The sequence below is a fragment of the Pleurodeles waltl genome, chromosome 9, assembly GCF_031143425.1.
Source record: "Pleurodeles waltl isolate 20211129_DDA chromosome 9, aPleWal1.hap1.20221129, whole genome shotgun sequence".
Classification (NCBI taxonomy): Eukaryota; Metazoa; Chordata; class Amphibia; order Caudata; family Salamandridae; genus Pleurodeles; species Pleurodeles waltl.
The window spans coordinates 158,851,288-160,004,720 of record NC_090448.1 but is presented as its reverse complement, the minus strand read 5'-3'; the positions used below and the strand labels follow the sequence as shown (position 1 = coordinate 160,004,720).

The 1,153,433-nt window shown below is 45.6% G+C and overlaps 1 protein-coding gene across 6 annotated transcripts; it reads right to left on the bottom strand.

Moving 5' to 3' along the window:
* Positions 1–342,699: 342,699 nt before the first annotated feature.
* SLMAP (sarcolemma associated protein) lies at positions 342,700–1,136,518 on the bottom strand. Of its 6 annotated transcripts, XM_069206475.1 has the most exons (23): positions 1,135,862–1,136,518; positions 1,043,397–1,043,544; positions 1,035,797–1,035,869; positions 1,004,171–1,004,207; positions 966,558–966,620; positions 945,132–945,227; positions 922,164–922,235; positions 901,280–901,420; positions 868,201–868,338; positions 825,291–825,459; positions 784,831–784,881; positions 738,258–738,320; positions 708,406–708,465; positions 642,467–642,547; positions 618,998–619,057; positions 602,977–603,102; positions 563,514–563,588; positions 537,007–537,327; positions 495,822–495,939; positions 473,071–473,242; positions 450,218–450,352; positions 397,202–397,291; positions 342,700–344,530 (listed from the first exon to the last, which is right to left on the bottom strand). In XM_069206475.1, the coding sequence occupies exons 1-22, from the start codon at positions 1,136,177–1,136,179 to the stop codon at positions 397,208–397,210; spliced, it is 2,601 nt and encodes an 866-aa protein (XP_069062576.1). In that variant the 5' UTR covers positions 1,136,180–1,136,518; the 3' UTR covers positions 342,700–344,530; positions 397,202–397,207. The 6 variants fall into 6 exon arrangements, with proteins under 6 accessions (XP_069062576.1, XP_069062575.1, XP_069062579.1 ...); XM_069206474.1 differs by lacking the exon at positions 397,202–397,291; XM_069206478.1 differs by lacking the exon at positions 618,998–619,057.
* Positions 1,136,519–1,153,433: the final 16,915 nt, after the last annotated feature.

Below are 1,153,433 nucleotides of genomic sequence, written 5' to 3'. Positions count from 1 at the left end.
TAAACAATTGAGTTTATTCCATAAGCCTGATGTCAGAGACCCACAGCAGGAACAGCTACTGTGTCGAAGGATCAGAGCTAACTGACCCCTCACCTAGAAACCAATAATGATTCTACAAGGTTGTGGAATGTATTACGGTTGAAGCTAAGATGCACTTATAAATATACATGAAAGAAATTACATTGCGTAAATCAAACAATATGAAATAAATAGGAACACATGAGAGTCATTTTAAGATAAGCTATCATACGACATCATTTCCCTCCAATAAAAACATTGGGTCAATTCATAATCTTTAAAACATATAGGTAACCTGGAAACTGTCTTCATGGGTGCTGAAGCATCTGAACAGATTTGAAACCACCAGATAGCAACATGTTGTCAGCTTTGTCATGCTGAGATCCACAAGAGCAACTAGTACTCAGGATCATAGATAGATCAGAAGGATAATGAACACCAGCATTATTTTGTGAAAAAGTGTCATTACCCATAGTCTGAGCTTCATAAAATACAGAATTTTCATCAGGAACAGTGTGTATGTTTAAGAACTTCTAAATGAGCATCAGAAATAGGTACCAATCTGCTGTTATTCCACCAACCTTTTCCATGTAATGGTACAGCGTGCCTTCCTACACATTCCATCTTAGGAGCAGTGAAAACAGATTCTCCTTTTCTGACTTTGAAAGTTTTTTTTTATGAGAACCAAGTTATCTATATTAAACTCTCTAACAAAGGTATGTTTGGAAATATATAGTAGTGGTTTTGTTTCCTTTTTCTTACACTCTATGTTTCAATATTAACTCTTTGGATTGATAGTGATTACTAAACTTGGAATGTTGCTGATCATTCAGCCAATTAGGTAAAATCTTAGACATACACTTTCTCTCTCTTAATAATTCAATAGGAGTGAAACCTGTGGGGAAATTTGATGTAGTGTGGTAAGCAGAAGTATTTTCTTTCAAGAACTGTTTAACATCAACACCTGCTGATAAAGCAGATTAAATTCCTTCCTTGAGAAAGTGGTTGGCTCTTTCTGCAAAACCGTTGGCGGAAGGATTGTACAGTGCAACCGCCATATGCTTAGTGTCAAATTTGGAGAGAAAGGTATTCATTTCAGTGGAGACAAAATGTGTGCCATTATCTGTTACAATTTGTTTAGGGATGCCTTTCATTAACAAAACATCCTGAAAAAATAGCAACACATTCTGTGTGGAAGCAGATTCAACAAAAAAATAATAAATCCAGGTAGAGAAATAATTTATTAAAACAATCAGAAATTTGTTACAAATTGGTAATAAGTTGAACAGACCAGTGATGTCCAATGCAACTTTCTACCAGGTTCATCAGGTGTTGGAACTGGATGAAGAGGTTTTTCAGCAATTTTCCAATGTTTATCAGAAATTAAACACTGAGGAAAACAAGTTAATGAAGGATGTGACTTTATCATTCATGGAAGGCCACCAATACTGTTCTCTCAACTTCTTACAAGCAGCTGTGATTCCTAAGTGCCCTTCACGAACTAGTGTGAATAACTTATGTCTCAACAAGCTTGGGGGAAGAAAACAGCCATTCCTAGTGCATATGTCATTTTCAATGGATAATTCAGCAGAAATTTGAGCAAAAGGTCTTGAAGTATCCGACAGGTTCCAAACAAAATTTGTGACCTTCAATAGAATTTTATCATAGGAAGTGACATCAAGCCAGTCGTTCTCCATAATAGTACCCTGATACAGCATTAATAAGTGCCACTACACATTCCGAGTTATCTTTGATCTCATCACCACTAGGTAACGGTAGGCATGAAAGGCAATCTGCACGAAAAAAAAATCCCACCTTGTATATACCTAGTAGAAAAATCATACTCATGTAACTTAGAGAGTAAACGTACAAGGCAAGCAGATGCCTTACTTAAGCCATTACCATTAAGTAAGTAAACTAAAGGCTTATGGTCTGTGTATATCTCAAAAGAGATGCCCCATAAATAGGTTTTACATTTCTGGACAGGCCAAGCACAGGCCAAGGCCTCCCTTTCTATAGTACTATAGTGTTTTTCAGTTTCAAGTAGACTTTTGGAGGCAAAGGCTATGGTGATTTCTTTGCAGTTAACTCTCTGACCGAAAACAGCTCCAAGACCCTGGCATCAACAGACTAGATGCATTTCTGCCTAGCTACATAGGGCTTTAGGGTGGGAGCATTAATAACTAAGTCATAACTGAGTCTTCGGTGCTGCTGACGGCTTCACTAATTTCTGGAGTCCAAACAAATGTGACTCCTTTTTTTTAAACACATTTCTCAATGGTTGCACTATAAAGGAATAGGCTTGTATGAAGCGGGCCCAATATTTGCATAAACCCAAAAAGGATCTTAAGGCATCTCTATCATTAGGTGGACGTGCCTTGTGAATAGCCTCAACATGATAAAATTTAGGTTTGATGCAATGTGCTGTGATTGTATAACCGAGATGATCAATGTGTTGAACAAGAAGTTTATACTTTTCAGGTCTAACAGTAAAACCTTTAAAATTAAAAATGTTGAGAACCCTTTCTAAATTAGTACAATGCTTACATCTTTGAAAAGGATGCCTATAAGCTTCTGAAAGATGATTGCTGCTGAAGCGAGACCAAAAGGTAGCCTTCAATACTTATATACTCAAAAAGGTGTTATCAACATAGTTAGATATTAAGAATCAGTATTTAAGGGAATCTGATGGTAAGCCAAGTGTAAATTGATGGTAGAAAAATACTTGGCTCACCCAATGTTGTGCAGCATTTCTTGAATATGCAGTAATGGATGTCAACCGATAAGTATGTAATTATTGAGAGACTGTAAATCAAAACAAAGGCGAAGTTCCCTTCATTTCTTTTTTGCAAGAACAATGGGAGAAACCCATTCTGAAGTGTCAGTAGGCATTATTATACCTTCATTTGTGAGTTTAGGTAAATGTTTCTTAAGTTTGGCGAGCACACTGATGGGGACAGATCTTACCTTGTGAATAATAGGTGTACCATTGCTATTTAGTCTTATCTTGTCCTCAGACGCCTGAACAAGTCCTATTTCATTTTAAACACTTTCAGAAAGCGCCTTAAGACATGGCTTTTTGAGCAGTAAACGGCAACCCTCCCCCCCTCCTCAGTGCCTTGAGACCCTAACGGGTGAGTAGTGCGCTTAGTAAAATTTTTGATTGATTGGGAAATTTGGAGAACATTTTAGGCAAAATATCCAGGTCAGCATCAACAGAAAGAATAGGTATTTCCCCCAAAACAATGAGATTTTTGTGTCCAGGTTATAAGTAAATTCCCAACCTGGACAAATCCATCCATCCAATGAAATATTTTCCTTTTACAGCTCCACAGGTTTTGGTGCACGTATTCCTTTCTAAAATGTGCAAGTTATAATAAAAGAAACCCAGTAGTTAGATGTCTTTATCACCAAAAGCTTTTGGGTAAAAATCTGGGATTTGCAATTTAAATGTAGATGGCCACAAGGAATACAAAGTTCTATCTGCCACTACAGTTATAGGGGAACCAGAGTCTGCCATAAGTTGAAGAGATTTGTCATCAATTACAGCTTGTCAATTAGGACCCACTATTCTTGTTTCATCTTAATCATTGTCAATGTTAATGACCACATTAGAAAATCTGTTAGAGCAATCTTGGGCATCAGTATGGACATCGTTGTAAGTCTCTTGGATATCTACATGTATTCTTATGTTCGTTCCACCTCCCTGAGATCTACAGACGGCTTGAAAATGTCCAATTTAACCTACATTTACCACCTTTTTCCAACAAAGATTGTTGCCTATATGATTTCTGGACCCACAGCAATAGAAAACAGACTGTTTTCTTTTATCTTTGTAAGGTTTAATGGCCACAAAAGTATTCTCTTCAGAAATGAACGATACAGGGAAATTACCTTCATGGCTGTCCAATGCTTGGGTGGAGACTATGGAACACTCTCTACTTTTTGCAATGTCAATAACTTCCAAAAGAGATGGATTTCTACAAGCGAGTTGTCTTTCTTGCATTTTCTTTGAGAAACAATTAAACACAAATTGGTCTCTTATGTAAATGTCAACAGAACTCACAAACTCACAAGACAAAGCTAGCACTGGCCAGCATCTCCCAATAAAATGAAACGTAGAGCAAATTTCCTAGGAGGAGTACAATCATGACCATCAGTAGCACATAAATACTTTTTCAAAAATTCTTATCCACTGTTTCCATTTAATTTCACTTTTTCTGGTATCTGTAGAAAAGGAGATGGAATAAGAATATTTTGCGCAATGGCCATGTTCAAACAACAGAAGTAAAATATATGTATATATTTAAGAATTAAGCAAAACGTATCAATCTTCAATATTAAGATGAGCTAGATAGTACAAATAAATAGCAGGTCATAAGGTTTTAAGTTTTAAGAAAACACAGCCTCAAGAAGCACAACACTGAAGCACTGAAGTAAAGTAAAATCGTTTGAGGTGAAATTAATATTGAAACAAAACCATTCAAAGATGCCCACTGTGTGTGTGGAGAGAAACTTTGTCTCCCAGGATCCTTTTTGGCAGCATTGAGCACCTGTATTTTCAGACTCTACTATCCATGCGCACATGGCTGGAACGAGATACTGCAGAATGCAGTCTTTTGTTCCCACTGTCCGATGAGCGTGGAGCTGCGTGTGCCGAGCTGGAGCAAGGCATGGATTTAGAATGTGCCTTCAATCTCCCACAGCTGTAGCACCCAGAGCGAGGAGAAGTGACATAAGGCATAGGCACTGACTATGGCCTCGAGCTTCCCAGCTGCAAGATTCACACAGGACGAAGTGAAGAGATGTTGCAAGGTAACCATGCAGAGGGTTAGTGGGAGGCGCGCGATGGCTCAATTATAAATTCAGCAAAGTAAGGATAGTTGAAAGCGGTGATGATGGGGAATCACCAATTAAAGTAAAAATATGGGTAGGCGCGAGGCGTGACACACCTGCAGTTAATGTAACAATAGAAGTTCGTCAGTGAAAGCAGGATTCAGTCAGTAGGTAAATCTGAAGGCAACAGGCAGGCGAAAGTCAAAGAACAGCCCCACCCCACTCATGGTACCAAATATAGTACCGGGAAGGAGAATGAAAGACCAATGCAGACGACCAAAAAAGTAAACAATTTAGTTTATTCCATAAGGCTGGAGTCAGAGACCCACGGCAGGAACAGCTACTGGGTCAAAGGATTAGAGCCCACCTAGCAACCAATAAAGATTTTACAAGGATGTCGAATGTATTAACCTTCCAATTGCAGTTGAAGCTATGGTGTATTTATAAATACACATAAAAGATATGACACCAGGTAAAACAAACAATATAAAATATATGGTAACACATGAGAGTCATATTAAGGCAAAATACCATACCACACTACACCAACGGGTCAGGGTGAGAAGAAGCACCCTGGATTTTATCTGCCCCTTTTTATCAGATCTTTGCCAATGGGTCTATCTGGCTTGGACTGTGTATAGTTCAAATGAGCTAACCTGTGGAATTCCATAGCCTTCTCTCCATTTACATGACTCTTCCTTATAAACTGAATGCTATCTCTGTTCTACAGTAACAAATGTATGCTGACAACAGCTGTCCAGCAGTCATTCAATGAAAGACATATAAACACATGAGGTAGTGAATGTTTTCAAATCACTTGTTTTTTAACTGCTGGCAAAACTGAGGGGTTCCTGTCTGACAAAGTAAAATTGGCTGTATTAGATTCTAGGTGACCATCTTCTTACATTAGGTTCTATTAGACCCTCCATATTAGATCTTCAGAGGAGCTCTTTCTGACAGAGACCATGTGCCTACATTACATTCTATGGGGCTTTCCACGATGGGACCACCTCCTCCGGCAGTGAAGAATCTGGGCATACTATCATTATAGCCCTTTTTTTATTAGTTATTGTCATCACAGAAAGAGAAAGGATAACATATTTGAAGTCATTTATTTACTGTAAGAACCTTTAAAACACAACATACACCCAAAGCAGGGGTTCTTTGCGCTACAAAGACCATTGTACAATGCACTAATCAATAGAGTTGGTAGTACTGCTGAAAAAGTATACTCTCAAACTAGATGATTTATGAACGTGCCAAATTTTGATAGTTCTTCAAAATGTCATGAGTCTTGGCCTAAGGACCTTGAATAATTCTTAAACAGATTGTTCAAAATATAGTTTAGCTGTAATTTTCTTTTAATATGGGTAATGTGTGAGAGTCCATTGCAGACATTTTGCAGCCAATTTTGTGTTTGTTTCATGATACATCCACAAAAGAGTTCCTTTTAGATCAAACCAGGACCTCACATATGAGAAATGGGAGGGTATTACAGAGATTCTGTGCAGTAATAGTAGTGGAAACACACTTCACTATCCTTGAATGTTAGATGTAAACACATTTATTTAGAATTTGGATGAGGGTGCCTGTGCACTGTCAGTGACCTGGCCAAAGAGGGCATGAAAGAGCTGAAACTGGATAATAAGTTCAAAGATGTTCCAAATAGGGGTCCCCAAAATATGTTTGGCCCAGGGCCCACCAAATTCTTAAGATATTCTTGTGATTAACACCTTTTAGACCTCATCTGGCATTTTACTGCCACTTTTCTGCCTATGTATATTGTCCCATAGGGGACATCGAATCTAAGATCCTTTCTGGGGAGAGCACTGAAATCTCCATCCTTTAACTGTGGATGAAAGCCTATTTTATGAAGGAAACGACTGCCTCTTAGGTCTCCTCAACATGTTAGCCACTTTTAAAACCACGGACCATAAAATTGTTCTAAAAAACTTAAGCAACAGAATGTATGTTGAAGGAACAGTGGTTCAATTTCAAACTATCAGGCAGATCACAATACATACAATTTGGAAAATATTTCTTCAAACCTTTCAAACTTCCTTCTATAAAGATGGCAGCGATGAAGCTTAAGATGAACCCACAGAAGATGGAAATGTTCCTGCTCTCCACCAACAAATACCAGTGATTAAACTTCTCCTGCTGTCTACCAACAAATACCATGAATTTCCCATGAATTACCCAATGAATTCCCGGAAAATTGAAAATCTATGCACAGTGTAAAAGTTCAAATGCACTTCTGCTGCCCTACATTTATACATAGCCCATTATGTTACCAAGCTTTGAGTTGTTGCTCAGGCTACAAGTAGGAGTGGGTGGAACTCACAGATTTTCACTGTGTGAAATTCCGCAGAGTCACCTAAAAACTTAGCAAGAATCCACTGAGTTCTGCGAGCAGTGGAATTTGGTATGTTGTTCTGTTCGTGCTGATTTTTAGTGCTGGGAGCTTGTCCCATGCTGTACATTCAGCGTGAACAGCACTACATGCTGCTTCTTTCAGCCTCTTGAGTAGATTTTCTGCTCAAGCTGCAGCTTTCTCAACATGATAGGTAGTGACCTGCTGCGACCATCCACGTTGCTAAATCTCACCGGGAGGCAGTCTATCACTCAAATTTCTTGCTCTTGCTTGCCATCTTAACATTGGTGAGCTGCGTGTGAGAAAAAACTCTACCACAGGGCAGTTGGCAAGGTTTTTCTGGAACCAACTCTGCAAACTCTGCCGGAGGAGCAGAGTTTATCAACCACCCCTAGCTACATGACATCTGTGTAATTGATTGTCTGTCATTCTGGATGACACGTAGTGCTACAGTGCCAGGCTAGGGCTTCCTGTTGTGACTCTTTTTGTCTGTGCTGTTTGCTCATCATACTTGGTTCTTTGTGAATAGAAAGTGGAAGGTCCGCAATCAACTTTCATGATTGAAGGTTTTCTTAAATTGCACAATGTTTAGTTCTGTCTTGAACCAGTGGCTCTCTGTTTGAATTCTAGGGTTTAATTTTGTTCCATAATTGGCCAGCATAGGTTCTCAGTGGTTTTGTCTGGTATACCTTCTGTTGGTGGATTGTGGCAGATTTGGTCTTGAGACGAGGTGCAATGTACTGGAAGTGATTGGGCCCATATGTCCCAGATAGTGTTCAGCAAACACAACAGATTCATGAAAAAATACATCTACAATGTTTATTCCTTGTAAGGTCGGATCTCATGAGTTCATTTTATCATTTCTAGCATCTTTCTGTACGTCACTACAGTCTGCGGACAGTGGGGTGGCATAGGTGCACAGGACACAACTGACAGTTCAATCAATCAGTCTGTAGATTTTACATACTATCCAGCCAGGGCTGAGGGGGTTAAGCGGAAATATCATGTTTATCTAATCTAGCATAAGAACACATTTAGATTTCTTGTTCATTAAACACTTATCATGTACTGGCAGTTCATTGTAATAAAATGCGTACTATTGCAACACCATCAATGAATCCCTCTATCCTTATATGTGCACCAACCTGCCCACACAGTCACTTCTCCATCCACACTTCGACTCACACTTATACATCCGTGCACTCATTTGTTCTTCCATCAGCAGGCATTTATCCACAAAACACACACATCTACCCACATCTAGGCATCCGCCTACCCATCCCATTTGTCTATCATCAGCCTGCACCCTCATTTACTCATCAATCCAAAATCAATACTTTATGCATAAATCCAAACTTGCATCCATGCAACTATACATTAGCATCCATCCACCTTTCCACTCATGCACTGTATTCACAGTCACCATACCAATTACTCATCCCTGTTGACAACTATTCATCTATCAATCCATCAATAAATCCAATCAAAATCCATCTGTGTCTGCCCGCTTCTGTGTTGTCTGGCTGCCTGTGTGTTGGCGTGTGTTGCCTGTGTGAGTATGTTTTCATCTGACTGCGGTTTGAGTGCAAACATGTCTTCTTGAATCCATACAAAAAGCATAGATGCTAATACCATTGAAACTAAGAACACATACACCTAAAACAAGTCAAATCTATCTGCTTTGCCAAAGCCTGAACTGTTTGGCTGCTGACAAGATATCACTTTATCTGGCTGAAAAAGGCCAGAGGTGTGTTACCATGATCACTACATAGAGGAGGTTAAAAAATTCACTTCCTTGCAAATTGGGTTGTGCAACACAAGATTAGTGCACAGTATTAAAACGACATAAAGGTCCCATTATCATAGGTGGTAATGGTACAATTTTGATAGTACAGTAATGTTGAGAAGGGTCATAATACATGGTGATATGCAAATTAGTACCACCAGAGAAGAGGGAACCCCAGTGATGTGTTACACCAGAAGTAAAATTGCCCTCTACAATCACTCATGTGTATGGCCGGTAAGTTACTGCTGGCAGAAACTGACCATGACTGCGGACAGCATCTTACCCTTTATTATGCAATAAATCCTGCATGATTAGATGTTTAAACATTAAGGGGGAGATTTATCAAATTGTCATGCAAAGCACAAGGACAACTTGCTGCGCTGTGTGCTAGGGAGACAATGGGAATGTACCATATTTACTAATAATATATGATGCATACCTGCGCTCCCACTGCACTGCTGTACTGAATGCTACCTAGATCCAAAACAGGTACCCTTGCTCCCTGGTGGAATGGAGCCTCTATTACTGTCAGGATTGTTTCTGCACACGAAAGGACATCTTCCTGCACAAAAACAATCCTTAGAGGCATTTCCATCTTTTTGTGTGTGCTACAGAATGCGGCACACATAGAGGAAATATTGAGGAGAAATAAAGATATTTTCCATTGTTACATCTCTGTTGGGAAGGTGTACAATTTTGATGCATTCCCAGGTTTACAAGTCTTTGTAACTCTGGGAATGCACCAAAATCTATGGGTGAATGCATGGGAATGGCCATACTGCACCCATGGAATGCTTTCCCATACAGAGTAACGTAAGGCAGTGATTTGCGCTACTTTATTTTACTCTAGATTTACTAAGCCACACAGAGCCATTCAAGGTGGCTTTCTGTGGCATAGTAAATCTAACTGAAGGGCTTGCGTTGCCTTGTGTCACCTTGCATAATGCAAGGGAAATGCAAGCACTTTGTCAATCTGGGCCCTAATACATTCGCTGCTTGCCAGCTCTAATCTTTAATATACGTATTTAATACGTGAATCATGAATTAAACTAAGTATGCTATTTTTCACCTGAGGACCAATTAGATGTGTAATTAATCAAATATTTTGTTTCAATTAGATGTGAATAAAATCTTTCTAGGAATGAATACTAACACTGACTGTACTGAACTATAGTAGTAAAATATTTTGATGTAACGTACATCAGCATAACTAATTCAATTAAAATCAGATGGATCACGAAGGGATAGTTAAAAGATTTGTACAGTACATAATTGTTTGACGACTCATTTCAGCAATTAATTCACTGCACCTATATTCATTATTCAGATTTAACATGAATGTGTTTAGTAGTTTAAATATATATTAGTATGTGGTATGGAGAAGGCCAAATGTATTTGTTGAGAGGATTTGCGGAGTTTCTGCTTGATTATTTTTTAAAGTTCAATATCTGTATTATAATCTTCAACTTAATAATGATTGAATAATGCTAAGGGAAGAATGGATTTTATGGTAGCAACTGTCCCAAAACATGTATTTGATAATCTTGCTTGCTATGGAGATCAGCTGAATTTCTTTGAACATTGTGTCTTTGAATATGTTCTACTGGATTCCCTTGTAAACAGCATCTGCCTGACAAAGAATACCTCCTAGATTCTAGGGTATCAGCAACAGTTTAATGGCCTACAATGTACACTTTTTAATACTGTGTTTAACTACGGGCCTAAAAATATTTGTGTCACTTTTTTGATGCAGACCCAGAGCACAATCCATTTTGGTATTCACACAGCAATGCAAAGTTCATTACTTTGCATGAGTGAATCGTTTGATGAATGGTTCATGGACATTCCCAAGCATCCACCCATGGATTTTAATGCTAGAGCATGTTGACAAAGAGTTGTAGACATTGGTTTAATGAAAAAAAATTACACCTGCCTGATGCTGGCCTAACAAGGAGAAATATCTTTATTTCCCCTCTTTATTTACTCCTTGTATTTGTGTTGCATACAAAGAGGAATACACCTTTAGGAAATGTGTTTGTCCAGAAAGGTGTTCCTTCCTGTAACAAAGCTACCTGACCATAACATAGACACCCTTGCCGTGTAGGGCATGGGTGCCTGTACTGGTGCTAGGCAATCCAAAGTATGCCAGTGCAGGTACAGGGCAGAACTGTGATATTCCTTTGAAAATATGGCACATTTCTGCTGTCTCCCTTTCATGGTAAGCAACGCAGAAACTTCACATGCTGTGCTGGGTTGCATGAAATGTTTGTAATTCCTGCCCGGAATTTATTCAAAATACATTTTAGTCTCAAATATTGAGAATGAACATTAAATTGCCTTGCCTAAGAAATAAAAAGTTACAGAGGAATAGAATGTAGGATTTGTTAGGCTTTCAGGATGGTAGGTGATTTTCCTTGTTTTTAACTAATTAAAGCAAACTGTTTCATAGTTAGGACTGACCACTGAAAAAATGCTGACTGCCAGATGGTTTAACTAAGAATATTACCTTATATACTTTCCTTTTCATGTTATGGTTTAAGAGTTTTGTTCATTTTATAGTCCTGACATATTCAGGTGTAAGCATTTGTTGAAATATGTATACATATTTGTTAATTTTAAATTGTTACTTAATATGTAACAAGACCTTTTCAGATCCACAAGGGCTACTAATAAACAATTTGGGATTTTGGTTGACTCCAAATCATAAAATCCTCTGAAACTCATCCTTACTTCCATATGATTAGTAGAAATGATCAGTATGTAAGCTGCTCAACAACTTTAAACACTTACATTCGCAAAATGTGAAGCCTCTTTTAAACCATGAGGACCCGCGAATGATTCAGAGATCACATATAGGTTCAGATTGTGGCTGTTGTTTCCTGAAAGAAGGGAAACAAACACTGTGTAGACTTTAAAAGCATTTTTATTTCAACAAGAGAACATAGGAATTGAATGAAGAAACTTGTTTAACCTTTTAGCTGCTGAGTCCCCCCCCCCCGTGCTGAGCCCTTTTTTGGCTATTTGGGGTAGTTAGTGCTTAGACCCCATAGCTTTTTGTGCACATAAGCTATCCACGCCAAATTTGCATCCTTTTTCTTCAACATTCTGGGGATTGTAAAGGTACCCAGAGTTTTTGTTAAACAGGAGAAACGCGCTGAAGGAGAAAGAATCCGTTTTTTTCTCTGCAAATGGCATCAATTAAGGGTTTACAGTGCTAAAATCACCATCTTCCTCGTTTTCATTAACAGGCAGGCTTGAATCAGAAAACCACATTTTTCAACACAGTTTTGGCATTTTACTGGAACATACCCCATTTTTACTGTTTTTTTGTGCTGTCAGCCTCCTTCCAGTTAGTGAAAGAAATGGGTGTGAAACCAATGGTGGGTCCCAGACAGCTAAACAGTTCTGAAAAGTAGACAACATTCTGAATTCAGCAAGGGGTCATTTGTGTAGATTCTTCAAGATTTTCCTACAGTTGAAATTAAAAAATATTGAAATTGCGTTGAAAAATACAGCCCTTTCTGATTAGGTTTTCTTCTGTAACTTTTTCAACTATGATAGATTTTTTTAAAGGAATACACTGTTATATTTGCTGGACTCAAAGCCAATAAATGAGCTGCACCTTGCAATGAGTTTTCATTGTATACCTCACATACAGCATTCATTTGGTAAAATATAAAGAGTGAAAGAGTGAAAAATAGCTATCAAGGAAACCTATGTATTTCTGAAATGGGCACAAGATAAGAAGTTTAGAAACTTTGGTTATTTGTACATCTATGAATTCGGGGGTCCTCATACTAGCAAGCGAATTACAGGGCATTTACTCAAAATGACTTCTTTCTTACACACTGCCTTACATTTGGAAGGCAAAAATGTGGAGAAAGACAATTGGCAATGACACTTGTTCTTCTATTCTGTGTGCCCCCAAGTCTCCTGATAAAATGGTACCTCACTTGTGTGGGTAGGCCTAGTGCCCACGACAGGAAATGCCCCAAAACACAATATGGACACATCACATTTTTCTAATGAAAACTGACAAGTTTTTTGCAAAATGCCTAACTGTGGATTTTGGCCTCTAACTCAGCCGGCACCTAGGGAAACCTTCCAAACCTATACATTTATGGAAGGTAGACACCTAGCGGAACCCATAATGGGGTGACTTCTGAGGCTCTAACCAGGTTCTGTCAACCAGAATCCTTTGCAAACCTCTATATTTGGCTAAAAAAACACATTTGCTGCACATTTCGGCAATGGAAAGTTCTGGAATCTGAGGAGAGTCACAAGCTTCCTTCCAACCAACAATCACCCAAGTCTCCCAATAAAAACGGTACCTCACTTGTGTGGGTAGGACTAGTGCCCGTGTCAGAAATGGATCACACAACATTCAATGTTAGTCCTTACATAAGGGCAACTGTTGACCCTGGGGTGATCCATTCCTGATGCAGGCACTAGGTACAGGCACTCAAGTGGGGTAGCATTCTCAAGTGGGGTAGCGTTTTTATCAGGACAGGTGGGGAAACACTGGGTGGTAGGAATTTTGTAGATTTCAGCATATTCTTGTAGTTTGTGTGACAGAAATGCAAGAAAAATAGAGTTGTATTCAATATGTCACCTTTGCAGGGTATTCTGGGTAAGAAATCTTTGGAGAATCCACACAAGCCACACCTCCGGTCTCCCCTGGGTGTCTAGTTTCCAGAAATGTCTGGGTTTGGTAGGTTTACCTATGTGGCCACTGAGCCCAGGACTAAAAACGCAGGTTGTTTTGTGACAGATCATTTTGATGTCTCCACAATTCGATTTGGGTGATGGAATTTGGGGCTGAACTAAATTTGGGAGCTCCCAAGAGAGCACTCTCTGTGTGCTTACCACCGCATGCACCTGCTCTCTGGGTTGGGCTTCCCCGATATTGTCCCACTGCATAGACTGTCCTCATCACCTCCCTCAGAATCACTGGAAGAGGAGATGTCGGATGGGACTCTTCCGACTGAAAAATCACTCTCAGAGTCTGCTCCATTGCCCTATCCCTCAGATGCTATCTCAGTATCTTATGTCTCAGCCTCTGATCCTTCGTCACCATAACCTGAGTTAGGGCTTGAGCAGCAGTCATCCAACAAGACGCCATCTCTGCTACTGGCTAAACTGGCTAAACTGTCCCTCTAAAACAGTAGCCTACGTAGACAGTCACAAAATTGCTGGTGGGTATGATGTGTGTAACAGTTAAGGTCAGTCACCTTACCTTTGCTTCTTCCCTCAATCAGCACGTTCTCTCAGGACACTCAAAAAAACTTAAAAGACACACTATTACTTCACCTTGTGACATACCCATCCTCACAGTCTTTAGCGCCTGTGGGGCCCAGTGCGACAACCATTATTAGTGCTCCCACTCCCATGGCCTCCTCCTTGGATTCCATCACTACCACCCAGCAAAAATGCCCTTTATCTCTCCATAGCCCCCCTCGCACATACATTTCATTTGTATTATAGCACAGGTAATGGCTGGCCTTACTAATCCACTCAGCTATTCACATAAAGTACAGATGTGATCTTTGCAGCAGTCATATAAACCTTCTGTGTAACTTTATGGCATCAAAACTGCCACTAGACAAACGTCTGATCCTTCTCTAGCAGAAACATTATCACAAGAGTAAGCTTGACTTTTTTATTCCTGCCTAAAAGCTCTGGTTAAAAACGTGTTGGTTGGAGTACGTACAATGCTTTGAAGACACGCGCTGCAAGACAACTGGTGTCAAACATATATATAAGCTATCACTTTTATATGTGGGTGTGGTTTCCCTATGAGCTAAACGCAGCCCCAGGGAAACCATAAACGCATTGACAAATGTGATCTCCCTGTATGTATTTGTGTGTGTGTGTATATATATATATATATATAAATATATATATATATATATATATATATATATATACACGTATATATATATATATATATATATATATATAGCAAGACAAATTCTTGTAATAACAAGAAAGGTCAGGACACTTCCAGTGAAATTGAAGCTTTTACGCTCCACAGATTATTCCTCCCAGGTTGGCAAAGGCCAACCTGTCACACTCATAATGTGGCAGTCTTCACCGCGGGCCCGTCGGCAGTGTGACCGCAACTGTGGCCCTGGCGGTCTTTGGACCACCAGGGTCATAATGAGGGCCTAAATATGTGCTAACTGTGCAGGCATCTAGCTTCCTCAATTGAAATTTGCCAGGCTGAACGTATCACAGCTCTGTGATATGACTTCCACAGCCCATCAAAACGCTTGAAGGACATCCCCCTTGTGATGAGGGGGAGCTTCAAAGATAGCCTCAAACCTAGGAGCTTCAGTTTTAAGCACTGAAGTTACCAAGGACAAGTGTCTATCATTGACAACTTGTCACAGAGTGTGGTGGGGGTCAGCAGTCTTATTGACACCATACTACATGTAACGAGTAAGGGACTGACATCTGTCTGGCACATCACAATACGTTCTCGCACCGCTTAAGACAAAACTTCCACCGTCTGCTCCATAAGGCAAGGATCAAATTCCATCCACATTGCCTTGCATAAACAGCTATCCACCAGAATAACCTCCTTATCTATCTAACCTGCAACTTATTCCCAGTAGTATAAAAGGCCTCAGAAAACATCTTCTTGAAGATACTAGATTCAGATAATCTCTCACCCAAATCATTCTTTCACTGGGATTGCGACTCCTACCTGAAATGCTTTATTGTTAAGTAATATAACTGAGCCTACCTCAGGAAGCATTTGAAATACATTTATTACATCACCTTCAGAATTCATCATATTGGCCCTCATTATGACTTTGGCCATCCTTTTGCAAGACCGCCAAAGCCACGGGCGCCAGAAGACCGTCTTCCGCCCACTATATTATGAGTACTGCTGGATTTCAGCCACATTTTGGGCAGAAATCCAGCAGTAGTCGTGCTGGCGGGCAGAGGCACAGGGGCGGTTCCACCACCGGCCCCACCAAAAGGACTCTGCAAGCCATACTACAACCAGTAATATGACCTGGTGGTGTCCTGATGGCGGGGTGCTACTGAAGGTAGAAGTGCCCCGTTCCCTGCTGGACAACCTCCTCCCCGGACCAGGTAAGTCAATCGTCCGACAGGGGAGGGGGTGGGAAGGTGGGGGGTGTTGTGAGTGCATGTATGTATGCATGTTAGTGTGTAAGTGTGTATGCATGTAAGTTGGTATGCATGTATAAATGTAAGTGTGTATCCATGTGTGTATGCGTGCATGAATGTAAGTGTGTATGCGTGTGGGTAAGCTGAATGTTGGAGTGGATGCGAGTATGAGTGTTGTGGTGAATGTCAGTATGAGTGTTGAAGTGAATGCATGTATGGATGCATGTGAGTGAATGTGTCTATGTCAGTGTTGGTGAATAAGTGTCTGCAGGGTGCGTGTGGGTGTCTGTCTGTGTATGTAGAGGGTGGGGGCGAGGGGTGTTGGGAGGGAGGTGCTGTTCCTGGAGGGGGGGGTGAGGGGTAGGAGGAGGGGGCAGTGTACCTTGAGGGAGGGTAGAGGGTGGGGTTTTGGGGGGCTATTGTACTTGCTGGGGGGTCGTCTGCCGGTGACAGGGAAGACATTTCTTGTCACCGGTAGCCTTTCCGCCAGGGTTTTTGTGGCGGTGCTACCACTGCGGAAGCCCTGGTGGAAAGGTGGCTCCTAATACTGCAGGCGGTCTTCTGTGGTCCGCCGGGTCGGAGATGCTCATCTCCGGCCCAGCAGGTCTGACCGCCCTGGCGGTCTGAGTGGAGATGTGGCGGGTTGGCATAAGCCAACCCGCCACACTCATAATGTGTCAGTCTTAACTGCCAGCCTGTTGGCGGTGAAACCGCCACTGTGGCTGACCGCCAGGGTCATAATCAGGGCCATTGTCTTCTCAGAAACACTATAAAGAGACTTCTAGCATATTAATTCTATCTGTGTTGTTTTCTCTGACTCCTTACTTCTGCAATGAAAATTCCTGCAATAGTTATGGAATGTTTGCACCTGTATGTGTTCCTCTCACATATCCCACCACGTCTAAGCACTTTTTCAGAGGTAATCTTTAGTTGCATGTTTAGTTTTTCAGGATTTACTAGTCTCATATCCCATTGCACTGTTCTCTGTTTCTATCACTGATGTAATATTTGTGTGTATGTGGTCACTGGTGGACGAAGACAGAAATAAGCATCACTCTTGTTGTATTCTGCCCACAAAGTTAGTGTATCCTGACAGGATCTTAGAATTAAGATGCCTTTATGTAAGAAATTACTCGGCAAAAAATTAAACAGATATTCACAGCCCCTCCTCCAAATCAGCCTCACCAGAGCCAAGATCTAGATCTAACCATGTGCTGCAGCATATTGTTTACTGCTGCTGGACCTGGCCATTTTTTCAGGGTCATCCACATTCTTTTTGCATCCTTCCTTCTATTTTCTCTGACCTGTTTTTGTTGGCTTTAGGATTCTGGGCACTTTACCACTGCAAACTGTGCTAAAGTGCATATGCTCTCTGTGTAAATTGTATTAGTGATGGGTTTATCCATAATTGGCCTACTTGATTTACTAGTAAGTCCCTAGTAAAGTGCACTAGAGGTGCCTATGGCCTGTAAATCAAATGCTACTAGTGGGCCAGGAGCACTGGTTGTGCCACCCACATGAGTAGCCCTATAAACATATCTCAAACCTGTGCAGTGTCTGTGTGTGCAGTCTTGCACTGCCAGTTAGATTTGGCAAGTGTACCCACTTGCCAGGCCTAAACCTTTCCTTTTTATACAAGTAAGGCACCCTTAAGGTAGGCCCTAGGTAGCCCCATGGGCAGTGTGCAGTGTATGTTAAAGGTGGGACATGTACTGATGTGTTTTACATGCCCTAACAGTGAAATACTGCCCCATTTGGTTTTCACTGTTGCACGACCTATCTCTCTCATACATGAGGGCTGCCTTTAAATAAATTTAAAGTACAGATTCCCTTTGGGAGCAGATAGAAATTTGGAGTCTGGTGTCTCCGAACTCACAATTTAAAAATATATCTTTTAGTGAAGTTGTTTTTTTAGATTGCGACCTTGAAAATGCCACTTTTAGAAAAGTGACTCTGCCTGTTTGTGGATTCCCTGTCTGGGTAAGTTTGGCAGTTGGGCTGAATCCCCTCTAGACAGTGAGACAAAGGGTGCTGGGGTGTAGCCTGCATATCCTGATGCGCCATCTGAGCTAGAGTGGAGGTAGAAGTGGTCACTTATACCTGAATAGGGCAGTCCCTGCCCTCTCACAATGCAGTCTCCAACCCCCTTGTGTGTGTCTGGGACATGGCCTGTGCAAGGTAGGATCTGGTGAACAACAGAGACTTTCCTTTGAAGTTTGCCTACTTCAAACGCAGAAACAGGTATAAGTAGTGGACCCAAAAATCCAGACTTTAGATTACTTCTGGGATCAAGAGGAACCTCTGCCAAGGAGAAAAGCTGAAGAGCTGAGAAGAAGTGCTGCCCCTGCCTGTGACTGTGCTTTGTTGGGCTATCCTGTAGGTTCTGCTTCTGCTTGTGAAAGGGGACAAAGACTATATTTTGTTGTGCAGTTCTGCTTGAGAAGAATCTCCAAGGGCTTGAACTGAGATTGCCTCCTGTTTTGAAGTCTCAGGGCCATCAAAGACTTACTCTGCCAGCACCTGGACTCTCTGCTGAGACCCCTGTCCTGCCAAATGGTGCCCCATTCAGTCCATGGGACCTTGAAGGGTGAAGATGGCTGAACAAGGACTGAAAGCTACGCACAGAACACCGTGCAGAGAAATTTGCGACGCACCACCTGCAACGCGGCTGAAAAACGATGCGCCACACACTTTGCGGCAAAAATTGACACTCCACCTGCATCACGGCTGGAGAAACAATGCAACACCAGGTTGCGGCTGCTGATAATGACAAAAAAAACCATGCAGCTCGATTTTCTAACACCATGTGACCGGATTTCTCATGCATCGTCCCTGGGCGTCAAAGTCATCGTGAACCTGCACAGATTCAAGGTGCCCTGTCTGGAAATCAACGCATCGCTCTCTTGTGAGGGAGAAAAACGGCACATCGCCGACCCGACCAGAGAAGAATTTGATGGACAGCCTCACTTGCGAGTAAGGAATTGACGCATCGCTGACTTTTCCGACGCACGCTCGCCCGTGCGGCTTTATTATTGACGCAAATCAGGTACTTTGTGTAAAATCAACATTTCCATTGTTTTCTATGGATTAAGACTCTTATTGTTTTGAAAATTCATATCTTGACTTGTGTATGTTGGATATGTGCAGTTTTTGTCTTGTTTGATTTAGATAAATATTACTTATTTTTCTAAACCTGTGTGGTGTCCATTCTGTAGTGCTTTTTCTGCATGACTGTGTGTGTTGGTCTAAATACTTTACACATTGATTGTGGGTTAAGCCTTCCTGCTCGTGCAAAGCTACCAAGAGGGTGAGTGGAGGCTAACCAGGTGTGTTCCTCCTTTGCCCTGACTAGAGTGAGGGTCCTTGCTTGGACAGGGGGTAACCTGACTGCCAACTAAATACACCGTTTCTAACAAGTGCCATTTAATTCAGAAAATGCTAATAGAGTCAAGCATAGATTTGGTTGACACACAAGTATCTAATTAAGAGAGTTATTTCCGTTTAAGTAATCACTCACCCCTTTGGTTGTTAAGTAGTCTACAGGTCTCACTCAGACTCATTGTTTATTAGAAAAGGTGAGGAGAAAGTTAAAGAGACTGCAAAAAGAGTTACGTTTGAAAATAGACTGTCTCTTGAAGTTGAAATTAAAGGGCTCATTGGGGTTTTAGCTCTGGAAGGAGCAAGCCCTTTTGTGGTCTAATTCACCAGCTGGATAGTACTTTTGTGGTCAGATATGGTGTCCAGCTGAAATTGCAGATTTAATTTTTAAAGTGTCTGGACTATTAGTACACTTCCTGGATTGGGGATAGAGTTGAAGTGATTAGGCAATTTCAGGTGAGGCTAGGCAGCATAGCATCTGAGCTACACAACCGCAAAGCAATCAAAAAATTTATAAAAATGAAAAAGCAAAGCATGATGTATCCTGAAGTACGTCGTCTATTTCAGTGAAAAAAAGAGTTGAAAGGTGTTATGGAAATAGTGACTTAGCAAAACAAGTGGTAAGCCCTTTTTGTATGTTTTATTAGTCTCTTGACCGATCGGTGGATCCTTTCTCCAACCCATTGTGTATCACAAAGACATACTATTTGCTGTTGTGGTGGACCAAATATGGCAGTCTGGCACTTCCGGATGGGCCACCTTAAAAGGGCAAGTGTGTTGGCTGTATTTTTGGTTTCATCACAGCCCAAGGGATAACCAACAAGGGTCCACATAGTGGACTTATCAAGCAGTCCCCTTTGGAAGAGCCGGACTGCTCAAAAGCCTAGTAACCCTGGTGAGAAACAAAATATAGTATTCTGGTGACATAAGTGAAAGAGGAAAAATTAATGGATGCTACCATGACAAAATTCCGGAGATAAGAGATGTGATATTTTGCACCCTTTTATCCAGAATAACATCACAAAATAGATATTTTCCCATCCTACCCTCCTGAATATTCTCCTGTTTGCTATTGAAGGGAACAAACAACTTTATGTGGACTGCATAATTCCTACCTACACCTTTTTCAGTGTGAACTCCTCTGACCCCTAACCCTTTCGTTAATATATTAAAGCTTAGTCTCAGGGGCTGTATCACAGATAATGTGCATCTATGCAGACAATTGTTCGCACCCTTCCATTTGCACAGGTGCAATCACAGTTTTGTATGGTTACGTCTTTCCATGAAGTTGTGCAAACGTCTTAATTTGTTGTTGGTAAAGATGGATAATAGCACATAATCTAAGGGTGGTTCTGATGCCGCTCCGATTTAGTGCAACTCAAAACTCCACTAAATTTACTCAGCAGGACCTGTGTCTCAAACTAAGGCTGCAATCACAAATTTGATAACATTGTAATAACAGTGAAGCAGATTTTGTCCCACAGTAATGACAGCAGCAGCCGCTCCTCTGTTATGGCGGAGGAGCATCGCCCGCCCTCAGCAGCAGCAGCTGCAAACTTTTAACAATAAAAATATAATTAACTGTGTTTATTATATTTTTATTGTTAATGGGGCGGGCCATGGGGCATGACAGGGATGGAGGGGGAGTGCACAGCACTCCCCTCAGTGCGCATGTGCGTTTGGCTGCCCGCCTCGGCCAGTCAAACACACATGGACACTGAGCTCTCTCCAACCCGGCACTGTGTTGCTGGGTTGGAGACAGCAGGCAGAAGCTCCCAGTCTGCATCAGAGCGCCAAGCCAGGGCACTCCACCCAATCCTAATACTGCTTTCATGCTGCCATCAGCATGAGAGTAGCATTAGGATTGGACGCAGGCAGGCTGGGAGCCTCTGCCTGCAAGAGGAGCGAGCGGCGCAGCGGCTCACAGTAAGGTACTTTTTAAAAAAATGTAATGCCCCACCTCCCTACCGCACGGCGAGCCGCAGCTGAATGACAGGGAGTAGTAGATTGTCAAACTACAAAAGTTTATTAACAAATTAGTAAAGTTACAATCACTAATCAAATCAATGAGGCAAAATTTTATTTTCATCTGGATACAGCACACTCAAATATGATCCCCACGGTCAATTAGTAATGCGATTCTTACATCATAAAAGATAGTATAGCAAATTAAGGCAAAGACTCATTCCTGTAAAGAAAACCCCTTAATTCTGAGTTAAAGTTGTGGGTGGAATGGGGAAACACAGAAGCAACAGGTGTTAGCAAATATAGCATTGGAAAAGAAACCAGATAAAGGTTCAGATCAGGCAGTATTTCTACCAGAAAGAAAATAAGCACTGGCCTAAAGAGAAGGGAGAGGATGTCTGCCTGGAAAGGTGGACCGGGCGGGAGATTTCAGTGATTAACAAGCTTCACACAGTTAAAGCATAAAACTGCACACAATTGTTGCACCCTACAGGATATCACTGAACAGCAACCGATCAAAACTCCATTGGAGTCAACCTCCTTCTCACAAGTAATACAATGCCAACTTTCCTACAACTCTGCGATTATCCTGATATCTCATGAAGGAATGTCCACCACCTCTACTCCTGTCCTGCAGGTGCTGGGAATCATCATGTTGGCTGAGAACCTCACTATATGTTGTCTAATACATTTCAAATGCCTGTTCGCTAACTAACAGACTTCTGGAAAGTTACAGATTCTGCAGTGGAAAGAAGAACATCTTGTGCAAAACAGCAGCTCAACATGAAAAACAGGCCTTTCAATGTTAGCACATACATCTCCTATAACATGACATCAACAGTTAGGCTAACTTAAATCAGTACATTATTATTTATTTTGTATGCTTATAATGCCTAAGTATGATTACCTTCTACAAACATTTTTATTTATAATACATGTGCAATTCAACATAGGCATTTGCACTTTTCATTCCATTGCGCTTTTGTTTGAAAAATGAAGACATTTGATCCAGCAGTGGTGCTGGTATCAGTCGTGGCTGTACTGGTCATCAGTAGTGGCTGTGATTTTATTGATAATGGTGGTATTGGTAGTGTTTGCAGAGGTGGCATTGTATTGGTGGCAGTCGTGCTATTGATGATGGTGGTGGCTTGTGGTGAAATCAAGAGGAGGCATCCTGAGCTATCAAGCAGTTCTGAAATTCAGCATCCTTGGAGGGTAGACCCTAAATACAAATTTGTGCACTCAGCTTATTTTTTTTTTTTTCTTATTTTTTTACAAATTAAGCACTGGGTGAGATTGTTAAAAGTCCTTTGAGAGCACATATGTTACCCCTTTCTAAGGCACTGACTTTAAACATGAGCTTTAGTCTACTTTCCTCAAATGGGTTATTTACTGATTGCACTCAAGAATTGTTGTACTGAAGGTTCTGCTTCTTTCTGAGTGAGTGCAAGATATATACCCGAAAAATCCAGTGATCACTTTTCCATTCTGATGGGATCTACTTACTACGACTTCAAAAATTACAATTGTGTTCGTTTTAGCTACCAAATAACATGCAGAGTATTTTGAATCTTAATAATGAAGAAATATGTTTTGATTTTCTGGTTCCTGTGGCATTTGTAATAGGCTGTTATGACATTCCATACGATCTTGATGCAGAATGACAGCACTGTACATCTAATTTTGGATTTTTTTAGATCCCTAGTATTTTTTATGACATTTGTGGTCCCGTTCTGCATCTATTGCAGACAGACAAAACTTGTGTGATCCGTTCAATTCCAATCCAGGAACAATTTGACAATTGATAAATATTACAAATTCTCAGAATGAAGGTGCTTGAACTCTCTAGCTTGCATTATATAAATTCACATGTAAGTTATTAGTTTGGGCATTTGCATAGCACACAATCTGCCACTGGTATGCCATCACTGTGCATCCAGTAGTTAGGTATGATTTTTCAAATGGTTCCAACGTTTCCATCCCGGACCAGAGTCTGATTCACCTTGTGGTGAAATACTTTCAGTAATGTGAATGGGTTCCTCTCTGTGTTAGACCAATGTGTCAGCTCCAACAAAATGTGGGAGGATATTCTTAGTCTTTGATTGATGTGAACCTTGTGTGCATGTGTGTGGTGTGTGTGTGGATATGTAGCAGTATGGGTGTGTGAGTGTGTGTGTGTATGTATGTGTGCGTGAAGGGTGTGTGTGTGTCTGAATGGAAGCAGAGAGGAGGGGGTGTGTCAGTGCGTGTGTGTTTGTATGCAGACAGATGGAGGTATCTGTCTGAGTGCGTATTAGTGTGCGAATGGGGATGTCTGAGTGTGTGTATGTGTGCGGATGGGGTGTCTCAGTGTGTGTAACTGTGTGAATGGGGGGTCTGAGTGCGTGTATGTGTGCGAACGGGGGTGTCCGAGTGCATGAAAGTGTGCAAATGGGGGTGTCTGAGTGCATGTATGTGTGCGAAATGGGAGTGTCTGAGTGCGTGTATATATGCGCATAGGGGTGTCTGAGAGCGTGTACGTGTGCAAATGGGGGTGTCTGAGTGCATGTTTGTGAGCGAGCGAGTGGGGGTTTCTGGATGTACACGTGTGATTGGGGGTATGTGTCTGCATGTATGTGGAGGGGAGAGGGGTGTGTCGGGGTGCGAGTGTGTAGTTGTGTGTATTGGGATGCATGCGAGTGGGGGTGCATGTGTGTAGGTCTTCGAGTGAGTGGGGGTGCCTGTGTGCAAGTGTGCAGATGAGGAGGGGTGTGTGCAAGTTTGTGGATGAGGGGGTGTGCAAGTGTGTGTGGATGAAGGTGGTGTGTGCAAGTGTGCGGATGAGGTAGGGTGTGCAAGTGTGCGGATGAGAGGGTATGTGTGCAAGTGTGCATATGCTGAGGGGGGAGTGTGTAAATGTATGCAAGCATGCAGGGGTAGGTTGTGCATCAATACAGTGGGTTGTGGGGGTGTGAATGATTGTGGGGGTGCGTATGTGTGAGTGCGGGTGGGGGTGTGTATATGTCAGTATGAGAGCGGGTGGGGGTGTTTTTATGGATAGATGTGGTTGGGTGGGGGGTGTTTGCATGTGTGTAGACGGGTGGGGGGATGTCTGCATGTGTGTGGACATGTGGGGATGCGGGTGCCATGACAGGAATGGGGATTCCTGTCACAGGGTACATTACCACCAGGGTTTATGTGGCAGCACCACGAAAAGCCTGGAGGTGTTCTGACTCATAATAACGCCGGCGGTCTTACGGCTGCCGCCGGAGGAACTCACCTCTGGCCCGGTGGTCTGACTGCCCTAGCGGTACTGGCAGCATTGTAGTGGTTTGGATTTGGCCAAACTGCCAAAGTCATAATATGGTGGTCTTTACCGCCGGGCTGGCAGTGGTAGGACCGCCACCACGAGTGTGACGGTCTTAAGACCTCAACACTCATAATGAGGGCCTGAATATGGAAACAGAGAAATGAGATTGACTAAAAACACTCCACTCATGAGTATGTGACTGACACAAAACTCACTAAGTACTCTGTGACAAAAAAAACAACACACTGTGTTGTAGACAAGGGGTGTTCAACAACAGACAGCTAAAGCTGTCTCTAGACAAGATATAAAATGGAGATTTTGTAAGTCCCTCTGACCATTGTCTTCTTATTTCAAGACACATCTTCAACATGTTTTTCTAAAAGGCTAGTGATGTACATTTCCTGATAATCCTCAAAACATGCTGTATTAGTTAGATGTTATACTGCTTTACTGTGTCGAATAAAACATTGTTTGAAAACTGAAACCACAAAGTTATGTAAAATGAATTACTATGTGATGCTATTATACAATTCATCACATCTAGAAAGTAATTCCTATTGTGTCTCCACAGACGCATCTAATTTATTTTATTGTGATATACACATCTATTTCCACTCTTGAGAGTATTTTTGCTTGAAGGAACAGCACAGAATATTATCTTACTGCCGCCCTTAACGGTATGTTTGATAAATTCACGTATTCTATTTCTTCAGTTATATTTTTTAACAGAGACAATTATAGTGTGTCTATGTAATTGAAGTCTCAATTTCCAAATTAGACAATTTCAACTGACTTTATTGTTATCTGCCATTACTTTTTTAATTTATCTTTCTCAAGTTTCTTATTTTTTAGGCTTGTCTCAAATTCGGATGTATCTCTGAATTTGTGGCAAATTGCACTTTGCACTGTTTCCTTTTAATCAGTGATGAGAGAAAAGTAATTTGGTGAGAAAGACCAAAAGTAATTATTTAATATTGATCAAGGGCCCTGGCTTACTCCTGAACTTTCGGAGTAACCGAGGAGTGCTCTAGAAGTGTGTCACAAATACTCATAGCAAAATCTGTGTGAATTGGGCACTGTTAGAAATGGGGTCTTTGGTTGGCAGTCAGGTTACTCTGTCCAAGCAAGGACCCCCAATCTAGTCAGGGTAAGTCACACACAATCCAAATTATTATGTGCCCATCCTGTGGTACCTTGGCACTGAGCAGTCAGGCTTAATTTAGAAGGCAATGTGTAAGTATTTGTGCAATAAATCATGCAATAACACAGTAGAACACCACAAAAATACACCACACAGTGTTTATAATAAAATATAATAATAATTATCTGGTAAGATGCAGGGCAAAACAGTTAAGATGCAATAAGTATATTTTGAAATATCACTGTAAAAATGATAGAAAGTGTCTTTAGTCCCTTTAAAGCAACAAATGTCTCTTGCAAGCACAAAGAACCTGGTTTGCATTCAAAATCTCTGCAAGGAACTGCAGAGGAGGAGATGCGTGGAAAACATGGAGGTGTGCGTTGAGTTCTTGGGCCGCACACAGTGATGCGTCATTTATTTTTCAGGCATGGAAGGCTTTGCGTTGATTTCCGGAGCTCGGACTTGGATCCTCTTCGGGTTGCAGGGTTTTCGGACGCCCTGGGGACGATGCGTTGAAATCAGGTGCTTGCAGGACGAAGTCACAGGGGCTACATCGATCCGGTGGGCTTTGTGTGGAAATTTCTACCGCACAGTAGGCGCTGCATTGATTCCTCTCAGGAAGTGAGGCTGCGTTGTTCCAGCTCGGCTTTGCGTCAATCCAATGGGCTCTGGGTCCAATTTCCAGTTACTATGCTGGCGCTGCGTCGATCTTCTCCTTGCGAAGTCGGGCTGCATCGTTCCAGTTCGGCGTGCAGTGATTTTCTCACTGCGATGCAAGCTGTGCGTCGTTTTCTGCAGGCTCTTCATCGAATTCCGCCACACAGGGAGTTCTTCTTGCAGGAATGAAGTCTTTTTGGTCCTGAGACTTCAGGGAACAGGAGGCAAGCTCTATCCAAGCCCTTGGAGAGCACTTCTCCGCACAACCAGAGAGCAGTAAGGCAGCAGGGCAACAGCAAGGCAGCAATCCTTCTTAGAAAGCGGTCAGGTGAGTCCTTTGGGCAGCCAGGCAGTTCTTCTTGGCAGGTTGCAGGTTCTGGTTCAGGGTTCTTCTCCAGGAAGTGTCTGAGTTGGTAGGGGCAGAGGCCCTGTTTAAATACCCAAATGTGCCTTTGAATTGAGGGAGACTTCAAAGAGTGGCTTAGAAGTGCACAAGGTCCCCTTTCAGTTCCATCCAGTCTGCCAGGGTCCCAGTAGAGGGTGTGGCAGTCCTTTGTGTGAGGGGAGGCTACTGTCCTTTGACATGTAAGTGTCAGGCCCTCACCCTCCCAGCCCAGGAAGATCCATTCAAAATGCAGATGCGTGCAAGTGTGACTGAGCATCCTGTGTTTGGGGTTTGTCTGAGTGAATGCATAAGGGAACTGTCAACTAAACCTAGCCAGATGTGGATTGTAAGGCACAGAAGGATTTAAGTGCAAAGAAATGCTCACTTTCTAAAAGTGGCATTTCTAAAATAGTAATATTAAATCCAACTTCACCAGTCAGCAGGATTTTGTATTACCATTCTGGCCATACTATATATGACCTTGTTTCTCCTTTCAGATCAGAAGCGACCACGCACACAGTATATGAGGGTAGACCTAATGTTAGCCTATGAAAGGAGCAGGCCTCACAGCAGTGCAAAACGAATTTAGGAGTTTTACACTACCAGGACACGTAAACTACACAGGTACATGTCCTGCCTTTTGTCTACACAGCACCCTGCCCTATGGGTTACCTAGGGCCTACCTTAGAAGTGACATATATGTAGGAAAATGGGAGTTTTAAGCTTGGCAAGTACTTTTAAATGCCAAGTCGAATTGGCAGTGAAACTGCACACACAGGCCTTGCAATGGCAGGCATGATACATGGTTAAGGGGCTACTTATGTGGGTGGTACAAGCAGTGCTGCAGGCCCACTAGTAGCATTTAATCTACAGGCCCTGGGCATATATAGTGCACTTTAGTAGGGACTTATAAGTAAATTAAATAAGCCAATTGGGTATGATTCAATGTCATCATGTTTTAAGGGAGAGAGCATATGCACTTTAGCACTGGTTAGCAGTGCTAAAGTGCAGAGTCCTAAAACAGGAAAAACAGTGTTCAAAAAGTGGAGGGAGGCAAGCAAAAAGTTAGGGGTGATCACCCTAAGGCTGTCACATCTAACAGGCACAATATCTCTGACTGCAAATTGTGACTGTGGTAGCACTCTGCACGAGAACACTATGCTGTAAAACACATCATTAGACCATGGTAAGAAAGAACACCTAACCTATGTAAATGCAACAAAGCTCAAATATTTTTCTAATTGACTGTTCACACACTCGAGTGAACTTGACACCACCAACTTTCTTACACACACCTACATCTGCTGGGCAAATGGGATCCCACACAGCTAGGTTGGAGAACAGTAAGTGCGCATGTCAGCTTGACCAGCCTGAGACTGGCGGCCAAACCGGCATGTGTACTTTACAGTGCCCACCACTCCTCCTCCCCCTGCGGTTCATTGAGGATGGCCCAGCCCCACCTGCCATACAGTTACATCATTTGCTCACTCAGCCAAGGTCCAGGGAATGAAAAATAAAATGATAATAAAATTGTTTTACTATAATTTTATTTTTCATTCCCTGGCACTGTGTAGGGGGCGACGCTCCTGCGCTACTACTGAGGAGCCAGCCCTGGTTACAGTGGCCCACCACATTGACACAACTATATCTACCATAAATTTGTTCAGTGTATTTGTGCATTCCGTAGACCATGAGTAGGATGGAATCTCGTCCCAATCATATATAGCTAATGATAGATGGAATGCAACTACAAAAATATCAACATTGCAATTACTTTCAATGTATTTAATATCATTAAAATAAAGTCTAATTCAAATGTGGCTGTGTCGTGGTTTTCTTGTCAGGGTTTCTTTTCTTTTATTAGCATCCGTATAACTCTTTGCCCTTAGTGAGGAGCAACAGCCCACATGATTTTTGCCCTCTGTGACTTACAGACCCGGGGTTTTATCAAGGCTAAATGGACAAGCCCAATAATGTCCTCATTCATTATAGTTTCAGTGGTCTGGCAGTGGCCCCAATATTTGGTCTCTGTTGCTCATGTTAAAATTGTTGTCTTAGCGCCAATACAACATCGCAAGATGGATGAAGGGGAGGATGGACTGACGCCATCTCTGTTATCATTCTCCCATTATGACTTATAGTACGTGCATTGAGAATTGCTTTGCCGTTAATGCATTGAAAATTGGTGCTTTTTATTGACAAAATGAGCTCTGCAGACTACATGGAAGTAAAGTACCTTTGTGAATCTGGTTCATAAAACATATTTGACTTAACTACAAAAGATCTACATGCTTTTCCAGAGTGGCGAAGTAATGACACATATGTGTTATAGTTGGATAACTGACATAACTGCATATTTAAAGTGTGGCAGTAGTGCCTTGTCACCACAATATTGTAAAATGGTATAACCAGCAAATGTCTGGTAAAAACAACACAGAAATAAATATTGAAAAATGTGGTAGGGTTTCATATTTGGTTATTCCTTTATGTTAGCTCCCTTAATGTAAGGCCATGACCTTGCAGTTGTATTATTATTGCATATGTGTATTACAGCTGTTGTTCTTCTCGGACAATGAGGCTTTGTTTAACACTACATACAGACTTTGCCTCCTCTTGTTATTAACATTTTTTAATAATCCTTGTAGTATACTTGGTCTCTACCCCAGCTTTCTCGCATGAATGGCATAAAGCAAGACTGGGCCCAAACAGCTGTCTGTAAATCCAAGCCACAAACAGGCCCTGTGTTCAGTGGTGGCTGCCGCCAATCAAGGGTGGCGGGGCTGGGGAGGACCATCAGTGGGGGGTAAAAATATATTTTTTTAATTTACCTTTCCGATGCTGCAACTGGTGACCACCTCCGCGATGCTCCTCTTTCCAGCACTAGGGCGCAAAGCACAGGCTCCTAATCCAGATGCTACTCTCATGCTAAAGCAAGCATGAGAGCAGTGCTGGGATTGGATATGATGCTCCCTTAGGCACAGGAAGCCTGTGCATTTCTCCAGCCGGCTGTGTAACACAGCTGGTTGGATAAATGTAAGTGCGCATGTCAGTTCGGTTGGCCTAAGACGGCTGACCAAACTGACATGCGCACTTACAAGTGCTCACCACTCCTTTTCCCAGCCATGGCGCCACCTCGCCCGAAATTCCTATTGCTGAGTCATGCAGTGACAAATAATCATTGTTCACTGCGTGATTGAGCAGGGGGGTGACACTCCTTCACTATTACGGAGCCGCTCCTGCCTGAAGTCTCCTCTCCCCTGGAAGAAAGGACGAAAACTCCCAACTGTGACAAAGCAAACATGGGCTCAGAGTCATGAAGATTACTATTATATAACGAGGTCATTACCTCCTTGTCCTTCCTTGTACCAGTCCTTGCACAACGAGGATATAACCAAGCAACATATGGGTAAGATAGGGCAAACACACATAAATCACAATAATCAAAGGGATGTAACACCCAGTGCAATTTTAATCCAATACAAAGAATCAAGGGCTGACTGATGCCAACTCTTTAGCACCAAATTCAACTGAGAGTCCCTCATCTTCTTGCCAAGGTCCTTTTGAAGGATGCACAGGAAGTGGATATGCTTCTGGTGGTTCTAGACTGGATTGGTCCTAGTAGAACAGTCCTTGTTACCTGGTTAGCCTTGCAGGTGGATAATTTTAACCATTGGCTAAGAGTTGAAAATGCTGGCTACCTGCCCTGACAAACTGTTCCATAAGTGACAAAAAGAGAATCAGTCTTACAGATGGCTGATATTGCACATAAATATTTAGTGCTCTATGTACCCCTAATGAATGCATGCTGAATTCCTCAGTCAAATATGAACATGGGATCAATATGTATGAGCACATCTTACAAATGGTAAAAATATGAAAAAAATTGGAAGGAACTGCAGACATGTTCAGAGTTCTACCCTGTCAAGAAATAAAGGGATCACAGCAAAGCAAATATCTACATTCGCCCAATATGTATCCTACACAGAATACTCCTAGGTGCACTAAATTGTGTGTTATGTATCATATTAAAGTGGATTCTAAAGGGTTCATCCTGAATGCAAAATGAATGTGAGGAGAGGAAAAACCTTCTGAGAAGGCCTGAAGCCAATGAGGTCACCATGGACACATCCAAACCACAGAAAGCTGGCTTCCCAAAGTAGAGACTTCCATAGGCAACAAAACCTACACTGAAATATAAGTACTACCTTGAAAAGAACACAAGAAGCAGATTGAAGAACTCTGGAGAAACATAAAAAATATCAGGTTTCCCACTGCACTGGTGGGCGAAATGCATAAGGGTACTTGGCAGCTTAAACTTCTGAATGCACACATGATCCTGAAGACTTAACTTTTCAAGCACCAGACAACTAACTAGGGGCACAGAAAGGCGTACTTTAGAGGGAGAAGTGATTTCAAAGTACGACTGATGGGCAACTGCCATGGATGGAGCTGAGAGAAGTTGTATCTTGGGGAACCTGGGTCTCCAAGGCCACCAGGGACCGATTAAGAGAGCCTCTCTTTGACCATCCTTTATCTTCTGTAGGACCCAGCTCACAAGTTGTTAGAGTTAAAAGGCATATAGCAGCCTCTTCATGCAGGGCAGGTAGTAAGCATCACCCTTTCCAAACCCTTGGGGTGGCAGGCAAAGAGCAAAAGTGTGGAAGAAAAATAACTTGCTCTGAAACAAACAGGTCAAGCCAATGGAAGCTGTACCATCCTATGAAAGACTGCAACATCTGAGGACACAGACAAAGGGATATGGAGGATGAAAAGATATCCCAAATGACCCAAACATTATTGGGGGTCACACTCTGTAGATCCTCTTAGCCTCAAAATGTAACTGCAACCTCTTTGAAGAACAGGAAGACTGGTAGGTGTCTCTAACTCCAGTCCTACAGAATTATTCTCTAGTAGGCAGGAATGTTAGGAATCAGACAAACCTGTCAGATAATTTCTCATCTGTACATGCTTCGTACAGAGCCCTGATCATATTCTGAAATCAGTACATACAATAGTTGGTATTTCATACTATATGATTATTTATCAAATGTTATTTTGACTAACAGCTCAGCAATAATTATACAAATTAAACAAAAGTTAAATAAGCTCGAGCCATAATTCATCACAAATTCCTATTCTATCAGTCTACCTATGATATAAACAGATGTCTAACAGTCAATTGTTTGAGTTCTACATAATACCCCAAGCCATCTAATGTCTCTAAATGTACCTTATTTTATCAGGCTTGAAGTTGTAGCTCTGTAATTCAACATCAGCTCCAGCAATCAATGCTTGTGTTCTACCCATCCCTTTCACCTGTACCTTATATAGCTTTCTTAAGCATGGTGTCCTATGGATCGAGCATGGATCGACTTGTGCAGTTGCTGCATCTGTACATGGGATATTTGAACTATGCTTCATGTTCAAAATATACGCAGAACATCACTACTACTTTCTTTCCTTCCTTCCTTCCTTCCTTCCTTCCTTCCTTCCTTCCTTCTTCTGAGAGGATGCTAAGGTATATTGTAGCCAGATTTTCGTTGCTATGCTTATGAACAGTGTGTGTACCAGAGAATGAAAAGCATCCTTCTCCTATTAACTGTTTGTAAGGAAATTGCTCCCTGTTGCAGTTACTCCCCACTTTTTGCCTGATACTGATGCTGACTTGACTGAGAAGTGTGCTGGGACCCTGCCAACCAGGCCCCAGCACCAGTGTTCTTTCACCTAAAATGTACCATTGTTTCCACAATTGGCACACCCCTGGCACATAGATAAGTCCCTTGTAAACTGTACCAGTTGTACCAATGGCCCTGTGACCAGGGAAGGTCCCTAAGGGCTGCAGCATATGTTGTGCCATTCTAAGGGACCCCTCACCTAACACATGCACACTGCCATTGCAGATTGTGTGTGTTGGTGGGGAGAAAAAGGCAAAGTCAACATGGCATTCCCCTCAGGATGCCATGCACACAAAATACTGCCTGTGGCATAGGTAAGTCACCCCTCTAGCAGGCCTTACAGCCCTAAGGCAGGGTGCATTATACCACAGGTGAGGGCATAGCTGCATGAGCAATACGCCCCTACAGTGTCTAAGGCTATTCTTAGACATTGTAAGTACAGTTGTGGCCATATTAAGTATATGGTCTGGGAGTTTGTCAAAAACGAACTCCACAGCTCCATAATGGCTACACTGAATACTGGGAAGTTTGGTATCAAACTTCTCAGAATAATAAACCCACACTGATGCCAGTGTTGGATTTATTAATAAATGCACACAGAGGGCATCTTAGAGATGCCCCCTGTATTTGACCCAATTGTTCAGTGCAGGACTGACTGGTCTGTGCCAGCCTGCTGCTGAGAGACGAGTTTCTAACCCCATGTGGTGAGGGCCTTTGTGCTCTCTGAGGACAGAAACAAAAGCCTGCTCTGGGTGGAAGTGCTTCACACCTCCCCCTGCAGGAACTGTAACACCTAGCAGTGAGCCTCAAAGGCTCAGGCTTCGTGTTACAATGCCCCAGGGCACTCCAGCTAGTGGAGATGCCCGCCCCCTGGACACAGCCCCCACTTTTGGCGGAAAGTCCAGGGGAGATAATGAGAAAAACAAGTAGGAGTCAACCACCAGTCAGGACAGCCCCTGAGGTGTCCTGAACTGAGGTGACACCTGCCTTTAGAAATCCTCCATCTTGATTTTGGAGGATTCCCCCAATAGGAATAGGGATGTGCCCCCCTCCCTTCAGGAAGGAGGCACAAAGAGGGTGTAGCCACCCTCAAGGACAGTAGCCATTGGCTACTGCCCTCCCAGACCTAAACACACCCCTAAATTCAGTATTTAGGGGCTCCCCAGAACCTAGGAAACTAGATTCCTGCAACCTGAAGACGAAGAAGGACTGCTGATCTGAAGCCCTACAGAGAAGACGGAGACGACAACTGCTTTGGCACCAGCCCTACTGGCCTGTCTCCCCACTTCAAGGAAAACCGCAACAGCGACGCATCCAACAGGTACCAGCGACCTCTGAAGCCTCAGAGGACTGCCCTGCATCTAAAAGGACCAAGAAGCTCCTGAGAACAGCGGCCCTGTTCAACAAATCTGAAACTTTGCAACAAAGAAGCAACTTTTGAAGACCACACGTTTCACGCCGGAAGCGTGAGACTTTCCACTCTGCACCCGACGCCCCCGGCTCGACCTGCGGGAACTAACACTATAGGGAGGACTCCCCGGTGACTGCGAGCCCGTGAGTAGCCAGAGTTGACCCCCCCTGAGCCTCCACAGTGACGCCTGCAGAGGAAATCCAGAGGCTCCCCCTGACCGCCACTGCCTGCTTCAAGGAACCCGACGTCTGGAAACCACACTGCGCCCGCAGCCTCCAGGACCTGAAGGAACCGAACTCCAGTGCAGGAGCAACCCCCAGGTGACCCTCAGCCTAGCCCAGGTGGTGGCTACCCCGAGGTGCCCCCCCTGTGCCTGCCTGCATCGCTGAAGGGAAGCCCGGGTCTCCCCATTGATTCCTATTGAAAACCCGACGCCTGTTTGCACTCTGCACCCGGCCGCCCCTGTGCCGCTGAGGGTGTACTTTCTGTGCCTGCTTGTGCCCCCCCGTGCCCTACAAAACCCCCCTGGTCTGCCCTCCGAAGTCATGGGTACTTACCTGCTGGCAGACTGGAACCGGGGCACCCCTATTGCCATTGAAGCCTATGTCTTTTGGGCACCACTTTGACCTCTGCACTTGACCGGCCCTGAGCTGCTGGTGTGGTAACTTTGGGGTTGCCTTGAACCCCCAACGGTGGGCTACCTTGGACCCAACTTTGAACCCTGTAAGTGTTTTACTTACCTGTGAACTCAACATTTACTTACCTCCCCAGGAACTGTTGATTTGTGCATTGTGTCCACTTTTAAAATAGCTTATTGCCATTTTTGCCAAGACTGTACATGCTATTGTGATAATTCAAAGTTCCTAAGATACCTGAGTGAACTACCTTGCATTTAAAGTATTGTTTGTAAATCTTGAACCTGTGGTTCCTAAAATAAACTAAGAAAATATATTTTTCTATATAAAAACCTACTGGCCTGGAATTGTCTTTGAGTGTGTGTTCCTCATTTATTGCCTGTGTGTGTACAACAAATGCTTAACACTGCCCTCTGATAAGCCTACTGCTCGACCACACTACCACAAAACAGAACATTAGAATTATCTCTTTTTGCCACTATCTTACCTCTAAGGGTAGGCCTTGGACTCTGTGCATGCTATTTCTTACTTTGAAATAGTACATACAGAGCCAACTTCCTACACTGTTCAAACAATTAGCCTGGTTTCCAGGCCCTGTGCTCTCGCACTACACAGTGCATCTATTTTAAATGCACAAACAATATGTTGGCACACAACCTTGCCTGTGTTGTATGTCTCTCCACAAAAATAGGCAACCAATACCAACTGAATAGTCTACAGAGGTGGCTAAGATCAGACTACCACTGGAAAGCTTTTCAAATCAGAGAAATAACTGGAATCAAGATTAATTATAAGCAAACACTTACTGTTTATTCTTCAAGTTAATTGACAGCAAAGCATGGTGTTGGTCAATGGAGGCAGAAAAATCAGAGGTTCGATGGGCCAGATCCCATTCATTGTGGGAGAAGGTTAAGTTAAGGATCAAGAAAAGTTTACTTAGGGCTAGGAGAGGCAAAATTTATCTGTAGGTCAAAGTAAAATCTCATTGTGTAAGGACGGCAATGAAGCAGATGGACAAAGCGCCTGCTTTAGAGATTTGTTGACAACCTGCAAATCATTGTATACTAGCAGATTAACTCCACTTTCCTTCTATTCAAGGACGATTGTAGTCGTGGTGTTCATCGTTGTATGGTATTCAGTTTATGTAAACCAACCCATTAAATTCAAGGCCAACTAATTCTAGCATGGTGTTCAAATACCCCGATTGTGCTTGGCTTCTAAAGAATGTCTTGTGTGCCAATGTTTCAGATGAATCAACAAGAGTGACAGGTGCTAGTAAAGGCTACTACATTGTGCAATGATCTTAGCTGGCTTCTATGACTTTTAAGAGCATGGGAGACTTAGGGCCTCATCATGAGTTTGGCGGTCCAACTGGACAACTCACAGGGAGGAAGACACCACCACCATGGCAGTGATGCCCCCGAGAGTATTACAATTATTGACAGTGTGAGAAAAAATGCAAATAGAGAAAACGCTTCGAGGATTATAGAATAAAAATATATTGTGGTGTTTGAAAGTGAAGAGCCTGTAGGAATTAATTCAGTGGAAGAACTACACGTACATGTCTAAAAAACAAAAACTGATTGCAAGCTCTGTGGGTAGAGTAGGAGAAGGTATAATGTATGTCATGTATCAAGTATCAAACTAGTAATTTTTGTTGGGAATTCTGTCTTTGGGTTGAGAGAATAAGTGCATTTGGTTTGCCTCTGACATTGAAACACTTTTGTTTTTAATGCACCGGAAGTGAAAAATGTTTGAGTTTTTAACTTTGTTTTACTTATTTTGTCTTACAGAACACATGGAGTACATATATGCACAAAGAATGTAACATCTAGAATTTAGCATCTTTGCAGAAAATCAAAAAAGGTCCTGGATAATTGTGTGCACTTCAAGAAACACTACATATCAAAGTTTTGATTGCCATGAAATGATCGTACACACTGTTAGCGATCTGAACACCAAGTTTTACATGCGGGAAATGAATCGCGCACACTGCTGATTCCAACAAGTATATGCAAATGCCATGAAATGATCACGCACTCTGTCAGCGATCTGAACACCAAGGTTTAAATGCGGGAAATGAATCGCACACACTGCCGATTCCAACAAATATATGCAAATGCCATGAAATGATCACGCACTCTGTCAGCGATCTGAACACCAAGGTTTAAATGCGGGAAATGAATCGCACACACTGCCGATTCCAACAAATATATGCAAATGCCATGAAATGATCGCGCACTCTGTCAGCGATCTGAACACCAAGGTTTAAATGCGGGAAATGAATCGCACACACTGCCGATTCCAACAAATATATGCAAATGCCATGAAATGATCGCGCACTCTGTCAGCGATCTGAACATCTGAACAGCAAGGATTAAATACGGGACATGAATCGCGCACACTGCGGATTCCAACAAGTATATGCAAATGCCATGAAATGATAGCGCACTTTGTCAGCGATCTGAACACCAAGGTTTAAATGCGGGAAATGGATCGAGCACACTGCCGATTCCAACAAGTATATGCAAATGCCATGAAATGATTGCGCGCTCTGTCAGCGATCTGAACACCAAGGTTAAAATTTAAATGCGGGAAATGAATCGCGCACACTGCCGATTCAAACAAGAATATGCAAATGCCATGAAATGCCATGAAATGCCATGAAATGATCGCACGTTTTGTTAGCTCTAAACATCAAGGTTTAACTGCGGAAAATGAATCGCGCATACTGCTGATTCAAACAAGAATATGCAACTGTCATGAAATGATCGTGCAAGCCTTTGCTGATCTGAACACCAAGATTTGCATCAGAGCAATGATTCGCGTACTCTGAAAGTTTCACGAGTAGGCCCCAAAACTCAAGAGTCTTTTAGAATGGGGTCGGGGGACCAGCCCGACCTCCGTCTTACCACCCTGCTCAAGGATCACCAAGAGAATGCGGGACAGGCCTGGAACGTCAAGGTAGGCCTCCGGAACAGGAGCTCAGGGAAATGCTGCTGCTCTGCACCGGGACCTCTGAATAGTGAGCATGTGTAGCTGGGCTGGCTCCCTTATATAGAGTCTGGCCCAGCCCACAAACCACACCCAGTCATGCTGCAGGGAAAGCTTCTAGAAGGTCCTGGAAAGGGACCACACCCTGGTACACTCTGTAAGCCTGCAGCAATACCTTGCAAATTAACGATATTTGTAAACATCATTAATAGTGGTTTCAAGGTAAACCTCTGCCATGCAAAAGGTGAACAAACTGCATATAAACACAATGCATGAATTATGCTCTTGCATAAAGACTGCGTTTTTGCATTTTTGTCACCAGTGGAGCGCCCACTGCCCTGATGTTGTCAATATAAGCAATTGTTATGTATTTTCCCTTGATTTACCACGGAATGGGTTGAGGACGACATGCTTAAGAGTTATTTTTTTTAAATCACAGCTAAAATCTCTGCAAATCCGCAAATTTTGCTGTGAGTTTTTTTTTTTTTTAAAAGCAAGCATGGTTTCCCGCACTTTCTTTTTTTTGCTCCTGGGTGGGCGAGTTCTTGTGGGCGTAGCAAAAAAAGCCCCGGGGGCAGCCACCTCCCTGGGGCACTGGTTTTTAAATATACGGGGGCCCCCACAGTATCCCCATGCCCTTGGGACAACCACCTCCCCGGGGCAAATGGTTATAAATTATATGAGAGGTCTGCATGGACACCCTGCAGCCCCAGTGACTGCCACCACCCCAGGGGGCACTGAGAAATATGTAAGTGGGGGGGCCCACTGGGCCCACCTGCGCACAGGGAACTGCCACCTCCCCAAGGCAAAACATCTTAAACTAATGTGGGGAGCCCCCGTGCTCCCCGAAACCCCTGGTGTCACCACCCCAGAGGCAAAACGTGTTAAATTAGTGCGGAGGAGCCCATGCAGCCTCCCTCGCAGCCCCTGGGACTAAGCATCTTAAATTAATGTGTAGGCCTGTCCCACCCTCTCCCCCACAGCCCAGGGACCGCTACTTCCCTGGGGCACTGAGTTTGATATATGGGGGGTCTGCACAGCACCCCACGCCCAGGGAAGAATCATACAAATTATGGGGGGGTGGCACATCACCCCCCCCCTTCACAGCCCCACGGACTGCAACCTCCCTGGGGCTGAAATAAATTAACATAGGGGGTCTGTCATGGACTTCTGATGCCCCAGGGACCACCGCCTCCCCAGGGCTAAATTCAACAATGGAGGCGGAGCACACAGCCTCACTTGTGGAGCTATAGCGGGCCCTGGAAACCACCACCCCCCAGGGCCAGCTCCTGCTACCTCCCGAGGTGCCCACCCTTGAGAGGGAGCTGTTTGCGTTTGCTTGGTGGGAGATGACAGCTCCCACAGAGAAAAAGCAAACATGAGGCCGCTTTTTGCAAACATAACTCTGCTTTCTGAAAGCAGAGCTGTTAAACAGCTTTCGCTTGTAGAACGATGAGTTTTCATCTGTTTGTTTAATGAAAATATTGCTCCCACAAGCAGGGAGCTGCTATTTAAAATGCCAACTCTTGCAGGACACAAGGAGCCGGCTTGGACGGGGGGGGCCTTCAGGGTCCCCCAGTGGTCTTGTCACTCTCTCTCAGGAAACAGATGAAAATTCAGCTTTCTGCAAGCAAGAGCTGCTTGTCATAATGGGGTGGAAGAGAGAGAGAGACAGAGAGAGAGAGAGAGAAAAATTCTTATTGTAATGGACTCCCTAAACAATGACTTCAAAGTATCACATTAGCAAGATGTTTGGTTCAAACGTTATAGATTTGTTTTTTTTGCAAAAAAAAAACAGAGTCATATCTGGCCTACTGGTAAAGCTATTAGACTATCACTCAGTAGGTTGAAGGTTCAAATCCTGGTATCTCATGCAGTGTGTTTGTACATTTACTAGTGTTTTGATTGTTAAACACTCCTAGTGATGGAACATTTATGGTTTTTTGCCATCAAAGTCTGTGGGTTGAATGTCATATTTATATCTGGAAACTGCATAGCAAAGGGTCACCTGTGGCCCGGAAGCCTTCACCCTGAAGGTTGAGGGTTCTAGTCTAGATGTGTTAGTACTCACACTCCTGCTTTAATTACTTTTCAAATTCAAATGTTAAGGGTATGTACCGAAATGTGATCTCACTCTTTTACTTGATGAATACATTTTTCTTTTTAATTTGTCCTAATAATATTTCATTCTGAGTATATCATTCAACAAAGTTTAGAAAAACTCTGAGTGGTTATAGCTGGTTGGCCGCATGGCCTTACGGCCAACCCCCACCACTCACGCCCATTGGGTGGTTATATGGGGTTGGCCTCAGGGCCTGTAGCGGTGGTTGAATTAACATATAGTAATTAAAATTACTTTATGTTAACAAAAACGTAGAAATTCACTGAAGAAAAACAAAGGTTACAGGGAAATTTTTTTTAGGAAAAAGAATTTAAAAACCATAGAAATTCAATTGAAAAACCAAAGGTTGCAAAGACATTATGATTAAGTATTGAATTTACCATAGAAATTCAGCAGTTAGAGTTATTTCAAGTAACTATAACTCTCACCTGCACCATGCACTGCTATTTACCCCAGATGACAACTCATGACAACTTCTATAGCCGCATTAAAAATATTAATAAAACATTAGCAGACATGTGCATGCTGAGGGCACTAGCTATAGTTACCTTAGGGCGCGAGTTGTAGTTACTAGAAATAACTAACTATAACTGCTGAATTTCTATGGTTTTAAGTAAGTAAATGCAGAACGTAACTATATATATATATATATATATATATATATATATATATATATATATATATATATATATATATGTATATATATATATATATAACCCACTGGACTGGTGGTCACCACTGGGTAGTTCTAGGTAGGTGAGTTAGGTGAGCTGTTCAATAGGAAAAACTTTTTTGAGTTGCTGATAATTTGAGCTCCGTTTAAAGAATTTTCACAAAACATTCCAAAAATGCTACTTTTTGACTAATTTGTGCATAGAATGTTTTGGGGTGATCCGTCAAGCGAGGGCTGAGAAATAAGGGGGTTCCAAAAAGTACAATTCCCTTTAATTTTCCATGCAATTCTTTAAGAAGGGATACAGCAAAAACTGCTGAACAGAATTACACCAAATTTGTCAGGAAGCCGAACCTTGGTCCGCAGATTGTGTTCTCTGTAATTTGGTGTAAATCTGTTCAGTAGTCAGCTAGAAATTGAGGGTCAAAAATAATATTTATATATCTGGAAGGTTTGGTCTGCAAGAGTATCAAGAGACTCTTATAGGTGCACCAGTTTGAAAATGGAGCATTCTGATTGGCCGAGGCAGCTCTTTTTTCCATTGGGCTAATTTGCTCCCTGGGAGTCAGACTCCCGCAGGAGTGAGTGTTCTGACTGGCTGCGTGCATAGTCAGAAAACTGTTGCTGGCAACCATTGCAGGATTAGGGGGACATAGTTCCCTGTCCTGAAGTAGTAAATTAAAAAAAATATTAGGGGTAAGGGTAGGGATCCCCACTCGGAGGCAGCCACACTACATTAACTGAAACTCACCACTCTACCATGTACTGTGTGCTCGCAAATTATGTGATTTACAATGTCAGATGTTGTTGGGAATGCTAAGATTTCAGATAGTGTAAGTGATGTATTATGAAAGGGGATAAGCAGTGCATGGAGAAGACACAAGTTATAGTTAATGTAATGTGGGTACTGAGTTCACTTTACTGTGTATACAGGTGTGTGAGTTATAATAATTTGAATATGGTGAGTAAATTATAATTGGAAGGTATAACCATAAATTTAGAATGCCTAATGTTTCTGTAGTTTATTTGGTTTGTATAGATACAATACAAGAAGATTTCATATCTATAACTAAGCTTTAACCTTTCTTTTTTCATTGCATTTCTTTGTTTTTTATATTAATAATATATTTTAATATGATAACAAAAATAAATGGCATATTTCCATTTAAAAATATTAATCTAGAATCTAATAGGAATGTAACATGTTATTTATGCAGTTATATCCATGTATTTGGTAATGTATACTTTGTGGCTTCAGTATTTTTGTAAAGGAAAAATAAAGCTGTATGTGTTCATACAGTCATCACAATATTAATTAGTATTGATCTAATGTATTTTGTTTATAGCCTATTTATTGGTATTTGGATAAAATATTGAGCTGAAAGTATCAGGAGAGAGAACCGTTAAAAATATATTGTGCAAAAATATTGTGATATGGAAATATCACTGTATTCACGTAATAATTAAATAAGCATACATTTTTATTTGAAAATTATTACATTGTTTATGACTTTTGTAATTGGATAATGGTTGTTCATTTTTTTAAATTTGTGTATATATTTTATGTAAAGTAATAATGTTTATATTTAGAGTTCTATATTTGTTCGAAATTAATTGCATGATCAAAGTATGTAATATGTTTGAAGTGAAGAAGTTTACCTGCTGCTGCTTAGACTGGAGTGGGAATAGTAAATCGTACCCCTCTGAAGTCCAATGCTTTCCTTACTGTTGCATAGACTAGAGTGAAAATAGTAAGTCTTACCCTTCCAAAGACCAACACTTTCCCTACTGTTGCACAGTCTGACATGGGAATAGTAAATTGAAATCCTCTGAAGTCCAACACTTTCCCTGCTGTTGCGCAGACTGGAGTGGGAATAGTAAATCTTACCCCTCTGAAGTTCGGCGCTTTCCCTACCATTGCACAGCCTGGAGTGGAAATAGTAAATCTTACCCCTCCAGAGTCCAACACTTTTCCTACTGTTGCACAGACTTGAGTGGGAATAATAAATGTAACCTGTCCGAAGACCACTGCTTTCTCTACTGTTGCTTATACTGGAGTGCGAATAGTAAATGTAGCCCCTCCAAAGTCCAACACCTTCCCCACTATTGCACAAACTGGAGTGGGAATAGTACATTTATCCCCTCGGAAGTCCATCTCTTTCCCTACTGTCACAGAGAATGGAGGGTGAATAGTAAATTTAACCCCTCCAAAGTCCAACTCTTTCCCTACTGTTGCACAGACTGGAATGGGAACAGTAAATTTAACCCCTCTGAAGTCCATCTCTTTCCCTACTGTCACAGTGAATGGAGTGGGAAAAGTAACTTTTATCCTTCCGAAGTGCAACACTTTCCCTACTGATGCACAGACTGGAGTGGGAATAGTAAATTTAACCCCTCCGAAGCCCAAAGCCTTCTCAACTGTTGCCCAGGTTGGAGTGGGAAGTAAATTTTACTCCTCTGATCTCTAATACTTTCGCTACTGTTGCACAGACGGATAATAAATGTAACCTATGCAAGGTCTGATGCCTTCCCTACTTTTGCTTATATTGGAGAGGGAATAGTCAATTTAACCACTGAAAAGTCCAATGCTTTCCCCAAAGTAGCATAGAATGGAGCGGAAATAGTAAATCCTACCACTCTGAAGTCCAACACTTTCGCTACTAATGCACAGACTAGAGTTGGAATATTAAGTTCAACTCCTCTGAAGACTAACGCTTTCCCTGCTGTTGCACAAACTGGAGTGGGAATAGTAAATGTAACTCCTCCAAATGTCAGGTTCCTCAGTGGACAGACTTTTATTCGCAGGGTTAGAGCGATTGGGACATTCCCGAGTCCAGGTTTTGACTGTCTTTGTCTGCCAAAGGCAGGGACGACCCCTTCCCGTAGCTACGATGCCACTGACAATGGAATGTCTAAACAGACAGTGCCCTTCAGAAGGGGGCCCCCAAGAGGAAAAGTCCAGAATGAAGAAAATCTCTGATAGTGATTGGAGACTCCCAGTAGGCTGATGAGGACAGGTGAGATGGAAGAAGACCAGGACTGTAGCAAGGCTCAAAAGGCGTAGATAAGGCTAGTGGAAATGTCAAGAACCCAAAGAATAGGAAGGTTCAGAAGGGAAGCATCAGGAGCAAGAATCAGCAGCAGGAGTGAAGATACACCAGAAGGAGCAAGGAGACACCAGCATGTGCAAAGATACAACAGCAGGAGCAAAGACACACCAGCAGGAGGGAGGAGTGTTGCAAAGCAAGGAGAAAGACAGGTATGCTCCTTAAATACCCCAAAACAGGAAGTGACATACAGGAACAAGCAGGCCACCATGATGGATTAGGAAATGCTTGAAGAAATACATGATAGATCTCCATAATGGATTGGTTAAGTAAAAACCCTTCCACCTGAACTCTGTGAAGAAGAAACTACAGAGAACAAGAATATTGCCCCCAAGGAGAGGAATGCCCCCAACTGACCTGAAAAGTGAAGCAAAGAATGGCCCCCATTGCCCCTTGCAAGACCCCCCAGCATGCAGATAAGTGTCTAGGGCATTCTGCTGTATAACACCAGATGCCAGGGAGGTAGTGGAGTGAGTCGCGGGTTGTGCTGCAACGACCCACGGCTTGATACCGAAGTCCAACTCTTTCCCTACTGCTGCACAGACTGGAGTAGGAATAGTAAATTTAATCCCTCGTAAATCCAACACTTTTCCTACTGTTGAACAGACTGTAGTGGGAATAGTAAATATAACTGTAGGCGGGTGTCTCAACAAGGTACGGTCCTTATTCCAAGGACGCCATAACCCAGTAAAAATACAAGGGCACAGGGGAGAGAGAAGTGAGACAAGAGGGGAGGGGTCTGAGGAGGGGGTTTGAAGGGAGACACCAGGGAGACTGTACTAAAGACCAGCAGGGCATATGGGGGAGCACTAAGGGTGTTTTGGACAACCACACCTGTTCCTACTCTCCCACTCATTCACGGCCAGTTTTTCTCTCTCTCTCTCTTTCTCTCTCTCTCTCTCTCTCTCTCACTCTCTCTCACTCTCTTCCCTGATTGTCTTTAACTGTTAGTTGTTTATCAGAAATATCCCCTCACCCAACTTACCTTTTCTTCCGTTCATTTTGATTTCTCAGTACACCTGGGAGTCCACAAGCTACACAGCGCCAGTCAAGAGGGGAACCTATAAAAGACACGGAGGAAGAGACATTAAAGAGAAAAGTCCGGTGGAGTGAACCAACAGTATTTTTTTTTTCTTTCCTCATTTTTACAAACTCTTTAATAAATAAGCACTCTCACTTAAAACAAGTCTCAAAGTCCTTCGTACCACACACACGCCCCGCCACAATAACCCTTCTGAAGTCCACCATTTTCCCTACACTTGTGCTGTTTGGAGTGGTAATATTATATTTAACCCCTCTGAAGTCCTTTAATTGATCTACTGTTACATAAACTGGAGTGTAAATAGTATATTTATCATTCCCAGACTGCAATACATTTTCTAATATTGGTTAAATCTATATATTTTTTTCTGAACTTTTTATAATTTTTTTGTAAATTGTTAATTGTTGTCCATTTTTTTTTATTTGTTAGGTAATTTATTTAATGTTTTGGAATGTAACTTAATATTTTTTCTATTTCTGTGGTGCACATATATATATATATATATATATATATATATATATATGTGTGTGTGTGTGTGTGTGTGTATGTATATAACATAAATATAATGTAATATATATAATTGTGTTACATTATATATGTGTATATATAAACGTACATATATATGTATGTTTTTAGAAGTATATATTTATATACCGTAGTAAACATTAGTGAGATTTATTTCATTTACATTATATTGATGGTATTTCTTAAAATTTTTAAGATTTACTACTTTAAACTATATGTTTAATAGGAAAATATTTTTGTATGTTTTTGACAATATTAGTCTGAAGTGATATTTTTAAAATATTTTTGTACTTACCATCATAAGGAATGAAAATCAATATTTTTGCAAACAATATTTTTTACATGATACTCTGTTGCACGATATTTTTGATTCTGAAATAAAGTCAGTGATTCCTATTTTTTTCTACCGTCAAGTGTACTCTCTATAGTCTCTATAGTAGGTGACTACATATTTGGAAGTTTTAGTCTGCTTTTGGTCTCTGTTTATAGCCCACAGAAATGAGTTAAGTACGAATATTTGTTTTCAATAGGTAAGTAGTTTGATAAAAACACAAAGTCCCTCATTATGACATTGGCTGTAAGAACCGATTATTGCCATGCTGACTGCTGCCAATATACCGCCACCGCAGCGGATTACTGCTACCCATATTATGACACACATAGAAATCCATCACTAAACAGCGATACACACAAGTCCGCCAGCCCAGAGGTCAGTGATCAACTGGCCGTAGCACAACCTACACCGTTATGCCAACCGAACTACGCCCACAGCATTATGACCCACGAATCACTGCGGCGGATATTCAATGGTGCTAAACCATTGGAGGTACTTACTGCCACACTCAAAATACACACAACCTAACAAAACAACACCACATTGGACAATTTGAATAACACACACCTGAGACACATACACACACCACACCCACACACCCACACCACTATAAAACATACACCCACATTACCCACAACCCTTTACTAATACAAACAAATGCCATAAGAGAGATAGCAAGACAACAGACAAGACCATAACCACACACCACCATCACCTATACACCACCCACGCACCATACATCACACACCCCAACACATCACCGCACACACCCTCACTAACACCTCTCACACTACACCCATGGCACCACAACGACAGCCCACGTTCTCAGAGGAGGAGCTAAGGGTCATGGTGGAGGAAATCATCCGAGTAGAGCCACAGCTATTCGGATCACAGGTGCAGCAGACATCCATTGCAAGGAAGATGGAGCTATGGTGGAGAATCGTGGACAGGGGCTATGCCGTAGGACAGCACCCCAGAATAAGGGATGAAATCAGGAAAAGGTGGAACGACCTATGGGGGAAGGTGCATTCCACAGCAGCAAGACAACAACTAGCAGTACAGAGGACTAGCGGTGGACCCCACCTCCTCCCCCACAACTAACAACATGGGATGAGCAAATCTTGGCAATCATGCATCCTGAGGGCCTGGAAGGAGTAGGAGGAGGACTGGACTCTGGTAAGTCAAATCTCTATTACTATCACCCCCCCTACCTGCAAGCCATCACAAACCCCCACCCTTACCCTCACTCCCATCACTCCACCACCTCACACACACCCCATCACAACCCACCCCCCCCAATACCAAGCCCTGCAGATAACACCAATGCACAGACCCCCATCACAGACCAGCATGGACACCCATCACTAAAGCATGCACACTAGAGAGGATCACCTAGCCCACAAAAGAGCTACTCACACAAGGCAAACCTGCCAGGGCAATAACAACCATAGAGGGCAACACACCCATGCACAAGATGACACACACAGAAACAATAACACTGCATTTACATCTCCACAGGTCCCCCACCCAACGTCACCGGAGAGGAGGTGGCAGCAACATCCAGTCTACCCCAGAAGAGGCCCACAGTGATGACAGCAGCTCTGGTCACCTCTATCTGGATGACCAATCTTGCCCATCAGGGATCTCCAGACAGTCGGTAACCCAGGCACAGTCCCATACCACCACAGAGCCTCCCCCCTCAGGAAACACCACCACAATACCCACCCAGCGGGCCCATTCCTCTGTCCCCAGGACACGTCAATCAGCAGTGTATCCACCACTACCGGGACCCTAGGCCACACCACAAACACAGGACAATCGGCTGGGAGGACTGCTGTGCGACAGGGGAAGGACAGGCCCAGGGAACCAACTCTCCAGGAGGCAATCACCAACTTCCTGGGAGCATACCACCATTCCCAGGAGACGATGGGCCAGATACTGGACAGGTTGCAGGAGACCTAGCGGCTGCAGGAAGGACAGTACTTGGGGATCAGGGAGGACTTGAAGGACATCAACCCCACCCTGGTCACCATTGCAGGGGTGCTTGCAACACCATGAGGGAGGCAGTGGCACACCACCGGACCCCTGACACCAGCCAAACCGTTGAACAGCCTTGGATGCCGCTAGTGGACAGGAGGCCCTGCCACAGGAACAACAGGCCACCAGCACCCCACCCCCTGCAGAAGGAGAACCACCCCCCAAATGGTCCATGCGATCCAGACAGAAGCCAAAGACTATTGCCAAGACCCCCGTTAGGAAATAAGACTCTCCTGATTGTCACCCTTGTGTCCCACTCTGTCACCCTGTCCACCTTGAACTGCCATTGCTCCACTTCCTATGCCCCCTTGGACAAATCACTTGTGAACCACATAGACTGGTCTCTATCCTGGACATTCCTCCACCATCACCCCAGCCCATTGCACATCCCCCTCAACTTATTAGCACGGAAATAAACACCTTTTGAATAAATACAAGTATGGAGTCTGTCAAACGATTGAACTATGTATTTGTTTAACAAGCTTTAAACACTGAAATAAAACTGTACAGTAATGTATACATAGGAATGACCTGTAGTTGGCTGCAGTCAACACACCAGGAGTGACAGTGGGGACAAATATATAAAAATAGAGATGCCAAAGGGTACAGTAAGTGGCCATAGATGTGGTTAAATCAGCCTGCCAGTGACAATGTCAAACACAAAACTGTCAATGTAAAGTGAATTTACAATGTCTTACCTGTGTGTCATTGGAAGTATTGTCGTATTATTGCACTTCTGTTGTCCTCATCCTCACCCTCTGCCTCCTCATCTTCACTGTCCACAGGGTCCACTGCTGCCACACGCCCATCTCCAGCCTCATCCTCCTGCAGAAAAGGCACCCGGTGACGTAAGGCAAGGTTGTGCAACATGCAGCATGCCACGATGATCTGGCAGACCTTCTTGGGTGAGTAGTAAAGGGATCCACCTGACAGATGGAGGCAACAAAACCTGGCCTTCAGGAGGCCGAATGTCCTTTCTATTATTATTCTTGTTCGTCCATATGCCTCATTGTAATGTTCCTCTGCCCTTGTCCTGGGATTCCTCACAGGGTTCAGTAGCCATGAGAGGTTGAGGTAACCAGAGTCACCTGCAAATATCGAGGGACAACTGTTAGCCACACACTAACTCTTGGGGCCCACACCATACCGATACACCTGCACCTACTGGGTGGGAACCAGGGCTCACCTATTAGCCACATCTGGTGCCTCTGGAGTTGAGCCATCACATATGGGATCCTGCTATTCCTCAGGATAAAGGCATCATGCACAGACCCAGGATACTTTGCATTGACATGGGAGATGTATTGGTCCACCAGGCACACTATCTGCACATTCATGGAGTGAAAGCTCTTTCGATTTCAGAACACCTGTTCATTTCTCCAGGGGTGGGGGGGGGGCAAATGAAATATGTGTACCATCAATTGCCCCAATAATGTTGGTGATATGTCCCATTGCATAGAAATCAGCTTTCACTGTGGCCAAATCCTCCACCTGGGGGAAAATGATATAGCTGTGCATGTGTTTAATCAGGGTAGACAACACGCTGGTCAGCCCTACTGAGAACATTGGCTGAGACATTCCTGCTGCCAAGCCCACTATCACTTGGAAGGAGCCAGTTGCCAGGAAATGGAGCACTGATAGGACTTGCACAAGAGGGGGGATCCCGGTGGGCTGACGGATAGCAGATATCAGGTCAGGTTCAATTGGGCACACAGCTCTGTGATTGTGGCCCTGTCCAGTCTATATGTGAGGATAATGTGCCTGTCTTCCATTGTTGCCAAGTCCACCAGGGGCCTGTACAGGGGTCGGATATCTCCATCTCCTATTCATCCGCAGCGGTTGCAACATAGGGGGCAAACGGTGCGCAGCTGGTCAGTATTCCATATTTCCAAACACTACACTGCATTGCATGTTGTGACTGTAACAGTATATTGCTGGATAGCCCCAAATGGTGCCTACGTGCACTGTGATGCAGTTAGGTGGCATGGCCTGCCCCCCGTGAAATGGCGTCCGCATGTCCTGTATGGAGGGACATGTGGTAATTCCACTGACGTTGTGCGCCGTTGCGGAAGGCTACGGAGAACCGCTGTGCATCTCCTCATTGGATACCATTGGGCACTATGGGTTACTGTGGCCAATGGTGATGTACGCCAGCGGTGACGGTACGCACCGCCGTGGACGTGACTGCCATATTCTATCTGTTTACTCACTTGCTACCTGACCTTCAACAGGAGAAGACCTGTGTGTGAGGGCCTCGTGTGGGGGGTGGTTAGTGGAAGGGCCCTGGGCAGTGTGCTGCATGTATGACGGACAATGTCTGAGCATAAGGGGATGTGAGTGCTATGGTGGGCCATGATTGTAACAGGGAGGACGGTCTGACTGATACCTTTTCCTATGTGTATTTCTCTGCAGGTCAGCGCCCATCAAAAAAAGTGCATATGGTGTGCCATTGCCAAGGATGTGCGGACCCTGGGGGTCTACGGCAGGTGGAACACCGACTGTCAGAAACGGTGGGAAGACCTGAGACGCTGGGCACAGAAGATGGCGGAGGCCCAGCTGGGGATGGCCTCCCAACGAGGAAGAAGTGCCTGTCGAACCTTGACCCCCCTGATGGCCCACATACTGGCGGTGGCCTATCCGGAGCTGGATGGACGCTTAGGGGCATCACAGCAGCCACAAAGGGGGTGAGTACAGTGCCCCAATATACTACTTGCACATGGTGGGGTGGCATCTGGGCGGGGGATGTGGGCCTGTGGGTGCCCCTAGGCCAGGCCGGATATTGCAGGGTAGGGGCCATGTTGGGCACGGTCTGATGTAAACCTCCTCCAACCAAGCTAGTAGGCATCCACTACTGGGCAGGTATCTGTGGGTCTCAGGTATGCTGCAATTGGTTAGGTATCCCTGTCCATGGGCTGGTGACTAGCATTCTGACTGGTAGTGCATTGCCTAGTGCGTAGGGCTGTTCCCTGTGTGTGTGTGTGTGTTGTGTACGTCAATGGTGGTGTTGTTGCCGCCATTGACCAAGGGTATCCTTTGTCTCTCCACCCCTTTTTGTTTTCTCACCCTGTCCTTATGTGCATTAGCATCATCTGGCAGAGGAGCAGAGGCACCGGTGACAGTGAGAGCTGCATCCCACAGGGCCCAGGGGGCCGAATCCACCGACGGTGAGGGCACCAGTGGGACGGAGGGCGAGGGGAGTAACACGGTGGAGACTGGAGGGGACAGTTCTGACAGTGATACCTCCTACGATGGAAGCCCCCTTGTGGTGGTGGACACCTCTGTGCCCACCCCAACTACAGGTACAGCCTCCACTCTCCGTACCTGCACCACCCTCCCAGCAACCCCTCAGCGTGTTTCCCGTGCCCGCTCACCCAGGAGGGTGGGCATCTCCTTCGCCCCAGGCACCTCAGGCCCTGCCCCAGTTGGCCCTGCTGCCCTGAGTGAGGAGGCTATTGACCTCCTGCGATCCATCTCTGTTGGGCAGTCAACCATTGTGAATGCCATCCAGGGGCTGGCAGCCCATTTGCATCACACAAATGCATTCTTGGAGGGCATTCACTCTGGCATGGCGGCCCAACAGAGATCAATCCAGGCGCTGGCCTCCTCCCGGATGGCAGCCATTGTCCCTGTTTCTAGCCTCCCCCCTCCAACTTCCTCTGCCCAATCCCATTACCCTTAACCCCAGCCTATCCCAAGCACACAGGCAGACCAGCATGCACCCAGGACAACACACAGGAGTGTTTCAGGCAAACACAAGCACCACACATCTTCCCACAGGCACTCACACAAACACCATCCAGATGCAGACATACCAACATCCACTGCCTCCACTGTATCCCCTTCCTCCTCCACGTCCATCTCCCTCCCAGTAGCGTCTACACTCACATCTGCATGCACTACATCCTCATCCACTACCCCTTCATGCCTATCACTACACGCCCCCCATTGACAGTCACCAACCCCACATCCATGCACATGTCCTCTGTGTCCTCTCTCACTGTGTCTGTGCCCCCTCCTCCCAAGGTACACAAACGCAAGCCCCCAAGGAATCCATACAACAACTAAAATATATATATATATATATATATATATATATATATAGATCTATATATATATATATATATATATATATATATATATAGATCTATATATATAGATATATCTATGTAGATATATCTATGTACATGGATATATCTATAGATAGATCTATAGATATATATATGTATATATATGTATATATATCTATAGATCTATCTATAGATATATCTATGTAGATATATATAGAGATAGATCTATATATATATATATATATATATATATATATATATATCACTTTTGTCAATATGTGTATGGTTTGTCAATGTGTGTTTCCCTGGAGGCTGCGATCGGCCCCCAGGAAAACCAGACCCACATATAAAAGTGATATATATATATATATATATATATATGTATATATATATATATATATCACAAACGAACAGTCCTCTGTTTCTTCCAGTGCTTGCCTATCAAGGTTAGTGCTCAGTAAATGGGCACAGGACCCATTTCATATCTGTTCCATAAGAAATTCAAACTCTGGCACTCCATGCAAATTACTGGCCTTTGTTTATTCCAAAATTTCCAATGAACAAAACATAGGGCGACGCGTTTCACCCATCACGGTCTTCTTCCTTGGCCCTTCTTACAAACATACAACAAAAGATGTGGCCCCTCCTACTTTCTATATATCCACTAGTCCATAGACATAGAAAAAAACTTTTTTTTTTGTAATTATAGCATAATTCATGATTATAATATTATATTTTTAGATATCCATCACACATAACCTAACCCATTTGAGTAATACCAATATGTAATAGACAGTATTACAAATAATTGGATGAGCCACTCTATAAACCAATAGAATCATCAGGTTGAAATTAAATTAGAAAAAAAAAAAAAAAATAACCTAAACTGAGACTGTTACAATTTTCACATGCCTTATGTTTACACTATGTTGATTGGGGGTCTGTGCAGCCATTTAATGAACAACAGCGAAGGGCACTTATGCGATGTCCAGTGGCACCGTCTCAGCGCACAACACAGGGTTGTACTGGGAGCATCGTATTGGCAGGGAGCCGTTGCATAATGCTGAATTGTTCTAGAAGCTGTTTATGATGCAACATAAGTGTATACATGTTCTTTAGGCCATTGTAACACCTTTGTAGGTATGGATCGCTTGGCATATCGGTCTCCACATTTGAGCCACTTTTATTGCATATGAGGTTACTGAGGGATATTTTCAGGGTGTGCTAAGCTGCCCACGTTGCAGGTAGCGTGGTGTGGGTGGGAGGAGGTTGCATGGGTTATGGGATTTCAGCAGCATGTCCAATTACGATATTTCTTCTGAGGTTCTTCCTTGTAGGAATCTGAGGTGTGGGTGCAGCTCTGCCATATTTATCCTTCCTCCTGGATGGAAAGCAGGGGGTCTTGGTTCTCCAATCACAGGCAGGCTCCTTCCCCCTTTGATGACCACTTCCTGGGAAGTGTGGCAAAAATCATTCCCAGGGAGCAACATTCTTCAAATATCCAACATGGGTGAAAGTGATTTGTGGAGGTTAGATCTGGCTGAGCCCTCCCACTGGTGTGGCTAAAAATCCTAAATACACACCTCTCCTGCCCTCTCCTAATCTAATCAAGAGGGCACCTAATTGTCTGGGGTTGCAGGAAGTGAGGGAGGTCCTGAGCTGCTCCAAATGTCCTTCCCTGACTTTCAAGACCAGTTTGGCTGCTCTCCCCCATCCTGTTTCACCATCTGCTGAGGCATATCTCCTCCCCCAGGCACATCCTTTGTGTTCAGCCCAGGACACTTCACACCTCATCAAGGCAGCCTGGCCAATCAGAGAAGGGCACTACATAGCTGAAGTTGGCAACTTTCAGGTAGAGTTTTAAAACTCTTTACCTGAACTGGTTATATCAAATCCAACAATTGTAGGATTTATTATAACAATTAATTTGATACCAAACTCGATGTATCTGGCACTTCTGGGGACTTTGTTAACAAGTCTCTCCATTTTAGCCTATTAAGGCCATTCACTACAGTGAGGGAAACACACATTTGGCTATTTTACCTCACAGGGCTTATAAAAAAATTGTATAAGGTCCCTGCTTATAGTTACATGGCACCCAACCCTAGGGCACACCTAAGGAGTGACTTATATGTAAAATAAGGTAGTTTAAAACTTTAGAAGTACTTTTAATTTCAAAGTCTGATTTGCACATAATTTTAGCTTAAAGCAGCCAGCAAGGCAGACCTGCCTTTATAATGACACTGGGCACCTCAGAAGTGCACCTATGTGTGCACTACCTATGCTGGGGTCCCTAAACCTACATGCCCTACCATATACTAGGGACTTCTAGGTAGGTTCATACTGCCAATTAAAATTAGCCTAATTTGCATATCCACTTTACACAGAGCACAGGCCCTGGGACTGGTAAGCAGTACCCAGGGCATAGCCAACAGCCAGTAACCACCAGTATCTATCCAAAAAGGAGGACTTTCCTACACTGCTCCCCCCTACCAGATGAAAGGTGATGGGCACTAACCTATACCGTGGTAGTCCTTATCAGCTAAGTGGAAAAATCTGGAAAGGCCATGTTTGTTGGTATGGGCACTCCCAGGTCTATGCTCCACTGTGAAATCTATCCCCTGTAGGGAAATGGACCACCGTAACAGTTTTGATTTCTCCCCCCTCATTTGCATTAGCCATCTGAGAGGTCTGTGATCAGTATAAACACAGAGGTTAGAGCCAAACAGGTATGGCCTCAACGTCTTCAGGTACCAGACCACAGCAAAGGCCTCCCCTGTCAATGGCACTTCATCTTTTCTCTCTGGGGAGTAATCACCTGCTGATTAAGGCAACTGGCTGATCCTGGCTCTCTTCATTAACTTGGGCTAACACTGCCCCAATCCCTTTCTCTGAAGCATCTGTTTTCACTATAAACTCTTTGCTATAGTCAGGGGCCAGTAACACTGGTGCTGAACACATAGCCTGTTACAGAGTTTCAAAGGCTTTTGACACTCTGGGTTCCAAATTACTTTCTTGGGCTTTTTCTTTGAGGTGAGTTCTGTCAGAGGAGCCACTATAATCTCTTAATTTTGAACAAACCTCCTGTAATACCCAGTCTGTGACGTTGCGAAGACCGGTGGCTCCCCATTCGCGGGTCGCGGTCAGATCGGCAGTCCGCGTCTCCGACGGCCGTTTCTGCCACGGACCGCTTTTCGGGTCCTGACCTGTTTTTTGGGCTGCAGCACAACCTGAAACTTTTTCCTTTGGGCTCTGTTTCAAGCTGCGCCCACCTTTTGTCTCCCTAGTTTTACTTACCTGTTTTTTTTGCTCTTTTTCTTCTTTCTTATTTTTTTTATTTTTTTTATTTTTGTTTCTTCCTTGGCCATATCTTCTCTGTCCCAGGAGTCTGTTTCCTTCCCTGCATGCTTTGCTCCCTACTTTTTGTACTACGGCTATTTTCCCATTTACTTTCCTGTGGCTTTTCCCAATCCAAGATGGTGTCTTTAATACTTCCTGCATGTCAATTCCTGTTTGTCAGTATATAAGCACAGTTAGTCTTCTGTTACTTGCATTGCAAACACTTCCGTTCCGGTTGTGCTCCTCGCTCCTGTATCCTGTGATTTTGGACTTCACCTGCTTTTCCCTGTCTGCAGATTTTGTTCCAGACCTTTTTGTGCCTCACTTTTCCTTTTCTTAACATCTTTTTCAGGAGTTCCTTGATCTGAGATTTTTCCCAAGTTTGGGTTATTTCTTCTGGGACTCCTTTTGGAGGTTACGGCCTGCTTGGTGTACTATTATCAGCAGCACTGTGGCTACTGGAAAGGGTCACCCCTACCTTGGTCAATCCAGAATAAGCAAGAAACCTGGTGGTGCCCGGAGACTGATAGATTACAGCGGTAAGAAGTGCTCAGGTCGTGACACATTCGGGCCAAGAAAGGCCATGACCTGAGGCTCCTAAGCCCTGACCTAAGGCTCCTAAACCTGTCTGGGTTTTAGAAGCCTCCCAATCCAGAATAGTCTGGATCTTGGGCTGGAGAGGCTGTACATGGCCTCCATCAACAAAGTGGCCCAGGTACATCACTGAACTCTTCCCTATCTGGCACTTGCTTGCCTTGATTATCAGGCCTGCTCAGAGCAGGGCCTGAAGCACTTCCTTCAGGTGGACTAGGTGATCCTCCCAGGTGGAACTGAATACAGCTATATCATCCAGGCAAGCTGCACTGAAAGATTCCATCCCAGACAAGACTCTGTTTACCAACCGTTGGAAGGTGGCAGGGGCATTTTTCAGACCAAAGGGCATCACCTTGAACTGAAAGTGGCCCACTGGAGTGGAAAATGTTGACCTCTCCTTGGCTCCTGGACTTAAGGCAATCTGCCAGTACCATGAGGTCAGGTCAAACATACTGAGGGACTTGGCAGCCCCCAACCTATCAATGAGCTCATCAGCTCTAGGTATGGGGTGAGCATCAGTCCTGGTGACTGCATTTAGACCTCTGTCTTCTACACAGAATCTTAATTCCTTTTTCCCTCCTTGAGGATTGGGTTTGGGCACCAGTACCACTGAACTGGCCCAAGGACTATCAGAGGGCTCAATTACGATGAGGTCCAACATCTGGGCCACCTCAGCTTTGATGTTGGCCTTGACCTGGTCAAACAGCTTGTACAGCTTGTTCTTGATGGGTAAGCCGTCACCAGTGTCAAAATCATGGACACACCAATTTGTGAGTCCAGGGGTCAAAGAGAACAGGCCAACAACCTGCTACAAAACTTGTCTGCAGTCTTTTTGTTGCTGGGCTGTCAACCTCAGGGAGAGTACCACCCCCACCACTGACCCATCCTGTGCATTTGTGGACAGGATGTCTGGCAGAGATTCACTCTTTTCCTTCTTCCTTTCATCAGTGACCATCAGCATGGTCATATCTGCCCTGTGCTGGTGGGGTTTTAGTTTGTTGACATGCAGGATCCTATGAGGATTCCTGGGGATGCCAAGGCTGACCAGGAAGGTGACCTCACCTTTCTTCTCCAAAATTGGATAAGGCCCAGTCCATTTGGCCTGAAGTGCCCTGGGAGCCAAAGGCTTCAATACCCACACCAGTTGACCTGGGTGATACTCAGGCATGGTAGCCTTCTGGTCATGCCAGAGCTGGCCTCCTGGTTCCTGCTTGCCTTCTTCGTGTACTCAGCCATGCATGACTGCAGGCCCAGCACATAATCTAGCACATTCTACTTCTCCCAAGACTCTCTCACCAAGCAAAATGCACCTCTTACAGGGTGCCCAAATAACTCAAAGTGGCCAAATCCAACCCCTTTTTGTGGCACCCCCCCATATGCAAACAGCAGGCATGCCAAGAGAACATCCCATCTCCTCCTGAGTTTGTCAGACAAACCCATGATCATGCGCTTCAGGGTCTTGTTAAATCTTTCCACCAGACGATTGGTCTGGGGATGATAGGGCGAGGTGAACTTATAGGTAACACCACACTCATTCTACATTGCTTACAGATAGGCTGACATACAATTTGGGCCCCTATCTGAGACCACCTCATTTGGGAATCCCTATCTGGTGAACACACCATATAGGGCCCTAGCCACTGTGGGAGCAGTGATTGTTCTGAAGGGTATTCCCTCAGGGTACCTCATGGTCCACAACCACCAAAATGTACCTGTTGCCTGAGGCAGTTGGTGGGTCTAGGGGACCAACAATGTCAATCCTACCCTCTCAATGGGAGTCCCAACCACTGGCAGTGGTATCAAGGGAGCCTTTGGCTTGCCCCCTGCCTTGCCACTGGCCTGGCAGGTGACACAGGAGCTGCAAAACTCCTTGACTTTCAATGACATGTGGGGCCAATAGAAATGTTTGATCACCCATTTCCAGGTCTGGGTCTGCCCCAAATGTCCAGCTAAGGGAATATCATGGCTTAATGTTAGGAGGAACTCTCTGTACTTCTGGAGGACCACCACTCTCCTGGTTGCCCCCGGATTGGGGTCCCTTGCCTGCGTGTAGACAACGCCATCCTCCCACTAAACCTTGTTGGTCCCACTGGTAACTCTTTGTTCTTGGCTGGCGGCAGTCTGACTCAGGCCCTCAAGAATGGGACACTCTCTCTGTCCCAGGCACAATTCCTCTCTGGTGAGCCCACCTGTCCCTTGAAGTTGTGCCAAGTCAGGCAGAGCTTGCAAGTCAGATCCTCCCCCTCAGGTTTGGATTCCTCCTGACTCTCTGTACTTGGTGGGGCTGGCAAGCAAGTCCCAATGCCCTTTCTCTTCTTCTTGGAGGCTTGGCCTATTGTTCCAGGGTCCAAGTGTCCAGCACTTCCCTGTTGTGCTGTCTGTGACCTGAGGCCAGATGTACAAAGCATCTTTCTAGTCGCAAAGGGGCTGATTTGCAGAATCGGGTCGTTTGCGACTTTCAAAATGCTTTTTGGAGTATACAAAGCCCAAACTGCGATTCGGTAACTTGTTACCAAATCGCAGTTTGGGTTTTGCGATTCGGTATTAGGAAGGTGCATGTCAAGGGCGTCTCCTCCTAAAACCAAAGCAAAAGGGTATTTATGATTGTTTTTGTGACCGCGAGTGCGGTCGCAAAACAATCGCAGTTAGCACCAATTTCAAATTGGTGCTAACCCATTCGCAAAAGGGAAGGGGTCCCCATGGGACCCCCTTTCCCTTTGTGAATGCATGTGGAAAAAAAGAATTCAGAGCAGGCAGTGGTCTCAGGGACCACTGCCTGCTCTGAAAAAATTAAAAGAAAACCTTTCATTTTTGTTCCGAAATGCATTCCGTTTTCCTTTAAGACAAACGGGCTGCATTTAAAAAAAAAACTGTTTTATTGAAAAGCAGTTACAGACATGGTGGTCTGCTGACACCAGCAGGCCACCATCCCTGTGAGTGCCGCCATTCCCAATGGGGTTGCAAATTGTGACCTACTACATGCATTTTCATGAGGTAGGTCATTTGCAACCTAATTGTGAATCGCAGACAGTGTCATTTACACTGTTGTACATCTGGTTTTGGGACTCGCAAAGTGCATGTGGCCCTAAGTCACAGCACACACCCATTCTGGGAGTTCCAGCATCTGTGCATTGACTCGTCTTTTCACCTCTGGCCAGATCCTTTCCCAGCAGCCATTCTACTGGGAGGGCAGGAGCTACTGCTACCTTCTTAGGGCCAGTCACACCTCCCCACTCCAGGCTCACCATGGCCATGGGATGGAGTTTCGTTCTGCTATCTGCAAAAGTCATTTGGTGGAAGACATCAAGTAAGACCTGCTCTAGAGAAACCAGCTTTTCTGTGATCACTTTCACACTGACTCTTGTATCTCTTAGAGCTTCCATCTCAGTCCCATTGACTTTAGGCCTCTACCTATACCTCTCCATGCTGGGAGGTACGGTGGCCATAGTTGCAATGTCCATCCCACACACGGAGACTAAGGAGACTTCTGTGTACCCTGATCCCTGCCCTGGGCCACCTTCCACCCCCCCACATCTACACAAGCACCTCCAAGGGACTGCCCACCAGTGGGGAGCTTCTTGGAGAAGACAACATACCCTCTTTTGTGTCCAGGTTGATGACACTCAAAACACTTGCCGGCCTTAGCAAGCTTCTGAAACTTTCCTGCTTTAACAGGATCAAAATTCTTCCTCTGGTACCCCTTCCCCTTAGAAGTGGCATGGCTCGGGGTTCCCCCACCCTGAGAAGGTTTTGGGAACTCTTGTGAGGACTCCTTGGATTTGTTATCATCTTTCCCCTGGTTCTTCCCCTCAACAGAACCATGTCCTTCTTTTCTCTGGTCACCCCTGGGGGTTTCTGGTTAACCCTAGTTCTTAACCAGTCATTTGCTGCCTCCCCCAGCTCTCTGGGGTTGGTCAACTTAGAGTCAACGGGAAACTGGTGGAGCTTCTCTTGGGCACAATTAGTCAGAAGGTGCTCCCTCATAATCAAATTGTAAAGCCCCTTAAAGGTACATACCTTGTTGCCCTGTATCAGCCCTCTAGTGCCTTAACTGAGATGTCTACAAAATCAACCCAGGACTAGGTAGCTATCTTCTGGTTGTCCCTAAGCTTAAGCCTATATTGTTCTGGGGTCAGACCAAACTTTTTTTAGTAAAGCACCTCTTCATACTAGGGTACGAAACTGCCTCCTCCCCACTTAAGATCAGAGCCTATCTCTCCCAGAGTTGGGGACCAACTCCCATTGAAGTGAATCCCAGCATTGAGGCTTAACTCTCCTCATCCTTAGGGCCCTTTCAAAGGTACCCAGACATGTATCTATATCATCCCCCTCTACATAGGCAGGAACCACCCTTTTGGGTAGTCTGGGACAGAACCCTCCAATCATGCACATCTCAGCTTCTCTCCCTTGTCCACTTTTTGTTTCCCAGGGCCAGCTTCCCTGCCTCCAAAGCTATATATGCTAGCTGGGCCTCCAGCTCTCTATTTTTCTAAGGGGCAGTTTATCTCCTTCTGAAGGGACCCTTCTTCCCCCAACTAGCTTTGGGCATGGCCCTAGTAGCTGTGTGCAGTGAGGACCGGTCTTCCTCATCCTCACCAAGGCTCAGATGTCCTCCCTCCCCTGATGTGTTGGAGCTGGCATCCCCCCCTACTTCTTCCTCCTCTGTGCCACCTTCTTGGGCCTCAGCCCAGGCTGTTAGGGATTTACCCAAAATATTTTTCCTGAGGTTAGTGGCTGCAGGCAATCCCCTCTCAGCACACAATCCCCTAGGCTCAACTACTGTCATTGTGGGTAGGCTAGCCAGGTCAAGCTCCATGGTTCCTTAGTTTTGTGTCAATATAAATATTTTGCAAAAATTGGAGTCAAGAACACAGAAAAATCACAAAAGTGCAAAAATTGAAATTAATCCAAATTAAAAATCGAAAACAATTTTTGCACTAGGACTATTTAAAGGATTTTTATTTTGCTTTACTTAAAACTGTAGTGTGATACCAAACACAAGTATTGGATCCAACTGCTGCCACCAGAAATGTTGTTTAAAGTGGATTAATGGTAAGGGCAGGTAAGTACCTACACTTAGCAATAGGCCACTGACTCCCACTAGGTTCAGTTAGGTCTCAACAGAGCCCTGTGTGACCCCCTGACATGTTTTTGCCCAGGAGTCCACTTTGGCTCCACCAGCCTGCCTCCGTGCCCCTGACCACGCTGTATGCCGCTAGAAGAAGATCGAGGCTCTCCACAACCCGCAGGCACCCGCCTGCACCTCATCCCTGGTGCCTAGTTGTAGGCTTATCTAGTTGTGCTCTGCACTCTGTATTTCGTGTATTTTTTCGTTTAATGTAAATTGTTTTTCGTTTCATGCACTGTTTTTAACTGCTTCTGTGCCCTTTTTTAATTCCACCTCATTTTGCCCTCTGTTCTTTGCACTGCCCGTTTCCATCCCGCTCTTGCCGGTCTCGCGATCCCTTCCGCTGCGTCCCCTGCGTCCCCGCCCCAATCGCACCCCCATTGGTCTTCCCTCCCGCCTCCCAGCTGCTCCTCCCTCCCACCTCCCCTTCTAATGGTGCCCGCTGCGCAGAGCCCTGTGTGACCCCCTGACCTGTTTTTGGCCAGGAGTCCACTTTGGCTCCACCAGCCTGCCTCCATGCCCCTGACCCCGCCGTTTGTCGATAGAAGTTCGATGTCCTCCACCACCCCCAGGCACCCACCTGCGCCTCACCCCTGCTGCCTAGTGGTAGGCGTATCTAGTTGTGCTCTGCACTCTGTATTTCATGTATTTTTTAATATAATGTAAATCGTTTTTCGTTTCATGCTGTTTTTAACTGCTCCTGTGCCCTTTTTTAATTCCGCTTTGTTTTGCCCTCTGTTGTTTGCACCACACATTTCCATCCGGCTCTTGCCGGTCTCCCGATCCCTGCCGCTGCGTCCCCGCCCCCCTCAAGCCCACATTGGTCCTTCCCTCCAGCCTCCTAGCTGCTCCTCCCTCCCACCTCCCCTTCTTAATGGCAGCCGCTCTGCGGCCGCGCCAGTGGCCTGCCAGAGGCGCGCCAGAGGCAAGCCCGTCTGCGCCTGTCCACACCTGGACGGTGCCTAGCGCCGGTCCCCCTGGCCCACGCTGCTCCGACCCCCCGAAGCAGCACTATTCCTCCACTGAACTCCACGCCCTCAACCCAGGCCAGCATCCCGCCTGCGCCCAGGCCAACCCCAAGCACACACATGGACCATTCACATGCCACTCATGCCATTTTTCCTGCACTCAGACAAACACCAATAACACCAACACGCACCACAACAACACCAACCCCCGCAACCACCTTAAATGCATCCTCCTTAACACCGCTCCGTCCACAAGCACGCCATCGAGCTCTGGGACCTGATCACAACATACTCCCCTGACATTGCCTTCCTCACGGAAACATGGATGAACCCCTCATCAGAACCCAACATAGCCACAGCCATCCCTGAAGGCTACAAAATCACCTGTAGAGACCGCATAAACATGCCAGGAGGAGGTATCGCCATCATACACAAAAACACCATTAAAATCTCCACCAACACCAATGATATCCTAGACAGCGCAGAACACCTACACTTTTTAATACACATCAATGCCAACACCGCCCTTAGAGGAACCCTCATTTACAGACCACCAGGACCCCGTCTCCCACTTTGCGACGCCATCGCAGACACTATCAGCTCCCACACCCTCACCTCCACAGACTACATACTCCTTGGTGACCTCAACTTTCACCTGGAAAGCACCCACGACTTCAACCCCTCAGCCCTGCTGGACAACCTCACGAACCTGGGCCTCAAGCAACTGGTCACCCAACCCACTCACTCAGCAGGACACACGCTTGACGCAATTTTCACCTCCAGCGGCCATGTCACCTTTATCCTCACCACTGAACTCCACTGGACTGATAACCACTGCGTCCATTTCTCCTTCATAAAACCCCCCACCCACCACCAACAACACACCCCACCCTACCGAAAGTGGAACAAGATCTCCAAAAACCACCTGATCGCTAACCTCACACAAGCTCCACCCCCATCACCAACGACCCCAACACTGCCGCCCACAACCTCACACAATGGTTAACAACTTGTGAAGACTCCCTCGTCCCATTAAAAAAAAACAACAACACCCACACCGTCAAGACCACCCCCTGGTTCGCTACAGAACTCCAAGCCTCCAAACGAGAATGCCGCAAAATTGAGAAAGCATGGCACCAAGAACCCCAATGAGCAATTTCTACGCCCTCAAAACAGCCATGTGCAAACACCACCAACTCATCCGGACCACCAAACGGTCCTCCTACAAAGAACGCATAGGCAACAACCCACACAACAGCAAGGAACTCTTTGCCATCGTCAAAGAGCTCACCAGACCCAAATCCAGCACCATCGACCCTCCTCACACCCAAAGAAACTGAAAAAAACATGAACTCTACCCACTCAGGCTCCCCCACAGACCCCTGCCCCCACCACATTTTCAACAAGGCCAGCCAAATCATAGCTCCTCAGCTCCACATCGTAATCAACAGCTCCTTTCGACACGGCAACCTTCCCAGACATCTGGAGGCACGCTGAAGTCAATGCGCTCATCAAAAAACCCAAAAGCAGACCCAGAAGACCTCACAAACTACTGTCCCATCTCTCTTCTTCCCTTCCCCGCAAAGGTCGCTGAGAAGATAGTGAACGCCCAACTGTCTCAGTTCTTAGAAGAAAACAACACACTCAACGCCTCCCAGTCTGGATTCCGCAAGAACCACAGCACTGAGTCCGCCCTCAGAGCCTGCACAGACAACATCAGGACCAGAGTGGACAAGGGCGAGACCGTCCCCCTCATCCTCCTAGACCTCTCTGCAGCCTTCAACAGTATATGCCACCACACCCTCAGCGCACGCCTTTTTGACGCAGAAATCCGACACAAGGCCCTAGACTGTCTCACCTCCTTCCTCACCAAAAGAACCCAAAGAGTTCGCCTCCCTCCCTTCCGGTCTCCGGCCACCAAGATCATCTGCGGGGTCCCCTAAGGATCCTCTCTCAGCCCCACCCTCTTCAACATATACTTGGCTACCATCGCCAACATCCTCCGCCCCCACGGAATCACCATCATCTCTTACGCAGACGACACCCAGCTCATCATCTCCCTCACCAGGAACCCAGCCACCACCAAGACAAACCTCCACGCCGGTCTCCTCAACATCGCCAAATGGATGACAGCAAGCCACCTCAAACTTAACTCCAACAAAACAGAAATCATCATCTTCAGCATGGGATGACTCCTGGTGGCCCACCACCCTCGGACCACCCCCAACACACACCCACCACCCACGCATGCAACCTTGGCATCATCCTAGACTCATTTCTCTCCATGGCCCAACAAATCAACACCATATCGTCCTCCTGCTTCAACACCTTTTGCATGCAACGGAAGACTTTCAAATGAATTCCTTTAGAAACAAGAAAAATGGTCACCCATGCCCTCATCAGCAGCAGACTGGATTACGGAAACGCCCTCTACGCTGTGACCACCGCCAAGCTTCAGAAAAAACGTCTCATCCTCAACCTCCCCCGCCACGGACACATCTCCGCTCACCTCAGATCCCTACACTGGATGCCCATCAGCAAAAGGATCATCTTCAAAGTCCTCATCCACGCTCACAAATCCCTCGACGACACTGGACCGGCCTACCTCAACAAACGAGTAGACTTCCACATACTAACTCGACATCTCCGTTCCGCTGACCTAGCCCTCGCCAGAGTCCCCCGCATCCAACGCACCACCTCCGGCGACAGATCCTTCTCCCACCTCGCCGCCAAGACCTGGAACTCCCTCCCCACCAACCTACGCAAGACCCAGGCCCTCCTAACTTTCAGAAATCACCTCAAGACATGGCTTTTTGAGCAGTAAACGGCAACCCCCCTATCCCCCACAGCGCCTTGAGACCCCAACGGGTGAGTAGTGCGCTTAAGAATTTTTTTTGATTGATTGAACCCCAGCTCAACCTTTGGTAGCTTGGCAATGAGCAACAAGGCTTAACTTATGAGACAAAGTTGGCCATTACAACCCTGGCGGACGGTTATAAAGTGGCGGTAAGACCGCCAACAGTCCGGCGAATGTTTTTTAGCTATTACGACCAAGGCGGAAACCGCCAACAAAGACAGCCACTTTACCACTCCGACCGCCACGGCGGTACAAACAAACAGCATGGCGGTCACCGCCAACAGACAGGCGGAGGACAATGTACCGCCCACACTATTATGACAGGCCAATCCGCCACCTTTTCCGGGGCGGATTCACCGCGGATAAAAACACGGTGGAAACAGGAATTCCGAAGGAAAAACGCTCACCTCTACACACCCCACGAGGAACGAGGACGCCATGGAGCCAGAACTCCAAATTCTACCTGCAATAGTGTTCCTGCTCCTCTACCAGGAGCACGAACGCCGGCGGCGAAGACCACGGTGAGTACTGCACCTACGACACAGGGGAGGGGGGAGGGAAAAGAGAGTGACACTCACACGCAGCACACAACACCCCCACCCACTACAACACACACACTAATGCATATCAATACATCACAGTTACACCCCCCAAACCCTCCGGAAGAATGCAAAGACAATAGAGAATGAGTGTAACCATTGTAATATATTAAAAGCAAGTAGGCAGAAATATATATATACACCATGTACAAAATATATACCAAGCATAGTAGTCCAGGTAGTGCTCTAATAAAGTCTGTGCAACACAGGGACCACACGTTATGGGCGAGGCCCACACAAGATCCCTGACCATGACGGAGAGAACACTGCAGGGGCATCAGAGAGCAAGTTAACAGGCACCTCAGGGGGAGGGAAAGGGGGGGCACCTCAGCTGGTTGAGTGCAAGCCGCCAAATCCACGATGGGGCCACATGCCAACTGTTCCATCCTGGGGAGTGCAAAGCCACAGTCTCTCAAGTCTCTACAGTGTGTGGGTTGCCCACTCTTCCATCCTGGGGAGTGCAAAGCCACAGTCTCTCAAGTCTCTTCAGTGGGTGGTCTGCCCACTTTTCCATCCTGAGGAGTGCAAAGCCACAGTGGGTGGTTTGCCCACTGTTCCATCCTGGGAAGTGCAAAGCCACAGTCTCTCAAGTGGATGACAGTCTCCACTGGTTCTGGAGGGGGCCTTGTGCCCAGAGTGCTTCATCCTGCTAGGGAGAGAGGTAGTGGATGGATCTCTCCACTGGTTCTGGAGGTGTGATGGTGCCCAGAGTGCTTCATCCTGCTAAGGACAGAGGTAGTGGATGACATTCTCCACTGGTTCTGGAGGGGGCATGGTGCCCAGAGTGCTTCATTCACCCCGTGACGGACTCAGTAGCGTTAGTGCCCTTGCCGCTCATGGGCCAGCGGTGCTTGAGACGGCGGTGCCCTGTTCAGCGGTGCTTGAGACGGCGGTGCCCTGTTCAGCGGTGCTTGAGGCGGCGGTCTCCATTGCAGGGACTCAGCTGCTGGAGGTCCTGGTCCTTCATGGCCCAGCAGGGCTTTTGCTGGCGGTCCTTCATGGCCCAGCGGGGCTTGTGCTGGCGGCCCTGTCCTGGGCAGATGGACTTGTGCTGGCAGTCCTGTCATGGGCAGCTGGGCTTGTGCTGGCAGTCCTGTCCTGGGCAGGTGGGCTTGTGCTGGCGGTCCTGTCCTGGGGCAGCTGGGCTGGTTCTGGCGGTGCCCTCCTGGCCAGCGGGGCTTGTGCTGGCGGTCCTGTCCTGGCCAGGTGGGCTTGTGCTGGCGGTCCTGTCCTGGGCAGGTGGGCTGCTGCTGGCGGACCTGTCCTGGGCAGCTGGGCTTGTGCTGGCGGTGGCCTCCTGGGCAGCGGGGATTGTGCTGGCAGTCCTGTCCTGGGCAGGTGGGCTTGTGCTGGCGGTCCTGTCCTGGGCAGCTGGGCTGGTGCTGGAGGTGGCCTCCTGGGCAGTGGGGATGATGGCGGTGGCCTCCTGGGCAGCGGGGTTGATGGCGGTCTTCTCAGCCGTGCTGCTCTTCCCAGGCTTGGCGGGTTTCTTGTGGCCCTTCCCCACCTTGGAAGGTGTCACAGCTGACTCCACACTCCCACTGGGACCCCTGGGAGCGACTTTGGTGGCTGGAGTCTTCCCCCTCTCCCGCCGGGCACTGGCCAACTTCTGATGCTTCACAGGTGGGGGACTGTCTGTGCTGTGGCTCCGTGCCACACTGGCTGCCCTGGTGGCCGGTGCACTCCTGATTCCGGTGACTACAGGCACCACTGGTCCCGGAGATGTTGTGGCTGAGGTGCTAGTTCGGGACCTAGGAGACGGACGGGGTGGGGGAGGTGTGGGAAAGAGGTCAAGGTTGGACAGGAAACGTTTTTTGGACACACTGGGACGGGTAGCTGGAGGGGTTTTGGGAGTGGAGGAAGAGGTGGTGGTTGTAGGAGGTGTTCGTTTGGTGACTTTGGGTGAAGGTGCATGCGCTGGAGGCTGTCGTGAGGTCGATGGCTGTTGGGTGGGTGTGTGCCTGCGTTTGTGTAACTTGGGAGGGGTTGTCACAGACACACTGGGAGAGGACACAGGGGACGTGTGAATGGTAGTGGGGGTGGTGACTACACGTGAGCGGGGTGTGGTGGTGGGTGTGCTGGAGAGGGACGTAGTGGCTGTAGAGGTAGTGCATACAGGTGTGAGTGTAGATGAGACAGGGAGGGAGGAGGGAGTCGAGGAGGAGGGGGACACAGTGGAGGCAGTGGATGTTGGTGTGTCTGCATGTGTGTGATGCTTGCGTGAGTGCCTGTGGGATGTGTGGTGCTTATGTTTGCCTGAGCTTCCCTTGTGTGTTTACGTGTGTGCATGCTGGTCTGTAGGTGTGCTTGGGATAGGCTGAGGTAGAGGGGATTGGGTCTGGGTGGGGGAAGTTGGAGGGGGGAGGCTAGAGACAGGGACAATGGCTGCCATCAGTGCTGAGGCCAGAGTCTGAAAAGCTTGCTGAAGGGCCGCCTGACCAGAATTAATGCCCTCCAGGAATGCATTTGTTTGCTGCAACTGCCTTCCTACACCCTGGATGGCATTCAAAATTGTAGACTGCCCAACAGTGAGGGACCTCAGGAGGTCAATGGCCTCCTCACTGAGGGCAGCAGGGGTGACTGGGGCAGGGCCTGAGGTGTCTGGGGCGAAGGTGATGCCCAACCTCCCAGGTGAGCGGGCACAGGGCGAAGGCTGAGGGGCTGCTGGGAGGGCGGTGCTGGAAGGGGGTGGCGGCTGTACCTGTAGATGGGGGTGGCACAGATGTTGCCACCACCACAAGGGAGCTCCCATCAGAGGACGAGTCCGTGTCACTGGTCTCAGCTCCTGTCCCTGACGTGGAGCTCCCCTCCGTCCCACTGGTGAAGTCCGAGTCCGTAGTGTGGTCCTCCATGGCCATGTGGGATGCAGCCCCCTGGTGCTCCGGTGGCACTGCTCCTCCACCTGATGATGCTAATGCACACAAGAACAGGGAGACCACAAAAAGGGGGGGATGACAGAAGAAAGACATGTTGAGTGCATGCATTACCTCTACCGTTGACGGACACAACAGACACAGAAGCCCCCTGCACTACACCGCGGTCTTGGGCTCCACTGTTCAATTCCTGTGAAATGGCCTACAAGGCTATGGACGACATCTGCACACAGGGGCATGACTAGGTGTACTTGGCACTCTACAGAGGTGGGGAGGGGTGCCACATGGCCTGCCTTACGGAGGGACCTTGCCTACGGAACTCGCCCTGGCCTAGGGAAACCCACAGCCCACCTCCCCCACCCAAACCCCTCCACTGCGCGCAAAGTCAGCAGAATGAGAGTGTACTCACCTCTTGTTGCTGCTGTGATGCCCTCAAGTGCCCATCCAACTCCGGGTAGGCCACTGCCAGGATCCTGAACATCAGGGGGGGTCATAGTGCGACGGGCACCCCTCCCACGTTGGGAGGCCATCCCCAGCTGAGCCTCCGCCGTCTTCTTGCTCCAGCGGCAAATGTCCTCCCATCTTTTCCGGCAGTGGGTGCTCCGTCTGTGGTAGACCCCCAGGGTCTGGACGTCCTTGGTGATGGCATGCCAAATATGTTTTTTCTGGTGGGCGCTGACCTACATGAATTGTACAAGGGGAAGAGAAAGTTATTACCAACTGCACTGTTAAAGTGATTAGCCCCCATCCCTACCCTTGCCATGTGGCACATGCATTCACTGTTGTTTCATGCACACCGCACTCTCCCCTCTTCCTTCTTACATCCAGCCCTCTCCACACAGGCATAGCCCATACATCATGCTCCCAGTGTACTTACCTGTTTGTCTGGAGGACCGTTGAGTAGCGTCTACTGGGGGAGGACCCCATCCACGAGTTTCTCCAACTCCTCCGATGTGAAGGCAGGGGCCCTTTCCCCAGACACTCGAGCCATTGTCTCTTCCAGACCGAGGTCACAGCAGCACTTGCAGTGAAGGTCCTCTCCTGTTGAAGATCAGGTATTGAGTGATTGAACAGATAAAAAATGGCGGTCACGTCCGCAGCGGTGCGTACCGTCACCGCCGGCGTACATCATCATTGGCTCCTGGGACCCATAGGGTCCAATGTTAACCAATGCAGCATTGCGCCGCGGTCTTCGACCGGCCACCACGACAGTGTACAATGCCAGCGCAGTTACCTCACATCCCATTGTCCCACTTTAGAGGTCAGGTAGCCGCCATTTCAGGGGCCCACATGACTTCATTTTCAACTGTGTCACACATACCTAAGCCTATACTCAACACACATACAGGCCACTTTTTGTGTATGAATGGTGTTCTGTGTAAACTGTGGGTACGTATCTCTGAGTTGTTTGACTCTGTGCTTCCTGTTGTACTTCATAGGCACTGTCCGCTGGGACATGTGAGGAGATGGCGGCATCCTCCGGTGTACCAACCGTTGATGGACCTGTCAACAATGGAGGAAAGACATGTGATTATCACATACAGGCTTGACCGTGCCACAATCCAGGAACTGTGTACCCAGTGGGAGCCAGACCTGATGTTAGCTATCCGCCATCCCACAGGAATCCCCCCTCAAGTGCAGGTGCTGTCAGTACTCCATTTCCTTGCAAGTGGGTCATTTCAAACATCAGTGGCCACAGCATCAGGGATGTCCCAGCCTATGTTTTCCAACGTGTTGTCCAGAGTGTTGTCTGCCCTTCTGAAACACATGCGGAGCTACATCGTTTTCCCTCAGGTGGAGGATTTGCCTACAGTGAAAGGTGATTTCTATGCCCTGGGACATATCCCCAACATCATAGGTGCCATTGATGGGACACATGTGGCTTTGGTCCCCCACCCCCCCCCACAGGAGTGAACAGGTGTACAGAAACCGGAAGAGTTATCATTCGATGAATGTACAGATGGTATGTTTGGCAGACCAGTACATCTCCCATGTGAATGCCATGTTCCCTGGCTCAGTGCATGACGCCTACATCATGCGGAATAGCAGCCTTCCTTATGTGATGGGTCAACTCCAGAGGCACCGTGTGTGGCTATTAGGTGAGCACCTGGAAGCTAGTTAGTGGGATTGGTTGTCTGGGTCTGGGGATATCCCTACAGGTTAGTGCGTGTCTAACAGTTGTCCCTCGCCATTTGCAGGTGACTCTGGTTACCCCAACCTGTCATGGCTACTGACCCCAGTGAGGAATCCCAGGACAAGGGCAGAGGAACACTACAATGAGGCCCATGGGCGAACTAGGAGGGTGATCGAGCGGACCTTCGGCCTCCTGAAGGCCAGGTTCCGGTGCCTCCATATGACAGGTGGATCCCTATTCTACTCACCAATGAAGGTGTGCCAGATCATCGTGGCCTGCTGTATGCTTCACAACTTGGCTTTGCGACGACAGGTGCCTTTTCTGCAGGAGGATGGTCCAGATGGCGGTGTTGTGGCAGCTGTGGAGCCTGTGGACAGTGAAGACGAGGAAGCAGAGGAAGAAGACATGAACAACAGGGACTCAGTGATCCAGCAATATTTCCAGTGAGACCCAGGTAAGAGTACAGACCTGCCTACTACATGTACTTAAACACTACTGCCTCTCTACTGTCTGTTGTTTTCACCCAGTGTATGGTCACTGAGTTGTCACTTTCCCTTACGATTTCACAGATGTGGGTCCCACTGTGTGACATCTGCTTTGATTTTTCATGGACCAGAGCTGTGTGACATAGGTATGTTGACATTACATTTGAATGAACATTTTGCCCCTGTAATTGCTAATACACTATTTCGAAATCACAGACAGACTCCAGATTGTTTTGTGCTTTAAGGGTGTTTATTTAAGTGTTCAATATTGGAGGGGGTAGTAAAATGGTGAGGGGTGATGGTGGAGGAATGTCCATGGCAGAGTCCAGTCTATTAGTCTCACAGGTGCATTGTCCAAAGGGGCATAGGAAGTGGAGCTGGGGCAGTTTAAGTATGGACAGGGTGACAAAGTGGGACAGTAGGATGACAATCAGGGTGGTCTGATTTCTTGGCGGGGGTCTTGGCATCGTGCTCTGTCTTGTTCCTGGATCTCAGGGACCGTTTGCAATGTGGTTCTCCCTCTGCAGGGGGTGGGGTGCTGGTGTGGTGGTCCTGTGTCGGTGCCTCCTGTCCACTAGCGCCGGCGGAGGTGGTGGGCAGTTCATCGTCCATGCTAGTGTCAGGGGCCCTTTGTAGTGCCGCAGTGTCCCTCCTGGTGTTGAGTACTTCCTTCAGCACCCCTACGATGGTGCCCAGGGTGGAGTTGAGGGTTCTGAGTTCCTCCCAGAAGCCCATATACTGTTCCTCCTGCAGGCGCTGGGTCTCCTGAAACTTGGCCAGTACCGTTGCCATCGTCTCCTGGGAGTGGTGGTAGGCTCCCATGATGGAGGAGAGGGCCTCGTGGAGAGTGGGTTCCCTTGGCCTGTCCGCCCCCGTCGCACAGCAGCCCTCCCAGTTCCCCTGTGTTCCTGGGCCTCCGTCCCGTGGACCGTGTGCCCACTACCACTACCCCCAGGTCCCTGTTGTTGTTGGGGTGGTGGGTTAGCCTGGGTTCCCTGTAGTGGTGGATACACAGCTGATTGACGTGTCCTGGGGATGGAGGTATGGGCCCGCTGGGTGGGTGCTGTGCTGGGGTTTCCAGAGGAGAGAAGCTCTTTAGTGGCCTGTGACTGTCTGAGGGGAACCAACTGTCCAGAGGTCCCTGATGGGCCGGGCTGGTCATCTAGATCCAGTTGGACAGAGGTGCTGTCATCACTGTGGGCCTCTTCTGTTGGTGGTGTGGACATGTGTGGACCCTCCTGTTCGGTGACGTTGGGTAGGGGTCCTGCAGGGGTATAAAAGGATGTTTATTACATCTGTGTGTGTCATGGTGTGTAATGGGTGGGTGACCGTGTACCCCAGTGCTTGCATTCCTGTGTGGGACATCGTATGATGATGGTTTATGGGGTGTATGGGTATGTGCAGTGGGCATGCTTTAGTGATGGGTGTCCGTGCTTTGTTGTTGCATGCAGGGCTTGGGGTTAGGATGTGTGGTTTCTGATATTGGGACATTTGTGAGGAGTTGGAGTGATGGGGGTGAGGGCAAGGGTGGGGGTATGTGATAGCATGCAGGATGTAATAGTTAAGATTTCTCTTACCAGAGTCCATTCCTCCACCTACTGCTGCGAGGCCCTCAGGTTGCAGAATCGCCAAGACCTGCTCCTCCCATGTTGTTAGTTGTGGGGGAGGAGGTGGGGGTCCGCTGCCAGTCCGCTGAGCCGCCAAGTGGTGTCTTGGCACCACAGAACGCAACTTCCCCCGTAGGTCGTTCCACCTCTTCCTGATGTCCTCCCGATTTCTTGGGTGCTGTCCCACTCCGTTGACCCTGTCAACTATTCTTCGCCATAGCTCCATCTTCCTTGCAATGGAGGTGTGCTGCACCTGTGATCCGAATAGCTGTGGCTCTACCCTGATGATTTCCTCCACCATGACCCTGAGCTCCTCCTCCGAGAACCTGGGGTGTCTTTGCCGTGCCATGGGGTGGTGTTGGTGATGTGTGGGGTGGAGTGTGGGGTGATAAGTGTGCTGCTATGTAGTGGGGTGTTGTGTGAGGTGCGTGGAAGTTCTGTGGGTGATGGTGTTGTGTGCCTGTGGATGCTGTTGTTCTTGCTGGTGCTGTCTCTCTCTGGCTTTCGTTCATGAATTGTTGTCGTAAGGGTTTGTGGGTGATGTGGGTGTGTGTTTTATATTGTATTAGGTGTGTGGGAGTGGTGTGTGTATGTGTATCAGGTTTGTGTATTTCGAATTGTCCAATGTGGCTGTGTTTTGTAAATGTGTGTGTATTTTGAGCGCGGCGGTGTGTACCGCCAATGGAATAACGCGTTTGAAAGACTGCTGCGTGGATTCGTGTGTCGTGATAATGTGGGCGTATTTCTGTTGGCGTGACGGTGGAGGTTTGGTTTTTGCCAGTTAATCACTGGCCTTTGGTGTGGCGGACTTGTGTGGGTGTCCAGATTTTGGTGGATTCAGAACTGTGGGTCATAATAGCTGTGGCGGAATTCCGCGGCCGCGGCGGTGTGTTGGCGGTCTTCTGCACAGCGGTAAGCGGTATTTACCGCCAATGTTGTAATGAGGGCCAAAAAAGTGTGTTAAGCATTCAAGTATCACAAAACAGTAATTAAATAAAACACAGGAAACTGTTCAAAATTCCAAAATCAATTTATACAAATAGGAAATATTATGGCCCTCAGTACAACACTGGAGGTCGGTGTTAAAGTGGCGGTAATACCACCAACAGGCCGGTGGTAAAAAAAATGGAATCACGACCATGGCTGAAACCGCCAACATTGACAGCCACTTTAACACTCCAACCGCCACGGCGGTAGCAAAAAACACCGCCGCGGGAACCGCCAACAGACAGGCGGAAGACAATGTACCGCCCACCCTATCACAACCCGCCAATCCGCCAGCTTTTCCAGGGCGGTACCAACGCCATCAAAAGCTTGGCGGAAACAGGACTTGGAAGGGAATCCACTCACCTCTCAACAAGAAATGAAGAACCAGGACGCCATGGAGCCGAGCCGCAGGTGTTAACCATGCTGGTGTATCTTCTAATACATGACGGATAGTGATTATTGCACCTAGCACACAGGGGAGGGGGTGGAGGAAAAAAAGAGTGACACACACACACGCAACACCCCCACCCCCACCCTCACCCACAACACCATACACACAAAAACACGCAGCAACATTACATTTACACCCTGTAACCCCCTGGAATAACGTAGGGACAAAAGGAAGTCCAAACAGAGATATATTAGAAATAGGCAGACATAGTTAACGATTAGAAAAACAGTATATACAAATATTTACAATATGTACAGAAGGCCGTACACTGCCCTTTGCAAATGTCCATGGCCCACTGGCCCAAAAAATCATGGGTGAAGCCCACACTTGACTCCTGCCTCAAAACAGAGAGAACACTGCAAGGGCATGAGATTTGCAGGGAACAGGTAGCATGATACCCCATGGAGGCAGAGCCAGACTCTATCCTGCGGTGACTAAGGCTGCAAACTGGTGGTAGTGCAGGTGCTGGTGGGGGTGCTTCAAGTGGAGGTGGGAGGGTCCTGACAGTCTCCTGCAGCCCCGGACGGCTGCCCACTGGGGATGCTGCTGCTGACAGTTGTAGTGGCACCGGCTGGGCATGTGGCAGTGTTGATGGCGGTGCAGGTGGTGGTGCTTGTGGCGGGGTCTGTGGCGGGGATGATGCCGGTGCTGGCCGTGGTGCAGATGCTGGTAGTGGTGGAGGGAGACACCAGGCCGTCTCCTGCAGCCTCGGATGGCTGCCACTGGGGATGATGCTGCTCACAGTTGTTGTGGCAGCGGCGGTGCAGGTGGCGGTGCAGGGGGAGGTGCAGGTGGCGGTGCAGGTGGCGGGAAAGGTGGCAGTGCCTGCGGCAGTGCTTTCCGCGGTACAGGTTGCGGGCTGTCGGTACTGATGGTGGTCACTAGTCCATCACCTGGAGCCTCTGAGGCCTGAAGTGCCTTTCCTTGCGTTTTCTTCCTCTTCCCCACCTTGGCAGATGCTGCTGGGACCATGGCATTGGCAGCTTGAGCTTTGGAGGAGGCCTTGCTGGGTGAGTCGTGCTTCTTCCCCGTGCTGCATGCTGGCCCCTTCTTCACTTTGGCAGGTGGAGAAATAGGTTGGTCCTTTGCAGGGGTCGGTGGCAAACTGGCTGCCCTGAAGGGTGCCCCCTTTGATACTTTGGGACTTGCAGGTACCACAGCGGACGCCGACTTGGTGGCTGAGTGCTGGCCTGGGATCTTGACACCCTGGCCCAAGGGGAAGGACAGGGGGAGGGGAGGCATAGGGAAGAGGTCAATGTTTGCCAGGAAAAGTTTTTCAGACACACTGGGATGGGAAGATGGAGAAGGCTAGGGAGTGGAGGAAGAGGGAATGGTTGTAGGAGGTGTACGTCTGCTGAGTTTGGGTGAAGGTGCATGGGCTGGATGCTGTTGTGAGGTGGATGGCTTTTGGGTGGGTGCTTACGTTTATGTACTTTGGGAGGAGGGGTCACAGACACAGTGGGAGAGGACACAAGGGATGTGTGCATGGTTGTGGGAGTGGTGACTGCCATTGAGGGGCGTATAGTGATGGGCGTGCTGGTGATGGAGGTAGTGGATGAAGATGCAGTGCATGCAGGTGTGAGTGTAGACACTACTGAGAGGGAGGTGGAGGAGGAGGAGGACGGGGACACAATGGAGGCAGTGGATGTTGGTGTGTTTGCATGGGCATGGTGCTTGTGTGAGTGCCTGTGAGATGCAGTGTGGTGCTTATGTCTGCCTGAGACACGTTTGTGTGGTGATTTGGGTGCATGCTTTTCTGAAGGTGTGCTTGGGATAGGCTGAGGTAGAGGGGATTGGGTCTGAGTAGCAGAAGTTGGAACGGAGAGGCTGGACACAGAGACAATGGCTGTCATCAGTGCTGTGGCCAAAGCCTGAAATGCTCTCTGTTGGGCTGCCACACCAGACTGAATGCCCTCCAGGTATGGATTTGTTTGTTGCAAATGCCCTGCTACTGTCAGAGTCACCAGATCCTTGGGGTCTGCGCACGTTCCCAACACGTCCATCACTGAACAGCTCCAAGACTCTGATAGATAAATCACAGAGGCTAAAAGAGTTCAAGAGGGGAAGAGGGGATTAGGAAGGGAAACAGCTGTGCAGGAGACTTGTAGTAAGAAAAAGGTTAGAACACACAATATGAAAATTATATCTCCTGAAATCAATTCTAGACTATGATTCTAAGCATAGTCATTCTGAAAACATGAACAATCTAAGAATTACGTTTAAAATGACTAAGTTTCAAGATGGCCGGATATCTGTAAGGGAATCAAGATGGATTAAATGAAAACTTTTTTATTCAAGTACTTTCCTTTACATGAGAATCAGAAAAACATTCTCACTAAATTTTAAACCAGTCATATAAATCCTTTTTTGAGAATGCATACTAGGACCATACAATATTGCATCTAGAAACTCTGATCTTCTGTGTACTCTTAAAATGTTTCAACACAAATTGCGCATATTGTAGATTTATATATATATATATATATATATATATATATATATTAAACACCATAAAAGGAGTGTGCACCATGAATAACACAATATGGATTCAGGAAAACAAATTACATAACTTGTCAACTCGAATATTACATGATAAATATCTTAGAATAGTGGCATACAATAAACAACATGAATTAAACTCGAGGAGAGAATCGTGCGTCTTGCCGATTCGAGTGTTACCATGTAAAATGCCAAGAAATGGTAGTACGCAATGAATATCAAAGTCAAATCATCATTAAACGAATCGCGCGTCTTGCCGATTCGTAAACCACAATGTAAATGCCAAGAAATAACAGCTCACAATGAATAACAAGAGCAAAGTACAATGAAACGAATTGCGCGTCTTTTGCCGATTTTTAAGCCACCATGCAAATGTCAAGAAATGGTAGCGTGCAATGAATAACAAGATTAAATTATCATGAAACGAATCGCGCGTCTTGCCGATTCGCAAGTCACCCTGCAAATGTCACAAACACTCAAGCGCATATTTCACACGCGCAAAGTACTCTGTCAAATCATAAAAGAATTAGGCCCAAGAACATGAGAGTTCTCGATAACGGTGTCGGGAGGCCAGCCCAACCACTGTCCTACCGCCCAGAACAAGGCTCTCCAAATGAAGAATGAAAGTCAGATGTCTGGAAGATCAAATAGGCCACCGGGACAGGAGCTCAGGAAGTAGCTGCTGCTCTGCACCAGGACCTCTGAATAGTGAGCACTTGGAGCTGGGCTGGCTCCTTTTTATAGAGTCTTGGCCCAGCCCACAACCACACCCAGGCATGTTGCAGGGAAAGTCTTTAGAAGGCCCTGGAAAGGGACCACACCCTAACACACTCTGAAAGCCTGCAGCAATACATTGCAAATGAACAACATTTGTAAGCACATTAAAAATAAGTCTTCAGGATTGAACTCTGCAATGCAAAGGGTTAAACAACAACATATCAGCACAATGCATAAATTACGTTGTTTTGAAAGTGCTGGGTTTTTGCATTCTAGTCGCCAATAGAGCGCGCACTGCCCTGGTGTTGACAGCTACACCCTGGATGGCATTCAGTATGGTTAACTGCCCAACAGAGAGGGATCTCAAGAGGTCAATAGCCTCCTCACTGAGGGCAGCAGGGCTGACTGGGGCAGGGCCTGAGGTGCCTGCGGTGAAGGAGATGCCCACCCTCTTGGGTGAGTGGGCACGGGAAACACGCTGAGGGGGCTGCTGGGAGGGCGGTGCTGGTGGGGGTGTGGCGGCTGTACCTGTTATTGGAGTGGGCAAAGAGGTGCCCGCCACTGCCAGGGAGCTTCCTTCAGAGGAGGAGTCGCTGTCAGTGGTCTCCCCGCCTGTCCCCGTCGTGGAGCTTCCCTCACTCTCTGTCCCACTGGTGCCTTCACCCTAAGTGGATTCGGCCTCCAGGCCCATGTGGGATGCAGCTCCCTCCGTTGCCGGTGCCTCAGCTCCTCCGCCAGATGATGTTAATGTACACAAGGACAGGGCGACAAAACAAAAAGGGATGGGAGAGGCAGAGGATACACTTGGTCAATGCCAGCAACACCACTACTGTTGGCGTACACAACACACAGTGAGCTGCCCTATGCACTAGGCCATGCCCAACCTGTCACTAAGATAGTCACCAGCCAATGGGGTACAATGCCTAACGGCAGCATCTGCCCGCCTGACACCCACAGGACCCTGCCCAGTAGTAGATGGCCACTTACACCATTGGGTTTGGAGTGCTTCAGAGCCTGCACACAAGGGACCTACCCTGTCATGATTGCCCTGGCCTAGGGGCACCCACAGCCCACATCCCCCACCCAGCTACCTCCTAAAGTGCGCAAATGCAGCTTTCTGAATCTGTATTCACCCCCTTGTGGCTGCTGTGATGCCCTCAAGTGCCCATCCAACTCCAAATAGGCCACCACCAGGATGCAGAACATCAGGGGGTCACGGTGCGACGGGAACCCCTTCCACGCTGGGAGGACAGTCCCAGCTGGGCCTCCTCAGTCTTCTTGGTCCAGCGGCGCATGTCCTCCAATCTCTTGCGGCAGTGGGTGCTCCGCCTGTGATAGACCCCAAAGGTCCGCACCTCCTTGGCGATGGCACGCCAAATACCCTTTTTCTGGTAGGCGCTGACCTGGAGGGAAAAGACAGCAGAAAAGGAAATCACTCACACGTCCGGACCGGCATACCCTTTGCCCACCAGTCCCACCCATGCCCCGATGCACATACACTGACCACCTCTCATGCAGCACTCAGGCCAGGACTCATCAGCACCCCCCAACATGTGGCTTACATCCACACCACTCCAAACATGCATTGCCCACCCATCATGCTCACAGTGTACTCACCTGTTTGTCTGGAGGACTGTAGAGTAATGTGTACTGGGGTAGGACCCCATCCACCAGTTTCTCCAACTCCTCCGCAGTAAGGCAGGGGCCCTTTCCCCAGACACATGAGCCATTGTCGCTTCCAGACACAGGTCACAGCAGCACTTGCAGTGTAGGTCCTCTCCTGTTTAAGGTCAGGTAGCAAGTGAGTGAAGAGATAGAAAATGGCGGTGACGTCCGCAGCGGTGCGTACTGTCACCGCCGGCGTACATCACCATTGGCTCCTGGAACCCATAGGGTCCAATGATAACCAATGCGCAATTGCGCAGCGGTCATCGACCACCTACCGCGACGGTGCACAATGCCAGCGCACTTACCTCATTTCCACTTGTCCCTCCTCACAGGTCAAGAAGCCGCCATTTCAGGGGGCACATGGCATGGCACCTAGCTGCGTCACAGCAGACATTGGCACGTCATCTGACTCTCGACTTCACATACTGCTCCTGTGACGTAAATTCAACAACATTAATGCAATCTATGTGGAAATATGACCCTCTGCTCACCGTTCTCCTCCAGAGGCTACAACCGCTGAGGCAGATTATGAGATAGCAGCATCCTCTGGTGTACAGACCCCTGGTGGACCTGTCGACAATGGAGGACAGACCCATTATCATCACATACAGACTTGATTGCGCCACAATCCAAGAACTGTGTGCCCAATTGAAGCCAGACCTGATGTCAGCTATCCGCCATGTATCTGGCACCTCCTCTCCGGTGACGTTGGGTAGGGGTCCGGTTGGGATGCAAATGCATTGTTAATGTATCTGCGTGTGCCATCTTGTGCATGGGTGTGTTTCCCTGTATGATTGTGATTTCCCTGTCGGCTTGGCCTTGTGTGAGTGGTGATTTTATGGGTTGGGTGAGTCTCTCTATTGGGCATGCTGGGGTGATGGCTGTCCATGCAGGTCTGTGAGTGGTGTCCATGCATTGGTGGTGCAGGCAGGGCTTGGTATTGGGATGGGTGGGTTGTGCTAGTGGTGTATGTGTGAGGTGGTGGAGTGATGGGGGTGAGGGTAGGGGTAGGAGTTTGTGATGGCATGCAGGTAGGGTGGGGGATATAATAGTTAAGCTTTGACTTACCAGAGTCCAGTCCTCCTGCTACTCCTGCAAGGCCCTCAGGATGCATGATCACCAAGACTTGCTCCTCCCATGTTGTTAGTTGTGGGGGAGGTGGTCTTGATACCACAGAACGCACCTTCCCCCATAGGTCGTTGCACCTCTTCCTGATGTCATCCTTGGTTCTTGGGTGCTGTCCCACAGCGTTGACCCTGTCCACAATTCTCCGCCATAGCTCCCTCTTCCTTGCAATGGACGTCTGCTGCACCTGTGATCCGAATATCTGTGGCTCTATCCGGATGAATTCCTCCACCATTACCCTTAGCTCCTCCTCAGAAAACCTGGGGTGTCTATGGGGTGCCATGGATGTGGTGTGAGTGATATGTGTGAGGATGTGTGGGGTGATGTGTGGGGTGATGTGTTGTGGTGTATGCTGTCATGTGGGAGAATGATGTATGGGTGATGGTGTTCTGTGCCTCTGATTGGGTGGGTGCTCTGGTCTCTCTCAGTTAGCTATCTTTTTTTTCGTTGTAAGGGGTTGTGGGTATTGTGGGTGTGTGTTTTATATTGGATCGGGTGTGATATTTGTATGTGTGTCAGGTGTGTGTAGCTTGAATTGTACAATGTGGTGGTGTTTTGTAAATGTGTGTGTATTTTGAGCGCGGCAGTGTGTACCGCCAATGGTTTATTGCAGTTGAAAAATCACTGCGTTGATTCATGGGTCGTGATACTGTGGGTGTATTCTTGTTTGCATAACGGTGTGGGTTTTGCTATCGCCAGTTTATCACTGACTGGTTACAGATTACCTCGCACAAATAGCGATGCCCTGGCTCTCTAGCAACCAAAGGGGGCATTTAATGGCTCCACTTGACCCCCTTGAGATCAAACATGTGCTAAAAGACATGCTACCTGGCAAAGCGCCGGGCCCTGATGGGCTGACCATTGCCTTCTATAAAGCATGTCAGGATATAGTTATCCCTCATTTAGTAGCCCTCTTTGAGGAGATTGCGACTGACGGATGTATGCCGAACATCATGTGTTAGGCCTTATTGGTTGTCCGCTTGAAGCCGGGAAAGCAGGCGGATCAATGCTCATCATATAGACTGTTGTCTTTGATGAATGTGGACACTAAATTGTTCGCAAAAAGTCTGGCAAACCAGCTGGCTCCTCTGCTGCATTGCCTGGTTGGAATAGAGCACACGGGCTTTGTGCCTGGGTGGAGTTTGTTCTTCAACCTCCAGATGGTCTTTGGCGCTATACAGCATGTAGACCCAGAGATACAAGCAATCGCAGTTGTTCTTAATATAGAAAAAGCCTCTGACTGCATGGAGTAGGTTTTCCTGAGAGCGGTTCATTGTTGAGTTGGAGTTGGAGACACGTTTCTTCAATTGATTATGGTCCTCTATTCAAGACCTTCAGCGTGCCTCCACCTGAATGGTCGGGTGAATACCCCCATTTCCATAGAAGGGGGACCAGGCAGGTTTGCCCGCTCCTGTATGCCCTGGTTGCCAAGCCCCTGGCCTGCGCATTGCGAGAATACCATTCACAGCATGGCTTACGCTTCCCTCTATATACACTTATAGTGTCAGCCTATGCAGATTACACACTGCTGTATATAAAAAATCCTGAGCACCATTTAGCTCCAGTCCTTCGGGAAGTGGTGCTGTTTGGGAGCCATGCTGGGCTCTGTGTCAAGTGGAGCAAGTCGATAAGGTTTCCCCTCACCCCCATTACGAAACCAATACAAATGGACTATCTCCTACAGTGGACTGATGACTCTGTTTGATACCTGAAGAAAATATACTAAAAGGGGGATCCTTTTAACCCCACTGGATCAGGGACAAAAACCAAGCAAAAATAGAAATATCCAGTAGGGATAAATGCACAATAAAATATCAAAGTGAAAACCTGAATTGTGAAAACAAAAGACAAAAATCACAAAAACTCATATAAAGGTACTATACATAACATCACAATATTAAAAATGAGCCAATAGTTCCTTTAAGCACCGTCATATATTAGCCATAATCTTCTTAGCCATACAATGGTGAGCAGTATTAGAAGGAGGTAAAGAGAGTAGTGCAAAGAGGGTATCGTCCATCAGCCAAATGTCTATCACTGGAGAAAATATCTGATACGGTCCAACATTATTAAATCCAATTTTTCAGAAATTCCAACTGACATTACTCCACAATTGTAGTCGACGCGTTTCGGCCTTTATAAATCCGGCCTCCTCAGGACAACAGGAACAGTCGGGAAGACTAGAAATTGACTAAGAGTCAATTTATAGACTTTCCGACTAATGCGGCTTGACCTTTTGTGTCTATATGAGTTATGAACTTTGGCAACTCTTGGGATGCCTTCACTTTTCGAGCGAGGTTTGCAGCGATAACATCTTTAAAAGGCACTGTTCCTGTATCGGATATTTTCTCCAGTGATAGACATTTGGCTGATGACAATACGCTCTTTGCACTACTCTCATTACCTCCTTCTAATACTGCTCACCATTGTATGTTATGTATAGCACCTTTATATGAGTTTTTGTGATTTTTGTCTTTAGTTTTCTCAATAACCTTTATGTCTATATTGTTTGTTAGTGTTATATAGATGTAAGAGCGTGACTTGGAGACACTAAGCACCAACTAATCCTATTTATTTTGAAGAAAGAAATATTCTTTCAGTGAAGAATTCAGGTTTTCACTTTGATATTTGGTTGTGCCTTTATCCCTACTGGATATTTCTATTTTTGCTCTGTTTGATACCTGGGCATACTAATTCATATGAACCCAGAAATATTATTGCGGGACAACTATGGAAAAGCAATACCGCGTCACACCAAAGTCATGGAACATTGGATTAAATTGCCTCTTTCACTTGCGGGCATGTAGCTATCATGAAGATGGGTATATTGCCCGGTTTTCTATTTTTATTTCAGAACATCCCATGTCACACGGGCATTATTTGACAATCTGCGGACTCTTTTGTGCAGGTTGGCATGGGCGGATGGACAACCCAGAGTGGGATGGAGGACCCTAACTCTCCCATATGACATGGGAGGCTTTGGTGCACCTGTCCCGAAACTATATTATCTGGTGGCAAAGGCCCAGTTCCCACACTGTTAGGTGCAGGATCCGCAAAAGCTACCACATGTCAAGTTGGAGGGTAGGATGGTGGTGCCGTGCAGAGTGCAGTGATTCCTCTTTGAGCACACTATCTGGAAATACGGAGCTCTGGACTCTCTGAATCGACATTGAGCGCATGGAATAGACTTTGAGGGAGGCAGGCGGGATCTTTGCTATACTCTCCAAATGTGCCCCTGGCCTGGTGTGCATGGCTCCCATTGTCTAGAGAGCGGGGAGCCATTCTAGCGCAGAGAGATTTAGAAATCCATGTAGTAGGGAATATGTTTATGGATGAACGTTATGTGTAGGTGAGAAGAAATACAGATACAGGTGCTACATACCACTCCACTGATGGGATTCTACTATCACAGGGTATGGGCTGAGATGCGTGTTCTCTGGGTGAAGAATAGCTAGAGCCACCTGCTATCCCCGCCTTTACTTCACTTCTACAAACAACTACACCTAGTCACTTCATTTCAAAACACTATTGGTATGCACAGGCCGCTGGGTGGGGCAAGGAGTGTCTCGTGCTAGACTGGCATGGCAAGGTGAGCAGAGAGTGCTAATAGATGATAAGAAATGGATGTACTGCTGTTCAGTGACCAGGACAATTTATTTAAATAGCAGGTGCAGATTAATCCATTTCATGTATAGTAATCAGGTGTATTACACCCCAGTCCGCTTGCAAAGATTTGGCATTCAAGAGAACGCGGCATATCCACGGAGGAGGTAGCAGACTTCCTGCATTTGACTTGGGACTGTCCTGGTGTACAAAGCTTTTGGCAAAAAATATTCAGGGAACAAAGCACCATCGTAGGTGAATCATTGGTACCCGACCCACATGTGGCGCTACTGGGGTATGATATAGGTGTACCAGCAGGGTGCGCAGATTGACTGCCATAGGACTTCTGGTGGCAAAGCCAAGGTTAGCGATGCAATGTGGTATGGGCCCCTTGCCAACACTTAAAGATTGGGTAAGAGATATGACATACTGCCATGTGCAATACGATACATTTGGTGAACTCCTTCGCAGCGGCAGTCGCTCCCATGATATTTAAGGACCATTCCAAGCTTATTCTCCTTAGAGGGAGAATGAAGTAGATGTCCTGGAGGCTGAGGGGGTAGCGAAGGATTAAAGTTTAGGGAAATACGAGTAGGATTGCGCCTTACAGGGATTGATGGATATTGGTCAAAATGAGGCCACCTGTTTTTTTGTAACTGATTATCTTGGGACCCTAGCATGGTTTTATTGGTGCTGTGAACACTGTGGATCTGGCAACGCTAAGTGACTGATTAATGTACATTGCTTATTGTGACATGGTGTCTGATTAAGTTTGTATAACTTGTATTTGTTATGTTGAAAACCAAATAAATAAATAACTTTATAAAAAAAAGAAAGTGAAGGACAGGAAAGTGAATGTTAAAGTTTACTGTATAACCCTCAACCTATATGTTTACTGCATCTATATGGTCTATGTAAAGATTAAAAAGCAGAGTGCCATCATAAATAATATTCTAGCACTGAATGTAAGGGGAAAATGCAAGGGAAAAAGAATCCTCTTTTCTATCCTTTGGCATAGGTCAATATGTTTCACGCCTTTACAGAGTCTTTACAGATCAGTGGCATTTCATCAGGACCAACTAATAAAGCCTAGTCCTTACTATGGAGACCTTTAGTGCATCTATAGTTGAAAAAAGAAGTGTGGAAAAAGGTTGGAAAAAAGAGAACATACACATTAGCCTAGATGCCCTAGATTTAAGGTAGAGCCTTCTAAAGTCAGGACAGGGTCCCTTTGGGAAAAACAGACCATTGGACTACTGCAAAATTGTTGCTTTGGAAGTCCATGCAGTGAATCTAGCCTATGGCCTCAACCTCGGCCTTTGCTTCTACTTATAGCAGTGCCTAGGTTGGCCTGTGTTTATCTTAGGGATCCCATTTGGACCTCTTGCTTTCAGAACAGTGTACCTTTATGTGATATGTATGAAGAAAGACTTCAGAGCAAGGTGGAATGCTCCCAGCCCATGCATGTTGATGTGGTAAGCCTTTTCCTTGTCCGACCATACAACCTGAGTTTGAAGAAGACCCATGTGAGCCTACCATCCCTGAAGAGAGGTGTCTGTGATCATAGTCTGATTGGGTGGGTCTCGATGCAATGGTACCTCAAGCATCAGATTGTGTCGCTGAGTTCTCTGTGGAAGAGACTGACATGCAGATTAAGACAATATCAACTTGTCTTCCCAGCGGTTTTAAGAGCTGATTCCACTGGCCTTCCAAGCATTGCTGCAGGGTCCTCATGTGCAGCACCACATTTGGTACTATGAAGATGCAAGAAGTCATTGACCCCAGTAGAGACGCTACCTGTCTTGCAGATGGATGATGAGCCTACAGAAGATTGTGACATTTCACATTGATAGATGATAGTCTCTCCTCCGAAGGATGCACTCTTGTGGATTGTGTATCCAGTGTGGCCCCTAAGTATTACAGTTTTTGTACTGGGTGAACTGTAGATATGTTTTTTTGAAGCTCCAGATGTGTGAAAGTCTCTACACAAACACGAAAATGCTCATTTGTCTGTGATGGAGCGGAACTCATTATCAGCCAGTCAATGAGGTAAGGATACACAAAGATTTTCATTCTCCTTAGGAATGTTGTGACCACGGGCATGCGTTTTGATAATGTTCTTGAGTTGACTTGAGGCCAAATGGGAGTGCCCTGTACTGATAGTGCCAAGATCCCACTTTGAAACAGAGAAATTTGTGATGTTGTATGGAGATTGGGATATGGAAATATGCATCTTGAAGGTCTATTGCACACGTCCAATCCCCTTATTGCAACTGCAGATAGATTTGGTGCAGAGGCAACATTCTGACTTCATCCCGGCATATATATTTGTTTAGTGTTCTGAGATTGAGAATGGGTGTGAATTCTTGCTTCGGTCCTTTCTTTTTCTTACTAGAAACTAACGGAATAGATTCCCAATTCCCTTTCATGGCACGGGACCTCCCCTATGGCCTCTTTTTGCATCTAGGTGTTGACCTCTGACTGGTACCGGGATGTTTTTGCGAGTCAAATATTTGGAGGAGGGGACTTGAAGCAAAGAGAGTAGCCATTTGTACAATATTCAAGACCAACTTGTCTATGGTAATGGACTGCCACTCTTCCCAGTAATTTACATTACTTCCCTCGACCATAGCGGGGAACAAAGTGGGAGACGTAGCACCTCATTGCTTGGCAAAAGGCTTTCCTGCAACTGCAGGTTTCTGTTGTTGCTGAGAACCCCTTCCTCTGGATGGTCTACGAGGATGGAAGTGAGATCTTGCCTGCTGTTAGTGCTGCTGCCAGTGAGGGGTTTGAACTCTCTGTTGGAAATACATCCTGTCACAATGCCTACAGCTTTTAGAGTGTCCAGCTCCGTCTTCATTCTGGACATCTCTTCATTAGCCTGGGAACCAAAAAGGGTATTACCAGAGAACGGAAAATTCATATTGTGGTGTTGCACCTCAGGTTTCAACCCCGAAAGGTGTAGCCAGGATAACCCCCCTTGCACAGATGCCATGTGCATATCCATGCAACACCAGATCTGAGGCATCCGCAGCACCCCTGATAACTTGATTTGATACCATGCCACCCTCATTAAAAAATCGCCTGGAAATCCTGCCTATGATCCTTAGGCAGCTTTTTAGTGAACCTAGCCAATGAATGCTAGAGGGATCTGCCATAAAGTTCCAGCAGAGCTGAGAAGCCAGCTACCTTTGTGAATGATGCAGATGCTCCACACATAGGGGGTCATTACAACATTGGCGGTATAAGGCGCATACCGCCGTGCAGAAGACCGCCAATACACTGCCATGGCCGCGTTAGACCGCCACAGCTATTATGACACACATCACGGAATCTGCTGAAATTCAGACACCCACACAACTCCGCCACACCAAAGGGCAGCAATAAACATGCAGAAACAAATCCTCCACCTCCACGCCAACAGAAACACGCCCATGCTATTACGACCCACGAATCCACGCGGCGGTCTTTCAAACGCGGTATTCCATTGGCGGTACACACCGCCGCGCTTAAAATACACACACTTCCACAAAACACCGCCACATTGGTCAATTCGAATTACACACACCTGATACACATACACACACCACTCCCACACACCCAACACAATATAAAATACACACCCACAAACCCCTATGACCACACTCATCACCACATACACCACCCCACACCTCACCCACACCACCCCATGTCACGCCAAAGACACCCCCGCTTCTCCGAGGAGGAGCTCAGGGTCATGGTGGAGGAAATCGTCTGGGTAGAGCCACAGCTATTTGGCTCACAGGTACAGCACACATCAATAGCCAGGAAGATGGAGTTATGGCGCAGAATAGTGGACGGGGTGAACGCCGTGGGACAGCACCCAAGAAATAGGGAGGACATCAGGAAGAGGTGGAACGACCTACGGGGGAAGGTGCGTTCCACGGTCTCCAGGCACAACATTGCGGTGCAGCGGACTGGCGGCGGACCCCCACCTCCTACCCCACAACTAACAACATGGGAGGATCAAGTCTTGACCATCTTGCATCCTGAGGGCCTCGGAGGAGTCGGTGGAGGATGAGACACTGGTAAGTCAAATCTTAACTATCATATCCCCCACCCTACCACCATGCTATCACACACCCCACCCTCACACCCTCCCCTATCACTCCAAATCCTCACTAATGTACCCATAACACAAACCACCCATACCAACACCAAGCCCTGCATGACACAACTAAGCATGGTCACCCCTCACTAAAGCATGCTCACTGCACATACCCAGAACAACCCCCCAACCATCATCACACAATCCCCCACACAGGAATGCTAGCACTGGAGTTCACGCACACCCATTGCACACCATTACACACACACATGCAATAATCATGTTCTTATGCCCCTGCAGGAACCCGAAGGACCGTCACCACACCAGAGGGTCCAGACAACACCACTCCACCCCCAGAAGAGGCCCACAGTGACGAGAGCAGCTCTGCCCTCCTGGATCTTGATGACCAGCCCGGACCATCGTGGGCCTCAGGACAGTCGGTTCCCCTTGCACAGGCACAGCCCAACACCGACCTTCCACCCTCTGGTAACACCAGCACAGCACCCACCCAGCGGGCCCAAACCTCCCTACCCAGGACAGGTCAATCAGCTGTGTGTCCACCACTACAGGGCACCGAGGGTAACCCACCACCCCAACAACAACAGGGACCTGGGGGCAGTGGTAGTGGGCACACGGTCCAGGGGACGGAGGCACAGGAACACAGGGAAACTGGGAGAGCTGCTGTGCGACAGAGGGAAGACAGGCCAAGGGAACCAACTCTCCACGAGGCCCTCTCTTCCATCATGGGAGCATACCACCCGGACAAGTTGCAGGAGACCCTGCGTCTGCAGGAGGAGCAGTATTTGGGGTTCAGGGAGGAGCTCAGGACCATCGGCTCCGCCCTGGGCACCATCGTAGGGGTGCTGAAAGACATACAGCAGACCTTGAGGGACACAGTGGCATTCCAAGGGACCCCTGACACTAGCCACGACGATGAACTGCCCACCACCTCCGCCAGCGCTAGTGGACAGGACGCCCCGCCACAGGACCACCACACCAGCACCCCACCCCCTGCAGACAGACAACCACCACGCAAGCGGTCCCTGAGATCCAGGAACAGGACAGAGCAAGATGGCAAGACCCCCACCAGGCAATAAGACCACCCTGATTGTCCTCCCACTGTCCCACTTTGTTACCCTGTCCATATTCGAACTGCCCCAGCTCCACTTCCTATGCCCAGATGGGCAGTGCACCTGTGAGACTAATAGACTGGACTCTGCCATGGACATTCCTCCACCATCACCAGTTTACAACCCCCCTTCATTTTTTGAGCACTTAAATAAACACCCTTGAAACACAAAAATATCTGGAGTCAGTCTATGATTTGGTACTTTGTATTATCAATTACAGTGTCATAATGGGTTACCCATTGTAAGGCTAACATACCTATGTCACACATCACAAGCCCTTGAAGGATGCAAGCAGTTGACACGTAGGTTACCACACTTGTGAAACTGAAATGGAAGAGTACAACTCAATTAACAAATAGTGATTGAAATGGAGGAACAGGATAGAGGTAGACGTGTGAAAGTTAATGTAATGTTAAACCAGAAAATGTTCTCACCTGTGTCTCACTGGAAATATTGCTGTATGACTGACTCCCTGTTGTTGTTTTCGTCTTCCTCAGCTTCATCCTCATCACTGTCCACAGGCTCCACAGACTCCACAGCTGCTACAACACCGTCATCTGGATCATCCTCCTGCAGAAAAGGCACCTGGCGTCGCAATGCCAAATTATGGAGCATGGAGCAGGCGACGATGATGTCGCACACCTTCTTCGGTGAGTTGAATAGGGATCCACCTGTCATATGGAGGCACCTGAACTTGGCCTTCAGGAGGCCGAAGGTGCGTTCGATCACCATCCTAGTCCGCCCATGGGCATCACCGTAGCGTTCCTCTGCCCTGGTCCTGGGATTCCTCACTGGGGTCAATAGCCAGGAAAGGTTGGGGTAACCAGAGTCCCCCAATAGCCATACACAGTGCCTTTGGAGTTGACCCATCATATCAGGGATGCTGCTATTCCGCAGGATGTAGGCGTCATGCACAGAGCCAGGGAACATAGCATTTACCTGCGAGATGCACTGGTCTGCCAAACAGACCATCTGGACATTCATGGAATGATAACTCTTCCTGTTCCTGTACACCTGTTCACTCCTGTGGGGGGGGTGAGGCGGCAGAGCTACATGGGTCCCATCAATGGCACCTATGACGTTGGGGATATGTCCAAGGGCATAGAAGTCACCTTTCACTGTAGGTGAATCCTCCGCCTGAGGGAAAATGATGTATCTCGTTACGTGTTTCAGCAGGGCAAACAACACTCTGGAAAACACGTTGGAAAACATAGGCTGGGACATTCCTGATGCCATGGCCACAGTAGTCTGAAATGACCCACTTGCAAGGAAATGGAAAACTGACAGCACCTGGACGTCAGGGGGGATTCCAGTCGGATGGCGGATCGGTGACTTCAGGTCTGGCTCCAACTGGGTACATAGTTCCTGGATTGTGGCACGGTCAAACCGGTAGGTGACGATGACATGTCTTTCTTCCATTGTCAACAGGTCCACCAGCGGTCGTTACACCGGAGGATTTCGCCATCTTCTCATATGTCCCAGCTGACGGTGCCTACGAAGGACAACAGCGAAGAACCAGTCACTATTCCTTCAGGTATGTACCAACAGTTACACACAAGACTACACCAGACACAAAACCCTTCCTGTATGTGTGTTGAGTGTAGGCCTAGCTATGTGTGACGCAGTAGTAAATGAAGCCATGTGGGCCCCTGAAATGGCGGCTGCCTGACCTCTAAAATGGGACAATGGGATTGTGGGGTAACTGCGCTGGCGTTGCACACCGCCGCGGTTCGCGGTCGTAGACCGCGGCGCAATGCTGCATTGGTTAACATTGGACCCTATGGGTCCCAGGAGCCAATGAACAGGTGCGCGGGCGGTGATGATGCGCACCGCCGCGGACGTCACCACCATGGACGTCACCGCCATTTTCTATCTGTTCAATCACTAGATACCTGACCTTCGACAGGAGAGGACCTACACTGCTAGTGCTGCTGTGGCCTCGGTCTGGAAGCGACGATGGCTGCTGCGTCTGGGGAAAGGGCCCCTGCCTTCACTGCACAGGAGTTGGAGAAACTTGTGGATGGGGTCCTCCCCCAGTACACGCTACTCTACGGTCCTCCAGACCAACAGGTTAGTACACAGGGAGCACGTTGTATGGGCTAGGCCTGAGTGGAGAGGGCGGGGTGGAAGAGGGAAGGGGGCAGAGTTCATAGAACATTAATGCATGGGACTGAATGGGCCACATGGACAGAGTAAGGAGGGGGCCACTCACATTGATGGTGCAGTTGGTAATGACTGTTCCTCTTCCCTTGTGCATGTTATGTAGGTCAGCGCCCACCAGAAGAGGGACATTTGGCGTGCCATCGCCAAGGAGGTCCGGACCCTGGGGGCCCACCAGAGACGGGGCACCCACTGCCGTAAGAGATGGGAGGACATTCGCCACTGCAGCAAGAAGATGGCGGAGGCTCAGCTGGGCATGGCCTCCCAACGTGGGAGGGGTGCCCGTCGCACCATGACCCCCTTGATGTTCCGGATCCTGGCGGTGGCCTACCCGGAGTTGGATGGGCGCTTGAGGACATCACAGCAGACACAAGGGGGTGAGTACAATCTCATTCTGCGGACTTTGCGTGCAGTGGAGGTGTCTGGGTGGGGGAGGTGGGCTGTGGGTGTCCCTAGGCCAGGGAGAGTTCGGTAGGCAAGGTCCCTCCGTAATGTAGGCCATGTGGCACTCTACCCCACCTCAGCAGAGTGCCAAGTCGAGGTATAGTTGCCCTTGTGGCATCCATGTGCGCAGATGTCCACCATTGCCATGTAGGCCATAAGCCAGAAATTGTGTGTGCAGAGTGCAGGAGCACAGCGTTATGCAGGGGGCTGCTGCGTCTGTCTTGTCTGCCAACGGTAGCAGAATGCCATGCACTAAAACTCTCTTTCTTCTGTCTCCCCCCCCTTTTCCTGCTCTCCCTGTCCTTTTGTACATCAGCATTATCAGGCGGAGGTACAGTGGCACCGAAGCACGAGGGAGCTGCATCCCACATGGCCATGGAGGGCCACACCACAGACTCAGAATGCACCAGTGGGACGGAGGGCGAGGGGAGCTTCACGTCGGCCACCTGATCTCCAACCAGCAACACGGACGCGTCCGCCGATGAGAGCTCCCCTGTGGTGGCAGCACCATCTTTGCCCCCCACTTCTACAGGTACAGCCACCACCTCCCCTACCAGCACCGGCCTCCCAGCAGCCCCTCAGCGTTCGCCCGTGCCTGCTCACCCAGGAGGGTGGGCATCACCTTCGCCCCAGACACCTCAGGCCCTGCCCCAGTCACCCCTGCTGCCCTCAGTGAGGAGGCCATTGACCTCCTCAGGTCACTCACTGTTGGGCAGTCTTCCATTGTGAATGCCATCCAGGGTGTAGAACGAGAGTTGCAACACGGTAATGCATTCCTAGAGGGCATTCATTCTGGTCAGACGGTCCTTCATCGAACCCTGCAATCTCTGGCCTCAGCACTGATGGCAGCCATTGTCCCTGTGTCCAACCTCCCCCCTCCAACTTCCTCCACCCAGACCCAATCCCCTGTACCCCAGCCCATCCCAAGCACACCTACAGACCAGCATGCACACAAATCAACACCCAAAAGTAGCTCAAGCAAACATAGGCACCACACATCCCACAGGCACTCACACAAGCATCACACCCATACAGACACAGCAACATCCACTGTCTCCACTGTGTCCCCCTTCTCCTCTTCTCCCTCCTCCGTCCCAGTGTCGTCTACACACACACCTGCATGCACCACATCTACAGGCACCATGAGTCGCACAAGGAGACCCAGCACCCCATGCCGCTCACCTGCACTCACCACCTCCACTGCCATTTACACGTCTCCTGTGTCCTCTCCCAGTGTGTCTGTGACGCCCCCTCCCAAAGTACACAAACGCCGGCAATCACTCACCCAACATCCATCCACCTCACAACAGCCTCCAGTACCTGCGCCTGCACCCAAAACAGCTAAAGTGACACCTCCGACAACCACCTCCTCTTCCTCCACTCCCAGACCCCCTCCAGCTACCCATCCCAGTGTTCGTCAGAAACTGTCCCTCTGTCAAATTGACCTTTTTGCCCCCACCCCCCATCCAATTCATCAGTCCCGTCGTAGCGCCTCAGTCAAAAAGCCTCCAACACCAGTGGTGCGTGTTCAAGGCTTGTGGAGTGCACCGGCCACTAGGGCAGGCAGTAGGACCCAGAGCCAAGGCACTGGCAGCCCACCCCCTGTAAAGGCTCTAAAATTGGAGCGTGGACGACGGGACCGTGTTAAGACTCCTGGTGGGAAAACAACTGACATGGGTTCGAAGGGGATTGGTGAGTCAGCTGAAACTCCAACAAAGGTGGGGAAGGTCCAGAGGAAGTCTGCCCAGCCTGTTGTGAGTGTCACGGCGGAGAAGTGCGCCATCATTTCCGGCGGTCCAGACACAACCGCCAGGACCGTCATCACTGGTCCAGAGACCACCGCCAAAGTCACAGCCCAGGAGGGCCCAAGTATCGTCACTGGTCAGGAGACCACCGCCGGAGTCACAGCCCAGGAGGGCCCAAGTATCATCACTGGTCAGGAGACCACCGCCGGAGTCAGTGCCCTGGAGGGCCCCGGCTGCCACAGCCCCGCTGGGCAATGATGGAACGTCATGCCACACACCAATGCCCAGTGTAGAGAACGTCATGCCACACACCAATGCCCAGTGTAGAGATCGTCATGCCACACACCAATGCCCAGTGTAGAGATCGTCATGCTGCACACCAATGCCCAGTGTAGAGATCGTCATGCTACACACCAAGGTCCGTATCAGAACCGCCATGGCAAAGCACCTCTGAACAGTCCAGTACCGCCATGGCAAAGCACCACTGAACAGTCCAGTACCGCCATGGCAAAGCACCGCTGAACAGGGCAAAGACCGCCATGGCAAAGCACCACTGAACAGTCCAGTACCGCCATGGCAAAGCACAGCTGAACAGGGCAAAGACCACCATGGCAAAGCACCGCTGAACAGTCCAGAGAACGCCATGTCAAAGCACCGCTGAACATGGCAAAGACCGCCATGGCAAAGCACCACTGAACAGTCCAGTACCGCCATGGCAAAGCACCGCTGAACAGGGCAAAGACTGCCATGGCAAAGCACCGCTGAACAGTCCAGAGACCGCCATGTCAAAGCACCGCTGAACAGGGCAAAGACCGCCATGGCAAAGCACTGCTGAACAGTCCAGTACCGGCATGTCAAAGCACTGCTGAAAAGGGCAAAGACCGCCATGTCAAAGCACCGCTGAACAGGGCAAAGACCGCCATGGTGAAGACCGCTGAACAGGGCAAAGACCGCCATGTCAAAGCACCGCTGAACAGGGCAAAGACCGCCATGGCAAAGCACTGCTGAACAGTCCAGAGACCGCCATGTCAAAGCACCGCTGAACAGGGCAAAGACCGCCATGTCAAAGCACAGCTGAACAGGGCAAAGACCTCCATGGTGAAGACCGCTGAACAGGGCAAAGACCGCCATGTCAAAGCACCGCTGAACAGGGCAAAGACCGCCATGTCAAAGCACCGCTGAACAGGGCAAAGACCGCCATGGTGTAGACCGCTGAACAGGGCAAAGACTGTGTAGGAATGAAAAGGCCGCCACATCAGGCATCCTTATCCCATGTGCAGCTGGGACAGTGACAGGACATGAACTTTCACGGGGTGACTCATCCAGTCTGGGCACCAGTCCCACCCAGAACCAGTAGAGAACTGCATCTACTTGAGAGACTGTGGCTTTGCACTCCCCAGGATGGCACAGTGTGCAAACCACCAACTGTAGAGATTTGAGAGACTGTGGCTTTGCACTCCCCAGGATGGCACAGTGGGAAAACCACCCACTGTAGAGACTTGAGAGACTGTGGCTTTGCACTCCCCAGGATGGCACAGTGGGCAAACCACCCACTGTAGAGACTTGAGAGACTGTGGCTTTGCACTCCCCAGGATACATCAATGGGCATGGAGCCCCGTCGTGGATCTGGCTTCACATTCATCTGGCTGAGGTTCCCCCCCTTCCCTTCCCCCTGAGGTGCCTGTAGTATTTCTATCTGATGCCCCAGCAATGTTCTCTCCGATTGTACTCAGGTATCGTTTGTGGGCCTCGCCCATGCGTTTTTGGACTGTTGGTGCACGGATATTGTTGTGTACATATCTGCACTACTTCTCGGATTGTATATGTAATTATGAGTGATTTTGAAATATATATCTGTATATTTTTGTATGACATGTATATTGGCACATTACAATGTTTGACCAAATTTTGCATTGTCTTTGCATTCTTCCGGGGGGATTGTGGGTTGTTACTGTGATTTTTGTGACTGCATTGGTGTGTATGTTGTAATATGTGAGGGTGGGGATGTTTGGTGGGTGTCCCCCTAACTTTTGCCACCCTCCTCCCCGTGTCGTAGGTGCAGTACTCACCGGTATCTTCTGCGCCTACGTAGCTGTTGGTCGTAGAGGAGCAGAAAGACAAGGGCAGGGAGTATTTGGAGTTCCGGCTCCATGGTGTCCTCCTTCCTCGTGGGATGTGTTCAGGTGAGCGTTTTCCCATAGCAAAAGTTGTTTCCGCAGTGTTTTTATCCACGGTGAATCCGCCCCGGAAAAGGTGGCGGATTGGCGGGTTGTAGTACTGTGGGCGGTACATTGTCTCCCGCCTGTCTGTTGGCGGTAACCGCCGCGCTGGTTGTCTGTACCGCCATGGCGGGCGGTGTGTTAAAGTGGCTGTCTTAGTTGGCGGTTTCCGCCAGGGTCATAATTCCCTTTTTTTGTCCGCCGGCCTGTTTGCGGTATTTCCGCAGCTTTAACACCGTCCGCCAGGGTTGTAATGACCACCATCGTTTTCCCCTGGGAATTCATCTGCTTGCGCTCTTTGGTGGAACCAAAGAAGAGGAAAAAGCTGCAGAATTAGATTTTCATTCAGTCGCTACTATGACTGAGTCTGAAAGAGTATCATCTCTGAGAAATAGAAGATCCTGATTAGGAGCTTTGTACTTTTTCAGAGTCCGAGGTGGTGCAGCTTTTAGTGATGCTAGTGCTAGAAACAGCTGCGTTGCAGGCTCTATAAGTCCAGGTATTAGAGGTAGTTGTGGTCATGAGGCAGTTCTGTGATGTAGGGTTTCAAAAATCACAGAAGAGGAAATTGTTGTTGCTGGTATATCTATATTTAGTTTTGACGCACCCCTGAATGGTAAGACATCATCCACTGGGAACACTCTTGCTGGAAGTGTATCTGGGTGTATTTGACTAGTCCTTCACTGAAGATCGAGATGTGGTGGACCAATATGATGTTCTCCGCCAGTGCCGAGGCAGTGCAAGATCTGGCCCTTCTAGACCTTAACTTTGTTCAAGAGGTTGTGCGTGATCTAGAATGGTGGTGAAGAGGACTTCTTGATCTCCTAGGAGACATTTGTGGGTTCCCAGGTGTTGTCCTTGGACTCGAAGGAAGCACCAATGGCATGCTAGGAGAGAACCTAGGAGGAGGGGTTCTCTTTGGCAACAGCTTTCGAGGCATAGAGGGAAAGTATGCTTGCAAACATTCAGAGTTTAAAGTCGCAGGTGCTGCTTTCTTTCTCAGACTCTGCAAACACCTTCGAGAAACATTAACAGGTGACTGTGACTTGGATCTATAAGGTGACCTAGGTCTTCTTAAGTCACCTGAAATGACTCTAACGTCTGCGGACAACAATGAGGCTTCTCTGCAACATTTTTATCTGTTGACGTTGATATGTGTTTTTCCTTCAACATCTTGTGGGGTTTTTCTATTGGCTTTGAGTCCGACTTTGTCTTCAATGTCAATGAGTCATTTGTTGGTGGCAAAGGAGTCGACGTTGCATATTTTAACACTGTGTCCCTTCTTGTTGATAAATGTATTTTCCATGTCGGCAAAAGCTGTCTTGGCGTTGAGGAGTGTCTCAGTGTCGATTGATGGGGCCTTCTTTCCAGCGATGTGACTCTTGTCAGCAAGCACAAGGTGTGCTATGATGTCAAACGATGAGTTGAACCCTTCTTCAATGGTTCCTTAACATCATACCTCTCAACATCGAATGGGATCTTGCTTTCTTTATGTTTTTCCCAAGATCTCTCCTTGGGAGCGCTTTTGGATGAGAGGAGGACTCTTTGGAGGAAGACTTGTGTTCCCCAAGGCCTCTTGTGTGCACTCCTTTCTCCTGCATTCCATGTCACGTGATCTTCTCCCTGTCCTTGAGGGTATGCCTGGACAGCTTCTGGCAGTGAGGGAAAGGTGGCAGGATGGTGGGACTCTGGAAGACAGATAATGCAGGCTCAATGAGGTTGAGTCTGAGCCTTCAGAACACTTCACAAAAAGAGAAGACAAATATGACAGAAAAAATAATATATTCTGTCAGAAAAAGGTTGACAGGACAGCAAATATTGGCAACTACCACGTGAAGGTATTTTGAAAAAGATTTAGAAAGATTTTTCTGACAAGTTCTGTTAAAAAAGGAGAGCTCAGTGCTCTAGGTTCCCAACAGAAGGAGCTGGAAAAATGAACTGACCTGTCACCTGTGGGGCATGATGGGATACAGGGGGTACTGTGAGGTTCTTAAAGGCATAGTGCCCGTTTTATGTCTACTCTTTTTAATGATAGCCTATTGGTTAAAAATGTCTCATATTCCGTTTCCTTTTTCTCTGAAATAAAGGTTTGGGGAAGACTTCCTATGGTCTGTTTTTTCTTATTATTAATATGAACTGTAGTAAATGATATATTTTGAAGAGAAAAAGTAACGTAATCTGGCCATTTTCAACCCTTTTCTATAGGCTGCATGCATATATTTGTTAAGTACTACATACAATGGCAATTTATATATTCATATATATAATATTTAAGAAGTGCTCTAGGGTCCCCGCACGTGGGTGGGACTATTCAGTGCTTATGACCACTGATGAGGATGCCATGGAAGAGAAGTAATGTATAATTAATAATTGAATCCTACTCTGGTGCTATTTGGTGTGGTGATCTAGTTTCTGTAATTTCTTTCACCTTTTATTTATTTCCTGGTTATGAATATCTCTAGTACTTGGAATACACTGATGAAATAGTATGTGCAGATGTTTCAGGCATACAGGTCCTGTATTCCGTAGAATCATTTTAGTCAAATTAATTTTTTCTCATTTTTCAATATGAATTGCATTCTCTGTGTTATTGAATCCATCATGATGAATGGTATTCATGTTGAAGAAATGTCAAGAACTGCATTACCACCTTGGATCCACATCCTTTGCCCTCTTTTTTTTTTCTTTTACTCTAATATGGGAGCCCGCTTTTGGCTTTCCGAATTAATGCTGTAACATTCAATGTGGAATTTTTTTAAAACACCGCAGGTAGACATAATTAACAATCCAATTCCAAAGTTGGTCTCTTCATTTCTTTTATTACTCCAACACAGGAAACCCACAACCAAGGAGACCTCCGGTAGGCAAACAGGCCGCTGGCTCAACTGTCATCAGCCTTCTGCTCGCTCACATGGATGTTACATGGAATGCAATGACACATTAATAGAATGGAACATGTTAATAAATCACCATGAATCTCAAAGTAACATACCAAACATGCATATCATAGTAATACAGAGAGTACAAGTTAATTGAATACTACATCACATCCCTTCCTATTAAATCAAATAAGACATAAAATTCAGAAATGTTAAATTTGAACAAATACTGCACTTCAAACAAAATGCAACACATGTGACACAGTGTGATCTTAGTACATTTCAAAATCTCGAAACTAGCATGGTAAATTAACTTGTCTAGAACTCCCGGACCTAGTATTGTGATAAACTGGTCTATTGATTTTCAACATCTACCCCAGGTGTACCATGTATACTAACTATCTCTTGATTGTTGGCACAATTATCAAATACTCTCTCCTTATGCTTAACAGGTTGAAGTACATCTGTCAAAAGCATGGAATCCTCACCAATACTCTTGTGACAAATATCCAAATACATTTTTGCTTGATCATCAGAAATGTGTACAACACTATCTCTGTTCCACCACCCCTTTCCTTGTAATAAAAGAGAAGTTTTGGCGGTTTTAAACACTTTCGCAGGTGAACCAAATCTAGACTCACCTTTCATTAATTAGAACCCAATCATTTACATTTATCTGTACATCAGAAACACTTTTTTCCTGACATAACATTGTTTTTATTTGCTTTGTTTCAATGTTACTTTTTGCCTTAGTTCTTCAATATTCTGAATACTTCTCACAAAATGGTTTTTGTTACCTGATCTTAATTCTAACCAACCAGGTATTTATCTGGTTCTGGCATCTCTGCCATGCAGACTTCTGATAGAGGAATTCCCATGGTAGAGTGCATAGTAGTGAGGTATGCTGCAGTGCCAAGAAATCCTAGCTATTACCTCAAACTAAATAGTGGATTTCGCACCATAGGCCAATGGATCGACACAACATCGATTTGAGGGGATGTCAAGGATGTATGATAAACATCAATAACCAAGAAATTCAATAATTTAATCACTACGCAATAACCACACCAGTTTATTAAGAAGGGTTATAAATTTATTTCCCTATATTAACAACGCTAAAGTCACGAAAAGAATTCTTAAACATAAATGATAAGCATATAGAATCATGAACGACTGATTAGAACGTCTTATATATGTGAGTTTAATCAAAGCAAGGAAGAAAATTATCTCAAGTATTATAATACAACTTAATAACACCAATATTTGCAACAGTGAAATGGAACACATTTGAGAAAAAGATCAAAGAATGTCAATGAGCATGTAAAGACAAATTCCCTCTCTAACCACTAATTAGCATTAACATTTTGGGCTTCATGTAAAAGAATTTAGAAACACAAATTTAGAAAAACATATTAGCTCGGGTTATAGTAAAAAAATATTATCATTATGCAGCAATTAATTTATGAGTTGCAGCTGGTACCTGTAAAACAAAAGACACATATAGCAATAAAATTCCATATATTACCCATAGAACAACATACGGTTTGCTTCAGCAAGGGGACACCATCAGTAGGACGACCCCTCAAGCCTATGGAAAGTCTCATAGGGTCTGGTCTGCATCAGCAGCTAATCCCACATCACTAATCCGACTCTTTCCCAAGAAGAACCTCCACTCAGAACTCCCTCCAAAAAGAATCCCCAAGAATAGGTGACAATGTTATATTATTTTCTACAAAACTCATGATTGGTCAGGACATGGGGTGTTATACGATTCAGCCAATAAAACTAAAGTTAGATAACCAAAAGTACACATTCATAAGACACTGAGGCCCTCATTACAACATTGGCGATAAATGCCACCTACCGCTGTGCTGACGGCTGCCAACATACCGTGACCTTGGCGGTATACCGCTCTGGGTATTATGACCCACATATAGAAATCCGCCACTATACAGACATACACACAAGTCCGCCAGACCAAAGGCCAGTGATAAATTGGCGGTACCAAAACCCACACCGTTACGCCAACAGAAATACGCTCATAGTATCAGGACCAACAAATCACTGCTGGGTCTTTCAACCGCCGTAAACCATTGGCAGTACACACCTCTGTGCTCAAAATACACACACACTAACAAAACTACACTACATTGGACAATTCAAACTATACACACCTGACATACATACACACACCACACCGACACCACTATAACTATACACACCCACATTACCCACAACCCTTTCAACGAAACAAAAGATTGCCAGCTGAGAGAGAGAGACAAGCCAGGAGTACCCACTGAATCTGAGCCACAGAACACCATCACCTATACACCATCCATGCACATCACAGCACACACCCCAACACAGCACCCCACACACCCTCACACATACCACTCACACCACATCCATGGCACCCCAAAGACACCCTAGGTTTTCAGAGGAGGAGCTAAGGGTCATGGTGGAGGAAATCATCCAGGTAGAGCCACAGCTATTCAGATCACAGGTGCAGCAGACGTCCATTGCAAGGAAGATGGAGCCATGGCTGAGAGTTGTGGACAGGGTCAACGCTGTGGGACAGCACCCCAGAACAAGGGTTGACATCAGGAAGAGGTGGAATGACCTACGGGGGAAGGTGCAGTCCATGGTAGCAAGACACCAGGTAGCTGTACAGAGGACTGGCAGTGGACCCCCACTTCCTTCCCCACAACTAACAACATGGGAGGAGCAAGTCTCGGCGATCATGCATCCTGAGGGCCTCGCAGGAGTAGCAGGAGACCTGGACTCTGGTAAGTCAAATCTTTACTACTTCCCCCCCACTTGCATGCCATCACAAACTCCTACCCCTACCTTCACCCCTCACATATACCCCACTATCACAATCCACCCATCACAAAACCAAGCCCTGCATGCCACACCAATGCATGGACAACGATCACTAAAGCATGCACATTAGAAAGAATCACCCAGCCCACAAAATCACAACTCACACAAGGCAAAGCTGACAGGGCTATCACAACCATACAGGGAAACACACCAATGCACAAGATGGCACATACAGATACAATAACACTGCATTTACATCCCCACAGGACCCCCACTCAACGTCACCAGGAAGGAGGTGCCACCAACATCCGGTCCTCCCCAGAAGAGGCCCACAGTGATGACAGCAGCTCTGCACGCCTGGATAACGATGTCCAACCTGGCCCATCAGGGACCTCTGGACAGTTGGTTACTTTACCACAGTCCAAAGCCACCACAGAGCCTCCCCCCTCAGGAAACACCACCACAGCACCCACCCAGTGGGCCCATACCTCTGTCCCCAGGACATGTCAATCAGCAGTGTGTCCACCACTACAGGGACCCCAGACAACCCCACAAACCCAAGACAATCAGGGACCTGGGGTCAGTGGGCACACGGTTCAGGGGACAGAGGCACTGGACAACAGGGAAACTGGGAGGACTGCTGTGTGCCAGAGGGAGGACAGGCCCAGGGAACCCACTCTCCACAAGGCAACTGAAGGGATCCTGGGAGCATACCACCATTCCCAGGAGACCATGAGCAAGATACTGGCCATGTTGCAGGAGATCCAGCAGCTGCAGGAGGGATAGTACCTGGGGATCGGGGAGGACCTCAAACACATCCACACCATCCTGGTCACCATTTCAGGGGTGCTGGCAGACATGGCCAACACCATGAGGGAGGCAGTGGCACACCAACAGGCCCCTGACACTAGCCACACCGAGGAACAGCCCTCAACCTCCGCCGCCGCTATTAGACAGGAGGCCCGCCCAGAGGACCAACAGGCCACCAGCACCCCCACCCCTTGCAGAAGGGGAACCACCACGCAAATGGTCCCTGTGATCCAGGCAGAAGCCAGAGAACATTGCCAAGACCCTACCAAGAAATAAGACTCTCCTGATTGTCACCCTTGTGTCTCACTCTGTCACCCTGTCAACCTTGAACTGCCATTGCTCCACTTCCTATGCCCCCTTGGACAATGCACCTTTGATACAAAGAGACTGGACTCTATCTAGACATTCCTCCACCATCACCTCAGCCCTTTGGACATCCCCGTCAACCTCTTATCACTTAAATAAACACCCTTGGAACTAATACAACTATAGAGTCTGTCACTTGATTGAATTCTGTATTAGTTTTACAAGCTGTAAACATTTCAAATCATATGTACAGTAATATATACATTGGTATGACCTGTGGTGGGCAGAACTAAACACACCAGGAGCCAGAGTGGGCCACAGAGATCTGAAAATAGAGATGCCAAAGGGTATAGTAAGTGTCCTTAGACATAGGGAAATCAGGCTGCCACGTCCAATATCTAACACAAAACTGCAATGGAAAGTGAAGTTACAGTGTCTTACCTGTGTGTCACTGAAAGTACTGTTGTATGAGTAAGCTTCTGTTGTCCACATCTTCTTCCACTGCCTCCTCTTCCTCACTGTCCACAGGCTCCACTGCTGCCACAAGACCATCTCCAGGCTCATCTTCCTGCAGAAAAGGCACCTGGTGTCTCAAGGCCAGGTTGTGCAACATGCAACATGCAATGATGATATAGCACACCTTCTTGGGTGAGTAGTACAGGAATCCACCTGTCAGATGGAGGCACCAGAACCTAGCCTTCAGGAGGCCAAATGTTCTTTCAATGATTCTCCTTGTTCACCCATGTGCCTCGTTGTAAAGTTCCTCTGCCCTTGTCCTGGGATTCCTCACTGGGATCAGTAGCCATGAGAGGTTGGGGTAACCAGAATCAACTACAAATATTCAAGGGATACCTGTTAGACATACACTCACCCTTAGGGACAACCTCACACCCATATACCTACATCAACTGGGTGGGGACCATGGGCTCACCTATAAGCCACACCTGGTGCCTGTGGAGTTGAGACATCACATATGGAATGCTGCTATTCCTCAAGATAAAGGCATCATACACAGAGCCAGGATACTTGGCATTCACATGGGAGATGTACAGGTCCGCCAAATACACCATCTGCACATTCAGAGAGTGATAGCTTTTTCTACTCTTGAACACTTGTTCATTCGTCCAGGGTGGGGGAGGGGGGGACAAATGCTATATGTGTACCATCAATGGCACCAATGATGTTGGGGATATGTCCCAGGGCATAGAAGTCAGCTTTCACTGTGGCCAAATCCTCCACCTGGGGGAATACAATGTAGCTGCGCATGTGTTTCAGCAGGGCAGACAACACTCTGGTCAACACGCTTGAGAGCATAGGCTGTGACATCCCTGATGCCATTGCCACAGTCGCTCGGAAGAAACCACTAGGCAGGAAATGGAGCACTGACAGGACCTGCACTAGATGGGGGATACCTGTGGGCTGGCAGATAGCTGAAATCAGGTCTGGCTCCAATTGGGCACACAGTTCTTGGATTGTGGCACGATCAAGCCTGTAGGTTGGGATAATGTGTCTGTCCTCCAATGTCGCCAGGTCCACCAGGGGTCTGTACACGGGAGGATGTATCCATCTCAAATTCCTCCTCCGTGGTTGAAGTCTAGGGAGAAAAACGGTGAGCAGAGGGACATATTCACACATCTATTGAATTAATGATGCATCTCTTCCTTTACTGAAACAGTATGTGAATTCGAGAGTCAGTTGATGTGCCAATGTCTGCTGTGACGCAGTTAGGTGCCATGCCCTGTGCCCTCCTGAAATGGCGGCTGCCTGACCTCTAGGGAGAGACAAGTGGAAATGAGGTAATTCCACCGGCTTTGTGCAACGTAGCGGTCGGCAGTCGATGACCGCCGTGCATCTTCACATTGGTTAACATTGGGCCCCATGGGTTCCAGGAGCCAATGGCGGTGACGGTACACACCGCCGCGGATGTGACCTCCATTTTCTATCTGTTCACTTACTTGCTACCTGACCGTCAACAGGAGAGGACCTACAATGCAAGTGCTGCTGTGACCTGTGTCTGGAAGCGACAATGGCTCAAGTGTCTGGGGAAAGGGCCGCTTCACTTCGGAGGAGTTGGAGAGACTGGTGGATGGGGTCCTACCCCAGGACACTTTACTCTATGGTCCTCCAGACAAACAGGTGAGTACACTGTGAGCATGATGCATGGGCCATGAATGTATGGAGTGCTGTGTGTGGCAGCCTCATGTGGGAGGGGGCTGAGGGGTCCTGGGCAGAGTGCTGCATGTATGGTGGTCAATGTCTGTGTGTAAGGGGATGGGAGGGGTATGGTGGGCCATGAGTATGACGGTCCGGGCGGTATGACTAATCCTTTTTCTGATGTCTTTGCCCTGCAGGTCAGCGCCCATCAGAAAAAGGGTATTTGGCGTGCCATCGCCAAGGAGGTGCGGAAGCTGGGGGTCTTTGACAGGCGGAGCACCCACTGCCGCAAACAGTGGGAGGACCTGCACCAACGAGGAAGGGGTGCCCGTCGTACCCTGAATCCACTGATGCTCTGCATCATGTCAGTGGCCTATCCGGAGTTGGATGGGCACTTGAAGGCATCACAGCAGCCACAAGGGGGTGAGTACAGATTCAGATTCCTGACTTTGCACGTGTTAAGGTTTTACCTGGGCGGGGGATGTGGGATGTGGATGCCCCTAGGCCAGGAGCAAACATGGCAGGGTAGGTCCTTTGTTGGGCAGGCTCTGAAGCACTCCAACCACAATAGTGTTAGTGGCCATCTACTTCTGGGCAGGGTCCTTGGGTTTCAGGTGTGCAGCTAATGGCATTAGGCATTGTACCCCATGGGCTGGTGACTAGCTGTGTAACTGGTAGTGCATGGCCTAGTGCATAGGGCTGCTCCCTGTGTGTTTTGTACGCCAACAGTAGTGTTGTTGCTGGCATTGACCTCTGTCTCTCCCACCCTTTTGTTTTGTCACCCTTTCCTTGTATACATTAGCATCATCTGGTGGAGGAGCAGAGGCACCGGCGACAGAGGGAGCTGCATCCCACAAGGGCCTAGAGGCCGAATCCACCGACAGTGAGGGCACCAGTTGGACCGAGGGTGAGGGGAGCACCACCATGACGGAGACAGTAGGTGAAACTACAGACAGCGACTCCTCCTCCGATGGAGGCTCACTAGCGGTGGCTGACACCTCTGTGCCCACCCCAACAGGTACAGCTGCCACCCCCGTACCAGCACCACCCTCCCAGCAGCCCCTTAGCATGTTTCCCATGCCCGCTCACCCAGGAGGGTGGGCATCTCCTTCGCCACAGGCACCTCAGGCCCTGCCCCAGTCAGCCCTGCTGCCCTCAGTGAGGAGGCTATTGACCTCCTGAGATCCCTCACTGTTGGGCAGTCAACCATGCTAAATGCCATCCAGGGTGTCGAGAGGCATTTGCAACAAACAAATGCATACCTAGAGGGCATTCACTCTGGCGTGGCGGCCCAACAGAGAGCATTTCAGGCTCTGGCCTCCGCACTGATGGCAGTCATTGTCCCTGTCTCCAGCCTCCCCCCTCCAACTTCCTCTACCCAGTCCCAATCCCATCAACCCAAGCCTATCCCAAGCACACCTTCAGACCAGCAATCACCCAAATCAACACACAGAAGGGGCTCAGGCAAACAAAAGCACCACACTTCATCTCACAGGCACCCACACAAGCACCATCCCCATGCAGACACACCAACATCCACTGCCTCCACTGTGCCCCCTCCTCCTTGTCATCCACCTCCCTCCCAGTAGCGTCTCTACTCACACCTGCATGCACTACATCCTCATCCACTACCCCCATCACCAGCACGGCTATTACTACACACCCCTCACTGGCAGTCACCGCCCCCACATCCATGCACACGTCTCCTGTGTCCTCTCCCACTGTGTCTGTGACCCTTCCTCCCAAAGTACACAAACGCAAGCACACACCTAACCAACAGCCATCCGCCTCACAACAGCATCCAGTTCATGCACCTGCACCCAAACACAGTAGACTAATACCTCCTACAACCACTCCCTCTTCCTCCCAACCCTTCAGTCTCTTCCCACCCCAATGTCCCTAAGAATCTTTTCCTAGCCAACATTGACCTGTTCCCTACCGATCCCCCCCACCCCCCATTCCTTCACCTCGGCCAGCGTGGCCAGAACCCAGCCCAGCACCTCAGCCACCAAGTCCACGTCCGCTGTGGTTTCTGCAGCTGTCAGAGGCTGTAAGGGGGCACCCGTCATGCCAGCCAGTGTGCCACCAACCCCTACCAAGGCCAAGAAGATTGTGCCACCTGGCAAGGTCAAGAAGGGGACAGCATCCAGCAAGGAGAAGGAGCCACAACCACCCAGCAAGGCCACGTCAAAGACTCAAAGACTCCAGCTGGCAGACCCAAGGTGACACCACCATCTGCCAAGGGCAAGAAGGGGCACAGAACACCAGCCAAGGTACTTCAGTCATCCGAGCCTGCAGGTAAAGGCCTGGTGGCTACCAGCACAACCGCCAGCACCGCCACCTGCCCCGCGGCCAGCACCGCCACCTACACCACCGCAAGCACCGCCACCTGCACCGCTGCAAGCACCACTACTGTCAGCAGCAGCAGCCCCAGTGGGCAGCCGTCCGAGGCTGCAGGGGAAGGGCTGGAACCCTACCCTCACCACTGGCAGCACCAGCACCTGCACCGCGGCCAGCACCGCCACCAACACCGCTGCAAGCACCGCCACATGCACCGCTGAAAGTAGCACCACTGCCAGCAGCCCCAGTGGGCAGCATCCAAGGCTGCAGGGGAAGGGCTGGAGCCTCCCTCCACCACTGGCAGCACCCCCACCAGCACCGGCACTACCACCAATGTGCAGCCGTGGCCTCCGGCGGATGGACTGTAGTCCTGCCTCCATGGAGTATCATGCATCCTGGCCACTGCAAATCTCGTGGCTCTGACACCCAGGTGAGGGACTGTGACCTGGCACCCCCCAAGTGCTGCATCACTGGGCACAAAGCCCCCTCCAGAACCAGTGGAAGAAGGCATCCACTCACCCTATCCTTGGCAGGATGAAGCACACTGGGCACCAAGCCCCCTCCAGTACCAGTGGAAGAAGGCATCCACTCACCCTATCCTTAGCAGAATGGAGCACACTGGGCACCTAGCCCCTTCCAGAACCAGTGGAAGAAGGCATACTCTCACCCTATCCTTGGCAGGATGAAGCACACTGGGCGTCAAGCCCCCTCCAGAACCAGGCGAAAAAGGCATCCACTCACCCTATCCTTGCCAGGATGAAGCAAACTGGCCGCCAAGCCCCCTCCAGAACCAGGGGAAGAAGGCATCAACTCGCCCCTTCCTTGCCAAGATGAAGCACACTAGGCACAATTCCCCCTCCAGAACCAGTGGAAGAAGGCATCCACTCACCCCCTCCTTGCCAGGATGAAGCACACTGGGAACAATGCCTACTCCAGAACCAGTGGAAGAAGGCATCCACTCACCCTATCCTTGGCAAGATGAAGCACACTGGGCACAAAAGCCCCCCCAGAACCAGTGTAGGAACCACCCACTAGAGAGACTGTGGCGCTGCACTCCCCAGGAGCAAGCAGTGGGAAAACCACCCACTTGAGAGACTGTGGCCTTGCACTCCCCAGGACAAAGCAGTGGGCAAACCACCCACTTGAGAGATGGTGGCCTTGCACTCCCCGGACCAAGCAGTGGGCAAACCACCCACTTGAAAAACTGTGGCCTTGCACTCCCCAGGACCAAGCAGTCGGTAAACCACCCACTAGAGAGATTGTGGCCTTGCACTCCCTAGGATCAAGCAGTGGGCATGGAGATCCCTCCAGGAGCAGTGGCGTTGTCCCATCTTCTGGCTGAGGTGTCCCCCCATTCCCTGTCCCCCTGAGATGCCTGTGTTTTCGACCTGATGCCCCTGCAGTGTTCTCTCCCTATTGAGGCAGGAGTCAAGTGTGGGCTTGGCCTATGTGTTTTGGCCCCGTGGGCCACGGACATTTTGAGTGGACATTGTCCCGCCTTTTGTAAATATTGTATATTTTGTAAATACTGTTTTTGAGTTCTAAACGTATTGATAACTATTTCTAATATAACACTTATTTGACTCAATTCCTTTTGTCCTTGCGTTATTCCTGAGGGTTACGGGGTGTATATGTAATGTTATTGGGGTGAGGGTGGGGGTGTTGCGTGTGTGTGTCCCTCTCTTTTTCCTCCCTCCACCCCTGTCTACCCGTCTATAAGCTATTAATCACACTCTTTTAAGTAAGCATTGAGCAATGGAAAACAACTGCAAAATTTAGCTTAAGTTAGCCTAAGTAGAAAACAAAATGAATTATGGTGACCGTTTACAAATGTCACCTGTTTTTCACATGTTAGTTCATCAATATTCAGTACATTATTGATTAATAAAATCATTAATAAAATTTCCACTCCTGCAGGTAAGCCCAAATTTTATTTTGCAAATGACAAACAGCATCCATATTTGAAGACAAAGGGGGTGATTCTAAGTCTGGCGGGCGGCAGAGGCCGCCCGCCAGACTTCCCCCCTCCAGAATACCGCACCGCGGTCGGAAGACCGCTGCGGCTATTCTGTGTTTTACACTGGGCTGGCGGGCGACCGCCAAAAGGCCGCCCGCCAGCCCAGTGTAAAACTACCTTCCCACGAGGACGCCGGCTCAGAATTGAGCCGGCGGAGTGGGAAGGTGCGACGGGTGCAGTTGCACCCGTCGCGAATTTCAGTGTCTGCAAAGCAGACACAGAAATTCTTTTTGGGGCCCCCAGGGGCCCCGTGACACCCCATACCGCCATCCTGTTCCTGGCGGGAGAACCGCCAGGAACAGGATGGCGGTATGGGGTGTCAGAATCCTCCATGGCGGCGCAGCTTGCTGCGCCGCCATGGAGGATTCATTTGGGCAGCGGAAAACCGGCGGGAGACTGCCGGTTTTCCACTTCTGACCGCGGCCGAACCGCCGCGGTCAGAATGCCCTGCGGGGCACCGCCAGCCTGTTGGCGGTGCCCCCGTCATTTTAGCCCTGGCGGTCTTGGACCGCCAGGGTTAGAATGACCCCCAAAGCTGTTTGTATGCTATCTTTGATAATACGATTTGCTCTCTCTAATAATCTGTTAGAAGATAGACTATATATTGCTGTTTATAAATGTTTTATATCCAGATCCCTCAAGAAATTATTTATCTCCTTTAAAATAAAATGCATGCCATTGTCTGACACAAAATAGCAAAGACACCCTTCAATCAAAAATACTTTTTTCAAGAAATCAATAGCTGATTTAGGATTAGGGGTATCAACAAAATCATAATAAATCCACTTTGAAAAATAATCTACTAAAACAATCAGATACTTCTGTTCCCTGGGTAAAACATGAAAATGTCCTGAAAAATCCAGATCAACCTTTACCCAAGGACCATCAGGTAATTTTAATGGATAAAGAGGTTTATTGGTGGTTTTACAGTGCTTGTCCCATACTATGTATTGAGGACAGTTATTAATCAAACAAGTAACCATTTTATCAATTCTGGCCAAAAGAAATGTTGTTTAATTATATTGCAGGTTGTGGGAATGCCTAGATGACCTTAATGTGTCATAGCAGTAATACGTTCTTTTAACATAGCAGGTGGAACAATTAGATTGTTGCGTACACAAATCTGATTCTCAAACGAAATCTCTGGTGAAACTTGCTGAAAGCAACATAATTAAGCTGAAATGGATTTGTCTGATGGCAACCCTACCTTTGTGAAATGATAAATTTTCTTTAATATTTCATCCTTCTCATATGCAGCCAACCATTCCTGTTCAGTGATAAACTCCTAAAATGCAGAAATGCCATAAATCACTGCTACTACACACTAATTGTGATCCTGGTAAGTATCATTAGAATCTTCCAATGGTAGACATGACAAGCAATCTGCTCTGAAGTTTTCCCCCCTCTCTACATATTTTAAACACAAATAATAATATTGACGTTTTGAGAGCAGTCTAACTAATTGTGCTGAATTCTCACCCAGAACATTGCCATTGAGAAGGAATACAAGAGGTTTATGGTCAGTGAATAAATCAAACGTAGTGCACCATACATATGATTTGAATTTGTCTACATCCTAGGCACACGTAAGTGCCTCCCGTTCAATGGTGCTATACTTCATCTCTGCTTCAGTCAGAGACCTTGAAGCAAAAACTACTGTATTTTCCTGTTCTTTGTCCCATTCACCAAATACTGCTCCTAAACCTTTTAATCCTACATCCACAATAATAAAGGACTTCAAGTGTAGTTGAAAAGGTTGCAATGTTTGAGCAGTATTCACCAGTTCTTTAATTTTTTGAAATGTTTGATCACTTTGCCTAGACCATTCAAATTTAGCTCCTTTTTTAAGTAATGAATGTAGAGGCTGACCTTGCAAGACATACCCAGGGACTAAACGGGCCTAATATTCACAGAGACCAAGGATAGACCTCAAAGAATCTTTGTCTGTGAGTGGAGGAGCATTTTTGACAGCCTCTATATTGCAAGTTTTAGGTTTAATACCCTTCTCAGAGATTGTGTGACCAAGCTATTCCACTTGTTGTACCTTAAATTTGCATTTGCTCAGTTTTACTATCATGCCATGTTTCTCCAATGTTATAAAGACTTTTCCCTAAAACACTTCTATGTCATCTCGATATGCTTGAACTTGGGATTCACCACCAAATAAAGTATCCATTCATTTTTGAAAGACGCTTACTGCTGAAGCAAGTCCAAACGGTAGTCTAAGATACTTGTAAGCACCATAAGGTGTTACAAAAGTGGTTAAAGACTGAGATTCAGGATTGAGGGGAATTTGATGCTAAGCTGAATGCAAATCGATGGTGGAAAAATACTTTGTGCTACCTATGTTAGCTATCATTTCCTGAATATGAGATAGAGGATGACAGTTGACAACTATTTTCTGGTTCAGTGATCTCAGCTCTACACGTAATCTCAGGTCTCCAGAGCGTTTCTTAGTGATAACAATCAAAGAAACTCATTCCAAAGCAATCACTCCTTCAGCCACTAGAGCATGTAGAAGTTCCTTCAATTCTTTCCTTACACTCAAAGGTACTCATCTTGCCTTGTGTACTACTAGTATGGCATTCTTTTTAAGTTAATGATATGCTTTAATCATTTTACTGTGCCAGTGTTCTCTTTGGCTACTGCAGGAAAACTTTCCAGTAATGTTTGTGTAAGTTGTGTCACATTTTCTCTAGTATTAACGTTTAGTATTGGCATCTCACCAAGAATTATAGGTTCATCATGACCCAGACGAAGATGAATGCCCAATTTGGGCAAGCCCATCCACCCAATAATATCTCGTCCTTTCACTGCTAAATATATTTAGTGGTAATCTCGCTACCTAGGCATTCAAGGAACGAGATAAAGTAACCTAAAAGATCAACGTCTTGCTCACCAAAGGCTTTAGGGTTGTCTGCCGGAATGATAATAGTATTGTTAGACCTTAAACTAAAATATATAGAATCCACCTGAATCATTACAGGCTCCCCTGAATCTGCCATGGCTGTAATTTACTTACCATCAATAGTTGCCTGACAAAAGGGACCTTTAACTTTTTTTTCTGTTTTTGGGATTCACACATATGAGAATTTGAATCGTATATTGTTAAAACTATATTCCCGAATGTGTCAGAACATTCAGAAGTATTTTCTAAGCCACTGCGAATATTTATGTTGCTGATTCTCACTTTAGTAAAGTTACCATTCACACTCATAGTAGGGTTAACATTCACACTCTTACAAACCACCTGAAGGTGGCCAATTTTGCGGCAACTCATGCATTTCTTTCTTAAAGCTAACAAGTAGGACTATTTCCCAGATGAGTCAGTGAACCACATCTGTAACAAACAGTATAATTTTCTTCACTTTGCTGCCTTTGTTAGCAAGACATATGAATGCATCAACAGTAACTACATTGATGGGAGAAAGTCCCTCCTGATTGTTACCATGCATGACACTTTGCTTAGCTAACACCTGGGTTGTGATTACCGATCTCTCAATGCTTTTCGCAACATCTACAGTCTCTGACAAACTAGGGTTCCTGGACGTCAAAAGACGTTCCTGAATTTTCTTAGCATAACAATTAAACACAAATTGGTTTCTAATATAAATGTCAACATTGTTTTCAAATTTGCATTTCGATGCTAAAACTCTTAAAGTAGTTATATATTTTTCCACTGGCTCATCACTCACTTGCTTGCATTTAAAGAAATTGTGCCTCAAAAGTAAGACATTTGCTCTTCTGAATACTACTTACCAACCAGGCTTTTGCCTCTAACTAGACATTACCAGTGGGTACCTTCTTCTATAGGAGCAGAAACTATTGCCAAGTCATCAAACACTTGTTGTCCCACTATTCCTAATTGATTAAACAACAAAGCCATATTCCAAGTGGGTGAATAATCAATAGCATCTATGGCCGCTAAGTAATGCACAAAATGCGCAATCACTCCATCCATTTAATGTCTGGCTTGACAGCTTTTTGGCAGAAATGGCAAAGATTGCACTGCTCCTTGTAATGTTGCCATACTGCAAATATCCAAGTACAGTATTTGTGTGTGTTCACTTTCAGAAAATCATAAACCCAAAGAGCTTGTCAAATGTATTTATAAATGTACACGTATAACAACGCTTTGATAGAGACTTTGGATGGACAAAGAATCCAAAGAAGAAGAGGAACACAAAGTGCAGTATGAAAACATAAATAGGAGTAAATATGACTTTCCACTCTCGAAAACCTTAAGGTGTGAGCATCACCTTTTTTTTTAAGTTAGAAGATCCTCCCAGTAAAATAAATAGATTTTTCTCATTTTGGATATTCACCAAAGTGCAGATTCCCCCACTACAGTGTCTTCAGGGTGGTGTTGACCATTTTGAGCTTAGTAAAGTACACAAAAAGGCAATGATGTGGGAAAGGTATTCTCATACAAGGGGCATGTGCACTATGTCACTGAAAACAAGTTATTCCACTGGTAATTATTTGGGCCGTATCCCAGTCGATCATTATTTGCACACCACACCACTCCATTTGGACCCAGAAATATGCAAATTGACCATCTCCAATGGGAACAGTCGAGCCCAAACTGCCAGGCCAGGTCCACCCTGGATCGGAACACAATCAAGCTAGGACTGGTTTTGCCCTAGTTAGGGCTCATCAGCCAGGTGTAGTTTGTTTTCAGTGACACAGAGTGCACAAGACCCATGTCTGGGCATACCCTTCCCACTTAGGATGCACACTAAAGTATACAAAAAGGCAGGGGATGGATGGAATGCTTGGTTCATTCTCAGCCACCAGCAATTAACCAGGGTGCATTCCAGTCCATCATTATTTTGCTCACCGTGGCACCCCAGTTTGGACCCAGCCATATGCAAATCAGTCTTGACCCTGCTCCAGTGGAAACAGTCCAGCCTGTACCGTCGGTCAAGTCCTCCCTGAACTGGAACACAAGCAATCAAGGACCAGTTTTGCCTTGAATAGGGTGAATACTTGAGTGTGTTGCCCTAAGTGGAATGGCCACATCCAAACATGGGTCCCGTGTGCACACTGTGGGGGTGATTCTCATTGAAGCGGGCGGCGGTAGCCGCCCGCCTCGCGGGAACCGCCATATGGCCGCTCCGCGGTCGAAAGACCGCGGAGGCCATTCAGGCTTTCCCGCTGGGCTGGCGGGCGACCGCCAGGAGGCCGCCCGCCAGCCCAGCGGGAAACCCCAACCCACGAGGAAGCCGGCTCCAAATGGAGCCGGCGGAGTGGGTATGTGCGACGGGTGCAGTTTGCACCCGTCGCGTATTTCAGTGTCTGCATTGCAGACACTGAAATACACAGTGGGGCCCTCTTACGGGGGCCCCTGCAGTGCCCATGCCATTGGCATGGGCACTGCAGGGGCCCCGCGGCACCCCCTACCGCCATCCTGTCGGTAGGGGGTGTCAGAATCCCCATGGCGGCGGAGCGCGCTCCGCCGCCATGGAGGATTCCCCCGAGCAGTGGAAAGTCGGCGGGAGACCGCCGACTTTCCGCTTCTGACCGCGGCTGAACCGCCGCGGTCAGAATGCTCGTGGGAGCACCGCCAGCCTGTTGGCGGTGCTCCCGTGGTCGGTGGCCCTGGCGGCCACCGGCCGCCAGGGTCAGAATGACCCCCTGTGTCACTTAAACCAGGCTATACATAGCTGATAAGGCCTTACTAGTGCAAAACTGCTCCTTGGTGCTTGCGTTCCGTTTCAGGGAGGACTTGGCTGGCAGTTCGGGCAAGACTGTTTCCATAAGACCCATCTTATTTTGAAGCAAACAGTATTGCTAGTCAGACAAAGAAAAGTCAAACCACTCAAACTGACCATAATTCTATCAGAGACATATTCAGCATGCAGGTTGTTCATGTGTCTTCTTCTGTACAATCTGTGGGAAACGGTCTGCAGAGAAGGCGATCTAACAATTAATCAATCCATGCAATTATCAGAAGTTTTGTGTTCTATACTATTGTCCAATTACCAGCCTCTGGAATTAAGGGTTACATGTACACAGCTTAAAAATTGTGAGTCGCAAATAGCAACTCAATGCGAATTGCTATTTCCGACTCGCAAAACGGGATATAAGAACAAATTGCAGTTCCATTTTGCGATTCGGTGCCGAGTTCCATCACAATTTGCGAATTCACAAATTGTGATTTCCTAAATTGCACATGGGTGTACAGAGTCTCAAATTGTGACTGTGTCTCAAATAGCGAACGGGTGCAAAAGAAAAGAGAAAACACACTTCCTGGTGCTACTTGATTACATCAGAACCAGGAAGTACCCCCCCCCATGGAACTGGGAGGACTCTAGCCAGCACAGACAGCAGAGGCACACCCAACTGAGAGGAGCAACTGCAACCATGGCAACTCAAACTAAGGAGGCAACCACTGCAGGGAGGAAGAAAAAGCTCAAATTCTCTGGTAAGGAGTTGGAGGTCCTGACTGAGGAGTGCTGCCTTCACCATGAGGTCCTGTTTGGCAAGGCATCAATGAGTGTCCCTGACACTCAAAAAATGAATATTTGTCTGGACATACAGAGCAGGATCAATGCAATAGGAGTCAGCCATCGTACCATCGAGGAGGTACACAAAAGGTGGTACGAACACATGGCCAGAACCAAAGAAAGGGCGGCAGAGCGGATGAGGGAGGCGCACGGAACAGGTTGAGGACCATCCACAGTACCACCTCCTACAGCTATAGAGAGCAAGGTGGAGACCACTCTGGAGCCAGAGGCTGTCATAGGCATTGGGGACCTAGACAGTTCAGCACCTGGAACCTGCAAAAGTAAGTAGCAAATCTCACTTATTTATACCATTCAAGGCACCATGCACACAACCACAGTCCACAAAAGCATGCATCATCCAAATTTCCATGCCTATATTGCAACCTCACGGACAGTGCATTATGGGCAATGTAGTACAGTAGTCCAACTGTTTAGGAATATTTATTTTGATACGCTACACATCTGAGAGCCATTGACAGTGTATCCCATGTGTCCCACAGGACTCTCTCCGGATGACCCTAGTGTGCAGGGAGATGACGATGCCACCATGACAGCAGACGAGGCAGTCAGCATATCTGCAGTGGAATGCAGTACCACACCAATTGTCCACCATGCAAATGAGACCACTGAAGAGACAGATGTGGACACTGAGGCAGGAAACCTGACACCGGGGCCACAGATGGGTGTGAGCTGGCCACTGCGAACAGCTGGGTCTGGGCAGAGACGGCGTTGTCGAACACAGGATGCAGGTGAAAAGAATGTCACAACTAAACAATTCCTTGGGCGAGAAGCATCCCTACTGAGCAGTCACCGCCTGCAAAATAAACAAATGCGGATGATGAATCGGAACCTGAACAGACTGCAACAGACCCTCACATAGGGATTTGCCAATGTGGAATCACAATTTTCCAACATGAACACAAACATGGTAAACCTCACCACCGCCATCAATGACCTGTGTAGGGAAATGGTTGCGGATCAGGCCCATGCAAGGTGCACAGAGAGCAACACTGCTGCATGTTTGGACTGGCTCAGTCAGTCCATTGGCCGCCTAGCCACCACAACTACCTGTCTGTCAAGGCGCACTGTCACGCTACAGGTGGAACTAGGCCATTTGGCTGGAGATGTGGCAAGGGGACTAGGGCGCATCAGTGCTGCAGTTGACCTCATACATACCTCCCAGGCAGCAAGAGGTATTGGTGACACCCCTCAGGAAAGTGAGGACATCTCAAACTTAAGCAGCGTTTCTGCCTCAGATGCACACATCCTGCGTAGAAGCAGTGCCCACCGGGCATCAGGGGACCAACCAGGCACGGGCCATGGTGGGCGTATCCATAGGAGGGTGTGATGTTGTCTACCTGGGTTTAGCCTGAGGCACATGATAATAATGTGTCAGACTTTGTTACATGTTTCTTCTTTACTGCTAGCTAAACGTCAACATTTCAATAATACACTCCTGACATTAAAGGATTTTTTTTTTGCACAATCTGGTTATGTGTGTCTTACATTTGCGAGTGCTGTAACCGTTGCCATTTACCTGCCAAAGTAGTGAGTTGCAATGTGGTCCCATCTCCGTCTGCCCTCCATTGCGATGCTACCATCCCCAGGCTGTTGGCTCTTGCTCCTCATCCTCCGAATCTGTGTCATCTAGGGTGAGATGTAGCCCACTTCTGGTAGCTATATTGTGTAGGATGGCGCATGTCGCCACAATCTTGCATGCAGTCTCTGGGGCATACTGGAGTGCATCTCCACTTTTGTGCAGGCATCGAAAACGTGACTTTAACATGCCAAAGGTCCTCTCAATAACGGTTCTGGTTCTCTGATGTCCAATGTTGTAGCGCCTCTCATTCTGATTGGCAGATGTTAGGTATGGGGTGTGTATCCATGGCCTCAGAGCATATGCACTGTCACCTGTGGAACAAAACAGCAGATATGAGCATGGCTTCACATTGTTATGCAGTGACATGTATTTATGACATCGGTGTGTACTACACAGTACCTAGTAAATATCCTTCACCAAACTCCCCACGTTCTAGGCGTTGGTGTATCCCACTGTGCCTGACTATGTATGCATCATGTGTGCTCCCTGGAAATTTTGCCACTATATTAGTTATTATATTATGGGCATCACATACCACCTGGATGTCGGGTGAGTGAGTACATTTCCTATTGCAGAACACATATTCCAGATTTGCAGGTGGGCAAATGGGTACATGTGTCCCGTCCACACACCCTATTACATGGAGAAAGTTTGCAATTCTGTATAAGTCCAATTTGTGTATTTCCTCCTCACTCTTGGGTATGTATATGTATCTGGACATGTGTGTGTGTGTGTGGGTTTGGCATCTACGAACTATCGAAAAAATTGTGACTGGGCACTTTGGGACACCTCACCAGCAACTGCAATCACCCCCTGGTAGCTACCCGAGGCCAAGAGGTGCAGTAGCAGAGCACTTGCACATGTGTAGGGATGGAGCAGCTGCACAAGGTCTGACGTTCTAGCTGAGGTTTCAGCAGTTCAATAATCTCTAAGATAACTGCGCTGCTCAGTCTGTATTTGTCATATATTTCCTCCTCAGTTTGTTGAAATATGGTCTGCCTGGTTCTGTATATCCTCTCCTGTCTCCGCTTCCTCCTCCTCTGCTGGGCAGCCTGGACTCACCTCCTCCATGCAATCACGTAGAGGGCAGCCATTTTGAGTAACCCTGATGCCTTCTAGATCTGCTTTTATACTTTGGTTCTGGTTACCACCTGTTTGGAATCAGTGCTAATTTGGATGTGCAAAACGGGCTTTTTTGGTCTATTTGCAATTTGCGACTGCCTTGTACATGCGGTTTGCGACTCGCAAATTGTGATTTCTTGATTGCGAATCGCAATCACGAGTCACAAATTTTTGCGATTCAGTAATTGGTTGCATCGCTATTTGGGACTCCGAAATGGCATTGGAACATACCATTCCGCTTTTTGCATGGTCGCACATAGCGCTGCGACCAATTTGCGAGTCGCAAAACGTCCGTACATGTAGCTCAAAATGAGCTTCCAATCTTGGCTGATTTATCCTCCCAAACGGCTATAATAAATTGGGTACTGTAAATTTATGTTAATTACTGTCTATGGGATAAAACAAACTGATAGCTTTGAATCAAACTGAAGTCATGAACTGATTTCTTTAAGCTGCCACCTGAAGGAAGGAAATGGCACCTTCCGCTTTCTGGTTGCTGAGATGGATCCAAGGGAACTCTCAGACAGAACAGGTTGTGTGAGTTATAGTTTTGCAAGCTGCTTTCCTCCTGCAGGAATAACCAGAGTGCTGAGCCGCCTGGGCCATCCTTGCGGAATTTCCTAAATGAAAACCAGGTTAACCACATCATATCAATCAGTCCCATCAACCAATGACTGTATAAATGCATTGGGGACTCATTAATATGTTCCCAGTCCCAAAAAATACATGGCGGTGAACCTCACAGGCAAACACCTGCCCAGATTAATAACTGGATCTGTGTTTATAAAATAAGTCTGGTTCTAAAGATCAGGACAAATGTATAGTTCACAAAGTTCTCTAAACAACACCAAGCTTGGTTTGCCCAAACAAGACAATGAGGCCTCTTCTTAGGATCACCCTATTTACACGATTAAGCGGGGTTCCCAAAAGTGTCAAAATCTGTGATGGTAATGAAATCATCTAGAAGTTTTCTGTGAGCAAATAATTGAAACAACAAGTAGAAATTGTAGAACACCACGTTGCACAAACTTTAACAACAACAGTGTGAATTTGTTGTGTAAACATATTTGTGGTGAAAGCTTGCATGAACCTGGAACAACAGAAAACATATCTCAGACAGGGTCTGGCATGATTGTTACATGCCCAATATGTATTATATCTCGAGGTAAGTTGAGGGAGAGGAGAGGGTCACAATGTGTTCGTTCCTGCTGCTCAAACAGGTAAATTGGCCTAAACCAGTGCTTGCCCAAGGGGCAGGAGGCTTACAGCAGTCATATTTACATAAATCTTGTAAAAACTAATACGGCACTCAAATTAAGATCTCCATTTAACATATACATACATCTTGTACAACCTGACATGGCACTCAATTTAAGGTCTCCATTTATCAGTGCCACCACCGACCAATTACAGTTACTGTCCATATAGTTCGGATAGGAACTCCTACTCTGTTGAGTTAAGCTCTCAACTAATAACATAGTTTTACTGCAATTAAATTTAACTTTGAATTACATTCAGAATCTACTGAAATGATGGATGGGACTCCACACATAAAGCTGGTTTTAAGGGGACCACTAATTAATAAATTCACATCACGAGGCTTTCCTGCTACCAGGGGTGAACGAATTCTTGTAGTCACAGTGAGTCCAGCTAATGGTTTGGAAACATTTTGCTCATGGATAGAGTTTACATCAGTTGAGGCTGCTACTGGACAATTTGTCACTTATAGAACAATATGGCCCCCTGCACAGCTCATATGATATGAAACACAGGAGATTCCATAAGGTATTAGGAACATGCAATATTGTTCAATGGGAATTTATTGCAAGTGGAGGAGTCAATTAGAATGGGTCCATTAAGCCACCCAGGACCATCATGGCTAGTGTTAACGGGATACATAAAGCATCTATATACACAAAATCTGAATGCAAATCAATTAAGGGTATTGTTGCTAGAATTAGCGACTGTATATCGGCAACAGCGATAGTATATATTACTAATGTTGGCACTCCAGGAGCTGCACATAGACCTCCTACACAGGCAGTAAGTCACACACACTTTAAATGCAACATGGGAAAAGAGCCTTCTAAGAGAGATGCAATCCCATTATCGATTTCTCAAAAAATGAATCAATTAAAATTCATCTATACTAACATCAAGCCACAGGACAAACAGAATATTGACTGTGCCTTCCCTTGTGAATTTTAGCATCAACTGAACAATGTGATACTAAGGTAACTATATTTGGTATTATTATACCATCATGCCTGGAATGTCCACTATATATTGAGATACTACAGTATGATAAAAAAACAAACTCAAAATTAATATGGGGCTATTCTAGAGGTTTATTTGGATATAAAATGGATGGATAACTTTGATGAAGTGCCTTCAATGGTTCTTAGTAACATTCAAGGGGAGTTAGCACTTTTGGCCAAATGTTAGCATCATGCCACCACAACACTACCTGTTTGGGAATCAGAAACACCTAAAATAATTTTAGAAATACATATCTCTGTAGGTCAAATAGGTGAAATAAAAAAGCCTGATCTGTACCAAAATACTGACAGACCATTTTTAACATTTAACAGGCATACAGAGAAATATTCTACAAACATAAGGAGCGGATGAACTATGTATCATAAAAACAAAACAGTGAAGAAGCAGTCTTGGGATAATAAGGATAGTGTGAAGGAGAAAGAAAAAGCGTTGGGTCAAATATGCATGATAAAAAAAGAAGAAAGTGCAGGATTGGCCATTAGAAAAACATGCCTCCGACAATGCGCAGGGCTTTTAGACAGTGCAGAGGAAATAACAATAGTTTAGCAGACTCACAAAAAGCATTAAGCAACAACTGATACTGATTAATATATTCAATACAAACCCACACTGGACAAGTAACCTCCACCAGTGGTGTTTTTCCATGCAGAAATACAAATTGGAGATAAAATATTAAACACCGGCAAACTAGTTTTCACTCGCACTTGTCGGATGCTTATCATAGCATACTAGCAAGGATGACGATGAGTAACCTTCCTTTGTAAGAGGCATACACCTTGGTGAGGCTATAATACTTGAATCAATTTCCATCCTAGCATGAAAAAAACTCGGGGACAACCATGCACACGACTGAGCTTTCAAGCAAGCTCCAGCATTTCATAGAAATAAAACAGGGTGGAATGAAGACTGCCTGCCACATGTGATTCCTCTTCAGAGTGAGCCACAGGTACAGACCCAAAATGTACTGTGGCCAGAGGCATTGAGGTAATTTACCGGTCTCCAGGGGTCGCATCTGCACCCCCTCGCTGCCCCTTGCGACCTCTGCCACTGATTTTGTGACCCCTGGCCTCACAGGTGGCAAAATCAGTGCCAGCAACACACGGACAGCTTGTCCGTAGTCCTCACGGCTGTGTGCTGGGGCCCCTCTCCGTTTTCTCTTATTTTTTTATTACATTTATTCCATTATTCACTATTAATGTAATTTAAAAAATGATATACAGTTAGCTGAAATATGACCTTCCCTGGCAGCTGAGGTAAGTAAAATAAATGCTTTTAAATGTATGTTGTGTGCATGTTTGCAGGTCAGTTGTGTCTACATGAAAAACAGTAAGTGTGAATGTGCGTGTGTGTTAGTGTAAATGTGTGTGTATGTGTGAGCATGTGAGCGTGAGTGAAACTGAAGTTCAAAAGGCATGTGATGCCACTTCCGCTTAGGGTGAGCAGAATTTTAAAGTAAAAAACGGGGACATTTCCTAAAAATAAAAAAAGGACTATAATATTACTTCAACCGAGCACACAGAATGATAGCGCTCATCAGCATCAAATTAAAGCAGAGGCACTAGGGGCATACATAAAATGCAATTTTTAAAGTCAGTATCATGCCTGTTAATTTACTTGTTTTCTTATAACAGCTGTTAACTATCCCTTCTTTGGAAAACTTAAAAAGTCACCCCCCACCATTTTCAGTCGACCTGCTGTAAAAACCGGGACATGAGGTACATTTCTTGTAATCTACCTGTGCAGCTGGTGAAAACCAGGATTGCCCTGACAAATCCGGGACCCCTGGTCACCCTACTTCCGCTACCCCTAGCATTTTGGTGAATGGACGTACATGGCCAGAGGCGAAGCATAATACAAAACTCATTCTGACAATTGCAGTTTCAGGGCTGATAGTCCCTTGTAATTCATACACAAACACTTCTCTCCGGACAATTCCTATTTTAATGTACTGGACTAAAAAAACTTGAATTCATACACATACACAGTATACTCAGTAAAAGTGCACACAGTACTGAAATGAAGATAAATTTAGTAAGGAAAAATAGAAGCCGACATCTGTAATAGTTTCTTCAGTCAAAACATAGCACCCGAATCACAATACTTGGGGGCGTTCACATCAGGTGGTATCCAGTATGCACACATGATGTTATCACAAAGGTTCAAAAACAACCCATATGTATTTGCATGGAGGATGATATAAATTCCCCAGGGTCATCTTGATGTGTATTTATACATAGATTATGATGTATTTCATTGACAATGACTGAAATGAACACTTAGAAGGAATGGACGAAATAAGGGCTATTTTAGTCCGACATTGATATAAATAAAAACTGCTGTAAAAAACTTCAGTAAAACGCAGATTGCCTTCTTTAGTGTAATCCTTTTGAGATAGAAACTATCCAGTGAAGACAAACGACTGGCACCAGATTTCTTACTGAAATCCGCTACTTTACAACCCCAAACACATTCATAAAATACAATCCCTCATTGGATTTTCTATTAGAAAGATTTATCTACTAAAATCAAGAGCCCAGGAGAAACCTTTCTATAATTCAATGTTGCCCACCTTTTCTGAAAAGAATTGAACAGTTATGCATATGGCTATGTTACGTGGGCTAAAAGCAGATATGTTGAAGACCAAATATTTGCAAATACAGAACAATTAAGAAAAACTTAGTTGTGGGGGTTATTCCTAGCACATCGGGCTACACGTATCTTTTATTTAATGGGAGGGCAAACGAACACCCAGAGCACACAAGTCGCATTTATATTCAATAATTGAGGACAAATCACTCCTACTGAGAAACTTCTCGTGGATGTGCAAACAGCTCTCCGTTTGTGCAGAGAAAACAAAGTACAGTAGTTACTGATAAACTTAACTTAGTGGGTACAAAAGCTAGCATACTGAATGCATGGGTAGTACACTTGCGCTGGGTAAACCGTCCATCTAGTAAACATTCAAGTGATAGAAAGTTTGGCTGTGATCTTACACTCAGAAACCAAATAATCTTAAAATATCAACAAGCAATCCCAAAAACTCCTAACCTGTTACACATAAATGAGGACAGGATTGTGTTATCCATGGATAGCTCTGTGAAGCCTGTAGGTGTCACTAAATAAAAATACTTCAGGACTTGTGTTGAAGTGGAGAGAGATTTCCAGGACGGTAAATTCAAGCCACTAAAGACGCATATAAAAGTATTAGTTGATTACACTGATGGGTGATATTCATGCCATCCTCAGGCTTCCACAGAAGACCGGTCCATTATTTTTCTCCTTTATAGTATAGGACTCTGCTTTCTGTCTACAGGGTTAGACTACCGACCTACCCTACTGTCACTTAAACAGCATTAGAGATTCAAAAGTTAAATCAATCACGGCTAAACAGGTTTGGGAAAGGTTGCTGTGATGCATAAGAAGCTTTCTATGGTTCATGTACAGCGTACAATGCCAAGCAAAGTAAAGGCATTCACGCTAAGTGGAATTGTGCAACTGATCTAGATACAAAGACAGCTATATAAACATGTACGGTTGCTACTGTAACAGAATCTCAAACTAAGATTGATGCACATATCATGGTAATTACATAGCCAACATTAAAAGGTGCTAAAAGCGTCAAAGGATTCGCTATTAAATACTAGTACATTTTGACTGAGAATAATGTTCATATGGTGTTTGTACCAGGGTTAGGGGTTAGACACCTCCCAATGAGGCAATGAGGTTATACCTCATTAAAGGAGCACATAAGGCCATTGTATCTTCCCATGCAGCATTAACGATATAGTACCAATGACAACAACAATATTGGTGGCCTTATTATCAAAAGTTTCTAGAAAATATGTACAGCAATGTACTATTGGAAAAAAACAAATGAAATCCTCTACTACTCTAGGCTACTCTCTATGCCGTTGATAATATTTGATAGACCTTGTAGTGTAGGTTGTCTATCTCAACAATAGTGGTCCATTGCCAATTGTCAGATAATACAGGTCGATTTCTTCATTCAGCAACACAAAAGGATGATGGATGGAGTGTTGAACAATGCAAACACTCACCCCCAGTCACAGATCTGGGTTTAATCCATAGTTCTTCTGCTCACCATGCCACCCCAGTTTGGACCCAGCCATATGCAAATCAGTCTTGACCCTGTCCCTCATGGGAACAGTCCAGCCCGAACTGCCAAGCCAGGTCCTCACTGGACCAGAAACAAGCATCCTGGGACCGGTTTCAGGGTTTCACCCTTCATCAGCCAGGCTAGCTTGAATCCAGTGGCATTCTTCATTCCTCTGGCCATGGCCATACAAGCCTGTCAGGGCTTATGCAGTCAAGAAAGACTTGCAGTACCTAGTAGGGATAAGAGAAGTGTATATGTTTCATTCAGACAACAGTATGACATTTGCTGCTGCTATGTCTTCGCTTGGAGTACACCTGCTACCTCTACCCAATGGCATGGTTGACTGTGCCAATGGTATGCTTAAACAAGCCTTGACTATGAAGGTGCTGGACACAGAATCTTATGGTCCCACAACCTATATGAGGCTCATCAAGCACTCACTAACTTGTGGAAGGCTGTACTAGATGGTTGCACATCATTCACACTCCTTTTTTGGCACACACAATGTACCTAACTTGCTGTTCCCTGAAAAGCTAGAGATGCAAAATGATTGAATTTACTCACATGTCAATCTATTGTAGAATTTACATGACTGAAGAGGAAGATTCATAAACAAGAAGAGTTCTCCCAAACTCACCATCACAGATATGGTGGAAGAACTAATACAAGAAAGGATTCCAGAGAAAGTACCTTTTAGACCTTCATTCAGACCACCTGTGCTAATTATTGGGGTAGAAGGCACTCACACCATAATTATGTCACCATAGCTAGGTGCTAAGGAAAACAGGAAGGAGTCAATTGATCACATCAAGAACCAAGATGTGGTTGATTCTGTTCAACTCCCTCTCTGCCCTTTGAATTTACCTCCAGATTAGACCAATATAATATTCTGGAGTTACCTTAGAAGAGATCCGCCAAATTTAGAGAGTCTCCTCTATTGAAGGGACTGCTGCATCTCCATCTTTACATCCAGTACACCTGATCAATCTTGATTAGCAGAAGCAGCAATTTGAACAACTGAACCTGCTTCAACATCAACTACATCCACAGAACCATCACAGGAATATTCACCAGTAAAATATTTAATTGCTTTGAAAAATGTAATAATTAAAGGATGATCCCTAAGAACAAGAGTTGTTTTCTTCTATCTCACGTGGAAACACCACATCTGAAATCAGCAGGCAGCAATCCAGAAAAATGATTTTTTGTTGCTGGTGTAGTAGTGAGTCCATGTTGCCACAATGGTCATATTTTTGGATTTTGCAGACACTTTACACTTCCTTTTATGGGTTACAACGCTGACTTTCATCATGACAATGGTACATTGGCATTATATTCTGGAGTATTACCCAAATTCTCTTAATATACAACAGTTGCACAGACATTCAACCTCACATTGCTTGGCAAGGAGCTAAAAATATTGTAACAACACAGATTATCCATTACCCAAGCACCTTTTTTGGGAAAGGGTTCTGTATCAGATTTTGGGGACAATTTTAGTGGTACAAATAGAGCATGTTCTGGGAATTTTAATGGATAACGTTGTTATGCCAGGGACTTTTGCAAGTCCCCTGAATATAAAAGAAGGCTTTAGAATTTAAATGATTTAAATAACTATCCTTCATTAGACAATGAAGATCCTTACCTTGAGATGGATAATGAAGAGATATATTTTATTTTAACCACTATTGACATCACTACATTCATCAATCAACTGCCAAATGTGAATTGTATAACTTCACTCAATGAGAACACAGTCTGAGGCATAGATATAACACATTTTGAACACTCAGGCCCATATGTATGGGGTTTGTGGCGCAGTGCAGTGCAGCAAGTCTGCAATACAGCACATTCATGTCCTTTCTCACTGCGCTGGCACCCTGGTTTACAAGTTCTTGTAAATCTGGGAATGTGTCAAAATCCATGAATGTTGCGTGGGAATACCCACTCAATACCTATGGAAATGCCTCCCTAGTGCAGAATAATGTAACACAGCAATTTGTGCTGCATTATATTAATGAAGCTATAGGAAGCCATGCAGGGATACATAAGGTGGCTTTGTGTGGCTTCATAAATCTAACTTAAGTTTGTGATTCCCTTGCACCACATTGTGTGATGAAAGAGCAATGCAAACCACGCCATAAATATAGCCCTCAGTTTCCAACACATTTTGCTGGCCTGTCTGATGCCATATTCTGTGTTTCTAACACTACTGGTATTGCAACTTTCTTCATGAAAATAGGCTCTTGACTATGAACTGTCTTCAAAAGCACACCTGGAATTTGGGCTCACTTTTTACACATATTTGGCAGATTTATAAAGGTTTCATTTTTTATAGGTGTGGTTAATCATTATGCTAAGACATCAATTGGTTGTATCTACCTGAGCAGCACAATTTTTATGTAATAACTTTCAACTTGGGAGTGGTGCTGCTACTGAGTTTGGAACAGCAATGGTCATTTTGTTTTCATAAGCTACTTCCACAAATCTGAAGTCATCATTTCCTTGCTGCGCCTTCTTTGATATGATTGTTCTAAATATCCTATTAGAATATTCAGCTGTGCTTCCTGCAAAATGGCTGGAGCTGATCAATCCACTGACTGGTCATTATTCAATTTGGGAGACTTAGCAACTGACCATTAGCACATCTTCTTATGGTGCACCTTTGCTTCTTGTAGCTGACATCTTTATCATTGTTAGACCTGACATCCTTGGCATGGTCTCCCCAGTCATTTTTGCATCTGCTTCCCATGTTTGACTGTGTGCTGGACTTAGTTTTTGATGTTTTTGGTACTCTGGGCACTTTACCACTGCTGACCAGTGCTAAAGTGCCAGTGCTTCCTGTGTAAATTGTATGTGTAATTGGCTTTTTCAGGATTGGCACATCTGATTTACCAGTAAGTCCATAGTAAAGTGCACTAGAGGTGCACAGGGCCTGTAAATCAATTGTTACTAGGGGGCCTGCAGCACTGGTTGTGCCACCCACATGAGTAGCCCTGTAAGCATTTGTGCAGTTTTAGACCACTTTGTAACCACTTGCCAGGCCCAAACTTTCCCTTTTTATACAAGTAGGGCACCCCTAAGGTAGGCCCTAGGTAGCCCCATGGGCAGGGTGCAATATATGTTAACGGTGGGACATGTACTAATGTGTTTTACATGTGCTAACAGTAAAATACTGCCAAATTCGGTTTTCACTGTTGCAAGGCATATCTCTCTCATAGGTTAACATGGGAGCTGCCTTTAAATAACCTTAAAGTGGAGTTTCCCTTTGGGAGCAGACAGAGATTTGGAGTTTGGGGTCTCTGAACTCACAATTTAAAGATACATCTTTTGGTAAAGTTGGTTTTTAAATTGTCTGTTTGAAAATTCCACTTTTAGAAAGTGGGTATTTTCTTGCTTAAACCATTCTGTGACTTTGCCTGCTTGTGTATTACCTGTCTAGGTCAGATTGACAGTTGGGCTGTTTGCGAATCTCTACTAGTTAGTGACACAAAGGGAGCTGGGTTGTACTCTGCATATCCTGATGGGGCATCTAAGCTAAGGTGGAGGGAGGAGTGGTCACTTGCACCTGAAAGGGCTGTGCCTGCTCTCACACAATGCAGTCTCCAACCCGCTGGCATGAGTCTGGATCCAGGCCTGGGCAAGGCAGGATCTTGTGAACAACAGAGACTTTCTTTTGAAGTTTGCCTACTTCAAAGGCCAGAAAGGGGTATAAGAAGTGGACCCAGAACCCCAGATTTTCAGATTACTTCCTAAACTTCTTTGCCTGTGACTGTGCTTGGCTGGGGTGGCCTGCAGTTGCTGCTTCTTCCTGAAAGAGGACAGAGACTGGACTTTGTGGTATATTCCTGTTTGTGAAGAATCTCCAAGGGCTTGGACTGAGCTTGTCTCTTGTTTAGAAGTCTCAGGGCCATCAAAGACTTCCTCTGCCAGCACCTGGACTCTCTGCTGAGACTCCTGCCCTGCCAACTGGTACCCTATTCCAGTACCTGGGCCCTTGAAAGATGAAGCTGGTAGAACAAGGACTGAAATACACTCACAGGAAGCCATGCAGAGAAAAGTTTGATGCACCACCTGCAGTGCGGCTGTAAAAACAATGTACCACCCGCCTCGTGGCTGAAATCGACCACCACCTGCATCGCGGCTGGAGAAATGACGCAACACCCACGACACAAACCCCACACAGTGTGGTTTTCCATCACCGTATGGCCAGATATCTCCTGCATCATCACTGGGCGTCAAAATCAACGTAAACCTGCACGGACCCAAGGTCCCCCGCCCAGAAAACAACGCATGGTCTCACTTGTGAGTGAGAAAATGACGCATCGCTGACTTTTTCGAGGCACACTCCCCCGGGCGACTTTATTTTTTATTCAAACCAGGTACTTTGTGTAACAACAACATTTCCATTGTTTTCGATGGAGTAAGACTCTTTTTATTTTAAAAATTCATATCTTGACTTGGTATGTTGGATTTTTGTCTTTTTGTTCTTGTTTAATTTAGATAAATATTGTTTTCACTGTATTACTGTGTGTGTTGGTATAAATACTTGACACTTTGCCTCTGAGATAAGCCTTACTGCTTGTGCCAAGCTACCAAGGGGGTAAACAGGGGCTATCTTAGGAGTGTAATTCCTTTACCCTGCCTAGAGTGAGGCCCCATGCTTCAACAGAGTGCAAACTGACTGCCAACCAGAGACCCCATTTCTAACACTGGTGGCAGCAGTGGGATTGAACTTGTATTTGTACTTGACATACAGTGATTAATTGTACACTACTGTTTTCAGTGGTGACCATTACGTGACCACATACTACTTGTTTTTGCTTTTTCTCTTTTTTGGGCTTTTTCTTCTTCTATTTTTTGTGATTTTGTTTAACTTCTCTAAGGACCTCTCTGTTCTTTTTGGAACTATGCATTTTTGAGTGAACCTTACCAACATGTCTGAATCTGGGGATGCACCAGCTGTGGCTACAAAGGCTGTTTTTGAGTTGGAGAAACTGGAGGAGTATGCAGTGGGTCAACTAAAGCAGTTTTGTAAGGATCTTGCCTGCTCAATCAGGAGCTCCGCTAGGAAGGAGGAGCTGCAAAAAGCATTGAGGGCCTGGGTGGCAGCCAAGGTCCAAGTGGTGTAGTGGATGTACCTGTTCTGCCTGGGGGGGGGGGTCTCCAGGACAGGTATCATTTAAGGGCCTGACTCCTGAGGAGTTGCAGGACAGACAGGCAGAGAGGGTACACCAATTTGAGCTAGAGAAGCTTAAGATGAAGATGGAGAAGGAAGAGAGAGGCTGGCCTTTTAAAAGAAAAATATGTTCTTGGCTCATGATCTCAGCTTAGCAGACAGTCTAGCAGAGATGGTTGCAGAAGTACCTTAGTGCAGCCACAGAGGAGGGTACACATTCCCAAAGATCTGGTGAAGGATTATAAGAGGGAGGATGACATCTATCTGTGGTTCAAGGGGTATTAGTCTGCTCTGCACATGAACATGGTCCCTGAAGCACATGCGGGTACGGGTCTGTGAAAGCACTTTGAGGTAGAGGGGAGGTACACTCTGACATCATAAGGGGATCCTCAGGGACTAACTTACACTATCATACAGGCCACCCTACTCACAAGAGATTGTGTCACCCCTGACCAGTACAAGGACAAGTTTAGGTCCTACAGAAAGAAGGAATCCCATACCTGGTTAGAATGTGTTGACTCGTTATGCATGTCACTGGATGGCTGTGTGAAGGGCAGTAAGGTAACAACTTATGAGGGGCTTTACAACTTAATTGCTTGGAAGCACTTGTACAGTCTTTGTTTTCCAGAACTGTGTCAGCACCTAATTAACAGCAAGCTCACTGACCCCAGAACGTTTGCTCAGGAAGCGGACTGGTGGGAAAGTACCCGAGTCCAGAAGAGGCATGGGGGAGACCATGCCAAGGTTGGGCAGGGTCCCCATCAGAAGACGTATGGAGTAAGGATAAACAGGGGGAGTTCTCTAAAGGGCCCCAACCTAGCTCCCAGCGCAGGGATTCCCAGCCCCTAGTTAAAAAGAAACCATAGGTCTCTACAGGGAAACTTGCAGAGAGGGTTTCCTGCAAGTGCTTTTAATGTGATTCGTGGGTCACATGAACGGGGATCCCAAGTGTCCCAAGGGGACACAGACACCAACTGGTGCTCAGTGTAGCCAGTGTAGCTCTCAGTGAGGAGTTGGTTCCAGGTGGATTGGAGCCAGCTGAGATTACCCTTATCTCACTAGGAGACAGTGAGATGGTCCAGAGGACCCTTGTGTCTAAGAACACTAAAACGTACAGGCAATGGGTGACCATAAGTGGACAGAGGGTGGAAGCTCTGAGAGACACAGGAGCCAGTGTGACTACTGTGAGAAAGTCACCTGGTGTCTGAGGAGCAGGTAGTTCCCCATGCACTTCACCAAGTAGTTGCTGTAGACAGCTCTGAGCGCCTGAGCAAAGTGGTGCAGGTTCCCTTTGAATAGGGGGGTCTCAGGTTCCTTAAGGGTAGCTGTGAATCCAACCATTCCTGTTGATTGTCTGCTTGGCAATGACCTGCAGGATTCCCCTTGGAAGGAGGTGGAACACAGGTCTCACTTGGAGATGCTGGGTTTGCCTGGGTGGGTGGGTGTGTGTTTCCACCCGGTCAATGGCAGCCCATCAGGGTGATCAGGAGGCCGTGGAGCCTGGAAGAGTGGCCCAGGTGTCTGCCAGAAGGAGGAAGGGCAAGGGTTGCGGGAGACCCGCTCCAGAGGTTCCAACAGTCAGGGAGGAGGCTGAACCAGAGGGGGATGCCCCAGAGCCTACAGTGGAACAGGTGGCTGAACTGGGGGAGGTTCCCGGGCTGACTCAGTGGCAGAGGGGGACCCACCAGGGAAGCATTCTGTGAGGCACAGAAAACATGCCCTACTCTGGAGGGTTTGCGTCAGCAGGCTGCAGACCAGGCATCTGGCATAGAGTCTGGATCACATTTGATCTATTGGAAGGACTGCCCCCTATATAGCAAGCCTAATGTTGTTGAGCTTTGAGCAGCCCATGTGCTGGTGGTACCCCAGTGCTTTAGAGCCTTCCTACTGGGTTTGGATCATGATGTGCCTTTAGCTGGACATTTAGGGCATAACAACACCTTTGAGAGGCTTGTCACCCACATTTAATGGCCCCAAATGCACAGGCATTCAGATGCGCACTGTAGGTCTTGCCAAACTTATCAGGCAAGTGGCAAGAGTGGGGGGAAATGTAAGGTTCCCCTCCAACCTTTTCCTGTTGTCAGCACCCCTTTTGAAAGAGCTGGTATTGACATTGTGGGGCCTCTCGATCCCAAGACAGCCAAGGGCAACAGGTTAAACCTGGTCTTGGTGGACCATGCAGCCAGGTACCCAGAAGCCATTCCTTTCAGATCAATCACTGCCCCCGTGGTGGGACATGCATTGATGGGGATTTTTACCGGCATGGGGTTTCCCAAAAAGTAGTATCTGGTAGGGGTACCAACTTCAAATCTGCATATATGAAGTCTCTATGGAAGGAGTGTGGGGTAAGTTTACCACTCCTTACCATCCCCAAGGAAACAGTCTGGTGGAGAGATTCAACCGCACCTTGAAGGGCATGATTATGGGCCTGTCAGAGCTCTTGAGGCATAAGTGGGGTGTCCTCTTTCCATGCCTACTGTTCGCCTACAGTGAGGTGCCACAAAAGGGTCTTGGATTTAGCCCTTTTAAGTTGTTGTATGACCACCCTGTCAGGGGATCTTTGACCCTGGTTAGGGAAGGCTTGGAGAAAGCCTCCAGCAAGCCCCCCTAGGATGTATTGAGTTAAATGCTGGCTTTTAGGAACCAGACTGTTCGCTTCAGGAAATTCACTCAAGAGAACCTGGAAGCAAGCCAGGAAAATATGAAACTGTGGTATGACCCGCATGCCACTCTGGTTGAGTTTCATCCTGGGCAAAATGTGTGGGTGATGGCCCCAGTGGAGCTTCGCACTCTCCAGGACAAATGGACTGGGCCTTTCGGGGTGGTGGAGCGCAAGAGTGATGTCACCTATCTGGTGAACTTGCAGACTTCTAGGAACCCTTTGAGGTTCCTGCATGTGAACCGCCTCAAGCCTCACTTTGAGAGCGTAGAAGTGACTATGCTGTTGGCAACAGATGAGGGGATGGAGGAAGAGAATGAGCCTCTCCCTGACCTCCTGTCTGCCAAAGAGAAAGATGGTTCAGTGGAGGGTGTGTACCTCTCCCCCTCACTGACTCTAGAACAACAGAGGGACTGTCACCAATTGTTGAGACAGTTTGCCTCTCTCTTTTCCTTGATCCCAGGGGTCACGCACTTGTACACACATGATGTGGACACTGGGGACAGTCCACCTGTGAAGCATAAGGTTTATAGGGTAACTGACAAGATTAGAGCCAGCATTAAGGATGAGGTATCCAAAATGTGAGCTCTTGGGGTTATTGGGTTTTCCAGTAGCCCTTGGGCCAGTCCTGTGGTCTTGGTCCCAAAGGCTGATGCTCCTGGAGCCACTCCAGAACTCAGGTTCTGTGTGGACTACTGGGGACTCAATGCGGTCACGAAGACTGCCGCACACCCCATCCCCTGGGCTGATGAGCTCATTGCTCAGTTAGGGTCTGCCAAATATCTCAGCACATTTCATTTAACGTCTGGATATTGGCAGATTGCTGTGACTGAGGTGGCCAAGGAGAGGTCTGCATTTTCTACCCCAGATGGGCACTACCAGTTTAGAGTGATGTCCTTTGGGATGGAAAATGCCCCTGCCACCTTTCAGAGGCTGGTTAACCAGGTGTTACATGGGTTGGAGGATTTCAGTGAAGCCTACCTGGATGACACTGCTGTGTTCAGATCCAGTTGGAAGGAACACTTGCAGCACCCCTGTAAAGTGTTAGAGACCCGGCAGGCCTCACTATTAGGTCAAGTAAGTGTCAAATAGGGAAGGGTTCTGTGGTGTACTTAGGATACCAGGTGGGGGGTGGCCAGGTGGCACCCCTCAGCCAAAGATTGATAGCATTCTGGCTTGGGAGCCTCCCAAAACCCAGAATGAGTTACAAGCCTTTTTAAGTCTCACAGGATATTAGAGGAGGTTTTTTAAGGCATATGGCACTACTGTTGCTCCTTATACAGAGTTAACTTTCAAGAAACAAACAAAGAAAGTGATATGGACCGAGGCTTGACAGACAGCTTTTGATGCCCTGAGGGCAGCCATGTGCATAGCACCCATGCTGAAGGCACTTGACTTCTCTAAAGAATTTGTCATGCAGACTTATGCTTCAGAGCGTGGTGTGGGAGCAGTGTTGTCACAGGTAAATGAAGAGGGCCTTGACAAGCCTGTAGCCTTTATTATTAGGAGGTTACTTCCCTGCGAACATAGGTGGAGTACAATTGAGTGTGAAGCTTTTTCTGTGGTCTGGGCACTAGAAAACACCTTACTTGTTTGGGACTCGCTTCCGGGTTCAGACAGACTACAGGCCCCTCAGATGGTTAATGCAGATGAGGGGTGAGAACCCAAAACTGTTGAGGTGGTCTATCTCCCTACAGGGAATGGACTTCGCCGTGGAACACCTCCCTGGAACAGAACACGCCAATGCTGATGGTCTGTCCAGATTCTTCAACCTTAGTGATAAGAACTCACATGAGGTTGGGTAGTTCTCCCCACTTTCAGCTGGGTGGGACACGTGTTAGACCTGGCATCCTTGGTGTGCTCTCCCCTGTCTGTTTTGCCTCTGCTTTCTGTGTTTGACTGTGTGGTGGACTTTGTTTTCGCTGTTTTTGGTACTCTGGGCACTTTACCATTGCTGAACAGTGCTAAAGTGCAAGTGCTTCCTGTGTAAATTATATGTATAATTGGCTTTTCCTTGATTGGCATAGTTGATTTACTAGTAAGTCCCTAGTAAATTGCACTAGAGGTGCCCAGGGCCTCTAAATCAAATATTACTAATGGGTCTGCAGCACTGGTTGTGCCACCCACATGGGTAGCCCTATAAACATGGCTCAGAAATGCCACTGCAGTGTCTGTGTATGCAGTTTTAGACCTAGCAAGTGTACCCACTTGCCAGGCCCAAACTTCCCTTTTTATATATGTAAGGCACCCCTAAGGTAGGCCCTAGGTAGCCCCATGGGCAGGGTGCGAGTATATTAACTGTGGGAAATGTACTGATGTGTTTTACATGTCTTAACAGTAAAATACTGCCAAATTTGGTTTTCACTGTTGCAAGTCCTATATCTCTCATAGGTTAACATGAGGGCTGTAAAGTGTGTTTTCCCTTTGGGAGCAGATAGGGATAAGGAGTTTGGGGTCCCTGAACTCCCAAATTAAAAATACATCTTTTGGTAAACTTGTTTTTTAAATTGTCTGTTTGAAAATGCCACTTTCAAAAGTGGGCATTTTCTTGCTTAAACCTTTCTGTGACTCTGCCTGCTTGTGTATTCTCTGTCGGGGTCATCTGACAGTTGGGCTGTTTGTGAATCTTCACTAGACAGAGACACAAAGGGAGCTGGGGTGTAGCCTGCATATCCTGATGGGCCATCTGGGCTAGAGGGGAGGGAGGAGTGGTCACTTACATCTGAATGGGCTGTGGCTGCTTCACACAATGTAGTCTGGAGCCAAGACTGGGCAAGGCAGTATCGTGTGAACAACAGAGACTTTCCTTTGAAGTTTGTCTACTTCAAAGGCAGGAAGTAGTGGACCCAAAAACCCAGATTTTCAGATTACTTCTGGAACCAAGAGGAATCTCTGTCAAAGAGAACAGCTGAAGAGCTGGAGGAGGAGTAATGTCCCTTTGCCTGTGACTGTGCTTTGCTGGGTTGGCCTGCAGTTGCTGCTTCTGCTTGAAAGAGGGCAGATACTGGACTTTGTGGTATATTCCTGCTTGTGAAAAATCTCCAAGGGCTTGGACTGAGCCTGCCTCCTGTTTTGAAGCCTCAGGGTCATCAAAGACTTCCTCTGCCAGCATCTGGACTCTATGTTGAGACTACAGCTCTGTCAAGTGGTGCCCTATCCAGTCCCTGGGCCCTTGAACGGTGAAGCTGGTAGAACAAGGACTGAAATCCACGCACAGGAAGCCATGCTGGGAAAACTTCAATGCACCACCAACAACCCAGCTGTAAAATGACACGCCACCCTCCACGCTGCTAAAATCATACACCACCTGCATCGAGGCTGGGAAATGGACACATCACCTGCATCATGGCTGGAGAAACAACGCAACACGCACTTGCAGCTGCTGAAAAGGACGCAAACCCAACGCAGTGCAGTTTTCCATCACCGTTAGGCCGGATTTCTCACGCATCATCGCTGGGCGTTAAAATCAACGTTAACCTGTGCAGACCTGCGGTGCACGTCTGGAAAACAATGCACAGCCTCACTTGCAAGTGAGAAAATAATGCATCGCTGACTTTTTCAACGCATGCTCGCGCAGGTGGCTTCATTTTTTACGCAAACCAGGTACTTTGTGTAACAACAACATTTCCAAATGTTTTCTATGGAGTAAGACTCTTTTCATTTTAAAAATGTGCATCTTGACTTGTGTATGTTGGGTTTTTGTTGTTTTGGTCTTGTTTGATTTAAATAAGTATTGCCTATTTTTCTAAACTGGTGTGGTGCCCATTATGTAGTGTTTTCACTGTATTACTGTGTGTGTTGGTAGAAATACTTTACACATTGCCTTTGAGAAAAGCCTGTCTGCTTGTGCCAAGCTACCAAGGGGGTAAACAGGGGTTGTCTTAGGAGTATAACTCCCATACCCTGATTAGAATGAGGATCCCTGTTTGGACAGAGTGCAAACTGACTGCCAACCAGTGACCCCATTTCTAACAATCATGCTCAATTGTTTTTTAATATCCAGCTTCTGTTGATTCTTTGACACCAGCATCGAACATGACTTGTTCATCTACACTGAATATGGTCCCTTATTCATCTCTGGCATCTTCATTTGAAGCTTTAGTCATCTTGTGCTGACACTGACTGGCAGATCTACTACATCGCCAGTTTCTTCTATGGTTTCGATCATCTATTACTTCTACTCAAGTTGATAATTTGGTCCATTCCACACTTTCCTGAGGACCAAAAGGGATCTACCAGGTTGTGCCTACATTTTACTTGTAAAAATGTAGCAAAGGTAGAAATTCTATTTATATGATGTCAAGACTTGACAAATTAGCTCAGAGTAGTGAAGGATCTCAACACTTGAGTAAATCACTTCTGTTTAAAAATTATATGTAAATTCACTCTGGTGGTGTCAATGCTGACAAATATATCATCAATAATAAGCCAGCAAAAAATTAATGTGTGTGCCTGCGCATGTCTGCTATGTGCCTCCTATGTGTGTAGGTGAAGCAGTACTGCTAAATAGACCATGAAGTCAAATGAACCTAACTTTCCATGCTCTCATGACAATGCACATTGCCTGCTAAGTTTGTCCCTCTCTGATTAATGGCAATGCTTAGATATTTAGATAGTAGGTAGGCTACACGCAGACACAAGTGATCAAAGGAGTTTAGGAGACATTCAGTCCCCTCAGCCTAAAAACATATACATTGTTGCACTCAGCAAAACTCAATCCTGTAGTCACAAACAGGCTATTTCCATGCTACATTTCTTCAGCAATCTTGATACCATGCAATCTTATTTTCAAGTTAAGGAACACCCATAGAGAATGAGATAACTAGTATTGAATCATTACGTGGAGTAATATATGGCGACTGTTCTTTCAGACACATTCCTCGTATCCTGCCTCTGGCCTACATCTGTGTAACATCAAACAGTACCATCTATCATCTTCTGTCACTCAGTCTGCAACCACTGATTCAACAACAACTTCCTTACTATTTTGTAAGCAAGTGTGTTGAAATGCTGGGTGTTATTGTATTGGTTCAATATTTTCTGGTAAGACAGTTTCCTGACACCCATTGTGACACCATTAATCGAGTTGAGACAAGCAAGGCTGGTCAATCACTACACTGAGGGGCCTGAAGCAGATAGCTGATGGAATGGTTTGGACACTGCTTTAATTTGGAAATGCATTTGGGCACATTGACATCAATCGGAATTGTCCTTTATCCAAAGTTGTATAAGGGACCAGGCAAGTTGACAAAGTAGTAGATGGCTGAAAAAGTACAGCCTTTATTTTTTTTAAATATATACTTACTCTATTGTCTAAGAAAAAACAACTTAAACAGTGCAATTGAGTGCATACTGCAACTAGCTACTCATATTGTTTCACATCATAAGACTTCCACATCACTGAATCATAAAGTAAAATCCATAGATCAATATTGACGTTTGCTCTAGACTTGTTTGGTACTTCTATAAACCATTTTGGTGGGCTTTATGACTATGGATTTATGGATAAAAATGTTCATTATGTAGACTGTTGAAAGCCACTGAGGAAGGTACTGCAGTCATTGAACAACTGAAGGCACTCATTCAGTGACATAAGAAGGATAATTGACATCAACAAGAGTGGAGGCTATTGGCACAAGCTGTGAGGAAGCTTGAGCCAATAGACATCAGTAGACATCACTCAATCATAAAAGAAAATCTATAGGTCAATATTGCAGTTTGCTCTATGTTTGTTTGGTACTTCTGTACACCATTGGGGCGTTTTAGGACTACAAACTATCTGCTAAGTCCAAAAGTGAAATCAGTAATAACTGACTCCTACTAAGTGGAGTATAATAATTTGCTAACCGTTTATATAACTAACAAGGTCAAAGAGGTATAGTTAGTTTCAAATGAAGCAAAGATCCCTGAGTGTTCACCACCTTCAATGTTGAACAGTCTGAATATTGGTATTAATGAACAGAGCAGGACACAAAATTGGCATTCAGATTTACCAACGGGCATAAATACTTTGAATAAAGCAGAAATTGTGGATGATTCTTGAAGAAAGCCCGCCAGTGTGACAATGTGCAACACAGTGAAAATGATCAGCAAGACAGTGAATTGAAGGCAAAGCCAACTCCCACTTCAGCCAATGGGTGGATTAAGATGTTAATTATTTAGGCTGTTGAAAGCCACTGAGGAAGGTTCTGCAGTCATTGAACAACAGAAGGGACGCATCCATTGACATAAGAAGGATAACTGACATCAACAAGAGTGGAGGCTATTGGCTCAAGCCATGAGGAAGTCATTTTGAGAGAGTGTCTTCTGTTATATTTAATTTTTTTCAAGAACAATACTCTCGGGTCATCCACAGCTACTGACTACAGCGAAGGGTATGTAATTTACTGCTTGATTTCTTAACAAGGTCGGAGGCTATAAGTATGCACTAACCTTTTTTTACTACCCCCAACATTCAACCCTTTAACCCCTACGGTGCCCTGGACGAGGTGATCTCGTCCAAGTCACCGGTTCCCAGGTGCCTTGGACGAGATCACCTCGTCCTAAATCCGGGAACTGGGGGGAGCGCTAGCGCTCCCCCCATGTTCTCCCCACCCACCCCCCTAAGGCAGGGATGGAAGGGAAAGCCCTTCCCCTTCCACCCCCGAACCCCCACCCTCCCGTGACGTCAGCGCACATTGCACGCTGACAATCACACAGGGCCTCCTCCCATCGCGCTGGAAGCTCAGCTTCCAGCGCGATCGAAAGAGAAATGCAAAGCATTTCTCTTTCGATCACGTGGGGAGGCCCAGAGAGGCTTCAAAGGGAAGGAAAGGAATTTTCCCCCAAGGGGGCAGTAACCACTAGGGACCGGGGATTGTTTTTTTGCGCCAATGTCACGCAAGGGGAGCGACCCCGTAGGCAAGGGTCGCTCCCGGGGGAGGGTTGGATGGGATGGGGGTGGAAATTTATTTTAGGCCATTTCTGCCCCCCCTGGGGGCAGATCGGCCTATTGTTATTGGGCCGATCTGCCCCCAGGGGGGGCAGAAACCTCTAGGCACCAGGGATTTTTTTTTGCACCAATGTCACGCAAGGGGAGCAACCCCGTAGGCAAGGGTCGCTCCCGGGGGGAGGGTTGGGGGGCAAATTTATTTCAGGCCATTTCTGCCCCCCCTGGGGCCGGCTGAGCTAGAGGCCAAAATCCACAGGTAGGCACTTTGCAAAAAACAGCTCTGTTTTCTGTGAAAAAATGTGATGTGTCCACGTTGTGTTTTGGGACATTTCCTTTCGTGGGCGCTAGGCCTACCCACACAAGTGAGGTACCATTTTTATCGGGAGACTTGGGGGAATGCTGGGTGGAAGGAAATCTGTGGCTCCTCTCAGATTCCAGAACTTTCTGTCACCGAAATGAGAGGAAAAAGTGTTTTTTGGGCCAAATTTTGAGGTTTGCAAAGGATTCTGGGTAACAGGACCTGGTCAGAGCCCCACAAGTCACCCAATCTTGGATTCCCCTAGGTTTCTAGTTTTCAAAAATGTGCTTGTTTGCTAGGTTTCCCAAGGTGCCGGCTGAGCTAGATGCCACAATCCACAGGTAGGCACTGTTTTCTGTGAAAAAATGTGATGTATCCACGTTGTGTTTTGGGCCATATCCTTTCGTGGGCGCTAGGCCTACCCACACAAGTGAGGTACCATTTTTATCAGGAGGCTTGGGGGAACGCTGGGTGGAAGGAAATGTGTGGCTCCTCTCAGATTCCAGAACTTTCCGTCACCGAAATGTGAGGAAAATGTGTCTTTTTAGCCAAATTTTGAGGTTTGCAAAGGATTCTGGGTAACAGAACCTGGTCAGAGCCCCACAAGTCACCCCATCTTGGATTCATTTGGCTAGAGGCCAAAATCTACAGGTAGGCACTTTGCAAAAAACACCTCTGTTTTCTGTCAAAATTTGTGATGTGTCCACGTTGTGTTTTGGGGCATTTCCTGTCACTGGCGCTAGGCCTACCCACACAAGTGAGGTATCATTTTTATCGGGAGACTTGGGGGAATGCTGGGTAGAAGGAAATGTGTGGCTCCTCTCAGATTCCAGAAGTTTCTGTCACCGAAATGTGAGGAAAATGTGTTTTTTCAGCCAAATTTTGAGGTTTGCAAAGGATTCTGGGTAACAGAACCTGGGCAGAGCCCCACAAGTCACCCCATCTTGGATTCCCCTAGGTCTCAAGTTTTAATAAATGCACAGGTTTGGTAGGTTTCCCTAAGTGCCGGCTGAGCTAGAAGCCAAAATCTACAGGCAGGCACTTTGCAAAAAACACCTCTGTTTTCTGTCAAAAATTGTGATGTGTCCACATTGTGTTTTGGGGCATTTCCTGTCACGGGCGCTAGGCCTACCCACACAAGTGAGGTATCATTTTTATCGGGAGACTTGGGGGAATGCTGGGTGGAAGGAAATTTGTGGCTCCTCTCAGATTCCAGAACTGTCTGTCACCGAAATGTGAGGAAAACGTGTTTTTTTAGCAATATTTTGAGGTTTGAAAAGGATTCTGGATAACAGAACCTGGTCAGAGCCCCACAAGTCACCCCATCTTGGATTCCCCTAGGTCTCAAGTTTTAAAAAATGCACAGGTTTGGTAGGTTTCCCTATGTGCCGGCTGGGCTAGAGGCCAAAATCTACAGGTAGGCACTTTGCAAAAAAACACCTCTGTTTTCTGTCAAAAAATGTGATGTGTCCCACGTTGTGTTTTGGGGCATTTCCTGTCGCGGGCGCTAGGCCTACCCACACAAGTGAGGTATAATTTTTATTGGGAGACTTGTGGGAACATAGAATAGCAAAACAAGTGTTATTGCCCCTTGTCTTTCTCTACATTTTTTCCTTCCAAATATAAGAGAGTATGTAAAAAAGACGTCTTTTTGAGAAATGCCCTGTAATTCACATGCTAGTATGGTCACCCCGTAATTCAGAGATGTGCAAATAACCACTGCTCCTTAACACCTTATCTTGTGCCTTTTTTGGAAATACAAAGGTTTTCTTGATATCTATTTTTTACTCTCTATATTTCAGCAAATTAATTGCTGTATACCGGGTATAGAATGAAAACCCACTGCAGGGTGCAGCTCATTTATTGTCTCTGGGTACCTAGGGTTCTTGATGAACCTACAAGCCCTATATATCCCCGCAACCAGAAAAGTCCAGCAGACGTAACGGTATATTGCTTTCAAAAATCTGACATTGCAGGAAAAAGTTACAGAGTAAAACGTAGATAAAAATTGCAGTTTTTTTCACCTCAATTTCAATATTTTTCTTTTTCAGTTGTTATTTTCTGTAGGAAACCCTTGTATGATCTACACAAATAACCCCTTGCTGAATTCAGAATTTTGTCTACTTTTCAGAAATGTTTTGGTTTCTGGGATCCGTCATTGGTTTCACACCCATTTCTGTCACTGACTGGAAGGAGGCTGAAAGCACAAAAAATCGTAAAAATGGGGTATGTCCCAGTAAAATGCCAAATTTGTGTTGAAAAATTGGGTTTTCTGATTCAAGTCTGCCTGTTCCTGAAAGCTGGGAAGATGGTAATTTCAGCACCGCAAACCCTTTGTTGATGCCATTTTCAGGGAAAAAAACCACAAGCCTTCTTCTGCAGCCACTTTTTCCCATTTGTTTTAAAAAACTAAATTTTCACTGAATTTTGGCTATTTCTTGGACTCCCTCAGGCGAACCCACAAAGTCTGGGTACCTCTAGAATCCCTAGGATTTTGGAAAAAAAGGACGCAAATTTGGCTTGGCTAGCTTATGTGGACAAAAAGTTATGAGGGCCTAAGCGCGAACTGCCCCAAATTGCCAAAAAAAGGCCTGGCACAGGAGGGGGGAAAAGGCCTGGCAGCAAAGGGGTTAAAGAACATTACACAAATACATCATAAAACAGTGAATCAATTTTATAATCTTGAAATAGGATCTGTAAGTCCTAGACACAAAACCACATTCCTCTTTTATTGGCTGATCCTAACAGATGAGTACATACTGTCTTTTTCTAAGACTTACAGCTTGATTTACAGTTTTTTCCTTTGATTACCAATAACCTTTCCAATTTATGGATGGGTTGTTCTTTCCCTTTTAACTTAGTTTTCTTTCTGGGAAGTTTTATCACCCCCTTTTTATACAATATAAAAAAAAATAAGGGACAAAAATAATGTCCAGCACTCACCGGCGGCCACGTAATCCTTCCAGGGCTATAGCATATCTCAGAAGGGGGCGTGTTCAACCAAATGTACCGAAACAGCGCTGCGACGCCGTGAGCTGAAGTGGTCCTGTCAGTTCGAGGGCCTACCAGGTTGGGTTTTGGAAAACGCTCGGCCGCACATCTCAGACACGCCTGATCACAGGGACTGTGGAACTTGCATCCAACCACGTGTTATAGGCCGGATTTATTAGTTTTAGCAGGATAAGCAGTGAAGACACTCCCGATCGCATTGGTGATGTGAGGGCGCATCCATACAGTCCTATATAAGAAGTGCTCAAAGTGCAGACTCGGACATGCCAGATCGCATTGCAGAAGCGGAGGCGCATTTGACCATCTACTGAGCACTAATACTGCTCATACAAGCATTTGCAATGCAATGGGTCTCGCGTTTGTCAGCCAGAGATATTAGCATTGTAAATTCCTAACTGAACTTTTCTAGCCACATAAATTGAGAATGAAAAGTAAAACAGGTGACATAAACAGGTGACATAAGCAAGTCGATTCAAAGCGCCATGAGCGCAAAGGAGAGACACAAGAAGGAAAAGAAGTTCGCTGGCAGTCAAACGTATGGGCAAACGTGCAATTATCCATGTAACAGGGTCAATGGCCAAAGCGATAACAAAACTGCCCCAAGAAGGTACAAACGTAAAGCATTTACCAATGATAACAAAGGATTTTTGAAAGGCAAGACCATGAACAAGTGATAGTGATGGGCGTGTGTCGTTAAAAGTCACAGATAGATTATAACACATCAGAGCGCTTGTGCACTTAACCAAAAAAGGGACTGTGTCCAGCGCCATCATAAGTTGGGGCCTAAATTTAATGGTAACGCGTATTCCTTCAAGCGCCCTTTACCATAGCAACCAATGTTTTTCTTTGGAAAAGTTCATTCTAACAGCTTTACACAGAGGCCCCCTACTGTTATAGTGGCTGTTTTCTTTTTAAGGACTATTATATATATATAAAAAAGAGAGAGAAATTAAAGGAAAGAAAAGAAAAGGTTGATGTTTGTGGGTGTATATATATATCACTGAAAAAACAAAGGTTACAGGTACCTTATTGTTAAGAACTGAATTTACTCGCACACAACCATAGAAATTCAGCAATTCTAGTTACCAGCCCTAACTATAACTTACACCCCTGCAATGCACTGCTTATGACAACACATATTAAATCATTCATGACATGGTCAGTGACATCACTAATGACATCACTGAAGACACCTCAAGTGTCATCACTGATGACATCATCCAGACTGTGTAAGTGTGTAAAAAATGTTCACAAGAGTCAAAGGTAGATACAAAGGTATTACATAAGTCAAATTCGTAGTCTTACGGAGCTACTGATCAGTAACAGTATGTGCAATTGTATGCCATCTGAGTGGATATATGTATGTCTGCATTTGTATCTGAGTGGTTGTGTGAGTGTGTGTACAGGTGGGTGACTGATTGTATAAGTAGATGCTTTATTGAATGAGTGGGTTCCTGTGTAGCTATGTTGGTAAATGAGTGGATGTGTGATTAGTTATATGTTTGAGTGAGTGGTTTTCCCAGCATCTGTTTTCTTTGTATCTTTGCTTTTTTCAGCGAATTTCTAAGGTTTTTTTAAATGAGGAAGGAGGCTGTCCAGAGGGCCTGGTATATGGCCAGGCCCTGTGGCCACCCTCCTACATTATTTGTATTTTGTATTAAATAATAAATACATTAAATAATAGATTGTTTTAAACTGTGGCAAAACAAGAAGGAGAAAGTAATAAACAGTAGGGGAAAGCAATGTGGAGATACTCGAGAAATAGCAAAAAAAAGGACGCATAAACCAATACTAAAAGAGGGAAAATCAAAGAGATAATATAGTAAGTAGAGAGAAAGACTAACAAGGAAGGAACTAGCTCAATGTGGAAACACCTCTGAACAATCCAGGAGAAAGTCTACACTTGGACGATGAGAGACAGTGCAGCCAGAGAAGCCCTTGAACTTCCAGTGTTCCTGATGGACAGTCAGCATCCACTATTAGCGTGACATCTTTATGCCAGGAATTGTGAGGCACAGTAACTTACTGTGCAAACTGTCAAGTCCTCCTTTCTTTGAAGGTGTCCTTTGTTGCAGAGTTTTTTGCTGCTATTCAAAATCACCGTTGTTAGTTTTTTGTTCTTTTTTTACTGTTTTGAAACAATGTTTTTTATTTTTACACAGTGAAACACATTGCTTCTTTGTTTGTTGTTGGATTCATTTGTTTTTAGAGTCAGTTTTTTTGTTGTTGCAAAAAACAAAAACATCAAAAAATAAAAAATCTTGTTTAGAACCATTCCATTTACTCAAAGAAGAGCTGTGTCTGTGTTTTTGTGTTACAATATGTGACAGAGTGTACTACAGTGTGCTTGGGTGTGTTACCGTGGGCATATGTGTGTATCCGAGTATGGTAGTGTATGCATGACTGTGTGTCTGGGTGTGTCAGTGTGTGCATCAGTGTATGCTTTGGTGTGTCAGTGTGTGCATCAGTGTATGCTTTGGTGTGTCAGTGTATGCATCAGTGTGTCCCTGGGTATGTCTGTGTATGCATCTTTGTCTGCCTGGGTGGGTCAGTGTATGCATCACTGTGTGCCCGGGTGTGTCAGTGTGTGTATCAGTGTGTTCTCGGATGTGTCTGTGTATGTATCAGTGTGTGTCTGAGTGTGGCAGCGTATGCATCAATGTGTGCCTGGGTGTGTCAGTGTATGCATCAGTGTGTGCCTGGGTGTGTCAGAGTGCGCATCAGTGTGTTCCTGGGTGTGCCAGAGTGTGCTTCAGTGTGTGCCTGGGTGTGTAAGTAGGTGTATCACTATGTGCCTGTGTGTGTCAGTATGTGCATCAGCATGTGCCTGGGTGTGTCAGTGTGTGCATCAGTGTGTGCCTAGGAGTATCAGTGTATGCATCAGTTTGTACTTGGGTGTGTCAGTGTATGCATCAGTGTGTGCCTGGGTGTGGCAGTGTGTTTCTGTGTGTCACTGTTCATGCATCCGTGTTTACCTAGGTGTGTCAATGTATGCATCAGTGTCTGCATGGGTGTGTCTGTGTATGCATCAGTGTCTACCTTGGTGTGTCAGTGTATGCTTCAGTGTGTGCCTTGGTGTGTCAGTGGATGCAACACTGTGCGCCTGGGTGTGTCAGTTTATGCCTCTGCTTGTCAGTGTATACATCAGTGTGTGTCTGGGTGTGTCAGTGCATGCATCAATGTGTGTGCCTAGGTTTGTCAGTGTATGCATCAGTGTGTGTCTGGGTACCAGAGTGTGCCTTGGTATGTATACTCAGGCTCACCATTAGTAGGACCAAACTATATATAAAGGACTATACCTGCTGATTAGATATGTGCATGAATGTATTAGTGGCACTGTCAGTGTTTGGAAAGGTGTTTGACTGACTGTATCCTTTTGTTATTAGGAATATGAGTTACAGATTGAGTACTAGACTGAGTAGATACCTCTGCATAGGGGTCTAAAAGTTGACATTCTACTAAGTGAAACTCAGGACGTTTCATATTCTAATAACAAAGCACTGTACTCCCTACCTACGGCCCACTTAAAGATTGAGCTTTTTTGTGGTAAAAGTGGAGTATAAAGCTTGTTAAGCACCTTTTCTAATGCCAAGTCGAACTAAGAATAAAACTGCATGCTCAGGTTCATCATCAGTAGCCCAAACCACATAGTACACTGAATGTATCAGTTGCCAGCCAGATCTCATACTTCAGCATACAGTATATAGCTACTGCCTGCATGTGTACATAAATATATAAGTAGCCCTTTTTATGTCTAACTGACTGCAATTGTGGCTTTATGCCTTTGTAATTAGATATGTGAGTAACAGTAGGGTGTGAGAGACAGCATGTATATCTCGACATAGGGGTGTACAACTGCATGTTTAAGTCTAAAACTTAAAAGGAGATGTTTTATATTTTAAGCACATAGCACCCTCCTCTACGGCCTACCTACAGCCTAGCTGAGTGCTGCGTTTTCTGTAGTAAAAGGACAGTTTAAGGCTTCTTAAGCGGGTTTTCGAAAGCCACTCTGAAGCTTACAGTAACCCTTCACACTTAGACTTTGCATTAGTGGGCTTCAGTTATGGCTGTGCCTAAGTGGGTATGAGAGAACCTCTGTCCTTTCTAAATACATATGACTCTCACCATGAGTTGGACATTACATATATAAAGGTCCATATCAGTGTGTACAGAGACATCTACATTTGTAAAATGCAGTACAACCTGAATCAGCAATCACTGTACTCTGTATCCTACCAATAACATAGCTCAGGGGTCAGTTTATTATACTGAAAGAAAACAGAAACACTCATCAAGCACCTTTTCTAATGCCATCTAAATCATTTAGTTATTTCTTTGAAGAGTTGGATAACTTCTTTATATTAATCACAAACCTTCAATTTATTTTCTTTTTTGTATTTGATCAACATGCTGCTCACTTTCATTCACCTAATATACACTCATTCATTTACTGATACTTTTTAGAATAAACTGCATTTCACTACCTCTACTTGTTAAGTGTGCTTGTTGGAGCGTATGTTTGTCTTTCAGTATCAGTTAGAATTTCTTCTCACTGAAAAATGCACAAAAATCACAATGCACAAAAATCAAGCACAAGAACTGTAATCCACTGCAACCATTAATGGCAAGCCTTTCAACTTTGTTTGAAGGTTACTGAATCAGAAAAAAAATCACAATCTCCCTTTCATGTTCTACCACTTGTGACTGGCTTCTATAGTTTTTGCCAGATCTGCGGATCCACTGTGGCGCTCAGTGTGGCCCTCGTGTAACTCCACGGCAGATCTGCGCAGCAGTATGAAATTCATTTTTACAATATATTCAAGAGGATACCCTATGTACACTTTTTTCTAACAAAAAATCTATCCATACCAAATAATACTTTTAATGCATTATTCTCATAAGTTTTGCGACCACAAAGTGACAGTCTAGTCTTTTTCTGTTCCCTTCCTCTCATGTTCCTGTAGCTGTGCTACCATAGAAACATAGTCTGCAACATTCTGCTGCAGTAGAAGGTCACAAGTTCATAACAGGTTCTGAGTGCATCATTTTTGCTTTTAAACCACGTTTAGCAACAATAAACATATCACTGTTTTGCAATTTCTCTTGAACCAATCCATCATTAACTTACTTTTCACACAATCTCACTACCTAGCTTCATGAACAAAAATATGTGCAACAACCAATAAAATGTGTTCTTTCAAATTCTAGCTAGTACCCTCCATTTTAACTGCATTTTGTTTCAAATGTGCCTCATTCAGATGCAGCCTTCTCCTGGGTGCTACTCCTGATTCCCTCCAAAATGCTCAGAGTGTGGATTGTGGGACATAGCCTTGTGTTTTGGGCCAGAGAGAGTGCAAGAAAAAGTGGTATTGACAGGGACTGGGTTTATCTGACGCAGATAATACTTGGGTTGGCCAGAGAAAGTTAAAGTGGCATCAATTGCTCCTTTTGGACCCGCATATCTCAAAAACAATTAAAAAAAACATTTTCTGGCATTCTCTACCCATTTCTCCTACTGTGCCTGTTGGAAAAGTGGATTATTGGTAAGGGCAGGTAAGTACCTACACTTAGCAATAGGCCTCTAACTCCCACTACGTCCAGTCAGGTCGCAATAAATTAATCCCTGTTCAACCCTTGGTAGCCTGGCAACGAGCGACAAGGCTTAACTTAGGAGACAAGTGTGTAAAATCACAAAACAGAAAATAAGTTAAACACAAAACATAATAAAAATCCAAAACCAATTTAAAAACATAGATTATATTTTATCTTTAAAATGACATCAAAATGATTAAAATCAGATAAGGGGAACCAGAGATATGAATTTTTAAAGAATTAATGTTTTCTAGCTCATAGAAACAGCTAGCGCTCGAAGGGTTAAAAAAAAGTCACACTGGACAGGGACAAAGTCCAGAGTTCAGGCCATCCATGAGGTAACACTGTTACACTTACTTTCAAAAGTATTTATTGATTCAGGAAAGTGGTCCACAGCACCAGCCAAGGGTTCAGAGGCTCTGGTTCGTTTCTAGGGGTCTGGGACTACAACTCTCACAATGCACTTCTTCAAATTAAGGAGTTGCTCCAAACATCTCCAAACTTCTGGATCTTGTTCCAGAGGTCCTTTTTGGGTCCTTGAAGTATCCACAACTTGATCCAAGTTTCCAGAAGCTCTAAGATGCTGTTTGGGAGTTGGGACTACAATTCCCAGAATACACCTGGTCAGAATCCTCAAATGGCCACTGGACGCTGGTCAGCCGAGCTCTTCTTGCAGGACTTGATGCAGGGGACTCTGGGCAGCTCCCTTGTACCTGTAGGAAACAGGTAGCCCCTTCTTGAAGCAATAGAAGACAGACAAAGTCCTTTAAATCGTGAAGCCCAATACTGCAGCTGGTGCAGTCCTTCAGAGTGCAGTGTCCAAGCGCAGGTCAGGGTCCAACAGGGCAGTCCTTCTTCTTCTTTGTCTTGTTCCTTGTAGGGATTAGAGGTGTGGGTGCAGCTCTGCCATAATTATCCTTGCTCCTGGGGTGGAATGCAAGGAGGCCTGACTGTCCAATCACAGGCAGGCTCCTTCCCTCTTTGATGACTACTTCATGGTAAGTGTGGCAAAAATCAATTCTAGGAAGCAACATTCCTCAAAAATTCAACATGGCTGAAACTGATTTTTGGAAGTTAGATCTGGCTGAGACCAACCACTGTTATGGCTAAACATCCCAAACACACCCCTCTCCTAATCTAATGAAGAGGGCACCTCATTTTCTGGGGTTGCATGAAATAGGGGAGGTCCTGGGCTGCTCCAAATCTCCTTCCCTGCCTTTGAAGACCAGTTTGGCTGCTCTCCCCCCATCCTATTTCACCATCTCCTGAGGCATATCTCCTCCCCCAGGCACCTCCTTTGCGTTCAGCCCTATTCACTTCAAACCTCATCAAGGCAGCCTTCCAGGCTGTCAGAGGCTGGCCTATCAGAGATGGGCACTTCAGAGTTGAAGATGTCAACTTTCAGGTAGAATTTTAAAACTCTTTACCTGAACTAGTTATATTAAATCCAACAATGACAAGTTGTGTGATTTATTATAACAATTAAGTTGATACCAAACTCAAGGTATCTGTCTCTCATGGGGACTTTGTTAATTAAAATTAAGTAATTCATTACAGTGAGGGTAAAAACAAATTTGGCTATTGTACCTCATCAGGGCTTATAAAACAATTTTTATAAGGTCCCTGCTTATAGTCACATGGCACCCAACCCTAGGGGCACATAGGGCACACCTTAGGGGTGACACATATGTAAAAATAAGGTAGTTTAAGACTTTGGAAGTACTTTTAATTCCAAAGTCCAATTTGCATATAACTTTGGTTTAAAAGCAGCCAGCAAGGAAGGGCTGCCTTTAAAATGACACTGGGCACTTCAGCAGTGTACCTATGGGTGCACTTCCTATGCTGGGGTCCCTAAACCTATATGCCCTACCATATACTGGGGACTTATAGGTAAGGTTGATACTTCCAATTATAATTAGCCTAATTTGCATATTCACTTTACACAGAGCACTGGCCCTGGGACTGGTAAGAAGTAACCAGGGCACAGTCAAGAGTCAATAACCACCAGTATCTGTCCAAAAAGGTTGGGAGTGATCAGGGCAAAAAAGAGGACTTTCCTACAGTGCCACATTTATGTCAACCCCTGGGGTCAGGGAACTCCTACCAGGACCCCTTCATATGCATTATTGTCCACACGTTTGCCTGGGACCCTTTCCTGTTAGAACAAAATGGCAGCCACAACTCTGCCTCTCAGGTCACAGCCACCAAAGACTGTTTGAGTATCAATGTGAGAGTGTGCATGAGAGTGTGTGACTGCATATGAGAGTGGCTTTAAGAGTATCTGTCTGGGTGTGAGCGTGGGTGTGAGAGTGTTGGTCTGACTGTAAGAGTGGGTGTGACAGTGTTTTTCTGGCTGTGAGAGTGGGTGTGAGAGGGTCGGTCTGGGTGAGAGACTTGGTCTGAAAGTGTCTGTCTGGAAGTCACAGTGGGTGTGAGAGTGTGTACCTAGGTGTGAGAGGGGTGTGAGAGTGCCTATCTGGGTGTGATAGTAGGTCTTAGAGTGTTTGTTTGGGTGTGAGAGAGTGTGTGAGAGGATCTATGTGGGAGTGACCACGGTGTGAGAAAGTGTAGTTGGGTGTCACAGTGGGTGTGCAACTGTCTGACTGTAAGAGTGGGTGTGAGAGTGTCTTTCTGGGTGTGATAGTGGGTGTGATTGAATCTATGTGGGTGTGACAGTGTCTGTTTGGAGTGACAGTGGATGTGAGAGTATGTACCTAGGTGTGAGAGGGGGTGTGAGTGTCTATTTGGGTGTGAGAGTGGATGTTAGAGTGTGTGTGAGAGGATGTCTGTGGTTGTGAGAGTGCCTGTGAAAATGTCTGTCTGGGTGTGGGAGTAGATGTGAGAAGGTCTATGTGGGTGTGAGACTGGGTACTAGAGTGTCTGTCCAGCTGTGAGAATGGGTGTAAGAGTGTTTGGGCGTGAGAGTGACTGTGAGAGTGGTTGTCTGAATGTTTCAGTGAGTGTGTGATTATATATATATATATATATATATCTTTTATATATTCACTAAGATCTGCAGATCCACCCGCGGATAAAGATGCAGAGCCCCCAGATGGCTCTGCGGATCTTGAAAACCGTAAAAAAACAAACTATTTTAATGTTTTTTTACAACACCATTTACAGTTTTTTCCTACTTCTCACCCCCCCCCCCCACCACGGGGTCATGAAATCTCTACCCTGACCTTTTTATCCACATTGAAGCCAACAATGTAGCCCCGGGGACTGCTTTACCGATCAAATAAATGGCAACTGCAGCTTCTCTGTCAGGTTGTGGCCAGTCAATAAGATCTTGCATTGACTCGTGGATCCGGGGATCAACCTGCGGAGGATCCACGTTCCTAGATATCTATATTTATTTACCTTAAATAACTCCAGAACTACTGAATGGTTTTACACCAAATGACAAATGACAAAGAGCACACCTGCACACCAAGATCTAGCTTCCTGCCAAATGTGCTGTAATTCTGTTCAGTGGTTCTAAAGACCCTATGGAAAAATGAATGGGGAAAACATGTTTTGGGGCCCCCCTTTTTCTTGGCCCCCACTAGACGGATCGCCCCAAAACTTTTCAAAGAGAGCAGCCGAACTGACTGAAGTATTTGTTTCGTCAAGCAGCACCAAAAATATTGGCAAAACAAAAATGGCTCTTCCTATGGAAATTAGGTCCTAACTATAACTACCTACTGGCAAGCGCCAGTAGGTAGTTTGTGTATATATATATATATATATATATGTATATATGTATATATATATATATATATATATATATATATATATATATATATATATATATGTATATTTATATTTATGTTTTTTTTAAGTCTAGGGAGGATGACAGAGAGTACAATTCCTCAGGCTCTTCCACCGGTAGACTTTAATGGGGTCTCAGCAGGAATTGAGATCTTCTGTTAAGGAGGTGGTAGAAATCGATTTGTCTAAACAGAAAAGAGACATTCCTTCAGTAAAGGTTATTTGTCACTCTCCAAGGATAATGTCTCTTCTACTGCTAAAAAGAGGGTTAAATTGTCCTAGAAGACAAAGCATATTGATGAGACTGACAATGATGCAGTACCTGATGGGTGCCTTAGCGCTACAATAGATGGTGGTGTCCACAGTGGCACAAAGGGCAAGGACCATCTTAACAGGACATTTGGAGGTGTTGCCCAGAGTGGCATGAAAGGAAAGAGTGACCTTGAAGGCACAAAAGATGGTCAGGGCTCCTCTAGTAAAGAAGAGGAAGCACATGAGACCGAGGACTTGGATTTTGCTGAGTTTGTTTTTGATGCGCAGGAGGGTTTGGACTTAGTGAGAGCCTAGATGAGGTTTTGGATTGCTCTTCAACCTCAAGAGGAATTTAAGATCCTTTAAGGTTGTGATATGTTTGACGGAGCACGTTGTGAAAGTCATTAAATTTTGGGTTAGGAAGTCCTTAGAGAATAAACACTTGCAACTTGTTAAGGGCAGAGTGTCCAAGGCCATCTATTGGGAACACAGCTTGTACTACCACTAATCTTGACCCAGAGCTAATAACTTTTCTCTTTTAGTCTGGGAAATATCCTAGAAAGGAGATCGAACATGGCAGGATAGACTTCTGGATGTGTTGGGACCTTGTGCTGAGGAAGCTAGATGTAACGGTACAAGAGTTGATGCGGAACACTTGAGAGGTTGGGCCCACGAATACCAATACAGGCCTGGTAGTAGAGAGTGGAAAAGCTGTCCTTATGAGGATGAATCCTAAGTCAACAGGGATAGCACATAGAGAGGACATGGGTGACCGAAATTGGCTACCTTTTGGAGAATTTTGTTAAGTCACTAGAGAAATATGTCTCCACCTTCACAGCTGTTAGCCAGGCCCAAGTGAATATGAGACATGTTTTCGGTTTTAGGGTTTTGGATTGCTCTTCAACCTCAAGAGGAATTTAAGATCCTTTAAGGTTGTGATATGTTTGACGGAGCACGTTGTGAAAGTCATTAAATTTTGGGTTAGGAAGTCCTTAGAGAATAAACACTTGCAACTTGTTAAGGGCAGAGTGTCCAAGGCCATCTATTGGGAACACAGCTTGTACTACCACTAATCTTGACCCAGAGCTAATAACTTTTCTCTTTTAGTCTGGGAAATATCCTAGAAAGGAGATCGAACATGGCAGGATAGACTTCTGGATGTGTTGGGACCTTGTGCTGAGGAAGCTAGATGTAACGGTACAAGAGTTGATGCGGAACACTTGAGAGGTTGGGCCCACGAATACCAATACAGGCCTGGTAGTAGAGAGTGGAAAAGCTGTCCTTATGAGGATGAATCCTAAGTCAACAGGGATAGCACATAGAGAGGACATGGGTGACCGAAATTGGCTACCTTTTGGAGAATTTTGTTAAGTCACTAGAGAAATATGTCTCCACCTTCACAGCTGTTAGCCAGGCCCAAGTGAATATGAGACATGTTTTCGGTTTTAGGGTTTTGGGAAGGGCTGACAGGAGGGGACTGGCTGTCGGCCATGGAGTTCAAAAGATCCACTATTACTCTCAGGAACGTAGAGGATATGGAAGGAATTATCATTCCAGCATGGGTTTCTCCCCATAAAGAGGGAGAACTCCTTAACACTGTGGAGGCAGGTCCAGAACTTAAGGCTCAGGAGGATAAGGTGAGTATGAGCAATCCAGTTGTTTTTTCCCTTTTAAAGGCTGGAGGGAGACTCTGTTTTGTTATTCACAACTGGGCACATATTACAAGAGACACTCGGTATTGGAAACCGTAGAAGGCTTCAAAATAGAATTTTGGAAGACCCCTTTTCAGAACATCCAATTAAGAGAATTAGTTTTGGACTTGGAACAGATGGCCTTAGTAGACGCAGAGGTTTCCAAAGTGCTATGCAAGGGGGCAATTACATGAGTTGCAGAGTCAGAGATGGGAAACGGTTTTGTGAGTACAGTTTTCCTAGTAAAGAAAAAAGACAAGGCTGGCACACTGTAATAAATCTCAGGGATTTAAACAAATGCCTAGTGCACAGGCATTTCAAGATGCAAGGGATCCATCTTTTGAGAGACACCTTACAGGAAAGAGAATGGTTGGTGGAATTGGATTTGAAGGACACATATTTCACAATATCTATAAAAAGAACCTCTCAGAAATGTTTATGATTCAGATGGAGAGGCATCCTGTACCAATTTCTTTGTCTTCCTTTTGGCCTACTCTCAGTTCCGTGGTGTTTCACAAAGGTAATGCAACCAATAGTGGCCTTCCTGAGAGAAAGGGGCATTGTGGATGTCTCAGGACAGTGACGAACTGCTAAGGTACCTTGGTTGGACATGGACCTACTTGAGAACTTGGGATTCATGGTAAATGTGGATGAACTATCTCAGTTGCTCTTCCTTTATAAAAGATTAAAAAAAGGTAAGAAAGGAAGTGACATTTGTCTTAGTTAAGAAGATTATGACCCTGAGAGATGCTCGGGCTTCTATCATCGTCAATTCAAGTCATACCCCCGGTTCCACTTCGCTGCAGAGTTGTTCACAGGCTGATGGCCGTGGCTCTGAGGAAAGGCCTGTGCTCTGCATGTACAATCTTGTATCAGTAAATGCTTGGGAGGGTTTGGAACGATGGTTAGACAATCTGAAGATCTGGGACGAAAAAGCCATTTTGAATGGCCCCCAGGTTTGTCTTACTGTTGCATGTCAGCAACCTTGGTTGGGGAGCGCACATGAACGAGATGGAAGCTCAGGGGAGATGGTCCAGGGAGGAATAGTGCCTGCACATAAATTATTATATAAATTATTTGGGAACATTAGCTGGTTTGAATGCACTGATGAGTTTCAGGAATGTACTAGCAAACAGCGTAGTATGGATTTGTTTGGACAACTTTAAAGCTGTTTCCTGCATAAACCGTTTGCGGGTTCAAAATCAAAAAAGTTGGTGAATCTGGCTAAACAGATCTGGTAATTTTGTTGGTAACACAAATTGCTTTTGAGAGAAGAATATATTTCTGGACTGGAGAAGGTGAGTGCAGAATGGAAATCCAGGTATCCCAGGGATTGCAGTGACTGGAAGTAGTTGAATCAAGTCTTTTTCCCAAAGAATCAGAGGTTATGAGGAGCAATGCAGGTGGATTTCGTTACAAGCGGACTGAATTTTCAGGCACCCAGGTATTTCAAGTGGAGACCAGATCCTCAAGCGGCTGCAGTAGATGCCTTTCTTCAGGACTGGGGAAGAGACAGGCATTATGCTTTTCCTCTGTTCTCAATAATCCAGAGGAAAGTTCAGAGAGAAAGATGCAGAATTGCTCTGGTGACTCAATTTTGGAGTTCTAATGTTTGGTTTCCAGGTGTGATGAAGGTCACAATATAGGTACCCACCTAGTTCTGGTTCAATGGGTCTTCTGGTAGATTCTGAGGGAGAGGTGCACCCTTTAGTATGAACATTCTTGTTTGGAAGATTTTGGGGGTACCAGTAGATAGGCAGGCCTTTCAGGATAATCTAAGAATTTATTAGACAAATCCTGGGCCCCAGGTACCAGGAAAAGGTACAGGGGAGTGTAGAAGTTATGGTGTAGTTGATGCATGGAAAGGACTTTGGATCCCGTGGAATCTCCTGTAGTGGAAACAGCAAATTATCTGACTGACTTGTTCCACTGAGGTCTTTCTTACAGGACAATTAATTGCTATTAGTCAACTGTGTCAGGGGGTCATGCTTTAGTAAATAATTTTGCATTAGGAAGCTATCCTTTGGTATGTGCAGTCATTAAAGGAATTAGGCTTAGGGCACCTCCTAAGAGTTATTATGACCCATTGTGGGTGTAGGATTGCTTTTCACTTTCTTTGTACCATGGCCAAGTAATGGTTATTATTCTTTGAGAGAGATATCTCTGAAGCAGGCAACTTTAGTTTGTTTGATTTGTTTTAGAAAGGTTTCAGACGTTGAGGCTTTGGAGAGTTGTAACAGGTTTTATTCTCCATAAGGGGTACACTTTGATATTTGGAAAATAAATAAGACCATGCCTGAGACTAATTTTTATCCAATGTTTCAAGAGTGTGAAAAGATGTGTGTAGTGATGTGAGAAAGAGCCTCTTTTCACATGGTCAGCCCCCACTTGTTGCCTGGTATTTGATGTGGTCTCAAAGTTGTTAGTGCTCAGGGCCCCTGCTAACCAGGTTCCCTGGGGCAGATCTCTTTCCCAAAACGGTTGTGATGCATTGGCACAATAGAAAACACCTTTTGGTGCCCCTATGTGCCCCTAGTAAATGCTACTAAGGCACCCAGGGAATGATGTACTAAGGGTAGTCCCCTTAGGGCATCAACACAGATTGTGCCACCCTCAGGGATAAATGCATCCAAGTCCACCCTGCACTGCCATTGAAGTCTGAGGTGGACATTATGACATTGGCAGTGACTGTTGAAGTGGCGGTAATACCTCCAACAGACAGGCGGTAACTACCGCCAAATTATGACCACTGCAGTGATCTCTCCCATAGACAGCAAATGTACCACACCAACCGCCAGGGTGTTAATACCACTGACCACGGCGGTAGCCATCAACATCCAGGCCGAAGACAAGGTACCACCCACCATATTATGACACAGCAAACCACCACAATTTCCAGGGTGGAACCAATGCCATCAAAAGCCTGGCGGAAACAGAACACAGAAGACGAAAGACTCACCATCAGAGACACAGAGAAGATCAACGCCACCATGGAACCGGAACTTCAAGTTTTCCCTGTGCTCACCTACGCCATGCTCCGCCTGGAACACCAATGCCGACGAAGACGGCGACGGTGAGTACAGCCGCCTAGCACACAAGGGAGGGAGGAAAAGGAGAGTGGCACACATGCACAACACACACCATTCCCACACACACCACACACACAACCAGCTGCAGAGAAAAAACAATGTCACAGGACCCACATCATAATAATGCAAGGACAACATATAGGTATAACTGACATTGTAATGTGATGCCAACAGCCACCATATTGTCCATGTGATAAAAGAAATTCGAGTAAGTGTTCAGAAAGGGCCAATGGCCAGTCCAAAGTACAAAAGGCCCACATGGCCCAGTCCAAGGCGCAACTTGTTTCCTGACAGTATCCGCATCCACACTGTGCAGGGACATCATGTTGGAAAAGGGCAGGCACCTCAGGGGGTAGGGGGTGGAGGGCACCTCAGCTGAAGTGGGGAACTTGCCCACTGGTTCTGGAGGGAGTCTGTGCCCATTTTCCTTTGCTGGAAGCGCAGGGTCACAGTCTCTGACGTGGGGAACTTGCCCACTGGTTCTGGAGGGGGCTTCATGCCCATTTTCCCTTGCTGGGAAATTCAAGGTCACAGTCTCTGAGGTGAGGAACTTGCCCATTGGTTCTGAAGGGGGCTCCCTGTAAAACAGTCCCTGGAGGGTGGGCTACATGCCCTCTGCCGGAGCTGGGGGATGCTGTGTCCTAGCTGTAAGTGAGGGCTGCTGTGTCCCAGCTGGAGGTGAGGGCTGCTGTGTCCCAGCCAGAGGTGAGGGCTGCTGTGTCCCAGCCAGAGGTGAGGGCTGCTGTGTCCCAGCCAGGGATGAGGGCTCCTTGCCGACTGCTGTTGGAGGTGTAACCCTGCCAGCCTCTGCTGGGGGTGAGGGCTCCATGCCCACTGCTGTTGGAGGGCGCCTCTTGTCTCTCTTAGTTGGTGGAGTGGGAACCTTCCCTTTCCTGAGTGGTGGAGTGTGATCCTGAAGTGTGCTGCTTGTGTTTGTCTGTGCCACTCTTGTGTGATGTTTTGTGTGCATGCTTATCAGTATGTGTGCATGGGATGGGTTGGGGTTGAGGAGATTGGGACTGGGAAGTGGTAGTTGGAGGGGGGACGGTAGGAACAGGGATGATGGCTGCTATCAGAGAGAAGGCCAGAGCCTGAAACGACCTCTGTTGGGCCACCAATCCATAGAGAATGCCCTCCAGGAATGCATTGCATTGCTGCATCTGGGATGCCAGCCCCTGGATTGCATTAACAATGGTTGACTGCCCTACAGAGATGGATCTCAGGAGGTCAATGGCCTCCTCACTGATGGCAGCAGGGCTCACTGGGGCAGGGCCTGAGGTGCCTGGGGTGAAGGAGATGCCCACCCTCTTGGGTGAGCGGGCACGGGCAACTCAGTGAGGGGCTACTGGGAGGGTGGTGTTGGTATGGGGGTGGTGGCTGTACCTGTAGCTGGGGTGGTCCCAGAGGTGTCCGCCACCACCAGGGTGCTTCCACCCGAGGAGGAATCAGAGTCAGTGTTGTCACTTCCTATTTCTGCCATGGAGCTCCCCATCCCATTGGTTCCCTCGGCGTCGGTGGACTATGCCTCCTGGGTCCCGTGGGATGCAGCTCCCTCTATCACCGGTGCCCCTGCTCCTCCACCCCATGATGATAATGCACACATGGACAGGATGACAGAAGAAAAAAGGGGGGAAGAGAGAAAGGGAGCACTGCGCTGGGTCACTTACAGCACCAACACCACAGATGGCATACACGTTACTGTCACACACAGGGATCGGTGTTGAGTACCATGCATCGCACTGGCATTCCATTGGCTAGGTACTACAGCAAGATGAGAGGTAAACACCGCCAACTACATACCTCCTCGGACCCCCTAAGCCCTGTCTGACATTGAATGCAACCTAGCTAGGTTACCAGATTATGCAATACACCCATTACCCTTGAGCTGGATCACGCTGCAGTGTCTGACCTGGCATTACGGGGCACCCACTAACTGACACCCACCACCAGGATCCCATGCCACCTACCAAATATAGTTGTAACACCCACTGTACTCACCCCCTTGTGGCAGCAGTGATGCCCTCAAGCACCCATCCAGCTCTGGGTAGGCCACCTCCAGTATGTGAGCCATCAGGGGGGTCAGGTTCCGGCGGACACCCCATCCTGGTTGGGAGGCCATCCCTAGCTGGGCCTCCACGGTCTGTGGGGCCCAGCGTCTCAGGTCCTCCCACCTTTTCCCACAGTGGGTGCTCAGTTTGCTCCGCACACCACAATCCCTTCTTCTGATGGGTGCTGACCTGCAGAGGTAATACAGACAGGAGGACACTCCAGCCTGTCACTCATGTGGCCCACAAATACCATTTACATCTCCATTGGCACACACATCATCCGGCGCCTACCATGTACCCTACCACCAGACATACTACCCCAACAAATAACACAATGCTTGCAGAGACATCTGCATGAAACCTTGTCACATGCATCGTGCTCATGGTGTACTCACCTGTTGGTCTGGAGGCCCATACAGCAGTCCATACTAGGGTAGGACCCCCATCCACCAAGCGCTCCAACTCCTCCGAAGTGAAGGCAGGGGCCCTTTCCCCGCTCACATGGGTCATAGCAGGATCCAGGCACAGGTCACAGCAGCACACGCAGTGTAGGTGTTATCCTGTGGAAAGTCAGGAATCAAGTGAGTTCATAGATAGAAAATGGCGGTCATGTCCACGGCGGTGTTCACCGTCACCGCCGCCGATTATCCCCATTGGCCACTGTACTCCATAGAGCCCCATATTAGCCAATGAGGAATAACACGGCGGTGCAAGACCGCCTTCTGCCATGATGCCCAACGTCGGCGAGTTACCTCACTTCCACCTGTCCCTACATATGGGACAGGCATTCACCATTTTATGGCGGTGGACAACATTCAGATAATCGAGAACTGCGTCATTGCTATGATTTGCACATACATTGCCATTCCCATAGTGCCAACACATTAATGCTCAATGTACACTGAGGTGGCGTTTCAAATGTTCAAATTGTGACACACTACTCACTCTTGTGTCCCTTAGATACCTACCACTGCGGATGAATAGGAGGAGGAGACAAGACCCCATGTACAGACCCCTTGTGGACTTGGCTTCACTAGAGGAGAGGCACATAATACTCACCTATAGACTGGACAGGGCCAAAATCACAGAGCTGTGTGCTCAATTGGAGCCTAATCTGATATCAGCTATCCGTCATCCCACTGGGATCCCCCCTCTTGTGCAAGTTCTATCTGTGCTCCATTTCCTGGCAACTGGTTCTTTCCAAGTGACAGTGGGCTTGGCAGCAGGAATATCACAGCCAATGTTCTCAATCGTGCCTGCAACGATTTTGTCTGCCTTGGTCAGACACATGTGCAGCGACATTGCTTTGCCCCAGGTGGAAGATTTGGCCACTGTGAAGGCAGGATTATATGCAATGCGACATATACCTAATATTATTGGGGCGACTGACGGAACACAGATTGCATTTGTTGTCCCTCCGCCACAATGAACAGGTGTTCAGGAATCATAAGAGTTTTCACTCACTCAATGTGCAAATGGTGTGCCTGGCTGACCAGTACATCTCCCACGTCACTGCCAAATATCCTGGGTTGGTGCATGACGCCTTCGTCCTGAGGAATAGCAGCATCTCAAATGTTATGGCACAACTACAGAGGCATAGGGTGTGGCTAATAGGGCATCCTGAGTCCCCACCCAATGTCTGTCAGTGTATGCCTTCAGGAGTTAACCCGATACCATTGTGTAAGGCTAATGTTTGTCCTTCAATACTTGCAGGTGACTCTGACTACCCAAACCTATCATGGCTCCTGACCCCTGTGAGGAATGCCAGGACAGGGGCTGAGAATCAATATATAATGATGCACATGGGCGAACCCACCAGAAGAATTATTGAAGGACCTTTGGTCTCCTGAATGCCAGGTTCAGATGCCTCCCTCTGACAGGTAGATCCCTGTGCTACTCCCCCGAGAAGGTCTGCCAGATAGCAGTAGCATGCTGCATGTTGCACAACCTGGCCCTCAGACGACATGTGCATTATCTGCAGGAGGAGGATATTGGAAATGCCCCTGTGGCAGCAGTAGACCCTGAGGACAGTGAGGATGAGGAGGCAGAGGATGAGGATGTGGACAACAGAACATCAGTTATAGGTCAATACTTCCAATGACACACAGGTGAGACACTGTAAATGACCATTCATCTGACTATTGATGTTTTCTGTGAGGCTGTAGCAGGATGGCATTCACTTCCTTTGCATCTCAATTGACTGTCACCTATACCTTTTAATTTTGCAGATGTTGGTGTTATGACAACTGTGTACTGATGTGATGACTACAGATAGCTACAGGTCTTCATTTGTATGCTATCACAGTGTTCAGATCGTTTGCAGTAGATGTGACTGTTTGCATAACTGCACATTCTCATAACATAAAACACTATCACTCATGTTGTGTTCAAGGGTGTTTATTATAGTGCACAAAATAGACGGTAAGATGCAATGGAATAGCGTGATGGTAGAGGTAAGTCCAGGGTATTGATCTAGTCTGTTTGCAGCACGGGTCCAGAGTCCAAGAGGCCATAGGAAGGGGAGCAAAAGCAGTTCAGAGTGGACAAAGTGACAGACTGGGGCACAAGGGGAACAATCAGGAGAGTCTCATTTCCTGGCGGTGGTCTCGGTCTTGGCAAGTGTCTCTGGCTTCCATCTGGGTCAAAAGGAATGTTTGCGGGGTGGTTCACCTTCTGCAGGGGTGGGGTGCTTGTGGCCTGTGGGTCCTGTGGCAGGGCCTTCTGTCCACTAGCTGCAGCAGAAGTGGCTAGTGGTAGGGGCCTGCTTGTGTGCTGTCCATTCCCTCATGATGTTGGCCATATCTGCCAGCATCCCTGCTATGGAGACCATGGTAGTGTTGATGGTCTGCAAATCCTCCCTGATCTCCTATTGGTGTACCTCCTACAGCCACTTGTTCTCCTGCATGTTGGTAAGGATCTGATCCATCTTGTCCTGGGATTGTTGGTAAGCCCCAAGGACATTAGTGAGTGCCTGGAGAGTCGGTTCACTGGGCCTGTCCTCCCCCTGATACACAGCTACACAGCTGTCCTCCCAGTATCCCTGTTCCCCTGTGCCTGTGTCCCCTGAACGGTGTGCCCACTGCCACTGACCCCAGTTCTCTGATTGTCTTGGGGGTGAGGTATGGACTGGGGTCCCTCTACAGGTGGGCACACTGCTGATGGCGTATCCTGGTTACAGAGGTGTGGGGACGTTGGGTGGGTGCTGTGGTGTTGGACACTGATGGGGGAGGCTCTGCGGTGGACTGTGAATGGGCTGGGGTGGCCGACTGACCAGTGGTCCCTGATGGGCCAGGTAGCTCATCTGGATCCTGAAGTCCAGAGTCACTGTCATCACTGGGGGCATCGTCTGTTGGGGGACTGGATAGTCGTGGCACCTCCTCGCTGCTGGGATTGGCTGGGGCACCTGTGGGGATGTAAGTGATGTATTATGCTTCATGTCTGTGACATACTGTACATCCCTAGCTACCCCTCTATCACTGCTGTTGCCCTGCCACCTTTGTTTGTGTATTGTGTGATTGTAAGTTCTCCATGCTGTGCATGTTTTTGTGATGGGTGCACATGCAGGGCTGGGAGGGTTGTACATGCATTGGTATGACATGCAGGGCTTGACATTGGGGTTAGTCATATGTGTAGGCGCATTATGTGGGATGTAGTGGAGTGATGGGAGTCAGTGTGAGGGGGTGAGATGGCATGCAGGTGTGGGGGGTGATAAGTAGTAAATATTTACTCACCAGTGTCCAGTCCTCCGGCTACTCCAGTGAGTCCCTCAGGATGCAGTATTGTCAACACTTACTCCTCCCATGCTGTGAGCTGTGGGGTAGTAAGTGAGGGTCCACCGCCAGTCCTGTGAATGGTGCCTTGCTGCCACGGAACGTACCTTACCCCGTAGGCGGTTCCACCTCTTCCTGATGTAATCGCTTGTTCTTGGATGCTGTCCCATGGCTTTCACCCTGTCCACGATCCTCCACCATAGCGCCATCTATCTGGCAATGGATATTTGCTGTACCTGTGCTCCAAACAGCTGTGGCTCTACTCTGATTAGTTCATCCACCAAGACCCGCAACTCCTCATCAGTGAAACAGGGGTGCCTTAGTGGGGACATGGGTGTTGTGCGGTGTGTGTTGTGCAGAGGGGGTTGAGTAACGTGGTGGGGTGTGGGGTGTGTGACGGATGAATGGGTGTTTGGTGTGTGTGTGTGTGTAGTTGTCTCTGTGATTTTAGTGTCTGTTTCATGGCAATTTTTGGTGTTCGTAAAGGGTTGTGGGTAATGAGAGTGTGTGTTTTATAGTGCTCTGGGTGGGTCTGTGTGGTGTGTGTATGAATGTCAGGTGTGTGATTTATTTTTTGGCCAATGTTGTGTTGTTATGTATTTGGGTGGCCATTCTGAGCCCGCCGGTGTGTACCGCCAATTGTTTACCGCCATTGAATATCTGCCGTGGTGATTCGTGGGTCATAATGTGGTGGGTGTTTGTACCGACTCTTTAACACTGACCTTTGGGCTGGCAGATATGGGTTTGTGGCATTATTCTGTCGGTTTGGTGTGTGTGTCTCATAATATGGCGAACGGATGTTCACCACCGCTACGGTATGTTGGCGGCCATCACCGCGGCAGTAGGCGGCCTTTACCGCCAATGTCATAATGACCACCTGAGTGTCTTGGTGCAATCCTAAAATGCAACACTGACATGGCAGACAGCCTGTGTGCCCTTTCCACTACACACTGCATGCAATATAGGTAAGTCACCCCTCTGGCTGACCTTACAGCCCTAAGGAAGGGTGCACTATACTTCATGTGAGGGCACAGATGCATGAGCAATATGTCCCTACTCTGTCCCTGCCAAACCTGGGATGTTGTAAGAGAACAGGGCAGCCATTTTACATGCATGTGCTGGACACTGGTCAGTATGAGTTTCACAACTACATGATGGCCACTCTGCACCCTGGGTTGTTTAGTACCAAACAACTGGGAATGATAAATCCAAACTGGTACCAGCATTGGATTTATTGCAAAATGTACCCATGGGCTACTTTAGAGGTGCCCCCTGCAAAAGCTAACTACCTTGGCATGGTTGTAGCTGGTCACAACCAGCCTGCCATCCTCAGACAGGACAGTGGAACCCTGGGGTGAGAGCCTGTGCTCTCTGGGTCCACAGAACAAAGCCCTTCCTGGGCAGAGGTGTTACACCTCCTCCCCCAGGAATGTGCACAGCCCGGTAAAAGTCCCGAACAACGCAGACTTTTCCCATGCAAGTGTGACCATACTTGCTGGAACACTGCATGGCTTTTTCTGTGCCTTAACCACGCATGTGCCAAACTGCCCATATGCATGGCTAAGCCACAGAAAAAGTCATGCATTGTTTGGGAGAGGATGCGGAAAACACAGTAAGGTAAGTGGGGCTGGGGCAGGGGTGGGGGAATGGATTAATGGCTTGTGGTGGGTGGGGGGGTCAGGGCTGGCTATTTTTTTTAAAGGGCAGGAGTGGGGGTTTGAGTGTTTTATTTATTTATTTAGGGCTAAGGGTGTGAGCGAGGGGTAGTTTATTTTTAAAGGGGTGGGGGAATGTTTAAGGAAGGGTGGGAGGAGAGAAGAGGAGGAAGGATCGGGAGAGGACGAAGTGAGGTAAGTGGGTAGTTTTTAGCGGTGGGGTGGATTTAGGGTTTATGATGGGTGTGGGTGTCGGGGTATTATAGTTTTTAGGGGCATGAGTGGGGGGGTTGAGGCATTTTTTAGGGCTCAGGGTGGGTAGGGGTAATTTAGTTTTTAAGGGTGGGGTCGGGATAGTTTTTTTGGGGGCTTAGGGTGGATGGGGATCTGGGTAATATACTTATTGGAGGAAGGTTTTAGGGCTCCAGGTGGAGAATGTCGGGGTAGTTTTGTTTTTAGGGGCGGGGTGGGGAATTAGGGTAGGTTTTGTTTTGGGCTCAGGGCGGGTGGAGGGTTGGGGTGGTTTAAGTTTTAGGGTTGGGATCGGGATAGTTTTTTTAGGGCTCAGGGTGGGTGGGGGTGTTGTGATAATTTAGTTTTATGTGGCAGGGATGGGGGTTCGGGTCGGTTTTTTTTAGGGTTCAGGGTGGGTGGGGGGGTCGGTGTACTTTAGTTTTTAGGGGCAGGGCGGGGGTTGGGAAAGTTTGTTTTTTTAGCGTGTAGGGCGAGTGAGGGTCAGGGTAGTTTAGGTATTAGGGGTGGGGGTAGTGTGGGTCTCAGGAGGGGTGGGGGGTTGTATGACAGAACCCCGCATGGGGTTACCACATGTGCCTTTACTAGGCATGCTTTTACAACGAAATTCATTGTAAAGGCATGCATGCAAAAGACACAGTTGTGGTTCCAACCGCGTTCTTAACCTCTTAGCTGCTGGGCCTTCCCCCCCCCCCCCCAGTGCTGAGCCCTTTTTTGGCTATTTGGGGTGGTTCGCGCTTAGGCCTTCATAACTTTTTGTCCACATAAGCTATCCACGCCAAATTTGCATCCTTTTTTTCCAACATCCTAGGGATTCTAATGGTACTCAGAGTTTGTGGTTTCCCCTGGAGGAGACCAAGATATTAGCCAAAATACAGTGAAAATTTCGTTTTTTTTCAAAGAAATGGGAAAAAGGGCTGCTGAAGAAGGATTGTGTTGTTTTCCCTGAAAATGGCATCAACAAAGGGTTCATCCGAAACTTCCGAAACTATGTGTGGGAAACTGTTTAAAGGTTTATGAACAAAAAACGGCCGATCTTAGAACATCTTCTGCTTCCCAACTTTTAATCTCCTTCAGAAAACCTTATAAACCTGTACCTTCCCCTACCCTAGCCCATTGGGTCAAATGGGTAATGTCATTAGCGGGCATTGATACCTCAAAATTTGGAGCCCACTCCGCTAGAGGGGCTATGGCGTCAAAAGCCTTTTGGGCTGGTTCACGTTTGGAAGATATTCTAAGATCGGCAGATTGGTCAAATGATTTTATTTTTCGCACGTTTTATTGTAAACCTGTTGATACAGCAACTTCTGTAGTAATTAACATGCTTTAAACAAGCATAATAGGAGCCTCCGGTCTTGTTATAAAATGTAGATTTTCCAAGTAATTTATGATGGAAAGTCTTAATTTTATTAAAGACACGTTCTTTTCCCACCCTTTTAGTCACTACCAACGCTCCAACGTCTTCTACGAACGAATCCATCAAATGCCATGGCTACCCAAAGTATACCTCCAGTGCAATCACCATTGAAGATGGATCCCTTTGTTCACCATCATCCCAAGTGTTTCTCCTCGCCTAATTTGGACAGAATTCAAGACTTTTTTGCATTGGTTCTGGCAATATGTTTGATTTGTTGTATTTTACCTTTATTCAAATTATTTTCTTGACAGTCTCGCAGCTGAAAAGAGGGCTGCCTGCAGTCAGGATTGGTATATCTTACGTGGTGTAGTGTCATGATTGGTTAAGTTATTATTCATTTCTCCCATTGGTTGCCTGTTACGAAAACCTTTGGGATTGGCGTTTTCTCTTGGCCGCTATTTAAATAAAGCAGGAAAAGAAAGCATAATACTCGCCTCCGTGTCTTTAATAAAATTAAGACTTTCCATCATAAATTACTTGGAAAATCTACATTATACTGGATGTGCTGGTTGAAAAGAATAATGACACTGTATTACGTAGTCTTATTCAAAGAACACGAGTCCTACTCTTATAAGGCTTTAGCATATGCAAGTTATATGCCATACTATATATGAAACTGCTGGATAAACCAAAGGATGGTAAAAGGTTCCCCCGAGTTTTACAATCAAACGTGCAGTCCGACCTTTTCCTCAAACATGCCCGACATCTATATGCTTTATTCATAAGATTACCAGCATTGGTAAACCGTGTCACAGTGCCTCCCCGACAGACCATGCATATAAAGGAGAGTGCTCACGGTGCTCATAAATGCTACGCCAATGAAAGTGGCAACGCCTTGCATGCAGTAAAAGTGGACCACACATTTATAAACTGTACCGTAATCCCTGTGTACCGTGTACGCATTTGGGCCCATATTTATACTTTTCAGCACCGCATTTGCGTCATTTTTTTAACGCAAAAGCAGCGCAAATTTTTTTTACGTTTGCGTCGCTTTTGTGTAAAAAAATGACGCAAATGCAACGCAAAAAAAGTATAAATATGAGCCCATGTTTCATGCGATATTTACACACCGCCTCAAATCGACAACGACAACCTGTGGTATCGGCAGTTGAGATGCGCATGCCATGTTTAAACGGGACAGACGGTGAGAGTGTTATAATTGAAAACAAGGGTACAAGAATACCCGGGGGCAATTAATGTTGTGATACCTCTTGTAATCATGATTAGCAATGAATATTCTAATGCGTTGTCTGTACAATTCTAATGTCGAAGTACATGTCACAATATCCTATATACAGTATACACAACTGTCTGTGTGGTAATAAACCCACTGCAATTGAAACAATCTGTAACCATCTGTCCTTATTTCAATTCCACTGAATATATGTAAAATGGAATGCATTCCACATATCAATAATAACAATATCTAGTAAGGATCAGAAAATGTTTAAATCATAGAAAACAACTAAATTCCTGCCGGTCAATTAATCCTCTCGGGGTCATGGTATCCAGTTTTTTTTATCCAAAATATTTCTCTCTGTAACAACATTTTGGTATCAATCCCTTCCCGGGGGTGTATGGTCTCTCATATCAAAATTCTTAGTTGGCCAATGTGTTCCATCAAGTTGAAATGTGCCACAACCGAAGATTTGTCATTCTTGATGATTCTATTGCTCTTATGCTCAATCAACCTTTTTTTTATTTTGCAATCAGTTTTCCCCACGTATCCTAACCCGGAAGGGCACTTCAACAAATAGATCTCATTTTTGGAATCACACGTAGCATTGGTGTACACCTTTATTTTGGTTCCTCTGTGTGGGTGAGTAACAGTGGTAACTTAAATCATGTTGTTGCAATTGCTGCAGTTGAGGCATGGGTCAGTCCTTTTGTATTATGTCATCGTGTGGGTGCTATCCCGATATTCTACCAATTTTTAGATTCCTGGACCCTGTTGGATAATCCATGGCAAGTTTTGCCGAGGTGCCAAGCCCACTTGCAGGGGACTGTAGGAGGCTGGCTCACTATATAGTGTATAAAAATTATGTGCACTCTGCAGAGAGTCCAAGCAACCCCACATTGGTTTACAGAGGTAAAAACTAGACCACCTAATGCTCAAATGTTTATGGTAGCTGGGTCGAGCACTTAGGCCAATCTTGGGGACTTGGTAAGCATTTGTTGTACACACAGTCTCAATAAATGTGGACACACACTCAAAAGAATAACTCAATACCAATTTACAAAAATACTTCAGATTTGTATTTAATTTTTAAAACCAAGATCATCAAAATCAAGTATGTACTTTTAAAATTATGATTTTTCAAAGTTTAGCATAAATAGTCTTTTTGTGTGTATTTACGCAGCATGGGAATCAATGGGAGAACATTTTAAAATGCATATAAAATCAGGCAATGTGTTTACCAATGTCTCCTTAAATTTTTAGGTCGAGGTCATTGAGATGTCCTGTGGACCAGCCAGGGAAGTTTGGGCTGCTCCAGCTTTTGGTGGGATCAGCTGCTGAAAAGTCATTCAAGCTGGTGCAAGACCACAGCGGGGACCACTGGGAAAAGCACTGCACAGACGAACTTCAAGGTGAGACTGGTGGGTCCCCTGGGAGTGCAGAGGTCACAAGGGGTAGGGGACCCTTACAGCACAGCTGGTTCTCCAGTGAAGGGCCCAGGGAGGCTAGGTGCAGAGCAGACATGTGAGCCAAGAGCTGTGCGCAAAGGTGCCCAGGAGGCAGGTAACTTTGAGGGTGGATTGCAGGTCAGCAGGGCCACTCTGTGAGGTGTTATTACTTGCCCTAAAGTCCCTTGATGGGAGCTTGCTTTTGGTCCTTGGAGAGTCCAGCGTGGACTTTTCTTCTAAGTGTACGACGTTGGAGGTCCAATACCTCTGGCCATTGCACGGTCAGCCACCGGAGGACACAGTGCCATTAAACTTGGCACACTTGCCAGATATGTCCTCCGAGTCAGTTGGGTGAAATTTGGTCCAGCTGGTTTGTCTGGTTCCTTGGTCAGTGGCAGGACAGAGAGCTGGACTTCATTAGTCTTGGCTGCTTTGTTGCAGGGAGTGATGACTTCACTCTGGAGGGAGATCTTTGGCAATTTGCAGAAGGGGGGACATCTTCTGGGACTTTGTAGAGTCTGTCCAATGCCCATGTCACCCCTCAGCAGTGATTGTCGAGTCCTGGGTGAAGCAGGCAGGGTTTGATGTATTTTTCTTTGAGCAGCAGGATGGCATTCCTCAAGCCTTGGGTCTTCTTTGTTGTGTGTCCATGGAATCTGATCTGCAGGTCTAGGGGTACCCACTAAATACTGCATTTTGTGGCATTTAGGTGATTTCCTAGCAGTGACCAATGGGTCATATACCTAAGGGTGCCTACACCCACTATGTGGCCACGTCCTGTGGGCAGAGGACACTTCCCTATCCCTGATTGGCTATTTTCCTACCATACAAGATGGAGCATGCAACAACTTAGGGGTGGTGCAGGCTGGATGTGGGAACTCCTCCTGTCCGTTGTGCATTTTCCTGACGTTGCTCCCGCCAAAAGTCAGGGTTTGCAATGGGAGTGGCCATCTGTTGCTCTCAGCAGGGCTGGGAGGCAAGTTTCAAGGGCGACAAGCCCTTTGAAGCTCGCTGTCAGCACAGTACACATTCCTGGGGGAAGAGGTGCAACACCTCTGCCCACAAAGGGTTTTGTTTTCTGAACCCAGAGAGCAAAGACTCTCACCCCAGGGTTCCAGAATCTTGTCTGGTGGTGGCAGACTGGTTGTGACCACCCAGCAATCATGCCAGGGTTTGTTACCTTTTGCAGGGGTCACCTCTAAGGTGGCCCCTGGGTAACATCTACAATAAATCCAGTACTGGTACCAGTTTGACTTTATTGTTATGAGTTGTTTGATACCAAACAACCCAAGGTTAAGAGTGGCCATCATGTAGCTGTGCAACACGTACTGACCAGTGTTCAGCACATGCATTTAAAATGGCTGCTCTGTCCACTTACAATGTCCCAGGTTTGGCAAGGACATAGTAGGGACATATTGCTCATGCATTCATTCCCACATATGCATTGTAGTGTACCCTGCTTAGGGCTGGAAGGCCTGCCAGAGATGTGGCTTACCCATATTGCATGCAGTGTGTAATGGACAGGTCACACAGGCTATGTGCCATGTCAGTTTTGCATTTTAGGATTGCACCAAGAGATACAGCCTGCAAAGGCATTGTGGGTGCACTTGGATGCATGGTGCCTGAGGGTGGTGTAGGAAAGTGCCACTCGTGACGCGGTTACCCTCCCCCTCACCCCACTATCTGCCTAGTAATGATGATAACTTGATGGAGTGTGTGCTGGGATTCTGCTAACCAGGCCCCAGCATCCTAAACTGTACCATTGTTTCCACAATTGGCACACCCCTGGCACACAGGTAAGTCCTTTGTAAAAGGTACAAGTGATACCAAGGGCCCTGTGGCCAGGGAGTGTCCCTAAGGGCTGTGGCATGTATTGTGCCACCCTGAGGGACCCCTTACCAAATACATGCACACTGCCATTGCAGATTGTGTGTGCTTGTGGGGAGAAAAAGGTAAAGTCGACATGGCATCCCTCTCAGGGTGCCATGCCCGCAAACCATTGCCTGTGGCATAGGTAAGTCACCCCTCTAGCAGGCCTTACATCCCTAAGGCAGGGTGCACTATACCACAGGTGAGGGCATAGCTGCATGAGCAATATGACCCTACAGTGTTGGTATCAAACTTCTCAGCACAATAAACCCACATTGATGCCAGTGTTGGAGTTATTGTAAAATGCACACAGAGGGCATCTTAGAGATGCCCCCTGTATTTTACCCAAACCTTTAGTGCAGGACTGATCAGTCTGTTTAAGCCTGCCACTAACATACAAGTTTCGGACCCCATGGGGTGAGAGCCTCTGTTCTCTCTGAGGTCAGAAACAAAGCCTGCTCTGGGTGGAGGTGCTTCACCCCTCCCCCTGCAGGAACTGTAACACTTGGCGGCAAGCCTCAAAGGCTCAGGCCTCCTGTTACAGTGCCCCAGGGCACTCCAGCAAGTGGAGATGCCTACCCCCTGGACCAAGTCCTACTTTTAGCGGCAAGTCCAGCAAGAAAATTCGGAAAAACCAGGAGGAATGACCACTTTAGCTGGGACTACCACTAAGGTGTCCAGAGCTGAATTGACCCCCTCCTTGCAGAATCTTCCAGGTCAGGTGATTCTGACCTCTAATCCATCCTGGGTTGGTCCCTCCTGGCCAACACGATGACGCCTGCACCCTGAATTCAAATGCTTCCCCTGACCAGGACCGTATCTGACGAAGATTCCCAACACCTAAAGGTACCCCTGCATTTGCAACCCCCCGGGCCTTAGGGAATCTGACCAATGGTCCAGCAACATCCAGCGGGCACCTCTCCTTCCTGTCCAGCCTTTGGTTTCCAAGAACCGAACCCCTGGACCCATCCCGCAGCATCTATGTGACCCCCGTGGTTCCCTTTTTGAAAAGCATTGGGCTCCTAACATTTTGTTTGCACCCTGCAGCCAGCCACCCCTTTGCCGCTGAGGGAGTGTATTTGGTGCTGACCTGTGGTCTCCCCGGTGTGGGCCTAAATCCCCGAGGCCTGTGTCTTGAAACCAATGGTACATATCTGCAATCTCTTTTCTACTAAGTCACCCCAGTCCTCATAGGATTCCATTGCAAACCCAATGCCAATTTTGATCGCTGGACCCAGCCGGCCCGTGTTGCTGGTGGTACACTTTTGGGGTTGACTTGTGGACATACTAACCCCTGAAGACTGGAATCGTAAGTCATGTACTTATCTGTTTTCTGTGCTAACACTTCCCCCCCACCAGAACTCTATGAACTCCCATGGAAAATTGCACTGTTATTTACTTGTAAACTGTTTTATCTGCAAAATCCAAACAAAGTACATTTGATACATATGCTTGATATGCTTGATACTTGCTTACAGCTGTACTTACCTGCAACAAAAATCCTTTGGTTCTAGTAATGAAGTAACAAAATATATATTTTGCTATATAAAACAATTGGCCTGGAGTTACTCATTGAATGTGTGCCTCATTTCTTGACTGTGTGTGTACAATAAATGCTTTGCACTACCCTCTGATAAGCCTAACTGCTCAACCACACTACCACAAAAGAGAACATTAGTATTATCTACTTACGCCTCTGTTAAGCCTCTGAGAAACCCTTCAACTCTGTGCAAACTACACCTCATTTTGGTATAGTATATACAAAGCCAGCTTCCTTCAGATGGCGCAGTCTGTGCTTCTGCCCTCTGGGACCTACCCTTAGTACCCCATGCCCTGGGTAACTTAAGTACCATTTATTAGGGACTTATAGAGGCAGTTAAAGGTGTTGCCACTTGTGCCAGTGCATCACAACAGTTTTGGGATAGAGATCTGGCCCAGGGAACTTGATTAGCAGAGGCCCTGGGCACTAACAACTTTGAAATCACATGAAATACCAGGCAAAATGTGGGAGGCTAACCATGTCAAACGAGGCATTTTCTTATTGGGACAATTCTTGAGAAGCCAGGGGTTCTCAAATGGGATTATCATAAAGATAATACTCCATAGGGTTAGAGTCGGTGCCAAAGATTTCATGGAGACATGGTCTATACGCCGCTTCTTCCAAAATCCTCTGGGCCTCTCGACAGAAGTAAACTTGTGATTCAATGCCAGGCTGCAGCACCGGTGACTTCATATCCAGGAGACGTGGTGGAGATGGAGTTGGCAGCAGTGGTGGAGGTAGCAGCACCATCCATGGTGCCGTTGTGGCGTCATAAAGCAAAGTGCTAGGTCGAAGCAGTATGGTGTCTGCTCCCCAGGAATGACCCTGAAGGGCATAGAGAGTGGGAAGAGTTGCACCTTTGCAAAAATTGAGTTAGTGTAGTTATGAAACACAGCAGGATCCGCACCAACACTGGGAAAACGGGTAGTGACGGCTCCACAGGTGGAGGTCGATCCGGAGCCAGTTCTGCAGGCGAAGCAACGCTGCACAGAGGATCCTCCGTAAGGATAGAAACAAGCTCTGGCTCCAAGGACAACTGTCCTGTCGGAGGGGAGAACATCTAGGCCACTTCTTCCCTGATGACATCAATAGGGCACTGAGCAATGAGACCGTTTACAACGACGTTGATAATCCTTTGCTTGAGCCATAAACAATCTGGCCTCACTCTCCTTCATGGCCTTAGGATACATGCTAATGCATGAAGAACACGACTTAGTGCAGCGTACGGAGCCGAAACTTCATAAAAAATGGTATGGGAATCTATGATGGACATTTGTCCTTCATAGTTCCTGCAAGACTTAAACCCTGACTTTTTCTGGGGTCACCTGTCACTTCCTGCACTGACAGAATCCAGCGCCCTCTCCTGACGACCTCGAAGCTTTGTAGTTTCCGGATCTAGTCTCGTGCCTGCGTTCTTTTACAGCTGAGGAATCTGCAGGCAGAAGCATCCAAAAGAATGAACTGTATAGATACCTTGATCTTTGTAATTGAGCTTTGTGTAGAATACATATTTTTTATTTTTATACAATAAAGCACTAGCGTAATGTGCGTCCTTTCAAATCTGATAGATTTTTAAATATATGTCCACTCTCAACTGGATAATGTTGGGCAGGTCAAGGGTGGGAAACAAATTTGCAAGTTTGTGGCTACTCGCAAATTTTTTGCAGATGTTTCCCCTTCCTACAAACAGTAGGAAGGGAAAATCCATTTTCATGTTGTCAAAGGGGAGGCAACACCTCTATGTGAAGTGGTCCTTCATGGTAGCAAGTAACTATCCTATGCAGAAACAATAAAAGGAAAAATGTTAATCAGTTGAAAGGCGTTATTGGTTATGTACACTCATGCGAAGTGTCGACTTGCTACATTACCATATGCACAAATGGTTATGTATGTGAGTACTCCTGACAAGCTGTCACAGACGCATCATTCCATGAGTACTCCTGGAATTGTTTTGAGAATTCATGGAAAGACTGGAATATAGAGAAATCGTAACAACTCTACATTTCTTTCTTTCCTGCCCTCGTTAATTGAGATCACTGCGACTAACGTGAAATGTCTTACATCAAGTTTCCAGCTGTTTGTTTTGTAAATCAATATGGGGTTTTTAAAATACCGATAATTAGTTTATTCTATTTATTACTGGGTTTCTTATTTTTAGTTGGAAGAAAACTATTTAGAAATCTATGTAGAACCGATACCAAAAAGTGGACCAAGAAAAGTTTAAAAGAAATGGAACAACGGGTTAAGTGCTTAAGATAATAGAGACAAAGAGAAATGATACTGTGAATGTCTAGATTAAATTCCGGAAAGATCATCGAAGACCCTCTGCCAGTGCAGGGTTATATTGTTAATCCAGTAATTTAGCATAGAGACATATTGTTCGAACAGCACACATTTTCTTATTTTGCGTATCCAATGTTTAACATATGACGGCTCTGAATTAAGCCATAGATTCGTAATCAATTTCTACTGCTGCAAAATTGTACTGTTGATAATGTGGCTTCCTCATGGAGAAGGGAATTATGCCAAAAAAGACAGATGCCAGAGCCGAGGTTGGCTTTGGAATGATTCGGACTTCTTTGGGTTTTTTATACCGAAGCCTTAACAAATTTACACAACATTAAATTCACTTTGGCCCATATATATGGGAAAATGATGGAGAGCTGCGCTGTGCCAAAACTGGCAGCGCCGTGCTCCGTCATTTTCACAACGCAGGGATGTGCCATATTGAAGTGAATACAGTGCACCCCTGTGTTGTCCCCTGCGCTGGTTCTAAATTTAGCTGCCAGCGCCATCGCAGGCATCCTTGCACCATTGTGCAAGGATGTCTGCGTTGAGGGGTGTGATTGTTTATGTGTGGGAAGGTGTCCCTTCCTGCACATAAACAATCACTAATGGAGCTTTGGCACTTCTGTGTGTGCTGCAGAATGCAGCACACACAGAAGTGCCAAAGCGTCATTTTCAAATGATTGTTTATGTGCAGGAAGGGACACCTTGCCACACATAAACAACAATTTTTGGTATTTTGCTCTTTCTATGCATGCTGCAGAATGCAGCACGCATAGAAAAAGCAAACAACGAGGAGGAATAAAAGTATTCCTATTCGTTGTGCCTTGCTAACGCCACCCCTAGGGGTGGCGTTAGATTTTGGCGTTGCCTCAGGTTTACGAAATCTTGTAAATCTGAGGCAGCGTCAATATGCAATGGGGCAAAGACAGACAGAACCTGAGATAACGTGAGTATCTTGAATTTTTCTTTCTTCAGGAAGAGATTGAGAAGGCACAGGTGTTTAATAGGACGGGAACCTCCATCCTTTTTGGGAACCAGAAAGTACTGCGAATAGCAAACATGACCTATTTCTGATGATCTATTTTTGATGCCAAAATAGAAAACGGGGCAACCAAGTAGCCCAGGCGCCTGGGTAGGACAATAACAAAACACAGTGGTCTCTATGGGGGAAGTATAAACTGGTTTCTTTCCTTATACCCTTATATGGTGATTCACACACTACCTACATTGGATCTTCTGTACCAGCAGTTTTACCAATGGTAGAAACAAGTTTTATTAACAATTTTCTTACTACTAATACTAATTCTGATGATGTGCCACATTGACTTAGAAGGTGGTTTGTTCCCCTTGGCCTCTTTGTTCAAATGGTTGCAGTGATCTGAATGCACATTGGGTGCTTTGTTAACCTCACATTGTCCTGATGATGACCCTGATAAAAATAACTGTGAGATTTCAATGTTGAGAATTTGCTAGTGCACTGTTTTCAATTTGATTCAAAACAACTTGGGTATCTGTATCAGCCACCAGTTGTATACGTGTATATGTATAGCACTTGCACACTTTATATTAATGTATTTCACCTTCACTGCGCTGCTATAATTCTTTGGAACACCACATTACATTGATATGTATTTACAGGGGAGTTTTAAGCATAACTTGTTTTTTAACAAAAATAGTGAATAAAACTGTGTTGATTAATCTGCTGATGGTTGTCCATAGTTACACTGGAATTGAGGTTCACACTTCCTCCATAGGGATCACTGTGTTTTGAAATTACTTCTGATGCCGGCACCCTTTCAATGGGTCCTTTGGCCAGAAGGGCCTGAACTTACTCATAGGGCAGGGAGAGAGAGCCCTCCTTCAGCCGGCTGTAAGAAGGTGGCATGGATGTGGGGTTTCCAGAAAAGGAATGGGTAGATCCTTGTGTATAATTTGGAGTCCCCTTTGTTCTGATGTTATGAGCCTCCGGTGGTGCAGGCGATGGCAGATCCAGCCCTCCACTGGATTCCTGTGATGGTATTTGGGCAAGCTAAAGGGGTTTGGAGGCTGTTGCTGCTGGGGGGAAGGTGACGGGAGGAGTTGGTTGACTTTGTTGACCTCTGGCTACTAGTCCTACGTTGTCTGTGGCAACTGCGTTCACAACCATGAAAATGCTTGAAAGCCCATTGGCCTTGGTGGCTGGGTGGGAAAGGATGTGATTGGTAGCTTCTACCATAAACACAAAGGGGGTGAAAGGCAGAATGGGGATGGTGGGGACCAGGAAGAGGCCCAAGGACCTTCAAGCGCTCCAGCTCAGAGGCTAACTTTTTGCCAAATAGACTGCAGCCATCGAAGGGCAAGTCCATTAGGTAAGCTTGGACATCCCCCAAAAAGTTAGTGGCTCTCAGCTAGGCGTGGCCCCTTGAGACCACTGATGATGCAACAGCTCTGCCCAGCAAGTCAATCGCATCCAATCTGCAGCAATTTCCAGCCTTTTGGATTCCCTATCCAGTGAAGTGGTAGAGAACGTGACAGGACTGGAACTGGAGGGTTGGCCCACCAAGTTCTCTGGGGTGGGGTGGTGGGTGAGGAAACTGGGGTCCCCATGACTAGGGTGATGGTGGTGAGCAATTGTCCTGTGCATAGGAGCCCCTGTGCACAGCTTGCCAGGTATTTTTAGATCTGGATCCTTGTCTCTATTCAGTACTATTTATTAATAGTGATACTATCCCTACCACGGCGTGGTAGGCCAACTATGATGAAGAATGCCACGACACAAGTGGGTGAGGTGATGTATCCAATTATCTTTGGATACCTCTAAACTATTGGAAGGGGCCTAAGAAAAATTGACCCTCTCCATTCCCCTAGCATTTATAGTGCTATATATATATATATATATATATATATATATATATATATATATATATAGACAGTGTGCAACCTTCAAATAGATACAAACATGTAAACTTTCAGCGCAAAGCAAGCTGTTCAGAAATTTTCTACAATCTGAGATATGAGAGTGAGGCTTTACGTAAAATCTAGGCACCACCTGAAGACATAGTTAGCACTGAGAGGAAAAATGTCTGTTGAAGTTACAGTTACACTAATGCAATATTTTTAAAAAATCACACATCTTCATCCATTATTAATTTCCCTTGAGAAGTCTGTCAAAATGGCACCAATTCGCCTTAGAAATGTAACAGTCAGAGGTTGTTTGAGCTGGGCTGTTCCTACTGGATCAGCACCAATACTGGTTTGCATATGGCTGGCTCATGTCTGAGATGGCTTGGGGGAAAAATTATGGAATTGAATGTGCCCCCAAATAATAACCAGTGACTGAGACTATTTCAAACATTCTACTCATGCATTTTTCCTTTCCCTCATTGCGACACTTCAAGTGTGACTGATATGCCAAGGCATGTGTCTGGTGCTCACTGTGTCACAGGACTCAGACTGCACCCCACTGACAAAACCCCAAAATACTAAAAATGGACTGGCATTGCTTGTGTTCCCGTTCAGAGGGGATTAGACCTTACAATTTAGGGTTGACTGTTCCTATTGAAACAGGACCAAGATCGAAGTGAATATAGCTGGTTCATGTCTGAGGTGACATGGTGGGCAAACAATACGGACTAGAATGTGGCCTGAGTAATTACCAGTTATTTCAAACATCCCACCCATCACTCAGTATGACACCCTACTTGCGATGGGTATACACACACGTGGGTGACCACTCCCCTATCCATCACCACCCCAGGTGTGGTGCCCAGAGCTCCTCCAGGTGGCCACTTGATTCTGCCATCTTGAATCTAAGGTGGGCAGAGGCCCATGGGAGCATCTGAGCGGACGGGTCAGGCAGGTGGACGTCACAGCCCCCTCCTGATAGGTGGTCACGCTGCTAGGTGACCAATCCCCCTTCCTGGGCTATTTAGGGTCTCCCTCTCTGGAGGATCCTCAGATTTGATGTGAAAGATTCCAGCAGGACTCGTCTGCATTGTTTACTTCAACTTTTGGGCACTGGGACTGCAACTGCACCCTCCAGGAACCGACAATCTGCAACTCAAGCGATGGCTCCGCTCTGCAACATTGTTTCTCTGGCTCCTTCCAGCAGTTGCAACATTTCCCTGGCTGTGTATCCTCTCAGGGCAATGAGTCTACAACCTGCACAAGAAGCAAGAAGGAATCTCCTTTGGAGTGAAGGAGTCAATCCCCTGGATCTGCAGGCACCAACTGCAATCACGACCAGCTGCATGGATCTTCTCTTCCCTGGAGCTTCATGGATCCTTCATCACAGGTGGTGGTCTGGAATGGTTCCATTGGTCCTCTCTACCAGCTGTCCAACTTGGGAGACGGTGAGCCCTTGCCTTTCCTTGCAGGACAGTACCTCTGTGCACCACAACTTTTGCAGCTATCAAGATTTGTTTGTTCCTCCTCCAAGGGATCTTCAGGCTCCATGTAGCCACAGCCCCAAGCACTCCATCACAGTCTCCTGCCTGCTGCTCCAGCGATGTGAGACTCCTCTTCAAGTGTGCTGTATGGGCCTCACTGCAACTCCTGTCCCTGCTGCCTGTGGGTCACCTGCGGGGGCTGCCTCCTCTTCTTGTGATTCGCCCTGCTGATGAGGGTCACCTCAGACTCCCCTCTTTGGGTTGAGTCCCCTGGGCCTCGCTGGTCCTCTTCAGCCTTGCAAAATCCTCTTCTCCGACTCCTGCATTTGCCCAGGCCTGTTGGTGGTTTTCCAACACCACTGACTGACTGCATCACAACCACTGGCGTGGGACATCACTTGCATCACTTCTGGAACTCCTCTTCTGCCCCTGTGCTGCACTGTTGACTTTCTCCATCCACTGTCGACCTGGTCCTGCATCCACAAAAGGGTGGGTGGTGGCTCCTGCCACAGCTGGACACTCAAACTCAAACTGGACTTGATCCCCTTCTCTTACAGGTCCTCTTTCTGTCAGGATCTACCTTTGGTTTCTTCCAGTCTTGACTGGGTCTTTCACAGTCCTTTTCCAAAGTTCTTCTGTGGGCTTGGGAATAAATCAGGTACTTTCCTCTTCTCCCCTGGTCGCTGGAGGCACCCTGGTACTTACCTTTTGGGGGTCCCTGTTCCTCCAGCTCCCCTCTACTGATTCCACTTCCTTGGGTGGGGAACTGTCTTACACATTCCACTCACTTAGTATATGGTTTGGTCTCCCCCTAGGACCTTCACTATTTGCTATTGTTTTTACTATTTGCGATTGATTTCTATGCTAATCACTGACTTGTAATGTGTACATAATAGTGTGTTTACTTACCTCCTATTGGAGTGTTGCCTATACAGTATTTTAGTATTTGTGTTACTATAATAACTTACCTTTATTTTTATGACACTGTGTGGTTATTTTATGTGTCTAAGTGCTGTGTGACTGTAGAGGTATTGCATAAGCTTTGCATGGCTCCTAGATAAGTCTTGGCAGCTCATCCCCAGCTACCTCTAGAGAGCCCTGGCTTCCTAGACAGTGTCTACACCTCACTAATAGAGGATACCTGGACCTAGTGTAAGGTGATAACACCATGGGTGCTCACCACACACCAGGCCAGCTTCCTACATTGGTGGTGCAGCAGTGCAATTGCCTTACCACTCTGTCACTGGTTACTTTCTATAGGAAAGATCATTACTAGCTGCTAGGTACACACTACACTCAGTTGTTAAGATTTCTAGTCTCCTAAGTTTGGGTAAGTTAGGGGTGTAGCACGGCCCTTGCTCCAAATGTTTCCGGGAGTCTAGCTGTTAGAGTAGTTAGGAATACCTACACCACTCTAGCAAGAAAATGTCTTCAGTAGAGCACAACTCTCAAGCCCCAAACTCTCACTGTGAGGTTTCGGGAGATGTGTGCCACAAGAAAACTAAAGACAGGGAAAAATACCAATAAAAGTCTGCTTCTTGACTTACTCCTCCAAGCTCACCAGGACAATGCTGGCAGCCTGGAGGAGGAAGAAGTAGAAACTGATCCTCCAGTCCTAGACAGGGTAGACTGCCCTGTTAGAAGCACTGCAGGTAATGAAAAGGGGTGGATCCAGAGAGCCCTCAGGAGGAGGGATAGATGATCTCTGTCTATTCCCCTGTCTCCTCAGTATCTGAGGGGACCCACTGCTCCAGCTCAGGGGAAGATTCCTCAGACAGGGAGCTTAGGAAACTGAGGTTGGAGGGGGCCAGACTGAGGCTGTAGCAGAAAGAGCTGGTCCTAGATAGCGAGGCATGGCAGTGGAGAGGGAAAGGCAGGGTTTTGTGTTAACACCCCATGGTGGCAGCAATTTGAGCTTTAGCGACACCAGAATCAGGAAGGACTTTTATGATTCTAGGAACCTGAGCAAAATAGTCCCACCTTACAAGGTGGGAAATTACCTCTACACATGGTTCAATGCTTTCGAGAGGGCCTGTAAAGTTCAGAAGGTACCCGAAGGGCAGCGGGTAGCAATCTTGTGGCTCTCCTTCTCTGACAAAGTCAGAGACAAACTCCTCACTGTCACAGAGGAAGATATATACAATTATACAGTTCTAAAACATGCATTGTTAGATGGTTTTGGTTTGATCACTGAACAATACAGGATCAAGTTGAGGGAAACCAAAAAGGAGTCTTCCCAAGATTGGGTAGATTTTGTGGACTGTTCTGTGAAAGCTTTGGAGGGCTCGTTGCATGGATTCAAAATAAGAGACTAACGGCTTATATAATTTAATTGTGAGAAAGCACATTCTGAACAACTGTTTATCTGATCAGCTGCATCAGCACCTGATTGACTCTGATCCGACCTCTTCCCAAGAATTGGGAAAGAAGGCAGACAAGTGGGTCCACACCAAGGTGAGTAGGAAAGCTCACACAGGTGGTGACACAGGGGGAGACAAAGATAAAACTAAAGAATCTTCAACACACCTACAAAACTCCTCAGGGGGTGGGAATAAATCCTCTTCTTCAAAGTTTAAAAAGCCTTGGGGCTACATGTGTAAAAACAAAGGCCAAAAGGCAGGAGACAGCACCTGTCCTAAGAAGTGCACCAAGGCCACCACCGCTACTAACACCACTTCTACCTCTAGTGCCCCCTAGCAATAGCAGTAGTGTTGGTAATAGCAATAGTAGTAATCAGTCAAAAAGTATAGCTGGGTTCACCTTGAGGACTGTAGTGGGATCTGGGCTAGTCAGGGAGACCACTGAGTCTGTGTTGGTCTCTGATGGGGGCATTGACTTTGCCACCCCAGCTGCCTGTCCCCTTTATATGGGTAAGTACAGGCAGCATCTCTTAATCAATGGTGTTGAGGCTGAGGCCTACAGGGACACAGGTGCCAGTGTCGCTTTGGTGACTGAACAAATGGTGTCTCCTGAGCAACACCTTGATCACACATACCAAGTGACCGATGCTAATAATAGCACTTTGTGCCACCCCATGGCAGATATTGATTTCAGCCTGGGGGGGGGTTACTGGCGCTAAAAAGGTTGTAGTGTCCTCTGATCTACCTGTCGAATGTCTGCTAGTTAATGACTTGGAGACTTCAGTTTGGGCTGAAGTGAAATTGGAGGCCCATGCAGCAATGATGGGCATTCCTGGGCACATCTTTGCCCTTGCTAGAGTACAGGCTAAGAAACAAAAAGGACAGGGAACCCTGGAGCCTGCAACAATGGCCAAGGATGCTCCTAAACAAAAAAGCAGAAAGGGTAAAAATATACCTCCCTGCTCCAGCCTCCAGTGAGGATTCAACTCCCAAGGGAGAAGAATCTAATCCTTGGTTGGAACATAAACCAGATGATCTCCAAGCTGACACAGATGAGCTCTTGGGTGCGAAGGGGGGGCCACCAGGAAGGAACTCAGTATGGAACAGAAAACCTGTCCCACACTGGAGAGCTTCAGGCTGCAAGCTGCAGCACAAGAGGCAGGGGATATCAGTGGCACTCATAAGGTGTACTGGGATAACAGCCTCCTATACTCGGAAACAAGGGACCCTAAACCTGGTGCCACCAGGAGACTGCTTATCCCTCTGAAGTTTAGGGAGTTCCTGTTAACTCTAGCACATGATATCCCCCTTGCAGGCCACTTGGGGGAAAGCAAGACTTGGGATAGGCTTGTCCCTCACTTTCACTGGCCCCATATGTCAGGACACAACAAGGAGTTTTGACGCTCCTGTGGCAAGACAAGTGGCACCCCAAATACCCCTTTAATTCCACTACCAGTGGTTGGGGTGCCCTTTGAGAGTGTTGGGGTAGATATTGTTGCCCCCCCGGACCTTCCAACAGCCTCTGGTAGTAGGCTCCTCCTGGTGGTGGTGGAGCATGCCACCATATGTCCAGAGGCCATTCCTCTTAGGCCCACTACAGCTCCTGCAGTGGTCAAAGCCATCCTGGGAATTTTCTCCAGGGTGGGTTTTCCTAAAGAGGTGGTATCAGACGGGGGTGCAAACTTCAGGTCTGCTTACCTTAAAGCCATGTGGAAGGAGTGTGGTGTAACGTATAAATTCACCACCCCTTACCATCCACAAACAAATGAACTAGTTGAGCGGTTTGATAAAACTCTCAAAGGCATGATAAGGGGCTCTCTGAGAAAATCAGAAGGAGGTGGGATGCCCTGTTACCTTGGCCACTCTTTCCCTAGAGGGAGGTTCCTCAGAAGGGAATGGGTTATAGCCCATTTGAACTTCTGTTTAAACATCCTGTTATGGGTCCTCTTGCTCTTGTAAGAGAAGGCTGGGAGCAACCTCTCAAGCCTCCAAAACAGGACATTGTGCACTATGTACTAGGCCTCAGATCTAGGTTGGCCGAGTACATGAAGAGGGCTTCTGAAAAGCTTCAGGCCAGCCAAGAGTTGCAAAAACAATGGCATGGCCGGAAGGTTGTGCTCACTGTTTACCAGCCGGGACAGAAAGTGTGAGTCCTGGAGCCTGTGGCTCCCAGAGCACTCCAAGACAAATGGAGTGGACCCCACTCTATTGTGGAGAGAAAGGGTTAGGTCGCCTACTTGGTTGACCTAGGCGCTCCTAGAGACCCCCATAGGGTGCTTCATGTGAACCGCCTGAAACCCTAGTATGACAGGTCTGACATGACCTTGCTCATGGCAACTGATGAGGGACAGGAAGAAGAGAGTGACCCTCTGCCTCAGATCTTCTCCCACAATACATGGGATGGCTCAGTAGGTGGGGTTGTGCTTGCAGACTCCCTCTCTGAGTCACAAAAAGATGACTGCAGAAACCTCCTGGGACAGTTCTCTGAACTATTCTCCCCGACCCCTGGTCAGACCACATGGTGTGAACACACCATTAACACAGGTGACAGCCTGTCTGTTAAAAGTAAAATTTAAAGGCAGCCTGATCACGTCAGGGAGTGCATTAAGTCTGAGGTGCAAAGAATGTTAGACCTGGGAGTTATTGAGCCCTCTGACAACCCCTGGGCCATTCCTGTAGTTATTGCCCCAAAACCAACCTCCCAAAATGGTAAAAAGGTTATGAGGTTCTGTGTGGACTATAAGGGTCTTAATACTGTAACTAAAACAAATGCTCATCCTATCACAAGAGCAGATGAGCTCATAGATACTCTGGCTTCTGCCAAGTATCTAAGCACTTTTGACGTAACTGCTGGTTATAGGCAGATCAAGTTGTCAGAAGATGCTAAACCAAAAACTGCATTCTCCACTCCTAGTGGGCACTATCACTTCACAGTGATGCCCTTTGGATTAAGGAATGCATCTGCCACATTCCAAAGACTGGTGAATTAAGTCCTCCAAGGACTGGAAAGCTTCAGTGCAGCTTATCTAGAAAATATAGCAGTCTTTAGCTCCACCTGGGAGGACCACCTGGTCCACCTTGGTAATGTATTGGAGGCTCTGCAGACGGCAGGCCTCACTATCTAGGCCTCAAAGTGCCAGATAGGGCAGGGGAGAGTGGTATATCTGGGCCACCTGGTAGGTAGAGGCCAGATCCAACCACTACAGGACAAAATCCAGACCATTCAGGATGGGACTGCCCCTACCACACAACCCAAAGCCAAAGCCTTCCTAGGCCTGACGGGGTACTACAGGAGGTTCATTAAGAACTATGGCTCAATTGTAACCCCTCTAAATGACCACACATCTAAGGATACCCAAGAATATTTTGTGGACAGCTAGCTGCCAAAAGGCTTTTGATGACCTTAAATATGCCATGTGCTCTGTTCCTATATTAAGAGGCCCTGACTACCCCAAGCAATTTATTGTGCAGACAGGTGCTTCTGAGGTAGGGACAGGGGCAATACTAACTCAGATGAATAAAGAGGGCCAGGATCAACCTGTAGCTTTTATTAGCAGGAGGTTGACCTCCAGGGAAAAGTGTTGGTCAGCCAAAGAGAGGGAGGCCTTTGATGTGGTCTAGGCACTGAAGAAGCTGAGGTCATACTTATTTGGCACTCCCTTTGTTGTTCAAATAGACCATAAAGCCCACTATGGTTAAAATAGATGAAAAGTGAAAATCCCAAACTTTTGAGGTGGTCCATACCCCTACAGGGATGGACTATACAGTGTAACATAGACCTGGGGGTAACTATTCCAATGCAGAGGGACTCTCCAGATATTTACAGTTAGACAATGAAGACTCAACTGGACAAGGTCAGTCTTACTGTCCTTTGTTTGGGGGGGTGTTATGTAGGAAATAACCCTGTTTTGACATGGTTACTCTCATTTTTTGCCTGCTGCCAGTGTGTTTCTATTGTGTTCTCTAACAAAGACCCTAGTGAATGTGCTCTCTCCTTCTAAATTTGGTTACTTAGGACTTAGCACACCCCACAATCTGCATACTGGTCCCCCATATAAGTCCCTTGTATATGGTACTTAGGTAGGTAGGGCATTGTGCCACCCAGGGGAGCCCATGCAAAATGTGTCTGCAGGCCCGCCATTGCAGCCTGCGTAAAGGTGCATGCACCCTTTCAGTACAGGTCACTGCAATAGGTCACTGTAAGTCACTCCTATGGCAGGCATTCCTAGCCCAGAGGGTAGGGTGCAGGTACCTGTGTGTGAGGAGACCCCTGCAGGTACGAATTCCAGATCCATTACTTTGGACTTCGTAAGTGCAGGAAAGCCATTTTACCCATGTACTGGACACAGGTCACTCACTACCTGTGTCCCGCTACATAATGGTAACTCCGAACCTGGGCATGTTTGGTATCAAACATGTCGGAATCATGCCCCAATACCGTTTCCGGTATTGGTTGTATGATTTCATACACTCTGTGGGCTCCATAGAGGACCCCCAGCATTGCTCCTACCAGTCTTTCAGGGATTTCCAGGCAGCCCACGCTCCACACACGTTTCTGCCCTCCTGCTGCTTGACCAGCTTAAGCAGAGGAAAGTAGAACAAAGGATTTCCTTTGAGAGAGGGAGGCAACTCCCTCGCCCTTTGGAAATAAGTATTACATGGCTTGGGTGGGGTAGCCTCCCCAAGTCACCAGTATGCTTTGAATGGCACATTTAGTGCCCTCCTTGCATAAACCGGCTTGCACTAGTCCAGGGAACCCTGCCCCCTACTCTGGTGTGAAACTGGACAATGGAAAGGGGAGTGACCACTCCCCTGTCCATCATCACCCCAGGGGGTGGTGCCCAGAGCTCCTCTAGGTGGCTACTTGATTCTGCCATCTTGAATTCAAGCTGGAAGCATCTGAGTAGCCAGGTCAGGCAGGTGACATCACAGCTCCCTCCTGAAAGGTGGTTACCCTGCTAGGTGGGACCAATCCCCCTTCCTGTGCTATTTAGGGTCTCCCTCTCGGTGGGTCCTCAGATTTGATGTACAAGACTCCAGCATGACTCCTCTGCATCGTTTACTTCAACTTCTTGCCACCAGGACTGCAATTGGATCCTCCAGGAACCAACAACCTCAACTCCAGCGACGACTCCGCTCTGCAACATTGTTTCTCTGACTCCTTACAGTAGCTGCAACATTTCCCTGGCTGTGCATCCTCTGAGGGCGATGAGTCTTCAGCCTGCCCAAGAAGAAAGAAGGAATCTGCCTTAGAGTGAAGGAGTCACTCCCCTGCATTCGCAGGCACCAACTACAATGACGACCGGCTGCGTGGATCTTCTCTTCTCCAGAGCTGCGTGGATCCTGCATCACAGGTGGTGGTCTGAAGTGGTCCCATTGGTCCTCTATACAAGCTGTCCAACTTGGGAGATGGTGAGCCCTTGCCTCTCCTTCTAGATAGCACACCTGTCCACCCCAACTCTTCCAGCTACCAAGGCTTGTTTGCTCCTACTCCAAAGGATCCTTAGACTCCATGAAGCCCCAGCACTCCACCCTGCAAAGCACAGTCTCCTGCCTGCTGTGCGAGTGACATGGAACTCCTCTTCAAGTGTGCTGCATGGGCCTCACTGCAACTCCTTTGCCTGCTGCCTGTGGGTCGCCTGTGGGGGCTGCCTCCTCTTCTTGTGACTCTCCCAGCTGCTGAGGGCCACCTAAAACTGTCCCCCTTGGGTTGAGTCCACTGGGCCTCGTTGGTCCTCTTCAGCTATGCAAAATCCTCTTCTCTGACTCTTGCATTTTGCCAAGGCTTTCCAACACCACTGACTGACTGCATCACGACTGCCAACGTGGGACATCACTTGCATCACTTCTGCTCCTGTGCTGCACTGCTGACTTTCTCCATACACCGTCGACCTGGTCCTGCATCCACAGAAGGTGGGTATTGGCTCCTGCCACAGCCAGACACTCCAACTCGAACTGGACTTGGTCTCCTTCTTTTGCAGGTTATCTTCTCTCCGGATCCACCTTTGGTTTCTTCCAGTCTTGTCTGGGTCTTGCACAGTCCTTTTCTAAAGTTCTCCTGGGGGTTTGTGGAAAAAACAGGTACTTACCCCTTCTCTCCCGGTCGCTGGGGGGCACCCTGGTACTTAACTTTTGGGGTTCCTGGTTCCTCCAGCTTCTCTCTACTGATTCCACTTCCTTGGGTGGGGAATTGCCTATCATATTCCACTTACTTAGTATATGGTTTGGTCTCCCCTAGGACCTTCACTATTTGCTATTGTTTTTACTATTTGCTATTGCTTTCTATGCTAATCACAGACTTCTAATGTGTACATAATACTGTGTTTACTTACCTCCTATTGGAGTATTGCCTATTCAGTATTTTGGTATTTGTGTTACTATAATAAAGTAACTTTATTTTTGTAACGCTATGAGGTTCTTTTGTGTGTGTAAGTGCTGTGTGACTGTAATGGTATTGCATAAGCTTTGCATGTCTCCTAGATAAGGCTTGGTTGCTCATCCACAGCTACCCATAGAGAGCCTTGACTTCCTAGACACTGTCTACACGTGCATGCTGACCCAGTTTGGGCCTCGTTCAGATCGCGATGGCAAAATGTTGTCTGAATCTATATCTGGATGCGAGTATCCAGCCACTTGGCCTCATTGGCTCGCACACATCCTCTCCATTACTAACCTGCTGTCTTTGTTTTAGTCTAGCCCCTATAGCATCAGCACCACCTGCAAGTTCTTGATCAGATAGGGACCCTTCTCCCAGATTCATCATTTGAGTTGCCAAGTCCCAGGGCCATCAAAGATGTATTGCATAAAAGAGGACCTTAAGCCTGCAGTTTGTTCTTTACTCCACCAAGTCTTCCATTGATGTTGCTCCCAATTTGTGTATCCAAGAGGATCTGAAGTTCAAAAGATGCTTCTTGCATGCAGCTTGGTGGTGGGATCATTATATGTAGTGTATTATCCTGGCAATAAAATGTCATGGTGGGACCCTTTGTGTGGGTCTCTGGGAGAAGGAAATATGCTCTCTCAATTATAAAGCTGGTGAGTAGTCACCAAAACTGAGGAGATCATCTAAGAATCTAGAAAGATTCCTTCATCCCTTCCAGAATGCCCACCAGGTGACTGTATTGCAGTGGGCTCAACTCTTGACATCATTCACATGATCATCAAGGGTCCTGGAGGAGACCAACAGTCTGTGTGCCTCTACCAACTGTGCTTCATACGTCCTGCTTCAGTAAGACCCCATCAGGTCCCATCTCATAAATGTTTTCCTCCGGGAGCAGGTAGGTGTTATATGTGGCCAGCAACAGTGCTATATATAAAGCAGCTGCATTCCCAGATGCGATGTTTGCAGCCATTTCACCTAAAAAAGAGTGCTTATTCAAGCTCAGTTTGTCTTTGTACATTATGAAAGAGGCAGTAAGGGAGGGTAGGAATCGGAAATTGAAAGTGAAATCTTCTGTTAACCCAATTCAATTAAGCCTTATCCATGACACCCTGTTCTCTCACGGTCTGAGAGGAAGTCTTCCCATGCACTGCTCATTTGTAGTGAAAAGAGAGAGGAAGACAGCCTATGTCTGCACAGTCTATGAAAAGAAGGTCTTGCCCCCGGACTCAGCTCACTGGCAGCATCAGGTGTCAGTCACCTTTAGATCATTCCTTAATATGCAAGGCCACACCTAGGGGCTAGTCCATTGCAAGTTGACAATATTCAAAGCGAGTCTAGCAGGCCAGTCGTGGGTTCATTACTCAGGCCTCATGTGGGAAGGCCACGTTCTTGTGCCGGCACTTCCTTCCTGATGTCGTCACCAGCCACCAGGACGGCCTAACAGCATTTCACAGCTGCCTATCAGCGAGCAGTCTATCTACAGTGGGAGGAGGCTGCCACCGCCTCTCCCTTCTCATGTGCTGCATCCCAGAACCCAGTCAGTGATCTCTTTCTGATGAGGCTCCCTTCCCAGAGACTCCTACCACCGCCACCTCCTTCTCCAGCCACCCCTCAGGCAGCCCCAACCAGGGCCACAGAAGCATCTGCGTACTACCCTCATGAGGCAGAACTCAAGGGCCAGTCACTCCACCGTCATGCACTAATGCTCCAAGGGTCCCCGTACGTCATCTTCAGTTGCAGCGCTGACCCAGAGAAGGCAGTGACACAGATCCAGACTGCCATTCTCCAAAGAAATATTGGCCCATATTTATACTTTTTGTGCTGCATTTGCGTCACTTTTTGATGCAAAAGCGGCACAAACTTACAAAATAAAATTCTGGCCCATATTTATACTTTCTAACGCAGTTCTGCATCAAAAAGTTTACTGCCGGCTAGTGCCATACCAAGACGCCGTCCAGGCATCGTATTTATGGTATGATGCTAGCCGGCGGTGAGGTGCGGCTAGCATCATAGAAAAGGATGCTATCCGGGTGCGGGAGGCGTAGGGGGAGCAGGGGGTTTAGTGTCAAAGGATGACACTAGCACAGGCAGAGGCAAAAAAAAATGCCTCTGGCCAGACTAGCATACATTTTTTCAGTTAAAACCCCATGGACATGACTCCTGTCTCAGTTAAGACAGGAGACATGCCCCCCAGCCCAATGGCCATGCCCAGGGGATTTATGCCCCTGGGCATGGCCATTGGGCACAGTGCCATGTGGGGGGGGGGTGGCAAGTTAGGCCCCCCCATTGCACTTTGAAAAAAAATTAAAATACTTACCTGGGCTTACCTGTGATGGGTCCCCCCCCATCCTTAGGTGTCATCCAGGTGTGGGTGCGGGTGGGGGTGTGTCTGGGGGCAGGGAAGGGAACCTGTAGGCTGCTTCCATGGTCTCTGACATGAAAAAAGGCCCACAGGTCCCCTAAAGCCTTCACATACCCAGATGTTAAATAATGGCGCTGAGGAGGCTTAGCACCATTATTTAAGGCCCTCCTCCTCCCGTGCGTGATGTTTGCATGGGAGGATAAATAAGGCGCTTGAGCCTTAGAGCCATTTTTTGCCTGGGAACGCCTAACTTGCATCTCATTGACGCAAGGTAGTTTTCCGCAGGCAAAACATGACATTTAACTTCATTGTTTTGGCGCTAGACATGTCTAGCGCCAAAATATAAATATGGAGTTAAGTTTGCACCGGATTTGCGTACAAAAAAATGATGCAAATCTGGCACAGAGTATAAATATGCTCCTCTATTTTGTACGTTTGCGCCGCTTTTGAGTCAAACAATGACGCAAAGGCGGGGCAAAAAAAGTATAAATATGGGTCATTATGTCTGGAATCAGCCCCATCTCAAGAAGAAATCTCGCTTGGTGCACTCTAATCTGCTCCATTGTGCTAACACACAGCTACCTGAAATCATTTCTGCAAAGGGTTTATTTCTTGAAATGGAAACATGCCAGCTGAGAGCCTGATTTTCTACAAGTCTTCCATTGAAGATGCTGATTGAATAGTTGGATTTCACTTCTTAGCGCTTGGTGATTGTGAGGACTCAAAATCAAATACACTATAACACTATTTGGAGCTAGCCACTCTTCAAAGGAGAACTTGCCTAAATTGTGGAAAAAATAAAGCATCACTTCGAAAGCACTGAACCCTGAAGGAGTCTAACAGACCTGAAACCTTCCCAGAAACCCTCTGCCAAATAGAATACTGAATGATGAACGTGTGGGCATACTCAGACATTTTGTTTTTACTTCAGTAGCATTCCCTCTGATTCAGTTCAACAACAAAGTGTTATTGCTCCCTATAAGGGGATTAACAGTTATTATCTGCTCTTTAGGAGCCTGAGCCAAGCAATAAGGTGTAAATGAATGGAAAAGTGAAGGAATAAATGTGTCCTAGGTAGAGCGGGCATTGTTGTGTGACAATTGCATGACGATGAGGTTGGAGCCTCAAGCTAAAGGCCCATTTTCTAACTCTCTTATGGCTACCAGCTGTAGAAAATCTTGCTTGTAAAGGTCTCAGGGGCTACCCTGGACCTCCACAAAGCTTAGTCCTACTGCAACAGCAGTTACATCGTTAGTATTTCGGGCAGAACTACAGATCTCAGTGTGCAAGCCTCTTGCTGCTCAATGTGCCAGCCACATGAGAAAGAAAGAAGCCTGATTACGCTTGACTGGTATCCATTTGGTGTATAAGGCTCCCATTGCTTCCCACCTGTAGTGTCGCGCCAGTGACGCAACTGGTCACAGCCACTACCATTATGTAGCGTTCGGCTAGAGGGGAGGTCAGCCTGACTCCCTGTGTATGAGCATTGTGGATGGACCCAGTGCTTAATTTGTAAATAAAAAGGTGGCGGTGCCCCCAAACCCTCCTCTTAAACACGCGGCTGCTGCAATTAAAAGTGTGAAAACGGAATACTGAGGCGGCGCCATCTTGAAGCCATCTCGGGCCTCCTCAGTCCATACAAAGTCACTCCCTGCCCCGTCAGCTCACTCCTGCAGCTTCCTGCTTTCTTCCTTTGCAACACTTTTTCGTTTTTCCCTTCCTCTGTCTTTCCCATGTGTGTATTTTGCTCGCAACAAATGCTTGAGGCAGAAGTATAAGCCCCGGCCCTCAAAGATAAGTGCCAGTGCTCAGCACCGGAAACAACAAGCACAATTTAAGCACTGGATGGACCCCGTTGGTCAAGTGGGCGAATTTATAAAGAGAGGTCAGTGGGTGGGGTAAGATGGAACGAAAGACCGTAATGTGCATGGAACTCCCCCGCTGACCAGTTATAGAAAACACTGGTGTTCTGTGGTTATTTATCTACGCTTACCACGCAGTACAGCACTCGACAACACCACACACGCCTGGCAACTTCTGTTACTAAACGACAGGTCGAGCCGGACCGACTGTCTTACTGCAGCCGTCAGTGGACGCAGCTGCCAGCAGACTGGATGGATGGGTCTCAGCATTTGCCAGGAAAGACGCCTAGAAATCACCCTTGCAGCAGCCAAGGCATTTCCTATCACTTGCCCACTTGTTATTTCCAAAGCGCAACCACCAAGGTGCAGGAAGAATGGATGTGCTGCTCCTCCTGCTCTCCAACTAACGGTTTGTTACAGCCTACACCTGGGTGGGCGGGGAATTACCCAATGACTTTGTAATAACTCACATTGCTTCAAGTCTTCCTCAGGGGCGGAGCATTGTCAGTAAAACGCGGGGGTTGGGGAGCCTTCAGATTTTCCGACAATATAACGCTATAATGCAATACACCAGAAGCAGGGTGCATGAGAGGGGCTTAAGGGGCAGTGAAAAGGGAGAGGAATTCAAACTTGGAGGTGTACTACGAGAGAAATCACAATAGTTTGTAAAATAGCCAACATTTTTGAAGCCTTTCAAAACTGAGACAGCAGTGGCTGATGACATTTGAGAGCGGTGGGGAGTAAAAGTTAGGGATGAAATAAGTAGCAAGTGAGCAATACATTTTTTAATTTTATTTTGTAATGTCATTATTTTGAAAAAAAAGTGTACTTGCATCAAACCCATATGCACAGAATCACAATTACAACTGGAGCATGTGACCACTGCCCTGTGCGCTCTGCAGAGAGGCCCAGGAATGGATGGCCAGGGGCCATAAGGTTGTGGTACTAATGACCGCTCAGTGTGAGCCCATTGGGTACATTTGCTTTGGTGCCAGTGAGCCCCATGGTGGTGGTATAAAATTGAGGCAAGCTGAGTCTGTGGGTGTAATACTTGAGAAAAACTCAGTCCACGAAACTGTAGAGTCAGGAGAGCTCAGCCTGGAATCAGTAGTATTTAAATGGGCAGGTACTGTCCGGTACTGAGTACCTGCACTTCTTTAAAATGCAAGTGAAAGTGCCTGCACTTCTCGCCACTTCTACAATATATTTAATGGACGAGCGACGTCACTTTTCAGAATCAAACAGGTACTCAGGCTGGGTAGTGAATACCACTCCTACATTTCAATTTAAAGCACTGGGAATCAATTTAGTGAGAAATCCGATCTATTGAGATATGCTTGGAAGCCCACCAGCGAGTGTGCACAGAGATCTCCGCTCTGTATCATGACGTTGTTAAAAAAGTGTGGTAGATTTGAATGTCCCATGTGGGTTCCTGGATAAAACAGAACCGGGTGATTGCAGTTCTCGAAACAAAGCCCATTCCTAATATTCTTAGTCGATGGCATCTGAGTATGCTGCTGGTTACGTGACATAAAAATTCACACTACAAAGCTGGTGGGGGCCGAACTCTCTGATGTCTTGTGCCATTTGTTTTATTAGGGTAGTGAGAAGGCTTTTGGGGGCCATAAAAGGACCTCCTTTTTCATCCCCACAGAAGGCTGAACTCGTGCCTTTAATGCACCCCGTTGACAAAGTACATATACATAATCGACCAAAATGAAAGCAGATAAAAACGGCTTGAAAAGATTTTGAACATTGTGTCCAGTGGACAGGCAGGGTTTGGAAACCACATCGGGTGCACTACCCCTTTCCTCCAATGTTTTTAGCAGCTATTTTTGGAGGGAGGCTGAAAGCATCAAAGTTCTCTCCGGACATTGCAACGTGCGGAGATCGCATACTTACATTCCTCTGACGTGTGGAAGGGAGCACAGTTGTCAAGAGTAAGCTACAGATCTCAGTAACTACCCCACGCACAACACCACCAAGATCACTCGACAAGCCAGCTTTTTACGCTCCATGCATAAATACACTTACACAACACGTCACATGCAAGCAGCACTGACTGCAATAACTGTTAACTGCATTCATTTATATAATTTCTTCTAATGTCGTTAGTTATCAGACCTAAAGCGTTATTATAACAGTACAAAGATCGCTCCCGTCTCATCTCCTGTATTATTGAATAAACTGTACCAAAGCTGTTCTGCTCAACAGTATTAAAGCCCGCTCTCCCTGGATGCCGCTACAATCAAGTTCATATGCAGCACCCCTACATAGCTCGTCATCTAAACCACTCCCGGTGCTGCTTTCATGCTGTTTGCATATGTGAACAGTATGATAGCAGCAGCCGGATTGGTTAGAGCAGGCAGCCCCAGAGCTCACACAGACCTGGAGGCTGCATCTATGTCCCTACAAGCTCACTGACACAGCGCTGATTACAAGAGCTGAAGTACGCATGTTAGGTTGGCTGTGGTGAAAGAAACCGCCAAACTAACATGCGCACTTTATTTCACAGTGACAAGCAGGTTGGCTGTCAATCACCATGCCTGGAGAGCAGCCCACTTCTCCCCCATCCAGCAACCCGAGTAACGTTGTTAAACAGACGAAGAAAAACTGAATAACTTTTTACTTATGTGACAGCTCACTCGTAAGAGAGGGTCAATGCCCCAAGCGCTCCTTAGTACAACCGCCCCTGATCGAAATGTCAGTTTGTTTCTTTTTTTCCTACTTTTCAGTTTAGGGGTTGCATTCTCCTAAGCCAGGGAAGAGGAGGAGGGAAGAGAAAGCGGCCTCTGATCAGAAAGAAGCAAAGCTTTGTTGCTGCAGCGACCCGGGAGGGGGTGCTGGGGGTGGGAGGGATTGGTGGGCGGGTGGGAGGGATTGGTGGGCGGGTTGGGTCGTTTGCGCTCTTGCAGAGGATCTACCAGATTCAGAAGAGTAAATTGGCCGAGTTAGGTAGTGAAAAACAAGCAGGTCCAATGCAATGGGTCTCGCTTTTGCTGGAGTTAGAGCTAAAACGGTTGTAAATTCCTAACTGGACTTTTCTTGCCACTGAAATTGAAAATGAAAAGTAAAACAGCGGTTTCAAAGCGCCACGGCCACCATGAGCATGAGCGCTAAGGAGGGACATAAAAAGTTTGCTCACAGTCAAACGTAGAAACGCGCAATTAGCCATGTAACAGGGACAGTCTGCCGGGCGGTAACAAAATCGCCCCAAGGAGAGACACATGTAAAGCATTTACCAATGATAACAAAGTATTTTTGAAAGGCAAGCCCAGGAACGAATAAAAGTGATGGGCATGTGGTGGGCGCAGTTAAAAGCCCACAATTCTTACAACAGGTCAAAGCGCTTGACCCAAAAATACCAAAAGGGCAAGACATGCTAAAGGGGCAGCTTGATGGGAGCCCCTGAGGGCTGGCTGATAAGCTTGTTCAGCATACAACGTTCCATAAAAGGCCTTAGGTGTTACTGCCTGCATACATTGTAGACATTCAAACTGGCTGCAAAAGCTGAATGTTCTAATACGAATTCCGATGTCAGTTACATGTAGTCCATCCTTGCCTTCAAAGGTGATCTTGTTCTTTTTATTTTGTTATTAGCAATATATGCACCAGAGCGGTCTTGTCCCAGCCCTCCACGTGAGATTTGATACTATGCAAAACCTAAAGGCATTTGAATCTCAGACTTGGGAAATTCCGAAACCATTACCCAAAGGGCAACAGCGAAGTTATTTCATTTGAATCCAATGCTGCCATCCTGTGGACTTTTTGTATACACGTGTCAATTGCATTGAATTTTAGCTTTCAGCCATGTAGTAGTTTATCCCAAATTACATACCACGAAAGATTTCAGTGGCCTTCATTTCTTTGACATTTTCGTTTTTTATAATCAAATCATTAATAAATTATGGTAAATATCCCACCTTACCCTTACAAAGTCCTCTATTAAATTACAAATAGGCGTTGGGAAACAAGATTCTGTTTTTTAAAACAATATTTGAGCCGTGGGGTTTCTGTTCTTTTAATTTGAGTCGTGACAATCTGTAAATAGATTTTATGATCTTTGGGTATAAAATTGTGTTCTTGGGCTATGAGCCAGGGCGCATTAGCTTTCCATCATGTCCGTATTAAATTTTGGGACTTGACACATTTGTCAATCTTTGATATTCTGCAGTTTCGACTCTATAGAAACGCCGGTAGATAGGCCAAACCATTATATCCTCTGCACCTCGCCAAGAACACATTTTGTCGTAATATGACTCAATGGCAACACCAGAACCTCTGCGTTGGGACCACTAGATGGCTCGTCAGGAATGTCATGGAGTCTGGACATTTGAGCTTCCAAATGACGTGTTGAGAGGAAGCCCGATGAAGGACAGGAAACTGTATCCACTAAAGCTGAAAATAAAGAATCAAAAACAGTAATATAGAAAATGTTTGAGGGTAAACATCTGGCGATATATAGCTAGGGAAGGAATACTATTTACCTGTGTGATTTTATTAAAATCAGGAGCTGTCTTCACTATTTCTCTTTGTAGAAACTGCATTTTATGTCTAAACTGGAGGTTCATATTATGCATGCTTCACTGCTCCAAAAAAGGTATCCGCCCCGGTTTACAATAAGATGTGCTGATACTCTAGAGCAATCAGGAGATTTGAAAAGGTACTCTAGCCTTGCTCCAGCTAAATGGTTCCGAAGGCCATATCTGCTCTAGAGGAATGAGCTCCAAAGGGTTTTAGATCTAGTCCAGTCAGTCATAGCCCTTGTAATCCATCTGGTCAACAAGAAAATGCAGGAGCAGTTATTCAAAAGAGAGTGACAGTTCAGGAGAGGATGTTCCTAAATCAGGTGTCTGATGTATACCCTTTAAGGCAGCACACTACAAATAACCTTGGATGAGAAAAAAAATAAGTATACTCAACAATAGTCGAGGTATACTTTGTGTGTCTGTTAATAGAAAATTACACCCTTGAAAGGGAAAAACGCCTTGTAAAAATGGTTAGTGTCTTAACAAATCAAGCAGAGTAGTCCAGTTAGTTTAACTGACAGCATTTTCATTGATGAAGAGTAATTGCGGGCAATGTAAGAGACACTTGCTGAGCTAGGTCAAGGGCCCGTACTGAGGAATAACAGGATTAAGGGTGGGAATGTCTGATACTGTTCAGCAATCTACAGATCAAGGGATGTTCCCCAAGGATTTGTTCTCAAAATGTTAATTGCCAGCAGAATAGCTGTTCTGCAGCCCTAAATAGTCTAAAAAGACGTCCTGAGATGCTAATGAGGCTTGGAAATTTAGTGGCATTTGGTGATACTGGACAGACATTACTTTCCACACTCCAAACAGCCCAAGTTTGCCAAACTGACTTGTAAGGCTTGGAAATACCCCCGAAAAGGAATCTTTTATGAGGCTAGCATCAGAAGACAAAGTCAGGAAAGAGACCACAATGACCCGATTTTATCCAAGTCGTCAGATTGCGACTCCTGCTGTGGGGCTCTTTAGGAGGTGGGTGTTACATGGAAGCAATATAGGATGTTCTGCAGACAGTTTGAGGAGTGATGGGAACCGGGTTGTAACCTCTTCGGGTGGGAAAATGAGAAGCTCCAAGGTCTTCTATGCCTCTGAGGCAGGCACATTAGAGATCATGACAAAATGAAGAAAAGTGTAAAGCTGACTAGTTGATCAATGTTTCATAAAGATTTCCATGGCGAGAAGACTCGTCATCCCTCTGTAAAAGCGGGTCAATTATGAGTTCAAACGTGCGGCAAAGAGATCTATGCACAATACGCCAAAGTGAGGACTCTATATTTGGCAAACTGCTGTATCAATACTCCAATCTCAGTTTTGTAGTTGTCTAGTGTCAATCTACAATTGTCCTTTTAAAGCCAGTAGAACATCCTGCTCAAGGTGAATGTTTTTTTGTGGTGAGACAGAGCTCTCCAAACGTCGCTGCCATCCTTACAAGAAGTTTGGACTTTGGGATACTTCCCAGATGGTAAATGGATTAGACCTCCGAAATGTTGTTCATCTGCAAATGGATGGAAGTGGGGGTTGAAAGGAATCGATACCTCAAGATCTATGGACATTTTGAGGAGAGAAGGGAACAAGGACAGAGCCTCTTAAAGTGGAGATAAGAGAACCACTAAGGCCTCCAGTGACTCTGTGACAGGCCCCTAGAGCTCATCACAAAAGGATGAAAACCATAAAGTTGATTGGTTGTCCAATGTTTCACAGCGATGTCCTTGGTGCGAGCAAGAGCATCCGGCCTTCAAATGTAAAAGTTCAATTAGGAGTTCAAATATGAGGCAAAGATATATATGCACCACGCTTACCTGTGATGACTCAGTGCTTGGAAGCTGCTGGATTAACTTTACAACCTCTGTTGTAATATAGGTGCCTTGATTGTTAGCCTACAACTGTGTTGTGAATGCTTGAAATAAATTCTGCTAAAACTGAAACTGGTGTGGTAAAATAGAGCACCCAAAACGGCTTTGCCACCTTTACAGGGGCTTTGCAAGCCTGTACGTAGTCTGGGAAACTGGTGGACATCCTCCAGGAAATATCTAAGTAGGAGAGATCTGATAACGACCACCTTGCCTGTGCAGTCTGTGGTATCCAAACTGGTGCAGACACCATACTTGGCAGAAACCTGCCCATCTTGGATCATCTGAGTCAGGACCCAAGACACTCCGCAACTGCAGAAAAGATCATGCTAGCCATGTCTTAGAAAGTTTGCAGAAAATATGCAGATCCGACCAGCGGAATTTGCTATTTCAGTTTGGACAAAATTTAAATGGCATGTTTTCCAAATCCTTTCCTGCACGAGTCATTGTTATACGACCTTGCCCCAGTCTTTTCCAATACACTACAGACACAGTTAGCAATCGTACAAAATGAGTTTAAATCTTTGACAGCTACCCATTGGTCTTGCTGTGGGGAGTTCTTAGAGAATGTCAAACTCCACAGCTTCTAAGCATGTTTCTACTAGAGCACTGTAAGATATGACTGAATCTAATGGTGAAAAAAAAAAAAACGAAGGTGGTGTCTTGTCCTGGTGTAGTGTGGCTTTCAGCGAGGAATCACAAGTCTACTCAGAACCAAAACTTCCTCTTCAAAGTAAAACAACCAACATTTGTATCCAACACTAGTTGGGAGGAGTGTGCAAAGCATGTGATCTACAGCAGGATATGCTGCAAAGAACAAGTTACTTACCTTCTGTAACACCTTATCTGGTAGAGACTCTATCTAGTTGCAGATTCCTTACCTTAGAATATCCCCAGGCATCAGACTGGATCTGCAACATTTTTGAGCAGTACACCTGCACGTCAGTAGGTGGCATTGTTCGCTCTGCGTCTGTGGCGGCATCTGCGCTGGAACTGACATACGCGTTACCTATATAGGCACCAGCTCAGAGCACTGATGTTAGCTGATTTCACAACTTTTCACACTAGGAGCACAAAGCCATGATGAGCACTGACCACTGGTGTGACAAAGTAAGGCCCTGAGAAGGGTGTCCCTTACACCATAATTGGTTTGCAGTGTGAGAAAGGGCTTCTTTTGACACAATTAGCCCCCTACTTTTGTGCCTTGAATATGATGTGGTTTCAAAGTTGTACGTGCCCTTGGGCCATGCTAAACAGGTTCCCAGGACCAGATCTGTTTCCCAAAACAATTGGCAACACCTTTAGTTGCCACTAGAAGTCCCTAGTAAATGATACTTAGGTACCCCGGGCATGAAGTACTAAGGGTAGGCCCCGAGAGCAGCAGCACAGATTGTGCTACCCTCAGGGACCCTACTTCAAAGTGTACTCAGCCCTGCCATTACAGACTGAGAGTCCTGGTACAATCCTAAAAGGCAAATATGACATGGCACACAGCCTGTGTGACCTGTCCACTACACACTGCATGCAGTATAACTAAGCCACCCCTCTGGCAGGCCTTTCAGCCTAAGGCAGGGTGCACTATAATGCATGTGTGGGCATAGGTGCATGAGCAATATGCCTCTACTGTTGTCCTTGCCAAACCTGGGACATAGTAAGAGTACAGAGCAGCCATTTTAAATGCATTCGCTGGACACTTGTCAGTACGAGTTTCACAGTTACATGATGGCCACTGCAAATCCTGGGTTGTTTGGTATGAAACTCAGAATAAAAAATCAAAACTGGAACCAGTATTGGATTTATTGCAAAATGTACTCAGGGGCCAACTTAGAAGTGACCCCTGCAAAGCTAACTAGCCCTGGCATGGTTGCTGGCCAGTCCCAACCAGCCTGCCAGAACCAGACAACATTCTGGAGCCTGGGGTAAGGGCTTTTGCTCTCTGGGACCAAAAAACAAAGCTCTTCAGGGGCAGATGTGTTGCACCTCCTCCCCCAGGAATGTGCGCAGCCTGCCTGCCAGCTTCAAAAGGCTAGCTGCCCTCGAAACTCAACCCTTCAGCATTGCTGCTAGCAGCAGACGGCTGCCTCCATTGCAAACCCCACTTTTGGCAGGAGCAACAGTGGGAAAATGCACAAAGACTAGGAGGATTGACCAACCTCTGTCTGCACCACCCCTCGGGTGTAGCAGGAGAGGTGACCTCTCCATTTCATTTTCCTGCATCTTGCATGGTAGGAAAATAGCCAATCAGGGTTAGGGATGTGACCTCTTCCCTCAGAAAGTCGTCACATAGTGGGTGTAGCCACCCTAAGGTAGATGGCCCATTGGCCACTACCAGATACTCCCCTAAATGCCCTCTAAGTGCAGTATTTAGTGGGCATCCATAGATCTGCAGATCAGATTTGACGGACACAAGAAGGCCAGCAACAAAGAAGACCCAGAGCTTGAGAACAGAAGTATTGCTGCACAAAGAAAAAAAGCATCAAACCCTGCCTGCTGGACATAGGACTCGACAATCACCGCTAAGGGGTCGACTGAACATCAGATGGACTCGAAGAAAGTCCAGAGGACCTCCAACCTTCTAAAAATTGCCAAGGACCTCCCTCCAGAGGGAAGGCATCACTCTCTGCAATCAAGAAGCAAGTACCAGTGAAGTCCAGTTCCCTGACTGACCACTGACCAACGAACTGGACAATGCAGCCAGACCAAATTCCACCTCCTGGACCTTGAAGGACAAACTCTGCAAGTGTGCCATGTATGGGGGCACTGAGACCTCCAGAGGCTGAACTGTGCAATAGCCATGTGTACTGGGCCCCTAACGCTGGACACCCAGAGGAAAAGTCCACTCCGGACTCTCCAAGGACCAGAAGGAAGCACCAGTTGAGGGACTTAGGGCACACAAGACCCACCCCACAGAATAGCCCTGCTGACCTGCAATCTGCCCTCCAAGGGACCTGACCTCTAGTTCCAAAGGCTCCTTTGTGCACAGCTCTTGGCTGACCTATCTGTTCTGCACCCAGTCTCCATGGCCCCTTGCATCAGAGAACCAGCCATGCTCTAGGTGTTCCTAACCCCTTGCAACCTCAACACTCCAAGAGAACCCACTGGACTCACCTTTAAGTTCACCTGTGCAGTGCACTTCCAAGTGGTCCCCCTTGCCTGTCCTGCATCAGCTCCAAAACTTTCAACTGCTGCTCCTGCTTGAACCAGGAACCGCCCTAACGTCTCCGGCTGACCCATGGGACATCTCAATGACCTTGACCTAAAACCAGAAGTTGACATTTGTGAAAGTATTGCCTGATTTTATATGCATTTTAATGTTTTCTCCCATTGACTCCTATGGTGCGTAATTATGGACAAAAAAAACTATTTTTGCTAAAACTGAAAAATCATAACTTAAAAAGTATGTACTTATCTGATATTGATGATCTTAAAAATGTTATAAAAATCTGAAGTCATTTTTATAAATTGGTCTTGAGTAATTCTTTTGAGTGTGTGTCCACATTTATTGATACTGTGAGTACAATAATTGCTTAACACTTCTCCAAGATTGGTCTAACTGCTCGACAAAGCAACCACAAAATTAGAGCATTAGGTGGTCTAATGTTTACCTCTCTGAACCAAAGTGGAGCTGCCCCAGTCTCTCTGCACAGTGAACATTATTTTTGTAAACTATGTAGAGAGCCAACCTCCCAGATTTGGTGTATCGGCTCTGGGATACAAAACTTTGCATTTATTGATACCACTATGTCAATCTGTCAGCATTCAAATAACTCTCTGAATTGCCTTTAGCTTAATTGCATTTTTTTTCAAATGAGCTTCTTTTTTGCAGATTGTTTAACTAACTGCTAGGGCCCTCGTTAGGTCCCTACAAGAAGAGTTAGAGTTGAACATTTCTTCCTATAGTTGGCCTTGGCAAAAAGGGGTTCCAAATTCATAAAAAGGTACCAACTTTAGTAGCATAGAACATTTCAGACTCAGAGAACTAGAGCCAGGAGCTTGACCTGCCCCTTTACATGGTATATAACTGTGCCCAGTAATGGAAACTCTGTAAGCTGTACAAGATTCATACTTGGAAACATGCCACCTTACAAAAGCTTAGGCTTCAAGTGGCACGGTATGAGGAAGCTAACTCCAGAGTAGAAGCAGATAATGAGGTCTCTGGGAATGAGGATAATGCTGTGGACAGTGGGGAAGAAGGTAGCTCCTCTCCCCCTATCATTAGTGTACCCACAGAGGAGGACCTGGCTTCAGCCAGGGGCTAACCAAAAGACTGACCCCGGAGGCTCAGCTTCTAGAGATAGAAACTAAGAGAAAAGAGTTTGGCCTTGGACCCATCTCTGGTGGCAGCACACAAATCCTTAAGGAAAAACTTTTTAACCTAAATCTCTCCAAATGAGTTGTCCCACCTTTTTCAGAAGGAGATCATATTGTCAAATCGTTTTCTGCCTTTGAAAGAGCCTGTATTGGGTGGGAAATTGACAAGAAACACAGGGGCATACTGTTGTGGGAGTTATTCTCCAGAAAGTAGAGGGATAGGCTCCTGGCACATAATGAAGCAGATTCTAAATCCTTTGACCTCATGAAGGTACCCTGATTGAGGGCTTTGGATATACAATTGAAGAGTACCGCATAAAATTCAGGAAGGCTAAAACAAATCCAGAGCCAAACTTAGGTAGAATTTGTGGACTATTCAGTAAAAATGCTGGGTGGTTGGTTAGCTGGTAACAAGGTACAAGAATATGATGGGCTGTATAATCTGTCCATGAAAAAGCATCTGCTAAGTACTTGTTACAGTGAGAAGCTACATCAGTACTTGGTAGACCTAGGTTCACTTTCTCCTCTTGAGTTAGGGAAGAAGGCAGACCACTGGGTCAAGAGAAGGGTAACCAAAACTACCACTGGCGGCGAGACCAAAAGAAAGAGATCACAAAGATTCCCCCCAAGGGAAAATGGGAGCCAGAATAAAAACAAAGAGTTTTCTCAATGCCCCCAAAAACTTGCACAGGAGGGTAAGATTTAACCTGTGCTGACTGGCCTAGCAATATGCACAAATACAGGCAGCATCCTTTGATTAATGGGACAAAAGTAGACGCTCTAAGGGATACAGGAGCTAGTGTCACCATGGTGACCCAGCACGTGGTCCATTCAAATCAGTTCCTGGTGGGAAAGACTTAACCTGTCACCAATGCTGAGAATGAAACAAAGTTTCACCCCATGGCAATGGTAACCTTTGACAGGGAGAGTAGCTGGAAAAAGGAGGTGGTTGTGTCCCCATTCATCCAAGTAGACTGTCTGTTTTGTAATGATCTGGAGCACTCCCCCTCGGCAGAAGTAGAACTGAAGACCCATGCAGCCCCTCCCCCACCACCAAAGCCTTGAGACCCTCACAAGTGAATAGTGTGCTTTACAAATGCTATGATTGATTGATTGACATAGCCATGCTTGGGTCCCAGAATTGGCCCAGGAAAAGACTAGGACACAGAGCAAACTTCAAAAAGAAGTGTTGGATTCTGAAATAGTGGCCCAGACCTCCAAGAGAAAGGGCAAGAAGGCTGGAGAACTAGCTTCTACACAGATCACAGGTCAGAATCCCTCTTCTCAGGAAGAGTACTTATTATTCCAAGGGGGGACTGAGCCTACAGAGCTTGGGCCTTACTACCCAGAGCTCTTAGGCACATTGGGACTCTGCAGGGAGAATCTGAGCTAGGGACAAAGAACCTGCCCCACTCTTGAAGGCCTGAAGCAGTAAGCTGCACAGGAAGAAAAAGATAGTTACAGTGGTACCCACAGGGTCTACTGAGAGGATGGACTCCTGTTTACTGAGGCCAGAGGTAGCCCAAGCCTGGTGCAACCAGGAGGGTGGTAGTGCCCAAGCAATATAGATAGTTTCTTCTCTCTTTCTAGTCCATGATGTTCCCCTAGCTTGGCGTCTGGGGCAAAACGAAACCTGGAGCAAGCTAGTCAATCACTTTTACTGGCCTGGAATGTCCCAGAAGGTGAAGGACTTTCCCACGTCCTGTGACACCTGCCAAGCTAGTAGCAAGGCAGGAGGCAACCTGAAGGCCCCCTTAATCCCACTGCCTGGGGTTGGGGTGCCCTTTGAGAGGGCATGGGTTGATACTGTTGGCTCTCTTGGCCTTTAGACTGCATCAGGGAACAGATATATCCTAGTGGTTGTGGGTGATGCCACTAAATACCCTGAAGTCATTCCCCTTAGGACCATCACTGCTCCTGCATTAGCCAAAGCCATCCTAGGTATTTTTACTAGAGTTGGCTTCCCTAGGAGGTAGTATCAGACAGAGGTTCCAACTTCTTTTCTGTATAACTGAAACACATGTGAAAGGATTGTGGTGTAAATTATAAATTCACTACCCCATACCATTGCAGACCAATGGGTTGGGTGAAAGATTTAACTAAACCCTGAAAGGCATGATTGGAGAACTCCCTGAAAAACCAAGGAGATGTGATGTCTTGCTTCAATGTCTGCTTTTTGCTAACAGGAAAGTGCCACAAAAGGGAGTAGGGTTTTCCCCCTTTGAGCTTTTGTTTGGGCACCATGTTTGGTTACCACACTGAGGTTGTCATTACAACCCTGATGGTCGTTGTTAAAGCGGCGGTAAAACCGCCAATAGGCCGGCGGAAAAAAATTGGAATCACGACCGTGGCGGAAACCGTCAACATAGACAGCTACTTTAACACTCCGACCGCTACGGCGGTACAAACAAACACCGCGGCAGTAACCGCTAACAGACAGGCGGAGGACAATGTACCACCCACAGAATTACAACAGTCCAATCTGCCACCTTTTCAGGGGCGGATTCACTGCGAACAAAAACACGGTGGAAACAGGACTTGGAAGGGAAAACACTCACCTCTACACACCCCACGAGGAATCAGGACGCCATGGAACCCGAGCTCCAGCCTTTATTTTCCTGCTTCTCTACCAGGAACAACAAAGACGGTGGCGAAGACCACAGTGAGTACTGCACCTACGACACAGGGGAGGGGGGAGGGAAAAGAGAGTGACACACACGCAACACCCCCACCGTCACCCACGACAACACACACACTAATACATCATGATACATTACAGTTACACTCCCCAACCCCCCTGGAAGAATGCAAGGACAAAAGGAAATGAGTCAAATGATTGTAATATATTCAAATACATGAATCAAAAATATATACATATATAAAGATATTCACACTATAAACAAATATATACACCAAGAATACAAGTCCAAGGGATTCCACCATCATAGTCTGTGGACCACGGGGCCCAAAATGCATGGGCGAGGCCCACACTCAATACCCGATCCAAATGGAGAGTACACTGCTGGGGCATCAGTTAGAAATAAAACAGGCACCTCAGGGGGAAGGGAAGGGGGGGCACCTCAGCCGGATAAGTGCACGACGCCAGATCCACAAGGGGACTCCATGCCCATTGATGTATCCTGGAGAGTGCAAAGCCACAGTCTCTCAAGTCTCTACAGTGGGTGGTTTGCCCACTGCTTTATCCTGGGGAGTGCAAAGCCACAGTCTCTCAAGTCTCTCCAGTGGGTGGTTTGCCCACTGCTTTATCCTGGGGAGTGCAAAGCCACAGTCTCTCAAGTCTCTCCAGTGGGTGGTTTGCCCACTGCTTTATCCAGGGGAGTGCAAAGCCACAGTCTCTCAAGTCTCTACAGTGGGTGGGTTGCCCACTGCTGCATCCTGGGGAGTGCAAAGCCACAGTCTCTCAAGTGGATAACAGTCTCCACTGGTTCTGGAGGGGGCTTTGTGCCCAGAGTGCTTCATCCTGCCAAGGACTGAGGTAGTGGATGTCATTCTCCACTGGTTCTGGAGGGGGCTTTTTGCCCATAGTGCTTCATCCTGCCAAGGACTGAGGTAGTGGATGTCATTCTCCACTGGTTCTGGAGGGGGCTTTGTGCCCAGAGTGCTTCATCCTGCCAAGGACTGAGGTAGTGGATGGATCGCTCCACTGTTCTGGAGGGGGCTTTGTGCCCAGAGTGCTTCATCCTGCCAAGGAATGAGGTAGTGGATGTCATTCTCCACTGGTTCTGGAGGGGGCTTTGTGCCCAGAGTGCTTCATCCTGCTCGTGGCGGCCTCAGTAGCGCCGGAATCTTTGGCGCTCACTGGCCTGCGGTGCTTGTAGCGGTGGTGTCCTGTTCAGCGGTGCTGGTGGCGGCGGTGTGCTTGGCAGCGGTGCTGGTGGCGGCGGTGTCCTGTTCAGCGGTTCTGGTGGTGGCGGTGTCCTGTTAGCGGTGCTGGTGGCGACGGTGTCCTTGGCAGCGGTGCTGGTGGCGGCGGTGTCCTTGGCAGCGGTGCCTGTTGCGATCTTGTCCGCCATGCAGGTTTTCCCAGACTTGCCGGTTTTACTGTGCCCCTTCCCCACATTGGATGGTGGCGCAGCTGTCTCCACACTCCCAACTGTACCCCTGGGAGCGGCTTTGGTGGCAGATTTTTTTCCTCTCTCCCGCTGGGCACTGGCCAACTTTTTCTGCTTTTGAGGTGGGGGACTGTCCATGCTCAGGCTCCTTGCCACACTGGCTACCCTGCTGCCTGGCGCACTCCAGAAGCCGGTTGCTACTGGCACCACTGTTTCCGCAGATGTTGTGGCTGAGACGCTGGGTTGGGACCTGGAGAGGCAGGCCCTAGGAGACTGAAGGGGTGGGGGAGGTGATGAAAGAGGTCAAGGTTGGACAGGAAAAGTTTTTTGGGCACACTGGGATGGGTAGATGGAGGGGATCTGGGATTGGAGGAAGAGGTAGTGGCTATAGGAGGTGTACGTTTGCTGACTTTGGGTGAATGTGCATGGGCTGGAGGCTGTTGTGAAGTGGATGGCTGTTGGGTGGGTGTGTGGTTGCCTTTGTGTACCTTGGGAGGTGGGCTCACTGACACACTGGGAGAGGACATAGGGGATGTGTGAATGGTAGTGGGGGTGGTGAGTGCACATGAGCGGGGTGTGATGGTGGGTGTGCTGGTGATGGAGGTAGTAGCTGAGGATGTAGTGCATGCAAGTGTGAGTGGGGACAAGACAGGGAGGGAGGAGGGAGACGAGGAGGAGGTGGACACAGTGGAGGCAGTGGATGTTGGTATGTCTGCATGTGTCTGATGCTTATGTGAGTGCTTGTGGGATGTGTGGTGCTTATGTTTGCCCGAGCTTCCCTTGTGTGTTGACGCTGGTCTGATGGTGTGCTTGGCATAGGCTGAGGTACAGGGGTTTGGGTCTGGGTGGAGGAAGTTGGAGGGGGGAGGCTAGAGACAGGGACAATGGCTGCCATCAGTGCTGAAGCCAGAGTCTGAAATGCTCGCTGTTGGGCTGCCTGACCAGAATGAATGCCCTCCAGGTATGCATTGGTTTGTTGCAACTGCCTCTCTACACCCTGGATGGCATTCAAAATGGTAGACTGCCCAACAGTGAGGGACCTGAGGAGGTCAATGGCCTCCTCAGTGAGGGCAGCAGGGGTGACGGGGGCAGGGGCTGAGGTGCCTGGGGCGAAGGAGATGCCCACCCTCCTGGGTGAGCGGCCACGGGGCAAACGCTGAGGGGCTGCTGGGAGGGCGGTGCTGGTAGAGTTGGGTGGTGGGTGTACCTGTAGACACCGGGGGCACAGATGGGACAGCCACCGCAAGGGAGCTCACATCAAAGGAGGAGTCCGTATCGCTGGTCTCAGCTCCTGTCCCCGCCGTGGAGCTCTCCTCGCCCTCCGTCCCACTGGTGAATTCAGACTCCATTGTGTCGCCCTCCAGGGCCATGTGGGATGCAGCTCCCTCCTGCTCTGGTGCCACTGCTCCTCTGCCTGATGATACTAAGGCACACAAGAACAGGGAGACCACAAAAAGGGGGGGGAGACAGAAGAAAGACATGTTGAGTGCATGCAATACCGCTACAGTTGGCGGACACTACAGACACAGAAGCCCCTTGCACTACGCCGTGCACTTGGAGTTCCCTAATCAATCACAGGGACATGGGTTAAAAGGCTTTTCCCGATTGCTGCACACATGGATGTCACAAGAGCCTGACTAGGTGTAGTTGGCTCTGTACACAGGTGGGGTGGGGTGGTGTGCCACAGGGCCTGCCTTCAGAAGGGACCTTGCCTACTAAACTCGCCCTGGCCTAGGGGAACCCACAGCCCACCTCCCCCACCCAGACACCTACAATGCGCGCTGAATCAGCTGAATGAGAGTGTACTCACCCCTTGTGGCTGCTGTGATGCCCTCAAGCTCCCATCCAACTCCGGGTACGCCACAGCCAGGATCCGGAACATCAGGGGGGTCATGGTACGACGGGCACCCCTCCCACTTTGGGAGGCCATCCCCAGCTGGGCCTCTGCTGTCTTCTTGCTCCAGCGGCGAATGTCCTCCCATCTTTTCCGGCAGTGGGTGCTCAGTCTGTGGTAGACCCCCAGGGTCCGGACTTCCTTGGCGATGACACGCCAAATATCCTTCTTCTGGTGGGCGCTGACCTACAGAAATAGTACAGGGGAAAAGGAGAAGATATAACTGTCTGCACCGTCACAGTCATTGGCCCGCATCCCTACCCTTGGCATGACGCACATGTACTCACCCTCGTTTCATGCACGCCTCATTCTCCCCCCCCTATCTTTCATCCACACAACTCCAAACAGCCATTGCCCATACAGCATGCTCACAGTGTACTCACCTGTTTGTCTGGAGGACCGTAGAGTAGCGTGTACTGGGGGAGGACCCCATCCACTAGTTTCTCCAACTCCTCCGTGCTGAAGGCAGGGGCCCTTTCCCCAGACACACAAGCCATTGTCTCTTCCAGACTGAGGTCACAGCAGCACTTACAGTGTCGGTCCTCTCCTGTCGAAGATCAGGTATCAAGTGATTGAACAGAGAGAAAATGGCAGTCACGTCCGCGGCAGTGCGTACCATCACCGCGGGCGTACATCGTCATTGGCTCCTGGGACCCATAGGGTTCAATGTTAACCAATGCAGGATTGCGCCGCGGTCTTCGACCGCCTACTGCGACGGTGTACAACGCCAGCGCAGTTACCTCATATCCCCTTGTCCCACTTTACAGGTCAGGCAGCCGCCATTTCAGGGGCCCACATGGCATTATTTTGGACTGCGTCACACATATCTAGGCCTTGCTTAAACAGTAATACAGCCATATGTCGATTTGCAAACATTTTCCGATTAAGTTGTGTTTACGTACCTCAGAGTTGGTTGACTCTCTGCTCGCTGTTCTCCTCCATAGGCAACGTCTGCTGGGGCAGGTGAGGAGATGGTGGCATCCTCCGGTGTACAGACCGCTGGTGGACCTGTCGACAATGGAGGAGCGACATGTGATCATCACCAACAAACTTGATCGTATCACAATCCTGGAATTGTGTGCCCAGTTGGAGCCAGACCTGATGTCAGCTTTCCGCCATCCCACAGGAATCCCCCCTCTAGTGCAGGTGCTGTCAGTACTCCATTTTCTAGCAATTGGGTCTTTTCAAACAACAGTGGCCATAGCATCAGGGATGTCCCAGCCTATGTTTTCCAACGTGTTGTCCAGATTGTTGTCTGCCCTGCTGAAACACATGCGCAGCTACATCGTTTTCCCTCTGGTGGAGGATTTGCTTACAGTGAAAGGTGACTTCTATGCACTGGGACATATCCCCAACATCATAGGTGCCATTGATGGGACACATGTGGCCTTGGTCCCCCCATGCAGGAGTAAACAGGTGTACAGAAACCGGAAGAGTTACCATTCGATGAATGTGCAGATGGTGTGTTTGGCCGACCAGTACATCTCCCATGTGAATGCCAAATTTCCTGGCTCAGTGCATGACGCTTACATTCTGAGGAATAGCAGCATTCCTTATGTGATGGGGCAACTCCAGAGGCACTGTGTGTGGCTATTAGGTGAGGACATGGACCGTATACAGTGTGAATAGGTGTCTGGGTCTGGGGATGTCCCTATGAGTTACTGTGTGTCTAACAGTTGTCCCTCGCCATTTGCAGGTGACTCTGGTTACCCCAACCTGTAATGGCTACTGACCCCTGTGAGGAATCCCAGGACAAGGGCAGAGGAACGCTACAATGAGGCCCATGGGCGAACTAGGAGGATTATAGAGAGGACCTTCGGCCTCCTGAAGGCCAGGTTCCGGTGCCTCCATATGACAGGTGGTTTCCTATTCTAATCACCAAAGAAGGTATGCCAGATCATCGTGGCCTGCTGTATGCTTCACAACTTGGCTTTGCGACGACAGGTGCCTTTTCTGCAGGAGGACGGTCCAGATGGAGGTGTTGTGGCAGCTGGGGAGCCTGTGGACAGTGAAGACGAGGAAGCAGAAGAAAAGGACATAGACAACAGGAACACGGTGATCCACCAATACTTCCAGTGAGACACAGGTAAGAAGACAACACAGCCTGCTACATCTGATTTAATTCTACTGCCTCTCATCTGGCTGTCATTTTCACCCAGTGTATGGTCACTGAGTTTTCACTTTCCCTTACGATTTCACAGATGTGGGTCCCACTGTGTGACATTTGCTTTGTTTCTGCATGGACTAGAGCTGTGTGACATAGGTATGTTGACAATACAATGGACACTGCTATTTCCCTCAGTTATTGCAAATACACAATTGTGAAAGCACAGACTGACTCCAGATTGTTTTGTGATTTAAGGGTGTTTATTTAAGTGCTAAATAGTGGAGGGGGTTGTAAAATGGTCAGGGGTGATGGTGGAGGAATGTCCATGGCAGAGTCCAGTCTATTTGTCTCACAGGTGCATTGTCCAAAGGGGCATAGGAAGTGGAGCTGGGGCAGTTTAAATATGGAGAGGGTGACAAAGTGGGACAGAAGGATGACAAATCAGGGTGGTCTCATTTCTTGGCGGGGGTCTTGGCACTGTTCTCTGTCTTTGTCCTGGATCTCAGGGACCGCTTGCGGGGTGGTTCTCCATCTGCAGGGGGTGGGGTGCTGGTGTCGTGGTCCTGTGGAGGTGTCACCTGTCCACTAGCGCCGGCGGAGGTGGTGGGCAGTTCATCGTCCAGGCTAGTGTCAGGGGCCCCTTGTTGTGCCACAGTGTCCCTCCTGGTGTTGACAAGTTCCTTCAGCACCCCTACAATGGTGCCCAGGGTGGAATTGATGAATTTTAGTTCCTCCCTGAAGCCCAGATACTGTTCCTCCTGCAGCCGCTGGGTCTCCTGAAACTTGGCCAGTACTGTTGCCATCGTCTCCTGGGAATGGTGGTAGGCTCCCATGATGTTGGAGAGGGCCTCGTGGAAAGTGGGCTCCCTGGACCTGTCCTCCCCCTGTTGCACAGCAGCCCTCCCAGTTCCCCTGTGTTCCTGGGTCTCTGTCCCCTGAACCGTGTGCCCACTGCCACTGCCCTTAGGTCCCTGGTGTTGTTCGGTTGGTGGGTTAGCCTGGGTTCCCTGCAGTGGTGGACACACTGCTGATTGACGTGTCCTGGGGACAAAGGGATGGGCCCGCTGGGTGGGTGCTGTGCTGGTGTTTTCAGAGGGGGGAAGCTCTGTAGTGGCCTGTGCCAGTGTGAGGGGAATCGACTGTACCGAGGTCCCAGATGGGCCGGGCTGGTCATCTAGATCCAGTTGGACAGAGCTGCTGTCATCACTGTGGGCCTCTTCTGTGGGTGGAGTGGACATGTCTGGACCCTCCTGTCCGGTGACGTTGGGTAGGGGTCCTGCAGGGGTGTAAAGGCATAATTATTGCATCTGTGTGTGCCATGGTGTGCAATGGGTGGGTGACCCTGTACCCCAGTGCTTGCATTCTTGTGTAGGACCTTGTGTGATAATGGTTTAGGGGTGTGTGTGCAATGGACATGCTTTGGTGATGGGTGTCCATGCTTTGGTGTTAAATGCAGGGCTTGGGATGTGTGGTTTGTGATATTGGGACATACGTGAGGAGTTTGAGTGATGGGGTGAGGGCGAGGGTGGGGGTATGTGATGGCATGCAGGTAGGGTGGGGGGGATAAGGTAGTAAAGATTTGCCTTACCAGAGTCCATTCCTCCAGCTACTCCTGCAAGGCCCTCAGGATGCAGTATAGCCAAGACCTGCTCCTCCCATGTAGTGAGTTCTGGGGGAGGAGGTGGGGGTCCGCCACCAGTCCTCTGAACCGCAAGGTGGTGTCTTGAAACCACGGAACGCACCTTCCCCCGTAGTTCCTTCCACCTCTTCCTGATGTCATCCTGTGTTCTTGGGTGCTGTCCCACTGCGTTGACCCTGTCCACAATTCTTCGCCATAGCTCCATCTTCCTAGCTATGGTGGTGTGCTGCACCTGTGATCCGAATAGCTGTGGCTCTACCCGGATGATTTCCTCCACCATGACCCTGAGCTCCTCTTCAGAGAACCTGGGGTGTCTTTGCGGTGCCATGGGGTGGTGTGGGTGATGTGTGGGGTGGTGTGTGTTGTGATGTGTGGGGTGATATTTAGAGGTGTGTTGTGTGAGGTGCTTGGATGTTGTGTGAGTTACGGTGTAGGGTGCCTGTGGATGCTAGTGTTCTTTCTGGTTGTGTCTCTCTCTGGCCTTCTGTCGCAATTGTTGACGTAATAGTTTGTGGGTGATGTGGGTGTGTGTTTTATATTGTATTGGATGTGTGGGAGTGGTGTGTGTATGTGTATCAGGTGTGTGTATTTCGAATTGTCCAATGTGGTAGTGTTTTGTAAATGTGTGTGTATTTTGAGAGCAGCGGTGTGTACCGCAAATGGAATACCGCGGTTGAAAGACCACCGCGTGGATTTGTGGGTCATGATAGTGTGGGCGTATTCCTGTTGGTGTGCCGGTGGAGATTTTGTTATCGCCAGTTTATCACTGACCTTTGGTGTGGCCGACTTGTGTTGATGTCTGGATTTTGGCGGATTCCGAGCTGTGGGTCACAATGACCATGGCGGAATTCCCCAGCCGGGCCGGTGTGTTGGTGGTCTTCTGCACGGCGGTAAGCGGCTTTTACCGCCAATGTTGTAATGTCCCCCTGAGTCTTGTAAGGGAAGGCTGGGAGCGACCTCCCAAAGAGCCCAAACAAGACATAGTGGACTATGTACTTGGCCTACATTCCAGAATGGTTAAACACATGAAAAAAGCAAGCTAACACATTCAGACCAGCCAGGAGCTTCAAAAGCACTGGTATGACCAAAAAGCTGCTATTGTGGAATTCCAACCAGGGCAGAAAGTTTAGGTATTGGCGCCTGTGGCTCCTAGGGCTCTCCAAGGCAAGTGGTCTGGGCCCTATCCAATAGTTGAAAAGAAAAGGGAGGTCACTGATCTAGTTGACCTGGGCAGTTGCAAAAACCCCAATAGAATAATTATTGTCAACCGCCTTAAGCCCTGTTATAACAGAGCTGATGTGACCATGGTCATGGTTACAGATGAGGGATAGGAGTAAGAGAGTAAGCCTATCCCTGATCTCCTGTCCAGCAACCCACAAGATGGTTATGTGGATAGAATGGTCTTATCAGGCACCTCGTAGACCAACAGCAGGCTAATTGCAGGCAAGTCCTCAACCACTATGCTGAGTTATTCTCGCTGAACCTTGGTAGGATTAACTGATGTACCCATGACGTAGACACTGGTGACAGCTTGCCTATCAAAAACAAATTCTATAGGCAGTCAGACCATGTCAGAGAGAGCATCCAAGTGGAAATCAAGAAAATGTTGGATTTGGGTATCATTGAACCCTCAAGAGAGCCCCTTGGCTAGCCCAGTAGTTTTAGTCCCCAAGCCACACTCCAAAGGTGAAAAGGAAATTAGGTTTTCTGTAGACTACAAAGGCCTCAACTCAGTCACAAAAAAATGCCCATCCAATTCCAAGAGCTGATGAGCTCATAGACAGACTGGGGGCAGCCAGATATCTGAGTACCTTTGATTTAACATCTGGGTACTGACAGAATGACTTGACCCTTGGAGCAAAAGAGAGGTCTGCATTCTCCACTCCAAGTGGGCATTATAATTTTACAGTTATGCCCTTTGAATTTGCCCCTGCCACCTTCCAAATGTTGGTGAACCAAGCCCTTGCTGGGCTGGAAACCTTTAGTGCAGCTTATTTGAATGACATAGCTGTCTCCTGCTCCACCTGGCAGGATCACCTGATCCACCTGGCAAAGGTTCAGGAGGCCCACAAAAGGCGGGCCTCACTATCTAGGCTAGTAAGTGCCAGATAGGGCAGGGAAAGGTTGTCTACTTGGGAAAGATCCATACCATTCTTGCTTGGAAAGATCCAAAAACCCAGACTCAGGTCAGGGCATTCCTTGGCTTCACTGGGTACTATAGGAGATTTTGTGAAGGATTATGACACAATAGTGGCCCTCTCACAGCATTGACCTCCAAGAAAATGCCCAAAAAGGTTAACAGGACAGTGAGTTGTCAAAGGGCCTTTGACACTCTGAAGAATGCAATGTGCTCTGCTCCAGTCCTTTCAGCTCCAGACTACTCGAGGCAGATTACTGGCCAAACTGATGCCTCAGAACTGGGGGTAGGAGTGGTCCTCGCCCAGAAAACAAATGAGGGACATGATCAGCTGTTGCTTTTATAAGCAGAGGACTACCCCCTAGGGAACAGAAATGGAGTGCCATAGAGAAGGAAGCCTTTGCTATGGTCTTGGCCATATGTGTTTGGCTCTTACTTCATAGTTCAAAAGGACCACAGGCCTCTCAGATGGCTCCAACAAATGAAAGGTGAAAATCCCAAACTGCTTAGGTGGTCCATATCCCTACATGGAATGGACTTTAAAGTGAAAAACAGACCTGGGACTGCCCGTGCCCATGAAGATGGCCTTTCCAGGTTCTTCCACTTAGATGATGAAGAACTCACTAGGAAAAAGGTAGTCTCATCCTCTTTCGCTTTGCAGGGTTTGGGGGGTTGTGTGAGACAGTGCCTCTTTTGGCATGGTTAGCCCCCCACTTGTTTGCCTGGCATATGATGTGGTTTCAAAGTTGTAAGTGCCCTGGGCCCCTGCTAAACAGGTTCCCAGGGCCAGATCTATTTCCCGAAACTGTTGTGATGCATTGGCACAATTGGCAATACCTTTCAGACTTAGAGTCCTGGTGCAATCCTAAAATGCAAACATGACATGGCACACAGCCTGTGTGACTGGTCCACTACACACTATATGCAAGATAGGTAAGCCATTCCTCTGGCAGGTCTTACAGCCTAAGGCAGGTACACTATAATGCATGTGTGGGCATAGGTACATGAGCAATATGCCCCTACTGTGTCCATGCCAAACCTGGGACATGGTAAGTGTACAGACAGCCAATTTAAATGCATGTGCTGGACACTGGGCAGTACGAGTTTCACAGCTACACCTCAGAACAACAAATCTAAACCGGTACCCATATTATATTTATTCCAAAATGTACCCAGGGGCCACTATAGAGGTGACCCCTGCAAAGCTAACTAGCCTTCACATGGTTGCTGGCCAGTACCAAGCTGCCTGCCACCACCAGACAACATTCTGGATCCCTGGGGTGAGGGCCTTTGCTCTTTGGGACCAGAAAACAAAGCTCTTCCTGGGCAGAGGTGTTATACATCCTCCCCCAGGAATATGCACTGCCCTGCCTGCGAGCGTCAAAGGGCTTGCTGCCATTTAAACTTGATGCCCCGCCCTGCTGCTAGCAGCATATGGCTGTCTTCATTGTAAACCCCCCTCTATAGTAAAGGCATTACTCTCTGCAACCAGAAAGCAACAACCAGTGAAGTTCAGATCACTGACCGGCTGCTGACCAGCAAACCGGACAGAGCAGCCAGACCAAATTCCACCCAATTGACCTGGAGGACAAATCCTGCAAGTGTGCCAAGTATGGTGGCACTGATACCTTCAGTGGCTGAACCGTGCAATACCCAGGGGTATTGGATCCCCAATGTCAGACTCCCAGAAGAAAAGTCCACTCTATATTCTCAAAGGACCAGAAGCAGGCACCAGTCGAGGGACTTCCGGACACCCAAGAACCACCTCCCAGAGTGGCCCTGCAAACCTGCAGTACACCCTCCAAGTGACCTGCTCCCTGGTTCCAAAGGCTCTTGACTGGCCTATCTGCTTTGCACCTGCCTCCCTGGCCCTTGCAACAGAGAACCAGCTGTATTCTAGGGATCCCTAACCCCTTGTAACCTCTGCACTCTATGGGGACCCATCAGACTCACCTTTATGTCTGCCTGTGTAGTACACTTCCAAGTGGTCCCCCTCGCCTGTCCTGTTCCAGCTCCAAGACTTTCAGCTGCTGCTCCCGTTTGAACTAGGAACCACCCGAACTTCTCTGGATGGCCTACAGGACATCTCAATGACATCGACCTAAAACCAGAAGGTGACATTTGCTAAAGTATTGCCTGATTTTATATACATTTTAAAATGTTCTCCAATTATTTTCTATAGTGTGTAATTATGCAGAAGATGATTATCTTTGATAAACTTTGAAAAATCATAACTTAAAAAATACCAGATTTTGATGATCTCGGTATTAAACTTTTTATAAAAATCAAATGGTCTCGAGTTATTCTTTTGAGTGTGTGTCCACATATGTTGATACTGTAAGTAAAACAAATCTTTAGCACTTCTCCCTGATTGGCTTAACTGCTCCACCAAGCTACCACAAAAATTAGAGCATTAGGTGGTCTAGTATTTACTTCTGTGATCCATTATGGGGTTGCTCAGACTCTCTGCACAGTGCACATCATTTTTGTACACTATATAGAGAGCCAACCTCCTACAAGCAGAGCGGGGAGAATGGGAGAATCAGTAAGGAACCTGCGGCTAGATAGTCTCTCTACCGGATGAGGCATTATTGAAGATAAGTAATTTGTTAATCTGATAGAGACTTCTAGCTGCAAATTCCTTATGTAAGAATGGATACCCAAGCAATACCTCCCAGGAAGTGGGATTGTGAAGCCAATTAAATCAGAAAGTCCTGCAGGACTGAATGGGCTTAGTGCCTGTCTTGATGGACCTGACTCTGCAGACCGTACTGCTTGGTGAACATGTGCAATGAGTCCCACGCTGCTGCCGGACAGTTGTCCAGGACTGAGACGCAGCACGCCAAAGCAATGTGTTGGCAACAGCCTTGGCTCTTGTGAAGTGAGCTTGCAAAATTTCATAGGGTTGCTTCTTGGCCACTGCATAGCAGATCTTAATGCACAGAACAATCCATTCTGAGATATTCATTTTCTGCACTGCCTTCCTTTTTTAACTCCTACAGAGCCCACGAAGAGTTGATCACTCACCGGAATTCTTTTGTGTGATCAAGGTGGAAAAACAATGTTCTTTTTGAGTCCAGAAGGTGGAGTCTCTATCTTCTTTGGAGGAATAAGGTGGACCAAAGAAAGTAGGCAAGGTGATGTTCTGGTCTACATGGAACTAAGTCACAACCTACAGAAAGAAGGAGGCACATGTTGGAGAACCAGCTTGTCAGGATAAAGGGTGGTATAAAGAGGGTGCAGAGTGCCTGCAATTCACTAACCCTCAGGGTCGCTGTTATGGACACTAAAACAGCAGCTTTTCTTGTCAAGAGCCTAAAAGGGCAATTGTGTAGAGGGTCACATGGTGCACACATGCGAAAGGTGAGGACCAAATTGAGATCCCATTGCGGCATAATGAATGGCACAGGGGAAAACATTTGCTGCAAGCCTTTAAGGAACCTAGCCACAAGAGATGACTTAAAGAGAGAAGGTTGGTCTGGCAACCACAGAAATGCTGATATTGTACAAATGTAATCCTTACCTGTGCCCTGGGCACGGCACTGCTGAGCCAAAGATAATACAAACAATATAACCAAAGACAAAGGTGCATAAAGGGGGTCAATATTGTGGAAAGCACACCATGATACAAACTTGTTCCAACTGCAGGCATAAACCGGACATGATGGAAGGATGTCTGGCTGCCAGAATAACATTACAGACTTCAGAAAGAAGGTCGAAAGCTGTCAACTGCTGCCACTTAATCTCTATGCATGAAGATGGAGGGTGCGCAGGTTCAGTTGCGGAACAATCCGTTGTTGCTACAACAGAAGATTCTCTCGAAGGGGCAGCCTGACTGAAGGACTAATTGTTATGCTCAGGAGCTCAGGAAACTAGACTTTCCATACTCTTTCCAGAGTAAAAAGGATTACTTGGGCCCAGTCATTCCTGATCTTCTTGAGTACTCTGGACAGGAGTGGTATTGGCAGAAAGGTGTACAGAAGGCCAGAGCTACACTTCAGACTAAAACCATCTCTGAGCGAGAGTCACCTTGGAAACCCCAGCGTGCAAAACTGATGATATTGATCATTCTTGGTGGTGGCAAACAGATCTAACCAAGGCTCTCCCCACTGCTATAAAAGAGCTTGCACCGCCTCCGGATGGAGACATAATTCATGATCCAGTAGGCAATTTCGACTGAGTTCATCCGCTTTGGCATTCAGAGAGTCCACAAGGTGTTGAACCACCAGTGAAATGCCCAGACGTTCCAACCATGTCCAGAGACTCAGAGCCTCTTGACAAAGGGTCCATGACCCCAACCCGCCCTGTTTTTTGCAATAACACATGGCTGTGGTGCTGTCCGTGAACACGTGCACCAGTCTTCCCTTGATCAAAGGAAGAAAGGCTTTCAGTGCCAAGCAAATCACCCGGAGCTCCAACAGGGTGCTGTGGTAGTCTGACTCCATCAGAGACCATAGTCCTCTGATCTCCACTTCTTCCAGAGGGCCACTCCAGCCCAGAAGTGACTACAGTCAACTCTGGTTGGGGAAGGGATAGTGGTCTGCCACTAACCCAATCGTCTTTTATTAGTCACCACTACAGATCTTTTGCAGTTCCCTCCACAATCTGGAACCATGTCAGAGAGTATCCCTTGATACTGTGCTCAATGGGACTTCAGGACCCACTGCAGAGCCTGATAATGCACCAATCAGCAGGATCCAGGAGACCATGAGCTGCAAAAGCCTCAGTCAGTCTCACCAAAATCCAGGACTGAGGCTGAAACATCGGAATCATAGCCTGAATATCCTGGACATGCGGCTCAGGAGGATACGCCAGAAACTGCACTGGGTCCAGAATGGCTCAAATGAAAAGAAGCATTTGAGAGGGAGTCAGGTGTGACTTCAGCAAGTTGATAGAGAAGCCCAGCGAGTGCAGGAGGTACATCGTAATCTGAAGGTGGGAGACGACTGCCTGGGGCAAGCCTGCTTTTAACAGTCAATCATCAAGGTAGGAGGAGACTGGAACCACGACCTCTGCAGATTACCTGCAACCATGGCCATCACTGTTGTGAACACCTGAGGGGCACTGGTAAATCCAAAAGGGAGCTCAGCAAACAAAGTGCTTGGGGCCCAAGTGAACCGCAGGTAACATCTGTGGGCAGGCAGGACAGGGATGTGGAAATATGCGTCCTGCAACTATAACACTACCATTCAGTCTGCATGGTCGAGGGCAAACAGAACGTGGGCGTGCTGGAGCATTTTGAACCTCTCCTGTTTCAAAAAGAGGCTGAGAAGGCCAGATCTAGGACAGGATGACGTTCTCCATCCTTATTTGGCACCAGAAAGTAGCAGGAATGATGACCTACTTCTGATGCAGACACCTTGTGTTAGACCTGGCATCCTTAGGGTGGTCTTATCCCAGACATTTTGCCTTTGCCTCTTGTTTTGTTGCTGTATCTTTTTGTTGGCTATAGGACTCTGAGCACTTTACCACTGCTAATCAGTGCTAAAGTGCATGTGCTTTGACCCTAAAACATGGTAATATTGGTGTAACCACAATTGATATATTTAATTTACCTTTAAGTCCCTTGTAAAGCGGTATACCATATACCCATGGCCTGTAAATTAAATGCTACTCGAGCACTGATTGTGCCACCAATTTGAGTAGCTCAGTAAACATGGCTCAGGCCAGCCACTGCAGAACCTTTGTGTGCAGGGTCACTGCTACCCAGACCTGGCATTTAAAACCTCTTGCCAAGCCTTAAACTCTCCTTTTCTTACATGTAAGTCACCTCTAAAGTAGGCCCTCGGTAGCCCATAGGACAGGGTGCCATGTAAGTACAAATCAAGAATATACTTTTAAATTTTCATGTCCTGGTAATGAAAAACTCCCAAAGTCATTTTTCAATACTGTGAGGCCTGCCCCTCTCATAGGCCAGCATTGGGAATTCCATATAATACCCTTAAGCTGTAATACCTAATCTGAGAGGAGTAGCTGCATCATGTTTAGCACCATTGGAATGGTAATAATGAATCCTCTTTACTGCCCTGTGTGCCTATAGTCACTGCCCTGTTTGCCTCCAGCCTATCTCCAATACATGTCTTGCTTGGTCCTAGTTAATAGCTACACTTGTGCATTTTCTTCAGACACCCACACCACAGGATATTCAGCTGCGTCTGCATACTGATGAGTCTTCCTGGGGAGAAGGTTGGGAAAGGTTCACATTTACACCTCAAAGGGTAGTGACCAGAGTCCACACAAAGGGGCTGATGACCTCCCACTATAGTCTGTAGCTGAGGCTGACCTGAAAGGTGGACCTGTGCACTTCACAAGACGTCTTTGTAGTCATCCTCCACATTAAAGGCACTTTCTATTATAAGTACTGGGTCTATGACCCACTCAAATCAGTACCCTTCTGATCTCAAGGAAATGCTGCTGGAATAAAGTGTTTACTTTACAATGACACCTAAAAATTATAGCAACAGCAACTCGTGCACAGGCAGGTGGCCCGTTTGGCTCTGCAGCAATGTCATACCACTCTGGAAGTGACAGAGGTCTGCAAACGGGCATCAATTTCTTAGTTTTTCTCCTCTTGCTTTCAGATGTGGATCACTGTAAGCGAATTGTAGGTGATAGTGTCCCAAACCTAGCAAACCATTTCCTTGAGGCCTATCTCAAGGAAATATATCTCAGGTTCTGATTAAGGAGAGAAGGCTCCTGCAGGCATTGAAGTTGAGTGACACCCTTGCTCCATGTTGGAGTGGTGGATGACAGTGGGGATGGCATCGCTTGTACTGGGAATGACACCAGTCAGGATCCAGCACTGGGGCCAGAGCTGCCAGTGTGGAACCCTCCAACATCCTGGGACCCGAAGGACTCCCCAAAAATTAGGCTCATGGCCTCATAAAAATGCGGACGTTGGTCAGGGGGTCAATCCCGGAAAGTCCGGGAGGCACGGAGCCGCCCCAGACACAGGTTCTAAGGAACAAAACCTAGAATGACGATGTTCTCTTGTTTTGTCAGCCAACAAACAAGGAGAAGTCGAAGACCGATTCGACTTCTTCCTCTTCTTCTTGTGCCTCGACTTACCTGGTTGTCCAAGGACTGGAAATGGGATAAAGATAACTTCAGACTCTGCAACCAGGACCTCGACTTGTGTGGACTTGCATGCCGGGCTGCCATCAGCTTAAGGGACCACTCTCTCAAAGCCTTTGGATGCATGGCCCAGCAATCAGAGCACAACTTTGGGTCCTGGTTGCGTTCCAAACACTACAGACCGTCGAAGTGCAGATCCATCACCGACATCAGCCGGTGACAGGCTCCGCAGGGCTTAAAACCCATCTAACGTGATGACATGCTGGACACACTAGGAGGAAAAGCCCCCCAAACTCTTGACAGACAGTCAAAAAAGTCTGGTCAAAAACAGAGGTAGCTTCTCCAGATCAGCATGGGCTGTTGCGGAAGGAAAAGAACTAACACCAGTGTCCATGGTTGGTGCCTATATAGGTACTGCGGTGTCACTTCTGGCGCAGATAATGCAAACTACGGATGCAGAGCCAATCGACCCCCACCTACCGACGTGAAGGGATACTGCTCCCGAAAAATCTTCCAGATACAGTCTGACGCTTGAGGAGAATTCAAAGGTAAGGAATCTGTCGTTAGAAGTCTCAATTAGATTAGAAGTTTAGTTGCTGTTTGAGAAATGTTTTACCCCTCAACAGGTAACTCAATTTACTGCAAGTATTCACTAGAAAAAGTGCTAGCAAAGCTAATTAACTTGAGTAGTAGGAGGGGATTCCTTTCCTCATCAACTGCAAAGGGATAGTTGAGTTGTCCCGCCCCGGAAGTGACGTCACTTCCATTACTGGGACTTCCGGTGCCTCACAGAGCCCACCGCGGAACAGATGTAGGTGTAGAGGTATCACATGGTGTGTGACCTCATGGTGTCACATGTTAGCCTTGTGCCAGGGTCCTTGTCCCTGGGTACTGGTCTCTGAGCTGTGTAAAATGAAGGCCTTGGTGTTGTGCAACCAGTTTCAGAGCCTAAGAGGACAGGCCTGGATATGTCAGACATTCAGGACCAAGTGGCTGCTTGGTGGCCCCCTCACAGGCCGGTGAAGTGGGCGGGCAGGCCAGACCTCCTCAAGGTTGGCTAATTCATAAAGAGGGGATGGTCAAATGGTGCAAAAGCCGTGACATGTGGTTAGCACCACGTGTAACCCAGCAGCGTATTAGAGCCGCAAAGGTGAGCTTGTGATAGTTATGGGTTGTAGAGGCCTACGCCCTTTTTGAACCGTCAGATACATATCAGGGGCGGTTAGAGCAACATGTCAAACTGTGATCTAGTGTTGGAATTGGGTGTCCAGGCAATATGAAGAGATACAATCCGATAGCCAGAAAAGCCATAGCCTCAGGAGCCCAGAACCCTATAAATAGATACTATCGGACCCTTGCACCGTTGGTGTTAGATGAGAATGCACAGCAGACTCCACCTAAAGATGAGAGTTCTGGCGTTACTGGGATGCACGCGGAACTCTGCCAGCGGCTTGAAAAGCTCAGCCTCAAGGATGTGCTGCAACTGGTATCCCCATCAAGGTTGATAGCAGCAACAGCGAAGCCTCAAAAGACGAACTAAGTGATGAACTCAACTTCAACGACACTGAAGATGCTGAAGAAGGTGTAGCACCGCCAAATTTGCCAATCTATGAAGACATGGGTTTTCAGGAGGGCCCAGATCCAGAGAGAGAATAGCTGAAATACACCCTGTGACTCTGCGTGATCTGAAAATTACGGAACCCGTGGCTGCGCTGCAGTGCAACAGTCCTGTGTGTATCGCCAAATGGTGTATCAACGCGTGGCTACCCGCAGCAGATAAATACTGGAGCACGTCCCAAGACTGACAGGGTTACACAGTGCTTTGGAGCTCATGACTGAAGATTATTTCACAAATAAAGGTCCTATACGGTCCAACTTCGAACTGTATGAACTGCTTAATGCTGTCAATATCCTGAGCGTCCAAAGTTATAGGCGGGGGATCGGGAGGTCACGTCTAGAGCTATTGAGAGTATAGCTATAAAAATATCAAAGCTTGTAACTCTGAGACCTGGTAATAGGAACAACTCGGAGTAATATATGTAACATGTGTCATGCTATCTATACGCCGTCATAAGGCCTCAAGGTGTCCAGCAGTCTTTTATATTTTTTATGTTTAATAAAATGAGCTTACACAAAACAAATGTCTTTCATTTCTTGGTTGCTGTGTGTGACAACATGACGGGGGTGCTTTAAGGAGGCTTTATTATGATGCACATGGGTTTGGAAGCTTCGGCGGCACTGAAGCTCTATTTAGAAGGGCTCAAGTTGAAAACGAGTCTTTAAACCGATCAACGGTGAAGACATGGTTAGCAGGGGAAGAGGCGTATTTGCTCCACAAGCCAGCCAGGAGACGTTTTAAGAGGAGGGCCACAGTTGTTAGCACACTGCTAGATTATCAGTGGAGGCGGACATAACCAGTCTTCAAGATCTAGCAAAACATAACAACGGTGAGATGTATATATTAACAGTCATAGACGTATTGTCCAAGTATGCCTATGCAGAGGCGTTAAACAATAAAAGTGGTAACATCGTCACTGCTGCCTTTGAAGACATCTTTGCGAGAGGTCGAGTACCTCAAAAGCTACAAACAGATGCCAGAAAGGAATTTTTAAACAAAGTCCAGAAATTATTAAAGCAGCACACTTTTCAGCATTTTGTAACCCACAAAGAGGTAAAAGCAGCAGTTGTAGAGCATTTTAACAGAACTTTAAAATTAAAGATGTGGTGATATTTCACAGCCAACAATATCTGCAGATACGTGGATATTCTACAGGCTTTTAGAGATGTTTATAACGCCAGTTACCATTGAACAATCAAAATGGCCCCCGTGGAGGTAACAGCTGATAATTTGTTGTGTGGAGAACCGTGTATGGCAGTCGTCTCGCATCAAGGGGGAAGAAACCGGTTTTAAAAGAAGGGGATCATATCAGGGTTTCAAAGTTGAAGGGTGTCTTCTCCAAAGGCTACCAACAGACATTTAGCGATGAGATATTCATAGTGGAAAGTGTGGAGCTTAAAGAAAGGATATATATTTACAAGTTGAAGAACTACACAGGGGAAGAGGTAGTGGGTGTCTTTTACACCAAAGAGTTACAAAAGGTGCCCTACGATCCGAACGGGGTGTACAGGGTTGAAAAGGTTCTGAAAAGGAAAGGCATCGGAGCTAAGAGACAGGCGCTAGTCAAATGGAGGGGGTGGCCCGAGAAATTTAACAGTTGGGGTTTGGACAGCTTGCTGCATGGGGTGTGAGGTTGTACTGTAAGCGCCCCAATGGAGAACTCACTGTTTTATATTACGCTACCGTCCAACGCCTCGAAGGGCATTTTCCCCAGCAATCACATTTCTAATTATACAGTGAAACTGGTGAAACCAGTGGACTTAAAAGGGCCCTGTGAGGTGGCGTCACCACCTCCACCGAAGACCCCCCCCTCGCCGCTGAACACCTGCATTTTCAGATTCGCACCGACCCAAGGACCACCCTCAGAGGATCCCTCGTCTACCGTCCTCCCGGACCTCGCGCCTCTTTCAGCGACGCCATCGCCGACTTCATCTCCCCGCACGCCCTCGCCTCACCGGACTACATCCTCCTAGGCGACCTCAACTTCCATCTGGAACAAAACAACGACCCCAACACCACCACCCTGCTCGACAACCTTGCCAACCTCGGCCTCAAACAACTGGTGAACACCGCCACCCACATCGCCGGACACACGCTCGACCCTATCTTCTCCGCCAGCAAACACGTCTTCTTCAGCCACACCTCTGCCCTACACTGGACCGACCACAGCTGCGTCCACTTCACATTCCGACGCGAGACCTCCCACCTCCGCACTCAACCCATCCCTCATCGACAGTGGAACAAGATCCCTGAAGAGCAACTCTTCTCCGCTCTCGCCGCCAACCAACCCACCCTCACCACCGACCCCAACGACGCAGCTCTCAACCTCACAAACTGGATCTCCAACTGCGCTGACAACCTTGCTCCCCTCAAACGCACGCATCGACAGACCAACACCAAAAAACCTCTCTGGTTCTCTGACACCCTCAAAGAATCAAAGAAAACTTGTCGTGCCCTTGAGAAGGCCTGGCGCAAGGACCACACCGCTGACAACATGACCGCCCTCAAGAACGCTACACGCGAACACCACCACCTGATCCGCACTGCCAAAAGGAACTTTTTCACCGACAGACTAGACAAAAACAGCCACAACAGCAGAGAACTCTTCAGCATCGTCAAAGAGTTCTCCAACCCCAGCGCCAGCGCCAACGCCGTCACGCCCTCACAGGATTTGTGCGAATCCCTCGCCACTTTCTTCCATCGCAAGATCAGCGACCTCCACGACAGCTTCGGACACCAGACCCAACCATACACCACTGAACCCGCTTCCCCGGACATCACCCTCAACAACTGGACCCACATCAACACGGAAGAAACCAAATCCATTATGAACTCTATCCACTCCGGCGCCCCTTCGGACCCCTGCCCGCACTTCATCTTTAACAAAGCCGACGACATCATCGCCCCGCACCTCCAGACCGTCATCAACTCTTCTTTTTCTTCTGCTACCTTCCCCGAATGCTGGAAGCACGCTGAAGTCAACGCCCTACTAAAGAAACCTACGGCTGACCCAAGCGACCTGAAAAACTTCCGCCCCATCTCTCTTCTACCTTTCCCAGCCAAGGTAATAGAAAAGACCGGCAACAAACAGCTGACCACCTTCCTGGAAGACAACAACCTGCTCGACCCTTCACAAACCGGATTCCGAACCAACCACAGCACGGAAACCGCCCTCATCTCAGTCACAGACGACATCAGAACCCTGATGGACAACGGTGAAACAGTCGCCCTCATTCTCCTCGACCTCTCGGCTGCCTTTGACACCGTCTGTCACCGCACCCTAATCACCCGCCTACGCTCCACCGGGATCCAAGGCCAGGCCCTGGACTGGATCGCCTCCTTCCTCGCTAACCGCTCCCAAAGAGTTTACCTCCCTCCGTTTCGCTCAGAACCCACCAAGATCATCTGCGGCGTACCTCAAGGCTCATCGCTCAGCCCGACACTCTTCAATGTCTACATGAGCCCCCTCGCCGACATCGTACGCAAGCACGACATCATCATCACCTCCTACGCCGACGACACCCAACTTGTACTCTCCCTCACCAAGGACCCCGCCAGCGCCAAGACCAACCTACAAGAGGGTATGAAGGACGTCGCAGATTGGATGAGGCTCAGCCGCCTAAAGCTGAACTCTGAAAAAACGGAAGTCCTCATCCTCGGCAACACCCCGTCCGCCTGGGACGACTCCTGGTGGCCCACGGCCCTCGGCACCGCACCGACCCCCGCAGACCACGCCCGAAACCTCGGCTTCATCTTGGACCCTCTTCTCACCATGACCAAGCAAGTCAACGCCGTGTCCTCCGCCTGATTCCTCACTCTCCGCATGCTCCGCAAGATCTTCCGCTGGATCCCCGCCGACACCAGAAAAACCGTGACCCACGCCCTTGTCACGAGTCGCCTGGACTACGGCAACACCCTCTACGCCGGGACCACCGCCAAACTCCAAAACCGCCTGCAACGCATCCAAAACGCCTCGGCCCGCCTCATCCTCGACGTACCCCGCAACAGCCACATCTCCGCACACCTGAGACACCTGCATTGGCTCCCAGTCAGCAAAAGGATCACCTTCCGTCTTCTCACCCACGCACACAAAGCCCTCCACAACAAGGGACCGGAATACCCCAACAGACGCCTCAGCTTCTACGTCCCCACCCGCCCCCTCCGCTCCGCTGGCCTCGCACTTGCTGCCGTCCCTCGCACCCGCCGCTCCACGGCGGGTGGGAGATCCTTCTCCTTCCTGGCGGCCAAGACCTGGAACTCCCTCCCCACCAGCCTCAGGACCACCCAGGACCACTCCGCTTTCCGGAGACTCCTAAAGACTTGGCTGTTCGAGCAGCGATAACCCCCCCCTTCCCCCCTAGCGCCTTGAGACCCGCACGGGTGAGTAGCGCGCTTTATAAATGTTAATGATTTGATTTGATTTGATTTGAGATACAATACCCTAGAATGTGGAATACATTTACAAAGCACAAGGCTAAATTTACTATAAAGCGTGAGCAGGACCCTCTGAGCATCCATGTGGGATTTCCTCATGGCTATTACCCAACTGTTTCCTTGGTGGTCGACGCCATCAACAAATCTTTAGGAAGCATTGAATCGTATGCGAATATACATCTGGTGTCAGATGACGTTAGAAGAATAGTGGGCCAGATGTAGGAAACACTTTGCGAGTCGCAAACGGCAAAATCTGCCGTTTGCGATTTGCAAATGCGTGTTTCCTATGCAGAAATGCATTTTGCGAGTCGTTACCGACTCGCAAAATGCATTTCCGAATCGCAAATAGGAAGGGGTGTTCCCTTCCTATTTGCGAGTCGCAGTGGTATGCAACTCCATTTGCGACCGCGTGCGCGGTCGCAAATGGAGTCGCAGTTACCATCCACTTCAAGTGGATGGTAACCCACTCGCAAATTGGAAGGGGTCCCCATGGGACCCCTTCCAGTTTGAGACTGGACCCCAAAATATTTTTTCAGGGCAGGGAGTGGTCCAAGGGACCACTCCCTGCCCTGAAAAAACCGAAACAAAAGGTTTCGGATTTTTTTGAAATGCAGCTCGTTTTCCCTTAGGGAAAACGGGCTACATTTCAAAGAAAAAAAAAAAGCTTTATTGAAAAGGCAGGTCGCTAACATGGAGGCCTGCTGACGTCAGCAGGCCTCCATGTTAGCGAGTGCCTATACTCGCAATGGGGCCGCAATTTGCGACCCACCTCATGAATATTCATGAGGTGGGTCATTGCGACCCCATTGCGAGTTGCAGACGGTGTCTGAGACACCGTACTGCATAGCAATTTGCGACTTGCAAATTGCGAGTCGCAGGGACTCGCAATTTGCAAGTCGCAATTTGCTCTCTTCCTACATCTGGCCCAGTGTTTCTTAAAGCCCCAGAGCTCAGTACAGTGTTTAACTGTTCCAGTAAATTACAAAGGGTTTTAGGTACTGTACAACATGTGAAAAGGCAGGTTGATCCAGACCCTACTTACCCTGATATTAACGGTGGATTTTATACACTCTACATGTATAGCGACATCGTAGAACCTCAGAGGATAGAGGACAGTTATTTTCCGTTGTAGAGATGGGTCCCTGTGAAGGGCGAAAATAACACTATGGTTAATATACAACATCACAAACCCGACTTCGTGGCAATTTCCAAAAACCATTTTGACACTATAACCATCATGATCTATGATGATCAATCAGAGCCTGTGGCCTTTAAATACGGTAAAGTTATTGTTAAGCTTCATTTAAGGCTGCGCCGTGACGGTGACTATTAGGCAATTGCAATGATCTTTATGAAAATGTACGGGGATACCTTGATGTACAGTGATTGTTACAGAGTTCAGGCCAGTTATGGGGGACCACCGCCCTACTTTCAAGGGGCCCACGTTATGTACGGTGCTGGATTGGGGGGCTATTTTCGTAGTTTGTTTAGAAGATCCATGCAGTTCTTGAGACTAGGATACAAAATTGCAAAACCTCATGTTAAAACGGCTGCCACGAACATAGCCCATGACGTTATAGGCTCTGTAATGTCGGCTGTCGCCAAGTGCATGAACAAACAACCCCAGGCAGGAGCAGGGTTGTTGTACAAGGCGCGCGCTGGTGTTAAAAGGAAGTGAAGGGCTTCGTTGCGTAGGGGTCCCCCAATGCCCTATAAAAAATGGAGGACTTCTTCAAAAGGCCCACACAAAAGAAGAGTCGCAAGACGGAGGAGATCTTTCAAGAAGAAGAATAGACTGCATTCTAGTGCAAATATTTTTTAAAGCTGCTATCATGGCCTTCGTACACTGTGCCTCGGGTGAATGTGCCAAATCAGAGCTAGATCTGTTTTCTTTTAAACCCACACAGACCAGCTTCGAGAACAGTTTTTTCATGGAAGTATCACCTCTAGCTGCTCTGACACCTCTGGTGCCGATAGACTTTTATGTGTCAGGCTCAACGGATATGTATCTGGATCTCAACAACACTCTGCTACACCTCGTATGTAAAATAACCAAAGCGAACAGTACCAACATCAAGGATGATGCTAAAGTGGCACCGATCGCCTACCCCATCGCAACCATGTTTAATCAAGTGGACATTAACCTGGGCGATTGACTCATCACGCAGAGTGATAACATGTACGCCTACAGGGCCAACGTAGAGAGTATTCTAAATTACAGTCACGAAGCCCTGGACACACAACTTTCAGCAGGACTCTTCTACAAAGATACTGAAGCGCAGTTTGAGAACACGGCGTTGGACGGCTCCAACACTGGTTTAAAAAAAGAAAATAGCTTTGCAGCCAGCAGTAGGCAATTTGATCTCCTGGGGCGCATCCATTCAGACCTTTTCTTCCAAGATAAGCTTCTAATCAACGGTATAGATCTTAAGATCAAACTCAACCACAACAAGGACGCATTCTGTCTCATCAGCGGCGGTGCGGAACGGTATAAACTGGTTTTATTGTCCGCCAGCCTGTTTGTAAAGAGAGTGAAAGTGTCACCGAGTGTCAGACTGGCCCATGCTGAAGCTTTACAACTATCGAACACAAAGTACGCCATTGAAAGAGTGGCTCTGAAGATATTCAGCATCCCCGCCGGCACTAGATTAACGCAGCAGCAGAATCTATTTCTGCATCAGTTACCGAAACTCATCATCATAGGGTTTGTGAACAATACAACTTTTAGTGGACTCTATACCTCGAACCCTTTCAACTTCAAACATTACGATATCAACTACTCTGCCTTGGTCCACGAGGGCGCTGTTATCCCTACAAAACCATTCACTCTGAGTTTTGGAACATCCAATTTTGTCAGGGAATATCTCGGTCTGGTTGCGATAACGGGGAAACATCTGCGGGACTCAGGAGTCGTTGTTTCAAGAGAGGGGTATGGGGCTGGCTACACATTGTTTGTGTTGGACCTGACGCCTGATAAGGAAGATGGTGACCACTAAAACTTGATCAAAAACGGAAATCTAAAAGCTGAAATATGTTTTACACAGGCATTGCTACCAATGTGAATATGGTTGTATTCTCGGTATTCAACAGCGTTATCCAGGTCAATCACGCCCAACAACTTATGTTTGACTATCATTATAAGCTTGTAAAATAGACACTACTGAGATACGTGACTTCTTAAGTAGGCATAGATACGCTAAGAAATACTTTTTAGGTGTATTTCCGAGCGATGAGCTACCTGAAAAGATAGGCCCTGAAAGACCCCGCACCCCAGTGTTTGACACTGACCCGCATTACAAGGATGGTACACACTGGGCTGCAATGTTTCTCAATGTAGACAAGGTTATAGTGTTTGACAGTTTAGCGGAGTTCCCAGAGCATGACATTTATACAAACCCAATATTCAAATATGTAAAAAAAGCATCACCCACTGTTGTGTATAACAAGCTGCGTGTACAGGATTCTCTAGCCATCACATGTGGGGAACATTGTATATATTTCATTAGTAAAATGTCTGAGGGTAAGACGTTTAGAAATGTATTAAATCTGTATTCCACTGATTTAGTAAACAACGAAGGTATTGTTATGAAATATGTGAATGAAAAGACTAGGCCCATGTCGAGCATTGTTAAAACAGAATATGGTGTATGTCAAAAGTGTAAGGCTTTGTAAAGCCTCTATTTGTACTGATGACTGTCTAAAATATGAAATATTGTAACATGAAAACAGATAAATTTTCCAAAAGAATGCAGCAAGCTCATAGAGTGCGCACCTATCCCAATGTATCCCCAGCTATGTAAAAAAAACAAATATTATGTTGTTCCCTGTGTGCACCTTAACCAAACACCCGCTGCTAGGGTGTACACCTTTTTATAGAAAAACACATTCATGAAGATTGATGGCTGTGCACCACTTTTTAAATAAACAGATCTTTTGTAACAAAGTTCAGTCCATTTGAAGTTAAAAGTATAGTAAATCTTCTCCTTATTTTCTTTGTCTCAATGGTGTATAAAATGATAGTGACAACAGCCAATGCGTTTCATCCTCCAACACAGGACTTCTTCAAGGCTGTAACATAACACATATAATACATATTGGAAACGCAAACAACAGTAGACAAATACCCACATATTACATAATCAAAAGGGTATATGTACCTTGTTTATACATATAGACAAACATAAATATAAATAACTAAGTACACATGTGTAAACAAACAAATAAAACATAACAACAAGAAAAAATGGACAAAGGAATTTAACAAATAATCACTAAAATAATATCTAATATTAAATAATCACCTTTAATACCCAATGTGATCAACTGATAAATTACTTCATCTACATAGTAAGTGACCTGTATGAAACCAATTATTGTGTGAGTCCCGTGCATGCCATATTTGTGACATACCTAATCCATTTCTGACTGGTTTGTCATCTCTTAATTGTCCTCATATCCATTGGCTCAGCCATAGCACATCTGGTATGAAAAGCAAATCAGTGCTATTTAGCAATGAAAATGAAAATGAAGATAATGCTTCTACTAAGATGCTAATAGCTGATAAGAAGGCATGTGACTTAGTACAGTTAACTCAGGGTCCTACTCTTAATAGAGGTCATACACTTGATCTGGTATTCTCCAATGTGTTAGATTTAAAAAAATTATGATCTCGTCCGTTAGCATGGTCTGATCAATTTTTCGATATAAGAGTATGAGTATTAGGACCCCTCTACGTAGAAGGAAATGGCACAAACTAAAGGACACAGAGTTTCTTAACTCACTGGAGAAGAAGAGACTAGAAAACCCTAACACAAATAATATAACCGATTTCACTCACTCCTTGAACAAATGGATGGAGGATAGCCTGGAGGAAATAATTTCCCTCTCTATCGCCAAAAAACTGCCACGAAAGAAGTCAGCTCCATGGTTTAACACAGGCCTACTTGAGATGAAAAGAGAATGTAGGAAGCAAGAGAGGAAGTGGAGGCACACCCAAGATGATTCCTTGAAAAAGGAATATAAGAATATGATTCGAGCCTATCACTTTAGAAATTAAAAAGGTACAGGCTACATATTACTCTGGTAAAATTGAAGAAGCAGCTAATTCTCCTAAGGAGATATTTAATGCCTTAAAAGATCTTATTCATCAAACTGAGGAGCCAGAATTTTTGGAGTCCCCGCAGCAACATGTGGAGGATCTTGCTAGTTTTTTTCAAAGCAAAATTCAGGACATTTATGTATCCTTCCCTAATACCCCAACCAGAGATCGCGTGCTGACGAACCAGGAGGTTAGGGAAGAAAGCATTTTAACAGATTTTATTCCTATTAGTCTGGATAAAGTCACTGATTTACTGGCCTCAACTAAATCAGGCTCTCCGTTGGATCCTGCTCCTCCTCAGATTCTCTCTATGGGAATACCAGTGTTAGGTCCGGTAATCACAAATCTTATTAATACTTCGCTAGCTTCTGGTACTGTTCCAGACTCTTGGAAACAGGCCATTGTTAAGCCTCTCCTAAAAAAAACTAATTTGGATCCTAAGTTACTGACCAACTACAGACCGATTTCATTGCTACCTATAATGGCTAAACTTGCAGAGAAGTATGTACATACCCAGCTGTCTACTCTTCTGGAAGAGAAAAAGCTTCTACATCCCACCCAGATGGGTTTTAGGCCACTGCATGGTACTGAAACCGCACTGATTGCGATCACAGAGGAAGCTAAAAAGAGGATGGATAAAGGAATTGATACCGCTATCATCCTCTTAGACCTAAGTGCGGCATTCGATACGGTTGATCTAAACATCCTTATAGATAGATTACAAGGAATTGGAATCTCTGGAGCTGCCTTAGAGTGGATTTGTTCGTTCATCCATGGAAGGTCTTTTCAGGTACTGGATAGATCATGTACTTCTAGGCGTACTTTTAGCAGTTGTGGAGTCCCACAGGGTCTGCTCTGAGCCCGCTACTCTTTAATGTTTACATGCGGCCATTGGCAGAGATCGTTGAGCCATTTGGACTGAACCTGGTGTCCTATGCAGATGATACTCAACTGATTGTTTCCCTCTCAAATACTCATCCGGATATGGGGACGGCACTGGGTCCTTGTCTGAAGGCAGTTGCTGCATGGATGTCAGGAAGTAAACTGAAGCTCAATGATGATAAAACTGAGGTCATGTTCTTTGGGCAAAAAAAAACTTCTTTAATCAATCCTAGCTTATCAACAGGAGTGCTCACCCTCCCGCCACCGAAATGTCTTATTAAAAGTCTTGGGATATGGCTGGACCCCCAACTCTCAATGTCCCAACACGCCAATAGAATAGCTGGAACTTCCTTTGCTCGGCTTAGGACTCTGAGGAAGGTTTTATCAATACTGCCAGGAGACTGGTTATTCAGGCACTGATAGGCTCTCGTCTTGATTATGGCAATTCCCTGTTTGTAGGATCACCAAGCTATGTGATACAAAGATTACAGAGGGTACAATACGCAGCTGCTCGTTTGCTTTTGAATACACCTAAGCAACATTCCATACGGGCCGGAATTTCGTCCTTACATTGGCTCCCAGTGGATAAAAGGATTCAGTTAAAGGCCTTATGCCACATTCATAGAGCTATATTTGATCATGGCCCTGAAATGCTCAAAACTCTGGCATCCGTCTACATCCCAGCCAGACCGCTTAGATCCTCCTCAGCTATGCTGGTCATAGTTCCAACAGTGAAGAAAGCAAGATGGGGAGGAAGGTCCTTGTCATATCAAGGTGATTTACTCTGGAATAACCTTCCTCTTAATATTAGATTAAACTCACAAGAGATTTCTTTCAGGAAGTGCTTGAAAACCTGGTTATTTAAAACCAAATTTTTATACGAATACAAACAGTGACAAATCTGTGCTGCAGTATAAGCGCTACGAGGCCCCTGGGCAGTTTAGGCGCTATATAAGCAATTTTAACATAACATAACACTTTCTGAAATCTTTGCTGGACAAAAAATACCTACACCACCGAAATACATCTGATAGCTCAATGGTAAATGAGCCATCTTCCATACTATATCACAAAACTAGACAATACTCCACAACAAAATTACTAATTTGAACTACTTCTTAAATATGTTCATACAAGTGAATGAATATCTCTATGATCTAAACTATTTTGATTCCAACAGTTCTGACACACCCAGACATGGTCACACTCTCAGTCACAATGTAACTCGGTAGTCATAATTGTGTAACACCCGATATAATCATCTATAACAGAATTATATCAGCCTAAAACCTTGTCACAATTCTGTTTCAATCAATTTAATATACTACATAACAAGACCTTCACATGTTTTCTCAACATGAGTACCTGCTGAAATCTCCCAGAGCTAAATAATTAGTACAGCAACTCCCATCTTCAATATATTTTCATGTTTTTTCCGAACGTTAAATCGTATAACAAGTCAAATCCCACGAGGGCGGCCAGAGTTTAAATATACCGCCCGTATTGGCAATATCAGGTGAAAGTAATCCACGGACTGGCCATTCCGACCCAGAAATGTAGTCATATAGGTCAACGACGTGCCTCATCAGAAAAAAAGGTTGCTTGCAGCGGCCATCTTAGATTGTCCACGAGTCCTGAGTGCTACACAGTGCACCACCAAAGTACAATTATTATTGCCCAGGTCATGCCCGTATTTCAATTTATATAAGACCACATGTTCATGACAACTGATCCATAAGTACGTCCACTGAATCTTAATTACTGAATACCAGAGCCATGAGATTAATGCCCATCTTGAAGTGTGTTAGAACGAAGGAAATTTCCTCAGTGTGGGTCATAAAATATGGCTCATCAGAAAAGAAGTTAATCACGGCGGCCATCTTAAAATGTACAGGACACCTAAATATCGCATATCACATATCACATATCCAAACAAACTAACAGAATGGTTTGTCAACACAGTTAGACAAAAAAATTATTCCACAATACCAAGTATTCCTATCAATATATATACACACATGCGTCTGCTGAATGTGCAAGAAGTTAATACATTACGTGAACCAACAAACATAGCCTTCTAATAAAAATAGTACTATGATATTAATTCAATATATCTCGAAATATTTATTATACATTGTTAGTAAAGTTGAACTTCCAACTATAATGAAACCGTCAGGTGGATAATTAAATGAGCCGAAAAACATAATACTCAAACAATTAAACGCTTCTAATATCCATTGCTTCAAAAATACACATATTATAAGAAATGCTGCAATTCATTATCTGTATTGTGGCCCATTTCAACTGCTCGCAGGTGGCAAATCCATGCTGCCTCTTTCAGGCGTAGAATTAACTCCCTAGTTCCTCCTCTTTGGAGGGGGTACATAATCCACCCCATTAAACCAGATGCGCGCATCCTCAGAGTGCAATAGCATCATGTGAAGTGTTAGTGGATATCTGATATCTTTGTTTTTTATGGCACGTACATGTTCCTGTATTCTCATTTTTAGGGGCCTTACAGTACTCCCCATATAGATCTTATTGCATGTGCAACCCAAAATATAAATCACATATTTTGTCTTACAGTTGATGAAATGTTTGATTGTATATTTCCTTGTGGTGTTATAACAAAAGTCTTTTGATTTGTCTATGCCCAACACACAAATATTACATTCATTGCAAACATAGAACTCTTTCGGTTTAGTGGGAAACCACGTTTGCTTATTAGTCACAGTAATATAACTTGGGCATAGCTGATCCCTTAATGTCACACTTCTGCGATAGGTCACCTTAGGAAATGTTGATATACAACCCTTTAGTCCCGGTGTATCTATAAGTAGATGCCAGTGACGTTTCAAAATTTTGGAAATCTCTTGACTCAGAACCGAATATTGGGTAACAAATGCCACCTGATCAATTTTTTTCTGTTTCTTTTAGTCATCTTTGAGCTTCACATGAGGTGTCTCTTCCCTAGTCATTTTCATAATCTGTTTCTCTGCCTTCATCAAGGTTTTATTGTCATATCCTCTCTTCACATATCTACCGAAAGGGTTCTATGTTCTAGAACAACTGCTTTTACCCTTGTAAAACGAGTTCGGCACGATGTAGCATATACTCAGATTACGATGATGCGAATATTGAGTAAAAGCTCTCTCGATCTCGGGGTGGTTCCCTCCTTCACGCATGAGATCGTCCACAATGATCATGTTTACAAGGTGTTTAGGTAACAAGTCGTCGTCGTTGAGGTTATTGGGGGATGCCTTCTATAATTGTGATGTGTGGGAACTTTAGGGAGAGTTCCGTGTAAAGATCTTGTCAGCAAGAATAAAGCCATTCAATGTTGTTAGGGGTTCCGAGATAAAAACACCAGGAGCATTTTCTAGCAGTTTCTTTATAAAATAACTTTTACCGCTATTTGAGGGGCCGGCTAGAACGCATGTTGCAGCCTGGTGTCCATAGGGGTTGGGGGTCGCCACTCTAATGTTTTTTAATAACTGTACAATAGTGTTTTGTAGTCCTCAGCCAGGACCCGTTTATCAAACACTGCGCGCAGTGTTTTATACAGCGGTTGTGTTGTAATTTCCCACCTCTATTTGGACCTGACTATGCTGTGGTGGTTTACGACTATTGCTCTGCTATTTTCATGATTGCTAAATGCATAGTACTCATGCACCAGCCCCTTCAGACTGTCAACATTTATTTTAACTGTATTGTTAACGTTTAAAGTGATGTCTTTGACCTTCATGCAGACCCTGTTGTTAGAGGTTTTGTAACTGTAGGTCTTGGGCCCTGAGGAAGTGTATTTGAGTATGTACTCATCAGTTTAGAGTTTGCTGGTCAAATCCCCTAGATAATCACCCATCGACGGATCTTCATCACCCTCTTTACTAACAAAAAAAACAGAGTCTGTGTCATGGTACAAACATCGATTCTGAAGCTTATCCAACAGTCTGTGAAGCTCTAGACGAGCGTGAGCGGTTGTGAAGCACGCTATGAAGATGTTTATATTGTTACAAGATGTTGGATATTCTTTGGCATATTTCCAGCATAGAACAGCCGTCTCATTGTCTATAAATTCACAACTGGACACGGCGTAAGACAGGGCAAATCAACACTAAAAAAGCTTGTCTGGGTCTGTAACAATGGATATGTTTGACAGATTGGTACGCTGTGCGAATTTTCCCCACAAGGAATTAAGACAGAGCTTGGCCAGCTGGCGTCTGGCAGGGTTAACCTTGATGAACTCAGGTCTCAACGTAATACTCTCATGAGCATGCTAATCAGCGATATACTTTTGCTTTGAGGGTTCATCGACGCACCAGTCGGGATACCCCAATGCCTCCTGTTTATCTCTGAGAAACAAGTTGATGTACTCAGAAAAGAGTCGAGTTGTGGTGTGTGGAAGGTGCCAAATCTCCAATATTTTACAGAGACGGTACCCTTTCTCGAGGGCCGCTTGTACCTTGATGGTACACCATGTCCCCTCCAGCAGCCTTTGCTCATCACTATGTCTACACGCACTAGTCTGTTTACTTTCAGCGTATGTTCGACATAGGGGGAACATTAGCTTGCCGTCGACTCTGTACAGAAGCACTGGGAAGTAAAGCTTCTGTTGAGGGTGAATTTGACACTTAACGAGCCCACAGTACTCGTTGAGGGGCTTTAATTTCCTATATATGATCCTAGGATGCCCCACTGGATACAACTTCACTTTGTTCACAAATGGATACAGACTGGTGAAGTCATAGTGGTGTATTTTCTTACCCTCACCACGACACGGTACAGTTGTATGGCATTTGTACGACCGCCGAATAAGGCGTTGCAGGGTTCCAAAGGTGCTGGTAACTGTCGACTCTGAATAAAAGTGCTTAGTTCAGCATCTTTTGCTAACTCATCTAACCACTCGTGCTCCCAGAGGGTTCTCAGTGCAAAAACGCTGTTTTCAAAATACTGCTCCTTGGCCAGAGTACGATGGTGCAGATGTTCCAGTGTGGTGCCCTGCAGTCTATTATACTCATGGGGCTTGTAACAACACGGGCAACCATGATAAAAACAACCGTTGAACTCAAAGGCGGTTGGCACCCAGTTAATTAGTGCATACCCGTCTAGGTAGTAGCGGCCCAGACGGTATTCACCGCCCTGCAAAGCGTGTTGAATGAAAATGTTCTCTTTCTTTGAGACATACATGAACCACTGAATAGACGGGGTGGAGTAGCATTTCTGTTTACCGTTATAGAGGTCGGGTGGTATTAGAGCTATGGTTTCAGGTTTTAAAAACATGTGCTGATAAAAAGACATGCACATCGAAGCCAGAGTAATGTTCCTACATGAGTCTAGGTATTCAATGATTTTTTTTCTCTTGAGTGATTTGGTTTTAATAATCCTAACCCGTTTTGTCATCTCCACCACAACGTCTCTGAAAAGGTTGCACGCTTTTCGCAAGAGCATGACATCTGCCTTACAGTAAGCTTTCAACTCTGTTTGAAAATGAAACCAATTTTCACGGTTTTCATCGTACCATTGTAGAAAGCTCTCTTTTTCAGACGGCATCATGTACTCAACGCCGTAACTGTCGGGCGGGGCATAGGACTGCTGTAATTCTGATAAAAAAAAAGTGAGGGAAATAAACTAGGTGTCCATGAATCTAAATTCAAAAGCACAACCTTTGACAGCATCAGTTTGGAACCCTGGGTGATGAGGACCACAGCCAGCTTTTCATGAATCAGGTCCCTGAGAATAAAGAACGAGTCGCACGCTCATGAGTTGTGCACTAGCATTGTATACTCGTAGTATTTCATTGCATGAACGTGTTGAGGAAATCGTTCATGCACGACCTGCGACCTGCCTTCAAACTCCCAGTTTTCATCATTATGTCCATGGCGGTTGCAGCCCAAGAGGCGCTTCAACTACCACCCGACAGACTGGTTGGTTTTGGGGACCTGGGTCTTTTTGAGAACCATTTTGTCGTTACAGTAAAAGTTCTGTACCACAGCGGTTCTTGGAAGTACTTCACGACCAATGAACGTGTCAGAAACAAGACTGTTTATGTGCTACATCATGAAAATCACTTTTACGGTATCTTGAACCTGAAGGGTTTTCTAGGAGCCAAGTATGTGTGCGAACACTGCAACCACATATACAACAACCGGACCAGACACCAGTGTGAAATGCACTGTAAAATGTGTCAGAGGGACGGGTGTGTCGCCAGTGACGCTCAGTAGGTGAACTGTTCGACGTGCCAGATGTTCTGTCGATCGCAAGCCTGCTTGAACGCACACATTAACCTTGCACAGTGCGTCCCTAAATCAGACTGTGGGGCTTGCGGTCGTTACAAGGCAGAAGACCACGATTGTAAAGGTATGCAATGTCCCAGGTGTAAAGCGTATTTTATACCCTGGATGGCGCATGAACGTTACATGCTCATAGGATTCCCCCAGAAAAAAACAGACAACTATATCGTATTCGATATAGAGTGTACGCAAGAGACGGGTGTGCACCAGCCTAACTACATTTACGCCCATCATCTTTTCACAAGACCGCCAAGGGACCGCCCTGCTGAAGACCGCCAGGGCTGGCGGTTTTCCACTCGGCGAATTATGACTGCTGGCAGCCCTCCATCCTTTTCCGGACGGAGAGCCGCCAGCAGCCATACTGGCAGTCGGCAGGGAAGTAGAGGTTGCTCCACCTCCACCGTCCCGTCAACAGAACACCGCCCACCGAATCACGTTACATGATTCGGCGTGGCAGTGTTCTGTTGACGGGTGCTGGCGGCGGAGCAGCCCCTATGGATCCCGTCCCCTCCCGGTGGATCAACGGACCAGGTAAGTTGATCGTCCGTTAGGGGAGGGGGGTGGGGTGTGTTGTGTGTTGTGTGCTTGCATGGGGGTGTGCGTGTGAGTGTGAAGAGGGGGTGTGTGAGTGTGTGTGGGGGTGTAGTGTGTTTGGAAATGTGAGCGTGTCTGCCTGTATGTATGTCTGTATGGATGTTTGCGTGTATGTCTGAATGTGGGTGTCCGTGTATGACTGCGTGTGTCTGTTGGCATGTTTGTTCGTGTCTGTGCGGGTATGTGTGTTGGTGGTGTCTGCATGCGTGTCGGTGTGTGTCTGTGTAGTGATGTCTGGGTAGGGGTGGGGAGGGGGGTCCTGCCACCTTTGGGGGGTGGCAGGTGGGTGTCGGGGAAGGACTCGGAGTGGGGGTGAGGGGTGGGTCGTCTCTGCCCTGGCGGTCGGTTCGGAGAAGTGGCGAATGACCATGCCGGTAACCGCCATGGTCATAATTCCAATTCTTTTACCGCCAGCCTGTTGGCGGTAAGAACAGCACTTCTCCGACAACCCCCAGGGTTGTAATGAGGGCCTATATGTATGAATGACCGCTCCCTTAGCAGCCCCAGCTATAGGACCATGGTTAACATTATGATCCTCTTTCTGACTGGACAGACTGGCGCTGGATGTAAAAACAGGGTTCCAATGTGAACACTCCGGGGTTTGAGAGGCCTGACCGTCGCTAGATGGTGTTCCAAAACTGTGACTTTGTGATCCGCCACATCCTATACTGCTGGTGGGGTATATTGAGGAGGACGGTGAAGACCAGTGTGCGCAGGCACTCAGTGTAGGGCTGGTGGGGTCGTACGCCCCCGGTGGTGTAACTGGTGACATCAGACACGGGGAGGTTAAATGCTTATCGTAATAACTTAAGGCCTCAGATGCACAGGAAGTGTTGTGGATGGGTGATGATGATTGTAACCCTGCTGACTGCACCCTTGAGAGGGACACATTAGAAGTGTCACAGGGTACTGTGGCTTCAGAACCCACTGCAGTACCAGATAACGCCTTAAGAAGTCCTATACAATGTGGTGCTCATTTTCCAAGTCTGTGTCCCAAAGACTATGATGGAACGTTACACTGCTTGTTGGTGGTAGGTCGCCGACGGTCCTTCCCATATTAGACTCTGTCTGTGTTGAACATTTAGAACGTTGGGGGCCTGGTGGTGTAGGCTGTGTATTAACAACTTTTTTTAAAAGACAGGTCTAAAGGCAAGGCCTGTAGCTCAGGGGTCTGCAACTTCTTCTTACGATTCTTTAAGGACAGGCAATTTATTTTAGGTTTGATGCAGTGCTTAGGGGCCCCTCCAGAGGTTTCACAAGGTACAAGCTGCTGTGTGTCTGGGGTCGTAAGCATGACAATGTCAGAGTGTCCAAGCCACTGCCCGGAGGTAGGTGCTGTAGAGGTGTTTGCGGTACTGGACATACCCTTTACGACAGATGATGTGTTGTAGTTAAGAGCTGTACCTGGGTCATGACCGATGTCTGTAGAACCACTGCATGGTAGGTCCTGGGGTCCTGCGCTGTTCACGAATACGGTTGGCGCCATGGGGTTTTGAACGACCCTGTTGTTGACCTTTAAAGACGACTTCGACCATTTAGTCGATGACCGACTCCTCCAGAGCTCTTATGTGATGACTCTAGGATGTAAAGATAGCAAAATACATATTAGGGGTTGTTGTAGCCATTATACCGATGGGGTGAAAGAGGTTTGAGACACACTAAGGATTGTATTCATCTGGCTCTACAGTTTCTAAAAACTCACCTGGCGTTTCCCTGCATGAGGGGCCATTATTAATAGGCTGGCCGTCGTAAGACGCTGGGGTCTTCCTCTTGCGGACAGCGTTTTTAACGTTCCCATCCACCTTCTGGGTCGCTACCCCTGGAGTTGCTTGCCCCGCAGGGAGACCTCGGGGTAAAAAAAATAAATGTTACATTTACAATCTAATACATAGATTATACGAGTTCTCTGATGGCCCCGTTTATGGGGTTTGTTTTTTTAGATTTTCAAGGCGTTTACACAAGGACTCCCTTATTTACCTGCAGAAGCGGTATCTTGAGACATTGTGCTTGGACCGTCTTGAACCTGGAGGGTCTGTTGCAGAGTGTCAACTGCAAGCTGTAGTTCTGCATCATAACCTGTACAAGCACGCAGACACATGGGAAACCATTAATGGTAAAATAAAAAAAACCAATCATGACAGCTCTGTTTAGAATGGCCTGTGTCCCGTAACTCACCTTGATGCACTGTCTCCATTTCTCTGGGGACGCGCAAGCTTTTGGAGGTCCTCCGTACAAAAGAGACAGAATCGACTTTAAGCACAACTCATTTAGGCCCATATTTATACTTTGTTAGTGCTGCATTTGCGCCGCTTTTTGATGCAAAAGTGGCGCAAACTTACAAAATACAATTGTATTTTGTAAGTTTGCGTCGATTTTTCATCAAAAAGCGGCGCAAATGTGTCGCTAAAAAAGTATAAATATGGGCCTTAATGTTATATACATAACCCCCTCATAAAACCAAGCAAGGTGTTAAAAAAAAAAAATTCAATTAACATTTTTTTTTTTTTTTTTAAAGAAAGCCTCTCAAGATACCTCTTGTTGCGCCCCTATATTCTGGAAGTATAATACACAGAGCCATTTGTAGACCTTTTCTCAAATACTGTACACTGTTTAATAAACAAAGTCCACAGGGTGGCACACTTGTACAACATAAGCTCTAGGATTCTCTCTATAAGGCATTATTTATATAATTCTAAAGGCTCCACAACCTTATTTTACTCATATTACAAGGCACCCAAAGGTCTTTATAACGCCATATAATTACACCAGTTATAAAAATATATAACGATGCACTACTTAAAAACATTACAATTCCTGGAATTTATACATATACAATAGACCAGAAGCCAAATCCTAGGATCCAAGCCGTGTTTTCGCCTTAGCTCAACAATGCTCTGAACAATGTTTGGGGGCGGAGCTAAATCTAAACTCCAGCCTCCAGAGTGAAGCAGACAGGCTGAGCCAGCTCCAACAGCCCAGACACAGTCTTTTATTAAAAATGGCCGTCTGTGGTAGCAGCATGTGTGGGGACCAGTGTTTTTCACTGTACTAACCATGGACACCAGATTCCCACTGAACTAAGGTGAGTGGGTGGGGGCTTGCAGGCCTGAGCCTACTGCTCAATACCCCCACAGTCATTGCAGGTTTAGGTTTTTTTGTTTTTTATTATTATTATTTTTATTTCATTCAATATGGAGGTTTTTTTAATTTATTTTTATTTATTGTAAAAAATCTGCCAGGAGGAGCACTGGGGGCCCTTGAGCCTGGTGCTCGAGGCCCCAAGGGTCACACCTGGCTTATTTTATTAAAAAATATATATATATTTATTTATTTAAATCTGCCCTGTGGGTGTCTGGGGATCCCGAGCCATGTGCTCGGGCACCCCAAAGGCCCAAACTTGTTTTTAAAACTGCAAGGGCCCAAGGGCGCGAAGCTCGGACCCTCAGGCCCTCACCTCGCGCCGGTTGTGTGTTTTTTTTTCTATTCCAGCCACCCTCAGGTGGCACGAGGCCGTCTCTCGGAGGCAGTGAGGGGGACCCACAACCTCTGAGAGCCAGTCGGAAGGTTTATTAATACTTCCAACCAGCTCTCAGAGGTCGTGGGTGTCCCTCACGGCATCTGAGAGCCGTGCTGCCATGCAAATACACCCAAGGTCTCCGAGCGCTGGGCACCCAGAGACCTCCGTAATTAACTTAACAAAGCCGTTCTCAGAGGCCTCGCGGCCTTTGAGAACAGATCGGATAAGTTGATAATGGGGTCTCCGAGGCGCTCAGCGCTCAGAGACCCGCGTTATTAACTCAGAGGCACTGTTCTCAGAGACAGCGTAGTCTCTGAGAGCAGCGCAGAAAAGTTAATAACGAGGGCCACCAGAGCGCTGGACGTCTCTGGGGACCACAGTTATTAACTTATCAGATCTGCTCTCAAGAGATCGCGTGGTCTCTGAGAGCAGCGCTGAAAAGTTAATATCGAGGGTCCCCAGAGCGCTGGACGTCTTCGGGGAGCACAGTTATTAACTTTAGAGCTCTGCTCTCAAAGACCGCGCGGTCTCGGAGAGCAGAGCTGAGGAGTTAATAACTGTGGTCCCCCAAAGCTCTCCTCTTAAACACACGGCTGCTACAATTAAATGTGTGAGCACAGAATACTGAGGCCGAGTAACCCTAGCAATGACACCTCGGACCTATTCATACCATTTAAAGCCACCAACTCCACCTAAAATCACACACTTACAGTTTTCAATTTCCCCCATTGTAACGCTTCTTTGTTTTTTTCTATCCTCATATTTCCTATATGTACCTTTTAATCACAGTAAATGTTTGAGGCAGAACAATAAATGCAGATCCAAATAATACATACACATACACAGCACCTGAACCACTATGTACAAATTAAGCATGGGCTCCACCCCTAAAATAAGTGCACACCCTCACAAATACAGACAATTGCACAGCACCAGAACCACCAGGTACAAATTAAGCATGGGCTCCACCCCGCAAAATAAGTGCAGACCCAAAAAAATACAGACAAAAGCACAGCACCTGAACCAACAAGTACAAATTAAGCATGGGTTCCACCCCACAAAATAAGTGCAGACCCTCAAAACTACATGCAAATATACAGCCCCAGAACCTGAAAGTACAGATTAAGCATGACCACCACCCCACAAAATAAGTGCAGACCCTCGAAAATACATGCAAATACATAGCCCCAGAACCTACAAGTGCAAATTAAGCATGGCCAGCACCCTGTAAAATAAGTGCAGGCCATCAAAAATACGTGTAAATGCTCAACATCAGAACCATCATGCACAAATTAAATATTGTCTCCACTCTACAAAATAGGTGCAGACCCTCTAAAATACATACAAAAACACTGTGCCTGAACTTTCAAGTACAAATTAAGCACGTTCTCTACAGCCCAAAATAAAATGCAGACCCTCAAAAATACATGTAAATGCTCAACACCATCCAACATGCACAAATTAAACATTGTATCCCACAGATTGCCGCCGCCGACCTCCAACATACATTAATATCATTTACAAAAATGTGCATTTTACTCTGCTTTGTATAGTTAAATAGGTTGGGGCTAATGTCAATGTTAAACTACCATAGAACACATACAAACATCACACTGTTACAGACCTTAAGTAGAAGAGGTTTAGCAACACCAGTCTGTGCTCTGCCCTTCATGTTTTCAGCCATGATGTCCTGATGGTACCCGATCTCCACAAACTTCAGTATGTAGTTCAGAAAAAAGAGGTCTGTGAATGTGGGGGCTTTCATACCAGACTCACTGTGCTAATTATGCCTAGGCTTTGTGGTGGGAGTGGCCTGGAAATAGACATCTGTTTTAGGTTGGAACTGCCTATCCATTGATTGTTTCAAACTTTAAAATGCATGGTCAGTTTATAATATACCCCCTACTGTGTCACCCTTTGAGGCTTGTCCTGGGAACCCTTGGGGCTACATCTGTTTTAGGTCTGCAATACTGGTCCACTGTTTTGTTTCAAACTTTTAATTGCATGGTCAGTTTATAATTTACCCTCTACTGTGTTTCAGGGAAATCCTGGGGGCATACATCTGTTTTTAGATTTGCAATGCCTGTCACCCTTTGTGGCCTGTCCTGGGGACACTTGGGGCTACATCTGTTTTAGGTTTGCAATACTGGTCCATTGTTTTGTTTCAAACTTTTAATTGCATGGTCAGTTTATAATTTACCCTCTACTGTGTCCCAAGGAAATCCTGGGGACATACATCTGTTTTAGATTTGTAATGCCTGTCACCCTTTGAGGCCTGTTCTGGGAACACTTAGGGCTAGATCTGTTTTAGATATGCCTTTCTGAATTGATAGGCTGGCTCTAACAAAAGCATCATTTGACCATCCCCTCTTTTTGGATTAGCCAACCAGTCTGGCCTGCCCACCCACTTCACTGGCCTGTGAGGGGGGCACCAAGCATCCTCTTGGTCCTGAATGTCTGACATGTCCAGACCTGTCCTCTTAGGCTCTGAAACTGGTTGCACAACACCAAGGCCTTCATTTTACACAGCCCATAGACCAAATCCCAGGGGCTAGGACCCTGGCACAAGGCTAACACGTGACACCATGAGGTCACACACCAAGTGACACATCTACACCTACGTCAGTTCAGGGGCGGGCTCTCTGAGGCACCGGAAGGCCCAGTAACAGAAGTGACATCACTTCCAGGGTGGGACAACTGTCGCAGTTGATGACGAAAGGAATCCCCTCTTATTACTAACTTGTTCTTCTGATGAATTCTTTACCCTTAGAATAGATACCACAACTGTCTGAGGAGTGCGCTCAAATAATCAAGTCTTAAAAGACCAAGAGGTTAAAAGAAAAAGTAAATTACCTCCAATAATGACCTTTAAGGTGGATTATCTATCTGCATATTCCTCACCTGGAGAATAATCAATGGTGTCAGACTGGATCCAGGAACCTCAAAGCTCTAAAGTCACCGATAGGAGACTCTGGCTTCATGGTAGTGACGTGGGATGACATCACCAAAACCATATAGCACCCACCCCAGTGCAATGTCAGTTTCCATCCATTTTTTCCAAGCCTTTGAGGTGAACAGATGGTCTGAATTAGAAGTGCAATCCCAACTTGAACTGGTATCTTATTAATCTTTCCCTATAACACATCCATCAAAAAGGAGAGGCATGTGGAATTAGTGAGGACTCTGTAGGTAGCTAGAGTATCCGTCGTAAAGATCGTTAATATAGTTAAGTAACTTTTTCTTCTGATGTACATTTCAAAATGTGGATTCCTCACCTATAGCATAGATTCCCAAACATCTTCCTGGAGGGAGGTCGATAGTTGAATGAGGAAATCTTGCAAGATGGAATTGGCAACCAGAGACCAGACAGCAATGCTTAAAAGGGATGCCCACGTAACAGCCTTGCAGATCTCTGCAATTGGAACTCCCCTAGCAAGAGCTGATGTTCATGATTTGGCTCTCGTGGAATTGCCTTTCTTGGAACTGCAGTACCAGTGAACATCTTGTCTTCCAATCATGTCTTTGATGCGGACCAACCTAGTATCCAACCTGTGACGCCGCTTCTCCTTCATGAGGTGGGGTGGGGAAAAGAAGCTCTGCAGTGAAATGGACTAAGTGAAAGGGAGTAACTACTTTGTGAAGGAAGACAGTCATGGTTCACAACACCAATTTTTTAGGGAAAAAAGGAAATGAATGGTGGATGGGAGCTCAGGATCCACAACTCACTGACCAGTCTGTCAGACTTGATCACCATCAAAAACACTGTTCTCATGATTGACAACAACAACTGCAACTGGCAAAATTGCAGGGCGCAAAGGGAAATCTCATCCAAAAAGTCAAAACAAGATTAAGGTCTCATTGGGGAGTAAGAAAGGGAACTGGCAGGCACAGATAAGTTAACCTTTTCCGAAACTGCATCACAATAGGGGACTTAAACAAGGAAGGTTGATCTATGAGACCGAGAAATGCAGACAATGCTGCCAAGTATACTTTTACCCTCTGGGATAGGCAGAGTGTGAACTGGAGATCCTGAGACAAACATGTGTAAAGGGTCTACGTTATTATCTGAGTACCACAAAACAAAATTGTTTCACCTCCCATAATAAACTGATTTTGTGAAGAGGGGACAAGCTGACGGTGTTGTTCACCACCTCCAATGGCAGCTAAAAGGAGAAATGTCCCCACTTAATTTCCAAGCATGAAGGTGCAGGCTTTGGAGATTGGGATGCAGCAACCTTTCCCACGACTGGGAAAGAAGGTCTGGCCTGAATGATAGCTTGAGCAGGCGACGTAAGAAGCACCGAAGGACTGCAAACTACAACCACCTTTTTCAGTCTGGGGCAATTAGAATGACTTAGGGCCCCGTCTTGGCAAGTATTCCTCAGGACTCGAGAAATCAAAGGTATGGGTGGAAACGTGTAATGCAGCTGAAAGTTTCAGCTCAACTGAAATGCGTCACTCAAGGCTTCCAGTAACAAGTACTGAAGGGCACAGAACTTCTAGCATTGAGCATTGTAGGGAGCTGGGTTCTGGCTGCAGTAGCCCCCACTGTTTTGCATGGTTTGTAGGTTGAACTTTGACTGAAGTGCACTGGAATCCTGCTAACCAGGTCCCCATTGTTAGTGTCCCTAAAAGAAGGCACCTGGTCACTTGATCCCCAAGTGACCAGGCCCTTCCACCCCCTGTAAGTCCCTAGTAAATGGTACCCATGGTACTTAGGCATGGGTACTGAAGAGAGGGCCCCTTAGAGCTGCAGCAGAGCAGGGAGCTGTTGCAGGCTGCATGTCAAGGTGCTCCCAAAATTGAAAACACAACATGGCACACAGCCTTTGTGCCATGCCCCCTAAACACTGCATGCAATATATATGTCACCCCTCTAACAAGCCTTACAGCCCTAAGGCAAGGTGCCTTATATTAAATGTGAGGGTATATCTGCTCAAGCTGATATGCCGCTGCAATGTCTTTGTCGATTCCCAGACATAGTAAGTGACCAGGGGAGCCATTTTAAATGCATGTGCTGCACATTGGTAACTATGAGTATCCAAGCTACATGATGGCTTCTCTAAATATAGGGATGTTTGGTATCAAACATTTCAGATTAATAAATCCTCACTGATGTCAGTGAGGGAATTATTAATAACTGCACCCAGAGGGCACCTTAGAGGTGCCCCCTGAAAACCTACCAACTACTAGTGGGTTGACTGACTGGTCCTGACCAGTTCAGCCACCACAGACACGTTTCTGGCCCCCAAGGTGAGAGCCAGCGCTCTCTAGGGCAAAAGAAAAAAGCCTGCATTAGGAAGGGATGTTATTACCTCACCCAGGCAGGATGGGCATTCCCAGGATGGGCCTTTGTACTGCGACCCAGGTCTCTCCAGATGGTGGAAATGACCGACCCCATGTCCTGACCCCCCTTTGGTGGCAGCACAGTTGGGAAAATTAGACATATTTGGATGTGTTCCCACGTCATGCCAGTCCCACTCCTAGGACTGACAAGATGAAGTGGACACTACTTTTTAAATGTCTCCATTATGTTTGAAAGGAATTAGGCTACTAGGGTTAGGGTTATGCCGACTTCCCAGTGGAAGTGGTCATAGAAAGGATGTAGTTACTCTAAAGGTGGGCAGCCCATTGGCTACCACCTGGCACTCCCTGTAGCGCTGCTAAATTGAGTATTTAGGTGGCACCCCCTAAACCCTATAACTCAGATTCTAAAGACATAAGAAGCAAAGGACAAAGACGGGTCTCACCTGCAGAAGAGGAAAAGAACTAGCAGGTTACTTGGAACCAAACCCTCCGACCTGCCTGCTGACCTAGACCGGCTCGTCCTGCAGCTGACCCTCCAAGATACCCAGGAGGATTGCCTGACTTCTACAAAGACCCAGATTCCTGTGAGCAGCGGAACTGCTGTGCAACACAGTTTCAAGAAAGGACTCTGCAGCCCCTGGAACAGCAAGGCCCCTCTAGAGTCCAAGTCCGATCAGGTTTCACCCCTCTTGCACTCCCCCAAGTTCCCTGCAGCCTCTGCACACAGGCCCACTCTTCTACAGCCTTGTGGTGAGAGAAAACCCAACACCTTCAGAAACCACTGCACCCGTCTCCCCTGACCCATCTGAGGTGGGTCACTGGTGCCAAGAACGTCAACTGGCTCTTCTGAGCCCGAATCCACCCTGGGTCCCCGATGACACCTGCAGCCTTAGCACACAGGACTCCCATGACCGCAAGTGCTCCCGGAAAGAGAAACCCGATGCCTAAGGACACACCTGCATCGTTTGCCCCTTGGCCCTGGAGAAAAGGACCAAAGGTCCACCTGAGCACTCCACATCTACAATCCACCTGTTTGGTGTTCCCGACTGGCTTCCTAGCCACAGCCTCCAGCCTGTCTTCCCAAGGACCAAACTCCCATAGGAAACCATTGGTCATCCAACGCCTTACTGCACCCCTGGACCCGGCCTCCCCAGTGCTGCCCACAGTGACCTGTTGGTGTGATTCTTAGCAGTGCCCAGTATTTACCTTTGCTCCCTGAGTTCAACCTCATAAGTCACTGTTAACCCTGTGTTTGCTGAACATTGTTTTCCTACATAGGATAACATTGAGAGAACTCTGAAAATTGGACTGTGTTGATTTCTGAAACTGCAAAGTATTTATTATTAAAAGTCTACTTACCTGATTAAGAAGTTCTTGGGTTTAAAACATATATAAAAAGAATTGTTATTTTTCTAAACTGATCTTGGATTTATTCTTTGAGTGTGTGTGTGTGTGTTTGGGAAACTAGCACTTTGTTGCAGTACTTCCCCACTTCTTGTCTGGTTTCTGGATGCAACTTGGACTGGAGTGCACTGGGATCCTGCTAACCGGCTTCCTATTGCCAGTGTTCAAACACTAAAAGTTGCAAAAGTATTGATACAATTGGCAACACCTTTAGCTGCCACCATAAGTCCCTAGTAATAGGTATTTAGGTACCCAGGGTATGGGTTACTAAGGGTACGTCCCTGAAGACAGCAGCACTTATTGGGCCACCCTCTGATAACAAGCATCCAGACGCACCCAGTACTGCCATTGCAGGCTCAGTGTCCAGGTGCAATCCAAAAATGCAAACCCAACATGACACATTGCCTGTGTGCCCTGTCCACTACACACTGCGTACAAAATAGGTAATATACCCCTCTGCCAGGCCTCCCAACCCTAAGGCAGGGTGCACTATACTGTATGTGAGGGCATAGCTGCCTGAGCAATATGCTTCCACTATGTCCTTGCCAAACCTGGGGCATTTTGAGTGAACAGAGCAGCCCTTTTAAATGTATGTGCTGGACACTGGTCAGTTCAAGTTTCAGAGCTACATGATGGCCACTCTGAACCCTGTGTTGTTTGGTAGTTGGATTTATTATAAAATGTACCCAGGATCACCTTAGAGGCGCCCCCTGCAAAAGCTGAGTACCCTGGCATGGTTGCTGGCCAGTCCCAACCAGCCTGCCACCTCCAGACACAAGTCTGAATCCCTGGGCCAGAGCTCCTGCTCTCTGGAATTGAGAACAAAGCCCTTCTTGGGTAGAGGTGCTAACACCCCCTCCCTCAGGAATGTGCACTTCCCTGAGGGTGAGCTTCAAAGGGCTTACTGCCCTTGAAACTCAACCCCCAGGAGGGTGTAGCAACCTTCAGGTAGTTGACCCATTGGCCACTACCAGGTTCCCTCTAAAACGCCAACTAAATACAGTATTTAGTGCATCCCTAGACCAAGAAATCAGATTCCACAGACAAAAGAAGACCGGCATCAAAGAAGCCCAAGACTTGAGAGCGGAAGACCTGCTGCATCAAGAAAAGGCACCAAACCCTGCCTGCTGTACCCAGGACTCGACAATCACCGCTGAGGGGTTGCTTGGAAGTTGGACAGACTCTACAAATCTCCAGAATACCTCCACTCTTCGAAAATCACAAAGGATCTCCCTCCAGAGTAAAGGCATGACTCTGCAACCCCAATTAACCAAAGACCCAGCGAAGGCCACTTCACTGATCGGCTGCTGACCAAGGAATAGGATGCTGCAGCCAGACCAAACTTCACTTGTTGGACCATAAGGTTAAAGCCTACCAGTGTGCCAAGTTTGATAGCACTACAACCTCCCGTGGCCAGACCATGTAACCGCCCCGTGCACTGGTTGCCTCATATAGGACACCCGGAAGGACAGTCCATTCTGGACTGAAAAAGGACCAGGAGGAAGCCCCAGTCAAGGGACTTCAGGAACCATCCGCACCTTCCACCAGAGTGCCCCTGTTGGCCTGCAAGTAACCCTCAAAGTGACCTAACTCCTGCTTCCAAGGGCACCTATGTGCACAGCTCCTGGCTCACCGATTAGCTCTACACCTGGCCACCCTGTGCCCCAGCACCGAAGATACAGCTGTGCCATAAGGGTCTTTAAGTCCACACATGCAGCGCTTTTTCAAGTGGTCTCCCACAGTAGCCTGGCACCAGTTCCATTAACTTTCTGCAGCTGCTCCTGCCGGAACCGGGAGTCACCCGAACTTCTCCAGCTGGTCCAGAGTACCCAATGACGATTTCAACCTACCTGCAAAAAGAGACATTGGTAAATGCATTTCTTGATTTACTGTGAACCTTCAAATGATTCTTCTATTGATTACTATGATGCGTAATTATGCACAGAAAGACTAACTTCATAAAAAAATTTGCAATACATAATTTAAAAAAAAACTTACCCAATTTTGATGATCTTGGTCTTAAAAATGTTATAACAATCGGAAGGATTTTTTGTAAATTGGTCTTGAGTTATTCTTTTGAGTGTGTGCCTGAATTTATTGATACTGTGAGTACAACAAATACATAGCACTACTCTCTGATAAGCCTAACTGCTTGCCCGCACTACCACAAAATAGAGCATTTTTCCTATCTACTTTTGTCTTTACACACCAATTGGGGATCCACTGGACTCTACGTGGTGTGCTTCTTTTTAGTGCACCATTTTGTTGGAGGCTGGCCCTCTATGCAGTGTATTAAACCATTGACACTATGCAGAGGGTTCAGGCAACCACACATTAGTTTCCAGGGGTATAAATTAGACCACCTAATGCTCCAATTTTTAAGGTAGCTGGTTGAGCAGTTAGGCTAACCCAGGAGATGTGCTAAGTATTTGCTGTACTCAAAAATCCAATTATGCACCACACACACTCAACGAATAACTCAAGACCAGAATTTATAAAAATACTTAAGACTTTTATATAAATTTTAAGACAAAGATCTTTAGAATACGTTAAGTACTTTTCAAGTTATGACTTTTTAAAGTTTTGGCAAAGTTAGTCTTTCTGTGCGTAATTACGCACCATTGGAATCAATAGACAGTCACTTTTAAAAATGCATTAAAAATGGCACGGTTCAGTGACCAGTCTCTTCTTTTGCAGGGTGGTTGCAGCAGTCGATGGCGCACTGTGCCAGCTGGAGAGTCTGGGGCAGCGCCCAGTTCCAGCGGGAGCAACGTTGGAGAGGTTTTTGGCACAGGCATAGAGCCACCCGGAGGGGCCACTTGGAAAAGAAGCTGGTTTGCAGATTTAAAGATGGTCCGTTGGGGTCCCCTTGGTCTGTTGAGGTTGCAAGGGGTTGGGAACCCGGGGCACACAGTAGATCCTGCGATGCAAGGCCCAGGGCAGCTAGGTGCAGGGCGTTTTGGAGGACTTTAATGCTGTGCGCAACGGAGTCCACTGGGGTTGTAGGTGAGTCTCTTAGCGGGTGGCTTACAGGACAATGGGGGCACTCTGGCCAGAGGTCCAGGGTGTTCCTGAAGTCCCTCGACTGGGACTTCCTCCTGATCCTTTTTCAGCTCTGGGGGAGCTGATATTCTGCTGGTCCGATGTCAGCTGACCAGCACCCAGGGTATTGCTGTCTCTTGGCCACTAGAGGGCGCAGTGCCACAAAATGTGGTACAGATGCAGGTCACATCCAGGTGGTTTGTGGTGTGTTGTCAGGTCCAGCTGTGACTTCGGGTCACAGAGATATTGGCGATTCAGTGAAGTGACCCTCACTGGTTTGTTGGACCTTTGCAGGTTTCTTGATTTTCTTGAGTGGTACCTCCACTCAGGAGGGAGATTTAGGCTATTTGTGAAGCCTGGATGTCCTCTGGGGCATTTGAGGTCGGTCCAGTGGTCAGCTCCTCCGCAGTGGAGATTGTTGGGACTCTGGTGCAGCAAGCAGGGGTCTTGGAGCCTCTTCTGGTGCTGCAAGTCCTCAGGTCTCATCCTGGCGGGTTCCTTGGTGCTGTCTTCTTTCTTCCTGTTCAATCTAAATTCCTGGCCTAGTGGAGCCCACTAAATACTGAATTTAGTGGGCTTTTTAGGGGGAACTTGGTAGTGTCCAATGGGACTCTTACCCTTGGGTGGCTACACCCACTACAGTGACCACTTCCTGTGGGAAGGGTCACTTCCCTAAACCTGATTGGCTATTTTCCTCCATTCCAAGATGGAGACAAATGAGATAGAGGGTCCACTTCGCATGCAAGCCCTTAGAGGTGGTGCATGCTCAGTGAGGCAACTCCTCCTACCCTTTGTCTGGTTTCTCGCCTTTGCTCCCACCCAAAGTTGCAGTTTGCAAGGGGAGAAGCCTTCTGCTGCTAGCAGCAGGCCTGGGGACTCGAGTTTTAGGGGCAGTAGCCCTTTGAAGCTCACAACCAGGGTGTTGCACATTCCTGGGGAAGGGGGTGTTACCTCCCCCACCCAGGAAGGGCAGTGTCTTACAAACCAGAGAGCCATGGCTCTACCCAAGGTTTGTAAATTGGCCATCTGGAGTGGGAGGCTAGATGGACCCTTCAGCAACTATGCCAGTTAGGGTTAGCTTTTGCAGGGGGCACCTCTAAGGTGGTCCCTGGGTACATTTAGGGTTAAATCCAACACTGGTACCAGTTTGGATTTATTATTCTGAGTTGTCTGATACAAACAACCCAGGGTGCAGATTAGCCATCATGTAACTGGGAAACTTGTGTTTGACTAGTGCCTAGTACATGTATGTAAAATGGCTGCTCTGTTCACTCACTATGTCTTGGGTTTGTCAAGGACACAGTTGGGGTATATTGCTCATGCAGCTATGGCCTCACACATAATATGGTGCACCCTGCCTTAGGGCTGGAAGGCCTGCCAGAGGGGTGACTTACCCATAATATATGCAGTGTAGGGTGGACAGGGCACACAGAGGGTGTGCCATGTCGAGTTTGTCTTTTTAGGTTTGCCCTAGTACACTCACAGCCTGCAATGGCAGTGCTGGGTACATCTGGGTGCAGGACAATCAGTGCTGCTGCCCTCAGGGGTCTACTCTTAGTATCTCTTGCCATGGGTACTGGGGTACCCATTTACTAGGAACTTATGGGGTTAACTAAGAGTGTATCCAATTGTGCCAAGCATCCCAACAGATTTAGGGAAAGAGCTCTGGCCCAGGGAACCTGTTTAGCAGGGGTCCTGGGTACTACCAATTTCTAGAACACATCAACATCAGGCAAAAGGTGGGGGATAACCATGCAAAAAGAAGCCTCCTCTCACACATATAGAGAGCCAGCATTTTCTGAGAAGGCAAACAAGTCCACCTGAAGAGTGTTCTACTGGGTGAAGATGTCCTTGACTATCTTCATTAAAAGACACCACACTCTGGCAGCAGACAGCACTGACTCAGGCTGTCAGCTTTGACATTCGGAGATTGTCTGTTAACCAAATGTCTTGGCGGTGTGTCCAAGACCACATTAAAAATGCTGCAATAAAAAGCAAGGCAAAGGAGTTGAGCTCCTAATACCCTTGCTTGTTCACTTACCACATTCGTCACTGTCATATTGTTCATCAAGATTTGGATGGACCGACCTTTGATGGAGGGAAGAAAGGCCTTGAGTGCTAGACAAATCACTAACAGTACCAGCAGGATGATGTAAAGCACCTGATCCTCCAGAGCCCAAAGGCTTCTGATCACAAAATCTTCCTGATGAGCCCTCCATACTAGAGTTGATGCATCCCTTACTACTGTGGCCACAGTCGGACAGAGTCTGATGGCCATTCCACAGTGCAGGTTCACGTAGTTCCACCACCAAACCACATCCACTGCAGCACACAGGGAGATCACAATTGAGTCCGAGAGGTCTCCACCATGCTAGAACCCCTGACTGCAGAGTTCTCAATCAACAATGTGCATGCATGACAGGAAGAATGCAAGAAGCTGGTAGACACAAGACCTTTAGGACTGCAGCTCAAGCACCATCCAGAACGGATGGAACCATCTCCTTGATGCCAAGAAATCTTTGAGGAGGAGGAAAAGTGCACAGAAGGTTAGATTACAGCAGCGACCTTATGAAAAAGAGATGCTGGGAGGGCTCCAGGAGAGATTTAGGCCTGTTGATTGAAGAGCCCTGGTTGAACAGTAGGTGGTCAGCTGACTGCAGATGATGCATCACCATCTTAGGCGATCCAGCATTAGTCAGCCAGTTGTCAAGGTACAGGCAGATTGGGATGCCCGACCTTCTGAGATGGGCCCCACCCACCACCATCAAATTAGTGAAGACTCAAAGTGCTGATGTCAAACCAATCAGGAGTACTGAAAACTGGTAACGTGTAGAAACCACCACAAAACGCAAGAACTTCCGATGGGACCACAGGAACAGGATATAAATATACACGGCCTGCAGGTTGAGGAACTCTATTCAGTCTCTTGCGTCCAGAGCCAGCAGAATCTGAGCTAGAGCAGCATCTTGAATTTCCCCTCCAGACTGTCGTCCTTCTTGAGACAAGAAAGTAGTAGGAGTAACATTCTTGCCCAAACTCCTCTGACAAGAAGTCCATGGCTCCTTACAGGAGAAGCGCCATCTCCTCTTGTTCAGGGATGGAAGATGGTGCAGTGGAAGGGAAGAGGGGGACATGGAGGGTGGAGCCTGGTGGATGGGTCAGGTATAACCCGTGTCTATGATCTGAAGGACTCATAAGTTCAAAGTATTGTCCTTCCATGCTGATAGAAAGGAGGACGCTGGCCCACCTACAGGCTGCAGGTTTGGAGGAGCAAACTAGGTCTGCTTCTGTGGTGGTGAGGGGGAGGAAAATGAGAAAGAGAATGAGGCCTGCTGGAAAGATCCACAGATTACCTTTACCTCTGGCTCTCCCCCGTACTGTCAGACCAGAAGGATTTGAGGTTGTTGAGCCTGGGGTTGGAAGGGCTTGCATAGATGAAACAAGAATCTCATAGAAAACCCTTGAAACCACCAAAATTGGCAATAGTCTTTCAAGGATTGAACATGCTGGAGTCCCAGTGATTGGGCTGTTTGTAAAATGTTCAAATGCATTGTCAGATTTGACCCTCAATAAGCATGCTCCATTGGTCCATCAGGTTGGTCGGCACATCAGATGAAAAATCTGAAGTCTGAATTCAGGCACAATAATGTTTAGACTGATGGACAGACTGATGTGACATTGGCATGCACCACAGACTGCAGTTTTCAAGTCAGACTTGATAATATGGTATGAGGCATCCTGCTTGTTTCTGACCACCTACTGAAGGTGTGCCCTTGTGTCCTTCAGGACAGGTGAAGTGACTAACTGGGCTATGTACCATATGGCATGTGTATAACTCCCTGTCCAAGCCACTGAAGGACAGACACCTAGAAGCTGGAGTAACCAAGCTCTTCAGTGTCAGATGTTTGGAGAGAAATGGAGGATCTCCACTGCAGGCAGTAGCATTTTCCCATCAATCTGTTCACCCCAGGGGCTGTGGTGGGCTTCTCCCAGGGTGCCATGAACAGTTCTAACAAAGGCTTCATTGAAGGGAAGCATGGGTTCTGAGGCTATTGCTGACAGAAGCAGGACCTCCTTGTGGATGTTAGTTTTGCCATCTACCAATGGCAGCTGTTGATCCAGTACCTTAGCTGCTTGAACACCAGGTGAAATGACATGACCTCTGAGATTGGTGATACAGAGGGGACTTCCATCTCAACTTCTGGTGAGGTATACAGCCCATTAGATCAGGACAAGCTCACCAACTAATGCTGCTGTTCCACCACATCATCCCTATAAGCACAGAGGTAGAGGGGATCTGAATCTGACCCAAAGAATTCATGAATCCTCTGATTGTACTGCCCTTCCTCCTCGATCTGTTTTGAGGTGGGAGCTGTGAAAATGATGGAGGTGGCACAGAGTCCAGTGCTAGAGGTGGAAGCTTCAGTGACTTCTAGTACACAGCCAGCCACAGTACTGATGGGTGAGGAGCAGTATAAACTGTGCACTTTGAGAGAAATGGGAGTGGGTGCCACTCAAGGGTGCTGGAAACAAAAGAATGAATTATGTTTAACATTGCAGTGAAAAAAAAGCTGGTATGAACCCAGTGCATGGAATTCCAGCTACAAGTGAGCCGGTTAGGTATTCTGGAAACACTGGACTTGGCGCTAAAGGTTCTGAAAGCATTGGGCTGGATTTGGATGAGGTAGAGGAGCTGGGCTCTTAAAGGAGTTTGTACGAGGCTAAAGATCCTGTGAGAGATGGAGGAGGCCTAGACAACTTACCTCATTCATGATTTTGTGCTTCTTGTGTTCGTCATTTTTTTCTGAGAAATGTGTAGAAGGAGAAATTTAACACAGCTTCAAGTGATGACAGCTCTGCTTGTAATCATAGACCCAGGTCATGAACAACTTGGCCTCTTGCTCATTGATAGCTTTAGGGTTGTTTGAAATGGAGTCTCTGGGTGGCAGTCAGTTTGCACTCTGTCCAAGCAGGGACCTTCACTCTAGTCAGGGCAATAGAGGTACATACTTGAATAACTCCTGCTCGCCCCCTAGGTAGCTTGGCACAAGCAGTCAGGCTCATCTCAAAAGCAATGAGTATGAGTAAAGTATCTGTACCAGCACACAGTAATACAGTGAAAACACTACAAAATGGACACCACACCAATTTAGAAAAATAGCCAATATTTATGTAAATCAAACAAGACCAAAACATCAAAAATCCCACATACACAAATCAAGATATGAATCATCAAAAGAATATATTTTTACTCCATAGAAAACAATGGAAAAGTTGTTGTTACACAAAGTACCTGGTTTGCGTCAAAAATAAAGCCACACAGGCGAGCGTGCGTCAGAAAAGTTAGAGATGCATGGATTCCTTACTCGCAAGTGAGACTGGGCATTGTTTCTTCTCTGGTCGGGTAGAGGATGCGCCATTTTTCTTTCCTGCAAGAGAGCGATGTGTCGATTTCTGGGTGGAGCACCTCGTATCGGCGCAGGTTCATGATGATTTTGCCACCCAACGATGATGCGTGAGAAATCCGGCCTCACGCGATGGAAAAACGCACTGCGTGGGGTTGGTGTTGTTTTCAGCAAACGGGTGTCGCATTGATTCTCCAGCCGCAAACAGCTGATGCGTCGACTTCAGCTGCGAGGCGGGTGGCGCGTCATTTTTACAGCTGCGAGGTGTGGCACATTGTTTTTACAGCCACGTTGCAGGTGGTGCGTCAAACTTTTCCCCGCACAGCTCCCCATGGTGGATTTCAGTCCTTGTTCTACCAACTTCCCTTTTAAGGGCCCAGGGACTGGATAGGACCCACCACTTGGCAGGGCAGGAGATTCAGCAGAGAGGCAAGCTCAGTCCAAGCCCTTGGAGAAACATCTCAAGCAGGAATATACCACAAAGTCCAGTCCCCTTTCACAGGCAGAAGCTGCAACTGCAGGATAGCCCAGCAAAGCACAGTCACAGGCAGGGGCAGCACTTCTCCTCAGCTCTTCTCCTTGGCAGAGGTTCCTCTAGGTTCCAGAAGTAATCTAAAAATGTGGGGTTTTGGGTCCACTGCTTATACCCCCTTCTGCCTTTGAAATTGACAATCTTCAAAGGAAAGTCTCTGTTGTTCACAAGATCCTGCCTTGCCCAGGCCTGGCCCCAGAAACACACTAGGGGGTCGGACACTACAGTGTGTGAGAACAGGCACAGCCCTTTGAGGTGTTAGTGACCACTCCTCCCCCACTCTATTTCAGATAGCCCATCAGGATATGAAGGCTACATCACAGCTCCCTTTGTGTCATTGTCTAGTGGAGATTCACAAACAGACCAACTGTCAGTCTGACCCTGAAAGGGAATACACAAGCAGGCAGAGTCAAATATTGGTTTAAGCAAGAAAATGCATACTTTCTAAAAGTGCCATTTTCAAACAGTCAAACTAAAAACCAACTTTCCCAAAAGATGTATTTTTAAATTGTGAGTTCACAGACCCCAACTTTCACATCCCCATCTGCTCCCAAAGGGAAATTGCACTTAAAAAGATATTTACAGGCAGCCCACATGTTAACCTATCAGAGAGATAGGCCTTGCAGCAGTGAAAACCAAAGTTGGCAGTATTTCACTGTTAGGACATGTAAAACACATCAGTATATGTCCATATACACTGCACCCTGCCCATGGGGCTACCTAGGGCCTACCTCAGTGGTGCCTTACATGCATAAAAAGGGACGGTATGGGCCTGGCATGTTGGGTACACTTTCAAGGTCGAATTGGCAGTTTAAAAATGCACACACAAACACTGCAGTGGCAGGTCTGAGCCATGTTTACAGGGCTACGCATGTGGGTGGCACAACCAGTGCTGCAGGCCCACTAATAGCATTTGAACATGTGCACTTTAGCACTGGTTAGCAGTGGTTAAGTGCCCAAAGTCCTAAAGCCAAGAAAAACTGGTCAGAAAAAATAGGAGGAAGGAGGGAAAAGGTTTGGGGATGACCCTGCAAAAAGGGCCAGGTCCAACAAGTGCAAACAAAGACAAGAATTACAGGACTGAGAGTCATGGTCCAACCGCAAGCACAACAAGCAGATAGAATGAGGGTCCTTGATGGACATCTGCTCCTCACAATCCCTACAGGACTTGAAACGTGAAAGTTTGGGGCAATAGATCATACTACACTAAAAACATTTTTGTGTGTAAGAAAATTGTACAAACCTCTGGAGAGAGCAAGCTCCAAATCCACGAAAAAAGTCAATTGACGATGTTGCGCTAGGGGCACGGTATACAGCTGTCGTGACATCATCCAATGCCATGTCTGGCATTAATATGAAACCAGCTCCCCCTGCTAACAACTTTAGAGCTTTGGAGTTACCAGGTCCAGTCTGACACCTTAGATTATTCTACAGGTGAGGAATATGCAGGTAGAGGCATCCATGAGAATAGCTATATTTGCAGACCAGGTAGTTGTGACAACAGAGTTTTGTGAACATATATACAAATGGCTAGGTCAAAGCCTGGTTGATGTCCAGACGAGGCAGTCACTTTGTCCACCCATTTATTGCAGCTCTGGCCATGGTGGAATGGGCCCAAAGGCCTTAAGGGGATTCCTTACTGACCAATGCATAACTTATCTTTGTACATAGAACCATCCACCTTGACAGGGTAATCTTGTGCACCAGCCTGCCTTCTTTGACGCCAGCGAGAACAGCAAAGAGGTGGTCATCTCTTGCATGGTCAATTGAAACAACTCAAGGCTCAAGGCTCTTTCAGAGTCAAGTTGAGGAAACATCTCTTTCTTTTTCGAGAGTTGTGGAGGACAGAAGCATGCAGGTAAGTTTGTCATGACAGCTGAACATCACTTTTGGCAGGAAGGCCTGGGAACTGATTTAGAAAGGAAGAGGTGTAGGAGGTTGCACTGACAGCACCTGCAGTTCACTCATGGGGCTTAAAGAACAAGTTATTTACATTCAGTAATGTCTTTTCTGGTATAATCTCAATGTAACTGCAGATTCCTCATCTTTTGAAAACTTCCAGGCACTTCCAGGCATCAGATTGAATCCAGAAAATGGTTGCAAAGTAATGTTCAGCAGTACCAGCAAGTGGCATCATGCAACGTCACAGCTCTGCTGACATCCCCATCTCGTGCATTCGATGTCAGCCTCCATATATATACATCACTCTTCTGGACCTTGACCAAGGTCACCTCGCCATTGACATAGAACGAGAAGGAGTATTGACTTCTTCAGCTCTGCCGCAAGTTTGATTTTCTAATCTCGAATTGCCTTCTTGTTCATCTTGGCACGCGATGAACAGGACTGAAAAAAGACACCATAAAGATATATCGTGAGGGCCCAACATTTGCAGATTGCAGGTCATATGGGTTAAAATCCCTTTGTTTGAGTGACATTCTGTACACAAAACATAATTTCTGCAGGGAAATGTAGAATCAACTTCGAATGACAGTCGAAGCTCCAGATCTGTGTCATTTGGCAGATCAAGAAAGGAATTGATGCCAGCACAAGCAAGTAGACTGTCTCACTCTCCTTCCAGAGGTCATTAAAAGGACAGAACTTCGAAGCCAAGTAAGTCTAGGAAGAGCCACAATAAACATAAGAAATCTAAGCATGGTTCTCTGGCTTCACAACATTCCTACCATTCAGAGTTGTATGAGGCTCGAGAAACCTTTAGACAAAGTTGTTCCCCTGTAGTGAATGTGCGTACTCCAGAGTTCCCTGTTTAACCTCTAAGTCACTTAGATAGATCTATGTAAGACAGCTCAGTTGTTTAATGCAATTGCTTCAGAAATCCTGTAGGAAGCTAGCCTGGTGTGTGGTGGACACTTATGGTGTTGGCACCTTATGCCAGGTACAGGGAAACCCTATTAGTGCATGAAGCCAGTGTCTAGGATCCCTGGGCTCTCTAGAGGTAGCTGTGGATGAGCAGCCAAAACTTATCTAGGAGGAGTGTAAAGCACTTGCAATACCACAGCAGTCACACAGTAACGTATCACACCTAAAAGGAACCACACAGTGTTACAAAAACAAAGGTACTTTATTACAGTACCACTTAACTAGATTACTTATAGGCAGTCCCCCAACTAGAGGTAAGTACACTATGTATGTATATATATATATATATATATATATATATATATATATATATATATAGAGAGAGAGAGAGAGAGAGAGAGAGAGAGAGAGAGAGAGAGAAAGAGAGAGAGAGAGCATTGGTAAGAACAATAGAAAATAGCTAGGGCCTCAGGGGAGGGCAAAACCATATACTAAAATAGTGGAATGCAAAGAGAAGTCCCCCACCCAATGATATGGAGTTGTTAGGGTAAGAGCTGGGAGAACACTGGAACCCAAGAGGTGGTGAGTACCTTAGTGACCCCCCAGTGACCAGGAGAACAGAGGTAAGTACCTGGTCCTCCAAGTACTTACAAGAAGATTTAGGAAATGGACTGTGCAAGAACAAGACTAGACCAGAGGAACCCAAGGGTGGATTCTGAAAGATAAGCAACCTGCAAAAGAAGGTGACAGAGTCCAGTCCACGATGGAGTGTCCAGTTGGGGAAGGAGCTACTACCCACCCTTCTGTGGATGAAGATCCGGGTAGACGAGGAAAAATGAAGATCAGCAGTGGAGTCCAGGAGCTGCAGAGAAGTCTTTGGAGCCATGCAGATGATGTCCCATGTCGGTCATCGTGTTGTGGTTGGTCGGTAGTAAGGAAAACCACTAACAAGCCTTGAGAAATGCAAATTAAAGCAAAAGAAGGGTTGCAAGGCTGAAGAGGACCAGCAAGGTCCTGGGGACTCGACCCTTGGAGGGGAGTCTGGGCTGACCCTCAGCAGTCGGGAGAGCCAGCAGAAGAAGTCACAGCCTCCACAGGCAACCCACTGGCAGCAGGTACATGAAGCTGTAGTGAGGTTTGCTCAGCATACCCGGAGAGGAGTCCCACATCACTGGAGCAGCAGAAGAGAGACTGTCCTTGCAAGAATCAAGTGCTGGTGGCTTGGGCTACCCAGAGCCTGAAGATCCATTGGAGCAGGAGATACAAGCCTTGGTTGCTGCATGGTGCACAGGGGTACTGTCATGCAAGGAGAGGCAAGGGCTCACCGTCTCCCAAAAATGGACAGTGTCCAGTTGCGGTTCCGGTGGCCAGGAACAGAAGAAGATGATGATGCAGAGGAGTTCTGGTGGAGTTCTGCATGCCGAATCTGGAAACCCACTCGCAAGGAAGTCTCTAAGTAGCCCTAAAAGGGCCACTTTGCACAGTAACCACCTATCAGAGGGGGTAACTGACATCACCTGCCTGACCTGGCCAATCAGATGCCTCTGCACATCTAGTTTTCAAGTTGGCAAAATTGAGTGGCCACCTGAAGGAGCTCTGGGCACCACCCCTGGGGCAGTGATAGACAGGGGAGTGGTCACTCCCCTTTCCTTTGTCCCTGGACTGGTGTAAACTGGTTTAAGCAAATGAGGGCACCAGATGTGCCCTTCAAAGCAAACTGGTGGCTTGGGGAGGCTACCCCTCCCAAGCTTTGTAACACCTATTTGCAAGGGAGAGGGTGTTGCCTCCCCTCTCCCACAGGTAATCCATTCACTTAAATGGGAAACGGTCCGGTTGGAAAGTTGCTGCAAGTGGGGTCTATGAGGCCAGTCTGGGGGAACCCACAAGGGGGCTTGACCTTGAGATGCTCGGGCATGTGTGGACACTGTTGTTCCACTTCTTTTTGGGCTATGGGACTCTGGTGCAGTGGTATCTTTTGGTTTCGGGTCCGGTGCTGGAGCTTCTCACGGTTGCTGGGGGGCCTGCAGAAAAAGTATGTACGCATGGAGTGGGGGCCAGTCCAACCAAGCCAACAAGTGGGCTCAGGTCTCACAAGGTTGGGAGACGTGGGAACACCCTTGGTCTGGGCAGATGGATGCAGAGCAGTCCTGAAGCATTGGGTTTCTGTCTCCTGGTGTATCGCAGTTGCAGGGGGGTGTCAAAGCCCAGCTCACCTGTGTCTTTGTTCAGTTCTGATGGAGGTTGAAGACAATCCGACCCCACACTGAAACTGCTTGTTCCAGCACACTAGTTTTTAAAACAGTGCACTAAGAACAGAAGCTCAAGGGAAGGGGGAAGTGGATAAAATAAAATAAAGAGACAACAGCGTTCTTGCGTTTCCACTGTTGAAGTGCTGCACAAATCTGCGGCCCTCTCTGACTTCTGTAGAAACTGGTGCCTAATGAAACATAAACAAAGAACAGATAAGTACATCCTATTCCTAACTGGGTTCCTGACTGTCCCTTTATTTATTAGAAATTTTCTTCTAAAAGTACCTCTTGGATCCTGGTCTCTAGTTTCCAGGTTTGGAATGTGTTACTGCTCTGAGATGTGCTTTCTATTACTCTAAAGCTTCTAAAACATTAAACAAATACCGTTATCAGAATTATCAATATCAAACATTCATCTTAATATAACTAAAGCCTAAATTGCCAATAGCAGACTCACTTTTCCCATATTTCCAGAATCTTTTATAAAACAAATACTGTACTTTTATGTCAAAATACAGCATGTAATTTGTGCAAGTCCTTGATTTACTGTTTGCCTTGCTGTTAATGGTTTTCACGGTTCGATTCTTAAAAGTTCCATAAAAAAATGTTTGCTTCACAAAGTTCCGCAAAGTATTGTTGTAACAAAGAGTTTGAATCACAATGTTCGTGGAAGGTATCTTGTTTCAAATTGTCTATACACGAATCCAGAAATTGTAGTCAAAGTTCTTTCAGGTAATAAAAGTTTTGCACTTACTTGTTGCTGGCAAGAGATACTGATCAGTCTAACCTTGTCTTCTTTCTCTTTTGCAGGTTGCTTGTAGGAGAGAGGCTGAGGCAAGGAGGAACCGGAAACCGGAAGAAGGAAGAGCCAGCAGCTGCGCCCATTGAAGCCACTGAAAGTCTGTAGAGAGCAGGAGTGCCAGCGCCGAGGGATCTGTCCTCAGGTAAGCGGGAGGTAGACGAGCACAAGCAATGGGCGAGGCTCGGGGGCTGCCTTTTATAGACAGGGCTGGGTGTGGTCCTCACATGCTGCACATGTTCTTGAAAGGTGTGCAGAGCTGGGTGTGGTTTGAAGAGCTGGGTGTGGTCCTCACATGCTGCACATGTTCTTGAAAGGTGTGCAAAGTTTCAGTTATTATGCAAATGAGTTAAATTAACACATGGCCTAGAGAGGAGTGTTTTAAAGAAGCCTTGGTAAAAGCAAGGCCCAATGTGTAAACAAAGCAGCACATTAAACAACATACACAGAAGCCTGGGGGGGGGGGGAGGTGAGATAACAAGAAAGGCTTTCAATAGTAAGTTTAAAAGGGAGCTATTACAGAACCCACTAGTTCAGTGAGAGGGGACATGCTCTTTGCTGTGCACAAACCCTAACAGTTGCCCCCCTCAAAGGCCCTCCTACAGGACGGGGTTTTCCTGGATTTTTTAAATAAAACCATCTAATCAGCTGTGGGGCATGTACATATGATGCTGGTTCCCATGAATTCTCATATTCATCATATCCTTTCCATTCTACTAAATAAAACAGACGTCCACTAATTCTTTTTGAGTCTTTTATGCTTTTCACTTCATATTCTAGATTTCCCTTAATTGGTATGGGTGGAGGTGGTGGTTCAGGTCGGGTTTTTGGATTGTACGGCTTAAGCAAGGACACATGGAATGTAGTATGTACTGGATATTCTTTTGGTAAATCTAATTTTACTGTTACCGGGTTTACTATGGCAGTTATACTAAAGGGTCCAATGAAACGTGTTTGCAGCTTTCGGGATCCCTCTATGTTTAGGTTCTCTGTGGAGAGCCATACCTTGTCACCGATTTTATACATTGGGGCCTCAGATCTGTGTTTGTCTGCTTGTCTTTTCATGCTTTCCTTGTACTTTAATAAATGTTTCCTGGCTTTGTCTTGTATGTCACCTAACCTTGTTAGTCTATCCGTTACTGTAGGTAACAGAGAATCTTCTAACAAAATGGGTATAGCTCTTGGATGATACCCCTGCAAGAAATAGAATGGTGAACAAAGTAGAGCTGAATGCTCAGTATTATTATAAACAAACTCCGCTACAGGAAGAGCTTCCAACCATTCACTAGAATAATCAGCCAATAAACAACGTAGCGTTTGAAGTAAGGTTTGGTTCAGTCGTTCAGTCTGTCCATCTGTCTCTGGGTGGAAAGCAGTGGATAATGCCACATCTATTTTCAGTTTTTTACATAATTTTTTCCAAAATTTAGAGTTGAACTGGCTCCCTCGGTCTGACACCACTTTGCTTGGCAAACCATGTAAACGCACAATTTCCCTTATAAAAATATCGGCAAATTCTGCCGCCATGGGTAATTTCCGTAATGGTACAAAATGTGCCATTTTAGATAAAAAAAATCCACTATAACCAACACTGTTGTGAAAGATTTTACAGGTGGTAAACCTACAATAAAGTCTACGCTCACAGTGTGCCAAGGTTGCTTGGGTGTTGGCATTGGTATTAACAAACCGTCAGGGGCCTTATGTGAAGATTTATGTCTTGCACAAATTGGACAGGTAGTGACAAATTGCTTAATGTCCTTTCTTATAGTGTCCCACCAAAAGTGTTTTTGCACATTTTCCAGGGTTTTTACCCAACCAGGATGACCTGCCAACGGTGAGGCGTGATGCCAAATTATCACCTGTGTTTGTAATTCAGAGGTGGGCACTAACAGCATGTTGTCGTGATACAATAAACCTCGTTGTATTGTGTTATGGGAATCCTTTAACCAATCCTGAGGTGCTATTTGCATGTGTGCATTATATAGATCTGTGATGAAATCCTTCTGTTGTACTGGTGCCAAAAACTTTTGGGGAGGAATAATGGGTTCTCCTATTTTATCTTGTTTCATGTCTGAAGTATGTCCGTATCTAGATAACACATCAGATTGAATTTGTTGTGCACCTGGTCTATAGGTTATTACAAAGTCAAATGTACTAAAAAAATTACCCAGCGCATCTGACGTGGTGTTAGTGCTTTAAGTGATCCAAAAAACTGTAGGTTCCTATGGTCAGAAAAGATTGTAACTGGGTACTTGGCTCCCATTAAATGGTGCCTCCATTCTGAAAAGGCTACTTTGATAGCTAGTAGTTCCCTTTCAGCCACAGTGTAATTTTGTTCAGCTGGTAATAACTTTTTGGAATAGAAGGCTATAGGATGTAACTGGCCATCTACTGCATCTCGTTGAGAGAGAACTCCTCCTAAAGCTACTTGTGAAGCATCCGCTTCAACAAAAAAAGGCAAGTCAGGATCAGGATGTTTCAGAATTGGGGCTGAAGTGAACTTTTGTTTTAGGAGTTGAAAGGCGTGTGCCGCCTCATCAGTCCAAAGAAATTGTTGCCCTTTCCGCAACAAGGTAGTTATTGGGGCCGCAATGTCTGCAAAATGTGCAATAAACCTCCTATAAAAATTGGCAAAACCCAGAAATTTCTGAATATCTTTTACAGAGGATGGTTCTGGCCAATCAGCAATAGCACTGATTTTCTTTACATCCATAGTTATTCCTTGAGGTGACAGGCAGTATCCTAAAAAGTCCACCTTGCTGACATTAAAAGTACACTTTTCTAACTTAGCAAAAAGATGATTTTCTTTTAACTTTGATAATACTGCACAAACATGTTGGGTATGTTCTTCTGAGTTCTTAGAGTAAATGAGGATGTCGTCTATGTATACTATGACACAAACGTCCAGGAATTCGTGTAGGACCTCATTTATAAAGAACTGAAAGGCCGCAGGGGCATTACATAACCCAAAGGGCATTACTGTGTACTCAAATAAACCAAACTTTGTCTTGAAAGCTGTCTTCCACTCATCTCCCTCTTTTACTCGGACCAGGTGGTAAGCTCCCCACAGATCTAGTTTAGTGTATACAGTAGAATGTCTTAACTGATCCAACAACACAGGTATTAGAGGAAGAGGATATTTATTCTTTATTGTAGCCTTATTTAGTCCTCTATAATCGATACACGCGTGCAGGGATTTATCCGGCTTCGGGATAAAAAAGAGTGGAGATGACACCGGAGATGTGGAATGACGGATGAACCCAGACTGTAGTAGGTCATCTAGGTAGGTTCTTAAGTATTTGGTTTCTTCGTCAGTCAAAGCATATACTCTGTTATTAGGTAAAGGGGCCCCTGGGATAAGATCTATACGACAGTCATAAGACCTATGTGGGGGCAGCACACTAGCCTTTACTGGATCAAAGACGTCTTTAAAGTCAGAATATTCAGGAGGGAGACTTGGTTCATCTTGTATAACACTAGCACAGTGTAATACTGTGCTCTGTTCTGTACCTGCTTCTTGATAGCAATTGGTTCTACAGAAAGAGGAATCCAAAGTAACATTTCTATTCACCCAATCAATTTTTGGGTTATGAGTTGTTAACCAGGGTACCCTGAGAATCAAACCAAAATTAGGAGTATCTATCAGATCAAAGCTAATCACCTCTGTGTGCCCGTTCTGACAGACCATAACAAGTGGACTTGTTTGTTTTGTGATTAATCCAGAGGTCAATTCTGACCCATCCACTGCACATACTGCTTCTGGACAAGGCTTTAGGCACATAGGAAGTCCTAAGTTTTCAGCTAACTTATTATCCACAAAATTTCCTGTCGCGCCTGAGTCCAGTAGGACAGGGAGAGAATGCCTCACTTGGGTAGTAACAATTAAAACGACCTGAATTATAAAATGTCTAGGTATGTGCGGTACCATGAAGGCTGCAGCATTAGAGGTTTGATTAAGATGTTTTCTCGAACAAGTAACCTCTCCCCTTGTCGAGCTTAATCGTTTCCCGATTCAGTTGAGGAGGTGGAGGAAACAGCACCCTTTCGTGGATTTTTAGGCTTTACTGGACATTCTCTGGCAAAGTGACCTGCCCTTCCACAATATAAACATAATTGAAGTTTTCTCCTTCTTTCTTTTTCCTCTGATGTGAGTGAACCTCTGAGTGTCCCTATTTGCATAGGCTCAGGTTCAGGGAGTTTATTATCTGGGTCTTTCATCTCGTGTCTAATAAAAGTTAACCGTGATTCCAGTTTGTATTTATCTCCCTTTCTTTCTCCTAGTCTATGTTCTAATTTCACAACTAAATCTACAAAGTCCGAATAGTCTTCTGGCAAATCAACGATATGAGCCAGCGCGTCTTTTAACTCGTCTCTCAAACCTTTATAGAAAAGGGAGACACGCTTTTCTTCTGGCCAGTGTGTCTCGGTGAGTAAACGATTAAAACTAGTGAGATAGGTCAATAAATCCTTGTTACCTTGTTTAAGATTTAAAAGCTCATTATCACTTGCCTGCATGAAAGTGTGTTTTGCAAAAAGGCTGGTCATGGTACGTTTAAATTGATTCCAATTATGGAGGATGGGATCATCTCTCTCCACGAAAGGAATTGACCAATTGGCTGCTGTGCCACCCAAATAAGACAAGACGAATGCCACTTTCGTAGCATCAGTAGGGAACTGTTGTGGCTTACAAACGAAGTGTAATTGACATTGATTGATAAAAACATGGAATTTGTTACTATCTCCATGAAAACGTTCAGGTGCTGCTAAGGGCACAGCATTAGGAACATTAACAGTGACCTCAACTGGGGGAGGCAAAGTTGTATGTTTTGATGGCGCCCCTGTCTCTGAGGAGGTTTTAAACAAAGGCGTAAAAGCTGTGTTCCACTGAGATGCCCTAAATCTATACCTGCTTAAATCCTGTTTTAAAGAGGTATTCTCCATCTTTAATCTCTCTATTTCCTCTTGCATATGTTGCAAGATGCCAGACACTGATTCATTATGAGCCAAGTCCTCATTTAGGGCCTGCGCCATATCCGTGACGTCAATGCCCTCTATTTCTTCCCCGATATTCATCGTCCACCAGAACTGATTTTTTTTTTTTTTATTTAAGGCTTGTGCTTCTGTCAAAGCCCAGCTCACCTGAGTCCTTGTTCAGTTCTGATGGAGGTTGAAGACAATCCGACCCCACCCTGAAACTGCTTGTTCCAGCACACTAGTTTTTAAAACAGTGCACTAAGAACAGAAGCTCAAGGGAAGGGGGGAAGTGGATAAAATAAAATAAAGAGACAACAGCGTTCTTGCGTTTCCACTGTTGAAGTGCTGCACAAATCTGCGGCCCTCTCTGACTTCTGTAGAAAATGGTGCCTAATGAAACATAAACAAAGAACAGATAAGTACATCCTATTCCTAACTGGGTTCCTGACTATCCCTTTATTTATTAGAAATTTTCTTCTAAAAGTACCTCTTGGATCCTGGTCTCTAGTTTCCAGGTTTGGAATGTGTTACTGCTCTGGGATGTGCTTTCTATTACTCTAAAGCTTCTAAAACATTAAACAAATACCGTTATCAGAATTATCAATATCAAACATTCATCTTAATATAACTAAAGCCTAAATTGCCAATAGCAGACTCACTTTTCCCATATTTCCAGAATCTTTTATAAAACAAATACTGTACTTTTACGTCAAAATACAGCATGTAATTTGTGCAAGTCCTTCATTTACTGTTTGCCTTGCTGTTAATGGTTTTCACGGTTCGATTCTTAAAAGTTCCATAAAAAAATGTTTGCTTCACAAAGTTCCGCAAAGTATTGTTGTAACAAAGAGTTTGAATCACAATGTTCGTGGAAGGTATCTTGTTTCAAATTGTCTATACACGAATCCAGAAATTGTAGTCAAAGTTCTTTCAGGTAATAAAAGTTTTGCACTTACTTGTTGCTGGCAAGAGATACTGATCAGTCTAACCTTGTCTTCTTTCTCTTTTGCAGGTTGCTTGTAGGAGAGAGGCTGAGGCAAGGAGGAACCGGAAACCGGAAGAAGGAAGAGCCAGCAGCTGCGCCCATTGAAGCCAATGAAAGTCTGTAGAGAGCAGGAGTGCCAGCGCCGAGGGATCTGTCCTCAGGTAAGCGGGAGGTAGACGCGCACAAGCACTGGGCGAGGCTCGGGGGCTGCCTTTTATAGACAGGGCTGGGTGTGGTCCTCACATGCTGCACATGTTCTTGAAAGGTGTGCAGAGCTGGGTGTGGTTTGAAGAGCTGGGTGTGGTCCTCACATGCTGCACATGTTCTTGAAAGGTGTGCAGAGTTTCAGTTATTATGCAAATGAGTTAAATTAACACATGGCCTAGAGAGGAGTGTTTTAAAGAAGCCTTGGTAAAAGCAAGGCCCAATGTGTAAACAAAACAGCACATTAAACAACATACACAGAAGCCTAGGGGAGGGGGAAGGTGAGATAACAAGAAAGGCTTTCAATAGTAAGTTTAAAAGGGAGCTATTACAGAACCCACTAGTGCAGTGAGAGGGGACATGCTCTTTGCTGTGCACAAACCCTAACAGGGGGTCCGCAGAAACAGGCAGCAGATGCCGCCTTGAAGTCCAGTGGGCGAACTCAGGGTGGGCTTTGTCTCTGGAGGGCCTAGGGACCACGTTAACACTGTTGGCCCACTTCAGCTCAGGCTAGCCAGCATGGGTGCAGTGGGGATGTCCAGCATCGGGTTTTGGTGGTCCGATTCCTCGCAGTTCTTTCTTGGGTGCCTGCAGATGCAGGGAGCAGCTCCTCTACTCTAAGGGAGTTCTTCTTGGTGATTTGCGAAGCACTGGCAGCTATCCCAGTTTCTTGGAGGCTGCAGCAACAGGACAGGTCAGTTGCTCCTCAAGGGTCCGGTGCAGCAGGCAAAGACAGGTCGGCAGGGTTGGTGCAAGGTCAGTCGTGCTCCTTGGTTCAAGGGTTCAGCAGTTTTCTTGTCCACTCCTCCTTTTATGTACAGTGAAGATCTGAGGATCTGGTATCACAGGGTCTCCTAAATACTCAATTTTGGAGATGTTAAGGGGAGTGTAGGGTATTAGCCAATGAGCTACTTACTATGGGGATCACTACGCCCCCTAGTTGACCACGTACTGTGGAGAGTTGGCATAACCCTGTCCAGAGGTCCATAATTCCAAGACACACAAGATGACAGAATTTCTTAGATGGTGTCCACTTCAGGATGGCCACCCTAGGGGTGTGCTCAGCCTAGAAATGTGACACCCCTCCCTCATTGCTAATTTTCCCACCTGTCCAGGTGCCAGATGGGCCCAGGGGTAGGGGGTTGTCATCTTTCTATGATGAAAGCCAGATCTGCTTCTTTGAAGCTCCCTCCTTTGGAATGCAATTCACTCTGTTGGGACAGGGGATTGTTCCACACCCCAGCCTTGACAAATTTTGTTTCTGACCTCCAGAGACCAAATGCCCTCAACCTGGGGGGGGAGGGGGGGGGCAGATTATCACCTGTTGGTGATAGACTGGCCAGAACTCATCAGTGGGCTCACAAGTGGTTGGTAGGTTTTTCAGGGGGCACCTCTAAGGTGCACGCTGGGTGCATGTCTTAATAAATCCATCACTGTAATCAGTGAGGGGTTATTAATATGAGATATTTAATACCAAACATCCCTATCTTCAGAGAAGCCATCATGTAGCCGGGGAACCCGTACTGACCAGTGTCTAGCACACGTTTTTCAAATGGCTTCACTGTTCATTTACTATATATAAGAATCGACAAAGAGATAGCAGGGGCATCTGTGCTATTGCACAGATGCCCATACATGTAATATAATGCACCCTGCCTTAGGGCTGTAAGGCCTGCTGTAGGGATGACTTACAAATATTACATGCAATGTTTAGGGGACATGGCACACAGTCTGTGTGCCATGTTATGTTTTCACTTTTTAGTGAGCACCTTGTCATGCAGTCTGCAATGGCAGTTTCATTGAGGTTGGTGCTGGGCCCGTTAGAGTGGCATAACTTGTGCTGAAGCTGCTAGAGACACTCTGCAGCCCATAGGCTCTAGGTACTAGAGGTATCACTTACTAGGGACTTACAAAGGTGTTACAGGACATGGTCACTTGGGGATCAAATGAACAGGTTTCTTTTTTTCGGGAAGGAACACTAGCACTGGGGACCTGGTCAGCAGGAACCCAGTGTACTTCAGTCAAATTTGCGTTAAAAAAAAGGCAGAAATTGGGGGGGCGGGGGGGGGATACTGCAACCAGAACTCAGTTTCCTACACCAATCTTTCTTCGCAGCCACATACCCTACAAAGAGTTGGGCATTCACTTCTTTTGTACTATCAAGGTAGAACGCCAACACTGCTTTTGGGTCCAGGCTGTGGAATTTCTCCTCTTCCTTAGAAGGATGGGGGGATGTGTAAAAAGAAGGCTAGGTGATGGATTAGCCCACATGAATGGGCATAACCACTTTTGGCAGAAAAGAGGCCCTTGTGCAAAACTCCAATATGCCCAGATTGATAGAAAGGTAGGGCGGCTTAGATGATAAGACCTGCAGCTCACTCACTCTACAAGCAGATGTAATCACCAAAAGAAAGGCTGTTTTTAATGTGAGAAGCCCAAGAGGACAATTGTGAAGATGTTTGAAAGGAGTGCACATCAAAAAACTCATAACCAAATTCAGATCCCACTGGGGCATAATGAATGGGGACGGAGAAAAAGATGTGTAAGACCCTGGAGTAACCTATCTACAATAGGAGATTTAAAGAAGATTGATCAGGCCACTTCAAAAAAGCAGAAATAGCAGACAACTATCCCTTAGTGCTCAGAGCAAAGCTTTGCTTGGTATGGGAAAAGATGAACAACAGGACCTCAGAGAGAGGGATAGAAAGGGGGTTAAACAAACTTGTCTGTGGACCATGCCACAAATACTGGCTGCCAAGATTACATTATAAACTTCAGATGGAAGGTCAAAAGCTGTCAACTGCCGCCACTGAATCTACATGCAAGAAGGAGGAGAGTGGACAGGTTGGGGGGGAAGGGAAACCCTCCCCTGCTGCGAAAGAAGTTCCTCCCGAAGGGGCAACCTGCTCGGAGGATCGATGAACATGCTCAGCAGCTCGGGATACCATACTCTCCGTGCCCAGCCCAGAGCCACAAGGATGAATTGGGCCCGGTCATTCCTGATCTTCTTGATAATTCTGGGCAGGAGTCGTATGGGCAGAAAAGCATACAGGAGGCCTGAACTCCCTCAAGACAAAAAGCACCTCCAAGTGATTGCCACCTTGGAAACTTTAACGCACAAAACCGCTGACTAGACAGAGGTGAACAGATCTAAACAAGGCTCTCCCCACTGCAGAAAGCAGCCTTGCCTCACTAGATGGAGATTGAATTCATGATCCACTAAGCAGTTTTGGCAGAGTATGTCTGCTCTGGCATTCAGAGGGCCAACCAGTTTTTGAATCTGCAACTAAATATTGTGTCTGCCAGATAAGGCGTTACCCAAGTAACTTGTCCATCTTATAGAGACATCTAATGGCAGATTCCTTACCTTAGAATAGATAACTAGTAATACCATTCCCAGAGGTGGGTCTGAGAACCAAGATCACACCAGAAGTCCTGCAGGAGTGAAAGGGCAAAATATTCGCCCCTACGAACCTGACTGTCCAGGCAGTAGCATTTGGTAAACGTGTGCAGGGAAGCCTGCTTTGCCACCTGACAGATTTCCAGGACTGGAACTTTGCGTGCTAAATCGATGGTTGCAGCTTTAGCTTCGTAGAATGAGCACACAAGGCCTCTGGGGGTTGCTTCTTAGCCAATGCATAGCAAAATGTAATGCAGAATACAACCTATCTGGAGATGGTCCTATTCTTTACTGCTTGACCTTTCTTCACAGCCACATAACTGACAAGAAGTTGATCATCCACCCGGAACTCTTTGGTACGATTAAGGTAGAACACCAATGTCCTTTTTGGGTCCAGGCGCGTAAAGTCTCTCCTCTTCCTTCAAAGAATCAAGGGGTGCGTAAAAAGTAGGCGAGGTGAAATAGTGGCCTATATGTAAGAGTGTAACCCCTTTTGGGACAAAGGTGGCCCGTGTGCGAAGCACCACTTTCTCCGGATAGATGGAAAAGTAGGGTGGATTAAATGATAATGCCTGCAACTGACTCACCCTGCAGGCAGATTTAAGGGCCACAAGGAGGGCTGTTTCAAAGTGAGAAGCCTTAGAGGAAAATGGTGGAGAGGTTCGAAAGGAGCACACATCAGGAATGTCACAGCCAAATTCAAGTCCGAGGGGGTATAATGAATGGGGAAGGAGGAAACATATGAGTAAGGTGTAGGAAACTGGCTCTGTATTTACTATATCAAAACGAGATATAGTATGCACCGAGTCCTGGGGTTCCCCAGAGGCTTAACAGAGGCTAATATAGATAATACTAATGCTCTCTTTTGTGGTAGTGTGGTTGAGCAGTTAGGCTTATCAGAGGGTAGTGCAAAGCATTTGTTGTACATACACAGTCAAGAAATGAGGCACACACTCAATGACTAACTTCAGGCCAATGTATTGATATAGGTAAAACTATGTTTTGTTACTTTACTGTCCCTGAGGGTGGCTACACCCTTCCTGTGCCCACTCCCTTTGGGGAGGGGGGTCACATTCCTAACCCTATTGTTCCCTGCCTCCAAACCATGATGGAGGATTCTAAAGGGAGGGGGGTCATTTGAGCTCTGGCCACCTTAGGGGTGGTCCTAGATGGAGTAGACACTCCTCCCCGTTTTACAGAATTTTCCCGCCGGACTTGCGGCCAAAAATGGGGCCTTGTCCGGGTGGGGCCATCTCCACTAGCTGGAGTGCTCTGGGGCACTGTAACAGGAGGCCTGAGTCTTTGAGGCTCACTGCCAAGTGTTACAGTTCCTGCAGTGGGGAGGTGTGAAGCACCTGGGGAGAAAGGTGTTTCTGTTTCTGACTCCAGAGAGCACAAAAGCTCTCACCCCATTGGTCAGAAGCTTGTCTTTTAGTGGCAGACTGTCACAGACTGGTCAGCCTTACATTAAAGGGTTGGTTAAACTGCAAGGGGGAATCTATAAGATGCCCTTGGGATGCATTGCGCAATAAATCCAATACTGGCAATCAGTGTGGGTTTATTGTGCTGACAAGTTTGATACCAAACATCCCAACTTTCAGTGAGTCATCATGGAGCTGTGAAGTTCATAATGATTAACTCCCAGCCCATGTACTTATTATGGCCACACTACACTCACAATGTCTAGGAATGAACTTAGACACTGTAGGGGCATATTGCTCATGGGGCCACGTGGTATAGTGTACCCTGCCTTAGGGTTGTAAGGCCAGCTAGGGGGCGACTCACCCATGCCATAGGCAGTGGTTGGTGGGCATGGCACCCTGAGAGGGATGCCATATTGAATTTACCTTTTCCTCCCCACCAACACACACAATCTGAAATTGAAGGGTGCATGTGCTTGGTGAGGGGTCCCTTAGGGCGGCACAATACATGCTGCAGCCCTCAGGGACCCTCCTTGGTCACAGAGCCCTTGGTACCTTTGGTACCTTTAACAAGGGACTTAGCTGTGTGCCAATTGTGGGAACAATGGTACATTTTAGGGAAAGAACAGAGGTGCTGGGATCTCGTTACCAGGATCCCAGCATACTGTCAGTCAAGTCAGCATCAATATCAGGCAAAGGTGTGTATTTGGGGGGGGGGTGTAACCCAGCCAAAAAGGGCGCTTTCCTACACATCCTCCTCCCAAACAAAAGAGGATGAGACTCACCTTTCCAGGAGAGTCTTCATTGTCTGAGTGGAAGGACCTAGAAAGTCCATCCGCATTGGCATGGCCAGTCCCAGGTCGATGATCCACTGAAAAGTCCATTCCCTGTAGGAAGATAGACCACCTCAAAAGTTTAGGATTCTCACCTTTCATTTGCCATCTGAAAGGTCTGTGGTCAGTTTGCACATTGAAGTGAGTACCAAACTAGTAGGGTCTTAACTTTTTAAGGACCAAACCACAGCAAAGGCCTCCCTCTCAATGGCACTCCAACACTGCTCCCTGGAGAGTAACTTCCTGCTAATGAAAGCAAAAGGCTGGTCATGGGCATCATCATTGGACTGAGACAGGACTGCTCCTATCCCATATTCAGAGGCATCTGTCTGCCCAATGAAATGCTTAGAGTGGTCTGGAGCTTTAAGAACTGGTCCTGAGCACATTGCCTCCTTCAGGGTGTCAAAGGCCTTTTTACTGTCAACTGTCCAGTTTACCGTTTGGGCATCTTTATAGAAGCAAATTCTGTGAGGAGGGTTACAATGGACCCATACCCCTTCACAAACCTCTTGTAATAACCAGCCAAGACAAGGAATGCCCTGACTTGAGTCTGGGTGGTAGGAGCTTCCCACTCCAGAATTGTCTGGATCTTCAGCTATAAAGTTTACACTTGGCCTCCACCTACAAGGTGGCCCAAGTATTCAACATCTGGCCTTTTATGCATTGATAGTGAGGCCTGCTAATTGAAGAACCTGCAAGACCCTTTCCAGGTAGATCAGGTAATCCTGCCAGGAGGAGCTGAAGACAGCAATATCATTTAGGTGTGCTGCACATAGGACTCCAAGCCAGCAAGAACTTTCTTTAAACCAAAGGGCATAACTGTGAACTGATAATGCCCCTCAGGCGTAGAGAATGCAGTCTTTTCCTTTGCTCCTGGTGGCAGGCAAATGTGCCAGTACCCTGCAGTTAAGTGAAAGGTACTGAGGAACTTTGCTGCAACTAAGTTATCTATCAGCTCATCTGCTCTTGGAATAAGGTGAGCATCTGTCTTGGTGACAGAGTTGAGCCCTTTGTAGTCCACACAGAACCTTAACTCTTTCTTTCCATCCCTTGAATGAGGTTAGGGGACCAGGACCACTGGGCTAGCCCAGGGACTGTCAGAGGATTCAATAACCGCTAACTCCATCATCTTGTTGATTTCAACTTTGATGCTCTCCTTAACTTGGTCAGACTGTGAATAGATTTTGCTTTTGACAGGCAAGCTGTCTCCCATGTCCACATCGTGGGTACACAGGTGTGTCTGTCCAGGGATTAAGGACAAGAGTTCAGCATATTGCTGCAGCACTTGTCTGCAGTCAGCCTGCTTTTGGGCAGAAAGGGTGTCTGAGTAGATAACTCCATCAACTGATCCATCGTTATGGTTGTGTGAGAGGAGGTCAGGGGGAGGTTCACTCTCTGCTTCCTGCTCCTCATCAATACCCATCAGCATGGTTACATCAGCCCTGTCACAGTAGATTTTGAGGCTGTTCACATGGATCACCCTTTTGGGTGTCCTGCTAGTGCCCAGGCCTACCAAGTAGGTGACCTCAGACTTCTTTTCTAGGATAGGGTAAGGGCTACTCCATTTGTCCTGAATTGCCCAGGGAGCCACTGGCTCCAGAACCCATACATTCTGCCCTGGTTGGAACTCCACCAGTGCAGCCTTTTTGACATGCCACTGCTTCTGGAGCTGTTGGCTGGCCTCCTGGTTTTTGGATGCCTTTTCCTGGTACTCAGCCATCCTAGAGTGGAGGTCAAGCACATAGGCCACCACATCTTGCTTAGGCTCATAGAAAAGTCTCTCCCAACCTTCCTTCACAAGTGCAGCTAACAGGGTGGCCAAACAGAAGTTCAAAGGGGGAAAACTCTACTCCCTTCTGAGGCACCTCTCTGTAGGTGAAAAGCAAGCATGGCAGGAGAGCATCCCATCTCCTTTTGAGTTTTCCAGGGAGCACATAATCATGCCCTTCAGCGTCTTGTAGAACCTTTCAACAAGTCAATTGATTTCTGGATGGTATGGTGTGGTGAATTTGTAAGTCACCCCACAATCATTCCACGTGTTTCAGGTAAGCTGAAATGAAGTTGACACCTCTGCCATAAACCACCTCTTACCAATAATGGCTTTTGGCTACTGTAGGAGCTGTGGTAGACCTAAGGGGATTGCTTCAGGATACCTGGCAACATGATCCACTACTACGTGAGCCTGTGGGTGGTTCAAGTGGATCCACTATGTCCACACCAACCCTTTCAAAGGGAACCCCAAACAATGGTAGTGGAATTAGGGGGGCCTTAGGTGGCCACCTGCCCTAACACCGGCTTGGAAGGAGACACCGGACCTGCAAACCTCCTTCATCTTTTGGGAAATGTTAAGCCAGTAGAAATGGCTGACAAACATATTCCATGTTTTAGTTTGGCCCAGAGTCATGGGCTAAAGTGAGGATGAATTCCCTAAACTGCTGAGATACTACCACTCTCCTGGTTGCGCCAGGTTTGGGGTCTTTGGCCTCAGTGTAAATACACACTGTGGGAGCCACTGACATCACCCTTCTCCTGTGCAGCTGTTTACTACCACAGACCTTCAAGAGTGGAACAGGTGCCCCCCCCCCCACCCAGGACCAAAGGCTCTACCTGACCAAGGTTCAAGCTCCATGGGTTCATTTCCCTCAGAGGATGTCAAGCCCTCTCCCTGGGGCCACTCCAGTTATCCAACCATCTAGTGTTTTCACTGAGTAGTCTACAAAATCAACCCAGGACTGACTTGAGGTTTTATGAGCCGCCCTGAACCTTATTCTATACTCCTCAGTGGTGAATGCAAAACCCTCAATCACAGTAGCCTTCACATGGTCATAGGATTTAGCATCTGCACCAGTGAGTGTGAGGAGCCTGTCCATTACACTTACCAGTGAACAGTTCCCAAAGGAGAGCTCCCCAGTGAGACAGTTTCAATCTTCTGGTTCCACAAACCTTCTCAAAGGCTATGAACAACTTGCTGATGCCATCACCTGTCTCATACTTAGGAACAATCCCTTTGGGGATTATAGGGGTGTCAAAGTGCTCTCTGTCCCTAGTTATTAAGTTGCTGCCACCAATAATGGGTTCTAGGCCCATTTCTACTCTCTCCCTTTCTACAGCTAGGAGCTGTCTCTCCAAGGCTACTCATGGGTCATCCTTACTAAAAGGAGGTCATCTTCACTGAGGCAGTCCGGAGTGTTGCCAGAGGAGCCTGACTCACCTATGTGAGACCCAGGTCATGTGAGCACTATCTTTGGGGACAGGGGCACAGAGACCCTGTCCTCCCGAGTTAGGTTAGGAAAGGGGGGTTCTTCCTCCTGAACTCTAACTTTTTCTTCCTCTGAGGGGAGATATTCATCTTCAGTAAGGTGTTCCCTTGTATATTCTGCCAAAAGCTCTTGGAGCTTAGTCTTGATAGGAGTGGAACCAATCTTAATGTGTTTCAGTCTGCAGAGGGACCTTAACACTCTCATCCCAAGATGGGGGTATGGGGTGAGGTTGATCTCTACAACGGCAAGTAACTGGCACCTTGTTGAATTACTGTCCCCCCACATAAGATTCCCAAAAGGAGTTACCCTCCCACCCACACCCCTGCCAGGAAGGAAATGAAATTCAGAAATGGTTCATTTCCTTTGAAAGAGTCTGCATTGGGAGGGATCTCCAAAAGAAGCACTGGGGCACTCTATTATAGGAATTATTCTCAGGTAAGTGCATGGATAGGCTCCTGACACTGAGTGAAACAGATGCTAAATCCTATGACCTCATGCAGGGTACCCTGATTGAGAGCTTTGGATTTACCACTGAGGAATACGACATAAAATTCAGGGGGTCTTAAAAATCACTGAGTCAGTCCTGGGTAGAATTTGTGGAATTCTCAGTAAAAATACTAGGTGTCTGGTTAGAAGGCAACAAGGTACATGATTATTAGGGGCTGTACAATTTAATGATGAAGGAACACCTTTTGAGTAATTGTGTCCAGGACAAGTTACACCAGTGCCTAGTAGATATGGGGCCAGTCTTCCCCCCAAGAGTTTGGGAGGAAGGCTAATCATTGGGTGAGAACTATGGTGTCCAAAACTAGAACTGGAGGGAGTGACCAAAAGAAAGAGTCAGTGAAGCCCACCAAGAGAAAAAGATGGAGCACCCTAGAAATAAAGGAAAGGAGTCCTTAGGCCCCCAAATATATGCCCAGGAGGGTGGACCCAAAGACACCTCACAAAACAAATGTGGGTACCAGGGTAAAAACTGAAATGCCACTAAGGCATGGTGCCACAACTGTCAAAAGACAGGGCACCACACCAAGGACACTTCTTGTCCCAAAAGTAGACCCACTAGTAAGCCCCTAGAGGTAACCAGTCTAGCCATTGGGGATGATTCCTCAGATGATGAGGTCCTCATAGCCTTTACATGGAAAGTGGTCCCCACAGGCGAGTTGGAGATTCCAGAGGGGAGTAGACACTTCCACTACCTACTGGTGAATGGAATCCCAACCACTGCTGTGCGATACACCTGTGCCAGTCACACAATTGTGCATGATAGGCTGGTGCCCTCAAACCATTATGTCCCAGGAGAGACTGCCAGGGTAAGAGTTATCCCAGGGAAAGTCAGTGATAGGCCAGTAGCTGTAGTGCCTATAGAGATAGATGGGTCCCTTAGCTGGAGAAGGGTGGTAGTCAGTACAGACCTCCCACCCTTGACTGTCTCCTTGGCAATGACCACCCAGAGGTTGGTCAGAGCCCAGACGAGGAACTGGTCCAGTGCCAGACCTCTCCCAAGGATTCTGGAGGTGCGGACCCTGTAGTGAGTGCAAGTAGGTCCCAGAAGAAAAAGGGAAAGCAGAAGAAAAGGAAAGGTGGGCAACCTTTAACTAAGGCACCAGAGAGCAAATGGGTCTCTACTCCATTAGGGAAGAACTCCATTGTTGGAACTGGTGAAGCCCAGGTTGACCCCTAAGAAAGCCTGACTAGTCAGGCACCTGCTCAGCCTGATTTGGTAGCCTCTCAACTGGCAGGAAAGGGAGTGGAAGGAGGGTGTTCTGTGCAAGATGTAGAGATCCCCCTCTCCCTTACAGCAGGCAGGCACATTGAGCCCAAAAAAGCCTGTAAGTTGTCCCTGTCCCCTGTGGATATGGAGCTAAAGGTGTCGTTCTGGGTATTGGCAGCTGTCAGTGGACTCTGCTGGGTGTTAGCCTTCATGGCTGCACTGTCCTTGGCATGGTGGTCTGACCCCATACCAAATAACAAGTTAAGCTTACTCCAGTTATGGGTAGCCTGGTTGCGTGCGTTAGGGGTTGCCCTGGCTAAGATAGGAATAGGAGAGATTGACACCTCTGGCCCCAAGACAGAAGGGAAAAGTGCAGACACTGGTGGTACAGGTATAAGGCATTTCAGATTGGGTCCTATAGCTGTTGAGGTGGGTCAGTTCCCCAAAGGGAATGACCTGGACAGTAGGACATGAGGCAGAGTAGGCCCTGCAACTAACCAGCCTGTTTCCCTTCTCTTCCTCGCCTGACAGACTAGGAAGCCTCTCCCAGATATTGGCTGAACCCCTGCCAGTGAGCTGGGAGGGAGTTGTGTGAGAAACTGGCACCTTGTTGCAGTACCACCCGCAACTTTTTGTCTGGTTTCTGAATGCAACTTGGACCTGAGTGCATTGGGATCCTGCTAACCAGGTTCCCATTGTCAGTGTTCTTTCCCTAAAACATTGTAAAAGTAATTGGATACATCTTTAGCTACCACTATAAGGGGGTCATTACAACATTGGCGGTATAAGGTGCTTACCGCCGTGCAGAAGACCGCCAATACACCGCCGCGGCCGCGGTAGACCGCCACAGCTATTATGACACACATCTTGGAATCCGCCGAAATTCAGACACCCACACAATACCGCCACACCAAAGGTCAGCGATAAACATGCGGAAACAAATCCTCCACCTCCACGCCAACAAAAACACGCCCATGCTATTACGACCCACGAATCCACGCGGCGGTCTTTCAACCACGGTATTCCATTGGCGGTACACACCGCCGCGCTCAAAATACACATACAGCTCCAAAACACCGCCACATTGGACAATTCCAAATACACACACCTGATACACATACAAACACCACTCCCACACACCCAACACAATATAAAACACACACCCACCTCACCCACAAACCCCTACGAACAAACATTCTGAAAGAAGGCCAGAGAGACAGCACTGATTAGACAATCCCACCACACAGAGGCACACAACACCATCACCCACACAACATCCACGCACAAAACACCACATACCACTACACTCACCACACTCATCAACACATACACCACCCCACACATCACACACAACACCCCATGTCACGCCAAAGACACCCCCGCTTCTCCGAGGAGGAGCTCAGGGTCATGGTGGAGGAAATCATCCAGGTAGAGCCACAGCTATTTGGCTCACAGGTACAGCACACATCAATAGCCAGGAAGATGGAGCTATGGCAAAGAATAGTGGACAGGGTCAACGCTGTGGGACAGCACATAAGAAATAGGGAGGACATCAGGAAGAGGTGGAACGACCTACGGGGGAAGGTGCGTTCAACGGTATCCAGGCACCACATTGCGGTACAGCGGACTGGCGGTGGACAACCACCTCCTCCCCCTCAACTAACAACATGGGAGGAGCAAGTCTTGTCCATCTTGCATCCTGAGGGCCTCGGAGGAGTCGTTGGAGGAACGGACACTGGTAAGTCAAATCTTAACTATCATAACCCCCACCATCACACCCTCCCCTATCACCCCAAATCCTCACCTATCTACCCATTACACCAACCACCCATCCTAAGTCCAAGCCCTGCATGACATAACTAAGCATCGACACCCATCACCAAAGCATGCCCACTGCACAGACCCAGAACACCCCCCAACCATCAGCACACAAGCCCCCCCACAGGAATGCCTGCACTGGGGTTCACGCACACCCAACCATTGCACACCATGAAACACACACATGCAATAATCATGTACTTATACCCCCGCAGGAACCCGAAGGAACGTCACCACACCAGAGGGTCCAGACAACACCACTCCACCCCCAGAAGAGGCCCACAGTGACGACAGCAGCTCTGCCCCACTGGATCTTGATGACCAGCCCGGACCATCGTGGGCCTCAGGACAGTCGGTTCCCCTTGCCCAGCTGCAGCCCAACACCGAGCTTCCACCCTCTGGTAACACCAGCACAGCACCCAACCAGCGGGCCCAAACCTCCCTACCCAGGACAGGTCAATCAGCGGTGTGTTCACCACTACAGGGCACCCAGGCTAACCCACCACCCCAACAACAGGGACCTGGGGGCAGTGGTAGCAGGCACACGGTCCAGGGGACGGAGGCCCAGCAACATAGGGGAACTGGGAGGGCTGCTGTGCGACAGAGGGAGGACATGCCAAGGGAACCCACTCTCAACGAGGCCCTCTCCTCCATCATGGGAGCATACCACCACTCCCAGGAGACGATGGCCACGGTCCTGGACAAGTTGCAGGAGACCCTGCGTATGCAGGAGGAACAATATTTGGGGTTCAGGGAGGAGCTCAGTACCATCGGCTCCGCCCTGGGCACCATCGTAGGGGTGCTGACGGACATTCAAAAGACCTTGAGGGACACCGTGGCACTCCAAGGGGCCCCTGACACTAGCATGGACGATCAACTGCCCACCACCTCCGCCGGCGCTAGTGGACAGGACGTCCCGCCACAGGACCACCACACCAGCACCCCACCCCCTGCAGACGGACAACCACCACGCAAGCGGGCCCTGAGATCTAGGAACAGGACAGAGCAAGATGGCAAGACCCCGCCAGGAAATAAGACCACCCTGATAGTCCTCCCACTGTCCCACTTTGTTACCCTGCCCAAATCGGAACTGCCCCAGCTCCACTTCCAATGCCCAGATCTGCAATGTACCTGTGAGACTAATAGACTGGACTCTGCCATGGATATTCCTCCACCATCACCCATCGCCATTTTACAACACCCCTTCATTTGTGTGCACTTAAATAAACACCCTTCAAACACCAAAAGAAATTGAGTCAGTCAATGATTTGTAAATCTGTATAATCAATAACAGTTGCATAATGGGTTACCCATTGGAAGGCTAACATACCTATGTCACACATCACAAGCCCTTCAAGGATGCAAACAGTTGACACATAGGTTACCACATTTGTGGAACTGAAATGGAAGGGGACAACTCAGTTAACAAATAGTGAGTGAATTTGAGGTACAGGATAGAGGTAGATGTGTGAAAGTGAGACGGGGCACCCACTGCCGAAAGAGATGGGAGGACATTTGCCGCTGCAGCAAGAAGACGGCGGAGGCTCAGCTGGGGATGGCCTCCCAACGTGGGAGGGGTGCCCGTCGTAACATGACCCCCCTGATGTTCCGGATCCTGGCGGTGGCCTATCCGGAGTTGGATGGGCGCTTAAGGACATCACAGCAGACACAAGGGGGTGAGTACCAAACTCATTCTGCGGACTTTGCATGCAGTGGAGGTGTCTGGGTGGGGGAGGTGGGCTGTGGGTGTCCGTAGGCCAGGGCGAGTTAGTTAGGCCAGGCCCCTCTGTTATGTAGGCCATGTGGCACTCTACCCCACCTCAGCAAACTAGCAAGTTGAGGTATAGTTGCCCCTGTGGCATCCATGTGCGCAGCTTTCCAGCATTGCCATGTAGCCCATATCCATGAAATTGAATGTGCAGAGGGCAGGAGCGCGGCGTTGTGCATGGGGCAGCTGCGTCTGTCTTCTCCGCCAACGGTAGCGGTATGCCATGTACTAAAACTCTCTTTCTTATGTCTCCCCCCCTTTTCCTGCTCTCCCTGTCCGTTTGTACATCAGCATCAACAGGCAGAGGTACAGTGGCACCAGAGCACGAGGGAGCTGCATCCCACATGGCCATGGAGGGCCACACCACAGACTCTGAATGCACCAGTGGGACGGAGGGCGAGGGGAGCTTCACGTCGGCCACCGGATCACCAACCAGCAACACAGACTCGTCCGCCGATATGAGGTACCCTGTGGTGGCGGCACCATCTGTGCGCCCCACTTCTACAGGTACAGGCGTCACACCCCCACCAGCACCGCCCTCCCAGCAGCCCCTCAGCGTTCGCCCCGTGCCCGCTCACCCAGGAGGGTGGGCATCACCTTCGCCTCTGGCACCTCAGGCCCTGCCCCAGTCACCCCTGCTGCCCTCAGTGAGGAGGCCATTGACCTCCTCAGGTCACTCACTGTTGGGCAGTCTACCATTGTGAATGCCATCCAGGGTGTAGAAAGGGAGTTGCAACACGGTAATGCATTCCTGGAGGGCATTCATTCTGGTCAGGCTGCCCTTCAGCGAACCCTGCAATCTCTGGCCTCAGCACTGATGGCAGCAATTGTCCCTGTGTCCAGCCTCCCCCCTCCAACTTCGTCCACCCAGACCCAATGCCCTGTATCCCAGCCCATCCCAAGCACACCTACAGACCAGCATGCAGACAAGTCAACACACCCAAGTAGCTCAGGCAAACATAGGCACCACACACACCACAAGCACTCACACAAGCATCACACCCATACAGACACAGCAACATCCACTGTCTCCACTGTGTCCCCCTCCTCCTCTTCTCCCTCCTCCCTCCCAGTCTCATCTACACACACACCTGCATGCAACACATCTACAGGCACTAGGACTCGCACCAGGACACCCAGCACCACACGCCGCTCACCTGCACTCACCACCTCCACTCCCATTTACACGTCCCCTGTGTCCTCTCCCAGTGTGTCTGTGACGCCCCCTCCCAAAGTACCCAAATGCCGGCAATCACTCACCCAACATCCATCCACCTCACGACAGCCTCCAGTACCTGCACCTGCACCCAAAACAGCTAAAGTGACACCTTCTACAACCACCTCCTCTTCCTCCACTCCCAGACCCCCTCCAGCTACCCATCCCAGTGTTCGTCAGAAACTGTCCCTCTGTCAAATTGACCTTTTTGCCCCCGCCCCACCCCCTCCAATTCATCAGTCCCGTCGTACCACCTCAGCCAAAAAGCCTCCAGGACCAATGGTGCCTGTTCAAGGTTTTTGGAGTGCACTGTCCAGCAGGGCAGGCAGTAGGACCCGGAGCCAAGGCACAGGCAGCCCACCCCCTGTAAAGGCTCCGAAATTGGAGAGTGGACGACGGGACCGTGTCAAGACTCCTGGTGGGACAACAAGTGAAATGGGATCGAAGGCGATTGGTGAGTCAGCTGTAACTCCTAAAAAGGTGGGGAAGGTCCAGAGGAAGTCTGCCAAGCCTGTTGTGAGTGTCACGGCGGAGAAGTGCGCCATCATTTCCGGCGGTCCAGACACAACCGCCAGCACCGTCGTCACTGGTCCAGAGACCACCGCCAGAGTCACAGCCCAGGAGGGCTCAAGTATCGTCACTGGTCCAGAGACCACCGCCAGAGTCACAGCCCAGGAGGGCTCAACAGAGTCACAGCCCAGGAGGGCTCAAGTATCGTAACTGGTCCAGAGACCACCGCCAGAGTCACAGCCCAGGAGGGCTCAAGTATTGTCACTGGTCCAGAAACCACCGCCAGAGTCACAGCCCAGGAGGGCTCAAGTATCGTCACTGGTCCAGAGACCACCGCCAGAGTCACAGCCCAGGAGGGCTCAAGTATCGTCACTGGTCCAGAGGCCAGAGTCACAGCCCAGGAGGGCTCAAGTATCGTCACTGGTCCAGAGACCACCGCCAGAGTCACAGCCCAGGAGGGCTCAATTATCGTAACTGATCCAGAGACCACCGCCGGAGTCACAGCCCAGGCGGGACCAGGATGCCACAGCCCCGCTGGTCAATGATGGAACATCATGCCACACACCACTGTCCAGTGAGGAAAGCGTCATGCCACACACCAATGTCCAGTGTGGAAATCGTCATGCCACACACCAATGTCCGTATCAGAACCGCCATGTCAAAGCACCGCTGATCAGTCCTGAAACGCCATGTCATGGCACCGCTAAAGAGGGCAAAGACCGCCATGTCAAAGCACCGCTAAACAGTCCTGAAACGCCATGTCATGGCACCGCTGAAGAGGGCAAAGATCGCCATGTCATAGCACCGCTGAAGAGGGCAAAGACCGCTATGTCAAAGCACCGCTGAACAGTCCTGAAACGCCATGTCATAGCACCGCTGAAGAGGGCAAAGACCGCCATGTCATAGCACCGCTGAAGAGGGCAAAGACCGCCATGTCAAAGCACCGCTGAACAGTCCTGAAACGCCATGTCAAAGCACCGCTGAAAAGGGCAAAGACCGCCATGTCATGGCACAGCTGAAGAGGGCAAAGACCGCCATGTGAAAGCACCGCTGATCAGTCCTGAAACGCCATGTCATGGCACCGCTGAAGAGTGCAAAGACCGGCATGTCAAAAGCACCGCTGAAGAGGGCAAAGACCGCCATGTCATAGCACCGCTGAAGAGGGCAAAGACCGCCATGTCAAAAGCACCACTGAAGAGGGCAAAGACCGCCATGTCATAGCACCGCTGAAGAGGGCAAAGACCGCCATGTCATAGCACTGCTGAAGAGGGCAAAGACCGCCATGTCATAGCACCCCTGAATAGGGCAAAGACCGCCATGTCATACACCGCTGAAGAGGGCAAAGACCGCCATGTCATAGCACCGCTGAAGAGGGCAATGCACCAGGTAGGAATGAATGGACCACCACATCAGGCATCCTTATCCCGTGTGCAGCTGGGACAGTGACAGGACACTACCGTTCACGGGGAGACTCATCCAGTATGGGCACCAGTCACCCCCCAGTACCAGTATGGAACTGTATCAACTTGAGAGACTGTGGCTTTGCACTCCCCAGGATGTGACAGTGGGCAATCCACCCACTGTATGGACTAGAGAGACTGTGGCTTTGCACTCCCCAGGATGTGACAGTGGGCACCCCACCCACTGTAGAGACTTGAGAGACTGTGGCTTTGCACTCCCCAGGATACATCAATGGGCATAGAGCCCCGTCGTGGATCTGGCTTTGCGTTTATGTGGCTGAGGTGCCCCCCCTTCCCTTCCCCCTGAGGTGCCTGTTGTGTTTCTATCTGATGCCCCGGCAGTGTTCTCTCCGATTTTGGTCAGGTATCTATTGTGGGCCTCGCCCATGCATTTTTGGACAGTTTGTGCACGGACATTGTTGTGTACATATCTGCACTACTTCTCGGATTGTATATATGTAAATAAGAGTGATTTTAGTATACATATATTTGTTTATTTTTGTATGACATGTATATTGGCACATTACAAAGTTTGACCGAATTTCGCATTGTCTTTGCATTCTTCTGGGGGAATTGTGGGTTGTTACTGTGATGTTTGTGACTGCATTGGTGTGTATGTTGTAATATGCGAGGGTGGGGGTGTTTGGTGGGTGTCCCCCTAACTTTTGCCTCCCCCGTGTCGTAGGTGCTGTACTCACCGGTATCTTCTGCCCGTACGTCGCTGTTGGTCGTGAAGGAGCAGAAAGACAAGGGCAGGTAGTATATGGAGTTCCGGGTCCATGAAGTCATCGTTCCTCGTGGGATGTGTAGAAGGTGAGCGTTTTCCCATTGCAAAAGCTGTTTCCGCCGTGTTTTTATCCATGGTGAATCCGCCCCGGAAAAGGTGGCGGATTGGCCTGTTGTGATACTGTGGGTGGAACGTTGTCTCCCGCCTGTCTGTTGGCGGTGACCGCCGCGCTGCTTGTCTGTACCGCCGTGGCGGGCGAAGTGTTAAAGTGGCTGTCTTTGTTGGCGGTTTCCGCCAGGGTCATAATTCCCTTTTTTTGTCCGTCTGACTGTTTGCGGTATTACCGCATCTTTAACACCGTCCGCCAGGGTTGTAATGACCACCTAAGTCCCTAGTAAAAGGTACTTAGGTAGCCAGGGCATGGGGTACTATGGGTAAGCCCCTGAGGGCAGCAGAAATGATTTGCCACCCTCTAGGGCCATGCATCCGGATGCACCCAATACTCCCAAAGCAGACTGAGTGTTCTGGCGCAAACCTAACACACAAACTCGACTTGGCACACTACCTGTGTGCCCTGTTCACCATACACTGCATTTGCTATGGTTAAGACACCCCTCTAGCAGGTCTTACAGCCCTAAGGCAGGGTGCTCCCTATTATATGTGAGGGCATAGCTGCATGAGCAATATGCCCCCATTGTTTCCCTGCCAAACTTGGGACATAGTGAGTGAACTGAGCAGCCATTATAATGTATGTGCTGGACACTGGTCAACACGAGTTTCCCAGTTACATAATGGCTACTCTGAACGCTGGGTTGTTTGGTATGATAAATCCAAACTGGTAGCAGTACTGGATTTATTATAAAATGTACCCCGGGTGACCTTAGAGGTGCACCTGCAAAAGCGAACTATCCTGGCACGGTTGCTGATTGGTTTCAGCCAGCCTGCCACATCCAGACAGCCAATACGCAAACCTTGGGGGAGAGCCCTGCCTTTCTGGTTTGTGAAACAATGGCCTTCCTGGTGGAAGAGCTAACACCCCCTCCCTCAGGAATGTCCACTGTCCTGGCAGTGAGCTTCAAAGGGCTACTGCCCTTGAAACCCGATCCCCAGGCCTCCTGCTAGCAGCAGATGGCCTCCCCCTTTGCAAACCCCATTTTTGAGGGAACAAAGGCGGGAAACCACACAAAGGGTAAGAGGAGTGGCCTCACCTAGCATGCACCACTCCTAAGGTGTTGCCTGCAAAATAGAACCTCAAATTCATTTTCCTCCATCTTGGAATGGAGGAACATAGCCAATCAGGTTTAGGGAAGTGACCCTTCCCACAGGAAGTGGTCATAAAGTGGGTGGAGGCACCCATAGGTAAGTGTCCCATTGGACACTACCAGGTTCCCCTAAAACAGCCACTAAATTCAGCATTTAATGGCCACCCCTAGACCAACGAATAAGATTTGAAAGGTCAAAGAAGACCAGCCACAAAGAAGATCCAAAGCAAGAGAACTGTGGACTTGCTGCTAAAGAACAGGCGCCAAACCCTGCCTGCTGCACCCATGACCCACAAATCCTCGCTTAGAGGAGCTGGACACTGGACTGACCCCAAGAAACCCAGGGGACCTCCAGGCTTCAAGTCCCTTCTGAGTGGAGGCACCCCTTAACACTTAACAACCAAGCAAGAACCAACAAGCCAGTGAGGGTCACTTCACTGACTGGCCGATATCTCCGCAACCGGAAGTCGCAGCCAGACAGCTCTAATGCGATCTATAAGCGTGTCAAGCTTGATGGCACTGTGCCCTCCAGTGGCTGAGTTACACCAATACCCTGGGCACTGGTCAGGTAACGTCAGACAAACAGAAAACCATCTCCCTCACAGCTGAAAAAGGATCAAGAGGGAGTCCCAGGTTAGGGACTTCAGGACCACCCTGGACCTCCCACCAGAGCGCCCCTGTTATCTTGTAAGCAGCCCTCAAAGAGACTCACCTCAAGCTCCAAAGGGCTTTGTTGTGCACAGCTTCTGGATCTCCAACTTGCCCTGCATCTGCCCGCTCTGCACCCTGCAACAAGGAATCAGCTGTGCTCCATGGGTCCCCAACCCCTTGTGACCCCGACAGCCCAAGGGGCCCCCAAGTGTAGGAAAGTACCATCTTGCCTGGCATGTTACCCCCATTTTTACTGTATATATGTTTGTTTTTGCCTGTGTCACTGGGATCCTACTAGCCAGGACCCCAGTGCTCATAAAGTGTGCCCTGTATGTGTTCCCTGTGTGGTGCCTAACTGTATCACTGAGGCTCTACTAACCAGAACCTCAGTGTTTATGCTCTCTCTGCTTTTAAAATTGTCACTGCAGGCTAGTGACTTATTTTACCAATTCTGATTGGCACACTGGAACACCCTTATAATTCCCTAGTATATGGTACCTAGGTACTCTGGGTATTGGGGTTCCAGGACATCCCTATGGACTGCAGCATTTCTTTTGCCACCCATGGGTAGCTCAGACAATTCTTACACAGGACTGCCACTGCAGCCTGAGTGAAATAACGCCCACGTTATTTCACAGCCATTTTACACTGCACTTAAGTAACTAACAAGTTACCTATATTCTAATCCTCTCTTAGTGAAGGTTAGGTGCAAAGTTACTTAGTGTGAGGGCACCCTGGCACTAGCCAAGGTGCCCCCACATTGTTCAGGGCAATTTTCCCGGACTTTGTGAGTGCGGGGACACCATTATACGCGTGCACTACACATAGATCAATACCTATATGTAGTGTCACCATGGTAATTCCGAACATGGCCATGTAACATGTCTAGGGTCATGGAATTGTCACCCCAATACCATTCTGGTATTGGGGGGCAATCCCATGAATCCCCAGGTCTCATGAATACCCAGCATAGAGCCCGGGTACTACCAAACTAACTTTCTGGGGGGTTTTCTGCAGGTACTGCTGCTGCCAACTCTCAGGCAGCCCAGTCCCAGGAAGGCAGAACAAAGGATTTCCTCTGAGAGAGGGTGTTACGCCCTCTCCCTTTGGAAATAGGTGTGAAGTACCTGGGAGGAGTAGCCTCTCCTGTCCTCTGGAAATGCTTTGAAGGGCACAGATGGTGTCCTCCTTGCATAAGCCAGTCTACACCGGTTCAGGGATCCCCCCCAGCCCTGCTCTGGTGCGAAACTGGACAAAGAAAAGGGGAGTGACCACTCCCCTGACCAGCACCTCCCAGGGGAGGTGCCCAGAGCTCCTCCAGTGTGTCCCAGACCTCTGCCATCTTGGATGCAGAGGTGTGAGGGCACAATGGACAGCTCTGAGTGGCCAGTGGCAGCAGGTGACGTCAGAGACCCCTCCTGATAGGTGCTTACCTTTCTCTGTAGCCAATCCTCCTCTGAGGGCTATTTAGGGTCTCTCCTGTGGGTATCTCACCAGATAACTAATGCAAGAGCTCACCAGAGTTCCTCTGCAATTCCCTCTTTGACTTCTGCCAAGGATCGACCGCTGACTGCTCCAGGATGCCTGCAAAACTGCAACAAAGTAGCAAGAAGACTACCAGCAACATTGTAGCACCTCATCCTGACGGCTTTCTCGACTGTTTCCTGGTGGTGCATGCTCTGAGGGCTGTCTGCCTTCACCCTGCACTGGAAGCCAAGAAGAAATCTCCCGTGGGTCGACGGAATTTTCCCCCTGCTAACGCAGGCATTAAACTTCTGCATCACCGGTCCTCTGGGTCACCTTTCATCTTGACGAGCCTGGTCCCTGGAACACAGGAGCTGGATCCAAGTGTCCCCGACAGTCCAGTGGCCCTTCTGCCCAAATTTGGTGGAGGTAAGTCCTTGCCTCCCCACACCAGACAGTAATCCTTTGTACTGCGTGAATTGCAGCTGCTAGAGCTTCTGTGCACTTTTGCAAGACTTCCTTCATGCACAGCCTAGCCCAGGACCCCAGCACTCCGTCCTGCATTGCCCACCTCGCTGAGTTGGACTCCAACTTTGTGGGACTCCCTTTTGTTGTGCTGAGTCGACCGTCGTGCTCAGATCTTCTAAACGCCTGTTTAGGTACGTCTGCGGGTGCTGCCTGCTTCTGTGTGGGCTCTCTGTGTTGCTGAGCGTCCCCTCTGTCTCCCCCTTCAAGGGGCGACCTCCTGGTCCTTCCTGGGACCTGGCAGCACCCAAAACCTTCAACCGCGACTCTTGCAGCTAGCAAGGCTTGTTTGCGGTCTTTCTGCGTGGAAACAACTTTGCATCCTTCAGCACGCCGTGAGACATCTTCTGACTGAAGGAGAAGTTACTGGCACCTTCCGTTGTTGCAGAATCTTCGGCTTCTTCCACCCAGAGGCAGCCCTTTTGCACCTTCATCTGGGGTTTAGTGGGCTCCTGCCCCCCCTCTCCCCCCCCCCCCAGCCACTTGCGTGACTCTTGGACTTGGTCCCCTTCCTTTGCAGGTCCTCAGGTTCAGGAATCCATCTTCAGTGCTTTGCAGTCAGTTGTTGTCCTTGCAGAATCCCCCATCTCGACTTTACTGTATTTCTGGGGTAGTACGGTAACTTTTCTCCTACTTTTCAGAGTCTTGGGGTGGGGTATCTTGGACACTCTTAGTGTTTTCTTACACTCCTAGCGACCCTCTACACACTACACTAGGCATGGGGTCCATTCGTGGTTCGCATTCCACTTTTGGAGTATATGGTTTGTGTTGCCTCTGGGCCTATTGTCTCCTATTGCATTCTATTGTGTTCTACGCTGTTTGCACTACTTTTCTAACTGTTACTTACCTGATTTTGGTTTGTGTGTGTATATTACTTACCTCCTAAGGGAGTATATCCTCTGAGATACTTTTGGCATATTGTCACTAAAATAAAGTACCTTTATTTTTAGTAACTCCGAGTATTGTGTTTTTTTATGATATAGTGCTAAGTGATATAAGTGGTATAGTAGGAGCTTTGCATGTCTCCTAGTTCAGTCTAAGCTGCTCTGTTATAACTACCTCTATCAGCCTAAGCTGCTAGAACACCTCTAATCTACTAATAAGGGATAAATGGACCTGGCACAGGGTGTAAGTACCACAGGGTACCCACTATAAGCCAGGCCAGCCTCCTACACCAAGGCACCGCCTTTAAGTTTGCAAACCATCTCCTTTTTCAGGTGGCCCCTCCAAGTGGCCCTGTGCCAAGAGACTTTCCAGCTCTGATCCCGCCAGAACCGGGAGCTGCCGGAGGCTCTCCAGCTGGTACAGTGTGCCCACCGACTGCTTCGACCATCCTGCAAAAGAAGAGACTGGTAACCCAACTGTGCGATTTTTAAAGCATTTTTAAAAGTGACTGCCTATTGATTCCTAAGGAGCGTAATTATGGACAGAAAGACTAGCTTTATTAAAACTTTGAAAAATCGTAACTCAAAAAGTACTTAACATGTCTTAACCATTTTTGTCTAAAAAATTATATAAAAGTCTGAAGTATTTCTATAAACTCTGGATTCAAGTTATTCATTGAGAGTGTGTGGTGCATGATTGATTTTTTGAGTACAACAAATGCTTAGCACATCTCCTGGATTAGCCTAACTGCTTGACCAGCTATCTTAAAAATTGGAGCATTAGGTGGTCTAATTTTTACCTCTGGAAACCAATGTGTGGCTGCCTGGACCCCCTGCACAGTCTGCCTAGTCTTGCACACTACATAGAGGGCCAGCCTCCTACAGCAACCATGTCCTCTGAGCTGCTCATTTTCTTACTAAAGTTGGGGATTACTTTCAGGAACTAAAAACTGCTTCTAGTTACTTACCTCTAACTTATAATACCTTTTAAATCTAAAAAGAAATGCTAAAGGGGACTTAACCAAGGACCTAGAAGGACTTTTAAAAATGTTGAAAAAAATGTCAATTCAATTCAATAAAAAAATGTAATTGAATCTAAAGGCAATTTTGGAACTTAAGGCCAGATGTAGTAAGTAAAGGGTTTGCGACTCACAAATTGCAAGTCGGAGTGACTCGCAATTTACAAGTCGCAAACCCATATGCAGAATGGTGTCCCTGACACCATCTGCGAATCGCAAGGGGGTCGCAAAGTCCCACCTCATTAATATTAATGAGGTGGGTCGCAATTTGCGATTCCCTGCACTCACAAGGATGGTGGCCTGCTGGAGACAGCAGACCACCATGTCTGTGACTGCTTTGTTAATAAAGCAGTTTTTCTTTTTTGTATTGCAGCCCATTTTCCTTAAAGGAAAACGAGTTGCAATACACTCAAGAAAATGAAACCATTTGGTTTCATTTTTTCAGAGCAGAGCCTGCTCTGAAAAAATATTTTTAGAGCCATTCACAAAGGGGAAGGGTTCCCATGGGGACCCCTTCCCTTTTGTGAATGAGTTAGCACCCACCTATTTGCGAGTCGCATTCCCATTTTGCGAGTCGGTACCGATGCCCGTTTTGCATGGCGCAAACTGCGAATTTCACAGTTTGCGCCATACAAAACAGTTCCTACATCTGGCCCTAAGTCCTGTGATCAGGTATTGGCTGAGTAGTCCAGCAAATGCAAAGATATTTCGTATGCCGAGCCAGATTCTAGTGTAGGAAGCTGGCTCAGTTTATAAAATATCAAAATGAGATATAGTATGCACAGAGTGCAGGGGTTCCCCAGAGGCTAAAGTAGATAATACTAATGCTCTCTTTTGTGGTAGTATGGTTGAATTGTTAGGCTTATCTGAGGGTAGTGCAAGGCATTTGTTGTACATACAGAGTCAAGAAATGAGGCACACTGAATGACTAACTCCAGGCCAATGTATGTATATAGGAAACATATGCTTTGTTACTTTATTTCTGGAACCAAAAGGATCTTGTTGCATGTAAGTACATTTGCAAGTAAGTATAGAACATTTGTACTTTGTTTGGGTTTGGCACATAAAGCAGTCCACAGGCAAGTAACACTTTTCACTTTCAAACGTTGACAGTGCAATTTTCAGAACAGTCCTGGGCGGGAAAACGTGTTAGTGTAGTTTTGAGTTAAGTACACAACTTACAGTTCTAGTCTCTGGGGCTCAGGATGTTCATTGGTCAAGGTTTACCCCAAACATACATCACCAGCAACATTGGGCCGGTCGTGTGCAGAGGTCAAAATTGGTGCTGGATTTAGAATGGGATTCTATGGAGCCTGGGGGCACTTGGAACCAGATCTTCAGGCAGGTAAGTAACAGCGTCTTCAGAGGGCAGACCTGGGGTGTTTAGGTGAACACTAGGGGGGTCACAGGTTAGCACCAAACATACGCCCTCAGCGGCAAAGGGGCGGCCGGGTGCAGGGTGCAAACACAGTGTTGGGCTCCCAATGTTTTCCAGTAGGAGGACCCTGGGGGTAACAAAGATGCTGCAGGCTGAGTCCAGGGGGTCGGTTCCAGAAAAACAAAGCCTGGACAAGAAGGAGGACCACCTGCTAAACTTGTGTGGACTGTCAGTCGCATTTCCCAAAGGCACGTGGCTGTGGATGCAGGCGTACCTTTGGGCGTCGGATATCTTTGTCTGGTTCTCTTGTGGTCAGGGGGGTCCCTCTGGATTCAGGCTGCAGGTGGGGTCAACCCAGGGTGGACATAAGGTTGGAAATCACCTGGGGTCCTGCTCTGGACCGGTGGGCCACCAGGACACGGGCTGTGGGCGTCTGGTGCAGAGTGGGCAGGATTTCCAGATCCAGAGCAGTTCTGGAGTCCTTATTGGAGTTTCTTCTGTTATTGGTCCTTTGGTCGGCAGGCAGTCCTTTGGGGGGTTTGTAGAGGTCACTAGTCCTGCAGGATGCATTGAGGTTTTGTAGCAGGGCTTCTGAAGCTGCAGACAGACTAGTAGGGCTAGGTCAAGTCAGTTGGTGTCTGGAGTCTTCTCTGCTGGGGTCAGCTTAGCAGTCCTTCTTCTTCCTTCTTTCTTATTTTCTTCTTCTTCTTCTTCTTCTTACTTCTTTTCTTGTTGAGGTTGCCAGAAATCTGGTGAGTCTGGTTGAGGGGTGCTCTTAAATTCTAGATTTATGGGCATTAGAGGGGTCAGAGGGCAGTACCCTTCCTGTGCCTACTCCCTTTGAGGAGGGGGGCACATTCCTAACCCTACTGGTCCCTGTCCTCCAAACCAAGATGGAAGATTCTGCAGGGAGGGGGTCACTTCAGCTCTGGACACCTTAGGGATGGTTCTAGCTGGAGTGGTCACTCCTCCCTGTTTTTTCTAATTTTTCCACCGGAGTTTATGCCCAAAGTGGGGATTCGTCCAGGGGCGCGGGCATCTCAACTAGCTGTAGTGGCCTGGGGCACTGTAACAGGATGCCTCAGCCTTTGAGACTCACTGCCAAGTGTTACAATTCCTGCAGGGGGGAGGTGTGAAGCACCTCCACCGGGAGCAGGCTTTGTTTCTGACTCCAGAGAGCACAAAGGCTCACACCCCTTGGGGTCAGAAACTTATCTTTTAGTGGCAGGCTTGCACAGACTGGTCAGCCTTACACTAAAAGGTTAGTTAAAATGCAGGAGGCACATGCCCTTTGGGTGCATTGTAAAATAAACCCAACAGTGGCATCAGTGTGGGTTTATTGTGCTGAGAAGTTTGATACCAAACGTCCCAGCCTTCGGTGAAGCCATCATGGAGCTGTGGAATTTGTAATGACAAACTCCCAGCCTGTGTACTTAATATGGCCACACTGCACTTACAGTGTCTAAGAATTGACTTAGACACTGTAGGGGCATATTTCTCATGCACTTATGCCCTCACCTGTGGTATAGTGCACTCTGCCTTAGGACTGTAAGGCTTGATAGAGGGGTGACTTACCTATGCCATATGCAGTGGTTGGTGGGCATGGCACCCTGAGAGAGATGCCATTTCGACTTTAACTTTTTCTCTCCACCAGCACACACAATGTCTAATGGCAGTGTGCATGTGCTTGGGAAGGGATCCCTTAGGGTGGCACAATACATGCTGCAGCCCTTAGGAACCCCCCGGTCACAGAGCCCTTGATACCTCTTGTATCTTTTACAAGGGACTTAGCTGTGTGCCAGGGGTGTGCCAATTGTGGGAACAATAGTATAGTTTAGGAAAAGAACACTGGTGGTGGGGCCTGGTCAGCAAGATCTCAGCTCTCTCAGTCACGTCAGCATCAATATCAGGCAAAAGGTGGGGAAGGGTAACCATGCCAAAAGGGGCACTTTCCTACATAAGGGCTTTAAGGAACCTATTTACAATAGGGGATTTAAACAAAGAAGGATGATCAGGCAGCCGTAAGAAAGCAGAGAGTGCAGACAAATAACCCTTGAGAGTGGCCAAAGCAGAGCTCTGCTGGGCCAACAAAAGTATGAACAATAGAACCTCAGAGAGAGAGAGAGAGAGAGACAGAGGGACAGAGAAGGGGTCAACAGACTTGTCTGTGCACCATGCTACAAATTTCTTCCAACAATAGGCGTATACCATTTTGGTGGAAGGACGCCTGGCTGCCAAGGTAACTTTAAAGAAGTTGTGCAGAAGTAGTTGTCAACTACTGCTGCTGAGTCTCCACGCAAGAAGGCGGAAACTGGACAGGTTCAGGTGGAGAACCCTTCCCTGCTTCAGCAATAGAAGATCCTCTCAAAGGAGCAGTCTGATCGTAGTATCGATGGCCATGCTAAATCGCTCCGGATACGAGACTCTTCGCGCCCAGTCCGGAGCCACAAGGATTACGTGGGCCCAGTAATTCTTAATCTTCTTGAGAACTGTGGGCAGAAGTGGTATGGGTGGAAAAGCATAAAGGAGGCCTGAACTCCACTCGAGACGAAAATCGCCTCCAAGCGGTTGCCACCTTTGGAACTTCAACATGCAAAACCACTCACATTGCACTTAGGAGGAAGCTGGCCTGGTGTGTGTGGTGGGTATCCAAGGTACTTACACCTTATAACAGGTCCAGGTATCTCCTCTTAGTGAAGTGTAGGCGGTGTCTAGAAGCCAGGCTCTCTAGAGGTAGCTGTGCCTGAGCATCCAAGGCTTATCTAGGAGACATGCAAAGCTCATGCAGTACAACTGTGGTCACGCATCACTTACACACATGAAAGAAAACACTCAATTGTACAAAAATAAAGCTACTTTATTTTTGGAACACAATACCACAAAATACTAGAAGGGCAACCCTCCCATGGGAAGCAAGTAATACACTAAATATATACCCTATTAATCCAAAACAGACATAGAAAAGGTTAGAAAACAGTGCAAATAGCAATAACCAATAGTGACCCTGGGGGGAGCACAAACCATTGACTAAAAAAAGGAATGCAAACACAGGACCCCCACCTAGGTAAGTGGAGAGGGGAGCTGGGAGTACTAGAAAACCACAGAGGTAAGTAACACAGTGCCCCCCCCCCCCCCAGCAGCCAGGAAAGCAGGAGCAAATCACTGGAATTCCCCCAAACCACCCAAAAGGAGGAAAAAGAAGTCACCCAGACAAAACTGCAAGAAACCAGCGGTGGATTCCTGGAGAGGAAGACCTGTGGAGAGAGTCACAGTGGATTCCAGGAGGAGTAGGAGCTACTACTCACCCTTGGGGGAGTTGGTCGACGGTGATGAAGAGCAGGTCAGCACTGCAGCCCTGGAGTGGGAGAAGAGTTCATGATGGATTCAGAAGATGTCCCACGCTGGAGTGAAGATTGCAGATAGGTGTTGGTGCAGGAATTCCACCAACAAGCCTTGGAAAAGGCAAACTAGCAGTTAGTGGAAAAGTGGTGCTGCCTGGGACCATCAAGGCCCAGGAGGACTCAACCCAGGAGGGAGAGTCACAGGGGACCCTCAGCATTGCAGAGAGTCCACAGGACGGGGACACAGAAGTCGTAGGAGCCCATGCAGCACTACAGGAAGGGATTCTTTGCCACAGGGGAACCCCGCAGAGGGCTGCACATCGCAGGAAGGAGTGCTGGGGACTGGAGCTACACGTTGCCTGAAGATCCCTTGGAGGAGATGCAAACAAGCTTTAGCAGCTGCAAGAGACATGGTGCACGAGGGTACTTTCCTGTGTAGGAAGGCAAGGGCTTACCTCCACCAAAGTTGTATACCTGGCAGAGAGGACCAAGTGGACTAATGTGGACCACCACCCGTGATGCAGGATCCAAGCAGCTCCGGATGACAGGAGATCCACGCAGCCAGTTGTCATTGCAGAAGGTGCCTGAGGTTGCAGGGGAGTGACTCCTTCACTCCAAGGAAGATTCCTTCTTCTTCTTTTGCGGGCTGAAGAGTTGCTGTCTTCTGAGGATGCACGGCTGTGGAAATGTGGCAAGGCAGGAGTCGTGGAAATAAATGTTGCAGAAGAGTTTTCTTCGTTGATTGCAGCGTTGTCGGTTCCTGGAGGAGTCCAGTCGCAGTGCCAGAAGTCAAAGAGGAGGAGTCTTGCAAGCCGAATCTGAGGACCCACCCAAGAGAGAGACCCTAAATAGCCCTGAAAGGGGGATTGGTCACCTAACCAGGTAAGCACCTACCAGGAGGGCGCTCTAGCATGGCCTGCCTGGCCTGGCCACTCAGATGCTCCCAGAGTTCCCTGTCAACCTTGGATTCAAGATGGAAGAACCCAAAGACACTCTGGAGGAGCTCTGAGCACCACCCCTGGGGTGTGGTGATGGACGGAGTAGTGGTCGCTCCCCTTTCCTTAGTCCAGTTTCACACCATAGCAGGGACTTGGGGGGTCCCTGACCCAGTGTGGACTGGTTTATGCACAGAGGGCACCAAATATGCCCTTCAAAGCATACCAGTGGCTTGGGGAGGCTACCCCTCCCAAGCCAGTCACATCTATTTCCAAAGGGAGAGGGTGTTACCTCCCTCTCCCAAACTAAATTCTTTGTTCTGCCTTCCTAGGCTTGATCAGATCAAGCAGAAGGAGGGCAGAAACCTATCTGAGGTGGCAACATTTGTACTGCTTGGAAAACCCTGTAAGACTGGTGGTAGCAATGCTGGGGGTCATCTAAGGAGCCCTCAGAGGGCATGGAATCATACTTCCAATACCTGCAACAGTATTGGGATATGATTCTGACATGTTTGATACCAAACATGCCCAGGTTCGTTGTTACCATTATGTAGCTGGACATAGGTAGTGACCTTTGTCCAGTACACATGTAAAATGGCATCCCCACACTCACAGAGTCCAGGAAAATGGGCCTGGAGATTGTGGGGGTACCTCTGCTATTGCAGGGGTGCCCTCACATACAGGTACCTGCACCCTGCCCTCTGGGCTAAGAGGGCCTACTATAGGGGTGACTTACAATGACCTGGTGCGGTGACCTGTAGTGAAAATGGGTGCATGCACCTGTTTCACACAGACCCACTGGCAGGCCTGCAGAACCCTTTGCATGGGCTCCCTAAGGGTGGCAGAATACTGCTGCAGCCCATAGGGATCCCCTGGTGCCCCAATGCCCTGGATACCATATACTAGGGACGTACATGAGGGGACCAGTATGCCAAAGACAAAGGTACATTTACTAGTTTAGAAGGGAGAGAGCATAACCACTGGGGTCCTGATTAGCAGGATCCCAGTGGACACAGTCAAACACATTGACAACAGGAAGAAAATGGGGGTAACCAGGCGAAGAAAGAGGGCACTTTCTTACATGTTTTCTCAGCAGAGGCGAACAGGTCTAACCAAGACTCTCCCCACTGCTGGGAGTAGCCTTGCATCATCTCCGGATGGAGATTCAATTCATGACCTGCTAGCCATTTTTGGTGGAGTTTGTATGCTCTAGCGTTCAGAGAGCCCATCAGATTTTGAGCCCTCAGGGATATGCCTTGTTGCTCAAGCCCCATCCAGAGGTGCAGAGCCTCTAGGCAAAGGGTCCACTCCACCCTGCTTGTTGCAGTAGCACATGGCGGTGGCATTATCTGAGAATAACTGCACCATCTTTCCCTTGATAGAAGGAAGAAAGACTTTCAATGCCAACTGGATTGCATGGAGCTCCAGCATGTGATGGGGAGTCCTGATTCCTCTTATCTCCACCTTTCCAGATGGCCACTCCATCACAGGAGTGACACATCTCTCAGTACTCTCAGATCTGGTTGGGGAAGGGCTTTGTGTCTGGCCCAATTGTGGTTTGTTAACCACCATTGTACATCTTGAACAGTTCAGTCCGAGATCTGGACCATGTCACAGAGATTCCCCTGATGCTGCACCCACTTGAACTTCAGGTCCCACTGAGGAACATATATATGTCATCTGGCATGTTTCACCAGCAGGATGCAGGAGGCAATGAGGCCCAGCAGCCTCAGAGTTGGTTTCACCGAAATCCAGGATAGAGGCTGAGAGATCGGTATCATAGACTTAATATCCTGGACTTGCCGCTCAGAAGCATAAGCCTGAAACTGCACTGTGTCCAGAACAGCTCAGATGAAAGGGAGTAAAGGGAGTCAGGTGTGATTTTGGCACATTTATAGTGAATTTCAACGAATGTAAGACATCCGCCATAGTATGGAGGTGGGAGATAACAGCCTTGGGCTGCCCGCCTTTAACAGCCAGTTGGCGAGATAGGGGAAGACTGAAACCTTTAATCTCTGCAGATGAGCGCAGCCACCGCCATCACAGTGGTGAACAAACAGGGGGACCCAGGTAAGGCCAAAGCGAAGCTTGGTGAGCTGAAAGTGCTTGTGGTCTACCGTGTATTACAAGTAATGTCTGTGGGCAGGGAAGACGGGGATGTGGAAGTAAGTGTTCTGCAGGTCCACCAATAACATCCAGTCCTTGCGGTCCAGGGCAGACAAGAGAGGTATCGAAGGTCTAGGATAGAGCAACGGCCCTTTTTAGAGACCAGAACGTGGTAGGAATAGCAACCACAGCCTACTTCTGGTACTGGAACCCTCTCTATGGCTCCCTTGGCCAAGTGAGCTGCAAATTCCTCAAGGAGAAGGGCAAATGATCCTCTGTCATCTGATCGCATGATGGTGGTATTGATAGAGGGGTAGTCTCTAAGGGGAGGGAGTAGCCCCTTCAAACTATCTGCAAAACCCACCTGTCTAAAGTGATGGGTTGCCATTGGGGCAGGTGATGGCGAATCCTACCCACTTGGTGGGGTGTGAGGCAGACTAGGAAGATTTAGAGGCTGCTGCAGAAGTGGGGGAGGTGGAATGAGCAGACCTCTGGCAACCTATTCCACGAGGTCAGTGGACCCGCACCCTCGGCCATGCAGAGGCTGGGCAGCATGCGCAGCATGGTGGCTGAATGGGAATTGGCATTGTGGTCAATCTATTTTAGTTCTTATTGGGACTCGGGAGTTTAGCTTAGCCTTTGGCTTTCAGGCCTGTGCCCCTATCACCTAGTGACTTTTAACCTACTTAGGTTAAAAGATAGGGCCGTTGACAACCATATACACACCACACCCACAGCACTATAAAACAGATGCCCACAATACCCACAACCCTTTACAAACAACAATTACTGCTAGGAGACTGAGAAGAAGAGCACAGAGACAACTAGACACATACACCACATATACCCATACACCCCTCACGCACTCCACATCACACACCCCACCACATCACCCAACACACCCTCACCAACACACATCACACAACACCCATGGCACTACAAAGGAACCCCGTTTCACTGAGGAGGAGTTAAGGGTCATGGTGGAGGAAATTGTCAGGGTAGAGCCACAGCTCTTTGGAGCACAGGTACAGCAGATTTCTATAGCAGGGAAGATGGAGCTATGGCGGAGAATCATGGACAGGGTCAATGCCGTGAGACAGCACCCAAGAACAAGGGACGACATCAGGAAGAGGTGGAACGACCTATGGGGGAAGGTACGTTCCACAGCAGCAAGACACTAGCTTGCCATGCAGAGGACTGGCAGTGGACCACCACCTCCTCCCCCACAGCTCACAGCATGGGAGGAGCAGGTACTGGCAATACTGCATCCTGAGGGACTCCCTGGAGTTGCCGGAGGACTGGACACTGGTAAGTCAACATTTACTACTTATCAACCCCCATACATGCATGCCATCACACCCCCTCACCCCCTCACCCTCACTCCCATCACTCCACACCATCCCACACCGCCAGTGATGACAGTAACTCTGGACTTCTGGATCTGGAGGACCAACCTGGCCCATCAGGGACCACTGGACAGCCGGTCACCCAAGCCCACTCACAGACCACCACAGAGCCTCCCCCATCAGTAACCAACCCCACAGCACCCACCCAGCGTACCCACACCTGTCCCGAGGACACGTCAATCACCAGTGTGCCCACCTGTACAGGGACCCCAGGCCACACCTCTCCCCCAAGACAATCATAGACCTGGGGTCAATGGCAGTGGGCTCACCGTTCAGGGGACAGGGGCACAGGCCAACAGGGACACTGGGAGGACCGCTGTGCATCAGGAGGAGGACAGGAGCAGGGAACCGACTCTCCAGGAGGCACTCTCTGAGATCCTGGGAGCCTACCAACATTCCCAGGACACGATGGGCCAGATCCTTGACAACGTGCAGGAGAACATGCGGCTGCAGGAGGGACAGTATCAGGGGATCAGGGAGGAGTTGCAGGCCATTAACACCACCCTGATCTCCATAGCAGGGGTGCTGGCAGACATGACCAACATCATGAGGGAGGCAGTGTCACACCAGCGGGCCCCTACCACTAGCCAGTCAACTGAACAGCCCTCCACTTCCGCCGCCGCTAGTTGCCAGGAGGCCCCGCCACAGGCCACCAGCATCCCTCTATAATACAGAGACCAAGGCACACGTAATATAACAGATAATTCAAAAGCTGTATGCGTAACTAAAGCGTTAAACACTCAATGATCCCATTGAAATAAGACCATCAAATAAGGAGTTCCGAAAAAGTCCTTTTAGGTGAAGAATTAATCTTTAATGTATCGGAAACCAGCCCAGCCAACACGTGTTTCGTCTTGGGAGTGAGTAATCCCCGTGACTTTTTCAAGGCTGCAAAGAATACCTAAGAAACAAATATAGACAAACATATTGACACACATGAATCAGTATATATATGAACCACAACCCACATATAGGCCCTCATTCTGACTTTGGCGGGGGGCGGTCGCCGCCCGCCAAAATCAGGCCGCCGAAAGACCGCGGCGGCCATTCTGGCTTTCCCGCTGGGCCGGCGGGCGCCCGCCAAAGGAGCACCCGCCGGCCCAGCCGGAAAGGCCCTTCAACAATGAAGCCGGCTCCGAATGGAGCCGGCGGAGTTGCAGGGGTGCGACGGGTGCAGTTGCACCCGTCGCGATTTTCATTGTCTGCAATGCAGACAGTGAAAATCTTTATGGGGCCCTGTTAGGGGGCCCCTGCACTGCCCATGCCAGTGCAGGGGCCCCCAGGGGCCCCACGATACCCGTTCCCGCCATCCTGGTCCTGGCGGTAAAAACCGCCAGAAACAGGGTGGCGGGAAGGGGGTCGGAATCTCCATGGCGGCGCTGCTTGCAGCGCCGCCATGGAGATTCAGCCCATGCAGGGGAAATCCGGCGGGAAACCGCCGGATTCCCTTTTCTGACCGCGGCTTTACCGCCGCGGTCAGAATGGGCTGGGAAGCACTGCCAGCCTGTTGGCGGTGCTTCCGTGGTCCCCGGCCCTGGCGGTCTTGGACCGCCAGGGTCGGAATGACCCCCATAATCCAATGTTTAACAGCCATAAACAGAAAAAAAGACCGTAATCATACAATCCCCACATTAAACGTTAAACTGAAATATCAATATCCAAGTGAAAGTGATAATACAATATCAGAGTGAATCCAAGGTTAAACACCTTATTATTCCTTCCTATTTCTTATTCCATTAGAGCATCTAAGGATTAGCAGCTCCATACACCCTGAATTCTTTACTATTATATCCTAACATGGATCGTGCGAAGCTGGCGGTAGATTTATTTGGTGACTTAGGGTCTGGTAAGGCTGCCCAGACTTCCAACCCTTCAGGCAGAAAAGTAGAGAGGGTAGGACTCAGGGACAAGTTTATAAAACTTGAGAGACTAAAGAAAAAGGAGGTTTCGAAATGGTGGGATGGGGCCACATTGAAACACTATGTCAAACTTAATAGGATACCTAGAGGTTTAAGATCTCATATATTCCCCACGTTTGACGATTTAGACCCAGATCTATTGGATAGCTGGGAACAGGAACTGATATCAAGTTCTATGAAACTGATGAATATTTTAATAGAAAATTCTGAAAGGAAGGTTAATAAACTTCAGGCAGATATATCCTGCTTGGAAATTGAAATTAAGGATATGAATATGGAGGAGGCGACTGCAAAAAATTATGCAATTCTCAATGAGATTATCAATCAGCATCAAATGGAAATAACACAAAGAAAGTCACGTAAATTAAAACGAGATGAATTGGACTACATGAGAGGGAGAGTTTTTACATTTTCTCATAAATATGACCATCTGATTAAGGGAACTGAATCTTTACAGTCCCGACAAGCGGGCTCTCAGTCATCTTTGTAATATCTCAGTTAGTGATAGTGAATCTAGTGATGTGTCTAATACTTCAAGACAAGATGTGAGTAATAAACAAGGTACTGTATCTTTTTTAGCCGAGGTTCAGAGAATCAGACAGGGACAATGGGAAATGAACAGACGTACAGAAGACCCCGTAAAACCAGGAGGGGTAAGCGAGGGGGATCACACAGCAACAAAATCAGGGATGCAAACCAGGTCATGGCACAAGCGGAAATGAAGGGGGTAGTGGTGATGCAATTACCATTGTTAACCTTTCTGATCTAGAATTATCTATGCATGACATTACACTATTGAGCAAGGGTTTGGGCTTTTGCCCAGTGGAGTTTGGAGACTTTCAGAAAGCTAAGATTGACTTCTTTAAATACATCAGAAGAATAAAACTTAAGAAATTCTTTAGTGGTAATATTGACACTAAAGATAGGGATATTCTTTCCTCTTGTAGTAAGGATTATAATCCTCTTTCCATTAGAGACATACAAGATGCAGCTATGCTACTCTCCATTACTGATTATGAACAGGATCCCACCTCTGTATCAAAAATCTTGGAGGATTTGGATATTGCTTCAGACACTATGACTAGTGGTCTTAGGTCCAAATCTAGATGGACACCTACTTTAAGTGGGGGAAATTGCATTGACACTTTTTTCAAATTGGTTTGGCAGGACCTTATCAAGGTAGAAAACAGAAGTAAGGCTCACCGTCACACTCACTGTGGTCATTTGAACCAAGGAGAATTGGAATACCTTAAAAATGTACCCTCATGTACTGAGATTACCATTAGAGAAGCTGACAAGGGTGGTAATATTATAATCATGAACACTCAAGACTATGCATTGGAGATCACAAGACAGCTTGAAGACCCAAATTGTTATGAGAAGATTGTATTTAACCCTATTCCTGGTCTTTCTAACAAGATTAATACATTTCTTAAATTGTGCTTTGATCAGCAATTATTGAGGGAGGATGAGTATGCATACTTACGAGTTTTTAGACCAAGATACCCATGCCTATACACGTCACCTAAGATTCATAAGGATTCTCGTTCACCACCCAGGAGACCTATAGTCTCAGGAATGGGCGGTCCAACTGAAAGGTTATCTGAGTATGTCGATATTTTTCTACAGCCGTTTGTTACGAACCTGCCTTCTTTCATCAAGGATACCAAGCATATTCTTAGTATCCTTAGTGATATCAACTGGGAGCAAGGCATAGTGTTGGTGACTCTTGATCATTATATACGAGCATTGAACAAGACCTGGGCATGGATGCCTTACGTCATTTTCTTTACAGTCGATCGGCTAGTCTCTATGAACACACGTAATATGGTATTGGATATGGACAGATTCATTTTGGACAACAACTTTTTTCTCTTCAAAAGAGAATGGTATCGCCAAAAAAGAGATGTTGCTATGGGTTCTCGTTTTTCGCCAGCTTATGCGAACCTCTTAATGGGGTTCCTTGAACATAGACTGATCTGGGGCAATGAGGCGAATACTTGGAATTCTAATATTCTATTTTGGGTTCGATACATCGACAATTGTTTCATGATTTGGACAGGAAATACTACTGAATTGGTTGAATTTATTAACTATTTGAACTCCAATGAGTTTAATATTCGTTTCACCTAGGAATATAGTGAAACCAGCATTACTTTTTTGGATGTAGAGCTTTTCATTCACAGAGATAAAATCGAGAGTCACCTACATAGAAAGAGTACAGCTTGTAACTCAGTCTTGCACGCGAGTAGTTCACATCCGCGGCACCAAATTTATTCTATTCCTTATGGTGAAATGGTTCGTGCCAGGAGAAATTGTAGTTTGGATGTAGATTTCAACAATAATATTCAAGATATGAAGACCAGGTGCAAGTTACGGGGTTACCCTATTGGCATTCTCAACAAAGTTTGTAGCAGGATTGGGCGCTTATCGAGGGATGATACCCTCAAACACAAAGATAAAGTAACAGATACCAATATACGTTGTGTGGTAGATTATACGACTGCGACATCGGCTCTACAAAGGTGTATGAAAAAACACTGGTACATACTTCAGGCAGACATAACCCTGAAGGGTCAAATTTCTGATACACCCATTTTCACTTACCGTAGGGTAAGAACCATTAAAAATATTTTATGCCCTAGTTATCCATTGAAACCTCAGCAGGATAATTGGCTTACAATACACAATAAGGGGTTCTTCAAGTGTGGTCAATGTGGGATGTGCAAATTGAGTAGACCTGGGATCTCGACTTTTAACAGCCTGATGGGTGACAATTTTCGTATTACCACTAATATCACGTGTGACAGTAGTTTTGTCTTATATATGATTGCGTGTAGGTGTGGCTTATATTACGTTGGAAGTACCATTAGAGCTCTTAGGCTAAGGATTAGTGAGCATTATAGAGCCCTCACGATGAACGTTATCCTATAGTCACACCTATATACCAATGCCCTAAACAGGATCACACTAGGACCTTTGAATTTTTGGGATTTGAGGTGGTTCAGTCGAGTCCTCGTGGAGGCAACAGAGAGTTGGCATTGAGAAAGAGAGAATGTTACTGGATCCTGAAACTAAGAGCGGTGGAAATGTGCCTTAATACCAACTACGAGATGGAATACTATTTGGACTAACAGGGATGTTGTTCTTGTATCATGAATTTTTTTTTTACTGTATAACAGTCTCAAGTATATTTTATGTATGCACCCAATGTTTGGGGTTAAATTATGGTAATTATGTACACTTGACGATTCTAATTTAATGTATTTGGAACTCGGGGTGAACTTTCTTTACTTTGCCAACATCTCGATGATACAGTCCTTTATCATGTTCTGCAGGAGGTGGGAGCTGAAGAATAATGTAGTTTTTGCTATCCCTGAAGCTATATGTTTATTGACAATGGGGTAATCAGTCTCTCTTCTGAGATAAATGTAATTATCATGAATATGGTTTTCTATTTGGACATGTTTATTTATTGTAAAAATATTTTCTGTCCTTTAAGGCATGAAATCTGATCTCATGTATGCCTTGCCAACAGAATTCTGTTTTGGCAAGGTTGGACGGCCTTCTCCACATATGTATTTCAAAAATTCGTCATCTGGCAGCTTCTGTAACCAGGAGTGTATTTTATTATTAATGGCTGCCGTCTGGTCTGGTGTACAGGGGGAGGATGGGGGAGGATGAGGGCATGGACATGTCTTGGGGGTTAAAATGGACTCCATTAGTTTACTAGTCTTGTCAATATAAAGATTGTTTGCTTTATAGATAAGGGCATTCTCCACTTGTATATGGGAGTAAAGGGTAATTATGTAAGGTACTAGTCACTTTTTTGGTTTCTGCTTTATCATTATTAGGAGTTACTGGGTTTTAATTATTATTTACACTTTAAATCGTTTTTGCACTAGTTCGTCCAAGATGGCGCACGTTCATTCCTCTCGTCTATCCTTTTCTTTAAGCACGTTGTTAATCACGTTTGAGTTTTCGAACGCGTCAGTGCGCGAAGAGATCTGACTGATTCAGTTCTTTCAAGATGGTGTTCGTTCTTTCCTCTCGTCTTTTCTTTGTCTTTAAGCACGTTGCTAATTACGTTCGTGATTTCGAACGCGTTATTGCACGTATCTCTTCCCGTGAGAAGAGATCTGACTGACTGGACCTCTCTCATAAAGAGACTGCGGACCTTCACGAGGTTCGCCATTATACTTGTTTGGAGCCCAGATATTTCGGTTCCGTTACTTGGGGTTACACTGCCAGATAGTGGAGGTGAGTTTAGCTCTTGGGTTACTTGCGCGTGAATGGCGCAAATTTTTCTTTATCGCGTGTGGATATTTAAATCGAGATATGCACTCCACGCTGATTTTGTTGTTCTTTTAATCATTATAGGTGACAATATTACACCTTTTTGCCGCATATGGACCCATATATATATAATGATCAACGTTTGGTAGGTGTTACTGTTGGGTTTAGGGTGACACCACAAGTTGTATGGCAATTTTAGTTTTGAAAATTTTACACTCGACTTTTTCTAGCTGTCTTTGTTTTTATTACACAAGCAAACAAGAGTGATTGTAATTCACCTATTATGTTTACAGAGCCTCTTTCTTATTTGGTCACAATCTTCGGGAAATTAATTTTTCCTGTGATAGAACTATATAGGTATATTTTGAATTGTTTATGCCTTATCTTGGGTCACTTTGTTTTGTATTGTGGATACTGTATATTTATTGTCCTTGTGTGAGAACACAGTTTGGTTGAAGGGTTCCTTTCTTCTTTTCACACAATATGGAGTCTATTTTTTCACTCTTGTTGCGGTTTATGCCTTTTTTTCCCTCACTGTGTTTCCAGACCAGTTGGCGTTTAACCTTGAGTTCACTCTGATATTGTATTATCACTTTCACTTGGATATTGATATTTCAGTTTAACTTTTAATGTGGGGATTGTATGATTACGGTCTTTTTTTCTGTTTATGGCTGTTAAGACATTGGATTATATGTGGGTTGTGGTTCATATACATATACTGATTTATGTGTGTCAATATGTTTGTCTATATTTGTTTCTTTGGTATTCTTTGCAGCCTTGAAAAAGTCACGGGGATTACTCACTCCCAAGACGAAACACGTGTTGGCTGGTCTGGTTTCCGATACATTAAAGATGAATTCTTCACCTAAAAGGACTTTTTAGGAACTCCTTATTTGATGGTCTTATTTCAATGGGATCATTGAGTGTTTAACGCTTTAGTTACACATACAGCTTTTGAATTATCTGTTATATTACGTGTGCCTTGGTCTCTGTATTATACTGTGTCTATTTTTTGGAGGAAGGGGATGATCCTCCTAGGCTGGGAGCACCATACCTTGATTTGTTTTTTTTCACTACTAGAAGGGAATGTCCGGAGCGCTTTTTCCCTTAATAGTCCTTCCTATTTCTTACACCAGCATCCCTCTCCCTGCAGAAGGTGAACCACCTCGCAAATGTTCCCTGCGTAAAACAGAAGCCAGAAACACTTGCCAAGACCACCGCCCGGAAATTAGACTCTCCTGATCGTACCCCTTATGTCCCACTCTGCCACCTTGTCCACCTTCAACTTTCATTGCTCCCCTTCCTATGGCCCCCCCTTGGACACTGCACCTGTGCTACAAACAGACTGGAACAACACCCTGGACTTTCCTCCACCATCACCCCATTCCATTGCACTTTACCCTCAATATATTAGCACTACAATAAACACCCTTGAATAAAACACGACTACTAGTATTTCATGTATTGCAAATTTGCATTGATTGAAACAGCTACATTCACTGCAAATGAACTGTACATAGTGAGAGCATTGAATGAATGACCTGTTGCTGGCTGTTGTGATCACATCACAACTTTGCTGTCATATAAACAAAACCTGTGAAATTATAATCCATAGGTGACAGTACGTAGAGGAAACAAGTGGGTAATGCCAGCATGCCAATGCCACACAGAATACAACAATAGTCATAGAAATGTGAAGTTGCACTGTCTCACCCGTGTGTCATTGGAAGTACTGACAGATCACTAATGTTCTGTTGTCCACATCCTCATCCTCCTCCTCCTCATCCTCACTGTCCACTGCTGCTGCAAGGGCATCTCCTTGTCTCATCCTCCTGCAGAAAAGGTACATGGCATCTGAGAGCCAGGATGTGCAACATGCAGCATGCCACTACTATCTGGCAGACCTTCTCGGGTGAGTAGCACAGGGATCCACTGGTCAGATGGAGGCACATGAACCTGGCCTTCAGGAGGCTGAAGTTCCTCTCAATTATCCTTCTGGTTCACCCATGTGCCTCATTATAATGTTCTTCAGCCCTTGTCCTGGTATTCCTCACAGGGGTCACCAGGTTAGGGTTTGGGTAGCCAGAGTCACCTATTGAGGGACAACATTTAGCCACACACTATCCTATTTGGCTAACAGCAGAGGCATACACCAACATACACTGGGTGGGGTCCAAGGCTGTCCTATAATCCACACCCTGTGCCTCTGTACTTGGGCCATCACATTTGGGATGCAGCTATTCCTCAGGACAAAGGCATCATGCACCGGATCCTGGATATTTAGCATTGACGTGGAAGATGTACTGGTCCGCCAGGTACACCATCTGCACATTCATGTAGTGAAACTCTTACGATTCCTGTACACCTGTTCATTCTGTGCTACAAATGTGTTTTACCAGGGCAGACAAGACTCTTGCCAGCACGATTGAGAACATTGGCTGTGACATTCCCGCTTCCAAGCCCACTGTCACTTGGAAAGAACCTGTTGCCAGGAAATAGAGCACTGATAGAACCTGCACAAGAGGGGGGATCCCAGTGGGATGCTGGATAGCTGGTATCAGGTCATGCTCCAACTGGGCACACAGCTCTGTGATTGTGGCCCTGTCCAGTCTATAGGTGAGTATAATGTGCCTATCCTCCAGTGTAGCTAAGTCCACCAGGGGTCTGTACATGGGGGTATGTCTCCATCTCCTATTCATTCACAATGGTAGGTATCTGAGGGACACAAAAGTAGGCTGTCACAATTTGAACAATTATACCACAACAGCAGTCCACATCGTGCAATCATGTTTTGGGATAGTGTGATTTATCCTGTGACGCAGCAATTATCGATAGGCCTGTTCACCCCCCCTGAAATAGCGACCGCCTGTCCTGTGTGGAGGGATAGGTGGAAGTGAGGTAATTCCACCGGTGTTGTGCGCTGTGGCGGTCGTGAACCGCCGTGCAATTCCCCATTGGATAGTATTGGGCCCTATGGGGTACAGTGGCCAATGGGGATCGACGTCGGTGGTGACTGTGTACATCGCCGCGGACGTGACCACCATTTTTTATCTGAATCCTCACTTCTTTCCTGACCTTCCACAGGAGAAGACCTATATTGCATGTGCTGCTGTGACCTGTGTCTGGAACCTACCATTGCCCGTGTGACCGGGGAAAGGGCCCCAGCCTTCACTTCTGAGGAGTTGGAGCGACTAGTGGATGGGGTCCTATCCCAGTTCGGACTGCTGTAGGGGCCTCCAGACCAACAGGTGATTACACTGTGGGCACGATGGATGTGGCATGAATGCATGGAGATGTGTGTGAGGGCATTGTGTAAGGGTGGGTGGGGGGATTGTCTATTGGCGGTGTACATGTTGTGAGCTGGCCTATGTGTGGTACAATGGTGATGGGATCGGGTATGTTGATCCATGTGTGTGACAGGCTGGACTGTTTGTACAATGGTGTTCTCCTGTATGTATTACCTCTGCAGGTCAGCGCCCATCAAAAGAAGGGATTATGGCGTTCCATCACCAAGGATGTGCAGACACTGGGGTTCTATGGAAGGGTGAGCACCCACTGTCAGAAACAGTGGGAGGACCTAAGACGCTGGGCACGGAAGACAGTGGAAGCCCAGCTGGGGGTGGCCTCCCAACAAGGAAGGGGTGCCCGTCGGACCCTGACCCCCCGATGGCCCGCATACTGGCAGTGGCCTACACTGAGCTGGATGGGCGCTTGAGGGAATCACAGCAGCCACAAGAGGGTGAGTACAGTGGGTTTCATTACAACTTATGGCTGGTGGGGTGGTATCCGGGTGGTGGTTGTGTGTTAGTGGGTACCCCTAAGGCCAGGCCAGACATAGCAGCGTAGGTCCTCTGAAGGGTGATGGTTGCATGGCAAATACAGATAACCTAGCTTGTTAGTATTCACTTATAGGCAGGGCTGCGTGGGTCCAAGGTGTGCTGCAGTTGGCAGTGTGTGCTCCCCCCCTCATGGCTTGGTGACTAGCCATTTCACTGGTAGTGCAATGCATAGCGTGTAGGCCTGTTCCCTGTGTGTGAGGGTGCTATGTACGCCAACTGTGGTGTTGTTGCAGTCATTGACCCAGTGTATCCTTTGTCTCTCTCCCTCCTTTCTTGTTTTGTCATCCTGTCCTTGTGTGCATTAGCATCATCTGGTGGAGGAGCAGAGGCACCGGCGACAGTGGGAGCTGCATCCCACAGGACACTGGAGGCAGAGTCCTCCGACACCGAGGGAACAAGTGGGACGGAGGGCGAGAGGAGCACCACGGCGGAGACTGGAAGGGACAACACAGACTCTGATACCTCCTCTGATGGGAGCTCCCTTGTGGTGGAAACCTCTGTGACCGCCCCAGCTGCAGGTACAGCCACCACGCCCTGTACCAGCACCACGCTCCCAGTAGCCCCTCAGCGAGTTTCCCATGCCTGCTCACCTAGGAGGGTGGGCATTTCCTTCGCCCCAGGCACCTCAAGCCATGCCCCAGTGAGCCCTGCTGCCCTGAGTGAGGAGGCTTTTGACCTCCTGAGATCCATCTCTGTAGGGCAGTCAACCATTGTGAATGCCATCTAGGGGTTGGCAACCCAGATGCAGCAATGCAATGCATTCCTGGAGGGCATTCATGGTGGTTTGGCAGCCCAACACAGATCGATTCAGGCTCTGGCCTCCTCTCTGATGGCAGCCATTGTCCCTGTTTCCACCGTCCCCCCTCCAACTTCTACTTCCCAGTCCTATTTTTTTAACCCCAACCCATCCCAAGCATACAGACAGACGAGCATGCACACAAGGCAACACACAAGAGTGGCACAGGCAAACACAAGAACCACACTTCATCCCACAGGCACTCACACAAACACCATGGCATTGCAGACACAGCCTCCACTGTCTCCCCCTCCTCCACCTCCACCTCCCTTCCAGTTACGTCCACACTCACACCTGCATGCACTGCAGCTACGTCCACTATCAGCATCACCACGCCAAGCAGAACACACACCACACTGTGAGATACCTCCACAACATTTATGCACACTTCCCTGTGTCCTCTCCCACCATGTCTGCCCCCCCCCCCCTACAGGACACAAATGCAGGTGCTCAGACACCCAACAGCCATCCACCTCACATCAGCATACAGCCCATGCACCTGCACCCAAATCCAGCAGGCATACACCTCCGGCAAGCACTCCCTCATCCTCCACTCCCATTACTCCTCCTTCCTCCCGCCCCAACGTCCCTAAAAAGCTTTTCCTTTCCCAACTTGACCTCTTTCCTACTCCTCCCCCCCTTGTCCTGCACATATGGGCAGGGTACCAAGGACCCAGCCCAGCACCTCAGCCAAACAGTCCATGGGGAGAGTGGTAGCACTATCTACTCATGCTGGTAAGGATACCAGACCTACGACACTGAAGGGGAAGGAGCCAGCACCACCAGGGATGAAAGGGAAGGGTCCTGCACCAGCTGTGAGGAAGGGGCCTGCACCAGCTGTGAGGAAATGGAAGGAGCCCGCACCAGTTGTGAGGAAGGGGAAGGAGCCTGTACCAGCTGTGAGGAAGGGGGAAGGAGCCTGTACCAGCTGTGAGGAAGGGGGAAGGAGCCTGTACCAGCTGTGAGGAAGGGGGAAGGAGCCTGCACCAGCTGTGAAGAAGGGGAAGGAGCCTGCACCAGCTGTGAGGAAGGGGAAGGAGCCTGCACCCCCAGGCAGAGAGGGGAAGATCCCATCCCAGGAAGGGTAAGGGATTCCCAACCCATGGACAGGAGCAGTCGAGGCTCTCTACACCAGTGGAAGCTGTCAGGCTAACACCGTCATCACCTGCAGCTGTCACAGGGCCACCACCGCCAGCTGTAGATGTGCAACCATCAGGGAGTGCAGGGTCTGCCCAGGAGCCTCCTCCTACAACCACTACAATGCAGCCATCAGGGAGAGCAGGGGCTGCCCAGGAGCCTCGTCCAACAACCACCACAGTGCAGCCAGCACCACCGGCGGACGCCATGTAGTCCACCCTCCAGGGGACACTGTGCGGGCTGCCCCCTTCAGAACATGAGGGTAAGACACCCAATGCAGTGACTGTGGCTGTGCACTGCCCAGGACGAAGCAATGAGCATGTTGCCCCCTCCAGAACCAGTGGGCAAGACACCCACTCAAGAGACTGTGGCCTTGCACTCCCCAGGAAAAAGAAATGGGCATGTTGCCCCCTCCAGAATCAGTGGGAAAGATACCCACTCGAGAGACTGTGGCCTTGCACTCCCCAGGACAAAGCAATGTGCGTTTTGCTCCCTCCAGAACCAGTAGGCAAGACACCCACTCCAGTGACTGTAGCCTTGCACTCCCCAGGACAAAGCAATGGGCATGTTGCCCCCTCCAGAACCAGTGGGAAAGACACCCACTCGAGAGACTCTGGCCTTGCACTCCCCAGGACAAAGCAATGGGCACGTTGCCCCCTCCAGAACCCCTGGGAAAGACACCCACTCGAAAGACTGTGGCCTTGCACTTCCTCAGGACAAAGCAATGGGCATGTTGCCCCCTCCAGAACCAGTGTGAAAGACACCCACTCTAATGACTGTGGCCTTGCACTCCCCAGGGCGAAGCAATGGGCATGTTGCCCCCTCCAGAACCAGTGGGAAGGACACCCACTCGAGAGACTGTGGCCTTGCACTCCCCAAGACAAAGCAATGGGCATGTTGCCCCCGCCAGACCCAGTGGGCAAGACACCCACTCCAGTGACTGTGGCCTTGCACTCCCCAGGACAAAGCAATGGGCATGTTGCCCCCTCCAGAATCAGTCGGCAAGACATCCACTTGAGAGACTGTGGTCTTGCACTCCCCAGGACAAAGCAATGGGTATGTTTCCCACTCCAGAACGAGTGGGCAAGACACCCACTCCAGTGACTGTAGCCTTGCACTCCTCAGGACAAAGCAATGGGCATGTTGCCCCCTCCAGAACCAGTGGGCAAGACACCCACTCAAGAGACTCTGGCCTTGCACTCCCCAGGACAAAGCAATGGGCACGTTGCCCCCTCCAGAACCACTGAGCAAGACACCCACTCCAGTGACTGTGGCCTTGCACTCCCCAGGACAAAGCAATGGGCATGTTGCCCCCTCCAGAACCAGTATGAAAGACACCCACTCCAATGACTGTGGCCTTGCACTCCCCTGGACGAAGCAATGGGCATCTTGCTCCCTCCAGAATCAGTGGGCAAGACACCCACTCAAGAGACTGTGGCCTTGCACTCCCCAGGACGAAGCAATGGGCATGTTGCCCCCTCCAGAACCAGTGGGCAAGACACCCACTCCAGTGACTGGGGCCTTGCACTCCCCAGGACAAAGCAATGGGCATGCTGCCCACTCCAGAACCAGTGGGAAAGACACCCACTCGAGAGACTGGGGCCTTGCACTCCCCAGGACAAAGCAATTGGAATGTTGCCCATTCCAGAACCAGTAGGCAAGACACCCACTCCAGTGACTGTGGCCTTGCACTCCCTAAGACAAAGCAATGGGCATGTTGCCCCCTCCAAAACCAGTGGGCTTGTTCCCGCATCCGGCTCAGGTGCCTCCTCTCCCCCGAGGTGCGTGCCAATTTGTAAACTGATGCCCCTGCAGTGTACTATCCGGATGTGGTCAGGATTTGAGTTGGGCCTTAGACTGTGCCTTGTGGCCATGTGGGCCCTTTGAACATTGGACTGGGCAGTGTCCCTTTGTGTACATGTGTACATATCTGTTTAACTAACAAATCAAATGATTAATTTTGATGTTGATCTGATTACAATCAATTAGTCAATTCCTGTTGTCCTTGCATTATTCTGCCGTTTTTCAGAGACAAATTGTTTTTCATGTGCAGGTGGTTGTGTATATGGTGTGTTTGTGTGCCGGATGTGTGTTGTGCATGTGTGTGTCAATCTCGTTTTCCTCCCATCCTCCCTTGTGTGCTAGGCGGCTGTACTCACCGTTGGCGGCGGCGTTGGTGTTCCAGGTGGAGCATAACATAGAAGATCATCGGGAAAACATGCAGTTCGGGTTCCATGTTGGCGTGGTTCTTCCCTGTATCACCAATGGTGAGTCCTTTTACTTCTGTGCTCTGTTTCCACCAGGCTTGTTGGTGTTTGTACCGTCCCGGAAAAGGTGCTGGTTTGCAGTGTCAAAATATGGTGGGCGGTACTTTGTCTTCTGCCTGGCTGTGAATGTGAATTTTTGCTATGCATGATGAGGAACTGGTCCATATGGTAGTCTTTGTTGGGGGGGGAGGCACCCAGATCCTGCTTGGCACCCGCGGTTGGCTCACAGGACACAGCACTGTTCCAGCTACCTTTTCCACGCATAAGTGTAGGATAATGCCTCCGAGTTCGGGTCATGATACTTGTGTGGGCAGCAGGTGGGGCGGTCCGTCAGGCAGCCGTTTAACCAGGATATTGTTGGATGCTTGGGCTTCAGAGCATTTGATTTGATTGATCGATCTATGTTTTACCACCGCATCCGAAGAGATGTGATTTTTATGTACTGCATAAGATGCACTGATAGGGTAGAAAGCACTTCTGGGTTTTGGCAGTAGATCCAGAACTGATCCTATGCCCCTGCTGGGTATGTGCAATCTTATAGGTCGTCAGCAGAACAGGAGTGATAATTGGGCCCTTGCTAGATTCAGCAGAGTCACTGTGGTCCCCCTGTTCAGAGTTAGTGTCTGATGTTGAAAGGGTTTAATGTAATGTATGTGGCCTCAAACAGTACCCTTGCCCTTTTCTCCGCGGCCTGTGCCCTTGTAGATTTAGCACTTGAGCTTGTGCGGCGCTTATGTTTAGAATTAGGGGGCAACCATTGTGCTGCTGTGTCCTCCTCATGAGGTGGGTGGGCAAAACCCCTGGCATGGAGCCACATCCAGGCGTCTTCGGGGGTAGCAAAGATATGGGTTTTCGCACCATCTATCAAGCGGAGCTTTGCTGGAACGAGTAGAGCATACTTGATATTATGATCGCGGAGCTGTTGTTTGACTGCAAAAACTGAGTTCTGTTTCTTTTGAACTTCTGCCGTAAAGTCAGGGTAGGCGGTGACACTTGGGAGAAGGGTCAAGACTGATTTGCATATGGCCAGGTCGGAACCGGGGTGGCATGGTGAGCAAAAGAACGATGGATTAAACCTAGATCTGTGACTGGGGGTGAGTGTTTGAAAAGTTTCAACACTCCGTCCATCATCCTTTTCTGTTGCTATAGGCGGTGACACTCACATCCTCAAATTCCCATGGAGCATAAGCACAGAAGTGTTGAAGCTTTAGATCTCTGTCACGATAACTAAGATAATTAAGAAGGCGGGCTATCAATGGCTGGGGGAAGTCGCCCGGCAGTTGTTGTCTACCCGGAATCCTATGGGCACTTTCTATCAAAAAGAATTTCAGGACTTTATCTTGCAGGACTGTATTCGTGAGCCACTGTTCCAAAAACAATTGTGCACTGGGGCCTTCCGCTCTCTCCGGGAACCCCTTTAAACGAATATTGTTGCACCTTGAGCGCCCCTCCGCATCTTCCGCCCGCCGTTGCAGCAAGGCTTCTTCTGTGGTCAATTGTTTCATCTGACGCTCTTAGTCTTGAACAGATGGGCGCATTGCTGCTATGTCAGATTAATTTTCCCCAACTCTATCAGATAGTTTACAGTGGTCTGCCAGGAGCAGATTGAAATCTTAGGGGGTTATTCTAACTTTGGAGGAGGTGTTAATCCGTCCCAAAAGTGACGGATTTACCACCAGCCGTATTACGAGTCCATTATATCCTATGGAACTCGTAATACGGCTGGTGGTATATCCGTCACTTTACCGTCACTTTTGGGACGGATTAACACTCCTCCAAAGTTAGAATAACCCCCTTAGTGTCCAGTATGGCAGGCAAGACTTTCTCAAATTGGGAGGAATGACTGTGGGCAGTAGCATTCAATTGTTGCAGAGCATACGATGTGCCCTCTAGTTGCGGCTGACTTCGCGACTTAAGGTTTCCCCATCTGGCCTCCTGTGTGTATGGCGCCTGTACGAGCCATGCGGAGTGACAACCACTCCTGTGTTGATAATAGTGGGATAAGGCCCAGAAGCCCACCAAGTAAAGTCGTTTGGGGGCAAATCTGCAATTGCGGTTTCCAGTTCGCACAGAAGTGCTGGTAGTTCGCCTCCCAGGCACGCGTGGCTATGTCAGTTTCTGCACATATGACTGACTATCTAGCGTGTCAGAAGCGCTTTTGTTTCTCCGCATTGCAGGTGGCGTGGTGCAGTAGTATTTTCAGCAGATTGGTGCAGGCACAGGCCCTCTGCGAGCTCCTCACACCAAGTTATCTATATATTGCTACTGGCATATCACTGCTCCCGACATACTAGGTCCAGGCACATGTCTGTTGCTCCCAGGAGAGCCACAATGTCGTTTCGTAGACCACGTCATCAGCATTTTGCTGGAGATGATTAGGGTGGTGCCCTGTGATATGGTCGCCACACCGCTGCCCCAAAGACAAACTGTTGGCCCATTTAATACTGAGTCTATATGGAGGCCTTCTGTGGTGGCAGTGATATTCGCAAATATTCCCCTCCGTGCCTGCCCCGCTCTCAGTTTAAAACACAATACTTCATTCTCTCTCACGGTCTATCTTCCAGGTAGCAGCTCCACTTCCATCACCCAGCTCCAGTCATCCCCGAAATCCCACATGGGGCCCCGGCAGTGCCACAGAGGATTAAATATTGAGGCTTCGTCGGTCCCGTAGACCTCGCAGCGATGCCACAGCCCTCCATGCAGGCCCAGGGCACCGCACTGGACCGCCCTAGTGTCGCAGGGGGACCGGGCCACATGTCACCCCTGTGTAGGCCTCTCTGTGCAGCCACTCCTCACCTCGCCGGTTCCAGATCTCTTGCAGGACTGCACCAGCGCCTCCACGAGTCAGGAAATGCAGCTCTGTCGCATAGGCTCTTCGCCATTTCCGCGACTGTCCTCATGGGCCCGTCAGTAGGCCCAGCTGGCCGATGTTGAGCCACCCGGCATCCCGTGCCCGCCACAATTCCCCCTCATGACAGAGCGATGGAGTCGCTGTGGTCAGGGCAGCAAGAAATGAAGTGGGAGAGCCAGATGAGATAATTGATAAGGATATTCACGGAAGGATTTAAAAACTGCAGAGCGCGAAGCTCCGATATAAGCTGCCACTCCGGTCACCATCTTGGACTCGCCCCCTTCATGATCAGTGATGTACATAGGTATTGTTTATGTGTGATTGGAACATAATGTACACTTGCTGGGGACTGTTTATATAATTGCTGCCACAAGTCTGCCTCCTTATCAGGTGTTTAGGAACATACCTGCAACAGAGGTCCAACATGATCTGTATAAATGCATCTCACAAGGTTATTAGAGGGTTTCTTTCCAGATGCCATCTATACAGCACGTCACCCTGCTGCAGAACTCTACCTTTTTGTCACCACGGAGTCTGACCTAGAGACCCAATTCTAAGGTAACGAGGGTTGGGGGTGCTTCTCATGGACATGGTATTGGCAGATTAGGTTTATTATATCTAGCTCTCATTAGGTTCTCTTTGCTAGGAATTTTATGTCTCATGTTTATTGTAAGATGGGGATTTTTATATTCACAACTCATCTTCACAATTATACTTCTTTTACTGTTTATTATCTTAATCATGGCAGTTCATGTATTTTACTGCAGATTGCAGTCTTTTCAATAAATATATTGAAAGGTTTCCTGCATCTCATTCATTGCCTGTGTGTGACTGAGACTTGTTGCTAAAGAAAGAAAAAAAAGGGTAACTTCAATTTCACCACGACTTCCCTCAGAGGTTTTATCCATATGTAAGGCTGCCAGAAATCACCTTTGTTTTCTGAGTTTTGGTGAGGTACTGCTTGTGAGCTAGGTCGGTTGGGCCGACAGTTGTGACTTGTTGCAGGAGTGGCTTAGTTGCCTACAAACAAAAGTGCCTTTAACCAGCAGTCTCACTTAGGAGTGAGAGTCCAACTACAACAGCATGGTTGGAGACCCCATCTGTAGCCACAAAAGAGGCGAAAGGCAGGCTAGGGGAGACGAGGGGCCACTGCATGGCCCAATGACCTGGTCGTAGTGCAAGAATCACTGACAACAATGCAAGGCTGCTGAAAGAAAACCTCTTCTTCCCAAATTAATCCAACCTTTTGGATTCCCTAGTGGTAGGGAACACCCCTTGGGTGGTAGAGGCTTGCACCACCAAGCTCTTAGGGGTGGCGTGTTCTATCAGAAAACTTGGGTTCCCCGGGTGTGGGTGATGGCGTTGGGCAATCATCCCTTTCACAGGAGCCCCAGTGATGGGTTTGAACCAGGTACCCAGTAGGACATTAGTGAGGGCATCATTGAACAGGAGCAGGCTTTCCGAGGTTAAAGCGCCCAGCTGCAGCACTTCTGTCAAGAGGTTAGTCTTGACGGCCACGGAGGGCAGTTGCAGTACTTCAGCCATCCTCCTCACCACCTTAGCATAAGAAGCTCCTTCCTCCGTAGCAATGGTAGGCGGAGAAAACAGGCCAGTATCTGCAGAAGTGTCCAGTCCACTGGCTTCACCCAAGTCCTTACGCCAGTTCATCTCAGATTCTTAGAGCTGGCATTCTAAAGGGTTCAGCGACCCCTCCCATTCATCCCAGAAGCCTAGCCCAGAGAAATAAAACTCAAGATCCAATCGAGGAGGCAAAGAGCCTGCTGGCGCCAGAGTCTTTTGTGCGACGCTCATCCAGCTCTGTGTCAGAGATGGGGATTACAATGGGGACAGTGCCGCCATTGGCCGTGGACGGTGCTGGGAGCGTCAGCGTCGAGAGTGGTGTCCGAGAAGGTCGAGGTGGCCTGGCACTCAGAGCACAAATTCAGGTTGTGGTTGTGCTGCAGACACCACAAACAGAGGCAGTGCAGATCCATCACAGATATTGCCCTATGACAGGATCCACAGGGGTTGAAAGCTGTCTTCCTTGAAGGCATCCCTCAAAATACCAGGAGAAAATTCTCAAAAAAGGCTTGACAAAAAGTCGAAAAAGAGGGGTAGCTCTCTTCAGATCAGCACTGGCTGGTGCAAAAAGAAAAGAACTGATGTCGGCATGCCTGGGTGGCGGCTATATATAATCCGCAACTTCATATCCAGTGCGGACTATGCCAATGACGGACGTGGAGCAGATCGAATCCACCTTCCGGCATGCAGGGCTACTAAGGAATCTGCAGCTAGACGTCTCTATCAGATCACAGGCTTACAACTCAAAATGCAACAGCAGCAGGAATAAATAATTGTCCAGCCAAATACTCATTTTTTGAAAAAAGAGAATCATTTTACTTCTACTGCTAACCGACACAAAGGAAAAAAATTACATTCATAAACAATTACGTAATTCCCCTTGAGGTTGTAGCTCTAGTGTTATTTTGACGATTCCCTGTCCCACTCACTCATCACGCTAGTGATAGTATTTACTCCCCAATCACTATTGGCAACATCCCTGGTAAGCCCCACTAGGAGCCTGAGTGAAGAGTTTGCTTTGACTCTAATTTAAAGTCAGTTGTGTCCCAGTGTTTCTGCGCTAACTAACAGCAAGTTATGCTGGGCAGACAGGCCAGAAATCAGTCTTACCCACTCCAGCAGGTGTGGAGCATCTGGAGTTCCCGAGTACACCCTGCCTGCGGACGCATGAAGCAGCAGAGTTGATGTTAGTCTGCCACATAGCACTGCACTCAGCGAGAACAGAGTCCCTCACTCGCCAACACACACCTGAAGCTCCTCCTACAGAGTAGGTGTATGGTTCGTTTTTCCAGTGAGCAGGAGTTATGATGATCCTGTTGGAGGTCCCTCACCTGGGTGATGGTGAGCAGGTACTCAACAGGGCATCCTCACTTACTTTGGTGGAAGGTTGCAGATCAGGTTACAGTTCTTGAATGACTCTTGGGGACCCCCTTCTGTCATACAAGGTCACTCCATCTCACAGTACATGGGCACCTACCTGATTGGCAACATTACGTTTTAGGCAGCGGCCCCTTCTGACATACGGAGTTGTGGCCCGCTACTGCACATGGCTATGGCCCTTACTGTACTGCAGCCTTTATCATAGCAGCACCTCCAGGCACCTCCAGGCATAGGGGGAGGCGACTAGGTACTACGCATGGGTTCAGGCCCGATCGGTGAAGCACAGTACGTGACTCACTTCACAGCAGCCCCCCCCCCCATCTATGCGGGGGGTCACTGAGGCTGTCCTGAACATGGGCAATGGCCTGATTGGTGCAGCAGCTGGATCCTCACACCTATCAGAGGAAGGAGGCTCAACAGGTCTACACATTGGACCTCACTCCCTCCAGCGCTCTTCTGTTCCTTACAGGGCACAGTGGTCCTGGCAAGTAGGCAGCTGCTGATGCTCCAGGCTCAAAGGCAGGTGGTCTTAGTTTTAAATGGGTGATGTTACTTCACCAAGCAATGAAACTAGCAGGCCTTGGCCCCCAATCCGGGTCACACGCAAAAGTCTTGCAGAGCTTCAACAGCTCAGACAGCTCATCTGGCTGCTTGGAAGAGGACAAGTGTTGGGGTCTCAAATTCCTCCTCATAATACATTTCCAGACACCAAATATCATTTAAGGTCTGGATCTTTGAATTTTTATGCTAGGGGTATTTTGAAGTGCCCAGTCTACTCCTCGCTCTGCAGTCTGTCACACCAGGAGTGATTCTAAAGCTGATAGTGCCACCAGAAAGACCATGGGAGTGTTTAGAGGTCACACCTGGATGTCAGCCACAGAGATATGTGCATCAAAAGGTTAGCCAAGGGCCCCCAGCCCTACTCTTTACGATTCTCTTAATAACCCCATCTCCTTCCTGAAAAGTACCCAGGCCCCTTCCTTGTGACCTCAACCATCTCCAAAGAAGAAGTCTGTCTGAGGAACCATGACACTGGCGCTTGGAATCAGCTCAGAACTCAACGCCCCCGGCCCACATCTAACTGGCTCACCAAGTGCTTCTGTCCACTGTGGGCTGACCCCTGCCAGACTCCACAGCAATGCCTGCGGCCTAAATCTGAGGACACCCTCTGATCACGACCTGCCTGGTAAGCTGCTTCTGATGTCAAAAGACACCCCTGCACCAGGAGACCCTGGGCCTTGGGGAACTGGACTGTTGGTTTCCATACGATCCCTAGAATCTCAGGTTATCTGGGCAGTGGTGGGTTGACCTCTCCCAGAGCTTGTAGTCAGTTTCTGAAAGTCATCTCCATGGCACCTGCCCACCCCAGTGCTGCCCAGAGTGACCTGTTGGTGTGGCCCTGAACCTTGCCCAGTACTTACCTTAAGTGTACAAGATTGGTCCTGTGAGTCGTCAATAAGTGCTTGTTTACTGAATGTGTTTTCCTTCTTTAGGTCAACATTGAAGAACTTTGAAATTGCACAGTTGATTTTGCCACTAAAAAGTATTTATGCTTGAAAACGTACTTACCTTAAAAATAAATTCTTGGGTTTGAACTATAAATAAAAATAAGTGTTATTTTTCTAAATTGGTCTTAGATTTATTCTTTGAGTGTGTGTCTCATTTATTGCCTCAGTGAGTACAACAAATGCTTAGCACTACCCTCTGATAAGCCTAACTGCTTGCCCACAATACCACAGAATCGAGCATTAGTCCTATCTACTTTTGCCTCTGCAAACCAATTGGGGAATCCACTGCACTTCCTTTTAGGGCATCATGTAGAGAGAAAGCTTCCTACAATGTCTTGTTAGACAAGCTTGATCACAAGGGCCAGGCCAGTGCCTGTGGGATATAGCCCTGTCAAAAGGGGCCCCTTTATCCGGCTTAGCCCAAGCCCCGAACAAAACATGATGAAGGGCTTTGCTGGAAGGAAGCACTGGTTCAAACCCTGTTTGGTTTTTAAAGGAGGATAACCATTAGGGGCTGTGAAGCTAATTTCAATGAAGGAAGAGTCAGATCCAACACTACTACAACCCTTTTCAGCATGTCTGCAAAGGAGGACCCCCACCTTCTGCCCAATGTCAGTGTGCTTAGATGGTTTTCACTGGAATCCTGCTAATCAGGACCCCAGTGATTGTGCTCTCACCTCCAAGCTTGGTTGTTCTGGTACTTCATACAACCCACAATTGACATACTGGTGTACCCCTGTAAGTCCCTAGTAGATGGTTCTTAGGTACTCAGGGCATTGGTACACCAGGGGTCTCCAATGTACTATGCCACCAGGGGAGCCCATGCAAACAGCGTCTACAGGCCTGCCATCTGCATTGGGGGGGGGGGGGGTCTGTGTGTGTGTGTCTGTGTGTGTGTACAACCCTGCAGGAGCAGAGGTGCCCCTACGAACTCCAGTTCCAGTTCCATGGACTTTGCAAGTGCGGGAAAGCCATTTTGTCTATGTACTGGCCACTACCTGTGGTCCAGCTACATAATGGGAACTCCGAACCTGGGCAGGTTTGGTATCAAACATGTCAGAATCAAATCCCAATACTGATTTCAAATTGGTGACAGGATTCCATGCTTCCTAGGGGTTCCTTAGAGGATCCCAGAGTTCTGTTCCTACCAGTCTTACAGGGTCTTCGGGCAGCCCACACTGCTGCAGCCCCCCCAGATACGATTCTGCTCTCCTGCTGCTTAACCAGCTCAACAGGGGACAGCAGAACAAAGGATTTCCTGTAGTAGAGGGGTGCAACCTCCTCTACTTTGGAAACAGGTGTTATAAGGCTGGGGAGGGTTAGCCTCCCAATGCCATCGGTCTGCTTTGAGGGGCACATTTGGTGCCCTCCTGGCATATCCAAGAGAAGTGTCATTAGTGTGACCGGATGCGTGTATAGCAGATGCCAGTGTGTTAGAGGATCAAATCAGAACAAACGGAGCCCTAAAAAACGAGACATCTTGGAAGTCTGTGACTGCGGTCTTTCAGTATATTGAAGCATATGTCACGCATTGAAATCAAGATGCTTGGTGACAGAATTGTAGCCCTGACGAAGGGGGTATAAAGGACCTATTTATTTCAGAATCTACCGAAATGCGCGTTGGCATTTCTCGCTGTGGCTGGCCAAAGGATTTGGAGTATGGGACATTAAGGATGGTTTCTCACTCCCTGGCTGGCCAAAGAATTCTAAATACTGGACATTAAGGAAGATCTATTCATACGTGCCGATGCACATCTAATTCGGCTCTCTTTGTGTTGTGGCCGACCCTAGGACTTTGTATTTGATGATCGAGGCTGGTCGAAAGAATTAGATGCATTGATATTTTTGTATATATTGGATGGATTGTTTAAAGATTAATTGATATCACTTTAGATAAAAGAATAAGGAGTAATATTTGCTATTTTGTATTGTATTTGTGAATTTGTTTTTTGAAAGCTGTCTTTATTTGTTGTCTTAATATGAGTGTGGTCTCAGTGATGTGCCTTGTCAACTATTTAGTGTTTGTCTTCATGTCTTTATGTAAGTTAGAATAGTATTTTGAATTATATAATTTGGTATGTATAATTTCTTTTGATTTATAATAAAATGTGTCTAGTTTAGATTTTTGTGGTATTTGTTGATGGATGACTGTATGTAGAAATATATAGGAGAGAGACAAGTGTGCTTTAAAGGCCCTCCTGGCATATTCCAGTTTGCACCAGTCCAGGAACCACTGGTCCCCGCTCTGGCATGAAACACACAAAGGAAAAGGGAGTGGCCACACCCTGTCCATCTCCACCCCTAGGGTGGTGCCCAGAGCTCCTCTAGGTGGCCCTTTGGTTTTGCCATCTTGGAAACAAGATGAACAGAGGCCTCTGGGAGCATGTGACTGGGTAGGCCAGGTAGTTGACGTCAGTGACTCTCCTGATAGGTGGCCACCCCAGAGAGTGACTAATCCCATTTTTTTGGGGCTACTTAGAGACTCCCATGAGGGTGGGTCCTCCGATTCATCGTGCAAGACTCCACCAGGAACTCTCTGCAAAGACATCTTCTGCTCCTGGCCTCCGTAACTGCTGGGCTACACAGGAAACAAACAAAACTTCTCCTTGCAACATTGTTTCCACTGCTCCTGTCAGCATTCTGCAACATCTCCAAGGCTGTGCATCCTCTGGGGTTCAGCAAGAGTTCAGTTGCACCAAGAAGCAAGAAGGAATCTAATTTGGAGTGAACAAGTCGATGCCCTTCATCCACAGGCACCTAAGGCAACGGAGTCCAGCTGGTGGGATTTTCTGCCCACCAGATCTGCAAAGATTCTACAACACAGGTGGTGGTTCTGAGGGATCCCTGGGTCCTCCGTGCCCTCTGTCAAACTTGGTAGACGGTGAACTCTGGTCTCTGCCACTGGGACAGAATCCCTGTGCACTGTGACTGTTGCACCAACCAAGGCTTACTGACTGCTCAGAGGATTCTTCAGGCTCCAAGTAGCCCCGGTCTCCAGCACTCTACCTCTGCAACGACAATGTCCTCTCTGCTGCTCCAGTGATTCAGGGCCTCTTTTTAACCCCCAGGGTGCCTGGGGTGCGGTGGTCTCATCCTCGGTTCCCGTGTGCCGGGGACGAGATCAGCTTGTCCTGCACCTGGCCCACACCCCCCATCAAGGATGGAAGAGGAATTGCTTCCCCTTCCACCCCCACCACCGTGATATCTGATGACATCAGTGCACATCACGCGCTGACCTCATCAAGGGTCAACTCCCCTTGCGCGATCCAAAAGAGAAATGCTAAGCACTTCTCTTCCGACCGGGAGGTGGGGGAAGGCAGAGGCATGAAAGTAAAGAAAAGGCCTTTTCTTTCCTTTCATGTCTCTAAGTATTGCTGCAGCCCGATCGTAAAGCGATTGGGCTGCAGAAATGCCCACTAGACACCAGGGAGTTTTTAAATTGTTTTTATTTATGCATAAGGAGAGCGACCCCTTAAGGCAAGGGTCGCTCTCTAGGGGGACAATTTACAATTAGGCCGATCTGACGCTGGGGGGTGGGGAGCAGAAGCCGCTAGACTCATGTGATATTTTTTTTTTATTGTTTTTTAATGTGGGGAGCAAGGGGCCCCTGGGTGCAAATTTATTTTAGCCCATTTCTGCTCTCTTGGGGGCAGATCAGCCTATTTTAATTAGGCCGGGGGCAGAAACCACTAGGCAACAGTATTTTTTTTTTTTTTTTTTTTTTTACTGAGCTGGGGAGTGACTCTTAGGCAAGGGCTGTTACCCTGGGGGGGGGGGGGGGGGGGGGGGAAAGGGGGCGCAATTTTATTTTAGGTCATTTCTGCCCCCTTGGGGGCAGTTCAGCCTATTTTTATTAGGCCAACCTGCCCCCAAGGGGTGCAGAAACAACTAGACACCAGGGATTTTTTTCTGCGCCAATTTCACGCAAGGAGAGGGACCCTTTAGGCAAGGGTCGCTCCCCTGGGGGGCAAATTTATTTTAGACCATTTCTGCCCACCTTGGGGCCAGATTGGCCTATTTTAATTAGGCTGAAACCACTAGGCACCAGGTATTTTTATTTTTTACAGTTGGGGAGCTACCCCTTGGGCAAGGGTTGTTCCCCTGGGAGGCAAATTTATTTTAGGCCATTTCTGCCCCCCGAGGGCAGATCAGCCTATTTCTATTAGGCCGATCTGTCCCCAAGGGGGCAGAAACCACTTAGGCACCAGGGATTGGTATGTGTGTGTGTTTTGTTCGGGGGGCAGCCTCTTTGGCAAGGGTCACTCCCCATGGGGGCACATTACTGTTGACATTTCTTCCCCTCTTGGGGACAGACTGGCCTATTTTTGTAAGGCCCAACTGCCCCCAATGGGCAGATAGGGTAATTTCCCCCGATCCACTACCTGGGGGAGTGGGAGGGTCTCAGAATGCTTACTAGATGCCAGGGCATTCAAAATAAATAAATAAATAGTGGGTTGGTGGCTACTAACCAGTATGGGCAACAGTCTCATGTCTTACCCTGCACACTAAAACATCTTATCCTACGGCAAGCATGAGGACATTTGATTATTTGGGCTTTTGGTTTTACATTTGGGCCATGAGAGCTTGTCTAATTTAAAAAAGAGTCCCACTTGGAATGGTGAGGGCTGCACTTTTTGGACTTTGTAACGTTGCCATCTAGAAAAATCTACAAGACCTAGACACATCTGAAAATTAAACATCTGGGGGAGTCCAGGGTGGTGTGCTTCACATGCACCTTGCGTTATTTTCTTACCCACAATGCCCTGCAAACCTCCAACTTTGCTTGAAATCACACATTTTTCACACATTTTTGTGCTGGAACCTTCCGGAATCCACAAAATTCCTACCACCCAGCACTGTCGCATCTATACTGATAAAAATTCCTCCCCACTTCATAGCCTGAAAAATGTTTTTTTTCCCAAACTGCCCTTTTGGACCCGTTTTGGTTTGCCCTCATTTTCGACATTTTTTGGGCTCTTCCCTGTCACTGGCACTTGGCCCACCTACACAAGTGAGGTATCATTTCTACCGGGAGGCTAAGGGGAATGTTGGGTGGTAGGAAATTCGTCCCGGTGTGGTGATCCCACACAGAAATGTGAAACAATTTCATTTTTTAGCTAAATGTGAGGTTTGCCGAGGCTTCTGGGTAAGAAAACACTGGAGGATCCACACAAGTCACACCTCCCTGGAATCCCTCCGGTGTCTAGTTTTCAGAAATGTTTGGGTTTGGTAGGTTTCCCTAGATGGCTGCTGAGCCCAGGACCAAAAACAGGTGCCCCCCCCACCCACACAAAAACAAGTAGTTTTGTATTTGACAATTTTGATGTGTCCGCATAGTCTTTTGGAGCATTCCCTGTCATGGGCACTAGGCCTACTCACACAAGTGAGGTACCATTTGTTTTAAACTGGAGTCCTTGGGGAACGCTGGATAGAAGGAAGGAAGTTTGTGGCTCCCCTCAGATTCCACAACTCTGCAGCACTGAAATGTGAGGGACAAGTGTTTTCTTTAGCCAAATTTTAAGGTTTGCAAAGGATTCTGGGTAATAGAATCTGGTGAGAGCACCACATGTTACCCTATCCTGGGTTCCCCTATCCTGGGTTCCCCTACGAGTCTAGTTTTCAAAAATGTCCAGGTTTGCTAGCTTTTCCTAGGTGCCGGCTGAGCTAGTGGCCAAAATCCACAACTAGGCACTTTCCATAAAACATGTCCGTTGTCAATATAAAAATGTGGTATCCATGTTGTGTTTTGGGGCATTCTCTGTCGCGGGCACTAGGCCTACCCACACAAGTGAGGTACCATTTTTATTGGGAGACTTGGGGGAATTGTGGGTGGAAGGAAATTTGTGGCTCCTCTCAGATTCCAGAACTTTCTATCACCAAAATGTGAGGAAAAAGTGTTTTTTGTTTGGCCACATTTTGAGGTTTGCAAAAGATTCTGGGTAACAGAACCTGGTGAGAACCCCATTAGTCACCCCATCCTGGGTTCACCTAGGTGTCTAGTTTTAAAAAATGCACTTGTTTGGTAGGTTTTCCTAGGTGCCGGCTGAGCTAGAGAACAAAATCTACAGCTAGGCACTTCACAAAAAACATGTCAGATTTCAATGTAAAAATGTGATGTGTCCATGTTGCGTTTCCTGTCACGAGCATTAGGCCTACCCACGCAAGTGAGGTACCATTTTTATCTGGAGACTTGGGGGAACACAGAATAGAAGAACAAGTGTTATTGCCCCTTGACTCTCTCTACATTTGTTCCTTCCAAATGTAAGACAGTGTGTAAAACAGATGTCTATTTGATAAATGCCCTGTAATTCACATGTTAGTATGGGGACCCCGGAATTCGGAGATGTGCAAATAACCACTGCTTCTCAACATCTTATTATGTGCCCATTTTGGAGATACAAAGGTTTCCTTGATACCTATTTTTCACTCTTTACATTTCACCAAATGAATTGCTGTATACCCAGTATAAAATAAAACCCATTTCAAGGTGCAGCTCCTTTATTGGCTCTGGGTAACTATGGTTCTTGATGAACCCACAAGCCCTATGTATCACTGCAACCAGATGAGTCCAGCAGAGGTAACAGTATATTGCTTTCGAGTATCTGACATCGCAGGAAAAAGGTACAGAGTTAAAACATGGAGGAAAATTGCAGTTTTTTTTACCTCAATTCTTTTTTTTTTTTTTTTAAGTTTAGCTGTTATTTTCTGTAGGAAGACCATGTAGGATCTACACAAATGACCCCTTGCCGAATTCGGAATTTTATCTAGTTTTCAAAAATCCAGCATTGGGTTCACATCCATTTCTGTCACTAACTGGAAGGAGGCGAAAAGCACAAAAAAAACAGTAAAAATGGGTTATGCCCTAGTAAAATGCCAAAACTGTGTTGAAAAATTTGGTTTTCTGATTCAGGTCTGCTTGTTACTGAAAACTTGGAAGACGGTGATTTTGGCACCGCAAACCCTTTGTTAATGCCATTTTCAGGGGGAAAAAACACACACCTTCTTCTGCAGCCCTTTAAAAAAAAAAAAAAAAAAAAAAAATTGCTGTATTTTGGCTAATTTCTTGGTCTCCTCCAAACTCTCGGTACCTCTGTAATCCCTAGGATGTTGGGGGAAAAAAGGTTGCAAATTTGGCATCTGTAGTTTATTTGGACAAAAAGTTGAGGGCCTAAGCACAAACTGCCCCAAACAACCCAAAAAAAGCCTGCCACCTGAAAAGTATGGGGGGGGGAGGGATAGGGAGAGAGGCCTGGCAGCGAAGGGGTTGAGTGTGATGACCTGGCCTCTCTGCAACTTACTGTGCCTGATACCAGTGGCTTGCTTGTGGGGGCTCAGACTGCCTTTTCTGGCTCTCCTGCATCTCCTTGCTGGTTCTCCCTCCACAGCTCTGCAAAATGTCCGGCAGCTATTTTGCATTTGCCTGTGCTTGTTGGTGGTCCTCCTGGCCACTGACCCATATGCAATTTGGGGACCGTGTTGGGACAGTTCATAGGTGACTTCAGGGGCTCCTCTGCTGCACCTGGACCCCACAGCTGGACTTCATCTATCACCGTCAACCTGGACCTCAGCTACAGAAGGGTGGGCATTGGCTCCTGCCCCACCTGGACATTCCTGCATGGACTGGACTTTGTCATGAAAAGACTATGGTGGCACAGTTCCAAAAAGGTGGAGGGTATTATCACCTCTCAACATTGGCATACACTCTTGCAGATGCAAAAAGGCCTCATGCATCATCATCGGGCCATGCTCCACGCCAGACTGGTACTGCAATATTTGATGGGATCCTGCATAAAGATTGTTTCTTAGTACCAAGAAATCTTAGGTTACCAAGAGACAGCTGGAGCGATGAAAAAATTGAAGATAAAATTGGCTCGGGTACCTCCTCAGTAAGGAATATTTTAATGAATGAGCCAAGACCCGGTCAAGATTAAAAGCAATAACAAAGTTCAAGGGAGTTCATGATCCCACACTTCGCTCACTCTAGAATCAAGCAGGAAGGCTTTGACTCCTACAAAAAAGCCAACATGTTTCGCGCCTTAACAAATGTCCAAAACGGATCCCCGCGTTTCATCAGGAATACAGAAATCTTTCTCCAGACATCAAAACATACTCTGACATATTTGTTCATTCAAAAATAATGACAAAGCACTCTCGGGCTGTAGAAACTAGCCAAGAACTACTGGTCATCGGCCAAAATCAGAAAAGGGAACTACCTCCACTGGAAGAATCACCATAATCCATTCTGGATATCTGTTAATGGAAGGCAAGTAGGGCAAAACAGGAACTTCCTCCTGTGTTGATGAAATCAACGATGTGTATTTGGTCAGAGCTGCGTTTCTGTGTGATGCCTGGACTTTGTCCCCTTCTTTCTTCCTTGGGTACCATCACTCCGGTCCTGTTTCTGCATTATCCAAAACACAACAGCTCTATGTTCGCCTATGGAAAAACCAGGTAACTTACACCTCCCTGCACCCGGCCCCAGGGGATCTTCTAGTTACTTACCTTTTGGGGGTACATCCTCCCCCAGCCCTTGCCTAAATACTCCATACATTCTGGTGGGGGGCACCTGTCTGCATTCCATTTTTTTTAGTATATGGTTTGTCTCCCCCACCCCCCATAAGGCCCTTGCTAATCTATGCTTTCCCGGAGTACTTAACAGTGTATATTCTGTGTGTTCATACCTCCAGAATGAGGTATACCAAGGGTATTCTAATTTGGTATGCCTTAAATTAAGTACCTTTATTTTTTTTAAACTGTGTGGTGCCTTGCTTGTGTGATAAGCTACTGTGTGACTACTGTGGCATTGCAAGTGCTTCACATACCTTCTGGATAAGACATGGCTGCTGACCACAGCTACCATAGAGAGCCCTGGCTGTCTAGACACTGTAACACTAATTGGGGTTTGCCTGGAACCAGTACTAAGTGTAACACCATAGGTGTCCACCACACACTGGGCCAACTTTCTACAGTTGTAATAGTATTTTTTGAAGTAGCGGGGTGGAAATTACGTTTGAAAGGCACAAAAGCATTCATCTGGGCAACATAAACTTCCCATTCATTGTTGGGTTGATCTGACACTTGTGAAGGAAGTATTCTTCCATGTTCTTAACATCCTTATTTTCAAGGTGTAAAGGCTTAAGGAATGGAATTGCATTACTCACTAGGAGAGTTGAATTGTGACTGCTCCCTCTCCCCCCTCTAGGTTTAAGAATAGGAAGAATACCACTTAGCACTGTATAGTGAATTATGGTTTCAAGGCTAGTACGGTTACTGTGAGGAACTGCAGTACTCCTCCATCGTATGTTTAGTCGAATCTGAGAAACCAATGATTCTTTATGTAACGTAGTATTGCATAAATGTGACTTCACATAGTGAGTAATGTCAATTATGATGGTAAACAGTTTCCTTGTAATCTCTTCTTCTGCACAAGTTATTAATTCCTTTATTTCGTCGTCTTGGCTTGCAGAGAAATCCCCTTAAGGTTTTTCCTGTAAAACTGGTATTTTTTTTGTTGAAAATGCCATCAGCTGTAAATGGATAGAAGAAGAGTTTGGACATTCGTGCAAAGCCCACGACAAAAGGATTAGACTTGCTGACAAGAACGTGGCAGGCTATGCTGTGGACTAGGTGGCCTTAGGATGAAGCTTTAGTAGATAAATGGCATTATTATGTGGTATCAGCTCAGCACAGTTTCAATACATTCATTGGAGTCACTCCAATGGAGGCTGAACTGAAGGGAAACAGTCTTAGCCATCAAGGTCTTCACTGATGCTGGTGTCAGCAACAAGATGATCAATGCCGTGGTCGAAAAGCTGGTCGTCCACAAGGAATATGTGGTACACTGCCTTCTTCTCAACAAAAAAAATCTAGAGCAGTAAAGTAAGTGTTACTTCATATGTGATAATGATTTCTTTGACCACGGAAGCAATTTAGTCTTCGCCATCTTGCTGTAAAGAACAAGTTACTTACCTTCGGTAACAAATTATCTGGTAGAGACTATCTAGCTGCAGATTCCTTACCTTAGAATTCCATGGCGTCAGCTTCGAATCTGGAATTTTTCTGCTGAGCAGTACCGCGTCCGGCGCACGTACGTCAGTTCTTTTCCACAACTTTCCACGCCAGAAGCGCAGTCTCATTGTAGAACCAACAAGTAGTTTTACACTTGATTGTTTGAGGAAAAAGACATGCACTTGAGAAAGGGCAAAATATGAAAATATGATGTATATATCCGCAGAGCTGGGAGGTCTGGGTGGGTGTAAGGTATCTCCAGCTAGATAGTCTCTACCAGATAATTAGTTATCGAAGGTAAGTAACTTGTCCATCTGATAGAGACTTCTAGCTGCAGATTCCTGACCTTACAATAGACAACCAGGCTATAACTCCTGGTGGTGGGCTGCGAGAATATACTTCACACCAGAAACTCCTGTAGGAACGAGCGGGCAAAACGCCCCTCTCTCCTCACCTGGCTATCCAGGCAGTAGTGTCTTGCAAACGTGTGGAAGGAATCCCACGTTGCCGCTTGGCAGGTGTCATGTACCAGCACCCCTTGAGCTAACGCAGTGGTAGCAGCCTTCCCCCTTGTAGAGTGAGCTTCCAAGCCCTCAGGAGGCTGCTTCTTGGCCAAAGCATAGCAAATTTTAATGCAGAAAACGACCCAGTGCGAAATGGTTCGTTTCAGGACTGCCAGACCCTTCTTTGCACCAACGTATCCCACAAAGAGTTGGTAGTCGACCAGTAACTCTTTCGTGCGGTCAAGGTAGAACGATAACGCTCTTTTTGGGTCCAGCCGATGGAGAAGCTCCTCTTCCTCAGAGGGATGCGGTGGAGCAAAGAAGGTGGGCAGGGTGATATTTTGACCCAAATGGAAAGGGGTCACCACCTTAGGGAGGAAACAGACACGAGTTCTGAGGATTATTTATCAGGTTATATCGTGAGATATGGCGGTTTCGAGGATAAAGCCTGCATCTCACGCACTCTCCTGGCAGATGTGATCGCCACCAAGAATACCAAGATAGTGAGCAACCGGAGAGGACAGTTATGTAAAGGTCAAAAGGAGCACACATTAGGAAAGTGAGCACTAGATTAAGGTCCCATTGGGGCATCACAAAAGGCACAGGTGGAAACATATGTACAAGCCTTTTTAAGAATCTCTGTACAATGGGAGACTTAAACAAAGATGGTTGATCAGGCAAGCGTAGAAAAGCTGATAAGGCAGCAAGATAGCCCTTAAGAGTCCCTAAGGAGGAACCCTGTTGGGTGAGTGAGTGAATGAACAGAAGGATATTAGAAAGAGAAGAAGGAAGAGGATCAATAGACCGATCTGTACAATATAAAACAAAACGTTTCCAACGGCAGGCGTAAATCGACTTAGTAGAGGGACGCCTGGCTGCCAGAATGACATCGCAGACTTCAGGAGGGAGGTCATAAATCATCAACTGTCGCCGCTCAACCTCCATGCATGAAACTGCAGAGTGACAGGTTTGGGTGGAGAACATTCCCCTGCTGCTGTGACAGAAGATCTTCCCGAAGAGGCAACCTGATTGAAGGACTGATGCTCATTTTGAGAAGTTTTGGATACCAGATTCTACGTGCCCAATCTGGAGCCACTAGAATTACTTGGGCCCGATCATTCTTGATTTTCTTGAGAACTCTGGGCAGGAGTGGAATGGGCGGAAAGGCGTACAGGAGGCCTGAACTCCACTCGTGACGAAAAGCATCGCCTAGCGATAGCCCCCTTGGAAACTCCAGCGTGAAAAACTGCTGACATTGTGTGTTCTCTGCGGAGGCGAACACATCTAACCAATGCTCTCCCCACTGCTGAAAGAGTCCTTGAGCCACCTCTGGATGGGGATACCACTCGTGATCCGCTAAGCATCGCCGGCTGAGTTTGTCCGCCCTGGCGTTCAGAGAACCTGCCAGGTGTTGAACCACCAGGGTTATGCCCTGCTGTTCCAGCCATGTCCAAAGACGCAGAGCCTCTTGACAAAGGGTCCACGACCCCCACACTGCCCTGCTTGATGCAGTACAACATCGCACTAGTGTTGTCCATTGACATCTGCACTACCTTCCCTTTCACAACAGGAAGAAAAGCTATTAGTGCTAGTTGGATCGCCCGAAGCTCCAAGTTGAAATGGAGCCCGGATTCCGCCAGAGACCAGCCACCCCTGATCTTCACCTCTCCCAGATGGCCACCCCATCCCAGAAGTGATGCATCCGTCATTACTGTGAGATCTGATAGGGGAAGGGAGAGGAGTCTGTCTTTGACCCAATCACAGTTCACTAACCACCACTGCAGATCCTTTGCAGTTCCCTCCGAGATCTGAACCAAGTCGGTAAGATTTTCCTGATGCTGTGCCCATTGGAACTTCAAGTACCACTGCAGAGCCCTCATATGCCATATGGCATGCTTGACCAATAGGATGCAGGAAGCCATGAGTCCCAACAGCCTCACAGTCCGTCTCAGTGAAATCCAGGATAGAGGCCGCAACATCAGTACCATAACCTGAATATCCTGGACTTGCTGCTCGTGAGGATAGGCCCAATACTGCACTGTGTCCAGAACAGCTCTGATGAAAGTGAGCTTCTGAGAGGGAGTCAGCTGTGACTTCTGCACATTTATAGTGAACCCCAGGGAATGCAGGATGTTCGCCGTCGTCTGGAGGTGGGTGTCGAGAGCCTGGGGCGTCGGAGCCTTCAACAGCCAATTGTCTAGGTAAGGGAAGACTGAAACCCCTAACCTGCATAGATGAGCTGCCACCACCACCATCACTATGGTGGACACCCAGGGGGCACTGGTGATACTGAAGGGGAGCACGGTAAACTGAAAGTGCTCTTGGCCCACCTTGAACCTCAAGTAACGCCTGTGGGCGGGCAGGATGGGGATGTGAAAATACGCATCCTGCAAGTCCAACACTACCATCCAGTCTCCTTGGTCTAGGGTAGACAAGACCTGAGCAAGAGTGAGCGTCTTGAAATTCTCCTTCTTGAAAAATAGATTGATGTCCCTTAAATCCAGGATAGGGCGAAGGCCCTTTTTTGGGGGGAATCAGAAATTAGCGGGAATAACAACCACTGCCTACTTCTGACATCGTGACAATTTCTATAGCTCCCTTGGCCAAGAGAACTGTAATTTCCTTGCAGAGCAAAACCAAATGGTCCTCCAACAGCCGTTCTTTTATCGGAGGGATAGAAGGAGGGAAACACTGGAAGGGAAGGGAATAGCCCTTCCATATGATCTGCAAGACCCATTTGTCCGTTGTGATGGAATGCCAATGAGGGAGATGAGATAGAATCCTCCCTCCAACTGGATGGACATGGTCTTGCAGAACCACACTAGGAGGACTTGGGCGCTGTGGAGGGGGGGTGCTATGTGGTGGCCAACCTCTGGCCAGACCCTCTGGGTCTGACGGTACCAAGACCACTTCTTCTCACGGGATGCTGTGAAGCCGGAGGACGGTGGCTAAGTTGTGGCTGGTGTCGTACGTGCCCCTTCCGAAGCCTCGAAAGGGACGGAAGACAGACTGCTGTCGAGCTGGCGCTGAGAGGTCCAAGGATCTGTCCGTAGCTCGAGAATCCTTGAACCTCTCAAGCGTGGAGTCTGCCTTTTCTCCCAAAAAAAAAAGGCGAGAGCCATCAAAGGGCATGTCCATCAAACTCGACTGGACATCCCCTGAAAAGCCAGTAGAACGAAGCCAGACGTGGCGAATCGACGCAATCGCTCTACCCAGCGAGTCAGTGGTGTCCAATCCACACATGATTGTAACCTTGGCTGCATCTCTCCCATCCTTGACAGCCTGGGTGAGAGTGTCCCGTACACCCTCTCTGGGACCTGGGGCAGCACCTGTGCCACCGTATCCCATAAAGTATGGGAAAAACCTCCCAATAGGCAAGAGGTGTTTACTGACCTCAATGCCAAGCTGGAGGAAGAAAACAACTTCTTTCCAAGTTGGTCCAGCCTCCTGGATTCCCTATCCGGAGGGGCAGAAGGGAAGGGACCACAAGAAGTGGAGGCTTGGACCATCAAGCTCTCCGGGGTGGGATGTTGGGTAAGGAAACCAAGGTCATTTGGAGCAGATCTATGACGGTGGCCGACTGTCCTATTCACAGGAGCCCCTGTGCTGGGTTTCGACCATGTTCCCAGAAGGACGTCTGTTAGGGCCTCATTTAAGGGCATCAACAGCTCTAATGTAGTCACCCCTGGTTGAAGCACCTCCGTCAGGAGATTCGCCCTGACTGGCACCGTGGGCAAGTCTAGGTCCAAGACCTCAGCTGCCCTACCCACCACCCTAGCATAAGAAGCCCAGTCCTCCGTAGCCACGTTGGGAGGAGAGAGCATGCCAGTATCTGGAGAAGTGTCCAGTCCCCTGGCTTCCCCTAGATCCTCATACCAGTCCTGTTCTCGCTCCAATTCACACTCTAAAGGGTCCTCAGACCCCTCCCACTCCTCTCCTGTGCCTGGCTGTCTGTTCAAAATAAGGCTCAGGCAATGATCTGGGCCTAATCGGCGCTGTCGGAATTGGCGTAGTACGATGTCATACCGATTCCGGATTATCCAGAATGAGGATGGGGCTACCACCAGTGGGTGCCGGTGGTGGAGGAAGCGTCGATGTCTGCCCTGGTGCCGGAGGAGATCGACTGTGAGAGACCGAAGCCACTGATGTCAAATCCGATGTGGCCCCTGCTGACCCGAAGACCCACTTGAGGCTGCAGCCCTCTCAAAAACAAGGCGCATAGCCTCGTAAAACTCTTATCTGAGCCGGGGTCGCTCCGGTCCCCGGAAAAGGGGGAAGATGCGGAGTTGGCCCTGGCGATGGCTCTGTGGAAACGCGCTTGGAACGTCAACGTTCCTTAGATGCCTTGTCGGCCGACGGGCATGACAAAGTCAAAGTCCGCTTGGACTTCTTCTTCTTCTTGTGCCTCTTACCTGCATATTTCGATGAGCTGGAATGTGAGGAAGAGGACTTGGGGCTCTGGGAGCAGTGCCGCGACCTCCTCCTACTGAGGGACTGTGACCTCCTCGAAGTCGAGGCGACCGAAGACGGCTGTCGGGACGCTAGAAGTTTGAGGGATCTCTCCCTCAAAGCCTTCAGAGCCATGGCCCCACAGTCGGAACACAATGTCAAGTAGTGGTCCTTTTCAAGACACCAGAGACACACTCTGTGCGGATCCGTAACTGACATGGTGCAATGACATGCACCACATGGATGAATCCTGTCTTTCTGGACGACATGTTCAAACAATCAAGTGAAAAACTTCGACAATCAAAGAAAAAAGGTAGCTCTTTCCGGATCTGCGCTTAACCGGAAAAGAACTGATGTACGTGTGCCAGGGTGGTGCTATATGGAAGACAGTGACGTCACAGACTGCTCCAATGACACTGATGACACCACGCAGAGCCGGACTACGCACGCGGATCCGAACGCCGCGACCCAATGGCGCACACAGGGTACTGCTCAGCAGAGAAATTCCAGATTCAAATCGGACGACAGGGAATTCTAATGTAAGGAATCTGCAGCTAGAAGTCTATCAGATTTTTGTTTCTTCAAGTGGGAAGCCAGAGATTTGTGATTTGGGGCTGTCGCAAAGAATTCTTAAGTTGATCCAGGCAATATATGTATTGCAGAAGTCCTAGCCCATATCTCTTCTTAGAGGAGCAGACAAATTGTTAACTCTTTCTGAAACTCTTAAGAGGGGGGTGGAAAAGGATGCTGCAGTTCACTTAATATTCAAAGTGTTACCATGAGCTTCCTTTCATGAGCCTCAAAGATTTTTGGAGAGACATTATTTTGCAGATGTGAACCTAGATGAAGGAAACAAATGCACTACACGTGGCTTATTGTCAGAAATCGTCTTTGCCTAAACAACAAGTTATACAGGGCTTGAAGGGAGACATTTTACATTAAAAGGAAGCATCAAGCATGTTGCAGCGCAACTCTTTACCCAGTGTCTTTGTGAGTTCAGTCTCCCAAAACAGGGAATGGGAAAATCTTCCTCATCCTTCAACCTGGGGGCGGGGAGGGTGTGTGGTGGTATGGGGGTAATTTTAATGGCCAAATTATTAAAGCCTCATGGGGAGCAAGAACAAAAAAAATCGAAATGATTGCAGAAAATATACTTATAACAGGGCTGTGGAGGCACGTAACAGTAGAACATTAGGGATATTAAGAGCCAACTCATTGGCTGGAATTAGGTTCATACAATGAGGTGGACTGGATGCATTAAGTAACACAATACATTTAGGTGAGAAAAAAGGGACCCAACCTGGAAAACCCTCTTATCCTTACCAGCATAACTACATGCCAGCCTGACCATTCAGCATTACCAAAGAAAAAGAAAAGGCGAGGAACGTGATCTTGTGAAGAAAAATCCCAGGCATGACGAACTATGTGAAAATATTCTAGATGTTAATACATTAGGTCACCAATATGTATAAAAATTCTCAAAGAAGTAAGCTGATGTCAGTCAGGATGGCCTCGAGCATAAAACTCCAAAATATAGTTGAAAATCAAATGTGTTGTGAAACCCTCAAATACAATGTGAACGTGAGAGGGATAGGCGCTCTAAAGATGTGAATAGAAGAACTATATAACAAGAAAGAGCTGAAGGCAGTTCACAAGAAAAAAGCAAAACTCTTCTGGAAGTGCAGTCTGCGAGCCCCACAGTTGCATTACTCTAACTGGTAATTTTTTTCCACATAAAGAGATCAAATATTATGAATAGTGAGATCTGTTCATCGGATGGATACATTACTTCAATTACAGGCAGTACAGAAAATTTATTTCGCTCCCATTAACCCCATCATCAGAAAGATTAAAAAAAGAAACATAACAGTCACGGTTTGAATGGCGCACATAGTTCCACTAGCCCACAACCATGTATTTATAACTGCTAAAATGCCATCCAAGGTAACTATTTATCTATTCTCGCAAAACAATTGGTGCAGATTCCCAAAACAATGTAAACCGATTACACACAAGAAGCTGGAACCATTAACTGTCCAGGAAAATGAAACATAATGGGCTTCAAAAGGAATTCAACTCAACGATTCAGAAGAGTAAACTTATTTATTAAATCATGCACATCACGTGTGTTAGTGCAAATAGTTTAATCTGTACTTCAGAAATTCTATTGTACTTTATATCTTTACAAAATAGATTTTAAACAATTATTTACTTTAAAAAAGGTCATTCTGAAGTTTACCGGTTCAGAACAATATTTGCAATAACCTATATACAAGAGGTACCGGGTACCACTGGCATACGAGTGTTTTCATAGTTGGGTGGCTTCTCGCGGCTTTAGATAACAATGAACTAGAGAACACAATATGACATTTCACAGGTCACTTGTGGGCTAATTCTTCCACGATATGACGACCCTGCCATTAGCAAAACCCAAATAGCTTAAAAGGAACCCCTTACAACAACCTCAAAACATATATGGTAAATAATTTAAATCGATATTTAAATATTCAACTGGATCACTCTCGAGTCCAAGTGAATTTGCCAATTGAGCGTTGCAACAGATTGTGCTTCGATTTTTAGAATTTTCATTAACAAAATAATTTTCACAAACTTTTTGTTACGGATATAATACCCCTTCTTAGGTCAACTGCAAAGTTTAACACAGCTATGGATACTTTAGTATTTGTTTGTGTTCGTGTAGTTATAATACATTTGAAGGCTTATATTGCAGTTTTAATAAAACGCATCTGTTTTAGAAGTTAAGATAAACCTTTCACTTCCTTATCAAGTTTTTCGTACGTTATTTGCAATACAATGCACTGTTTTACAGTCTTACTGGTTTGCCCACAGAAGCCACATGAATTGTAATGCACGCCAGCCAAGAAATGTTTAAAGAGCAGCTGATGTAATGAGAAAAAACGTATTTCTCCTATTATACAGTTTTGATCGTTCTGAATGACAAACACACAAAAAAGTCAACTGATCATATAACATACGCAAAATAAGACCTGGGCATCTTATGAATCTGGCGCCTTAAATACATGAAATTCAATAAATTACATTCAAACTGAAATTAATTTGTGTTGTATTACTTTGCACAGTGTCTAACAAATAACCACGTTTTGCTCCCAGGAACACCTTTCAAACTGTACACACATTCAGTACATTTATTGGGCTTATGGCTGAGCTAACCATTTTGTATGGTACACGTTCAGTTTGCTAAAGGCTGGCCTCATTTACTTCCTATCCAAAAATACTCAACAATGAAAACAGAGTCTTCGCCAGATGAAAATATATGTCTCTATGAGAAGGCATGGAAAAGGGAAATATCTCCATAGAATGGTTTTCTTTGTGTCGCACAGCGTAGTGATGTGATTTACAGAAAGTAAGAACGCCAAGTTGACATAAAAAAATAATTGAGTCTGACAGGCTCCTGCCCCTTTTCCAAGCATCACGTTATTTGGTATAGGTATCCAAGTCAGAAATGTACTGATTTCTTCCCTGGCAATCCAATTACACAATAACATAGCCACAACTAAACACCATAAATAATTTGGTACCAAGAAGCCTACTTTAGGCCACCATGACAGTAATTCTGCATCCCACCGTACAAATTTAGCAATTTTATGACTAGTTGAAAGCAGAGGACTACAGCAGAGCGAAGTCACTCTTGTATTCCCTCTTTTGATACAGATCCTTAGCAGACGGAAACAAAGCATTCCCTGCTGCTGTGTTCTCAGAGCGGATTTGTAAGAGGTAAATATGAAGTATGAGTGTGACGCCAGCTTCCAGGTGGAGGACGGTGAATGTAGTCCAGAAAGGTTCTCATGATGATGATCTGGTAAGGCCTGGGTACAGCACGACTGCTGCTACGACAACCAGTGCTGCCATTACAGGCATCCAATGCCATTCTTTCTGCAAAGGGAAGAAACAAAACAATCTGTTATTTTGTAGCACAATGTAGCTCTTCTTGCTGAAAACCATTAGCCCTCTCTGAACCCAAACTCAATAGTTCAGACTTGGTTACTATACTGTTTAGCTATCCATGTTCGGAAAAATATTTTGCAGAAGAATGTCCAGACAAAATCTCCTAAAGAATACAGAAATTAATGGATGGGATGCTTAAATTAATCTCAGTCACTGGTAGTTACTCAGGACCGCATTGCAAACCACTGTTATTTTGCACACCATGCCACCTCAGTCTGAACCCAGCTATATGCAAATCAGTCTTCACTCTGCTCTAATGGGAACAGCCCAAACTGAGAAGCCAGTCTTCTCTGAATCAGAACACAAGTAGCAAAATACCTTTTTCGCCCTTGTTAGCCGCATCAGCTGGGTATACCTTGGTTCCAGTGACGGTGTGCATGTGATCACGTCTAGGCATACCTGTCCCACTTAGAGCAAAATACTAAAGTGTTCTAAAGTAATGGATAGAATGCTTGAATTGATCTCAGGTCACTGCCAATTAGTCGACGATGCATCCTAATCCATCCTTATTTTGCACACAATACCACTTCAGTTAGGGCCCAGCTATATGCAAATCAGTTTTGACACTGCTCCAATGGGAACAGTCCAGCCTGAACTGCCAAGGTGTGTCCTCCCTTCTGCTGCTTTCCATAAAACGGAGGTAAATCAGCAGATGTGCTCTGAAGAAAAACTTAACACAAAAGGCACCCCAACAATATATTTCAGGTTTGGGGAAGAGGGAAATTACATTTCAAATAAAAACAAACATTTCCTGCCTTAACCTGTACTAGTTCTAGTACCCAACTACATTCTTTACTATATTGAATAATTTCTCATAATGTTTACCTTGTTTTGTCGATTCTCAATATAAAAAGCATCATTACGTTTCATTACATGCATAAACCACAATTCATTTATCAAATGTTTTATACAGTTAAAACATTACTCAAGTAGTTATAAACCCCACTTAACTCCAACACCTCACATACATACCATTCACACACTCCTACAACCTTATATTCATACACACATCCCAAGGATTTCCTTAATGAACAAGTTACTTACCTTCAGTAATGCATTAACTGGTAGAGACTAGCCAGCTGCAGATTCCTTACCTTTTATTTTCCTCGGGCATCAGACTGGATCCGGAAACGTTTGTTCAAGCAATAACCCTGTATGGGCCATTGGGTGGCTCCATTCGGCTCCGCGTGTCATCATTGGCACCATACGTTACCTTGTGGTCACCTATATAGGTGCCACCAAGGCATGTTGGCGTCAGTTACTTTAATTAAGACTTACCATGCCAGAAGGGCGGAGCCATGACAAGACCTGGCACTGTGTCCAAACTAGGGCCCTAAAAAAAGGGATCACCTCTAACCCTAGTAAACAAGTGTGCAGAGCGGGGAGGCATGGGTGGCTGTAAGGAATATGCAGCTATAGTCTCTACCACATAATGCATTACCAAAGGTAAGTAACTTGTTCACCTAACTTCTATCTGCAAACTCCTTACCTTTGATTCAATACCCAAGCCATATCCTCCTCGAATAGGCTGCGGACAAATAGTTTCAGACTAGAAAGTCTCTATTGAAGGGGCAAAATGCCCGTCCCTGCAGACCTGAATGTCCAGGCAGTAGTGTTTGGCAAACGTGTGCAGTGACATCCATGTTGCTGCCAGACAGATGTCCAGGACTGGGACTCCATGAGCTAACGTCGTGATCGCAGCTTTTCCCCTGGTGGAAGGGGCTCGTAAGCACTCGGTAGGCTGTTTCTTAGCAGATCTTAATACAGAGAACGACCCAGCACCAAATGGTCAGTTTCTGTACTGCCCGACCCTTCTTTGTTCCCACATACCCAACAAAGAGTTGCTCATCCACCGGGAACACTTGTGTGATCAAGGTAGAATGACAACGCTCTTTGTGGGTCCAGCTGGTGGAGTCGCTCCTCTTCCTTAGAGGAATGTAGGGGATCAATAAAGGTGGGTAGGGTAACACTTTGACCCAGAAGAAATGGGCTCACCACCTTTGGAAGAAAAGTTCATGGGTGCGCAACACTACCTTGTCTGGAAATATCATGAGACATGGTGGCCTGGATGACCAGGCCTGTATCTCACTTACCTTACAGGCAGATGTTAATGCCAATAAAAAGGCTGTCTTGATGGTAAGCAGCTGGAGGGGGAAATTGTGCAGTGGCTTGAAGGGAGCACAATTGAGGTAAGTGAAACTAGGTTAAGATTCCACTGAGGCATATGGGGCGTAGGGGGAAACATAAGTACACAGCCTTTTAGAAACCTATTTACAACAGAGGACTTAAACAGAGAGGGTTGGTCAGGCAACTGTAGAAAGGCAGACAGAGCAGAGAGATAGCCCTTCAGAGTGCCCAGAGTGGAGCCCTGCTGGGCAAGAGAAAGAATAAAAAGAAAAATATTAGATAGAGAAACAGAAAGAGAACCCATAGACATCTCTGTACAATATTTTACAAATCTTTGCCTATGGTAGGCATATACCATTTTTGTGGAGGAATACCTGGCTGCCAAGATAATGTTACAGACTTCAGGAGCATCTAAAGCTGTCAACTGTTGCCGCTCAATCTCCTCGCTTGAAGGAGCAAAGTTGACGGGTTTGGGTGAAGAACCTTGCCCCGCTGCTGTTACAGAAGATCCTCCTTAAGAGGCAGCCTGATCAGAGGATTGATTCTCTTTTTCAGAAGCTCGGGATACCATACTCTCCTTACCCAGTCCGGAGCCACAAGGATTACCTGGGCCCGATCACTCTTGATCTTCGTGAGAACTCTGGGCAAAGGTGATATGGGCAGAGAGGTACACAGGAGGTCTGAGCTCCACTCCATGATGAAAAGCGTTGCTGAGCGACTGCCGCCCTGGAAACTCCAATGTGCAATACTGCTGACATTGCGTGTTGTCTTTGGAGGCAAATAGATGTAACCAAGGCTCTCTGCACTGCTGAAAGAGACCTTGCACCACCTCTGATTGGAGACGCTACTCATGCTCCGCTAGACGTCAACGGCTGAGTTTGTTCACCCTGGCGTTCAGAGTACCTGCCAGGTGTTGAACCACCAAGGTTATGTCCTGCTGTACAAGCCATGTCCAGAGATACAGGGTCTCTTGACAAAGGGTCCAAGACCTCACCCTGCCCTGCTTGTTGCGGTACCACATGGCAGTGGTGTTGTCCGTTAACACCTGCACCAACTTCCCCTTGACAGACGGAAGAAATGCCTTTATTGCTAGTCAAATCGCCCGGTGCTCCAACATGTTGATGTGGAGTCCTGATTCTGTCAGAGACCAGAGCCCTCTGATCTCCACCTCTAATAGATGGCCGCCCCATCCCAGTAGTGACACATCTGTCACTACAGTGAGGTCTGGTTGGTCAGGAGAGAGGAGTCTGCCTCTGACCCAATTGCAGTTCGTAATCCACCACTGCAGGTCTTTCACAGTTCCATCTGAGATCTGGACCATTTTAGAAAGATTTCTCGGACGCTGCACCCACTGGAACTAGGTGTGACTTTGGCATATTCAAAGTGAACTCCAGTGAATGCAGGTCTGTCCTAGTCTGGAGGTGGGAGACAACAGGCTGGGGGTGAGCTCGTCTTCAACAACCTGTCGCGAAGGTAGAAGAAGACTGGCACTCCTGATCTCCGCATATGAGTTGGAACCACCACCATCACCTTAGTGAACATTTGAGGGGTGCCGGTAAGGCCAAAAGGGAGTACAGAAAACTGAAAGTGCTTGTGGTCTACTGTGACCTGCTGTAAAGCTGGGAGGTAGGAAAGGAATGTAAGAATAGGCATCCTGCATGTCCAACACTACCAACCAGTCTCCTGGATCCGAGGCAGACAGGACCTAAGCTAACCTGAACATTTGGGACTTCTTCTTGAGGTAGTAGTTGAGGGGCCATAGGTCTAGGAAAACGTATTTCTCCTATTATATAGTTAGTATTTGAATCTGAATGACAAACACAAAAAAGTCATCTGATCATATAACATATGCAATATAAGCCCTGGACATCCTATGAATCTGGTCCCTTAAATACATGCAATTCAATAAAACCGTCCTTCTTTGGCTCCAGAAAGTAGCAGGAATAGCAACCATGACCCAATTCTGAGACTGGCACCCTCTCTATGGCTCCCTTGGCCAAGAGTCTCATGACTTTCCGGCAGGGAAAGGATAGATGATCCTCCAGGAGCCTGTCGTAAGATGGTGGCATGGGGGAGAGATGGTCATAAAGAGGAGGGAGTAGCTCCTTCAGACAATCTGCAAAACCCACCTGTCCAATGTTATTGCCCAACTGGATGCCCATTAGGGCAGTTTAGGAGGGTTTGGAGGCTGTGGCTGCTGGAAAGGTGGTGGACTGACCTGAAGGCTGGCTGCTCGACCCACAAGGTCTGTGAGTACCATGCCCTTGGCCACGTGGAGACTGAGGAAGAAGGTGCATGGTGCAGAGTCTAGGAGGATATTGGAGCGCTTGGAAGTCCCGTCCGTAGACACTAAAGGAGCGGAAGTTGGATTGTGGGTGAGGCCATAGAAAGGCCCAGGGTCCTGGCCGTAGCCCGTTTAAACCGAATCCCACTTGCCTCCAGGGAAATGAAAGCCATCAAAAGGCATGCCCATCAGAGATGATCTCCCAAAAAGCCAGTCGTTCTCAACCAACTGTGGCACCTCGAGGCCATCGTTGATGAAACTGCTCTGCCCAGTGAGTCATCATGTCAAGTACACAACATATAGCAAACTTCGCTGCATCTCTCCCATCTGCGACAGACCGAGAACATGGCCTGACCTCCTCCAGGACCGTTGGCAGCACCCTCGCAACCATGTCCCACAGTGCGTTAGAGTAGCAGTACAAAAGGCATGCAGTGCTTACAAATCACAATGTCAGGCTGGTGGAAGAAAATTTCTTCCCTAAAGTGTTCAACCTCTTGGATTCCTTGTCTGGGGGTGTGATAGGAAATGTGCCAGGATTTACATGAGAAGTAAATCCTTGGACCACCAGGCTCTCTGCGGTGGAGTGTTGGTGAGGACGTTTTGGTCTCCTGGAGTGGGGTGGTGGCGTTGGACAATCGTCCTATTCACAGGGGTCCCTGTGCTGGGTTTGGACCATGTCCCCAGAAGGACGTCAATGACTGCTTCATTGAATGGGAGTAGCAGTTCTCAAGGGGAGAGACCCAGTTGCAGCAAGTCTTGACTGCCAACAAGGGCAACTGAAGGTCAAGGGCCTTGGAAGCACTCCACACCACAATAATGAATGATGCTCTCTCCTCCGTAGCCATGGCAGGGGTAAAAGGCATACCAGTATCTCAATAAGTATCCAGTCCACTAGTTTCACACAGTTCCTCACACCAGTACATATTAGGGTCTTCATATGGCTGATATTTTTCAGGGCCCAGTGCCCCCTCCAATTCCTCCCTGAGTCCTAGCCCACAGAAAAGGAATAGGGCTCAAGCTCTGACCTGGAATGCATGGCTCCAGATGGCGCTTTAAATGGAGTCAAGCTACGTCCCTTCGGTTCAGTGTCGGAGTCTAGGATCAGAATCAGAGTGGAGCCTCTGGTATTGGGACTGGTGTGGGGTAGGTCGAGGTGTATGAAGGACGCTGCTCCGGATCCAGGAAAAGACCCTTGGGACCTGACTGCAGCCAGGGCTGGAGCTGCTGGTGCAGACCCAGAAGGACCCCTGCGGAGCCCTAGGGGTCCAAAGGCATGCTGGAGACGTCGGACTGCCTAAATATCAGGTGCATGCCCTCATAGAACTCGTTTAGTTCAATGGGGTTTGCTCCAGCTCCCGGAAAGCCAGGGAGGTGTTGAGTCGGCCCAGGTGCAGCATCTACCGCAGAACCAGGCCTTGATGCACAATACTCCCTCACCCCGTTGGCCGAGGTCGAAGACCCCTTTAACGACTTCTCTTGTGGCGGGACTTAATCGAGTGGCCCGACAACTTGGAGTGCAGAGAGTATCTCATCTCCCCGACTGCTCCCAGTACCATCCTCGTGACAGAGACCAGGAGTGTTGTGATGACACATGCCAAGCCACCAGGAGCTTGAGGGATTGCTCCCTTAAGGCCGCCAGATTCATGGCAGTCGGAGCACGACTTGGGGTCGTAGTCGCGCTCGAGGCACCAAAGGCAAACAAGATGTTGCTCTGTACCAGACACTGGTCAATGCCAGGTGCCGCAGGACTTGAAGTCATACTTCGTAGATGACATCCCTGCAACACCAGGAGGAAAACCTAAAAAATAAATGATGAAAAAAATTCTGTCAAAAAGTGACTGATAGTGTAGTTCTTCTCCGGATCAACGTTGGCTGGAGGAGAAAGAAAAAAGTAATGCCACCTGTATAAGTGCCACGGACGTCACTTCCAGCGCAGGCGCTGCCCTCGATGCAGCGCAGAGCTGAATGACGCCACCTACCAGCACACAAGGGCAGTGGCTCAAGAAAAATATTCTGGGTCCAGTCTGAGGCTTGTGGAAATTATAAGGTAAGGATTCTGTGGCTAGAAGTCTATTAAATAAAGCGAACAAGGAGACGATTATTTTGTTGCGCCACAGCTGAGGTTCCCAGCAAGCAGTCACGATCAACACGTGTTTCGCTGGAGATATTCATTTCTGACCACAACTTCAACACCAAAAGCAATTTATCATTTCGTTATAGGCATGGGGTGACTTTTCTCTTAGTAATCACTATTTTCTCACTTAGACTAAACAGTCAGTACTGTAGGAAAGTGCCCTCTTTTTGGCATGGTTACCTCCACTTTTTGCCTGCTGTCATTGTAGGAAGTTGGCTTTGTATATACTATTTCAAAGTAAGAAATAGTGTGCACAGAGTCCAAGGGTTCCCCTTAGAGGTAAGATAGTAGCAAAAGTAGATAATTCTAATGCTCTATTTTGTGGTAGTGTGGTCGAGCAGTAGGCTTATCAGAGGGTAGTGTTAAGCATTTGTTGTACACACACACACACACACACACACACACAGGCAATAAATGAGAGAAACACACTCAAAGACTTACTCCAGGTCAATAGGTGTTTATATTGAAAAATATCTGCACTGGGTGGAGGTGCTTCTCACCTCTCCCTACAGGAACTGTAACACCTGGCGGTGAGCCTCAAAGGCTCATGCCTGTTACAGCGCCCCAGGGCATCCCAGCTAGTGGAGATGCCCACCTCTCCGGACACAGCCCCCACTTTTGACAGCAAATCCAGTGGAGATAATGAGAAAAACAAGGAGGAGTCACCCACCAGTCAGGACAGCCCCTAAGGTGTTCTGAGCTGAGGTGACCCCTGCCTTAAAAAAATCCTCCATCTTGGTTTTGGAGGATTCCCCCTATAGGAACAGGGATGTGCCCCCCTCCCCTTAGGAAGGAGGCACAAAAAGGGTGTAGCCACCCTCCAAGACAGTAGCCATTGGGTACTGCCCACCAGACCTAAACACACCCCTACATTCAGTATATAGGGGGACCCTGAACCCAGGAAATCAGATTCCTTCAACCTACAACAAGAAGGACTGCTGACCTGAAAGCCCCGCAGAGACGATGGAGACGACAACTGACTTGGCTCCAGCCCTACCGGCCTGTCTCCAGACTCAAAGAACCTGCACAGCGACGCATCCAGCGGGACCAGCAACCGCTGAGGACTCAGAGGACTGACCTGCACCTAAAGGACAGCGGCTCTGTCCAGAAACAACTACAAAACGGCAACCAGAAACCAACTTTAAAGAGACTCCAACTTCCCGCCAGAAGCGTGAGTCTTCACACTCTGCACCAGACGCCCCCAGCTCGAGTTTGGTGAAACCAACACTGCAGAGAGGACTCACAGGCGACTCCAATGACGTGGACACCCTGAGTCGACCTCCCTGCACCACCACAGCTACACCTGCAGAGAGGATCCATAGGCTCCCCCTGACCGCGACTGCCTGATAAAAAAGGAACCTGACACCTGGACCAAGCACTGCACCTGCAGCCCCCAGGACTGAGAGGAACCACCTACCAGTGCAGGAGTGACCAGTAGGGGCCCTCATCCTAGCCCCATCTGTGGCTGGCCTGAGAAGCCCCCCTGTGCCCTGCCTGCATCGCCAGAGTGACCCCTGGGCCCCTCCATTGTTTTCAATACAAAACCCGACGTCTAATTTGCACACTGCACCCGGCCGCCCTTGTGCCGCTGAGGGTGTGTTTTGTGTCCGTACTTGTGTCCCACCTAGTGCTTTGCAAAACACTCCTGGTCTGCTCCCCGAGGACGCAGGTACTTACCTGCTAGCAGACTGGAACCAGAGCACGACTGTAGTTTGCGCCCTCCTTTGTCCTCTGCACCTGACCAGTCCTGTGTTGCTGGTGCTGTGGCTTTGGGGTTGCCTTGAACTTCCAACAGTGGGCTCCCCATGCCCAGGAGACTGCCTGTGTAAGTGCTTTTCTTACCTGAGAAACTAATGATTACTTACCTCCCCCAGGAGCTGTTGATTTTTGCACAGTGTCCACTTTTAAAATAGCTTATTGCCATTTTAACCAAAACTGCGTACACTATTGTTTTAAATCAAAGTTCTGTACTTACCTGCGTGAAGTACCTTGTAATTTATGTACTTACCAAAAATGTGAATCTTGTGGTTCTAAAAATAAAGAAAATATATATTTTTATGTAAAAACCTATTGGACTGGAGTTAAGTCTTTGAATGTGTGTTCCTCATTTAGTACCTGTGTGTGTACAACAAATGCTTAACACTACATTATGCTAAGCTTACTGCTCGACCACACTACCACAAAATAGAGCATTAGTATTATCTACTTTTGCCACTATCAACCTCTAAGGGGGACCCTTGGTCTATGTGCACACTATCTCTCACTTTGAGATAGTATATACAGAGCCAACTTCTTACAATTAGCCTGCATGAAAGTTTTAACTACTTTCTGCAGAAAGTAGCCTAGGGCAAAGCACCTCTTTGTTAGGGTAGATGGAAAGGTAGGGCTGCTTAGATGACAATGCCTGCAACTTCCTCATCCTGTGGGCAGACGTAATAGTCACAAGGAAGGCAGTTTTCAAAGGTAGAAGCCTAAGATGACAATTGTAGACAGGCTCGAAAGGGGCGCACATCAGAAATATCAAAACCAAATTCAAATCCCATTGGGGCATAATGAATAGGGAAGGAGGAAATATGTGTAGAACGTTTAAGGAACCTATTTACAATAGGGGACATAAAGAAGGTGTAGGAGGCTGGCCTGGCTTATAGTAGGTACCTGATGGTACTTACACCTTGTGCCAGGTCCAGTTATCACTTATTAGTAGTGTTCTAGCAGCTTAGGCTGATAGAGGTAGCTATAGAGACATGCAAAGCTCCTACTATACCACTTATATAGCACTATATCATAAGAATCACAATATTCAAGAGTTACTAAAAAATAAAGGTACTTTATTTTAGTAACAATGTGTCAGAAATATCTCAGAGAATATACTCCCCTAGGAGGTAAGTAAAATACACAAAATATACACACAAACCAAAATCAGGTAAGTAAACAGTTAGAAAAGTAGTGCAAACACTGTCGAATACAATAGGATGCAACAGGCCTAGGGGCAACACAAACCATATACTCCAAAAGTGGAATGCGAACCATGAATGGACCCCAGGCCTAGAGTAGTGTATCGCTGGAAGTGTAAGAAAACACTAATGGTGTCCAAGATACCCCACCCCAAGACCCTGAAAAGTAGGAGTACATTTACCGTACTTCCCCAGAAACACACTAAAGTTGTGGTAGGAGATTCTGCAAAGGCAACAACTGACTGCAAAGCACTGAAGACGGATTCCTGGACCTGAGGACCTGTAAAGGAAGGGGACCAAGTCCAAAAGTCACGCAAGTGTCCAGGTTGGGCAGGAGCCCACTAAACCACGGATGAAGGTGCAAAAGGGCTGCCTCCGGGTCGAAGAAGCTGAAGATTCTGCAACAACGGAAGATGCCAGGAACTTCTCCTTTGCACAGAAAATGTCCCACGGCGTGCTGGAGGATGCAGAGTTGTTTCCATGCAGAAAGACCGCAAACAAGCCTTGCTAGCAGCAAAGGTCGCGGTTGAAGAAAATGGGTGCTGGCCGGGCCCCAGGAAGGACCAGGAGGTCACCCCTTGGAGGAGGAGACAGAGGGGGCATTCGGCAGTACAGAGAGCCCACCCAGAAGCAGGCAACACCCGCAGAAGCACTTGAACAGGCGTTCAAGAAATCTGAGCACAGCGGTCGTCTCAACACTACAAAGGAGAGTCCCACGAAGCCAGTGGTCAACTCAGCAATTTGAGCAATGCAGGACGGAGTGCCGGGGACCTGGGCTATGCTGGGCACGAAGGATTCCTTGCAAAAGTGCACAGAAGCCCTAGCAGCTTCAGATCACGCAGTACACGGGATTACGGTCTGGCGTGGGGAGGCAAGGACTTACCTCCATCAAATTTGGACAGAAGGACCACTGGACTGTCATGGTCACTTGGATCCAGCTCCTGTGTTCCAGGGACCATGCTCGTCGAGATTAGAGGGGACCCAGAGGACCAGTGATGCAGAAGTTTGGTGCCTGCGTTAGCAGGGGGAAGATTCTGTCGACCCACAGGAGATTTCTTCTTGGCTTCCAGTGCAGGGTGAATGCAGACATCCCTCAGAGCATGTACCACCAGGAAACAGTCGAGAAAGCCGGAAGGATTAGGCGCTACAATGTTGCTGGTAGTCGTCTTGCTACTTTGCGGTTTTGAAGGCGTCCTGGAGCAGTCAGCGGTCGATCCTTGGCAGAAGTCGAAGAGGGAGATGCAGAGGAACTCTGGTGAGCTCTTGCATTCGTTATCTGAAGAGAAACCCTCAGGATAGACCATAAATAGCCCTCAGAGGAGGATTGGCCACCTAACTAGGTAAGCACCTATCAGGAGGGGGTCTCGGACGTCACCTGCTGGCACTGGCCACTCAGAGGTCTCCACTGTGCCCTCACACCTCTGCATTCAAGATGGCAGAGGTCTGGGACACACGAGAGGAGCTCTGGGCACCAGCCCTGGGGTGGTGATGGACAGGGGAGTGGCCACTCCCCTTTCCTTTGTCCAGTTTCACGCCAGAGCAGGGGCTGGGGGATCCCTGAACCGGTGTAGACTGGCTTATGCAAGGAGGGCACCATCTATCCCTTCAAAGCATTTCCAGAGGCTGGGGGAGGCTACTTCTCCCCAGCCCTTAACACCTATTTCCAAAGGGAGAGGGTATAACACCCTCTCTCATAGGAAATCCTTTGTTCTGCTTTCCACGGACTGAGCTGCCCAGACCCCAGGAGGGCAGAAGCCTGTCTGTGGGTTGGTAGCAGCGGTAGCTGCAGTGAAAACTCCAGAGCGCTAGTTTGGCAGTACCTGGGGTCTATGCTGGAGCCCGGGGATGCATGGGATCGGCACCCCAATACCAGATTTGGCATGGGGGGACAATTCCATGATCTTAGACATGTTACATGGCCGTATTCAGAGTTACCATTGTGAAGCTACATATAGGTATTGACCTATATGTAGTGCACACGTGTAATGTTGTCCCCCAAATCACAAAGTCTGAGGAAATTGCCCAGAACAATGTGGGGGCACCTTGGCTAGTGCCAGGGTGCCCTTACACTGGGTAACTTTGCACCTAACCTCCACTAAGTGAGGGTTAGACATATAGGTGACTTATCAGATACTTAAGTGCAGTGTAAAAATGGCTGTGACATAACATGGGAATGGCAGTCCTGTGTAAGAATTGTTTGAGCTCCCTATGGGTGGTAAAAGAAATGCTGCAGCCCAGAGAGATCTCCTGGAACCCCAATACCCTGGGTACCTAGGCACGTACCATATACTAGGGAATTATAAGAGTTTTCCAGTGTGCCAATGAGAATTGGTAAAAATGCTCACTAGCCTGCAGTGACAATTTTAAAGACAGAGAGAGCATAAGAACTGAGGTTCTGGTTAGCAGAGCCTCAGTGACCCAGTTAAGCACCATACAGGGAACACATACAGGCCACAAACTATGAGCACTGGCTAGCAGGGTCCCAGTGAGAGATATAAAACACACTGACAAATAGGGTTTTCACTATGAGCACTGGGGTCCTGGCTAGCAGGATCCCACTGAGACAGTAAAAACACCCTGACATATACTCACAATCAGGCCAAAAGTGGGGGTAAAAAGGCTAGAAAGAGGCTACCTTCCTACAGAAGGTTAATCATGCAACTTCAAAAAAACTTGACATAGCAGATAAGTAAACTTTTAAAGTGACTATAGCATGCCTCTTGGGCCAAAACAAGTATAAACAAGAGAACCTCAGACAGAGGGTCAGAAAGGGGGTCAACAGACTTGTCTGTGCACTGTGTCATAAATTTCTTCCCATGATAGGCATATACCGTTTTAGTGGAGGGACGCTTGGCTGCCAAGAGAACATTATAGGCTTCGGGCGCAAGGTCAAAAGCTGTCGACTGCTGCCGCTCAATCTCCACGCAAGAAGGCGGAGACCGGACATGTTCAGGTGGAGAACCCTACCCAACATCGGCAACAGAAGATTCTCCCTAAGAGGCAGTCTGATCGGCTATGCATCAATGGCTGGGTTTGTCTGCTCTGGAGTTGACAGAGCCCACCAGAAGTTGAACCACCAGGGTGATGTCCTGATGTGTCAGCCATGTCCAGAAGCATAGCGCCTCTGGACAAAGGGTCCAGGACCCTACTCTGCCCCGTTTGTTACACCACATGGCGGTAGTGCTCTCCATAAACCCTTGCGCTACTTTCCCTTTGAAAGAGGGAAGAAATGCTTTCAACGCAAGCTTGATCGCCCGCAGCTCCAGAAGACTGATATGGAGCCCAGACTCCAAGTCCACTGCTACCATCCAATCTTCTGGGTCCAAGACAGAGAGGACCTGAGCCAGGTTGAGCATTTTGAATTCCTCCTTCTTGAGGAGATTGCCCGAAGGTCTAGGATAGGACGTAAGCCCTTGTCTTTTTTGGGCACCAGAAAGTAGCGGGAATAACAACCACGTCCTACTTCTGGCACAGGGACCCTCTCCATGGTTCCCTTGGCCAAGAGAGCCGCAACTTCTTGGCGGAGAAGTGCTAAATGATCCTCCAGTATACAGCTGAAGGATGGAGGAATGGGATTCCGGTCCCCGGCAACACAGCGGCTGAACAGCATGGGTGGCACGGTGGCTGGGAAAGGGACAAAACAGGGAGCCCCTTCTGTGGCACGCAAGGGGTGGAAGACAGACTGTTGGGGACGAGGGGCAGTGGAAAGGCCGAGGGACAGAGCCATAGCCTGGGAGTCCTTGAACCTCTCCAGAGCAGAGTTTGCCTTGTCTCCAAGGAGACAGGAGACATCAAAGGGCATGTCCATAAGAGTCTGTTGGTCATCCCCTGAGAACCCAGATGTACGTAACCAGGCGTGGCGCCTTAAGGCCACCATCGCCACAATTTATCTACCTAGAGAGTCGGTAGTGCCCAGCCCACATCTAATAGTGAACTCTGCTGCATCTCTCCCATCGGTGTCAGCTTGGGAGACAATAGCACTGACCTCCTCTGGTATTTGCAGCAGAACTTGCGCAACCGTAACCCACAGAAAGTAAGTGTAACGGGCCAAAAGGCATGCGGTATTCACTGGGCGCAGCACAAGACTGCAGGAAGAAAATATCTTCTTCCCAAATTGTTTCAGCCTTTTTGATTCCCTATCCGAAGGTGCGAAAGAGAATGCGCCGAGGATGGGGATGCCTGGATGACAAGGCTCTCAGGTGTGGGGTGTTGGGACAGGAATTAAGGATCGTTTGGGGCAGGCCGATGGCGGCGTGCGATAATCCTTTGGGTCCCCTCATTAATGACAAGGCCACAAGGCCAGTTCTAGCTGCCTATACCTTATATTATATCCAAATATACAAAATTTAGCAGCAGTCGATCTGTGCTCACTACACAATAATCTAGTTAGATTATATAGGCACTTAACACCAATTGTAATGCGAACCCAGCCCCAGCAAAAGCTGCTTCAGCTGTCCATCAACAATTGTCTACACCTAGGATTAACTCTGTGACTATTAATGCTATTATGAGTAAAGTACCCACCAAACGGGAGGAAATTCTGTTTTGGATAACTCAAAAGATCTGCTGGAAGCAGTGTTTTCCAATATGGGACCCAAAAAAACCAGAAGTCTCACTATGTGCTTGCCACCACCTGGGACGGTACCCTCTATTGATAATTGTGCTACTTGGTGCACAGCTTTTTCTGCAATATGTACCATAACTCGTGGTATACCAGCTCTTGCTGTTTTACCGGAGGTGCTAAAACTAATACAAAATGAATACGAGGGTGCCCCTGCCTTGGACTTGGGGATGAAATTAAAAGGCAGCTTTGTCACAGTACCCATAATGATTTTAGGAGACGTAAAAGGTAAAGCAGTAGCACTGGTGGTTCGCCAATGTCTCGCACAGCTTCCTTTAATAGATCAGGAGCGCAAGTTACCAAAATTAATTTCAAATTCCTATACGTGTATAGGTCACAGTAATTTGGGGGACAGACCAAATAAGCCATTGCTTAAAGATAATCCTGATAAAGGATTATGTCAAGAAAGTGCAAGCATCTTCTAAAAATAATGCTGGGACAAAGAAAAATCAAATAAAATCACTGGAAGAATCTCTACAGCCAGAGAGCTCTGAAAAACATAATTTATGTAACCGTGATAATTTTAAACAGCCTGACAGTTATCAGTACACTGACACACTCCCTTCTCTGTCCTTTCAGGACTAATCAGACAAGCAGGTCAGTCAGAACGTAGAGAAGAGGAGTGTGTGATACCAAAAAAGGACTCACAAGTCTCTTTCGACAGACAGAAGGGAAACTTCCTCAACAAAAACACCAATTCAAAAAGAAGGTTGGAGGAATTTCGGCAAAATATGCCACACATATATATATATATATTTTTTAAAAAATATATTTTTATTAACAAATTGCTGATTACGTTCCAAATGTACATTGATGGGATCATCAAGTTCTTACCATGCACAGCATTTCAAGGGATACATCTTTTTGCATGCGTTTACACGTAGTTTGTGTCCTTATTTGGCGTACATTTGTATCTTTAACTGATTTCTGTGCTCTATTAACACCGGAGTTCTCACGTTGTTTTCCTTGAGTGCCTAGCTCCTTGTCACTTTATGTTACCCATCCGTTTTATATGTTCTGTCATCAGCTTCAGCCTAACATTGAACTATGTACAAACTTAGCGGCATTCTGTGGGTGTTTTTAGTGTTGGGTAAGGAGTATCTTTCTTGGAGGAGGCTATACCTGGGGGGGGACAGCTCTCTAATCATTTGCCCTATCCCCAGCTTTTTGTAGTTGGGTGTGCCTAGTTCTGCGCTGCCCCTTGTAGTCTATCCTGACCAGTCAGAATGCTCGTCTATTTGATTTATTGATGTAGTTTCCACTCCCCCATAGGTGGTGTTGTAGGTATATCTCTTCCCTCCCTTCTCTGCTCTTTCAGTGTTCTGTTTCTACTGGTGCTGTGTTGGGAGTTGATGGCCTTTTCTCTGCACTTTCCCAGTTCAATATTAGTTCTTCCCATCCTGAGGCTATGGGGGTCTGTCGGATGCCCCTTGCTTCCTCAGTTTTAAAACCTGTAGTTCCGCCCTGGCCCATCTCGTGACGTCGCCCTTCCATTCAGTAAGTGAGGGGTGGCTAGGAGCCTTCCAACCCCTCATGATTAATCTCTTGTAGAGGGCCAGCGCAAGATCCAAGAAACAGCTCCTAATCTTCCCACTTGGGATATCCGATCTTAGGCCCAGCAGGCAGACATCGGGGGTAAACGGAAATTCCGCATCATACAGCCCACATCATGTGGTCGAAGTCTGCTTCGCCCTCACCGCACCTGGGGCACATCTTGGGGGTCCCCCCATATATACGGAACAGTCGGTGAGGGGTAAGATACGTTCTATGCAGGTAGTTATATTGGATATATTGTAGTCGGGTGTTACAGGAGATCTTCCGGGGGTAAGCCAGAGCTCTTTTCCAATCTGTGTCTGATATTGCATGCCCAATTGTTTTCTCCCACTTCTCCCTTAGTGACTGCATGGGATCCAATGCGGATTCTATCTGGGCTCGGTATATTTTCGCGATCAAGTGGGGTTCTTCCCCTGAGGTCAGGAGGAGGTGTAACACTCCATGGACCCCGGGTTCTGCATTAACCGTATCCCAATGAACTTTCAGTGCATGCACTAATCTCCCGTGCATCAGAAATTGACCTTGAGGGACCCCCTTTCCCACCAGTTCAGCGAAGCTCTGCAATTTACCTCCCCTGAAAAGCTCACCCACTGTTGTCACTCCTGCACTCATCCATGGGCCCATCCCTCGGCCCCCAGAACTGGCTCCCTTCGGTTCTGCCACCAGGGCAGATAGTGGCAGCACCGGTGAGTAGGGTGGTCCAACTCCGGTTCTACTCATACATCTTTTCCAGCACATCGTTGCAGCTTTAGTCATTAGGTTGTCTCCGAGGGGGGAGGTCCTCCTCTCTATCATTCGCGTTATTATTCTGTCTATGTCTAACGAACCATGGGAGGTAGATAGGTCTAGGTGTCCTTTGCCCGCCATCCAGCCGGCCACCCACTGCAGTTGGAATGCCAAATAATATGCCTCGAAGTCCGGAGCCCCTAGTCCGCCCGCTTGTGTCGGTCTAAAAATGGTAGTCAGCGCTGTACGCCTACGACCCTCGGCCCAAATCAGTTCCCGCAGCAGAGCGTTTAATTCACGGAACCACGTAGGAGGGATCCATAACGGTAAGTTAGCAAAGAAATAGAGGAGGCAGGGCAGCATCACCATTTTAGACAATGCCACTCTGGCCATCACTGTAAGCTTCAGCGACAGCCAGAACTCAATTGAAGAGCGTAGAGACCGGAGCGCCCCACCTAAGTTGCCCTCTCGGAGGTCAGCTAGCTCATTAAATATTTGGATCCCCAGATATTTGAAGGTCCGGGGGGCCCAGTTCACATCTTTTGGGCACGTTTCGGGGCACCTGCAGTTTGGAAACACGGGGAATACAACTGTTTTGCCTCGGTTAAGGTGAAGTCCCGATAGTTCCCCGAATCCCCCAGTATCTTTAAAACCCATGGGAGACCACTGGTTCCATCTCTTAGGTACACCAATATATCGTCCGCGTATAGTGAATAATATGTTCGCTTGGACCCCAGTTAATTCCCCTACCGATTCCTTCCTGTCGCAGCTGGGCTGCTAGAGGTTCAATTGCCAGGGCAAAAAGCAGCAGGGTTAGGGGGCATCCCTGCCTAGTTCCTCGGTATACCGGGTACATATCGGATATCGTTCTGCCCGTCTTCACCCTAGCTAGCGGAGAGGAATACAGTAAGTCCACCCATTTCACCCATTTTTCACCTAGACCCATCTTAAGCATCACAGCCCTGAGGTAGTCCCACCTAATCGAATCAAAGGCTTTCTCGAAGTCTACTGCTAACAAGACCCCTGCAGGAGGTTTCACTGCTGCTGGCATATGCAGGATAGTAAAGATCCGCCTTAGGTTTAGCAATGTGTTGCGGCCAGGGACGAAACCATTCTGGTCTGTGTGTATCAGTGTAGTCATTAGGGGGAGCAGCCTGTTAGCCATAATCTTGCTGAGGATCTTAAAGTCGCAGTTCAGCATTGATAAAGGGCGGAAGTCGGTCACTGGTGTCTTCCGGTTTTTGGTTTTAGGTAGCGGCACCACCAGGGCCTCACGTAATGTGCTTGGTAATTCTCCTCGGCACAGTGCCTCCGCGTATACCTCGGCCAGCTGGGGCACCAGCAATGTCCTATATTTTTTGTAAAAGTCCATTGGGAGGCCATCAGTACCGGGAGTCTTTCTGGGAGCCAGCTGCGATATAGCCTCACTTATCTCCTTTGCTGATACAGGACTCCCTAGTCTATCCCTCCCCCCTGGGTCCACTGTCGGAAGTGCGACTCGCTGCAGGAAGTCCTGAAAGGCCTCCAGCCCCAGGTCGTTGGGTTTCCCGTACAGGTGCGTGTAATATCCCCTAAAAGCATCATTAATTGGGCCTGGGCTTCGCCTGCATAGTCCCTCTCTGTCTTGTACATTTGTAATGGGTTCTCCCCTTCCGCCCGGGCGTACCAGCCAGGCTAGCAATCTTCCTGACCTACCTTCCTCTGACTGTATTGATGCTAGGTATTTTTGTGTGTTATGGCACCTGAGCTGTGCCTCGATCTGGGAATGCTCTTTACGAGCTCGGTTATATTCCTCGTTCTCTTGGGTTCCAGGGTTCTGTCTCACTTCCCACCCGTGCATTTTCTTCTCTAAGGAGGTCAATTCCCTTTCTAATGTGCGTTTCACACCCACGGTTGACCCAGGCAGAAGCCCCTCGCTACCACCTTAAGCGTTTCCCATTCTGTGGCTCTAGATGTAGTAAATCCACTATTAATCCTAATATGTTCTGTCAAGTGGCAACTAAGGGCCTCTCTGTACGAGTGATCCTCTAGCGCTGCGGGGGATAGTCTCCATGATGGGATTGGGGGTCTGTCCTCTAATATTTTCAGTGTCACCAGCAAGGGGTTATGATCTGAGAGTGTGCGAGCAAGGTACTCTGAGTGGGTCACATAACACGCAAGGCCCGCAGTGCAAGTCATTCTGTCAATTCTGGTATGCAACCGGTGGAGGCCTGAATAATATGAGTAGTCGTCGTCATTTGGGTGATGTTCCCGCCAGATATCCACTAGCCCCCAGGTGTCCAGCCACTCACAAAGCTTTTTGGCTATTCTGGTGGACACTGCTCCCCGCAATGGTGGGGTCGACCTGTCCATGTTAATGTCTAGTATTGCATTAAAGTCCCCACCCACTAGCAATTCACCTGTACATTGGAGGGTGAGGTGGCTCGATAATTTAGTCAGGAAGGGGACCTGGTCCAGATTGGGGGCATAAATACAACTCATGAATATGCCACACATATTGAGGTCATTACTGCAGAACAGGACGTGGGCAGTGACTCTCCTGGACAGTGTGACAGAAGTCACAATAGTTCGCCAGAATCTTCAAGAGTTTCTGGCTATGAGATCAACCAACGACTACACAGAAGTCGAAACCCCAGATAGGAGAGTTGCCTCGTCAGAAAAATTAAACATACAAACTGAGGGTGACATAATGCCCACAACAAAGGTAATTTTCTGGGAAAGATTAACACTTAGCTATGACATTCTCTTAGCTGAAAAAGATTGGTTTGTTAGAATACTCCCACAAGGGGAAGTTCAATTTTTACCATTTTTCTCAGTCCTCATTCAAGAACAAGCAAAACCAGCGTATGCTGCAGGTTGGGCTCTTGCACAAGGCACAGTATTAAACAGTAACCATGTGGACTGGGATAGGGATTCTTCTTATGTTATATTCATAAGGTCCAGCCTGCAAGTGCAACCAAAATGCCCAAAAACCATGAAGGTAAAGCTCTTGTGGAGGAGATTCTCTTTCAGCTCGAGTAACTGAACCACGTGAATCTTCTATGAACAACCCCTTGTTCCCAGTAGCTAAGCCGGATCATTCATACAGAACAGACTTGGATTATGGACATCTAAATAGTCACAAACACATTTGAAATGCAAAACCCTCAAAATACAGCAGAAATGAATAACACTGTATGCAAAACAAATACTTAACAACCTTGGCGATAGCCAATGTCTTTTTTTGCCAATTTATAGCACCTGAAAGCAGGGATCTAACAGCCTGTTCCGTGCTCGGCTCCCAAAGCCAATTTTACCGACTCCTTCAAGGGTATAGGAACAGTCCAGGCCTGTTCTCTGCCTATGTAGCATCAACATTGCATGATATTGATTGAGAAGCAATGTCCTGTGTCGATGACATATATATGACAGATGATGACTTGAGCAAACATTTAACCAGGGTAGACAGCATTGCATTGGGATTTGCTGAACAGGGCTACAAATTCAACTTTAAGAAAACAACAATTGCTTTTCTCACAGTCTGTTTTTTGGGATATAAGCTTTCAAATGAGGGGAAGAGTCTGGCACCACAAGGAAGAGTCTGGCAACACACTTTCCAGAGACGTGAGCAATTACAACCAAAAAAAATAATTAAAAAATTACAATCCCGGTTAGGATTCTTTCATTTTACCAGAACCTACATACAAGATTACGCACAAATCATAAAACCACTTTATGACTTAATTCGTCCAGAGTTTCCAAACCAACATTGGACACCAGAACACACAAAAATACTCACATTTTTAAACTGATATGCTTGAAGCAAAACATCTACACATGTGAAAAAACAAATCTGGGCATCCGAATAATTCCGGGTGCCACTGGCTTTACTTATGTCACATTCAATGAAGGTGACAGTGCCCATTGCATTCAAATCACATTTATATTCCAATGCTGAAATGTGTTTCACATCCACTGAAAAAATACTGACTGTGGTTCAGATGGGTGTCATTAAGGAAAGACCACTGGCTCAGGGAAAATGCACCATTGTTGTAACCCCAGTTCCAGCCTTAGAGGCTGTCACAAAGGCTAGCGTTCCAAATGCAAAAGCCTCACATCCTAGATTGATACAACAGGCCACTTCCTTGACTGCCACTGATGTAGACTATGTATTTGATTCGAAATTGCAAACTCAAGAGCTTATCCGATACGAACTGAAGTACGGAATGCTCATTAACCTTATGCCCCTTGCTCAGTATAAATATATTATGTACAATGATGGTTCAGCTCAGCCTGCTGTAGGTACCAACAACTATACTCTGGGGCTGGCATGTAATGTAGAAATGGAGGTAATGAAGGATGTAGAATTCCACCTTCAACAAACCTGTATGCAGTCCCTGGGGGATTGCACTGCACAACTAGTTGACCTTCAAGTGCTGATTTTGGCACTGGAACATATGGATCCCGAATTCCTGACACTTATAGTGTGTGACTCGTGCTACTGTGTGCAGTCTTCCAATGAAAATCTGCATTACTGGCGTCTTAATGGACTCAGAGACTCTAAAGGAAACACCATCAACCATAAAGTGGTTTGGGGAAAGGTGGCATAACTCAAAGACAAACTACCTCAAGCTCATGTAATACATAAATTGGGCAATCAACGTGTGTAAATGCACACTGTAGGGAATTCACTGGCGGATGAAACACCCAAATCTGCAGTCATTACTGCAACAGTAGCTGCGATTACTTGTTCTCATACGAGGATGAATGAAGAAATATTGGCTGATCGAAAGCCTGGGCTGAAGGTAACCCTTTACTAAAAGCATATCCAGCTAAATATTCCTACCATTTAAGTGTCCAAAACATTCCTTATGTAATATTCCAGGGGAGGGTGATCATGTGATCTCAAACTAAGCCAGTAGGGTAGAACTATTTCAAACAGCGAATGAGGATGTTGCTTCAGCCATGCTGGTGTGGTGGCTTCAATTTTCTTAGAAAAATGCTATTGGTGGCATGGTCTGTACAAACAGACAAAACAGAATGTCCTTACTTGTGACATTTGCCAGCAAATTAAAGGCTCCACCGTTAAGCACCCACAGCAGACACCCCTACTAGTTTCCAACAATCCCATGCAGTGTGTGTATCTGGACCATTGTAGTCCCTTAAATTCTGATGGTGCACTCAAATACACTCTACTTGCTGTAGATTCTTGCTCCTGATTCTTCTGGGTGTGGCCACAGCTGCCGTCTAATGTTCCCACTGTTATTAAAGATTTGCAAGTCTTTGTTGGGGCATATACAGTAGCTGTATTCCACTTGGACTTGGGCCCTTTCTTTGCTTCCGAAGCATACAGGGATACTTTAAGAACCCTGAGTGTAGCTGTGCATTTGTCTTCCCCTATAATCCAGAGGGAAATTTGATAGTGGAGAGAAAGAACTGAGACTTAAAGCAATCCTTAACAGCTAGAGTATTAGATTCAGGTGATAGTTGGATTCATCACCCTTATGGGATTTAGATCTGTTGCATCATTAAATAGTCTGCCTAGAAGATCTTTGGGTGGCCGTACCCCATATGAAGTCCTGTTTGGCATACCCATGTGTGTCCCAGATCTTGATGGTCCGGGCACAGCGCCGACAGAATCTTCTTTAGACATAAATTAACTTCTCACTGTTTTACAGGAACTCCAAGACGTCTAAGATATGCATTTTACTACACATGCCACTGCTTTGGAAATGAGGGATACACCAGCATCTACAGTTGGATTCCAAAAGCTGGGGATCTAGTCAGAGAAAAGATTGCAGTGGGGAAATAAGTCAGCCCATCATACCGTACACTGATTTCAGTCCTTGGAATTCATGGCACCAGAACTGTTATCCTGCCACCGCTTGCTGGCAGTAAAGAAAATCGCTTTGTCTCTATTGTTCAAGTCAAACTGCATTATGTAGCCGATCCTACACAGTAGGCCTAGAGGATTCCTGGGAAGTTTCCTATCCCCTCTCACTACCATACAGGAAATACCTCTTCAAGCATTAAACAACGCTGATATTATTTCCCCTAGGCTGGGGGAAGCAGAGGATGGACTTTTGTTAATTCCAATTTCCGTTACAAGCACCAGAAACACACCAAACGTAAGTCTACAGTCTTAAGCTACATTCCAAAACAATGGAGTTGTTTATGATGAACAACCTTCACAGGCGTCTACCAGCTCCTGCCTTCACACAGAATACTTCTGGGTATTTTGTCGACACAGACAACTTCTCTTCAGACTCTACTAAAGCTTCTCTTCATGGTATATGTAAGCCTTTTCATTGGCTTAAACTCACTTATTCGATCCGTCCCTGGTACTATTTGTGGATTAGTCTCACCTTGCTTGCACTTCTCTTGTGGATTGGGTTTGTGATTGTCTTCTTGTTTGCAAATGGGTATTATTGTCCTCAACGCTCTGTTGTTGAATTGGTAGATGAGGTACTGAAGCCACTAAGTCCCTGTTGAACATTTCTGCAGTTCTATTTCCTGATGGAATTGTTTGGGATAAGGTTCCATATGATCTATCTGGTCTTACAGAAGCTATTCAAATTCTGTATGTTTTAATATTTCTATGGACAATATCGTACCACTCAGGTTGTGTGTGACGATTGGGATGTGAAAACAGTTTCATCAATGCTTTCTGAGCTTGAATATTATACTGTATTTGAAAGTGAAGATGTGTATATGAACGCTACAAATCATGGACAAATATATTATCACCATTATCTACACTGAGCCAGTACTCCACGTAAAATTTGTAACTATACACAATGGGAACATTGTTTAATTGCACCAGTGGGGGATCTATAAAACATATTTAGACAAATGTACATACTTTTCTGGGCATGATGTTACTGATCCAGTATCTTATTTCAAATTACCTTCTACTCAAGCAAGGAAAAACATGCTGACTGCTACTTAATGTATTCAGATTCGTTTCCCAACTAGCCATTAAGGGTTATGAATATTGGACAGACACAACTGACTTAAAATCAGTTTGAAGAACAGAAGACTGGCAAGTACAGGACATAGATGCCTTATTCAAAGCTGGGCTGATTCAATTACAGATTTGTTTTTTTTCTTAACAACACTATTCAGCAGACAACCTTTCTAGGCTCAGCAAAAATGAATGACATGAATTTGCCCAATGTTCCTTAAACTCCATAATTTAACAATTCGCAAAGTTTGGTAAATTACACAGGAAGATCAGTTCAATGGTGCGGTCAGAAATGGTACATTTAATTCAACACTTTCAGGTCCCAACGGGTGGTTGTTGTGGCCAGTGGACACACATGGTAGTCATGCACATTATATTAACTCTACACAGGGTTTAAAGCTTGCTCTTCTCTTGTGGATTGGTTTTGTGGAAGTAGGAACTGCGTAACAGTTCACTCTGGCAGTGAAGGATACCACCAAGTGGCTCACAATCAGGGAAATTACCTCACATTCCAGACACACAAAGCCATTAACTCAATTCGCACCCGCTTGTTGCAGTACCGTATGGGGGTAGTGGTGTATAAGAGAACCTGCACAAGCTTCTCCCAGATGGATGGCAGGAAGGCCCTCAGCATCAGATAACTGGTCTGCCAACAGCAGACCGATATGAGGCTGTTTTTTGGCCACAGACCAGAGTTCTATGATCGCCACCTCTCCCATATGACTGCTCCAAACCAGCAGTGAAGCATCTATCGGCACCATCGACTCTGGGTTGGGGAGGATCCTGGCGTTGGTCCAACTAAGATCAAGCGGCCACCAGTGCAAATCACATACAGTTTTCTCTGATATCTTAATAGCATCTGACGGGTTCCCCTGGTGCTGGACCCACTGGAACTTCAGATTCGAAACTAAATCCAGCATTTGCCACCTGGGATGATAGGCAAGGAGGATGCAGAAGGCTTAAAGGCCAAAAGGTCTCAAAGCTGGTCTCACCGATTATCCAGCAAAGGCAAAAACATCAGGATCATAGCTACGAAGTCCTTGACTTGTTGCAAATAAGGTAAGCCCCTAAACTACACCAATCCCAAGACAGTGCCAATGTATGGAAGTCTCTGTGAAAGAGTCAGGTACAACCTCAACTTGTTGATAATAAAGCCCAACGATGTTAGGATGTTAATTGTCGTCAGGAGGTGGTCCATGATAACTGTGGCACGCCTGTCTTTAAAGCAAGCCATCAAACTTCCCCTATGTCCAAAGTTAGGCGTTTTCATGAACACCAGAGGGCCACTGGTTGGAGGCCTAAATGGAGCACATCAAACTGAATATGCCCCCTGGCCTACCTTGAATTGCAGGTAACACCTGTGGTACTGCAGGACGGTATATCAAAATGCATATCAGGCAGATCGAAGGAGACCATCCACTCGCTTGAGACTAATGCAGACAGAATCTGTATCAGCATGAGATTTTTGAATTTGTTCCTCTGCAGGAAGGAGGACTAATATCTAAGATGGGCTGAAGGTCCTCTCAACCTTGTTTGATAAAAGCACATTAGGGGTAGCTCTCTCTTCTATTTCAGATTCGGAAAAAACCTGTTGATGGCTCCTTTGGAGAGTAAAACCTGCATCATTTACAACAGGATGGACGGATGTTCCCCTGAAAAAAAAAAAAAAAAAAAAAAAGTGTGTGTGTGTTTTGATGAGGATGTTGGGGGGGGGGGGGGGAAGGGGCAGAAAGATTAGGTGGAGCAAACAAATGGTAAGGCATAACCATGCTGAACAATTTTGAAGATCCATCTGTTGGAAGTGAGTTTCCCAAACTGGGAGAAAAGCTCTGTCTTTCATGGGGCATTTGCAAGCCACCAATGGCACGCTAAAGCTGCTTGGTGACTGTTACAGAAGGGAAGGGGATGACTTGTGGGCTTGGAGGCCTGCACACTGCCTGGCTTATCAATGTCCCTGGTCTTGAAAGGATGGGGGTGATTGTAGCTGAAGCTGGGGAGACTCAGAATTTCTGAAACTAGTGTTCAATTGCTTGGCTGGAGTCAAAAGGCCCAGAGAACATGTCACCCTACTCTCATCAAACATTGGCATTTTCACAGAACTGGCCTCAGCCATTCAAAGGCATATCCATGAGAGAGACCTGTCTGCCTCCAGAAAATCCTGTGGAGAGCATTCAAGCATGGCAGTGGAACAGCACTTTAGAGCTAACTGCCTTTCCTCAGTAGTACCATGGTCAGCATGGATCACATATTTGGACACATTCTGACCACCCTGAATGGCTTGATCTAATAATGCCCCTTCAGGTCTTCCGGACCTCCAGACAAATATCACTAGCCATGTCCCAGAAGGCGTGTATATATATCTATCCAACAAACAAATTGCATTGACCGAGATCAATGCTAGGCTAGTTAGAGGGAACATTTGTATTCCTACCACCTCAATCCTCTTAAGACCGTCCACCTCAGGGAATTTTAGGAAATGGGTTGGAGGTTCAACTTGCTGGTTGAAGCCTGAACCACCAGACTTTCAGATTTTGGATGTTTTCTGAGGCAAGTGGGGTCTGTGTAGCTGCAGATACACATGCTATGCATAGACTTAAAAGCAGTCCTTCTCCCAAAACAGTGGTGGCTAGCCTGTAGGAGCTGAAGTTGTTTGAAATAAAGTTTTAAGTACATCTTGACCAACACTGGCCTGTTTTGAAAAAACATCCACACAGTAATGTTTAGTAAATGTAGTGGACCACGTGGCAGTTTTACATATGTCTGCCATTGGTATGTTACCTAAAAAAGCCATGGAAGCACCTTTTGTCCTAGTGGAATGTGCCTTAGGTGTTATTAAAAGTTGTCTTTTTGCTTTAATGTAACATGTTTGGATGCATTTAACAATCCATCTAGCTAATCCTTGTTTAGAGATAGGATTTCCTTTATGTGGTTGCTGAAAAGCAATGAAAAGCTGTTTAGTTTTCCTAAACTCTTTTGTTCTATCAACATAGTACATTAGAGCTCTTTTAAGGTCAAGAGTATGAAGAGCTCTTTCAGCAGTTGAGTCTGGCTGTGGGAAGAAGACTGGCAATTCCACTGTTTGGTTAATGTGAAGAGGAGAAACTACTTTTGAAAAAATGTTGGATTAGTCCTAAGTACTACTTTATGTTTGTGTACTTGGAAAAAAGGTTCCTCCAGAGTGAATGCTTGTATTTCACTAACTCTTCTTAATGAAGAAGTCATTGCTACTAAGAAAGCAACTTTCCAAGTCAGAAATTGAATATCACATGAATGCATGGGCTCAAATGGTGGTCCCATTAATCTTGTGAGTACAATATTTAGATTCCAAGCAGGAACTGGTGGGGTTCTTGGTGGAATAATATGTTTAAGTCCTTCCATAAAGGCTTTAATAACAGGAACTCTAAAGAGAGAGGTATGTAGTATAGTCAGTAAGTATGCTGGTATGGCAGTGAGATGAATTTTAATAGATGAGAAAGCTAAATTAGCTTTTTGTAAATGAAGCAGGTAGCATACAATATCTTGTATTTATGCTTTAAGTGGGTCTATCTGTTTAGGTTGACAGTAGTAAACAAAGCTTTTCCACTTGTTAGCATAGCATTGCCTAGTTGTAGGTTTGAGTCTTTGTTTTAGAACTTCCATATATTCTAATGGAAGTTGTAAGTATCCAAATTCTATTACTTCAGGAGCCAAATTGCTAAATTGAGAACACTGGGATTGGGATGTCTGATTTGACCTTTGTTTTGTGTTAACAAATCGGGTCTGTTTGGAAGTTTGCGATGAGGTACTACTGACGGATCTAGGAGTGTTGTGTACCAATGTTGCCGTGCCCACGTGGGGGCTATGAGTATCATGGTTAGAGAGGTGTGACACAGTTTGTTGACCACAAATAGAATTAGCGGGAGAGGGTGAAAAGTGTAAGCAAATATCCCTTACCAGTTGATCCATAGAGCTTTGCCCTTGGGCAGAGGGTGTGGGTGTCTGGATGCAAAGTTTTGGCATTTTGCGTATTCGCTTGTTGCGAATAGGTCTATTTCTGGTGTTCACCACATTTGAAAGTACTGATGAAGTACCTGAGAGTGAATCTCCCATTCGTGTATCTGTTGCTGTGTCCTGCTCAACAGGTCCGCTAGCTGATGGTGTATCCCTGGGATGTATTCTGCTAGCACGTAAACTTGATTGTGAATTGCCCATTTCCAAATTGTTAGGGCTAGAAGGGACAGTTGAGATGAATGTGTTCCTCCTTGTTTCTTCAGATAATACATTGTTGTCATATTGTCTGTTTTTATCAAGACTTTTGTGCTTGAGAAGGGGTTGAAAAGCTTTCAGGGCAAGCAACACAGCTAAAAATTCTAAATGGTTTATGTGATAAGATAACTGTATTGAATTCCATTCCCTTGTACTGTATGGTTGTTGAGGTGAGCTCCCCAACCTATCATTGATGCATCTGTTTTTATTGTGGTCTGAGGCACAGGGTCTTGAAATGACCGCACCTTTATTAAATTGTTGTGATTCCACCATTGAAGGGATGTGTATTTGGCGGTCTAACAACACTAGATCCTGCAATTGACCTTGTGCTTGAGACCATTGCTGTGAGAAGCACTGTTGTAGTGTTTTCATGTTTACTCTTGCATGTGGTAGTATTGCTATGCAGGATGCCATAATTCCCAATAGTTTCATGATAAGCCTTACAGTGTAATGTTGATTTGGCTGTCTCTGTGATAAGAGATTTTGAAAAGCTTGTATCCTTTGTGTATTTGTATAGGCTAAGGCTTTCTGGGTATTGAGAATAGCACCTAGCTAAGGTTGAGCCTATGCTGGTTGAAGATGAGATTTTTGGTAATTGATTGTGAACCCTAATGTGTGTAGGGTTTCTATTGTGTATTGAATGTCCTGCTGATATTGTGTAATATAGCTTGATTTTATTAGCCAGTCATCTAGATAAGGAAAGACATGTATGTGTTGTCTTCTTAGTTAATCTGCTACTACCGCTAGATATTTTGTGAAAAGCCTTGGAGCTGTTGGTATGCCGAATGGAAGAACTTTGAATTGGTAGTGGATTCCCGCTATTACAAACCTTAGGTATTTTCGATGAGCTGGATGTATGGGGATATGAAAATATGCATCTCTGAGATCCAATGCAGTCATGTAATCTTGTTTTTGCAGTAGTTGAATGACGTCCTGCAGAATTACCATATGAAAGTGTTCTGACAGGATATATAGATTTAGGGGGTCATTCCGACCCTGGCGGTCATGGACCGCCAGGGCCGGAGGAAGCACCGCCAACAGGCTGGCAGTGCTTCAGGGGCAATTCTGACCGCAGCGGTAAAGCCGCGGTCAGAAAAGGGGAACCGGCGGTTTCCCGCCGGTTTTCCCCTGCCCCAGAGAATCCTCCACGGCGGCGCTGCAAGCAGCGCTGCCATGGGGATTCTGACCCCCTTCCCGCCATCCCGTTCCTGGCGGTTTTTACTGCCAGGAACAGGATGGCGGGAACGGGTGTCGTGGGGCCCCTGGGGGCCCCATTCAGATTTTCAGTGTCTGCAAAGCAGACACTGAAAATTGCGACGGGTGCCACTGCACCCGTCGCACACCAGCAACTCCGCCGGTTCCATTCGGAGCCGGCTTCATCGTTGCTGGGGCTTTCCCGCTGGGCGGCCTTTTGGCGGTCGCCCGCCCGCCCAGCGGGAAAGTCAGAATGACCGCCGCGGTCATTTGACCGCGGTGCGGTCTTCTGGCGGTCTCCACCCGGCGGGTGGCGCCCGCCGGGGTCGGAATGACCCCCTTAGTGTTTTGAGATCTACAATGGGTCTGAGAGAGCCATCCTTTTTGGGTATGAGGAAGTATAGTGAATATATCCCTGTTCTGTGTTGAGATTTTGGAACCAATTCTATTGCTTCTTTTAGTAATAGTGATTGTACCTCTTGTTGTAACAGAACATTGTGTTCTGGGGACAACCTGTGATAACCAGGGGGAATGTTTGGAGGAGTAGAAATTATTTCTAGGCAGTAACCATTGCGGATAATTCAGTCTGTCCCCTGCAGGAGATGTGAGGGGTTGTGCTATACAAAGGAAGCCAGTGTTTTGAGGGAGTGGAGACACCCTTTGAGGCTGGAAATTTGCCTCTGGCTCTGAAGTGTTGACCTCTATAAGAGCCTCTAAATGCACCTGTCTGGTATTGCTGTTGACCTTGTTTAGGCTGTGAAGTGGAAGCATCTGCAGATTGGGGTTTGAAACCTCCTCTAAATCGCGGTTTACGAATTGAACCTCTATAAGGTGTAATGTATAGAGCTCCCATAGCTTTTGCAGTGTCAGGGTCTTTTCTGAGCTTTTCAATAGTCGTGTCAACCTCAGGTAAAATAGGTGTTTTTTATCAAAAGGCATATTGACCACTGCTTGTTGGATTTCTGGTTTGAAACCAGAAGTTCTTAACCCCGCATGCCTACATTTGGTAATGTTAATGTTTATGCTTCTAGCTGCTGTATCGGCTGCATCAAGAGCAGATCTCATTTGGTTGTTGCTAATTGCCTGACCTTCTTCAACAATTTGTAGAGCTCTTGTTTGATGTTCTTTTGGCAGGTGCTGTAAGAATTACTGCATTTCGTCCCAGTGTGCCTTGTCATATCTCGCTAGTATGGCTTGTGAATTGGCAAAGAGCCATTGGTTAGTTGCCTGTGTAGCTACCCTCTTACCAGCAGCATCAAACTTTCTGATTTCTTTGTCAGGGGGAGGGGTATCCCCTGAAGATTGGCTATTGCCCGTTTTCCTAGCAGCACTGGCGACAACAGAATCTGGTGGTCCCTTTTGCGTGATATGAGCTGGGTAAGTTGGTGCAGGCTTGTATTTATTATCTTTTCGTGGTGTTAAAATTCTAGCCTTAACAGGTTCTTTAAATAGGTCGTCTGCATGTCCGAGCATGCCAGGTAAAATTGTTCTCCACCCACTCACAATACCAGTGCTTGCCAATGTGTTGAAAAGAAAATCCTCCTCCAAAGGCTCAGCATGCATTTGTACCCCATGGTACACAGCTGCTCTTGAAATTACCTGTGTATATGCTGTGCTATCCTCTGGTAGCGAAGGTTTGGAAGGATAGAGGCCTGGGTCATTTAGTGGTATGGGATCAGAATCATACAAATCCCAGGGGTCAACTGTATCCCCATGTGAATATGTATGGGAGTGTGTTGGTGAAGGCAATGGTGGTGGGGTAGCAGGTGGTGGTGAGAAAACGTTGTGGTGAATGTGGTGGAGAAATTTGTAAAGGTAATGGTTTCTCCTTCCTTTTAAAGATTTTTGCTGGTGGTGGAGCAGTGTCAAGATTTTCTTGAAACGCCAACTTTCTTTTGGTTTGTGGAGGAGGTGAAGCAATGATTCTCCCGGTCTCTTTTTTGATATGTATCCTTGTTTGTTTGGCATCCATGATTTCAAGGATAGGCTGAATATCTGATTCTTCAGAAATATATTCTGATGTTGTAGGTGGTTTAGAGGATTGATCATCAAATGTCTTTGAGCTGTGCTTTAATTGGCTCGAAAGTACTTGTTCCTCTGTATAAAAATAATTTTTCGGCTCCAATGTGGATAACTTCTTCGGTCTCGAAGATAAAGCCTGTAGTTTTGGCTCCGAAGCTGGATGTCGAACTTTCAACTCTGAAGAGTGTGGACATCGGCTCAGCTCGGATGTGAAGCTTTTAATAGATTTACTTGGCTCCGGCATCGAAGCGGTGTGGCCTTTTTCGGCGCCGAACCTGAAGGTTGGTCACCGACTATTTTCTTTCGGGTGGAACCATAGCTCTCTGGCAGTGGTGCACCCAAGGACTTAATAGGTCTCTTGGAAGTGGGGGGAGGGGCCGTTGTACTCGCATGCTGAGCCTCAGTGATTGGTTGGCTGTCTTTGTCCAAGTCTGCTTTAGAGTCCGTGTCCTGGATCGAAACTACCATCTGTGTCTGTTCTTCTTCTACAGTGTCAATGTACTCTGTATTGTTTTGACGGCATTTCGAGTCTCCTCGCTCTCCAGACACACAGTGTCTTTTTCAACCGTAACGACCGACAAGCTTCACAGTATTCTTCTCGATGCTCGGGAGAGAGACAGATTACATACCACGTGTTGATCTGTATACAGGAATTTTGTGTGGCATCGAGGACAGAATCGGAATGGAGTCCGATCCATCAGGCTCCAGCGTGGTAGCTGAGTTGGGCGCGCGTGCCCAAAAGGATGTTTTCTGGTTTCCGATGGTACTATCGGCTCGATTACAGATGGAAACGCGATCGAAACAAAACCGACTGTGAAATAGAGTTATTATAAAGTTTCTGAATCGAAAGTCGCGGCATGAGCGGAAACACGTCCGAACCTGACAGCGGAAAGGAAACAATCTTACAAAAGGAGTCGATGCCCATGCGCACTTTCACTGAAGGGAGGAGTCATTCGATCCTGTAACTCGAAAAAAGACTTCTTAGAAGAAAAACAACTTTTAACACTCCGAGCCCAATACTAGATGGCAGGACTATGCATAGCATGTGTATCTGCAGCTGCACATGCCACCGAACACACACACATATATATATATATATATATACACATACATACATATACACATGCGCATATATATATATATACACACACACACACATATACATACATATATATATATATACATATACATATTTACACACACACTCACACATATACACACACATACACAAACACACACACACATATATATATACACACACACACACACATATATTAATCCGAAAGAAAGTCCCGAAATACTGAGGCTCAGAGAACGTGGTGGTCCGACCATGGATTCGGGAATAAATATAAAATAAATCAAAACATATTCTTGTAGCCACAAGAAAGGTCAGGACACTTCCAGTCAAATGTACAGAAGTTTTACTATCACACAGATTCTTCCTCCCAACGCGTATCAGCCATAGCCTTGTTCAAGGCGTTGGGAGGAAGATTCTCTGTGATAGTAAAACTTTTGTACATTTGACTGGAAGTGTCCTGACCTTTCTTGTGGCTACAAGAATATGTTTTGATTTATTTTATGGTTACACACACACACACACACACACATATATACCAATACACATTTTATTTTATATATATATATATATATACACACACACACACACACACACACACACACACACACACACACACACACACACACACACACACACAGTAAGGAAATGCCTCCTTGGCATGGTTACCCCCTACCTTTTTGCTTTTTTTGATGCTAAGTTATAATTTGAAAGTATGCTGGGACCCTGCTAACCAGGCCCCAGCACCAGTGTTCTTTCCCTAAACTGTACCTTTGTCTCCACAATTGGCACAACCAATGCACTTGGGTAGGTTCCTTGTAACTGGTACCAAGGGCCCTGATGCCAGGGAAGGTCTCTGAAGGCTGCAGCATGCCTTATGCCACCCTGGGGACCCCTCACTCAGCACATGCACATTGCCCCACAGCTTGTGTGTGCTGGTGGGGAGAAAAATGACTAAGTCGACATGGCACTCTACTCAGAGTGCCATGCCAACCTCACACTGCCTGTGGCATAGGTAAGTCACCCCTCTAGCAGGCCTTATAGCCCTACGGAAGGGTGCACTGTACCACAGGTGAGGGCATATGTGCATGAGCACTATGCCCCTACAGTGGCTAAACAAAACCTTAGACATTTTAAGTGCAGGGTAGCCATAAGAGTATATGGTCTGGAAGTTTGTCAAACATAAACTCCACAGTTCCATAATGGCTACACTGAAAACTGGGAAGTTTGGTATCAAACTTCTCAGCACAATAAATGCACACTGATGCCAGTGTGCAATTTATTGTAACATATACCTGGAGGGCATCTTAGAGATGCCCCCTGAATACATACCCGACTTCTAGTTTAGGCTGACTAGTTCCTGCCAGCCTGCCACACACTTGACATGTTGCTGGCCAAATGGGGAGAGTGCCTTTGTCACTCTGTGGCCAGGAGCAAAGCCTGTACTGGGTGGAGGTGCTTCTCACCTCCCCCTGCAGGAACTGTAACACCTGGCGGTGAGCCTCAAAGGCTCACCCCTTTTGTTACAGGGCCCCAGGGCATCCCAGCTAGTGGAGATGCCCGCCCCTCCGGCCAATGCCCCCACTTTTGGCGGCAAGGCTGGAGGAGTTTATGAGAAAAACAAGGAGGAGTCACCCACCAGTCAGGACAGCCCATAAGGTGTCCTGAGCTGAGGTAACCCCTGCCTTGAGAAATCCTCCATCTTGAGTTTGGAGGATTCCCCCAATACGATTAGGGATGTGCCCCCTCCTAACAGGGAGGAGGCACAAAGAGGGTGTAGCCACCCTCAAGGACAGTAGCCATTGGCTACTGCCCTCCCAGACCTAAACACACTTCTAAATTCAGTTTTTAGGGGCTCCCCAGATCCCAGGAAATCAGATTCCTGCAGCCTGAAGAAACAAGGACTGCTGACCTACAAGCCTGCAGAGAAGGAGGAAGACAACAACTGATTTGGCCCCAGCCCTACCGGCCTGTTTCCAACTTCGAAAACCTGCTCCAGCGATGCATTCCGACAGGGACCAGCGACCTCTGAAGCCTCAGAGGACTGCCCTGGACTACAGGACCAAGAAACTTCTGTGAACAACGGCCCTGTTCAAAATGAGCTACTTCTTTGCAACAAAGAAACAACTTCCAAAGACTTCACGTTTCCCGCCGGATTCTACACTCTGCACCCAATGCCCCAGGCTCGACTTGCAGAAAACAAACACCACACGGAGGACTCCCCGGCGACTGCGAGCCCATGAGTAACCAGAGACGACCCCCCTGAGCCCACACAGTGACGCCTGCAGAGAGAATACAGAGGCTCCCCCTGACCGCGACTGCCTGTAACAAAGGACCCGATGCCTGGAACCAACACTGCACCCGCAGCCCCCAGGACCTGAAGGAACCGAACTTCGATGCAGGAGTGACCCCCAGGCGACTCTCTGCCTTGCCCAGGTGGTGGCTGTCCCGAGAAGCCCCCGTGCCTGCCTGCACCGCTAGAGTGACCCCCAGGTCCCTCCATTGAAACCTATACAAAACCCGACCCCTGATTTGCACATTGCACCCGGCCGCCCTTGTGCCGCTGAGGGTGTGTTTTGTGTGCCTACTTGTGTCTCCCCCCCCCCCAGTGCTCTACAAAACCCCCCTGGTCTGCCCCCCGAGGACACAGGTACTTACCTGCTGGCAGACTGGAACCGGAGCACCCCTGTTCTCCATAGGAGGCTATGTGTTTTGGGCACCTCTTTGACCTCTGCACCTGACCGGCCCTGAGCTGCTGGTGTGGTAACTTTGGGGTTGCCCTGAACCCCCAACGGTGGGCTGCCTATGCCTCAGGACTGAGACTTGTAAGTGTTTTACTTACCTCAGAATCGAACCTTTACTTACCTTCCCCAGGAACTGTTGATTTTTGCACTGTGTCCACTTTGAAAATAGCTTATTGCCATTTTTACAAAGACTGTATGTGATATTGCTTTCATTCAAAGCTCCTAAAGCATCTAAGTGACGTACCTTACATTTAAAGTATTAACTGTAAATCTTGAACCTGTGGTTCTTAAAATAAACTAAGAAAATATATTTTTCTATATGAAAACCTATTGGCCGGGAGTAAATCTTTGAGTGTGTGTTCCTCATTTATTGCCTGTGTGTATACAACAAATGTTTAACACTACCCTCTGATAAGCCTACTGCTCAACCACACTACCACAAAATAGAGCATTAGAATTATCTACTTTTGCCACTATCTTATCTTTAAGGGGAACCCTTGGACTCTGTGCACACTATTTCTTACTTTGAAAAAGAATATACAGAACCAACTTCCTACACACACACACATATATATATACATACACACACATATATGTTCATACACACACACACACACGTTTATATATATACACACACACACCTATATATTTATACACACACACACACCTATATATATATACACACACACATATATATATATACACACACACATATATATATATACACACACACACATATATATATATATATATATATATATACACACACACACATATATATACACACACACATATATATATATATATATGTATATATATATGAACAAGTTACTTACCTTCGGTAACGCATTATCTGGTAGAGACTATCTAGCTGCAGATTTCTTACCTTTGAATTCCCTGGCGTCAGCTTCGAATCTGGAATCTTTTTGATGAGCAATACCCTGTGTGTGCCGTTGTGTGGCGTTGCCTGGTTCCGCGTGTGTCAGCCGGCTCTGCGTGGCTTCGTCAGAGAGGTCTAAGACATCACGGTTGTCTATATAGACACCACTTTGGCACGCATATGTCAGTTCTTTTATCCACAAAAAACGTCCATGCCAGAAGCGCAGAGTCATGGATAGAACCAACATCTGTCTGTGCAAAACTAGGGCCCTGAGAAGGGATAAACCCTAAAGCTACTACTCATATCCACAGAGCGGGGAAGCACGGGTTGGTGTAAGGAATCTGCAGAAAGATAGAGTCTCTACCAGATAATGGGTTACCGAAGGTAAGTAACTTGCTCATCTGACAGAGACTTCTAGCTGCAGATTCCTTACCTTTGAATAGATACCCAAGCCACAACCTTCCGGCGGTGGGATGCGGATACCACTCCTTACACTAGAAAGTTCTGCAGGACTGAACGGGCAAAGTACCCGTCCCTTGTACCTGACTGTCCAGGAAGTAATGTTTCGTCAACGTGTGCAAGGATGCCCACGTTGCCACCTGACAGATCTCCAGGACTGGTACGCCTCAAGCTAGCTCAGTGGTATCAGCTTTGCCTCAGGAGGCTGCTCCCTGGCCAATGCGTAGCAGATCTTAATGCAGAGAACGACCCTGCGCAAAATAGTTCACTTCTGCACTGCCCCACCCTTCTTTGCTCCCACGTACCACACAGAGTTGGTCATCTACCCGGAACTCTTTTGTGCGGTCAAGGTAGAACGACAATGCTTTTTTTGAGTCCAGTTGATGGAGTCGCTCCTCTTCCTTAGAGGGATGCGGTGGGGCAGAGAAGATGGGTGGGGTGATATTCTTGACCCAGACCAGATAGAATGGGGTCACCACCTTGGGGTGGAAAGAGGCAGGAGTTCTGAGAACCACCTTATCTGGATGGATAGTGAGATACAGTGGCCTTGATGACAGGGCTTGCATCTCACTCACTCTCCTGGCAGATGTTAATGCCACTAAGGCTGTCTTGCTATGGTGAGCAGCCGGAGGGGATAGTTGTGAAAGGGCTCAAAGGGAGCACACATGAGAAATGTGAGGACAAAATTTAAGTCCCATTGAGGCATAATAAATGACGTAGGGCGGAACATATGTACAAGCTGTTTGAGGAATCTATTTACAATGGGAGATTTAAACAACGAAGGCTGGTCAGGCAGCTGAAGAAATGACAAGGCAGAAAGAAAGCCCCTTAGAACCCTGCTGGGCTAGAGACAGAATGAAAAGAAGAATGTCAGAAAGAGAAGCAGAAAGAAGGTCAACAGACCTTTCTGTACAATAATATAGAAAGGGTTTCCAACAGCAGGCGTGGAGTTGACAGGATCAGGTGGAGAACCTCCCCTGCTGCTGCAACAGAATATCCTCTCGAAGGGGCAGCCTGATCAGAGGATTGATGCTCATTTTGAGTAGATCGGGATACTCAAGCTACTCGAGGTCCCACTGCAGAGCCCTCATATGCCATCTGGCATGTTGGACTAATAGGAAGCAGGAAGCCATGAGTCCCAACAGCCTCAGAGTCTGTTTCACCGAAATCCAGGATAGAGGCCGAAACATCGGTATCATAACCTGAATATCCAGGACTTGCTGCTCTGGAGGATAAGCCCGAAACTGCACTGTGTCCAGAGCAGCTCAGATGAAAGGGAGCTTCTGAGAGGGAGTAAGGTGTGACTTCGGCGTGTTTATAGTGAACCTCAGCGAATACAGGAGGTCCGCCATAGTCTGAAGGTGGGTGACGAGAGCCTGGGGAGTCGGAGTCTTCAACAGCCAGTCATCGAGGAAGGGGAAGACTAGCCTGCGAAGACGAGCTGCCACCACCGCCATCACTTTGGTGAACAACGGAGGGGCACTGGTGAGACAGAAGGGGAGCACGGTAAACTGAAAGTTTACCGTGAACCGCAAGTAACGCCTGTGGGCGGGCAGAATGGGGATGTGAAAATATGCATCCTGCAAGTCAAAGCTACCATCCTGCCTCCTTGATCTAGGGCAGATAAGACCTGAGCAAGAGTGGGCATCTTGAATTTCTCCTTCTTGAGGAAGAGAGTGATGTCCCTTAAAACCAGGATAGGGCAAAGGCCCTTATTCTTTTTGGGAATCAGAAAGTAGCAGGAATAACAACCACTGCCTACTTCTGACATCGGGACCCTTTCTATGCAGAGTAAGATCAAACGATCCTCCATCAGCTGTTCTTTTACTGGAGGGATAGAGGGAGGGAAAGCCTGAAAGGGGAGGGAATAGCCCTTCTGTATGATCTACAAGACCCATTTGTCCGATGTTTTGGACCGCCAGTGAGGGACATGAAATTTAATCCTCCCTTCAACTGGACGGACATGGTCTTGCAGAACCATACTAGGAGGGCTTGGGTGCTGCGGAAGAGGGGGGCTGGGGGCCACAACCTCGTCCTCGCATGGGATGTTGTGAAGCTGGAGGACGGTGGCTAACCTGTGGCTGGCGTGGTATCACGCCCCTTCCGAAGCTTTGAAAGGGACGAAAGACAGACTGCTGACGAGCCTGCGCTGAAAGGCCCAAAGATCTGGCTGTAGCTTGAGAATCCTTGAACCTCTCAAGCGCAGAGTCTGCCTTCTCACCAAAAAGGCGAGAACCATCAAAAGACATATCCATCAAACTCGACTGGATATCCCCCGAAAAGCCAGTAGAACGGAGCCACTGTAGAAGAAATCGCCCTGCCCAGCGAGTCGGTCGTGTTCAAGCCACACCTGATGTTAAACTTGGCTGCACCTCTCCCATCCTTGACAGCCTGGATGAGCGTGTCCCGTACATCCGCTGGGAACTGGGGCAGCACCTGTGCCACCGTATCCCATAAAGTATGGGGAAAATGGCCCAATAGGCAAGAGGTGTTTACTGACCTCAATGCCAGGCTAGAGGAAGAAAACAACAACTTTCCAAGTTGGTCCAGCCTCTTGGATTCCCTATCCGGAGGGAGGGAAGGCAAGGCACCACGGCCAGTGGAGGCTTGGACCACCAAGCTCTCTGTGGTGGGGTGTTGGGTGAGGAAACTACGGTAGTTTGGAGCAGGTCTGTGGCAGCGGTCAATTGCCCTTTTCACAGGAGCCCATCCTGGGTTTGGACCATGTTCCCAGAAGGACATCTGTGAGGGCTTCATTAAAGGGTAACATCGGCTCTGATGTACCAACCCCCGGCTGAAGCATCTCTGTCAGGAGATAAGTACTGACTGGCACCGTATACAAGTCTAGGTCCAAGACCTCAGCTGCCCTATGCACCACCATGGCTTAAGATGCACCCTCCTCCGTAGCCACAGCAGGAGGAGAGAGCATGCCAGCATCTGGAGAATTATCCAGTCCACTGGCTTCCCCTAGATCCTCATACCAGTTCTGTTCATGCTACAATCCAGAGTCCTCAGACCCCTCTCACTACTCTGCTGTGCCTGGTTGTTCTTAATAAGCCTCAGGCACTGATCAGGGCCTAATCAGCGCCGAAGTCGGAATCTCCGTCGTACGACATCGTCCCGGCTCCGGATCATCCAGAATGAGGATGGGACTACCACCACTAGTGGGCGCCGGTGGTGGAGGGAGCGTCGACATCAGGCCCGGCGTCGGAGGACGACTGTGATAAACCGGCACCGGTTCAGATCCGCTATTGGATCCCGGAGTCCCCAACGGCGCCGATGCCGCTGACGTTGAATCTGATGGGGCCCCTACTGACCCTGAAGACCCATCCGAGGGTGCAGCCCGCTCAAAAACAAGGCACATAGCCTCGTAAAATTCTTTGATTTGAGCGGGGTCGCTCAGATCCCCGGGAAATGGGGGGGAAGATGCAGAGAATCTGCCCTGGTGACGGCTCCACGGAGCCGCACTCAGAACGTCGAAGTTCCGTGGATGCGTCGTCGGCTGATGGGCATGGCAAAGTCGAAGTCTGCTTGGACTTCTTCTTTTTATGCCTCTTACCTGAATGCCTCGAAGACCTCGAATGCGAGGAGGATGACTGGAGCGGTGCAGCAACCTCCTCGTAGAGCTGGACCGGGACCTCCTCGGAGTTGCGCTAACCAAAGACGGCTGCCGGGCCACTAGAAGCTTGAGATATATATATATATATATATATATATATATATATATATATATATATATATATATATATATATATCTATCTATCTATCTATCTATCTATCTATCTATCTATCTATCTATCTATCTATCTATCTATCTATCTATCTATCTATCTATCTATCTATCTATCTATCTATCTATCTATCTATCTATCTATCTATCTATATATATCTATATATATATATATATATCTCTCTCGATCTCTCGGCCTTCGGAGCCATGACCCGACAGTCAGAACACAACTTCGAATTGTGGTCCTTTTCAAGGTACCAGAGACAAAGCTGGTGTGGATCTGTAACCGACATGGTGAGATGACATGGTCCACACGGTTTAAATCTAGTCTTTCTCGAAGACATCACTCAGACAATTTGAAAAAATCTTCGACAAAACTGTCGAAAAAAAGGTAGCTCTTTCTGGTCTGCGCTTAACAGACGCAGAAGGAAAAGAACTGCCGTACACGCGCCGGTGTGGTGCCTATATAGAAGGCCGTGACGTCACAGGTGGCTCCAACGACGCCACGCGGAGCCGGACGACGCACAAGGATCTGTACGACGCCACCGGACGGCATGCGCAGGGTACTGCTCAGCAGAATAATTCCAGATTCAAAGATGACGCCAGGGAATTCTAAGGTAAGGAATCTGCAGCTAGAAGTCTCTATCAGATAAGCTGTGTTTACCCCCCTCAAAAGCTCAAGGAGCGCCCATCAAAGAGAATGGAGATGACTGGGAAGACTTAGGTGACTTGTGCCAGGACGAGGAGTCCAATAAGCTGCGGCCTAGCAGACCCTGGAAACCCAAAGGGGGTCCTCAAAGTCCTAGGTCTGATAGCCCTACTAATAATACGGCTTCCAATGTCCAAGACTTAGAAGGCATGTTCGATATAGAGAAAATTCATCACTCTAGGTCTGCAGACTGGATTCCAGCACCTCCAGCAGCCCAGTATGTGGCTAACAAACTCAAAAAACCTTCAGATAAAAGCCCAAGACTAGACAGAAAGGTTGCTTTAACGCTTGAAACTGATAGCTACCTTTGTCACAGAATTTGTGGCCCCAATAGTTCAGGAAATTAGTATTCCTGAACTACTGGGTATGGTTTTAGAGGGGCTGGCAGAGGTGCTTGTCTTTTCACCAGCCACCCAGAGAGCCTACCAGAGATTCCCTTGCGGTCCTCAGCAACAACAGTTCCTATACCAGGACCAGAAATGGTTTGGAGACTTCTTTCTATCTATGGCTCAGGCTCCAGTTGAGGATTGTAGGAAGCTGGCTCTGTATATACTATATCAAGATGAGATACAGTGTGCACAGAGTCCAGGAGTTCCCCCAGGGGCAATAATAGATAATACTAATTGTAGAAAGTTGGCTCTGTATATACTATTTCAAAGTAAGAAATAGTGTGCATAGAGTCCAAGGGTTCCCCTTAGAGGTACGATAGTGGCAAAAGTAGATAATTCTAATGCTCTATTTTGTGGTAGTGTGGTCGAGCAGTAGGCTTATCAGAAGGTAGTGTGAAGCATTGGTTGTACACACACAGGCAATAAATGAGGAACACACACTCAAAGACTTACTCTAGGCCAATACGTTTTTCTTAGTTTATTTTAAGAACCACAGGTTCAAGATTTACAGTTAATACTTTAAAGGTAAGGTACTTCACTTAGATACTTTAGGAACTTTGAATGAAAGCAATATCACATACAGTCTTTGTAAAAATGGCAATAAGCTATTTTCAAAGCGGCCACAGTGCAAAAATCAACAGTTCCTGGGGGAGGTAAGTAAAGGTTAGTTTTGGAGGTAAGAAAAACACTTACAAGTCTCAGGTTTGGGGCATAGGCAGCCCACTGTTGGGGGGGTCAAGGCAACCCCAAAGTTACCACACCAGCAGCTCAGGGCCAGCCAGGTGCAGAGGTCATAGAGGTGCCCAAAACACATAGGCGCCTATGGGGAACAGGGGTGCTACGGTTCCAGTCTGCCAGCAGGTAAGTATCTGCGCCCTCGGGGGCAGACCAGGGGGTTTTGTAGAGTACTGGGGGGGACACGAGAAGGCACACAAAGTACACCCTCAGCGGCACAGGGGTGGCCGGGTGCAGTGAGCAAAGCAGGCGTCGGGTTTCAGGTAAGAAACAATGGAGGGACCCAGGGGTCACTTTAGCGGTGCAGGCAGAGGGAGGGGCTCCTTGGGGCAGCCACCACCTGGGCTAGGCAGAGGGTTGCCTCGGGGTCACTCCTGCGTCGAAGTTCGTTCCTTCAGGCCCTGGGGGCTGCAGGTGTAGTGTTGGTTCCAAGCGTCGGGCCCTTGTTACAAGCAGTCACGGTCAGGGGGAGCCTCTGGATTGTCTCTGCAGGCGTCGCTGTGGGGGGGGTCAATGGGGTCGTCTCTGGTTACTCACGGGCTTGCAGTCGCCAGGGAGTCCTCCCTGTGGTGTTTGTTTTCTGCAGGTGGAGCCGGGGGGCATCGGGTGCAGAGTGTGAAGTCTCACGCTTCCGGCGGGAAACGTGCAGTCTTTGAAAGTTGCTTCTTTGTTGCAAAGAAGTAGCTGGTTTTGAACAGGGCCGATGTTCATGGGAGTTTCTTGGTCCTTTAGTCCAGGGCAGTCCTCTGAGGCTTCAGAAGTTGCTGGTCCCTGTCGAATGCGTCGCTGGAGCAGGTTTTCGAAGTTGGACAGGCCGGTAGGGCTGGGGCCAAATCAGTTGTCTTCCTCCTTCTCTGCAGGCATGTAGGTCAGCAGTCCTTGTTTCTTCAGGTTGCAGGAATCTGATTTCCTGGGATCTGGGGAGCCCTTAAATACTGAATTTAGGGGTGTATTTAGGTCTGGGAGGGCAGCAGCCAATGGCTACTGTCCTTGAGGGTGGCTACACCCTCTTTGTGCCTCCTCCCTGTGGGGACGGGGGCACATCCCTAATCCTATTGGGGGAATCCTCCAAACACCTTAGGGGCTGTCCTGACTCGTGGGTGACTCCTTCTTGTTTTTCTCATTATCTCCTCCAGCCTTGCTGCCAAAAGTGGCGGCAGTGGCCAGAGGGGCGGGCATCTCCACTAGCTGGGATGCCTTGGGGCGCTGTAACAAAAGGGGTGAGCCTTTGAGGCTCACCGCCAGGTGTTACAGTTCCTGCAGGGGGAGGTGAGAAGCACCTCCACCCAGTACAGGCTTTGTTCCTGGTCACAGAGTGACAAAGGCACTCTCCCCATGTGGCCAGCAACATGTCTGGTGTGTGGCAGGCTGGCAGGAATTGGTCAGCCTACACTAGAAGTCGGGTATGTATTCAGGGGGCATCTCTAAGATGCCCTCTGGGTGTATTTTACAATAAATTCCACACTGGCATCAGGGTGCATTTATTGTGCTAAGAGGTTTGATACCAAACTTCCCAGTTTTCAGTGTAGCCATTATGGTACTGTGTAGTTCGTGTTTGACAAACTCCCAGACCATATACTCTTATGGCTACCCTGCACTTACAATGTCTAAGGTTTTGCTTAGACACTGTAGGGGCATAGTGCTCATGCACCTATGCCCTCACATGGGGTATAGTGCACCCTGCCTTAGGGCTGTAAGGCCTGCTACAGGGGTGACTTACCTATGCCACAGGCAGTGTGAGGTTGGCATGGCACTCTGAGGGGAGTGGCATAGCGACAGTCATTTTCTCCCCACCAGCACACACAAGCTGTGAAGCAGTGTGTATGTGCTGAGCGAGGGGTCCCTAGGGTGGCATAAGGCATGCTGCAGCCCTTAGAGACCTTCCCTGGCATCAGGGCCCTGGGTACCAGTTACAAGGGACTACCTGAGTGCCAGGGTTGTGCCAATTGTGGAGACAAAAGTAAAGTTTAGGGAAAGAACACTGTTGCCTCGGCCGGGTTAAGAGGGTCCCAAGCATACTTTCAAATCATAACTTAGCATCAGCAAAGGCAAAATGTTAGGTGGTAACCATGCCAAGGAGGCATTTCCTTACACTAACGCTCTTTGTGGTAGTGTGGTCGAGCAGTTATGCTTATCAGAGGGTAGTGTTAAGCAACTGTTGTACACACACAAGCAATAAGTGAAAACACACACTCAATGACTTAACTCTAGGCCAATAGGTTTTTATATACAAAAATATTATTTTGTTAATTTATTTTTAGAAGCACAAGATTCATTTAGCAGGTAAGTACATTAACTGAAATGAAATGCATAGTAATACTTAGGACATCAAATAGATTCCATATTGTACACAGTTTTCTTTAAAGTGACAAAAAGCTATTTTAAAAGTGGACACTGCAATTTTCTACCGTTCCTGGGGGAGGTAAGTACAGTACAGTACAGTTTCTGACGTAGATACCACACTTACGGTTTCAGTCTCCGGGGAATAGGTAGCCCACCGTTGGGGGGTGAAGGTAACCCTAAACACCCTGCAACACAGGGCCGGTCAGGTGCAGACGTCAACCAGGAGCCAAAATAACGTGGGTGCCTATGGCGACAGAGGGTACTCTGGTTCCGGTCTGCTTGCAGGTAAGAACCTGCGTTGATGGAGACAGACTGGGGGATTGGGATGAGTACTGGAGGGGCCCCAAGTAGGCACAAAAACCGCACCCTCACCAGCACGAGGGTGGTCGGGTGCAGTGTGCCAAAAGGGTGTTGGGTTCTCAATAAAACTCTATTGAGGGACCCGGGGGGTCACTTGGGCGCTGCAGGCAGGGCACAGGGGAGCCTCTCTGGCAAGCCACCGACTGGGCAAGGGTGAGGGCTGCCTGCTGGTCGTGGCTGCACCGGTGGTCGATTTCTCACAGGCCTGGGGGGGCTGCGGGTGCAGTGCTTCTCTGGGTGTCAGATATCTCCGTCCCAGGCAGTCGCAGTCAGTGGGAGGTCCTCGGGATTCCCTCAGCAGGCATCTTTGCGGGGGTGCAGAGAGGTCAGCCCAGGGTGGACATGTCGTCTGAGTTGCCTGGGGGTCCTCTCTGGATAGCTGGTTTCTCTGGACACAGGCCGGGGGCGTCGGGTGCAGAGTAGTTGGACTCATGCTTCTGGAGTGAGGTAAGAGTCCCTTTAAAGTTGGTTTCTTGGTGTTTTCTTTGGGCAGGTCCACTGTTCACAGGAGTTTCTTGGTCCTCTGTGATGCAGGCAGTCCCCTGGAGGCTTTCTAGAGGTCGCTGGTCCTGCAGAACGTGTTCCTTCTTTTTTTGCAGCTTTTCAAAGTAGGAGACGGGCCGGTAGGGCTGGGGCCACCTCATTTGGTGTCTCCTCTTCTCTGCGGGGTTTTCAGCTCAGCAGTCTTTCTTTCTTGAGGTCATCAGGAATCTGATGTTCAGGGTCGACCCTAAATACTAAATTTAGGGGTGTGTTAGGGTCAGGAGGCAGAAGCCAATGGCTACTGTCCCTGAGGGTGGCCACACCCTCCTTGTGCCCACTCCCTATAGGGAGAGGGGGCACATCCCTATCCCCATTGGTCCTACTCCTCCAAAGCAAGATGGAGGATTTCTCAAGGAGGGGGGTCACTTCAGCTCTGGTCACCTTAAGGGTGGACCTGGCTGGAGGGATGATGACTCCTTGTTTTTCTCATTATCCCTCTGGACTTGCGCCAATAGTGGGGGCTAGTCACGGGGCCCTGGGGGCATTGTAACACCAAGCCTGAGCCTTTGAGGCTCACCGCCAGGTGTTACAGTTCCTGCAGGGGGGAGGTGTGAAGCACCTGCACCCAGTGCAGGCTTTGTTTCTGGCCCCGGATAGCACAAAGGCTCTCACCCCAGGGAGTCAGAAACTCATCTCTCAGTGGCAGGCTGGTAGAGACTAGTCAGCCCAACACTGAAGTTTTGGGTAAAATGCAGGGGGCATCTCTAAGATGTCCTCTGTGTGCATTTTTTAATAAATCCAACACTGGCATCAGTGTGGGTTTAATATTCTGAGAAGTTTGATACCAAACTTTCCAGTATTCAGGGTAGCCATTTGACAAACTCCCAGACCATATACTTAACGTGACCACACTGTACTTACAATGTCTAAGAATGGACTTAGACACTGTAGGGGCATATTGCTCATGCTGCAATGCCCTCACCTGTGGTATAGTGCACCCTGCCTTAGGGCTTTAATGCCTGCTAGAGGCGTGACTTACCTATGCCACAGGCAGTGTTTTGTGTGCTTTATCTCCCCACCAACACACACAATACATTTCGCATTTGTATAGCGCACTACTCACCCGTTAGGGTCTCAAGGTGCTGTACGCATACCACTGTGGAACCCCTCCTGGCTTTTCCCTGTGAGGAACCCACTCCTGGACAACCCCCAGGGTGAAGCCAGGCATCCAAGCGCTGTCAGGGCTGTGGTGGAGATTAAGCAAGCTACTGCCCAGAGTTACAGAGTGGGACCCATTAATTAGATTAGGCACAGAGGCGAGAATTATCTGGTCCAAGGGAATTGAGCCCAAGACCCACCAAGGTGGGAATTGAACCCTGGTCCTGGGCCAGATCTCTGCATCAGGGTCTGCCACTCTAACCATTGTGCCACACTTCTCCACAATCTGCCATGGCAGTGTGCATGTGTTAGGTGAGGGGTCTATTAGGGTGGCACAACATATGCTGCAGCCCTTTGGGGCCTTCCCTGGTCACAGGGCCCTTGGTACCACTGGTACCTTTAACAAGGGACTTATCTGTGTGCCAATTGTGGAAACAATGGTACATTTTTTGTGAAAGAACACTGATGCTGGGGCCTGGTTGACAGGGTCCCAGAACACGCTCAATCAAGTCAGCATCAATAGCAGGCAAAAAGTGGGGGCAGGGGGTAACTGCAACAAGGAGCCAAGTACCCGGCAGGGCTTTAAGTAAAGAACACCCTTTTTTCCCCCCAATCAAAGGTGAGAGGTCACCTGGGGATAACGGGGTGGTAGGATGGTTGGGTCTTGCAAATCATACTACATTTCCACATCAGGTTTTACAAGAACACTGTGCAAGTCACACCCCCACGGCCACTGGTCCACTCCTGCACAGCTAAGGTACGAGGCAGGATCCCTCATATACACAGGGAGTATTTTTCCGCCTTTTCTGCACCCTTTGGGTTTTTTCAGTATTCTCAGACAAGGGTATGCTGCCACTGATAAACCTGCTGGAGTTCCACCAATGGCTTGTCTACAGTCATTTGAAGATGGGGTGCCTCCATCTTCTACAGAACATTCTGTTGCCAAAAGATCGGATGGCGAGGCTCGACCTCAAGGACGCTTACTCACCATTCCGGTCTTTTCACCACATTGCAAGTTCCTACAATTCGTATGGGACAGTCAGGTTTACAAGTACAAGTTTCTTCCCTTTGGGCTATCATTAGCACTGTGGTGCTTTACCAAAGTCATGCTTCTAATGGTTAAATGGCTACACTCCTGGGTGTCAGACTGATCATTCATCTGGATGATCTTTTCCAGCATCAGGACCGCAAGTCACTCCTCCAGCAGTTGAGGGTGATACTTTCCCTACTTCATTCTCTCGGTTTTATCATCAACAAACAGAAGTCCAAATTCATACCCTTGCATTCAATTGGTTTTCAGGGTTTCCTCATAGATTCAGTTCAGCAGATCCTACAACTCTCTCACAACAAGCCATCCCTGATCATGAAAGAACTGAAATGCACAGTGAAAGGAATTCATATCATTTTGGTACCTTGCAGGGATAAGACTCTTAGCGTCCTCTATTCAGGTGATCTTCCAGGGTCCCCTGCACCACAGTGCCCTGCAGAGATTGAAGATGGCACTCACCTGAGGCAAGGATGGGGATGCACTGGTGGCTAGGCCGCATGATGACCTAGAATAGCAGACATGGTAAATTAATTGGAGGCCAGTCTTGCAGACTGGGGTGTGATTCGAAGAGGTCATCACAGGAGATCCGTCAACAGACCAGGAGAGAGGGCTGCACATCAACTGCTTAGAGTTGCTTGCAGGCTCCTTCACTGTTCATTCACTAACAATAGACAAGATGTTGTGTTCTATCCTCTTGAAAATGGACAATGTACTAGCAGTCCAGCACATCAATCACAACTGCAGGACAAAGTCGAGAGCACTGGCTGAGATCTCAGAGTTTCTAGCACTACTGTCTAGGCAGGAAGATAGCGGTCAGGGCAAAAATATCTTCCAGGAAAACTGAATCACATTGTGAACTGTAACTCGCACCATCTGGAAAAGTTCAGTGAAAGGAAGTTGGACCCCAACCTTATTAAGAATGATCATGAACAGAAGGGGAACTTGCAAAGTGGATCTTCTTGCGTCACGCTTGGATCATTAGCTCCCACGCTTCTTCAGCTGGCATCCCTGATCCTTTGGCAATGGCAACTGATGCCTTCCAACCGTATTGGAGTCAAATTCAGGGTTATGCCCCCCCCGTCTCTCTTTACAATGATTACCAGGGTGACGGCACAAGTTTGGCATCAAAGGGCATCGCCGATTCTAGTGATGCCAGTTTGGAGATATCAAGTGTGGTTTACAGTTCTTATGTAACTTTCTATGCATTTTCCAATCCAAATTCCCCAGAGTGTGTTGATGCTAACAGATGCTGAGGGCAACTTGCACCTGCTGATCCTGGCCCGATTGCTTTGCCTCATGGCTGGAGAATTACTGGAGAAGTGGGATCTCGTGAGACTTTCGAGACAAGATTTGAACCTCTACCAGAGACTGTGAGAAGATTCAACTTCCAAACAATATGCCTCTGCTTGGCACAGATGGTCCCGTTAGTGCATGGGAAGGAATCAGGATCCCGTGGGGGCGGACTTAGTAGATATCCTTAACTTTGTCAGAGCTGTCTCAGAATGGTCTGGCATACAGAACAATTACTAAGACTTGACCCACGATTTTTGGCAATTCATGAACAACAGTTGGGGGTCCTTCTGAAGGAGAATTCTTTGGTGTGCAAGTTGTTGCGGGGAGCCAGCTATCTAATCCTCCTCAGAGTGATATGCTATTCTACGGAATGTAAACCTGGTTTTGCACCTCTCAGTCTTGGCAAAAAAAGTGTTTACCTATCCCAGAAAAGTTGGCTATGCCTCTTAATATGACTTTGTGCAAGTGTGTTGCAGATGTGAGGGTGTGGAATTTGACTTCTCGTATTTTTCACCAGACGGAATCACATTCACAGTGTCTAGAAGCACCAAGGCTTGTTTGAACAGTCCATTAACTGACTTTTCTGGATCACCCTAACCTCTGTGTAGAGTGCTACATTAAACCGTATGAGGAGCAAATAGAGGAATTCAGACCGACAGGTATCAGTCAGTTGTTACTTTCTTTGAAAAATACTTTCAAACTTTCTGCAGCCATGATCACCAGGTGGGTCCACTGGGTGATGTAGAAGGCAGGCATATCGCGTTTTTTGGAGCTCATTAGGCAAGAGGGGCCATCACATCTAAAGCTTTTGTACTGCGGAATCTGCTGGAAGACATTGTCAAGGCTGCAGGCAGGTTGGTCCAGAGACTTCAAGTTAAAAAAGTTTTACTTTAAACCAATCACTAATATGGCAACAATGGTGGAAAGCTCTGAACAAGCATAATCTGAGGCCTCTTGTCCTGACAAAGAGTAAAACATTTCCTAGCTAACGTGAAGAAAAGTCCCAATTCTATTAAGGACACTCAGGTAAAGATTATCTCTCCCAAACAGGCCTGAGAAGTATCAGGTTATTTGTTCCCCACCAGCTATGACGGTCTTAGACGAAAGTTGGGATGAGTATGTTTTTTCTTCTGGATTCTTCTATTTATTTAGTGCATGCTCTCTGAAATAATGCTTAATTTTATGATGTTACGAGCTGTAATATACTGTTATAGTTATATTAACGCTGAATGAGTAACAATTCTTTAACCAGGTAATGATCAGAAGCAAGATTTCCAATAAAGAAACTATGCATCTGGAGTGTTAAATACGAAGACAGAGGAAGAGCTTTTCCTTGAAGATGGCTTTATTTGGGATGTGAAATGTCTGATTGGTAGATGCCTTGTTTTTTGTTTTCTACTCAAGTTGCTTAGACTCATGGGAGTTTAAGTCCTTTTGCACTGTTGTAGTTAGCCTGGAACCTATTTATTCTTATGATTGAAACAAACAGAAGTCAGTTTTTGTTGATTATTCTAAGTGTTGATACCATGAGGCATTGGCCACACAAGTTTCAAATTCTAGGCTCCTTAATCATTATCAAATGAAGAAACAGGACCTTATGGGGTTAAAAAACATTAACATATAAAGAAATGGGTCAGGAAAGGAAGGACAAACTACATATGAAAGGGAAGAAGACAGTAGAACTTTCGTTTATGGACCCAAAACTGAGGAAGTCCTACAGGTGAGATCTATCATTACATTAATTGCATACACCATCTCCATTGTTATCCGGAGTACTCCGCAATCATAAAACCTTATTAAAAAAAAAAAAAAAAAAAAAAAAAGTTGCAATCTATCACGTTAAAAAAGCATGGAGAAAATAATTCCAACAGTTTAAAATGGATGGCATATTTCAGACTTTAAAATCCTCAACTAAGAGCAGGCCTGTGTGTAAACTTGCATTACATTAGCATGATTGGGGAAACCACAGATCTAATGTAACTTACTAATAGCAAGCAATTCTTGCCCATTGCATCCATACCCCTGGGCTCCCAAGAAGAGGGAAAGGGGCTAACTAAGGCCTGACTTTCATGCTGCCTGCTGGTCTAGTCTGCATGACTGCCATGGGATATCAGGGAGGGGACAGCTGGTGTCCTCACTTTTTTACCTCAGAATTGTACCAGAAGCTAGTACTCAAAATAGCATCAATAGAGCTTACAACTAATGTCTCTAAAAGTAACTTAAATGTAATTTTCTTTGCATTGTCAATAACAAAACAAACAAGAGAGAAACAGAAGTAGAACACCAGTTCCCATGTGTGGTAATATAAACTATGACTTCACCAAAATCAGATTTTACAGTATTGGGGGTACTGTTTCTAGCCTGATGTTTATGTACAGGACTACAGTTCAGATGAACAGCATACTTGTAAAATACTTGAGAAAACTCACAAGAAATCTTTGCAAAAAAAAGCTTACTCCAATAATGTTTTTTCCTGAAAGATATTTAATCCCCACTGATATGCTATCATGAACACTTTTCCATGCCATTGTTGCGACATTCAAGGAACCATACACCATCACTCCCACAAAGCCAGTAAATAGAAATTAAGCCTTTTACTTTTGGATTTCAACACTAAGTACAAGTATCCTGTCTCAAAATCAGGCACGCCCACCAATGTGCACTGATGACTCCACTGTAGAGAGCTGTTATCAGCATCTGGAGATGAGAAACTGTAAATAGTGCTATATAAAAGCACTTATTATTACCAGAAAAAGATTTTAAATCTCCAAGCCACAAGTGCAAACACTTGAGAAAGATTAGACCAGTGGTTCCCAAACTGTGGCCTGGGGACCCCTGGGGGTCCGCGAAGGCTCTTAGGGGGTCTGTGACTGCTTAGAAAACTCAATGCAGTTAACAGATTAGGTCCACAGCTTTCAGTAATGACTCAGTAAGGGGGTCCCCAGATTCCATAGATGATTGAGTGGCGGAGGGGGGGTAGGGGTATGCAAGGGGGTCACCAGGTTCCAGTACAGATAAAGTGGGGGTCCACAGAAGTCAAAAGGTTGGGAGCCACTGGATTAGACATTAGAAAATGAAACACCCCAGAAGGACCATATCCTGCCCATCATTTTCATACTCTGTTCCTGTAAAAGAAGGATAGGCTCCAACCACATGCACACAATAAACACTCTAAAAAAAGAAATTATTTTCCCATTTAAAAGAGTAATTCAAATGTATGGTTACAATGGTATAAACAGATAATTTTCACTTTTGGCACACAACATATTTTCCCCTACTTCAGAATTAAATAGATAATGTTGCAGCTTTAAAACTCTTGAACAGAGAAGTCGGTCCACTCGAATACGTGGCGCATGGCCTTGGAAACTCTTGGATCTAAGCCGGTGTCAATCCAACTCCCGGAAACAAGGGGGGTGTGGAGTCATTGGTCAATGGCTCCGCAGAACCGTGCCAGGGAACGCCAATGTTCCCCACTTGTCCTGCAACCTCTTATGGGTCATGCGTGCCAGTGTTGCCGACAGCCTGGCCACAAGAAGCTTTAGTGACCACTCACTGAAAGCCTTCTGCACCATGGCCCGGTAGTCCAAGCACGACTTGAAGTTGTGGTAACCTTCGAGGTACCAGATGCAAATGAGATGGGGTAGGTAACTGACATGGTACAGTCACATGAGCCACACAGTTTGAACACAGCCTTTCTTAATTACATCTTCAACACACTTGAAGAAAAACTTGGCAAAATGATGGAAAAAGGGCGGTCAAAAAGTGACAGAGGGGCGGCGTCTATATAGGTGAGTCCAACATCACTTCCGGCACCAACTATGCCACGCAGAGCTAACTGAAGCCACCCGGCAGTGCGCACAAGGGGTATTGCTTGAGCAAAGGTTTCCAGATCCAGCCTGATGCCTGGGAAAATGGAAAGTAAGGAATATGCAGCTAGAAGTCTATCAGATCTAGTAGGCAAATCAATAATGCATGCAAATGTAAGCAAACGTGGTGGTGACAATGCAGATAAACACATAAAAAACTACCTAGCTAATACTCCAGTTAATATCTCATTTTTAAATAACTGAATAAACACTGCAGTTTTATTATGTCACTGGCTTCACAGTAAACGTAATTCAGTTTACAAAAAACAAGCAAATGACAATCAAAAGTGACTGAGGAGAGACATGCTAAGAATTATTTTAGTTAGTACCGTAACGAGTAAAACAAATGTTAAATGATTAGTTGATAGTTAATCCTATTAATATCCAAGTTATGGAAACGCCTACAAAGGGATCTCTTTGGATAAATAAGCATGTGCAAGTGTGTTACCATGCACTAATTTACAAAGATGGCACATACAGGTGAGGGGGACGAACAACATAGATTGAGCAGTAGTTCTTGTACCTTTCTCTACCACAATGGGCCGTAACACCAATACAGGAAAGCCAGGATAAGGCCGATGACTACGGCTGGGACGGGTTGTAATATGGAAGGCTAAAGAAGGGAAGGCATATTAGAAATCATTGTTGTGCTACAAAAATCAAGGAAGCAAAACCATTTAGAGGAAGGGAAAAGGCAAAGAAAAGGCATGAGGTAAATAAAATAAAAAAGTTTTAGAAAGTACATCTAATGTGATTCAGCAGAAGCAAACAAGGAAGACACCCAATTTCAATGCAAGACATGCATGTTTCAAAGCAGCCACTACACCGGGATTATATTTAGAGCGTAACATAAATCAATAATGCATAATCTTACTGAACAAGAAGCAATTAAAGCATTGACATTTCATTAATCACTAAGGCAGACAATGGCAAAATACATAGTCCAAAGAATTCTACCTCTGCCACAGCAAGGAATGCCAAGTGGTCCAAAACTGTAGTATGCCTGTACTGTCACAATTATGCTTTGCTGAATAAAATCTATTTATGTATACCTATCCTATGGAGGGATTTAAAATACAAATGCCCTAGGAGACCGTTTGGATATTTTTAACAAAATGCTTTTGCATATCAATAATCGTAGTTTATACATTTTCTTAGCATTTGCTTGAAAACTAGGTTTCACCATAAATGCAGTCTTTCGTGTCTAAACAGTGATAATGTTCAACTGTGCCTAAAAATATTTCTTCAACTGTCAGTTGAACTGTATGCTACAGTCACGTTTATATTTGCAATTATCCTACATTTACAGTTAAAATGCAGTTGTCTTGCAGAAAACTTCAATTTGCATTAACTAATATTGCAAACAAAATTGAAAAGTGATTAAAATATACATCAACCAGTTCCACTCATTTAGAGACACACTGGCAATGCAACAGACATTAGCATTTTTAAAGTCACCACAGATAATTATTACATATCGAAAAACACGAATCTGATTAAATTACATTAAGTGTTTAAGATATAGAGCTTCCAGATGTTAAACTGAACTCATGATTTAAAATAGGCATGGTTCTTTATGATCAAAATTCATCTTTAGCATATTTCATTGGCTCGATTTTCCTGAGAAAGTCTTAATTTGTTTTCAGGTAAATCTAGAGTGTGTTAACAAGTCAACTTCTCTGGAACATTCAAAAAATGTGTTAAGGGAGACAACGAAATCAACATGCTTTTAAAGAAGGATGTATTTATAAATGCTCAAAAGTGTACAAGTATTTTACTTGTAATGATTTAACACTAGAGAATTCTGTAGCAAATACCAACTCCAATTAGCTGTAACTGATTCATAAATCCTTAAAAGACAAAACAGCATGCAAGATTGAGAAGTTACTCAATTCTCTTAAAATGGTTTGACATTTGTAGTTTGTCAATTTCAGGATGTGGTCCGTCTAACTCAAGGCTTGCATTAAAGCAAAACATATATATTTGGATTTAGATCCTTTTAAACCCAAAATCTATAACTTTTCCAATGGGGTTACCCTGCCTGTACTTTTCTTCTCCGATTGATCACCTCATTATGCAGTATTATTTCAAGTGATGCAAAAAGCTTGGTAATGCTCCTTCATACAATTTTAAACAGCTATTGAAAAATAAAAGATAAATATCTGTGGACAAACTGCATTCATTTAGATAGAACAGCTACAAGAAATTATGCTCAAGTGATACAATAAGAATTATATTGAATGTGTTATATATCCTGACAAACAGATGGAAAAATGACAGCAAAAGGGTATATTGATTAGATTTGGCAAAATCAAATATTAAAAATCCATTCTCCTTATGGTACATAAAAAGTAACACTTGTAGGAAGCTGGCTCTTTATATACTGTATCAAAGTAAGGTATGTACAGAGTCCAAGGGTTCCCCAAAGGCCTAACAGAGGCAAAAGTAGATAATATTATTGCTCTCTTGTGGTAGTGTGGTTGAGACGTTAGGCTTATCAGAGGGTAATGCAAAGCATTTGCTGTACACATGCAGTCAAAATTGTTTTTATATAGCAAAAATATATTTTGTTACTTTTTTACTTGAAACAAAACATCTTTGTTGCAGGTAAGTACAGATATAAATAGGTATCAAACATTGTTTGGTTTCTGTAGATACAGCAGTTTACAAGTAAGTAACACTTTTCAATTTCAAAAGTTGACAGTGCAATTTTTCATAGGATTCAATAGAGTCCTAGGGGGTGAAAGTGCTAGCACATTCAACAGGTAAGTACACGACATACGATTCCAGTCTTCAGGGGTTAGGATGTCCACAGGACAAAGTTTAGGCTGACCCCCAAAGGCGCACCATCAGCAACATGGGGCCCTGCTGGGTGCAGAGGTTAAAGCTGGAGTCAAGTTCACAATGGAATCCTATGAGGACTATTTCTAGAACCACAACATTCAGTTTGCAAATAAGTACATTTGTAAGTATCAGGCATATGCATCAACACAACTTTGTTTCAATTTGGAAAGTTAAAACGGTTTTCAAGAAAATGGCATATATCTGTTTTAAAAGTTGATAGTACGATTTTAAAAGACAGTTCTGGGGGAAGAAAAGTTAGTACAGTTTCTGAGGTAAGTACCAGACTTACAGTTTCAATCTCCAGGGGTTAGGATGTCCACAGGTTAGGGTTCAAATTAACCCCATCACCAGCAACACGGGGCCGTCCGGGTGCAGAGGTCAAAGATTATGCAGGATTTAAAATTGAGTCATATGGAGATTGGTGGCATTCGAAATCAGGCCTGGTTGCAGGTAAGTACCCGCATCTTCGGAGGACAGACCTGGGGGGTTTGGTGAACACCGTGGGGCCCGCAGGTCGGCACCAAACACACACCCTCAGCGGCATAGGGGCGGCCAGTGCAGGGTGCAAACACAGCATCAGGCTTCCAACGCCTTTTAATAGAGGGACCCTGGGGGGGGGGGTCACAAAGGTGCTGCAGATTAGGTCCAGGGGGTCGGATATGGAAAACCACAGGTTGGACAAGGAGAAGGGCTGCCTGCTGAATGTTGCTGGACCGGTAGTCAAATTCCCCAAAGCCAGGGGTCTGCGGGTGCAGGGGTACCTTTAGGCATCGGGAATCTTCATCCATTCTCTCGCAGTCAGGGGGATCCTCCAGATTTAGGCTGCAGGCATCATCGTGGAGGACAGGAGGCGTTAATCCAGAGTGGACACAAGGTGAGAATCACCTGGGGACCAGCTGTAGCTGATTGGGCCACCTGGACACAGGGTGTGGGCGTCAAGTGCAGAGTGGGCAGGACTCGCTGCTCTGTGGCGGTTCTGGAGTCCTGTACTGCAGTTTTTCTGGATAGGGCTGCTGTCCATGGGAGATCCTGGTTCTCTGGGGTACAGGGAGTCCCCTTGAGGATTTTAAGAGGTCGCTGGTCCTGCAGGATGCATCACCTTTTTGTAGCATGGCTTCAGAAGCAGGAGACAGGCTGAGGGCCAAGTCAGTTGGTGTCTTCACTCTTCACTGCTGGGGGTGAACTTAGTAATCCTTTCTTTCTGTCATCTTATTGAGGTTGTCAACAACCTGACATGCTAGGGTTAGGGGAGCCCTTAAATTGTGGATTTAGGGGCGTTACAGGCGTCAGAGGGCAGTAGTCAATGGCTACTGTCCCTAAGGGTGATTACACCCTTTGCGGAATCCATTCTATTTGGGGAGGGGGACACAGACCGAACCCTATTGGTCCCTGTCCTCCAAATCAAGATAGAGGATTTTGCAAGGAAGGGCTCACTTCAGCTCTGGACACCTTAAGGGTGATCCTAGCTGAAGGGATCATTCTTCCTTGTTTTTCCTAACTTTCCTGACAGACTTCCGGCCAAAAATGGAGCTTTGTTCGGGGGCAGGCATCTCCACTAGCTGAAGAGCCCTGGGGCACTGTAACAAGAGGCCTGAGCCTTTGAGACTTACCCCCAGGTGTTACAGTTCCTGCAGGGGGGAGTTGTGAAGCACCTCGACCCAGTGCAGGCTTTGTTTCTGCACAAAGGCTCTCACCCCATGTGGCCAGTAACTTGTCTGGAAGTGGCCGGCTGGCACAGACCGGTCACACCTGCACTAGAGGTTTGGCTAAAATACAGAGATGCCCTCTGGGTGCATTTTTCAATAAATCCAACACTGGCATCAGTGTGGGTTTATTGTGCTGAGACGTTTTATACCAATCTTCTCAGACTTCAGTGAAGCCATTACGGATCTGTGGTGTTTGTAATGACAAACTCCCAGCCCATTTACTCAGTATGGCCTCACTGCACATACAATGTCTAAGAATGGGCTAAGACACTGTAGGGGCATACACTGCTCATGCAACTATGCCTTCACCTGTGGTATAGTGCACCTTGCCTTAGGGCTTTAAGACGTACTAAAGAGGTGACATACCTATGTCAAAGGCAGAGGATTGTGGGCATGGCACCCTGGAAGGTGTGCCATGTCGACTTTGTCTTTTTCTCCTCACCAGCACACACAAGCTGCGATGGCAGTGTGCATGTGCTTGGTCAGGGGCCCCCTAGGGTGGCATAATACATGCTGCAGCCCTTGGGGACCTTCCCTGGCCACACCTAGGTACCTTTTACAAGGGCCTTAACTGTGTAGCAATTGTGGAAGCAATGGGACATTTTTAGGGAAGGAACACTGGTGTTGGGGCCTGGTAAGCAGGATCCCAGGACAATCTCAGTCAAGTCAGCATCAGTATCAGGCTTAAACTGGGGGGAGGATCCATGTAAAAAGGGCACTTTTCCATGCACACCCATCCCAAACAAGAGAGGATGTGAATAACCTTTTTCAAGAGAGTCTTCATTGTCTAAGTGGAAGAATCTGGAAAGGCCATCTGCATTAGCAGTCCCAGGTCTGTGTTCCACTGAAAACTCCATTCGCTGTAGGGAGACGGACCACCTCAAAAGTTTGTGGTTATCACCTTTCATTTGCATCAGCCATCTGAGAGGTCTGTGGTCAGTTTGAACAATACAGTGAGTACCAAACAAGTATGGTCTCCCTCTCAATGGCACTCCAACACTGCTCCATAGGGAGTAACCGCCTGCTAATACAAGCAACAGTTTGGTCATGGCCATCATCACTGGTTTGGGACAGAACTGCTCCTCTCCCATGTTCAGAGGCATCTGTCTGCACAATGAACTGCTTAGAATAATCTGGAGCTTTGAGAACTGGTGCTGAGCACATTGTCTCCTTCAAGGTGTCACAGGCCTTTTGAAAGTCAAAAGTGTGTGTGTGTGTGTGAATGTGTGAGAGTGTTTTGAGAGTGAGAGAGTGTGTGTGAGAGAGAGTGAGAGAGATAGTGAGAGTGTGTGTGTGTGTGTGTGTGTGTGTAGGGTGGGCACAATGGATCCATACCCCTTCACAAACCTCCTATAGTAACCAGTCAAGCCAAGAAATGCCCTGACCTGAGTCTGGATTGTTGGAGCTTACCAGTCCAGAATTGTATGGATCTTCGGCTGCACATGACGTCCACCTACCAGGTGACCCAAGTATACAACAGTGCCCTGCACTATGTGGCACTTTGATGCCTTAATAGTGAGGCCTGCTGATTGCGGAGCCTGCAAAACCTTTTCCAGGTGGACCAGGTGATCCTACCAGGAGGAGTTAAAGACATCAATATCATCTAGATATGCTTCATTAAAGGACTCCAAACCAGCAAGGACTTGATTCATCAACATTTGGAAGGTGGCAGGGGCATTCTTTAAACCGATAATGCCCAACAGGCGTAGAAAAGGCAGTCTTTTCTTTTGCTCCAGGTGCCAATCAGATTTGACAGTGCCCTGCAGTTAAGTCAAAGGCACTGAGGAATTTAGCTGCACCCAATTTGTCTATGTGTTCATCTGAGCATCTGTATTTGTGACAGAGTTGAGACCTCTGTAGTCCACACAAAACCTCATCTCTCTCTTCCCATCCGTGGAATGAAGTTTGGGGACCAAAAGCACCGGGCTAGCCCAGCGGCTGCCAGAGGGCTCAATAACTCCTAAATCCAGCATCGTGTGGACTTCCCCTTTGATGCCCTCTTTGACTTGGTCAGACTTTATTTAGATTTTTGTTTTCACAGGTAAACGGTCTCCTGTGTCCAGATCATGGGTAAACAGGTGGGTCTGCCCAGGGGTCAAAGAGAAGAGCCCAACAAACCTTTGCCTGCAGTCAGCTTGCTGTTGGGCAGTGAGGGAGTCTAAATAGACCACTCCATCAACTGACCCATCTTAAGGGTCATTTGGGAGATTGGAGAGAGGTTCACTCTCTGCTTACTGCTCCTTATCTGTAACCATCAGCATGGTCACATCTGCCCTGTCACAATAGTGTTTTAGGTGGTTTATATGGATCATCCTCTTGGGTGTCCGGCTGGTGCCCAGGTCTACCAAGTAGGTGACCTCACTCTTTTTCTCTAGGCTAGGGTAAGGTCCACTCTATCTGTTACGAAGTGCTCTGAAAGCCACAGGCTCCAGAACCCATAACTTCTGCCCTGGTTTGAATACTACCAGTGCAGCCTTTTGGTCATACCACAACTTCTGGAGCTGTTAGCTGGCCTCAAGGTTTTTGGATGCTTTTTCCATGGACTCAGCCAACCTTGAGCGGAGGCCAAGCACAAAGTCCACTACATCTTGTTTAGGCTCATGGACAGGTCTCTCCCAACCTTCTTTTACAAGTGCAAGTGGTCCCCTTACAGGGTGGCCAAACAGAAGTTCAAAGGGGGAAACCCCACTCCCTTCCAAGGCACCTCTCGGTAGGCGAAAAGCAAGCATAGCAGGAGGACATCCCATCTCCTTTTGAGTTTTTCAGGGAGCCCTATGATCCATGCCTTCAATGTCTTGTTGAATCTCTCAACAAGTCCATTAGTTTGTGGATGGTATGGTGTGGTGAACTTATGTCACCCCACACTCATTCCACATGTTTCAGGTAAGCTGAAATGAAGTCTGTACCCCTGTCAGAAACCACCTCCTTAGGAAAGCCTACTCTGGTAAAGACCAATCAAGGTCTTTATCTATTGCACGAGCTGCAGCAGACCTAAGGGGAATGGCTTGAGGATATCTGGTAGCATAATCCACTACCAGTATGTATTGGTTTCCTGAAGCTGTGGGTGGATCAAAGTGGACCCACAATGTCCACACCAAACTTTGAAAGGGTACCCCCACCACAAGAAGTGGAATGAGGGGGGGGGGGGGGGCTTTGGGTGGTCACCTGCCTTACCACTGGCTTAGCATGTGACAGGAGTTACAAAACTCCTTCACCCTCTGAGACATATTTAGCCAGCAGGAGTGGCTAACAAGCCTACTCTATGTTTTTGTTTGGCCTAGATGCCCAGTTAGGGGGATGTCATGATCCAAAGTTAGGATAAACTCCCAAAATTGCTGAGGCACTACAGATCTCCACAGTTGTTCCCTTGAGGGTCCTCTTTGGCCAGGAGTTCTACCTGGGAAGAGAGGTCTTGCTTCTTTTGCTGCTCAGAAGCTGGTCCCCCAGTCTTCTTGTCCTTTCTCTTGGAAGGTTGGACCATTATTCCAGGCTCCAACACTTCTTTTTCACTCTGTGCTTGGCTTTGAGCTCTTGTCTATACACATACCATCTCTGGGATTCCCAGCATGGCAGCATGGATTTTGTATTCTACCTCAGCCCAAGCGGAGGACTCCAGATCATTCCGTAGCAAGCACTCCACTGGGATTGCAGAAGAGACCACTTCCTGTTTCAGGTCAGAAACCCCTTCCCATTCTAAGGTCACTATAGCCATGGGATGGACCTTAGTTACATTGTCAGCATTGGTAACTGGACATGTTTGTCCAGCCAAATACTGTCCCGTGGAAACCATTTTTTCACCATGGTGACAATGGCACCTGTATCCTGCAGGGCTTCTACCTTTGTCCCATTAAACAAGAAGTGCTGTCTGTATTTTTGCATGTTAGGGGGCACACATCAAGTGTGGTAACATTGACCCCACCCTCAGAGACTAAATTAGCTTTGGTGTGAACCCTGATTTGCCTGGGCACGTTGCTGATCCCACCTGAAGACTGGCTATACCAGTACTAACTGAAACAGTGCTATGGGGATTCTTTTTGGGACAGGCCAAGTCTCCAGTTTGGTGTCCTTCCATTTACACTTGTGACACCAAACCTTTTTGGGATCACATTTTTTACCGTTGTAGCCATATGAGGATTGTGAAGAGGCTTGGGGCCCACCCTCCTGTGCAGGTTTGTGGGGCCCTTGAGAAGACTCTTTACCTTTATCCTTAGGTGTCACACCACCCTTCCCTTGGGAGGCTTTGTAACCACTTTATATTGGTCACCCCAGTGGAAGTTTTAGTCACACCTGCCTTGACTCAGTGGTCTTCCTTCTTTCCCAATTCTTGGGGAGAAATTGGACCTAGGTCTACCAGATACTGATGCAACTCATCCATGAAGCAGTTACTTAAAAATGTTCTTTCATAAACAAATTATAAAGCCCATCATAGTAATGCACTCCATTGCCAGTTATCCAACCATCTAGTGTTTTCACTGAGTAGTCTACAAAATCAACCCAGGACTGGCTCAAGGTTTTGTCAGCCCCCCTGAACCTATTTCTATACTCCTTAGTGGTGAATCCAAACCCTCAATCAGGGCAGCCCTTCATGTGGTCATAGGATTCAGCATCTGTACAAGTGAGTGTGAGGTGCCTATCCCTATACTTACCAGTAAACAGTTCTCAAAGGAGAGCTCCCCAATGAGACATGTTTAGTTTTCTGTATGCACAAGCTCTCTCACAAGCAGTGAACCACTTTGTGATGTCATCAACTTCTTCTTATTAAGAGACAATCCCTTTGGGGATTTTAGGACTTCAGAATGCTCCCAGACCCTCTTTACATTGCCGCCACCATTAATGGGTGCTAAGCCCATTTCTGGTCTCTATAGCTAAGAGCTGTTGCTCCAAAGCTAACCTTGTGTCTATCTTTGCTAAAATGAGGTCCTCTTCATTGAGGCTACCACCAGAGGAACTGGAATCTCCTGTGGAAGATCCAGGTCCCGTGAACACAATCCTTGGAGATAGGGGCCTTGGGAGGGGGGAGTTAATCCTCAACAGGGTGGTCCCCTGTGCACTCTGCCAAGAGCTCCTGGAGCTTGACCTTGGTAAGGTTGGATCCTGCTTTAATCTTTTTCAGTCTGCAAAGGGACCTTAACTCTTCCCTCCCTAGATGGAGATAAGGGGTGAGGTTGAGCTCCACAACCGTGTCCTCTGAGCTGCTCACTATGTTGCTAAAGTTGGGGATTACTTTTAGGAACTAAAACCTACTTCTACTACATACCACTAACTAAAGTACCTTTTAAATTTAGAAAAGTAAAGCTAAGGGGGAGTAATCAAGGCCCTAGCAGGACTTTTAAACATTTAGAAACATTTGACAAATTCAAAAATCAGTTACTAAAGGCAATTTTGGAATTTTGTTGTGTGACCAGGTATTGGTTGAGTAGTCCAGCAAATGCAAAGTCATAGATCCTACCGCTGATCCACCAATGTAGGAAGCTGGCTCTGTATATACTATATCAAAATGAGATATAGTGTGCACAGAGTCCAGTGGATCACCAGAACCTGTACAGAGGCTAAGTAGATAATACTAATGTTCTCTTTTGTGGTAGTGTGGTTGAGCAGTTAGGCTCATCAGAGGATAGTGCTATTTTTTGTATGCACACAGTCAAGAAATGAGGCACACACTCAATGACTAACTCCAGACCAATGTTTATGTATCAAAAATATGCTTTGTTACCTTATTTCTAGAACCAAAAGGATCTTTGTTACAGGTAAGTACGGTTTAAAGAATACATCTCTTTCAAGTATCAAATGCACTTTGTTTGAAACTCACAGAGAAAACAGTTTTCAAGTACATAATACTTTTCAATATCAAAAGTCGACATTTAGTGCAATTTTCATTGACAGCAATGCAGTCCCCGGGGGTGGGGGGGAAAGTACAGACACAGTTTACAGGTAAGTACTAGACTTACGGTCAAAGTGTTCGGGGATTAAGGTGTCCACAGGGCAAAGCCTAGAAAGACACCAAGACTGCACCACCAGCAACAAGGGGCTGGCCGGGTGCAGAGGTCAAAGTTGGTGCTGGGCGCCCAATGCAGTCTTAAGGATACAGTTGGCATTCAGAAGTGAATGGTTTGCAAGTAAATACCTGCAGTTTCAGGGCTTGGGCCCTGGGGGGGTTTAGATCAGCACTGGTGGGGCCACAGGTTGACATCAAACCCACACTCTCAGCAGCAGAGGGGCAGCTGGTTGCAGGGTACAAACAAAGCACTGGGCGCCCAATGTTTTTCAATGCAACGCTCTGTGTTCACAAAGAGGCTGCAGGCTTCTGGCTTAAGAAAACCACCGGCTGGACAGGTAGGTTGAGCTCCTCTGGATGTCGATGGACTGTCGGTTGGGTTCCTGAAGGACAGGGGGCTGTGGGTGCAGGGGTACCTTTGGGCTTCAGATAGCTTCACCGGGTCCGGTGGCAGCCAGGGGGATCCTTTGGAATCAGGCTGCAGGCGTTGTGGTGGTGGCGGTGGCCAGGAGGGGTCAACCCGGCTTGGACTCGCCTGGTGACTCTCTCTGGTCAGGTGGGCCAACTGGACTTAGGCCATGGGCATCGGGTGCAGAGTGGGCAGGACTCGCGGATCCGGAGGGCTCTGGAGTCCTAGTTAGAGGTTTCTTTGTGGACAAGGCCACTGTCCTCTGAAGATCTTGGTCTTTAGGGAAGGTAGGCAATCCTCTGGGGGGTTTGGAAAGATCACTGGTCCTGCAGGACAATTTGTCTTCTTGTAGCAGGAGTCTTGAAGTTGCAGACAGGCTGGAAGGGCTTGGGACAAGTCACAGGTCGTCTGGAGTCTTCACTGCTGGTGTAGCTCTTCAGTCCTCCTTCTTTAGGCCTCCAGGAATATGAAGAGCAAGGTTCAGGGGGTGCACCTAAATACTAGATTTAGGGGTGTTACAGAGGTCAGAGGGCAGTAGCCAATCAATCAGGGTTTATAGAGAACGGCTACTCACCCGTAAGGGTCTCAAGGAATGGGGTGGGGGGAGGGGAGGGCCGTGTATGTCCATCACTGAGGTGGTTCTTCAAAGAGCCATGACTTCAGCTCCTTTGTGAAGTTGAGGAGGGGTGTAGTCTGTTTGAGGTGGAGCAGGAGGGCGTTCCAGGCTGTGGCTGCGATGTGGTAGCAGGAGTGTCCCTCTGTTCTTGTTTTCCTGATGTGAGGTACTTCGGCAAGAGAGCTGGGCTGATCTAAGGGTCCTGTGGGGTACGTGGAATTTGAGTCGCCTGTTCACGTAGGCTGGTCCGGTGTCGTGGAGGGCTTTGTGAGCGTGGATGAGTATCTTGAAGGTGAAACTTTTTCTGTTGGAAGCCAGTGAAGTGTGTACAGGTGTTGGGAGATGTGGCAGTGTCGGGGCAGGTCGAGGATCAGTCTGGCGGCGGCTTTCTGGAGGTTCTGTGGTTTGCAGGGGGAGTTTCTTGTTGATCCCGGCGTAGAGCATGTTGCTGTAGTCCAGCCTGCTGGTGATGAGGGTGTGTGTGTGTGAGAGACAGTCTTTCTTTGTTCAAGGGGGATCCATTTGAAGGTTTTGCGTAGGATGCGGAGGGTGTGGAAGCAAGAGGATATGACTGAGCTGATGTGGCGGTCCATGCTGCGTCTGGAGTCCAGGATGATATCAAAGTTTCAGGCTTGGTTCAAGGGGGTGGGCGGGCTTCCAAGGGTGGGTGGCCACCAGGAGTCGTTCCACTCGTTGGGTTGGGGGCCCATGATGAGTACTTCTGTCTTGTTTGCGTTGAGTTGATGGCAGCTGTTTTTCATCCAGTTGGCGACTGCTCCCATGCCCTTGCGGAAGTTGTTTCTGGATGTGTTCGGTTTGTTGGATAGGGAGAGGGTTAGTTGGGTGTCGTCGGCATAGGAGACTATGTTGATTCCGTGGCTCCTGACAATGGTGGCCAGCGGAGCCATGCAGACGTTGAACAGAATAGAGCTGAGGGAGGATCCCTGGGGAACTCCACAGGTGGTAGGTGTGGGATCCGAGAGGAAAGGGGCGAGTCTCAATCGTTGGGTTCTGCCGAAGAGGAAGGATTGGATCCAGTCGAGGGCCTTGTCTCGGACGCCGGCTTTGTGAAGTCTGTGTATCAGGGTGTGGTGGGAGACAGTGTCGAAGGCCGCCGCTAGATCTAGCAGGAAGAGTGCCGCTATCTCTCCATTGTCCAGCAGGGAGCGGATGTCGACGGTTGCAGCCAGAAGGGCTGTTTCAGTGCTATGTTTTTTTCTGAATCCGGATTGGGAGGCGCCGAGGATGTTGTGGTCTTCAATATAGATGGCGAGTTGGCTTTCTCAATGACTTTCACTGGAAAAGGGGGCAGAGAGATGGGCCTGAAGTTTGAGGTCTGAGGGGTCTGCCGAGGGTTTCTTCTGGAGGGGGTTGATCTTGGGGTGTTTCCAGTCATCAGGGAAAGAGGCGTCAGCTAGGGAGTGGTTGATGGTGAGGCGGAGCTTGGGGGTGATGGTGTCAGCAGCTCTGTTGAAGATGTGGTGGGGGCATGGATATGTGGGGGCCCTGGAGTGTATGGACTTCATTGTCTTCAGTGTGTTTTCGGTGGTGAGGGGGTCCAGTTGGTGATCGTTGGTTTCGAGTTCCGGTGGAGGGGGTTCTGTGCGTAGGTTGTCCTTGTTATAGATGCAATAGATGGTCTTGATTTTGTGGTGGAACTAAGTGTTGAGTCTGTCGCAGAGCTCCTGTGAGGGTGGGATGTCTGCTGTTTCACTGTTGGATTGGGCGAACTCCTTGATGATACTGAAGAGTTCCTTGCAGTAGTGTGCGTGTGAGGAGATTCTGTCTTGTATTGGCTTTTTTTTGGTGCTTCTGATGAGTTGGTGGTGGCGGCTTAAAAGCAGTTTTGGGCTTCTGTGGATCTGGTGTTTCTCCAGATTTTCTGGAGGCAACAACAGATGCGTCTGGACCCTCTTAGTTCTGGGGTGAACCAGCTGGCTTTCTTGGCGTGGTTGCTGTGCTGCTATTCTTGAGAGGGATTATGTTGCCGCAGTCGGCGATCCATTTGTGAAAGGTGTGTGCTGCGGTGTCCGGGTCGTCGTCGTATGTGATGGAGGAGGCGGAGTTGGCAAGGGTGGCGGTGAGCTGGTAGTCTGTGATTCTTGCCCAGCTTCTACGAGATGGTTGGTGCTGGGGTCTGAGGACGGTGGGTGTGTTGAAGGTGAAGTGGATGCATCAATGGTCTGTCCATGGAAGTTTAGAGGTGTGCCTGAAAGTGACTGATGTTCCAGTTGTGAAGATGGGGTCGAGGGTGTGTCCTGCTGAGTGCGTTAGTTCCGTCACAATCTGTAGGAGCCCTATGCTGTGGAGGTTGTCTAGGAGGGATGCGGTGTTGGGGTCTTGTGGGTTGTCGAGGTGGAAGCTGGGGTCTCCCAGCAGGGTGTAGTTGGTGGCTGCGATGGCTTGTGTGAGCGGTGAAGGAGTCGGAGAAGGGTGCGTGGGGTCCCGGTGGGCGGTAGATGAGGGTTCCCCTAAGGGTAGATGTCGAGCTGGTCTGTAGTTTGAAATGAAGGTGTTCCATCAGGCTTGTGGGGTCTTTGGAGTGTGTGCTCAAATTTCGGTGAGGAATGCAATATCCGGGAGGGGGGGGGGGGGGCTGCTGCCAAGGATGTCCCAGATTTTGGTGGCGTGTTTAGAAAAGGAAAAATACGGCAGCCTGGCAGAAGAGCAGAGCTCTCCGACTAGACACCAGGGATGAGGCGCAGGCGGGAGCCTGCGGGTGGCAGAGGGCCTCTGACCAGGGTCAGAGATCAACAGACAGGCTGCACTAGATGGAGGAGCTGCACAGAGGCAGAGTAGTTCACTGACCAGGTCAGCCAATGGCTACTGACCCTGAGGGTGGCTACACTATTCCTGTGCCCAACCCCATTGGGGAAGGGGGTACATTCCTAACCCTCTTGCTCATCATCCTCCAATACAAGATGGAGGATTCTGACAGGAGGACTTCAACTCAGCTCTGTCCATCCTAGGGGTGGTCCTAGCTGGGGTGGACACTCCTCCTGGTGTTTACTAACTTTCCCACCGGACCTGCTGCCAAAAGTGGGACTTGGTCCTGGTGATGGATGTAGGAAAGTACCCTCTTTTTGGCATGGTTATGTCCACTTTTATCCTACTGTCAGTGTGCTTTGACTGTTTTCACTGGGATCCTAGTAGCCAGGACTACAGTGGTTGTGCTCTCTCCCTCTAAATGTGGTTACGTACAACTTTGTTCACACCACAATTGGCGTACTGGTGTCCCCATATAAGTCCCTGTTATAAAGTACTTAGGCACCTAGGGCATTGGGGTACCAGTGGTTCCCCATGGGCTGAAGCATGTTTTGTGCCACCTATGGGAACCCATGCAAAATGTGTCTGCAGGCCTGCCATTCCAGCCTGCGTGAAAAGGTACATGCACCCTTTCACTACAGGTCATTGCACCATGTCACTAAGTCACCCCTATGGTAGGCCCTCCTGGCCCAAAGGGCAGGGTGGAGGTTCCTGTCTGTGAGGGCACACCTGCATGAGCAGAGGTGCCCCTACCAACTCCAGCTCCATTACACAGGTGTAGGAAGCTGATTCTGTATATACTGTATCAAAATGAGATATAGTGTGCACAGAGTCCAGGGGTACCCCAAGAAGCTTGACAGAGGCAATAATAGATAATACTAATGCTCTATTTGTAGTAGTGTGGTCGAGCAGTTAGGCTTATCACACCATAGTGTTAACCATTTGTTGTACACATACAAGCAATAAGTGAGAACACAAACTCAGAGACTTAATTCCAGGCCAACAGGTTTTTATATAGAAAAATATTATTATCTTCATTCATTTTAGAACCACAAGATTCAACCTGCAGGTAAGTAGATTAAATGTAAGGTACTTTGCCAAGGTATAGTTAGAACGTTGAATCAAAACAGTAATGTACACAGATTTTCATAAAATGGCAATAAGCTATTTTAAAAGTGGACACTACATACAGTTCATGGGGGAGGTAAGTACAGTTTGGTTAATACGGTAAGTAAAGCACTTACAAGTTCAGTCTCCGGGGTATAGGTAGCCCACCGTTGGGGGTTCAAGTCAACCCCAAACAGCCAGCACCAGCAACACAAGTCAGTCTTCTGCAGGCATTGTTGTAGGGGTGCAAAGAGGTCGGCCCAGTTTGGACACATCATCAGAGCCGCTTGGGGATCCTCTCTGGGTCGCTGGTTTCTCTGGATACTGGCCAGGGGCGTCGGGTGCAGAGAGGTGGGGACTGACTCTTCTAGAGGGAGGTGGGAGACCCTTTAAAGATGGTTTCTTCTTTCTTGGTTGGACAGGTTCGCTGTCCATGGGAATTCTTGATCCTTCTTAGGTGCAGGGCAGTCATCTGAGTCGGCAGAGGTCGCTGGGCAAGCAGGATACGTTGCTGGTGCAGATTCTCTGACGCTGAAGACAGGCCGGGAGGGCTGGGGCTAAAGCAGTTGTCTTCCTTCTTCTCCGAGGGGTTTTTCAGCTAGGCAGTCCTTTGTAGGTCATCAGGAATCTGATTTCCTGGATTCAGGGTCACCCCTTAATACTACATTTAGGGGTGTTAGGGCTGGAGGACAGTAGCTAATGGCTACTGTCCCTCAGGGTGGCTACACCCTCCTTGTGCCTCCTCCTTTTGGGGAGGGGGGCACATCCCTATTCCTATTGGGTGAAATCCTCCAAAACAAGATGGAGGATTTTCCAAGCAGGGGGTCACTTCAGGTCTGGTCACCTTAAGGGTGGACCTGGCTGAGGGGTGACGACTCCTTGTTTTCCACATTTCCTCGGACTTGCCGCCAAAAGTGGGGGCTGTGTCAGGGGGGCAGGCACCTCCACTAGCTGGAGTGCCCTGGGGCGCATTAACACCAGGCTTGAGCCTCACCGCCAGGTGTTATAGTTCCTGCAGGGGGAGGTGTGAAGCACCTCCACCCAGGGCAGGCTTTGTTCCTGGTCACAGAGCGCAAAGGCACTCACCCCATGTGGCCAGAAACGTGAGGCAGACAGGCTGGCAGAGACCAGTTAGCCTAGCACTAGCAGTTCGGCTGGCATCATTGGGCCATCTCTAAGATGTCCTATGTGTAAATTTTTTGATAAATCCCACTCTGGCAATGTCTAAGAATTGACTTAAGACACTGTAGGGACATAGTGCTCTTGCGACTTTGCCCTCACATGTGGTATAGTGCACCCTGCCTTAGGGCTGTAAGGCCTGCTACAGGAGTGACTTACATATGGCACAGGCAGTGGGTTGTGGACATGAGGGGACTGCCATGTCAACTTACTTTTTTTCTCCCTACCAGCACACACAAGCTGTGAGGCAGTGTGCATGTGCTGTGTGAGGGGTCCCCAGGGTGGCATAATACATACTGCAGCCCTTAGAGACCTTTCCTGGCCACAGGGCCCTTGGTACCAGGGGTACCTTTTACAAGGGACTAACTGTGTGCCAGGGCTGTGCTAATTGTGGAGACAAAGGTACAGTTTTAGGGAAAGAACACTGGTGCTGGGGCATGGTTATCAGGGTCCCAGCACACCTTCAATCAAAGCTGGCATCAGCAAAAGGTTAGGGGGGTAACCATGCGAACATTGGCATTTTCCTAAGACTGGACATTACACTGGACTTCATAAATGTGGGGAAGCCATTTTAACCGCGTACTGGACACAAGTGTGTCCAGCTACATAATGGTAACTCTGAACCTGGGCATGTTTGGTATCAAACATGTCAGAATCATACCCCAAAATTGCTGCCGGTATTGGTTGCATGATTCCCTGCACTCTGGGGGCTCCTTCGAGGACCCCCAGCATTGCTCCAACCTGTCTTCTGGGGGTATCTGGGCAGACCTTGCTGCTGCCACCCCTCAGACAGCTGCCACCCTTCAGACAACTGCTCAGGCATAGGAAGGTTAAATAAAGGATTTCCTGTGGGAGAGGGAGGAAGCACCCTCTCCCTTGGAAATAGGATTAACATTGCTTGGCGGGGTAGCTTCCCCAAGCCACCGGTATGCTTTGAAGGGCACACATTTGGTGCCCTCTTTGCATAAACCGGTTTCCACCAGTCCAGGGACCCCTGGTCCCTGCTCTGGAGCAAAACTGGACAAAGGAAAGGGGAGTGACCACTCCCCTGTCCATCTCCACCCTAGGGTTAGTGCCCAGAGCTCTTCCAGGTAGCCACTTGATCCTGCCATCTTGAATCCAAGGAGGGCAGAGGCCCCTGGGAGCATCTGAGTGGCCAGGTCAGGTTGGTGACTTCATGGGATATTTAGGGACTCCCTCATGGGTGTGTCCTCAGATTAGATGTGCAAGATTCCAGCAGGACTCCTCTGCATCATTTCCTTCATCTCTGGCCACTGGAACTGCGAATGGACTCTAAAGGAACAACAATCTGCAACTTCAGCGAAGACTTCGCTTTGCAACATTGTTACTCCGTCTCGTTCCAGCAAATTTCCCCAGCTGTGCAATCAACTGAGGTTGACGAGACTCCAGCCTGGACAAGAAGTAAGGAGTATCCCTTGGAGAGAAGTTGTCATTCCCCTGCATTTGAAGGCACCAACTGCAATGACGACCGGCTGCATGGATCTTCTCTCCTCCGTAGCTGTGTGGATCCTGCATCACAGGTGGTGGTCTTGAGTGGTCCCTTTGGTCCTTTCTACCAGCTGTCCAACTTGGGAGATGGTAAGCCCTTGGCTCTCCTTGCAGGACAGTACCCCTGTGCACTACGACTCTTGTAGCTACCAAGGCTTTTTTGTTCATACTTCAAGGGATCTTCAGGCTCCGTGTAGCCCCAGCCTCCAGCACTCCTGCCTGCAAAGCACAATCTCCTGGCTGCTGCCCCAGTGACGTGGGACTCCTCTTCAGGTGTGCTGACTGGGCTTCACTGCGACTACTGTGCCTGATGCCAGTGGGTTGCCTGTGGGGGCTGCCTCCTCTTCTTGTGACTCTGCCAGCTGCTGAGTATCATCCCAGACTCCCCTCCTTGGGTCAAGTCCCGTGGACCGTTCTGGTCCTCTTCAGCCTTGCAAAACCTTCTTCTCCGACCTCTTGCATTTGCCAAGGATTATCAGTGGTTTTTCAGCACCACTGACCGACTGCATCACGACCGCCGATGTGAGACATCACTGATATCACTTCTGCGACTCCTCTTCAGCTCCTGTGTTGCACTGCTGACCTCCGTCCACCTGGCCCTGCATCCACAGAAGGGAGGGTAGTGGTTCCTGCCACAGCCAGACACTCCAACTCCGACCGGACCTGGTCCTCTTCCTTTGCAGGTCCACTCCTGTCAGGATCCACCTTTGGGATCTTCCAGTCGTGGATGGTGTAGGAAGTTGGCTCTGTATGTAGTAAGAAATAGCATGCACAAGTCCCCTTAGAGGTAAGATAGTGGCAAAAAGAGATAATTCTAATGCTCTATTTTGTGGTAGTGTGGTCGAGCAGTAGGCTTATCAGAGGGTAGTGTTAAGCATTTGTTGTACACACAGGCAATAAATGAGGAACACACACTCAAAGACAATTCCAGGCCAATAGGTTTTTATATAGAAAAATATATTTTCTTAGTTTATTTTAAGAACCACAGGTTCAAGAGTTACGAACAATACTTTAAATGAAAGGTATTTCACTCAGTTATCTTAGGAACTTTGAATTAACACAATAGCATGTACAGTTTTGGCAAAAATGGCAATAAGCTATTCGGGGTGGGGGGACACAAGTCAGCACAAAAAAGTACACCCTCAGCGGCACAGAGGCGGACGAGTGTAGAGTGCAAACAGGCATCGGGTTTGCAATAGGTTTCAATGGGAAACCCAGGGGTCTCTACAGCGAGGGAGGCATGCGGTGGGGGGGGGCGGGGAGGGGCACCTCGGGGTAGCCACCACCTGGGCAAGGGAGACGGCCACCTGGGGGTCGCTCCTGCACTGGAGGTCGGATCCTTCAGGTCCTGGGGGCTGTGGGTGCAGTGTGTTTCCCAGGCGTCTGGTTCTTTGAAGCAGGCAGTCGCGGTCAGGGGGAGCCTTGGGATTCCCTCTGCAGGCGTCACTGGGGGGACTCAGGGGGGTCAACTCTGGCTACTCACAGAGTCGCAGTCGTCGGGCAGTCCTTCCTGTGGTGTTGGCTCTCTGCAGGTCGAGCCGGGGGCGTCGGGTGCAGAGTGGAAAGTCTCACGCTTCCGGCGGGAAACGTGTGGTCTTTAAAAGTTGCTTCTTTATTGCAAAGTTGCAGTCTTTGTGGAACACGGCCGCTGTCCTCTGGAGTTCTTGGTACTTTTAGATGCAGGGTAGTCCTCTGAGGCTTCAGAGGTCGCTGGACCCTGGGGAATGCGTCGCTGTTGCAGTTTTTCTCGAAGTGGGGAGACAGGCCGGTAGGGCTGGGGCCAAAGCAGTTGGTGTCTCCGTCTTCTCTGCAGGACTTCAGGTCAGCAGTCCTTCTTCGTCTTCAGGTTGCAGGAATCTGTCTTGCTTGGTTCTGGGGGCCCCTAAATACTCAATTTAGGGGGGTATTTAGGTCTGGGGGGTTAGTAGCCAATGGCTACTCCCTGTGGGGAGGGGGGCACATCCCTAATCCTATTGGGGGAATGCTCCATCTGCAAGTTGGAGGATTTCTAAAAGTCAGAGTCGCCTCAGCTCAGGACACCTTAGGGGTTGTCCTGACCGGCCAGTGACGACTCCTTGTTTTTCTCATTATCTCCTCCGGCCTTGCCGCCAAAAGTGGGGCCGTGGCCAGAGGGGGCGGGCAACTCCACTAACTGGGATGCCCTGTGGTGCTGTAACAAAGGGGGAGAGCCTTTGAGGCCAGGTGTTACAGTTCCTGCAGGGGGAGGTGAGAAGCAGTACAGGCTTTGTTCCTGGCCACAGAGTGACAAAGGCACTCTCCCCATGTGGCCAGCAACATGTCTGGTGTGTGGCAGGCTGGTAAAACTAGTCAGCCCACACTGGAAGTCTGGTATGTTTTCAGGGGGCATCTCTAAGATGCCCTCTGGGTTTATTTCACAATAAAATGTACACTGACATCAGTGTGCATTTATTGTGCTGAGAAGTTTGATACCAAACTTCCCAGTTTTCAGTGTAGCCATTATGGTGCTGTGGAGTTCGTGTATGACAAACTCCCAGACCATATACTCTTAAGGCTACCCTGCACTTACAATGTCTAAAGTTTTGCTTAGACACTGAAGGGGCATAGTGCTCATGCACCTATGCCCTCACCTGTGGTATAGTGCACCCTGCCTTAGGGCTGTCAGGCCTGCTAGAGGGGTGACTTACCTATGCCACAGACAGTGTGAGGTTGGCATGGCACTCTGAGGGAAGTGCCATGTCGACTGAGTCATTTTCTCCCCACCAGCACACACAAGCTGTGAAGCAGTGTGTATGTGCTGAGTGAGGGGTCCCCAGGGTGGCATAAGACATGCTGCAGCCCTTAGAGACCTTCCCTGGCATCAGGGCCCTTGGTACCAGAGGTAACAGTTACAAGGGACTTACCGGAGTGCCAGGGTTGTGCCAATTGTGGAGACAAAGGTACAGTTTAGGGAAAGAACGCTGGTGCTGGGGCCCGGTTAGCAGGGTCCCAGCACACTTTCAAATCATAACTTAGCATCAGCAAAGGCAAAAAGTCAGGGGGTAACCATGCCAAGGAGGCATTTCCTTACAGTAACCAACATGGTGCATTGACAGGTGCCACTTTGTTTAAACCCAGCCTTTCTGGATGATATCCACGACACACAGGAAGAAAAACTCAACAAAATTTTGAAAAAAGGCCTGTCAAAAACTAACAGATGCCACTTCCGGCACCAACGATGCCACACGGAGCAGAATGGAGGCACTAGAAAGTTTCCAGAACCAGCCTGATGCCTGGGAAAATCAAAGGTAAGGAATCTGCAGCTAGAAGTCTCTATCAGATGCCTCTGTTAGCCTTTTGTTACAAGAGAAGTATTGGAGAAATACCAAAGGCAATGTTTCTGCTGGTTATGTTTCAAAACTCCACAGAAAGTTAAATAAAACTAAAAAATATGAATATGCCAGAAATTGGTTGCTGGTTAACATTAAAATCGCACAAGCCTATCTGAGAATGTTCAGGATTGGGCCTATAAGTTTCAGAATACGTTTTTAGCCTCAACTGGACATAACAGCCAAGACCCGGGGTTATCAAAGGATGAGCCATGTAAATCCACAGGAGCCTGCCATTTCACGATCAACATGTGAGCTGTGTTTCCCACGTAGCTCCATTCCATTTCCCAACCTCCTGAAGTCGATATCAAAAGCAGACCATCATTTAGTATGCAGAAACAGTACAGGACCAAACAATCTTCTAGAATTATTAAGTAGAACCTGCTAAATGGACTGCCTCCTAAGTCATGCATCCACAAGCTGGCAGGAGCACACCTGGAATAGTCGCTAGGACATGTTACTTTCCACAGAGATTGTTCAGAGACTGCCGAAAGCTGAAAAAGTTACTTTATGTGGCACCTTTTTTGCTGGATAATCTACCTAATCACTGACTCATCACTTTAGAAAATCTTTCCATGCACCAGACCCAATTTGAATAGTTTTCTACCAGTGCTCCGCGCCATTGGGTGATATCAAGCTGGCTCAATACCACATCGAAAGTGATGCAGTGGAGAGATGCATATAAGTACCATTCCTGCAAGCTGTCACTTTCTTGTTTTTCCCCTTCTACATACTCCGACACAAATCATGAACAATCGCTGATAACTGTGCATGGAGTACTAACTGCGGCCCTTTTCAGCTGCCACTGAGTCCATACAACAGAACACGAAGTTGAGTGGGCACAGCGTATTCTGCTGTTAGAGTTTCCAACAGAAAGAGCATTATTGAAGCTAAATAACATGTTCTTTCTTTAAAGCAGATTCCTCACCTCAGAAAATATACAAAAGCAGTACCTGCCCATGGTGGAGGGGCTGTTAGGTGTACTCAGACCAACAAGTCTTTCAGGTCTTTCAGAATGCAGCAGGCAAAATATCCTTCGCCTTTTACCTGTCAATCAAGGCAGTAGTGCTCCGTGAATCTAAGCACCAAAGACCGCAAAAAAGCACACAGATATCAAAAACAGGCATCCCTTTGCCCAAAAGCAATGGACACTGTAGGAAGCTGGCTCTCTATATTTTGCACTAAATAAAAAAAGTACACCATGCAGAGAGTCCAGTGGATCCCCAATTGGTTTGCAGAGGCAAAAGTAGATAGGACTAATGCTCTAATTTGTGGTAGTGTGGGACAGCAGTTAGGCTTATCAAAGGGCTGTGCTAAGCATTTGTTATACTCACAAATGCAATAAATGAGTTACAAACTTCCTTTTTTTTTTTTATATACTTTAAAGTCGAGAACTTCATTATAACGCAAGTATGTTTTCAAGCTTAAATACCTTTTTAGTTTCAAAAATCAAGATTGTAATTTCAGGGTTCTTCAATGTTAACCTATGGGAGGAAAACACAGTCAGCAAACAAACACGTATTGATGACTCTCAGAACCAATCTTGTAGACTTAAAATAAGTAGTAGGCAAGGGTCCGGTCCACACCAACAGGTCACTCCGTGCAGCACTGCGGCAGCCAGGTGCATAGGAGCAGTAAGAGTCGGATGCCCAATGTATTTCAATGGAGATTCGTCTCTGTGGAGTTAGGCTGCAGGCTCTGGCTGAAGGGGCCAGGTGGGGGCAACCAACAGATAGGTCACAAACGTGGGGTGCTCAGGGAAATAGGTACACCTGTGGTCGTCTTCTACAACGACGGATGCAGGGGTGTCCTTTGGCATCAGGTTTCCTTGTCCAGGAGCACTTGCGGTTCGGGGGTCCTGTGGTCTGAGGCTGCAGGCATCATCAGAGAGTCCAGGACAGGCGAAACCACAGGGGACTCAAGCTCAGGAGATCAAGGATCCACTTCAATTCAGGCTGAGGACGACAGGTGCAGTGGTTTCTTTGAATGTCGGGTTTCTCTCACTTCAGAGGCTGCGGGAGAGGGTGTCTGTGTGCAGAGGATGCGGCAACTTCATGGAGTCCAGGAGGGGTGAAACCACAATGGACTCTAGGCAGCTGGGGGACGTTGCTGGCACCAGAGGTGTACTCCCACTCGGGTCGGTGACTGCGGGTGCAGTGGTGTGTCTTCAGGGTTCGGGTCGTTGCGGGACCAAAGCCTGCAGAGTCTTTTCCTTGGAGTTGGTTGGAGAGCAGGTCCACTGCTCATGGAAACTTGACTCTTTTTCGAAGGCAGGCAGTCCTCCCAGGTTTCTGGAGGGTCAGCTGCAGGACGCAGCATCTTTTGAGGCAGAGTACGTCGAGAAGTGCAGACAGGCCTGTGGGGTAGGTATCAGGTCAGCTGCTCCTTCTTCTCCGCATCTGCTGGTGTGTCTCTTCTTTGACCTTTTGTTCTTATATAGTCAGGATCTGCGTTCCAGTGTTCAGGGGTGCCATCTAAATACTCAACTAAGGGACGTTACAGGGAGTGTCTGGTGGTAGCCAATGGGTGATTGTACCCTTTCTTTGACCACTTCTGCTGGGAAGTGGCATAACACTAACCCTAGTGGCCTAATTCCTTCAAAAGAAAGATGGAGGAATTCAAAAAGTGGTGTCTGACGGAAAGTGCCCTTTTTGGCATGGTTACCCCCCACGTTTTGCCTGATATTGATGCTGACATGACTGAAAGTGTGCTGGGATCCTGATAACCAGGCCCCAACACCAGTGTTCTTTCCCTAAACTGTACCATTGTTCCCACAATTGGCACACCCCTAGCGCACAGGTAAGTCCGTTGGAAAAGATACCAGTGGTACCAAGGGTTCTGTGACAAGGGAGGATCCCTAATGGCTGCAGCATGTATTGTGCCTCACCAAGCACATGAACCTTGCAATTGCAGATTGTGCTGGTGGAAAGAAAAAGGTACAGTCGACATGGCATCCCTCTCAGGGTGCCATGCCCACCAACCACTACTTGTAGTATAGGCAAGTCACCCCTCTAACAGGCCCTACAGCTCAAAGGCAGGGTGCACTATACCACATGTGAGGATATAGCTGCATGAACTATATGCCCCTAAAAGAGTCAAAGTCCATTCTTCGATATTTTAAGTGCAGTGTGACCATATTAAGTACATGGGCTGGGAGTTTGTCATTATGAACTCCACAGCACCATGATGGTTTCACTGAAGGCTAGGAAGTTGGGTATCAAACTTCCCAGTACAATAAACCCACACTGATGCCAGTGTTGGATTTATTGTACAACGCACCCAGAGGGCATCTTAGAGATGCCCCCTGTAGTTTAACCAACCCTTTAGTGTAAGGCCGACAAGTCTGTGCCAGCCTGCCACTAAAAGCCCATTTTCAGACCCCATGGGGTGAAATGCTATGTACCCTCTAGAGTCAGAAACAAAGCCTCCTATGGGTGGAGGTGCTTCACACCTCCTCCCTTCAAGAACTGCAACTCTTGACAATGAGCCTCAAAGGCTCAGACCTCCTGTTACGGTGCCCCAGGGCACTCCAGCAAGTGGAGATGCCTGTCGCCTCCACATGAAGCCCCACTTTTGGCGGTAAGTCCGGCGGGAAAATTAGGTGAAACAGGGAGGAGTGACCATTACAGCTAGGACCACCTCTAAGGTGTCCAGAGCTGAACTGACCCCCTGACTGCAGTATCCTCCATCTTGGTTTAGAGGACAGGGACCAATAGGGTTAGGAATGTGCCGACCTTCCCAAAGGGAGTGGGTACAGAAAGTGTGTAGCCACCCTCAGGGACAGTAGTCATTGGCTACTGCACTCTGACCCCTGTAACACCTCTAGATCTAGGATTTAAGGGCACCTCTGAAGCTAGCTCACCAGATTCCTGGCGACCTCAAGAAGAAAGAAGCAAGGAGGACTGCTAGGCCGACCCAGCAGAGAAGACTCCAGAAGCCCTGCTACAAAAAGCCGACACATCCTGCAGGACCAGCAACCTCTCCAAACCCCCAGAGGACTAGGAACTCAAGAGGACAGCGGCCCTGCCCACAAGAAACTCCAAGAAGGACTCCAGAACTGCCCCGGAGCTGCAAGACCTACCCACTCTGCACCAGATACCCAAGGCATGAGTCTAGGTGGCCTACCATTTCAGAGCAGGTTCTCAGGCGATTCTGACCCTGTGTCCAACCTGGGGTTGAGCCCCTCCTGGCCAACACAATGCCACCTGCAGCCTAAATTGAGCGACCCCCTCGGACCGTGAAAGAGCCAGACGAAAATACCAGACGCCCAAAGGTACTCCTGCACTCGCAGCCTCCTGGGACTTAGGGAATCCAACAGACAGTCCAACGACGTTCAGCAGGTGGCCCTCCTCCTTGCCCAACTTGTGAGTTTCCAGAATCGAAACCCCTAGACATAGTCTGCAGCATCTTTATGACCCCTGGGGTTCCCCTATTAAAAAGCATTGGGAGTCCTATGCTGTGTTTGCACCCTGCACCCGGCCGCCCCTGTGGTACTGATGATGTGTGTCTGGTGCAGACCTGTGACTAACCCCTGATTGCTCACCTAAACCCCTCAGGTCTGCCCTCCAAAGTTGCGGGTACTTACCTGCCAGCAGATCTGTTTCCAAATGCCTGCAGTCTCCATAGGATCCCATTCTAAAACCAATACCAACTTTGACCTCTGCACCCAACCGGCCCCGTGTTGCTAGTGGTGTATGTTAGGGGTCATCCTGAACCTTAACCAGTGGACATCCTAACACCCAGAGACTGGAACTGTAAGTTGAGTACTTCAAAACTGCACTAACACTCTCTCCCCCACCCACCACCAATCCCAGGACTGTTCTGAAAATTGCAGTGTCAACTTTTGAAAGTGAAAAGTGTCACTTGCCTGTAAACTGTTTTATTTGCCAAACTTAAATAACGTACATTTGCTTGATACATACTTACAAGTGTACTTATCTGCAACGAGAATCTTTTGGTTCTAGAAATAAAGTAACAAATATATTTTCCCTTATATAGACATTGGCCTGGAGTTAGTTTTTGAGTGTGTGCCCCATTTCTTGACTGTTTGTGTACAACAAATGCGTTGCACTACCGTATGATAAGCCTACCAGCTCAACCACACTACCACAGAAAAGAGCATTAGTATTACCTACTTTAGCCTCTGTTGAGCCTCTGGGGAACCCCTGGACTCTGTGCACACTGTCATGTTGATATAGTATATACAGAGCCATCTTCCTTCAGTGTCTACTTCTGATCCACTTACAGGCTTTCATACTTTCAGAAGATCCTAATGCAGAAGACTATCCACCTCAACATGGTCTTCTTCTGCTGTCTTTCCTTTCTTTGCTCAAGAGAAGCTCATAACAGACTAATCAATCCACTAATGGTCCCTGGCACGATCAATGTAAATGCCTAAAGCCCTTTTAGGGTCCAACTGACAAAGCCTTTACTCCCTTTTAGAACAGTAAGGGGGAGGAAAAACGCTGGGAGAGTGATGGTTTGCCCAACGTGGAAGGGAGTCACAACTCTCGGCTGCCAGTGAACTCTACACCAATTAGTCCGGAAAAAAACGTGGCATAGGGTGGTTGCACTGACACTGTCCACAGTTCACTACTGAGATGAGCTTATTTATTCACAATAAGGAAGACCATCTTCAAAGTCAGAGGATGCAGCAAGCAACTATGCATAGGCTCGAAATTAATTCACATGAGGCATGGCAAGACCAAGATAAAGTTTCACTGTTGCGTCATAAACAGCTTGAGAGTGAACAGGAGAACCAAGACTTAAATCACATGACAGGTGTTTTGAACAAGGACAACCAATTAAAGTAGACACTGTAAGGCCTTGCTGTGCTAAAGATAAAACAGTGGCCCAAACCACTACAAAAGGTTTTACATTTGTTCCAGCGCCTGGAATAAGTAGATTTTATGAAATGGTGTCTGGCTGGGAAGATGACATCTACCACTTTGAGGGGAAAATCTAAAGCATTTGATTGTTGCTGCTCACTCTCCACGCAGAGAGGTGAAACTTGCATATATTTGGATGGAAGAACCTTCCCTGCTACTGAGATGGGATGCCTTCCCAAAGTGGTAGAATGACTGGAGGACAGATACTCAGGAGTTCCGGGTACCACACACTCCTGGCCCAATCTGTTGCCACCAGGATGACTTGGGCTAGTTGCTCTTGATCTTCTTGAGAACTTGAGGCAGTAGAGATAGTGGAGTTTAAGTATGGAGGAGATTTTGCTCCATTCCAGCCAAAATTCATCTCCCAATGAGTGTTCTAGCTGATATGTAAACATTTGTCGACACTACACGCTTGACAGTGGCAAAAAGATCTAGCCAGGTTCCACCCCCTAGTATCGCTCCCCCACCGCCTCAGAAAGTATACAACACTCTTGATCTGCCAGATGTTGCCTTCTTATTTTATCCACCCTGGCAGAGGGGTGGTTGGCAACCACAAAGATGCTCTGGCTTTCTAGCCACCTTTAGAGTCACAAAGCTTCCTGGCACAGGACCAAGAACCCCACTCTGTCTTACTTATAGCAGTGGAGCTGTTGGTGAATACCTTCTCTGGTCTCCCCTTGACGAGCAAAAAAAAGGCCTCTAGGTTAGAGGAGTGGTCTGTAGCTCCAGTATCAAGTCTTCTCAGATACTTGGATGGTGTTGGAAAGGTTGCCTTGAAGATTTGCCCATTGGCATTTCTAGTTTGATTGGAAAGCTCAGATGTTCTAACTGCCATAAATGACAAGGAAGAAGCACAAGGCTGAGAGGCCAAGAAGCCTCACTCCCCTGAATGCAGGATCGAGCCTGAAGAATAAGGTACTTACCTTCGGTAACGCCTTTTCTGGTGGATACATTTACTACCTGTGGATTCCTCACCTAAAGAATTTTCCCCCACGCGCCAGCTTCAATGGAAATTTTCTTCTAGCTCTGCACGTCGACAATGGCGTCACAATTGCCCGACTCCACACGACGCCTTATAACGTCATCCAGGCAATAAGAAGCCCTCGTCGACGTGCAGTCAGTTATCACCATTTTTTACGTGCCTTTGAGGCGAACAGGTGAACATTGACTTTGAAGAGAACATAATCGCATCAAGTAAAGTGAAACCGCAACATTTATTACAATAAAAATAAAAAGAAACTGACGGCAACAACACCTTCATATGGAAACAATTTAACCAGTCAAGTTCAACCATGTTTCCTTGAATTATATAAATTAGAGAAAGAAATACATATATACATGCTATCATTATATACACGATCCAATTATATACAAATATACAAGAAAACTGTGCTCACCCACGGATTTCGTGGTAAGACCAGCCAGGCAACGGGGAGGCGGGTGGGACCGTGAGGAATCCACAGGTAGCAAATGTATCCACCAGAAAAGGCGTTACCGAAGGTAAGTAACTTATTCTTCTGATGGATACACCTACCTGTGGATTCCTCACCTAAAGAATAGAGTCCCAAAGCAGTACTACCTCCGGAGGTGGGTGCCTGAATGGTCAAACCAAGAAATCCTGCAGCACTGAGCGTGCAAAATGGCCATCCCTCCTGACCTCATAGTCCAAACAATAATGTTTGACAAAAGTATGGAGGGATGCCCAAGTTGCCGCCTTGCAGATGTCAACCACAGGAACACCCCTAGCCAAGGTTGATGAAGCTGCCTTAGCTCTGGTGGAATGAGCAAGAAGCCCCACAGGTGGTTCTTTCTTTGATAAGGAATAACAAAGTTTGATACAGAGAATGACCCACCTGGACAGCGTTCTCTTGTGGACTGCTCTGCCTTTCCTCTTCCCCACGTATCTAACGAAAAGCTGATCGTCTTGCCTGAACTCCCTCGTTCTGTCGACAAAGAAGCTCAACGCTCTTCGTGGATCCAATCGGTGGAGCCTCTCTTCCTCCTTGGATGGATGAGGCGGAGGGTAAAAGGAAGAGAGAGTAATAGACTGCCCCAAGTGAAAGGGTGTAACAACCTTCGGGAGGAAAGCCGCCTTGGTCCTTAACACCACTTTGTCTCTAAAGAAGGAAAGGTATGGAGACTCTACACTAAGAGCCTGAAGCCCACTCACTCTTCTGGCCGATGTTATGGCTGCCAGAAACACAGTTTTTAAGACCAGCAAACGCAAAGACAAAAGTGCATCAGCTCAAATGGGGATCCCATCAGAAATGTCAACACTAAATTAAGATCCCACTGTGGCATAACAAACGGAGTGGGCGGAAACCTATTAGTGAGAACCTCAAAACAAGTGGTGATTTAAACAAGAAGGGTTGGTCTGGGAGGCACAGAAAAGCCGATAGCGCTGATAAATAGCCCTTAACTGTGGCAACTGCACAACCCTTCTGTGCCAAGGAAAGAGCAAATAATAATATGTCAGACAAGTGAGCCTTTAAGGGATTAATTTGGTTCTCTCCACACCAACCTACAGATCTGGCCCACCTGCTTGCATAGATCGATTTGGTGGAGTGTCGCCTGGTCGATAAAATAACATCCACCACTTCCAGCGGGAGAGAAAAAGCACTCAGATTGCCCCGTTTAATCTCCAGGCATGAAGGTGCAGACTCTGGAGGTGGGGGTGTAGAATCTGCGACTGCGAGAGGAGGTCCACCCTGTAAGGGAGACGGAGCGGAAGGCACAGAGAGTTGGAGAAGGTCCGAATACCACACCCTTCTTGGCCAATCCAGGGCTATCAAGATGACCTGGGCCCGGTCTTGGCGGATCTTCCTCAGAACTCGAGGAATTAGGGGTATGGGAGGAAACGCGTAAAGCAACTGACCCTTCCATGACATCTGAAACGCGTCCCCCAAAGCTCCTTGCACCGGATACTGGAGGCTGCAAAACAACGGGCACTGCGCGTTCTCCTGAGTAGCAAACAGATCTATCTGCGGACACCCCCAGATCTGGAAGATGTAAAGAACCAGATTCGGATGAAGACGCCACTCGTGGTCGACCGAGATGCGTCGATTGAGAACATCCGCACACACATTCAGAACCCCGGCCAAATGATTTGCTACCAAGCAAATCTTGTGGTCCTGAAGCCAGGACCAGAGTCGAAGAGCTTCTCTGCAGAGAAGATACAACCCCACTCCTCCCTGCTTGTTTATATACCACATCGCGGTAGTGTTTTCCGTCAGGACCTGGACTGACTGACCGCAAAGGGAAGGGAGAAAGGCCTTGAGAGCCAGACGTACTGCCCACAATTCCAACAGATTGATGTGAAACCTCTGTTCCACTGGAGACCAAAGGCCTTTGATCTCCAGGTCCCCCAGATGAGCTCCCCACCCTAGAGTGGAAGCATCCGTTACAACTGCGGCCATTGGCGGAGGAAACAAGAACGGCCTTCCTTGCGACAGGTTGCCGACCGCAGCCCACCATTGAAGATCTGCTGCAGTGTCCCTGGAGATCCTGATCGAATACTCGAGATCTCCTTTGTGTTGAAACCACTGCCTGCGGACGCACCACTGAAGAGCCCTCATTTGCCAGCGTGCATGAGTGACCAGCAGTATGCAAGAAGCAAACAGACCGAGCAGACAAAGGACCTTGAGGACTGGAACTACCGCTCCATTTTGAAACATTGGAATCAACGCCTGAATGCCCTGAACCCGCTGGAGCGGAGGAAAGGCCCAATTCAATGTTGGAGTCGTTGAGAGGGCTCCAGGTGAGATTTGGGCACATTGATTGAAAAACCTAGGTCGAACAACAACTGAGTTGTCGACTGCAGGTGACGCCGCACGAGCTCTGGAGACTTGGCTTTGATCAACCAATCGTCCAGATAGGGAAATACCGCTATCCCTCTTCTTCTGAGCTCTGCCGCAACCACCGCCATCACCTTTGTGAAGACTCAAGGTGCTGAAGTAAGACCAAACGGGAGCACCGCAAACTGATAATGCTGCGACCCCACTACAAACCGGAGATACTTCCTGTGCGATTTGAGGATCGGAATATGGAAGTACGTATCCTGCAAATTGACAGACACCATCCAATCTCCTTCGTTTAACGCCAAAAGAACCTGTGATGGGGTCAGCATCTTGAACTTTTCCTGCTTGAGGAACCAATTCAACATCCTCAGGTCCAGGCATGGTCTCAACCGACCATCCTTTTTGGGGATCAGGAAGTATCTTGATTAACAGCCCTGACCCCTCTCCTGCTCCGGGAACAACTCCACTGCGCCCTTTGACAAAAGGGATAACACCTCCTGTTGTAGTAACAGAAGATGGTCGTCCGAACAGAAGGATGGGCGGGGAGGGAAGGGAGGAGGGAATTCTCGAAAAGTGCAACTAGAATATGTCTCTATCAGAGATTTTGTTACCGATGGTAAGTAACTTGTACATCTGATAGAGACTTCCAGTTGCAGATCCCTTACCTTAGAATAGATACCCAAGCAATGCCATCCTCAGTGGTGGGCTGCGAACCAAGATCATACTAGGAAGTCCTGCAGGACAGGACGACCAAAATAGCAGTCCCGATGGACCCAACTGCCCAAACAGTAGTGCTTAGCAAGCGTGTGCAGGGACGCCCACGTAGCTGCCTGGCAGATATCCAGGACAGAAACTCTGTGTGCTAACGCGGTGTAAGCAGCAGTTGCTCTGGTGGATTGAGCACGCAAGCCTTCAGGAGGTTGCTTTTTGGCCAAAGCGTAGCACATTTTGATGCAAAGAAGCCCCCATCGAGAGATGGTACGCTTTTGCACCGCCTTCCCTTTTTTCGCACCCACATACCCAACGAAGAGTTGATCATCCACCCGGCAATCTTTAGTACGATTGAGGTAGAACGCCAACGCTCTTTTTGGGTCCAGACAGTGGAGTCTCTCCTCCTCATGGGAAGGATGTGGTGGTGCGTAGAAAGTAGGCAGAGTGATGGAATGGCCGACATGAAAGGGTGTAACCACCCTAGGAAGGAAGCCCTAGTGTGCAACACAACTTTGTCAGGGTGCACAGACAATTATGGAGGTTTTGAGGAAAGGGCCTGAAGTTCACTCACCCTGCGAGCAGAGGTGATAGCGACCAGAAAGACAGTTTTGAAGGTGAGGAGCCGCCAGGGACAATTATGCATTGGCCAAAAGGGGGTACACATCAAGTAAGTAAGTACAAATTAAGGTCCCACTGAGGCATGATAAATGGAGTGGGAGGAAATAAATGGGTGAGCCCTTTAAGGAATCTACTCACAATAGGAGATTTAAAGAGCGAGGGCTGATCAAGGGTGCCCAAAGCAGAGCCCTGCTGGGCCAAAGAAAGAATGAACAGAAGAACCTCTGATAGAGAGGCGGAAAGGGGATCAACTGATTTGTTGGCACACCATGCCACAAATGTATTCAAACAACAGGGGTATACAGTTTTGGTTGATGGACGCCTGGCTGCCAAGATAACATTGCAGACTTCGGGTGGAAGGGCAAAAGCCGTCAACTGGCGCCACTCAATCTCCACGCATGAAGGTGGAGGTTGGACAGGTTCGGGTGAAGAACCGTCCCCTGTTGCTGCGACAGAAGATCCGCCTGAAGAGGCAGTCTGGGTGGAGGATCAATGGACATGCTCAAAAGCTCTGGATACCATACTCTTCGTGCCCAGTCAGGAGCCACCAAGATGACTTGGGCCCGGTTGTTCCTGATTTTCTTGAGAACTTTGGGGAGAAGAGGTATAGGCGGAAAGGCGCACAGGGGGCCGGAGTTCCACTCAAGACAAAATGCACCTCCGAGCGAGTGCCGCCTTGGAAACTCAACACGCAAAACAGCTGACATTGGCGTTCTCTGTGGAGGTGAACAGCCCTAACCAAGGCTCTCCCCACTGCTGAAAGAGACCTTGCGCCACCTCCGGATGGAGACACCATTCGTGATCGGCTGTGCACCGACGGCTGAGTTCGTCCACTCTGGCGTTGACGGAACACGCCAGATGTTGAACCATCAGGGTAGTGCCCTGATGTTCCAGCCATGTCCAGAGGCGTAGACAAAGGGTCCAGGACCCTACTCTGCCCTGTTTGTTGGAGTACCACATGGCGGTAGTATTGTCCGTGAACACCTGCACCACTTTCCCTTTGAGCGAGGGAAGGAATGCTTTCAACACAAGCCTGATCGCCCGGAGCTTCAGCAGATTGATATGGAGCCCAGACTCCGCCTGAGACCAGAGTCCTCTGATGTCCGCCTCTCCCATGTGGCAGCCCCAACCCAGAAGTGACGCATCTGTCACTATAGATAGATCTTGTAGTAGAAAGGAGAGGGATCTGCCGTGAACTCAATGCAGATTCAAAAGCCACCACTGCAGGTCTTTCGTAGTCCCCTCTGAGATCTGGACCAGGTCGGAGAGATTCCCCCGATGCTGCTCCCACTGGAACTTCAGGTCCCACTGCAGAGCCCACATATGCCATCTGGCATGTGTCACTAGCAGGATGCAGGAGGCCATGAGCCCAGCAGCCTCAGAGTCAGTCTCACCGAAACCCAAGACCTAGGCCTAAAGATTGGAATCACAGCCTGAATGTCTTGGACTCGTTTTTCTGGAGGATAAGTCCGAAACTGCACTGTGTCCAGAACAGCTCCGATGAAAGGGAGCGACTGAGAGCGAGTCAGGTGTGACTTCGGCACGTTTATAGTGAACCCCAGCGTGTGCAGGAGGTTCGCCATAGTATGAAGGTGGGAGACGACTTTCAGGGGCGAATCCGCCTTCAACAGTCAGTCTTCGAGGTAGGGGAAGACTGAGACCCCTAACCTGCGCAGAAGAGCTTCAACTACTGCATCACTTTCGTGAACACCCGAGGGGCACTGGTAAGGCTGAAGGGGAGCACAGTAAATTGAAAGTGCTTGTGACCTACCACGAATCATAGATAACGTCTGTGGGCAGGCAGGATGGGGATGTGGAAATAAGGGTCCTGCAAGTCCAACACTACCATCAAGTCTCCTGGGTCCAAAGCAGACAGAACCTGAGCCAGGGTAAGCTTTTTGAATTTCCCCTTCTTGAGGAAGTAGTTTAGGGCCCGAAGGTCTAGGATAGGACGTAAGCACTGGTCCTTTTTTGGTATCAGAAAGTAGCGGGAATAACAACCAGGACCTACTTCTGGCACAGGGACCTTTTCTATAGCTCCATTGGCCAAGAGAGCTGCGACTTCCTGGCGGAGAAGTGCCAAATGATCCTCTGGAAGGTGATGGAAGGATGGTGGCATGGGTGGTGGAGCAGATTTGAACGATCTACAAACCCCACCTGTTCGTGGGGATATTTTCCCAGTGGGGCAGGTGATGGCGAATCTTGCCACCAACTGGATGGGAGTGAGGGGATGGACTAAGAGGGTTTGGATGCTGCAGCAGTGGCAGAGGTGGACTCGGCAGACCTCTGGTTCCCTGTCCCACGGTCACGTGGGAATCCGTGTACCTGGCCACGCGTAGGCTGAACAGCGTGGGACGCACAGTGGCTGGGTGGAGGACGTGACAGGGAGCCCCTTCCGTGGCAACGATAGGGGTGAAAAGCGGACTGTGGTGGGCGAGGGGAAGAGGAAAGACCGAGCCGTAGCCCGGGAATCCTTGAATCTCTCCAAGACTGAGTCCGCTTTGTCTCCAAAGAGATGGGAGCCATCAAAGGGCATGTCCATGAGTAACTGTTGGACATCCTTCGAAAAACCAGAAGTGTGTAATCAGGCGTGGCATCGTAAGGCCACCGTCGTAGCAACCGATCTGCTCAGAGAGTCGGTCGTGTCCAGCCCACAACGGATTGTGAACTTTGCTGCATCTCTCCCATCAGTCACAGCTTAGGAGACAATAGCACGGCTTCCTCCGGATCTGCGGCAGGACTTGCACAATAGTATCACACAAAAAGAGGGTATAGCACCCAAAAGGCATGCGGTGTTCACAGACCGCAGCGTAAGACTGGAGGAAGAAAACAACTTCTTGTCAAACTGTTCCAGCCTTTTGGATTCCCTATCCAGGGGTGCGGAAGGGAATGCACGCCTGAAGAAGAGGAAGCCTGGATAACAAGACTCTCAGGCGTGGGGTATTGGGACAGGAATTTAGGGTCGTTCGGAGCGGGCCGATGGCGGTGTGTGACAGTCCTACTCACAGGAGCCCCTGTGTTGGGTTTGGACCATGTACCCAGAAGGACATCGGTGAGGGCCTCATTAAACGGCAAAAGGGGTTCTGAAGTAGAAGCCCCTGGCTGAAGCACCTCCTTCAGGAGATTAGACCTGACCTCAACAGTGGGAAGCTCGAGACCAAGGACCTCAGCTGCCCTACTGACCACCATACCATAAGTTGCTCCCTAAGTCGTAACCACGGTAGGAGGAGACAGCATACCAGCGTCGGGAGAAGTATCCAGACCACTGGCTTCACCAAATTCCTGAGCCCAGTCCACAGCAAGGTCATCCCGGTATTCATAAGGGTTCAGGGAGCCCTCCAATTCCTACCCATATTCCTACCCATAAGAAAAAGGGTCTGAATCCGACCTGGGGCGAATAAGCCCCATCGAAGCCGAAGGCGGTGTCGGCTGACGCCATTCCAACTCTGAGTCGTCGGGGATAAGAACTGGGTTGACGTCGAAAGTGGGCACCACCGACATTGGGCGCGCCGATAATTGACTGGGCACCGAGGAAGGTCTCAAGAGTGCGACCGGCGGATCCGGAGGTGACCTCGGGGGCTGGAGCCAAAGCTGCCGGCGCGGAACCTGATGGCCCCTCAGCCGAACCCCTTGGGCCCGAAGGCGCCGTATAGGGGTCGGAACGCCCAAATGTGAGGCGCATGGGCTAAAAAAACTGTGCGTGGATGCTCTTCCCGCGTTGCTTTGGGTGAACGACGGGGCGAAGTCGGAGAGCAATGGGACTTCTTCTTCTTACCTTGACCCGAGAATTTAGAAGAAGACGAGTGGTGATGATTCTGTGACCGATCTTAAGACCTTCCTCTTGAATGACAATGGGACCTACGCGGAGTCGAGTGCCGGGCCGCCATTACCTTTAGGGACCACTCTCTCAAAGCCTTCGGGTGCATGGCCCGGCACTCGGAGCACGATTTCGGGTCGTGGTCGCGCTTGAGACACCACAGACAAACCCGATGAGGATCCATCACCGACATCATCCGATGACAGTCTTCGCATGGCTTGAACCCGGTCTTCGAGGACATCCTCGACGCACCAAAGTTTCACAGAAAAAAGTCAACAAAATGGCCGAATTCGGCCAAAAATTAGCCAGGGTAGCTCTTCTCCGGAAGCGCTTGGTGCGGAAAGAAAAGAACTGATGTCACTGCGCAAGGGCGGCATCTATATACTACTCCCGAAGTCATCACGGAGACCACAATGCCAGCTGAGTCGACTGACGCCACCTGCCAACGTGCAAGGGTATTGCTTGAAGAAACATCTCCGGATCCAGTCTGACGGGTGGGGGAAATTCTAAGGTAAGGAATCTGCAACTAGAAGTCTCTATCAGATTGACTGATTATGTTGGGCCTGCTATTATAAGCCAGTCGAGGTACAGGGACTCATAACTTATGAAGATGGGCAGCAGCCACCACCATTACTTTTTTCCAACACCTGTGAGACTCAGGTGAGGCCAAGAGGGAGCACTGCTAATTGGCATACCTTAGACCACAGGTAACACCTGTGGGACTGCAAAGTGTCCTACATATCCAAAGACACCAACCATTCTCCTGGGTCTGAATTTGTCCTTTATTAGACATTTGATCAGTATTCAGAGGTCCAAGATTGGTCTGAGGACCCCGTTCTTTTTTGGGATGTGGAAATACCAGAAATAACTTTCTCCGATTCTGGTATCCTCAGCTCAGGCTGGACTGTTCTGACTGGAGCAGGGTCGAGACTGGTTTGCATCTAGCTGGGTAGAAACTGAGGTGACATGGTGTGCTAAGTAACAATGGATTGGGATGCGGACCTGAGAAATTACCAGTGGCTGAGATTAATTCAAGCATTCCATCCATCACTTTTTGTATACTTTAATATGTTTCCCTAAATGGGGAGGTATGCCCAGATGTGGGTCCTATGCACACTGTCACTGGAACCATGCTGTACCCAATTGATGAACCTATAGCTAGGGCTATGGGTTGCTAATGTTCCAGCTCAGGCAGGACCTAGTTTGGAAGTTCAGGCTGGACTGTTCCAATTGCAGCAGGTTACAGACTAATTTTCATACAGCTTGGTTCAAACTGAGGTGACATGGTGTGCAAAATAACGATAAAATGGGATGCAGCTCCTTAATTATCAGTGGCTGGCTAAGATTAATTCAAGCATTCCATCCATCACTTTTTGTACACTTTTATGGTATCCTCACAATGGCACCTTTGGAAAGCAACAGGTGTACCTCCTGTAGCAGGATGGACAGATACGCTGCTAAAATTTGCTCTGTTGTGGAAGGAATATAGAGTAGGGAGGAGAGAAAAGGTAGGGGATAGCCTGTTTAAACAATCTGCAAGATTCATTTGTGAGAGGTGATGGGTCGACAACCAGTGAGAAAGTTGTGCCCACCAGCTGGTTGGGAATGTGCTGCTGAGGCCAAACTAAAGTGATTTGTTGAAGTAGGAGTTGGTGAACTGGCGTGCCTGTTAGATCACATGCTGCCTGCCAGATCTGCAGCCGTGAAAGGACTAGACTGATTGATGCCTAACTAGCTGGGCATGTGGTTCAGGTCAGTAAGTCAGTCCTCTGAAATAGCCCTTAAAATTTCCGAAAATGTTGCAGAAATTGTTCGGCAAGGGTAAACAGAAGCAGAAAACGTGCTGTAGCGCTGGTGCCTTTTAAGGTGTTCCAAAACAGCCTGCCTCGTGTCTGAAGAAACAAGATCCATTAAAGGGCATGTCCATTAGCAAAGTCTCTACATTGCCAGAGAATTCAGTGGATCTCAGACAGGCATGACTATGAAAAACAACACTGGTACTGGACAACCCTGCAATTTAGTCCTTGGTATCAAAACAATAGCAGATAATATAATTGGCTAATCCTGCCTGTCATGTATTGTCTGAGCCAGAAATACCCTAAGATACTCTGGCCATGTCCGAAAGGATGCATATTTAGGATACAAGAGGCAGGTTGAATTCACAGATCACATTGCCTAGCTGTCGGAGAAAAACTTGTTAGCCAAAGGCATCAACTCTTTTATATTCGCTAGCTGGAGGATAGTTAAAAAGCATTGGGGGGTCACTTTAATGGTTGAAGCCTACGCTTATAACGACTCCCCTGAGTACGGTGCTTATTAAGAAATCCAGATCATTCAGCACTGGTCTACGATATCTGGCTACCAGCATAAGCACTATCACCTTGAACAGCACATGAACGGCCCCTATAACAAGAAATTTCCTGTGCTCCTTTGCAAGTGGAATATGAAAATAGGCATCTTTCAGATATAGAAATACTACACAATGCTGTACGTTTAGGATCTGTAAAACTGAAACTGAAGTGAAGCCATTTTAGTAGTGTTTTAGGGCACATTATTTTAGTGAATCAGCTTGCTGCCTGTGCCCTTTAGCCTAATTACATTTGATTGTATTCTTTTAGAAATGATCACATGTGTGGTGATGTTTTATTTTCCTCTATCTTCCTTTTCTTTTGCCTAGGAATGCATTTACCTTTCTTAGTACGACCTTCTTTCACTCTGTACTTTGTTCAGGCCAGCGACAAGATAGGGTTGTTGGCACAAAGTGGTACATCGGGTTGCTAACATTTCTGAGAAACATAAGTATTTGTACATGGGGACACTCATCAGAACACTAGCTGTTTTATTATGAAACATCTCCCTGCCCCCTGTATGTTAAAGAGAGGATCCAGCCAGGTGACTGCCACTGCATGCTGTTTGACTTTGCTACAACTGCTACAACGTTCCCTGGCCTATATGGGGAAGGTGTCTTGATAGACAAGAGGCTTCTTCACTACTGCCATACTCAGGTATGGGGAATGATGTCTTCCCAGGGGGTCCCGAAGGGCGGATTAGGACTTATCCTGCTGTGCTCTAACATAGAACATTAGTGGTGTAGGTATGAATCACCCATCTCGCTAAGGGACAGTATGATGGGACTTTGCTTGTGTTTCACTTTTCTGGTCACCATTCTGTTTTTAGTACGTTTTATCATCCAAATTATTAAAGTCCATGTCTTTTTACCTACAACTCAGCTGATTCAATAAAACTTATTGAATCATTTTCTGCTTCTACTTGTCTTTGCATGTGTGAGATGAATGTAACTGGGAGAAAAGGATAAGATCTGATCCATGACCATTTCCCTGGGAGGTCACAATGTCATGCGTTCGTCTGCCCCAATCAACTCTGCTCCTGGGAATAGGTGAGGTGCTGCCAGCTGGCCGAAAACGGATTGGGCCGACAGTTGTCACATGGTGTGGGATTGCACTTAGTTCCCCACAGTTCAGGTGATGCTGCCGCCCAAATCCAACAGCCTCATTGGTACAATGAAAGCCATCGCAACAAAACACTTCGGAAACATGCATTTTGAAGGTCCAAAACTGAATACAAGAGCTGCCCTTTTAGGGGGGGTAATAAAGGAAGAGAAATAACTTTATCCTTTCTGGTGCAGAGGAACACATTTTGTTGGCCTTTTTTTCCCAAAATAGAATAATTCTCTCCATGAAAACGTCTGCATGGGAGCCACTGGTCAGAGGAATGCCACTTGTTCACTGACAAACGCCTCATGTGCGAGAATAAACTACTCAGCGTAGTTTTGCAATTGTGCAACTAGAGGAAGCAGCAGCTGCTTGCTCCACAACTACCTCTAAATGATCAAAAAGGTTAAAAAAAAAATAACTGAATCTGAGACACAGAAGCCAATGTTGGCTGATAAAACAGGTAGCTGGTAACTTTACATTCTGTACACTGCTGATGGGAGCAGGAACGGCTTCAGGGCAGTGCGAGTGGTGTGGCCGCACCGGGTGCTGACCTCAGGGTGGTGCTGTGTTTAGCAATAACTTGCAAAACTTGTGATTTAAAAGCATCTGCTGAAACGTTTATTGTGCGTCCAGCCTTCAGGAAGCAATTAAAATGTCAAGATACCTCTTGTTATTGATGTTCCTGATAGAGAGAGAGAGATTGGAAGTTTGTCTAGCGGCAGCTTTGACTCGCCATAAAGTAGTGTAGAGGGTTAATATAACTGCTGCAAAGAACAGAATGAAATTTCGTGTGGATAGCTAAGTAGATTCGTAAAGCCAGCCTTTACAATCACTTTAAAACAAATGAACATATGTTAAAGAGATGAGTGGCAAATTTGCTGGGTGGTAGTGAGGGATATGAGGAGGTGGTCATGGAATGGGGGTGGTGTAAAAAAAGACTGTCGCACAGGGGGCCACCAGCGCTAAAGCCGGCCCTGGATGGAAGGCCCTCACAATGAGAAGCCCACCCGGGATGGAAATGTAACTTGTTGCACAGTGGTTACTTCTGAAGATTACAAGGGTATCTCCTTCAACTTCTGTGCTTCATTCGTTGGGTTCATGGTATGCAAAAACCACGCACATGCATACACAAATGGAGTCCTCTTTCAACTGTACTATGTACATTAATCCTTAAAACTATGCAATGTTCATTAAAAACAAATAAGGTCTTCAGTGGCATGCTGATAGGTAAAAACCTCATACGAAGATGCTGACAAAGCAGATTGCATAATAAGCTACATGCAAAGTTGAAATGTCTTTACCTTACATATCAAAAACAACTACTGAACATGGTGCACCATCTGCTTACACGTGGCACAAAACAAAATCGAAGTACTTTCTTTTAAATGTCTCCTGTGACAGGAGCATTATAAATTCTTGACTAAGATGGGAACTAGGACCTCTGAAATATATCTGTCTCGGTTTAAAAATGAACAGTGGGTGACAGAATACAACTGAATCCAGATCTAACTGTAGAGTAAGTTAAAGACTTGACAAAAACAATTTCCAAAGTGCTTAACTTGACGGGGACCTATTGAACCTCTTAAAATGACACTAACCCAATAATTATGCTTTTTGAACTATTCCATAAAGACTGCCATTTGTATTTTTTCAAATCTGCTAATGAATGAATTTCAAAATGTATCTGGACCACTAAAAAAACCTAGGACCAGCCATGAACAAGTTATGATTTAACAAATGATTGGATATTGTGAGACTGGTAGACCTTTAAATGTAATACTCATTCTTAATGTTGAAGGAGGCTAAACATGACTGTGCTCTAACAAAGAGACTTATTGGGTTCCAATACTACATTGCCTTTTAAAATTTTTTTTTTTTTTAAATCAAGGCCAACAATGAAAAACATTCCACAAATATGCAGTCAAGCTTAAACCACAAACCTTACCCTTACCTTAGCATTCACACAGCCAAATCACACACCACCAGCTCTGTTACAAGTATGCTGGAATACCGTAAATCCCTCTTAGTCACTCTCCTATAATACTCCTTTCACCACTTAAACAAAGTCACACATTTGATACCTGGGTTCTACTTGTTTTTCTCCATCCCCTCCCCACAAAAGAGAAAAAAGGAAATCTGTTAAGAAGTATGCTGCCATACACTCATGGTGGAGATTCCCACCCAGAGTGCTGAGGCCCTTCACACACATCCATCCAAGCATGATTAGCATAAAAATATTTTTTCCAAAGATGAAGAAACCTACATCATTAGGGAGGCTTCATATAGTTAAACTAAGTGTGCAAGGTCAATGTTACTATTTTTAAACTAGTATGTTCTGATATTAGCAAACAAAGACTGACACATCCCACTACCCTACATATCTACATTCTCCCCTAATGTACTAAAAGAAGTGGGAAGAAGAAAAAAAGGAACATAATTCATATCTAAAAAATCATTCCCACACCAACCATGTAGCCAATACTGAACACAACTCTAGTTGCTGGTAAACAAGCCAAGAATTTGGTATATGTCATAACAGAAAATGTTGCTTCTTCCAAACATTTTTTTAGGAGTAGATACATTACTTTGCATCTTCCCCAGTAACTACCAACATAAACTCTCAAAGAAGGTAGACAAATGTATTGTTGACATAAGCATGTTGAAAAAATATATTCACAAACAAGGAGAACCTCTAAAGATCAAGGTGGGCTTAGCAGATTACTAATTGGGTGAATAAATATCTGAAATGTATGGTTATGTCAGCCAAAGCAGCATCTGCTACAAAAAGGCATGTTTTGCCACTTTAGGATAGAGACAATTTATCAGAGAAAAATAATGAATACATGTTCTAAGTGCAGACTCCCATTCAAAGGTAATCACTGTTTTCTTAAGGTTTTTTTAATGTAAACATCTTTTACTGTATTTAAGCCAGAAGGAAATTGGGTGTATCTTAAAAGTTAACAATAATTCAATAAGGCTGAAATTATTTAACAAATAACTTGTTTCCAATCCCCACTATAGTTAGTGACCCTTCATGTCTCATACTTAACTGTTCTTTCAGGAAACATTTTAAGTTTACTGTTGCCATATAGCTTCTCTAGTGTCTCTACCCTCATTTTCAGGCTCAAGATAAGTTCAGTTATTTGACATGCCTTTTGGCTACATAGCTCTAGTTCAGGAACGTACACTATGACCCTTGCAGTCTTTCTAATGCTTTGGCTCCAACTACAATTTAATGCCTCAAGTAGCTTGAGATTGTTTCTTTATTGTTTCCATGCCTTCCATTAAGCGTGGCACCAGGCTACCTTCTCCAAGTCCTTTCTGAAGGCTCCGTCCTTCAGCATTAGAGAGTATCTAAGCCATCTGGCGACTAGTGCAGTTGCACTGCCAGGTAACAGTTTAAAGTTTCAGTCCCACTTGGTGCCATCATTCGCAGTATAACTCTATCGTGGCCTGGGCTGTTGATACATTTTTTAATGGTGCATTTTAGTTCCCAAAAGCATGGGTGGGTGTGTAGGGAGGTGCGAGGAAATGGGCATTGTTGTAATGATAGAACTGCAGAGGTACTACCATCTTCAGTAGCACTAATTGCTGTGATTGGCGACATACATGATTTTTTCCAATTCAGTGTCATTACAGACACCTTGCCAAACTGCTGTGCTGTTTCTGTAACTAAATCTATCTCTACCTCCACATCCTTTATACAACATTAGTGTATAAAGATATGGGATACGTTATTTCAGCCACCGTCAGTCTTATTCTGTTACCCGTGCTTTACAATAAGTTCACTAGAGTCTATACCGCCATTGGAAACAAAAACAGAAGACATCCTTGTCAGATCAGCTATTACTTGGACAATGTGCAGGCCAACGGTGGGACCATTTACAATAAGGACACATACACTATCATCCTCATTGTACTTGTTGTAGCATAGCTAGTAGGTATTGAAATCCTAGCATACTGAACAATTTTTCCAGATCTGTGGTTATTACTACCAGGATGCCAGTCACGCAGCTGCAATTCCTCAGTATGTGAAACAGTCTTTGGGTATTAAGGGTGGTACTACATCCAGGTATGAACCCATTCTGGTCTCATTGTTACAATGGACTCCTATCTGTATGAAACAATAACCTGTAGTCTATCACAGGGTTCTGTACTATCTTCCGTGCTCTTCAACTTATGTATGGTACCAATGGCTCACTTGCTTCTTTCGTATGGCCTATCACTCTTTATGTATGTGGGAAGCTGACCTGATGTGTAGTGAGCACCTATGTTGTTATCACCTTATACAAGGTCCAGGTATCCCCTATTAGTTAAGTGTAGGCAGTGTCTAGAAAGCCAGGGCTCTCTAGAGGTAGCTGTGGAGGAGCAGCCAAGACGTATCTAGGAGACATGCAAAGCTTATACAATACCACTATAATCACACAACACTGTCACACATGAAAGAACCACACAGTGTTACGAAAACAAAGGTACTTTTTTAGGGTAACACAAGTACCAGAAGACGAATTGGCAGTCCCCCAACTGGAGGTAAGTAAACAAACTATTATAAACACATTAGCAGTCAGTAGATACCATAGAAAGCAATAAACATTGGTAAAAGCAATAGCAAATAGTGAAGGCCCTAGGGGAGGACCAAACCATATACGAAAAAAGTAGAATGTGAAAGGCAGTCTCCACCCAAGAAAGTGAGAGCAGTAGAAGGGAGCTGGAGGAACTAGGGACCCCAAGACGTGAGTACCAGAGTGACCCCAGTGACCAGGAGAGCATATGTAAGTACCTGGTTTTCCTCCAAACTAACAGAAGTACTTTGGAAAAGGATTATGCAAGAGCCAACCAAGAATGGAAGAACCCAAAGGCGTAAGAGGATCTGCAAAAGAAGGGGACCAAGTCCAGATCGGGTTGGAGTGTCTGGTTGTGGCAGGAGCAACTACCCACCCTTCTGTAGATGCAAGACCAGGTCGACGGTGGACGAAGAAGGTCAGCAGTGCCGCACAGGAGATGGCGAGAAGTCCCAGGAGTGATGCAAGTGATGTCCCATGTCTTCGGTCGAGATGTGGTCGGTTAGTGGTGCTCGAAAACCACCAACAAGCTTTGGCAAATGCAAGAGACAGAGAAGGTTTGCAAGGCTGACGAGGACCAGCAAGGTCCAGGGGACTCGACCCAAGGAGGGCAGTCCTGGGTGACCCTCAGCAGCTGGGAGAGTCACTTGCAGAGGAGACAGCCCCCACAGGCAACCCACTGGCAGCAGGCACAGGAGTCGCAGTGAGGCCCACTCAGCACACCTGAAGAGGAGTTCCACGTCACTGGAGCAGCAGGCAGGAGACTGTGCTTTGCATGAAGGAGTGCTGGAAGCCACTCCAGACAACCACCTGTGATGCAGGATCCAGGCAGTTCCGGAGGAGAGCAGATCCACGCAGTCGGTCGTCTTTGAGGTTGGTGCCAGCAGATGCAGGCAAGTGACTCCTTCACTCCAAGGGAGATTCCTTTGTACGTCTTGTGCGGTCTGAACACTCGTCAATCTCAGAGGATGCACAGCTGGGGAAATGTTGCAGTTGCTGTAAGGAGCCAGGGAAACAATGTTGTGGAGCAGAGTCGTCGCTGTAGTTGCAGATTGTCTGTTCCTGGAGGGTCCAGTTGCAGTCCCAGTGGCCAGAAGATTAAGTGAACGATGTAGAGGAGTCCTGCTCAAATCTTGCATGTCGAATCTGAGGACCCACCCAAGAGGGTGACCCTAAATAGCCTAGGACAGTGATCACCTATCAGGAGGGGACTGTGACATCACCTAACAGATCTAGCCACTCAGATGTTCTCCGGTGCCTCTGCCCACCTTGGATTCAAGATGGCAGAATCAAATGGCCACCTGGAGGAGCTCTGAGCTCCACCCCTAGGGTGGTTATGGACAGGGGAGTGACCTTTCCTTTGTCCAGTTTTGCCCCAGAGCAGGGAACGAGGGTCCCTGGACTGGTGCAAACCGGTTTATGCAAGGAAGGCACTAAATGTTCCCTTAAAAGCATATCAGTGGCTTGGGGGGCCTCCCAAGATTTGTAACACTTATTTTTTCAAGGGAGACGGTAGTTCCTTCCCTCTCCCACAGGACATCCTTTGTTCTGCCTTCCTCTGCCTGAGCTGGTCAAGCAACAGGAGGGCAGAAACATCTGATGGGTGGAAGCAGCGCAGGCTGCCCAGAAGCCTGGAGGGGGAATCCTGGGGGTCCTCTCTAAGGAGCTCCCAAAGTACATGGGATCATACAACCAATACTGGCAAAAGTACTGGGGTATGATTCCAACATGTTTGATACCAAACATGCCCAGTTTCGGAGTAACCATTATGTAGCTGGACACAGGTGTCCAGTACACGGGTAAAATGGCTTCCCCACACCTACGAAGTCCAGTGCAAAGGAGCTGGAGTTCGTAGTAGCACTTCTGCCTGTCCAATGGTGTCCTCACACACAGGTACTTGCACCCTGCCCTCTGGGCTAGGAGACCTACCATAGGGGTGACTTACAGTGACCTGTGGTGAAACGGTGCATGCACCTTTTCACGCAGGCTGCAATGGCAGGCCTGCAGACACATTTTGCATGGGCTCCCATGGGTGCCATTATACATGCTGGAGCCCATGGGAAACCCCTGGTGACCCAGTGCCCTAGATACCTAAAAACCATATACTAGGGACTTATATGGGGGCACCAGTATGCCAACTGTGAGGTGTGCAAAGTCCTAGGCAACAAATTTAGAGGGAAAGAACACATTCCCTGGTGTCCTGGTTAGCAGGATCCCAGTGACAACAATCAAAGCATACTGGCAGCAGGCAAAAAGTGGGGGGTAACCATGCCAAAAAGAGGGTGCTTTCCTACAATGTAGTCCAATAATACATGTATCATTTTGACAGTCGGCCCAGTACCAAAACTGAAAATATGTGCACTTGCTTGACAAGAGTTCAGCAATGAATGACTCAAAATCAATTAAAACTTTTATGTTATAAATGTTAGCACTTTCTGATCAGGTACTTTAAGGAACCGTTCATTTTAGTGACCAACTTTACTTCAAAAATCTATACTAGTCAAAATTCTAATAAACATAGGTGTAAAATTTGATGAGACTACTGAAAAGGATCATTACTCTTACTCACCAAATTATAAATACTTCATTTCTGTCAGATTGTATTATTGTAATGCAATATACTCAGATCTTCCCTGGAGATAAATGAGTAAATTACAACTTGATGAAAATGCTACCGCGATGCAAAAAATTAAAAGTCTCTGTTTGGTACATAAATCACAACCAGTGCCCTAGTCCTCTATCAAAGAGACTTTCTTTACACCAATCAAGAGATCTCAAAGCCTTAAAAAGGCTGCTTTACTGATTTTTCTAAATATCACAGTCACAACTGGAGGAAGAGATTTTCAGTAGCCACTGGAAAACTGTGGAATTGCATAGCAACAAATTATATGCAGACAGTCTTTAAATATTTGGCTTTTTCCCACTTCAAGGATGATCTGATGACATGACAGAACTCTTGTACTGCTACAGAGCACCAAGGTATTGTCAGGTTAATGCAGCACTTTAAAAATAATAAATTACTGGTAATTCCATTACTTTAGCCATGCAATCAGCCAATCAATCAATATTCTGAAGTCCATGTTCAACATTGTAGGAAGTTGGCTCTGTATGCACTATTTCCAAGTAAGAAATAGCATGCACAGAGTCCCTTGGTTCACCTTAGAGGTAAGATAGTGGCAAAAAGAGATAATTCTAATGCTCTATTTTGTGGAAGTGTGGTCGAGCAGTAGGCTTATCAGAGGGTAGTGTTAAGCATTTGTTGTACACACACAGGCAATAAATGAGGAACACAAACTCAAAGACAATTCCAGGCCAATAGGTTTTTATATAGAAAAATATATTTTCTTAGTTTATTTTAAGAACCACTGGTTCAAGATTTACAAACAATACTTTAAATGAAAGGTATTTCACTTAGGAACTTTGAATTAGCAAAATAGCATATACAGGTTTCACACAAATGGCAATAAGCTATTTTAAAACTGGACACAGTGCAATTTTCAACAGTTCCTGGGGGAGGTAAGTGTTTGTTAGTTTTGCAGGTAAGTAAACCATCAAAGTTGGGTCCAAGGTAGCCCACCGTTTGAGGTTCAGGGCAACCCCAAAGTGACCACACCAGCAGCTCAGGGCTGGTCAGGTGCAGAGGTCAAAGTGGTGCCCAAAACGCATAGGCTTCAATGGAGAAGGGGGTGCCCCGGTTCCAGTCTGCCAACAGGTAAGTACCCGCGTCTTCGGAGGGCAGACCAGGGGGGTTTTGTAGTGCACCGGGGGGGACACAAGTCAGCACAAAAATTACACCCTCAGCGGCACAGGGGCGGCCGGGTGCAGTGTGCAAACAGGCGTCGGGTTTGCAATGTAATCCAATGGGAGACCTAGGGGTCTCTTGAGCGATGCAGGCAGGCAAGGGGGGGGGGGCTCCTCGGGTTAGCCACCACCTGGGCAAGGGAGAGGGCCACCTGGGGGTCGCTCCTGCACTGGAGGTCGGATCCTTCAGGTCCTGGGGGCTGCGGGTGCAGTGTCCTTACCAGGCGTCGGGTCTTTGAAGCAGGCAGTCGCGGTCAGGGGGAGCCTCTGGATTCCCTCTGCAGGCGTCGCTGTGGGGGCTCAGAGGGGTCAACTCTGGCTACTCACGGGATCGCAGTCGCCGGGGAGTCTTGCCTGTAGTGTTGGTTCTCCACAAGTCGAGCCGGGGGCGTTGGGTGCAGAGTGCAAAGTCTCACGCTTCCGGCGGGAAACGTGTGTTCTTTCAAAGTTGCTTCTTTGTTGCAAAGATGGTTCTTTCTTGGAGCTGAGCCGCTGTCCTCGGGAGTTCTTGGTCCTTTTAGATGCAGGGTAGTCCTCTGAGGCTTCAGAGGTCGCTGGACCCTGTGGAACGCGTCGCTGGAGCAGTTCTTTTGAAGTGGGGAGACAGGCCGGTAGAGCTGGGTCCAAAGCAGTTGGTGTCTCCGTCTTCTCTGCAGGTTTTTCAGCTCAGCAGTCCTTCTTCGTCTTAGGTTGCAGGAATCTATCTTGCTTGGTTCTGGGAGCCCCTAAATACTCGATTTAGGGGTGTGTTTAGGTCTGGGGGGTTAGTAGCCAATGGCTACTAGCCCTGAGGGTGGCTACACCCTCTTTGTGCCTCCTCCCTGAGGGGAGGGGGGCACATCCCTAATCCTATTGGGGGAATCCTCCATCTGTAAGATGGAGGATTTCTAAAAGTCAGAGTCACCTCAGCTCATGACACCTTAGGGGCTGTCCTGACTGGCCAGTGACTCCTCCTTGTTTTTCTCATTCTCTCCTCCGGCCTTGCCGCCAAAAGTGGGGCCATGGCCGGAGGGGGCGGGCAACTCCACTAGCTGGAGTGCCCTGGGGTGCTGTAACAAAGGGGGTGAGCCTTTGAGGCTCACTGCCAGGTGTTGCAGTGCCTGCAGGGGGAAGTGAGAGGCACCTCCACCCAGTACAGGCTTTGTTACTAGCCACTGAGTGACAAAGGCACTCTCCCCATGTGGCCAGCAACATGTCTGGTGTGTGGCAGGCTGCTAAAACTAGTCAGCCCACACTGGTAGTCGGGTATGGTTTCAGGGGGCATCTCTAAGATGCCTTCTGGGGTGTATTTTACAATAAAATGTACACTGGCATCAGTGTACATTTATTGTGCTGAGAAGGTTGATACCAAACTTCACAGTTTTCATTGTAGCCATTCTGGTGCTGTGGAGTTCGTGCATGACAGACTCCCAGACCATATACTCTTATGGCTACCCTGCACTTACAATGTCTAAGGTTTTGCTTAGACACTGTAGGGGCATAGTGCTCATGCACTTATGCCCTCACCTATGGTATAGTGCACCCTGCCTTAGGGCTGTAAGGCCTACTAGAGGGGTGACTTACCTATGCCATAGGCAGTGTGAGGTTGGCATGAGGGGAGTGCCATGTCGACTTAGTCATTTTATCCCCACCAGCACACACAATCTGCCAAGCAGTGTGTGTGCTGAGTGAGTGGTCCCCAGGGTGGCATAAGATAAGCTGCAGCCCTTAGAGACCTTCCCTGGCATCAGGACACTTGGTACCAGGGGTACCAGTTACAAGGGACTTACCTGGATGCCAGGGTGTGCCAATTGTGGAAACAAAAGTACAGGTTAGGGAAAGAATGCTGGGGCCTGGTTAGCAGGCCTCAGCACACTTTCAAATCATAACTTGGCATCAGCAAAGGCAAAAAGTCAGGGGGTAACCATGCCAAGGAGGCATTTCCTTACAAACATGCACAATGGCCTGTACAATTTCTGATGCATAGGATTGATTTAGGCTTAGAGAGCAAAACTATAATAGCCTCAAATGTGATAGCAAACTGCGCTTTGGCCTGTTCATACACTAATGTTAGTTTAGGTGCTAATACATTTGTTCAAACTCAACAAATTCATACATAAATCTGCCAGTCCATGGTGTTTCTCCATTCCCTAGAGTAACTATTAATGCCTTTATATCTTTTTATTTGACAGATCTGTCTAATGTCCCTCCGAAACCTTTACCCAATGGTGTGCCCTATTAAGGCCGTCTGTCATTGTGGAGCTCTGTTTGTACAGCATTGTTGCTTGTGTACTGGCCTTTATTAATTATTCCCATAGTTTGCCTGCCCAGATGATCCCTAAATGCCATCTGCTCAAGTACCACTTGTAGTCCCCTTTCTCAATGTTTCCTGAACTTCAGCATATTTTTATTTGGCAGGAGTTATCTGCTCGGCGACAAAAGGAGTTCTGAGTGTCATGCTCTCAAGAGCCCTGATCTTAGTTTCTAATGTGGAAAGCTTACAATGCAGTTCTGAGTTGTAAGCTACTTTTGTTGTAGAGAAAGAGGTTCTGTGACGCCACCTTGAATGCCTCTGACTCAGCCAGTGAATTAGATGCATGCCAACAAATGCTGGGTTAGGACTACAACCACAAAGCTGGGCTGCCTGCTTCTGAAGTTCAATAACATGCAGTTCAGCAAATACTAAGTATGCGACCCTGCAAGCAATTTCCACAAGTTCTTAATTTACATTCCTTTTCTTTTCAAGTACAAGGACGTCTGAGGGGCATGGTGATAAAAAATATAAAATAAGAAAACAGTATAATTCTATCATTGTGTTCACGTAGAATATTGTTATAAATATAAATAAATGCTACCAAAAAAGAACCACAGAAAATTAAACATCACAATAAATGCTCAAAAATATTTTGTTAATCTAAAAGATCTGTGAAAACAGGTTTTTAAAGATAGGTTTTTCATGGATTAACAAAGTCAAGGAAAGACTGCAAAAGAGTGCAACCTTTCAGTGAACTGATGCTGAAGTGTCAAATGTGCCCATCAAATGGTAAATATGCCTTAGTACTGATCACAACCAAAGTCTGGGATTGTTTCATTACAATACCTCGACGGACTATACTGCATAACATTCGAACAAATTAATTCTAGTCATTAACTTAAATATGATACAGCTTTGTATAATTTACATTTTCACCTAGAAACTTTTACCCGAGAAAATCTCATCACAGCTTTTTAAGAAGCTGTTTAAAAGAAGCACTGTGATAAATTCCCTCTCAATTTACTTGAGATTAAAGAGAGAGGTATTTTGTTGGCCTGCCACAGGAAGACCGCACAATAATTATCTCAGTTTGACACATTTCAGAAAACTATTTGAAAATTCAAACATGCCCACCCCACCAGAAGACAAAGTAAAGTATTGTCACTCATACCCCTACCCTCTAGAAACAATGACCGTCGGTAAGCATGTGGGTTAAGCTTTTTGCTGGCTTAGGGGACTAATAACTATTCTTATAAAATAAAAAAACAAACAAAAAAAGACTTTAGAAGACTTGAGTAAACAATAATGGTAATCAAACACTGCTTAGGCAAATTAGTTCTATAAGGGATATTCAGGTTATACAATGAAGTGTCTTTGAAGAGATGTAGCAGTGTATTGTGCTGCTTTAATTAAGTAGTTTTACATTTCAATGTTTCCATATCTAGTGCTATATCAATCTCTAACAGAAACACTATTTGAGGTATATGTTCCTGTCTGAGGAAGTCAGAGACTAATAAAGTACCACAGGAATCCAGCATCAAAAACAATGCCATCTTCGGGGGTAAACTCTTTCAGTGCAATAGTAGACATAACTGATGGTCTGGAATTATCCAGGTACACCTACTGAATAAGAGCACTATTTTATCAGTGCAAGATCGAAAGATCAGAAATGCAGTACTACAAAACTATGCATTGGAGGGAACCTCATGATTGTTACTGTAGAACAAAGCAATTTTTGAATTCTGTGATAGACTTTTGTGGAGAGCAGTACAGCCACGTAGGAAGAATTAGGCAAGTTTACTTATTGACTCATTATTTGAAAAGATCGCCATTACAGAGCAAGGTTAGTGGTACCCTAAGTAAGACTGGCAGTGCCTGATGGAGATTAGCTCATGTATCCACAGGCTAACTCTACTGCTCTAATTATGATGTAGAGTTGCACCTTGATCTGTTAACTATATTGCTACAGTGTCCGCTGTAGAGAGAGATATACCACTTTCATACTTGGTAGTGAGCGCTTATTCAGTGGTGCGCTCTAGGGATAGCAACATACCCAGGCCACACAGTAGAATGTGGTAAAAAGTTTGACTTTGGACAAAGGACTCACTGCAGAGAGGCAAATGGGAATGCTTGCCTGGGCATGTTTAAAACTATATGTACCATCTTTCTGACTATCTAGTAAGGGGAATCTTTTCCGGTCCAATGTTATGATACTGCACTGCAAAACAAAGTAGAAATACATGCATCTGCCTATAGCGGTCGCTACAGGAGACTATCATCGGGCCCAGTCCACAACATGACCTAGGTCAAATAGGACAAACATAACTGAAATTTAATGGAACAGATGCATGCTTAAAAACATTGATGTGTCACTGTAGACAACTTTACATTTACAAAACCGTGAAATCAAAAAACAACAATACATCTGTATTGAATTCTGAGCCCCCAATACAATATTTAAAAGTATGTAGCACTGAAAAAATAAATAGAAAACAGATTGCTTTATTCATACAATCATTTAGGAGCAAAAATGTAGCATGTACTGATTCAGTGTACTTTTGAGAATTAAAGGAGTTCTTCATTTTAACTAAATGGGGAAAAAGGTGCTAGGAATTTTATGTGAAAAAGCAAGGATTGCTTGAATGTTTGGGGAGCACAATGAGGTTCGAAGGTGGGGGTGGGGAACGGTGGAACCTATTCTAAATAAATGGTGATGGTTTTCTGATGTTGTTAAGAAGAGAAAATGGTTCACTAATATTTTTCCAGGAAGATGTCATATTCAAAAATGCATTAACCTAGATGCACAATTTGCTAAATTGAAACCAGGCACTTTGAGAATAAGTAGGGACTTTATCTTGTACATGAAAAGTAGGATTCCAGGGGTGTCAGGTCTCTATTGTGCTAAAATGTGTAAAACAGTCATCATTTTTATGCTGTTTTGAGTTCAAAATTTAATGAGTAGAATTCTGACATATATGTTATGTTAAGGGTTTTAGTTACACTACACTTAATTTATTATCATACCCAGACCAAATATAACTTACAATTACTGCAGTAAAACATTCTAAATAAAATAGTTTGATAGGTATGAGAATCCCATCGCCCCCAAAAATGTTGGCACATTGTGTTAGTCAGGTAATATCACATCCCAATTCTTCGTACTTCGTGTATAAACTTACATTTCCCCCTTTTTCTTGCAGCAGCTTCAAGTTTTCTTGACATTGTTGGAGCTCCTCTTTCACCAACTGTTTGTCCCGCTCCGTAACTTCAAACTTAACCTTTAGCTCACACAATAATGTCTGCGTGTTTTCAAACTAGGATCAAATTGGAAAGTAACAAAGGTTGCATTAATTCAGTGGTTTTCAATTTCTTTTAATGCTGCACCCCACCAGTGAGGGGAAAAAAAAGAAAAAAAATCACCCTTTGTTCAGAATTTTTCACAATTATTCTATTAAGTTGGCAATGTTTAGATATGTCTAGACTTATTTAAACAGTGCAGTTAAGTTCTGTAACCTTTTAAAAAATTCAATAAATGTTTTTCTGCTTAAAAAAAGCAGTGTTATCTGCATAATGACTTTATGGCCAGAGCTTGGCGGCCCCCCTGGAATCACCTGTGGCCCCCATTTTGAAGACCCCTGCATTAATCTATTGCTAGTAAATGGTCAAATGAATATTTTAATTAGTAAACAAACATGCTTAAAGAACAAGCTACTTACCTTCGGTAATCCCTTTCTGATAGACACTATTTAGGTGCAGATTCCTCACCTTGAATATTGAGCAGGCTTCAGACTGGATATGGAAACTTTTCAGCGGTACCTATGCAAAGCCAGTAGGTGGCACCTTGCAGTTCCAAACTTACAGCATTTCACTTCAGAACTTTAAGCAAGAAGGATGCCCATATCCAAAAAAACAGCTTGTCTGGGAAGAAGATGGTGTCTGGTGGGTTGACAAGAAGAGCTTGAAGCTCACTCACACGCCCCACCGATATTACGGCAAAGAGGAACACTCTCTTGAGGGTGAGGAGCCACAAGGAAAAGCTGTAAAGCAGCTCAAATGGAGTGCACTTCTGAAATAAGAAGTTCAAGGTAAGGTCCCAATAGGGCATGAGAAAGGGAGACTTAGGAAACCAATCTTGTAATCTTTTAAAGAAGCGCGAAACAACTGGAGATTAAAAATGGAGCTGATCTGGTAACCATAAAAAGGCCAAAAGAGCTGAAAGAAACCCTTTAACTGTGTCCAGAGAAAAGCCTTGCTGGGGTAGGGACAAAACAAGCAACAAAATATCAGATACCTTTGCCTGTAGAGTGTCTATCAGGCAAATTCTGCAGCAAACCACAAATCTGTCCCCATCACAGGCGTACACAGTATTTGCTGACACACCTGCCTGTCAAAGCATAAAAGTTGAAATTGTGAGGGCCCAGATGCAGCACTCTGCCATTGTGCCGCGAAAGCAGAACCTATTGGAGGGCCAGTCTGATCAGAAAACAGATGCTCATGCACAGACAGAAATTCGGGAAACCATCATCTCCTTGTCCAGGCTGGGGCCACTAGGATGAATTGCGCCCGACTGGTCCTGATCTTCATTAGAACTCATGGCAAGTGTGGTATTGGTGGAAAGGCATACAGGAGTCCTGAGTTCCAATCAAGGAGGAATGCTTCTTCAAGCGAGAGACCTCTTGAAAACTCAAATACGCAGAATTACTGACACTGCGCATTCTTGGCTGTGGCAAACAGATCGAGCTAAGGTTCACCTATTCGCGGAAGAGACCTTACAGCACCTCTGGGAGTAACTGGCACTCATGATTCTCGAGGTGCCAACGGCTGCGTTTGCCCGTCCTGGCATTCAATGATCCCTCCAGATGGTTCACCACTAGCATGGTTCCTTTGTCTTCCAGCCATTTCCAGAGGCGCAATACCTCTTGGCAAAGGGTCTGCAATTCCACCTTCCACCCTACCCTGTCTGTTGCAATACCACATGGCAGGGGTGTTGTCAATGAGCACCTGTACCAGACTTCCCTTGATGGATGGAAGGAAGGCTTTCAGCACCAAGTGGCTGGATCTCAGTTCCAGAAGGTTTCTATGGAGCTGAGTACCCGCCTGATACAAGAGGTTTCTGATCTCCACCTTTCTCAGATGGCCACCCTAACCCAGGAACAGTGCATCAATCACCACTGTCAGCTGAATGCTAAAGGGATCGGGATCGGAGTATGACCCAGTTGCGGTCCAGTAACTACCACTGTATATCTTTTGCACTCTCTTTAGAAAAATGAACATGGTCAGATGTCTGTTTGATGCTGGGCCCACTGCAATCTTACTGCAGAGATTGCATGGGCCACCTGGCATGCTCGACACGTAGAATGCAGGAGGACACCAGTCCCATCAGCCTCAGAGTTGACCTCACCGAAATAAAGGATCAATGCTGAAAGATGAGGATCTTAGCCGGAATGTCTTGGACTCTTTGTCCTAGGGGAAAGGCACAAAAGTGAACTGTGTCAAGAATGGCTTCGATGGAGGAGAGCGACTGAGGAGTCAGGTATGACTTGCACACGTTGATAGTGAACCTCAAAGAAAACAGGAGGTTCACCATAGTTTAGAGGTGGCTGACGACTGCCTGGGACAAGCTTGCCTTTAACAGCTAGTCATTGAGGTAGGGAAAGACTGGCATCCCTGACATCCAAAGGTGTGCTGTCATCACATTGGTAAACTGCTGAGGAGTGCAAGTGAGACCTAAGGGGAACCCATCCAACTGAAAAGGCTTTTGTTCCACCACAAATCACAGATAGCATGTGTGGGACTGCAGGTTGGATATATAGAAATAGGCATCCTTCCGGGCCAATAACAGCATCCAGTTTCCAAGGTTGAAGATAGACAAGGACTGTGCTAGTGTGAGCATTCTGAATTTTTCTTTCCAGAGGAAGGCTTTGAGAGGGTGCTGGCCTTCTTAAAAACAACAGAAAATTGCATGAATAACCACGTCTACTTCTGACACAGGGACTCTCTCAATAGGCCCTTTGGCCAAAACAGCTTGCACTTCATGCAGCCAAACAGAAAGATAGTCCAACGTCTTGGGGGCAGGCAGAGCGGGGGGATGTGGGGGTGTTGGGGGGGTGGTTGTGGCGGTTGAGTAGCCCTTCTGTTCTGCGCAATTTGTGGGATCCACCTGTCTAAAGTTACTGCCTGCCAATCTGGCAAGAATTGTTGGATCCTGGGTCCAACGGGATGACTGTACTCCACTAACAGCACGCCAAAGACGCCTGTCATGTGAGGCTTGCCGGGGTGGCAATAGGCCAGGTGGACATTTCACAACAGACCGTAGGGCCGGTGGGTACATCTGCAAAACTGCTGGGTGTCATGCTGGGTAGGATTTGCTGATGGTATGCAGTATCTCTGTAGAAGCCATGAAAACAACAGTAGGGGTGATGTGGCTGGTAAGGTGGGGCTGATCAGCCCGGAGAGCATGCAATGATCCTGCGCTCCTTGAACCTCTCAAAAGTGTAGTCTGCCTTGTCCCCAAACAGGTGAGTGCCTTCAAACAGCATGTCCATTGGGGATGAATGGATATCACCGGAAACACCAGTGGACCACACGCAAGTGTGGCAGCAATGTTATCAATCAGATGGAAATTGTTGTTGTCCAAGCCACAGCCAATTGTGAAATTGCCTGCAGTGCAACCAACCTGGGTGAGTACCGGTCAATGACAGTCAAGGACACCTGGGAAGCCTTGAGCATTCGAGTGCCAAAGAGCATGAGAATTACACCCCAGCGGGCAGCTGGCATTCACTGACCTGAGAGCCAAGCTGGTGGAGGAGAAAAACCTCTTCCGGAACGTCTCCACCTGCTTTGACTATCTCCAAGTCAACAGGAATGTGCTGAGATTAGTCGTGCTTGCAGATGCCTGAGACACCAAGCTTTCATAGGGGGAGTGGGGTGTGGGTCAGGGTGGTAGCTGCGTGCAATTTGGCAGTTGACCAGTGGGGCCAGAGCAAGTTTTGCCCAATGTCCCCAACAAAGTAGCTGTAAGGGAATCACTGAATGGTAAGAGGGGCTCAATGGATGTTTACCACAGCTGAAGAACTTGAACATTGATCTTGACTTCCAAGGTGGTGAGCTGTAGGTCTAGGGCTTCAACTGCCCTATTCATAACCATGGCAAAGGAAGTACTTTCTTTAGTGGCAGGGCCAGTGGGTGAGAGGATACTGGCCTCAGAGGAGGTATCAATGCCACTAGCCTCCTGCACGTTGTCATACCAATTTTCCTTGTGGTAGGGTTGGCCAGTCTCATCACCTGCATTGTATTTGTTACCTAAATCTGCAGCAAGTAGAAAATGATGGGTGTACGTTTGTCATTGTGGATCTAAATCAAGTGGATGAAAAGGAGCCACAACGGCGGTCAGACACAACTTCAATTGAGGTCAAACCAAAGCAATGTCAGCGAGGACAATTGGAACCTCGTCTTCTGGTGTTGAGTGATTTGCCATTGCTGTTGATGCACCGGTGTGGACTGTGGTGCCGGAAGCAGAGTCAAAATAGGAGCCATAGGCAGCCCTGTCATTGACTCGGAAGGTCCAGCAGGTGCTCATGGTGAACCCACCGGTGGTACCCCAGGTGGAGAATCTCTTGGCTCCCTGGGGCCTGCAGATGCACCAGAGGGAGTTGGTAAAAATGTGAAGAGTTGGAGAATGGCCTCATGGAATTATTCGATCTGCTTGGGAGATGTAAACTGCCCTGGAAACTAGGGGCTTGCTGGGAAAAGTTGTGGTATCAGCTTTCAAGTTTAGCAGCTTCAAGACCAAGAATAACAACTTAATTACCTTCGGAAACACCTGATATGATAGAGACATTCCAGTTGCAGATCCATTACCTTTGGATTTCCCCATTCATCAGTCTGAACTAGAGATTTGTCTTGATCATTACCCATGTGCGCAGTTAGGTGGCGTTGATGAACAAGATACTTACCTTCGGTAACGCCTTTTCTGGTGGATACACTAGCTACCTGTGGATTCCTCACATAATGAATTTTCCCCATGCACCAGCATCGGACAGAAATGTTCTTCTAGCTCTGCACGTCGACGAGGACGTCACAATTGCCTGACTCCCACGCAACACCGTCTGACGTCATCCAGGCAATAAGAGGTCCTCGCTGGCGTGCCGACGTCAGTTTTCACCATTTTTTATGTGCCTTTGAGGCGAACAGGTGACTACCAACAATACATATTTGACATTAACTCCATAATACTATATACATAACTACAAAATTATTTTATATATATATATATATATATACACACACACACACACACACACACACACATACATATATACATACATATATCACATATATAAACAATGGCAACAGTATATACATATCAATAATATACAGATACACACCCAAGGAAATCTTGATAAGACCATCCAGGCAACGGGGAGGCGGGTGGGACCGTGAAGAATCCACAGGTAGCTAGTGTATCCACCAGAAAAGGCGTTACAAAAGGTAAGTAACTTGTTCTTCTGATGGATACAACTACCTGTGGATTCCTCACATTATGAATAGAGTCCGTAAGCAGTACCGCAATCGGAGGTGGGTACCTGAATGGTCAAACCAAGAAATCCTGCAGCACGGACTGTGCAAAATGGCCATCCCTCCGGACTTCAGAATCCAAACAATAATGTTTAGCAAACGTGTGGAAGGATGCCCAAGTTGCGGCCTTGCAGATGTCAACCACGGGAACACCTCTAGCTAAGGCCGAAGAGGCCACCTTAGCCCTGGTGGAATGGGCTCTTATCCCAACAGGAGGTTCCTTCTTTGCTAAAGAATAACACACTTTGATGCAAAGAATGACCCACCTGGAAAGCGTTCTATTGTGGACAGCCTTGCCTTTCCTCTTCCCCACGTAACCGACGAAGAGCTGATCCTCCTGTCTGAACTCTCTCGTCCTGTCGACGAAGAAGCTCAATGTTCTTCTTGGATCTAGCCAGGGTAGTCTCTCTTCCTCCTTTGATGGATGAGGTGGAGGATAGATGGAGTAAAGTATGATGGACTGTCCTACATGAAAGGGTGTAACAACCTTCGGTAAGAAAGCCGCCTTGGTCCTTAGCATCACCTTGTCCCTATAAAAGGAAGTGTATGGGGGTTCCATGCTAAGAGCCTGGTGCTCACTCACCCTCCTAGCTAACGTAATGTCAACCAGGAAAACAGTTTTAAAAACTAATAACCTTAAGGAACATAAATGCATTGGTTCAAACGGTGAACCCATCAGAAATGCTAACACTAAGTTCAAATCCCACTGCGGCATAACGAATGGAGTGGGCGGAAACTTGTTAGTGAGCCCCTTAATGAACCTCAAAACTATTGGGGACTTAAACAAGGAGGGTTGGTCTGGTAGACACAGAAAGGCTGACAGTGCGGACAAGTAACCCTTAACAGTCGCAACTGCACAACCCCTCTGCGTTAAGGACAGCGCAAATGACAAAATGTCCGATAAGTGGGCACACAAGAGATCAATTTGATTCACTCCACACAGTCACAAATTTAGCCCACCTGCTTGCATAGATAGATTTGGAAGAGTGTCGCCTGGTCGATAATATAACGTCCACCACTTCTGATGGGAGAGAAAAAGTACTCAGATTGCCCCGTTCAATCTCCAGGCATGTATGTGCAGGCTCTGGGGGTGGGGGTGTAGAACCTGTCCCTACGACTGCGAGAGGAGGTCTGCCCTGTGAGGGAGACGGAGCGGGGGGCACAGTGAGAGTTGGAGAAGGTCTGACTACCACACCCTTCTTGGCCAATCCGGAGATATTAAGATGACTTGGGCCCGGTCTTGGCAAATCTTCCTCAGGACCCAAGGAATCAAAGGTATGGGGGGGGGAAATGCGTAAAGCAACTGGCCGTACCAGGACACCTGAAACCCGTCCCTCAACGCTCCTTGCACCGGATACTGGAGGCTGCAGAACGACGGGCAGTGCACGTTCTCCCAAGTGGCAAACAGGTCTATCTGAGGAAACCCCCACATTTGGAAGATGTAAAAGGACCAGGTCAGGGCGAGATGTGCCGACAGACTGTCAGCACGTACGTTCAAAACTCCGGCCGGATGGTTTGCTACCAAGCAAATCTGATGGTCCTGTGCCCAGGACCAGAGTCTCAGAGCTTCTCTGCAGAGAAGGTACGACCCCACCCCTCCTTGGTTGTTTATATATCACATTGCGGTAGTCTTGTCTGTCAGGACCTGGACAGACTAATCGCAAAGGGATGGGAGGAAGGCCTTGAGAGCCAGACCTATTGCCCGCAATTCTAACAGATTGATATGAAACTGTTCCACTGGAGACAACTGACGTTTGACCTCCAGGTCCCCCAGATGAGCTCCCCACCCTAGAGTGGAAGCATCCGTTATCACTGTGGCCACTGGAAGTGGCAGCGAGAACGGCCTTCCTTGAGAAAGGTTGCAGACCGCAGCCCACCATCGAAGATCCCTGCAGTGTCTCTGGAGATCCTTGTCGATTCCTCGAGATCTCCTTTGTGCGGAAACCACTGCCTGCGGAGGCACCACTGAAGAGCCCTCATGTGCCAGCGTGCATGAGTGACCAACAGAATGCAAGAAGCGAACAGACCGAGCAGACGAAGGACCTTGAGGACTGGTACGACCGCTCTATTCTAGAACATTGGAATCGACGCCTGAATGTCCTGAATCCGCTGCGGCGGAGGAAAGGCCCGATTCAATGTTGTGTCTAGTACTGCCCCTATGAACAGGAGGCGTTGAGAGGGCTCCAGGTGAGATTTGGGCACGTTCACCGAAAAGCCCAGATCGAACAACAACTGGGTTGTCGACTGCAGGTGACGCAGCACGAGCTCCGGAGACTTGGCTTTGATCAACCAATCGTCCAGGTAAGGGAATATTGCTATCCCCCTCCTCCTGAGCTCTGCTGCAACCACCGCCATCACCTTCGTGAAGATTCGAGATGCTGAAGTAAGACCAAACGGAAGGATCGCAAACTGATAGTGTTACTATCCCACCACAAACCGGAGATACTTCATGTGCGACTTGAAAATCGGGATATGAAAGTAAGCATCCTGCAAGTCGACAGACACCATCCAATCCCCTTCGTTCAACGCCAAAAGCACCTGTGCTAGGGTCAGCATTTTGAACTTTTCCAGCTTGAGGAACCGATTCAAAATCCTCAGGTCCAGGATTGGCCTCAACCGACCATCCTTTTTGGGGGATCAGGAAATATCTTAAATAACAGCCCTGACCCCTCTCCTGCTCTGGACCCAACTCTCCTGCACCTTTCGACAAAAGGACTATAACCTCCTGTTGTAATAAAAGGAGATGGTCTTCCGAACAGAAGGATGGGCAGGGAGGGATGGGATGGGGAAACTCCCGAAAGGGAAGAGTATAGCCTTTCCCCACAATATCGGTGACCCAGGAGTCCGATGTTATTGACTCTCACATGTGGAGAAACTGCAATAATCTCCCCCCTACAGAAGATGCATGCAAAGGGATTGATTGAGGACTAAGGCTGCTTTCCCTGCTGCACCCCTCAGGAGGAAGAGGAAGAGGTAGAGTGCTGCTGGGTGGCCCCTCTGGTACGAACCCTACCCCTTCCCCTATATGATCTATATGGGTGACTAGAGGCAGCCTGCTGGCCTGTCTGCTGAAATCTCCTTCGAAAGGAAGAGCCACGCCCAAACCCCCTGAACCTCCTGAATGCTTGTGAAGGAGTGGAGATGGAGGCCTGCAAGGCTAATGACTTTGCAGTGGCCTTACTCTCCTTGAACCGCTCCAAGACAGAGTCAGCCTTTGTCCCGAAGAGTTTATCCCCATCAAAGGGTAAGTCAAGTAGGGTTGACTGCACATCGGGAGAGAATCCTGAAGATAGTAGCCAGGCATGCCTTCTTGTTGCTATGGACGTGCCCATTGCTCTGGCCATGGAATCAGACATGTCAAGTCCAGATTGGATGACCTGAGTTGCAGCCGCCTGAGCGTCCGTCAAAAGGTTCAGAACCTCCTGAGACAATCCAGGATGTCTCGTCTTAGCCTCGTCCATCAGGGCATAGATGGAGCTGCCCAAGATACAGGTTGCATTCGTTGATTTCAGGGCCATGCTGCATGAAGAGAATGCCCTGATGGCGACCTTGAGCGGGATCGGTCCTTACTCGACCGATGACGTGATCCATGCCGGCGCCGGGCGTCTCAATGACGTCTGTGCGACTTCGAAGATTTAGAGGAAGACCTACGATGGTGATGTCTCTCCTTCTTTGATTTCGCCAAGAATAACTTGGACTCCCGCTCCTTGAGTGCTTTCGGATTCATACGTCTGAGACATAGTAACACTCGGAGTGAAATAGTAGCTCCTTGGAGCCTCGAAGAAATAACCGTTACTCGAAGGCACGGAAAAAAGGGAACTGACATCAGCACGCCGGCGAGGACCTCTTATTGCCTGGATGACGTCAGACGGTGCTGCGTGGGAGTCGGGCAATTGTGACGTCCTCGTCGACGGGCAGAGCTAGAAAAAAAGTTCCGTTGGATGCTGGCGCATGGGGAAAATTCATTATGTGAGGAATCCAAAGGTAGTTGTATCCATCAGAAATGCTCTATTTCTGTTGTCCACACAGGATATCAGGTCATGGAGTCATATATGTGAGCCACCCTGGCGTGCTGATGTCAGTTTCTCTTCACAACTTTCCACACCAGAAATGCATAGCCATGAAGAATGCTGAATAACTGGTGCATCAAAACTAAGGCCCTGAAAAAGGTTGTCACTGTCCCTAGGAATCAGTTGGCAGAGCTTGGTAAGGAATCTTCAACTACAATATGCCTCTACCAGATAGTGCATTTGTAGGAAAGTAACATCTTTCTAGCATAGTTATCCCCACTTTTTGCCTGGTGTCAGTGTGTTTAGACCGTAGTACACTGGGATCCTGCTAATCGGACCCCCATTGTCTGTGCTCTTGCCTCTATATTTGGTTACATGGTAACTTTTACACCCCACAATTGGCATACTGGTGCACCCATGCAAGTCCCCAGTATATGGTACTTAGGTACCCAGGGCATTGGTACACCAGGGGTCTCCCATGGGCTGCAGCATGTATGTAGCTGCTGAACCCAACTCAAGCATGGGAAGGCAAAACAAAGGGTTTCCTGTAGGAGGGAGGGGTGACCCCCTCTCCTTTAGAACTAGGTGTATCTAGGCTGAGGTGGGGTGGCCTCTCAGCGCCACCAGACTGTTATGAAGAGCACATTTGGTGCCCTCCTTGCATAAACCGGTTTGCAGTAGGACAGGAACCCCCGGTTTCTGCTCTTGCGCAAAATCACACAAAGGACAGGGAAGTGACCACCCCTCTGTCCAGCTCCTCCAGGTGGCCACTTGATTCTGCCATCTTGGAAATATGATGTGCAGAGGCTCCTGGGAGTATCTGACTGGTTAGGCCAGGTAGATGACGTCCCTGCCCCCCTTTGATAAGTGGGTCTCTGGAGATAGTGTCAAACTCCCTTTTGGGTTACTTAAGGGCTCCCTCAAGGGTGGGTCCCCAGATTTGTTGAGCAAGGCCATACAAGGATCTCTCTGAAAGACATCTTCTGCTCCTGGCCTCCGAAACAGCTGCCGGTCTGCCTTAGGAACTGAAACAAGACTGTGTCCAGTTAGGAGGACTACCACTGCAACATTGTTTCTCCAGCTCCTGATTTCTGCAACACCCATAGCTGTGCATCCTCCAGGGTCACCAGAACTCTGTTTGCATTAAGAAACAAGGAATCTCCCTGGGAGTGAAGGAGTCACTCCCATGCATCTGTAGGCACTTTAAGATGACAACGACCGGCTGGTGGATCATGTTGTTCCACGGACATCGAAAGCCTCTGCGAAACAGGTGCTGGTTCTGTGGCCTCTCCGGGTCTGACTTGTCTTCTGACCAACTTGGGAGACAGAGGTCCCTTGCTGCAGCCACTGGAACGGAACCCCTGTGCACTGCGACTGTTGCTCTTACCGAGAGTTGTTGAGTCTTCCTCCAGGAGATCTTCAAGTGCCAAGAAGTTGCAGCCTACAGTACTCTGCAACTCCAAGTTCAGCTTCCACTCTGCAACTCCTGTGACGTGGGTCTCCTGCATTGTTGTGCTGCTGAGGCCTCCCTGTGACGACTTCTGCCTGCCACCAAAGGGTCACTCGTTGGGACTCCAACGATTCCTGCTAGCTCTCCTGTGTACTGAGGGCCGGCCCTGACTCCACTACAAAGGTCGAGTCTCTTGGACCTTGCTGGACCCCAAAACTCTGCAAACTTCTCTGCAACTTCTCTTATGGTTGCCAATGTTTGTTGGTGGTCCCGCTGACCATTGACCCTCCCTGCAATCTGGCGATTGACATGGAACAGTTTGTGGGTAAGTCCAAGAATATTCCTGCATCCCCTGCACTCCACAGCTGGACTACTTCCTTCACTGACCTGCAGGAACTTCACCTCTAGGACGGGGGCATTGCCTACCTGCACCACCTGGACATCTACAAGTGGTCTGGAGCCCGTCACCTTCTTCTTCAGGTTCTTCTCGTCCAGAATCCACTTTTGGGTCCCACTGACCTGGTCCACCGGTCGCAATAGCAGCTGGACAAGCGAGACTCCCACTGACACCAATGAAGGTTTCCAACATCACTTCACCCCTATGCACCTGGCCTCTCTGGTATAGGTACTCCACTTCCCTGGGTATCCATGGGTGGGGGGCACTATACAATCTTCCTTGTGCCAACTGGTTTCCTCTGGGTCCTCTAGGATGGGTGCTGAATCCTGAAAATTCCAACGGCGATGGACTTGTGTTAGCCTATGGGACAACCGGCTCAATAACAACTCTGCCCCCAGGGGCTTGTGGGATTTCGGATACTTACCTCTGGTAATTCCAACTAACTCAGCCCTTGGGATTCTAACACACTTACCTTCGTTGGGTACTGTAAGGAAACGCCTATTTGGCCCTGACATTTTGCCTAGTGTTGATGCCAGTTATGAATGAACGTGTGCTGGGACCCTGCTAACCAGGCCCCAGCACCAGTGTTCTTTCCCTAAATTGTACCTTTGGTCCCACAATTTGCACAGCCCTGGCACACAGATAAGTCCTTGTAAATGGTAGCCCTGGTACCAAGGGCCCTGATGCCAGGGAAGGTCTAAGGGCTGCAGCATGTCTAATGCCACCCTGGGGACCACTCACTCAGCACATGCACACTGCCTCACAGCCTGTGTGTGCTGGTGGGGAGAAAATGACTAAGTCGACATGGCACTCCCCTCAGAGTGCAATGCCCACCTCACACTGCCTGTGGCATACGTAAGTCACCCCTCTAGAAGGCCTTACAGCCCTAAGGCAGGGTGCACTATATCACAGGTGAGGGCATATGTGCATGAGCTTTATGCCACTACAGTGTCTAAGCAAAACCTTAGACATTGTAAGTGCCATAAAGAGTATATGGTCTGGGAGTTTGTCAAACACGAACTACACAGTTCCATACTGGCTACACTGAAATCTGGGAAGTTTGGTATCAGACTTCTCAGCGCAATAAATGCACATTGATGCCCGTGTGGAATTTATTCTAAAATGCACCCAGAGGACATCTTAGAGATCTCCCCTGAATACCAGTGCGACTCCTAGTGCTAGGCTGACCAGTTTCTGCCAGCCTGCCACAACCAGACGAGTTGCTGGCCACATGGGGAGAGTGCCTTTGTCACTCTGTGGCCAGGAGCAAAGCCTGTACTGGCTGGAGGTGCTTCTCACCTCCCCCTGCAGGAACTGTATCACCTGGCAGTGAGCCTCAAAGGCTCATGCCTTTTGCTACAGCACCGCAGGCCATTCCAGCTAGTGGAGATGCCTGCTCCTCCAGCCACTGAGGAGATAATGAGATAAACAAGGAGGAGTCACCCACCAGTCAGGACAACCCCTAAGGTGTCCTGAGTTGAGGTGACCCCTGCCTTTAGAAATGATCCATCTTGAGATTGGAGAATTCCCCCAATAGGATCAGGGATGTGTCCCCTCCCCTCAGGAAGGAGGCACAACGAGGGTGCAGCCACCCTTCAGGACAGCAACCATTAGCTGCTGCCCTCCTGACCTAAACACACCCCTAACGTCAGTAGGTAGGGGCACCCCAGAACCCAGGAAATCAGATTCCTGCAACCTACAACAAGAATAAGGACTGCTGACCTAAAAGCCCTGCAGAGACGACGGAGACGACTACTGCTTTGGCCCCAGCCCTACCGGCCTGTCTCTAGACTCAAAGAACCTGCACAGCGACGCATCCGACAGGGACCAGCCACCTCTGAAGCCTCAGAGGACTGCTCTGAACCGAAGGACAAAGAAACTCCAGAGAACAGCGGCACTGTTCACTAACAGCAACATTTTTGCAACAAAGAAGCAACTTTTAAAGAACTCATTCTTCCCGCCGGAAGAGTGAGACTTCACCCTCTGCACCCGGCGCCCCCAGCTCGAGCTCCAGAGAACCAACACTACAGGGAGGACTCCCAGGCGACTGCGACCTCGTGAGTAACCCGAGACGACCCCCCGGGAGCCCCACAGTGACGCATGCAGAGAGAATCCAGAGGCTCCCCCCGACCATGAATGCCTGTAACAAGGAACCCGATGCCTGGACCAAGCACTGCGACCGCAGCCCCCAGGACCAGAAGGAACCGAACTCCAGTGCAGGAGTGACCATCAGGTGGCCCTCTGCCTAGCCCAGTTGGTGGCTGGCCCGAGAAGCCGCCTGTGCTCTGCCTGCACCGCTAGAGTGACCCCCGGGTCCCTCCATTGATTTCTAATACAAACCCGACGCCTGCTTTGCACACTTCACCCAGCCGTCGCTGAGGGTGTGCTTTGTGTGCCTACTTGTGTCCCCCCTAGTGCTCTACCAAACCTCCCTGGTCTGCCCTCTGAAGACGCAGGTACTTACCTGTTGGCAGACTGGAACCGGAGCACCCCTGTTCTTCATAGGCACCTATGTGTTTTGAGCCCTCCTTTGACCTCTGCACCTGACTGGCCCTGTGTTGCTGGTGCAGTGACCTTGGGGTTGCCTTGAACCCCCAACGGTGGGCTGCCTATGCCCAGGAACTTCAAAGTGCCTTACTTGCCTGAAAAACTAACCATTTCTCACCTCCCCCAGGAACTGTTGATTTGTGCACTGTGTTCACTTTTAAAATAGTTTATTGCCATTTTAACTAAAACTGTGTTATGTTACTGCTGTAATTCAAAGTTCCTAACTTATCTGTGTGGCGTACCTTGCATTTTATGTGTTTACGTCAAATCCTGAACCTGTGGTTCCTAAAATAAACTAAGAAAATATATTTTTCTATATAAAAACCTATTGGCTTGGAGTAAGCCTTTGAGTGTGTGTTCCTCATTTATTGCCTGTGTGTGTACAGCAAATGCTTAACACTACCCTCTGATAAGCCTACTGCTCGACCACACTACCACAAAATAAAGCATTAGAATTATCTAATTTTGCCACTATCTTACCTCTAAGGGGAACCCTTGGACTCTGTGCACACTATCTCTTACTTTGAGATAGTATATACAGAGCCAATTTCCTATAAGCACCTCCATTTTTATACCACTTTCTTAGTATATGCCCCCCCCCTTTAGAGTTCCATGTATTCCCATCCTTTTACTGACTGTTTCAAAGTATTTATTTTGTTTGAAGATATCTCCAAGTGGCGATATACCAACATTAGGATAGTAATAGTATTACAATAAAGAATACTTTATTTGAGTAACACTCGGTGTGGTTCTATTTTGGGTGAACATTACGGACAGACTACTGTGGTATTTTAAGTGCTTTACACTCCTCCTTGATAAGCCTGAATTGCTCTCCACAGCTACCCCGAGAGAGCTAAGGATTGCCTGGACTCAGTAGAGGGTGCCACACCATAGGTGTACACCATAAACTGAGACAGTCTTCTACAGCGTTACCCAATTAAGTGACTTGTTCTTCTGATCTAGAGACTTCTAGTTGTAGTTTGAATAGATACACTAACAATACCATCCACGGAGGCGGGTCTGCAAAACAATATCAAACTAGAAAGTCATGCAGGACTGAACGGGCAAAGTACCTGTCCCTACAGACTAGCCCTCCAGGCAGTAGCATTTGGTCAATGTGTGCAAGGATGCCCATGCTGCCACCTGACAGATATCAAGGACAAGAAATCTGTATGCTAACCCAGTGGTCGCAGCTGCTGCTGTAGTAGAGTGGGCATGCAAACCTTCAGGTGGTTGCTTCTTGGCCAGTATGCAAGAGATTTAGTACAACCCATCAGGAGATGGTCCACTTCTGCACTGCCCGATCTTTCTTCGCACCCACACAACCGACAAAGAGTTGATCATCCACCCGGAACTCTTTTGTACAATCAAGGTAGCATGTCAAAGCTCTCTTTGGGTCCAGCCGATTGAGTCTTTCCTCTTCCTAGGAAACATGTGGGGGAGCGTAAAAAGTAGAAAAAAATGATAGGTTGGAATACATTAAAGGGCGTGACCGCTGTTAGCAAAAAGGAAGCCGTAGTGTGAAGCACCACTTCGTCAGGATATATGGAAAGGTAAGGCAGCTTAGACAACTCCTGCAGCTCACTCACCCTGCAGGTAGATGTAATGGCCACAAGGAAGCCTGAGAGGACAACTATGGAGAGACTCAAAAGGAACACAAATTAGGAGTGTCAGAATCAAATTAAACTCCCGTTGGGGCTACAAAACCTAATTACAATTGGAAACTTAAACAAGGAAGGTTGATCAGGCAACCTCAAAGACAACAGATAAGTAACCTTTGCGAGTGCCCACAGCAGACTCCTTCTGGAACAAAGAAAGTATTAAAAAGAGACCCTCAGAAAGAGGGGCATAAAGGGGGTCAGGCAGGCCTATACCATTTTGGTGGAGGGCCTCCTAGCTTTCGAAATAACATTACAAACTTCGGGCAGAAGGTCATAAGCTGTCAACTGCGGCTGCTCATTCTTCACGCAAGGAGGAGAATACTGGACAAGTTGGGGCGGAGTACCCTCCCATGCTGCTGTGAAAGAACCCCCTCCCGAAGGGGCAGTCTTATCGGAAGATCGGTGGCCTTGCTCAATAAGCTGGGATACCAGACTCTTCATGCCCAGTTCAGAGCCACAAGGATTATTTGAGCCAGGGCGTTCTTGATCTTCTTGAGATCGCTGGCAGAAGGGGTATGGGTGGTAATGTGTACAGGGCGACTGAGTTTCACTCAAGACGAAAAGTATCGCAGAGCGGCTGCCGCTTTCGAAACTCCAATGTGCAAAACTGCTGACATTGCACGTTCTCTGTGGAGGCAAACAGATCTAACCAAGGCTCTCCCCATTGCTGAATGAGACCTTGTGCCACCTCCAGATTGAGAAGCCATTTGTGATTGACTAAGCATTGTTGGCTGAGATTGTCTGCTCTGACGTTTAGAGAGCCCGCCGGATGTTGAACCATGAGGGAAGTGCCCTGATGCTCCATCCACATCCAAAGCCTCTTAAACAAAGGATCGACGGCCCCACTCCATCCTGCTTGTTGCAGTACCACATGACAGTGGTGTAGCAGGGATGTGGAATTCCTATCGCCCGACGCCCGGGACATCTTGTTTGGGGTCAAGGGCAACACGTTTTTATGTTTACTTTGTCCTTGGGACAAGTAGGCCCAACCCTCTGCAGTACAAACCCTTTGGCTGCCTATTTACAGAGAGTGGAACTCTCTGCAGTTGAGGTAATGTGTTTCCAAAAGATAATGCTGTTCAAACTTGTATTTGTGGCTCATTATTTGAAATCCTTCATTATTAGGGTGAGTGCTGTAAATAAATGTTTTAAGGTCACACTTCACTACTGACGTTGGTTCCAGTACAAAAAAAAAAAAACGTGTATACACATGTTTGAAAAGTTTAGGCTATGAGGCTAAGTATAATGCTCTCAGAATGCTCTCGGATTAGATGCAAATGAAGTGTCATTAGTAAAATGTGTTGGTGCATGCTAGTATTTCCCAAAAATATTTCTAATGGAAAATCAGTCTAACCATTTTCAACACGATTATGGGAAGCATGAAAATACACAAACACTGACAGAGCCAACTGATCTGACATATTTTTATAAGTCTTTTAGTTTCATCAATGCGTGCCTTGTTTTGACATGGCTTTTGTAACACTTTATTGTTGTGGGAGCTATCAGGCCCTCAACACTGTAACAAACACTGGCAAAAAAAAAAAAAAAAAAAAAAAAAAAACGTTTTTGAACTCTAAAAGCACACGTTGCCACCAGTGGCATAACAAAGGCCCCACAGCCGCCCTCCTGGGGGCCCCTTCAGCACAGCCTGAGGGGTCTGGAGAGGGGGCTCCTCCATGTTCTTTGCAAAGGGGCACCCTCCAGTTTCGTTACGTCACTGATTGCCACTGTAGTTCCTGACACTGAACAAAACTACTTTGTGTGCCAATATGCTCCTTGTGGAAGAGCAGAATGCGATCGCTCACAGTAAAGCCAGCCGAAAGAGAGACAAATAGAAGTTTAATAAAAACAAAATGTTTTTTTAACACCAGACCTAATTAGGGACCAAGACCCACATGTAGGTAGCTTTTTGCATGTCGCAAACAGCGACTTTCGATGTTTGCGGCGTGCAAAAAGCACATTGCGATGCACAAACCCAGTTTTGCGATTCGGTAACCTGGTTACCGAATCGCAAAACGGGTTTGCGACTCGCAATTAGGAAGGGGTGTTCCCTTCCTAATTGCGACTCGCAGTGCAATGTAGGATTGTTTTGTGACCGCGAACGCGGGCGCAAACCAATCACAGTTTGCACCCATTTCAAATGGGTGCTAACACTTTCGCTAAAGGGAAGGGGTCCCCATGGGACCCCTTCCCCATTGTGAATGTCACTGTAAACATTTTTTCAGAGCAGGCAGTGGTCCTGCGGAACACTGCCTGCTCTGAAAAAATGAAACGAAAACGTTTCATTTTTCGTTTTTGTAATGCATCTCGTTTTCCTTTAAGGAAAACGGACTGCATTACAAAAAAAAAAAAAAAAAAAAAATGCTTTATTAAACAGCAGTCACAGACATGGTGGTCTGCTGTCTCCAGCAGGCCACCATCCCTGTGAGGGCCGCCATTCGCAAGGGGGTCGCAAATTGCGACCCACCTCATGATTATTCATGAGGTGGGCATTTGCGAAGCCCTTGCGAATCACAGATGGTGTCAGGGACACCATCCTACATTCGGATTTGCGACTCGCAAATTGCGAGTCTCTCTGACGCAAATCTGAACCTACTGACATGTGGCCCCAAATTCTTAAAGAAAGTCACAAAAGTGCACCCATGGTATATGTCGTACCCCTATAAAATATTTGTGAACTGTATTTTAGCATGGGTAAATACGATGTGTAGATTGTGAAATCTATTGAGCATTTGCAAGTTCATTTTCCCTCCAGCCACTTTCTTCCCAACCCTGGAAGAAGTTCTAATTCTGCCATTGTCAGGAGTAAATGTCCAACCTTTCTTATTATGGGAAAATATTAGAGAGAAGCTGGTGAAAATCTTTAAAACATGCAGGTTAGTAGGTTTGCAGACTCAAAGGCATTCCAGCCCTGGAACTATTGCTTACTGCTTCTTCCAGCCCCAGTATGCAGATCTGCAGAAAGGTGGAAAAATAAGGAAATTGCTACAGTAGGGATTGAAACTGCAAGTATTCAAGCCCTACTAAGGTAGTAGCCCTGGCATAATCAGAGAGGCTATTATCAGAGCTCTTACATAATGAGATTGCTGCCATAATTTGTCGCCACACTACATGGCACCAAAGGGACAAGTAGATCTTTTTATAGGACAAGTAGATTTGAGAAGCAACCTGTCCCCTGGACAAGTAGATATTTTAATAAATCCCACACCCCTGTGTAGTCAGTGAACACCTGGACTACCTTCTCTTTGAGAGAGGGAAGAAATGACTTCAATGCCAGTCTGATCGCCCGGAGTTCTAAAAGGTTGACGTTTCATCTCCGCCTATCCCAGTTAGCTGCCCCATCGCAAGAGTGATGCATCTGCCACTACTTTAGATCTGGTTAAGGAAGGGAGAGAGATCTACCTCTGGCCCAATCATGGTTTGTTAGCCACCAGTGCAGCTCTTGCACACTTCTCTCAGAGTTCTGGACCATGCCTGACCATGCCTGAGTGAATCCCCTGACACTGCACCCATGGGAATCTCAGGTCACACTGCAGAGCCGCATTTGCCATCTGGCATGAGTCTGTAGGAGGATGCAGGAGGCCATGAGCCCCAGCAGCCGCAGTCATTCCCACCAAAATCCAGAACAGAGGCTGAAAACATCGGAATCATAGCCTGAATATCCTGGACTGGCCGCTTGGGAGAATAAACCCGAAGCTGCACTGTGTCCAGAAGAGCTCCAATGAAACGGAGTATCTGAGAGGGAGTCAGGTGTGACTTTGGTATGTTTATAGTGAACCCCAGCGAATGCAGGTGATCCACCGTAGTCTCAAGGTGGGAGATGACACTCTGGTACGAGCCCGCCTTCTACAGCCAGTTGTCGAGATAAGACTAGACTACAACCCTAATCTCCGCAGATGAGCTGCACCCAACACCATCACCTTGGTGAACACCTGAGGGGTGCTGGTATGACCAAAAGGAAACAGTGAACTGAAAGTGCTTGTGGCTTACCTTGAACCGCAGGTAACGCCTGTAGGCCAGCAAGATGGGGATGTGAAAATATGCATCTACAAGTCCCACGCTACCAGCCAGTTTCCTTTGTCTAGAGCAGTAAGACCTGAGCTAAAGTGAACATCTTGAATTTCTCCTTTTTGAGAAAGAGATTGACAGTTCAGAGGTCTAGAGTAGGGCAAAACCCCTTGTTCTTTTGGGAATAACATCCACTGCCTACTTCTGATATCAAAACCCTCTCTTATAGCTCTCTTGGCCAAAAGAGTCGTAACTTCCTCTAGGAATAAAGACAGATGATCCTCCATCAGCTGTTCTTGAGCTGGCGGTATAGGGGAGGGGTAAATTGGAAAGGGAGGGAGAAACCCCTCCGAATGATCTGCAAGACCCGTTTGTCTGCTGTGGGGGACTTCCAGCGGAGGAGATAATGCTGGATTCTCCCTCTAACTGGGCACCCATGTTCTTGCAGAACCAGCCTAGAAGGGCTCAGAGGCTGCAGCTGCCGGAGGGGGTTGGTGGAGGACGATTTCTGGCTACCAGACCCACAGGGTCAGAATGCACAGCGTCCATGTCTTTGCACAGCTTAGCAAACCTGTGCAGGGCAGTGGCTGGGATAGGACTGGTGCTGTGGCATGGTCCATCCGTAGCCACAAAAGGGGAGAAAGGCAGACTAGGGGTAAGGTGTCACTGAGAGGCCCAGGGGGGTGGCAGGGAATACATAATAGAAAGTTGGGTCTTGGAGTACCAAGCTCTCAGGGGTGCGGTCTTGGGTGAGTAAACTAGGATCATCCATGGCAAGGAAATGGCAGCAGGCAATTGTCCTATTTACAGCAGCCCCTGTGCTGGGTTTGGACCAAATTCCAAGCAGGACATCAGTCAGTGCTTCACTAAAAGGCAATAGGGTTTCCAATGAGGAAGCCCCAGGCTGAAGAACTTTCATCAAGGTTAGTCTTGACTGCCACAGAGGAAAGTTCAATGTCAAAGACCTCCACTGCCCTGTTCACCACCATTGTGGGAGGAGAGAGAAAGCCAGTATCTGGAGAGGTGTCCGGTCCACTGGTGTCTCCTAGTTCCACATACTAGTTCAAGGATGTTGGAGTGTCCAACTGGTATTCTAAAGAGTTTAGTGACCCATCCCACTCTCCCCCCCAGGCCTGTCTGCTCTAGAAAATGCTCAGGCAATGACCTGGGGGCCAATGGTCCCTGTCAGCACGGGAATCGGTGTCAAACAACGCTGCTCTGAGTCGCAGGGGATGAGAATTGGTCTTGGGCTTGTCGGTGTCGGGAAGATCGACGTTCAGACCGGCACCAGAGAATGTTGTGTTGGCATAACTGGCACCAATCGGGATCAAATCTACTGGGGCCCATCAGCACCAAGGCCGAAGTCGCGGTTCCCGATAGGGCCACCTCTGACCCCCGCGGGGCCTGAAGGCACGCCAGTGGGCCTGTCCGCTCAAAGACGAGGCGCATGGCGTGGACAAAGTCATTTGATTGATAACGGGTCACGTTGGCTCCCTGAAACGGATGGAGGCTCGAATATGGACCTTGACAATGCGACAACTGAATCTTGCCTAGAACACCAATGTTCTAAAGTCGTTGCATTGGCTGACGAACAAGGAGAAGTTGAAGCACACTTCGACTTCTTATGATTCCTGTGCCTCTTCCCTGAGTGTCCCGATGACCTAGAGTGGAATGAAGAGGGCTTGAGGCTCAAGGAGCAGTCCTTAGATATTCTCCTCGATCTGGATCATGATCTCCGAGTTGTCACGCTAAGTTGCGTCAACTGCCAGGCTGCAAGCAGCTTTAGGGACTGCTCCCTCAAAGCGTTTGGCACCATGGCCCGGGAGTCAGAGCATGACTTTAAATTGTAGTTGCGCTTGAGACACCACAGGCACATCAGGTGCCAGTCTTAACACTTTGAAAAATAATTGACAAAATGTCGAAAAAAAGCTGTAAAAAAGAGACAAGAGGGGTAGCTGTTCTCCAGATTAGCGCTGACTGGTGCGCAAAGAAAAGAACTGATGTCAGGGCACCTAGGTAGTAACTATATAAGTGACATCACTTTCAATGTCAACTATGTCGCCAACACCGCATAGAACGGAACAAAGCCACCTGACAGCACACAGGGGTACTTGTTCATACAAAAATCTTCTGGATCTCCTCTGACGGCTGGGAAATTCAAAGGTAACGAATCTGCAGCTAAAAGTCTCTATGAAATAAGGACTCTTACAAATAAATGATCATAAGACAGAGCAATCACCATTGCCACGTACCGATAAGAAACAAGTATGCACGTTAAACCCTTAAATACAACGCAATATGCATTGCTAAAAGAAGGTCAGCACGGGAATAATGAGGAAAATAAATCAAGAAAGGCCTTTTTCATGGGGAGCTAGAGGTCTCAAACATACCTCATTTATGCTCCCACTCTAAATGCTCGTGTGTACGCACGGCATCCCAAGGCCAACAGATAATGGAGAAGTGGTACGCTGATGTGTGAGTGGATGCTTTTTCCTGAGAGGAAAGTGCTACCTCCAACTAGGCTGCTGGGCAGTCAGGAGTCAAGCCTGTACTCAAGGCAATGTTCCACTGTATGTGGCTACTTTGTAACAAGAATATGCTAAAGAAACAATGTGTAACAAAGTAACCTGTTGTCCCTGAATGTTAGAGCCACAGTTTGAAAAACATTATATTGGGACAACGGTAGAATGTGCTAAAGTATGATTGCTTTATCCTTGGCGTATTGGCGGTGTGACGAGGGGCATGCTGGCAGCATATAAATAATGAATCTGACTCAAATACTATGTTGTCTTTGTGGCATATCACAGCTTTTGCATATTAGATATACAGGATGTGTTGTCTAGGATGAGACAAGCATACTAGCAATCCTGCAGATGTCCATGTCCCACCCATTAATTGTCAAATTGTTTTACTGCCTCTGGAAACTGATCCCCACAAAAGCATGTTTGCCAAGAAAGCCAATACCACTTCAGTGAAGAAGTACTGTGTTCATTCCCAACTTCTAGAACTCAGGATTTTCATAGTTGCAAAAGCAACACTCACATACAAAAAAGGGGAAAATGTTAATTGCCTTCCTTCAAATTAAAACAAATCTAAAAGAATAAACATAGAGCCAAGGTCATGAAAGAACCAGCCAACGTCTATCACAGTCCAGAATTTATTCATTTAATGAGCTTGCATTCTATTTACTTGGCACTGCAAACCTATCTTGGCAATACAATCAGAGCAATGCAAATTAATCAAATAAATATTTAAGCACACAGGATTGTGTCACTGATGCAAAAGTGGAACCTGTATTCAACAAATTCTTCTCATAACACCAATTTCTTTATTTTAGCCAGAAACAAGTCAGTCACACTATGCACCTATCTTTAATTTTTACCTTCTCGTGTATATCCTTGGCTTGATTCTCTGCCTGTATAAGCTGTGTTTTCAGACTGAATGCCTCCCGTTGACTTTCTTCCTTCAAAGAACCTACTTGATCTTCAAGTTCCTTGCGAGTCATTTCAAGAACACTGAGATCACTGGTAAGCTGTAAACTCTGCTTCTGGGAACTGTAAAACAAAAAAATAAACCTTAGAAAATAAATTCATTATGATAAATATTGCTGGTCTGGACTGGACTCATCTGCAGGCTGCTTAACATAGTTTAATTATCTGACTACATTATTAGGGATAAAGACATATTGGGATAAGTTACATTGCTTCCTTGTTCCACACAGACGTAGCTTGGTTCTGCAGTATTTGTTTAGAGAAGTCCCTATTTCATGACTCTAGAAAACTGTACATTGTCAGTATAACAGGAAAGAAGGTACAAGGTAAACTTGTGCTCCCTTGTTTGTTTTCAAAACTCTACATCTCTGCTGCTAAAAACAAATATTCAAGCAACTGCTTCCTTCCTGAGCAATGTAACTCTTACCACTTGGGATGCTGGGTTGTATTGAAAATAGGCAGGTTTGACCACTGACTTTGTGTTCACCACTGTGCATATTAGTTGTTCAATGTTCACCAGTTGCAGATTACATTTTTTATTCAGTTTAGCTGCCTATTGGCTTTATCGTGGCATTAGACATTGCAGTTGAGACATTGCAGATGCGCTGTGTTTTTTCACATGGTAAACTAAGCTTGTTTCTCACCGAACACGAACAGTTCTTGATAAGAGAGCACATATTTTTTTGTTTTCTCCAGTGCAGGGAAAGCTGTGGCCTTGGAAGGGGAGTATTGAAAGGTTGGCCAATTTTCAGCAAAGCACATTCACAAGGCTGCCTTCTCATCCATGGAGTGAGACTACCTCTTCACCCACAGGCTCTTTCCTGTTATCTATGCCTTCCTGCAAACCCCTCAGATATCAGTCTGAAAACTCAAATGTTGTCCTTTTGTTCTGAAGGTGCATTTTTTAGTCCGGCCACTGGGGACACAGAGGTTGGTAATGAGTAACTGCTCCTGGTCTAGGAGTTGTAGTCACCATAATGCAATTTTATCTTGACAATGCATTGGCATGAATTCATATTATCATATTTGAAAGTTCCTAGATACAGTTTTCACCCATGTTTTGCTTTACCTAAAGACAGAGCTGACAAAAATCTCTGGAATGCACTTCTTAGTCCAAAGAAGACATTCATTATTCCACTATGCGAGGTTCCTAAAAGGAGATTAGCATGTTGAAAGAACACGTTTAAAAATAGTGACAGCAATGAAATGAAAACATACCAAAATGATTCTCCACTGCAATATACACAGCAAATATATGTATCTATATTATAATGCAAAGCAAATAATGAATGAAAAATGCATCACCATAGGGCCTGTCAGGTGCTTCATCTTTCTCATGCCAGCAAGACGAAGGCCCCATTTGACTGCGAAAGAGAAAGATACCCTCACGGGAAATATATCAGGCATTCAACATTTGAATCCTGATTGAGGCCACTCCAACCCTCACTGTCGCACTGGGTCTTTTTAGATCTTAAAAAACTAAAGGAGCTTTCTGGAAAAAACCCTCATTTTGCGAGTCAAACATGCTGGCTAGTTTAGTTATGCTTTGAATATTACACGTTGGTGTTTGGCCACAATCCCAAGATGTCAAGTCAAAACAAGGCCTTCCCTACTGTCTGAGTACATCCTTATCAACCAAAGCCGTTGGTGAGAAAAAGCATGGAAACAAGACAGAATGCACAGTTACAAAGTGGAAAATTACGGGCAGCCTTTAACATGGCAGTGTCTAATGCTATGATAAAGTCAATAGGCAGAATTAGGTTAAGTCTAAACTGAATACAAAATGTAGTCTGTAACTGGTGAGCACTGGACAGCTAATCCAGGTGCAAAGTGGAACCCCCCCCCCCCGACTGTGAAAGCTCCGGACGAAGATACCCGTCGCCAAAAGGTTCACTGCACCCGCAGCCCCCTGGCCTTCGGGGGACCTCCGGTGCAGCAACATTCAGCAGGCGGCCCTCCTACTTGTCCAGCCTGTGGTTTTTCGGAACCGACCCCCTAGACCAAGCCTGCAGCATCCATGTGACCCCTGGTGTCCCCTCATTGGGAAATCACTGGGATCCAGACAGTGTATTTGCACCCTGGCACCCCAGTGCTGCTGAGGGTATGTGTTTGGATATTACCTGTGCCCCCTGACCCTCTCCCCCACCTGATGCTCCTCAAAACCCCCCCAGGTGTACCCTCCGAATATGCAGGTACTTACCTGCCAACAGATCTGAAATAGAGTGCCCCCAGGCTCCATGGGAGTCTATGTTAAATTTGCCTCAACTTTGACCTTCGCACCCAGCCGGCCCTGTGTTGCTGGTGGAGGGTGTTTGTGGTTAACTTGAACCCCAACCTGTGGACTTCCTAACCTCCAGAGACTGGAACTGTAAGTCAAGTACTTACCTGTAAAACATACTAACTTTTCACTCCCCCCCCCCCACGCAGGAACTGTTTTCAGAAAATTTAAGTGCCAACTTTTAAAACAGATAATTGCCAATATTTTAAAGACTGTATAACTTATCGATTTCAAACAAAGTGCTATTGCTATATGTGTGAAATACGAATTTATTGAAGTACTTACCTGCAACTTGAATCTTGTGGTTCTAGAAATAAATTAAGAGAAGATACTTTTGCTATATATAAAAATCATTGGTCTGGGGTTAAGTCATTGAGTGTGTGCTTCTATTCTCTGTGTGTACAACAAATGTTTTGCACTACCTTCTGATAAGCCAAACTTTTTGACCACACTACCAAAAAAGAAAGCATTAGTATTATCTACTTTAGTCTCTGTTAAGCCTCTGCGGTACCCCTGTACTCTGTGCACACTATATCTCAAGGCACCCAATCAAGTCCATTCCCCTTAAGCCGCCCAGCTTCTGTGGGGGACATGGGAATCCACCGTCCTAGTAGATCAGAGAGCACCCCCCCCCCCCCCCCCCCACCTCCAAATCTTCCTAGTCTGACACTTCCCCATCAGGGACCAGTCGCAGGCTTGATCCACCAGCACCTACTTGACTAGCAGTCCATAACGTCAGACAGGTTGGTTTTGCAGATAGTCTGAAGGGACCACTCCTCTCCTTTGAGACTACCCCTCCAACCATGCCACCATCTTACGATCGAATGACGGAGGATCACGTTGCACTTCTCCAAGAGGAAGTTACAGCACTCTTGGCCAAGAGAGCCATAACAAGAGTTCCTGTGCCAGAAGTAGGTCGTGTTTGTTACTCTCGCTACTTTCTTGTACCCAAAATGGACAAGGGCGTGCACCCTATCCTAGACCTTCAGTCCCTCTATATCTTTCTCAAAAAGGTGAAGTTCAAAAAGCTCACTCTGGCTCAAGTTTTATCTGCTCTGGACCCAGGAGAATGGATGGTAGCGATAGACTTGCATGACACTAACTTCCATATCCCTGTCCTGCCTGCCCAGACATTACTTGCGGTTTACCGGGGCCACAAGCACTTTCATTTCCCCGTACTCCCTTTCGGCCTTACCAGCGCCCTGCGGGTGTTGTCGCAGCTCATCGGTGCAGGTCAGGGATTTCAGTCTTCCCCTACCTCGATGACTGGCTGTTGAATGCGGGCTCACCCCATGCTGCCGTCTTCTACCTCCAGTCTATGGAGGACTTCCTGCATTCGCTGGGGTTCACTATTAACACAACCAATTTACACCTGACTCCTGCTCAGATGCTCCCACTCATCAGAGCAGTTCTGGGTGCAGTTTCAGGCTTATCCTCCCAAGAGGCAAGGCCAGGATATTCAGGCTATAATACTGATGTTTCAGCCTCTATCCTGGATTTTGGTGAGAATGACTCAAAGGCTGCTGAGCCTCAAGGCATATGTAGGCTCTGTAGTGGGACCTGAAGTTCCAGTGAGAGAAGCACCAGGGGAATCTCTCAGACACGGTCCAGATCTCAGAGGAAACTGCATGAAATCAGTAGTGTGGCTAACAGTGATTGGGCCAGAGGCAGATCTCTCTGCCTTCCCCAACCAGAACTGACAATAGTGACAGATGTGTCACTCCTGGGATGGGGCAGCCACCTGGGAGTGGCAGAGATCAGAGGAGTCTGGTCTCCAGCAGAAGGAGGACTCCTCATCAACCTTGGAGCTCCAGTTGATCAGAATAGCATTGAAATCATTGAATGCATTTCTTCCCTCTCTCAAAGGGAAGGTAGTGCGCAGGTGTACACGGACAACACCACCGCCATGCGGTACTGCAACAAGCAGGGAGAAGTTGGGTCATGGACCCTTTGTCAAGAGCCTCTACACCCCTGGACGTGGCCGGAACATCAGGGAATTTACCTGATAATTCAACATCTGGCTGGTCTCCTGAACGTCAGAGTGCACAAACTCAGCTGACAATGTTTAGTTGATCATGAATCCACCCAGGAGGCGGCCCAAGGTCTCAGCAGTGGGGAGAGCCTTGGTTAGATTTGTTCGCCTCCACAGAGAATGAAAAATTGCAGCAGGATTGCCTGTTGGAGTTTCCAATACAGCAATGGCTCTGTGACGCTTTTTGTCTTGAGTGGAACTCAGGCCTGGTTTATGGCTTTCTGCTCATACCACTTCTCCCCTGAGTTCTCAAGAAGAGCCAAGCCAGAATAATCCTTGAGGTTCCGCACTAGGCACGGACAGTCTGGTATCCAGAGCTATTGAGCCTGGCCATCGATCCTCTGATCAGACTGCCCCTTCAGGAGGATCTTCTGTCACACCAGCAGGGGAGCTTCTGTACCTGAACTTGTCCAGTCTCAGTCTTCTTGAGTAGGAATGAGTGGAGACCGTAGTCAGCTTTTGACCTTCCGTCCGAAGTCTGTAATGTTACCCTGACAGCCAGGCGTCTATCCACCAAAACTATCTCACTGGTGAGACATACACAGTCCTTGTAGGAAGCTGGCCTGGCGTGTGGTGGGTACCCAAAATATTTACAACTTATACCAGGTCCAGGTCTACCCTCTAAGTGAAGTGTAGGCAGTGTCTAGAAGCCAGGCTCTCTAGAGGTAGCTGTGGATGAGCAGCCAAGGCTCATCTAGGAGACATGCAAATCTCATGCAATACAACTGTATTCGCACAGCACTTAAACACATAAAAGAAAACACTCACTTATACAAGAATAAAGGTAATTTATTTCAGGAACACAATACCACAAAATACTAGAAGGGCAACCCTCCAACAGGAGGTAAGTAATACACTATATGTATACACTAGAAATCAGAAATAGGCACAGAAAAGGCTAGAAAACAGTGCAAATAGCAATAACCAATAGTGACCCTAGGGGGAGCCTAAACCATATACTAAAAAAATGGAATGCGAACACAGGACCCCCACCTAGGTAAGTGGAATAAGCAGGGGAGGTGCGAATACCAGAAAACCACTGAGGTAAGTAACACAGTATCTCCCCCTCCCCCGGTGACCAGGAAAGCAGGAGTAAATCACTAGAAATTCCCCAGACCACCCAAAAAGAGGAAAAGGAAGAAAATAAGACACCCAGACAACACTGCAAGAAACCAGTGGTGGATTCCTGGAGAAGAAGACCTGTGGAGAGAGGGGACCAAGTCCAGAAGTGTCAGTGGAGTCCAGGAGGAGTAGGAGCTACTACCCACCCAGCTGTACTAGCAGGAGTTGGTCGATAGTGAAAGAACAGGTCAGCAATGCAGTTCCTGATGGATGCAGAAGATGTTCCACGCTAGAGAGAAGATTGCAGACGTAGCCCACACAGCACTACAGGAAGGGATCCCACGCCGTAGGAGAACCACGCAGAGGTTTTGCGTCGCAGGAAGGAGTTCTGGGGACTGGAGCTAGATGTCGCCTTCAGATCCCTTGGATGAGATGCAAACAAGCCTTGGAAGCTGCAAGAGAAGCGGTGCACCCGGCGACTGTCCTACGTGCAAAGGCAAGGGCTTACCTCCACCAAAGTTGGACAGCTGGCAGAGAGGAATACTCCGGACCACCACGCGCGATGCAGGATCCACGCAGCTCAGGATGAGGAGATCCACGAAGCCGGTTGTTGTTGCAGCAGGTGCCTGTGGATGCAAGGTAGTGACTCCTTCATTCCGAGGAAGATTCCTCCTTCTTCTTCTTCTGCACGCTCAATAGTTGCTGTCTTCTGGGGATGCATGGCCAGGGAAATGTTGCAAAGCTGACAGAAGCCGTGAAACAAAGATGCAGACGAGTCTTCTTTGTTGATTGCGGCGTTGTCGGTTCCTGGGGGGTCCAGTTGCAGTTCCAGTGGCCAGAAGTCAAAGTGGAGGTTGCAGAAAAATCCTGCTTAAGTCTTGCAAGTCGCATCTGAGAACCCAACCGAAAGGGAGACCCTAAATAGCCCTGAAAGTGGGACTGGTCACCTAGCCAGGTACGCACCTATCAGCAGGTGACTCTGATGTCACCTGCCTGGCCTGGCCACTCAGATGCTCCCAGAGTTCCCTGCTAACCTTGGAAATAAGATGGCAGAACCCAGGGACCCTCTGGTGGAGCTCTGAACACCCCTGGGGTGGTGATGGACAGGGGGGAGTGGTCACTCCCCTTTCCATTGCCCAGTTTCACACCATAGCAGGGACTGGGTGCCCTTGAACCAGTGTGGACGGTTTATGCAACAAGGGCACCAAATGTGCCCTTCAAAGCACACCAGTGGCTTGAAGAGGCTACCCTGTTCAAGCCAGTCACACCTATTTCCAAAAGGAGAGGGTGTTACCTCCCTCTCCCAAAAGAAATCCTTTGCTCTGCCTTCCTGGGCTTCATCAGATCAAGCAGTAGGAGGGCAGAAAACTGTCTGAGGGGTGGCAGCAGCTTCGGCTTCCCAGAAAACCCTATAAGACTGGTGGTAGCAATGCTGGGGGGTCCTGTAAGGAGCCCCCAGCTTCCACGGAATCATACTTCTAATACTTGCAATAATATTGGGGTATGATTCTGACATGATTGATACCAAACATGCCCAGGTTCGGAGTTACCATTTTGTACTTGGACATAGGTAGTGACCTATGTCCAGAACACGTGTAAAATGGCGTCCCGGCACTCAAAGTCCAGGAAAAATGGGACTGGAGTTTGTGGGGACACCTCTGCTAGTGCAGGGGTGCCCTCACACACAAGTAACTGCACTGTGTTCTCTGGGCTGAGAGGGCCTACCACAGGGGTGACTTCCAGTGACCTGTAGCGAAAATGGGTGCATGCACCCGTTTCAAGAGACTGCAATGCCAGGCCTGCAGAACCCTTTGCATGGGCTCACTATGGGTGGCAAAATAACTGCTGCAGCCCATAGAGATCCCCTGGTACCCAAATGCCCTGGGTACCTAGGCACCATTTACTAGGGACTTACATGGGGAGACCAGTATGCCAATTGTGGGGAGAAAAAGGTACAGTTACCAAGTTAGAAGGGAGAGATCACAGGGGGCCTAGTTAGCAGGATCCCAGTGAACACAGTGAAACACACTGACAACTGGCAGAAAATGGGGGTAACCATGCCAAGAAAGAGGGCACTTTCCTATAGTACTCAACACTGATAATCAGGCTACGGTACATCCCATGGCATCCTTAGAATGGGGAGGGATTACTGGCCTGAAACGGGTGGTAGCATCTCCTGCAATCCCTGTGCAATGTCTGGCAGGTAATGATCTAGAGTCCTCAGCATGGGCTGAGGTAGAAAGAATGACAAGTTCCGTAACGCATTATCTGGTAGAGACTATCTTGCTGGAGATTCCTTACCTAACAAAATTCCTGCCGTCAGCTTGGAATCCGTAACTTTTTGCTTAGCAGTACCCTGTGCGCACTGTCAGGTGGCGTCGTTTGGATCTGCATTGCGTCATCTGCGCAGTTGGAGGTGTCTGTGACTTCACAGTCGCTTATAAAGGCACCACCATGGCGTGCGTACGGCAGCTCTTTTTCCCATGAACTTCCATGCCAGAAGCGTAGAGTCATGGATAGAACCAACAGTTAGTCTGTGCAAAAACTAGGGCCCTGAAAGGGATAAACCCTAACTCTATACTCGTAGAGCGGTGATGCATGACTGGGTGTAAGGAACCCGCAGCTAGACAGAATCTATACCACATAATGCGTTACCAGAGCTAAGTAAATTGTTCATCTGATAGAGACTTCTAGCTGCAGATTCCTTACTTTAAAGTGGATACCCAAGCCATAACCTTCTGGTGGTGGGTTGCGGATAGATCTTCTCACACTAGAAAGTCTTGTAGGACCGAACAGGTAAAGTGTTTGTCTATCCGGACCGGATTGTCCAGGGAGTAGTGTCTTGCAAACATGTGCAAGGAGGCCCACATTGCTGCATGACAGATATCCAGGATTGGAACACCTTGTGCTGGCGCAGTCATAGCAATTTCGCCCCTGGTGGAATGAGCCCTCAGGAGGCTGCCTCTTGGTCAGTATGTAGCAGATCATAATGCAGAGAATGACCCAGAGTGAAATGGTTCGCTTCTGAACTGCCCGACTGTAGGAAGCAGGCTCTGTATACTACATCAAAATGAGACATAGTGTGCACAGAGTCCAGGGGTTCCCCAAGAGGCTTGACAGAGGCAATAATAGATAATACTAATGCTCTATCTGTGGCACTGTGGTACTGTGGCTTATCAGAGGGTGGTGTTAAACATTTGTTGTACACACACAAGCAATAAGCGAAAACACACACTCAATGACTTAACTCCAGGCCAATTGCTTTTTATACCCAAAATGAAAATGTCACTTACCCAGTGTACATCTGTTCGTGGCATTAGTCGCTGCAGATTCACATGTTTGGCACAGTCCGCTGCCTGGTGTTGGGCTCGGAGTATTACAAGTTGTTTTTCTTCGAAGAAGTCTTTTTGGTCACGGGACCGAAGGACTCCTCCCTCTTCGGCTCCATTGCGCATGGGCGTCGACTCCATCTTAGATTGTTTTCCCCGCAGAGGGTGAGGATGGAGTTGTTTGGTATAAATAGTGCCCATGCAATGGAGTGAATATGTATGTACGTTAAGAGTTTATAATAATTATTTACAAATGTTCAGATGTTTAAGATTTATGATCTACTTCTAAACGGCTACAGGCTTCCCGGGGAGGTGGGAGGGTACATGTGAATCTGCAGCGACTAATGCCACGAACAGATGTACACTGGGTAAGTGACATTTTCAGTTCGATGGCATATGTTGCTGCAGATACACATGTTTGGCATAGACTATAAAGCAGTTACCTCCCCTAAAAGCGGTGGTTTAGCCTGTAGGAGTTGAAGTAGTTTGGAATAATGTTCTTAGTACAGCTTGGCCCACTGTAGCTTGTTGTGCATTTAGTACGTCTACACAGTAGTGTTTAGTAAACGTATGAGGCGTAGACCAGGTTGCAGCCTTACATATTTCGCTCATAGGAATGTTTCCTAGAAAGGCCATTGTAGCACCTTTCTTTCTGGTTGAGTGTGCCTTTGGTGTAATAGGCAATTCTCTTTTGGCTTTAAGATAGCATGTTTGAATACATCTGACTATCCATCTAGCAATGCCTTGTTTAGAGATTGGATTTCCTATGTGTGGTTTTTGAAAAGCTATGAACAGTTGTTTTGTTTTCCTGATTAGCTTTGTTCTGTCAATGTAATACATTAGTGCTCTTTTGATGTCTAATGTATGTAGTGCCCTTTCAGCCACAGAATTTGGTTGTGGGAAGAACACTGGCAATTCTACTGTTTGATTTAAATGGAATGGTGAGATTACCTTTGGCAGAAATTTTGGATTTGTTCTTAGAACTATTTTATTGTTGTGTATTTGAATAAATGGTTCTTGTATGGTAAATGCCTGTATTTCACTTACTCTTCTGAGGGATGTGATTGCAATGAGAAATGCGACCTTCCAGGTTAGATATTGCATTTCACAGGAATGCATGGGTTCGAAAGGTGGACCCATGAGTCTTGTTAAGACGATGTTAAGATTCCATGAAGGAACTGGTGGTGTTCTTGGTGGTATAATTCTTTTTAGCCCTTCCATGAATGCTTTAATAACTGGTATTCTAAATAGAGACGATGAATGAGTAGTTTGTAGGTAAGCAGATATTGCTGCGAGGTGTATTTTTATAGATGAAAAAGCGAGATTTGCTTTTTGCAAATGTAGTAAGTATCCTACTATGTCTTTAGTAGAGGCATGTAATGGTTGTATTTGATTGGCATGGCAGTAGTAAACAAATCTTTTCCACTTAGATGCATAGCAGTGTCTAGTGGAAGGTTTTCTAGCTTGTTTTATGACCTCCATGCATTCTTGTGTGAGGTCTAAGTGTCCGAATTCTAGGATTTCAGGAGCCAAATTGCCAGATTCAATGATGCTGGGTTTGGATGCCTGATCTGTTGTTTGTGTTGTGTTAACAGATCTGGCCTGTTGGGTAGTTTGACATGCGGTACTAGTGAAAGGTCTAGTAGAGTTGTATACCAAGGTTGTCTTGCCCATGTGGGTGCTATCAGTATGAGTTTGAGTTGGTTTTGACTCAACTTGTTTACTAGATATGGAAGGAGAGGGAGAAGGGGAAAAGCGTACGCAAATATCCCTGACCAACTCATCCATAGAGCATTGCCTTGTGATTCGCGGTGTGGGTACCTGGATGCGAAGTTTTGGCATTTTGAGTTTTCTTTTGTTGCGAACAAATCTATCTGGGGTGTTCCCCAAATTTGAAAGTACTTGTTCAGAACTTGGGGGTGAATTTCCCATTCGTGGACTTGTTGGTGGTCTCGCGAAAGGTTGTCTGCTAGTTGGTTTTGTATTCCTGGAATAAATTGTGCTATTAGGCGAATGTTGTTGTGAATCGCCCACTGCCAAATTTTTTGTGTTAGGAGGCACAATTGTGTTGAGTGTGTTCCTCCTTGTTTGTTTAAATAATACATTGTTGTCATGTTGTCTGTTTTGACGAGAATGTATTTGTGTGTTATTATGGGTTGGAAGGCTTTTAACGCTAGAAATACTGCTAACAGTTCTAGGTAATTGATATGAAATTTTGTTTCGTGTATATCCCATTGTCCTTGAATGCTGTGGTGATTGAGGTGTGCTCCCCACCCTGTCATGGAAGCATCTGTTGTTATAACGTATTGAGGCACTGGGTCCTGAAATGTCCGCCCTTTGTTTAAATTTTTGCTGTTCCACCATAGAAGCGAGAGGTATGTTTGGCGGTCTACCAACACCAGATCTTGAAGTTGACCCTGTGCCTGTGACCATTGTGATGCTAGACACTGTTGTAAGGGTCGCATGTGTAGTCTTGCGTTTGGGACAATGGCTATGCATGATGACATCATGCCTAGAAGTTTTAGCACAAATTTTGCTTGTATCTTTTGGTTTGGAAACATAGCACTTATTACCTTGTGGAATGCCTGCACTCTTTGTGGACTTGGAGTGGCAATTCCTTTTGATGTGTTGATGGTTGCTCCTAGATATTGTTGTGTTTGACACGGTTCTAGGTGTGATTTTGTATAGTTGATGGAAAACCCCAGTTTGTGAAGGGTTTGTATGACAAATGTGGTGTCGTTTGCGCATTCTTTTACTGTGTTGGTCTTGATTAGCCAATCGTCTAGGTAAGGGAACACATGTATCTGTTGTCTCCTGATATGTGCTGCTACTACTGCTAGACATTTTGTGAACACTCTTGGTGCAGTTGTTATTCCGAATGGCAACACCTTGAATTGGTAATGTATTCCTTTGAATACGAACCGTAGGTACTTTCTGTGAGAAGGGTGTATTGGTATATGAAAGTACGCATCCTTTAGGTCTAATGTGGTCATGTAATCTTGCTGTTTGAGCAGTGGAATGATGTCTTGTAGTGTGACCATGTGAAAATGGTCCGATATGATGTAGGTATTTAGTGTCCTGAGATCTAATATTGGTCTTAATGTTTTGTCTTTTTTTGGAATTAGAAAGTACAGGGAGTAAACTCCTGTGTTTTTTTGTTGTACTGGTACTAACTCTATTGCATCCTTTTGCAGTAGTGCTTGAACTTCTAGTCCTAAAAGTTCTAAATGTTGTGGTGACATTTTGCGTGTTTTGGGGGGGGATGTTTGGTGGGAAGTTGTGGAATTCTATGCAATAGCCATGTTGGATTATTGCTAATACCCAATTGTCTGTTGTAATCTGTTGCCAAGATTGGTAGAATTGGCTTAGTCTTCCCCCCACTGGTGTTGAGTGAAGGGGTTGCGTGACTTGAAAGTCACTGTTTAGGTGGAGGTGTTTTTGGAGTCTGTAATCTTCCCCTACTCCTTGGGAATTGACCCCCCCTATTTCCCCTGAAACCTCCCCTTTGGAAGGAACCCTGATATGGTGTGGTTCTTGTTTGTTGGCTGGTGGTGTCTGTGGGTTGGCCACGAAACCCCCCTCTAAATGGAGGTTTTCTGAAAGAGCCTCTGCTCTGCGGGGAGTAGAGTGCGCCCATGGCCTTGGCCGTGTCTGTGTCCTTTTTAAGTTTTTCAATGGCTGTATCCACTTCAGGGCCAAAAAGTTGTTTTTCGTTGAAGGGCATATTAAGGACAGCCTGCTGGATTTCAGGTTTGAAGCCTGAAGTGCGGAGCCAAGCGTGTCTCCTTATGGTGACAGCAGTGTTGACTGTTCTCGCTGCAGTATCGGCTGCGTCCAGTGAAGAGCGGATTTGATTGTTTGAGATCGTTTGTCCCTCTTCAACTATTTGCTGCGCCCTTTTTTGGTATTCTTGGGGAAGATGGTCTACGAGAAGTTGCATCTCATCCCAGTGAGCGCGGTCATATCTGGCCAGCAGCGCTTGAGAATTTGCGATGCGCCACTGGTTGGCTGCCTGTGATGCTACTCTTTTCCCTGCCGCATCAAATTTTCTGCTTTCTTTGTCCGGAGGTGGGGCGTCACCAGATGTATGGGAATTTGCTCTTTTGCGAGCTGCCCCTACTACTACGGAGTCAGGTGGTAACTGCGAAGTAATAAACACTGGATCTGTGGGTGGTGGTTTGTATTTTTTATCCACCCTTGGGGTGATGGCTCTTGATTTTACGGGCTCTTCAAAAATTTGTTTTGCGTGCCGTAACATCCCCGGTAGCATTGGGAGACATTGATATTGGCTATGTGTAGCCGAGAGGGTGTTAAATAAAAAATCATCCTCTATAGGATCTGAATGCAGTTGGACATTGTGGAATTCTGCAGCCCTAGCCACCAGTTGTGAGTATGAGGTACTGTCCTCTGGCGGTGACGGCTTTGTGGGGTATGAATCTGGATCATTGTCCGGCACTGGGGTGTCGTATAGGTCCCAAGCGTCTTGATCCTGATCATCTTGACTTATGGTAGTTTGCGCTGGTGAGTGCATTTGTGGCGGTGTTTGTGCCGGCGATGCCTGTTGTAGTGGAGAGGGCGGAGGCGTGACTTTTTTGACCACTTTGGCTTGTGGTTGTGCGTCATCCTTGAGGAGACTGATCCTTCTTTTCCTCATTATTGGGGGAAGGGTTGATATCTTCCCTGTGTCTTGCTGGATGTACAGTCTCTTTTGTGTGTAGTCTGATTCTACACTTTGGAGCTCTTGTCCAAATCTGTGCATCTGGCCACTTATTCCTTGTTCCTCTGAGTAGGATGAAGGTGTGGTATTTTTCGGCGCCGAGAGAGAATCTTTTTTCGGTTTCGGCACCGACAGAATTTTTGTTCCTTTCGGCATGGATTCTCGGTGCCGATGTTTTTCGGTGCCGGTATCTTGTCTTTGTCTCTCGGAGCCGCTTTCTCGGCTCCGAGGTTGCTCCATGGCGGTCCCTCGACCGGAGTCGGGTGTCTTTGCTATGGGCGTGCCCTTTTTCGGCGCCTTCGACGGGTCACCTGTTTTATGGGTCGAGCCATGGCCTGTTGGCAGTGGCATCCCCTGGGCTTTCGTTTTGTCGATGGTTTTACTTTTCGACGTCTTACTCACAGTTTGTTGCTGTTGTTCGACGCCGGAGTCTCCGGATTCTGATTCCGGAACCGAGAATGTTTCCTCTTCGTCGTCGAAACGTTGTTTTGTCGGCGTGGACGCCATTTGTAGACGCCTGGCTCTTCGGTCCGGGAGTGTTTTTCTGGACCGGAAGGCTCGACAGGACTCACAGGTATCCTCCTTGTGCTCGGGGGACAAGCACAAGTTACAGACCAAGTGCTGATCTGTATAAGGATACTTACTGTGACATTTTGGGCAGAAACGGAACGGGGTCCGTTCCATCGGCTTCGATGTCGCACGCGGTCGGGCCGACCAGGCCCCGATGGGGGAATCGAAGCTACCCCAAAGTCTTCCGATGATCGGTGTCGATGTACCTAACTATCCCGATACCGAACGGAACAATACCGACGCTTTCTTCCGAGATTCTGACTAACTTTCCGAACCGAAAGACGGAGCGAACAGGAATACGTCCGAACCCGACAGCGGAAAAAAACAATCTAAGATGGAGTCGACGCCCATGCGCAATGGAGCCGAAGAGGGAGGAGTCCTTCGGTCCCGTGACCAAAAAGACTTCTTTGAAGAAAAACAACTTGTAATACTCCGAGCCCAACACCAGGCAGCGGACTGTGCCAAACATGTGTATCTGCAGCAACATATGCCATCGAACATATTTTGTTAATTTTTTCTAGAACCACAAAGATTCACTTAGCAGGTAAGTACATTAAATGAAAGGTACTTTACATAGTAATACTTAGAACTTTAAATGGAATCAACAATGTACACAGTTTTCTTTAAAATGTCAAAAAGCTATTTTAAGAGTGGACTCTGCAATTTTCTACAGTTCCTGGGGGAGGTAAGCAAAGTACAGTTTTTGAGGTAAGAAACAAACTTAGGGGTTCAATCTCCAGGGCATAGGTAGCTCACCATTGGGTGTCAAGATAACCCCAAACACTCAGCACCAGCAATAGGTGCAGAAGTCAAACAGGAGCCAAAATAACGGTAGCCCCTATGGAGACAGGGGGTACTCTGGTTCTAATCTGCTTGCAGGAATGTACCTGTGTTGCCGGGCACAGACCAGGGGGGTTTGGAGGAGAACTGGAGGGGTCCAAAGTAGGCACAAAAACCACACCCTCAGCGGCACGGGGCGGTCGGGTGCAGTGTGCAAACAGGGCGTCCAGTTCTCAATAGGACTCTATGGAGGGGCCCGGGGGTCACTTAGGCACTGCAGGAAGGGCACAGGGGGCCTCTCAGGCAAGCCATGAACTGAGCAAGGGTGAGGGCCGCATGCTGGTCGTTGCTGCACCAGTGGTCGGTTTCTCTCGGGCCTGGGGGCTACGGGTGCAGTGCTTCTCCAGGCACAGATATTTTTATCCCGGGCAGTCACGGTCAAGGCGGTCCTGGAGATAACCTCTGCAGGCGTCATCGTGGGGGGTGTAGAGAGGTCAGCCCAGGGTGGAAACATCGTCTGAGTCACCTGGGGATCCTCTCGGGATAGTTGGTTTCTTTGGAGATGGGCCGGGGGCGTCGGGTGCAGAGTAGTTGGGCTCATGCTTCTGGAGTGAGGGGAGAGTCCCTTTAAAGATAGTTTCTTTGTCTTCTTTTTGGACAGGTCTGCTGTCCACAGGAGTTTTAGTCCTCAGTGATGCAGGCATGCTCCTGGAGGCTTTTCAGGGTTCACTGGTCCTGCAGAACGCGTTGCTTCTTTTCTTGCAGCTTTTTGAAGCAGGAGACAGGCCAGTAAGGCTGGGGCCGAGTCAGTTGTTGTCTCCTCTTTTCCACTGGGTTTTCTGCTCTGCAGTCCTTTCTTGAGGTCGTCAGGAATCTGATGATCTGGGTTCAGGGTCACCCCTAAATACTAAATTTAGGGGTGTGTTTAGGGTCAAGGGGAAGTAGCCAATGGCTACTGTCCCTGAGGGTGGCTACACCCTCCCTGTGCCCACTCCCTCTGGGGAGGGGGGCACATCCCTATTGGTCCTAATTCTCCAAAGCAAGATGGAGGATTTCCCAAGGAGGGGATCACTTCAACTCTGGACAACTAAGGGGTGGTCCTGGCTGAGGGGGGTGACTCCTCCTTGTTTTATCATTATTCCTACGGACTTGCTGCCAAAAGTGGGTGCTCGTCCGGGGGGGCAGGCATCTCCACTGGCTGCAGTGCCCTGGGGGCACTGTAACACCAAGCTTGAGCCTTTGAGGCTCACCGGCAGGTGTTACAGTTCCTGCAGGGGGAGGTGTGCAGCACCTCCATCCACGAGAGGCTTTGTTTCTGACCACATAGTACACAAAGGTACTCAAGTCAGGTGGTCAGAAACTTGTCTGGAAGTGGCAGGCTGTCACAGACCGGTCAGCCTTGCACTAGCAGTTGGGCTAAAATACAGGCGGCATCTCTAAGATGCCCCCTATGTGTGCATTTTTCAATAAATCCCACACTGGCATCAGTGTGGGTTTCTTGTGCTGAGAGTTTGATACCAAACGGCTCAGTAATCAGTGCAGCCATTATGGTGCTGTGGAGTTTGTAATGACAAACTCCCAGACCATATACTCAGTATGGCTACCATGCACTTACAATGCCCAAGAATTGGCTTAGACACTGTAGGGGCATAGTGCTCATGCAGCTGTTCCCTCAACTTTTGTATAGTGCACACTGCCAAAGGGCTGTAAGGCCTGTTAGATGGGTGACTTACCTATGCCACAGGCAGTGGTTTGTGGACATGGCACTCCGAGGGGAGTGCTATGTCGACTTTGTCTTTTCTCCCCACTAGTACACACAAGCTGCAAAGCAGTGTACATTTACTGAGTGAGGGGTCCCTGAGGGTGGCATAATACATGCTGCAGCCCTTAGGGACCTTTCCTGGCCACAGGGCCCTTGGTACCAGGGGTACCTTTTACAAGAGACTTAACTGTGTGCTAGGGCTGTGCCAATTGTGGAAACAAAGGTACAGTTTTAGGGAAAGAACACTGGTGCTGAGGCCTGGTTAGCAGGGTCGCAGCATACTTCCAAACAAAGCTGGCATCAACACTAGGCAATAAGTGGGGGGTGACCATGCCAACAGTGGCATTTTCCTACAGAACTCCCCCACCAAACGAAAGAGGATGAGACTAACCTTTCCCAAGAGAGTCTTTATTTTCTAAGTGGAAGAACCTGGGAAGGCCATCTGCATTGGTATAGGCAGTCCCAGGTCTGTGCTCCACTACATAGTCCATTCCCTGTAGGGATAGGGACCACCTCAAAAGTTTGGGGTTCTCTCCTTTCATTTGCATGAGCCAACTGAGAGGTTTGTGGTCAGTTTGAACTATAAAGTGAGTACCAAACAAGTATGCTCTCAACTTTTTCAGTGACCAAACCACAGCAAAGGCCTCCCTCTCAATGGCACTCCAACGTTGCTCCCTGGGGAGTAACCTCCTGCTAATGAAAGCAACAGGCTGGCCAAGCCCTTTATCATCAATTCTGGACTGGGAAGCTCCTAAAACCCAGACTCAAGTCAGGGCATTCTTTGGCTTGACTGGGTATTAAAGGAGGTTTGTGCAGGGATATGGGTCCATTGTGACTCCCCTCACAGAAGTAACCTCTAAGAAAATTCCCAAGAAGGTAAACTGGACCCTAGACTGTCAAAAGGCCTTCAACACCCTAAAAGAAGCTAGTTGCTTAGCACCAATTCTAAAAGCCGCAGATTATTCTAAAAAAATCATTGTGCAGACAGATGCCTCTGAACATGGGATAGGAGCAGTCCTATTCCAAACCAATGATTATGGCCTTGACCAGCCTGTTGCTTTCATTAGCAGGAGGTTACTCCACAGGGAGCTGCATTGGAGTGCCTTTTCCATGTAATCAGCCATCCTTGAGCAGAGGCCAAGCACATAGTCCATCACATCTTGTTTAGACTCATCAAGAGGTCTCTCCCAGCCTTTTTTACAAGTGCCAGTGGTCCCCTACAGGATGGCCGAACAGAAGCTCAAAGGGGGGAAACCCTACTCCCTACTGTGGCACCTCTCTGTAGGCAAGAAGCAAGCATGGCAGGAGGACATCCCATCTCCTTTTGAGTTTTTCAGGGAGCCCCTTGATCGTGCCCTTCAATGTCTTGTTAAACTTTTCAACAAGGCCATTGGTTTGTGGATAAGGTGTGGTGAACTTATAAGTCCCTCCCCCCCACTCATTCCACATGTGTTTGAGGTAAGCTGACATGAATTTGGTACCTCTGTCAGAAACCACCTCCTTAGGGAAACCCACTCTAGTAAAGATACAAATTAGGGACTTGGGGCCATATGTACGAACACTTTTTTCCCCATAGACACAGAATGGGTAAAAACCTTTGCGACATCTGGCCCTGGGATACTGCAGGGGCAGTAACTGACCTAAGGGGAATTGCTTCAGGTTATCTGGTAACATGATCCACTACTCCCAGTACGTATTGGTGCCCCGATGCTGTAGGAGGTTCAAGTGGACCGACAATGTCCACACCAACCCTTTCAAAAGGGACCCCCATCACTGTAAGTGGAATGAGGGGGGCCTTTGGATGGCCACCTGTCTTGCCACTTGCTTGACAGGTCACACAGGAGCTACAAAACTCCCTTACTCTCTGGGACATATTGGGCAAATAGAAATGGTTCACTAATCTGTCCAATGTCTTTCTTTGTCCCAAATGGCCAGCTAAGGGGATGTCATGGGCCAAAGTGAGGATAAACTCTCCAAACTCCTGAGGCACTATCTCTCTCCTAGTGGCACCAAGTTTGGGATATTGTGCCTCAGTGTAAAGGAGTCCATCCTCCCAATACACTCTGTGGGAGCCACTGACATTTTTCTTCTCCTGTTCAGCAGCTTACTCCCTAAGGTCTTCAAGAGTGGGACAAGTCTTTTGTCCCTGGCAGAGATGTTCCCTTGAGGGTCCCCCTGGGACCAAGAGCTCTACCTGGTAAGGTCCCAGCTCCATGGACTCAGCTCCCTACGGGCATTGGACATCTTCCTGGGAAGGGAGGTTCTGTTTCTTGTGCTGCACAGAGGCTGGGACCCATGTCCTCTTACCTTTTCTCTTGGAAGGTTGGGCCATTATTCCAGGCTCCAACACTTCTTTTTCATCCTGTGCTCGGCTCTGTGCTCTTGTTTTTACACACACCAGTTCAAGGATTCCCAGCATGGCTGCATGGGTTCAGAGTTATACCTCAGCCCATGCTGAGGACTCCAAATCATTTCCTAGCAAACATTCTACTGGGATTGCAGAAGAGACCACTACCTGCTTCAGGCCAGTAACCCCTCCCGATTCCAAAGTCATCCTTGCCAAGGGATGGACCTTAGTTTCATTGTCAGCATTAGTGACTGGATATGTTTGTCCAGCCAAAACTGTTGTAGGGAAAACAGCTTTTCTGTCACCATGGTGACACTGGCACCTGTATCCCTCAAGGCTTTTACTTTTGTCCCATTTATCAAGAGCTGCTGCCTGTATTTTTGCATATTAGGCGGCCAGGAACCTAGTGTGGCTATATCCACCCCACCCTCAGAGACTAAAGTGGCTTCAGTGTGAACCCTGAATTGGTGTGGCACATTGATTGATCCCACGTGGAGACTGGCTATTCCAGTGGAAACTCGAGTAGAAGTTGAGGGACTTTTTTGGGGACAGGCCTTATTTCCAGTTTGGTGTCCATGCTGTCTACAGGTGTGACACCAAGCCTTCTTGGGATCAAAGTTTTTACCCATTTGGGACTGTGAAGAGGCCAGGGGCCCACCCTCCTGAGCAGGTTTCTGGGGCTCTTGAGAAGACTCTTTAGTTTTGTCCTTTGATGTCTCACCACCCTTCCCCTGGGAAGGCTTTGTGATCACTTTATTTTGGTCACCCCCAGTGGAAGTCTTGGTCACCCTTGTCTTGCTGCAGAGGTCTGCCTTCTTTCCCAATTCCTGGGGAGAAATTGGACCTAGGTCTACCAGATGTTGATGCAACTTGTCTATGAAGCAGTTACTTGACAGATGTTCTTTTATAAATAAAGTATACAGCCATTCACAGTCATGCACTCCACTGCCAGTTATACAACCATCTAGTGTTTTGACTGAGTAGTCAACAAAATCAACCCAGGACTGGCTCGAGGTTTTGTGAGCCCCCCTGAACCTAATTCAGTACTCCTCAGTTGAGAACACAAAGCCCTCAATCAGGGTAGCCTTCATGAGGTCATAGGATTCTGCATCTTTACCAGAGAGTGGGTGGAGTCTATCCCTACACTTAGCAGTAAACAGTTCCCAAAGGAAAGCTCCCTAGTGAGAACTGTTTAACTTTCTGGTTGCACAAGCCCTCTCAAAAGCTGTAAACCATTTGGTGATATTGTCACCGTCTTCATATTTTGAGACAATCCCTTTGGGGATTTTTAGGATGCCAGTATTCTCTCTGACCCCATTTATGTTGCTGCCACCATGTATGTGTAATAAACCCATTTCTGCTCTCTCCCTTTCTATAGTTAGGAGCAGTTTCTCCAAAGCTAACCTTTTGGCCATCCTTGCTAAAAGGATGTCCTCCTAATTGAGGCTGCCCTCAATGTTCACAGAGGAACTGGACTCCCCTGTGGAAGAACGAGAGTCACTGAGTCTGATTTGTGAGGACCGGGGTCGTGGATCCCTGGTCTGCCTAGTTAGGGTAGGAGGAGGGAGTTCTACCTCCTGATCCCCAACTGAGGGGAGGTCTTCCTCTTCAGTAGGGTGGTCCCAGGCGTACTCTGCCAAGAGCTCCTGGAGCTTGACCTTGGTAGGGTTGGAACCAGTTTTAATCTTTCTTAGCTTACAGAGGGACCTTAGCTCTGTCATCCCTAGGTGAAGGTGAGGGGTCAGGCTGAGTTCCATCACCATATGCTCTGAGCTACTTCATTATGTCTCTAAAAGTTGGGATTACTTTTTATGAGCCCTTAGCGACCTTCCCTGACCAAAGGACCCTTGGTACCAGGGGTACCTTTTACAAGGGACTTAACTGTGTGCCAGGGCTGTGCCAAATGTGGAAACAAAGGTACAGTTTTGGGGAAAGAACACTGGTGCTGGAACCTGGTTAGCAGGGTCCCAGCACACTTCCAATCAAAGCTGGCATCAACACTAGGCAAAAAGTGTGGAGGGTAGGGGGCGACCATGCCAACAGTGTTATTTTCCTCTCCCCTCAGACGCCTGGAAGAAGCACTGCACCTGCAGCCCCGAGGCCTGTGAGAAACTGACCACCAGTGCAGCAATGACCAGCAGGTGGGCCCTCACCCTTGCCCAGTCGGCGGCTTGCCCGAGAGCCCCCCGTGACCTGCCTGCAGCGCCTAAGTGACCCTCGAGTCACTCTATAGAGTTCTATTGAGAACCCGACACCCTGTTTGTACACGGCCGCCCCGTGCCGCTGAGGGTGTGGTTTGAGTGCCTACTAAGGGCATATCCAGTACTCCTCCAAACCCTCCTGGTCTGCCCTCTGACAATGCGGGTACTTACCTGCCAGCAGACTGGAACCGGAGTACCCACTATCTCCATAGGCGTCCACTATATTTTGGCTCCTGTTTGACCTATGCACCTGCCACAGGCCTAGAATGGCCGAACTGGAACTCCAAGAGAAGTGCCACCCCAGACGAGGACCCTCCGTTCAATCCCCAAGGAGCAGGAGTCGCACAAGGAGAGCACTGCTGCCACCGGGGTAGGATCCAGCCGGCCTTCGCCCAGCAGCGCATCCCGCAGATTCGTCATGTTTCCACACCTTTTCCGGCATGCTTCAGCCCAGCGTCCAAAAACAATGTGGCGGGCGGCACCCCAGGCTGATCTACAGGCTGCAAGCCTCAGACGGCCATGGCATCTCCCGGCCTAGGCGAGGAGTCTCTGATCAGTCCTCAATGTGCACAAAGAGGGCCCTTATGCAGCAGGGCCAGGTTCCAGCTGGTCTCCGCCCAGCCGTGTGCCTCTGCAGCTTGCCGTGGTCAGAGACCTCAGTCGCCCAGGCCGTGGTTGTCCTTTTTCCGCCCATCTGATTCAGCAGAGACCTATGACAGCAAGGGTGATCCGCTGGGCTGAGCAGGCAAAGCTACATTGGAAAGGCCTTTGTCACCCTCGGGTGCAGGATTATTCCGGATGTGGCAAGGAGTGTGGAGGAGCTCACTAAGAGCGCGGCCTGTCGGCTATGTTGCTGGCCACGCCCCTATCCACCAAGCATCTTTAAACCGCCATCCCTCAGCATCAGGACCACTCCATAGAAGTAGGGGTTAGGGGTGGTTGTCCTGGAAAGTTGGAACTCGCACCAAAAACACTCTGGTGGACAGGTAACTGTCCACAGATTTCTCTTAGGCCTCCTAGACCTCTGTCTTGTCAGATTTGGTTGCCCAACCTGGTTTAAAGACACCACTCCTACAAACTTTTCAAAAGTTTTCAAAGTTTGGACTTGCCAATGTTTGTTTGCGGTTGATGTCAAAGTTTTCAAATGCTTTAAAAATTCATCTCTCCGGAACCCTCTGGTGGATTTCGATCATCAAGGACTCAAAAAAGTCATAAAATTATACTGTATTTTAAAAATAGTTCTCGTCTCTTTCTTGTTTGATGACTTTCTTATTCTGTGTAGTGTTGTTACATGGTTTACACACTGTTCCTTTGCTAAGCCTTGCTGACCTGTACCATAGCTACCAAAGGGTTGACTTGAAGGTTAAGTAAATAACTCTGAATGGCCCTAAGAAGACAAATGTGAGTGTACTGCATGCTAAAGCCACAAACGTATCATACAGTACCCCAATTTTATTTTTCACTTTTGCAGTAAGTTTCATTTAATAAGAATTAAGAGAACATAAGCACAAGAGGCAGAACACATTTTAGGATACAGCATTAAAATAGCTCTTCTTAAACTCACCTGTGCAGTTCTCCTGCCTGTCGTTTCATTTCTTCTGTTAACAAAATTTTCTCCTTTTTCATGGAAAGGCATTCTGATTGTAGGGCAATGCAATCTCCTCTCAATTTCTCGAGATCTTCTGTTAATAAAGAAAATGTATGTTAACAAAATCGTCAAATCACTGAGTATTTTAAATAAATTCCACTCGCTATACTGGATGGAGTTAAAAATAAACTCGGTGGAACAGTGCTAAATTTGGAAACAAAAACGTGTCAGTGCCCAAAGCTCTCCTTTGAAACACGCGGCTGCTTCATTTAAATGTGCGAGCACTGTATACTTAGGCAGCGTAATTCTAAAGCCATCTAGTGCCTCTTTAATCCATTTACAGCTACTCCCTGCCCCTTCAGCTCACTCTTGCAGCTTTCTGCTTTCTCCTTTTGTGACGCTTTTTTTGTTTTTCTCTTCCTCCGTCTTTCCCATATGTGTCTTTTACTCGCAGTAAATACCTGCTGCAGAGAACTAAGTGCAGGCCCTCAAAAAGTGCTGGTGCCCCCCCACCAGAAAACACTGGCTCAAATTAAGCACTGCTGTGGTAGGAAGCTAAACATCCATTTCAGACAGTGAAATGAATGGACACAACTAACTTAACAAAACTACAAAGCACAGCTTTAAGAACAGAAAAGGATTTGATTTTCTAGAGTCACTTTTTTTTAAGTGATGTAATTTTTTGACAAAATACAATATAATAGTACTTAAATGCAGTGAACATTGAATCATAATTCAACATGAGTATGACTTTTGAAGTTTATCTGTTGAGTCGAGGGAGAGGATGGGGGGGAGGATAAGGCGATGGGACAAGAAAGAATAGAAAGACGAAAAAGAAAAAGGGGGATATAAACAAAAGGAGGGGGTGTTGAGGCACCTGGGGAGGACAGAAGGGCATGTGGTAAATAGAACTATGAACCATATCTGAATGATAACAATAATAATAATAATAATTTTTATAACAACAGCGGTGCCCTAATCTACATCATAGCAGTATTCCAGAAACCACCCTTCCTTGACAGCTACGAAGCACATCCAGGATGTGGAAATCTGGGGGTACCTTGAGCAGGTCATATGGCTTGTCGCACCACAGGGGCCATGTTGGGAGGGGTGGTGGAGGATTCTATGGTGACTAAGCCGTGGATGGGAGGTCTGGTCAGTGGGTGGTTAGCGGTGTCTCTCAGCCGCCTGTCCCGATGTGCGCAGGGATTCGCAGGTCTAGAAGAAGGGGGACGCAGTTTAAGCCAGGGTGGGACTGGAGGCATGTACAGGGTATCTACTGGACTAACAGGAAGGATGGAAAGAGATAGTTGTGTCTATCAACTGAAGACGGAATATATAAGTGCTGTATGCCGTAGGTTCAAGGAGTATCGAGTAAGGTATAACATGGGGGGTACAGCTTTTTAGAGGTAGAGAGGAGCAAGATAGAGTAGTGTGTCTTGGAAGTGGTTGAAGTAGGTTATAGTGAAGGGGAGAAGTGACAGGCCAGAATAATGGAATTATTGAGGCAGAGAAGTAGAGTCCATAGAGTGAAGGAAAGGAAGAAAAAGGGGAAAAGAGAGGAAAGAGAGGAGAGGAGCTGAGGAGGGCTGAACTAAGGACATCCAACGTCCGGCGCACAACGCAACCTAGGGGAGTCAGGCGGGGTGGATGGGGTGGGGGGGGAGAAGGGCGGGGAGCGGGAGATTTTGTATTAGTGTTAGTAATGAACATGAAGGCGAGCAAGTAGTGACCTCCCTATGAAGTATCGGTGACAAAGGGCACCCATGTCTGTCTAAACAGGTCGACTTGATCTTGCATATTATATATGGTATGTTCATAGGTTGCAATCCGGACAATTGCCACCATCCATTCCTCCAGGTTGGGGGAGGCAGAAGATCTCCAGTGACGTAGGACTCAAATCTTGGATGTCGCTAGGTCAGTGTGTAGTAATCAGCGTTGCGGACGTGACAAATCAGGGAGATTCTCCATGTCATGAAGACGTATGAGAAGAGAGGAGAACGGTGTCCAGTGTCAAAGAGGCTTTGAGGGTAGTACCCACCAAATGCCAGAGGGGTCGGACCGAGGGACAGTCGCAGATGATGTGGGACAGATGGCACCGGGTCTCCGGGCATCGGCAGCACTCTGCATTTGGAAGAAGATCCACCTTGTTTAGTTTTGCAGGGGTCCAGTACCAATTATGGATTACTTTGAAAAGGCAGAACTTTAGTTGGGCTTCCCGGATGCCCGTTTCTAGAGCCATCATTAGCTCTGTCCAATCCTCTTTGTCGAATTCTGTTTGGAGGCGCGTAGGAACCTGGCTCTATACATGCTATATCAAAATGACAGTGTGCACAGAGTCCAGTGGTTCCCCAAGAGGCTTGAGAGAGTCACTAACAGATAATACTTATGCTCTATTTGTGGTAGTGGGGTGGAGCAGTTAGGTTTATCAGAGGGTAGCGTTAAGCATTTGTTGTACACACACACAAGCAATAAGTGAAAACACATACTCTGAGCAGACGATATGGAGAGTTTACGTCACTAAACTCGGTTACACGAGCCTGGCACAAAATCCTAAACAGACAGGGATTGATTGGCCTTATTGTACTCCCCATATGTACCGTTGGAGTGGTGCACTTGGTTCGACCTGTGGCGCGATCAGAAATTGATACAGGCCATGAGCACCTTAGGTATTGGTACTATGGGGGAAACTGTTTGTGGAGGACATTCATGAAAAAATGGAACTCAATAGAGAATCAAACAACCAGGCCTACTGCGCTGCTTCGATATCAGTATCACAGGGTTAGACATGCTATGGCTGCACTGTTGGATGATGATATGCGCGAACCCCCGGATGTACAGGCTCTCTCTGTGGTGGTGTTGAACTGTAGTGTAGCCATTTTTAATGTAGCTTTCTGCGCGTTTGCTTAAAGTATTAGGCCTCTGTGCACTTTGCCCTAGATGCATTTTATTTAGCTTCGCACTGTTATTTTACAATAACCAGTTTCACGGTCTTGTTTTATTTTCTTCTATCACACTGTTTAGCTTACTTCAGCACTGAAGTTCTCAAACAATACATTCTTGCTCACTCTGTGCTTCAGTCAAGGATACAGTCTGGTACATTGCCGATAGACGTGGTAGAAGTTTAGTCTTTAGGGTTTGTAGAAAGTAGACATTCTTACGTAGGGACGTTTCTTAGAACACCGGCATGTTAGTTAGAAAAACACTTCCCAGTCCTGGTACACGTAAGAGGAAGATTCCGACCAGGAACCCACAACTAGATGCTGACTGCCCTGTTGCAGATGCTGATCCCAATCACAGGCCTTTGCTCAGGTATGAGGGTCGATGTCCTCCCGGGGGAATCTGAAAGGCAGGCTTAGAGCTTCACATGCTGTGCTCAAAATATAACTTAGAGAAAGAACGTAATCTAGTTGCGCTATGATAGCATTATTCTTATGTTTCACTCTCCTTGTTACTATTTCAATCCTACTGTGTTGTATGGTTCTGGTTATTGCGGGTCACGCCTTGTTATCTAAAATGCAGTAGTTTTATTAAACCAATCTATAAAACTCAAACTGCCTTTGTCATTTATATATGAGACCACACTGTGTATGAGGGAACTGGTTGTGACCTGAGTGACCACGACTTCCCTGTGAAGCACATGTCATGCGCTCAGCTGCTCAATTGCCTCTTCCTTTTGGGAGAGATAAAGCACTGCTAGTTAGCCGGAGCTCAACCCGGATTTGGGGTGACAAGGGCCCTTCGCCGTGGGTCAGACTTAGTCCCCCACACTGTGAACGATCTTGCCACCCAAAAATTCAGTAGTCTCATTAGGATAATGAGAGCCTACGCGACATGGCACCGCCAACAATTGGTCTGGCTCTAATTTTCGGGTCCACCAGTTTCTCTCGGTCTCATATACTATAATGATCCCCCAGATACTTTAACGAAGACGTCTGTGGCACTGAGGACTTCCACCACTGCGGTATAGGTAACCCTAATTATAGCGGATGGTTGTTCAAGCTTGAACCTTAAAAAAAAAAACCCAGTCTTGGTGTGCCTTCTCTGAACTCTTGCTGTTTTTCTAATGGCAAATCCCCAGGTAATACAAATATATCTTAATATGAGACAACCGCTCACAGCACATTTGCTTGCACATAGTCTTACGATCCAAGGTGCTCCAGTCACGTTTGTGGTGGCCGCCCACGCAGCCTATAGAACAGAACTTTTTTACTCCTGGGTCACATTTCCAGCAGTTGATGGGAATACAAATACATTTCACACATATACGGTTGCGAACGCGCCTGGCCAGAACAGGGCGTACGCATACCTGGAGATACCTCTATCTTATCAAGAACATAATAATTGGCTTGATGGCACCCTACCCCATACAATATTACCGGTAAGGTTAGGTCCACTGAGTAATGATGGTCCGACCTGGCCTTTACTGCCACATATACACCACATCCTGCGGTTGCAAATATGCCGGTTGCTGAAGTTCGTCGTTTATACACAGACTTAACAGCTGCATATTGACGCTTAGTACAATTTGTGATGCAGACACTAAATACAAACCCAGCACGTGCTGCTCCGGCACAACCACATGCAGTAACACCAGGTATAAACCCGGTGACTGTGCACTCTATTATGGGTAAAGTTCCAGCAAAACGGGAGGAGACTTCATTTTGGCTGGCACAGAAAATCAATACACTGGAGGCGGTATTTCCCCATATGGGACCTCAGGACAAACATAGAATATTAACTATGTGTTTACCATTTGGCATGGTTCCCACAGTGGAACATTGTAATACATGGGGCACGGTGTTTGCCGCGCTCTATACAACGGCAGACGGTACACCGACATTGGCCAACTTACCGGAAGTGATTAAACAGATTCAGGATGAATATGGGGCTGCCCCGGCATTAGATTTAGGAATGCAACTGATGGGCAACTTTGCCACGGTTTCTTCAATAATCCTAAGTAATCTTAAAGGGGAGGCAGTTGCACTTGCGTCTTCGTGACGTCCTGCAACTAGATCAGGAGCAGGAACTGCCAAAAATAATAGCGGGAACATATTCCAGTATCGGTTGAGATAGCCTAGGGGCTAGACCGCAAAAACCTCAGTTTCAGGGAAAAATTAGTAAAGAAAATGCTAAACAGCAACCTGAGGGTAATAAGAAGCGCTGGGAGAAAAAACACCTAAAAAAGAAAGGGGAGAATCTCCACGTACGGAGACCCCGCAGAATAGGTATAATCTCAGAAATAGGGATAATCTAAAAACGCCTGATAGATATCAATTCACTGATACACGCCAATCTCGTTCCTTTCAGGACTCATCGGAAAAGAGAAATGATAGAGGTGGGCGGTCAGAGCGGAGAACAGAGTACGTGAAACCAAGACAGGAATCACAACGCTCTTCGGAGGGTTCTGTCAAGAAGGAAGAGAAACCGATACAACAAAAACAACAGTTTAAAAAGAAAAAGGTGGCGGCAGTCTCAGTTAGACATGCCACTCAGGAAGAGAATTCTCTTGAAGAACAAGACATGGGCACTAGCACTGCTAGACAGCGCGGCAGAGGTCACAATAGTTCGCCGGAATCTTCTAGAGCACCTGGAGGTGAAAGCAACTGATGACTTCATACAAGTTGAAACAGCGGATAAGCGTGTCTCTGAACCCGATAGGGTGTATACAGTGACTTTAGAATTGGAAGGAGACATTGAACGCACTATACACGCAATCTTTTGGGATCGCGTAGTCAAGATATATGACATTTTGCTGTCTGAACAGGATTGGCCGCCTGATTTTGTCTGCATCTGCCCAGTAGGGGAGGAGGTTATTAAACCTTCGTTCTCGCCCCTTGTTCCAGGGGAACTCGCAGAGTCCTATTGCATCAAATGGGCTCTAGCACAAGCACCTGCCTTATACAGAAATCATGTAGGGTGGGATAGGGATTCTCCATATCATGTAATTACGACTAAAGGTGAACCTCAGCCACAACTGCAGTATCCCATAAAACATGAAGCAAGGGCACCGGTGAGGGAAATACTTACACAACTGGAATACCAGGGGGTGATTGAACCCTGTGTCTCACCGATGAATAATCCCTTATTCCCTGTAGCTAAACCGGACCATTCATATAGAATAGTCTTAGACTACAGACATTTGAACGGACATAGACGTACATACGCTATACAAAATTCACATAGCGCCGTACTGATGAACAACATTGTGCGGAAAAAATATTAAACGACTTTAGACATCTCAAATGAATTCTTCTGCCAGAATATAGCACCCGAAAGCAGGGATTTGACAAACTTCAGCACGTTAGGCTCCCAGAAAAAATTCTGTTGTTTGCCTCAGGGGTATAAGAACAGCCTGGGACTGTAATTTTACACAAGTTAGACCCTGAAGCATTGTCATATGTAGATGATATAAATCTCACGGATAACGAGTTGCTACAACATTTAAGACGAGTAGCCCGCATTGTTGTGGGGTTTGCCGACATTGGCTACAAATGTAACTTTCAAAAATCTAAAATTGCCTTCCTCAGCGTCATATTCTTGGGATGTCGAATGAAGGTAAGAGCCTAGCGCCCCAATTCTTAGAAAAGTGTGCACAATTGCAACCACCTAATACGATTAGGAAACTCCAGTCATTATTGGGCTTTCTAAATTTTGACAGAACGTACATTCCTGAATATGCTACACGCATTAAACCTTAATATGAATTAATCCGTCCTGATTTCTCAAGCAAATTCTGGACAATTGAACATACACATACTCTTCGGGAGTTACAAGCAGATCTTCTAGCGGCAAAACATTTACATACACAGGACAATAAGACGCATTTGGTCATCAGGGTGATAGCTGGGGCCATTGGGTTTACGTATGTCACATTTAATGAAGGTGAGACAGTCCCGATTGGATACAAGTCCCAATTGTATTCGGCTGCTGAACAACGATTTGCACCCACAGAGAAAATTCTCACTGCTGTACAGATGGCTGTTATCAAAGAACGACCTCTTGCCCAGGGTAAACGCATTGTCGTTTCCCCTATTCCGGCCCTGGAGGCTGTTACAAAAGCTAGCGTTCCCAACGCAAAAGCACTGCACCCGCGATGGATACAATGGGCTACGTCTTTAACAGCCACTGATGTAGATTACATTTTTGACCCAAAATTACAAACTCAAGAATTTCTGCAATATGAAGTTGAATATTCTGTTCTCGCTGACACGTTGCCTATTGATCAATATCAAGTAGTTATGTACACCGATGGCTCTGCGCAACCGGCGGTAGGAACAAAACACCAATATTCTGCTGCATGTGCGGTAGTGAGCGGCCATATGAAGGGGGGGAAATTCTGTCCCCAACATACTTATAGACAGACCTTAGGGGATTGTATGGCACAATTGGCTGAGCTGAAAGCTCTATTGATGGCATTAGAACATACAGATCCGACACAGTTCACACTGATCGTTTGTGATTCGTATTATTATGTCCAGTCTTTTAATGAATAATTACATTTCTGGCGCTTGAATGGGTTCAGAGATTCAAAAGGCAACACCATAAAACACAGACTACTGTGGGGGAAGGTAGCAGACCTGAAGGAGACACTACCCAAAGTCCATGTTGTACATACTCTTGGACACCAGCGCGTTGGAATACACGTTGCTGGGAATACTTTGGCTGATGAAGCAGCAAAGTCGGCAGTGGCGGTAGCCACTGTGGCTGCAGTGACTCGCTCGAGTTCCAAACCAGACACAGAGATTCTGGCTGCCATAAAAGCTACGGTTGATGGCACGCCCTATCCTAAAGGATTTCCTAATAAATACCAATACTTTATGGGAAGTATGCTAAACGCTGAGTTTAAAATACCTAGCGTAGGCGTACCCGACATCCCCAATAAAGTTGTAAGACCACAATTGATTAATGCAGCGCATGAGGGAGTGGCATCTGCACATGCTGGCGTGGCCGCCACAATTTCGCTATTACAGGCCCGTTACTGGTGGCCTGGTCTCTATAAAGAGACTAAGCAGTATGTCCTTTGGTGTGACATCTGTCAACAAATTAAAGTTTCAACAGCTAAGCGCCCGCCACAGACACCCCTCTTAATATCAAACAGACCATTACAATATGTGTACTTGGATCATTGCGGTCCACTAACACTGGATAGTGCATACAAATATACACTAGTCGCTGTTGATTCTTGCTCCAGATTTGTGAGGGGGTGGCCACAGCGCTCGGCTGACGCTCAAACTGTTATTAACGATTTGCGTGTCTTTGACGGCACATATGCAGTTGCAGCATTCCATTCGGACCAGGGCCCTGCTTTTGCCTCAAGGGCATTCAGGGACACCATGGCTTCGTTGGGGATCCAGCTCCAGTACTCGTCTCCATTTCATCCCGAGGGAAATTCTGTTGTGGAGCGATTAAACCGCTATTTAAAGCAATCCATAAAAGCAAGAGTCTTAGGTACGGGTTGTAGTTGGCTAACCCACCTGTATGGAGTTCAGAGAGCACTAAATAACCTGCCTAGAAGGTCCCTGGGGGGTCGTACTTCATATGGTTGCCTGTTCAGAACACAAATGTTTGTTCCGGATCTTGATGTTCCTGGTGTGGAGGCGGCAGAAACGCCTTTTGACATAAATGATCGTGTCACTGTTTTGCAGGAATTACAACAGTTCCGTCAAGATAACTCTTCTAAAACTGCTGCCGCCACAGGAATTAAGGATGTGCCAGTAACACCTACTGGTTGGATTCCCAGAGTTGGGGATCCTGTGCGTGAAAAGGTCGCAGTGAAAAAAGAATTTGGCCCTTCTTATCGAGCACCAGTCCCTGTGTTGGGGATACACGGAACGAGAACTGTTATTTTACCACCGTTGCCAGGTGCCAAAGAAAATTGCTTTGTTTCTATTGACAATGTCAAGTTACAACATGTGGCCGATTCTACACAGCCGACCAAGAGGAACGTCCAGTATTTCCCGAATCCCTCTCACTACTGGGGAAGATGGTCCGCTTCAAGTTATCTATACCAACACTGTTGCCTCTCCGAGCTTGGGGAGGGTGGATGATGATCTCGCATTAGTTCCACTGACAACAAATAACTTACAAACATTTGATCGAATCACTAGGACTACTGACGTGACGGATGGTGCTATCTACAGTGTACCACTGAGAGAAACACCAACTCCTCCATTGAATACAGCAACACCTTTTGCACTAACTGCCTCTGGGTACTTTGCCAACAACAATGATGGTCTATCGGACTCGTTCGCCTCTTCGACTACTGACCTGTCAGGTCCACATAAGCTGATGTGTTGGTTTAAAGATATGTATTTTGTTTTTCCTTTGAACTATCTGTGGCTCTTATTGACTATGTCAGCATTTTCTCTCTGGATAGGGTTTGTCATTACCTTATTTCTGTTGATACATGGTCATTTTCTTCCTGAGAGATCACCGGTTGAACAGGTGGAGGAGGTGTTGAAGCCACATTTTTCATCACATTGGGTTTGAAGAGACTTGTCCTTTCTGAAATTTTTTGCAGTGCCAATTCCGGATGGGATTGTGTGGGATAAAGTACTGTTTGATATATACGGCCCGACTGAGATAATTCAAATACCGTATGTCCTAAAGTTGATTCCATGATGACTGAATTACAATATTATACTGTCTATGAAAATTAAGATGTTTACCAGTTTAAAGACAATTATGGTGACATGTTTTGCTATAATTATTATGGGCACCATTTTATACACAAAGCAAGTAGTCCAAAAACGATATTTGACTATACGCAATGGGAACATTGCCCGACTCCCCCACAGGGGAGTTCCAAAACTTATTCTGACAAATTTACGTAGTTTTCTGGGCATCATCAAATGAATGCTAAGTCATATTATTTTAAGTTAACTCCGTCTAAAGATAAGCAAATGTTGTTGACTAATACGAAATTCATATACTCAGATTCTTTTGTTTCCAGACTGTCGATTGAAGGTTATGAATATTGGTCTAATAATGTTGATTTGAAAAGTGTTTGGGGAACAAAACATTGGCAGACAAAGGGTAGAGAAACATTGTTTAGAACATGTCTCATTCCCGTCCAAATGATTTTTTTTAAATGAAACAGTACAACAGACTAGCTGTTTGGGCTTAGCAACGATTAGAGAATTGAACATGCCTAGTATACCTGTCCCTGCAAAAATTAATAACTGGCAGAAATACATAAATGCCACTTTTAGTGAGCTTACAGACTGGGTCCAGAATGGTACATTTAATACTTCATTGACACGTCCTGGCAGGTGGTTATTGTGACCTATAGACACCAACAGGTGTCATCAACGTTTTGTCACCTCCTCTGGGGGGTTTCCGGATGAGTCGGGCAGACCCTCGCTATATAGCACCAGAACATGCTGAAATAATTACTACATATAGTGTGGGGCAATTGTGCCAACAATGGTTAAAATCATCCTTGCTAGATGCAGTCAAGACACATCTCACTCTCCTGTCTAATAACACTGACTTACAAGATTTTTTGTCAGGCCCGAAGACACCACGTAGGAAGCGTTTCTTGTACAAAGTATACAATGAAATATGGAAACTTTCCCAGCAGGAGGCTGCAGCCCGGTTAAGGCAGTTAGATCAGGAAAATTTTAAAAAGCCATTAGCTGTTGTGGATAATGGAATTCACACCTTGTCCGACCAAATATATATGATTAACAACATTGTTTCTTCTGCTATAGACATTATACGATCTGATATGTCTTCTTTATATCATGGACAAAGTCAGACCCGGTCCATTATGCAGTTGGGTTGGGCACTTCAGACATTGAAGGCGGGTCGCGTTCCGTGGCAGCACATCAGTGGCAGGTAGATTTTGTTTCCTTTAATTTAACGCGACAACAACAACTAATGGCTAAGAAGGAGGCGACTTATGTCATGCTCAACATTGAAAAATTAGAAAGATTGCCTTTTACCGTGGCCGAAATACCATCTGCAGAGTGGTTAATACACAGGGTTATTAATCTGCCTATTTCTACGTTACAATTCACTTCTTGTTTGAAACATGTTCCAGTAGGCAGATATGAGAAGTTGGGGGATAGTTCTATCCATGAGGTGTGGGAGCTTCCCTTCTTGTACAAATGTCTCAAAGGCATGAAAGAGGTCTTTCTTAGCGGTAGTGAATGCAAGACTTCAGTCAGCCATTCGATGATTTGTAAGCAGCTGTCCTTGCATGGGGCATGTAATGCCTCGGTTGCGAACTTGGCTTGCTATCTGAAGAGAGCTCCGGTCCCCTTGATTAAACGCACATTCCAGGTGCTTTCAAACGGCAGCTACGTCCTCCTCAATAGTGAACACTGTTGTGGCATGCGGGCCAGAATAGTTTACGTTGTTTCGGTCACTAAGGTCGTTACTTGCTGCAGGAGTGTGTTGTTTCCCCCACTAAATTAAGGGAGGTAGCAAATATCTAGCCTCACGTTGCTACTTCCAAGGTGAATTTCGACAAGTTAAGTAGACTAAAGGCTTTATTGTTTCAGAAGCATGTGGCCCTTACATCTGCACGCGAGACCTAGGCACTTCAGGTGGCAAGGTCATCAGCGGAAATACAGTCCCTGTTAAATACCAACTTTCTGAGCCACTTTGGGGAACTCGTGGGATGTATATTTAATGCGTCCAGCATGGCTGGATTAGCAAATTTTTTCAAAACCGTTGGTGTCGTTCACACCTTCTCTTCCATATTCGGTTTAATACCTTCGGCTATTCATTCAATTTTCGGAAGCATTTTTGGGGGATTTCCGATAACTTTGGCTTTATTAGCTGGCATTTTGCTGTTGCTTTTCCGCAATGGCTGTCTCGCCGCAACAAGGAAGAATGGGGCGCTCCCATCAGCGCATCTGTGTTGTGAATGCATGATGCAGCACTTTGGAGCAACACTCATGGAACATTTGGGGTGTGACTGGTCTCTGTCATTCAGACCGGTTGGATTGTGTGCAGCCCGTGTTTCGGTGCCGATTTGGAACATGCACTGGACGTCTGTCTCTCACAGCCACGCCCCCCAGTGGTTGATACTGAGCTGTTGATGTTCCCGATAAGGGCTCATTACCAGACATGCGCACTGCGGCTGCGTTTGCTTCGTGAGGCTGATTACGAGATACCCTTCCTGGAGGAAGTTGATATTAACTCGTTCACAGGCTCTGTATGGGATGTCGCCTTGGTTGACACTGGGGCTTTGGAACACACCTGCTCCTTGATAGTCTTTGGCGTGGATTTTCCGGTTTTGTCATCTGCCGAAGTGGAGAACCTCCTGCTTTCCATGATCACTGTTTAAATTGGATCTGGTCTCAATTAACACTGTTACATGAATTTGGCTCTTAGCCGCATGCTTATTTTTAAATTGAGGATTAATGTGCTTTGGTGTCCTCTTGACTTGTTGAAATTCCATAGGTTTTAATTATCTTTTAGCTTAGGGCATTTTTAGCTTCAGCTTAAACCACTTTCTACCGACAAGGGGAGGGTGTACTGTAGCCATTTGTAATGTAGCTTTCTGCGTGTTTGCTTAAAGTATTAGGCCTCTGTGCACTTTGCCCTAGATGCATTTTATTTAGCCTTGCACTGTTATTTTACAATAACCAGTTTCATGGTCTTGTTTTATTTTCTTCTATCACACTGTTTAGCTTACTTCAGCACTGAAGTTCTCAAACAATACATTCTTGCTCGCTCTGTGCTTCAGTCAAGGATACAGTCTAGTACATTGCCGATAGACGTGGTAGAATTTTAGTCTTTAGGGTTTGTAGAAAGTACACATTCTTACGTAGGGACGTTTCTTAGAACACTGGCGTGTTAGTTATCAAAATACTTCCCAGTCCTGGTACACGTAAGAGGGAGATTCCGACCAGGAACCGACAACTAGATGCTGACTGCCCTGTTGCAGATGCTGATCCCGATCACAGGCCTTTGCTCAGGTATGAGGGTCGATGTCCTCCCGGGGGAACCTGAAAGGCAGGCTTAGAGCTTCACATGCTGTGCTCAAAATATAACATAGAGAAAGAACGTAATCTAGTTGCACTATGATAGCATTATTCTTAAGTTTCACTCTCCTCGTTACTATTTCAATCCTACTGTGTTGTATGGTTCTGGTTATTGCAGCTCACGCCTTGTTATATAAAATGCAGTTGTTTTATTAAACCAATCTTTCAAACTCAAACTGCCTTTGTCATTTATATATGAGACCACACTGTGTATGAGGGAACTGGTTGTGACCTGAGTGACCACGACTTCCCTGGGAAGCACATGTCATGCGCTCGGCTGCCCAATTGTCTCTTCCTTTTGGGAGAGATAAAGCACTGCTAGTTAGCCGGAGCTCAACACGGATTTGGGGTGACAAGGGTCCTCCGCCTTGGGTCCGACTTAGTCCCCCACACTGTGAACGATCTTGCCGCCCAAAAACCAAGTAGTCTCATTAGGATAATGAGAGCCTACGCGACAGAACCTCAGCGATTGGTCTCCTGTTTATATACGCAAATACAGACGGCTCATGAGCTGCTGGCTCATGAGCTGGCAGCGGTGCGGCTGGAGTGGCAAAGAGAGCTAGAGGTACAGATAACAGATGATCAATGGCACTACTGCTGCTCTGTTACACGCACAATCTCTCTGAACGGCAGACATCGCCTCATTCATTTAAAATTCTTAACTAGAGTATACTACACCCCTCTTATACTCCATTGATATGAATTACGGGCGGAAGTGAGCTGTCCTAGGTGCGATGAGGAACTGGCTGGCTTCTTGCATATGTCCTGGGCCTGCAAAGGGGTGCAGGGCTTCTGGAGAGCAGTGTTTAGCGAGCTGGAAACAATAGTTGGACAGCGACTGGACCCTGAACCAATAATAGCACTTCTGGGAGGGGATAGACAGTTACGGAAGACATTCAGAAAGCTGTTAGCGACCGGGTTGCTGCTGGCGAAGAGATGCATCGCTATGCGATGGGTCCGCGGTCCGGTACCAACAGTGGCAGACAGGCATAGAGACATGGTATACTGTAATACACAAACAAATAATTATATTGAACTGCTCCCCCCCAACTAACAGGCCTGCGAAACATTGGGATAGCTATAAACAATATTTAATTGACAAAGAAACGGGTGAGTCAGAGGCGAGTGACTCTGTGTGATAGGAGGCTAAAGAGCTGGGAGTTGTGTGAGTGTGGCCAGGTACCTTGAGGTCACATGTAGGTGGAGGGCTCTGGGCCAGATCATGACAACCAGTGTCCGTGTTTTATGATTTTGTATTGTCTGTTAATATATACTGTACATGACTGCAATTGAATATCTGTAAGTGGAACTATTCAAAGCATAAATAGAAGTTTTAAAAAAAAACATAAGTGAAAACACACACTCAATGACTTAACTCCAGACCAATAGGTCTTCATACAGAAAAATATTCATTTGTTAATTTATTTCTAGAACCACAAGATTGATTTAGCAGGTAAGTGCATTAAATGAAAGGTATTTACACAGTAATACTTAGAACATTGAATGGAATCAACAATGTACATAGTTTTCTATAAAATGGCAAAAATCTATTTTAAAAGTGGACACTGCAATTTTTAACAGTTCCTGGGGGAGGTAAGGAAAGTACAGTTTTTGAGAAAAGTAAACTTACAGTTTCAATCTCCGGGGCATAGGTAGCCCACTGTTGGGAGTTCAAGTTAACCTCAAACACCCAGCGCCAGCAACACAGGGCCAGTTAGGTGCAGAGGTCAAACAGGAGCCAAAATAACGTGGGCCCCTATGGAGACAGGGGGTACTCCGGTTCCTGTCTGCTTTGCAGGTAAGTACCCACGTTGTCGGAGGGCAGGCCAGGGGGTTTGGAGGAGTATTGGAAGGGCCTCAAGTAGGCACAGAAATCACATCCTTAGCGGCACGGGGATGCCGGGTGCAGTGGCAAACAGGGCATCGGGTTCTCAATAGAACTCTATGGAGGGACCCGGTGGTCACTTAGAAGCTGCAGGCAGGGCACAGGGGAGCTTCTTGGGCAAGCCACCGACTGGGCAGGGAGGCGGGCCACCTGCTGGTCACTTCTATACCGGTGGTCGGTTTCTCTCGAGTCTGGGGGCTGCTGGTGCAGTCCTTCTCCAGGCATCTGATATCTTCGTCCCAGGCAGTCGCGGTAAGTGGGAATCCTCGGGATTCCCTTTGCAGGCGTTGTTGTGGAGAGGTCAGCCCAGGGAGGACATGTCGTCAGAATCGCCAGGAGGTCCTCTCTGGCTGGTTAGTCTCTCTGGACACGGACCGGGGGTGTCGGCTGCAGAGTAGTTTAGACTCACGCTTCTGGAGTGAGGTGGGAGTCCCTTTAAAGATGGTTTCTTTTTCTTCTTGTTGGACAGGTCCGCTGTCCACAGGAGTTTCTTGGTCCTCGGTGATGCACGCAGTCCTCAGGAGGCTTTTTAGGGGGTCGCTGATCCTGCAGAACGCGTAGCTTCTTCTTTTGCAGCTTTTTGAAGCAGGAGACGGGCCGGTCGTCAGAAATCTCAGGGTCTAAATACTGAATTTAGGGGTGTGTTTATGGTCAGGGGCAGTAGCCAATGGCTACTGTCCCGGAGGGTGGCTACACTTTCCTTGTGCCCACTCCCTCTGGGGAGGGGGGCACATCCCTATCCCTATTGGTCCTAATCCTCCAAAGCAAGATGGAAAATTTCTCATGGAGAGGGGGGCACCTAAGCTCTGTGCAACTTAGTGGTGGTCCTGGCTGAGGGGGGGGGGGGGGACGACTCCTTGTTTTTCTCATTATCCCTCTGGACTTGCCGCCAAAAGTGGGGGCTCGTATTGAGGGCAGGCATCTCCACTGGCTGGAGTGTCCAGGGGCATTGTAACACCAGACCTGAGCCTTTGAGGCTCACCACCAGGTGTTTACAGTTCCTGCAGGAGGAAGTCTGAGGCACCTCCACCCAGGACAGGCTTTGTTTCTGACCACAAAGGCACTCACCCCATGTGGTCAGAAACTCATCTGGAATTGGCAGGCTGGCATAGACCGGTCAGCCTTACAATACTAGTTGGGTTAACATACAGGGGGCATCTCTAAGATCCCCTCTGTGTGCATTTTCCAATAAATCCCACACTGGCATCAGTGTGGGTTCATTGTGCTGAGAAGTTTGATACCAAACTTCCCATTATTCGGTGTAGCCATTATGGGCTGTGGAGTTCGTAATGACAAACTCCCAGACCATATACTCAGTATGGCTACCCTGCACTTACAATGTCTAAGAATTGACTTTGACACCGTAGGGGCACAGTGCTAATGCAGCTATGCCCTCACCTGTGGTATATTGCACCCTGCCTTAGGGCTGTAAGGCGTGCTAGACGGGTTGACTTACCTAAGCCACAGGCAGTGGTTTGTGGGCATGGCACATTAGGGGAGTGCCATGTCGACTGTCTTTTCTCCCCACTAGTACACACAAGCCGCAAAGCAGTGTGCATGTACTGAGTGAGGGGTCCCTGAGGGTGGCATAATACATGCTGCCGCCCTTAGGGACCTTCCCTGGCCACAGGGCTCTTGGTACCAGGGGTACCTTTTACAAGGGACTTAACTGTGTGCCAGGGCTGTGCCAATTGTGGAAACAAAGGTACAGATTTAGAGAAAGAACACTGGTGCTGGGGCCTGGTTAGCAGGGCCCCAGCACACTTCCAATCAAAGCTGGCACCAACACTAGGGAAAACGTGGGGATGACCATACCAACAGTGGCATTTTCCTACAAGGCATGCCTGCCATTATAAGTGCAGTGCTTCAAGGAGAGGTTGTGAGTACAGATGTTGTGTAATAATATCATATATACCCGCCATCACGCACTTGGAGTAACCCCAGGATTTAAGATAGGATACAATAGGGCAAACCTGGAGGGTCCACAGCGAAGTCCCCATACTACGTCAGAGGCAGTGCTCAAGTTGTAGATACTGCCACTCTTGGTTGGGGCGGAGGCCGTATTCCTCTCTTAGGCGCTCAAACGGTCAATGATCTGGTCCAAAGTTTCAATGCCTGCTGTGCTCCAGTGCGTCCAGTGGAGGTTAAGTCCTCTAACCTTTAGACCTTCATTTCCCCAGAGAGCCTGAGAATGGAACAGGGGGTGTATGTCCAAGAGACGATGTGCCCTGTGCCAGGCTGCATGCATCGTCCTCAACATCAGGTTGATGGGGCGAGAGTGAGGGGTACAGGTATTATATAGACCGCTAAGTCCACCCCGATGTTAAAGTAGTAGTCACTCCGTTGCGACCCATTGTTGCGGGTCCGGTGTCCCAGGAAGCATATACGCTAACTGGGATAGGTAGGGGACTAGGGCATAGTGTTCTCCCGATGGGAGCCCCATGCCACCATAGGAGTGGCATGCCATGAGTTTCACGGGTGATGGACGGGGGCGGGAGGTACCCCACACAAAGGCCTTAACCGCAGCATCTATTGGTCTCAGAATCAATAGCGGCATTTGAATGGGAAGCATGCCTAACATATAAGTGAAGCGCGGCAATGTGACCATCCGTACTGCCTGTACCCTGCCCCACATGGAGAGCCCCAGGTGGGACCATTTCTCAAAGTCCAGCTTCATGCGTGTAATGAGTGGGTCCAAGTTGTCTGTCACCATATGTCACCATATAACACTCCTGATGCAGTGAGTAAGGGCCATATATCCTGCAATTCCGTGGTCTGTTCCGAGCGTAGGTCGGACGGGGGTGGTATCCATTGCCTGGTCTGAGAAGTCGTCCTGGTAATAACGTAGGTCCTCCGGATCATAGAAATCTCGTGACTTGCCATCTTTAGTGATCCACATCTGCGCTAGGTCAACCAAGCCATATTTCACCTCAAGTTGGCGGAGTTGGGGTCGAAGCGCCAAGAATGCTTCGTGGGGGTTGTTGGTCTCCTTCGAGCAGGCTGCAGTGATCCAGATCTCGTAACCCTCGGTCCTGTATGGGCCGGGGAAGTGGGCCGCTAAGAGGAGTTGCCAGGTGGGGGTCGAAGGTTAAAGCTGTGAGTGTTGGAAGGGTATTTTGCAAAAAGGCTTGAATGTCCGCTCCTTACTCTTGTTCCAGAAAAAACTGACATTGTCCCTGCGACTTCTGTCTTCCAAATATATGAGCTTACTGCGTAGGCATAGGATTTCTTGGTTTCGATAGGGCACAGTATTCAGGTGGTGTGATGCGTTGTTCCAGCCTCAGAACTAGGGTTTCAAAACCTGATATTTCCACTTGTATGGATTTCGTCTCTGACGCTAGTAAGGATATATTGGAGTCCATCCCTTTCTGTCTGTGACCTAGAGCCGAGATTTCTTGGAGTATACGTTCCATAGTGGTTTTCCTCTTTTGAACCATCACTTTGTCCATATACATAGAAAATTTTAAGCATTCCTTTAATCAACTTTTGTGTGTTTTATGTAATGCTCTAAGTGGCAAGGGTATGCCCAGACATGGGTCTTGTGCTCACTGTGCAAACAGAACTGAGCTATATGCGACTAAGTTGCCCTAATCAGGGTGAAACTAGTCTTAGGTTACTCGTCTTCTGGTTCAGGAGGGACACAGCTTGGCAGTTTGGGCTGGACTGTCCTAATAGGAGAAAGATCAACAATGATATGCACATTGCTGGTTCAAATTGAAGTGGCATGGTGAGCAAAAGCATGATTGGTTGGCAGACTATCCTGAGAGATTGCCAGTGGTTAAACAAATAACAAGCATTTCTCCCATCACCTTTCCTGCTTTTCACCTACATCATAAAACGTACATTAACCATACAAAATCATGAAGAACTGAATGGGTAAAACTACTGTGTCACCAAGAAAATATATTACATTACTGAGCACGCAGTTTAATTAGTGAGAAAAGTAATTTCAACTTTATAATAGTAACCATGTGTTTAGTAATAATCTTTTGTTCACATCAGCAAAATGTTTGTTAACAAAAAACAGACCTGCACTTCCTAAGACTTATAAAATGCTTCAAATTTCATTGTATCCTGTTCACGAACATTACAAATAGTGAAATAATATTTAAATAATTCTTAAAAATTAAACCATGGTCACAAAAATATTTCAATATGTTACCTATGTTATGAGGTAATATGTGACCACTATCTGCATCTTACGAAGAGTAAAAGGAAAATAACGTAAACAACTGAAATAATGCCAGTCTTTCATTTGCAAATGTGTGCGAAAATTACCAAACAAATTACAAAATGTATTAAAAAATATGCTGACATAACTATTTCCTAAACACATTTCTCCCCAAAAATGCAAAAAAAAACGAATACCAGTCATGTTTATTTTTAAAGGTAGAAATAAGTGTCAAACAATTAAAAGAAACAAGCATTTGCAATGCCAGTAGGTCAGGCTTAAGAATGCAAGTAGTTTTGTGACACTGGTGTATTTAGGCACCATACATGCCCTCTATCACTCATCCTTGCACTTATGCATTTATTCATCCATCCATTGACTCATTAGTGGTTAGTACTGCCTAGAGAGACGTAGTACCCTTTTAAGAAATGGAAGGGAACTGTAATAGGAGAAGAGTGAAAAATAAAGGACCAGCCAATCAGCCCTGACACTGAAGCACATTAATTCTCAGGCAGATGTACCCATGTGAGCAGACAATGGCGTCCTTTAGAAGGTGAGAAAGCCAATGAGTGATGTGGGCTGAACCATTACCCCACTGCAGTAAGCGATCATGGATGAAAGTAGACTGTAAATGGCTCACAAACAGATCAATTGAAGAACAAGGCTGCCCCAAAGGCCCTCTATGATATATATCTGGTACTTGTGCCCCCACCTATTCCCTAGTATATAGTACTTCGGTACCCAGGGCATTGGGGCACCAGGGGTTCCCAATGGGCTGCAGCATGTATTGTGCCACTCATAGGGGCTCATGCAAAATGTGTCTGCAGGCCTGTCCCTGCAGCCTGCGTGAAAAGGTGCATACACCCTTTCACTACAGGTCACTGCACTAGCCACTGTAAGTTACCTCTATGGTAGGCTCTCCTAGCCCAGAGGGCAGGGTGCAGGTACCTGTGTGGGAGGGCCCCACTGCATGAAGAGAGGTGCCCCTAAGAACTTCAGCTCCATTACACTGGACTTTGTAAGTGTGGGAGGCCATTTTACACGTTTACTGGACCTGTGTCCCGCTAAATAATGGTAACTTCGAACCTGGGCATGTTTGGTATCAAACATGTTGGAATCATACCCCAATACTGTTGCCAGTATTGGTCATGTGATTCCATGCACTCTGGGGGCTCCATAGAGGACCCCCCAGCATTGCCCTACCAGTCTTCTGGGGTTTTCCAAGCAGCCCGTGCTGCTGCCACCTCTCAGACAGCTTTCTGCCATTCTGCTGCTTGACCAGCTCAGGCAGAGGAAGGCAGAACAAAGGATTTCCTGTGGGAGAGGGAGATTACACCTTTTCCCTTGAAAATAGGTGTTACGTGGCTTGGGAGGAGGAGCCTCCCCAAGAAACTGGTTTGATGCCTTCCTTGCATAAACCGGTTTACACAAGTCCAAGGGCCCCCAGTCCCTGCTATGGAACAAAACTGGACAAAGGATCTAGGAGTGACCACTCCCCTGTCCATCACCACCTTAGGGGTGGTGCCCTGAGATCCTCCAGGTGGCTACCTGATTCTGTCATCTAGAATTCATTCAAGGTGGGCAGAGGGCCCTGGGTGCCTCTGCGTGGCCAGGTCAGGTAGGTGACGTCAGAGCCCCCTTTTGATGGGTGGTCACTCTGCTACGGGGACCAATCCCCCTTCCTGGGCTATTTAGGGTCTCTCTCTCGGGTGGGTGCTCCGATTCGACATGCAAGATTCCAGCAGGACTCCTCTGGATCATTTACTTCATCTTCTGGACACTGGGACTGCAACTGGACCCTCCGGGAACCGACAATCTGCAAATTCAGTGACGACTCTGCTCTGGAACACTGTTTCTCCAGATCCTTCCAGCAGCTGCAACATTTCCCCGGCTGTGCATCCTCTGAGGGCGATGAGTCTTCAGCCTGCACAAGAAGTAAGAAGAAATGTACCTTGGAGTGAAGGAGTCACTCCCCTGCATCTGCAGGCACCAACTGCAACGACGACCGGCTACGTAGATCTTCTCTCCTCCGGAGCTGCATAAATCCTGCATCACAGGTGGTGGTCTGGACTGGTCCCCTTGGTCTTCTCTACCAGCTGTCCAACTTGGGAGACGGTGAGCCCTTGCCTTTCATTACAGGACAGTACCCCCCTTTGCACTGCGAGTCTTGCAGCTACCAACGCTTGGTTGTTCCTCCACCAAGGGATCTTTAGGCTTCATGTAGCACAGGCCACAGCACTCACTCCTACAAAGCACAGTCTCCTCCTGCCTGTTGCTCCAGCGACGTGGGACTCCTGTTCAGGTGTGCAGAGTGGGTATTACTGCGACTCCTGTGCCTGCTGCCAGTGGGTTGCCTGTGTGGGCTGTCTCCTCTTCTTGTGACTCTCCCAGTTGCTGAGGGTCACCCCGAACTCCTCTCCTTGGGTCGAGTCACCCTGGACCTTGATGGTCCTCTTCAGCCTTGCAATCCTTCTTCTCCTACTCTTGCATTTGCCAAGGCTTGTTGGTGGTTTCCAGCACCACTGACCGACTGCCGACGTGGGGCATCATTTGCATCACTTCTAGGACTCTTCTTCAGCTCCTGTGCTGCACGGCTGACCCTCTTCATCCACAGTCGACCTGGTCCTGCATCCACAGAAGGGGTGGGTAGTGGTTCCTGCCACTACCGGACACTCCAACTCGAACTGGTCTTGGTCCCTTTCCTTTGCAGATCCTCTTCAGTCAGGATCCACCTTTGGGTTTTTTCAGTCTTGTTTGGGTCTTGCACAATCCTTTCCCAAAGGCCTCCTGTTGGTGTGGGGGAAAACCAAGTACTTACCTCTGATCTCCTAGTCGCCGGTGTCACCCGGTACCCATCCATTGGGGTTCCTCTCCCTTCTACTGATTCCACTTCCTTGGGTAAAGACTGCCTTTCACATTCCACATTTTTAGTATATAGTTTGGCCCTTCCCCGGGGCCCTCACTATTTGCTATTGCTTTTACCAATACCTACTGTTTTCTATGCTATTTACTGATTCCTAATGTGTATATAATAGTTTATTTTTGTAACACTGTGTGGTTCTTTCATGTGTGTAAGTGCTGTGTGGCTCTGGTGGTATTGCATACGTTTTGCATGTCTCTTAGAAAAGTCTTGGCTGCTCATCCACAGCTACCTCTAGAGAGCCAAGGCTTTCTAGACACTGCCTACACTTCACTGAACGGGGATACCTGGACATTGTATAAGGTAATAACACCATAGGTGCTGACCACACACCAGGCCAGCTTCCTCCATTCCTTACCTCAGAATAGATACCACAGCAATATCTACGCAGAGGCTGGACTGAGAACACAGACCACAAAGTCCTGCAGGACCACACAGGCAAAATTACTGTTAGGACTGGCCTTACACTGGGCTGCTGAGTCCCAAGAGGGCTATCAACACTTCCTAGTTGAAGTGTTGACAGCCAATCAGATCTTAGCAAGACATCAGGAGTGGTTTCAAATCCTTTGCGACCCTAGAATTAAATTTTTTCCCCTTCATTTCTCAAAACCCACTGAATGGATTTACACCAAAACAAATAAAGGATTTCCTTCTGGACCAGAACCTACCTTTCTGCCAAATTTGGTATAATTCTATCCAGTTATGTCTGCGCTATCCCTGTTCAAAATTCCTGTGGAAAAATGAATAGTGAAAAAGTGTTTTGGGACACCCCCCCCCCCTTTTCTCAGTCAACCCTCACTCCACCCAACCCCCTCTAGCCCCGGCAGATCACCCCAAAACATTACAGATAGCAGCTGACATGACTGGCAATTTTCTTGTAAAGTTTCATATAGTTTTATCAAGCAGCGCCAAAGATATATGCAAGTAAAAAAAGAAAAAAAAAAAAAAAAATGGTTTCCACTATATATATATATTTATATATATATGGAAAATGTCACTTACCCAGTGTACATCTGTTCGTGGCATGAGACGCTGCAGATTCACATGCTTTGCACATCCCGCCATCTAGTGTTGGGCTCGGAGTGTTACAAGTTGTTTTTCTTCGAAGAAGTCTTTGAGTCACAAGATCGATGGGACTCCTCCCCTTTCGGCTCCATTGCGCATGGGCATCGACTCCATCTTAGATTGTTTTCCCCGCAGAGGGTGAGGTAGGAGTTGTGTATTATAGTAATAGTGCCCATGCAATGGAGTAAATATGTATGTACATAATGTGGTTTTAAGCGATATATTCACAAATGTTTAAGATCAACTTCCAAACGGCTACAGGCTCCCGGGGAGGCGGGCGGGCGCATGTGAATCTGCAGCGTGTCATGCCACGAACAGATGTACACTGGGTAAGTGACATTTTCCGTTCGATGGCATGTGTAGCTGCAGATACACATGCTTTGGATAGACTAGTAAGCAGTTATCTCCCCAAAAGCGGTGGCTCAGCCTGTAGGAGTTGAAGTTGTTTGAAATAAAGTTCGTAGTACTGCTTGTCCTACTGTGGCTTGCTGTGTTAACACATCCACGCAGTAATGTTTGGTAAACGTATGAGGCGTAGACCATGTGGCTGCCTTACATATTTCAGTCATTGGAATGTTTCCTAGAAAGGCCATAGTAGCACCTTTCTTTCTAGTCGAGTGTGCCTTTGGTGTTATAGGCAGTTCTCTTTTTGCTTTGAGATAACAGGTTTGAATGCATTTAACTATCCATCAGGCAATGCCTTGTTTGGATATTGGATTCCCTGTATGAGGTTTTTGAAAAGCAACGAACAGTTTTGTTTTCCGAATTTGTTTTGTTCTATCAATGTAGTACATTAAAGCTCTTTTGATGTCTAATGTATGTAGTGCTCTTTCAGCTACAGAATCGTGTTCTGGAAAGAACACTGGTAGTTCTACTGTTTGATTTAAGTGGAACTGTGATATGACTTTTGGTAAGAACTTAGGATTTGTTCGTAAAACTACTTTAAGCTTGTGTATCTGAATAAAGGGTTCTTGTATGGTAAATGCCTGTATTTCACTTACTCTTCTTAGAGATGTGATGGCAATTAGAAATGCTACTTTCCATGTTAAATATTGTATCTCACATGAGTGCATGGGTTCAAACAGTGGACCCATGAGCCGTTTTAAGACAATGTTGAGGTTCCACGAAGGAACTGGTGATGTTCTTGGTGGGATAATTCTTTTTAAGCCCTCCATAAAAGCCTTTATGACTGGGATCCTAAAGAGTGAAGTTGAGTGCGTAATTTGCAGATAAGCTGAAATTCCGGTGAGATGTATTTTAATGGATGAAAAAGCTAGCTTTGACTTTTGTAAGTGCAGTAAGTAGCTTACTATATCCTTAGCAGATGCGTGTAAGGGTTGAATTTGATTACTATGGCAGTAATAAACAAATCGTTTCCATTTATTTGCATAGCAATGTCTTGTGGTTGGTTTTCTAGCTTGTTTTATGACCTCCATACATTCATGTGTAAGGTCTAGATGTCCGAATTCTAAGACTTCAGGAGCCAAATTGCTAGATTCAGCGATGCTGGATTTGGGTGTCTGATCTGTTGTTTGTGTTGAGTTAACAGATCTGGTCTGTTTGGCAGTTTGACATGAGGCACTACTGAGAGGTCTAGTAGTGTTGTGTACCAAGGTTGTCTTGCCCAAGTTGGTGCTATTAGTATAAGTTTGAGTTTGTTTTGACTCAATTTGTTTACCAGATATGGAAGGAGTGGGAGAGGGGGAAAAGCGTATGCAAATATCCCTGACCAACTCATCCATAACGCATTGCCCTGAGACTGATCCTGTGGGTATCTGGATGCGAAGTTTTGGCATTTCGCGTTTTCTTTCGTTCCAAATAGGTCTATTTGTGGTGTTCCCCATCTTTGGAAGTAATTGTTTAGTATTTGGGGGTGAATCTCCCATTCGTGGATCTGTTGCTGATCCAGAGAGAGATTGTCTGCTAACTGATTCTGAATTCCGGGAATAAACTGCGCTATTAGGCGAATGTGGTTGTGAATCGCACAATGCCATTTTCTCTGTGCCAGGAGACACAACTGTGTTGAGTGTGTTCCTCCCTGTTTGTTCAGATAATACATCGTTGTCTGTTTTGACAAGAATGTGTTTGTGGCTTATTATAGATTGAAATGCTTTCAACGCTAGAAATACTGCCAGTAGTTCTAAGTGATTTATGTGAAACTGTCTCTGCTGAGTGTTCCATTGTCCTTGGATGCTGTGTTGGTTGAGGTGTGCTCCCCACCCTATCATGGAGGCATCTGTCGTTAATACGTATTGAGGCACTGGGTCTTGAAAAGGCCGCCCTCGGTTTAAATTTATAGTGTTCCACCATTGAAGCGAGGTGTATGTTTGGCGGTCTATCAACACTAGATCTTGAAGTTGACCCTGTGCCTGTGATCATTGTGATGCTAGGCATTGTTGTAAGGGTCGCATGTGCAATCTTGCGTTTGGGACAATGGCTATGCAGGAGGACATCATGCCTAGTAGTTTCACCAACATCTTTACTTGTATCTTTTGTTTTGGGTACATGGCTTGTATTACATTGTGAAATGCCTGTACCCTTTGTGGGCTTGGAGTGGCAATCCCTTTTGTTGTGTTGATTGTCGCCCCTACGTATTGCTGTGTTTGACACGGCTGAAGGTGTGACTTGTTGTAGTTGAGTGAGAAACCTAGTTTGTGGAGGGTTTCTATGACATACTTTGTGTGTTGTGAACACCGTTCTTGCGTGTTGGTTTTGATTAACCAATCGTCTAGGTACGGGAACACATGTATTTGCTGCCTTCTGATATGAGCAGCTACTACTGCCAGGCATTTTGTAAAAACTCTTGGCGCAGTTGTTATCCCGAATGGCAACACTTTGAATTGGTAATGTACTCCTTGGAATACAAACCTTAAGTACTTTCTGTGTGAAGGATGTATCGGTATATGGCAGTATGCATCCTTTAGGTCTAGTGTTGTCATGTAGTCTTGTCGTTTGAGCAATGGGATCACGTCCTGCAGTGTCACCATGTGAAAGTGATCTGATTTAATGTAGATATTTAATGTCCTGAGATCTAATATAGGTCTTAGAGTTTTGTCTTTTTTGGGTATGAGAAAGTACAGCGAGTAAACTCCTGTTCCTCTCTGATGACTTGGTACCAGTTCTATTGCATCTTTTTGTCACAACGCTTGGACCTCCAGTTGTAGAAGATCTATGTGTTGTTTTGACATATTCTGTGTTTTCGGTGGGACATTTGGAGGGAATTGTAGAAATTCTATGCAATAACCATGTTGGATAATGGCTAGAACCCACGTGTCTGTTGTTATTTCCTACCATTGTTTGTAGAAGTTGGTTAGTCTCCCCCCCACTGGTGTTATGTGTTGGGGATTTGTGACAACAAAGTCACTGTTTGTTTTGTGAAGTTTTGGGGCTTTGGAACTTCCCTCTACTCTTTGGGAACTGTCCCCCTCTATATTGTCCTCGAAAACTTCCCCGCTGGTATTGGCTCTGATAAGTGGGCCTTGTTTGTGAGGTTGTGGGTTCTGTGCTTTGTCCTCGAAACCCCCCTCAAAACTGTGTTTTCCGAAATGTGCCTCTGCTCTGTGGGGAGTAGAGTGCGCCCATGGCTTTGGCTGTATCAGTGTCCTTTTTAAGTTTTTCCATAGCAGTGTCCACCTCCGGCCCAAACAACTGCTGTCTGTTAAATGGCATATTCAGCACGGCTTGTTGTATTTGCGGCTTGAATCCTGATGTACGCAGCCATGCATGTCTCCGTATTGTTACTGCTGTGTTTACAGTCCTAGCAGCTGTGTCTGCTGCATCCATTGCTGACCGTATCTGATTGTTTGAGATACTCTGTCCTTCTTCCACCACTTGTTGTGCTCTTTTTTGGAACTCCTTGGGCAAATGTTCTATAAAATGTTGCATTTCGTCCAATTGGCCCTATCATATCTGGCCAACAAAGCCTGTGAGTTGGCAATGCGCCACTGGTTGGCTGCTTGTGCCGCCACTCTTTTCCCCGCTTCTTCGAACTTACGACTCTCTTTGTCTGGAGGTGGTGCATCTCCTGAGGTGTGTGAATTCGCCCTCTTGCGAGCTGCCCCTACTACCACTGTGTCTGGTGTTAACTGTTGTGTGATGTACACAGGGTCTGTTGGTGGCGGTTTATATTTTTTCTCCACTCTTGGAGTAATGACTCTTCCTTTCACAGGCTCCTCACACACTTGTTTGGAGTGTTTTAGGATTCCAGGTAGCATGGGAAGGCTCTGGTACTGGCTGTGTGTGGACGACAGTGTATTAAATAGAAAGTCGGCTTCAACTGGTTCTGCATGCAGGCTGACATTATGAAACGCCGCTGCTCTTGACACCACCTGTGCGCAAGCGGTACTGTCCTCTGGTGGCGACGGTCTAGCTGGATAACAGTCGGGACTTATCTGACACTGGCGCATCAAAGATCCTACGCGTCTGGATCATCCTGACTCATCCCTGTATGAGTTGGGGATTGCATCATTGGTGGAGTGGCTACCAGTGATGCTTGTGGAGAGCGTTGTGGAGATGGTGGCAGGGTTACTTGTTTAGCCACCTTTGCCTGTGGCTGCTTGTCTTTCTCTTTGAAGGCAAGTTTTCGTTTCATCCGAATCGGAGGGAGAGTACTGATCTTCCCTTTTTCATTTTGGATGTGGAGCCTTCTTTGGGTGTAATCTGGCTCCATTGTCTCTTGTTCCTGTCCAAATCTATGTGTTTGCATTTGTGAGGACAGGCCTTGTTCCTCGGTGTAGGAACTTGTTTTCGGTTCTGAGGCCGGATGTTTCGGTATCGAAACCTTTTCGGCGGCTTTTTTCGGTTCCGACAACACTTTTTTGCTCTAAGGCGTACTGACTTCTCGGTGCCGACTTGTTTCGGTGCCGCTCTCTCGGTGCCGAGATTTCTCTGACCCGGTGTCTCGGGGTCGAGTCTGCTCTGTGCCGGTATCTCGACCGGAGTCGGATGACTTCGACACATGCATGCCCTTTTTCGGTGCCGATGCTCGGTCACCTATTTTTCGGGTTAAGCCATGGCCTGCCAGCGGTGGCGTCCCCTGGGCTTTACTGGTCTTTGCATGAGTTTTGTGTATCAACGTCTTACTCACGGTTTTCGGCGTCTGTTCAGGATCGACCTCTTCAGAGTCCGAATCCTCGATGGAGAAGGCTTCCTCTTCTTCCTCCATGTGTTTTTGTCCTGTCGGCATCGACGCCATCTGTAGTCTTCTTGCTCTTCGGTCCCTTAAGGTCTTTCTGGACCGAAACGCTTGACAGGGCTCACAGGTATCCTCTTTGTGTTCTGGAGACAAACACAAATTACGGACCAAATGCTGATCTGTATAAGGATACTTGTTGTGACATTCGGGGTAGAAGCGGAATGGGGTCCGTTCCATTAGCCTTGAAGACGCACGTGGTCGGGCCGACCAGGCCCCGCTGGGGAATCGAAAACCCCGAAGGGCCGCCGGAGGTCTTCAAAATTCAGTGTAGATCTGTTGTAACTAACCAGATACCGAACGCAAACAATACCGTTGAATTTTCAGAGATTTTCACCAACTTTCCGAACCGAAACGCAGAGCGAAAAGGAACACGTCCGAACCCGATGGCGGAAAGAAAACAGTCTAAGATGGGTCTTAGAGTTTTGTCTTTTTTGGGTATGAGAAAGTACAGGGAGTAAACACCCGTTCCTTTCGGATGATTTAGTACTAGTTCTATTGCATCTTTTTGCAACAACGCTTGGACCTCCAGCTGTAATAGATCCATGTGTTGTTTGGACATGTTGTGTGTTTTCGGTGGCACATTTGGAGGGAATTCTATGCAATAACCATGTTGGATAATGGCTAGGACCCACATGTCTGTTGTTATTTCCTCCCAGTTTTTGTAAAAATTTGTTAGTCTCCCCCCCACTGGTGTTGTGTTGGGGATTTGTGACACTGAAGTCACTGTTTATTTTGCATGGTTTTGGGACTTTGGAACTTTCCTCTAGTTTTAGGGAACTGTCACCCTCTGTATTGTCCTCAAAAACTTCCCCTCTGATACTGGCTCTGGTATGTGGGCCTTGTTTGTGAGGTTAAGGGTTCTGTGCTCTGTCCCCGAAACCCCCCTCTAAACTGTGTTTTTCGAAATGTGCCTCTGCCCTGTGGAGAGTAGAGTGCGCCCATGTCCTTGGCCGTATCTGTGTCCTTTTTAAGTTTCTCGATAGCAGTGTCCACTTCCGGCCCAAACAACTGCTGTCCGTTAAAAGGCATATTCAGCACCGCCTGTTGAATTTCTGGCTTGAATCCTGAGGTGCGTAGCCATGCGTGTCTGTGTATGGTGACCGCTGTACTTACAGTTCTTGCAGCTGTGTCTGCTGCATCCATTGCCAACCGTATCTGGTTATTAGAGATACTCTGGCCTTCTTCCACCACTTGTTGCGCGCGCTTTTGGAACTCTTTGGGTAGATGCTCTATGAAGTGTTGCATTTCGTCCCAATGAGCTCTATCGTATCTTGATAACAAGGCCTGTGAATTGGCAATGCGCCATTGGTTGGTTGCTTGAGCCGCAACCCTTTTCCCCGCTGCGTCGAACTTGCGACTTTCCTTGTCGGGTGGTGGTGCATCTCCCGAGGAGTGTGAGTTTGCCCTTTTGCGAGCTGCACTACTACCACTGAGTCCGGTGTTAATTGCTGTGTGGTGGTGATTTGTACTTTTTCTCCACCCTTGGAGTGATGGCCCTGCCTTCCACAGGATCTTGAAATACTTGTTTGGAGTGTTTCAACATTCCCGGTAACATAGGAAGACTCTGGTACTGACTATGTGTGGACGACAGAGTGCAGGGTGACATTGTGAAATGCGGCTGCTCTGGACACCACCTGTGTGTAAGCAGTACTGTCCTCCGGTGGTGATGGTCTCGCTGGGTAGCATTCGGACTGTTATCTGATACAGGTGCATCATAAAGATCCCATGCGTCAGGATCATCTTGGCTCATCCCTGTATGCTTTGGGGACTGCATCACTGGTGGAGTGACCATTGGTGATTGTTGTGGTGAGCTATGTGGTGATGGTGGCGGAGTTACTTGTCTTGTCACCTTTGCTTGTGGTTGTTTGTCTTTCTCTTGGAAAGTAAGTTTCCTTTTCATTCGAATTGGAGGGAGAGTTCTGATTTTCCCTGTTTCTTTTTTAATGTGGAGCATTCTCTGTGTAATCTGGCTCCCCTGCTTCTAGCTCTTGCCCAAATTTGTGTCCTTGCATTTGTGAGGACAGTCCCTGCTCCTCAGTGTAGGAACTTGGTTTCAGCTCAGAAGCCGGATGTTTCGGTATCGAAACTTTTTCAACCGTCTTTTTCGGCTCCGAAGACACTTTTTTGGCTTTCGGTGTTCCGATATCTCGGTGCCGATCTTTTTCGGTGCCAGTTTCTCGATGTCAAGCCTGTTCTGTGCCGGTATCCCGACCGGAGTCGGATGACTTCGACACCTGCGTGCCCTTTTTCGGTGCCGATGGCCGGTCACCTAATTTTCGGGTTAAGCCATGGCCTGTCGGCAGTGGCGTCCCTTGGGCTTTAATGTATTTTCCGTGAGTTTTGCCCAGGGGTGTTTTACTCACGGTTTTCGGCGTCTGTTCGGTTTCGGCCTCGTCCGAGTCCGAATCCGCGATGGAGAAGGTTTCTTCTTCCTCCAAGTCTTGGTGTCCTGCCGACGCCATTTGAAGTCTTCTTGCTCTATGGTCTCTTAGCGTTTTTCTCGACCGAAACGCTCGACAGGCCTCGCAGGTATCCTCTTTGTGTTCGGGAGACAAACACAAATTACAGACCAGATGCTGATCTGTGTAAGGATACTTGTTGTGGCATTCGGGGCAGAAGCGGAATGGGGTCCATTCCATTAGCCTGGAAGACGCACGTGGTCGGGCCGAACAGGCCCCGCCGGGGAATCGAAACCCCGAAGGGCCACCGGAGCTCTTCAAAAATTCGGTGTCGATCTGAGTTAACTAACCCGATACCGAACGCAAACAATACCATCTAATTTTCCGAGATTTTAATCTACTTTCCGAATCGAAACACGGAGCGAAGAGGAACACGTCCGAACCCGATGGCGGAAAGAAAACAATCTAAGATGGAGTCGACGCCCATGCGCAATGGAGCCGAAAGGGGAGGAGTCCCTCGATATCGTGACTCAAAAAGACTTCTTTGAAGAAAAACAACTTGTAACACTCCGAGCCCAACAATAGATGGCGGGATATGCACAGCATGTGTATCTTTCTTCCTCTTCGACGTCGAGTTGTTCTCTCGGTGTCCACGCCATTTGAAGTCTTCTCGCTCTTCGATCATGTAGGGTCTTTTTTGATCGAAACGCCCGACAGGCCTCACAAGTATCCTCCCTGTGTTCTGGTGATAAACACAGATTACAGACCAAGTGCTGGTCTGTATAGGGATACTTCGAGTGGCACTTCGGACAGAACCGGAAGGGTGTACGGTCCATTAATTTTCGGCGATGGATGCGGTCGAGCAGACCAGGCCCCGCTGAAGAGCGGAAGCCCCGAAGGGCCGCCGGAGCGTTCTACTGTTGGTGTCGATACTCTAACACTAAACCGGTACCGAGCACGAACAATACCGTCAAATTTTCGATATTTAGCTAACTTTCCCAATTCGAAATACGGAGCGAAGAGGAACACGTCCGAACCCGATGGCGGAAAGAAAACAATCTAAAATGGAGTCGTCGCCCATGCGCAGGGGAGCCGAAAGGGAGGAGTCACTCGATCCCGTGACTCGAAAAGACTTCTTCGAAGAAAAACAACTTGTAACACTCCGAGCCCAACACTAGATGGCAGGATAATGCACAGCATGTGTATCTGCAGCTACACATGCCACCGAAATATATATATATATATATATATATATATATATATATATATATATATATTTGTTTGTGGCATGTTCCGCTGCAGATTCACATGCTGTGCATATTTCTACAAATAGCTGTTAAGTTTTTCTGAATGGTATTGTTTTATCTATATAGTACACTAGTGCTCTTTTAATGTCTAATGTACGTAGAGCTCTTTCTGCCACAGAATCTGGCTGTGGGAAGAAGACTGGTAGTTCCACTGTTTGATTAATATGAAAAAGTGATATTACTTTAGGAAGAAATTTAGGATTAGTTTGTAGTACGACTATGTTTGTGTACTTGTATGAACGGTTCCTCAATAGTGAAAGCTTAAATTTCGCTAACTCTTCGCAATGATGTAATTGCGACTAGGAAGGCAACCTTCCATGTTAAGAATTGTATTTGACATGAGTGCATAGGTTCAAATGGTGGGCCCATAAGTCGCGTAAGCACTCTGTTTCAATTCCATGAAGGAACTGGAGGTGTTCTTATGGAATGATGCGTTTTAAGCCTTCCATGAAGGCTTTGATAACAGGAACTCTAAACAAAGAGCTGTGCTGTACATTTTGCAAATATGCGGAAATTGCAGTGAGATGTATTTTTATGGAAGAGAATGCTAAATTAGATTCTTGCAAATGAAGCAAATAGCATACAATATCTTATATTGATGCTGTAAGAGGGGCAATTTGTTTAGATTGACAGTAATATACAAATCTTTTCGATTTTTTCGCATAGCACTGTCTAGTAGTGGGTTTTCTTGCTTGCTTAATTACTTCCATACATTCGGATGGTAGTTGTAAATACCCAAATTCTATGCCTCAGGAGCCAAATCGCCAGATTGAGTGTGTTGGGATTTGGGTGCCTGATCTGCCCTTGGTTTTGTGTTGACAGGTCTTGTCTGTGTGGGAATTTGGAGTGTGGTACTACTGACAGGTCTAGTAGTTTTGTGTACCACAGTTGACGTGTCCACGTTGGTGCTATGAGTATCATATTGAGTGTGTTTTGACGCAATTTGTTGACTAGAAATGGAATGAGTGGGAGAGGGGGGAAAAGCGTAAGCAAATATCCCTGACCAATTGATCCATAGAGCATTGCCCTTGGATAGGGGATGTGGGTATCTGGATGCAAAGTTTTTGCAGTTTGCGTTTTCGCTGGTGGCGAACAGATCTCTGTCTGGTGTTCCCCATTATTGAAAGTATTTTTGAAGTTCTTGAAGGTGAATCTCCCACTAGTGTGTTTGTTGATGATTTCTGCTGAGAACATTTGCCAAATGGTTGTGTGTCCCTGGAATGTATTGTGCTACCAGGTGAATTTGGTTGTGTATTGCCCATTTCCAAATTGTTTGAGTAAGGAGGGAGAGTTGGGATTAATGTGTCCCTCCCTGTTTGTTTAGGTAATACAAGGTCGTCATGTTGTCTGTTTTGGTCAGGACATTCTTGTGAATGAGAAGAGGCTGAAAAGCTTTGAGTGCTAGGAAGACAGCTAACAACTCTAAATGATTTATGTGTGGCTGTTTGTGTTGCGCATCCCATTGTCCTTGGATGTTGTGATTGTTGAGGTGAGCTCCCCAGCCAATCATTGATGCATCTGTTGTAATTATTGTCTGGGGGTCTTGAAATGGCCGCCCTTTTGTTTAGATTTGTAAAATTCCACCACTGAAGAGACATGTATGTTTGGCCTTCTATCAACACTAGATCTTGAAGTTGACCCTGTGCTTGTGACCATTGTTGTGCAAGGCACTGTTGCAAGGGCCGCATGTTTAATCTTGCATGTGGAACAACTGCAATACATGATGCCATCATTCCTGACATTTTCATGACAAACTTGACAGTACTGTTGACCAGTCTGTATCTGTGCAATTATATTTTGGAATGCTTGTATTCTCTGCGTATTTGGACTTGCAAGTGCTTTTTGAGTATTTAGTATTGCCCCTAAATACTGTTGTATTTGCACAGGCTGTAGTTGCGACTTTTTGTAATTTATTGAGAACCCTAGCGTGTGCAGGGTTTGTATTATGTAATGCGCATGGTTTTGACACTGTGTATCACTGTTTGACTTTATCAGCCAATCGTCTAGATATGGAAAGACATGTATATGTTGTCTTCTTAGGTAGGCTGCGACTACCACTAGGCTCTTTGTGAATACCCTTGGAGCTGTTATTCCAAAGGGTAACACCTTGAACTGATAAGTGCTTTCCTTGAAAGACAAACGTGAGATATTTTCTATGCGCTGGATGGATGGGTATATGAAAATACGCATCTTTGAGGTCTAATGTTGCCATGAAATCGTGTTTTTGAAGTAGTGGGATAACATCCTGGAGAGTTACCATGTGAAAGTGTTCTGACAGAATGTAAAGATTGAGGGTCCTGAGATTTAATATTGGCATCAGGGTGTCTTCCTTTTTGGGAATGAGGAAATACAGTGAGTAAACTCACGTCCCTACTTTATTTTGTGGCATGTGTTCTATTGCTTGTTTGAGTAATAGAGATTGGACTTCTTTCTGTAACAGAGTAAAATGCTCTGTGGATAGTTTGTGTTGTTTTGGTGGAATGTTTGATGAAGATTGTATCAATTCTAGGCAATAGCGATTGCAGATAATTAATAATACCCAGTCGTCCGTGGTAATGTTTAGCCAATTGGTGTGGAACTTTTGCAGTCTTCCTCCCACAGGGGAGGTGTGGATTGGAAGGGAATGGAAAAAGTCACTGTTTACTTTGTTGCGAGGCTTGTTTAGGTGTTTGATATTTCACTCTGCCTCTGGGGTACTGGCCTCTATATGTGCTTTTAAAACCACCTTGTTGGTATTGAGGTTGGTAGGCAGGCTTTAGCTGTGATGTGGATGCCTCCGCAGTTTGAGCCCTAATTCCACCTCTAAACTGGGGTTTGAGAAAGGATCCCCTGTATTGTGTGGTGTATAGTGCACCCATCGCTTTTGCGGTGTCTGAATCCTTATGCATTTTTTCTATTGCAGTGTCGACCTCTGGGCCGAAAAGCTGTGTTTTGTTGAATGGCATATTCAACACTGCCTGTTGGATTTCGGGTTTGAATCCTGAGGACCTAAGCCATGCATGCCTCCTGATTGTTACAGCAGTGTTGATGCTTCTGGCTGCTGTATCTGCTGAGTCTAGGGCAGACCTAATCTGATTGTTGGTGATGGCTTCCCCTTCCTCCACTCTCTGCTGTGCCCTCTTTTGCTATTCCTTGGGGAGATGCTGAATTATATCCTTTATCTCGTCCCAATGGGCCCTGTCATATCTAGCCAACAACGCCTGTGAGTTGGCTATTCTCCATTGGTTGGCTGCCTGAGATGCCACCCTCTTCCCTGCAGCATCAAACTTCCTACTCTCTTTGTCTGGTGGGGGTGCATCACCTGACAACTGTGAGTTTGCCCTCTTCCTGGCAGCGCTTAGCACTACTGAGTCTGGAGGGAGTTGCTGAGTAATATAGACAGGGTCAGAAGGAGGTGGCTTGTATTTCTTTTCTACTCTAGGAGTAATTATTCTTGCTTTTACAGGCTCGCTAAATATTTTATCAGCATGCTTGAGCATGCCGGGGAGCATAGGGAGCGACTGGTATGTTGCATGCGTGGATGAGAGTGTATTAAACAAAAAATTGTCCTCCAATGGTTCAGTGTGCATGGTGACACTATGGTATGCTGCCGCCCTAGCTAGCACTTGATTGGAGCCTGTACTATCCTCTGGTGGTGAAGGCTTAGAGGGATAGCAATCAGGGTTATTGTCAGGAATGGGGTCTGGGTCATAAAGATCCCATGGTTCCACATTGTCTTGCTGCGAGTCAAATGAATGTGATGGTGACTGCACTGGTGTAGGACTGGTAGGAGAAGAGATATGCAGGTGTGGAGAGTGAGGAGGAGAAAAATGAGGAGGTGGAGGTCTTTCCTTTGTTTTTGGCACTTTAGCTGGAGGCTGTGTAGTGTCCAATTCCTCCTGAAAGGCGAATTTCCTCTTAGGTTTTAGAGGAGGTGCTGTTAAAATTCTGCCAGTTTCTTTATGGATATGAATCCTGGCTTGCCTTTCATTCATTACGTCCATTATTAGATGTATTTGGGAGTCCTCCTCAGTAGTTTTATGGCTTTCTTTAAGTGTTTTTGTCCATGCTCCTCAGTATAACCAGCTCTTTTCGGCTCCGAAGCTGGCCTTTTCGGTATCGAAAAAGATGGCTTTGTGGATGGTCTCGGCTCCAAAAAAGATTTTCGAAATTTGGACTCAGAAGAGAGCTGTTTACTCGAGTTGGAGACAGAGCTTCAGCTGGACTCCGATAGTTTCGGAGGAGTGGCCTTTTTGGTGCCGAACTGGTGGTTTGTTCACCGGGTGTCTTCTTTCGGGTCAAGCCATGGCCTTCAGGCAGTGGCGTCCCCAAGGCCTTATGTTGTGGCTTAGATGGTACAGGGGCAGGCGTACTCACGTGCTGTCCTGCCGTGACCGGTCTGTCCTCCTCGGAATCCTGGTCGGAGTCGGATCCTCGAACAGAGACTGCAGTCTACATGATCTCTTCCTCTTCGACGTCGAGATGTTCGGAGCTTTTTGACACCATCTCGAGCCTTGGTCCTCTTCTGTCCCGAAGTGTCTTTTTTGACCAGAAGGATCTGCAGGCCTTGCAATTTAATTCCCGATGGTCCGGGTAAAGGCAGAGATTACAGACAAGGTGTTGGACTGTATAAGGGAATTTAGATTGGCACTGCGGACAGAATCGGAATGGAGTCCGATCCATGAGGCTTCCACGCAGTCGGCCCGACCAGGCCCGAGTTGGGTGCGCGCGCCCTGAAGGGTGAGTAGAGATATCTGGTCCGACGGTACAGAGGTGTCGATAGAAGGTGTTACGCGATTGAAAGAATACCGACGAGAAATTAAGCGTTTCCAAGGTTTTCCGAATCGAACTATCGGAGCGAAAGGAAACACGTCCAAACACGACGGCGGGAAGAAAATCTAACATGGAGTTGATGCCCATACGCAATGGAGCCGAAGAGGAGGAGTCACTTGATCCCGTGATTCGAAAACACTTCTTCGAAGAAAAACAACTTGTAACACTCCGAGCCCCACACTAGATGGCAGAAGTATGCACAGCATGTGTATCTGCAGCTAGACATGCCATCGAACATATATATATATATATATATATATATATATATATATATATATATATATATATATATATATATATATATATATATCATATATATTCAAGTCTATGAAAAGGCCTACAAACAGATGAACACGAGCACTCAAGGATCTTCGTGAGCAAGGCTTAGTGCTGAAATGCAGTGCAGGGGCTGGATTTCTTGAATAAACTTAATTGAAGATTCTTCAGTGTGTGTGTTCGTCTGTTTGCAGGTATTTTCATATACCTAAATTTGGATTTCGGTAGCCACACCCATTTACACGACCCACTCCTGCTGAGGTGGCTTTTTTTTTGCTGCTTTTTTTTTGCTATGATATACATATATATCCCAGAAGACTGTCGCAGGACAGTCACCCACGCCTTAGTCACGAGAAAGCTTGACTACAAGCAATCCCCTCTATGCCGGCACCTCGACTAGGAACATCAAAAAACTTCAACTCATTCAGAACGCTGCCGCCAGACTCATTCTGGACCTCCCTCGCCAAGAACACATCTCCCAACACCGGAGGACCCTCCACTGGCCACCGGTCGAGATGCGAATCACCTTCAAGCTTCTCACCCACACGTAGAAGGCCATACACAATGCAGGACCAGCCTACCTGAACTACTGTGTCTCCTTCCACACCCCGCCAGATCCCTTCGCTCCACCCAGATGGCCCTGGCCACTGTCCCTCACATCCTCAAACCCACCGCCGGAGGACGATCTTACCTACACTGCAGCAAAACGCTGGAACAACCTTCCTAAACCCCCTTTTTTCGTGGCCACTGGATGACGAATCACTCCAAAACGTTCCATGTACAAACTGGGCAAGAAAGAGAAACTTTGAGTAACGTTTTGTGGAGATTTATCAAACACACACACACAAACACACACAAACACTACACATGGGCAATAGCCATTGTGTAGTCATGTTTGAGACAGTGTTTAACTTGCTTATTACTTTGGGTGGATGAACACGGAATTTGGTAATTAACTTACTCCGTGAGCTAAGGTTTGGCATGTCACGTTTCGTGAAGACCCATCCATGAGAAAAAAAAATAAGATTTAGGGCAGAGCCGTGGAAAAAAAAAAAGTTATTGGCCTTTTAACTCCTATTGGAAATTATGCTCAACAATATAGCCAAAACTGATGAATACAGTTTACACCAAACGTGGCATGTAAGCAGAATTTCACTCAGAAAGCATGCTTTTTATCGGTTTGGTGTAAATACCCTCAGTATTTTTTTATTTTATTTTTTCTTTAGTTATTAGCATTTAAAAAGGTGCAGAGGTCGATATAAGGGGTTAACACTTTTGTACATCTCTGCCATTTAAACTCATAAATCATAACACACATATCCTGTCAATCACATTTTGAATTTGTTTACTCAATTCGATTTCCTGAATTAAGGCGTAAAACCATTTTCTTCAGCCTTCCTGAACCATGCGAGTCAGCAATGTGTTGCAATTTTAGCACTATGAAGAAAAATCCTCACTGTCATGGAGGACCAATCCCAAACGTGACCGGGTAGATGTCAGAGATAACTAAACGTGTAGAAAATATAAGGCAATCCTGAGAGAAAATAATGTTTTTGACAATGAATTGGGGCTGACAGGCGAGCTTACCAGCGGCCATATTAGGTGCAGGATCTGATTGCCATTTCTGTGCCTGATATAGGAGCCACTAATGAGTTTCAGGCACTGAAATTTTATTAAAAAAATCAATAACAGACACAAGCGAGCATGAGGTTAGGTACAGGTCATCTTCAGCCCATCTGCCATTAAGCAGGACACACTGCAGTTTGGGCATAGGGCGTGGCCACAGGCCAGGCACCGCTCTCAACCACCGCAACGCATAGCCGATCACAGGGCTTGGCCACTAAAGCTGTAAGCAGTGCGTGTGTGGGAGGAACTGAACAAAAAAAAAAAGTAAAAAACATTTCTAGCTCAAACTCATAAACCCACTGAAATTCACGATTACTATATAACTTAACAGTTGAATCCCATAAACAAAACAACCATTTGCCAATGGCACACCTACACAAAAACAGTAAACTGGAGAACAATATAGTGCACAACCGTGGATGTCTTTTTTTGTTTGTTTTGCTTTGGCAGGACTGTCTCTATAAAAAGAGCTAGTGCAACTGGCAAAGGGAGGGCATGATCGGATGCTTCCCTAAAGAGCAATGCCAGTTTCCCACCTAAATGGGCTGCAACTTATTTAGCTACACCACACACCTTTGTCTTCGTTTAAAAAAAGTCTATGCAAGATTGTCTTAAATCCTTCTTAAGTGGACACTGTTTCAAACGTTTGTTTTTTTGTAAAGAAAGTTGATGAAATTCACAGTTAAAATAACTCTGATAGGTTGTCATAATTGTGGTTGAAAAATGCCTTGTCTGAAGAAAAAAGGCGCTTACTGTACATATATTGATAACAAGCCCTGAGCTTTGACTGGCCTATTCAGTGGCTTTAGAGCTTTCAATTCAATATGCGGGTGTAGGTAGTGTTTTCTAGTGAGTGCAACACTGTGATGAAAGGAGAACAGTGAAAGCGTGGCATCTCAGTGCTGAAATGCAATGCATAATCATTATCAAGTATCATTTTCTTTCCAATCATCACTTCTTATACATCACTGGAATCCCATTTTCTAATAACTGGTGTTAAAATGTAGAAAGAGCTAGGTGAGAACGCATCATAATTAACCCTTAATGTAATTACAATAACATGCATTACTTCTATTTCAGGTGACAATTTGTCCGTGGCCTCAGATTTAGGATATAATCTTCGAGTAAAGTGTTTTTATTCTTATTAGAGGTGAACCTATTGCCATTTAATTTTCTACCATTAATTTTAGGTGACACCACAAAGTGATGTTTAGCTTTATCGCAATTTTTGTGTAGCCTTCTGTCTGTAGCGTTTGTGGATAGGACTAGAATACATGCATGCATGTCCACCTGTTCGCAGATTTTCATACAACTGTTTAGAGCCAATTTCCTACTAAATCGTTTGGTTTGTGCTTGCAAGCTAAATAAGCGTTAGCAATGCCAATAGGTCTCATCCATGAGAGCTACTGGATTTATCATTTTCCTTTAGCCATGTTGTACAGCAGCGCAGCACAGCTCACTCTTTTTCTGTTACAGAGTATCTCTTTGCAACCTGTAAGGTCTGTTGTTCCAAATGTAAGTGTATGTGGTATCTGTTAAAGTTTTAATCAAAGGCAATAACTGAAAGGCAATAAATATTTATTCTTCCATTGAGATCCAAGGATATCCATGAAACTATATCCCATTGAAGAGGATGGAATGTCTGAAGCTTCTGCTGCTTTGCCATGGAGTCATTTAGGAGGCAGACTGCTCAGATTCGCCCACCTAACACAGGATATGAAGTTCAGGTGAAGCATCCAGAATATTACCTGCATGCCTTTCAAGTAAAATGCCTTTCTTTGATGAAATAAAGACAAACCAATTTGAACAGTTGGCACGCTTCATCAGGATTATAAACAACCTTACGTTTTCTGACTTCTGGCCAAGTATTTTGGGACCACAGAAAGAGCTGTAAAAAGATTATCAAGATCAAAGCCTCTTGTTCAGGCAGTCAATGAGCCAGAGACTCACAAGACACCAGCTCAAGTGCTCCAAAAGCAAAATGGGCTCTGCTTAATGGTCTAAAGCAGCACTTTAAGCGGTGGAGTCGCATAACAATGTTGGGCAAGGTCCTAAGTGGGCAAGCCGCTAGTCAACAGGTTTTGACTGAATTAAAGGCTCACTAAATAGCTCCAAAAATACATTGCAGGGGTCTTTTTTGTAGTATTGCTGGCCCAGCCCCTACATATCTCTGGTATAGATACAATACCTACGAATTTGCTCCTTTCAGTCCTTGGAAATTTTCAACACGAGCCATAAGTGATAATAAAGAAGCTTCTGGGGCACAAGTACCTATAAACTTGTTTACTGTATCATCGCTCTAGGTATTTAACATTACAAACATGTTTTGCAAAATTAAAAGTACTGTTTAATTATTATACTGTACAGAAAAGTAGAGGGTAATGGTAGGAGGAAAAACATTCTGGGTAACACATCCCTTATAAATAAACCTTCTTAAAGCGCAGTTAACTACAAAATATGTGCATTAAAAGATGAAGTCCAATTAAATTGTATTCTGACTCTTACCACGCAACTGTGACGTTTCCTCCTTCTGCTTATCTTCCCATTTCCGATTCTGAAGCTCAAAACTGGATTGCAGAGTAATAATTTCACTTTCATATTCTGCAGCAGTTTTGCGCCAGTGTTCAAGCTCTGCTCGCACTACAGCAAGCTCTCTCTGAAGTTCCACAAGCTCTCCATTACGTTCAGAAGCAGTTTGCTCAACCAATCGCTGAAGGAGAGCTATCTCTTCTTGAGCGTTTGTCAGATCATCCCTGGTATTTGAGATCTCACTCTCTTTTTCCTCGCGAAGAACTTCAATATCATCCTGCAATCTGTGCAACTGACCTGAAAAACAGTCCACAATAACTATGCATTACTTAATTCAAGTGGTAAAAAGATGCAAGAAAGGAAAAACAGATTAAGTTCTAAATAAATGTACTTTATACAACAGTTCTCTTCCCTCTTCACCCCAGCTATGCAAATGGGCAACATGCGAAAACCTGTTCTCATACAACTAGGCAGTCTGGTTACAATTAATCAACTGAGATAATAAAGAATATAAAGTAAATATATCCCACTGACTTACTAAATGTAAAAAGGAATAGCCTATATTACTTGAGAGTCCGTTACTCTGCTCATATCAATCAAACAGAAACCAATAATTTGCACGAAAAGTTGAAAGAGTTAGAAACATATATACGGCTGATAAAGACTTATAGTGATGTAAGTAAAAAAAAATCAGACCGGGTTGAAATTGTATATTTAATAATTGGCTAAGAAGTTTTTTAATTTAAAGCAAGCTTAAGATGGTTTAAGTAACACATAGGGTCTTCCGATCATGGTTTTGAGGAAGAAGACCCGGAGAAAACATTCAGCACACTTTAGCAAGTCAAGGAAGTCTGTAGGAATCTGGACCATGATGGGTCTGTGATACACCTGTTGATAATGGTGGTAAGATGAACATTAGTAAGATGGGTACATTTCACAATGCTTCTCTTTTCCACTTCAAGGGAATTGCTATATTTAACATTGTGCTTAAGATAAATATCCAACTGCTCTGCGACATCATTTGGACCTTTGTATGTATTCTCTTCTAATACAATTTCCATGATGTACTCCTGCAGTTTTCTATCTTGATGCTCCTCCGAGCAGTCATTTTCCTACATTAAAGGTGCATGTTCTAGTGGGATTTGCCCGTTACTAAAACAAAGTAAAGTATCCATTGATTACTTGGTTGTGAAGGATTGTATCAAAACTTGCCGGTTGACGTGAATGCCATTGACAAATCATCTCCTATTAACGCAGTTGTCTGCAATTCTTGGCAGATCTTATTAACGGGAAGAGTCCAATAATTGAACAGGAAGTATGAGCTAGCCAGTGAAAAATCTGCTACTAGACAGTCTCTACCAGAAAGAGCAATACCGAAGATAAGCAACTTATTCCTCTGAAAGAGACTTCTAGCCACGTATTCTTCACATTTTGAATATATACCAAAGCAGTACCTATATGGAGGCAGTTCTGTGAATGGATTCAAACCACAAAGTCCTGCAAAATGTAAAACCCAATTGTCCAGACAATAGTGCTTCGTCAACATATGGAACGAAGCCCACTTAATCACCCAGCAGATGTCTAGGACAGGGACTCCACTTGCTAAAGCAATGATAACAGTTTTGGTTCTGGTAGAGAGCCCAGTCCTGGTAGAGAGCCCAGTCCTTTCAGAGGCCGCTTTATACCCAATGTGTGGCAGATCTTAATACAGAGCATGATGCAGCATGATACAGTTCTTTTCTGCAAAGCCTTGGCGTTTTTTAACTCCTGTGAACCCCACAAAGAACTGGTCTTCCACATGGTCTGCTTTGGTATGATCTAGGTAGTAGCTCAGTGCTCTCTTGGAATCCTAGCAATGGAGTCTGCTCTTCTGTAGAGGGGTTAGGAGGAGCATAGAATGCCTGCAGAACGAGAGTCTGACCTACATGGAACTGCTTCACAACTTTATGCAGAAAGGATTCCAGAGTCTGCAGAACCAGTTCGTCTGGGAAAAAAGTGGTGTATGGTGAATTAACATATCAAGTCAAAGCTCACATACACACAGTACTGAGAGGATGGCAACGAGTACCACATTATTGATGAAAAGGAGTCGTAATCAGCAGGTGTGAAGCAGCTCGAAAGGAGTGCGCATCAAAAAAGTGAGGCTCACATTAAGGCCCATTGGGACATCACACAAGGAGAAGGAGGGTACATATGTTAGAGTCCTTTCTTAAATGCATTACAACCGGTGACTGGTGGTTTGTATCCCTTGAGCAAACATGGGGTAGTCAATTTTAAAGTGGCTGGTGTTAAAGAACAGGTTACTTATCTTCAGAAATGCATTATCTGGTAGAGACAGGACTAGCCGCAGATTCCTTAATTTAGCAAGCCCCAAGGCGTGAGTCTGGACCCAGAAAGGTTTTTCCTATAGCACATCTGCACATCGGAAAAAGGGCATGGCGCGACTCAATCTTGATATCTTTCACCAAATGTGATGTCAGCGGAGTCCATTTAACACCCTCGCCAATATCAGTTTCTTCCATGACTATTTTCTGTGCTCAAAATATGGAGTGACATTTAGAAACTGCCTACTGAAACAGTGTGCTAGCACAAGAGACACCCCTATGTCAAATAATCCACTAATTCTAATTTCAAGGTGTTGATTTCCATAACAAAATCTTCTGGGATCAGGAAGGGTGGGAGGGTCGTTAAGCAATCTGCGGCTACATCCTGTGTTTAACTGATAATACGTTACCAAAGGTAATTAACTTGCTCATCTGATAGAGACTTCTAGCTACAGATTCCTTAGATAATTTTCCCCAAGTGCCTGGGGGAGAATTGTAAGGTAAGGAATCTGAGGCTAAATCTTGTCTCAACCAGATAATGCGTTACCAATGCTAAATAACTTGTTATTTAATCCTGATCTCCTCTGACAGTTTACTTGCCACTGTTCTAATTTCCTCCCCATTAACTCTGCTCTAAGCTCTAACAAGGGAGCTTTGATCCAAAGTATAACAGTAAAACTGGTGTCACTCCCTATCCTAGGCAACTCCTAATGCATCCCTTCTGAATCACAGCTCTAACCAGTAAAGTGTGTTGATTGAGTGTACTGCCCAAAGCAGCTTATGGCTGCCTTGGGAAATTAGAGTGTGATAGCCTTGACCCTCCAAGAAATCTGGGTCTTGGAGCCCTGGATGATTTTGTTTTGGGGAAGAATGAAATTACTGCATACTACTACAGGGAGTGCAGAATTATTAGGCAAGTTGTATTTTTGAGGATTAATTTTATTATTGAACAACAACCATGTTCTCAATGAACCCAAAAAACTCATTAATATCAAAGCTGAATATTTTTGGAAGTAGTTTTTAGTTTGTTTTTAGTTTTAGCTATGTTAGGGGGATATCTGTGTGTGCAGGTGACTATTACTGTGCATAATTATTAGGCAACTTAACAAAAAAAAATATATACCCATTTCAATTATTTATTATTACCAGTGAAACCAATATAACATCTCAACATTCACAAATATACATTTCTGACATTCAAAAACAAAACAAAAACAAATCAGTGACCAATATAGCCACCTTTCTTTGCAAGGACACTCAAAAGCCTGCCATCCATGGATTCTGTCAGTGTTTTGATCTGTTCACCATCAACATTGCGTGCAGCAGCAACCACAGCCTCCCAGACACTGTTCAGAGAGGTGTACTGTTTTCCCTCCTTGTAAATCTCACATTTGATGATGGACCACAGGTTCTCAATGGGGTTCAGATCAGGTGAACAAGGAGGCCATGTCATTAGATTTCCTTCTTTTATACCCTTTCTTGCCAGCCACGCTGTGGAGTACTTGGACGCGTGTGATGGAGCATTGTCCTGCATGAAAATCATGTTTTTCTTGAAGGATGCAGACTTCTTCCTGTACCACTGCTTGAAGAAGGTGTCTTCCAGGAACTGGCAGTAGGACTGGGAGTTGAGCTTGACTCCATCCTCAACCCGAAAAGGCCCCACAAGCTCATCTTTGATGATACCAGCCCAAACCAGTACTCCACCTCCACCTTGCTGGCGTCTGAGTCGGACTGGAGCTCTCTGCCCTTTACCAATCCAGCCACGGGCCCATCCATCTGGCCCATCAAGACTCACTCTCATTTCATCAGTCCATAAAACCTTAGGAAAATCAGTCTTGAGATATTTCTTGGCCCAGTCTTGACATTTCAGCTTGTGTGTCTTGTTCAGTGGTGGTCGTCTTTCAGCCTTTCTTACCTTGGCCATGTCTCTGAGTATTGCACACCTTGTGCTTTTGGGCACTCCAGTGATGTTGCAGCTCTGAAATAGGGCCAAACTGGTGGCAAGTGGCATCGTGGCAGCTGCACACTTGACTTTTCTCAGTTCATGGGCAGTTAATTTGCGCCTTGGTTTTTCCACACGCTTCTTGCGACCCTGTTGACTATTTTGAATGAAACGCTTGATTGTTCGATGATCACGCTTCAGAAGCTTTGCAATTTTAAGAGTGCTGCATCCCTCTACAAGATATCTCACTATTTTTGACTTTTCTGAGCCTGTCAAGTCCTTCTTTTGACCCATTTTGCCAAAGGAAAGGAAGTTGCTTAATAATTATGCACACCTGATATAGGGTGTTGATGTCATTAGACCACACCCCTTCTCATTACAGAGATGAACATCACCTAATATGCTTAATTGGTAGTAGGCTTTCGAGCCTATACAGCTTGGAGTAAGACAACATGCATAAAGAGGATGATGTGGTCAAAATACTCATTTGCCTAATAATTCTGCACTCCCTGTACATGGCTAGTTGCAATGTCTCAGACTTGCTTCCTCTGCACTTTCCCTACTCTGTTCACTCTTACCCTTGCAGTTATTACTCATAAAATGCTTTTATTGTCAATTTAAAGTTGAAACCTGCCAACTAGTAACTGCCCTCCTATACAAATGATTTGAAGTGCCTTAGTAGAAGGGGTATTACTTGGTGGTATTTGTTGGCCACTGCAGTTCATATCTCCCCAGGGAGAGCAACGCCTTTACCGTCTTTCTTTAATTTGGAACTCTGGTCTAGGGGCCCTCGGTAAACTCAATCAAGTACTCCGTAATTTGTTTTCTGAAAGCAGAGAAATGAATGTTTTTGATCAAAAAGTGAGTCTCCATTCAGAGCAAACCCCATGCATGTTTAATTAAGTACTTGCATAATGAGGAATAACGGACAAGGTGGTAGGGGCTTTTTAACACCGATGGTCCTAGGGCTTGCTCTACTATGGCACTGAAAACTGGGTGACAAGTACACACTGTCCAAACTTGATCTCAGGATAGTGAGGCAAGCAGTTAAAAGATTTTCAGGTAATTAGTGTGAGGTGTAAATGAAAAACCTAACAGTTGTGCAACAGAGGCAATAAAATGCTGCCCAGCCCAGTGCTTTAATCACACATCAATGAGAAATACTGCACAAAATGAGATATATCAGCTACAGAGTCCAAGGTCAGATACTACTGGATTATAATCAGCTACTCAGAAAATAAAGTGAGATTAAGACATAGGTGCAAGCTTACTATGGCTTGTTTTGTAGCATCCTTTATTGATCAACAACCCACAGGTCAGACTGGTTTTGTCTCAGTACTTAAGAGTTCTCTTAGGGTTACTTTCTTCAACAGAACTCAGCCATACACCTATTTATCAGTAGAAGTAGAAAGTCCATGTTCAATGTATTGGATTGCGCTTTACATGCTGCGGTGGCATTCTGGTTTCGAGTCTGAGGCCTGCTGGAAAGGGCAGCACAGGAGGTTCCCCTGACGGTGCTCGAGCAGCATGGGTAGGTAGCCTGCCTCCTTTCCCTTGGCAGTAGTTGAGGACACCAGAGTTTCAGTAGAAGGCAGCTGGGGGCTACCAACTGCCTCCCCAGCCCCACACCACCATCAAACCTGTCAAAACCCACTTTTGTGAAATTTGGTCCTACATCTTGTCAGCTCCCAGCATTCAGCACAAGAATGTCTTCTGCTGCAACATCGTGGTCAAAGCTGCTCTTGCCCTATCAGCCTGCTGGCAGTCACACTACTTCGATGCAATAGATTACAGGAAATCCGAGACCTCCATGTCGAAATATGGGTCATCACAGGTCAAACTCCCTCTATGCAGTGTGGTCTTCAGGGCTGTAACATGGTCCAGGTACAGTTGTCTTTCTGCAGTACCAGATGCACCTTCCCTTCTCTCAGCAGACTAGGCAGGATCCAACAAATCACCACCACAGCAGACACCCTTAAACCAAGTTGTGACCTAGGTGCAATGCAATAATGTTCTACAACATCTCAATAGGCATTCCTATTGATTTCATCACTGAATCTTTCCAAATCACCCTTCTAAATAGCTACTTTTTTGTACAAGGACACCTTTTATTCACACAAGCAGGGAGCCTCCATGCATGCTTGTTTTGCCCCAAATGTTGTCATTCTTTATGTGCATAAACTTGAAAAGACCACTAGTCTTACAGAGGATAATCCATGTTGCAATCAGATTGGTCTCTGGAAGCGGTAGATTGCTGGTATACCTTTGTTTAGGCATGGGGATATGAACTCTTCACATTTCTTTGTTCATTGTCTCAATACCACAAAAGAAGATCTCAAAATCACTTTTGATGCCAAGAATAACAATTTACCCTTTCTTGACCTGACCCAACAATCCCAGGAGGAGAAAATAGGTACCTCACTATGCAGGAGGCCTTCAGAAAGAAATACACTCCTACTTTGTACAAGGAATCACCTACCCTATAGGCTTGCAGAATGGATTACCCTATGAACAATTCCTCTGTATTCAGAGGAACTCAGGCAGAGAAAAGATTACTTCTTAGAGGCAGCTATACTAGCATGCAAATTGTTGACGAGGGGCTACCACAGCGCCTGGTTTTAGGAGCCCTTAAACGTGCTTGGTATTGCCCTAGGGAGATTATGTTAGTCTCAAGAGCTAGTGAACAGAACAGACTGTTACCACTTCTATCCAACATTTTGTCCATCCAGTGATAATCAGTAAAGTGATAAAGAAGAACTGGGTAATTTTACAATCCCTAGCCCCCTTCCAAGAACCTCCTTTGCCCTCCTACAAAAGAGGCAATAATCTAGCAGACCATCCAGTACACGCCATAACATAGGCACAAAAACCAGGAACAATCAGTCGATCATGACATGGGTTTTTCACCATTCGTGGGTCACTTCAAAAACAAGAATTGTTCTGCTTGCCCTTTAGCACACTTTACCCAGGTCTTCAGGGAGGGCGACCATGTTTATTTACTTAAACAATTAAGTAGCTGTCATACTTCAAATGTAATCTATGGTGATCTGTTGCCCATGTGATTTAATTTACATCGGCCAAACAGTACAAATGGTGAAAACACGCGTAATTCAACACAAGAGTTGAATTAGATGTAAGGTCAAGAATGCCCCCTTGGTCTCTTACTTTGTTTCTTTGAACTACACTGAAAGATTTTACATGGCAAGCCATTGATCAACCAACCCTGCCACTACGGGGGGCTGACTCAACTACTCCAACAGTGTGAATGGCGTTGGAACAAATTTAATAATTCTCTTAGATGGGCTAAACATCCTGGAGGAATGGAACAGTATGGTGACCCTATAAGTTCTTCTCTGTGATAGGTTTCCTTTCAGTTGCAATACCAACCGTTTTTGGAGGTTACATGGCATGGATTGTCGAACCCAGGAGTATATGTGATTTTGTACCCTTCAGGCACCCTTCCTGGATTTGGGTGCCTACTTCGACATTTTCGTCATACTGGAACAGTGTGCTTTTTCTGTGTCTTTGGGGTCTAAACCTTGTGGGCCATGTGGATGAGAAATGTTGGCTACGAACCCCCAATCGATTTGCATGTGGTGCCTCGATGATCACCATGACGCTGAAGAGTGCATCTCCTGTCGTCAACTTCGACCGAAGGCTCTGCTGGAGCGCCCAATGAAGCTTCTGGCGCCACAGATGTCAGTCACCCCGGTCTACCCATCGAACAAGGTCTCCTTCTTGGACTGAAGTCCATTTGTGGGGCTGTTCAAGGAGACATTCTCATTGACGTCATTCTCCATTGACGTCAAGAGCTAAGTCTTGACAAAAGCAGTTAAAGTGACCCAAGTTGCCGACTTCACCACATGTGACATCCCACCATTCCTCAGTCGGAGTCTACCCAGTGTCTCCCTCCCTTTCCAGGATATGGGCAACTCTGGACAACATCAGTGAATATTACACTTCCCTTCACGCTATCTTTGGTGAATCTCCTTTCTCTAAAGCGACTGTGGGTCCAAGGAGGTGTGAGGTGTCTTGACTGTCCACACCAGTGGGTTCGCTCTTGGTTTTAGTTAGGTCTTCAGCATCAGTTGATGCCGCCATTACAACGGTGGTGCATGGCACTTCAGGGTTCGCACTTTCGGGCCAGTGTCCGATCAGTCAACTCCGGCAACTCTGCTGGCAGCGCCAATCGAAGACAAATCCCTCTATCTGTCTGAGGTCGAAATCAACATCAAGGAATCGCCTTCTCAACATCGGGAACTGCACCTCTCATGCCGTTTATCCCTGATCTTCCTCCACACAAGACCCCTCATGTTTATCCTGCTGAGGGAGATGGTGGAGAGGCGTTAGAGGAGTAGGAACTTGATTGAGATGACAGCTGGTTAACTGACCTAGCTGCTGCTAGTGGCTTGGATTCGTCTCCAGCCTGTGGCCTACCTTCATCCCCTGGACTTTCTATGGAGGCGAGCTCCTCTTTTGCAGACACGCTGAAAAAGGTTGCAGTAGTTTTGGATCTGACTCTTCCTTCAGTGGAATTAGCTTCAGACCCCTTACTTGATGTCCTCCATCAAAACCAAACAGGGGTTGAACAAGTGCATCCTTACAGCAAAGCCCTATATGATGTTTTGTTAGGGCTAAGCCTGATACAGCGGCCCCTGTTAACCAGGCTATATCTCATAGGCACAGACCTTCCCCTGGTGATCCAGCTTGTCTAAGAAGACATCTTTCTCATCTTAGTTTGGTGGGACAGGCGGCTTTGGCCCCCAATGATATGGAGTCTCTCCTACATGTCCCATCTGATACAGTGTCTAGGAATCTGTAGCAGGCATAGTTTTTCCTCTACAAGTTCTTCTCTAAGCTAAGTGAATACAACTTGTGTTCTAGAACATTTCTCTCATTATTTACGGGATTCATTAGTGAAAATCTTGCCTACGCTTCTGGAAGAAATCAGAAGCACTTTTACTCCTATGATTCAAGATGGCCAGCAAGCAGCTAAACTAATCATTCGCTGTGGCATGGATACCACTGACTGTGGGTCGAGCTCTTCTTCCTTAGTTGTGCTACCTCGCAGTGCCTGGTTCTATATTTCAGGGTTTTCAGCGCCAGTCCAAACCACACTGCTTTTATATGCTGTTTGATGTGCCTATTTATTTGATGCACAGGCTGATTCTTCTGTAAGGCATTTTCATGACAGTAGGGGTGAAGCAGCGAATCAGCTTTGTTCCTCTCTACCTTTTGGCCTGGTATATTACTACTGTATGGTTAGTAAGGTGTTTTTGTTCTTATGTATTCCACAGAAGAGCCATGCTTTGGCAAAGCTGTGAGGCTTTTTTAATCTGCTACAACTTAATTGTGGCACGCAGTGAGTGTTCATGCTTTTGGCATATGCTCTTTTACTTTGAATTGTTATTGGGGTGTATTGTGCCCTGGAACTCTACAAGCCTGATGTTCAAGGCACACCACTGTCATTACTTGGTGTAAAGTGAAGACCTTCCACTTCAAGTTTGTCAAGAACAGCCCACTTGAGGGTTATCACTTTTTAATACTCCTGATATAAAGGTGATATTGACTACCTTACTTAAAGAAAAGCTTTTGCCTAAGAGTTGTTATCTTAATGGTATAAACCATACTCTAAGTGGAGTATTTGAGTAGTGCTGTGTATGCTGGTGAGCAGTTATATATATATATATATACATATATATATATATATATATATGCACAGTCAGCCTTAACTGGTGGGCTATTACACCTTCATTTGTGGGTACACATTACATTTCTTGGCAGAGTCAGTTTTTCTCACTTGTGAGCGTATGGAATTACACTAGTATACGGAGCTTGTCATAATAATAGCTTCTTAGGAGTGTCAGTATATTGTTATTCTTAAGAGGCTTCTTTAAAAGGATTCTTCCGCACTAAGGGTGTCTGTTAGCCAAGTCCTTTTTTGTACAGTCAAATATGGTAGTATACGGTGTACATTTACTTTTACCTATGATATGATAGTATCCGTTTTCTTCTTTTGGTAGATTGGATACTTTAGAAACCAGAAAGCATCTTCTTGGGGACTTTAAGACTCTCCTTACTTGGTCTTAAAGGTTTTATATTAGATAGCCATTACAGTTTGGTGGATTTTCTGCACTTTGGTGTAGACATTGGTATGATACTGACATGTTCTTTGAAGATTTTTATTTTCCTTTCCTGGCATTTCAGTTTATTATGGGTATTCACTAGGACATATATTTGTAGATTATATTCTGTATATTGTATAGACTAATTCATATTATTGACTCTTTAAGAGTTGCTCTACGCTTGGTCATTTGCACTAACGACTTCCTTCTTTTCGAAAGAGTTTCACCCTATTCAGGGATACTACTTCTTCTCCATGAAGATATTTATATCTGATGCGCTTGAAGAGGTTAGGTTATATATTAATACCTCATTTATCTACAACTATTTTCACTGTTTTTTTGACTAGTTACTGTAGGTTGGGTTCACACTTTAAGAAGTGTTTGGCATAAGAAGGAATATACAAAATTGGACAGATTCCTTTTATTTCAGAATCTTGAAAAATGACAGTTTTAACGTAATTTACACCTTTTTTAGTTAATCTATGGATGAGTCACAGTCATTATAAGAATCACATACTCAGCTTGGTTTTTACCACTATCAAGGTCACCTTTTTCATACTTGCTGTTTTATTCAGCCCTTTAAAATATATATATATATATATATATATATATATATATATATATATATATATATATATATATATATATACATACACAAACACCCACACACTTTGTTGGTTACTCCATAGGCGTTTGTTATAGTCCTATGTCAGTAAGTGTATAGAGAGAGAGGGAAAATCTTGAAGATGTTTTTATCATCTATAGCTACTTTTCCTGGGAAAAGCATATTTATATGTCCATGGTTGCTATTGTTGTCTTCAAATTCTTTTTAAAGAGGGCAATTGTATGTTTTCTCTGCAAGAGATAAAAATTCTACGTATGTCTTATAGTGCAGGTCTGGTATGGTAGACCTTTACATGGTAAGGCGTATTTGTTCAATGGCATGTTATTTTGCTCTGTATTTCAAAAGAGATACAGAGCAAAATAACATGCCATTGAACAATACTCTGTAATTTTAGACTACATATAAGAAAAATAGATTATCTTCACTAGTTCATTTGGAGATACTGTCCAACGGTCATGGGTAGTGTTTCTTCCCCATGTTTTATTTTTCTCTTTGATAACACTGCTGTGATCCTTTCCACAGCTTTGATGGGGTGTTTGTGCATGGGTTTGGATCCCATTGAGGGAGTAAATTGCTTAATTTTCATTTTGTTAGTTCGCCTCTAACACCGATTGGTCATATTAACATGAACTTTCTGTATTCCATGTTTTTGAATGTTTATAACTCCTTATACATGGTTCCTCCTATTTTATGTCGTGAAGTATGTTAGGTCTCACCTACATTTTTATGAATGCACCGTCTTTTTCAATTCATCTAGACCAGTTTTGTTCTAAGAACATATTTTCTATTGGTAGCAATCATGGGTGATTCTATCCTCATGCTATTAACGTTTTTATAACTTATTACTGTAGTTCTTTACACAGTTCTTGTACTAACGAGGATGTCTTTACTCAGACATTCTTATGAACGCATGATGTATTTCTCTTGTACTAGACCAGTTTTTGTCTGGTTAGAGACTTTCAATTTTGTCGGGTGGCTTCTGACACACATTTGACTTTCTAACACGGATGCGCTTATTCCCATGTTTTCTACGGCTTAAAGTTTTATTTACCTGCAGGTCCTTCCACAGGGTTTGATGTCATAGAGTAGATTCTTATTCACCTTAATTATTATGATTGTCCGATCTTCTTCTCTTGTTCTAGACCTGTTTTATGATACTTAAGGAGACTTTATTGGGAGGTCTCCGTTTGCATTTGCTCCTCCGGGTTACAATGACTTTGGTATTTTTGGTATCTGATTCAAAAGTAAGGAATCTGTGGCTAGATGTCTCTATCAGATGAATATGTTGCTTACCTTTGATTACGCATTATCTGGTAGAGATAGGATATAGCAGCAAACTCCTGAACGGCCCTCCCGTCCTCCCAGGTCTGATAATTGAGTCCTCTTTGGTCTCAGAAGATTTTGTTATGGAAATACCTTGAATTAAGAATTCAGTGATCATTTGGCACAGGGGTGTCTTCTGAGTTAGCACACTGTTTCAATAGGTAGTTTCTATATGTGGCTCTACGTTTTCAGACTTGAAATTAGTCACAGAAGAAAATTACGTCAGTGAGGGGGTTATATGGACTCCACTGCCATCACATCCAGGGGACAACGTAGATTCAGAGTTGCGCGATGCCCTCTTCTGACACAAAAACGTGCTATGGGAAAAAAGTGACTGGATCAAGGCTTGTGCTGGGAAGGATTCTAAAGTAATGAATCTAAGACTAGATGTTGCTACCACATGTTAACTTAAGGAGACATACATAAAAGCAATCATGAAAGGCTCGTAGGTCAGAGGAGACCTGGGCTAAGACTGAACAAATTAAGAATCATTTAATACCCAGATCCAGTGCCATGCATGGATGCACCAAACTGGTGCCCATGCTGTGTACGACACAATCTGTGGTGAATAGACCAGCTCTGAAGACTTATTTCACTGCTCTTCTGTGTCTTCAATAGTCTCAGCAAAGACGTTTGAAATTTAATAGGGAAGGCCAGAGGGCATATGTGTACCATCCTTAGCAAACAGTGTTCAGTCAGTGTAAGACTGCGCTGGCAAAATACACTTTTCTCAAAAGCCCCTCTCTGGAGGCACATTAGGTAATTAATTTGGATTCACTCTACAAGTAGATTTCTGCCTAACAAAGCTCTCAGGATTTTGGTGCTAGGCCAGAAAGGTGGGATCACCAGGGGTGGGACTATGGCAACGAGTTACGGGATCATTTACAGGTAGGGTTAAACGAACAAGTTACTTACCTTCGGTAAGACCTTGTCTGTAAGAGACAGGGACTAGATGCACATTCTTACAATTCTTCCTCAGGTGCCAGACTGGATATGGAAAGGTTTCCCAGCAGTACCTCTGAGCGCCACAATAGGGAGTTGTGCGACTCCATAGTGAAGTCATCCACTGAATGTGATGCTGAGAGTACATATAATCCACTGTCCAATGAGCTGAAGTCAGTTTCTACTATGACTGTTTTCATGCCAAAAATGCGGCGCAACTATAGAAACTGCCTTTGGAAACAGTGTGTCAAAAAAGAGACATCTTTGTGTCAATTAATTACAAACTCCCAATGAAGGAATCTTAATGCCAAGAAAAGGAGCTGCATGATGCTGTTGGCGCCATCCGTGCCATAAGGGATACTGCAGTCGCCTATTGTAGGCGCCAACTTGGTGCGCAGACATCAGATACTGTATTGCAACTTTCCATGCTAGGTGTTAAAACTAAGGCCCTGGACGGAAGTCTCGGTAGCCCTCGAATTCTGTCCACAGAGCGGGGATGATGGGAGCGTCAGTAAAGAATCTGCTGCTAGATTTCTGTCCAGATAAGGTGTTACCAAAGGTATTGTTTATCTGATAGAGACAACTAGCCCCAGATTCCTTACCTTAGAATTAGATATCAAAACAATACCATTCCTGGATGGGGTGTGTGGACAAATTTCAGTCAAGGAAGTTTTCAGGGCCGAATGGGCAAAAAGCCAGTTACAAAAGACCTGACTGTCCAGACGGTAATGTTAGGTAAACATGTGCGGGGAAGCCCACCTTGCTGCCTGGCAGACATCCAGAACCAGAAATCCACATTCTAATGCAGTGGTTGCAGATCTGACTGGCAGAATGAGCCGGAAAGCCCTAGAGGGTTGCTTCTTGGCAGATGTTAATGGAAATCACAAAAGATCCTACTAAAAGTCAATGATTAGAACAAGCTGGTATAAAAAAGAAGAAAAGAGCCAGGTATTTTCAAGAATTAGGGTGAGTAAGGACATGTGCCACACCATAAGAACTGCGGGAAGAACCACAGGTCATAAAAGCATTGAAAAGCATGTGAGAGCATTACCATGGCAGTGGGACAAAAATGTGTTGAGGATCTAGGAAGATCTTTATACACAGGATGATCCACCTGGACGTCCAGCTTCTGCAACATTTCCCTGGCTGTGCATCCTCTGAGGACGGCAAGTCGTCAGCCTGCGTGAAAAATACGAAGGAATCTCCCTTCGAGTGAAGGAGTCACTACCCTGCATGGGCAGGTACCTGCTGCAACGACGACCGGCTGTGTAGATCTCCTCTCATCCTGAGCTGTGTGGATCCTACATCACAGGTGGTGGTCCGGAGTAGACCTCTTGGTCCTCCCTGCCAGCTGTCCGACTTTGGTGGAGGTAAGCCCTTGCCTTCCCACGCAGGACAGTACCCCTGTGCACGGTGCCTCTTGCAGCTGCCAAGGCTTGTTTGCATCTCTTCCAAGGGATCTTCAGGCTATGTGTAGCTCTAGCCCCAAGCACTCCTGCAACACAGCCCTATGCATGGTTGTCCTGCGGCATGGGACCCTTCATCAGTCGTGCTGCGTGGGCTCCACGGCGAGGACTGCGTGGGATGTCGCCTGCATCCTTCAGGAACTTTTCACAGACTCCAGAGCTGCAGTGCTGACCTTTGCATCACGGTCGACCAACTCCTGCATCCACAGCTGAGTGGGTAGTAGCTCCTACTCGTCCTGGACACTTCTGGACTTGGTCCCCTTTTTCCACAGGTCTTCCTCTTCAGGAATCCACTGCTGGGTACTTGCAGTCTTGTTTGGGTGTTGCATTTTCATCTTTTCCTTCCTTTTGGGTAGTTTGGGGAAAATCCACTAACTTACTCATATTCTTCTGGTCGTTAGGGGGCACTGTGGTACTTACCTTTTGAGTTTTCTAGTACCCCCCAGCTCCCCTCTACACATTCCACTCACCTAGGTGCGGGTCCTGTGTTCGTATTCCATTTTTTTTTAGGTTATGGTTTGGCTTCCTCCTAGGGTCACTATTGTCTAATTGCATTTGCATTCTTTTCTATCACTCTCTATGCATATTGCTGATTACTAGTGTATATAATTGGTGTGTTACTTACTTCCTATTGGAGGGTTGCCGCTCTAGTACTTTTTGTTATTGTTTCAATAAAATCTTTATTTTTATAACACTGAGTGTCTTCTTTCAAGTGTGTAAGTGCTGTATGACTACAGTGGTATTGCATGAGCTTTGCACGTCTCCTAGATAAGCCTTGGCAGCTCATTCACAGCTACCGCTAGAGAGCCTGGCTTCTAGACACTTCCTACACTACACTAATAGGGGATACCTGTATCACGTATAAAGTGTAAGTACCTTAGGTACACACCACACACCAGGCAAGCTTCCTACACTAGCTCACTGAGATCTCAGTTAGGTTGATACCACTGATTGTGGAGGCACTACTGAAGGGCCCTCCTTTGCCAGCTTGCATGGGTGACCAACAGAATGCAGGAAGCAATTACACCGAGCAGGTACTAGACCTTCATGACTGGAACTGTCACTCCATTCTGAAACATCAGAATCATAGCCTGAATGTCTTGAATTCTATGAGGAGGAGGAGGGTAGGCATGATTCACTGTGGTGTCCAATACTGCCCCTATAAATAGGGTGCGATAAAGGGCTTGGGCACATTTATGGAAAAGATCAGGATGTACAACAACTGAGTTGTCAACTGCAAGTGATGTAGTACTGACTCTGGAGACTTGGTTTTGATCAGCCAATCGTCTAGGTAAGTCTGAATTTCACATTCCCTGCACAGCTTAAAGCCCAGCTTCCTTGGAGGACACATCTTTTACCACAGCAAAGTAGCTACTTTGAAGATTAAACTGTTGAAGAAAGTCTACAGTGTATCTTGAGAGCTCCCAGAAAAACGTTACGCATTGAAGGTGTGGAAAAAAGGGAACAGACGTCAGACAGAGTCGCATGTAGAACCATGACGTTAGGACGTCCTCGCCGACGTGGAAAGCTATGAAGGAAAGTTTCAGTTGAAAGCTGGCACATTGGGATATTCTAAAAAGGTGACAAATCTACAGGTGGATGCATCCATCAGTAAAAAGATCATATAGTGCTTCACTATATGGTAGCACAGGCTCTATTCCCGTTTGTCCCTAGTGAAGCACTGTTACCCTTTGATAAGCCTACTGCTCAGCCTGTCTCCTGACTGAAAGAATAGTGACGCATCCGACAGGGACCAGCGACCTCTGAAGCCTCAAAGGACTGCCCTGAAACCCGAAGGACCAAGAAACTCCCGAGAGCAGCAGCAGTCTTCACCCACAGCAACATCTTTGCAACAAAGAGGCAACTTTTAAAGAACTCACTCTTCTTGCCGGAAGCGTGAGACTTCAACGTCTGCACCCGACGCCCCCGGCTCGAGCTACGGAGAAAAGAAACACTACTGGGAGGACTCCCAGGCAACTACGACCTCGTGAGTAACACGAGACGACCCCCCTGGACCCTCACAGCGACACATGCAGAGAGATTCCAGAGGCTCCCCTAACCGCAACTGCCTGTAACAAGGAACCCGCACTGCACCCACAGCCCCCAGGACCAGAAGGAACCGAACTGAAGTGCAGGAGTGACCATCAGGCGACTCTCTGCCTAGCCCAGTTGGTGACTGGCCCGAGAACCCCCCCCCCGTGCCCTGCCTGCACTGCTAGAGTGACCCCCAGGTCCCTCCACTGATTCCTATACAAAACCCGACGCCTGCTTTGCACACTGCACCTGGCCGCCCCTGTACCACTGAGGGTGTGTTTTGTATGCCTACTTGTGCCCCCCCCAGTGCTCTACAAAACCCCCCTCATCTGCCCTCCGACAATGCAGGAGCACCCCTGTTCTTCATAGGCGCCTATGTGTTTGCGGCCCTCCTTTGATCTCTGCACCTGACCGGCCCTGTGTTGCTGGTGCAGTAACTTTTGGGGTTGCCTTGAACCCCCAACAGTGCGCTGCCTATGCCCAGGAACTTGAACTTGTAAGTGTCTTACTAACCATTACTTACCTCCCCCAGGAACTGTTGATTTTTGCAGTGTCCACTTTTAAAATAGCTTATTGCCATTTTAACTAAAACTGTGTATTTTACTGCTCTAATTCAAAGTTCCTAACTTACCTATGTGGAATACCTTGCATTTTATGTATTTACTTCAAATCTTGAACTTGTGGTTCTAAAAATAAATTAAGAAAATATATTTTTCTATATAAAAACTATTGGCCTAGAGTTAAATCTTTGAGTGTGTGTACAACAAATGCTTAACACTACCCTCTGATAAGCCTACTGCTCGACCACACTACCACAAAATACAGCATTAGAGTTATCTAAATGTGCCACTATCTTACCTCTAAGGGGAACTCTTGGACTCTGTGTACACTATCTCTCACTTTGAGATAGTATATACAGAGCCAACTTCCTGCAGCATCTAAGAATGGATCCAGAGGGCCTATCTTACAAAGAGGGCGATAACATGGGCAAGGAGTCAGGTATGATACCTCTCTCCTCCTTGGGACTCAAAAGTGCACCAGAGGGAGGTAGGGACCCAAAGATGGCATGGAGGGAATTATAATAATCCAGCATCTGGGCCAGAGTTGCCATGGCTCTAGGGACGCAGGGAGGCACGGGGTAGACTTAAGCACAGACTCCTTGGCTGGAGGCTGGAAGAGGGCGTCAGGAATGAAGGACTTACTTGACATTGGTGGATGCCGTGACTTATACCACCTGCGTTTTGAAGTCTTCTCCTTCGATGTCAAGAGTGACGTATGCTCGCCGGAACAGCTCCAGGAATGGACTTGCGATCACTCCTGCGACCTAGAACAAGACAGGCGACACAGGGCCTCCGCCAGACACACGCTAGGATCTTCATACGCCATTCCCCTAACGCATTCAGGTGAAGGGGACACCACGAGCCACACTCCTTGGAGTTGTGGTGTTCCCCAAGGCACCACTTACAAACAGTATGAGGGTCTGTGGTGGACATCTGCCAGCCAAGGGACCCACAAAGTTTGAATCCCAAGGACATGGGGAAAAAAGGGTGCACACTGTTCCTTAGACAAGAAATTGTCGAGATAGGCCAAAATGGCATGAGGAACCATTCCAGATTTGCGTTGTAAGTGTGGAGAAGATGGAACTGATGTCACTTGTTGGAGAGGGGATTATATTGACTTCGTCAACATCACATCTAGTGGATGACGTCGCTACTGACACCCTCTTCCGATGCATTGAGGTACTGCTGGGAAACATTTCCGGATCCATTCTGGCACCTGGGGGAGAATTCTAAGGTAAGGAATCAGCGGCTAGAGGTCTCTATCAGATACAGTGTACAGCAGCGTACTAAAGTTTCCCTCTGCCTTTACCAAGGGCTCTAAGGTAGACAGCCAGACTATAATCTCTCTACTAAAAGATATGCCTTGGATTATACTGTAAGTAGCTGCAAGTCAAGAGCTTCTTTTGCTCTGAGGACTACTTCTATGAAGTAGGCACTCCGGTGAGGAGCACAGCTGTGAGGGGAAATGTCAAATGCACAGTTTTTTATGCAGATGTAGGTAAAGCCCAGCATCAGTTTAGTGAGGGTGCAATAAGCTATCTGCCTCCTCTTGTCATGTGGGACATTTTTAAGCCACTGAGCAGTGTCAAAATAAAACTGGAACGAGGCTTAGCAGCCTTCTTAAGTACTGAGGATGAGTCTTAGTGCTGTACTTTGTTAAGGAGCTGATATAGGTGTTGAGGACAGATCGGGTGCTAGCGCCATGATGGTCCACGCATATAAAGCCTCTGGTGCCAGACTGAAGGCATGGGCTGACGTCAACACTTGGGGATCAACTAGACCCAAACCCATGGGCAGAATTCCAAAAGGGGGCCCTGAAGCTTTATGGTGCCTAAAGACGCATCAGATGGTGCTGGACAAAATCCTGAACAAGTGCATCATAGCCACCCTAAATGAGTCTATTTGCTGGGGTTGACAACAGCCAAGAGTGCTTGGGGCATGGTGGGACCTTCAACAGCATATGCTTGGAGGCAGATGAAGGCAGCAGAGCAGAGTTATTTGAATGCTGATTGCGCAACTTCTCCCTGGAACAGGAGTAGCAAAACGTGAACGAGTCCCACTTCTACTTCTTGTGCCATCACTTTTCACCTTCGTCTTCAACTTACTAGAAGACTCAACAAACCTCACGTTTTATATTCAGTCATATATAGCTTTAGCTGTATGCAGAGCCATGTCTAGACTCTAGCCGCCACAGGTAGACATTGCAGTTGCAGAATGATTTGAAACCTCTGTACAAATCTGAGAAATAGAGCACCAAGCATGGATACACACTGAAATGCATGGAAATTAACAACTGACATCAGTGAGAAGGGGCATTATCTTTGCAATTACAGTTGTCACTTCTGGAGGTGATGTGAGGTAACCACAGAGTACAATGGCACCCACTGACATACCTACTCTACCCATCCATTTCACAATGACGAGTGGCCCAAATTTAAGAGGTGAATCTGATCCAAGGTCCAAAGTTCACAAACTCCGCTCATCTTCAGCTGTTGAATGGCAGCGTACACAGCATCCAAAGCAGAAAGAGTGCCAACATGGGTGATGCATTTGCCATCTTATATTATTCATATTTCTTTTTGCAAAGACATTTAGGAAAATCCTGAACCAATTCTTCCATTATATTCCACTGAAGTGCAGTGACTCACCAAGATCTGTGAAACAGCAATGTGTCAACTAATTGGGAGCTCTTGTGGTCAAGTTTATGGTCAGCACTGTTAATGTGCCTGCTTTCTTTATTTGCAGGTGTCCCATCAGACACCCAAGGAATAATTGAATGTTTGCACACAGTATGAATGTGCTTAGGTATGCATGTAGGTATATCCTTAGTAGAAGCCTCTGTCGGTATGGCTCAAAATGTCCATGAATGTAAAGTTCATCTGTGGGGCATCTTTACATTTTCTCTCTATACAAGGGGGCTGCTTTCAATGGGTGGGCCAAACTTGCTAAGTAGCATACCATAAAAAACACTGACTGGTACTGAATGATCTTCTCAATTCTTGAGTTTCATTGAGGAAGACTGCCTCTTACACTTTCAGAATGGCCACAACATAGTGCAAAGCTGCTCACAGGATAACAGCTGGGTAAACCTATCTTTCTTCTGGATTGGAAGGCCTTCTGTGGTAGAATCGACATGAGTCTTTCTAGATGTTCTCTTTATTGTGCCACTTCTTGAATGACCACCTTTTCTAGACTAATAGATAGATACATTTAAAATTAAACATTATAGGACTGTTTCTATGCAAGAGGTGTCAATACTGTATATGAAAGAGGCCTGACTAAAATATACCTTCTTTCTGTAATCATAAGAGTAGTTCTTTCATAAACCTGTATTCAGAGCTGAGGCATTTCAGGCTTGGACTTCTTCTGTGTTGTCTTTGGAGTAAGGAGACACACATTTAAGATCATCCCGATTTTGATATAGAGCTTCATTTCAAAGTCAATGCTCTTTTTATGAGCTGGCTTGACATTGCAGCAGTCACCAGAAAATTATGTGAGGACCATCAGGACAGTGCTTTTTCCTCCGCCCAAATGTTGGGAGCCAGGAGTACATGTTTTAATTAGACAGAAGTTGTGTACTTCCACAAAAAAGTGCTTGCCGCCACACAGCTGAGATCATTTTGTTTATTTATCCAGCTGCCTGAGCGTGCACTTTCTTGGACACACATATGCAATCGTTATGCTATTAACGCAGTTTAGATAAATAGATAATTTATTGTGTTACTTCTGGCAGCAGCACAAACAGGAGGAGGAAGTCATTAACGTAGACAGATTTTTAGATATGGCTTGAGAGTGCATTCATAAGCCATACCTATAGGCATTGCCAATGCTTGTTTTTTTAAGTTAATGCATCTGTCTTGGATAAAAGGGTGACTTAGATGTCGAACCTTTGTACGAAATATATATCTTTGCTTTAGGATAGCGGTTCCCAACCTGTGGTCTGTGGCTCCTGACGTGCATGTTTTTAGATGTATTATTTCCTATGTGCAGCAGTTTTAAAAGCACTGCAAAGTTCCTTGTACATCCAGCAGCATTCGGGCAAAAATTAAAGCGTCAAGGTAACTGGTGATTAATGTACCTGCTGGAAAGGGATGAGAGTTTTGTCTAGTGGTAGTTTTGACTCTAAGATAAAACAGAAGGCTAATATGCCTGCTGCAAATAACGTGTATCATGAAAAGAACAGTATTTTATGTGCATAGCACAGTGGGTTACTGCTGTTGTCACAGACATTCTTTTGTTACTGTGGAGTTCATAAGTTACAATCATAATCAAACACAGTGAGCTATAAACTGCCATTAAAGAGCTGCATGCAAACTGCATGGCACAAATTAGAAAGTTAGGTTTTTCCAGTTTTTCATTTTCCTTATGCTGCTAAAAAAGGTATGCTTACGAAGAAATACATTTTTATTATTTAAGTCAACGCTAACCACTGTGCTGTGTTCTAAATCCTGAGTTTGTGCTTCTCAAGACCAAGCACTCTTAGAAAATGCCAACTAGTGTGGATGACATGTGAATCCTACACCTTGTAGTACCCTGTAAAGTGCTCTGACACCCTACACTGGTATGAAAGGTTCTATAAAGCAAATGAATTACATGTGACCGAGAGACTATGAAGAGATGAGTGGCCCTTATATTTTGCTTCCTTTCCCCACCACATATTTCTGAAAAAGCTTTCTCAGATCTTATGCACCTAAAAAATTAAAACAGAAATCGTTTGAGAAATGTAGACTCTGCCTTGAGGGTTAAACTTTCCTAAATAAAACCAAACATTGAAAGGTTAGTCGTCTAGGTGCAGCGCCAACCTTCCCATTAAAACTTTTCAATTGTTGCATTCTTTTTCAATATAAATTAATTATATCTTTAGTAATTCTAGTATTTGTTTGGTGTGTACTTGTTTGTGTATTTTTTTTGCAAATTACTGTTTTAATGTTTAAAATGTAAATTGTACAAATTGCTTGGGGTCCCTGGCTTTTAGTAATGATTAAGTGGGGGTCCTCAGGAGTTTAAAGCTTGAGAACCACTGCTTTAGGACATGAGCACAAATATTGACATGGTAAATGTAGGAAAGTGCCCCTCTTGGCCTGGTTACCCCTACACTTTTTGTCTGATATTGATGCAGACTTGACTGAAAGTGTGCTGGGATCCGGTTAACCAGGCCCCAGAACCAGTGTTCTTTCCCTTACCTGTACCCTGTTTCCACAAACGGCACACCCATGACAACACAGCTAAGTACCTTGTAAAAGGTGCCAGTGGTACCAAGGCACTGTGACCAGATAGGGTCCCTATGGGCTGCAACATGTATTGTGCCGTACAGTTGACATGGTATCTTGGGGTGCCATGCACACCAACCACTGCCTGTGGCAAAGGTAAGTCACCCCTCTAGCAGGCCTTACAGCTCTAAGGCAGGGTGCACTATACCACATGTGAAGGCATAGTTGCATGAGCAATATGCCCCTACAGTGTCAAAGTCCATTCATAGACATTGTAAGAGCAGTATGGTCATATTAAGTACATAGGTTGGGAGCTTGTCGTTGACGGCTTCACTGAAAGCTGGGAGGTATGGCATCAACTCTCTAAGCACAATAAACCCACACTGATGCCAGCATTGGATTTATTGAACAATGCACCCAGAGGGCATCTTAGAGATGCCCCCGTACCCTACCTAACCCTTTTAGTGTAAGGCTGACCAGCCTGTGCCAGCCTGCCACTAAAAGACAAGTTTCTGACCCCATGGGGTGATTGCCTTTGTGCCCTCTGGAGTCGGAAACAAAGCTTGCTCTGGGTGGAGATGATTCACACCTCTCCCCCTTCAGCAGGAACTGTAACACTTGAAGTAAGACTCAAAGGTTCAGGCCACCTGTTACAGTGCCCCAGGGAACTCCAGCTAGTGGAGATGCCCGCCTCCTGGACGAAGCCCCACTTTTGGTGGCAAGTCTGATAGGATACTTAGGAAAAACAGGGAGGAGTGACCACACCAGGTAGGACCACCCCTAAGGTGTCCAGAGCTGAAGTAACCCCCTCCTTGCAGAATCCTCCATCTTGGTTTGGCGGACAGGGACCAATAGGGTTAGGAATGTACCCTCCTCCCCAAAGGGAGTGGGCACAGGAAGGGTTAGCCACCCTCAGGGACAGTAGCCATTGGCTACTGCCCTCAGACCCCTATAATGCTCCTAAATCTATTATTTAGGGACACCCCTAAACCTAGCTCACCAGATTCCTGGCGACCTCAAGAAGAAAAGAAGCAAGAAGGACAGCTAAGCCCACCCCAGCAGAGAAGACTCCAGACACCAACAGACCTGGCCCAAACTCTACCAGCCTTTTGAAGCCCTGCTACAAAAAGGTGATGCATCCTGCAGGACCAGCAACCTCTCCAAACCCCCAGAGGACTGCCTGCCCACCAGAGGACCAAGAACTCACGAGGACAGCAGCCCTGCCCACAAGAAACTCCAAGAAGGACTTCAAACTGTCTTGGATGCGCAAATACTGCCCACTCTGCACCCAATGCCCACAGCCCGTGTCCTGGTGGCCCACCAGTCCAGAGCAGGTCCCCAGGCGATTCTGACCTTGTGTCTACCTTGGGTTGATCCCCTCCTGGCTAACACGACGCCTGCAGCCTATATCTGGAGGACCCCCCTGACTGTGAGAGAAAGCTCCCTTCCCCACCTGCAACCCCTAGCCTTGGGGAATCCGACCACCTGTCAAACAACGTTCAGCAGGCTGCCCCCCTCCGCCTGTGGTTTCCCGGAACCCTCCTCCTGAATCCAGCCTGCAGCATTTTTGTGACCCCCGGGGTTCCCCTATTGAAAATCAGTGGGAGTCTGGGAGCCCGATGTTGAGTTTGCACCCTGCATCCAGCCACCCCTGTGCTGCTGAGGGTGTGTGTTTGGTCATGACCTGTGCCCCCCCTCAAGCTCACACTTGAACTGTAAGTCGAGTACTTACCTCAAAACTGCACTAACCCTCCACCCTGGATCCCTCAGGACTGTTCTGAAAATTGCACAGTTAATTTTTTAAATTGAAAGTTGTTACTTGCCTGTAAACTGTTTTATATGCTAGTCTTAAAGTACATTTGATACATGATTACAACTGTATTTACCTGCAACGAGAATCTTTTGGTTCTAGAAATAAAGTACCAAATTATATTTTTCCAATATAAATACATTGGCCTGGAGTTAGTCATGGAGTGTGTGCCTCATTTCTTGACTGTATGTACTACAAATGTTTTGCACTACCCTCTGATAAGCCTAACCCGCGTAACCACGCTACCAAAAAAGAGAGCTTTAGTATGATCTACTTTAGCCTCTGTTAAGCCTTTGGGGAACCCCTGGACTCTGTGCACACTGTATCTAATTTTGATATAGTATAGACAGAGCCAGCTTCCTACATGTTCTGCAAGTCATCCTTATTAGGGCATCTACAGCCTGCAGAATGGGTTTCAGTAGCTGTGTAGCAGCATAATCCACTTAAGAACACTGCATCTGAAACAGCTCTGTGGAGACTGGCACTGGTTCTCTTCATTCACATCTATAATAATGGATGGTTCATCACAGAGCTCTTCAACACACCCTTTGGTGTCTACCTCTAAGGATTTATTAAAAGCTATTTAAAGTGACTTAGTAAATTCCTCTCTTTTAAAACATGTCTACACACAAGTCCAGTGTTTCTAGTTTCTCAATGTCATGCTCTCATGGACTGAAATGCCAAGCATTAGCAACATTTAGTCATTGTGCTCCCTGGGCAAACTCCAATTGCATAAGCTGTGCATAGTATAAGGTCTTACATTGAGGATAAATCTTTAAAAAAAGATATTATCCATCACCTACCCAGCCTAGACCAGACTCTGGCATGTTATATGATTAAATACAACACATAGACCAGATGCACTTTGGCACACTGACAAAATCGAACTACCTGCCTATGAAAAACAATTTCAAGGCTTAAGGAGAAAATACCTCTTTTTCCTGAAAAAGTCCCAATGAACATTTCATCACGGCCCAGTAGAGGCTGAAATGTACTGCGCCGAATGACCTAAGTAGGCGCTCTGATGCAACACAAGCAATTATAAAAAATAAAAAAAAGAAGGAAGTACTCAATTTCCAAAGAGCTCACAAAACCACATGCCATCATTTCTTCCCCATACATTCATTGACAAACTTTAAAGCCTTTGCACACATACACAACAGTTGACTTCGATCTTGTCCTTTGTCATGTATACTGGGCACAAACGCAATGTAACATTTTATATTATGCGTAATTGTATGGTATTTCCTTTGCATGTTTTGTCATACAATGTTTGCATACTTTTTGGTGATGTCAGCACAACACTCTATAAAGATTTTGTAAGATGCAAATAAATATTTTATTCAAGATATGTTATCAGAGCACATATATAAAGAAAATCAAAGATTAATTAATGTATCCATACAGTAAAAAAGTAGAAAACTTTTTGGATACTTTTAAACTATTGACCTATCTCCTAGAAGTATCACTCTGCCATACCCTCTACTAGTTTCACCTGTTCATCTGACCCACTGGACTCCTGATGTCTCTAAATAATGGGGTACCGAGGAACAGCTAGAACCCCCTGGGGGTTAATCAACAGCTATCTGAGCCTGTCTCTGGGTTCTAATCACATGCTGGGGATATCTTTAGCCACTCTGCATATAACTACTGTTAAGGGTTCCTAAGCTGTGCCATGCAAAATAGAAAGAAGAAATATCTAGTTTCCAGAGACTATGTAGAAGCAGGAACTTGTAAACAGAAGACAAAGTAGAGAAAAACGGATTTATGCATTAGTTGCTGGAAGAGAGTATGCTTCAAAGCTGTGAAACAGAACACAGATTAAGCCATGTTCTAGTGGTAGCATATTTTTACGGTCTGATGCTACCCAAAAATATAGAAGTTCTCATTACTGTATGGTATAACAATGTGCTCAGCGGAGGTGAAAATTAATAACCACAACAAATTACACACCCTTTCAAATCCATTTATTAGGAAGCGGTGAAAGTGTAACAACATTTAGTTTGTTGAACAAAGGCTGATACAGCCAGAACATGCATTCACATTTGAAAATCGTTTCTTAACTTTAAGAGACATTCTGTACTTTTGAAGGAAGAAAGTTATACCATTAGTTAGGTCATACCTTGAAGAAGTTGTATTTTCTTATTTGAGTCCTCAACTTGCTGCCTGAATGCCTTTCTTTCTTCTTCCAACAGTGCTAACAATAAAAGTAACCAAATCAGAATTAGACTTAATTCTGCTTGATGAAATTATCATAAGAAATCATTTTATTCTTATTATTAGCTTATTTTAAGATACTTGGCCCAATAAGATAGTCGTGTTCAGAATATCCTAAACAAATACTGTGACTGAATACCTGTCAGGAACAGCCAGGTTTCTTTTCTAAGCTTTCACAGTGTTTGAGAGGATATTTTACAAGAGGCCAGACCTAGAAACAGTGATGTTTTTCTGCCAAACATTTACCTAATTTTGGTTATTCAAGGACGCTTTCATGTTGCGTTGAAAGGATAATTTATAACCTCTTGAAGTTCATATTTTCAGAAATATTAAAGAGGAAGGCTAGGACCCCAGCATTTTTAAAAATGTTTCCGAGGGCATAGGTACTAGTGAAAGGCGAGGCACTGAAACAGCATCTGGGCAAACTGACCATTCTTGAAGCCACTCAAATACATTTGCAGCACCATTCAACACCACTTCTGTAACTAAGCAGACATCAAAGGCCTTTAAGAGACGGATGGTTGATAAAGTAGCTGAAAAAGGATCATAGCATCCATTATAATCAATATCACCAAAGGTAATTAACCTTTTTTTCTAACGGATGCTATTCCATATGCATAATCTTTATATTAATCTTGCCAGTACAACTGATATAGAGGAGCCTTGGATGAGTAAGATTAAGAAAAGAAACTACCTATAACATGAGTACAGTGAATGCCTACATAGACACCCATTTCAAACAGTTATATATCGGAAAAAGAGAGAATGTGCATTTTTTCAGATATACAGACCTGTTTGCAGCCTCATAGTTATATCTATATAGGACACTAACCACTCAGAGAATTTTCTTACCTTATTACAGCCACACATTTGAAAGCACGTTATTTTTTTTGATAAACAAGTTTTATTGTTTTGAGAAAAATAATAAATAATAATAAACCAGCAACAATGAACAAAAACAGTGATATGTCAGGCAGAGCGCAATTACAGTTCCATATAACATTGTATACGAGGTTAAGGACATTAGTGATTATCAAGCAGATAGATACCATACGGGAAGTCAAAGTTTAGAACTGTGGGATTTGTCCATTGCCTTGTTTCCAGTACTGCCGTCTTGGCCAGGTTCCCATCTTCTATTATAGTAGCAAGTCTACCCATCTCCCCCATATCTTTTCAAATTTCCGGGGACACCCTCTAGAATCATAGACCACCTTTTCTTGGGTCGCACACCAGTCTACCCCTTTCTTCCATTTATGGAGTTTTGGGCCCTCGGGGGAGATCCATGTTGCTGCTATGTCCCTTTTAGCTATCAACAGGGCTGTGGCTACCAGTGCTCGGTGAGCCCGTGTTCCTCTCATGCCCTCCATTACGCCCAGCAGGACTAATTTGGCAGTTCTTTGTATTTCACCATTTAGGACTTTCTCCAGCACTCGAAACACTGATTCCCAATAGGACTGAATCACTTGACATGACCAGACCATGTGGAAAAAATCTGCAGGTTCAAGCAAGCATCTTGGGCATTGGGCCGAGGGTCGTAGACCTGCGCGATATATCCTAGCAGGAGATAAGTACGCACTATGCAGGTAATAGAATTGCACTGTGCGGAGCTTGGCCAACACTACTAAGGACCTGGGTGCCATCAGTGCTTCCCTCCATTCTGTATCTTCTATGGCTCCCACCCATGCTTCCCATCTGGGTCTAATGAGGTTCACGTCTCCAGGGGCATTGTTAACTAACATTTTATAGATTTGGGAAACCCCTTTCCCTCCCAGGTTTCCCATGAGTAGTTTGGCTTCTAGCGGGTTAGATTCTGGTAGAGAACTTGCCGTCTGTATGTGGGTTTTTAAAGCATGCCTGAGTTGGAGATATCGGAAGAATTGTGTTGGGGCTAGTTGAAAATCCCTCCTTAGGTCTTGAAAAGATTTCATGGAGTCCCCTGCCCACACGTCACCAACCAGGGAGATGCCCACCAGATCCCATTCCCGGAATCCCTCTAGAGATGCAGTTGCGCTTAACCATTTCCCTCTCCATAGTGGTGTTTGGTGTGTAACGGTGGTATTCCAGTGGGTGTATCTCAGGGCAGCCCGTCATGTCTGGAAAATCACTTTGGTAACTTCTCCCATCTCTCGGGGCAGGGGATTCCCGTACATGATGTCTAGAAGGCGGGGAAACCCTAGGGTCTCCAATTCTACTCGGTAGGCTGGGTCTCCCCATCCCCCAATAAACCAGTCGTGTATCACTATTAATTGGGAGACTAAGTAGTAAAGGTAGGGGTCTGAGGCACCCAGGCCTCCATCATAAATCCCTCTTCGGCAGTGGTGGGCCCCTACGCGGTGTCTGGTACCCCTCCAGAAGAACAACCCTGTAGCTCTTTCAAGGGCCTTGAACCATGAGCGGGGGATGGGTAGGGGGAAGTTTTGAAAGGTGTAGAGGAGCCTCGGCAAAATCATCATCTTGTATAAAGCTACTCGGCCCATTATGTTTAGTGGTAGAGTTTGCCATTTCTGGAGATCCGTTTTTATGCGTGACAGTAAGGGGGTCAATTTTTTTGCCCAGGTCAGTTCTGGCAGCAGTGATACCCAGATGCCCAGATATTTAAAGCTTAGTCGACGCAATGATATATGTTCCTGCCAGTCAAAACAATCTCGTGAGTGTGCCAACGGAATTAGTATGGATTTAGCAGGGTTCATTTTCAGACCTGAAGCCGCTTCATAGCGTTCCAGTAGTCTGAGGCATCTCGGGCCTGTTACACTAGGTTCCTCCATGTATAGCAAGATATCGTCTGCATAGAGCACTATTCTGTCTTCCTGGGAGTGCTTCCATCTCCAGCCGCTATATATTGGGTCGGATCTCACCATCTGCGCCAGAGGCTCAATGGCTAAGGTGAATAAAAGGGGGGATAGAGGACAACCCTGTCGTGTGACCCTGTGAATCTCTAATGTTGACGACAGAGAACTGTTAACCTGCACCCGGGCGGTGGGGTTGGTGTATAGTGCCTGAACCAAGCGGCAGAATCTAGGGCCCAGGCCCGCGCGTCGGAGTACCAACCGGAGAAAACCCCAATCAACAGAATCGAAGGCTTTTTCAAAGTCAATGAGTAAAAGGGCAAGGTCTCGGGTCAAACGGCCACGTTCAGCTAATGCTATGTGCAACCGGCGGATGCAATGCAGAGTGCTGCGAGTGGCCATAAAGCCGCATTGATCTGGGTTTATAAGTAGAGGAAGGATCTTTTTAAGACGGGTGGCAAGGATGGTTGCAATTTTTTTTATCTCTGTATTGATTAGTGAAATTGGCCTGTAGTCGGCACAGAGTAGTGAGGGGGGTTGAGTCTTAGGTAGCACCACAATGGTAGCTGTATCTAGTTCTCTGGGGAAGACACCACTGTTGTCCACCTCTGCGAAGAGGTTCAACAGGTGTGGTATTAACTCCACTCTAAAGACCTTGTAGTATTCTGCGGTGAGTCCGTCGGGTCCCGGTGTTTTCCCCGCGCCCAGGGCCGAAATGGCCATCTGGATTTCTTCTGTGTCGACAGATTCGTCTAAGGCCTTTGCTTCTGTCTCGGACAACCGCAGGAGGGGAGTTTCGTCTAGTAACTGTCTGGCTACATTTATATTGACCCATCCCGACACTTGATAAAGAGTTTGGTAATATGTGGCAAAGGCATTTGCAATTTCTGTGTGTTGAACGACAGTGTTTCCCTCGCCATCCCGAATTTCGGGGACTATCCTGGAGGCTTGGTGGTGAGATACCAGCCAATGTAGCATTTTACCGGTCTTGTCTCCCCAGCCGTAGATTTTTGCAGTACTAGCTCTCCATATGTATTTAGCCGATTCTAGGGATTGGTCTCTTATTTCCTCTCGGAGCAAGCTTATTTGTCTTGTCATTTTATCTGTCGGGATTACATCATTCTTACTTTCCAGGGCCACGACTCTTAGCTCCAACTTTTCAATGTGTTGGGTTCGAGTACGTTCTTGGATCCGTATCAGGTGTTTGGCCTTTCCTCTTAGCACCGCCTTACCCGCCGCCCACAAAGTACCTGTGGATGACACCGACCTTTCGTTCAGCTTAAAATATTCTTTTATCTCCTCACGCAACTGTTCCACATAACCTTGGTCTTGGAGGTACCATGCATTTAGTCGCCACATTGGACGAATCTGGGATTGAGTGTGACCTATACTGAATCGGAGTGGAGCATGGTCAGAGATTCCCCTCGGCAGTAGTTCAATATGGGAGAGAGCTGCGCAGTCAGTGCCCGGAAGAAGGACCAGGTCTATCCTGGATTGTGAACCGTGAGCGGCTGACGTGTGGGTAAACTGACGCCGTCTTGGGTGCCATATTCGCCAGGCATCACAGAGCCCCGTCGCCGAGAGCCACCCCCTGAGCCCTGTTGCCATTGTGTGTCTATGCGTGGAGATTGGGCCTGTCACATCCATTGTTGGGTCTGGGGTGGAGTTAAAGTCCCCTCCTATCATTGTGAGCCCTTGTGGTAGATTTAGAAGCAGTTGGGAGAGATCATCTAGAGTTTTCCGAACCAAAGTGGGGGGGACATAGGTGCTGACCATATTGATCGTATTCCCTTCAATTTTCCCTGTAATAGCTATGAATCGCCCATGTTGATCTCTTCGTGTTTGAATATTTGTCATGGGGAAGGATCTATGAAGAAGAATAGCCACTCCCCTAGAGCCACGGGTGAACCTGGCGTGATAAATTCTGTCAAAACCCCTACGAGCTAGGAAGGGAAATTTGTCTCCCTGAAGATGAGTTTCTTGTAACAGAAGCACATCTGGCCTGTGTCTATGTACGTACGTGAGTACGGCGGTGCGTTTTATTTTATCTAGGAGCCCGTTGACGTTCCATGAGATAACCTGTGTTTGGCTCATGGGGGGTGTGTATTTAAAAGGTGTTCATCATATTCGCTTGGGCCTATCTCCAGTGGACCCCGAAATATGGGAGAGCCCTCGCCTAGTCTCTGGCTTTGTGGAGTGTGTGTTTTCCCATGGTCAGTTGAGTCCTTATGGGTTTTTCTCTGTCTGCTAGACCTAAAAATTAAACGTGTTGGTGACCTAAACGCGGCACCGGTGGCCTGTACAACTCGGCCTGAACTCCCTGGCCCCCCAACTCCCTCCCCACCCCATACTTCCCCCCAGAAGCATCTGTCGCCCATATAACCACTTCCCGTGTAGAACTGGTGAGGTGTACTCTAAACTGATGAGGTAGCGGTAACTGTAGTGATGGTGGACCCCTCCACTTTCGGATTGATTCAAAAAATGTGATACTACTAATAATAAGATTGTCTTGATTTCTGTGCCCCGCTAGTCCGTTAAAGACTCCTCTCCAAGTGTCTCTCAGCACCAGCGGCTTCACAGCACCGGGCTGTGCGACAAGTCTGAGTCCTCCAGGGGCCCAGGCCCGGTCCGCCTCTCGCCCACAGAAACTTGGCTATTTCCGGCGCCCCTAGGGCTGTGGTCAGTACGTAGATCTCGCTGTTCTGCCCGGTGGGATCCGGGCGGTGATTTTGCAGGGGACCCCGTCGGTGCCCCACGTCGCCGAGATCTTGTGCGGCGACGTCGGTCCAGCCGCCGTCCCCCGGGCTGGCCCGGCCCCGGATCCCAGGAGGGGCGCACGCCTCCCCCGGAGAGGCCCAGGGGGATCTCCTCTGTCAGCCAAGTCCAGGCAGCAGTCGGACGGTCAAAGAATTGGGTTTGGTTGTGATATACCACACGGAGTCGCGCTGGGAACAGGAGTCGATATTGGATATCCATGGCTTTCAATTTTTGTTTCACCTCCGTGAATGAGCGGCGTTGTTGTTGAACTACTCGCGTGTAGTCCGGGAACAGAAGGACCTTAGCACCGTTGCAGGTGTGGTCTCCTTTTGTACGTGCCTCTTGTAGAATCACGTCCCTGTCTTTGAAGTTAAAGAGGCGTAGAATCACTGACCTGGGTGAGGCACCCGGCGGGGGTTTAACTTGTAGGGCCCTGTGGGCTCGTTCAACAGCGAACCATGGTGTGAGACGGTCGGCGGGGATCCAGGAGTGGAGCCAGTCCTCTAGATATTGGACAAGAGATGTTTCTGCTGTGTTCTCAGGAAGGCCCACCAGGCGAAGGTTGTTTCGTCTTGACCTGTTCTCAGCGTCTTCGGCTCTCCTATGCAACTCTGAGGTACGAGCTGTCAGCGTGGAGACCTGGGCCTTGAGGGCGGCCACATCGTCCTCTACCGTGGAGATCCTAGATTCGGCCTCTGTGATACGAGCAGTGGCATTGCGGAGGTCTTGTCTGACCAGGGCCACGTCCACTCTAACTTCCCCAATTTTAGATTCAACGGCTGCCTGGGAAGCCTGGATTGCCTGGAGTATTGTTGCTAAGTCCCCGGATGCCACCTGATGTTCGTTGCCTCCACCCGGGGTCCGGTCCTCCGACCGAGGCCCGGCGGCACCCGTGGTGAACTGGTCCATGCGGGTCTGGGCCGTCGTTTGTCGCGCTGGTCTGTCTTTGCCCATGTTGAGTCCGGTGTGGCCCCGGTTTGAGGTTTCAATATCTGGGTGCGCGGGGGTTTTTTGTGGGGTTCCTCCGTGAAATTTAGCAGGTTCTAAGGCTGTCTCTCTAAGGGGGCTCCGACTTTTGCCGACCCGTTGTCTCTGGCCCCGGCCCTGGCCCCAATCGTTCCCGGGATGTCAGACCCAGGTTCTCGGGCGTGCCGAAGAGAAGGTGGAGGAGGCGGTCTCAGCTGTCCCCCTTCAGCAGCCACTAGGCCCAAAGCATTCCCAGGCAGTAGGCTAGGCCCCGATCTTCCTCTCTGGGCCCAGTTTATGTGTCACTGCCTCCCGATGTTCCGGCCTCGTATACCGCCGGTCGGGCTAGCGGGGGATCCTCTGTTCGCCCCTCAACGGGCCTTTCCCACCGATGTCATTCCTCAAAAGCGGGAAGGGGAGAGAAGAAAGATTTTGGTTCAGTGGTCTGATGACATTCTCTGGCCTCGGCACAGTTCCGGGCGGCAGGTAGGGGCGAGCGTGTGCCGGCGTCCTCAGCGGCTTTGGCCTGAATTATTGCTGGCCGGCCGGCCGGCCCGAGACTCACCGTTTGTCTCTCGACGGGTTCCCCCCTAGATGTCACGTCCCACAGGAGAAAGGGAGGGGGGACGAAGGAGGGCTCCGGTCTCCACGGCGTTCCTCCAGGTTGCTAGGGCTACCCCCGGAGGGGCTGCACGCCCGACCGGGTCCCAGGGCGTATCAGGTGGTGCGTCCACAGCGCCCATCCAGGCGGGGGAGAAGCCCCCCGAGGAGCACCGGCTCACCTCCGATCCAGCTGTAGGGGGGGGGGGGGGAAGGGTCTAGCGCCCCCAAGCCACGGGGGTCGCCCCAGATGATGCGGGCCCCCGGCCCCAACCACAGGCTCGTCACCGATCCGCGGCGAGCAGTCACCGCCGCTCGTCTCCTCCCCTGAAGGCCCAGGAACGCGGCCTCAGCAGTCCTCCGCCATTTTGGGTCCCTCCGGCCTGGGTCCCACGGCTCGCAAAAATCGGCCCGCAAAGCCCCTCGACCTCACAGGGGGAGCGGCGACAGTGTTTCAAAAAGGCCACAGGGCCAAGAGGGTCATCCGATGGGGCTGGATGGTGCGTCAGTTAGAGGCGGATGATGGAGGGGTCCGGAGCACTACAGAAGTGCGTCCGCCATCTTGACGCCTCGGCCACGCCCCCTTGAAAGCACGTTAATAGCCTATACCAAGGGTTGTCCACAAATAAATAGGGAGCTAGTGATAGATCATGTGCACACTAGAAGTAGCTCTGAAGGGTAAAGCCAAACCCAGTACTTTATCCATAGGATATGTAGTTATTAAAGAACCTTAAGAGTGTCAGCCATCCAAACCAATGGCAGTGCCATATGATAATATTTGAACACACTTGTTTCAGCCTGTAAGGTCTGCCATATTGTCATCCGTCTCCACTCTCAATCTAGCAGTCACAGGAGACTGACCACATTGTAAGCTTCGTTCTAGCATTCATGCTATATGAAAATAATAGAAAAGAAAAGAAGAGTGGCAGCAGTAGCTAGAGAAGTATCTAGCGTGGTCTCACTGAAGTGTGGGACTGAAGGAGCCAGAGTGAAAATGTGCGAGTTGGGTGCAGGATCAGCACAGGAGCTAAGGCAAGCACAGTTTGGGCCACTAGTGCAAACATCTGTGTATAAGCATATATGCATGTGTGCATATTCATGCAAATCTGTCTCTGATATTGTGCCCACCCAAACAAACATTATCGAATACAGCCCACCCCTCACCACAAAGGGGTCATGTCATCCCTGGCACTTTTGTATCTCTTCATGAAGTAATAGTGGAAATAGTATAATAGTTGTCATCTTTGATATTTTGGCCATTACTGTTCTAGTTGTGGCAGGCTGACAGCCCTCACTGATATATAAGGGAATACTATTCTAATTCTAGTAATTCTAAACATAATGGTGGCTACCCCTCAAATAATAATGGGCATGACTGACATACTGTGGGCATCCTGGTTATTATGTTTCCCAGTCTTGGCACAATGGCGGCTATGGCATAATAGTGAGCATTAATGGCACGCTAAAATCATCCATGGTGTTATGGTGAGCATATTCAGCATTTACATGTGATAATGTTGCAATTGTTTATAACTTTGTTGAGAGATCCCAGGCTATCTGTAGATTATGTATCAGTTTTGTGCTACCATCAAAAATAAATAAAAAGATAATTAAACATATAATCTATGATATGTGGGTTGTGAAACCTCTAGATGGTGCCAGAAGCAGCAGATCATGTGCATGGCCTTGGGAAACAAAAAACAATGTCAGTTCAATGCCATATTTCTTGAAACAGTTTACTTAACTTCGGTAATGGCTTATTTGGAAGAGAATCTCTAGCCGCAGATTCTTTAGCTTAGTAAATTCCCCAGGTGTCACACTGGATCAGGAGTTTTGAGCAGTACCACTATGCGCTGGTAGGTGGAGTCTTCCGGCTCAGTGTCTAAACCACCCACGCCAGAAGTGACATATGCAAATCTCTGTAACTCAGGTTTTTTTTTCCCCCCACAACTTTTCATGCCTGAAGCATGGAGCCACAAGGAATTGGTTGACCCTTACATTATAAACAGTTCAGAGTGTGGATGCCGGGAGGGCCAGTAAGAAATCTGCAGCCAGAGAGAGTCTTTACAAGATAAAGCACTACCGTAGATTTAGTAACTTGTTCATCTGAGAGACTTCTAGCTGCAGATTCGTTACGTTAGAATAGATACACAAGAAATACCTCCCAGAGATTGATCTGCAAACCGGATTTTAAACCAAAAAGTCCTGCAGGACTGAACAGAAAGTGCCATGTTGAGTTTGGAGTCCAGGATGAGTCCAAGGATGCGGGCCTGGTTCGTGGGGTGGCTTCCAAGGGTGGAGGGTCACCAGGAGCCGTTCCACACATCGGGTTGAGGGCCCATGATGAGTAATTCAGTTTTGTCTGCATTGAGTTGTAGGCAGCTGCTTTTGTTGTGTCTGGCTGTGTTGGGTTTGTTGGATAGGGAGAGGATGAGTTGGGTGTCGTCAGCGTAGGAGACTATGTTGAGTCCGCAGTTTTTCACGATGGCGGCTAGTGGGGCCATGTAGATGTTAAACAGCATGGGGGTGGGTGAGAATCCCAGGGGAATTCCACAGGTGGTAGGTGTGGGCTCCAAGAGGAAAGGGGGAAGACTTACTCTGAGTTCTGCTGGAGAGGTAAGATCGGATCCAGCCAAGGGCTTTGTCTCTGATGCCGACCTTGTGAAGTCTGAGTATCAGGGTGTGGTGGGAGACCGCGTCGAAAGCTGCTGAGAGGTCGAGTAGGATGAGAGGCGCAGCCTCTCCCTTGTCCAGCAGGGAGCGGATGTCATCTGTTACGGCAAGGAGGGCTGTCTCAGTGCTGTGTTTTTTCTGAAGCCAGATTGGGAGTCGTTGAGAATGTTGTGGTCTTCGATGGAGGTGGCGAGTCGGCTGTTGATGGCTTTCTCGATTACTTTGCTGGAAAAGGGAGCAGGGAGATGGGCCTGTAATTCTTCAGGTCGGTGGGGTCTGCCAAGGGTTTCTTGAGACGAGGGTTGATCTCGGCGTGTTTTCAGCCATCAGGAAAGGAGGTGTCTGCTAGAGAGCGGTTGATGGTGAGGCAGAGCTTGGGGGGTGATCGTTTCAGCGGCTCTGTTGAAGATGTGGTGGGGGCATGGGGTCCATAGGGGCCCGGAGTGTATGGTCCTCATTGTCTTTAGTGTATCATCGGTGGTGAGGGGGGTCCAGTTGGTGATCGCAGGTTTTTTTGGTGTCGGGTTCCGGTGGAGCTGGTTCTGCACGTAGGTTGCCCTCGCTGAAGTGGTCGTAGAAGGTTTTGATTTTGTGGTGGAAGTATGTGTTGAGTTTGTTGCAGAGATCTTGTGAGGGTGGGATGTCCGTTGCTTTGCTGTTGGGTGAACTCCTCGATGATGCTGAAGAGTTCATTGCTGTTGTATGCACGTGAGGAGATTCTTTCTAGTACTGATTTCTTTCTGGTGCTTTTGGTGAGATAGTGGTGGCGGCTCTGAAGTTGATCTGGGCTTCTAAAGATTTGGTGTTTCTCCAGATTTTCTTGAAGCGTCGACATGTGCGTCTGGATTCTCGGACTTCTGCGGTGAACCAGCTGGCTTTCTTGGCGTAGGTGCTGCTGCTCTTTTTGAGAGGGGTATGGTGATGGCGCAGTCGGCGATCCATTTGTGCAAGGTGCGGACTGCGATGTTCGGGTTGTCGTCGTGTGCGATGGGGGGATTGAGGGCAGTGTTGGGGTCTTGTAGGTTGTCAAGGGGGAAGTTGACGTCTCCCAGCAGGGTGTAGTTGGAGGCTGCAATGGCTTGCATGGTGAAACGGTCTGTGATGGAGTCGGAGAAAGGTGCGCGGGGCCCAGATGGCCAGTAGATGAGGGTTCCCCTGAGGGTGGACGTTGGACCTGTCTGAAGTTTGAAGTGAAGGTGTTCCATCAGGCTTGTGGGGTCTTCAAAGTGTGTACTCAGTTGGATGTTAGACTTGTGGATGATGGTGATTCCCCCTTTGGGTCTTGGTGGTAATGTAGGGAGCAGTTGAGGCAGCGGAAGGGTCCATGGGTGTTGGTCGGTGATGAGGGCTTGCAGTTGTTGCGTCCTGGGTTGAGTGCGTGGAGTGCTGCTGGCATGTAGAGGTGGCAGGTCCAGGGGTCCTATCGCTGGTTGCGGTCAGGTGCAGACGGGCTTGCCTTTGGCGCACCATTAAGTAGGGAGAGGGGGCGGAGAGGACAGCTGGGAGGCGGGAGACGGAAAAACAGTGCGAAGAGCGGGGGTGGGGCGACGGAAGCGAGAAAGAGAGAAAAATTGGAAGAGAAGAAAACGTAAAATGAGAGTAAAAAAAAAAACAGGAATCCGATAGAAAAAGCACAGAAAGCGCAAGTAGAAAAGCACAAAGGGAGAAGACAGAGAAAAAGAGGCCAAGGCTCGGCGGGCAGCCTAGCAGAAGAGCAAAGCTCTCCCACTAGGCACCAGGGATGAGATGCAGACAGGAGCCTGCGGATGGAGGAGGGCCTCAAACTTCTGACAAGGGTTAGGGTTCGACAGACACGGGCTGAACTTACTGGAGGAGCTACACAGATGTAGAGCAGTACACTGACCAAGGAGGGTGTGCAAAGTGTGTCTGTAGTCCTTTGACCCTCCTAGCCGATGTTATGGCCACTAGGAAAGCTGTCTTGATAGCAAATGGAGTGGGCAGTTCTGCAGAAAAGCTGAAGACCAGGTTTCAAATCCCACTGTGGCATGATGTTCTGGGAGCAAAACATATTGGAGACCTTTGGGGTAATTGGTGACAACGAGTACTTGAACAAGGAAGGTTGGTCTGCCAACCACAAAAATGCCAAAATGGCTGCGAAGCAACTTTTAACTGTGTCCAAAGCAGAGCCCTGCTGACCCACAGATAGCACCAATAATAGGACTTGAGAGAGGAATGTAGGGAGAGAGAGTCAATATCCTTGGATGGACACTATGTCACAAATTTTCCCTAACAGCAGGTGTATACCGTCTTATTGAGGGATGCCTGTCTGCCAGAGTAACATCATATACCGCGGGAGGAAGGATGAAACGTGTCAACGGTTGCTGCTTAATCTTCAAGTATGTAGACAAAGGGTGTGCAGCCTCGTGTTCAGAACCTTCCCCTTCTATTGCTGGAACAGAATATCTTTCAGAAGAGGCAGTTTGACCGGAGGGAGAATGCTTACATCAATAGCCTGGAAGAGCAGACTCTCCGTGTCCAACTGGAGCTACAAAAAGGACTTGGGCCCGGTAGTTTGTGATCTTTTTTAGAACTCTAGGCAGGAGTGGTATATCGGAAAGGCTTACAGGAGGCTAGAGCTCCACTTGAGACAAAATGCACCTCTGAGCTAGAGCCCTCTTAGACACTGCAGCATGCAGAACTGCTGACATTGTGTGTTCTTGACTGTAATGAACAGGTCTAATCAAGGGTCTCCCGGTTCTTGAAGGAGACCTTGCACCGCCTATGCTATTCATGATCCGGTAGATATCGACGGCTGAGTTTGTCCGCCGTAGCATTCACAAAGTCTGCCGGGTCTTGAAGTACCAGGGAAAAAGCCCTGCAGTTCCAGTCATATCCAGACACTGAGCGCCTCGACAAAGCGTCCACAACCCCACCATGCCCCGTTTTTTGCAGAGCCACATATTAGGAGACTTATCCGTGAACACCTGCACCAGTGCCAATTAGATTACCCGAAGCACAAGCAGGTTGATGTGCAGCCTGGACTCCGTCAAAGATCAGAGACCAACTGGACACCCTATGGGTAGTCCCAGCTTAAGGTCACTCCTTGTTGTGGGGCCTGGTCCGGGGGCGGGCATCTCCGCTAGCTGGTGTGCCCTGAGGCACTGTACAAGAGGCCTGAGCGTTTGAGGCTCACGCCAAGTGTTACAGTTCCTGCAGAGGGGAGGAGTGAAGCATCTCCACCCACAGCAGGCTTTGTTCCTGACCCAAGAAAGCACAAAGGTTCTCACCCCATGGGGGTCAGAAACTTGTGTTAGTGGTAGGGTGGCACAGACTGGTCAGCCCTACACTAAACGGTGGGGTAAAATACAGAGGGAAATCTTCAAGATGCCCTCTGTGTGCATTGTACAATAAATCCAACACTGGCATTAGAGTGGGTTTATTGTGCTGAGAAGTTTCATACAAAACTTCCCAGCCTTCAGTGAAGCCATCATGGAGCTGTGGAGATTGTTACGACAAACTCCGAGCCCATGTACTTAATATGGGCAGACTGCACTTACAATCTCTAAGAATAGACATAGACACTGTAGGGGCCAATTGCTCATGCAGCTATGCCCTTACCTGTGGTATTAGACATCCTGCCTTAGGGCTGTAAGGTCTGCTAGAGGGGTGACTTACCTATGTCACAGGCGGTGGTTTGTGGGCAGGGCACCCCGACTTTGTCTTTTTCTCCCCACCAGCACATACAATCTGCATTGGCAGTGTGTAGGTGTTTGGTGAAGGGTCCCTTAAGGTGGCACCATAAATGCTGCAGCCCTTAGGGACCCTCCCTGGTCACAGAACCCTTGGTACCACTGGTACCGTTTACAAGGAACTTAGCTGTGCGCTAGGGATGTGTCAATTGTGGAAACAACTGGACAGTTTAGGTAAAGAAAACTGGTGCTGGGGCCTGGTTAGCAGGATTCCAGCACACTGTCAGCCAAGTTAGCATCAATACCAGGCAGAAATTGGGTGGGGGTAACCATGCCAAGAGGCCCAATTAGCACAACAAAACAAAAGTCCTATACCGCAGGAGCTGCAGAGTGGTAGCTGAACATGGAGTTGAAGAGTGCTGGAGGCTGGGACTTCTTGGAGCTTGAAAATCTGCTGCAGGAAGATTCAACAAGCCTTGGTAAGAGCCACAGTTGCAGTGCACAGGGGTTCCGTTCCTGTGGCTGCAGCAAGGACACACTGTTTCCCAATTTGGTCAGAAGACAAGATGGACTCGGAGAGGGCCACAGATCACCACCTGTGGTGCAGAGCCTTTCAATGTTCGTAGGACAGCAGGATCCACCAGATGGTCGTTGTTGTTTTAAGGTGCCTGCGGATACAAGGGAGTGACTCCTTCACTCCAAAGGAGATTCCTTCTTGCATGCAAACGGAGTCCTTGTGACCCTAGAGGATGCACAGCCACTGATGATGCAGTAATCTTGCAGGAACTGGAGAAACAATGTTGCAATGGGAGCCTTCCCAGAGTCTTGTTTCAGTTCCAAAAGCAGATCAGCAGCAGTTCTGGAGGTCAGGAGCAGAAGACGTCTTGCAGAGAATTCCTTGTAGAGTCTTGCTCCAGGAATCTGAGGACCCACCCTGGGGGGAGACCTTAAGTAACCCTAAAAGGGGGTTGGTCACTGTTAGACCTGACAGCCTTAGGGTAGTCACCCCTAACTTTTTGCCTGCCTCCCTCCGCTTTTTGGACACTGTTTTTGCTGGTTTATAGACTCTGCGCACTTTACCTCTGCTAACCAGGGCTAAAGTGCATATGCTCCCTCCCCTAAAACATGGTAACCTGGAATCATACCTGATTGGACTATTAGTTTACCTATAAGTCCCTAGTAAGGTGCACTCTATGTGCATAGGGCTGGTAAATTAAATGCTACTAGTGGGCCAGCAGCACTGGTTGTGCCACCCACTTAAGTAGCCCCTTCTCCTTGTCTCAGGCTTGCCATTGCAAGGCCTGTGTGTGCAGTCTCACTGCCACATCGACTTGGCATTTAAAAGTTCTTGCCAAGCCTAGAACTCCCCTTTTTCTACATATAGGACACCCTTAATGTGTGCCCTAGGTAACCCCTAGGGCAGGGTGCTGTGTAGGTAAAAGGCAGGACATGTGCCTGTGTAGTTATATGTCCTGGTAGTGTAAAACTCCTAAATTCATTTTCACACTACTGTGAGGCCTGCTCCCTTCATAGGCTAACATTGGGGCTGCCCTCATACACTGTTGAAGTGGCAGCTGCTGATCTGAAAGGAGCAGGAAGGTCATATTTAGTATGGCCAGAATGGTAATACAAAGTCCTACTGACTGGTGAAGTCGGATTTAATATTACTATTCTAGAAATGCCACTTTTAGAAAGTGAGCATTTCTTTGCACTTAAATCCTTCTGTGCCTTACAATCCACGTCTGGCTGGGCTTGGTTGACAGCTCCTTGTGCATTCACTCAGACACACCCCAAACACAGGGTACTCAGCCACACTTGCATACATCTGCATTTTGAATGGGTCTTCCTGGGCTGGGAGGGTGGAGGGCCTGCTCTCACACAAAGGACTGCCACACCCCCTACTGGGACCCTGGCAGACAGGATGGAACTGAAAGGGGACCTGGTGCACTTCTTAGCCACCCTTTGAAATCTCCCCCACTTCAAAGGCACATTTGGGTATAATATAGGGCCTCTGCCCTACCTCATCAGACACTTGCTGGAGAAGAAACCTGAACCAGAACCTACATCCTGCCAAGAAGAACTGCCTGGCTGCTCAAAGGACTCACCTGCCTGCTTTCTACAAAGGACTGCTGCCTTGCTGTTGCCCTGCTGCCTTGCTGAACTCTTGTCTGGCTGTGAAAGTGCTCTCCAAGGGCTTGGATAGAGCTTGCCTCCTGTTCCTTGAAGTCTCAGGACCAAAAAGACTTCCCTCTTTTACTTGGACGCTCCGTGCGCTGCAAATTTCGACGCACAGCTTGTTTTGCGGCGAGAAAAACGCCGCACTCCGACGCTGATCGACGCGATGCTCTTGGGACGATCGAAGATCCGACGCACGGCCTCGCAAGGACAACGCCGCCCGACCTCTAGAGGAGAAATCGATGCGACGCCTGCCGTGAGATCGTAATTTCAACGTGCAGCCCCGCAGATCGAAGTCTAGAGAAGAAATCGACGCGACGCCTGCCGTGAGATCGTAATTTCGACGCGCAGCCCCGCAGACCGACGCGCAGCCGGAGAACAACCAGGAAAATACATGCACAGACCCGGGACATCTGGTAATCCCCGCGATCCACAGAAAGAGACTGTCCGCGCGCCGGAAAACGACGCCGACTTCCCCGCGTGGAAAATAACGACGCAAGTCCGTGTGTGCTGGGGAGAAATCGACGCACACACCCTTGTTCCACGCACCTCTTCGCTTGTGGCCCTCTGAGGAGATTTTTCCACTCCCAACCAGGTACTTGTGCTTGAAAGAGACTTTGTTTATATTCTAAAGACTTAAGACACTTTATATCACCTCCCTGTGATATTTCTACAATTTTCTATTGCAACTTTATTTCTTTTTGACCTACAATTATCCTGATAAATATTATATATTTTTCTGTATTTTTGTGGTGTTATATGGTGGTATTGTATGATTTATTGCACAAATACTTTACACATTGCCTTCTGAGTTAAGCCTGACTGCTCGAGCCAAGCTACCAGAGGGTGGGCACAGGATAATCTTGGATAGTGTGTGACTTAACCTGACTAGAGTGAGGGCTTTTGCTTGGACAGAGGGTAACCTGACTGCCAACCAAAAACCCCATTTCTAACAGTCACTATCTGCGGTGACCCACCTATCAGAGGGGGTCAGGGACTTCATCTATGTGGCCTAACCAGTCAGATGCTACCAGGGTCCTCTGCACTTCTTGTTTCCAAGATGGCAGAATCAACTGCCTACCTGACAGAGCTCTGTGAACCTCCCTAGGGGAGGAGTGGGACAGCGAGGAGGTCCCTCCCCTGTCTTTTGTGTGGTTTTGTGCCAGAGTGAGAACTGGGGTTCTTACACTGGTGCAAACCGGTTTATGCAAGGAGGGCACCAACTGTGCCCTTCAAAGCAGTCTGGTGGTGCTGAGAGGCCATCCCACCCCACCCTACCCCAGAGACACCAATTTCAATGGGAGAAGTGGTCACACCTCTACCCTACAGGAAATCATTTGTTCAGCCTTGCCCTGCTCAAGTTAGGCTCAGAAGCAGGAAGGCAGAACAGTGTCTAGGGGTCTGCAGCAGGCTGGCTGGCAGGCAAACCCTGCAGGGCTGTACAGGCAGATCTGGGGAATCCTCTAAGCAAGCCCCAGAGTACATGGTATCCTGCAACTAACACTGGACTCGGGGTAGTTGCATGATTCCAACATGTTCGATACCAAATATGCCTAGATTTGGTGAAGCCATTATGTAATTGGACTACTCGTGTTGACCAGTGCTCACTACATACCTTAAGATGACTTATAGGGGCACCTCTGCTTATGCAGGGGTGCCCTCACACTTAGGAACATGCAACCTGCCCTTGGACTGAAAGGCTTACCAGAGGGGTGACTTACAGTGTCCAAGTGCAGTGACTGCAATATAAGGCAAGCCTTTCATTTAAAGTGACAGACGCATCCACTATTTCACACAGGCTGAATGGCAGGCCTGCAGACACAGTTTGCATGGGTTTCCATGGGTGGCACAATACATGCTGCAGCCCATGGGAGAACCCTGGTGTACCTATGTCCTGGGTACCTAAATACCATATACTAGGGACTTACATGGGTGCACCAGTATACCAATTGTGGGGTGTAAAAGTTACCAAACAACCACATTTAGAGGAGAGAGCACAGACACTGGGGGTCCCGATTAGCAGGATCCCAATGTACTACAGTCTAAGCACACTGACACCAGGCAAAAAGTGGGGGCAACTATGCTACTTTCCTACAAGAATTACCTTTATATGAAGCTCAAGAAGAAATTGACAGCTAGGAAGCTGTCACTGACCAGCCGTAAGTGGAGTACTACCACTTTCACTCCACGTAATAGAGAATAATAATAAAAGTAACCTTGAAACATCAGGCATGAAACCTCCTGCATAGGGTTCAAGGATAATATCCCAATTCTTTATACTTAACAATTTAAGGGAAAATAACACCTGTCGAAAGCAAGAACAACCACTGAGTGCCACCATTAGGTGGAACAGACACAGAACAGAAAAAATCTCATGACACTGGGAAAGCATGGCTTATCTGCTAGTATAAGAGGAATTAACTAGCCCAAAGGATAGAGAGGAACCCATTAATTTTCTGTTCCACCCCTACTATCTCGAAAACTCCTTAAAGTGTAGTCAGCTTGGGCACCAAATAAACGGGCACCATCAAAAAGCATGCCAATTAATGTGGCTTGAACTGCCTCTGAAAATCCAGAGGTGCATAACTAGGTACGGCAACGTAGTGCCACTGAAAGGCCATGGCCCGACCCACAGAGTCGCTAGTATCCATACCATAGCAAATGATTAGTGTAACTGCCTGCGGGTAATCTTGAATCACAGGGGCAAGAGTGTCCCTGATATCATCCGGTAGCGTAGGCAAGATGATTGCCAACGAGTCCCATAATGAATTTGAAAACCGTCCCAGAACGCAAGATGTATTTCACTGAATGTAAGGAAGAACTTGGGGAGGAAAAAATATGCCTTCCACAAACATCCAGAGTCCTGGAATCTCTATAAGATGGGACATGTGGTACAGCATCAGTATCATGGGAGGCTAAAGCAGCCTATACCACCAAACTACAGTGTGTAGGAGGTCTAATTAAACAAGCCAGATCACCTGGGGCTGGTTGGTGCCTATGAGATACAGCCCGATCAACAGGGGCCCCTGTATCAGGCTGAGCCCAGGCCCCCAACAAAACATCATGTAGGGTATAGGAATCTGGGCTGGTGCGTGGTGAGCACCTATGGTGTTATCATCTTATACCAAGTCCAGGAATCACATATTAGTGAAGTGTAGGCAGTGTCTAGGAAGCAAGGGCTCTCTATGTGGAGAAGCAGCCAAGACTTATCGAGGAGACATGCAAAGCTTATGCAATATCTCTATAATCGCACAACACTATAACACATGAAAGAACCACATAGTGTTACAAAGATAAAGGTACTTTATTATGGTAACACAAATGCTAGAATACTAATAGGCAATCCCCCAACTGGAGGTAAGTAAACACACTATTATATACACATTAGCAATCAGTAAAGGGTATAGAAAGCAACAGGCATTAGCAAAAGCAATAGAAAATAGTGAAGGCTCCAGGGGAGGGCAAAACCATATACTAAGAAAGTGAAATGCAAGATACAGTCCCCCACCCGCGGATGTGGAATTTTTAGAGGGGAGCTGGAGGAACTAGGAAACCCAAGAGATGAGTACCAGAGTGACGTCCAGCAACCAGGAAAACAGAGGTAAGTACCTGGTTTTCTCCTAACCCAACAGGAGGACTTTGAAAAAAGAATTGTGCAAGACCCAGAAGAAGAATGGAAGAACCCAAAGATGAATTCTGGTAGAAGAGGACCTGCAAAGGAAGGGGACCAAGTCCAGTTTGGGATGAAGTGTCCCATGGTGGCAGGAGCCTCTACCCAACCTTCTGTGGATGCAGGAACAGGTCGACGAGGGACAAAGAAGACCAGCGGTGCAGCACAGGAGCTGAAGAGGAGTCCCTGAAGTGATGCAGATGGTGTCCCACATCGGCTGTCGGGTTCCAGTGGGTCAGTTGTGCTGAACAAGCCTTGGCAAACGCAACAGAGGAAGAAGACGAGTTGCAAGGCTGAAGAGGACCAGTAAGGTCCAGGGGACTTAACCCAAGGATGGGAGTCTGAGGTGACCCTCAGCAGTCGGCAGAGTCACAAGAAGAGGAGGCAGCCCCCACAGGCAGGAGGCACAGAGGTCGCAGTAAGGCCCATTCAGCACACCTGAAGATGAGTCCCATGTCGCTGGAGCAGCAGAGAAGACACTGTATTTGGCAGGGAGTAGTGCTGGGGGCCGGGGCTACATGAAGCCTGAAGATCCCTTGGAGGAGGTGCAAACAGGCCTTGGTAGCAGCAAGAGTCACAGTGCACAGAGGTACCGTCCTGCAAGGAGAGGCAAGGGATTACCGTCTCCCAAGTTGGATAGCTGGCAGAGAGGTCCAAGGGCACCACTCCAGACCACAACCTGTGATGCCGGATCCACGCAGTTCGCCAGAAGAGCAGATCCACGCAGCCAGTCATCACTGCAGTTGATGCCTGTAGATGCAGGGAAGTGACTCCTTCACTCCAAGGGAAATTCCTTCTTACTTCTTGTGCAGGCTGAAGACTCGCCGAACTGAGAGGATGCACAACCGGGAAAATGTTGCAGTTGCTGGAAGGAGCAGGAGAAACAATGTTGCAGAGCGGATTGTCCCTAAAGTTGCAGATTGTTGGTTCCTTGAGGATCCAGTTGCAGTTCCAATGGTCAGAAGATTAAGTAAACGATGCAGAGGAGTCCAGCTGGAATCTTGGCCGTAGAATCTTAGGACCTGCCCAAGCGGGAGCCTCTACATAGCCCAGAAGGGGGGGGGATTGGTCACCTATCAGGAGGGGGCTGTGATGTCACCTGCCTGACCTGGCCACTCAGATCCTCCCAAGGGCCTCTACCCAGCTTGGATTCAAGATGGTAGAATCAAGTGGTAGAACCTGGAGGAGCTCTGGGCACCACCCCTGTGGCGGTGATGGACAGGGGAGTGGTCACTCCCCTTTCTTTTGTCCAGTTTCTCGCCAGAGCAGGGACCCGGAGTCTATGGACTGCAGCAAACTGGTTTATGCATGGAGGGCACCAAATGTGCCCTTTAAAGCATACCGGTGGCTTGGGGAGGCTACACCTCCCAAGCCTTATAACACCTATTTCCAAGGGGAGAGAGTCTTGCCTCCCACTCCCACAGGAAATCCTTTGTTCTGCCTTCCCCTGCTTGAGCAGGTTAAGCAGCAGGGGGGGGGCAGAAACCTTTCTGGAGGGTGGCCGCTACGCGGGCTCCTTGCAAAACCCAGGAAGACTGGTAGGAGCAATACAGGGGGTCCTCTAAGGAGCCCCCAGAGTGCATGGAATCATACAATCAATACTAGCAACCGTATTGGGGTATGATTCTGACATGTTTGACACCAAACATGCCCAGGTTCTGAGTTACCATTATGTAGCTGGACACGGGTAGTGAGTGACCTGTGTCCAGTACACATGTAAAACAGCATCCCCACACTTGCTAAGTCCAAGGAAATGGAGCTGGAGTTCGTAGGGGCACCTCTGCTCATGCAGGGATATCCTCACACACACAGGTGTTTGCACCCTGCCCTGGGCTAGGAGGGCCTGCCATATGGGTGACTTACAGTGACCTGGAGCAGTGACATGTAGTGAATGGGAACATGCATCTTTTCACGCAGGCTGCAAAGAAAGTTCTGCAGACACATTTTACATGGGCCCCCATGGGTAGCATAATACATGCTGCAGCCCATGGGTGGCATAATACATGCTGCAGCCCATGGCGGTCCACTGGTGCCCCAATGCCCTGGTTATCATATACTAGGGACTTACACAGGGCACCAGTACGCAACTGTATACAAAGTCAGGAACAGCCAAGTTTAGAGTGAGAGTGCACAGTCACTGGGGTGCTGGTTAGCAGGATCCCAGTGAACACAGTCAAAACATACTGCCAGCATACAAAAAATAGGGTACTTTCCTACAATGCTCATGCAGCTATGTCATCACCTGTGCTCTAGTGCACCCCGCCTTAGGGCTGTAAGGCCGGTTAGAGGGGTGACTTACCTATGCCACAGGCAATGTTTGGTAGGTATGGCACCCAGAGAGGGATGCCATGTCGACTTTGCCTTTTTCTCTCCTCCTGCAGTGGCAGTAGTAGTGTGCATGTATTTGGTGCCAGCCTGCCACTTCCAGGCGTGTTTATGACCACATGGGGTGAGAGCCTTTGTGCTCTCTGTGGCCAGAAACGAAGTCTGCACTGGGTGGAGGTGCTTCACACCTACCCCCTGCAGGACCTATAACACCTGGCAGTGAGCCTCAAAGGCTCAGGCCTCTTGTTACAGTTAGTGGAGATGCCCGCCCTCGGACAAAGCTCCACTTTTGGCGGCAAGTCCAGCAGGAAAATTAGGGAAAACAAGGAGGAGTGATCACTTCTGCTGTGACCACCCCTAATGCGTCCACAGCTGAAGTGACCCCCTCCTTGCAAAATCCTCCATCTTGGTTTGTAGGACAGAGACCAATAGGGTTAGGTCATTGTCCTCCTCCCCAAAGGGACTGGACACTGGAAGGGTGTAGTCACCCTCAGGGACAGTACTCATTGGCCACTGCCCTCTCACTCCTATAACGACCCTAAATCCAGGATTTAAGGGCTCCCCTGAACCTAGCTAACAGATTCCTGGCGACCTCAAGAAGAAAGAAGGACTGCTAAGCTGACCCCCCCAGCAGAGAAGACTGAAAAGACCAACCAAAAGACGATGCATCCTGCAGGACAAGCAGCCGCTTAAAACCCTCAAGAGGACTGCCTGCACCCAAGGACCATGATCTCCTGTGGACTGCAGCCCTGTCCAGAAAGAAACACCAGCAAAGGACTCCAGAACCGCCCTGGATCGCAATTCCTGCTCACTCTGCACCCGACGCCCATGGCCCATGTCCAGGTGGCCCAACTGACTACAGCTGGTCCCCAAGCAATTCTGATCTACTGTCCACCCTGGGTTGATCCCTCCTGTCCCAACACGACAATGTCTGCAGCCTAAATCCAGAGGACTCCTCTGACCGAAAAAAGGTACCCCTTGCACCGACAGCCCACTGGCCTTGGGGAACCCGACCTTTGGTGCAGCAACGTCTAGAAGGCGACCCTCCTCCTTGACCAGCCTTTGATTTTCCGGAACCGAACCCCTGGACTGCACCTGCAGCATCTTTGTGACCCCTGGAGCCCCCCTATAGGAAAGCATTGGGAGCCCGACGCTGTGTTTGCACCCAGCTGCCCCTGCGCCACTCAGGGTGTGTGTTTGGTGCTGACCTGTGTCCCCCACCTTGCTCCTCTAAACTCTCCAGGTCTGCCCTTGGAATACACGGGTACTTACCTGCAAGAAGGCCTGATTCCGAGTGCTCCCGGTCTCCATAAGAGCCCATGTTAAATCAACCTCAACTTTGACCTCTGCACCTGGCCGGCCCTGTGTTGCTGGTGGTCAGTGTTAACTTGAACCCACAACCTGTGGACATCCTAACACCCGAAGACTGGAACTGTAAGTCTTGTACTTACCTCGAAAATGTGCTAACTTTTCTTTTCCCCAGAACTGTTTCTGAAAATTGCACTGTCAACTGTTAAAACAGATATTTACTATTTATTCAAAAACCATATAATTTGCCAAACTGAAACAAAGTGGTATTGCTAAATATGTTGCATACTAACTTGAATCGTGTGGTTCTAGAAATAAAGTACCAAAATATATTTTTTGCTATATAAAAGCCATTGACCTGGAGTTAGTCATTGAGTGTGTGCTTCCTTTATAGCCTGTGGGTACAACAAATGCCTTGCACTACCCTCTGATAAGCATAACTGCTCAACCACACTACCACAAAAGAGAGCATTAGCATTATCTACTTTAGCCTCTCTGTTAAGCCTCTGGGGAACCCCTGGACTCTGTGCACACTACATTTCATTTTAATATAATATATACAGATCCAGCTTCCTACACACCCACTCAGTGAAAGAAAAAAATGCATCAATTTCTAGGTGTTTTTTCTTTTTAATTTTGCAAATGAAAATCTGGATGCATCAGCCGAGTGCTCTCATAATGAGCACTCAAATCTGACTAATATGACGTGTCTGTGGCTCTTTATCCCAGTTCTTTCTATGATCACAATTTTCTATTTTTATAGGTTGGTAAGATGGCACTCGACTATTTTATAATGAATGTGATTTTATTATGTTTGGCTGGTGCAGAAGAAGTGCTTCTTGTGAACTTCCCTTCCTACTAAGGATTGCAGAGCATTAGGCAGGCAGACTGATATTTTCAGGTGGCATACTTACTGTGTTAACTGTTTTTCTGTTTAAGAATTGGGGTGGCAGATCGTTTTCCCAAATTTTGAGAAGTGCTGACAAGCTTTTAGCTACCTCATTAGTCTTGTCTATGCTTACAACAGCACTGTGCATCCCTTTGTGTGACCAAGGCAGAAAGTGGATACAACAGGTCTCACCTTTAGGACTTTTTGGATGCTCTTGGCACCACACTGACTGGTCCTTAAAAATGGTCAACATTCTCTAGGTAAAAGCTGCATTGTCTTGACGTTGTTGCATAGTAATTGTGAGTCAACTAGAGAGAGTCCAAAAGAGGGCTGCACAGACCCAATACCACTCAGGAAGAAAGGTGAACAAGTTACTTACTGTTGGTAATGCTCTTTCCGGTAGAGACTATCTAACTGCAAATTCCTCACGTTTTGAATTTTCCACAGGAACCAGGATCTGGATTTTATTTTTAGCAATACCTCAGTGCGCAAGTAGGTGGCACTGTGCGGATCTGTACGGACACTGTTCTGCTGTGGCAATGATGTGTGGAGCCTTTATTAGGCTCCACTCCCGCACGCTGACGTCAGTTGCTTTTAAGGCTTTTCTAACGCATCCCCAGAAGCAGAACCTCAACACCAAATTTACTTTGACCAGTGTGCTGGTTCCTAGACCTGGATTTTATTAATAGGTGGAGCCCAGTTCAACGAGTAGTGAGGATGGGAGAATCAGTGAGAAATATGCAGTTAGTCGCTACCAGAAAGAGCGTTACTGAAGTTACTGATTGCTCTGATAGACACTTCTAGCCCCAGATACCTCGCCTTTTTGAACAGATAATTAAAGCAATCTCCATTAGAAGGTGGGTCTGTAAACTGGCTCAAACTAAAAAGCCCTATATGACCAAGTGGGTAAAATGGCCCTCTTGGTGAACCTGACTGACCAGTCAGTACTGCTTTGTGAATTCATGGAACAATGCACACAGACACCTGCCAAATGTCCAGCACAGGAATGCTACGTGCCAATACAGTAGCAGAATCTTTGGCCCTGGTGGAACGAGTTTGTAGACCTTCTGGAGGCTGCTTAGTTTGTAGCGGATCTTAATGCAGAGTACGCTACAATGGGAGATAATTCCAACCTACACAGCTTTATCTTTTCTTGCCCCAGTGAACCCCACAAGGTGCTGAAATTTCACTCTAAGTTCTTTGGTATGATCGATGTAAACGTTCAGTGCTGTTTTGGAGTCCAAACGATGGAGTCTCTCCTTCGCCTAAGAGAGACAGCATAGAATGCCAGCAGGGTAATAGTTTGACCTACGTGGAATGGTGTCACAACTTTAGGCAAGAAGGATGCTCACATCCGCAGAACCAGTTTGTCTGGGAAAACAATTGTTTACAGCGGATTGACACAAAAAGCCTGCAGCTCATCCACAACTTATGGTAATGAGTAACACTGTCTTGATGGTAAGACACCACAAAGGACAGCTGTGAAGTGGCTCAGAGGGAGTACACATGAAATATGTGAGGACCAAGTTGAGGTCCCACTGTGACATGACAAAAGGAGAGGGAGGAAACACGTGCTGGAAAATATTCATACAACATCACAACCGGTGACCTTGAAATATCTCGCTCTTAGTCTGAATGTCCTGGCCTAACATTTCCAGGGCTAAGGAAGGAAACAGAACAGAGTCTAGAATTGCTTCTATTAAGGAGAGCATCTGAGGAGTCAGGTGTGACTTCTGCACATTGATAGTAAGGTCTAAACATGACAGAAGGTGCGCCATATTTTGGAGGTAAGTGACAGCTGCCTGGCGCCAACCCAGTTCCAAAAGCCAGGTGTCAAGGAAGGAGGAAGACAGACTCACTAAAGGTGTGCTGCTACCACCGTCATTATTTATATTAACACCCAAGGTGTGCTGGTGAGACCAACGGGGAGCAAAGCAAATTGAAAAAGCCGCAAGTAGTGCCAATGGGCTTTCGGGCAATGACATTTGCTCCCTGCAGGTATAATGCCACCATACAGTCATCAGGGTTGGGGGAGCCAAGACCTAGGCCAGTGTGAGCATCTTGAATTCTTCCTTAGGGAGGTGTTGAACAGGTACAGGTCTAAAATAGTCAAAGGCAGCCATCTTTCTTTCGCATCAGGAAGTAGCAGGAATAACCTCCACGTCCTAATTTTGATGCAGGCACACTCTGAATAGCCCCTTTGGCCAATAGGCACTTCCTGCTGTAAGATAGACAGTCGTTCTGGGGATGGTGGATGATGAGGTGGAGTGTGGTGGTAATGAAGGGCAAGGTGTACCTCTTTCGGGCTATCTACACGACCCACCAGTCCAATGTTATGGTCTGCCAACCTGGCACGAATCATCAGATCCAGCCTCCATCAGGGTGGCTGTATTGCACTGAGGGCACGCTAAGGTGGGATTGGTAGGTGGGCATTCAGGGGGGCAGTGGACTGGGTAGCTCACCGGCCTTGACTGGGGCAATGGACTCCGTACCCTCAGCCATGGCCACAATTGTGCTGGGGCAATTTGCTGAGGCTGAACCGGCTGACAGTATGGGGTTCCTCTGCCGAAGCCGTAAAAGGAATGATACAGATGATAAAGCTGGAGAGGCAGGGCAGATAAGCCTCGGGGAGCATGGTGCACCACTGCTCTCCTTGAATAGCTCCAGAGAGGAATCTGCCTTCTCTCCCAAAGAGAAGTGCGCCAAAGGGTATGACTGCTTTCTGCATGAAAAAACAATTGATTGTAGACGGGTGCAGTGCCGAATAACAACGCTGGTGCCAATGGTTCATCTGATGGAACCGGTGGGGTCCAAGTCAAAGTGATCTTAGCTAAATCACGACCATCCTGCATGGCCTGGGTTAGGACAAGTTGGATGGCTACAGGACATCTGGAAAGACATGAACCACTGCATACCTAAGAGTGTGGGAATAGCAGCAAAGCTATCAAGTGGTATTCACGAACCTAAGAGCGAAACTGGTGGAAGAAAATACCCTCTTCCCAAATGACTGCACCCATTTGGATTCCATATCAGGAGAGTTGTCTGAAAGATATTCTGGTTCATCCACCTCCCAGATGCGTACACCATCAAGCTTTCAGGGGAGGGGTACTAAGATAACAATCTAGGTCATAATTTGGTAACTGACTGGTGGCCAGAGCAAGGTATGGCTGTGGCATCTAAGTGTATATCTGTGAGAGAATCACTGAAGGGCAAGAGGGTTTCACAGTAGGTGTATTCGCTGAGATGTTTGTCTCAGCTGGAGCACTTCTGTCAGGACACTGGTTTTGACCTCCAAGGTGGAAAGCCAGAGGTCAAGAACTTTGGATGCCCTAGGCATGACCACTCCGTAAGGAGTACTTTCCTTAATGGCAGGCCATTGGGGAGGAGAGGCGGTAGGGAACAGGAGTCCCAACTCAGGAGGCGTGAAGGAGTGGCACGGCACTGATGTCTTGAAGGTCATCTTACCAATTGTCCTAGTAGTATGGCTGTCCTGTCTTGTCACCCTGATCATGGCTGTCCAAATTCATATGAAATAAGGAATACAACGTGTTTTTACTTGAGCAGGTGGTAAGGTACGGTTGAGGGGTGGAAGGGGGAATAGCACCCCAACAGAAATTCAGAGTGACCTCGTCTGGCTCATAGCAGCATTAACTCTGTGTCAGAGCCCCGTGGGCACCTTGTCCTCTGGTGCCTATGGATTCGGCATCGGCATCAAGCGTGGAATGTGGTGCCAGAAGCGCATATGCTGCAGGAGCCGAGGAGGCACAGTGGTGGATTAAACTTTGGTACAGGACATATCCACAAGCAGTATCCCAGAAGGAGGGCTTCTTTGTTCCTTGGGGACAGGTAAGGAACTAAAGAATCTGAGCATGGCCTCACAGAACTCTTTGATCTCACAGAAACTCTGTTTGTGTCTGGGCAATTTGCGGGATGGGCTCTGAGGTCTACTGACTTTGGGAGCAAGATGGAGAGACATTGAAGAAAGGAACTGACATCAGTACATAGGAGCCGTGCCTATATAGGCTATGTACGTCATCTCCTGAGTAGGCTGGCGTCAGTGCAAGGCCTCATGTCGCCACCTACTGGCTCGCAGAGGTACTGCTGAAAGTTTCCGGATCCAGTCTGATGGTTGATGAATAATCAAACTGTGGAAAATCTGTGGGCAGAAGTCTCTATCAGACGTTTAATGCATAGTCACATTCAAAAGCTGTTCCATAATCAGGTACAGTGTTGGTCTGCCTGTGTATGTACTTCCAAACCCACACACTGGGTGGTGGTAGAGGTAGGCAATAGTCACTCAACACTGCAGACTGAAAGATTACGGAGAATGGCCTGGGTACACATACTTGTGTATGGAAACCTCCAGAATACTCAATGGAGTAGAGAAGATGACCCAAGAAAATTTACCACACTATTACCGTTACACTTTAGTTAAGTCTCAGCTCAACAGAGACTATGATCCTACCTGGTGGCCAACCAGCCTTCCAGAAAAATCAAACCATGGGACTCAACGTATATATAAGTGCATATGCGCTGCTATAACTAAGGTAAAGGATAGAGGTACTCCTATGCCACACTAAAGCAGAGAAGATAAACAAGGTAACACACCCACATTTGTGAAAAAAGGTCCGGACCAGTAGTGAGAGCTGGTTGGAAGGGTCGTACAGACAGAGCAACTTGCAATAATGCCTGCAATAATATTATCTATAAAAGAGATTAATTACATCCATACCTACTAGAAAGGAAAATATGTGGTGGCAGCTGATGTTTCACTGATGCAACCTGGATTGAGGCAAGGCCAAAATGGGCAGAAAAAAATGTGGAAGGGTAACTTAGGGACCAATACTTTACTTTTAAAACACAAGTAGTCCGGTTCTAGCATTTCTGCTAAAGGTATTGTGGCCAAGATACTCTGAAAAGAAGCCGTGATCAGTGTTATTCCTTAAGTCGGAGATTACCCTGTGCTGTGTGCATTACATGTCCAGCTTCTATAATAAATGTACGTATGAAAGTATTCACCCAGACTGCAAAACAGACTACAGTATATGATGACCACCGGTCTACACCCATATAGGATTTTTTTTAAGTTGCACAATCCGAATAACCAACCTCTGGCGTTTACACAAGGTTTTGACCATGTGCCAAAGACTCGAGGGATCGCTCGGATTTGAGTTGTATGTTACTTGTGCTAGGAAAAAATAATGTTGGTTCGGTATTTGTTTAATATGCTAGGTTGATATTCTAACAGCCAGTGGCTCCTGTCAGTCAATGGGGTTCTGTTATACTCATTCCCAAAAGTAAAAGGCACCTGTTGGAAAGTGGATTATTTGGGTGCAGGTAAGTACCTACACTTAGCAATAGGCCACTAACCCCCACTAGGTTCAATCAGGTCTCAATAAATGAACCCCAGCTCAACCCTTGGTAGCTTGGCATCGAGCGACAAGGCTTAACGTAGGAGACAAAGTGTGAAAGCATTCACGTATCACAAAACAGTAATTAAATAAGACACAGGAAACAGTTTAAAAATCCAAACCCAATTCAATAGGAATGAAAATGTCACTTACCCAGTGTACATCTGTTCGTGGCATCAGTCGCAGTAGATTCGCATGTTCTGCAATAGCTCGCCATCTGGTGTTGGGCCGGAGTGTTACAAGTTGTTTTTCTTCGAAGAAGTCTTTCGAGTCACGGGACCGAGTGACTCCTCCTTTTGTCTCCATTGCGCATGGGCGTCGACTCCATCCTCGATTGTTTTTCCCCGCAGAGGGTGAGGTAGGAGTTGAATTGTAGTAATAGTGCCCATGCAATGGAGTGACTAAGTATGCACTTATTTAAGGTTGAGATGATACATATATAAATAATTGAAGGTAACTTCCAAACTGCTACAGGCTCCCGGGGAGGCGGGTGGGCACATGCGAATCTACTGCGACTGATGCCACGAACAGATGTACACTGGGTAAGTGACATTTTCAGTTCGATGGCATCTGTCGCTGTAGATACGCATGTTCTGCAATAGACTAGTAAGCAGTTATTTCCCCAAAAGCGGTGGATCAGCCTGTAGGAGTGGAAGTAGTCTGAAATAATGTCCTTAATACAGCTTGACCTACTGTGGCTTGTTGTGCGGATAACACGTCTACACAGTAGTGCTTGGTGAATGTGTGAGGCGTAGACCATGTGGCTGCCTTACATATTTCTTGCATTGGGATGTTTCCTAGAAAGGCCATGGTAGCACCTTTTTTTCTGGTTGAGTGTGCCCTTGGTGTAATGGGCAGCTGTCGTTTAGCTTTAAGGTAGCAGATTTGGATGTATTTAACTATCCATCTGGCTATACCTTGTTTTGAAATTGGGTTTCCTGCATGAGGTTTTTGAAATGCAATAAAGAGTTGTTTAGTCTTTCTGATGTTCTTTGTTCTGTCAATGTAATACATTAATGCTCTTTTGACATCTAATGTATGTAGTGCCCTTTCAGCTACGGTATCTGGCTGTGGAAAGAACACCGGAAGTTCCACTGTTTGATTTAGATGGAACGGTGAAATAACCTTTGGCAAAAATTTAGGATTGGTCCTTAGGACGACTTTATTTTTGTGTAGTTGTATAAAAGGTTCCTGTATAGTAAACGCCTGAATCTCGCTTACTCTTCTCAGGGAAGTAATGGCGATGAGAAATGCCACCTTCCAGGTTAGGAACTGTATGTCGCAGGAGTGCATGGGTTCAAAAGGTGGACCCATAAGTCTAGTTAGGACAACATTTAGGTTCCATGAAGGAACAGGTAGTGTTCTTGGTGGTATAATTCTCCTAAGGCCCTCCATGAATGCTTTAATGACTGGTATTTTATATAGGGAAGTTGAATAGGTAGTCTGCAGGTATGCAGATATTGCTGCAAGGTGAATCTTAATGGAAGAGAAAGCTAGGTTAGATTTTTGTAAGTGAAGCAAGTAACCCACTACATGTTCTGGAGTTGTGTGTAATGGTTGTATTTGATTAATATGGCAGTAGCAAACAAACCTCTTCCATTTACTTGCATAGCAGTGCCTGGTGGATGGCCTTCTTGCTTGTTTTATGACTTCCATACATTCTTGGGTAAGTTGTAAGTGCCCGAATTCTAGGATTTCAGGAGCCAGATTGCTAGATTCAGCGATGCTGGATCTGGGTGTCTGATCTTTTGGTTGTGCTGTGTCAACAGATCTGGCCTGTTGGGCAATTTGATGCAGGGTACCACTGATAGGTCTAGCAGCGTTGTGTACCAGGGTTGCCTTGCCCAAGTTGGTGCTATCAATATGAGTTTGAGTTTGCTTTGACTGAGTTTGTTTACCAGGTAAGGAAGGAGAGGGAGAGGAGGAAAAGCGTAAGCAAATATCCCTGACCAGTTCATCCATAGGGCATTGCCTTGGGATTGTTTGTGTGGGTATCTGGATGCGAAGTTTTGGCATTTTGCGTTCTCCCTTGTCGCAAACAAGTCTATCTGAGGTGTTCCCCAGAGTTTGAAATAAGTGTTCAGTATTTGGGGGTGAATTTCCCATTCGTGGACCTGTTGGTGATCTCGAGAGAGATTGTCTGCGAGTTGATTTTGTATCCCTGGTATAAACTGTGCAATTAGGCGAATTTGGTTGTGAATTGCCCAATGCCAAATTTTTTGTGCTAACATGCTTAACTGCGTGGAGTGCGTCCCTCCCTGCTTGTTTAGATAATACATTGTTGTCATGTTGTCTGTTTTGACGAGAATGTATTTGTGAACTATTATTGGTTGGAAAGCTTTTAGTGCTTGAAAAACTGCAAGAAGTTCTAGGTGATTGATATGCAGTTTTGTTTGATGTACGTTCCATTGTCCTTGTATGCTGTGTTGATCGAGGTGTGCTCCCCACCCTGTCATGGAAGCATCTGTTGTTATTACGTATTGTGGCACTGGGTCTTGAAAAGGCCGCCCCTTGTTTAAATTTATGTTGTTCCACCACAGAAGCGAGAGGTAAGTTTGGCGGTCTATTAACACCAGATCTAGAAGGTGACCCTGTGCTTGAGACCACTGTGATGCTAGGCATTGTTGTAAGGGCCTCATGTGCAGTCTTGCGTTTGGGACAATGGCTATGCATGATGACATCATGCCTAGGAGTTGTAATACCATCTTTGCTTGTATCTTTTGTGTTGGATACATGCGTTGTATGATGGTGTTGAAATTTTGAATTCTTTGTGGACTTGGAGTGGCTACTCCCTTTGATGTGTCTATTATGGCTCCCAGGTATTGTTGTACCTTGCGTGGCCGAATCTTGGATTTTGTGAAATTGACGGTGAACCCTAGTTTGAAGAGGGTTTGTATGATATGATTTGTGTGATTTGAGCACTCTATTAACGAATGGGCCTTGATTAGCCAGTCGTCTAGATATGGGAACACATGTATTTGCTGCCTTCTGATGTGTGCAGCGACTACCGCTAGACATTTGGTAAAGACTCTTGGTGCGGTTGTTAATCCGAAAGGCAGTACCTTGAATTGGTAATGTATTCCTTTGAATACAAACCTTAGGTATTTCCTGTGCGATGGGTGAATTGGTATATGGAAATAAGCATCCTTGAGGTCTAAAGTTGCCATGTAGTCGTGCAGCTTTAGCAATGGCAATACTTCTTGTAGTGTGACCATGTGGAAGTGGTCTGATTTGATGAAAGTGTTGACTACTCTGAGGTCTAGGATTGGTCTCAGTGTTTTGTCCTTCTTTGGTATCAGAAAGTACAGTGAGTAAACTCCTGTGTTTATTTGTGTGTTTGGCACTAATTCGATTGCATTCTTTTGCAATAGTGCCTGCACTTCTATCTCTAGGAGATTGGAATGGTGTGTTGTTAAATTTTGTGCTTTTGGTGGTATGTTTGGAGGGAACTGTAGAAATTCTATGCAGTAACCATGTTGGATAATTGCTAGAACCCAAGTGTCTGTAGTGATTTTCTCCCATGCTCTGTAATAATGACCTATTCGTCCCCCCACTGGTGTTGTGTGGAGGGGGTGAGTGACATGTGAGTCACTGTTTAGTAGTAGGGGTTTTGGGGCTTTGGAATCTTCCTCTATTTCTAGGGAATTGCCCTCCTCTATATTGTCCCCGAAAACCTCCTCTATACTGTCCTTGGTAACTGGACGGTGTGGCTTGTGAGGTGCTGGCTTGTGTGCTTTGACCCCGAAACCCCCCTCGAAAGGGCGGTTTACGGAATGAGCTGTAATTCCCTCTGCTCTGCGGGGAGTAGAGTGCGCCCATGGCTTTGGCAGTGTCCGTATCTTTTTTGAGTTTCTCAATCGCTGTGTCCACTTCTGGACCGAACAGTTCTTTTTCATTAAAAGGCATATTGAGAACTGCTTGTTGAATCTCTGGTTTAAATCCAGACGTTCGGAGCCATGCATGCCTTCTGATAGTTACAGATGTATTAATTGTCCGTGCAGCTGTATCTGCAGCGTCCATGGAGGAGCGGATCTGGTTGTTGGAGATGGCCTGTCCCTCCTCAACCACTTGTTTTGCCCTATTTTGGAAGTCTTTGGGCAGATGTTCAATGAGATGTTGCATCTCGTCCCAGTGGGCTCTGTCATAGCGCGCAAGTAGTGCCTGGGAGTTCGCGATGCGCCACTGGTTTGCAGCTTGTGCTGCGACTCTTTTACCAGCTGCATCAAACTTGCGGCTTTCTTTATCTGGGGGTGGTGCATCTCCAGATGTGTGAGAGTTGGCCCTTTTCCTAGCTGCTCCTACAACAACAGAGTCTGGTGGCAGCTGTGTTGTGATGAAAGCCGGGTCTGTAGGAGGCGGCTTATACTTTTTTTCCACCCTTGGTGTGATTGCCCTACTTTTGACCGGGTCCTTAAATATGTCTTTTGCGTGCCGGAGCATACCAGGGAGCATAGGCAGGCTTTGGTAGGAGCTGTGGGTGGAGGAGAGTGTGTTGAACAGGAAATCATCCTCGACCTGTTCTGAGTGGAGGCTTACGTTGTGAAATTGTGCTGCTCTAGCCACCACCTGAGAGTACGCGGTGCTGTCTTCTGGTGGAGATGGTTTTGTAGGGTATGCCTCTGGGCTGTTATCTGACACTGGGGCGTCGTATAGGTCCCATGCGTCCTGGTCTTGGTCACCCTGGCTCATGGTGGTGTGAGCTGGGGAGTGTGATGGCGTTTGTGCTGGTGAAACGTTAATCACGGGCGGAGGAGAGGGTGGTGGTGTAACTCTTTTCACCACTTTTGGTTGTGGTGCTTGTTCCGTCTGGAACTCCAACCTTCTCTTTCTCCTAATGGGGGGAAGGGTGCTTATTTTTCCTGTCCCCTGCTGAATGAAGATACGCTTTTGCGTATGGTCCGCATCCGTTGCTTGTAGCTCTTCCTCAAACCTATGCTTCTGCATTTGGGAGGTTAGCGAGTGCTCTTCTGTATAAGAGCCTGAAGCTGGGTCGCTTGCAGTTTGTTTCGGCGTCGAAACTGTGTCTGCGTGTTTTTTCGGCTCCGAGGTGACTTTTTTCCTTTTCGGGGCCGAAACCTCTCGGCGTCGATCTGTTTCGGTGCCGCTGTCTCGGCGTCGAGCCGTGTCCACACCGGCATCTCGGTGTCGAGGCTTGTCTCCAGCACTTTCTCGGTCCCGAGAAGGCTGCGTGCCGGTGTCTCGACCGGAGTCGGACGATCTCGGCACTGTTTTGGCCTTTTTCGGTGCCGACGGTCGGTCACCGAATTTATGGGTGGAGCCATGGCCTGGTGGCAGTGGCGTCCCCTGGGCCTTGTAAATGTTTCTTTGTGTGGTTTTCGACGTCTTACTCACGGTTTGTGTATCGTCGAATCCTTCGGAGTCTGAGTCTTGGATCGAGAAGGTACCTTCCTCTTCCTGTTCCTCGAACTCCCGTCGGGCTGTCGGTGCGGACGCCATTTGAAGTCTTCTGGCTCGACGGTCTCGGAGTGTTTTTCTGGACCGGAACGCACGACAGGCCTCGCAGGTGTCTTCGCTGTGCTCAGGTGACAGGCACAGGTTGCAGACCAAGTGTTGGTCTGTGTAGGGGTATTTATTGTGGCATTTGGGGCAGAAACGGAACGGGGTCCGTTCCATCGGCGTTCTTCAGCACGCGGTCGGGCCGACCAGGCCCCGACGGAGGATCGCAAAATTACCCCGAAGGGCACCGGAGCTCTTCGATCTTCGATGCGGTGTTGAATGTAGGTATGCCGATCCCGAACGCAACAATACCGACGAAAATCTTCCGAAATTAACTATTTTTTCTGTTCCGAAACTCGGAGCGACAGGAACACGTCCGAACCCGATGGCGGAAAAAAAACAATCGAGGATGGAGTCGACGCCCATGCGCAATGGAGACAAAAGGAGGAGTCACTCGGTCCCGTGACTCGAAAGACTTCTTCGAAGAAAAACAACTTGTAACACTCCGGCCCAACACCAGATGGCGAGCTATTGCAGAACATGCGTATCTACAGCGACAGATGCCATCGAACATATAGTTATCTTTCATTTGACACCAAAACGAATACAATCGGATAAGGCAAACCGGAGGTATGCATTTTTAAAGAATTTGTGTTTTTTAGCGCATAGAAACTAATAGCGCCAATCTGGTAATCTGGTCGCACCTCGACCCAGGAAAAGTCAAACTTTGAGGCCGACCGTGATGGAGTCCTGCCCAGCTACAGCAAGCGGGAGGCCTTGGTCAAAAGTTTATCTTTGGACTTAGTTGTTTTCTTGAAAATTTTCTTTGGCGGGACGAAGCTGCCAGTCCGATCTGACCTCCTGGAGCCCTTCCTCGGATACGCTTCGCAGGAGACCTCAGTGAAGGTTTCCTTGTTCGGACTTTGATTTTTCAAGATGAAAATCCTTTGACCACGACAAACCTGAATCTTGATCCGATGTCCCTTGAGCCCTCTACGGATACACTGCGCGGGAGGTCCCGGTCAACTTTCTACGTTCTGACTTAAACACTTTTTCTGAGATTTTATTCAGGAGGACGAACCTGTAAGTCTGGCTGTCACAGTTGAGGCAAGCAGGCTAGACTCACTGCGGCAGGTCGGTCCCTCTATGGAGCTTTTTTTTTTTTTTTTTTTTAAGTTCACCAATCTTCTCCAAACTTCTGGACCTTCTTCCAGAAGGTCTTTTAAGGTCCTTCAGGAGTTCACCACTCATCCCAAGGTTCCAGAAGCTCCGAGTTGCTCCTTGAGGGTGCGGACTCCAACTCTCAGACTGCACCTGGCTCAAACTCCAAAATGGCCACTGGACAGTGGTTAGCTGGTAATTTTCCTCAGGATTTGATGCAGGGACTCTGGTTAGCTATTTTTCACCTGTAGCAAACAGGAAGTTCCATCCTTGAACCAGTTGAAGCCAGGCAAAGTCCTCCTTGTGGCGATGCCCAAGTGTGCAGCTGGTGCACTCCCTCAGAGTGCAGTGTCCGGGTGCCGGTCAGGGGTCCAGCAGGGCAGTCCTCCTTCTGATGTTCCTCCTTGTATGGATCAGAGGTGTGGGTGCAGCTCTGCCATATTTATCCTTGTTCCTGGGTGAAACACATGGGGATCCTGGGTATCGAATCACAGGCAGTTGCCTCCCCCCTGTGATGACCACTTCCTAAAAAGTGGAGAAACATTCTTCGAAAGTCTGACAAGGCTGAAAGGAGGTTAGATCTGGCTGAGCCCACCCACTGGTGTGGCTTAAATCTTAAACACACCCCTCTCCTAATCTAATCAAGAGGGCACCTAATTATCTGGAGTTGCAGGATGTGAAGGAGGTGCTGGGCTCCTCCAAATGTACTTCCCTGCCTTTGAAGACCAGTTTGGCCATCCTCTTCCTGCTTCCCCATCTGCTGGGGCAGATCTCCTCCTCCTCCTCCTCCCGGCACATCCTGCGTGTTCAGCCCAGGCCACTTCACACCTCATCAAGGCAACCTGGCCAGGCTGCCAGAGGCTGGACAATCTGAGAAGGCCACTACAGAGCTGAAGTTTGCAACTTTCAGGTAGAGTTTTAAAACTCTTTACCTGAGCTAGTTATATTAAATCCAACAATTGTAAATTGTAGGATTCATTATAACAATTAATTTGATACCGAACTCAAGCTGACACTTAAGGGGACTTTATAAATTAAAATAAAGTCTCCCCGTTTTAGCCTCAAGACACCATTCGCTACAGTGAAGGAAAAACGAATTTGGCTATTTTACATCACCAGGGGTTATAAAACTATTTTTATAAGGTCCCTGCTTATGGTTACATGGCACCCAAACCTAGTGGCACACAGCGCACACCAAGGGTGACATATGTAAAAATAAGGTAGTTTAAGCCTTAGGAAGTACTTTTAATTCCAAAGTCGAATTTGCATAGAACTTTAGTTTAAAAGCAGCCAGCAAGGCCTGCCTTTAAAATGACACTGGGCACCTCAGCAGTGCACCTATGGGTGCAACACCTATGCTGTGGTCCCTAAACCTACATGCCCTACCATATACTAGGGACTTATAGGTAGGTTGATACTGCCAATTTTAATTGGCCTAATTTGCATATCCACTTTACACAGAGCACTGGCCTTGGGACTGGTAAGCAGTACCCAGGGCCAGCCAAGAGTCAGTAACCACCAGTATCTGTCCAAAAGGTTTGGGGGTGACCAAGGTAAAAAGGAGGACTTTCCTACAGCACCAGGTAATGAAATTAATTGAACAGGCAACTGACTTTAGGAAGTGGCATCACAATATGCTCATTACATGTTCTTTTGTATGACATCCACAATAAATGGGCCACAGATTGTTCAACATGGTTAGCTTATTTGCTTATACTTCTGCTCCAGATAGTAAACTGGTATAACTCAGTCAACTTCCAATACTACAATAGGTACATGATAAGAAAAAGGCAGGATTTCTGACATCTGTATTTGGTCCCATTACTCATTTGTGGATTGTTCGAAAACACTGGGCCAAATTTTCGATTCCAGTATGTTTGGCTCTGAATACGGTAGTTGTCCATCTAAAATTCCAGTATGTGCTCCAAAACTGTACATTCACAACAATGACACACTTTGTCCAACAAAATAAGGGAATGTTAGGCAATTATATTTGGGTACTGGTCCACAAGAGAACCTGATACCAATACACATTCACTGTTGATCTGGTTATGACTGATCTACTTGGAAATTACTAGATGATTCAAGTGACTGCAATACATGTTTTGTGCTTTGAATCAGAGGGAACTTTACAAATATTTACAATTGGTGGGCCCAGAACAGACTGAATGATATCATAGTTCTTGGATTTGGAAGCACCAGGTATGCAGTACTCTAGGATGAATTAGCAGGCTCAAAGAAATTGGGTACCATGCTTAAACAGATGGATCTTTAAGAAGGATTTGAACGTTTGTTGGAGACAACTATGACAACAGATTAAGTTGGTCTGAAAAAAAATACACAGGACTCCAATGGAAAATTCCACCAGCAAATCTATTACCTTATGGATTAAAGACCTGTTTGGTCTATATGCAGAGCAACTAAGATTGATTCAGTTTAATTATTTACGTCACCTGCATACTTTATTAGAGACAAACTGAAGGGGCATTTATTTTCCTCACTGTATGTTGTAAGGTGATCCAAGGACACTACTGTGAGGTCTGAGACAATTTAGAGGTGCTGGCCAGTAAACCAGAACTGGATCCCATTTTGGATACGATCAAGACCTTTACTTGGCCAGAGGTGTCGTAACATCATTACATCTGTTCATGTCATAGCCACAGGTGACAATGCTGAACATTAGCAGGAAGCTCCAGTGGTCCACGAGTGGCTGTGTGGCAATATAATGCCAGTGCCTACTCGCAAAAACAAAGATACTAGGAATACGGCATGGGCACTTTGATTTCCTAACACAGACTAATGATATGGTCTCACAATATGCTTAAGTTGCGGTGACCCTTATTTAAGCAAAATATGAGTAAAGTTATCTGCTGGACTAAAAACAGGTGGCCAAACCATGCAAGAGAGAAGAGTGCAGCCCCGAGTCATGCTGTGAATTTATATTCATAGCAAAGTGTGGGGGAAACCAAAACCTTTTGTTAAGTAATGAATTTTTCAGAAAAATACCAATACAGTGTTTTATAAAAAGAAAAACACCTATATTCACCTATTTGATATACACTTATCATGGGCTAAAGGGAAATGTACTTACTGATCAATATGGATTTTACTGTGTATGCTATTAAGTCAGGAAGATTCCTTGAGGGAAACGCAGGGACTTTCCTTAACCAATGCTTAGCTCATTTTTACAAAATCTTTAGAACGATTAAAGCCTACAGTAGGATGACAGTTAACTTAAAAAAAAAAAAAAAAAAAAAATAGGTTTTAGCTAAAACAATAGGCAATTTTACCCCCACAAGAATGACGGAGATTATTGCTTTCTGGCAAGACCATTATTTGGATAACAATTAACCTTATGACAAAGGAAATCAATATAGTACATCAACAAGTAATTATTTCATCAATAATACTCATACTCAACTCACCTGCTTGTACTATTTGCTTTACCTTCACTAAAGGCAACAATTACCTGTGAGTGTCCTACACATGATTTTACTTTCTGTTGTGCCTGTTTACATACGATATTAGTTTTAATCTCACCTTGAAGTTCAGCACATTTCTGTTTACTAGTTCTGGCCAGATCCTGGGCTTCAAACAAGTCTTTATGCAACTTCTGAATATCGTGTTTTGTCTCATTATTTTCTGACTGTACATTCTGCAACTCATCTGATTAAAAAAGAAATCAATACTTTTCTTTAAACTTTGTGCTGGTACACTTTGGTAGTAATATTAATACGAGGTGTACTTGATATCATGCAAGTATTAGCCAATGGTTCCACCGTGGAAACACAGGGTAGTAAAATATGATTAATAGAAAAATAAATCAAAGTGACTTCCAATGCATGCTTTGACAAATTTAGTGTGAGGTGTAAAATGAAGCATGCAAATTATAATGAGCCAGTACAATATAATGATTACTTGAACATATTGTTTTCAACAACTGTGGCTCACGAGTACCGAAAGTAAGGGCTAGTAGTCAGTAAGCAATCTTAGTTTCATTACAAAAGAAAAGAAATGACAGTCACATTCACTCTAGTCTAAAAACTACTGCCTATGGCTGGCCGAACACTAATCTTAAGCGTTTTTGTTGACACTCAAAAACTGTCACCCGAATTCCAATTCATTATTTTTAGGTTGTGCATAGGCCACTTTAGAGCCGATAAACAATGCTGACGCTGGGTACAAACATCCTTTGTGCATCATCCTACCTCAAGAGCAAGGCAAAAAGCCGCAGCTCATTCACCCTAGACCTCCCAGGTCACGGCTAGCAAAAACAAGACGACGACTGTGGTAAGAGCAAGGTGTGTCCTTTAACATACATGCTGGAGAAAGTTTAAAATAGACTATGTAACCAATGACAGTACAGAAGAAATTTGTAGAAAGAAAAAGATCTTTTTGAAAGAAGACTGAGGTTTTGCGAACTTTCAAGTATTTTTGTAGCCCACCTCATCACCATCTCAGGAAGGTAAAGGGGGATCGGAGATCGAAATCCTCTTTATAGTTCAGTTTCAAAGCTAAAATCCTCTCATGTATGAAATCCAAAGTTTTCTGTGGCAGCCTCATCATACTAGAACTCCCTCCAGCCTGATCTGGGAACTCAACCCTCTCTCCTCACCTTCAGAAAACTTGTCAAGGCCCACCTATTAGGTTCATATCTGTTTCTATTTATATCTAATGTGGTAATTCAGCTCAAGAGTAACCCCTTATCTGATAATTTACTGTTAAATGCAACAACCCTATCATTTCCCTGCACAATTTTTGTTCGTTATAAAATTGGCTACTAATTAGTAAGAATCTGTGTTCTATCAAGGGCACTAATACCAGTTTGAGACAGTACAGCTCTAGACACCGAGGAAAAACAAAAGTGCATTATTTTACGATAAATCTATATAAAGCACTAAAAAGAGAATCCACATCCACTGGTCATTGTAGACTGTAATGGAATTAGATTTCCAAGCAGTATCTTCACATATTGTCTGGTAGATAAGCATTCCCAATGGATTTTGGTAACCTATGCAACATAAGTCCTGTTCTCTCCTCCATTAAAACCTTGCAAGAGTTTAATCATATTTCAGTGTAAAAAAAAAAAAGAATTCTACTCAAAAGACATCAAAACCAATATAGAGCACAGACCGGTAAAGCAAATGTACCTTATGAGTATGTAGGTTTCTCATGCAAGTAAACCAAAGTTCTTTTTACAATAGCATGTAGGTTGTGAAAAAAGGATGCTTACAAGAGGGATAAGAGAGCTAGCACTGACCTTTGAAAAGATGCTAAAATTATGTCAATTTAATGACTTATAACAAATTTAAAAAAATTGGTAAAATTCTTAAGTAGATACTTGCAATAAATGTGTTTCACCTGAGAGTTACTAATGCATTATTCTATTGTGAGAAAAAAGATAGGCCTGATTATGCCTTGAAAGAAGATTTGGGGATAAAGGAAGCACAGATTTTAGATGAGGCATATCAGGTTCTTTATAAATAAAGCACCAATACCTGAGCGAAGTTACGGTCAGTTCTAAATTTTGACACCAATTTATGTGAAACTATGTGCTTACTATAGTGTCCAGTGCAAGAATACTTGATGTTAAAGTAGAAAGATGGGGCCGCCAAATTAAATCGGTAAAATTACTTATTGTTTAATTACCATTTTTCTTTTCGTTTTGTCCTCTGAAAATGTATTCACATCTTCGAAATTTTCTTTTTGAAATAAAATTTCTGAACAACCGAAAAGTCTCCCATGAATTGCTTCAATTTTAAAGATGGTGTAACAAAAACTTGTTTCACAAGATTACTCACCTCTTCATGGGTGTGGATCAACATAAAATAATTTTACTAATAAGTCTGCAAATACTGATGTCATCTTGGGTAAACATTTCACCAGTACTTCTTTATGTTTACAACACTGAGCAAGTATCATATGAGAACATTTTTTAGGATTCCAAACAGTAAAATTGTTGTAATACTGGCACACCCTTTGAAATAAGCACAGTGGAAGTTCTGCGTAAAAGCCAGTGTGTTAATATGAGCACATATCATATACATGGGTATAACTTAAAAAAAAACAGGTCAAACTATTTATAACAGTTCAATAATTGTGAACAATTAAGATATCTGCAATGACACAAGGAATCCTCTCAAAGCATTGATCCACAGTATTAAAATGAGTAGAGCATTATTATTATTATTTTTAAAACCTGCTATTTTCTTATCTGCTGAATTAAAAGGATGCACACTGTTTTCGAAGTAGCCAGTTCAAAAATCTAGGCACCGAGTTGAATATTTTGTCATTGGCTCAAAGTAAGATGATCCTGTTAACTTGTTCTCTATTTATATCATTATTTATTTAAATGTCAATTATCTTTGCAGAAAGAAATCAGTGGGGTGATCACAGCCTTTGAAACCCTGGTGTACTACCATCTGGGTAGAGAAATTCATATGAGGTATTTATTACAACTATATTAAATTGTACCCATTTACAAAACTATACTGTAGAGCTTTCGTCAAATAAAGGCTTAAAGGTGTCAGCTAGTTAGCATGTTAGCAAAAAACAGACCCATTCTTTCTGTGGAGTTACACCAGAGGGAATCGTAGACTCGGTTTTAAAACACTGATGTATGTCAGACTTTGAAGTTGAAAATGAAGGTCAAAGTGAGTCAATTAGGAAATAACCAGCCATTATGTTGGTAGTTATATTAAGTATAACTCAACCTGAACAAGAGAGTATAAAATAAAACAATTCTTACACTGAGCCCTCTATCTAATAATTAAAAAGGAGATATAGTGGGTGCATTTCTTAAATATCATATGTAGAAAAAATGTGATTCTGGATAAAAGGCCGAAAGTAAAATATAAATTCTTGATATGTTGAATGTGGTAGAACAATAAAGTCTAGCACTAATGAGAAAGGTGATATTTAAAGAGATTTGCATGTTTGTTGGTGTGTGAATATCATTTAAAGAATTAATCTGGAGGTTCAACAGCAGCACACCAGTATAATTGCCTACCAACACTAATAGATTGTTACAGTTGAATCTGGATAATGTTGGAAATGAAATTCAGACATCTGAACTGATTGCTGATTTTCAACCTATTAGGCAAAAGTGGGAGGGTGTTTATGTTAGAAGTTCCGGTAACAATATATGGTAAATAATCAAATTTATTTTTGTACCTACTGTAGCATTTGAACTCTGATTCCTCTGACTACAAAACTGTAATTGGACAACTGTACAGATAGCTCTTGAATTACCTCTAGGCTATTTGACTAACCATGTTATTTAAAGGTCTTCAGAAGTAAAACTGTAGAGAATAATTCAGTGCAAACTGAAGAAAAGGAGGTTGTGAATTTCTGTGCACTCATGAATTTATTCTGAACACGTAGTGCAGCAAATCACAATTTTTAAACACCCACAATATATTGTTTATAATGAACCTATGCTTTTCTCTTTTATATTGAGGTACCTTTTAAGAGTTTTTTTTTATTTTTAATAATACCCTACTTATTTGAATATAGAGATTCAATGCTTCAAGAGAATTCCCGGGCCGTTACAGGTGTTTAAATATTTCTAAATGACAGAATTGTAATTATAAACAGAGTGACATGCTTTCATGCATTCACATGCATATGATATGGGGTTCTAATTCACACGGTCTTGAAGGCACAATTTCCCACTAAGCTAATTTCAAAGGGTATCCCACTATTAAAACAATTTGCGTTACAATTAGTGTGAGAAATTAGGGCTGACTGCAGAGGCCCCCTGACACTTTGTCCCAATTCTTCACATTGTGCTGGTGTTTTCCTGACTCAGACTGTACTCTTGGTACTGCTAACCAGCCCCAGGGCCTGCGCTCTGTGTAAAATGAGTATGCAAATTAAGCTAATTATAACTGGCTATGTCAACCTACCGATAGGTCCCTAGTATGTGGTAGAGCAATATAGGTTTAGGGAGCCCAGCAAAGATGCACTGCTGAGATGCCCAGGGTCATTTTAAAGGCAGGCCTGTCTTGCTGGCTCCTTTTAAATTAAAGTTATGTGCAAATTCGACTTTGGAATTAAAAGTACTTCCAAAGTCTTAAACAACCTTATTTTTACATAAAAGTCACCCCTAAGGTGTGCCCTATGTGCCCCTAGGGTTGGGTGGCATGTAACTATAAGCAGGTTCCTCATAAAATTGTTTTATAAGTTCTGGTGAGCTAAAATAGCCAAATTTGTTTTTCCCTCAATGTAGTGAATGGCCTCCATAGGCTAAAATGGGAAACTATTTTAACAAAGTCCTCTTAAGTATCAGATACCTTGAGTTTGGTATCAAATTGATTCTTATAATAAATCCCAAAACTTACAATTGTTGGATTCAACATAACTAGTTCAAGTAAAGAGTTTTAAAACTCCACCTGAAAGTTGCAAACTTCAGCGCTGTAGTGCCCTTTTCTGACTGGTCAGGCTGCTTTGATGAGGTGTGAAGTAGCCTGGACTGGACACAAAGGATGTGCCTGGCGGAGGAGATCTGCCTCAGCAGAAGGGGAAACAGGATGGAAGGAAGAGCAGCCAAATTGGTCTTCAAAGGCAAGGAAGGACATTTAGAGCGGTTCAGGACCACCTTCACATCCTGCAACCACAGACGATAAGGTGCCCTCTTGATTAGATTGAGAGAGGGCAGGAGAGGGGTGTGTTTAGGATTTTTAGCCACATCAGCAGGTGGGCTCAGCCAGATCTAAACTCCAAAAATCACTTTCAGCCATGTTGGGTTGTTGAAGAATGTTGCTCCCTGGGTTTGATTTTTGCAACACTGACCAGGAAGTGGTCATCAAAGGGGGAAGGAGCCTGCCTGTGATTGGATTCCCAGGACCCCCTGCTTTCCACCCAGGAGTAAGGATAAATATGGCAGAGCCGCACCCACACCTCAGATACCTACAAGGAAGAACATCAGAAGAAGGACTGCCCTGCTGGACCATTGACCTGCACCTGGACACTGTACTCTGAAGACTACACCAGCTGCATACTTGGGCTTCATCACAAGAAGGACTTTGCCTGGCTTGAACTGGTTCCAGAAGGGACTCCCTGCTTGCCATAAAATGGCTAACCAGAGCCCCCTGCAACAAATCCTGAAGAAACGGACCAGCTGACCACTGTCCAGTGGTAATTTTGGAGTTTGAGCATGGAGCATTCTGGGAGGTGGAGTCCTAACCCTCAAGGAGCAACTCAGAGCTTCTGGAACCTTGGAGTGAGCGGTGAAATCCAAAAGGATCTTCAAAGACCTTCTGGAAGAAGATCCAGAGGTTAGGACTAGATTGGAGAACTTTTGGAAAATAGCTCTATAAAGGGACTGACCCGCCGTCGAGAGCCTAGCCGGCTTACCTCGACCGCGACCTGGCCTGACTTGCAGGTTCATCCTGTTGAAAAGCTCCGGAGCCCCAGATTTCCAGAATTTCACTGGGGGCTCCTTGAAAGGCAATCCGACGATGTTGACTTGAAATCTGCTTGCTTTGGAGGGTCATCCAACGTGGGAGAGAAAAAGTTCCAAAAAGTGACTAAGTCCAAAGGTAAAAAGTTGACCAGGACTTCCTGCGCAGCGTATCTGGAAGGGCTCCAGGGACATCAGATCAAGATTCAGTTTTGGCCCGGGCGAAGACTTTCGCCCCGAAAAATCACTTAAGTCCGAAGGTTGAAATCTTCACCGAGGTCTCTGTGACGCGTATCTCAACAAGGCTCCAGTGGGGTCGGATTGGATTTGTGACTTCGTCCCGCTGAAGAAAATCTTCAAGAAAACGACTAAGTCCGAAGGTAAACTTTTGACGGACGCATCCCGCTTGCTGTTGACAAGCAGGGCTCTCTTGCTGTCTGCCTCAAACTTAGACTTTGCCCCGGTCGAGGTGCGACCAGATTGGCGCTTTTTGTTTTTGCACTAGAATTTTTTTTTTTTTTTTAATTCGCATCTCCGGTTCCCCATATCCGATTTTATTTGTTTTGGTGTCAAATTAAAGCAAAACATATTTCCTATTTTTATTAATTGGTTTTGGATTTTTAAACTGTTTCCTGCGTTTTACTTAATTACTGTTTTGTGATACTTGACTGTTTACACACTTTGTCTACTAAGTTAAGCCTCGTCACTCTTTGCCAAGCTACCAAGGGTTGAGCCGGGGTTAATTTATTGAGACCTAACTGAACCTTGTGGGGGTTAGTGGCCAAGTGTAGGTACTTACCTGCCCTTACGAATAATCCACTTTCCAACATTTTTGGTGCGCAGTGGTGGGATCCAGTACTTGAGTGTTAAGTATCACACTACAGTTTTAAGTAAAGGAAATTAAAAATCCTTTAAATTGCCCTAATGCAAAAATTGTTTTTTAATTTGGACTAATTTCAATTATTGCATTTTTGTGATTTTTCTAAATTCTTGATTACAATTTTTGCAAAAAGTATTTGACCCAAAACTAGGTAGGCAACAACGGAGGTTGATTTGGCTAGCCTACTCAGATGACAGCAGTCCAGTTTAGGGGGTTGGGTACTGAGAGGGTGTTGCCAGCAGCTACTAACATTTTTGTTTAAATCCCTGGCAGCCTGGGGTGAGACCCAAGAAGTAGGCACAGAGGAAGCGCCAGGGGAGGAAGAAGTAGGGGACGATGCCAGCTCCAACCACTCAGGTGAGGGAGGATACCTGAGACTTGGTGAGGATGAGGAATACCGGTCCTCAATAAACACAGTTACAGGGGACATACCAAAAGCTAGTTGGGGGAAGGGGTTCCATTCAGAAGGAGAGAACCTGTCCCTTAGAGGAAGAGAGCTGGAGGCCCAGCTAGCATATATAGCTTTGGAGGCAGAGAAGCTTGCCCGGGAAAAGAGAAAGTGGGCTAGGGAAGAGATGGTGGCAGTGACCGAGAAGCTGAGAAGTCCATGGGTGAAGAGTTTTGTCTCCCTGACTACCAAAGGGGGTGGTTCGTGTCTATGTAGACTGGGATAACATAGATAAATGGCTGGGAGTCTTTGAGATGAGGAGTTAAGCCTCAATGCTGGGGTTCACTCCTATGGGAGTTGGTCCCCAGCTCTGGGAAGGATAGGCTTCTGACCTTAAATGGGGAGGAGGCAGATTCATACCCTAGTATGAAGAGGTGCTTAACTAAATAGTTTGGTCTGACCCCAGAACAATATGGGATTAAGTTTAGGGACACCCAGAAGACAGTTACCCAGTCCTGAGTTGATTTTGTGGACATCTCAGTTAAGGCACTAGAGGGCTGGACACAGAGCAACAAGGTAAGTACCATTGAGGGGCTTTGTAATTTGATTATGAGGGAGCACCTTCTGACTAATTGTGCCCAAGAGAAGCTCTACCAGTATCTAGTTGACTCTAAGTTGACCAACCCCAGAGAGCTGGGCGAGGCGGCAGATGACTGTTTAAGATCTAGGGTTAACCAAAAACCTCTAGGGGTGACCAGAATAAGGGAGAAAATGGTTTTTCTAAGGGCAAGAACCAAGGGAAAGATTATAAAAAGCCTAAAGAGTCCTCACAAGAGTCCCCAAAACCTTCTCAGGGTAGGTGAGCCTGCGTCATGCCACTTTTAAGGGGAAGCGGTACCAGCAGAAGAATTATGATCCTGTTAAAGCAGGAAAGTTTCAGGAGGTTGCTAAGGCTGGCAACTGTTTTGAGTCTCAACCTGGACACCAAAGAGGGGATGCTATCTGCTTCAAGAAGCCCCCCACCGGTGGGCAGTCCCATGGGATTGCTAGTGTAGGTATGGGGGTTAAGGTTGGCCCAGGGCTGGGATCAGGGTAAATCAGAGGTCACCTTAGTGTCCATGGGTGGGAGAACATTGCAGCTATGGCCACCTTACCTCCTAGCGTGGAGAGGTATAGGCAGAGGCCTAAAGTCAATGGGACTGAGGTGGAAGCTCTGAGAGACACAGGAGCCAGTGTGACCATGGTCACAGAAAAGCTGGTTTCTCCAGAGCAGGTTTGACCTGGTGTCTTCCACCAAGTAACTTTTACAGACAGCAGAACCAAATACCATCCCATGGCCATGGTGAGCCTGGAATGGGGAGGTGTGACTGGCCCTAAGAAGGTAGAAGTAGCTCTTGCTCTCTCAATAGAATGTCTGCTGGGAAATGATCTGGAAGCATCTGAATGGTCAGACGTGGAAAGAGGGGTCAATGCACAGATGATGGACCTCCATAGATGGATGTGTGCTGTTACAAGGTCATAGGCAGCACAACAGGGAAGTGCTGGACACTTGGCCCTAGAACAATGGGCCAAGCCTCCAACAAGAAGAGAAAGGGCACTGGGACTGGCTTGCCAGCCCCACCAAGTACAGAGATTCAGGAGTAATCCAAACCAGAGGGGGAGGATCTGACCTCTGAGGGAGGACGCCTTCCCATGCAAGCTCTGCCTGAGGTGGGTCCACCAGTGGTGAATTGTGCCAGGGACAAAGAGTGTCCCACTCTTGAGGGCCTGAGGCAGACTGCTGCCAGGCAAGAACAAGGGGATACCTGTGGGACCCACAAGGTTTATTGGGAGGATGGAGTTTTCTACACAGAGGCAAAGGACCCCAAACCAGGGGCAACCAGGAGAGTGGTGGTGGTCCCCCTGAAGTATAAAGAGTTCCTCCTGACAATAAGCCATTACAATCCCTTAGCTGGACATCTAGGGCAGAACAAGACCTGAAACAGGATAGTTAACTATTTCTATTGGCCCCACATGTCAGAGAAAGTCAAGGAGTTTTGCAGCTCCTGTGTCACCTGCCAGGCCAGTGCCAAGGCAGGGGGCAAGCCAAAGGCTCCCTTGATACCACTGCCAGTGATTGGGACTCCCTTTGAGAGGGTGGGGATTGACATTGTTGGTCCCCTAGACCCACCAACTGCCTCAGGTAACGGGTACATTTTGGTGGTTGTGGACCATGCCACCAGGTACCTTGAGGCAATACCCCTCAGAACAGTCACTGCTCCCACAATGGCTAGGGCCCTACTTGGTGAGTACTGAGATTGAGTGAGATTCTCATAATAGGTGGTCTCAGATATGGACACACATTTTATGTAAAACTATCTGAAAGCAATATGGGATGAGTGTGGTGTTACATATAAATTCACCACCCTCTATAATCGCCAGACCAATGGTATGGTAGAAAGATTTAACAAGACTCTGAAGGGCATAATTATGGGTTTTTCTGACAAACTCAGGAGGGGATGGGATGTTCTCCTCCCATGCCTGTTTGCATACAGGGAGGTGCCACAAAAGAGGTTAGATTCAGCCCCTTTGAGTTACTGTTTGGGCATCCTGTAAGAGGCCCATTGTGCTTGGTGAGAGTCTCTTGGGAGAAGCCTCTCAAAGAGATCAAGTAGAATGTGCTAGATTATGTGCTGGGCCTGCGGTCACGCATGGTTGAGTATATAAAGAAGGCAAGCTGCAAACTGGAGGCCAGCCAAAAGCTCATGAAGCTCTGGCATGACCAGAAGACTAGCATGTCGGAGTATCACCCAGGTCAGCTGGTGTGGGTTTTGGAGGCTTTGGCTCCCAGGGCACTTCAGGCCAAATGGACTGGGTCCTATCCAATTTTGGAAAAGAAGGGTGAGGTCACCTACCTGGTAGACCTTGGCACCCCCAGGAATCCTCATAGGATCCTGCATGTAAACAGACTAAAACCCCACTAGGATAGGGCAGACATGACCATGTTTATGGTTACTGATGAAGGGAAGGAGGATGGGAGTGGATCCCTGCCAGACCTCATTTCCACAAATGTACAGGATTGGTCAGTGGAGGAAGTGGTACTCTCCCAAGTTGACAGCCCGCAGCAAAAATACTGCAGACAGGTTTTGGAACAGTTTGCTGATCTGTTTTGACCCATGGAGTCACCAATTTGTGCGCCCATGATATTGACAATGGTGACAGCTTACCTGTCAAGAACAAGCTGTAGAGGCAGTCTGACCAGGTCAAGGCCAACATCAAAGCTGAGGTGGCTAAGATGTTGGATGTCAAGGTAACTGAGCCCTCTGATAGCCCTTGGGCCAGTCCAGTGGTACTGGTACCCAATCCCCAAGGTGGGAAAAAGGAATTAAGATTATGTGTAGGCTACAGAGGTCTAAATGCAGTCATCAAGACTGATGCGCACCCCATCCCTAGAGCTGATGAGCTCATAGATAGGATGGGGCCTGCCAAGTTTCTGAGTACATCTGACCTGACCTCAGGATACTGGAGATTGCCTTAAGTGCAGGAGCTAAAGAAAGGTCAACATTTCCCCACTCCAGAGGGCTACTTTCAGTTCAAATTGATGCCCTTTGGCCTGAAAAATGCTCTTGCCATCTTCCAACAGTTGGTGAACAAAGTCCTGTCTGGGTTGGAATCTTTCAGTGCAGCTTATCTGAACAATATAGTTGTATTCAGTTTCACATGGAGGGACCCCATCTGGTCCACTTGAAGGAAGTGCTTCAGACCCTGCTCCAAGCAGGCCTGACTATCAAGGCAAGCAAGTGCCAGATAGAGCAGAGTTCAGTGGTGTACCTGGGCCACCTTGTTGGTAGAGAACATGTACAGTGTCTCCAGCCCAAGATCCAGACCATCCTGGATTGGGAGGCTCCTAAAACCCAGATTCAGGTCCGGGCCTTTCTTAGCCTGACTGGGTACTACAGGAGGTTTGTTGAGAATTATGGGACCATAGTGGCTCCTTTGACAGAACTCACCTCAAAGAAACAGCCCAAGAAAGTCATTTGGACCCCAGAGTGTCAAAAAGCCTTTGACACTCTGAAACAGGCTATGTGTTCAGCACCCATGTTACTGGCCCCTGACTATATCAAAGAGTTTATAATGCAAACAGATGCTTCAGAGGAAGGGATTGGTGCAGTGTTAGCACAAGTTAATGAAGAGGGCCAGGATCAGCCAGTTTCCTTCATCAGCAGGAGACTACTCCCCAGAGAGAAAAGATGGAGTGCCATTGAGAAGGAGGCCTTTGCAGTGGTCTGGTCCCTGAAGAAGTTGTGGCCATACCTCTTTGGCACTCACTTCCGTGTTCAAACTGATCACAGACCTCTCAGATGGTTAATGCAGATGAGTATGGAGAACCCAAAACTGTTAAGGTGGGCCATTTCCCTACAGGGGATGGACTTCACAGTGGAATATAGACCTGTGACTGCCCATGCCAACGCAGATGGCCTTTCCAGATTTTTCCACTAAGCGGATGAGTACTAACAGGGTGTAGGTTAGTCCCCATCACGTTTCATCAGTGGGTCGGGGGGGGGGGGGGGGGGGGGGGGAGTGAGAGGGAGCAGTGTAGGAAAATCCTCCTTCTTGCCCTGGTCACCCCATAACTCTTTGGAGACAGATACTGGTGGTTACTTACTCTTGGCTGTGCCCGCGGTACTGCTTACCGGTCCCAGGGCAAGTGCTCTGTGTAAAGTGGATATGCAAATTAGGCTAATTATAATCGGCAGTATCAATCTACCTATACGTCCCTAGTATATGGTAGGGCATGTAGGGTTATGGAACCCCAACATAGGTAGTGCGCCCATAGATGCCCTTCTGAAGTGCACAGTGTCATTTTACAGGTAGCCCTGCCTTGCTGGCTGCTTTTAAACTAAAATAATATACAAATTTGACTTTGTGATTAAAATACTTTCAAAGTCTTAAACTACCTTATTTCTACATATAGGTCACCCCTAAGGAGGTGTGCCCTATGTGCCCCTAGAATTGGGGGCCATGTAACTATAAGCAAGGACCTTAAAAAAATCGTTTTATAAGCCCTGGCGCGGTAAAAACAGACAAATTTGTTTTTCCCTCACTGTTGTGACTGGCCTTCATAGGCTAAAATGGAGAGACTTTATTTGAATTAATAAAGTTCCCTTAAGTGTCAGACACACGGAGTTTGGTATCAAATTGGTTGTTAGAATAAATCCCACAACTTACAATTGTTGGATTTAATATAACTAGTTCAGGTAAAGAGTTTTAAAACTCTACCTGAAAGTTGCCAACTTCAGCTCTGTAGTGCTCTTCTCTGATTAGCCAGCCTGGCCAGGCTGCATTGATGAGGTGTGAAGTGGTCTGGGCTGAACACAAAGGATGTGCCAGGAGGAGCAGCTCTGCCTCAGCAGAAGGTGAATCAGGAAGGGGGGGGAGAGCAGCCAACCTGGTCTTCAAAGGCAATAAGGAGGACATTTAGAGAAGTTCAGCACCTCCCTCACATCCTGCAACCCCAGACAATTAGGTGCCCTCTTGATTAGATCAGGAGAGTGGTGTGTTTAGGATTCTGAGCCACAACAGTAGGCGAGCTCAGCCAGATCTCACCTCCAAAAATCACTTTCAGCCATGTTGGATTTTTGAAGAATGTTGCTCCCTGGGATTGATTTGACACACTTCCCAGGAAGTGGTCATCAAAGAGGGAAGTAGCCTGCCTGTGATTGGATATCCGGCACCCCCCTGTTTTCCACCCTGGAGCAAGGATAAATATGGCAGAGCTGCACCCACAACCCAGATCCCTACAAGGAAGAAAATCAGATAAAGAAAGACTGCCCTGCTGGACCCCTGACGCGCACCTGGACACTGCACTCTGAAGGACTGCACCAGCTGCACACTTGGGCTTCACCAGTAAAAGGACTCTGCCTGTCTTCTACTACTTCAAGAAGGGAGTCCCTGTTTGCTACAGGTACAATGAATCTGCCCAGAGTCCCCTGCATCAAGTCCTGCAAGCAGAGCCCAGCTGCCCAGTGTCCAGTGGCCATTTGAGGATTCTGACCAGCTGCATTCTGGGAATTGTAGTCCCAACTCCCAAGGAGAAACTCAGAGCATCTAGAACCTTGGATCTAGTTGTGGACACTTCAAGGACCCAAAAAGGGCCTCTGGAAGAAGATCGAGAAGTTTGGAGATGTTTGGAGCAATTGCAGAAGTTGAAGAGGTGCACTGTGGTAGTTGTAGTCCCAGACTCCGGGAGGCAAACCAGAGCCCCTGAACCCTTGGCTGGTGCTCTGGAACACTTTCCTGAATCAAGAAACACTTATGAAAATAGGTGTTACCTCGTGGGTGGCCTGCACTCTGGACTTTGTCCCTCTCTACTGTGACCTTCTTTAACCCTTGGAGCGCTAGTTGCTTCTATGCACTAGAAAACATTAATCCTTTAACAATTCTTATCTCCAGTTACCCTTATCTGATTTTAATCATTTTGGAGTAATTTTAAAGATATAAACTAGTTTTATAAATTGGTGTTGGATTTATTTTGTGTTTTACTTATTTACTGTCTTGTGAGTCTTAAATGCTTTACACACTTGTCTCCTAAGTTAAGCCGTGTTGCTCATTGCCAAGCTACCAAGGGTTGAGCTGAGTTTAATTTATTGAGACCTAACTGGATGTAAGTGGGGGTTGGTGGCCTATTGCTAGGTGTACGTAGTTACCTGCCCCTACCAATAAAAAAAACTTTCCAACAATATACATATTAATCAGAAAATGAAAGGAGAGATTAACCCAAATGCTTGGCATTGTTGTGCAACATGTGATCAGCCAAAATGCTGTCATTTGTAGTGGAAGAGAGCCAGTGGCTGAAGTGGCCTTGCCCCATACTTTATGCAATGTTGGACAAAAGCAAAATAGGAATGACAATTTAATAGGCCTATGGATGGAAGAGGGTTGTCTCTAAGACCCTCCATGTGTGTATACACAGAAATATTTTATTTATGATTTTTTTGGTGCATGACGCTTGCAAGATAACTAAAACTACTGTATCTAGTCAAGAATTCAAAAAGCGCTAGATACTCAATATTCCTTCTGGCATGCATGCGACTCCAGTCTCAACGTTGTGTGCCACCAACAAGTACTGGCAATCTAACAGTGCTGTTAAGGATTTCAAGATCCAGTCTGACACCTTATGGCAGATTCAGGGAAGCAACCCAGAGCAGACAACATCAATTTGGACCAAAGGTTTAACTTGTGTGATCATCATATCCTTTGATGACACTGAAAGATGAAAGTCAACAGGGTTTGTAATTCACCCACCTATCTTGCCCAGGCCAATACTAAAAAGGCAGTTTCTCACATCAAAAAGGTAAGGGGGACAAGAATTTAAACCTCAGTGCACTCTGTAGAGTCAGAATCACTTTGAAGTTATGCTGGAGTACCTGGTAGGGGGATAGGAGATTTATTCTGTAATTCTTCAAAGAACCTAAGCCTAAACAGAGCTAGACAATCAGGAGGAATGTCAGCAAACAACTACCCACATTCAAACCTCTCTCAGCTAGGAACACTGCAAACTGCCCTTTTCTTGCTACTCACTCCATTCCAGGCACAGTACTACCTTCGCAGCAACCCTTTTAATAAGGGGACTGACAAGGAACCCATAAGGAAGTCCAGAGTCAACTTGTCTCCAATGGACTAGGACCAGCTCTCTCAAGAGCAGAACAACTGCCACGTCGGGGTGCTGATTTTCCAAACAAAAGTCTTTCACCTGCCCTCACCTGTGTAGGAAAATTGTTTTCATGCCACTCTCATGCGCCTCAAACCTAATTCATAGTTTAGGGAAGATTCTGCTCAATCAGTTGACTTTCACATTCAGACTTCCCAGCAGATGAGCCATTAACAACTGAATTGCATTATATATGCCCCTGTATCTGAGATTTAGCTTCTATTACTTCACAATACCTATGACCAGACACCTCTTGTTTTTCTACACACAACAACCTGGTGATGTTGTTTGCCAACACCTGTACATCGTGCCCACCGATCTTGAAAGAACGGGGTTAAAAATCTGATGTATAGCACAAATATCCAAGGAATTTATATGAATTTGATATTCAAAGCATTAATATCCAACTCACCCCGGTGAGCACCCATCCTAGAAGGGAAGCATCCAGAAGCATCCAACTGCGTTGTCATCCAAGACAACAGTGCCAAAAGAGACTCTCATACAAAAATGTTTTTTGGGGATGCCCATAACTAAACTGTCTAAATCAGGGGATGTGAAATATGATGCAGATCCTTGAGGTGGTTTGAAAATATATCAATTGCTGTTGAAGAACCCACTGCAGATGCCTTTTTAAAAAACAACAACAAAAAAAACAACATGCATACACAGCACCAGAAAGAAGCAAAAAGTCACTGGTTCCTAAAGGTGCAGGAACGAGATGGCTGCTTGGGATACCGGTCATGTGTAAAAAAGGGATTTTGGGCCTGAATTTGTAGAATTTTTATTTTACTAGGGAGGACTTATACTGCTCCCCAAATCCACAAAAGGGAAACTGTCAATTCTAGGCGTTGTCATACCAACTCCAAGAAAATGCCTCTACCAATTAGTCACCTATTTAAGGAGGGAGATGTACTGATTAGCAAAGCACAGAGTAATGTCACCGTCATAACCTTGATGAACACGCTGGGGACATATAGATGTTCTCCCCAATGACTTCACAGGAAGTAAATTATGCCCCTACTGGGGTATATGGTAGAGATACATATGTCGTTGGGAGCAGGGCATCTCTTTCAGGGCAATTGTGCTATGGTACATGCAAGGAGTTGAAGCGCCATTACAAAATATACCCTTCCTTGTTGCACTGAAAATGGTAACTATTTATATCGACTTGAAAAAGTATTATATCTACAACATATTTACCTTTTACATGCGATATTTTATTCAGAGGTTCATTCAAGTCCTGTTCATCCATTTGACCGTCTAGAACATAACGTAAATGGTTAACATGTGCAACATAATAAATGGAGGAGAGAGCAGAGTGTAATGGTCTTCAAGCTGTCAACTTTAGAGCACTTAATAAAGTTTTGCACTGTTGAAATCCTGGCCCACAGATTCTTCAGTTAACATGAACACTTTAATTATAGTTAATTACATTTCACAAAGACACTTACAGAGGACACCATTTCTAAGACTGTAACAGAGAATCAAATGGACACAATGGTTCCATAAAATGTTTGAATCCATTTGTGTGGGTTTAAGCTGAAAGTAAGCCATAGACAGAGCTGAGAATGTTAAAAAAAAATGCCTCATATGTTAGGAAAGCTTGATAAGTGCAAAACAAGTCTAATTGGTATGGTTCATTTGCCATCTCCAGCTACTGCCTCAATAGCTGTAAAATTCCTTTGTGAAAAAACACTTCAAAGGTTGAGGCTAGATAATCATGACAATATTATTTGAAGAGGAAGTAAGCTCCTTCAAGTTTTCTCAGGGCAGCAGTGTGCATGGAGGTCAGTGGAATGCAAAAATTACTGTTCTAACTCCAGTCTTAAAATATTTGGGGAAAGAGCAACTTTCCCCAAAATATTCCAGAAGACTTATTTAGCATTCCTACCCCAGTCCTGGAATACTCTGGGAAAAGATATCCACTCCTCTATTTAAGAAATGGCTGGAAAGCAGTAATTTTGAGTGGCAGAAACTGCTGCCCTGAGTGTGCAGCTCAGAGAAAAACATTAGGGATACCAGCAAGTAACCCACTACAACTTACCTCTTCTTTCTTAGGCAACGCCAACTTAAAAGAACTGTTTCTTGGGGAGTTTGAACAGTCATGGGCACAGTTGTTCAGGATTGCATCTACTAGCATCCTGTCAATGTGCACAGCAGTCTCTCTACGGATTGCTGCGTAAATCAAAGTAAGGCAAATGTAATCTACTCTATAACAATCTATTCTTAACATGTGGTGATTCACATACTCTATATACTGTTGCCACCTGGAGTTGGCCGGAATGTTTGAAAGTTGTTTTTCTTTGGAGATATTATTTCATGTCTTTCAGCTGCACTGCGACTCCTCCTTTAGTTGGCAAGGCACATGGGCACCAATTGTATGTTAGATTGTTTCCCGCACAGCGAGCGAGTGTGGTATGGAAAGGTGAGTAATGAAAGTATCATGGACATGTGCGTTGGAAAAGGAAGTTATTCAGTAAAGACAAGATTTCTGAGCAGTCATACACTTCCAATGAGGAGGGTGGGGGCTTGTGAATCCACAGCAGCACTACACACTATGAATTGATGCTTATGGAGTAAGTAACATTTTCCGTTCACAGTTTGTGGTGCTGTACCAACACATGCTCTGCATTGACTGTATAGCAGCAGCTTTTTAGGTAGCTAGCGTGTGGATGATGCCGATGTCTGAAATAGTGTATCAGGGACCATTTGGACAACTATTACCTGTTGCCTGGCTAAAATACCCACAAAATAATTGTTTAGTGATTGTATGTGGCTTTGTCAAGTAGCTGCATGCACATGTCAGCTAACGGAATATTGTCTGAAAAACCTAGGGTAACTACCTCCTTGTTTGTAGAGTGTGCCCCCGGGTTAAGAGGGAGAGCTCTTTTAGCCTTATCACAGCAAGTTTGGATGCCTTTTACCATCCACCTGCTTTGGAGTTGGGCCGTTCCTCATGTGGTTTAGCAAAGGCTAAGTACAACTTTTCAATTTTGTGAAAGGGCTTGATCTTGTTAATGTAGTACCTGAGAGTCTGTATGCCGTCTAGAGTGCGAAGGGCTCTTTCTGCTTCCAAGTCTGGCTGAGGGAAAAAGATTGTCAGCTCTATGGTGTGACTGAGGTGAAATGGGGAAACCACTGTGGGAAGGAATTTTGGATTTGGGTCTGAATAACACTATCTTTATGAACCTGAATTAAGGGTTTTTGTAGTGTGAGGGCTTGTAGCTCACTAAAATGTGTAAGGTGTTACGGCCACAAGAAAGCTTCCTTCCTGGAACTGTTCTGGTGAGGGCAAGATGCAATAGCTCAAAAGGGTTTCCCATGAGTCTTGTGAGAAGTATACCTAGGTTCTAGAGGAGTGCGCAGCGGACTCTGGGAGGATTATTCTTCAAACCATCCATGAAGGCTTTAAATACTGGTAGGAGGAAAAGGAGGAGTGTTTCTTGTTTTTCATGTAAACCGCTATGGCTGCTAATTAGAGCAGTACAGAAGTGTAGGTGCTGCTCGACTTTTGCAGGTGAAGAAAGTAACATAAAATATCCTAGACCGTAGTGTTAAGTTATGGGAGAGACCACTGGCTGGGAGAAAACTCTTGAGTGCCGTCCGGTGCTCTCCCCTTTTGGCGTTTTGCCTATTTGGTATGCTCCTGACATAGGAGCTGGGTAATAAAAGGGGCCGGAGGTTTGGCAACAAATGCCAGTAACCACTAATAAGTAGTCCTGTCATTTATACCAGGTCGTCACTCGACATCTGTGTGTCACCAAGGCACACAACACATAGGTTTTACAGGATCCATGTGTTTTGAGATTCCAAAAATTGACACATTTCCACTTTGCTGCACAGCTGACTCATATAGTAGGCCTGCAAGACTTTTGTAAGTTGTCCATACATTCTTGTGGAAGACATAGGTAACCCAACCCTAGTACTTCAGGTGTCAAATCACTAGTGTAACTACTCTGGGGTCTGGATGCCGCATCTGACTTCTGGTGAGAAGGTCTGTCGTATTGAGGAGCTTCCCATGGGGGCTGACATCTCGATGAGTGCTGAGTACCAGACCTGTCTGGCCCAGGTGGGGCCTACAAGGATGAGGGTTAGAGAGTTTTAAAACATCTTCTGGACTACAAATAGAAGGACCGCAAGAGGCAGAAAAGCTTAAGCAAAGATGCCTGAAACGTTCCTCTGTAGTGCACTGCCCATAGACTGTGGTTCTGGTTACCTGGAAGCAAAGATTGGGCATTTTACATTTTCAAGGGAGATGAATAGTTAGTTCTGTCTGTAGAGTGCCTCAGCACTGAAAGTAATATCAATGGACTTTCAGACGGAATTCCAACTTGTGCTGAGCAGGATGACCAGGTTGCTGTCCACCAGAGAAAGTATTCTGCCATGAGATGAATGTGGCGGCTGAGTGCCCAATGATATCTCCTTTAGGCCAGGGGGAGAGAATGAGTACCACCCTGTTTCTAGACATAGTGCATGGCTGTCATGCTGTCTGCTTGGATTAGTACTGTCACTGCTCTACCACTGCTGAGAGCAATGGGTACTGGTATATAGCAACACTAGATTTCCTCTTGATAATCTTCTTGTGACTACTGAGCCAAGAGGTACTGTTATAGCTGGCACACTTGGAGCCAGGCATGGAGTACTATGGTGATTAAGGAAGCCATCATGCCCAGTACATGCATAAAAGTTCGGACTAAGAGTTGACTGAAAAAGAATTAAGAGATGCTGTAAGATCAACACCTTCTGGGGCCAGAGTTTAGTACCACCCCTAGAAAGGGCTGTACTTGAAGGGATTGTAGATGTGATTTTGTGAGATTTATTGCGAACTTAAGGTGGTGCAAGAGTGAGATGGTAGCCAGGGTTTCGAGTAAGCACTGGTGATTGATTGCCTGCGCTCTTGAACAGCCAATCATCGAGCGATGGGAATAAGTGGATGCTGCCCCTTCTTCAGGTGAATGGCTCAGTGGCAAAACCAAAGGGGAGTACCTTGACATTATAATGATAGCCACCTCTATGAAGCAGAAATAGCACCGGTGGGCGGGATGGATGTGGAAGCAGGCGCCCTTAAGGTCTAACTCAGTCATGCAATCGCCCTGATGAAGCAAAGGGATGACATCCTGCTGTGTTTCAATACGGAAGTGTTGGAAAGAATGTAGTGATTCAGGGGCCTGAAGTAAAGGATGGGCCTGAGGGAGCCGTCCTTATTGGGGTTGAGGAAGTAAAGTGAGTAAAGCCCTTGCCCCGCCATAGGGGGGCACTGGCTCTATAGTCACTTTTAGGAGAAGCACTTGTACCTCTTCCGGCAGAAGGGTGAGATGGCTCAGGGTGTAACAGGAGAGTGGGATGCTGTGAGGTGGTGTGAAGTTCTAGGCAGTAGCCGTTGTGATTCAGCAGGGAAGAAACCCTCAGTCTCCCTCAACAGATGTTGTATGATCAGGGTTGAAAAGGGTAATCAATTTCCCCTTTCCAGGTCCTTCTTTGCCGAGGCCTGTGTTACTGTTGCCCCAATTTGCACCTATGGTGTATCCTCATGCAGTCTGCGGATGCTAACCGAGCTACAGCTTCTTGTATGAGGGGTAGGTTCTTGTGAAGCCACTTTGGAGCATGCCCTGTAGTGCTGTCTCCGAAAGGAGCCCTTAAGTGATAGAGTTTAAAGAGTAACCATGGCTTCTGTGGGGACGTATCCCTTTTGTTTTTTTCCCTAACATCTGATAAACCTATGGCCAAAAGATGAACTGCGATTGCAGGACAGGTTGAGAAAATGTTGCTGGACTTCTGGCTTAAAGCTTGAGATACGGAGCCAGCCATGTTGCCTGAGGAAGATATTGGTATTCTCTGTTTGAACTCGTATGAGAGATACTAGACTAGCTCTTGCATCTTTGCCCCACTGAGCCATGTCGTATAGAGAGAGAAAGAAGGCTGATAGAAAGAGCTATCCTCTAATGGGTAGTTGCTCCTACTGGCACCCTCTTACTGGCAGCATCCGGCCTTTCCTCTCTTGAGTGGAAGACCACTTGTATGCTGCATGGACAACGAGAGAGTCTTGTATTACATGACTCCCTGATGTAGGACATGTCATTGGGAAAAGACTTATACTTTTCAACACGAAGTGTTAACACCCTGGCGTGGACAAGTTCCTCAAAGGAACTGGGGCTGATTTACTGAATAAGTTCAATACAGCAGCCAACTAATTTGGTGAATATAACATTTGATTTGCCTAATATTCACGCAATCGTAAATAACGCATTTAGATGGAAGGAATGATTTTTTTAACCCAGTACTTAGGTTCTGAAAATACATCAAGATGTATCGAAAGATTGGTTTGAAATGTGGATATGATAGCACTATTGAAGATAATGTGGGATACATGGCTTGAAAGATGGCTGCCAAGTAAGTATATGATGTCACATGATTTATTTCACAGACGAGAGTATTTAAGGGGTTTCAACATGGCGCCTCACTTTCACGCCATGTAACACAAGGAAGGAACACTCTCCAATGCTTTGTTCTCTGTCTGTTAAGTAGCCGCATGGCCCATTTTAGTTGAGCACCGTTGGTTGCACTTTTCCTTCGAGTTTTTCATTACGGTTGTGCTTGTTTAATAAAGGCCTGAAACAATTCAAGAGTGGCCGTGGTTATCGACTTTTCAAGACACACTGGCTATTGCTTTATATGCGCCTTTGTGACATCTTATTTTATTTAGAATGAGTACTCTATTTGGTGCATTTGTTCTCTATCGGAGGGCATGAAATGATCTCACGGAGGCTAGCACTGTAACGCTCATATTAATGGGGAAAAGAAATCACATTTTCTTACTTGTCTTTAAGATCACAGCGGTTAGGGGGCACTATGATGTATTGCTTGGTGTATATCATATTAGATACTATATTATGAACTGCTGTGAAGTAATTGTTGATTTATAATTTCATGCAAGATTTTGTGAATATACACAATGATATTTTGGAAGCAGTTTACTCAAACCTGAACATAAGAGAAGGAGTTTCTAAACACGTTTAAGGTTTATATTTTCTGAGCCTAGCACAGATTGGTGAGCACGTAGTATTGGGTTTGATGGTTTATAAATTACTTTGTATGTCACTTTCGTTTAGTTTATACAAGTCTATTTTGTTTTTGACACTGTGTAAGGTTCTAAGTGGGATGCAATCTATTCACTCATATTGGAGATGTTAATGCAGTTTGTGAAGAATAATTAAGGTCACGCTTTTGGCACCTATTGGTGGGTGGAGGTATGTAATGGTCTTTTATTTATACCAGAAACAGAGCTATTTCTTTTTTACATTTTTTTTTTTTTAACCCTGATGAAGTCAAAGGCCATTATGATGGAACACATATTGGCTGTTGTGAGTCTATTTGCCTTTATGCGATGCATACAAAGCTTTACCTCTGTGCCTGAATTGACATAAAGAAACATGGACTCAAGGAAGTACTCATGGATCCGTTAATGTATGTATGTATGTATGTATGTATATATATGGGCATTTATAAAGCGCGTTCCGGCCTTGGCATCGAAGCGCTAAGAGGACATAAAGGAGAAAAAGATGACTGAAGGCCAATAGCCCTATCGCGGAAACAACCAGGTTTTCACCCTCTTCCTAAACATCGAGAAGTTCTGTTCTTTCCGGATATCAAGCGGTAAACCATTCCAATATCTGGCAGCCGCCACTGTGAACGCTTTATCTCCCCACCTAACTCTGCGCGTCCTACAGACCTGGATCAGAAACGACTTCTCTGATCTTAAGGCGCGTCCTGGCCGATACCACCTGAGTCTGTCCACCAAATGTTCTGCACCATCCCCATGTAGTGCTTTAAAGGTAATGCAGAGAGATTTAAAAATAATCCTCCTGCCCACCAGAAGCCAGTGAAGGCGCTTAAGGCTAAGGGACGCCGACGATAAACGTGGAAGTGCCAGAATCATGCGAGCTGCATTATTCTGAATCAATTGCAGTTTCTTCAAAGTGCACTCATCAATATCCAACAACAATGAGTTGCAATAGTCTACTCTTGACATGATCAGTGCCAACATAACCGTGATTCTTTCCTCCTGCTTCAGGAACGGTAACATTTTCCTCAGGATTTTCAAGGTCCAATAGCAAGACTTCACTAAGGCATTAACCTGTGGTTTAAAGCTTAATGCTTCATCAAAAATCACTCCTAGATTTCTAGTTGCTCCGCACGGGCTAGGTAGTTGCCCGCAGTCATCTGGCCACCATCGCGGACCCCACAGATCCTTACTACAACCATACAGGACAATCTCCGTCTTGTTGGTATTGAGCTTGAACCAATTCTGTCTCATCCACTGATTAATATCCTTCATGCAGCTATTAAACTGCTCTGCCACTTCCTCCCCATTACTCCTAGATACTGGAATAATAATCTGGGTGTCATCAGCATAGGAGGATGGTGAAAAGCCATATGATCGGATAAGTCTTGCCAGGGGGGCCACATAGACATGAAAAAGCGTAGGACTCAGCGCCGAGCCCTTGGGTAGCCCACATGGCAAGTGGAAGGCCGGAGCTTTAAAACCTTCCCAGCTAACAATATTAGATCTGTCCCTTAAGAAGGACTCCAGGATTCTAAGCGCGGCATGTCTTATTCCAACATTATGAAGGCGAGATACCAAGATATCAGGTGAAATGGTATTGAATGCCGCAGAGAGATCCAATAGTACAATAACAGAGCCCTGACCCTCATCCAGAAACTTCCGGATGGATAAAAGAAAAAAAGAAACAATATAAACGTTTTTGGACACTTTGTGAGCTCAGGACATGCTATGTACAGTTTTTAACCTTTTGCCATTGGGTTAATTTAAGGTTGTGTTGTGGCCAGCTCTTGCCCTGGAGCACCAATTTGTGGTTTTGGTTTGACTTCCCTGATATATTGAGGAGAGCACTTTTGTGCCTGGCTACCATCTTTTTGATTGCTGATTTTAGCATGGATTGTAAAATGGGGAGGAACAGTACAGTTCTCTTCCAAATGAACAGCATCTCCACCAAAGGAAATTGCCTTCCTCATAGAAAACAGACATGGCCACCTTTTAAAAGCAGCCACCAGTTCAAATCAGCTTGTGGGGGCCATGGTGTCATCTGAAGTGATGCCCTTACAGGATAATGATCCAAGTCTGGATCCCCCAGGAGATTGTACTCAGTCATCCCACAGGTCATTTGTAGTCACCTGTGGGGACTGGTTAAAATGGTGCTTCATAGGGGTCAGCAGGGCAGAGGGTGCTAACTTCCCCATAAAAGGAGTGGGAAATCTCTTTGGGGAGTGTGGAGGCAAGGGAGTAAGTGACACAGGAGGACATGGTGGGGGGGGAGGATGTGAATGTGATGGTGGTAGAGGAGGAGGAACCGGAACATATGGTAGAGCGCCTGTGGCTCGCCCTTGCATTTTTATGCCTGGATGCTGGTGGAGATCCAAAACTAACAGTTCCTTAAATGTTATAGTCCTTTTCCAAGGCAAAGTCTCCAGGGATGTTGGAGGGAGGCTTTATGGACATTTTCCTCGTTTGCAGAGGATGAAGTTTCATCTTTGCCTTGCATTTAAGTCCTCCTACAGTCTCTCTATGACATGTTGCACCGAGCCATCGTAACCCACCGTTGATGGAATCCTCTGCACTGATGGTTGTTTTGACGCTGATGACTGCTTTAGGTTCAACAGCGGCCTTGGGACTTAAGTTGGCCTCAGTGACGGAATTGAAAGTGTCTTGGACTTCAAACATTCTCTTATGTTTATAAAGGAACTTAGGCTTGACATTCAAACAGGGTCAATGGCTACAGTTTGAAGTGGTGTCAGCTCTGAAGCCTTTGTAGTTGCTGACGAAACCCCGAAGCCTGTGTAGAGAGTGGTAGGTGGGCTCCGACCTCAATCCCCTCTGGTGCGCTGGGGGAATCAAAGGGTGCACTGCTTCTTCATCAGGCCTCAAAGGAGGCATGGAATACGTGTTGGTGCAAACGATACTTACAGCCCGTGTGCAAGTCGGAGGTCACTGAGGTAAGGAGAAGCTCCTGATCGGAGTCTGAGGAAAAGACCACCTGTGGACTAGGCGATCGGTGATGGAATGGAATGCCCAAAGAGTCAGCGTCCTCATCTTTCTGGACACAGAGCAGGGCCTGTTCTGTTCTCTCTCAACAATACCAATCTTCTTCATGTAAGGTACGACAGCTATGGCACACAGTTCTGTCAGGGAGAGACAGATGTTACAAACCTTGCGCAGATCAGACCACATATATTTGGGTGTAGCACCGGGGACAGTATTGGAATGGAATCCATTTAATTACCAGTGCATTCTTTATGGAGAAATTGTCAAAGATGAAGGGTGCATGGTATCGAAGAGGACCAAAGGCCTTAACAGTCAGGAGTTGACAGATAAGACAGTCTTGGAAGGTTGTTGGCGAGAAGAATGCAGACTACAAAAGCTTTTCTGGCAGACCACAATCGAATTGCACCCTATGGGCTCATGCAGAAGCAAGCATAACAACTCCAAACTTGGTACCCTGGCAGTACACAACCGAACGGACCGGCAAAAAAAACCTAACACCGAGTTTGTGCCCATGCGCATGTCTCAACTTAGGAAACAGCTCAGAGTGAATCTCATGACCTGAAAAACTTGCTTTGAAGAAAAATAATGTAAGTGTCTTAGTCCAACACCAGATGGCTTAAGTGTGCTGAGCATGTGTTTCTACAGCAACACATGCTACGATCATTAAGTTCCTTTTCTGCCTGGCCTGGATAAAGTGGTTAAATTGTAATCCAATTACTTAATGATAGCTTTTTATGGATTTTTAGGTCAAAGCTTACCAGACAGCGCAGCCGTCTACATATGCTAAAGACATCCTGGGAAGTTTTATAAAGTCGACTTGGGGATGCATTTGGCCCGTCGCTTGCCATTGGCTATGCAGTTTGTAACTCACGTTTTCTTGCTTCCCGTTTGCTGGCTTTGTTTGTTTTAGGCTGCCCAGGTTCAGTTCACCCCACCCAAAGAGAAAGCCATGTTCACTGAATACTTCAGGAACAGGCCTTTAAATCATGTTCTTGTCTGTCACGTGTGCTGGGCATTCAAAGTCCAAGGTCAATGTCAAGCTGTGGTTTGCTGGAAGCCTGGTTCTTTTGTTTTGCTTTCTGCTGACTTCAAAGTGACAGCTGTTATAGGAAAGATGAATGCAGCCTTTCACCATTGAGCCGGCTTGTGCCCTTTCCCAAATTTGATTTTAGATGTAGCCATCGAAAAAGTATCTGATTATTCATCTGCACAAAACATTTGCACTTTTTTTTGCAAAATTCTTCTTCTTTGAGTACATTTAATTTGGGAAACTGCCTTTTTAGTAACAAAGTACTAAACCACATTTCAGTCTCAGCGTCAACCTAACGGTGATCTTGGGCAATTTACACTGTTTATAGCTCATTCACTGTCAAGCACATAAGATCCTGACATCATTGAACTCTGATGTGCAAAGCATTTCCTTTATTTATGACATATGCAGCAACTTGCTTAGGAGAGCTGGATGAGTTTAAAGTCACTTTTTATGAAAGCTTTTGTGCTTATCTACAAAATAATGATGTATTCAGTCTGCTATTGTGACTTTTTACAGTGGTGGGCTTTCACTCAGTCTATGGCAATCATGGCAAATGCGGCGGATAGCAAGGCCATCACAGAGCACTGGTCGAGAGCAGCACTGAAGCTGAGGAAGAGGCAGAGAGTTACAGAGAGGATTCCCCTCCAGGGAAAAGGAGGCAGCAGCAACACACATGGAGGGACCATGTAGTTCACTACACAGGTGGTGGGCGTGTGATAGAGACAGAGGGAAGCGTTTCAGGTCTCTACAGCAGAAGATCCCTAGGACCAGACTTCAGGGCTGAGAGGAGCTGGAGCAACAGGGTTAAGGAGGCAGAGGGTTATTGTGGGAGTGGGGGCAGGCACCAGTAGCACTTAGCACAACTATTCTGTTAAGTGCCTGAAAAAAAGGAATAGGTACTCCCAGAGGAGTACCTATAAATGTCTAAGGTGTCTCCACAAGGTATTAAGAAATCACGTTTACCCATAACACCAGCAATAGATAGTAAAGTAAAGCTAGTTATTGAGGAAAATATCCATTATGATGGTATTCCAACATCAACATTGAAAATAGGTAACTTGGATAGAATCAGTTTAGGGAATGAAAGGTCTCCAAAACTGAGTTAATCAACAACAATTGTAAATAATCACCCTCTCACTGAGCTTCTTTAAACTGTTGCCGAAGATAGTAACTATTGGTGACCCACCAAGAAAGAGAGGGCTGGAAAGCTCTGGAAAGAATTTGGATCAGTTACATGAGGTTGAAAATATGGGAGATTATCCTAGGCCACGGGAAATTGCAATGGTCCGGGGAGTATCAGGTCTTAGAGGAGATTTGGGGGCGTGTCAAATGAGTGTCTTAAGGCTCTGTGGAACAGCAAGCTTTAACTGTTGAGGGTCAGCCCCAGACACCCATTGGCATGTTAGTCAACAAACATTTTCAAGCCCTCCTATACTGTCGGAGTAGATGGTATAGCCACCACAAAGAAGTCTTTCATTGCTCCAGGGGAATCCATGATACTTGCCCTCACCTCAGAAATTAAAAACAGGTTTACTATCCCATAAAAAAAATTAAAAAAAATCGGAGAGAAATACAAGGGGCGTGCAAGAGTCTCTGAAAAAAGTTAGACTCTCTGGCAGCCAGGACCTTGGTCGTGGAGGATACAGTAAAAGAGCTAAAAGAATCAGTGGAGAAGAATAAGGAAGAAATCTGCCTATTGAGGCTGAGTAAATGGACTGTCAGGAGAAGCTAGAGGCTTTGCAGAATAATTCCAGAAGAAACAACTTAAGAATACTAAATGTACAGGATGGAGCGGAAGGGGACAACCTAAAAGCTTATGCAGTAAATGTGATTAAGGCTGGGGTCCAAATAGATGACAAATAATGTCTTGCACTGATGCATAATACTGTCTAGTTGTAGGTTTATGTGTCTCTCTAAAATGTCCATACATTCAGAAGGAAGTTGTAAATATCCTAACTCTGACTTCAGGAGCTATATTGAAAGATGGAGTGTTTTGGGGTATCGATGTCTGATTTGATGTTGATTTTGAATCGGAAGGTCTGGTCTGTTGGGAAGTTTCTGACGGGCAACCACAGACAGATCCAATAGTGTTGTGTACCAAGGTTGACGTGCCCATGTGGGGGTTACAAGGATCTTGGTGAGTGATGTCGGTCTCAGTTTGCGAACCAGAAATGGAATGAGTGGGAGAGGCGGAAAACCATAAGCAAATATCCCTGACCAATTCATCCATAGAGCATTGCCCTTGGACTGAGGGTGTGGGTATCTGGATGCAAAGGTTTGTCATTTTGAATTTTTGACGGTGGCAAAGAGATCTATTTCTTGTGTTCCCCAGAGGTGAAAGTATTGATGAAGTATTTGTGGGTGAAGTTCACATTTTTGGACTTGCTGCTGCATCCTGCTTAGGAGGTCTGCAAACGGATTGCCCATTCCAGGGAGATATTCTGCCAGTAAGTGAATGTGATTGTGAATTACCCACTTCCAAATTGTCTGTGCTAGAAGAGACCATTGAGATGAGTGTGTCCCCCCTGTTTCTGCAGATAATACATAGTTGTCATGTTGTCTGTAAGGACTAGCACCACTTTGTGGGAGAGTTGCGGCAGAAATGCTTTGAGCACTAGAAAGACTGCTAGTAACTCCAAGCAGTTGATGTGATAATTTTGTTGAATGGGATCCCATCTGCCTTGTATTGTGAGGTTGTTGAAGTGAGCTCCCCAAGCTATCTGTCATGCATCTGTAGTGAGAGTGATCTGAGACACAGGGTCTTGAAAGGGCAGACTTTCTGAAAGGTTGGTGAGATTCCACCATTGCAGAGAGCAGCGAGTCTGGTGGCCCGCCAACACTGGATCCTGAAGATGACCCTGTGACTGAGACCACTGACGAGAAAAAAACACTGCTCTAATGGACGCGTGTGTAGTCTGGCATGAGGAATGATGGCAATGCAGGAAGCCATCATCCCTAATAGTTGCATCACTAGTCTGACTGTGAAAGAATGGATCTCCTGTAATTGAGACAGAAGAGTTTGGAAAGCTTGAATCCGTGCTGGGTTTGGCTATGAGAACTCTGAGTGAGTATTCAGAATTGCTCCCAGATAAGGCTGTATCTGTGAGGGTTAAAGATGGGATTTGAGAAAGTTGATTGTCTATCCCAGAGTGAGTAGAAGGTTTACTGTGTACAGAGTATGTTTCTGACATTGTTGGATGTTATTAGCTTTGATGAGCCAATCATCCAAGTATGGGAAAACATGAATATGTTGTCTTCTGAGGAATGAAGCAACTACCGCTAAGGATTTTGTGAATACCCTGGGAGTGGTTGTTACCCCGAATGGTAGAACCTTGAGTTGATAGTGTTTTCCTGCAATGACAAAACAGAGATATTTGCAATGTGCTGGATGTATGGGAATGTTTAAATAAGCATCTATGAGATCTAATGCTGTCATGTCATCTTTTTGCTGTGATAGGGGAATAACATCTTGCAGAGTGACCATGTGAAAATGCTCTGAATGTATGTGTAGGTTGAGAGATCTGAGGTCCAGAACTGGTCTTAAAGAACAGTCCTTCTTTGGTATAACAAAGATAGGGAATATACTCTTAACCCTTGCTGTGATAGGGGGAACAGGTTCTATAGCCCCTTTGAGAAGAAGGGATTGTATTTCTTCCTTTAAGAGAGTGAGATGGGCGTGTGAAAGTTAATGAGTGCGAGAGGGAATATTTGGTGGAATGGAAATGAGTTCTAGACAGTAACCATGTTGGATAAAGGACAGAACCCATTGATCTGTGGTGATATTGGACCAGTGGGGATAGAAATTAAGTAGTCTTCCCCTCCTGAAGAAGTGTGTGCTGGTGGAATTTGTAGCCAGTCACTGTTGTGTGTTTGAGGCAGAATCTCTAGAGGGTGACGCCTTCCCTCTACCTCTATTGTTGGTATCTCTAAAAGAACCTCTATTGTAAAAGCGTGTGCCTTGTTTTGTTTGGGAGTAGGAAGGTTCAGTAGAAGTTGTCTTGAAGCCTTCCCTAAATTGTGGGCAACCAAAAGTACCCCATTGTGGTATAGTGAATAAGGCCACCATGGCCTTTGCTGTCTCTGAGTCTTTTTTCAGTTTCTCTATAGTGGTGTCAACCTGTTGCCCAAATAAATGTTCCTTGTCAAAAGGCATATTAAGTACTGCCTGTTGTATTTCAGGCCTAAACCCAGAGCATCTTAACCAAGCATATCTTCTAATAATAATGCTAGAATGAATGGCCTTTGCAACTGTATCAGCAGCATCAGTGGCGCACTTGATGGCATTATTGGATATAGTTTGACCCTCTGAAACTATCTCCTGTCCACTTTTATGGTGTTCTCCTGGGAGATACTAGAGAATGTCTTCCATCTCATCGCAGTGGGCCCTATTATATCATGCTAAAAGAGCTTGGGAATTTATGATACGCCAATGATTGGCTGGATGTGCCGCTACCAGTTTACCTGATATGACAGGCTCTTTAAAAATGTCTGTAGCATGTCTAAGCATGCCTGGTAGCATGGGAAGAAAGTGACCTTCCTGGTGGGTGGAAGTTAGTGTGTCAAAGAGAAAATCTTTCTCAATTGGGTTAGAATGCAGTTGGACATTATGATAGGCAGCTGTCCGTGCTATGACCTGCTTATAGGATGTTGGGCCTTCAGGAGGAGGAGGTTGTGCAGGATATAAATCAGGGTCATTTGGGAGTATGGGATCTATAACATAAGAATCCCAAGAGTCTATATCCTATGGAATGTCTTCCATGTCATCTCCCTGAGGTGTTGGTGAACCTTGTGAAGAAAACTGTGAATCCACAATAGGTGGAGAAGATTGTGGAGGAGTAAGAGGAAGTACGGGAGATGGTGGAGGAGAAGGCTAGGTTGTACTGGAGCCTTGTCTTTGGAAAGCTTCTTAGGTGGAGGAGCTGTGTCCAAAGCTTTCTGGAAAGTAAGTTTCCTCTTAACTGAAACTGGAAGAGAAACAATAATTTGTCCTGTTCCTTTTTGGATATGAAGCTGGCGCTGACAAGCATCCATTGCTTCAAGGATAGGCTCCACTGTTAAGTCTGAGGAAAGACTTGAGTCTTTTAAAGGAGGGATTTTCGATTCGGAAACTTTTGGAGCCTTTTGTCAAATAGACTCCGAAACAGAAGTAGATGGTTTCTTGGTCGGAGTCGAAACACTCTGATCGAGGATTTGACTCGATCCCGAGGCTGAATGAGGTGGCGAGCCAGAGGTCAATGCCAAAGACATTTCATTCTTGGCTATTTTTGGTGCTGAACCCGAAGGTGGGGCATCCGAATGTAATTTACAGATCCTACCATGGCCCAAAGGCAGAGGTGGACCGACGACCATCTTATGTGGCTTCTTTAAAGTCTTTACATAGGGGCTTGGGGTAGAACTCACAGGTTGCGCAGAGGTAAGAGGATGTCTTTCGATGTCAGATAGAACATCCAAGTCCAAATCTCCTATGGGAAAAGCCTCTTCTTGGTGGATCGCCTCCTGCGCATGCTCTTCCCCGAAAATATCAGGGGTGTCGTCTGGCATCTTTGACAACATCTCCAACCAATGTGCTCTACGGTCTCATAGGGTCTTCTTGGAGCAGAAAGACCGACAGGTGTTGCAGGTTTCTACCCTGCGGTCAGCAGACAAGTGGAGGTTACACTCCTGGTGATGATCGGTGTGTGGGAATTTCAAATGGCATTGAGGGCAAACTCAAAATGGAGTGCGTGCCATTAGCCCTGCATTTCTCAACATCACGTGGAGTAATAGGCCCGAGACGGGAGCTGGGGCCTCGAAGGGTGCTGAATTCGACCCAGACGTAGAAATTTGATTCAAATGCGTTAGTGAATACGCACTAGAAATACAATACTGTCGCTGAAAGAAAGACGGAAAGAAGAGATACGAATAGACCACGCCGAAGTACACCGAAGAGAGGAATGCATGCCCGAATCAGACAGCAGAGAGAAAAAGTTGCAGACTTATGCAAAGCATGTGTATCTACAGCCACACATGCCATCAAACCAGATTTTCTTTTTTTTTTTACAATCGTTCACACATGGGTTCGAATGGTAGAGGTAAAATAGCACCTATATAAATACTTTCATGTAATATAAATGGTTAACCTACAAAAAGGGAGGCAAGAAAGGTTACTACGGTATTTAACGGACTCTCCAGCATATATCATCCTGGAAGAAACTCATTTGATCAGGGAAGAGTGTACAGATCTTTTTAAGACTAAAAAATGGGTTCAATAGATGGTATGCTCTCACCAGAACTCTAGAACTAAGGGGGAGGCTATTTTCGTAAAAATCATTGATAGTATCGCAGATAAAATAGACAGATGGATTATCTCTAAGCTACAAGCTTAGGATCACAATCCCACTCTCGTGGGTTACTAACTTCCAGATATCAGTAATAATTAACCGCCTACGATAGTGTTTTTGAAATTACTAGATTTTACTTTTCCAGTTATAATAGCTGGAAATTTTAATAACATAATGGATAACAGGTTAGATAGATCTTCCAAAAGTAGAGCAATTGTTTCCCCCTATAATGAAATCATAAAGGATAGAAGAAACTCAAGAGATCAAACGTGGTACCATACATGTCAGATCACTCTGAAGTGTGACTGGAGTTTAAAGCTATTTTTAAGTCCGAGTTAAGAAGATGGACTCTAGATTATACATTATTGATAGACCAAGAGACGGTGAATGTTCTCTGTTTAGGTGCAAAGGATTTGTTCCGATTTAATATAGGCATTGCTCTGCTAAATATAGTATGGGACTCGTTTGAGGTATTTTTGAGGGGGAAGATTACTAGCATGCCACACTTTAGGAGGAGTATTTATAAAAAGGAGGTCAACACACTAGAGTCTGCATTGTGGAACTTGGAGGAATAATTGTTAGCACAATGATCGGATTCCTAATGAAGTATGGAGAGAATTGTGTTAAGTTCCTTGCTTTGAATATTAAATGGGAGCAAGTTAGGAAAACAATCTGAGAAAATGAAGTACAACCAGATTAAGCTAGATGAGCAGTAATAATACTGGAAAAGCCTTTGTCAGTTTTTTCGAAGATGTATACACAGAAGACCTGGTGATAACTGAGGAGAGGGTGAAGGAGTGGGGTAGGTGGAGAGGTGCCAGGTAAACTAAGTAAGGATAACAGGACTCACCGTAATAGTAATACTAGCCAGAGTGAAATCAGGCAGCCAATTAGCTCCAGTAAAACTGAGAAGGCAACAGGCTCAATGGTCTGCCAGTGGAATTATACAATGCTCTAGGTGATAAAATATTACCAGTAATAACAAGCTTAGTCTGTGAGGTTTCTCAATGCCCTCCTTGTGGAATGACACCATTGTTATCTTAATTCTTAAGCCAGGTAAACATGTTAGCTGTGAGTCTTACAGACCAATATCACTCAATTGTTATTATAAAATTGCTGCTAAAGTTTTAGCCTAGAGGTTGAACGTGGTAATAGGAGAGTTGTTACATGATGATCAAAAGGGTTTCCTAAGAGGATGATCTTTGATAAGCTAACTTATTGTCTCATTGGCTCGAACCATCTTGCTGTCTCCTGTAAGATTCCGTTGGCAGTTGTGACTTTGGATGCTACAAAAGCATTTGACAAAGTCAACTGCCGAACAATGTTATGGCACTAAATTGGGAGAACGCTTTTGTAGAGTCTTGCAATTGATTTACCAAAACACTCTGCTAGAATACTAGTAAATGGAAGTCTTACCTCAGCCTTAAAATATCTAGGGACAAGAGGCAAGGATGCCTGTTTCTCCTTCATTTTTTTAGTTATATATCGCGCCTTTTGCACACAAACTTTAAAAGGAGTCCCCATTCCTCCTTTTGGGGGGGGGGGGGAAGAAGGTGGAAGAAGGTCCGAAGGTGAAATAAGCAGGGTGTTTAACACTACCAGATATGCAGTATCACACCAAGGCATTTCAAATAAGAATTGTAGAATGCTGCTCAATAGTCCAGAGAGTTTGGAAACTAGCACTTTATATGTTAAAATATATTAGAGAAGGTATTTTACAAGAAAGAAAATATGAAAGGGCTGCAATCAATGGCTGTACTTTTGTTTTGAATAAGAAAGACTACAAGGCTTATTTAGTACATTAAGTATGCATCTATTTAGGATTCACTGGGTGCAGCAGTGTGTGTCAAGGACAAGCTGTCACTTCCTATAAAAATGTCAGGAATCTACAGCTGGGGCCAACTCATACAGTATGGGATCTCCTATCATGAGATTAACTCTCCGACAGTGGTGGGGAATATATCAAGATTTAAGTATTTACAGCTAAAAAAAAAAAAACTGGTCCCAGAGTTTGAACTATAAGTTGGGGAAAACTAATCAACTGGAAGGTCTCCTAATGTGAGCAACATCAAGGAAGAAGGACGTTTAAAGATGGTATTGGTTGCTGATGGATATTGCAGATGGTTATTTTAAACTACCAGAGGAGCTTTGGGGGATGAAACTTGCCGAAGATACAGTTAAAATAATAATTATAGCAAGTATTAATGAGCACTTTTTACAGTATCGTTAAACCGCTTGTTTAAGGAGAAACCACCTCTTATCCCTTCAAAGAGCATATTGGACTCCCTATAGGATATCGAAGATGGAGAAAGAGGGCACACGCCCAAATGTATGAAATGGGGACTAGAGAAGGCAATCAATATCTACATGTTCATGGAATGCACCAGGATGCAGTACTTCTCGGAAAATGTGGTTAAGTTTATAATGAATGTCCTTAGAATAAATATCAAGGTAATCCTTTTCCTAATTATCTGGAGGGCCCTGTAAAGTTAAATAAGTATGGGACCAAGTTGCTATTTTACTTGACTCTTTTGCCATGAAGGGAAATCTGTAGAAAGTGCATAGCTGGAGTACCCCACCAGACCTGCACTGGATGGCTCAATACTGAAATACACACACTGAAAATGGACTCTACAGCTACTGCTGATAAGAGGTATACGTTTTGGCAACTGCTGATGAAATGGTTGGAACGGAGCAATTTTGATAGGAAAGCTGTAGGAAATCTGGTTCGGTGACATCACACCTTTTGTCCTATGATTACACTCATCCTAGCTTTTGCCTTGCCTGTATACCGATGTATGCCGAAGAGAGCTAAATACCTCTCTGGTGAGGCAACACAATAAAGTAAGGGAATAAGATCGGAATATCGGGGTATAAAGCTTGAGGTGAATGAGGACAAAAAAAGATGGAGGGCAGGTACATGTTATGGAACATTTTGCTACAAGGAAACTGCATGCCTCGTCACAGCCTCAAAGGTGTCTATCCAGTTATTCTAGATTGTAGGTCACTCCGAAAGTTCCTGCAGTTTGTCTGGAATGAGGAGGTACATAAGTATAAGGCAATATCTGCAGGATTTTTGTTTGTGCCATTGTGGTTCACAAAACTGATGGAACCAGTGGCTGAATGCTTGAAAACAAGAGTGATTAGTCAGATAATCTACCTGCAAAACATGATTTTCTTATCCCATGAAACTGGATTTTACAGAACCAGATTAACTTATTTGTGGGTCTGCTGAAAAGTCTGGGATTTGCCATCAACAAATCCAAATCAGATATAAGTGACAGTGAATTTGAATTCATGAGATTCACAGATTATTTGGTAATATCAACAAACATGAATAAAGCCATCAAAACGAAAGCCCAAAAAATTGTAAATGAAGAAAGCACTGCTAACACAACGTCTATGCATAGATGGGATGTTGATCTTCAATCATGCCATTTTGCCAGGCCCCTTACACTATACACTGCAAACTTTATAAATTCTTGACCAACACAAGCAATTAACTTACACAGGCGTAATGAAATTGTCAAATGAGGTTTGTCAGGAGAACATTTGAGGCTGAGTCATGTGGAGGCCTGAAATGACGGGGACAAATTACTTTCCTCAGTTACTCCCGCAACTGGATGTAGGAGTTTATTTTATCCCAAAAAATCATGATGATCTGAAGACTACGGAGGGAGGATGATTTGTACCTTGGAAGAAACAACTACTACAAATTTTCTTCCACTGAGACAAGATTGAGAAGCAAAGGCAGAAGATGCTTCCGACAGTAAGAGGGTAGAATACCGATTTATGCTTTTCCCCTGCTCTGGTTCATGTCAAGGTTAATGGTAGAAATCAGAGCACAGAAAGCACATTTGAATTTGGTGAGCCATTACCAAGGTCACAAGTTTTGTTTCCAGTTTTTCCTGTACTATCTCTGGGTCTTCCAATTTCTCTACCCCGAAATCTGAGGTTTTCATGGGGAAAAGGCAGGTTCCAAGCCTTTCAGAAAGGGCTCCATATTACATTTTTTTATCATGTATTGACATTACCAACAAGAATAAGTTGAAGAGGATAGCTATTTTGATCTGTTAAGATGGGTCTCATTCCCATGAATACAGGCCTGATCTGTATCTTAAAGGTCCTATACCAGCTGGAAAAAGAGGAGCTTGTTTGTAGGAGAGTAAATTTGTCAGCCCTTTCCAGAAGCCATTTCCCCATTCCCAGTTCAGCAGGAGAAAGACTATTAAAAAGGTGTCAAACTGAAGAACCTTCAGAACTCACTGGTGTGGGATGTCAACAATATTTGTTCTTTTGACAAGTTATGCTACTTTGACTTGTATCTTGCACTGGGTGCCAGATGCCAGAGCTCTGGATTTTAATGGCAGGATGTTTCACCCAGATTGGGTTAATTACCATATACATTGCCAGGAAAACAAGTCCAGCACTAGTCCAATTTAAAATCGTAATTATCCAGGCAATGCTTAGATATGTAATGTTAAATGTTTGAAATAACACTGAGCTGTAACAATAATTTTGACTGATGGGAGCTGTCAGGAATGCATGGTTTTCCTGTGGAGTCAGATGTCTAGCTTTTGTTTGCCTCCCACAAAGCAAAAATCTGTTTCTTTTGGAAACCCTAGTACCAGAGGAGGCATATTAGCTTGGAAGTGTGTGGACATCTCCCCATAAAGAGCAGATTGCCGTACTAATTTTCATATCATATTCTTTTAACCCTGGTAATTTGTATGTCTACATCCTGTATTTTTGCTCAGTATCCAGAGGGAGATTTCAAATGTTGTAGCTGGCTGGAGATCACACTAACCTACTTAACAGGGCAGGACCAACAATTACATAGGTATCTAGGCACATCAGTAATAACCACAAACAATTGATACCCATCATAATTATTTCATTAGCATCCCAAAATCCATGGCTATGCTAGTTCATCTTTAATACAAAATTAATAAATAGAATCAATATTATCACACTTTCCATATTTTAAATACATATAACATAATAATTTCACAAACCTAGCCAATTAGACCACTCATTCATACTCTTATGTAAAACACGATAGAAGTTCAACTGAATGTGAAGCCTACTCTTCAGATCAGTGCCACTTTCCAGATATGTATCTTTTCACTTTCCCTTAGAGCCACACTAATCAAAATACTATCCAACCTCTTACATAGAACATTTTGATACCAAGTTGGTTAACATAATCAATAAACCATTGTGTGCCCCAGCAGTGAGGATGTGGAGGGTGGTTTAAACGCCATGGTGTGCAGTTGCCTGATAGTCATGGGCTACTAGGATAGACAAAGGCATCCTTTGGAATAAACAGAGAGGGCAGAGTTAAAGAAACCTGAAGTATGTGTATTTGATTTCGTGCCCTTCTCCAAAAAACAAAAGAAGACACCAAACAAGTTTGAGATTTAGCTTTGGTACTGGTGAAGAGAAATGCAGCAATTGCCATGAAGTCTGTCAATGTCCCAGATGTTGCCTGGTGGAGGAAGCTTGTGGCTTGGGTGGGCAGGCCTGCAGAGTAATATTTAGTACAGAAAAGGAAGACAGAAGTGCATCTAATCTATGGTTAAAACCCCTGCATGAATTTAAAATTAGGGCAACCAGTAAAAGGCCACCTTAAATTCTCTTACCATGGTCAGGAAGCGTGAATTTTCCACATCAGGCTTCATGCCTGGTCCAAGAAAAACCCATATTTACGAGATACCAAATTCTACTCAGGGCATGTGGCCAACTAGGGATGATGCCATACTGGTGTTCACCGCTGCTGGCTCTTCTAGAAGTTCAACAGGTTTACTAAACGTTGGCTTACCAAACTGCTTTTGTACAGCTGAGAAAGAAACTGTGCTTCTTGAGGGACTGCAATTAATTGCAGAATTCATAGGAACACAAGTAGTGCTGGAGTAGGGACCATAAACTCACAAAAGATTTATTGTTTTAGGATACCTTGTTGCCCCTTTAGCTTTCTTTCCAGAAACCAAATATGGGCCAGGATAGTCAGAAGTGAATGTTTTTTTGATGCTGAGTGCACAAGGATTAGTATCTCATGTCTTACTGTATTTTGTAATATGTTGTGTTTGTGGAACCACCCATAGTTACCGAAAATAATAAAAATAGTAAAAAAAAACATGGGTGGAGCCCACCTTGTCGGAGGTGCTAAAGCGTCCAAGTCCTGACTGTGCAGCAAAACCAGCCTGTACGAAGACTTGTCTTTCCCATGTTGAAGATCTTGTGTCTTTGGTGTTAAACAAGCGTAATCTTTTTTTCAAGGCTTCCCATTGCACACAAAACATTCTAGCTTAGGCAGCAGACGGTTTAATTTGTTATGAGATCATTAAGGCAATAACTATCCAAACCTGAGTGATGATTTGATATGATGGAATCTAACATTTCTTGTGTTAAATTTAGGAAAATACTGATGTTGGAAATTTTTATATGGGATGCATACATTATTGTTGGGAGTTTTTTGTTTAACAGTAACAGCTTTATTCTAGAAAGGGAACAAACATACAATAGGTGTTTCAGATAAAAACGTACTAAAAGGAAAGCTGGATGTTTGTCTGCTTTGCTGCAAAGAAACAGGACAAAACAGAATCCACTGGGATGTTATGGCAAGAGCCCATTTTTTTTAAGGTTGTTTTATCAACTGCTCCTATGGATGTGTTATTTCATGTGTAAACATTGAAGCCTTCTGTACTGCACAACTGTATAGTCATCATTCCTAAGTTTGAAATTAGAGCAAGCCTTAAATCTATTGAATGTCCCCCAAGGTTATGAGTACAAGTCATTCAAACAGCAACCATAAGCGGGATTTTTAGTATTAATACCGACACTGTATTTACTTTTAAGCACTCCAGACAACAGCCATTAAGCTAGCTACACAGTCCAACGTCTGTTGTGTGCCACTTTAACTTGGTAATTGCTCTGGAGGGCTAGCTCCTATCTAACCTTTCATATTTATCTTAAGTTAGACAGGTGTAGCAGTTAAGTACAGTTCACCTCAGGTTCACCAACGAGAAAAAAAAAGCTTGGAATGCAAACTGTACATAGATTATGGGACCTTACCATCGAAGCATTGGTATTTTTGCTCTTCTTGTATAATCCCCTCAGGTCTGGCTTTTGGAAAATCATGTGCCCTCCCGCCACTTCAATCAAAACTGGCCATAAATACCATATTACACTGGTTAACATGTACATAATACAAAGATGTGACTTGAGTATTACAGGTGACTTCCTACTACACCAACCTGTAGTGTCGTCACTGCTTTTTTCTTTGCTTGGACTGAGGGTATCCGATAAATCAGCTTCCTTGGCTTCTGTATGACTTTCTAAAACAGAAGTAACAGAACATTAACTACAACATAACTCATGCTTGGACTTGCATATCTCTCCTTGTGCCTCAAAACAAAGTTAAGGACCACAGTGAAAGAATTAACTTTATTTCCAAGAAGTTCACAGAGGAACGAGGAAGGCAGATGCAAACATTACAATCTAAGGTGCATCACTTGGAAACCCTTATTAGCACTGACTTTATTAAGTTCAGATATAAGGAAATTATATATATGTCAACAGCATATGCAAATGTTTGAGGGTTGGAATACATTAATTCCTTAAACACAAAACTTTCATTCCCCTAGAACTTTAAAATCCCTACATCCCTTCTCCCAGGGCAGCTCTTATATTTCTGCCCGATCAAATGTCTGATATCCTCAATATGGATTTACAAAGATCATGGGTTGGTCACACCTTGTGGATGCGCTTTTAAACTCATATTGAGCAAAACAGATTCAGGGCTTTTATGCATAACACCGTTGCATGCATCAGGATTCCTGACATTATTAAGTTAGCAGAAGTCTCCAGGTTGCCTCAAATCGAACGAGTTCCCTTACAGTGGTCATCAACCTTTGCAACATTAATATATTTCACAGTTGAGTATGCCACTGTACTACTCTTTGTACAGCAAGTTTCAACTGCCAATTTTGCAGTTGCAAGACACAGCTAAATAAGGGGTTGATTCAACCTCAACATGTGTCTACTACATGTGTATGTGTATTTGGGAAGGCACTCCCAACATGGGTCTTCTATCCCAGTATATCCTTAATCACCCACACAACCTGCATCCAGAAAAATTTTCACTTGTGGCATTCACACCAAATATGAAATGCGTCTCCTCTCAAGCTGCTGCCTCTCCAACAATCTGGACCGGCATTCAGAAAGGTACAATGCAGTCTGTCTGGTGTGTAGTACCCGCCAAATATCAGTTTGTAATTAACCTCCTTGTTACTAAAACATATTGCACTTTTGTGGACATCACTGCATAAATCCTTCTACTCCTTGGCTGTGATGTTTTTGCGTAGGGAACGACGATCCCATTGTAGAGACACACTTAGTTTCCTCTAGAAGGTTTATATTGTTTTGATATGACACCCTTGGAAGAGGTAACAGTTACTTTGTTTCCACTAGAAGGTTTAGGTTGTTTGATATACCACTGGAGGAGACAATAGTTGCAAACAGTTTTTCAATAGCATTTTTCCCCACTGCCTTGCTAACATACTAGTTAGGAGCATTGCCCAGTGGGGAACAGTATAATCATTCCATCTCACAAATTCCAAAAACATTTTAGCACTGTGTAAAGACATAATGCCCCCTCTATGGAACCAATCCAAAATAAGCCTGCATTCCCCTTCCTTCCACTGCTCAAAAGGCACAGCCAGTGTGAAGTCAGAGTTGAAATGAAATACGGTAAAAGGGAATGAGAAAGCAGCAAATCCCTGTTTCCATGATATATAATCCTAGACTGTTAGCTTTATTTGGACCAGGGTTCAAGAAGAAACAGTTATGGGACATCACTACCTCTCCAGCCATATCACATTCCATTGTGACCTACCCATCTCTGCTCCCTCCATACACAGCCAAATTTTATCCGACTGAGATTTGGACCAATCATATCCCCATTGTCAGTTGTGACGCCTGGTAATATGTTTTGAAATCTGGTAACCCAGAAATTCCAGGTTCTTACTAATCAAGTTTGGTTTGATGTCCTAGGACCTTTCCATACAAAGCAATTAACAAATTGAGCCTCAAAAATATATGGTAGATTTTTACTAACAAGAACTGGAATAGGGATAGCGCCAGAGGGAAAACAATGTATTTTCAAGAGCAGAGACCTTGCTTTCAGACTAATTATTGATTTTAACGAACGGTCCTGTTTGGCAGCCTTTTTACCATTGGAAATGTAGAGCAGCTGACCAACTTCTTTAGTTTTATGTTTTGAAAATGAAATCTGTCATCTACTTTGTGTTGTGTGGCAGTGCTTCCTGGACTGACTTAGGTATGACATGATGCATTACATGCAGCATTTATTGTGCTTCCCACATCTGTGTGTGTAAATTGTCCACATCAACTCAACATTGCACAAATATATTAATGTAGAGAATATATGCAATCTTCTTCAAACTTTGTGAAATTCACTTTATTTGACTAGCCGTGAGGAATTTGTCTCTGAAGTTGAACAAAAGGTGTTCTCTGGAAAAATGCGGATAAAAATGTTATGAAGAAATGGGGTGTATTATATAGTGTGGAGGGGCAATCTCATACACTTACTCTCAGCTCAGTCCTGAGTAGCTGTGGCACTAAGCAGCAAACGTTACAGAGGAACACGTTTAAAGCATTTAAACAGCACCAAAACAACTGAAGAAGAAATCAACATGACATTCAAGAAATCCAACACCAATGTTAAAAAATAGCCTGTATTTTTATAATAATTTAGATACTAGAAACAAAAAGATCCACCTGAGGGTTCCAGAGAGATAGATTTAACAAGCAATAATAGCGCGGTTTCACTCAACCATGAACAAGCCATTACAAAAATCTAAAAATTAGACTCTCAGAAACGTTTTAAAAGAAAAGTTAGGTAAGAGTCAATACAGTCGATTAGAAGACCTGGGGGCAACCAATTCCGGCAGGGAGCTAGTCAGGGTGACCCAAAAGGTCCTCCCCAGAAGAAGCAGTCCTTCAGCAGTTCGAGGCACTTTATCCATTTTGCAATGGGTTCCCATGGAGTGGTCCTGATGCAAGGGATGAAAGAATGCTGAAGATGCTCTAGAAGTACTGTGGATGGGACGTGATCAAGTGGTCTTATTGCAGGGATTCCTCAGTCAACGAAAATAATGGGGTCCTGTTTGTAGGGTTAATGTCCCACGGGGTCCTCTTACATCTGACCGAAGTCCAGTTTCCACAGGCCTACCAGTCGCCCATTGTCGCAGTCACAGGCTGTTGGAAATGGCCCTCTCTACAGACATTTTGCACTCCTACTCCTGTCCTTCTGAATTTTTGCTTCGGTGGCCTTACCATTAGCCTTAGGACTCCGTGCACTTTACCACTGCTAACCAGTGCTAAACTGCTTGTGCTCACTCCCTTAAAAATGGTTTGATTGGTATGCACCTGATTGGTATATTTAATTCACATTTAAGTCCCTTGTAGAGTGGTATACTATATACCCAGGGCCTATAAATTAAATGCTGCCATTGGGCCTGCCACACAAATTGTGCCACCCACTTAAGTAGCACTTAAAATGCAGCCTGAAGGGAGTGTCCCACTGCCATGTCGATTTGACATTTAAAACCCCTTGCCAAACCTTAAACTCCCTTTTTCCCCTTCTACTGTATATGTCACCCCAAAGGTGGCCCTAGGTGGCCCATACGACAGGGTGCTGTGTAATTAAAAGGTAGGGCATGCACGTTTTAAGATTTACATGTCCTAGTAGAGAAAAGGGAATAGTTTCGTACCTGTAACTCCAGTTCTCTTGTCGGGGTATTTCCATGATAGTCATAAGCACTGAATAGTTCTGCACACCTGTGGGGACCCCCGGAGCACTGTTCTGAAATTGTCTTCCTAAGTGTAGACGTTAGCCTTTCTTCAGGAAAGCCTGCAAAGTCACTTAAGAATGTCAGTATGCAGCCTAGAGGAGAGGCTACAAAGGACAAATTCTTCATTCTACTTGGTTGAAAATGGAAATACCCTTATGAGAGAACTGGAGTTACAGGTAAACTATTCCTTCTCTCGTAGGGGATTTCCATGTATAGTAATAAGTGCTGAATAGATTAGCAAGCCCGTCCACCTAAGAGCAGTGGAGTAGACAGAACTACTAGAGTGATATTAAATCATGCAAAGAGATTTCTAAGAGAAGCCTGTCCTACTTGAGCATCTGTACAAGCATTAGAATGAAGGCAGTAGTGCTTAGTAAAGGTGTGGACAGCCCTCCATGTAGCCGCCTTGCAAATATCTGTCAACTGAATGTTTCTCATTAATGCAGCCGTGGCTGCCTTGCCCCTAGTGGAATGTGCCTTAGGTCTGCCATCAAGGGACTTATTGGCTAGCTGGTAACAGAGCAAAATGCATGAGACAATCCATCTGGACAAGGATTGCTTGGAGGTGGCAAGGCCTGTTCGAACTGGGCCATAGTTAATGAACAGCTTTTGTGACTTGCAAAATGATTTAGTTTTGTCTAAATAAAATTTTAGAACCCGCTTCACATCCAGAGAATGAAGCATTCTCTCAGCAGAAGACGATGGGTTTTGAAAGAAAGTTGTAAAGAGATAGGGGGTCATTCTGACCCCCGCGGGCGGCGGGAGCCGCCATATGGCCGCTCCGCGGTCAAAAGACCGCGGAGGCCATTCTGGCTTTCCTGCTGGGCTGGCGGGCGACCGCCAGAAGGCTGCCGCCAGCCCAGCAGGAAACCCCTCCCCACGAGGAAGCCGGCTCCGAATGGAGCCGGCGGAGTGGGTATGTGCGACTTCGCGTATTTCAGTGTCTGCAAAGCAGACACTGAAATACAAAGTGGGGCCCTCTTACGGGGGCCCCTGCAGTGCCCATGCCATTGGCATGGGCACTGCAGGGGCCCCCAGGGGCCCCACGACACCCCTCACCACCATCCTGTTCCTGGCGGTCGGAGCCGCCAGGAACAGGATGGCAGTGAGGGGGTCGGAATCCCCCATGGCAGCGGAAAACCGGCGGGAGACCGCCGGTTTTCCTCTTCTGACCGCGGGGCACCACCAGCCTGTTGGCGGTGCTCCCACATCCCCGGCGTGGTTTACATTAAAGTCAGAAATAACTTTAGGTAGGCATTTTGGATGTGTTCTCATTACCACCTTGAAGGAATGGAAAACTGTACATGGTCCCTGAGCGCAAAGGGCCTGGATCTCACTAACCTTGCGAGCTGAAGTAATTGCTACAAGGAAGGAAGTTTTCCAAGTAAGATGTTGGAGAGACGCCTTGTGTATGGGCTCAAAGGGATTTTGCATCAGACGTTAAAGAACTATATTAAGCTCCCATGGAGAAGGATGTCTAGTAGGAGGAACAATCTTTAACCCCTCTAGGAAGTCTTTAATGACTGGAAGTTTAAAGAAAGAGGTTTGTGAAGTACTTTTCCTGTATGCATTCAGAGCTGCCAGGTGTACTTTGATGGATGAGAATTGTAAGCCAAATTTTGCTAGGTGCAATAGATATGGAAGAAAAAGATCTTCGCATGTCGTTGGATTTAAGCTCTTGTCCAGACACCAAATGCAGAACCTTTTCTACTTTAAGGCATATGCATATCTGGTAGAAGGTCGTTTTGCCTCTCTTAGAACATCCATGCAGTCTTCAGGAAGGTTAAGGTGACCATACTGTACTAGCTCAGGAGCCTTGCTGCCAAATTCAACGATAAGAGTTTGCGATGTCACATCTGGCCTTCTAATTTCGTGAGAAGGTCTGGGCAGCATGGCAATCTGAGATGTGGATGGAGTGAATGGTGAAGAAGGTCCGGAAACTACCACTGCCGTGGCCATTCTGGAGCGATGAGTATCATCTTGGTTTTGTAGTGGGACAGTTTGATGAGGACTGCCGGAATGAGGGGAAGTGGCAGAAAAGCGTAAATAAATTTTCCTATCAGTCTATCCCTAGGGCATTCCTCAATGTCCCTGGATCGTAATACCTGGAGGCGATGCCTAGGCATTTTTTGGTGTTGGGAATGGATCTATAGAAGGGGTACCCCACATAGAGAAGATGCAGTGGACGAAGTTGTCGTGTAGAACCCACTCGTGGTTTTCGTCTATCGCTCTGCTGAGAGCATCTGCCTGAACAGTTTCTATGCCAGGAAGGTGAGTTGCTGTTATTGTTAAGTTTCTGGCCTGAAGCCAGTGCCAGATGGTTTGAGCCTCCAGAGATAGTCCTGGATCTGGTGCCCGCTGCTTGTTCAAGTAATACATGGTGGCCGTATTGTCTGTTTGAAAAAGCAGAGTATTCGTGGTGAATGCAGGAAGGAAGGCTTTGAGCACGTGATGGACTGCCCGCAGCTCTGAGATTGATGTGATACGAGCTCTCCTTCCAAGACCAGAAGCCTTGAATCTGCAGATGATCCATATGGGCACCCCATCCGAGTAACAATGCGTCCATGACTATCGTATGCGTGGGAACCTGTTGGTGAAATGGCATTCCTTTCAGGAGATTGCTCAGAGAACACCGCCACTTGAGGGATTGTGTTGTATGTGGAGAGAGAGTAATCCTGTCGTCCCAATTGCCCATCAGCTGATTCCATTGGTTTTCCAGGCACACTTGCAAAGGCCACATTTGGAGACGAGCATTAGGAGTGAGGTAGATGCAAGACGCCATCGATCCCAGGAGAGACAAGACTATTCTTGCTGTGGACTGAGGAGATCTCTCGAGAACTTGACATTTTCGGTGGATCGATGAACGTCGCTCCTCTGAAGGAAACACCTTTGCTTGAATAGTGTTGATTGTGGCGCCTAAGTAGTGCAACCTCTGGACAGGTGATGGTGTTGACTTGGTGAGGTTGACCTGAAGGCCAAGTCGTTGTAGTTGGTAGGTCCAACTGAAATGCGGTTGGGCCTCTGGAGATGTGAATGCCTTTATGAACCAATCGTTAGGTAGGGATAGACAAAGACACAATGTCTTCTTAGATGGGCTGCCACCACCGCCATGCATCTGGGGAACGTCCTGGGTGCCGATTTGAGGCCGAAATGTAGCACTGCATATTGGTAATGGTCTTGTCCGACAAGAAATCTTAGGAACTTCCGATGTTTTCTGGCAACCGGGAACGAGGAAGTAAGCTTTTTTCAATATCTATGGAACAAAGCCAAATGCCCTGGTGAAGCTGGGGGTAGATCGGTTGCAAAGGTAGCATTTTGAATTCTTCCTTCCAAATTCATTTGTTGGCTATTCTTAGATCGAGAATGGGTCTGAACTCGTGCTCGTCCTTTTTTGGCATAAGGAAATACCGCAAGTAGATTCCTTTTCCCCGCTAATCTGTGGGAACTGGTTCTATCGCCTTCTTTTGTAGGGTTTTGACCTCTACCGTGAGAGCGTCGAAGTGGAATTTGGAAGGCTTTGTGGAATAGAAGACGGAGGATTGGTAAACCTGAGACAATAGCCATTCTGCACAATATTCAACACCCAGGCATCTAATGTTATGTATTGCCACTCTTCTGGGTAACCGAAGAGGGGGAAGTAAGGATTCAGGGTTTAGACGCAGATGTTTGACGTCCTACTTAGGCAGTTTGTGGAGTGGACTCACCCTGTGTCTGTTTGCATGGAGTTGGAAACAGACTCTGGTGCCGAGATCTAGATGGCACCCATTGAGGAGTTTGGAGTCTTTGGGAGAAAAACCTGCGGTGGTAGGGACGGAAAGACTTCCGTTGCTCTCTCGGTTTTTCAATGCCTACAGCCTTAAGAGTGTCTAGTTCTACTCTCATTCTAGACATCTCATCATCCGCCTGAGATCCAAACAGAGTAGAACCTGTAAATGGGAGGTTCTGTATTCTGTGCTGCGCTTCTGGTTTGAGAGAAGTAAGACGTGGCCACGAATGCCTTCTCAGGGATATCCCATGACAATATCCATGCGCCGCTAAAATAGAAGAATCGGCTGTTTCGCTTATAATCTGTTTGGAGACCATGGCACCTTCGTAAATAATTTCAAGGAATTCTTCCTTCTTATCCTTGGGAAGGTGATGAGTCCCAAAGAGCGCGATCATATCTGCCCTAAAGGGCCGTGGCACCAACTGTCTTAATGGAAATGGGCGATGTTGAACAAACTTTGCGGCCTGCCGCATCTATCTTTCTACTCTCCTTGTCTGGTGGAGAGAAGGATGAAGGAGAAGTCAAATGTAGCTTCTTGGCAGCGACAATAACTACTGAATCCAGTGTTGGGTCTGCTCTTAGGAATAAAGGATTCTGTTCTGGAGGGTGATATTTCTTCTGGAGTCTAGAAGGTGCAGTTTTGCCGATGGCTGGTGTCAAGAATAAGTCCATCACCGGTTCAAGCAGACCTGGGACCAGTGGAATGGGTTTTGCAGGAGACTGTTAGTGCAGGGTTTCAAAGATAACTGATGTTGTCAGTATAGGTACTGCCATAGGGATTTTTGGTAGCACCCCAGACAAGGACCTGCTGAACCACCTGAAAAGTATTTACGTCGTCAATCAGTGAGATTCGTGGCGAAGGAGAGTCAGACAGAGTAGATGATGAGAAATGCCGACAATGCGAGCAAGATGTTGACCTGAGGCAGGACGATGACGGTGTCTAGATGTAGAGGAGTGTCTGGAAGACTGATGATGCGAACATCTTGAGGATCCTGCAGGAGTCGTAAGGGCCGTTTCCAAAGTCAGTATCGGAGGAGGCACCACAGGAGTCGTTGGAACTGGAGAAAGCAGCGAAGGAATTGTCGTATGTGGAGGAGGAGATGGCTGAGGAGAAGATGGTAGTATCACGAGAGAGGCAGAGGATTCAGGGGTGGAGTAAATCCTCCTTCTATTCCTTGGAGACCTCCTCGACGTACGACGTAGACGTGTTCCTCTCAACATCGATCCTTCATGATGTCGGGTATCCCTCGACAGTGATCCCTCTTGACGTTGGGTGTCCCTCGACATCGATCTTCCATGCCATGTCGACGGCAACCTCGGGAGAGAGGCACTCCTCGACGTCGGATGACCATGTCGTCTCAATGGCATGTAATCTCTTGACGTCGCCGAGTGACGCGACGGCGAGCGGTGTTGCTTCCTCGCCAGCGAGCTTGTTCTCGACAGCGAACATGTCGGCGCTGTTACTTGTCTTGGCATCGATTTTCTCGACGCCGACCAGGACCTGCTTCGTTTTTTACCAGAGCTGCGTTTAGAAGCGGTCACGGACAACAAAGTAAAAGCCCTGGTGGAAAACTGACTTTCCCCTCGCTCCAAGGTCCTACTGGTAGACCGCTTTCTCCATCTGCTGTCCTCTTTGGCCTGGAGGCGAATGTTCTCCCTGTCACACAGGGTGCAGTGCGTTTGAGAAGTTTTTGCATATCTCACAGGTATTTTGTATATGTGAACCTGGAAGGCCTTCTTTCTGCCACAGCGAGGGCACTTGTCAAAAAGTGAACACATTTTGGATGGAAAAATGGCCTACATTTCGGTTAGAATTTTACACACAAAAAAAAAAAAAGACAGAAAATACTCAAGCAAGTTGAAAAATGTTGAGTAAAAGTAATAAAAATAATTTGATCAGAAATTTTTGTGAAAAACCTATAAATATGTGGGGCTCAATGCTTCAGGGTCCTGTCAGAAGGAGCCGGAAAAAAGGACTGAGGCAACTGCCTCTTGCTAAGCATGATGGGATATAGGAGGACCATCTGCTCTTAAAGGCACAGCTTCATTTTCATTTTGTATAATTGCAGCCTATGGGCTACACTGCCCTGCATTGCTTCATAAGGTAACATTGCAAAAATGTTTGTGAAAGATTTTTCTGCGAAATCTTTAGAATATCCATGCATTTGAATGTATATCTACGTTACAGTACCCTTTTTTCAAACAAGTAGGATGAAGAATTTGGCCTTTGTAACCTCTCCTCTAGGCTGCAGATTGACATTCTTAAGTGACTTTGTAGGCCTTCCTGAAGAAAGGCGAACATCTACACTTAAGAAGACAATTTCAGAACAGTGCTCTGGGGGCCCCGCAGCCCTGCGGAACAATTCAGCCCTTATGACTATACATGGAAATCCCCTACGAGAGAACTCCCAAATACGTTTTTCACTACTGAGTCCTACCCCTCCCATTGGATAAAATTGGGGATTCTTTATTATATTTAATAAGATGTAATTTCTAAATCCAGAATTGGTAGATATCTCACATTTGGTTATCTATAAACCTGTAACGAGAAACTTTCTAATAGAAATAGTCAAATTTATCATTAAAAGTTGCTACTTTTAGAAAGTTTGCATTTTCCTTCCCTTAAGCCCTCTGTGTCTGCAGCCTGCCTTAGGTCACATGACTGGATGTAATTGACAGTTGAGAATTTGTGAATTCACCCCAGTCATTCATTCAATAGTGGGATTATCAGGCCCTGAATGGCCTTTCCACTGCAGGGGTTGAGTTGAGCACAGCCCCACTTCCACCTGAAAAGGCTGTGCTCTGCCACCACACAATAGGCTTAATGACCCTGTATTGTTAGTGCAATCAGCTAGGAGCCAGGGAAGTCAGGAAAATCCTAGAACTTCAAAGAATCCTTATGGAAGCTTCACACACTTTCTAGGAGCAGGACACCAGGGTATACAAATAGGGTTCCCAAACCCACTCCTCAGTTCACTACTGACATGTGGAAGGACTCTGAGGACTGCCTGCTGCTGTGCCCTGCAGGCCACTCTCCCAACTGCTGCTGTACCTGAAAGGACTGCTTTGCTGCCTGGAGCCTGCCTTGCAACTTCAGAGGTCCGCTGTGCTGTAAAGCTCTGCATCTTCACCTGCACCCAGGACTTCAGAAGTGACCGTAGGGACTAGTTTTGCTGGCCTCCTGTTCAGAGCTACAGGGACACAACAGGGTCCCCATCATCTTGAACCTGCACCTGGACTCAGCCTGAGTGAGTCATGAACCCCCAAGGCGTTTCCATCTACTCCTGGACCCTTGGTTGTGGTGCTGGATGTGCCTAGATGGTAATTTTCTAAGACTAAGGACTTGCTACTTTGAACCTTAAATTTAACAATTCTTAACTCTGGTTCTACTAATTGGATTTTGATGGTTGTGTGTAAAATAATTTATTACAATTTATTCTATTTTTCTAAGTTTGGTTTGGGATTTTTATTGTGCTGTGTTTTCACTGAGATACTGTTTGTGTACTTCATAAATACTTAATACATTGCCTCTAAGTTTAGCCTGAGTGCTTTTTGTCAAGCTACCCAGGGTTAAACACATATTAAATTGGTGACTTTTTGTGATTCTCCCTGCATGGGATTGTGGCTGTTGCTTAACCAGGGCACACACACCAGTTAACCAACCCAATTTCTCACACGGTGCATTCCTTCCTGGTTCAATAACTCACCTTCTGAGGGTCCCAGCAAATTTCAGACACCACTCACAGACTCAGCCAACTCTCTATGTCAGGTCTTAGTCCTTGGTGCTGCACGGTGGCGGAGGTGTTACAGGTCTTTCCCCAGCAGGGCTTCTTCAGCTGTTGTGTCCATGTGCTGCTAAAAGGAGGCCAGTCAACTAGCCCTTGGGCTCATTTGGCTTGACTTGGCTCTGGAGGAATCTCCTCTTTGAGCAGGACAGAACAGGCGCAGTCCCTCTGTTCACTAGCTACCAGGTCCAGCAGGTGCAGTCTCCGAAGGTGCAGTCCTTCTTCCAAGCGGTTGAGGTCTGAGGTATGGGTGCCCCCTTTAAGCAGGTCAGGTTGTGGTTGGTAGCCAATGGGCTACCAGGTTCAATCCCAGCTGGTGACCACTTCCTGTGGAGAGTGGCATCTGGCTGTCCCAGGATGCACCATTCTACCCACTTCCAAAATGGCAAGACCCCCCCCTCCCCTGGTGTACAAACCTCACCAGCCCACCCCCATGCTATGGCTAACTTAAGGCTACAAGCTCCTGAGGAACCTGGTTTGTGAACTGGGTTATCCTATCTGCCTCCCATGCCATCCTATGTACCTCACCAATAGGGCAGCCCTCTCCCCCCTGTGCTACACATCTGCCCTTCAAAGGCAGCGTTACCTTTTGTGGCTAACACCGAAGTGGCTTCCACAAGGAGCGGGGTGACAGCTCCCTGGCCTGCAATCCCTCCTTGTTTTCCTAAAAGCTGTCAGCACGTCTCTCCAAGACATACACACATGTCCAAGGGAAGTGGTGGCTTCATCATAGCTTTCAATGGCAAAGTTGGGCGAGCTGTGCACGACTGCTCTACCAGTCCGCAGTGGAAGACTGGGGGACTTACTTTCCTTGGGGGACCTCCAGGGTGGTGCACTCAATGCTGCCTGCCCAGTGGCACCCCTCTAACACACATGCCCTGGGTACCATTTACTAGGGATTTACTGGTAAGTTAGTCAATGCCAATTGGGTACAGCCAATTAGACAAACTTTAGGGTCAGGGCACTGGCACTGAGGCCGTGTTAACAGGCCTCAGTGCACTTAGCAGTCGAACAACTTGGGGGACCCCATACAAAAAAGGCATTTCCTTACAAATGTGAAAATAAAGGTTTGATAAAAATGATTCAACAAAGGACTACGAGATTTGTTTTGATGGACTATTCATTGTGCAACTTTTAGATGTGTGGTATTTTAAAGGTGCACGCCACTTATTTAATCTTTGAATTTTCTACAATGAGTATCTACTGTTTATTTGAGGACAATTGGTGGGAGAAGGGAAGAGGCTGTAACCTTGGGTTCGTGCAGATGTATGATAGATTCTCTTCTGAAACAATCTACAGTGTGTTATTTGAGTGTGCATTACGCTGCTTTTCTGTAAATTATTTGATCACTCCTGGAGATGTTAACCGAAATGTTTGCAGGTGTAGAATGCTTTAGAGAGGTCTTTCTGAAATTGATTTGTGGTGCTAGCTGTAAAACAAAGTCAGCCAGGCTGTCCAGAATGTCTACTGGGTGAAGGCCACATTGGCACTGTATGATTTCACAGCCCATTGGGGGATGGTAAGAGGTATGTAGGGGGTGGTAAGTGGTATGTGAAGGGTGTAGGGAGTGTTTTGGATTGTGGAAGATATTCAGTTTTTTCATTATCAAAATAAGACAGCATCTGTTAGGGTTCTCATTGTATTAGATATCTGCAAAGATGTTTTTGTGGCATCCGCAGCACTGTATGGTCCTCAAGTCTCTCAGCAGGCCAATGACTGCATCCAGCGGCCAAGGCTTTCTCCAAAGATTTCGCTAAATCTCGCTCCCAGCTCAGGTTAACTCCAGGAAAAATGACTGCAATTGCTGGGCCCTCTTCATGTTAGTGAGCTTTGAGATCATTCCTTCTGACAGGCAGCCTCTTAGAGCATCAGTCTGCTATGTCAGAGTGCTACTATCAAATGCCTGAGGTCTCCTGACATCTTGAGAAAGTCAGGGACATCATCAAGCCTTCAGCAGTAGTCAGTTTTTATTAGCTTTGTCAATAGTGTGTTTGCCCCATGTGTCTCACAAATCCCACTGCTCAAATTATATGTACATTGTTTAAGCAATAAGATTCAGAAAATCGTGCCTATGGAAGCAGTTTTTTTAAACCTATAGTACTGCTATAATTTTCGTCCACTGGAGTGCCCACCATCTGTATTAGTGACTTATTGTTTGGGCCTCTCAGCCCTTACTCCCTTTCCTCCCTCCCATGTGTGCCATCTGAGGCATCCAAACTGCAGTTGCCTGTACCCTTTCTCATCTCAGCAATCTTTGTGGGGAACTCCCATGGTGGCCAGTTAGGAGAGTGTAATAACCTTCACAAAATCGCTGTTTCAATGTCTTTAATCTTATCGTAAATACATACAGACCCCCAGAGGAAACGCGTCAGTTTTTTCCGACGCTCCGGCACCGTTTTCTCCCCTGCGTTCCCCGGTTGCCCCAGCAACCATCGTGTGCTCGAGTCCTCTAAGACTCGAGCGTCAGCTCACACTACTTATTACATTGAGTTTTTTTTTTTTTTTTAACTATATAATTACTTTTACAAACAACTAAAAACAACTCCACATAATTATTCAACTGTACAGATTTGCATTGAGCAAACTCTCACTTAAAGCATATTATGAATATAACTCCTTACACAAACAACTATGACTAACTTAACATGTTTACAGAACAAAATTAATTTTCATTTAACATTTTCTTCACATAAAGCAATCTTACGGATAACTATATTTTTTTTAGCCACGTTCAAACACAAAATCATCACACTCTGAGTTTCCAAGGAACTCTCCTTAAACGTAGACTCTTATGCGTTGACGGTACCTGCAATACCGGTTGCTGGAGAGCATTAGAATCCTGTGCCCCTGAATTAGTCCTTAACCCATGGTCAACACTGCACTCTTCCACCCCATTCTGAAGTTTAACAACCTTTGACATGTTCCACCATTTGTTTCTGTCAACCTTAACTGCATTCCCTTTCACCAACTTCACTCTCACCGGGTCAGAGAATTTCGGATCCCCTTTTTTGACAAAAGTAGGCAGCTTTATAGACACCCAATCTCCTGTTGATAAACCAATTCTCTTAACACCTTTCCGTTTGTCAAAATGCATTTTTTGTACAACCTGTTTTTCTTTAACATTCTGTTGGACAACTTTCACACACTCTTCCAATCGCATACTCTTGAAAACTCTAGACATCCACCCCGGAAATACTTGCATACAAGCCTTTCTTCCCCTTAAAGCTTCAAAAGGGGACACTCCAGTGGTGGAGTGTGGTGTTGTTCTATAAAACCATAGCATTGCCTGGACAGATGTAGTCACCACACATTTGTTTCTCAGTGACCACCTAATGCAGTCACCCAGTACACGATTAAAACGTTCCACCAAACCATTTGTTTGGGGTTGATAAAGTGAACACTTCAAATGTTTAATTGATCCTTCATCCAAAAACACTTTGAATTCGTCAGACAAAAATTGTACACCATTGTCTGTAATTATTTCTTCGGGAAAACCTTCACTCATGAAAACCTCTCTCAAAAACATAACCAACGATCTAGCATTAGGATCCTGAACAAACTTCACGTATGGCCATTTTGAGTAATAGTCAACTACCACGTACGCATACCTGATACTGCAACTCAAAGCATGAAATGGTCCCACCAAATCCACACCCAACTTCTTCCAAGGACCAGTAGGACAATCAATTGGAATCATGGGAGGGGTACATGTCCTAAATGACTTATCCCTATTATAGCATATGGTGCAATTCTTCACCAAACTGTCAATTTCACTATCCATACATGGCCACCAAAAACGCTCACGCACTCTTTTCTTGGTCATTGTTGCACCTAAATACCCCTTCATGAGCTTTTTCCTTGATTCTGGATCTTAAATCTTCTGGTGGAATTAATTTGTCGTTCCTCAGCAGTATATTGTCTTCAATAGTCAACTCGTCAGCAACTTTCCAAAATGGTTGAACACCATACGTCAATCCCCTTTCATGAGGCCACCCTTCTTTGACATTCTTGATTACCTCACACAAAAGTTTGTCTGCATATAATTTCTCCTTCCATACATTTTCTGAACATACACAGACTTGTTCAATTTTCACAGCAGCAATCAAGCAACTCTCATCTGTCCAATTATCATCATCCCCTTCAACAATTTGAGCTGGAAACCATGATAGATAGTCTGCTCTGACATTCTTTCCTCCTTGAATATGGATGACTTCAAAATCATACTGTATCAATCTTGCCGTAAACCTCGCAATTCTCGGTGTACCAGTTTTATTATTTGTGCCATTGAGAATCGACACCAGAGGTTTATGATCTGTCTTCAATATGAAATGTCTGCTCCAAATATAGTCTCTGAATTTCTCAACCGCCCACACACAAGCCAACAATTCCTTTTCAATAACAGAAAAATGAGTTTCCGGTTCCCTTAACGCTCTGGATGCAAACCCAATTGTGTTCTCTTCATCATTCTTCAACTGCGTTAAAACCGCTCCAACCCCTACATTACTTGCATCTACAGTTAAACAACATTGAACCTCTTGATCAAAAGGCTTCAGTACCTTAGCACTAACTAATATCTTCTATATTTCTTCGAATGCCCTATCACACTCAGTGTCCCAAACAAAGCATACTTCACTTTTCAAAAGATTGGATATCGGCCTAACTATGCTAGCAAAGTTTGATACGAATCGAGAGTAAAATTCACACATTCCTAAAAATGACTTCACTCCTTCTTTGTCCTTCGGGGGTGGAGCCTTATTGATGGCCTCTATCAATCCAGGTTTTGGTAAAATTCCCTCCTCCAAAATAGCATGACCTAAATATTCTACTGATGGTTTCATAAACAAACACTTCTCTCTTTTTAGAACAATTCCACAAGATGAAAACATATCCAACACCTGTCTCAACACTTGGTTATGTTCACGTTGAGTACCTGCATAAATCAGCACATCATCCTGAAACACTAATACATTCGGCACATCTTTCAATATCGAACACATAATCCTTTGAAAGACTGAAGCTGCCGAGGCGAACCCAAACGGCATGCGACAGTACTGGAACGTCCCAATAGGCGACACAAATGCTGTCAAATGTCTTGATTCTGGATCTAACTCAACCTGATGATAAGCACTAGCAAGATCAAGTTTAGTAAATATCTTTGCATCCTTAACCGTAGACAACAATTCACTTATTTTTGGTAATGGATGCGTGTCCACCCAAATCTCTTTGTTCAATGCTCTCAAGTCCACACACACTCAAATCTCCATTTTTTTTTTTTTTGTAACCACTAAAGGGGAGGTCCATAGAGAAGACTCAACTGGCTCAATAATCCCTTTGTCACGTAAGCCAAGAAGTTCTTTTTCCAGTTACTCTCTGATGCTAAAAGGTACACTCCTAAGTTTATGTTTGACTGGTATGGCATTGTTCGTAACCTTGATTTTGTGCTTGAATCCTTTTATCTTTCCTAAGTCTCCTGAAAAAACCTCGGGATATTCATTTAACGTCTCTTCAACATCATTAACATCCCTAATCACGGTTACCTGATCTTTGGTACCAGGTCGCAAAACCATGCCATAAAGTCCTTGATGAAACCAACCCAAGATATTTAAACCTTTCACTGCAACGTAAATTTTTCCTTGTATCTTTCTTCCCTTGAACTCCATAATATCCTCAAAATATCCTTGGAGATCTATTCTCCTCCCTTCGTAAGAAACAGGAGCTCTATCTGGAGGTAACAAAGTACGATCTTTCCAATTCTGCCTAAACAACTCTTGTGTTATCATTGTGATTCTCACACCCAAATCCACTAACAGCCGTAAATGTTTACTTCCTACTCTAATGAGGACATACGGATCAATGCAGCTCCCAGCATCATCACTCTTCATCACCTTGTCATCAATCACTAACACCATATCTTGAACTTCTCCAATCAAATTTTCAACCAACCCTTCCTCATTCTCCACCACTGACATTACTGTGTTGTTTCTTGAACGTTCACTCTGACACACTTTCGCAAAATGGCCAATTTTTCCACAATTCCTACATTGAAGATTTAAAGCCGGACACGCTCTGGTCCCTTTCACATGTAGGGCATATTTGCATCTAAAGCAAATATTTTTTTGTCTAAAAAATACACTCGAATTATTGTCTCTACTATTCTTGTATCCTTGGTTAGAAAGTTGCAAGTTCATTGTTTTGTCCAATCTTCCTTTGTCCATTTTAGTTCGAACCACACCAATTCTGTCCCGACTATCCAAAGATTTCTCTATTTCTTTAGTCGATTTTATTGATGATTCGATGCTCTTGGCAATTTTGATAGATTCAGCTAGTGTTGGATTGTCCAACGATAACAATTTCTGCTTAATTGATCTGTCCAAGCCTTGACAAATGAACTGATCCCTGATCAACTGATCACTCAGTACACCAAACTGGCAGTCAGCTGCCAACAACCTCAGCGCAGAAATGTACGTATCCACATCTTCATCATTTTGCTGAACCCTCTTGAAAAACTTGTGTCTAGACACTACTAAACTTGGTGGAGAATCGAACCTGTTACTCATTTTCTTCACTGCAGATTTGTAATCATCCAACTCCTCTTCGTCATTTGATATATCCGGTAAATGTTTGAAGATAGCTCGACCTTCAAACCCAATAGAATGTAACAGTATGCATTTTTTACGCTCAGGTCTAAATCTCGCCACTCCTATTGCCCCCAAATAAGTTTCAAAAGCATCAAACCAATGCCTCCAGGCAATTTGTGGTTCACCTGGACTTTCCAAAAACGGGGGTGGAGGATTAACAGCCTGCATAGCGCATAGTGGCGAATCCAATACAACGCAATAGACCAAACTATTTTTAGTATATTTACTACAGGTAGTAACTTCCAATGATGTTTATGTTCTTCCTTGTCCTTTAAAACTTAGTAAATCTTTAAAATGCAACACAGTCTTTAAAATACTCATTCAAAATGACTGCTGCATATGCCCATTTGTAATAGCAAGATAGCTTGTCTAGCACAACACTCCAACAGAGCTATTTCCTGTTAAACCTCATTAATCACGCCTCCTGCTGAAGAGAACACCTCACACCAGTAGCTCAGAGTCTGCTCCACACGTCGTTGGTTAATTGACTCCAACTCGAGCCTCAACTAACTGCAGCAGTGTCTGGAATGGGTTTGTCTCCGAGGGTCTCCTCGTCGCCAAAAAGAAGGTATGTAATAACCTTCACGAAATCGCTGTTTCAAGGTCTTTAATCTTCATGTAAATACATACAGACCCCCAGAGGAAATGCGTCAGTTTTTTCCAACGCTCCGGCACCGTTTTCTCCAATGCTCCGGCACCGTTTTCCGCCCCGCGTTCCCCGGTTGCCCCAGCAACCATCGTGTGCTCCAGCGCCCGAGTCCTCTAAGACTCGAGCGTCAGCTCACACTACTTATTACAGAGAGCCCTTGTATCAGACGTTACAGTCGGTCCCCTCCCTGTGTTCTCAAAGCCCAATAGCTTTTTGTCTGCCTCATCTTTTCCCAGATGCCATGTTGGAGTATACTTCAGTGGGTGTGGGACTGCAAAAGCATGCCTCAATTCAATTTTCTAGGGGACAATGGAGGGGTTTGTGTTGGAGTGTGTGTGGGGAGGTGCCGGTAGGCAAACACCCGTCAATTTAACTCCTTGTTTTGGGAACCCCTTTAACAACATGTCATCTTATTTCATTGAAACAAATAATGATTGGCATATTAATTACGAAAACACAAGGTAAAACGATTTACTGACAAACTGGTACAAATAAATGGTAGCCACCTGCAAACTTTGAAATGAGTTTATTACTGCATTGATCAAACAAAGCATTATTCTGTAAAAAGTAAACCTTGAGCATGCCTAGACTGATATTTCAAGTTATGTAAAGAGGTTGTGTTAATATTGAATGAGGTTGAACGTAAACAAGTATATCTTTCACAAACCTGAATAATGCATCCAATAAACCTAAATTATGTCTCGGCTGTAGTCTATTCTACAGCACAGGCTATATCTGTATTGAAGTAGTGAAACTATCAAAGTTGAGGCCAAGTGGCTGGATTTCCAACAGTGTGATCTGCTATGACCACAGCAGTTCCAGTAGACTGAACATAAATTAACAAGATTTGATTTACAGCACACACAAGTTAATTAACTTACTTTGATCAATAGGAAAAAAAAATCATTGTCAGGTCACAAAATTACACAACTTATTGAGTATTAACAAGAAAAATAATGTGCACATGAATCTCACGGTTAACATATTCCTTATGGAATGCACCAATTACACTCAAATTCATCTGAACTATGAGGAAGGCCTATTCTAGCAAGGAAACAGCATACAACAGTAAAGTTAGCTGACAGAACAATAGCATCTATAAATTATAATTGCATAACCACTTACTAACCCAGGCGTCTTAACTAGGAGATCAGATTAATTTTAATAACCTACCAGCCAGGCACAATTTCTTCTGATTCTTAAGAACTGCCTACATAATTGATTTTCTTTCAAACTCCTGGGATGATGGCTGGTATACTTAAGAGTTTGTCATCTCAAAACAATAAATACCCGATGTTTGCAAAAAGAGTTGTTCAGACTTGGGTGTTCTACAATATTTTTCAATTATGAATTGCATTGCTTAAGGGAATTGTCGAATGGTTAAATTTCAACCAGTGAACGCTTAACATACCGGATGGAACCGCATATATTGTTGTAAAACAAAAAAAAGGCACAAAGTTTTAGATCTGTCTTGGATTTAGGAACTGCTCTCAAATCTGCAATAAAAACCAAAGGCATCAGTTACTGATTTCTTTGGTTTGCATAGTACTACAGCTGATCCTTGAAGTGGGTGTCACCTAGACCAGCTCTGTCTACCAGACGAAGTTTAGTAACGTGCATTCAAAAACAACTGTCTCAAGTTTCATCTGAAAACTCCAATGATTAGATGGACTCCCAATACAAGAAGCAGGGGAATTCCAAGCCTTAGAAACAAGACAGCAAACATCAACCAGTTCATAGTTTTTGGAGCAGTGCACTGAAAAGTAAACAAGTGGAAGGTTCAAGAGTCCTCCCTTGACGGTAAGGAAAAAGATGCTTCCCAATAAAAGCAGGTTCCACATTTTAACAAGCATGATGTGCTAAACCACAGCTCTAAAAACAAAGTGTTTCCTAACACACAGCTAAACTAAGGTTCTAAAGGTGAGATGATGTATATTTGTATTTAGACCAAGAATAAATATGGCATATGAATTTTGAATATCTTGCAGATTTCAGAGTGAGGTACAATTGCATCCAAAAACAAGGAATTACAATTGTCAGCTGCTGGTGACAAAATGCAGGACTAACTGTTGTGAGATGAGGGTAGCTAACGAAAGAATTTACTTAGCACAATGAGCAAGGGGACACTGAACCAGTTAATATGCTCTTTAAAAATCAGATGCATATCAAATACTACATCAAAATGTATGCTAAAGTAAAAAAGCTGAGATTAAAAGGCCGCCAAGGGATTGATCATGTTGAAGAGATGTTCCCAAAGACTAATATCACCTTTCTGTTGGAATAAAGAGCAGATAATTAGAATCTATCCAGGTGGCAATGTAACCAAGACAGTCCTTAAAGCATGACTGATACTGTGCTTCATTCCTACTGAGCCTAAGGACCAACTGAGTATCACTTCCATAAGCATAGAAGCTCAGTCTATATTTTCAAACATGTGAGTGATCCCACATAGATATTAAAGAACACTGTTTTGAGGGCTGACCCCTTTAGACTTTCAATTACACAAAATAATAAGTAGACATTTTTTTTCCCCTTCTGCATGAAAGGAACCAATCCAATCCAAGGCATGGTTCCTCTTGACCACCTGCCCCTTCAAGCCATGTCAGAGTGAAATGCAATGTAAAGATCAAGAAAGATGACAATGACCGCACCACCTTCGTTCAAAATGGAACTGGTGCCCTAAGCAAAAGCAACCAGAACTACCTTACATAAATGGTGAGGCCCAGAACACACTTCAATGTGATCTGTCACTCAATTAATTCATTAAAAGTCAGGAACTCATCACACTGTTACCTTAGAAGCAACAGGAAAAGCAACATTAATTAGCAAAAAGAAAAACTCCAAACCTTTCTGGTGGATACATAACCTTCCCTAAGGTTCTTCAAAATAAAAATTATCATTCCAGAAATCAGACTGGTCCAGCCAAAGGTTTCTTCAGCAAAATAACTCCAGCATCACCAGGCAGTACCATGTAGCTCCAGATGTAACTTCACCAGTGTTATGACAGACTACATTCTGCATCAACCAACGAGTTGGCATCGATTCCTAAACTTTTTCTGAACCCCATTTAGACTTGTGGATAGGAACCGAGAAAACAATGACAGTGACACATGTAGCACATAACATGTTTGCATAGCATGGAATCCTAATCACACTACTAACTCTGGAGGGGAAGAGGAAGGGTGGTGAGGAATCTGCAGGAAGACAATGTATCCACCAGAAATATCATTATGAAGTAAGGAACTTTTTCTTATGACGGATACATCTTCCTGCACGTTCTTCACCCTATAAAAGGTAAAAAGAGATTGCTAAAGCAAAACCTCACTGGAAAGTAAGGCGAAGTTGTGCTGTTTATCAAAGCTAGACAACAAGCAGAAAAAAACAATAGCCGTTGCAAGCAGTATTGTGTTCAGGTGAACGCTAGAATGATTACTCAAATGGAGTATTTCCAGTAGACAGTGAGGTGTAGGGATGGATTTACTTGCACAAAACCAGAGAAAGTCAGCAGTTGTAGTTATTTCAAGTAATTTGCAGCCTAAGGTAATTATAACTCACACCTTGCCATGCACAGTTTTTTTTTTTCTCCAATAATTTGACTTCTAATGTTTCATTGATATTTTTATTGGTGTTATAAAAGTGGTCATGAGTGCTGTGATATCTGGGGTAATTAGCAGTGCTGGCGAGAGCGCAAGTTATAATTACCTTAGGCCGCCAGTAAATTCAGAACCGAACTGTAACGTCCCTGTATCCTTTCTTTTTTCAGTGAATTTCTGTGCTTTCTTAGATTCTATTTCCTAACTATAATGTCCCTGTAGCCTTTTTTTTTTTCCAGTGAATTTCCTTGGGTTTTACTTAACGTAAAGTAATTTTTATTACTATACGTTAATCCAACCACCGCCGGGCACAGCCTACAGCCATGAGTGGCAAGGGTTGGCCCATAAGGCTTGGCCTGCGGCCAGGCCCTGTGGCCATCCCTCTATAACCATCCAATCCTGTGGCCAAACCAGTGCTGCATATGGCATTTGGTCGTGTGCGACAGTTGGCCGCAGGGCCTGTTTCTGGGGGTGTGAGAACAGGTGTGTGAGGGTGTCTCTAAGTATAAGAGTGGGTGTGAATGTCTGTGTGTGAGTGAGTGAGAGGGTCTATGTGGATGTGAGAGTGGCTGTGAAAGTGTCTGGTTGTGAGAGTAGGCGTAAGAGGGTGGGAGTGTGTCTGTGAGTGAGTGGGTCTGTGAGTTGGTGCATGAGTTTGAGTGGGTCCGTGAGCGGGAATGTGAGTGGGTCTGTGAAAACCCTCACCTACCAGGGTTACCCCTTTGCAGAATGCTTCATTAATGGGTCCAACTTGTTCTGCTATGGAACGGGACGTGCTACGCCCGACAGACTATGTGGGAGCACTTGTTGTAACTTTGACTGATGATGATTAGTGAATAGAAGGGAGGCGGCATACCAAAATTAAAAATACCTGTCTCCTAGGAGAAACTATGTTTTAATACTTATTCCTGTGGCAGAATGATTTAAAAAAAGGGTGAAAGGATTGGGTTACGCTATGAACCTGCCTTTCAAAATGAGGTCTACATGTTTCAAGTCTACCCTTAGGCTTTTTATCAGGACCAGTAGCAGCTCCCTAGTGGTGGGGTGGGGGGGGGTGGCGGGGGGGGTTGGGGGTGGGTGTGTTTGTGTGTGTGTCTGCACATAAATACTGTGCTTTTCAAATCGTAATATCTTCAAACGTCGAATACACTTGTGATACAAAAAGAAATATGAGGGTGATCGCACTCAGTGACGTCTGATCAAAACATTCAAAATATTTTACAAAACAAAATGCAACACATTAATAGTGTAGACACATACATTACAAATAATGGTCATGGTATCATGAATCCTGCCATTTGAAAAAGTGGCCCAAGCTCACTATTCCAAAGCTCTACCCCTGAATCTGCTTTGCTCCTGATTGGGGTCCAAATGTTGGGTGTAGTCGAGACACAGTGTAATTAAACACTGAGAAATATGCGTGTCTGCAGTCCGAATCCTTGTAGGCATTTCTGCAAAAAAAACTAGACCGCTCAATTAACAAAATGGCAGCTGGTTTTGGAACACACTGGGATCGCCCTACAGGGCACTTCCTGGTCTTAGGTAGTTACCCCAATGCCTGCATGAAAAACCAGCGGTATCCTGAAGTTGCAGTCAGAATTTATTTAAAGACTGCTTCCATACGGGGGAAATGGTTAACAGTGCTCTTTGCCCAAAGAAAGTGCCTCCTGAGAAAACTATTGATAATTGTATCGCCCCTGGTGTGCGGGTGATCCACCTCCTCTTTGAACGGATGTGGATGTAACTTCCAGGGCAATGGCCCCCTGATTAATAGGAAAACAATCAAAACAAAATGCAGTAAAGGCAATTGATGGTAAAATGGGGTCCACATAGCAGCGGTGGCATAGTGGTGATTATGTACTCTCTATATATGGGAACCAAATAACATGTTGGAGATGGGTATTGTAGGCATCCCACACTGAGTCCAGGAAACCCTTAGTGATAGTGAATAGGTGCCCAGATAGCAAAAGCTCTCTAGGGGATCGCTGAGGCGAGCATCTGAAGCTTATACAGGAGGAATGTAAAGCACTTGCAATACCACAGTAGCCAGACAGTAACTCACTCACAAGAAAGAACCACACAAGTGTTGCAAAAATAAAGGATACTTTATTACAGCACTACTGCTAGACTAACATTGGTATATCTCCCTTTGGAGACACCTAAACACAATATGTACACAAGATAACCATCAGAAATAGCATAAAAAGACACACGGCTCTATGGGAGGGCCAACCATACACTAAAAATGTGAAAAATGCAATAGTGACCACCAACCTAGGTGAGCGTGGTAATTAGCTGGGGGGAGATAGTAACACTAGAGGTAAGTACTGTAAGTATCCTCAGCAACCAGGTGCAAGGTAGTTACCTCTCAGCTGTCCCATAGGCTAACACAGAGAGTCGTGGTTGGAGTTCATGGGATTCAGGACCCTTCCCAGTGACCCAGAGCAGACAAGAGGAAGGTTGAAGAGGATCCCCACCCCAGGATACCCAGAAGACAGAGTACCTACACCAGGGGACATGGATGCAGAGGGGAGTAGGGACTCTCTGTGAAGTCAGTGGATGCCTCAGATTGTCTAGCTGCTGTCACAACCCGTGGACCAGGTAGGTGGAACCCAGCGACCAATTCCGAATGTGGAGGACTTGCAAAGAAAGGGGACAAAGTCCAGCACCCTTGGAGGTGCCCAGGTGGTGCAGTTTGCAATGCCCACCCTCCTGAAGATGAAGTTCCTGCAAGTCGGTGGAAGAAGAAGTCCAGTTGCGGGGCCCAGGAGCTGCAGAAGATCCTAAGAGTCACCTATGAGCTGTCCCTAGACAGTCACCAGATTGCAGGAGGGTCGGTTACTGGCCAGGTAACCAACAAGCACTGACAAATGCAAGCAGGAGCTGCAGAAGGATCTGCAAAGTTTTTGGGACCAGCAACGTCCAGGAGACTATCCTTGAGGGGGTCACGGATGCCATAAGCACGTAGGGAGGAAATCCTTTCTTCTGCCTCTCGGCCTGAGCCTGGGTCACCAGCAGGAGCGCAGAAGAGTATCTGGGGTCAGCAACAGCGTGAGATGGCAGCTTGACCACATAAGGCACAAAGGCAGAACTGGGGGATCATCTAAGGAACCCCCAGAGTCCTTGGTATAATGCAACTAACACTGGAATCAGCACAGTTGTATGATTCAAATATGTTTGATACCAAACATGCCTAGGTTTGGAGAAGTCATTATGTAGTTGGACCACTCGGGTTGACCAGTGTCCACTACAGACCTTAAGATGGCTTCCTCACTCTTACAGAGTCAAGGAATTGGCCTTGGGTCTATAGTGGCATCCTGCCCAGGCAGGGGTACCCTCACACTTACAGACATGCACCCTGGCCTTGGGCTTGAGGGCCTACCAGAGGGTTGACTTATAACGTCTAAGTGCAGTGACTAGGTTTGGTGGTGAAAGGGTGCAATGGCAGGAATGCAGACATAGTTTGCATGGGCTCCCATGGGTGGCACAATACATGCTACAGCCCACTGGTGTACCAATGCCCTGGGTACCCAAGTACTATATACTAGGAACTTACATGGGGGCACCAGTATGCCAGTTGTGGGTGTAAACGCAAACAAATTTAGAGGAGAGAGCACTGTCACTGGGGTCCAGGTTAGCAGGATCCCAGCAAACTACAGTCTAAACACACTGACATCAAGCAAAAAGTGGGGGTAACTATGCTAGAAGGATGGCCTTTCCTACAGGTATCTTAATATATAATTTATTTATGAGGGTCATCTGTTAGAGGGTGACCCTGTGGTGTACACATATGCAGTATGAAAGGGACCCCCACATGCGTGGGATTCCCTAGTAAATATTGTCAAAAGAGGGTGCGCATACAGGAGTTCCCAATACCATCAGTTTTTTCATGGATTTACTTGACTGCACAGAATATCGTTATTTAACCTGTTCTTGTTTGTTTCTAATTTGCAAATCCAGCATTGTTCCTTGTTGAACAACCTCGGTTCACAGTCCTGCTCATCCTTTAGGTAACATTGTTTGACAGCTGTCTGGATTTGACAGCTCTCGCTTGCTCTGAGCGGAGAGTTTGCTCCGACTTGGCAGAAGCTGTCAAAGCTCCCATCAAGTCAGAGCAAACAGATATGTCCCAAGGTTGGGCACCACAGGGCAGAGGGTCCGCAACTGACCCCCTACATCATTTTACATCAGCTCAGAGGAGGTGGTGGTCCCTGGAGTTGTGAGGTGGCCACACTGGCCTCCACGCTTAAATTTCACAATTTGTCCTGGGGAGATTGTGATCCCTGGAACTAATAGAAACCCTATGAGCGGTGACCTGTGAACTCCCTCTTTTTTCAATCCCCCAATGTCCCTGGGAACTTGCCTACCCAGGGGAAGAAAAAAAAAAAAAAAAAAGGCAGGAGACTGTCCTTTTATAAAAAAAATAAAAAAATGTCGGATCTAATTGCTTTTACATTTAAAAAACAGTATGCTTTTTAGCCCTGCCTAGTCTAAGGCTAGGGGCTCAGGGAGACCCCACCCAGGCCATTTTCTTTTTCTTTCTTTTTTTTTGTGCCGAGTCCCAAGATGGCTGTCAACACTTCCTTTTTGAAGTGCTGGCAACCAATCAGATATCAGCATGGGGACAGTAGGATTTGCGTAACTAGATATCTATATGTTTTAATCTTGAATTACTCCAAAAATACTCACCAAATTTACACCAGATCAAGAAAAGCAGGCTTTTTGAACCAAGTGCTAGCTTTATGCCACATTTGATATAATTCAGTCCAGCGGTTCGGGCTCTAGTCGTGTTCAAAATCTCTATGAGAAAATGCTTTTTAGCCCTCCTCCCCCCCCCCCATCCTCTCTCAGCCTGCGCTTCACGGATCATCACAACATTTTGAGGACAGCACCTGAATCCAATGAAGTATATGTTTTGAAAATGTTGTAAAGATGTATCAAGCGGCGCCAAAGTTATTGGCAAAACAAAAAAAAGTTATTCTTATGGAAAGCAGGTCCTAACTATAATAACCTACTGGCGACCGCCAGTAGGTTATTTGTATGTATACTTTTTAAACATCAATATCCCAGTAAACAGAAAGATGATGGTATATCTTAACCTAGACTCTTTTTGGAATACAGTCACCAACATCAGGCACTTAAAGACATTTAAGTGGAATATTTCACAGCAAGATCAACATATTAAAACAACAAATGGCCAGCATTTTCAGATCACAAGTCAGCTCATTTGGAGCTGTGCTAAGAGTCTATTTGTGAATAAAGAGGAGACATCATGGCAGACAAAAAAAAAAAAAAAAAAAAAAAAAAAAGGAGTTTGGGTTTCTACGGTTGTGGTCACTGTAAAGCTTGTAAATATGCAAACTTATGAGACATTTGAGGGAAGAAGGTGTCCTATCACAGAGAAAATCACTTGTGAAACCGATTGTGTTATATATATATTATTCAGTGTGGCTGTCAAAATATATATGTGGGAAGTACTATTTATAAATTGAAGATCAGATTTTTGCAACATCTCAGAGAAATTAAAAATCAAGATTGATCCTGCCCATTAGCAAAACATTTATGGGATGTCCATGATGGCGATTGTAGTACTTTGATGCTTAATGGATTCAAACAAATCAAGTTAGATTATAGGATGGGAGATAGAAAATTAGAACTAAGAATGGAATCTAAAACGATCATAATGCCTCAGTGAAGCCATGGGGACACAATTTGGATGCAGAACTACATGTGCATTTGTAGAGCATGGAATGATGACATACATTTATAATTAGGGGATATTAGAAAAACATTTGTAGTGTGCATGTTACCATTTGAAAGACCTGCCCTACCTATATATTTGTTACAACATATGAAGCATGCAAGATGTCCATGTGTTAATATGACAGTGAACTACAGTTATGGGAAGGCAGAATCAGTTGTGATCATTGATGCTTGCAGCAATTTATATTTTTTGTATGTGGTGTTCTAACTGCACTATTTGGGTTTGTTCACATAATGGTGGTATTTATGAGTCCGACGTCTGGTATGACCATCTATTGCTACTCTTGAAAGAAAAACATTGGAAAAAGTCTATATAATAGGATTATTGCATATAGAGAGATAATTGACACAGCACTTTACATGCATGTGCACTTCATATAATATGTGGTTGATGATGTTCAACAGGCTATGTAACCATTCTGTCACATCTTTTACATATTTTTGATACATCACTAAGAGATTTTATCTCAGTAACATATACCAAATCCTACTCTTTCAGGTCTTGTCCTTTTTGAATAAATATAAGAATATGGCTGTTTATGCACTTTACAAACATTGCAGTTTGCACAGCACTTTGTTTATGGAATATTGACATAGACCGTTGATGATTGATCAAATGCACATGAGATCATAGGTGTATTTAAGAACATATGCTTATAGTACGTATGGTATACATCATTCCAGTTATGGAATATAGAAATAAGCTTTCTGATAATGATTCATACAATGTATAATTAGAGGGCTGAATTTCCCAAGTTGGACGTTAGGATGGGTCTATGGATTACTTATTCTCATATAGGACTATGCAATATTATGATCCAAATACATATGCAATCTTATTTATAACATATATAATATAGTTGCACATGAAGAGTTTATTTTACAATCTATATGCATATGCAATGTAATACAGGTACATGTGGAGCTTATCTATTTTGCACAGCCTAGAGTTTGCACAGCATTTGTCACTTTAAGTATGGTATGTGAATACAAGTCATACATCGCGATCCCAGGGGGAGGGACACTCATCTAGATATTAGTATTTTATCATTGTTTTTAATAATGTCTATAAAAAATCATGATTTGCAAATGTATGCCGCTCTCTTTATAAATGGAATACATAATATGGATCACATTTATTGACAACTCTTAAGGACAATCTGTCTGACTGCTGTTTAACGCAATTCAATATATTATTTTAGATTATGTATATAAATATGTATTTATCACCTCTCTGGAATTTGACATTCAGACCAGCAATCTCAAATTGGGCAATACAAGTTGATATTTTTCACTATTTTCGATAGAAGAACCAATATGTTCCTTTGTTTTGATTAATATGTACAATTCAAAATGAAAAACATTTCATGATTAATATTTATACAATTGAAATAGTAGGATGGTGAATACTATCAAGCTATGTGGAACCACGGCACTGTGAATTTCTTAATTTGACACATTCCATGATGGCGGAACTGATATTACCAACAGGGTAGTTGTAACAAAAGACGTAGGACTACTGATGTATTTGAGGCAGTTGTGCACAACTGGTGGAGTGTCCAGTAGAAGCAGTTTGCTGAAACGAGTTGACACTCTGTTCTGAGGTAGCATGTCAATAACAACAGACTGACAAAAGAAACGTCACATCACATATTGTGGATTTGAGCGGAGTGATAAGTGGTATGATAGATAGATAGATATATATATATTTTTTTTCCTACTGCTACTTCTAGCAAAAGCTTCAACCAAATTAGAACAGACAGGAATAATTTAATAAAAAGCTGCACCATGAGCACCCTGGGGGCGTCAGTATTCTTGACTGAAGGTTTTATAAGAAGTTGCAGTAGAATTTAGGCAGAGTGCTAACTTTGCGTACACCCAAAACACTCTCCGTTCAGGTGGATGGTGACGTCCAGCAACCGAAGAGGAGTGAAAAAATAAATATTATATATATATATATATATATATATATATATATATATATATATATACACACAGGGAGTGCAGAATTATTAGGCAAATGAGTATTTTGACCACATCATCCTCTTTATGCATGTTGTCTTACTCCAAGCTGTATAGGCTCGAAAGCCTACTACCAATGAAGCATATTAGGTGATGTGCATCTCTGTAATGAGAAGGGGTGTGGTCTAATGACATCAACACCCTATATCAGGTGTGCATAATTATTAGGCAACTTCCTTTCCTTTGGCAAAATGGGTCAAAAGAAGGACTTGACAGGCTCAGAAAAGTCAAAAATAGTGAGATATCTTGCAGAGGGATGCAGCACTCTTAAAATTGCAAAGCTTCTGAAGCGTGATCATCGAACAATCAAGCGTTTCATTCAAAATAGTCAACAGGGTCGCAAGAAGCGTGTGGAAAAACCAAGGCGCAAAATAACTGCCCATGAACTGAGAAAAGTCAAGCGTGCAGCTGCCACGATGCCACTTGCCACCAGTTTGGCCATATTTCAGAGCTGCAACATCACTGGAGTGCCCAAAAGCACAAGGTGTGCAATACTCAGAGACATGGCCAAGGTAAGAAAGGCTGAAAGACGACCACCACTGAACAAGACACACAAGCTGAAACGTCAAGACTGGGCCAAGAAATATCTCAAGACTGATTTTTCTAAGGTTTTATGGACTGATGAAATGAGAGTGAGTCTTGATGGGCCAGATGGATGGGCCCGTGGCTGGATTGGTAAAGGGCAGAGAGCTCCAGTCCGACTCAGACGCCAGCAAGGTGGAGGTGGAGTACTGGTTTGGGCTGGTATCATCAAAGATGAGCTTGTGGGGCCTTTTCGGGTTGAGGATGGAGTCAAGCTCAACTCCCAGTCCTACTGCCAGTTCCTGGAAGACACCTTCTTCAAGCAGTGGTACAGGAAGAAGTCTGCATCCTTCAAGAAAAACATGATTTTCATGCAGGACAATGCTCCATCACACGCGTCCAAGTACTCCACAGCGTGGCTGGCAAGAAAGGGTATAAAAGAAGGAAATCTAATGACATGGCCTCCTTGTTCACCTGATCTGAACCCGATTGAGAACCTGTGGTCCATCATCAAATGTGAGATTTACAAGGAGGGAAAACAGTACACCTCTCTGAACAGTGTCTGGGAGGCTGTGGTTGCTGCTGCACGCAATGTTGATGGTGAACAGATCAAAACACTGACAGAATCCATGGATGGCAGGCTTTTGAGTGTCCTTGCAAAGAAAGGTGGCTATATTGGTCACTGATTTGTTTTTGTTTTGTTTTTGAATGTCAGAAATGTATATTTGTGAATGTTGAGATGTTATATTGGTTTCACTGGTAATAATAAATAATTGAAATGGGTATATATTTGTTTTTTGTTAAGTTGCCTAATAATTATGCACAGTAATAGTCACCTGCACACACAGATATCCCCCTAACATAGCTAAAACTAAAAACAAACTAAAAACTACTTCCAAAAATATTCAGCTTTGATATTAATGAGTTTTTTGGGTTCATTGAGAACATGGTTGTTGTTCAATAATAAAATTAATCCTCAAAAATACAACTTGCCTAATAATTCTGCACTCCCTGTATATATATATATATATAGAAAAGGAAAATGTCACTTACCCAGTGTACATCTGTTCGTGGCATGAGACGCTGCAGATTCACATGCTGTGCACATCCCGCCATCTGGTGTTGGGCTCGGAGTGTTACAAGTTGTTTTTCTTCGAAGAAGTCTTTTCGAGTCACGACATCGAGGGACTCCTCCCCTTTCGGCTCCATTGCGCATGGGCGTCGACTCCATCTTAGATTGTTTTCCCCGCAGAGGGTAAGGTAGGAGTTGTGTATTATAGTAATAGTGCCCATGCAATGGAGTAAATATTTATGTACATAATGTGGTTTAAAGCGATATATTTACAAATTTACAAATGTTCAAGATCAAATTCAAACGGCTACAGGCTCCCGGGGAGGCGGGCGGGCGCATGTGAATCTGCAGCGTCTCATGCCACGAACAGATGTACACTGGGTAAGTTACATTTTCCGTTCGATGGCATGTGTAGCTGCAGATACACATGCTTTGCATAGACTAGTAAGCAGTTATCTCCCCAAAAGCGGTGGCTCAGCCTGTAGGAGTTGAAGTTGTTTGAAACAAAGTTCGTAGTACTGCTTGTCCTACTGTGGCTTGTTGTGCTGTTAACACATCCACGCAGTAGTGCTTGGTAAACGTATGAGGCGTAGACCATGTGGCTGCCTTACATATTTCAGTCATTGGAATGTTTCCTAGAAAGGCCATGGTAGCACCTTTCTTTCTAGTTGAGTGTGCCCTTGGTGTAATAGGCAGTTCTCTTTTTGCTTTGAGATAACAGGTTTGAATGCATTTAACTATCCATCTAGCAATGCCTTGTTTGGAAATTGGATTTCCTGTATGAGGTTTTTGGAAAGCAACAAACAATTGTTTTGTTTTTCGAATTTGTTTTGTTCTGTCAATGTAGTACATTAACGCTATTTTGATGTCTAATGTATGTAGTGCTCTTTCAGCTACAGAATCTGGCTCTGGGAAGAACACTGGTAGTTCTACTGTTTGATTCAAGTGGAACGGTGATATGACTTTTGGTAAGAATTTAGGATTTGTTCGTAAAACTAATTTATGCTCGTGTATCTGAATAAATGGTTCTTGTATGGTAAATGCTTGTATCTCACTTACTCTTCTTAGAGATGTGATGGCAATTAGAAATGCAACTTTCCATGTTAAGTATTGCATCTCACATGAGTGCATGGGTTCAAAAGGTGGACCCATGAGTCGTGTTAAGACAATGTTGAGGTTCCACAAAGGAACTGGTGGTGTTCTTGGTGCTATAATTCTCTTTAGGCCTTCCATAAATGCTTTTAGGACTGGGATCCTAAATAATGAAGTTGAGTGCGTAATTTGAAGATAAGCTGAAATTGCGGTAAGATGTATTTTAATGGATGAAAAAGCTAGCTTTGACTTTTGCAAATGTAGTAAGTAGCTTACGATGTCTTTAGCAGATGCGTGTAATGGATGAATTTGATTAATATGGCAATAATATACAAATCTTTTCCACTTATTTGCATAGCAATGTCTTGTGGTTGGTTTCCTTGCTTGTTTTATGACCTCCATACATTCCTGTGTAAGGTCTAAGTGTCCGAATTCTAAGACTTCAGGAGCCAAATTGCTAGATTCAGTGATGCTGGATTTGGATGCCTGATCTGTTGTTTGTGTTGAGTTAACAGATCTGGTCCTGTTTGGAAGCTTGATATGAGGCACTACTGAGAGGTCTAGTAGTGTTGTGAACCAAGGTTGTCTTGCCCAGGTTGGTGCTATAAGTAGGAGTTTGATTTGATTCAATTTGTTTACTAGATACGGAAGGAGTGGGAGAGGGGGAAACGCGTATGCAAATATCCCTGACCAACTCATCCATAACGCATCGCCCTGAGATTGATCTTTTCGGTACCTGGATGCGAAGTTTTGGCATTTTGCGTTTTCTTTTGTTGCAAATAGGTCTATTTGTGGTGTTCCCCATCTTTGGAAGTAAGTGTTTAGTATTTGGGGGTGAATCTCCCATTCGTGGATCTGTTGGTGATCCCGAGAGAGATTGTCTGCTAACTGATTCTGAATCCCTGGAATAAACTGTGCTATTAGGCGAATGTGGTTGTGAATCGCCCAATGCCATATTCTCTGTGCCAGGAGACACAACTGTGTCGAGTGTGTTCCTCCCTGTTTGTTCAGGTAATACATCGTTGTCATGTTGTCTGTTTGGACAAGAATGTGTTTGTGGCTTATTATAGGTTGAAATGCTTTCAACGCTAGAAATACTGCCAGTAGTTCTAAGTGATTTATGTGAAACTGTCTCTGCTGAGTGTTCCATTGTCCTTGGATGCTGTGTTGGTTGAGGTGTGCTCCCCACCCTATCATGGAGGCATCTGTCGTTATTATGTATTGAGGCACTGGGTCTTGAAAAGTCCGCCCTTGGTTTAAATTTATAGTGTTCCACCATTGAAGTGAGGTGTATGTTTGGCGGTCTAGCAACACTAGATCTTGAAGTTGACCATGTGACCAATGTGATGCTAGGCACTGTTGTAAGGGTCGCATGTGCAATCTTGCGTTTGGGACAATGGCTATGCATGAGGACATCATGCCTAGTTGTTTCATCGCCATCTTTACTTGTATCTTTTGTTTTGGGTACATGGCTTGTATTACATTGTGAAATGCCTGTACCCTTTGTGGGCTTGGAGTGGCAATCCCTTTTGTTGTGTTGATTGTCACCCCTAAGTATTGCTGTGTTTGACACGGCTGAAGGTGTGTCTTGTTGTAGTTGAGTGAGAAACCTAGTTTGTGGAGGGTTTCTATGACATACTTTGTGTGTTGTGAACACCGTTCTTGCGTGTTGGTTTTGATTAACCAATCGTCTAGGTACGGGAACACATGTATTTGCTGCCTTCTGATATGAGCAGCTACTACTGCCAGGCATTTTGTAAAAACTCTTGGCGCAGTTGTTATCCCGAATGGCAACACTTTGAATTGGTAATGTACTCCTTGGAATACAAACCTTAGGTACTTTCTGTGTGAAGGATGTATCGGTATATGGAAGTAGGCATCCTTTAGGTCTAGTGTTGTCATGTAGTCTTGTTTGAGCAATGGGATTACGTCCTGCAGTGTCACCATGTGAAAGTGATCTGATTTGATGTAGATATTTAATGTCCTGAGATCTAGTATAGGTCTTAGAGTTTTGTCTTTTTTGGGTATGAGAAAGTACAGCGAGTAAACTCCTGTTCCTCTCTGATGGCTTGGTACCAGTTCTATTGCATCTTTTTGTAACAACCCTTGGACCTCCAGGTGTAGAAGATCTATGTGTTGTTTTGACATATTGTGTGTTTTCGGTGGGACATTTGGAGGGAATTGTAGAAATTCTATGCAATAACCATGTTGGATAATGGCTAGAACCCACGTGTCTGTTATTTCCTTCCATTGTCTGTAGAAGTTGGTTAGTCTCCCCCCCCACAGGTGTTATGTGTTGGGGATTTGTGACGCCAAAGTCACTGTTTGTTTTGTGAAGTTTTGGGGCTTTGGAACTTCCCTCTACTCTTTGGGAACTGTCCCCATCTATATTGTCCTCAAAAACTTCCCCGCTGGTATTGGCTCTGATAAGTGGGCCTTGTTTGTGAGGTTGTGGGTTCTGTGCTTTGTCCTCGAAACCCCCCTCGAAACTGTGTTTTCCAAAATGTGCCTCTGCTCTGTGGGGAGTAGAGTGCGCCCATGGCTTTGGCTGTATCAGTGTCCTTTTTAAGTTTTTCCATAGCAGTGTCCACCTCCGGCCCAAACAACTGCTGTCCGTTAAATGGCATATTCAGCACGGCTTGTTGTATTTCCGGCTTGAATCCTGATGTACGCAGACATGCATGTCTCCGTATTGTTACTGCTGTGTTTACAGTCCTAGCAGCTGTGTCTGCTGCATCCATTGATGACCGTATCTGATTGTTTGAGATACTCCGTCCTTCTTCCACCACTTGTTGTGCTCTTTTTTGGAACTCCTTGGGCAAATGTTCTATAAAAATGTTTCATTTTGTCCCAATGGGCCCTATCATACCTGGCCAACAAAGCCTGTGAGTTGGCAATGCACCACTGGTGGCTGCTTGTGCCGCCACTCTTTTCCCCGCCGAACTTACGACTCTCTTTGTCTGGAGGTGGTGCATCTCCTGAGGTGTGTGAATTCGCCCTCTTGCGAGCTGCCCCTACTACCACTGAGTCTGGTGTTAACTGTTGTGTGATGTACACAGGGTCTGTTGGTGTCGGTTTATATTTTTTCTCCACTCTTGGAGTAATGACTCTTCCTTTCACAGGCTCCTCAAACACTTGTTTGGAGTGTTTTAGCATTCCAGGTAGCATGGGAAGGCTCTGGTACTGGCTGTGTGTGGACGACAGTGTATTAAATAGAAAGTCGGCTTCAATTGGTTCTGCATGCAGGCTGACATTATGAAACGCCACTGCTCATGACACCACCTGTGCGTAAGCGGTACTATCCTCTGGTGGCGACGGTCTAGCTGGATAACAGTCGGGACTGTTATCTGACACTGGTGCATCATAAAGATCCCACGCGTCAGGATCATCCTGACTCATCCCTGTATGAGTTGGGGATTGCATCATTGGTGGAGTGGCTACCGGTGATGGTTGTGGAGAGCGTTGTGGAGATGGTGGTGGGGTTACTTGTTTAGCCACCTTTGCCTGTGGCTGCTTGTCTTTCTCTTGGAAGGCAAGTTTTCGTTTCATCTGAATCGGAGGGAGAGTACTGATCTTCCCTGTTTCCTTTTGGATGTGGAGCCTTCTTTGGGTGTAATCTGGCTCCATTGTCTCTAGTTCCTGTCCAAATCTATGTGTTTGCATTTGTGAGGACAGGCCTTGTTCCTCGGTGTAGGAACTTGTTTTCGGTTCCGAGGCCGGATGTTTCGGTATCGAAACCTTTTCGGCAGCTTTTTTTCGGTTCCGACGACACTTTTTTGCTCCTCGACGTACTGATTTCTTGGTGCCGACTTGTTTCGGTGCCGCTCTCTCAGTGCAGAGATTGCTCTGACCCGGTGTCGAGTCTGCTCTGTGCCGGTATCTCGACGGAGTCAGATTACTTCGACACATGCATCCCCTTTTTCGGTGCCGATGCTCGGTCACCTATTTTTCGGGTTAAGCCATGGCCTGCCGGCGGTGGCGTCCCCTGGGCTTTACTGGTCTTTGCGTGAGTTTTGTGTATCGACGTCTTACTCACGGTTTTCAGCGTCTGTTCAGGATCGACCTCTTCCGAGTCCGAATCCTCGATGGAGAAGGCTTCCTCTTCTTCCTCCATGTGTTTTTGTCCTGTCGGCACCAACGCCATCTGTAGTCTTCTTGCTCTTCGGTCCCTTAAGGTCTTTCTGGACCGAAACGCTCAACAGGCCTCACAGGTATCCTCTTTGTGTTCTGGAGACAAATACAAATTACAGACCAAATGCTGATCTGTATAAGGATACTTGTTGTGACATTCGGGGCAGAAGCGGAATGGGGTCCGTTCCATTAGCCTTGAAGACGCATGTGGTCGGGCCGACCAGGCCCCGCCCGGGAATCGAAAACCCCAAAGGGCCGCCGGAGCTCTTTAAAATTCAGTGTCGATCTGCTGTAACTAACCCGATACCGAACGCAAACAATACCATCGAATTTTCCGAGATTTTCACTAACTTTCCGAACCGAAACGCGGAGCGAAAAGGAACACGTCCGAACCCGATGGCGGAAAGAAAACAATCTAAGATGGAGTCGACGCCCATGCGCAATGGAGCCGAAATGGGAGGATTCCCTTGATCCCTTGATGGGCGTCGACTCCATCTTAGATTGTTTTCCCCGCAGAGGGAGAGGTAGGAGTTGTGTATATAGTAATAGTGCCCATGTAATGGAGTAAGTATGTATGTACATAATGTGACTAAAAGTATTATATTTACAAATTTACAAATGTACAAGTTTAATTTTAATCAACTTATAACGGTACAGGCTCCCGGGGAGGTGGGATGGCGCATGTGAATCTGCAGCGTCTCATGCCACGAACAGATGACATTTTCCGTTCGATGGCATGTGTAGCTACAGATACACATGCTGTGCATAGACTAGTAAGCAGTTATCTCCCCAAAAGCGGTGGTTTAGCCTGTAGGAGTTGAAGTTGTTTGAAATAATGTTCTTAGTACTGCTTGTCCTACAGTGGCTTGTTGTGTTGTTAACACATCCACGCAGTAATGTTTAGTGAATGTATGAGGCGTAGACCATGTGGCTGCCTTACAGATTTCTGTCATTGGTATATTTCCTAGAAAGGCCACTGTGGCACCTTTCTTTCTAGTGGAGTGTGCCTTTGGTGTAATAGGCAGTTCTCTCTTAGCTTTAACATAACAGGTTTAAATACATTTCACTATCCATCTGGCAATGCCTTGTTTGGATATTGGATTTCCTGTATGAGGTTTTTGGTAAGCTACAAACAATTGTTTTGTTTTGCGAAACTGTTTGGTTCTATCAATGTAGTACATTAGAGCTCTTTTTATGTCTAATGTATGTAATGCTCTTTCAGCTACAGAGTCTGGTTGTGGAAAAAACACTGGGAGTTCCACAGTTTGGTTTAAGTGGAACGGTGATGTAACTTTTGGCAAAAATGTGGGATTTGTGCGTAGAACCACTTTATGTTTGTGTATTTGTATAAAGGGTTCCTGTATGGTAAAGGCTTGTATTTCACTTACTCTTCTGAGAGATGTGATAGCTATTAGGAAGGCTACTTTCCAATTTAGGTATTGCATTTCACAAGAGTGCATGGGTTCGAATGGTGGACCCATGAGTCGCGTTAATACAATATTGAGGTTCCACGAAGGAACTGGTGGTGGTCTCGGTGGAATGATCCTTTTTAGACCCTCCATAAATGCTTTTATGACTGGGATTCTAAATAGTGAAGTTGAATGTGTAATTTGCAGATAAGCAGAAATTCCTGTGAGATGTATTTTAATGGATGAAAAAGCTAACTTAGATTTTTGTAAGTGTAGTAAGTAGCTTACAATGTGTTTTGCGGACGCGTGTAATGGTTGAATTTGATTATTATGACAGTAATAAACAAATCGTTTCCATTTATTTGCGTAGCAATGTCTTGTAGTAGGTTTTCTAGCCTGTTTGATGACCTTAATACATTCTTGTGTGAGGTGTAGATGTCCGAATTCTAAGACTTCAGTAGCCAGATTGCTAGATTGAGCGATGCTGGATTCGGGTGTCTGATCTGCTGTTTGTGTTGAGTTAACAGATCTGGTCTGTTTAGTAGTTTCATATGAGGCACTACTGACAGGTCTAGTAGTGGTGTGTACCAAGGTTGTCATGCCCAAGTTGGTGCTATTAGTATTAGTTTGAGTTTGTTTTGACTCAGTTTGTTTACTAGATACGGAATGAGTGGGAGAGGGGAAAAGCGTAAGCAAATATCCCTGACCAACTCATCCATAACGCATTGCCCTTGGAGTGAGGCTGTGGGTACCTGGATGCGAATTTTTGGCATTTTGCGTTTTCTTTTGTTGCGAATAGGTCTATTTGCGGTGTTCCCCAGTTTTGGAAGTAGGTTTGTAGTATCTGGGGATGAATCTCCCATTCGTGGATCTGTTGGTGATCTCGACTGAGATTGTCTGCCAACTGGTTTTGAAATCCTGGGATGTATTGCGCTATTAGGCGAATGTGATTGTGAATCGACCAATGCCAAATCTTCTGTGCTAAGAGACACAGTTGTGAGGAGTGTGTGCCTCCCTGTTTAAGTAATACATTGTTGCCATGTTGTCTGTTTTGACAAGAATGTGTTTGTGGGCTATTAGCGGTTGAAATGCTTTCAACGCTAGAAACACTGCTAGTAGTTCTAGATGATTTATGTGAAGTTGTTTCTGCTGAGTGTCCCATTGTCCTTGGATGCTGTGTTGGTTGAGGTGTGCTCCCCACCCTACTATGGAAGCATCTGTTGTGATCACGTATTGAGGCACTGGGTCCTGGAAAGGCCGCCCTTGATTTAAATTTATATGATTCCACCATTGTAGCGAGGTGTGTGTTTAGCGGTCTATCAACACTAGATCTTGTAGTTGACCCTGTGCTTGTGTCCATTGTGTTGCTAGGCACTGTTGCAAGGGCCGCATGAGTAATCTTGCGTTTGGGACAATGACTATGCATGAGGACATCATGCCTAGTAGTTTCATCACTAATTTTAGCTGATACTTCTGGTTTGGGTGCATGCTTTGTATTACGTTTTGGAATGCTTGTACCCTTTGTGGACTTGGAGTGGCAATCCCTTTTTTTGTGTTGATTGTTGCTCTTAAGTATTGTTGTATTTGACACGGCTGTAGGTGTGATTTTTGGTAGTTTAGTGAGAAACCTAGTTTGTGAAGGGTTTCTATGACGTATTTTGTGTGTTGAAATGAAAATGTCACTTACCCAGTGTACATCTGTTCGTGGCATCAGTCGCAGTAGATTCGCATGTTCTGCAATAGCTCGCCATCTGGTGTTGGGCCGGAGTGTTACAAGTTGTTTTTCTTCGAAGAAGTCTTTCGAGTCACGGGACCGAGTGACTCCTCCTTTTGTCTCCATTGCGCATGGGCGTCTACTCCATCTTCGATTGTTTTTCCCCGCAGAGGGTGAGGTAGGAGTTGAATTGTAGTAATAGTGCCCATGCAATGGAGTGACTAAGTATGCACTTATTTAAGGTTGAGATGATACATATATAAATAATTGAAGGTAACTTCCAAACTGCTACAGGCTCCCGGGGAGGCGGGTGGGCACATGCGAATCTACTGCGACTGATGCCACGAACAGATGTACACTGGGTAAGTGACATTTTCAGTTCGATGGCATCTGTCGCTGTAGATACGCATGTTCTGCAATAGACTAGTAAGCAGTTATTTCCCCAAAAGCGGTGGATCAGCCTGTAGGAGTGGAAGTAGTCTGAAATAATGTCCTTAATACAGCTTGACCTACTGTGGCTTGTTGTGCGGATAACACGTCTACACAGTAGTGCTTGGTGAATGTGTGAGGCGTAGACCATGTGGCTGCCTTACATATTTCTTGCATTGGGATGTTTCCTAGAAAGGCCATGGTAGCACCTTTCTTTCTGGTTGAGTGTGCCCTTGGTGTAATGGGCAGCTGTCGTTTAGATTTAAGGTAGCAGATTTGGATGCATTTAACTATCCATCTGGCTATACCTTGTTTTGAAATTGGGTTTCCTGCATGAGGTTTTTGAAATGCAATAAAGAGTTGTTTAGTCTTTCTGATGTTCTTTGTTCTGTCAATGTAATACATTAATGCTCTTTTGACATCTAATGTATGTAGTGCCCTTTCAGCTACGGTATCTGGCTGTGGAAAGAACACCGGAAGTTCCACTGTTTGATTTAGATGGAACGGTGAAATAACCTTTGGCAAAAATTTAGGATTGGTCCTTAGGACGACTTTATTTTTGTGTATTTGTATAAAAGGTTCCTGTATAGTAAACGCCTGAATCTCGCTTACTCTTCTCAGGGAAGTAATGGCGATGAGAAATGCCACCTTCCAGGTTAGGAACTGTATGTCGCAGGAGTGCATGGGTTCAAAAGGTGGACCCATAAGTCTAGTTAGGACAACATTTAGGTTCCATGAAGGAACAGGTAGTGTTCTTGGTGGTATAATTCTCCTAAGGCCCTCCATGAATGCTTTAATGACTGGTATTTTATATAGGGAAGTTGAATAGGTAGTCTGCAGGTATGCAGATATTGCTGCAAGGTGAATCTTAATGGAAGAGAAAGCTAGGTTAGATTTTTGTAAGTGAAGCAAGTAACCCACTACATGTTCTGGAGTTGTGTGTAATGGTTGTATTTGATTAATATGGCAGTAGCAAACAAACCTCTTCCATTTACTTGCATAGCAGTGCCTGGTGGATGGCCTTCTTGCTTGTTTTATGACTTCCATACATTCTTGGGTAAGTTGTAAGTGCCCGAATTCTAGGATTTCAGGAGCCAGATTGCTAGATTCAGCGATGCTGGATCTGGGTGTCTGATCTTTTGGTTGTGCTGTGTCAACAGATCTGGCCTGTTGGGCAATTTGATGCAGGGTACCACTGATAGGTCTAGCAGCGTTGTGTACCAGGGTTGCCTTGCCCAAGTTGGTGCTATTAATATGAGTTTGAGTTTGCTTTGACTGAGTTTGTTTACCAGGTAAGGAAGGAGAGGGAGAGGAGGAAAAGCGTAAGCAAATATCCCTGACCAGTTCATCCATAGGGCATTGCCTTGGGATTGTTTGTGTGGGTATCTGGATGCGAAGTTTTGGCATTTTGCGTTCTCCCTTGTCGCAAACAAGTCTATCTGAGGTGTTCCCCAGAGTTTGAAATAAGTGTTCAGTATTTGGGGGTGAATTTCCCATTCGTGGACCTGTTGGTGATCTCGAGAGAGATTGTCTGCGAGTTGATTTTGTATCCCTGGTATAAACTGTGCAATTAGGCGAATTTGGTTGTGAATTGCCCAATGCCAAATTTTTTGTGCTAACAGGCTTAACTGCGTGGAGTGCGTCCCTCCCTGCTTGTTTAGATAATACATTGTTGTCATGTTGTCTGTTTTGACGAGAATGTATTTGTGAACTATTATTGGTTGGAAAGCTTTTAGTGCTTGAAAAACTGCAAGAAGTTCTAGGTGATTGATATGCAGTTTTGTTTGATGTACGTTCCATTGTCCTTGTATGCTGTGTTGATCGAGGTGTGCTCCCCACCCTGTCATGGAAGCATCTGTTGTTATTACGTATTGTGGCACTGGGTCTTGGAAAGGCCGCCCCTTGTTTAAATTTATGTTGTTCCACCACAGAAGCGAGAGGTAAGTTTGGCGGTCTATTAACACCAGATCTAGAAGGTGACCCTGTGCTTGAGACCACTGTGATGCTAGGCATTGTTGTAAGGGCCTCATGTGCAGTCTTGCGTTTGGGACAATGGCTATGCATGATGACATCATGCCTAGGAGTTGTAATACCATCTTTGCTTGTATCTTTTGTGTTGGATACATGCGTTGTATGATGGTGTTGAAATTTTGAATTCTTTGTGGACTTGGAGTGGCTACTCCTTTTGATGTGTCTATTATGGCTCCCAGGTATTGTTGTACCTTGCGTGGCAGAATTTTGGATTTTGTGAAATTGACGGTGAACCCTAGTTTGAAGAGGGTTTGTATGATATGATTTGTGTGATTTGAGCACTCTATTAACGAATGGGCCTTGATTAGCCAGTCGTCTAGATATGGGAACACATGTATTTGCTGCCTTCTGATGTGTGCAGCGACTACCGCTAGACATTTGGTAAAGACTCTTGGTGCGGTTGTTAATCCGAAAGGCAGTACCTTGAATTGGTAATGTATTCCTTTGAATACAAACCTTAGGTATTTCCTGTGCGATGGGTGTATTGGTATATGGAAATAAGCATCCTTGAGGTCTAAAGTTGCCATGTAGTCGTGCAGCTTTAGCAATGGCAATACTTCTTGTAGTGTGACCATGTGGAAGTGGTCTGATTTGATGAAAGTGTTGACTACTCTGAGGTCTAGGATTGGTCTCAGTGTTTTGTCCTTCTTTGGTATCAGAAAGTACAGTGAGTAAACTCCTGTGTTTATTTGTGTGTTTGGCACTAATTCGATTGCATTCTTTTGCAATAGTGCCTGCACTTCTATCTCTAGGAGATTGGAATGGTGTGTTGTTAAATTTTGTGCTTTTGGTGGTATGTTTGGAGGGAACTGTAGAAATTCTATGCAGTAACCATGTTGGATAATTGCTAGAACCCAAGTGTCTGTAGTGATTTTCTCCCATGCTCTGTAAAAATGACCTATTCGTCCCCCCACTGGTGTTGTGTGGAGGGGGTGAGTGACATGTGAGTCACTGTTTAGTAGTAGGGGTTTTGGGGCTTTGGAATCTTCCTCTATTTCTAGGGAATTGCCCTCCTCTATATTGTCCCCGAAAACCTCCTCTATACTGTCCTTGGTAACTGGACGGTGTGGCTTGTGAGGTGCTGGCTTGTGTGCTTTGACCCCGAAACCCCCCTCGAAAGGGCGTTTTACGGAATGAGCTGTAATTCCCTCTGCTCTGCGGGGAGTAGAGTGCGCCCATGGCTTTGGCAGTGTCCGTATCTTTTTTGAGTTTCTCAATCGCTGTGTCCACTTCTGGACCGAACAGTTCTTTTTCATTAAAAGGCATATTGAGAACTGCTTGTTGAATCTCTGGTTTAAATCCAGACGTTCGGAGCCATGCATGCCTTCTGATAGTTACAGATGTATTAATTGTCCGTGCAGCTGTATCTGCAGCGTCCATGGAGGAGCGGATCTGGTTGTTGGAGATGGCCTGTCCCTCCTCAACCACTTGTTTTGCCCTATTTTGGAAGTCTTTGGGCAGATGTTCAATGAGATGTTGCATCTCGTCCCAGTGGGCTCTGTCATAGCGCGCAAGTAGTGCCTGGGAGTTCGCGATGCGCCACTGGTTTGCAGCTTGTGCTGCGACTCTCTTACCAGCTGCATCAAACTTGCGGCTTTCTTTATCTGGGGGTGGTGCATCTCCAGATGTGTGAGAGTTGGCCCTTTTCCTAGCTGCTCCTACAACAACAGAGTCTGGTGGCAGCTGTGTTGTGATGAAAGCCGGGTCCGTAGGAGGCGGCTTATACTTTTTTTCCACCCTTGGTGTGATTGCCCTACTTTTGACCGGGTCCTTAAATATGTCTTTTGCGTGCCGGAGCATACCAGGGAGCATAGGCAGGCTTTGGTAGGAGCTGTGGGTGGAGGAGAGTGTGTTGAACAAGAAATCATCCTCGACCTGTTCTGAGTGGAGGCTTACGTTGTGAAATTGTGCTGCTCTAGCCACCACCTGAGAGTACGCGGTGCTGTCTTCTGGTGGAGATGGTTTTGTAGGGTATGCCTCTGGGCTGTTATCTGACACTGGGGCGTCGTATAGGTCCCATGCGTCCTGGTCTTGGTCACCCTGGCTCATGGTGGTGTGAGCTGGGGAGTGTGATGGCGTTTGTGCTGGTGAAACGTTAATCACGGGCGGAGGAGAGGGTGGTGGTGTAACTCTTTTCACCACTTTTGGTTGTGGTGCTTGTTCCGTCTGGAACTCCAACCTTCTCTTTCTCCTAATGGGGGGAAGGGTGCTTATTTTTCCTGTCCCCTGCTGAATGAAGATACGCTTTTGCGTATGGTCCGCATCAGTTGCTTGTAGCTCTTCCTCAAACCTATGCTTCTGCATTTGGGAGGTTAGCGAGTGCTCTTCTGTATAAGAGCCTGAAGCTGGGTCGCTTGCAGTTTGTTTCGGCATCGAAACTTTGTCTGCGTGTTTTTTCGGCTCCGAGGTGACTTTTTTCCTTTTCGGGGCCGAAACCTCTCGGCGTCGATCTGTTTCGGTGCCGCTGTCTCGGCGTCGAGCCGTGTCCACACCGGCATCTCGGTGTCGAGGCTTGTCTCCAGCACTTTCTCGGTCCCGAGAAGGCTGCGTGCCGGTGTCTCGACCGGAGTCGGACGATCTCGGCACTGTTTGGGCCTTTTTCGGTGCCGACGGTCGGTCACCGATTTTATGGGTTGAGCCATGGCCTGGTGGCAGTGGCGTCCCCTGGGCCTTGTAAATGTTTCTTTGTGTGGTTTTCGACGTCTTACTCACGGTTTGTGTATCGTCGAATCCTTCGGAGTCTGAGTCTTGGATCGAGAAGGTACCTTCTTCTTCCTGTTCCTCGAACTCCCGTTGGGCTGTCGGTGCGGACGCCATTTGAAGTCTTCTGGCTCGACGGTCTCGGAGTGTTTTTCGGGACCGGAACGCACGACAGGCCTCGCAGGTGTCTTCGCTGTGCTCAGGTGACAGGCACAGGTTGCAGACCAAGTGTTGGTCTGTGTAGGGGTATTTATTGTGGCATTTGGGGCAGAAACGGAACGGGGTCCGTTCCATCGGCGTTCCTCAGCACGCGGTCGGGCCGACCAGGCCCCGACGGAGGATCGAAAAACTACCCCGAAGGGCACCGGAGCTCTTCGATCTTCGATGCGGTGTTGAATCTAACTACGCCGATCCCGAACGCAACAATACCGACGAAAATCTTCCGAAATTAACTATTTTTTCTGTTCCGAAACTCGGAGCGACAGGAACACGTCCGAACCCGATGGCGGAAAAAAAACAATCGAAGATGGAGTAGACGCCCATGCGCAATGGAGACAAAAGGAGGAGTCACTCGGTCCCGTGACTCGAAAGACTTCTTCGAAGAAAAACAACTTGTAACACTCCGGCCCAACACCAGATGGCGAGCTATTGCAGAACATGCGTATCTACAGCGACAGATGCCATCGAACACACTGTTCTTGAGTGTTGGTTTTGATTAACCAATCGTCCAGATACGGGAATACGTGTATGTGCTGTCTTCTGATATGTGCCGCTACTACTGCAAGGCATTTTGTAAATACCCTTGGTGCTGTTGTTATCCCGAATGGTAACACTTTGAACTGGTAATGTACTCCTTGGATTACAAACCTTAAGTATTTCCTGTGTGAAGGATGTATGGGTATAGGGAAGTACGCATCCTTGAGATCTAATGTCGTCATGTAGTCTTGTTGTTTGAGCAAGGGGATTACGTCTTGAAGTGTCACCATGTGAAAGTGATCTGATTTGATGTAAAGATTTAGGGGGTTATTACAACTTTGGAGGAGGTGTTAATCCGTCCCAAATGTGACGGATATACCACCAGCTGGGACGGATTAACACCTCCTCCAAAGTTGTAATAACCCCCTTAGTGTTCTGAGATCTAAGATGGGTCTTAGAGTTTTGTCCTTTTTGGGTATGAGAAAGTACAGGGAGTAAACCCCTGTTCCTTTCTGATGATTGGGTACTAGTTCTATTGCATCTTTTTGCAACAACGCTTGGACCTCTAGCTGTAATATATCCATGTGTTGTTTGGACATGTTGTGTGTTCTTGGAGGCACATTTGGTGGTAATTGTAGGAATTCTATGCAATAACCATGTTGGATGATGGCTAGGACCCACGAGTCTGTTGTTATTTCCTCCCAGTTTTGGTAAAAATCTGTTAGTCTCTCCCCCCCTCCCCTCCACTGGTGTTATGTGTTGGGGATTTGTGACACTGAAGTCACTGTTTGTTTTGAGGGGTCTTTGGAACTTCCCTCTAGTTTTAGGGAACTGTCCACCTCTGTATTGTCCCCGAAAGCCTCCTCTCTGATACTGGCTCTTCTATGTGGGCCTGGTTTGTGAGGTTGAGGGTTCTGTGGTTTGGCCCCGAAACCCCCCTCTAAATTGTGTCTTCCTAAATGTGCCTCTGCTATGTGGGGAGTAGAGCGCGCCCATGGCCTTGGCCGTATCTGTATCTTTTTTCAGCTTCTTGATAGCTGTGTCCACTTCCGGCCCAAACAACTGCTGTCCATTAAAAGGTATATTAAGCACAGCCTGTTGGATTTCGGGCTTCAATCCTGAGGTGCGTAGCCATGCGTGTCTCCGAATTGTGACAGCTGTATTTACAGTTCTTACAGCTGTGTCTGCTGCGTCCATTGCCGATCGTATCTGGTTATTCGAGATACTTTGGCCCTCTTCCACCACTTGTTGTGCACGCTTTTGGAATTCTTTGGGGAGATGTTCAATAAAGTGCTGCATTTCATCCCAGTGGGCTCTGTCATATCTTGACAGCAAAGCCTGTGAATTCGCAATGCGCCATTGATTGGCTGCTTGTGCTGCAACTCTTTTCCCCGCTGCATCGAACTCTCAACTTTCCTTGGCGGGTGGTGGTGCATCTCCAGAGGTGTGTGAATTCGCCCTTTTACGTGCTGCGCCTACTACTACTGAGTCAGGTGTCAGTTGCTGCGTGATGTACACAGGGTCTGTAGGGGGAGGCTTGTACTTTTTCTCTACCCTAGGTGTGATGGCCCTGCCTTTTACGGGCTCTTTAAATACTTGCTTTGCATGTTTCAACATTCCTGGTAGCACTGGAAGACTCTGGTACTGACTATGTGTTGACAAGAGAGTATTAAATAAAAAGTCATCTTCAATCGGTTCTGCGTGCAGTGTCACATTGTGAAAAGCAGCTGCTCTGGATACCACCTGTGTGTAAGCAGTACTGTCTTCAGGTGGTGATGGTCTTGCTGGGTAACAGTCAGGACTATTATCTGATACAGGCGCATCATAAAGATCCCATGCATCTGGGTCATCTTGGCTCATCCCTGTGTGCGTTGGAGACTGCATCATAGGTGGGGTAGCAATTGTTGATGGTAGCAGAGTTACTTGTTTTGCCACCTTTGCCTGTGGTTGTTTGTCTTTATCTTGGAAAGCAAGTTTCCTTTTCATCCTTATAGGAGGGAGAGTTCTTATCTTCCCTGTATCCTTTTGAATATGGAGCCTTCTCTGTGTATAATCTGGCTCCCCGGCTTCTAGCTCTTGTCCGAATTTATGGCCTTGCATTTGTGCTGAAAGGCCTTGTTCCTCGGTGTAGGAGCTTGTTTTCGGCTCCGAAGCCGGATGTTTCGGTACTGAAACCTTTTCAACCGTCTTTTTCGGCTCCGAAGCCACTTTTTTGTGTTTCGGTGTTCGGATCTCTCGGTGCCGACTCATCTCGGTGCCGGTATCTCGATGTCGAGATTGCTCGGGACCCGAGTCCCGGTGCCAAGAATGTTCTGTGCCGGTATCTCAACCGGAGTCGGATGACTTCGACACATGTGTTCCCTTTTTCGGTGCCGATGGACGGTCACCGATTTTACGGGTTAAGCCATGGCCTGCCGGCGGTGGCGTCCCCTGGGCCTTCATGATCTTGGTGTGAGTTTTGGCCGGGGCTGGTTTACTCACGGTTTTCGGCATCTGTTCTGTTTCGGGCTCGTCCGAGTAAGCAATGGAGAAAGTCTCTTCTTCCTCAATGTTGTGGTGTCCTGACGGCGCCGACGCCATTTGAAGCCTTCGTGCTCTCCGGTCCCGTAGCGTTTTTTTCGACCGAAACGCCCGACAGGCCTCGCAGGTATCCTCTTTGTGTTCTGGAGACAAACCCAAATTACAGACCAAATGTTGATCTGTATAAGGATACTTGTGGCATTCGGGGCAGAATCGGAATGGGGTCCGTTCCATTAGCCTTGAAGACGCACGCGGTCGGGCCGACGAGGCCCCGCCGGGGAATCGAAGCCCCGAAGGGCCATCGGAGCTTTTTCTTGATTCGGTGTCGATCTGCGTTAACTAACCCGATACAGAACGCAAACAATACTGTCGATTTTTCTGATATCTAACTAAGTTTCCGAACCGAAACACGGAGCGAAGAGGAACACGTCCGAACCCGATGGCGGAAAGAAGAAAATCTAAGATGGAGTCGACGCCCATGCGCAATGGAGCTGAAATGGGAGGAGTCCCTCGATCTCGTGACTCGAAAAGACTTCTTCGAAGAAAAACAACTTGTAACACTCAGAGCCCAACACTAGATGGCGGGATATGCACAGCATGTGTATCTGCTGCTACACATGCCATCGAACATATATATATATATATATATATCATAGACAGACAGATAATGGCAATAGACTTCAAATGTACGGTGGAGAGGGAGAAACCACTTATTTATTATGTTGGGGACATGTGGAATCTGTCAACATTTCACAATTTTCTGATATCAATTACAGAATTAGCATGTAACAAAAAAAAAACTGCCATACCTTTTTTTTATTGAAACTGATATGTTGTTATCAATTTTGACTAATAAATGGAAGCAACTCGCTTTGCATAAACTAAAGACTAATAAGAAGATAGAAGCGGCCTGGTTGGCAAAATGTAAAAGGTATCAAACAGTTTTCCTACTAGTGAAGGCATCAAAGTGGCTCCAATAAGAAAATAATCCTGAAGTTGCCCTAACATAACTTGTAATTGAAACAAACTTAATAAACATAAGTCTTTTGGTTTCAAGTGTTTTTGCCAACGCAGATTTATGAACAACTCTATAAACAGTGCTCACACTCTGATCAATGGAACAAAAAGGCTGGTCCCCAAAACTTTGCACAATTTAGAGAGAGAACATAGATTGACAAAGCTGAAGGAAGATGGGTAGTGTAATGGTAAAAGATCTCAGGAATTAAAAAAGGCTTGATGGTCTTTCGCTCAACAACAAGCATTCATGTTATGGTTTTCCCAATGTAGACTTTTTCCCCATTTTCCCTGTATCCAAGTTTGTTGGACTTTTTTGCTTATGCAGGGTCATCCCCAATCTTTTTGCCTCCTGCCTCCTATTTTTTCTGACCGTTTGCTGTTGTTTTTTTTAATTTTTTTTTTTTTTAACTCTGAGCACTTTACCACTGCTAACCAGTGATAAAGTGCATATGCTCTCTGTGTAAATTGTATTGGTAATTGGCTTATCCATGATTGGCAAATTTGATTTATTAGTAAGTCCCTAGTACAGTGCACTAGAGGTGCCCAGGGCCTGTAAATCAACTGCTACTAGTGGGCCTGCAGCACTAGTTGTGCCACCCACATAAGTAGCTCTGTAATCATGTCTCAGACCTGCTACTGTAGTGTCTGTGTGTGCAGTTTTAACTGTAAATTCGACTTGGCATGTGTACCCACTTGCCAGGCCTAATCCTTCCCTTTTCTTACATGTAAGGCACCCCTAAGGTGGGCCCTAGGTAGCCCCAAGGGCAAGGTGCAGTGTATGGTTAAGGTAGGACATATAGTAATGTGTTTTATATGTCCTGACAGTGAAATATTGCTAAATTCGTTTTTCACTGTTGCAAGGCCTGTCCCTCTCATAGGTTAACATGGGGGCTACCTCTAAATATGATTAAAGTGTAGATTCCCTTTGGGAGCGGATGGACATGTGGAGTTTGGGGTCTCTGAGCTCACAATTAAAAAATACATCTTTTAGTAAAGTTGATTTTAAGATTGTGCGTTTGAAAATGCCACTTTTAGAAAGTGAGCATTTTCTTCCTTATACCATTTCTGTGACTCTTCCTGTTTGTGGATTCCCTGTCTGGGTCAGTTTGACAGTTGGGCTGGTTGCACCTCACACTAGACAGTGACACAAAGGGAGCTGGGGTGTAGCCTGCATAGCCTGATGAGCCATCTGTGCTAGGAGGGAGGGGAGGAGTGGTCACTCACACCTGAAAGGGCTGTGCCTGCCCTCACACAATGCAGTCTCCAACTCCCTGGTGAGTGTCTGGGGCCTGGCCTGGCCAAGGCAGGATTTCACATTCCAAAGAGACTTTCCTTTGAAGTAGGCCTACTTCAAAGGAGAAATTGGGTATAAAAAGGGCACCCAAAACCACAGACTTTAGAAACACTTCTGGAACCAAGAGGAACCTCTGCCTGGAGAAGAACTCAATAGCTGAGGAAGAAGAGCTGCCCTGCCTGTGACTGTGCTTTGAGGAGCTATCCTGCAGTTGCTGCTTCTTCCAGAGTAAGAGGGCAAAGACTGGTCTTTGTGTGCCTTCCATCTTGAAAAGAAATCTCCAAGGGCTTTATCTAAAGCTTGCCTCCTGTTGTTTGAAGTCTCAGGGACAGCAAAGACTTCTCTCTGCCAGCACCTGGAGTCTCTGGAGAGTTCCTGGGACCCTGAAAGGAGAAGCTGGCAGCCTAAAGACAAGAAAATCCACGCACTGAGCACCGTGCGGGGACAAGATTGACACGAATTCGATCTGCGGCTGAAAAAACGACGCGCCGCCAGCTCCACAGCTGAGAAACTACGCTCGCAGGAAAAGCGACCAAAGAATCGACGCACAGGGCAGGAGAAACTACGCGCAGCATCGCTGGCGGAGGCTGGGAGATCACAACCTGTGCGGTGGGATTTTTGGATCATCGTGCGGCCGGATTTTTGACTCCAGTACCGCCGTGCGGAGTTATTTTTTATGCACACCCGCCCGTGCGGGGTTATTTTTGACGCGGACCAGGTACATTTTCACTCTAGCAGCGCTAGTGTGTGTTTAAAACTACTTAGACTCTTTTTGCATTTTTATTGATAACTTGTGTATGGTGGATTTTTGTCGTTTTGGTCTTGTTTTGTTTAGATAAATATTTCCTATTTTTCTAAACCTCTGTTGTGTCATATTGTAGTGTTTTCATTAAGTTACTGTGTGTGTTGGTACAAATACTTTACACCTAGCACTCTGAAGTTAAGCCTACTGCTCGGCCAAGCTACCAAGGGGGTAAGCAGGGGTTAGCTGAGGGTGATTCTCTTTTACCCTGACTAGAGTGAGGGTCCTTGCTTGAACAGGGGTTAACCTGACTGTCAACCAAAGACCCCATTTCTAACAAAGCTGACTCTCTCTAAGCATATACCTTATTCACCTGCAAAATTCACAAAATTAAATGTGAAGGTAGTATAGCCTATCGGATCTAGAAAAAATTAGAACAATATAGTCTTTATATCTTCCCACGGAGCAAGACATTGGTAAGAGTAATACCTACTGACACACAACGTGTTACTCATCACTTAAGGAAACAATCTCCACAATGTGCAACACCGCGCCCTGCAGCTGGCTGCTATAGTTCCTAAGCCTGTGAGTCTCTCACACTACTTCCCAGGCAGGCAGAAGGCTGTCTGGTGACAGGTGACCTCGTGAGGCCACTGGACAACCAGTCTCCAAATAGCAACTTTTTAAAAGTAGCATTTCTTTAACAGTGACATTACCCCTGACGCGGGCTTCAAGTCGAGTTTAATGACTATTAATTTGATACCTTACAGCACCCAGCATGTAGTCACATTCTGCTGAGTATTCAGCTGGTAACCCGGCGTTAGCCAATGGTGCTTCATGCATTTCCATAGCAAAACAACAATTTGGAGGTGTTGCTGCTAAGGCACGTATAAAAATACATGTCCTGCTTAATAATACACAGCTTTCTGCCTTCGAGCTCTATATTCCTTCCTTCGGAGAGGCTTGCATATACTGTTAAGGGAAGTAGTGGTTTTGACATTAGTTTGAATGGCAAAGTCTAACAAACATTGTGACCAATGCTCTTCTAGTCTGCAATGGCAGGACGGGAGCCATTTTGTATTTTGTTACACACAGTGTGGCACAATCAGTGCTGAAGCCCTGGAAGGAGATAATGCCTTACATACCCTGGGTACCATAAATTAGGGACTTGTAAGTAAATCAGTCCTTGGCAATTGAGGATAGCCAATTCGACATACATGTTGTAAGGGGTTAGGACACTGGGACGAGGTATGGTCAGCAAGCCTCAGTGCACTCTGTCGAAAAACCAGCAGCTAGTAGTCCAAAATGGGGGGTACAAATTAGGGGTAACCCACAAAAAGCCAGATTCCTTACATCAAATAATTAAATAATTTCCTCACTGGTGACACACAATTACCACCACCGCAGAAGGCACAGGCCATATTTTTATCCTGGCTATGTCCACAGACTCTCTAAACTCATACAGCCCATCCAAACTCATAAGCTAGTACGCTTCCAGTAAGCAGTGTAACACCACTCTCCGAAGAAACTATACCGCTAGACATACCCTAATCTAAACACACATTCTCATTTCAGCCTGGTTCTTCCTTTACCTCTACAGTGCTTCCCTTTCCCTTCAGTCATAGTGCCAATCTAGCTGCATTATTGTTTTTTAGCCTAATACCTTACCGCCATCCCCTTTCTGGGTGCCTTTTTCAAGTCTGACTGTGTCATCCTTTTCACATTATAGCATTTACATATAGTTAGGCAATAATAATTTTTAATTACATTAATACATTTTGTGAAAGGGGGCCATTAACAAAAACCCTTATCCAGTGCAACAAATTGGCACACTAATGTGTACTGTGACTCTGTTTTACTTTACTATTGGCTTTGTAATAGGTGTTGTGTGGTTAAAATCAATAAAATAAGCTTAAAAATAAACCTTATCCATTCCCTGACAAAATAAAGGGTTTCATCATGTTATATATTCTTTGCATGGAGTATCCTCCTGCAGATCTTTATAGATTTTAACAATTTCAGAAACTCAGACTGTAAGGAAATGCCTCGTTGGCATGGTTACCCCCTGACATTTTGCCTTTGCTGATGCCAAGTTATGATTTGAAAGTGTGCTGAGGCCTGCTAACCAGGCCCCAGCACCAGTGTTCTTTCCCTAAAACTGTACCTTTGTCTCCACAATTGGCACACCCTGGCATCCCGGTAAGTCCATTGTAACTGGTACCCCTGGTACCAAGGGCCCTGATGCCAGGGAAGGTCTCTAAGGGCTGCAGCATTTCTTATGCCACCCTGGGGACCCCTCACTCAGCACAGACACACTGCTTGCCAGCTTGTGTGTGCTGGTGGGGAGAAAATGACCAAGTCCACATGGCACTCCCCTCAGGGTGCCATGCCAACCTCACACTGCCTATGTCATAGATAAGTCCCCCCTCTAGCAGGCCTTACAGTCCTAAGGCAGGGTGCACTAAACCATAGGTGAGGGCATAGGTGCATGAGCACTATGCCCCTACAGTGTCTAAGCAAAACCTTAGACATTGTAAGTGCAGGGTACCCATAAGAGTATATGGTCTGGGAGTCTGTCATGCACGAACTCCACAGCACCATAATTGCTACACTGAAAACTGTGAAGTTTGGTATCACACTTCTCAGCACAATAAATGCACACTGATGCCAGTGTAAATTTTATTGTGAAATACACCCAGAGGGCATCTTAGAGATGCCCCCTGAAAACATACCCGACTTCCAGTGTGGGCTGACTAGTTTTGCCAGCCTGCCACACACCAGACATGTTGCTGGCCACATGGGGAGAGTGCCTTTGTCACTCTGCGGCCAGGAACAAAGCCTGTACTGGGTGGAGGTGCTTCTCACCTCCCCCTGCAGGCACTGTAACACCTGGCGGTGAGCCTCAAAGGCTCACCCCCTTTGTTACAGCGCCACAGGGCATCCCAGCTAGTGGAGATGCCCGCCCCCTCCGGCCACGGCCCCACTTTTAGCGGCAAGGCCGGAGGAGATAATGAGAAAAACAAGGAGGAGTCACTGGCCAGTCAGGACAACCCCTAAGGTGTCCTGAGCTGAGGTGACTCTGACTTTTAGAAATCCTCTATCTTGTAGATGGAGGATTCCCCCAATAGAATTAGGGATGTGCCCCCCTCCCCTCAGGGAGGAGGCACAAAGAGGGTGTAGCCACCCTCAGGACTAGTATCCATTGGCTACTAACCCCCCCAGACCTAAACACACCCCTAAATTGAGTAGTTAGGGGCCCCCAGAACCAAGCAAGAGAGACCGGCCTGTCTCCCCACTTCAAGAAAAACTGCAACAGCGACGCGTCCCCCAGGGTCCAGCGACTTCTGAAGCCTCAGAGGACTACCCTGCATCTAAAAGGACCAAGAACTCCCGAGGACAGCGGCCCTGTTCCACAAAGACTGGAACTTACAACAAAGAAACAACTTTTAAAGGACTCCACGTTTCCAGCCGGAAGCGTGAGACTTGCCACTCTGCACTCAACGCCCCCGGCTCGACCAGCGGAGAAACAACACTACAGGGAGGACTCCCCAGCGACTGCGAGCCCGTGAGTAGCCAGAGTTGACCACCCCTGTTCCCCCACAGCGACGCCTGCAGAGGGAATCCAGAGGCTCCCCCTGACCGCGACTGCCTGCTTCAAAGAACCCAACGCCTGGTAAAGACACTGCACCCGCAGCCCCCAGGACCTGAAGGATCTGACCTCCAGTGTAGAAGCGACCCCCAGGTGGCCCTCTCCCTTGCCCAGGTGGTGGCTACCCCGAGGAGCCCCCCCTTGCCTGCCTGCTTCGCTGAAGAGACCCCTGGGTCTCCCATTGGATTACATTGCAAACCTGACGCCTGTTTGTACTCTGCACCCGGCCGCCCCTGTGCCGCTGAGGGTGTACTTTCTGTGCTGACTTGTGTCCCCCCGGTGCCCTACAAAACCTCCCTGGTCTGCCCTCCGAAGTCGCGGGTACTTACCTGCTGGCAGACTGGAACCGGGGCACCCCCTTCTCCATTTAAGCCTATGCGTTTTGGGCACCACTTTGACCTCTGCACCTGACCGGCCCTGAGCTGCTGGTGTGGTAACTTTGGGGTTGACCTAAACCCCCAACGGTGGGCTACCTTGGACCCAACTTTGAACCCTGTAGGTGTTTTACTTACCCGCAAAACTAACCAATACTTACTTCCCCCAGGAACTGTTAAAAATTGCAGTGTCTAGTTTTAAAATAGCTTATTGCCATTTTTGCCAAAACTGTACATGATATTGTGTTGATTCAAAGTTCCTAAGATACGTGAGTGAAATACCTTTCATTTGAAGTATTACTTGTAAATCTTGAACCTGTGGTTCTTAAAATAAACTAAGATAATATATTTTTCTATATAAAAACCTATTGGCCTGGAATTGTCTTTGAGTGTCTATTCCTCATTTATTGCCTGTGTGTGTACAACAAATGCTTAACACTACCCTCTGATAAGCCTACTGCTCGACCACACTACCACAAAATAGAGCATTAGAATTATCTCTTTTTGCCACTATCTTACCTCTAAGGGGAACCCTTGGTCTCTGTGCATGCTATTTCTTACTTTGAAATAGTACATACAAAGCCAACTTCCTACGCAGACAGTCTGAGGTGAGGCGACCACATAAAACTGACAACAAGCAAGTTGTCATAATATAACCTTTAAAGTGCCATGACAAATTACTAACCCAAAATCTAGGTTTTTATGATACTGATAATGAGCCAAAAGGAACTAGTTCTCCAGAGTCACTGTTGCAAATGAAAATTAAGCACAGCTAAAAAGGGGTCACCAATTTGATGGATCCTTCCAGATTTCTGAATATATTCACAAAGGAGTATGAAGGGAAATTGAAGAAAGACAAATTACTTTGTCCTGTATTTTAAGGAACAGGTACTAGAGGCATTCCTAAGCAGCAATGTGCTTCCTTTATCTATATAAAAAAGCAAATATTATTTCACTACTAGAGGCCTTAACCACTGTTAATATTTAATGTAATCGAAGTGTGCATTTCTAAAGCACAAAACATAACACAAAAAGGTTTCTTTGCACTGTTGAAGCTTTTATGCGGTCTAAGGGCAATGCCAGGCAAAATACATCTAGTTGCAGAAGCAAAAGGAGCCACCCCTGTCACACAGAACAATCCCAGATGGAGTTCATTTTTAAGGGATACTGGCAATTTTGTCTACCATTTTGCTCTGATCATCCTGAATGATTTGCCACCCCAGGAGAATATGAAGAATCTTGAAATACTGAGAAGACATCAACCTGTGGGTTCATTTATATTGTATGAATTGTAATATGCTTGGTTGGTGTGGTAGATTCTCTGGATTAGGCACACTGCTATAAAATGTGTTTGTCTGCCATTAGTCAGTGAATCGCCAGAAATGAGCCCAAAACTATCCAATTTTGATCAGGCCAGAGGTCAGATGTGCTGTGGCATTTTGAATATAAAGTCGATTTACTTGGTCAGACCTAAACAGATAATATTACAACAGTGTATCGTGGCATAAACACATTGATTACCATAATCATATTGAGAAAAAGGGAGAAATGTTTTTACTCTCCCCAGCAGTTTTATTGGAAAAGCCAAGATTTAGAAACTGCTGATACCTGTTTATCCAGAAATAGCTTGCGGCCAGTTAAATCCAATGGGATCACTTCATGACACCTCACTAAGATGATGTGGGTTTGACGCGGCTGTCCTTTATTGCATTTGCAAAACACAACTCAACAGTAGTTCATATCAGAACTATTTCAACTCATCTCAAAGGGCTATTTTTGGGTCAGCATTACAGGATTCAAATCAATACATTTTAGGTGGTATTTCTGTTCATATCCCAAGTTGATTAACATGGTAACTGGAATGACTTTTCCTATTCCAAATTACCAGTATTCTCAGCAACAACAATTTGAGGGAAATGTGTGCAGAAATGAAAATGTCACTTACCCAGTGTACATCTGTTCGTGGCATTAGTCGCTGCAGATTCACATGTTTGGCACAGTCCGCTGCCTGGTGTTGGGCTCGGAGTATTACAAGTTGTTTTTCTTCGAAGAAGTCTTTTTGGTCACGGGACCGAAGGACTCCTCCCTCTTTGGCTCCATTGCGCATGGGCGTCGACTCCATCTTAGATTGTTTTCCCCGCAGAGGGTGAGGATGGAGTTGTTTGGTATAAATAGTGCCCATGCAATGGAGTGAATATGTATGTATGATAAGAGTTTCTAATAATTATTTACAAATGTTCAGATGTTGAAGGTTCATGATCTACTTCTAAACGGCTACAGGCTTCCCGGGGAGGTGGGAGGGTACATGTGAATCTGCAGCGACTAATGCCACGAACAGATGTACACTGGGTAAGTGACATTTTCAGTTCGATGGCATATGTTGCTGCAGATACACATGTTTGGCATAGACTATAAAGCAGTTACCTCCCCTAAAAGCGGTGGTTTAGCCTGTAGGAGTTGAAGTAGTTTGGAATAATGTTCTTAGTACAGCTTGGCCCACTGTAGCTTGTTGTGCATTTAGTACGTCTACACAGTAGTGTTTATTAAACGTATGAGGCGTAGACCAGGTTGCAGCCTTACATATTTCGCTCATAGGAATGTTTCCTAGAAAGGCCATTGTAGCACCTTTCTTTCTGGTTGAGTGTGCCTTTGGTGTAATAGGCAATTCTCTTTTGGCTTTAAGATAGCATGTTTGAATGCATCTGACTATCCATCTAGCAATGCCTTGTTTAGAGATTGGATTTCCTATGTGTGGTTTTTGAAAAGCTATGAACAGTTGTTTTGTTTTCCTGATTAGCTTTGTTCTGTCAATGTAATACATTAGTGCTCTTTTGATGTCTAATGTATGTAGTGCCCTTTCAGCCACAGAATTTGGTTGTGGGAAGAACACTGGCAATTCTACCGTTTGATTTAAATGGAATGGTGAGATTACTTTTGGCAGAAATTTTGGATTTGTTCTTAGAACTATTTTATTGTTGTGTATTTGAATAAATGGTTCTTGTATGGTAAATGCCTGTATTTCACTTACTCTTCTGAGGGATGTGATTGCAATGAGAAATGCGACCTTCCAGGTTAGATATTGCATTTCACAGGAATGCATGGGTTCGAAAGGGGGACCCATGAGTCTTGTTAAGACGATGATAAGGTTCCATGAAGGAACTGGTGGTGTTCTTGGTGGTATAATTCATTTTAGCCCTTCCATCAATGCTTTAATAACTGGTATTCTAAATAGAGACGATGAATGAGTAGTTTGTAGGTAAGCAGATATAGCTGCGAGGTGTATTTTTATAGATGAAAAAGCGAGATTTGCTTTTTGCAAATGTAGTAAGTATCCTACTATGTCTTTAGTAGAGGCATGTACTGGTTGTATTTGATTGGCATGGCAGTAGTAAACAAATCTTTTCCACTTAGATGCATAGCAGTGTCTAGTGGAAGGTTTTCTAGCTTGTTTTATGACCTCCATGCATTCTTGTGTGAGGTCCAAGTGTCCGAATTCTAGGATTTCAGGAGCCAAATTGCCAGATTCAATGATGCTGGGTTTGGATGTCTGATCTGTTGTTTGTGTTGTGTTAACAGATCTGGCCTGTTGGGTAGTTTGACATGCGGTACTAGTGAAAGGTCTAGTAGAGTTGTATACCAAGGTTGTCTTGCCCATGTGGGTGCTATCAGTATGAGTTTGAGTTGGTTTTGACTCAACTTGTTTACTAGATATGGAAGGAGAGGGAGAGGGGGAAAAGCGTACGCAAATATCCCTGACCAATTCATCCATAGAGCATTGCCTTGTGATTCGCGGTGTGGGTACCTGGATGCGAAGTTTTGGCATTTTGAGTTTTCTCTTGTTGCGAACAAATCTATCTGGGGTGTTCCCCAAATTTGAAAGTACTTGTTCAGAACTTGGGGGTGAATTTCCCATTCGTGGACTTGTTGGTGGTCTCGCGAAAGGTTGTCTGCTAGTTGGTTTTGTATTCCTGGAATAAATTGTGCTATTAGGCGAATGTTGTTGTGAATCGCCCACTGCCAAATTTTTTGTGTTAGGAGGCACAATTGTGTTGAGTGTGTTCCTCCTTGTTTGTTTAGATAATACATTGTTGTCATGTTGTCTGTTTTGACAAGAATGTATTTGTGTGTTATTATGGGTTGGAAGGCTTTTAACGCTAGAAATACTGCCAACAGTTCTAGGTAATTGATATGAAGTTTTGTTTCGTGTATATGCCATTGTCCTTGAATGCTGTGGTGATTGAGGTGTGCTCCCCACCCTGTCATGGAAGCATCTGTTGTTATAACGTATTGAGGCACTGGGTCCTGAAACGTCCGCCCTTTGTTTAAATTTTTGCTGTTCCACCATAGAAGCGAGAGGTATGTTTGGCGGTCTACCAACACCAGATTTTGAAGTTGACCCTGTGCCTGTGACCATTGTGATGCTAGACACTGTTGTAAGGGTCGCATGTGTAGTCTTGCGTTTGGGACAATGGCTATGCATGATGACATCATGCCTAGAAGTTTTAGCGCAAATTTTGCTTGTATCTTTTGGTTTGGAAACATAGCACTTATTAGCTTGTGGAATGCCTGCACTCTTTGTGGACTTGGAGTGGCAATTCCTTTTGATGTGTTGATGGTTGCTCCTAGATATTGTTGTGTTTGACACGGTTCTAGGTGTGATTTTGTGTAGTTGATGGAAAACCCCAGTTTGTGAAGGGTTTGTATGACAAAGGTGGTGTCGTTTGCGCATTTTTTTACTGTGTTGGTTTTGATTAGCCAGTCGTCTAGGTAAGGGAACACATGTATCTGTTGTCTCCTGATGTGTGCTGCTACTACTGCTAGACATTTTGTGAACACTCTTGGTGCAGTTGTTATTCCGAATGGCAACACCTTGAATTGGTAATGTATTCCTTTGAATACGAACCGTAGGTACTTTCTGTGAGAAGGGTGTATTGGTATATGAAAGTACGCATCCTTTAGGTCTAATGTGGTCATGTAATCTTGCTGTTTGAGCAGTGGAATGATGTCTTGTAGTGTGACCATGTGAAAATGGTCCGATATGATGTAGGTATTTAGTGTCCTGAGATCTAATATTGGTCTCAATGTTTCGTCTCTTTTTGGGATTAGAAAGTACAGGGAGTAAACTCCTGTGTTTTTTTGTTGTACTGGTACTAATTCTATTGCATCCTTTTGCAGTAGTGCTTGAACTTCTAGTCCTAAAAGTTCTAAATGATGTTGTGACATTTTGCGTGTTTTGGGGGGGATGTTTGGTGGGAAGTTGTGGAATTCTATGCAATAGCCATGTTGGATTATTGCTAATACCCAATTGTCTGTTGTAATCTGTTGCCAAGATTGGTAGAATTGGCTTAGTCTTCCCCCCACTGGTGTTGAGTGAAGGGGTTGCGTGACTTGAAAGTCACTGTTTAGGTGGAGGTGTTTTTGGAGTCTGGAATCTTCCCCTACTCCTTGGGAATTGACCCCCCCGATATCCCCTGAAACCACCCCTTTGGAAGGAACCCTGATATGGTGTGGTTCTTGATTGTTGGCTGGTGGTGTCTGTGGGTTGGCCACGAAACCCCCCTCTAAATGGAGTTTTTCTGAAAGAGCCTCTGCTCTGCGGGGAGTAGAGTGCGCCCATGGCTTTGGCCGTGTCTGTGTCCTTTTTAAGTTTTTCAATGGCTGTATCCACTTCCGAGCCAAACAGTTGTTTCTCGTTGAAGGGCATATTAAGGACAGCCTGCTGGATTTCAGGTTTGAAGCCTGAAGTGCGTAACCAAGCGTGTCTCCTTATGGTGACAGCAGTGTTGACTGTTCTTGCTGCAGTATCGGCTGCGTCTAGTGAAGAGCGGATTTGATTGTTTGAGATCGTTTGTCCCTCTTCCACTATTTGCTGCGCCCTTTTTTGGTATTCCTGGGGAAGATGGTCTACGAGAAGTTGCATCTCGTCCCAGTGTGCGCGGTCATATCTGGCCAGCAGCGCTTGTGAATTTGCGATGCGCCACTGGTTGGCTGCCTGTGACGCCACTCTTTTCCCTGCCGCGTCAAATTTTCGGCTTTCTTTGTCCGGAGGTGGGGCGTCGCCAGATGTATGTGAATTTGCTCTTTTGCGAGCTGCCCCTACTACCACAGAGTCGGGTGGTAACTGCGAAGTAATAAACACTGGGTCTGTGGGTGGTGGTTTGTATTTCTTATCCACCCTTGGGGTGATGGCTCTTGATTTTACGGGCTCCTCAAAAATTTGTTTCGCGTGCCGTAACATCCCTGGTAGCATTGGGAGACATTGATATTGGCTATGTGTAGCCGAGAGGGTGTTAAATAAGAAATCATCCTCTATAGGATCGGAATGCAGTTGGACATTGTGGAAGTCTGCAGCCCTAGCCACCAGTTGCGAGTATGAGGTACTGTCCTCTGGCGGTGACGGCTTTGTGGGGTATGACTCGGGATCATTGTCCGGCACTGGGGTGTCATACAGGTCCCAGGCGTCTTGATCCTGATCGTCATGACTTATGGTAGTTTGCGCTGGTGAGTGCATTTGTGGCGGTGTTTGTGCCGGCGATGCCTGTGGAGGAGAGGGCGGAGGCGTGACTTTTTTAACCACTTTGGCTTGTGGTTGTGTGTCATCCTTTGGAAGTCCGATCCTTCTTTTCCTCATGATTGGGGGAAGGGTTGATATCTTCCCTGTATCTTGCTGGATGCACAGTCTCTTTTGTGTGTAGTCCGATTCTACACTTTGGAGCTCTTGTCCAAATTTGTGCATTTGGCCACTTAGTCCTTGTTCCTCTGAGTAGGATGAAGGTGTGGTATTTTTCGGCGCCGAGAGAGAATCTTTTTTCGGTTTCGGCACCGACAGAATTTTTGTTCCTTTCGGCATGGATTCTCGGTGCCGATGTTTTTCGGTGCTGGTATCTTGTTTTTGTCTCTCGGAGCCGCTTTCTCGGCTCCGAGGTTGCTCCATGGCGGTCCCTCGACCGGAGTCGGGTGTCTTCGCTATGGGCGTGCCCTTTTTCGGCCCCTTCGACGGGTCGCCTGATTTATGGGTCGAGCCATGGCCTGTTGGCAGTGGCGTCCCCTGGGCTTTCGGTTTGTCGATGGATTTACTTTTCGGCGTCTTACTCACAGTTTGTTGCTGTTGTTCGACGTCGGAGTCTCTGGATTCTGATTCCGGAACCGAGAATGTTTCCTCTTCGTCGTCGAAACGTTGTTTTGTCGACGTGGACGCCATTTGGTGACGCCTGGCTCTTCGGTCCCGGAGTGTTTTTCTGGACCGGAAGGCTCGACAGGCTTCACAGGTATCCTCCTTGTGCTCGGGGGACAAGCACAAGTTACAGACCAAGTGCTGATCTGTATAAGGATACTTACTGTGACATTTTGGGCAGAAACGAAACGGGGTCCGTTCCATCGGCTTCGATGTCGCACGCGGTCGGGCCGACCAGGCCCCGATGGGGGATCGAAACTGCGCCAAAGTCTTCCGATGATCGGTGTCGATGTACCTAACTATCCCGATACCGAACGGAACAATACCGACGCTTTCTTCCGAGATTCTGACTAACTTTCCGAACCGAAACACGGAGCGAAAAGGAATACGTCCGAACCCGACAGCGGAAAAAAAACAATCTAAGATGGAGTCGACGCCCATGCGCAATGGAGCCAAAGAGGGAGGAGTCCTTCGGTCCCGTGACCAAAAAGACTTCTTCGAAGAAAAACAACTTGTAATACTCCGAGCCCAACACCAGGCAGCGGACTGTGCCAAACATGTGTATCTGCAGCAACATATGCCATCGAACATAAGTTTTCACATCAGATTACCCTCTGCTTGACAGAAGAGGGTCTTTCTGAGCTTACATCATGGGGAAGCACTTCTGGCTCAGCTGGGACAAAAGATGATGTTTATTCACATGTGAACATATTCTTGTGGTCTTTTGTTCTGGAGGTGTGCCATTTAAGAACAGCAGTTCACAATGAGTTGTAATACAGCTATGTGAATAGTAATGAATATAATTGTATGTGAATATATCATGAAGCTATTAAGTAATACAAGCAACAGTCACGGTGAAAATTCTAAATGTATTGTCACTCTCAGTCAGAAATCAAATAGTTTGGCAGTGAACTGGTGATTTCCCCACCACAGAAAGCTGGATTTCAGAGAACTAAGAGGGAAACTCCTGGAAGCATGCTGGACCCAAGAAAGGGCACATCCACTGACTGAGGTCTAGTAAAAGAAAATGCAGCTTCCCAGAACAGGCTAAATTGTGCAGACCGAATTGGGCACAGAAGTCTAAATCAAGCAGGACAAACAAGCCCAAACTGAACAGTTAAGTAAATAAGGTTGACAGCAGACACAAAACATTTGCTGAATGACCTGTGCAGAACTGAGATACATGACATATTGAGATATATGACGCAGGCTGGGCTAGGCATGAGCCGGGGACATAAGTTCAGCCAAACACAGACCCTCATACAAGGCAGGAACTAAAACACCTACACTAAGTTAGAACCAGTGAGGCCTCAGCTCAAAGGACTAAAAAGACAAGCAAGTACACCAAACCATGTGAGAACAGGCAGCCCAACAGTAAAACAGACAAGCCTTACCTAGCACCATCACAGAAGATGGCATTCATAGAAGAGGTACTAAACACACCACTTAAAAAGGTATTTGATTCTGAGAGGATTGCAGATATTATGGATATGCAGAATGAAAACAAAGAGGCACAAATGCACCAGAAGACATGGACAAGCAAGGCCCAATCAGATGCTTCCATGGCAGCTGAATTCCATTTTTGGTTTTAGCAGTTGTAGCATATTCACTTCTAAAAGCACCACTTACTGCAAGGACACATTTATGTTTTTCACATACACCAGTGCACAAACACAAGTATGTTCTCACATACACCGTTATTAAAAGTGACAACTCTACGCCAAAAGCTTTATATTTATCCTTTGCTAGCAGGGTTTACGTTTAGCATGGTAGCACAATCTCCCATTACGGTGCGTTGTAATAATTACTAACCGGGTACAGTAATATGTAGCAGTGGAGTGATCACTGAACCACTGCTATTGTAATGTATTTGATGATGTTGAAGCATGAAACCAGACCTGCTCAAGAGACCAACATATCCTGTAGACCTGGGCCCTCGAGCAACCATAAGAAAGGCAGAGATGCCCAAGTGCTGGCAATTAGAAGGACCCATGCCCCCTGCCCCCACCCAGCCACCAAAATGGAGAGAGGCACTCCCTTTGCAAACATGTGAATGGCCGAAGCAGACCTTTCCCCAAAGAATTAAATAACCATTAAATGGAAAGTCCAACAATGAAATCTATGCCTTCCCTAAAGGCCTGAGTGGCACAAATATGGATGATAACACATGGATATGGAAGAGTCCATGCACCAGGTTACTGCTCATCGAATCAAGGCCCAAATGAGGAAGCTGTTTGATGGCCCAAACAAGCTGTAAATCACCTCTGCAAAGGACCCACTCACATTTTCTGTGTAATCTTCCAAAGGCCACTGAAGTAATGGGCCAACAAACCTATGCCTATACAAGAACGGAGAGCCAGGACCTCCAGAAAAAATACCTTTTTTAAGGGGGGCTCTTATCATCATGCTGCCACTCTGCCATCTGTTGAGAACACACAGAAGAAAAAGAGGAGTCACAAAACCCATAAACCAAGAAAGGCTGTGCATGATTATCAGCCATAAGCACAGTACACAAGAAGACTGGCCCATCTGGAGCCAGACGATACTGACAAGTGATCAATTCATTGAGAGCGCAGACCAGCTTTCTTCAGACCTGAATAGTAGCCAGCAACAAAAACAGTGTCAAGATCTAAGTTGGGGAATGAATTGGGTCAGTGAAAGACCTACCCATGAACAAGAATGACTCCAAATGAGGACAAACACCCCTTCAAGCACAATGACCTTAATAGGTCACATGAAGAAGGACCTGACAGGGGGAAATGCATCCTCAGGATCTCTGAGGCCAGACCTGGAAGAACAGTAGCCATGTAGAAACAGAGAACCATCCCACAGAGATCTGGAAGAGTGAACAAGAAAAGAGGACAAGCAAAATGACCACAACAGAGCTTAACACAGCCGCAATGAAAACACACAAAAAACTGCAAATGGCAAAGAGAGAACTTTTCTACATAAGAGCATTTTGAATCTGAGTCCAAGAGCACATAAAAAAAGAGGTAACATTAGTGTCCCAGGTGGCGCTACATAGAGCTCAGTGATGTCACGTCCAGGAAGGTTTAAGTGTGGAGGCATGCCACCTACTGGCACAGGAGAGCTATTTCCAGTTTTAGATCCAGCATGGAGCTTCACAGAAGTCACAAGGGGAGGAATCTACAGGTAGACTTAGCCATCTTTTTAGAGGCATCAACTTTGCTTGTGTAGTCAATAAACACCAGGCTACATGGTCCAGCCACCATTCACAGTTTTCTATCTGGATAAACTGTTTTAGCTTACTTGTCCATCTTTCTTACTGAAAGTGATATCTTAAGGAAACTGCTCCCCACTTTCTAGTTAATTACAAATGTGTCACTTTAAACTGCAAGTGTGTATTTATGAGGATGACTGATAACTGTGATATAAAATTAATCCCACACTACAACAAGGAAGATCTCTACATAAAGTAGCTAATTGTGATGCGTTAGCGACTGCAACATATACAATGTCACCATGTTGTATATTAAAACAGAAAAAACACAACCCCTGCAAGGCCTGCAGCTTACCTTTCAAGTGTTTAGCTCCGTCTACTGCTCTGGTTACAGATCCATCGTCTATTAACTTGTCTGCCAAATAAAAGAACAAGTTACAATCAGGTGATCAGATGTAACAAGCATTGCCTTCACCAGCCTCCTATGTGCTCCTCATTCCATGACCATATTCATCGCTCTCACACCACCTCCACCTTCCCTACCCAGCAATGACTCACACAGTTATTACAGCAGTGCAGAACTGTTGGCTCTCTGACTATACGCTGCACTTACACATCAGAAATGTAAAGTATTATAATCTTTTTTTCTACAACACCCCTGTGTTAATGGAAAATATGTTGCTGTGTACTCTGGAAATGAATACATCTGTAAACGAGGGTCTGGGTCCACAGGGACTGTCTGAGTTAACAATTACACATTCGACAGAGCAATTTGATGCAAACATTTAATATATCACTGTTCCATTTACACAAATAGATTTCTTTTCCAGCAGATCTGTCGAACAATACATGCGACTTGTATTACCCACATTACAATTTTTGCAATTAGCACGTTGTCCTCTTTGATTAAACAAATGTATTAGCACGACTCAACTGCTAAATGCAACTTTAACTAGTTTATGAAAGTGTAAACAACACATGGTACTGAACCTTACAAACAATTCAGTTTCCAAAATGCTGGTGGCTGTTAATTCAATGTGGTAAATATGTTCAGGGTGTCGTAAACAGGGTGAGTCCTTTCCAGAAGTGGAGCTTCAACTGGGACACCTGCTACATTCATATATTTAAGTGCTTCCTGTTGATATTTAATTTCTGTGAAATGAGCATCATGGCTACAAAGGAAGCTTACCTGGTCATTTATGCAAATGAGTTCACAATTTATACAAAATGCCTATCCAACTGGAGCACTTTCTACTGGTTACTAAGTGCTACCACGTAGGTTAAATGTGCATCATGGGGTTGGGAGGCTGCACAACACCCCACCCCAGCCAATTTTGTCCCCGGGGCCCACTATAATTCCTTTGGAGGGCTAGGGGGGTCACGCAGCCCCCCTCACCGGGGCGATCTGGTCCCTGGGGACTTCATCGCCCATGCCTGGCATTCAATAAACGAAGGTGGGGGGCTGCACAGCCCCCTCCCTAGGCTGATCTCTGGCGGGCGGGGCCCTATCCCCGGGGTCTCGCTTCAATAAACAGAGGAGGGGGGTGCCACCTCTCTCCCCCAGCAGATCTCGGCCACGCCCTCCTCCATGGGCCAATTTTGTCCCTGGGGGCCCCATCCCCCTGGACCCGACCATCTCTACTGGGTGGCTTCTGAGGCACCCAGTAGGCAATGGGACTGCAGGGGTAGCCTCAAGGACACCCAGGGTCCCAGCCAGCTCCCTGCCTTCTGAGAGAGCCAGCATTGCTGTCACAGAGGAAGCTGCTGGGGGCGTGGCTTGGCCTTCCTGCTAATGGCTGCCACTCCGTGAGGCTCTGCAGCAGGGGATTTTATCCTGCCATTTCTCCCTCCAGGTTTGGCTGCCGGGCGCTGGCTTGGGCTCCCCTCGATGTGGGGGGACGAGGTGTGGCTTTGAGGGGGGCAGGGGGGTGCCTGGAGCGTGGGGGATTCCCTTGCGGGACCGGCAGCTGCAGCGTGGTGAGTCGGGCGGTGCTAGGCCTGGTGCCCGCCTCACTGCTGTACTGTGGAGACGGCCTGGATCTTGGCGCTCCCGCGGCTGGCTGATGCTGTTCGGCCCCTTTCTGCTCCCCACACTGGGGAGCCTGGGACGCTGCGGCTTGCATCTGGGGCCGAACTGGACCTTATCAGGTGGACGGCTCACAGGACTCGGTCAACGGCTGGATCGGCCTGTGGGCCCCACGGACACCACGGCTGGTGGCGCGGGTGGAGCACCTGGGCTTGCCAGGTGAAGTAGGCGCCTGGAGTTGCCCGGCTGCCGTGTTTGGCCCTGGGCACTGGGAAGCAGCTGAGCGTTGGCCCTGCTCATGCTCTGGTTTTTCGTTGGTGCTGCCCTTGAGCGTGACGATCGGTCTTGCGGCTTGGAGCATGAAGGTGGGCCTCGCATATTGTGGCCCCTGGCACTGTTGTCTGCTGTGGGGGATCCGAGACAATGTTTGGCTTTCCTGAACATCACACTTATGCCTTGGCAGCTGGGCCCTATCTGGCACGCTGAACTGGCTCTACTTGACGCTTGCCGGTGTTGGTGCAGGACACTTGGACTGGCAGGGCGGCGGGTGAGACTCTTTTGTCCAGTGTGACCACTTGGGCAGGCGACGCTTGCGGCGACCACCGGTGAGTGGTGGTGTCTGTGTCCAGACATGGGGAAGGCTGATCAGAAACAACCCAAGCTGACGTTCAAGGGCAAAAAGAAAAGTAGCCAGGCGAGTAGGTCGATGGATGACCTTCCTCAAGAAGAGGACATGCAATCATCCACTGTGAAGGCTATGTTCTCAGATCTTAAACATACCCTGGCCAGCACTGATGGGAAGCTGGACCACCTGACTGCACAGATTGATCACCTAAAGGCAAGGGTGGATGGACATGTCACCCGTCTTGACCATGTGGAGTCTCGGACGTCGGATTTGGAAGTCAACCGCCGGGAGGATGGAGAGAAGTTGTTGAGGATGGAACGCGTGTTAGAGCTCATTCGTAATAAAAACTAAGATCTTGAGGCCCGAGGCTGCCGCAAAAATGGTTGCATTTTGGGTCTACCTGAGTCGACAGCCATGGGACATATGGAAGACTATGTGGAGACTATGTTTCCCGGGCGAGCTCTCTCAGGTGCTGGTGGTGGAGCGGGTGCCTCGATCGCTTGGCCCCCAACCTCCTCCGGGGGCACCGGCACGGCTGGTCATTGTGCGTTTATTTAACTATCGAGACAGGGATGCCATATTTCGGCTGGCTCAGGAGCGGCGTCCAGTGATTTATAACAACAATAATGAGCTCAACATTTTTCTGGACTACACGCTTGGTGTACAGGCTGCGTGCCGGGCGTTTCTCCTGGTCAGGCGTACCCTAAGCCAGACGGATGCTAAGTTTTCTTTAATTTACCCTGCCAAGTTACGGGTGTTACACAAGGACAAGTTGCTTTTTTTTTTTACTGACCCAAAGCTGGTGGACAAGTATTTTAGGTCTATTCCCAAGAGGGCGCCTCCGGGTTGTGCCCTGGAGGAGGGGGCGGGCGATTCACTCCCTGATGGAAGTGATAACAACTAAACTCTAATTTGCTGCTGCCGATAGCTAAGGCCCCTCTGCTGTGGGCTGGGCCTAGACATCACTTTGTGATGAGCCGGTTCCTTGGTGGCTGGTGCTGGACTTTGAACGCTATCCTGATGCCCCTGCTCACACACCCCTACTGGGGCGGTTATCGGATGGCCAAATCAGACTTTTGTTGTTTTGCTGCAGGTTTTGAGTTTGGGTGGGAGGTGGGGGGGGGGGGCTCTACTGGGCAGGCCTGATAGGGGAGCCAGCGTGAGTAGGGGTTAGCTGTTTGGTTTCCTGAGGGGGTTGGTGTTATCTTTCTTCCTCCTTTCTCTTATTAGCAGCTGTTGCTTCCTGTAGGATGATCGGAGATGGCATACGCTTAGTGACTGTCAGGATGGTGACCACAGGTGCGCCTGCTGTTAGGTGCCTCACCTGGAATGTTAGGGGGCTGAATGATGGCCGCAAGATGAGACTTTTGTCAGTTTATGTGCAGCGCCATGCGGTTGATATCTGCATGTTGCAGGAAACACATCTGTCTGATGGAACGAAGGTGAGGACTGGCTGGATTGGTGAAAGTCACATGGTGACATACTTGGGATATGCGCAAAGCATCGTGATTCTGATACGGAAGGGACTGCTGTGGCGCACTGGAAGGGTGCTGTTAGATCCGTGTGGCCAACATGTCACTTTGAAGGGTACATTATAGGACAGCCCGTTCCGTCTCGTCTCCCTATATGGCCCCAATGTTGATGATCCTGGGTTCTTTGTGGAGGTCTGGCGCTTGATTAGCTCGCTGGGCACGGGTTCTCTACTGTGGGGTGGACACTTCAATGTGGTTCTGGATTCGGTGGCGGACAGGGAGAGTAAAGCCAGGCCTCAACATATAGCAGCGGCGAGGGATTTGGTGCATATTTTGGTGGAGGGTCCTCTGCTGAATTTATGGAGAGCCAATAGTGGCAAGGACAGGCAGGGAACATGCGTTAATCATGCGCACAGCAGCTGGTCTAGAATAGACCGCTGGTTAGGCACTAGGGAAGTGGGACTCTGGACATCTGTTGAGCATATGCCTCGTGCGCTGTCGGACCATTCACCGGTAATGCATGTGCCTGGGTGCCATGAGCGTGCATTTTCATGGCAGCTTCTTTTTGGGGCGCTGAGAGATTGTCTTTCGGGAAGAAATTCATACTGCTATTGTAGACTATTTCAACATACATCAAGGTTCGGTGTCCTCAGCGGGCACCCTCTGGGAGGCCTTCAACGTTGTCATTCGGGGAATCTGTCTTGCTAAAAAAAACATGGGGGGCCAAGGGCACTTCAAAGGGAACTGGCAGGATTAGAGGCACGCCTAGTTGATTTGTAAAGAGATTAGCATCTGCCTGGTCAGCGAGTCTTCTGGCTGAATTCTTGGAGGTGCTGTCTTGTTATGCAGAGGCAGCGCTGTGCGAGGTATGTTATTTGGGTAAAGAGGGGAAGGCACAGAGCTATGGTGAAGGCGAACAGGCTAGAAAGATGTTGGCAGCTATGCTCCGCAAGCCATGGGCCGGGAATTATTTAGTTGAACTCACTGACTCTGAGGGGACGCTTCGAATGGGTACAGCTCATGTCATGTCCGATTTTTACTTGGACCTGTATGCCGAACGGCCGGGAATGTATGCTTTAGATGCCGTTAATTATTTTGAGGAGATTAGTCTGCTTTGGCTAGAAGAGTCACACAGGCAATATCTTGATGTCCCCTTCTCGGTTGAAGATTTGGTTCAGGCTACACGTAGCCTACCTAGTGATAAGGCCCCAGGTCTGGATGGGCTGATGCCTACCTTTTATAAGGCCTATGCCGATATTCTGGTGCCGCGTCTTTTTGAGGTTTATGCTGAAGCTCTTGACGGTGGTGTCCTCCCGCCTTTGCTGCAAGAAGCTCTTATTGTGACGATTTTAAAACCCGGGAAGTATCCTAGCAGGTGTGACTCTTACCAGACTCTCTCGCTCATAAACACAGACACTAAGATTTTAGCGAAATTTATTGTGATGCGCCTGTAACCTCTGCTTCTGTCCCTGATATTCCCAGACCAATTGGTTTTTGTGTAAGGTCGCTCGACATCTTATAATCTCCGCACCTTCTTTGCGATTTCCCATATGCTCGGGCCTGAGGATCATGCAATGGCATTTTTTTGGACACCACGAATGCATCTGACTCGCTGGCCTGGTCGTATATGTTCGCTCTCTTGGCCAAGGTGGGTCTTAGCGCAAGATTCATTCAGCTGATTTGTCGGTTGTATTCCAAGTCGACTGCTTGCTTGAGGGTTTATGGGTCGCTTTCGGACTCTTTTCCGATTGCTAGGGGAACTCGTCAGGGTTGCCCTCTTTCACCGCTACTTTTTTGCGGTGGCTATGGAACCCATTGCTGCAAGTTTGCGCCAGCATCACAATCATAGGGGGTTGGCGTGTCGGCAGCGCCCTTTCCTAATCTCCCTCTATGCGGATGAAGTTGCACTATATGTCCGTGATCCGCAGCTCCATCTTGATATCCTGTGGATGAAGTGGTCCACTTTGGTCGGATTTCTGGGATTATGGTAAATTGGTCTAGATCGGTGGTGCTGTCCTTGACTGATGTTACTGTGCAGTGCTCCTCTAGTTACCCCCATGTGTTGAGCGGATGGGCCGGCGCGATATCTGGGTGTCTGGCTGAGCCGGAAGGTAGATGAGCTCTGGACGGCTAATTATTGTGCAGCTGTTGCGTGGCTGGAGGAAAAGGTAGCGGTTTGGCGTTCGCTGCTGCTTTTGCTGACCGGACGCATTGCGATAGCCAAGATGGTTGTACTGCCCAAGTTTTTGTACCTCTTTGTTAACCTGCCTCTTGTTCTTACCGCTAGTTTTCTGCGACGGCTCAGATCCCTGCTTGTGACCCTTGTATGGGCCGGGAAACAGCCCAGGATCCTATGGGAAACATTGATGCGGCCGTTTGAGCGGGGTGGCTTGGCGGCCCCAAACCTGGAACTTTATTATTACTGTGCACAGGCCCATTTTGTTTATTTCTGGCTGCACCCTTTTCGTTATTTACCGCATTTGTCTCCTGAATCTGATTCAGTGTGGCTGGACAGATTGGGTGGGGTGCTTGGCGGGCCACCTCGGCCTTGTCGACGTGGCATAGACACCAAGGCGTGCTCGGCATGGGCCTGGACTTGCTTGCTACAGCGGGCTGGGCTGCGAGACATCTTTGTGCCGTCGATGCCGGTGCAGGATATGGTGTGCCTGTCCCCATTGGAGGATGGCCAGCTATCTGAGTGACTCGAGGAGTTAGATATGACTAACCTTGGTTCCCGGCGGGAACGTTTGTCTCTTTGGAGACTGCACTGGGCGACCACAGTGAGTCTGCAATTCATTGCCTAATATTTTTCAGAATAAGGGCTTTGCTGCGGGAGCTGTACACCTGCTTCCCTGAGGAACCCCCTATTTGTCAGGCGCTGGAATTGCTATACAGGTCACGGTTTGCCCGCCGACTTATTACATGTCTATGTCCACAAAGTATGGCACCTTTTGATGAATCTAGGGCTTGAGCGCGCTGATAGGCGGAGTCAGCTGTGCCTATTTCAGAGGAGAAATGGAGTTATTGTTGAGCCCAGATTAGGGAACTCTCCCTAATTATAGGCTTCGCCTCATACATTTCAATTTTCTACAGCGTGTATACTATACACCCGACTGAAAACAATGGGTCTAAAGGTGGATGCTCGCTGTGAACGCTGTTCGGCATTGGAGGCAGGCGTTTTGCATCTGGCGTGGGCCTGCAGAGAGCTGCATGAATACTAGTCTGAGGTGTTGTGTGCGCTTGAAGAGATGACGGGCCTGGAGCTGCCGCGCACCCCTCATGTGGTACTTTGGGGATATCTATGGGAGTTCCCCCCTACTACCAGACGGTTGGTGGGATTGCTGTTGCTACTTGCAAAGCACAGGGTGGTGATGTGCTGGGGCCCGAGGCGGACACCCCGATGTGCGGACAGGATTAAAGATGCTGCATATTGTCAGGAACAGCTGGCAACATATTGGGAATTGATGTCGGAGGGCTCCTGCCCCGCGATATAGGGTTCCCCCTTGACGTCGTACCTGGCAGCCAGCACCCAGGGAGCTGATGAGCTTTTCATGCCTCCCCCCTAGCCCAATTTGCTGTGCTTGGCCTCCTCTGGAGGCGCTGGGATGACCTGGTCCCCTTTGCAGGACTGATTCGACGACAACGCTGCTTTTTCTCATTCCCCTCCCTCTCTGTTTTTCTTTAACTCTTTCTTTCTAGCTTGTTTCTTAGGTTCACATGCATTGATGGATGATAATGTTGTGGCAAAAGACTTTTATCCTGTTCCTTCTCCTATTGCCTGATTAAGGTTGTCAACTTCGCCAGGAGTCTTTGCAGTTTGTGCTGGCCATTTACTGTCTCTGCGTGGAACTTGCTTTGTTTGCTGGTTATTGTCTATTTACAAATGCAATAAATAAATTAAAAACATTAACAAAAATAAAGGAAGCTGATAAAGATGCAGCTGCATGGCAAACAGGGATATCTCAGGGGTCCCTCGTAGCCAGAAGATATGTAACACCACCTCCGGATGGAGAAGCCACTCGTGGTTGGCTGAAAAATGCCAGCTGATACTGTCTGCACGTCTGTTCAGAACTCCAGCAAGTGATTTGCTACAATGCAAATCCAATGGTCCTGAGCTCAGTACCAGAGTTGTAGAGCCTCTCTGCAGAGAAGACATACCTACACCTCCCTGTTTGTTTATGTACTACACTGCGGTAGTATTGTGTGTCAAGCCCTGCACTGACTGACCACAATGGAGGGCAGGAAGGCCTTGAGAGCCAGATGTATCACCCACAAGTCCAACCGATTGATGTTCCTCCGGAGACCAAATTCCCTTCATCTCCTGAGCCCACCGATGTGCTCTCCCCCACTGTCCCCCAGAGTGGAGGCATCCATTATCACTGTGGCCACCGGCAGTGAAGGACAAACAGCTTTCCATGTGATAGACTGCCATCCACACCCCACCATTAAATTTCTGTTGCAGTGTCTCTGGAGATTCTGACCAACTCTGAGATCTCTGTTGTGTTGATACCACTGATTGTGGAGGCACCCTTGACGAGGTCCCATGTGTCCTCGTGCATGGGTCACCAACAGAATGCAGGAAGAATTCAATCAGACCGAGCAGGCGTAAGACCTTCAGGACTGGACCACTGCTCCACTCTGAAACATTGGAATCATAGCCGGAATGTCTTGAATCCTCTGAGAAAGGTAGGCACGATTCACAAGACTTGGGCACATTTATGGAAAAGCCCAGGTTGTACAAATTAGTTATCAACTTCAAGTGATGCAGTACCAACTCTGGAGACTTGACTTTGAGCAGCCATTTGTCTGGTATTCCCCACCTTCCGAGATGTGCTGCTACCACTGCCTTCATCTTCATGAAGGCTCGAGGTGCAGAAATAAGACCAAATGGAAGGACCACAAACTGGTAATGTGATCCCATCGTGAAGTGGAGTAACTTCCTTGCGATTGCAAAATGGGGATGTCTAGGAAGTTGGCTCTGTATGTACTATTTCAAAGTAAGAAATAGCATGCACAGAGTCCAAGGGTTCCCCTAAGAGGTAAGATAGTGGCAAAAAGAGATAATTCTAATGCTCTATTTTGTGGTAGTTTGGTCGAGCAGTAGGCTTATCAGAGGGTAGTGTTAAGTATTTGTTGTACACACACAGGCAATAAATGAGTAACACACACTCAATGACAATTCCAGGCCAATAGGTTTTTGTATAGAAAAATATATTTTCTTAGTTTATTTTAAGAACCACAGGTTCAAGATTTACAAACAATACTTTAAATGAAAAGTATTTCACTTAGGAACTTTAGGAACTTTGAATTAGCAAAATAGCATGTACAGTTTTCACAAAAATGGCAATAAGCTATTTTAAAACTAGACAGTGCAATTTTCAACAGTTCCTGGGGGAGGTAAGTGTTTGTTAGTTTTGCAGGTAAGTAAACCACCTACAGGGTTCAAAGTTGGGTCCAAGGTAGCCCACCGTTGGAGGTTCAGGGCAACCCCAAATTTACCACACCAGCAGCTCAGGGCCGGTCAGGTGCAGAGGTCAAAGTGGTGCCCAAAACACATAGGCCTCAATGGAGAAGGGGGTGCCTCGGTTCCAGTCTGCCAGCAGGTAAGTACCTGCGTCCTTGCAGGGCACACCAGGGGGGTTTTGTAGGGCACCAGGGGGGGACACAAGTGAGCACAAAAAGTACACCCTCAGCGGCACGGGGCAGCCGGGTGTAGAGTGCAAACAGGCGTCGGATTTGCAATGGAGTTCAATGGGAGACCCAAGGGTCTCTTCAGCGAAGCAGGCAGGCAAGGGGGGGGGGGGGGGGGCTCCTCAGGGAGGCCACCACCTGGGCAAGGGAGAGGGCCACCTGGGGGTCGCTCCTGCACTGGAGGTCGGATCCTTCGGTCCTGGGGGGTGCGGGTGCAGTGTCGTTGGGTTCTTTGAAGCAAGCAGTCGCGGTCAGGGGGAGCCTCTGGATTCCCTCTGCAGGCGTCGCTGTGGGGGCTCAGGGGGGTCAACTGTGGCTACTCACGGGCTCGCAGTCACCGGGGAGTCCTCCCTGTAGTGTTGTTTCTCCACAAGTCGAGCCGGGGGCGTCGGGTGCAGTGTGTAAAGTCTCACGCTTCCGGCGGGAAATGTGTGTTCTTTCAAAGTTGCTTCTTTGTTGCAAAGATGCTTCTTTCTTGGAGCAGAGCCGCTGTCCTCTGGAGTTCTTGGTCCTTTTAGATGCAGGATAGTCCTCGGAGGCTTCAGAGGTCGCTGGACCCTGTGGAACGCGTCGCTGGAGCAGTTCTTTTAGAAGTGGGGAGACAGGCCGGTAGAGCTGGGGCCAAAGCAGTTGGTGTCTCCGTCTTCTCTGCAGGTTTTTCAGCTCAGCAGTCCTTCTTCGTCTTAGGTTGTAGGAATCCATCTTGCTGTGTTCTGGGATGCCCTAAACACTCGGTTTAGGGGGGTGTTTTAGGTCTGGGGGGTTAGTAGCCAATGGCTACTAGCCATGAGGGTGGCTACACCTTCTTTGTGCCTCCTCCCTGAGGGGAGGGGGGCACATCCCTAATTCTATTGAGGTAATCCTCCATCTGCAAGATGGAGGATTCCTAAAAGTTAGAGTCACCTCAGCTCAGGACACCTTAGGGGCTGTCCTGACTGGCCAGTGACTCCTCCTTGTTTTTCTCATTATCTCCTCCGGCCTTGCCGCCAAAAGTGGGGCCGTGGCCAGAGGGGGCGGGCAACTCCACTAGCTGGAGTGCCCTGGGGTGCTGTAACCAAGGGGGCGAGCCTTTGAGGCTCACCGCCAGGTGTTACAGTGCCTGCAGGGGGAGGTGAGAAGCACCTCCACCCAGTACAGGCTTTGTTACTAGCCACAGAGTGACAAAGGGACTCTCCCCATGTGGCCAGCAACATGTCTGGTGTATGGCAGGCTGCTAAAACTAGTCAGCCCACACTGGTAGTCGGTGAAGGTTTCAGGGGGCATCTCTAAGATGCCCTCTGGGGTGTATGTTACAATAAAATGTACACTGGCATCAGTGTGCATTTATTGTGCTGAGAAGTTTGATACCAAACTTCCCAGTTTTCAGTGTAGCCATTATGGTGCTGTGGAGTTCGTGTTTGACAGACTCCCAGACCATATACTCTTATGGCTACCCTGCACTTACAATGTCTAAGGTTTTGCTTAGACACTGTAGGGGCATAGTGCTCATGCACATATGTCCTCACCTATGGTATAGTGCACCCTGCCTTAGGGCTGTAAGGCCTGCTAGAGGGGTGACTTATCTACACCTATAGGCAGTGTGAGGTTGGCATGGCACCCTGAGGGGAGTGTCTTGTCGACTTAGTCATTTTATCCCCACCAGCACACACAAGCTGGCAAGCAGTGTGTCTGTGCTGAGTGAGGGGTCCCCAGGGTGGCATAAGATATGCTGCAGCCCTTACAGACCTTCCCTGGCATCAGGGCCCTTGGTACCAGGGGTACCAGTTACAAGGGACTTACCTGGATGCCAGGGTGTGCCAATTGTGGAAACAAAAGTACAGGTTAGGGAAAGAACACTGATGCTGGGGCCTGGTTAGCAGGCCTCAGCACACTTTCAAATCATAACTTGTCATCAGCAAAGGCAAAAAGTCAGGGGGTAACCATGCGAAGGAGGCATTTCCTTACAGGATGTGAAAATAAGCATCCTGCAAATCGATTGAAACCATCCAGCACAATAAGTACTTGTACAAGGGTCAGCATTTTGAATTTTTCCTACTTGAGGAACCAATTCAAAACCATGAGGTCTAGGATCAGACGTAAATGAACATCCATTTTGGGGAATGGGAAATATTGTGAGTAACATCCCTGACCCTGTTCCTGCTCATGAACCAACTCTACTGCACATTTTAGGAGAAGGGGTTGGACCTTATGTTGGAATAACAGAATATGTTCTTCTGAAGAAAAACTTTGTTGGGGAGAAAAAGGAGGAGAAAACTCCTGGAAAGGTAGGGCAAATGGAAAGTCTAACAAGGTTCTTTGCCTGTCAGGAGAAAAACCAAACACCCTTAACCAAGCATGCCTCGGGGAAACAACTAAGGTCCCCATTGCTCATGACAGAGTCAAAAGGGTTCAGACCTAACTAAATGACCTGGCATGCAGCAGCCTGCCCATCATTCAGAAGTTCAGCAAAATGGCCCAGGACATCGTCTGGCAATTTTGGAACCACCAGTTTAGCCAACTCCATCAAAACATTCAGGTTACGACCGAACATACATAACCTACATATTTTAAGGCCACACTGCATGAACAGAACACCTTCTTTGCTGACCGTTCCATCCTTTTTTACACTTATCAGCAGGATGATTAGGAAACAACCCATGAGTCAACCTTGAAGAACACAAGGCCTGCACAAGCAAAGTCTCAGGTGTAGGAAAGTACACTCTTTTTGGCATGGTTAGCCCCACTTTTTGCCTGCTGTCAGTGTGTTTTCACTGTGTTCACTGGGATCCTGCTAACCAGGACCCCAGTGACTGTGCTCTCTTCCTCTAAATTTGTTTGCCCAGAACTTAGCACACCCCACAATTGGCATACTGGTGCCCCCAATATAAGTCCCTAGTATATGGTACATGGGTGTGCCAATTGTGGAAACAATGGTACCATTCAGGGAAAGAACACTAGTTAGCAGGATCCCAGCACACAGTCAAGTTAGCATCAATACCAGGTAAAAACCGGGGGTAACCATGTCAAAAGGGACACTTTCCTACGCAACCCCCTCTCAACCAAGGGCATTGGGGCACCAGGGGTTCCCCATGGGCTGCAGCTTTCATTGTGCTACCTATGGGGGCCCATTCAAAATGTGTCTGCAGGCCTGCCACTGCAGCCGGCGTGAAAAGGTGCATGCTCTCTTTCACTACAGGTCACTGCACCATGTCACTGTAAGTCACCCCTATGGAAGGCCCTACTAGCCCAGACGGCATGGTGCAAGTACCTGTGTGAGGGCACCCCTGCATAAGCAGAGGTTCCCCTACGAACTCCAGCTCCATTTTCTTGGACTTCGTAAGTGCGGGGAAGCCATTTAACCTGTGTACTGGACACAGGTCACTACCTATATCTAGCTAAATAATGTAATCTGGGCATGTTGGAATCATGCCCAGATACAGTTGTCAGTATTGGTTGTATGGTTCCATGCACTCTGGGGGCTCCTTAGAGGACCCCAGCATTGCTCCTGACAGTCTTCTGGAGTTTTCCGGGCAGCCCACATTACTGCCACCCCTCAAACAGGTTTCTGCCCTCCTGCTGCTTGACCAGCTCAAGCAGAGAAAGGCAGAATAAAGGATTTCCTTTTGAAGACGGAAGCAACATCCTCTCCCTTTGGAAATAGGTGTTACATGGCTCCCGAACCCACTGGTATGTTTTGAAGGGGAACCCACAGTCCCTGCTCTGGCGCGAAACTTGACAATGGAAAGGGGAGTGACCACTCCCCTGCCAATCACCACCCCAGGGGTGGTGCCCAGATCTCCTCCAGATGGCCACTTGATGCTACCATCTCGAATCCAAGATGGGCAGAGGCCCCAGGAAACATCTGAGTGGCCAGGTCAGGCAGGTGACGTCACAGCCCCCTCCCGATAGATGACCACCATGTAGGTGACCGATCCCCCTTCCTGGGCTATTTAGGGTCTACCTCTCGGGTGGGTCCTCAGCTTCGATGTGCAAGAATCCAGCAGGATTCTTATGCATTATGGAGCTGTGGAGCTTGTAATGACAAACTCCAAGCCCATATACTTCGTATGGCCACACGACACCTAAAGTGTCTAAAAATGGACTTAAAACACTGTAGGGGCATATTAATCATATAGCTATGCCCTCACCTGTGGTATAGTGCACCACGTCTTAGGGCTGTAAGGCCTGCTAGAGGGGTTACATACCTATGCCACAGGCATCTAGGTTTGTGGGCATTGCACCCTGGAGTGGGTGCCATGTCGACTTTGCCTTTTTCTCCTCAGCAGCACACACAATGTGCAATGGCAGTGTGCATGTGCTTGGTGAGGGTTCCCTTAGGGTGGCACAATACATGCTGCAGCCTTTAGGAACTCTCACTAGCCACAGGGCCCTTGGTACCACTGGTACCTGTTAAAAGGGGTTTAGCTGTGTGCCGGGGTGTGCCAATTGTGGAAACAATGGTACCATTCAGGGAAAGAACACTAGTTAGCAGGATCCCAGCACACAGTCAAGTTAGCATCAATACCAGGTAAAAACCGGGGGTAACCATGTCAAAAGGGACACTTTCCTACGCAACCCCCTCTCAAATGAAAGAGGACAAGACTAACCTGTACCAAGAGAGTCTTCAATGTCTAAATGGAAAACCCTGCAGAGTCCATCAACATGGGCAGTCCCAGGTCTATGTTCCACTGTAAAGTTCATTCCCTGTAGGGACCACCTCAAAGGTTTAGGGCTTTCACCTTTCATTTGCATTAGCCATCTGAGAGGTGTGTGGTCAGTTTGAACTATGAAGTGAGCACCAAACAAGTATGGTCTCAACTTCTTCAGAGACAAAACCACTGCAAAGGCATCCCTCTCAATGGCACGCAAACTCTGTTCCCTAAAGAGTACCCTCCTGCTTATAAAAGCAACGGGTTGGTTATGGCCATCATCACTGGTCTGAGACAGGACTGCTCCTATCCATGTTCAGATGCATCTGTCTGCACAATGAACTGCTTAGCGTAGTCTGGTGCTTTGAGAACTGGGGCTGAGCACATTGCCTCCTTCAGTGTGCTGAAGGCCTTTGGACAACTAACTGTCCAGTTTTCTTTCTTGGGCATTTTCATGGAGGTCAGTTCTGTGAGCGGGGTCACAATGGATCAATATCCCTTTCCAAACCTCCTGGTAATAACCAGTCAAGCCATGGAATGCCCTGACTTTGGTCTGGGATTTTGGAGCTTCCCAGTCCATAATTGTCTGGATTTTGGGCTGTAAGGGTTGCACTTAGCTTCCACCTACAAGGTGGCCTAAGTGTAAAACAGTGGCCTGCCCTATTTGGCATTTGGATGCCTTGATAGTAAGGCCTGCAGATTGCAGAGCCTGCAACACCTTCCACAGGTGGACCAGGTGATCCTGCCAGAAGGAGCTAAAGACAGCAATATCATCTAGATATGCTGCACTGAAGGACACCAAGCAAGCCAGAACGAGATTACCCAACCTTTGGAAGGTTGCAGGGACATTCTTTAAACCAAAGGCAGGAACAATGAACTGATAATGCCCATTAGGTGAAGAGAATGCAGTATTTTCTTTTGCTCTATGTGTCATGCACATTTGCCAGTACCCTGCAGTACTAAGAAACTGCGCTACACCTAATTTGTCTCAGCTCATCAGCCCTTCGAATAATTTTTCTTGGAAATTTCGTGTCTGTAAATGACAGTGCGCTACCACATCATGCTTTAGTAATATATTTATTAAAAGTGAGTGTTTAAACAAACTGAGAAACACTCCTGCCCTGAAGGCAAAGCTATTAGTAAACTAAGAGGCAAGTCATGCATGGATTATGTGCATCCTATATGTGGGCTAGATTTATTATAAATGGAGCAAACATTCAGTGCATTTAATCAAACAAGAGTTTTTTTTTTTCTTTTTTTACAGCAGAAATGCTGAACTCACATATTTGAAGGTGCACTCATATGTGAGAATGAAGAAAAAGGAGACTGTAATATACAATATTTGCCTAGGGTGACACAATTTGAGTCCCGTTTCCTGGTCAAGTACATTACAGTTAGGTCGAGTAGATTATTCAAGCTACTCAACCTAGAGGTCTAGTAAAATGTTTATGATTTTTAGAGGCCTGTAGGGGGCCAGACAGAGAGAGTGGCAACATCTAAGCCACCCTGAGAAACTCAAGTAGCTCTTGTGTGAACCCGGATTTGCTCTGGGCACACTGTTGATCCCATCTGGAGACTGGCTATTCCAGTGCTATCTGGTGCAGTACTAGGGGGGATTCTTTTTGGGACAGGCAAAGTCTCCAGTTTGGTGTCCATGATGTTTACAGTTCAAACACCAAGCCTTTTTGGGATCAAAGTTTTCACACTTGTACCCAAGTGAAGATTGTGAAGAGGTTCAGGGCCCACCCTCTTACTCGGGTTTTTGGGTGACTTTAGAAGACTCTTTACTTTTATCCTTAGGTGTATCATCACCCTTCCCTTGGGGAGGCTTTGTACCCCCTTTCTTTTGTTCACCCCCGTGGAAGTCTTAGTTAGCCTAATCTTGACGCAATGCCTTCTTTTCCAAATCAGGTGGGGAAATTGGACCTTGGTCTACCACTACCAGATATTGATTCAATTTGTCACTGAACCAGTTATTTAAAAGATTTTCATTCACAAACTAATTATAAAGCCAATCACAGCCATGCCCTCCGCTGCCAGTTATCTAATCATCTAGTGTTTTCATTGAGTAGTCTACATCAACAACCCAGGATTGGCTTGAGGTTTTGTGAGCCACCCTGAACCTAATTCTATTCTCCTCAGTGGTGAATCCAAAGCCCTCAATCAGGGTAGCCTTCATGTAGTTATAGGATTCAGCATCTGCAACAGTGACTGTGAGGAACCTATCCCTACACTTACCAGTGAACAGTTCCCAAAGGAGAGCTCACCAGTGAGACTTTTTCAATCTTCTGGTTCCACAAGCCCTTCCAAAGGCTGTGAACCACTTGGTGATGTCATCACCTTCCTCATACTTAGGGACAATCCCTTTCGCGTTTTTAGGGGTGTCCGAATGCTCTGTCCCTAGTTATTAAGTTGCTGTCACCATTAATGAATGCTAATCCCACTTCTGATCTCTTCCTTTCTGTGGCCAGGAGCACTCTCTCCCCAAAGATAATCTTTTGTCCATCCTTGCTAAAAGGAGGTCCTCTTCATTGACTCTGCCCTTAATGTTCCCAGAGGAGCAGAGAGACCTTAACTCTCTCATCTCAAGATAGTGGAAAGGGGTGAGGTTGAGTTCGACAACCATGTCCTCTGAGCTGCTCATTTTGTTACTAAAGTTAGGGATTACTTTTAGGAACAAAAAAACGACTTCAAGCTACTTACCCCTCACTATGGCAACTTTTAAATATAAAATGAAATGCCAAGGGGGCTTAACCAAGTTCCTATCAGGACTTTAAACATTTTAGAAAAAATGACAATTAAAAAAAAATCTATTGAATTTAAAGGCAATTGTGGACCTTAGTTGTGGGATCCACCAATGTAGGAAGCTGGCTCTGTATATACTATACCAAAATGAAGTATAGTGTGCACAGACTCCAGGGGTTCCCCAGAGGCTAAAGTAGATAAAGCTAATGCTCTCTTTGGTGGTAGTGTGGTCAAGCAGGTAGGCTTATCAAAGAGTTGTGCAAAGCATTTGCTGTACAGTCAAGAAAAGAGGCACACACTCGATTACTAACTCCAGGCCAATGGTTGTTATATAGCAAAAATATATTTTGTTACTTAATTATAAGAACCAGAAGAACTCTATTGCAAATAAGTACAGTTGTCAATAGTTATCAAGCATATTAATCAAATGTATTTTGTTTGGTTTTTGTAAATGAAGCATTTTACAAGTAGCAATTTTCTATTTCAAAAGTTGACAGTGCAAACTTACAATTACAGTCTTTGGGATTCAGGATGTCCACAGGTCAAAGTTTAGGCTGACCCCAAAAGTGCACCACCAGTAACACAGGGCTGGCTGGGTGCAGAGGTCAAAGTTGGCATACGGTTTGTAATGGAATCCTATGAGGACTGGGGGTGATCGGTAGAAAACAGATTGCAGGTAAGTACCTGTGGTTCTAGGACACAGTTGTGGGGGGTTTAGGTCAGCACTAGTGGGGGGGGTCATATGATCACACCAAACACACACCTCAGCGACACAGAGGCAGCTGTGTGCAGGGTGCAAACACAGAGCTGGACAACCAATGCTTTTGAATGGGGGGGGGACCCCAGGGGTCACAAAATATGCTGCAGGCTGGGTCCAGGGGGTTGGTTCGGGAAACCAAAGGCTGAGCAGGAAGGAGAGGCGCCCGCTAGATGTTGCTGGACTGCCGTTTGAATTCCTCAAGGGGCTGCAGGTGCAGGGGTCTCCTTGTGCATTGGGTATCTTTGTCGGATTCGGTCGCGGTCACGGGGGTCCTCTGGCTTAAGGCTGCAGGCGTCATTGTGTTTGCCAGGAGGAGTCAACCCAGGGCGGACTCGAGGAGAGAATAGTCTGGGGACCATCCCTGGACCGGTGTGCCTCCTGGACTCAGTCTGTGGGCATCAGGTGCAGAGTGGGCGGGGCTTGCGGATCCGGGGTGGTTCTGGAGTCCTTTTTGGAGGTTTCCTCAGGACAGGGCCACTGTCTTTGGGAGTTCTTGGTCCGCTGTTGGGCAAGGAGTCCTTTGGGAGTTTGTAGCAGTCGCTAGTCCTGCAGGATGGGTCAGCTTTTTGGAGCAGGGGTCTTTGAAGCTGCAGACAGGCTGGTGGGGCTGCGGCCAAGTCAGCTGTCGTCTGGAGTCTTCACTACTGAGGTCGGCTTAGCTGTCCTCCTTTCTTTTGAGGTCGCCAGAAGTCTGGTGAGTGAGGTTCAGGGGAGAACCTAAATACTAGATTTAGGGGTGTTACACTTGTCAGAGGGCAGTAGCGAATGGCTCCTCTCTCAGAGGGTGGCTACACCCTTCCTGTGCCAACTCCATAATCCTATTGGTTCCTACCCTCCAAAACAGGATGGAGGATTCTGCAGGGAGGAGTCACTTCAGCTCTGAACACCTTAGAGGTGGTGCTAGCTGGAGAGGTCACTCCTCCCTGTTTTACCTAAATTTCCTACCGGACCTCAAAAGTGGGGCTTGGTCCGGGGCAGGCATCTCCACTAGCTGGGGTGCCCTGGGGCATGGTCACCAAAGGCCTGAACCTTTGAGGTTCACCGCCAAGTGTTACAGTTCGTGCACGGAGGAGGTGTGAAGCACCTCCACCAGTGCAGGCTTTGTTTCTGACCCCAGAGAGCAAAAAAGCTCTCACCCCATGGGGTCAGAAACCTGTCTATTAGTGGTAGGTTGGCACAGATTGATTAGCCACACTGCACTCACTATGTCTAAGAATGGACTTAGACACTGTAGGGACACAGTGCTAATGCAGCTATGCCCTCACCTATGGTATAGTGCACTCTGCATCAGGGCTGTAAGGCCTGCTAGAGGGGTGACTTACCTATGCCAAAGGCAGTGGTTTGTGGGCATGGCCCTCTGAGGAGAGTGCCATGTCGACTTTGTGACCTCTCTGAGGCCAGAAACAAAGCCTGCTCTGGGTGGAGGCGTTTCACACCTCCCTGCTGTAGAAACTAACACTTGGCAATGAGCCTCAAAGGCTCAGGCCTCCTGTCACAGTGCCCCAAGGCACTCCAAGTAGAGGAGATGCCCAACTCCCCCTGGACAAAGCCCTACTTTTGGAGGGAAAAGTAGGTAAAACAGATAGCAATGACGACTCCAACTAGGACCACTCCTAAGGTGTCCAGAGCTAAAGAGACCCCCTCTATGCAGAATTCTCCCTCTTAGTTTGAATTAGAGGGACCATTAGGGTTAGGAATGCGTCCCCCCAGCCCCCCAAAGGGTGTAGTAACCCTAAGGGATAGTAGCCCCTGGCTACTGCCCCCTGTAACACCCCTAAATCCAGCTCACAAGATTCCTGAAAACCTCAAGAAGACAACCAGGCTGCTAAGCTGACCCCCAGCAGAGACGACTGCAGAAACCAAAAGATTCAGCCCCAGCCCTACCAGCCTGTCTCCAGCTTGTGAAGCCCCTGACACAAAAAGGCAATGCACCCTGCAGGACCAGTGACCTCTTCAAACCCCAAGAGGACTGCCTGCCCACCAGAGGGCCAAGATCTCCCGAGGACAGTGGCCCAGTCCACAAAGAAATTCCAGCAAAGGACTCCAGAACTGCTCCAGATCCGTGAACCCTGCCCACTATGCACCAGATGCCCACGGTCCGTGCCCAGGTGTCCGACTGGTCTAGAGGAGGTGCCCAGGTGATTCCAACCTAGTGTCCACCCTGGGTTGACCCCTCCTGACCAACATAACGTTGCCTGCAGACTAAATCCAGAGGACCCCCTGCCTGTGAAGGGTCAGGATTAAGATACCCAACGTCAAAAGGTGCCCTGCGCACCTGCAGCCCCCTGGCCTTGGGGAACCCGACCTCAGGTGCAGCAAAGTGCAGCAGGCAGCCCTCCTCTCTGTCCAGCCTTTGGTTTCCCTGAACTGACCTCCTGGACCCAGCCTGCAGTCTACTTGTGACCCCTGGGGGTCCGCTACTGAAATGCAATGGGAGCCCAGCGCTGAGTTTGCACCCTGCACCCTGCACCCTGCCACCCTGTGCCACTGAGCGTGTATGTTTGGTGCTGACCTGTTCCCCCCCGAAAACACCCCAGATCTGCCCTCCGATGACGCGGGTACTTACCTGCTGGCAGATCTAATTCCGAGTGACCCCAGTATCCATAGGAGCCCATTTTTAATCTTGCAGCAGCTTTTAACTCTGCACCCGGCCAGCCCCATGTTATGGTGGTGGGTGTTTGAGGTTAACTTGAACCCAACCCTGTGGACATCCTAGCCCCCGGAGGCTGGAACTGTAAGTCTTGTACTTACCTTGAAACTGTACTGAATTTTCTTGCACCCTAGAACTGTGTTTGAAAATTGCACAGTGTTAACTTTTATAACAGATTTTTGCTATTTATTTAAAAATGTTTAACTTGCCAAATTGAAACAAAGTGGTGTTGATACATATGCTTGCTACTTACTTGTAAATGTACTTACCAGCAACCAGAATCTTGTGGTTCTAGAAATAAAGTAATAAAATATATTTTTGCTACATAAAAACCATTGGTCTGGAGTTAGTCATTGAGTGTGTGCTTCATTTATTGCCTGTGTGTGTACAACAAATGCTTTGTACTACCCTCTAATATGCCTAACTGCTCGACCACATAGTACCACAGAAGAGGGCATCAGTATTACATACTCTAGCCTCTGTTAAGCCTCTGGGGAACCCCTGGACTCTGTACACACCATATCTCATTTTGATATAGTATATACAGATCCAGTTTCCTACAACAGGGACATGGAAATATGCGTCTTGGAGATTGAGGGCTGTCAAATAGTTCCCTTGATTGAGTTTTGAAGTATGTCCTGCAGCGTTAGCATGCAGAAAGACTGCTTTCTGAGACAGATGTTCAGGTTTCTCACATCTAGAAATTTTAGTTGTTCCCTTAACTTTCTGCGGACCAGGAAGAAACAGGGAATAGAAATCTTTTACTTTTTGTGCTGCAGGGACTCTCTCGATAGCCCCTTTTCTGAGCATGCTTCTGAACTCCAACTTGAGAAGACAACAGATTTTTTGGAATTGATGCGTGAGGCGGCATTGGAGGTGGCGTTTGGATGAACTCTAGCATATGGCCAAACTGAACCAGGACCGAAACCCACTGGTCTGTTGTTATTTCTTACCAGCGTTGGAAGTGGTTGGATATTTTTCTACCTAGGCTTGATGGAGAAATAAGAAGAGCAGCTGGAGGCTGTAACTGGTCATTGATGCTGACCTGTGTCCTTTCCTTGGCGTCCAGATTTTCCCCTGGGCTGGGGTCTATTATAGGCAGCTCGTGGCGATTGTTGCTGCCGATACTGGGGCCAAAACTGGTGTGAGGTTAAGGTGTAAGAGGGTAACAATACTGCTGGTAAGCACCCCTGTATAATGGAAAACCTCTTCTCCGAGCACCCCAAAAGGGCACTTTTCTGTTCTGGAGAGTCGCCAGTGATGTAGCCATGTCTGTCTTTATGGCTTGGAGGGCATCATCAATATGCTTGCCAAAGAGGGCTTTCCCATCGTAAGGCAAATCCAGGATTTCATTTTGGACCTCTGGTATACGGAGGTGGCTTAAAGCAAGCCTGGTCTCCTTAGTATTGCTGCTCCATTCAACTGTCGAAAAGCAGCAGCAGCAATACCCATGGCACAATCAATAACTTCCGCCGATGCATATTCACCATCTTGCAGGATCTCCTTAGCTTCTGTCTTAGCATCCTCTGGAAGCTTGTCTAATAATCGTGATATCGGACCACATTTGGCAATTGTATCGCAGAATAACAGCCAAAGAGTTTGCTGCCCTCACAGTAAGAGTGGACATGGACAAAAACAGCATGCCTATGTTGTCAACCCTCCTACCTTCCTAGTCCAGAGGTGCTGAAATTAGTGCTGATGAATTTCTGTATCTGTGCTACTCTGCCTGGGTGATCACTGAATCAGTTTAGGATGTCCAAAGAAGTATACAGGAGCATCCACTGGAGCCTTATATTTGCTAGCCAGGCACAGTAGTACTGCTGCAACAGTAGCTAGGTTATTCATCACTTTGATGTCCTCTTCCTACATATAATTGGTAATGGGAATAGCCCAAAACTTTTTTCAAAATGGCTCTTTGAAGTCATAGACAAAGCAGTCCATTTGCTTAGTTGGCATGGGCAGCTAAAATTGCTTTGCTGCTCTTTCCAGCAAAATATGGAATCCTCCGGATTCCCCTGCAGGAGAATCCAACAGGGGTGTTGACGGAGATGATGGGGTCGGCAATAGATAACAATCCCATTCTGAGTGAGCCTCCCAGAGTTCACCTTCTTCCCTGTCATCATCAGAAGATCTGGAATCTTGAAGAGTTTTTTTGTGGAGACTGTCTTGCTGAAGTAGATATTAATAGTGTTGTCGGAGCTTGTGGGGTGGAGGGCTCTACCGAAGAAGGTTTCTCTGGCAGCAAAGTGTTTGCAGTGGTAGGCAATGTTGCTGGAAAACGCCTTCTGTAGTTAGACAACATAAACTGAAGATCTGATACCAAAGAAGAGGTAAGGCATTCTACTTCCTCTTTATATTGTTGATGGTATTGTTCTTGAAGAGTGTAACATTCTTATAATATTCGTCCTCATCGTAGTCATCTTCCTGACACTTGATGTGTAACTCAGATGGGATGTGAGCCACACCAAAGTGACCACCATCATCAGAATCATAGTCATCTAACAGATGTGCAGGAATTGATGGTAACACCCTGCTTGGAGACGACTGAGCAGGTGTCAGATGCTTAGATTTTGTCTCTAACTTTTCAGAAGATGTTCCTGTCGTCAAGGAGGATGTTGTGGACAGGGGCTTGTTTGTTGATGCCACTGAAAGTGTGGTCAACAATGGAATGGCAGACGTCTTTGTCAACAGAAGTACTGCCATCGACAAGGGTGTCTTCGTCAACGGAAGCCTTGTCCAGGATAATGAGATGGATGTTATCTTTGGCGTTGGCGGTTTAGGTGATTGACACACTGACGAGGAGGTTGTCGTTGAGAACATAGATGCTGTTGTCCATGTACAAAGGGTAGTGGTTGTAGACATTGCTGACACCGCAGTGAAAGACTGTTTTAGTAGGTGGTGTTGCTTTTCTCATCGACAGAGCTGATGAAGGTTTTTCTGAAGTGTCTGACCTGTGCTGGTGGTGTTGGAGGCTTATATAATGCCTTTAAAGGTATTTGTGAGGATAAAAGATGATGGCCTTTTCTTCTTTTGTTTTAAAGAAGCCTCAACTTCATGTGTTGACCTGGATGGGCTACGTCTTCTGTGGGAACCTTGAGAGGACTTTCTTAATGATTTTTTAGGTGGCTCCAGAAATGATTTACAGGGATTTCCTGATCATGGTGGCACGTGAAGATTCACAGAGCAGCCAAATAGCCCATCACTGTAGCTACTGCCAGAACCTATGTGCAAGAGGACACACACAGCAGGATGCTGGAAAGACTTAAAGGGATCTATGCATTCCAACTTGCATCACTACACAATTTTGTCCCAATGACCTGCCTAAATAGATTTCCTAGTGGGCTTCCTGGCAGTTGGGATGAGTCTTTTTCCCCCCAGAAAGCAAAAGGACATGAGCTGGCACTGCTCAATCTCCTGGCGTGCAGCTGCAGTGTTTATGAAACAGGATGGAGGAAACAACTTTCCTACTGCAAAAGAAGGTTCACTATATTTGGGAAGAAGATGTGGCCAAATACTAAGTTTGAACCTATCATCAAACAATTCTTACTAAGTTTGGGGGTTTGAGAATTAGCTGTGCTCAGTCCTACTACAAATTCCTGCAGGACCTCCAACAGAAGCAGAATCAGTGGAAAGACACTAAGACCAGATGAATGTGAAGGTGGCAGTCAGGAAACCATTCAAAGGGAAGGGAAGTTTATGGTGCAAACCCAAGGCAACTTCTTATCCTGGGCATGGCAAGGAAATCACCATGTGGCCAACCCAAACTGGAGAAGATCACCTGTCACTTTGGGGAGTAGTTTTCATTCATGATCCTCCAGCAGGGGAGGCAGCGGAGCATCCAATCTCATTTGAGAGAAGCTGCATAAAGATCGCCTAATGAGAACATATCCAGTTGTTGAGCTCACAGCCACATGTAAATCACTTTTTAACACAGGGTCTACATCCCCGACACCACTCTGTCAGTTGATATAATATATGGTAGTGGTGAGGTCTGACAAATCTGAATATGGTTCCAAAGTATGGATTGGAGAAGTGCCTTCATGGCAAGATGAACCACCTGATGCTCCAACAACGTTTATGTGCAGACGCTGCTCCAACTGAACGGTAGGGCAGGTGAGGTGCAGCAGAATCCAAGAGATAATGTAGTGGACCTGCTCTCCTTGAACCACTTCTTATGGAGTCTGCCTAGTACCCAAACAGGCGAGTCCCATCAAATGTTATGTCCAAGATGGGACTGGTCATTGTCTGAAAAAAACTGTAGACAATAACCAAGTGTGCTGGCGACTGACAACACTGGTGCCAATGGCTCATCAGATGGAACAGAGCAAGAATTGGCCAATGCACCAAACAAAGTCCCCGTAATGGCTTCATTAAATAGTAAGAGGTTCTCAGGATTTGTGAAGAACCTCCGTACCTACAATAATCTTGACATCCAAGGTGGGAGACCTGGAGCCAAGGTCTTCAGCCACTCTGTGAACAACCATGATGTAGGAAGCACTTTCCCCTGCACCAGGGCATGGGGGGGGGGGTTACTGGACTAAGGGGAGGTATCAAGGCCACTAGCATCCTGTAGGCCATCATACAAATTCTTCTCATGGTAAGGTTGGCCAATCTCATTACTTGCATCATAACTGCTATCCCAATCCATGCTGAGCAGGGAATGCAGGGTGTGCATTTGTTGTTGTGGAGGCTGATTAAATATAGCAAATGGAGTCTCAACAGCAGCCAGGCTCAACTTTGATCAAGGTTGAACTGCCACAGACTTGACATCAAAGAGGACAATTGGGGCCTCATCTTCCGACATTGACACACCTGAAACTGGCATGGACCATGGCACTAGATGCACAATTAGAGGAGGCCTTGTGATGGGGGTCAGAAGGTTAGCTAGTGCAGAGAGAAACCCACCATCGGTAAACCAGGTGGCTAACCTCTTGGCTCTGCTAGTCAGCAGGTGTCCAGAATGAGTCAGTGAGCGTCTGAAGAGTCAAGAGTATGGCCTTGCAGAACTCTTATCTGCTTATGAGCAGCACACAACCCTCAAAACTAGGGTTGTGGTGGAATGAGTTGCAGGATCAGCACTCAAGTCAAATGACTCTTTGAGCGAGCTCAAGCTGTATGGGGCACCACCACACCTTCTCAAAGGAGTGTGAATGCAAGGGGCAGAGTCCTGCTTAGATTTCTTGTGTTGTTTTTATTCAATTTCCTCAAAGATTTGGAGCAAGAGGAAGACCGACCCCTGGAACGACTCCAGTTACTTCTGGATCTTGGGTGGGATGGAGACCCAAGTTTCTCCTTAGTCTTGGTGCTTGGAAGTGTAGAGTTTTGCCTCTTGGTCTAGTATGGCTTCGGGCTCATCAACACATTTGATTTGTGGCTAGACCAAGGCACCACAGGCAAATTTGGTAAGGGTATGTCACAGAAATTAATTTGGGATAGTCATCACAGGGCTTGAAACCTGTTTTGCTAGGTGACGTGGTCCTTGTGCAGTGTAAAACATTTTGTTTTATGTGATAAGGGTCACAACGAGACAAGACGTAGCTCTGGTCCATGTCTGTTGGCGCGGAAAGAAAGGAACTCACATCAGTGCACTGGAATAGAGCCTATATTGGGTCTGCACGTCATTTTCTAGAGTGGAAAGGCATCAGTGTACAGTCAAAATTTGCCACCTGCAGGCATGCAGAGGAACTGCTGACATTTTTCCAGATTCAGACTGATATCTGGGAAATATTCAAAATACAAGGAAGCTATGACTAGAAGTCTTTATCAGAAAGAAAAGCTATCATAGAATTTGCTTTGCATGTTTCCTCTTTCTGGGGACTAATAGCAAAAATATAAGAGATGGAATAACAATGACAGGCACACATTCTCCTAAGAAATGTATTTAAGCTTCCACCCTTGCAACTATTTACAAAGCGGTTATTTTAGTTTATCTTCAAGTCAATAAAAGCATCTTTTGTCTTGCTGACTACCTGTTCGTAGCCCATTAGCAAATACCAAAAGCTGTACATTCAATATGGTATTCAACAAGTGATAGTTCTTTTTTTTTTTTTTCTTTTTTTTTTTTTACAACGGCCACACCTTAATGTACAGACCTATTTAGAATAATATGCAATATTCAGGCCAAAGGTTGTCTGCCTTGTAATGAACAGTGATCATTAAACATTTCCATAGTCACTGCTGCCCCTGCAAAGTGAAGCATATGTTCTATTAGTACTGAATAAAAGGAATAGATTAGAGTAACCTTTGAATTGCAACCAGACTACCACAGGTAAAACCTACTGTAATTTTCTTCCACACTATCCTATGATCCATACAAAGCAAAATAATGAGAAAATCATATTTCCCACATGTGCTTGCAGAGCAAAGAACAGGTTAAAAATACATTCCAACATTTTTATCTGCACATCCAAGAAACAAATGTTATTCTACAATACCCTTTCTGATTGCGGCTCATGTTGTTTACCCACTGACATAGCTTCTGTCTGCTATTTTTGAGTGGAGTACACACAGTGGAACCCATGTTTATCTTCAATAAAAAACAAATGCAGGCTAGACAAAATTGGCAGAATTTTAGGAGATTGTTCTTTCAAGATTTTCCCACAAACAAAACGAAATCAGGAGTAATATCTTCATGGTGCTCACCTGAACTACAACTAGAAGATGGTCATATAGTTGGAGATGGAGCCATATAGTTGGAGATGAAGCCTATAATACACTCAAAAGAACCCAGCATGGAGCACTTTATCTTCTGTTCTGTTATTTCTAAAGGACCAACCAGCATTTAATTGTCAAGCAATCTTTTTCAGGGTTACTCTAAAACATTATGCAGCCAAAGCCCACTGGGGATTACATTTTAGCGAATGATGGCTGACTTAATGGCACTGACAGAGTAAGGGATCACAGAAATCAAGTACAGTGAGCACCGATAACCTGGGATTATCATTACAAAACCTCTAGTGTTAGTCAGATAGTTTCTCCACTCTTCTTAACTTCTAGCTCCTACTGTGTTACAATGTCCAGAGCCCTGCTCCCTCCATGTTCACTTCCACGCCTCAATCCTTATTTTCTAATCCACATTTGTAAGGGGCATTGGTCTTCTCTAAAGTGGCCAAAAAGGTGACACTGCAGCAGTACGTAGAATAAGTAAGTAAAAGGCATCTTATATGCATGCGAACAATGGAAAATGAAGTTACTGTTACTTTTTCACTACATGAGTTGATTAAATACAGACAGATAAAGCAGGAAGCAGAAATTGTGTTTTCCTTTGTGTCTTGGTGGATAACCAATAAATCAGTATAGAAATATTGTAATTTTCTTCAGGTACGGCATGAATGTCAGGCTTGTTTAAGACCAAACATACCAGATGAACCAAAATAACGTTTTTCCAGTGTTAACGCTATTAAAAAAAAAAAAAACATGAAATTTAAGGTATATCGAAATAAATTATGTATCTCACACAATACTATTTGTGTCTATGTCTTCTAGAGTGTGCTATGGTGTTTTAAAGACAGCTGTTGTCAAAGGAAATAAACCGCTCTTAAAACCTTACAAATGGCAAAACTTTAGTTAGATGCGGCTCAACTGCAAGACCTGAACGAGTATGAGTTTTCTCCTCAGATAACTCAAAAATACACCCTCACATTATGAACTTGATGATAAAACAATGAACCAACGAAGTTAGGTGGAGTCTCTTTAATCTGCTCCACCTTCCACACTGGGGTAAAAGATACCCCGGCTCAAGTTTGTTAGTGGTGAGTGTAATTTCACAGCCAGATTTCCTGGGAACATGCCTGCCTGCCTGGTAGCAGTTTATTATCCCTCTGCCTCTCTGCAATAGGAGACCATGGAGGAAAAATACATTGTATTGGCAAAGGCTGGTGACACAGTAGGTTGCTAGGCACCATGCCTGGCACAGAACTGATGCAGACCAGTAGTAAGTATTCTCCCATAAAGAAGCAGAGGACAATGAGCACCTTTCTTTCAACCATTCACCCACAAAAAATGTGGTGCCAAAGGAATGGCAGCCATGGAAGACCACATGAAGAAAGGCATCTACAAATGTTAAAGGATGTTAATGACATGATTATAGACATGCACTTGAAGGCAGGAAAAGTGAAGGCTAAGACAATGAGACCCAAATCCAGATTTGAACTAATGTGATCAAGAGTAGGGTGGTCTATCAGCAGTACAGAAAGTGGAAAATCGTTCTGTTAAGGCACAAACGTGTACGGCGTAACAACAGGAGACCAATACAAACAGAATAGAGTTTTAGTGCTGTTCATCAACTTTGATTGTGCACCTAGAGGATAAGGTGAAAAAGACTTGTAACCTTAAAGGCGGCTTATAGTTTGAGAATAGTCAGCTGGCCTGTTAGGGGAGTGTACAGGATCTCAAGGAACACATGGAAGATGTCTCACTGAAGATAAGAAACTACGTAGTATAGAACAGCCACTAAACCTAGAAATCAGTGATGCCACTCAAGAAAAATGAAGAAGAGGGACTGGATACAGTTCTTTTGATTCTGAAGAAGTATTCTATGGAAGTGATGCTTAAAATATGCAGCCATGAAAAAGGAAGGTTTTTCACCAGTATTAAAATGCCTTATGCTCATGGACTTTAGCTTAACTATGACAAAGACAAGAGTGCCTTAAAAATAGGAAAGATACTCATTGATCAAGAGGAGCAACACCTGGTGACAGGCAGCAGGACATCCCTATCCATGCAGGAGAGAGCTGTCACTGACTACCTGAAAATACTACAGAATAGACAGCCCATTAAAGAAAACCATAGCTAGTGTTTGGTGGAATGACAAGCTTTATGTATATCTTTTTCCAGATGGGCATGGCATGGGCACGATCAAGTGGTTGCTTTGTTCCACTTATTGGCCAGCCTCCATCCTAACTGAATGGAGTACTCAAATTCAAATGAATTAATTTTAAGTCTGCTTTCCTAATCAAACATTTATAACGCAAATGCAATGAATCAAGCACATAAAGTTAATATGGTTTAAACACTACAACCAGTTTCCTTCCAAAACAATTACAATAAAAAAAAATATATACAATTAGATGAAACAAAAATAAAAGAAAATGTTATTCCACAATGGCAATCTTACTTTTCACTGGTTCAAAATATGACGTGTAAAAGAGCATTCCAAAAACATCTTCAACGATGTCTTCATTATTTACCACTTAAGCATGTAATTTCTAAGCATGGTTATTCAGTTGGGTCACTGTTAATCCCAATTGATGATACAAAATGTACAGCTTACAGAAGAAGAAAAGGGTGAGTTGATTATCACAGGTTTCCACCTTGCAACTTCCAGATCAAAGCAGATGTCAGTGGGGTGAGTTTACCTCACTAAGCTGTCTACCTAGTCTTGCCATGATTTTGCTACCTGGTGCAAATCAGATTTTTCACTATAAAATAGGACACTAGACAGAGTGTTTACTATACTCAGAACAAGAACTCAAAGAAAAACAATGTATGTTGCGCACTTGTGTGCCACAGAACACAACAAAACAAATAATGTCACTTAAACAGTGCTAATGCAGACAAGTCACAGTAGTTAATTAAAAAGAAGCCAGTGTTATGACTTCTCTGTACTCACTCTGGCACTCAATGAACTGATGAATGTAAGTGCAGTCCCCGCCACTCTTTAAAAGAAAGTTATCTAACAGAGAAAGAAATGCCTTTAAGTGTCTGTGTTAACACTGGCCTCTTTTTAAATCAATAAAGGAACAGTAAAACCTGGAGATACCTACATAATTATTTAAAGGATAAAATTTAAAGATGAACAAACGGTAATTTACCATCAAATATCTAACAAACACCATTCTCCAGTTGCTTTCGGAGAGTATCTTTATGATCAAATAAAATCTTTACTATTTTTTTAATAATAGTTTGAAGGTGTGGCTGTTCACACTAACGTACTGTAAAATAATGCAACATAACAATCCCTACAGACAAGATAGATACTGAACGCGCTCAGTTTTCTGAACTGTACACCCACATTCACAAAGCAACCTACTTCAAATCTTAAGAGTTCATTTGCCTGTGGAGACATGTTGAAAAGCATGTGACTAAATAATAAGTACTTCATGTTATAATGAGATTCTTGCATTTTGCAATGAAACAGAACAGCAGTTAAAATAGTCTAAAAGTGCAGGTAAAGCCCTATTACTAAAGCACACACTAATACTATATTTTTCCTACAGTTCAGAAGAAAAAAAGACAGGCACTTGTTATTTTTCAAAATTACACGTTTTAATTGCAAGGTACCCCACTTAAATATGTAAACTACTAATTGCGATTTATAGGCCTAAGTGTAGAATTTCCAAAAAACGAGGTGAATAATCTAAGTGCTCTTAATGAATAATTATCCTAATTAAAAAAATAGGACACTGAGGATGGAAGACATAAAAGATACAAGGTTTGATTATGAACAGATTAGGTGGTGCGGCAATGTGTGTTCAGTAACCACTGCTTTATCGTACAGACAGATGAATATGATTTGGTGAAAGAAGAGCCATTAACATTATCATTTCACTAAATTTTATTCAGAAATTGTTGCAAGGTGCCCGCAGCAATACAAGATCACTTAATCAACCTAAAACCAAAATTAACATTTCTCTCATCTTCACTGTCTTGTTTATTGAGTTGTCTGTATCCTCCGTCACATTACAAAATACATTCTTCCCAGCCTTAAACTATGGCAAAAAGGCATTCCAGGGCAAGTTATCAATCGGATTAAATATGGGCCAATGTAATTTGTTCAGGCACCCATTTGTTTCTCCAATTTGTGCCATCCCAAACACAGATTCCAATTTAGCATGCTAAACCAGCTCCAGGACAGTGAATTAGTTAAACCTCAATGCTGAACTAGGAATAAATGTGCTAGGCAAGTCTCTTTAAAATCACTTCTATGTGAAAAGGTGTAGGCCAAAACTGATTGACTCTAGCTATTTAAAAAAAAATGCCCTAGATAACCTAAGAATTGAGCCCACTTAGGAGTCAAGCTCTGTCCTATAACCATTATAACCATTTGAAAAGGGAGGTAAAACCATCCTTTAATCATAATCTTTTAATGTTTAATAGCCGTAAACTTTTTAGCTGAGTAGGGAGTTGATATATAAAACCAAGGTTCCAAAGGTACCAACATTTTGTATTAGGAAAGGATATAAAAAGTACTGACTGAGATTCAGTCTATTTGATTTTAGTGAGGCTGGCCAGATCTGGAAAATTGCAACAACTAATCAGCTATGTATTGTGTGTAACAACAAATCAAACAATTTTTGTCATCTTCTTTGTATATGCCCAGCCCAAAAACAAAGAAGACCAACGCACCTTTCTGCAACCTGAATTTCGCAGATTAGATTTGAGAATATGTATATAGGCTATTGAAATGTGTTTTTACTGCAACAAGTTGCTTTGTCAGGCTTTGAAAAGTTTGTTGGCCACACAAAATACATTTTTGGCAGCGTTGGTTGATACAGACAACTAATATATTTACGTTTCTACTGCTCAACCACGTTTTAGGGAATGAGATTTGGCATGGGCCTTGGTCTCATGTTTTAATGATGTCACATTGATACATCCTTCAAAGCAGGATTTAAGTCCCTTGGGGGTAATACATTGATTTCAGCTGCAATTTACATTTTTTCATTCAGATGTCTAATAGTTGCATTTTGAAAACACATCCACTGTTGTCTTTAATTACAGAGTTTTCTAATTATTGCCCTATTCTGTAAATGGTTTTAATGGACAAGTTACTCACCTTCGGTAACAAATTATCTGGTAGACACATATGTTTCCTGCAGATTCCTACACCTTAGAGTTTTCCCCAGGCGTCAGACTGGATCCAGAGCTTTTTTATTGAGCAGTACCTTTGCATGCTGTCATGTGGCATCGTGGTTGCCATGATGACGTTGCTGTTGTATACAGGCGCCACCCAGGCGTATTGATCTCAGTTTCTTTTCACGATTTTCCATGCCAGACGCACAGAGCCATGAAGAACACTGATTCTGGTGCATCAGAACTCAAACCCTGGAAGAGAAGTCCCTGTCCCTAGAGATCAGTTTGCAGAGCAGGGGAGGATGGGTGGGTCATTAAGGAATATGCAACTAGAATATGTCTCTACTCGATAATTTGTTACTAAAGGTAAGTAACTTGTTCATCTGCTAGAAACTATTAGTTGCAGGCTCATTACCTTAGAATAGATAGCCAAGCAATACCATTCCTGAAGGCAGGTCTGTGAACTAAGATCATACTTGGAAGTCCTGCAGGACCGAACGGCCACAGTAGCCAATCCTCAGGACCTGATTGTCCAGGCAGTTGTGTTTAGTGAACGTGTGCAGTGATGCCCACATTGCTGCCTGGCAGATATCCAGGACTGGAACTCTGCGTGCTAACGCAGTGGTTGCAGCTGTTACTCTGATAAAGCAAGCACGCAAACCCTCAGTGGGTTGCCTCATAGCCAAAGCATAGCACATTTTGATGCAGAGGACAACCCATCTAGAGATGGTTCTCTTCTGCACCGCCAGTCCTTTCTTCACATCCATATAACCAAAAAAGAGTTGATCGTCCACCCGGAAATCTTTGGTACGATTAAGGTAGAACAATGCCAACACCCTTTTTGGGTCCAGATGGCCCAGGTAGGAAGCACCACTTTGTCAAGAAAGAGCTTTCAGCTCACTCACTCTACATGCAGAGGTGATGGCTACAAGTAAGGCTGTTTTTTTAAGTGAGAAGCTGAAAAGGGCAATTATGAAGAGGCTCAAAAAAGGCACACAAGGAAAGTAAGTACCAGGTTAAAAACCCACTGGGGCATTATGAATGGGGTAGGTGGAAACATGTGGGTAAGACCTCTGAGGAATCGTGCACCAATGGAAGATTTAAACAAGGAGGGTTGATCAGGTAGTCAGAGGAAAGCAGAGATGGCAGACAGATAACTCTTAAGGGTGCCCTAAGCAGACCCCTGATGCACAAGAGAAACAAAAGAACCTCATACAATGTTGCAGAACTGGGATCTTTTGCAGTTCCCTCAGAGATCTGAACTGTGTCTGTGAGATTTCTCTGATGCTGTGCCCATTAGAACTTAAGGTCCAACTGCAGGGCCTTCATATGCCATCTGGCATATTTGACTAACAGGATGCAGGAGGCCATGAGGCCCGACAGCCTCAGTGTCTGTCTCATCAAAATCCAGGATAGAGGCCAAAACATCAAAATCATAACCTGAATATCCCGGACTCGCTGCTCCAGTCTCCTTGTTCTAGGAAGACATTTTGAACTTCCCCTTTTTGAAAAAGAGATAGACGTCCCGCAAATCTAGAACAGGGTGAAGACCCTTGTTCTTTTTGGGTATCAGAAAGTAACGGGAATAACGAACACTGCCAACTTCTGACATCAGGACCCTTTCTATGGCTCCCTTGGCCAAGAGAGCTGTAACTTTCTTGCGGAGCAAGACTAAGTGATCCTCCTTCAGCCGTTCTTGTACGGAGAGAGGGAAAGACTGGAAGGGGAGGGAATAGCCCTTCTGTATGACCTGCAAGACCCATTTGTCCGATGTTATGGACCGCCAGTGAGGGAGACAAAATTGAATCCTCCCTCCAACTGGTCTTGCAGAATCACACTAGGAGGATTTGGGCAACGTGGAAAAGGGGGGCTGGGTGGTGGACGACTTTGGGTCAGACCGTCTGAGTCTGAAGGTACCGCAACCTCTTACCAGCACAGGATGCTGACCTGACGGAGGATGGTGGCTGGTCTGTGGATGGTGTAGTACGCCACCTCTTCCGAAGCCTCAAAGAGGCGAAAGGCAGACTCTTGGCGAGAGTTGGCAGAGAGGTCCAAGAACTTGGTTGAAACTCAGGCGTCCTTGAAGCACTCCAGCACCGAGTCAGGCCTTTTCACCAAATAGGCGGCACCCTTTGAAGGGCATGTCCATAAGGTTTGCCTGGACATCCCCCATAAAGCCAGATGTACGGAGCCAGGTGTGGCGACGAAGGGCCACCGTCGACAAAATCGCTCTACCCAGCGAGTCAGTCGAGTCCACGCCACACTTAATAGTTAACTTAGCTGCATCCGTCCAGGCTTTGACTGCTTGCGAGAGAGTGTCCCACACGCCCTATTTCGACTTGAGGCAGCACCTGCGCCTCCGTATTGCATAAAGTATGTGAAAAATGGCCCAATAGGCATGAGGTGTTTCCTGACCTCAATGCCAGGCTGGAGGAAGAAAACATCTTCCCAAGCTGGTCGAGCCTCTTGCATTCCCTATCCGGGGAGCGGAAGGGAATGCGCCATAGGAAGTGAAGGCTTCGACTACCAGGCTCTCCGGGGTGAGGTGTTGTGTGCGGAAACTAAGATCACCCAGAGCGGGGCAATGGTGGTGACCAACTGTCCTATTTACAGGAGCCCCTGTGCTGGGTTTTGACCACATTGCAGGACATCTGTGAGTGCTTTATAAAGAGTAATATTAGTTCCAATGTGGAAACCCCAAGCTGAAGGACCTCAGTCAGGAGATTAGTCCTGACCTCAGCTGCCCTACGCACCACCATAGCATACAATGCTCCCTCCTCAGTAGCCACCGTAGGACGTGAGAGCATGCCAGTATCTGGAGAGGAGTCCAGCCCACCTGGCCTCTCCTAATTCCTCATACCAGTCAATGTGCTCCAATTGAGATTCGAGGGTCCTGAGACCCCTCCCATTACTCACCAATGCCTGGCTGATCATAGAAAGACTCTGGCACCTGTTGGTGTTGTCCGGCTGCAGATCATCAGATATTAGAGAGGGTCTCGTGCCACTGGTGGGTGCTGGTGGCACTGGGAGTGATGCTGGAGGAGGCCCACTGTGTGGATTTGTTGTCGTTCCGGATCAGATATCGGATCCAAGAGACCCCATCGGGTCCAAGGCCTAAGCGGCAGACGCAAAACCTGATGAGGCCCCTGCTGATCCCGCGGGGCCATATGGAGCACCGGCAGGGTCAGTCCGCTCAAATATGAGACGCATGGCCTCGTAAAACGTCCATTCCTGCTTCGGGAAAGGGAGGCTCGAAGTCAGCCCTGGCAACGGCTCCGCATACCCTGCCTGGAACATCAACGTTCCCGACTTGCCTCATTGGCCAACGGGCAAGTTGAAGTCGAAGTTCTCTTGGACTTCTTCCACTGCCTCTTACCCAAGTGCCCGGAGGACCTCGAGTGGGACGAAGAGGACTTAGGGCTCCTGGAGCGGTCCCGCAACCACCTCCTAAACTGGGACCTCCAATGAGTCGTGCCAGCAAACGTCGACTGCCAGGCCACTATGAGCTTTAGGTACCTCTCCCTCAAAGCTTTCGGAGCCATGGCCTGGCAGTCGGAGCACGACTTCGAGTCATAGTCTCGGTCTAAACACCAGAGACTTACCTTATGGGGGTCCGTCATCGACATGGCGCAGTGGCAAGCACCACACGGCTTAAACCCAGTCTTCCTAGATGTCATCCTTCTCACCACAACAAAAATCTTCAACCAAATGTCGAAAAAAAGCCTTTAAAAAGAACAGAGCCTAGCGCGATTCCAGATCTGCGCATTAACCCGCAGTGAAGTAAAAGAACTGACGTAAGCGCGCTTGGGTGATGCCTTTGTAGGCGACCGTCACATCACAGACGGCTCCAATGACTACGCCAACACATGAATCCGAACGACGCCACCTGAAGGCACGTGCAACGGTATTACTCAGCAAAAGTTCAGGATTCCAAGCTGATGCCTGGAAATTCTAAGGTAGATAATATGCAGCTAGAAGTCTCTATCAGATAGCACTTTGTTTAGATTTGGGAACGAGAACGGCTTACAGGCAAGTAACACTTGTCATTTTAAAAAGTTGACAAGGTGCAATTTTCAGAACAGTCCTGGGGGATGGAGGGGAATGTGTAGTTTTGAGGTAAGTACTCGACTTACAGCTCATGTTTCCGGGGGTTAGGATGTCCACTGGTTGGGGTTCAGGATGACCCCAAACTTACACCACCAGCAACACTGGGCAGGCCGGGTGCAGAGGTCAAAGTTGAAGTTAGATTTATAATGGGATACTATGGAGACTGGGGGCACTCTGAAACAGAGGGAGGGGGATACTCCTAACCCTATTGGTCCATGTCCTCCAAACCAAGATGGAAGATTCTGCAGGGAGGGGTCACTTCAGCTCTGGACACCTTACGTGTGGTCCTAGCTGCAGTGGTCACTCCTCCCTCTTTTACCTAATTTTCCTGCGAGACTTGTTGACACAAATGTGGCTTTGTCCAGTGGCAGGCATCTCCTCTAGCTGGAGTGCCTTGGGGCACTGTAATAGGAGGCCTGAGCCTTTGAGGCTCACTGCCAAGTGTTACAGTTCCTGCAGGGGGGCGGTGTGAAGCACCTCCACCCAGAGCAGGCTTTGTTTCTGGCCTCAGAAAGCACAAAGGTTCTAACCCCATGAGGGCAGAAGAACGAGTTACTTACCTTCGGTAACGACTTTTCTGGTGGATACATTAGCTACCTGTGGATTCCTCACCTAATGAATACTCCCATGGCGCCAGCATTCGACGGAAATCTTCTTCCTAGTCTCTGCACGTCGACGAGGATGTCACTCTAGCCCACGCGACGCCGTCTGACGTCATACAGGCAATAAGAGGTCCTCGACGACGTGCCGACGTCAGTACCAACATTTTTTACGTGCATGAGAACAACAACCCAATGCCATGAAAGAGCAAGGCAACATCCCATAACCGTGTAAAATACACAATATTGCAATGAATAGCTGTAAATTTAATATAACGAACAAATATATGCAAATCATGTATGTACACAAAGAATTATATACATATATATATATATATATATATATATATACAGATAAATATATACAAGTATCCATATATACAACATCTATTGCAACCTTGAAGACCAAGAGGAGCGCACTCAAGGATTACTTGGTAAGACCAGAAAGGCAACGGGGAGGCGGGTGGGACTGTGAGGAATCCACAGGTAGCTAATGTATCCACCAGAAAAGTCGTTACCGAAGGTAAGTAACTCGTTCTTCTGATGGATACAACTACCTGTGGATTCCTCACCTAATGAATAGAGTCCCAAAGCAGTACCACGCCCGGTGGCGGGTGCCTAAATGGTCAGACCAAGAAATCCTGCACCACTGACCGTGCAAAATGGCCGTCCCTTCTGACCTCAGAGTCTAAACAGTAATGTTTCGCAAAAGTGTGAAGGGACGACCAAGTTGCGGCCTTGCAGATGTCAACCACAGGAACACCTCTGGCCAAGGCCGAAGTGGCCGACTTAGCTCTGGTGGAATGAGCTCTAATGCCCTCAGGAGGGTCCTTCTTTGCCAAAGAGTAACAGATTTTAATGCAAAGAACCACCCACCTGGAGAGTGTTCTCTTGTGGACTGCCTTTCCTCTCCTCTTGCCCACGTACCCGATGAACAGCTGATCCTCCAGCCTGAAATCCTTTGTTCTATCAATAAAGAAGCTCAACGCCCTCTTTGGGTCCAGACGGTGCAGTCTTTCTTCCTCTTTAGAAGGATGAGGCGGAGGATAGAACGTGGACAAAGTAATTGTCTGAGCCAAATGGAAGGGTGAAACAACCTTCGGGAGGAAAGCAGCCTTGGTCCTCAACACCACCTTATCCCCATAAAAAGTTGTATAAGGGGGCTTTACCGATAAGGCCTGCAACTCACTCACTCTCCTTGCAGATGTTATAGCTACCAGAAAAACTGTTTTTATAACCAAATACCTTAAGGGGCAAGAATGCATAGGCTCGAAAGGGGACCCCATAAGGAAAGTCAGAACCAAGGACAAATCCCATTGCGGCATAACAAATGGTTTTGGAGGATATTTATTTAGAAGACCTTTCAAGAATCTGATAACAATAGGGGATTTAAAAAACGATGGTTGGTCTGGAAGACAAATGAAGGCTGACAAGGCCGACAAATAACCCTTAATGGTAGCCACTGCACAACCTTTCTGCGCTAGAGACAGAGCAAAAGACAAAACGTCCGATAGATGAGCATGTAAGGGATCAATCTGCTCCTTGAGGGCCTTTGGATTCATGTGCTGGCATGAATCGCAAGTCGAGACGTCGTGGTCGGAGCTTAAACACCAAAGGCAGTCGGAGTGAGGATCCATAACTGACATCTTGCCCCCACACTCACGACAAGGCTTAAAACCCGACTTTCTCTGCGACATTATTACTGCAGCGAAGGACTACGCAGCAAAAAATACACTGTAACCACGAACGTAACAGTTGCTCCCTCGAAGATAACCGTTTCGAATGCACGGAAAAAAGGGAACTGACGTCGGCACGTCGTCGAGGACCTCTTATTGCCTGTATGACGTCAGACGGCGTAGCGTGGGCTAGAGTGACGTCCTCATCGACGTGCAGAGACTAGGAAGAAGATTTCCGTCGAATGCTGGCGCCATGGGAGTATTCATTAGGTGAGGAATCCACAGGTAGTTGTATCCATCAGAAACCTGTCTTATTAACAGGCTGGCACAGACGAGTCACTCTTACACTAAATGGTTGGTTAAAATATAGGGGGTATCTCTAAGGTGCTATCTGGGTGCATTGTACATTAAATCCACCACTGTCATCAGTGGGGGTTTATTGTTTTGAGACGTTTGATACCAAACTTCCCAGTCTTCAGTGAAGCCATCATGGAGCTGTGGAGTTTGTAATGAAACTCCTAGCCCATGTACTTAATATGGCCACACTGCACTTACAGTGTCCAATAATGGACTTAGACGCTGTAGGGGCATATTGCTCATGAAGCTATGCCATCACCTGTGGTGTAGTGCACCCTGCCTTAGGGCTGCAAGGCCTGCTAGAGGGGTGACTTACCTACGCCCTAAAAGGGGTGCCATGTTGACTTTACCTTTTTCTCCCCACCAGCAAACACAATCTGCAATGGCTGTGTGCATGTGTTTGGTGAGGGTTCCCTAGGGGTGGCACAATACATGCTTCAGCCAAGAGCAATCCTCCCTGTGTACAGACCCCCTGGTACCACACAAGGGAGTTAGCTGTGTGTCAGGGGTGTGATTTTTGTGGGAACAATGGTCCAGGTTTAGGCAAAGAACACTGGTCCTGGGGCCTGGTTAGCAGGATCCCAGCACAATCTCCATCAAGTCAGCATCAATACAGGGAGTGCAGAATTATTAGGCAAATGAGTATTTTGACCACATCATCCTCTTTATGCATGTTGTCTTACTCCAAGCTGTATAGGCTCGAAAGCCTACTACCAATTAAGCATATTAGGTGATGTGCATCTCTGTAATGAGAAGGGGTGTGGTCTAATGACATCAACACCCTATATCAGGTGTGCATAATTATTAGGCAACTTCCTTTCCTTTGGCAAAATGGGTCAAAAGAAGGACTTGACAGGCTCAGAAAAGTCAAAAATAGTGAGATATCTTGCAGAGGGATGCAGCACTCTTAAAATTGCAAAGCTTCTGAAGCGTGATCATCGAACAATCAAGCGTTTCATTCAAAATAGTCAACAGGGTCGCAAGAAGCGTGTGGAAAAACCAAGGCGCAAAATAACTGCCCATGAACTGAGATAAGTCAAGCGTGCAGCTGCCACGATGCCACTTGCCACCAGTTTGGCCATATTTCAGAGCTGCAACATCACTGGAGTGCCCAAAAGCACAAGGTGTGCAATACTCAGAGACATGGCCAAGGTAAGAAAGGCTGAAAGACGACCACCACTGAACAAGACACACAAGCTGAAACGTCAAGACTGGGCCAAGAAATATCTCAATACTGATTTTTCTAAGGTTTTATGGACTGATGAAATGAGAGTGAGTCTTGATGGGCCAGATGGATGGGCCCGTGGCTGGATTGGTAAAGGGCAGAGAGCTCCAGTCCGACTCAGACGCCAGCAAGGTGGAGGTGGAGTACTGGTTTGGGCTGGTATCATCAAAGATGAGCTTGTGGGGCCTTTTCGGGTTGAGGATGGAGTCAAGCTCAACTCCCAGTCCTACTGCCAGTTCCTGGAAGACACCTTCTTCAAGCAGTGGTACAGGAAGAAGTCTGCATCCTTCAAGAAAAACATGATTTTCATGCAGGACAATGCTCCATCACACGCGTCCAAGTACTCCACAGCGTGGCTGGCAAGAAAGGGTATAAAAGAAGGAAATCTAATGACATGGCCTCCTTGTTCACCTGATCTGAACCCCATTGAGAACCTGTGGTCCATCATCAAATGTGAGATTTACAAGGAGGGAAAACAGTACACCTCTCTGAACAGTGTCTGGGAGGCTGTGGTTGCTGCTGCACGCAATGTTGATGGTGAACAGATCAAAACACTGACAGAATCCATGGATGGCAGGCTTTTGAGTGTCCTTGCAAAGAAAGGTGGCTATATTGGTCACTGATTTGTTTTTGTTTTGTTTTTGAATGTCAGAAATGTATATTTGTGAATGTTGAGATGTTATATTGGTTTCACTGATAATGATAAATAATTGAAATGGATATATATATTTTTTTGTTAAGTTGCCTAATAATTATGCACAGTGATAGTCACCTGCACACACAGATATCCCCCGAACATGGCTAAAACTAAAAACAAACTAAAAACTACTTCCAAAAATATTCAGTTTTGATATTAATGAGTTTTTTGGGTTCATTGAGAACATGGTTGTTGTTCAATAATAAAATTAATCCTCAAAAATACAACTTGCCTAATAATTCTGCACTCCCTGTATCAGGCAAAACGTAGGGAGGTAACCATGCCAAAAAGGGCACATTCCTACACTCACCCATGAGTAAACTAAGAAAGGTGGAGCCTCCTTTGTGTCTCGCATAGCTGACTGCCTTCAATCCTATGCTATGGTGGAGGTGAGTGAGCGTCTTTTGAGGAGGGCCCTGGGCTGAGATGGATCGATGTGCGGCACTGGAGCAATACCAGTTACTGGAGCTGCATATCTTGCAATGGCTGACTGGAATGATCAGACAAGGTCAGAGTGCGGAGGCTGCAATTTTAGGGTCAGGCTGCTAATGTTCGGCTCCTGCAGACTGGCTTTAAGCAGTTCTCATCAGTGATGAATGCAATGACAGTATGTAAATGAAAACAGGGAGGAAGAGCTGCCACAATAGTAAGTGAATGAAAGCCACAGAAAAGAGAAATTGCTGGGACTAAGATCAGCACTGCATTCCACAGTGATCCAATCTGAGGGGCTAATGTAGTTTCGCCATATTGGGGCCAGTATTCAGCAAAAATTCAGAAAGGACTGCTAAACTGAGAAACACTTAAGGCAGATTATTTGACTCCCTCTAGCAGTCAGAATCAAGGCTCTCCTACGAGAGAGCAAATGCAAAGTGGCAATTTCCAAGGTAAAATGGTACAAAAAGGAATGTTTACTGGTTGTCTTGAGCAACACAAAAAGATGATGGAGGGAATGCTGAAACATTTCTAACACCCCCCATTCTAAGTTCTAGGTTTAATCCATCATTCTTTTTCCATGCCATCCCAGTTTGGAACCAGCCATATGAAATCAGTCTTGGCCCAGTTACCCATGGGAACAGTCCAGCCCAAATTGTCAGGCCAGGTCTCCCTGGAGCAGAAACAAGCATCCTGGGACCAGTTTCTGGCTATCACCTTTCCTCAGCCAGGTTAGCTTAAATCCAGTAGCACAGTGAGCACGGGACCCACGTTTGGTCATACCCTTCCCACTTAGGGCGACTTTAGCAACACAAAAGGATGGTGGATGGAGTGCTGAAACCATGGGGGTGTTTGTAAGTTTCAGCACTCCTTAAGTGGAAAGGATATAGAAATATACATATACATATATCCTACTGGCGGTCGTCAGTAGGTAGTTATAGTTAGCACCTGGTTTCCATAGAAAAATCATTTTTTGATTTGGCTAGATCTTTGGCACTGCATGACAAATTGTCCCCAAATTTCCCCCCAAAAAGGTGCCGTCTGTGGTCTTGTTGTGCATGGAAAGTTTCAGGGTGATCCTTCAAAGTTACAGACACATAATGTCACTGGAAACATTACTTCCACATCCTTTATGCCGCTGTTGTGTGTGTATATATATATATATATATATGTATGTGTGTATATATATATATATATATATATGTATGTGTGTATATATATATATATATATGTATATATATATATATATATATGTATATATATATATATATATATATATAGATAGATAGATAGATAGATAGATAGATAGATAGATAGATAGATAGATAGAAAATGTCACTTTTCCAGTGTACATCTGTTTGTGGCATGTAGTGCTGCAGATTCATATGCTATGCATTAGTCTGCCATCTAGTACTAGGCTCGGAGTGTTACAAGTTTTTTTTTCTTCAAAGAAGTCTTTTCGGAGTCACGGGATCGAGTGACCCCTTTTCTCAGTCATACTGCCCATGGACATTGACTCCGTTGTTAGATTGTTTTCCGCAAAAAGGTGTAGGGAGGCGTGATAGAGTGTAATAATATAAATGTTGTATAGAAATAGTAAGTAAAATAGATGTTCATGCAAATGTAAATGTATATACATATGTACAAATTAGAAAAACTGCAACGACTACAGGCTTCCGGGGAGGGTGCATGTGAATCTGCAGCACTCCATGCCACAAACAGATATACACTGGGTAAGTGGCATTTTCCGTTCGATGGCATGTGTAGCTGCAGATACGCATGCTATGCATAGACTACAAAGCAGTTACTCTCCCCCAAGAAATGCGGTGGCTAGCCTGTAGGAGTTGGAGTTGTTTGAAATAGTGTTCTTAAGACATCTTGACCAACATTAATCTACACAGTAATGCTCTGTAAATGTATAGACCATGTGGCACCTTTACATATGTCTGCCGTTAGTATTTTTCCTAAAAATGCCATAGATGCATCTTTTGTCCTAGTGGAATGTGATTTAGGTGTGATTAAAAGTTGTCTTTTTGCCTTAATGTAACTTGTTTGTATACCTTTAACAATCCATCTTGCTAATCCTTGTTTAGAGTTAGGATTCCCTTTATGTGGTTGATGAAAAGCAACGAAAAGATGTTTTGTTTTTCTGAATTATTTTGTTGTGTCCACATAGTAAATTAGAGCTCTTTCTGCAATTGAATCTGGCTGTGGGAGGAAGACTGGCAATTCCACTGTTTGGTTTATGTGAAAAGCGGATACAACTTTTGGCAGACATTTTGGATTAGTTCTAAGTACAACCTTATGTTTGTGTAAAAAGGTTCTTCAAGAGTGAATGCTTGTATTTCACTAACGCTCCGTAATGAAGTAATGGCCACTAGGAAAGCAACTTTCCAGGTTAAGAATTGAATCTCACAGGAATGCCTGGGTTCAAAAGGTGGGCCCATTAGTCTTCGGAGTACAATATTGAGATTCCAAGCAGGAACAGGTGGTGTTCTAGGTAGAATAATATGTTTTAGTCCTTCTATGAAGGCTTTTATAACTGGTACTCTAAACAGTGCGGTATGTTGTATATTCTGCAAATATGCTGATATGGCAGTAAGATTCATTTTAATAGATGAGAAAGCTAAATTGGAGTTCTGTAAATGAAGTAGGCAGCATACAATATCTTGTATGATGCTGTAAGTGGGTCACTATTTTTAGACTGACAGTAAAAAACAAATTGTTTCCATTTGTTAGCATAGCATTGCCTAGTTGTAAGCTTGCGTGCTTGTTTGAGAACTTCCATGCATTCTAATGGAAGTTGTAAGTATCCAAAATCTATGACTTCAGGAGCCAAATCACTAAGTAGAGAGCACTGGGATTTGGATGTCTGATTTGTCCTTTGCTTTGTATTAACAAATCTGGTCTGTTTGGAAGTTTGTAGTTAGGTACTGTAGGCAGTTGGCTCTGTATATACTACTTAAAAGTAAGAAATAGTGTGCACAGAGTCCAAGGGTTTCCCTTAGAGGTAAGATTGTGGCAAAAAGAGATAATTCTAATGCTCTATTTTGTGGTAGTGTGGTCGGGCAGTAGGCTTATCAGAGGGTAGTGTTACGCATTTGTTGTACACACAGGCAATAAATGAGGTACACACTCAAAGACAAATTCCAGGCCAATAGGTTTTTATATAGAAAAATATATTTTCTTAGTTTATTTTAAGAACCACAGGTTCAAGATGTACAAATAATACTTCAAATGAAAGGTATTTCACTCAGGTATTCTAGGAACTTTGAATTATCATAATAGCATGTACAGTTTTGACAAAAATGGTAATAAGCTATTTTAAAACTGGACACAGTGTAAAAATCAACAGTTCCTGGGGGAGGTAAGTAAATGTTAAGTTCACAGGCAAGTAAATCACTTACAAGGTTCAAAGTTGGATCCAAGGTAGCCCAACGTTGGGGGTTCAAGACAACCCCAAAGTTACCACACCAGCAGCTCAGGGCCGGTCAGGTGCAGAGGTCAAAGTGGTGCCCAGAACACATAAGCTTCAATGGAAATAGGGGTGCCCCGGTTAAGTACCTGCGACTTCGGAGGGAAGACCAGGGGGGCTTTGTAGGGCACCGGGGGGGGGGGCACAAGCAGGCACAGAAAGTACACCCTCAGCGGCACAGGGGCGGCCGGGTGCAGAGTGCAAACAGGCATTGTGTTTTCAATAGGAATCTATGGGGGACCCGGGGGTCTCTTCAACGATGCAGGCAGGCACAGGGGGGCTCCTCGGGGTAGCCACCACCTGGGCTAGGCATAGGGTCGCCTGGGGGTTGCTCCTGCACTGCAGTTCGGTTCCTTCAGGTCCTGGGGGCTGCAGGTGCAGTGTGGTTTCCAGGCGTCTGGTTCCTTGAAGCAGGCAGTCGCGGTCAGGGGGAGCCTCTGGATTTCCTCTGCAGGCGTCGCTGTGGGGGCTCAGGGGGGGGGCTCAACTCTGGCAACTCACAGGCTCGCAGTCGCCAGGGAGTCCTCTCTGTAGTGGTTAGTTTTCCACAGGTCGAGCCAGGGGCGTCGGGTGCAGAGTGGAAAGTCTCACGCTCAAGCGGGAAACATGTGGTCTTTAAAAGTTGCTTCTTTGTTTGCAAAAGTTGCAGTTTCTTGAACAGGGCCGCTGTTCTCGGGAGCTTCTTGGTCCTTTAGATGCAGGGTAGTCCTCTGAGGCTTCAGAGCTCGCTGGACCCTGTTGGATGCGTCGCTGTTGCAGTTTTCTTCGAAGTAGGGAAACAGGCCGGTGGGGCTGGGGCCAAATCAGTTGTCGTCTGTCTTCTCTGCAGGGCTTCAGGTCAGCAGTCCTTCTTCTTCTTTAGGTTGCAGGAATCTATCTTCCTCGGTTCTGGGAGCCCCTAAATACTCAATTTAGGGGTGTGTTTAGGTCTGGGAGGGCAGTAGCCAATGGCTACTGGCCTTGAGGGTGGCTACACCCTCTTTGTGCCTCCTCCCTCCGGGGAGGGGGGTACATCCCTAATCCTATTGGGGGAATTCTCCATCTACAAGATGGAGGTTTTCTAAAAGTAAGAGTCACCTCAGCTTAGGACACCTTAGGGGCTGTCCTGACTGGGGGGTGACTCCTCCTTGTTTTTCTCATTATCTTCTCCAGCCTTGCCGCCAAAAGTGGGGGCAGTGGCCGGAGGGGCGGGCATCTCCACTAGCTGGGATGCCCTGTGGCTCTTTAATAAAGTGGGTGAGCCTTTGAGGCTCACCGCCAGGTGATACAGATCCTGCAGGAGGAGGTGAGAAGCACCTCCACCCAGTACAGGCTTTGTTCCTGGCAACAGAGTGACAAAGGCACTCTCCCCCCATGTGGCCAGCAACATGTCTGGTGTGTGGCAGGATGGCAAAAACTAGTCAGCCCACAATGGAGTCGGGTATGTTTTCAGGGGGCATCTCTAAGGTGCCCTCTGGGTGTATTTTTACAATAAAGTGCACACTGGCATCAGTGTGCATTTATTGTGCTGAGAAGTTTGATACCAAACTTCACAGTTTTCAGTGTAGCCATTATGGTGCTGTGAAGTTCGTGTTTGACAGACTTCCCAGACCATATACTCTTATGGCTACCCTGCACTTACAATGTCTAAGGTTTTGCTTAGACACTGTAGGGGCATAGTGCTCATGCACCTATGCCCTCACCTGTGGTATAGTGCACCCTGCCCTAGGGCTGTAAGGCCTGCTAGAGGGGTGACCTATCTATGCCATAGGCAGTGTGAGGTTGGCATGGCACTCTGAGGGAATGCCATGTCGACTTAGTCATTTTCCCCCCACCAGCACACACAAGCTGGCAAGCAGTGTGTCTGTGCTGAGTGAGAGGACCCCAAGGTGGCATAAGACATGCTGCAGCCCTTAGAGACCTTCCCTGGCATCAGGGCCCTTGGTACCAGGGGTACCAGTTACAAGGGACTTACCTGGGTGCCAGGGTTGTGCCAATTGTGGAGACAAAGGTACAGTTTAGGGAAAGAACACTGGTGCTGGGGCCTGGTTAGCAGGGTCCCAGCAGACTTTCAAATCATAACTTGACATCAGCAAAGGCAAAAAGTCAGGGGGTAACCATGCCAAGGAGGCATTTCCTTACAGTATTCTTTTGTGAGACCCAGCTCGCTGAACTGCAACAAACAGACTGTTGTTAAGTCCTGAGCTGACTGACTAGCGGGTGCTGTAGGAAGCTGGCTCTGTATATACTATATCAAAATGAAATATAGTCTACACAGAGTTCAGGGGTTTCCCAAGAGGCTTGACAGAGGCAATAATAGATAATACTAATGCTCAATTTGTGGTAGTGTGTTCTCGAGCAGTTAGGATTATCAGAGGGTAGTATTAAGCATTTGTTGTACACACACAAGCATTAAGTGCAAAGACACTCAATGACTTAACTCCAGTCCAATAGGTTTTTATATAGAAAAATATATTTTGTTTATTTCTAGAACCACATGATTCATTTAGCAAGTAAGTACATTAAATGAGAGGTACTTTGCATAGAAATACTTCGAACATTGAATGGAATCAACAATGTACAGTTTTCTTTAAAAGGGCAAAACGCTATTTTAAAGGTGGACACTGGAGTTTTCAAACTAGTCAGCCCACACTGGAAGTCGGGTATGTTTTCAGGGGGCATCTCTAAAATGCCCTCTGGGTGTATTTTTACAATAAAGTGCACACTGGCATCAGTTGCATTTATTGTGCTGAGAAGTTTGATACCAAACTTCCCAGTTTTCAGTGTAGCCATTATGGTGCTGTGGAGTTCGTGTATGACAGACTCCCAGACCATATACTCTTATGGCTACCCTGCACTTACAATGTCTAAGGTTTTGCTTAGATCCTGTAGGGGCATAGTGCTCATGCACATATGCCCTCACCTGTGGTATAGTGCACCCTGCCTTAGGGCTGTAAGGCCTGCTAGAGGGGTGACTTACCTATGCCACAGGCAGTGTGAAGTTGGCATGGCACTCTGAGGGGAGTGCCATGTCGACTTAGTCATTTTCCCCCCATCAGCACACACAAGCTGGCAAGCAGGGTGTATGTGCTGAGTGAGGGGTCCCTAGGGTGGCATAAGACATGCTGCAGCCCTTAGATACCTTCCCTGGCATAAGGGCCCTTGGTACCAGGGGTACCAGTTACAAGGGACTTACCTGGGTGCCAGGGTTGTTCCAATTCTGTAGACAAAGGTACAGTTTAGGGAAAGAACACTGGTGCAAGGGCCTGGTTAGCAGGGTCCCAGCACACTTTCAAATCATAACTTGGCATCAGCAAAGGCAAAAAGTCAGGGGGTAACCATGCCAAGTAGGCATTTCCTTACAGGTACTACTGACCGGTCTAGGAGTGTTGTGTACCAATGTTGTCGTGGCCACGTTGGGGCTACGAGTTTCATGGTGAGAGAGGTCTGACTCAGTTTGTTGACCAGAAATGGAAGTAGTGGGAGAGGGGGAAAAGTGTAAGCAAATATCCCTGACCAGTTGATCCATACAGCATTGCCCTTGGACAGAGGGTGTGGGTGTATGGATGCTAAGTTTTGGCATTTTGCGTTTCACTTGTTGCGAATAGGTCTATTTCTGGTGTTCCCCACTTTTGAAAGTATTGATGAAGTACTTGAGAGTAAATTTCTCATTCGTGTATCTGTTGGTGTGTTCTGCTTAGGAGATCCGCTAGCTGATTGTGTATTCCTGGGATGTATTCTGCTAGTAGATCAATATGATTGTGAATTGCCCATTTCCATATTGTTTGTGCTAGAAGGGACAGTTGAGATGAATGTGTCCCGCCTTGTTTCTTTACGTAATACATGGTCGTCATATTGTCGGTTTTTATCAAGACAGTCTTGTGTTTGAGAAGCGGTTAAAACGCTTTTAGGGCAAGGAACACAGCTAATAGTTCTAAGTGGTTTATGTGATTAACTTAGTTGCTTCGAATCCCATTCCCCTTGAATGGTAAGGTTGTTGAGATGAGCTCCCCAACCTATCATTGATGCATCTGTTATTGTGGTCTGAGGCACAGGGTTTTGAAATGACCGCCCCTTCATTAAATTGTTGAGATTCCACCATTAAATGGACTTGTGCGTTTGGCGGTATAACACCACCAGATCTTGCTATGGACCCTGTGCTTGAGACCATTGCTGTGAGAGGCACTGTTGTAGGGTTCTCATGTTTAGTCTTGCATGCTGTACTATTGCTATGCAGGATGCCATCATTCCCAATAGTTTCATGATAAATCTTACAGTGTATTGTTGATTTGGCTGCATTTGTGGTATGAGATTTTGGAAAGCCTGTATCCTTTGTGGATTTGGATAGGCGGAGGCTTTTTGCGTATTGAGAATAGCACCTAGGTAAAGTGGCTGTAGATGGGATTTTTGGTAGTTGAGAGTGAACCCTAGTGTATCTAGGGTCTCTATTGTGTATTGAGTGTGTTGTTGACATCGTATAAAATTGCTTGATTTTATTAGCCAATTGTCTAGATAAGGAAAGACATGTATGTGTTGTCTTCTTAGGTAAGCTGCTACTACAGCGGGGAATTTTGTAACTACTCTTGGAGCTGTTGCTATGCTGAATGGCAGAACTTTAAATTGGTAATGCTTTCCTGCTATTACAAATCTGAGATATTTTCTGTGAGCTGGATGGATGGGTATATGAAAATGCACATCCTTGAGATCTAATGTCATCATGTCCTCTTGTTTTTGTAGTAGTGGAATGACATCCTGCAGAGTTACCATGTGAAAGTGTTCTGACAGGATATATAGATTTAGGGATCTGAGGTCTAGGATGGGTCTGAGAGTGCCATCCTTTTTGGGAATGAGGAAGTATAGTGAGTATACTCCTGTTCCTTGTTGAGAATGTGGGATCAATTCTTTTGCCTGTTTTAGTAGTAGCGACTGTACCTCTTGTTGTAATAGAACATTGTGCTCTGGGGACAACTTGTGATAATGTGGAGGAATATTTGGAGGGGTAGAAATCAATTCTAGGCAATAGCCATTGCGGATAATTGACAATACCCATTGGTCTGTGGTGATATTTTGCCATTGGAAGTGGAATTGCTGAAGTCTGCCCCCCACAGGAGATGTGTGGGGTTGAGGGATGGTTAATAAGTCACTGTTTAGATGGGGTAGTGGCTTGTTTTGAGGTCTGGAATTTGCCTCTGGTTCTAAAGTGTTGGCCTCGATAAGAACCTCTAAATCCCCCTCTCTGTTGTTGCCCTTGTTTTGCCTGGGAGGTAGAAGCCTCTGTGGATTGGATTGTGGCTTGAATCCTCTAAATTGTTGCCCACAAAAGGAGCCTCTGTAAGGTATTGTATCTAAGGCTCCCATTGCTTTGGCAATGTCTGAGTCCTTCCTGAGTTTTTCCATCGCAGTGTCAACCTCAGGACCAAACAGGTGTTTTTTATTGAAAGGCATATTCAGCACTGCCTGCTGTATTTCTGGCTTGATTCCAGAGGAACGTAGCCATGCATGTCTGCATATGGTGACAGGAGTATTCACGAATCTAGCTGCTGTATCTGCATCATCAAGGGCAGACTGTATTTGGTTGTTACTTATGGCCTGGCCCTTCTCAACAATCTGTTCTGCTCTTTTTTGGTGTTCTTTTGACTGGTGTTGTAGGAGTTCCTGCATCTCGTCCCAGTGGGCTCTATCAGACCTTGCTAGCAAGGCTTGCGAGTTTGCAATTCGCCATTGGTTAGCAGCTTGTGTCGCTACCCTCTTGCCAGCAGCATCAAATTTCCTACTCTCTGTCAGGGGGAGGAGCATCCCATGATGACTTGCTATTCGCTCTATCTGGCTGCACTCACAACCACTGAGTCCGGAGATACTTGGTGGGTAATGTAAGCAAGGTCTATAGGTGCAGGCTTATATTTTTTGTCAATGCGTGGTGTTAAAACCCTAGCTTTGACCAGCTCACTGAATATCTCATCCGCATGCTTAATCATGCCAGGTAGCATTGGGAGGCACAGATATCGTGAGTGTGTGTGGAGGATAAGTTGTTAAAAAGAAAATCCTCTTCTACGCTGCTGCTCTAGAAATAACCTGCGTGTATGCAGTAGTGTCTTCTTGTGGAGAAGGTTTGGAAGGGTATAAGTCCGGGTCATTGGCGGGAATAGGATCCGGATCATAGAGATCCCAAGGATCACTGCATCACCATAAGAATATTGTGAATGAGTTGGTAAAGGCAAAGGTGGTGGGCTAGTGGGTGGCGAAAAAGAAAGTTGTGGTGAATGAGGGGGAGAAGTATGGATAGGTAATGGCTTCTCTTTCCGTTTAAAAATCTTTGCTGGTGGTGGAGCAGTATCTAAATGTTCTTGAAGGGCCAACTTTCTCTTGGTCTGTAGAGGAGGTGCAGTAATTATTCTGCCAGTCTCTTTATGGATATGAATCCTCAACTGTCTCTCATCCATGATTTCAAGGATGGGTTGAATCTCTGTGTCCTCAAACATAATCAGATGGTCTATCTGACTGTTCGTGAAGTGATTTTGAGCTCTGCTTAAGATGGCTCGAAAGTCCTTGTTCTGAATAAGAAGACTTTTTGGGTTCTGAAGCAGGACGTCGAGGCTTCGACTCCTAAGAGTGGGGACGCCGCCTCGGTTCTAAAGTTGAGCTTTTGGTGGACTTGCCCGACTCTGGTATCGACGGAGGAGTGGCCTTTTTCGGCACCAAACCCGAAGGTCGGGCAACGAGAATCTTCTTTCGGTTTGAACCATGGCTCTTTGGCAGCGGTGCACCCAAGGCCTTTGAGGACTTTTTATGAGTGGACGTAGAGGCAGTCGTATTCACGTGGTGACCAGCAGTGATGAGTCTATCTTCCTCCGAGTCTTCTTCGGAGTCTGTGTCTCTGATGGAAACTGCCGTCTGCGCCGGTTCTTCCTCTATGGTGTCGATGTGTTCGGTACTCTTCAACGCCATTTCCAGTCTCCTGTCCCTCCGATCAAGCAGGGTCTTTTTGGATCAAAACGATGGACAGGCCTCGCAATCCTCTTCTCTGTGATTGGGGGAAAGACACAGATTACATACAGGTGTTGGTCTGTGTATGGAAATTTTGCGTGCCATCGGGGCCAAAATCGAAATGGAGTCTGATCCATCATGCTTTGACATGGTAGGCCCGAGTCAGGCGCACACATCCAGAAGGGTAAAAATGTGTTTTCCGCTGTACTATCGCTTCAAGAATAGGTGGAAACGCGATCAAAACAATACCGAGGGTCAGAAAAGTTATCTGAAGTTTCCGATTCGAAATTTCGGAGTGAGAGTAAACATTTCCTAACGCTACAGACGAAACAAAACAATCTAGCAACGGAGTCAATGCCCATGCGCAGTATGACCAAGAGGAGGAGCCACTTGATCCTGTGACTCCGAAAAGACTTCTTCAAAGAAAAACTTGGAACACTCCGAGCCCAACACTAGATGGCGGAATAATGCATAACAAGTGTATCTGCAGCAACACATGGTATTGTAAATGTGTGTGTGTATGTGTATATATATGGAAAATGTCACTTACCCAGTGTACATCTGTTCGTGGCATGTTCCGCTGCAGATTCACATGCTATGCATATTCTGCCATCTAGTGTTGGGCTTGGAGTGTTACAAGTTGTTTTTCTTCGAAGAAGTGTTTTCGAGTCACAGGAGGTGTGATCTGGGAAGAGATGGAGAAAGTCACTGTTTTGTCTGTGAGGCTTGTTTGGTTGGCTATTTTCCCCTACCTTTGGGGAATTGGCCTCAATAATTTCCTCTAAACCCACCTCGTTGGTATTGAGGCTGGTAGGTTGACTTGGATTGTGAGGTGGCTGCCTCAGGTGTTTGCGCTCTAAAACCACCACTGTATTGTGGTTTCCAAAAGGATCCTCTGTATTGCGTGGCAAACAGAGCACCCATGGCTTTAGCGGTGTCTGGGTCTTTTTTCATCTTTTCAATGGCCGTATCAACTTCAGGGCCAAAAAGCTGTTTTTCATTGAACAGTATATTAAGGACAGCCTGTTGAATTTCAGGCTTAAACCCTGAAGACCGAAGCCATGCATGTCTCCAAATAGTAAGAGGAGTATTGGTTGTCCTAGCTGCTGTGTCTGTGGAGTCTAGGGCTGATCTAATTTGGTTCTTAGTAATAGCCTGCCCTTCCTCGACTATTTGTTGTGCCCTTTTTTGTTGATTTTTGGGGAGATGTTGGATGATATCTTTCATCTCATCCCAGTGGGCTCTATCATACCTAGCCAATTGCGCTTGGGAGTTGGTTATCCTCCACTGATAGGCTGCTTGTGATGCTACTCTTTTGCCAGCAGCATCAAATTTCCTGGTCTCCTTGTCCGGTGGTGATGCATCACCAGATGACAGAGTTGGCCTTCTTCCTAGCTGCACTTACAACTACAGAATCAGTAGGCAGTTGTGGTATGAATGCTGGAACAGAGGGAAGTGGTTTATACTTTTTCTCCACTCTGGGAGTAATTATCCTGGCTTTGACTGGCTCTGGAAATATTTGATGTGCGTACTTTAACATGCCTGGAAGCATGGGAAGGGACTGGTAGGTAGTATGTGTGGAGGACAATGTATTGAAGAGAAAATCATCCTCAAAGGGCTCGGTGTGCATGGCGACATTGTGGTATGATGCCGCCCAAGCCAGAACCTGAGTGTATCCAGTGCTATCTTCCAGTGGTGATGGTTTGGAAGGATAGCAGTCTGGGCTGTTATCCGGAGTGGGATCTGGATCATAGAGATCCCATAGATCCACATTGTCCTGTTGTGAATCTAAAGAATGTACAGGCGACTGTGCAGGTGTAGAAGTAGTAGATGAAGAGACAAGCAAGTGAGGAGAAGGAGGAGGAGACTGAGGAGGTGAAAATGGTGGATGTGGAGATCTTTGTTTAGGTCTTGGCACTTGAGCCGGTGGCTGAGCAGTGTCCAATTGTTCTTGAAAGGCCAGCTTCCTCTTAGGCTTCAGAGGAGATGCAGTTATGATCTTGCCAGTGTCTTTGTGAATGTGAATTCTGGCCTGCCTTTCATCAATGTCCTCCAGCTGTGTGTGTTCCTCCAAAAAGTTATGGCTTCATTTAAGTGGTTTCGAAAGTCCATGCTGCTCTATGTAACTTGGTCTTTTCGGCTCCCAAGCCGGTTTTCTCGGGATCGAAAGGCCGGGAGTGGATGTTGGCCTCAGCTCCAAAAGCGATTTTCGAGGCTTCGACTCGAACGGTCGGTGTCTGCCTGTTTCAGAGCCAGTGCTTCGGCTTGAGTCTGAAAGCTTCGGTGGCATGGCCTTTTTCTGTGCCGAAGTTGTTGCTTGCTCACCAAAGGTCCTTTTGTGGGTCGAGCCATGGCCTTTTGGTAGTGGCGTTCCTGAGGCCTTATGTTTGGGCTTGGTTGGGACAGGGGCAGGTGTACTCACGTGCTGTACTGCCGTGACCGGTCTGTCCTCTTCGGACTCCTGCTCGGAATCGGACCCTCGGACAGAGACTGCGGTGTGCATGATCTCGTCTTCCTCTACGTCGAGACGTTCGGTGCTTATCGACGCCATTTCCAACCTTTGTGCTCTTCTGTCTCGTAGAGTCTTCTTCGAACGGAAGGATCTGCAGGCCTCACAACTATCCTCTCGATGGACTGGAGAGAGAGAGAGAGATTGCAGACAAGATGTTGGTCTGTATGTGGAAATTTAGCGTAGCACCAAGGACAGAAGCGAAATGGGGTCCGGGCCATGAGGCTTCCACGGGGTCGGCTTGTCCAGGCCCGAATTGGGCGCGGGTGCCCCGAAGGGCGAGTAAGGAAGTTAGATTTGACGGTACCGAAGTGTCGATGAGAGATGATATGCGATCGAAACAATACCGGCGAGAATTAGAGTTTTAGAACTTTTCCGACTCGAACTACCGGAGCGAAAAGAAACGTGTCCAAACCCGATGGTGGAAAGAAAACAATCTAACATGGAGTCGATGTCCATGTGCAATGGAGCTGAAGAGGAGTCACTCGAAAACACTTCTTTGAAGAAAAACAACTTGTAACACTAGATGGCAGAATATGCACAGCGTGTGTATCTGCAGCTACACATGCCATCGAACATATATCTATATATATATATATATATGTTTGTGTAGGAAGTTGGCTCTGTATATACTATTTCAAAGTAAGAAAGGGTTCCCCTTAGAGGTAAGATAGTGGCAAAAGTAGATAATTCTAATGCTCTATTTTGTGGTAGTGGGGTCGAGCAGTAGGCTTATCAGAAGGTAGTGTTAAGCATTTGTTGTACACACACACAGGCAATAAATGAGGAACACGCACTCAAAGACTTACTCCAGGCCAATAGGTTTTGATATTGAAAAATATATTTTCTTAGTTTACTTTAAGAACCGCAGGTTCAAGATTTACAGTTAATACTTTAAATGCAAGGTACTTCACTTGGATACTTTAGGAACTTTGAATGAAAACAATATCATGTACAGTCTTTGTGAAAATGGCAATAAGCTATTTTCAAAGTGGACACAGTGCAAAAATCAACAGTTCCTGGGGGAGGTAAGTAAAGGTTAGATTAGGAGGTAAGTCAAACACTTACAAGTCTCAGTCCTGGGGCCTAGGCAGCCCACCGTTGGGGGGTTCAAGGCAACCCCAAAGTTACCACACCAGCATCTCAAGGCCGGTCAGGTGCAGAGGTCAAAGAGGTGCCCAAAACACACAGGTACCTATGGAGAACAGAGGTGCTCTGGTTCCAGTCTGCCAGCAGGTAAGTACATGTGTCCTCGGGGGCAGATCAGGGGGGGGTTTGTAGAGCACCAGGGGGGACAGGCACACAAAGTACACCCTTAGCGGCACATGGGCGGCCGGGGGCAGTGAGCAAAGGAGGCGTCGGGATTCAGGTAGGAATCAATGTAGGGACCCGGGGGTTACTCTAGCGATGCAGGCAGGCACGGGGGGGCTTCTCGGGACAGCCACCACCTGGACTAGGTAGAGGGTCGCCTGGGGGTCACTCCTGCTTTAAAGTTCGGTTCCTTCAGGTCCTGGGGGCTGCTGGTGCAGTGTTGGTTCCAGGCGTTGGGTCCCTTGTTACAGGCAATCGCGGTCAGGGGGAACGTCTGGATTCTCTCTGCAAGCGTCGCTGTGGGGGCTCGTCTCTGGTTACTCACAGGCTCGCAGTCGCCGGGGAGTCCTCCCTGAGGTGTTTGTTTTCTGCAGGTAGAGCCAGGGGAGTCGGGTGCAGAGTGTGAAGTCTCACGCTTCCGGCAGGAAACGTGCAGTCTTTGAAAGTTGCAAAGAAGTAACTGGTTTTGAACAGGGCCGCTGTTCACGGGTGTTTCTTGGTCCTGTGGTCAAGGGCAGTCCTCTGAGGCTTCAGAGGTCGGTGGTCCCTGTCGGATGCACCGCTGGAGCAGGTTTTTGAAGTTGGAGACAGGCCGGTAGGGCAAGGGCAAAATCAGTGGTCTTCCTCCTTCTCTGCAGGCTTGTAGGTCAGCAGTCCTCCTTTCTTCAGGTTGTAGGAATCTGATTTCCTGGGTTCAGGGTCACCCCTAAATACTCAATTTAGGGGGGTGTTTAGGTCTGGGGGGCAGTAGCCAATGGCCACTTTAGCCGATGGCTGATCAGTGTCCAAATGTCCATGAAAGGACAGTTTCCTCTTTGTTCTTAGAGGAGGTGCAGTGAGGATTTTGCCAGAGTCTTTATGAATTTGTATTCTGACCTGTTTCTCGTCAAAATCCTCCATTTGTATCAGTTCTTCTGCAAATTTATGGCTTTCTTTTAATTGCTTTGAAAGTCCATGCTCCTCGGTGTATGTGTGCTTTTTCGGCTCAAAAGCCGGCTTCTTCGGGATCGAAAGGCCTGAAGTACTTGTTGGCCTCAGCTCCGAGGGTGACTTTCGGGGCTTCGACTCAATGGGTCGGTGCTTTATAATTTCGGAGCCTGCGCTTCGGCTCATGTCCAAAGGCTTTGTTGTTGTTGTGGTCTTTCTCGGTGCCAAAGATGTTGCTTGGTCACCAGTAATTTTCTTATGGGTGGAGCCATGGCCTTCTGGCAGTGGCATCCCCGAGGCCTTGTATTTGGGCTTGGATTGGGTCGGGGCAAGTGTACTCACGTGCTGGCCCGCTGTTATCGGTCGGTCGATGTCAGACTCGTGCTCGGAATCGGACCCCCGAACGGAGACGGCGGTGTGGATCATCTCCTCCTCTTCTGCGTCGAGACGTTCAGTGCTTCTGGACACCATTTCTAACCTTCGCGCTCTTTGGTCTCTCACATTTTTTTTCGAGCAGAAGGATCTGCAGGCCTCGCAAATATCCTCTAGATGATCTGGAGATTGACACAGGTTACAAACTAGATGTTGATCTGTGTAAGGATACTTGGCGTGGCACCAAGGGCAGAATCTAAACGGGTCTGGTCCATGAGGTTTCAACAAGACTTTTGGTCGGGCTGACCAGGCCCAAGTTGGGCGCAGGTGCCCCGAAGGGCAACTAGAGATCTGTATCCGCAGGTACCGAGGTGTCAATGATACATGGTACCAGATCGAAAACAATACCGACGAATTTAGAGAGTTTGTAATATTTTTCCAACTTGAACAACCGGAGTGAAAAGAAACACGCCCGAACCCGATAGCGGAAAGTAAACAATCTAAGATGGAATTGATCCCCATGCGCAATGGAGCCGAAAAGGAGGAGTCACTCGGTCCCGTGACTCAAAAAGACTTCTTTGAAGAAAAACAACTTGTAACACTCCGAGCCCAACATTAGATGGCAGGACCTGTGCATAGCATGTGTATCTGCAGCTACACATGCCATCGAACATACATATATATATATATATATATATATATATATATATATATAGTCACTTACCCAGTGTACATCTGTTCGTGGCATGAGACGCTGCAGATTCACATGCTGTGTATTATCCTGCCATCTAGTGTTGGGCTCAGAGTGTTACAAGTTGTTTTTCTTCGAAGAAGTCTTCGAGTCACGAGACCGAGGGACTCCTCCCTTTCGTCTCCATTGCGCATGGGCGTCGACTCCATCTTAGATTGTTTTCCCCGCAGAGGGTGAGGTAGGAGTTGTGTATATAGTAAGGGTGCCCATGCAATGAAGTGAGTACGTATGTACATAATGTGTATAAAAATAGTATATATTTACAAATGTACAAGTTTCATCAACTTATAATGGCTACAGGCTCCCGGGGAGGCGGGAGGGCGCATGTGAATCTGCAGCGTCTCATGCCACGAACAGATGTACACTGGGTAAGTGACATTTTCCGTTCGATGGCATGTGTAGCTGCAGATACACATGCTGTGCATAGACTAGTAAGCAGTTATCTCCCCAAAAGTGGTGGCTTAGCCTGTAGGAGTTGAAGTTGTCTGAAATAATGTTCGTAGTACAGCCTGACCTACTGTGGCTTGTTGTGTTAACACATCTACACAGTAATGTTTTGTGAATGTATGAGGCGTAGACCATGTGGCTGCCTTACAGATTTCTGTCATAGGTATATTTCCTAGAAAGGCCATTGTGGCGCCTTTCTTCCTAGTGGAGTGCGCCTTTGGCGTAATAGGTAGATCTCTTTTTGCTTTAATATAGCAGGTCTGAATACATTTCACTATCCATCTGGCAATGCCTTGTTTGGATATTGGATTTCCTGCATGAGGTTTTTGGAAGGCTACAAACAATTGTTTTGTTTTGCGAAATTGTTTAGTTCTATCAATGTAATACATTAGTGCTCTTTTAATGTCTAACGTATGTAAGGCTCTTTCGGCTACTGAGTCTGGTTGTGGAAAAAAGACTGGGAGTTCCACTGTTTGGTTTAGGTGGAACGGTAATATAACTTTTGGTAAGAATTTGGGATTTGTACGGAGAACCACTTTATATTTATGTATTTGTATAAAGGGTTCTTGTATAGTAAATGCTTGTATTTCACTTACTCTTCTAAGAGATGTGATAGCTATTAGGAAGGCTACTTTCCAGGTTAAGTACTGCATCTCACAGGAGTGCATGGGTTCAAATGGTGGACCCATGAGTCGTGTTAATACAATATTGAGGTTCCACAAGGGGACTGGTGGTGTTCTCGGGGGTATGATTCTTTTAAAACCCTCCATAAATGCTTTGATGACTGGGATTTTGAAAAGTGATGTTGAATGTGTAATCTGCAGATAGGCAGATCTTGCTGTGAGATGTATTTTGATAGAAGAAAAAGCTGGTTTAGATTTTTATAAGTGTAATAAATAGCTTACAATGTTTTTTGCGGAAGCATGTAGTGGTTGAATTTGATTATTATGGCAGTAATAAACAAATCTTTTCCATTTGTTTGCGTAACAATGTCGTGTAGTAGGTTTTCTAGCTTGCTTAATGACCTCCATACATTCTTGCGTAAGGTCTAAATGTCCAAATTCTAAGACTTCAGGAGACAGATTGCTAGATTGAGCGATGCTGGATTCGGGTGTCTGATTTGCTGTTTGTGTTGAGTTAACAGATCTGGTCTGTTTGGTAGTTTGATATGAGGTACTACTGACAGGTCTAGTAGTGTTGTGTACCACGGTTGGCGAGCCCAGGATGGTGCTATTAATATTAGTTTGAGTTTATTTTGACTCAATTTGTTTACCAGATAAGGAAGGAGTGGGAGAGGGGGGAAAAGCGTAAGCAAATATCCCTGACCAACTCATCCATAACGCATTGCCCTTGGACTGAGGGTGTGGATACCTGGACGCAAAGTTTTTGGCATTTTGCGTTTTCTTTTGTTGCGAATAGGTCTATTTCTGGTGTTCCCCAGCGTAGAAAGTAAGTTTGTAGTATCTGGGGATGAACTTCCCATTCGTGTGTTTGTTGGTGATCTCGACTGAGATTGTCGGCTAACTGGTTTTGAATCCCTGGGATGTACTGTGCTATTAGGCGAATGTGATTTTGAATCGCCCAATGCCAAATCTTTGGTGCTAAGAGACACAGTTGTGATGAGTGTGTCCCTCCCTGTTTGTTTAGGTAATACATTGTTGTCATGTTGTCTGTTTTGACAAGAATGTGTTTGTGGGCTATTAGTGGTTGAAATGCTTTCAATGCTAGAAACACTGCTAACAGCTCTAAATGATTTATATGTAGTTGCCTTTGTTGAACGTCCCATTGTCCCTGTATACTGTGCTGGTTGAGGTGTGCTCCCCACCCTATCATGGAAGCATCTGTTGTGATCACGTATTGAGGCACTGGGTCTTGGAATGGCACCCTTGCTTTAAATTTATAGGATTCCACCATTGAAGCGAGGAGTGTGTTTGGCGGTCTATCAACACTAGATCTTGAAGTTGACCCTGTGCTTGTGTCCATTGTGTTGCTAGGCATTGTTGTAAGGGACGCATGTGTAGTCTTGCGTTTGGGACAATGGCTATGCATGAAGACATCGTGCCTAGGAGGTTCATTACAAACCTCACTTGATAGTGTTGGTTTGGGTGCATGTTTAGTATTATATTTTGGAAGGCTTGTACCCTTTGTGGACTTGGAGTGGCAATCCCTTTTTGTGTGTTGATTGTTGCTCCTAAGTATTGTTGTATTTGACACGGTTGTAGATGTGATTTTTGGTAGTTTATAGAGAACCCTAGTTTGTGAAGGGTTTCTATGACTTATTTTGTGTGTAGAAGACACTGTTGCTGAGTGCAGGTTTTTATTAACCAATCGTCTAAGTAAGGGAATACATGCATGTGCCGTCTCCTGATGTGAGGAGCTACTACTGCAAGGCATTTTGTGAATACCCTTGGGGCTGTTATGCTGAACAGTAACACTTTCAATGGAGAAGGGGGTGCCCCGGTTCCAGTCTGCCAGCAGGTAAGTACCCGCGTCTTCGGAGGGCAGACCAGGGGGGTTCTGTAGGGCACCGGGTGGGGGGGGTGGGAGGGAATGGGGGGGGGGGGGGGGGGGGGGGGGGAGTCAGCACAAAAAGTACACCCTCAGCCGCACGGGGGCGGCCGGGTGCAGTGTGCAAACAGGCGTCGAGTTTGCAATGTAATTCAATGGGAGACCAAGGGGTCTCTTCAGCGATGCAGGCAGGCAAGGGGGGGGGGGGGGGGGGGTGCTCCTCAGGGTAGCCACCACCGGGGCAAGGGAGAGGGCCACCTGGGGGTCGCTCCTGCACTGGAGGTCGGATCCTTCAGGTCCTGGGGGCTGCGGGTGCAGTGTCCTTACCAGGTGTCGGGTCTTTGAAGCAGGCAGTCGCGGTCGGGGGGAGCCTCTGGATTCCCTCTGCAGGCGTCGCTGTGGGGGCTCAACTCTGGCTACTCACAGGCTCGCAGTTGCCGGGGAGTCCTCCCTGTAGTGTTTGTTCTCCACAAGTCGAGCCGGGGGCGTCGTGTGCAGAGTGCAAAGTCTCACGCTTCCGGCGGGAAACGTGTGTTGTTTCAAAGTTGCTTCTTTGTTGCAAAGTTGCAGTCTTTGTGGAGCAGAGTCACTGTCCTTGGGAGTTCTTGGTCCTTTTAGAAGCAGGGTAGTTCTCTGAGGCTTCAGAGGTCGCTGGACCCTGTGGAACGCGTCGCTGGAGCAGTTTCTTTAGAAGTGGGGAGACAGGCCGGTAGAGCTGGGGCCAAAGCAGTTGGTGTCTCTGTCTTCTCTGCAGGTTTTTCAGCTCAGCAGTCCATCTTAGGTTGCAGGAATCTATCTTGCTGTGTTCTGGGAGCCCCTAAATACTCAATTTAGGGGTGTGTTTAGGTCTAGGGGGTTAGTAGCCAATGGCTACTAGCCCTGAGGGTGGCTACACCCTCTTTCTGCCTACTCCCTGAGGGGAGGGGGGCACATCCTTATTCCTATTGGGGGAATCCTCCATCTGCAAGATGGAGAATTTCTAAAAGTCAGAGTCACCTCAGCTCAGGACACCTTAGGGGCTGTCCTGACTGGCCAGTGACTGCTCCTTGTTTTTCTCATTATCTCCTCCGGCCTTGCCGCCAAAAGTGGGGCCGTGGCCGGAGGAGGCGGGCAACTCCACTAGCTGGAGTGCCCTGGGGTGCTGTAACAAAGGGGGTGAGCCTTTGAGGCTCACCGCCAGGTGTTACAGTTCCTGCAGGGGGAGGTGAGAAGCACCTCCACCCAGTACAGGCTTTGTTACTAGCCACAGAGTGACAAAGGCACTCTCCCCATGTGGCCAGCAACATGTCTGGTGTGTGGCAGGCTGCTAAAACTAGTCAGCCTACACTGGTAGTCGGTTAATGTTTCAGGGGGCATCTTTAAGATGCCCTCTGGGGTGTATTTTACAATAAAATGTACACTGGCATCAGTGTGCATTTATTGTGCTGAGAAGTTTGATACCAAACTTCACAGTTTTCAGTGTAGCAATTATGGTGCTGTGGAGTTCGTGCATGACAGACTCCCAGACCATATACTCTTATGGCTACCCTGCACTTACAATGTCTAAGGTTTTGCTTAGACACTGTAGGGGCATAGTGCTCATGCACTTATGCACTCACCTATGGTATAGTGCACCCTGCCTTAGGGCTGTAAGGCCTGCTAGAGGGCTGACTTATCTATACCTATAGGCAGTGTGAGGTTGGCATGGCACCCTGAGGGGAGTGCCATGTCGACTTAGTCATTTTATCCCCACCAGCACAAACAATCTGGGAAGCAGTGTGTCTGTGCTGAGTGAGGGGTCCCCAGGGTGGCATAAGACATTCTGCAGCCCTTAGAGACCTTCCCTGGCATCAGGGCCCTTGGTACCAGGGGTACCAGTTACAAGGGACTTACCTGGATGCCAGGGTGTGCCAATTGTGGAAACAAAAGTACAGGTTAGGGAAAGAACACTGGTGCTGGGGACTGGTGGTTGCAGGCCTCAGCACACGTTCAAATTATAACTTGGCATCAGCAAAGGCAAAAAGTCAGGGGGTAACCATGCCAAGGAGGCATTTCCTTACAGTTGGGTACTAGTTCTATTGCTTCTTTTTGTAACAATGCTTGGACTTCCAGTTGTAATAGATCTAAGTGTTGTTTGGACATGTTGTGTGCTCTTGGAGGCACATCTGGTGGCAAATGTAGGAATTCTATGCAATAACCATGTTGGATAATGGCTAGGACCCACGCGTCCGTAGTTATGTGTTCCCAGTTGTGGTAATAATCTGTGAGTCTCCCCCCCCCACTGGTGTGTGGTGGGGGTTTGTAACGTTGAAGTCACTGTTTGGTTTGTGGGGTTTTTGGGCTCTGGAATTTCCCTCTTGTTTTAGGGAACTGTCCACCCCTATATTGTCCTCGAAAACCTCCTCTCTGATATTGGCCCTGATATGTGGGTCTGACTTGTGAGGTGGAAGGCTCTGTGGTTTGGGCCCGAAACCCCCCTCTAAAGTGCAGCTTCCTAAAAGTGCCTCTGCTCTGTGGGGAGTAGAGCGCGCCCATGGCTTTGGCTGTGTCCGTGTCTTTCTTCAGTTTTTCTATCGCTGTATCCACCTCCGGCCCAAACAATTGTTGTTCGTTGAAAGGCATATTCAGCACAGCCTGCTGGATTTCTGGCTTAAATCCGGAGGTCCGTAGCCACGCGTGTCTCCGAATGGTTACCGCCGTGTTTACTGTCCTGGCTGCCGTGTCTGCTGAGTCCATAGCCAACCTTATTTGGTTGTTGGAGATAGTTTGGCCCTCCTCGACAACCTGTTGGGCACGTTTCTGGAACTCTTTGGGAAGGTGTTGATTGAGATGTTGCATTTCATCCCAATGTGCCCTGTCGTATTTTGCTAGTAGAGCTTGAGAATTGGCAATTCACCATTGATTGGCTGCCTGTGCTGCCACCCTCTTGCCTGCTGCATCGAATTTCCGACTTTCTTTGTCAGGTGGTGGTGCGTCTCCAGAAGTTTGTGAGTTTGCCCTTTTCCGGGCTGCTCCTACTACCACCGAATCAGGAGTTAACTGTTGTGTGATGTACACAGGGTCAGTAGGGGGAGGCTTATATTTCTTCTCCACCCTAGGTGTGATGGCTCTGCCTTTGACTGGGTCCTGAAACACCTGTTTAGCGTGTTTTAACATGCCTGGCAGCATTGGCAAGCTTTGGTATTGGCTGTGCGTAGGTGACAGGGTGTTGAACAAGAAGTCATCTTCTATGGGCTCTGAATGCAATGCTACATTATGAAATGTAGCTGCCCTGGAAACCACCTGCATGTAAGCAGTACTGTCCTCAGGTGGTGAAGGTCTTGCCGGGTAGCAATCAGGACTATTGTCAGAGACCGGTGCATCATACAAATCCCATGCACCCTGGTCATCTTGGCTCATCCCTGTGTGCGTTGGTGACTGCATCACTGGGGGTGTTGCTACCGGGGACAGATGTGGCGACTGTGTTGGCGACTGTTGTGGCGAAAACTGTGGTGGTGTTTTTTCTTTTGCCACTTTCGCTTTTGGCTGCATTTCCGCCTCTTGGAATGCAAGCTTCTGCTTCATCTTTATTGGAGGAAGAGTTCTGGTTTTCCCCGTGTCTTTTTGTATATGGAGCCTCCTCTGGGTATGGTCTGGCTCTCCTATGCCCAGTTCTTGTTCAAATCTGTTACCTTGCAATTGTGTGGAAAGGTCTTGTTCCTCTGCATAGGAGCTTTGTTTCGGCTCCGAGGCTGCATGTTTCGGCACCGAAATCTTTTCTACAGTCGTTTTTGGCTCTGAGGAAACCTTTGACTCTTGGGGTGCCGAACTCTTGGTGCCGAGTCTGTTCGGAGCCGGTATTTCGGTGCAGAGTCTGTTCAGAGCCGGTATCTCGACCGGAGTCGGATGTCTTCGGCTGCTGGGAGGCCTTTTTCGGTGCCAATGTTTGGTCACCGTGTTTTCGGGTTAAGCCATGGCCTGTTGGCGGTGGCGTCCCCTTGGCCATTATTTTTGAGTGAGTTTTTGCCGGGGCTGGTTTACTCACGGTTTGCTGCATCTTCGGCTGCTCACTCTCGGACTCGTCCGAGTCCGAATCTCGAATGGAGAATCTCTCCTCTTCTTCGACGTCGGTGTGCCCGGCCGGTGTCGACGCCATCTGAAGTCTTCGAGCTCTTCGATCCCGCAGTGTTTGCTTGGATCGAAATGCCAGACAGGCCTCGCAAGTATCCTCTTTGTGTTCAGGGGACAAACACAGATTACAGACCAAGTGTTGGTCTGTATACGGATACTTTGCGTGGCAGTTGGGGCAGAAGCGGAAGGGGGTCCAGTCCATGAGGTTTGAAGATGGACGCGGTCGGGTCGACCAGGCCATGCTGAGGAGTGGAAGCCCCGAAGGGCCGCTGGAGCTCTTCTTTCTTCGGTGTCTATGTGCTAGCACTAACCCATTACCGAGAGCAAACAATACCGTCGCATTTTCTGATGGATAACTATCTTTTCCGAACCGAAATACAGAGCGAAGAGGAACACGTCCCAACCTGATGGCGGAAAGAAAACAATTTAAGATGGAGTCGACGCCCATGCGCAATGGAGCCGAAAGGGAGGAGTCCCTCGGTCTCGTGACTCGAAAAGACTTCTTCGAAAAAAAAAAACTTGTAACACTCTGAGCCCAACACTAGATGGCAGGATAAAGCACAGCATGTGTATCTGCAGCTACATATTATATATATATATATATATATATATATATATATATATATATATATATATATATACACACACACACATATATATATATTATATATATATATATATATATATGGAAAATGTCACTTACCCAGTGTACATCTGTTCGTGGCATTAGTCGCTGCAGATTCACATGCTGTGCACATCCCGCCATCTGGTGTTGGGCTCGGAGTGTTACAAGTTGTTTTTCTTCGAAGAAGTCTTTTCGAGTCACGAGACCGAGGGACTCCTCCCATTTCGACTCCACTGCGCATGGGCGTCGACTCCCTCTTAGATTGTTTTCCCCGCAGAGGGTGAGGTAGGAGTTGTGTATGCTAGTAATAGTGCCCATGCAATGGAGTGAATACGTATGTACATACTGAAGTTTAAAGTAATATATGTACAAATTTACAAATGTTCAAGATCAACTTTTAAACGGCTACAGGCTCCTGGGGAGGCGGGTGGGCGCATGTGAATCTGCAGCGACTAATGCCACGAACAGATGTACACTGGGTAAGTGACATTTTCCGTTCGATGGCATGTGTAGCTGCAGATACACATGCTGTGCATAGACTAGTAAGCAGTTATCTCCCCAAAAGCGGTGGTTCAGCCTGTAGGAGTTGAAGTTGTTTGAAATAATGTTCGTAGTACAGCTTGACCTACTGTGGCCTGTTGTACAGTTAACACATCTACACAGTAGTGTTTGGTAAATGTATGAGGCGTAGACCATGTTGCTGCCTTACATATTTCGTTCATTGGAATATTTCCTAGAAAGGCCATGGTAGCACCTTTCTTTCTGGTTGAGTGTGCCTTTGGTGTAATAGGCAGCTCTCTCTTTGCTTTAAGATAGCAGGTTTGAATACACTTAACTATCCATCTAGCAATGCCTTGTTTAGAAATTGGATTCCCTGTATGAGGTTTTTGGAAAGCAATAAATAGTTGTTTTGTTTTTCGAAATAGTCTTGTTCTGTCAATGTAGTACATTAGCGCTCTTTTGATGTCTAATGTATGCAGTGCTCTTTCAGCTACAGAATCTGGCTGTGGGAAGAACACTGGTAATTCTACCGTTTGATTCAAGTGGAACGGTGAGATCACTTTTGGTAAAAATTTTGGATTTGTCCGTAGAACTACTTTATGCTTGTGTATTTGAATAAATGGTTCTTGTATGGTAAATGCTTGAATTTCACTCACTCTTCTTAGAGATGTGATGGCAATCAAAAATGCAACTTTCCATGTTAAGTATTGCATTTCACAAGAGTGCATGGGCTCAAAAGGTGGACCCATGAGTCGTGTTAAGACAATGTTGAGGTTCCATGAAGGAACTGGTGGTGTTCGTGGTGGTATAATTCTCTTTAGGCCTTCCATAAATGCTTTTATGACTGGTATCCTAAATAATGAAGTTGAGTGCGTAATTTGCTGGTAGGCTGAAATTGCGATAAGATGTACCTTTATTGAAGAGAAAGCTAGCTTTGACTTTTGCAATTGTAGTAAGTATCCTACTATATCTTTGGCAGATGCGTGTAAGGGTTGAATTTGATTATTATGGCAGTAATAAACAAATCTTTTCCACTTATTTGCATAGCAGTGTCTAGTGGTAGGTTTCCTAGCTTGTCTTATGACCTCCATACATTCTTGTGTGAGGTCCAAGTGTCCGAATTCTAGGATTTCAGGAGCCAAATTGCTAGATTCAGCGATGCTGGATTTGGATGTCTGATCTGTTGTTTGTGTTGTGTTAACAGATCTGGTCTGTTTGGTAGTTTGACATGAGGTACTACTGAGAGGTCTAGTAGTGTTGTGTACCAAGGTTGTCTTGCCCATGTCGGTGCTATTAGTATGAGTTTGAGTTTGTTTTGACTCAATTTGTTTACTAGATATGAAAGGAGTGGGAGAGGGGGAAAAGCGTAAGCAAATATCCCTGACCAGCTCATCCATAACGCATTGCCCTGAGACTGATCTTGTGGGTACCTGGATGCGAAGTTTTGGCATTTTGAGTTTTCCTTTGTTGCAAATAGATCTATTTGTGGTGTTCCCCACATTTGGAAGTAAGTGTTTAGTATTTGGGGGTGAATCTCCCATTCGTGGATCTGTTGGTGATCCCGAGAGAGATTGTCTGCTAACTGGTTCTGAATTCCTAGAATAAATTGTGCTATTAGGCGAATGTGGTTGTGAATCGCCCAATGCCATATTTTCTGTGTTAGGGGAGACAACTGTGTCGAGTGTGTCCCTCCCTGTTTGTTTAGGTAATACATTGTTGTCATGTTGTCTGTTTTGACAAGAATGTGTTTGTGGCTTATTATGGGTTGAAATGCTTTGAGCGCTAGAAATACCGCTAACAGTTCTAAGTGATTTATGTGAAACTGTTTTTGCTGTATGTCCCATTGTCCTTGGATGCTGTGTTGATTGAGGTGTGCTCCCCACCCTATCATGGAAGCATCTGTTGTTATTACGTATTGTGGCACTGGGTCTTGGAAAGGCCGACCTTGGTTTAAATTTATACTGTTCCACCATTGAAGCAAGATGTATGTTTGGGGGTCTATCAACACCAGATCTAGAAGCTGACCCTGTGCTTGTGACCATTGTGATGCTAGGCACTGTTGTAAGGGCCGCATGTGCAACCTTGCGTTTGGGACAATGGCTATGCATGAAGACATCATGCCTAGTAGTTTCATCACCAGTTTGACTTTTAGTTTTTGTTTTGGATACATGGTCTGTATTACATTGTGAAATGTGTGAACTCTTTGTGGACTTGGAGTGGCAATCCCTTTTGCTGTGTTGATTGTTGCTCCTAAGTATTGCTGTGTTTGACACGGCAGAAGGTGTGACTTTGTGTAGTTGATTGAGAAACCTAGTTTGTGGAGGATTTCTATGACATATCTTGTGTGTTGTGAACACCGTCTTAGCGTGTTGGTTTTGATTAACCAATCGTCTAGGTACGGGAACACATGTATTTGCTGCCTTCTGATATATGCAGCTACTACTGGTAGGCATTTTGTAAAAACTCTTGGTGCAGTTGTTATTCCGAATGGCAACACTTTGAATTGGTAATGTATCCCTTGGAATACAAACCTTAGGTACTTTCTGTGTGAAGGATGTATTGGTATATGGAAATATGCATCCTTTAGGTCTAGTGTTGTCATGTAGTCTTGTTGTTTGAGCAGTGGGATTACGTCTTGTAATGTAACCATATGAAAGTGATCTGATTTGATGTAGGTATTTAATGTTCTGAGATCTAGTATAGGTCTCAGACTCTTGTCTTTTTTGGGTATCAGAAAGTACAGGGAGTAAACTCCTGTGTTTATTTGTTGTTTTGGTACTAATTCTATTGCTTCTTTCTGTAGCAATGCCTGAATTTCTAGTCCTAGAATATCTATATGTTGTTTTGACATATTGTGTGTTTCCTTGTTTGGAGGAGTTTTGGGACTTTGGAACTTTCCTCTATTCCTTTGAAATTGTCCCCCTCTATAATGTCCCCGAAAACCTCCCCGCTGATACTGACTCTGATAAGTGGGCTTTGTTTGTGAGGTTGTGGCTTCTGTGGTTTGCCCTTGAAACCCCCCTCGAAATTGTGTCTTTCAAAATGTGCCTCTGCTCTGTGGGGAGTAGAGTGCGCCCATGGCTTTGGCCGTGTCAGTGTCTTTCTTAAGTTTTTCGATCGCAGTGTCCACCTCCGGCCCAAACAACTGCTGTCCGTTGAATGGCATATTCAGCACAGCTTGCTGTATCTCTGGTTTAAATCCTGATGTACGCAGCCATGCATGTCTCCTTATTGTTACTGCTGTGTTGACAGTTCTAGCAGCTGTGTCTGCAGCATCCATTGCTGACCGTATCTGATTATTGGAGATACTCTGTCCTTCTTCTACTACTTGCTACGCTCTTTTTTGGAACTCCTTGGGTAAATGTTCAATAAAGTGTTGCATCTCATCCCAATGGGCCCTATCATATCTGGCTAACAAAGCTTGCGAATTTGCAATACGCCACTGGTTTGCTGCCTGTGCCGCCACCCTTTTGCCTGCAGCATCGAATTTTCGACTTTCTTTATCTGGAGGTGGTGCATCTCCTGAAGTATGAGAGTTGGCTCTTTTGCGCACTGCTCCCACTACAACAGAGTCTGGTGTTAGCTGTTGTGTAATGTACACTGGGTCTGTTGGTGGCGGTTTATATTTTTTATCTACTCTTGGAGTAATGGCTCTCCCTTTAACAGGCTCCTCAAACACTTGTTTGGAGTGTTTTAGCATTCCGGGTAGCATCGGAAGACTCTGATATTGGCTGTGTGTGGACGACAGTGTATTAAAAAGAAAGTCGTCTTCAATGGGCTCTGAATGAAGGCTGACATTATGAAATGCCGCTGCTCTTGACACCACCTGTGCGTAGCCTGTACTATCCTCTGGTGGCGATGGTTTGGCTGGATAGCATTCTGGACTATTATCTGACACTGGTGCGTCATAAAGGTCCCATGCGTCAGGGTCATCTTGACTCATTCCTGTATGAGTTGGGGATTGCATCATTGGTGGAGTGGCTACCGGTGATGGTTGCAGAGAGTGATGTGGGGATGGTGGCGGTGTTACTTGTTTAGCCACCTTTGCGTGTGGCTGTTTGTCCTTGTCTTGGAAGGCAAGCTTGCGTTTCATTTTGACTGGAGGAAGAGTGCTGATCTTCCCTGTAACTTTTTGAATAAAGAGCCATCTTTGTGTGTGATCTGGCTCTATTGTCTCTAATTCCTGTCCAAATCTATGTGTCTTCATTTGTGTGGACAGTCCTTGTTCCTCAGTGTAGGAACTGGTTTTCGGTTCCGAACCTTTTCGGCTTCTTTTTTCGGCTCCGACGAAACCTTCTTTACTTTCGGCGTCGTGCTCTCTCGGTGCCGACCCGTTTTGGTGCCGCTGTCTCGGTGCCGAATCTTCTCTGAGCCACTATCTCGGGCCCGAGATTGCTGTGTGCCGGTATCTCGACGGGAGTCGGATGACTTCGACACCAGCTCGCCCTTTTTCGGTGCCAATGAACGGTCACCTATTTTTCGGGTTAAGCCATGGCCTGTTGCCGGTGGCGTCCCCTGTTCTTTAGCGGTTTTCTCGTGAGTTCTTGGTTTCGACGACTTACTCACGGTTTTCGGCGTTTCCTCGGGATCGATCTCCTCAGAGTCCGAATCCTGGGTGGAGAATGTTTCTTCCTCCTCCTAGAAACGCTCTTGTCCTGTCGGCGCCGACGCCATTTGCAGTCTTCTTGCTCTTTGGTCCCTGAGTGTCTTCCTGGACCGAAACGCTCGACAGGCCTCACAAGTATCCTCCTTGTGTTCTGGTGACAAACACAAGTTACAGACCAGATGTTGATCTGTATATGGATACTTGTTATGGCATTTTGGACAGAAGCGGAATGGGGTCCGTTCCATCAGCCTTAAAGAGACACGTGGCCGGGCCGACCAGGCCCCGACGGGGATGGAAAAAAAACCCAAAGGGCCACCGGAGCTCTTCTTAATTCGGTGTCGATCTGTTGTAACTAACCCGATACCGAACGCAAACAATAGCGACGATTTTTCCGAGATTCTAACTAACTTTCCGACCCGAAACACGGAGCGAAAAGGAACACGTCCGAACCCGATGGCGGAAAAAAAACAATCTAAGATGGAGTCGACGCCCATGCGCAATGGAGTCGAAATGGGAGGAGTCCCTCGGTCTCGTGACTCGAAAAGACTTCTTCGAAGAAAAACAACTTGTAACACTCCGAGCCCAACACCAGATGGCGGGATGTGCACAGCATGTGTATCTGCAGCTACACATGCCATCGAACATATATATATATGTATATATACACACACACACACACACACAAACACAAACCACTTAACACATTTTCCTGAACTTACCTGCAAAACCTTTACCACACATATACCTTTACCATTCATGCCTTTAGAACGAAATTTGTTGTAAAGACATGCATGGTAAAGGTATATTCATAGTGAAGGCATGCATGGTATAGGCATGCGTAGTAAAGGCATATTCATAATGGCATTGTTTTAAATGCATTTCGTGGTAAATACATCATTGTAAACGATGTTTCCTATTTCCGTTCGGTGCCAGGGAGAACTATAGTAATGTGTGCTTTTTTTTTTTCTAGACCTAATACAATCCTGCCTCAATTAATTTTTTTCTTCAGATTGACGAACACCCAGCAGCTTCCTGAACAATGAAATCTTGCAAACACCATGAAAAAAAAGAAAACAAAATGGTTACTTTCTAGTAGGAGTAAGTTTTGCAGCTTGAGTTTTATGGTTTCACAGTCTGTGCATTATCCAGCCATCTAGAGGTCAATTCCCAAACACCATTTGGTGCTAGGTCCGTCCCCTGTGTGCCGCCAGATGGCATCCCAGAAGTTGCTGTGTGTGGTAGCCATCTTCAGGTTTTTATCCATCATTCTTGACCTTCCTTTTTCCTTTCCCTTTTTTTCAGACAATCTTTCTGTAAGACTTCCTTCCAACCTGTTTGTCCTCTTTCCCATTTCTGGGGAAGAGGGTGGGTTGCATGTGAATCCACAAAACTCTTCCTACCGGTAAGTAACAATTTCGTTTTGCAGCATGAATCCTTTTCTGGATTCACATTCTGTGCATTAGATTATGTAGCAGAAACCCCTTTCTTGGGTTGGGTGGGTGAAAGGAGGATGAACTTGCAAACTGGTGCTGCAGTACTTTTTATCCCACCTGTGCTTCCTTGTTCGTTTGTATGTCTACACAATGTCTGGTGAAAGTGCATGGAGATGCCTAGGTTGTTGCTGCGCAGATAGTGTCTATGGGCACATTTGCTAGGAATGCTAGAGTTGCTGAATGCGCTTTAGGGCATGAACACAAAGTCTTCCCCGCTGTTGAGCAGCATGTTTGTATTGTTTCCACAATCCATTGTGCAATTGTTCTTTTTATACGTGGGTGAGCCCTTGATGGATTTTGCGTATGAGATAAATAATTTGTTTCCCTTGAAAAACGGTTTGGGCTCTTGTAAATAGTACATTAAGGTTCTTCTTATGTCAAGGGTACGGGGGTTCTTTCTAGTGGTGTTTGTGGGTTCTTAAACACCAGTAACTGAATGCTTTGAATGATGTGAAAATTGCTCACTGCTTTGGGCAGGAATTGAGGGTTTGTTCTGAGAACCACTTTGGCCTTATGTATTTGCATGTATGGTTCCTGTATTGTCAATGCTTGACGTTCCCTCACTCTCCATAGTGATGTATTTGCTTTTAGGAAGGCCCTGTGTATAGGCTCAAATGGTTAGGTCATCAATTGTGCCAGTACTGTAATTAGGCTCCACTTAAGTAATGGATCCTTCCTTGGGGGGTGTGATTCTCTTGAAATCCTCCAGGAATCTTTTAACCACTGGTGAGGTGAAAAACCTTTTAAATAATGCTCCTCTGCTCTAATCTACAATAGCTGCAAAACAAACCTTGATTCATGAACAGAACATCCCATTATCCAACAGATGGGTAAGGTAGATTAATACTACTACTTGTTTTGGTATTGTTTCTATCACATTGTTTCTTTGTGCACCAATGGCGATACCTTCTCCATTTTGCTGTACAGGATTGTCTCATGGTGTGCTTTCTTGCCTCCTTTAGTATTTCCATGGTTTTAGGTGGCAAATTTAGATGTTTAAATTCTATGCATTCAGGCGACAAGCTGCTAGATTGTGTGTTGCTGATTCTGGGTGTAATATTTTCCCTTTCTGCATTGTAAGGAGGTCTTGTTCATCCTGATCATCTGTCCTTTGGACAGCTCCAGTAGGTTTCAGAATGAGGTCTGTATGGCCCATTGTGGGACTACCAGGATGAGATCTGTCCCTGGTTGTCTGGCTTTCTCCACTACCCTTGAGATTACAGGAATAATTGAACGATGTAGGTAAATCTCCCTGATCAGTTTAGTGACATGCATTCCCTTATGACTGGTGGTGTTGAAATCTGGAGGCAACGAATTGGCATTCCTTGTTCTCTGCTGCTGTAAACAGATTGAGTATTGATATGCCCTAGTACCTGAAAAAAAAATCTAGGTTTTTTGTTTTATTTCCGATTCATGTGGATTACTTTCCGGTCTGCTCATCTGTCTGCCTCTGTGTTCTTCTTCCCCGGTAGGTGGGTTGTCTAAGTTTATTTTCTGTGGTATCACCCATGGCTATATCTCTTAGGCTGGAGGTTTGTCCTTTACCCCTCCTACCACAAAAGGGCTGTCTTGCAGGGTGTTGACTCTGGTGATAGGTGGCTTGCTGGGTAAACTGTTGTGAGCCACTTTGGTTTTGGTTTTGCTGCTGTTGCCCTTCTGTAAAGTATCCTCTTCCTGTGGGCATGCTGAGTGTATTTCTTTCCCTCCTGAAAGTACGTCTGTACTGTAGGGCACCCATTGCTTTTGCGGATTCATTATCCATTTTGATCTGTTGTAAGGACTCATCTACTGTCTTGCTAAATAGTGCTTCCCCAGTAAATAGCTTATTGATAATAGAGGATTGGACTTCTGATTTCAAGTCTGAGATCCTGAGGCAGGCATGCCTCCTTAGGGTTGTGTCTGGGCACATCTGACTGTTGGCCGTGTAGGCTGTACCCAATGCTGATTTTAAGCAAGTATTGGCAATGTTTTTCCCCTCTTGTATAATCACTTTGGATTTCTTTTTATCTCCCCCTGAAAGCTTTTTCATGAGTTCTCCCATTTCGGCCCCTGGCTGGTGGCCATATCTGTTAAGGACAGCACTGGAATTTCCAATCCATAGTTTCTGGAGGTGGACCTGTGTTAGTGTGTGCATTACTACTTCTTGTGGCAGTTGTGACAATGATGAAGTCTGCCATTGTGCTAACCTGGATGTACTCAGGGTCCTCTGATGATGGCTATTTGTTCTCTACAGTGGGGGTAACACCTTTTGGTGTAGCTGATTCCATGAAGGCCTCCTTGGCCTGGTCCAGTACGCTAAGCAGCATTGGGAGATATAGATTCCCCTTACATGATGGCATAATGGTGTCCAGGAGAAACATGAGTCTCCCTTTTCCTCCTCTAATGGGACCACAAACGTTTCTGCTGCCCTTTTTACCAGAAAGGTGTAAAGCATGATGTCATCAGGTGGAGATGGTTTAGAGGGATAGTTGTCAACCTCCTCTTCTGGACTCTGTGTCGAGGTCATCCCACTCGTCCCCAAAGCCTTGTGCTTCCTTCTCCCCTTCAGGGTCATAGAATTCTTCCTCAGCCTCTTCCTCGTGAGGTTCTGGTGTCGCCGGGGCTTCTAATGCTGCTTTCCTCATCTTCGACCTCGGTGGTCGTGGTAGACTTACTTGGAATTCTGAATTCTTTCAGTGCCTTGTCAAACTGCTTCTTGTGTTAGAGGAGCACCACCATTTCTGTTTCCTGCCTTTGTTTTTTTCTTTCCGCCTCTAAAGCTCTTGACGTCTAGCATTGAGGATGTTCTATTCTTGGGCGTCAGGAGTTCTTTCTCCGAAGGTCTTGGTGTTTTCTTCTGGGTCTATCGACTGTGGTGATTTTGACGGTCTGCCTTCATCGGTATTCCTAGGCTGGGAACTGTGGGCCTCTTGTTCGCAGCTGGCTTTCGATTGTCATTTTCTTAGACTTCGAGGTGGCCTTGTGCGGTTTCTTAGTGAAGATCTTAAGTCTTCAAACCATTCAGCAGTTGTCTAACCTTTTCATGTCTTTTTTTCTACATTTCTCGCAGCCTTCCTCGCAGAATGCCTTTTCTCAATGTCCCCCTCTAGGATTTCTATGTCCGATCCTCCCTGGGATGATTCAGCACCTTTGACATCATCATCGTCGCTGGAAAGGCCCAGATCCTTCAGAAACGTCTCTGGCTGCTGGACATGGCTACTTGGTGTTCTTCTCTCTGTTTTTTTTGCGAATCCAGAGTCTCTTCGGTACAAAGGCGGTGCAGGCCTTGAAGTCCTCGTCGTCTTTCAAAAGGCAGAGTATGCAAACTTTATGGGAGTGGCACTGCGCAAACTTATGGTAGCAGTTTGAACAGAATTTAAAGGGGGTGTTTTCCATGACACCTACCTTGCCTCATTTTCAAACCACTTGTCAATTCCGATGAGATCCCCCATCAGGGTCTAAAAGTGAAGGGATTTTCTTTCATCGTCCGTCTCGGTGATTTGATGACTTCTTCAAAATTTTCTCCAGACTTTTTCAACGTTCTCCTAAAATTCTTTGGAGTTCCTCCTTTTGCGCCTCCTTTTTCTTCCAGACCCAATGGTGGAAAAAAGAATCTGAAGATGGCTGCTACACACAGGAACTTTCACGGTGCCGTCTGCCATCATACAGTACGGACTTAGCACCAAATGGTGATCCACTCCCTAGGGGCAAAAAAAGGGAGGCGTGGACACAAACAATTCCAGACCCAACCACTAGATGGCAACATAATGCACAGCATGTGAATCCAGAAAAGGATTCATGCTGAAAAACAAGAATTTACAAAAAGGCTGTTGGATAACGCCAGACCTACTGCTACCATGCAATTGACCAGGTCATATGTACATCTTTTGATTTCGTTTTTTTCACCTTTTGTATGAATTGTTAAACAAACCTGAATACAAATAAAAGCCTTAGAATTGAATGTATCCTCTAAGTCACTTTCAGCATGACAGCTAACCTTCTGTGTAAGTTATATGGACACTGCGCAAAAGGTAACAACTTGAATTTCAGCACTTTAGTACATGCTACAAAGCAAAACAAGATATGAGAGGATAATCTCCCTTTTGAGACCTGTCATGTACTTTAGTATTAGAAGATAATTCAAAAGTCATTCAAACTCATTGTAATACGAAAACGTATCATTAAGCTTTAATAGTGAATTACATGTAGCTAGTGCTGTCAAAATACACTTGCAGACAATGGGTACCACTAACAAACATCACCCTCAGCCTCCTGGTCATGAACTGTAGGTATGCTAATAAGCAGGTGGTCTTCTACTGAGCACTCTGGGTTGTCTTCAATTTCCTGCTGAGACTCTCGTCATGGCTTTATGTACAATTACATTACCAATGTAAAAGAAAATTATATTTTTATTATGCTGTGTGATGTGAAGCAGGTTCTGAAGCAAAACTGCACAGCACTGCTCTTGAACAGCCTTCATTGGACCACTTGAGCTGTTTGTTTCCTTAGGATAATAACTGCAGCTTACTAAAATGGAGTCTTGAAAATGCTTTACTTGTGCTGGTGTGTAAACCTGGAAAGGAATGGCTATTCTTTACCAGCAGCAAAAGACATGACTTTTGCTATTTAAAACACCTTTGCAACATAACTGCAATATTAATGTAGCAGTTTGCTTAAAAAAAAAAAAATTTGATTTCATATTTCTACATGATGTATAAACATCACAATATACATTACATACCTTTGTCTGTGCTGCCATTTATTTTAGGTAAGAAGTCATCAACTTGGATCCCTAGGAAAAAATATTTGCAGACATGAGATTTATTTCCACCGTAACAGTTACTGAATTGAAACTTGTGTCACAACTAGCATATTCTGAGCTCTTTGGTGAGTTAAATTAAATACCATTAAAATTCCCCCAATGCATGGCTTATGACCTGCCTCAAGATGATACAGATTACATCACAATTTGATCAAAGAGATCTCTGGTACCATCACAGATCTCAACACTTTACATCAAAGCCACTTTGGCAGTACACAGAAACCTCTGGGGGTATCATCCACCACCCTACCCTACATAGTGACTGGCGATGTGACATGTTAAGTCATCTCACTGACTGACATCATTGTGAGATACATGGCATGATATTTTCCTCCCAAATAAAACTGATTCTCTTCACAAACAAATCACACACACACACACACACACACACACACACACACACACACACACACACACACACACACACACACACACACACACACACACACACACACACACACACACACACACACACACACACACACACACACACACACACACACACACACACACACACACACAAGTAGTCAAACTATATCAGTGCAGCAAAGACCAGCAAATACAACTGGATAAACATTGCAAGCTTAAAGACACCTTTTGCCATTAGGGTCCCATATATCCCCTTTAAGTCGATTGACAATCTCAGCAAAATGAAGACAGGGTGAGCAGGGATGCCCTATGTAAATAATTTCACAGAAACAAACTCAACCCAAAAAAGTTTCCTGGCTTCCACAATGACACATATACCCTGTCAAGATCTGCAGCAGGATTCTGAAGTTGCCAGCAGTTGTAAAGTTCATAGGCTTGCACCCACTAGACGGAGACTGAAGCTTATCTCTTTTAGTAAAGTCTGCAATCCCATGGGGCACACTTCTATTAAGAACTGGGCCAGTGGGATTTTGTCGGCTAAGGATTTAAGTGTGCACAGAATAATTCCCTTGTAAAGGCCAGAAGCCTAACTTCCTTTTCAATTGCCAAAGCAGGCATGATGCTGAAAGTACAAAGCAAAGATAGGACACAGCTTATTTCTGCTACTTTAAAGTAGACAGCGGCCTAGTTCCTTTTAGCGTTTGAAACTGGTAGGGTAATCTGCAACTAAGCACTGCCTGGTTCAGTAGCCAGGAGAACAGACAAACTTCACATTAGATTACCAGTTTAGTATCAACACCCGCTCCTCAACCCACTCTGAGTGAGAAGGCCAAATCAGAAAACATTTCAACCCATCATTTACCTGCTCACTGTCAACCTGGTGTGTTTGTGCCATAAAGTAATCAAGTGATTGGAGAGGTGGCTGTGGTGTAGACTGTTCTTGAATTGTGACAGTGTCCTGTAAATAGGTGAGCCTTCAACTCTTTTCTAAACTGGAGCATTACAGCAGCAACCCTGATGGACACCATAACAATGTTGTAGAAACTGGGTGCATTGGGACCTAAAGGTGAACAGATGCAAGGAGGCACTCAGCACATGCTAAAACACTTGAGAATATTCATGGGGAACGGAAACAGTGCAGGTGGCAAAGCACAAAAACGGAAAATCTCACACACACACAGCTACCCAACCCAGCATCAAGCTCATCTGAACACCTCTAATCAGAACTGTTATGCCTCGATTGACTAAATTATGTTCTACTTACCTTATGGTTACTTCGTCATCTTTGTATGCTTTGAGTTATGTGTAAAGCATATTAATGCCTCATGTGAAGGAGCACTAAAAAACTGAAACTAATGAAGAAATGATGCTGACAAAAGCAGGAAATGTAATGTATTTCCCCTGCATTACGTTTTCCTTCACAACTGAATCCAGATTATAAACAACCATGTTTCTTATTTGGCCATAGGCAATCCAGATTTCTCCTTAGAAGATAAAGCACAAAAAAGGCTTAGGAATACGCTCATCCCTTTCTTCTAGAAAATAAAAAAGAACAAATCTCCACCGTGGTGACCGACAATGGCCACAACAGCTTGAAGAGCAGGAAGTGATGATGGAAACCTACTACTGCAAAATATGCTGGTCTTGTGCTCATGATTCAAATACAACGTGTTAAAGCAGTAGCAATACAAGTCAACACGCATCCTTGAAAATTGGAAACAGTCTACATATTTTTAAGACACGAACCATGTATTGTTTTTGCCTGGAAGTCTAGTCGTATCCATGACAGGCTGATCAAGAATTAGACAACCTTTAAACAATTAGGGAAAAGGAAATAGTGGTATGCAGTTTTCAAACATACTTTATAACATTTGAATTCCCACAGCAAACGTTTAGGCCACACTCCAAGTCTCCAGCCCAAGAGGAGGATATAGGCAACCATGTGTTGGAGGACTGAAGGGTGACTGATTGTGTTGAGGTTAAAGGAGTTCTCACTGCCATTTCTAGAGCAAGATATCCAGTCGCATAAAGTAAGGTAAATTCAACTGGAGAAACAATCTGGTGAACATAGCTGTGTGTGTTTCTGTAGCAACTTAGAAAAATACGCTAGAGGTGATCTTTCAAGCATGAGTCTGAAACAGTTGCAGCTTAATACTTTTTAAGGTGCTGAGAAGGATGCGCTTTGGAAGGATACATCCACAACATAGTATAGTAATTCAAAAATCGAGCAAAATTTCAGCAAAAATCAAGTCAACGATGGGAGGCTGAAGTTGTACTTAAGAGGCAAGCACTTGTGTGGGGAACATTACAATGAAGAGGACTTTTCTTTATATTTAATAGAAGAACTAATTACAAATCTGCAACCTATTGCGCCGCTGATAAAGGATATCAAACACACGCAGCAGACCAGAATTATATTTGCATTTAAACTTTGAAAAAAGTGGTTTAAGATTTTTGTAAATAAGCATTTGAAAATACAAGGAAAGGGCACATGGGAGAGGGAGAAGGCTAAGATGGAAGCCTTTGATTTGGTGGGTCAATAAAATAGTTATATTAGTTGGCTCCAAATGTAAGAAACATTTAGGGAAAAAAAAAAAGACTACAAAGTTATTACTATTGGAAACGAGTAAAATGAAAGCGCAGTCTCATTTACCTTCAGTAAAAGTGGCAGTGATAAAGTCAGTACAACACGATCCTTAGTATGACAAAGGCATTTCTCACAAATATGAGGTCTGCTACACTTAAGAACAGGAGCAGTGAGAAAGGTCTTCAGTACAATTACTTTTTATTCCAGTCTGGACTCTGCATTCTTCTCTTTTTTGGACTGCTGTTCCATTTGGCATGTAGCCATTTACAACAGATATTATGTCTCCTGCAAAATATTTTATTTAAATGTCTTCTTTTTAAGCTTAGCAGCTTTTTGTGCTATGTGAATTTCAGTTAACTTATTTCTGGTGGTTTCAGAAGCAGAAATGGGAGTTCAGGTGCCATTCATGTCATAACCACACACACAGACACACACAGACACACACAGACACACGCGCGCACACACAGTCTCTGTTTGCGTTATTTGTGAAAACGTTCTTATATTTTTGGGTTGTCAATTAATAAATAAATATTGGATGGAACAAAATCTGTTAGTTTCCATGTTACGTCCAGAAGCAAGGCCCTAAATGAGAGCCTCGTCAGAATGTAGGTCAGCCTTAACCTATGGCAAAAATGAGAAGGGTGGCACATCAACATTTTCGTCAACAGTCTATTTATTGCCACAAATACACACGGTTAACACACAAAAAATCTTGTTCACTTGACAGCTGTTACCTATGGTGGAAGTTATCCAGCATATAGTGATGCACAGGAAGGCCATTCTCTGTTCAAAAGTTCAAAAACTGGTTACGGCAGGGGACAGAGTTCACTAGGCACCCTAAACAAGAAAGTGCTTAATACTTGGGCTAGATTTCAGTTTAATACTAGAAAGATAATTTTTCTTGGTTAAAACCGACTTGTAATGATTTCAAGATAACAAATGAGAACCAACGCTCTATCATTCATTCCCCTTTCTCATCCCAGCCATACCTGGATCTCTGACCCAAAAGATGGTACACTTTCTGGGGCTGAGAGTACTTTTCCTTAATCAATACCACAATTTTTACAGGTCTGTACTAAGAACCTGTGTCTCACAGAGGGCCACGCACCATTCCCAGGGTGCCTCCAAGTACAGCATTTGTAAAGCTCGTGTCTTGGTCACGTTAAATTTTCAAATCCTTAGCACAGAAACGCAAATATATGTAGTATATGTGTATGCAAGGTGTTTTGTAAAGTGCACTTTTACTTCAAAGGTTTACTGGCACAGAGAACATAAGGGGGAAAAGAAAAACTGGGACGCTGAGCAGGAAAGAAAACAAATTAGGAAGCTTAAATAAGTGGAAAGAGTCAAGGTTACAAATGGTAATAAAAATTATGCAATTTGCACTCGAAAACCAACTTCCCCTAGGCCATGCATCACCTTTTACATTACCACAGTTGATAATCAGAGAATCTGTGATGGTGGATATAGTGTACCCCATTTTCTTAGAAATAGCCTGCTTAATGGACAAAAGCATTTCACAGACTAACAAAGCATTTCTTCTCTATCTCCCCTCAACCTTACCTCTGACATTCACCGAAACAGAACACTTGTGAAGGGTGTTAGGATTTTGGTACGGGTAATCTAGTCTATGAGGAACTGTGCCCCTTACAACTACATGTCTATTAGCAGCGTTCATGTCTTCTGCCAATGATGTTGTGGAGGTGCATTGCTTAAGATGCTAATATAGAGTTATTTTTAGTCTACTTCCATCTCTTCAGCACGAGTCAACCCTCTGCTTTTATTGCCACTACTCTTTACTGAACATTGATCCCTCCCCCTCCCCACCCCCCAAAAAGGCATCTAGAATCATCATCTCTAGCTTCCAATAGGATCTTAAAAATGGTAGATACTAAGTGTTGGTCTTCATCTACTTTATGTAGCTGTTTTTCTAAAGAAGTCTGTTCTCTCGTTTCTTCTCGGTGTCCCCCTACACCCTCTGCCTGACTCAACCAAGGGCCTTTTTCTTTCTAAATCTAAAGTGTTTGAACATCCTCTACAAGAACATGTCCCTAAGCTTCATGCACAGCACCCATGTTCACCACCAGAAAGCTTATATATTCAGAACCTGAATGAACTATGGATTTTCCAACAGCAGGGTAAATGACAACAGCAAACTAGTGATATGTTTCTTTCTGATAAGTCCCAACTAACTGGGTGGGATGCATACTGTTGTGGCCCTATCCCTTTTGGCTAACCTAAGACACGCAATTAAGAGTCCTAGGATTATTAAGAAATATTAACAGTGGTGCTCTGTATCGCTTTTAACCCATTCTGTAAAGAACCATAACTAAGTAGTATGAAGTGAATTCTGGACTGTCCAGCACTCTTTCCTTTTGATGCTGGAACACCCAACAAATGCTGATTCAGATTTGATTTTCCGTCCACTGATGAAGTTTGAACATTGCCTTTGTAGCTGGTCAATAAATCGTTGGGCCAGGACTAAAGATGGTACTTGAATTAATATGAGAATTCTGGATAGGACCGCCATTTTTACAGACACCAATTGCCTCACCAAGGTTATGGATGAATTATGCTACCTAAGTTGGCAAAAGACTCCTTTTGACAAAGTAAAGGGGCAGTTTACTTAAAATATGATACCGCACAAGCTGGACTCATGTTTAGCCCAAGATATTATATGGATGCACAAATCTGTTGGGAGGGAAGCTACATATGCAGCTCCTCGTTATGTCATGTGTGATTGTAACATTCGAGGCTCCTGACTTGCACACTGCACTTGAGGCCCATAACAGCTTGAAATAATTGCGTCCCTGGCATAGTTTTCATTTTTCAGACTGGAAAGTGCAATCTAAATATTATCAGCAAACACTGACAATTTAAAAACAATCTTCCATAAACGAACTCTCTGTGTCTTCCTACCATCTCCAAGGTGTTGCGCCAATGGCTCAAAGTACAAGACAAAGGTGAGTGGGAACATTAGGCAGCCTTCTCTCATCCCCATCCATCATCGGAATTTGAGATGGATCCACGTAGATTTCAACATCATGTTTAGAAAGTCAACACTAAAACCTCTTACCTTCAAAGTCGCCCCAAGGAATACCCAATCCACTCAGTTGAATGCCTTCTATATGTCCAAAGATAGGAGCATTCCCTTCCTTCATATTCAGAATCCTAATGAGAATGTGAGCCATTTTCTTAGTACTATTCTCAATCTGCGTTTTGCAGATGAAGCCAGTCTGATCTGGATAAATTTGATAGGGCTTAACATCCTAAAGCTGTAAGAGCTTCACACCTGTATTTAGCAATGAGATTGGCGTATACAAACCCCAATTTTCCAGGTTCTTCCCGGGCTTGGAAATAACAGAAAGTTGAGCCGCCTATGATATGGCGGATGTGACACTGGCCAACGACATGAAATCATTGTACAGCCTGGTAACTTCACGTTTGAACCACTTGATTGGGATGAACTTGGGTTTACTCACGGGGGGATCGGGTATGGTCTGTTCCCGCCTTGGACATTTTGCCTATTAAAAGGTCGTCGGAAGTTGCTGTCCAAGCAAAGTCTTTCACTATTGAATTTGGGCTCAGAGCACTCAATGGCAGGACAAAATCTGATACAAAGGGCTGCCACACTTATAACAAGGTCAACTACACTAGCAGAATTGATTATTGTTTAGTTGCTATAAGATTGTGACCTTTAGTTATCGATATGATGGTTATTGAGAGAACTGAGAGCGATCATAACCCACTCTCATTCCATATGTTTGCTCTGTGTAATCAAATGTTTACGATCAACACCCCAGCCATATCACCTGTAGGAATCGCTTTGCCCAATGACAAACGCCACCTACACTGGATTAAGGTAACTGCCCTGCCAGATATCATTAACGTTGCCAATGGTGCTCAGAAGACCTCATTGATGCGTTTAGAGGTTCCGCAATTTCTAATGAGCAAATAAGTTTAACTCATACCTTGTGCTTTGAGGGTATTGCGGTCCATTTTACAGCAGGCATTGACTCTGGTGGTGGAAGGACATTGCTGGCTCAATAATGAATGTCGGTCATCGAATAAGAGCTTAATCCAAGCCATTAAATCCAAGGATGTAGATGCTATTCGTTCAGCTAGGAAGTCTTATAAATTAGCTGTTTGTAAAGCTAAACGTGGGCAAGATGACAAGTGGTGGGATTCACTTAATGATGCTTCACGCGAGAGGAACTGTAACAAATTGTGGTCCCTGGTGCTTTGCCCTGACAATAGTGTATTGAATATTACAACGAATATTGCTCCAGTGGAGTGGGTAGACCACTTTAGCCAAATGTACTCTCCTGATCATTTTAGTATGGTATCCGAACATAAGGACCTTTGTCCCATTAGCGACCCAATCTTTAGCCCTCCATTGACACAATTGTTCACCCTCGCGGACGTAGGGCACTCATTAGGTACTCTAAAGTGTGGGAGGGGGACTGGTCCAGACGGTGTCCCAGCGGACCCATTTCTAACTGATATTGAAGTATGGTCAAGATATATTACTATCATATCAAACGCAATAGCGACAGGGGCACCAATCCGTTAATCATGGAAAGCTGCCATTGTAGTTCCAATTTGCAATGCAACGGGTCTTGCGTTAGCTCATGTTAGAGCTGATCGCGTTGTAAACTCCTAACCCAACTTTTCACCTATCGGCAAAAGTGCATTTATGTAGGTAACCCAAAAAAGTGCAATTAACTGTGTAAAGCGCTCGACTTCTGCCAAGCGAAATCGTGCTATCAAAATAGAGAAAAAAAGTAGTCCACGAGCCGCACAGAAAACAGCGAGCCTCGCATGTTTTCTGTACTTGGTCGATGCGCTCGAGAAGGGCTAGCCACTGGAAAAGGCATGACGTATGCATGCCTTCGACTAATGAAAGCAAGCAGATTTTAATAGGCAAGCACACGAACCAATGAAAAACACTGAGGTGACTGACAGGGCTCCGAGCCCTTTTCTAATACCTAAAGCGTCTCGCTGTGATACGCATGCGCGAGCGCATGCAACGCAGGCTCGACCCTAAAAAGGGAGATAGAGCCCTACCTTGTAATTATAGGCCAATTAGCCTACTAGACTGTGTGCAGTAAGTTTTTTGCCACTGTCTTTTGGGCAAGATCCAAGTTTGGATATCTGAGTGTGATATACTTAGTCCACTACGGGCTGGCTTTCATAAGAAAACATCCACTACCAAACAAGCCTTCAGGTTCTTGCTTTTATACTGGAAGACAATTTTTATTAGCAAGGGGAATCTGTATGTTGCCTTTGTTGATCTGAAATCAACGTCTGACCTAGTGCCTCGCAATAAGCTGTGTGAAGATCTTTCTGGGATGGCAATCCCTGTGCACATTCTGGCACTGTTAATACAGCTTCATGAGGGCAACTATGCACATGTTAGGTGGGGTGACAAGGTAGTGGATCCTGCCTCACCCAGTTAGCGCTTCGATGCCTTCGGGCCGGAACGCGCTTTATAAATACTCAATACATACATACAAGGGGCAGCTCACTGACAAAATTGAGGTGCCAAGGGGAGTACGTCAAGGGTGTGTACGGGATCTGGAAAGCAATACTTCCAAAACCAAATTGATTATGTTCAATCCTCATAGACCCTTCAAAAGGAAGTTTATGCTTCTAGGCACTCCACTTGAAAAGGTAAACACATTTAGCTACCTGGGTTTAATGTTAACAGAGAAAACTTCTTGGAAGTCACATATTGCAAAGCAGGTGTTGAAACTAAAGCAAACTTCAGGGGTTTTAATTAGGGATTTTAATCTTTCATACACCTAGCCTATCCGCCTTGCACTTCAGATTCATGAAGCTCTAGGGTTGTGAGCTCGGCTATCTAGGGGATCAAAGTATGATCTTGTGTAGCCATTTTAGTTACAGCTCCATGCACGTTATTTTAGCATACTAGGCCTGCAACTGTGCACTTTAACCTAGATATATCTTATTCAGCTTTGTTTATTATTCTTACAATAGCCGGCGACTGCGAGTCCGTGAGTAGCCAGAGTTTACCCCCCTGAGCCCCCACAGCGACGCCTGCAGAGGAAATCCAGAGGCTCCCCCTGACTGCGACTGCCTGCTTCAAGGAACCAGACGCCTGGAAACCACACTGCACCCACAGCCCCCAGGACCTGAAGGAACCGAACTCCAGTGCAGGAGCGACCCCCAGGCGACCCCCTGCCTAGCCCAGGTGGTGGCTACCCCGAGGAGCCCCCGTGCCTGCCTGCATCGTTGAAGAGACCCCCGGGTCTCCCCATTGATTTCTATTGAAAACCCGACACCTGTTTGCACTCTGCACCCCGCCGCCCCTGTGCCGCTGATGGTGTACTTTCTGTGCCTGCTTGTGTGTCCCCCGGTGCCCTACAAACCCCCCCTGGTCTGTCCTCTGAAGTCGCAGGTACTTACCTGCTAGCAGACTGGAACCGGGGCACCCCTATTTCCATTGAAGCCTATGGTGGTCATTATGACCCTGGTGGTATTATAACCGCAGGGCCAAAACGACGGGAGCACCGCCAACAGGCTGGCGGTGCCTCCCGGCGTATTTTGACCGCAGCGGTAGCGCCGCGGTCGCACCGCCGGGCCCGGCAGTTTACCGCCACAATGGCCCCGGCGGATGTAATCCGCCAGGGCAGCGCTGCAAGCAGCGCTGCCCTGGGGATTATGACATCCCTACCGCCAGCCTGTTTCTGGCGGTTTGCACCGCCAGGAAGAGGCTGGCGGTAAGGGGTGTCCTGGGGCCCCTGGGGGCCCCTGCACTGCCCATGCCATTGGCATGGGCAGTGCAGGGGCCCCCTAACAGGGACCCGGGCAGCTTTTCACTGTCTGCATAGCAGACAGTGAAAAGCGCGACGGGTGCAACTGCACCCGTCGCACGGCCGCAACACCGCCGGCTCAATTAGGAGCCGGCTCCTATGTTGCGGCCTCATCCCTGCTGGGCCGGCCCAGCGGGGATGTCGTGATGGGGGCGGCGGGAGTGCGGCTGCATTGGCGGCCGCACGGCGGTTACCGCCGCCCGCCAATGCCGTAATGACCCCCTATGTGTTTTGGGCACCACTTTGACCTCTGCACCTGACCGGCCCTGAGCTGCTGGTGTGGTAACTTTGGGGTTGCCTTGAACCCCCAACAGTGGGCTACCTTGGACCCAACTTTGAACCCTGTAAGTGTTTTACTTGCCTGTGAACTTAACATTTACTTACCTCCCCCAGGAACTGTTGATGTTTGCACTGTGTCCACTTTTAAAATAGCTTATCGCCATTTTTGCCAAAACTGTACATGCTATTGTGATAATTCAAAGTTCCTAAGATACCTGAGTGAAATACCTTTCATTTAAAGTATAGTTTGTAAATCTTGAACCTGTGGTTCTTAAAAGAAACTAAGAAATGAAAATGTCACTTACCCAGTGTACATCTGTTCGTGGCATCAGTCGCTGTAGATTCGCATGTTTTGCAATAGCTCGCCATCTGGTGTTGGGCCGGAGTGTTACAAGTTGTTTTTCTTCGAAGAAGTCTTTCGAGTCACGGGACCGAGTGACTCCTCCTTTTGTCTCCATTGTGCATGGGCGTCGACTCAATCTTCGATTGTTTTTCCCCGCAGAGGGTGAGGTAGGAGTTGAATTGTAGTAATAGTGCCCATGCAATGGAGTGACTAAGTATGTACCTATTTAAGGTTGAGATGATACATATACAAATAGTTGAAGGTAACTTCCAAACTGCTACAGGCTCCCGGGGAGGCGGGTGGGCACATGCGAATCTACAGCGACTGATGCCACGAACAGATGTACACTGGGTAAGTGACATTTTCAGTTCGATGGCATCTGTCGCTGTAGATACGCATGTTTTGCATAGACTAGTAAGCAGTTATCTCCCCAAAAGCGGTGGCTCAGCCTGTAGGAGTGGAAGTAGTTTGAAATAATGTTCTTAATACGGCTTGACCTACTGTGGCTTGTTGTGCGGATAACACATCTACACAGTAGTGCTTGGTGAATGTGTGAGGCGTAGACCATGTGGCTGCCTTACATATTTCTTGCATTGGGATGTTTCCTAGAAAGGCCATGGTAGCACCCTTCTTTCTGGTTGAGTGTGCCCTTGGTGTAATGGGCAGCTGTCGTTTAGCTTTAAGGTAGCAGATTTGGATGCATTTAACTATCCATCTGGCTATACCTTGTTTTGATATTGGGTTTCCTGCATGAGGTTTTTGAAATGCAATAAATAGTTGTTTAGTCTTTCTGATGTTCTTTGTTCTGTCAATGTAATACATTAATGCTCTTTTGACATCTAATGTATGTAGTGCCCTTTCAGCTACGGTATCTGGCTGTGGAAAGAACACTGGAAGTTCCACTGTTTGATTTAGATGGAACGGTGAAATAACCTTTGGCAAAAATTTAGGATTGGTCCTTAGGACGACCTTATTCTTGTGTAGTTGTATAAAAGGTTCTTGTATTGTAAGCGCCTGAATCTCGCTTACTCTTCTTAGGGAAGTAATGGCGATGAGAAATGCAACCTTCCAGGTTAGGAACTGTATTTCGCAGGAGTGCATGGGTTCAAAAGGTGGACCCATAAGTCTAGTTAGGACAACATTTAGGTTCCATGAAGGAACAGGTGGTGTTCTTGGTGGTATAATTCTCCTAAGGCCCTCCATGAATGCTTTAATGACTGGTATCTTATATAGGGAAGTTGAATAGGTAGTCTGCAGGTATGCAGATATTGCTGCAAGGTGTATTTTAATGGAAGAGAAAGCCAGGTTAGATTTTTGTAAGTGAAGCAAGTAGCCCACTACATGTTCTGGAGTTGTGTGTAAAGGTTGTATTTGATTAATATGGCAGTAGCAAACAAACCTCTTCCATTTACTTGCATAGCAGTGCCTGGTGGATGGCCTTCTGGCTTGCTTTATGACTTCCATACATTCTTGGGTAAGTTGTAAGTGCCCGAATTCTAGGACCTCAGGAGCCAGATTGCTAGATTCAGCGATGCTGGATCTGGGTGTCTGATCTTTTGGTTGTGTTGTGTCAACAGATCTGGCCTGTTGGGCAATTTGATGTAGGGTACTACTGATAGGTCTAGCAGCGTTGTGTACCAGGGTTGCCTTGCCCAAGTTGGTGCTATCAATATGAGTTTGAGTTTGTTTTGACTGAGTTTGTTTACCAGGTAAGGAAGGAGAGGGAGAGGAGGAAAAGCGTAAGCAAATATCCCTGACCAGTTCATCCATAGGGCATTGCCTAGGGACTGTTTGTGTGGGTATCTGGATGCGAAGTTTTGGCATTTTGCGTTCTCCTTTGTCGCAAACAAGTCTATTTGAGGTGTTCCCCAGAGTTTGAAATAGGTGTTCAGAATTTGGGGGTGAATTTCCCATTCGTGGACCTGTTGGTGATCTCGAGAGAGGTTGTCTGCGAGTTGATTTTGGATCCCTGGTATAAATTGTGCTATTAGGCGAATTTGGTTGTGAATTGCCCAACGCCAAATTTTTTGTGCTAGCAGGCTTAACTGCGTGGAGTGTGTCCCCCCTTGCTTGTTTAGATAATACATTGTTGTCATGTTGTCTGTCTTGACGAGAATGTATTTGTGAACTATTATTGGTTGGAAAGCTTTTAGTGCTTGAAAAACTGCTAGTAGTTCTAGGTGATTTATATGCAGTTTTGTTTGATGTACGTTCCATTGTCCTTGTATGCTGTGTTGATCGAGGTGTGCTCCCCACCCTGTCATGGAAGCATCTGTTGTTATTACGTATTGTGGCACTGGGTCTTGGAAAGGCCGCCCCTTGTTTAAATTTATGTTGTTCCACCACAGAAGCGAGAGGTAAGTTTGGCGGTCTATTAACACCAGATCTAGAAGGTGACCCTGTGCTTGAGACCACTGTGATGCTAGGCACTGTTGTAAGGGCCTCATGTGCAGTCTTGCGTTTGGGACAATGGCTATGCATGAAGACATCATGCCTAGGAGTTGTAATATCATCTTTGCTTGTATCTTTTGTGTTGGATACATGCGTTGTATGATGGTGTTGAAATTTTGAATTCTTTGGGGACTTGGAGTGGCTACTCCTTTTGTTGTGTCTATTATGGCTCCTAGGTATTGTTTACCTTGCACGGCAGAATGTTGGATTTCGTGAAGTTGACGGTGAACCCTAGTTTGAAGAGGGTTTGTATGATCTGATTTGTGTGAATTGAGCACTCTATTAACGAATGGGCCTTGATTAGCCAGTCGTCTAGATATGGGAACACATGTATTTGCTGCCTTCTGATGTGTGCAGCGACTACCGCTAGACATTTGGTAAAGACTCTTGGTGCGGTTGTTAATCCGAAAGGCAGTACCTTGAATTGGTAATGTATCCCTTTGAATACAAACCTTAGGTATTTCCTGTGCGATGGGTGTATTGGTATATGGAAATACGCGTCCTTGAGGTCTAAAGTTGACATGTAGTCGTGTAGTTTTAGCAATGGTAAAACTTCTTGTAGTGTGACCATGTGAAAGTGGTCTGATTTGATGAATGTGTTCACTATTCTGAGGTCTAGGATTGGTCTCAGTGTTTTGTCCTTCTTTGGTATCAGAAAGTACAGTGAGTAAACTCCTGTGTTTATTTGTGTGTTTGGCACTAATTCGATTGCATTCTTTTGCAATAGTGCCTGCACTTCTATCTCCAGGAGATTGGAATGATGTTTTGTCAAATTTTGTGCTTTTGGTGGTATGTTTGGAGGGAATTGTAGAAATTCTATGCAATAACCATGTTGGATAATTGCTAGAACCCAAGTGTCTGTAGTGATTTCCTCCCATGCTTTGTAATAATGACTTATTCTTCCCCCCACTGGTGTTGTGTGGAGGGGGTGAGTGACATGTGAGTCACTGCTTAGTAGTAGGGGTTTTGGGGCTTTGAAATTTTCCTCTATTCCTAGGGAATTGCCCTCCTCTATATTGTCCCCGAAAACCTCCTCTGTACTGTCCCTGGACGGTGTTGCCTGTGAGGTGCTGGCTTGTGTGCTTTGACCCCGAAACCCCCCTCTAAAGGGTGTTTTACGGAATGTGCTGTAATTTCCTCTGCTCTGCGGGGAGTAGAGTGCGCCCATGGCTTTAGCAGTGTCCGTGTCTTTTTTGAGTTTCTCAAACGCTGTGTCCACATCTGGACCGAACAGTTCTTTTTCGTTAAAAGGCATATTGAGAACTGCTTGCTGAATCTCTGGTTTAAATCCAGACGTTCGGAGCCACGCATGCCTTCTGATAGTTACAGATGTATTATTTGTCCGTGCAGCTGTATCTGCAGCGTCCATGGAGGAGCGGATTTGGTTGTTGGAAATGGTCTGTCCCTCCTCAACCACTTGTTTTGCCCTATTTTGTAGGTCCTTGGGCAGATGGTCAATGAGATGTTGCATCTCATCCCAATGGGCTCTGTCATAGCGCGCAAGTAGTGCCTGGGAGTTAGCGATGCGCCACTGGTTTGCAGCTTGTGCTGCGACTCTTACCAGCTGCATCGAACTTGCGGCTTTCTTTATCTGGGGGTGGTGCATCTCCAGATGTGTGGGAGTTGGCCCTTTTCCTAGCTGCTCCTACAACGACAGAGTCTGGTGGCAGCTGTGTAGTGATGAAAGCCGGGTCTGTAGGAGGCGCCTTATACTTTTTTTCCACTCTTGGTGTGATTGCCCTACTTTTGACCGGCTCCTTAAAGATTTCTTTTGCGTGCCGGAGCATACCAGGGAGCATAGGCAGGCTTTGGTAGGAGCTGTGGGTGGAGGAGAGTGTGTTGAATAAAAAGTCATCCTTGACCTGTTCTGAGTGGAGGCTTACATTGTGAAATTGTGCTGCTCTAGCCACCACTTGAGAATACGCAGTGCTGTCCTCTGGTGGAGATGGCTTCGTAGGGTATGCCTCCGGACTGTTATCTGACACTGGGGCGTCGTATAAGTCCCATGCGTCTTGATCTTGGTCACCCTGGCTCATGGTGGTGTGAGCTGGGGAATGTGATGGAGTTTGTGCTGGTGAGACGTTAATCACAGGTGGAGGAGAGGGTGGTGGGGTAACTTTTTTCACCACTTTTGTTTGTGGTGTTTGTTCAGTTTGGAACTCCAATCTTCTCTTTCTTCTAATAGGGGGAAGGGTGCTTATTTTTCCTGTCCCCTGCTGTATGAAAATACGCTTTTGCGTATGGTCTACATCCGTTGAGTGTAGTTCTTCCTCAAACCTATGCTTTTGCATTTGGGAGGTTAGCGAGTGCTCTTCTGTATAAGAGCCTGAAACTGGGTCGGTTGCAGTTTGTTTCGGCACCGAAACCCTGTCTGCATCTTTTTTCGGCTCCGAGGTGACTTTTTTCTTTTTCGGGGCCGAAACCTCTCGGCGTCGATCTTCTTCGGTGCCGCTGTCTCGGCGTCGAGCCGTGTCTACACCGGTATCTCGGTGTCGATGCTTGTCTCCAGCACTTTCTCGGTCCCGAGAAGGCTGCGTGCCGGTGTCTCGACCGGAGTCGGACGATCTCGGCACTGTATGGGCCTTTTTCGGTGCGGACGGTCAGTCACCAAATTTATGGGTCGAGCCATGGCCTGATGGCAGTGGCGTCCCCTGGGCCTTGTAAATCTTCTTTTGAGTGGTTTTCGACGTCCTACTCACGGTTTGTGTATCGTCGAATCCTTCGGAGTCCGATTCTTGGATCGAAAAGGATCCCTCCTCTTCTTGTTCCTCGAACTCCCGGTGGGCTGTCGGCGCGGACGCCATCTGAAGTCTTCTGGCTCGACGGTCTCGGAGAGTTTTTCAGGACCGGAACGCACGACAGGCCTCGCAGGTGTCTTCGCTGTGCTCAGGTGACAGGCACAGGTTGCAGACCAAGTGTTGGTCTGTATAGGGGTATTTATTGTGGCATTTGGGACAGAAACGGAACGGGGTCCGTTCCATCGGCGTTCTTCTGCACGCGGTCGGGCCGACCAGGCCCCGACAGGGGATCGAAAAAATTACCCCGAAGGGCACCGGAGCTCTTCGATCTTAGACGCGGTGTTGAATCTAACTACGCCGACCCCGAACGCAACAATACCGACGAAAATCTTCTGAAATTAGCTATTTTTCCGTTCCGAAACTCGGAGCGACAGGAACACGTCCGAACCCGATGGCGGAAAAAAAACAATCGAAGATGGAGTCGACGCCCATGCGCAATGGAGACAAAAGGAGGAGTCACTCGGTCCCGTGACTCGAAAGACTTCTTCGAAGAAAAACAACTTGTAACACTCCGGCCCAACACCAGATGGCGAGCTATTGCAAAACATGCGTATCTACAGTGACAGATGCTATCGAACATATATTTTTCTATATAAAAACCTATTGGCCTGGAATTGTCTTTGAGAGTGTGTTCCTCATTTATTGCTTGTGTGTGTACAACAAATGCTTAACACTACCCTCTGATAAGCCTACTGCTCGACCACACTACCACAAAATAGAGCATTAGAATTATCTCTTTTTGCCACTACTTTACCTCTAAGGGGAACCCTTGGACTCTGTGCACACTATTTCTTACTTTGAAATAGTGTATACAGAGCCAACTTCCTACAACGTGATACAAGTTTTGACTCCTACACTCACAGAAAACACACATCCTTATGTAGGGACATTTTCTCAGAACATCAGCTCTTTTATTATAAAAACACTTCCCTGTCCCTTACGCGTTAGAGGAAGATTCCAGCCAGAGAACCACGACTGCATGCTAATTGCTGAATGCTTCGCTACAGCTGCTTCTGCAAACTTCAGGCCTTTGCTCAGGTATGGAAATTGATGTCATTCCAGGGAAACCTGAAGGGCAGAATTAGAGCTTAATATGCTGCGCTCTATTATAGCCTAGGTAGGAATTAGTCAATTGACTCTAGTGACAATATATAGTGTTATTTCTATGCTTAATTCTCCTTGTCACAATTTTAATCTTGTCATGCTGTATCGTCCTGGTTATTGCAGCACATGCTTTGCTATCTAAGATGCAGTTGCTTCATTAAAATCTTATTGAAACATGTACTGCTTCTGTTTGTCACTGTGTATGTGAGACTAATGTAACTGAGAGAAACGGATAAGACATGAGTGACCACGGTTTCCCTGAGAAATCAATTATGTCATGCGCTCGGCTGCCCAATCATCCCTGCCCTTGGGTTGAGATGAGGCACTGCTAGTTAGCCGGAGCAAAATCCGGACTGGGAGCGACAGGGGTCACCTGCAGTGGGTCAGACTCAGTATCCCACACCGCAGGAGATTCTATCGCTCAAAATCCAGTAGTCTCATTAAGATAATGAGAGCCTAAGCAACAATGGGGCTATGCCAAAGCTCAAGAACTACCAACTCCTGAAAATAATTTTTAAAGAAATCTTTTTTCTCTCCCGTCAAGCACTCCGCTATTTCCTCTTTACTGCATCTTCCTAATTGCCTGTGTTTGATTGAGACATGTTGTTCATGTGAGAAAGGGATAATCTCCATTTAACCACCACACTCCCCGAGATGTCACACTCTTAAGTCCATGCGTAAAGGCTGCCACAAATCACCTTCTACTGTTTGGGTTTTTGGGGCGGTGCTGCTTGTGAGCCGGGAGGGTTGGGACGACAGTTGTGACTTCTTGTAGGATTAGCATAGTCGCTTACAAACATAAGAACGGTCGTCCTTAAACCAGCAGTCTTGCCTAGAGCAAGAGTCAAACTACGACACTACCACTCGCATGAAATGGCTTGCTCCTGCATGCAGACTGCTGGGAGTTCGCAGAGCCCTTGCTGCTCTCCGAATTCTCAGATCAGACACCCGCATGACATTGGTCATTGCTGTTGCCAAGTTCCTTGGGGCAAGTTGGGTTCTTAGAGCAAATTTTATATCTGTATGATGGGTTTTAGCAACTATGTATCAAAATTGCACAGGAAGAGCATTTAGGTTTTATTCTTTTACTATGTACTGTAATTATGTATTAGATATATTTATTGATGTATTTATTGTGTCTTTGTTATGTGCTTCTATGGCCCTTGTGGACGAAATACATTTTTTTTATGATGATGTACGGCGTGGCAAGGACACCACGAAAGGTCAAAAAAGAAGAATTCCAAAAATATGGTGCCAAGCCATCCTATCCGGGCCTTTCTTAATAGATATTATTAACTGCCCTAATAATTCACTTTAAAGCTGCCTGGGAATCCTCGCGACACCCATTAGATACTTTGACATTTTCAACTACTGTATGCTTGACTGCATATTGCTGCCAATATGAAAGCCAGAAACTGTTGCAGCTAGTGGACCTGCTGAACGGATTTGAAAAAACCTTAAATTGCCCATGCATTCAAGTATTTGTTTTAAGTGACATTTTGGTACTTACAGTGCTACATTCACAAAGGAAAAATGAATCCTACAAGTAGCGGAGTGAAAAAACAGGACTGAATGTTAAAAATATAAAATTGCAGCATACTTTGCCTAACATTGCTTTTGTCATCGAGCTAAGGGAAAGACACAGAAAACAGTGGTTTACACAGTGTGACCTTTAGCTGCTGTTCTCTCATTCCAGACAGCGTTTGGTTGGATTAAGCAAGAGATGGGGAGAAGTAGTCCATTTTGACTTCATTGGTTCCTGAGTTATGGCAGAAAAATTATTTAACTCAGGGTTGAGGCCTTGAAACAGTATGGGGACAGAAGTGATTGCACCTATGAAGAGTGAAACTGGGTTACAAGGCGAGCATTATGGTAATCCACTCCTGACCTCCGCGCCATCCCTTTAGCTGGACAACAGAAACTCATCAGACCTAAATCAGCCTCTAAATTCAGTCTCCCAACCTATGCTGCTGATCTCATGTTGTCCTGTCTCTGCTAACTCATCCCATTAGCGTGGGCAGCTTTTAGGCCTCTCAATTGAAAATGTAAATGGGCCAGTGACATGGGTTCAAACTGTTTCTGCTGCCCAGCTATCACTGAGAAATAGATCAAAGTAATCCCTGGGGACCTTTAAACTCTTCATACACAGCAGATATGAGAGAAAGTAATTAATACCTCTCCTGTTTGCTGCCTTCTTTTATTTGTTCCAGCTATCGTGCTGGGACAAATTAAATAAGGTTGAGGCAGCAAGATTTAAATTTTGTGGGTGCTTTAGTAAAAAGTATGGATTGTTTTTGTACATAAAGGCTGATTTTCCTTTTTTTTTGGCAAAACACAATAATGCATTATCCTGTAGGGTCTAGATAGATTGTAATCCTTGTGACAGATGAAACTATTAAAAGACTGGGTAGTGGCCAGACAAAAATGCCTCCTGCAATCATAGTACCTCTCTCCAGTCCCAATTTTCTCCTTAATAAAATGCATCAATATACCTTTGAATTACAAAATTGCATGCATAACCCACCACCCTCACCATGTTGCTTCTCCCCTACCCTTTAAAAGAAACTCATCTGCTGAGCATGTCCTCTACCGAGATTTGTTCAGTGTGAGGGGGTTAGTTTTCTTTAGATGCAGGACTGCTTCCTTCTGATCTTAAACCATGGTTTTCTCATTTGATTTGGCAGTTCTAATCTTCCTGACTGCCTTCTTCCATCTATCACTGGAGGATGGTGGGTTCTTGCATTGTTGGTTCCGACTGATAATTCAGGTCATTCAACCTTTAAGTACTTCTCCCAGAGATAGATCAGCTTGCAGTGGTATACCCATTTCTAGGGTACCTTATTTGCTTTGATACTCCTAAAGTCTACAGCTGTATGCAGGGTCTTTACAGAGATCTTGGTACAGGTCAATTCTGAGCCCTTCAAAAGTAAGTCCTCTCATTTCTTAAATATAGGCACAATGTTTTCCTTCAGTTGGATATAGTGCCCTCAAGTTAACCTATGAGGAGGTTAATCTTCGTCAGCTGGAGGAGCTGTGTTGTGTGCTCTATCTGATGTTAGAATCTTCCAGCTCTAAGAGGAATCAAACAAGTGTTCTCAAACAAGTTACATACTTTCAATAATGCCTTGTCTGGTAAAGGCTATCTAGCCACAGATTCCTTACATCAGACTATCCCCCAGGCTGGATCTTGAAAAATCTTGAGCAGTACCTCTACGTGCGGTGGGAGGCACCACACTCCTCCATGTTGGCATTGCAGGCACCAGGTGATGCGCGCTGCACCTATATAGATGCCACCCCAGTGTCCAGACATCAATTTCTTTATGTGATTTTTTCCAAGCCAGAAGCACAGAGCCACATCAGAAGGCTAACTGACCAGTGAGTGGATACTAAGGGCATACAAGGACGTTTAGGTAGAGGAACCAGTTCACAGAACGGGAGGGAAGGAAGGTTAGTAAAGAATCTGCAGTTAGATAAACTCTCTACAAGAAGTAGAGAATCTTTTCATCTGATAGCCACAGAGTCCTTATCTTCAAATAGTTACCAATGCAATAACTCCCCACAAGTGAAGACCACAAGTCCTGGAGGTCTGAGCTGGCAAAGTGCCTGTCATGATAGACCTGGCTGTCAAGGAAGTGGTGTTTAGTAAATGTTTGCAGGGATGCCCACATAGTTGCCTAACAGATATCTAGGACAAGAAATCCACCAACTAACACAGAAGCAGCAGCTTTGACTCTGGTGAAATGAGCCCGCAAACCCTCTTGTGGTTGCTTCTTGGGTAACGTGTAGAAGATTTTTATGCAGAATTCTGCTTTTTCACACCAGTGAACCCAAAAGAGCTGAACGTCCACCCGTTGGTCTTTGGTATGAACAATACAGAATGATAACGCTCTTTTTGGATCCAAGCTGCAGAGTTCCTCATCCTCCTTGTAGGAGTGAGGAGAAGCAAAGAAGGTTGGTACAATGAGGCTATGGAAAGGTGTCACGACATTCAGCAGAAAAGAGGCACATTGTCTGAGAAGCAGTTTGTCTGGGAAGAAGCTGTTGTATGGAAGGTGAACACAAGGTCTGTTGCTCGCTGAACCTCCTGGAGAAGTCTTAGATAGCAGCTATGTATGAGTTCAAAAGGAGAACACATCAAATAGGGTAAAACTAAATTAGAAACCTCGTTTCAGGAACAAAAGTGGAGAGTGACTCAAATGGGAAGGATTGACCCAGCAATCGCAAGAAAGCAGAGATGGCCAAAAGATAAACCCTTAAGTGTGCCAAGAGTCAGGCTAAGGACAAAACTATCAGCAACAATACAAACCAGGGTGCACAAAGTGGATCAACTTGTTTTTCAGCACACCAAGCTACAACCTTGTCCAAACGGCAGACATACAGTTTGTGTTGATGGACACCTAGCCGCCAACATGACCTCACATACTTACAGGAGGGAGACTGAAGACTCCCAACTGCCACCATTGAAACCCCATGCATGAAAGCAGAGCATGTACAGGTTTGGGTGCAGGACCCAGCCCTGTTGTGGGGTAGGAGATCATCCCAAACGGGAACCAATGTTCAATCAATCAATCACTTGTTGAGCGTGCTACTCACCTGCTAGGGCCTCAAGGCGAAGGATCTGCTGCCAGCTGTGGTACAATGGATGCAGGGCACGGTGGCGAGGTTGGCAGAGCGGAGCTGGCGGGTGGGTACGTGGAAGCTGAGACGTACGTTGAGGTAGGCAGGGCCTGTGTCATGGAGAGCCTTGTGAGCGTGGATGTTCAGATACTGTACACTCCATGCCCAATGTGAAGCCAGTAGGATGACTTGGGCCTGGTGTGTCCTGATCTTTTTCAGAACTCTGCCGAAAAAGATTTTTCAGCAAAAAACCACAAATTAGTTCAGAGTCATTCTCAAGACAAAATGAGTATCTGACCGAGCACCAACTTCGGAACTCCAACGCACAGAAGTGATGACATTGCACATTCTCTGCAGTGGCAAATAGAACGAAAGGAAAATGTTACAAACCCAGTAAGTATATGTTTGTGCCACTGTAGTGCTGCAGATTAACATGCTCTGCACATTGCTGCCATCTAGTTTGGGCTCCAGAGAGGTTCAAGTTATTTTTCTTCGAAGAAGTGTTTTAAAGTCATGTAATTGAGTGACTGCTCCACTCTGATACTGTGCACTGGCATCAACTCCTTTGTTTGACTGTTTTCCCGCAGGCGGGTGAGAGAATAAGTGTAGTATAAGTATAGAGAAAGATGTTCATGCAGATTTGACTACATAGGTACAAATATATACCAAAATAATGTAACTGGAATGGCCACAGGTGTCTGGTGAAGAGGAGAGCGCATGTGAATCTACAGCAATACAATGCCACGAACTGCTGTTTACTGTGTAACATTTTATAATCAATCAATCAGTGTTGGTTAAGCGTAATTACTCATCCATGAGTGTCTCAAGGCACTGGGGAACGGGGGTGCAGCATCCATCAGTGCGGTGGTTCTTCAAATAGCCACGTCTTCGGATAGCCATGTCTTCAGCTCTTTCCTGAAGTTGAGGAGGGGTGTAGTCTGTCTGAGATGGGGCGGTATGACGTTCCAGGCTGTGGTGGCGAGGTAGGAGAAAGAGCATCACCCTGTTCTTGTTTCCCTGATGCGGGGTACTTCGGCGAGAGAGAGCTGGGCTGAGCATAGGGTTTTGTGGGGTGCGTGGAAACCGAGTCGCCTGTTCAGGTAGGCTGGTCCGGTGTCGCGGAGGGCTTTGTGTGTGCGGGTGAGGATCTTGAAGGTGATTCTTTTCTCTATAGAGAGCCAGTGTAGTGTGTGCAGGTGCTGGGAGATGTGACAGTGTTGAAGTAGGTCGAGGACCAGTCTGACAGGGGCGTTCTGGATGTTCTGCAGTTTGCGGGTGGGTTTCTTGTTGATTCCAGCATAGAGCGCATTGCCGTAGTCCAGTCTGCTGGTAATAAGAGCGTGTGTGACGGTCTTTCTGTGTTCGAGGGGGATCCATTTGAATGTCTTGCGGAGGATGCAGAGCAGGTGGATGCGACTGAGTTTGGAGTCCAGGATGATTCAGAGGTTGCGGGCTTGGTTCGTGGGGGTGGAGGGGCTTCCGAGGGTGGGGGGCCACCAGGAGTCATTCCACGTGTCGGGTTGAGGGCCCATAATGAGTACTTTAGTTTTGTCTGCGTTGAGTTGTAGGCAGCTGCTTTTCATCCAGTTGGCGACTGCTCTCATGCCTTTGCAGAAATTGTATATGGCTGTGTTGGGTTCGTTGGTAAGGGAGAGGATGAGTTGGGTGTCGTCAGTGTAGGAGACAATGTTGAGTCCATAGTTTGACGATGACGGCTAGAGGGGCCATGTAGATGTTAAACAGCGTGGGGATCAGGGAGGATCCCTGGGGAACTCCGCAGGTTGTAGGTGTGGGGTCCGAGAGGCAGGGGGGAAATCTTACCCGTTGAGTTCTGCCGGAGAAGAAAGATCAGATCCAGTCGAAGGCCTTGTCTCTGATGCCGGCCTCATGAAGTCTGTATATCAGGGTGTGGTGAGAGACTGTGTCGAAGGCCGGCAAGAGGTCGAGCAGGATGAGGGCCGCAGTCTCTTCCTTGTCCAGCAGGGAACGGATGTTGTCCGTAGCAGCTAGGAGGGCTGTTTCAGTGCTGTGTTTTTTTCTGAAACCAGATTGGGAGGCGTCGAGGATGTTGTGGTCTTTGATGAAAGTGGCGAGTTGGCTGTTGATGGCATTCTCGATGACTTTCGCTGGAAAAGAGAATAGGGAGATGGGCCTGTAGTTCCTGAGGTCGGTGGGGTCCGCAGAGGGTTTCTTGAGGAGAGGGTTGATCTCGGTGTGTTTCTAGTCATCGAGGAAGGAGGCATCAGCTAGGGAGCAGTTGAAGGTGAGGCAGAGTTTGAGGGTGATGGTTTCTGCGTCTCTATTGAAGATGTGGTGGGGTAATGGGTCCTTGGGGGACCCGGAGTGTATGATCCTCATTGTCTTAAGTGTATCTTTGGTGGTGAGGGGGTCCAGTTGGTGATTGTTGTTTTTTTGGTGTCTGGTTCCAGTGGAGGGGGTTCTGCATGTAGGTTGTCCTCGCTGATGTTGTCGTAGATGGTCTTGATTTTGTGGTGGAAGTAAGTGTTGAGTTTGTTGCAGAGATCTTGCGAGGGTGGGTTGTCCGTTGCTTCGCTGTTGGGTTGGGCGAACTCCTTGATGATGCTTTAGAGTTCCTTGCTGTTGTGTGAGGAGATTCTTTTTTGTATTGCTTTCTTTCTGGTGCTTTTGATGAGATGGTGGTGGCGGCTCTGAAGTGGATTTGTGCTTCTGTAGATTTAGTGTTTCCCCAGATTTCCTTGAGGCTTTGACATGTGCGTCTGGATTTTCTGAGTTCTGCGGTGAACCAGCAAGCTTATTTGGCCTGGGTGCTGTTCTTTTTGAGGGGGGTTATGGAGTTGGCGCAGTTGGCAATCCATTTGTGAAAGTGAGGGCTGCGATGTTCGTGTTGTTGTGTGTGTGTGTGTGTGGGGGGGGGGGGTTGGCGAGGGGGGCAGAGAGCTGGTCGTCGGTGATTCTTGCCCAGCTTCTACGAGATGGTTGGTGTTGGGGTCTGAGGACGGTGGGTGTGTTGAAGGTGAAATGGATGCAGCGATGGTCTGTCCATAGAAATTCGGAGGTGTGGCTGAAGGTGCCGGAAGTTCCTGTTGTGAAAATTGCGTTGAGGCTGTGTCCTGCTGAATGCGTTGGTTCCGTCACGATCTGTCAGGGCCCTATGTTGTGGAGGTTGTCTAGGAGGGATGCAGTGTTGAGGATGTTATAGGTTGTCTAGGTGGAAGTTGACGTCTCCCAGCAGGGTGTAGTTGGAGGCTGCGATGGCTTGCACAGTGATACTGTTGTGATGGAGTCAGAGAAAGGTGCGCAGGGCCCAGGTGGGCGGTAGTTGAGGGTTCCATTGAGGGTGGACATTGGACTGGATGGCTGGGGTGGTCTTTCCCAGTGATCTTGTATCCTTAGGGAATGGGAATGGCAGTGTCCGGGCCAGAGGTGGTGTTGGTCCAGGTTTCGGTGGGTAATGCTTAGTCCGGGGTGGTGCTGCCAAGGAGGTCCCAGATTTCGGTAGCGTGTTTGTGGAGGGAGCAGACATTGAGGAGGATGCATTTCAGGATCTTCTGTTCGGGTGTTGTTGTCGCGGGTGGGTTGTGCTGGGTCAAAGGTCTTGGTGGGGGTGTAGGATTGACAGCAGCGGAGGCAGCTGAAGGGTCTGTGTGTGTCGGCCAGTGATGAGGGCTTGTAGTTGTTGCTGTATCTTGGGTTGAGTGCATGGAGTGCGGCTGGCATGTAGAGGTGGCAGTGGGAGGTCCAATGGTCCTGGGCTCTGGTCGCTGTCAGCAGCACCAGGGAGAGTGAAAGTTGGGAAAAAACATGAAAGAGAGAATGCAAGAAAAATAGGAAAATGAGAGTAAAAAGCACAGAAAAAGAGGAATAAGATAGAAACAAAACACAGAAAGCGAAAGGGCACAATACAGGAAGCAGAAAAGCACGAAAGAGAGAAGACAGAGAAAAAGAGGCCGAGGGCCGGTGGGCAGCCTAGCAGAAGAGAAACTCTCCCACTAAACACCAGGGATGAGGTGCAGGAAGGAGCCTGTGGGTGGAGGAGGGCCTCGAACTTCTGACCGGGGTCAGAGTTCAACAGACACGGGCTGCACTTACTGGAGGAGTTACAGAGGCAGAGCAGTTCACTGACCAGGTCATGGCGCATGGGGCTGCAGATACACATGCCCTGCATAGACTGCAAAGCAGTCCCTCCATAAAAGCGGTGGCTAGCCTGTGGGAGTTACAATTGACTGGAAAAGTGTTTGTAGCACAGCTTGACCTATGTTGGCTTGCTCACGTGCTAGTACATCCACACAGTAATGTTTTGTGAATGTGTGTGGTGTAGACCATGAAGATGCCTTACAAATGCCAGCTATATTGATATTTCCAAGGAAAGCCATAGTGGCACCTTTTTACCTAGTAGAATGTGCTCTAGAAGTAACAGGTAACGGTCTCTTTGGTTTAGCATACACTTAAATATCCATCTAGCTATGCCGTTTTTGGATATTGGACTGCCTTTGTGAGGTTGTGAAAAGGCTACAAATATGTGTTTAGTTTTCCTAAACTCTTAAAATCTAGAGTGTGGTGAGTTCTTTATGCAACAGAGTCAGGATGTCGAAAGAAGACTGGTAGGTCAATGGATTGGTTTATATGGGATTGTGAAACCACTTTAGGAAGAAACTTCGGGTTGAGCAAAGAACCTCCTTTGGTTCTATGAATTTGAAGAAAGGTTCTTCCAAGGTTGAGGCCTGGAGCTCACTGACATGCCTGAGTGATATGATGGTAACTAAAAAAGCTACCTTTCAAGAAAGGTATTGACGAGGACATGAATGAAGTGGCTCAAAATGAGGGCCCATGAGCCTCGTAAGCACAATATTGGGACTCCAGGATGGTGCAGGAGGCACCCTGGGTGCAATGACCCTTTTAAGATCTTCCATGAAAACTTTAATGGCTGGGAATCTGAATGAAGAACTATGTTTCTATTCTGAAGATATGCAGCTATAGCTGAGAGATGTAGGTGAATGGATGGTTAAGCTAAATTAGCTTTTTGTAAAAGGAGCAGATAAAAATCATGGTATGAACAGTAGATTTGATGGGGTCAATACATTTGGGTGAGCAAAAACAAACAAAACATTTACATTTTTATGCACAATATGCTCCAGTTGTGGGTCTACGAGCTTCCCTGAGAATGTCCATACATTCCGTAGGCAATGATAAGTAACCAAACTCTGTGACTACAGGAGTTATATCACAAGGCTGGATGACTTGGGGTCTGGATGTCTCACCTGTTCTTGATTTTGGGGGAGAAGGTCCGGCCCGTTGGGAAGCTTCTTGTGGGAAACTACTGATAGGTCCAAAAGTGTGGTGAACCATGGCTGACGCGCACATGTGGGAGCTACAAGGATCATGGTGAGAGACGTTTGCCTGGTCCCGTGAACCAGAAATGAATTGAGAGGGAGAGGTGAAAAAGCACAAGCACATATCCCTGACCAGTTTATCCATAGAGCATTGCCCTTGGATAGAAGGTGTTGATACCTGGAGGCAAAGCTTTGACATTTTGCGTTTTATGCTGTGGCAAAAAGGTCTATCTGAGGAGTTGCCCCACTTTGCGAAGTAAGTTTGAAAGACTTGTGGGTGGAGTTCCCAGTCGTGGATTTGTTTGCTGCATCCGTGGTCATTGTCCATACCTAGGAGACTCTCTACACCAGATGACTGTGGTGGTGAAGAGCCCACTTACACATTGTCTGAGAGTGTTGTGATAGTTTGGACGATCGTGCCCCTGGCCCTCATTTCTGTAGATAATACATGGCTGTCATGTTGTCAGTGCTGACTAAGGCAACCCTTCTGAGATAGGTGATGAAGAAATGCTTTCAGGGCTAGAAACACTGCCTGAAGCTCAAGATAACGGATAACTAGGGATTGGTGACTGAGATCCCAGAGGCCCTGTACTGTGAAGTCTAGACAGTGAGCACCTCAACCCATCAGTGATGCATCTGTGGTCAGCATGACCTGAGGCACAGGGTCCAGGAAAGGCTACCCTCTTTCAACAGGTTGGTGGTATTCCACCATGGTAGAAAGCGGTGAGAATGGCAGTCTAACAATAGATCTTCAAGGTGACCCTGTGACTGAGATTACTGACAAGACAGACACTGCTGTATGGGACACATGTGGAGTCTGGCATGGGGAATGATGGCAATGCAGGACGCCATCATTCCTAACAGGCGCATAATAGTCCTGACAGTGTATGTGCGATTCTCCTGAAACTGGGGGAGAACAGACTGAAAACTCTGAACGCAGGACTGGTTGGGGTTTGCTAACCCCCAACTCTAGACTGAGAATAGCTCCTAAATAAGGCTGTATCTGAAGGTGTTGGAGGTGGGATTTGGAAAAGCTGAGTGTGAAGCCCGGAGTGTGAATGAGATCCACTGTCACCTGGGTGTGATACTGGCACTATCATAAAGTACTGGCTTTGATGAGCCGGTCATCTAGGTAAGGGAACATGCAGATGTTCTGTCTTCTGAGGTGAGCAGCAACTACTGCTAAAAACTTTGTGAAGACCCCGGGAGCGGTAGTGACCCCAAAAGGCAAAACTTTGAATTGATAATGTTTGCCTGTAATTTTTGGTGCACAGAATGGATGGAAATATCACAGTAAGCATCCTTTAGGTTTAGATCTGTCATAAAGTCCCCTTGTTGCAGAAGCAGAATAACACCTTGAAGAGTAACCACGTGAAAGTGTTCTGACAAGATGTATTGGTTTAGCTGTCTGAGGTTGAGAATAGGTCCGAGAGTCATCCTTTTTGAAAATGAGGAAGTATAGAGAATTTGCTCCTGATCTCTGGTCTTTTAAGGGAACAGGCTTGATGGCCCTTTTGAGAAGAAAGGAGTGGACCTCCCGTTTGTGTGGCGTCCATGACACAATGGATAGAATTATTTGAGATTGTTTGCCCCTCAGAAACAATTTGCTGCCCTCTCTATTGCAGTGTTCATCTGGGAGATATTGGAGGCGCTCCTCCATTTCATCCCAGTGAGCCTGGTCATATCTAGCCAGTAACACCTGTGAAATGGCGATATGCCAATTGTTAGCTGCCTGCATTGCCACTCTTTTGCCAGGAGCATCAATGTTCTTACTCTCCTTCCCAGGATGAGGAAAGTCACCTGTGGCCTGGCTATTAGCACATTTTCGTGCAGTGGTGGTTACAATATACTCAGGGGGGGACCTAACTTATAATGGGTCTATGGGAGCAGGCTTATATTTTTTGTCGACTCTAGGGGTGATAACACTATAGCAGACTGGCTCCTTGAAAATTTCGCCAGCATCACATAGTATGCCAGGGAGCATCGGGAGAAACTGGATATCCCTGTGAGTAGATGCGAGCGTATCAAAAACGAAGTCTTGTTCGATAGGGTTCCTGTGTAGTTCCACATTATGAAAATGCAGCTGCTCTTGCAACTACTTCCTGATAAAAAGTAGTGCCCACTGGTGGTGAGGGGCATGCAGGATATAAGTCAGGGTCACTGGACAGGATGGGGTCAGGGTATTAAGTGTCCCAGGGATCCAGGTTATGCTGTGTCCCGCCCAAATCTTTCCCAACATACAAAGGGGATCTTTGAGGTGTATAATTTCCTGCAGCAGGCGAGGCAGGAGAATGAGGAGAGGAGAAAGGTGGATGAGAAGAAGGGGGTGGAGGAGGAGGAGAAGGCGGACTGGAGGAGGCAGAGAAGGCCTGCTTGATGGGCTGGTGGACTTTTCCTAGCTTCTTTTCTTTCTTGAAAAGACACCTTCCTCTTTAGCAGTACAGGAGACGAAGCAATAATGCGCCCTGTACCCTTCTGAATATGTAGGCTGCGCTGACAAGACTCCATTGTCTCTAGGTTAGGCTCCACAAGAGAAGGTGTAGCCAAAGACTGACTGGAGTCTCTTTGCTCTGAGGTTTTCGAGTTTGGATTTCGGCACTGAAGTTGACGGTCGGGTCGTAGCCGAAGTTCAGACCGATATGTAAACTATGTCTTGGGCCATGGTGCCAGAGGGAGAAGCCTAGGACGATGGCTTCATCTTGGCTTTTTTCAGTGCTGAGCCAGTGGACGGAGCAGCCAAGACGGATTTTGGGATACAGCCATGGCCTGGCGGCAGTGGTAGACCAGGGACCTCTAAAAGGGGCTTTTTCACTGTCTAGGAGTGGGAAGAAGGGGCCACGATACTCACAGATTGTGCAGATGTTACCTCGTGGCTTTCCATGCCCGAATATACATTGGAGTCTGAGGAGTCCTGGATATAGAAGGCCTCATCCTGTTTTTTCAGTTCCTCCTGGGTGTGTTACTCCCCAAAGAGGTCTGGATTCTTGTGAGGCATTTTCCAGTTGACACGTCATTCGGTCCTGAAGCGCTTTCTTCAACCAGAGAGATCTGCAGGCATCACAGGTAGCCTCCTGATAAACAGGGGGAGAGGCACAGGTTACACACCAGATGTTTTTCAGTGTGTGGAACTTTAGCATGGCACCGAGGACAGAAACGAAACAGAATGTATTCTTTCAGCCTGGTATAGTGTTCCGTGGCCCATGGTGAGGTAGGCCAGAGAACGGCTAAAACACCCCAGAAGGAGCACAGTGGCTGCCTGGACTGATGAGTCCAAACAAGTGTTTACACAGGAATGCGCGAGTGAAAACAATACCGTTGAAGAAGAGACACAAAAAGATTTCAAACCAGAGAGTCAACATATGGAGCAAAGGCACATGTCCGAACCTAACGGCGGAGAGAGAACAATCTAACAAAGGAGTCGATGCCCATGCGCACTATCACCGAGAGGAGTCACTCCATTCCGTGACTCGAAATACTTCTTCGAAGAAAAACAACTTGCACCACACTCCTGCCCCAGATTTTCCTGATCCAGTCTGATGATTAGGGATTATTCCAAGGCAGTGGTTCCCAACCTGTGGTCCGCAGACCCCCAGGGGTTTGTGACACATTCCCAGGGGGTCCGCAGGCATAGGCTGGGAGAAAGCCGCTTCTCCAGCTGGGGCCTCCATGCATGCGTGTTTTCATATTTATTACTTCCTTTGTTGAGCAGTTTTAAACGCACTGCAAAGCTCCTTGTACTGCAAAAATAAAAGCGTCAAGCTAACTCAAGTGATTAATGTATCTGCTGGAGAGATAGGAGTTTTCTGTAGTGGCAGTTTTGACTCAAAGGTAGCACAGATGGTTTATATGCCTGCTGCAAAGAATGTGTATCATGCAAGGAACAGTATTTTATGTGCATGGCACAGTGGGTTACTGCTTTTGTCACAGAGGTTCTTTTGTTACTATGCAGTTCATAATCGTAATCTAGCACAGTGAGCTCTGAACTGCCATTAAATAGATGCATGCAAACCTCATGGCACAAATTAGAAAGTTGTTTTTTTCCTAGTCTTTAATTTTCCTTATGCTGCTAAAAAAGGTTTGCTTGTGTAGAAATGCATGCTTATTGCTAACGCAGTGCTTAATGTATGCTTGTTGTTTCCGGTGTTGAGCACAGGCACTTATTTTTGATGGCCGGGGCTTATTCTTCTGCTTCATGTATTTGCTGCGAGCAAAAGACACACATGGGAAAAACGGAGGAAGGAAAAAATGAAAAAGCATCACAAAAGGAGAAAGTAGAAAGCTGCTAGAGTGAGCTGAAGTGGCAGTGAGAGGATTGATATGGATTGAAGAGTCCTGAGATGGCTTCAGGATTATGCTGCCTCAGTATTCCGTGTACCCACATTTAATTGCAGCAGCCGCGTGTTTAAGAGGAGGGCTTTGGGCACTGGCACGTTTTTATGTACACATTAGGCACTGTGCTGTGTTCTGAATCCTAAGTTTGTGCTTCTCTGGACCAAGCACTCTTAGAAAATGCCTACCAGTGTGGATGTTATGTGAATCCTACACCTTGTAGTCCCCTGTAAAGTGCCCTGATACCCTATAGCAGTGGTTCCCAACCTGTAGTCCGCAGACCCCCAGGGGTTGGTGATATATTCCCAGGGGGTCCGCAGGCCTGGGCTGGGAGGAAGGCGCTTCTCCAGCTGAGGCTTCCGTGCGTGCTTTCATATTTATTACTTCCTTTGTTGAGCAGTTTTAACCACACTGCAAAGCTCCTTGTACTGCAAAAATAAAAGCGTCAAGCTAACTCAAGTGATTAATGTATCTGCTGGAGAGAGATGGGAGTTTTGTGCAGTGGCAGTTTTGACTCAAAGGTAGCGCAGAGGGTTAATATGCCTGCTGCAAAGAATGTGTATCATGCAAAGAACAGTATTTTATGAGCATGGCACAGTGGGTTACTGCTTTTATCACAGAGATTCATTTGTTACTATGCAGTTCATAATCGTAATCTAGCACGGTGAGCTGTGAACTGCCATTAAATAGCTGCATGCAAACCTCATGGCACAAATTAGAAAGTTGTTTTGTTCCTAGTCTTTCATTTTCCTTATGCTGCTAAAAAAAGGTTTGCTTGTGTAGAAATACATTCTACTGAGATGGCTTTAGGATTATGCTGCCTCAGTATTCCATGTACCCACATTTAATTGCAGCAGCCGTGTGTTTAAGAGGTGGGCTCTGGGCACCAGCACGTTTTTATTTACAAATTAAGCACTGTGCTAACGTCATCGCTAATCACTGTGCTGTGTTCTGAATCCTAAGTTTGTACTTCTCCAGGCCAAGCAGTCTTAGAAAATGCCTACCAGCGTGGATGACATGTGAATCCTACACATTGTAGTCCCCTGTAAAGTGCCCGGACACCCTACAGTGGTATGAGAGGTGCTAAAAAACAAATTAAGTACATGTGACAGAGAGGCTAAGGAGAGATGTGTGGCTCTCATGGTTTACTTCCTTTCCCCTTCACTTATTTATGTGAAAAAGCTTTCTCAGATCTTGCATACCTAAAAAATAAAAACAGAAATCACTCTGGAAATGTAGAATCTGACCTAAGGATTCACCTTCCCTAAATAAAACCAAACATTGAAAAGGTAGTTGCCGAGATGCAGCACCAACCTTCCCAATAAAATGTTTCGATTTTTGCATATTTTTTCAATATAAAATCATTTTATCTTTAGTAATTTGAGTATTTGTTTGGTGTGTACTTGTTATATTTTTCGTGAATTACTATTTTAATGTTTGAAAACTCAATCTACAAATTGCTGGAGGTCCCCAGCTTCCAGTAATGATTCATTGGGGTCCTCAGGAGTCAAAAGGTTGGGAACCACTGTTCTAAGGGAAGGAATCTGGGGCTAAAAGTCACTATCAGATATATTCTCCAATTCTATTTAACTTCAATCACACACAACCCTCCTAATATTTACAATTCTTTACCTGCAGCAGTTCTCAGAGGAGACCACTGTGTGCCACAGGAGCTCTTGCTTCACTGGCCTGTAATCAGCAGATTCGGTTTGAGGGAAAAAAACAATACCCACGTCGCTTCTAAACTTTCTGAAGGCTTTTTTGAGGTCTCAGTCATTTGTACTCTACGTTCTTGATCACTGCCTACATTAAGTATTTAATGATTTTGCTGCTGTCTTGTTCTTTACATTTGGTTGAGAAGGTTGGGCAGGTCAACATTTGTTATATACAGACGAGTCCCCCTTGGATTTAGATCCTGCCATGTTACAGAGAGGCTAACTGACTTGGTTTGACCTAGTTTATGCAGTGAAACAGGTAGCGAGAAAGGGTTTTCCGATAAAGTGAAAAAGTCCCTATGCATGTTGTGAAATACTCCGAGACCTCTGGTTCAGCACTGTACATGTTACAAGTGGAGGCTCTCGTCACGATCTGGTCCAGCAGACACTCGCCAAGCACAGGTTTCACTGGTTAAAGTCCGAGGGAAGCATAGGAGAGTCACCTTGTAGGAGGTTGTGTCATAAGTGAGGATGACGACAGGGAAGGTTCAAGTTGTGGTCTTTGGGATATCATATGCTTAAAGTGTGGTAAAGACCGGTATTTTTGCAATCTCCAGGACGTCCTGAAACATACAGAAAGTGAATCAGTACCGCATATGAGATTTTGATCAGAAAATCTAGAGGGATCCAAATCTCGCAGTGATGTATTGGAGGGAGTAGAGGGAGCTCATGGCAGCAAAGCCCCCAAACCTCTAAAAATCTCTTCAACTCCCAAAATGGAAATCAGGGTTGCTGGTGTGAAGAAGCAGCATTGTCACTATCCATATCTGCAGAAAGATGCACTTTGAGGTTCCTCTTGGATTCCTGCTACTTTCCTGTGCTCTTCAGCCGCATCAATGATAGGAACTAGTTGATGTCAATGGACATACCCTCTACAGCCTCAGGTATCTGGGTTGTGTGTGGGCTGCTCCAAGGTGCTGCTGATGTCTGATGCTCCTGGTACATCTCTTGTACATCCTGGTCTGGAATCCACAAGATAGCACAGAAAGACACTCATCTATCAGGCCGTTCCAAAGTGGCTCCCAGCCACCTGCGCTCCATTCTAGGTTCATCAAACTCATCAGGCAACCATTACCTGTCCCTCTGCCCCTATTTTGCAAAGGTTTTCAGCATAGGAGGAAGCTGGCCTGCTGTGTTGTGGACACCTATGGTGCTTGCACCTTATACCAGATCCAGTCAACCCTTCTTAGTTAGTGAACAGTGTCTAGGAAACTATGGCTCTCTAGTGGTAGCTGTGGTGAGCAGCCAAGACTTATCAAGTAGGTGTGTAAAGTACTTGCAATACCCCAGTGGTCACACAGCAACTTATCTCTCATGAAAGGAAACACACAGTGTTGCAAAAATAAAGGAACTTTACTACAGTAACACTGAACTAGATTACTTACAGGAAGTCCCCCAACTGGAGGTAAGTATACACTATATATACACACAGCAAGTATTAGGAATTAGCATAGAAAAACAATAAGCATTTACAAGAAATAGCAGAAAATAGCTAGGGCCCTATGGGGGACTAAAACATACACTAAAAGAGTGGAATGGGAAGTCAGGTCTCCCACACCCAAAGGCGTGAAGTACTTAGCAGGGAGCTGGGTGAATGTGGAACCCCAAGAGGTGAGTACCGAGATGACTCCCAGCGAGCAGGAGAGCGGAGATAAGTTGGACTAACCAGGGGACTTGGAAAATAAAGTTTGCAAGACCAGGGTCAGCTTAGTGGAACCCAACAGTGGATTCTGGAGAAAGAGGACCTGCAAGAGAAGGGGACAGAGTCCAGTCCACGCAGGAGCCACTGCCTACCCTTCTGTCTGTGAAGATCTGGGTCGACGCTGGAAAATAAAGGTCAGCTGTGGAGCCCAGGAGCTGCAGAGGAGTCCCTGAAGTCTTGCAGAAGCTGTCACATGTCAGTCGCCGGGTTGCAAATGGGTCAATGGTCAGGAGGACCACAAACAAGCCTTAGCAAGTGCAAATCTGGACAGAAGAGGATTTGCCGAGCTAAAGAGGACCAGCAAGGTCTATGGAACTTGACCTTTGGGGCAGGTGGGCAGTCCGGGCTGACCCTTAGCAGTTGGGAGAGCCAGCACAAGCAGTTATAACCCCACAGGCAACCCACTGGCAGCAGGTATATTAAGTTGCATTTAGGCCCAGTCAGTACACCTGGAGAGGAGTCCCACATCGCTCAAGATGCAGAGAAGAGACTGTTCCTGCAAGGAGGGAGTGCTGGAGGCTGGGGCTACTTGGAGCCTGAAGATCCCTCGGAACAGGAGTCAACAAGCCTTGGTTGCTGCAAAAGTCGCTGTGCACAGGGATTCTGTATGCAAGGAGAGGCAAGAGCTCACCATCTCCCAGGTTGGATAGAAGGCAGAGAGGACCAAGAGCACCACTCAGAAACACCACCTGATTAGGAGGAGGATCCATGCAGTTCTGGCAGAGAGTATATCCCAGCAGTTGGACGTCATTGCCTTAGGTGCCTGCCGATGAAGGGGAGGGACTCCTTCACTCCAAGGGAGATTCCTTCCTTGGTGCAGCAGAAGTCTTGTCGACCCCAGAGGATGCACAGCATGGAAATGTTGCAATTGCTGGAAGGAGCCAGAGAAACAATGTTGCAGAGCGATGTTGTCTCATGAGTTGCCGGCTTGTTTGGTTCCTGTGAAGTCCAGCAGCGGTTCCGGTGGCCAGGAGCGAGGAGGTTGATGCAGAGTAGTCCTGGTGGAGACTTGCACACTGACCCTGGGGACCCACCCACAAAGAAGTTCCTAAATAGCCCTAACAGTGGGCTTGGTCACTCTGCAGGGTGACCACCTATCAAAGGGCTCATTGACGTCCGTTACCTGTCCTGACCAACCAGATGCTCCCAGGGGCCTCTGCATATCTCGTTTTCAAGATGGCAGAATCGAGTGGCTACCTGGAGGAGCTCTGGGCACCACCCCTGAGCTGGTGATGGACAGAGGAGCGGTCACTCACCTTTCCTTTGTGTGGTTTTGTGCTAGAGCAGGGACTGAGGGGTTGGTGCAAACCTAATTATGCAAGAAGGGTACCAAATGTGCCCTTCAAAGCAAGCCAGTGGCGTGGGGAGGATACCCCTCCCCAGCCAAGTAACAGCTATTTCCAAGGGAGAGGGTGTTGCATACCCTGTCCCACAGAAAAACCTTTGTTCTGCCTTCCATGGCTGGAGCTGGGCAAGCAGCAGGAGGGCAGAAACTTGTCTAAGGGACTGCAGCAGCTTGGGCTGCTCACAAACCCTGGAAGACTAGTAGAAGAAATACTGGGGGGTCCTCTAAGAAGCCCCCATTGTGCATGGAATCATGCCACCAATACAGGCATCAGTATTGGGGTATGATTCTGACACGTTTGATACCAAACATGCCTAGGTTCAGAGTTACCATTATGTAGCTGGATCACTGTGTGGCCAGTACACAGGTATAATGGCTTCCCAGCACTTACGAAGTCCAGTGCAATAGAAATGGGGTTGGTAGGGCACCTCTGCTCATGCAGGGGTGCCCTAACACACATAAACCTGCACCCTGCCCTTTTGCCTGAAAGGGCTTACCAAAGGGGTGGCTTACAGTGGCCTGGTGAAGTGACAAGTAGTGAAAGGGTGCATGCACCTTTTTCACTCAGGATGAAATGGCACACCTGCAGACACAGGTTGCATGGGCTCTGATGAGTGGCATAATACATGCTGCAGCCTATCGGGGGGACCCCTGGTGTACCAATGCCCTGGGTACCAAAGTACCATAGACCAGGGACTTACACTAGTATAGCAATTGTGGGGTGTAAAGGGTTCCAAAGCAACCACATTTAGAGGAGGGGGGTACAATCACTAGGTTCCTGGTTAGCAGGGTCCCAGTGAAAACAGTCTAAGCACAATAACGGGCAAAAAGTGGGAATAACCATGCCAAAAAGTTTGCCTTCCCTACAAGGTCAATGGCAGCTCTGCTCAACGGTATAAACCCAGGGGGTTCAAATCCTCACCCAATAGTCCCTTTCATCTGGACCAAGTTTTCCCTTTCTTTATACAGTATTTTGGGAACATAGGTTCTGACCAGATGCCGAGAATAAATGCTAAAATGGAAATATCGGGACACAGTAAAGGAAGAGGATATAGTACTACTGCTTTTTCCTGGTCACAACCTATGTGAATGGCCCTTCTTAACTTTCTGAATAATCTCTTAATGTACCATTATGAGTGTTAATATAGTGATATAAATCAATGCTCTATGTCTAACTGTATTGAGACACTGAACCGAAAGCTCAGAAGTCACTTGGTTGGGTAGCAAGTCTTCTGGGAGTATGCTCTGCATAAATGTACATAAATGTGCAATAAACTATAAAACATATAAAAGATGGTTTAATTTAAGGTTACGTTATGTGTAGTATTGTAATGTAAAAGTGACTTCTTCAGTGAGGTCAATATGTTTCTCATCATTTGTCTAGTTCAAGGGTACCCATCCTGTGGTGTGGCGACCTCTGGGGGTCCGAAAAGCCTCCCCAGGGTGACTGCTGAGAAAATTAACTAATACTAACAGATTAAGGTGTGTGTGAGTTTGTGTGTGTATATATATATACATATATATACACACAATTGACATTATTAAAACATACTGTTAATGTCAAGGAAACTGAAATTGGAGGCTAACAATTAAATTAGTATCATCAACTTGATTTGTGGGAGCAGTGCAGGTGCAGTAAACAGAATATAGTGTGAATGATGTGTGGCTTAAATTAAATTTAGAAAAGCTCCAACCTTACTGTAGGAAGTTGGCTCTGTATATACTATTTCAAAGTAAGAAATAGTGTGCAAAGAGTCCAAGGGTTCCCCTTAGAGGTAAGATAGTGACAAAAGTAGATAATTATAATGCTCTATTTTGTGGTAGTGTAGTCGAGCAGTAGGCTTATCAGAGGGTAGTGTTAAGCATTTGTTGTACACACACAGGCAATAAATGAGGAACACAACCTCAAAGACTTACTCCAGGCCAATAGGTTTTTATATTGAAAAATATCTAGTCTTAGTTTATTTTAAGAACCACAGGTTCAACATTTACAACACTTACAAGTCTCAGTTCTGGGGCATAGGCAGCCCACCGTTGGGGGTTCAAGGCAACCCCAAAGTTAACACACCAGCAGCTCAGGGCCGGTCAGGTGCAGAGGTCAAAGAGGTGCCCAAAACACATAGGCACTAATGGAGAACAGGGGTGCTCCGGTTCCAGTCTGCCACCAGGTAAGTACCTGCGTCCTCGGGGGGCAGACCAGGGGGATTTTGTATAGCACTTTGGGGTGTGTGGGGGGGTGGACACAAGTAGGCACAAAAAACACACCCACAGTGGTACAGGGGTGGCCGGGTGCAGTGTGCAAAGCAGGCATCGGGTTTCAGGTAGGAAACAATGGAGGGACCTGGGGGTCACGCTAGCAGTGCAGGCAGGCAAAGGGGGGTGGGGGGGGCGGCTTCTCGGGACAGCCACCACCTGGGCTAGGCAGAGGGTCGCCGGTGGGTCACTCCTGCGTCGAAGTTCGGTTCCTTCAGGTCCTGGGGGCTGCGGGTGCAGTATTGGTTCCAGGCGTCGGTCCCTTGTTACAGGCAGTCGCGGTCAGGGGGAGCCTCTGGATTCCCTCTGCAGGCGTCGCTGTGGGGGTTCAGGGGGGGGTCATCTCTGGTCACTCACCGGCTCGCAGTCATCGGGGAGTCCTCCCTGAGGTGTTGGTTTTCTGGATCTCGAGCCGGGGGCGTCGGGTGCAGAATGGGAAGTCTCACGCTTCTGGCGGGAAACGTGAAGTCTTTGAAAGTTGCTTCTTTGTTGTAAAGAAGTAGCTGGTTTTAAACAGGGCCGCTGTTCACGGGAGTTTCTTGGTCCTTTAGTCCAGGGCAGTCCTCTGAGGCTTCAGAGGTCGTTGGCCCCTGTCGGTGCATCGCTGGAGCAGGTTTTCGAAGTTGGAGACAGGCCGGTAGGGCTGGGGCCAAAGCAGTTGTCGTCTTCTTCCTTCTCTGCAGGCTTGTAGGTAAGCAGTCCTTCTTGTTTCTTCAGGTTGCAGGAATCTGATTTCCTGGGATCTGGGGAGCTCCTAAATACTGAATTTAGTGGGGTGTTTAGGTCTGGGAGGGCAGTAGCCAATGGCTACTGTCCTTGAGGGTGGCTACACCCTCTTTGTGCCTTCTCCCTGTGGGGAGGAGGGACACATCCCTAATCCTATTGGGGGAATCCTCCAAACTCAAGATGGAGGATTTCTCAAGGCAGGGGTCACCTCAGCTCAGGACACCTTAGGGGCTGTCCTGACTGGTGGGTGACTCCTCCTTGTTTTTCTCATTATCTCCTCCAGCCTTGCCGCCAAAAGTGGCGGCAGTAGCTGGAGGGGCGGGCATCTCCACTAGCTGGGATGCCCTGGGGCGCTGTAACAAAAGGAGTGAGCCTTTGAGGCTCACCGCCAGGTGTTACAGTGCCTGCAGGGGAAGGTGAGAAGCACCTCCACCCAGTACAGGCTTTGTTACTAGCCACAGAGTGACAAAGGCACTCTCCCCATGTGGCCAGCAACATGTCTGGTGTGTGGAAGGCTGGCAGAAACTGGTCAGCCTACACTAGAAGTCGGGTAGGTATTCAGGGGGCATCTCTAAGATGCCCTCTGGGTGTATGTTGCAATAAATTGCACACTGGCATCAGTGTGCTTTTATTGTGCTGAGAAGTTTGATACCAAACTTCCCAGATTTCAGTGTAGCCATTATGGAACTGTGGAGTTCGTGTCTGACAAACTCCCAGACCATATAATCTTATTGCTACCCTGCACTTACAATTTCTAAGGTTTTGCTTTGACTCTGTAGGGGCATAGTGCTCATGCACATATGCCCTCCACTGTGGTATAGTGCACCCTGCCTTAGGGGTGTAAGGCCTGCTAGAGGGGTGACTTACCTATGCCACAGGCAGTGTGAGGTTGACATGGCACTCTGAGGGGAGTGCCATGTCGACTTAGTCATTTTCTCCCTACCAGCACACACAAGCTGTAAGGCAGTGTGCATGTGCTGAGTGAGGGGTCCCTAGGGTGGCATAAGGCATCCTGCAGCCCTTAGATATCCTCCCTGGCATCAGGGCCCTTGGTACCAGTTACAAGGGACTTACCCGAGTGCCAGGGTTGTGCCAATTGTGGAGACAAAGGTACAGTTTAGGGATAGAACACTGGTGCTGGGGCCTTGTTAGCAGGGCCCCAGCACACTTTCAAATCATACCGTAGCATCAGCAAAGGCAAAATGTTAGGGGGTAACCATGCCAAGGAGGCATTTCCTTACACTTACAATTATATTTTAATTTTTATTTGTTTACAAATTAAATTAAATGTTATAATTTGCTTATATGTTTGATGGAATGCTTGTTTTTGTAATTTCTGTGTACTGTTTTGTGGTTCAAATCATCTACAATGTTTGGGCCTGGGTCTCTGGCTTCCAGTAATGACAGTGGGGGGGGGGGGGGGGGTCCACGGGTTTCAGTAATGATAAAGTGGGGGTCCACAGAAGTCAAAAGGTTGGGAACCACTGGTCTAGGTTATCCTTATCCAATCAGACAGGTTTCTCTGCACTCAGACCAATTTCATAAAACAAAATGATGTTTTTAAATAATATTTTTTAATCAAAGAACATTGCTGAAATTGTGAATTAACTTACCCTGTAGAGCAGTAAGGCGTTCATTGGTGAAGTCATTGTCGGCTTGCAGAGCCTCTATTTTTGCCTGCAGTTCTTGCTCCTTTTTTTCCATTTCATCAAGTTTATGCTGCAATTCTTTTTTCTCAGTTTGCCCCTTCTGCTGGATTTCCTCTTGTCTTAATTCTGCTACCTGTTGAAAATGATGGAATATTACTTGCTTTTGCAGTAATAAAGCCACCCCATTTTTATTTAGCACATTTTGAAAATACAGAAAATAGGCAAGCGGCTCTCAGTACGAAGGTGTGTGATCCTCAATGTCAATATTTAAATTTGTTGTAGTTTACAGTCTCACTTCACTGTTGCCACAGTTTCAAACCCTACCACCAACTCTGGAGCAGAAATACGCACTAGCGAGAAGAAATTCTACTTTATCAGAGGAAACAATGTTTAGTGTTAAATGGTACAATGAATGAAAATCATAAACAACTGGCCAGTTACAATCCCAATTTAACCCACTGAGAAAAACAGTGTTAAAGTGACACTATAGTTAGGTGTTGAATGAGATAAGAACCAGCATTTAAAAACAAAAACAAAAAACACTGAAATATGCCAGTTGCAGTTTAGTGAACTATAAATGTGTACCCTTGTCATGCTTATGACCTTACATATTACAACACTCTTGACATTTTAAATGACACCATTTCCATTATCTGCACCTGCACAGTATGCTGTATGAGTCTAGGTCTTATACTAACAACTTGTTCTTTTAAAAGAGTGTTAGCTTATGGAGCAACATGAAGGTCAGTATCATGGGTGATATAATTTGAGATGTCAGTGATGTTTGCAAAGATGGCATTTGTGACGCCATCAATGATGCAATCAATGAAGACATTAAACATATCAATAATGTGATATGGGATGTCATAAGCAGTGCATAACAGGCAGTAGGTCATAGTTTGTTCACTACACTATTACAGACTAAGTTCTAAGTTTTTTTCATTTTTTAAATGTTAGTTCTCATCTCATTTCAACACTTTACTATAACATGACTTTAATCATTGTTTTTTTCAGTAAGTTTAAATTTTTTGTTTCGTTTTTACATAAGCTAAGATCTTACTACCATATCAACATTTAGCACCTTCAGTGAAGTTGTGTGTCTTTTGGTCATATTCAAAGCTGAGCATGTGTATGATTGGGATTTTGCATCCAACGCCTGGCCTCCTGTAAGGCTTTATGCCCAAACCCCCAATTGAAACCCAACTGTCAGCCACGGTCAGCCCTCAAACTCACTCCCTCAGCCCCTGTGGGCACCCAACAACCCCACATGTGCCTAACCTCACCTCCGGCCAGGCCCTGTATCCATTCTCGCCACAGGTGCCTAATCCGCTAATGGAACAAAGTGGGTTATTACTTAAGGGAAAGGATGTGAGCCTCTCTCAAGTAGTAAGTTCACAATCCTGTGTCTACTGGGAACCAAGTACTCTGCTGTATCAAATGAGTTTCTCAGACTAGTGAGGCAGAGCAGTAAAAGACAATCAGTGGGGATGGTGTAAGGGTAGTACCTAAATCCGCAGGTATGTAAAGGACACCACCTAATAAATCATTGTCCAGCCTGTGCTTTTACTTCTAAGAAAGGAAAAACAATTATGCACCAACTACTTAATACTAAGGATTAATGTACAAATATTTCCAAGTACGCAGGTGGAAATATTCATGGTGACAATCACCTAACTGTCCACCACCCTAGAGAGACCTGAAACGTAAGACTGATACCACTTACATATACTAGACAGAATAGAAGGGGATGTAGTTATCAAAAGGCAGGCCAACTGGCTTTGTCCGAGTGCCACCACATTCATAAATTCAGAAACCTATAACGGACTGATGCATCACCATTAAAATTTCTACAGATGGTACCACTTCACATTCACATACTTTATAACTTGCAATGGCTCACTGTTAACAAGGATTAAAACATTCTCATGGTCTTCATTAACAAACAAAGCATCATTATAAATTTTGTAGCTGTAAATAAAGCATTATAATTTCCATAAATTGTTGGCTGTACATCTTGGGCATGTATCTTTTATATTTACCTTGTGCAATTTATGTAGTACTAGGTAAGAGCTGTGGAATATATTGAATTGTATCAACTTGATTCTCACATTTCAGGAGACCTTTGGCAGCAACTCCGCTCCTGCTTTCCATTCTATGTTCTTTAATTGTCTATTGAAGTATACTTCTCATTATACCCTGAGTGTCATACAGTCAAGTCTTTGATCTATGATACAGTGGTACCCTGTAGTTATTGCTTTTCAAGTGCTGCTGTTTGTTTCTAAAGTATGGAATGTTATGTGAGTTGTTAGTTTCGAGTCTCCACTCTCCCATATTTGTCGAGTCATTTACCCATAGGTTAGAAATGGAGGTACTGGCAACAAGTTTTGTTGCATGTCATCAAAAGCCTTTAAAAAGCCATCTACTAAGATACTGCCCAACTTCCTACTTTGTGCCCGATTGTTTTGTTAATTAATATCTCTAGTTTTCGGAGTTTGGGATGTTCTCATAGAGGGAACTCAGTGCTGAGTCTGAGTACTCTTCTCAGAACACAGCACAAACATGAAGGTAAATGTTACTTAACCAGTAAGCATCTGTTCGAGATATGTAGTGCTGTAAATTCACATTCTTAGAATAATTCCATCTAGTGTTGGGCTCTGTAGTGTGTAAGATGTTTTTCTTCAAAGTAAGTCTTTGAGGTTGTTAAATTGGAATGGTCCAAGGTCGATTCACACAACGATACATTCACATATACGAACGAAATCACATCACCGTTATTAAATTAATCTGTCATGAACTCTCCGTCAACCCCAACTCAAAGGACGTGGTCAGGCAGGCTCTGAGGCCGAGGCCTGAGATTAATGCCTGACAGGTCAAAGGTGAGGCAGCTGGCAGACAAAAGTGCAAACAAGAAACCTAGATCACAGATAGATGCAGCAACACCACAATGTCCCCAGAAGGTTGGTCCCAATATAATACACATGGCCTGAGAAGAACGTGCATTCTCAAACACAAAAAAGTCATATGCCACCTGAAGTTAGGAACACACAGCCAATCAGAACACAGTAACACTCAGGCCCAACATCTGGACACATTACCGGCTGGTCCACATTGTGTCGAAGCAAGGTCGAGGCCTGCCTGCATTTGTTATCAGGACTCTGTTTATGACTCCGTGACTACTGTTCACATTTTTCACCTCAAAAGGAATGCTGTAATTGTTTTACTGTAACCAGAGAAACATATAAAACACCCTGGTGAACAAATTTAAGTAGAGGCAATCCTCAGATCCCAGTTCTGTAACTGTTCTCTGGGCAATAATGTTTAATTTAACAAACTGTTCTTGTTTTTCCAAACGCCTGTTGTCTTGGTTTTTTTTTCTCCACGGTAAATTCACATTCGAGCAACAAAGTCACAAAGCAGAGTGACTCCTCCTCTTGCTCCTAATATGCATTATCATCAACTCCATTGTTAGATTGCTTTTTCGCAAGGCAGGTGAGGCTGGAATGTGCAGTAGAGCAGTGTATAATGAGATGGCCATGCTGAAGGAATTTGTAATAACCTATAAAATAACTGCAACAACCACAGGTGTCCTGGGAGGAGGGTGGACCCAGGTGAATCTTCATCACTACAATCAACAAACAGAAGCTTACTGGGTAGCTAACATCTTTTGTTCAAGGCACGTGTGGCTGTAGATACACATGCTTACCATAGATAGAAAAGCAGTCCTCCTTTGTAAGCGGTGGCCAGCCTATGGGGTTGCAGTTATTTGGAAAGAACATGTGCAGGACTGCTTGGCCCGCATTGGCTTGTTGACGAGCCAGCACATCTACCCAGTAATGTTTTGGAAATGTGAGTGGTGTAGACCAAGTAGCTGCTTTACATGTCAGCTATAGATATATTTCATAAGGCCATTTAAGCTACTCTTTTGTGAGTGGAGTGATATTTTTCAGGATAAGAACTAGAGGGTGGAGGAGTGGAGGTAAAAGCTAGACTGGAGGTGTGTAAATGAAACAGATAACAGACAGTGTCTAACACAAGATTGTGAAGGATCAATTTGTTTGGAATGACAGTAGTGGACACTTTTGTTTCCACTTTGCAGCATAGTAAGCACAAGTAAAGGGCTTGCATGATTCTTTAAGGATGTCCATAAAGGGTTGAGGTAGGTTCAAATAAGCGAACTCTATGACTTCTGGAGCCAGATCACAAGATTGAAGTATCTGGAGTCTGAGTGTCTGATTTTTCCATGGCTCTGTGTGAGAAGGTCCTGCAAGTTCAGCAATACCTCATGGGGAACTACTGAGAGTTTTAGGAGTGTGGTGAACCACAGATGCGGTGTCCTTGTGGGAGCTACTAGCATGAGGATGAGAGATGTCTGCCCTAGTTTTCAAACCACAAATGGAAGCAGTGGGAGAGATGGAAAAGCATAGGCAAATATCGCTGACCAACTCATCCATAGTGCGTTGCTCCTGGACTGCAGGTGTGGGAACCTGGAGGCAAAGTTTGGCATTTTGTGTTTTCTGCTGTGGCAGAAAGGTATATTGTGGGTGCCCTCAACACTGGAAGTATGGGAGGAGGACTTGTGGGTCTGAAGTTCCAACTCATGGGACTTGTTGATGTCACCTGCTGAGGAGATCTGCAAAGTCATTGTCCGCTCCCAGGAGGGAGAATGTTGTATCGGAGAGCCCTTTTCTAAATGGGTTGGGCTATGTGAGAGAGAGCTGAGGGGACCTTGTGCCTCTGCTTTTGGAGACAGTACACAGCAGTCATGTTGTATGTTTTGATCAAGACTACCTTGCCATTTAGGTGGGGAAGGAAGTTAGAGTGCTAGATGAACAGCTAGCAACTCCAGTTATTTGATATGGAGATGTTTCGGGCTAAAAGTCCAGCATCCCTGGACAGTAACATCTTGTGGATGCACAACCCTGCCAGTGTGTAAGGCTTCTGTTGTTATGGTCTTCTGTGGAAATTGGTCCACGAAAGGCTGTACTTTTAGGAGATTGTTGGTGTTCCACCAATGCAAAGAGTGACAAGCTTGACGACCGACCAGCACTAGGTCTTCCAATCAATCCACCGCTTGAGACCACTGGCATGCTAAGCACTCTTGCAAAGGACACATGTTGAGTCTGCCATAAGGTACTATTGCTATTCATGAAGCCATCATACCAAGGGGGAGCATGACACTCCTCACGGTTAGTTGCTGATGAGGGTAATACAGAGCAATAAATGTCTGAAAGGACTGAATGCAGTGGCAATGGGGTAGGCCATCCCTCTTTGTGAATAAAGGTTAGCTCCTGGGTGGATTGTATCTGAAGAGACTGGAGGTGGGATTTGACTCCACTGATGGTAAATCATAGTTGATGAATTAATTTTATTGTGGCCTGAGTGTTTTGGAAGCACTGTGGATAAGTACCGCTTTTGATGAGCCGATCGTCTAAATATGAAAAAACTTTTGCTTTGCCTGTGCAGGTGGGCTACTACTGTGAGACATTTGGTGAAAACCCTGGGGGCTGTTGTGACTCTGAATGGGAGCACCTTGAATTGAAATGGCAGTTATTTATTACAAACCTGAGGTATAGGCGGTGTGCCAGGTGCCTAGGAATGTACAAATAGGCGTCCTTCAGGTCAAGTGCAGCCATGAAGTTTCCTTGTTGTAGTACTGGGATGACATCTTGAAGCATGACCATGTAAAAGTGCTCTGAGAGGATATACTGGTGTAGGTGTCTGACGTCCAAGACGGGTCTCAAGCATCTGTCCTTTTTAGGAATACAGAAGCAGACTGAACAGACTTCTGTGCCTTCCTGGTGTGTTGGTACTGAGTCTACGGCCCCTTTTTTCAGAAATGCCGAAACCTCCTCCTTAAGCAACCGTTGATGTTCTAGCAAGAGTTTGCGAGGTGGAATGTTTGCAGTTGTGGAAGTGAGCTCCAGAAAATAACAATTTTGGATAATATCCAACACCCACTGGTCAGAGGTGATGTTCCGCCAGGCAGGAAAGAACCTTTGTAGTCACCCCCAGACAGGTGTTGTGTGGTCATGGAGATGGTTGTTAAGTCAGGGTTTGGTGGAGGAGGCTGAGGGTTTGGTGAAGCCACACTTAACTGTGTCCCATAAATATTGCGCCTACAGGAGCCCCCGTAGTAATCCCAGGTGAGGTGGTATGTGGCTAGAGATGTTGGGGAGAGGTGGAGGGATCTGTGGGGGGGGGAGGTTTTGCCCCTCCACAATAGGGGGAGCAGTGAAAGGAGCCATGTTGTGATGATGCTTGCAACACTCCCATAGCTTTGGCTGTCTTTTTTTAATTTTTTTTTTTTTATTTCCTCGAGTACAGTGTATACTTGAGGGCCAAAGAGGTGTTCGCCATCAAAAAGAAGTGCAAGTATGCTTTGTTGCACTTCAGGTATAAGGCCTGAAACCCTAAACCAGGCGCGATATCTAATGAACAAAGTAGAGTCAATGCCTTCTGCTCCTGTGTCAGCTGCATCATGGGCACAGAGGATGAAAGTGTGCACAATTAATAAACTCTTCAAAGCGATCTCATGTGACCATTTTTATGTTCCTCAGGGAGAGGTTGGAGGAGCAGTTGCTCTGGTAGAATGAGCACCCAAGCCTTCAGGAGGTTGCTTTTTAGCCAAAGCGTAGCACAGTTTGATGCAAAGAAGCACCCATCAAGAGATGGGGCGCTTTTGCACTGCCTTCCCTTTCCTCGCACCCACATAGCCAACAAAGAGTTGATCGTCAACCCAGAAATCTTTGGTACGATTGAGGTAGAACGCCAATGCTCTTTTTGGGTCCAGACGGTGGAGTCTCTCCTCCTCATGGGAAGGATGTGGGGGTGCGTAGAAGGTAGGCAAAGTGATGGACTGGCCTGCAAGAAATGGTGTAACCACCTTAGGAAGGAAGGAAGCTCTAGTGCATAACACCACTTTGTCAGGGTGTACAGACAATTATGGAGGCTTTAAAGAAAAGGCCTGAAGCTCACTCACCCTGCCAGCAGAGGTGATAGCGACCAGAAAGACAGTTTTGAATGTGAGGAGCTGCAAGGGACTCAAAGGGGGTACACATCAAGTAAGTAAGTACAAGATTAAAATCCCACTGAGGAATGATGAACGGAGTGGGACGAAATAAGTGGGTGAGCCCTTTTAAGAACCTACTTACAATAGGAGATTTAAAGAGTGAGGGCTGATCAGGAAGCCTAAGAAAGGCGGAAATGGCAGACAAATACCCTTTAAGGGTGCCCAAAGCAGAGCCATGCTGGGCTAAAGAAAGAATGAACTGAAGAACCTCTGACAGAGGGGCAGAAAGGGGATCAACAGATTTGTTGGTACACCCTGCCACAAATTTATTCCAACGTCAGGTGTATTCAGTTTTAGTCGATGGACGCCTGGCTGCCAAGATAACATTACAGACTTTGGGTGGAAGGGCAAATGCCGTCACCTGTTGCCGCTCAATCTCAACGCATAAAGGCGGAGGTTGGACAGGTTTGGGTGGAGAACCGCCCCCTGCTGCTGCGACAGAAGGTCCACCCGAAGAGGCATTCTGAGTGGAAGATCGATGGACATGCTCAATAGCTCTGGATACCACACTCTTCAAAGCCCAGTCCGGAGCCACCAAGATAACTTGGGCCTGGTCGTACTTGATTTTCTTGAGAACTCTGGGCAGAAGAGGGATAGGCGGGAAGGCGTAAAGGAAGCCGGAGCTCCACTCAAGACTGAAAGCGTCTCAGAGTGAGTGCCACCTTGTAAACTCCAACGCGCAAAACATTTGACATTGTGCGTTCTCTGCGGAGGCGAACAGATCTAACCAAGGCTCTCCCTACTTGAAAAACAGACCTTGCGCCACCTCCGTATGGAGACGCCATTCGTGATCGACTGTGCGTTGGCGGCTGAGTTCATCTGCTCTGGCGTTGAGATCGCCCGCCAGATGTTGAACCATCAGGGTAATGCCCTGATGTTCCAGCCATATCTAGAAGCGTAGTGCTCCTGACAAAGGGTCCAGGACCTTACCCCACCTCGTTTGTTGGAGTACCACATGGCAGTAGTGTTGTCTGTGAACACCTGCACCACTTTCCCTTTGAGAGAGGAACGGAATGCTTTCAACGCAAGCCTGATCGCCCGGAGCGCCAGCATATTTATGTGGAGTCCCGACTCAGCCAGAGACCAGAGGCCTCTGATCACCGCCTGCCCCATGTGGCCGCCCCAACCCAGAAGTGACGCATCTGTCACTATAGAGAGATCTGGTTGGGGAAGGGAGAGGGATCTGCTGTTGACCCAATCGGGATTCGAAAGCCACCACTCCAGGACTTTCGCAGTCCCCTCCGAGATCTGGACCATGTCTGAGAGATTTCCCTGATGCTGCGCCCACTGGAACTTCAGGTCCCACTGCAGAGCCCGCATATGCCATCTGGCATGTGTTACTAGCAGGATGCATGAGGCCATGAGGCCAAGCAGTCTCAGAATCAGTCTCACCGAAACCCAAGACAGAGGCTGGAAGATCAGAATCATAGCCTGAATGTCTTGGACTCGCTTGTCAGGAGGATAAGCCCAAAATTGCACTGTGTCCAGAACAGCTCCAATGAAAGGGAGAGTCAGAGAGGGAGTCAGGTGTGACTTCGGCACGTTTATAGTGAACCCCAGCTGGTGCAGGAGGTTCGTCGTAGTCTGAAGGTGGGAGACAACTGTCTGGGGCTGAGACCTCTAACCTGCGCAGATGAGCTACAACCACCGCCATCACTTTCGTGAACACCCGAGGGATGCCGGTAGGGCAGAAAGGGAGCACAGTAAACTGAAAGTGCTCGTGACCTACCACGAATCATAGATAACATCTGTGGGCAGGCCGGACGGGGATGTGAAAATAAGCGTCCTGCAAGTCCAACGCTACCATCCAGTCTCCTGGGTCTAAGGCAGACAGAACCTGAGCCAGGGTGAGCATTTTGAATTTCTCCTTCTTAAGGAATAAGTTCATGTCCCAAAGATCTAGGATAGGCCCTTGTCCTTCTTTGGGATCAGAAAGTAGCGGGAATAACAACCACAACCTACTTCTGGCACAGGGACCCTTTCTATAGCTCCCTTGGCCAAGAGAGCCACAACTTGCTGGCGGAGAAGCACCAAATGACCTACCGGAAGATAATGGAAGGATGGTGGCATGCGTGGTGGTGCAGATTCGAAAGGGAGGGAGTAGCCCTTCCGAATGATCTGCAAAACCCACCCGTCCGTGGTGATATGTTCCAAGTGGGGCAGGTGATGGCAGATCCTGCCACCAACAGGGTGGCAGTGAGGGGACGGACTAGAAGGGTTTGGAGGCTGCAGCGGGGGCAGAGGTGGACTGGACAGACCTCTGGTTCCCTGTCCCACGGCCACGTGGTATTCCGCATCCACGCAAAGACTGTCCAGCATGCGTGGCACGGTGGCTGGGTAGAGGACGCAACAGGGTGCCCCTTCCGTGTCCACGAAAGGGATGAAAAGCAGACTGTGGTGGGAGTGTGGCGGAGGAAAGACCAAGGGACCAAGCCGTAGCCTGGGAATCCTTGAATCTCTCCAAGGCCGAGTCTGCTTTATCTCCGAAGAGATGAGTGCCATCAAAGGGCATGTCCATGAGTGACTGTTGGACATCCCCGAGAAGCCAGAAGTGCATAACCAGGCGTGGCGCCGTAAGGCCACTGTCGTCGCAACCGATCTGCCCAGAGAGTCGGTCGTATCCAGCCCACAAAGGATAGTGAACTTTGCCGCGTCTCTCCCATCTTTCACTGCTTGGTAGACGATAGCACGGGCCTCCTCCGGCATCTGCGCCAGGAGCTGCGCAACCGTATTCCACAGTGAATGGAAATAACGGTCCAAAAGACACGTGGTGTTCACAGACCGCAGTGGGAGGCTGGGGGAAAAAAACTACTTCTTACCAAACTGTTCCAGCCTTTTGGATTCCCTATCCAGGGGTGCGGAAGAGAATGCGCCAGAAGAAAAGAAAGCCTGGATTACAAGACTCTCAGGCGTAGGATGTTGGGACAGGAACTTTGGGTTGTTCGGTGCAGTCGTGGTCCGATGGCGGCGAGCGATAGTCCTGTTCACAGGAGCCCTTGTGTAGGGTTTGGACCATGTACCCAAAAGGACATCAGTGAGGGCCTCATTGAATTGGAGAAGGGGTTCCGAAGTAGAAGCCCCAGGCTGAAGCACCTCCGTCAGGAGATTAGACCTGACTTCCACAGTATGTAGCTCGAGGCCAAGGACCTCAGTCGCCCTCCTAACCACCGTACTTTAGGTAGCTCCCTCTGCCGTAGCCACGGTAGGAGGAGACAGCATGCCAGCATCTGAAGAAGTATCCAGACCACTGGCTTCGCCCAAGTCCTGTGCCCAGTCCATAGCAGTGTCATCCTGGTATTCATAAGGGTCCAGGGACCCCTCCAATTCCTCCCAATATTCGTACCCATAGGAAAATGGGTCTGAATCCGACCTCTGGCGAATAGGGCACACCAAAGCAGATGGCGACGTCGGCTGACGCCGCTCCGACTCCGAGTCGTCGGGGACAAGAATTGGGTCGACGTCAATAGTGGCCACTACCGACGTCCAGAGCGTTGATAATCGACCCGGCGCCAGGGAAGGTCTCCAAGGTGCAACGACGTCGGTGCGGATTCACGCACGGATCCGGAGACGACCTCAGTGGCCAGGGCCAAAGCCGACGGCGCAGAACCCGAAGGCCCCTTAGCCGAACCGCTTGGGCCCGAAGGTGCCGTATCGGGGTCGGCCCGCCCAAAGATGCGGCGCATGGCCTGATAAAACTCTAAGTTGGGCGGGGGTCGCTCCGGTTTCGGGGAAGCGCGGAGTCGACCCAGACCCAGGCCCTGAGGACGGAGGCCTAGTGCGTGGACGCTCGTCCCGCGTCAAGTCGGCCGAGCGACGGGGTGAAGTCGGCGAGCGATGGGACTTCTTCAAAACTTCTTCTTCTTACTTTGACCGAGGATTTCGAAGAAGACAAGAGGTGATGACTCCGCGACCGATCGAGACCTTCCTCTCGAGCGAGACCGGGACATACGCGGAGTTGAGCGCTGGCTCGCCATTAGCTTTAGGGACCGCTCGTGTCAAAGCTCTCGGGTGCATGGCCCGACACTCGGAGCACGACTTTGGGTCGTGGTCGGCTCGAGGCACCACAGACAAACGCGATGAGAATCCCTCACCGACATCGTCCGATGGCAGTCCTCACAAGGCTTGAACCCGGTCTTCGGGGTCATTTTGACACACCAAAGTCGTACCAAAAACTTCAACAAAATGGTCGAATTCGGCCAAAAAAAAAAGCCTAGGGTAGGTCTCTCCGGATCAGCGTGTGGCACGTAAAGAAAAGAACTGACGTCACTGCGTGAGGGCGGCGTCTATGTACTACTCCCAAAGTCATCACGGCGACCACGACGCCTACGGAGTCGACCGACGCCACCTACCGACGCGCAAGGGTATTGCTCGAAGAAAAATCTCCGGATCCAGTCGGACGCCTAGGGGAAAATTCTAAGGTAAGGAATCTGCAACTAGAAGTCTCTATCAGATCTTTCGGATATGCAACCCGGCCTACCTATGATGTCATGGAAGGTAGTGGTGTTGTCTGGGGGAGACGGCTTTGCAGGGGAAAGATCTGGCATGTGTCAGTAGGTGGGTCCATGTCATAAGATATTTATATATAAAAAATGTCACTTACCCAGTGTGCATCTGTTTGTGGCATGAGACGCTGCAGATTCACATGCTGTGCACTGTTCCTGCCATCTAGTGTTGGGCTCGGAGTGTTACAAGTTGTTTTTCTTCGAAGAAGTCTTTTCGAGTCACAGGACCGAGTGACTCCTCCCTTTCGGCTCCATTGCGCATGGGCGTTGACTCCATCTTAGATTGTTTTCCCCGCAAAGGGTGAGGTAGGATTTGTGAGTATACTAGAGGTGCCCATGCAATGGAGTAGTAATGTATGTACGTAGTGTGTATTAAAATAATATTTATTTACATATTTACAATTTTGATGCAACTAAAAACGGCTACAGGCTTCCGGGGAGGTGGGAGGGCGCACGTGAATCTGCAGCGTCTCATGCCACGAACAGATGTACACTGGGTAAGTGACATTTTCCGTTCAATGGCATATATAGCTGCAGATACACATGCCGTGCATAGACTACAAAGCAGTTATCTCCCCAAAAGCGGTGGTTAGCCTGTAGGAGTTGATGTTGTCTGAAATAATGTTCTTAATACAGCCTGTCCTACTGTGGCTTGTTGCGTTGCTAACACGTCTACACAGTAATGCTTAGTAAATGTATGAGGCGTAGACCAGGTGGCTGCCTTACAAATTTCTGTCATTGGTATATTTCCAAGAAAAGCCATTGCGGCGCCTTTCTTTCTAGTGGAATGTGCCCTTGGTGTAATGGGTAATTCTCTTTTTGCTTTAAGGTAACAGATTTGAATGTATTTAACTATCCATCTGGCAATGCCTTGTTTGGATATTGGGTTACCTGCGTGAGGTTTTTGGAAAGCTACGAACAATTGTTTTGTTTTACAAAATTGTTTCGTTCTGTCAATGTAATACATTAGTGCTCTTTTTATGTCTAATGTATGCAAGGCCCTTTCAGCTACTGAGTCTGGTTGTGGAAAGACGACTGGGAGTTCCACAGTTTGGTTTAGATAGAATGGTGATATGACCTTTGGTAAGAATTTTGGATTTGTACGGAGAACCACTTTATGTTTATGTATTTGTATAAAGGGTTCTTGAATAGTAAATGCTTGTATTTCACTCACTCTTCTAAGTGATGTGATGGCAATTAGAAAGCCTACTTTCCAAGTCAGAAATTGGATTTGACACAAATGCATGGGTTCGAATGGTGGGCCCATGAGTCGTGTTAATACAATATTAAGGTTCCACGAAGGTACTGGTGGTGTCCTTGGGGGTATGATTCTTTTTAGTCCTTCCATAAATGCTTTAATTACTGGGATTCTAAAAAGCGATGTTCTATGTGTAATCTGCAGATATTGCAGTGAGATGGATTTTAATGGAAGAGAAAGCTAGATTAGACTTTTGTAAGTGTAATAAATAACCTACAATGTCTTGTGTGGAGGCATTTAGTGGCATAATTTGATTAGTGTGACAGTAGCAAACAAATCTTTTCCATTTGTTTGCGTAACAATGTCTTGTTGTAGGTTTTCTCACTTGTTTAATGACCTCCATACACTCTTGTGAAAGGTTTAAATGTCTGAATTCTAAGACTTAAGGAGCCAGATTGCTAGATTGAGCGATGCTGGATTCGGGTGTCTGATCTGTTGTTTGTGTTGTGTTAACAGATCTGGTGTGTTTGGTAGTTTGATGTGGGGTACTACTGATAAGTCCAACAGTGTTGTGTACCACGGTTGGCGTGCCCAGGTTGGAGCTATGAGTATTAGTTTGAGTTTGTTTTGACTCAGTTTGTTGACCAGATAGGGAATGAGCGGGAGAGGCGGAAAAGCGTAAGCAAATATCCCTGACCAGCTGATCCATAGAGCATTGCCGTTGGACTGAGGGTGTGGGTACCTGGACACGAAGTTTTGGCATTTTGCGTTTTCTTTTGTTGCAAATAGGTCTATGTTTGGTGTTTCCCAGCGGCGGAAGTGATCCTGTAGGATCTGGGGATGTATTTCCCATTCGTGAGTTTGTTGTTGATCTCGACTGAGATTGTCGGCTAACTGATTCTGAATGCCTGGTATGTATTGTGCTATTAGGCGAATGTTGTTGTGAATTGCCCAATGCCAAATCTTTTGTGCTAAGAGACACAGTTGTGACGAGAGTCTTCCCCCCCCCCTGTTTGTTGAGATAATACATTGTTGTCATATTGTCTGTCTTGACAAGAATGTGTTTGTGGGCTATTAGTGGTTGACATGCTTTTAATGCTAGAAATACCGCTAGGAGTTCCAAGTGATTTATGTGAAGTAGTTTTTGTTGATTGTCCCATTGACCTTGTATGCTGTGATTGTTGAGGTGTGTTCCCCACCCAACCATGGAAGCATCTGTTGTGATAAAAGCGTGAGGCACTGGGTCTTGAAATGGCCACCCTTTGTTTAAATTTATAGGGTTCCACCATTGAAGCGAAGAGTGTGTTTGGCGGTCTATCAACACTTGATCTTGTAGCTGACCCTGTGCTTGCGTCCATTGTTTTGCTAGGCACTGTTGTAAGGGCTGCATGTGTAGTCTTGTGTTTGGGACAATGGCTATGCATGAGGACATCATGCCTAGTAGTTTCATTACAAACCTTACTGTGTAGTGTTGGTTTGGTTGTATGCTTGATCTTACATTTTGGAACGATTGGACTCTTTGTGGACTTGGAGTGGCAATTGCTCTTTGTGTGTTGAGTGTTGCTCCCAAGTATTGTTGTATTTGGGATGGTTGCAGATGTGATTTTCGGTAATTTATATAAAACCCTAGTTTGTGTAGAGTTTCTATGACGTATTGCGTGTGAAATTGACATTGTTGTTGAGTGTTGGCTTTTATTAGCCAGTCGTCCAAATATGGGAATAGGTGCATGAGCTGTCTCTTTATGTGAGCTGCTACTACTGCTAGGCATTTTGTAAATACCCTGGGGGCTGTTGTGATCCCGAACGGTAGCACTTTGAATTGATAATGTTTGCCTTGAATTACGAACCTTAGGTATTTCCTGTGAGAAGGATGGATGGGTATGTGGAAATACGCATCCTTGAGATCCATTGTTGTCATGTATTCCCCCTTTTTTAGTAAGGGAACTACATCATGAAGCGTTACCATGTGGAAATGGTCTGAGTTGATGAAGAGTGTAAGAAAATGGCTCCTTGTTGCAGTTACCCCCCACTTTTTGCCTGATACTGATGCTGACTTGACTGAGAAGTGTGCTGGGACCCTGCTAACCAGGCCCCAGCACCAGTGTTCTTTCACCTAAAATGTACCATTGTTTCCACAATTGGCACACCCCTGGCACACAGATAAGTCCCTTGTAAAACGTACCAGTGGTACCAAGGGTCCCGTGACCAGGGAAGGTCCCTAAGGGCTGCAGCATATGTTGTGCCACCCTAAGGGACCCCTCACCTAACACATGCACACTGCCATTGCAGATTGTGTGTGTTGGTGGGGAGAAAAAGGCAAAGCTGACATGGCATCCCCCTCAGGATGACATGCACACAAAATACTGCCTGTGGCATAGTTAAGTCACCCCTCTAGCAGGCCTTACAGCCCTAAGGCAGGGTGCACTGTCCCACAGGTGAGGGCATAGCTGCATGAGCAATATGCCCCTACAGTGTCTAAGTCTATTCTTAGACATTGTAAGTACAGTTGTGGCCATATTATGTACATGGTCTGGGAGTTTGTCAAAAACGAACTCCACAGCTCCATAATGGCTACACTCAATACTGGGAAGTTTGGTATCAAACTTCTCAGAATAATAAACCCACAATGATGCCAGTGTTGGATTTATTACTGTAGGAAGTTAGCTTTGCATGTACTATTTCAAAGTAAGAAATAGCATGCACAGAGTCCAAGGGTTCCCCTTAGAGGTAAGATAGTGGCAAAAAGAGAATTCTAATGCTCTATTTTGTGGTAGTGTGGTCGAGTAGTAGGCTTATCAGAGGGTAGTGTTAAGCATTTGTTGTACCTACACAGGCAATAAATGAGGAACACACACTCAAAGACAATTCCAGGCCAATAGGTTTTTATTAAGAAAAATATATTTTCTTAGTTTATTTTAAGAACCACAGGTTCAAGATTTACAAACAATACTTTAAGTGAAAGGTATTTCACTCAGGTATCTTAGGAACTTTGAATCAACACAATAGCATGTAAAGTTTTGGCAAAAATTGATATAAGCTATTTTAAAATTCAACAGTTCCTGGGGGAGGTAAGTATTTGTTAGTTTTTCAGGTAAGTAAAGCACTTACAGGGTTCAAAGTTGAGTCCAAGGTAGCCCACCATTGGGGGAAGGGCCACCCAAAGTTACCACACCAGCAGCTCAGGGCCACCACCTGGGCATGTTGCAAGTTTCAGTGTTTGTGGAACACGGCCGCTGTCCTCAGCAGTTCTTGGTCCTTTTAGATATAGGGTAGTCCTCTGAGGCTTCAGAGGTCGCTGGACCCTGGGGGACGCGTTGCTGTTGCAGTTTTTCTTGAAGTGGGGAGACAGGCCGGTAGGGCTGGGGCCAAAGCAGTTGGTGTCTCCGTCTTCTCGGCAGGGCTTCACAGCAGTCCTTCTTCGTCTTCAGGCTGCAGGAATCTATCTTCCTCGGTTCTGGGGGCCCCTAAATAATCAATTTAGGGGTGTGTTTAGGTCTGGGAGGTTAGTAGCCAATGGCTACTAGCCCTGAGGGTGGCTACACCCTCTTTGTGCCTGTAGGAAAGTACCATCTTGCCTGGCATGTTACCCCCATTTTTCACTGTATATATGTTGTTTTAGTTGTATGTGTCACTGGGACCCTGGTAACCCAGGGCCCCAGTGCTCATAAGTGTGCCTGAATGTGTTACCTGTGTAGTGACTAACTGTCTCACTGAGGCTCTGCTAATCAGAACCTCAGTGGTTATGCTCTCTCATTTCTTTCCAAATTGTCACCGACAGGCTAGTGACAATTTTTACCAATTTACATTGGCTTACTGGAACACCCTTATAATTCCCTAGTATATGGTACTGAGGTACCCAGGGTATTGGGGTTCCAGGAGATCCCTATGGGCTGCAGCATTTCTTTTGCCACCCATAGGGAGCTCTGACAATTCTTACACAGGCCTGCCACTGCAGCCTGAGTGAAATAACGTCCACGTTATTTCACAGCCATTTTACACTGCACTTAAGTAACTTATAAGTCACCTATATGTCTAACCTTTACCTGGTAAAGGTTAGGTGCAAAGTTACTTAGTGTGAGGGCACCCTGGCACTAGCCAAGGTGCCCCCACATTGTTCAGAGCCAATTCCCTGAACTTTGTGAGTGCGGGGACACCATTACACGCGTGCACTACATATAGGTCACTACCTATGTGTAGCTTCACCATGGTAACTCCGAATATGGCCATGTAACATGTCTATGATCATGGAATTGCCTCCTCTATGCCATCCTGGCATTGTTGGTACAATTCCATGATCCCAGTGGTCTGTAGCACAGACCCTGGTACTGCCAAACTGCCCTTCCTGGGGTTTCACTGCAGCTGCTGCCAACCCCTCAGACAGGCATCTGCCCTCCTGGGGTCCAGCCAGGCCTGGCCCAGGATGGCAGAACAAAGAACTTCCTCTGAGAGAGGGTGTGACACCCTCTCCCTTTGGAAAATGGTGTGAAGGCAGGGGAGGAGTAGCCTCCCCCAGCCTCTGGAAATGCTTTCTTGGGCACAGATGTGCCCAATTCTGCATAAGCCAGTCTACACCGGTTCAGGGACCCCTTAGCCCCTGCTCTGGCGCGAAACTGGACAGAGGAAAGGGGAGTGACCACTCCCCTGACCTGCACCTCCCCTGGGAGGTGTCCAGAGCTCCTCCAGTGTGCTCCAGACCTCTGCCATCTTGGAAACAGAGGTGCTGCTGGCACACTGGACTGCTCTGAGTGGCCAGTGCCACCAGGTGACGTCAGAGACTCCTGCTGATAGGCTCCTTCAGGTGTTAGTAGCCTATCCTCTCTCCTAGGTAGCCAAACCCTCTTTTCTGGCTATTTAGGGTCTCTGTCTCTGGGGAAACTTTAGATAACGAATGCAAGAGCTCATCCGAGTTCCTCTGCATCTCCCTCTTCACCTTCTGATAAGGAAACGACCGCTGACCGCGCTGGAAGCCTGCAAACCTGCAACATAGTAGCAAAGACGACTACTGCAACTCTGTAACGCTGATCCTGCCGCCTTCTCGACTGTTTTCCTGCTTGTGCATGCTGTGGGGGTAGCCTGCCTCCTCTCTGCACCAGAAGCTCCGAAGAAATCTCCCGTGGGTCGACGGAATCTTCCCCCTGCAACCGCAGGCACCAAAAAGCTGCATTACCGGTCCCTTGGGTCTCCTCTCAGCACGACGAGCGAGGTCCCTCGAATCCAGCGACTCTGTCCAAGTGACCCCCACAGTCCAGTGACTCTTCAGTCCAAGTTTGGTGGAGGTAAGTCCTTGCCTCACCTCGCTGGGCTGCATTGCTGGGAACCGCGACTTTGCAAGCTACTCCGGCCCCTGTGCACTTCCGGCGGAAATCCTTTGTGCACAGCCAAGCCTGGGTCCACGGCACTCTAACCTGCATTGCACGACTTTCTAAGTTGGTCTCCGGCGACGTGGGACTCCTTTGTGCAACTTCGGCGAGCACCGTTTCACGCATCCTCGTAGTGCCTGTTTCTGGCACTTCTCCGGGTGCTACCTGCTTCAGTGAGGGCTCTTTGTCTTGCTCGACGTCCCCTCTCTCTTCAGGTCCAATTTGCGACCTCCTGGTCCCTCCTGGGCCCCAGCAGCGTCCAAAAACGCCAAACGCACGATTTGCGTGTAGCAAGGCTTGTTGGCGTCCTTCCGGCGGGAAAACACTTCTGCACAACTCTCCAAGGCGAGAGGGATCCGTCCACCAAAGGGGAAGTCTCTAGCCCTTTTCGTTCCTGCAGAAACCTCAGCTTCTTCTGTCCAGTCGAAGCTTCTTTGCACCCGCAGCTGGCATTTCCTGGGCATCTGCCCATCTCCGACTTGCTTGTGACTTTTGGACTTGGTCCCCTTGTTCCACAGGTACCCTAGATTGGAAATCCACAGTTGTTGCATTGCTGGTTTGTGTCTTTCCTGCATTATTCCTCTAACACAACTACTTTGTCCTTAGGGGAACTTTAGTGCACTTTGCACTCACTTTTCAGGGTCTTGGGGAGGGTTATTTTTCTAACTCTCACTATTTTCTAATAGTCCCAGCGACCCTCTACAAGGTCACATAGGTTTGGGGTCCATTCGTGGTTCGCATTCCACTTTTGGAGTATATGGTTTGTGTTGCCCCTATCCCTATGTTTCCCCATTGCATCCTATTGTAACTATACATTGTTTGCACTGTTTTCTAAGACTATACTGCATATTTTTGCTATTGTGTATATATATCTTGTGTATATTTCCTATCCTCTCACTGAGGGTACACTCTAAGATACTTTGGCATATTGTCATAAAAATAAAGTACCTTTATTTTTAGTATAACTGTGTATTGTGTTTTCTTATGATATTGTGCATATGACACTAAGTGGTACTGTAGTAGCTTCACACGTCTCCTAGTTCAGCCTAAGCTGCTCTGCTAAGCTACCATTATCTATCAGCCTAAGCTGCTAGACACCCTATACACTAATAAGGGATAACTGGGCCTGGTGCAAGGTGCAAGTACCCCTTGGTACTCACTACAAGCCAGTCCAGCCTCCTACAGTGCCTCCTCCCTGAGGGGAGGGGGGCACATCCCTAATCCTACTGGGGGAATCCTCCATCTGCAAAATGGAGGATTTCTAAAAGTCAGAGTCACCTCAGCTCAGGACACCTTAGGGGTTGTCCTGACTGGCCAGTGACTCCTCCTTGTTTTTCTCATTATCTCCTTCGGCCTTGAAGCCAAAAGTGGGGCCGTGGCCGGAGGGGGCGGGCATCTCCACTAGCTGGGATGCCCTGTGGCGCTGTAACAAAGGGGTGAGCCTTTAGACTCACCGCCAGTGTTACAGTTCCTGCAGGGGGGGGTGAGAAGCACCTCCACCCAGTACAGGCTTTGGTACTAGCCACAGAGTGACAAAGGCACTCTCCCCATGTGGCCAGCAACATGTCTGGTGTGTGGCAGGCTGGAAAAACTAGTCAGCCCACACTGGAAGTCGGTATGTTTTCAGGGGGCATCTCTAAGATGCCCTCTGGGTGTATTTCACAATAAAATGTACACTGGCATCAGTGTGCATTTATTGTGCTGAGAAGTTTGATACCAAACTTCCCAGTTTTCAGTGTAGCCATTATGGTGCTGTGGAGTTTGTGTATGACAGACTCCTAGACCATATACTCTTATGGCTACCCTGCACTTACAATGTCTAAGGTTTTGCTTAGACACTGTAGGGGCATAGTGCTAATGCACCTATGCCCTCACCTGTGGTATAGTGCACCCTGCCTTAGGGCTGTAAGGCCTGCTAGAGGGGTGACTTATCTATGCCATAGGCAGTGTGAGGTTGGCATGGCACTCTGAAGGGAGTGCCATGTCGACTTAGTCATTTTCTCCCCACCAGCACACACAAGCTGGCAAGCAGTGTGTATGTGCTGAGTGAGGGGTCCCCAGGGTGGCATAAGACATGCTGCAGCCCTTAAGAGACCTTCCCTGGCATCAGGGCCCTTGGTACCAGGGGTACCAGTTACAAGGGACTTACCTGGATGCCAGGGTGTGCCAATTGTGGAGACAAAGGTACAGGTTGAGGAAAGAACACTGGTGATGGGGCCTGGTTAGCATACCTCAGCACACTTTCAAATCATAACTTGGCATCAGCAAAGGCAAAATGTCAGGGGGTAACCATGCCAAGGAGGCATTTCCTTACACAACCCCTCCCCCACCCCCACCCCCCCAAACAAACGAAAGAGGATGAGACTAACCTATCCCAAGAGAATCTTCATTTTCTAACTGGAAGAACCTGGAAAGGTCATCTGCACTGGCATGGGCAGTCCCAGGTCTGTGTTCCACTATAAAGTCTATTCCCTGAAGGAATTTTTCCCAGTTTTGGATTTTCACCTTTCATCTGCATTAGCCATCTGAGAGGTCTGTGGTCAGTTTGAACTACAAAGTGAGTACCAAAGAGGTATGGTCTCAGCTTCTTCAGGGACCAAACCACATCAAAGGCCTCCCTCTCAATGGCACTCCAACGCTGCTCCCTGGGGAGTAACCTCCTGCTAATGAAAGCAACAGGCTGGTCAAGGCCATCATCATTTGTTTGGGACAAAACTGCCCCTATCCCATGTTCAGAGGCATCAGTCTGCACATTGAACTGCTTGGAGTAATCTGGAGCTTTTAGAACTTGTGCTGTGCACATGGCTTGTTTCAGGGTGTCAAAGGCCTGTTGGCATTCTATGGTCCAGTTTACCTTCTTAGGCATTTTCTTGGAGGTAAGTTCTGTTAGGGGTGTCACTATTGATCCATATCCCTTCACAAACCTCCTGTAGTAGGCAGTCAAGCCAAGGAATGCCCTGACTTCAGTGTGGGTTTTTGGAGCCACCCAGTCCAAAATAGTCTGGATTTTGGGTTGGAGTGGCTGAACTTGGCCTCCACCTACAAGGTGTCCCAAGTAAACCACAGTTCCCTGCCCTATCTGACATTTGGATGCCTTGATAGAGAGGCCTGCTGCTTGCAGGGCCTTCAAAACCTTCTTCAGGTGGACCAGGTGATCCTGCCAGCTGGAGCTAAAGACAGCAATATCGTCAAGTTAAGCTGCACTAAAGGACTCCAAGCCAGCAAGGACTTGATTCACCAACCTTTGGAAGGTGGCAGGGGCATTCTTTAAGCCAAAGGGCATTACAGTAAACTGATAATGCCCATCAGCTGTGGATAATGCTGTCTTTTCTTTTGCTCCTGGTGCCATTTTGATTTGCCAGTACCCTGCTGTCAAGTCAAAGGTACTTAAGTATCTGGCAGCACCTAGTTTGTCAATTAATTCATCTGCCCTTGGAATGGGATGGGCATCTGTCTTGGTGACATAGTTAGGTCCTCTGTAGTCCACACACAACCTCATCTCTCTCTCTTACCATCATTGGTGTGATGTTTGGGGGACTAAAACCACTGGGCTAGCCCAGGGGCCGCCAGAGTGCTCAATGACTCCCAATTCCAGCATCTCGTGGACTTCCACTTTGATGCTTTCCTTAACTTGGTAAGACTGTCTGAAAATGTTGTTTTTGACAGGCATGCTGTCTCCTGTGTCCACATCATGGGTACACAGGTGTGTCTGACCAGGGGTTAGGGAAAAGAGCTCAGCAAACTGTTGTAAGACCTTCCTACAGTCAGATTGCTGTTGGCCAGAGAGGGTGTCTGAATAGATCACTCCATCTACTGAGCCATCTTTAGGGTCAGTGGAAAGGAGATCAGGGAGAGGTTCACTCTCAGCTTCCTGGTCCTCATCTGTCACCATCAACAGATTCACATCTGCCCTGTCATGAAAGAGTTTGAGGCGGTTCACATGGATCACCCTTTTGGGGGTCCTGATAGTGCCTAGGTCTACCAGGTAGGTGACCTGACTCTTTCTCTCTAGCACTGGGTAAGGGCCACTCCATCTGTCCTGAAGTGCCCTGGGAGCCACAGGCTCCAGAACCCAGACTTTCTGCCCTGGCTGAAACTCAACCAGAGCAGCCTTTTGGTCCTACCACATCTTCTGGAGTTGTTGGCTGGCCACAAGGTTTTTGCTTGCCTTTTCCATGTACTCTGCCATCCTGGAACGCAGGCCTAGTACATAGTCCACTATATCTTGTTCAGGCTCATGAAGAGGTCTCTCCCAGCCTTCTTTTACAAGAGCTAGTGGTCCCCTTACAGGACGGCCAAACAGAAGTTCATAGGGGGAAAAACCTAGACCCTCATGAGGCACCTCTCTGTAGGCGAAAAGCAGACATGGTAAGAGGACATCCCATCTCCTTTTGAGCTTTTCAGGAAGCCCCATGATCAGGCCTTTCAATGTCTTGTTGAATCTTTCCACAAGACCATTGGTTTGTGGGTGGTATGGTGTGGTGAATTTGTAAGTCACCCCACACTCATTCCACATGTGTTTCAGGTATGCTGACATGAAGTTGGTACCTCTATCAGACACCACCTCCTTAGGAAATCCCACTCTGGTAAAGATACCTATGAGTGCTTTAGCTACTGCAGGGGCAGTAGTGGACCTAAGGGGAATTGCTTCAGGGTACCTAGTGGCATGATCCACTACGATATACTGGTTCCCCGAGGCTGTGGGAGGTTCAAGTGGACCCACTATGTTCACACCCACTCTTTCAAAGGGGAACCCCACCACTGGAAGTGGAATGAGGGGGCCCTTTGGGTGTCCACCTGTCTTACCACTGGCTTGACAGGTGGCACAGGAGACACAAAACTCCTTTACCTTCTGGGACATGTTGGGCCAATAGAAATGGCTGACTAACCTCTCCCAAGTCTTGGTTTGTCCCAAATGCACAGCAAGTGGAATATCATGAGCTAAGGTCAAAATGAACTTCCTAAACTCCTGAGGCACTACTACTCTCCTAGTGGCACCAGGTTTGGGATCTCTTGCCTCAGTGTAGAGGAGTCCATCTTCCCAATAGACTCTGTGTGTTCCAGTGATTTTTCCTTTGGTCTCTTCATCAGCTTGTTGCCTAAGGCCTTCAAGAGAGGGACATATTTCTTGTCCCTTACACAACTGTTCCCTTGTGGGTCCCCCTGGGCCTAGGAGCTCAACCTGGTAAGGTTCTAACTCCATGGGCAGAGTTCCCTCAGAGGGCAGAACTTCTTCCTGGGAAGAGAGGTTCCCTTCATTTTGTTGTGTTGAAGCTGGTTCCCCAGTCTTCTTTCCTTTTCTCTTGGAGGGTTGGGCCATTATTCCAGGCTCCAACACCACTTTTTCACCCTGAGCTTTCCACTGTGCCCTTGTCTTGACACACACCAGTTCAGGGATACCCAGCATGGCTGCATGTGTTTTGAGTTCTACCTCAGCCCATGCTGAGGACTCCAGGTCATTTCCAAGCAAACAGTCTACTGGGATATTTGAGGAGACCACCACCTGTTTCAGGCCATTGACCCCTCCCCACTCTAAAGTTACCATAGCCATGGGATGTACTTTAGTCTGATTGTCAGCGTTGGTGACTGGATAAGTTTGTCCAGCCAGGTATTGTCCTGGGGAAACCAGTTTCTCTGTCACCATGGTGACACTGGCACCTGTATCCCTCAGGCCTTCTACACTACTCCCATTAATCAAGAGTTGCTGCCTGTATTTTTGCATATTAGGGGGCCAGGCATCCAATGTGGCTAAGTCCACCCCACCCTCAGAGACTAATGTAGCTTCAGTGTGAACCTTGATTTGCTCTGGGCATACTGTTGATCCCACCTGGAGACTGGCTATTCCAGTGCTAACTTGAGTAGAGTTTGAAGTGGAACCTTTCTTGGGACAGGCCTTGTCTCCATTTTGGTGTCCCTGCTTATTACAGCTACGACACCAGGCCTTTTTGGGATCAACGTTTTTACCCTTGTATCCAAAATTGGATTGTGAAGGGGCTTTGGACCCTACCTCCTGAGCAGGTTTTTGGGGCCCTGTAGAAGACTCTTTACTTTTACCCTTGAATGTCTCAACACTCATCCCCTGGGGCGTCTTTGTGACCCCTTTCTTTTGGTCACCCCCTGTGGAAGTCTTGGTCACCCTAGTCTTGACCCAATGGTCCGCCTTCTTTCCCAATTCTTGGGGAGAAATTGGTCCTAGGTCTACCAGATGCTGATGCAGTTTATCATTGAAACAATTACTTAAAAGGTGTTCTTTCATAAACAGATTGTACAGCCCATCATAATCATTTACACCACTGCCATTAATCCAACCATCCAGTGTTTTGACTGAGAAGTCAACAAAATCAACACAGGTCTGGCTCGAAGATTGTTGAGCCCCCCTGAACCTAATCCTGTACTCCTCAGTTGAGAATCCAAAGCCCTCAATCAGGGTAGCTTTCATGAGGTCATAGGATTCTGCATCTTTTCCAGAGAGTGTGAGGAGTCTATCCCTACATTTTCCAGTGAACATTTCCCAAAGGAGAGCACCCCAGTGAGATGTGTTTATTTTTCTGGTTGCACAAGGCCTCTCAAAAGCTGTGAACCATTTGGTGATGTCATCACCATCTTCATATTTAGTTACAATCCCTTTGGGGATTTTTAGCATGTCAGGATAATCTCTGACCCTATTTAAATTGCTGCCACCATTGATGGGACCTAAGCCCATCTCTTGTCTTTCCCTTTCTATGGCTAGGATCTGTCTTTCCAAAGCCAATCTTTTGGCCAACCTGGCTAACAGGAGGTCATCTTCATTAAGGCTGCCCTCAATGCTTCCAGAGTTGCTGGACTCTCCTGTTAGAGAAGCAGCATCTCTGACTATCACTTCTGGAGTCAGGGTTGTAGAAACCCTGGGCTCCCTAACTAGGAGTGGAGGTGGGAGTTCCTCCAATTCACTAGTGTCCCCTTCTGTGAGGCCATCATCAGAGGGGTTGTTTTGAGCAAACTCTGCTAAGAGCTCCTGAAGCTGTACTTTGGTAGGGTTTGAACCAGTTTTTATCTTTTTGATTCTGCAGAGAGACCTTAACTCTGACATCCTAAGATGCAGGTAAGGGGTGAGGTTGAGTTCCATCACTATCTCTTCTGTAGTAGACATTCTGTTTCTAAAAGTTAGAATACTTTTTAAGAATCTAAAACTATCTCTAGAACTTAATTCAAACTTTTACAAAACGTTTAAACTCTAAAAGAAGTGCTAACAGGGACTAACACAAGGCCCTAGCAGGACTTTCAAAAATTTAGAAAAATAGCTCAAATTTCAAAAATCAGTTTCTAATGACAATTTTTGGAATGTAGTCGTGTGATCAGGTATTGGCTGCGTAGTCCAGCAAATGCAAAGTCTTGTACCTCACCACTGATCCACCAATGTAGGAAGCTGGCCCTGCATGTACTATTCCCAAGTAAGAAATAGCATGCACAGAGTCCAAGGGTTCCACTTAGAGGTAAGATAGTGGCAAAAAGAGATAATTCTAATGCTCTATTTTGTGGTAGTGTGGTCGAGCAGTAGGCTTATCAGAGGGTAGTGTTAAGCATTTGTTGTACATACACAGGCAATAAATGAGGAACACACACTCAGAGACAATTCCAAGCCAATAGGTTTTTATATAGAAAAATAACTTTTCTTAGTTTATTTTAAGAACCACAGGTTCAAGATTTACAAACAATACTTTAAATGAAAGGTATTTCACTCAGGTATCTTAGGAACTTTGAATCAACACAATAGCATGTACAGTTTTGGCAAAAAGGGCAATAAGCTATTTTAAAATTGAACACACTGCAAAATTCAACAGTTCCTGGGGGAGGTAAGTATTTGTTAGTTTTTCAAGTAAGTAAAGCACTTACAGGGTTCAAAGTTGGGTCCAAGGTAGCCCACCGTTGGGGGTTCAGGGCAACTCCAAAGTTACCACACCAGCAGCTCAGGGCCGGTCAGGTGCAGAGGTCAAAGTGGTGCCCAAAACGCATAGGCTTCAATGAAGAAGGGGGTGCCCCGGTTCCAGTCTGCCGCAGGTAAGTACCCGCGACTTCGGAGGGCAGATCAGGGGGGTTTTGTAGGGCACCGGGGGGGGGGGGGGGAGAGACAAGTCAGCACAAAAAGTATACCCTCAGCGGCACAGGGGCAGCCGGGTTCAGAGTGCAAACAGGCGTCTGGTTTGCAATTGGTTTCAATGAGAGACCCAGGGGTCTTTTCAGCGAAGCAGGCAGGCAAGGGGGGGGTGGGGGGCTCCTCGGGGTAGCCACCACCTGGGCAAGGGAGAGGGCCACCTGTGGGTCACTCCTGCACTGGAGGTCGGATCCTTCAGGTCCTGGGGGCTGCGGGTGGAGTGGATTTCCCAGCCGTCGGGTTCTTTGAAGCAGGCAGTCGCAGTCAGGGGGAGCCTCTGGATCCCCTCTGCAGGTGTCGCTGTCGGGGCTCAGGGGGGGTCAACTCTGGCTACTCACGGGCTCGCAGTCGCCAGGGAGTCCTCCCTGTAGTGTTGGTTTTCCGCAGGTCGAGCCGGGCGCGTCGGCTGCAGAGTGGAAAGTCTCACGCTTCCGGGGGGAAACGTGTGGTCTTTAAAAGTTGCTTCTTTGTTTCAAGTTTCAGTCATGTGGAATAGGGCCGCTGTCCTCAGGAGTTCTTGGTCCTTTTAGATGCAGGGTAGTCCTCTGAGGCTTCAGAGGTCGCTGGACCCTGGGGGACGCGTCCCTGTTGCAGTTTTTCTTTAAGTGGGGCGACAGGTCGGTAGGGCTGGGGCCAAAGCAGTTGGTGTCTCAGCCTTCTCTGCAGGGCTTCAGGTCAGCAGCCCTTCTTTGTCTTCAGGTTGCACGAATCTATCTTCCTCGGTTCTGGGGGGCCCTAAATACTCAATTTAGGGGGGTGTTTAGGTCTGGGAGGTTAGTAGCCAATGGCTACTAGCCCGGAGGGTGGCTACCCCCTCTTTGTGCCTCCTCCCTGAGGGGAGGGGGGCACATCCCTAATCCTATTGGGGGAATCATCCATATGATTTGAAAGTGTGCTGGGACCCTGCTAACTAGGCCCCAGCACCAGTGTTCTTTCCCTAAACTGTACCTTTGTCTCCACAATTGGCACAACCCTGGCACTCAGGTAAGCCCCTTGTAACTGGTAACCCTGGTACCAAGGGCCCTGATGCCAGGGAAGGTATCTAAGGGCTGCAGCATGTCTTATGCCACCCTGGGGACCCCTCACTCAGCACATACACACTGCTTGGCAGATTGTGTGTGCTGGTGGGGAGAAAATGACTAAGTGGACATGGCACTCCCCTCAGAGTGCCATGCCAACCTCACACTGCCTGTGGCATAGATAAGTCACCCCTCTAGCAGGCCTTACAGCCCTAAGGCAGGTTGCACTATACCACAGGTGAGGGCATAGGTGCATTAGCACTATGCCCCTACAGGGTCTAAGCAAAACCTTAGACATTGTAAGTGCAGGGTAGCCATAAGAGTATATGATCTGGGAGTCTGTCAAACACGAACTCCACAGCACCATAATGGCTACACTGAAAACTGGGAAGTTTGGTATCAAACTTCTCAGCACAATAAATGCACACTGATGCCAGTGTGCAATGTATTGTAAAATACACCCAGCGGACATCCTAGAGATGCCCCTTGAAAACATGCCCGACCTCCAGTGTGGGCTGACTAGTTTTTGCCAACCTGCCACACACCAGACATGTTTCTGGCCACATGGGGAGAGTGCCTTTGTCATTCTGTGGCCAGGAACAAAGCCTGTACTGGGTGGAGGTGCTTCACACCTCTCCCTGCAGGAACTGGAAAACCTGGCGGTGAGCCTCAAAGGCTCATCCCCTTTGTTACAGCGCCACAGGGCATCCCAGCTAGTGGAGATGCCCGCCCCTCTGGCCACTGCCCCCACTTTTGGCAGCAAGGCTGGAGGAGATAATTAGAAAAATAAGGAGTCACCACCCACCAGTCAGGACAGCCCCTAAGGTGTCCTGAGCTGAGGTGACTCTTACTTTTAGAAATCTTCCACCTTGTGGATGGAGGATTCCCCCAATAGGATTAGGGATGTGCCCCCCTCCCCACAGGGAGGAGGCACAAAGAGGGTGTAGCCACCCTCAAGGACAGTAGCCATTGGCTACTGCCCTCCCAGACCTAAACACACCCCTAAATTCTGTATTTAGAGGCCCCCAGAACCTAGGAAACAAGATTCCTGCAACCTAAAGAAGAAGAAGGACTGCTGACCTGAAGCCCTGCATAGAAGACGGAGACGACAACGGCTTTGGCCCCAGCCCTACTGACCTGTCTCCCAACTTCGAAGAAAACTGCAACAGCGACGCATCCAACAGGGACCAGCGACCTCTGAAGCCTCAGAGGACTGCCCTGCAACCAAGGGCCAAGAAACTCCCGTAAACAGCGGCCCTGTTCAACAACCTGCAACTTTCTTGCAACAAAGAAACAACTTTAAAGACTTCACGTTTCCCACCGGAAGCGTGAGACTTTCCACTCTGCACCTGACGCCCCCGGCTCGACCTGTGGAAAACCAACACTTCAGGGAGGACTCCCCGGCGACTGCGAGCCCGTGAGTAGCCAGAGATGACCCCCCTGAGCCCCCACAGCGACACCTGCAGAGGAAATCCAGAGGCTCCCCCTGACCGCGACTGCCTGTAACAAGGGACTCGACGCCTGGAACCAACACTGCACCCGCAGCCCCCAGGACCTGAAGGAACCGAACTCCAGTGCAGGAGTGACCCCCAGATGACCCTCTGCCTAGCCCAGGTGGTGGCTACCCCGAGGAGCCCCCCTTGTGCCTGCCTGCAATGCTGAAGTGACCCCTGGGTCCCTCCATTACTTCCTATCTAAAACCAGACGCCTGTTTGCACTCTGCACCCGGCCGCCCCTGTGCCGCTGAGGGTGTACTTTCTGTGCCTGCTTGTGTTCCCCCCCCCCCGGTGCCCTACAAAACCCCCCTGGTCTGCCCCCCGAGGACGCGAGTACTTACCTGCTGGCAGACTGGCACCGGGGCACCCCTGTTCTCCATTGAAGCCTATACGTTTTGGGCACCTCTTTGACCTCTGCACCTGACCGGCCCTGAGCTGCTGGTGTGGTAACTTTGGGGTTGCCTTGAACCCCCAACGGTGGGCTACCTTGGACCCAACTTTGAGACTTGTAAGTGTTTTACTTACCTGCAAACTTAACCTTTACTTACCTCCCCCAGGAACTGTTGAATTTTGCAGTGTCCAATTTTAAAATAGCTTATTGCCATTTTTGCCAAAACTGTACATGCTATTGTGATGATTCAAAGTTCCTAAGATACCTGAGTGAAATACCTTTCATTTAAAGTATTGTTTGTAAATCTTGAACCTGTGGTTCTTAAAATAAACTAAGAAAATATATTTTTCAATATAAAAACCTATTGGCCTGGAGTAAGTCTTTGAGTGTGTGTGTTACTTATTTATTGCCTGTGTGTGTACAACAAATGCTTAACACTACCCTCTGATAAGCCTGCTGCTCGACCACACTACCACAAAATAGAGCATTAGAATTATCTCTTTTTGCCACTATCTTACCTCTAAGGGGAACCCTTGGACTCTGTGCTCACTATTTCTTACTTTGAAATAGTACATACAGAACCAACTTCCTACAATGCCAATGAAAGTTTACAAAAAAAATCTTTAACAAATTATGAACATGGTGACCACAACACCCATAAGCGCCATACACACATTGGGCCTGGAACCTGAAATCCGTACCAGGATTCATATGGTTACACATCGTGCTTCAATGTAACAAACACTCTTTAAAATAGAAGGGTCCAATCAAAATGTCTACAAAGCCAAGTGTAAATACCCTCAACCATGAGTGAACTGGAAGGAAAGTGCAACCACAACTAGAATGCAAAACGCTGAAAGATTTCTAACATGACAACAAGAATAAAACTTAACAGCATGTACGTCAAATGGAACTAGTCATTCAAGTCCTACAGTTAACACAGCATTTCCACCCCATCGTCCAGTATCATGGGTTATAAAGTATTAGCAAGTTTAATCCAAAATATCTCCCTCTGGAGTATTCTATTATTATTATTATTATCTATTATTGTTGTCAACTTTCGGCGAAAGAAGAACTACTTTCAAAACTTGGACCTAGAGATGAATGATGTTATGTTTTTTTTTTTTTTTTTTTTTTATTACAACGTTAAGTCACACTGGCTTGTTGTTGAGATTGTGTATATTATTTTGTGTACGTTAATCTGTATTTTAGTCTTAAATTCAGTTTTTCTAAACATAAGGACATTTTATTGATTATATACAATTCATACTGCCACAAGTAGCCTTTTGCGGACACATCATTGCATTTCCTGTGATCACATTACTGGAGTGTATACAATAATTACATCAGATAGTTCTACGAAATTCAGTGCATGGTAATTTTTCTTTGCTCTCAGAAATGATTTCCATGACGTTCTTGGATCTTTGATTTGCTATCATTTTTTTCCTATGAATAAACCTACAAAATCCCTTTCTAACTGCAGCTTTTACCATAACATTCTGGTGATTCTGTTAATTAAGTAATTAATGGGAGAAAAGTTAGCCAGAAAAGCAAACCTAGTTTTGTATTCGCTCATTACACTGACTTAGGTATGATGTTTTCTGGACATCCATATGTATTAAAGCGATCTCTGTATACCAATGCGCCATTCCATGACGGAGGAAATATGCGGAAGCCAAATAAATTGTGAGTAAGGCAAGTGTATTTTTAAAGAACCTTAATGGAACCATCAGAGTATAATCCATTGTTCCTTTCTATTACTTTCCTGAAAACATTAGTTGTTAATATGGCTTCACTAGTACTATCCGGTACACCCAGAAATGCAATTCTGGAGCTATGATGTGTTTGGTTCAATGCTTGTAATTCAGATCCGGAATTGGCTCCTTCAGTGTACTGAAGTACTCAAGGGGCCTTTTCACAAGACGTCAATGTTGTCAAAGTTTTGTAGGTATAATAGCAGACCTGTGTGTCAACTCACATTCTCATAGATGTAATCATTCTCAAATTTTACCATAGAAAGATTGGCATAACTGTGCGCCCTGTAAAGCCCATAGATGTACAAGAAAAAATATGATGTCCCACTGCAAATAAGTATGAATTAATGGGATGTGAAATCATTCCAGAAGAAAAACCTTATTTGCTCCAATTTCGCCTTTTTAGACTAAATCCTATTCTAAAGCTTCCACGCTCTTGGCAAGTGAAGTTAGGTGAATAGGGAATTACAATTAATAGTACACAATCAAGTTTGATGATCAGTTACCAACTTTATGGTTGCCAATTTGTTCAAGAAGTCAGAAGTCTATTACAAGTGAACTTTACTACACAATGGACTGAAGGAAATAATAAATATATACCCCAAATTTTGATGTATCAAACCAAAAGTCATTACATTAAGTCGAAAAGGTGGGTCCATGAGATACTTTTCCATCTTTGGTAACATAAAACCTAGATCTATGTGGTAAGGATTTGTTTTAAACTCTTCATTTCATAATCCATTCAAAATCCATGGCTTTGTTTAGGATTGTGTCACGAATGATTTGAAAAGTTGATGCTGGGTCCATGTCCAGTGCCTTATAGCTTGTGTCCTCACTGACATAACTGTAAATCTTTCTCCTGTGAAAGTCTTTCTTGTAGGAAAGTACCCACTTTTGGAATGGTTACCCCCACTTTTTGCCTGCTGTCAGTATGCTTCGACCGTTTTCACTGAGATCCTGCTAACCAGGATTCCAGCGATTGTGCTCTCTCCCTCTAAATTTGGTTGCCTAGGACTTTGCACACCCCACAAATGGCATACCGGAGCCCCATATAAGTATCTAATATATGGTACTTAGGTATCCAGGGCATTGGTGTACCAGGGGTTCCCATGGGTTCTAGCATGTATTGTGTCCCCCACGGGAGCCCATGAAAAATGTGTCTGCAGGCTGCCGTTGCAGCCTGTGTGAAAAGGTGCATGCACCTTTTCACTACATGTCACTGCACCAGGTCATTGTAAGTCACCCCTATAGTAGTCCCTCCTACCCCAGAGGGTAGGGTGCAAGTCCCTGTGTGTTTGAGGGCACCTCTGCATGGACAGATGTGCCCCTACGAACTCCAGTTCCACTGCACTTGACTTCATAAGTGCGAGGAAGCCATTTTACCCGTGTCCTGGACACAGGTCACTTCCTGTGTCCAGCTACATAATGCTAACTCCGAACCTGGGCATGTTTGGTATCAAACATGTCTGAATCATACCCCAATTCTGTTGCCAGTATTGGTTGTATGATGCCATGCACTCCGGGGGCTCATTAGAGGACCCCCGAAGGTCGAGGTACGACCAACGCCAGTTTGGACCCGGAAGCGGAACCTTGGGTGCCCCTTAGAGCCTAAGCTGAAGCCACCCCCATGGAACCCTAAGGGGCCCCTGCCAACCCCGTGGGGCACAAAGGTTTTCCAACAGGACTGCCCTGCACCAAAAAAGAGGCACATGACCTCATAAACTATTTCAGTTGGGCAACTCACAGAAAGTTAGGGAGGTGCAGAGCCGACCCAGAAGTAGGCTCAGTACAAGAAGGCTTAGAGCAAGGCTGCTCTTTTGTCCTGTGTTGTCCAACCGATGGTGTGAAGTTGAAGAGCAAAAACAACAAGTGATGGACGGAATGCTGAACATTGTCAAACATTCACCCCCAGTGAAGAGCGCCTGTGATTCTTTGACTTCTTCTTACCCGAATGTCCAGAAGATTTAGAATGGGACGAAGAGGAGTTCTGATGGTGGCTCTGCAAGTGGTATTGGGACCTTCCTCTCAACTGAGACGGGAAGCGAGGAGGAGCCGGGTGCCCAGCCGCGAGCAGCTTTAGAGACCACTCCCTCAAAGCCTTCAGATACATGGCCCAGCAATCAAAGCACAACTTCGGGTTGTGGTCACACTCCAACCAGCACAAACACACCAGGTGTGGATTCGTCAAAGTACTCATGCGTTGGAAGGAGTCACACAGCTTGAAGCCGGTCTTCTTGGACATCCTCGACGCACCAGAATAGTTCAAAAAAACTTTGACAAAAAGTTGAAAATCCAGTCAAAAAGCAATTGAGGGACGTTCTTCTCCAGATCTGTACGCAGGCTGGTGCAGAAAGAAGAGAACTGACATCAGCGCACTGGGGTGCTGCTTATGTATGACCAGAGACATCATATCCGGCGACACCACCACCAATGCCGGCTGCAGAGGGGGAAAGCTGCATATTCCTTAACTTAGAAGTCTCTATCGGATATCAATTTTTAGAATGACAATCTTCACAATCTGGACAATGATAAGTATTTACAAAATAGTATGGACAGATATATATTTCCCTCTACGATCTCTAGGTCTCAATGGATACACCTGGATTCCCAGGCATTGAAAAGAGTGAAGTCCCCATATCTCTTTAGCAACTCAGGGAGTTGTAGCATTTCTTACTGGGTCTGCGGCCTCATCAAGGATGGATAAGATTGTTTACTTTTAGACCAGATATGCAGCTTAACCATTCTAGTTGTTTCACTATTGGCCTCAAGTCTGCCCTAGCATTTCTGAGATAAAATAGTATAGGAGGCTGGCTCAGTTTATGGTGTACATCTATGGTGTGCCAACCTATACTGAGCCCAGGCAACCCTTAGTTACAGTGAATAGTGTCCAGATAGCAAAAGCTCTCCATGGGTAGCTGAGGCGAGCAGCTAAAACCTATCAAGGAGCAATGTAAAGCACTTGCAATGTAACAGTAGTCAGACAGTTATCCACTCGCAGGAAAGGACCACACAAGTGTTACAAAAGTGAATAATTCTTTATTACAGCAATAACTACTAGACTAGCATTGGTATATCTCCCTTTGGAGATACCTACACACAATATATGCACAAAATGGCAAACAGAAATAGCATAAAATATATAGGGCCCTATTTTGGGGGGTGGGGGGGAGACCAACCATATACTAAGTAAGTGGAATGCGAAATAGTAAACCTAACCAAGGGAAGTGTGGTGGTTAGCTACGGGTGGGGGGTAGATGAATTCATCAGAGATAAGTAGGGTAAGTGCTCCCAGCGGCCAGGTGCAGAGTAGTTACCTACCCAGCCGCCCCACAGACTGACACAGGGAAGTAGTAGTTGGAGTTTGTGTTTTTCTGGACCCTTCCCAATGGACCCCAAGGAAACCAACAGGCAGGAGGGAGGCTGGAGAGTGTCCCCACCCAAGGATACCTAGAAGACACGAGTACTGACGGGGTGAAAGGATGTCTGAAACCCTCACTGAAGTTAATGGAAGCCTCTGATTGTCCAGATGCTGTTGCGACCCCTGGACCAAGCAGGTGGAACCCAGAGATGGATTCAGATGTAGAAGACCTGAAAAAGAAGGGGACAGAATCCAGCACCCTTGGAGGTGCCCAGGTGGTACAGGTGGCAATGGCCACCCTCCTAGAGGAGAGGTTCATGCAGGTTGGTAAAAAAAGAAGTCCAGCTGCGGGGTCAAGGAGCTGGGGGGGGGGGGGGGGGGGGGGGGGGGGGGAGGGACAAAGTCGACATGGCACCCCTCTCAGGGTGTCCGGTCCACAAACCACTGCAGGTGGCATAGGTAACTCACCCCTCTAGCAGACCTTCCAGCCCTAAAGCAGGATGTACTATACCACAGATGAGGGCATAGTTGCATGAGCAATATGCCCCTACAGTGTCCAAGTCCATTCTTAGACATTGTGAGTGCAGTGTGTCCATACTGAGTATATGGTCTGGGAGTTTGTCATTACAAATTCCACAGCTCCATGATGACTTAAATGACGTCTGGGAAGTTTAGTATCAAACTTCTCAGCACAATAAACCCACACTGATGCCGGTGTTGGGTTTATCGAAAAATGCACCCAGAGGGCATCTTGCACATGACCCCTGTATGTTAGCCAAACTTCTAGTGCAGGACTGACCGTCTGTGCCAGCCTGCTACTTCCAGGCAAATTTCTGACCACATGCCTTTGTGCTCTCAGAGGCCAGAAACCAAGCCTGCACTGGGTGGAGGTGCTACACACCTGTCCCCTGCAGGAACTGCAACAACTGGTGGTGAGCCTCAAAGGCGCAGGCCTCTTGTTACTGTGCCCTAGGGCACTCCCATCTAGTGGAAATGCCCACCCCCGGACAAAGATCCACTTTTGGCAGCAACTCCAGTGGGAAAATTAGGGAGGGGTGACCACTTCAGCTGAGACCACCCCTAAGGTGTCCAAAGCTGACGTGAGCCCCTCCTTCAAAAATCCTACATCTTGGTTTGGAGTTCAGGGACCAATAGGGTTAGGTCGTGTCTCCCTCCCCAAAGAGAGTAGACACCAGAAGGGTGTAATCACCCTCAGGGACAGTAGCCACTGGCTAATGCCCTCTGACCACTGTAAAACCCCTAAGTCAAGGATTTAAGGGCTCCCCCGAACCTAGCTCATCAGATTCCTGGCAACCTCAAGAAGAAGACTGGTAAGCTGACCCCCAGCAGAGAAGAATAAAGACACCAACTGACTTGGCACCAGCGCTACAGGCCTGTCTCCATCTTCTGAAGCCCTGCTACAAAAAGGTGACGCATCCTCTTATAAGCCTCAAGAGGACTTCATGCATCCTAGAGGACCAAGATCTCCTGTGGACAGCAGCCCTGTCCACAAAGGAAGCCTCCAAGAAGGACCCCAGAGCCACCCGTATCCATGAGTCCTGTCCACTCTACACCTGACTGATTGCTTGCCTGTTTTATCTGTGAATTCCAAACAAAGTGCATTTGATACTTGAATGTGATGCATTCTTGAAACCTTCCCACTGGACTGGATGCCAAAAGCGGGGCTTTGTCCAGGGGGCAGGCATCTCCACTAGCTGGAGTGCCCCGGGCCTCTGCAACAAGAGGCCTGAGCCCTTGAGGCTCACTGCCAGGTGTTACAGTTCCTGCAGGGAGGAGGTGTGAAGCACCTCCACCCAGTGCAGGCTTTGTTCCTGGCCGCAGAGAGCACAAAGGCTCTCATCCCATGTGGTCAGAAACTGATCTAGGAGTGGCAGGACGCCTTCTAGGGGCATCTTTCAATAAATCCAACACTGGCATCAGTGTGGGTTTATCGTGCTGGGAAGTCGGACACCAAAATTCCCAGACTTCAGTTAAGTCATCATCGAGCTGTGGAGTTTGTAATGACAAACTCCCAGCCCATGTACTCAATATGGCCACACTGCACTTACAATGTCTAAGAATAGACTGTAGGGGCATATTGCTCATGCTACTATGCCCTCAACTGTGGTATAGTGTACCCTTCCTTAGGGCTGTAAGGTGTAGGGGGTGGTTGTGTGTGTGGGGGCGGGTTGTGGGTGTTTGTGGGTGGGGGTGTGTGTAGGGGGGGTGGTGTTAACCATGCCAAAAGGGGTCACTTTCCTAAACCCACTCTCCTAGAGGTGAAGTTCCTGCGGGTAAGTGAAAGAAGAAGTGCAGCTGAGGGGGCCGGGAGCTGCAGAAGATACTAGGAATCGCCTACACGAGGTCTTTCAACAGGTGCTGGAATGCAGGAGTGTCAACAAACCTTGGCAAGAGAAACTGTTGTGGTGCACAGGGGCTCCAGTCCAGTGGCAGGAGCAGGGGCCCAATGTCTCCCAAGTTGGTCAGTAAACAGAGGAGGCCACAGACCCACCACCTTGGATGGAGAGCCTTTTTATGTCCATGGGACAGCAGGGCCCACCAAACATCCAACTTTGTCCTGAGATGCCTGAGGATGCAGGGGGAAACTCCTTCACTCGAAGGTAGATTCCTTGGTGTTTCCAGGTGCAAACAGAGTCACTGTAACCCTGGAGGATGCACAGTGTGTAACGTTGCAGAATTCTTGGAGGATCTGGAGAAACAATGGGAGCCTTCCCACCAGGAGGAGACTTGTTTCGGTTCCAAAGCAGACCTGCAGCGGTTCTAGGGGCCAGGAGCAGAAGATGTCTTGCAGAGAGGTCCTTGTAGAGTCCTGCTTGACGAATCTGAGGACCCACCCATTGGGGAGCCCTTAAGTAACCCTAAAAGGGGGCTGACACTCGCTAGGGTGATCCAACAATCAGAGGGGATCAGGAACGTTAGCTACATGGCATAACCAGTCAGATGATCCGAGGGGCCTCTACCCATCTTGTTTCCAAGATTGCATACTCAACTGGCCACCTGGCGGAGCTCTGTGCACCTCCCTAGGGGAGGAGCTGGGCAGGGGGGTGGTCACTCCCCTGTCCTTTGTGTAGTTTCATACTGGAGCAGGAACCTGGGGTTCCTGAACTGGTGCAAACTGGATTATGCAAGGAGTGTACCAAATGTGTCCTTCAAAGCATTCTGGTGGTGCTCAGAGGCCACCCCACCCCATCCTGTAGGTACCCAATACACAGGGGGAAGGTGGTCACACCCCTCCCTTGCAGGAAATCCTTAGTGTGCCTTCCTCTGCCTGAGCCAGGCTCACCAGCAGGAGGGAAGAACAGTGTCTGGGGTGGGCAGAAGCGTGGGCTGGCAGCCAGACCCTGTAAGGTTGCACAGGCAGAACTGTGGGTTCCTCTAAGGAACTCTCAGAGTACCGTGGATCATGCAACTCGCACTGGAATCTGTGTAGCTGCATAATTCCAATATGTTTGATACCAAACATGCTTAGGTTTCGAGAAGCCATTGTGTATTTGGACCCCTCATGTTGACCAGTGTTCCCTTACATACCTTAAGATGGCTTCCTCGTACTTACAAAGCCCAGGGAATGGAGTCTGGTGTTTGTAGGGGTACAAAGGTGCTCTTACACTCAGGGACATGCATCATGAATGAAAGATGCATGCACCATTTCACGCAGGTTGCAATGGCAGGCTGCAAGACACAGTCTGCATGGGCTCCCATGGATGGCATAATATCTGCTTTAGCCCATGGAGGTCTCCTAGTTTACCAATGCCCTGATACTCAAGTTCAATAAACTAGGGACTTACATAGGTGCAACAGTATGCCAATTGTGGGTGTAAAAAGTGTACCAGCAACCAAATTTAGAGAGAGAGAGAGAGCATAGACACTGGGGTCCTGGTTAGCAGGATCCTAAAGAACTACAGTCTAAACATACGGACATCAGGCAAAAAGTGGGGGTAATCATGCTAGAAAGAAGGTACTTTCCTACAAATAGTACATTGCCAACATAATTACATGAGAGGGTCTGTATAGCAGAAATCCTCTCAGTTGCTTCTCTCTCTAATCATGGATCACTGGTTCTATAAACAGAACGAACTGCAACAGCAAGTGGGTTCCCCTGTATAGTCCATTTTTATACTGTCCTGGAATTGAGATATGACCTTGCCACTACAGACATGGGCTGTTGGATGCAAGCTGTTTAACTTTATCCAAATTTTTATTTAATCACAAATGCCCACTCCATAAAGTACTACAAGCAAAAATCCCCAGTCATTATTAATGAAGGCTTTTTCCATGTCTAGCGCAGCCACCAAAAATGCCCAGTCAATATTAATGAAGGATTTTTCCATGTCTAGCACAGCCACCACTGGCTGTGGCACCTTCAGCACTGGAATATCTAACACATGAACCAACTGCTGAGTTTTTGCCGATGTTTTTCAGCCTGGTACAAATCCTGGTTGATCTGGATGTGTCCATTTTGATTAGTACGTGGTTTAATCTGGATGACTAAATTTTACTTAAAATTCAACAATCAAGATGCAAAACAGATATTGGACGAAATAGAGCCACTACCACCAGATACTTTTGTGGGTTTACAAGTGATACGATGATTGCTTCTTTGGCAGTGAGTCGCAGTGACTGTTCCTCTTTGGCTGCCTGACACATTTCTAACAAGCATGGTTCTATTATATATTGATAGATAAAACATAATTGTGTCAGTAAACCTTTGTTTGCCAATGTGTTGCCCTTAGCCAGGTCATTTATTGTGATTTGGATTTCACCCAATGAGAGGAGCACTACCAGTTACATGATTTGCTCAGCTGTCAGTTTCTTCAACCTTGTGCTTTACGTATTCCTTTTGTGACTCAACCAGATCCCTGTATCATGCCTACATTGGTTTTCATAATAATCTGGAAGGACATAATATCAGTTGTATGCAAGCTACGGTACCTTCAGGTTTTTGTACTGCCATTATTGGTCCGTGTGTCTTCCCAATTTTGACTAGCCAAGCTAGACGTCTTCCTGTTTTGTCAATTACACTGTGACTTTTTACTAAGTGTTCTTTTTAAATGTTGTAGTCTGAATCGATCTAATAAGTTTGCATATTTATTTCAAGTGTGGGTTAAGTGCATCTCGCTTCTGTGGACATCTGCAGTTGTTTCTAAGGTCATCGTATTGTCTACCAGATTTGAGATTTCTCTATCCAGTCCCACTTTTAACACGTGAAATTCATACATGTGTCCTTCTCAAGCTCACTCCAACTCCATCAGCATACTACTTGCTAATAATAGCTTTTTCAGCAAAGTATTATCTTTACACATTTCAACAAGTTTTCCTGTAGCCTATGTCCAAGATGGGCATGGGTTGTAAGCACCACAATGCCATGCATGTTGTGTGTCAGCAACCTCGCAGGGTCCTTAAGAGGGAGTTATGGTCTGATGTTTTGCTTAAAAATGAAATGGCTATTAACTCTCCCTGTGGTTGTGCATTAGATAAGAACATACCTCCTATAGAATGCATGGAGTGTATATGCAATAATGAGTAGTCTTTTTCACTTGAATGTGTGTTGCACCATACTATATATACATCTGTTGGTTCCCAAAGTTGGAGCCACTTAATGAGTTTTATTATCGTTTGACTTGCAGTAACTCCTGGTAATGATCTGCCCAAGTCTGAAACTAAAACATCTGAAATCATCTCCCCATATTATTAGAAATTTCTGCCCTGTACTAGTACTGCCATTTAGAAGCTCTGTGCAGAGTCTGGGGCTTACAGATTCATCAGTCATTTTGATTCTGTACCTAGTTTACCTTCTATTATCATCCCAAATGGGATTTCCCTGACATACTCAGATTAATGCGCCCCTGGAATGGGAGAAGTAGCATGTGTGATATAACCGGTCTCGCCAACATTTCTTTATTATCTCCCCCTCCTCTTTGGTAAAATGCATTTCCTACAGGAAGACGAAAACAACCACCTTCTCTTGAAGTGCATATAAAAAAGATGTCTTTTATATAAGTTACCAACTTACTTCACGTTTCAAGTGGTCTTGGTGTGTCTTGGTGTATGCTGCGCTTTTTGACATGGGAATAAGTTTAAATGTTGAAGTGCTAGAACATTCTGCTGTGGTCCGAGGATGTAAATCAATGACCTTTCATGTATTTTGGGACTTTAGGGAACTTTGCCTTGTCAGCCATGTGTGCTGCACCTTAAACTTTAGATGCAGTTGAAACTGGTGCCTATACCTAAAGGTTTAGATTATCAGTGAAAGCTACACCAAAATATATTTACTCAAAGGATACGTAAAGAATATAAAAGTCTTTTTCGCACCAAGATTAACTTTGTATTTTATCATCTTATAAGTTTATCATTTATGGTACAACTCTGTTTTCCACTTCTTTGTCTAGTAACACTTTTTTTCTACTTTAATCTTATTAACAGTCTGTACCTGTAGTGTTGGGATCCATGTCTATCTTTTGTTGGTGTCTCTTTGATCTCTCTGCTGCCTAATGTCGCTGCATCCATGTTGCAACAATTTGGGCAGATGTTGGGTTAGGGGTATATGTCTGTTTTGTTCATGTTAATTCTCATTTCATTTGAAAGGCCCCCTCTACCTTGTCTACACCCCACCAGATGGCCCATTCCCATGCCTCGCTGGCTCTGATTCTCCAGAGTTTGAAGGACAGGTATACCTTGATGTCAAATGTTTCAATGTTGAACACCTATCTGAGGTGGCTCAAGGTTGATCACCTAACCATCGATCAGGAGTGACGGGGACTGCAAATTGCTTTAAGTGGCATCATAAGAGGAAGAGAGAGTAGATCAGTGACCTTTCCCATCAAAGGCTAAAGTTGGCCAGCTCTCTCAGTTCCTCTTGTGTCCGTTTGTTCATTTCTTTTAGGTGTGTGCAGTCATCTTCTGTGTTACTTAGACTTCTCTAAAAACAAATGTTAGCTGAAGTGTCAGGTATGTTTCAAAACATGCTATTAAGTTACATAAGCACTTAGATCACTGGGCAAAAGAACATGTTATTTAGACATACCAATCGAAATATTTTATGCAAGACTTCAATAGATGAATGTCCTAAAAGTGGAACCCCTCAGTAAGCACAATGCAGTATCTGCCAAAGATGACCTACGTCTAATTTCCCCTTCCTTAGCACTGAGGCGGACATATTCCTTGCCACTCAGTCACTGGTACAACGCCGGACAAATGCCAACCTCTTTGACGGAGTGGGTGTCAGGAGAATAAACACATATGCTGTGCTCATAATTTGCTGCCATTTTTCCTCCAAACGGTGGGCATTTATTTAATAGAGTATGAATGGTGAGCTGCTTTACTAACACCTTAATGGACAAAATGAGATATTGCATCCTTCCAAAGTTTATAGAGGAACAGAATCAATTTGCACTATGTCATATTACTTTTTATTTAGCTCAATTGCCTGCCTATTCTTTTATGTTAATAAAACTGCTTTCGATAAGTGGTGTTTTCAGCCAAATGTGTCCTTTTTAATTGTATTTTGGGTGTCTGGAAAAAGACAGTAAATGCTGTCTTCTGAGGTTGTTTTTAATTCACTGGGTAGATTGGAAAAAAAATATTTAGAAAAACTTTGCTCCAGGACCTCATGCATGCATTACTTTTAATGAGCATCTGAGAAAATTCCATCGCAAAGATGATTAATTACGAGGAGGACCCTTCCTTGTATCACTCTCATTCATTACACAGGGCACAATTTCTACAGAGATGGGATTTCAACCACTACATCTGTTTATAGAAACACATTAAGGACCAGACTATCCCCCACGCCCTAAGGATGACCTCAATGACCTCAACAATTGGTTGCCCAATTTGCCTCAATTTATGACCAAGTGCTTTCACCGTTAGAAGGAAACGAGTGGATAATGACCACTAAGGGAAGGTAATTCAACCTAACATCCTAGTTCACCTAAAACTGTCTAATAATGCACTGAGATCATACAGCTCTGAAAAAGGTCTACACAGAAATAGATTCTTTACAATCACCCTAATGAAATCTTCCATGACAGTCCAAGTCATTCTCAGAAAGACTTAACTCTTTTTAATGATTTGCCACTTTTTCAAAAATCTCAAAGATTACTGTTTGCAATCCACAGTTCAATTACACACTACTGGTTGAACAACCCACTTTTGGTTTTGATGTTAAGGTGGACTCTGTCAGGTCGCATACAGGGTTCAGATACACTGTTTATTAATGCACATAAATGATATATCCATGTATGCCTATTTGTAGCTTTCTTCAACTGAGATAACCTGTCTGAATTTATCATTAACAAATATATGAAAGGCTTTGGAATGACTCATAGAACAATATCATCACTATTTATTCTACCATTTTGCTTGATAATGGACAATGCATCACTCAAGTAATCATTTTTTGTAATCTGCTAATATCTCCCTTTTTTCACAATAAATCACCAAATCAATGTGTCGTCAGTTTGGTGAGCAGCACATTTACTCAGAAATTAAAAGCAGAATTACTGAAGAATGTTGATGAATGTCAAAATAGTATCTGGTATCCCTGTTGCACAATTATCCTGAGCAAGACCTGACTTACCTTTAACTTGTCAGAGAGGTCTTTAATTTCATTTACAGCGCCATTATACTTGTTGGCCAGCTCTCTCAGTTCCTCTTGTGTCCGTTCGTTCATTTCTTTTAGGTGTGTGCATTCATCTTCTGTGTTACTTAGACTTCTCTAAAAACAAATGTTAGCAGAAAAGTCAGGTATGTTTCAAAACATGCTATTAAGTTACATACGCACTTCGATCACTGGGCAAAAGAACGTGTTATGTAGACATACCAATCGAAATTTTAAGCTTACGTATGCAAGACTTCAATAGATGAATTTCCCATGTCCTAAAAGTTGAATCCCTCAGTAAGCAAAATGCAGTATCAAAAGATGTTACTTACCTGTAATTGTAGTTCTGCAGTATTACCATCTTCCATAGATTCAAATGCTTCAATCTTTCCCCTTCGAAGTGGAAGTCCCACAGTCTATCTAGAAAGCAGTACAATGGTATACATAGCCCAGAAGGGTTAGAAACATTACTTTGAGTACCCTCCTCTCATCGCTTCAAAATAATCAATCTTCAGCCCTTCAGGCCACAGCACAGTGGTGATTGACCTCTCCCCTCAAAAGCACCATACCTCAGATTTTTCGTCACTAGTGTAAAGTGACAATGTCATAAATCAAGGTGAATGTCAGAAAAGGACAGTGGGTCGCATGTGAATCTTTGAAACGTACCAATAATGGGGGACTATAGTTGCAGGCAAGTAATTTTTTCCTTCAGCAGTTTTGGATCTTTCATAGATTCACATGCTTGTATCAGAACAGGAAGCCGTCAAACTTCTGAATATAATTGAAATAACTGTGGATGGTGGGTATGCTAAGTAATAGCGCACTTAATTGAAATAAATGAGATAATGCTGCTTATACCACTAATATGTCATTCTGTACTGTTGAATCTGAGCAGCAGTGCTGCATAGATGTGTGTCTAATGTTTCATGCTGCTGCTCTGCAGAAACACACCAGCAAACAAAACTAGTGAAGGAGAAACTTATAGTGGAGTTTTCTTTTACTCTTCTTTGTAAAGGCCTTCTCAGCTACATGTTTCGGGTTTTAAAAAACTATATTCAAAACAACTGGTTTTTTACATGACATCTGGATGGAACTTTAGGAATTAATCTGGGATTTGCTCTCAAAATTACTTGATCATCCCTCAATAGCATATATGGCTCCTTAGTGGTGAAGGCTTGTATATCCCTTTGTTTCTTTGCTGATGTTAGGGCTATCATTAATGCCAGCTTCTTGGAAGAAAAAAAAATTCTGCCTTGTGAATGGGTTCGAATGGACTTTACATTAACTGTGAAAGGACTGTATTAAATTGTCAAGGATGAAGAAGGTCTTTTATTTGAGGGTAGACTCTAAAAAGTATTTTGACGAACTCATTGATGATTTTGTTAGACCAAATGGTATATCAGTAAAAACGTCTGAAGCATAAATGCGAGAAAGACCCGATTGCGCGACATGTTTCCTGGCAGCCTACACAACAACATTTCCATTTCAACTGGTTATTTTCGGGTTGCAAGTTATGCTCTGGCTTTGGCTAAAAGTTCCTTATAATTAATTGGAATGTTCAAATAAGAGAACACAGTGTATTCAAGAGTCAAGAAGACAAGTGTAAGGATTTGAGGTCCAGATTAAGTTCGTGCTTGTGATGGGCTGTCAACAGTTGGGGATTTGGATGTAATTGGTTGTGATGCTTCTCTGAAAGGAGAAGTAGCTCAGTGAACTAATACTGTATGGACCATTCTGGAGCTTTTAGAATTAAGCAAGATGGTTCTCTCAATCTTTCTGAGAATCTTTGGGCTGACAGGCACTTTGGTGTTTGGGAGAGGGGGGGCGGGTGTTAAGCATTAGCAGAGACCTGGCCATGCTTCAAAAACACATTCCTACATACCCTTGGTTGTGGATGCTAGCATGCATAAAACTAGCAATTTCAGATTCTGAGTTTCAGCAAATAAGCTTAGGTTTGGTTTGCCCTACTAAGCAAATATGCAGTCCTGAACTTCTTGGTTCATTTCCTATTCTTGACAAATGTTACTCATTCTGCTCAATGTGCCTGCTAGTACAGTGATTGTACCAGAACATGTTCTGGTTTGAGGTTTATTTGGTTTTTGAACGTCAATGCCCAAATTTTTTGAGCCTCGTGCGGTAATGCTTGAGTACTTGTGCTGCGTTAGTTAATGATGCAATGCACTGTTTTTGTATAGTCTGAGTGTACTAGCACTGAAGATCCTATTATTCATGAAAGAAAAACTTGCAGGCTTCAGATCTTGTAGGTGCACTCACCATCCTAGTAGGGAAGCCTCTATTATGATTACAAAGAATGGAATCTGAGGCAGAAAAGTCAAAATTGATAAAATATTTTTCTATTGAATACACAATGGACAAGCTGTTTTCATTTTTTGAGAAATCTGTATTACATCATCAAAAAAGCACTCTGCTTGAAATCTCCGCTTGTCTAGATCTTCCTGAAAGGGTCTCACTCTAAGATAGCAAAATGGAAGTAATGAGTTTCAAAACACCACTCCTAAGTGGCATTTGAAGATGCATACTGAAACAGACTTTCTATTCTGTGCTGTCTCTGTCAGATCGATTTGCTTGGTTCCTATCACAATTGTTGGGTAAGCATTGTTCTATACAGTATTAAGAGTAGCACCCAGAAAAGCTATCATTTCTTGATGGGAGTAGTTAAGATTTCTGTGGGTTGAGAACTAGACTGAATTTGTTGAAAAGATTTAGGCAAGCTTTGGCTGTTTTCTTTCCTGCTTCATAAGGAACTTTTTACCAACCGGTCTCTGAGATTTGGAAAGACCCGATGGCTTTTCTATCTTAAATATGCAACTGCTTAGGCAAGACATTTAGTAAAGAAGCAAGGGGTCCACTTTAATCCAATAGGAAGAATAGTAAAACTGGTAATGGCTGCCCGCCACTTCAAATCCCAAGTATCTGAAGTGCTATGGGTGAATTCAATTATGGAAGTAGGCCGCCTTGGAGGTCTAATGTTGTCATACAATCTTTGTGATTGCGAAGCAGAACAATGTATTAACGCCTGACCATGTGAAATTATTGTCTTTTTAAATATTTGTTTAGATTCTATAGATCCAAAACGGGTCTTCATTCTTCAGATGTTTTTCTTTAATAAGAAGGGGACATTTTCGCTGGCTTCATTGCTGGCTCCTTTGCATGGTCAGAGACCCAAATTGCCAAAGACGGTGATAAAGTTGAAACTTCTTTTGAGGTGGAGTAAGAGGAGGTTTTTGGATGAATTCCAATGCGTGACCATAAGAAACTAGAACTTGGTTGTTATTCACCTTCACTCTGTTAAACAATAAGATATCCAACCTTCAATTGATCTTGAGGAGAAAAAAATAAAAAGTGTCCCGTGCCATTATTTCGTCACCGTTGCTCTCTTTTTGGGGTGTTTCTTGAATAAGCTGCAGGTGGAGGACATCTATTTTGCTGTTGTGCTTACTATGGTGGAACATGCGGTTGAAATGGTTGATACTGATGAGATCATAATCCTCCTCTGTAAATGATTGCACTCTCCCTTTTGCTCCTTGAAAGGGCAGTCACCTTTGTTGTTGAATACCTAAGGATCCAGCAATGCGGGTGTCTGTCTTCATCGTCTGCAAGGCATCATCCACATGTTTCCAAAACAAAGTCCTACCATCATACGGCATGTCCAGGATTTTGCTTGGATCTTCAGGCACAAAGGAAGTGGCTTGCAACCAGCTTTGTCTCCAAAGAACAGATGCTCTAGCCAACTGCGGAATCCAATGGATGAACTATTTTCCCCTTCTTGAAGGATCTTTTTTGGACTGGATTATGTGTCTGAGTAATTTAAATATAAGGTCCTATATCCGACCACACCTGCCTGACATAATGACTAGGTATTGCTAAACAACTGACCGATTGACTGTGGATGTTAACATAGTTGAAAATCGCTATAATGTCTGAGGGCCTTCCTTCTCTATGAGGTGGAGTAGAGATTGGAGTGGATGGATTCTTTGTGCAGCACTGAGCACCTCGTGTTATCACTGAATCTGATTTGGGGGGGGTCAAATTTTACAAGCTGCTGGATTTTCAGGTAATTTATATTTTGTGACCAAACGAGATAGAACAGCTGACACAGTTGCTGGGTTTTTCATTATTTTAATGTCTTCTTTTCAGGATGAAATCCACAAATAGAATTGCTTTGCCAGTTTTAAAGGAGGATTCTTTGAAGTTGTATAAAAAACAATCAGATTTCTTAGTAGGTATCCAAAGGTTGAACTGTTTTAATGCTCTCTTTAGAAGGTTATGAAATCTTCCCATATTATCATGAAGTGCATCCATATGTTGTGTAGATGTTGGCGATGAGAAAGAAATTAAGCAGTCATCCCACTCTGAAGCCATATCCTGACTTTCATTTACATCATCCTTTTCTCTTCATTCATCAGTTGAAATATCATTAATTGGAAGAATTATGATTTAGGGCCTTGGTGTTTGTCTGAGAGATGCCCGAGAAAGAAGGTTATGCTGTTTTCAAGGGGTAGGCAGTTGCACACAAGAAGACTGTTAAGGCAATGATGGTTGTTTGGGCGACATGGTTTTCAAAGGTTCTGGGAACCTTTTCTAATAGTCTACTGCCATGATCTTTAAGTCTTTTACTAAAACGTCCGTCACCTACATAATTTCTTCTTGACACTGCCCTTTGTGTGCATTAGGTTATTGATCCATATATTGTATGGGTCTGATTCCGCAGGTTTCTGCTTGAAAGGAGTAACATCCTTCCTCCAAATATTCTTTGTCTCCCTCCTCTCCTTGGCATTTCATATGAAATTCCCATGTACTATATGCAGAGTCAATGAGCCCATCATCATCAGAATCATCCTCATCTAGTAGATGATTTAGTGGTAGCAGAGATACCCTAGAGGGTGAAGTATGCTTTAGCATTAATGGCACTGAAATGTTTTTTTTTTCTTTTTTGAAAACCATTTTTTCCTGCTTTTGTTGTAATCGTTAGTCTTGCCGTCTATAAAGAGGTTGTAAATGTGAGCAAAGTTGTGCTCGTTGAACTGGTTGTAGTAGCAGTGACTGTTGACATTGTTGCAGTTATCGATTTCTTTGAAGAGATTTTTGTATACATTTTTTCCATTGCTGATGGTCTGCTCATTGAGGACTTTTCAGTTGACAGTGCTGAGAAAGATTTCTTAAATTCGGAAGACACCTTTAAAGAAGGTATTGTAGGCTCTGATTTTGATAGCTTTTGTTTTTGGAAATATGAGCATTTCCAAAAAATTGTGTTTGTTCTCTTGAAGACATGGTGGATATTTTTCATAACCTTTTTTGGTGGCTCTTGCTTCTTTCCATGAGGCAGATGAATTCTCTATTTTTCCAGGCTCTGTGCTTTCCTACTGGACTCTGATGAATCCTCACTATTTCCCCTGGAGCTGGGGTATATTTGGTTGTTATTTTTCAAAACCACAGTAAAACCTCCATTTCCGATTCTTCCAAGTTCTGGAAGACATGGTACAACAGATTTTATAGTCTTTTAATTTATGGGTAACCGTCAAGTGTCACTCTGATGTCCACAGGTACCACACAGTCTGAAAAGGCCTTTTTTGGAAGGTTCTGACATTCTCTGAAGTCAGATTTTGTCAACAGATGGTAGAATATTGACATTTTAGAAGACTAAATCAATAGAGAATATAGAAATTGCGGCGATATAAGTAGAGTGAGCAGAGCTAAGGAGACACTCCCATCACAGGACGTGCAGTAGAAATTCTGAGGTAAGGTACTGTCTGAGGTCACAGGGTGCTGTGACCTGACTGGCAGAAGTTTGGTTCTTTAGAAATTATGCAATTAGGGTATCAAAATTAATGCATCTAGTCCTTCTAGACTATGTTTAGCTTTGTACTGCTTTCTAGAGATACTGTGGGACGGTGAATGATTCAAGAATGTAAAGCTATTAAAGATTCAATACTGGAGAAATAAAGGGATAAGCTTCTCTAATAAATCCTTTAGTGTACAGTCTCTAAAATGTCATGCAATCCTTCTCCATGCTCTGGAATTAAGTCACCTTTGTAAATTTGACAAATATACTTAAATGTACTTTAAAAAAAAATATTTGGGGGGGGATTTACATTTTGGGGAAGGAAAAAAGAAAGAAGTTGACAATAGGTGAATCAGTGTTCAGTACTTCATGTTGTGACTATACAAAATGGTGTAGACTATAGCCGCATCAACACAGCGGTTTTAGTGTTTACAAATGTTCAAATATTGGTTTTCAACTCTTGTAACATATCTGAGGCAACTCAAATCAGATGATTAGAGTAGATGTCCACAACCATTAAACTTGGGATATGGTAAAGGAAAAAAAAACGGGGGCCAGAAACAAAGTTAAAAATATGGCTACAACTGCAAATACAATCAAAGAGTGCCATATGATCAGCACAGCTAATAGGTAGTTAAGAGCTTATGGAGGCACAGCCTTCTGGATCTATCATTATGGTGACTATCATGGATGAATTTTACATGAACGGTATGAGCGGTGATGAGGAACAGAGTGCGCCTAAGCAGCTGGGAATGAGCATCTTTCACAGTTTGGTCAATATGCAAGAGCCTTTGGGTTTGTACACAGCGAGGACAGGCGAGGTGTGCCTTGGAGAAGTGTTGTGCTTGGTGGGTTTAAGATAGTTCCCTGTGTAGTATGGTTAATTGGATGTTCTTGAACCTAGCACTGCTGAAGAGACCTTTGAAGGGAACTCTAGTGCTTTAGCTCATTCAGTGTCATGAAAGGATCTGCCCACCTACGACTCCCAAGTCTCACGCAGCGCAGAGAATTAAATCCTAGTGTACTCTCTGACCCTTTTATAAGTTAAGGTAACTAAATGTCAACCCATGCTTATTAGTAACAGTGACGTATTACGGATTGTGTAATGGTTCTTCATCATTCGTATTCCATAGTCTGTGCAATGTCACCCTGAGTTGTCTGTATGTAAGGAACTGGTCAGGATACTTAAATTTACTTATTTATTCTCAACACATTACGTACAGGGAACCAAAGTTGCAGGCAATGGACATTACCTTCTTCAATTCTAAACACCTATAATTTGCACACAAAAAATATAATAGAACATATTACCTTTATTGTGAATCCAATATCAGCACCACAAGCAGGACCAGAGAGAGCTTCTACAACAGAGGATGTCACATGTTTTGTGAAGAACCCCCGAGCACAGACACTTACATAAAGAATCCTGCCCAAGCATGACACCTATTGTCACAGCCAAGTTCCAATACTTCTGGTAGATATGTATAATGACAGCACAACATATTGTTTAAACTGGATGGCTATAATTCCAGGCTTCAAGCAAATAGACTACACAGACCTTCCTGAACTGCATATGTACAGCACAATGCATCTCATACATACTGCTAACAAGCTGCATCTATTGCAGACCTACTAGCCAGCCAACACATTTCTGCTTTTACATCACCAGTGGTAAGGCAGATATGCTGCCTTAGCTCTGGGGGAATGACTGAATTCTTTTAAGAGGGTCAACTCTTCCTATGTTCTACGTCACGAAATTATCAAGACTCACATTAGTTGAAATGACTGCTTTGATACCAGGGTAAGTCCATCATAGGTAAAGTTCTGAAAGGAAGACATTCTTGTCAAACAGAATTTAAAGACAATATAAACATGATTTGTTTAAATAAAACTTTACGAATAAAAGTGGAAATTAATCTCCCTGAAACAGTGTCTTCATGGGCGACTGTAGACAGCCTTTTGGAAGAAAGTCTGTAGCTCACTAATTCTCATCACTGAAGAAATGTAATTAGAAGGCCATTTTTCATGTTTAATGATCAATGCATGCATGCAATGCATGAGAATGCCACGCAGAGGAAACAGATCTTGCAGGTGCAGACCCAAAATCTAAATTTTCCTGGGCGAGACCGGAGCTTTGAGGATAATCTCCAAATTTACGGAAATACTGAATTACTGGAAAGAGCCTGGTTTGAGGAGAATTGGCAAAAAGCTAAACAGGACCTTCACTGTCTAGATGAAGAGCAAAACCCCAAAAAATCCTTCCCTGCTCTCGGAGTAGAGGTGAACTGAGGAGCTTGTTGGCAATTTACCATGTAATTTTCCTCTAATGCTCATCAGTCTTGTACAGAAGCATGCTTTTTCTATAAAAGAGATTTAAAAAAATTCTTGAATTCCTACCTGTGTTAGGGAGAACCCAGATGCCAACCTATTTCTATTAAGCAGTATAGCCCATTTACCCTGAATGGAATCCAGCCTGTTCACAGAGAAAGAAACTAGCACTAATAAGAAAACCGTTATTTAGGAGAATTCAATGAACAGGCTTGCTTTTGATCTGAGATTGCCGATTCTGGGACGTCTGCAACTCTAAAGTGTATAAAAACTGGGATTGAGTTTACATACTGTGATTGCTGGTCACTGCTCAGGGCCAAGTAACACATGGGTTCTCTGCATGCTAGATTACTTCCACTACTAGGAGACCACTGAAGATACTTCAGCACGTTGGCCAGAATGTTAAAAATGACTAATGTCAATGCCAGCAATGCCATGATGGAAGAGAAAAGGTCTGAAAAAAGATGCCCACCTAACCCACTTACAATCTGATCCCTAACAATCCCCCCCCCCCTGCCTCACGCCCTAACAAGGCAATCCTGGATATCAGTGGGCCTGGCGAAAAAGAAGGGCCACATTTTCAGTATAATAAACTAAAAAAAAAAAACAAAAAAAAATATTGAACATGATTTAAGGCGTTCAAATGAGTGCAATAGTGCCCTCCAGGTCATAAAGAAAAAGGAAAGAGTGTTTTTCTTGTCAATTAATTTTAAGTGGTACATTCAGCAATCTCATGTTTTTAGGCCACAATCTGTACATGTTCAATCCAACAGAATTAACACGTAGAAGACTTCAATGCTTAATTCTCATTTGCCGCCTCATATTTTGTGCTCTACCGATTTCCTCTTTGTATCTCCTAGTTCTGTTCATAAACCTCTCTCTGCACAGGCACACCCTAAGTGAATTAAGAGCACATCTCTTAAACCCTTGTCCGGTTTGCTGTGGTAGTGTTCGTCTATGGCAGGGCCTTGGAATACTCATGACATGAATCCTAGGGCAGTGATTTCCTTGCGCTTTAAATCTTTAACATGTATGGCAGTACCTACCTTCCTCTTGCCAGGCTTGAGGCAAGGGAAGGCATACAGTAGTATAGTCACCAAAGAGATATTGAACAATGTAGGTCTTCTCAAACATGAGAGCTAAGATGTATTTGACTCTTCTGAGGTGGGCCACTTGGCAAATAGGGTGTTCTGTGATGCCCCGTAAGCTGTCCCAAATCACTTGTAAGCACTGCAGAAAAATAGCCATTCTAAGAAAAGAACAGAACCTTGGACAACACCATTTGAATAATATGCTTCTCTTGATAAGCTGCACACCATTAAAGACTTTCACAAATATAGAATGTGCATGTGCCCCAATAGTGGATAAATTGAAACAAATCCCTGAAGTATTAAGTACTATTATAGACAATATAAAAAAGAATAATCTTGCAGGGCACGGAAAAACAGAGAATGGATGGAATACGTGTTATAATTCAAGGAGGAAAGATTATGAGATAAAAATGGAAGACAATGAAACAATAAGAGTCGATAAAGATGACTCCCCTGGGAATCTCAATACAGGAACTAAGCAGAACAATATATTCAATGAGATTAATAAATATAATGACGAAGTAGGAAATCAGGGAAACCCACAGTACTCGAGCTGCAAGAAAAAAAACGATGCACCGGCATAGGGAACAACAAAAAAAACAGAGAAAGAAATTGCATGAAGCAAAAAAGAAAGCAACAAATAAGTTCAGCACAATTACATCTCCTAATTGTGAGGCAAAAAACAGAAAACACTTGTGAGACGACATCAGAAACAGCAATACAGAAAAGAGAACAAATAAAATCCTTTCCAATCCTTCAAAGGCACGAGAAAAAAAATGAGGACATTATTGGAAAGATAGTAGATGTAAAAGCAACTAGGGGAACTAGTCTTGCAAAGAATACAACGAAAACAGAGCAGTCTCTCATTACAATTCCCTCAGGCGATGGGGATAACAATCTCTGAACTGAGCCCTCAGTCACCAGCAAATCGAAGTTCCTAAGAGGATAGGAATCACAGGGAACAAAGGAATCGACCACCAACATCAGCAGACAAACAGCGAGGGAAATAATAAGGTCAGGAATATGCAACTCTTGGGCACAATTGATTATGCATCAAAAGTACAAAGTGTAATCGAAAAAGACATGATGTGCCGACTACCGGATTATGAAGAGGAAGGAATCAGGAAACTGGAAATAGGAGTCGGAAAAGACGGCCCAGGGAGAAGTTTATGGGAAAGGGAAGACCGGAACACTGACATAAAAAGCCTGAAAGTTTCAGATAAACTAATTTTTACATCAACATATAAGTCTAGAGGTGCACATGACATTTTGAACAGGGGTAATGTACAAAAATATTCTGCATGCAATCCCAACACTGACAAATATAACATCGTATGATATAGTGTCAATTGAGTTTCTGAACCTTACAGAGGGGAGTGTCCAGGAAGCCAGTAAGGCTTCTTTTCAAAATAGCGAACTGGTTCAATCAATTATGAGAGAAAAAGCTATTTTTGCAGCCTGAGGAGTACAATTATCATTACCCCCAAAAGTCATGTATCCAGAACCGTTAGTCATAGTAAAAACCAAGAACGGGGGAGGTCAATTATATTCAGTTCTTAGAGACGCAAAAGGAAGGATGGAAAAGCCGGAGGAGAGACAAGAATCATACAGCATAGAGGAGACGGAAAGACCAATAATAGTAAACGCAGATTGGATAACCTAGGCTATACATGGAATGTGTAGGACATGACCTAATGGGTATAATAAAGCAAATAGATGGCATGATGCTTTAGACATTAGCTCATGGAACATTAACGGAGCCCAAACCAAGTCCCAGAAGAAAGATTTATCCTTGATGCTAAAAAGGAAGTCAAATAATATGCCTTCAGGAAACATGGGCAATTGAATCTTTCAATATAGTATGGTATGCAGGACATTATAGACCGGCAACAAAAATAAAAAAAACAGGGCAGACCAAAAGGAGGCTTAGCAATTTTTATAGAAATAGCGCTCAGAATAGACGCAACCCAGGTACCCCTAGCAAATAATAATATTCTGGTACTAAAACTAAATAACTGGATAGAAGATACGAACACTCCTTTATATATAATAAATGTGTACTTTCCCCCAAATGAAAAAATAAATTCTACCTTAGCTCATGAATTACGTGAGGTTATAATGGGCGTGTTACAGGAACCAAACTTGCCAGACATAATAATAATGGGAGACTTTAATATGGATTTGATGCACATCCGAGAGCGTGAAGAACAAGTAAGCCAGCAAGATTTTGTATGGTCAATTCCCCCAAAAGGACCGGGGGCCACTTGAGAAGAACATGCGACAAAAGGGCGAACTCCTTAATCAAGGATTTGGAGTCCCTAGGTATGAGAAACCTAAATGGGGAATTTCAATCAGACACCCCACCGGAGTGGACCTATTTCTCACCCACTGCTTGCTCCATAATAGACTACACAATAGTAACGCTAAATCTCTGGGGAAAGATAAAATCCTTTAGTATAAAAAAAAAAACATCAAGTAGTGATCATGGACTACAAAGAAGGGTGCTTTCAACACAAATACAGTATCACAAACAGATACCCACATGGGTGGGGGAAGACACTACAATAAACTACAGAAGGCTAATATGGTCTAGCGGAATGAATGCCTAAGTAAAACAGATAGCCGAAATTTTAGCAAAAGAAACCATAGCAAGTGGACATGGCAATACAGTTAAACAGCAGGGGATTTTCCTTAACAGAATAATAGAGAAGGGAGTTGCAAAGAAGCCCCATAAGGGCCTGCAAGGAAAACTAGTGGAGGAGACCCATGTCTGTATAGAAGTTACGAAAAGAAAGGAATAAACTGCAAAGGAAAATTAGGAAAGACCCACAAAATAGAGATTTACAGCATATCTTCCGTAAAGTAAATAAGAGTTTGCAAAGACTGGTCTGGGAAGAAAAAAGGGAAAGAAACGATGAGTTCTGGGCAAAAATGCTATTTTTGTCAAAACAAAAAAATGCAAGGCAGTTCTGGAAAGCCGAAAAATGGAATAAATCGATCTCAAAGACCAGTAGTTAATTCCAATATAGCAGAACAGACGTGGGTCCAATTTCTAAATGCAATATTTAAACCAACAGCAATTGGGCCTACAAAGGAAAAGCCTATAAGTGAAAACATCAGGAAGGGGGGCACAAAAACCAAAGATAGCATTATAGACAGCTTCCCGGAGAATCAAATAAGGGAAACCGTATTAAGTTCCAGGAAGCATGGTGCTCCAGGACCAAATGGGCTGCCTCAAGCTTTGTATTTGTCAAACACAGATTTATGGATACCAGTACTAGCCACAGTTTATAACTGTGTGCTACAACAGCAGATAGTACCAGATTCTTGGCTCTATAATAAACACTGTTTATAAGAAAGGTAACAGACGTACCAGAAAACTATCGATTAATTACGTTACAAGATATAGAAGCAAAGTATTTTGCTAGCCTACTACTAAGTGAATTACAAGAATGGGCAATGGAAAGAAAGATTGTCCCACTCAATCAAACCGGATTCACACAAGGAGTAGGAACGGAAACTTATATACTAGCATTATCCTTGCTAATGGATAAACAATCTCTAAAGAAGTTGCCAGTGTAGCTTTGCTGACTTCAAATCAGCCTTCGACTCTGTAAATCGAAATTTACTATGGAGGAAGCTCACAGCACTGGGCATTCCATTCAGTCTTCTCAAAGCTATACAGCTCCTGTACACTGATACTTGGATGAGGATACGGATATGGGACGGGTCGGTCTTGTCAAGAAAAATAGATACCTTTCAAGGACTAAAGCAAGGCTGTGTCCTGGCACATTATCTTTTCAATCTGTTCTTAGCAGACTTATCACAAGAACTAAAAGTAGTAAACTCACATGCACCGAGACTATGCCAGATAACTATCTCTAATCTGCTATATACAGATAATGTTTTTCTGATAAGCCCAATGCAGGTCGGGCTTCGAAGACTACTGGGAAGGCTAACAAACTACTCAAAGCAAAATGGTCTGACAGTAAACTTAGAAAAGACCAAGGTAATGGAATGTAGCCGAAGGATAAATAAAAAATATAGATGGTTCATGAACGGAGAACAGGTAGAACTAATTCATTCCTATCGATACCTGGGAGTACGATTTGATGAACGGCGCTGCTTTACCCAACATAGAGAGGAGTTAAAAAGGAAAGGTCTAACACTGCGCATAGCGCTCTCAACCCTAAAACGAACCTTGAGTGGCCCTAGCATCTTACCATTATTAAGGGTGATATCCGCCAAACTGGCACTTAGCTTAACGTATGGCAGTGTTGCACTACAGGGCGCGATGCACTATGTCTAAATACAAGTATAATAAGAACATATAGACAGCTATTTCGCCTACCCCCAAATAAATCGCCAGCAGAGATACACTTGGAGTTCGGGCTAATAAACCAGACAATAGCTAGAAAAGCAGCCTGCATGAAAACTTGGAATAGAATAAAAACAAATGAGAGAAATGACCTGTCAGGTTTTGTGGCAAGAACTCCAAAGAAATAGTGAGCATCCGGCTGCGCTCTATCTGGACAAGGCAATAAATGATTTAGGACTGCACGAAAGCTGGGAAAGTAACATATCTGTAGCATGTTTCAAAAGAGTAGTAAACAACAAACCAAAGATGCTATCTCTATTGAATGACAAAGAAATGTTATTTGGAAAGATCGCTTGCCTGGGGGGTACTAAATGATTATAAACGCCTACGACAGCAGCTCTATTTCGAAGAAGGCTGGTTCCCTGTTCTAAGAATGGAGTATTTGTATATTCGACTAGGAAAGTTACCTGGTGATAATAAAGACTAGTCAGGGAGGGTGGGGGGGGCGGAGGAGAGCCCTAATGAAATTTGTAGGTTATGTAATAAGGGGAAGGGGAATATGATTCACCTTTTATGTCTGTGCCCTGCCTTAGAGCAAGAGAGAAAATGCCTGCTAAAACTGCTTTTTACTCAACGTGGTATAAGGACATGCAGGCAAGCAGTAATAGCATACCTAAAACCAGGTGACCCAATCCTGAATTCACATATGGTGAAAATTGTAAAGAAGGCAGAGAAGAGATTTTTAGGAAAATGAATAGAACGATGAGACAAGAGCAAAGTTACAGACTAGTTTTCCCTTTTAAGCTGTTTTTTTTTTTTTTAAAGTGTATTATTTATGCATTTTATATGAAAATGAAATTTGATTTTACCCTGGCAACATATGGTACACCATTGTAATGGTTTTTATTAACTGTACAATAAAGATTATTCATTCACATAAGACTTTCAGACTTTTATTTTAATATGGCAAAACTGTACCCTAGAATTCAAAAACTATTTGAGACTCCCAAAGTCTACATTTATTACCAGCACTGGCCGGTAAAGTGATAAAATTCCAAGGGGCCTTTTCAGCCATATGACAGGAAATGCACCCCAATAATAACCGTGGACAACCGTCAGTGAAGGATGCCAAATGTGGTTCAAGCAAGCAAATTTATCATTTTACGATGGCCTCATTTCAGAATTCAGAAGGGCCAAATTTCCTTAAGAGGAGACAGCCTGTCTTCAATATTTTAGACATGTCATAACACATAGAAATAAGGGAAAACGATTGCAACAAATTACCCTCTCCACACCCTCACCCCTACCTAGCAGAAGAGCGGTATTCACTTTATTTCAAACACAGCACACAACTGTGACTCTGCTCATGTACAGTAAGAAATGGATCCAACACATTTTTCTCCTTGAGAATCAGGAGAAAAGATTTCACAAATAAACAGATGTCCTCCTTCTCCAGACACTGCAACATGTCTTTCTTTAACAGGGTGCCATTCCTCACCAGCCAAAGATATCAATTGATAGCATTCAAACACATATTAAGCATTTGATGAATTGTTATTCATTTGTACACTGTACCTTTTGAAAAGAATCACACACACCAGTCAAATGATTCTTACATAAAAGGACTGTTGGATAAAGACATTTTCTAGAAACAATGCTGAAGTGGAAAAAGGACCAAAACAACACAGCAATGTGGTGCCATGTGCAGTTAGCCACATCACTTGAAGATATCATCCACTATAACAATATTGTCAAAGGTATCTCTGGTGCAATTAGACAAAAGCATTTCCAAAGTCTTAACATGGCCTTAGGAAATATTTCTAGGGATTTAGCATAAGCAATAGAAAAGCATAAGTATTTTGAAACCTATGATACATACGGCAAATGAAGGGGGACAAACCGAACAACTGGTAGCCTTAACACCTGCCCCACTGATCAATCTGCAACAGGAAAAATGACCCTGACTTCCACAAGTTTCATAAGAAGGTGCCTTTACCATCCTGGGCAGTCCCTGGGCTTCAATTCAGCTGCATGGAGTCAATAACAGTGCAGAACAAACTGAAGCCCCTCAGCGGATATCTAGCAAACTTATCCTCAGTCGTCTTAAGGAACAGTGTTTTTTTTGTTTTTTTTTAATATACTATTCAAATCTATTTTTTATCATGATTTATAGTTTTAAAAAAATATGACATTCACACACAAAGATTTGCAACTGTCCCACATTCTCACCCCTCTGTCCCCGTCTCTGTTTCAACTATCTGCCAAGTTTCCTAAGTTTGGCAATTTGCTAAATCTTCCCCCTAGATTTTAGTTCTAAACATTCAGAAGTAGGCCCTGTCTTTGAGTCTTAATCAAATAACTGCAGCACCCTCAGTGTAGGTGGTGAGAAGCAAAGGATCTTTACGCAGGACAAGTAAACAATCAGAGGTCTCCACACCTTGAAAAAAAGTACTTGAGTATACATAAGATTATCCATTAACTTCCTATTCACCAATGGTCATCACAGTATATAAAACCATTGTGATATGCTTGGCAGGCCTTTATTCTTCAGATGTGATTCTGTTAGAAGTTTTGCGTCTCTTACCCTTAGCAACTTTCTTTCAGTTGTATTCAAGCCTTCCAATGTTTGGTCCAGCAGTCCCGGGAGCATCATATCAGGGCCTTCTGATATGGGTTACCCCAATACCTCTTTAAGATATCTCAGGACTTCCTTCCAGAACTCCTAAGTGCCCCACAAAGTATGTAAACAAGAAGCTTTATTTTTATCACATCTCTAACCTCTAAATGATATACATTTGATGCAGTCTTGCCAGGGTAAAATACTAACGATAAAACATCTTATACGTCACTTCCCTACAGGAGATCCTCCTATAAAGTTGGGGCTAGTGCATCACAGCATTTCCTGCTCATAAGTCAGGATTTCTCTACTCTGTAGATATGCTGATCTAGTTTGAAATTCCCATTTGGCACTGCAAGTGCCAATGCTCAAAACTTTATACATGACTAATGCTAGCCCTCTGAAGTACAGGCGAGTCTCAGTGAACTGTACTGGGAGTGTTAATTTCCACATAACTGCATCTCTGATGGCGAGTGAGGGAGGAGGAATAAAACCCAGTGCCCGATTTGGAGAAAGAGCAACCTGCTTAAACATGTAAGACGGTGTCCGACATTCTCCTTCCCCTATCATCTAAAGTCCATCACCTGAAGTTATTCATCACGTGGGCTGGAGTAAAGTGAGGAATGTTATGTATCAGAGTCTTTGGTGATGGGATTTATTTAAGTCCTCCACCCACGTCCCCCTTTTGCTAATTAGATATTAATAAAACGTTTTTTATCGGGGTAGCAAAGTATGCAAACTATCAAGCCTACAAAGCTTTTGTTATGCTAGAACTCAAAGATCCACCACTACCGTTCAATCCATCTAGATCCATTTAATTTTGAACTTTATAACTTCAGTATGTCAGGACATAATGGGTCATCCCCTAACTCTCCTTCTTATAATATCAGTATGTTTTTGCTGATCTTTGATCTACCTCAATTTCCCTTCTAAAGATCTTAAATCTGTCTCCCGTATCAGAATGGTCCAAGACTAGAAAAGATACAAGAGCCTGGGAAGGAAAGAATTTATTCACATTTATGCTACATACTAAGAATACACATTGTGTGCCATCTGCCCAGGTGCACCCGTATATTCTTTCATACTATTGGTCCGTTTTCCCCATTACACCCTCCAACCAAATCGTCAAGCGAAGACCAAGTAATCTGTTTGCCCTTGTTACTGGGCAAAAACAGCTGAGCGCCCACAACCCTCCTACTGCATCTTGGGTCATTGACAGGTTCATTAGCTCTGGAATTTGTCTGTTTACCTATAAACCAAACACGTCTTCAAAAGTGTCTAAGCTTTGCCTCCATGGTAGAATCAATGTCTCTGGTATGTCATTCTGGTTATGTTCACTATCATGCATTAATAATGAATATTAATAGTAGTAAGATATACATCTTTGCACCATTTTGATGATAGCCGTATATAAGTATTGTATCTACACCACATTCGGAACATGTATGATGATGGTTGAGGTTTCAGTTTGGACTCACGATAATCGTTTCCCTGCGGGCACAAGTGGCTAATGTCTAAAATTCATGGGAAAGAGGACTGATGCATATGTTAACGGTGTGAACAAGCAGCAAATGGTTAAATTTGTGCAACTTATTAGTATTAGGTATTCCGTTCACCCAAGATGGTGGACCATGGTTAGCAGTCTAGTGTTGCAGAGGCAACTAAGTAGATATTCCAGATGTTTGCCACATCACTGTAGCTCTCCACACTTCAATGGTGCCAAACAGAATAGGATTAGCCCCCACTGCATTCTTGTTGATGGTAAGGGTGTGGGTTATAAGTGATTTTTACCTCAAGCCCATTTGAATGAGCTACTCCAATACTGTCTTATTTGTCTTCAAATAAATTAAAATGACAATTTGGGCTATTTTGCCGCAATATTGGTACTGGTTCGATCTGTATGGGACCAGCTTCGTCGTGTTTGGTATGAAGATGATTGGTACTGGTTCTTAAAGAATACGCACTGGTTGTGTTGGACCTCTCACCAATTATATGAGTAATGGTATTCGCACTTCGCATATAGGAGGAGGAGTTTCACTGTGTACTGTTGTGACATACTGCGCCTTCCTAACTCAAAGTCCCGCTGTCTCACCCTTTCTGATCGTCTTTTCTTGTGCTCATAAACGACCAATGCAAATACAGACACTGAGTTGTGATGAACTTGCACGATGATGTTCATTGCCTTTTATTATACATAGTTTGAATACCTGGTGTTTCCTTCTGTTAGACAAGTTAACTCATTGATTGCTTAATGGAAGTGTGCAGTATATAAAAGAACACAACTTGGAATCCATGTTCTTTGTATATATAATCACCACTGGAGCACTGTTTGGTCTGCACTGTGATTACTTATTTTATTGATTGGTACACTTGATTGGAGTCAAAACATTGCAAGAAGCGAAGTGTAACAGTCCTGTGTTTTGGCTTCTTTGTAATTAATGTTGGCAGGATGAATAGGTATGAGTACCTCTGCGTTCCTTCAAAGACACATAAGAAAGTACCACTTTTAATTGAGTCCCAGAGGACAACTGGTATATAATTACACAACCCCTCCAGGGAACACTCCAATGGTGGTGGGAGAACTGGGCATCAAAATAACTCGTCAATATCTCCTATGATGCCACTCTCATCTAACAACCTTCTCCCTGGGGGGATTGCATAAATTACTCCCATCTAAGATATTCTTCTGCAAAAGCAGGGTCTTCCCCCAACCACACCCCATAGTTTCTGTTTTGTTTTATTGCGGTATCCCCTTCAGCTACATAGACTACTCCTCATCCCTTCTGGGGGGGCGAGTATGCACCCCCATTCTCTATGCCCCAGTTGCTCAACTATGTTTCTCCCTTCACATCAGACCATAGCGCTCGCTGCAAGGTTTGAGCCCAGACAGTCACATGTGCCATGATGGCGTCAGGCAGATGGTAGAAGCATCGGACCAACAAACTGTTCAGCCTCACCCTCTAGAAGCACAAGTGAGCAAGCCTTCAAGCACTTAACTGCATCTCTGAGTCTTTCAGTCTGGGTATGGGTCTCAGTGAAGTCTACTTCGTATCCTCGACGCTTCACCATCCTGAGTGGAAGTTCAGTAAAATATTTTGAACTGACAGCATTTGCTTCTCACAGAATGAAAAAATGACAAATGATCTGGGACTGTAGATGCTGTTCAAATGTGAAAGAAAACAAACGTTTCTGATTTTGTGACAGTTCACCATCACAGTATCTAAAGAACTAGGGATCTTACAACCTTTGCAACTCGAAGGAAAGAGAAGGAGAATGTATGTATGCCTGGGTGTATATCAAATTACACAATTGCAAAAGATGGTTCTGACATAGAACCCTCTTGCAAAGTGTGAAAAGCCATAGTGCGCATTAAGATAGTACATCATCATTGTTCTTGGGAAGACCATTCTAAGCAGCAAATAAGGTTAAGAACTTGGGAGCGATCAATCATTTTGACAGGACCAAGTAATGCAGGCCTAGATGGTGATCACAACAATTGTTTCGTCAGATTGACCCAAGACTCACAATTGGATTTAAAGATGTCTGCATTTATAAAAGGAGAGAGTGAAAAGTGGAAATCATTGCACTAACTTACGCAATGGCCTCCACACTGGCATATACAAGAGGTGAGAATTCCATGGCTGCAGAGGACACAAAATGGTGATACTCCTTTATAACCTTCCTCAGGATTTGGAACAGGATTCTGAGACCTACAAAGAACTATGTTGGTTACCGGGCTCAGCAAAGATGCTCAATAAACGATCCAGATTCCCATTCAAATTTCTTCATGACTTTGCACAATGATCTGCAGCTTTTGTTTTGCAGAGGTGTGATTTTGCCAATGCACTGGAAGTCCCGTCCATCCTGTTCTATAATCTAAAAGCAAACAAGTGTTGTCAATTTTAAGTGAAGTCTAGAATACCAACCCTTCAAGAAAGTGAACTATCTAATCCTAATGAGCCACCAACTCTGGAATACCACAGTTAAAATTACCTTGAAAACTCTGCCATAGTACAGAAGCTGATGGAAAAATCAACCGCTAAGAAAGAAGCTCTTACATTTTCTAACAGGTAAGTATCTTACAATTCTTAGATTTTTTTTTTATTTCTTCTCCTGCTTTGTCTTTTGAGTCAGTGTGTGAAGGGTGGGTATTAGAAGGCTGAAAGTATGACAGATAACCAGTTCTTCAGACATTTGCAACTGTGCTGTCACATACATAAAAAGTAAGCTTTCATTGGTCAAACTATATCAGAGTCAAACTAGACTTTTTCTCTGCTTCTTTGTGGGCAGACGCTAACCTCAGACTCACATGCAAAGAGAAAGGGGTGGAACAGATGGAAGGAAAGCAAAGCAATTGGAAGCATCTGCAAGAATAGGGAGATCAGGGTGGATGGTTATGTTTGATTTCCATTATTTTCCCAGGGCGATTCATATCTGTTAGATATAAGAGAAAACACAGCAAAATATCCTGTTCTCCCCGTTTACAACCCTACATCAGCTCCTAGATCTCATGCATGTTAGTGCAGCAACTATCCCCCAACAAAGCATGAAGGAAAACTATTGGTCAAGACTGAGTTATTTGTGTGTTTTTCTTCTAAGTTCACTTTCAAGGAGATCACTAGCATACAAATTTTCAAGAAATGACATGGTAATTTGGTGTAGTTTTTGGTAATCTATGGTGAACCTCTTTCTACAGGGATGAATCAGTGCTTCAATGCATCATGTACCATAATGTGCAGGAGGACTGGATCATAGATTCTGTTGTCTCTGACAACGATGGAATATTCTCTTTTACAGTTAAGTTGACAGATCGTATACATTGGCCTTATTAGTCCTGGCCTCTTGATATACCTCCGTAAAAAATTGTTCTCCAGAGATTTTCGTTTTTGATTTGTGTTTCTGTATTATGAGAGAAGTAATTTAGTTTGGGTAGACATTGCTAATCTGGACCTATGTTTTCTGGATAACATTTTAAAAAATGGCAGATGTGCTGCAGTGATGATGTAATATTTCAGGAACCATGAGACCTATATACTTCATTGTGGTGTCAAAACACATTTTCTAAAATGGCGGCTCTATAATGACATGTTTTAGCCATCATATGGGTAATTTATTTTAATATTGTTTTTGTTTCAGGTTTTCAAATGATTCAAATTTGTAAACATGAGCTGAACAGGTGGTAGCAGAGGATCTTTACCTCCAGAGTGTTGATAACCACAAAATCTGAAGACTCCTACAAAGAAAAATTAGTCATATGCCAAACTAATCCAATAGAAAAGCGAATATCAACTGCGGCTGGGCAGAAGAGTTCGAGATGCTGCAGAATTACTGCAAGACGAAGTTCACAAAAGATTGAAACTTATGGGTGAAGAGGATCAAATGGTTTATCATTGTAACAAGTCATATAGAATGGAAAAAAGCCTGGAAATATTGTCAAAAAAAGCAGAAACCAGTGAATCGCAACACGATTCAGAGTCTTCTGAGAAAGCAACAACAACCAAACCCAATGCCCATCCACATATAAGATCGATGGCTACCCCTCGTCCACCTCCAGCAACTGATCAGAAAGCACAGAATCTTCAAAGTGTTATCTGTGGTTTAGCCAGAACAAAGGCTAAAGGGACTGAGGAAACTACAGAGTAGGTAGTTTCTTCCAAGATGAAGATTTCAGCCGAGGAGCTGATCTAAATAAAGAGGTGAATGTATTTGTAGCGCATTTGTATGCTCACCCAAACTGCATGTGTGCATACACTCGAAAATATGAATGTACAATGATCTACAAGCAGCGAAGTAACTGCCAGCCTTTAATTAAGCTTGCACTCCTTGAAAAAGCAAATGTAGTTTTAAAGCTACTCTTAAGTGCTGGCTACTGGTTCACACTCAGTGAGATCAGAGAAATAATGGTCAACATTGATGAAACTGTACTGATCCATAATAGTGAAATTAAGAGTTTCCTTGTAAGAATGTACGATGGAATTTGTTTTTGCCAGTCTAACAAAAAGAATAAGGCACTTATGGTGTTCAGATGATTTGACTCCTGAAGTTCTTAGTGCCTAAATAAGATCACAGGATGCAGTAAAATCAGCAGGAACACTTTTAAGAAACGGACTGAAAGAATTCAATACTGGACTTAATGACAAGGAAAATGTTACTTACCAGTAGACATCTGTTCGTGGCATGTAGTGCTGTAAATTCACATGCTGTGCATAAGCTCGCCATCTAGTGTTGGGTTCAGAGTAGTACAACTTGTTTTTGTTTGAAGAAATTGTTTGAGTCACGGGATCGAGTGACTCCTCCCGTTAGGAATACTGTGCATGGGCATCTGTTAGATTGTTTCTCCCCGGGTGGGAGAGTGAAATAGTGAAAAATAGATAGGATAGAATAGACGTCCATGCAATGTATTTGCATATGTACATTATTTATATACAACACTAAATTGCAACTTCTACACATCCTGGTAGGAGGGAGGTTGCATGTGAATTTACAGCACTATATGCCACAAACGGATGTCTACTGGTAAGTAACATTTTACGTTCAATGGCATATTTAGCTGTAGATACACATGCTGTGCATAGACTGTAAAGCAGTCCCTCCATAAGGCGGGGGCTGGTGTGCAGGGGTTGCTATAGTTTGAAAAAGTGTTTTAAGTACAGTTTGTCCAACATTTGCTTGTTGTCTTGCAAAGACGTCTACACAATAATGTTTTGTAAATTTGTGTGGTTTAGACCATGTTGCTGCTTTACAAATATCTGCTATAGGTATGTTACCTAAAAATGCCATAGATTCACAGTTTTTCCTAGTGGAATGTGTTCTAGGTGGTACAGGTAATTGTCGCTTCACTTTAGTATAGCAAGTCTGAATGCATTTGACTACCCATCTGACTATAGTTGTTTTACATATAGGATCTCCTTTGTGTGGTAAGGAGAAAGCCACAAAAAGCTCTTTTGTTTTCTGAAAATGTTTTGTTCTATCTATATAGTACATAAGAGCTCTTTTAACATCTAGAGTATGTATAGCTCTTTCTGCTATGGAATCTAGATGTGGGAAGAAAACTGGTAATTATATTGTTTGATTAATATAAAATTGCGAAATTACTTTTGGATTTGTTCTTACCACAATTGTTTCTTTATGAACTTTAAAGAAAGGTTCTTCCAAAGTTAAAGCCTGGAGCTCACTGAAACATCTAAGGGAGGTGATAGCAATTAAAAAGGTTACTTTCAATGAAAGGAATTGTAGGGGGAAGGAGTGAAGTGGCTCAAACAGTGGAATCATGAGTCTTGTGAGTACAATGTTAAGATTTCAAGATGGTGCTGGGGGAATTCTTGGTGGAATTATTATTTTTAGTTCATCCATAAATGCTTTGATAACTGGAATTTTAAACAAAGGAATATGTTGTCTAGTTTGAAAATTTGCAGCCATAGTAGCTAAATGTAAACTAGTAGATGTGAAAGCTAAATTGGCTTTTTGTAAGTGTAATAAATATAGTAAAATGTCTTGTACTGTTGGCTTGAGAGGGTCAATGTTTTTTGTTTGGGAATAAAAAACAAAACGTTTCCATTTTGCTGCATAGCATTATCTAGTTGTAGGTTTGCTTGCTTGTTTAGGGATAGCCATACATTCCTGTGGTAACTGTAAATATCAAAATTCTATGACTTCAGGAGCCTTAACGCTAGGTTGAGTGATTTGGGATTTGGATGTTGTATTTGTCTCTGTTTTTGTGTCAGGGGATCTGGTCTGTTGGGACGTTTTTGATGAGGAACAACTGAGAGTTTCACAAGTACTGTATACCATGGTTGATGTGCCCATTTAGGGGCCAAGAAGATCATGTTGAGGGAAGATGGTTTCATCTTCCGGACTAGAAATGATAAGAGTGGGAGAGGGGGAAAAGCATAAGCAAATATCCCTGACCAACTCATCCATAGAGCAATCATCTTTGACTAAGGGTGGGGACCTGGAGGCAAAGTTTTGGCATTTTTTGTTTTACTATGTTGCGAACAGATCTATTTGAGGTGTTCCCCACTTTTTGAAGTACTGTTGAAGGACTTGTGGGTGGAGTTCCAACTAAAGTGTTTGCTACTGCATCCTACTTAGTAAGTCTGCTAAGTGGTTGTCTGTCTCTGGGAGATATTGTGCCACTATATGAATGTGGTGATGAAGCTCCCACTTCCATATGGTTTGTGTGAAATGGGACAGTTGATGAGAATGTGTGCCCCCTGTTTTTGAAGATAGTACATGGTTGTCAAGTTGTCTGTGCGTATCAATACTGGCTTGTGTTGCAAATGTGAAACAAATGCTTTTATTGCCAAGAATATTGCTTGCAGTACCAGGTAATAGATATGAAGAGGCCGATGAGTATCGTCCATATCCCCTAAATTGTGAGGATGAGGAGACGAGCTCCCCAATCTGTTTGGTGCATTGGTTGTGAGAGTGATCGGAGGCATAGGGTCTACAGTGGGCTGCCCTTTCATAAGATTTGTGATATTTCACCAATGTAGAGAGATGAGTCTGGCGGTCCAACAACACTAGATCTTCCATCTGACCCTGTGCCTCAGACCATTGACGAGAAATACATTGTTGAAGAGGACGCATATGAAGTCTGGCATGAGGCACTATGGCAATGCAAGTGTCATTATTCCTAACAGTTTCATAACAGTTCTTACTGTGTATGCTGGGTTCTGTTTTAATGTAGCAATTACTGTCTGAAAAGTGTGGCCCCGGTTTGGGTTGGGAAATGCTATTCCTAATTGTGTATTGAGAATAGCTCCCACATAGGGTTATATTTGGAGAGATTGCAGATGAGATTTGATGTAGTTTATGGTGAACCCCAAAGAGTGTAGGAGACTAATTGTAGTTTTAGTGTGTTTTTGGCACTGTGTGAATGAATTGGCTTTGATGAGCCAATCGTCCAAATAGGGGAACACATGAATTTGTTTTCTTCTGAGATGTGCTGCAACCACTGCAAGGCATTTTGTGAATATTCTGGGAGTGGCTGTGACTCCGAATGGTAATACTTTGAATTGGTAATGCTTTCCTGCCACTATAAATCTTATGTATTTGGGGTGTGCGGGTTGAATGGGAAAGTGAAAGCATCCTTTAGATGTAATGCTGTCATGAAGTCGTCTAGTTGTAATAGAGGAATAACATCCTGAAGAGTGACCATATGAAAATGTTCTGATAGGATGTAGTGGTTTAAGGGTCTGAGATCTAATATTTGTCTGAGAGACCTGCCTTTTTTGGGAATTAGAAAATACAGGGAGTAAACTCCTGTTCCTTGGTACTGTAATGGTACTGGTTTTATAGCCCCATTTAGAAGAAAGGAATGTACTTCCTCTTAGAGAAGGGTGAGATCATCTTCTGAGAGTCTGAGTACGAGGGTGTATATTTGGTGGAGAGGAAATGAGCTCCGGACAATAACCATTTTGGATAATATGGAGTACCCATTGATCGTTGACCTGTGGTAATTTGAGTCCATTGAGGGTAAAAGTTGTAACCTTCCACCTACAGGAGTGGTGCGTGTTAGTATTGTTTTTTTTAAGTCATTGTTTAGTGACATATGAGGAACCTCTAGATGTATATGGTTTTCCTCTTCTCTTATAATTGTTTCCTGTATATGATCCTCTAAAGTAACCCTCTATTGAGATGTGGGTTTAGTTTGATTTGTGGAATTTTCTTGAAATTATGATCTAAATCCTCTGGTAAACCCTGCACAACAAAAATTACCCGTCTGTGTACTGGCTTGTAAAGCTCCCATAGCTTTGGCAGTATGATTATCTTTATTTAATTTTTCAAGTGTGGTATCCACTTGTGAACCAAATAAATGTTCTTTATCAAAAGTCATGTTTAAAACTGCCTGTTGTACCTCCTGTTTAAACCCTGAGCATCTGAGCCAGGCATGGCGCCTTATGATGACACTTGTGTTAATACTGCATGCTGCTTTATCAGCAGCATCAAGTGCACATCTAATGGTGTTGTTGGAAATTGTTTGCCCCTCATTTACAATTTCTACCTCTCTTTTAAGATGTTCTTCTGGTAGGTATTGTAAAATTTACTCCATAGCATCCCAGTAAGCTCGGTCATATCTGGATAGTAAAGCTTGTGCATTTGCAATTCGCCAGTGATTGGCTGTTTGGGATGCCATTCTTTTTCCTACGGCATCACATTTTTTACTCTTTATGAGGAGGAGGTGTGTCTCCTGTTGACTGGCTATTAGCCCTTTTGCGTGCAATAGGGGCAACAATAGAGTCTGGAGGGATTTGTATTCTTAAATATAAAGGATCAGTGGGTGCAGCCTTGTACTTTTTATCAACTCTGGGAGTGATAACACTTACTCTAACAGGCTCTTTAAATATTTCTTCTGCATGTCTTCCTCTATTGGAACAGTGTACATATGTACATCGTGAAATCCTGCTGCTCTAGCTATAACCTGTTGGTATGATGTGGAATCCTCAGGTGGTGAGGGTCTAGCTGAGTAAAGATCCGGATCATTTGGTGTAATAGGATTCGGATCATACTCATTCCATGGGTCCTGTTCATCTGAAGTATCCCCTATATCCTGAGACCCATCAGGTGGTTAACTGGGTGGTGTGAAACCTGAAGAAGGGGGAGATGTTGGTGGAGGAGTATGTTGTGGAGAAGTAGGTAAAGATGGCGAAGTTTTAGTACAAAAAAGAATTTTCGTTGGTAGTGTTATTTGGAGGTGTAGAGGAATCAAGACTCTCTTGGAAAGTTAATTTCCTTTTTAAAGGTGGCGGAGGTGATGTTATAATCCAGTATGAATCAAAAATTGCACACACGATTCCAAAAAAAGAGAGAGTTCCTTTTAGACCGATAAGTTCTGCATACCAAGGAAAAGATTGTTCTTTTGAAGCACGAGCCCTCACTCACCTACCGGTGACATGCTTCATCATAGGGCTGTGCTCCTCGTCAGGCTGGCGCTGCAATGCCTGACGGGCCCCACGTGGGGGCTCTTTGCCGGAGATCTTTAGGAAGAAAATGCACAACCGGTCAAAAGAATTCGAGGATTGGTATAATAATGGTTAAAAATGCCTAGAGGTAGGGTATGATCATAGATTTAATTCAATGTTAGTACCTCTGGCAAGATTAAAAACAATAAATAGAGATATAGTAAAATAATGTCTACACTCCCCATAAAAAAAGAATTTCCTATTACAGCTACTAACTCTCACATTGGGGAGTAGTAAACATGAAACAAGTACACACAGGACCCCCTGTGTTACTCTACATCATAGGTCAACATGTTTCTCGCTAATTTATGGTCAATAAATGATCTTACGCGATTCGTCAGGACCTTAAAGACGTACCTAATCCTTTAAATACTTGGACATCCCATATTAGGGAGAACAAAGCCCACAAAAAATTAAATGTAGGGCCTCATCGGGGAGAGCATCTAATTGAAGCAATCCACTTTGATTTGTCAGCGGAGCCAACCTATCCGGGTGACCTACTTTCATCGAAGTTCCCCTAATATGGGATGTCCAAGTATTTAAAGGATTAGGTACGTCTTTAAGGTCCTGACGAATCGCGTAAGATCATTTATTGACCATAAATTAGCAAAATCAAACTGTTACAAACTACAGTTCTTGAGTTTAAACAGTAGCCGGCAACATTGACCGCCTTGTTGATATAAGAGAAGAAGTGGAAGACAATCCCATGAACAGACAAGCTTATGCTGTGCAAATGCACTGTCTTTTCTAAATCATGTTTTATGAATGACATCACGGCAAACGGAAAAATCCACTACACATGATGACTTCTAATGCAATCTATGACAAGTGCAAAAGTAGGGAGCTAATCACTTCAATGAAGAGGACTGGTGTATCAACAAGTTATAATGACCTAGTATGGAGCAGGAACTTGTTAGCAGCTCATGCTGTAAAATAATTTGACTCCAACAGCACGCCACTTACAGTCACTTTACCATGAAAGCATTTACAGCTTCTGCCATTGGCAATTTTGATTTTGAAGACAACTCTTCTTTATTTGGAACATCCAACACACACAATACTGCCATGGTGCTTTTTTCAAAACCGTACCAATGAAGTAGCTGCTGGAAAACAAGCTGTCAGCTGCAGGCATAAACAAATGAAGCTGCAAATGTATAATACAACTGCCTTACCATACATGATTGATTTGATTAATTGAACATGTGCCAAATCAACTCAAGCCATCAACACTTCTCCAGTCTACCAGAAAGTTTTAAAGTGACTGGCGACATGGCTCTGTAACTGATGCTGCGACCTGCAAAGCTGATTTAACTGAATGTATCATATTGCTTATTCAGTGCGGACTGAAAGATGAAGAAAAGCCAGTTCCTCTGTGGAATAGAATTCATGCTCTGATCTCCCAGAATATCACCCCACTGAAGAAAGTTGGGTTTTTAACCAGCGTTAAAAATGGGGTCTCGAGTTGGCAGAGTATACACCCTTGTCCAAGTGCAGACCACTACCCTAGTCAGGGTGAGTCACAACACAACCAAATTATCCTTTGCTCCTCTGGTAGCTTGGGACTGAGCAGTTAGGCTTAACTTAGAAGGCAAAATGTAAAGTATTTGTGCAATAAATCATACAGTAAACATTGAAAACACCACAAAAATACACCACACAGTTTTGGAAAAATAAACAATATTTATCTGAATAAAATAAAGTCAAAACAACAATGATCCAATACGCACAAGTTGAAATATCACTTTTAAAAGGTTTAAAAGAGTCTAAATTCTTAGAAATCAATAGTGGTTCTTTGTAACATACACTAACTGGGATGCATAAAAAATAATGATGCACAGGGACCGCAGAGGAGGATATGTGTGGAAAAATAAAGTGTTGCTTCGGATTTTCCAGCGCAGCACAGACAATGTGTTATTTTTTTCCACGCTGCAAGGGATTGTGTCTTTCTTTAGGCACGCAGTCTTGGTTCCTCATCGCGAAGCAGGGATAATTTGACGCCAAGGGATGATGCGTTGAAAACATCTGACGCGCTGGTAGAAGGCCAGGCGTTGCGTCGATCCTGTAGGCGATGAGTCGTATTTTCCATCTCAAAGGAGACACTGCATAGAATTTCCAGTCAGTGCCACATCATTCCAGTCTACAGTGCGGCGATTTTTCAGCTGCGATGCATGCTTTGCATCGATTTCTGCAGGTGTTGCGTCGAATTTCAATGTACAAGGATTTTCCTGAAAAGGTGAAGTCTTTGTTGGTGCTGAGACTTCAAAAAAACATGACGCAAGCTCAAGCCAAGCCCTTGGAGAGCACTTCAGGAAGAAGGCAGAGTCCTTCAAGCAGAGTCATAGGCCAGCAAGGCAGCAGGACAACAAGCAGGGCAGCAGGGGATGAGTGAAGGGGTAGGTCCAGAAGTGTCTGATTTGGTGGGGTCAGAGACCCAGTTTACATACGCAAAAATGCCTTTGAAGTGGGGGAAACTTCAAAGAGTGGTTCTGAAGTGCACAAGTTCCCCTTTCAGCCCAGTCCTGTCTGCCAGGATCCCTGTGGGGGTTATCAGTCCTTTGTGTGAGGGCAGGCCACTGGCCTTTGAAATATAAGTGTGCGCCCCTCCACCTTTCCTGCCCAGGAAGACCCATTCACTATGCAGATGAATGCAGATGTGACTGAGTGTCCTGTATTTATGGTTGTCTGGGTAGAATGCACAAGGGGAGCTGTCAACCTGCACAGATCAGACGTGAATTGGAGACAGACTGTAAAGCCCTTATGGCAGTAAGTGTAGAGAAAGTCCTACTTTTTAAAAGTGGCATTTCTAAAATAGTAATATTAAATCCAACTTCACCATCAAGCAGGATTTTTCTATTACCATTCTGGCAATACTAAACATGACCGGGCCACTCCTTCCAGATCAGAATCCACCACTTTAAAGTATATGAGGGCAGTTCTAATGCTAGTCTATGAGAGAGGTAGGCCTCTCAGTAGTGGAAATCGAATTTATGAGTTTTTCACTACCAGGACATGCAAAACACATAAGTACATGTCATACCTTTAACCTAAATAGCACCCTCCCTATGGGTTACCTAGGGCCTACCTTAGGGGTGACATATGTAGAAAAAGGGGAGTGTAAGGGTTGGCAAGTACTTTTAAATGCTAAGTTGAAGTGGCAGTGAAACTGCACACACAGGCCTTGCAACGGCAGGTGTGAGACATGGGTAAAGGACTACTTATGTGGGTGGCATAATCCGTGCTGCAGGCCCACTAGTAGCATTTAATTTACAGGCCCTGGGCACATGTAGTGCACTTTTCTAGGGATTTACAGGTAAATTAAATATGCCAATTGGGTAGGAACCAATGTTAACATGTTTAGGGGAGAGAGCATATGCACTTTAGCACTAGACAGAAGTGGTAAAGTGCGCAGTCCTAAAACCAGTAAAAACAGGGTCATAAAAAGGAGGGAGGCAGGCAAAAAGCTGGGGTTGACCACCCTAAGGCTGTCAGGTCTAACAATGAGTAAAACCATCTCCAGTCACAAACTATGCAACAGTATACACAGCTCTTAAAAAAAAAAAAAAAAAAAAAAAAAAAAAAGAAGTCGTCAAAAATTTGCATGATCAGCTTGAAGACCAGTCTATCCTCCACTATTCTGAGATGAAGGTGGTTTCCGTATTGTAGCTGACATTTTTATGAGCAATATAGTAGAATATGATGATCTTTATCCAATGTTGGGTGTTTCCACATGATAAAAGTTGGGTTGCAGTGTGCAGGAAATTATCTCAGTGGATGTGGCATAGACGATGCACTTATTGAGGCTGAAGTCTTTGAAAGCAAAACTGTCCAGACAGTACTGAGCCGAACTCATTATGCTTGTTTGTTACAAGGTATGCTCATCATATCTGAGGCTACAGAGACATTGCGTTGGAATGCTTTCTGGAACAAGAACGACAAATTAGGGTTTGCATATTTTATCTCAGAAGTGAACAAGGCACGGGGGTGCACTTCATTCAAAGACAGAACGCAAAGCTAGGCAATGTTCAATACACTCATTCCAAGGTAAGAAAACCGATTGTAGAGTTTGTCAAAGAATGTGAAGAAAAATAAGAACTTTGCAAGTACAATGGAAATGTTTTACACTTGATAGCTCTAGTGAAAAACTTGGTACATGCTGATCGGGAACGTAATTGAAAGCGGCATGTGAAGACTGTGGAGTCACTGATTACTGTGCTTCACGAATTCATTCGCACAAAGTACCTGAGATATGGGTTCTGGTATTTGAAATGAGTGAAGAAGTTAGAGGTGGAAAAACCGTAGCTCTACAAAAAATTAATCTAAAGACATTTTCTGGTGTTAGACAGAGAGGTAAGGTTCAATGCTGTGACTCCAGATATGAAACTGGAACAGACAATCCAGAGATCACAGAAAAGCTTCAAGTGAATTGTTGGTCAGACACGTAAAAGGGAATATGTTGCTCAACGGCAGCTAGTTCACCATGAAGTACTTTCTATTTGCAATGTTTTCAGAGAGATGGTAAATTCATAATAAATGGACCATTGTGTAACTATTCCTCACAACGAACTTGTGGGAAAGCGAGGGGAACATTTTAATTAACATTTTGACAGCCTTCTTCATTTCTTGCAAGGGCACCCCTTTGAAATGAGTCTAAGCGATGTCCTGGAACATGGATCGAAACTATACGCAAAACTGAAGCAGGAGAGATTGTATTGAAAGAGAAAAAGCTAACATAATCACTCAACCTAAACTTCCACACTTTAATTTTCATAGTAGCAGTTTCGTCCAACCAGCCACTACAAAACAGGTTACAAAAAAATAACTTTCTCAAGCACATAGAGAGGTGGACGGAGCAAAAGAAAGGGGTGAATTTATCAAGGGCATTCCTGTCACATGAGCTTCTTCCAACACACACATTTTTTGATGGAGATGCTGCAACCAAACCAGTGAAGCACAAACTTATACAAGAGCTCGAAAAAACCTTTCTTCTGAAGAATTTCAATTCAAAAAGGTGTCCTCATTGAAAATTGCTGTTGTTGAATGGTCAAGATTTCATCCATGCAAAACTTCAAAGAGGTTGTTCTACAGATTTCAAAGTGAGTGTACACCTTTGAAGAACTGCATGTTGGCCTGGCAGTTCGGGCTGGACTGTTCCCATAGGGAACAGGGTCAAGACTGATTTGCATATGGCTGGGTCCAAAGTGGAATGGCATGGTGAGCAAAACAACTGATGGATTAAACCCAGATCTGTGACTGGGGTGGGGGTGACTGGTGGTGAATGTTTGCTTTGGTCTACATTCTGTCCATCAACTGTTCATTTTTGCATTTGTTGCCCCAAGTGGGAAGGGTATGCCCAGACTTGGGTCCCGTGCTCACTATGCCACCAGATTCAAGCTAGCCTGGCTGAAGAGGGGTGATACCCCGAAACCGGTCCCAGGATGCTTGTTTCTGGTCCAGGGAAGATCTGGCCTGGCAGTTAAGGCTTGTTACTATGGAGAACAGGGTCAAGACTGATTTGCATATGGCTGGGTCCAAACTCGGGTGGCATGGTGAGCAAAATAATTGATGGATTTAACCCAGATCTGTGACTGGGGGTTAATGTTTGATTGGTTCCACATTCCGTCCATCGTTTGTGTTTGTTTAATTACAAGGCAGACTGAAGTTTACATCGATCTTCCACTTTATTTCTGGGATTCATCAACAGCTGAGAAAATATACCAGACGAAAATGTGAAATGCAGTGGCACTATCATAGAAGGTTTATTTTGTCTTCCAAGGTGACAGACTGAGTGCAAAGAACACCTTACTAGGCAGTGATGATGGACACTACTGTATACCCTTTTCGATTCTATTTTAATTTGAGTTAAATATTATACACAATTTTTTCTGAAGGCTTATGATAGTAGGCAATCAAATATTAATTGTAATAAAAATAAAATACCTCTACTTCAGATAGTTTTCTAACCACTTCAATCTTTTCCTGAAGGACCCGCCTCAAGGACTCTTTGGCTGTTGTTTCGTAGTTGTGTTTGTCTTCTTGCAAAGCCACAAGCTCCTTTCGTATACCGTCTTCCGTCTGAGTCTAACATATTAAAAAACAATGCATGAGCTTATAAACATTATGGAATGTTTTATTTTGTTAGGTGACTCGTGTTTTTTTAATTAAGTAATGAATTACTCCTAAGAAAACAAAAACTTCAGGTTCAAAATGAAATTAAAAATCAACTGTAAAAATACACCGCCTCTAAGCAATTTGAGCATGTTTACAACAAATAAACATTTCTTGCTAAATTAGGTTGGATTTGGAACAAGCCTGGTCATTTGAAAACAAACTCTACAATGCCTTCATGTTTGTCCACAACCAATCTTGCCTGTTCTATTTTAATGGTATGCATATGTGAATGGCTAAGAGCAGGGAGATTCACGTTTGAAAACAAACTGCACTCAAGATAAAGAACAACAGACTATGAACAAAGATTGGTGGAATTATCTTGAAATGGCACAGTTACAGGTTCAAACCAAATTTGTTACAGTAAAAGTGAGGTCATGCCAAGCATCTTCAACAGAGGTCTTCGACTGTCATTGGATCTAAAGGACGAACAACAGATGCAGTGTCCATTGACCTTAGCAACGCTTCACGTAGAAGCCTCAAACGCCAGCTTTATACCCTTAGTGCAGCCCTACAGCTTAAAGGCGGAGAAGGACATATCAAAGGAAATGAAACAAAAAGTGGAAATGTTTGGTTTACTACAAAGAGGATGCTGGCCAGTAAGCCACTACAAGGAACTGTAGGATGGTCAATCCTACTATTCGTGGGACTAGTATGTGACACAGTGGGTATCCAGGAAAGAGGAACATATGATTGTTCTTAAAAAGAGTAAATTGGTGCTCAAAGAAGTGCAAATAATATTTAATAAAGCTAAGTGCAATATTATTCATTCAGGACAGAAAACCTCTCAAGATAGCACAGAATGGGGAGAGGGAACTGTAAGTGATTAGACAGTAGTTAACATTTCAGATATTATGTCCCGTTTCTTAAAGAGTCTGGTCAGCAGTGCAATGAGCATAGGGAAGGGCAGCAAAAGAAAGGAAAATGTTACTTAGACAATAAGCATCTGTTCATGGCATATAGTGCTATAGATTCACATGCTCTGCATACTCCTGCCATCTAGTGTTGGGTCCGGAGTAGTTAAAGTTGTTTTTCTTTTAAGAAGCGTTTTGACTCACAGGATCGAGTGACTCCTCTTCTCGGTGATAGTGCACACGGGCGTCGACTCCTTTGTAAGATTATTTACCCGCAGGTGGGAGAGAAAAGGAGTGCAGAAGAAGTAAAGAGAAAGATGTATAAATCTATACAAACAATGTAACTCAAACAGCCACATTCGTATGGGGAGGAGCAATGGCGCATGTGAATCTGCAGCACTACATGCCACGAACAGATGCTTACTGGGTAAGTAACATTTTCCGTTCAATGGCATGTGTGTCTGTAGACACACATCCTGTGCATAGACTGTAAAGCAGTCCATCCATAAAAGCCGTGGCTAGACTGTGGGAGCTGCAGTTGACTAGAAAAGTGTTTGTAGCACAGCTTGACTTACAATGGCTTGCTGACGTGCTTATACATCCCCAAAGTAATGTTTTGTGAATGTGTGTGGTGCAGACCATGTAAGCTGCCTAACAAATGCCAGCTATAGGGATGCTTCCAAAGAAAGTCATAGTGGCACCTTTTTTCCTAGTAGAATGTGTTCTAGGAGTAACAGGTAACTGTCTTTGCTCTAGCATAGCATGTCGGTATACACTTAACTACCCATTTTGCTATGCTGTTTTTGTACATTGGACTACCCTTGTGAGGGAGTGAAAAGGCTACAAAGACCTGTTTACTATTCCTAAACTCTTTGGTTCTGTCAATGTAAAACATAGGTGCTCTTAACATCTAGAGTGTGGATACCTCTTTCTGCAACAGAGTCGGGCTGCGGAAAGAAGACTGGTAGCTCCACAGATTAGTTTATATGGAACTGTGAAACCACATTAGGTCTTTATGAATTTGGAAGAAAGTGTCTTCCAAGGTTAGGGCCTGGAGCTAACTGAGCCTGAGTGGTGTGATGGCAACTAAGAAAGCCACCTTCCAATAAAGCTATTGAAAAAGACATGAATGAAGTGGCTCAAAAGGAGGGCCTACTAACCTGATAAGCACAATATTGAGGTTTCAGGATGGTGCACGAGGCACCCTGGGTGGAATGACCGTTTTAAGGCCTTCATTGAACGCTTTAATGACTGGGATTCTGAACCAAGAATTATGTTGTCTGTTCTGTAAATATTTCGCTGTAGCTGCGAGATGTAGGTGAACGGAATTGTAAGCTAAATTTGTTTTTTGTAAATGGAGCAAATATCAAACGAAACAGTGGCATTAATGGGGTCAATACGTATGGTGTTGTCAGTAACAAACAGAATGTTGTCATTTTGCAACACAACATGCTCCAGTTGTGGGTCTATGAGCTTCTCTGAGACTGTCCATACATTCCACAGACAAACACAAGTAACCAAATTCTATGACTTCAGGAGCATTATCGCAAGGTTGAGTGACCCGGGGTCTGGATATCTGATCTGTCCGTGATTTTGAGTGAGAAGGTCGGCCTGTTGGGAAGCTTTTTGAGGGGGAACTTCTGCTAGGTCCAGAAGTGTGGTGAACCATGGCTGACATGCCTAAGAAGGATCCGATCATGGTGAGAGACTTTTGCATGATCCTATGAACCAGAAATGTAATGAGAGGTACAGGTGGAAAAACGTAAACAAATATCCCTGACAATTCATCTATAGAGCGTTGCCCTTAAACAGAGAGTTTGGTTACTTGGAGCTAAGCTTAGGAATTTTGCATTTTCTGCTGTGGCGAATTATCTATCTGTGGAGTTCTCCACTTTGCAAAGTATGTTTGAGGGAGTTGTGGGTGGAGTTCTCATTTGTGGACTTGTTGCGACATTCTGCTGCGCAGGTCCGCAAAGTCGCTGCCCGACCCTGGGAGATACTCTGCCACCAGATGAATGTGGTGGTGGAGAGCCCACTTCCATATTGTCTGAGAGAGTTGTGACAATTGGGACGATCATTCCCCCATTTCTGTGCATAATACATGGCTGTCATCTTGTCCGTGCAGACTAGGGCAACCTTGTGAGATAGGTGATTAAGAAATGCTTTCAGGGCTAGAAATACTGCCTGCAGCTCGAGGTAACTGAGATGTAGGGATTTGGTGAGTGAGATCCTTGCAGCCCTGTACTGTGAGGTCTTGAAGGTGAGCCCCCCATCAGTGATGAATCTGTGGTCAGACTGACCTGAGGCACAGGATCCAAAAATGGCTGCCCTTACAACAGACTGGTGCTGTTACACCATTGCAGAGAGTGGTGAGTACGACAGTCTAACAACACTAGATCTTCCAGGTGACCCTGTGACGGAGAACACAGACGAGACGGACACTGCTGTACGTGACACATGTAGAATCTGGCATGGAGAGCGATAGCAATGCAGGACGCCATCATCCCTAACAGGCGCATAATAGTTCTGATTGTGTATTTGCGATTCTCCTGAAGCTAGGGGAGAACAAACTGAAAAATCTGAACGCGGGCAGGGATGGGGTTTGCTAGCCCCAGCTCTGAATTGAAAAAAACTCCTAGATAGGGCTGTGTCTGAAAGGGCTGGGGGTGCGATTTGGATAAGTTGAGTGAGAAGCCTAGAGAGTGAAGGAGATCCACTGTCAGCTGAGTCTGATATTGGCACTGTGGTAAGGTACTGGCGTTGATGAGCCAGTCATCTGGGTAAGTGACTACATTACAACTAATCTTAAGCATAAAGCAAATACTTTACTTTCAGATATTTTGGGGTATTTTTCTATGGGTTAACTGTCTCCGAAGTCTGAAACCAACTTTGTTCAACTGATCAGTTAAAATATAACTGTCAGGTCAATTAAATACTTGTTAATCTCAGGAACTGTGGAATGCTTTCTTAACGGAAGATTTTTCTTTATCTCCCCAAAAATTGCAAACAAGAGATTTCCACATCGCTGGTCATCAGAGTGAAAAAAGCGTGCCCCCTTTGAGGCCTTCACCTGACGGAAAGAATTTGTTCCAGTTTATTATGTGACTATGTCAATATTCTGAGTGGAATACAAGGTCTGACCAAATCTTTCACATATCCTAGACCTGTACTATGAACACTGTGCCTAAGTCCTAAAATCGTGAAATTGTGTCACACTCACAAAGGAAGCTATAACAGCTGTGCTCATGTTTTCCTAATGTCTATTTATGTGAGACCAGATATGCTAGAAAGACCAACAAACCATGGCACTTCTATAGCAATTTCTCTGCATGTGCTTCACAAACAATCCAGTATTTTCACTTTAGCCAAACCAATATTTGGGACAATCAAACACTGTGTTGATATGAACAGTCCTCACCAGTGGCCACAGTACCCTGACCCAATAAACTTAGATGCTTAGAACTTTGATAAAATTTGACCTATCAGAAAGAAGGGGTAGAAATTCAGCATTCCAAACATTTAGCTATAATTTGCTACTCGTTCTGCTTAATTTATATTTAATATCCCAGCAGCCCCTGATGTGCCCCCTTGCAACTGTGGAGCAGCAGCAGCTTGTTTCCTAACAAGTAAGAATCAGAGCAGACTCTGTAGTTCTATCTTGAGTGAAGGAGTTGAGGTAGAACTGCAAGGGCATACTAGGATGCCTTGCACTGCTGAGCAAGCATAGCCCATTGGGGGAGGTGGAATGGCATTCAGCATGCTGTTTTCAGACAGGTCCATTACATGATGATTAAAATGTGTTCTCTCTGTAGGCACTGTCATTTGTCTACTTTCATACACAAGACGAGTCTTACTTAAAGTCCAGTCTTGGGAGCTGTTCAAGGGTGCACAGCAGAACAACATACAACACTGTACTGGGCTATGACAGGATTCAAGTAGGCAACCTCTTACTGAGCCCCTATTGGGGCCTACATGAGATTTGTTGCCAGAAACTGGACACCCTCACTCCAAGCCCTGAGTAGTGATGGCATTTGCAGTGAAGGCACTGGGGTAAAATTAAGAAGGAAGACATTTCAAAATGGTATCACTAAGTAATGTAAGCATTCTTCTTAGTGAAGATCATGATTTAAATAGCTTAGAACATAAAGGAAATCAAATTACTCAAATCTGCACTTTCTATTCTGTGGCAGCTGCTGTTCACTTTGTGTGATTTACACCACTCTAAAATAGCTGCTCAAGAGCAGCTCTTTACTTTAGTCCAGCCCATACTTTATGTGCTTTTGCTCATTCTCCTGTTCCCTCTAGAAGCAGCACAAATTCCCAGAGAGCAAGCTGCACAAGGGAGAGATTACAAAGGAGCCCCTCCACGGCTCAGGCAAAAAAGCTTGATGGTGTTTAGTGTGGCGGGAGTTGCTGATGAAATAGTCCTTACCTGATGCTATTCCTATCCACAAGTTATTTTTCAATAAATGTCTTCAATTATAGGGATAACATCTCTAACTCCAAACAAAGAAACACCTTCCTTTATTAACCAGATGTATTGGTTGTCATGAATGATTTCATAAGTGACATCATAAGCAGTGCAATCCAAATCTACATCACCCTATGATCTTACTTATCATTATACTCTTTCTTTTCTCTTGAGCCACCTTTTAGACTCCATGAGGAGTATAGCATGGTGTGTTTTCAATTCACCAGTGTTACAATGTGCCATCCAATATATTCTTAATGGATTTTTCTTCTCTGCTTTCTCTTTTTTTCCAATTTTATCTCTCCCTCTTTCTAGTATGTGTCCTGATGATGATCCTACATTTTAATGGAATCGAAATGCCATTGACTTTCTGATTAAACAAACTCTTGCAGCTATTCTTGTATAGAGGTGTACTCTAAGCAACTTTAAGTGTCACACTTATATGCTGCATAATAATATTTGGGTGTCACTTTTTTGAGCACCGAGCATGTTTTCCTTACTGTCAACTTCTAAAAACAAATCTTCAAACCAATTTTCAGTTTATTTATATGTTATTATTACTTTTAATGCTTATTTTGAATTGTAGATAATTGTCCTTCGAATAAGAAATTCCCCAGGTCACTACTGTTTCCAGATTTACTCTGGTTACTTAATAATAAACAAAAAAAAAACAAAAAAAAAGGAATTCACAATCTTTTGCCAGAAGTATGAATGCAATGGTTTCGGGTTTCCAGGCCTATTTTTGTCAACTCCGGGGACTTTCTGAACTAAATTTGCATACAAGCAAATGTATTTTTTAACGTAGTGGACATAATTGCTTTACACAAATGCTTCATGAGTCACATTTTAATGATGAGAAATGGGAAATAAAGTTGTCCTTAAAACTGCATGCTGAATTAGCAAAACCTTTGTCACTCTTTCAAGTTTCACTTTTTAAAATGTTTATATAGAAATAAAATCACTAATCTTGATTACATTTTTCTAAAAACATTTATAAATAATCAAATCCGATTTTATGACTATTATCGGAAGTGATACATTCTTAAGTTCTGCAAACAAACGTGCATTTATAAATGGGAACAATTGTCAGTAATACAAGCCAAGCTTACAGCCCACAATAACAAGGACTGTGTTCAAATACAGGATTTCTTGCTCATGCAACATATTTGATACACAAGTGAACGGACTTTAGAGGCAAATTGCAGTGCGTGAATTTTTGGACATTTATTGATACAAATTTTTGGCTATATCTGTTTACATGTGAACAATACCAGAAACACTATGTTGGAAAATTGAAATGCATAAATTAAGTAAGACAACGTGTTTGCAAATTAAGCTGCACTCCCAATATTAAGTTATTCATTTATTGTTAACTGCAAACGTTTGGTTTAATCTATCCCTCTAGAGAACCCTTTTGTTGGTAGCCACAAAAAATAAAGGCTTTGAAAAAATAATATGATCAACACCCTATGCCTCTAGTTGATGCCTTACAGGCATAAAATCTTCTTTCCCACAACCATACAAGGCAACTGTAACTTGTAATGAAAGAATTTGTGTTGGTAGTTGAGCCTATTTCCCAGGGGACAAAATAAACAAAACAACGTGGTGCTCTTGAAGCTAAACCCTTGGATATCCAAGGCGCTGAACTACAGAATTCCCGCTCAATGGAGACAGTCAATTCAATGAAGAAGACAGACTACCTGGTTAGAATGGGACTTCAGTCTTTTTAAAGAACCGTTCCCAGGACCTGGTTCTTGAAATCACGGAAATATACTTATAGAAAAGAGAAAAAACACAAAGAACCTTTTAACCTCATCTGTACCTTAGTCACAATTGCTGCAAAATTTATTTGTACACTAATACATTGTAGTTTTCAGGTATAATGGGTAGCTATGGGCCAAATGTATCATTCTTTCCAATATTCATTACCAAATTTCATTTTTTTTGCGAATTGCAATTAAGTAATCGCTATTGGAATGTATGAAACTCCAGGAGTTTCATATAGCGAGTCGCAAGGGCTCGCAGACGGAACCACCACATTAATATTAATGAGGTAGGTCGCAATTTGCGACCAATAGCAAATGGCTACAATCACAGGGACGGTGGCCTACTAGGCTCAGCAGAACACCATGTCTGTGATTGCTTTTAAATAAAGCAATCTTTTTTTTTCCTTTCTTTCTTTTTTTTTTTTTTTTTTAAATGCAGCCCGTTTTCCTTAAAACTTTCTAAAAAAGTACACCAAGTACTCAACTAGACAAAGAAGGAGAATGGACATGATTTAAAACAGGGTGCCATCATTCATGTTGGTGCACACACCGTATTAAAGTGCAAGTGTGAATGCATGAGGAGACAAGGAAGAGTGTTTGAACAATAGAGTTCACTGAACAAAACAATAATTCTAATCCAGCTTCTTCATAGGAATCTGTGCAAAGTGTAAAAAGAAGAGTACATTCAAATGCCTGACAAATTGGCTTAATTAAAAGCCACTTAAAGACAGGGAGTCGTCATCTTGGAACAATGAACACCGAATAGAAGCACTGCTGTAAGAGTTATGTTGGCAGCTACTTAACTGAAAGGAGCAAAAAACAATCAGAGAAGAGATTGTTCCACAAAAACAGAATGTGAAAAGTCAAGAGGTCAGTCAAAACACTTTTCAAAAACAATTTTGCCATTCATTAGATGTACTAGCAAGACAGGCATACACAGTCATGAGAACAAACAAAGTAAAAATCTTAAGATATATAAACAAGATTGAAAAATCATGGATAAACAAGAAACAATCAGGAGAATTAGGCACACACAGTGTTAGAACATTAAGTCTTAAACAAGAGTTTAAAGAAGAACATATATGAAGTTGACACATTTAATGTGTATACTGTCTGTGTCAGCATAAAAATGATACAAAGGCCTGTAAGACATAGCAATGGTCATGAAAGAACATAGTAAATCCAACTGGGAGTCAGCTAAGGTAATTCCATTCATTCAAGTAATTAAGGCCCATGGTTGTTTCACAATCCATTTCGATTTGCATCTTTTAAAAGAGCTCCCGTATATCACTTCCTCTAGGAAGAAGTCTGACATCATCTATCAGTTATCATGTGAGATGATTCAGAGTGGGACCTCTTATAAAATGGGCAACAAGCGGTGCATTTTGGACATGTTGCCTGCTGCGACTCCTGTTGAATAATGCAGTATCTAACTTTTTTAATAGTTACACAGGATTACATGGGAGCTTAATCAAAGACTACATTAGCAGAGTTGCAGCTTGTTTATTCTGGCAATGTGTGTAAAGATGTTATGTTTAAAGATGTTGGTATCCATATTGAGATTACACGCAAAGCAGTTGCAATACTTGAAATGACTGACTTCAGGAGGTAAACTTAGTGAGGAGGCAGAGGTAGCACGTGTGGGTTTCTAGGACACGGCCTTTAACAAGTGGTCATGTGTATTTCTTCATCTTTGAAACAAGAAGAGAAGCAATCCTTAATTAATCCACTGGTTTTAAAAATATTCCAATATTTCTTCACAATACTGGTAACTATGATTGCGGAAGGGCAAAATGTCCTGTCCTACGGTTAAGTAAGGTGTCTTTAGAACAATACCAAGTCTGTTTAAGAGCACAAGAATCCAAATGTTTAAGATAGCCCCTTTCTCCTAATTTAGTAGACAAGGTTTGTGCCTCCCTAAAATAGTCAGACCTCAAACTGCAGTTCTGGCGAATTGCCATGACTGACCACACAGGAGACTGCTTCTGAGCTCCTAGGGGTGGTAACTCTGGTTGGCTAAAAGAGTATTGCGTTCAGTAGGTTTTCTACATATATCTATGCCCAATTTGCCTTCATATAGTATGATAGAACTAAAAAAAAAAAAAAAGCAAGCAAAGTGTTGCAGTAATTGTGGGTAAATTGGAAATGCATGTGACAGCTGTTTAGCCAGTTTATAAAGTTTGTGAGTTCAGTTACACTACCTCTCCAAGTCATTAGAACATCTCCCATGTAATATTGCCACTAACGTATGTGACAGTGAAAAGACTTTAAAAAAAATCATGCAAAAAAATTAATCGACTTCCCATTAAATTAACATCTGGTGCTTCTCTGAAAATAGATCAAAGCTACTAATCAATCAAACATCTCTAATTATATTGTCCTATATAAACATATATTTTTTTTAAACTGCAAGTAGGTTCAAATAAGGCGATCATACACATTAATTTCATTTAACCAAGTACCAAGAAATAACAGTCAAAAAGTGCAACAGTGGCTGTGTTACGTCACCAACCAGTGGATAATAGTACAAGGCATCATCAATAGAATAAAATTACTGTACACATGGGGATGGCAATTTAAATGCAGAGGTACGACAAGGTTGGCCGAAGTGTTGACCACGCCTCTCCAGATCAAATTATATTTAACAAGCTGTGAGGTCCCATCTTGGAACATGGTGACCTCAGCTACGTGTGTGGAAAAACTGTTGAGGCAACACTGTGCAATACCCATGTATTGGCTACTCTTTGATTTGCCTAACTAGAAAGACGGGGCATTCTGCAGGAATAGTGTAACCTACATATAGTAAGCGATTTGCAGTCTCCTGGTCCTTTTTTAAATTGAATAGTGGAATTTAATTTTTCTCATTAATTATTGCCCCTTTTTTTTGCCTTCAATCAGCCCAAGCAAACATTCAATCAAGCACATTCATCGTTCCCAACAGAGACAAGTGGGAAGGACTTTATACTGGGGCAGACTGCATCCTTCCTGCTGATAAGCACCTCACTAATATTTCATTTTTGCATAAGCAGACCACATGGGTCACTGTAAATATCTAACATGTCTATTAATTCCATCCTCCACATAATTTATCCTTGACCAACACCTGTGCACCACTTACAGCACACCATCTGACTTGAATACAATGATTAGATACTTCTGCGGCCAACTGTGACCTCGGTAGACACGCACAGTTGTGGCCTCAATCGGCCCATGTTTTTGCAAAGTAATTGACATTACATCATTCCTGGTGGTGAGTGCTCTGTCACGCACACCGTTTTTAGTCCAAACCTTGTGACAAACAGTAGTCTCTCAACCAATGCCAGATTCCAATTACTTTTATCTATGAGAACCTTCAGTTGGGAATTGGCGCATGGCTACATAACAAATGTAAGGGGCAGATTGCACAATATAATGGTATAGTTGTGTTTTAATTGGATGTTTCACTGATAACTTGCATTTGTTATTTATTGGTGGATGATTTAAGATCATAAATGCATGCAAAACAATAAAATTCCTATTTAAGTTAGGAAAAAACTTGCTCAGCCACGGAATCAATTCTGTACAGGTTCTTATGGAACATTAGCAGGTACATAAAACGTACATTATTTTTTTATGTTCATTTTTAAATTGATACGCAACCTTGTTTCTTTCTTGGGGAAGCCTGTCTGATGCATGCAAAAATGTGTCAATCTTCTCTTAAAGAGGAGTTTCAACAAGAATTACCGAAAGGGTATTGACTAATTCACACAAACACTGTCTGCAGCAAGTGAAGCACAGACATTCTTTGTTTTTTACCAATTGAAATACCCCTCGCTGTGTGACGGGAGGTATAAGCTTGTGTTGATTCCCAGGGGTTGTGTATCTGAATCATGTACTTTGTAATATATATTTGCTCTCTGGCTACATGCAAAATAAAGCAATGAACCTTAGTTTTCTTCTAAATCATGTTCATCTTGTTACTTTTCAACATATATAGCTGACCTATAATAAGATCAATGTTTCTTCACGGTTTCCATTTCAAAGCCTGCATATTAACAATTATGTTACAAACTACGGAGGTCGCAGTTCCCCAACAGTGACTAATGTTGCTATTGTTTACTAAATTCCATTTAGTCCAAATTTCACCCTACAGAGAACCCATTTGGTAGTAATATGTTCATGGAAATCAGGGTTCTTTCAGGTTATTCGGATCCTCCCTAATAACCTTATCTACCCAACACCCTAGGAAGCACCTCAATACACACTGCCACTACAACCCACACTAATGTGTTATTCTCTGTAATGTTCTTTCTGGTGGATGCTTTAATTGCAGTTCTCCTGCGAGACGATAGGTGGGTGGAGTCATGCAGCTCCACATCAACTTTGTTCCACTCCAGAAGTGACAAACAGACCTGCATTTGAGCACCACCCTTCAGTTTCTTACGAAGGCTTGTCAGCACCACCAGCGGCGGGCCCATCAGCAAATTGCCCGGACTAAAGCAGATTCCTAAATTGGGATCTTTGAGATTGAGAAGAAGACAATTTCACATAACAGGGGATGGGAGGTCAATGAGGAATCTGCAGGCAAATAAAGTAGTTACTATAAAAAGCATTACCAAAGGTAAGTAACTTCTTCTGAAGGACACTTCCTAACTGCATATTCCTTATCTTGTGAACAGATACCGAAACAGTACCTCACCTCCTAAGGTGGTTTTCCTGTTAAATGACTAAGATCATGAAGTCCTGCAGGACTGAGTGAGCAAAAGAACAAGTTACTTACCTTCGGTAGCACTTTTTCTGGTGGATACAGTCTCTACCTGCAGATTCCTTACCTTTTGATTCCTCACCTTTTGAACACTCCCATGCGCCAGCATTCCACAGAAAGGTTTCTTCACAGCTCTCCCACGTCGACAAGGGCTTCTTAACCTTCATGACTCCACATGGGACCTCACCGGAACCATAAGAAGGCTTTGTCAGCCTGACATCAGCTTCCATCCCTTTTCTAAAAATGCCTTTGAGGCGTACGAGTGGAACGAACTCAGAATTTTAATCACAGTTCACAAAACATACATAACCTACAAAAACTCAAATTATATATGCACAAAACTCTTTTTGGTATATGCAGACAAGCAACAGGGAGGTGGGTGGGTCAGTGAGGAATCCGCAGGTAGACACTGTAAAAAATTGGTTCTTTTGAAAGATGAATCTACCTGCGGATTCCTCACCTTTTGTACAGAGTACTGAAGCAGTCCCACACGCTAAGGTGGGTGCATGTCTGCCTATTCCAGAAACTCTTACAAGACAAAACTAGCAAAGTGACCATCCCTCTTCACTTCAGAGTCTAAACAATAGTGCTTCGAAATAATGTGATCAGAAGCCCAAGTTACTCCATTACAGAAGTAAACTACAGGGACACCTCTAGCTAAAGCAGAAATAGAAAATGTAGCTGTAGTGGAATGAGCACAAATACCTTCTGTAGGTTCTTTGTGAACAATGGCATAGCAGATGTTAATGCAAAGGATGATCCATCGTCACAAAGTCCTTTTATGTACTGATTTTCCTTTCACCTTGCTCACATATCCTACAAACAGCTGATCATCCAGCAGAAATCACATGTTCTGTCCACATAAAAGCTAACATCCCTTTTGGGACTCAAACGATGGAGCCTTTCCAGGTGGATGTGGAGGAGGATAGAAAGCTGGAAGGGTGATGGATTTTACCAAATGGAAGCAAGTAACCACCTTTGGCAGGAAAGTAGCACTAGTCCACAAAACCTACTTATCAGGGTAAAAGGTCACAATGGGAGGCTTAAAGCCATTAACTAGTCTAGCAGACATTATAGCAATCAGAAAAATTGCCTTAAAAGTAAGTAACTTCAAAGGACAACTATGCAAAGGTTCAAATGGAGAAGACATAAGATGAGTAAACACTAAATTAAGATCCCACTAAGGAATAATCAACGGGTGGGAGGATACCTGTTAGTAAGTCTCTTAATAAACCTCAACACTATGGGGGACTTAAAGAGAGAGAGATGATCGGGTAAACATAGAAATGCCGAAAGAGCAGAGAAATAGCCCTTAAGTGTTGCCAATGCAAAGCCTTGCTCCGCTATGTCAAGTGCAAAACGCATATAATCAGATAAATGGGCCTTTAAAGCGTCTACAGATTTCTCAATACACAACTTTACAAACTTTGACCATCTTCCAGAATAAACTGATTTGGTGGACTGTCTTCTGGCCGATAAATTAAAATTCACATCAGGGGGAGAAAAAAAAACTCAAGGTGCCTTGTTCAATCTCCAGTCATGTAGGTGCAGGCTCTAGAGGTGGGGTGAAGAACCTGCCCCTCTGAGGGAGAAAAAGCGGTGGGCACAGGGAGGAGTGAAGGTCAGTGTACCACACCCTTTGCAGCCAAGATAGGGCTATTGATGTGGCTTTGGCCCAGTCTTGGCAAATCTTCCTCCGAACCCAAGGAATGAAGGATAAAACAGCTGGGAGCCCCAGTTCATTTGGAACGTGTCCCCCAATGCTCCCTACATCGTATACTGGAGACTACACAATGACCGGCAGTGCGTGTTTTCCTGAGTCGCAAAAAGTTCTACCTGAGGAGTCCCCCACAACCGAAAAATGTGAAGAACCACCTCCGGATGGAGACACCACTTGTGATAAGCTGAAAAATGCACGCATGTTGAGAACTCTAGCCACATGATTTGCAATCACACAGACCTGATGATCCCGAGCCCAGGACCAAAGTCATCAAGTCTCTCTAAAGAGAGGATGCAACCCTACTCTCTGTTGCTTGTTTATAATCCATCATCGCAGTAGTATTTTTCGGCAAGACCGGTACTGTCTGACCGCAAAGGGGAGAAAGGCCTTGAGAGCCAGATGTATCGCCTGCGATTCCATCAGATGGATGTGCCACAATTGCCCCTATGGAGACCAAAGACCTTTGATTGCCAGATCCCCAGATGAGCTACCATCCTAAAGTGGAGGCACCCATCATTGTGGCCACCAGAGGAGGAAGGTGAAGCGGCTTACCATGAGAGGGATTGCTGGACACACTCCACCATTACAGAACAACTGAAGTGTCTCTACAGATCTTTATAGTCGCCTGGAGATCCCCGGTGTACTGAAACCACTGCCTGCAAAGTCACTATTAGAGGGCCCTCATGTGCCAGCATGCATGGGTGACCAACAGAATGCAGAAAGCTAACAGGAGCAAAGCCTTCAGGACTGGAACAACTGCTCCATTATGAAACATGGGACTCAGCCTTTATGTCCAGAATCCTCTGAGGAGGATAGAAAACTCAACTCACCGTAGTGTCCAGTAATGTCCCTATCAACACGGTGCACCGAGAGGACTCTAGATGTGATTTGGGCGTGTTCATGGAAAAGCCCAGGTTTAACAACCGAGTTGTTAAATGCAAGTAATGCAACACCAACTCTGGAGACTTGGCTTTGATCAACCAACCGTCCAGTTAAGGAAATACAGGTAAACCCCAACCCCCAAACACCCCTCCACAGATATGCTGTAACAACTGCCATCACCTTTGTGAACACTCGATGTGCGAAGACCAAACAAAGAACCCCAAACTGGTAGTGTTGAGACCCCACTGTGAATTGGAGATACGTCCTGTGCCACAGCACAATGGGAATGTGAAAATACGCATCCTGCAAATCGATTGAAACTATCCAGTACTTTCTCAGAGCAAGAAGCATCTGTGTTAGGGTCAGCATTTTGAAATTTTCCTGTTTGAGAAACCAGTTCAAAATCCCAAGGTCTAGGATCGGACATAAACAGCGGTCCTTTTTGGGGATCAGGAAATAGCAACTCTGATCCCGTTCCTGCTCTGGAACCAACTCTACTGCACCCTTTTGAAGTACAACTATGACCTCCTGTTGGAGTAAGAGAAAATGGTCTTCGTAAAAAAAAACCTTTTTGGGAAGGAAGGGATGGGGAAGTTCCCAGAAGGGTAGGGCGTACCTGTTTTCTACAATATTCAACACCCACTGATCCGATATCATGGATCTGCGCTGCTGTAAAAACTGGGACATCCGCCCTTCCACCAGTTAAGATGGGGAAGCTAGGTCTCCTTTCTTGTGATGTTGTCAAAGGAGGAAGATGGGGGAAGGGCAGCTCCACACGGTCTACTTTTGCAACGCCACCTGTAAGCTCTATACGGAGGATTCGATGTCTGCTCTTGTTGCTATTGGTACTGTTGTCTCACTCGAAAGAAAAAGCTCTTGCCAAAACCTCAAAACGTCCTAAATTTTCTGTAATCCTTGGGCAGGGATTGAAGACCCAATGACCTAGGTGTCACTTTGCTGTCTTTAAACCTTTCCCAGGGAGAATTTGCTTTGGCACCAAACAGCCTCGACCCATCAAAGGGCAGAGGACATTTTGAACATCCAGAGAGAAGCCAGATCATCTCAGCTAAGCCTGCTGAAGTCCCCATTGCTCTAGCCAATCAATCACTTGAATCCAATCCCGACTGTATGACTTGACAAGCTGCAGCTTGACCATCATTCAGAAGCTCAGTAGAGTGGCCTCGAACGTCCTCAGGCAACTTTGGGGAGACTGTAATGAACACAGCTCAGGTTCACAACACCAGTTAGTCCAGAAAAAGGTGGAATAGGATCGCTGGACCAAGAAGGTCTCAAGTTCACTCATGCAATGAGCTGGCAATGTAACAAAAAATACATTTTAAGTTTAAGAAGCGAAATGGGTTGTAGCAGAAACATATGCTGCAAACCTTTAAGAAATCTCATCATGACAGGTGATTTGAACAAAGACAGCTGGTCCAGCGAATGTCAAAATGCCAGAAGGGATGACAAGTCATTTCTTTACACTGCCAACTGCAAGACCTTGTTGGGCCAAAGATGTAACAAACAACAAGACATCTGACAGTCTGGCTTTCAATGGGTCCAATCTGGTTGATGCAGTACCAGCCCTCAAAGTTATCCCAGCATCCAGCATACACCAATTTCATGGAAGGGTGTCTGGCTATCAATTTCACATTAATGACTTCAGAAGGAAGATCGAAGGAAATCAACTGCGGTTGCTCAATTTCCATGCATGGAGATGTAGGTTGCAAAGAACTGGGTTCAATAGCCTGCCCTAGAGCTGCGACAATAGATCCTTCCGAAGTGGCAACCTGACTGGAAGACAAATGTGCATGCCCAGACGTTCCGGATCTCACAATCTCCTGGCTCAATCCAGAGTCACTGGGGCCGGTTGTTCCAGATGTTCTTCAGAACTCAAGGCAGGAGAGGAAGTGCTGAAGGTTTACAAGAGTGTTGTGTTCCACTCTAAAATGAAAGTTCTTGAGAAATCCAAAGCGCAAAAATGTTGACATTGCATTCTTAGCAGTGGAGAAGGGATTACACCAAGATTATATGCACTGATGAAGGAGACTTTGAACCACCTCTGGGTGTACTTAACATTCAGAATTCGTGAGGCTAGTTGCCATGATGTTCAAAGATTGCACCAGGTGGCACATAACCAGGGTGACATCTTGATGACTCAGCCAGTTCCAGACGACCAGAATCTCCAGGAACAGGTCCCATGCACCCATCCCACTCTACTTTTTGCAGTACCACATGGCGGTGTTATTGTTCAGCAGCAAAGCTGACAACTCAAGCAAACTGATGCGGAGGTAGGTCTCTGCCGGAGACGAGAGTCCTGGGTCCTCTGAGCTCCACATCTCCCAGATGGCCTCACCATCCCAGCTGTGACACATCTGTCACCATCAGCTCTGTGTGGGGTAGGAAGAGGGGTCTGCCGCTGGTCCAACAGTATTGTGCAGACACCACTGCAGATCTTTAACAATCTCCTCTGAAACCTGAATAGAACCGGACCAGTACCCTTGGTGCTGGGTTCACAGAGACTTCAGATCCCACTACAGAGCTCTCATATGCCATCTTGCAAGGTCAGCTAGCAGGATGAAGGAGGCATGCAGACCAAGAAGCCTCAGAGTCATCCTCATTGAGACCAAGGACATAGACTGATACATCAGGTTTAGAGCCCTACTGTCCTGGACTTGTTGCTCTTATGGAAAAGCCAGAGTCTAGGATGACTCATACGAAATGAAGCCTCTGTGAAGGAGTCTGGTATGACTTCCACAAGCTGACTGGGCACTCCCTGAGGTAAGGAAGGTTGCCTTTTGTCTGGAGATGGTCTACAGTTGACTGTGGCAAGCAAGTAATTAACAGCCATTTAGAGAGGTAAGAGAAGATTAGTTGCCCCAACCTCCAAAGATGGACAGTAACCACACCTATCACCCAAAGCGCACTAGTGAGGCCGAAAACAAGCACAGCAAATTGAAAATGCTTGTGTCTCACCTTGAACTGCAGGTATCATCTGTGGGCCTTCAGGACAGGGATATGGAAAAAAGCACCCAGCAGAGCCAACATCACCATCTAGTCTCCTGGATCCAGGGAAGTAAGAACCAGGGCCAGAGTGAGCATCTTGAATTGGCCCATTCACAAGAAGGCATTGAGGGGAGCAAACGTCCATAACAGGAAGGAGGCTTCCATCCTTTTTCAGCACAAGGAAACAATGGGATTAACTTTCAGTCCTCGCTTCCGAGGTACCCTCTTCTATGGCAATTTCGGCTAAAGCAAACAAACCTGCATCTGCTAATGTAAAACGGACAGGTCGTCCTGCAAAATCTGCTCTGATGTAGGTGGCGGGTGGGTTGAAAAGGAATGGCATTGTGTAGCCTGGTTGGACAATTTCAAAGATGCATTTGTCAGATTCAGTGGTCTGCCACCCTTGGAAGAAGTAGTGTATTCTGTCTCAGAGTGTGGATGTGTGCAAAGGGTGCAGGAAAGAGGTTTTGAAGTTGTTGCTGGTATGGCAGAGGTACTGAGATGTGCTCTGTCCCTGATTTGCTAGACATTGTCAGTTGCGGCCACAGCCCTGACCTTGAAAGGGTTGCGAGACCTGTTGTGCATGTTGCGGTGTCTGGCGATAGACTTGAAAATTACGACATTTTTGGGGTGAATCTTGAACTGGCTTCTTTCTTGCTGATTCCACGAAAACGCCTGTTCATTAGGGTTGCCTGCTCATTTCAAGAGAATTACATGAACCTCATCCTATTATAGAGCAGAAGTACCACGCTTGTCCTAACTGCCATATGTAGACAATGAGTGATGTGAAGGGTAGATTGGGCGACAAACTTGGGTGTATCTGGCCATCCTGATTGGTTTGGGCCTAGGAAGCCCGCTAGTCATCTGGGAGTACTGGTAAGATCTCCAGAGTGCGTGGGCTTAGATTCCGAGGAGGCAGCTGGCACTGACTGACCTCAATTGAAGCTGGCCGACGAAAACATTCTCTCACCAAATATTACCATAAGTTTGGACTCTATGAAGTAGTCAAAGAGGCGTAAGGATTCACTAAGCTAGTGGACACCTGCACCACTAAACTCTTAGGGGATGGACTATTGCGACATGCAAGCTGACAATTAACCGGAGGGCCAGGCTATAGTTTAGTCTCTTAGTGGGGGCGCAGCTGAAGGGCAGAAAGGGTTCAGTTGGTGCCTGGCCAGGATGAGGGGCCTCAGCAATAACATTAACTTTTACCACCATCTCACCTAGGTGCAAGAACTCAAGCAGCTTTCCTGATGACCACAGCAAAAGAATTAGTTCCTCAGGTGCTGAGACAGTTTTTTTTTTTTTTGGAGGGGCGCGGGGGGAAGGAGGAGGATGGGGAGGAATTAAGGTGGGAAGGGATATGGGCATGGGGAGAACCAGTAGAGTAAATGAGGCATTTAGACCAGTGGTACTGGCATCCTGCAGGTCCACAAACCAGTTTTCGTCATCCTAGAGTGGGCCAAACACATCCTCATGCTCTCCATTATCATCGCCATATGGATGAGCCTGGTTAGTCAGAGTCAATAATCTGGCTGCAAGTGTGCAGTCATGGAACTGTGTCTAAAACTGAAGGACTGAGCACTGTTTGCCCCATGTCAAGATTAGGGTGCGGCATTTGACAAGATGACTTTGTCTTGAGGTTGGACAACAATGGGCTGTGGATCCTTCTACTGTGCTGGATTGCCAAGAAACCGGTGCAGATTTTGATCCCAAACTAAAGTCAGCACAGATGCAAGCGTGAAACCTGAAGCATGTTCAAGTGGCATAGATGGTGCAGCGGATGGTTCTGCAGACAGTAACCTAAATGAAGGCCTGTGCAGTTTTTTGGAGCCCAAAGGCACGACAGAGCGAACTGGAAGAGTGACAAAGATGTGCAGCATGGCCGTCCTAAAGGTCCCAATCTGCTGCGCCATCAATGGACCTGGGCTGCATTGGGACCAGATTTGTAATCGGCTCACTGGTGGAACAGGAGCAGACTGAGAAGCACAATGATATCCTCGCACCTTTGCTGGTGACAGAAGTGGGCGAGTTCTGCTTGGAGTTCTTATGTTTTTTTCTTTGACTTACCCGAAGAGTGAGTGCAAAAAATATCTGACAGGAATGACTTCGGGAGAAAGGTCTGCACTTTCGACTTTGGTGTGTGCGTCAAATCCAAACACCAGAGGCACACCTTTTTTGGATCTGTCATAGACATCAGTAAGCCACTGTGCCTACAAAGTTTAAATCCTGTAGTCTTAGGATACTGCATACTCAATTGTATACTGGCAGATTTGGTGAGAACACAGAAATTGAGAGGTCATGATGAAGACTGCCAGGCGGCATAGACTCAGGGTACTAACCAAGCATGCCCAACCCAGCAGATGAAGAAAACAATCAAACTATGGAGTTGATGCCCATGTTAACAGTTAAAGGAGTCATTGTACCTTGTGACTCAAAAAGCTTCCAAGCTCAACATTTTTTAAACAGGTCTTTATTGAGTATGGCATGACAATCCAGATCAGACATCACATATGGTTACAAAGGCAATATATATTGACATAGCATATTGTACACAGGTTGAATGATAAGCAATATGGAAAACCGTGAGTAATGTCCCCACATGGTAGTAATCGGATGATACAGTATTCTCCCCATGTTTAACTCATAGTTCCAAGGAGAGTGAGTGAGTGAGTGAGTGAGTGAGTGAGTGAGTGTGTGTGTGTGTGTGTGTGTGTGTGTGTGTGTGTGTGTGTGTGTGTAAAAAATAGCAACTTCCAAATTGGGAGCTGGCTGGGAAGCAGGCCTATATTCTGGGAAGCAGAATGATATTCATTATTAGTTTATTTTAAAATGGGTCAGGCCCACTGCTAGCCTATTAATCTCATCACTTGAAAGGGACATGCACTGAGGTAACACACTATTAGCAGCCTAAACAAATGTTAACCGATTAAATAAGACAATCTAAAATAATTTCGTTGCAACTTCTGATTATGTCTACTTGTAATCGGTTGTCATTTCACGGACCTGCGAGATATAAAATATGTCATAAACGTGCACAGCACTCTGACCTTAATTATAGGGGTACTTGCTTAAAACAATGATGCATTCTAAAAATAGTAAACTCAGGTATGCCTATGAGGTGTGCAAAACCACTCAAGTAAAAAAAGAAAAACACTGTGCCACGTCAGAGGCAACAGATTACAATTGTACTGTTATTTAAGGTGAATGACTTACTTTTGAACATGCTTGCAATTGGTTTCCCATGGCTTCTAACCTTGATAAAAGCCGGTCTTCATCTATCAGGGCCTTCCAATACAAAAACATACACAATCGCTTTAATGTGGCAGTACAATCAGTTCAAACACATCAGAAACATATTATGTTATAGAACATTTGATTAGTCTCCTGTGAAAATCATCTTATGTGTTTCAGTGTAATTATGATGCCTGCAGAGCAAAGGGGCTTCACCATTCTTTTCCTTTTCAGATTCTAAGGCAGATCCTCGGAGTTACCTCCCCACTGAGTGAACCTCAACATAGCAGCAGGCTCTGTAAAGAGTTCAAGCTGGTCAGCATCAAATCTTAACACCCAAGACTGCATCCATTTGCCTTCTCTTCACGTGAAAGGGCTTCCACTATCCCAAGTGACCAAAACTAATACATGAATGCACTGTAGTACAATCTAATGTGTCCCTTAAATAGAACGTAATTACAGTTAAATGTTACAAATGAAATGCTTTCTATTTAATGTATTCTGTAGTCTGTTATAACAGACCGCTTCCACAGATGCTTCAGAACACCTTACAGCAGTAAGAATAATAGGAAAATTAGCATGGTTTATTAGTTCAGATGTTCACAAACAGAAAAGCGAACTGATAGCTGAGCCTTGATATAACGTCCCTTACTTAGCAGAGAATAATTCACTGATGTACTATGTAGATCGAGAACACATCTGTGAAGCTTGGTTTTGTGCATTTTGATTTTGAGGAACTTAAGATATTGACACAAGTGACATTCATCTACTGTGAAGAAGGTTAGAGCTTGTGCAAGATTGTAGGATTTACAAGATCTTTATAAACTGCAACCAGATACCAAATTTTTCATGAGGAAGTTACCTATTGAGGTGTGGTTCAACTTGTGTGCTCCTATCATCACCCACATTTTGTTTTTTTCTGACAAGGTAGAGGAAGCACTACCGCTGATGTTCTGCCTCAACTAAATGTAGAGAATTGTCAGACCAGTTAAAAATCATGGCTTTTAGAAAGCCGATGAAAAAGTTCCACACCTCAGATAACCCTCTTTCTAGTGAAGCTCCTCATCTTAGAATACTTCCCATGCTTCAGACGTGATCTACAAAATTCAGCAATGCTCTCCCAAGCCACAGCATGGTGCTGCGCAGCTCCGTGCCATTCGTAAGTGACAGAGGGGAACTGCATTTAAGTGACATTCCTGTGCACTGACATCAGTTTTCCTTAGTGACTCTCACTCACAGTGTAAACAATTGTTGGTACAATTGTGTTGATTCTTAATTGGAGACCTTTTTACCTATTAAAAAGAGGCCACTCCATAGAACCACGTGGGAGGAATTAGTGGTTAGACAGCTTATCCACCATTAACACCCTCATCAAAGGTAATCAACTTGTTCTTCTCGTAGATACTTCTAACTGCAGATTCCTTACTTTAGAATTGATACCAAAGCAGCACGTCCCATATGGAGTAAACTCAGACTAAAAGCTTATACATGCCTCAGTAGGGCAAAATGTCCTTTTGCCAGATCTGGCTGTGAAGGCAGAAGTGCTTTGTGAATGTATGTACAGGCACCAACATCACAGATGTGAATGACAGACAATCCATGGGTCAACACAGTGGCAGAAGCCTTAATTGGAATGTGCTCTCAAAATCCACCTTGACGGTTCTCTTCCCCAGAGCTTTCACTTTTTATCATCCTAGAGAACCACACAAAAAGCTGATAGTCCACATGGAGGTCTTTGGTACGATAAATATGAAAACTTAAAGCTGTTTTGGACCCCAACTGTTGAAGCCTCTCCTTCTTCAAGAAGTGGCCAGGGGGAAGTGGGGGTCAGGAAGGAAAGAACACTAGCAAGTTCATTCATCCTCCTTGTGGAAAGGAGTCACAACTTTAGGCAAGAAGGAGGTACCAAAGTCATCAGCACCAGTTTGTCCAGGAAAAAGGTGGTGTAGGGCAGTTTCACCGACAATGCCTGCAGGTCACTCACATGAGCAGTCAGTCAGAAGATAAAGCAACTACCTATGCATCAGCTTGACTGACTCACTGTGGCATCTCAAACGGTCTGAGGGGAAATGTGTATCAAGCCTGTTAAAAACCTCCTCATAATGGGTGGTTACAAGGTCAGGCAAAATCAGAAAGTGCCAACAATAAACCTTTAAAAGTGTCCACTTAACTGCTGGGGAAAAAGAGAAAATGAACAAAAGAACATCCATCAGCTTGGCTTTTAAAGGGCCTCTCTTGCGCATATCAAACCAGGATGCACATCTGTCATAATGCCATGCATAAACAGACATTGTGAAAGGACTTCTAGTAGAGAGGATGACCTCCCTTACTTCAGTGCATGTATTAACAAATGCAGTCAATTACTTCCGCTAGATATGTAGATTACACACTCTTCTGCTGTAACACAAGATCCTTCGGAGGGCAGAGGCAGCACATACTCCTTGCTCAATCTAGAACAATTTGAATGACTTGGGCCCGAACATTCCTGTTTTTTTTCAGAACTCAGGGAAAGACGACAGATGTAGAGAAAGCATTCAAAAGGGCAGACTGAAGGCAACTAAAGAAGGTATTACACCAGACAAGTTTGAGCCCTAACATGAGAAAGTATATACACGCCATTATAAAATTCCAATGGCAAGACTGAAAATACATGGCAAAGTTTTTACCCCAATATACCAACCTTAAATGGGGGGCACAACAGTGGTGTCCACTGTCACCTCTTATGTTTACATGCACCACAGAACCTCCAGTACACAAGAAATAAAATGAGAGCCAGACCACAGACTAAGGCTATAAAAGTAAATGGAGATAATATAAACCGGACCCATTTGAGGACCGCATGCCATATTTTTGCCGGCATTTGATTGATAGTGTTTAAAATAAAATGTAATATATCATAAAGAACGAGCATAGCTGAAGCCCAGCACACTGACATATACATATTATTACAGGTGTTTGAACGGGCAATGGGTCGAAATAAACATCTAGCAGTCTTTCCCACAAATTCAATAGAAGATCTTTATAAACAGAACATACCACGGACACAAGAGATTCTGTACAAAGATATGTATAGTTTGGGCAAACTAGAATTTGTGTGGCTTGGCAAACCCAATAACATAACATAACAAGCATTTGCAAGGCAATGGGTCTTGCATTTCCTCGACTTATAGCTATTAGAATTGCAAAGTCCTACCCAGACCTTTATTGCCACAAAAATAGAAAATGAAAAGTAAAACAGTTTTACATAAACGAGACGATTTAAAGTGCCACACCAGGAGCATGAAGAGATACACAAAAGGAAACAGAAGTTCGCTCGCCGTCACACATATTGGCAAATGTGCAATTATCCATATAACAGGGTCGATGTCATTCAAAGTGCTTGACTACTGCCCAACGAGATCACGCTGCGTAGGAAATTAAAAAAAGTAGTCCAGAAGCCATACAGACAACATGGAGCCTCGTATGTTTTCAGTAGTTGGTTGGTGCGCTCGAGGGCTAAACACCAGAAAAGGAATGACGTATCAATGCCTTTCACAAATGAAAGCAAGCGTTTTTTAAAATACAAGCCCACAGACCAACAAAAGTGATTGGCTTGCGGTGGGCATGGTTAAAAGCCCACAGAGAGATTACAGCAGGCTAAAATCTCAACCCTAAAGATGAATTTTCTACCTTGGTTGCCTTATATATAGCAAAAACACTGCCTAGGAAACTTCCCCAAAGTTACAAAAATTCAAATACTACACACACTTATTTGGAATTGTAAGGTATCATTGGTGCATACAACTACAGTTATTAAATCGGCAAAGGAGGGGAGACCAGAGGTTTACCAAAATAGACTGCTTCTGGTTGGCAGCACAACTTTGTCCAGTCCTGGACCGGCATATTTCCCCACCCTCAAACAAATAGGTCAAGGTGAAGAAAGTTTTTGGACTACTCCACTTCAATATATTCTGTAGTTACCATATAGAAATTGACCATTGCCTGCTACTCTACTAACAGCCACTGGGGTTATTGGGATCACTGTCAGTCAGCCTGAATGACACAATAAAGTCATTTCCATTGCCTATGTCACTGATAGTTTTCAATCCAAGCTTTGAGCCGGATATGACTGACAGTGGCTTTAGAAAATCTAATAATGTCAATCTGCCCAGAATAGGAGGAACTGTTTGAACGGGGTGGGGAGCTACTCAGAAAAGAACAATGGGCAGAAAATACTAACTTACATTGAAAGACACTGGCTGGGAACTGAGGTGGTCCAAGAGATGATAAACAGAGAGGTGACCCCTCTTGCAACAAAAGAAAGGAATACCTGTATTATATAATTTAATTAATGACACACATACATCCAGTCATGAGGAAAATATCTAGGTAGTGAAATTTCAGAGGAAGTATGACCAAACATATGAACCACAGCACCAAAGTGATCAATGTTCACACAACTTAATAAGCATTTGCAATGCAATGGGTCTCGCGTTTGCTCAAGGTAGATATTTTGGCGCTGTAATTTCCTAACTAGACTTTTCCTGTTACACAAACTGAAAATAACAAGTAAAACAGTTGACATAAACAAGCCGATTCAAAGTGCCACCGTGAGCGCGAAGAGAGAGACAAAAGGAAACAGAAGTTTGTTTGTAGTCAAAGTTATTGGCAAAAGTGCAATTATCCATGTAACAGGGTCGATGGCCAAGGCAGTAACAAAACCGCCCTAAGAAGAGACAAATGTAAAGCAGTTATCAACAGAAACAAAGGATTCTTGAAAGGCAAGCCCATGAACGAGTGATAGTGATGGGCATGCAGTGGGTGTGGTTAAAGCCTAGATACATACCAACACATCGGAAAAGCAGCGCATGCGCGCTGCAATGCTCGATCTAAAAAGGATGCATACAAACTTTTCACCAGATGTTTTCTCACACCAGTTAGACTGAAAGCTTTGATTGGCAGTTCAGACCAACATTGACAGGTCTGTGAAGAGATGGGAATGATGATCCATATACTGTGGTCATGTACTCAAATTCAAGTTTACTGGAAAGCGCCATTAGCAAAACAAACATATCAATTTAGCAGCAGTCACCATTAGGGAAATGGTGGGTAAAAATATGGAAGATATATGCATAAATATTGGGTAGTCATCGCTGTGTTCTACTCACTTATTGAGGCCATATTTATTTTGCACCAGTAACCTTTTGCAAACTGTGTTTGATAGCATGTTTATGTAATGTATTGGCCTGGTTGCTTTGTACTTTTTAATTCACTTGCTTTTGTATTGTAACTATGTACTATGCACATGCTGTTATCTCATTACTGTATTTATCTCCTTGTGCTGTAACTATCCTGGAGAGGTGACTAAGTAGGATCCTAGATGCAGTCCCTCAGCAAGAGTATAAAGCCCTCGGCAAAGCCCCCTAGCTTGGACAGAAAAGAGAGGAGAAATTGGGATTGGCTAGAGTTAGGGGCATACATTGTAGCTATTGAACACATCCTACCTCTGAGTAGATCTTTAACCATTCAAACCCTTCCTTCTCTGTCGCTCCTACTGCCCGTGATTTGGAATTGTACTGGGGAATAGAAAAGTAGGGTCACCCCATTTTGTTTGGTAGTAGTTGGGGACCTGTATATAAGGGGATAGAGACAGTGGCATAGTCTCTGATCTTCACCCCTTTTGAGATGAGGTCCCTGAAGGGCTATAATGTCAAAGTGATGGTCCCCAAAGTATTTTCATAGCTGAATACAAATATATATAATTTTTATTTTTTCCCCCACTTAAAAAAAATAAAAGGGTTACAGGGAGGGTGTAGTTAGGCTTACATTTTAAACGTACAAAACCATAGAAATTAACTTTTTTTTCCAGATCCAGGCAACCCCTATTAGTGAAGTGCAGGAAGCGCCTAGGAAGCCAGGGCTCTCTAGAGGTACCTCTGGATGAGCAGCCAAGACTTGTCTAGGAGACATGCACATCTTATACACTACCACAATAGTCACACAGTAACTTATTACACATTAAAGGAACCACACAGTGTTACAAAACATAAATGTACTTTATTACAGTAAAACTACACTAGATTACTTGTCAGCAGTCCCACCAACCGGAATTATATATATATATTTTACACACACACACACACACACACACACACACACATATACACAATAGCAATCAGAAATTAGCATAGAAACAGCATGCACTGGCAAGAATTGTAGAAAATACTTAGGGCCCTAGGGGAAGGCCAAACCATAGACTAAAAAAGTGGAATGAGAAATTAGGTCTCCCACCCAAGGATATGAAGTAGTTAGAGGGGAGCTGGGAGAACTCGGGACCCCAAGAGGCGAGTACCTTAGTGACCCCCAGCGACCAGGAGAGCAGAGGTAAGTACCGGGTTTTCCCAAGGACTAACAAGAGGACAAATGGATTGTGCAAGAACAGGACCAGACCAGAGGAAACCAAAGGTGGATTCTGGAAGAAGAGGATCTGCAAAAGAAGGGGACAGAGTCCAGTCCACGATGGAATGTCCAGTCGGGTAGGAGCCACTACCCGCCCTTCTGTGTCTGACGATCCGGGTCAACAGGGGAGGAAGAAAGACCAGCTGTGGAGCCTAGGAGCTGAAGAGGAGTCCTTGGAGTGGTGCAGATTCTGCCCCATGTCGGTCATTGGGTCGCAGATGGTCAGTGGTCAGGAGAACGACCAACAAGCCTTGGCAAATGCAAGAGGAGGCAAAAGTAGAGCTGCAAGGCTTAACAGGACCAGCAAGGTCCAGGAGACTCAACCCTTGGAGGGGGGTAGGGGCTGACCCTCAGCAGTCGGGAGAGTCAGCAGAAGCAGTTGTAGCCCCCAAGCTATAGTGAGGCCCAATCAGCACACACGGAGAGGAGTCCCATGTCGCTGGAGCAGCAAAGGAGAGACTGTCCCTGCAAGGATGAATTGCTGGGGGCCGAGGCTACTTGGAGCCTGAAGATCCCTTGGAGCAGGAGACAACAAGAATTGGTTGCTGCAAGAGTTGCAGTGCACAGGGGCACTGTCCTGCAAGGAGAGGCAAGGGCTCACTGTCTCCCAAGTTAGACAGCGGGCAGAGAGGACCAAGGGGACCACTCCAGACCACCACCTGTGATGCAGGATCCATGCAGTTCCAGAGGAGAGCAGATCCACGCAGCTGGACGTCATTGCTGTAAGTGCCTGCAGATGCAGGGGAGTGACTCCTTCACTCCAAGGGAGATTCCCCCTTGCTTCCTAGTGCAGCTGAAGTCTTCCCAACCCCAGAGGATGCACAGCCATGGAAATGTTGCAGTTGCAGGAAGGACGCAGGGAAACTATGTTGCAAGGCAAGGTCGTCTCGGGAGTTGTAGTGTTGTCGGCTCCTTAAGTGTCCAGTTGCGGTTCCGGTGGCCAGGAGTAGAAGTAAACGATGCAGAAGACCCCTGGTGGAGTCTTGCACATCGACCCGGTGACCCACCCGCAAGGGAGTCCCTAAATAGTCCTAAAAGAGGGTTTTGTCACCTTGGAAGGTGACCACCTAGGAGGAGGGGTCTCTGACATCACCTACCAGACCTGACTGCTCAGATGACCCCAGGGGCCTCTGCCCATCTTGGTTTCACAATGGCAGAATCAAATGGCCACCTGGACGAGCTCTGGGCACCTCCCCTGTGGTGGGAGGTCCCTGAGCTGGTGCAAACCGCTTAATGCAAGGACGGCACAACATGTGCCCTTCAAAACAAACTGGTGGCTTGGGGAGGCTACCCCTCCCAAGCCTTGTAATCCCTATTTCCACCCATTGCCTCCCTCTCGAAATTATTTTTTACTGCCTTCCCCTGCCTGAGATGGTCAAGCAGCAGGAGGATAGAAACCTGTCTGAGGGGCTGCAGCAGCGCAGACTGCCCAGAAAACCGTGGAAGACAGGTAGGAGCAATACTGGGGGGTCCTCCAAGGAGCCCGCAGAATGCATGGAATCATGCAATCAATACTGGCAACAGTATTGTGTATGATTCTGGCATAGTTGATATCAAACATGCCCAGGTTCGGAGTTATACCATTATGTAGCTGGACACAGGAAGTGACTTATGTCCAGTACATGGGTAAAAGGGCTTCCCCGGGCTTACAAAGTCCAGTGCAATGGAACTGGAGTTTGTAGGGGCACCTCCGCTCAAGCAGGGGTGCCCTCACACACAGGGACCTGCACCCTGCCCTTTGGGCTGGAAGGGTCTACCATAGGGGTGCATGCACCTATTCACGCAGGCTGCACTGGCAGGCCTGCAGACACATTTTGCATGGGCTCCCATGGGTGGCATAATCCATGCTACAGCCCATGAGGGACCCCTGGTGTCCCTATGACTTGGGTACCTAAGTACCATATACCAGGGACTTATAAGGGGACACCAGTATGCCAACTGTGGAGTGTACAAAGGTCCTAGGGAACCAAATTTGGAGGGAGAAAACACAATCACTGGGGTCTTGGTTAGCAGAATCCCAGTGAAGACAGTATAAGCACACTGACAGCAGGCACAAAGTGGGGGTAACCATGCCAAAAAAAGAGGGTACTTTCCTTCAACTATTATTCATGCCCTAAGATAACTATAACTCAGGCCCCCACCATGCACAGTTTTTTCGTCAAAAAATCTACTGCAACTATTACACTGATATTACCAATGATGTTATCAAACATGACTGGAGAGCAGTAATTTGTGGGGTAATTAGCAGTGCATGGTGAGGGTGCGAGTTATAGTTACCTTAGTGCATGAATTATAGTTACTTAAGATAACTCTAACTGGTGAATTTCTATGGTTTTGTGCATTTGAAATATGAGCCGTACTATAACGCCCCTGTAACCTTTGTTTTTTTTAAGGAATTTCTACGTTTTTTCAAAATTCTATTTCCCTACTATAACATCCCTGTAACCTTTGTTTTTTTCACTGAATTTCTATGTTGTTTTTTTTTTTTTAATGTATAGTAATTTTCATTACTATACGTTAATCCCACCACCCCTGTATGGGGGAGGTTGGACGCAGGACCTGGTCTGTGGTCAGGCCCTGAGGCCAACCCACTATAAGCATCCAACCTTGCCCCGTGCGCTGCTGGGGTTAGCTGCAAGGCCAGGGTTGCGGCCCGACCCTGCAGCCAGCCAGCCAGCAAAACAACCAACCCTACACTGCTTGCAGCCATTTGGCTGTGCACAGCGGGAGTTAGTTGTGGCCTCTCTGGATGTGAGAATAGTTGTGAGAGGGTGTATCTGGGGATGGGAGTGGCTGGGAGAGTGTCTGTCTGGGTGTGAGAGAGAATGCATCAGTATCTTATTGGGTGTGTCAGTGTTTGTGTGGGTCCATGGGTGTGTGAGTGGGCGTGTGTGAGTGGGGGTGCGAGTCGGAGTGTGAGTGTGTGTGTCTTAGTGGGTCTGTGAGTGATGTGGGAGTGCCTGAGTGGGTGCATGGGGTTTGAGTGGGTGTGTGAGTGGGATAAAGATTGAAAAAGAGAAATTGTGAGAGTGAGGGAGATCGAGAATGTTTTGGGCTTTGATAAATGATATACTTAAAATGAAATACTTCTGACTTGAGGGAGTAATGAGACATCCATAAGTGGTGACACTGTTGTGCACAGTTGGAAACAATTTTAATGAACTAGAAACAGAAGCTCATGCACTTAAAATGTTTGCACAGACTGTATTACATCACTGAAAAATTGCACAGATTTGATAGCACCATATCACATAAATGCCTTAGTTGCCATCAATCCTAGGCTGACTTCTTCCACCTAGTATGGAAGTGGCGTATTATTGCAGATAACTGGAAGGAAGTCTTTGATGCGCTTTTGTCATTAGGTAGAATGAGAAGTTCCAAATGCGTCAGATGCCATAATAGTAGGTTATATAGATAAAATACCAAAATCTGTGTAATTCCTGGTGGCAGTGCTTTTGGTAATGGTGAGAAGAGACTTGACTTTTTATAGGATGAGAGGCCTACTATCCTTGTAGGAAGTGGTTGATTTTGTCTAGGCCCATAGATATGGGAGCATATACCTAGAGAAAATTCAGTGTTGTATTTCTAACACTTAATTCACATCCTCCATGGGTAATAAAAAAGATTAGCTGCCTTTCTGATACTCGCATTGATTTACTCAGATGCTAAATGCATGGTCGGGATATGTCATCATAGACTTTGATGTGTTTGAACATATCTGATAATGACCTGGTCTAGGCCAAACAACCTGATGTACCCTTGTAACTAGTCTCTTGATGGTATTTGGCAATACGTAATCACAATTGGGGCATTAATGTCATCTCAATTACCCCTTTTGGCTGATTATCTCCTGAGGTCTCATTAAGAGCCTTAGAGTAACCATAACATTTTGTGCCTTGGTACTGGCATTCCTGTTACGACAGTCCAGCTGCTTCATTCTGGTTCACAGCTGAGTTAGTGGCTGTTTCAGGGACACTGCAAGAAAATATTGGAGAGATTGTGTTTTTCTTTATGGTCCTCATATTTATCACTAAACTAGAGAGCAGCGGAGCTCGGTTTCAGCGTTTGGCACTGCATTAATACAGATCCTAACCATGGAGGCAAACATTTAGTTCAACATAACAAAGGTATGCAGCCAATGTTAGCAAGAAAGTCATGGAACACAAGTCTTAAATTATAACTTATACTGGATTCTACACCGCCTCTCATTTATGGAAATGATTTTTAATCATCCAACGCCACATATAACATGCCTTATCTATTTTACACTCTGCAAATTAAAAGTCCTATGCAAAAAAAGACATAACTGTGTTTGGGTTGTAGACAGGTGACTTGTATAGCCATGCAGCACGGATCTCAACTGACTCACAGATATGAAAAAAAAGCAAGCAAACTGGTACATCTTGCTGTGCTGATTCCGATATTTAATCTCAACACCAGCCATAAGACTTTATGATCTCAGAGACAATCTTTCAACAGTCGAGTATAGATGTGCAGCAGCAGAGCATACTATTATCATCTACTGCATCCTCAAAAAGGAGAATTAAGCCTGTTTCTCTTCATCGCAGATCAGCAAAGCCCGTTCGTAGAGTAGAATTAGTTAAAGAGTGGGCTGTAAACAACCATGACAATAAGCATACAGGTGTGTGCCATAAATCAGTGGACTTCTCATCTCAAAACCATGTTGGCCTCTTCTATCTCTAGCCAGGATGCATATGCTTTAGCCAACTCATGATTTGTGTCCTTGCAGGAATAGAGCTCCTTTTGGATAATCATTGTTAGCCCTCTGAATATTTAAATGCAGCGAGGCGACATCCAATAATGTTCAGCCCAGTCACAAGACACAACTGTCTGGCGACAGCTGGACTATCAAGCCATACCATAAAGAGTTGCCCATAGGGCTTTTAATAATTATTTATAATGTATATACATAAAGCAATGTTGTTCAATTGTGAGTCAAAAGATCCCACAGATACTGGCACACAGAATTTGAGAGCAATTTAAATTATTATCCAGGTGCAGAGTGGTTACATACTCAGTCATCCCACAGGCTAACACAGGGATGGATGCACAGTCTTGGATGTTGCAGAATTCTTGCAGGTTTCGGAGAAGCAATATTGCAATGGGAGCCTTCCCACCAGAAGCAGACTTGTTTCAGTTCCAAAGCAGACCAGCAACGGTTCTGGAGGCCAGGAGCAGAAGATGTCTTGCAGAGAGTTCCTTGTAGAGTCATGCTCAACAAATCTGAGGACCCTTCCTTGGGGAGCCCTTCAGTAACCCTAAAAAGGGGTTGGTCACTCTCTGAAGCGACCCACCTTTAAGAAGGTCCGGGGATGTCATCTAACTGGCCTTACCAGTCAGATGCTACTTATTTTCAAGATGGCAGAATCCAGTGGCCACCTAACAGAGCTCTGTGCACCTGGCACGCCTCTCGCTTGCAGGAAATCCTTTGTTTTGCCTTCCTCTGCCTGAGCCAGGCCCATCAGCAGAAGGGCAGAACAGTGTCTGGGGTTGGCAGCAGCGTGGGATGGCAGCCAGACCCAGTAAGGCTGCACAGGCAGAACTGGGGGATCCTCTAAGGAATCCCCAGAGTACAGGGGCTCATGCAGCTAGCACTGGAATCAGTGTAGTTGCATGATTCCAACATGTTTGATACCAAACGAACGAGTTACTTACCTTCGGTAACGACTTTTCTGGTGGATACATTAGCTACCTGTGGATTCCTCACCTCATGAATACTCCCATGGCGCCAGCATTCGACGGAAATCTTCTTACTAGTCTCTGCACGTCGACGAGGACGTCACTGTCGCCCACGCGACGCCGTCTGACGTCATACAGGCAATAAGAGGTCTTCGACGACGTGCGGACGTCAGTACCAATCATTTTTTACGTGCATGAGAACAACCAGGCAATGCAATGAAAGAGCAAGGCAACATCCATTATATTGTAAAAATACACCACATTGTATGAATAACTGTAAATCTTTTTATGTACATATATATATATATATATAAAACTCTCTCTTTTAAAATATATACACACACCAAGTATATACATAAAGATATATACATAAATACATATATATATAAATATATTATATATACATCTATTGCACCCTCAAAGACCAAGAGGAGCGCACTCAAGGATTACTTGGTAAGACCAGAAAGGCAACGGGGAGGCGGGTGGGACCGTGAGGAATCCACAGGTAGCTAATGTATCCACCAGAAAAGTCGTTACCGAAGGTAAGTAACTCGTTCTTCTGATGGATACAACTACCTGTGGATTCCTCACCTCATGAATAGAGTCCCAAAGCAGTACCACGCCCAGCGGTGGGTGCCTAAATGGTCAAACCAAGATATCCTGCAGCACTGACCGTGCAAAATGGCCGTCCCTTCTAACCTCAGAATCCAAACAGTAATGTTTTGCAAAAGTGTGAAGGGACGACCAAGTTGCGGCCTTGCAGATGTCGACCACAGGAACACCTCTGGCCAAGGCCGAAGTGGCCGACTTAGCTCTGGTGGAATGAGCTCTAATGCCCTCAGGAGGATCCTTCTTTGCCAAAGAGTAACATATTTTAATGCAAAGAACAACCCACCTGGATAGTGTTCTCTTGTGGACTGCCTTTCCTCTCCTCTTGCCCACGTATCCAATAAACAGCTGATCCTCCAGCCTGAAATCCTTTGTTCTATCGATAAAGAAGCTCAACGCTCTCTTTGGGTCCAGACGGTGCAGTCTTTCTTCCTCTTTGGAAGGATGAGGCGGAGGATAGAACGTGGACAAAGTAATTGCCTGAGCCAAATGGAAGGGTGAAACAACCTTCGGGAGGAAAGCAGCCTTGGTCCTCAACACCACCTTATCCCCATAAAAAGTTGTATAAGGGGGTTTTACTGATAAGGCCTGCAACTCACTCACTCTCCTTGCTGATGTTATAGCTATCAGGAAGACTGTTTTTAAAACCAAATACCTCAAGGGGCAAGAATGCATAGGTTCAAAAGGGGACCCCATAAGGAAAGTCAGGACTAAGGACAAATCCCATTGCGGCATAACGAATGGCTTTGGAGGATATTGATTTAGAAGACCTTTCAAGAATCTGATAACAATAGGGGATTTAAATAAAGATGGTTGGTCTGGAAGACATAAGAAGGCTGACAAGGCCGATAAATAACCTTTAATGGTAGCCACTGCACAACCTTTCTGCGCCAGAGATAGAGCAAAAGACAAAACGTCCGATAGATGAGCATGCAAAGGATCAATCTGCCTCTCTCCACACCACGCAACAAATTTAGACCACCTATTAGCGTAGATAGATTTAGTGGAGTGTCGCCTGGCCGCTAATATAACATCCACTACCTCAGGCGGGAGAGAGAAGGAACTCAGGTTGCCCCGTTCAATCTCCATGCATGTAGGTGCAGACTCTGGAGGTTGGGGTGTAGAACCTGCCCCTGCGACTGCGAGAGGAGGTCTGCCCTGAAAGGGAGACGGAGCGGCGGGCACATTGAGAGTTGGAGAAGGTCGGAGTACCACACCCTCCTTGGCCAATCCGGAGCTATTAAGATTACTAGAGCCCGGTCTTGGCGAATCCTTCCTTAATACTCGAGGAATCAAGGGTATGGGAGGAAACGCGTAAAGCAACTGGCCGCACCAGGTCATTTGAAACGCGTCCCCCAACGCTTCCTGCATCGGATACTGAAGGCTGCAGAACAACGGACAATGCGCGTTCTCTCGAGTGGCGAACAGATCTACCCGAGGAAACCCCCACCTCTGGAAGATTAAACGGACTTGATCTGGATGGAGACGCCACTCGTGGTCTGCCGAGAAGTGGCGACTGAGACTGTCCGCACGCACGTTCAAAACTCCGGCCAGATGGTTTGCTATCAAGCAAATCCGATGGTCCTTTGCCCAGGACCATAGTCGAAGAGCTTCTCTGCAGAGAAGGTACGACCCCACTCCTCCCTGCTTGTTTATGTACCACATCGTGGTAGTATTGTCCGTTAGGACCTGTACCGACTGACCACGAAGGGAAGGGAGGAAGGCCTTGAGAGCCAGACGTACAGCCCGTAACTCTAACAGATTGATGTGAAAAATCTGTTCCTCTGGAGACCAAAGACCTTTGATCTCCAGATCCCCCAGATGAGCTCCCCACCCTAGAGTGGAAGCATCCGTTATGACTGTGGCCACTGGTGGCGACTGCTGGAACGGCTTTCCTTGCGAAAGATTGTTGCTTACAATCCACCACTTCAAATCCACAGCAGCATCTCTGGAGATCTTGACAGTACCCTCTAGATCCCCTCTGTGTTGAGACCACTGCCTTCGGAGGCACCACTGAAGAGCCCTCATGTGCCAGCGAGCATGCGTGACCAACAGAATGCAGGAGGCAAAAAGACCGAGCAGACGAAGGACCTTGAGGACTGGAACTACCGCTCCATTTCGAAACATTGGAACCAAATCCTGAATATCTTGAATCCGCTGAGGCGGAGGAAAGGCCCGACCCAATGTTGTATCCAGTACTGCCCCTATGAACAGGAGGCGCTGAGAGGGCTCTAGGTGAGATTTGGGCTCGTTCACCGAAAAACCCAGGTCGAACAACAACTGGGTTGTTGACTGCAGATGACGCAACACAAGCTCCGGGGACTTGGCTTTGATCAACCAGTCGTCCAAGTAAGGGAATACTGCTATCCCCTTCGTGAAGACTCGAGGTGCTGAAGTAAGACCAAACGGAAGGACCGCAAACTGATAGTGTTGCGATCCCACCACAAACCGGAGATACTTCCTGTGTGACTTGAGTATCGGGATATGAAAGTAAGCATCCTGCAAGTCGACAGACACCATCCAGTCTTCCATGTTCAACGCCAAAAGCACCTGTGCTAGGGTCAGCATCTTGAACTTTTCCTGCTTGAGGAACCAATTCAAGATCCTCAGGTCCAGAATTGGTCTCAAACGACCATCCTTCTTGGGAATCAGGAAATACCTTGAGTAAACTCCTTGACCCCTTTCCTGCTCCGGGACCAACTCCACCGCGCCCTTTAAAAGGAGGACTTCTACCTCCTGTTCTAGCAACAGGAGGTGTTCTTGTGAACAATACGAAGGGCGGGGCGGGATGAGGGGCGGAAACTCCCGAAAAGGAAGGGTGTAGCCTTTTCCCACAACACTGAGAACCCAATTGTCCGACGTAACAGTCTCCCATTTGGTGAGAAAATGCTGTAATCTTCCCCCTACAGGAGAGGCGTGAGTTGGAAATGGTGGAAGCCTAAGGCTGCTTCCCCTGCTGCACCCCGCCAGAGGATGAGGAAGAGGCAGAGTGCTGCTGAGAGGCTCCTCTGGTGCGGACCCTACCTCTCCCCCTAAAAGATCTATAGGGATGGGAAGAGGCAGGTTGCTGATATCTTCCCCGAAAGGAAGAGGAGGAAGAGCCACGCCCAAATCCACGAAACCTCCTGAAAAATCTGGAAGAGGCCGTGGAAGAAGGAGCTTGGAGCCCTAACGACTTAGCCGTGGCCCTGCTTTCCTTAAAACGTTCCAAGGCCGAATCAGCCTTAGCCCCAAACAGTTTGTCCCCATCAAACGGGAGATCCAACAATGTGGACTGTACATCAGCCGAAAAGCCCGAGTTACGGAGCCAGGCCTGTCTCCTTGCCACCACAGTTGTGCCCATTGCTCTGGCTACCGAGTCGGTGGTATCCAGTCCCGTCTGGATAATTTGGGTCGCAGCAGCCTGGGCATTTGAGACAAGATCCAAAAGACCCTGGGGAAGCTCTGTAAACGAAGAGGAGATGTCATCCATCAGAGCATGAATATACCTCCCCAGGACACAGGTTGCATTGGTGGCTTTTAACGCCAGACTGCAGGACGAAAAAATCTTCTTCGACTGCGCCTCTAGCTTCTTTGAATCTCTGTCCCCAGGCACCGTCGGAAAAGACCAGGCGCTGACTTGGACGAACAGGAGGCCTGCACCACCAAGCTCTCCGGCGTAGGGTGCCTGGACAGAAAACCAGGGTCAGTTGGAGCCGCCCGATACCTCCTGGCCGCGGCTCTGTGAACTGCTGGGGAAGATGCCGGCCTCTTCCACACCTCTAAAACCGGATCCAGCAGAGCGTCATTAAAAGGTAACAGAGGCTCCGCCGCGGCTGAGGCCGGATGTAACACCTCTGTCAAAAGGTTCTGTTTCGCCTCCACCACCGGCAAAGGCAGGTCCAAAAAACTAGCTGCCTTCCGTACCACTGCATGAAAGGAAGCAGCCTCCTCAGTATATTCCCCCGGGGACGAAAGGTCCCACTCAGGGGAAGTGTCCAGCCCACTGGCCGACTCCAGTCCACGCAGCCCATCACCCGAGTCCTCTAGCTCTCCTTCCTCTAGGGCTCGTTGGTACTACTGCTCTTCTAGTACCCGGAGAGCACGTCTCCTTGAATGCAGTCGTTGCTCAATCCGCGGAGTCGACAATGCCTCCGCCGAAGTCGGAGATCGGCGCCGATCTTCCGAAGCCACCGACGCCGCATCCGGCGCCACAGGTAACTTCGGCGCCGACTGAAGAGCAGTTGAAACGGATGGACCCACCGGAGTCACAGGCCGAAATCTCGACGTCGACGGGATGGAAATCCCTGTGGCCAATCCTTCCGAAGCCACCGGAGCGGCCACCGGCGCCGACACTGGCGCCGAGCCCACGTTCCCAAACGGGAGAAAGGGCATAAAGGGTGCCGGCCGAAGAGGCGCAGGATCACCCAAAGAAAAGGCCAAAGGCCCAGCCGGAGCACCCCCTGGAGCCATCTGTTGGAAGATGGCATACATCGCATTCAAGAATGCGGAACTATCGGCTCCAGGGGTGGGAAAAGCCGGATACTGGGGTGCCTGTCTCGGAGGCGACCCCGACGCCGGCCTCGGCGTCTGCGCCGGAGAAAACACTTGAGGCTCCAATACCTCAATCACCGACGCCTGTCCAGGTGAAGTTGGAGACGCCGGAGAAGGCAACGGCGTCGAAGGATGCGGCGTAACCGTGGGGCTGACCTCCCATGTTCTTCGGCGCCGATCCGGAGACCTGGAACGAGCCTCCCTTGAATGACGCCGAGATTCCCTACGGCGCCGGGAGTCTCGATGACGCCGATGTCTTGGAGAAGACTTCTTGTGATGCTTCTCCTTTGACTTGGCCATAAACAGCTTCGCCTCACGTTCTTTAAGAGCCTTTGGATTCATGTGCTGACATGAATCACAAGTCGAGACGTCGTGGTCGGAGCTCAAACACCAAAGGCAATCGGAATGAGGATCCGTCACCGACATCTTGCCTCCACACTCACGACAAGGCTTAAATCCAGACTTTCTCTGCGACATTATTTCCACAGCGAAAGACTACGCAGCAAGATATACACTGTAACCGCAAGAGTAACAGTTGCTCCCTCGAAGATAACCGTTTCGAATGCACGGAAAAAAGGGAACTGACGTCCGCACGTCGTCGAGGACCTCTTATTGCCTGTATGACGTCAGACGGCGTCGCGTGGGCGACAGTGACGTCCTCGTCGACGTGCAGAGACTAGTAAGAAGATTTCCGTCGAATGCTGGCGCCATGGGAGTATTCATGAGGTGAGGAATTCACAGGTAGTTGTATCCATCAGAAATGCCTAGGTTCGGAGAAGCCACTATGTAGTTGGACCACTCGTGTTGACCAGTGTCCACTACATAACTTAAGATGGCTTACCCACAATTACAAAGCCCAGGGAATGGAGTCTGGGGTTTGTAGGGGTACCCTACTCATGCACGGGTACCCTCACACTTGGGGACATGCACCCTACCCTTGGGATGAAGGGCTGACCAGAGGAGTGACTTACAGTGTTTAAGTGCAGTGACCAGGATATAAGGCAAGCCTTATATCTGTGGGGAAAGGGTGCATGCACCATTTCACTGAGGCTGCAATGGCAGGCCTGCAGGCACAGTTTGCATGGGCTCCCCAGGGTGGCACACTACATGAGTCAGCCCATGGGGCAACCCTGGTGCGCCAATGCCCTGGGTACCCAAGCATCATATACTAGGGACTTACATGGGGGCACCAGTATGCCAAATATGGGTGTAAAGAGGTTACAAAGCAACCGCATCTAGAGGAGAGAACAGTGTGACTGGGGCCCTGGTTAGCCAGATCCCAGTGAACTACAGTCCAAATACAGACATCAGGCAAAAAGTGGGGGTAACTATGCTCAAAAGATAGTACTTTTCTACAGGTACGATCCTTCACTTATTGAAGAAAATAAAACAGTGCCCAACATACTATTAATAACACTCAGTTAACCCCTGTGATTATTATAAATGTTGATGTTTCAGTTCAATATAGGTGACTGTTGGGATGATCATAAGGACTTGATAGTTATACTCAACCCTTTTCTTAAATCCAAACGGAATTCTAATTAGATGGTTATCAAGGTCAAGATATATATAGATTAAAGCTACCTGGCTGATGAGGGGCGATACCCTGACACCATCATCCTTTTGAGTTGCTAAAGTTGCCCCAAGTGGCCAGGGTATGCCCAGATGTGGGTCCCCTGCCCATTGTGCCACAGGATTTAAGCTAGCCTGGCTGATGAGGTTTATACCCGGCAACCGGTCCCAGGATGCCCGTTTCCAGTCCAGGGAGGACCTGGGTTGGCAATTTGGGCTGGACTGTTCCCAAGGGGAGCAGGGTCAAGACCGATTTGCATATGGCTGGGTCCAAGCTGGGGTGGCATGGTAAGCAAACGAACAATAAATTTAACCCAGAACTGAAACTGGGGCGAGTGTTTGAAAAGTTTCAGCTCTCCGTCCATCATGCTTTTTGTGTTGCCAAGATTATATAGCCTGTGTGGTCATTATTATGTCAAACCTTTGTACTCCTGCTCTGATTAAACGTTGAAATCATGAGTTTCACGTGGTTTTAAAGGGGGAGCAAGTCCCAATCTAATCTGAATCTGTTTAATTTTCATGTTTGTATCCACAAATCGAAAAATACGCCAAAGGACAAAAAAAAAAAAAAAGTACAGACAGGTGAGCAAACATCAGGGCGGGGACTCCAATCAGCATCCAGCCAATCTGTTGAAAGCTGCCACATCCCTATGTGAGCTACTTCCACAGCAGAAGCCTAAGCTAGGCACTCGCCACAGGTGCAAACAAACACAGCACTCAAATGTAATAAATGTCTTTTGTAAACTGGGCCATATTTTAGCCAGAACCGTGGCAAGAATATGGGATGCAAAACCTCCACTGTAGGTAGAAACATTGATAAAAGAGACTGGTGCATGTAAGGCAGAAGGGCAGGCTGTTCTCGGAAATGGGACAAAGCATGGGGGGGGGCTGGAAAGCATGCAGTGGTATTTCATAATACAATCTCAAAAACAGAACTGTTGATATGGAAGCCAAAGGGTGATAGGCTGTCTACAACATACTTAGACAACCCAACAGGCACCACTCTCATGGTATGAGACTAAGTAAACATAAAACATAACTTGACTGTATGCACTTCAACCATGTCTTGATACCTACACTCACTCGAGGGCCATCTGAAACGTGGCATAGAGGAGTCTGCTTGATAAGAGACTTGTATTCTATGTCAGGACCTGGAAACGAGGATTATGCCAACCCTTTCTTCAATTATTAAATAGCAGCTGTTTAATTAACGTAAACTACATTTCCCAGCATCCCAGGTGGTGGACAAGCTTTTAACCTGGCATAATCCTCGCCTCCGGGTCCTGACATAGAATGAAAAAAGTTACAATCGTTGAGGAAAATTTTCAATTAAGGACACAGAGGTGAGGATTAGCACTCCCGCTGCTCTTTAATGTTCACCCATCCAAGGATTTATCTGTTCAGCGTGTAAGTAACAGGTTTTTCGTCAAATTACTGAATTACATATAACTGTGTCTGTATTGAAAAATGCTTGTCCTTTCGCATTTGATGTGTTAACTGACACTGTTAGTTCCACCTGAGGTCCTAGCTTGAATTTTGTGTTATGGGTTCTTGCAGGATCGGAGTTGTGCAAACAGGAGTGAGAGATTTCCACAGTCGGCTTTGGTAGCACGAAGAAAGAGGATGAAGGCAGGCAGGCGGCGGCTAAGAAGAGTCCCACTGGGCCATGACTGGATGACTATTACTGTGATTTTGTTCATTTCCTCATGAACGCTGTGAAATGTAGTTTATGTTGTTAATAAAACGGCTGCTGTTTAATAAATTAAGAAAGTGTTAACATAATCCTCGCCTCCGTGTCCTTAATAGGATTGGAACTTTCCTTTAGGATTACTATGAAATTTTGTATCATATAGAGACCATTAAATCCTTTAATTATTGCAAGAGAGAATTAAACTAAAATTAATATCAAAGATTAAGATACGCACAACTCAGACACTGGGTTGCTCACTCATATGTGAGGGCGGTGGCCATACTCGACATGTCCCTGGAAGAAGGATTTGTTAAACTCTGTATCAGCATTAGAGAAGTTATATGCACTTTATAATAACTATTAGTTTATGTGACACCGCCACTCACACACCTATTTGGAGAAATGGGTGCACAGACCGACCGTACTCTGGCAGAGCGCCAATAGACCAATATTTGAAAAGATTTAAGCAAAAGGATTATGACATACATACATACAGGGAGTGCAGAATTATTAGGCAAGTTGTATTTTTGAGGATTAATTTTATTATTGAACAACAACCATGTTCTCAATGAACCCAAAAAACTCATTAATATCAAAGCTGAATATTTTTGGAAGTAGTTTTTAGTTTGTTTTTAGTTTTAGCTATGTTAGGGGGATATCTGTGTGTGCAGGTGACTATTACGGTGCATAATTATTAGGCAACTTAACAAAAAAATATATATACCCATTTCAATTATTTATTATTACCAGTGAAACCAATATAACATCTCAACATTCACAAATATACATTTCTGACATTCAAAAACAAAACAAAAACAAATCAGTGACCAATATAGCCACCTTTCTTTGCAAGGACACTCAAAAGCCTGCCATCCATGGATTCTGTCAGTGTTTTGATCTGTTCACCATCAACATTGCGTGCAGCAGCAACCACAGCCTCCCAGACACTGTTCAGAGAGGTGTACTGTTTTCCCTCCTTGTAAATCTCACAATTGATGATGGACCACAGGTTCTCAATGGGGTTCAGATCAGGTGAACAAGGAGGCCATGTCATTAGATTTCCTTCTTTTATACCCTTTCTTGCCAGCCACGCTGTGGAGTACTTGGACGCGTGTGATGGAGCATTGTCCTGCATGAAAATCATGTTTTTCTTAAAGGATGCAGACTTCTTCCTGTACCACTGCTTGAAGAAGGTGTCTTCCAGGAACTGGCAGTAGGACTGGGAGTTGAGCTTGACTCCATCCTCAACCCGAAAAGGCCCCACAAGCTCATCTTTGATGATACCAGCCCAAACCAGTACTCCACCTCCACCTTGCTGGCGTCTGAGTCGGACTGGAGCTCTCTGCCCTTTACCAATCCAGCCACGGGCCCATCCATCTGGCCCATCAAGACTCACTCTCATTTCATCAGTCCATAAAACCTTAGGAAAATCAGTCTTGCGATATTTATTGGCCCAGTCTTGACGTTTCAGCTTGTGTGTCTTGTTCAGTGGTGGTCGTCTTTCAGCCTTTCTTACCTTGGCCATGTCTCTGAGTATTGCACACCTTGTGCTTTTGGGCACTCCAGTGATGTTGCAGCTCTGAAATATGGCCAAACTGGTGGCAAGTGGCATCGTGGCAGCTGCACGCTTGACTTTTCTCAGTTCATGGGCAGTTATTTTGCGCCTTGGTTTTTCCACACGCTTCTTGCGACCCTGTTGACTATTTTGAATGAAACGCTTGATTGTTCGATGATCACGCTTCAGAAGCTTTGCAATTTTAAGAGTGCTGCATCCCTCTGCAAGATATCTCACTATTTTTGACTTTTCTGAGCCTGTCAAGTCCTTCTTTTGACCCATTTTGCCAAAGGAAAGGAAGTTGCCTAATAATTATGCACACCTGATATAGGGTGTTGATGTCATTAGACCACACCCCTTCTCATTACAGAGATGCACATCACCTAGTATGCTTAATTGGTAGTAGGCTTTCGAGCCTATACAGCTTGGAGTAAGACAACATGCATAAAGAGGATGATGTGGTCAAAATACTCATTTGCCTAATAATTCTGCACTCCCTGTATAGCCAATAAGCTATGATTCTCTCTTTGAAGGTGATATTCTAATCCATGATGGTAATCTGTAGCATTCTGTGCAATGCAGAGCAAGAACTTTATCATTTCCAGTACAATCAGTAGGAAAGCAATATGCAATGCGCTTCATGAAACAATTATGCTACTACTTTATAAGCAATCATGAAGTTTGTGTTCGATCATTTCAGTTGTTTGACACAGAAACATTTAGAGATACCAAAAAGTGATGTACAAGTTCATAGGGGACATTAGTTGAGGAAAGGTTATGCTAGGTTGCCTTAGACCAACCATTTATTCCTTTAATGCATCCCCCACAAAACCAGAGAAGGTTTTCTAGGTACCTGCCAACTAGAATCTGAAGCATCTTGTGTGCTCGCTAGTAGTCGTTGAAGAGTGGCCAACTTCTGTTCCAACATTTGCTCTCGATGCAAGGCCTCCTACAACAAAATAGAAAAGACCAATTCAATTGTAATATAGATTTAAGACTCTCAATGTGTATAGTGTATCTGCAAACGTGGGTGTACCATCTCCTTTCTTGATTATTCCACAATCATCCATTTGTAATTCAAGCGCCAAACACAAACTTTTCATGGTATCCCCAAGCCTACATTTTACTTCTCCAAGTGAGTGCTTTGACTCGCTTTATAGGAAGGCCTGTAACTTTGGGGGTTTCTTACAGATCAGGAGTGAGCACCAGTCTCCCTTAAACACGATGATAGTACCTACTAGTGTTAGTTCACTCTAGCCAGATGTGCTATAACAAACCATCAAGTGTGCACATGGAGTCTTCTCGTTTATTTTGTTTTAACTACTATTTGCAGACATCAAATTGGCAACCAAAATATCTCCAACATACACCTTCTCCTTTCATAGTGCATTCATTCCCAAGCATGTTGCTACAACATGATATGTACCCAATCACTACTGTAGCAGTAGACATGATCCTTTAATACATCTACTCTTTCCTTCCAAGACAGATTTCAATTTGAATATCCTAGAGCTCTACTGCTTCTCATCTCAAAAACAGATTCCTGACAGCTGCATTGTACCTTTTTATTCTCAACTAGAACCCAACGAAGTTACTGCTTAAGTGTGTGACACTGAAATGTTCTCACTGTACACACTATCAAAAGTGACTGTTTCCGTTTTACCCATCATCCCCAGTCTAAAGACATCTACATTTAGCTCTATGCCATAAACTCTTACCACCAAAAATGCTGAATCGCAGAGCGCAAGAAATGTTGCCACATGAAATCTAATTTACTTCACACAAGCAAGTAACTATTTTAAGTAACCTATTTCTATTGCTCAGCTACACCTATTTCAATCTATCCACAGTAACAAAAGGTTATTCCGTGCCACCTTGGCTATGTCAATTAGGACATTGGAATGTCATTTTATAACTTTGATGCCAGAATTTTCATCCTGCTACTTTTTACATATTTCACTGATCATCAATGTTTGTTAACTGTCATTTCCTAAATTTACAGACGGATGATAACTTGCAAGAAAGAGAAAAAGCAGATGCTGTTTGTCAGTTGCTTAGAATGTGTACATATTTGCACAAAAACTAATGTCAGAGATATGGAGTCCCTGCTGGATTAAATGATTGCATCATCTGAAAGTATATAACTCAATAGTATGACACAATGCTTTGCTGTCAGATTGGAATCACTTATTGCAAATCATACATATCTGTTTCAGACCGGGTTCATCAAAGGTCATTAAGGAAGTGATGAACGAGTTACTTACCTTCGGTAACGACTTTTCTGGTGGATACATTAGCTACCTGTGGATTCCTCACCTAATGAATACTCCCATTGCGCCAGCATTCGACAGAAATCTTCTTCCTAGCTTCTGCACGTCGACGAGGACATCACAATTGCCCACGCGACGCCGTCTGACGTCATACAGGCAAATAAGAGGTCCTCGCCGACGTCAGTACCAACATTTTTTTACGTGCCTGAGAAGAATAGGCCATTGAAATGAAAGAACAAATAGCAAAATTGAGGAATCCACAGGTAGCTAATGTATCCACCAGAAAAGTCGTTACCGAAGGTAAGTAACTCGTTCTTCTGATGGATACAACTACCTGTGGATTCCTCACCTAATGAATAGAGTCCCAAAGCAGTACCGCACTCGGTGGAGGGTGCCTGAATGGTCAAACCAAGAAATCCTGCAGCACCGACCGTGCAAAATGGCCATCCCTTCTGACCTCAGAGTCCAAGCAGTAATGCTTCGCAAAAGTATGAAGGGATGACCAAGTTGCGGCCTTGCAGATGTCAACCACAGGAACACCCCTAGCCAAGGCCGAAGAGGCCGACTTAGCTCTGGCGGAATGAGCTCTTATACCAAATGTGTTACTCTTTGCTAAAGAGTAACACATTTTAATGCAAAGAACAACCCACCTGGAGAGTGTTCTCTTGTGGACTGCCTTTCCTTTCCTCTTTCCCACGTACCGGATGAAGAGCTGATCCTCCAGCCTGAAATCCTTCGTTCTGTCTATATAAAAGCTTAGCGCCCTCCTTGGATCTAAGCGGTGAAGTCTCTCTTCTTCCTTTGAAGGATGAGGCGGAGGATAAAACGTGGAAAGAGTAATCGTCTGGGACATATGAAAGGGTGAAACAACCTTCGGTAGGAAAGCAGCCTTGGTCCTCAACACCACCTTATCCCCAAAAAAAGATGTATAAGGGGGTTTTACAGATAGAGCTTGCAACTCACTCACTCTCCTTGCAGAAGTAATTGCAACCAGAAAGACCGTCTTTAGGACCAATAATCTCATGGGGCAAGAGTGCATAGGCTCAAAAGGGGACCCCATAAGGAAAGTTAGAACCAAATTCAAATCCCACTGAGGCATAACGAAAGGAGTAGGAGGGAATTTATTTAAAAGACTCTTCAAGAACCTAAGTACTATAGGGGATTTAAACAAAGAAGGCTGGTCTGGAAGACAAAGAAAGGCTGAAAGGGCAGACAAGTATCCCTTAACCGTAGCCACTGCACAACCCCTCTGTGCTAGAGACAATGCAAAAGATAAAACATCCGACAAGTGAGCACGTAAGGGATCAATCTGCCTCTCTCCACACCAAACCACAAATTTAGACCACCTATTAGCGAAGATAGATTTAGTGGAGTGTCGCCTGGCCGCTAAGATAACATCCACTACATCAGGCGGGAGAGAGAAAGAACTCGGGTTGCCCCGTTCAATCTCCAGGCATGAAGGTGCAGGCTCTGGGGGTGGGGGTGTAAAACCTGCCCCTGCGACTGCGAGAGGAGGTCTGCCCTGAGGAGGGAGAAGGAGCGGAGGGCACAGTGAGAGTTGGAGAAGGTCCGTGTACCATAGCCTCCTTGGCCAATCCGGATCAATTAAGATTACTTGGGCCCGGTCTTGGCGTATTTTCATCAATACTCGAGGAATCAAGGGTATGGGGGGAAACGCGTAAAGCAACTGGTCACACCAGGTCATCTGAAACGCATCCCCCAACGCTCCTTGTACCGGATACTGGAGGCTGCAGAATAACGGGCAGTGCGAGTTCTCCCGGATGGCAAACAGATCTATCCGAGGAAACCCCCACATGTGGAAGATTAGATGGACTTGATCTGGATGGAGCCGCCACTCGTGATCGGCCGAGAAATGGCGACTGAGACTGTCCGCACGTACGTTCAAGACTCCGGCCAGATGATTTGCTACCAAGCAAATCTGATGGTCCTTTGCCCAGGACCATAGCCGAAGAGCTTCTCTGCAGAGAAGGTACGACCCTACCCCTCCCTGTTTGTTTATATACCACATCGCGGTAGTATTGTCTGTCAGGACCTGAACCGACTGACCGCGAAGGGATGGGAGGAAGGCCTTGAGAGCCAGACGTACAGCCCGTAACTCCAACAGATTGATATGAAACATCTGTTCCACTGGAGACCAAAGACCTTCGATTTCCAGATCCCCCAGATGAGCTCCCCACCCTAGAGTGGAAGCATCCGTTATTACTGTGGCCACCGGTGGAGCTTGCGAGACAGCCTTCCTCGGGTAAGATTGCCGTCCGCAATCCAACACTTCAAATCCGTGGCAGCATCTCTGGAGATCCTCACCAAGCCTTCGAGATCGCCTTTGTGTTGAGACCACTGCCTTCGGAGGCACCACTGAAGAGCCCTCATGTGCCAGCGAGCATGCGTGACCAACAGTATGCAAGAAGCAAACAGACCGAGCAGACGTAGGACCATGAAGACCGGAATAACCGCTCCAATTCGAAACATTGGAACCACCGCCTGAATGTCCTGAATCCGCTGAGGCGGAGGAAAGGCTCGATTCAATGTTGTATCCAGTACTGCCCCTATGAACAGGAGGCGCCGAGAGGGCTCTAGGTGAGATTTGGGCACATTCACCGAAAAACCCAGGTCGAACAACAACTGGGTTGTCGACTGCAGGTGATGCAACACGAGCTCCGGAGACTTGCCTTTGATTAACCAGTCGTCCAGATAAGGAAATACTGCTATCCCCTTCCTTCTGAGCTCTGCTGCAACCACCGACATCACCTTCGTGAAGACTCGAGGTGCTGAAGTAAGACCAAACGGGAGGACCGCAAACTGATAGTGCTGCGACCCCACCACAAACCAGAGATACTTCCTGTGCGACTTGAGTATCGGGATATGAAAGTAAGCATCCTGCAAGTCGACAGACACCATCCAATCTCCATTGTTCAGCGCCAAAAGCACCTGAGCTAGGGTCAGCATCTTGAACTTTTCCTGTTTGAGGAACCAATTCAAAATCCTCAGGTCCAGGACTGGTCTCAACCGACCATCCTTCTTGGGAATCAGGAAGTATCTCGAGTAACAACCTTGACCCCTTTCCTGCTCTGGGACCAACTCCACCGCGCCTTTTGAAAGGAGGACTTGAACCTCCTGTTCTAACAACAGGAGGTGTTCTTCTGAACAATAAGATGGGCGGGATGGGGGGCGGAAACTCCCGAAAAGGTAGGGTATAGCCTTTTCTCACAATGCTGGTAATCCAGGAGTCTGATGTTATGACCTCCCACTTGTGGAGAAAATTCAGTAACCTCCCCCCTACAGGAGTGGAGTGAGAGGGAATTGGTGGAAGCCTAAGGCTGCTTCCCCTGCTGCACCCCTCCAGAGGATGAGGAAGAGGCAGAGTGCTGCCGAGTGGCTCCCCTGGTACGGACCCTACCCCTCCCTCTGAAAGATCTATAGGAGAGAGCAGAGGTCGGTTGCTGGAATTTCCCTCGAAAGGAGGAGGAGGAGGAACCACGACCAAATCCTCGAAACCTCCTAAAAAATCTGGAGGAAGTAGAAGAAGTGGCTTGCAAGCCCAGCGACTTGGCCGTGGCCCTACTCTCTTTGAACCTTTCTAAGGCCGAATCTGCCTTGGCACCAAACAGCTTGTCACCATCAAAAGGAAGGTCCAATAGGGTCGACTGCACATCAGAGGAAAATCCAGAGCTACGAAGCCAGGCCTGCCTCCTCGTAACCACAGCAGTGCCCATTGCTCTAGCAACTGAGTCAGATGTATCCAACCCAGATTGAATAACCTGGGTTGCAGCTGCCTGAGCGTCAGAGACCAGGCTCAATAATTCCTGAGGAACCTCTGTGTGCGTCGATTTAATCTCGTCCATCAGGGCATAAATGTATCTTCCTAAAATGCATGTAGCATTGGTGGACTTCAACGCCATGCTACATGACGAGAACACCTTTTTGGATGACATGTCCATCTTCTTAGAGTCTCTATCCGAGGGTACAGCTGGAAAGGACCCAGGAGCAGATCTTGCTGAGCACGAAGCCTGGACCACCAGGCTTTCAGGTGTTGGATGCCTGGAAAGAAAATCTGGGTCAGCCGGTGCAACCCGATACCTCCGAGCCACAGATCTATTGACGGCTGAAGAAGACACTGGCTTCTTCCAGACCTCCATAATGGGGTCCAGTAGTGCTTAATTGAAAGGCAAAAGTGGCTCTGCAGATGTAGAGGCAGGGTGCAACACTTCCGTCAAGATGTTCTGCTTGGCCTCAGTCACTGCCAAAGGGAGGTCCAGAAAGTCAGCTGCCTTTCTGATGACAGAATGAAAAGTGGCCGCCTCCTCTGTGTACTCCCCAGGTGATGACAAGTCCCATTCAGGGGAGGTATCCAGACCACTAGCAGTGTCAAGTCCATGGAGACCCTCACGAGAGTCCTCGATCTCCCCTTCCTCCAAGGCTTGCCTCTGGTAGTCCTGCTCTTCAAGGAGGCGAAGAGCAAGCCTCCTCGAGTGCAGCCTCTCCTCTATCCTCGGCGTCGATATGGCGTCAGCGGACATCGAAGAATGACGCCGATCCTCGGATCCGTCAGACGCCGGGTCTACAGGCACCATAGATCTCTTCGGCGCTGAACGAGGAGCCGGACGGTGTGAAGACTGTCCCGGAGTCGGAGGAGGTCTAGTCGGCGTAACTGGCTGAGACATCGAAGCTGCAGGAGCCGAAGCCGTAGGAGCCGAAGCTACCAGAGCCGATACCGGCGCCGTGCCCACGTTCCCCAGGGGGAGAAAGGGCATAAAGGGTGCCAGTCGAAGTGGAGCCGGAGCACCCATGTTGAAGGCCAAAGGGCCCGAAGGACCAGCCGGTCCACCACCTGGAGCCATCTGTTGGAAGATGGAAAACATCGCATTCAGGAATGCGGTACTATCAGCTCTAGGGGCCGGGAAAGCCGGGTACTGGGGTGCCTGGTTCGAAGGCGACACCGACCTCGACGTCTGCAAAGACGGAGAAAACATCTGAGGCTGCGGAACCTCGAACACTGAAGGAGGATGGCCCGATGACATGGGTGAAGTCGGAGATGGTAACGGCGTCGTCGGCTGGGGAGTGACAGTGGGATTGACTTCCCAAGTCTTCCGACGTCGAGTTGATGGAGACCTCGATCGAGACCTCTCCCTACTCGACCGGCGCCGTGATTCTCGACGACGCCGGGAGTCCCGATGACGCCGATGAGACTTCGGTGACGACGACTTTCGGTGATGTCTCTTCTCCTTCTTTTTCGATTTCGCAAGAAAAAGCTTGGCCTCACGCTCTTTCAGGGCCTTAGGATTCATATGTTGACAAGAATCGCACTTATCAACATCGTGGTCGGAACTAAGACACCACAAGCAGTCAGAATGTGGGTCCGTTACCGACATTTTGCCACCACACTCACTCCAGGGGCTTGAATCCTGACTTCCTTTGCGACATTGTAATGTCCCAAAGTAAAAATAGCCAAAAACACACTGTAACTGTCGATACAGCAACAGTAGCTCCCTCGAAGATAACAGTTTCGAATGGCAAGGAAAAAAGGGAACTGACGTCAGCGAGGACCTCTTATTGCCTGTATGACGTCAGACGGCGTCGCGTGGGCAATTGTGATGTCCTCGTCGACGTGCAGAAGCTAGGAAGAAGATTTACGTTGAATGCTGGCGCAATGGGAGTATTCATTAGGTGAGGAATCCACAGGTAGTTGTATCCATCAGAAAATCTTCAATATGATGGACCCAAGCACAAAAAGGTGCTTGTAAGTAACTGCTAACAATACTGATACAGATAAATAATTCAACCAGAAGAAAGGGTGTAATGTAACTTTGGTTCAGTCATTAAGGCCATATTTGCAACATTTTACAGTGACACGAAGATGGTGCTGGAGGTTAATGGGAAACAAATTCAGGGGAGTCTTGTTGGAAAAAGTATTATTAGTAAGGGCAGATGGGTACCAATGTAGGAGGCTGGCTCAGTTTACGGTGTACACCTATGGTATGGCACCCTATACTGAGTCCAAGCAACCCTTAGTGATAGTGAATAGGTGTCCAGATAGCAAAAGCTCTCCAGAGGTAGCTGAAGCTTATCCAGGAGAAATGAAAAGCACTTGCATACCACAGTAGTGAGACAGCAACTCACTCACAAGAAAGGACCACACAAGTGTTGCAAAAATAAAGGATGCTTTATTACAGCACTCACTACTTGAATTGCATTGGTACATTTCCCTTTGGAGATATCTAAGCACAATATATACACAAAAAAAAAGCAGAAATATCATAAAATATATAAGGCCCTATTGTGGGGGGGACCAAACCATATACTTAGTAAGTGGAATGTGAAATAGTGAACCCAACCAAGCTAAGTGTGGTAGTTAGCTAGGTGTTCGGGGCAGATGAAAACACCAGAGTTAAATACGGTAAGTGCCCCAGCGACCAGGTGCATAGCGGTTACCTACCCAGTTGCCCCATAAACTAACACAGGGAAGTAGGGGTTGGAGTTTGTGTGTTTCAGGACCCTTCCAAGTGGATCCAGAGGAAACCAACAGACAAAAGAAATTTTAGAGTGTGTCCCACCCAAGGATACCCAGAAGACAGGAGGACCTACAGCAGGAGACCCGGATGCATAGTGGTGAAAGGACATCAGAAACGCTCACTGAAATCAATAGAAGCCTGGGATTGTCCAGTTGCTGTCGCAACTCGTGGACCAGGACGGTGGTACCCAGAGACGGATTAGAAACGTAGAAGACTGGAAAAGGAAGAGGACAGAGTCTTGGAGGTGCCCAGGTCATGAGGGTGGCAATTCCCACCCTCCTAGAGGTGAAGTTCCCGCAGGTTGGTAAAAGAAGTCCAGCTGTGGGGTCCAGGAGATGCAGAAGATCCTAGGAGTCACCTATGAACTGTCACTCGGCGTTTGCCAGATTGAAGGAGGGTCAGTGACCAGCCAGGTCCCATAGCAGCACAGCACTGCAAATGCAAAGCAGAGGGTGAAGATGTATTTCTAAAGTTTTGAGGACCGGCAATGTACAGGAGACTCTACCCTTGAGGGGAAATCAGGGCCGGCCCTCAGCATGCAGAAACGCCAGCAGAAGTCATCAGAGCCCCCACCAGTGACCCACAGGCAATGGACACAGGGAATCACAAGGAGGCCTCAGCAGCAGAACAAAACAGAAGTTTTGCGTCACAGGCATTGCAGATCGGAGGCTAATCTTCAGACTGTGGTCACACCTCACCCTTGAAGGAAATCCTGTTCTGCCTTTCTCGCCAGGCTCGCCAGCAGGAGGACAGAACAGTGTCTGGGGTCGGCACCACTATGTCAATTATGGGTGTAAAAAGTGTACCAGCAACCAAATTTAGAGGAGAGAGCACAGACACTGGGGCCCTGGTTAGCAGGATCCCAGTGAGCTACAGTCGGAACATACTAACATCAGGCAAAAAGTGGGGGGTAATCATGCTAGAAAGATGGTACATTCCTACAACCTATACTTAGTAAACAGGCCACAATCCCTCACTTGATCCAGTTAAGGTCTAAATAAATAAATCCTTGCTCAACCCTTAGTAGCTTGTCCCAAGAGCAGATAGGCATAACTTAAGAGACAGGTGTGCAAAGCATTTATTATCAACAAAACAGTAAATCAGTAAAATAAAACACACAATAAAAATCCGACATCAATTTATAAACACAGGAAATATTTGAATCTTTAAAAAGCCATCAAAACAGCAACTCCAATGTAGGGAACCGGAGATATGAATTTTTAAAGAATACATTTTAAAATATGCTTTCTAGTGCCTAATACCAAAAAGCACCAACTGAGGACCTCTGGTCCCGTTTGACTGGGGCAAAGTCCAAAGTTGAGGCCGACCACGATGGAGTCCAAGTCAGATACACTAAGCGGTAGGCCTTAGTCAAAATTTTACCTTCTTACTTGGTCTCTTTTTTTGGAGCTTCTTCTCTCGTCATCAGCCAAGGCTTCTCTTCAGGCCGGTGTGCGATGCAACCTTGTCGACTTGGCTCAGCGTGAGGTCCCGGACAACTCCTTTAAGTGTCGTCAACGGGAAAAAGCTCTGGAGCGTCAGCGGGATGAACCTGAAATTCAGGCTGGGTCAATGTTTGACATTGCCGGCTTGACTCTCGTTGACGGGTCCGTCACCTTATGGAGCTTTTTTACTAAGCCTCTTCAAACTTCTCCAAATTGATTGATCTTCTTCCAGAAGTCCTTTTTGGGCCCTTTAAATGTCCACAAACATGATCCAAGGTTTCAGAAGCTCTGAGCTGCTACTTGGTAGTGGGGACTCCAGTTTCCAGAATGCACCTGGTCAGACGGGCTCTTCTTGCAGGACTTGATGCAGGGGACTCTGGTTAGCTCCTCTGTACCTGTAGTTTACAGGGAGTCCACTCCTGGAGTTGCAGAAGCATGGTCAAGTCTGTTCTGGGTGAAGCAGCCAAAGTGTGCAGCTGATGATGTCCTTGTGGGTGCAATCTTTCAGGTGCAGACCAGTGGTTCAGCAGGACGGTCCTTCTCTTTGAATGTCTTCTTCAAGTAGGGATCTGAATTGCTGGGCAGCTCTGCCCTATTTATCCTTGCTCCTGGGTAGGCAAGCAGGAGGCACACCTGACCAGTGGGGTGCAAGATGCCACCCTCTGCGGTGACCACTTCCTGCGAAGTGTGGCTAAAATCAATCACTGAAGGCAACATTCTTTAAAAATCCAACATGAAAAAAAAATCTCTTCTTGGATCTTACATCTGGCAGAGCCCATTCCACTGGTGTGGAGAAGTTTCCCTAGCCCCTCTCCTAATCTAATTATTGGTGATACCAATCTGGCTGGGGCAACAGGAAATGGGGGAGGTCTAGTTTCTGTCCCAGGTGGCTTTCAGTCCTTTGAAAACCAGTTTGGCCATTCTTTCTTCATCTGGCTCTGCCGTCTGCTGTAGCAGTTCTCCTCCTACCAGATGCTTACTTTGTTTCAGCCCTGGCCACTTCATAAATATAAGCTTGGTTTAGGCTGCCAGAGGCTGCCCAATCAGGAAAGGGAACTACAGGGTGGGTTTTGAGAACACTCAATGAATTCTAAAAGTTCACTGTACTAGTTATTATAAATACAACATTGGCAAGATGTTGGATTTATTCTAACTTTTAATTTGATATCAAACCTTACATATTTAGCTATTTCCTAGTGAAAATGATAATTATTTTTTAATAAGGGCTAACCACGTTAGCCTATGGAGCCAATGCACTACAATGGGAAAAAACAAATTTGGCAATTTTTCCATCACCAGGGCTTATAGAACATCGTTTTGAAAGTCCCTGCTTACATTTACATTGTACCCAACTCTTGGAGCACCTAGGGCAGACCTTAGGGGTGACATGTAAAAATAAAGTTTGAGACTTTGGAAGTACCTTTAATTCCAAAGTCAAATTCAGGGTTAACTTTAAGTTAAAAGCAGCCACCAAGGCATGCCTGCTTTTACTATGACACCAGCGACCACAACAGGGCACCCAAGCTACACTGGGGTCCCTAAACGTACATGCCCTACCATATACTAGGGACTTATAGGTAGGTTGTCAGAGCTAATTTTAATTATGTCTGTTTTGCATTTATCATTTTACACATAGCACTGGCCCTGGGACTGGTTAGCAGTGCCCAGGGCACAGTCAAAGTCAGTAAACACCAGTACTAGTCAAAAGGTTTGGGGGGGTCATCAAGACCACAAGAATGGCTTTCTTACAAGTCCCAATTGTTTTGTATAACCAGAAAGGTTGCCCACTTTCAGATACATTTTTTACCAAATTTAGGGAACCATTAACAGTGACAATTCAAACAAAATTAAAGGTAATTTTATGTGATGAGGCAAACATTATATTTTATTGTATGGAGGTGATTCACTGGTGTTCGTTTCACATCTTGGTTTATCTTCATCCATTAACTACATGAATATGGAACTGGACAAATGAACTAAAGTAATCTGAAATTCTCTCTAGAACTTTAAAAGCTAAAAAGAAGAGCTAGTAGAATTGAATAGGTAAACCATAAAATGATACCTTGAGGTATTTTGGGTTAAAATCTGTGCAGTAACATTCCACAATTCAGGAAGGAAACTATGATGAAATAGACATTAAAAATTATCTCTACTAAACTTGACACTTTTAACCAATTAAAAGCTTTGGAATGTATTGTCCTAACTAAACTCCAGTGTCTAATCTGTATTTTGTTGTAGCTATCAAAGCATATAGGGTATTAAAAAAGTTCAAGGGGTTTGAGTGGGAAGGATAAGAGTAAAGAACAAAATTATTTAAAAAATGAAGGAAAGTTGCACTAGATTGCTCAATCGTAGGAAGTTTTTTTACTCTTATGGTGTCTTATTTTGTCAAAGAAATTACTAACTGCAAGGACCTAGTTGGTATAAAGTAGAACAAAACAGCAGTGGGTTTTGCTGTTCTAAGGGAGCTGTGAGTAATGCAAGTGTAGCAGGATAAATAGGATACCAGTGCAGATGCTGTATAAAGTAAGCTGAGGTCAAATGCACAAGTAATAGAGACAATACTTTGTGACGCCATGAAGCCTTTGTGAGCAAGGCAGCCATTAAATTGAACAATGAATCACACTGTTGCAACAGACTAATAAAAACTGTGCTACACGACAAGCATTTATGGTGTGGAGTTCAAACGATTAACTCAATACCTGAAATTTAATTATGGCTTAAACGGAGCAGTAGGACATTATGGCAAGAGAGCTGAACACTTGCAGAAATTATACCAGGCAGAATACCACCATTTCTTATTGCTATGACATGAATAGGCGTAGTTTACTTCTGGCATCACCAATTACACCTGCCCAGAAAAGATGGCTATGCCAGTAAAATTAAGGTGGAGTGAGGAATGCTTGGTTTAGCTTAATACATAGGATGTTTAATGGCAAGGTTTGACATATGTTTCATCTTAATCTGAAGTTTGCCTTAGGCTTGTGCTGAGAGCTTATGTTGTGGGAAAATTATAGAGGTCTTCGAGCCTTTAAATAAAGTCTGAGGACCTCTGTAATGTGCTGTTCTGAGGCATGTTACTAAACTGAACTGGCTCTTGGTATGCAGTTAGCGAATATGCTACTTCCTCTAATGCTAGTGACAACGTCCCTGTTTTGTGCAGCATAAAATAAACAAATGAAGTGCTAAACAAAAAAAACAAAATCACTAGACTCAGATTCCTGTGACGAGTCTTACCCAAAAATGAGAAGCCAATTAAAAGGCTTGATTTAAAACATATTTAATGCATGGATGTGGCTTGTTTATGGGCAAAACGAAACACACAAAAGCTATAAAGATTACCAAAAATGATCTAGATTTACACCATTTCTGCACTGTATTACTATTATTCTGTAAATTGGATTTGTTTCTACTGGTTACATTTGTACATAAAACCAGGTATCAATTTGTTCTGCTATGTGTTTACAGTCATTTTGTGATTTTTTCAATTACGTCACTATTAAGCTGACTATGGGAGCAAAGGAAGAGGTTGCATAACTTCGGTAACACTTATTATGGTGGATTCACTAACTATAGATTCTAAACCTTTGTAATACATATGCACCAGACTAGATACAGATTTGTTCAGCCAATTGATCCAGTCTGCTGTAGGTGGCTTGACTGGCCTCTGTGGCAGCCTGGTACTGCCTCCGGAAGTGACAGAGTGTAACCACGTATAGATGCTGCCACCTGCGTGTTCATGTAATTTATCTTTCTAACAACCTCAGGCAAGGATCACCCATGACAGATTGGAGGAGACAGTGTGCCAAATCTAACTTGAGACCTTTTTAACTGTTAAGTGTCACCAGAGTGAAAGGAGAGCAGTGAGGAATCTGTGGTTAGACAGCGTATCCAACAGACCCAACATTAAAGAAGGCAAGTAACCTGTTTGTTCAGTACTTTTAACAGCAGATACCTCAACTTTTGAAGAGATAACCAAGCAGCAATTCCCAAAATTCAGAGGATTGGAGGAGTGAGCTCACTAAAGTCCGGAAGAACACAGTGAACAAAATGGCCCTCTCTGCGGTCTTGACTGCTGAGGCAGTATTGCTCCCTGAACGTGTACATAGCCAACCATGTAGCAGTCTGGCAGATGTCCAGTAATGAAACAGCCCATACCAATGCAATCAAAACAGTCTTGGTGGACCTGGTGGAATGACCCTGCAGGTCCTCAGGGGAGTTCTTTCTGGCCCAGGTACAGCAGGGCTTACAACATCTACCTGGATAAGATTCACTTCTGTACTGTGATCTATTTCTTACAACTGAAAAACACAGTAATAGCGAATAGATGACTATGTATGCCTTCAAACACTCCATGCAAAAACTGAGCTCTGGTTGGGACTAGATGGTGAACCCTTTCAATCTTGTTGGTGAGCAGCCGCAGAGAACAACTTTCAAAGGATGGGAAACACATGTACATCAAAAAACAACTGGACTAAGTTATGGTCTCAGTGAGGCATAATACAAAGCAGAGGGAATATGCACGTCCTTTTAGAGAGCGCAGCACAACTGGTGGCTTGAAAAAGATGAGTAAACGCAGGAAGACTGACCAGGATCAACATAAAACTCTTAACTGTGCCCACTACAAAGGCCTGCTGGCCCTAAATTAGGACAAACAAGAAGCAAGATAACTTGTCCTTCAGAGGATCAAACTGATGGCTCATAACAGGCCCAAAATGTACCTGATGAGCCAAAAAAAAGAATACAGTTAGTGGAAGAGGCATCCAGTTGCAAGAATCTTATTTGGTAGCCCAGCATGACAGTGGAAACCGCTTAGCTGTCACTACTCAATGTGCAGGCATGGGAATGAAGGTTGTGGTGATTTAGGTATTGGGCAGGAGGTCCTCCCGAAGAGGTAGATGGGTCGGAGGACAAAGGCTCTGGCACATCAGATCAAGGAACCACTGCATGCTGGATAATTCGGAGAAATCAAAATGATTTGAACCCCAGCTGACCAGATCATCCCAGAGCCTCAGAACAGTGTGCACGAGTGCAGCGCCTCACTAAATATGGAATAGGTCCCCTAACGATCCTGTTGGTGGAAACTCAAGTGTGCAGTAATCATGAGACTATGTTCTTGACACTCGCAAAAAGATCCAGTCAGGGCATGTCCCAGTGGGTGAAGATGTCCTAAGCCAGTGCTGGATTAAGATTCCATTTGTGTTTTGCCAGCTGATGCCTGCTCAACTTGCCCCCCCGGCTATGAGCAACCCAGCCAGATGACTGGCTACCAGGTAGAACTCCAGACTGTCCAGCAATTTACACAAGTGCAATACCTTAGGGAACGAGGTTCACAACCCCACGGCATCCTGTGTGTTGCAGAAACACATGGCGGGTATGTTTTCTATTAGAATGTGAACAAGGCTTTTAGAACCAACCAAAAGGAACAAAGATCTAAAAGTCTGATGTTCACTGAGAACCAGAAAAAAATGATCTACACTTTTCTTGTCGGACTGCTCAAACAAAATATGCCTCTCTCCCTACTGGGAGGTAGGGAAAATTGCCATAAACATGGCAGGCTTGTGTCCAGCTGCCACCAATAAAGGTTGAGCCGATGCCTTCGAGATAATGCTGAACGACATGCAGCTCCTGTTGTACCCACTGAAAGTAGTGGTTCCCCTCCCAGGCCTGCATGCACCAGCTGGAACAAAGGACCAGGAGGCAAAGAAGCTTTAGAACCGTCTGCTCTAGAACCTAGAATTGAGCCCAAAACTCTGGGAAGATACCCTGAATATCACAGATGCGTTGCAGGGTTGGAAAGACCATGAACACCACAGTACCCAAGATGGCCCCTATGAAGGAAATCCTCTAAGCAGGTGTCAGGACTTTGATCCTCAGGAATGAAAGATGGGTGACTATTGTTCAAATGGGGTCTGTGACTGCCTGTAGCAGCTTGTTGCCACACTATGGGATTAAGTGTATCCCTGACATGCAAAGGTGGGCTGCGATCATCTTGACTGTCTTAAACATCCAAGGTGGAGAAGTCAGGCCAAAGTGTACAACAGTGAACTGGAAATGTTCTGAATCCAGTAAAAAAAAAAAGAAAATCTGAGGTACAATTGCATACTGCAGGACCAAGACTACCATTCAATCACCCAGACAGAGGGTGCAAAGAACCTTGGCCAGTGTGAACTGTGGGGGCAACAATCTAATATTGGCTTGAATCCTTATTTTTTGTTGCCCACTAACAAACAGCAAGTGTAACACACTCATATTTCTCCACTAGGTCTCCCTTTATGGCCCCTGTAGCCCGGAGATTGGACTCTGGGTAGCAGGATGGCAGCATGAGCTGCTGAATTTTGAGCAAAAACGGGTAAGATGCAAGGTTAAAGAAGCAAAGCATGTCATCACTCTCTGAACAATGTGTAGCACCCACTGATCTGAAGTTATAGGTATCTAAAAGGCTGAGCATGTGATAGTGGCTAGGTTAACAGTGCAGTGGATGAGGAGAAGGAGGACTGTTGTCCATGGCTGTCTTTGTGACCTTGGCTACCACCACATCTCTGATGCAGTCAAAAGTTAGAGCTGGCTGCTGTACGGGTTGCAAATTCTGTTGTTGGCTATATGCTAGGTATTCAGAGGACTCTCTGACCTTTCTGTAGTGCTGGTTAAAAGGGTGGGTGATTGTAAGCGTAAGGGTTATGATGCAGTCATTTTTAAAACATTCTAGACTTGAATCGGTCTTTTCTCTGGAAGTCTGGAACCATCAAAAGGCATGCCCATAAAGGATGCCTGTACATCACCAGAAAGCCGGTGTTAAGCATGACGTCTGATCACAACACTGGTGCTCATGGTACACACCTACATAGCCTATGAAGGTGTATAGACAGCCCTCACAAGATTTAGCAGAATCTTGTCCAACCTAAGCTGCTTGAGCAAGAGAGTTATTTAATTCATGAGGGATAGCAGACAAGATCTCTCTTGCCGTCTTCCAAAGGGGGTGTGTTGTGTCTTTCTAGGAGAACTATTTCATTCAAAGAACTTCAGATCAAGCTAGCAGACGAGTATCCCCTTTTCATGTGTCAATGCTCCTTAACTCCCTATCGGGCAACAAGGAAGGGAACACATTAGAGTTGATCTCACTAGAGGAAGCTTAGACCACCAACATCTACAACCTACTGCTCTAGGTCACCTAACTAGTGGGCAACTGACTGCAGAAGAACAACACTCCTTCATCCTTGATGCTATTAAGATATTCTTTAAGGTCTCGTCAAATGCTAACAACGGCTCAGATGGAGCATGCACGTGCAGCAGGATCACCATAAGTTGGTTTTGTGTCTCGATATGTGGTATTTGAAAATCTAGTTATTCAGCAGCACTGTGACAGCAACCTGAAAAGTCGAATTTTCCTCAGTGGGGGCACTAGTGGAGACAAATTATCTCAGGAGTCTAGGCCAGTAGCATTTTGTAAATCAAAAAACACCTAATCAGTATAATGAGAGAAGTGAAAGTTGTCCATCTCACTGTCATCAATATATGAAATATTTTGGAGTCCCTGAACTGTATCTAAATCCAAGCTTTACGTGGCCTTCAGTAATATTGACGCTGAGGAAGAGACTGGACATCATCCAAGGTGTGAGTCTACACTCTGGTTAGTTCATGGCGAGACATGAGCAGATATTGGTGCCTCATCTGAATTGTGTCAGACAGACTCGGGAGTTGCAGTCAGACATATAAAAAAAAACAAGGCTTTGGGGGCTGGACTGAAGACCTGGACAAGGGACGACAAGAAGCTGGAAAATGTGGATATACAAAATGTCTAATACATGTTAGGCCGTTAAAGGTTACTGATATGGTCTGGAGTTTGCAAAGAAATAGTGAGGGAGAGGTGTGCTGTGGAGTATCTGGTGAACAGATGAACTGAAGATGAAAATCTACAGAGGGGGTATGAGTGATGCCTCTCAACATCCAACTGGACTAGAATACACGTTTATTAAGCTTTAAATGCTTTCAAATACAACACTGGTATTTATTTCCTTTAGTTATTCAACAAGTGCTCTTGAGTGTTTGTTAAGATATGTGCAGTACCTTTTAGAAAAGTGAAATGCTGCTGATGGACTTTTTTATTAAGTCCTATAAAAAAGGAGATTGTATGCCTTGAAACCTTGAAGAACCCCTTCGCTGAGCTGGTCCTGTCAGCAGATACAACTGCTGTTTTAGGTACAGATCCAGGGTGAGAGTTCTCCTAGAACTTGGAACACATTTTTATGATGCATAGTTAGGAATAGATCATGAGCTTAAAGAGAAAGCTGCCAATCAAACACAAACATTTACTGACAAGTTATTAAGTTCACAAACTCTTCAAGAGCACAGAAATAATTCTCTTTTTTGGTCAAGCTGTATCCTTTCTTTACTGATAACACATCACTTTCAGGGGTTGCATTTTATCCAAGTGCATCTCTCTATTAATATCCTAGAGAGTTGGCCAATTCCGCAATTAACCTTATAACAGAGGATGAGAGTCTATAAAACTCCATTAGTATGAAACAATTAATTACAGAATAGGAATTGAAGCAGCAATACATTTACAATGTAAATCTTATTAGCAATTTAGTAAACAGCTTTGTACATTAGATAAAGCTAATTTGGATACTAACATTACAAACATGCAATTTCATAAAACATTTCATGTCAAATTAGTAATCTCATCCAAGTTAAATTACAAATCACATAATGAAAAATCCTTGTGAGCCCTCATCACAAAACTAAAATGCATTCCTAACTACTAATCAGTTCCACTCTGTATAATGACGAGCGAGGTTCAGTTTGTCTAAAGATAAAAACACAATACATGGAAAAGGTAATTACTACAAGCTCAGACATCAAGATTGCCACTTACATTTCTAATGTTGAATGCTGGCTAATATTCCCAAAGTTTTAGTCATAACAGTGGTGACCTGATAACAAATCCTATTTAAATCTCCTTTTAAGCAGATATCCAAAGTATTACAGTTTTCAATATGAAATTCCTTGAATAATACTACCAGAAACTGATTATGTAGCAATTTTATCACTAGGAATAAGGTAAAACTGAGTGTCTAAGATTCTTGGTCAAGATAAGAATCATACATATAAAACTCCAAGGGCATCTAGCACACTAAGGTGTCTAAAATATTAACTTTCTGAAAGAGTAATTTCATAAAATATAAACTAACTCATGGCTGCAGTACTAACATAAGATGCCTTAGAGTTTACAGGTGGAGTAGTGTCTCATTAAAATGTTAACTTTATTAAGTCTTCTTATATTTGGCATAGATCACTTTGAAAATTGCTTCAGGATTTAAACGTGTGCTCATCTGTCCCCAGTGTGTCCCATGCATTCTCAAGCTCCTAACGTTGCAGATGGTGACCATTTCTGCTACTGTTCTGAAAGATCTTCATTCTTGCTTATTTTAAACAAGGTCCACCAGAGTTTCCTTAGAATTTATGCAAATACTAATGCTGCACTAAATGCCAACTTTAGTTCTGCCCTTTTCGAAACAGTCAAAATATCAAATTTAAGGCAAAAGCAGACTTTGGGGTGTTATGAAAAAATATAAGGCAATTTCAGTACAAGAGTATTTTTTCTCTCAATGTACTGTTTACTCTTCTTTTGGCTCTCAGAACAGATTTTTTTTTAAATCCTTATGCCTAGGTCTTTTTATTCCATTGTGAGTATCCATCATCTGTGTCGGCTGTCCTTGACTCGTGACGCAGGCATTTTGTTGTTTTGCTTTTTTTCCTCCAAATTCCCCCTTGGATAGAATGGTGTTCAGTGAATGGTTGTCCCTTTCCTCAAACCAGCAGAAAGAGTATAATAAGGACATAAGTAAAACACATGTTACAGTAAACTAACTATTTTGGTGAAACAGGAGGCAGTATTTTTGCAAACGTTTAAGCTTTACATTTCAAGAACTATGTATGTTTGTGCTACAGAGCAATTAGCTGTTTTGAGGACAAGAGTGACAAATGCAGTCCGCAGGAAAAGTAATGAACGAGTTCAAAGAAATCATATTTAAATTACAATATCAGTACCATTTTCCAAACCTCACGTACACTTCTAATGACAGATGTTACAGTCTTTCTTGTGGGAGGAGAATATTTTTGGGTCGTTCATAGGTTTTGCTAAAACAATATGTTATTGGCAGAAGCCATTTCCTCCATATTAAGAGTTCTGAAATGGTAGAAAGAGGTCCTGATACTAGGTTGTACAGGGTTTTAATAGAGAAGCTCTAGGCTGCTCTGAGAGCATGTAAAGAAAAGTCACACTGAGGGTCCTTAGAACATTCACATTTTAATGTGTAGCCATTTTGGTGGTACCATTCTTATGGTGTACTATGATGGTGTGCTAGTTTACCCTCTACTAGAGAAGCTATAACCAGGGAAATCAATTGAGTCTTTTGTTTAAAGAAGCATGCCACATCTAACAGGCTGATGGTGGTTTATCGAAATCAGTATATATATTTAATATGCTACACATATAAATGAATGGCTGCAACAAAAATGCACAGAACAACTTGTTAGAATGAAAAAATGTCATGTGATACAATATGCTAAGTGTTTTGATCTCCTATTCCCAGAAATAGCAAGTACTGAGTAAGCAAGCGGGTATGAATGCCAGCGAGTGTCTCACCACCTAAAATTAAGTAGAAGGAGCACTTACAGCAAGTCTCCATATGTGGGACTATGGGATTCGGTAAATAAGCCCTATAGGTTAGTTCAATAATCCTGGTGTAAAAAAGGAGTCTTGGCAACGAGGAACATCCTAGACTGCCTGTTGCCACTGCAAGTGAGCCCCTACTTATCTATAACTTCTATACTCCGGAAGGAGCATGGACATTTTTGGAGGGTCCTATTGGTGTGAGATAGGACACAGAAATCTGGTGTTGCGTTGCATAGTTTCAGGAGAAACAAAAGCTTGTAGTGCGAAACTGGTAGTTTCGAGGGATGGGAAAGAATATGCCTCAGCTTGCCTCGTAAGGATTTCCGAGTACTGAGATCATGATGTGCCACAAAAATTGCAGAAGATGGGGATCTATCTTGCTGCAGAGGATCTTGAATATAACGTAGAAACTGACAGTGATTAAGTGGCCTTGTCCCGATAATGAACTCCTCAACAGCAAACTTTGTGTACATTTTGACCACACAAAAGTTTCCACCACCCACACTGTGCAGAGTTAAGCCTACTCCTGCTGAGGTGGGCCACTTCAGGCAGTACCAAGTTATGGGGAGTTAAATCCATGGAGATATCCTTCGAACTTCTACCAAAGAAATATAAAACCCTGATACTAGGGTTTACAGACTGCAAATCCAGCAAAAACGTCCACCTGACTAACTAGCGAGTCCAAGCCTGGAAGACAAGTTCAGCCTGTTAATTCAACGTCAAAACTGGCTACCTTAAAAAGTGAAACCTAGTCCTCCAGGATTAAGCAGAACAATTTAAATCCAGTCTGTCTAGAATTCATGCACTATTGCTTGGGCAAAAAGTTTGCTGTTCAGTAACTACTTGTACAGTAAAATGAAAAATATATAGCACTCACAAAAATTAGGTAAGAAGCATATATCTAATGAAGAATCAATAGGCCCAACACACCTCTGCCTTCTATGAATGACTGTTCATACTTTTCTAACTAGAGCTATAACTGATTTGCATGCAGATTATAAGGGACATGTATGTAATGTGTAACCAGTACATGTTAAAGGACATTTTATAGTTTTGGCCCTGGAGAGTTGGGGTGAATCCATAGAAGTCGGTCTGCATTTTCTTCCTTTGGCAGACAAGTTTTGGATGCAAAACACATCACTTTTTCCTACTTTGCCATTTGTTTCTCATACGTGGTCGGTTGTTTTCTTAGTGGTGTTGTAGGCAGCTATCTAGAAAGACTGTTGAATAAGGTAAAAAACATAATTCAACAATATCTGAACAGAGCAGGTTATTGTTTAATGTTCAGTGGTTGAAACAGGAACAGAATAACTTTTATTAACAAAACATGAATGAAATATAAAAAGCACATACTTGCAGATACTGAGAGAGCTGGAAAAGTTCCTGAGAGTACATACTGGGAGTGTTAGCAGCAACCTGAGAAACAGAATTATGAAATTAGAAACTTAATTGTTTTTGTACTACTGTAAATTAACAGACATGGTCACAGGAAGGCAATTTTAATTACATTCCAAACTGACTTTCTACTATAGTTTCAATTTCACCCACAGCAACTATTTAGAACTACAAATATTTATCATAGATGTCTGTCACATATTTTTAAAAATTATTTTATATGTTTCCACGGTGCGAACAGTGTCCAGGCAGATATCAATTCTTAACAACTAATAGGCTTTGAGGACAGTGTCAATTAACAGATAAAGTAACTTCAGCAGCATTTTACAACAAATGGGGTGAGCAATATAAACTAGCACTGGCAAAGCTAATAGGTTTTGCCTATGCAAGAGCTTTTGGCTTTGCCAATGTGTTTTTGCCGCATGCCTGCTGTGCAAGAGCTATTGGCTTTGCCAATGTGTTTTAGCAGCTTGCCTGCTGTTCAGCATGGTTGAAAGTTGGTGGCGTAGCGGAGAGTGGCGTGGAGTGATGTATACTGGAGTGACAGAATGGAAAGCAGGGTCACTGAATGGAGTAGTGTTGTAGAGTACAGTAGTGTTGTAAAGTAGAATGCTGCAGAGTAGAACAGTAGAGTGTTGTAGGGCAGAGTGTCGCTGGGCAAAGTACAGTAACGCAGGGCAACGTAGTGTCGTACAGTAGAGCAGAGTCAGAGTAGACTGTAGGGGTGTAATGTTGTACAGCAGTTGTGTGTCATACATTAGAGCAGAGTACAGTGACGTAGAGTGAAATGGAGTGTCAGTAGAGTGGAGTGTCATGTCATGGCATGGGTTGGAGTAGGGTAGAGTGGAGTGGAATGTCGGGGTGGACTGGAGTCGGGTGTCGTACAATGTTGCCGAGTACAGTGGCGTAGAGAGAAGTGTCGTAGAGTGAAGTGGTGTGGAATAGTGTAGTATTGTACGATGGAGCGGCATAGAGGGTCGTACAGTGGAGGGGCATTTTGTGTCCTAAAGCGGAGTGGTATAGGGTGAAGTGGGATAGAACACAGCGGTATGGTGGGATGGATCAGAAAGGGACCAGAATTAGACAGAGAGAAGGGCTCCACGTCTTTTCCAGGAGTAGAAGTGGTGAGAGTGAGTAAAGGCCCAGGGTGCCCTATCTGCAGTCCCAGTGCTTGGATTGCTCTTGAAGAGGTACATGCAGGGGGACCTGGTCTGTACCAGGAGACCATCCACCAATGGGAGTCCCATAGTATCAGGAGAACTGGGTGGGGGGCAGGGGGTGACAGGAACCACTTCCAAAGGGAGGGTACCGAAAACCAATGCGGGTGGGGAGTCCGGGGGGGTGGATGACTTTGGGAGGTTGGCAGAGGAGGAAGGGCTCACCCCTGACTCATGTCCTGTCTAAGGGTACAGACCCTGGGCTGGAGGACCAGTCTCAGGATACCACCCCTGAACTGGTGGGAGGGAGAGTGGACAAATGGTGCCAGCCGCCTGGAACTACCGCCCTTCAGTCTGAGAAACCAGAGAGGTTAGAGAGCCCTGGAAGGGCTAAGGCCTGGCTCTCATCACTGAGAGCTGTCAGTGCAACTGTGGGTCGCTGTCTTTGTGGACAGAGTTGCCCTTCGGTTGGAAACAGGAGTCACATCCCGAGGGTAGAATTGGCCACCTCCCTATGTTGGCCATGGTGGTACGGTCTGCCTACTGGGATGCATCTTTGAGCAAAGTAAGGTTAGGTGGTGCACAGATGGGGTCCGCAAGTGAGAAGAAGTATTACCTATGGGTTAGCTTAGTGGGCTCTGAGATTATTATGGATAGAGGAATTCAACTGGGTTCAGAAAGGCATGGAACTGGAACACGCCCCTGCTGTTGCGGGCCAGGGTCCATGTTCTAAAGCCTTAAGCAGGGAGGTCCATCAAGGCACTGATTGGTCTACACAGCTTGAGGCTGGAAATGGGTTGAATTGGACCTGGCCCTTTTTCCATTGTTATCCCCAAACTTTTTGCCTTCCTCCTCCTATTTTTTTCTGACCTGCTTTAATTGGCTTTAGGACTCTGGGCACTTTACCACTGCTAACTAGTGCTAACGTGCATATGCTCTATGTCTAAATAGTACTGGTGATTGGTTTCTCCATGATTGGCATATCTGATTCACTAGTAAGGCCCTAGTATAGTGCACCAGGTGTACCCAGAGCCTATAAATTGAATGCTACTACTGGACCTGCAGCACTGATTGTGCCACCCGCACGATTAGCCCTGCAAACACGTCTCTCACACCTGCCATTGCAGGGTCTGAGAGTGCAGTTTTAAAACTGCCATTTCGACCTTGCAAGTGCAAAGGTCTTTTGCTCCCTCTTAATTTTTTTTAAATGACAGTCTTTCTGCCAGGTGGCAGATGGAGGCAATAGGCCTTAATTCGGCCCTTGGCGGCAGGGGTGGTGAATGGGGGGGCAGAAAGCCTACTAGCCACCAGGGACTTTTTTTCAATAAAATTAGTCAAGGGTGTTAGTAGTTTTAAACCTGACATTTCGACCTGGCAAGTGCACCCCCTTGCCAGGCACAAACCTCCCTTCTATTACCTGTAGGTTTACCCCTAAGGTAGGCACAAGGCAGCCCCACAGGCAGGGTACAAGGTATTTAAAAGGTAGGGTATGTAATGGTGTGTTGTACATGTCCTGATAGTGAAATACTGCTAATTTCGGTTTTCACTATTGCAAGTCCTAACTCTCCCATGGGGTAACATGGGGATTGCCTTGAAATATCTTTTAAGTGTAATTTCCCATTGGGAGCACATAGACATATGGAGTCTGTGGACTCTGAACTCACAATGTAAAAATACATCTTTTGGTGAAGTTGGTTTTTGAATTTTAAGTTTGAAAATGCCACTTTTAGAGAAGAGGGATTTTCGTGCTTAACCATTCTGTGCCCTTGCCTGTGTGGTGAATACACATCTGGGTCAGGATGACAGTTGGGGTGTTTGTGGATTCATTCTAGACAGTCACACAAGGCAGCTGAGATGTACCCTGCATATCCTGATGGTGCGTTATCAGGCTGAGGGGTCTTCCTGAGCTTGAGTGGTGGGATAAGCTGACACTTGCAACTGAATAGGGCTGTGCCTGTGCTCACACAAAGCAGTCTGCAACACCCTGGAGTGTCTCTGGGGCCAAGGTAGGGAAGGGTAGGACTTCTCTTTGAAATTTGCCTACTTCAAAGACAGAAAGGGGTATAAGTAATGGACCTCTGACACCACATAGTTCTAACACTTCTGGACTGAGGACATTCTGCCAGGAAGAGATGCTAGATGCTGTAGGAGGGACTGACACTCTGCCTGCTTTGTTGTGCTGGTCTGCTGCTTCTGTCCTGGGAGTGAAAGGACTGGACTTTGCTTTCTACATCCTGCTTTCCAAAGTTCTCCAAGGGCTTGAACTGAGATTGCCTCCTGTTAAGAAGTCTCAGGGACATCAAAGATTTCATCACCAGCGTCTGGGCTCTCTTGCTGAGAGTCCTGACTTGCCACGTGGTGCCAAATCGAGTCCTTGGGCCCTTGGAGGTGAGCTCTGGTGCATCCCAGGAGAAACCAAGCACATCGACTCCAGAGCGACTTCAAAAATGGTGCAGCTGTCTGACTCCACATCGCCACCTGCACCAGAGGTATGGTCCCTGCAACAGAGGCCCAATGCCAGTGCAGCGCTTCTGAAGTTCTGTGTCCCCAACATCGGGGACACCTGACTCTGACACGGTGTCTGTGGCCCCGTGGTGTGATCACGACAGCGCGAAGACGACACCCTGCATCTTGACCTGCTGGATTCATCAACCCCGCCAGGTTGTAAGGAACCAACACCTCGCCAGGGATGCTACATCACCTCCCCTGTAACCGTAAGGAACAGACGCTTCACTTCCCCAGCAGCAGTAAGGAACAGACACACCGGCTCCAGCGACGCATTAACTCCTCGACTCCATGCAAAATTTAGGTTTCCTCTTCATTTATCTAGGTACTGTACCTGGGGTCTCTGCGACTCTGTGACCAGCCTGCGCTCTCTCACGAGTGGTGTCAGACTGCTGTGAACGACTGTCAAGACACCATGATAGCCCCAGTAGGAACTATTGTGTTCCTAAGCGCTATACTAAGATTTAATCTTTTAAAAATGTGTATCTTTCCTTGTGTAAGTTGGATTTTTGTTATCTTGGTCTTGTTTTACTCAGATAAATATTGGCTATTTTTCTCAACTTGTTTGGAGTACTTTTGGGGCGTTGTCACAGTTCTTGTGTGGTGAACAAATACTTTACACATTGCCTCTGAGATAAGCTTTCTGCCACCCCTTTCGGGAAGATAGCCCACTAGACACCAAGGATTTTTTTTTTTCTTACCTAAGTGGGGTGGGTGCTGCCCATCATTGGCCTGGCCGTGTCTCCACCCCGCATCAATGGGTACCAAAGTCTTTCCTCCCGTGGAGGGGGGGGGGTCCACTAGATGCCAGGGAATATTTTTTTTCTTTTCTTTTTTTTTAAAAGAAGAGGAGTGGGGGCTGCCCAGAATGGGCAAGGCCATACCCCACTCCAAGTAAATTGGAACATAGTGTTTCTGAACCCATGGGGGGCAGACCAGGGAATTAAAAAGAAAAACGTTATGTGTATGCCCCCACCTCACCTGAGGGGGCAACAGCCTTTCTGCCCTCCCCTGTAGACTAAAGCATCTTTTCCCAACGGCAAACAAGAGGACACTTGACTCCTTTGGGTGCTGATTTTACATAGTGGCCAGGAAAGCTTGGCTAACTCCCAATATAGTCCCACTTGCAATGGTGAGCGGCTGAACTTGGTCTCCCCATCCTGGATTCCCCTGGATGTCTAGTTTTCAAAAACGTACAGGTTGTTAGGTTTCTCTAGGTGCCAGGTGAGCTAGGACCCAAAATCCACAGCTAGACACATTGTAAAAAAAAAAAAAAAAAAAAAGGTCAGTTTTGGGTGGAAAAATGTGATGTGTCCATGTTGCATTTTGGGACATTTTCTATTGCAGTCACTAGGCGTACCCACACAAACGTGGTAGCTTTTTTTTTTTTTAAAGTCGGGAGACTTGGAGGAATGCTGAGTGGAAGTTAGTTCATGGCCCCCTCAGATTCCAGAACTTTCTATCACAGAAATGTGAGGACAATGTGCTTTTTAGACAAAGTTTGAGGTTTGCAAGGGATTCTGGGTAACGAAACCTGGTGAGAGCCACAAAAGTCACCCCATCCTAGATTCCCCAAGGTGGCTAGCTTTAAAAAATGTACAGGTATGCTAGGCCTCCCTAGGTGCTGACTGAGCTAGAGCCCAAAATCCACAGCTAGGCACAGTGCAAAAACAACTAGTCAGTTTCCAGTGGAAAAATTTGTTGTGTCCATGCTGCGTTTTGGGCCCTTTCCTGTCGCAGGCATTAGGCCGACCCATAGGAGTGAGGTACCATATTTATCAGGAGACTTGGGGCATTTGTGCCTTCCATATGTAAGACCGTGAGTAAGAAGTCATTTTGAGAAATACCCCTACTTCACATGCTAGTATGAGTATCCCCAAAATCAGAAATGTGCAAATAACCACTGCTTCTATATTCCATATCTTGTGCCCATTTCAGAAATACATATGGTTTCTCGACACCTATTTTTCACTCTTTATATTTTACAAATGAATTACTGTATACCTTGGAACACAATGAAAAACCACTGCAAGGTGCAGCTCAGTTATTGGCTCCGGAAACATAGGGTTCTTGATGAACCTACAAGCCCATTATATTCCTATCGCAGGCACTAGGCCTACCCATAAGAGTGAGGTACCATTTTTATCGGGAGACTTAGGGGAATACACAATAGACGGGAAAATAATAATCTATGGTCATTCTCTGCATTTGTGCCTTCCACATGTAAGACAGTGAGTAAGAAAGAAGTCATTTTGAGAAATGCCCCTTTTTCTCATGCTAGTATGGGTATTCCCAAAATCAGAAATGTGCAAATAACCACTGCTTCTAAACTCCATATCTTGTGCCCATTTCAGAAATACAGATGGTTTCCTGACACCTATTTTTCACTCTTTATATTTTACAAATGAATTTCTGTATGCCTGGTACACAATGAAAAGCCACTGCCAGGTGCAGCTCAGTTATTGGCTCTGGGAACACAGGGTTCTTGATGAACCTACAAGCCACAACCAGAAGGGTCCAGCAGACGCAATGGTATATTGCTTTCGAAAATCTGCGATAGTTAGAAGAAGATACAGATGAAAATGTAGACACAGATGGTTGTTTTTTCAACTCAATTTCAATATCTTTTTATTTCAACTATACATTTCTGTAGGAAAACATTTAAGGATCTACACAAATGACCCTTTGCTGAATTCCGATTTTTTTCTACCATTCAGAAATGTATAGCTTTCCGGGATCCATGATTGGTTTCACACCCAATTCTACCACTAACTGGAAGGAGGTTGAAAGCACAAAAAATAAGAAAAATTAGCTGTGTCCCAGTAAAATGCCAAAACTGTTTTGAAAAATATGGTTTTCTAATTCAAGTCTGCCTGTTCCTGAAAGCTGGGAAGATTATGATTTTAGTACCATAAACTCTTTGTTAATGCCAGTAGTGCGGAAACAAACAGATGCTTTCTTCTGAAGCACTTTTTTTCCGCCTTTTGACAAGAAAGCCAAAATGTAGTTGTATTTAGGCTAATATTTTGGCCCCCATCAAGGGAATCCAAAAACCTGGGCACCTTTAGAATATCTGGGTGGTAAAAGACACAAATTTGGCGTGGATGCCTGATGTGGACAAAATATTTGGGGGACTATGCATAAACTACCCCAAACAGCTACCAAAAAGGCTTAGCACTGGGTGGAAAAGGCTACCAGCGAAAGGGTTAAGTGAATTTGTTTCCCCTACTTTTCTCATGTGTTTAGTGTGACCATTCTCGTTACATTTATTAAGTATAACTCCAAGAAATTTGGAGGTTGTTACTGTTTTGTTAGTAAGTCCCAAATTTTCAAACTATCAAGTCAACTGGATGCTCTTTTGTTTTTTAGAGCCCAAGGACAATGTTGTTTTTGTTGGATTTAATTTCAGTTTTCTCCAAGTCAACCTTCAATAGCATGAAATATGGTTTGATATGTGTAGCTAATTCTTATGATTTGTTTTTCTTGACTAGAGATGTGTTTGAGCTGCAAACTGTTAATACCTCAAGTTTAAGTAGTCTACAAGATAGACTAGTAATTCTAGATACAGACTGAAGGGGTGTGGAACCAGGATTGTTACATATGGCAACCCAAATGAGGCATACACTGGTGGACGTTAATTTTAAGCATTTGTAAGCCTATATCAAGTTAATATTTTAACCACGCAAGTACTATTGAACAAATTTCTCCTTGAAAAAAAGGCTTACTTAGTTTGTTGTTGACAATCAAGTAAAAAGCTGCCTTATTTTTATTTTTTTTCCTTCAGAAAAAACTAGCAGGAATACATCAACCACAATCATTTGTAAGGCATAATGCATTACTTTTAGCACACTGTTTGCGTGCCATTTAATACAAAATTGATGTTTATCTACAGTTATCAACTGCAGCACAGCTCTAATTTTTTAGCAAAGGGAAAAAAAAGGGAACAAATGGAAAGGAGCAGTAGTTTGGTCCAGAACTGTTCTCAGATTTGTCAATTCCTTTCATGATAATATATGGAAAATGTTACTTACCCTGTATGCATCTTTCTGTTGCATGTAGTGGTTGTAGGTTCACATGATGTGTATAATCCAGCCATCAAGTGTTGAGCTCGGACATTGCAAGTTATTTTTCTTCAAAGAAGTCTTTTGGGTCACACGGTCTTGGTGACTCCTCCTCTCGATGTAGATCTGCGTGGTCGCCACCTCCATTGTTTGATTGATTTCTCCACCCAACGTGTGAGAATACATATGGAGTGGTGTGTACAGGAAGAATAGTGACCATGCAAGTAGCAAGAATCATGGTAAATAGAAAGATATCTATACTAACAATTGGCTTCCGTGCAGGAGGGTGGGCGCAAGTGCATCTACAGCACTACATGCAACGAATACAGTACTACATGCAACGAATAAATGCGTACAAGGTAAGTAGCACATTCTGTTCGTAGCATGTGAGGCTCTAGATATACATGCTGTACAAAACTGAAAAGCAGTACTACTGTAAGCAATGGCTAACCAATGTATGGGAGAGAGGTTTGAAATTAAGTCCTGAGGACAGCTTAACAAATTCTGGCTTGTTCTATTGATATGATGTCCACACAATAAGGTTAGGTAGAAGTGTGTGAAGTGGATCAAGTGGCAGCTCTACATATGTCTGCTATGGGAATGTTTCCCCAGGAAAGTCATAGTCGTAGCCTGTTTGTGGGTGGAGTGGGGCCTGGGGTGTGAAGGAAGGTTTCTTTTAGTTTTAGCATAGCAGGTCACATGCCTTTATCAATCCGCCTGGCAATCTCTACCTTAGAAATGGCATGGCCTTTAAGAGGGTGAGCGCACGCTGCAAACAGCTGTTGTGTCTTGGAAAAAGATTTTCTCCTGTCAATGTAATACAAAAGAGCACTCCTGACATCAAGCATGTGGAGTGCTCTATCAGCTACCAAGTCAGGTTGTGGAAAGAAGACTAAAAACTCAATGGCCTGGGTAAGGGTGAATGAAGAGACCACCTTAGGCAAAAACTAAGGATTGGTTCTGAGAAAAACTTTGCCTTTGAGGATTTGGAAAACTGGTTCTTGAAGAGTGAAGGCCTGTGTCTATGTGAGGTGTGCCTATGTGAGATACATCTACGTGAGGTGACTGTAATGAGGAAGGTAACCTTCCAACTGAGAAACGGAGCGGGGGTGGGGGGAATGCATGAATGGCGGGGCTCAAAGGATTGTCCCATTAGTCTGCTGAGTATAATGTTAAAGTTCCAGACTGGGGTGTGAAGTACTCTAGGTTGTGCTCACCCACTTAAGGTCCTTCATAAAGGCTTTAATAACCGGGATTGTGATGCGAAGAATTTCTCTGTTCTGCATGTATGCAGCAGTAACGGCTAAGTGTAGCCTGACTGATGTTTAAACCAACCCTGATTTCTGAAGCTGTAGGAGGTAACAGAATACTTGCACCATGTGGGGGGGGGGGGGCAATATTGTCAGAGGTACAGTAGTGCACAAGCCGTTTCCAGTTAGCCGCATGGCAGCTGCATATGGTGGGCCTGGAGCTTCTCGGAGTATGTTCATGCACTCCAAGATAACCAAACTATTGACTTCAGGAGCTAAATCGCTAGGTTGAGCTGCCTGTGGTCTGGGTGTCTGACCTTACGTTCATGACAGAGAAGGACCAGCTGGTTGGGAAGCTGGACAAGCAGGGTAAAGTACCATGGTTGTTTGACCCATGTTGGAGCCACTAGAATGAGGGTGAGGGATGTTTGTCACAACTTCCTCACCGCGTATGGTATCAGTTGGAAAGGAGGAAAAGCGTAGCCAAAGATCCGTTATTAATTTATCCATAGGGCATTGCCCATGGACTGGGGGTGTGGAACCTGGCAGCAAAGTTTCTGCATTTTGTGTTTTCTGCCATGGCGGAAAGGTCTATATCGGGGAACCTCGTCAATGGAAGTAAGGGAGCAGGACTTATGGGTGGAGCTCCCATACGCAAACTTGTTGCAGAGAAGGTCTGTAAAATCTTTGTCCATTCCTGCCAGAAGATGAACTGGTAAAGGATGGCCTAGTGCCAAATCTGTTGGGCTAGGGCTGTCAGGGGAGGTGAGTGAGTGTGTCCTTGCTTCTGCAGACAGAATATGGCTGTCATGTTGTCAGTACACACCAAGACTACTTTGCCTTGAATCTGACACAAAAAACACTTTAAGAGCTAGTTGAATGAACCTTTTGGGGGGCCCATGAGTGTCTCATGGCTGGATTTTTCAAAGGCAGGCTTGTGGTTGAGGGCCTGAATCTTGTCTGATGCCGCACATTTATTGGTATGTGGCTGGATAATAATTAATCTTCGTCTCTCACCCGGCTCCTGCTGAAGCCTCTTGAGGATGGGTCTTTCCTTGACTTTGAGGTAGTCAAGCTTCGGCACAGACAACAGCTTCTGAGCAGAGGCTACCTACAGTTGTGAGGGCTGCTCTAGCCTGGGAGCCCTTCAACCTCGTTGATATGTAACTATTTTTTCGGTCCCAACATGCGCTTCCGAGATAAAGGCTGGTTGAGGGCTCTGGATTGGTCTGTCTTCTGATCTGAGGCCTTGTGCCGGAGCCAGACAGTGCTAGAGGATGATGGCAGACCAGAAGATGGAGGGGGTTTTGGCATTGGGCTCAATGCTCGCTCCCTAGAGGGGTTGTGTCTGGCTCTGATGTGGGTCATCGATGGTACACACATGTGGTGTGGTCTTTACATGGCATGGAGCCAACCAAGGTGGATAGAGCCTCCTCAGAAGCCTCCTATTGCTCCTCTTGGAAGAACTACGTGATGGACTGAGGTATCAGAGTCTATGTATTTGGAGCTGGGAACTCAACCGACTCACCCAACATCACCTCCAGCTTTTCTTCAGAGCACACGGGATCAGCTTCACCGAAGATGTCAGGAATCCCTAAAGTAGACTGTGCCATTCCAATATGCGCCCTCTGTCAAACTAGGCAAATAAAAACAACTTGCAATGCCTAGGTCCAACACTAGATGGTAGGAGTATGAACAAAATGTGAATCTAAAGCCACACATTCTAAGAACATACAATTCCTTGTGGTAGTGATGAGCTGATAACCATGAGACAGTGAGGAAGACAAGCTGGCACAAAGAATTTAGTGCAAATAGATGGGACTGAATTTAGCTTGAGAGTTTTGCTAAGTGTGTCGATAGCTGCTAGTAACAGCACACTGAAGGAGAACCAGTTTTTTTTTTTTTTTTATTAAATCAAGGTCAGGAGTAGAGTCAGTTGGGAATTGAGAGGTCGAAGGGAGTTATCGATTAAAATTTAGATGTGGCCTTCAATATCTAGCTAGTAACTTAAGACAGTGCCTAGGTCAAGGCACCAGGATGTGGCAAAGAAAATACATAAGAGTAAGACTTGCTTATTAAGGATTTCCAAAAGTTTTGCAAGCTAGCTTTGCACCACTTTTGGTTGATTTGTTTAGAATTAGGTTCTCATTTTTATATGTTGCTTTGTATTTTTTGCATTGAGGATTCCAGCTGATGATGGGGATTTTTCCCACTAGTTTTTCTTGGACAGTGAAGATGTACTTTTATATTTAATATCAAGTATCGTATCGTATTTGGAAGGTTTTTTTCATTTCTCTACAAGGAGATGGTTTTCAATTAAGGTGGTTAGTGAGGAGTTATGGTGATCTACTAAAGAAGATTTGTTTTCATTATTTGTGGTGCTAGAAGGAAGAGAGTTGATGCTGGAGCTTACGATGTGAAGAGTGGTATTTCTACTGTCGCTTGACCTAGAATAAGAGGGTATGGAAAATGTCACTTACCCAGTGTACAACTGTTTGTGGCATGTTCTGCTGCAGATTCACATGCTGTGCATTAGTCCACCATCTAGTGTTGGGCTCGGAGTGTTACAAGTTGTTTTTCTTCGAAGAAGTGTTTGAGTCACAGGATCGAGTCACTCCTCCTCTTCGGTTCCATTGCGCATGGGCATCGACTATTGTTAGATTGTTTTCGAGCAGAGGGTAAAGGAAGGAGTGATAGAGCATATAGATATAAAGTAAGAGATGTCCATGCAAACGTAAATGTATATACATATGTACAAATGTTTGTAACTTAAACGACTACAGGCTTCCCGGGGAGGAGGGAGGGTGCATGTGAATCTGCAGAACATGCCACGAACAGGGTTACACTGGGTAAGTGACATTTTCCGTTCGATGGCATGTGTAGCTGCAGATACACAGGCTGTGCATAGACTACAAAGCAGTTTGTCCTCCCATAAATTAGCGGTGGTCAGCCTGTAGGAGTTGAAGTTGTTTGAAATAATGTTCGTAGAACAGCTTGACCTACTGTGGCTTGTTGTTGTGATAATACGTCTACACAGTAGTGTTTAGTGAACGTATGTAGTGTTTGTCATGTGGCTGCTTTACATATTTCAGCCATTGGTATATTCCCTAAAACATTGTTGCACCTTTTTTCCTTGTAGAACGTGCTTTGGGAGTAACTAAAAGCTGTCTTTTTGCTTTAATATAGCATGTTTGGATGCACCTTACAATCCATTGTGCTAAACCTTGTTTTGATATAGGATTGCCTGTGTGAGGTTTTTGGAAAGCTACAAATAGTTGTTTAGTCTTTCCAAACGGTTTAGTCCTGTCTATATAGTACATTAAAGCTCTTTTGATGCCTAATGTATGTAGAGCTCTTTCTGCCACGAATCTTGCTGTGGGAAGAAGACTGGCAGTTCCACTGTTTGATTTATATGAAATGGTGATACAACTTTTGGTAGAAATTTTGGGTTTGTTCTTAGTACAACCTTATGTTTGTGTACTTGGAAGAAAGGTTCTTCAAGAGTAAAGGCTTGGATTTCACTTATTCTTCTTAAAGAAGTAATTGCCACTAGGAAGGCAACTTTCCATGTTAGAAATTGAATTTGGCACGAGTGGGTAGGCTCAAATGGTGGTCCCGTAAGACTTGTAAGCGCTATATTTAGATTCTATGACGGAACTGGTGGTATTCTGGGTTGAATGATGCGTTTTAAACCTTCCATGAAAGCTTTAATGACAGGAACTCTAAGAACTATGTTGTTTATTTTGTAAATATGCTGAAATTGCAGTAAGATGTATTGTTATTGAAGGGAATGCTAAGTTTGATTTTTGTAAATGAAATAAATAACATACAATATCTTGTATTGATGTTGTAAGAGGGTCTATATTTTTGGATTGACAGTAATATACAAACCTTTTCCATTTGTTTCCATAGCACTGTCTAGTAGTGGGTTTTCTTGCTTGCTTAATAACTTCCATACATTCTGATGGGAGTTGTAAATATCCAAACTCTATGACCTCAGGAGCCAAATTGCTAGACTGAGTGTTTTGGGATTTGGATGCCTGATTTGGCCCCTGTTTTGTGTCAACAGATCTGGTCTGGATGGGAGTTTGGAGTGTGGTACTACCGACAGATCAAATAATGTTGTGTACCACGGTTGACGTGCCCATGTTGGTGCTAGGAATATCATGTTGAGTGAAGTTTGACGCAACTTGTTGACTAGAAATGGAAGGAGTGGGAAAAGCGTATGCAAATATCCCTGACCAATTGATCAATAGAGCATTACCCTTTGATAGGGGATGTGGGTGTCTGGATGCAAAGTTTTGGCATTTTGTGTGGTTTTGCTTGTTGCGAACAGGTCTATGTTTGGTGTTCCCCACTTTTGAAAGTATTTCTGAAGTACTTGAGGAAGAAGCTCCCATTCGTGAGTTTGTTGGTGATTTCTGCTGAGGATGTCTGCCAACTGACTGTCTATCCCTGGAATGTTCTGAGCTAATAGATGAATTTGATTGTGGATTTCCCATTTTCAAATTTTCTGGGCTAGAAGGGACGGTTGGGATGAATGTGTTTGTTGAGATAATACATGGTTGTCATGCTGTCTGTTTTGATAAGAACATTCTTCTGTGTGAGAAGAGGTTGAAAAGCTTTGAGTGCTAGAAAGACATCTAATAACTCCAAGTGGTTTATGTGTAGCTGTTTGTGTTTGACATCCCATTGTCCTTGTATGCTGTGATTGTTTAGGTGAGCTCCCCAACCAATCATTGATGCATCTGTTGTAATTATGGTCTGAGGCACAGGGTCTTGAAATGGCCGCCCGTTGCTTAGATTTGTGGAATTCTACCACTAAATGGACATGTATGTTTGGCGGTCTATCAACACTAGATCTTGAAGTTGACTGTGTGCTGTGTATATTTTTGTGCAAGGCACTGTAGTAAGGGCCGCATGTTTAGTCTTGCGTGTGGAACAATTGCAATTCATGATGCCATCATTCCTAAAATTTAATGACAAATCTGACAGTGTATTGTTGATTTATTTGTATCAGTGTGATTATATTTTGGAAAGCTTGTATCCTATGTGTATTTGGATATGCTAGAGCTTGCAGAGTATTTAGTATTGCACCCAAATACTGTTGTGTTTGTGCTGGTTGAAGGTGTGATTTTTGGTAGTTTATTGAGAAGCCTAATGTGTGTAATATTTGTATTACATAATGCGTGTGATTTTGGCATTGTGTATGACTGCTTGATTTTATTAGCCAATCGTCTAGATATGGAAAGACATGTATATGTTGTCTTCTTAGGTAGGCTGCCACTACTGCCAAGCATTACGTGAATACCCTTGGCGCTGTTGTTATTCCAAAGGGTAGCACTTTGAATTGGTAGTGTTTTCCCTTAATGACAAACCTGAGATATTTTCTGTGTGCAGGATGGATGGGTATGTGAAAATACGCATTTTTTAGGTCTAAGGCTGTCAGGCAATCTTGTTTTTGTAGTAATGGGATGACATCCTGTAAAGTTACCATGTGAAAATGTTCTGACAGGATGTAAAGATTGAAGGGCCTGATGTCTAATATTGGCGCGAGGGTGCCATCTTTTTTGGGAATTAGAAAGTATAGTGATAAACTCCTGTTTCTATTTGAGACTGTGGAACCAATTCTATTGCTTGTTTGAGCAGTAGAGATTGGACCTCTTCTTGTAACAGAATTGTGTGTTCTGTGGATAGTTTGAGTAACCTTGGTGGAAAATTTGTAGGAGTGTTTAGCAATTCTAGGCAATAGCCATTGCGGATAATTGACAGCACCCAGTTGTCTGTGGTAATATTTTGCCAATTTGTGTGGAACTGTTGTAGTCTTCCCCCCACAGGAGAGGTGTGGAGTGGAAGGGAATGAGGGAAGTCACTGTTTTGGGTGCTGTGGAGACTGCTTAGAGGCCTGAAATTTCCCTCTATTTTGGGGGTATTGTCCTCTATATGTGCCCCTAAAACTATCATGTTGGTATTGCGGTTGGAAGGTTGGCTTTGTCTGCAAGGTTGATGCCTCTGATGGCTGTGTTCTGAAACCACCTCGAAACTGAGGTTTACGAAATTACCCCCTATATGGTGCAGAGTAGAGTGCACCCTTTGCCTTTGTGTGTCAGAGTCTTTTTGCAATTTTTCGATTGCTGTGTCTACTTCTGGCCCAAAAATGTGTTTTTTTTTTAATCGAACGGCATGTTTAACAAAGCCTGCTGTATTTCTGGCTTGAATCCAGAAGATGGGAGCCATGCATGTCTGCGTATAGTGACTGCAGTGTTGACACTCCTAGCAGCGGTATCTGCTGCATCTAGGGCAGATCTTATCTGGTTGTTTGTAATGGCTGGCCCTTCCTCCACTACCTGTTGTGCCCTTTTCTGGTGTTCTTTGGGGAGGTGCTGTAGTATGTCCTGCATCTCGTCCCAATGGGCTCTGTCATAGCGAGCTAATAGTGCTTGCGAGTTGGCTACCCTCCACTGATTTGCTGCCTAGGACGCAACTATTTTCCCTGCAGCATCGAATTTCGTGCTTTCTTTATCAGGAGGGGGTGCATCTCCTGATGACGGACTATTTGCCCTCTTTCTGGCATCACGAACAACAGAATCAGGATGTACCTGATGGGTGATATAATCAGGGTCAGAGGGTGCAGGTTTATATTTATTCTCTATCGTAGGTGTTATGATGCGTGCCTTTACCGGCTCATTAAAGATCTGATCTTCATGTTTTACCATGCCTGGGAGCATCAGGAGGCATTGGTACCTAGAATGTCTTGAGGATAGAGTGTTAAATAAAAAATCCTCTTCTAGTGGCTCTGTATGTATGGTAACACCATGATCTTCTGCAGCCCTAGCTATGGCTTGATTATAGACAGTACTATCCTCAGGTGGTGATGGTTTAGAGGGATAACTGTCTGGATCATTACTTGGAATGGGATCAGGGTGATAAAGGTCCCATGGATCAATACTGTCCTGTTGTGAATCATATGAATGTGTGGGCGACTGCATTGGTGTAGGGCTGGTAGGAGGAGAGGTAGGTAGGTAGGTAGGTGGGGAGAATGAGGAGGAGAGTGAGGAGGAGAAGAATGAGGGGGTGGTGGTTTCTCCTTTTGCTCTGACACTTTAGCTGGAGGCTGCATAGTGCCCAATTCCTACTGAAAACCTAGCATCCTCTTTGTTTTTAAAGGAGGTGCTGTAAGAATTATTCCTGTTTCCTTATGATGTGGATCCTGGACTGCCTTTCATCCACAATTTCTAAAATTGGTTCTACCTCCAACTCCTCTTCAGAGGTTTTATGGCTTTCCTTAAGTCTCTTTGAAAGTCCATGCTCCTTTGTGTATGTTGGCCTTTTAGGCTCCAAATCGTGCTTTTTTGTGATCGAAAAAGATGAAGAGGACGAAGGCTTTGGCTCTGAAACTGGCTTTCTGATTTTCAACTGCAAAAATTGGTGTTTACTGGAGTCTGAAACTGAGCTTTTTGTTGTCTCCGATGTTTTTGGAGGAGTGGCCTTTTTCAGTGCCGAAGTGGGAGGTCGGTCACCAACAGTCTTTTTTCGGGCCGAGCCATGGCCTTCCAGCAGTGGTGTACCAAGGCCTTGTGTTTTTTCTTTAGTGAGGGTGCAGGGGCAGACGTACTCAGATGTTGTCCTGCTGTAACTGGTCTGTCTTCGTCTGATTCCTGCTCAGACGTGGAATCTCGAACTGAGACTGCAGTCTGCATCAATTCTTCCTCTTCTACGTCGAGATGTTCCCCGCTCTTCAACGCCATTTTGAGCCTTCTTGCTCGTCGGTCTCTAAGGGTCTCTAAGAGTCTTTTTGGATAGGAAGGATCGACAGGCCTCGCACTTTCTTCCCGATGGTCTGGGGAAAGGCAGAGGTTGCAAACAAGATGCTGGTCTGTGTACGGGTACTTTGCGTGGCACAGATGACAGAATCGGAATTCATAAGGCTTCCACGCGGTTGGCCCAAATAGGCCAGAGTTCAGCGCGCGCGCCCCGAACAAAGTTGTTTTCCTGACGTAGTGGTGTGTCGACGGAAGAATATGAACCCGATCCATACAATACCGATGAAAAGAGAGTTTCACAAAGTTTTCCAAATCGAAATCTCAGAGCGAGAGGAAACACGTCCGAACCCAACGGCGGAAATAAAACAATCTAACAATGGAGTCGATGCTCATGAGCAATGGAACCGAAGAGGAGGAGTCACTCTATCCTGTGACTCTAAAACACTTCTACGAAGAAAAACAACTTGTAACACTCCAAGCCAAACACTAGATGGAGGACTAATGCACATCATGTGTATCTGCAGCTACACATGCCATCGAACATATTGTTTCTGTGACCTGGCAGACAGGAGGTTTAGATGGAAAGGAATTTGGGGGCGGTTGGACCAATCCTTAGTAATAAGGCTAGCCACTGATAGGTCAGACAGGGAAGCTATGGTAAGACTTAGTATGTCTCTTTTAACGCCAGTACATCTGTGGCTAAGTTGCAGGAGCCTCATTTCTATGTTAATGGTGGCCAGCATAGTGACTGCCAGATCAGAGTTTTCATTTCCATGAAAATTGAAGTCACCCAGTAGCAGAAGGTTGCCAGATGTAGTAGACTAGAACCTTATTCAATTCGGCATTTAATTACCAGTGTGTTAATGCCTGTTGAGTGGTATAATAGGCGGACATTTTAGATTCCGGAGCTGGGTGATATTATCTTGAAGACATTCAAATGAGGGGTATATACCTGATTGCATTCTCTTGCACTGGATGTCTTCTTTGTGAATAACGTCTAGTACTTCTATTAACATTTGCAGGATGATGGCTGGATGGGGGCAATGGGTGGGAAGAGGCAAAAGAGTTCACTAAGTAGAGAAACAGCTAAAAGCCACTGTAGTGAGGGAAACAGAAATTGGAAAAGAAATGCTATTTATGATATATATCAGGCATGTCTTTTTTTTCTTCTTTTTTTTAACATGTGCTTGTACTGAACATGGAGGGGGCTCAAGTTTTGCTTTGCATTGTATACCATAGTTGTACAATTTTGGGGTTTTAGGTTTGATTTTAGCACAACCAAAACTACCCTTTACGAATTTCGTCAGTGATTTCTTTTTTTTTCATATTCTGCACTCACCTGCTACAAATCGATTCTGCTCAGCTTTCCGCCTTACACAGCAGGAACCAGCCTCAGGAGCAGTCTTGCAGCCAGGCTCTGCAGCAACCAGCTGGTATACCCTATCAGAGTATTTAGGCAACCATGGCCTCAAGTATTTCACCTTATATTTTATTTTAATTAAATTTGATATTTTCATGAAAAGTATGCTTTAACTGTGTATGTGGGAAAGTGGTGTCTATTCCCAAATACAAAAGTTTAGTCAAAGGCTGTGCCCAGCAAGGTGTGGCTGCAGGGACATTTCAAGTTTGTATAATTTGAAGAGAACAATATTTCCAAGTTAAAGCACTGCCTCCCGACCATAACATTAACCGCCCCTACCCCCCAAACAATACCATTAAGCACCTCCCCACCATCCACCATCACTGGGAACGACTGTGAAAGGCTCTCTGCACCAAAGTTCAATACCATAAGCACAGAGCCTCCCACCAGAAGGTCCCTGTTGTCCCACTCCCTCACGTCTCCTGAAGTAGAGAAAGCAGCTGTAGTGTTGTACGAGGGAACTTGCACAACCCAGGGGGAAAAATGCCTTCAGAGCTGAGCAGATGTTGCTGGTTTAGAAACCACAGGCCTCACATCATCATCTCTCCCAGTTGACTGACTCAGTTCAAAGAAAAGGCATCTGACACCAAAGAGCCTAGAGCTGTGGAGGACAAATTGTAGCCCACCTTGAGGTGGAAAGATGTATCTATTTATCAAGATCATAAAGGACCTAGATGGAGATCTCCAATGCACCAAAGAGAATTCACTGATGTTGAGACCACTGCCAACCGAGGCACCAGTTGAGAGACCTCAATGGGAATAGGTATCAAGAGCATACATGAGCTCATCAAGTCGGAGGACTTGGACTCTGTGCCAGAATTAGGACTAGAGTCAGAAATATTAGGCTCATACACCCAATGTCAAAGCATATTGTTGCTGAAATTATTATGCTGGAGAGGCCAGCTCCTGCGAGCGTGCTGTAGAACAGCTATTGTTAAATAAGTTATGTCTGCTTTTTCTCCACAGAGTTTCTCACAGTTGAATGGCTTACCCATCCATTCAGAATGGACATCTCCAGAAGGTTTTGTCAGAAGTATCGAGGCGTTCTTGCACCTGATTATAGCCACCGCCATAGAGCATGCAATATTGTCAGCCCAATTCAGCCTCGTTGTACACTCTCCTGGGAAACAAAGATCATAACCGCCATTTTTTGTTTTTTAAGATAATAGGCCTCACATGTTCCAGGAGGTTAACGGCAACCCAGATTCGCTATTTCTCATATGGTGTGGCCACAATGACCAATAAGGCTCATGGGTACTGACCGTAAGGCCAGACTGTAGCATTTATTTTATGCCCTATGGAGTCAAGACATTTTGGCTTGTGGTCTGGATGGGCGCAGATAAGGCACAAAGTTTCAGTTCTGCTTCAACCACCAGCCTTTTCAGAGACAAGTGAGCTGGTTATGACTATTACCATATAGGCATGTGGCAGCAGGCAATCTTCCTATGATCTGCTTTTCTCAAGAAATATTAAGCACTAGCTCTAAAAAAAACCTTATTGATGGGCATAAAAGGCCAAGGTGCTGCAGACACAGCTGTAGGATCTCTGTGAAGATGCTGAAGTTGGGCTCAGCAATCAGCAGGGACAATTAAAGTGCCATCAAATCTTAAAGCACATGCAAAATGAAACTTATCACGTGGAATGACCTTTTTTTTTTTTTAAACTGTGTGAGTGTAGCTTGAGTACTCTTTTACCCCTATACACAATTCAGCACATTAAGCACTTTTTACAGATTTGGGCTAAATATCAGCATTTCAACCTTATAACACAAGATAAGCAACAAGGCTCTATGTTTTTGTTTTCTTAATTTTGCCTTCTTTTCCTTTAAATTTACTGCATACTAGACACAAGCACAATCATCTAAATGTTGAAATAATGAACATGCAAACAGTAATTTTGAACTAAACAAAGGGGAAGGGCACCTTCAAGTGTGCAGCCTTATCTTTGGATCAATGCTTTTCCAACACAGCTAGAAACTCCCACCCTTTTCACTGAATGACTCAGAAATAAAATGCTTGCTGCATGCATCCTATTTAGCTATCCTAGAACACATCAAAACAGGGCCCGCTTGTTTGTGGGTAACATTAATTCAGAATATGTTCCACTGAGGTAAGTAAGATGACTTAATCACCTTCCAGAATTAAAAAGAAAAAATAATTAATAAATGGAAAAGTTTTATTTTCCAACACATTCTGAGATTTTTTCATCCATCCAAGACAACTTAACTTTAGTATATGTTTTAGAATATAATGAGTTGATCTATATCCTGTTACAGGTTACATTTTGCTTGCTCCAACTCAATGTCCTCTTTTATAATAAAATATGTGTACCTTGCGTTTACCACCACACACATATCCATCTCTCTACCTTGTCTTGTGGTCAAAGTTATATTGTAAGATATTCAAATTCCATTTCCAAACGTTTATGAAAAATAAGAAGTACACCCTCCATACCCTGCTCTTGGTACGCCTCCCTCGGCTATGCATCACATGTTGATCTGTGCTGCAGCACCTTGGCCTTTTATGCCCATCAATAAGGTTTTGTTAGAGCTAGTGCTTAATATTTCTTGAGAAAAGCAGATCATAGGAAGATTGCCTGCTGCAACACTGAAGTAACCATCAGGACCACTACCTTTGAATCTAGTGTGGTTGAAACGGTTAGTGTAATGCCATGAAAAGGAAGAACAATATTCTGCAATGAGATGGAAAGCTGCCAATGTACAGCAAAGGTGCAACGGGTACTATCATGAGAAGAAAAAGGTAACAGTTCAAACTCTTTTCCTGTGGGTGATGAGGTACTAATTAGGAAAGCCATAATGAAACCAAAAAGCCTGGTGACGTGGTCTGAAGTCGTCCAAGTTAAAGATAAGTTTATGTGCACTAATGCTTTTGTGAGGTAAAAGTTGTTGGAAATGTCAGAAAATGTGTTAAGGTGAGAGAGGAGCATATGAGGATCATAAAGGGAGGATCAGGTAGGAGATTTTGGAGGACGGTGGGGATTAGACCATTGACTGATGTATGGAAAGTGGAGTTCAGGATGTAGATGTTGGTGTACGAGGCATGGCATCTGGTGATGTAATAGCCGATTAACAACCCTGTTTGCACAAGAGATATGGAATGTGAGGATAGGTGATTCTGATGGTGATGATACTGAAAGTTGGAGTGAGATTTCCTCTCCTTTCTCAAGGAGAGCCAGGTTAATTAGATTTTCCTTGAACTGCTTCTCTTCTCTATGGGTAAAAGCAAGGAAACTAGAAGACAATGATTTGTACTGCTGCATCTTTTCTGCTTGGAATTGGTTTGTGGTATAAAAAGGACATGCAGTGAATGGGATTTCTAAATCTAAATGTGTCATGCTTTCAAATGTTTAGCAAGTAAATTGCTTGCATCTCTGGTGTGCTGAAGTTTGGCAGCTGGAGACCTAGCGCATCCTGGCTGATAGTTTTTGTTTTTTTGTGGGTTCTTCTTGATATCCTAAACACTAACTAGCAAACTTGTTTCGTTGATTGTGTCACAACAAAAAAAAATGAAATATTAGTCATGGAGTCCACAAACTCAGAGGTCTGCGTAACCCCAGTTAGTTACAGCACCTTAAATAGTAGAAAATGTAGGCTGCAAAACCTATATTTTAATAAAGTGATTGTATACCTATATTATGTCCTCAACGAGAAAATCATAAAGAATTGTCTTAAATGCTCCATGAGACCAAGAGTCGAGTATCTTTCATAGCTATACTAAACAAATAAAAAGAAAAAGAAAAAAAGGTGTTTTCTAATTTGCATCAGGGGCAAGGTGACCACTTAGAAGCAGCCCAACTGTAAACACTAGTCATTTCTCAAGATACTGTCAGAATTCAGTACTCTGCATCAACTTGACCAATTGAAGTTCAGCTTAGAGGACCAGGCATTAGGTTAGATTTTAGTTCAAGCTCCATTTATAAAGTTGAAGAACGAGTTTCTTAACTCCAGTAACACTTTCTCTGGTACAGACTAACCACAGATGCTCACCTTCGAGTATTTCCCACGCTTCAGACTAGATCTGGAACATCTTGAGCAGTACCTCAGCATGCCACTGGCTCCACCTCGGCATCATCTGATTCGGAGGCTACATTGCAGTGCCCACATAAGTGCCACCTAGGTGCGCTAACTTCAGTTTCTTTTGTGACTATTCTGAACCAAAAATGCAGAGCTGCAAAAAGCCAACATTTGCCCATTGCTCAGTGTCTAATGGAATCTTTTAGGTGAAGAGTCCAAGTCAAAGAGTGAGGTGGATGGAAGGGTCGGTGAGAAATCTGCTGTTAGAGTCTGTAGGACACTGTCTCTGTATATACTAAACCCAAGTGAGGTACAGTGTGTACAGAGTATATTGGATCCCCAGAGGCTTTACAGAGGCCACAGTAGATAATACTAAAGCTCTCTTTTGTAATGTGGGCGAGCAGATAGTGCTAAGCATCTGTTGAACACACAGTCAAGAAATGAGATTACACACTCTATTGCTAACTCCAGTCCAATGTTTATGTATCAAAAATATACTTTGTTACTTTATTTCTAGAACCAAAGGAATATTTGCTGCAGGTAAGTAAAGTTTCAAGAATGTATCACTTTCAAGTACCATGCACTTTGTTTATAAATCGCAGTTCAGATGGATTTTGGGTAAGCAATACTTTTCACTAACTAGAGTAAACACTGTGCAAAAATCATTGAATGCAATGCTGTAATTGGGAAGGAAAAGTACCAACACAGTTTACAGGTAAGTACTTGACTTATGGTCCGGTCTCTGGGGATTAGGGTGTCCACAGGGCAAGGTTCAAGAAGACACCAAGGGTATACCACCAGCAAAACAGGGCTGGCCGGGTGCAGCGGTCAAATTTGGTGTCAGGCACCCAATGGACACTGGGGGCACTTAGAAGAAAACAGATTGCAAGGTAAGTATCCGTGACTTCAGGGCACAGACCTGGGCAGGGATTAGATAAGCACCGGTGGGGGACACAGGTCAGCACCAAACATACACCCTCAGAGGTGACAAGGAGGAGGCCGGGTGCAGGGTGCGCAAACAGCGTCAGGAGCCCAATGCTTTTCAATGAGGAATTCTGCGTTTACAAAGAGGTTGGGAAGTCGGCTGAAGAAGACCAATTGCTGAACAGGTAAGTAAGATCCCACTGGAAGTTGGTGGACTGTTGGTTGGGTTCCCCAAGGCCAGGGGGCTGCGGGTGCACAATCTAACAAGAGATGGTCTGTTTCTGCACCACCCTGCCTTTCTTTGCCACGGCAAACCAAATATAGAATTGACAGTCCACAAGGTGGTCTTTAGTGCGATTGACATAAAAATAGAAAACTCTTTTGGACTCCAATCAATGGATTCTCCTCCTCCTCCTTAGAAGGATGAGGTGGAATAAATAAAGTAGGCAGCGTCATGTTCTGAGCTATAAGAAAAGGAGTGCCCACCATTAGTAGAAAAGAGGCACATGTCCGGAGTACCAGTTTGTTTGAGTAGAATCTGGTGTACAGAGGGTTAGCAGACAGAGCACTGACCATCTTGACCGATTTAAAGGGTACAAGAAAGCCTATTTCTAAAGTCAACATCCATAAACCGTAACTGGGCTAAGGCTCAAATGGGGCACACATAAAGAATGTCAAGACTAGTTTGTGATCAAATTGTGCTTAGCCACGCGATTGGGAGGAGACATATACTGTAAATGTTTTAGAAACCTTGTCGCAACTGGTGTATTGAATAAAGAAGGTTGGTCTGGCAACCACAAGTCGACATAGGCAAAACACAACCTTTAACAGTGCCCAGGGCAAGGCCTGCCAAGGTAATAAAAGAATGAACAAACAACAACCCACCTGACAAGCAGGCAGAAAGGGTATCCACATGGAGCACTAGCCACAAATTCATTCCAACACATATACCGTCTTGGTGGAGGGACGCCTGGCTAGCAAAACGACAGCACAGATCGGAGGAGCGAGATCAAACACACTCAACTGTTGGCATTCGATCTCCAGGCATGCAGGTGGAACAAAGTCAGGTGCAGGACCCTGTCCTTTTGCCAAGACTGAAGATCCTCTCTGAGAGGCAGCCTGATCAAAAGGACTGATGCTCAGGTTTAAGAGATCGGGATATCATACTCTGTGCCCAATCTGGACCCACAAGAATAACTTCAGCCCGGTCAGCCCTGATCTTCTTATGGGCTCATGGCAGACTGGTACCCGCAGAAGGACATACAGGAGTCCACAGGTCCACTCAAGGAGGAATGAGTCTCTGAGCAAGAGCCGCCTGGAAACTCCAACGCACACAAGTGAGGACATTATGCATTCTTGGAAGTGGATAACAGACCAATCCAAGGTTCTACCTATGTTTTGGAGAGGCCTCGCACCAACTCTCGTGAACCTGCCATTAGTGATCCACAAAGTATCAACAACTGAGCTCATCTGCCCTGGCATTCAGAGATCCCGCTAGGTACTGCACAACCAGGAATATGTCCTGACACTCCAGGCAAGTCCATAGGCGCAAAGCCTCATGACACAGGGCCCACAACCCCACACCGTCCTTGCACTACCACAAGACAATGGTGCAGTCTGTGAACACCTAAACTAGCCTTCCCTTGATGGATGGAAGGCGGAGTTTCAATGCCAAGCGGATGGCCCTCAGCTCAAGGAGACTGATGTGGAGTTGAGACTCTGCCAGAGACTTCTGATCTCCACCTCTCCCAGATAGGTGTTTCAACCCAGGAGTGACAAATCTGTCACTACTGTAAACACTGGATGGGGAAGGGAGAGGGTTCTGCCACTGGCTCAATCGCACTTGGTCAGCCACCACTGTAGATCTTGTCCAGTCCACACCAAATAGCAAATTAATGTCCAGTAAAGCTTGGTTAAGTATAGCATGGGAAGCAGATGGTGATCAAATACCACAACACATGGAAAAAGCTGGCCATGTGACATGCTGTGGCCATCAACAGCAAGGCTGGTGGAAGGAGGGATGCACTTCCTGAAGGTTTTCAGCTCCTTGGATTTCCAGTCTCCTGCTGCTCTAGAGAACGCTCTTGGGTTGATTTTGAATGTGAAGATCTGAACTGCTATGTACTCTTTGGGGAGGGGGCCTGGGAAGTGACAAAGCCGCCAGGCAATCATGTGGTGCACAAGAGGCCCTGTGCAGGGTTTGGCTCAGACCCCCAGGAGTGTGTCGGTGAGAACTTCATTAAAGGGCAGCAATGGTACTGCAGCATATGCCCTTGTCTAAAGCAACACGGTCAAGACATTAGACTTGACCTCGACAGCTGGGAGCTGAAGGTCAAGGCCCTTCGCCACCCTGAGCATCACCATGGCGAATGATGTACCTTCTTCTAAGACCAGGCCCAGTAAGAGAAAATACCAGTGTCTGGTGAGGTGTCAAGACCACTGGCATTTCCCAGCACCAGTTTTCTCATCAACAGGGTCTTCCTCCAAAGGACCATACATCTCCTCATCACCCCTGGGAGTGTCCTAGGGTGACTTTAGCGGAGGGAAAGTTTATGGGTTGGCAAGGACGGGCTAAGCCTCTAGTGGCTCCAGTTCAACAATGGGAATAATGAAGATTTCACCCGCGGCCGGCGCCAGATAAAGTATGGGAAGTTGGTAGTACCCTAGACGGCAGTGTCCCAGATCTAGGGATGGATGGCACTGAAGGCAAACACACCAGTTGTAACCCAGCTGAGGCACCTCTGGACTCCACTGGGCCCAAAGGCAGGGGGAGCCCCAAAGATGGCATGCATGGCACTATAATATTCCTGCAACTGGGCAGGTGTCACCCCAGCAAACTTCAGGTAGTGCGGGACAGGCCCTGACATCGGCTTCACAGGTGGATGGTGGGAGCAGGGCCAAGAAGCATGGGGAAGTTCACTAACGCTTTGACGATTTCTTGTGCTTCTTAGATGTGTCTGACTTCGACCAGGACCATACATGGTAATGACTCCTGTGCTAGCCTCGTCTCCAGGAATGAAACCGGGAACAGCGTGGAGTGCCTTCTGATGCTTCGCAAGCAGCTTCATTGCCCGTTCACGAATCACCTTTGGGTGCATTGGCGTGAACTCACACAGGCCATGGGGTTGTGCCCTGACCACCAGGCACCAGAGATAAACCAGGAGGGGATCAGACACTGACAGCAACAACTCCCACAAGGCTTGAAAACAGAGGGTTACAGCATGTCCCTAGCACACTGGGAGCATCTTAAAAAAACAAAAGCTCAACAAAAAGTCCCAAAAAAGTTGACCAAAAAGGTCAGTGTAGCTCTCCACATCAGCAATGTTGGCATGCAAAGAAATAAACTTATCAGCGCGCAAGGTTGGCGATAATGAAGGCATTGTAATGTCACTTCCGGTGTGGAGAGAACTGATGCAGAACTGATCGACGCCAGCAATTGCTATACAGAGGTACTGCTCAAGATCTTCCAGGTCCAGTCTGCCACCCCGGGGACATGTTAAGATGAGGAATCTGGGTTTAGAAGTCTCTATCAGATACTTTGGACTTGCTGCTCTTGAGAATAGGGACAGAATTGCAGTGTGTGCAGAATGACTGATCAAAGGGAGTGTCCAAGAGTAGGATCAGGTGTGACTTTGGCATGTTGATACTGAACTAAAGCAAATACAGAAAGTCTGCTGTAGTCTGTAGGTGGGTGACAAGTGCCTGAGGCAAGCCCTCCTACATGATCCAGTTGTCGAGGTAGGGAAATACTGTAGACTCCGTAGGTGGGCTGCAACCACCACCATCACTTTTGTGAATACCTGAGGGCCACAGGTAAGGTCGAAAGGGAGCACAGCAAATTGGAATCCCTGTGGCCCATCGTGAACTGCAAGTAACATGTGGCATGGTGGGATGTGGAAATACAAGTGCTGCAGGTCCATCACTACCATTCAGGGTCCACAGTAGACAGAGCCAACTTCAGCATTTTTGATCCCTCTTTCCTCAGAAATTACTTGAGGTGGAGTAGATCTAATCTAGGCCAGATGTGTATCTTTTTTGGGCACTAGAAAGTAGTGGAAATAACAACCACGCACACTCTCAGCGGCTCTTTTGTCCAGAAGAGCCTGTACTTCCTGATGGAGCAAGGGGAGGTGGTCCTCCATCTGCCACTCTAGGGACGGTGGCAAAGGCGTAGAGGTTTTCACAAATGGAAGTGCGTACCCCTTTATTCAATTTGGGCACTCACCTCTCCTGCCACCAACGAGATGGCTGTGCTGGACGGTGGGTGCACTAAAGAGGTTTAGGGGCTGAGGTGGGGGATTGGACACCATACTGGGTCTGTTTCCCATGATCCCATCCACAAATGGACTGGGTAGTCTTGCTGGACTGCGGGGAAAGGTTGGTATTGCGGATACCTATAAGTGCCTAGACCATGTCAGCTGTGTTGCTGGGACCAGGCAGATAAGAAGCCCAAGAGACCAGACAGTTGCCTTGCCCTCCCGAAAGCTCTTAAGCAACGTCAGCTTTGTCACCTAATAGAAGAGACCAATCGATGGGCATGTCAATGAAGGACAATTGGATGTTCCCCCTCACCTCCTGTCCCACCACCCACAGCAAGAACACGGAGGACCGCAATCAGGTGTGGCAACAACGCAATGGTAGAGGTTATGGCTTTAGCCAGGGAGTCCGTAATATCTAGCACAACTTCAATGAAAACTTCACTGCATCCCTATTGCCCACTAAGACTTGGCTGAGGATGCTTGTCCTCCTCAGGAGTCATAGGAAGCAGCTAAGCAACCAAGTCCCACAATGCATGGGAACATCGGCAAGGCTGGTGAAAGAAAATGAGCTTCCCATAGGTCTTCAGGCTCCTGGATTCCCTATCTGGTGGGGTGGAAGGGAACCCATTTGGATTAACTTTGGGTGTTAAGGCCTACACAACTAGGATCTCAGGGGAGGGGTGCCGGGAGAGGAAAGCTGGGTCTCCAGGGGCAGGATAGTGGCATAGGGCAAGGATGATGAGCACAGGAGCCTCTGTGCAAGGTTTGGCCCAGGTCAACAGAGGAACGTCAGCGAGGGTTTCACTGAAGGGAAATAACAGTTCATTTAATCCCGCTCCTGGGTGAAGCACCTCTGTAAAAACGTTAGTCTTGACATTGACTGCTGTCAGCTGTAGGTCAAGACATCCGCTGTCCTGCTCATCACAGTGGCAAACAAATGCACCCTCTTCCAAAACAGGGCCCTGACTGGAAAGCGTGCCAGAGTCTGGAGAAAAGTGTCCAAAACACTGGTGTCGCCCAGCTTCTCATAGCAGTTTTCGTCTGGCTCAGGATCCTCCTATTGGGGACAAAACACTCAAGGAAACTCTGGAAAGCATGCTGCGGGCCGGATGCCAACTCCACAGTTGGAATACAGGAGTGTAGCCAAAGAAAAGTTTGATGACTTCTTTTTGTGCTTCTTCGAATTACCCAACTCCTAAAACAACGTCTTGGAGCGGGAAGACAATCGTCCACAGGAATAAGTGCGGGAATGGCCCCAGGATCTACCTCAGGGATGGGAACAATACCGTGCCTTCTTCCACCAGGACCTTCATTGCCTACTTGCAGACAGCCCTGGGTACAAGGACTTGCACTCGGCCCAGACCCTGGGTTTGTTGCACAACTCCAGGCACCAGAGAGAAATTAGAAGAGGATCCAACATCGACATTTGTCTGTAGCAGTCCATACAAGGTTTAAAACCCATAGGGTTTTAAGGGGGTATTGTCCCTAAGCACAATGGAAGCAAATGCCCAAATAAGGGGGTTGGCTAAAAAGAAGTGGTAAAAAATGGCTGAGGTACTTCTCTGATTTCGAGCTGTTTGCAGAGTTGCGTCTGCTGGCTCAGTTGACTAACACGTCCACTGTAGGAGCCTATGTTCGACGTCTTGGTCACAGGTTCAAATACCACTGGGTCTACTCAGCCTTTCATCGTGTCGAGGCCAGTAAAATGAATACCACTGAGTTGGTTAACAATAAACATCTGTTATTCAGCACCAAGATACCCTTCTGGGTGAACGTGTGCTTTACAAATACACCTGCTACATTACATGGCTACCTCAACTGTTTAAGCCATTTTGGCACCAAGAACCACAATGTAATTGTGGTTCCAGATTATGTTTTATTCCAGACCAAAAATGTGTTGTTTGTGACTGAAAACCAGCTTGATACCCAGACTGGTCTCCAAACACAAACTGAAATATTAAGAATGATGGAGTGCTACTGACCTCCCTGAAATTGCCTCAAATGAGAGTGAGCCCCATTCCTCAACGTTCATGGAGGTGGGACTAGTCCAATTAACAAAACCAGGGAAAAAGAATAAGGCGCACACAGGAGCTCAATGTTGGATGCCAGCCAGAAATCACTGATATGTATAAGTCAGCAGGTGCAGAGTGAACATGCAGACCTGCTCTGCGGAAGGGCGACTGGGTATTTGCAGCTTAGCAACAGAGTATTTGCTCATTGTCAACTACCATCATCACTCGCATACAAGATTCAGCATACAATCTATTATCCTTATATGATGCGTGTAATTGTTAGCATTCTATTGTCTTATTTCAGTATCCAAATCCAAAGCACTCCAGCAATCCAATCATATTCCAAATATATAAATCTTTATTAATTCATCTTGATTATTCTCGTCCATATGGAATTAGCCACCAGCCAACACGTTTCGTCCTCATGGACTTCATCAGGGTTGAAACCATACAAACTATTTTACATATTATTCACCATAACCTAACATCACCCATTACTATATACATATATATTAAAATCAAACTGAATCATCTCATTTACATAAAAAAATGATTACATTTGATTTCTAGATTACCCGTATTATGTCTTAACTTGTCTGGAGGCATGAAATCCTTATCAAGATATGTAACCTCAATAATTAAATTATAACAGGAAAGGGCATTATTATTAAACATTTTCTATCATTAACTCTATCACCTCAGTTTTGTAACATTGTTAATATCTGCTTTGTAAACATTATACCTCATAATTCTTGTTTGTTCATTATGATGTAAACATTTAATCACCATGGTCCTTATGATTGTATACTATGCAATGGACATGTTCATTTGGATCACACCATATTGTCATTCCAAGTTCAAATATTTAGCATTTGCCATGATAACGATAGCACTATGTTTTAGCTGATTTGAATGGACAAAATGTCTTATTCACTGCTTATTCGTCCTAACTTGATACTATTGATTAACACCGGGTATCACAACGCCCTTCTATTAAAGTGCATTCTACATAACATCGACATTTCCATATCTATTGTAGCAGCCATATTGCAATAATTTCTATGATGAGATTCCCTCAGTTTTACTCCATATATTTTTTTCTTTTTTCTTCTCTATGGATGTGGAACAGGTCAATCATTTTGTTACTTTAATATATGTCAAAATCCTGTGTATGCCGCATTAACATGCTCTATTCGGTTGTGAGCGAACAACAGTTAGACTTATTATTTCAATCCGCTTACTGATGGCATACATCCTCACGTGTATAAAACGCCTGCTATGTCAGGCCAGCTTAAAAACAACTAGGCTAAATTATTACTCCCTCAAACTTAATCATACCTTTAGAAACTACAGTTTCCTTGTTGCACTCATATTACGATGTTCCTACCGGCTATCAAACCTTGTTCCACTCGTAAATGCCTTTTAAATAATACTCCATTAATTGTCCTCAGCTGTGTGGTTTTCGCCTGCTTCGTATTTCTATAGGAAACATGGCGGCCATTTTGAAACGTCCACATTATAAAGAGAACGAGTATATTGCATCCCAATACACATCTAATGCACTCATATGTTGTCAATAGGAAGTAGTTATTTTTCAATATAATAGATTATAGAACAAATATAATATTAAGGATGGTGGATCCCCACCAATGTCCTAATCAAAACTAACTTTCGAACAGTGTTTATTGATAAACTGGCGGCCATTTTGAAGTGTCCACCAAAATGAACAAAACAAATGTATTTCACCATAGTATACTCATGCTTCAAACATTCATTAACAATAAACTTAATTTCCTTTCAAAATAATAAATTATCACATAACTACATTATTCTCAAGTCCAAGTCTCCTGCTCATTATCAAATTTATATGTGATCAAAACATCTTCATACTCTCATTTTTGCATATTGTCTCAATCTGCCCTCAATTATATCAGATGTTAATATCAGAAAGAGACGGTATCACCCAAATTTCAAGGTGCCTTATCGAGATATTCTCTTAAGTTTGATTATTTCCTTATCACTTAATTAAATCCCCAAAAAATGGTGGCATTCATTATTTGTATTCAGACCTTCTTGTACAGTGCGTAAACGACAAATCCACCGTGCCTCTGCTTGTCTGAGTGCAAGTTCTCTATTGTCTACCATTTCATGTTGGGGCACATGCTCTAGACCATTAAACCAAATTCGGATGTCAGTTGGGTGAGTCAATCGTATATGAGTGGCTACTGGATATTTGATATCTCCATTTTTTATAGCCATCACTCTTTCCTTCAAGCTCCAAATACTACTTCCTATGTACAATTTTCCACAGAAACACCCCAACACATACACCACATAGGTTGTGTTACAATTTATGAAGGAAATTATCGTATATTCCACCTGGATATTGTACCTAAACTTCAGTGTTTTATTGACTCCCAATTTGCATATTGAGTATCCTCTGCACGTGTAAAAACCTACTGGTCTGGAAGGAAGCCAGGTTGTAACTTTAAATTTATGCTGATTACCTTTCACATAACTGGAGCAAAGAATATTTTTCATTGTACTGCCCATACGATAAACCATTCTTGTTTTTTTTGGAATAATTCCTTCTGGTAATCCAATTAAACCTAAAATATGCCAATTTTTCTTCAATACATTGTAGATATTACTACTAAATAGATTACATTTTGTGATAAAACATATCTCCTGTTTTTTTTCTTTCTTTCTTTATTTTTATCTTCTTTTTTATCATCATGATCTTCTTTCAATGTCATTCTTCTGTCAACTTTCATAATTTTATCTCTGGCCCTTTTGAGAATACTCTCATCGTAACCTCTATTCCGAAATTCCATCTCTATAGTCAGTCTTTTTTCAAAGTGCTCTTGCTGGCTACAGTTTTGACAAGCTCTCATCATTTCACCATATGGTATAGATTCTATCGTCCTTTTAGGATGTGCGCTCATAGCTTGTACAACACTGTTGCACACAGTGGATTTAACAAATACGTCACTATGAATCACATTGTTAGCAATGTAAAGTTGTTAATCCAAATAGTCAATCCTCTGTTTATCATATTTCAGTGTCAATGCTACATTAAATCTACTATTGTTAAGATAAGAAAAATAAGCAAGAAGATCAGTGGTGCTCCCATTCCATATGATGAAAATGTCATCTATATACCGGCCATAAAAGATAATGTTATCTACCCATTGATGTGCTGCGTGGCCCCAGGCATGCTTCGCCTCATGAATAGGTTTACGTAAGATGGAGCAAACCTGGAGCCCATCGCTGTCCCTTGCTTCTGTAGGAACCAAGTTCCATTAAACAGAAATATATTATTGTTAAGGACCAACTCTGCCATATCTAGTAACGTGTGTATGTTAAAAAAAACTAGCATTTCGTTTATAAAGAAAGAATTTTAACGCTTCCATGCCACATTCAATTCGTATGCAGGTATATAAACTTTCCACATCCATTGTTACAAACATTAAATTGGTGTCAGTCCATACAAAATCCTCCAGTTTGTTTAATAAATCTTTACTATCCCTCAAATAAGATGGTAAATTCTTCACAAAGGGTTGTAGGAAACTTTCTAAATACTCCGCCATGTGCTCAGTAGCAGATCCATTGCTGGAGATGATAGGCCTCCCAGGTGGAAAACCACCAGACTTATGAATTTTAGGGAGCATATAAATGCATGGAAATCTAGAATGATGTACCTGCAAATATCTATATTCTTCCTACATATGTAGACAGGATTCAAACCAATCTAGAAGTTTAGCATTAATCAGTTGTCGGATTCCCACACTTGGATTAGTATCTGTTATAAACAATTAGAGAGAATCAGACAATTGTCGCTCAATCTCTCTGAAGTAATCCACCTTATTCATTAATACAACATTGCCTCCCTTATCGGCTTCTCGTACGACTAAATCCTGATCATTTTTTAAACTCACAAGAATATCTTTTTGTTTCCTTGTGAGATTAAAATTATGAGGACACTTGCTGTTCTTATAATGCCAATTCTCCATCTCGTATAAATCCATAGTTAATCTACGATGAAATTCTTCAATTATGTTATCCTGAATATTAGGTGGCATAAATTTAGAGGGCAATCTAAACCCACTCGATGTTCCTAAGTTTTCTTGTATGTTGAGATCACTAGCAATCTGAATTATATCTTCTCCCTCATTTACACTATCAAGAGAGGCAATTGTCTGTATGTCATTTAAATCTGCTATGGAAAACTCAAACATTAGAGACACCCATCATACGTTGACTTCTAGGGGGATGTTCAGCAAAAAACGTTTTTAATTTAAGATTTCTAACAAATTTAAATAAATCAATATGTAGTTCCACAAAATCACATCTTTCACTAGAGCAAAAACTTAAGCCTTTACTTAGTACTCTTATTTCATCCTCATTGAGAATCCTCGAGGATAAATTAACAATTTTAAGATCTCTTCCAGTTTGAACATTTCCTGTGATTTCAATTTGCGAATCCGGCTTCTTAGACCTCGTGTCTATTGATTCATTCCTTTGGAGCTCCTGGTCTGTTGTCTTGTCTGTACTCCTGCTTTTATGTTTTCGCCTTCCTCTCCTGATCTTGTGTCTGTTATCCTGTTAGTTCTTTTCTTGTTGCCCAATTTGTATCTTTGTACTTCGCTTAAAAAAAAAAATAACTTGACTTCACTCTGGCGATTTCATTGTTGCTGGTACCCTCCCCAGGGTCACTGTCCAGTGACAAAGTGGATAGACTGCTAGACGATATACTTATTGGTTTATCTCGATCTCTATTTGTTGAATATGCTTTCACATTATCATCATCATATCTTCTTGCAAAGGTAAAGATTTGTCCTCTGGCATAATCCATATCATCTTGATTGATTTTCTTTTGATTTTTATCTTTCAAATACAGTTGATAACAAGCCAATTCTTTCTTTAGAATCTCATAGTTTTTTTTAGTAGCCTCTGGTAAGTTGAGTTCAGCAGTTTCTTTTTCCAAGCAATTACTTTCTTCCCTTAGCTTCTTTCCTTTTCTTTCAGAATTTCTTACTAGAATATCCATCATTTTATAGGATGCATCATATAAACCATCCTCCCAATCTTGTAAAAGATCAGCCTCCAGATCCTCAAAATTGGGAAAGATTTGAATTTGAAGTCCTCTGGGTATTTGTGTATTCTGTATATATCTTTTTAAAGTGGCTCCATCCCACCATTTAGCAAGCTCTTGCTTTAATTTTTCGCAGTCAAGCTCAGTGGTTACATACCTTCTATTGTTCTGGTTGGTGCTTTAATCATTACGTTTTTCTCTCCCATTGGCTTATGTGTTTCAAGCCCTTTGGGAGTTGTATTTCTTGACTGCTGCTATTGGAAATAAAAGCAAGTTAGAGAAGCATAATACTCGCCTCCGTGTCTTTAATAAAATTAAGACTTTCTGTCATAATCTACTAGGAAAATCTACATTACCTGCTATTTTAAAGTTACACTACCTCCTTCCCCTGGGAAGCTCACTTCAACTTACTCCTCATATCATGTTTATCATAAAAGGAAAATGCTAAGTATGCAAATGGCAAAAGTAAAGTACTTAAAATCAATGACGTTAATGAAAATAAACGAGCACTACAAGCCTGAAGGTGTGTACCAAGCACTAAACATTAAATTGTCAGAGGAAGATTTTGTTGGCTAATGTATCCTGTGGATCCAGTGGTTAAGTGCCCTTGAAAAAGTGCCAAACTCAAAGGACCAAACAAATTAACCCAGTATTAAAGATGATACTGTCCAGATACATGGAGGAGAAATATTTAAAATGCAAAGCACAGTCAGATTTATCATATTAACAGGCAAACATAATTGTATTATGTACTATGTACCTTGAGTGTTACTCAAAGTTTATGATATAGACAATTTCTGTTTTACGCCCCATAGCTGTGCACCAATTTTGAGTGGGTGCAGATAATGCACTGATGAGCCCATATATTTAGGACAGCAAACTATAGCTTAATCTTTCTACCAAGCACTTCGTTTCACCATTTATTGATCATTTCTCAACATCTCACAGTTTAATCCACTGTTGTATTCAGAACAACGGTCAACCTATAATTCTGAGGATACTATGGTACCAAAGAAATCAGAAGCTAGTCTGGAAGGAAACCAACAACTATTAACATTTAATAAACAAACAGAAGATTTGCCAAAGTGCCTGGCACTGGAAATTCTGCACAAATCAATGAACATGGGCACACTTTATCCATACCACATGAAACGATTATATAAGTAGGAATGGCCACATTTAGCTACAATGATAACAGTGGAGGTGGAAATACTAGCCCTATAATCCCAGGCTCATTGTCCTAGGACTCACAGCGGGATCCCTAGTAAGTACATCACTCCAGCCATTAAAGACGATATGAAAGGCAAAAGAACACTTCACCTTCACTCATTAAACCAAAATATGAAATTACAAAGAATGTGAACCTTTTCTAGCAGTTACAACCACTCAACTGCAATATACTGAAGACATGTTCTAGGCAATGGACATCAACATGAAACAGTGAAAGATTGAAAGCTTTAACAAGGTCACCCACATGCCACCCAAAACCATTGAAAAAAAACACTAAATTTAATTTATGGCAAATTACATCCATAAGAAAATTCTGTATCATCTAAAATGATAATTCTTATATTTTTAACAATTGGAGAAACAAAAAACAATATTTACAAAGATTATATGTCTTATATGTCCCGAAGGTACAGGAAACAATAAGCAGGCAGAGTACCTTCCAATCAGTCGCAAGCAAAGACCTTACAACTTGAACAAACAGCTAGACAACCCCAGCATTATATGTCTCAGCACTGACCATGTGTCAACCTGTTATTCTAAAGAAACGTCTAATTAGCATATGCATCAGTCAGTAAGCCACAAATATACAGAAAATGAGGATAATGTCATCACTGTCAGAGGTGAAAACTATAGGTAATCACAAGGAAAAACCTTCAGTAGCACTCCTCCTGATGGCTATTCTTTGTAACAGGAGAGTCAACACTTCCCCTTACCAGGCACCAGACTGGATCTGGAAACTCTTGCAATAGCTCTAGGTGACACCTTCGACGAGATTCCACCCTTACTTATGACATGACCAAGTACAGCCATAAAAAGGCTCCACCCCTGCCTGCTGACATCTGTTTATTCTTTAGACCATGCAGGGTCTGACAGTCCTACGCATAGCCTGCAGAACTGATCTTTCACTGACAGTGTGTTTAAGCTAAGTTGGGACCTTATTGATACTTGGTGGTTCACAACGCAGTACTGGGGGGCTGGGAGGAAGAGGGTGGTGTGCTGCTAAAGTATCCTCCAAAAAGAGCATTGCCAAAGGAAGATAACATATTTCTGATGGATACTTCTAACTGCAGATTTGATACTGAAGAAATGCCCTCTTCAAGGAGGCGGGTCTGGAGAGCAGATTGTAGACAAGGACTCCTGCAGGAAGAAGCTGGCAAAATGACCCTCTCTGTAGAATTATGAATTGATGTGTTTGTGCCTAATAAAAGTATGGACCCAAGGGCCGCCTGGCAGATGTCCAAAATCGAAAGGAAGAAAAACCTCAAACTGGTCCTCTCAAGCTAAGTTTCTCCAGCTCGCACACTGTAGGTCGATACTCATCAAATGCTTAGCAGCCATCTTAGGACTTGTAAGTCTTTCTGACATCATTCACTAGATGTTTGTCTACCAAAACGTAAGCTGGGCAAAACCTCAGTTGATGAGTTCAACATATTTTGGATAGGTGTCATTCTGGGCCTCAAAAAGGGGGTCTGATTAAATCAGGCATGGGATACTTCTTAGAGCCACTTTTGTCCATCCTGAAAGCACAGCCAAGTAAGTGTAGCATCTTTCTTGCCCCTCATTTAGCAATAAAGTCACACATCATACTAATATCTTGATATGTGCTGCTAAATTGTTACTAATACTATTTTATACACAATGAGGAGAGAAACATCCTTACTGTTAAAAGAATATACCTTTTTCAACAGAGCTGAATTGTACAAATGTGTGCCTGTTGTGCATTAATCTAAATACAGGGGCATCTTGTTTTTCTGTTGCAGAATATAGCTAAATCATGACTGGTGGGCTTAAATACTGCACAATAGTCAGTTACTCTAGTATCAACATTTCCTTTAAAACACAGACAAAAACATTTATCTTACCTTGTCAACAGGACTTGGCAATGGTGCCTGGATAACGCTATAAAAAAAATAAACAAAAAAACAGTTTTAAACTTGAATTCCACAGTTTTAAAATGAATTCTTTCATTTATGTAGAAAACGACAAATGAACTATTAACATGCAAAGTGAAAGGAGCAAAAGTTCAATACTCCTCTTAGAAATTCCTGTAAATATTTAACTTCACAGATCTATTTTCATTTTGACCTGTAAAAGGAACAATAGCAGAGAAAAATTAACTCCATCGTCACTCTTTTTTCTATTCACCTATGAGATGATCTGCTTTTTTAAAAAGTCACGCCAATTAACCTCTTGCTGCTGAGGCTTCAAATCTACCAACCCTCTCAATGCCTACCCCACTTTTTAATATATATATTTATATATAATTATTTTGATATTTGGGGTCTTTCTTGCGTAATCTTTAATCGTTTTTGTCCACAAAAAGGTAGCCAGGTCAACCTTGTGTCCATTTTCTTCGCATGCTGCAGATTGTAGAGCAACCCAGGGTTTGCCGATTCTTCTGGATGGTCAAAACAAAGCAACATTTTTTTTTATTTTTTATTATTATTAAGGGGGTGGGGGTTTGGTGATAAAGTGATGTGCAAGAAGCAAGGAAATGTTTTATTTTTTACAAACATGGCTTCCCAGCTTTCACGAACCTATATATATATATATATATATATAAAAATCAATGAGAAAACCATAAGGTCACAGGGAAATTATAGTTAGGTTCGCATTTTACTCGTACAAAACCAGCAGTTACCACCAAGTCACTGATATTACCAGTGATGTAATTGACCAGGTCATGACTGACGTAATATGTGGGGTCATTAGCAGTACACTGCGGGGGAGTACGTTATAGTAAGCTCAGGTAACTTTAACTGCTGAATTTCACTGGTTGTGTACGAGTGGAGTGTGAGCCTAACTACATCGTCCCTGTAATCTTGGTTTTCTTTTTTTTCCACAGAATCTCCAAGGATTTTTTAAATCTTTTTCCCCAACTATAAACACCCCAATAACCTTTGATTTGTTTAAAGAGAATTTCTAAAAACTTTTTTTCTTTTTAATGTGGTTTCCTAACTATAACGTTCCTGTTACATTTGGTGTTCTAAGTGAATTTCTAAGGTTTTTTTAAAATTTTATTTCCTAAATGGAACCACTAACCTTTAACAGTGAGGGTGTGAGTGAGTACATGAGTGCATAAGTGTCTCAGAAGGTCTTTGAGTGGGTGTTAGAGTGTCTCAGTGGGTCTGCCACTGGCTGTGTGTCTGAGTAGGTATGTGAGTGGGTGCATCAGTCTGAGTGGGGGCGCCAGTGTCTGCATGCGTCTGTGTTTGAGAACATGAGTCTGAGTGGGTATGTGAGCGTGTGTGTGTGTGTGTGTGTGTGTGAGCGGGTGCGTGTGTGTGAGTGTGCGTGCGTGTGTGTGAGTGTGTGCGCGTGTGTGTGTGTGTGCGTGTGTGTGTGTGAGCGTGTGTGTGTGTGAGCGTGTGTGTGTGTGAGCGTGTGTGTGTGAGAGCGTGTGTGTGTGTGTGAGCGTGTGTGTGTGTGTGAGCGTGTGTGTGTGAGCGTGTGTGTGTGAGCGTGTGTGTGTGAGCGTGTGTGTGTGAGCGTGTGTGTGTGAGCGTGTGTGAGCGAGCGTGTGTGAGCGAGCGTGTGTGAGCGAGCGTGTGTGAGCGAGCGTGTGTGTGTGTGTGAGCGTGTGTGAGCGTGTGTGAGCGTGTGTGTGAGCGTGTGTGTGAGCGTGTGTGTGCGCGTGTGTGTGTGTGTGTGTGTGTGTGTGTAGCTGCGTGAGTGACATGGCCACAAAGGAACCACACCTGCCCCCTTATCCAACAAGAGTCCACAGTTTTGCACGAGATGTCTACCTAACTAAAGTACTTTTTACTGGTTAGTAAGTGCTACCTTGTTGGGTAAATGTCTAGTGTGAATTCTACACTACATCCATGTAATGGACCCAGAGGTAATGTCTCCAGTGACCTTGTGTGCGTTTGACAATGTGATTGTTTCTTGAGTGTCTTTCTCCAGAATTCTGTTGTAACATGAATTCCCCTATAGAAAGGCCAACAAGATTACAAAGACGCACATCTCCACCAAACCACGGTCCTTCCTCTTATCTATATGATCTAAGTGCTTCTTTGTTTGGTGGTGATATCCTCATATTCCTCGGCATGAAGAACGCGCCACCAAAGTCCGCAGGAAACACAGTGGGGGCCCTTTGGCAAGCTGTCCATCACCATGGCAAAAGGCGGGCAGACCGTTACATACTATACTAAGGTGGACGGAGCAGGGCCAAGTGGGTGGAACATCCAGATGATTTGCACAGTTGCATACTCATAGCAATTTAAAGAGAGAACCATGGACTCTGCTCTCACCAGGATAGGTCAACAAAGAATCCACACGTCACAGTTACATACAGATTGCGCTCCAACCGATGAAAGATGTATTCACCTCCACAAAGGAGTTGAGATAGTTTTTCAATATGTAATCGCCGAGTAAACACACTCACTTTGCCTTTGTCAATACCAGGAGTTAGGATCATTTGTCCTTAAAAGAAGGGGAGCTTCAACTGGGGCACTTTATACTTTTTAAATTTTAAGTGATTCCTGCTGAAGTTTAATTTCTGTGAAATGAGCATCGTGGCCAGAACGGATCTCACCTGCTCGTTTATCCAACAAGAGTCCACAGTTTTGCACAAAATGTCTACCCAACTGCAGTACTTTCTGTTGGTTAGTTAGTAAATGCTACCTCGTTGGGACAATGTCCAGTACCCAGGAGGGGATTGCAAGTCCCACCCCCCTCCGCCAGCAGATTCCACCGGCCCAAACCATGCCCCCTCCCCCCCCCCACCACATAGTGACATTTTCAAATATCAGCAACAATAAATTCAGTCTTTCATATACTAATTCATTCACACACTCGCACACTTAAACGCACACTTAAACACCCACTCAGACCCTAACGCACCCACTCACAGACCCATTCAGAACCTCATGTACTCACACAAAGACGTAGTCAGACACTCCTGCTCCCACTCACAAACCCACTAAGATACTGATGTCCCCACTCTCACACCCAGACAGACACTCACAGACACTCTCACGCCCAGATAAACCCTTTCACACCCATAGACAGGACGCGGCCAACTCCCGCCGTGCAAGACTAAAGGCCGTGCGTAGTGTGGGGTTGGGTGGTAAGGTGGGGTTGGGTGGTAAGGTGGGGTTGGCCGCAGTGTCTATCTGCAGGCCATGCGCTGCACTGGTTCGGGTGGTTATAAGGGTTGGCTGCATGGGCTGGCCACTGGGCCTGTTGCCAACCCCGACTGACAAAGGCAATGAGCAATGTGCAGATGGATGGTTGTAGGGGTTGGCCACATGCTAGCATGGCCAAAGCCAGAGTTTGGCGTTGGTTGGATTAACGTGTAGTAATGAGAACGACTTTACTTCTTAAAAAAAAAAAAAGAAGATTTAATTCACTGAAGAAAAAAAAATTCAAAAAAGGTTTCACAGACGTTAGTTATAGTTAGGAAACAGAATTTTAAAAAACATTGAAATTCACTCTAAAAAAAAAAAAAAGTTACATGGATGTTACAGTTAGGCTCATTTTAAACGTGCAAACCAAAGAAGTTCACCTGTTACAATTATCTTAATTGACTACAACTCGTGCTCTAAAGTAACTATAACTTGCGCCCTCGCTATGCATTGCTAATTATCCCACAAATTACAGCACTCATGACATCTTTGATAACATCATTGATATCAATATAATTTGCAGTAAAATTCTTGAGGAAAAAACTGTGCATGGTCGGGTGGCACGAGTTATAGTTCCCAGGGGCACGAGTTTATAGTTTCTTGAGGTAACTAACAATAACAGGTGAACTTCTATGGTTTTGCACGTTTAAATTGTGATTCTAATAAAAATGTCCCAGTACCTTTGGTTTTTTAAGTGAATTTCTATGTTTTTTTAAAATTATACATACACACACCATTTTTGTTTCCAAGTGGTAGTCCATTTTTAGTTTGAATCCTACCAGAAGTTATACCTGGTATGTGATATACGATGTTAATTTTTTTCTATCACAAAATGTATTTGTCAGTAAATTAACTGTCCAGCTATTTCAGTATATAGAAAGCACAAATGAAGCCAATTTTTTGATGTTTCCGATCTGCGGTGGAAACAATTACTTCAATATGATCAAAACCGCATGTGATCACATTTCCACACCTTGCACTGTATACTTTTATCACACCATGCATACTCCACTATACTCCACTTTACCCCACTCCACTCTGCACCACTCCACGTTACTGCACTCTACGCCACTTGACTCAACACCTCTCTACACCAGTGCACACTACCCCACACTACTCTGCTATACACCACCCCCCTCTATGCAAGTTCATTCTACAACACTGCATCCTGTGGCACTGCACTCAACGAGACTCTGCTGTGCACCACTGCACTCAATGGCACTGCAGTCTACACCACTCAACGTTATGCCACTCTACACCAGTGCACTACGCCACTCCACTCAACTCTAATCTACTCTGCACCACTGGACTCCACACCACTGGACTCCACACCACTGGACTCCACACCACTGGACTCCACACCACTGGACTCCACACCACTGGACTCTACCTTGCACTACTCCACTCTATGTCACTTCACTCAACTCTCAATTTACTCTATGCCACTGCACTCTACGCCACTACACGCCATTGCACTCTATGGCACTGCAATTCACTCTGCGTCACTGAACTTTAAGACCACTTTACCCAAAACCAATGCACATATGCCAATCTACTCTGCACCACTGTACCTTATGCCACTTCACTGTAGTCCTCTCTGCAGAAAGCTACGAAACTACACTCTATGATACACAACTATGATTCTCTACTCCATTAAACTCTGCAATACTCTACTCCACTGTGACACTACAATACTACTCCAGTCTACAATGCTCTATGCAACTCCCCCTACGCCACTCCATGCCACTTTACTCCACTCTATTATACTCCACGCAATGCCACTCCACTCCTCTCTACTACAACCTATACAAGTCCACTCTCCTGCACTACTCCACTCTATGCCACTTCACTCTATGACAATTTACTCCAATCTACTTCACTCTATTCTACAACGTTGTACTCCGCTCTATGCAACACCCCCTATGCCTCTCCACTCTGCTCTGCTTTATGTTCTACATTGATAGAACTAAAACATTCAGGAAAACTAAACAACTATTTGTTGCTTTTTCACTTACCCATCACATAAAGCCTATATTTAAATCAGGCATAGCCAGATGGACAGTTCATTCAAACATGTCTTGCTAAAGCCATAAGAAGTCTTTCGACAGCTCCTAGAGCACACACTAGTAGGAAGAAAGAATCATCAATGGCCTTCCTAGGAAACATTCCAAAAGCTTACATATGCCAAGCAGCTACATGGGCACAATCACAAACCTTCACTAAACATTATTGTGTGGTTGTTTTAGTATGGCAACAAGCAAATGTAGGACAGGCGATGCTACATACACTTTTCCAGACAACTTCAGCACCCACAACTTAGCCACTGCTTCTGAGGGAAGCTTCTTTACAGTCTATGCAAAGCATGAGTATCTACAGCCACACATGCCTCGAACAGAATATGTTACTTACCCTGTAAGCATCTACTTGTGCATGTAGTGATGTAGATTCACATGCGCCCACATCCTCCTCTATGGACACCTGTGATCGCTGCCGTTTTTTCTTATGTTATATTCACATGGATATCTCATTAATTACCCTCACTCTAAACTCCATTCTCACCATTCTGCAGGAAAACAATTTAACAATGGAGTTGTTACCCATGCGCACGGTCACTGAGAGGAGGAGTCACTCGACCTTGTGACTCAAAAGACTCCTTCAAAGAAAATCAAGTTTCACACATCCGGGCTAAGTACTAGATGGCAGGAGATTGCAAAGTATGTGCATCTACAGCCACACATGCCACGATCACCTATTTTGTCAGTAATTATCCATCTTCAGTCTCACTTGAAAAGCCCTAACTCTACAGCACCTTCGCAGGTATTGGCATGCTTCATAAAATCATAAATGAATAATGACCAGACCAAGAAAAGCATACTAAGCATAAACAAAGATCTCTACATGACGACCTATGTTTACCACACAAGCAGAATTTTTCAAAACAGCAATGGCATACTTTACAACTTGTGACTGGCAAGCTAATGGAAGAGAGAACGGCAACTTCTGTTGGACATTCAACTGCATTTAGGCCAACAAATACCATGGAACTAATGAACAAAGCAGAGCAATGGTTGAGTTTCCAACCAAATGGGCTTACGTAAAAGACATATGAGTCAGCATGGGACGAAAACTACAAAGCCAGGAGATATCTGTAGAGTAAAATGCAGGAAAGAAGAGAAGACCATGATGATGGGGCGAAAGGGTACAAAACTAAGATGAAACTCCTATATCAATTTCTACGTTTTAGATAGGTTGTTCTCACTGACTCACATTCACAGGATTGTCAGATTACAAAACTATTAGTGGCTCAACAATATGTCCGATTCATATATCAGTTACAAAATCAATGCCTGGACAAAGCGGATCATTCACTTAACCCTTATACTAAATTATAAAATTGATGGCGCCTCCCCACTGCTTGTCTAAACTGTTCACATGCTTTCATGGGATCAAAGACTCAGAGTTAAGTACTTTGGCTAATTCACTTGTATAAAAAGATTGTATATAGTCATTCAGACCAGACTGTACTCGAATAACACCTGTGAAAGCTCTGATGAGGCAATCACGAAGGGGGGTGAATCATTGCTCCTTCACTCTTTAGATATAGACAGCCACTGATGCCAGAATCCTGTCGAACAGCCAGTGAAAGGCATTAGGCCAAGAAGCAGTGGTACGATTGCATACACTCACAATGACTGATGAGAGCATTTGTCACATCTTCACAGTTAGAAGTGACTAGAGTTTCAAAGAGTGCCCAGTATTCTCCATTACTGCCTGCCATAAAAAGTACAAGACTGCCATGTAAATAATTCAATAGTTCAACTGGGCATTGTGGCTGCGCACAACTTCCTTTCATTCCATTCGGACTTTGAGAAGCAACTGATGCACTCTGTATACCAGCTCATACATGTCTGTCTACTTTTATTTTTTTCACTGGTGCTGGCACTTGTTGGTTGGATATATTTTTTAGTACAAGGGTGGCCTACCTCTTACAGCACCAATTCTCTTAAACCCTCATTCATTGGTCGTTCATTGATCGTTTTAGTTTAGACATTTGTGTAGAGCAATGTCCACCGTAACTAGGTTATCATGGCACTGGAACACCAAAACTTGGTCAACACTGTCAAATGGGCATGCTTTAGAAAGCAGCAACAAAATTCATTTCTCAATTTATTTGGGGGCTGTAAACAGTCCCGTTTTCAACAATTTCCTAAAGTTGGACAGGTCAGATTTTTGGTTTGAGTACAGTGGCTTAAAGTTCCATGTCATGTCATCTGACTCTGAAATTTCCAAAACAAATGTTTTTTTTAATCTTCAGTAAATGCCACGGGAGCACCACCAAATCCTTGTGTAAAGGGATTGAGCCAGAGTAAAAACTAGCTTTGTGAGCTAGACACACGGATAAAAAAAAAGATTCACTCTTTTATTAGCAAACATAGAAAGGCCACTACAGGTGTGATATGATCCCCAAGACAGAAACCAAGTTCCCGTCTTGCAGAGACAAACCATATGCTCTCCACCCAAGGAAGTGGAATCAGTAGAGGGCAGCTGGAGGCACTAGGAAACCCCTAGGTTAAGTACCAGAGCGCACCCCCCCCAGCAACCGGGAGAAAAGAGTTTAAATTACTGGTTCTCCCCAAACCACCCCAAAGGACTTCAGAAAAGGACAATGCAAGACCCCGACAAGACTGCAAGCAACCAAAGGTGCATCCTGAAAGAGGAAGACCTGGAAAAGAAGGGGACCAAGTCCAGTTTGAGTGTTGATGGTGGCAGAAGCCACTACCCACCTGTCTGTGTATGCAGGAGTTGGTCGACAGTGAGACAAAGATGGTCAGCAATGCAGCACTGGAGCAGATGAAGCGTTCCTGGATGATGTAGTCGACGTCCCACGCTGGATGAAGGATTGCAGTCAGTCTGTGGTGTTGAAACCCCACCAACAAGCCTAGGGAAAGCCAAATGTCGCAGTTGGAGGAAAAGTGGAGCTCCGGGGACCAGCAAGGTCCAAGGGGGACGCAACCCACAGGGGGAGACCCAAGTGACCTTCGGCAGTGCAGAGTCCAAAGAAGAGGAGGCAGCCCCCACAGAAGACCCACAGGCGAGGAATCCAGGAGTCGGAGAGAGGCCCACACAGCACACCTGAGGAGAGGTCTCACGTTGCAGCAGAAGCACACAGGTGGCTATGCGTCACAGAGAACAGTGCTGGGGGCCAGCGCTACACAGAGCCTTTAGATCCCTTGGAGGAGATGCCAAGAGACGTGGTGCACGGGGTACTGTCCAGGGTGGGAAGGCAAGGGCTTACCTTCACCAAAGTTGGACAGCTGGCAGAGACGACCAAGGGGACCACTCCAGACCACCACCTGTGATGCAGGATCCACGCAGCAGGTCGTCATCGTAGTTGGTGCCTGTGGATGCAGGGAAGTGAATACTTCACTCCAAGAGAGATTCATTCTTGCTTCTTCTGCAGACTGAAGTCTTGCCACCCTCACAGGATGCACAGCCGGGGAAATGTTCCAGTTGCTGGAAGGAGCCGGAGAAACAATGCTGAAGGGCGAGTCACCAATGTAGCTGCAGATTGAAGATTCATGTGGAGTCCAGTTGTGGTTCCAGTGGCCAAACTGTGCAAGGAGGGCACCAAATGTGCCCTTCAAAGCATACCAGTGGCTTGGGGAGGCTACCCCTCCCAAGCCATGTAACAACTACTTCCAAAGGGAGAGGGTGTTGCAGCAGCTTGGGCTGCCCAGAAAACCCCATAAAGCTGATGGGAGCAATGCTGGGGTCCTGTAACGAGCCCCCAGAGTGCATGGAATCATACAACTAATACTGGCAACAGTATTCGGGTATGATTCCAACATGTTTGATACCAAACATGCCCAGGTTCGGAGTTACCATTACGTAGCTGGACATAGGTAGTGACCTATGTCCCGTACATTTGTAAAATGGCATCCCTGCACTCACGAAGTCCAGGAAAATGGAGCTGGAGTTTGTGGGGGCACCTCTGCTCATGCAGGGGTGCCCTCACACACAGGTCCCTGCACCCTGCCCTCTGGGATAAGAGGGCTTACCATACGGGTGACTTACAGTGACCTAGTGCAGTAACCTCTAGTGAAAAGAGTGCATGCACCCTTTCACACAGGCTGCAATGGCAGGCCTTCAGATACACTTTGCATGGGCTTCCCATGGGTGGCATACTACATGCTGCAGCCCCCATGGGACCCCTGGTGCCCCAATTCCCTGGGTACCATATACTAGGGACTTATAAGGGGGCATCAGTATGCCAAATGTGGGGAATTTGTGGTCCAAGCAACCAAGTTTAAAGGGAGAGAACACAGACATTGGGGTCCTGGTTAACAGGATCCCAGCGAACACAGTCAAAACATATTGACAAAAGGCAGAAAGTGGGGGTTACCATGTGAAAAAGAGGGTATTTTTCTACAGCAAGCATCCAATATTGGACCGTGAAGTGGCTTTCCTGCAGCTGGGTAGCAACAGACTGGAGATACAGATTAGTGTAACAAAGATTTGGGTATTCTTTTCATAATGAAACCAATTGAACCCAAAAAACAGAAATAGCTATGCCAGTGGGATCATGTATAAGTTCCACAACAACGGTGACAGGATGGAATATAGGGGAAAACAACAAGTTTATGGTCGGATGGAGGATACAAAAGGTGGAAGTGAAATATGAAAAGATGTATGGGGTGGGGTAGGGGAGAAACTTGAACAACTTAAATACAGCAAGATCTTTTATTTACGCTCAAGAGTATAATAGTGGCACTTGGAATCAAAAGCCACAGAGAGGTCTCCTAGTAGAAGGCCAGCTGGAATGTTAGTATCTGCACAGCAACATAAACTGACACAAGCAGACAATCGATAAATCTGTGCTATGCCCAGGAAGAAAATACATCGGAGATGGATGTTAGATTTAGTTAGACTGAAAAAATTACCAACTGATGAAAGACAGCCTTCAAGTAATCTAGCTCAGTAAGGCAGATGAGAAGTATGTAACTCACTCCACAAGTTATATGGCTCACATGTAGCCTTTCCTGACAAGAAAGTGACACAGGACAGTTGAAAGACTTCAGCAACAGGCTCAAAGAAAGAGAGGCATTAATAATGACTCCATCATCAACATTTTTGTTATGTAGCTTGGGAGGCAGTGGGTCCCAGGAAGGCCAAGAGTATTTGTTTTGAGAAAACTAATGAGGCAAAATCGACATCTCTCACAGGATGAAAACAGGTTTAAAGAAATCTGAAGGAATTTGGGGGGGTTGGGAGGAGCAGCCATTATATGGACACCTGAAATGCTGTTCATAAAACAGCCTGCAATAATCTTACACTTGCATACCAGATAGGATTAGGAACATACAATATTTTTGGGGGGAGAAGAAATATTTTGTTCTCCCAACTGCATGGTTTTAGATTTCTTCCACTGTAATTTATTGGCTGGATCATATCACTGTTTGGGTTGTCTACATACATGAAATAGGTCAGATTAGGATTGAGGCCAAGCACTGTGTTGTACCACTGCAACACATTTCCATGCTAAGTGATTCTTTGAAAGAGTGGTTGTACAAACTTGGATTCCATTAACCAACTGAGACATGTTTCTCGCATGCTAGATAACTTTTTCAAAGGATATATGTCTTATTTCGCTGCTACTGTAGTTATAAGTAATGTTTTCCTTTACTCAACCAGTCTTTTTGTTATCCATATTATAGTCACCCTTTCATTGCCCAAGTTCATGAAGTCCCTAATCTCAGAGATGGATCAGACACTCAACTTTGTGAGGAGACTTCCCTTTTATGGAATATACTGCCCCACAATCTGAAACTCTCCTAAAATCAATCTTTCTTTTTTAAACAAAAACATTAGTCCAAGAAATCCACCACTCAGCAGACCAAAGTAGATGGTATTTCCCAGTACTGTGGCAGGTAATGTCAAAGCTCTCTGATTCATCAGCAAAGACCCACTTAAAGGCCAACTCTGAAGGGTGACTGATTGGCAGCCCTCCAACCTCAAACACTGGGCTGGCAGGCAAACATTATCAAGCAATCAATGTCCCAAAAGGCTTTTATGGAAATCACAGATGCACGACTGTCAACTTAGAACTGAAGTCCACCTATAAGATTTCTTAACTACCACCCAGTCCTTTCCCTTCAGTTCCTCCAGCTGCATTCACACTACGCACCAAAAAACCAAACACACTACTCAATAAAAAGAAGGGGCATGAATGGTAAGGATGTGAACAGGCCTGCCATTATAAGCACAAAGACCAACCTCCTATGACCGTTTGGATCCTGTTCACAAGATTATCCAGATGTTCCATCACAGCGAAGACATGCTTGACACTTCCACACTGACAAAAAAAGATTATCCTACCAACAGCGGCTGGGCACCAAGTCAAGAATGAGCAGTCAGCATATGTTCACAAAAAATGCAATCATCATGAGTTCCACCAGCTTCATTCATGAGTATCCTTTCATTGCTAATTTTAGTACTCCTGGACTAGGTTTCTTGTTTTCATTGTGTGGATGGCATCTTTATCTATTTAAGTTTCATTCTTCTGTAGAATTTTAACCTGTGGAAGTTTTCTCCACCAGTAAATGCTGAAGCTCGCTGGCTCAGTTCCAGTTGCAATAGTGGCAGTACTGATAAAATCAGCTTACTATATAAGCAAGCCTGCTTTAATCCGTGTAATCGGGTAATTACACGCAACAGAATTAGGAAAAAAAAGTCACAGACTCCACTATTTACTCTCTTCGACTTCACCAGTCACTGATTATGTCTAGATCAGTGGCATCAACAATTAGATAGCATTTTTCTTTTTGACTGATCTGGAGACTGGCTTTAACATAGAAATAAAAATATCTTTATCATTTACATACATTTCTATCTACAATAAAAGCATGGTGTGCAAAAAATAACCATAACAAATTAAAAATACATTTTCACAATTTTGCTTACTTAAAAATAGCCTGTTTAAAAATTAATGTTTCATTTTATGCTCCTTCAGAGAAACATATCTTTAAATCTTGATTTGCAGCTCTGCCTAAAAAGTAATTTTCTTAATTTATTTTTTGGGGGATTCACATCACTTGCTGCCCAGCATATTTTGTTTGGGGTCAAGGACTGCAAGATTTTAAGTTTTGACAAATAATCTCAACCATCCTGCAGCACCAGCCCATTAACTGGCAGTTAACAGTGGCATAGTATGGTTCTGGAAAGAGGATTTTCTGCGGTCAAGTAGGGTCTCACTATCCGAATGAGGCTGCTGGATTCCGACAGCAGAGTCACCTGAATTGTGGGGAACGGAGTCCAAAACCACACCATGTGACAACTGTTTTCCAAATCTGGTTTTCCGGCTAACTGGCAATGCCTCACCTCGGCCCAAGAGCAGGGGTGATTGTGGCAACCGGGCACCTGATAAGATTGACTTCTCAGGGATATCGTGGTGTATCAGATCTCATCCTTTTCCCTCAGTTATATTAGTCTCACACAGGGAAAGACAAACAGAGGCAGAGAATGGTTCAATAAGTTTATTGAATCAGCTGCATGTTTGATAAAATGGCATGAATTGCAATATTTAGGAGGATAAAACAAGCTAGAAGCAAAATGGAGACAAGGAAAGTGAAACACAGGAAAAGTCCCATCACATTGTGACTATGCGTAATATATGTGGTTCCTACCTAAGCTATGTTAGAGCGCAGCGTGATAAGCCCTAATCAGCCCATCAGGTTTCCCCCCCGGGAAGACATCACCCCCCCCATACCTGACCAAGGAAGCCTGTTGTCTAGAGACACCATCTCCATGTAGGCCAGGGAACAGGTAGTCTCAGCAAGCAGCTGTGGCACAATCAATCAGCATGTAATTGTGGTCATCTGGCGGGACAGAGAAGTGTTTTTACAATATAACAGCTGATGTTGTGAGAAAATGTCCCCAGGTAAGAATGTGTATGTTTCTGTAAATGCTAGAGACGCAATTTACCACTTTGCCGGCAATTCTATCTCGCCGCAGCCTTGAGGAAAGCACAAAGTGAAAAGAATGTTTTGCTAGAAACGAAATGCTTACCTAGGCGAAAGAAACTAGATAAAGGAAATAAAACAGCACCGCTAATGTGGCGTTTGCTAAAATAGTAAAATGAAGCTAAATAAAATGTAACTGGGCTAAAGGGCACAAGTGGCAGGTCTAGTTGCTAAAATAAGGTGCCTAAAAACATGACTAAAATGGCTTTACAACACCCTCCCCTTGCCAGTTCAAAGGTGTTAAGAAGCCTAACAAAAACATTTATAAACTAAAAAGCTATAATCAGGACATATACACATTAATGTCAATAATGACAAGTTAAAACACATGTGAGCATGTAAAGTATTAAAAGGGGTACATTTTAAATGTAAGCAGAGGCGCCAACAGAACCAAGTTTTAAGAGTTATTGTCATGTTTTAAATCGCCAATTACATCTGGGACAATTGAAGCCAGGAAATGTTCCACTTCGGCAGGTGGTAAGGTAGCCAAATCATTGCCAAGGAACACTCATATTCCAAAGCCTGAGCTCCAGCATTCCATGTTGTACCCAATGTTAAGTCAAGAGTGCACGATCAACAATGGGCAACTTATCGACAGCTTCCCGTAGCAAACGCACCCTCAACGTGTATGTCTGGTAATGTGCCCTTAGCCAGAACATCAACAGATTAGTGTCCCATAAAAGTAAGCACTGTGCAGAAAGAGCACATTAGAAAAGGCACCAGAGACATCGAAACACGGGCTACACACAATCAATAAATTATCTGAATGAGAGACCAGTTGCATTCCAGTTCCTCCAGAAGCGGTGCCCTGAAGTACTGCATCATGCGTTCACGACACAGTTGCGCTAGTGAAATCGCTTATTAGTCCTCCTTGTTGTGAAGGGATAGCCATTGCAAATAAAAAATAGCAACAGCAAGATGCCACCTATTATAGCAAAAGTAATTGGAAATCCACCGAAAATAATGGAAAATATTGAGTGTATGGCTGAAGGTATCAAGCCAAATAGAGGAGAAGGTGTGACCGATACCAGAACCAACAGCCTTCAAGACATGCGCAATCCGGGTGGTACTGGATGCATTAAATATTCGTCCCACGAGTTCACCAAAGTGACCCAAAAAGTTTGTACTTTAAAGGGACTAAATTTCTGCAGATGACCTCGCAACTTGAAGTGCACTGTTCTCAAGCGCAGATGTAAGGGCCACATGCTTTTGAAACAATAAAGCCTATAGCCTGCTCAACTTGTCACAATTCATATTTGATGTAGCAATGGAAGGTCAAACATCTGCTACTTTCTTCTGTAGTGTAGGAGGAAAAAGGACATTCCCGCAACAGGTTCACAATTTGGGAGACCGAACCAACAAGTTATTCCGTCTCACATTCCACAATAGCTCTGTTAAGAAGCACATAGCTTCCATTGGAGAGCATCTGGAATGCAGGTCTAGTCGAGGTGATTGGAACTCCCTTTAGATAGCAGGCTAAATTTGCTGCCGAAGCATTACACGCCCCGTGCAAGGACAGCTGCTTACAAACCATCGAATGGCTCACAGAAGTCTCACATTCACTGCCACTAAGAAAGACCTCTTTCATGCCATTGAAACATTTGTACGAAAAGGTAAGCTCTCACACTTCATGGATGTAACTATCTCCTAGCCTCTTATATCTGCCTTCTAGAATGTGTTTAAAGCAGGATGTAAATTGAAGTGTTGATATAGGCAGAGTAATGACCCTGTGTATTAATCATTCAGAAGATGGCACTTCAGCCATGGTAAAAGGCAACTTTTCTAATATCTCGATGCTCAGCATGACATAAGTCGCTTCCTTCTTAGCCATTATTTGTTGTTGTCGCATTAAACTAAATGTTAAAAATATGTCCCTTGCGCTAACTATTGCCAGGGAACGCGCCCTGCTTTCAGTGTTTGTAGTGTCCAACCTAACTGCATAATGGACCTCAGTTGGCTCTGTCCATGTTGTAAGGATGACATGTCGCTTAACACAGTCTATTGCAGAAGAAACAATGTTGTTTAAAGTGTATATCCCATTATCCACAACGGCTAATGGTGACAAGGTGTTAATCCCATTATCCAGGCTGCGGCGAGATAGAATTGCCGGCAAAGTGGTACATTGCGTCTCCAGCATTTACAAGGTGTTAATCCCATTATCCACAATGGCTAATGCTTTCTGTAAGTTTTCCTGATCTATTTGCTTTAACCGGGCAGCAGCTTCTTGTTGGGAAAGTTTCCAAATTTCAATGTATACTGCATATAGGAAGCGCTTTTTACCTTGTCTTCTGGGGCCTATCAGGAAATCCTACAAATCTGGATCATTATACAGAAGACTGAGGTGTTCTTTAACAGCATTTAGTGAGGAACTTTTTAACCATTGCTGGCATAATTTCCCTACACTATATGTTGTTACTAAACCTGAATGTTCAGATGACACATAGTGAGGGTCTGGCCTATTGGTTCTAAAACCCTCCGTTGAGTTTACAAAACATACATGACAACCATTTGTGTCTACCGGCCACAATAACCACCCACCAGGATGTGAAAGTGATGTGTTAAATGTTCAAATACATATGGAATTTGGGTGACCTCTGTCAGGCCATATCCATCAAAGGGTACTTTATCCCAAACAATCCCATCCGGAATTGGTATGTTGAAATATTCACCACTGCCAATATTCTGAGGTCCTTATGCAAGGAAAAATGTGGTTTTATGGCCTCATCCACTATTTCAACTGTAGAATGTTCAGGAAGGTAATGACCATGTATTAGTAAGAAAAAGACAATGACAAACCCCAATCCAAAGAAGGAAGGTGAATACAGTTATTAGGAACCACAGGTAGTTCCATGGAAGTATGAAATAGTTCATTTTGAGCCAAATTATCAGCTTATGTGCTCTTGACAGTTCTGTTGCATAAGAGGCAGATGAGTGAGTGAAAGTGTCATTGACATCAGCAAAATATCTAGAAGCAGTTTGTGCAAAAACTAGAGCCATGTTTGAAAGGGGACAGCTGGCAGAAGTCTCCCTTGTGGTTCATAATAGATTATTCCATCCGTCTATGTAGCAATTGAGTAGAAATAGCTCAATGTTGTTGACATTACTTGTTGCAGAAGAAGTTAATGGGACTAATGAAATAAATCTCCACCCTCCCCAAGCTTGAGAGGTGTCAGGGTTGCTGCTTAAAACCAGTAGAGGAACTTCCTAGCCTGTAGAAAGAGGGATTTGGGCACTAGCCAGAAGTCCTCTAGGTCTGCTGTGCAGGATCAGCCGTGTGATGTAGCTTGACACTGTCAATGGAGACAAGACGGTTTTCTTTAGAAGAAGGTAGCAGTGGGCGTGTATTCCCACGACTGGAACCGGTGCACAATAGGAAGGGCCGAACTCCCTTTTCACAGCAATCTTTTCATACACTAGATCCCCAACTTTAGGAATTGAGCCAGTAGGTGTTATTGGTGCATCCCCTATTTCCAAGGAGGCGGCACTGGCAGATGAGTTGTCATCACAGAACTGTTTTAAGTCCTGCACGACAGTGACATGTTCATTTATGTCAAAGGGTGTTTCTGCCTCTTCTGCACCAGGACCATTAAGATCTGGAACACACATTAGTGTTCCAAACAGGCATTCAAAGGAGGTATATCCCCCCCCCCCCCACCAGGGGCCTCCTGGGCAGATTATTCAGTGCTCTCTTGACTCCATACAGGTGATTAACCTAACTACGACCTGTGCCCAATACTCTGGCTGTTAAGGATCTCTTTAACTCCTAGTTTCTTCGCTCCACGACACTATTTCCCTCAGGATGAAATGGAGATAAATAATACAGTTGGACCCCTAATGAAGCCATGGCGTCCCTGAATGCCCTTGAGGCAAAAGCAGGGCCCTGGTCAGAGTGGAAAACTGCAACTGCATATGTGCTGATAAAGACTTGTAAATCTTTAATAATAGTTCGAGAGTCAGCCAAGCATTGTGGCCAAACCCATAGAAATCTGGAGCATGAGCCAACAGTGACTAAGACGTATTTGTATGCACTATCCGGTGTCAGGGAACCACAGTGGTCCATGTACACACATTGAAAGGTTTGTTGGAAATTAGGAGGGGTGTTTGATGGTGGACTCTTATTTGCTGACATATGTCACAGCAAAGGACATACTGCTTGGTCCGTGTGTATAGACCTGGCCACCAGTAGCGTGCTTTTAATAGTGAAATAGTAGCCGCCACGCCAGCATGGAGGGAAGCAACTCCCTCATGCGCTGATTCATCAATTCTGGTCATTAATCTTTGTTGGGGATCACACAATCACCCACCCACTAGGGCAATATTGAGGCTAGGTATGCAGTACGAATATTTTGCAGGATATGCCTTTGGTATGGGTTTGCCGCCAGCCAAAGCTTTCACAGCAGCCAGTGTTTCATCATCCAATCTGGTCCATTAACGAGTTATTGCAGCAACAGAAGCCATAGCTACTGCTGACTTGTCAGCTTCATCAACCAAGGTATTGCCAGTAACGTGTATTCCAACACAATTTAAAAATAAAATAAGATATTTAAGTTCATATTGTAAGAATTCTTGAGTTTGTAATTTCGGGTCAAAAACAGTCAACACTGGTGGCCGTCAGAGACGTTGTCCTTTGAATCCAATGTGGATATAGTGCTTTTGCGTTAGGAACGCTAGATTTGGTAACATACTCAAGGGCTGGGATCGGAGATACAACAGTAATGCGTTTTCCCTAGGCCAAAGGTCTTTCTTTAATGACAGCCATATGAACAGCAGTGAGAATTTTCTCTGTGGGAGCAAAGCGTCTTACTGCTGTCAAATATAAATGTGATTTGTATGCATTTGGGACGATTTCACCCTCACTGAATGTTACATAGGTGAAGAACGTGGCACCAGCAATTACTCTGATGATCAAGTGTGTATTGTTGTCCCTTGTATGTAAGTGCTAAGCTGCAAGCATGTCTTGTTGCAAAGCTCTGAGTATGCATGTCCAATCGACTGTCAAATATTTGCTTGATAAGTCAAGATGTATTAAGTCATATAATGGTTTAATGTGTTGTGAACAGTCTGGAATGTATGTTCTGCCAAAGTTTAAAAAGCCCAAAACACTGGAGCTTTTTACTACAGTTTGGAGGTTGTAGTTGTGCGTACTTTTATAAGAATTGAGCCGCTAGGTGACACGAGTTGAAAACAGTCCTGGACTATTCTTGTACTCCTGTGGGAGACAGCAACATTTCTTCTGAAAGCGTTAAAGGTGCTGATACTTGTAAAGTCCCTACTTTCAGGTGCTATATTTAGGCAGAAAAACTAGTTTGAAATATCCAGGGTTGTTTTGTATTTCTTAAGTACTATATTATTCATGAATAAGTTACTAAGAGAGAGAGAGAGAGAGAGATAGTGTGTGTGCGTATATATATATATATATATATATATATATATATATATATATATATATATATATATATATATATAAACATCCTTATATAAACATTCATTTTAAATATATATACATTTCTAGAAACGCAAATATACAATAAATATACACAACTAATATCATTCTTGGTATAACTAGACATGCAAGGGGAGGCGGACAGGACCATGAGGAATCCACAGGAAGATACTGTATCCACCAGAAAAAAGCATTACCAAAGGTAAGTAACTTGTTCTTCTGATGGATACATCTACCTATGGATTCACCTTTTGAATAGAATCCCAAAGCAGTACCACAATCGGAGGTGGGTGCCTATCTGGCTATACCAAGAAATCCTGCAGCACTAAACAGGCAAAATGACCGCCCATCCTCACTTCCGAGTCTAAGCAGTAATGTTTTGCGAAAGTGTGGAGGGATGCTCAAGTTGCTGCCTTGCAAATAACAACAGCCAAAGCAAAAGTGGAAGTCTTAGCTCTGGTCGAATAAGCTCTAATGCCCTCAGGAGGATCCTTCTTTGCTAACAAAGAACATATTTTTATGCAAAGAATGACCCCCCTCACCCCACCACCATCTGACAGTGCTCTTTTATGAACAGCTTTGACCTTTATCTTCCCCACACAGCCTTTGAAGGATGGGGAGGAGCGTAAAAGGACGGAAGGGTGACAGATTGTCCTAAATGGAAAGGAGTCACTACATTAGGTAGGAAAGGCGCTCTGGTTCTCAAAACCACCTTATTAGCATGGAAGGTAGTAAAAGGGGGTTTTACGCTTAGAGCTTGAAGCCCACTAACACATCTAGCCGACATGGTAGCTATCAGAAAAACAGCCTTAGAGAACGCAGAAGTCTCAACAGGCAACAATGTAATGGTTCAAATGGTGAACCCATTGAATATGTTAAGACTAAATTTAAGTCCCACTGAGGCATTATAAATGGAGTGGGAGGAAACCTAATAGTCAAACCCTTAAGAAACCTTAATACTATAGGGGACTTAAACAAAGAGGATTGGTTAGGCAAACAAATAAAATCCAAAAGCGCTGATAGATAATCCTTGACTGTCACAACTGCCAACCTTCCTGCACTAAGGAAAGAGAAAATTGCAAAACATTAGACAATTGGGCCTTTAACGTGTCTCTCGTTACACCATTTTACAAATTATGCCCATCTGCCAGCATTGACGGTCTTGGTGGAGTGTCGCCTTGCCAATAAAATAACATCCACACTTCAGGGGGGGGGGGGGGAAGAAAAAAAAAATTTCAGATTGCCCCGTTCAATCTCCAGGCATGTAGGTGCTGGCTCTGGAGGTGGGGGTGTAGAACCTGCCCCTGCAACTGTAAGAGGAGGTCTGCCCTGAGAGGGAGACAGAGTGGAAAGCACAGTGAGTTGAAGAAGGTCTGTGTACACACCCTTCTTGGACAATCTGGTGCTATTACTATGACTTGTGCCCAGTCTTGGTGAATCTTCCTCAAAACTTAAGGAATCTAAGGTATGGGAGGAAAGCAGCGGATTGCTCCAGCATAGCTGAAACACGTCCCCCATCGCTCCCTGCATCAGATACTAGAGGCTGCAAAACAACGGGCAGTGTGCATTCTTGCGAGTGGCAAACAGATCTATCTGAGTAGTCTCTCACAAGTGGAAGACGCAATGAACCACCTCCGGATGGAGACGTCACAGGTGGTCAGTTGATAAGTGCCAGCTCAGACTGTCCGCATGTACGTTGAGAACTCAGACCAAATGGTTTACTACTCTGCAAATCCAATGGTCCTGAGCCAAGGAACAGATCCTCTCCGCAAAGAAGGTAGGACCGTACTCCTCCTTGTTTTTTGATGTACCACATCGCAGTAGTGTTGCCTGTCCACTGAACGCAAATGGACAGGGAGAAGGCCTTGAGAGCCAGATGTATCGCCTGTAACTCCAACAGATTGATGTGAAACATCTGTTCCATTGGCAACCAAGGACATCTGATCTCCAGATCCCCCAGATGTGCTCCCCACCCTAGAGTGGAATTATCCGTTATGACTATGGTCACTGGAGGTGGAAGACAAAATGGCCTTCCTTGAGATAGGTTGCGGTCCACACTCCACCGTCAAAGATCCACTGCAGTGTCTCTGGAGACGGTTATCGACTCCTTGAGATCTCCTTGGTGTTGAAATCACTGCTTGCAGAGGCACCACTTCGAGAGCCCTCATCTGCCAATGTGCATGAGTGACCAGCAGAATACAGGAAGCTAACAGACTGAGCAGGCGTAGGACCTTTAGGACTAGAATCACCTATCCATCCTGAAACATTGGAATCATACATAGCCTATATATCCCGAATTATCTGAGTAGGAGGAAAGGCATGATTCAATGTTGTGCCCAGGACTACCCCTATGAACAGGAGGCTCTGAGAGGGCTTCCGGTGAGATGTGGGCAAGTTCAACTTAAGGCCCAGGTTGAACAAAAACTTGGTTGTCATCTGCAGATGGTACAACACTAATTCTGGGAACTTGGCTTTGATCAGCCAAGCCAATCGTCCAGATAAGGAACTACTGAAATTCCCTTCCTTCTGAGATGCACTGCAACCACTGCCATCACCTTCATGAAGACTCAAGGTGCAGAAGTAAGACCAAAAGGCAGGGCCACAAACTGGTAGGGCTGCAACCCCACCATGAAATGGAGATACTTCCTGTGTGACTTCAGAATGGGAAATACGCAACCTGCAAAGCAAAACCATCCAGTCTTCCTTGTCCAGCGCAAGAAGCACCCGTGTCAGGGTTAGCATTTTGAATTTTTTCCTGTTTGAGGAACCAATTCACAATCCTCTGGTCCAGAACTGGCCTCAAATGACCATCTTTCTTGGAAATCAGGAAATATCTTGAATAACATCCCTGACCCCTTTTCCGCTCTAGAACAAACTCAACTGCACCCTTTAACAACAGATTTTGTACCTCCTGTTGAAGCAACAGTAGGCGCTCTTGTAAGCAGAAAGATTGTTGGGGAGGGAAAGAAGGGGGAAATGCCAGAAAGGGAAGTGCATATCCATTTCCTACAATGCTCAGCACCCACAAGTCTGATGTTATCAACACCCACTCTTGGAGAAAATTAATTAACTGTCCCCCTATGAGCAACATGTGCTGCTGAAAGGGGAGGGAACTAGGGCTGCTTCCCGGGCAGGTTTCCCCGCAGAGAATGAAGAGGAGGAGGAGGAGGAGGAGGAGGAGGAGGAAGGCTGCGGAGTAGCACCACATGTTTTAAGTCTTCCACAACCTCTGTAGGACCTGTAGAGAGGTTTGGCAGGTTGTTGACTTTAATACTGCTGCCTCCCATGAAAGGAGGAGGTACAGCCAAACCCACTAAACCTACGGAAAGGTCTATAGGCCGAGGAGAGTGATTGTAATCCTAAAGACTTAGCAGTGGCTTTGCTGTACTTGAACCTTTCAAGTGCAGAATCAGCTTTCTTACCAAATAATTTTGACCCAAACAGGAGGTCCATCAAAGTGGATTGTACATCCGAGGAAATTCTCTAAGCCATGCATGCCTCCTATTGGCCACTGATGTTCCCATGGCTCTAGCAACAGAGTCGGCTGTTTCAAGGCCAGATTGAATAACCTATCTAGCCGCTGCTCGACTATCCTGCAATAATTCTTGAAAATGTTCCTGCACATCCTGCAGCACTTTGGAAACAACCTCTAGCCAAATCCATTAGCGCATGAATATGCATGCCCAACACACATGTAAAGCATCTACTGACTTTAATGCAATACTTCACGTGGAGAAATACATCTTTTTACAGATTGTTCCATGAGTTTTGATTCCCTATCCACCGGAGTAGTAGGGAAGGCAACAGGAGCTGCTTTTGGAGAACAAGAAGCCTGGACCACCAGACTCAGTCAAAGCATCATTAAAAGGAAGTAAAGGCTCAGAGGTAGTAAAAGAGGTGCGAAGAACTTCAGTGAGAATGTTTATTTTTAATTCCAAATTGTGTAACAGCAGTTCTAAAAACTCAGCCGCCTTCCAAATCACCCCATAATAACCAGCAACGTTTGGAGGAGGAATAGCTTCAGGTGATAACTCCCACTACGGATAGGTATCCGACCCACTAGCCTCCTCAATACCGTCAAAATTATGAGAAGGTTCTTGTTGCTCCTTATAATATTATTGTTCTTATAAAAGCCTCAAAGATTCTCCTAGATCTCAGTCTAGTTTCCAATCTCAGTGTTGATAAAGCATGTGCAGACATCAAAGATGTCTTTCGTGGCACCGGTAAATCCGGAGCAGGTGCCGGGATGTCACCCTGAGTAGAGTGACAACGCCAGACGAGATTTATCCGATGTCTGTATCATTACCAGCAGCATTTCCGATGGCGTTGGAGCCGCTGGCACAAAAGGCAAGAAAGGAGCCTGTTTATATGGCGCAGGGAGTCCTCTAAGATTAAAGGCCAAAGGGCCCGTGGGGCCGACTGGCACACCAGCAAGGGCCATAGCTCTATGAAAAATGCTAAACATAACATTTAAAAGGCAGACGGGTGCATCTCCAGAACTGGAAAACCCAGATACTCCTGCTAAGGCTGAGCCCGACTTGACTCCTCATTTTCGTTCTCCTGATCCATTGGAGTAACAGGAGAGAATTGTGCAGGACCAGTTGGTGACACCGAAATTTCCACCTAAGATGGCACCAGTGGTACATCAGGCAACTTCGGCTGGAGAGGAGATAAGGTGGGACTCATCTCCCACTTCGACCACGTCGAGATTTAGAAGCTGGAGATGGACCACTATCTCAAGAGGAACAACTCCATGAGCCATGACGACAACGCTTCTTATGTGACTTCGATGACTGGTGCAACAATGACTCTTCTCGATGTCTCGATCTTCTATGACCATGCTTCTCTTTTTTTTTAGTTTTCAACAGGAACAGTTTAGCTTCTCTTTCCTTCAAAGGCTTTGGGTTCATTCTCTGGCACGAAGAACATTCCCCCCAAAGTCGTGATCTGAACCGAGACACCAAAGGCAATCTTTGTGCAGGTCAGTAATCGACATATCACAACTGTTGCTCTCTTCTTCTGTGTCGGTCTCTCCCTAAACGAGCAGAGAAATGACGGATGTTTCTGTCTGGAAGGTTGAATTCTGAAAAGGCTGTGAAAACTGAAATATTACAGGTGATGTTTTCTGGCGGGGGAAGTGAGCCACAGAAGAGTAAGCAACTGCACACCCAAATTTGAAGCTCTCAAAGAAATCTGCCTTCTACCCAAAAAGTCTTTCTCCATTGAGGGACATGTCTTTGAAGCGCCAAGTGAAAGTTTCCAAAGAAGCTCACAGAGCACGGCCAACCATGGTTGCATTTAATAAAGCCATGGACATAGATGTCAAATGATCACTGGAAATCAATTCAAGATTTCTTTGGCGACAAAGTCAGTTGCAGGAGAGGTAGAAAAACAACACCTTTATGTTATCAGGAAAGAGGGTAGTAGTCATCTTGTCAGTCTCCCAAAGAGCAGGATGTACCATTTCAAGAGGCATGTGGTTTTGGCCATATGTAGGGCAAAGTTACCTTCCACAAAGACCACCTGCCCCATGCCATACAGATGTTTTGATTCACAGTAAGGCAGTGCGGTAGATCAGACACTGTGGTTCCGTTTTTGCAGGATGCCTATACTACCATGCATTCTGATGAACGCTGGGTCAACAGAAATACTGGGTTGATTGGTAAAGACATGTGGCAGTATCAAATTTGTTGATTAAACATGTGCATTGGCTTGTTCGGAGTCTAGTTGAAATGCAGAAGAGTCCCAGAATTTAGAAAGGACAGCTGTTAACTTTCTGCCAAGAGGTTTGATTTAAACGTGAGGAGGGGCAACTCAAGCACCTCTGCAGCTTTTTGTACCACAGCTGTGAAAGAACAAGTGTAGGAAAATGCCACTGTTGGCATGGTCACCCCCCACTTTTTGCCTAGTTTTGATGCAAGCTTTGATTGGAAGTGTAGTGGGACGCTGCTAACCAGGTCCCAGCACCAGTGTTCTTTCCCTAAAACTGTACCTTTGTTTCCACAATTGGCGCAGCCCTGGCACACAGTTAAGTCCCTTGTCAAAGATACCCCTGGTACCAAGGGATTTGTGGCCAGGGAAGGTCCCTAAGGGCTGCAGCATGTATTATGCCACCCTCAGGGACTACTCACTCGGAACATGCACAGTGCTTTGCAGCCTGTGTGTGTGCTAGTGGGGAGAAAAGACAAAGCCGACATGGCACTCCCCTCAGAGTGCCATACCCACAAACCACTGCCTGTAGCATAGGTAAGTCACCCCTCTAGCAGGCCTTACAGCCCTAAGGCTGGGTGCACTATACCACAGGTGAGGGCATAGCTGCATGAGCACTATGCCCCTACAGAGTCAAAGTCAATTCTTGGACATTTTAAGTGCAGGGTAGCCATATTGAGTATATGGTTTGGGTGTTTGTCATTACGAACTCCACAGCGCCATAATGGCTACACTGAATACCGGGAAGTCTTGTATCAAACTTCTCAGTACAACAAACCCACACTGATGCCAGTGTGGGATTTATAGAAAAATGCACACAGGGGGCATCTCAGAGATGCCCCCTGAATGTTGGCCCAACTGCTAGTGTAAGGCTGACCAGTCTATGCCAGCCTGCCACTTCCAGATGAGTTTCTGACCACATGAGGCGAGTGCCTTTGTGCACTCTGTGGTCACAAACAAAACCTGCCCTGGATGGAGGTGCTTCACACCTCCCTCTGCAGGAACTTTAACACCTGGCTGTGAGCCTCAAAAGGTTCAAGCCTGGTGTTACAGTGCTCCAGCCAGTGGAGATGCCTGCCCCCCCTCCTCCCCCCAACAAGCCCCGACTTTTGGCAGCAAGTCCAGAGGGATAATGAGAAAAACAAGGAGGAGTCACCACCTCAGCCAGGACCACCCTTAAGGTGTCCAGAGCTGAAGTGGCCTCCTCCTTGAGAAATCCTCCATCTTGTTTGGAGGATTAGGACCAATAGGGATAGGGATAGGGATAGGGATGTGCCTCCCTCCCCAGAGGAGTGGGCACAAGGAGGGTGCAGCCACTCTCAGGGACAGTAGCCATTGGCTACTGCCCTCTGACCCTAACACACCCCTAATTTTAGTATTTAGTGGTGACCCTGAACCCAGCTCTTCAGATTCCTGATGACCTCAAGAAAGAAGGACTGCTGAGCTGAAAATCCCACAGAGAAGAGAAGGAGAAAACAACTGACTCGGCCCAAGCCCTACCAGCCCGCTCCTGCTTCAAAAAGCTGCAAGAAAAGAAGCAACGGGTTCTGAAGGACCAGCGAGATATCCGTCGCTTGGAGAAGCACTGCACCCGCAGGTCCCAGGCCCGAGAGAAACCGACCACCGGTGCAGCAACAACCAGCAGGCGGCCCTCACCTTTTCCCCAGTCGGTGGCTTGCCCGAGAGGCCCCCGTGCCCTGCCTGCACCACCTAAGTGACCCCCAGGTCCCTCAATAGAGTTCTATTGAGAACCCAACGCCCTGTTTGCACACTGCACTCGGCCACCCCCATGCCGCTGAGGGTGTGGTTTTTGTGTCTACTTGGGGCCCCTCCAATACTCCTCCAAATCCAGCTGGTCTGCCCTCCAACAACGCGGGTACTTACCTGCAAGCAGACCGGAACCGGAGAACCCCCTGTCTCCATAGGGGCACACTGTATTTTGGCTCCTGCACCTAACTGGACCTGTGTTGCTGGTGCTGGGTGTTTGGGATTATCTTGAACCCCCAACAGTGGGCTATCTATGCCCCAGAGATTGAACCCGTAAGTTTGTTACTTACCTCAAAAACTGTACTTTACTTACCTCCCCCAGGAACTGTTGAAAATTGCAGTGTCGACTTTTAAATTAGCGTTTTGCCATTTTAAAGAAAACTGTGTACATTGTTGTTCCATTCAAAGTTCCAAGTATTACTGTGTTAAATACCTTTCATTTAATGTACTTACCTGCTAGATGAAGCTTGTGGCTCTAATAATAAATTAACAAAATAATATTTTTCTATATAAAAACCTATTGGACTGGAGTTAAGTCACTGAGTGTGTGCTTTCACTTGTTGCTTGTGTGTGTACAACAAAAGCTTAACACCACCCTCTGATAAGCCTAACTGCTCAACCACACTACCACCAATAGAGCATTAGCATTACCTATTATTGCCTCGTTCAAGCCTCTTGGGGAACCCCTGGACTCTGTGCTCACTAAATCTTATTTTGATATAGTATATACAGAGCCAGCTTCCAACAACAAGCTTCCTCAGAAAATGGGCCAGAGGAGTAAGAAATATCCAGGTGCTATGTCCAGAATAAAGGGCAGAGAGTTGAGGCCTGAAAAGGTCCAAAATGACTCCTTCAAAGGCCTGTAACTGCAGTGAGTCTGCCAATAGTCGAACTCAGGACAGTTCCTTCTGAATCAAACCAACTCAGAGGAGAAAGAATATGAGGTTGGCCTGAGAATGGCATCCTTTACTCGATTTTGAAAATGAAGACTGGTTACTCCTGTGTTCCTTACTGTTTTATTTTGATGGGAGGCCCATTTGGAGGTCCACTCTAGTCACAGCGGCTAACATGAAGGAGGACAGAGGGACGATTTAAAAGTCTCCTTATAGGTCTGACCCAAAAATAACTGACCTCCCACTCCCTTATGGCCTTTCGGTGCATGTATGAACACAGGCTGCAGGACAACAGGTTGTGATCTGACCTCAGACACCATACAGATTTTTTTTTCGCAACATTTAAATCATGACATCTTTGCTATGATATCTGTACACAGGTGGTATTTGTGTATTACCATCCGAGCAAAACCAGAGAAAAGCTGCACAGGGTCCAAGGCAAAGATGTAGTCAATGATTGTTGGAAGTGGCAGCTGGGTTCCAGGGGACCAGGCTGAAGATGTCAGTCGTGTGAAGAAAACCCAAAGAGGAGCTCTCGACCCACGCTAGTTAGGCACAGAAGAGGAAAAGGAGCCAGCATGCCAGGCAGTGCCATCTTTAGTCACATGATTTTGTGTCAAGGGCAGTCAAAGCTACCATTGGTAGTGTGTGGCGCCACCAGAAGCTGGGCAGCTACTGCAGGGAGAAACTGGCCAGATCCAGTCTGACTACCAGCAGGTTAGTAATACAATAGGTACTCTCAACAAAAGTATACATCGGTAACTATTTAGTATACATCAGTATATTTTGCATATACAGTACACTTGAAATATTCACCGATTGCAGTTACTTCAAAAACATTCTATGGTCGGATACCGGGGAAGTACCTACTAAGAGAGTGTACGTTCCTGAGTTGTTTTGTCCAAATTTTCCAAGAGAGATATCAGAATACTCCAAGCCTGGGCCCTCTCTAACAGCCCCTGACCCTGCCCGACTTCTCGAATACTTCACCAACTCCTCCACTTACGCCCATCTCAGTATCTTCCTCCTCCAGGACCTCGCATCGATTTCCAAATACTTATTATCTCTCTCTTCACCAATAACAGTGCCAAGTCCTGAAATTGGTTAGTCACTTTATGCCGAGTTGTGTGGGGATAACTGCTGAGCAAGCAAAGTCTGGGATCATGGGGGACTTCCCTTTCGATGACCTCCGTTAACGTGTTAACCACGGAGTCCCAGAATTGCCTCGGAGCCGGACAGATCCAGAACATGTGAAAGAACTCCGCCGCCTCCTCACCACAGCGTGGGCACTTGGCCTCCATCAGGCCAAAATGCCTCCGAAGCCCACCCGGCGTCAAATATGCTCTATGCAGTACATATAGGTTTATTAACCTAAATCTAGCATTTCTAAAGAGTTTAGGTATCCAGATCAGCATGACTCCCCATTTGTCATCTCTGATTAATGTACCCAAGTCCCCTTCCCCCCGTGAGGGGTCAACAAAGACCCGCTCTCATCCTCCCATATAGCATTTGACCACTTTATATGTGCCAGTATTGCTTGTCAGGTATTGACAGACACTTGAAGGGGGATGTTCTGCCCGTCCTATTCGCTAGTACTTAGTGATCGCCTCAGTGATAGCCCCGTGGAGGAGGAAGTGTCCTTGGGGTAAATTGTAGCAAACTCTAAATTCCTGTCATGGTAGAAGGGTGTCAGCTTCAAATAAAGTTTCCGTGGGGATTGCCCCCGCTTCAATCCAGCTAGAAAGTCTTCTCCAGTCTCCTCCATGAGGTCGTACGGATATAAATTGCATTGGGATCTCCAGGGCATTAGGTATAGCACAACCTGACTTGCGGAGGTATCGCAACCAACAGTTGCGCAGCACCTTTAACTCAGTAGGGAAGGAAGTGGCAGGAGGGTCGAGCCGGAGTACAACCCTGGCTGGATTAAAGGGTGTTACTTTTCTATATAGCATCATGTGAATTGCTATCTAATGAGTCAGCCATTGTTGGTGTCACTACCCGAAGTCGTGCAGGGAACTGCATGGAATACGATATCCCCATTTTCCGCAGTTTCCTCTTCACTGCAGTGCACCTCTCTGGAAAAGTTTGGAAATATTGAAACTTTATTGTTCTCCACCACAAGGTTTCAACGTATCCGAGACTGCGGTAGAATGTAATCTCAATCCTTAAAGTGATGTAACCTTGGCACCATCGGCCTCAGGGGAAGGTCCGGGAGAAAAGGCAGGGCTCCAAGGCAAAGAAGGGGGACAGGCCCTCCGGGGCAACCCCATGCCTGAGCCAATCATCCAAGTAGCGCAGCCAGTCTGAGCCTTCAATTTTTTCAGGGAGCCCCACCACTCCGACATTATTGCAGTATGCCTTATTCTCCGCGTCTTCCGCTCTGCTCTCTAGAGCTGTTAGGCGAGATTCCACAGAGTCCATGCGTCCCCCCACCATGGCCACTGCAGGGGTAGTCTCCGATAGTTCCCTCTCAGACACGGTGACCCTCACTGCCAAGCGATAGTGCTCATTGCACAATAGACCCAAATCAATGCTTAGTGTGTCACCTTTTACCTCTTGGGCCTCTGAGGAAGCCGCTATGGCCTGTAGTACATCTTAGAGTGTGGGGGTGGAGAGTGCGGTCACCAACATCATAGGCAGTCTTTGCTCCGAGCAACTGCCAGCAGCCCCTGTGCGCTGGGAGCCACCCAGGTCTTTGTCCCTCTTTTTCAGGGCTTTGCCCACGGTGTGCTCTTGAGTCGGTTATAGCCAAATCTCGGGTGCCTCAGATTTTTCTGGTTGTAGCTAATTCAGCAGGCAGCCCCAATTTCCACTGGGTTTCCTAGTGGTGGGTCATCTCCACGGCAGGAGAGAGCAGGCCAGGTCCATTCATAGCATATAGTGCTCATGGGGAGCTACATGTAATTCCATACATCCAGGCCCCACCAGCGCTGACCTGTGGTGCAGTCTACCAGGGGTCAGTCCCACCTCCGTAAGTGGTCGTGGAGTAAGGGAGCAAGCTGTGAAGGTTTTTGTGCTACATGGTAGAGACCCCCAACCCCTTCACTCTTGCCTTCTGCCACTGCTGTTCCAGTGCTGTACTTGACAGAGCCAAAGATGGGTAAATAGGAGAAGCGTCCGAGACCCTCGGAGCGGCCCCGGTGGCCGCATCACTGCTGAACACTCAGTGTATTTCAGGCATCACTTGGGGGAAAGTTGGCTCACGACTGATGCCTCGACGTCATCTGCATCTCCGATGAGCAGAAGGATCTGGCTGATTACCTGATGCAAGTCTCTTTGCAGGCTGCTATTCACTCTCCTCGGGGTTGCTTCCACCTCTCCGTGCATCTGCCATTAGCAGGCCCAGAGCCAATCGCCCGCAGGTCAGGATGCCACAAAGCAGTCAATCTGTCCGTTAAGGTCGCATCTCCTACCCCCCCCCCCCCCCCCCCCCCCCAAGGCCGGGAGACCGGCTCCAGTCAGTTTATGCACCTAGCTCAGCATGTGCTCTGGGCCCACAGCTCAAGTTTCTGTGCAAGGGGAGCAGTCCCCCCTCCAGGGTGTGCCCCCTCCTAAGCACAATGCCTGTGCTATTGCAGCTCCAGGTGCCACTGTCCCCCTCCTTGCATCTGGGCTGGCCGCAGAGGCTGCAGCGCAATCTCTCTGGGGCCAGTAGCCGGGCTCACCAAGCTCTCAGACTTCCCCTCTTTAGGCCTCACAGCAGGCCAGGGCCCTGATTGCCAATTATATCCTGCACAGATGTGCCAGGTAGTAGCATCCAGGGTGAGCCAGCTCCATGATGCAGCATTTGTTCTTCTGTAGCACTAGGCCTCCTCTAGGCGCTGACCGCCATTTTGAGCGATCGCACTGCTGCAGTACCCAGGGCCCCCCCAGGTGCTCATAAAAAGTCAGGTAGCCCAAGGGCTCGGCCAGAGTTCCCAGGCGAATGCGTTGCTAGTGTGCCACCACTCCCGGCCAGTCAAGTCCCCACCTCACCACGGGATCAGCCGCCAAAGCTGCGGCCCAATTCCTTCAGGCTCCAGGGGACAGAGTGCTTCATTGTCACCGCACATCGCCCCACAGCTGTCGAGGGCCCTCAGTGGTAATTCAGCCCCATATAAGTGCACCAGGGAGCAACCCCGCTCCTCAGGGTCGCTGCCCAACCCCCACAACCCTGGCGCGATGTCAGCTTTTCAGCGTTGCCGGGACGGTCTAGGCACCGGCCGCCATTTTAGGCTTTCCTGCGGCCGCTGCCCGGGAACCAGTTAACTCTATCATCTGTGTCCCCTGGCCACCGGTTCCCGTCTAAATCCTCCTGCAGCTGCTTTCAGGTGGCTGCCATTTTTTCTCAGCCCTTTTCAATCATGCTCAATTCAAAGACAAGTATTTGTTTGTTAGCAAATTCCTTTTCAGGCAACAATATTGCAAGTACTCCTGCAACAAAACAGACTGATGGATAGATAAAATTATTTAGGAAACAATATTTATTACCATTATCAACAAATATTTTTCACAAATTAGTGTGTAGACAAGATCAAGTTACACTTACTCCGATCGTCTTCGAGCTTCCAGTCCATCTGGCAAGAACAGTTTTATAGTGGACACTATACACCCATGAGTCACTGCAGGAGGAGAAACATTTATAAAAGTCCATCAGGTCCATAAGATATTTTCTATATCACCAATATCAAAACATTAACTATGGACTATAACAGTGGAACTCATATTTATACAACCACAAAACCAGTTCAATGAGAATTATGGTGGTATTAACGATATGGTGATTAAGCAAGTAAAAGCGTTCACATATTGGTAAGGCATTCAAGAATGAGAAGAAATTGAAAAAGATAATAGAGATACTTCTAAGTAGAATTTGAACTAAGTTTTATGTGCATGCAGCTAAATAAATGACTGGATTTAATACACTTTATCCCTTTATAAGATACGCTCACAAGATGCAGAACATTATTATTGCTGTGACTATTCATTTATTTTAGTTTGCTTCACTTAACAATTGATGTAACTGATTAACTCGCACAATGCAAACAATATTAAACATTTTCTGCCACCCCACAGTATGTACAGTGCAACGTTCCTACCGAGCTAGGTTTCCTCTATATTAATACTAAATTCTGGTAGTAGGGTTACATACTATTAAGATCATTGAATTTTGGCAAGATTGTATAGTGTATTATATATAGAGACAGGCAGAATCACAGTTGAATTACCGATGGAGAACACTTGTCATCTTTAACCAAAGTATAAATAGCTTATCTTCAGTGATTGGAAAATCACAACTTTGAGTTATTAGAAAAGGCACCTTTCCAGAGGCTTTTAGTGATTTATGTAGTTTGTGATAGCATCGAGCTGAATAGAAGTTAGAGTTATTGAGTATGTATAAGAACAACAAACCCACGCTGTGAAGAGGAGGGAAGAGGAAGGATGGAATGGATATTTCGCTAACTTGTTACATCGTGACATTGTAAATACTGGAATATAACATTGGGCATGGAGAAAGGAAATTGTATGTGTCATTTTGTTATTTGTATAGCGTGAACCTAACTAAAAGACAGCCAATAACTGTACAGGGCCAAGGCAAGCATACAGTCAAGGGGAGGTAGCTGGCCATGATAGCGGAGGTACACTGTTACTGCACTGTAATGCAGTATTCTTTTAAAAGGTGAGTCTTCCACTCTCCAAATTTCTTACTTCTTGTTTCTGGCAAATAAAAGGTTGTCTGCCTTGGCGGCGTAGGCACTGGACCTCCGGGTCTGAATGAGGTATAGGCAATGTCTGAAATGTTGACTGACTGGGGCGAAGGATATTTTCAAGAAGAGCTGCATATAGTCAGCATAGCGGGGAATGTTGATGTTATCTGTGAGCAGAGACTCAAGCGGCTCCATGTAGGAGTTCAAAGTTACAGGAGACAGTATGGATCCTGAGGGACTCAACGTGTGAAGAAACTGGTGTTAGTTGGAAAGGTTACTGAAGGATGTTGTCAGTGAATCCCCATTCAAGGCTCAAGGAAATTGATGAGGATGGGATCGCTGACTGTCATACACAGATGAGTGATCCAGCAATACCCGGAAGCAGGGGTCATCCTCATCTGCGCCAGATGTGTTTCCTGTACAATGTGTAAGTTAGTGGTCTGCAGCGGATCAGAAGCTAGATTGCTAATAATTCAGAGGATTGTTATTATTGATATGATCTTGGAGTGAAGGGCAGACTCTTTTTTGATTGCTCTTGCTGATGAAGGATAGGTGAATGATGGGAGAATAGTTGGCAAGGTCATCAGGGGTTACTGTAGGTTTCTTTAGGTTTAGAAAGGAGGATCTGCATTGAGAGCTTCTGGGACGATGCCTTGAGTGAGGGAGGTGCTGACTGGTGTGTAGGGGTGAGAACTTTGATGAAGGATGAGAGGAAGACATTATCTTCGTAGGAAGTGGTGCTATGCAATTTAAGGAAGTCGTCTAGGTATTCAAGAGATAGGGCTTTGAAGGATGACCATTGCAGGAGTTTGAGAATGGGGTATGTAAGAACAGAAGCAGGCTTGGTATTGTCTTCGTGCTATTTGCTGTATTTTTAACAGAAAAAGAGGTTTACGTCATTGCACTTGTCTGTGGATCGTAGTATAGGAGGGTCGGAAAGGAAAATGATGCAGAGCTCGATTGTCTTGAAAAGCATCCTGCTTCTGCTAATGGCTTTACTGTCTGTGTTGGTGTAGTACTTTGCTTTGGCTGGCGTGATGAGCTGTCTGCATGTTGCATGGAAGGACTTCAGTATTATCAGGTGTCCCATTTTCTTTCAATTTTCTGTCTTGTTTGCAGATATAATATTCATAGTCAGCGAAGAGAATCATGCTGTTCAAGATTGCCTTGCACTTGTGAGTTTAAGTTGGAGCCCAGATATTCACACGTTTAGAAGGGTGCTAGCATTGTATGTGGAACTGGCAGTGTGAGATGATTTCAAGTATTAAGCTGCTGATGAAGAAATCTTTGAAGGATATGAAGGTTTAGTTGTCTCTTTTGGGTTGACCTCGATTAGTGGGCTGAACGCTGAGCAGGACGTTATGCACAGCGAGGCCGTCAGTCCAATCCAGGGCCATGGGTGGTTTACACTGGAATGTCGGAGATGTTGAGATGTGCCATCTTGAGTGAGCTGATGGAGTGACGTTCTACCACATGGAGTGTGTTGATGAGGTTGAGGAGGGTGCCTTCTATTAAGCTTGCGTTGCTTGAGATGTTGAAGTGACTGAAGAAGGTGGAATGGTGGTGAAAAAATAGTGAAATGACGAGTTAATTACTGCTTTCGTAGGTAACTTTAAGGCAAAGTGTTTGTGAGTGTGTAGTAAAGAAAGCAGCACACGTTAAAATTATGTTAGCCAATCGAAAAATCAATTTGGTTCATAGATTCAGCTAATATCCCAAAGAATTCAATTATGAATTAGGAAAATTAGTGGAATTCAAACCTAACATTATCCTACGTAGGAAAGTTGAAACTCAATACATAAAGTGAGAATTACTCCATTGGCCAATAGAGGAAAAGTTGAACAAGAAATTTTAAAAAAATGTGCGAATGAGATGCAACTAAATGGTTGACACCTATATTGATGGTTCAAAAACCTGATCTCTCAGTAAGGATGTGTGGCGACCTCTACGATTTAAACAATGCCATCTAGGTCAACAGACACCCTCGCATAAACAAAATGATATCCAGGTTAGGCCAGGTCAAATGGTTCGCAACCGCTGAAGTACCATCAAACTGAGTTACATCCATCGCCATGCCATGTGGCACTTCTCAATTTAAACATAAAACTATTCAGTTTGGCACCTGCCAAGGCCGTAATTCAATGAATAGTTAATATTTTGTTTGATGGTATACCATGCATGAGTCACTTTCAATGTTCAACGAAATATAGAGGCTTAAGACGATCAATTAAACAAGGTCTTGACAATATTAAAATAAAAGGGATTATCAGTCAAGCCTGATAAGTGTGGAATAAAAGTGGATAGTGTCTCTTACATAGTGCATATCATAGACAGGACAGGAGTTATAGGTAAGGACAAATTGGTTAATAATATACAAAAGACTAAAAGAGGACTACAGTAAAGACCAAAAAAGTACTGTGGTTTTTTTCAGTTTCTTCCTCCTCTCCCTATGATATGGTGATGGGTAATAGATGGAGCGTGAGACCTTTAGCTCATACAACATTTATTTGGTTACTCAGACTACCTCATCGCATTGACAATCATGCAGAAGATAGCATTACATAAATATGTATGATTTCATGTGTACGCACCATCTGAGACATAGATGCATGGAGATATGTATATAAGCTACTATGATGGACTTGATGTAAATATAACGCAATGAGGCTATTGTTAAACACTAGCAAAATTTTGAAAAAACAATGTACTAAAGGCTGGAATTCCTGATGCAGATGATTTAAGGTCATTTATGGCAGCTGTCATATTCCAGGCCAAATTCACAAAATAGTTTTCTGACAAAACGAAGTTAAAAGTGCTGCTGTCGGTTTTATGGGGTGTAAAATATTTCATCATACACATCGAGAAAACCATTCAAAATCTGCACCAATTACAAACTTCTGGTGCATTTAATGACTACAAAAGCTCCTCTAAGTACATTGAAAGAGAATGATGGACCCCTTGCTACCAATGCCAGTTGACCACCTGCTTGGACGAGTGACATCAGGTCTAAAAACGTGGATTCTGGCACCATTTCCTTACTTAGCTGGAATGTTGCAGGTCCTGCAAGCAAAATTTATAGTGAGTTTGTTACTAATTACTAAGTAGTTTGTGTGCGGCAGAGATGGGAAACATCTCAATTTTTTTTATGAATGGTTTCATTTCTTTCTCAGTTCCTGCTGTGCAGACAAAATTTTCAGAGGTCAGGAGAACTATTTTTGAAAATTATGTGAAGTGAATTTATTAATGAAGTGCAAACTGCCAACTTGAAGTTTTTGTAAAGGGTCTTTATGTGTGAGGGAAATCCTGAGGTGTTACTTATAGACAATGAGACACAGTTGGTATCACCACTTAAGATGGAAAAGAATCTTAGAGTCATAAAAAGACAGTCATGTACAATCCCAGAGCAAAGGGCCTAGTGAAAACAGTCATTATGGAGTGTATTTAATTGGCTGTGGCACATGGACAGCTGACTGTTGGAATTATGTCTCAAATGGTGTGGTCTAATAGAACTACTGTTAATGAGGTTACTGGACATAATGAGGAAGGAAGCCCAAAACAATACTTGTGTAGAGTGGTACAGACTTCAGTTGTCAAGTAGACAAAGCAAAAATTTAATTCAAGGTGAAAGAACAAGAGTTGACAGAAGAAATGGTTTGAACAAAAAGACGATTGTCAGATATAGTGATCACTGCAAACCAAACTGTTAAAATACAATATCCAAGAAATGTAATCAAGGAGAGCTCCAAAATTTCTGAAAGCATGAGTAACGAAGGTAGAAATAACTATTAAGATTGAAAATGGCATTGTGTGGAATAAGAGTGGAATCGTGGTTTGTGATAATGATGAACGTGCTATCAATGCAAACAGAGGAAGGAAGGTCAATATTAGGGGATGGGGGAGGGGTTGAGAATACTGTGTGAATGGCTTTTTAGATCAACTCTCTGCACTCTTGCAAATGATATCCAGAACCCACACGTCTTACATGATTTTTACTCGTGCCAGCAGATGTTGCATTAGCTTGATATCCCCTACTCCCAGACACCCAGCCATCCTCCTTCACCCCCACAAGTGTGGATAAGATATGGGGTACAGTCAGTACAAACCAGGCTCTCTTCGAATCTTCCTCCGATCAGTACTGATGAATGGACTTTAAAAATGCAGCCGTGTTACTCAGAGTTGACACCGTGCCTCCATCAGGCAGTGGCCGATATAGGTGCCCTCCAAAGGTGCAAATAACAGTCTTTCCAAAAATCACTGGGTATACCAAAGATTTTTTAGTGTGACTGTCATGGGTAAAGAGCCACCATTGACTTTACTATTCTGACTATTTGCAAACATTCCACCCATCATCTTTTGTGTGTTTGACGTACTCAACAGGTGACAGAATAATGCAACTGAGTCAATTATGGAGTCAATAACACACATTAGTTCCCCTCTCTTAGTATACCTTGGCTTCAACCTTATTTTTTTCTCACATGAGCTCCATAAAATGGTGAGGCTTCTTGCCACCTATGGTTTTCAGAATGGAAAACTGTGGGTAGGGCATTCAAAGTTTCATGGTGGTTGCATGAATGAAGTTGATCCTTTTCCCAGAGATACTCAGAGTTCACCCCTCCTGGCCCAGTACGACGGTGCATGCCACTACAGTATTACTCTTCAGTTTCTTTGTTACAGACATTATCAAAAAACAGGATACGGTTGATCTGTTCGTATGCTCGTTCAAATCTGGTACCTTTCACTTATTCACAAGCCTGGTAGCAATGATAGGAGGAAATGTTGAGGTTTTGAGAAGATGTTGCCCATTTTTCAATATCCGCTTTAGGGTGGGTTTCAGGTTCACACAGCAACTGGTGATCAAAATAAAATCACCTACAAAGAAATGCTTCTTAGAAATATTAAGTAAACCTTACGTTTTAGAAGTTCTTTCTATAAGTGCATGTAAACAGGAAGGGTAAATATCCTGGTATCAGAAACACTGCACCTTCACCCTCAACTGTCATATTTGCAATGACCACCTTTTTTTCTCCAGATTATCCTCAGATAAGTCTTCTGGCAGGTCCAGGAACCAGGAAGATTTTGTCTTCGATGAGGATGTGCTGGTCAGTGCAGGAGTTGAACAAGATGACATTTAAAGTGTCCTAGAAGGTTTCAGAGATTTTTGTGGCCAACTTTTAGGCTACAATGAATGGAGGAACATACTTCATCAGAAACTGCTTCAAAGGAATTAAATGTTCATTTATTTAACATCAATTTGTTAATCTTGCACATTTTTCCAGCAGAAGGGACACCCTGATTAAATTAGTTACTGAGGAGGGGACATCTTTTAAAGCAAAAACAAGCACTCTTTCATATGTCCTTTAGAGTCGTAAAGAAGAAAGACTGTCAAACGAAGCTACCTTTTGACACATGGTAGATGGAAGTAATAAAGACATTCTATAAAAAGATTGTCAACTGAAACTTTTTTAGGGAGCTATAAGTGCAAGGTCTGAAGAGTGCATTCTTTACTTCATTATTATCAAAAGAATGGAAAAGGTACTGAAATTATTTTCCCCTTGCTGAGGACCTAGCCACAGGCTCCCGATAAGAGCTGTACCAACAGTCTAGTATGGGGGTTTGAATGTCATTAATGTTTAAGTCAGTCATGTGATGAAACTGCTTTTGGGAGAACTCTGGAAAGGTACCACCTAACACAACATGCATTAAGATTTTTAGCTATGGTGCTAACTAGCATGTTTGGAGTTCAGTATACAATCACCTAACTGGCGGAAGTTTGTACCTAAAAATGAGGAAAATATACTGCAACATAGACACTGCTATACTAAATAGTATGCACGTTACTGCTGCTTACTCATGTGTGTGATGTTACCATGACTCCAAATCTGAACGTATTCAAGCATGTGAAGCGTTGAAAATTCCAATGATGGGCAACTCTCATGTGTCAAAGGGTTGCCAACTTGATAACACAAAGAATGTACAGCTGTCACTTATATGGCCCTGGGAAGTCAGTGAATATAAAGCCGGTATCAGATCATTTTAGCTGACCATTAGAGAGATCGCTTGGTTCACTGCATTCTCGGAAGAAGAAAACAGCCAGCCAGTAAAAAGGGAGGCACCAACCAACAGCCACACAGTGGCAGCGCTAATAGATAAACCTACTGGATCATAAGATGCTCAAGCCTAAGACACTCTGAATGATAATATGAATGCTGCACTGCAGTGTGAATACTTATTTCTTTCTCAGAGAAAACCCCAAAACAGACAGAAGAACCAGAATTAAACACACCAAATCTGCTTCATGCCCACCCTTTAACACCAGACTAACCCAACCTTCTTTATATTGTATGTAATATTATAAACAAAATATTCTAATATGTGCACTATTTCAAGATTATATAAGCATACCAAATTATCTGATTACACAGAATTGATTCATTCACTTACCTTTCCGGGTATTCTCTGTCACATCAACACCAAATTGTATGATATCACCAGAGAGGACCTCACATGGTGGACTTTCCTCAGAGCCACGACTCAATCGTTGACTGTTAATAAAGGTTCCGTTACTGCTTTTAGTGTCTTGAAGATAAAACTGTAAAAAAAAAAAAAAAAAAAAAAACAGTTTTCAAATCAATGTAATGAGAGAAAAGAATGAAAAGGTACAGAATATACACATTATATTTGGAACAAGAAGCTGTTAAGTCAAGCTTGTACGATTTCTTGGACATGGAGCTCATGGATCAGGCATCAAAAAATCTACTCACCCACTGGCTATGGCGAGATAGTTTTTTTTAGGTCGAGCTATTTATAGGACCTACTTGTCTGTTCTGTCCATTGAACTTAAATTGGAAAGGAACAGGTGAGCTGTTCATTCAGAAAGTTAACGAGCAATGAAGACAAATGTCAGTACGTGTTTTTAGTAATTGCTGCTTATTTTATTCTGGAAAATAGTGTTTACCTTTCTTTCCCCTTATTACAGTAAGAGGTTCTCGTCAGGCGATATACCTGACAATCATTACAAAAGGCTGCAAGATGTCAGTTTTGTTTTCTAACACACATTTAAACAGCTTCTAAATGTATAGTACATATATTTCAAAATATATCAGGAATTATAACGTACAATTTTGTGACGCAAACAAAGATTTGAATAGGAGCAAAACAAATCGGAGCACTTTACTTGGCGAACTCGATTTCTAAACTTTGTTTCTACACTACATAGTTTTATCAGTAAAACTGCATGTGGGTAGAAATTTTTGGAGCCATTTTAATGGAAAATCTGCTGATTGCAAATGAGTGTTCTACAGCTTTATGCTTTAGGTATTTATTAAAAATTATATTTAAACATGATTTGAGAAACATTACTGCCCCAACACTGACACTGTTGTTAATGAACTAAGAAGCAAGTCAGCGGTCATGTGTATCATATGTGTGACAAGGTTTGTATTTTAAATAGAGCAAAATGTTAGTATATTAAATCAAACAAAAAGTGTTTTTTGTACAGCAGATTTGTTGAAGCTGAACTCACGTGTTTGAAGGTGCTCTCGTATGTGATGATGAAAAAAATAGCGGCTCAGTGAATTAAAATATTTGCCAAGGATCACAGAATTTGAAACAAGTTTATGGGTCAAGAGCATTATAATTAGGTCGAGTAGATTATTTAAGTCACCAGATCTGCAGGTCTAGTAACATTTTTAGGATTTTGAGAGGCCCGTGGATGCTTAAATTGTTAACAGCTAATCAGCCTGCAGTGTCCACATGAAGAGAAAGTCAAGGAAAAAAACCCTCTTTACAACCTCATCCCACTTTTGAAAAACCTTTCTAATGTGGCAGGTGAAGAAAAACAGGTATTCCACCATTTGCACTATTTATAATCTTTTTATTAAGAAATGTCATTTTCACAACTCCAGAGGCAGAAAAGTACTCACTAAGCATTTAACAAAATATTGCAAAAAGTTGCCAGGATTAGCAAGGTTTGAGGAGCCAGTGAGCGAACAAAGGAAGCGAAAATAGAGGATAGTGGGAAGAGATGGAGAAAATACTTTTTCCACAAAGACCTTTAACAGAATGTACATCAGAGCTGAAATAATCCCAAATATTAGAGTGGTCACAACAGTGCCACTACTGATGGCTCTGGTAAACAAATAACACCACGTGTACCTTATGGCAGATTGGGGTCACAATATTCCCAATATTTATTGAGTATTGGTTCTAGTAAACTAATGGTGAGAGATCAATTCCGCTGGATGTTAGCTAGACGAGACACTTTCTACTGGAGAATAAACCTAACTTTCAACCCGTTACCTCAGTCACATTGTTATTGGCTGAAGGGCCACTTTAAAACTATAATTTTAATATCTGCAAAACATTGGCTTTACTTTATCACATCAAGTGTTACTGCTATTACTCCAATATAATAAATCCAGATCTACTTCCACACATGTAACAGAAACAACACTAGACAGACACTTAGCAACATCACATTTTATAAACAGCAAGCCATTTAGGGACTACTTTCACTCTGCTACACATTCAGAGACCTCTGTTGACTTTCTCAGTCGTCTCCCCACTCTACCTCTCAGTTGTTTCTCAGACCCTCTGTCATCTCTTGTCTCGTCTGAACAATAACAAGTCAATTCAGATTCCCTACTTGTGAATCCCTTGTCTTCACTTCATTATTTAACAACTTACTTACCTGAGGGGCTCTGAATATTTTGAATTTTGTTTGCTACTTGAGGGTTTCTTTATATGAAACCAATCACCTACCTTCACAACTGTTAACAGCCATCTTATCAAACTATGCTTTCCTTTCTCTATCTATCTATCTATCACTGTCTCTCTTTTTCGGTTAAACCTCATACAAGCGCAAGTCCTTCTTATTCACCTATGATGGAGTCACAGTGGAACTGATCTTCCTTCCTCAAAACAACTCAAAAGGTATTTTCTTGGTACTAGAATGTGTGGTCAGCCTGAAAACCACCACTCTTCTTTTTACGTCATCTTTCTATTCTTTGCCATTTTCTCTCCATTCAAATGTTTTCCTTAGCTACTCTGTTGAATGGTCCCACCATGCCATTAGCTTCAGGACAGTACCATCAACGCTTTTTATGTTTATTCCATTTTTCTGAAGAAGTGTTTCAATCTCCATGGACACTAACTATACACTATTGTTTGTCAATATGGGTGTGGAGTAAGCTTCCCTGCAGAATAAACTCTACAAAAGGTCTTGTTTCAATCCAAATCACTTAAAACATCTCGACCATCTCGACTGCATGTCTAAGACTACTACAACATACATTTGCTGTCCTTTATTATGGATAAGACCTAGAATGCCTAACCACACATTGTAAGCAATCGCTTATCACTCTTTCCACCAACACATCCTTATCTAGCCATCAATAAGTCTACCAAAACCTCTTTTGTTTTAGACATACCTTTGGTGTTCCTCATGCTTCAATTAGCTCTTCCATGAGTGATGTTGTTGGAAGCAATCTGGTACCATTTTATATGAACCCTAGCCTATCTTTTCCACCAACTATTTTTTACAAATTCTCTTTCTTGCACTGTTCACTGCTTTCTCTCCTATTACTCTACTCATTATTAATGACTTGGAACTTCTTGCACAACTACATCTTCCTCAATACTTTTTCTCTACTTTTCTTCAGAAATGACACCCCCCTCAATTTCACACACTCTAGTGTCCTTGTGTTCCTCCAATGGATTATCAAGCACACATGGTAACAATCTGGACAAAGTGTCTGCTATGTGATTTTTAACTTCAAGTATGTCCTCAACCTCAAACTTAAACTCTTGTCAGGATAACTTCCCTTTAGCTACTCTACTTGAAACAACATCTATCCCTTTTTTTTGAAGAAATTTTCCTTAAAAGGATTATGATCCGTATTAATTCTGAACTCACGTCAACACTAAAACTTCCAAAGCTTCTTGACTGCCCAGAAAATCGTTAGCTCCTCTCTCTCAGTAACAGAGTAGCATGTCTCTGGTCCTTTCGAGGTCTGTAAGGCAAACAATATTTTCCTTTCCATCACATATCACCAGGACTTCATGTAAGTCTTTCAAACTAGTTTCTGTGGTGAGCGTAGATTTTACAGCAGAATCAAAACTTTTGAAATTAGGAGCTTAAATTAGCTGCTACTTTATAATGTTAGTCTTTTGTTCACACTCATTATCCCAAACAACATCCACACCTTTCCTCAGCAAACTTTTAATTTTCCTATTCTTCTCTGCCAAATCCTTTAACAAAGTTATCGTAATATAAATCTTGTCAATTCGTCCTTGTTGAAATTGCTGAATGATGTTTACTAGCTCACCTTTAGGTTTAATACTACAAACTGAAGTTTCATGTCCCAGATATTCAATAGAGGTTTCTCCAAATTTGTACTTTCCATATTTAATGATAATATTGACCTCACAGAGTCTCAAGAACTTCTCCCACGCTTCCATCGAGCCCTCTCACATCAACTGCCCCCCTGCCCCCCCCCCCCAAAACCGGAACAAAAAAAAACAAAAAAACAACACATGAACCTGAAAGATAAATAAACCCCTTTTAATACTCTTTCCAAAGTTCTTTGGAACGCAGAGGCTACTTAGAGAAACCCAAAAAGATTCCAGCAAAACTGAAAATGCCCAAAAGGGTGACAAATGCAGTTAGATCTTTAGATTGTTCATCGAATTTGATTAGGTGACAAACCGATGGAAGATGGATGGTATAAAATACCCTGGCTCCATTCAAAAACATCAACATCTCAGATAATAGGAATGGGATATGGTCCACTCAGCACTCATTTAATTCTCTCAAGTCTATCTTACCTTTCCATTGGCCTCTGTTGCTGCAGCATTGAGGGCCAACCTTCTTTGCCCTCCACCTCTTCTACGATACCTTCACTTTCCAGCCTACGCAATTCAGCTTGCATTTTTTGTTCAATCGCACAGAGACTACCCTGCACCTTGTAGCACTTTGGCAGTTCCCCCTCAACCAAATGCATCTTATGCACATAATACAACCCACTATTTCTCAATTCCTTTAGTATTTGTGGAGGACCACTACTGGATTCTAACATAAAACCCAAGTTTCTTTGGTAAAATCAATTTTATCACCCTTAGAAGAAATATAAATCTTGCCACTATCTAACCTCCCTATAGGCGCAATCAACCCATTGAAGTTACATTCTGGTTTGATGGGCTCACCACCGTAGTCATACGGTCAATTGTCAGGTTTATTAAGATTACAGTCTCACAGAATTGTTTCTCGAATAACTTTTTAGAAATTGGTATAATCTTCGCTTGAGAGTCAAACAAAACTTGTGTTACCTTTCCTTGCACATTTATCTCATCTATGGGAATTTCTTTTTCGACAATTTTCACTTTCAAAACTATTTGATCACATTTCAAATTAGTGTTAGATTCACATCCTGCTATGCCTAATTGCAAAACTTTCCCACACTAGATAACCCTTATTATATACTAAGTGGCCATGTTACCACAATGAAAACAATTGCCCTGAAAACTATTTTTTCTCAGGTTTACAGTTCAACCCTTCAGCTACTTGTACTTTGTCCATTCTCTCATTATTCTGGTAAGAAAGTGGATTATAACATGTAATGTCACAATCTGTAGCAGGTTTAGTTAGGCTCTTTGACAAAATCCTTAGCTCAGTCCTTGGTAATTGTAGCACAGAGAAGTCAGACTTAATCAAAAGTCTAAGTGTACCACATTTAGAAGTATGAAAACAGTAAATACGTTAGAAAAATGACAAAAATCCACAACCATTGTATTATAAAAAGAGTCTACATTTTTAGCTTTAGACAGCAACAAAAATCTATTGAGGGAAAAATCACAGTAGTTCAATCTTTAGAATATAATACATCTGTGCAAGCAGCTTAGGAGTTTTGACTAATGCTACTTTGGCTACTAAACTCTTGGACAGGTTACAATGGGTTTGTCGCATGGGCTCTCATTATCCTAATGAGGCTGCTGGATTCGGGCTGCAGCATCACCTGAATTGTGGGGAACTAAGGGCCATATGTACAAACACATTTTTCCATAGACACAGAATGGGCAAAACTGCTTGCTACATCTGGCCCTAAGTCCAATCCCACACATGCGACAACTGTCGGCCTAATCCGTAACGGGGCAGCTAGAAGCACCTCATCTCTGCCCAAGAGCAGGGATGATTTGTGGCAACTGGGCACATGACAAGATGACTTCCCTGGGAAATCATGGTAAATCAGATCTTATCTTTTTCTCTCAGTTACATTAGTCTCACACATGCAAAGACAGAGGCAGAAAATGGTTCAATGAGATTTACTGAATCAGTTGCGTCTTAGATAAAATGGCATGAAATGCAATAATTAGAATGACACATATTAAAAGCAAAATGGTGACAAGAAAAGTGAAAAAGGAAAAAGTTCCACCATACTGTCACTATGCAGAACAACCCTTCCCACTTTACAATAATACATCACTTCCTGGGGTTTTGGCCAGAAATAATCTTGGTCTGAATCCAACAGGGATCTAATCTTCTTCACCAGTGTGGAGCTCTAGGAATATCCCGAGGGAGCACCTAGCATAATGAGACACCTTGAAAACCGGTTCTGCAACAGCCTTTCCTGTCCTCCTCAAGAAGAGATGCCAGCCTCTTTAATGGCACAAAGGAGTTGACAGCCGATGGTGTTATTGGCATCTGCTTCACTGAGGTGGTAGACTCTCTAAAGCTATATTATCAGTCACCACTCTCAGGAAGCCATCCTACTGGAGGAAGTCACACCTCCTCCCACTACGAGTTTGATTTGTTCCCTGTTCCTGGGAGTGCTTCAAACTTCCTTCAGCAGTTTAGAAGATGCCCAACTAGGCTGCAATGGCAGGTTTGGAGCCATGCTTTCAATTTGTCATACCTGTGGTGGCACAACACATGCTGCTGTCAACTGGTGACTTACTAGCCCCAGTTACCCAGAGTACCATAGACTAGGGTCTTATAAGTAAGTTAACTATGCCAACCAGAGATCAGGCAATTGCACATACACTATGGAAGGGCCAGAGCACATTCACTGGACAGCAGAGCACAGTGCAATACAGAGTTGGCAAAAAGAGCACCTAGATCAACAAAAACGTGTGGGGCAAAAAGTTGGGGTGAACCTCCAAAACACCATTTCCCTACAATACTTTGAACTGAGCCTCTACACACGACAGAATGTTATGTGTTTTTTTTTTCTATAACCCAAATATCAACTGAGGTTGAGTCATGTTTTTCCACAATTCAGCTTTAACCTTTCCTATATTACACTCAAGCACCAATTGTTCTCATTCTCTCGTCCCCTTGAATTTAATGAAGATTAAGCCAGCATATTCAGATCTGCTATATCATTTTCAATTGTTTCTCCATTTATGTGTATTCTCTTCCCAAAATGATACCTTACTAAAAATGTACTCACGTTGGGAAGATAGCGGCTATCCAGATCATTCATAGTTATTAAAATTTAAGGGACTTGCCACTGACAAATCAGGGAGATGGTCAAAAGCTTTGTGTCAGGCCACAAACAGTGTATAAGTATAGCTGTTTTTCTCTGAACTTAAAGATAATCACATACTCTAGCATAACGTTAAAGCACTTTTTTCCATTTCTTCCAATTTAAAATAGGTACACAAGGAGATCACAGAACAAATGGTGGAGCTGTGACATTCTGCATAATGCTTGGATTTCTTTAACCCAAGCTTAACGAACAGCACTATTTTGAAGTTCCTTTAACAATTGTACTCCACCATTCGCCTCAATGTTTGAGTGCCCGCACAAATAAACACAATTATTGCCACACGATATGCAAATATATATGATCTTCGTAGCTTTGTTTGTTCATGTGTTTCAGTGCATATAAACATATATCCATTACCTTTGTTGGCCTGTTTCTTTTAGTGTCACCAAACGTTATTGAATATACTTATCAAATAGCTCCACCTGTTGTTCAGTACATACAGTAACACTGTACGTTTTGAGTGGTCTGTGATAAACTGCAAAACAAGATAAGCGTGGCCTACTTATTTCCACATTACATTCCAACTGTCTGCCTAAGGCAAACCATCACAAAAAGCCACAATAACCTTTGTGTCTGTTATATGTGTGATATTTGCCCAATATGCTCCACAGGTCTCTGGGTGGTGGGCTTATTCCTGCATTTTATTTAGTCAATACATGTCCCCATAGGGAATGTATTAATTGACTACATTGAGTTTTGGGGTCAAGAGGCAACTAACGTTACATCAAATGCATGATTTAAACTATAAATCATAAGGGAAAGAGAAACAAAAGATATATGCTTTAACTGGTGAAAAACACGATTTAAACTTAAGAAATCACAGCTTCTCTCAGATTGGATGCCAGAATACTCAGGCTTGTGCCTCCTGCTTTGACTAGTTTCACTGGGTTTGGGCTCAGGTGTGCAGCCACAAGGAACCTCCAGTTTCTAAGGCTTAAAGCCAGTGAGACGCGAGACCCTTGGTCTCTTCAGAACAAGCACCTTTCCTCCCTTCCATTCAATTCAGTACTGTTTTCTGAGGATTCTGCCATTACCAAGGTGGGTTGGGGATAGGAGAATGGGGAGCGCACACCTGGGTGCAGAGGAGTTAATCACTGAAAGAGATGAAACGGAGAGAAGAGGCGACTTGTACATCAACAACATTAATTAAAATGTACACATGATGCAAGAGGGTTCAACAATTAGTAGTACATTTACATGTGAATATTTACTGCTACTGCAAAGGAGCTATTTCAAAGAAATCACTACATACAATGTATTCCTGTTCCAACAAAAGTCGCAAGGGTAGCAGCTGCAACTTTATTCAGTTTGTTCTTCCCAATTCTTGTACGTTGAACATAGACCAAAGAGGAAGCCAGTTTTTCCAGTTTTGTGAAATACTGCAAGATGAAACACCAGAAATCATTCTAGGTGTTACGGAGAGTACCCGAAATTTCAAATGTCCCAATCCGAGTATATTCTTTGCCTCAAACGAACAACTTTGATAAAGGCAAAAAAAGATTATAGTAACATATAACAATAACAATGTAGCTCCGTAAAACATTTGTTTACGCACAAATGACATGGTTGCAGTGGGGAAATCAGAAATGGAAAGGTAATTCTAATTGTGACCAAAGATGAGGGACTAAAGATGAAACCAGTTTAACTGTGAGGATTATGTTAAGAACGTAGTAGCCAGAGTAAATTCTGCAAAACCACAAATGAATAACAAAGCACTTTCTGAGCTACTTTACAACCAGTGATGATGGAACCTCTTCAACCACTAATTAAAGCTATCAACGTAAGTAGGAAATCATACACATAGTTTTTCAAAACACTATGAAATTAGAGGATAGCGCACCATGCAAAAACACGTTGACAGTGACCAGGAAATCCAAGATTGCTCTCAGAAAATATGGTGATTAATCCACTGGACATACTAGGTAATTTATTGTTGCAATGGGAAAAGGCTTGGGAACCAACGGAAGATTAGACTGGGTATCATACAGGTGCAACTTAAAATTCACATAATTATTCACTAAACATCTATACAATTGATGAAATATGGATAAATGTTAACAATGTAGAAAATCCACCCTGCCAAAAAAATGGATAAATGATAATGCAGGAAATATATGCATGTTTTTAGCTGGACCATATAGTTTTGCTGGCTTTAGAGCTAAGTGCACTTTATCCCAGCTAACCAGTGTTAAAGTGCCTGTGCTCCCTCTTTAAAATTGGTTGAAATGGCATACTCCTAAAACTGTATATTTTGCTTGTCTTTTCCTTAGTATATGGTACAAAATGTGCCCAGGGCCTGGAAGTTAAATGTCTTTTTGCGGGCTGTGCCATCCACTAAGCAAACATGACTTTAGGTCTGTCACTGTAGTCTGACTAGAACTGTGCAAAATATTAATAAGCCAGTCCTATATGGCCTTGTAGACCACAAAGCAAGGTGCATGCATTTAAAAGTAGGATACGTAGACATTTACCATTAAAATGTCCTTACAGCAACTATCAACCTTTTCACTTTAGGAAAGCTGGCTGACCCATCCCCATAGAGAAAAAAGGGATGGAAGATTAAAATATTAATACTGAAACTCTGGAATGAGAGCAGTCAAAATAATAATAAAACAACTATTTTTAATAGTTATCAAAAATCAATTTCAATGGTGAAGTCGGAATTTTACTAAATAAATATCAAGTAAAAGTAACTAATAGAAAGTTATATTTCCTCCATCTAAAGTTCTTGGAGGCTAATTTTCATTTGCTTTCCAACTTTTCCCAGCCAGTGCACAACATCTGATTAAGTGTGAAAAAGATGTGAAATACCCATCCTCCCCAAGAAGCAAGGAACCTGAATGGGCAAAGATGAATCCAATGAGACTCGTAATATGCAGCAGGACAGGGGCTGCAGAGCCTCTGTTTGACAGCAGAGAGTCAAAGCATTCCTACAGGTCTGCTGAGCCACATGTAGCACTCAAAAGAGAGAGAAAAGAATGCCAAGGCAATTCTTGTGTATAAACTGTCTAGTTTTCTTTAACAAGCTCAAGGTTGTGCACTCCTTCAAACGTAAGTCCTTTATTAACCCCCCAGGTAAAACCCTGGTTAGTTGAGATTGGCAGAGTTTGACACAATGTAGCAGGGAAAGGTCTAGACCCAAGCTTAGCATATACCCAGTAAAGTCAATCTACCTAAGATCCATGTGGCATTAATAGATCAACAGACACTTCCCAAAGCACTACAAACATAACAATTACTGACTTGTGAGGGGCAATTCTGCTGTGTGAACTCAAGGAACATAATTTTCTTCCAATCTATGTCTGCTCAGGACCATAACCTTTAATCTATAAATAAGATATCTCAGAATGGACAACCCAGGGCACTAACCAGCTAAGTAGACTGAAAATAAGACATACCATCAAGGGACTTGTAGAGCTGTTCAAAGCTGCCATCTTACTAAAAACCATAAACTGGATGTCTGCCTCACACTTTTTCCATCCATCACACTGCTAACCGCTTTGTCCCATAATACAACAGCCACACCTCGGTGGTCATTACGTATGACATGGAAAAACTTCCTACATAGGATCAAAACAAAGGTAGCACCTCCAACCACACCATCAACATGGTGTAGCATTCTACCCATTTAGGCTAGGGCTTCAGCACCCTACAAAGAGGAAGTAAGAGCTCTATTAGTGTTGCAATACAATACAATTCAATACGATCATACGTTTCTACTACCAGACATTTGTCTCTGGGTTTATTATGGGTAAAGTGGCTGCTTCAAACTGGATTTTAGTGTTAGGTGTGAGAGCACACTGGGATTACCATAGTACACTCCCAAAACACATCCAGCCCTATGAGCCCAAGAGGACTGTGGCAAAAGACTTTGACCATCTTGAACAAAATGTGCAAACTGGGCAAGATTGGCCCTGTGAATATTTATCCCATTTGTTTGGACATGCCTAGGAGTAATTCCCACCCACTAGTTCATGTCCAATATAAAAATGGCATCTCCAGACACCCTCTCTAGAACAAACCTGGACCCGTGGAGGAACATAAGAGGGTTGGACCAACTGTCTGTGACCTGAGGTGAGCCCTGAAGGAGTGGACCTGCTCACTGTTGTACCCAGAATAAAGAAGTGGAATCCAAGGGTCCTAAGGTCGACCGTCTATTCAAGCTGCAAGGACACAAGCTACTGGGCACATGCTACTAGAGGCCTTTCCTGCATCATCCAGCTGACCAGTGGCAACTGGACCTGGACTGTACCCTACTGTGTACCTCTATCTGACATCTTGTGAGTCTGTAAGATCCATCCCTGGGGTCCTAGGGAGACTTTAGAAGTGTACTTTGTGGTGAACTGGGACTTAAAGGACTAAGTCAGAAGGCAATATCTTTTACCAAGATGAACCTGGTTAGCGCATTCGACCGCTGCACCACCATTGATAGCCTCAAATTGCACCTATGCCCTGGTCTGCTACGACCATTGACTATCATTAGCACTTCATGCTTCTTGGTGCTATTCCTACTTAAAACTTAAAAATTCATATCTCAGGTTTCCCTTATAGAATTTGTCATTTGGGTATACCCTTGTTAAATTGTATTCCATTCTTCTAAATTGGTTTGGGATTTTTATTATTTTGCACTTTTACTTTAATACAGTTTCAGTACTGCCTAAAATCTTTACAAGTTGGCCCCAGGTAAGCCTGTCTGCTCTGTGCTATAGCATGGGCTTCGACACATGGTAATTTAGTGTTTTTGAGGGTTCAACTTGACAAGGGTTATGATTATTCCTTGAGGTGGGTAGTCACCACCACAAATTATAATTCAAGGTCTTAAACTTTAATATAGAGCTGCGGCCAGAGGGTGACCAGTTACTCACATAATATGGCACTATACCACAAAGCAAATCTTCTAGGACAAGATGAAATTCCACGCAGCCATGGTTGTGAGAACTGACAGGAACATCCATGTTATTAAAAGCCCCTGCAAAATTAAGAAAATTGTTGTAGGACAAGGTCCAATGGTAGCACACAGAGGGAGGCAGCCAGACACGCTCTTTGGGAATGAATCCTAACATTCAAATGAGGACAGGGGCATGCTGCAGAGTCTTATATTGCAGCTAGTGCAACCCCAAGAAATGTGACAAAATATGGGTGCAAATGAACAGACGGTATGCTCGTGACAAGTCTTTCATAAACAAGGCCAATGCCATTCTGAAACTCTAATCCAGCAAAAGGGACGACTGTTCAACATTGTTTTTGATGATTTATTACTGTACACTTGTATACTGTGTGCTGTTTTTATCAAAGGTTTCAAGAACTCAAAACAGCACACCCAAGTGTGTTCACTTAGCATTACATATTTACGTGGAAGTTCTTTTTACCTGTTACAAACCAATAAAGATTGTTTAAAAAAGGTGGATGAATAACTTTAGAAAGCAGTGGAGATAGGCTAGACCACAGACATATCCAACAGATGACCTAGCTGTTTATGACTTCAGATGTATTGAAACCACTAGAAAGACGCTTCTTACCAGACAAGGATAACAAAAAACAAAGCATTCATTCACTAATTAAATGACTTTTTTCACTAGCTTTCTGCATTAGGCAGGATGATCACCACTTAGTCACAAGCAGGAGGTGGGAAATAAGTAGGTGTAAAATAAGCCTCATCAGGCTGAGACAGCAATATAAGGAATCACAGATCTACTAGGTACTTTCTCCCTGTGTGTCCCCCATTTGGAGTCACAAGAGCAGACTGAAACCCAGTCCAATAAATCGCAGACAGGGGATGTGGTGTGGTTGATCTCTTGGGGAAACACACCATTACACCCAGAAGTGGAGTATTACATAATCACATGGTGGTATGTGGAGACATCTAAATCCTGATCTGAATTACAAGTCGACCCAGTCAGTACAAATTAGTTTCTGGAGCAGATAACAGGAAGGGCTCTCAATACAATGTTCGGTTTCTGAGTAACTGTACTCACCTCTGTGATTAAACAGGTCTACTCTGGAACCCCTGTTCTTTCTTCACGCCAGACAATTTCTGAAGGACCATGTACTAAACATAGTACAAAGTGTGCAAACCGGAGATATAAAAAGCAGCTTGAGCTGCTACAAAAGACTGATGGCATGATACGGTCGTAGTTTGGACTCTTGCTCTGAGCAAGACTGCTGGTTTAAGGATAACAGTACTTTTGTTTGTAGGCGACTGAGTCTTTCCTACAACAAGTCGCAACTGTTGTCCCAACCTTACCGGCTCACTAGCAGTACCTCACCAGAAACACAATAGTAAAAGGTGATTTATGGCAGTCGTTTACCCATGGACTCAAAATAAGATATCTCAGGGTATGTCGTGGTTAAACGGAGATTACCCTTTTCTCACAGATATATTATGTCTTATACAAAACACAGGCAATGACACAGATGCAGTAACGTTATAATAGCTTTTTATTTAACATAACTGCAATTTGCGATAAGTTGCATGGACTGCAATGATTAGGATAATTAATATAGCACGTAACAGTATTGTGAAGAAGAGAGTCATTGTTATGAAGACCCCCACCATTTTGCAATACATGAAAAAGATATATAAGATGGAATATGCCCTATTACCCTCATGTGAATAGGCCTAACCTCCTACCTAAAGGAGAGCTGGGTTTTCTAAACCTAATCTGCCAAAGCCGTGTCCATGAGAGGAGTCCCCAACCCTCGTTACCTTGGAATGAGGTCTCTATCTCAGACTCCGTTGGGACACGAAGACTGGGTCAGCGTCAAGACGATTGCAGCATCGGTATCAGCGATGGTGGCGATGCCCTCTAGTCGGAATCCCTCTGATTATCTGTCTAAAGTGTGATGTATTTATACAGATCTACAAGATCCCCTGTCGTAAGTGTATTCCTAAACAATAGATAACAGGCATGCTTGGGATGGCAATTAATATCAACAATCCCTCGAAAGTATAGAGAGGGAAAATTCCTAAGTGTGAACACCTACTGTTTGTTTGTCTTTGGTGCTTGATCTTGACGCCTTGGAGCGGTGACACTGATAATGTAACTCATAACAAGTGGCCTAACTATAAACAAGGCAGCCATCTTAGAAGAAATAAATAATGAAATGGGCTAAGACAGAGCAAGCTAAGTAGGTTAAAAGTCACTAGGTGACGGGGGCACGAGTCTACAAGCCAGAGGCTAAGCTAACTCCTGCTATCCCATTAAAACGAACTAGGATTCACTACAATACACACAGCTTGAAACCAGAATGTTGAGGCATAAACTATCAAATCCTAAACATGAGGGGACTTGAGAGTGAGAAATGTGAGGCCCACAATGCAAACCTGCAAGCGTGCTGGGTGTTGGTTCCAACCACCATAATAACTCAGTAAAAAAACAGAATAGACAAGGGGGGTCTCCTGGATCAGGTAGGAGTTTGTAGGCATATACAAGACACAAATGTTTGCACGTTGCCTGGTGCATTAATTCATCCCATCACAAGGTGGTGATGCAGCATCCATGCCATAAGGATGGACAAGTCAAGCCAGGACCTGGGGATATTGTTAAATCCAAACACATAGGACATGAATTAATAAGAAATTAGCCTTTTTGTTGATGAAACAAGTGTGATGCTTATAAAGATCTCAAACTTTAAATGGAGGGTCGGGTTTATACTCTGCACCAAACTTATTAACACCGTCACTATCATTCAGTCACTTATTAAAAGAGAAATTAACATCATTCAGTTCTGTATATCTCGCCAACAGAGAACATCTTCTTCCAATGGTATCCTTGCACTTGCACCAAGCTTTGGAGTCAATTCATCTTTGACATGTATGATAAACTGTAGCTCTGTTCTGTTACCATTTAAACTACCTACAGTTAATAGCACAAAAAAACTTTCAAAACAATTGGGCTTGATATTCATTCTTCAGCACCACAAGCTAATTTCACTTCTAAAAGACTGACTTTCAATGCTCAAGAAAGGAGGATAAGCGGACTCATGCGTTACACCATTTCTGACCTTCCCTCGTGCCCATACACTCAGGCCTAAGGAATGCGAGCACATGTTCCCCAGTGGCAGATTTCAGCCCTCTGCGACTCTCACACTGGGTGCAGCTTTCTGGGTGTGCATGGGTGGATGCAGGAAAAGAGAAACACCACACTCAATTCAAACGTTGCATAATGTATGTTACAGGGAAAACTGGTATCCAACAAAACACTTTATCATTCTTTTCCTATATAACCCAATTATGTACAAAACGAATATAGAATAAGTAGAGTCTCAGTTTTCCCAACGGCTTATGATCAAATAAATGTGCGATTCATCAAAGTGAAAAAGAAAATGCATTTTTTTATTTTTTTTTGGACATGCATCTCGTTGCCTTTGGACTCCAAATACAGATCAGTCTATGGTACTACAAGTAAGACTGCTCAGTGTATTAAACTCTAGTCACTGACATCGTCATGATCGGTAGGTCAATATTCAAATCTTAGTAAGGTCATCTCAGCAGTCTATCCCTTTAAGGTCGATAAAGAATTAAATTGAACACTCATTACACCACTTCGAAACGGCAGCAGTAATGAATTAAGGGCTATAGTGATAAAAACAAAAACAAGGTGATGTTACAATGGCAGCATTCAACAGTGCCAAAGGCTGATTATCAAATCCCAATGAAAAGATTTAAAAAAGCCACAATTTAGGTACAAATTATGCGTTAAATAAATATGCAGTTCTTCTCAGAGATCACTCGGTTAGAAATGTATCCTAACAGCAAAGAAAAATGTAGTTTTAGATTAGTTGCGTTCCAGGCATTTTACATGAGCATTTTAAAAAGTAATTCTTGGTTTTAAAATGTTACAGTGGATGTGAATATACCTTGTTTTGATAAACGTGACATTGTCTTCTGACTATTCATAGGTCACTGTTGAAAAAATAATCATCGTCCTTCTAAACTGTGAACATTATTTTATACCAAATGAATTGTAGGGGAAAAAGAAAAGGGGAGAAGTGTCATTATAACTCTGGCAGGTTTGGGCCAATGGATTGTTAAGGAGGAACTCACAGAGAAAGACAATCTTGCTGCATTATTGGCAAATAAACTTTTGGACTTTAGATGCTGTTGTGGCTTTGGTGAAGGTTTAGAATAAGCCTGGGCGGAGTTCTACTATGCGGAACTCCACGAAGTGTTGAATAAAACTCAGCTGTGCTATGCAGAGGTCCGCGAGCGGTGAAGTTTGGGCAAGTGGCGCTGTTTGCGCGGATTGTCAGTGCCAGGAGTTTCTCCTGCGCTGTAAAATCAGTGCGAATGGCATCACGTGGCGCGCCAGAGGGCGCCAACTTCTTTCTGCCGCTCGAAAAAAAATTCTACTCTAACGACAGCTTCCTCAATGTGAGTGGCAGCTTTCTCAACGTGGGAGGGCGTGACCTGTGGCAACCACCCGTGTTCAGAAATCTCACAATTTCTCTCATTAGAGCTAGCCAACTTACTGTTGGCTAGCGTCAAATCTCTTGCTGTAGCTTTGATGTGAAGAAAGTTATAATAAACACTGTTGCAAGTAAAGGCAATATTTTAGAAAGAATGTAAGCTGAACACTGTAAAAATGCTACAGATTAAATAAGATCAAAAGTAAAGTGAACTGAGCGGACTTTTAGATGGTTCCTTGCCTCTGAGCTCTACCCACTGTTTATTAACTTATGGGGTATTAGAGAGGATATTGGCAGCAAGAGACCATATCTTTATTTAAAATGGATACTGAAACTCAGCTCTCCACCAGCAAACACCTGTGGGCCCCCCTCTCATTCAAGCATGAACATCATAGGATAACACAAAATGCAAGACAATGGACAGACAAGATTTAAAGGGCTTGAAGCCTTGCTCTATTCACCACTCAAGAATACATTCGAGCAACCTGCATTGTTAGCGGGCTTCCTGTCGAACAAGACAACATCAGTAACTTCATCAGGCAGCCAAATGGGCATTAGTTGTTGTCTTTCACTCTCCATACATATAGATTCAGTGTTTGGGAACTGGGCTTGAGGGCCTCACCATCCTGCCTGCAACAGTAGATCCTCTCTCGATAAGACACAAAGAGGTGGACAAGTGCTGAGTGCCAACAGACTGGCATAGAAGAACAAGTTACTTACCTTCGGTAACGCATTATCTGGTAGAGACTCTATCTAGCTGCAGATTACTTACCTTTGAATACCCTGGAGCCAGCTTCGAATCCAGAATCTTTTTGCTGAGCAATACCCTACTTGCGCCGCCGGGTGGCATTCGGATCCGCGTGGCTTCGTCAGCATCGTTGGAGCCATCTGTGACATCATGGTCGCCTATAAAGGCGCCACCCCAGCGTGCGTACATCAGTTCTTTGATCCACAAAGAGCAAGTTACTTACCTTCGGTAACACTTTCTGGTGGATACATTAGCTACCTGTGGATTCCTCACCTAATGAATTCTCCCCCATGCGTAGCATTCGACTGAAACTTCTCTCTCTAGCTCTGCAAGTCGGCTAGGACGTCACAATTGCCCGACTCCACGCGGCTCCATGTGACGTCATTGTGGCAATAAGAGGTCCTCGCCGCTGTGCTGACGTCAGTTCACGCCACTTTTGACGTGCCTTTGAAACATATATAGAACATCGACAATTTACACTCTTAAGATTAACAAGAATAAACTTTATAGAGAATCTTCATGTAAAAACTTTTGCACAACTCTTTAAAAAAGAGCGCATACCATCATGAACGGTTTCTAAACTTTAAAATAACCTGAATTAGCACGATCAACACATATATATATATATATATATATATATATATATATATATATACACAGAAACATTGAAATAAAAGCACTGAAGTGCACATCCAAAGAGATCCTGGCGCAACCAGACAGACTACGGGGAGGTGGGAGGGACTGTGAGGAATCCACAGGTAGCTAATGTATCCACCAGAAAAAGCGTTACCGAAGGTAAGTAACTTGCTCTTCTGATGGATACAACTACCTGTGGATTCCTCACCTAATGAATAGAGTCCCAAAGCAGTACCACCTCGGAGGTGGGTGTCCGTCTGGTCAAACCAGGAACTCTTGCAGCACAGACCACGCAAAATGCCCATCCCTCCGCACCTCCGCATCCAAACAATAATGCTTCACAAAGGTGTGGAAGGAAGACCAAGTCGCAGCCTTACAGATGTCCACCATCGGAACACCTCTGGCCAAAGCTGATGAGGTCGACTTGGCCCTGATGGAATGAGCCCTGATCCCCTCATGAGGATCCTTCTTCACCAAAGAGTAACATATTTTTATACAAAGAACGACCCACCTGGAGAGCGTTCTCTTATGGACGTCCTTCCCCTTCCTCTTCCCCACGTATCCAATAAAGAGTTGTTCATCCAACCGGAACTCTCTCGTCCTGTCGACATAAAAACTGAGAGCCCTCTTGGGGTCCAGACGATGGAGTCTTACCTCCTCCTTAGATGGAAGCAGAGGAGGGTAGAACGTCGAGAGAGTTACGGACTGTCCCAAGTGAAACGGAGACACCACCTTGGGGAGGAAAGCCACCATGGTCCTCAAAACCACCTTGTCCTTATAAAAAGTGGTGAAAGGCGGGTGAGCAGAAAGGGCTTGCAATTCACTAACACGTCTAGCCGACATGATGGCTACCAAAAACACACAGTCTTAAAAAACAAATATCTGAATGTGCATGAATGAAGTGGCTCAAATGGGGAGCCCATCAAAAAAGTCAACACCAAATTCAAGTCCCACTGCGGCATCAGAAAAGGCCTGGGAGGAAATTTATTAGTAAGCCCCCTCAAAAAACAAACAACCAAAGGAGATTTGAATAAAGAGGGCTGATCTGGAAGATATAAAATAGCCGAAAGATAGCCTTTAACAGTGGCCACAGCACAACCACGCTGAGCCAACGACAATGCAAACAATAAAATATCAGAAAGATGGGCACTTAAAGGATCAATTTTCTTCTCTACACACCAACGAACAAAATTAGCCCACCTACTTGCACAGACCGACTTGGTGGAGTGTCGCCTGGCCGATAAAAGAACGTCCACCCCCTCTGGTGGGAGAGAAAAGGAACTCAGGTTGCCCGTTCAATCTCCAGTCATGAAGGTGCAGGCTCTGGAGGTGGGGGTGTAGAACCTGCCCCTGTGACAGGAGGTCTGCCCTGAGAGGGAGACGGAGCAGCGGGTACAGTGAAAGTCGGAGAAGGTCTGTATACCACACCCTTCGTGGCCAATCCGGAGCAATCAGAATGACTTGGGCCCGGTCTTGGCGAATCTTCCTCAAAACCCGAGGAATCAAGGGTATGGGAGGAAACGCGTAAAGCAACTGGCCGCACCAGGACATCTGAAACGCGTCCCCCAACGCTCCTTGCAACGGATACTGAAGGCTGCAGAACGACGGACAGTGTGTGTTCTCTCGAGTGGCAAACAGGTCTATACGGAGAGAACCCCACATCCGAAAGATGTAAAGAACCAGATCCGGATGGAGACGCCACTCGTGGTCGTCAGAGAAGAAGCGACTGAGTCTGTCCGCACGTACGTTTTGGACCCCGGCCAAATGGTTTGCCACTACACAAAGCCGATGGTCCCGAGCCCAGGACCAGAGTCGCAGAGCCTCTCTGCAAAGGTGGTACGCCCCTACACCCCCCTGTTTGTTGATATACCACATCGCAGTCGTGTTGTCCATCAGAATCTGAACTGACTGACCACAAAGGGAAGGGAGGAAGGCCTTGAGGGCCAAACGAATCGCCCGCAGCTCTAGCAGATTGATATGAAACCTGTGCTCTACTGGAGACCAACGACCCTTGATCTCCAGATCCTCCAGATGAGCTCCCCCACCCTAAGGTGGAAGCATCAGTTATCCCCGTTGCCACCGGAGTTGGCTGCGAAAATGGCTTTCCTTGAGAAAGGTTGCCTTCCACAGCCCACCATCAGAGATCCGCTGCAGTGTCTCTGGAGATTTTTATCGACTCCCTGATATCTCCTCTGTGCTGAAACCACTGCTTGCGGAGGCACCACTGAAGTGCCCTCATATGCCAGCGTGCATGAGTGAGCAACAGAATGCAAGAAGCGAACAGACCGAGCAAACGAAGGACTTCGAGGACTGGAACTACCGCTCCTTCTTGAAACATTGGAACCAACGCCTGAATGTCCTGTGTCCGCTGTGGCGGAGGAAAGGCCCGATTCAATGTCGTGTCCAGTTCTGCCCCTATGAACAGGAGGCGTTGAGAGGGCTCTAGGTGAGACTTGGGTACATTTATTGAAAAACCCAGACTGAACAACAACTGGGTTGTCAGCTACACAAGCCCCGGAGACTCGGCTTTGATCAGCCAATCGTCCAGGTAAGGGAATACTGCTACTCCCTTCCTCCTGAGGTGTGCTGCAACAACCGCCATCACCTTCGTGAAGACCCGTGGTGCGGAAGTAAGACCAAAAGGAAGGACCGCAAACTGGTAGTGCTGCGATCCTACCACAAACCAGAGATACTTCCTGTGCGACTTGAGAATGGGAATGTGAAAATAAGCATCCTGCAAGTCGACCGACACCATCCAATCCTCCTTGCTCAATGCCAAAAGCACCTGTGATAGAGTCAGCATTTTGAATTTCTCCTGTTTGAGGAACCAATTCAAAATCCTCAGGTCCAAAATAGGTCTCAGACGACCATCCTTCTTGGGGATCAGGAAGTACCTGGAATAACACCCCTGACCCCTCTCTTGCTCTGGAACCAACTCCACTGCACCCTTCAATAATAGGGAGAGAACCTCCTGCTCTAACAGCAGGAGATGATCTTCTGAACAAAAGGAAGAGGAATCTCCCAAAAGGGAAGGGCATAACCTTTTCTCACCAAACTGATGACCCAAGAGTCTGTGGTTATGGACTCCCATATGGGGAGAAAAAGAGAAAGCCTCCCCCCTACCGGAGAGGTATGAGAGACAATGGCATGAGGACTAGGGCTGCTTTCCTTGAGGTAACCCTCCAGAGGAAGAGGAAGGGGGCTGCTGTTGGATGGCCCCTCTTATGCAGACTCTACCCCACCCCCTGTAGGAACGATAAGGGAGGCCGGAGGACTGCTGCCCCGGCTGCTGTGACCTCCCACGAAAGGAAGCACCTCTTCCAAAAACACACAGCCGTCTAAAAGATCGAAATGGGGCAGAAGCAGCCTGCAGACCCAAAGACTTAGCAGTTGCCCTACATTCTTTAAAGCGCGCCAGCGCAGAGTCCGCCTTTGAACCAAATAGTTTTGCCCCATCAAAAGGCAGATCGAGTAACGTAGACTGGACGTCAGACGAAAATCCGGAAGTGCGTAACCACGCATGTCGTCTGGAGGCAACGGAAGTCCCCATGGCTCTTGCAATAGAGTCCGTGGTTTCCAGCCCTGTCTGACTAACTTGCGCAGCCGCCGCCTGAGCGTCCGAAAGAAGACCACGCAAGTCCTGCGGCATGTCTGGAAGAACAGTCTTCATCGCATCCATTATAGCATGAATATACCTGCCCAGAATACAAGTTGCATTAGCAGATTTTAGAACCATGCTGCAAGATGAAAACACCTTCCTGGCCGACTGATCCATCTGCTTGGATTCCCGGTCCGATGGTACTCCCGGAAACGAACCAGGGGCCGACCTTGAAGAGCAGGATGCTTGTACCACCAAGCTCTCTGGTGAAGGGTGCTTGGACAAAAACTCTGGGTCCCCAGGCGCATATCTGTAACGCCTGGCCACTGACCTACTAACAGCGGAAGAGGTGACCGGCTTCTTCCGAACCTCTTCGATCGGATCCATCAGGGCCTCGTAAATGGTAGAAGAGGATCCGCCATGTCTGTAGCAGGATGCAAAACCTCAGTCAATTAGATGGTCTTCACCTACGCAGTCGGTAAGGGAAGATCCAGGAATGCTGCAGCCTTCCTAATAACAGAGTGGTAAGAGGCTGCCTCCTCTGAATATTCACCCGGGGAGGCCAGGTCATACTCAGGAGAGGTATCAAGACCACTTGCAGTGTCCAGCCCAGGGAAGTCGCCCTGGGGATCAGTGATCTCCCCTTCTTCGAGGAATTGTTGCTGATATTCCCTCTCCTCCAAAAGTCTAAGGGCCTTTCGACGTGACCTCAACTTAGCCTCGAGCCCCGGCGTCGACATGGAGCACAGCGACATTGGTGAATGGCGCCGGGAAGGCGTCATGATAGGTTCTCCGGATCCACCCAACGCCGCAGATGGATCCATCGGCACCATGGATAAGGCACCCACATCCGACGCTGACAACCGACCTCTCGGCTCCATCACCTCCGACACCGGCGTCGAAGGTCTCTCCCTCGACAGCGAGGGCTGCGCTGCCGGCATAGGGGCCTGACCTGAGTCTCCAGCCGAACAAAATGGCATAAACGGCGTCGACTTGTACGGAGCCGGAACGCCGAGATTGAAAGCCAGGGGACCAGTGGGGCCAGCTGGCGCACCACCTCCCGGAGCCATATTTTGAAAAATTTTAAACATGGCATTAAGGAATGCCGCCGGATCCGTACCCGGAGCTCAGAACGAAGGATAAGTCTGTGGAGCCGGGCTGGACTCTTCAGGATCTGGATGCACCGGCGAAGCCAGATGACTTTGGGGTGCCACGACTTCAAAGACTGACGGCGCCGGGGACGTCTGCGGCGTCGCAGGTTAAGGGGACACCATCGGACTCACTTCCCAAGACTTGCGGCACCGGGACGTTGGAGACCTCGACGCCGACCGACTTCTAGACCGACGTCAGGAATCACAATGATGTCGCTTCTTATGGGACGATTTTCCAGAAGAGGACCGATGGTGCCACTTCCTCTCCTTCTTGGACCTCGCCAAGAATAGCTTTGCCTCGTGTTCCTACAATGCCTTCGGATTCATCTTTTGGCAGGATCCGCATTCTTGGACGTCGTGATCGGAACTGAGGCACCAAAGACAATCACTGTGTGGATCAGTCACAGACATGCGACCTCCACATTCCCTGCAGGGCTTGAAACCCGACTTCTTTGGAGCGGACATCCTGGAAATACACAAAGTATCCCTTCCGAAGAGCTAACGATACAGGTAACAGAAAAGTAACTTATCGAAGGCACGGAAAAAAGGGAACTGACGTCAGCACGGCGGCGAGGACCTCTTATTGCCACGATGACGTCACACGGAGCCGCGTGGAGTCGGGCAATTGTGACGTCCTCGCCGATGTGTAGAGCTAGAGAGAGAAGTTTCCGTCGAATGCTACGCATGGGGGAGAATTCATTAGGTGAGGAATCCACAGGTAGATGTATCCATCAGAAACTTCATTTCAGAAGCGCAGAGTCACAGACACCACCAACATTTGTCCTACCCCTACTAGGCATATCCAAAGAGCGGGGAGGCATGGGAGGGTGTAAGGACTCAAGCTAGATAGAGTCTCAACCAGATAATGCATTACCGAGCTAAGTAATTTGTTCATCTGATAGAGAATTCTAGCAGTAGATTCCTTACCTCTGAATAGATACCCAAGCCACAACCTCCTGAGTAGATACCCAAGCCATAACCTCCTGGCAGTGGGCTGCAGCTACTACTCCTTACACTAAGAAGTCCTATAGGACTGAACGGGCAAAGTGTCCGTCTCTTCGTACCTGGCGGTCCAGGCAGTAATGTTTTGCAAACGTGTGCAAAGACGCCCATGCTGCAAACCGACAGATCTCCAGGACTGGTTTGACTCGAGCTAGCGCAGTGATAGCAGCTTTGCCCCTGGTAGAATGAGCCTGCAAGCCCTCAGGAGGCTGCTTCCTGGCCAATGTGTAGCTTATCTTAATGCAGAGAACTACCCACTGCAAAATGTTCGCTTCCGTACTGTCTGACCCTTCTTTGCTCCCACGTATCCCACAAAGAGTTGGTCATCCACCCGGAACTCTGTGCGGTCAAGATAGAACGGCAATGCTCTTTTTGGGTCCAGTCGATGGAGTCGCTCCTCTTCTTTGGAGGGATGCGGTGGAGCAAAGAAGGTGGGCAGGGTGATGTTCTAACCTAGATTAAATGAGGTCACCACCTTGGGAAGGAAAGAGGAACAAGTTTTGAGAACCACTTTGTCTGAATGGATAGTGAGATACAGTGCCTTTGATGACAGGGCTTGCATCTCCCTCACCATCCTGGCAGATGTTATTACCGCTAAGAAGGCTGTCTTGATGGTGAACAGGGGACAGTTGTGTAAAGGCTTGAAAGGAGCACACATCAGAAATGTGAGGACAAGATTTAAGTCTCATTGAGGCGTAATAAAGGGCATAGGGGGTAAACATATGTACAATCCCCTTGAGGAATCTGTGTACAATGGGAGATTTGAACACAGAAGCTGATCAGGCAGCCAAATAAATGCCGATAAGGCAGAAAGATGGCCCTTGAGAGTCCCCAAGGTAGGACCCTGCTGGGATAGAGAAAGAATGAAGAGAACAATATCAGAGAGAGAAGCAGAAAGAGGGTCAATAGACCTTGCTGTACAATAAAGTACAAAGCGTTTCCAACGGCAGGCTTATACCGTTTTAGTGGAGGGACGCCTGGCTGCCAAAATAAATTTACAGACTTCGGGAGGAAGGTCAAAAGCCATCAACTGCCACTGCTCAATCTCCACCCATGAAGGCGCAGAGTTGACAGGTTCGGATGGAGAACCTTCCCCTGTTGCTGCAACAGAAGAACCTCTTGAGAGGGCAGCCTGATCAGAGGTTTGATGCTCATTTTGAGCAGCTCAGGATACCAGACTCTTTGTGCCCAATCTGGAGCCACTAAGATGACTTGGGCCCGGTCGTTCTTGATCTTCTTGAGAACTCTGGGCAGAAGTGGTATGGGCGGAAAAGTGTATAGGAGGCCTGAATTCCACTGGCAACGAAAAGCATTGCCGAGCGATTGCCGTCTCAGAAACTCCAACGCACAATACTGCTGACATTGCGCGTTCTCTGCGGAGACGAACAGATCTAACCAAGGCTATCCCCACTGCTAAAAGAATCCTTGCGCTACCTCTGGATGGAGATACCACTTATGATATGCAAGGCATCGACGGCTGAGTTCATCCACTCTGGCGTTCAGAGAACCTGCCGGGTGTTGAACCACCAGGGTTATACCCTGCTGTTTCAGCCATGTCCAGAGACGCAGAGCCTCTTGACAAAGGGTCCACGACCCCACATCACCCTGCTTGTTCCAGTACCACATTGCGGTGGTGTTGTCCGTGAAAACCTGCACTATATCTTCCCTTTCACAACAGGAAGAAATGCTTTCAATGCTAGCCGGATCGCCCAGAGCTCTAATAAGTTGATATGGAGCCCGGATTCTGCCACAGATCCAAGGCCCCTGATCTCCGCCTCTCCCAGGTGGCCGACCCATCCCAGAAGTGACGCATCTGTCCCTACTGTGAGATCTGGTTGGGGAAGGGATAGGAGTCTGCCCTTGGCCCAATCACAGTTCACTAACCACCACTGCAGGTCTTTTGCAGGTCCCTCCGAGATCTGAACCGTGTCGGTAAGATTCCCCTGATGCTGTGCCCACCGGAACATCAGGTCCCATTGCAGACCCTCTTATGTCATCTGGCAAGTTTGACTAACAGGACGCAGGAAGCCATGAGTCCCAACAGCCTCACAGTTTTTCTCACCGAAATTAAGGATGAAGGCCGAAACATCTGTATCATAACCTGAATATCCTGGACTCGCTGCTGGGGAGGAAAACCCCGAAACTGCACTGTGTCCAGAACAGCTCCAATGAAAGGGAGCTTCTGAGAGGGAGTCAGGTGTGACTTTGGAACGTTAATAGTGAACCCTAGCGAATGCAAAAAGTCCACCGTAGTCTGACGGTGGGTGACGAGAGCCTGGGGCGTAGGAGCCTTCAACAGCAAGTCGAGGTAGGGGAAGACTGAAATCCCTAACCTGTGCAGATGAGCTGCCACCACCGTCATCACCTTGGTAAACACCCAAGGGGGCCTGGTGAGACCGAAGGGGAGCACAATAAACAAAGTGCTTGAGGACCACCTTGAACCGCAAGTAACACCTGCGGTCGGGCATGATGAGGATGTGAAAATACACATCCTGCAAGTCCAGCGCTACCATCCAGTCTCCTTGGTCTAGGGCAGACAAGACCTGAGCAAGAGTGAGCATCTTGAATTTCTCCTTTCTGAGGGAGAGATTCACATCCCTTAAATCCAAAATAGGGTGAAGACCCTTGTTCTTTTTTGGGATCCGAAAGTCGCAGGACTAACAACCACTGCCTACTTCTGACATCTGGACCCTTTCTATGGCTCCCTAGGCCAAGAAACCCGTAACTTCCTCGCGGAGTAAGATCAAATGATCCTCCATCAGCCGTTCTTTCACTGGAGGGATAGAGGGAGGGAAAGACTGGAAGGGAAGGGAACAGCCCTTCTGAATGATCTGCAAGACCCATTTGTACGATGTTATGGACTGCCAGTGAGGAAGATTAAACTGAATCCTCCCTCCAACTGGACGGGCATGATCTTGGAGAACCATACTAGTGCGGCTGGGGCATTGCAGAAGAGGGGGGCTGGGTGGTGACTGACCTCTGGCTAGACCCTCTGGGTCTGAAGGCACCACGACCTCGTCCTCCCAAAGGATGCTGTGAAGCCGGAGGACGGTGGTTAACCTGTGGTTGGCGTGGTACCGCGCCCCTCCCGATGCCTGCAAAAGGGGCGACAGGCAGACTGCTGGTGAACGGGTGCTGAGAGGCCCATGGATCTGGCCGTGGCTCGAGAGTCCTTGAATTGCTCAAGCGCAGAGCCTGCCTTCTCACCAAAAAGATGTGCGCCATCGAAAGGCATGTCCATCACATTCGCCTGGATATCCCCTGAAAAGCCATTGGTATGCAGCCAGGTGTAGCGTCGGAGGACCACTGTCGAAAATCGCCCTGCCCAGCGAGTCGCTCGTGTCCAAGCCACACCGGATGGTTAACTTGGCTGCATCTCTCCCATACTTGACACCTTGGATAAGAGCGTCCTGTACGCCCTCCGGGGCCTGTGGCAGCACTTGTGCCACTGTATGTCATAAAGTATGGGAAAAACGGCCCAATAGGCAAGAGGTGTTTACCGACCTCAATGCCAGGCTGGAGGAAGAAGACATCTTCTTTCCAAGTTGGTCCAGCCTCTTGGATTTCCTATCCAGGGGAGCGGTAAGGAAGGCACCACAGGAAGTGGTGGCTTGGACCACCAAGCTCTGCGTGGTGGGGTGTTAACTAGGGTTGTTAGGAACTTGTCAATAGCGGTGGCCAATTGCCCTATTCACAGGAGCCGCTGTGCTGGGTTTGGACCACGTCCCCAGTAGGACATCTGTAAGGGCTTCATTGAAGGGTAACATTTGCTCTGTTGTAGCAACCCCCGGCTGAAGCACCTCTTCAGGAGGAACATCCTCCTGGGTGCTATCATTAGGTGGTTCAGGCACAAGAAATAAAAACCTCACGGGCACTGCCCAAGCATGGCTCATATGTCAGAAAAGGTAAATACAAATACCCCCCATGTAACCCAGTATAGGAGGAACTGACTAGGCAGAGTATATCAACAAACATGGCCAGTCAGTTGTTCCACTCCAACTGTTGAAAAAACGTTTCAAAGCAGAATCAGCATTTGAGCCAAATAAATGGACACCATCAAAAGGTATGTCAATCAAAGTGTCTTGAACAGCCTCTGAAAATCGGGAGGCACATAACCAGGCCCAGCAATGTAGTGTTACTGAAGAAGCCATGGCCCCACCCACAGAGGCAGTGGTATCTATACCACAAATAATTTAGCTGCCTGCTGGCCATCTTGAATCAAAGAGGCAAGATTATTCTGGGTATCATCCGGCAGTGATGGTAAGAAGCGTTCCAAGGAGTCCTACAACGAATGGAAATAAATGTCTAAGAACACAAGACGTATTAAGAGAAATCAGAGCAGATACGCTTGCCACAAGTGTCAAGCCTTCAGGAATCTCTATCAGATGGGGAATAAGAGAGGTCCATATCACATAATGCGGAAACAGCCTGCACCACCAAACTGCAATGAGTAGGATGCTGTATAAGGTAAGCTGGATCACCAGGGGCTGGTCAGTGTCTGTGAGATGCAGCCCAATCAACAGAACCCTGTATCAGGCTTTGTCCACACCCCTAACAAAACGACATGTAAGGCAGTACCGGCTCAACCCCTGTTTGGCCGTCATGGAGGACACCAATCAGAGGATCAGTAGCCAATTACACAGAGGGAAATGTCAGATCCAAAACTTCAGCACCTCTCCTTAGCATGTCAGCTAGAAAGGAACTCACCTCCATGGCAACACTAGGTGGGGAAAAGAGACCCGAGGCTGTAGACGAGTCCAAGCCCCTGGCTGCCCCTAGATCAGCCAACCAAAAGACCTCCAAATGAGGCTGAGCATCGTCTTAAAAGCCAAACTCTTTCTCAGCACCTTCAAAACCATGTCCCTCTGAAGGGCAAATTTGAGGAGACTCCCCAGAAAACAGAGGGAGTGTAACTGGCATGACCGGCACCGTACCAAACGTCAACCAGAGCTGAAATGACACTAACTTTACATTGGACGGGGAGAGGGGCCCTACTTCAATCGGTATGGCCAGAGTCGACTGATCGGATACCAGCACTGAAGGAAGAAACCCCAAAGGGCTGTGCACTGGTGTCATAACGGCTTTGGAAGCTGAAGGCCTAACTGAAGCAGTGGGTGAGTTGGCTGGCCTGGGCACAGTCAAAGCATCTTGCACCTCTATGGGGCCCACAGGTAGTCCAGGGGGCAGGTGCTTTCCCAAAGATAGTGTGCAGAGAGTCATAAAAGTGAATCATCTGGGTCAGAGTTCCCCAGGATAAGGAGGGAAATACAGAGTAGATCTGGGTCTTGACTCCTCAACTGAGGAATGATGGAAGGCCGTATGCGGTGAAGTCAGCAACTGCTGTGACTTCGACTGCCTGTGTCATGACTAACTGCATGAAGACAGATGGAGAATGAAGTCCACGAGAACGACTCGTTGAACGGGGTCTGCGAACGGACCATAGTATGAGAAGGAGACCAAGGTCGACGGGAAGTCTGGGCTCTGACAGCCACGCCGCCAAAAGCTTTAAACGACGCTCCTGCAGCTGAAGTTGACAACAGGCGTTGCACTCTGTGGAGTTGTGGTGCTCACCCAGATCCAGTCTCAAACCTGGGGAAAATTCTAAAGTAAGTAATCTGCAGCAAGATGTCTCTACCTAATAGAGCACTAAACATCAATACCAACTAAGCAGTCAGAAGCCTCGCTCACTTTTTCTCAATGTTATGGCCAAATCGTTCCATCGCAGGTTCATTAAGTAGATCTGACAAGGGCTTTTCAAGATAGGGCCTAGTAAGGTCTTGAATATTCCTCTCAAGATCTGCTTGACCATCTCTGGTCTTTATCTGCAGGATGAGATAGACTCTTGCAATGGTCCTTCCTACAAAATATTTTACAAACACCCAAAGTACTTTATCAGAAGCCATCAAGCATTCCACATTTTCCAAGTAGGTATGTATGTTTAGATGAAACAAATGTTTTTGCCTCTGTTCACTGACCTTTGATATTATTTTTGTGGCAACTTTTCAAGAGAGACTCCATGTTGCGCAGGATACACCATATTAGCAAAAGTAGGTGACCTGACTGACATGCCTACAGTATGAAGCAGTCTAAAATGTCATCTAGAAGGGAGCTGTAGTCCATCTGCGAACTAATGTCATGGCCTTAGTAGAGGAATGCCCAATATATGCCTCAGTGGTCAGACAGCTCTAGGGTTCAACCTCAGCATGGTCCAATGTTAAGTCTCACAATTTTACCCGTCAAGACTATCAGAAACATATTTTTTCAAACCTCTCAATCGTAGAATCTCTTGTCATGTTCAGTTGCCACTGTTAGGATCCTGCAAAGTTGACAAAGATGTCACATAAAAACACCACAGTGAGCACTGACAACCGATGTTCAGGACTGTGTCTTGGTAGGCATTTTTTGTGTGCAAGTAGCAGCCTATATGGTCAACCAGTGACTTACGATATGTGTAGATGGAGATTTGTGCAACAAGATAGCTATGACACCACTCCTGTATTCAGCGAGGTATAACAAAATACTATCCAATCAAGTAGCTCAAAAGGTCTTCTCTATCCACCTTTTTCTGATTTTATAAACAATAGGAAAGCTTCCTCCGACAGGATGATCCCTAGGGGATTGGTAGCCCGGTAGGTGAGAATTTTCTTCCTCTTGCTGTAATGTGAAAGTACAATGAAGAAAGCCTCAAAGTGCAACCTGAGACATCATGACAAACTGTGTAATCAGTTACTAGTGTTTGGGCTGCCAGTCAAACGGTCATGGATCACCAGGAGGAGAAGGAGAAACCAGTAAGTAGTGCACAACAACAAAGCGATGTACAAGAATATTATACTTTCAAGAGGGTTTTAAACAAATGAACTATAGGGGGCGTGTGGAAAATATCTGCAATTGAGGGGTACATTTGCAAAACAATCTTAGGTCTAGGAAATACAGCAGAGGAGCGAGAGGTGATGTGGAGCTAGCATTTCCATTATAAGGGAAATTATCATATTGGTGTTCTGAGACCAAGTATAAGAGAGAACAAAAGGAAGAGCTTCATCAGGGAAGCAAATATTACTGCAATGAGAAAACAGGATATAAGGGTCAGTAAGGCAATTGTTAAAGATATGTTGTCAGAGAACTTTCATATGATTGCCACAAAGAGGGGTCTTTGGCAGAACACGGCAAGTGAGCAGGAAGATCCTGCGTAAGTGACATGGCACAATTTGAGTTGACAAGCGCATAATATCATGTATTGATGCTATCGCGTGACTAGGGAAAAAGGGATAACAGTCACACAAACATCAAGGAAAAGCCATATCCAATCAGGGTCAATTGATAACAGTGAAGAGTGCCATGTGAGCATGAGCCACATGCGCGTGCTAAGAAAGGATCATTTAGGAGAAAGCTGACTCCGATACAATGTGTTATGAGGAAATTTCAAAAGTCAAGGTGCTATCACCATACAAATTTGTGGCTAGAAAGCACAATCTTTCAGATGCTGTTGGAATTATTTTTCTACATCTTTTGATTTGACGTCCTTGGTAAGCCTAACCCTTTCAACAACAACCTGGTGCTGCAAAATGGTGGCACTCTCTGTCATCATGTATCTGTGAGCCTCCACGGAGGAACTGTAAACTGTCCATCTTTGTGGTAAGGGTCTCTAAAGTGCCCGATGTCGAGCTTCGGAGAACGTTCAAGGCTGCTCTGGGCCATAAGGGTCTGGAGATTATTTGAATTTGCCACAGTGAGTCATTAGAAATGTCACTGGGCCAAATAGGCTGTAGGAAATGTCCCACTTACTAAGAATTGGGGGCAATGCAAGGAACCTCCGTCATTGAACATGTGTTCTGAAAGCAATCTGTAGTGGTTTGTGTCCCTTATATAAGCACTGGTTCATATGCTTGCCTGGAAATTACAGCAATCAGTGTGTAGTAAGCATCAAAACAAGATAGCCATAGCTAGTAGTAAGATTAGCATTTACAAAGCTCCAGGTACTTCATCCCAGGGACTCCACACAATTACCAATGAGTGACACTATATTTGTTGCCCTGAGAGTTCTCTGGCTGTGCATTTGCCAACTGAAAGCCAGTGCCAGGTGGAACAAGAAAGGTCAGAGTACTGTCCCAGGTGGTACCATTCACACAGATCTACAGCGGGTGATAGCTTTGAGAGGAAGACTGGCACATCAGATGCAGAATACAGAGACTATCATGGTTGATTAATAAGCAAGGCGCAGGATGCAGTAGTACATTCGACATGGGGTTCATAATACGACCTTAACGCCTGGGGCTGTCAAAAACAGAGGAGTTTACTTCAGCTGTGAAGCAATCCCTCATGCAAGAGTGCCCATGTTTATACAAGTGTTCCATCAGTGGCATCATAATGTATGGCAAATATGTAGCACATATGTCAACGGTCTACATGGATGAGAAAAGAGTGTTATGACGCTTGAGGAAATGTTTCAACCTCACTGCAAAATGATTCAATTTTAAACTTATTTTATTGCTTGTTCCAGCAAGAGAATGCACAACCAACAAGCAGAAGAAATAATATAAGGTATATATGCAAAACTTTTTACACACCAAAATGCTGACCGAAGCTCCTTTCGACATGCTGTTAACTACTTCTGTGAGCTTTCATCACACCAGTCACTTTCATTTGTTCCTTTGCCTGCCTTTCCAAATTCCTTTGGCTTAATAGGTAAATGTTTAACGAATGTCCCGCCTTTTGGCTTTTTTGTTCCTGCTGTGGAAACAGACCCTGTTACATCGGCCACATGTGTTGGTGCACTACTTTTTTTTTTCTTTTACCTCTGCTTGTTTGGTTAGTTTCCTGCTCGTGTTCTGCTACATATCTCCCACCACCACCCCGCGTCTCACTTTTCATTTGCCTGCTGTCCATGCTGCCTTGAGCCCCTCTCTTCCCTCCTCATGCTGTCCGGGTTGCAAATTCTCTGCTCCCGCCCCCTTCCCATTGTTTAGCCTGTTTTGGAGGTGACTTAGACTCCTGTGCAAACGGAGCCTGCTCTGCAGAGCCCTTGGAAGCAGAACCAAAGCAGCTGTTGTCATGCATTAATTACGACGTGATGAAGGAAGTGAGCAATGCTCAACAACACACCAGCGCTGCGCCACACTCTGCTCACCAACTCAGGTTTTTAAGATCGAGCGCAAGTGCTTTGACCTGTTGTAAGTATTGTGGGCTTTTAACCACACCCACCTAACACCCATCACTTTCGCTTGTTTGCAGGTTCCCCTTTCAAAACTCCCTTCATGTTATTGGTAATTGCTTTATGTTTTTCTCGTCTTGGGGCAGTTTTGTTAATGCCTTGATACTTCAGCGTGGGTGAACTATTCTTTTGTCTCTCCCTTTCGTGCTCCATGGCAGCCAGAGCCCCCACAGCATGAACAGCACCAACATAGCGCAAACTCCATTGGCGAAATTGGGGATATGGTCAAATTGTTCACACTGTTACCTAATCGGTGCCATTTCTTTTGGCTCTCCCCTTCACAATCCATAGCTTTTCCAAAAACATAATCACTTACAATTGATAAATGCTTTACTGAAAAACACAAATCCGCAACGCGGCTCTCCCGGCAGAGCGGGAGAGCCAATACTACATTATTCATTGCATTCGGGAAAACTCACCCCATAATGCTTTGCAAGCATTCTTTTTCACAACATTTTTGCCCAAAACTCAGCCTGTGGTGATCCTAACACAATGGGACCACCACCAAAACTTGCAGCATGTTGCACTCTTTCTGTTTAAGTCGTCTCTGGGTCCCCACACTAGGTTAAGTGGGGAATCCCAAAATATTAACCCATCCCATCATTTAGTCCCTTTTTAAGCTCTCTTATGTCTGGACCTTTTATTTTACAGCTTGGAATAGTTTGTGTTTTAAGGGCCTTTAGTATTGTAGTAGGCCTGAAAACGTGTAAGGCGGGACTAACTGTATGGTTGCACTACATTATTTTGTGCCATTCTATTTTCATGTGGTTAAGCCCTTTAGGTGCTAATGGGTGACCCTTCTAGATTATGTCTCTCGTTACTCCTCTGTGACGGTCTTGTTTTGGGAATTCTGTTAGCCAGCAACTCTGATGGTGGGGTGGTAAAAGTGGTATTCTATTGGAACTAGCATGGAAGATTTAACTTAGGATGCTAAATGACAACATTTTCATTTTTGGGTGCAGACAGAGGAAGAAGGTAAATGGAAGTGCTTTAGTTATATGCATGGCCACTGGAATTATGTGGCAGGAAAATACCAAATTATGAGGCAGGGTTGGCCAATTTTTGTGGCAATCAAAGTCCAGCTATGAATTTACAATGCCAATAGCTCTAACTTAAGCAGATGCAAGACCCATTGCATTGCAAATGCTTATGCTTGGTTTTTAATCTTGTTTAGTTAGAGGGAGTGGTAGCTGGTGCAGGAAACAGTGATGACAGACTGAGGTACAGTTTCCCTGCGTTGGGGTGTACTGTTTTCCAACAACAATATGGCAACGGTTTTTCACCTTTCCACACAACTATCCAGAACAGTCCCTCTTCCATGGGTCCTGCTCCCAGAGTGCTTATAGGCGACCATAGAGGGTGCTGACTGAGCTTTTGCAAGATGTATCACTGCATACAGAGTGTGAGAACCATATTGTGGTGACTACTGCCGCTACTCACTACTATTTTTCATACTGAAGAACGATTTAGTAATCTGAACCTGACCGATAATTAACCACTGGTTCACAGAATCCTCTACGGAGCATTTCTATCACATTTTCTATGTTGTCATTACAAGCACTGCACCAGAGTTGCAAGTTAAAGTCAGGGTATTTAAGTAATCCAAATTTAGCTGAGATGCCAATTCAATAATGTCTAGCTTTCAGAAATATTATCATACGATAACAGATGCATATCTGCTAAATTTGAAACACATTTGTGCCATACAAACTCATCTTCTCATAATCACATTCATTCACACACCTGTTTAAACCTGTGGCATGTTAATTTTCCCGTCATTTATCATATTGGTGCTATACTAATAAACATATGAGCATGTTTGTTTTATCATTTTCGATACTTCAAGAGTTGAATTGGGATATTAAAGTTTAATTCATCTTGTTCCCATGACTTTGTAATGACTTGTAATCCATTCAAACATGCATACAACACTTTGTAACATTGATAAACTTACTGACAGCTACTAAATCTCATTTAGTGATATTTTGAACACAATTGTATGCTTATTTTGCTCAAAACATCATGACTGCATGCAACCTGGAATATTCTTAGTGCACAGACCACACTGATAGTTGAGGTACCCATATTAATTGGGGGATTTAACATGTTTAAAAACGGCATATGTTCTTAAAGGCCAAAATACACCCATCAAAATCGCTGGTCAATCTTTGAGCTTTATTACGTTCCAGTTCATGATGCTGTACCACGATTTTTCCTTCAGTTGACCATTTTCCAGTCATGATATACCTTTCTTTTTCTGTGAATGACAATGACGAACAATGCATATCAGTGTGCATCTCTCTGCCTATTGGTCAAAGCTTCTTTGTTAAAGAAATACACTTTTTAGAATTTTGAAGATACTTGATCATATTTTCATTAAATAGCACGGAAGCCCATCCTTGGGTGTGTGGGGCAGTTCACCAGTGGTACGTGAAGTGAGGGTAGATGCTGTAGCACCCAGGATAATGCGCTGCGTGGCTAAATACTTATAAGGTCCCAAAGGCAAGACCTATTGGCTATGCCAATGCTTGTTTTATTAGAAGCCACATTTAAAAGTGGAGCTAGACTCATGGACCATTACGTGAGTGTACATCTTCGGTAGCAGAGTAGAATAAGCTAAGCTTTTGAGCTTAACGGTTTTGACAGAAAGTTAGTAACACAAAAAGGGTCTTGGTACAAGAGATCTCATCGTTTTTTGTTGTGCACTAAAGCTGCACAACCCTAAACGCTACAACAATTTTAATCTTGAGGTCTTCTTTCCATTTCACTCTGATCTAATAGGTTTTATTATTTAGACTTCACAGAACTTAAAATACACAATCTGGATTGAATACAAAAGGTCAATTCTGGGTTCATACGAACATCACTATTTTAAAGGTGGCATTTTCAAAGAACTATATCAAGGAACTTCGGTTAACAGCTTTGATCTGACAAGGTTAAACAGAGGACATTTGTCAAGGGTTTGGCAAACACAACAAGAGCAAAATCAGAGGATAAGAAATTCTGTAAAATAAATTGAAGTCTCCCTTCCTAGAAGTTACAAGAGCTCACAAGTACAGGACCCCAAACTAAACTTACGGAACAATTCATACTCCTAGGTTACACTTAAATTTGTAATAGTTGAAAGCAAGAAGACGGGTCTGTGAAGAAAATAAAAAGAACGTCGTATCAAATGGCTCAACATGAAAAAAAACAAGTCAATGTTTACCTTAGTGCTGTTTCTCCCCTGAAGCTAAAATAAGCAGTAATGCTTACATGACCTCCGTTGAATGATTGCGCCGTCTTTTATAAATGATAAGTAAACAATACAAAGTGCTGTGCTTAATTTAACAATGAACAATAAATGTCATATGACTTCAGCAATTAAAAATGACTTCCCTGCGGCTTGTGAATTAAAGTAACTAAAGTTGACAATTTTTTAGTTTTGAGGAACCCAGCGGGGGGGGGGGGGAAACAAGCCTTGGAGACCTGATCACCAGATTTCAATATACTTGCCAGCTCTTTTTGAGCCCCAAACGCTAAATGGAAAAGCATCAATTAAACATGCCTCCATCTCAAACACACTGTTTTTCAGAGCTGAAAAGCAACATGAGCTTTACTAATGAAAAAAATTAAAACGTTAAATATATATTTTCCATAAACAAACCACTCACAGAACGATTGTGGAGGTAGTTCACAAAATCGTCTTCTGCAACAACTGACAGTTGATGTGATCTTAACATGATTTCAGCTGACCCTATTTCAAACAGTTTCTTAAAGTATTATTTCTGCCCACCCCACTACCCATGACTGAGGCTCCCATTGGGGACCCACTTGCATAATATATTATCTTCAAACTTTCAGCAGATGACACCCTAAAACATATGTAGAGTAATCGGTGGGAGAGAACCACAGCATCTTTCATTCCCGTCTCCATTTCCACCAAAGCATCTCAAGTTCATACTCCAGAAATGAGGTATCTAACTTCAGCAAATGTTAACGAATCAACAGAGGACCAAGAAAAGGTTTTAATTCAATTTCAATGTAGTCAATACTCAATGACAGGCAGAGAAATACATGTTGTAGTGGTTTTAAAGGTAATTGGTATTATTGTTCTTTTACATTGTCACTTTGCACAATGTTTTAACATGCTCTCTGAAAATCATAGAAGAGTGGGCGATTGTCGGCAATATATATTATCAGCCTATTCCAACTAGCATTCCTGGAGGTATCAGATTAGGACTTAGGCTACCAAATCGAACGTGCTTACAGAATTACAATGTAAGCTGGTGGCATGACTACTCTTATAAGCAACAGAACATGCAATGTCTATTTATATAGGGACTTTGTTGCATCAGGCCATTTTTACAAAAGCACATCACGTAACACCATTAACAACTGAACACAGTTTTCTTTTCTTTTTTGTCATATGTAGACAGAAGAATGCAATAGTGACAAATTATTGAACCCTGAAGGTAGAAGGGGCCTGGTGTTTCTACAAGAACCAGCCCAACTTAAAATTATGAAAAACGGTAACAACTCAGCTTTGCCTGACAGAAGATCATGCTGCAGCCATCCTGAAACAATGGCACAAACACAGTGGGCATAATATAAGAAGCTGTGAGCAGTGGGGCCGGTCAATTAGAGTAAAAATAAATAATTCCGATTTTTTAAAGGGATGTTCAAGTTTGCTTGTTTGCAGATAAGTACCAGAGCCAAGATGGTATAGGATCAGTGGGAGAGCAGGGTGGAATATAAACTGGAGCCGTCATAGGCAGCTGGATAGTGAATGAACTGGGATGATTTTTGTTCCCAGTAGTTTTTTTCCCAGTAGTTACCTAGGGGCAGGCATTAGGTTGGGTGGAAGAGAATGACTCTTGGGTTTTCATGTTTTCACAGACAGAGGTATTCTAACGGAGAAACGGTGATCACTGTCATTTTTATTTACTCTATCTGATTTCAATTAAGGTTAATCATGAATCGCAAAAAAAAAAAATTAAGAAACATTAATTTCTTTCTCAAAGTGATACAACAGAATTTTCAAGATGAATAAATTAAAAATGAGGAGTTGGACTGTTGCAGGTTTAAATCATCCCCTGAAGCAACAGCTGGCAAAGGAAGAGATAGGGATGTATAAGCTGTACAGTATGTCTCGTTGAAACTCATTTAGCCTATAAAGACTGATCACTTATGCAACAGATGGGCTATGACTTAATGTATGTACACCACAGCAGGTATCAATAAGGGGGCTGCTATTTTAAGCTTGATGTTCCGAAACTTAACAGTTATCCAAAAAGCCTCTCATCAATGTGACAGATGGTCAATTGCTCATATTAAGGTCAGTAATAAATTGTATACTTTATGTGCATTAGATTGTCTGAATAACGATGACCTGGAATTGGCCAGGTGGACCACCGAACCTACCATACTAGGAGATTTTAATTACATATAATTATGGCACTATGAACCATCATGCTATACTGCGTATGAATAAGACTAGATGTTCTATAAAGGGCTTAGATTACATGACCGAATGGATGTTTGACAGGCAGTCAAAAAAGCTAGCCCTGGATATAGGTGTTTTTAAGAACCACACAGACAATACTCTAGAATTGATATGATCGAAGCCTCAAAAAGAATACCAGAAAGGTCAAAATCAATCTACACCCTAATATTACATTTGACCACAACTCTACAATCATGTCTATTCAAATCCAGCACAAGAATAAAAGTGGGCGTAGAGGAACATTTCCAGAGTCCTTAGTTCTGAATGTGGAATACAAAAATAGAATTACTATATTAACAACCAAGTTTATTACAACTAAAATCAAAGAACATTACTAACATATTGGTCTTTCTCAAAAAGGCAATCCACTTGGAAAGAAGACCATGCCGACCTATTTCCGAAATCTATTCTGACACAAAAATCTATTTGGAGATGTTGGCTACCCAGCTCGCCTCATGCATTCAAGATATTATGAGTCCACAATAACATGGATTTACTACAGGTGGGGACACTACTTATTAAATGAATGCTCCAATAACGATTTTCTGTGTCACTAATATATTTAATCAGCAGGCCAATATGATCCTCTTAGATGCCGAGAAGGCCTTCGACGAGGTGCCACAGACTTATCTCTGGAAAACACAGAGATGTGGGTATTGAGCCCGAGCATCCCATGACTGAGAATAATTCAAGCATTCCATCCATCACCTTGATGTTGTTGCAGTTGACGCCCTAAGTGTGACAGGTATGACCAGACATGGGTCCTGTGCTCACTGTGCCCCTGGAACCAAGCTATACCTGGCTGATGAGTCCTTATCAGGGCAAACCCGATCCTGGGTTGCTTGTGACAGGGTTCAGGGAGGACTTTGCCAGACAGGGCTAACTGTTAGCAGGGGAGCAGGATTAAGACTTATTTGCACATGGCTAGGTTCAAACTAAGGTGTCATAAAAGGTGAAAAATGCTGACTAGGATGCAGCCCGAAGCAATTGCCAGTGGCTTCGAATAATTCAAGCATTCCAGTTGTAAGCTAAAGATGTGGCACTATATTCACCAGATGCACCACAAACCATGCATTATGTTGCTGCAGCGGCTGAACACTTCTGAGTAATGTAAGGATATAAAATAAATAAGACTCACATATTTCTTAGCTATACACTAACCAAAAAGGCAGTGCTGTGATATTGTTAAAGTGAACATCTTACCCAAGTTCCATGCTTTATTCCGTGCAAGCCCACAAAGTGTCCCCATTTTGGTTTTGAAAGCATTGGATGTGGCAATGGGAAGATTTCTTTGGAGCTATCAGAGTTCGATGTGCAATCAGATATATCAAGATGCCTTCCATTGAAGAAGGGTGATCATTACCAGATTTGAAGACCTATTTCTGGGCAGCTTTTGGGCAACAAACCCGTTGTCTTCTCATGAATAGCAGTGATAAGAATGAATTAGGTGCAGACAAGTGTTTATTGCTGTGCAGGCCTACAGACCCAAACTACTTTCAGTAGGTACGCTTTAAGGTTATAACATAGGTATAGAAAAATCTAGAGTGACTGATGTAAAGAATGTCAAATCCCCACTCCTCACTGATATACACCTCTGTTGGGCACCTCTTTGCTATCTTCAGGAATAAGTAGCCAGGATTTGATATTGTAATGGATTAAAATCCATCAATAAAGTATATGATAATCGAGGTTTCCAAACTTCTGTTGCTTTGCACCTGGAGTTTAAACTGTCACAAAAACGCTTTTTTAAGTATGTGCAAAGAAGAGATACTAGACCTGTAATTTTTACTGCGACAAGTCTCTAATAAAGTAGGATCTTGCTGCACTCATTTCACCAAAGAAAGGATGTCTACGAGAAACGTTTAGAAAATAACGAACAAGACCATGGAAGATGATGTCACTGATTTAGCACATAAATGTAGTACTACAACCAGCAAGGATTAGAACCAGCTGATGTGAAAACAGCTCCTAAAATAATCGATTTACCAGTCACTTGTCTCTATTTGAAGCTATAGTGGTTCACAACTATGTGTGCTCTATTATGTTCGAGAAAAAAAAATAGCTTAATGGGATAATAATAAAAGGATGTCTAAGATGCAGACTGCAAGCCGCTGATTCACAGGTTTGCAGCTGCCCAAAATTAAAATGGATATTGGTCGGACATTACCTATCTGAACATCTACAATGTGACCTAGACATAACCAAAATGGATATTAGGATGGGGATTTAATCTGATACTGACAGATGTAGATCTGCTATAATGTTAATCTCTCTTACTGTTGCATGTTTATGCATTGCCCATGAATGGATCAATGTGACATCATTACTGAACAACTGATGGACACTACTGTGTAAGGTTTAAGAAATTTAATCAGCCATCTTGAAATTAAAATGTAAAGTAAGTGATTCAACCAGACCTGGTCACAAATAATTTAGGATAGTTTACTGTTGTAAATTAAACTGAAAGCTAAAATTGTTGTGGGGACAAGGGGGAGGGGGTGTCTCTTTTCTGCTTTTTTCATTATTGTCATTAAATGGAATGTGACCACAATAAAACATGCAGCTGTTGTACAGGTCTATTACCTTTATACAGTGGTCTGGTGTACATTTTTGAGTAGTTGTTGGTATAGGTGGGTTATGTACTCTACTAACACCCAACAACACCTCCCAGCTTCTGGGTTGTTATCACAAGTGCACTGTATTTGTTATTCTTTTTTTCAATGACAATAAAGACAATTGATCCATAAATACAATTTTTGGGGTTGCTGTTTTGTGACCCGTTACTGCACAACATTCAATAAAATATAGAAATGACTCACAATTCACACAACTAATAACGAACACCCGCATTAAAGTAAAACAATTATCATACTATCCACCATGAAGTAGTGGAGCATTCACATCAGAGATAGTGGAGAATTCCAATGAAGACTAAACAATTTAAGCAATGCCAGGCCTCCCAATCTCACGTTAGAATAATTTAATACAGAGAACCATATGGGCTTCAAAACTGACCATAGGAGGAACTGTACACATGCAGTCATGATTTCTGAGGGGAAAAACCATCTTGAGTTAGGAATTTCCCAAAAAATTAACAAGAGGAAATATTTTGGGTATTGGTGTTTAAAATTCAATCCATATCAGACAAATTCTCTAATATGAGACTTGCACCCTATATTGGTCCTACAATTACCAAAATAAATTATCAGAACTTGTGTGGATGAGAGGAGTTAGTTCAGGTTAGAAAAGCCATTCATGCAGCATTAACAATGGCTGGCACAGATCACTGGCCACAAGCCACGAACTTAACTGTGAAGGAGAAAGGCAAACAAGCAAACGGAGGCTTGGAAATGCTTCACAACTGACAGCAATCAATAAACAGAGGAATAATTTCATAGGCAAAAGCTAAGTTAACTGCAAAGACAAAATAATTATCTGAAGATCACTGACATGGAAAACAAAATGATACTTTTCTGCAAAAGAAAATATTATTGTAAGTACAGTTTAAAAAAAAAAAAAAAATCATCTCAATATTCACAGGCAACCCAATCTAGCTGCAAGGAAAAACTCTGAGGAAGGAGTGAAAAACGTAATGATAAACATTTGGGATGGCTCACTCCTATAAACTGTCAGATTTTGTTATTTTATTTCTGAACTCCCAGTTCCACTGTTTCTATCACCTCCCACCAATGTCACAAGGCTACGGTTTTATCGTCAACGTTTTTCACTTTGGAAGCACTATGAACAATAGGAGGCCTCTTGTCTTGGAACTGAAAATAAAAATTATCTTCAAACACACCAAAGGGAAAGAAACTGTGTCACACTTAAAACATACATTTGCCATGTAAAAAGTAATGCAGTTATTCTAACGTAGCAGCTTTCTAGGGTACCTACTTCAAAGTTTCCTCAAGATTCATAGCAAGTGAACTGTCTCAGAGACAATCAGTGCAGAGGACTATGTTCAAAGGTGGTAGTATGCTGTGTTCTAGAGGTGCCAACCTTGGTTTAAATGGACTACAACTACACACAAAAGAATTGGAATACAAGTAATGTAAATAGAAATTAATTTGATAGTCAACTGCTAGTCTGAAAATGTGGCACGGCTTGGTCTCACAAGCACCTCTGGTCAACAACCCGGCCCTAAGCAAATCTATTTGTCAAATTCTTCTAGCCTCTTCCCAGTCCATGTTTCTTTCAAAAGGCCCAACCTTGGTGCACCCGTCCAAGGTGCCTCTTCCATTACAATATCTCATTTTCCATCACCATCAATTAAGCAGAACTCAAGGTACACATTTAATTAAAAAGTAGTAGGCAGAGTCACACAACGCCATCCATACCATTCAGAAATTGGTTACCACTATCTCACAACCCAGTGACTAAAATACTAATAGTTTATTTGGGGAAAGAAATCCCTGAAGCTACGAAAACAACAAGTAGGCAAGTTTTCACCATCTCGCACACAACCAGTAATAACGTGAGATGAACGTTCAGCTAGAAGATTCTGGCTGCCTTCTCAAACAAGAAAAAAGGTGCAATCGCTATGTAGGGAGCAGTAGGTGGGGGGTTGGGGGGGGAGATAAAATATTTCCTCAATCACATCGGACGGGCATGGATTAACTTTCACCTGCGCTGGCCAATTAAGGAGGCTCTAAAGAAGAGAAGGGTAACAGGAAGCCAACAAATGGTAAGCAATGGGTGGGATCCAGGCCCTTTTTAGGTCGAGCGTGCAAGCGCTTTGACCCGTTGTAAGTATTGTGGGCTTTTAATCACGCCCATGTCACACCATCACTTTCACTCGTTCCTGGGCTTGCTTTTAAAAAATCACTTGATGACTCTGGTAAATGCTTTACGTTTGTCCCGCCGTGAAGCTTTTTTTGTCACGCCTTGCAGACTGCCCCTGTTACATAGATTACTGCACTACTGCCGATAGACTTCAGCGTGGGTGAACTATTTATTTTGTCTCTCCTGTTCGTGCTGCATGGCGGCCATGGTGCTCACAGTGCAAACAGGCACAACAGTGTGAACTCGATACTGGAGCACTGGTCACGTTGTTCACAATTACCTAATAAGTAATTTCTTGTGGGTCTCCCCTTAAAACACTTGAAATTGGTGTAAACTTTCCGTAAAACAGAAATCCTTGAAACGAAAGCGTCTCTCACGGCACAGCGGGAGAGCCGACAGTACAATATTAAGTGCATTCAGGAAAATTCAACCCATAATGCTTTGCAGGGCATTACTTTTACAAAACATATTCGCTAATAACTCAGCCTGTGGTGGTCCTAGGACAATGGGACCACCTTCAAAAAGCTTAGTCTACATCATCTCTGGGTCCCCACAGCAGGTTAGTGGAGACCCCAAAATAATAACCCCTCCCACCATTCAGTGTCTTTTAAGCTTTCTCAAGGCTACAATCTTTGTTTTACAGCTGGGAGAAGTTCTGTTTTAAAAGCCGTGTTTGTAATATCATTGCAGTAGGCCTGCTAACCCTAAAAATGCCCTCTAGGGGCTAAGTATATGGTTACACTGCATTACTTTCTCCTGATTTTTTTCATGGGGTTATCCCCTCTAGGGACCAACAGTACGGTTATATGACCATGTTTCTTACAAATTATATTTTTAAGGTGCCCTCTAGGGGCTATTTTGAGCATTACAGACTAATGCCAACTGTTTATTTCTGATAAAGGATTATGGCCCTCATTACAACATTGGTGGTAAAAGGTGCTTAGCGCCGTGCCGAAGACCGCCAATACACCGCGGCGGCGGCAGGAGACCGCCACAGCTATTATGACACACATCACGGAATCCGGCGAAATTCAGACACCCACACAAGTCCGCCACACCAAAGGTCAGCGATAAATATGCGGAAACAAATCCTCCACCTCCACGCCAGCAGAAACACGCCCATGCTATTATGACCCACGAATGAACGCGGCGTCTTTCAACCGCGGTATTCCATTGGCGCTACACACCGCCGCGCTCAAAATACACACACATCTCCAAAACACCGCCACATTGGACAACTACAAATACACACACCTAATACACATACAAACACCGCTCCCACACATCCAATACAATATAAAACACACACTCACATCACCCACAAACCCCTACGACTACAAATTATAGACGAAGACCAGAGAGAGACAGCACAGAATAGATAACACCACCACCACACAGAGGCACACTACACCATCACCCACACAACATCCACGCACAAAACGCCACATACCACTACACCCACCACACTCATCAACACATACACCACCCCACACATCACACACACCACCCCATGTCACGCCAAAGACACCCCTGCTTCTCCGAGGAGGAGCTCAGGGTCATGGTGGAAGAAATCATCAGGTTAGAGCCACAGCTATTTGGCGCACAGGTACAGTACACATCCATAGCCAGGAAGATGGAGCTATGGCAAAGAATAGTCGACAGGGTCAACGCTGTGGGACAGCACCCAAGAAATAGGGAGGACATCAGGAAGAGGTGGAACGACCTACGGGGGAAGGTGCGTTCCACGGTATCCAGGCACCACATCGTGGTACAGCGGACTGGCGGCGGACCCCCACTTCCTCCCCCACAACTAACAACATGGGAGGAGCAAGTCTTGTCCATCTTGCATCCTGAGGGCCTCGGAGGAGTCGTCGGAGGAACGGACACTGGTAAGTCAAATCTTCACTATCATATCCCCCACCCTACCTGCATGCTATCACACACCCCAACCCTCACACCCTCCCTTATCACCCTAAATCCTCACTAATCTACCCATAACACCAACCACCCATCCCAACCCCAAGACCTGCATGACACAACTAAGCATGGACACCCATCACTAAAGCATGCCCACTGCACAGACCCACAACACCCCCCAACCATCACCACACAAGCCCCCACACAGGAATGCCTGCACTGGGGTTCACGCATACCCAACCATTGCACACCATGAAACACACACATGCAATAATCATGTTCTCATACCCCTGCAGGAACCCGAAGGACCATCACCACACCAGAGGGTCCAGACAACACCACTCCACCCCCAGAAGAGGCCCACAGTGACGACAGCAGCTCTGCCCTACTGGATCTTGATGACCAGCCCGGACCATCGTGGGCCTCAGGACAGTCGATTCCCCTTGCCCAGCCACAGCCCAACACCGAACTGCCACCCTCTGGGAACACCAGCAAAGAACCCACCCAGCGGACCCATACCTCCCTACCCAGGACAGGTCAATCAGCGGTGTGTCCACCACTACAGGGCACCCAGTCTAACCCAACACCAACAGGGACCTGGGGGCAGTGGTAGTGGGCACACGGTCCTGGGGACGGAGGCACAGGAACACAGGGGAACTGGGATGGCTGATGTGCGACAGAGGGAGGACAGGCCAAGGGAACCCACTCTCCACGAGGCACTATCCTCCATCATGGGAGCATACCACCACTCCCAGTAGACGATGGCAACGGTCCTGGACAAGTTGCAGGAGACCCTGCGCCTGCAGTAGGAGCAGTATTTGGGGTTCAGGGAGGAGCTCAGGACCATCGGCTCCGCCCTGGGCACCATCGTAGGGGTGCTGACGGACATTCAAAAGACTTTGAGGGACACCGTGGCACTCCAAGGGGCCCCTGACATTAGCCAGGACGACGAACTGCCCACCACCTCCACCGGCGCTAGTGGACAGGAGGCCCGGCCACAGGACCACCACACCAGAACCCCACCCCCTGCAGACGGACAACCACCACGCAAGCGGGCCCTGAGATCCAGGAACAGGACACAGCAAGATGGCAAGACCCCCGCCAGGAAATAAGACTACCTTGATTGTCCCCTCACTGTCCCACTTTGTTACCCTGTCCAGATTGGAACTGCCCCAGCTCCACTTCCAATGGCCAGATGTGCAATGTACCTGTGAGACTAATAGACTGGACTCTGCCATGGACATTATTCCACCATGACCTCTCCCCATTTCACAACTCCCCTACATTTTTATGCACTTCAATAAACACCCTTGAAACCTCAATAATATTGGAGTCAGTCAATGATTGTGAACTTTGTATTGTCAATTACAGTGTTTCAAAAGGTTAGCCATTGGAAGGTCAACATACCTATGTCACACATCACAAGCCTTTCAAGGGTGCAAGCTGTTGACACGTAGGTCAACACATTAGTGAAACTGAAATGGAAGGGGACAACTCAGTTAACAAATAGGGAGTGAAATGTAGGTACAGGATCGAGGTAGACGTGCAAGATGTAATCTAATGTGAAACATGAAATTGTACTCACCTGTGTCTCATTGAAAATATTGCTGTATGACTGACTCCCTGTTGTCGTTTTCATCTTCATCAGCTTCATCCTCATCACTGTCCACAGGCTCCCCAGGCTCCCCCACTGCAACAACACCGACATCTGGATCATCCTCCTGCAGAAAAGGCACCTGGCGGCGCAATGCCAAGTTATGGAGCAGGCGATGATGATGTCGCACACCTTCTTCGGTGAGTACAATAGGGACCCACCTGTCATATGGAGGCACCTGAACCTGGCCTTCAGGAGGCCGAAGGTCCGCTCGATTACCCTCCTAGTCTGCCCATGGGCCTCATTGTAGCGTTCCTCTGCCCTGGTCCTGGGATTCCTCACTGGGGTCAGTAGCCAGGACAGGTTGGGGTAACCAGAGTCCCCCAATAGCCATACACAGTGCCTCTGGAGTTCACCCATCATATCAGGGATGCTGCTTTTCCGCAGGATGTAGGCGTCATGCACTGAGCCAGGGAACATTGCATTTACCTGCGAGATGTACTGGTCTGCCAAACAGACCATCTGGACATTCATCGAATGATAACTCTTCCGGTTCCTGTACACCTGTTCATTCCTGCGGGGGGGGCCAGAGCTACATGGGTCCCATCAATGGCACCTATGACGTTGGGGATATGTCCAAGGGCATAGAAGTCACCTTTCACTGTAGGCAAATCCGCCACCTCAGGGAAAATGATGTATCTCCTTACGTGTTTCAGCAGGGCATACAACACTCTGGACAACACGTTGGAAAACATAGGCTGGGACATCCCTGATGCCATGGCCACTGTTGTCTGAAAAGACCCACTTGCTAAAAAATGGAGCACTGACAGCACCTGCACGTCAGGGGGGATTCCAGTCGGATGGCGGATTGGTGACATCAGGTCAGACTCCAACTGGGTACATAGTTCCCGGATTGTGGCACGGTCAAACCGCTAGGTCACGATGACATGTCGCTCTTCCATTGTCAACAGGTCCACCAGCGGTCGGTACACCGGCGGATTCCGCCATCTTCCAATATGTCCCAACTGACGGTGCCTGAGAAGGACAACAGCGAAGAAACTGTCAGCATTCCTCCAGGTATGTACCCACAGTCATACACAAGACTACACCAGACAATTAACCCATCCGGGAAAGGTTTTGAGTGTAGGCCTCGGTATGTGTGACGCAGTAGTAAATTAAGCCATGTGGGACCCTGAAATGGCAGCTGCCTGACCTCTAAAATGGGACAATGGAATTGTGGGGTAACTGCGCTGGTGTTGCACAACGTCGCGGTAGGCGGTCGTAGAGCGCGGTGCAATGCTGCATTGGTTAACATGGGACCCTATGGGTCCCAGGAGCCAATGAATAGGTGCGCTGGCGGTGATGATGCGCACCGCCGCGGACGTCACCACCATTTTCTATCTGTTCAATCACTAGATACCTGACCTTCGACAGGAGAGGACCTACACTGCTAGTGCTGCTGTGACCTCGGTCTGGAAGCGACGATGGCTGCTGCGTCTGGGGAAAGGGCCACTGCCTTCACTGCACAGGAGTTGGAGAAACTTGTGGATGGGGTCCTCCCCCAGTACACGCTACTCTACGGTCCTCCAGACCAACAGGTTAGTACACAGGGAGCACGTTGTATGGGCTAGGCCTGGGTGGAGAGGGCTGGGTGGATGAGGGAAGGGGGCAGAGTACATAGAACAGTCATGCATGGGTATGAATGGGCCACAGGGATAGAGTTGGGAGGGGGCCAATTACAACGACGGTGCAGTAGGTAATGACTGTTCCTCTTTCCTTGTGCAAGTCATGTAGGTCAGCGCCCACCAGAAGAGGGACATTTGGCATGCCATCGCCAAGGAGGTCCGGATCCTGGGGGCCCACCAGAGACAGGGCACCCACTGCCGTAAGAGATGGGAGGACATTCGCCGCTGCAGCAAGAAGACGGCGGAGGCTCAGCTGGGGATGGCCTCCCAACGTGGGAGGGGTGCCCGTCGCACCATGACCCCCCCTGATTGTTCCGGATCCTGGCAGTGGCCTACCCGGAGTTGGATGGGCGCTTAAGGACATCACAGCAGACACAAGGGGGTGAGTTCAACCTGATGCAATGGACTTGGCGTGCTGTGGAGCTGTCTGGGTGGGGGTGGTGGGCTGTGGGTGTCCCTAGGCCAGGGCGAGTTAGGTAGGCAAGGCCCCTCCGTTATGTAGGCCATGTGGCACTCTACCCCAGCAAAAAAAAAAAAAAAGGCAAATTGATGTATAGTTGCCCCTTTGCCATCCATGTGGGCAGATGTCTACCATTGCCATGTAGGACATTTCCCAGGAATTGCATGTGCAGAGGGCAGGAGCACGGCGTAATGCAGGGGGCTGCTGCGTTTGTCTTGTCCGCCAACGGTAGCGGTATGCCATGCACTAAAACTCTGTCTTCTGTCTCCGCCCTTTTTCTGCTCTCCCTGTCCTTCTGTACATCAGCATCATCAGGCGGAGGTACAGTGGCACCGGAGCACGAGGGAGCTGCATCCCACATGGCCATGGAGGGCCACACCACAGACTCTGATTTCACCAGTGGGACGGAGGGCGAGGGGAGCTTCACGTCGGCCACAGGATCACCAAACAGCGATACGGACTCGTCCCCCGATGGGAGCTCCCCTGTGGCGGCGGCACCATCTGTGCACCCCACTTCTACAGGTACAGCCGCCACCTCCCCACCAGCAGCCCCTCAGCGTTCGCCCCGTGCCCGCTCACTCAGGAGGGTGGGCATCACCTTCGCCCCAGGCACCTCAGGCCCTGCCCCGGTCACCCCTGCTGCCCTCAGTGAGGAGGCCATTGACCTCCTCAGGTCACTCACTGTTGGGCAGTCTACCATTGTGAATGCCATCCAGGGTGTAGAACGAGAGTTGAAACACGGTAATGCATTCCTGGAAGGCATTAATTCTGGTCAGGCTGTCCTTCAGCGAACCCTGCAATCTCTGGCCTCAGCACTGATGGCAGCAATTGACCCTGTGTCCAGCCTCCCCCCTCCAACTTCCTCCACCCAGACCCAATCCCCTGTACCCCAGCCCATCCCAAGCACACCTACAGACCAGCATGCACACAGGTCAACACCCAAAAGTAGCTCAAGCAAACATAGGCCCCACACTCACCACAAGCACTCACACAAGCATCACACCCATGCAGACACAGCAACATCCACTGTCCCCACTGTGTCCCCCCTCCTCCTCTTCTCCCTCCTCCCTCCTCCCTCCCAGTCTCATCTACACACACACCTGCATGCACCACATCTACAGGCACTAGGACTCGCACCAGGACACCCAGCACCACAAGCCGCTCACCTGCACTCACCACCTCCACTGCCATATACACGTCCCCTGTGTCCTCTCCCAGTGTGTCTGTGACGCCCCCTCCCAAAGTTCACAAACGCCGGCAATCACTCACCCAACATCCATCCAACTCACGACAGCCTCCAGTACCTGCACCCAAAACACCTAAAGTGACTCCTCCTACAACCACCTCCTCTTCCTCCACTCCCAGAGCCCCTCCAACTACCCATCCCAGTGTACGTCAGAAACTGTCCCTATGTCAGATTGACCTTTTTGCCCCCACCCCCCCTCCAATTCATCAGTCCCATCGTAGCGCCTCAGCCAAAATGCCTCCAGTACCAGTGGTGCGTGTTCCAGGTTTTTGGAGTGCCCCGTCCACCAGGTCAGGCAGTAGGACCCGGAGCCAAGGCACTGTCAGCCCACCCCCTGTGAAGGCTCCGAAATTGGAGATTGGACGACGGGACCGTGTCAAGACTCCTGGTGGTACAAACAGTGAAATGGGATCCAAGGCGATTGGTGAGTCAGCTGTAACTCAAAAGAAGGTGGGGATGGTCCCGAGGAAATCTCCCCAACCTGTTTTGAGTGTCACAGCGGAGAAGTGCGCATTCATTTCCGGCGGTCCAGACACAACCGCCAGCACCGTCGTTACTGGTCAGGAGACCACCGCCAGAGTCATAGCCCCGGAGGGCTCAAGTATCGTTACTGGTCAGGAGACCACCGCCAGAGTCATAGCCCCGGAGGGCTCAAGTATCGTTACTGGTCAGGAGACCACCGCCAGAGTCATAGCCCAGGAGGGCTCAAGTATCGTTACTGGTCAGGAGACCACCGCCAGAGTCATAGCCCCAGAGGGCTCAAGTATCGTTACTTGTCAGGAGACCACCGCCAGAGTCATAGCCCCGGAGGGCTCAAGTATCGTTACTGGTCAGGAGACCACCGCAACCGCCGAAGACACAGCCGAGGAGGGTCCAGAATCTCACAGCCCCGCTGGGCAATGATGGAACGTCATGCCACACACCAATGTCAGTATCTGAACCGCCATCTTAGGCTACCGCTGAACAGTCCATAGGCAGCCATGGCAAAGCACCGCTGAACAAGGCCAAGACCGCCATGGTCAAGACCGCTGAACAGGGCAAAGACCGCCATGGCAAAGCACCGCTGAACAGTCCATAGGCAGCCATGGAAAAGCACCGCTGAACAAGGCCAAGACCGCCATGGTCAAGACCGCTGAACAGGGCAAAGACCGCCATGGTAAAGCACCACTGAACAGTCCATAGGCAGCCATGGCAAAGCACCGCTGAACAAGGCCAAGACCGCCATGGTGAAGACCGCTGAACAGGGCAAAGCCCGCCATGGCAAAGCACCGCTGAACAGTCCATAGGCAGCCATGGCAAAGCACAGCTGAACAGTCCATAGGCAGCCATGGCAAAGCACCGCTGAACAGTCCATAGGCAGCCATGGCAAAGCACCGCTGAACAAGGCCAAGACCGCCATGGTGAAGACCGCTGAACAGGGCAAAGACCGCCATGGCAAAGCACTGCTGAACAGTCCATAGGCAGCCATGGCAAAGCACCGCTGAACAGTCCATAGGCAGCCATGGCAAAGCACCGCTGAACAAGGCCAAGACCGCCATGGTGAAGACCGCTGAACAAGGCCAAGACCGCCATGGCAAAGCACTGCTGAACAGTCCATAGGCAGCCATGGCAAAGCACCGCTGAACAAGGCCAAGACCGCCATGGTGAAGACCGCTGAACAAGGCCAAGACCGCCATGGCGAAGACCGCTGAACAGGGCAAAGACCGCCATGGTCAATACCGCTGAACAGGGCAAAGACCGCCATGGTAAAGCACCGCTGAACAGTCCATAGGCAGCCATGGCAAAGCACAGCTGAACAAGGCCAAGACCGCCATTGTCAAGACCGCTGAACAGGGCAAAGGCCGCCATGGCAAAGCACCGCTGAACAGTCCATAGGCAGCCATGGAAAAGCACAGCTGAACAAGGCCAAGACCGCCATGGTCAAGACCGCTGAACAGGGCAACGACTGTGTGGGTATGAAGTCCGGCACATCAGGCATCGTTCTCCCATGTGCAGCTGGGACAGTGACAGGACAGGTACTTCCACGGGGAGACTCATCCAGTCTGGGCACCAGTCCCCCTCCAGAACCAGTGGAGACCTGCATCTACCTGAGAGACTGTGGCTTTGCACTCCCCAGGATGGCACAGTTGGCAACCCACCCACTGTAGAGACTTGAGAGACTGTGGCTTTGCACTCCCCAGGATGGCACAGTGGGCAAGCCACCCACTGTAGAGACTTGAGAAACTGTGGCTTTGCATTCCCCAGGATACATCAATGGGCATGGAGCCCCGTCGTGGATCTGGCTTCGCATTCATGTGGCTGAGGTGCCCCCCTCCTTCCCTTCCCCCTGAAGTGCCTGTAGTGTTTCTATCTGATGCCCCGGCAGTGTTCTCTCGGATTTTGGTCAGGTATCTATTGTGGGCGTCGCCCATGCATTTTTGGACTGTTGGTGCACGGACATTGTTGTGTACATATCTGCACTACTTCTTGTTTTGTATATTTATTTTAGACAGATTTCGTGATATATATCCGTATATTTTTGAATGAGTTGTATATTGGCTAAATACAAAGTTTGGGGGCTATTCGCTTTGTCATTGCATTCTTCCGGGGGGGTTGGGTTGTTACTGTGATTTTTGTGACTGCATTGGTGTGTATGTTGTAATATGCGAGGGTGGGGGTGTTTGGTGGGTGTCCCCGTAACTTTTGCCTCCCCCCTCCCCCTTGTCGTAGGTGCAGTACTCACTGGTATGTTCTGCGCCTACGTCACTGTTGGTCATAGATGAGCAGGAATGCAAGGGCAGGTAAGATTTGTAGTTCCGGGTCCATGGAGTGCTCGTTCCTCGTGGGATGTGTTGAGGTGAGCGTTTTCCCATAGCAAAAGCTGTTTCCGCCGTGTTTTTATCCACGGTGAATCCGCCCCGAAAAAGGTGGCGGATTGGTGTGTAGTGATAGTGTGGTCGGTACATTGTCTTCCGCCTGTCTGTTGGCGGTGACCGCTGCGCGGTTTGTATGTACCGCCCTGGCGGGCGATGTGTTAAAGTGGCTGTCTTTGTTGGCGGTTTCCGCCAGGGTCGTTATTCCATTTTTTTGTCCGCCGGCCTGTTTGCGGTATTACCGCACCTTTAACACGGTCCGCCATGGTTGTAATGACCACCTATGTGATAATTGTAGATGTATTAATAATCTCTCCTTGTTACAATTATGACCATATTTCAGGCCAAACGAATATCCTTATTACACTATGAAAGCTTGCACACTCTTTAAATGTTTGGGTGACCCTTCTAGTTTATGTCTCGTCTGTGGCTGTTATTTGTCTTTTTGGGGGCACTGTTTTAGCCAGCCAGCAACTCTAATGGTGGGTGGTGAAAGTGGTATTCTATAGGAATTAGCATGGCAGATTTAAATTAGGATGTTAAATTGCAACATAGAGGAAGAAGGTAAATGGAAGTGCTTTAGTTATATTCAGGGCCACTGGAATTATATGACAGGAAAAGACGACATTATGAGACAGGGTTGATCAATTTATGCAGCAAGAAAAGTCCAGTTTTGAATTTACAATGCCAATATCTCAAACTCAAGCAAATGCGAGACCGATTGCATTGCAAATGCTTGTTGCTTTGAGTATTGTCTCCCAAGTGATACGCACAAGCTAGAGCATTCTCTTGCAGACTCAACCCTAAAAATGACAAAGTTATGGTGTAATACTATCAAAATGTGCTGCATTATGCCACATTTATTTGGGCATAATTTATGCAATCCTGCTGCATAATTTGACCCTCCTCTGCCGCATAATTTCAGTGGCCATGCTCCAGACCCAAAAACAACTCAAAAATGTCTCAGACAGTGATATTCATATATTATTATCCAAGTAGGGATTCACTGCAGAAAAGTTTACATCTGCAAAACACAATAGAAGGACATTAGACTTTTTAAGTTTCAAATTGTACTTGAACAACAAACCAAAGTACTTTTTGGCATGCAAGTTAACACTTGTTTGCTCTAAACTGTATCCAAGCATGTATTACAGGAGCGCTCTATCAGTTAAGCAACACCACTGGCTGGATGTTAACAAGACAGTTTATACCTGTAAGCCATCAAAAACTATCCATATATAAATATAACAAAAGGGTCGCGTGTTGGTCACTGATGGGGGAAAGAAAAAAAAAATCCAATGATATTAACAAGCCTACATCTTTATTTACAAAACAACAGATGCCATCAAATACTTATTAACTTTCCGTTACTGGTGAGAAGTAGTAGTAACAGGTGGAAATATAAAGCTGTGTGGCATTACATTTGAGGTGAACTATCAAAAGGAAAATCAATTAAGAATGAAGGGACCTGGAGGGGAGCAACAGGTGAAGCAAGTCTCAGTCTGGGTAACTTTGTGATAATGGAATGGTCCACTAAGGCAAGGTAGGGGATAAATTCAAGTGATAGAGGGGCGGGGACAATGTATTTAGGGACAGTGATGTCACAGGTTCAGCCTCTTAATAACTATCACCAAGTGCCTGACGGGGATAATTTTCCTTGAGAGTGAGCTGGGCCTTTCTTTACTAAGTTTTTTTTAATTTACATATTGTAGGAAGGTGCCTCTTTTGACATGGTCCCCTTCCACTTCTTGCCTGGTTTTTCGTGTAATTTAAACAAAGTGCACGGGGTAGAACCCAGTGCCAGATCTCTTCCCCCCAAAACTGCACAGTCATATTTCCAAATTGGCAAAACCTATAGCACCCACTGTAAGTCCCTAGTAAATGGTACCACTGGTACCTAGGGTCTGGGGGTACTAACAGGGGTCGCTAAGTGCTGCAGCATGATTTGTGCGACCCTAAGAAACCCCCTCACCAAGCACATGACAGGCTGCCATTGCAGACTGCATGTCTTGGTACAGACAAATGTGAAAACACAACATGGCACACAGCCTGTGTGCCATGTCCTCTAAACACTGCATGCAATATATTTAAGTGAGCCTGCTAACAGGCCTTACTGCCCTAAGGCAGGGTGCATTACATGTGAGGCCATATCTGCACAAGCAGATATGACCCTTCTATTTCTTTGTCAATTCTCAGACATAGTAAGTGACCAGGGAAGTTATTTTAAATGCATGGGCTGGACACTGGTCATTATGAGTTTCCCAGCTATATTTGGCTTCCCTGAATATAGGGAGGTTTGGTATCGAACGTATCAGATTAATAAACTCTCACTGATGCCAGGAGGGATTTATTAATAAATGCATCCAGAGAGCACCTTAGAGGTGTCCCCCAAAAACCTACCAGCTACTAGTGTGCTGACTGACTGGTCCTGACCAGGTCAGCCACCTTAGACAGGTTTCTGCCCCCGCACCCAATGTGAGAGCCAGCGCTCTCCAAGGTCAAAGACAAAAGTCTGCATTGGGCAGGGGTGTCTGCATGGACATTCCATGGCAGAGTTTTTCAAAGGCCTAGCTGCCTTTGTAATGCATCCCAGGTCTCTCCAGATGGAGGAGATAACCGACCAAAGGTCCTGACCCCACTCTTGGTGGCAGCACAGGAGGGATACCTAGTCAGATTAGGCAGTGTGCCCACTTCATGCCAGTCCTACCTCTATGGTGGACGAGCGGAAGTGGACACTATTTTTTAAAATCCTTCATCTTGTTTGGAAGAAATTAGGCCAATAGAGTTAGGGTTATGCCCACTTCCCAGCGGAAGTAATTTGTAAGATATTTGTAAAGCGCATTCCGGCCATAGCATCGAAGCTCTGAAGAGAACCGGCGAGTCGTAATGATACAAAACAGAAAGGGATCCGTCGCCATTCCATGGTCACCGCCTCCCTAATGAGAGAACAGCCAAGTTTTCAATTTATTTCTGGAACAAAAGTATGACTCTACCTGCCTAATAGCCTGAGGGAGGGCGTTCCAGAGTCTGGCTGCCCCCACCAAAAAGGCTTTATCCCCCCCTATGACAGCGAGGCACCGAGATCAGCTGCTGAGAAGATCTAAGCAGTCGAGCCGGCTGGGGGGTGCAAAGCAGATTTAAGATAATCGCAGCCATCTTGATGGTGGGCCTTATAGGTTAAAGCTCCTGCTGGATGATGCGGAGCGTGGTAGGTCTAAGACCAAACGGGCTGCCACATTCTGAATAAGCTGTAGCCTATGGAATGCGGACTTGCTAATGTTTAACATTAAGGCATTGCAGTAATCCAATTTAGATATAAGAAGGGTGTAGTCACCCTAAAGTTAGTCAGCTCATTCGCTACCGCCTGGCACTCCCTTTAACGCCCCTAAACTGAGTATTGAATTGGCACCCTAGAACTCAGATCCTGGCGACCTAAGAAGAAAAGGGCACACAGGAGGCGAAACTGCAGAAGAGGAAAAGAGGCAGCAGCTGTCTTGGTATTAGCCCCATTGGCTTGCCTGCTGACCTCAATGGACTCTGCCAAAAAAAGACGACTCATCCTGTAACTGAGCCTCCAAGAAACCCAGGAGGACTGCCTGCCTTCCACAAAGACTCAGACTCCCATGAGCAACAAATCTGCTCCATATTTTAACCAATTTCACTGATTCGACAAATTTGACTCACTTCTCTAACAATTCACTAACGTGCATTAGGCCCAACCAGCATCAAAATCACACTATTGTTTCAACAATTGACTTCCTCCTCTGTCAACTGATAGTACTACTACTAATACAGCACACATGTAGCGTCTCTGTTTTGATACCCTCTAACTTTTTTTCACTATCATCCTATAACATTCCTGCCATAAAGTGACCAGCACAGACTATTCCTACTCATAATTACAGTTGTCTACTCAATAATCTTGCTATAGCCTGTGTTTTTCCTACTGAAATAATACCACTCCAAAAGGTATTCTCCCTTGCAGGTATTCACGTTTCCAAATTATACACATGTAAAAATAATAATAATGCCTAAAATGTATTCCATTTTTTTCCTCTATATTTTTGTGTCTTTAGATATATCGCATGATTTGCCTTTCAATTATATTAACATAATCTTGTAAACTCTTAAATATTTAGTTACAGCCTTGATGTATGCCACAGATTAAGCATGTATAGGAGGTTGTTGACATGAATGCAATTTGGTTTGAATTAAGCAATCAATAAAGAGGACTATTCTAAGATAAATATTCCAATCACATAAACTCTTTCATTCCTTAAAACAACTGTATGTTGCCACTACGTAGTTATAGTTAGGACCTAGTTTCTATGGAAAAGGCATTCTTTTTTTAATGTGTCTACATCTTTGACACCCATTGACGAATCTTCACAAACATTTTAATAAAAATGCAACGCTCACATCAGGTGCTTTCTGGAAAGTTTTGGGGTGATCTGTCAAGCGGGGGATGAGAAAAAAAAAAAGGGGGGGGGTTCAAAATTAGTTTTTTTCCCCCCACGTATTTTTCCATAGGGATTTTGAACAGCAATGGAGCCCAAACCACTGTACGAATTACACCAAATTTGGCAGAAAGGTAGCTCTTGGTCCAGAAAGCAACCATGTTTCTTATTTGGTGTAAATCCGTTCAGTAGTTTTAAAGAAATTCAAGAAAATCCAAATATGTGTGTGTGTATGTATATATATATATATATATATATTATATATATATAAAAAAGCTCTGCAAACCCTCCAGATATCGTGCCGAGATCTGACTGGCTGCCAACACATCCTTCTTGAAGTGTTGGCAGCCAGTCAGATCTCAGCATGATATTGAGAGGGTTTGCAGAGCCCAGAAAAAAAGCAAACAAATAAGAAAAGTGGCCAGGGTAGAGTCACCTTGACCCCTTAGCTCTCGTGCCCGAGATCCGTGGATCTGCCGAAATTGTAAACAGCCCCCAGGTAAGCCAGGTACAAAACATTTTGCATGGAGGGGGGATAAGGGAGATAAGTTGCAGACCCGAGCCCTGGGGACCCCGCACACCTCCCTGAGGAATGTTCGTTGGCGGGGAGGGGGCAGTTTTTTCACTCCTTTTTTCTGGGACTCGGCTGCAGCATTGGCAGCCAATCAGATCTCGGCACGAGATCAGGAGGGTTCATGGGCAGAGCCTTTATATATACACACACACAAATTTTGGATTTTCTTTACTTTCTCAAAAACTACTGAACAGATTTACACCAAATAACAAAAAGGGACCAAGAGCTACCTTTCTGCCATATTTACTGTAATTCGATCCAGTGGTTTGGATTGTAGACAAGTTCAAAACCCCTAGGGAAATTAACATTAGAAACACACCTTTTTTTCATCACCCCCCTTTCTTTCAGGGCCCCCGCTTGATGGATCACCCTGAAACTTTCCTTTTTTTTTTTCTTTTTTTAAAGAACATTTTGTGAAGTTCGGCAAGCGGAGCCAACGATATAGGCAAGTCAATGCACATTTTTTCTAAAGAAACTAGGTCCTAACTATAACTACCTAGAGACGATCACCACTAGGATACGGATATATAAATATTTAATTTTTTATTTAAAGAACAAAAAAGTAATGGGGACATTATAGTTAAGCTCACATATTAAACATAACAAACCACAAAAATTCACCTATTATAGTTTTCTCAAGTAACTCTAACTCGTGCCCTAGGGTAACTATAACTCGCGCCCTGCCCATGCACTCACTGATCATTAATTATTCTGCAGATGTTACAGTGACATTGCCAATAATGTTATCAAAGATGCCATGAGTGCTGTAATTTGTGGGGTAATTAGCAGTGCATGGCGAGAGCTATAGTTACCTTAGGGCACGCGCTATAGTTATTTGAGATAACTAACTATATCTGAGGAATTTCTTTGGTTTGTTATGCTTAAAATGTGAGCTTAACTATAACCTCCCTGCAACTTTGTTTTTTTTTTTCAATTAATTTCTATGTTTTTTTAAGCATATAGTAATTTTCATTACTATACGTTAATTCAACGACTGCTGCACATGGCCTTTGGTTGTGCGTGGCTGGCATCGGCTGCAGGGCCAGGCCTGCGGCCAACCTCTATAACAACCCACCCCTGCATACCCCCCCCTCCCCAAACCGATCTCACTCCTGTGACCCCATCCCCTGGAGCTCACTCTAAGCATTACATTTTTTTTGGGTGGGAGGGGGCCTCCCTCTCTAAGCCGCGGGCACCTCATCCCCGAGGCCCAGCCTAATTCTTTATATTATTGGACAGGGGGCCACGTGAGCCCTCTCCCCAGTGCCAATCTCAGCCCTGGGGACCCCGTCCCCCAGGGCCTGCCATGCAACCTGTGTGTTCCCCAGGGCACCCAGACTCAATGCTGGGGACTGTGGGGTGAGCCTGAAGGCCCCCACGGTCCCAGATGGCTCCCCGCCTCCTGAAGGAGCCAGCATTGCTGTCACAGAGAGGGAGCTCCCTCTCTGTGAGAGCAATTGTTTCCCTCATCTTTGCAGGCAGGGAGACAGAGGAAACCCCTGCTTCGATTACGGGAGAGCTGCCACCAAGTCACAGCAAACAGCTATGTCCAGTGGGTGGGCACCCCAGGACACAGCAGGAACCGGCCCCCGGGGGTGGTAGTCCTCAGGGCCATCAGTGCCTCCATGAGGGGTGCCACGCCCTCCATCGTGCACTGCCCTAAGGAGGTGGTGGTCCCCGAGTCTGCGGTGGGCCACGTGCCCCCCTGCACACAACGTGATAAATGCCCCAGGGAGGTGGAAGGGCTGCACACCCCCACCAAACACTATTGAAGAAATGCACCAGGGAGGTGGGGGTCTTCGGGGCTGCACGTAAGCCAAACACCACCCCCCTGCATTTGTTTCGATTAATTCCCCAGAGAGTTGGCGGTCCCCGGGGCTTGGACAGCCCTATCGCACTCAAATAAACAATGGCCCCAGGACTTGGCCCACCGGAGGCTTTAATATCTCTTGAAGATTCGGCAAGCGGCGCCAAAGATATAGGCAAGTCAATAAACGCTTTTTGTATAGAAACTAGGTCCTAACTATAACTACCTAGTGACAACCACCACTAGGTAATGTAAAAAATACACACACATATATATATATATATATATATATATATATATATATATATATATATATATATATATATATAGAGCCAACTCCTCCATATTAAAAAAAAAAAAAAAGAAGTGCTCGGACACTTAGCGTAGTTGCCTATGTTTAATAAAACGATGCCTCCTCACACCGCGTTTCAGCTGTAGCCTTAATCACATGTGGGACAGCTATTTGATTTGCATATTAAATGCCCTCAAAATATAAACATAAATAACTGACTAATATACACATATTAATACAATACAAACAAACGTGGCCGCCATCTTGGAATGTATTGTCAAATCATACATGACATGTCCTTCAGTATAAATAATTCTGTACCATCTGAATCACAAGCTATGTAAACTATATATGTAAGAAAATGTATGTATGGCAAACCTACTTATAAATAAACAGATTTATATGCTCATTCCTACAATAGAACAGAATAATTCAAATTGTAAATACATGTTCTAGTGAACATTATCTAAATTTTCTTATGTTTCCACAGCAACATGTTTCCATGTTTATATCAACAATATCCGATTTGCACAGTCCAAATTACCTTACTCCACCCTACAAATTAAAACAAGTCAAAACAAAACCAAACCCCACAACATATAAAAGAGTAAACTCACCGAATGTGCACTAAAAATCTCAAAAATTACCCATTAGAGGTCGAAAAATGTGTCCATCTACCTTTGTTTATTTAACCCAAATTAACTTTCATCTCTTCAATGGAGTTCAAACCCAAGGGACTTAAAGTATTTAACCTAATAATCAATTTGGATTCCAAAATACGCAATTGTTTCTCTCCGTTTTTCCCCCAAGTATATTTGGCTTAATCTGGTCAATGACCACAAAACTAAACAACCTTTCATCCCCGTTATGTATTGCACAAACATTTCTAGCCATGGGGTAGTTATGATCATCACAATTGCGAACAGCTCTTATATGTTCCAAAACTCTTTTTGGCCTTATGTACTGTGCTCCCCACATACAATTTGTTGTAAGGGCATTTTAAGTAGTATACACAAAAATCTGTATTGCAGTTGTAGTGACCCCTAATCTGATGGAACCTATGTCCTTTGTCACTTGACACATCCGTACAATTAGCACTGTATTTACAAGCTTTACATCGATTGCAACAGTAAAATCCAGCCGGATTTCCTGATAATGTTCTTACATCCTGATCAGTAGTCACCACATTGTGACTTAAATTGTCTCTTAATGACCTGCCCTTACAAAAAGTAACCAATGGCATATTAGTAATGTGGGTGTTTAAAGTGGGATCAGTCTGTAAAAATTTGCCAACTTTTGGTAAGGATCTGTCTTATTGAATATGCTCGATTTGAATATGTTGTGATAAATCTCAAGCTCTCATCTGACTTTCGCTCATCAACCTTTGTATATAAGAGATCCTCTCTCAATATTATCTACCTTATTTTTAGCTTGTTGCATGGTCTTGTTCTTGTATCCCCTTTCTTGAAATCTTTTACACATTGTCAAGCTTTCACGCTGGTAATCGTCCCAAGTACTACAAATTTGCCGAGCTATTAATAGTTCTCCATAGGGAATGCTCTCTATTAACCTGAGTGGATGTGCACTTTTAGCATTCAATACGCTGTTCCCAGCAGTGGCCTTTCTATGTAACCTAGTACTTAAGTTATCATCCTGAACTGTAACCTCTACATCCAAATATTGGATATGTTTATTACTATGCTGCTCACTAAGCTGAAGGTTATATTCATTCTCATTCAAAGCCATCACAAACCTTAAGATCTTTCCAGATCACCAAAATGTCATTGATATATCGACATCACATTACTACTTTATCCTCATTGTCTGATATGTCGATGGAGACCTGCTCCTCCCACCAACCCATAAACAGATTTGCATAACTAGGCGCAAAGCAAGTACCCATCGCTGTCCCCTGTAGCTGTCTGTATACCCGATTATCAAACAAGAAAAAGTTGTTTTTGAGACAATAAAAGATCATATCAAAGATCATCTCAGTATGTAACAAATATGATATCGATCTAGCTCATATATAGTGTCCAACGGCCATTAACCCAAAATCATGTTGAATGCAGGTATAAAGACTAGTAACATCCATAGTTAGTAGCATATAGTCATCCTCCCATTGAACACCATCAATCAATTTAAAAAAATGTGTTGTGTCACAGGAGACATTCCACAAATGATCTGAGAAAATAATCTATATATATATATATATATATATATATATATATATATATATCTCTTGAGGTATTCTCACGTAAAGAACCCATACCAGACACAATAGGTCTACCCGGAGGGGTTTTCTTATTTCAGTGTAGCTTAGGTAGAAGACACAATATAGGGATAGGAGGATGATCACATTTCAAAAAACAAAATTCCTCCCAATTCAATAAATCTCTTTCTCTCCAATCAGACAATAACTCATAATAGAGGACATTAGTTGACTTCACATCTGACATCTTAACTTGTGTATAACATTTCAGAACTTTTAATTGTCTTTCACCTGCCATTATATATTGACTTATCTAAAATCACTACATTCCCTCCTTTATCAGATAGGCGAATCACTATATTGGAGACAGCTCCCACTCAGTAGCAAGCAGGACTCTTCCGGTTCCGGTTCGCCCCTTCCGGTTCACGCAGAGCAGAGCGGCGCAGCAGCGGTTGCGGTCCGGCTGGGAACTCGCTTGCCACCGGTGTGCTCCGCCAGCACGGGCGGCAGGCCCAGGATCCTGCCCGCAGCAGCCGCAGCAGTCAGTGTCAGTGTGACAGCGGGCATCAGTGTGCAGTGAGGAGCCCCGCGGCAGCGCCCTTTCCCCTTTTGCGGACCCCCGCGGAAGCGGCCCGATCGCGGGTGAAGCTTGCGGTGGGGCACAGGTGGGGGCTACAATTTCAGGTGGCAAAAGAAAAGAGGGACACCCCTCAAGGACGGTATACCGTGTGTTCAGTCCAGTCCAGGCTTCAGGGCATCAGCTACCGGCCCTCTACACCAGGTGCTGCCCGTGACCCCCCAGTACCAGCAAGAGGCAAGCGAGCAGGTGAGCAGCAGTGGGCAGGGGGTTAAGGGGGGGGGGGGGGCAAGAAGGGCAACAAGATGGTGAGAAGCTGGTCCAGACTCTTGTGTGGCCCGGTTCCACTGCCAGGACGTGCAGCACCCCTCGCTCCCACCCATCCCGATAGTCTCACCAGGTAGCCGGTGGCCCCTACACCACCCCCCTTGCCCGGGACCTCCCCCGCCCTTGCACATTGCTCAGGGCCCCCACAGGCCTGGGTAGCCCGGGCAGGAGCAGGAGGGATCAACAAGGACCGGCGCAGTCTGGCACTTCCGGACTCTCGTGCCCCCCAGGACCCAAAAGCCCCCAAAAGCTTCAAGTCCCCCCTGAGGGTTACCTTCATTGCAACCTCAGAAAACAACGTACGTTAAAGTAAAATTGTCTTCTTGGAGGACGGCATCCTCAACTGCCTCAAAATAATAAAAGGCACAACAAGGTGCAATAAGGCCTATCTCTCCCACTCAGCCCGCCCAAAATCACCCCGCTCTGAGGCAGCAAAATTTAACGACCATGAGATCAGGCAAAGCACGAGGCAGTATTATCAACCGTCCGGCAAAACAAGGTAAGAGAAAAATGGAAAGGAGACCTGCCTCTGGATGAAGCAACCCCAAAAAGGAGAGCAAGCAGCGAACAGGATCTCTCCCTCCCATGCAGGAGGCATAATCGAACAAACGGCACACGCGGGGGAGGCGACCAAAACTCCAGCAGGGAAGAAGTTAACTGGGGAGAGCCCGGCTTTTGGAAATCGATGACCCCGTCGGAGGGGGCTCCAGAGTCCGTAGTCTCTCCCAAGCATCGCAAGATAACCGACTACTTCACTACTGCTGGAACCGGCGCCGTCAGAAAAAGGATCGATTCCCTGGCTCCATCCCAAACAAGTATTGGGGAAACAACTCCATCCTGCCAAGTCCGGCAACAGCAAGGAAGCAACGAAAAGAAACTCAGAATGAATCCAACTCCTCCCCTCCCCCTATCGCCAACAGTTGTGATCAGGAACAAATCACCCTACGAAAGTAGATGCATCAAGCACAGTCCAGGAAGACGCGGTACCAGCTACTCCTACACCAGGATCCCTCTACAATCCTAGGCAAGACTTAACTCCATGCAATAAATCCCTAGACGCCACCAAGTACCAATGGACATCTAGTCCAGCTAAGCTACCCATCCTGGACTCAGAACTGGTAGCAATCACAGAACATTTAGAACAAGAATCTCAGGAAAGTGGCCAATTCTGCCAAAGTCCGAAACTCCACTCTTTTCCAACGTATGACTGTGAAAAGGAAGAACAGGACCTCTGGGGCATAGAACAGGTCTTTATAATCGGATCAGCAATGGCAGAAACAGTGACAGCCGCACAGAAAGCCCCCCATAAAACAACCATAAAGTATTATCAAGTGGTAACCAAGAGCCTGACTTAAAGATACTAGCCCAGTGGCGGTCAGGTCAGAAGAAATGTGGGCTGCAATCCTAAATTCAATGCAAGCAACAGTCATGGCGCTGCAATTTCACTCAAATAAAATGGACATTCAAGTTGACTTGCTAAATACCCTGGCAGTATTTGTCTCTGGGATTGACAGTAAATTAGAAAAATTAAACGCACTTATAACAAGGGCGCAAGTCAATCATTCTAATCACTTTACAATCTGTTCCTGTAAGGAGGTAGTAGAAAAGATATCTCAACTGCCGCAAATCCTAGAGGGGATACTTCAAGAAATCTGCTCCACCAGAAAGGAGGAACATACAGGCACTAAACCACTCTCCACCATGCTCAAATCTACACCAAGGGAGCAGGAACAAGAGAAGCAGCAGCCCCTTTCCTCCTTAGCGTGCGTTTCGCAGACTATAAGTGAGGAGAGAATGTCGGCTGACAGCCGCCAGCTAACAAGTGTTCGTATGGAACCCATGGAGAATCATCCTCCGCTACAGTCCATCAAAAAGCCCGGGAACCCTGAGTTTCCTACAACCCAGACCCTTTCAAAAAGAAAAGGTAAGCGGGCAAGGAAGGGAAGGAAGTCCGCACAACTTCAACCAGTTGCTATAAAAAGTACTGATACTAGCCTAAAGGAGCCACCTAAAGACCAAGCGACGTCAAATGGAGGGTGTAATAGAAACATTACTACCCACATAAATACATGCTCTAAAACAATAGTAGATGTGATAACAGTCCCCGCCTCAAAAGACAATACCCAGTCAACGAAGTCCCCTCTGAGGCCACCCGCAGCAATTGGCATATCAACGAACTTAAGACCAAGCCCCACAAGGGGCCAGCAGAGTACAAAACCAAAACCCATCGCGTCTGCGCTGCCCCCCCCAACTAACTCGGGTTAATGTGGGCAGCAAGGGACACAAGACTGCCACGGGTCAGTAGGAAGATGGGTCTAAGGAGCAAAACCGGCACATAGAGCAAAATGAGTCACTTATAAAAGACATGAATACCCAGGAGTCAATTCTCCAGTTACTCTGGATTCCAGAACTCACCTCTAGGTCCTCCACAGACATTCTTAATCGCTTTTCTATCTTAAGAATCATAAAAGCCTTACCGGATCTCCAGTTTGTAGCCTCGGAGGACCTCTCAGCATTAAAATGTATTCGAGCAAGAGGCAAACAACACACGGAACCAACACTCACCATCTTCTTGGCACCAGATTTCCCAAAGCAGATCTTGAAAAGAAAGGACCGATTGAAAGCCTGGGGCATTGAGGTGACTATCTACAAAGGAGAGCGCTATCCAACTCCGTTACTAGCCTCACAATTCCTGGGAAATCCCAAAGGCACATGGTCGGTTTTGAAAGGAGTAAATCAGGCCAGCAGGACCATTGAAGAAAAGCCCAGTGAGAAAAGTCCAACTAATCACCCGCTGACAGTCCAAGTATGGAGAGAAGAAGGGAGGGAAAGAGTGGTCTTGGGTCAACAAATATATTCGGAAAGGGAATGGGCAGCGATGAATTTATCCCTAAGACCGATGGGCACCAATTGAATAAGTAAGGATCAACCCGCACACGGCACACTATCCATTTGCTCCTACGGTCAAAACTGGAGGATCCTGCAGTAATAAATTTCTTCAGTTCCTTCGACATTTTATTCCTACAGGAAACCTGGGCAATGGAATCAATACCGATAATCGGATTCATGGAATATCTTAGCCCAGCAACTAAAACAAATAGGCCCGGTAGGCCGAAGGGAGGCCTAGCCATCTACGTCAGTACGTGCCTTTTGGTAAAAATCTGTGAGCATAAGGAGGAAGACCAACCCGCTCAAATACTTCGGCTGGATGATTGGGGGAAAAAAAAAAAAAAAAAAAACACACAGGAACCATTGATTCTGGCTAACATATACACATCAATCCAAAAAAATAACAAAAATTGAAGCAAACAAAGTGTTAACTCAGCTACTAAGGATAAAAAGCACAATAATATCAGAATTCTGGCTAATGTCGGGTGATTTCAATCTCGGCTTATTCCACAACCCCAGTAAAGACCACATTCAAACAGTGGCAAGAATGCCAGGGGTGTGGAATTTATTAAAATATCTACTTGTCCACTGGACAGGTTGCTTCTCAAATCTACTTGTCCTGTAAAGAGATCTACTTGTCCCTTTGGTGCCATGTAGTGTGGCGCCAAATTATGGCAGCAATCTCATTATGTAAGAGCTCTGATAATAGCCTCTCTGATTATGCCAGGGCTACTACCATAGTAGGGCTTGAATACTTGCAGTTTCAATCCCTACTGTAGCAATTTCCTTATTTTTCCACCTTTCTGCAGATCTGCATACTGGGGCTGAAGGAAGCAGTAAGCAATAGTTCCAGGGCTGGAATGCCTTGGAGTCTGCAAACCTACTAACCTGCATGTTTTAAAGATTTTCACCAGCTTCTCTCTAATATTTTCCCATAATAAGAAAGGTTGGACATTTACTCCTGACAATGGCAGAATTAGAACTTCTTCCAGGGTTGGGAAGAAAGTGTCTGGAGGGAAAATGAACTTGCAAATGCTCAATAGATTTTCAAATGAGCAAATCTACACATGCGTATTTACCCATGCTAAAATACAGTTCACAAATATTTTATAGGGGTACGACATATACCATGGGTGCACTTTTGTGACTTTCTTTAAGAATTTGGGGCCACATGTAGGTAGGTTCAGATTTGCGACCCGCAAATCCAAATGTAGGATGGTGTCCCTGACACCATCTGTGATTCGCAAGGGCTTCGCAAATGCACACCTCATGAATAATCATGAGGTGGGTCGCAATTTGCGACCCCCTTGCGAATGGCGGCCTCACAGGGATGGTGGCCTGCAGGAGACAGCAGACCACCATGTCTGTGACTGCTTTTCAATAAAGCAGTTTTTTTTTTTTTGTAATGCAGCCCGTTTTCCTTAAAGGAAAATGAGATGCATTACAAAAATGAAAAATGAAACGTTTTCGTTTCATTTAAAAATGTTTACAGTGACATTCACAATGGGGAAGGGGTCCCAGAGGGACCCCTTCCCTTTTGTGAAAGTGTTAGCACCCATTTGAAATGGGTGCAAACTGCGATTGGTTTGCACCCGCGTTCGCAAAACAATCCTACATTGCACTGCGAGTCGCAATTAGGAAGGGAACACCCCTTCCTAATTGCGAGTCGCAAACCCGTTTTGCGATTCGGTAACCAGGTTACCGAATCGCAAAACTGGGTTTGTGCATCGCAATGTGCTTTTTGCACGTCGCAATTCGCGTAAGTCGCTGTTTGCGACATGCAAAAAGCTACCTACATGTGGGTCTTGGTCCCTAATTAGGTCTGGTGTTAACAAAGACATTTTGTTTTTATTAAACTTCTATTTCTCTCTCTTTCGGCTGGCTTTACTGTGAGTGATCGCATTCTTCTCTTCCACAAGGAGCATATTGGCACACAAAGTAGTTTTGTTCAGTGTCAGGAACTACAGTGGCAATCAGTGACGTAACGAAACTGGAGGGTGCCCCTTTGCAAAGAACATGGAGGAGCCCCCTCTCCAAACTCACTCAGGGCAGGTGCTGTGCTGAAGGGGCCCCCTGGAGGGCGGCTGCAGGGCCTTTGTTATGCCACTGGTGGCAACGTGTGCTTTTAGAGTTCAAAAACGTTTTGGGGGGGTTTTGCCAGTGTTTGTTACAATGTTGAGGGCCTGGTAGCTCCCACAACAATAAAGTGTTACAAAAGCCATGTAAAAACAAGACACGCATTGATGAAACTAAAAGACTTATAAAAATATGTCAGATCAGTTGGCTTTGTCAGTGTTTGTTTATTTTCATGCTTCCCATAATCGTGTTGAAAATGGTTACACTGATTTTCCATTAGAAATAATTTTGGGAAATACTAGCATGCATCAAAACATTTTACTAAATGACACTTCATTTGCATCTAATCAGAGAGCATTCTGGGAGCATTATACTTAGCCTCATAGTCTAAACTTTTCAAACATGTGTATACACGTTTTTTTTTTTTGTACTGGAACCAACGTCAGTAGTGAAGTGTGACCTTAAAACATTTATTTACAGCACTCACTCTAATAATGAAGGTTTTCAAATAATGACCCATAAATACAAGTTCGAACAGCATTATCTTTTGGAAACACATTACCTCAACTGCAGAGAAATTCACTCTCTGTAAACCAGCAGCCAAAGGGTTTGTGCTGCAGAGGGTTGGGCCTACTTGTCCCAAGGACAAAGTAAACATAAAAACTTGTTGCCCTTGACCCCAAACAAGATGTCCCGGGCGTCGGGCGATAGGAATTCCACATCCCTGAATGCCCAGCCAAACCCTCCCAAAAAAACTCAGGAAAGACAAAATAGGGGAGAATTTTATACGCACTTGTGAATCAGTAGGCCTCTTCGTGCTAAACGGACGGAAGTCCCCCGATATTCCACCGGCTTGGACAAGATTCTCCAGGAAATCGGTCTCCTATTTAGACTACACTTTGGTGTCCCCGGCCGTATATAAGTTAGTAAACTCTTTTACCATCATGGACCTCACAGAGAGTGATCATAAACCACAGGTATTTGGAATCTGTGCATCACCACAAAAACCGGAGAAAGTGGTAGCCCTAAACGGGGCATTGGACACCGAAAATCTAAAGCGACTCAAATGGTCCTCAGATACCATTGAAAGTCAGGCAGAAGAGGCCCTACGAAAGTTAGAATCATTGACCACAAGTGGGGCAAAGTTGACAACAGTCTGGAAGAATTTTGCCCTCGACCTCATAAAAAAAGATTCTTTAAGTAACACGAGAAGAATGAGTTACTTACCTTCGGTAACGACTTTTCTGGTGGATACATTAGCTACCTGTGGATTCCTCACCTAATGAATACTCCCATGGCGCCAGCATTCGACGGAAATCTTCTTCCTAGCTTCTGCACGTCGACGAGGACGTCACATTTGCCCACGCAACGCCATCTGACGTCATATAGGCAATAAGAAGTCCTCGCCGACGTCAGTACCAACATTTTTTACGTGCCTGAGAACAATAATCTGATGTGATGAAAGACAATATCAACATCTCATAACATTGTAAACCACACATCATTGCAAGAAGATGGCTATAAATTTAATATATAATTTTTTTCTTTAAAATAAATAAATATGTACACTAAATATATATACAAATAAATATATATATATATATATATATACACACACACACACATATAAACATATACATATGCCCATATATACATAATCTATTGCAGCCCTCAGGACCAAGAGGAGCACACGCAAGAATTACTTGGTGAGACCAGAGAGGCAACTGGGAGGCGGGTGGGACCGTGAGGAATCCACAGGTAGCTAATGTATCCACCAGAAAAGTCGTTACCGAAGGGAAGTAACTCGTTCTTCTGATGGATACAACTACCTGTGGATTCCTCACCTAATGGATAGAGTCCCAAAGCAGTACCGCTCTCGGTGGTGGGTGCCTATATGGTCAAACCAAGAAATCCTGCAGCACTGACCGTGCAAAATGGGCGTCCCTTCTGACCTCAGAGTCCAAGCAGTAATGCTTCGCAAAAGTGTGAAGGGACGACCAAGTTGCGGCCTTGCAGATGTCAACCACAGGAACACCTCTAGCCAAGGCCGAAGTGGCCGACTTAGCCCTGGTGGAATGAGCTCTAATACCATCAGGAGGATCCTTCTTTGCAAGAGTAACACATTTTAATGCAAAGAACAACCCACCTGGAGAGTGTTCTCTTGTGGACTGCCTTTCCTCTCCTCTTGCCCAAGTATCCGATGAAAAGCTGATCCTCCAGCCTGAAATCCTTCGTTCTGTCTATGTAGAAGCTGAACGTCCTCTTTGGGTCCAGGCGATGTAGTCTCTCTTCTTCCTTTGAAGGATGAGGCGGAGGATAGAACGTGGACAGAGTAATTGACTGGGCCAAATGAAAGGGTGAAACAACCTTCGGAAGGAAAGCAGCCTTGGTCCTCAACATCACCTTATCCCCGTAAAAAGTTGTATAAGGGGGTTTCACTGACAAAGCCTGCAACTCACTCACTCTCCTTGCAGATGTTATAGCAACCAGGAAGATTGTCTTAAGAACCAACAATCTTAAGGGGCAAGAATGCATAGGTTCAAAAGGAGACCCCATAAGGAAAGTTAGGACCAAGGACAAATCCCATTGAGGCATAACGAAAGGATTTGGAGGATATTTATTCATAAGGCCCTTTAAGAATCGAAGTACTATAGGAGATTTAAATAACGAAGGTTGGTCTGGAAGACAAATGAAGGCTGACAAGGCAGACAAGTAACCTTTAATAGTAGCCACTGCACAACCCCTCTGTGCTAAAGACAAAGCAAATGATAAAACATCTGACAAATGAGCACGTAAGGGATCAATCGGTCTCTCTCCACACCATACCACAAATTTAGACCACATATTAGCGTAGATAGATTTAGTGGAGTGTCGCCTGGCCGCTAAGATAACATCCACTACATCAGACGGGAGAGAGAAGGAACTCGGGTTGCCCCGCTCAATCTCCAGGCATGTAGGTGCAGACTCTGGAGGTTGGGGTGAAAAACCTGCCCCTGCGACTGCGAGAGGAGGTCTGCCCTGAGAGGGAGACAGAGCGGAGGGCACAGTGAGAGGTGGAGAAGGTCAGAGTACCACACCCTCCTTGGCCAATCCGGAGCTATTAAGATTACTTGGGCCCGGTCTTGGTGAATTTTCCTCAACACTCGAGGAATCAAGGGTATGGGGGGAAACGCGTAAAGCAACTGGTCGCACCAGGTTCTCTGAAACACGTCCCCCAAAGCTCCCTGCACCGGAGGCTGCAGAACAACGGACAGTGCGAGTTCTCACGGGTGGCAAACAGATCTATCCGAGGAAACCCCCACATCTGGAAGATCCAACGGACTTGATCTGGATGGAGACGCCACTCGTGGTCGGCCGAGAACAGACGACTGAGACTGTCCGCACGTACATTCAAGACTCCGGCCAGATGATTTGCTACCAAGCAAATCTGATGGTCCTTTGCCCAGGACCATAGTCGAAGAGCTTCTCTGCAGAGAAGGTACGACCCCACTCCTCCCTGCTTGTTTATATACCACATCGCGGTAGTATTGTCCGTCAGGACCTGAACCGACTGACCGCGAAGGGATGGGAGGAAGGCCTTGAGAGCCAGACGTACAGCCCGTAACTCTAACAGATTGATATGAAACATCTGTTCCTCTGGAGACCAAAGTCCTTTGATCTCCAGGTCCCCCAGATGAGCACCCCACCCTAGAGTGGAAGCATCCGTTATGACCGTGGTCACTGGTGGAGGCTGCGTGAACGGCCTTCCTTGGGAAAGATTGTCGTCCGCAATCCACCACTTCAAATCCGTGGCAGCATCTCTGGAGATCCTGACAGAACCTTCGAGATCTCCTCTGTGTTGAGACCACTGCCTTCGGAGGCACCACTGAAGAGCCCTCATGTGCCAGCGAGCATGCGTGACCAACAGTATGCAGGAGGCAAACAGACCGAGCAGACGAAGGACCTTGAGGACTGGAATGACCGCTCCACTTTGAAACATTGGAACCAACTCCTGAATATCTTGAATCCGCTGTGGCGGAGGAAAGGCTCGATCCAATGTTGTATCCAGTACTGCCCCTATGAACAGGAGGCATTGAGAGGGCTCTAGGTGAGATTTGGGCACGTTCACCGAAAAGCCCAGGTCGAACAACAACTGAGTCGTCGACTGCAGCTCCGGAGCCTTGGCTTTTATCAACCAGTCGTCCAAGTAAGGGAATACTGCTATCCCCTTCCTTCTGAGCTCTGCCGCAACCACCGACATCACCTTCGTGAAGACTCGAGGTGCTGAAGTAAGATCAAACGGGAGGACCGCAAACTGATAGTGCTGCAACCCCACCACAAACCGGAGATACTTCCTGTGCGACTTGAGAATCAGGATATGAAAATAAGCATCCTGCAAGTCGACAGACACCATCCAGTCTCCCTTGTTCAATGCCAAAAGCACCTGAGCTAGGGTCAGCATCTTGAACTTTTCCTGTTTGAGGAACCAATTCAAAATCCTCAGGTCCAGGATTGGTCTCAACCGACCATCCTTTTTGGGAATCAGGAAGTACCTGGAATAACAACCTTGACCCTTTTCCTGCTCTGGAACCAACTCCACCGTGCCCTTTGAAAGGAGGACTTGAACCTCCTGTTCTAACAACAGGAGGTGTTCTTCTGAACAATAAGATGGGCGGGGCGGGATGGGGGGAGGAAACTCCCGAAAGGGAAGGGTGTAGCCTTTTCCCACAATGCTGGTAACCCAGGTGTCTGATGTGATGACCCCCCCACTTGTGAAGAAAATGCAGTAACCGTCCCCCTTCAGGAGAGGAGTGAGTGGGAATTGGTGGAAACCTAAGGCTGCTTCCCCTGCTGCACCCCTCCAGAGGAAAAGGAAGAGGCAGAGTGCTGCTGAGAGGCTCCTCTGGTACGGACCCTGCCCCTCCCTCTAAATGATCTAAAGGTGAGAGAGGAGGTAGGTTGTTGGAATCTCCCCCGAAAGGAAGAGGAGGATGAGCCACGACCAAATCCTCGAAACCTCCTAAAAATCCTGGAGGAGGCAGAAGAAGCGGCTTGCAGTCCTAACGACTTGGCCGTGGCCCTACTCTCTTTAAACCTCTCCAGGGCCGAATCTGCTTTGGCACCAAAAAGTTTGTCCCCATCAAACGGGAGGTCCAACAGGGTCGACTGCACATCCGAAGAGAACCCGGAGTTACGAAGCCAAGCCTGTCTCCTCGCAACCACCGCCGTGCCCATCGCTCTAGCCACCGAGTCAGTTGTATCCAACCCAGATTGGATAACCTGGGTTGCAGCAGCCTGAGCATCAGACACGAGATTCAATAGTCCTTGAGGCAGCTCTGTATGCAATGATGTTATCTCATCCATAAGAGCATAGATGTACCGCCCCAAGATACACGTAGCGTTGGTGGACTTTAACGCCATGCTACAGGACGAAAATACTTTCTTCGACTGTGAGTCCAACTTTTTGGAGTCTCTGTCCCCCGGCACTGTTGGAAAAGATACAGGCGCAGATCTAGCAGAACATGAAGCCTGGACCACCAAGCTCTCCGGCGTAGGGTGTCTGGAAAGAAAGCCAGGGTCAGATGGTGCAGCCCGATACCTCCTGGCCACAGACCTATTAACAGCCGAGGAAGATACCGGCTTCTTCCAGACCTCCAATACCAGTTCAAGCAGAGCCTCGTTAAATGGCAAAAGAGGCTCTGCCGATGTAGAGGCTGGATGTAAGACCTCAGTTAGTAAGTTCTGCTTTGCCTCAGCCACCGGCAAAGGCAGCTCGAGGAAGTTAGCCGCCTTCCTTATTACAGCATGAAAAGTGGCTGCATCCTCAGTATACTCCCCTGGAGATGACAAGTCCCACTCAGGGGAAGTATCAAGGCCACTAGCTGTATCCAGTCCATGAAGACCCTCGCTAGAATCTTCAATTTCCCCTTCCTCCAGGACTCGTTGATATTCCTGTTCCTCCAAGAGGCGGAGAGCACGTCTCTTCGAATGTAACCTCTCTTCAATACGCGGCGTTGACATGGCGTCTGCAGAAGTCGAGGAACGACGCCGATCACCAGATCCGTCCGACGCCATGTCATGCGCCACAGGAATCTTCGATGCCGAGCCAGGCGCCGGACGAAGAAAAGTGCACCTCGGAGTCTCAGATGGTCCTGCCGGGGTCACTGGCCGAAATCCTGAAGCCGAAACCTCTGGAGCCACCGGAGCCGAGCCCACATTCCCCAAGGGGAGAAAGGGCATGAAGGGTGCTGGCCGTATCGGCGCCGGAGCACCCAGGCTGAAAGCCAACGGGCCCGAAGGACCAGTCGGAGCACTGCCTGGAGCCATCTGCTGGAAGATGGTAAACATCGCATTTAAAAATGCGGTATTATCGGCTCCAGGAGCCGGGAAAGCCGGATACTGGGATGCCTGGATCGAAGGCGACCCAGACGCCGGCCTCGACGTCGGAGAGAACACCTGAGGCTGTGGCATCTCAATCACTGAAGACGTCTGCCCAGGCGAAGTCGGCGAAGCCGGAGAGGGCAACGGCGTCGATGGATGAGGAGTGACTGTGGGACTGACCTCCCAAGTCTCCCGACGCCGAGCCGATGGCGACCTCGATCGAGACCTCTCCTTGCTCGAATGGCGCCGGGAGTCCAGACGGCGCCGGGAGTCTCGATGACGTCGATGCGACTTCGGCGAGGAGGATTTCCTATGATGTTTCTTCTCCTTTCTTTTCGACTTCGCCATAAAGAGTTTGGCTTCTCTCTCCTTCAGGGCTTTTGGATTCATGTGTTGACATGAATCACACGTGGCCACGTCGTGGTCTGAACTTAAGCACCATAAGCAGTCCGAATGTGGGTCAGTAACTGACATCTTGCCCCCACACTCCCGACAGGGCTTGAAACCAGACTTCCTCTGAGACATAGTAACCTCAGAGAAAAAGACACGCAGCAGAAAAAACACACTGTAACCGAAAGGCAACAGTAGCTCCCTCGAAGATAACCGTTTCGAATGGCACGGAAAAAAGGGAACTGACGTCGGCAAGGACTTCTTATTGCCTATATGACGTCAGACGGCGTCGCGTGGGCAAATGTGACGTCCTCGTCGACGTGCAGAAGCTAGGAAGAAGATTTCCGTTGAATGCTGGCACCATGGGAGTATTCATTAGGTGAGGAATCCACAGGTAGTTGTATCCATCAGAAAGGGAGCACAATTGAATCACCTCCAAAGTTCACGTTTACCGCTGCCAGTGTGCAAAAGGAAAGCAGCCGTAGGTAAACTGTTAAGATTACTGCGAAAATGCCCAGATAATGTATCAATATTGACCGCTCTGAAAGAGCAAAGGAAATTGTATAAAAGGGATCTATGGACCATTAAAAAAAGGCCAACAGGAGGTCCTGTGGGCCAAACTACATTTTGCGACCAAAACATCTGACTCCAAAAGATTTTGGAAAATCATCAATACAATAGACAATGGTGCAAAAGCAGGCAATATTGCAAACATTACAGAGGAAGTATGGGTATCCCATTTAAAGTCCCATCTAAAAGAATTGACCAACGAAGAAGGCCCTCAAATTCAGGGGCATATGATTGGCTGGGAACCCAACGTCCATGAAGCTTTGAAAATTACGGCACCAGAACTCTTAAAAATTATTGGAAAGTCACGAAGGGACTGCGCCCCTGGCCCTAATGGCTTAACGCAATCATTATTCAAACAAGAAACAGAAAGATGGGCCAATTTCCTGGCTGCAATGTTCAATGATGTGCTCACAACAGGCAGCGTCCCGGCATCCTTTAAAGGCTCAATAATCCACCCCATATATAAGGGTGGGAGCTCTCCCCAAGCAACTACAGACTAATTGCTCTTTTAGACATTGACCTCAAGTACTTTTCCTGCTGTGTGCTAAAACATCTAGAAGCCTGGATTACAGATAACAATATTCTGCCCTTTAATCAAACCGGCTTCACCAAGCACCAAGGAACATTAACAAATCTTATGGGGCTAGGTCTGATCATGAACAGAGCAAAAGCAAAGGGGACTCCAACCTATTTATGTTTTGTTGACTTTAAAGCTGCTTTTGACTGTGTCTCCCGCGGCAAATTGTGGGCCAAACTATTACTTTGGGGGCTGCCACATCCTATTTTAAATGCCATCAAAATGATATATTCTGATACTTGGGTGAAGGTTAAATTGGAGGAAGGCTCTCACCTATCCAGGGCAGTCAAAACAACAGTGGGTGTGAAGCAGGGCTGTGTATTGGCCCCAACACTCTTCAACCTGTACATAGCAGATCTCCCCACCAAGTTAAATGGTCATTCATCCCACTCTCCCTCATTGGGCGGTCAACAAGTATCCAATCTGCTATATGCAGATGATCTACTATTAATCAGTAACACTAAAATGCAGAATTTGTTAAAGGCATTAGAAGAATATTCTGGATCTAATGATTTAGAAATCAATCATAAAAAATCTAAAATGATTACCTTAAACCGCAGGCTAACCAGCCAATGTAAATGGCATATGAATGGGAAAAGCCTAGAGGAAGTAACATCATATAGTTACCTAGGGTTTGTAGTGGACGCTAGAGGTAATTTCACGCCACAAAAAGAAGCAATAAAAAACAAGACGCAGGCCCTTACTTACGCTTTTTGTATGCCAGCAAATTCAATCTGTGGTCATGCCCTGAACCCATTAACAGCTGTAATAATAACAAAACTACTTCCAACTATCACCTATGGGACCAAAATAATGAGGGGGATGGAAGTAGGTCTACTGGATAAGCTTCTGATAAAGACCTATAAGCGCGTTTTTCGGCTCCCTGGGCGTGCTTCGCCAGCCCAGGTCAGACTGGAATTCATGCTGGTCAAACAGTCGTTAGCCCGACCCGCTGCATATATTAAATGCTGCTACAAATTGAGCCGCGCTCTAAAAGGGTCTTTAGCCAATCTAGTCTGGCAGGAAATTATCCTGGGAAGAGGGAACTGCAACTACATAAGGTATCTAGAAAAAAGTAAGAGTCTTTTAAACTTAGATGAGGTATGGGACCGGTCTCTACCAATCCCCGTTTTTAATAAAGCCGTGAGTAAAGCAAGTAAATTACAGAGCTGGCTAGAAGATAGGGTCTCATTGACCAAAAGGGAGCATAGTTGGTTGATCCTTAACTCCTACAAAACGTTTAAAGAATCACTACTGATGTCTGGCTCCTACTCACGGAAAATCAAGCAATCCTTTCTCAGACTTAGGCTGGGCAAAGTCCCAACATTAGACCTCATGCCAAAATGGAAGAAGGAGCGGCAAGTAGGCTCCCAGGAGTGCCGTCTCTGTCATCTAGCAGATGAAAACTTGGTGCATGTGGTCTGCATTTGTCCAGCTTTGGCGGTTGAAAGGAGACTCTTACTGAAAAAAGAACTAAACGATTTAAGAATTAGATCCTGCAGACATGCATTAATTGCAGCTTTTAACCCTCGAAATACAATATTGAACATTAGGCTGGTTCAATTTTTGGAGATTTTCTTGCTCAAAATCACAGCCTCTCGAGATAACCAAGTCATAGGGAGGTCGGAAATGATAACAAAATGCATATAACCTACTCTGACCATCTTAAAGAAGGGAAGGCTTCTAGGGAGTTCATTTGGGTTGTTTAGCATGTGCTGCAATAAAGTCTGGTACTAACAATCAGACTTAAGTAGGGTAAATAAAATCGATAGAAGGTCTCTTCCCACCTTGTCTTATGTTTACTAACTTTCATTGGCCTATTACTGCTCTCTTTTAAAATTTCTAGGTGGAAGGAAATTTTATATATCATTTCATTTTAAACACAGGACTTTTTTTTTTTCTTCTTTTTTCGCTGTATTTGCCTTATCTACACAAAGATTGTTTTGTCGCCCTATTGTTATTAATGCCTTATAGCACTAAGTAAGATTTTTTTAAAATTTTTATGTGGAAGCAAATCTTATATACCATTTCATTCTAAGCTCAAGATCTGTAATTGCTTTATTACACTACAATTGCTCTGTTAAATTTTTATGTGGAAGGAAAAGTTTATGGTTTTAATTAACTAATAAAAACTTGTTTAATCTGAAACTATATTGGAGTCATTCTTCAACCTTTGTAGAGCCATTTTCTGGGAACTGGAGAGGTTGTCATATTTCCCATTTCTCGATTCATGTCTGATTTTTTTCACTTGTTTAATGACATCCCTCTCAAAGCATCTATGGCCTCACACTGTACCGCTGGTAAAAACGTCGATTTTGATCTAAAAAGAGTAGGACATGATGCATGTGTCTCAATTTCAAAGTCATCCAAGTTCAAAATCGGATCCAAATGGGCTTCAATACCATCATGTAAAATAGACAATGTGAGTAGCAATTCTATATCAGAGATACATAACCTACTTGTCTAGAGCATGCGGTTCTTCTGTCACTCTCGTCTGATACAATTTTTTTAACTTCAATTTCCTGACAAAATGAAATAGGTCAATCCTTGTTTGTACATAATGTAAATCAATAGTTGGACAAAAAGATCAGCCTTATGCCAAAAGACTTATTTTTCTTCAGTTATACCCTACTGGATACATTTACCACAGTCATTATATTCCTTTCTGGGCTCTTGTTGTTACACCCACTGGCCTGAGATCTTCTTATCCTTCCTCGTATCTTTGCTGCAAGATTCCTATTCCTCTGCCTCTCATTCCTCGACCCTTGCCTCTCTGGGGGAGTGATTCTTTCATTTGGTCGGTCCTTCCTAGATTCAGGAGGCGAAATTGTTTTGAAAAATGTGAGCTACTGACAGATTTGTCAACCCCAGACCCTTTTGCCGAAATAGTAATCAGTCTGATGTGTCGGATTCTATCGTAAACATCTCTCGCTTCCAATTCTCTTGTATATTCACCAGTATTAATCTCAGCTATTGGTTCTTTCTCACTCTCTGTGTACATATAATCATATTTCCGATGAAACATTAAAATCCTTCCTGACTGATAATCCTTGAAGTCTCAAATAAATTTATGTTTTTTAGATGTAATATCCTCCTCAAATTGTCAGTTTCTTGTCTAAATTACTTCTAAATTCCTCCAATATATCCTCCAACACCAGTGTCAGTATCTCTGTAGTTAACTTGTCTATTTCTTCCGAACATTTTATTCTGTCTTTAGATGCATACTTAATTAATATCCTCATCATATTGAGTGAACTTTCCTTAGAGTTTTCTGCCCATTCCTCCAACATATCAGGATCAGGCTCTTCATAAGTCGGAATAGTATAGATCAGTAAACCTCTGGGCACCCTTTCCACATCAATATACTGCTGTAAAGATTCAATCTCCCACCATTTAGAGAGTTCCTTCTTCGATAATTTCTCCAGTTTCTCATATAACAATTTAAGCTTAAGTGCAGCACCCGCACTTGATGTTCCTTGTTTTTTCCCCCCTAGAGTCTACTGACTGGACAAAGAAAAGTTTACTGGATTTCTCCTTACGTCGAACCTCTAATGAGGAAGACATAGTAAACTGTACTCGCATTCACACCACAATACCACAGATGTGGGCACTTACACTGTATGGCCCATTCCACCACCACAAGTTATCCTCATAAAGGAAAAAGCTGATAGCAATATTGACTGATATTTTTTTGGGGGGAAAGCTATCAACCAAATCATACACTAAGGGATGCCTCAGGGTCCAAACCCTATAATTTTCATGAAAATATATACTGCTGCAATCCTCACCAAGAGAGAATATACTTAGCTCTCTTGGATCCCATGTGATGACAAAAAAATTATTAAAGTTTCACAGTAATGTCAATTATTGTCTATCACATCCAAGCAGCAATACATATACTGATAGCAAACTTGCCAGATGTAATCCTACCTCAGTGCTCGATTTTCTTACTTGCAAATCGTTTAACATGTTAAAAGGTGTGCTACCACTCATTTGCGATGTTCCAATTTAATTTTGATCCTGGCTCTTTCCAAACGCTCCGTAGGTCAAAACTTGTTCTTGAAACACATCACAGTTTCACCACTGTTCCAACTTGATCAACTGCGGCTTGCACACCCAAACTTGTTTGTCGTTTGTGAAACCCAACACAGTTTCATAGCTACTTCAACTTGGATAATTACGGCTTGCACACCTGAGTGTTCACTCATTAACATGGCTGCTCCAAACATGCTTGTTTCTCTTCCCTCAGCGTGTGAATGATGCAAATACAGTCCAAACTGCACACAACAACCTTAGTGCAGATCGACATTTTCAAACCACCGTAATTAAACTCTTACATTATTTGTGAAACACTCCACAGTTCCACAACCCGATCCACGTTATTGCTCGACTTGGCACATCCTAGGATTCACTCTCATTAGAGTAGCCACCCCAAAACGTGTTTGTTTTTTCTCCTTCAACACTGTGTTCGTGCTTCCTACGGCAGCCACGAATGCAGTTCGGTCAGCTCCAATTTGGTTTGATTTTTTTCAAATCCTATTTATCATTCCATGAGGATAATAATACTTGTGGGAGCATCTGTAATTACTAAAAGTCCCAAAACACGGTTACCGGAATCCCGAGGCTCAATATAGTGGAGGTCCAAGCGTGGATCGAGCAATCCACGTATATACTGCACCAACTCCTCCAAATAAAAAAAGGACATGCTCGGACACTTAGCGTAGTTACATATGTATAATAAAACAATTCCTCCTCACAACACGTTTCAGCCGTAGCCATTATCATTATGGTTAACTCAAGTAATTGTAACTCACGATCCTAAGGTGACTATAAATTTCACTATGCACAGCTAATTACTTCACATATTACATCATTGATGACACCTATGGTTTTATCACTTCATCATTTGCAATAAAATTATTGATGAGAAAACTATGCATGGTGAGTGCACAAGTTATAGTTACCTTTTGTCTATAACATTTTTGTGGGTAGTAATATGAAAGATAGCCAGGTTGTGGTCTGGATGACTACTTTGAGACTCACAAAAATAAAGGAGCATTAAAAAAAACAAAAAAACAAAAAAAAAAAAAAAAGAAGAGTCATTGTTGCAGAGTGGAGAGGCATTGTGGGGTGTGTAAAGGCACCAAGTATCACTGAGTCAAGACGCACTGTGTAGCCTGGCATTTTGTGGAGTGGCACTATGTAGAATGGAATTGCGGGGCACTGAGTGGAGTTGAATGGGATTGAGTGGAGTGGACATGTGGCATGGTGTGGAGTGGCAATGTGTGGAGTGCCACTGAGTGAAGTAGCATTGAAAGAAGAGTAGTGGCATGGAGTAGCAATGTGGCGAGAAGTAGAGGGGCATCGTGTGGCGAAGAGTGAAAGGGCACTATGTGGCAAGGAGTTGTGTGGCATTGTGTGCAGTGTCACTGGGAGCAGAAGAGTGGCACGCTGGGGTGTGGTGGAGTGACGTGGCATTGAATGCAGTCATGCTGTAAGAAGTAGAGTGGTGCAGTGTGGAGCTGACTGGGATGTGTGGAGTGGTATGTCTGGTGTGGAGTGGAGGAGCTTTGTGTAAAGTGTCAGAGTGGAGTGGGATGGTATTGACTGTAGTTCAGTGGCACTGTGTGGAGTGGTTTTGGAGTTGCAATGAGCGCAGCTAAGAGGCAATGTGTGGCGCGGCATTGGGTGGAGTGCAGTGGCATAGCACGGAGTGAAACTGACTGGAGTGGTATTGACTGAGTGGAGTGGCACTGTGGCGTGACATTGTTTGGTATGAAGTGGCACTGCGTGAAATGGCACTGTGTGGTATGGAAAGTTATCAAAGTTCCCAGTGAATTGCTCAATACTGCTTCAAAGCCTCATGCTATATAAACACAATTATAATACAATGTGTTACCAATTATCTCGACCTATGATCTATGTAAACATCTGATGCCTTTGATCCAATGCAAGAGCTGCTTAGTATGTACAACTTTTCCGCGAGAACTGGTTTGTTTAGAAATAAACTTGTTTTACACCAGAAGGGGCTAGTGGGCGAGGGAGCAACATATATTGCATCTGTTGCGGATACAGGAGATGGAGCCAGGTGGCGACTGTGTTGATGAGCCACAATTGTTAAAAGCCTTTTTCAAACAGGAGTAGCAGATATGCGCAGTACTCAACCATGATAGAAAATGATAATGAGTAACTATAACCTGGTTGTTAAAAGAGGCTAACAGGACACATTGTTGGAGGTTTAATACAAAAATATTCAAGAGTTGGAAATCAAGGATCCCTGTTATGGGTCTCAGATGTTAGGGGAAGAAGCAACATGGAGAAGGGGTAGGTGGAAGGGTGAAGAAGTAATAGTACCTCAATCAAAGGGCAGCAGTAGATGGACGCTAATTAAGATAAATCAATTTGTGATTGGTCCATGCTCCAAATAAAGTAAAGGAAGTGACACCCGGCACAAGCTGGCCAATTAGAAGGCAGCAAAGAACAGCAACAATGCTGCCAAGCAGTGGTAAGCTACGGGCAAGATCCAAGTGCTTTATTGTAAATAAAACCCCTCACAGCAACAGCTTATGTGCTTTGGCAGGCAAGACCTAAAAATCTGGAGGGCTCTCATTCTGTAATTATGACCAACAAAAGTCAGGCAACCCTGAGCCCTGGAAAAGAAGCTGTAGCAGTAACTTCTCCCAGAAGTAGCCTTCAACAAATTAGATAAATAATGTGGTCAATTGCTACAAGTTTGATACATATTTCAATAAGCAATGGCAAAGCCAGTAGTTTGCTTAGATTTATTTTAAGTACAAGAAACAGAAAGTAAAACCGGAAGGTCATATACTTACTATAAAATTGCTAAATTTAGAAAACATTCACTGATGTGGCTGTTTAGCTAGTGGAGATATTTATTTTAAAATAAAAAAATAAAAAAAACCAGTCCTTTCAGTTGTGTCATGCAGTTTATTATTATTTTTTCTGACAGACAACAATCAATAAGCACACTACCAAGCACCCAAATTGGAGGCAGGTACAACAGTATCTACAGGCACTTAACTTTAAAAAAAAAAAAAAAAAAAAAAGAGACAGAAATAAGTCAACATCTAACTGAGCAGCCAAAATAAATAGTTGATGTTTAATGTGAATACACAACAAACTTTTAAAAGACGTGCTTTAAATCAGCATTGTCACTGGAGCTATTTACAGGTGGATGTGAACAATGTGCACAGGCTTTGTGCAATCACTGAAAGTGAGGTAGTAAGGTTACGTAAGGAGCGCTGACCTGTATGGTCGGCTGACCTGCAGCCCCATACTATATGCTGTGGAAGTGGGAAGCAAATTCCAAATGACAATTTATCAAACCAACAGATGGAACCCTCTGACCAAAAAACGATTTAGTTATGTATAATTTGTTTGGGAAAGCAACAGCCTCTCAAGTCTTTTTCAAACATCAGACCTAAAATCATAAACAAGAGGTAAAAATTGTTCTGAGTTCTTCATTGCTTTATACAGTTTTATATAGCCAACAATTATATATTTAGACATTTTACAATTGGTGACAAATATACCTTTTACAAAAAGTTTCCTTACACCATATATCCTGTTGCTTCTTTCCTGGATTGTAAATTCTAGAAATAGTACATTTTGGCCAAAAGAGAGGAGGGTATTCAGCAATGCACTGTAGCAGATTATTTTTGCAAAGATTTAATCTTTAAAATTACCAACGCTGTGCTAAAGGTGTGGGCAGATTCATCCAAAAAAGGTGACATATGAAGATGTTAAATTTTGTTTTTCTTTTTACCTCCAAAACACCCCCCACCCCCCATTGATGAGAGGGGCAAAGGATTTTAAAACTTTAGAGCACTCAGAGTATGCAGTAACACTGGGAGAGGAGTAAAATTGAGCTCCAACCCTCAAAAATCATGTCCCTAGTTTGCAAATCAGAAGAACATACTATTTCTTTAGTGCACTGTTGCAGTGCCCCTTGCCTCAGTATAACTCTTGACTTTGTTTAAAGCATGAGTACTGCTCCAAAAATAGGAGAAACTAATAAACCTAGTTATCTGCGTTGGTTGTTCCATACTAAAGCCTTTTCTGATTTGATAACACATAGTCAGTCAACATTTATATAATTAGTTACAAAGAACCCTTTCAGATATCTTGCCTGCGATCCTAACTCTTTTAATTCAAGCTATAGTTAACCTAAAAAAATAAAAAAAATAAAAAAAGTGTACAATACATCCAAATCATTTTTTGTTAGAGTTTCCACTAAGGCAACTTTTAAAAAATTTCAGGAGATCAAGTAAATACTAGGCCCGGGTGGAAAATGTCATTCTGCTCGCAGAAATGATGGAAATTGGCAACTCCGCATTCATCTTCTTACGCGGTTCTGGTCAAAATCGGCAAATCACTGCGTAGTGGAATTTCTCTTCCACGAGTCTCCAGAAATGCAAACGAAATTTAGCGTCCCCTTGTTCGATTTCGGGTTGCGAGGAGGACCTCTGGCAAGATTTTTTGATGCAGGCAGTTACGGTCAGAGGGCTCCTACCTTAATGGATTTTATACTCAAGCTGCAGCAAAATCAACTCACATGGCTGCGCCCTCTTGCACACTGTTGCCATTCGCTCAGATTTTTTTTTTTTTTTTTTTTTTAGCATGGAACCCAAAGAGCACAACATGCATATTTGTTTTGCGAGTTCCACCCACCTTTAGTAAAAACTGGACTTAAGCTTCAGTGCCACTAAATAATTTACATGATAAAGAAAAAAAAAAAAAACCTTTGAGACCACAGAGTAGAAAGGGAGTCATCCTGGCAGTTGATATTCTGTAAGAATCAGGATAGTGGGGCGTGGCTACCAAGATGACCGATCGGTCATGCTGAGGGTAAGCTCCCCACCCGGCATCAATATCCTGCACCATCCAAGCGTCCCCACAGTAAGCAGGACCTAGCTGCCCTGCCTGGGGAGAATGTGATGTGCGGCTGGGGGCTCCTTTGGATTGGACCCTGGCTCCTGCGGGCCCCAGCAGACGAAGGGACAAATGCGAGGAGACCTAGCGGCAGAACAAACAAGATGGCAGCCTAAACAGGCACCGAGACGTGGCACTGCAGAAGGGGCCTAACCGCGGTAAGGAGAAGTCACCAAGCAGTGCAGGGGACAGAAGCATATCGGCTGAAGACATCTGTGCCTATGCGAGACCCCCAGTGAGAGAATCAGTGCATCTGTGGGCCGTCGGCCCTGCAGGGAAGAGAGGCCTCGCCCAGCAGAGCGGTGCCGGGGCAGAGCGGTAGTGGAATGGAGGCCCTGGTAAGTCTAGTGTGCTGCAGGGTGAGGCCTCACCTACAACACGATGCCAGATATAAAGACTGCTGGGGCTGCAGATTTGTGAAGTGAGTACGCACGCCACGCAGGAGTTGGAGTCAGTGCCCAGTCCTTATTGGGGTCAGAGTACCTCTTGGAGCGGGCCGCTGGAGTTGAAGAATATTGGGGCCCCCCAACATGGGGCTCTTGGGGGCCGGGTGAAGTGGCAGCTTCCGCAAGGAAGCTGGGCGGTGTGAGCAGATGCGGTACCCAGCGGAAATGGCCTCATTCCTCATGGAGCACCATAGATGTCACCTTACTCAAGGTACTAGCCTGGGGATGCTGGAGGCTGAATTTGTGTGCTCTGAATAGCCCCCCCTGACGAAGAAGAGAACAAGTGTGGTGTATTTACTAACTGACGCTGGGAATAAGCACCCTGCGAACGTTACCATATCTAGACTTCAGATGGGGGGAGGCTCACTTAATGGGGGCTTGGTTCTGCAGTGAGTGGAGTGCCTATGGACTCAACAATAGTGCTGGATGATGTAGTGATGAGCGAGTTTCTACTCACTGAGACCTTACTGACTGTAGGACTCACTGGCATCCCTCACGCGCACAGCGAGACATAATATTAGTGGTACAGAGTCAGACTCTCAACTGCCACCCGCAGCGTGATTCCCCTATGGCCCCCGTGGAGATGTGAGGGGTGATACAGTGAACCCTCAGAAAGAACTCATAGACGTGTTGCAAAACTCTAGACTGCCTGAAAGGCAGACAAACTCTCTTCCATCGTTTCTTCCCCCTCCCTACTCTTAAGTTGGGGGTAGATTATTGGGGTTCCGGCCTCTGCACAGCCCTGTGTCTGCGCAGACCTTCCCCACACTGGACTTAGTGCCGTTACAGTGGAGACTGCAATCGAGTGGCAGAGGAGGGCTTGGGGTAGCCATTCATCCGAAGTGAAGCAAGTCCTTGCATACACTGACTGGAGTCAGGAGGAGTTATATAATACACCCTTTGTACGGACAGTTAAGGCATCTGCACATTCCTGGACTCCACACTTCAAAAAACAAAATGGGCAAAGATAAGGCGCCGAAATGCATACAACAAACGAGGATAGATCAGTTCATGGCGACTGGGGTGGGGAAAAATCCCACAACCTCTGTTGCTTCGGAACCAGGAGAGGCATCAGACCCCAGAGGCGCCCAGATACTGGCAGCAAATGAACTTGAGTTTTATTGTCCAGACAAAGGTTGAAGGCATAGCAATTGATGTTAACCTATTACGCACTCATCTAAGCAAGGTGGCTGAACGATAGATAGAAACAGAACAAGTTGCAAAAATGCAAGATGGAGTGACTGATTTGAAGACTGTGATGGGCAAACACACCCCACCCAACTTGAGGCTTGCGCATTTGGGGGAACACCCGCAGATGTAACCTCAGATTTGTCGGGTTTTCCCAAAGGAGCTGGGGAGTGCGTGCCAGAGTAATTTCTGGAGGAATGGATCAAGATAGCAATTCAAACGGTCACACCTGCTTGTGGAAGAGAGTGCCCACAGAGCATTAGCCCTACTGCCGCTGGGAGACACCTACCCCATCCCCCCCCAAAATCACCCAAGATCTTCCACTACAGGGACCGAGATATTATATTACAGGAAAAGCACTGGGCAAGTGACCCCACATTCCAGAACCACGGAATCTGTGTATTTCCTGATTACACCCGTCATGTTCAACAATTACGGAGGTCCTTTGTTGGATTGAAACAAAAGCTAAGAGCTATGAGACTCACCTACATGTTGCTCTATCTGGCAAAATTGAAAGTAAAACATGAAGACCTATCACACTTCTTCACCGCGCCAGAAAACACCTGGAACTGGCTGGAAATCCGGGGAATCAAGTGCATACTGGCACAGGGGACAGGCAGAGTGGTTGCAGATGTAAACAACTGTAGACGAAAAAAACTGGTACACAGATGAAAGTGTACAGAGAAAGCGGGGGAAATCTAGAACGCAAGTGGTGGTACATCCAGATGGGACATTAGATCTGGAACAACAGTGTCTAGAGAGAGAGACTGTCAGGACGCTGGTGGAGTCGGACACTTGGCTGTGTCCTCCTGGAACGGAACTGCTCGGAGGCGGCGGAAGATGCCGAGCACCCGGAGTCAGACAACGAACTGTTGTGACAGAAACGCACCGCTGGAGTTACAGATAGCTTCCTGTTTCAGTAGCTGGATGCTTTAGGGAGAAGAGCAACACATGTTGTGGTTGCCCCTTCCTCTCTCTTTATCTCCCCCCCCCCCGCCCCGCCCCAGTGGAGAACGGGACATCAGGGAAGGACCGTATTGCACGTGAAGACATATTACTTGAAAGCCCTGGGGCACCTGAGGTGCACTGATTTCCTGCGTCTTAAGCTAGGCCCCTCCTGCAGTAGAGAAGGAATGGAACACCAGGTGATCGATTTTAGGTCTGGGCCCGAACTACAGCTGGCGCCAATCCCGCACACGCTCTCTCTATTTGTCTTAGCTTAGCTTTACACTGATACTGTTTTTCATTTCTCCCCATCTCCTTACTGTTCTCTCCACTTTCAGCCTTGAGTAACCATTTCTCTTTATCCTTTACTATTCACTTATTTCTTACTGCATTGTGTCGATTGTGTTAATCTGCAAGAACACACTAAATCGGTATCCATCTTAGGAGCAACTGCCAAGCCAGGTTCTCCCTGGACCGGAAACAAGTATCCTGGGACCGGTTTCGGGATATCACCCTTCATCAGCCAGACTAACTTTAATCCAGTGGCACAGTGAGCACGGGGGCCCATGTCTGGGCATACCCTTCCCACTTAGGGCAACTTTAGCAAAAGCAGTTGGGGCTGGACTGTTCCCATGAGGAACAGGGTCAACACTGATTTGCATGACTGGGTCCAAACTGGGGCAGCATGGTGAGAAAAAGAATAACGGATTAAACCCAGATCTATGACTGGGGTCAGTGTTTGAAAAGTTTCAGCACTCCGTCCATCATCCTTTTGTGTTGCTAAAAAATAGTTCCAGCCATGAGAGAGGTTAAAAAGACACTGAATTGAGTGAGGGGTTATTATTTTGAGGTCCCCACTAACGTAGTGTGGGGACCCGGAGATAATCTAGACAGAAAGAGTAGGTTGTGGTGAACGTTTTGAAGGTTGTCCTATTGAAGCATTGTGGGACAACGGAGTACAGCAAATATTATAGTACATTGACTGTAATGCTCAGAACAGCCCTGAGAGGACACCACAATAAAAATATCACCTGTAAGAAACATGGTCATATAACAATATAATCAGCCCTTAAAGGGCATAACAATGTAAAAATAGAACGGCACAAAGTAATGTAGTGCAGCCATATGTTTAGCCCCTAGAGGGTCTAGTGCCTTACACATTTTCAGGCCTAGCAAGCCTACTGCAATGCTAACACAACCTACTCCAAGCTGTAAAACAAAGGTCCCAGGCATAAGAGAGCTTAAAAATGGACTGAATGGTGGGAGGGGTTATTATTTTGAGTCCCCACTAATCTAATGTGGGGACACAAATGACCTAAACAGAAAGTACATCATGCTGAATGTTTGAGAGGTCCCATTGTCCTAGGACCACCACATGCGGAGTTATGGACAAAAATGTTTTGAAAAAGACTGCTTGCAAAGCATTACTGGGTGACTTTTCCAGAGTGCAGTGAATATTGTACTATCAGCTCTCCTGCTGTGCTGGGAGAGCTGCGTTGCGGATTTGTGTTTTTTAGTAAAGCACTTATCAAGTGTAAGTGTTTATGAAGCATGAAGGGGAAGAGCAAAAAGAAACGACTGATTAGGTAACAGTGTGAACAATTTGACTAGCGCTCCAATACTGTTGATGGAGCTTGTGCTGTTGATGCTGTGAGGATCATGACTGCCATGGAGCACGAAGGGGAAAGACAAAAGAAAAAAAAAATTTCACTCACGCTAAGGTATATCGGCAATTGTGCAATTATCAATGTAACAGGGTCAGTCTGCAAGGCGGTAACAAACCCTCCCCAAGGCGGGACAGACGTAAAGCAATTGCCAATGACATCAAGGGACTTTTGAAAGGCAAGCCCACGAACAAGTAATGGGCGTGAGGTGTTAGTGGTTAAAAGCCCACAATATTTACAACAGGTCAAAGAGTAAGCGCGCTCAACTCAATGAGACAATGAGTTCCTAAAATTCTTAATAAACATCTGCATCCATTTTGGTGGCCAGATCCCTCAAAGGGTCTTCTTGGTTCCTGGTACAGGATACTGAGCTCATGAAAATCAAGATCTTCATGTCCTCTTGCGTGCGCCACAGTACCTGTTAGATTCAAATTGCTTGCATTCTCTTATACCACTACCTGGAACATGGAGGGGCTGTGATATAAAGAGCTTGCTCTCATATTTGACTAAATTTGTGGATGAAAGGCAAGACCTGAATATACTGAACAGGCATGAAGTTACCCAATGCATGACCTATCTTTGGATTATCTGTGTTCTGGGTAGCAACCTACAATTTAAAATAAATATTTCTGTTTTTTCGGTTTACTTGCCATGTCCAAAACTGGATCTCGGAGAAAGGTAACTCCTAGCATCATTACAAATCCAGAATGAATCTTTTGGATTGACGGTGGATTCAAACCAGCACACATTCTTAACCACTTTCACACCGAAAGGAGCAAAATTCATGTTATGCAAATAAATAAAATATTTCTGAAAATAACCTATGCATAGTCCGGAGGCATTAGGCTTCTCTGAACCGGGCCATGTGTATGCACTACTCAAGGACCCCATTTATAGCAGACTTACAACCATGAGCTAAAACGGTGTGTGCTTCTTATAAGAAATACACTACTTTCCATATGACGTCAGTCTCGATTTAGGTGCACTGACTTAAGAGACTCACTCCTTCTTAAATATTAATTAACAACATACAGAGCATACTTCGTGATAATTTAAAAAAAAAATCTAACTTACAATGGGACCTGCTCTACCATATCACTGACCTTCTACAGATAGAAATTTCAACATTTTTAAAGTTACAAATTCTGAACCAGTGTCTTTCAGGATATGTTAATCAAATATGAAACTTACTCCCACTTAATCTACAACGTATATTAAATGTTATCTACTTCAGGAATTCACTCAAAAACACTTCTGAAAAATCTAATATCCTTAATGCTTCACACACTGCACATAAGTCAGCAATGGTAGTATTCAGTTTCTATCTTCTTTCATTGAAGTGGCAAGTTACCCAAATCCTTCTACTTAGGCCAAAATACTGTTTTCTCTGATTGTATCCCACTAGAGGTGAGGCACCCAAATCTCGATGTGATTACAAATATTGATTTGTATTACAGCTTAACAACGCTATTGATTTGAATGCCATATAAATCACAATAGTTGTTACAAATAATAAAAGGGAAAAATGCACAATTCTAGGAATCTATGCCAAGAAACGTAATGAAAAAAAGATGTTATATATTATGTAGTAGAACATATGTCCTCGCTATGTAAGACAAATGCATGTTACACAATGCAACAACTAAGACCCTCACGATGGCTTAAGTTTTATGAATAAAAAAAAATGTGTTCTTAAAACGTATGTGAACTTCAACTCAGGTTACGGTATCTCAAGACTATAAGAACTGCTCATTGCATAAACGACACTGCCTGCATGTGTAAACATAAGCACTTCTACAACACAAAAGAGACCCTGCCTTAAGCAGTATCACATCGATAAAAATGTGTGTGGCTACATGCTTTAGAACGGATTGTATTATTGTAATATAAGTAATTGCCTGCATGTGCATTTAGTCTGTACATATCCCTTGTCAATAAGAAATATGTTCATGAAGCTGAATCCTCAAGCGTGTAGTCTACTTGGTGCCAACCCTTACCGTACTCAATAGATGCCTTGTGTAATTGTGACAGGAGAGGCAGTCTTCCCAGTCTTCCACAGCACTCTTCCAGATTTTGTGCAAGACGTTCCCCTACATACAATCTAATTTTCACATGGATAATCCCAACATTAAGTGCAGACACCTACATAAAATATTCAGACTTAACCGCGAAAACGGCATGTAATGAAAAACTCCTAAATGTTGCATCCATCTGGCAGATATCAGCCCGTTCCATAAAAGTGTTATGCCTTAAAGAGACTAAGAATTAAGATCAATTGTACTATAGCCAATGAACGTCAATCGTCATTCATTACTTTGTAGGTTATTTTCTTGTATATTCTCCTCTCAAAAAGAGCATGAACCGTGAAACCATGAAGAAATTGAACAGGGTCTACTTGGACATAGAAAAATAATGAAAGGGTTAGGATAAGCTTCGAGATGTCTCTGGCATCGGTATTTATCAAAAGTGTGTGCCCAGTAACCATACAAAGAAATACCCCACAAACACAGTAAAACTGGTTTGCATGCTCAGCAAATCAGCTGAAAGAGATTCATGTGCACCGCCTGTCGAGAGGGGAAAGAGCGTATACTTTACTGAAGGTCAGCTCGTATAAACCCGAGTGAATTCAGTGCCACCCTAGACAACACCTCGGAATAACGTCTTCCGCTCCTTTACGATGGAGTATCCCAATAACGTACAGCCGGTTTACACATCAGTCCTGATCTCGCAGCCTCTGCCTGCAGACAATAATATATTAAAACAACCACTTATGCTAAAATGAGTTACATGATACCTCTTAATTAGAGCATATCCGTAGTATAGACTTTACAAACCAAACAACCCCTCTATATGCTACTGTTAGGTCTTAAGAGTCTGAATGCCCTGTTCAAGCTACTATGTAGGTCTATTTATAGCCACCTATATATAGCTAGTGCTATCGGCCATGCCCCTTCCTGTAATTACCCCTATATAGATTGCGTCAATTGCCCCCTATGCTTTATGAAGCCTTCAAGCAATTAGTGGATCACCTTAGATCACCCTTTAGTCAGGTGTCAGACCTGTTTTCGAATTGTGTAAGACATGTACACTCCTACATCTAGCTATTCAGACAGTGTGCACTAGTACACGAGTTTTTTTTTTTTAGACTTTAACTTGAAGATTGTCATCCGCATACGTGCAAAAAGTCAACACTCCTGCATACATCGCTCTCGTGTATCATTTGGAGGCTGCGTGCCCCCTCCATAAACCCGGCCGCGCCCATGTGCCAAGACCACATGCAGCCTCACCTTGCAGGTCTTGTGGTCGAACCAGACGAGCGCATGGTTGCGGGACAGCACCTTGCAGTCGAAGGTGGCATTGCTCTGCGCCGGCCGGCAGCGAGCCACCGAGCGTCCGATCTTGACAGGTTCGTCCAGGTAGACATGGCGCTCCTGAAAAGGGTGCGAGTTGGGGCGGCAGGTGAAAATGGCCAAGGCTGAAGGCATGGGTGACAGTTCGCTCTGGCCCGGCACAGCCGCGGGGACAGAAGGGAAGCCTTCCTGCTCCAGAGCGGGCCCGACAGCTACGGCGCTCACCTGCGCATCATCCACGAACGGGCGGGGCATGCCAACCGCCCCCCCGGAGCCCCATGGCCAGCGGTTGACACCCGCCGAAAGAGCCCGAGCAGCCTGCCTGCCGAGAGCTCAGTCCATCCCTGGTGTAGGGGCTCGGCAACTCCGAGGGCAGGCGGGGGACTCCGGGAGGCACGGGCTCCGGGAGAGCGGGACGCTGTAGGTGAGCGGAGGCTCCGAGGCAGGACACGGGGTTCAGGACTTCAGCACGGACTGCTTATATTCACCGGCCGCCTCTTTAGACTTGTTCCTATTGTAACAGACCCGCCGGTCCATTCCCGGCCCTGCGCGCGCGTTCCCGACAGGACGGTGGTACAGTGGTGGGGCGAGCACGGAGGGAGTGACGCAGGAGGAGGGGCGTATACGGTGCAGCCGGGGTGGTTTGGCAGACTCGTGCACTTCAACCGTTGACAGAGGAGGTGATCGTGGTGCTGCTCACCGACAAGCCATCTTCTCCGTGAAGCTGTTCCTGCTAACCTCAATCAGTACTTTTGATAAAGGGCTTTAGAATATGAAGTATTCTTTTGCAGTGAACCATAGGGTGGATCGTTATATTTATTTTACATTTTGCTTTTCCGTATGTTTAATACTGTTTAGAAAACAAATAATATAACTTTAAAGTCTTCGGTGAATGGGAATCCAGATACCCCTTTAAATAGTAGCTGTTACTACATGGGCTGTAAAGTGCTTCGTCTTTAACATTTCTCTTTTTGTCCTTCTTCTATGGCGTTGTGTCACCTGGTATCAAATGTAAAACCGCAGTGGGATTAGAAATAAAAAGGGGACAGTGAGCAGTACGTTAAAGTAAACAAACGGAATTAGATAATGTAACATGATGCCACCTTGAAACTACATCTATGAGGTATTTATGTTTTTAGAGGAATTATTTTTTATATCGAAAAGAGTGCCGATGAAATTGCACTTTACGATCTGGGCATCAGTTTAGTAAGTTTTATCTTGGTGAGCAGTTTTATCAGGACTGCCTGTGGACTTTCATATGTGACAATTATTATGTTTATTAAGTATGGCTTCATATAATTATTTAAATGTGTTTTGTGAAGACTGACATTTATTCCCAGTAGTAAAAATATGTTTATTAAGACCATAGTCTATTAAACCCGAATACAAAACCAAATACGCTCATTTCAGACACGCACTATATATTTTTTCAAATGTTTTATAGCTATTAAAAATCGTCCTCTAGCACAAGTCACGCCCTAAAATTGCATGACACATAAAAATATTACTGCATCCATACGAGAATTTATCCCATTTTTAAGAAGCACTGGTTCAAATAATCGAAGCCCCGAAGATTAAAACAAAGTAATTAGTCGCCTTTCTTGTTTCTAGAAGCCTCCGTTCTTGTGTAATATGGCAGTCCAGAAAGCTCTGTGTTAACCAAACCCAACAAACCAACCCTTGCCTTCTAAAAAATAATGCAAACCGTCCCAGTGATCATCAAGATTTAAGCATATTCTGAAGTTTAATACTTTATTTGTAATTGCTTAATTCAATCAAACTTTTTAAACATGGATACACCGTTAAATCCTGCCTGGAGTCTCATAAGCAATGCTTTGAACTGTTCGGAGACAAATAACCACGCTCTTTTGACCTATATTCCTCTATGCCAAGTTCACGTAATTCCTTCTTTGATAGACTATAAGGGTTTTCTAATATAAAACCGTGAAGGTTAAAATGTCTTGCAATCAAAAGCAATTGGGCTCCTAACATCTTTGCCTACCGTAGCTCCCTACTTATTATTTCGCCTCTGCTATAGCTTGACACTTTGTACTGGATGGCAATTACTTGCTTGTACCAAATACGTAAACTTTGAGTTTTAGCAATACAATTCCAAAGTTTCAAATTAGCTTCCACTTTTATAGCTTGTACGATAGCACATTTGGTAAACATACGTGTTTACAGAGAGTGACCGTCCGTCTTTTCCCAATCAGAATTTCCACCCAAAAGTAGCATTTCTGCCCAATATAACCTGCGGCAGTACCATAGCTTTATATGCTACTAATACAGGCTTTAAAGAGGGACCACCAAAATCTCTTTTACATTTCATTTCCCCCCTCCTCGCCATTGTTGTTGACGCACAGGTGTTTAATGTGTATTTTCCATTTTTACATATTAAATATTATTCCAAGATGCGTATATATGACGGAACTTCCCTCGACTATCATCTCTCTTATTGACCATGCAAAAAATTTACATTTGTGATTAGTCGTCAAGTTTAATTATGCACTTCAGTGTGATTGTCTCTAGATTGTCAGTTGCTCGGAATGCTCTCCACCTTTTCCGATGTCGCTCTGGTTTTTGGCCCGCTGTCTTCTATGATAGCAGAAGCTCCTTTGTGGTCCTGTTTCATACATATGTTGCTTTGCAAGGCTGAACCTTCATAGCAAGGGTCCAGACAGACTATGATAGCAGGGCCAAGTCTTGGTGCAAGTTCTGTCTGCACGTCTATAACAATCACAGAACTTACTTTAAGAAATAACTGAGTTTCAATAAGTGTAGTCGTTTTAGCTCATTTGTATAATGACCTCTGTGAAAAGCAACAACACAGCAAGAAATGAGAACTGAGAATGTACACATATAGTTTGACCAGAGGATAAGTATTTTTATGAGAAAAATATAAATGGTAAGACTTGTTTGAGGCCATCAAATGTAATGGTGGAAAAACTATGACCCTCCCTCAGTAGGTAGTGAAGGAAAGTCTGTAATACTCACACTAGTGTGAAAGCTAAATTAACTACTAATGATTTTCATTTATTTTGGGTTAAAAATTTGCATGGAATTATGCTAACCTAGAAAATGATATGCGACTTGGAAAATGTTCCCGCTTGAGTGATTGCCATAAAATACGTAAATGTTTTTAGTGAAAGCACATTATCATTATTCATAGTCCCTAAGTACAGAAACATGTACTAGTGTATCACATTAACAGATTTATGTTATGTAGTTGATTTGTTAACTGCAGGCCACAAGTTGGCGAAGTTTGGGCCTAGTATGTGAGGCCTAATGTCAGACTGCAATGTTTAATAAAATGGTGGGAAATGAATGACCAAAGAATTACTAATTACATTGTTCACATTGTGCTGACCAAATGATTTGCAGATGTCTTTTACGTTCTCAGGAGAACTGTGTGTAGAATTTTGTTGTACTAGAAAAGATACAAATGTTAACTTGAAGCGTGAGACAGCGATGTGCCCAGGATTCGACAATGGGCGCACAGACTAGAATATGGATTGCAAGAAAGAAGATACCTGCCAAGTCTGACGAAGGGAACCGAAGAAGAGCCAATCATAAATGTGTGAGCGACTGTTTAGCTATATCTTAGATATAGATGTAAATTTCCATTGGACTAACTGCAACATACGATTCACTGACCAGTGGCGTTGTAAGAAGATACTTTATGCAAGTTTAACTTATCCTGGTCGCTTACAAGTGAGTCAGTACCCTTTCCCGATGTGTTCGAGTTCATATCCTGATTCCTTCGAGCCCCATTCTTCCCGTTGATGTTAGAGTCCTCTTGTGGAGCACCACGTGTTCCAAAATGCTGATTCCTCAATTTTTATGCCTGTAAATTGGTTCCGGTGACTTAGAGCCCCACCGTGGCTGAGCCATTTCCTTTCACTGTCCCAGTGTTGATGGTGACCAGATGGATGTCCAACTGACAAAGAGAATCGCAGCTTGCCGATCCATTTGAGGAGAGGTATAACCAAATGTTGTTATCTTGTTGTAGGTTTTTGCTCTTTGCTTTCTAGGTACCAACCACTATTTTGATGGAGCCATATTCAGATGTTTTCCAAATTAACTTTGACAAAATTGTTTTTGCATGAAGTCCAAACATGCTTTTCTAATTAGAGGGTTAGTGAGGAATCCAAACACTAACGAATGTTACTAATTTAGAATTAATCTTGTTCACCTGCTGAGACCAGATGTATGTCATTTTTGTTGCACAGTTATTGTTACTATTGATTTGTACCATAACTCTTGAAGCCTTAATTATTAATGCTTTAATTAAAATGAGATTCTTTAGAAGATTTGGTCAGCCAGTGTTATTCATTTATGTTTATCAATTGGTACTGAGACTAATATATGTATTGTAGCATTGTTAAAATAGGGCAATACATTTTCTAACTTTACCAAAAGGCGTGGTTATACATGGCCAAATAGGCCATAGTAAATGAAGATTACTGACTCAAGTCTTTGATAATTAATGATGTTGAGTACATTTGTGATGGTGTTTACTTTTCATGCATAGCGTTTTGACTTATGGTGATTAGATTCCTCTAAGCGAAGTCAGACGGTCCATCGAACCTCTAACGCGTCCCCATATCAACTAATTCTAAAATATCCAATAACCCCAGACGCACTCACACTAGTGGTATCCCAAAAAACATTTTGGAATTAAGTGTCTGCAACAGAGGGCAGTAGCATACTATGAACAGCTCAGGAATGCTTAAATGAGCAAATCGGGCTGAGAGAATGAAAGAATTGCTAGAATTTATGCTAAGAATTTTCAATTCTATTAAGGACACAGATCCAAAGATTATACTTCTCTTCCTTAACTGTATGTTTCAATAGCAGCCAATAAAACCAGTTTTAATATATTAATTACGCTTCTGAAGATGCCATTCACGTCAACCCAACCAATCATTGCCAACTAGACCCTTCAAATACTACCAGCACCATCTTGACTGCCTCTTTCGTTGCGCAGCCTAGGTCCATAAGAAAACTTCTCAATGTGAAAACTGAAGCAATCTCTGGACCGGCTCCAACGACTTCCATCAGGTGCCGTGCATCTCAAGAAACTCAACCACAAACTGCAGCAAGCAGTGTTGATGCTCGAAAAACTTCAATCAGATCATCCTTAGTCGACACGTCTTCTGATCAGATCCTAATACAAAAAATGTATATCTGCAAACTCCAGTCAAGAATAAAAATACGGGTGGGCGTATATCATGTTACTTGTGAAAATCATAAACATATTTGAAATCTTGCAATAATTCACCATACAGACATCAATTGTAAAACTGATTTTCAATGTAAACTTAAGATCAAAGGGTGGGCTAATCCTCACCTCTGTGTCCTTAATCAAATTGAAAATTCTTGGTGCGAATGCTAGCAAATGTTTTATTCTATGTCAGGAGTGGAGGTTCAGATTATGCTCGTTCAAGCTGATTGACCACCACTGAAGCAAATTCAACTGCAAGTTTATAATAAAACTACTTGAAGGTTGAATCTGAAGACCAATCCGTTGTTTTCATAATGTCCTGGATAGTGGACCCAAACACAAAGGCTTTGTCCATCTGGCAATGGAAAAAGAGGCTTCCTCTGAAGCAAAAAGCTCTACCTGCAAGATCGAGAGCTTTTACATCCGAAGTACTTCTACATGAAATTAGACAGAGCAACATTGCCAGTTTGGCAGACAGCTGTTTCCTGATCAGCTGCTCATTTGCCACTGCTCAAAAAGATGTAACACTACGTTCACATCCTATAGAGAGGAATACCTAGGTTTTGGGGAATTGGTTACCCTGATGCCTTTAAGGAGTTTATAGTAACTGTAGACTGCGGAGACCCACAGAAACAATAAACAAAAAATAAAGAAACAATTGCAATGCAACTGACTTTAGGATGGAGTCCACTTTTATAACAGAAAACAGGAAGTGACCTATGGCGGGATGTTGAGCTAACACTGAGACTCAAACCTGGTTCCCCAATTCTAAAGTCGGGAGCTCTGGCCGTAACACAGTGTCCTGCGCAGAAGGGTGGCACACAGAAACCATCTGAAAGCTTGCCTCGCTATTTGATTGAGATTCCAACAGGACCTCAACCTGAGATTGAGCCTCGAACTTTTAGTGTCTTGCCCATCTCTAGAGACCACTTAGCAACCATAGAAAGTTTCTGTAGTGGATACATAAATCTACTTACTTGTCTTATTGATGTAGAAAAGTTCAGCCTGTGAATTACGCACAGGTATGTGTAGCAGGTTCAAGAACCTAAAATATTTTTTACTTGAATCATTTCATCTTGCCTTCAGGTTACACATCTTTGTAGCAGATGCATTACCCAACTAAGCAATGTAACTGGAATTGGGACATGTGACTTGCATGTTTTATAGAGACCTGTGGGCCAAACGAACTACAGGGCCAGAAGGCCCTTGTGACAACTGGCTCTTCGTTGTTTTGTGCGGACAGACCCAGTAAGATTTCTTGAGCAGAACACCATTTTGTGAGTTGCCTGGTGTGTGCACCACAATTAATTTGTGTGTTGGTCATCAACAGAGTGCTAGTCACTAGTTGGTAAAATGGGCACACCATAAAGTGGTACTACTCTTGTCCTAGGTGGCTACAGCCCCCCAATAGCAGACCACGACTCTTTTAGTGGCTGGTGGCCATCTAGCTATGCTAAACGGGTGCCATCCGTTTACCTGAACCACTGGTAAATCTGCTTGTTGGCTTTCCGTGGTAAATCTATGTAATGTCATGACTAGACAGCTTGGTCTCTACTGTTTGTATGCTATGTACATGAGAGTGCCAGGGTTTGTAGCCCCTAATGTTGTAAGGTACTCTATAGGGTTTATTATTAGTCAGAGGTGCTTTATCCTTGGCCCCTGGTAGCACACCTCTGATTCTGTTCTTTACACCCTCTAGATTCCTTTGTAAAGTTCAACTGTTTGAGTTGATCATTTGCCAAGATAAAAGACCAGGAAGTATCTTTTGTTACATTGGACCTGGACCAAGCAAGTTTTGCAGGTCAGATTATGGCCTGAAAAGAGGACCATGTGAAATGGAAAATTATTGCCCCTCCCCATTCCTCCTTACTTACATTCCGACACTGGCACTATTAAATCATGCTAGATCTCCCCAATGCTGTGGCCATCTTGATGCTAACATTATAAAAGATGAGGCTTGTCTAGAATTTGTTAAGTACTCAGAACAGCCATCTTATGTGAGGTAGCCTGACCTCATACTTGTATGAATTGTATGATTTCCAGCACATTGGCCACGTACTATATTAGGGACAACCTGTCATCTATATTAGAACTTGCAATCCCATCATATTGGTAAAACTGTTAGTATCTTCAGTCATTCTTCAACAACAAAATTCACACTCAAAGGGCTCAAATTAACATCTTCTATTCGTGAGCCATGGAGTCTTGCCATTGCCCTCTGACAACTGAGTGTTCAACTCATCGCTTTGAATTTTTCTACCTGTCTCCGATTCTGATATAAGTGGTACATTGACCTCTCTTGAAAAATCTTGACATCCCTTGGATTCCGGAGAGCCATCAGCCTGTGCATCTCTGCTCTTACACCAGTTTCCTCCACCCTAATCTATATTTCCATCTCAAGCAGAGGCCTCACACCTATCTTAAAGAATCCAACGGTAGACCCCAACAATCTATCTAATTACCAGACCATTGCTGACATTCACTGTGTTGTAAACTCGCTTCATACAGTTGCAACCTGCTACATATTAAATAAACTTCTTAGTGAATTTCAGTCATGCTTTAGACCCCTTCAGGGCAAGGTGACTACTAAACATCAGGGAAAAACAACTCAACTCTTGAGACAAAGGCTAGTCATGCACCCTGATATTACCAGACCTTCCAGCCATTTTCAATACCATTGGCAACCGGGTGTTTATAAAAAGGCTGTCCACATTGGCTATATCAAAGAAACAGCACAGGTGGGGTATAAATACTTTCTACAAAACTTCACCACCAAATTAAACTGGGTCTGTTTCTCTCTAGTGTAGTTATCATCAGGTGTGGGAAAACTTAGTGTTCTTCCTTGCCACCAGTGTACTCAAAGGCAACAAAGCCCTACTGCTGACATCTTAAACTCACACCAGGTGTCAATCAAATGCTAGCTGAAGACAAATAGTGACATCTCGAACTTGAAGATGAGCCCTGCAACTATCACAAACTTTCAGCTGCCTTTCACAGATTCATCATTCGATGTAGGATAATGAGCTCTCCCTGAACGGCAAAATAAATAAACCCTGCTCAAGGGCCCTGTCAGTCCTGCCCTTTTCTATAGCTTGATGACCTGCAAACAATGCCAGTATCTGAAGACAAAGCATGCAACTTGGGTGTGGCTCTTTGAGAGTGAGTTATGTTTAATCCCCGGCAAAATAAATAATTTCAAAACAGCTTTCAACATCTATATTTTCTAAATGTCCTGCTGTTGCTTCACTTCTTTCAGAAAATGATCTATACCCATGCTGTGGTCATTTCCCATTTTGTTTACCCTTACTGCCTACACACTTCGGTTTCATCCTATGCAGCTTAAAACGCCAGAGAGCCCCAAACCATGCAGCCCACTTGTTTGATATGAAAGGCCATGATCACATCACACCTGTGCTAAAATCACTCCATTAGCCAAATATAAAGTCACGTTTAACCTTTAAAACTCATTACATTGTAGGCAATTTGCCAACTGGGACCTTTTGTCAATCTGATTCAAGATATTTGATGGCCAGCCCTCTGGGTTCAGGGCTACTGCCCTTGAAATTTTCTACCCGTGCAATGAAGACTGGAAAACTACTATAATGAATTCAGAACATCTCTAAAGAGCCCCCTCTATACTTTGGTATTTGGATAATCCAGACCCACCTCTCAGTTCTGTAGATCCTGCCTAATGAGATGCCTAAGACTGACTTTGCCTTCTTGACTCAGGCTCTCCAGACTTTTGCTCTTCTTCAAGGCTTTGTCATCTGCGAACATATTCACTTAGAATATACTTCTACATTTGATTCTTACTGTTAACTAACTGATTTCACACTAATATGTGCTCTCTCTTTTATGTATATGTCCTTGTACTACAAAGCACTCCGAGGCTACTGTATAGTGGTTAATAGTGCTTACAAAAACTCAAAATTAAATAATATAAAATAAATACAGACACATATTTTGTTATGGCCACAGGGACCCCTGTGCTGAAGATGGACAGAAAAAAAGAATAATAAATTGTACCTCTTGTATATGCAAGGGCAAAAAAACAACCCCACAATCATATGTAGCAAAATGTGAATGCAAACCTATAAAATCTGTCATTGTCCCACCTCTTAGCACAGCGCTTTAACAACTTTCAGGGCCCCCTAGATCCGCCCCTTATCGCTGATGCTCAAGCCTGTCACCCACTCTGGTAAATTAGTACCTGCAGTTCTTTTTTACATTTACATAAAATCCCACTTTCACAATTTAGGTGGTAGATTCACAATTTCTGAAGAGGAAAATGCCTTCCTGTCAGCTTCATCATACTCAGAAAAACACTTTAATGCAATCAGTCGGGCAATTAATTTCCCTAGTTTTCCTTTTGTATAATATCCCTTCTCTGTTTCCAGATGTTGCATGCATGCATTTAAAGTGCTGAATTCATATATGTCAATGCTCCCTCTTTAAGTGGGAAATTCTTACCTTTTAAGACACAAATTGCTTTATTTCAGCTTTCTCACGTATAAAAACGTTATCCATTTTAATGCAGGGTAATTGAGAAATTACGTTTTGCTTTTTTAAACTATTGCTTGTTACTTGTTCTTACGTTTGTCATGTATATGAATCTAGTGAAGATGTATATATGGGAAAATAATTAATAAACTAAGTTACAAATATTTGACAGCTTTTAGGAAGTGATATTTGCATGATTGAAGGATCAAGAGTACACCTTTCTTAGTTGTAATGAAATGTGGCATTTTTGGCACTACTTACACAAGTTTTCTCATCAGCAGGTATGGTCAATTAAGTACAATACATTTTGTCAGGTGGTGGCACTTACATTACACACATCACACCACACGTGAAGGACCTCCTATAACACCCCATTTACAAATTACCACAATTCAGAACTCTTCACCTACACTTTCAAGGCACTACATAGCACCAACCCAGCATACCTCAGCAATTGCATCTGCTTTCATAAACCATCCAGACACCTCTGCTCACCCGGACTCCTACTTGCACAATTCTCTTGCATATGGAAACCAGATACATACAGAGGTTGAGGCTTCTACTAGATGACTCCTAAAGTGTGGAATGACCTCTCCCTACACATAAGAGCCTCCTCCCCACTTTTTGAATGCCACAAGAAACTGAAGTTCTGGCTTTTAGAGCAGTCCCAAAAGGCTCCAGGTGTGCCCTAGGCTCATGCCTGTTTAGCACCAAGATACTCTTCCAGGTGATGGTGCACTTTATAAAACTGAATCATACCATAACATAGCCATTTTACTATTTTCCATGTGTGTACTGAAATACAATTGGAGCATCCGGTAATTAATTTGGGCTGATCAATGTAACTCTTTAAAAAAACTTTTTTTAAACTGAAAAGATACTCTCTCATTTCTACATAGTAACACACATTGGCGGTTAGTCTAACACGTTTTAAAACTGGTGTATGCACCACTGCATTAAAATTCTATATCATGCAAGTTGACTGGAGAGTTCTAAGTTCACCAAGAGGCGCTGTACCCAAGCGCTGCTATTACAGCACCTTGCTTCCCTGAAAGCAGTGAGCTGAGTGTGCACTCCCATGCCCTGTTTGAACACAGCAATTGTTGTTATGTTTATAAGTCTCAGACTTAGCCTAGGTCTGGGCTGCTGTTTTATAATGTCTGGGACTGCTGCCATGCACTTTCTTGCAAAGTAACATAATTCAGGAGAAGGCTGTGTTAGGCCCTCACCTCCAGTGGTGTTCATGCTGGGACACAAATAAGACCTTTGTTGATGAGGCTGAAGGCATTGAAACTTTCTGATACTGCCTCTCAGTGAATCATAAAGGAGTTTCCAATATATGCTCATCGAATCTTCGGCTTCTCTGCAGAGTGCGTAGGCCAACTGTCACACATGCTGATTGTAATTTTATTTTAAGATCGGAGGCTCCTATTATGCTTCTCTGATCTTGCTTTATTTTGAACAGCAGCAGTCAAGATTCAGAAAACTACAAATCCTAAAAAGCCTGGAACCACCAGCCTATAGGAAAAGACAACACAGTAACAATCACATCCAATAGTAACTCAGCAATACGTATAATACTAAGCTTGGCTGGGAACTGCCCTCTTATCTTGCTGCTCGCAGTCAAGATACATTTTGACAATATTCTTTACTTCTTTTATTGTTGAATATACTTGTATTTTTGCTGTGGCTTAGATTCTTTTTTCTTATGTTCTTTCTTTATCCTTTGCTGGCACGTTGCCGCGTGCTGCCCCATGCTCTGATGCGCTTTCCGACCGCGACCACTATTAGCCTAACATTCTGTGACATGCTACCTTTTACCTGCAGCGTCTCGTCACTTCAGTTTCAGGCTGTATTGTTGGGGCTTTGTATCGTCATTTTGCCTGCTCTTTTTTTCTGCCTGGTGCCTCTTGCTGAGCGTCTCTGAGTCCTCGCTTTTTTTCTTCCCAGGTGTGCAGCCTACGTTCCTGCCCCTTGCTCTCTTTTATCATTCCCTCAACGTTGTACCGGCCTCAGTGCACACCCAGAAGTGGAGCCTGGTGTTTCCTTTCCACTTAGGCTTGCCGTTAATCTTTTCCAGTCTAGTTTTGTTGTGGGCTTTGTTTTTATAATTTTCCTCATGGAAATAGATAGTTTCCCCCTGCTTCAAGATATGGAGGAGGAAGACAATAACATTAAAGATAATCTGAATGATTTAATTCAAACTTCGGTTGTGACCTTGTCTATGGACAAGGTGAAAAAAAGATAGAAAATTCTCTAATTAATTTAATATCAAAGACGATTTTGGCCCATGCTGCGGGGGAAAGCAGTAGGCACAAAGCAATGGGGTTCCCTTTACCAGCTAACGTTAAAACCAAGACAGAAGGTAATGCTGCGCTATTGATTAGTCCGGTTTCCTCACACATGACCGAACACAGGGTTCCTCACAGGTCTCCTTCTACGGAGGGGAATAAAAATAATAATAGCAATGATAAAAATGTCAATGTTAACTCATCTTCATCCAAGTCTAGAACAAAGTTTAAGTATATTTCCACTCCAATTTTCATATCTCACATCCCGAACACTGATGATGTCATGTGCGATTTAGATTCCGATCATGACATCATGAATAGCTAAGTTGAAGTCAGAATGCCCTCACCCCTCCATTTCTTCCAAAATTACTGTCACCCCAGCCATAGACCCTTCCCTGCTCACTTTCTTTTCCACATTTGGGAAGGACCCTTGCAAGAGTGTGGGCAAATGCTGGTCCACGTGTCAGGAAAAGTTATTAGACACTGTTGTTCCTCTGGCCCAAATTTCGATCTAGGGAAATCAGCACATCTTGATAACTGTCCTGTTCTTCCTGGATTTCTCTCACTATGGGTACAAAGAACCTTTTGCTTACTTGGCAATCTCAACGTTGCCATGATCCACGAACGTCGTAATCGATTACTACTAAAATTGAACCCTAAACCGGTCAATCTGGCATCTCTTGACCCCAGTATTACAGCTCAAGGTCTTTTATTTGGAGATTCCTTTATTAAGGAACTTAGTAAATATGTTTCAACCTTTGCATCACTTGACATAGCGCAATAGTCACTGAGTGAGGTTTTCTCTTAACGTGTTTTTACCAGGGCACGTAGAAGCAGGAGCTGCTTCACCGTCCGCAACTTCCACAACCAAAGCTCCAGAGGTTTCTTCAAATCTTCCTTCCAAGATGACAAGCCCCAGTTCTACCCCCATCGCAGGAGAGGCTTCAAGGCTTCAAAGGTTGTGGGCACAAGGGCTTCCAATATAACTCTCAATCCGGTAAGTCCTTCTTCTGGCCTGCCTTCCATAGGTGGTTGTCTCTGTTTGTTTTTGCCAAAATGGTGTTCCATAACATCAGATTAATTGGTGTTAAGCACTGTTCAAGGACATCTTATAGAACTCTACTGAAGGCCTTTCCAGACTGTGTTTACTTTCCTTCCAAAGTTCTCAGACGAAATGGCCAATCTCATATCTCTAGAGATTCAGTCCTTGCTGCAGAAACATGCAATCGAGTTATCACCTCCTGATCCCTCGGGTTTCTTTAGTTTACTCTTTTTGGTCCAACAGAAAAACAAGAAAATGAAGCCAGGAATAAACCTCAGACAGTTCAACCAGTTTGTCATTGACAGCCATTACAAAATGGAAACTATCAACTATCTCAGAGACTCCTCACTCCAGCACGACTGGATGGTTTGATTGTATCTACTACATGCTTTCCTTATGATCCCCATCCTTTGGAATCACAAGGAATTTCTCCAATTCCAATGTCTAGGACAGACATATCATTTTTCATCTCTTCCTTTCAGACTTTTTTCAGCACCATGGTGCTTTACCAAACTAATGAAACTGGTTGTGGCCTCCCTCAAGGCGTCAGGCTAATCGTATGTCTAGATGATATCCTTTTAAGGAACCAAAGCGTATCCTCTCTGCAAACTCAAATCCACCTAACCTGTTCTCTTCTGTCCGACCCGGGTATTCTCATCAACACAGAGAAATCTATGCTCTCACCAACAAAACAGATTGGGTTTTTTTAGGTTTTCTGATAGACTCTTCCACTACCACTCTCCATCTTCCCTCAGCAAAAGTAAAAAAGTAAAAACTATAAAATCTGAGATCCTCCAGACCCTTCGGAATTCAGTAATTGCCCTCAAAGCAATTGCAAGAATTATGGGTCTTCTGTCGTCCTCCATACAGGCCATCTTTCCAGACCCTCTACATTATCAGGCCCTTCAAAGACAAAAAAAATTGCCACTTAGAAAAAGGCCTTACTTATTTTGATTCCATCTCTATAGACCAAGAGTCCAGACTAGTGCTTCAATAATGGATAGACCATTTACATGCCTAGAACGGCAAGACTATTTTTGCCAGATCTTGTGTTAAAATCAGGTGCAAGCTGAACGGGGTGGGGCACCCATTGTGGACCAATCTTGACTGGGCATACATGGTCTCTGGAGGACTTAAAATTGCATATCAGTTGTTTAGCGACACTTGCAGGCTCCTTTGCAATCAGAAGCCTAGGCAAAAACAGGGTAGATTGCTCCATTATTCTTCGGAGGGACAACATTTCCACAATCTGATGCATCAATCACTTAGGTGGCACCAAATCAAGGCCCTAAACAGAATTGGCAAATTGTTTTGGGGAATTCTGTCTTCAAAACAAAATTTGTGTGCACACAGAATACTTGCCAGGAGATCTCAACTCTGTAGCAGACTGACACTCTCAACGTCTTCGAGATGCAAACGATTGGAAACTTCACCTTTCAAGCTACCAGTCTTTTCTCCTCAAATTGGGTCCTTTTCATATATACCGGTTCGCCTCCAGACTGAATTGTCAGCTTCTCCAATTCTTCAGTTGGTGCCTAGATCCCCTGGCCTCAGCTTCCAATGCTTTTCTTTAGGACTGGTCCAACTCGATCAATTACACTTTTCCTTCCTTTCTTATGATAGACAGGGTTTTAGCACAGATCAGATGGCAACAGACAATTCTTTTATTGGTAGTTACCTTCTGGCAGTCATAGGTGTGGTTCGAACACCCCCCTGGCACATCCCCCTCCCCTCTTTCCCCCGTAATTAGTGATGGATTTTCCAATTTGTCTTCCTTCCTTCTCCGACCTCCACTTAGATCACTCTGGCCTTCCTCACAATCTGGTTCTAGACAACTCCCTCTTCTTTACAGGCTGGAAGATAACAGGGTCTCCCAATCTTTCCTATTCACTTTGCCAGAAGCTTCAAACTACATTATCAGATCCTGGGCCACAGTAATAAATCAGCGTTGTCTTTATGGGCAGGCGGGTGTATGGGAAACCATGTAGATCCCTTTTCAGCGGATGTAACCCACGTAATTAATTTCTTGGCTGCTGAAGCTAGCAGCAGTAAGACATATCATACTATTCATCTTTACAGATCAGCCAATCTCTATCAGTCACACATACATCAATGAAAAGCCGATGAGAGAGCATCAGCTCATTTGTCGACTGTTAAAGGGAGTAAACGTTTGCAATCTTCCTATTCCTTTGTACTGCACATTGTGGGATGTGAATGTAGTTTTGAAATTGTTTCTCTCCTGGCCTTATAATGTAAACCTTTCTTTGAAAATGGTATCCGCAAAATTTGCTGTGCTTTTGTGTTTGATTTCAATTAAACCTTTGTCTGATGTTAGAGCTTAGCTAGATCTTCCAGACAATGTAGATTTTCCTAGTAATTTATGAAGGAAAGTCTTAATTTTATAAAAGACACTGAGGCAAGTATTATGCTAATTTCTTTTATTTATTTTAAATAGCAGCTGCAGTCAAGAAGAAAACTACAGATCCCATAAGGCGAACGACAGTAGCCAATGGGAAACAAAGAGTAGTTCAACATAATGCACCAGTCGCTGTTGAGCAGTCCCAATAATACCCATCTTGACTGAGAACAGCCCTCTTTTCATGTGCGAGATTAATAAGTAACAAATAACAAAATAATGGAACAACAAATACAAATTGCCATGTAAAACAGATAAAATCTCTTGTAGAATGAACAAAAGTCCAGAAACAAACTCTGGAGGTCTCTGAGGATCTGAAAGATAAGGGTTCCAGAGAGCTGGTGAGGTCAGTATCCCTGTAGGTGGAGGATTGAAGAAGGGATCTCTAAGAAGAGGCCTGTTGAGTCGTTGAAGATGCTGGTAGAAAGGGAAATAAAACAACAGTGTCAGAATTTGTAGAGGCAGGATAATACTGGCCTCTGTGTCTTTAAGAAAATTAAGACTTTCCTTCATAAATTACTAGGAAAATCAGCATTTTATGGCAATACCAGAGGCTCCTATTATGCTATTTTAAAGCGCATCAATGACATTTAATGAAGCATGTTGTATTGGCTTACAATAAAATACTCTGAAAACATTATCATTAGACCAGTCAGCCGACCTGAGAATGTCCTCAAGGCGAGAACCAGCCCAGAAAGCTTTGGAAGCCATAGCCCCTCTAGCTAAATGGGCACCAAAGGCGGAGGTATCTATATACGCAAGGGACATAATCCAACGGACCCAACGAGTCAAGGTGGGAGAAAACACAGGATTGAAAGGTTTTCTGAAGGAAATGAGGAGTTGGGGTGCAGAGGTGTTCCTCGAATCGGCTGTCTGTTGTTCATAGACTTTCAAACATTGGCCTACACATAACTTAGGGTGATCAGGAAAAAAGGGATAGAAAATTGATAAAAGATTAGTTTTAGTACGTCTATGCACATTAAAAAGAACACCTGATGGTGTAAATTGACGAGCTGTGATATCTAAAGCTCTAACATCAGATAAATGTTTGAAAGAAACAAGGCATAAAAGCGTGGTGAGTTTAGCGGATAATTGTTTTAAAGATAACATTGCATTGTCTGGCCAGGAAACAAAAAGGTTTAATACAGCATTTACATCCCACAGAGAACTATATTTAGGTTTCAGAGGAATAGAAAATTTTACTCCCTTGAAGAGACGGCAAACCAACGGATGTTCTCCAACTGGTTTTCCATAGATGTAAGAGTGGGAAGATGAAATCGCAGATCTGTACAGGTTGATAGTATGAAATGACTTACATTTACTGGCTTCTGCCGCCAGGAAATTGACAATCAAAGTTATATCGATTGCAAAGGGATCAGTGTGTTTTCCCACACACCAGCTATGCCAGAGAGACCAATTTGATCTATATGCTTTCTTCGTTCCTGGAGCCCGGGCCAGATCGATGAAGTTTGAAGCTTCTGTCGAAATAGGTAGGAGAGATTGGGATTCCCTGATATTTTCAAGGCCGAAAGGGAGAGGACATTCTGAAGTATCAGACTGTGGCAGAGGCCCAGGGGGTTGGTCAAGAGATTTGGAAACGCGGGAATTAGGAAAGGAGCGTCTATTGAAAGTTCCAGGATAGTGGGGAACTACATCTGGGAATGCCAGAATGGAGCTATGAGAACTAAAGTGACCTGTTGACGTCTGACCTGAGCTAGTACTCTGGAAATCATGATGAAAAGAGGGAAGGCATAGTTGAGGGAGGATGACCAATCCTGAGAAAACGCATCAAAGGCTAGTGCTAATGGATCCGGGCGCCAGCTGAAGAACTGTGGAAGTTGCGTATTGAGACGGGACGCAAAAAGATCTATTTGAAAAGGACCCCATTTGTGGAGTATGGTCTTGAATACCTTTGTGTCGAGCTTCCAATCGCTGGAGTCTCAGAAGTGACGAGAATGCAAATCTGCTACCGAATTGAGATTGCCTGGCAGATACTCTGTTTGAACTGACATTCTGTTTTGAAGACAAAACTCCCA

Coding starts and splice junctions, on each gene's coding strand:
- SLMAP (XM_069206474.1), bottom strand. CDS start 1,136,179: ATGCCCCGCCCGTTCGTGGATGATGCGCAGGTGAGCGCCGTAGCTGTC. Junction 708,466..738,257: donor TCAGTTCATTGAGTGCCAGA/GTGAGTACAGAG, acceptor TTTATTTGGCAG/ACAAGTTAATAGACGATGGA. Junction 563,589..602,976: donor GAAATGTGCTGAACTTCAAG/GTGAGATTAAAA, acceptor TTTTATTGTTAG/CACTGTTGGAAGAAGAAAGA.